Raw genomic sequence first — 1,151,316 nt, forward strand, 5'->3', positions numbered from 1 at the left:
TTCTCTCCGCACCCCTGGACCAACAGTGGCAGCTCAGTGTGATTTTTAACTTGGCCACACAGCTGCCGCTAGCATTAATTTAGACATGGTTTCATCAGGCAGCCTCAGGGCCTTTGCTAGGTGGGCGGTCCGGCCTAGCAAAGGCCCTGAAGCTGCCTGATGAAATCACGTCTAAATTAATGCTAGCTGTGTGACCAAGTTAAAAGCACATAGGTAGCTGCCGCTAGAGACTGAAGAAGTACTGCTGGATAGGGGAGGAGAGAAAGGGAAGGGAGAAGGGGTACTGCAGGACAGGGGGAAGGGGGAGGATGGAAAGGAGAAGGGGTACTGCTGGACATGGAGAGAGGAAGAGATGCTGCTGGACCTAGCAGAAGATGAGGGAAGGGAAAGATGCTACACAATGGAGAGTAGGGTGAGATGGTAGATGAGGAGAGTACATATTAGCTGTGAGTGGGGTTGGGAGGGAAGGAAGAAAAATTGTTACAGGAGGAGTGAGAATAATGAGAGAGGGAGAAATGGACATGGGGTGGAGGAGAGGGAGAAATGCTGCATGGGGAGGGAACATGGAGTGGGAAGGAAGGATGTCACTCGAGGGAAGAGGCAAGGAGAGAGAGAGAAAGTGTGCAGGAGGCAGAATGGGTTGAACTTGTGGAGAGGGCGAGATGGATGGGGAGGATAAGAAAGGAGGGAAAGAGAAATATCACACTCGGGGGAAGGGGGGAAGTGGGAGAGGGCAGAGAGTGAAAAGTTGGACTCATGGAGGGAGAGAGAGAGAGAGAGAGAGATGTTGGTTAGGGGAGGAAAGGAGGACCAGAGGAGAAGAAGCATTCAGGAGAAAGAAATGTTGGACTGGTGGAAAGGAGGAAGAAATGTTGGACAGGGAGGGGGCCCAGAAAGGAGGAAGGGAGATGGACTGCAGGGGGAAGAAAGGAGGAAGGAAGAGAAAAATGTTACACTGGGGGGTGGAGGGGTGGAGAGGAGAGATGACTAAAGGAAGGGAGAGATACCAGACCATGGACTGGAAGGGAAGGAAGGGAGTCTGGTAGTGCTATAGAAATAATAAAAATAGTAGTAGTAGTAGTAGTAGAGAGATATGCCAGACTAGGAAGGGGGAAAGAAAGGAGAGAGATGTCGGACCACTGGGAGGAAGGAGGGAAGGAGAGAGATGTCAGACCATGGAAACGGGGAGGGAAGCAGAGCGAAGGGAAAGGAAGAAAAGGAAAAATAGATTTTGAGAAGAAAGCCAAAAATGGATGCTTAACAGCTAAGTGAACTTTTCGTTGTCATCATTTGCTTTGGCACCTACATTTGCTGTCATCAATAAAGACTGTTTTGGTTGATCCAGACTTTGGCTGTGGACATCTCTACCTTACGACTCTTTTGTTTGCTCTGGTGTTTGTCGTAAAGATTCCCTTTCAGCTTCTTCTTCAGTGTCAGAACTTAAGCATTGCCATACTGGGAAAGACAGAAGGTCCATCAGGCACAGTACCCTGTTTCCAAAAGTGGTTAACCTCAGGTCGCAAGTACCTGGCAAGATCCCAAAGAGTAAAACAAGTCCATCTTAATAATGGACTTTTCTTTTTAGAAAATTATCCAAACATTTTATAAACCCTGCTAGTGGTAAAAATGGCCTTAGTGTGTGAGAAAGACTCATGTCAGGGTGCACTAAAGCTACTTTTTACTGCTGTTTGCTAACAGGTCCCCATAGTTTTCCACATAGTAGAATAGCAATGGGATTTCAGTGATAATATTTTTGTGCATGAATTTCTTACTCCAGTTCCTTTCTCGATTCTTCTCATCTTTGAGTAGTAAAGCACTTCCACTGTCAGAAAAGTGGGCTGCTTTTGTTTGAAAGAAAAAGAGGAACTTGATGCATGGCTGAAAATAGTAATTTAAATGAAAGGATGCATTTGGTTTCTTTATTGAAGACATAATGTGCAATTATCATAATGTTGGTTTTTTTTGGTATTATTATTATTAAGGCTCACAATTATGAAAACCTTGAAATAAAATTGGTTCCCTGTCATCAAGGCTGCAAACTTAAAATATACTAGCAAAGCTGGTGGTACCAAAAATTGAAGCAAAATTTAAAGCAATGCTAAGATGTTTTAAAGTTACAGTGTGTGTCATGTCAAAATTTTTCATTTTCCATAGATTCTCATGTTATTTAAGGGGCTTTTAATTTTTTTTTTTTTTTAATTTCAAGGGACTAGGTAATCAATAGTGACTACTGCTGTACAATAATCACAATATTGCTCCAAAATATTTATTTATTTATTTAAAAAGCTTATAGGCTGCCTAAGACCTAAGCAGGTTCCAAGAGTACATACATAAATCACAAGTACAACACGGAATCCATAACATTAAATAACAAAAATATCAAAACATATAATACTGTATATATCATTCTGTGAAGTATATCTCTTTTGAACCCAGTCACTCCTTTTTTGGATTCCAAAAATAGGGAAGCCCTTTTTCTAACTTCTAAACCAGCAGGAACAGTGTTTAATAGTGCACACTGTTCTTAACGTGAAGAAGGCAAAGATCCTGACAAGCAGGGAAATCAATCATTTTATTCTTGATGGAGAAGAGAAATAGCTGACAACCTCTACTTTATGCAGCATGTCTACTATTAATATGTCTAATACCAGCTCTAGCAGGATATATATTTCAAATCTGATATATTCTAATCACAAAATAGAAAATATATATTTTTTCTACCTTTTGTTGTCTGATCATTTTATTCTTCACATCACATTGGTCTCAGGCTCTGGTTTCTGTTTCCGTCTGTCTACTCTTCACTCATTTGCCAAGGTCTCCTGACCATTTGACATGTCTTCTTTCTCCATTCTCACCATTCATCTTCCATCTCTGTGTATGTTTTTTCCCCATGTTCAGCAAGCATCTCCCTTCTTTGTCTCCTATACTTCCCTTTCTAGTATTTCCTCTGTGCCCATTTCCCTGCCTTCATCATCTCTGCATTCTATGACCTCCTCTATATCTCCTCTGTCCAACATCTTCCTTCTGCGTTCTTATTCTCCCCATGTCTTGCCATCTTCTCTCTTTGTCCATATACCACTCCGATGCAGCATTCCACTTTTTTTTTAAAACTTTATCTTTATTGAATTTTCAAATTAAACATAAGATAACCTTGCTTAAGAAAAACAGCAGTAAAAAATACAAAATGAATTCAAATCTCAAGGAAAACAATTAAACCTTTTAGACCACAATCAAACTTTGGAGAGATCCCGAAAAATGCGAAGAGAAGCAATAATAATAGCATAATAGGTAATAAAGAATAAGCTTAGCAGAAGGTTCCCTTTAACTAATGTTAATCAAACACTAAAAGTAGACAACTTCTTCATTTCAAGAAATGCCTGCAAGTGTTCATGTAGAAGAAAAATATATTTAACTCCAAGGTATTTAGCTAAACATTTACAGGGATAGGCTAACAAAGTTTCAAGTTTAATTAATTTAAATATACTGGGCATCAAGATGCACCTGGCCGGTTTACAATGCTAAAAATGAAAGGTTAAAATAAATTTTTGTAAGTGGGGGGGGGGAAATGTGAACATTAAATAGACAAATTACAAATATGAACATGAACTTAAGGGGGAGGGGAAAGTTAATAATTACATCATTAAAAACAAATTAATTAAAGGAAAGAGGGGGGAGGATAAAACACCAGGAATGGTGATCGCTTCTTAAAAGTGGTTTGTGTTTATTTTGCGGACTGTTGGAAAGGAAATATTTAGACGTTACGGTATGCGTCTTGGAATAAGAACGTTTTAGTTTAGTCTTGAATTTGTCGAGTGAATTTTCGAGGCAGAGTTGAGGTAGCATGACGTTCCATAAAGATGGAGCTACAATGGAAAAGTTAGTTTTTCTAGTGTAGTAGAATTCTTTGATGGAAGGTATGTCTCAGTTCTCATTGCCAAGAAAAGCTTATGCCGCTCTTGTGTTTGTCTTGCGACATCTGGGTATTTCCAAACCCTTTTCCCCAGAAATGGCAATTGAGAATTTCGAAAATGTAATCTCAAAAAGTGAATTAGCGTCTTGCTCAAACACAAAGGAAACTAATAGCGTAGCTCGCTCTGTGGAATCTGTAAGTGATGATTCAAGCATTTCTGTAAGATTTTTTAGTTGTTCCACAGCTGCTCCTTCGTCAAGAGTGGATCCTGTCTGTTTTTTTGAAGGTATATAGTATAATCGGTTAACCCTTTCAGGACCATAAGGATCGTAGGCCAATTTTTGTGGTTTTGACGACATTTTTATGGTAAAAAGGGCTTGCAGATGCCAAAAAATTGATTTTTTTTGTGAAATATCATTATTTTTTTTAAAAAAAATCACACTTCTGGCTTATGGACAGTGTGGCAAGTGAATCTTCTCGTCAATCTGGCAACGACGCTAATGAATGAATGTCGGAACCAGTTTGTTTACATAAAGGCAGTATCATATGGAATCCGTACATATTAAATTTAGAACTGTAGACTATCCCAATCAAAATTTATAGGATTTTAAAGTTATGGGACAAATATGTCCCTTGGTCCTGAAAGGGTTAAATGGAGGAATTAAGTCAGGTGAGTATTTCAAAATTTCAATGAGGTATTTTTTTAACATTTCTATAGGTGATACAATTGATTGAGGAAAATTGAGAATACGCACATTTAGGGCTCCTTTTACAAAGCCGCGCTAGCGGTTTTAACGCACGCACCAGATTAGCGTGCACTATCCGGAAATCTACCGCCTGCTCAAAAGGAGGCGGTTGCGGCTAGCGCGTACTGCAATTTAGCGTGCGCTATTCTGCGCGTTAAGGCCCTAGCGTGGCTTTGTAAAAGGAACTCTTAATCTTCTATTATAGTTTTTCCAGTTGTTCTATTCCTGTTCAGGTTAACTTGGTCTTTAACCAACTCCGAAGATAGGGTCTGTAAGTCAGAAACTAGACTTAACCTGAGTTATTTCCGTATTAAAATGTTCTGTAGTACCTTGTAGTTTTCCCCCCAAAGTGTTAACAGTACTCACAAGCACCGCGATTTCTTTAGAAGAGTTGGAAACTGTAGTGTTGATCTTCATGAGAGCCTCCCATATGCTCTCCAACGACACCGCTGCTGGTTTTCTTAATTGAGGGGAAATCTCCATGATTTCTCCTCCCTCCAGTGTGCTCACGTGGCTACAGCCCCTGCTGCCGGGGTCTCCCTCGAAGGTAACATATCGCGAAACTCATCCGGCTCAGCCACATTAGATGCCGGGAGCGGCAGAGGCGCTGACGGTAGGGGGTGGGGGGAAAAGAAATCTCCTAGTCCAAAGTCCTGGAAAATCTGGAAACCCTGCCTATCCCAGCTAGCACCTGGCTGGTTAAGCTGATATTCCTACTTAACCAGCTATGGCTTAATGGGCCAAGATAGGCCTTCTTTTTATGCAGCCTTAATTGTCCGCTAAGCCTGGATGCTTAAGTTCCAAATATCAGGACTTATGTGGTCACTGTGACAAACCAAGCCCTCATGCTGGCTTTGCACCTAGAGCTGCCAAGAAGATCCTGTGCAGAAGAGCTGACCAGGTCAGCTCTGCTGAGCCACTTGAGACTGACCTCCCTTGTCCATGCTGTAAGAATAGTAGTAATCTGGCAGCATTTTCACCCTCTCTGTACATCAGCTAGGGCAGCTAAAGCCAAGGTAGACTTGCATCTCAAGGAGGCAGTGCATGCAAATCCATCTTGTACATATTCATTGTGGAGATCCTGAAAACCTGACTTGGCTGCGGCTCTCGAGGACCGGAAGAGCTTACCCCTGTGCTATACCTTTTGACCACTGGGGTCAGAATAAAAACCATTCCTGACTTTGAGAAGTTATGCCCGAGTTATGTATTTCTGATGTTGTAGCCAGTACTTACCTATGCTCCCAGGCCTAGGCAGTTACCTAGGGCCAAGTAGAAGTCCTGAAGATACCCCTGGTAGTAGGGGACACGTCAGATCACAGTTTTGTCACTTTTCAACTCCGCTTTGAGGAGTATTCGTGACATCACGCCTCTGGCCCCCCACCCTCCCCCAGTATGCCTGGCTTATTTTTGGTGCTAATAGATTGAAGATGGTTACCATGCCGCTGTACCGGGCCATGGTACGCCCCCCACCTGGAATACTGCATCAAGCACTAGTCGACGTACATAAAGGACACAGTACTACTCCAAAGGGTCCAGAGAAGAGCGACTAAAATGGTTAAGGGGCTGGAGGAGTTGCCGTACAGTGAGAGATTAGAGAAACTGGGCCTCTTCTCCCTTGAAAAGAGGAGGCTGAGAGGGGACATGATCGAAACATTCAAGATAATGAAGGGAATAGACTTAGTAGATGAAGACAGGGTGTTCACCCTTTCCAAGGTAGAGAGAACGAGAGGGCACTCTCTAAAGTTAAAAGGGGATAGATTCCGTACAAACGTAAGGAAGTTCTTCACCCAGAGAGTGGTAGAAAACTGGAACGTTCTTCCGGAAGCTGTTATAGGGGGAAACACCCTCCAGGGATTCAAGACAAAGACAAGTTCTGCTAAACCAGAACGTACGCAGGTAGGGTTAGTCTCAGTTAGGGCGCTGGTCTTTGACCTAAGAGCCGCCACGGGAGTGGACTGCTGGGCACGATGGACCACTGGTTTGACCCAGCAGCAGCAATTTTTATGTTGTTAGGGCATTTTCAGTAGCGATAACTGTTAAATTCTGTTGAAATTGCCCAGTTAGCCACCGAGATACGAGTTAATCAGTTGACAGCCGTTCTCGGGCTGAATATCGGCCAGTAGATACCTTGGGAGACTGATGCAAGATGTTTGTTTCCACACCATATTCAGTTTCATATCAGCATTCATGTCCAATTGCTTAAGCAGGTTTCAGTGTTTACTGATGACACCATAGTGTTCCCTGAAGCTATCTGACTGCTATTCATTTAAATGGCGAATAATCAAATCCTGCAAAGCATGTAATTCAGGACTTTAGAATTGCTTACTCTATATACTTTAGGAAGTTTGTAGACTATTAAGAATAATGATGTGGGGGGAGGGGGGTTCAGATTAAAAATAGTGTTCAGAATGGGGGCGGGGGAGGGGAGAAGACATAGGGATAATTTTCAAAGACCCAATGAGTGGGGATAATTTTCAAAGACCCAATGAGTGGGGATAATTTTCAAAGACCCAATGAGTGGGGATAATTTTCAAAGACCCAATGAGTGGTAGAAAACTGGCGAAGCTAGCAGGTTATGTTTAGGAAGATTTTCAGCTGAATTGAATTGGCTGAATTTTCAACTGAATCAAACTCATTGAAATCCCACCACAGAGCAGCTCTTAATTGAGTATTTAGTAGTTCACGGTAGGGTGCTTGATTCCACAATGTTTGCCGGTTCCCATTCCTATGTCTGCCCTATAGTTTGATATGATAGGCTACCGCTTTTAGAAAAGTGACTTCATGGGATGTTACGATAGATTATGATATGGGTGGCAAACTCATTTCAATGATAGGCCGGATGGGCTAAAGAGTTCCTTTCAATTCCGATGGCTACTGCCAGCCTCAGTGTGAGCAAGACAAAGATGTCGCATATCTGCAGTACCCCTCAAAATGAACCCCCCAAATATAGGGGAAAACAATATGTGTATCTACAGCAGAAATTTCTACCCACACCTTTGTGATATCAGAGTCGCAGTGCAATGTGAAAGTGAGATGTAACACCAAAAGCAATTGCTAGACAGACTAATTGCCTGAACATTACAGATGATATTATCTAATTGGCAATCGGTCCACCTTCTTAATATTAGCTTTTGGTTCTCTGCCATTATGATGATACATAACTTTTTTTTTTTTTTTTTTTAATTCTCTATACTGTTCTCCGAGGGGAGCTCAGGACAGATTTATATGAATTTATTCAGGTACTCAAAGCATTTTCCCCTGTCCGTCCCAGTGGGCTCACAATCTTTCTAATGTACTTGGGGCAATGAGGGGGGTTAAGTGACTTGCCTGGGGTCACAAGAAGCAGCATGGGTTTGAACCCAAAACCTCAGGGTGCTGAGGCTGTAGCCTCAGCACCACTGTGCCACACTCTCCCCTTTGAAAGTAAAGCCTCTTTACACTGCTATAGACACTGCACCATAAAATAAAGGTCTCCCATTACGAAACTAGCATATTTCCATTGATGTGCCAAACTTATCTGTATATCCTTAATGATTAATATATCGTATTACCTTTGAATGGGTTTCAACAATAACTAAAGATTATTTCTTGTGACTTTTCTCATATTACAAACCAGAAAGCCTGAGTTCAGTGCTGGGCAAAATAGTGGAAACAATTATAAAAAAATAAAATTGTGGAACTCATAGTCAAACATGATTTCATGGGTTCAGGCAAGGAAGGTCTTGCTTCACCGATCTTGATTTCTTTGAAGGTGTGAATAAGCAGGTGGTTATAGGTGAGCTGGTTGATGACTCTGCACTCTCTCCTTGACAATGTAACCGTCCTCCACACCGTAATGCAACTGCTTCCCCTCTTTCAACATTGCAACCTTCCTCTTCAATGTAATGTAATTACGGTATTTCCCCACGATGCTGCATGGCTCTCTTATCTTGTAAATCTCCTTGAATCTGAATTGGATAAGTGCGGTTAAGAAATCCTGATTAAATCTGTCTAGATTTTCAGAAAAGTTTTGACAAAATTCCTCATGAGAGACTCTTGAGAAAATTGACGAGTCGTGAAATAGGAGGCAATGTTCAGTTATGGATTAGAAATCGGTTATCAGACAGAAAACAGAGGGCAGAGTTAAATGGCCATTTTTCTCAGTTGAGGAGGGTAAATAGTGGAGTGACAAGAGAGGTGATTAAGTTTGCATTAGACACTAACGTGTTCAAAGTTGTTAAAATGCATGCGGACTGTGAAAATTTGCAGATAGACCTTAGGAAATTGAAAGACTAACGCATCCAAATGGCAGGTGACATTTAATAATAATAATAATAATAACAGTTTATATACCGCCATACCGTTAAGTTCTATGCGCTAAGGGGGTTAGCGCGTCGGACATTTCATCACGCGCTAACCCCTGCGGCAAGCCAAAAAACTAACGCCTCATCAATGGAGGCCTAGCGCAGCAGGCGGTTGAACGCGCGGTATTCCGCACATTAACCGCCTACCGCACCTTGATAAAAGGAGCCCTTAATTTGGACAAATGCAAAATGATGCTCATTTGGAAGAATAACACAAATCATAGTTACTAGATGCTAGGGTCCACCTTGGGGGTTAGCGCCCAAGAAAAGGATCTGGGTGTTGTAGACGATACATTGAAACCTTCCACCCAAAGTGTGGTGGCGGCTAAAAAAACAAACAGGATGCTAGGAATTATTAAAAAAGGGATGGTTAACAAGACTAAGAATGTTATAAGAATGTATCACTCCATGGTGTGATCTCACTTTGAGTATTGCATTTAATTCTGGTTGCCTTATCTCAAAAAAGATATAGTGGAACTAGAAAAGGTTCAAAGAAGAGTGATTGAGATGATAAAGGAGATGGAAGTCCTTTCATATGAGGAAAGACTAAAGAGGTTAGGGCTCTTCAACTTGGAAAAGAGACAGCTAAGGGGAGATATGATTGAAGTCTACAAAATCCTGACTGGTTTAGAATGGGTACATGTGGATCAATATTTTACTCCATCAAGACTCAGGAGGAGATCCAAGATGGCCACGATGGTTTGACTGCAGGAAGACGCTATCAACAGTTTTCCTCTACTTGACGCGTTTTAGCGTGTTCTACCTCGATCTTGATGCCGAAGAGAAGAGGCAAAAGCGCTGGTGGAGCCTCACGGCGTCCGGAGACCTCTCCCTCGGTGACCATTGATGAATTGTTGAGGCGCCTGCAGCAGGAGCGGATAACGACGGGGAATCGCCCGCGGGAGGTTCCGGCTGGGGGTGAAGCCGTTGAACACCTCCATGGGCTGGATGCAACCTTGAGCCCCGACGCGAGAGCCCCGCCTTCACAGCCACAGGGAGCCAGCTCACCAAAGGAAGACAGTATGGCCGAAGAGCCAGACTTGCTCTCCCAGGAGGCTTCGCTGAGCCAGGCAACAGAAGACATCGAATCCGCAGCAGGAACACCATTGGAGCAAGCAGAGAGACAAAGTGGAATAGATAGGAACCCTGTGACTGAAGGAATTCAGCCAATACATTCAGGTACTTTATCTTTTTCTTATCCCAAACCCACCAATGTAACCCTGGATTCATTGTGGGACTTAGTTATAACTTTGGGACAATCACTATCTCCACAAATAAGGGAACTGGAAAAAAGAATGTCAGAACAGAAGGAAGAATTTATAAATTTCAAACAAGATACCCTTAGAACGAAAAGTAAAGTAGATAAAATGGAGAAAGAGCTTATGGAAGCGAAACAAGTACAAACTACCCTTATTAGGGATAACACTAATATGAGAAGGAAAATTGAAAATTTGGAAAATAATTCACGCTCTGCTAATTTGAGACTATTAAATTTTCCTAAAGTTCCAACTATTTCCCCGAAAGAAATGCTGAAAAAATATCTTATGGAAATATTTAACATCTCGGAAGATATACTTCCTCCTTTTGTACAAATATTTTATATACCAACGAAAGAACAAGAAGATATTCCTCAAAAACAGGATTTGCAAATGGATACTACTGCAATCTTGGAAACATCATTGAAGGATATAGTAAAACCTGCAACAAAACGTAGATGACAATTCCTTCTTCTTAAGCCAGGAGTAACAATGATGGGGGGTGTTTTTATTTTACGATATCCCTGTAAATGTATTGTTAAATATAAAACTAATACATATGTATTCTTCGAACCTTCTCAGTTAATAAGCTTCCTGTCTATGAAATGCTTTGAAGGGGGGAAAGAATAACATTTTTAACTAAGTTAATAGAAGGCTCCTACTACTGCAGTTAGATACTCAAAATTCCTATTAAATGTTACGTATATATTTGTTCACTCAATAAGAGTCTTGGATCTAATATTTGAGATTTAAAGTATTGATTAAGATTTGTATTTTCTAATTGCTATCTATAATTTGTTTAAAATTATTTCTGTTTCTTTCTCAATATTCTGTACAAGAAGTTTCTTGGAAAAATTTAAAATCAATCAATCAATAATAATAATAATAAAAAAAATATTTTACTCCATCAAAAATGACAAAGACTAGGGGGCACTCAATGAAGTTACAGAGAGATGCTTTTAAAGCCATCAGGAGGAAATAGTTTTTTCACTCAGAGAATAGTTAAGCTCTGGAACACATTGCCAGAGGATATGTAACAGTTAATGTAACTGGTTTTAAAAAAGGTTTGGACAAGTTCCTGGAGGAAAAGTCCATAGTCTGCTATTGTGACAGACATGGGAGTAGCTATTTGTGTTTATCTGCTTATCAAGGATGACTGCTAAAGACTAAGGGCAAGATTCTCAAAACATTAACGCCATTGCTAAACTGTTTTCTGGCGGTTTAGCCTGCCCACATTTTAGCGGCGGATTATCAAAATGGATCATCTCTGCCTTTAGCGAGGTTTCTAGCAGCCTCCAACAATGGCATGCAAATGTTGAAATGAGCCCTCCGGTGGATTCTTAAAAATCGCCGAGGCATTTTCGAAGAGCGGTGTTGGCTTTTGGCGACAAAAAGCAGCGACTGGTCTGGGGGGTGCCGTTACAGTGCCAGCACTTGTGTTTTGATTGTGCCTAATGAAAAATAAAAAGTGTATCTATATATTTTTAGTGGAGGATAGTAAAATCACGCTTCCTTTGAGTTTTTGGGAGAGACGGGCATGTTTTATGCGTGATTGAAAAAAGTTGACGTTGCTTCTCCCCTCTCTCCCTTCCATTCATCCAATAGTGCATCAGGAGAGTGGTTTGTTTGTTTTTTACGGCATTTTTCTGCACCGATGGGCACATGCAAATCCTCTTCGCTGATGTCCGCCAATCTTATTTGCATGTACGATTTGTAAAGAATGTCTCGGGGTTTTTAGATTCGGTATCAAAACGGCTATGGTAGCAGACTGTCGCTTTTTAATGCAGGTTTTTGAAAATCCAGGCCTAAGACAGCCATTTCCAACCCAGTCCTTGGGGCACACCTAGTCCCATTGGGTTTCCAGGATATCTGCAATGAATATTCATGGGCTACATTTGCATGCATTTGGGACAGTGCATGCAAATCTATCTCACGCATATTCATTGTGCTTATCCTGAAAACCCGATAGGACTAGGTGTGCTCCAAGAACTGGCTTGGGAACGGCAGGATTACGACAATAGAAGTTACAAAGTATCTTCTGGAATTTTTGTTGTTGTGCCTTGCAGATTTGAACCGTAATCCTCGCACATTCCAGGAAACCTGCATAACCTGGAGCAGAATTCCTGTTTCTTTTGCATCCTATCCATTTTGATTAAAATGACAAACTCTCACAGTAGAAGCTATTTTGGGTGGAGCGGAAAGGGACGGACAAGCTCTTGGGTCTAAGATCAATTATTGCAGGCCTCATTCCCAAGATCCTGTTTCCAGACGCAGCAATCGACAACTGCTGCTGCAGCCTCTGAGGGAGAATCCTTTAATCAGTCTACTCACAAAAAAAAAAGAGAAGCAAATCCCCACATAGACTAGTTAGAAGTGCTATAGCCAAAGAACACCGGTGCTATAGTAACATTTGACAAAATAATAAAAGAAAAATCAATAATATGCATAAAGGGGCAGCAGTGATAGAAATCTATGACCTCACCTCCCCTCCCTCCCCCAAAAATACGATTATAGTTAACCATGCTGAATAATGAAGTAGGGGCGATGGGCTGGAACAAGTGAGTGATTTGTTCCAGTTGTTACCAGTATCAAGTTGCAGTGGCAAGGTGAAAGCATATGAGGAAGTAAAATGGGTAATTTGATTTGATCCCTTATGTCTGTCTATGCAAGCAGAATAATATAACGATGAGTCCTGCATTAATACTAGATTATTAATCAGTTGCAATTATATGATACTGAGACCGGAAGGCAAGGTGGTTCGCTGGAGGAGACGAATAGCCAAAGGTCCAGTTATATTTTAAATTTGTTAAATTAAAAAAAAAAAAAAAAAAAAAATCGAAATAATCAAATTTTAGATTTAAAGATGCCAGTGGTCACCGAAAAAGGGCAGAAAATATGATTCCTCTTTTGTTTTTGGCTGCTTTTTGGGTTACATATCTTGGGAACAATTGAAATCTTTGAATTTGAAATTAAAATTCCCACCTTTGCTAACGCGTCGGGGCGTCAGAGCAGTTAGCGCCTTTCCCGGCGCTCAAACCCATGCTACGCGTTAGTAAGGGAGGGGGTAAAGTATCGAAAGGATTGTTTTATTTGTTTTGAACATAGGAGTCTAATTTTCAAAAGAAATTCTACCTGTAAAACAGTATTTGTGTGCCAAGAAATAGGTTCTATAATTGTATGCCCAATAAGAGGATGAACAGGAGAAACCAGGGAGACCAGATGTAACAGAACTGTAAACGCAAACCGGCTTGGCAGAACCAAGGTCTTATTGGCACGGCGGAACCTGATGTGGCCATGTTTCAGCACATTCCTGCATCAGGGGTGACAAGTCTTTAAAACGTCTGACCCTAGCGATATTTGCATATGTTCTGTGGAAAAAAAAAAAGAAACTCAGATAAAACCAGTCCAAAGAAACATCAGTCTTGAATGCTTATTTGTATAAACAGCACCTCTCACTGTAGGTGACGGGTCAAAAGCGTGCGAGGACAAAGGTGTGCCGACGACCGAGCGCGGACAACTGAGCGCAGGGCTTAATCGCGCCGAAGAAAACCCGTATTTTAAAGGGCTCTGAAGGGGGTGTGTGTGGGGGGGAACCCCCCCCACTCTACTTAATAGGGATCGCGCTGCCTCACGCTGCCATGTTGGGGGGGTGTAACCCCCCACATTATACTGAAAACTTAACTTTTTCCCTAAAAAACAGAGAAAAAGTTAAGTTTCCAGTATAATGAGGGGGGTTACAACCCCCCAAACCCCCCAAAACGCCAGCGCGATCTCTATTAAGTAAAGTGTGTGTGTGTGGGGGGGGTTTTCCCCACCAACACCCCCCCTGTCGGAGCCCTTTAAAATACGTTTTTTCTGTCACCGCTGAAGCAGGAATATATTGAAATGTAGCTGTGTTGGCTTCCCCCAGTGCCAGTAAAACCTCGTTTCCACCATTCTGGTGTGCAGTTGCAGTCCTAGTACCTCTGGCCTCTCTGGTTTCTCCTGACCAGGTTGCACTGGTTCATTCTACAGACTGATTTGTTGCTTCTTTTGCGTCTGTTCTTTCTTTCTGCCCAATATGGTGGCAATAAAGGAGCATGTAGAATTAGGGGGAGCCTATCCTATAAAAGAAAGCAGGTGCTTCTTTCCTTGGCAATACACCAGCATAACTGAGAATATATAGCGTGGGCCTGATTCTCTTTTGGATGCAGACATCGGTGGCCGCCTAGCCACTCGCATGTCAATCACGCGTTGGCGTCCAAGGGAAGAATCGTATCTACAGTCCCGGTCAGACGCCCGAAAAGTAGGCCAGCATTTTGCAGGCCTTCGCTTAAGGCATCTGTCTTGTGTCTACGTAGGTGTGTAGTGACGCTTAAGCCCACCCAAGACCACTTCCGGGTGAAGCCGTGTCCACGCCCTGCCTTGGGGGGGGGGGGGGGCTTAAGCATTGCTATGCATCTACGTAGATGCGCTCCGGAGGCCTACAATGTGGGTGACCTGTCTCAGAGAGTTAAAAAAAAAAAAAAAAAAAGGGCATCCCGATTCACCGCCGCCTGCCATTGGGCTGTGCATTTTCAAGACTCAGACCCTATGTGCATAGGTGGTTAGCTGTGCACAATTTTATCTGCCATAGAGCTGAGATAATTGCTTATATGTGTAACTTATAGCATTCTATATGTTATGGGGCTCATTTTCAAAGCACTTAGATACTGTATGTCAGGGGTGCCCAATAGGTCAATCGCGATCGACCAGTAGCTCGCCAAGGCAAAGTGAGTCGATCACCCAGGACTCACTTTGCCTTGGCGATCTATTGGGCCGATCAGTCTTCCTCTCCCCAACGTCAATTCTGCCGTCAGAGAGGAAGTTCGGGTCAGCCAAACGCTGCATGGCTGGGCGGAATTTCCTCTCCGATGGCAGAACTGACCTGTTATCCATTGGTGGCGGTTTGGGTCCTGTTCCCCGATGGCAGTGGCTTGGGGAAGGGCAGGGAGAAAGAAAGAAAGGGGGCAGGCAGGGAGACAGAAGGAAAGAAGAGAAACAGAAAAAAAGAAAGGGGGCATGAAGAGAGAAAGAAAGAAAGGTCAGGGAGAGAGGAAGAAAAAGTTGGGGGAGGGAATGAGGTGTGGAGGAGAGGAAGCATACAGGCTGAAAGAAAGATTGGATGCACAGTCAGAAGAAGAAAGTGCAACCAGAGACTCATGAAATCACCAGACAAGGTAGGAAAAATGATTTTATTTTAAATTTAGTGATCAAAATGTGTCTAAATTTATATCTGCTGTCTACATTTTACAATATGGTCCCCTTTTACTAAACCGCAATAGTGTTTTTTAGCACAGAGAGCCTATGAGCGTCGAGAGTAGCGCTAAAAACTGCTATTGTGGTTTAGTAAAAAGGGAGGGGGGTGGGTATTTGTCTATTTTTGTATGGTTGTTACTGAGATGACAGTGCATAGAGTCATCTGCTTTGACCTCTTTGAAAAAACCCCAGAATATGAATGATAATTAACAATTCTATGCATACAGTGTGTGTTGTGTTTTTTTAAAAATTTTATTGTTGGTAGATCATTTTGACTTGGTCATTTTAAAAGTAGCTTGCGAGTCAAAAAAGTGTGGGCACCCCTGCTGTATGTAGATACTGTAGTGTTCTCCCTAGCGTGTTTTAGCCGGGCGCTCTGCCCAGCTAATTTAGGTGAGCGCCTGGCTGCCTTCCTCCAGTGGCACTCTTCCCCTCAGGAGTAAGTAACTTTTTTTTTTTGTCCTCACAACGCAGTCTTTCGGGACAAGGAAACCTGCTCACCTGCCTAACGCAGCATGTCCTACTCAGTGTTCCCGCTAAGCTGCGCTGGGGTGCGCGGGCGCACAAAATATTACCTCGCAGCGCACAAGTTTCTCGTCACAGCGCACACAGTGTAGAGCACAGTCCTTCAACCGCCGGTCCGCAAACAAAATCTTGCCGGTCCGCGAAGGATTCGGTCCCCGCCGCAACGAAAGGCCGGCGTCAGCTGACTTGCAACTTCCTGTTGCAGTCGCTGTGCCGGGACTCCTGCCTTCGCCGGGACTCCTGCCTTCCACCGCGTTTGCCTCCTGCCTTGTCTCCGCACCTCCAGACCAGCAGCGGCAGCTGTGTATGCTTTTAACTTCGGCACAGAGCTGCCCCTAATCAATAGTTTAGCGCGGTTTCATAAGGCAGCCTCGGGGCCTTTGCTAGGCCGGCCCACATCGCATCGAGGCTGCCTCATGAAACCGCGCTAAACTATTGATTAGGGGCAGCTCTGTGCCGAAGTTAAAAGCATACAGAGCTGCCGCTGCTGGTCTGAACTCTTGGGCCGCTGAAGGAGGGCAAAAAGCAGCTGTCCTGGAGGTTTCCCTTCCTCTCGCCTTTACAGGTTCCTTTTTTCCACCTTTTTTTTTTTCCTTCAAACGGCAACGGGCCCCAGCATCGACATCAATCAAGTAAGTTCCACTGTCAATCAAGCGGTTCTGCTCGGCCAAAGCTTCCCCTGTGACATGAGCCACCCTCAGGGGAAAGAAAGTGACCCACAAAGGTGAGGGGAAGGGGGGCAGATGATGGAAGTTGGGGGGGGGAGAGAGAGAGAGAGAGAGAGAAGGGGCAGATGATGGAATGGAGGAGATGAGAGAGAGAGAGAAGGGGACAGATGATGGAAGTGAGAAGAAGGGAGAGAGAGCAGAAGGCAGATGGATGTCAGTTGAGAAGGGAGAGCAGATGCTGAATGGAAGTGGGGAAAGAACACATACTGGATGGAAGGAGGAGATAAATAAAGGGGGAAGAAAATAGTAAGATAATGGAGGGGTGAGGGAAAGGGGTGACAAGCTGTGTGTAGACACAGTGAAAAGAGGGAAACGGGACTAAATAGTAAGAAAGAATTTAATTTAGATGGAGGCAGAAAATAGAGAAGGAAGACAAGAGAAGAAAAGGGAAGAGAGAGCAGAGAATGATCAGATCTGAGTGGAGGAAATGAGAAGAGAGATATGCTAAAAACCACAGGGGGGAGGGAAGGATAGAGATGCCAGACCATGAGGGGAACAGAAGGAAGATGATGGATGCTAGACCAAATTGGGGGGTGGGGGGGGGGCAGGAGGAGAGATGGCAGGGAAAGACAGACAGTGAATGGAAGGGGCAGATGCTGGACTGAAGAGACAGAGAAGGTTATCATGCTGCTGTACCGGGCCATGGTACGCCCTCACCTGGAGTACTGCGTCCAGCACTGGTACTTTAAGAAGGACACGGTACTACTCGAAAGGATCCAGAGAAGAGCAACTAAAATGGTTAAGGGGCTGGAGGAGTTGCCGTACAGCGAAAGATTAGAGAAACTGGGCCTCTTCTCCCTTGAGCAGAGGAGATTGAGAGGGGACATGATAGAAACATTCAAGGTACTGAAGGGAATAGACTTAGTAGCTAAGGCAGGGAGAACGAGAGGGCACTCTCTAAAGTTGAAAGGGGATAGATTCCATACAAACGTAAGGAAGTTCTGTGGTAGAAAGCAACATATTTATTTGGCTCATAACTTGCTGGCGCCCGATATTTTTAGCTCACAGTGAAAAAAGTTTGCTCACAACACCCGCCCGCTTAGAGGGAACACTGGTCCTACTGCTGTTCCCTAACACAAGCCCCCAGGTCAGATAGCATTTGAAAGAAACACCCACCTACATCCGTATGCCAATATACACAACCTTAGCCCGCCCTCTGCATTACGATGTAATTGAGCGACTTGTTAAAGCCCTGGGCAGGAAATAAATGGCTTCGGCGGGTGGTGGATTTTTGGGCAACTTCTGGCCAAATGCTAGTCTTTTATTGACTGGCTTTCTGGAGCAGACGCAGGTGGTCGAACTAGAGCTGTACTCGGACTACAGGGAAGATATATATGTGCCAACACTCAGAGCCCTGATTGAGATTCAGAGCCAATGAATCCAGATCTAATAGAGAATGACACGGTGACAAAATTCATCACAGTTCCCGTCCCCGTCCCCGTGGATAACTGCGGGAAACCATCTTCATGTCATTCTTTAAGGAGAGAGGGAAGAATCAGAGTATGAATGGCCACAGCCACTGACCCTCAAGCTTTGCTTTGAAGAATGCTGGTGTAGAAGGACTGAGGCTGAAACAGACACTACAGAATGACAGTCTCTGGTATCCAGAGCAGATATTGTGATGTCATAATGCCTCATTCCACCAGTGCCTAAGAGCCAATCACATCAGTGATGTCACAATGGCTTAATTATCCTTGGCTCACATAAGAATCAGAGTATGAATGGCCACAACCACTGACCCAAAAGCTTTGCTTTGAAGAATGCTGGTGTAGAAGGACCGAGGTTGAAATAGACACTAGAAAATGACATGGGATTATTTCCCGCGGTTATCCGCGGGACGGGAACGGTGATGAATTTTGTCACCGTGTCATTCTCTAAGATCTAAGCAGCCCAGCTCAAATGGGCTATTTTTTGGGGTGGGTGTCAGTGACGCCCCCAGGTCTCCGCTCCTTCCTTCAGCTGCGGCTGCTCCAGGGATGGGAGGGGCGCTCGAGCGCGCGTACTTGCACACAAACGGCGAGAAAGGGCATCCTGCTTCAAGTATCAATGAAGAGCTGGTCCACCACCCTCGACTTGCTTGCCGTTCACATTTGGGGGGTGCGGGGGACGGCAACAGTAGAGGCTTGTCTGGCATTTTCTAGTCAATCAGCTGTAATCTAACTAGAGAAATTATCTTTGTTTTTATTTTTGAACTAGAAGGGGTTTTTTTTGTCTTTTAAAAATATTTGTTGAAAGTGCATGTCAATAGGATTTTCGAAGGGGTAATAGGCCGGTGGGTAAGGTTTTTCTTGCAGGACCCCAGCTATGTCTAATGCTAGCTCTGGAAGATATACATTCCAAAAATCCCCTTTTCTGCCTTCATCACCTGATCATTTAATATTCTCCATCACCTTGGTCCTTGTCTTTTTTTTTTTTTTTTAACTTTTCCCCATGCACTTTCGTCTAGCACGCATTTGACTTGCCACCGTGCATGTGCTGTGGCAGAATTGCTATCGTAGCTTTGTATAAGGAGCCCTAAGGCAGGAAGTACTCTCTCTGTGCTATGTCTTAAACAAAAACCAGGTTGCCGGGGATGCAAAGCATTAACTGATTCAACATGTTTGAAGCTGGTTGAATACTGTCACAGTGTCACCCCTGTGTTGGTAAAGGAAACCCTGCAGTGCACAAGAAACGGGGATGGAGGCATGGACTGGACTGTAGGAGATGCAATACCTGTCCCCAGAGTTAAGGCCAGAGCACTGCAGTACCAGCAGAATCCTTTACCCACCAGGTCTAAAACTGATAAGTTAGTCAAAGCCTGTTCTAATCTCCTTAGAAGGCTAACGGGAAAAGAGCAGGGACTACCAGTCCCAGAATGCCCCAGGGTTGGAGCAAGGCAAACCAGGGCTGGAGTGAGTAGGCTAATTAGCCCAAGTGTTTTCCCTAAGCAACAAACTAAAGGGAAAAGGCAGGAACTACCTGACCCAGCATGCCTCAGGGTTGAAGCCAGGCACACCAGAGCTGGAAAAGGTAGCTCAGGTGCAGGGAACTGTACACAGCGCAGAACAACCCAGAGAGTTGATGACTTGAGCCAGGGGAGCTCAGGTGAGAGGAATGCTAATCAATCCCAGGGAGCTGAAAAGGAAGTGGTCAGGAGGAAGCAGGGAGCTCATCCCAGCTCCCAACTAGTACAGACTGAAGGATCTTGAAGAAAGTCTATTCCAGCACAGGGCTGGACAGCAGCAAGCGGTAATCCCACCAAGGGCTCAGGTACAGTCTAATTTTGATCTTGATTTTTGGTTTGAGGATGTTATAATGGAGCCAGAGGTTGGGGAATCCCCAGACACCTGCAGTATGGAGTTTGCAGAGTGTTGTGGGTGATATGGAGGTCAGCTAAATGCTGCCAGTGCTGGAACCAGGCTTGCTGAAGAGAGAAATAGGTTTGGAGAGTTTTCTCTGCTGAAATTGTTTGTGGACTGAGTCCAAAACAAAAAAGAGGGAGAAAACACACTTTAAAAGAAAGCGTGAAAAATTGTTTTGAAATTGTTTGTGGAACTGATTGAGACCCAGACATTGGTTTTGGTTTTACACTGGGGTTTTTTTTCTTCTTCTGTTGGTAAATCTCAGGCTTGGGAAGGAGTTTCTTTTCTGTTCATGATTTTTTCCCGAAGCACTGCTAATTGGACACTGGGCACAACCGCTGAAATTACAAGCCATTTATGTTTTGGTTTTCTTCAGCGTTCATGGTTTACCTGGTTTTTCCTACTGGGGGATAAAGCCAGAAGCAGCAGAAAGAAGGACTGTCTGGAATTTTGTATGATATGTTTTTGTGCACCATTCTTGAAAACTTACAGAACCGTAATAAGTGCTGAACCTTGTAAATTGTAAAGCACCTTTTCTTTTTCCACTTCAAACACCTGTGTGTTGGCTGCCTTTACTCCTCTCCACCTACTCCAGGCCTCGCCTTACCGCTCGGCCCGAGACCCGTGTGTTCCAGGTTAGGCCTCAGCTAGGGCCTACCACTCTCTCAAGTATGGCAGTTTTGAAAGAAATGGAAGATTTGATACTGGCCAGTAGTTATTCGGAATAAGAGGATCTGCATTACGTTTTTTTTCAAGGGTGGCTTAAACGCCACTGGAACACTGCCTAAGTGTCAAATCTTAAAAAAGGAAGTCATATTGCGCACTGGAAAATAATTAATAATAATTAAGTAACAAAAATAATGCACATTTAATTTTCCCCACCACCAAATTTCCCGTCCCGCCCCCACCTGGCTACTTTTTCATGGCACCCGGCTGTAAAAGGTTTCTGGGGAGAACACTGAAGTGTCGAAGAAACTTCTGGTGCTTTGTGTGCAGTGCTTTGAAAATGAGCCTCTACTGTTTGTGTGTAAGTGTGAGACTTCACCCATGCGAACATTTATTCTCACATGTTTGCTGATATTTTTACACATGTATTTGGCATGTAAATAGCCTAGTTCAAGAATTACCCACTGCTTACATAAATATGCATATTCAGCCTTAATGCATCTAAGTTTAACCCGACTAAGCTGAGGTATTCCTGGGGCAGGTTGAAGGAGGGGTTAACATTTCTATTTGTCCTTTTGTAGAAACATAGGTCATACTGTCTTTATCTGCCTTTATTCTTCTGTTTCTATCTAGTCTGCCCCTCCATGCCAGCGGAATACAAATCACTAATGTAATGCAATCGACTCACCCTTCTTCTCCCTTAGAGATCCTACGTACTTGTGCCAAGCTTTCTTGAACTTTTGGATCGTTTTTTATCTCCACCACCTTCGCCAGGAGACCGTTTCGTGAATTCACCACTCTTTCCATGGGAAAAAAATACTTCCTTAAATAATTCCTAAGTCTTGTCAGCTTTCACCTTCACATGTGTATGCCTGTAAAGTAAACTGAAAAATAGTACGTGCCGCGAATCGCGTTTAAATATACGCGCATGGATTTTCTAGGGTAATTTTCAAAGCGGAGATTACACTTGCTTAATTTGTGAAAATCTATAGTTCTGTAACGAAGGGCTCCTTTTACTAAGCATTGAGCTGGCGTCAGTTCTAGCCGCGTAGTGCGGGTTTACCGTGCGCGGCAATTCTGCGCACGCTAAAAACGCTATCGCAGCTTAGTAGAAGGAGCGCTAAGTATTTAAAGAACAGGATCTCTCTACTGCATGCAACAGTTTGCAGAATGTAAGCTTCCTCTTAGCTGTTTTAATTGCATTGGCTTCCACTAAATCTACCCAGTTACCCCTAGGGCCGATGCACTAAGCCCCAGGCTTATTTAAACCCCTTAGATAAATTTCACATGGCTAAGAACTTCATGTGTTCCTGGTAATGTGTGAGAAACTTTAAAAAATTCTTCCTGTTGTGTGACAATGCTCCGTATTTTAAGGGATTGCACGCTCCTGGGGGATTTTCAAGGCCCTGTTGGACCAGTGACTCTCCTTTGCACATGGTTTGGAAGAATGACCCCTTGTGCTGTGTTCTTTTAGACTTCCACAGCTGGCATCATGATTGTTGCAGTTGTCCGTATCTTGCCATATCTGAATAAGTGGCGCTGACGTTTCAGCCATCACGCTGTGGTGTTTTTTAGGGTTTACTGTGAGGTTTAAAGTTTGTCTTTATATATTAGCGCAGGGTTGTGTCAAAGTCCCTCCCCGAGGGCCGCAATCCAGTCGGGTTTTCAGGATTTCCCCAATGACTATGCATGAGATCTATTAGCATACCATGAAATCAGCGCATGCAAACAGATCTCATGCATAGTCATTGGGGAAATCCTGAAAACCCGACTGGATTGCGGCCCTCGAGGAGGGGCTTTGACACCCCTATATTAGTGGGTTCTCAAACCTTATTGGGCTGGGATTTAAGGTAATTCTGACCCTTTAAGGAACCTGGCTTTTGCACGCACACAGGTTTCTTTAAAAGTGGCACCTCTGTGGTGGCATCAAACTGGAAGCAAGATTAAAATATTCTAGCAGTCTTCCAAAAGTGTGACTATTGAATATCCACAATAAATAATACAGAATTCTTTTAAAATTTGAGACCAAAATTAATTTGCATACTTTGATAATCCTGAGAGAAAAAAAAAAAGATCTGATTCAAGGACTGAATCTGGGGTGGCCTTGAGGAAAGAAAACGCAAATATAATCTATTCTAACATGAAAAATAATGTACTTTGATTGCAAAGAAATGTTACGTGGCTGATGTCTTATTGTACATGCATAATTGCAGCTGCAGGAAAAAACCTGGATTCTTTTAATACTTGGCTGCTCAACTCGAATCCTGAGAGGCTATAAACAAGCCAGGATTTCAAGATAATCAATGCACATGAAAATGTGTCCCATAATGCCCAGGGTACTGCACTAATTATTGAGAACAATATTCAAAAAGGTTTATCCTTTCACGAGGACTTGTTAACTGTGAACCCAGTTTCAGTGGTACTTATACCAATGAAGATTTCTTCTGCACTGGCTCCTTATAGAAGGGTGAACATGAGAATTGCCGCTGCTGGGTCAGACCAGTGGTCCATCGTGGCAAGCAGTCTGCTCACACGGTGGCCCTTAGGTCAAATACCAGTGCCCTAACTGAGTCTAGCCTTACCTGCGTACGTTCTGGTTCAGCAGGAACTTATCTAACCCTTTCTTGAATCCCTGGAGGGTGTTTTCCCCTATAACAGGTTCTGGAAGAGCGTTCCCGATTTCTACAACTCTCTGGGTGAAGAAGAACTTCCTTACGTTTGTACGGAATCTATCCCCTTTTAAATTTAGAGAGCGCCTTTATAAATTCTGTTGTATACTATTTAAAATACGTTTTAGAGAAACTCCAGATTATATGCCTCAACTCGTTAATTTTTTTTTTCAATAATACATCTTTGAATGTGAGAAATAATGACACTTTTCGGTATCCAGTCTTTAAGAATATAAGATGCAATAGATCTTTTAACTCCACATGGGCTTATCAATCATGAGAACGTAAGAACTGCCGCTGCAGTGGTCCATCGCAGTCCGCTCACGCGGCGGCCCCCAGGTCACAGACCAGTGCTCTAAATGAGTCCAGCCTCACCTGCGTACGTTCCGGTTTAGCAGGAACTTGTCCAACTTTGGAAAACTTTACCAATATTAACCAGCAATCTAATTTTAAAATTAAAAAAAAAAGACCTAAAAGACCTATCTATTTCAAGAATTTGTTATTAATAATTCCTAAATATTGTAACACTATTTAATAATTTCTATCTTCATAATTATTTATGTAAACTGCTGTGAACGTCATGGAGGTATTGGCGGTATATAATAAACATTGTATTGCATTGCGCACCCTTATCCTAGATGAGATTATATTCATCACGTTTCCAACTCCACATGCAACTTCCTTTAAACCAGTGGTCTCAAACTTACGGTCCGGGGGGGGGGGGGGGGGTCACATGTGGCCCGCCAGATACTATTTTGAGGCTCTCGGTATGTTTATCATGATCACAAAAGTAAAATAAAACAGTTTCTTGATCATATGTCTCTTTATTATTAAGACTTAGCCAAAAGGAAAGATTTATAAACTATAAAGAGATTGACGTCATGCAAAATTGTCATTTCTTTAATAAGACATTAACTGTTTTTTTCTGAGGCCCTCCAAGTACCTACAAACCCAAAATGTGGCCCTGCAAAGGGTTGGAGTTGGAGACCACTGGCTAAACTGTAACCATGACAGCCTGTTTGCCTTTGGGAAGCAGAGCTGAGATTGTGATGTCATAATGCCTCATTCCACCAATAAGAGCCAGTGATGTCACAATGGCTTGATTGTCCTGTTCTCCCCTCTGCCCTCCAACCCAGCCAGCAGATTAACTGTTCCCCTTAACTCAGTGGTCTCAAACTCGCAGCCCGCCAGGTACTATTTTGAGGCCCTCGGTATGTTTATCATAATCACAAAAGTAAAATAAAACTGTTTCTTGATCATATGTCTCTTTAGCTATAAATGACAATATTATTATTAAGACTTAGCCAAAAGGAAAGATATATAAACTATAAAGAGTTTGACCTCATGCAAAATTGTCATTTCTTTAATAAGACATTAACTATTTTTTTCTGAGGCCCTCCAAGTACCTACAAATCCAAAATGTGGCCCTGCAAAGGGTTGGAGTTGGAGACCACTGCTTTAAACTAATCCCCTTGTTCTCTAGCTAACGCCTATTCATCTGTCGTCTCCACCTTCACTTACACCCTATGTGATGGTGGAGTAGCCTAATGGTTAGTTCAGTGGTCTGAGAACCAGGTTTAATTCCCAATGTAGCTCCTTGTGACTCTGGGCAAGCTACTTAGCCTCAGGTACCTGTATAAATTATAAAATTGCTTTGACTCCCTTTCCCAGTGGTTCCCAAACCTGTCCTGGGGGACCCCCAGCCAGTCAGGTTTTCAAGATATCCCTAATGAATATGCATGAGAGAGATTTGCATACCTGTCACTTCTATTATATGCAAATCTCTCTCATGCATATTCATTAGGGATATCTTGAAAACCTGACTGGCTGGGGGGTCCCCCAGGACAGGTTTGGGAAACACTGCCCTTTCCTATATTTTGTTGATATTGTAAGTAGCGTACTGTGCTAGAAGGATGCGAGGGTGCATAGGGAGAAGTATGACCAGTAGGAAAAAGGAGGTATTGATGCCCCTGTATAAGACTTTGTTGAGACCTCATTTAGAATATTGTGTACAATTCTGGAGGCTGCACCTTCAAAAAGATACAAAAAGGATAGAGTCGGTCTAGAGCAGGAGTCTCAAAGTCCCTCCTTGAGGGCCACAATCCAGTTGGGTTTTCAGAATTTCCCCAATGAATCTGCATGAGATCTATGTGCATGCACTGCTTTCAATGCATATTCATTGGGGAAATCCCGACTGGATTGCGGCTGGATTGCGACTTTGAGATCCCTGGTCTAGAGCAAGGCTACTAAAATGGTGTGTGGTCTTCTATCATAAGGCGTATGGGGACTAGTGCTGCCCAAAAAAAAATAAGGCTTTTTTGGGTATGGACTATGTTTTGATGTTTCTCTAGTCATATTACAATGACCAAGGCCTAATTGGAGCCTTAAGGGCAAAAGATAACGTGAGCTTGCTATAGGCATGGTCTACACATAATATGAATTTGATTAGGTTGATAATGGGCCCCATTAGTAACTGCTACAAACTCAGTGCAATGTTTTATTGCTATTGCCTTCTAAAGTCATTAAACAGCCACTATAGATAATTAAAAATAAGCAAAACTAACAACAAATTAAAACTATTTAGAGGAGAAAAAGTCTACATCGAAAAGGTTGCTTGTATGAAAAATGCTTGCAGTCTTGCATTGTCCTTGCATTATTTTCAGAAATAAATAGAAAAATGGAGAGTGCAAGAGGGCACTGTGGGCCAGTTGTAGTAAAAATTAATTTAAAATGCATTGTAATAGATTAAGGGGTTTTCCTTTTCCTATGCAAATGTTATATCCCTGCGCAACAGGAGGTGCTAATCAAATGCGGAACTACAGGTCCCAGCATGCACTGGGCTATGGAGCTCAATATTGAGTCACAGGGGCAGGACTCGCAGGAGAGAGGCATTTCTATCTAGGCTGGGTTTATTCTCCAGAGGTCCCTAAGGGAGGAAGAGGAACTCTTTTCTCTAGAGATAGGCGGGAAAACAAACTGGTGCCTGTGTGTGCTTGGCTGAGGTAAGCCAAATTCATTCTATTTTGTGTGAGGCAAACAATAAAGCAAAATGCTTTTTTTTCTGTATAAAGTGTTTTGTGTGCTAAATACTCCCAGCAAACCGGCTAGTCTACTACATGCATATATACAAAATATGGATGGGGTAATTTATAAATGGCTCCTAGAAGAAATATGATAATGCTAATTTCATAAAGACCAAGGACAAGAAGATAGGAGTGAACCAATGAAAATGAATCATGAAGCCTTGGAGTAAAAACTGAAGAAAACATGCATGGGCCCTTTTACTAAGGTGCTAAAAAGTGGCCAGTGCTCTTTTTAGCATGTGGGTTTCCCATATGCTGAAGCCTCTTTTTAGCGCAGCTCTAAGATGGCTGATGGTGCTATTTTCTTCTTATTAATGGACACATGCAAATTGCAAAATTAGCAAATGGCTGTCAGTGCTTGAGTCCTCAATGCCACCCACTGGAATTTATCCAGGTGCCTGTTACTATTCAGCATCAATAGCCAGATAACTATTTAGACAAGTTAGAATAACTATTTCTGTGGTTCTATTTGCCCACACACTGGCGCTGAATATTGGTGGTGCCTGAATAACTTCTGTCTTTCCCTGGCTCTGCCCCAGCACTAAACAGATAAAGGGTAATTCTCTATAGCAGGTGTCCTCAAATCCAGTCCTTGAGGTTCATAACTCAGCCTGGTTTTCAGGATTTCCACAACGAATATGTATGAGATCTATTTGCATGCAATGGAAGCAGTGAATCCAAATAGATTTCGTTATGGATTTCGAGTACTGCATTTGAGGACCCCTGCCCTATAGGTTGCCTAAAATTAGGTGACAGGATGATGTGCACTGAGGCCCTGATTCTATAAACCAATGGTCTCCAACCCTGTCCTGGAGAACCACTAGCCAGTCAGATTTTTAGGATAGCCTTAATGAATATGCATGCATGTCACCTCCATTATATGTAAATCTCTCTCATGCATATTCATTAGGGCTGTCCTGAAAATTTGACTGTCTGGTGGTCCTCCAGGACAGGGTTGAGGACCACAGCTATAAATGGTGCCTAATGACGCCTAACTGCTATGCACTACTTGGCGTGGTTGCCAGGCAACCACTAGATGCCATTTACAGAATCATGCTTACCGGCGCCTAACTTGACTTAACTTCAGTTAAAGTTAAATCATGTTTTTATAAATTGACTTCTAATGGATTTTTTTTTGCCAATTAGAGTCAATTAATAGATTTGGAGTTGTGTGCAGAATTCAGCTACATGCCACAAGGCATCCTCACTTAGGCCACCTAACCTAGGCGCCATTTGTAGAATTAGGTCTTTTGTGTGCACAATTTATAGTCTACCTATTGATGGCAGTTGTGTATGTAGCTGCTAATCGGTGCCAAATAAGAAGAGAAAATTGTTTATCCCAAATGCAAGTAGGTGAGGTATCTCCTGATCGATTTCCGGAGAATTGTTTTTGTGAGGAGCTAGCTAAAGGTGGACAAATCGGTGGGGCCAGATGGTATACATCCGAGAGTACCGAAGGAACTTAGGTAAGTTCTGGGGGTCTGCTGGCTGATCTTTTCAATGCTTCTCTAGAATTGGGAGTGGTACCAGAGTATTCGATAAGGGCAGATATGATCCCTCGCCACAAAAGTGGAAGTAAGGACGAAGTAGGGAACTATGGGCCGATAAGTTTGACTTCTGTGGTAAGTAAATTAATTAAAAACACTTTTAAAACAGAAAATAGGGGAGTTTCTGGAACCCTGTGGATTATAAGACCTGATGCAACATTGATTCACTAGAGGCAGGCCTTGTCGGACGAATCTGATAAATTTCTGACTGGGTGACCAGAGAACTGGATAGAGGAAGTACTCTAGATGTGGTGTATTTAGATTTTACAAATCCTTCTGCAGTGTTTGACAAAGATGTCTAATAAATAAACTGGGTGCCCTCGGGATGGGCCCCAAAGTGACAGACTGGGTAGGAACTGGTTGAATGGAAGACAACAGAGGGTAGTAGTCAATGGAGATCTCTCTGAGGAAAGGGATGTTACCAGTGTTTGTGCCTCAAGTTTTGGTTCTTGGGCCTGTTCTTTTTAACGTGTTTGTAAGTGATATTGCTGAAGGGCTATCAGATAAGATTTGCATCTTTGCTTATGATACCAAAATCTGTAATAGAGTAGACACCCATGATGGGGTGAATAACACAAGGAAGGACCTAACAAATCTTGAAGAATGGTTTGAAATTTGGCAGCTAAGAAATGTAAGATCATGCATTTCGGCTGCAAAACCCTGAGGGAACGGTACAGTTTAAGGGGTGAAAAACTTTTGTACACGAAAGAGGAATGGTACTTGGGTGTGATAGTATGTGATGATCTAAAGGTGGGCAAAATGTTGAAAAGGCAACGGCGAAAGCTAGAAGGTTGCTAGGGTGCATAGATGTATGCCTAGTAGGAAAAAGGAAATATTGAAGCCTCTGAGACTTCATTTAGAATACTGTGCACAATTCTGGACTGCACCTTCCAAAAGATATAAACAGGATAGAGTTGGTTCAGAGGAAAGCTACTAAAATGGTCAGTGGTCTTCATCATAAGACGTAAAGGGACAGACTTAGAGATCTCAATATGTCTACTTTGGAGGGAAGGCAGGAGAGAGGTGTTATGATAGAGATGTATAAATACTTACGTGGCATAAATGCACATCAGGCAAATCTCTTTCATTTGAAAGGAAGCTCTGGAATAGGAGGTGATAGGCTCAGGAGTAATCTAAGGAAATACTTTTTAACAGAAAGGGTGGTAGATACGTGAAATGGATTTGGATAATTTCCTAAAAGAGAAGTCCATAGGCCATTATTGAGATAGCTTGGGGAAAATACAGGATAAGCAGCATAAAATCCGTACTACTTGGGATCTAGAGTAGGTACTTGGGACCTGGGTTGGCCACTGTTGGGAACAGGATACAGGGCTTGATGCACCTTCGGTCTATGCCAGTATGGTAATTCTTCTGTTCTTAGTGTCTTTGTAGAGGTGGTAGAGGCAAAGCCTATGGCTGAGTTCAAGAAAATGTGGAACAGGCACGTGGGATCTCTTAGGGAGAGGAGGAGATAGCGGATGCTGTGGATGGACAGACTGCATGGGCCATCGGGTTTCTATGAAAGAAACAACATTTTTAAGGAGAGAGAGGTATATAAAATGTAGGATCCAGGGTCACTGAGTGCTCTATAACCTATAACAGAAGATTGAATGAAATGGGATGTGGTTCACATTATTAACCCACTTATCAGGTGGGAGAGTTAAGCCCAATGGGTCATTGAAAGTTAGGCACCAGAAATATCTGCGCTGAAACCGCATTTTATAAAGGCCGCTCTGCGCCAAGCGTTCTTTATTGAATAGCTCTTTGCGCCAATTTTGTTGACTAACTTTGGTCATGCGGACTTACAACAAATGAAATGTGTGTATATCTGGGCAGGTAAGCCAGTGGTTCCCAAATCCTGTCCTAGGGGACAGCCAGTCGGGTTTTCAAGATATCCCTAACTAATATGCATGAGAGAGATTTGCATATAATGGAAGTGACAGGTATGCAAATCTCTCTCATGCACATTCATTAGGGATATCTTGAAAACCCGACTGGCTGGGGGTCCTCCAGGACAGGGTTTGGGAACCACTGAGGTAAGCTGAGTGCAGAACCTCAGAATTCTATAACGTCTTGACAAAATTATACTGTCCCTTGCCCCTCCCATGGCCACACCCCTTTCTGGATTGCGCACTATTTTATAGAATAGCGTGCAGGCAGAAGCGCAGAAAAAAACAAACAAAAAAAAATTGAAAATCAACACCAAAAGACTTAAAAATTGCTTGCTTTGGACAAGAGCGACTGAACTGGTGAAGTAGCAAATTAAAATTAAAGACAGTATAGTGTTAAATTTATACTTTTGGCTGTATCTATTGTGTTTGCCAGTTTAAAAGGCCTTTTGCATATTCATTGGCAACAGACTTGCTGAATGACCACACAGTGAATTTGCTGAGCAGAGCTGCCATATTTGCTGAATCATGCAGGAGTGCAAATTTTAAATTCGAACACCAAATGAAGCATTTCATCCACGTGCACTTTGAAGTGACGTTATTGCCTGGGGCTTGGACTAATAAAAAAAATCGACTTGAATTTAAAATTCTCCCTAACATGCAAGAGCTGTTCCATTTTTTCGATGTGCTTCCTAGCTGCCCAGTAATCGGATATCACGCAAGACGGCATTCATAGAACCCTTGTGGTTTAGTAGCCGTGGTGAGCAGACTGTATTATCTCTCGAAACTGCTAGCAGAATTGCTCAAAACAGAGTGCCCATTAAAAAGTAATAGGTAGCAGTCGGGATGAACTATTTCTTGTCACATTAGTGTCACTGAGAAGCATTAACAGAGTCCACAAAGAAGGAGAACACACTTTTACAAATATTTTACATGCAAATCCTTTCTTAAAATGCATATTTTTATATTTTTTTTAAATTTGATGTTTGATTTGAAGGCATATGAGGCGCAATGATTAGAGCTACAGCCTCGGCACCCTGAGGTTGTGGGTTGAAATCCTATGCTGCTCCTTGTGACCCTGGGCAAGTCACTTAATCCCATTCCCCATTGCCCCAGGTACATTAGATAAATGGTGAGTCCACCGGAACAGACAGGGAAAAATGCTTGAGTACCGGAATAAATTCATGTAAACTGTTCTGAGCTCCCCTGGGAGAACTATATAGAAAACTGAATAAATAAATATTGTAAAAAGGTTCAGCCTCTGATAATCAGAGCTGGTATTGTGACATCACAATGCCTCAGTCCACCAATGCCTAAGAGCCAACCTCATCAGTGATGTCACAATGGCTTGATTGTCCTTTACTTGGTTCACTTTTTACTACATTTTGATTTCTAGAGTGATACAGTGGTTAAAGCTACAGCCTCAGCACCTTGAAGTTGGAGGTTCAAACCCACGCTGCTCCCTGTGACCCTGGGCAAGTCACTTAATCCCCGCATTGCCCCAGGTATATTAGGCAAACTGTGAGCCAACTGGGAAAGACAGGGAAAAATGCTTGAGTACTTGAATCTAAATCACTTAGGCTATAAGTGGTATATAAATACTTAAATTTTAAAAAAACAACTTTATAAGCCATTTCTATGTGCAAAACTGTGTTATGGACGCAAGATACAAAGTGGAAATGACCTATGATTGTTGATGAGTTCAACTTGTTCTAAGAAATCCTTTACTCATCAAAAACTCAATGACTCAACATGGACGTTTCGGCCGAAACGGCCTGCTTCAGGAGTCTTATGAGTCTTGAAAATCAATCCTTAAGAATATATGAACTCGTTAGTCGATGAAATGATCTAAGACCTTCTTAATAATTCCATATGTGAAGCAACAAACATTCCTCAGTTTTGTGGATTTGGTTCTTCTGCTTTTTTGCAAACTATATTATGGGCCATATTCTATATATGGTGCCTCCCCAAAATCAGCGCCGACTAGAATGGCGCTTAGCGCCCTTCTATAAAAGGTATGCACGTCTTATCGAATTGTGCTAAGTTCCAGGGCATGTCATAACTTTTAGGCGCACTCGTTTAGGCTACGGAAAACCAGGCCGAAATACCTGCGCTTAACTTGTACACGGATAGGACATGTTCCATGACAGTGCGCGTACATTTTAGGAATGCCTATGACCTGCCCGTGCTGCTCCCCTGACCGCAATTCTTTTGAAATTCATGCACTAGAACTGACGTGCAGCACTTTATAGAATGCACCTACCAAGCTGTGTGGCTAACTTCTAATTAGTGCCAATTATCAATTTTGGGGCATTAATTGCAAATTATTTGTGCCAAAGAGGCTTATTAAACATAAGTTCTGCATGCAAATTGGCTGTGTGCATCAGTTTGCAGACACAACATTTAGGTGTCTGAGTTTATTCTACCGATGAAAACAAAAACTGTGGATACAGATGTTCTGGAGATAATTTATTAAACACTGACATATAAAACGATGAAAATTTAATTTAAAAAAGTACAATGATAAAAAATGCTGCGATAAAAATCCAACCGGACCCTACACGGTCCGTATTTCAGTGAACATGCCTTCCCCAGGGGTCCAATGGTTTGCAACCTCACATATAAAGAATTTCGCTGAAAACAGTCTATTGTCTTTAAACGTGTGAGCAAAGAACACTGCAGACAAGCTGAAGTCGTGTACTTGGACTTCAGCAAAGCATTTGATGGCGTCCCACACCGCAGGTTATTGAGCAAGATGGGTTCGATGGGACCGGGTGAAATATTAACTGCATGGGTTAGGGACTGGCTTAGAGGTAGACTTCAGAGGGTAGTGGTAAATGGTACCCTCTCCGATACGACGGAGGTGATCAGCGGAGTGCCGCAGGGCTCGGTCTTGGGCCCAATCCTATTTAACATCTTCGTAAGAGACTTGGCTGAGGGGCTTCGAGGTAAAATTGCATTATTCGCCGATGACGCCAAACTATGCAACATAGTAGGCAACCGCACAACAGATGAAAGCACAGTGCCCGACAAAAGCTCAATGCCCGACAGCATGACGCAGGACCTACTCCTGCTGGAGCATTGGTCAAAGACTTGGCAACTAAGTTTCAATGCCAAAAAATGCAAGGTCATGCACCTTGGCGGCAAAAATCCATGCTGGACTTACACCCTAAATGGTGAGATCCTAGCAAGGACTGTAGCAGAACGTGACTTGGGGGTGATCATTAGCGAAGACATAAAGATTGCCAATCAAGTGGCGAAAGCTTCATCCAGGGCTAGACAAATCATGGGATGTATCCGTAGAAGTTTCGTCAGCCGTAAGCCCGAGGTCATAATGCTGTTGTACAGATCCATGATGAGACCCAATCTGGAATACTGTGTACAATTCTGGAGGCCGCATTATCAAAAAGATGTGCGGAGAGTTGAGTTGGTTCAGCGAATGGCTACCAGGATGGTCTCATGTCTCAAGGATCTCCCGTATGAGGATCGACTGGGTAAGTTGCAGCTGTACTCACTCGAGGATCGCAGAGAGAGGGGAGACATGATCGAGACGTTCAAATATGTCACGGGCCGTATCGAGGTGGAAGAGGATCTCTTTTTCCTTAAAGGACCCATGGCAACAAGAGGGCATCCTCTTGTTGAAAATCAGGGGTGAAAAATTTCATGGCGACACCAGAAAATATTTCTTCACCGAAAGGGTGGTTGACCGCTGGAATAATCTTCCACTACAGGTAATCGAGGCCATCAGCGTGCCAGATTTTAAGAAAAGATGGGATTGGCATGTGGGATCTCTTCATGGAGGTAGTTAGGGGGTGGGCCATTAGTGTGGGCAGACTAGATGGGACGTGGCCCTTTTCTGCCATCATGTTCTATGTTTCTATGAACAGGGATTATGGAAATCCCGCGGGGTCCACGGGGATCCCCCTAGGTCCATGGGACTCCCACAGGGATCCCCCTAGGTCCATGGAAATGCCAGCCTACTTTGTTTCAATGTTCCTGCTAAGCTTCTTCAATCCCTCAGCGCACCAGTTGCTGATTGCCACTTACATGGGAGAGCTCTGTACATCCACCAATCAAGGAGACAGAGCTGGAGCTTGATGGCCAATCATGAGCACTTCTTTATAGAAGTGCTCCCAGATTGGTGGATGTGCAGAACTCTCCCAGTAGTGAGTCTTGGCGTTAGACCTCCCCTCATGAATTTTGTTGGCTCAAGCCTGCCACCACTCACTGTGGCTGTGCAGAGGAGCGCGGGAGAGACTGGGCAGCATAACTGGGTAGCTCCGGAGCCAGACTACCCTGCATTAAACTGCTTCAGCCCAGCAGGCACTAACATTAAATATGTAATTTTAAAATTAAAAAGCGGAGGGGAGAGCATTGCTGCACCAGACATCTTCTTTCTGTTCATCAAATTCTGCCTTAAATCTACCTCTTTGGGATAGCATTTGGTTGATATGCCAACCCCACCCAACTGGGAAGAGGGAAGGAGAAGGGGTATTGGTTTTATGCCTGTTCTGACAGATGTCTGACTTTGTTTTGAATTTTCTGTAAAACTCAATTAAAACTAAAATCAAAACAGTCGGAAGTAATTGCTGCTTTTTATGGGGACAGGTAATTTTTATGGGAGGATGGAGAGGATTCCTTGTGGGGGCGGGTGGTGACGGAGGAGATTCTGGCAGAAATGGGTGGGGACGAGCAGGATTCTTGCGGGGATGGGTGGGATTTCTGTCTCTGTGCAACTCTCTACTACAATCTTTGCTCTGATGGGTCTGCGAGGGTTTGGCCTCTGTCTCCAATCAAAGACTACCTTCTATGACCTCCTCTGTAACCTAGTGTCGGGCTCTGTCTATTCAAAATTTCCACCTTCATCTACTGCTGCAGTATTCAGAACTATGAAGTCTCTTGCTTTGGGGCAACAAGCTTCAGAGAATCTACAAACTGTGAGTAAACCGCCTATGTTTATTCAATAAAGTAAATTTCAGAAAACAGAGGCTTCTTGAGTGTTAGTGCACTAAGGTTATACTCTGGAAATGACAGCACATGTCTGCTTTAAGAATCCAGGATCATAGAAGCATAAAGACATGATGGCAGATAAAGGCCAAATGGCCCATCTAGTCTCCCATCCGCATCCACTATCTCCTCCTCTCCCTATTGGCTAAGGCTCTTAACATTTGCATCTCCTCTTCCTATAGGCTAAGGCTCTTTACACCTGCATTGTGAGGTCATAGAGCTGCCCATCCGCAGTAACCATGATCTCTTTCTCTCTCCGAGAGATCCCACGTGCCTATCCAGGCCCTTTTGAATTCAGACACAGTCTCTGTCTCCACCACCTCTTCTGGGAGACTGTTGCACGCATCTACCACCCTTTGTGTAAAAAAAGTATTTCCTTAGATTACTCTGGAGCCTATCACCTCTTAACTTCATCCTATGTCCTCTCATTCCAGAGTTTCCTTTCAAATGAAAGAAACTCGACTCATACGCATTTACATTAAGTAGATATTTAAACGTGTATCATATCTCCCCATTCCTGCCTTTCCTCCAGAGTATACAGATTAAGATCTTTAAGTCTGTCCCCATTAGTGTTGCCCGATTCACGATTCGAATCGATTCACTGATTCACTTCGGGTGAATCAATTCAAATCAATTTAAAACCAAAATGAATTGGCCTCCTGATTCGGTGACTGACCCTCACCCCCTAAAGCAGGAGCGGACTAGCATTAATTGGAGATTGGTGCAGTAGTCAGAGCTGAGAGCACCACTGTCCAGTTAAGTCCTGCTGATTCACCACCTTGGGGGAATCTCTTCCTAAAGGTGGTTAATAAATAAATCAGAGATTGTGTTGGGTAATACAGTGATTTCAGTGTCAAGTCAGTGTAAATATCTTGGAGTTATATTGGATTTGACGCTATCTTTTAACAAAACAAAAAGAAGAGTTCCAACCTAAACTGCAGTAAAAAAACAACCAAAAGCAAACAAGACAAAACTGCAGATCTGTACAAATTTATTTGTGACAAAAAAATTATTATATGCAAACCCTTTTACCAATCAGGGGACCCAACACGGTCCGTGTTTTGGACAAAACCTTCGTCAGGGGTCCATGGTAAAAATAGAGGGGAAAAAACAAAAAGTCACAAAAAAACTGTATAGTGGCAGCAAAGTTTGAGCGACGTCAAGATCCGCCACAAGTCAAGATGGTAATTTCCAAGGTCTTTTTTAAGACTTTGTTTGCTAAGAAGATTAAGAGATTATCTGTCAGTGGAGAATTTTCAAACAGTTATAGGGGCAATGCTAACACCTATGTTTGACTACTATAATTCTCTTTATTTGGGCCTGCCAAAGTACATGATTCAACATTACAGTTGGCTTAAAGTGTGGCTGTGGGAGCATCCATGTTGGACCACATTACACCTATCTTACGTGATCTTCATTGGCTGCCTATTGTTTATTGCATAAAGTTTAAAACAGTTTGTATAATCTTTAAGGGGTTCTTTTATCAAGGCGCGGTAGGGGTTTAACGCACATTGACGAGGTGTTAGTATTTTGGCTTGCCACGGGGGTTAGCGCGTGATGAAATGTCCGACGCGCTAACCCCCGTAGCGGGCCTTAATAAAAGGAGCCCTAAGTTGTTGAAGTGTCAAGTTTATTAAAAGTTTGTTGTACACGCAATAGCAAATACTTCAATGCGTATGACAATTTAAAATTAGGAGAGAAAAATAAAACAATTTATACAAATAAACATACAGGGCTCCTTTTACCAAGCCGCTACCGCCTCCTCTTGAGCAGGGAGTAGTTTTTGGCCAGCGCGGGGGTGATGAAAAGTCGCGCGCATTAACCCCGCTAGCGCGGCTTGATAAAAGAAGCCCACAATGTAAGTACACAAGTAATTAGCGATACAAAAGGGAAGAGGGGAGAACTACAATCTTTGAAGAAAGTAAGAGTACATTTAGGGAAAAGCCAACATCGGGAGGGTGATGAAGAATGTTTTAAAAATATGGCTAAGCCTAAAAAAAAAGGATAGGGGAGATTGTGACCTATAGATAAGGTCTGGTTAAAATTAGGTATTTGAGCCTGGGATGAAGGACAAATGTCCAACTTTACTTAGCCCTTGTGCCCAACTTCTCTCCCTTTCTGTTCTTTCCCTCCCTAAATCCCATTGTCCACCATGTCTCTCCCTCTCTTTTTAGATCCATTATTTCTTCTATCCCTCCCCCTGTCTCCACTCTCCATGATCTCCCCCAAGTCCATCTCCCCCCCTTCCACCATCTGCCGATATATCACCCTCGTCGCGCTTTACAATCTGAAGATAAGATCAGTCTTTGAGGTCCTATCTTTTAAACATATAAAGCTGGTTGGCATTCGGCGTGCTTTATTAACTGTGCAGGGTGTAATATTGTGGAATGCATTACCATTGGATATAAGGTTCATAGTCATTCGCGCGCGGGATTTCGGCGCGCCGACATTGCAGTGCAGCCAAATTGGCGCAAGACTCCAGCGCGCTGCCTAAAAAGTGACTTTTAAAGAGCTCCAACGTGGGGTGTGAGTGGGGAACCCCCCCCAGTTTACTTCATACTCTTCGCGCTGCTGTTGGGGGGGGGGGGTGTTTCGGGGGTTGGAACCCTCCATTATAGAGTAAACTTAATTTTTTCATGATTTTTTAGGAAAAAGTTAAGTTTTCTCTATAATGTGGGGAGTTGCATCCCCCATACCCCCTCCCAAAGGCAGCGTGAAGAGTATGAAGTAAAGTGGGTGAGGGGGGTTCCCCCCCCCACACCCCCATCAGAGCTCTTTAAAAGTAACTTTTTAGGCAGCACACTGGGGTCTTGCGCTGAATTGTCTGCGCTGCAATGTCGGCGTGCAAGTCTCGCGCGCTTTTGTCCCGTCACTGGATATAAAGAATGCCACCAGTTTACTTTAGTTCAGGAAATTGGTTATAGCTTTGCTTTTCCAGAAATGTTTTGTGTTTGATTGAGCAGGAATGATTTAAGTTAATCTTTTTTTTTTTTTTTTTTTTTTTATTATGTCGCGCATATTTGTTCTGGTAAATGACTGAGTTATAAAGAATATTACTGTTTTGTTATACTTCATGCAATAGATTTGTTTTTATGTCTTTTTGTCGTTTGTAACATTGTTTTAATTATGTATTTTGGATTGTAGCTCGCTCAGAATTGTCGGATGGTTGCGAGGAATAAATTTTTAAATATCTATCAACTCCCCGGTCACTCAGTGCGATTGAAATGGGCAAGAGCCTGAGTATCAACCACTCCAGCTCCTGTAAACACTAGGGGCTCCTTTTACTAAAGTGCGCTCGCGTTTTTAGCGCATCCAGGAAATGACTGCGCGCTACGCAGCTAGAACTAACACCAGCTCAATGCTGGCGTTAAGGTCTAGCGCACGGGGCAATGTTGCGTGCATTATAGCCCTAACGCAGCTTAGTAAAAGGAGCCCTAGGAAATGGAACTTTTTTTCAAATTTTTTTTCTCATTTATGTCTATGGTCATTACTTTTTTCTTTTTCAACGTTCCTGCCATTTTTCACTCCTAAGAACATAAGAATCGCCATCTCCGGATCAGACCTTAGGTCCATCAAGTCTGGCGATCCGCACACGTGGAGGCCCCGCCAGGTGTACCCTGGCATAGTTTTAGTCCCCTTATCACTCTATGCCACTCATAAGGAGATGTACATCTAGCTTACCCTTAAATCCTAGAACGGTGGATTCCGCAATTACCTCTTCTGGGAGAGCATTCCAGGTGTCAACCACTCGCTGCATGAAACAAAACCTCCCGATATCTGTCCTGGACCTGTCCCCCCCCAGCCTCAGTCCGTGCCCTTTAGTCCAAACTGAAGCTGAGGGGGGACAGGTCCAGGACAAATACAGGATCACAAACTAAAAGTACTAATACAGTGGTACCTTGGATTACGAGCATAATCCGTTCCAGGAGCATGCTCGTAATCCAAAATGCTTGTTTATCAAAGCGAGTTTCCATTATTTCCCGCTTTGATGCTTTCCCCCCCCCGAGAACCGGCATTGCTCCCCTCGAAGGCCCCCCCCCGCTATCAGGCACCTCCCCTGCGATCTGGCACCCCCCTGCCTCAAACCGGCACCCCCCCCCGCCACGATCCGACCCCCCCTCGACACGATTGGGCACCCCCCACCACGATCCAACCCCCCCAACACGATTGGGCACCCCCCACCACGATCCAACCCCCCCAACACGATTGGGCATCCCCCCGACACGATCCAACATCCCCCCCGACACAACTGGGCACCCCCCGCCGCCTCCCACCCCCATCCGGGCACTCCCGAAAATCGGCTTCCTCCTCTGCTGGGCCTCATTTATTTATTTGTGTGCATGCGCCAGCTTTTTCTGGGCTGTGCAAACATCCTATTCTCAGCCCACTGCAGGGCTTTACAAATCTTTGCCAAGTTTTTTTTTTTTTTTAAAAAAAGCTTCCTTTACGAAGCCGCATTAGCAGTTTTAACGTGCGCTAATTTTCCGGCCGCACTAGCCGCTACCACCTCCTCTTGAGCAGGCGGTAGTTTTTCAGCTAGCGCGGGGGGATAGCACGCGCTAAAAAGTTGCGTGCCATAAAGCCGCTCACGCGGCTTCGTAAAAGGAGCCTTTAGAACTGCGTTTATATTTATTGTCATTTATTCTGCCCCTCCCCCCTCAGTTTTCTAGTTCTTCCTTGAATATTAGGCAGAGACTGAATTGTGTTCCACCCTGGCGATTTTGGAAAGCAATTCGGTTATTGTGCCCATCATGCAGTTTTGCAGGAGGCTGGCGCCACCCGCTTACCTGGACAACTTGTCCAGCCGCTGCAGTTTCTAAATCGGAGCTGAAACCTCAGGGTGGCTTTAATTTGTGCTAAGGACGTTTGTATGGTGGGAGAAATTGCCAGTCAGTGTTATCAGATTGGAAGGCCTGAGGTGAGGGAGATAGCAGAGTTTAAGTAAGGGAATGTGTCTAATAACAGATTATTTTAAGAACCAGACCTTCATTTGAATGAGGTAAAAAAATTAAAAAAAACCTACCCGTATCCCTGTCTTATGCTTTTGGCGAAGGAAGGAAGGCTAAAGTTGAAGAGCTTTGCTTTATTTCTCTGGACCATAACACGCAGTTATACAGCTTATTACATCCCCAGCCAGCTCTATAAACGAAATTGCTTTTAAAAAAATGGGTATTGCGGAACAAATACGGTATATAAAACTGGACTTAGCTCACGAAACCAAATGAACTCCCCATTTCCCCCTCAATTAATATCTTAATAAGGAGCAAAATATAGCAGGATGGGAGTCAAAATTCATTTTGGCCAAATTTTATAGGCTGAATCTCATTGATGTGACCACATTTGCTATATAAAAGACCAGATCTACATAACTGAAATGTATATTGTGTTGGAACGTGCATTGATATATTATCTCGTATAAATTATCTGTAAAACTTATCTGGCTTGGTTAACTCAGTAATAGGGACATTTTATGTTGTCGGTAATCAAAAAGGACCTAAAACCAAACTTACTAAGAAGTGGAATTTTTCATATTCACAAGGCTAGTATTCTAGTTGGTTCCTAGTAAAAACAAAAGCAAGTCAAATAAAATAGATTGACGTGGTTTATAGGAAGTATAGAAAGAGGCGTGTAATTCATTATAAACGGTTTACTCATCCGCGCGTGTCTTTACGTTTTGCCTTCACATAAACAAGTCACTCGGTAAAAGCAAACGTGCAGCATTATTACAAAAAGCCCAGTAGAGATTTTTCTCTCCCCCCCACAAAAAAAACCAAAAACAACTCCTCAAAAAATGTAATAGAAAATCAACAGCAAATGTTAGTGAAGAATCAGCTGCCATCCCCGAATCCCGACCGAGAATTTAAGCTTTCGCTTCATTTCTTGTCTGACCTTTGGATATCATGTTATCCTTAAGTACTTCAGATAATTATTTAATAATTAGTGATTTCGGAGTTTCTGGCGTTTAATACAAAAGATTCATAGCAGCAGTGCAGTAATTGTGCAAAGGACACCCCCCCCCCCCTAAAACCAATGTTAATAGGCCTATAAGGTAGACCATTGCAATTAACTGGGAGCAAAATTCAGGCATGGAACCTGGAATTATTTCGCTATGTTATATGGGGTTAATGTATGTTTCATTATTGGTTCCTATACCCTCTTGGTGGGCTGGGGGGGGGGGAGGGGGAAAGGTCACAGCAAACATGGAAAGGTGAAAAGATTCAGGACCAGGTGGAATATCTTCTGTTCCTATCCCACCCCAACACCCCCCCCCCCCCACACACACACACACTGCTCGCCGTCTCCTTTCTTCACCAGGGGAACTTCTCGGCAAGCCCTAAATTAATAATTGATTCCTAGGCTCAAGTCACTTAAGCTTGCATTTATTCACTTATGCCGCATTTCCTTTCATTCATAAGCCCCTCTTTAAATTCCAGAGTCCCTTTGAATAGCTAAAGCTGCTGCAGCGGGGATGGGAAGCGATCGGGCTTTGGTGCCTAAGGACGAGCTCGGGATGGCGATTCCGAGCCGAGCCGCTGCTTCTTTAAAGCCGAGCCTAACCCGCCACAAGGCTCCCATGTGTTTCTTTGATGATTTTTCTCTCCCCCCCCCCCCCCCCCTCTCGGTCTACTTTCTCTGTGAGTGGTCGAGTTCCTTCCCATCTCCCCGGCTCCTCTCAGCTGTGCAGTGCTGAATGAATCGGGGGGGGGGGGGGGCCGGGGGGCCGCCCGGCCCAGCCCAGCCCAGCCCAGCCCAGCCCAGCTATTCTGATCGCAGCCCCCCACCCCGCCAAGGATGGAGATCTTAGCACTTTGGCACTCTCGCCTAAACGCGCGTTTCGGGGGCTCTGCCCCTTCGTCAGCACTCCCCCCCTCCCCCCCACCTCTTGAACGCCTGCTCCGGCTTCAGGGAGCCCCTGCACTGCACAAGGCTTGATCCGGGCTTAAAGCCGGAGGTTCCAGGGCGCCTAAAGGCTCCGTCCCGGCAACGTTCCATTCTGCAAAGCGCGCGGTAATTGCTCCGGGCTGCGCCGTGGGGAATCGATCGAGCCCGCTAAGGGCGCTGGGGAGCAGCGGGAGGTCACCGAAGTCACTCCGCCAGCTGACTGCGGAGTTGGGCAGAACTACGTGCGAACTGTCGCTCTCGCAGCCGCCGCCAAAGAAACAGCTCGCGGTTGCCAAGGACACAATAGTTTGCGAGCCGGTAAAAGCTGCCTCCCGGTGGCTCTTCTCCTATTATCCCGGGGAGCCGCTGGAGGATGGATGATAAATGAGCGAGCCCGCTTTCGGAGAAGCCGGGCGAGCCGCATTCTGGCACCGAGAAGCTGCGCTTTCAGTCGGGGCTGTTTCAGGCACAGGGATTATGAAAGCTCTGGGTGCATTCTGGGGGGCCTTTTTTCTCCTTTGCCTAGCTTGCAATACCTTGCTGGTGGAAGTGGTCGGATCAGAGCAGCAAATCCCGTTATCTGTGTAAGTAGCTTGCAGGGTTGTTTTTTTTTTTTTTTTGCTCTCAGCATCCTCTGGAGGCTACATTTGAGCTAACTTGCATGCAAGGGATCAAAGGTTTGGGTTCCCTCCCTCCCTCCCTCCTTCCCCCCTCGGTTGGTTTAGTTGTGCTATTACAGATGGTTCTTTAACCTCTTTAGGCCAGTTTAAATTTTGTTTGTGCTAAATCTGAAGTAAAGCTGCTATGTAGCGGAGTTAGAAGGAATTTAGGTTATTTTTATGTATTTAAGTCCATGCATTAAATAATAATAATAACTCCCACCCCCAGAAATCTCTTGTCCTCACCCCACTTTACTGAATTATTGCAGCTGATCAGTTCATCACAGTTTCTGACAACACATAATGAAGTTTTGGGTTGGTTTGTTTTTTTAAAGTTTTTGCCTGCCGCATTACCTCTTTTATGAACTTGCATAGACTTGAGACTCGCTCATCTCCTTGCTGTTTTTATTATGCTGCTATAATTTTTTTTTTTATAAACCAGAGCTTTTAAATGCAAAACTGCTCAGTTGGTGCCCAGCGGAAGCAGTGTGATGTTGGCCACATCCATTCTTTCATCTTTTTTCCTTTTCCCCCCCTATAGTGTAAAGCTCTGGGCCTCAGCTTTTGGTGGCGAGATCAAATCCATTGCAGCTAAATATTCAGGTTCCCAGCTTCTGCAGAAGGTAAGTTTTTAATATTTAATTTTGGCATCTAGCAATACTTTAAAGACAGACGATGGAAGAAAGCGTATATTGTATTTTTTAACATTTCATGCCTAATCACTCAGGGCTGAGGGGTAAGAGAGAATCCGTCAGTGGTCTTGCTCTGAATACTTGGTGAACTTAATATGTTCTTGCACAGTTTCTTGGCTTAATTAACTGCTTATTTTTAGATAGCAGTTAATGGTAATCGGCAACAGAGTAGAACAGTTCCAAGCTGCAGCATGAACTGGAAGTATTTTTTTTTTTTTTTTTTTGAACGCCTATGGAGAGGTTCCCAATTCTTGGAGGCCACAGTTGCTCCTCGGTGAAGAATGTTAACTTCATATTGTGAGCGGAGTTAACGCTCGCGTTCAAAAATCCTCTCTGTCCTGTGCTGCAACCATGTCGTTTCCCGACTCGGAGGAAGAGGGAGTGGAGGCTGCATGGTTTTTGTCATTTCTGCAGTCCTTGGCATCCCATTATTCTCCAGTCATCTCAACCCTATGCTGGGATGTATTACATCACACCGATAAGACGAGCGGATGTGGTTATCTTCCTGCTCAGCTGCACAGGCTGGGTAATAACCTCCTGGAGCAGAAACACAAACTTGAGCAATTGGTCCAAGACTGAATAATTCTGCAGAGTAATGAGGTCGGAGAATTGATTATTAGGCCTTTATCGAGAGCCGCATCTTTTTTTTTCTCTTTTCCCAATGCAACGGCGTATTAAACGACCATTCCAAAGACATGTTTTGCCCCCAGTGTTTGTGTGTGACATGATTGACTCTGGGGGTGTTGACAGAGCCTGTGAAGATTGATTTTGGAATCGCAGCCAGGGCCTAGACCGACCTCCCTGGAATAAAATAGTTGAATCGTAGAGGACTGCATTAAAAAAATCACACATTTATATTAGGGGCGGGGTGGTACGGAGCGATTCATTGACTATGAGTGTTTATGAAACAATTTTTTTCAATATATCATAATGAAGTATTTTTCACATTGATATGGATTCTGATTACTGGAGGGTTAGGATTCTCCTTAAACCATACCTCAAAATGTTTTCAATTTTTTTTCTTTTTTAAATCGTGCACATTTTAAGACGTTTTGATATATATATATATTTTTTTTTTTAAGTCCCTTAAAAATTAAAGCACTCATTCGTGTTAATAGTGTGAAATTATTTGCACTTAGATGCACGCATTGCTTTTGCTTTTACAATTGAACTGAGCCCAAATCTAGTCTAGAATATGAAAACCTTGCCTAAATTGCAGAACACCTGACTGCACTTCCTTATTTCAAAAGGGCTTCCACTACTCTGTGCCTTTTCAAAATGCATCCTTATTGAAAAGATTTAGAATCCTTTGTTTTGCTTTTGTACAGTTATTAAGAATCCAGGAGCACTTGTTAATTAGAGGCTTTTTGCCTTGGTATACAATAAGAAACATTTCTCTCTTATTGTAAGAAGTTGGCATTCCCTCCCATTGGTTGTCAGATGAAAGCTGATATGCTCTTTTTACCTGATCCTTTGATTCTCTGCAATTGTATTCACTGGTGGAATTTTTCATCTGTCCAACATCTGCCCCCCCGACAGTTGTTTGATTGGTCTCAGCTGTTTTTTAATGTCCTTTTGCTGCTGATTTAGGCCGCCACCTGTCCCGTCAACCTCCCTTTTTCATGCCCTCGCCACAAGCTCTCATGATTTGGCTCGTATCGATGTCGCATTATGTTTACTGGACTATAAAATCACAATATATTTTGATAAGGTGATTGCTTAATAGTTTTAAAAGATCAGGTATTTCAAAATTCCTTGTAAATTGAAAAAAAAAAGTGCATAGTATAAGCTTAAAATCTCGACAAGTATTTTTTAAATATTCTGTAGCCAGGTTTTCTGGGTATTATGGTCTGAAAATATGTCGTGCTTACGGAACGTGAAATGGGATGAGGTGCAATCCTCAAAACTCAAATGCAGAGACAAATCACGTGTACCAGGAATGGCATTTTAGATGTTTCTAACACCGTCTTTCGCATTACTAGGAATTAGCACAGGGGCAGGGCGACCGTGGTTTCTGAGGGCCACAACCCAGTCAGTTTTTCAAGATTTCCGCACTGAATATCCATGAGATTGATGTGCACGTGCTGCTTTCGTTGTATGCAAATCGATCTCGTGCGTATTCGGTGTGGAAATCTTGAAAACCCTTCTAGGTTGTGACTTGTCAAGGACCGTGGTTGTCCACCCCTGAATGAATACCATATTTACCACGATGACAATGTTTGTGTGTCTGCCGTATGGAGAGAACTTATAAAGAACCGTCACCACTGCAGATCACAGCAGACTGGTAAAGCGTCAAGGGCCTGATTCGATATTATCATTCTGCATTTATAGAGGGAGAAAAAGCAACTTTTGATAATCAAACCCTATGTGACCCATTTATTCTACACTAGCAGCATAGCAAGTAGTGGGTGGGATTTCTGTACACACTAACACTTTCTACTGTAGAACAGAAGTTTAGTAGGACTGGGCAAAGAAAAACATTATATAATAAGTAGCTAATGATTATGATATCACTTGATATTCATAGCTGCAGTAACATTATTCACTATTAGCTCATTCAGTATCGCCGGAGAGGCTACAAGACCGAAGTAGTTGAGTTTACCACTCCAACCCACCTTTTGCACGCCAGCTCCATCTTTGCCTACCCCTCCCCGCAAGGAAAATCTAAGAAAGCTTACGTAACCAAACTACTATCCTATCAAGCAGCTTGGGAACTACTCCGCATTATCGGGTCGTCTTCGTCGTACATGCATTTCGGGCGAGTATTAGAAACGTACTTGGTCAACAAATTCCTAGTGGAGCAACAAATCCTATGCCGTCTTTGCGTGTCTCACACGCTCCTCGAGACCGTGGAAAAAGCTCGACGCACAGACTCATCCAACTCTTCCCACCGGCCTCCCCGCCTCACTTCTCTCGCCGACCTTCTTCTGGGTCTCAGTATCTATATCTGTACCGCTATCCGAAAACTGTTCATCTACTTGACTTCTTCTCATATTACCCTACCATAATTGCATATGTCTCTGACCTGGTCATGATCCTATGTTATTTGGATTTGTATCCTCACCTCTCATGTACGGTCTTCTGCTTAACAACTGTTAACCACATCGATCGTCACGGTGTATTGCAGTATACCACTCAAATTTTGTTATGTTATGTGGTTATTGTGTTTTTTTGCACTTAACCCTTTAAGACAAAGGGGGTTAGCACGTCGGACATTTCATCATGCGCTAACCCCTGCGGCAAGCCTAAAAACTAACACCTCGTCGATGGAGGCGTTAGCGACTAGCGCGGCAGGCGGTTGAACGCGCGGTATTCCGTGCGTTAACTGCCTACCGCACCTTGATAAAAGGAGCCCAAAATGTCAGTTTGCTGATAGATTTTCCAGCTGTAGAATTACCCTCATCTTTGATATTACAGATCATTTTGGGCTCCTTTTACTAAACCACAGTAGAGGGTTTGTTTGTTGTTGTTGTTGTTTTTTTGGGGGGGTTACTGTAGGTTGGCGAGGTAAATGCTCCAAAGCTCATTCAATTCCTATGAGCGTCATAGCATTTACCTCGTTGGCCCGCGGTAGAAACCTCGACCGCAGTTTTGTAAAAGCCAGCGTTAATTCTTTATTTGGCCTTTGCCTGACAGTCAGAACAAAGGGGTTATAATCGATATATAGCAATCAAATGAAAACATAAGAAAATAAAACACAAAAATAAAATATTAAAAAAAGACATTGAACCCATGTGCTCTTTTTATGCCAGCATTAAAATAATTCTGTTTTACGCATGAAGCCAGGCAGAGAGAGAGGGGCTTGGGACACTTTATTTTCGCACCGTAATCTCTCAAAATAGTACTTTTAGCTTCAATCTAGAAAGTCTTCTCACTCTAGACGTGTACACTACAACAATGCTTGCATATAACAGAAGTGGCTTTCTAGAAGAATTGTATGTGGTTTGGTTTTATAATCCATTATTAATAAAGTCTGCATTTTAACTGCTGAAGAAGGGACTGAAGGGTTGGTATTTTGCACTGGAAATGGATCTCGTTTGCTTTCCAGTTAGATTGGCTGCTATAAAAGAAACCATCTATTCTCTTGCTGCTATAAAAATATGCTCTTCCAGTAATTAGAAAATTCTGCCGGAGTTTCTGATTCTGTTAAAATTTTTTTTAATTAGCTGGTCTGTTTGGCATGTGGACTATACTGGGCTTGTTCAGAGGAAAAAGCAAAAAAAAAAAAAAAAAATGTATAGCATCTTTCAAAAATGCTTGGGATCGGTCATCTGCGTTCTCTTTTCATCTGCTACAATGGATTTTCTTCAAATATTACATTTCAGTGCTGTGCATGAATTTCGAGAGGTTAACTTACCCCCCCTCTCCCCTTTTTACAAAACCGTAGTCCAGTTTTTAGCGCCGGCCGTAGCGGTAATGGCGCCGATGCTCACAGGAACTCGATGAGTGTCGGAGCTGTTACCGGCGCAGCCGGTGTTAGAAACTACGCTACGGTTTTGGAAAAGCGAGGGTTAGCGAAAGAAACCGTATTACTACCATTTTAATTATTCATTGAGTGGCATTTTAAACCTAACATTGATTGGGTGAACAAATCACTATCAAGATGTACAATTTCTGGCACGACCTTATGGAGGTCGAAATAGTGCTCTCCTTTCTACCTCCTATGGAGAAGGCGACCTACCTGTTTTATTAAGGCTTGCATTGGGAGGCACTTCATGGTTCCTGGTTCTCCCGTGTCATTGTTGGGGAGATTTAACAAAAGCTGAATCGGCACTTACAACCGCGCACGTTTATCTAGAATTGTGCATACAGATTTTTTTTTTTTCTACAGTTAAGTAGTACTGTCATCAGGGTAGGATTAATTCGTTGAGGGCCTCTAGGCACCCAAGTACACTGGGCCCCCTGCCCGGCCCCACCCCATCATGCGCCCAGGCGGAAACAGGAAGCTGCGTCAGAGGGAAGCTTTGGGCACACAGTTCCCGTGGCCTTTCTTACCCGCGTTGCTTGCTTGTCTTACTTTCTGTCGATGGGGTGGGGCCCGCGTTGCCGATCGATGCTGGAAGGGCCCATCGCCGTTTGGAAAAAAACAATGTTGGTGCCTACTTGGCCTATTGGTTAATTCTGGCCTGACTGTCATTTGTTCTTCACGTGATATTCTACAATTACTCTTGTGACCTGTTAAACGAAGTTCAAAGGGCGCAGGAAACGTTGACCATGTTAATGCGTTGTACTGCAGCAACTCTGTCTGAATATAGTTTCCAATTAACTTGCCCCCTTTGTGTCCATGCCCGCTGTGCATGCGTTTTTGCATGCCTACGCATAAGATGCAGTCGCGTAAGCCTAAACAGACTGAAGTTTTACGACCCGCTGGAACTGTATCCAACTCGCATAGCGACATTGTGGGGCCTTTTTACTAAGGTGCGCTAAATGCATCTGACTATTAACGCCTTCCTGTTTTAATCCTGTTGAAACCTGACCTGCTGTTTCCTGGAATTTTGCGCTAACAGTGCGGGGAGGATGAATTCCAAGAAAATGTTAAAAATGCATCCGATGATTAATGCCTTTCTGTGTTACGCTTGTTGTTATCTGTTTTGATATTGTTTGTACAGTATATGGATGGAGCTTAAGTTGATTTGTATGTAATTTGTAAACCGCATAGCCAATATGTGGTATATAATTTTTTTTAAAATAAATGCTAAGACACCCATTTTATCCCTGTGGCATTATGGCATTTAGCGCGTACTAATAGTTAGTGCATGGAAAATGTTAGCACACCTTTGCCTATTTTCCGCCCAACTTTCCTATAAAAATTGTACTTCTGCTTTTAACCTTATTTGTATGCTGCTATGTGATTTTTATTTTATTTTTTTTCACTTTTGTATGATTTTAGATTGTAAGCCGCTCGGATGGTTTTTACCCTTGGTGCGGGATAGTAAGACATGAATAAACTTAATAAAAGGACCCATATGAGTGGCATTTTAGAAAGGACGGCCAACTCGCAGGCCTGCTCTAAAATACGTATGAGATGGATGCTCATGTGTTGCAAACATTCGGCAACAATATCCATCTAACAAACCGAAATGTCCAAATTATGAACAGGGAAAACAAGGGGCAGCGTAGAACTGTCTAGCTCACAGGTGTCAAACTCAAGGCCCATGGGTCAAATCCAGCCCGCCTGGTTGTTTTATGCGGCCCGTGGTCCGATGCCCCCAGTTTTACCTTGTGGCCGGCTTTCTCCTCCTCACAGCCGTAGTGTGCACGGAGCCGCGTGCAGTGGCTCCTCGCACGTCCCACACCTCATCCAGAAGCATTCCCTCTGACGTTGCGACGGCAGAGAGAAGGTTTCTGGTTCAGGATGCTACAGGCGGCTCCGTGAATATTATGGCTGTGAGGAGGAGGGAGCCAGCCACAAGATGACACCAGGGGGGAGAGCATTGGACTGCGGGCCGCATACAATGGTTGGGTTGGAGCTGACCAGAAGGTTAGACATCTGTGGAGGGAGGCACAGCATGGAGGGAGGGAGACAACAAAGATAGGGGGAATGGTTTTATTTTCAAGTTAGTGTTTGAATTGTGTCCATTTTGAGCATTTTAATCTGCTGTCTATCTTTTGCACTGCTCAGGAAGAAATGCATTTGTTTCTTTTTCTCTGGGGGTTGTACTGCATGCAGAATCTTGAATCTTAGGGTGTTTAAAAAAAAAAAAAAAATTAGTACTTTTAGTTCTTTTTTTATTTTTTTTATTTATTATTTTCAACTTAAATTTCAAGTATTACACTTGTACAGAAAGCAAGAATAGGATAGATATCAAATACAAAGCAATATAAATCTTAAATTAAACAAATATACTATTTATGCTCAAGTCCACAATTAGGATCCAAGAATTATAGAAAATTGGCGAAATTATCTAAAAAGAAAGTTATAAAAGAAACTGAGAACTATAGCACTGAGATAGGATCACAATATCCTAAATATAGGGCTCAAAGATTGTTAACATTCAGGCGAGACATAGCCACGAAATTTGTCAATTGTGATGGTTCAAAAAACACATATTTAAGAGTACGGTGATATACAATGCATTTACACGGATGTCTCAAATAAAAGGTTGCCCCCCAAAGATAAAACCCCAGGTTTCAAAAGAAGAAATTCACGGCGGCGCCTTTGCGTCTCCCGTGCCAAATCTGGGAACATTTGTATTTTATAACCAAGAAAGCTTTTTTGTCTATTTTTAAAGAAAAGTTTTAACAACCATGTTTTATCAATTGGCAAAGCTAAAGTAATAATCATGGTGGCTGGTGATGCTAAATCCTTCTCAGATGTTTCTAAGATCTGTGATATATTTAGAAGTTCTTGATCTGAAGGTTTTTCTTTTAGTTGTTGATTTTGTTCTTTATCAGGCAAGTAATAAACCCGTGAAAATGGTGGTAATGAATCTTCGGGTATTTCTAAGTTCTCTACTAGATATCTCTTAAGCATAGTACTTTTAGTTCTTGGTCCCGTATTTGCATAGGGGTTATCTGTTTTATTGGTAGGAATGAATGTTGAGAAGCATACACTGTGTTTTGTGTAGTTTAATTTTGTGGCTAACCATTATGCGTTAATAAGATTATATTGTGTGTGTATATATAAAAAATTAATGGAAAAAATTGTATTATGGGGGCAGGGTCTGGCCCGCGACTTATGTGTTTTGGATTTCAGCCCCTTAATGTGATTGAGTTTGACACCCCTGGTCTAGCTTATAAAATGAGCAAAAAGGAACTCGGCTATATTTCTAGGGTTAATTTTCCAAATCAACATAAATAACCCCCCAACATTCACTTAATTATTTTCTTCAGATCCTCAGCAGAAACATAGAAACATAGAAGATGACGGCAGAAAAGGGCTACAGCCCATCAAGTCTGCCCACTCTGCTTACCCACCCCCTGTCTATGCCCTAATGACCCAATTTCTTTTGAGGCTTGGGATGACAAAAATCGCCATCAAAGTTCCATTCGTCATCGGATCTATTTTTTGTTTTCCTCTATTTATTCTTATTTTAAGTTATTGTTTTTTCAAACTTATAGCTTACAAAATGGCCATACAGAGGGCCAGAGCACTGGGTTGGGAATCGGAGGACCCAAATTCACATCCCACATCAGCTATTTGTGATTTTTATTTAAAGTTCAATACACTTTATTAAGTTTTAGCAGAAAATAACAGTGTCTTTGCCCTTAGAAATCAACAATTTTCAAAGGATTACATTCAAGATCAAGAAACCTAGCAACTACACGAACAAAAATATGAACAGAAACATATCAGTCATGGGTGTCAAGAAATCAGTAGCAATATAAGAAAAAGCAATAATACGACGTTAGCACATTATTAATCTTAATTAGGGACAGTGGGGTAGCGAAGCTGAGAGGCGCCTGGGACGGAGGCGCCCCTCCCCCGCCCCTTCCCTCGCAGCTCTAGTTGAAGTTGTTGCTCGCGGTGGTCCTCGTGACCCCGTCGGCTCTCCCTCTGACATTACTTCATATGTGCGGCACCCAGAAGTGATGTCAGCGGGAGGAGTTAACATTTGCAAAGGACGAGGCTTTGTTTCACAGAGTTCTGATATTAAATTACGCTTTTTTACCTGGTCTCCAATTTATGATGTATCAGCAAGTTAGTCTCTTAATTAGCTCGATAACAATTAGAGAATGACACGGTGACAAAATTCATCACCGTTCCCGTCCCCGCGGATAACCGCGGGAAATAATCCCATGTCATTTTCTAGTGTCTATTTCAACCTCGGTCCTTCTGCACCAGCATTCTTCAAAGCAAAGCTTGAGGGTCAGTGATTGTGGCCATTCATACTCTGATTTTTATGTGAGCCAAGGATAATGAAGCCATTGTGACATCACTGATGTGATTGGCTCTTAGGCACTGGTGGAATGAGGCGTTATGACATCACAATATCTGCTCTGGATACCAGAGACTGTCATTCTGTAGTGTCTGATTCAACCTCGGTCCTTCTACACCAGCGTTCTTCAAAGCACAGCTTGCGGGTCAGTGGCTGTGCTTATGGGAGCCAAGGATAATGAAGCCATTGTGACATCACTGATGTGATTGGCTCTTAGGCACTGGTGGAATGAGGCATTATGACATCACAATCTCAGCTCTGGAATGTTGCTGCTCAATCTCAGCATTCTTCAAAGCAAAGCTTGCGGGTCAGTGGTTGTGGCCATTCATACTCTGATTCTTCCCTCTCTCTTTAAAGAATGACATGAAGATGGTTTCCCGCGGGGACGGGAACGGTGATGAATTTTGTCACCGTGTCATTCTCTAATAACAATTAGAACTTATCCTGCCATCTTGCAATAAATTACAGTTTAAACAGAAAAATAAATTTGAGAAATAATTCATAAATAGCAAATGTCCTTAAATGCAACTGAGAAGCAAAAATCAATTGGGAAAGATTAGGACTTGCTTACCCCTCTTTAAGGGAGGGGTTTTGGGTTTAACTAAAATCTTTTTTTGTAGTTGTTCATGCTAAATTAGCAGGTATTGTAGGTATTTCCCTGTTTCTGGAGTTGGGGGGAGGGGAAGTTATAGTCTAGGTCTGTACTTTTCCCCCTACTTGACTAGTGGGAGACTGAAGCATCTAACTCATCCCATAAAGACCCATCAGATCTGGTCACTGTCCTCTTGCTTTAGATATCTTTGTAGATTAAAGATTTATGACCCTTGGTGGTTTCAATTATTTATTACTCATATTACAGCCTATTTAGATACTTTGCTTCATCTTTTAGGGTATTCATACCAGAGCCAGCTCTAGAATTAGACAAACTAGATAGCTGCCTAGGTTGGCACAATTTTAGGAGTGGCAAAAATCAGACATGCCAAGTCACATGCATTAGATGTGTGACAAACACATTTGACCCTGCCCCCACAGCTCATACATAGAAGGCTCCTCCTCTCGTTCATTCTCTCCCTGCTCCTGTTCCTCTGCCCCCACCATTGGCATCTCTATCTCCCTCCCTTCCCTCCTCCAGAGGGGCTGGCATCTCTTCCTCTCCCTCTCTCTCTCCTGTTACGCTCTAAACTTGTGTATTTTTGTTGGCAGTGAATACACTTCCCCCTCCCCATTCGCGGTTTCCACACTTGCGGTTTCACAAATTCACGATATTTTTTTTTGGGGGGGCGGAGAAGAATCTGTATTTTATCATGTTCCTGCCTCTCTTCCGGCATCCCGGCCTTACCTGATGGTCTAGCAGGCTTTTGGGGTAGGAGAGATCTTCCTACACTCCTGCCCCATGTAGATCGCCAATAGGAAATGGCTGCCGTGAGCTCCCACTGTAGTCTCGAGGGAACTCATGGCAGTCATTTCCTATTGGCGATTTGCACGGGGCAGGAGCGTAGGAAGATCGCTCCTGCTCCGAAAGACTGCTAGACCACCAGGTAAGGCCGGAATGCCGGGGGAAAGGCAGGAGGGAGGCGGGGGTGGGTCAGAGCCAGACGAGAAGATATTTGCGGTTTTTCTCCATTCGCGGTCCGGCTCTGCCCCTATCCCCCGCGAATACCGAGGGAGAAGTGTAAACCAGAATTGCCTCTGGTAAGGTCTGGGACATTCCCTCTCTCACATTCTGCCTCCTCTGATGCAACTTCCTATTGCTGTAAAGATGAGACAGGGCAGAAGGAAGGCTCCAGGCTTTGCTGCAGGCAGTCTGGTTAAATCACTGTTCTGGCAAAGGCACACAAGAGGAGGGGAAAGTGTAGGTAGGGAAATGGAGAGATGGCAAAGAGAGAGCCTGGACGGGGAAGTAGAGGAGAGATGCTAGACCTGAGAGGAGGGGTGGGTTGGAGGAGGAGAAAAGAAATACTGGATAGGGGGCTGAGTGAAAAGAGAGTGAGGGAAGCTAGATCTAATAATACATTTATTATAAATTCAGACTTTTTCATATTAATTTTCATAAATTAATAGGCGACGGCAGGGGTGCATGGGGATTTACTGTGGGGGAGGGGCACATAACAAAAGGGATGCACTTTGGGGAGGCTCATAGCGTGTGTGTTGAGGGGAGGGGGAAATGGCATGGCTAAAGATTCGCCTAGGACAGGGGTAGGCAATTCCGGTCCTCGAGAGCCGGAGCCAGGTCAGGTTTTCAGGATCTCCACAATGAATATGTATGAGATGGATTTGCATGCACTGCCTCCTTGAGATGCAAATCTGTCTCGTGCCTATTTATTGTGGAGATCCTGAAAACCTGACCCGGCTCTGGCTCTCGAGGATCGGAATTGCCTACCCCTGGCCTAGGATATCAGATAACCCTGGGCTAATTCCGATTCACACTGCAGTCCATTTAGGTACTTTGCTGCCTCTTGTTGGATCTGACACGATGCTAGAAATATAAGAGCTGGCATGATCCTTTGATTTAGATCAATTAATGTCCACCTTGAAAATCTATAGTGAATCTATCATTAGTTTTTAAAACACATAAAACAGCGACTCTATAATTCCTTACAAGTCCATTTTGTATTGGTTTAAAGAAATGCCGTCTTTTTTTTTTCCTGACAGTAATTGCATTCTATTCTTGCGCTTACCTTGTATACTTTTTCCAGTCTGCTTTGTTTTCTTTTGTTTCCTGTTTCTCAGTTTTCATGTTCACATTAGGTACCAAGAAATATTAAATTATGCAAATTGCTGAATTGTGTACTTAATGCAGTTTAATTACCCAGTTTGTTTCCCAAAAAACATACAATTTAGTAGGATATGTATGCAGTGTGTGGGAAGATCTCCAGAAAAAAAACCTTGTTAACCGAGAGTGACTATTACTGGTCCCTGCCAGATTCATGCAAAAGAAAGGCAGTGGCTCTAACCGTGTCTCTCAAACTGGGTGCCACAGCACAGTGGTGTGCCCCGAAGAGATTCCGGGTGTACGACGAGAGATTCCAGAATTTTAACTTTACTTTTTTAAAAATTCTGTTCAAAAGTATATACTAGAGCAGTGGTTCCCAACCCTGTCCTGGAGGTCCACCAGCCAGTCGGGTTTTCAGGATAGCTCTAATGAATATGCATGGGGCAGATTTGCATGCCTGTCACCTTCATTATATGCAAATTTCTCTCATGCATATAACATTAGGGTTATCCCAAAAAACCGACTGGCTGGTAGTCCTGCACTAGAATAGATGACATGTACATTGCATAGGCATGACTCTGTCATTGTTCCGAGCATCTGGGTGTGTAAGGATACAACCACCCAGACAAGCATTCTTTGACATGATTGGTCCTTGCAAATTAACAGCAAGTAATTTTATTTTTATTTTTTATGCAGTAGTTATTCTAACTTGAGCAATAAATCAATCAAGGCTTTTTTTTTAAATTTACCATTTGGTGGTTCTTATCTTTGCGAATTTGGATTTTCAGCTTTGACAGAAATTAAAAAAAGATGATGAAATGTGTGCTTGCTTGTTAACTATTGAGCCACATTTTAAGTAAATTTGCATTCAAAAACAAGCACATCCATTCTTTTCTAGCTACTTTACTTTCACCGTTGTTACAATTACCCATACATAGCTTAAATAAATTTAAATAGATAACTATCAAATGTAATTTTTTGTTGGTTTTGCAATTTTATAATTTCAAATTATAATGTGCCCTGAAAAACATTTGCTCCGTTTAGTGTGCCAGAGCTAAAAAAAAAAAGATTGAGAGACACTGGGCTATGAAGAAATCTTGCTATCGCTCCTGACCTTAGCACCGGATTCTGCATAGGTCACTCAAAGTTAGACGTATAGATTTGGACGCAGGTCTGAGGTCCTTTGTAAACTAATTTGCTTATAAGGCACTAATAAGTAATTGGCAGTTATTAGGAGTCCAGCACAGATTTACCTTGTGACCTATTCTATGATATATGTGGCCATAAGAGGGGCATGGGCAGTTCGGGGGCATTTCCAGAACAATGTAAGGGCCTAGCTGCCATGGGCTGGGTGCCAGCATTTACTCCAGCTTTTGGCCAGCATAAATACTCTTGCCTAAAGTTAGGTGCGAGAAGTACGCCGAGTTAGTATTCAGTAAAAGTCACTGTGCACAGAGAACCTTTGTCAAAATGCTTCCATAGTGGAGATCATCTTGATGCCTAAGTCTGGGTACAGAGATGAACTGATGTGCACACAGATGATTCTAACACACACTTTCTTACACTTCTCAGTGCTCAGAGAACCATTTTTAGCTTATGAGACCGCTGGGTAAGCAAATTTTTTTAGCCTACTACTGATACGGCTCAATTCTCAATCATTGCACAGGTCCCTGTAGTATCTATAAGTATAATACTCTCTCACTTTTTTTGATCTTTTTAAATTACTTTTTGTCTTTTTAAAAGCTCAACTTCAAAACAGACTTAGCTTTTAATGCAGGGGTTCAACGGGTTCTGACGTGTTTCGCCATGCTGCCTCAGAGAACCCACATCAACACGAACTTAATTCTGCCCCCACCATATCCGCAAAACAATACAAACAGTATACCCAATGTTCTAACTTCAACTGCTCTTGCTAAGACGCTGACCCTACAAACTCCACCCCTTTTATACAACATCCACCCAACCAGGATGCGACCCATCTAAACTCCACCTCCTGCCCGCCTGATAGGTCAATGCTCCTCACAGAATGTCAATCACAAACATTGAAAGTAATTTTAAAGAAAACTTTAAAGAGAAAACCACCAACCTGGACCACCCTGGTTAAATCATGATCCCAAGAAAGCTCGCCATTCTACTTCTCTATTTAACCCCGTGGGTTCGACTGTCTGCCATCTAAAAATCCATTCCTGCTCCCTCCTGGAGTTTGTAGGGTCAGCGTCTTAGCAAGAGTGGTTGAAGTAAAAACAGGTACTGTGTGTCAGCGTGTGCTAGAATTGAAAAAACGCAAATACAGTTTTCAGCGGGGGAGACAGGAGAGGGCAGCCGGAAAGAGCAGCCGGAGCACTGGCGAGTGAAGGAAATCACTCGCGGTATGCTTTGACCGCTTCTTCCTGCACTAAAGTCGGGCCTCACCAATCAGGAGCTGCGTGTCAAAGATATGTATATGTATATAAGATTTGTTTCATCACTCGAAAATACTGAAGAAATCATTTATCGCAGCAGTCCCCAGCCTTTTTTACACCAAGGACCAGTTTCATACAAGACAATATATCCATGGGGGGTGAGGGGAAGGGAGGGGGAAGGGGATAGGGTAGGCACATAATCAAAAAAGTACATAATATATTTTATATTATATATATAATATAAAATATATTATGTATATATATATATATATATATATTATATACATATATTATATATATATATATATATATATATATATAATGTACTTTTTTGATTATGTGCTTGAATCCCTACCCTATCCTCTTCCCCCCGGTCCATGGCTATATTATTACATTACATTACATTACATTAGGGATTTCTATTCCGCCATTACCTTGCGGTTCAAGGCGGATTACAAAAGGTTAATTTAAAAAATACAGAGTTACAATGATTAGCTAGAGAGGTAAGTTGTAGATTTTATAAACATTAACGGGTTGTTGAGGGTGAGGTGGTTTGTAAGAGAATTAATAGTTGGTCATAGTGGAGGTTCTTTTGTTGTTGTTAGTGCAGTAATGGGTAGATCAGATGTCGGTTTTAGAGTTACTAAGAGGTCGTGATGTTATTGCTGCTTCAGGAATTTCTTGAAAAGTGTGGTTTTTATTTCTTTTCTGAACGTCCTATAGTCTGGGGTGGTCATCAGAAGGTTGGAGATCTGGTTGTCCAGCCTTGCGGCTTGAGTGGCTAGGAGGCCGTCGTGTAGTTTTGTTCTTTTTACTTCCTTGATTGGGGGGGGTATGAATGGGGAGTGTGTTTTTCTGTGTCTGGTAGTGGGTGCTTGTATGTATCTTGTATGAAATCGGTCCTTGGTGCAAAAAAAGGCTGGGGACTGCTGCTATAAATTATTTCTTCAGTATTTTCGAGTGATGAAACAAATCAGCCATGCCAAAATAACCACCCGCTCACACCCGAATCATCTGATGCTATCCAGTATTTTATATGAGCAAGAAAATTAGATTGTCTAATTGTAAAGGTTAAAATGTTATGTCAACAGATATGGCGGTATGTTTGAGATGGCATCAGAAGTTTTTAATGAATGCATTATCTATAACTCTCTTCAACCTGGAGAATTTCCAGTGAAGGGTCAGGTTGGAAAAAAATAGCTCTTGAAAGGAAATGAATGCTAATTTCCCTACTTAATGCATTTATGGCTGTCTGTTTTCACATCCTGTATTGGAAAATGCTAACATTTCAAGGTTAAAAGTGCTGGTCTCCATGCAAATTACCTTGCCGGTGAAGGTAGAGAGATGTGTGAGTAGATGCAGCTTTGTGAAGCTCAGCTTATAGTCATTAACATCACGCAAAGAAACTGCTAATCAATACTCAACATTTGCAAATGTCATTACCTCTGTAATTAAATGCTAAAACTTTGGATAGTAGATAATAATCCTAGCATTCACTGTAAGAGTACTGTAAGCCTTTGGAAAGAACTAAAACCAGCTTTACTACAGAAGGTCTTGGAAAGGTACAGCTAGTGGAAATGCTCAAAGCCTAGGAAAGAGGATCAGATAAATTCCTTTTATAACCTACATGACTACTATAGAATACTTCTGAATTCTAATTTCTCCCCACCCCGAAAAAAGAAAAGCTGGTTAAACAGATTTGCTAATTTAATGTCTAGTGAACAAATTCAGTATTAATGTATTAATACATTTAATGCAAATTGTGCTGGTAAAAATCACAAATTACAAAAAGAAACTTGAGATTTTACTAGAAGGAGTTAGTCATAGTAAATGACAGCAGATAAAGACCTGAACAGTCCATCCAGTCTGCTCATTAGTTCCACGCACTATAAATTTATGATTAAATTAAATTGTCTTTTTTTTCTTTGATATTTCTAGGCCTTAGACTATAAAGTCCATAGACTGGACCATAGACTATAAAGTCCACCTGCTCTTAGGTTCCAACTACTAGAGTTGCCGTTGAAGCTCACTCCAGTCTATCCAACCATCTCGTCTTTTGCGGGATATATATCGTAAAGTCTGCCTAGCAAAGTCCTCATGTTTCAAGTTACTGGAGTTGCCATCAATGCTCTCACCAGCCCATCCTACATCGAATCGCCATATACGGAACTCAGACCATGTATATCTGCCCAGTGCTGGCCTTAGTTCTTCAATTTATACCATTCATTTTATAATTAGAGATCCTCTGTTTATCCCAAGCTTTTTTGAATTTCGTCACCGTTTTCCTCTCCACCATCTCCCTCGGGAGGGCATTCCAGGCATCAACCACCCTTTCTGTGAAAAATAATTTCCTATTACCGTATTTTCGCGGATATAACGCACACCATTGTAAAACGCGCACAGGGGTATAGCGCGCAGAAATCACGATGATATGTACAAAAACTTTTCTATACCGCGCTCAGGCATATAACGCGCATGCTGCCCGACTCTCCTTTCGCCCGCCCTGACTTTCCGTGCCTGTCCCGACTCTCCGTTCACCCCCCCTGACTTCCGTGCACTGTCCTCCCTTGAAGTCCTGTCCCCCCTTGAAGGTCTGTCCCCATCCTGAAAGCCTGATGCCCCCCCCCGACGTCCGATACATCCCCCCCCCCCCCGGCAGGACCACTCGCACCCTCACCCCGAAGGACCGCCGACTCCCCAACAATATCGGGCCAGGAGGGAGCCCAAACCCTCCTGGCCACGGCGACCCCCTAACCCCACCCCGCACTACATTACGGGCAGGAGGGATCCCAGGCCCTCCTGCCCTCGACGCAAACCCCCTCCCCCCAACGACCGCCCCCCCCCCAAGAACCTCCGCCCGTCCCCCAGCCGACCCGCGACCCCCCTGGCCGACCCCCACGACACCCCCACCCGCCTTCCCCGTACCTTTGTGTAGTTGGGCCAGAAGGGAGCCCAAACCCTCCTGGCCACGGCGACACCCTAACCCCACCCCGCACTACATTACGGGCAGGAGGGATCCCAGGCCCTCCTGCCCTCGACGCAAACCCCCCCCCCTCCAACGACCGCCCCCCCCCAAGAACCTCCGACCGACCCGCGACCCCCCTGGCCGACCCCCCCACCCCCCTTCCCCGTACCTTTGGAAGTTGGCCGGACAGACGGGAGCCAAACCCGCCTGTCCGGCAGGCAGCCAACGAAGGAATGAGGCCGGATTGGCCCATCCGTCCTAAAGCTCCGCCTACTGGTGGGGCCTAAGGCGCGTGGGCCAATCAGAATAGGCCCTGGAGCCTTAGGTCCCACCTGGGGGCGCGGCCTGAGACACATGGTCGGGTTTGGCCCATGTGCCTCAGGCCGCGCCCCCAGGTGGGACCTAAGGCTCCAGGGCCTATTCTGATTGGCCCACGCGCCTTAGGCCCCACCAGTAGGCGGAGCTTTAGGACGGATGGGCCAATCCGGCCTCATTCCTTCGTTGGCTGCCTGCCGGACAGGCGGGTTTGGCTCCCGTCTGTCCGGCCAACTTCCAAAGGTACGGGGAAGGGGGGTGGGGGGGTCGTGGGGGTCGGCCAGGGGGGTCGCGGGTCGGCTGGGGGGGAGGGGGGTTTGCGTCGAGGGCAGGAGGGCCTGGGATCCCTCCTGCCCGTAATGTAGTGCGGGGTGGGGTTAGGGTGTCGCCGTGGCCAGGAGGGTTTGAGCTCCCTTCTGGCCCAACTACACAAAGGTACGGGGAAGGCGGGTGGGGGTGTCGTGGGGGTCGGCCAGGGGGGTCGCGGGTCGGCTGGGGGACGGGCGGAGGTTCTTGGGGGGGGGGCGGTCGTTGGAGGGAGGGGGGTTTGCGTCGAGGGCAGGAGGGCCTGGGATCCCTCCTGCCCGTAATGTAGTGCGGGGTGGGGATAGGGGGTCGCCGTGGCCAGGAGGGTTTGGGCTCCCTCCTGGCCCGATATTGTTGGGGAGTCGGCGGTCCTTCGGGGTGAGGGTGCGAGTGGTCCTGCCGGGGGGGGATGTATCGGACGTCGGGGAGTTGGCCGGGCAAGAGGGCTTGGGCTCCCTCTTGCTCCGATCGTGGGTGCGGGTGGGAGCGCGTGCGAGCGGTCGTTCGGGGTGGGGGTGCGAGCGGTCCTGCTGGGGGGGTGAATCGGGCGTCGGGCGGGGTGGGAACTATGTTTAAAAACTTTTGTATACCGCGCTCAGGCATATAACGCGCGAGGGGTATGCGCGGTACGTAAAATCACGTATAACGCGCGCGTTATATCCGCGAAAATACGGTATGTATGGCTAGTTGCCAGGGAGATAGGTGCTGGTCGAAGAGGCTGCTTAATGGTGGCGATTTTTTTTTAAAATCACCTTTTAATTGGTTTAAAATAACAGTCAATTGCCGTGTTGTTTATCACCAATTTAAACAATTAAGTTAGGCAGCTGCAGGATGTCTATAACTTCCTTGCTTTCAGTAGCACGATGAGAATCATCCCTTAAAGGGGAGAGTTTGTCATAGTGGTTAAAGCTACAGCCTCAGCACCCTGAGGTTATGGGTTCAAACCCATGCTGCTCCTTGTGACCCTGGGCAAGTCACCTAATCCCCCCATTGCCCCAGGTACATTAGTTTGTGAGCCTTCCGGGACAGACAGCAAAAATGCGAGTACCTGAATAAATTAATGTAAATCGTTCTGAGCTCCCCTGGGAGAAGGGTATTGAAAATTGAATAAATAAATAGTGTGAGAAGTTTCAGCCTCTGACAACCAGAGCTGGTACTGTGACATCACAATGCCTCAGTCCACCAATGCCTAAGAGCCAACCTCATCAGTGATGTCACAATGGCTTCACTGTCCTATACTTGGCTCACTTCTACTACATTTTGATTTCTACAGTGGCGCAGTGGTTAAAGCTACAGCTTCAGCGCCCTGAGGTTGTGGGTTTAATCCCACGCTGCTGCTTGTGCCCCAGAGCAAGTCACTTAATCCCCCCATTGCCCCAGCTACATTGCGAGCCCACCGGGAAAGACAGCGAAAATGCTTGAGTACCTGAATAAATTCATGAAAACCGTTCTGAGCTCCCCTGGGAGAAGGGTCTAGAAAACTAAATAAATAAATGACTAGGATGTATGGCACCATACTGTCCATGAGCCTCTTCTGCATAGGCAGTACAGGATACAGAAATGGTGTAATATATGTACGACGCGGTAGGTCTACTGGAAGCAGATAATCTACAGCTCCAAGTCATAACATGAAACTTTCTGCTTGGTCTCCTATTGATTTCCATCATCAGCAAAAATGTGCATTAATGTAATATAATAGCATCGTGTACAAACGGCTCAACAGGCACACATTCTGCCCAGCTGTCAGGAAATGATAATCATTTAGCTTCAAGGATGCCAAAGCTGATATTTGAATATTCCTTCTTTTCATCGCTGACCCAGCTGATGGTGAGAAAATGATATAATCTGATTTTTGCTAGTAATCATTTTTTTTTGCGATTGGTTTGCCTTCATTCCAATAATACTGAAGTCTTTCTTTTCTTTGTCTCGCGAAAACTGAGTAGGATTGTATCGAGTTTCAGAAATTTTAGAATACCAAGATTAAATCCACTGACCTGACATTTTATAAAAGATATAGCAATCCAGCTCACAGCAGTTATCCCCATGCTCTTAAAAAGTATGTCAACAGGTTAGGAAAACTAAATTAATTGTAATTATTTTTGCGTTTTATAAGAATGGGTTTGCTCTCTCTTTGAATTTGGCTGGGAAAGGCAAGAAGAGATTTTCAAGTCAACTTGGAAGTGTGGAGGTATTTTCCCCTTCAAAATAAACTCAACCATTTTGCTAAATGTCCCTTATGTGATCATAGTAACATAGTAGATGATGGCAGATAAAAACCCGAAAGGTCCATCTAGTCTGCCCAACCTGATTTCAATCTAAAAGTTTGTTGGTTTTTTTTCTTCTTCTTCTCCTTATCATAATCGCAAGCATTTGTAACTTGTATAATCCCAAATGAATTATGTTCAAAGCAATTTATAACAAAAGCAATGTTAGCATTACAATAATACTACAATCGAAAGAGTCATGTTCTAAGTACTTCCAGAGGAGAAAAGTCTTTGAATATTTGCAAAATAACATTGATTGCTGTTTAACAATTAAAGGTGAATTGTTCCAGATTAGTTTTCTCTGCTAAAGCTAGAAGCATTCAAAAACTTTCTTATAGCCAACTTCAAAGAAAGATCAAACCCATTCTTACAAAATGCAAAAAAAAAAAAAAAAAAAAAAAGAGCTTTCCTAACCTGTTGGCATACATTTTAAGAGCATGGGGATAACTGCTATGAGCTGGATTGTTAAATATTGCATGAAGGAAAAGACAGCAGAAGACGATTAAATGACTAGACTTAGGGCCTCTTCTGTCAAACTGCGCTAGTTTTTAGCCCAGAGAGTCGCTGCTTCCGACGCTCATAGGCACTCTCTGCTAGCACAGTTTGATAGACGAGGCAGTTAGATAAATATATCGACCAGTAGGAATGTTGAGGTCGCAGGGTGGGATGAAATTGACAGTGACTATGGAATTGGGAGTGCTCTATGCCGTGACGAGGGCTATCATGTTCTCAATAGCTGGAGTGAAAATGTGGAACGCACTAACGGGGAACTTGCGATTCTGTGCTGATCGTGTAAATTTCCAGAAGTTGCTGAAAACAGTTATTTGTTAATGCTTTTAGGTAATATTTCGTAGCAGTCAGTAATGAAGATGTAAACAAAGATGTTCTTGTTTTTGTAATGATATTCATCTTAACGATATGTGTGTTTAATTGTAAACCGCTTGGTAACAGGCGGTCGATACATAAATAGGAGCTGCATCTAGAGAAGAGGAGACTTAGAGGAGACATGATAGAAACCTTCAAAATCCTGAAGGGCATAGAGAAGGTAGACAGGGACATATTCTTCAGACTGTGGGGAACCACAAGTACAAGGGGGCACTCGGAGAAATTGAAAGGGGACAGGTTTAGAACAAATGCTAGGAAGTTCTTTTTTACCCAAAGGGTGGTGGATACATGGAATGCGCTTCCGGAGGCTGTGATAGGCCAGAGCACAGTACAGGGGTTCAAGGCAGGTTTAAATAGGTTCCTAAAGGATAAGGGGATTGAGGGGTACAGATAGAAACAGAGGTAGGTTAGAGAAATGGTCAGGAACCACTTCACAGGTCATGGACCCGATGGGCTGCCGCGGGAGCTGACCGCTGGGCGCGATGGACCTCTGGTCTGACCCAGTGGAGGCAACTTCTTATGTTCTTATCTGAATAGCTGTTATAGGCACCCAATGAAGATGCGTAAAAAAGGAGATACACGGTCAAAACGTTTTGAGCTATAAATGAAACGAACAGCCATATTCTAAAGAAGCTGTAATTTTCTTCTGCAATTTAACTGAGATCCTGGCAGAACTTCAGATGCCAATGTTCAGTTGGTGGTCAATGCATAATTTGAACTGGCTTCTAATCGTCTGTATATCCATGTAAGTAGCATTGCTGAACAGCCATCTATATAACTTGAAATATCAAACCTCCCCTCCCCCTTTTACGAAACCACACGGCAAAAGCCCCGAAGACCTTTAAATCTCTACGGGCTTTTGGGGCAGTTATTGCAGCGGCAGCCACAAGCGCGGCTTTGGGAAAGGGAGGGGGGTGGGTGTAAGTTAGGCATTTCAAGGAGATGAATTTAGGGGGTGGAGTGGGGGGGCCAACAGAGAAATAACATCAGAAAATACTTTTTTTTTCACGGTGAGGATAGTAGATAACCTCGAATGCCCTCCTGCACTGGCCAGCGCTCATTTTGGTGCTTCAAATGTAAGACCCGTTTCTGGGTATATTTGACCTGCTGATTCCAAAGATGGCGCCAGTTTTCTCCTGTCGGCTCTCGGTTTTGAGATACAGAACATGTGCCATATGCCAATCTTCTTTTTTTATTTATCAGATTTTCATATAAATATTATCAAGCATCCACTTGTACAGAAAAGTTGAGTTAAGTAAATAAGCAAATTACATTATAATAACATAAACAAGCATAATCATAATAACAAATTTTAAATTAAAACTTAACTTCAACTCAAGTCCTCTATAATAATGAGATCCAAGATTTAGATTCAACGAGTTATTTAAAAAGACATAAATGATAATAAAGGAAAACGTGGAACATGTCAACTGCTGGAAATGTCCAAATTTAAACAATAAGCGATTATACTTTCTCTGCTTTAATTCTTTATTCATTTTAAAACGTTCAATAAGTGCAATACAAGATAAAAACATTTTACACTTTAAGATTGCTTAATATTCTATCAGAAACTAATTCAAATCAAATATCCCCCCCCCCAAAATCCAACAATTATCTTTATTTATAAGAAGACAAAAAAAGACAAATTATTCCCCCCCCAATCTTGGACGTGTATTTCAAAGGGAAAAAGTAATATTCATTCTTTACAATATTGTGTTAACTGGTCCCAAACATCCCTAAATTTCTTTAAATGCCCCTTTTGAATAGCTACATCACGCTCCATTTTAGAGATGTGGCATAAAGAATTCCACCAGAAATTATAAATTATATGCCACTCTTTTACTCTGCTCACCCATTACAAAATCAGGATATTTTATTGTAGTTTTTTAATTAACATCTTTTAAGCATGAAGGAAACATATTTAAAAGAAAAGTATACAACATGAAAATCTACTTATTTCATACCCAAAGCACAAGTTTATGATACATTCCAGTCATTCGACACACAAGAAACTCCTTTTGTAAGACATTCGAGAGTAAGATTGATTAAAGCACTTATATATTTAACGGTTACTACAATTTTTTTCTGTTAGCGCCCCCTCTCTTTGGAGCAGTATTCCAAACTTCCTACGCGATAAACTTACACTAACAGACTTTAAGTCGAAATTAAAGACATTTCTCTTCCTTGACGCTTTTGGAACTTAACTGTCCTATTAAGGACGACCTAGGACCTAGAAGGATTCTTAATACCTGCTCCCCTCCCTATTGTTTTTTCCCCTTACATGTTTTCTTTTTCTTGAACATATTTTAGTTCTAGCCCTTCTTTCCCTCTTGTCTCTGTTTATAAATAATTTTAATAGATTTAAAGATGTGTGGAGGCCAATAATAAATTATCATAATGATTAATGTTAATTTATTATTCTTTTTCCTTATATGATAATTGACAGAATGGGGATGGGTGGGTTATGATAATTTAATATATATGTGCATAATTTAATTGATTAATATACATAGGAATTATATTATTCATGTATAGATATGAGATGGGGGTGGGATATAAATCTTTTAGGTATATATTGTTATGGCATTATCAAGTGATAATGTAATATGTTGTGTTCATATTTTAATGTACACTTGATGTATATGTTAAAATGAATAAAGATTTGGAAAAGAAAAATAATAATAATTTTTTTTTTTTTTTAGTCTTTTAAAGTTAGTATTTTCCCTAGTGTTTGTTTTTAAACTGTATTTTAGTTAATAGACGGTTTTAACATTTTTGTACGCCGCCTAGAAGGTTTGATTAGGCGGTATAAGAAATTTTAAATAAACTTGAAACTCGCTGCCCTTGTTGTTTTGGCGAAAGTTGTTTTTTGTTTTTTTTTTGTGCCTGTGATGTTTGGGTGGTAGAGACTGGGTTCACCTCTCCCAACAATCTGAAGCTTTCTCTCTCGCTTTTTAAGCAGTATTGCGGTGCTTATCTAATTTTTTCTATAAATGGAGGGTTTTTGTGTATTTATTAAGTTATCCTAATCAAGCAAATAGTACCTAAAAATTTCACATGCAAAAGGACCAGAAGACAACGCAAGATCACGTCTGGTATAGCTCATCAGCAATGTAGCTGCACCCTTGTGAATTATTTGCCGTGCACACGTAACAGCAACAGGAGCACTCAGATACAGCAAATTGCAATAATCTGTCCTGACAAGAGCTAGAGATGATAAAACATTGCCGAAAGCATTAGGTGGCAAGATCTATTTTTGCTGCTGTGCTAAATGTAATTTCTAGAAAGCTGTTTCTGTTATGGCACATGCCTGGACATGTACAGTAAGCTTGGAATTGTACCAGACTCTCAGAAAGTAAAGGCCTAAACGGATCATCGTCATTTTACTGGAGACCAACTTACAATACAACAGACTTTCCAACTTCAAACAGTGTCTTTTTATTTATTTTTTTCCTTTTTTTTACCAAATTTAACCTCCCCTCCTATTTGTTTTTTCCATAGTTGTAACCCTCCTTTTCTTGCTAAAATATTGTAATTTCTCCCCTATTTTTCCTCACAACTCTTGTATGGTTTTTTTTTTGTTTAAAACTAATATTTGTTTTAATATGTAAGTACTTTTGTTTGTCATTTTTTTTTTTTTTTTTTCTTTCTTAATTTATAACAAAAATTAGTTTTTACATTATCACCATTGTCTATTTTATATGTTTTATGGTTTTGTACATCGCCTAGTAATCTATAATAGGCAATTCATTAAGAATCAATAAACTTGAAACTTGTCTATTTTGAGCCACCCTTGATCGAACTATGGACATACATTTATTTAAGGTAGGTTGAGTTTCAGCCAAATCAGAATGAACAGGAACCCCTCCCCCCAAACAGTTTACATTGTCTGCATGCATATGAAAATCTAGGCCTAAATGAGGCAAAAACCAATCATTAAGTTTGCAAATAAATGTTAAATAGCAGACCTCTAGGGTTCTGCATCTAGAAAGGTTCTGTCCCAAGCAATTTTCTGTTGCCTTTGTGATAGGAAGGAACCTCTGAAGAACAGGAGCTGAAATACACAAGAATTGTCGCTTCTGACCAGTGATCCATCGTGCCCAGCAGTCCACTCAAGCAGCGGCCCTTAGGTCAAAGACCAGTGCTATAATTGAGACTAGCCTTACCTGCGTACGTTCTGGTTCAGCAGGAACTTGTCTAACTTTATCTTGAATCCCTGGAGGATGTTTCCCCCTATAACAGCCTCCGTAAGACCGTTCCAGACTTCTACCACTCTCTGGGTGAAGAAGAACTTCCTTACGTTTGTATGGAATCTATCCCCTTTTAACTTTAGAGAGTGCCCTCTCGTTCTTTCTGCCTTGGAGAGGGTGAACAATCTCTCTTTCTCTACTAGGTCTATTCCCTTCATTATCTTGAATGTTTTGATCATGTCTCCTCTCAGTCTCCTCTTTTGAAAAGGCCAAGTGTCTCTAATCTATCCTCCAGCCCCTTAACCATTTTAGTCGCTCTTCTCTGGACCCTTTCGAGTAGTACAATGTCCTTCATGTATGGCGACCAGTGCTGTACGCAGTATTCCAGGTGGGGGCATACCATGGCCCAGTACAGCGGCATGATAACTTTTTCCGATCTGTTTGTGATCCCCTTCTTAATCATTCCTAGCATTCTATTCGCTCTTTTCGCCGCTGCCGCGCTTTGTGCGGATGGCTTTATTGACTTGTCTACCAGTACTCCCTGGTCTCTTTCTTGATGTGTGGGGGTGGGGGGGGGGATGTCTCTCTGAGTACTGCACCGGACATCCTGTATTTGTGGATAAGATTTTTGTTACCGACATGCATCACCTTACACTTATCCATGTTAAACCTCATTTGCCATGTTGCGGCCCATTTCTCGAGCGCGTTTGTCACGTTGCAGGTCATCGCTCCTTAGAAAGCTCCTTAGACAGCTAATCAGAAGCTCTGGAACAGGACTGGCTAGGTGGCTGTGTAGTTAAAGGTGGATTCCCTGAGATAGCCAGCTGCATCATCAGAACAGTAAAACATCCTCTCCTTGTCAACCAGGGTGCCATGATAGACTTTTTTACCTGCATGTCAACAAGGCTTCCATAAGTCGTATTAATGTTCCAGCTGAAATGCTGGAGTTCACTTTTCTCTGGTCATAGACTGGTATGCTAATTCATATGCAAAACCTCAGCCCTGTCCACCCCATGCCACAGATTGGTAAAGGGGTAGCTAGCTCCAGGCCAGGTAGTTTTCCATTCCTCCCCCTTCTATAGCGGTTAAGCACTCCTGAAAGCGCGGTTTAGCGACTACTGCATAATAAAAGATTATTGAAACTACTTGTCAGAGTATGGTTTTAATTACTTTTATTAAATAGGTCTGTTATGCAGCTTCCAACAATCAAAGTGTACGGTAAAAATAATAAAAAATAAAACTAGAATACAAATGACTGACAGAAGGGGAGGGTAACGGCTCAGGGCTAAACTGCCACAGATGGTTAAAAGCCACTGATATTTCCTCTTTAGTCTAATGGTGGATTTTTGGTTTTGATTGATTTTATTTTCTTCCCTTTCCACTTACAAATAATAATAAAAAAATAATTATGGTAATAAAACTCAGGCACGTATCATGATGAAAGCACAATCGTAATTAATCAAATAATGATTACGTCACAGAGGAACTTATGCTAGACAGGGCTTAATATCTGAGCATGACCTTTTCAACAGTGTAAGTGATAAGGCCCAAATAGTTCACAATCAGAAAGGCTGACTGTGATAGACCATTTTAGTAGAAATGTGGCTGTGTTGGAAAATAATTCCGATGTAACTACCATTTGGATTAAAAGAAACACAGTTGGATTTCTATAATAGGCATGCACTGTGTGTGTATGTGGGGGAGGACTTGGGTTGGAGCACAGGCAGAGATAGCATGAAGATTATAAAGTAACAATCTACATGCGTACAGTACGTGCCTTTAATTATTCCAGATTTTCATTAGGCATTCGACAGTAATAATAATAACTTTATTTTTATATACCGCCATACCACAAACAGTTCTAAGCGGTTAACATGCACTAATACTGCGGGGTGGGGGTGGGGGGGTCTGTGTGTGGGGTTAATTCTCTACAGGTGGGTATGATACACACAAAACAAGTAATCTGTACTGGCAACTGTGCACATTTTTGCTGTTATTTATTTGGATTTATTAACGGCCTTTTGATGAAGAGATTCACCCAAAGTGGTTGGTTTATAATACATTGAATAGTAATCGGGTACTCCTTGTCTTTCCCGGCAGGCTTACAATTCAACTGTGGTACTTGGGGCAGCGGAGAGATAAGTGATTTGCCAAGAGTAGCAAGCAGCAGGCTGGGATTAAACTTGTAACCTCAGGGTGCCGAGACTATAGCGGCTCTAACCACTAGGCCACACCTCCCCTCTAGTGTAAGTCTGCAGTCATGTTCCCAGCTTTAGGCCAAAGCACTTACGCTAGCTGAATGACTGGTGTAAATGCTCACAGCTAATTGCTAGCAGCTACGCATTGAACTGATAGCATTCTATAACCTGCGTACATAGAAACACGACAGCAGAAAAAGGTCAAATAGCCCATCTAGTCTCCCATCCGCATCCACTATCTCCTCCTCTCCCTATTGGCTAAGGCTCTTAACATTTGCATCTCCTCTTCCTATAGGCTAAGGCTCTTTACACCTGCATTGTGAGGTCATAGAGCTGCCAATCCGCAGTAACCATTATCTCTTTCTCTCTCCGAGAGATCTCACATGCCTATCCCAGGCCCTTATGAATTCAGACACAGTCTCTGTCTCCATCACCTCTTCTGGGAGACCGTTCCATGCATCTACCACTCTTTTTGTAAAAAAGTATTTCCTCGGGTTACTCTGGAGCCTGTTACCTCTTAACTTCATCCTATGCCCTCTCATGGCATGCCCCTGACCCACTCACGTCTCTCTCGGGCGCCCATAGAATATAATGGATGCCATAGCATTTAGCACATGCTAATCTTTAGAGCACGCTAAATCGGTTAGCGCACCTTAATAAAGGGACCCCTAGCTAACGAGGCTATTAATGCCAGTCATTGAGTGCTAATTGGCACTAAGGGGGAATTCTATAATCAGTGCCAGTATTGACTGCTGATAGCATGTCAATCACAAATCAGCGCCAATTATAGAATTTTTCTTTTTTTTACACCAGTTCCTTAAATGTAGGCCAGTATTGTTAGTTTTTTAATCTTTTACCTACCCCCGTTCCCTTATGTTTTTTCCCGTATTTGTTTTTCTATATATAATATATGTAATCTTTGCCCTTCTTTCCCTCCCACTTCAAGTTTGTCTTGTCTTAAATTTGATGTTACTGAGTTTTAGTTTGTATCTCTATATTTTATGCTTTTTTACTTATGTACATCGCTTTGTAAACAGATTCAGCGATAAATCAAATATTAATAAACCTTGAACCTTATATATATACCTTGCAAATTATGCTCATACTGATTGCATATGTTGGACTTGGATTTTAGGTGTAATTACTCAACTTTTTAAAATCTTAACTCAAAGCGAGTTGTAATATAGGTAGAAATAGGAATCAGAGAGAATAATGCACCTATATTTTTAAAAATCGGTCTCCTTAAGACAGGGGTGCCCAATGTCGGTCCTCGAGGGCCGCAGTCCAGTCGGGTTTTCAGGATTTCCGCAATGAATATGCCTGAGATCTATTTGCATGCACTGCTTTCAATGCATATTCATTGGGGAAATCCTGAAAACCCGACTGGACTGCGGCCCTCGAGGACCGACATTGGACACCCCTGCCTTAAGACCTTCTGAGGAGAGTATTCAATCTATTTGTCATACATTTATCCCTCCACATAGATTTTTTTTTAAGGGTTTTTTTTTTTTTTTGCACGAGTCTTGAGTTTTGAAGATTAGAGATCTTACCATTTTGCTGCAGTAGTCAAATAGAAAAAAGGTTCACATTTGAGAACAGAAAAAAAAAGAAAAGAAATGGTCTACAAATCTGAGACATATACAACATTGCTAATGATTGATTCATTGCCTTGCTTCTCTTGCTAGTAAGAACCAATGACTGTGCACTGTGAAATAAATCCCTTTTATCTCTTCTGCAGCATCAAAAGGATCAAATTACCATCAGTCAGGAAGCCATGTGAACAAAACGGTGCTGAGCTGTAAAATGAAAGTGAAGCAAGGCTAGCCACAAAAAAGGATGGGGGGCATGGAAAGATACTTTCTCTTAAAGGCTTCGACTGGTTCCTTCCAGTAATGGTTGTTTAATGTGGGTCGTTGCCGTTGGACATGGGAGAAAGGTTGTATTGAGAGAGAAATAAAAACTCAGCTATTAGGTCAGTAGAGGAAGATGACAAAACCCATCTTGGCAGCTGGTTATGTCCTTGGCAGTGTGGATAGAGATGAACGGGCAGATTGGATGACCTGTTTGACTTTTAACCGTTATATAGTAACTGTCATACAGTTCTACTTGGAAATAGCTAGGTACTTGGGACCTGGGTTGGCCACTGTTAAAACAGGATTCGGTCATTATGGTTGATGGGTAACCAGAATGCCCTTCATCGGTTACACCTTTTCTTCCAGCTTTAAACCTTTCTACCCACTCATAAACCTTTCATCGATTCATGGTCGCCACGTCTGATCTGAGGTCATATTAGTGGGTGAACAATCCAACGCTTGGTGAATTCTGCTTCACAATGAAGGTTTGGATAGGTTCCTAGAGGACAAAGGGATTGAGGGGTACAGATAGGAGTAGAGGTAGGTTATAGAAATAGTCAGGGACCACTGCTCAGGCAATAGGCCTGATGGGCCGCAGCGGGAGTGGACCGCTGGGCGAGATGGACCTCTGGTCTGCCTCAGTGGAGGCAACTTCTTATGTTCTTAAGAGCCGACATCGAAGGATCAAAAAGCGACGTCGCTATGAACGCTTGGCCGCCACAAGCCAGTTCTCCCTGCGGTAACTTTTCTGACACCTTCTGCTTAAAACCCAAAAAGTCAGTAGGATCCTGAGGCCCCTCTTTCACGGTCTGTATTCGTACTGAAAATCAAGATCAAGCGAGCTTTTGCCCTTCTGCTCCACGGGAGGTTTCTGTCCTCCCTGAGCTGCGTTACGGTGGTGAATTTCCATAGGTTTCTTAGTGAAGTGGTTTGTTTTCCGATTGGAATGTTTCTTCTTTTCTTCCGATGTCTGTCCTTTCCCCCTAAAGATGGTACATCCCCAGGAATCATGCCAGGGTTTGCAGTTAAACTAACGAAAAGCAAAAAGAAGTGACCCAAGTTCCCACAGAGAGAGTGACAAAGCAAAACAAAACTGTGGAAACGACCAATGTCCAAATCTTCATTTTATTTCTTCAAAAAACGATAAGCACTATCCACATATGTATTAAACAGACCCAACACGGGCCGTGTTTCGGTAAAACACCTTCCTCAGGGGTCTGATGTTATACAGTAACGTAGCTAGCAAACGCGGAGAAACATAAGCGCTGAAGCACATTGACTTGCAGTTAATCATCTTTCTAGGTTTTAAATCAAGTCCCTTGAGACAGGCTGTGCATTGCCGAAACATGCCTGGCACTTGGGGCTAGATTCACTAAGCAAACCGATCGTGTACCGCTCGGTTTGCGCTCACTTTCCGACTCCGGCTCGATTCACTAACCTTCCTCCAGACCCCATCCGCACCCCATCTGATCTTCGCATGCAAATGAGTAAAAAGGCATGTCAAATTTCTTAACGCGTCGATTCATAAAACCATTTCGTCCAAACCGACTGGCCTTTCCTGTCCAAAAAGTTACGACTGCTGAGGACCAGTTGTTTACATCCTCGCCGGCTATTTCTGCCTAGCAACTGACGCGTGCATGTAAAAATATATTATCTTCCCTTACAAAAATCCAAAATATAGCTAAACTTTTAAATATATGTAAACTTTCATGTGCATAAGCGTTAGAAATATTTTTTTAATTTTTTTGGAATGCGCATAGCGAGCGCGGGAGTGAATCTCGGCTTTTTAATGCGCATGGCGAGAAAATCATGAATTAACCCCGTGCTCTTCATGCGCATTATACATTTCAAATATCAATGCCAAATTAAAAAAAAAAAAAAAAAAAATCCTAAATTAAATATAACTTTTAAGGGCCAGCTATCCCTCCCCCAGCTATATTAAACCACGCCCCATTTCTACGCAGTGAAGTCCGAAAAAGCTAGCGCATGCGTTATCAGCTTCAAAACCAACAAGGATACAGGACGCACGCGCGTCGATCGATGTTTCAGCGCTAATAGCGGCGTGTTTACGATTGGATCATTTGTATGGACAAGCTTTACTGACTCGATCGGCTACAATGACTTGGAAACAGATAGGACATGAATAGGATAGATTTTGGGACATTAGTGAATCCTGCTCTTGATCTGGTTTTCAGACACATTTTCCATGTTAGGGGGGAAGCGACTAAGTCCTGCTAGTTTAGCACAGGGTCTCATTGCTTGACGTTTTAATGGTAACACTGTGCAAGAGAGGTTTGGGGGCATGAATTGTAGTCATAAGATCATAAGATTTGCCGCTGCTGGGTCAGACCAGTGGTCCATCGTGCCCAGAAGTCCGCTCACGCGGCGGCCCTTAGGTCAAAGACCAGTGTCCTATTTGAGTCTAGCCTTACTTGCGTATGTTCTGTTCCAGTAGGAACTTATCCAACCTTTTCTTGAATCCCTGAAGGGTGTTTCCCCTATAGTGGGTGTTCTATAGTAATTTGGGGTCGCTGAATTCAAAACGGACTTTAATTTTTGGGTATAACCCTCTGATTCTTGGCAAAAGAGCGTTACAGGGCAAAAATTAACATTTTCGCTAATGCTTGGAGTAAATGTTACAAGCAATCTCTGAACTATTAAAACAGTTTGCCTCAAATTAGATTTTTAAGCTAGAGTATTCATTTTAATGATGTAATAATGTGTTATATAATTAAATTATTATGGGTGAGGAGGCGGAGCTGAAATATGCAGTTCTCTGTAGGCCTATTGCATCATCAGCAATTTTGAAGCTTTATCAGTAAGGTTGAGATGAAGGGCTCCTTTTACGAAGCGGTTTAACTGCCAGACGCACTAGCCGTTACCACCTCCACTTCAGCAGGCGGTAGTTTTTCAGATAGCACGTGATTAAAAGTCGCGTGCACTAAAGCCGCTAACGCGGCTTCGTAAAAGGAGCCTTAAATCGTCGATTATGTATCGGGGTTTTGCCTCTTAGTTAAATTGGCTCAATGCGTTACATTATGGCTTCTCGTGCTATAAATATTTGTGATTTGCTCAAAAACTATACGACTTAGGGGAAAAACTGAGGCTATTTTCATGCACAGGAGGTCAGGTTCTATCAAGTAAACCTCATTTTCTTCTTGCTCCAGAAAAAAAAGTTAAAATTTGAACAAACTTTGAAACGAACCACCAAATAATTGAGCTTGAGAGCTCCATAGATTCCTGTATTATTTTAATGCATCTATAAGATGATGGTAAAGTAGCAGAATGCTGTCGATTTGCCAAAAACATCATCAAGCCTGTTTGGGAGCTACTCATTAAGCTTGTTCCCAGGGAAACCTCTCTTATGTCCTACGATTTCTATATGCAGTAAGGTTGTTGTTGTTTTTTTTTATATCATTTGATTTATTATATATATGTAAAATAATTTCATGTCCTGGTTTATTTTTAATATGCATTTTGTAATATAATTTAATGTAAGCTTACTATTTTTTATGTAAGTATGTATGAATGTATGCATTTTTTTATTTTTGTGTTTTGTAGCTTAAATATATTCATATTATTGCTATTCCTTTAAGGCACTCATTTCTGTGTACACTTCTCCCTCCTTATCCACAGGGGTTAGAGGCAGAGCCGGCCTGCGAATATTAAAAAAAACGCAAATAATATTCGGGCCGATTCTGCCCCTAACCCCCGCTTCCCCCTGGCGGTCTAGTAGGATTTTGGGACAGGAGCGATCTTCCCACGCTCCTGCCCCGTGCAGATCGCTCATAGGAAATGGCTACCTTAAGCTCCCGTCGTAGTCTCGAGAGATCGTTCCTGTCCCGAAAACCCGCTAGACCACCAGGTAAGGGTGGGGGGCTTACAGGGCTTAAAATAGCCTGAAAAATTAAAATGGTTGTTTTGTTTTAAAATTGCGAATAACTGAATCTGCGGATGCTGAAACCACGGATTCGGAGGGGGAAGTGTATTAGAGATTGACCCAGGGACAAATTTTTCCCCATCCCAGTGGGAACTCATTTTCCCGTCCCATCCCCACGAGTTATTTTCCTGCCCCTGCCCCATTCCTGCAAGCTCTGTCCTCATCTGCACAAGCCTCAAACACTTTAAGATCTTAAAATGTTCGAGGCTTGTGCGGTTAAGGCAGAGTTTACAGGAATGGGGCAGGGACAGGGACAGAACTCGTCAGGATGGAGCGGGAAAATTGAGTCCCTTTGGGGACGGAGACAAGTTTGTCCCCGTGTCATTCTCTAGTTTGTATCTTTGTTTTGCCTCTGTTTGGCGTGATTGTTACGGCCTACTAAGACCTGTGCGAGTGCTTTGTTCGTTGTACTTTGTACTATGTGGAATTCACTACCAGGAGAACTGGTACAATAAACTTCAGAAAGAATCTTCAAGCATTATTGTCCAAGCATAGCAAAAGCGCACATAAGAGCTATCATTAAAGATGCTAAGATGAATCAGGGCGATTTTCAGCTGGTGGCAGGCGCTGCAGTGATAACCTGCCGCTGGCTCTGACCCCAGATATGCAATGATCAGATTATATCATAAATTCACCCACTGTAATTGTTCGTGCTATCTCTAAGCAGTCTCTTTCCCAAACACCTATTAACCTTAAATACTAATCCTAAATACCAGTGTTTATAGGGGGGGGAAAAGCCTCAGAATTAGATCTCACTTCGCTCTTGTTTCAGTCATAGGCAAAAAAAAACAAACAAACCCCTTATCTAATTTTTGAATTCTTCTCTTTTAGGGGTTCTTTTTATTAAGGTGCGCTGATCGATTTAGCGTGCGCTAAAGATTAGCACGTGCTAAATGCTAAGGCGCCCATTATATTCTATGGGCACCTTATCATTTAGCGTGCTTGTTGACCGCCAGGACCGTAAGTTCAACGCGGTTCACAAAGGATTACCACTAATAAACATAATACCTGGAATAAAAAAGAGTTAGTCAAATGCTTAGAAAATAAATAGGTCTTCAATTGTATTTTAAAATGTTTATAAAAGTGAGCTGTGAGCAGTAAAGTTCGAAATTCTTTATCGCGAAGAGCTGCTTGAGACGCCAAAGTGTGACTAAGACATTTTTTACTCTTGCAACCCTGGACTGAAGGAAAATTAAACAAAGGATGGGTTCTTCTACTGCAGGGGTGTCAAAAGTCCCTCCTCCAGGGTCGCAATCCAGTCGGGTTTTCAGGATTTCCCCAATGAATATGCATTGAAAGCAATGCTTGCAAATAGATCTCATGCATATTCATTGGGGAAATCCTGAAAACCAGACTGGATTGCGGCCCTCGAGGACCGGAGTTCCCAACCCTAGTCTATAGTGTTATAAAATGAAGGTATCCTTGAATAAATGACTTTTTAATTTACCTTTGAACTGGTCTAAAGTTTATTTTTCTTCTCTTAAAGAGCAGAATAAAACACTATACACTTCCCCCTCCCCATTCGCGGTTTCGGCTATCGCGATTTTTTTTGGGAGGGGGAAACCCCCCCAACAGTTTAGCCTTCCCCCCAGAGTCCTGGCCTTACCTGGTGGTCTAGCGGGCTTTCGGGGCAGGAGCGATCTTCCTAAACTCCTGCCCCTTGTAGATCGCCAATAGGAAATGGCTGTGTGGTGTTCCCGTCGTAGTCTCGAGAGACTACGGGAACTCACGGCAGCTATTTCCTATCGGCGATCTGCACGGGGCAGGAGTATAGGAAGATCGCTCCTGCCCCGAAAGCCCGCTAGACCACCAGGTAAGGCCGGGATTCCGGGGAGAAGGCAGGAGGGAGGCGGGGGTGGGTCAGAGCCAGACCAGAAGATATTCGCAGTATTTCACCATTCGTGGTCCGGCTCTGCCCCTATCCCCCGCGAATCCAGAGGGAGAAGTGTACTTTAGAATTGCACCACAACTCAACCAGATTTTGAGTCAACAAGGTTTCAGTGCCCTTTTCAAGTAGTCCAGGGGTGTCAAAGTCCCTCCTCGAAGGCCGCAATCCAGTCAGGTTTTCAGGATTTCCCCACTGAATATGCATGAGATCTATTTGCATGCACTGCTTTCATTGTATGCTAATAGATCTCATGCATATTCATTGGGGAAATCCTGAAAACCCGACTGGATTGCTGCCCTCGAGGAGGGACTGTGACACCCCTGTTCTACTGTGTCTGTAGGAAGCTAGGGAAATTCTGTTAACCAAATAAAGAGGGGCCTGTACCATCAAGACCCGAGCCTCCACAGGCAGCCAGTGCATCTCACAATAAAAGAGCGTGACATGATCATATTTCTTCAAGCTATAGGACCGGTTCACAGTCGGAAGCGTGCGAGACGAACGCACGCCAACATTTGAGGGCGGACAATTGAGCGCAAGACTTCAGCATGCCGCTCTAAAAGCTTATTTTCAAGGGCTCCGATAGTGTTGGCGCTGCCGTTGGGAGGGGGGTTATGGGGGGTTGTAACCACTAATACACATACACTCAGGAAAAGGGTCAGTTAAACTCCTATTTTTACTCTAAATTCAGAACCCTATACGGACAAAAACACCCGTCGGCAACACTAACAGGCCTTACTCCTACACACACAACAGCCACTCAAACAGCATATAGTGGCAGGGAGAGAAAAAGAAAAAGGTGGAGGAAAGGCCTCAGTTCAGCTTTACCTGGCAAAAGAGAACTCCACCTTTCCAACCAACCCTGCACTCCAAAATGTGGAAAAAATAGAAAAAAAACTGCAAACTGATGTTATTCATAGTGTGACCATATGGCTCCAGAAAAAAGGGGACGGATTGAGACATCCGGGTTTTACTTCCATTGAAAGCAATGGAAGTAAGGAGAACAAATTGAGACATCTTGGTTGCTTTCGATGGAAGTAAAACCCGGATGTCTCAATCCGTCCCCTTTTTTTCTGGAGCCATATGGTCACACTAGTTATTCAGCACACCGGGACACACAGCCCCTAATCGTGACAAGATAGGTCAATAGGCACTGTAGCAATGCAGTCCAGGATTAAGCGTGAAACACAGCTAGAAAAACACAACTTAGCTGCTTTGGCGTCCAGGATACTCTCAGTCCTTCACCTCCTGGGCCCGGCAGCCACTGAACCCGACGGGGAACCCTCCATTTCGCTATGGTCGCTGCGTCAGGGGGTTTCAATTTTCACTGGTTCTCAAACGCCACTTCCAGACCTCCACGCTGTTCAGGCTCACATACCTCTACACGAATCCACACTGGTTCCCCGAAAAAATAGGTAAAAAGATAAGTTTTCTGTAAAATGTGGGGGGTTACACCCCTCCGCACCCCCCAACACAACAGCATGAACAGTATTAAGTACCCCACACCCTCCATCGGAGCCCTTTAAAATAAGTATTTAGAGCGGCACGCTGAAATCTTGTGCTCAGTTGTCCGCTCTCAAATATCGGTGTGTGTTTGGCTGGTGCGCTTTTGTCCCGTCGCCATAGGACTCCTTAATTTGACTTAATTAATTTTTTATATAGATTTTTTTATTTTGCATAACTATTCTGTATGTCTCTAAAAGCATGCATCCTTATGCCGTCCATGCATATGCGTTGAAATTGACAGTCAGTATTTAGTTAATTTCACTCCACCGCTTAGAAAATATCACAAAATTAGGGAATTGGTCCTATTAGTAGACATTTTTTTTGATCCCAGATATGCAATGCCAGGTCATTTCCCATGAACCGCATTCAGGGCTCCTTTTACTAAGGTGTGCTAGCGTTTTTAGGGCACGCAGGAAATTACCGCGCTTTGCACTTCTATAACTAGCGCCAGCTCAATGTTGGCGTTAAGGTCTCTAGCGTGTGGGCCAATGTACCGCATGCTATTCCGTAAAAGGAGCCCTAAATAGCTGTATTTTTGTGGCTAGCTAGCACATGTACGGTTAAGCTGATATTCAGGCCTGGAGGATGGGAGCCCCAACTCAGTGGCTGAGTCCAGAAACTAAAAAGAAACATTTAAAATGACATTTTGTAATAAGTTCTTTATTTGGAGCTATATGCATGTAACACGGTATCATGCTCCATTTCTCCCTTGTAGAGGGGGAAATTTGCAAAGTAAAAAGCTGCATGGGCCGATCCATTTTGCTGTGAGCTTTTTTTTTTTTTTTTTTTTAAAGGGTCTGTCTCCCCTCAGCACAGGGATGCAGGCTGGATGCTTGAGATAAGAGTTGGAAAAAGTCCCTTAGTGCCTAGGCTGCTGGAACAGTTAGGAATTTATATACACAGCAAATAACGTGCTTTATGTTTCTTGGCTTCAAGGGCTTTTCAAAGTTTCCAACTAAGTAGGTTTCTCTTTTATACAAGTTGAAATAAGAATCTCGTAGCTCAGCTGTTGGCCCAGGGTACTAAACTGAGTCAACCTTGATCATTGGTGTACATAAATAAGGTGTTTATTCTGCATGTTAGCGGTCAGTGTTAATGAGATGCAGACACGGTTTTGCAGACGATGAAGTTAATTTGCATATATAGTTAGCAATGCTAACTCTTAACGACACCTCAACAAGGCATAATTACTTTTTTGCTCATTCATTTCTGATGCATTTTGCAAATTTTAGCAAGTACTTTTATGTTGCTGTGCTAATGGGCAACGAGTTATCTTGAATGCGTTTGCATTTCATCAGCTTACTAAGGTCCCCTTTTCCAAAGCCACGGTAGCAATCCCACCACGGCAAATGCACGGAAGCCCAGTCAATTCCTATGGACTGTGGTGCAATTCCCACGGGAGAATCGCCACTGCGGTTTTGTAAAAGGGGCCCTAAAATGTACAGTAGTTTGCATCCATACTGTTGCAAATCGGTTTATGAGAATGAGCTGAGCCGCTAATGCACGCAAACTGTCTGTCAAATGTGCCCCCCCCCCTGCCCAACTGACGCAGTGCATTCCTGCCTTGCCCACTTTAGTGACATCAGTGCAAAGGAAGCCAATAGACGGCTCCCCTTGTACCTTGTATCAACATCTTCTCTCACATCAAGCGGCATTATGGGGCAAAGTTCTGGAACAATTGCTCACGCATACTACTTATGGGGAATTTAGGAAACACCTAAAAACATACCAATTCCTGAAGTATTTAGGTAACTAACCTGTACAATCCTACTCCACAATAACTGATCTCTAGCGCTGTTAATAACTAGCTTCTAACCTTGTTAATTCTTTTTAATTTGTAACATCTTTTAACCATTGTAAACTGCATAGAACTTCACGGTCCTGCGGTATATAAACTGTTATTATTATTATTATTATTGTATATAGCAGTGGTTCCCAGCCCTGTCCTGGATCGGGTTTTCAGGCTAGCCCTAATGAATATGCATGGAGCAGATTTGCATGCCTCTCACATCCATTATATGCAAATCTCTCTCATGCATATTCATTAGGGCTAGCCTGAAAACCCGATTGGCCTGGTGGTCCTCCAGGACAGGGTTGGGAACCACTGGTATATAGCCAAACTGGCAGCACATAGCTTGTTATGGCCCCGGTGGTTGGTAAAGCAGGTGGCTAATGCTTTCTTAAAGCAGTGGTGGCAACTCATTTTAAAATTACTATCTCTTATGCCATTACGGTGATTTTTGTTGGTGCGGCTACTTGCCTTGTATTATAAAGTTTTGCAGTGCTGAGAACTGTTCTAAGCCGCTTGTGATCATGTTTATATTTTATTTTCTTGTATGCCCTTTGCCCTCTTTTTGACTTCAATAAAAATGATTTACAAAAAAAAAAATTACTAATCCAAAAACTCCCCAAAACACAAAGAATACAAAAAAGGACGCTAGGCTCATAAGAGGGATTGAACTACGAGGACTAGCGGCGCGTTTAAACAGTTCTGATTTCCTGTTCTACGGGAGCTATTGCAGCCCTGACGAAATAACAACGCTGATCGTCGGCTGGCTGCACAGAAGTTGCCGTTAGTCGTTAGGCAAATTTTGAACTGCCGTGCATTCTAGAAGTTTTTCCGTCACTTTGGGGTCCTTTTACGAAGGCGCATTGACCGATTTAGCGTGGGCTAATTGATTTAGCGCACGCTAAGGCGCCCGTAGAAATTGGTTAGCGCGCCTTGGTGAAAGGACCCCTTTATTTTGTAATTGGGCTTTGCAATTGTCTCTGCAATGAAATTTTTTTTTAACGCCTGCGGTGTGTGGGAGGTAGAGTGGGTTTCCCTCACGGTATTACTGCGGCTTTTTCTTTCGTTTGCTTTGACATGCATTGCTTATGAGCCTAGCGTCCTTTTTTTGTATTCTTTGTATTTTGGGATTTGTAATTTTGAATTATCACCCCCTTTCCTCCTTATGAATTGTTTTGCTGTTAACTCATTTTAATACATTGGGCCTATTAAATCTTTTAGATCCTAATTAGACCTACGGGCAGGTCGTAAATTCATCTTCTTTCTTTCTATGATTATTTCTGCCTTATTTCTTTTTTCTATTGTGCTACCCAACATATGTGCTTTTCCCTAAATGTTTCTTCTCTTTCTTTAAAGATTGTAGTTCATCCCCTTCACCTTTTATACCAGTTATTTATTAGTATGTATATATTTTATTTTAATTGTATAAAACTGTTCTGTTTTGTCCCCTATTTTAAAATGTTCTGCGTATTGAAATATTAGACATTGCGTGTACAACAAACCTTAATAAAACTTAAAACTTGAAACTCAATCGCTTGACTCTTTTTTTTTTTTTTTTTTTTTTAATTTCTGATATGCTCTCTTCTCTATCAGTTTGTGTTATTGGCATGGGCATCCCAGATCTATTGCTCAGCGGGAGAAATTCCAGAATGATTTTCACCCCTCCCCCTCCCTCCACCCCCCATCCTCCTAACCTCACATGGTTTGCATTTGTTCCATCTATTAACGAAAACCACTGAATAGATCAAGTGATGATAGATGAACATATTACTTGAGACATTAAAACCCAGGCAATATGCACTGAGGCATGAAGGCTGTCTTCCCTTCTCATCTCTTACACCAGGCGTTCTGGCGAGGAAGGGTTATCTTGCTGTGACCAGAAAATATTAACTGCTGGAAATGTTTGCAGATCTCAGGACTTGAACTTGCAATCTCTTTGGGGGGGGGGGGGTTTCTGTTTCTGGTTTCTTTTTTTTTCCCCCTTGGTTTGGTTTTTTTTTTATCCCACGGAAGCCATTGCATGCTTCAAAATGATTTGCAATGGTCAAATTTGCTCCATTAAATAAATGTTAGCAAGGCAGGATTGGACCCTATCCATAACTGCCCAGGAGAATCATGTTTATGCCAAACTGCTTTTTTCCCCCCCTTCCACAATTCGGTCTCATTTGTCTTAAAGATAACAAGTTTCAAGTTTATTGAGTTTTAATATACCGACCATCAGCAAGTATCTTGCCGGTTTACAATAAAAATTTTAAAAGATAAATAATTAAAAAATAATAAAAGTGCACACCAAGGACATAAACATGACAGACATGAAAGTGAGGGAAAAAGGGAGATGGGAGGGGAGAGTTACATGTTAGAAGAAGAAGGGAGAGAGAGGGGAGAGGGTAAAACATGTGGGGCGGGATCGCTTTATAAAAGCGGTTTGCTGAATAAGGAAAGAAAAAAAAAATAGAAAAGAATGAGAAGAAAGAGAAAATAGAGAGAGAAAAAAAAAAAAAATAAAAAAAATAAAGGGTCTCTAAATACACGAGAAGGCGTCGCTAAATAACAAATTACAATGGCATTTGGTTACAACTGTGGTTTAGCTGCAAAGTTTCCATAAGCCTCCGTGATTGTATTTTCTTCTGAATTGAGGAATTTAGCCTGTTAATTTTCCCAGGGATGGTTGGATGCTAGGTAACGCAGTAGAAATGAGGCCAGACACACTTTTTTCTTGATGTAAGTAAATCCCTTGAAGCACATCCTTAACTATAATGCTTATGGACTGTGAATGTGAAAGCTGATGAAAGGTGCATCGTGCCCTAATGCAGCCATTTAGGGAAGTGATGAACGTTGATTAAGAAATGCAATATAGTAAAACAGATTCTCCAGTGAATGCTCGCTGACCGTATCGATGCTCCAGAAACAATGGAAATGCATAAACTGCCTAGATTTAATGATAAACTTGAAACCTCTGTTACACTTGCGGTTTTTCCACAATTTTATAACTGGTTTGGTTGAAAGAAGGACTCGGTTCATCAATTTCCGCTTTTCAACCTGCAATAGTAGACCCTTTTCCTTTAAAAATTGAACCTCTGAATATCATCTTTTTACGGTTCCACTTGTTCGTCAGTTATTATATGACACAAACCGCAAAACCATCTATTCTGTAGTCGCGCCCACTCTATGGAATGCCCTCCCCTTAGCGTTAAGACTGGAAACTGACTCTAATCATTTTAAAACTAACATTAAAACCTTTTTCTTTAAGGGTGCTTTTGAGACTTAGATAAATGGATCACCTAAGTCTTCTCCCCTCTCCATATCGTTTTTCCCATTACCTTTTCAAGTTTTTATTGTATAAATTGTAAACCCTCCCCTTTTTTCCTCTTGTGCCATGTCGTGACAATTCAAATTCACATATATATGTCCTTTCCCTTGTTTTTAATGATTTCTGTTTGTTTTAAAATTGTTTTATATTGTAAACCGCGTTGGTATTAAAGCAGTACATTTCTCCCTTGGTATTCGCAGGGGTTGGGTGCAGAGCCGGACTGCGAAGTGTGAAAAATCGCAATAAGTTTTCGTCCGGCTCTGACCTACCCATGCCTCATTCCAAACCTTCCCGCCTCCCTCCCGGCATCCCTGGACCTTAGCTGGTGGTCTAGCGGGCTTTTGGGGCAGGAGCGATCATCGTACGCTCCTGCCCCGCGAAGATCACTCATAGCAAATGGCTGCCATGAGTTCCCGTAGTCTCTTGAGACTACGACGGGAGTTCACGGCAGCTATTTTCTATGAATGATCTGCACGGGCAGGAGCGTACGGAGATCGCTCCTGCCCCAAAAGCCTGCTAGACCACCAGGTAAGGTCTAGGATGCTGGGAGGGAGGCGGGGAAGGTCCGGAATTAGCTTTTTTATTTTTTATTAAAAAAAAAAAAAATCGCAAATAACCGAATCTGCGGATAGTGAAACCGCGGATTCGGAGGGAGAAGTGTATATCAAGCCATAATAAACTTGGCACTTGAAATTATCACGCAACAAGATACTTGTTTGAACTTTTCCTTTTAGCCACAGTGTGCAGCAGTGATTTTAACATATAAACCAACACAATTTTAAAAATTTTATTCCTAAGATAGTTAAAACAGAAATGTCGTACATCTTAAAATACTGAATACGGACCTTAAGGTTATTCTAGCGAGGCTTTTCATGCAAACAAGGAAGTATCCACATGTAAAATGACGCTTATAAACTAATCCCCAAGTAAAAGTCTATATGAGTTAAGCAACTTGAGTGGGTGTGTGTAGGGGCAAATTTGAGTGACATGTAGGTAGAGTCACAAATTATGGTAATGTGTTGTTTTTTTTGTTTTATATGCATGATTGTGCATCCTTGTATATTAATATTTAGGTATGCTCCTGAGAAGATGTATATTTTCACATCTTCATTTTGTCCTTGATTTTGGGGGGGAATTGTAGGAAATGTATAGCCCTTAATTTAGACTCTGTGTTCAGGACATCTAACAACCAGCATTTACCCTCTCTTTTACTAAGGTGCGCTAATGGAATTAATGCGCTAATGCTAACGCGTCCATAGACTAACATGCACGTGTTAGTGTATAGCGTGCGCTAATTGGTTAGCGTACCTTAGTAAAAGAGGGCCTTAGTCATCCATATTACGTGGATGTTCAAATCCCAGTTTTATAAAACTGGGATATGGGGGTGGAGAGTAGGCGTTCCAACACTAATTAGCTAATGTGTCTGCATTACTACATGCTAAATGGTTAGCGCGGGATTACCAGGTAAGCCCATATCGCTGATAAAATACATTAAATGCTTTCGTGGTAATTCTTTTTAATGCCCGAGTGCTAATGTCAAATTCACGGGAGCCAGTAAGAATGCCTCTCAGTACCAAGCAGCAGCACCAAATCGCGCTTCTGTTTGTCGCTCAGCGGCCGAAAGAATTCACGGCAGCCGGTTAGCAGCAGGGCAGGAACTTGGAAAGTTTGCTCCTGCCCACTGCACCTCCACCGCAGACCGCCAAGATGAGGTACCATATGAGGCTAGGGCAGGGAGGGAGGCGGGAGGAGAGCCTGGGAGGGAGAGTACAGAGTCTGACTGGGAAAGGAAGGAAGGGTGCTGGGTGCAGAGTCTGACAGGAGAGGGGGGAAGGAAGGAAGAGGGCTGGTGCAATGCCTGACAGGGGAGGGGAGGATGGAAAGGTGCTGGGTGCAGAGCCTGACAGGGGAGGGGAGGATGGAAGGGTGCTGGGTGAAGAGCTTGACAGGGGAGGGGAGGATGGAGGAGTGCTGGGCGCAGAGCCTGACAGGGGAGGGGAGGATGGAAGGGTTCTGGGTGCAGAGAATGACAGGGAAGAGGAGGATGGAGGAGTGCTGGGTGCAGAGCCTGACAGGGGAGGGGAGGAAGGAAGGGGGCTGGGCGCAGAGCCTGATGGGGCAGGACACTTGAATCTTAAGCCGCCTGTCTTATATTCAAGTCAACCATTTTTCCTACTTCTGGGGGGTAAAAAGGGGGGGTCTCGACATATTTGGATCGACTTATATTCGAGTATATTCGAGCATTTTATGATGGGCTTTCAAAGGTAACCCTTCTTCAGATCAGAAAAAAGCAAATGTAGACAAATATCAGTATATTTGAGGAAAACATGAAGCATTTTAGGGATAAGAAGAGGGAGGGGTGGGTGGGTGGGCGGGCAGGAGACAGAAAGGTGGCAGAGCAGTTTTCAATGTCTTTATAGTGGGAAAGAAAGCCCAGATTTCTGTTAAAGTCCTGTCTGGTAGGTGTCAAAATACCTTATTTTGATTTCAAAGGTTTTACGTTCTTGGATTGTTTTAAAGTTCCCTTTTAGTATTCTCAGTGTAAAATCATTGGTGCAATGGTCAGTTTTCCCAAAGTGTTGTTTGACCGAGGTGACATCCTGGTTGATATTGTGATAGAAACCAGTTAGCTATCGTTGCTAATTTCTTCTTGGTAGAATGTATAAAGATCTGAAGGGTGAAAAATACCCAGCAATTGAATGTTTGCATATGTAAATGTTATAAAGTCTACAGATTGTATTAAACTAGCAAGTATTGCCCCAGAGGTTTTGTAGCTAATGCTTGCGTTAGATGCAAAACTTTGGCGCAACTTAGTGAACAGGACTCCAGAAACCTGTCATTTTCATCTGCAACATTCACCGTGTCATAGTCTTTCTGTCCTCATTTTGGCTGCTTATGATTCTGGATAGTCCTTGCTCCAATGACTTGCTCCGTCACATTTGAAGCTCTCTGATACTGAGAATAATTGCATGCAATGTATTCTGTTGGCTGTAGGACTTCAAAGGTGGACTGTTTTGGTGCCAAAAATGTTTAATTTTGTAACATGTCAGAATAATTTTGCCTCTCAACCTTATTCGAGCCTTTGTTAGGCCTGATCCAGCCCCTTTTGTCTCTTAATTTTATTCCAAGCTCCCTTGGAGAGGGTTAGCAAATGTCAGAGTTAATGGTATTATGAAACAGATCAACACTGTAACCCTACAGTGTGCTTTTGCAAATGAAATGTCTGCTAGTTTGGGTTTTGTGTTGTTTTTTTTCATCTTTAGAGTGAAAACGGAGAAGCACAAAGTCTGCACTGCAGAATTTGCTTCGTGTTTCAAGCTCCTCGGTTTACAAGGGAAGCTAGCTCTGCTTCTCCCTCGGATTGAGTTTCTTGCGCGGTCAGGTGTAATTGCGGGTTTGTATTTACCAGGTTTTGTCACAGGATGGCAGCATGACTGAAATCCTAGGAAAGAAAAGTCTAACCCTTTATTGTTGGCACATTCTTCAGATTGCTTATCAAACGATCAGGCACAATTTCTTGCTGTAATTTCTTGTTCCTACAGATAATTGACATATTGGAACAGCCACTTTAATTATTTTTTTTTCTACCAGAAAGAAGAACTGCAAGAGCAGATAGAAATAGGACTTAGTTAAATAATAATAATAACAGTTTATATACCGCAGGACCGTGAAGTTCTATGCGGTTTACAGTGATTAAAAGATGGTACAGAATGAGTGAACTTAACAGAGTTAAAAGCTAGTGATTAACATCTCTAGGGATCAGTTATTGTGGAGTAAGAATTGTATGGGTCAGCTGCCTAGATAGGAACAGATATGTTTTTAGGCGTTTCCTAAATTCCCCATAAGTAGTAAGCGTAAGCAATTGTTCTAGATCTTTACCCCATAATGCTGCCTGATGTGAGAAAAGGTGTTTGATGTCTTTTGAGTTTACAGGCTCTAACTGGAGGGGAAACAAAGTTCAAATGTGAGCTTCTCTTATGTCTGTTGGCTGAGAAAGAGAAAAGGCCAGTTATATATTTAGGGGCTAAACCTTAAAGCAAAAAACAACCAAACTTAAACTTCACATGTGCCTCCATCGGCAGCCAATGCAGCTGTCGGTAGTAAGGTGTCACATAATCGAACTTCTTCAGTCCGAAAATTAGTTTGACCGCTGCATTTTGCACCAGTTGTAATCGCCGCCTAGTCTTCTGGGAAATTGCTAAATAGGCGATATTACAGTAATCAAGTTGACTCAGTATGAGGGATTGTACCAGAATTCTAAATGATGACACATCAAACTGTGCCCTAATGGATCGAAGCTTCCAGAGAGTGAAAAAGACCTTTCTGATTAAGGAGTCTACCTGGTCTTTCATGGTTAGGCTCTGGTCTAGTGTTAAACCCAATACCTTCATAGTAGACTGAATAGGATAACTAAGCTTATTGATGCGTAAGGAAAATGCTGTTGAACGTTTTCTCTAGATCGGCATGGGCTGAGCTGCTTCTTTTAGCAGTGGCGTGGTAAGGGAAGCGGGAGACGGTCTGCCCCGGGCGCGGTCTCCCCCCCCCCTGCTCCTTTCCTTGCCGCACGCCCCTTGCCTTCTCCCGTACCTTTTTTGCTTCCTCGGTGCAAAGTCGCTGCCTTCGTCTTTATTGGTGCTGTCTCTGACATCACTTCCAGGACCCGTACCTAGGAAATGACATCAAAGGGCGAGCCGATATCAATGTGGGCACACTGCTCATGCCGGAGAAGTTAAAAAGGGAAGGGATCGCTTGGGGGGGGGGGGGGAAAGAGGAGGGGCACCACCACCCCGGCCACTGCTTACCCTTACCATGCCACTGTCTTGTAGAATTATCTTTCATGTCAGTGCTTATGCTTGCAAATGTCTAAATCATAGCAAAATCCACACTTGCTTAAAACGGCTTACCGTGTTTCCCCAAAAATAAGACACTGTTGTATATTAATTTGGGGCCCAAAAAAGGCACTAGGTCTTATTTTTGGGGGTGTCTTATTTTTTTTTCATTTAATGATCATCTCTCCTTTCCTGTCCTCCACCCAAATTCTTCTAATTCCTTTCTCTCCCCCACGTACAGCATTTTTCCTCCCATCCCTTGTGCAGCAGAACCCTTGCAGCTTCTATCCTTCCCTTCCTTCTATCCCCCTGCTGCGCACCTCCCCCCCTCCACCCGCTGACCCATCTCTCCCTCCCATCTGAACCACGAGACAGGAATACCTTATAACAAACCAGCAGTGTCGGCATGCTGATAACATCAGCAGCAGACGCCCAGGAGATAGAAGGCCGCGAAGCAGCCTGTGTAGATTGCTGCAAAGTGCCGACGCTGCCGGTTTGTTATAAGGTATTCCTGTCTCGCAGTTCGGATGGGAAGGAGAGATGGGGGGAGTGTGCGGCGGCGGGGGGAAGCGCTGCTGCTGCCGGCGACTAGGTCTTATTTTCGGGGAAACATGGTAGTAAAAGGGCCCTTATGAAGTAACAGGAACGAAAAACAGGAGTGGGATGGGATTTCCAAATGAAGAAAAGCCAAAAGGATTAAAAAAAAAAAAAAAAAAGCCTACGTCCATTTTGCCCATTCACAGCACTGTGTTTGGGTGTGTAGTACGCTTGCCTCAGGGGGGTCAAACATACATTGACCGAAGATTTAGTAAATAAAATCAATAGCACTCATAAAAGAGAAGCTTTGTGGACCCCGGGTGTCTTGTCTGTGTTATGCAGAGAAGCGCTGAAACCCAGATTCACACAACCTTACACCCACACCTCCAGATCTGAGCCTGCCCAGCTGCAGAGGACTGGGAGGCTGGGCCTCGGGGATCCCTCGATCCCATACACACAATTAGGCCTGCTATGAACCTGTTTTATACAGGAATGTAGTATGTGGATTTGTGTACTTCAGTTATGAGTTTTTTATTTGGATATATGATGATTGATTTGAATAGGGTATTTACCAAGTTTATTTATATTTGATATACCGCATTGGTAATAATATCTACACAGTTTACATATTAAAATAATTTGCCCTTTATATGATTTAGATTTTATGATTTATTTATTATGCTAATTTTGTTTTATTTGTTGTGTAACCAGAATGTGAATTACCCCTGACGGTTTTTACTATCTTCTACATCTATGATACCCACATAACTTATAGTATCCTGTAAGTCACGTGTGAAGTTTCAGCCCTGCCCATGCTTTGCCCATCTTGCATTAAGAACATAAGAAGTGCCTCTGCTGGGTCAGACCGGAGGTCCATCGCGCCCAGCAGTCTGCTCACGCGGTGGCACATCAGGTCCAGGACCTGTATAATAATCCTCTATCTATACCCTTCTATCCCCTTTTCCTTCAGGAAATCATCTAATCCCGCCGGGGGTCGCGTAACAGTGTACAGGTCCCTCTTAAGAATATAATACAAGATTCTTGGAGTAATTATTGATAGCTGCTTGACTTTTGCAAGCCATATTTCCTCTATAGGTAGAAATTCTTTGCATTAAGGCAAATTTATGTGTCGTTCATTCATTTTTTTTTTTAGTACAGCTTCCCTTTATTTGCTAGTTCTCTCCCTTGTCATCTCACACTTAGACTACTGCAATTCTATTCTTCAAGTCTCACGAGTGTGGAAATTTTCTTGAGAAGAAGTCATCACGTTGGAATTTCCAGCCTCTGATGAACCTCCCAAATAGTCTCCAGGGACGCTGTCAGGGGAGTCTTACTGCTGGCTACCACTGCCGACTGCTCCCTACTGCTTTTCCCTCCGGCAACCTGTGTAGCTGCTTTGCCCCCAGAAGGGGCCTGCAATAACACTTCCATATATGCAGAACCCCTTGCTAGCACAAAGATCGACGGGCATGGTGGAATGCTGCTATTCTCTGGAGGGGATAAAGAGCCTTCTGACTCTGAAACCAAAAGTGCTCCTCTTCTATGGTTCAATACCAGAGAACCTTCAACTCTGACTTGGAGTTCTGGCCGCAAAGCACTCGATTGTCATCTGATTCACTGGAAGAGTCCCGGCTGTCAAGGGTTCCATCTTAACTGGTCCCTTTCTCATAGTATGAGGCATATCGGTCAAAGCAAAGCAATTGCAGCCACGAGGTAAGAGCATGTTCTTTCAGCCTGCTTCACGCCGCCAACATAACTTCTGCAATTTAAGGCATTTTTTATTTATTTTTCAGGTCCTGCGCTAGCTTACCTGTAAAAAGTTATTGTAGTAGAATTTACCACACCCCCCTCCAGAAATTATTTTTAAAAAATATCTAATGCACACGTTATATGTGTGCGTTTCCTGAGTATAATATTATTTGTTGTAATGGTGGTCAGATCGGTCCTTGTGCCCCTACCCAAACAGATGAGTTTTAAGGATACACCTAATGAATATTCATGAGTTATATTTGCACATCTTGCCTCTCAAGAATTCATTTATATTTTATGCTTATTAGAGGTACCCTGAAAGCCTGACTGGTGAGCAGTTGGGGGGGGGGAGGAGGCGGACTGCCCCGGGTGCCATATTGGTGGAGGCGCCAGTACCTGGTCTCCTCTCTGCTGCCCGCTGCACGAGCTCCTCCCTTTTCCCCAACCTGCTGCCCGCGATGGCCTTGTCTCTCCCTTTGAAGCCACTTCCTGCCACACTGGCAAAGAGTTAAAAGAGGTACGAAAGGGAAAGGAAGGCCTTTGTGTGGCGGGAGGCAGGGAAAGAGTGGGGGGGGGTGGACAAAATGGCAAAGGTTCCACTGCCCCGGGCACCTCCTACTGCTGACGAGAGAGCCCAAGAAAGATTTGCGCATCACTTGTTTTACAGTATACTTAGGGGTCCTTTTACTAGGGCGTGCCAAACACATTAACATATGCTAATGAGTCCATTATATCCTATGGATGCGTTAGCATTTAGTGTGAGAAGGAGGGATTTTGCATAGAACCTTTTGTACATTACATTATACTTAACAAGATATGTCACACAGTTTGAATGAACAATAGTCAAATTAGAACAATCCTTTTTTTTTTTTTTTTTCCTTGAATAATATTTTTATTAGCAAATGCAACACAGAGTGTACAGAAATCCAACGGTGCAAGGACACAAGGTCCAAAAAAAAGAACAATCCTTAAACTCCAAACGCTATAAAGACAGAGACAATGTGCAAGAAAAAAAAAAAGATCTCAGTGCCACAGAGCAACTTTCATATGATTCAACAGTGCTGAAAGCTCAGCTGAATCAATCATAGATCTAAAATAAAAACTCCTTGCTATTTATTTTGCCAGTGTTTTTTAAAAATCCGTTAAAGTTTACTTAGCTTCAAAATTCTGCTCAGGCTCCCTGACAAGGTACTTGTGTTGGCATTCCTGCTTCAAGAGACTTTCTGAGCTTCATTGTGCAAAATCACGGTGTTTGCTCAGACAGCATCTTGCTACTCTCCAGAAATGGCTGGCAGAGCAATTTAAGTAAATGCCATGATTTTGCAAAAGGAAGTAAAGTTCAGACAGTCACCCTAGAAGCAGGAATACCAAAATGAGGACCTCATCCGGGATCCTGAACAACATTTCAAAGCGAAGTACACTTTATACGGATTAAAAGACAGCAAAGCAAGAGGAGTTAAAAAAAAAAAGAAATATACAGGCAGTCCCCAAGTTACAGACGCCCGACTTATGGATGACTCGTACTTAAGAACGCGGTTGCAGTTTCATTTGATTTCAATGAGCAGTATTTCCAGCGACATAGACTCCTACACTTCTCCTGTGTCAGATTCAGGAATGATGCATGGCTCCATTAAGTACAGTGTGTGGTTGTGCATGCTGTACCTTTGAGGGAACCCTGGTAGGGACGGTTGGCCCTTTTGTCAGCTGGGAGCAGAGGTAGGCAGCAAGAATCTTAAAATCTACAAGTTCCGAGTTACATACAAATCCGACTTAAGAACAGCTTTAAAAACGTAACTCATTCTTAACTCGGGGACTGCCTGTATGTTTGATTCTGCTTAGCTTTGGCATTGTGCAATCACTTACAATTGTTCTTGTGGCACTGACACAATTGGAATGACCAAATGCAACCCGCGAGTCATTGTGAGTCATCAAATAATTGCATTTGTAATCCGTTTTCTAGCCCGTTGTCCCCAAAGAGCTCAGTACGGGTTACAGGTTTAACATACGTAGTTTCTGTACAAGTTTCCGAAACAAGTTTTTATCCTAACTTGATACATACTAGGGTTTAATATTAATATATATATAATATACAGTACAGTTTACTGGTTACAGTTTTTTATAGTTATCCTTATGGTGCAATCTTGTGACTTTCACATTGAAATAGTCATGCAAGTAGCATGAATCAACCTCGGAAACCTGATGATCTGTAAGAAAAAATAAGAACAAAAAAGGGAAGGCACACAGCTCAAACCACTATAAGGACAATGTTGTGTCTACCATCACTCCCAGGTCTCTTTCAAGGTCGCTCACCCCTAGCGCTGATCCCCCCCCCATTTTGTAAGTGAATATAGGGAAAAAAAACCCGATGTTGTGACAAACCCAGGTCCGTTTCGGGTTTTGGCCAAAACAAACCCGAATCCGTACCGGGTTTTGCCCCAGTGATCAGGAGTATTCACAGTGCACCTAGATGCAGGAGGGCTGATCAGGTGACCTGCCAATTGATTGATGAAGCTGACTTCTGCTCTGATTCTGACATGTAGGTAGAAGAGACAGGGCAGGATAAGATTAAGAGAAAAATCCTACACTCCATGCAGACCTGTCACTGTCAGAAAGCTTATTCAGTTTGAACAGCCTGTTAAAATCAGGGCTAGGGAGAAACCTGCCTGTAATAGCAGGAAGCAAGCCGGTGTGTGGAAAACCCTTCCCCCACCTTCTCAGAGGGGGAGTGGTTATCCACAGGATATAACGAGGCACAGGGGACATATGGAGAGGAGAGACGGGAGAATGGGAAGCTGAAAGGAGGCAGTCTCTCACAGACTGTCCCATGCTGAGGCAGATGAGTTACCTCCTGTCTGGGACACTGGAGTACAGCCAGAAGGAGAAGCCATGGAGGGGCAGGAAAGCTGTGTAGGAGCTGACACTCTGCCAACACCCATGAAGACCCAGTAAGCCTAAGATTGGGATTTAATTTCTTTATGCTGCAAGCTTGTCTCTTACCCGTTTGAAGCCAGTGAAGCTCTCCTGGGAAGCCACATTTTTGAGGTTTTCTGTAAAGCAGGAATGTGTGTGTTTTCTGACAAACCATTTTGAATGTATTTCCTGTATGATGATTCAGCTGGGAAATCTCGATGGTCCTGCACAGCTGTGCCTGATTGCTACAGCAACGTTTAGAGGGAAACGTTTGCTTGATTTTGAACTCTGAATAATGCTGTGATTGTTATGTGTTCTGGACTGTTGGATAAAAGTATTACTTATCTGATTATTACTGCTCTGGTGAAGAGAACTGTATTTCTTGACTGATTAAAGTCCAGAAGCAGGGGACTGTACAGAAGGCAGTGCTGACCCAGATTCAATTGCCTGAGTATATTATTGTGAACCTTTGTATTTCATGCAATAGCAGTCCATCTTGAACTACAAGGCTGTTGCCTATATTTTTTGATTTATTCAACCAGTGGTTTAAATAAAGTTTATTTTTGCTTTGCCATTTCTGACTAAGATGCCTTTATACTTTGCATGCTGATAAGTTTGGAATGTGCCTGTTCTAAAGACCTGAAGGATTCCTTAGTGGAAAGGGACACGTCGGGTTTCAGCTTTGGTCACATTCCCAGGTGCTCGCTGCGCCTTACAGGAGCCCGGGTTGTGACAATTTGGTGTCAGGAGTGCGATTTGGTACCTCCTTCAGGTGAAGAAAGGCATAGCAAGGTGGAAAATTTTTTTTTTTTTTTTTTTTTTGTTCTTCTGGATTTTCAACTGTGGATTAATGTTGCCGGAGGAAAAGTTTGTTGGACTAAACTTCTGGAAGTGATTGCTGAACTGGGAGTTAGAAGTCTTCAGGACAGCGTTTTGGAGCCTGCAGAGGAGCAGCTGGATCAACAGCGGAGGAATCCACAGCAGTGCAGCGCAGGAGAGTGTTCCAGGAGTGGAGCCGGTGACCAGACGATCCCTGGAGTTTCCAGTGGAACCAGAGGGGGCCGGGAGGTCCTGGAAGAAGGGCGGTGCACCCTGTAAGGAGCACAGAGGCGAAGACTCACCAGTACTGCGGTAAGCGCACTAGACAGAGGGTCTAGGAGGGTGGTACTGGGGGGGTCAGTGATTGTTAGGATACCACACTTGGATCGAGTGTTTGTGTCTCACATTTCCACAGATCCAGGATGGAGTCTTCAGCATTGGTGGCAGTGGCAGCGGAGTGTCACAGGCAGAACGAGGAGCTGAAGAAGGTGATAGACGCCAATCAAGGTCGGTGGCAGGCGAGCCAGGAAGCAGCAGAGTGGCACCACAAGGACTTTGTACATGTAATGGAGGCACAGGCACAAATGATGGGACGGCTTTTGCAAGTGTTAGAGGTGTACATGGACGCCCAAAGTAGGGTAAATATTGTGAGACCTGCTTTTAGAGCACACCCACCCACACCCATCCCGATACACACATCTGGGGATATAGGACCCAGTGGGAAAAGATTTGCTAGAACCCAGGGTAACACCCAGAGGAAATTTACACCTAATACAGGGGTGCAATGTTTCAAGTGTGGGGGAAGAGGACACCGACAGTGGGAATGCAGGCAGAGGAGAGACTGTACCATAACAACTGAGGTAAGGAGGAGCCCTCAGGGGGGTTATGTGCAGAAGGTATGGGTACAAAACAAAGCAGTGACTGCCTTACTAGACACAGGGGCGGAACAGAGTGCTATGGCCAGTGACCTGTGGCAACAGATAAAAGGTGACATCTCTGAAAGCACTAGCCTTAAGGAAGTTGAGATAGGATGTGTCCACGGTGATAAAAAGAAATACCCGGTGCGGATAGTGAATGTGAAGAGTGAAGGGGCAGCGGTATCATTGCAAGTTGCCCTAGTACACAACCTACCTTATGCCCTGATATTAGGTCAGGATTGGCTAAGAACCCAGGGAGGAGAGTTCCAAGTAGCCGGCCATAATAATATAAGCATACAGGCGGGTAGCCAAATATTAGGGGCATGGACCAAAAGAAAGCAGAATTACCCGAGGAGAGTACGGAGAGGCTGGCAGCCGACATTAAGATGGGTATCAATGTCTGATAAAGCCAAGGCCCCTACTAGAGCTTATGAGCGCGCAGCAGGTTATGACATATATGCAGCTCAAGAGGTAGAGGTGCCCGCTCAGGGGAGAGCAGTAGTATGCACTGACATACAGGTATCACCACCCCCAGGCTCCTATATAAGACTTGCCTCACGGTCAGGTTTGGCAGCGAAGAAGGCTATAGAAGTGGCAGCTGGGGTGATTGATCCCGATTACCGGGGTAATGTTGGAGTAATATTGGTGAATCAGGGGTCGGAGCCCTATTGGGTCCGACAGGGGGATTGCATCGCTCAGATGATATGTGAGCGGATCTGGCCAGCAAAATTGCAACAGTGGGTACACTTGCCAGTAACAGGCAGGGGTGCTAAAGGCTTTGGCTCATCCGATAGGGCAATTCCCGCAGAGCAAGGTAAGCAGGAACAGCTACCAGGAGAGGCTCAGCAGGGAGTTAGGATAGAACAGAATGGCAGTCAAGAACATAAGATACAGGGAAGTGTCCCAGAAACAATTACACTACATGAACCTCAAAGGAAGGGCAGAGCAGGTATGGAGGAAGTCCTCAAACAAGAACTGAGGGAGTTGAGGGAACAATTAAAGTCCCTGAGGGAGGAAAAGAAACAAGAAAGGTACGATCATACACAACAGTCAGCAGAAACCTTTAATAAAGCCCTGACGGAGATGGCTGGGCAACTCTCCCAAATAGGCAAACAGGTAGTTGATAACCAACATCAGCAAGAAGAACTGGGAAAAATCTTAGAAACCCTATCGGGGAAATGGAAGGATAGGGAAGGAGAAAATAATAAATGGGGTGAACAGAAACAAGTACTAGAGGCCCAAGTAGAACAACAGAAGTTGCAGCTTGATAAAATGGAGAATACACTAAAAGAAATTCAAACCCAAGTAGGGAGGAGTAAAAAGGAAAGGTTGAACGAGAGGGCTGAGGCTGTTGCAGCCCTAGCTCAGCGGGTGGAAGGGGTAGAAGTTCTGGATCAAAGAGAGATGGAGCCTACCCAAACACCAGTGCTACATTGGCCTGAAGATTTTCAGGACCCTCCTTCCATTACACAGGACCTTGAGAAGGACTGTAGGAATTCTAGGTTAAGTGAGGAGGCTGAAATGAATAGGGTAGAGGAAGATCTATCCCTACCGGACCCAATGATGTTAGGAGAGGAGGTGAGGTTCTCTCCCCAGCAGTGGGCACAATTTTTCCCTCACTTGTGTCCCGGTCAGCTCGGAAGGAGTTTACAGGGACCTGAAGCCACTCAGTCCTCAGGTAAAAAAACTAGAAATAAGAAACGTCATTGATTATTGCGCATCCCAGAGAATACAGGAGGTCCTTCATCTTTAAGCAGGAGTCAGCTTTTAAGTGTGGGGGAATGTGACAAACCCAGGTCCGTTTCGGGTTTTGGCCAAAACAAACCCGAATCCGTACCGGGTTTTGCCCCAGTGATCAGGAGTATTCACAGTGCACCTAGATGCAGGAGGGCTGATCAGGTGACCTGCCAATTGATTGATGAAGCTGACTTCTGCTCTGATTCTGACATGTAGGTAGAAGAGACAGGGCAGGATAAGATTAAGAGAAAAATCCTACACTCCATGCAGACCTGTCACTGTCAGAAAGCTTATTCAGTTTGAACAGCCTGTTAAAATCAGGGCTAGGGAGAAACCTGCCTGTAATAGCAGGAAGCAAGCCGGTGTGTGGAAAACCCTTCCCCCACCTTCTCAGAGGGGGAGTGGTTATCCACAGGATATAACGAGGCACAGGGGACATATGGAGAGGAGAGACGGGAGAATGGGAAGCTGAAAGGAGGCAGTCTCTCACAGACTGTCCCATGCTGAGGCAGATGAGTTACCTCCTGTCTGGGACACTGGAGTACAGCCAGAAGGAGAAGCCATGGAGGGGCAGGAAAGCTGTGTAGGAGCTGACACTCTGCCAACACCCATGAAGACCCAGTAAGCCTAAGATTGGGATTTAATTTCTTTATGCTGCAAGCTTGTCTCTTACCCGTTTGAAGCCAGTGAAGCTCTCCTGGGAAGCCACATTTTTGAGGTTTTCTGTAAAGCAGGAATGTGTGTGTTTTCTGACAAACCATTTTGAATGTATTTCCTGTATGATGATTCAGCTGGGAAATCTCGATGGTCCTGCACAGCTGTGCCTGATTGCTACAGCAACGTTTAGAGGGAAACGTTTGCTTGATTTTGAACTCTGAATAATGCTGTGATTGTTATGTGTTCTGGACTGTTGGATAAAAGTATTACTTATCTGATTATTACTGCTCTGGTGAAGAGAACTGTATTTCTTGACTGATTAAAGTCCAGAAGCAGGGGACTGTACAGAAGGCAGTGCTGACCCAGATTCAATTGCCTGAGTATATTATTGTGAACCTTTGTATTTCATGCAATAGCAGTCCATCTTGAACTACAAGGCTGTTGCCTATATTTTTTGATTTATTCAACCAGTGGTTTAAATAAAGTTTATTTTTGCTTTGCCATTTCTGACTAAGATGCCTTTATACTTTGCATGCTGATAAGTTTGGAATGTGCCTGTTCTAAAGACCTGAAGGATTCCTTAGTGGAAAGGGACACGTCGGGTTTCAGCTTTGGTCACATTCCCAGGTGCTCGCTGCGCCTTACAGGAGCCCGGGTTGTGACAATGTTCACTTACAAAATGGGGGGGATCAGCGCTAGGGGTGAGCGACCTTGAAAGAGACCTGGGAGTGATGGTAGACACAACATTGAAGGCGTCGGTGCAGTGTGCCACGGCCTCAAGGAAAGCAAACAGAATGTTGGGTATCATTAAGAAGGGTATCACGACCAGGACAAAGGAAGTCATCCTGCCACTGTATCGTGCTATGGTGCGCCCGCACCTGGAGTACTGTGTTCAATTCTGGTCGCCGTACCTCCAGAAGGACATGGAGGTACTTGAGAGGGTCCAGAGAAGAGCAACTAAGCTAATAAAGGGCATGGAGGACCTCTCATATACTGACAGACTGAAAAAGCTAGGGCTTTTCTCCCTGGAAAAGCGGAGACTTAGAGGAGACACGATAGAAACCTTCAAGATCATGAAGGGCATAGAAAAAATAGACAGGGACATATTTTTCAAATTAAGGGGATCAATAAGTACAAGGGGGCACTCAGAGAAATTGAAAGGGGAGAGATTTAGAACAAACGCCAGGAAGTTCTTTTTCACACAGAGGGTGGTGGATACATGGAACGCGCTACCAGAGGATGTGATAAACAGGAGCACGCTACAGGGGTTCAAAGAAGCTTTGGATAGGTACTTGGAAGACAAAGGGATTGAGGGGTACAGATAAGAGTAGAGGTAGATTATAGGGATGGGATTAGAGGTAAGTTACAAAATTAATCAGGGACCACTGTTCAGGCACTAGGCCTGATGGGCCGCCGCGGGAGCGGACCGCTGAGCAAGATGGACTTCTGGTCTGACTCAGCGGGGGCAACTTCTTATGTTCTTAAATGTCAACAAATTTAGTACACATGTATGACTAAAACGTGACAAAGCATAGGAAAGTCCTTTGTAATAAAATATATACTGGACCCCAACACGGTCCATGTTTTGGCCAAATAGGCCTTCCTCAGGGGTGTAAAAGGTAGCCCAGTAGATGGCGCCAAATTGCAAAAAATCAAGCCCAAATGGTTACTAGTGGTATGGATTATAAAATTCTTGCTGCCTGGCACAATGTCCAAAAGAAACGCAATCTTGAAAAAAGGCTGCGAGAAATCAAAATACGCTGCTAAGAAAAAAATGCCATATTTTATGAATTACGCTAGTTCTTTATCATCATTTTGGGGCTGCAATATTAATTAAATAGGGAAGTCTTTAAATTTGCATGGACTCTGGTTTTTGACACCTATATTGAGAAGAAGCAACAATTTAAAGATTTGAAGTAGAACCCTTTTTTGGTAGTCATGTTTGGCACGGAAACTCAAGGGCTTGAGTCATTGCGCTTGTGTGCTATACCTGGCTGTTACAATAACCCATGGTGTGCTGAAGATTTATAGTTACCGTGTTTTAATTGCTAAAATTATTGTGTAGTGACTAAAAAAAACTCCAGCGTTAACTGTTAGGGGTGTTAGCAACATCTTTCCATGTGGTTAGCAGACAGGCAATTTACTTTCCATGCATTAATTATTGGGCGAGAAACTTGCAGCTTTTAATTTGAAAATCTTTAGCTATGCAGATGATATGATGATTATTATACCCGTTCCAGCAATTTTAACTGCATCGTTAAAACACAAATCAAGAGATTATGTCCATCATGACTACCTGGATGAGAGATTACAAACTGAAGTTAGATTCAGATAAAACTAGGTTCTTTTTAGCCTCTCCTTCGAACAAGATGGTAGTTAGAGAGCTTATGTTAGGCGGAGCCACTTATCCCATTGAATCTACTACTACTACTACTACTCCTATTATTAATAATTATTTCTATAGCGCTACCAGACACACGCAGCGCTGCGCAGAGTCACAAAGAGTAAGAAAACGGTCCCTGCTCGAAAGAGCTTACAATCTAAACAGGCATGACAGCCAAACAGGGTGACATGGATACAGTTAAGGGGAACGGTTAATCTGCTGGCTGGGTTGGAGGGCAGAGGGGAGTACAGGACAATCAAGCCATTGTGACATCACTGATGAGGTTGGCTCTTATTGGTGGAATGAGGAATTATGACATCACAATCTCAGCTCTGCTTCCTAAAGACTGAAACTCTTTACACTACTACTACTACTATTAATTATTTCTATAGCGCTACCAGACACACGCAGCGCTGCCCAGAGTCACAAAGAGTAAGGAAACGGTCCCTGCTCGAAAGAGCTTACAGTCTAAACAGGCAAGACAGACAAACAGGATGTCATGGATACAGTTAAGGGGAACGGTTAATCTGCTGGCTGGGTTGGAGGGCAGAAGAGTAGGGTTAAGGATTGAAAGCTTTCCTGTCCTGTAAATGGTTTTTATGGGATTTTGTCTTTCCATCTTGTAGGATGAATTTAAAAGAAGGTTTTAATAATGATTTTGTTAGTTAATGTTTTATTGTGTTGTCTTGTTTAAACATGTTTAGCATTTTTAATATGTATGCATGTAATTTTGTAAACCACATAGTTTGATGCGGTATATAAATTTTTAAATAAATAAATATCAAAAAGGTGGGTTTTCAGTCTGCTTTTTATCAAGGGAAGGGGCTTGACGGACGAACTCGGGTCATTTATGCCAGGCATAGGGGCAGCTAGATGAAAGGAACGAAGTCTGGAATTGGCAGTGGAGGAGAAGGGTAATGCTAAGATTGACTTAACTGAGGAACGGAATAATCCACCCAATTTGTCTCTTCCTATCACGTTGCCCCAGGTCTTCCTTAATCTCCAGTTTCTGCTTTCCCTTCACTGTTTCATTTCTATAGTGCTGCCAGACACTCGCAGTGCTGTGGCCCTAGGTATTGTATTAGTGTGTTAGAACCTGGTGTAATATTTACAGTGCCTTTTCCCACATATAAGGTTGTTGCTCTTTGAATCCTGGGAGTTAGTGCTGTTATGATATGGTGAGGTTCCAGTTCCAGTTTTTTTTTTTTTTGCACAAGTTCGTGCGTAGTGTTATGCAGCAGGATTGTGTATTGGGCCTTACTCAGGTGATATCAGAACTTTTGTAGTTTGTTATCGGACAGGGCTTTAGACATTGTGCAATAACCGATATGTGTTGACGGGCGCAAAAATTGCCTGTCGATCTTGTAATTCCCAAACCCATGCGACAGCAAAATCAACACGCTCTCTGAGAGAAAAGGGCAAAGCGGCTGAGGGCAGGTGGGATTTGTGATTAGATTATAAACTCTGTTGAGCAGGGATTATCTCATTTATTGATCACAAAATTTAAAGGAACTTGTTTCTATTTGTAACATGCCGCTAAACCACCCGAAACTACAAAATCTAGTTAAAATCCAATTACAAACCTTTCCCTTAAAGAACCTGCCAAAACCCTCAAACCAATCGTACACCCTAAAACAGGGATCTCAAAGTCCCTCCTCGAGGGCCGCAATCCAGTCGGGTTTTTAGGATTTCCCCAATGAATATGCATGAGATCTATTAGCATACAATGAAAGCAGCGCATGCAAATAGATCTCATGCATATTCATTGGGGAAATCCTGAAAACCCCACTGGATTGCGGCCCTCGAGGAGGGACTTTGAGACCCCTGCCCTAAAAGAATACAATAGGTCCCACAAATTATTTTCAGCATTTCATGCAACTCCTAATACCATGTAAAACTGTCTTCTGATTACAAACCTTTAACCAAGGTAATAGATACAAAAATGTAATTTTTCTCCCGTGCAAAATTAATTTCTCACATAAAAATTAGAATATTAATTTAATATATAAAAGTATATTTTGGTGGAGTACTCTGATCTGATGTTGAACTGATTATTTTCCCCAACCTGTTGCAGTTTATATGTCCAGAAAACAGGTCCACAAAATCCAGAATGGCAAAGAGAGTTAGTGGGCCCAAAGGAAGACTAATGAGTCGAAAATAAAATCCAAGCATCAATTTTATTTTTCATCCCTAATGGGAGTGGTCCAAAAACAATGCCCAGCTCCTTTTTTCATTTTTTTCATTCAAGGATTGGGAGTCGGCTGGGGGGTTCCTAGAGTGGTAGCTGTGATTGAATTCACGTGTGTTCACTGTTCACTAAGTTTATGGTGGTTGTGTTATATTGATTTAAAGCACACTTGGGTACCCGATGATGGTGTGCAGGTGGGGGCCTGGTTGCCTCTACCTTGTTGTGTGAAGCGTTGGGGGGATTGCTCCCGTCGCTGACCCCTCACACTAAGGGTACCTTATTTCACTAAATTTATAAAGTAATTTATTAATGCTATTATCACATAGTTGTCTTCATCACAGCTGATCCATTCTGGGAACCTTTGGACCTGTTTTGCCTTATTGTTGGCATCTTATCCAAGGGTCAACCTACCAGGCTATATCACAGGCCTAGAGACCCAGATGGAGGAGTGTGTGGCGCAGTGGTTGGAGCTACAGCCTCAGCACCCTGGGGTTGTGGGTTCAAACCCCGCGCTGCTCCTTGTGACCCTGGGCAAGTCACTTAATCCTCCATAGCCCCAGGTACGTTAGATAGATTGTGAGCCCACCGGGACAGAGAGGGAAAATGCTTGAGTACCTGATTGTAAAAACCGCTTAGATAACCTTGATAGGCGGTATATAAAATCCTAATAAACTTGAAACTTGAAAACTTGAAACCTTCAAAACTGGTAGAAATGTTTCTCTCTCTCAACCAGAAGCACTGTAGAAAATTAAAAATTGATATTTGGATTTTATTTTGAATGCTTTTGTCAATTTATATTTCTACCAATTTTAACTCCTTGTAATGGGGTTCTCTTGGCTGCCTAAATGGATTTAGAGGGCATATCAAAAATGCCCCTCCACACCGCCTTCTAGGTGCCATTTTCCCAACACAGAAGCTACTACCCCACCCTTATCTCCACTCTCTCCAGCACAAAAACAATCCCACCTGGTTACAGGATCTGATGCTAAATGCTGATCTCCCCGTAACAGGAAGACCCCATCCATAGTGAGCCAGAAGAAGAGAGTCTTGCTTGCAGTGCCTAGCAGCGTCATGAATTTTGTACTTATACCACACATGCAAAAGGGGGCATTTTTCTTTGCACAAACATAGCATTTAGTGGTAATCCCTCTTTTATATTTGTAAAATGGCGGGGGTAGAGGTGGTGGAGACAGAGACTGTCTGATTTCAAGAAAGCCTGGGATAGTCATGTGGGAAGAGATAATGGATACTGCGGATGGGCAGACTGGATGGGCCATTAGGCCTTTTTCTGCCATCATGTTACTATGTTTCTATAACCATAAAGTTCTATGACTTCACAATGCAGGTGCAAAGAGCCTTAGCCAATAGGGAGAGGAGATGCAAATGTTAAGAGCCTTAGCCAATAGGGAGAGGAGGAGATAGTGGATGCTGCGGATGGGCAGACTGGATGGGCCATTTGGCCTTTATCTGCCATCATGTTTCTATGAATGTACTTTTTTTGTTTGGTTTTCATAAAGTAAATTGTTCAACCAGTGAAATCCATGTTAAACTTGAAGTAAATAAGCAATAATGATGCTGGGGAGGGGTAATTACTTCAACTGGATATTTTTTTTTTTTTTTTTTGGGGGGGGGGGACTGTACCTGAAAGGGAATCCTGGGAAACATGCTGTTGTGGGAAATGCCCATGTCACTGACTTTTCCCATTTCTAGTCAGCTAGTGTGTTGAATCAGTTCTCCAGAGAGATGTTATATCTATACATTAAAAATGCATTCTAAATTTAGCTTCTGTTTCTGGGGCCATAGTGCATACTAATGACTAATAAGGCCATCACCTTCTATACAAAAGGTTAAGTTGCAACAGATTTATTATGGGTAGAAAGCTTTTCCTCACATTAATCATCTGACTGAAAATTACTCTCTCACTCTGTGCATCTAAAGGTATGTACAGTACGTTATTCTGCTAAATGTGAAATTTTAGACGCACTTCCCCCAGATTCTATATATGGTGTCTGACGTGTTCCATAATTGTGCGTAAAACAAAAGGAATTGACCCCAAAATATCCACAAAGAAGAAAATCCAGAGAAAACAAAAAAACAAAAACTCTGGAGTGACGATGTTCCTGAATGGACTTTATTTGAAAGTGTCAAAGTTCCAAAGGTACACTGAAATCATCCATATAAAATAATTCCATCCACATAAAAATAAATCATCCTCATAAGAGCCTTAAAGGACCTAGTCCCCCTTTCCATTGCAAATGCAAGCAGTGTCTCACTTCCGGTTCACCACACAATTGTTTCCCACGTACTCACCTTTATAGGACCCCCAGGGACCCCTGAAGAAGACTTTTTGTCGAAATGGGTCCTGTATCCCTAGCGGACTAGGTCCTTTAAGGCTCTTATGTGGATGATTTACTTTTATGTGGATGGAATTATTTTATGTGGATGATTTCAGTGTACCTTTGGAACTTTGACACTTTCAAATAAAGTCAATTCGGGAACATCGTCACAACACAGAGTTTTTTGGGTTTTGTTTTTTTTTTTTGGTTTCCATAATTGTGCGTGCAATTTAATGGACAAATGAGCAGTAAATCGGCTACAGTTGGGTGCGAATAATCAATTAGCACTAATTGGCAACCATTAAAATTTATGCAGGCATCTTCCTAGCCGGATGTGCGCGTAAAATTTCTGCGCGGATCTGAAGTTAGGGAGTGGCTCTGGAAAGGGGGGGGGGAATGGGTGGATCGGGAATGTTCCTAAAATTATGCGCAGTGATCTAGAACAGGCCAGATCTGCACCTCGTTTAAGGCCCGGGGATTGACAATATCCCCCTCTTTTACTAAGGTGCGCTGACCGATTTAAGCACGCGCTAAACGCTAACACGTCCATAGACTAACATGGATGTGTTAGCGTTTATTGCGCGCTAAATCGGTTAGCGTAAAAGGTTTCAACCGGTGTAAATCCTTGCATCCAAAATTAGGTGTGGATCCTGGCACTACATGCAATTTTATTTGGGTGCCTTCTATAGAATAGCATTTAAGGCCTATAAATGGTGTCTGAATTTAGGTGCCTAGAACGGTCTAGGCTCCTAACTTACCCTCCCCCCCCTTTTTTTTTTTTTTTTTTTTTTTTTTACAAAGCAGCGCTAGTTCCTGCTACTGTGGTAACTGCCCCAAAGTCCACAGAGATTTAAAGGGCTTTGGGAAAGAGCTGGATAAGAGGAGCTGCGGAGTTTCCGTAAAGTATACAGTGAATGATGCATGAAGTTTTGAAGGTTATTCGTGACGGGATAGGTAGCCAGTGCAATTGCCTGATGAAGGCTGTAATCGAGTCATATTTTCTCAGGTTGAAGTTTAGGCTGAGTTTGGATGAGTTTGCATTTTGTGAATCAGAGTGGTGTTGATTCCCATGTAGATGGAGCTGCAGTAGTCCAGTTGTGATAGTATCTATCATCAGTTGTACAACTAAGGCAAAGTGGTGTAAAAGTACAGTCTGATTAGTCTTAGTTGTCTCAAGGTATAGAGGGATTTCTTTCAGAGGCTGGAGATTTGTGGTTCCATGGTCTTTTTAAAGATGCTTTTGACTGCTAATTGTTTTAGAATCTTATCACACATTTAATTTCAGCTAGATATTTTATTGATGTTGTTTCCTTCTCTATTGTTTTACTCGTCTTATTTACTATCATATATTGTATTTCTTCCCCCACTTCCCTTTCAGGTCTGTTTATGTCTAATAATTGGTCTATGTCATGGGTAGGTAATTCCGGTCCTCGAGAGCCGGAGCCGGGTCAGGTTTTCAGGATCTCCACAATAAATATGCCTGAGATAGATTTGCATCTCAAGGAGGCAGTGCATGCAAATCCGTCTCATACCTATTCACGGTGGAGATCCTGAAAACCTGACCTGGCTCCGGCTCTCAAGGACCGGAATTTCCTACCCCTGTTTGTTATGGACGCTGTCTCCCTGTATTGAGAGATGTATTATGTTTTTAGACTTGTTCATCGCTTTGTATTAAGATTAAAACGATCCATCACATTTTAATAAAACTTGAAACTTAAAACATTGTATTCCGGAGTTTTCTTCTTGTCCTGCTATAAATTTTTCATAAATGAAATGAAAGACTCCCATATAATATAACACAATTGTGTGTGTTGGAAGTGTTAAGAGCCTTTTGTTCAATTCCTGTCCACCTTAGTAGATACTATACTCATTCTTATCTTTGTTAATCGTGGTTAGTGCAAGTGTTGAGTAGAAAAATTAATTTGCAATTGGTGTAAGATGACAAAGCTTATAATAATAAACAATTATTGTGATTGTTCTGAATTTTCTATTGTGAGTGGCAAAGTGTGACGGAAAAGGATTCTGATTCATAAATATGAATGGAAAAATTGTCAACCAGGAACTGCGGGGTCGTTTTACAAAGCGATGGAAAGTGCAAATGGAAGCTTATCACATGCTAAAATATTTTTGTAATTTTTTCACAGGGGAAGCATCTCTGGGGTGAGAGGGGGTGTGTCTATGCAAATTGGTTAGCGTGTTGGTATTGCTGCATGCTGATCAATTAGCACAGGTTTATCATACGGGTCTCTACACAAGTGTCTCTCCGACTTTTTTAGCTCTGGCACACAACCGAGCAAATGTTTTTTGTGGCCCATTATAATTGAAATTATAAAATTGCGCAAAACCAACAAAAACTTTTAATTTGAGAGTTATTTTATTTAAAGTTCTTTAATCTATGTATGGGTAATTGTAACGAAGGTGAAACTAAAGTGGATAGAATAGAATTGCTAATCAATGCGATGGATGTGCTGGTTTTTGAGCGCAAATTAAACTCAAAACACGGCTCAATTGTAGACAAGCAGTCACGCATTTCAACATCCATCTGCAGGCGTTCTCTTTTTTTTAAATTTAATTTCTGTCAGAGCTGATAGCTCAAGTTCTCAAAGATAAGAAGATCCAAACGATCACAACGCCTTGATTGCTTTGTTGCTCAAGTTAGGATAACTACTGCATAAAAAAAAAATAAAAAAATACTTACCATTTGTTTTCCAGGACCAATCACGGCAAAGAATGATGCTTGTCTGGGCGGTTGTATCTTTGCGCGTGCAGACACTCATAACACTGACAGACTCTTGTGTACATGTCATCTATTCTAGTATGTTTATTAAGGGTTTTGGTATTTTTTATTTTTTTTTAAAAATAAAGTAAAATTCTGGAATCCCTCGTGTCACACCCAGAATCTCTTTGGGACACAGTTTGAGAGATACTGCTCTCCACAGTACAAAGTAGGTGGTGCTAATGAGGAATTAATTATATGGCCATTAATGGAAAAATCTGACAATTGACCATTGTACTCCTGTGATAAAAATGGCCTTAGCATACGGGAAAGCCACTGTAAGACCAGTTTTTGTTACAGCTTTGTAAAAGGGCCCCTGTGATCCTAGTTTGTATGGTTATATGCTCATTGTCTTGTTACATAAAATGATTGGTTATCTCTCAGATAGGTTGGATAGGTTAATTAATAGACAATAATGTGTTTTGTTTTTTTTTTCTCTCTGTTTTTGGCTGCCAGAGCATCTTCATGGTAAGTTATATATTAGAACCATCAAAGAATTCACTTAATCTTAAGTCATTCTTTAATTGGATACATTCATCATATGTATTTGCTGTGATGGCTGAGCGATCTGGTACCTCTGGCTTAGCTGGTTGCTGTTTAGCTAATGACAAAGAAGGAGAGGATTTGCCATCCGCTATAATAAAACCCTTAGCGCGCATGCTCAGTTGAAACTTCGTGCGGCCGTGATCCCTGATGCGTGGCTCCTTGCCACCGCATGCACAGTTGGGAGCCTTTGGCGGTTTGCGACACGTGTGGTGGTTTCCCCAGCAGGACATCTATCTTTTTTTTTTAATTTTTTAAAAATAACCTATGTAGACATTTTGGTCCTTATTATGTCTGTCTTTTTTAGGCCATTCTCGAATACAAATATGTCCAGCTGAAAAACGCACAAAAGCAAGTTTTTCTCTAGCAAACTTTTCAGACAGCTAAGCATAACAGAGGGCCTCTCCTAAGAAGTACTGTAGTGACTTTTACATTAAAAGTCCCTGGTACAGATGCCACGATATCTTGCTTCTATTATATGGTAAGCCCTCCAAAACCCACCCAAAACTTACTGTACCCACCTGTACACCACCACAACAACCCTTATGCCTGCAGGTATCATCTTAATGTAGGTACTGTAGATTTATGAGGGCCCACATAGTAGATGACAGCAGATCCCGAATGGTTCATCCTGTCTGCGTCGTGGCCTTAGCACCCTGGGGTTGTGGGTTCAAATCCCGCGCTGCTCCCTGTGACCCTGGGCAAGTCACTTAATCCTCCATAGCCCCAGGTACATTAGATAGATTGTGAGCCCACCAGGACAGAGAGGGAAAATGCTTGAGTACCTGGTTGTAAAACCGCTTAGAAAACTTTGATAGGCGGTATATAAAAACCTAAAACTTGAAACTTGAACTTGAAACTTCTTCTTAGCTATTTCTAAGCAAGAATCCAAAGCTCTACCCGGTCCTGTACTTGGGTTCCAACTGCCGAAATCTCCGTCAAAACCTACTCCAGCCCATCTACACCCTCCCAACCACCGAAGCCCTCCCCAGCCCATCCCCCACCAAACGGCCATACACAGACACAGACCGTGCAAGTCTGCCCAGTTCTAGCCTTAGTTCAATATTCTCCATACAATAGAAGCAAGTTAAAGTGACACCTGTACTCGGGACTTTTAGGCCCTCTTTCACTAAGGTGCTCTAACCGATTAGCGAACGCTAACGCACGCGTGTTAGTCTGTGGATGTGTTAGCGATTAATGTGCGCTAATCGGTTAGCGCAACTAAGTAAAAGAAGGGGGAAAAGGTGAAATTCAATGCGGTAACTCTAGTGCTTCTCTAATTTCTGGGCTGAAATGTCTGTTAACATCTGAAGCTGCTTGGGCTGAGAACTTTTCAGCACCCTTTGTAATACAGGCTAGTTTTAAAAAAAACAAAACATATTTGGATGGTGGGAGGGGGTCATGCCTTAATCCCTCCAGGGATCTTCTGGTCAGTTTGGACACCTTTTTAGCATTTAGTTGCTTTTAAAACAGATCTGGCTCCAAACGTCTTAAAAAAAAAAAAAAAGCCCAGGACCTTTTGTTAAAGGTTTGATTATGCCAAGTCCTAAGCCCCGCCCAAAACATGCCTCTAATATGCACTGGAGGCAAAACAACCAGAAAGACATCTAGAAAGTCTGTTTTGAGAATGCCCACTCTTACGTTTTGACTAGTAAGACGTCCCAAGTGCCGGTTTATGCCGTCTTTTGGATGTGTATTTATTTAGGGTTACCCGATGTCTGGATTTCCCCGAACATGTCTTCCTTTTGGGCAGGAGCGGATGCCACGCGATGACGCTATGGACCCCCTTCTGCCAGAAATATTCATATAAATGCAATTTTGAATGCAATGAATATAATGTGCTTTATTTATCGAGATTTGATTGTCTCATACATATATGACATACACAAACTTTAAAAAATCTAAACAATCCACTCCTTTTATATGCAAAAGGTAATGGATGGATGGCAGACTGGATGCACCATAAAGGTCTTTATCTGCCATCATCTACTATGTTACTGTGTTAATGACCCCTCATAATTATGAAATACAATCCTCTTGTGCAAATTAAAACTGATCTACTACTACGTTTTCTACTACCATTACCACTACTACATCCACTTTCTCGTTATCTGCAAGAAAAATCAACAATACCAGGCATTTTTATCTAACCCTCAAGGACCCCCTGAAACCCTTCCACAGACCCCCAGATTAAGAACCCCTGGATTGGAATATCTTCCCCTAATGATACAGTGATTTTCCCCAGCTGAATCAGACCTTACGATGTCCAGCTTCTCCACATTGCTCATTAGTACAGTTTCATTCCTTACTAAGCATGTCGGAAAGTGGTGTCGGAAAGTGGTAGTGCCTGGCAAAAGACACAGGATGACAGACATCCCATGCAAAGTCCATAGTCTGTTATTGAGAAAGGCACGGGGGAAGCCACTGCTTGCCCTGAATCGGTAGCATGGAATGTTGCTGCTCCTTGGGTTTTGGCCAGGTACTGGTGACCTGAATTGGCCACCGTGAGAACGGGCTACTGGGCTTGATGGACCATGGGTCTGACCCAGTAAGGCTAGGTTCTTATGTACAAAAAGAAGTCGCAGAAAAAGATCAAGAGGAGACAGTGAAACAGTGGAGACTCCTGTTAGCGGTGTCACTTTTTCCTGCAGTTTATAACGTTGTATACGGTGGCGTAGTGAGGGTAAGCAGCGCCTGGGGTGGTGACGTCCCTAAACAAGATAATGAGGATGGTAAAGTAGGATTAACTGGAACCATCCACAAATACAAATTATCCCACTTTAGAGTGTCCAGTAAGAGAAAAGAGGGTAAAGGATCTCAGAAAGCCGCTTGATTGAACACTAAATGGGTTAGAGCAGGGGTGGGAAACTCCGGTCCTCAAGGGCCGGAATCCAGTTGGATTTTCAGGATTTCCCCAGTTGAATATGCATGAGATCTAATTGTATGCACTGCTTTCAATGTGTATTCATTGGGGAAATCCTGAAAACCCGACTGGATTCCGGCCCTGGAGGACCGGAGTTGCCCACCCCTGGGTTAGAGTCTTAATCATTGACCCTTATCTCACCTCCTCCCCAGTGTTTAACTTAAATCTGTGATTGATTTATTGTGTAATCAACTTTTTTATATAAGAAATCTTAACAGTAAGTATTTGCACTTACCTTTAGCCTGCTCCTTTCTCATACTGGATACTCTAAAGTGGGATAATTTGTATTTGTGGGTGGTGGTGTCCCTCTCTCACCCTCTTCTCTGATCCCCCCCACCCCCCGCGCCTTCCCGACATTTCTGCCACGTGTATGGCCCCCCTTCCCTTCCCCCGTACCTTTTAAAATTTCTAGGCGAGAGCAACAGCGCATCGCGTCGGCTATTCCTCCGATGTCCCTTCCTAGGCGTGGGGCCCAGAAGTGATGTCGTTGAGAGGCGACATCGATGTGGGCAGCAGTTTCATAATGCTGCTTGCGCAGGAAAAATTAGAGGTACAAGGGAAGGGGTACACGCGCACGGTAGGGGGGATCGGGCAGGAAGATGGGTGCCTGCGTCCTTTACAAAGACCGTGCCTGGGGTGGATCGCTCCCCTCTGCACCCCCCTTACTATGACAGTCATTATCTAACCTGACATTTCAAGTTTTCATTAAAATTTGATGAAATCGCATATCTATTTCCTAAGCGATATACAAACAATAAAATAGGGTAAAAGTCAATTTCCAACAAACAGTTAAACAGAAAAGTACAAAAATGACCAAAAATAGACAAACATCAAAGGAAAGGAGGAAGAAATACATTTCATAATAGGACAGGAGAACAATTAAGGTACAAACAAAGAGGCTAAGGGGTACAAGGAACAGTTGGTTGAGGACTAGAATGGGAGCATCACGATTAATTATTCTAAATTGAAGGCATCCTTAAATAGCATTTCAAATTGCATTTCAACCAACTCCATACATTGGTAGGACGTTCCACAGCTGGGGTGCAGTGGCGGAAAAGATATCGGGGCGCTTTGTAATGATTATCTTAAGAGAAGGGATAGATAATAACTGGTGGTATTTAAGAGCGTGGGTCTTGGCATCTTCACCTATCAGCTGAAGAACACGGACTGAACCTGTAAACTTCAGCACCTAATCCAGGAGTGTCCAAGTCCCTCCTTGAGGGCCACAATCCAGTCGGGTTTTCAGGATTTCCCCAATGAATATGCATGAGATCTATTAGCATACAATAAAAGCAGTGCATGCAAATAGATCTCATGCATATTCACTGGGGAAATCCTGAAAACCCGACTGGATTGTGGCCCTCGAGGAGGGACTTGGACACCCCTGCCCTAATCTGTCTGGAGTATGACAAGAGCGTTCCTTGCTCCCTAGCAAAAGATGAGGACTTGGAAAAGTTTAAGTAGATACTTAAAAAAAACATTTTTTTACGAGTACCTTCTAGTGCTGTCATTATATAATATATGGAGAGTTCAAGGTTGGAAGAAAAAAAAATCACGTCCTTCCTTGCTGTACTTGGTGGTCTTAAAGCCCGACGCAGGCTCCTTTCATCATGCTCGCTCATCCGGGATGGAAGCATTGAACTGTAATAGCTCATATGGGATACCATTAATCTTAAGCCTCTGTCTTATTGCTGGTTATTAGCCGCTCACCTTGAAAGGCTGGGAGTAGAAAAGAAAATTATCCTAATGCATAACTTGTATTATTGATTGACTCTGTGGTAGTTTATCCAAAGGAGGTATCTAATTTAAAGAGAGAGAATGCAAAGAGAATGTTTATTAAAAATCGCTAACTCATTTATTTAATTTTTATTCTTATTTTCTATCATCCTCATCCCTGGGTTATGGGTTAAGCACAGTGCATATTCTGGCTTCATTAGAGATCACCCCATCGGCCCATCTTTTTCTGCTCTGCCTGGATCTTGCTTTTCTGTGAATGATTTTATTTTATTTTTTTTTTGTTTCATTTTGTTCTATGACACATATATCTAAAAACACCAAACAGTTCAAATGTCATGCAATTTTCAAAGATACAATTGTTTACCCTATATATTTTTCCATATTTGATATAAAGCTTGCTAATGAAGACAAGCTATATTTCATAATCTATAATATTTTCTATATAGCTGGATCTTCGGAAGTGCATCAAGCAGGTCATTCGCATTCAGCTTTCTTGTTCAGCTGAATGTTAGGACAGTGGGACATGAGAACAAAAAGGGGACAGCCTTGAAAAAGCCTAAGGGCAAAACACGTTGGACAGAGTCCCCGGCTGACAATTGAGATATTTTAAAGCAAAATATAAAAGAAAAAGTTCAGCGGATCAATGATGATTCTAGTGCAACTCTTCAAACGTGGTGAATGACCTGTTTGATGCACTTCCGAAGATCCAGCTTATATAGAAATATTAAAGATTATTGAATAGTGCAACCCATAAGAATAATTGCCGTTAAAAGAGACTTGAATAGGATGCCATTTTCAAAGGCATGTCCACACATAAAGATATATGCATGGAAATGGGCTATTTGAAAATTGAGTACCCCATTCCTGTGTGTGGTGGTCTGGGTGAGAAATGCATTTTCATGCATATTTTTCTTCTTTTTTTTTCTATATATAAATTTACAGGGGAAATGTACCTTCACAAACAGCACATTTTCCTTGTGACCTTTTGAAGGGGAATATTTCCCTTTGAAAATCAGGTAAAGTTCTTAGGTAAAAAGTATCCACAAAGTTTCTACTTGTGCACACAGTTTGAAAATTGCCCCATCAATGGAACATAAAACATTTTTGCAGCATGATTCATAAGGCATTTTTAGGGGGGAGTGTGTGGTACAATGGTGTGAGCTACAGCCTGAACATCTCTCTTGCCAGGGAACATTGGGCGAGGGCGAGGGCGGGGGATCGTGGAAGGAGAGATTGGACATCTCTCCTGCTGAGCAACATTCGGGGGGAGGGCTGGGGGGGGGGTCACGTCAGCATCGGGCAGGAGGGACTGGGCATCCCTCCTGTTGCGATTGTTATGGGGGTGTGGGGACAGGTTGTCTGGGCTGCTCAGCGGCCCAATATGGAATTTATACCTGTTTTGACTTGGTCTAAGTCAAAACGCATAAATTCCGTCTAGGCTACCTGTCAAAGTTTTTGATTATGGCTGCTGGACGACTAAGTCTAGGTTGGCCCATATCCTGCCCACCTCACCCACTCCTCCAAAAATGCCCCTTTTCGCTCTGGGCGCACAGAGGCAGGGAAAAGGCCTAAGCTGGTTTTAGATAACATCTAAAACACTGTTCGATTATCGGTACTTGGACGACCTGTCTTTTTGATCGTCCAAGTACCGATTTAGGCTGGTTTTTAGACTTTTTTTTTTTTTTTTTTTTTAGTATGAGCCCCTAATTGTGCAATTAGCATGTGGGCATAAAAAATATTACTGTGCGAGCCTATATTACCGCCCATTTTGCTCACACGCTCACCTCATGCTAAACAGCATGCAGTAATGCTCCACATGCTGCATAATTTGTGCCGTCGCATCCAATCTCCACCCTCAAACGCAGCCCCTTCCCAGAAAAAAAAATATATTTTTTAGTGCGCAGTGTGGGACTGATTCTGCAAAGCAGTGCCTGCCATGGCAGGTGCCCACAAAACGGGCACCGGCTGCATGTCAGTCACCGGCAGGCACCACGTCCAGAATCGTGTCTTTTTAAAAAAAAAAAAATTTAACATGGGCACCTTAAATGTAGGCCAGCATTTTAAAGGTCTGTATGTAAGGCGCTGGATTCGTGCCTAAGGATGCCTATGGACGCCTAAGGCCACTTCTGGCGTAAACCAAGCCCATGCCAGCCATAGGTGTCTAAGAATGGCACCTGCATTAAAAAAAAAAAAAAAAGTGCGTCCCGACTGGTTTGTTAGATGGCGATAGGACAACTACCTCTGCCTAAAGTTTAGACGCTGGTTGGAGAATTTGGCCTTGTGCATGTGAATTGCCAAATTTTCAGTGGAATGCCTCAGTGCATCCCGTGGTAACCCTTTCCTTTCTGAACCACAGTTTAGTAAAAGGGCCCAAGTATTTTTCCCAGGGGGGGGTACAGGCAGCTGTTTACCCTTGAGGACAACGGTGTCAGGTCAAAAGCGCGCCAGGACAAAGGCGCGCGCAGACAATTGAGCGCAGTGCGGAGGCGCGCACCGCAGAAAATTACTGTTTTTACGGCTCCGACGGGGGGGGGCGTGGGGGAGAACCCCCCACTTTACTTAATAGAGATCGCGCCGCGTTGTGGGGGCATTGTGGGGGGTGTGGGAGGTTGTAACCCCCCACATTTTACTGAAAATTTCACCTTTTTCCCTGTTTTTAGGGAAAAAGTTAAGTTTACAGTAAAATGTGGAGGGTTACAACCCCCCAACACCGGCGCGATCTCTATTAAGTAAACTGGGGGGGCTCCCCAACAAAACCCCCCGTCAGAGCCCCTAAAAACTGTAATTTTCTTCGGTGCGCGCCTCCGTCTTGCGCTCAGTTGTCGGCGCGCGCCTTTGTCTTTCGCGGGGTTGTCTATGAACCAGGACAACTTAGAAAATAGACCTCCTATGAACCAATGTTTAAATTAACCAGTGTTTAAATTTCTGCAGATCTCCTTGGTATGACTGTTGGAAGAATGATGTGAAGTACAAATGTGAGGATTGAGTGACTGGATCCTCATCACACATTTCCTTTTCCATTTTGCATAATTTACAGATTATTTTGAATTAAACATATTTTAGGCAGAAGACATAAATTATTATAGCTCATTACCTTATAAAAAAAAAAACAAACCATGGTGCAAGCTGAAGAACTTGTATTCAATTATTTATTTATGTTTATTTTTATTTCACTTAACCGCTTTTCAGTTTACTATGTCAATCAAATCAATGAAAGGAAGGGAATTCCAGTAAAGTGACAGGGAAGCAGGAAGAAAAGCAAAATTAATATTGTAGAGGTTTCAGGAGTCGCGCGCGCCTGCAGGTCAACCATGAGCGTCCCCTCCCCCGGAATAGTTACCACTCTGGAAAAACAAAGGAAAACAAGTGAGTTTTTAATTGAGCTCAACTTGTAAGATAAAAAGCCGGTTGATTCCTCAATAGAATGTAATGTAATGTAATTTATTTCTTATATACCGCTCCATCCGTTAGGTTCTAAGCGGTTTACAGAAAATATACATTAAGATTAGAAATAAGAAAGGTACTTGAAAAATTCCCTTACTGTCCCGAAGGCTCACAATCTAACTAAAGTACCTGGAGGGTAATAGAGAAGTGAAAAGTAGAGTTAGAGGAAGAATAAAAATAAAATAAACATTTTAACAAGACAGCATTGATCTAAATACTTTGGAAGGTAGAAGAGAGGAGAGAAAGGAATAGAAGCAGAAGGGGGAGCCGTTGAACAGTAGAATTCTGGAGAAATTTAAATGATAGAAATAGAACAAAACAAAGACAAAAGGCAAAACAATAGATAAGATTAAAGATAAATCATAAGCTGGAAAGAAAAATAAAATAAAACTTTGTCTTCAATCCACGGTTTCAGCGTCAGTGATGAAGTGGAGCAAGTAAGTTTAGGAGGAGCGATTGACGTTGTCACAAAGAGAATGCTGTAGGTACTGTGTATCGTTCTAGGGGTCTACTGTGAAAATGGTCGTCACTAAGACAAATTACGGTGTAGACTTTAATGCTTTCTCCTTTGTCTGAATCCTTGACTACCTTGCTGAGAGGCTCTTTTTACTAAGCTGCATTAAGCAGTTAGCGTGAGGTTGTTTTTGTTGTACGTTAAGTTAACTGCGGACCTGCTCAAACATCTAAGCCAGTGTCTCTCAAACTTTTTTTTTTTTTAATATAGCTCTGGCACACAAAACGGAACAAATTATTTTCATGGGACATTATAATTGAAATGATAAAATTGCAAAACCAACAAAAAACTGAATTTGAGAGTTATTTATTTAAAGTTCTTTAAGCTATGTACGGGTAATTGTAACAACGGTGAAACTAAAGTAGATAGAACAGAATTGCTAATCAATGCGATGGATGGGCTTGTTTTTTAGTGCAAATTAACACAAAATGTGGCTCGACAGTCAACAAGCAAACATGCATGTCATCATCCACCATCTGCAGTTCTCTTTTTTTTTTTTTAAATTTAATTTCCGTCAGAGATAATAACCCAAGTTTGCAAAGATAAGAAGATCCAAACGGTAACAAAGCCTTGTTTGCTTTGTTGCTCAAGTTACAATAACTACTGCATAAAAAATAAAAATAAAATTACTTGCCGTTAGTTTTCAAGGACCAATCACGTCAAAGAATGAGGCTTGTCTGGGCGGTTGTATCCTCACGCACGCAGGCGCTCGTAACATTGATAGATTGTTGCATACTCGACGTACATGTCATCTGTTCTAGTGTATACTATGAAGGGTTTTTTAAAAAAATAAAGTAAAATTCTGGAATCTCTGTGGAGCATAGCACTGTGCCTTAACACACCGTTTGAGAGACACTGAGCACGCCGTTTGAGAGACACTGAGCACGCCGTTTGAGAGACACTGAGCACGCCGTTTGAGAGACCCTGATCTAAGCAATCATACTAAAAATACAGGAATAGACGTGATTGAGGCAGTGTGGAGGAACAGCTGTCACAAGTTCTGATAGCATAGCTGCATTTAGCGCCACTTCAAAACAAAGCAGTAGGCAATGGCATAACTATGCTATCAGCAGTCCTATCGTATAGCTGCTTTCAGTGGCGTAGCAAGTGCCGTCTTAGTGAGGGCGCCAACACCCATCCTCCTCCTCCCCAAGTACCAAAAGCTGAGATCTGCAGTATTGATCTGAAGTTTGCCATAGACTTCAGACATTAGTTTTTCAAAATAACGTGAAATGGATTCAGATGAATGATTATGGGAAATAATTGTTAAAATTAACAAATAGGGCGAAGTCAAGAGATAGAAGTTTATAGGGAAAGAAAGGGAAGGAACAGGAATATGTCTGGAATAAGTGTTATGGGGCTGAGAGCCAACTAGATGACACTGGGGGTGGAGGGCATTGGCAGTGCTTGGCTCTTAGATTGCCTGGCTTGAGCTCCCAAGGCAAACTATATGCTTTTAATATTGCTCTTGCAAACGTAAAAGTTATGCTATTACTGTAAATGTATAAATGTCATTTGAGCGGACTATACAGTCGTAGAAAGTTTTTATCTGCAGAAGATGCGATAGCAATGAAAAGGTAGGTTAACAGGCTTCCTTTCTGACAGTCGTATCCAGACTAGCGTATAGACAGAGACAGAGTCATTAGCATATGATACAAAAGCTGGAATGAGTTGTCATGGCGACTAAAATACATATCTGGGGGTGGCATTTTTGTAATTAGGCATCAGAGTGAAACTAATGTTAAATCTGTTATACTGTAGAGTTTTCTAAGAAATGGCGTAGCAGTCTATGAAAACTGAAATCGCAGGAGAACTCAAGCGTAGGTAAATTTTGAAAAATTCAGGGGTTTATTTTTACACTTATTTGGGTAGGAGTGGTTCCAACCTGAAGATGTTCCGCTCATTGAGGTCATACTAGAGAGTTGCATGGGGACAGAAATCAAGCCCGTTCTCGCAGGAATCAAATCCATTCCTGTCCATCTCCGCAAGTAATTGAATCCATCCTTGCCCGTCCCTATAAACTTCAGTAGTAGTTTATTTAGAAACATGATGGCAGATAAAGGCCAAATGGCCCATCCAGTCTGCCCATCCGCAGTAACCATTATCTCTTCTTCTCTCTAAGAGATCCCACCTGCTTATCCCAGGTTTTCTTGAATTCAGACACGGTCTCTGTCTCCACCACCTCTACCGGGAGACTGTTCCACGTATCTACTACCCTTTCTGTAAAAAAGTAATTATGCTACTGAATTAAAGGCTCTGGTAGAGACCCATTTACAATTACCAAATACTGTATACTTGAATAAACTGAGATTTGGGGGCCAAAAAAATGGCCCAAAAATGGGGGTCTCGATTTATATTCGGGTCAGCGCTGACCTGCCTCCCCCTCCCCCAAACCTGTTGCGTGTGTCCAAGATTTTCTTTTATTAACTATAGCCTAGCTCACATTGATAAAATTAATGGCGATTTTTCATCAAAAAAAAGTCTGTCCTAACCTTTTCTGGTTATTTATCTGGGAACCGGTCGAATATTGCTAGTACCTGGAGAGTGAGACAAAAAAACCTGACTCCGTAGAGGTTTTTTTGTCATTGTCTCAGCAACTGCTTTGAATTTCAAAAATTTTATGTACTTAGTCATCATACTTTGCATATTGTTATTAAACAAGATTTAAATATCTTAAGCTATACTGATGTCACTGACGTTTTAGCATTGCTACCTATGATTTTTGTGCTTTAAAGATATTCAAGCTAAAACACTGTAAAATAATGTCATTCAAACAACACAATTAAGAATGTGTCAGAAATTGATCTAGGCCTTACAATGAACCATCAAGTGGCCAAAACAGTACAAGCATGTTTTGCACAGATACATGTATTGTATCGAGTAAAACCGATGGTATCATCTTTTGACTTTTGTACTGTTGTACAGGCAGTGGTCTTGTCGAGGCTTGACTATTGTAATGCCCTGTGCCTTGGAATAACTAAGACTGGGTGCAGGGCATTGCAAGTGGTGCAAAACGCAGCAGCTAGACGGATATCGGGAACGTCGAAATATGTTCACATCACACCTTACCTTCAACAATTACATTGGCTGCCAGTTGCATTCAGAGTCCAGTACAAAGCGCTGATGATTTGTCATCAATTCCTGTATGGTATGATCCCTGACCTCTTTAAGATGGCTAATTACCGACCGAAAACATCATTGCGCTCTGAAAATTCAGCGTTGTTAAAGGCGAATGTCTACCCAAAACATGTAGAAACCAACGCAATAACCTTTTGTTGTGCAGGGGTAAAATTGTGGAATTCACTTGTGGGGGCAGATAGGGAAATGTGGTAATAGAGTTGCTTTTAGGAAACTACTCAAAATGCAATTGTTTGTAAATGCCTTATAAGAACATAAGAAGCGCCATCTCCGGAACAGACCCTAGGTCCATCAAGTCCGGCGATCTGCACGCGCGGAGGCCCCGCCAGGTGTACCCTGGCATAGTTTTGGTCCCCATATTGCTCTAAGCTTCTCGTAAAGAGAAATGCATCTAGCTTACCCTTACCCACGTCACTTCATGCCACCTTTTTTTAGGTATTGCTTTTTCCTGATTGCTGATTTTCTGAGGATCTGACTATTTATGTTTGTCTTTTATATTGTTTTAAAACTTATGTATGTAAGATTTTGTAAACTTGTTTAGGCCAGTGGTCCCCAACCCTATCCTGGAGGACCACCAGGCCAATCGGGTTTTCAGGCTAGCCCTAATGAATATGCATGGAGCAGATTTGCATGCCTGTCACTTCCGTTATACATAAATCTCTCTCCTACATATTCATTAGGGCTAGCCTGAAAACCCGATTGGGCTGGTGGTCCTCCAGGACAGGGTTGGGGACCACTGGTTTAGGCTGTAAACGGTATAGAAATTTTTAAAATAAATAAATTTCACCGTCACTGTGAAAGCCGACCGTGTCCTCCCCCAGCTTTAACACAGGCCTTCAGTCACTTTTGGCAGCCTTGTCAATCAGTCCTTGTGGCAGGCTTTCCCATATCATCTGTAGCACTCCTTTGAGTATGCGATTTTGAGTAGAGCATGCGATAGGCCTCCAGCACTGATCCCTAGACAGAAGTCTACGTTGCTCTGATGTACAGTAAGAGAGCACCTCATTTTTCTTTTCAAATAATGGTAGTTTTGAATGTGCAAAAATCACTGGGTGGTCGCGGGAAAAAAAAGTCTGCGACGTCACTATATTTAAAGATGATCTCGTTTCACTCATCGTGTGAACATGACCCCTTTATATGAAGCCATGCTGCCAAGCAGCGTGAGGTATATGCTGAGTCGGCCATTTTGTTCCTATGGGTGGTGCGGCATTTAGCTCATGGGGGAATAGACAGTAACATCAAATAAAGCTAGGAACATAAGAATTGCCGCTGCTGGGTCAGACCAGTGGTCCATCGTGCCCAAAAGTCCGTTCCCACGGCGGCCCCCAGGTCAAAGACCAGTGCCCTACCTGTGTACGTTCCAATTCACATTGAAAGTCCAAGCAGTTGCTGAGAAAACTCTAGGGGGTTGCTTTATTTTTGCCTCACCCTGCAGATGAGGTATACTCAGGTATTCAGACCTCTCTTGTATCCAGAAACCCGGGATTGAATATCCAGGTATATAATAACCATAACAACCAGTATTTAAATCAGCTATGGCTGAATATTATCCTCTAATATTTTTCCTCTGCATAAATAACATTTTGTTATTATCGGTCAAATTGATGGTCCTCCCTGGTCTTTGGGAATAATTTGAAAAATGGTGCAAGAAAGTTGGTTGGGTTTTGATGTAGCTATCCTCTCACTGAGGCTGAGAAACTTTACCCCACCATCCTATTTTTCATTCTGTCAACATTGCAAGGGAATTAAAGCCTTCATTTCTCCATTAAAGAAGAGGCGAAACTTTTCATGACGAGATATTAAGTTACCATGAAATTAAGCCGCCGTCGGCCTCCACATGCCAGAGACGGAGATGGAAATTATTCATCTCCTAGCTAATTGCACTGGCTAGTTTTGGAAGATAACTTCCTTAAGTTTATCATGAATTTACAGATATCTTTGTTTTACAGTTTCCAAATCAATCTGAATTCATATAGCAGCTCCAGCCAACAGACTAGCTTTTATGAGCCTTTCTACCAGATAAGGTAATAAGAATTATTTAGCAACAGGAAATCAATAATTTAACCCCCACCCCTTTTTTTTTTTTTTTTTTTTAACAAAACCATAGCGCAGTTTTTAGCAGGGCTGTGGAGTCGGAGACAATTTTGGGTACCTGGCGTCGGAGTTGTGGGTACCAGAAACTGAAGAGTCGAAGGATTTTTTTAGTGCTGGCTGCAGCGGTAACAGCTCCGACGCTCATAGAATTCCTATGAGCATTGGAACTGCTATTACCACGGTCGGCACTAAAAAAACACGCTATGGTTTTGTAAAAGGGGGAGGGGTGTTAGAGTACGTCATTTTTTTGTTTTCTTTAATGTGATGAAAAATAATACATCAATTTAAGCTAGACAGAAGATTTGAGATTCACAAACCTCTTTTTGATTTTCTATAGTTTCTAAAATTACAAATTATTTGAAAAAAAAAAAAAAAAATTTTCCCCCTTAAAGTTTTAGGTTTTTAAAAACAGGAGTATCTCTAGATTTGTAGCTCTAATTATATAGTTCCAACCATTAACTGAAAATAAGCTTATCATAAAATAAGGGAAGATATACAAACTTTAGTATAAAAAATATGTCTTGGTTATTTTCCATGTTGTCTACTGCTTATACTAGAATGCTTGCATTACTTAATTTTTTTTCCCCTGAAGCACTTCTTAAAATCTCCTGATATGGCAACTGTAAATTATAGCTATTATGAGTGATGGATAATTGATGGCTATTAACATATTCAAGCAATTAGAAGCCAATTTCAATGTAAAATATAAGATGCTATGCCACTCATTTGACAGTATGAGCTGATGATTGACGGCTGATGTGCTACACTGCTACAAGAATATTATTCAGTCCTTAAAGGGAGGGGTATGCTTGTTGGCTGTGGATGCGCAATATATGCACAGATGCAATACGGCCAGATCTTGCCAGGTATTTGTGACCTGGGTTGGCCACTGCTGATGGAGCTTCGGTCTGTCCCAGCAGTGGCAACTCTTGAATTCCATGCCCAACTTTGGGAGTGAAGACCAGCGGCACGGTGAGGAGATGCCTGGGGCCGTGGCGCCCCGTATCTCCACGTCATTCACCCTTTGCGCTTTCCCCCCACCACACAACCCCCTGCACCCTTCCCCGCCAGATGTGCAAGTTCGCAAACCTCTTCAAATGTTCACCGGCAGTGAGTAGCGTCTCTTACCTGCTGTTCTGTTGGCCTCAGCTCTTCCTCTGACATCAGGAGAGCTGAGGCTGGCGCGAGCAACAGGTAAGAGATGCTGCTGGTTTTCGATGAAGATGTGGGTGGATGGAGAGGCATTAATCGTCAAATATATTTTATTGAGCACCAAGAAAAGCAACAAGAAGAAACAAGTACAGAGAAAAACCAATAGCTCCAATTTTACACAAAATCCAACAAACCCACCCAACCCACAACCCAACCCCCCCCCCCCTCCCCACTCTCACTGATGCCAAACAAAAATAAAGAAAACAAAGAAAAAGACAAATCTCAGGAACGTCAACAGTTCACAATGCGACTGCGAGCCACCGGAGACAATGTGGTCCAAAAAGGCTCCCAAATTCTTTGAAAGGCCCTTCCAGGCAAGGAAGAAATGTCCTGGACTCCTCTCCGTTCCCAAGTAAGCAACGTAATCATGTGACTATGCCATTAGGAATAGTCAGGAGCCTCAGATTCCATCCACTTAAGCAAAATACATTTGATAGCTATCATTGCAGTCCAACGAAGGAATATAGAGGCTCCAGGCCGACGGGGATGGAAATGTAAGGAAGCTCCAAATAACACCAAGGCTGGTCTCCGAACAGTAATGTTCCAGATATCATCTACAAAAAGGAAAACAGCGTCCCAAAAGGTCTGTATAGATGAACAAGACCAAAACATATGGCCAAGAATATAGAACTAAATATTTTCCAGAGAAGAAAAAATGGAAGAAATTTGACCATGTTACTCCTCTGCTTAAAAGTCCGCATTGGCTACCAATCCCACATCGAATTTTAGATAAAATAGCTATTCTTTCCTTCAAGTCCCAAGATCCTTATTCCGCACGAACCTTCAAGAGTCTTAAGATCCTCATCTCAGCATCTTCTTTATACACCATCCCTGAAAATCATCAGCACGTGCCGGGCTACTTCATTTGCAATTATGGCCCCTACAATCTAGAATTCCTTGCCACTTCATATTAGGGAGGAAAAAATGTAGACAAATTTAACGGAAATCTAAAGAGCTACCTCTTCCAAGATGCTTAAAACTGCTGAATAGACTTAGAAATAGCCATTGCAGTTTACCCTTTGTTTTCTTTACTTTTAAATTGTAGTTCCTCCTCACTTTCCTATCATTTCACGTTTGTGATGTATTGTTTAGTCGGTATTTATATCTTTAGTGTTTTCCCCTTATTTTAATACAATCTGTAAAACGCTTAGAAATCTTGATTTGTGTTTTATCAAAAAAAAAATTTCATTATCTTTATTTTTCAAAAAAAAAACCCAAGTGTGAAACAAGAAAACTTTTAAAGAATTACAAAGCAGTAATAATAAGGCAAAACTAATAATTTCAAAGCCCACATCGAGGGAATTGCATGGAAATTTCAAAGCAAAACAAATAAGAAACGAGATGCAAAATATATCAAATATTACTGCCCTCACTGTACCCTAAATCTATTTCCAAAAACCTTACTGGGTCAGATCAATGGTCCATCAAGCCCAGTAGCCCGTTCTCACGGTGGCCAATCCAGGTCACTAGTACCTGGCCAAAACCCAAAGAGCAGCAACATTCCATGCTACCGATCCAGGCCAAGAAGTGGCTTCCCCCATGTCTGTCTCGGTAACAGACTATGGACTTTTCCTCCAGGAACTTGTCCAAACCTTTCTTAAAACCAGCTATGCTATCCGTTCTTACCACAGCCTCTGTCCGCTCTGAACTGGACAGAATTATTATGCTTGGGATAGGTTCATCCTTATAAGTTCATTAATAAAGCTGCAAACTTAATCCAAAATAATGTCCATATTTGCTGGTGGGGAGAAGAGGACTTAGGACCCTTTGGGATATTATTTTATCCTTCTGCTAGTAATCAAGGGCAAAGTTCAGCTAAAATAATACCACCATTTTGGATAATGTTGTCTTTAGACTTAGGGCTCCTTTTACAAAGGTGCGCTAGCGTTTTTAGCGTGCGCTAGCTGAAAAACTACCACCTGCTCGAGAGGAAACGGTAGTGGCTAGCGCACGGGGCATTTTAGCACGCGCTATCCTGCGCGTTAAGGCCCTAAAACGCCTTCGTAAAAGGAGCCCTTAGTTACTATCTTTGCAGTTGTATTATGCCTCTCGCTATGTAGGATGTAGCTTTAGTAATTCATAATTACCTATAGTGCATTATCTTACTCTGGGAGCCTTCTGATTATTTTCAGTTCCATTTAGGAAAAATTAATTTGTAGATTTTTTTTGTTCAGTGTTTTCCTTCTGAAATGTCTCTGATAAATATGATGTTGAATTGTCGACATTGGTTTTCCTGCTAATAATAATGTGCTCATTAATCCAGGATCCAGTTCATTACAACAGTAGACAAAATAAGTACATCATATGTTTAGTTTTCATTTGACATCTTGGAAATGCATATCCTCCTCATAAACATTGCAGAGATGGAAAAAAAAGGAGAGGAAAACTGGGCACAGGTTTGATGGTGAGGCTTAAGATACATAAGGCTCATTATATATATTATTAATGTCAATTTGCATTTCTAGAGTGCATTTTCATTCTTACAGAATCGCTCTATTCAGATTGTTGTAACCACTGATGTGCAGAACACATTGCATGAGAACCTTTCAATGGGAGAAAAAGCCCTACCATTATTATTATTATGTGGTTTCAGCTTGGTTTATGAGAGACACAGGAAATCATCTGTTAAGACAATCTGTAAGGCCATAGCCAAGTAGCAAAACCTTCTGCCTTTGCATATCAGAAGGGTATTTGACTATGCGGCTCATTTTCAAAAGAAAGATTTCCCCCCCCCCCCCCCCCCCATGGCATAACGTGGCATTTCGACATTTTTCTTGCAAAAAAAAAAAAAGCCCAAATCACTATTTTCAAAACCCATATTTTCAGTGTTTTTCTTGGCTGTTTGTCTCCTGTTCGTCTGAATTTCAAGGGGGCACGTTGAAGGCATGTTTTGAGCGGGCCGAGGACTTGGATGTTTTGCAGTGATAATCAAACATTTAACAGAATGTCCAGGGCACGATTTAGACGTTTGGTGACCAGAATTGAACACAGATGTTTTTCTGATTTGAAAATGGCCATTTTCTTACTGGATTTTTTATTTTTATTTTTAATCTTTATTGATTTTCAAACTTTGACAGTGCAAAACAATTAATTGAACATAAACATTGCCTAAAACGCTCTTTAAAATATACAAGTAATACATGAAACAATCATTTCCTCCCCCCTCCTCCCAATTATTAATACAATAAGACATTATGTGAATACAATTATAAATAAGTAATTTTAATACTGAAAGTAAATTTCCCTCCCCTACCCCCCCTGGACGTGTAAGGAAATCTAATGAAAGGAGAGAGAAAAATGACTATTATTGCAAAGTAATAAACGTAGTTAATGGGCTCCACACTTTATTAAACGAATTACTAAACCCTAAACAATCCGCATTCATTCTCTCGTACTTATAGGTGATACATACATTCGTCCACCAAAATGTGTAGTTAAGTCTGTCTTACTGGACTTTTGGACATTTTCCCCCAAACTTTCCAATCCAGACTTAGATGTCATATCGAAAATGCCCCTCCACGTGTTTTGTCAGTCTGAAAAAACGGTGCACTTAAGGAAGGTGAATTTTCATATTGCATGCGCCATTTTATGTAGTACACGCTTAGGGCTCCTTTTTCTAAGCTGCGCTAGCGTTTTTAGCGTGCGCTAACCCCCACGCTACACGGAGAAACTAACGCCAGCTTAGCAAAAGGAGCCCTAAATTGTACTTTTACCAAATAGCATTCACTAAACTCTATTTAAGAAAGAACATAGAGATTGGAATTGAGACATGCAGATAAGACTATCTCAGTTCTGGTGGTATTTTATAAAGGGATCGTCCTGGTATAGAGCCTTTTCTAAAAATACTTGCAGGCGAGCAAATGCATTATTTATTTATTTTCAATATTTATATACCACTTATAGCCTAAGTGGTTCACTTTCAGGTACTCAAATCATTTTTTCCATGTCTGTCCCGGTGGGCTCCCACTCTGTCTAATGAACCTGGAGGATTAAGCGACTTGCCCAGGGTCACAAGGAGTAGCGTGGGATTTGAACCCTGGCAGCTTCCACATGGAGTTGTCGGCAGTTACATGTGCGAGAGGTGATTTTGAAACTTTCACTTGTATCTGCCTCATTTTGCAAACTTGCATGTGCCTCTAATTTAGGGGAGAAATGATGAACGTGGGTTACTGATGCGTTATTTTACCATTAACTTGTGTTAATAAGGTTAATATTTAGTAAGATTATTACATCGTAACAATAACCCACATTCATAACTTCCTCCCTGTGTAGAAAGGCCACAATTTTAATGTACACTTCTCCCTCCATATTTGCGGTTTCAGCATTCGCGGTTTCGATTATTTGCGGTTTTTAGTTTGCTGGCGCCTCCCCCCCCAATTACATCAGTTTTCATAGAGAAATTGCTGATTCCAAGCGTTTACGGAAAATATCGCTGATTCCCAGCACTTTCTTCACCATGTTTTGCCACTCCATATTTGCAGTTCCACCATATTCACGATGGTTTTGAATAGAAAACAGCGAATAACATATGAAAATGTTATTCACGGTTTTTTTGTATTCGCGGGTCTGTTAATCCCCTATCACAGTGAATACGGAGGGATAAGTGTAGTTTCATTTTGACAGGGAATAAAAATTGCATTGGATTAAAGAGAGAGACTCTCTTAATCCCTTGTGAAAAGTTTTGGCTGAAACAAACACTTAAAAAAATCCAAAACTTTTATGTGTAAGGCTGCCACTGGATCCAGATTTGCAGGACAGGGTTGATCCAATCTTGGGTTTACCCCTTTGCATGCAGGGACTCGTAGTTCTGATTTCCCCATTGCATTTCCTAATAAAAGCGAGACTACAAGTTCCATCATGCACTGGGATAAACGTAGGACTGGCTCAACTCTGTCCTGTGAATCTAGGTCTAATTGGCAGCCTTATATATGTGCCATTGAGCAGGTATATAAATTGTGATTAGGGCTTCTAAAATAGCCCCTACTGTTACTATGAGAGAGAGAGTGCAAGCTATCTAGTGATATCGTGCGCTATTGGAAAATGAAACATAGAAAATGACGGCAGAAAAGGGCCACGGCCCATCTAGTCTGCCCACACTAATGGCCCACCCACTAACTACCTCCATGAAGAGATCCCACAAGCCAATCCCATCTTTTCTTAAAATCTGGCACGCTGCTGGCCTCAATTACCTGTTGTGGAAGATTATTCCAGCGCTCAACCACCCTTTTCGGTAAAGAAATATTTTCTGGTGTCGCCATGAAATTTCCCACCCTGTCGCCATGAAATTTCCCATGGAATGACACAAATGAAATCTAAACTGAAATGGAATTAAACCCCGCCCAACATAAAACAAGGTGCGGGTACAAGATCCTTTGCACAAAATTCCGAAAACCAAAAAGCTCTGAAAACCGAAATTTGACATTAACCGAAAGTAGTTAATTTCCCTGGCGTGACACACACTGAAACTAATAGAGGTTCTCTGGGCTGGAAAAAATGGCAAAGAGCTGCAGATTCTACTCAGGGTAGCAGAGAGAAGCAGAAAAGGAAGCGTCTATCTCCGTCAATAGCAAACAAAGTTGAGGTGTTGAAGAAGCTTCATCATGGTGTGTCTGTACAACAGCGGACTGAAAAGTTTGGTGGCAATTTTGTGGTGTTGTGGTCTGTCTTTTTCTGACTTTAACATTACATTCCAAAATCCCCTCAGTTCCAAAAACCAAAATATGCCTGGTCCCAAGGATTTTGGATAAAGGATCTTGTACAATGAAAAATTCTGCCTGAATATACCTAATACCTTTTGGGGGGGAATTTAAGCACCTGGAGGGAGAACTAGGAAGCTATTCTGTAATGGACCCCAGGTGGTACACCGACAAATCCGTGCAGGGCAATTACGCTGGGACAAATACGCCTCGACGGCTGCATGCACGGACAAGTGCGCACAGGACATTGCGGCCCATAAATGAAAGGCTCTGATTTGCTGACACTCCTCAGGCCCCAGCCTGTAAGTGGAAGGCCCTGATTTGCTGACACTCCTTAGGCCCCTCCCAAGGAATGGGGCCTGAGGAGTGTCAGCAAATCAGGGCCTTCATACTAGGGTAAGGTTTATATCATGATTAGGGTCTCACTTCCGGCTCACCACACAATTGTACTCACCTTTGTAGGACCCCTAGGGACCCCTGAAGAAGACTTTTTGTCGAAACGCGGACCATGTTGGGTCCTGTATCCCTAGCGGACTAGGTCCTTTAAGGCTCTTATGTGGATGGAATTATTTTATGTGGATGATTTCAGTGTACCTTTGGAACTTTGACACTTTCAAATAAAGTCCATTTAGGAACATCGTCACTCCTGAGCAAGGGACATCGACGCCTTTCGAAAGCTTCGGTTTGAAAATAATAACACATGCAAAATGACACCAGCGCAAGGTTTTCAAACTTATAATTAAGATTTATTGAATTATTGTTTCTATTTTTCCATTATGATATGAAAAGAATCCAGCATATTTGCTTAACAGTTGCGCTAATGGGAGATCATTATAGATGCCAAATGCTGGCCTTCTCATAACGGTCTCGAACTCATATCTTTGGTCATTCTATTATATAACTTTTGGCTTAGTGACATCATCAAGTTTGACAACCAATAACAGTTCCCCAAAGAGGTGGTCTTAAAAGTTGGACAAAGGAAAAAAAATCCCTCCATGTTTCCATGTTTAAAAGTTAGACAGAGTTTTAGAACAGTACATTTGTTTTCTGAATTAACATTATAACACATTCAAGAGAATCTACAATTATTAACATGGTGCTGAGAAATTCTCAGCCTTGGAGGAAAAGAAAAGAATCTGACAGGTTTAAATGATATAGCCTTAGCCTACAGGAGGAGGAGGAGGGGCCGGCCTCCCCCTCTCCTCCTAAGCTGACAGTCTCACACACAAAGAGCAGGAGTAGTCTCTGACCTAATCACTCCCAGATGCTGCTTTAGGATTTCTTTAGGTTGCAAAAATATATATAATTATGTTTTTCAAAACAACACAGTCTTACACTTCACTCCAGGGGCCCCCATTCGTTCATAACTCGGCCATTCATACTTAATGTATTTTATCTCTTAGTTTAGGACACGTTATCTTCCTAGCCAGTCTACAGCACATGTGGTATTAATTAACACCACGCTGCTGGGAGCGGAAAAACTCAGAGAGGACAAAGAAGACAGAAAACTAATCACTGGCACAAGATGGTGTCCAAAGACAGGACAGATATAGTACAAACAGAGAACCCAAAATGGATTCCATGTAATCATGTAATCATGATTTCCACCATGAATGGCTCAACAGCAAAGTACATAAACAGATATTATTATGCTTTCCCTTATATTAATCCTTAGTGTGTTTTTTCTTCTGGCCTTAGCTACATATTATTTAGATTTTTATTATTCACCTGTTTTTCCGTATGCTTCTATTTGGGCGTGTCCTTAACTGACACAGATGTATCTAACTAGAATTACCCAGAATCAAACGAAAAACAGGCACTTTTGTAGAAAAACTCCACAAAAAATACTGCACTTATCATGTTCTGACATCCATTCCCATTACCGTCCCATAACCAGCACCCCCTGCTGGCCACGAGCCACTACTCCTCACTCCACAGAGTTTTTTTGGTTTTCTCTAGGGTTCCTGTGCGCACTTGTCCGTGCACGCAGTTGTAAAGGCGCATTTGTCCCAGCGCACTTGTCCTGCACGGATTTGTCGATGTACCACCTGGGGTCCATTACAGAATAGCTTCCTATAGTTCTCTTTCCAGGTGCTTAAATTCCCCCCAAAAGGTTCCCCTAATCATGATATAAACCTTATCCTAACACTAGATAGCAAGTGTATTTTTAAAGCCAAAATAGTATCAACCCTGTGCGCACTTGTCCGTGTGCGTAATTATTGGGGCACATTTGTCAGAGTGCAATTGTCCTGTGCTCATTTGACAGGTCCCCACCCCAGGTACCTAGGTCTCTTTATAGAATATTAACGTAACCTGGTATCAACACATTTGAATATTGAGTCCAATATATCTTTGTAACAAGAAAGCAGAAAAGATATGGAAAAGAAGTTCTGTTTCTTCAACCCCTGATGTATGTATTTGGGCATAAAATCAGGGTTATGGCCTTGATTTATCCATTGCTGATCTTTCAAATAGAGTTTTACTCCAACAATTGTTTTAAATGGCATTTTTCCAAAACCCGACTGTAAAATGCAGTAAGGTAGCCAGTTATAATTGCAGGTGAGATGCAATGACAAGAACTAATTAGCACAGTTGAAATTAAATGAGTTTGCAAATTGTAATAGTAATTACACCAAACTGTTATAGCAATTGTTATTCTCTTGCAACTAACAGATTTTCACATTGTCCCATTTGTTTAAAATTACATTTTCTTCATGCTCCGTCTCAAAAGAAACAAAGATTGTCACAACCAGGTCCTGTGCTTTTTCAGGGGTGGCACTGAGGACATGGAATTTGTTGCTAAAAGAGTTGTGTTTAATTTCTGATGATTCTGTGGTTCACCAGAACACTGAAACTAGAGAATAATATGGGGACAGATTTTTCCCTGTCCCTGCGGGAACTCATTTTCCAGTCCCGGCGAGTTCTTTTCCTGTTCCTGCCCCATTCCTGCAAGCGCCGTCCTCATCTGCACAAGCCTCAAACCCTTTAAAATCATAAGTAGCAACATTCTAGAGCTCAGACTGTGATGTCATAATGCCTCATTCCACCAATGCCTAAGCTCCGTCCTCATCTGCACAAGTCTCAAACCCTTTAAAATCATTAGTAGCAACATTCTGGAGCTCAGATTGTGATGTCATAATGCCTCATTCCACCAATGCCTAAGCCACAGAGAGTGGTTGACATCTGGAATACTCTCCCAGGGGAGATTATTGCGGAATCGACAGTCCTAGGTTTCAAAAGCAAACTAGATGCATATCTCCTTGAGATAGGCATATAAAGATATGGTTGGCTATAAAATAAGCCAGGTGAATACCTAGCAGGGCCTCCGCGTGTGCGGATCGCCGGACTTGATGGACCGAAGGTCTGATCCGGAGATGGCGCTTCTTATGTTCTTATGTTCTTATGTTCTCTGTCCTCATCTGCACAAGCCTCAAACCCTTTCAAATCCTTAGTAGCAACATTCTGGAGCTCAGATTGTGATGTCATAATGCCTCATTCCACCAATGCCTAAGCTCCATCCTCATCTGCACAAGCCTCCCAACACTTTAAAATCACAAGTAGCAACATTCTAGAGCTCAGATTGTGATGTCATAATGCCTCATTCCACCAATGCCTAAGCTCCATCCTCATCTGCACAAGCCTCCAACACTTTAAAATCACAAGTAGCAACATTCTAGAGCTCGAATTGTGATGTCATAATGCCTCATTCCACCAATGGCTAAGCTCTGTCCTCATAAGAACATAAGCAGTGCCTCTGCTGGGTCAGACCAGATGTTCATCACGCCCAGCAGTCCGCTCACATGGCGGCCCATCAGAACCAGGACCTGTATAGTAAACCTCTATCTATACCCTTCTATCCCCTTTTCCTGCAGGAAATCATCCAATCCCTTCTTGAACCCCAATACCGTACTCTGTCCTATCACACTCTCCAGAAGCGCATTCCAGGTGTTCACCACCCTTTGGGTGAAGAAGAACTTCCTAGCATTGGTTCTGAATCTGTCCCCTCTTAATTTTTCCGAATGCCCTCTCGTTCTTGTAGTTTTCGGAAGTTCAAAGAATCTGTCCCTCTCCACTTTCTCTATGCCCTTCATGATCTTGTAAGTCTCTATCATGTCCCCTCTAAGCCTCCGCTTTTCCAGGGAAAAGAGCCCCAGTTTCTCTAATCTTTCAGCATATGAAAGGTTTTCCATACCTTTTATCAATCGTCGCTCTTTTCTGAACCCTCTCGATTAACGCCATATCCTTCTTAAGGTACGGCGACCAATATTGAATGCAGTACTCCAGATGTGGGCGCACCATCACCCGATACAACGGCAGGATAACTTCTTTTGTTCTGATGCCACTTCCTGGCCCGGTGACCCGGAAGGGATTTCAGAGGGGAGCCAGGCTGGTGCAAGCAGCAGGCCAGAGAAGTTGCTCATACTGGCAAAGATTGAAAGATGTATGGAAGGGAGGGCACGAGCGTGGCATGGGGGGAGGGGGGAGAGACGGGAGGCAGAGAGGTGCCGTTTCCCCCACCATGACGGCGCCCAAGGTGGTCTGCTCTCCTTACTATGCCACTGAATGTGAAGTTTGCTCACCAGTTCTAGGATAACAGTCACACTTTAAAGCAGCTCTGATTTAAAATTCTCAGAAATCGGGGTTTCAGGTGTTTGCATTTTGCTTTGGGGAAAAAAGATGACAAAATCCAGAATTCTTACCTGAAATAGTTTGTGTCAGCACTAGCTCACTGTTCCAGATGGTATCTCTCTGTTGTACAGTGATAACTAAGGACCTTCTTGAGGAACATCCTTTGACGTGCTGACTCTGAAAATGCGTCTGTTGTGAATCACAGCCTTGCAAGTAATCTTGCATTTCTTACTTATTGAGAGGCAGTAATCCAGATGTATCAATACTTTATTGTGTAATTTCCTTGGAATTGTTGCCAAATGACTGTTTAATATGCTTTGCCAGTGTAAAAAAAATTCCTATAGAATCTCCCTGTTGAACAAGACAGATTAATGGATTAGGGGCTCCTTTTACAAAGCCACGGTAGTGATTTAATGCACTTCCTCTTGAGCAAGCGGTAGTATTTCGGCTAGCGCGGGGGTAGCGCGTGATTAAAAGTGACGCGCGTTAAAGCCGCTACCGCGGCTTGGTAAAAGGAGCCCTAGGTGTTGTCACCGCGGGGAAGGGCAACAGAGAGCAAGAGAGTCAGGGTGGCAAGAGCAGAGCTAGTGAATCCAGCCGGGGCAGTGAACGGCAGTGTCGACGAAGGGGAAGAGGCTGCCGCCGGCGGGGGAATCGCCCTTCCCTGGGAGAGCAGGAGAGTCGTGGCCTGTAAAAACCAAACCAAAACACCAAACCAGCAAAAATGGACACAAAACGCATGAGCAGACCATCTGCAGGGAAAGCAGATGGTCTGTGCATGTGTCAGGATCGCACGCTAGCAATCCGTGCGGTCGGAGGTGGGTGTTCCTCCAATCGCCCTGGTTTTTAATTTTTTGGTTTAGTGAATTGGTCGGGCCTGCGTGGATCGGCCACGGATCGGGCACGGAAAAGAGGTTAGTAAATCTAGCCCATTGTGCAGTCAGATCAATGCCTGAATTATAACGGGTGCCAATTAGGTGTTTGTTAATGACAATAATGAAATAATTGGGGCCCATTCTTGAATTGTTTTGGGTGCCGATTTGCGATCCATGTCCAATTTTTAGGTAACCAAATCTGAGTGCCCTTTATCGAATCTGTGGGTTTATGTGGAAAAATAAAACACAAGCAGGAAACAGAAATGCCAACTATCAGGCATGTTGCTTTATTTTTCATGCAAAATGCACTTTTTGTCAAGTGACTTCCCAAAAGTATACTTGCAAACGTTACTGTCTGGCCCCAAAGCCTATTGAAATTTGGCAGTGCTGGAATGCTGTGATGTATATCCACACAAAGCGGCTCATTAACACCTAAAACTGTGAAAACAAGTGCCTGAAAAAGCTTTACAAGAGCAGCAATGGGATTTTACCCAGGCTTTGCTGGTTGTCAGCCTGATGCTGTAACAACTAGGCTACTCCTTCGTGCCACGTTCTGTTGGACGTTTCAAGTTTACTGAATATTTGATATAGGAGTAGCACCCTTGAAAGGTCTTTCAGAGCAATTTACTACCATCAAGAACTTTAAGATCTATTCAAGACCATAAAAGGCTGGATTCATTAACCTGCATTAGGGTTTCCTGCACAGAAGGAAAACCAACATCTGTTCCATTACTTCAATTTCTTCTACCAGTAGCGCTGCGTATCATATTTGCTAACTGGAAAGACTTTTCAACTGTATCACACATTGAATGGTGGAATACTGTCTGCCTATATGCCAAGTATGAAAGAGTTCCTTCAAAACCAGTAACAATTATAATTGAAGCCAACCCACAATCATATGCAGCCAAAAACACACATAGGTTGGAATGGATATGCTCAAAAAAGAACTTTTATGAAATACCTCAGCCCCACCACTCCACCGCTATGAAAGTTTTTTAAGCGGGAGGTTTATGTGGTGCCTCATCATTGGTAGATCAATATTAAAGCGCCATGAGTATATATATTTTTTATACTTTTCAAAAAATTTTTTAATTTTTTTGTTTTCGCATTAATTTCACTACAAATAGATCAATAAATAAGCAGTTGTAAAAGTAGAATTCGTATACTTAGCTTCTACACACAGCTCAACCAGGGAGTACGACCCGACATGTTTCGCACCCTGCGGTGCTGTCTCAAGGGTCTCCCTAGGTGGCCGTAGTCATCCGACTCACAAGATTGAGGTCTGCGGAAAGATCCGGTTACAATTATGTGTAACCGGGTCTGTGGCCTGAACAAGCCTCCACAGCACCTCACAGTGGTTACACACCCAACAACACCTGCGTGTGACCCGGCCTGGAGTCACCCCGCAGGCATGGACTGACACCAAGAGTAAAAGCAAAAATAAACCACAAAACACAACAGGGTTTAAGGCACAGGATACCCTATTGTTAATGCTTCAAAAAGGAAGCCTCTGGCAGCCAAGCATTGCACTGCCAGGAAAAGGAGAGTGCCTCAGGTTTGCTTTATTTTTCAGCATATAATAGCTTCAAATTTCCCTCCCAGATTATAGCAAACCTCTCCCTCAGTTCAGGCACCCTCAGCTTCAACCAAAATGCAAAACAGTAAAAAAGAAAGTCCTCCAAGGTTCAGCTTCTTTCCGCAGACCTCAATCTTGTGAGTCGGATGACTACGGCCACCTAGGGAGACCCTTGAGACAGCACCGCAGGGTGCGAAACATGTCGGGTCGTACTCCCTGGTTGAGCTGTGTGTAGAAGCTAAGTATACGAATTCTACTTTTACAACTGCTTATTTATTGATCTATTTGTAGTGAAATTAATGCGAAAACAAAAAAATTAAAAAATTTTTTGAAAAGTATAAAAAATATATATACTCATGGCGCTTTAATATTGATCTACCAATGATGAGGCACCACATAAACCTCCCGCTTAAAAAACTTTCATAGCGGTGGAGTGGTGGGGCTGAGGTATTTCATAAAAGTTCTTTTTTGAGCATATCCATTCCAACCTATGTGTGTTTTTGGCTAAGTATGAAAGAGTAGCAGCTGAACGGAGGGGATTTCTACCCAGATTTGAAAAAATGTGGGCACCGTTACTTGCATTTACGGAGAATCAATAGTGTGACATGTTCTGCTGTGGCCCCTGTGGTCCTAGCGATCCTAATGACCGTAATGATCCCACTGATCCTAAAGAAGCTACTGCTGTTGTATTACTACTGCTCTGATTCCATTACATCAAGCTATCCAATGTGATTAGATTATCATTAATATGCTCTTGATATATTTTGTTTAATTACTACCACGTCTGACCAGTTCTATTAGGTCTGGTTCTTGTTCTTTGTTTCTGTTGTATCACTATTTCTATTGTTATGAATTGGGGCATGGATGTCAACTTACATGCATATCGTTGTTATTGTCTTCAATATATGTCATTCGTGCCTGACTGTTGTATACTTTCAAATGCTAATAAAGATGATTGAACTAAAAAAAAAAAAGGAGGAAAAAGCCTCAGGAGTTCCAGTGTATCTAGTATTAAAACTACATAACACACTGTTGTGGGATTAATATTAGTCGGAAAAAAATCATCCTATGTTGTTTTTCCTATTAGGGCATGGCCGTTTTTCCATATGCTTCTATTTGGGCGTGGTCCTTAACTGACACAGATGTATCTAACTAGAATTACCCAGAATCAAACGATAAACAGGCGCTTTTGTAGAAAAACTCCACAAAAAATACTGCACTTATCATGTTCTGACATCCATTCCCATTACCGTCCCATAACCAGCACCCCCTGCTGGCCACGAGCCACTACTCCTCACTCCACAGAGTTTTTTTGGTTTTCTCTAAGGTTCCTGCGCGCACTTGTCCGTGCACGCAGTTGTAAAGGCGCATTTGTCCCAGCGCACTTGTCCTGCACGGATTTGTCGATGTACCACCTGGGGTCCATTACAGAATAGCTTCCTATAGTTCTCTTTCCAGGTGCTTAAATTCCCCCCAAAAGGTTCCCCTAATCATGATATAAACCTTATCCTAACACTAGATAGCAAGTGTATTTTTAAAGCCAAAATAGTATCAACCCTGTGCGCACTTGTCCGTGTGCGTAATTATTGGGGCACATTTGTCAGAGTGCAATTGTCCTGTGCTCATTTGACACTTACCCTCACTACGCCATTGACCGGACATGAAGGCCTTGAAATCCCTGGCCTACATTTCTGGCGCCTGTCTTTTCCAGAGGTGCATTTCTCTAAACAGTGCTGTGGCATGATTGGCAGCTGCTTTTTATGCGGCCGCTGATATCGGCATCATTTAGAGAATCGGGGCCAAACTTTGATTCTCAGACCATTTGTGATGAACACTAAAACCGCTCTGCCATTAGAATGACAAAGTTCAAGGAGGGTTAGGTGGACACAGGAACAAAGAATTGATAACTGTGATTAAAATTTGATGATCAAAAAATATATAAAGAAGTATAGCATTCTTTATCTGATGGATATTATCTGTGAAGAACGGAGAGGGCACAGAATAAATGCACAAAAGGTGGGTGGTGAAGCATTGTGCAAGCGTCATGGAATATAGAGCAGCCATCTGCTGTGAAGTACTCAAGGAGAGCAGGCTTCTCAACCTTGAATATCCCCGTGAAGTACTATTTGACCTTTGAAAGTAATATCTAGGACCTTGTTAGATCATACTCAGCATCCTGGCTTAGGAGGGAGGTGTATTACTGTCGTGCATTTTGAGATGCTACCTCTGAGACAATTATTCCAGGATACAGAATGGCTTAAGTGCATACTCGCATGAAACTCTTAAAAAGGGGAGAGTGCGGCACAGTTCTTAAAGCTACAGCCTCAGCACCCTCAGTCACTCCCCTCCCCCCCCCGCAATTGCCCCTGGTACATTAGATAGAGTGTGAGCCCACCAGGAATGATGAGGAAAAATGCTTAAGTACCTGAATAATTTCATGTAAACAATTTTGAGCTCCCTTGGGCAGGATTAAGCAATAGGCCAAGTAGGCACATGCCTAGGGCCTGAAATGGTCAGGGGGGCCCGATGAAGGAGGGCATCAACATTGTTTTTTCCAAACGGAGATGGGCCCCTCCAGCATCGATCGGCAATGCGGACTCCCCCCGATCGGCAACGCAGCCCCCCCCCCCCCCTTCGACGGAAAGTAAGACAAGCAAGCAACGCGGGTAAGAAAGGCAACGGGAACTGTAATTGTGCAAGCGGTGCTGCTTGCCCAAAGCTTCCCTCTGACGCAGCTTCCTGTTTCCGCCTAGGCGCATGGTAGGATGGGGCAGGGCAGGGGCCCCAGTGTACTTGTGTGCCTAGTGGCCCTCGACGAATTAATCCTGCCCTGCCCTTGGGGGAATGGTATAGAAAGTTAAATAAATTTGAAATTAATTGACTGGCTGCTATGCTTCTTCTGTCAATAAGCTGCTGTCTTCTTTCTATCCATTTTTACATGTCAAGAGTGAGATGATCATTGGGCCTGTCACTTTTTCTAAGTGCTCTGCTGTGTACATTTGTCATTGCCTTCTATATAGGGTTACCATATGGCTTCAGAAAAAGGAGGACACGTAGAGACATTCGGGTTATATACTCCCATTGCTTTCAAGGGAAGTAAAACCCGGATGTCTCAATTCATCCTCCTTTTTCAGGAGCCATAAGGTAACCCTACTTCTATAACATACAACATCTGGTCTTTCCTGAAGGCTCCTCTATTTAGTATTGACCAGAGCTGACTCTACTTACATTCCAAACTATTGCAAAATAAATCCACAGTGAGACTGTACCAGTATAACTTTATATGTCTAATCTCTCCGAATTAAATGCTACTGAATATCCATCTATAACTTCATACCTAAAATTAACCTGCTGCTGGAATGTAAACATCTGGAAGCTTATTGTTCAACCATACTGGGCTATGCGGAACCAGAATAGCTGGTTAAATCTGATATTCATCACTTACATCCTCTTTTACGAAGCAGCGATAGGTTTCTAGTGCGGGGAGCCAGGCTGAATGGCCCTCGCTGCTCCCAATGCTCATAGGAACTCAAAGAGCATCGGGAGCAGCATGGGCTATTCAGTGCGGCTATCGCAGTTTTGTAAAAGGAGGCCTTAGTTGGCTAAGGATTACTGTGTAAAAATAGAACTGACTTTTACAGGGTCCTATGTATGCTGTTAAATGGCCGGATAAGTTTGCTGACTCTGCCCCCAGAACACCTCCAAAATAACCGGTTTGTAGTTCAATGCTAACCGGTAATTTTCAGCAGCACCAACCAGTTGAGTGTCGCTCAAAATTAGTAACTAGTCCCGACCAGGCGATTTAACTGGCCACGAGCTATTTCTGGCCAATTAAATAGCTTTGAACATTGATCCAAAGATGTATGTCAGACTGGGGCATATAGAGTTGCTTTTCTTAGGAAACGCAATGGGGAAATCGGAGCTACAAGTTTTTGAACGCAAAGGGGTAAACCCAAGACTGCCACAACCCTGTCCTGCAAACTTAGATCCAGTTGGCAGCCTTATGAATAGGCTCCAATCAGGTGCCCTCTATGGGTTGGATTCTATAAACGGCGCCGTTGTCAACGGTTGCCTAAAAAAAAAATGGCTGCCGATCACGTATCCATCATGCAACGGCGCCTTCTCTAGAATCGCAGCTGTATGAAAGGTAGGCGCCAGAAATGTAGGCCAGGGTTTTAAAGGCCTACATTTCACCGACTGCAAGAAGCGATTGCACTCACTGCTCCTGAGTCCATGTCCCTCAGATTCTTCCACAAGTGGCTGCAGAAGCGGGCGGGTGAATTAGACTTTATCGCCTTGGCTCGGAGGTGGTCTGATGATCTTCGGTTGCCCATTGCTGCAGCTGTGCTTCGCAGAGGCCTTCGCCTAGGAAGGGCCACGACTGTGTCATCGATTGAGAGGGAACGAAATTATAAATTTATACTACGAGCCTTCTGTACGCCCAAGAGGGCACATGTGATAGGGATCAGCGCGGACCACGGTTGCCGGAAATGTGCGGGTCCTCAGGCATCGTTTGGACATATGTTTTGGTCTTGCCCCATGATATCTTCCTTTTGGATACAGTTAGTGTCTTTGGTGGCACGACTTTGGCATTGCTCTTGGAGATTACACCCAGATTTCCTTTTCACGATGCAGGTTCGATTTCATCCACCTAGACCTGGTTGTGCAGCATTCTTCAGGAAAACCGTGTTGCTGGGACGGAAATGTATCTTGTTGCAATGGCTTTCACCCCATCCTCCGACCGTACCACAATGGAGAGCATTGATGTTACATCACATGTTACTGGAACGTCGTGAAGTGCTGGACTTGTCGACTAAAGCTGGACAATTGTACGCTCAGTGTTGGTACCCTTTTAGCTTGACTTTTACACCTTACGTTCAAAACCGACTCTGGGGTACTTAATTGACTTCTTTTCCCCCCCTTTTGCTTTATCTTTCTTGATTGGTTACCGCTGCTGCCGGGGTGGGAGGGAGGGTGGGAGGGGGGTTGGCGGGTTGGGTGGGTGGGGATTGGCCTTGTGTGATATTTGAAAATAATGCTGTGTTTTGTTCATTGCTCTGTTTGTGCTTCAATAAAAAGGATTTAAACATAAAGGCCTACATTTCTACTGCCTACCTTTTGCGAGAACTGCAGCTATGAAGGTGCTTTACGATGCCTAATGCCACTTCTGGCGTTAGCCATGCCTCCAGTGGCATTAGGAGTCATAAAGCGCCTCTGTGGATGGGAGAATGGCGGCCATTTTTAATTGGTTTTAAACAACATGGTCAATTACCGTGCCTTTTATCATCCAACAAAACAATGAAGTTAGGCGGCAGTCGGACGCCAACCACCAAGTAACATAGAGCACTGTTACTAGAATCAAGGCCTATGTGTCTATATTTAAGTGCATTGTTTTAGAATTGTCTACACTATGTGCAAAGTTGACCTAAAAGGCGCCTATCTTTAGGCGCCCTTTAGAGAATCTGGCCCAAAATGTCTTCTAAATTTACCTTCACAGTGACAAATGGCCAAAAGTTGGCCAGCTAGCAATATTTATGCAAAAAGACTTGTGCAGTTGGGAATGTGTTGAGCACAAACAAGAGAAAACAAATAAAATTTTTTAAAAAAGAGAGAAAATAAATCTCCACAGCAACTATATCTAGAAATACAAAAAGCGGAGTCTCAATACTCTTCTAACCATGGTAGTCAAGAGTACTAAATTGGCATATGCTATTCGTTCCTGACGGCGTTAAGTTGCTTTAACGCAGAAATAATCCTTTTGCTTATAAATCGGGTAATACATTGTCATCAGTTCTTTGCATATTCCTTCAATGACCCAAAGGTTTCTGGTTTGTTGACCACACGACCCCTGAGGAAGGCTCCGCTTAGCCAAAACACAGCCTGTGTCGGGTCCCATCCATAAAGGGTCACAGGAACAAAGCTTGCTTTACAAGATCAAAGACTTTGAGACAGACTCTTCATTTATAGACAGTTGGGAATGGGTGTCAACCATGTAAGTCCTTTTGAATAATAACCTGAACTTATCTGGGATTTTCCAATGTAGTGCTGCATTACTATAGTCACTCTACAAGAGGCTTGAAGATTTCATCTTTATTCCCTCGCCTTTCTATTTTTATTTTAAGTGTACAGAGCTAATTTATGCTTTTGTATATACCGAGTTGTATGCAAAACAGATTTTTGTTTAAGAACAGCTTCATACGGGGTTTCGGAAAATTGTATGGAGCTTGTGATTGGTGGTTGGATATGTTTTGCTCCATCTGTAGTAGGCAATCTGGAGTTTTAAGCTCATTTTTTAATGGTATTTACCAGTGATTTGTATAGCTTTTGTCCCATATATTATTGACTGAATGTAAATGCTGAAAGTAATTATGCTGAATGACTACATTTTGAATAATAGAATCATTTTGTTTTCTTTAAAATAGGGTTATTGTGGATTTTGTTTCTACTTGACCCCAATCACAAATGTTTTAAAATTGTCAAAACCAGTCCCTGACCTAAATAGAAAACATTTTTTAGTACATGAGCTAATGTGACTTTTGTGGCCAGGTCCAAAATATTTATATCATCTAGGCTTCTTCTGGTCACTGTCCCAGAATGCATTCAAAATTTGCAAAACTTACTAGTGCTCTGCATTAGCTGGTTGGGTCATTGGGGGTCACGTTTGATCTCTCTTTTTTTTTTTTTTTTTTACTTTATTTCGTTTTTAATGCCAACAAAAAGTGTAATACAATTTAGGTTCATAGACAACGGCGTGAAAGACAAAGGTGCGCCGGGACAATTGAGCGCAGCGCGGAGGTGCGCGCCGCTCAAAATTACTGTTTTTAGGGGCTCCGACGGAGTTTTTTGTTGGGGAACCCTCCCACTTTACTTAATAGACATCGCGCCGGCGTTATGGGGGGTTTGGGGGGTTGTAACCCTCCACATTTTACTGTAAACTTAACTTTTTCCCTAAAAACAGGGAAAAAGTGAAGTTTTCAGTAAAATGTGGGGGGTTACAACCCCCCAAACCCCCCACAACGCCCCCACAACGCGGCGCGATGTCTATTAAGTAAAGGGGGGGTTCCCCCCTATGCCCCCCCGTCGGAGCCCTAAAAACAGTAATTTAGAGCGGCGCGCGCCTCCATGCTGCGCTCAATTCTCTGGGCGCGCCTTTGTCCCGGCGCGCTTTTGACCTGACACCTACAATTTATATACAAATAATGATAATCAACTAAGCACTTATAATCAATCAGTATCTGTACAAAAGATAAAAATTCCCTCCCCCATCCATCATTACCATCAGGAATAATACCAAAACAAAAGATATACCCCCCTCCCGCTCCCCCCCGGATGTGTGGGTGAAAAACAACAGAAAATAAAGATAAAGGACAACTATAGCAAATCTACAAAAGACGTCAATGGACCCCCAAACTAATTTCAATATCTTATTATGCCCCAGCATGTCAGCATTCATTTTTGCATATTTATAAGTTAAACATAAGCTCGCCCACCAAAAAGGAAAACTAAGGTGATCCCAATTCTTCCAGTTGCGAGTAATCATAGTAATACCACCAGATCCTCCCACAAATTAAAACCATCCTTCCCCTCGCTAAATGGCATTTCCCACACAGGAAAGCTAGGGACCTCCCTCCACTTCAAAATCACTGAGCTCTGGAACAACCTTACCTCCCCTCTTCGGAACTTGAGCTCTCTCCAAGTTTTCCGCAAACATCTGAAAACCTGGCTTTTCTCAAAAAATGTAAGTCTCCCTCCAACTTAGGAATCAAGGAAACTCTTCTATCTTGGCATCCCAAGTCCTCTAAATTTTCTTCACACTTCTACCTCTAACCCTCTGTTGTAGTTCCTTCCTATTTCTCCTACTGTAAACCGCGTCGAGCTCTACGAACGTGGAGATGATGCGGTATACAAACCTAAGGATTAGATTAGATTAATAAGGAAAAGCCGGCATTTATAGCGGTCCATGGGGGGGGGGCTTAACATTTGATATCTCATTAAGTTTATAGCAGCGAAAGATTGACCAGCTATTTAAGTGGCCTGATTTGGCTAGTGCTTTAAATTTTACAGATAGCTGGCTAAATCTTGTAGCATAGACAGCTAATAATAATTTTATTTCTTATATACCGCCAAAGCCATGGTAGTTCGAGGTGGTTTACAATAATAAGAGGAGCTGGACAGTCAGCAATATAATTACAATATAGAATTAATGACTACAAGTACATTGAATGCAGGTACAAATAAGAAGAGCTGGACAGTCAGCGACATAGTTACAGTGTAGAAGCAATGAATTCAGCATACAGAATATGAGAGATAATGATCAACAAATTCTTAGGTGACAAATCGGTTGAACAGTTTCGTTGTTATTAATTTTCTAAAACCTAGATAGGATGAGGAGAGCATGATAATGTTACCCAGACAGTCGTTCAGTTTACCTGCCTGGAAGGCTAGAGTTCGGTGACAGGTCAAAAGCGCGTGCCGACAAAGGCACGCCGAGACAACTGAGCGCAAGGCAGAAGCCCGCGCCGAAGAAAAACAGTGTTTTAAGGGGCTCCGACGGGGAGGGGGTGTGTGTGGGGGTGTGTGCTTTACTGAATACAGATTGCGCCGGCGTTGTGAGGGGTTTGGGGGGCTGTAACCCCTCACATTATACTGAAAACTTAACTTTTTCCCTAAAAAACAGGGAAAAAGTTAAGTTTCCAGTATAATGAGGGGGGTTAACCCTAACCCCCCACAACGCCGGCGCGATCTGTATTCAGTAAAGTGTGTGGGGGGGTTCCCCATCAACACCCCCCGTCGGAGCCCCTTAAAACACTGTTTTTCTTTGGTGAGGGCTTCCGCCTTGCGCTCAGTTGTCTCGGCGCGCCTTTGTCGGCGCGCACTTTTGACTATGAACCCTAGAGTTCTATCCAGGAATCTTTTGTAACGGCCGGCCTTTATTGTTGGGTGTGTAAATAGGTGGATTTTTAGTTACGTTAAAACTCAGTGCCCATAATTTCTATACTGCTTTATCTGTGTGTGGTTACATCAAAGCGGTTTGCATATTTTACACTGAGCTGTACTAAATGGCGCTAGAGGTTTATAGCGTGGGCCAGCGAAGATGCTCATAGGCCCGCACTTAAAAACTTCAGCACCGTTTAGTAAAAGGAGCCCTTAGACAAGTACTTCTTTTGGACCTGGGCAACATGGTTTTAAGTGACTTGCCCAGAATCGCAAGGGACTGCAGTAGGAATTGAACTCACAACCTCAGGGGGGCTGAGGCAGCTGCTCAAACCACTAGGAAACGCCAAATAATATTTTTCATGACTCAAATTCTGTCAAATAATAAAATATGCTATTCAGGACAGCTCTCTTTTAAGGCTCCTTTAATGAAGCTGCGGTAGAGCATTATACCGCGGGCCAACAAAGGAAATGTTCCGACTCTCATAGGAATTAAATGAGTGTTGGATTGAGCATTTGGCTTTGCTGGCTTGTGCCAAAATGCACTGCCGCTGCTTGAGAAAAGGAGCCCTTAGCCAGGGATCTCAAAGTCCCTCCTCGAGGGCCGCAGTCCAGTTGGGTTTTCAGGATTTCCCCAATGAATATGCATGCACATAGATCTCATGCATATTCATTGGGGGAATCCTGAAAACCCGACTGGATTCCGGCCTTCAAGGAGGGACTTTGAGACCCCAGCTTTAGCCATATATGTCCTGCCTGTCTGGGTTATGACAGTTACTAGAGATTATTACAGAACATTTTTCTCCAGGAGCCAAAAAGGATTTGGGTGAATTTTGTGATAATGGCATGGGATCTGTCCACCTGGAAGTATGTCCAGCCTAGAAATGAGGACCTTGTAGCAAGGTAATAACAATAAGAACATAAGAACATAACATAAGCAGTGCCTCTGCCGGGTCAGACCATAGGTCCATCCTGCCCAGCAGTCCGCTCCCGCGGCGGCCCAAACAGATCACGACCTGTCTGAATCATCTGAAGGGGCTCCCCTGCCACCTTGGCCTCCCAATTTGGTCCTGCCTTCCCATCGAAGTCCCAGCCCTCCGGTCCTGCACATGCACGACCTGGTTGGTTTATACTCATTACCTGACAAACTTTCTATACTTTTGTTACATCCCAGCTCCTCCCTCAGTATCCCATGATCCCTTTATCCCTCAGGAATCCGTCCAATCCCTGTTTGAATCCTTGGACCGTACCCTGCCTGATCACTTCCTCCGGTAGCGCATTCCAAGTGTCCACGACCCTCTGGGTGAAAAAGAACTTCCTTGCATTTGTTCTGAACCTATCTCCCTTCAGTTTCTCAGAATGCCCCCTTGTATTTGTTGTCCCCTTCAGTCTGAAGAATCTGTCCCTATCCACCCTCTCTATGCCCCTCATGATCTTGAAGGTCTCTATCATATCTCCCCTGAGCCTCCTTTTTTCCAGAGAGAAGAGCCCCAGCCTATCCAGCCTCTCGGCGTATGAGCAGTGTTCCAGCCCTTTTACCATTTTCGTTGCTCTCCTTTGGACTCTCTCAAGTACCGCCATGTCCTTCTTGAGGTGCGGCGACCAGTACTGAACGCAGTATTCCAGATGTGGGCGCACCATCGCTCGATACAATGGCATGATGACTTCCCGTGTTCTGGTTGTTATGCCCTTTTTTATGATGCCCAACATCCTGTTGGCTTTTTTCGAGGCTGCTGCGCACTGTGCAGATGGCTTCAGTGATGCATCCACCAGCACACCCAAGTCTCTCTCGAGTCTGCTGTCTCCCATCAATACCCCCCCCAATTTGTAGCTGAACAACGGGTTCTTTTTCCCTATATGCATGACCTTGCATTTGTCCACGTTGAAGCGCATTTGCCATTTGTTTGCCCAGTCTTCCAGCTTGTCCAGGTCTCTTTGTAGGTCCTCACACTCCTCCCTGGTCCTAACTCTGCCGCACAGTTTGGTATCGTCTGCGAATTTTATAACCTCACACTTTGCCTCCTTTTCCAGGTCATTGATGAATATGTTAAAGAGTAACGGCCCCAGCACCGATCCCTGTGGCACACCGCTCGTGACTCCCCGCCAGTCAGAGTATTGACCCTTTACTCCAACCCTCTGCAGTCTACCCGACAACCAGTGCTTGATCCATCTGTGCACATCCCCTCCCACCCCGTGGTTCCAAAGCTTCTTAAGTAGCCTTTCATGTGGCACCTTGTCGAAAGCCTTCTGAAAATCGAGGTAAATGATGTCTATGGGCTCCCCTTTGTCCATGCGACTGCTTATTCCCTCAAAGAAGTACAGCAGGTTCGTTAGGCACGACCTCCCCTTACAGAATCCGTGCTGGCTTGTTCTCAGTAGGCCATTCCTCTCAATGTGCTCGCAAATGCCGTCCTTGATCATAGCTTCCACCATCTTCCCTATAATCTCTCCTTAGTTCTGCTGTCTGGCTTGCAGGCACTGGCTATGTTATCTTGGGAAACTGTTTACTTAATAGACACCCAATTGCTGTTTTTCTGTAACAGACATATAGGGCCCGTATTCTGCAAACAGCGCCTAACTTAAGTTGAAAATGGCATTTAAAAAGAAAAAGATTTTAAAACAAAAACTGTAGGCGCCTAAGAAAATGGCGGCTACATCGCACCTACGGAGCTACTTTACGATACCTAACACCACCGTAGGCCTGGCTAACAACAGAAGTGGCGTTGGGCAGCGTAAAGCGCCTTGGTGGGCGCAATTCACACGAAAGGTAGGCGCTGGAAATGTGGGCCTTGAAAACCCTGGACTACATTTCCGGCGCCTACCTTTCCCGAAGCCACAGTTCTATAAAATGGCGCAGTCTCACGATTGACACGCAATTGGCGGCCGTTTTTAAGGCAGCCGACACCACTGTTTATAGAATCCGGGCCAAAGGGTTTGTATTTTGCCCTCTTCAACCCAATAACATCTTTTCCAAATTTTTTGTCGCTTTACCTCATCTGTTTGACACCAACATATCATTGTGCATTAATAAATTTAATTATCCTATTCAACCTACTGTTAAGATTTTAGGTGTAATATTGGAACAGGGATTAACAATGAAGGACCAAGTGGATTATTTGGTTAAAAAGGGTTTCTTTACTCTTTGAGCACTCCGAAGCATTAAGGCATATTTTGATGTTTCATCGTTTAGAGTTCTGATGCAATCTCTTATACTGAGTCAACTTGGCTATTGCAACATTGCTTATTTAGCAATTGCTCAGAAACATATGCACCGATTACGGATGGTGCAAAATACAGCGGTCAGGTTAATCTTTGGATTAAAAAAAATATGACCATGTGACATCCTTTTATCGGGCGTTGCATTGGTTTCCACGTGAAATTCCACCAATGCGCACGTGAAATTTAAATTCAGTTGCTTTTGTTTTAAGGTTCTATTTGGTCTGACTCCTAGATATATAAATGAACTTTTTTCTTTTACAACTAATAGACATAAAAGAAGCTCACATTTGATTTTTGCTTTTCAACCTGTTAAATGATCTAAACTTAAAAAAATATCACCAGCATCTTCTTTCGTATCAAGCAGCAGCATGGGGCAAAGATCTAGATCGATTGCTCATTTTACTGAAATTTATGGGGAATTTAGAAAACATCTAAAAACACATTTATTTCTGAAGTACCGTATTTTCGCGGATATAACGCGCGCGTTATACGTGATTTTACGTACCGCGCATACCCCTCGCGCGTTATATGCCTGAGCGCGGTATAGAAAAGTTTTTAAACATAGTTCCCACCCCGCCCGACGCCCGATTCACCCCCCCAGCAGGACCGCTCGCACCCCCACCCCGAACGACCGCTCGCACGCGCTCCCACCCGCACCCGCATCCACGATCGGAGCAAGAGGGAGCCCAAGCCCTCTTGCCCGGCCGACTCCCCGACGTCCGATACATCCCCCCCCCCGGCAGGACCACTCGCACCCTCACCCCGAAGGACCGCCGACTCCCCAACAATATCGGGCCAGGAGGGAGCCCAAACCCTCCTGGCCACGGCGACCCCCTAACCCCACCCCGCACTACATTACGGGCAGGAGGGATCCCAGGCCCTCCTGCCCTCGACGCAAACCCCCTCCCCCCAACGACCGCCCCCCCCCAAGAACCTCCGCCCGTCCCCCAGCCGACCCGCGACCCCCCTGGCCGACCCCCACGACACCCCCACCCGACTTCCCCGTACTTTGTGTAGTTGGGCCAGAAGGGAGCCCAAACCCTCCTGGCCACGGCGACCCCCTAACCCCACCCCGCACTACATTACGGGCAGGAGGGATCCCAGGCCCTCCTGCCCTCGACGCAAACCCCCCTCCCTCCAACGACCGCCCCCCCCCCAAGAACCTCCGACCGACCCGCGACCCCCCTGGCCGACCCCCCCACCCCCCTTCCCCGTACCTTTGGAAGTTGGCCGGACAGACGGGAGCCAAACCCGCCTGTCCGGCAGGCAGCCAACGAAGGAATGAGGCCGGATTGGCCCATCCGTCCTAAAGCTCCGCCTACTGGTGGGGCCTAAGGCGCGTGGGCCAATCAGAATAGGCCCTGGAGCCTTAGGTCCCACCTGGGGGCGCGGCCTGAGGCACATGGGCCAAACCCGACCATGTGTCTCAGGCCGCGCCCCCAGGTGGGACCTAAGGCTCCAGGGCCTATTCTGATTGGCCCACGCGCCTTAGGCCCCACCAGTAGGCGGAGCTTTAGGACGGATGGGCCAATCCGGCCTCATTCCTTCGTTGGCTGCCTGCCGGACAGGCGGGTTTGGCTCCCGTCTGTCCGGCCAACTTCCAAAGGTACGGGGAAGGGGGGTGGGGGGGTCGGCCAGGGGGGTCGCGGGTCGGTCGGAGGTTCTTGGGGGGGGGGCGGTCGTTGGAGGGAGGGGGGTTTGCGTCGAGGGCAGGAGGGCCTGGGATCCCTCCTGCCCGTAATGTAGTGCGGGGTGGGGTTAGGGGGTCGCCGTGGCCAGGAGGGTTTGGGCTCCCTTCTGGCCCAACTACACAAAGTACGGGGAAGGCGGGTGGGGGTGTCGTGGGGGTCGGCCAGGGGGGTCGCGGGTCGGCTGGGGGACGGGCGGAGGTTCTTGGGGGGGGGCGGTCGTTGGGGGGAGGGGGTTTGCGTCGAGGGCAGGAGGGCCTGGGATCCCTCCTGCCCGTAATGTAGTGCGGGGTGGGGTTAGGGGGTCGCCGTGGCCAGGAGGATTTGGGCTCCCTCCTGGCCCAATATTGTCGGGGAGTCGGCGGTCCTTCGGGGTGGGGGTGCGAGTGGTCCTGCCGAGGGGGGAGAAGAATCGGACGTCGAGGGGGGGCATCAGGCTTTCAGGATGGGGACAGGACTTCAAGGGGGGACAGGCAGACCTTCAAGGGGGGACAGGCAGACCTTCAAGGGGGGACAGGACTTCAAGGGGGACAGGCACGGAGAGGCGGGGCAGTGCACCGAAAGTCAGGGCGGGTGAACGGTGAGTCGGGGCAACCAGAGGAGAGTCGGGGCAGTGCACCGAAAGTCAGGGTGAGTCGGGGCAACCAGATGAGAGTCGGGGAGGGCGAAAGGAGAGTCGGGGTGGCCAGAGGAGAGTCGGGGAGAGCGAAAGGAGAGTCGGGGTGGCCAGAGGAGAGTCGGGCAGCATGCGCGTTATATGCCTGAGCGCGGTATAGAAAAGTTTTTGTACATATCATCGTGATTTCTGCGCGCTATACCCCTGTGCGCGTTTTACAATGGTGCGCGTTATATCCGCGAAAATACGGTACTTAGGTAGTTAATTTGTAAAAATTTTATACTATGTAATTATCAGATTTTAGAGTTTGTAGCTATTGGTTCTTACTCTCTCATTTCCTTCTGCTTTTATTGTATTTCAAATGTATTTTAAATTGTGTAAACTGCATAGAACTTCACGGTTTTGCGGTATATAAAGAAACTGTTGTTATTATTATCTCCACAGACTATCCTAGTAGTGAGTTTTGTGAGAAATAAGGTCAGGCATTGAGAATACCATTTGAATACAAAAAAAAAAATCCTAATTACAAAAGGATGGCCTGAGTAGCATCTCAAGAAGAATGATTTAATTTTGTAAGAAAAAGGATAGAAAGGTTCATCATCCCCCCCCCCCCTAAATACCAGGCTGCTGCTTACTGTTAATTGTATTTCTGCAGTGTTTCCAAGTCATTACCCAAAAACAAAAATGATAAGCAACCAGATTCTGTGCATCACTTGCTTCTGGGTGTTTTGAACGGCCAATGCTTACTTTGTAGAAACTGAATTCATGCAACCGTGGAGAACCATTGTGTCTTACTGCAATGAATCCATGAAGGGATTCCCTGGGGTACGATGTGCCATATGCTGCACACGGACCAGTGCAACTTCCGTTCTCATCATCTGTTCAGGCAAGGCAAGGGAAACGACAACCCATATGAATGCAGTACACTGCCGTAGTCGGTGCTGCTACGTACCAGCGCTTTTCTATTTAGGTAGATTAGCATCAAATTGACATAGCTGAAATTAAGGGACACGGTTCATTTTTTTTGCCGAGCAGTTTGGTTTTCAAACTGTTTCAATCGTGAGCAGCGGCATCCAGAAACCAAAGAGAATGGTAGGAATCTTTAGAAAAAGAATGGAGAATTAATGTGATGACCCTGCCACTGCAGAGCAGATTTAGCTTTAGTACAATTGAGACTAGCAAGGGCAAATTGGTACAGAAATGTTTTAAAGGTCAGGGGTTGTGGAGAACTACGCTTTGCAAAGGAACGGTCAATCTCAAAAGGGCTCTTTAAAACGTACGTCCAATAAGGATGGAATAAATTCATGAAGAAACTTTATCGGATAGTTTACCCTCGCTGCAGACCCAATATTCTGGTGTTGTTTTGCCGATGCCTATCGTTTGCATCTTCCAAGTCGCGGCGCAGTGCAGCTAATTTCGTGACATGATGATCCACTGCAGGTTTTGATAACTTACTACAGTTCAGACCCGCGATGCACTAAGTCCATTTTTTTACCTTTAGAAAAAGGGTCCTTAGGTCATATAACAAATAGTTGGTAACAAGGTCAAAGGTAAAGTTATATACACAAAAGAATGATGTGATGGAGTTTCTGTCCAAAAAGCCTGACTTTTCGTAAGGTCCCAAATTGCTATATTCTTAAGACTAATGTATAGAACATATCTGATGTAGACTGATATTTTATTTCTTTTAATAGGGTGTTTGTCTTTGCCTTTATCATTGCAGGTTGCATCCTTATGGTAGGTCATTCATTCTAGTAGACAGCCAACATCTTGCAGCGTGTTGAAATATGCCTCTAAATGCAATCTTTAATAAATCAGTGTGACATTGAGATAATTCAGCCGTCCAGTACAAAATATTTTCTGTAAATGGAATGAGATTAAAAAAAAAAACACACCAAACTCTGGTGCTTCCAACCTTATAACAGTCATATAGCGTGTTATTAAAAAGTGGGCTAAGATCAATCTTGCTTTCTCAAACATCGTTGTACCCTAATAACATTTGCCAAAGGCAGTGGTGAACCCCCCCTCCCCCCTTTGGTGCTTTGTCATAATCAAAACTATGGAGAAGCTTTGAAATAGCTCTTCTGCATGTCTCTTTTCCTTCACTGAATATTAATGTTCGAAAGATTAAAGAAAGTCAGCTTCATTTATATAAGTATTGCCTACTTCTTCGATTCCCTTTCTTTCCACTTCTAGGTGTGGATATTAGGTGGTTATAACTCTACCATGGTACCTGTGACTTTTCTTATATACAAGTTGCATACATTTTGGATATGAGGCGCAGTGTATATAGTAGGTTCTTTAATAAGGGGCCCTTTTACTAAATCATAGTAAAATGGCACCCCCTAGAGGCACTCATATGCCTAACACTAGGAGTAATATTTCCACATAGGGAAATGTTTCTTTATATGCAAATATGATCCCTAGTGGCAGTCACATGAGGGTGCCATTTTGAGGATGGTGCCCAGAGTGACCAGGAGCAATTGGGCATTGCTCCTGGCTGAAGAGCCCCAGAACTCCAATGTTCCCTCTAAGCTGAGCGCATGAGCGATCGCTTACTATTTTCATTGGCGTCGCTCCTAATTTTTCTCGTGTTGCTCACTAAAATACGCAGTTGGCGCGACTGGAATTGAGCGCTGGCAGAGGTGAGAGGAAATTGCGGCGGCGGCTCAGGCCAAGTGCCGGTGCGGCACTGCGAAAGGGGACGGAAGCGGCGTGAGTCCAGCGCTTGTCGTTCTCCTTGGGCGACGCCGTGCCTGCGCGTCCTCCTTGGAGTCTTGTTTTTTTTCATCCGCCGCTCCACACCGCTGCCTGAAATGTGGCGTACCAAGGGGAGGGGGGCGGTCCGACGGTGGGAAGCAGAGAGAGCTTGGGGCAGCCGCGGCGGTGGCTTTGGGGCCTGTTTCCCCCGATGGTGGCAGCAGTGGCTTTGTGGACGGTAGGGAGAAAGAAAGAAAGAAAGGGGGCAGGCAGGGAGACAGAAGGGAAACAGAAAAAAGAAAGAAAGGGCAGGGAGAGAGGAAGAAAAAGTTAGGGGAGGGAATGAGATCTGGAGGAGAGGAAGCATACAGGCTGAAAGAAGGGAAGAAAGATTGGATGCACAGTCAGAAGATGAAAGTGCAACCAGAGACTCATGAAATCACCAGACAAGGTAGGAAAAATGATTTTATTTTAAATTTAGTGATCAAAATGTGTCTGAATTTATATATGCTGTCTATATTTTGCGCTATGGCCCTCTTTAACTAAACCGCAATAGTGTTTTTTAGCGCAGGGAGCCTATGAGCATCGAGAGCAGCGCTGGGCATTTAGCGCAGTTCCCTGCGCTAAAAACTGCTAGTGTGGTTTAATAAAAAGGAAGGGGGGTATATATTTGTCTATTTTTGTATGGTTGTTACTGAGGTGACAATGCATAGAGTCATCTGCCTTGACCTCTTTGAAAAAAACCCAGAATAGGAATGATAATTAACATTTTCTCAGCGTATAGTGTGCTTTGTGTTTTTTAATTTTATTGTTGGTAGATCATTTTGACTTGGTCATTTTAAAGTAGCTCGCAAACCCAAAACGCTTCTATTTATTTATTGCTTTAGGAGACATATGTCACTGTTTCTGTGGTGTTGCATTTTATGCAGAGTCCAGCTTCTTGCTGGTTCAATTTAACCTTTGTCTGTGTATTTCTATTTTATCCCCCCTTTTACAAAACTGTGGAGCGTTTTTTAGCACCAGCCGTGGTGGTAGCAGCTCTGATGCTCAGAATTCTATGAGTGTCAGGGCTGTTACCACTGTGGCTAAAATCCACACTACAGTTTTGTAAAAGGGTGAGGGGTTAGTTTGTGATGACATATTCCATACTAGGCGAAGGTGTTTTCTGTGTTCTGTGTGTTCGAAAGACATGGTTTTCTGTTAGGATTGACGGTGTAGGATTGATCTGTGCTGGTCTGGCTTGTTTAGTTTTACAATTGATGTACTGCTCACTGCATTATGTAAGATGCTGCCTTTTCCTAGGTACTCATGTGTGACGTGTGGCTTGTTACTAAAAAATCATGTTTTTCGTATAGATGGGGAGGGGGGGTGTGTGCCACAAAATAATGGGCCCTGGGTGTTACATATGCTAGGTACGCCACTGTATGTAAAGATACCAGAAAGCTGGCGAAGCAAAAACTTTAAGTAAATAGTTATTCTTCTAAGTTTTGAGTATTTAACCCTCCCACAATCTCACGGGCACTCGTCCTCTGCGCCTGCTCATAAATTTGTGGAGTATGTAACTTGTCGCTCATGCATATATTTTTTTTTTTTGCACACACCTCATCAATCCTTAGAGGGAACATTGCTCCAGACCCCCCTTGGACCACCCATAATGAAATATTGAGGTAGCCACTAGGGGGTTGGGGACCTGGAGGCCCATATAGTAGGAGGGTTAGGCCAGGGGGGATCCAGCACCACAGATCAGGAGCATCAGGTTAAGGCTTTGCATGGCTCAATTGGGTGCTAACCATGAATTATCACTGCTAATCGGCAATAATTAAAATGTACATATGCATCTTTATAGGCGCTATTCTAAAAAGAGGCACATGTAAATTTTTGTGCGTGGATATGAAAAGGGGGCATGGCCACGGGCGGGACAAGAGCGTTTTTGGAATTTGTGCGCAGTGCTACAGATTAAAATCGATCCAGTCCTAATTTAGGCACGAGGAATAATCCCTGGTTTTGGTGTAAATACTCGCGTCCAAAATTCAGCGTGAATTCCAGCGCCAAATGCTATTCTATAAATAGTGCCCAACTCAGAATGCTATTTGTGCTTAGAACTTATTTTTTTACATGCCAGGTTTTTTTTGTTTTTGTTTTTTTTGGCGGGGGGGGGGGGGAGGGGCCCCATTTACATAGTAAATGACACCTGAAACATAGGTGCCGAGGAACGCGGCTCATAGCACCTGTCGTTTATAGAATCACACCTAGCAGCATCTAAATTGGACTTAGGCCTCAGTAGGCACCTGAACCTTAGGTGCTGCCTGTTTATGCCAGGGTTTTCCTGGCCTATATACCAGCACCTAAATTAGATGCCTACTTGTGACTAAGTCCACTTTAGATACCTACACACAAATCACGCCCAAGATCTACCCACGATCTAGCTCTAACCATTCCTACTTTCTGGTAGGCACCTTGGCTAGACGCCTACTGAGTTAGAGGTCTACCGCCCAATTACTTTTCATTTAAACTAATTATACAGTGCTAATTACTCATTTTTGGTGCTGATTAAGCTTTTTAAATAATTAAGGGCTCCTTTTATCAAGGGTTGTACTGCGGGCTGGCTAGGTCTGATGCTCATAGGAATTGAATGAGCGTCAGAGCATTTACCTCACCAGCTCACAGTAAAACCCTCTATTGCTGTTTGATAAAAGCCAGTGTAGATTAAGCGCCTTGGTCAATTAAGCAGGCCGGTCTAGGTGCCTATCTTTAACAGGGTTGCCACCTAGTTCTGCCCATCCCCGCCCGCCTTAGCCCCACCCCCGCTGTCTGGTGGGGTCGGGCAGGGAGGAAGTCCGCGCATGTACGGACGCTTTGTGATGACATCACGAGCACTCACGCATGCGCACGACGTCATCGCTTGATGGCTGCGCATGCACGGACTTCCTCCCTGCCCGACGCAGCTTTTCAAAACCCCGACGGACCCCCAGACATGTCCAGGAAATCCGGACGTCTGGTAACCCTAATCTTAGGTGTCTTTTATAGAGTCAGGGCCTAAATCAGTGGTGTCAAAAGTCCCTCCTCGAGGGCCGCAATCCAGTCGGGTTTTCAGGATTTCCCCAATGAATATGCATGAGATCTATTAGCATACAATGAAAGCAGTGCATACAAATAGATCTCATGCATATTCAGTGGGGAAATCCTGAAAACCCGACTGGATTCCGGCCCTCGAGGACCGGAGTTGCCCACCCCTGATCTAGGCCATAGTGTTATAGAATAGTGTTCTATGGGGTCTGGGTTCATCAATCCTTTTGGACACAAACTGTTCTATGATTATATTTTTATATATTTTTTATGATTGTTCATTAAAGACTTGGGGCTAGATCAGACATGGGCAACTCCGGTCCTCGAGGGCCAGAATCCAGTCGGGTTTTCAGGATTTCCCCAATGAATATGCATTAAAAGCAGTGCATGCAAATAGATCTCATGCATATTCATTGGGGAAATCCTGAAAACCCGACTGGATTGCGGCCCTTGAGGAGGGACTTAGACACCCCTGGCATAAATGCTTTACAGAGTTTAGTAAAAGGACCTCTAAGGGTGGCAGGAGTTAAGTTGTGGTGGTGATGGACAAGGCTGTGCATTCGTGAGTATGCATTCAGTTCCCAGGAGCACCTAAAAATTTCATATGTACCCAAATTGTCATGTACTTGTCCACCTATGAATTCACACAAACAGTTTTGATTCATAAAAATGTCTTGTGCACATACAAGTCATGCAAACACCTTGAATGCATACAAAAACAGAGAGAAATCCCAACAAGCACGTTTTTTTTTTTACCCAGCACATCCTTATTAAAGGATCATCTTTAGTGACCCCTATCTTATTCTAAACCAATTGTGGTTCCTCCATATACTGCATAGGTATATGCACTGTATATAAATATACAGGGTGCCCACAAAAACACGCCTTGATTTTAAATGGTTACAAAACCAAAATCTATTGGAACATTCTTTCACCTTTGAGGCGACGGTTTCATCAACTCATAAAGTTTCATATGGTATCTGTCGATTACATACACTCGATGGGCGCCCCACCTGTTACCCCGCAGACATCGATGTGAAAATCGAGCTCGGACCTGACTCTCCGAAGCATATCCGGCGTGATCACGTTTATAGCTTCAGTGATACGTTCCTGCAGATCATCCATAGTTGCGGGTAATGGAGGTACGTACACTCTCTCTTTCACGTACCCTCAAAGGAAAATGTCACAAACAGTAATGTCGGGTGATCTCGGGGACCACTTAACACCTGGTCGTATTGTCGCGTTGCATTGTCTGAAGGTTGTAACATCTGCACCAATTGCAGCTTATAAGGGTGAAAGTGCAAGCGATGGTGTAAGACCTTGCTAACCGTGCTTTTGGGGACTTGTATTTGCTGTCATCTTATTTATAAATTTTGACTTTGTAACCATTTAAAATCGAGGAGTGTTTTTGTGGGCACCCTGTATATTTCATGAAAACGAATGGTATTCATTTCCTTTCTCCACGCCAGTTTTTCTCTGTCTTTCTCCTGACCCACTCCCGTCACCGCGTCCATCTGGTTATTTCAATTTACAGTGTAAATTCCTTCAAACTAATCTTAAATGCGTATGTGCATTAAATGTTTGTTGTTAATTGAACATGAATAATATATAACTGACACAGAGTACAGATAGGCCCATAATGAAGGTTATCATAATTAAGCTTATTACTGCAGTTAGCTCTGTTTAGTAATTGGCATCAAGATACATTAATTATCAGTCCATCTCAGAAATGCTTAATAGAATTTGATAGTTTTACATCTGCGGTACCAGTCTGAAGAGCTGCTCTGTTTCGTTCTGCACTGTTTTCTATTTCCAGTGCTTTGAGCTGCCGCCGTCTGGCTACAGCTAATTTAGAGTGAGGTAAATAGGATTTTGCCGTCTTCTGCTTTCTTGATTTGGGTGCTCTTCAGTTGCACAGTAGAGCACTACTATGTCTTTTCCACCATTTAAAATAGCAGACCGCAGGGTGTGCGGCAGCATCCCGGGCTAAGTTTTGAATGTGCGTACGCAAACTGCACGCTAGAATATATTTGTAGCGGGTCAGCATTGCCCTTTTACAAAACCATAGTGCGGTTTTTAGCGCCAGCCCTGGCGGTAAGAGCTCCGACGTTCATAGGAATTCTATGCGCATCAGAGCTGTTGCCGCCTCGGCGGCTTTTGTAAAATGGAGGGAGGTGGATAAGGAGCACAAAGAAATGGGAAGCATGAAAAATAAAAACAAAGTGGAACAAATGATCCAGATGAAGAGATCTTTATTAAATGTCTTAAAACATTCAGAGGCTTCGCTCTAAGTACTGTAATCCACAGATGTGAAATAACATGGGATCCTATAAGGTCCGCAATTTGGCCACAAGGCCTTTCCCCGGGCTCCAAAAAATTGAATGTGACAAGGTGCTATGAATGAGAAATCACATATGAGTTGTATGACATTAAGATGAAGTTACAGGGAAATACTTTTAAAACCAATAAGAGGAAATTATTATTTTTTTTTCCACTCGGAGAATAGTTAAGCTCTGGAATGCGTTGCCAGAGGATGTGGTAAGAGCGGAGAGCGTAGCTAGTTTTAAGAAAGGTTTGGACAAGTTTCTGGAGGAAAAGTCCATGGTCTGTTATTGAGAAAGACACGGGGGAAGCCACTGCTTGCCCTGGATAGGTAGCATGGAATGTTGCTACTCTTTGGGGTTCCGGAATCTTGTTACTCTTAGGGATTCCGGAATGTTTTACTCCTTGGGTTTTGGCCAGGTACTATTGACCTGGATTGGCCACCGTGAGAACGGGCTACTGGGCTTGATGGACCATTGGTCTGAGCCAGTAAGTCTATTCTTATGTTACGTGTGTGGACCTCAGTGGTGAGTGTGTAGAGTAAATAAAATTTTTTCAGTCCCGTAGCTTGTTGTTTTCTTTACAAAGCTAAGGATTTATCAGCACTCCCTCGTAACTTGCCTTTCACTCATGTAAATTGGGAATAGGGCTTCTCAAATAAGCTCATTTACCCACGAGCAATGCAATCTAAAAATAAAATGACATAAGACAAGAAAGAATTTAATTGTTTTAAAATTGAAGTGAAGAAGCTAACGTTTTTATTATGTCATTCCTGATGTTTAAGTTATTGGCTTGTAGCAGATTTTTTCATGGGAAATATGGAATATAAATGCTAAATTAAATTCAATAAGCACAGAAGATCCCTAGCCGTGAAACTGAAAAGCCGAAGATGAAATGGTGTCTACAGTATTTTTAACAGGCAGGAAAATTGGACAGAAAAAGATGGTCCTTATCTGCCATCATAATCTGTTTCAACATTGCATTAGCTTCTCGAGCAGCTCTATTGTTGCTGTGTTTGAGATAATTTATCAACTACATTGGATGGCGGCGGTTGCCAGTTCCTGGACCAGTTATAATTCACTGTGGAAAAAACAGTCATTGCATCTAGAGCAACTATCTGTCTGGACTTTCTTCTGTGCATTATAAAGGCAATTCTAGCAGATGGCATCCAAATGTAAGTAACAAGGCAAACGGTTTGCAAGGTTCAACGCTGATGGCAAAAAAAAGAGCCGACCCTGAAGAACTGCAGGTTTTCATACTTCATTCAAACTTTGTTTTTTAATTTATGGTATGATTTTAATGAAGTTTCTATTGTTTAGCTTATTTTTAAAAGAAATAATTCTACTATCCATTTAGCGACTAAGATGGTTAAGGGGTTGGAGGAGCTGCCGTACAGCGAAAGATTAGAGAAACTGGGCCTCTTTTCTCTCGAACAGAGGAGACTGAGAGGGGACATGATCAAAACATTTGAGGTACTGAAGGGGATAGACTTAGTAGATAAGGGCACATTGTTCACCCTCTCCAAGGTAGAGAGAACGAGAGGGCACTCTCTAAAGTTGAAAGGGGATAGATTCAGTACAAACGTAAGGAAGTTCTTCACCCAGAGAGTGGTGGAAAACTGGAACGCTCTTCCGGAGGCTGTTGTAGGGGAAAACACCCTCCAGGGACTCAAGACAAAGTAGATAAAGACAGACTGTTCACACTCTCCAAGGTAGAGAGAACGAGAGGACACTCTCTAAAGTTAAAAGGGGATCGATTCTGTACAAACGTAAGGAAGTTCTTCACCCAGAGAGTGGTGGAAAACTGGAATGCTCTTCCAGAGGCTGTTGTAGGGGAAAACACCCTCCAGGGACTCAAGACAAAGTAGATAAAGACAGACTGTTCACACTCTCCAAGGTAGAGAGAACGAGAGGACACTCTCTAAAGTTAAAAAGGGATCGATTCTGTACAAACGTAAGGAAGTTCTTCACCCAGAGAGTGGTGGAAAACTGGAACGCTCTTCCGGAGTCTGTTGTAGGGGAAAACACCATCCAGGGATTCAAGACAAAGTTGGACAAGTTCCTGCTGAACCAGAATGTACGCAGGTAGGGCTAGTGGTCTCAGTTAGGGTGCTGATCTTTGACCAGAGGGCCGCCGCGTGAGCGGACTGCTAGGTACGATGGACCACTGGCCTGACCCAGCAGCGGCAATTCTTATGTTCTGAAGCTGTGTCTGACCCTTTTATGCGCTATAGGCCAGTGCTCGCCATGCTTTCCTGGTTTCCACGGCTTCTTTGAATTGCTATTTATTTTAACCCCCCCCCCCCCCGCCATAGCGCACTTTTTAGAGCTGGCCATGGCCGTGACAGCTCCGAAGCTCATAGGAATTCTATGAGTGCTGCAGCTGTTACCGCTGCAGCCAGCGCTAAAAACTGCGCGATGGTATTGTAAAAAAAAGGGGGAGGGGGTTAGTGTTCAATTTAAAGAAGCAATTGAACATTAAAAATAAATAGTATTGTTTTATTGCTTTTTATCATTTTTGTTTTTATTTTTATGATTTGATTGGCTTACAGTAATTTACTGCCCCTGAAGCAGCTGTTTGAGTGAACTATGTGTGTGTGAGGGGGGCGTGTTTAAGAACCATGTAGTGAATTGAGTATAACGTCTGCAATTTTATATGGTCTGCTTGTTCTTAGCCTCCCAAGTTTAAGCACCAGCTCCTAGATCGGTGGTCTCCAACTTTTTCAAGTGAATGCCACAGTATGAATACGAGAAACTATGAGGGCCGCCAAAAGATTTCAAGCTTACACATACTACTAATTTTATGAACCGCGTTGACCTGCTTCTTCAGATTGGATATTACTTTTCTCTGAACCTAGGGTTGCCAGATTTTCCAATCGGAAAATCCAGACCCCCCCTAGACCCGCCTACAGGCCCATCCCCACCTCGTAGCGTCCTAATCCTGCCCCCAGGCCCGCCCCCTGCTGCCTGCAGGGAGGAAATTCACCCATGCGTGGATTTCCTACCTGCCTGATACGATTTGAGGAGGCTTTTCAAAACCTGGACAAAGTGCCAGGTTTTGAAAAGACATCCAGACCCCTAGACATAGCCTCAAAAGGAGGACATGTCTGGGCAAATTCGGACATCTGGTAACCCTAGCTGAACCAGTGGTGTAATGAGGAGGGTGGGGGTGGGAGGGGGAGAGAAGAGTCTCTTAAATGCCCTCTCTTTTGTACCCCTTGAAATCTTGGCTGGCAACGAGCACAATCTCCTTCCTGCTGCTTGCGCTGGCTGAGCCTTCTCTTTGATGTCACGTTCTGGTCCCAGTGACGCCAGGGGGAGAGATGAGGCCAGCATGAGCAGCAGGAAGGAGATCCTGCTCGCTGCCAGCCAAGGTTTGAAGAGGTACGGGGGGGGGGGGGGAGCATTTAAGAGATCCCTCCCATCACCTGGGAAGAGAAACAGCAACATGATGGCAGATAAATGCCAAGTAGCCCATCTAGTCTCCCATCCGCATCCACTATCTCCTCCTCTCCCTATTGGCTAAGGCTCTTCTAAGTGGTTTTACAATCAGATACTCAAGCATTTTCCCTGTCTGTTCCGGTGGGCTCACAATCTATCTAACGTATCTGTAGCCTGATAAATACTGCTCAATCTTGTATGTCCAAGCATCTAAACCTATTGCACATTTATTTGCCTAACTACTTCTACTGTGTATGTTTACTTGTAGACCGTTCTGAGCTACTGGGAGAACGGGATATAAATCTAAATAAATAAAATAAATAAATAAAATAAATAAATAAATAAATAAATAAATACCTGGGGCTGTGGAGGATTAAGTGACTTGCCCAGGGTCACAAGGAGCAGTGCATCTCCTCTTCCTATAGGCTAAGGCTCTTTACACATGCATTGTGAGGTCATAGAGCTGCCCATCTTCAATAACCATTATCTCTTTCTGTCTCCAAGAGATCCCACGTGCCTATCCCACACATTCCTGAATTCAGACACACTCTCTGTCTCTACCATCTTTTCTGGGAGACTGTCCCATGCATCTATCACCCTTTCCGTAAAAAAGTATTTCCTTAGATTACTCCTGAGCCTATCACCTCTTAACTTCATCCTGTGCCCTCTCATTCCAGAGCTTCCTTTCAAATGAGAGACTCAACTCATGCGCATCTACGCCACGTAGATATTTAAACGTCTCTATCATATCTCCCCTCTCCCGCCTTTCCTCCAAAGTATACAGATTGAGATCTTTAAGTCTGTCCACATACGCCTCATAACGAAGACCACACACCATTTTAGTAGCCTTCCTCTGGACCGACTCCATCCTTTTTATATCTTTTTGAAGGTGTGGCCTCCAGAATTGTACACCATATTCTAAATGAGGTCTCACCAAAGTCTTATACAGGGGCATCAATACCTCGTTCTTCTTACTGGCCATACCTCTCCCTATGCACCCTTGAATCCTTCTAGCTTTCATCATCACCTTTTCAACCTGTTTGACCACCTTAAGATCATCACATACAATCACACCATCCCCCCTCCAATATAGTGCCTGGGGCACTCCACCCCTCTGCCCCCCCCCCCTTCTTTTACTATGCCACTGATTCACAGAATGCCTTAGACTGCAAAGTAATTATTGTACTAAGGCAGTCAGATTACAGCCTTCAAAGTCCCCTTTCATCAAACATAGGGTTACCAGATTTTATGTACATAAAATCTGGACCCATGGCCTCGCCCCCCCCCCTTTCTGCCCACATCACGCGAAGTTCTGCCCCAGCTTCCCCCCGACAAGCCCCATTCCCTCAAGTGCTTGAAGCCACGTCGGGAGGGCCTCTGCGCGTGTGCAGGTATTACGGGATGATGTCGCACCCGTGCGGGCTTTTGAAAAGCTGTCCGGAAGCCTGGATATGTCCTCTAAAAAGAGGAATTGTCCGGGTCTGGTAACCCTAATCAAATACATTTCTTCGTTTCAGGGATCCAGCTTGAAGAATAATTGCTAGTCCTAGAGTAAATACTTGTGTTAAAGCTTTTTTCCAACAAGTTTAAACTAATAATATAATAATTTTATAAAGATCTGGGGGCCATTGGAACGATATTGTAATGAGTAAACATCATTTTCCTTGGCTGAATATATGTACACATAGGGGAGATGAGGGGAGTTTTTCTGGAAATTTCACTAAATTATATGTTTCTATTATATTTATGATATAATTGATTATAATATTTGAAAGAAAGTGGGTGGGACGGGATATAATTTTTATGTTTTTAGAATTATATGAGAATTACAAGTGTTATTGTTGTTACTAATGATATATTCCTGTACGCTTGCTGTAAGTTTTTTTTTTAAATCTGGGAGAACTTGCTTTGCAATGGTCAATTACTGCTTTAAATTCCAGCTTTGCTGAATTGCAGAACAAACGCCGGAGCCCATATTCCCAATTATACTGGCGCAATCAATTACTGCTGAAAGCAAAGCCTACTTGTCTGTAACACATACAAGCTTTCTAAGGCTTGGCACAAGTGATGCGATTTTTCTTCAATTAATTCTAATTTTTGAGACCAGTGAAGCAGCTGATAGCTCATACCAATAACAATTATTCTAATTACACACAGAAGAAGAAAAAGTTGCAAATCATGTTTCTAGCTTTGGTGGTAAGAAATGTGGGTTTACAATATTTAAGATAAATGTCATTTCTATTCGGTCGTGAAAATGTGCAGCTCTGGCACAGCTGCTTTGTCTTCGCTCTTTGAGGGCTCTTTTTACAAAACCTCACTATGCTTTTTTATCGACGGCCGCGGCAGTATTAGCTCCGACGCTCATAGAATTCCTATGATCGTCGGAGTTAATGCTGCTGCGGCCGGCGATACAAAAGCCTAACGCAGCTTTCTAAAAGGGGGGATTAGTATGGCTGATCTTGAAAAATCTTGAAAAAGGTTAACATTCAAAGAACACTTAGAATTTAGACTAGCGATTCAATCGAATTTTAATTGAAACTTGAAACGAGGCGCTCCTTTGACGAAGGTGCGCTAGCGTTTTAAAACGCACGCACTGGATTAGCGTGCGCTAGCCACTACCGCCTGCTCAAGAGGAGGCGGTAGCGGCTAGCGGGCGCTATTCTGCGTACTAAGTTGTGGGAAAAGAGGCCTTGGCGGGTTTCTCCCGTCAGTAAGGCAATTTTTACCGCAGCCATAAAAATGGCCTTTTTGGGGTTGTTTTTTTTATTTTTTTGCATTCATGGTCTTGTTCTAATGTTAAAACCAAAAAACAAATACTGTAGAAGTGTCAATCAAATGTAAACATACAAAAATCACTTCTAGAAATAAACGCTGAAAGCGATCACAAAAGCATTAGAATGCCAAGCCTCAGAGACCGATTATTCAAGCAAAGACTGCTGAATTTTAGTGTCGGTCAAGATCTCAATCATTGGCCTATGGCATATGTAGATGATGCTACTTTTTTTGTGTATTTTTTTTAGAATTTTTAAATATTATATAGAAATCATTTTTTAAATATTTTTAGAAAAGATAGAAGAGCATATCATGTCAAACATCCCAAAATAGTTTAGATAGTGCACAAATTCAAAAGGCACTTATCTTAGTTAGAAGGACGGCACTGCATTCATAACCCGAGGGGGCCACCGTTTCACCTGCACTGGCTTCGTCAGGGGAAGAGCATAAACAGTGCGGAGCAGATATGACCTGGTTTCTTACTGAAATTCTCAAAAAATGGCGTCTAAAAATGTTCAAATGTTGCCATTAACACACAGCCACTAAAAGTTTACCAAGTGAGCACTTCCTACCACCCATTTTATAGGTGGAAAGGGCTCTTGTGATAATCCTGTATTAACCGGCCTAACCAATTGATGTCCACGCTTTGCTCTCCTGGCAAACCCCTTTGAAATTTTTTTTAAAAATATTTGTTTGCATACAGTTTAGTTTTTGCTAATTTTATCAAGCCACTGTAGGGATTTTTATCACCAGCTGCTGAGGTAAACGCTCCGAAGTTCATAGGAATTCTAGGAGCCTAACAAAGCTTGATATAAGGGGGCCTTTGCAGTTACTGCAGGACACCTGGGCACATCCCATACTATGCCATTTTAAGCTGTTTTAGGCATACATTAGTGCCAAATGCAGCTTAGTAATCCATGTGCTCACATTTACATGTGTAAATGCTTAATACTCGTATAACTAAACTAAACTAAACCTTAGGTTTATATACCGCATCCTCTCCACAATCGCAGAGCTCGGCACGGTTTACAAGAGTTGGAAGAGAAAGGAACGCCAATGAAGGTTAAAGGATAAAGTGAGAGGAATATTTTGGGGGCATAGGATGCCAAAGATGGAGTGAATATTACATTTTTTAACTTGCCTTCTTCCAATTTGCAACTCCCTTCAGGTATGTCCCATTTCACCAATCATTATTTTTGAAATTCAGGCCTGAATTTTGTCTAATTCATTTCTGCCTCAGCCATATCTATCCATCCATAGAATAGCATAATTGGTGATCAGGTGGGTATCTATGTGGACATTAGATATGCTTTCTCCACTTGCATATAACCCTTCTTTTACAAAGGTGCCGCGCAGCAGATGCTCCGATGCCCCATTGAATCCCCTATGAAACCCCTATAAATATATTCAGCCATATGTGCGATAGTATTGTATAGTATCGTATATTTAAAATCTATAATTTTCTAACCGTTGAAGGTCAGAAAAATTCTCGGAGTAGGATAACTTTTCACTATAGCCACACACAAGTATATCCCAATGTTCTTACTGGCAGGTCGAAGCAGTTTACGAAATGAATAAAAGTAGACACAGGACTGACTACAAAGTAAGATAGGAGAGGCACAGTCAATCAAAGTGGAAATGTGCAGTCATTCCAAATTTGATCAGGAGAATCGTTGTCATTCCTTTATCTCCTGAACCTTCTTTTAAAAATGTTTCTGAAGCAGATGAATGTTTAAGGCACTTCTAGGAACTTCAGTTCTAATCATAAATGAAATCGCATTAAATTCCAAAGGAGCCATGCAGACAAATGTTGAGTTTGTGGTTCGTTTTCTGACGTGCTTGAGATGGATATATCGAAATGAAACAGTGAACAGTCAAAAAACAAAGTGTCTGGAAGGAACATTGGGACTATTAAAGGGATATGATACGATGGCGACCTGGTACAAAAAATAAAAGTGAGCCAGAAACCAGGGCATTTCCATAAGAAGAGGAGTGGTGCGATTATATTTACCTGCATGACATAGAAATCGAATTAATGGTTGAGATCCTTGATTACTAGAACGAAGAAAACCAAGCGTACAATAATGTTAGGAAAACTGAGCTTGTAATCTTTTAAAATTAGTATAAAGCTATACATAGAACAGAGAGAGTGAGTTTAGGATGTTCTAAAAATCAGGGCCACATCAAAGAGATATAGAGGCCAATAATCAGACACTGACAGCTATAGGCTGAATTAAAAAAAAAAAAGCTAAACTAATGCTGGACCAGGTACAGGCCAGCATTGAAAATCCAGGGCCGTGGACTCTGGATATTCAGACCAGCGCATGAGTAGTTCAGCTGATCAATTTAGGAAAGCATATTTGCTATCCTAACTTCAGGGCACTGAACTATCTTTTATATTGGCGCTCCCCATCCCCTCAGTCTGGAATCTTTCTCCCCCCTACCTGTGATCTGGTATCTCCCCCTCTTTCTCACATATCCCCACCTCCTGCTGAATAAAGGGTGCCAAAATCCTAAGCTGGTATTTTTCCCTCTAGAAGTTTGAAGGTAGACTGGACTGGGATTTTGGCACCCTTTCTCACTGGTTCTCTGAGCCAAGGCCTCACCTGATCTGTAGTTGGAACCAGCCCTGTCTAACTTTATTTGCTTGTTTACCCGGTTAGCAGACTGAATATCGCCACAAAATGGGTAAATACCAGCTCTACCTCAGCTGCGGGCCCGGACTGCGCAGTGTTAACAGACATCCAAGAAAATCCGGACGTGTCCTCTTTGTAGAGGAATGTTCAGGTGTCCGGAGGGATTTCCAGACAAACTGCTGGGTTTTGGAAGTCCCCGAGCTCAGGGCCACATCTGGAGGTCACGTGCACGCTCGTATGGTATCATCGCGTTGACACCATACGAGCGTGCACGTGACCTTTTCGCATTGACATCCGCGCATGCGCAGAAGCCCCTCCAGACCTTGGGGAAGGAAACAGGAGGTTTGGCTGGGGGCGGTACAGGATGGCGCCGGAGGCAGAATGGGGCGAGGCTGGGGCAGAATTTGGGCAGGACAAGGTGTTCTCTTTTTTTAAAAGAGGAAATCTGGCAGCTGAATATCTACCTCATAGAGTTAAATAAGAAGGCTATTTTCATACCCTGTGGGGACTTACAAGCAGTTTTTCAAAAAGAAACTGACCTTTTGATAATTCATGACTATCAGGGACAATGGTTTTACAATGAAGGCAAAGTGAGTAAAATAAAAAAGCTGTGGCAATTTAGAAACAAAAGTCCTGTATAATATTTTAGATTTTTTGGGGAGTTGTAGCCATTCCTGTTCTTCTCCTTTTTGCCAAAACCAATCTGCAGTAGACAGTCAAGCAAGGAATGAGAAAAGGAAAAAAAAAAAACCTGCAGAAAATGATGTACAAAGAGTCAGGTTATTTTATGAAAAAGAAAACAATTTTGGAAATCTCCTAAGTGGTTCTCTTATGTGACGTGGAGGCCCCGACACAGGCCTTGTTTCAGAGAAACACTCCTTCCTCCGGCATCCGGATGAAATAGTCACAATTATGGAGAACCATAGGTTTTGAGAAATAGTTGGACAGTAATACTGCCGGAATATATCCTGCTGCGGCTACACTGTGTGGCGCTGGTAGCGAGAGCTTTTTTTTGTTGTTGTTGTAGCCATTCCTGTTCTGCTCCTTTTTTGCTGCATGTACTTTTTTTTGCTACTGAGGGAAGGAGTTTCAAGGCCTAGGAATTTACCTGTGTAACTTCTTTCTTTTTATTTTTTTATTTTGAAAGCAACTTTTATTATTTTTATAAGATAAATGTACAAATATTAAATAAAACAAGAAGCAAATCATATGTATCCTATATAATAAAACGCTAGCCGCGCATGCGCACTCAGACCTGCGTGATCTGTAATCCCTGATCCGTAGGTCCGTGGCTAAGGTGATGTGCGGTCTTGCCGGCTCTGGCTCCCTTTCCCTTCATGGGTTATTTGCACGTTCACCCGGCTCCCTTACACTGTAGGTCCGTGGCTAAGGTGATGTGTGGTCTTGCCGACTCTGGCTCCCTTTCCCTTCACGGGTTATTTGTACGTTCACCCGGCTCCCTTACAACGGCGGCGGTGGCTCCTCTCTCGAGTCTATGGCTATGCTACTGCCTTGAAGCGAAATTCCTTCTTACATAACCTGCTCCATGCATAACAAAACACAGAGTACGGATTATTTGTACGTTCACCCGGCTCCCTTACAGCGGCGGCGGTGGCTCCTCTGAGTCTATGGCTATGCTACTGCCTTGAAGCGAAATTCCTTCTCACATAACCTGCTCCATGCATGACAAAACACAGCAAATCTCCTTAAGGGTGGTAGAACATACCACTCCCAATTTAAATTACCCGTGCCTATACTTGAAAACTCAATATCAAATATGCATATAAATTCAACTGATGCTAAAAATTTAAGATCCGCTAAACTAATCATTTGGGACGAATGTACTATGGCCCCCTCTATAGCTCTTAAAGTTGTTGACAAATTACTGCAAGAAATAATGGATAACACCAAACCCTTTGGAGGAAAAGTTCTCTTACTTGGTGGAGATTTCCGTCAAACACTTCCCGTGGTGCCTCATGGTGATCGAACAAAAATTGTAGAGGCATGTATAAAGAATAACAACCTCTGGCCCAAATTCAAAATCCTAAACCTTAATAAAAATATTCGATCAATAGACAATGATTTCAGCATTTGGCTTATCAAAGTTGGTAATGGTGATACACCACACATTGACAGCTTGCCTGATGACATTATTGAAATCCCTTCCCAAATTTTAACCACTGAAAATATCATCAAAGATTTTTCTGGAGAAAAAATTAATATTACTGATATTCCAAAATGAACAAAAAAATCTATACTTTGCCCTAAAAACTTTGATGTAAACTCCATAAATGAAGAAGTACTCAACATTTTGGAAGGAAATACTGTAACATATCTCAGCTACACCTCAATTGATGACTCCACTCAGGAAGACAGAAAAAGAGGATGCCAGGGTAAGGGTTACAGTTAGCAGGGATGATTAAAATACTGGCTATGGTGGTGAGCAGAGGGAAGTGGAGAGTAGGGTTATGGATTGAAGGCTATAGCAAAAAGGTGGGCTTTCCGTCTACTTTTAAACAAGGTAAGGGATGAGGCATGATGGACGAACTCAGATAGTTTATTCCAGGCATACGGGGCAGATAGATTAAAGCAGGGCTGCCCACGTCCGGTCCTCAAGATCTACTGGCAGGCCAGGTTTTCAGGATATCCACAATGAATATGCATGAGAGAGATTTGCCTGCACTGCCTTCTTGGTATGCAAATCTCTCTCATGCATGTTCATTGTGGATATCTTGAAAACCTGGCCTGCCAGTAGATCTCGAGGACCGGACTTGGGCAGCCCTGGATTAAAGGAACGAAGTCTGGAATTGGCAGTGGAGGAGAAGGGTACAGATAAAAGCAGCTTATCTGAGGAATGGAGTTCTCGGGGAGGCATATAAGGAGAGAAAAGAGAGGAGAGATACCGAGGGGCTGTGGCCATGAACACACTTGTAGGTTAGTAATAAGAGTTTGAACTGTATGCGGAGGTAGATAGGGAGAGGGGTAAGGTAGGTGTAGTGAGATTGGCAAAAGATGTCGTGCAACTGAAGGCTCCTTTTACTAAGGTGTGCTAGCGGTTTTAGCGCACACGCTAACGCCTCCATAGAGCTTGCCTTAGTATTTTTCGTGTAGCGCAGGGTTAGTGCGCGCTAATCTTTAGCATGTACTAAAAACGCTAGCGCGCACCTTAGTAAAAGGAGCCCTGAGTTTTGCACCAGTTGCAGGGGGAGATGTTTTCAGATAAATATGTGCCTCTATTGATTAATATGTAGCTTTAAGAGCAGATCTTGACTTGAGTTGACCTTCATATAGGTTTATTGAATATCATAGAAAAACAACCAACTTTAAAAGCAGGATGATGTCTTTATTTTTTGCTTCAGTTTTTTTTTTCTTTTCCGCTGAAAACTGCTGTGCACTTTGAGAAGATGTTAGATTGACAGTCTTGGAAATGGAAGACCTTCATTTATTGAAAGAAAAAAAAAAAATAGGAAGAGCACAGATAATGTGGTAGCAGAAGCTGAAGTATCTGAACCCATATGTATGCAGTCACGCAGGAGGATTGCGAAGAACTGCAACAGGACATAAACATGCTCGAGAAATGGGCTGCGACATGGCAAATGAAGTTTAACGTGGCCAAGTGTAAGGTGATGCATGTTGGTAACAAAAATCTTGTACACGAATGCAGGATGTCTGGTGCAGTACTCGGAGACACCCCAGGAAAGAGACTTGGGAGTACTGGTGGACAAGTCGACAAAGCTGTCCGCATAATGTGCGGTGGCGATGAAAAGGGCAAACAGAATGCTTGGAATGATTAAGAAGGGGATCACGAACAGATCGGAGAAGGTTATCATGCCGCTGTACTGGGCCATGGTACGCCCTCACATGGAATACTGCATCCAGCACTGGTTGCCGTACTTGAAGAAGGACACAGTACTACTCGAAAGGGTCCAGAGAAGAATGACTAAAATGGTTAAGGGGCTGGAGGAGTTGCCGTACAGTGAGAGATTAGAGAAACTGGGCCTCTTCTCTCTTGAAAAGAGGAGACTGAGAGGGGACATGATCGAAACCTTCAAGATAATGAAGGGAATAGACTTAGTAGATAAAGACAGGTTGTTCACCCTCTCCAAGGTAGGGAGAATGAGAGGGCACTCTCTAAAGTTAAAAGGGGATAGATTACGTACAAACATAAAAGTTCTTCTTCACCCAGAGAGTGGTAGAAAACTGGAACGCTCTTCCGGAGGCTGTTATAGGGGAAAACACCCTCCAGGGCTTCAAGACAAAGTTAGACAAGTTCCTATGGAACTAGAACATACGCAGGTAGGGATGGTCTCGGTTAGGGTGCTGGTCTTTGACCTGGGGGCCACCGCAGAAGCAGACTCCTGGGCACAATGGACCACTGGTCTGACCCAGCAGCGGCAATTCTTATGTTCTTATGTCACACTTAAAATATACATTTTGTTGCCATTTTTGTATTGCTTTGTGTTTCCAGTTTAAAAGGACACAAAAAAATTCATTTTGATTGATCATTAAAATGGTGTGGGAGTATTGGGAGTGTAATAAAAAGATGCCTATGTAAAAATTCCCCAAAAGTTGTCTATTTTATGCCTGTTGTATAAAGACAAAAATGATAATCGTATCCAGCTTCAATGAGACAGTGATTCAATGTATAACAACTATTCTTAGTCCCATAATATATTTATTTATTTCGATTTGCATCCCGTTGTCCCCAAAGAACTCAGAACGGGTTACAGATTACACATACATAGTATATAGTTGTATATGCATCCATGGGAAAGAGAAGGGACTGAAGAAGAACGCAAGGCTTGTCAACTTGTCCCAAGTGAGTCCAAAGTCTCGTAAATCATCATAGGCCTTTTAGAAGAGAATGCTTTGAGCCTAATCCTAAATTTAAGAAAGATTGTTTCTCTTTGTAATGCCTATGGTATTGAGTTTCAAAGAAGAGGAGGAGCACTGTAAACCGTACATTGATGAGTTGAGTTGAGTCAAGATGAGCGGCAGTAAGCTCAATTATCACATTCATATCAGCACAGTGGTTCAGCGCTGTTTTTACTGGCTACGAATGATTAGATCTAAATCCAAATTGTTAGAGCCTACTTCTCTGAATATCTTGATCCACTCTCTCGTGATTTCCTGTATTGATTACTGCAATGCGCTCTATAAGGGAATAACTAAAAAAGAAATAAGAAGACTCCAAATTAGACAGAACACTGCAGTGAAGATCATATTTAACGCAAAGAAGTTAGACCATGTTACCCCTCTCCTTTATAAAGCTCATTGGTTGCCGGTAGAACATAGAATCACAAACAAAATTATTTTACTAACCTTTAAAACTAGACAAAATACTCAACCAGAGTTTATCAATAACTTTCTTATTCTCTATAGTTCTTCTAAGACTTTAAGATCTTCTTCTAAAAATCTTTTATCAGTTCCGTTTCTGAAATTTATCAACACAATGAGGTCTAATATTTTCTCTGTCAGCGCTCCATCTCTTTGGAATAATATTCCGGTTCACTTACAGGAAGAATCAACTCTTCACCATTTTGAGACAAATTTAAAAACATTTCTTTTTCTTGATGCTTTTGAGACCTAAATGCCCTTTTTAGGGCTACATAGTTTTATTCTACTTTTAGATACCCTCCCTTTTGTTTTTTCCCTATATGTTCTCTCTTTTTACTTGATAAATTGTAGATCTACCCTTCTTCCCTTTTTTTGTTCCTGTTTGTTTTTGTATTGTTTTTAAATGTTTTTAATAATGATTATTGTTTTAAAGGATGTATAGTAATCCCATATATTTTTTAAAAATAATGTTCACGCCCTAGAAGGCTGATTGGGCGGTATATAAAATTTTTAAATAAACTTGAAACTTGAACATGAAGCATTTACGCCCATAAAAATGTCAGATCCTCATCTGTTTTCAGTAGACTATTCTGGTTTGAGAATACAGATTTTTGCTTGGGAGTGAGTGGGTGGACTAAGGGCTCCTTTTACTAAGCTGCATTAGGGCTTTAATGCACGGAATAGCGCGCATTAGACGCTAAGGCCAGCATTGAGCTGGCGTTAGTTCTAGCCGCGTAGCGCAGGGTTAGCATGCGCTAATCTGCGTGCGCTAAAAACGCTAGCACACCCTAGTAAAAGGAGTCCTAAGTTTTCTGTGATTTCCCCTAGTCTTTCCTAGAATTCTGAATTACAAAATCAGGGATTATTGGCTACCACTAAAATCTGCGAGACTGCCTAGGAACATAAATATTTTTTCTCATATTTATTGGTGTATGAAGATGCGCAGTGTCATAGATGATGCATTACTCAGTGTAGCTTTGATATGAATTAGATCTGTAGGAAAATTGGCAAATTCATATATGTTTAAATGATCAAAGATTTGGAATATAATTCCACTTACGATAAGAGACCTAAATTCTTTTCAATTATTTTGTAGAGCACTGAAAACATTATTTTCAAAATATTTAACGACTCACCCTGCTTAATTTTCTTCAATGTCATCTCTACGATAAGAGACCTAAATTATTTTCAAAATATTTAACGACTCACCCTGCTTAATTTTCTTCAATGTCATCTCTACGATAAGAGACCTAAATTCTTTTCAATTATTTTGTAGAACACTGAAAACATTATTTTGAAAATATTTAACGACTCACTCTGCTTAATTTTCTTCAATGTCATCTCTATGACCTTAGACATTTTTTTTCTTTTCTCTCTCTTTTTCACTTCATCATTTTTCATTATTATCATTTTTTAATTATATGAATGTTAATCGAGTTGAGCTCCATTTTCTTGGAGATGACCCGGTCTATAAACTTAAGGTTTAGTTTAACTTAGAATCAAGGCGTTATAATTTGTTGTGCTATCATGAAGCAGAAAATATAGTAACTTCAATGACAATAGATTGACCTTGTTCTGTCACTTTTAGGTTAATGCTTAAATATGTTATTCGGTGGCATACAGTATGATGCACTGTCATATGCCCTGTCCTATAGAGACATGGAAACAAAATGCAGCTCCTGTAATAACCATTTCATTAAGTATCTGTTCTTTCTTTGACCCATGTTAATGGTAGGTCAGACTGTCTGCATGTGCTTAGGCAGCCTGATTCTTACCAATGGACGAGCATATAGAAGTGTCGCTTGAAACAGGCAGAGCCATACCTAAAATTGCAGTGCTCATAGCCAGAAGACCAATGGGTGAGAAAGTCCTCTAGCCCAGGGCTACTCAAATGGCAGACCACAAGCCACCATCTGGACTGCTATGGCCAGAAATACCTGCATGTCGCTCTCTCCTTTTCCCAGAATCCAGGTCCCTCCCTCAGGTTCATCCTGTTTCTCCACCTCTCTTGTACCTTTTATAGGTGATCGGCAGCCATCGATTCAAAGCAGGCTGAATCTGGGATTTCCCCTTGGCCTCCTTCTGAAACTTCCTGCTTCTCTGCAGGCAGGATGCGGCTGAGGGAAGGCCCCGTATCCAGCTGTGGCTGATGTATTGCCTGTCAAGATAATGGAGAAGGGCTTGGGAGAAGGGGGAAACGTTGGATGGACCTGTGAATTTGTAAAGATCTACAGGGGAAGAGGGAGGGAAAGAGAAGAGATGCTGAACTAATTTTGTTGGGGGGGGGAGGGGGCATGGAGAAGGAGAGACACTGAATCCACTGGGAAGGGAAAAGAGAGAGGGAAGATGGATGGTGGACATGGAGGGACAAAGGCAGAAAAGAGGCAGTGTGAATAAAGCAAATGGAAACACAAACCTCAGACAACAAAGACAGAAAACAGTATTCTAATTCTGGTTTTATTAATTGGCAAATTATTTAGCCCTGGATACAGACATCAAACCATGGTATCTAAATACTATTCATTAGCTCAGTGAATGCCACACGTTGTGGGGTTTTAGATATTCTACCCTTCTAAAAGCATGCTTTATTTTTCTAGTAGAGCAACCATCTGAGCAATGTCCAAGTAGCCAACTAACTTGCCTGTAAGGTTGGATTTATCTTTATGTCTAATATTGAGAATGGAGAGGCAGCCAGAAACCTTTCACTTCTTATCATTTCCTGGGTTGTTTATGGGAATTTTTCCCTGTCTGTCTTGGTGGGCTCACAATCTATCTTAATATACCTGGGACAGAGGGGGGGATTAGGTGACTAAATGGGTTAAAAGGAACAGTGTAAATTTGAACCCACAACCTCAGGGGGCCAAGGCTGTAGCTTTAACCACTGTGCCACTCTCTCCCTCTAGTGCTGGTAATAGTGCACAGTATTTGGAAAGAAAGTGCACATTCTGAAATAGTGCCCCCTTTTCCCACATAATTTATTTAACTGCTTTTCCCTGAAGAAATTTACCCCAAATGGTTTACAATACGTTGAATAGTAATCGGGTACTCTTAAGTATTTTCCCTACCTGTCCCAGCACGCTCACAATTTAACTGTGGTATCTGGGGCGACAGAGGGTTAAGTGACTTGCCCAGAGTCACAGGCTGGGATTAACTCACAAATTGAGGGTGCTGAGACAGCTGCTCTACCCAAACGGCTGTCTGTCAGTTCTCATCCCATGAGAACTGACAGGCAGCCATTCAGAGCGCAGGGAGGGATCAAGCAGGCACGGAAAAAGCACGCGCATGCCTCCTGCACCGCTGTGCCGCTGACTGAAGAGAGCAGCGGAACCCAGGCAGGAGTGAGGAAAGCGCGCTGGACCGCCGGGACGCCAAAAGGCGGTAAGGATCTTGTTTGGCGGTTTTTTTAAACATTTGCTGCTTAAGGCGCACCCTTATTTCCACCCCTTTTTGGAGGGTAGAAAAAGTGCGTCTTATGGAGCGAAAAATATGGTACTTTTATCCTAAATCAGATTGAACAATGGACTTTTGAATTTAAGCTGAAATTAAACACTTAAAAAACCAGATTTTTCCTGGCTAGTCCTAAGAGCACTATATTTTAAAACTACAAGATCAATACACTGATCCTTTTATACTGCCCTGTGGAGTACCTCAAGGATCCATTCTTGGCCCTGTTTTGTTTAATATTTCCTTGGCTCCTTAGTTGCACAATCTTTCGGCTTTAATATATTTGTATACGCCAATGACATTCAACAACTTCACACCACTGATATTTCAAATCCCGATGAAGTAAAGCAGATTAATCAAAAACGTAACTCGATTTCTACATGGTTGAATGCTAATCATTTGACGTTAAATCCTCAAAAATCCAAAGCTTTGATTTTCTGCAAATAGGATAATCGGGTAGTTCCTTCACTTTTGATACTTTCTAATACTCCAATTCAACTATCATCAACATTGAAAATTTTGGGTATCACTTTAGAATCCCCGTTTGCCAAATAAGATTTTGCTTTTGATTTCAAGACATGATCTACTTGATCTCTGCCTCATCTTGATAATTACTTGATACCATATACACCTTCTTGTATGCTTCGTTTTCTTCAACAAAATCTTCTTAACCATTCCATCTGTAAAATATGTTACATATGCATCTACTAGAGAACATATCTTGGTCCACAACTTTGGAATGCTCTTCCAAATCATATTGGACTTGAATCTAATCTTGAACATCTTAAATCACTTTTTAAAATCTTTTGTTGTTTTTGGATGTATTTAACAGCTTTCATCTAATGTGCTTATATTTCAGGACTTAATGAGGATCTATATGGATTTAGAAGCACACACTTAAGTTTTATTATACTTGTCTTTTACTATTAATCATGTAATTTCCTCTTATAGGACTGTACTTTCTATTTTTATTTTAATCTTAATTCCTATTTTAAATGTAAACCACATAGATGCATTTGCTAATGCGCTATATCAAGCACTAAATAAACATGGAAACCTACCTCCCCCTTTTATATAACCGTAGTACGGTTTTTAGTGCTGGCCATGAATTAACAGCTCCAACGCTCAAAGAATTCCTATGAGTGTCGGAGCAGTTACTGCCTTGGCCGGCGCTAAAAACCACACTATGGTTTTGTAAAAGGGGGGTGTGGGTGGAGGAAATTAGTTAAGTATCACTGAAAATGACCAGCTAGCCTGGATCAGGTGATTTACGTAACTAACCTGGAACCATTCCTGGCTAGTTAAATCACTTTGCATGTCAACCCGTTCATGGTCACAATTATTAGCAAACAATATAACACGAAATGCCGTGGGATTTTTTTTTTTCCTGCTTCGTTTCATTTGGTAATGGCACGCAAGGACGACTCATCCCTAACATTCATCAGTTTTATGTGTAGGTAAGACTGTTGAATGTATGGTCCTAAACTTGACGCATCCCTTTAAGGCCCCTTTATACTTTAAGGCCTGTTTTACTAAGGTGTGCTATGCTTTTTAGCGTGCGCTAAACGCTAATGCGTGCATATTATCCTATGGATGCGTTGGCGGTTAGCGCACGCTAAAACGCTTAGCGCGCCTTACTGAAAGCGGGCCTAAGTGATATTAGTGAGGGCTGCGTGGCAGCCACACCGAAGCCCACAGGAATTTAAAGAGTTTCAGGGTGGTTACTGCGCCGGCCCGCACTAGTCGCCTTAGTAAAAGGGGGGGCCTAAGTTAGGACTGCTTTTTGTGGTCTTGATAATGTTATGTGCAATCTTATATTCCCAGTGAATCCTCATTTATCTGGGTTCCAGGTGGGTTCCAGAGAATTCTGTATAGAGTTAAACTTGTCACAAAGAGTTATACACGCTATAAACAATTTTCGCTGGCTTTTACAAAGCCTTGGTAGAGGTTTTTACTTCGGGCCGGTGAGGTAAATGTTCCAGTGCTCATAGAATCTCTAAGAGCGTCGGAGCCTTTATCTCACCAGCCTGCAGTAGAAACCTCTACCACATCTTTGTGAAAAGGAGCCCTATATATGCTACATAAAGTTAATAAATTGTGCATATAGTGAATAATTTGTAGCCTTTTCTATAAAATACTCTTTGCCCTCCTTCTTTATATGGATAAAATTTGGCTGGACATCAAGTTGTCTGGTTAAGGTTGAGCTGAACCATTACATTTAGGTAGAGTAGGAAGTCACCTAGGGAGATAGAAAATACCAACAATCAAAACAAAACAGTAGACGCTGACTACCACACAAACTCGAGAACCATTAGCATGCTGCTTTTACCTGCCCACTCAATTACAGGGATATTTTTATAAAAGCTTTTTCACAAATATAAGCAAGTAGGTATGCTTTTACAAAGACTTAGCATGCAGAAATAGCCTTTATAAAATTATCCACGTTAAATGTCATATTTTTGTCTAATCATCAATCTCAGGATTTCCTATGGCAATGCCAAAGTGGTTTAGATCAGTGGTTCCCAACCCTGTCCTGGGGGACCACCAGGGCAGTCGGGTTGTCAGGAGAGCCCTAATGAATATGCATTGAGTAGATTTGCATGCTTGGCACCTCCATTATATGCAGATCTCTCTCATGCATATTCATTAGGGCTAACTGATGGTCTTCCAGGACAAGGTTGGGAACCACTGGTTTAGACAAAATGCATTTGGGTTTAACCTTTCTTGCTACATTTTTTTTAGTTACAGTCTACCATTATACCCATCAATTGATACCAACACACATAGGGGCTTCCTCACTATCCAGTATGTAACTCTTTCCATCAAAATGTTGACCATATTTGTACATTTTTTCTTTGATTTTTCTACCATTTGCCAACCAAGAAACCAGCCAGTCAATATTCAAAATGATGTAACCAGCCAGAAATGGCTGTTGGCCAGTTAAATAGCTTTTGGGGGGCTATCCACTAATTTTCAGAACCATCGATAACACAGTAGCTGCTGCTGAGTATTTTGGGGGTGTTCCAAGAGAGGAGTCGGCACTTAACCAGCCAGGGGGACCACATAAAACACAATGTTATCTTTATGCAGCAATCCATGGCCAGTTAATTCCTGAATATTGACTTAACCGGTTATGTGTTAGCAGATGCTGTATAAACGGGATATTCATTGCTGAAGCCCAGACATGGCCCAGCATTGAATATCCAGTTGGCAGTCCGTAAAATGCGTACTGCCCCTAACTAAATAATCTAATCTAATCTTCTATTTGTGCGTCGCTCATACCTATACAGGCTCAAGACGACTGTAAAGAGAAATAAGAGGGGAGAGAAAGAGAAAGAGGAGGGAGGGGAAGGGGAGAGAAAAAGAGGGGAGAGAGGAGGAAGGGAAAGGGAGAGAAGTGAGGGCAAAGGAGATTAAGTTTCGAACAGATGGGTTTTCAATTTTCTTCGGAAGATGATGTGGCAAGGTTCAGTTCTGGTCTTTTCTGCAAGGCCATTCCAAGTTTTGACTCCTAGGAAGGTAAGCATGGAGTGGAAAACTCGTTTATATCCATTTGGCTAAATAACCCTGGACATATTTTTCGAGAATGGACTTTAGACGCTGCCGATTTTAGGCGACGAGCGTCTTAGGTTCAAAACGGACTTAGACTTTTTTTGATTATGCCGCACCACATGTCCACCTCCATTCACTCCATGCTATTAAGCTATTTTAATGTGTATTGTGTTGATATTGTAAGTAGCATACTATGCCATAATATGTAGTGTGGTTTGAATTATTTTACTCTTATAATTGTTTAAGGACCTGATGTAGGTTATACTAGCTGTACATTGTCTTGAATGAATTTCTTCATAAAGGTGTAAATAAATCCTAATATGTAAATAAATATTAAACAGTCTTTGAGAGCTAAAATTATAAAGACAGCTGGTGGTAAATAAGGAGAGAAAAGACACAGCATTCCTGGGTTACATCCGGCAACAAACTGCTCTTTAAAAAAAAAAAAAAAAAGAAAGAAAGAAAAAAAAAAAAAAAGAATGCAGGTCTTACATGAAGTGGAACAATTAATTTCACGCTTGTCATCCCAGCCTCAATAGCGTGTTGATTTGAATCAGATATTTGCGGCGCATTATTCCATGCGGCGGGCACAGTCTTGATGCCTTGTGATCCGACATATTGCAATGATGACTACCATTGTAAAACAATCCATCAATAAGAGTAATTACAGTATTGATCAACATGGCTGGCTGTTCCAAATCAGAATCAATTCTTGGGAGTTGTCAGAAGAGGAAAAAAAAAAGGACGTCTAATGGACTATTCCATCACTGGAAACTGCGGCCACTGAAAGAGCTAATATTCTGGAAAGCTCTTAATAATTACTCATTGAGTCTGGATTTCCGCTCCAGTGATTATAACGTACCGTGCTTTCTGTTGCTTGAAAGGGTAGAGTCCTAGTGGTTGAAGTAAGGACCAAATGCAATTTAAAAAAAAAAAAAATTCTAACATCTGCGGGAAAAAATAATGTTGAAAATCAACTTAAATAACTTTATAGTGTCCATTTAATCAGAGAATCTAATTATATTTTTTATTTCATTGTTTCTGGGTGAGGAAATGAGTTTTGGAGGAAGACAGCTCATTTTGCAGTGACTGCTCTTACAATATTTTCTGACAAGTTGGGTGGCATGCAGTGAGGTTATTACGGTAAACAATAGAGAGCACGATACCATTAATGTGAAATGTTCTTGTAAGTGTCAGTCAGTAGATTATGGCTCACACCGAGACAGCTCTTACTGCTGCAATATGATCCCTGAAAGACACCTTCACAGAATTTCAGTTACCATTTGAGCAGAGGGGTGTTTTTTTTTCTCCTCTCTACCCAGAAGCAAAGCACCTCTGATTTACTGAATGTCTTGCTGTCTGCCTTCAATCATGGGGGAGATGGAGGTAGAGCAGAGGAACTGTCTCCAGCAGGGGGACCACGGAGGGCAGCAGCCTTCAGAACCTGTAATGGTTGCACCCTGAATCTTACCTGTAGGTGTCACTGTTTTCTGATAGCTGGGAAACGTTGTGCGGAGGAGGTGCATCTGTGAAGATCATCTCTACAAATGCTGGGTCCAAGAACTGGTCTGATTGGTATTTTACTGCAATCTGCGTTGTGATGAATTAATCACAGATGTAAAGTATGATTGTTATGATAAAAATGCACTCTTTCACTCAATTACTGCAAAGAAATTCAAGGCATCTTCCTCTTGCAGTTGATGTCTTCAGACACCGAGGACCCTTTTACTAATTTGTGTTAAAAGTAAGTCCTAGAGCTTCTGCATTAACTTTTGGGGTGTGTGCCTAGCACGTTCCCATGCAGCTAACTCAGAAACAAAGAGGGGCATTTTCGATATGATTTCCAAATCTGAGTTTGGACGTTTTGCAGAAGATGCAAAAGTTTCCAAGTTTATTAAGTATTTCATTATTCGCTTATTTCACATTCTAAGCGATGGACAACATATTAAAATATTAAATTACAGTAGTTCAAGGGAAACAGACAATATGAATATAACTCACAAGACAAAACATGACTCAAGAGGAAGGGAATGGGGAAAGAAATACAAGTTTAAAAGATAGTAAAGGAAACATATAAGGGAAGAACAACAATAGGGAGGGGGGGGAAATAATAAGTAACAGAGAATTTGAAGCCCAGGGCTCAGTAGAGAGCCCTAAACTAATCCAACATTCTAGTTTTATTAGCTGTCAAATGCATCTTTAAAAAGAAAGCATTTTAGCTTGCTCTTAAATCTAGCCAAACTTAATTCTTCTCGTATATAAATTGGGAGTAAATTCCACATCTATCTTTTTTTTTTTTTTTTTTGGGTGGGGGGTTCCCCCCAAAATGGCTATTTTTCAGATGTGTCTTATCTTTTTGAACCATTTTTGAGATCAAAACACATCCAAAAGAAAAACACATGGAACAAGCCATTAGGATGTAGGAGGGACCAGCATTTTTAGGAGACTGGCCACACAGACATCCCAGTATAAAAAGTCCCAGGTCTACAGCTCACTGTAACCCCCATATATTGTATGGTGAGTTCAAGTTCAATTTATTTAATAGACCGCAAATATAAAACAAAAATGTTAAAATCTAAGCGGTTTACCATAAGTATAAAATAAGGGAATAAAACAATACAAGGCAAACTATTACATTTAAAGGGAAAAGCAATATGGTAAATTACAGCAAGAATTGCAAGGAAAACCTCCAAATACCTACTGGACACAACCATAAACCACACCAAAAACCCTTATGCCTGTAGGCTTATGGTGAAGTGGGTTTTGGTGGGCTCACACACTCCATCACAAGTGCAGTAGTTAGAATGGGATATGGGCCTGAGTCTCCATCTCTATGGTTGACTGCACCATCCTCTAGGCCAATCTTCTTCAACCTTTTGACACCTATGGACCGGCGGAAATAAAAAAATTATATTGTGGACCGGCATCAGTACTGGCAGTTGAAGAATACTAGGCTAAGTCATGGGTCAGACCCCACCCCCATAATAGTACGAATTTAACGCTATTTTTGACTTTGTAGAGACAGAGAGATTGTTCACCCTTTCCAAGGTAGAGAGAACGAGAGGGCACTCTCTAAAGTTGAAAGGGGACAGATTCCGTACAAACGTAAGGAAGTTCTTCTTCACCCAGAGAGTGGTGGAAAACTGGAACGCTCTTCCGGAGGCTGTTATAGGGGAAAACACTCTCCAGGGATTCAAAACAAAGTTAGACAAGTTCCTGCTAAACCAGAACGTACGCAGGTAAGGCTAGACTCAGTTACGGCACTGGTCTTTGACCTAAGGGCCATTGTGAGAGTGGACCGCTGGGCATGATGGACCACTGGTCTGACCCAGTAGCAGCAATTCTTATGTTCTTAGGCACGCTGACTCTGAGTTATGCTAATATTCAATAATGGTCAGCAGGGTTCTCTGATAGAATAGGGACATGCCAAATAGCCCTGGGCACCTTAATGGAGGTGCTTATTTATAGATTTACCTATTAATTGACTATATAGATCAGTCCATAGGTTAGTGCATTTTAAATCAATTTAGCAAGTGTTAAAGAACTGAACTCGCTCAGTCATACCCCTTTTACAATGTAAGAGACCACCTGGAAGACGCTACCAGTTCCACAAAATAAGTGTCACCTGTAACCTTCATCTCTAGTGTAGCAAGGGCAGTGACAGCAGTCCACCCCAGGTGCAGACAATGTGTATGTGGGGCAGTGGCAGGGCCACAGTCTGTATGTCTAAGGTGATCAGCTATATCAGGCCTGCACCGTCTGATGTCAATTTCATGTAACGGGGCCCAGGACCAACAGAGCTAAGGGTCCTGTGCATGCAGACTGTGGCCACATGACTGCTCCATGATTGAAGGAGGGGGAGTGCTGTGATTGGAAGAGGTGGTGTACTGCCCCAGGTGGCTGCCAAACCAGGTACATCACTGACCATCATTATTGGAATGAGACTATGGCTTAAAGGGGTTCTAGTAAGTTTTTTTTTTGTTTTTTTTACATCTGTTGCGATTTTTTGACTATAAGCCACTTTGAGAGAGAAGTTGATAAAAATAACCAGGCGTGACTTGCCTGTTCATTGATACTCGATGCCCAGTTGTTATTGCAGGATCAGACTGTCACCTGTAAATCGCTGATAATGCAGGCTTGTCTTTAGAACATTTATTTAAAGTTATGACAAGCAGTGTTATTGTGCTAGCTGATTGACGCTGGAAAGTTATTTATAGTGTCAGCAATTGATCTCGGAGAACAGTGACTTCATACACTGTTAAGGGATGGGAACACAATGTTATTTGCGCCTCAGAATGTCTCGGCTTTCTCTGAGAAAGGATAATTCCACACTGCTAAGTGAGTATTGAAACAGCATTGACTGAAAGTCCACTAACTCCCCAAGTGCTGTTAGCAGTAGTTCAATATACATCAAGTGTGAAAATATGAAGAGGAGTGAAAGGACAGTCACTTAGGCCAAGGGCAAATTTTCTTATGGAGGAAAAGCTATTTTAAGGAAATTAGAAATGAATTTTTATTCTTTTGAAGTTATTGCATACAATGAACTGGATTCAGTAAACACTGCTCAAAATTTGAACCTGAAAAACACTGGTGCTAAATGGTAATCTATAATGGGTGTTCTGGGATAAGAATGTACCGAGACAGAGCGCAGGTCCATCAAGCTCAGCTTCTTGTTTCCAACAGTGGCCAACCCAAGTCCCAAGTACCTGGCAGAAACTCAAATAGTAGCAACATTCCAGAGCTCCTATTGTGATGTCATAATGCCTCAATCCATCAATGCCTAAGAGCCAACCTCATCAGTGATGTCGCAATTGTTTGATTATCCTATACTTGGCTCACAAGAGTTGCCCTACTGGGTAAGACTGAAGGTCCATCAAGCTCAGCATCCTGTTTCCAACAGTGGCCAACCCAGGTCCCAAGTACCTGGCAGAAACTCGAACAGTAGCAATATTCCAGAGCTCCTGTTTGATGTCTTAATGCCTCAGTCCAACAATGCCTAAGAGGCAACCTCGTCAGTGATGTCACAGTTGCTTGATTATCCTAAACGTGGCTCACAAGAGTTGCCCTACTGGGTAAGACTGAAGGTCTATCAAGCTCAGTATCCTATTTCCAACAGTGGCCAACCCAGGTGATAAGTACCTGGCAAGATGCTTGTGCTAGGAAAAAGCACAATGGGCACACTTTAGAGAATAGCGTGTAGGGCCGGAATCCATGCTCAACTTAAGGCAAATTGGGCACAGATCCAAACTGTTCTATAAAGGGGTCATGTAGAGAATGACAAGGGGCCAATTTTATCCCCGTCCCCATGAGAACTCATTTTCCCATACCAGTGAGTTCTTTTCCTGTCCCTGCCCCAACCCTGCAAGTGTTTGAGGCTTAAGCAGTTAACGTAGAGCTTACAGGAATGGGACACGGGGACGGGACAGGGAAATTGAGTTCCTGCAGGGACAGGGATAAATTTGTCCCTGCGCCAGATATACTACCTTTCCTGTGAGTTCAATCAAAACGGTTTACACATACTATATGGCCCTAGCTCACCTATGTCCCTCCCATTGTTATGTCTTCATTTGCAGGTATGCATGGAGACATATAGGCCCTACTCTATAAATGGGTGTGTAAGTGTGTATATAACGCATTGATCAAAGATGAGTGCACAGATTAATTGGATAACTAGCAATTAACCAATTATTGGCATTCATTGGCACCAATTAGAATTTGTGCGTGCATCTGGCTGCGTGCCATTCTATAACACTGGCCACCCAAACCCCATAGCGTGCAAGCCAAAAGGGGGCATGCTTATGGTAGGGCCAAGGATGGGTCAGGGCATCCCAGAAAGTTGGGCAGTGTTATAGAATATGGGGGCTCCGTGTGCTTGTGCATCAGCTGTCCAGCAGACTTCAGCGGTCGTAAGTCCAGTGCCCAGAGTTGGGTGTGGAAATCCGCTCTAAACTCTATTCTATAAAGGGCACACAGCCTTTATAGCAATCTAGTCGGGTTTTCAAAGCCTTTCAAATAGGGTTTTGTTACATTTTTATTTTAAGAAATAAAATCACAGATTTTGGAAAGAGAGGCAGCGTGATTCTTTATTGTTAAGGAATGGATTGTAGCATTTCATACACTTCTCCCTCCGAATCTGTGGTTTCAGTATCCGCGGATTCGGTTATTTGCGATTTTTTTTTTTAACAAAAAAAACTATTTTCATTTTTTTGGTTATTTTTAAGCCGTCCAAGCCTCCCCGGAACCTTACCTGGTGGTCTAGCGGTGAGGCGGGGCAGGAGCGATCTTTCTATGCTCCTGCCCCGTCAGAGCCGTCATCACAATGGCTGCCGTGAGTTCCTATTGTAGTTAGGCGGGGTAGGGCCAGGGGGGGCCTAGGGGCCCTCGAACAATTAATCCTGCCCTGAATATAGATCCCTAATTCCTGTGATCATTTAATTGAAAAGAATTTCTGATGCTGGAAGAACATTCTAAAGCCGTGGATTTTGACTCAGTCCTTGGGACCCACCCAGCCAGTCAGGATTTTCAGCTATCAAAAATAAATATGCCAGAGAAAGGTTTTCATACAATGGAGACAGTGGGGCTCATTTTCAAAGCACAGACACAAAGGGCCAAATTCTATAAATGGCGCCATTGGGTACAAACTGAGAGAAGGTGAGTGAAATTTATGAATATTTTATTGGAATTTATGCAGGCTGAAGACTTGTACATGCTGCATAAGGGATGATGTTCAAGTGAGTTGCATGGCAGATAACACAGAGAGAGGGTCGTTCAAGGTACCTGAATACATAAAAATAGCCTGACGGTGCTGCCTTACTATTCCTTCTCATCTTACAAGTCTGATATACTTCTAATCAATTCTGAAGCTATGAAGCCCTGTGTTCTACATTTGGAGAATCCTGCATTGCAAATGACATTTTCCACCCTACAGCTTATGGTTCGTGGAGCTCTGAGATAAGAAATGAGAAAACTGTGTATTGTCATTTGGTACACTAAGCAAGGAATTTATAGAGAGAAGCAGATAAATGCTGGATTTTTTCCAAGGATGGCATTTTTAAACATTGTTTACGGAGTCAGTAACAATGGCTGACTCCTTAGAATGACTGAGAATACAGCAAACTGATGTGAATTTTTTTTTAACATATTTTCAGAGGCAGGCAAAAGTTTTATGGATTTTGATGTATGGTAAAACCTTGGATTTCAAGTAACTTGGTTTGCAAGTGTGTTACAAGACAAGCAAAACATTTTATGAAATTTTAACTTCATATACAAGCAATGTCTTGCAATACAAGTACATACAGTATGCATACATCACAACCGAGCTGATGGTTCTTCTCTCTCTGATGCTCAAGAGTGTAGCGACTGTTCTAAACAAGCAAAGTTTTGCAATACAAGTACATACAATATACACGCATCACATCATCACAACTGAGCCGATGGTTCTTCTCTCGCTGACGCTGCAAGAGTGTAGTGACTGTTCCAAACAAGCAAAGTCTTGCAATACGAGTACATCATCACAACTGAGCCGATGGTTCTTCTCTCGCTGACGCTGCAAGAGTGTAGTGACTGTTCCAAACAAGCAAAGTCTTGCAATACGAGTACATCATCACAACTGAGCCGATGGTTCTTCTCTCGCTGACGCTGCAAGAGTGTAGTGACTGTTCCAAACAAGCAAAATCTTGCAATACGAGTACATCATCACAACTGAGCCGATGGTTCTTCTCTCGCTGACGCTGCAAGAGTGTAGTGACTGTTTCAAACAAGCAAAGTCTTGCAATACGAGTACATCATCACAACTGAGCCGATGGTTCTTCTCTCGCTGACGCTGCAAGAGTGTAGTGACTGTTCCAAACAAGCAAAGTCTTGCAATACGAGTACATCATCACAACTGAGCCGATGGTTCTTCTCTCGCTGACGCTGCAAGAGTGTAGTGACTGTTCCAAGCAAGCAAAGTCTTGCAATACGAGTATATCATCACAACTGAGCCAATGGTTCTTCTCTCTCTGACGCTGCAAGAGTGTAGTGACTGTTCCAAACAAGCAAAGTCTTGCAATACGAGTACATCATCACAACTGAGCCGATGGTTCTTCTCTCGCTGACGCTGCAAGAGTGTAGTGACTGTTCCAAACAAGCAAAATCTTGCAATACGAGTACATCATCACAACTGAGCCGATGGTTCTTCTCTCGCTGACGCTGCAAGAGTGTAGTGACTGTTTCAAACAAGCAAAGTCTTGCAATACGAGTACATCATCACAACTGAGCCGATGGTTCTTCTCTCGCTGACGCTGCAAGAGTGTAGTGACTGTTTCAAACAAGCAAAGTCTTGCAATACGAGTACATCATCACAACTGAGCTGATGGTTCTTCTCTCGCTGACGTTGCAAGAGTGTAGTGACTGTTTCAAACAAGCAAAGTCTTGCAATACGAGTACATCATCACAACTGAGCTGATGGTTCTTCTCTCGCTGACGCTGCAAGAGTGTAGTGACTGTTTCAAACAAGCAAAGTTTTGCAATACGAGTACATCATCACAACTGAGCCGATGGTTCTTCTCTCGCTGACACTGCAAGAGTGTAGTGACTGTTTCAAACAAGCAAAGTCTTGCAATACGAGTACATCATCACAACTGAGCTGATGGTTCTTCTCTCGCTGACGCTGCAAGAGTGTAGTGACTGTTTCAAACAAGCAAAGTCTTGCAATACGAGTACATCATCACAACTGAGCCGATGGTTCTTCTCTCGCTGACGCTGCAAGAGTGTAGTGACTGTTCCAAACAAGCAAAGTCTTGCAATACGAGTACATCATCACAACTGAGCCGATGGTTCTTCTCTCGCTGATGCTGCAAGAGTGTAGTGACTGTTCCAAACAAGCAAAGTCTTGCAATACGAGTACATCATCACAACTGAGCCAATGGTTCTTCTCTCTCTGACGCTGCAAGAGTGTAGTGACTGCTCCAAACAAGCAAAGTCTTGCAATACGAGTACATCATCACAACTGAGCCGATGGTTCTTCTCTCGCTGATGCTGCAAGAGTGTAGTGACTGTTCCAAGCAAGCAAAGTCTTGCAATACGAGTACATCATCACAACTGAGCCAATGGTTCTTCTCTCTCTGACGCTGCAAGAGTGTAGTGACTGTTCCAAACAAGCAGTCTTGCAATACGAGTACATCATCACAACTGAGCCGATGGTTCTTCTCTCGCTGATGCTGCAAGAGTGTAGTGATTGTTCCAAGCAAGCAAAGTCTTGCAATACGAGTACATCATCACAACTGAGCCAATGGTTCTTCTCTCTCTGATGCTGCAAGAGTGTAGTGACTGTTCTAAACAAGCAAAGTCTTGCAATACGAGTACATCTTACAATATGTGTACGTCGGACCACCGGACCAAAAAACCCACCATACTTCAATGATGCACAAACGTACAAAGCTATTTTACCTTATGTTAGGCTATGTCCATATGGAAAATGATGTTATTTAAACCACCATAGGCTATGGCTTTTTGGAAAATGCTGCCATTTTTAAACACCCTATGTCCATTAAGTCTATATTTCCAAACCTGTAAAAGCTGAAATTTATACCTCCATGTACACCAAGTTTGTCCTGCTTATACTGTGAATGTACTCTTGTAACCCGTTCTGGGCTCCTTTTCGAGGACATGTCCAGGGTCCGGACGGCTTTTCAAAACCCGGCACTTTGATGCAATATCTCCTCCCTCTCCCTTCCCTTCTCCTCCATCTCCTCCCTCTTTCTCCCCCTTCTATGGTCTGGCATCTTTTTCTGCTCCTTCCCACAGTCTAGCAAGTGGGGCTGGCGATCGACCTCTGACGCCTCCATGATCTACAGGTAGATCGTGAACTACCTGTTGGACATGCCTTCTATATACCATATTTACCATTATTTGTTTGCCATGCTATAGTCTCTCATGCCATGTTTGCCGTTCCATGTCTTCTATGCTATGTTTCGTCATGCATACTTGCCTACCATTTTTTGCCAAGTTGTATCTTACTATATTAACCATGCTTTGTAATATTATGTTTTGCTGAACTATACTCACCATGTTAAGTCTCACCATACCATATTTGTCATATGTTTTTACCATGCTTTGTTAACTATGTTTTGCCATCTTTGTCATTGTTTGCAATACTATCTTTTACCATACTATGTCTGAGAATGCAGCATAGTGGTTAGAACTGCAGCCTCGGCACCCTGAGACTGTGGGTGCAAAGTCACGGTGCTCCTTATGACCCCGGCAAGTCAACCTAATCCCCCATTGCCCCAGGTCCATTAGATAGACTGTGAGCCCGTTCTGAGCTCCCCTGGGAGAACAGTATAGAAAATTAAATAAATAGTGTGAAAGTTTCAGCCTCTGATAACCAGAGCTGGTATTGTGACATCACAATGCCTCAGTCCACCAATGCCTAAGAGCCAACCTCATCAGTGATGTCACAATGGCTTCATTGTCCTATACTTGGCTCACTTCTACTATATTTTGATGTCTAGAGTGGCGCAGTGGTTAAAGCTATAGCTTCAGCCTACTGAGGTTGTGGGTTCAAACCCACGCTGCTCCTTGTGACCCTGGGCAAGTCACTTAATCCCCCCATTGCCCCAGGTACATTAGATAGATTGTACCTGGGACCGCCAGGACAGACAGGGAAAATGCTTAAGTACCTGAATAAATTCATATAAACCGTTCTGTGCTCCCCTGGGAGAACGGTGTAGAAAATTGAATGAATAAATAAATGTGCCTATATAGATTTGTAAGTTTCTAGAATTCTGGCTTTTATATATGTTTTGGCATCTAAAACTAGACAGCTCCTTCCAGAATTTCCCCCAGTGTGGTGTTCGGTTTTAAAATGGTTTCGTAGTGCTTAGACTTTTTATACAGTATCGATGGCGGTTCCAGCGATGGTCCTTCGACAACCGGGACGACAGATCAGCTGCCGACTCTCAGCACGAACCGTCACCACTGCCGTACAAGTCTCCTCAGTTGTTTATTATTCAGTAAGTGCAAGCAACCTGAAACCAATAGGACTCTTTCTCTGATGTAGTTCCTCCAAGAGGAGACTGTGATGCTTTTCTTAAACAAGGAAGCTTTGACTACAGACCTTTTATACGCTGTCCTCGGAAGAATGTCATGCTTGCTTCTTGGCTGTAAAGGTGACAGCTTGCAAAGAAAAATTGCTTCACGCAAGACTGCAGAGCCTTTTACGTGGCTGAGCACCTGAAGAAGTTTATCTCATCACTGCCTTTTTCATGTTTAAACCTCCCCCCCCCACCACCACCACCAATGCAAACCAACAAACAAAAAAGATATTTGACCCAGCTTGGAGGAGTTAATGTAGACCTAAACTGAGTTGAACTTGGAAATGTCTCGCTTGCCCTTCTAGATATTTGAACATTTTATAATTCTGCTCCTATGAATGGTTTTTCTGTGAAAGACAATTATATACACTTCTCCCTCGTTATTCGCGGGGGATACGGGCAGAGCCGGACCGCGAATGGCGAAAAACCGTGATTATCCAGCTCTGACTCACCCCCCCCCCCACCTTCCTGCCGCCTGATCGGCTTTACCTGGAGGTCTAGAGGGCTTTCGGGGCAGGAGCGATCTTCCTACGCTCCTGCCCCGTGCAGATCGCCATGAGGAAATGGCTGCTGGGAGTTCCAGTAGTCTCTCGAGAAGATCTAAAAGGCGTTATCTATATTGGAAAATTAGGGAAATCTCTTTACTTTAAAATTACTGAGCTTTGGAATAACTTTCCTGTCAAGCTGCGTAACTTGGGCTCTTTCCAATTATTTCGAAAGCATCTGAAAATGTGGCTATTTTCAAAAATGTAAATTCCGCTGCTCTCTATACAATCACTAATTCTTATTATATTTTCCTTTCTTCAAAACTCTTGTAAACCGTGCCGAGCTCTATCCTTATAGAGAAGATGCAGTATATAAGCTTAAGGTTTAGTTTAGTTCTTTTGTCATGATATGTGTTTTGGAAGAGATGAACTAAGATGCCTGAAAGTTTCTTTTTGACTTGTAACGTAGTTTTAGTATATGGAAACAACTTTTCTGAAATCCACGTGCCTTTTAATATTGGCTGTTATACATCTAGACACTTTGGGAATAAAGAAATGACAGGTAATGGATAGCTATGGTTTAACTTAGTAAGTAATGGTACAGAAGAGGCCTGACAAACTCAACACTTCATCTTCAAGCTACCATGGAGCGTTGCAAAGAGATTAAAACTGTCAGAGTGGGAGTGGATGAGCTCTGCAAGCTCACTCAAACATGGCAGCTCTATAATGAGGTGATGCTTCATTCTTCAAACTACTGTTATAAGTGTACAAACAAATTCACCAAAATGCAGTTCTGTGTATCCTGCTACTGGGAATCCCAAACCATATCCAGTTACTAAGTGGATTTGAATTTGATATATTTTGTTAGTTTGTGTTCATCAAGAAATGATAATTTTGCAAAAATAATTTCCTAAAAGCATTTTTTCCTGCCTGGTTTTTCATAGTGATATTATATCTACTGACAGGTTTTTAAATTTTTTTTTTTTTTGCATTTACGGATAATCCCAAATAAACCATAGGGTGAAATGTAATATGCAATAATGCTCTAGATCAGAGGTCCTCGAGAGCTACAGGCAAGTTCGCTTTTCAGGATATCCACAATAAATAGGCATGTGATGGATTTGCATCTCAAGGAGGCAGTGTATGCAAATCCATCTCATACCTGGACACCTGACCTGCCTGTGGCTCTCGTGGACCGGAATTGCCTACCCCTGCTCTAGACCAGTGATCTTTTTCTTTTTTTGATGGCGTAAAGAATATATTATAGAAATAGTCTTACAGAAAAGCATTACTTTTTTTTTTTTTCAAATTATCTTTATTAACAACTGCAAAGGAACATACAACCAGGAGCAGAATAATCAGAAACATAAAACAGAGCAGCGATCTTAAGCAACTTTCCCCATTAATTTTACTTCCATACGCCTGACCTTACAAATCTTTTTCCAATTCTTTAGGTCAGTGGTTCTTAAACCTATCCTGGGGGACCCCCACAGCCAGTCGGGTTTTCAAGATAGGCCTAATGAATATACTTGAGGCAGATTTGCGTATAACAGAAGTGACCAGGCATGCAAACTGCCTCATACATATTCATTAGGGATATCTTGAAAACTTGACTGGCTGGGGTTCCCTCAGGACAGGTTTAAGAACCACTTTAGGTTATATCCTGACATACCATTCCTTCTCACTAATTCCTCCATACAGAACAGCTGGGGTGTGTATTTCTCAGCACACATTCATTTTGCTAACATGCCTTCAAAAATGTACATTCAACACTCCTTGTAGCACAGGGTATAAACATATCGGTTCTCAAAAAAAACCTTTTTAAATTGTTATTTGCATGATTTCCCAGGCTTCAGCGGTGCCACCCAATGCGCAAAAACTTTCATTCCATTGAGATTTAAACACCCACCTCCTCATTAGCCGTTATAAATACTCATTCCAATAATGCTCAGAAATCTCTTAAAGCTTAAATATTAAGTGAACACTTTCAACTTATCTCAAAAAAGGCTGGTATTTTGTCCGTCGGCCAGAGGATACACATCCAACATGTTTCGCCTTCGCTGGCTTTTTCAAGGACCTCCCCTGGTTACCGCCGTAATCCATTCAAACGCCCCAGTGTTTACATGGCATATGGGGGAAAAAAATGGGACCCCTCACATAGTTTCAAAAAACTTTGCAATTGTTTAAACATCAAGGGCCCCTTTTGTCCTTGTCACAGGCATAGTTTTCGGCTAGTTTGGGGAGCCTACTTGGCTAGAGATCGTAGTCTCCTTTTGAATCCTCTTGCTTAGCTTTGTTGCTGTGCAACATGCTCACTCCCAGGATCGGTCACTGCAGGCGTTTTTTTTTTCCTTTCTTTTCTTTATTTCTTTTGGGGAATCATCATTGCGGATGCCAAGGCCCACCAGAGCACGGGCCTTTGGAATGTTGGAGACCTGTTGGTCGTCTTTTGTATGCTTCTTTTTTTTTTGGGAGGGGGGGAGGTTCTGTTAAGGGATCGTGATGGCTGGGTAGGGTTGTGGGGCGGAGTTCTCTATTCTTGCACTACCAAAGCAAAGCCACAAAAAAAATGTTGGATGTTGGTACATTAGCTTTGCTGTATTCTTTGTTGCTTGCTGTTTCTGCGTTCACAATAAAAAATATTTGGACATAAACATCAAGGACCCCTTTTACAAAGCTGCGGTAGTACCGAAGCCCATAGGAACTGAATACACTTTGGTGCACTTACTGTAGCAGCTTGTAAAAGGGGCCCTAAGAGGGGGTGGGGTATGGAAATCCATCAATGGGTGCTAATGATTAGTATTTACAAAATGCTAGACACCCATCATATTCCTATGGGTGTCTTTAATGTTTAGCACACACCAACACAGTTAGTTCTCATTGATGAATTTCCCCCTTAGTATGGCTTTTGAAATACATTAGTTTGTTTTTTTTCCTTAGTTAATTCATAATTTGTGTTCAAAGGGGCTGATTCTACAAATGGCATCCTGATTATAGGCGTCCTACCGCTGTCTCACTAGCCAATTGGGCATATATGGGTTTTTTAAAAAAATGGATGTGACAAACATCTATATCAGGGGTAGGAAATTCTGGTCCTCGAGAGCCGTATTCCAGTCGGGTTTTCAGGATTTCCCCAATGAATATGCATTGAAAGCAGTGCATGCAAATAGATCTCATGCATATCCATTGGGGAAATCATGAAAACCCGACTGGAATACGGCTCTCGAGGACCAGAGTTCCCTACCCCTGGTCTATATTGTAGGTGTCTGTCTCACGCCTATGGAGACACATAGGGATGCTTATGGATGGCCAAGGCTGGCGTGGGTGTGGTTTCCACCGGAAGTGGCCTTGGGCGTCCGTAAGAATCCCTATGCTTCTCTATAAGCTCAAGACAGACGCCTTAAATGTAGGCTTGTAAAATGCGATCGACAGCTGCTTCTTAGGCAGCCGCCTAGATCAATGTCTTCCTTCAACCTTGATACATTCGTGAAGCCTTTGACGCCACTGAATTCTTGGCTCAATGAATTGGGGGGGGGGCTTCATTAATTAAGAGCTCAACTATTCTGTGAGCTTGATGCGCCGGAGCTCCATCCTGTTGAAAAAGAAAGTTCTCGGAAATGTCTCGAATTCCAAGCAGAAGTTTTTCCCGCAGTAGAACATTTTTGGGTTATTTGGAAATATGTTGGGAGTCACGTTTTTTTTTTTTTCCAGACACCAAATCAAATTGCAATCCTTAACAGAGATGGCCAATAGATAAATACGAGTTCTCCTCTCTTGTTTAAACTTTTAAAGTTGCTAATTTTCAAAGTATTCCGGACTCTTCACATCTGTGATTCTGGGAGACCCAGTGTAACATGAGCAAAGTCTAGGGGGGGAAGGCCCAAAGTTAGGCCAGAGAAGCACGTCAAGCTAGTATGTAAACAGTGCTCTGCTCAGAGCACCCTTTACAGCAGGGTTGTCCAATGCCGGTCCTCAAGGGCGGCAATCCAGTCAGGTTTTCAGAATTTCCATTGTGTGCAAATACATCTCATGAATATTCATTTGGGGAATTCTAAAACCCGAGCTGGCAAGAGCCAAGGCTGGACACCCCTGCTTTACAGAGTACTATATTAGAACTGATCATAATGATGCCTAATGTTTGGCTCCATTTATTGAATCGGGATTTTTATGTGGAGAGCATAAATGGTTGCTAAGTAAGATACTCCTTAAAAGCATTCTTTAAAGGTTTTAATTTGTTTGGCTTTTAGTGGCTTGAAAGTGGAGAGGAGAAGGTTTGCTTATTGGTCACCATTTAAGGATTGAGTTCTGATTGTCCAAACAGAAATACAGATCCATGCATTCTAAAACTAGGCCTCTTCTCCCTCGAACAGAGAAGATTGAGAGGGGATATGTTCGAAACATGATCAAAACATTCAAGGTACTGAAGGGGATAGACTTAGTAGATAAGGACAGGTTGTTCACATTCTCCAAGGTAGGGAGAACAAGAGGGCACTCTCTAAAGTTGAAAGGGGATAGATTCCGTACGAACGTAAGGAAGTTTCTCTTCACTTAGAGAGTGGTAGAAAGCTGGAACGCTCTTCCAGAGTCTGTCTTAGGGGAAAACACCCTCCAGGGATTCAAGACAAAGTGAGACAAGTTCCTGCTGAACCAGAATGTACGCAAGTAGAGCTAGTCTCAGTTAGGGCGCTGGTTTTTGACCAGAGGGCCGCCGCGTGAGGCCGACTGCTGGGCATGTGATGGACCACTGGTCTGACTCAGCAGTGGCAATTCTTATGTTCTTAAAGCCAGGACTGGATTACATGAAAAGCAGAAATGAAATGCAATTGAAATTCAGTTTTCTTCGATTCTTAATTTTTTTCTTTCAAGATAAAGCACCCCTGTCAGTATGGTTTATTCAGACTTAAATATACTGCCTTAGAGAAAATACTATATTGCCTGTCTGAAAATACGATAGCACAGATGCCATAGAATTTGTCCATCTTGCATTATGTTGCTGATGGCAGTACAGGAAGGTGATGGCTTTATGCTATGAAGCCTTCATTTTGTACAGACCCCCCACTACTTTACGCCTCTTATAGCTTCTCTTGGTCATTATCCTGCCATTACTGCAGCAAAATGACACATTCACTCCTAGGGAACAGATAAGAAGTGATGTCGGATCAATTTTAGTGTCACTTAAAAGACATGGTCGAGAAAAAGAATGAATGAAAATGTGTAGTATACCCATCACAACAGAGGCATATCCATGCGATAGACGTGCTATGAGTGAAATTCTTGCCACTTATAACGTGAACTTGATATCTGAGATCCCAGCATTTGGAATATGAGTTCTTCTTGATACAGTTGGAGCGAAACACGATCGGTATTGAAGAAGAGATTTATCTTTAGATGAGTTCTAAATGGACCGTATTGTAGACATTGATTAATTTTTGATACATGTTTTATTAAAAATTTTCTTATTCGCGTGACTTCCCCCTCTTCTACAAAGCTGAGCTAGCAGCTTCCGCACGGCAACAGCCCTGAAGCCCTTTATATCTCTATGGGCTTCAGGACCGTTACCGCGCGGCAACCGGTAGCGCGGCTTTGTAGAAGAGGGGGTTTGTATGTGGGATTTTTGGGGGACACTGTTTTCACTGAGAGGATGTTCCATAACATTATTGGGATTACAGGCCAACAGAATAGATAATTTAACAACTATACCACCCACTGTGACAACAAAGCCTACCCTGAATCAAGATAAGTAATACTTTTTCTCCATCTTTGACTGACTTTGAAATCTTTACTATTTATGGAGGCAAGGTGGGTGCAATGATGTGTCGTACACTGCTTATTATATGCCATTACTGGTATAGGGCTCCTTTTACTAAGCTGCGTTAGGGCATTAACGCACGGAATAGCACGCGCTGAATTACCGCATGCGCTAGACCTTAACGCTAGCATTGAGCTGGTGTTAGTTCTAGCCGCGTAGCGTGCGGTAATACTCTGCGTGCGCTAAAAACGCTAGTGCACCTTAGTAAAAGGAGCCATTAAAGTGGTGCTTTTTACTGAGCACTATTATTAATTTATATACCGTATTTGCCGGCGTATAAGACGACTTTTCAGTACCTTAAAATCCTCCCCAAAGTCGGGGGTCGTCTTATACGCCGGGTACTGTTTACATGCCCTTACTTTACATTAGAGAGCTGCACGGGGATGCCCCTAGGGTCGCGGGGATCCCGTGGGGACGCCCCCTAGGGTCGCGGGGATCCCATGGGGACGCCTCCGAGGGTCGCGGGGCTCCTGCGGGGCTGGATGTACTCAGTCTTCTGGATGTACGCGGCTCTTCTTCTCCCTACCTTCTCTGCTTGCAGCACAGAGCCGAACGGAAGTCTTCCCGACGTCAGCACTGACGTCGGGAAGACTTCCGTTCGGCTCTGTGCTGCAGGCAGGGCAGATAAGGAGAAGGAGAGTAGCCTCGCGGTTCGAGTGGCTACCAAGGGAGAGGGGCGGCCCGCCCCGGTTGCAGCACAGCCGGCCAAGTTCCCTTACTTTTGTGGCACTTCCCCGACCGACCGATAACAGCCCGGGTCCGACAATCCTCCCTGCCCTGTAGCCGCGAATCTAAATTACCTTCTTACAGCAGCTGTAAGAAGGTAATTTAGATTCGCGGTTAAGGGCAGGGAGGTTTGTCGGACCGGGGCTGTTGTCGGTCGGTCGGGGAAGTGCCACAAAAGTAAGGGGACCTGGCCGGCTCTGCTGCACCCGGGGCGGTAGAGAAGGAGGGGGGGAGAAGGACGCTGAAAGGCCATGGTGAAGACAGGAGGGGGGGGGGAAGGACTCTGAAAGCACTTGAAGACAGAGGAGGGAGAAGGAGGCTGAAAGCACATGGGGGAATACAAAGGGGTGGAGAAGGACGCTGAAAGGCCATGGGAAGGGGGGGGGGGGAGAAGGACACAAAGGAAATGAGGAAGAGAGAGTAGGGAGAAGACGCTGGCAGGGAAGAAGACAGATGCCAGACTATGGGGGGAGCAGAGAGAAGAAGATGGGTGCCAGACCAATTTGGAAGGGTGAAGAAAGGGAGAGGCACAGTAACAGAGCAAATGGAAGATGCAGAAGGAAGAGAGATAGTGGATGGAAGGAATTGAATGAGAACATGAGGAAAGCAGAAACCAGGCAACAAAGGTAGGAAAAGAATTCTATTGCTTTAGTGAATTAATTAAAATTGTTGAAATAAATTCTGATGTTCTTTTAAGTTTTATTTGTTGTGCAGAAGGTGTGCGGAAGAAGGGGTAGTCTTATACGGCGAGTATATAACAAACTCTATATTTTAACTGTAAAAGTTGGGGGGTCGTCTTATACGCCCAGTCGTCTTATACGCCGGCAAATACGGTATATATATATATATATAATTGATATTTATGGTAAGGATTTATTTTTTGTTCATATATATGAAGTGAGAAGTCATTTTGTTGTTATTTTGTATTGTACAGAAAGTAAACCACATCTCTAGCCATGAAGTAGTTCAAACTCGTGAATGGATATTTTATAATTTCCCTCTACTGCTTTTTAATTAGATATAGTTTAGAGGATGCTGTTATAGTTAATTATATACTACAGAAACTATTTTAACTAGGGCTTCTATTTGTAGGGATTTATAAGTTATAAATTTAGGTGTCTACTTTCCAGCTGTTTAGGATTTCTTTGAGGGTGCAAAAAAAGAAAAAAAGAGTTTATCAGTGTTTTCACATTACAAATAGTATTGCAATTACCTTTACCAATGGAATCCGATATACAAACGTGTCCCCTCTTCTGCAAAGCTGCACGGCAATAGCCCCGAAGCCCATAGAGATTTAAAGGGCTTCGGGGCTGTTGCCACGCGGCGGCCGCTAGTACGGCTTTGTAGAAGAGGGGGATAGTAACACGATGGCAGATAAAGGCCAAATGGCCCATCCAGTCTGCCCACCCACAGCATCCACTATCTCCTCCTCTCCCTGTTGGCTAAGGCTCTTTACACCTGCATTGTGATGTCATAGAGCTTTATGGTTATAGAAACCTAGTCACTACACTTAGGGAACAAAAATATTTTATAATTGTGTTCTGTTTTATACACTTGAACACTGTAGGTTGTGGGTCTGAGCACTATTTAAAAAAAATAAATTAATGATTGATATTATATTTATAATATTGTGATGTGAATTTAGTTATATAGAAACATAGTAACATGATGACAAATAAAGGCCAAATGGCCCATCCAGTCTGACCACCCACAGCGTCCACTATCTCCTCCTCTCCCTGTTGGCTAAGGCTCTTTACACCTGCATTGTGATGTCATAGAGCTTTATGGTTATAGAAACCTAGTCACTACACTTAGGGAACAAAAATATTTTATAATTGTGTTCTGTTTTATACACTTGAACACTGTAGGTTGTGGGTCTGAGCACTATTTAAAAAAAATAAATAAATAAATTAATGATTGATATTATATTTATAATATTGTGATGTGAATTTAGTTATATAGAAACATAGTAACATGATGACAAATAAAGGCCAAATGGCCCATCCAGTCTGCCCACCCACAGCATCCACTATCTCCTCCTCTCCCTATTGGCTAAGGCTCTTTACACCTGCATTGTGATGTCATAGAGCTTTATGGTTATAGAAACCTAGTCACTACACTTAGGGAACAAAAATATTTTATAATTGTGTTCTGTTTTATACACTTGAACACTGTAGGTTGTGGGTCTGAACACTATTTAAAAAAAATAAATAAATAAATTAATGATTGATATTATATTTATAATATTGTGATGTGAATTTAGTTATATAGAAACATAGTAACATGATGACAAATAAAGGCCAAATGGCCCATCCAGTCTGCCCACCCACAGCATCCACTATCTCCTCCTCTCCCTGTTGGCTAAGGCTCTTTACACCTGCATTGTGATGTCATAGAGCTTTATGGTTATAGAAACCTAGTCACTACACTTAGGGAACAAAAATATTTTATAATTGTGTTCTGTTTTATACACTTGAACACTGTAGGTTGTGGGTCTGAACACTATTTAAAAAAAATAAATAAATAAATTAATGATTGATATTATATTTATAATATTGTGATGTGAATTTAGTTATATAGAAACATAGTAACATGATGACAAATAAAGGCCAAATGGCCCATCCAGTCTGCCCACCCACAGCATCCACTATCTCCTCCTCTCCCTATTGGCTAAGGCTCTTTACACCTGCATTGTGATGTCATAGAGCTTTATGGTTATAGAAACCTAGTCACTACACTTAGGGAACAAAAATATTTTATAATTGTGTTCTGTTTTATACACTTGAACACTGTAGGTTGTGGGTCTGAGCACTATTTAAAAAAAATAAATAAATAAATTAATGATTGATATTATATTTATAATATTGTGATGTGAATTTAGTTATATAGAAACATAGTAACATGATGACAAATAAAGGCCAAATGGCCCATCCAGTCTGCCCACCCACAGCATCCACTATCTCCTCCTCTCCCTATTGGCTAAGGCTCTTTACACCTGCATTGTGATGTCATAGAGCTTTATGGTTATAGAAACCTAGTCACTACACTTAGGGAACAAAAATATTTTATAATTGTGTTCTGTTTTATACACTTGAACACTGTAGGTTGTGGGTCTGAGCACTATTTAAAAAAAATAAATAAATAAATTAATGATTGATATTATATTTATAATATTGTGATGTGAATTTAGTTATATAGAAACATAGTAACATGATGACAAATAAAGGCCAAATGGCCCATCCAGTCTGCCCACCCACAGCATCCACTATCTCCTCCTCTCCCTATTGGCTAAGGCTCTTTACACCTGCATTGTGATGTCATAGAGCTTTATGGTTATAGAAACCTAGTCACTACACTTAGGGAACAAAAATATTTTATAATTGTGTTCTGTTTTATACACTTGAACACTGTAGGTTGTGGGTCTGAGCACTATTTAAAAAAAAAAAAATAAAAAAATTAATGATTGATATTATATTTATAATATTGTGATGTGAATTTAGTTATATAGAAACATAGTAACATGATGACAAATAAAGGCCAAATGGCCCATCCAGTCTGCCCACCCACAGCATCCACTATCTCCTCCTCTCCCTATTGGCTAAGGCTCTTTACACCTGCATTGTGATGTCATAGAGCTTTATGGTTATAGAAACCTAGTCACTACACTTAGGGAACAAAAATATTTTATAATTGTGTTCTGTTTTATACACTTGAACACTGTAGGTTGTGGGTCTGAGCACTATTTAAAAAAAAAAAAAATAAAAAAATTAATGATTGATATTATATTTATAATATTGTGATGTGAATTTAGTTATATAGAAACATAGTAACATGATGACAAATAAAGGCCAAATGGCCCATCCAGTCTGCCCATCCACAGCATCCACTGTCTCCTCCTTTCCCTATTGGTTAAGGCTCTTTACACCTGCATTTTGATGTTATAGAAACATAGTACAGAACCAAAGTGGAATTGTCCCAATCACAATGGTGCACACTAAACAAAAGTGTCCTTCAATTCATCTGATAGATCCAAATGCCTTTATTCATCCAAAGCCTCATAAATTCATCCAATGACTCAATGACCTGACATGCACATGTTTCGGCCTAGCCGGCCTGCCTCGGGAGTCTTGTGAGTCTTCGATAGGCGAATTTGGAAAAAAAAACGTATGGAATAAAGAGATGCGGCTACTATGGTGAAAGTCGTAAAGCAGTGAAGATCACGGCAACAATGATGTAAGACTCGCAAGACTCCCGAGGCAGGCCGGTTAGGCCAAAACATGTGCATGTCGGGTCCTTGAGTCATTGGATGAATTTATGAGGCTTTGGATGAATAAAGGCATTTGGATCCATCAGATGAGTTGAAGGACACTTTTGTTTAGTGTGCACCATTGTGATTGGGACAATTCCACTTTGGTTCCGTGCTTTTGAGCCTGTGGTTTTGTTTCCCCTGGTTTTTTTGTGCCTTTTTGTTGGAATAGAACCATAGTAACATGATGGCAGATACAGGCCAAAAGACCAATCCAGTCTGCCTTCCCCAGCAACCATTATCTCTTTCTCTCTCTCAGAGATCCCATGTTCCTATCCTATGAATTCAGACACAGTCTCTTGTCTCCACCACCTCTTTCGGGAGACTGTTCCACGCCTCTCCCACCCTTTCTGTAAAAAAAGTATTTCCTTAGATTTCTCCTGAGCCAATCACCTCTTAATTTCATCCTATGCCCTCTCATTTCAGAGCTTCCTTTCAAATGAAAGATACTCGATTCGTGCGCATTTACATTACGCAGGTATTTAAACGTCTCTATCGTATCTCCCCTCTCCCGTATGTTGTATTACTTATGAATCATCTGGACAGAAACAAAACCACCAAAACTGAAGGCAGAACACAGAGCAATGCAAGAGAGCTATGGAAGGTGTTATCTTTTTAAAGATGCTTTCGAATCCTAACGCGGACATTCTTCCGCCATATTAAATACTCAATTCCTTCTTTCCTTTTAAAGGTTCTCGCCTCACCTCTCATGTCACCCTTATTGGTTTCTTGACTTTTAAATTGTAGTTCTCCCTTTTTCCTCATGCTCCAGTTTGTGATTGACGTCTCTGTCTTCTGTCCTGTTTTTATATGATCGCTTGTTTTCCCCTCATTTTTATTATAAATCGCTTCGAATTTTATGTAAAGCGATCAGTCAAATTTTTATAAACTTGAAACTTATTTCCCCAAGCGTTTATCCAATAAACACATACTTCCCCCCCCCCCACACACACTTTTTTGACTAATCTGCGGTAGAGGTTTATACTGCGGCTTGGAGTGCTAAATGCTCTGATGTTCATAGAATTTGTCAGAGCAGCGTCGGAGCATTTAGCACGCTGTGGCTTGGTAAAAGAGGGTCTTAATTTCTTTTTGTATCAGTATTTATCAGTTGAAACCAAAAATTAGAAGCCTTAACTATAGTTTTCAAATCTTTTATAAATGGCCACCTATCAAAAGGGAGTTATGAGCAGTGGCACAGTAAATGGAGTGCGGGAGGGGGGGGGATTCCTGCCCCGGGTGCAGTCTTTGTAAAGGGTGCAGGCACCCATCCTCCTCTCTGCCCCCCCCCGATCCTCCCCTGTTCTGTCTGAATAGTGATCAAGGAATAGTATAAGTAAAACTGTCCTGAGCAGCTCACGAACATCGCGTCAAGGGATGAGCGTTCTCATCCGTCAAGCACACTTGCCACCTAAGTAGTTTCGAAATAGAAGTTGCCTTAATTTCAAGCAGATACTCACCTATCTATTGGCCAAGAAATAAACGCTATAAATTATGTCAAAGGGATTGATTGCTCAAAACAGTTTTTTCTTACTACTCCTTGATCACTATTCAGGCTCCTGAGGCAGGCCCTTTAGGCCGAAACACGATCGTGTCAACTCAATTATATCAATAAAGTATTAGGGCACCAAGGGTCACCTTCACTGTTGTTCTTGCTGCACTGCTGTGTCCATTATCCACTTAAATCACCCATGACCTAGTACTATCCATGTGGGCAAAGATGGAGGCAGTGACTGAAGAAATGAAGTGATTAATGGAAATGTTAATGGAATATTGTTTTACTGTGTTTTATACTGGTGTTTTATCTCATGATTATGTTTGTTTTTTTCTGTAATCCACATAGGTATAAGTGGAATATACGTTTTTAAAAAAATAAATAGCCCTAGAAATTATCTGGATAATGGCAATATTACCTATGCAGATAAGAAACAAGTCTATAAACAAAGTGTTAACATTAGATGCCATCAATGGCATAGCGAGGGTGCAAGACGCCTGGGGCGGTGGTACCCCTCCCCCGCCCCCACCTGCTCCTTCCCTGCCCCCTCCTGCCACACACGCGCACGTGTTCCCTTCCCTCGTAGCTCTTTAACATTCCCAGCGTGAGCAGTGACCCCAGTCTTCTTTCTCACGCCGGCTCTTCCTCTGATGTCACTTCTTAGGCATGGGTCCAGGAAGTGACATCGGAGGAAGAGCCGATGCTGGAACAAGCAGCAGGTTGGGGGGGGTTGCTGCTCGCGCCGGGAACGCTAAAGAGGTATGGGGGAAGGGGAGTGCATGCGCGCAGTAGTGGGGGGGGGATAAGAACATAAGAACATAAGAACATAAGAAGTTGCCTCCGCTGAGGCAGACCAGAGGTCCATCTCGCCCAGCGGTCCGCTCCCGCGGCGGCCCATCAGGCCCATTGCCTGAGCAATGGTCCCAGACTATCCCTATAACCTACCGCTATTCTTATCTGTACCCTTCAATTCCTTTATCCTCTAGGAACCTATCCAAACCTTCTTTGAAGCCTTGTAACGTGCTCCGGCCTATCACAGCCTCCGGGAGCGCGTTCCATGTGTCCACCACCCTCTGGGTGAAAAAGAACTTTCTGGCATTTGTTTTAAACCTGTCTCCTTTTAATTTTTTCGAGTGCCCCCTTGTACTTGTGGTTCCCCGTAATCTGAAAAATCTGTCCCTGTCTACTTTTTCTATACCCTTCAGGATCTTGAAGGTTTCTATCATGTCTCCTCTAAGTCTCCGCTTTTCCAGGGAGAACAGCCCCAGCTTTTTCAGTCTGTCAGTATATGAGAGGTTTTCCATACCTCTTATCAGTTTAGTTGCTCTTCTCTGGACTCCCTCAAGTACCGCCATGTCTTTTTTGAGGTACGGCGACCAATATTGGACACAGTACTCCAGATGCGGTCGCACCATTGCACGATACAGTGGCAGGATGACCTCCTTTGTCCTGGTCGTGATACCCTTCTTAATGATACCCAACATTTTGTTTGCTTTTCTTGAGGCTGTGGCGCACTGTGCCGACGCCTTTAAAGACGTGTCCACCATCACTCCCAGGTCTCTTTCAAGGTTACTTACCCCTAGCAGTGATCCTCCCATTTTGTAGCTGAACATCGGGTTCTTTTTCCCTACATGCATGACCTTGCATTTCCCTACATTAAAGTTCATTTGCCATTTTTTGGCCCATTCTTCTAGCGTCGTTAGGTCCCTTTGCAGATCTTCGCAGTCTTCCATGGTTTCAACCCTGCGGTAGAGTTTGGTGTCATCCGCAAATTTAATAACTTCGCAATTTGTTCCCGCCTCCAGGTCATTAATAAATATATTGAACAGGAGCGGTCCCAGCACCGACCCCTGCGGAACTCCGCTCGTGACCCCATGCCAGTTTGAGTAATGGCCCTTCACTCCAACCCTCTGTTTCCTGTCTGCCAGACAGTTTTTGATCCATCGGTGGACCTCCCCTTGCACCCCGTGTCTCCACAGTTTTTTAAGCAATCTTTCGTGCGGTACCTTGTCAAAGGCTTTTTGAAAGTCAAGGTAAATGATGTCAATGGATTCTCCTTTATCCACCTGTCTATTTACTTCCTCAAAGAAGTACAATAAGTTTGTGAGGCATGACCTACCCTTGCAGAAGCCGTGCTGGCTCGTCTTTAGCTGTCCATTGTTTTCTATGTGTTCACAGATACTGTCCTTAATCAGTGCTTCCATCATTTTTCCCGGGACCGAGGTCAAGCTCACCGGCCTGTAGTTCCCTGGGTCCCCCCTTGAACCCTTCTTGAAGATGGGCGTGACATTTGCAATTTTCCAATCCTCCGGGATCTCTCCAGTCTTTAAGGATAGGTTACATATTTGGCGAAGTGGCTCTGCTATTACGTTCCTTAGTTCCTTTAGTACCCTTGGGAAGGGTGCCCCCACCAAGAAATTGCCGGGGGTGGACTGCCCCCTCTGGCCCCTATTACTACACCACTGGATGCCATCTTTGTGTGGATAGTGTGCTTATTCCATCAGAACACTAGTGTGTGTAAGTGTTCTCTTGAAATACCAGCGTGAATTAGCATTGGTGTGCTTAAATGTAGGCGTGCACAATTATGTAAATTAGCGCACTCAAATGCAGCATTTATAAATACAACATGGAATACATCTATGACACGCCATGCCCCTCCTCTATGCATTTATACGCTAAGCTGTTTTAGCATATAATTATAGACTGTCAGATCAATTTAATTCCCCCTTTCATGAAGTTGCATCAGTGTTGTTTGTCGCCAGCCACCGTGGTGAAAGTTTCTACGCTCGTAGAATTCCTATGAGCGTAGGAACTCTAGGCGGCTTCATAAAAGAGGGGGTAAGTGTGCAAATGGCACTTAAGAAAGGAGACGGTGGCATGGTGGTTAGAGCTATAGCCTCGGTACCCTGAGGTTGCGGGTTCAAACCCTGTGCTGCTCCTGGTGATTCACTAAGCAAACCGATTGTGTATCGATCGGTTTGCGACCCAATTTTACTATGCCCGATTCACTTACCTTTCCTCAGATCCGATTCCGACCCCTGCATGCAAATGAGGGGAACGGCATGCAAAGTAGGCAGGGACGTGATTCACTGCAGAAATCTTGCAAACCAACTGAGCTGGCCGATCAACACAAGAAGCGACTGCTGAGGACCAGTCGCTGAGGTCCTTTCCGACTGCCCTGCCTTCTGTCACCCTGCTATCTGCCCCGATCTGCTGCCCTGTCTCAGCCCCGATCTCCTGCTTGCCCTGATCTGCTCTCTGCTCCGATCTGCTGCCCTGTCTCAGCCCCGATCTCCTGTTTGCCCCAATCTCCTGCCCTGTCTTAGCCCCGATCTCGTGCTGTGCCCCGAATCTCTCTTGCCTGCTGCCCTGACTCGTTGCCCTGCTCTTGCCCCTAATCTCTCCTGCCCTTTCGCACACTGTGAGCCCATGGTTTTACCCCACGGGTTTAAGGCAGGTTAAAGCACGGGCCTCCTGGGCTAGTTAAAGGTAAAAAAAAAAAGTTGCGGCTCTAGACGGCTCTTAGACGCATGCACAGACCATCTACAGATGGTCTGCGCATGCGTCGGGATTGCACACTAACGATCCGTGCGGTCGGAGGGGGGTCGTTCCTCCGATCGCCCTCATTTTAATTTTTGGGTTTTGTAAATTTGTCGGGCCTGCACGGATCGGGCACGCAAAGGAGGTGAGTGAACCTAGCCCTGACACCGCCACTGCCTCAGGTATATTAGATAGACGGCAAGCCTACTGGGACAAATAGAGAAAACACTTGAGTACCTGATTTGTAACCCATTCATGAGCTCTTTTGGGAGGACAGGCAAAAAATTGAAGGAATAAATAAATAAATTTAGGCGCCCTGTTATGGAATGAGAGGGATAGTAGCAATGAATTTATGAATTAACGGCCTCTTTTACAAAGCGGCACTAGTGGCCCCGAAGCCCACAGAAATTTAAAGGGCTTCGGGGGTGTTGCCGCGCGGCTTTGTAAAAGTGGCCGTAAATTAAACATCTGAACCAGGGTTTCATTTAATCCAGTGACCGTGCTGGCTGAATGTTACCCCCCAATTGTTTTTAACAGTACCCCAGAAAACAGTTAAATTATGATCTTCCACTCCTGACAAAGCATATGTTGATGCCACTTTTTCATAGTCGCCAAGAGATCCTTGATTCCTCTTTCTGGTGTCGTTATTTGTGGCTTATTGATTTAACAAAAGAAGACTGATTCTAGGTGCAGCATGGAAGCACTTATACAAGTTCCGTTCAAGTTTTATAATTGATTTCTCACAAATAGATTAGCTGTCTTCTGTTTGCTGTCGTAGCCTGCAACTCCTTCCATTGTAAGGTCCAGCTCGGCTTTTTGGATCTTCATTGACTGGAAAATCATGTTTAAGAGTGCAATGATTACCCATCTTGCCTCCCCTTTCACATCCGCCATTAAGATCCAGTTAGATTTTGCACAGATAAGACAAAAGATCTGTTGTTATGAAAAGTCTTCTTTTCTAAGCTGCGATAGCGGTTTTAACGCGCACTAGACCTTAACGCCAGCATTGATAATGGCATTAGTTCTAGCCGCGTAGCGCTCAAAAAACGCTATTGCAGCTTAGTAAAAGGAGCCCAAAATGTCACCTTATGACTATATAACGTGTACCTATCCCTAAATCCACTGTGTCATTTGGCATTCTAGACCTTCTCTCTGCCTTGCTTGCTATGTCTTAAGAGTAGCTAGCCTGGATTGTACAACTAATGGATTCTTGCAATGGATTCTTGTATCTACAAGAGATTCCTGGATAGATCTCTAGCATTCCAAGCAGGCAAATGGAATGAATGTCGTACCCCCTTCATCACTAATTCACCCTCCTACCAAACCTTCAGGAAATCAATCAAAACCTATCTCTTTGATAAATTTCTCTGACCACCCTGCCTGACTTCTCCCGACTTGCTAAGTTAATCTCAATCTGAATGTCTAAATTGAACGAAACGCTATGCTAAATGGAATGTCTTATTTGTTTCATCGCTGTAAATGTACAGTCTCTTCCCCTGTAAACCGCTCTGAACTGCCATGGTACTGCGGGATACAAAAATAAAGTTATTATTAATAAAATGTTTATTTATATACCTCATTAGCCTTTTGGTTCAAAGCGATGTACAAGGTAGTAAAATACATCAGGAACAGTAATTATTAACAAATTAGAATAATACAGTTTGACAAATGCAAAAAAAACCCAATAAACAAAAAAATTGAGGTTTGTGATGGGGTAAAATGATGAGTGAAAGTTGTGTAGTCTTGGGTCAACTACAGGTTGTCAGGTTTGGGGAAGAGGTGAGTTTTCAGGAGCTTCCTAAAATGCATGTATGATGGGTAGAAGAATGTCTTTCTGTTATGTACATATTGCATCTTATAAGTATAAGAGAAGATCACATGCCCTGTTCATTTTCCCATCTGTTCAGGGTTGTAAAAGCAAGAAATTTTTGGATCATACACTAGCGATTCTGGCAGCTTCCTACGATATGGAATTGTGATCGTTGTTGCCTAGAGCTTGTTCATATAAACATTTCAGAACCCAGTTGAAAACCTATCTTTTCTCAAAATATCTGGCCTAATAGTTTTTTATGTGTTTCTTATGTTATCTTTATTTTTAATCTTTTGTTAACCCCGTTGAACTTATGGTTACACGGTTTAGAAGTACGATGTTATGTTATGGTGTGACTGCTTTCATAGCATACCCATCAGACTCAGTGGAGAAGGTTGTCATGCCGCTGTACCGGGCCATGGTACGCCCCCACCTGGAATACTGCGTCCAGCACTGGTCGTCGTACATGAAGGACACGGTACTATTTGGAAGGGTCCAGGGAAGAGTGACTAAAATGCTTAAGGGGCAGGAGGAGTTGCCGTACACTTAGAAATTAGAGAAACTTGGCCTCTTCTCCATTGAAAAGAGGAGACTGAGAGGGGACATGATCGAAACATTTAAGATAATGAAGGGAATAGACTTAATAGATACGGACAGGTTGTTCACCCTCTCCAAAGTGGAGAGAACGAGAGGGCACTCTCTAAAGTTACAAAGGGATAGATTTCAAACAAACGTGAGAGAGTGGTAGAAAACTGGAACGCTCTTCCGGAGGCTGTTATAGGGGAAAACACTCTCCAGGGATTCAAGACAAAGACAAGTTCCTGCTGAGCCAGAACGTACGCAGGTAAGGCTAGACTCAATTAGGGCACTACAGTGTCTTTGACCTAAGGGCTGCCAGCGGGAGCGGACTGCTGGGCACGATGGACCACTGGTCTGACCCAGAAGCGGCACTTCTTATGTGACATAGTAGATGATGGCATAAAAGACCAAGCTCTGCTCTCTTATTGCTGTGGCCATCAATACGAAAAATAGGAAATACTGCCACTTTACCCCAGGAAAAAAAAAAAAATTGCCTTAGCTTATAAGAAAGACCCATGTAAGGCTATCCTAAGGCCACTTTTTATCACTGTTTGGTGAAAGGGCTCTTCAATGTGTAGGGGTATAATATTCACTTCCATTGAAGTGCACTTTTCCATTTCCAGTTTAGAACAGAATTTTAACTATTGTGTAACATGCAATTTACCGTATTTGATTTTTTTTTTCATTGGAAATACAATAACAATTTACAGTGGTGGTAAAAGAAAAATCAATGCAGAAATTTAGAAGTGGTGTTTGTTATGCTTTTCTTACATTGATTGCTTGAACAGGAGTAAATGCATTTGAATCTCAGGACTGCCAAAGTAAATGAGTGCTTAGAGGGGTCTTTTAATTAAGGTGCGCTAACCGATTTAGCACGCGCTAAATGCTAAGGCATCCATTATAGTCTATGGGCGCCTTAGCATTTAGCAGGCGCTAAATCGTTAGCGCACCTTAAAAAAAGGACCCCATAGCTAGGTCCAAGTGGTTAGAAACATAGAAACATGATGGCAGATAAAGGCCAAATGGCCCATCTAGTTATTCAAAATAATAATTGTATCTCCTCCTCTCCCTATTGGCTAAGGCTCTTAGCATTTGCATCTCCTCTTCCTATAGGCTAAGGCTCTTTACACCTGCATTGTGAGGTCATAGAGCTTTTTGGTTATAGAAACATGATGGCAGATAAAGGCCAAATGGCCCATCTAGTTATTCGAAATAATAATAATAATTGTATCTCCTCCTCTCCCTATTGGCTAAGGCTCTTAACATTTGCATCTCCTCTTCCTATAGGCTAAGGCTCTTTACACCTGCATTGTGAGGTCATAGAGCTTTTTGGTTATAGAAACATGATGGCAGATAAAGGCCAATTAGCTCATTTAGTCTGCTCATCCGCAGTAACCAGATCTGTTTCTCTCTCCGAGAGATCCCACTATTGGTCTAACTCAACGCATTTTATGATGAGCTTTCGAAGATAACCCTTCTTCTTCAGAAAAAAGCAAATGTTGACAAATATCAGTATATATGAGGAAAGCAGAAAGGTGGCAGAGCAGTTTTAAAAGTCTTTCTAGTGGGAAAGAAAGCCCAGATCTCTGTTAAATCCTGTCTGGTGGGTGTCAAAGATTTCAAAGGTTTTACTTTCTTGGATTGTTTTAATCCCATTGGGAAACTAGGCTAAACTAGGAAGGAAAATTCAATTGCTGGCTTTGCCCTTGACAAATCTAAAGGCGAAGATAAGAAAGTTCAAAAAATGATTTCTGTACTATGGCCCTAATTCTACAAAGGGCGCCTAAGAAATAGGTGGTGAGGAATGCTGCGCAGAGCGGTTGTGAAACTTCAGTTAGGCATCATTTATAGAATCACGCCTAGTGGTGCTTTCATTGGATTTAGGCACTGGTAGGCATCAAAATCTTAGGTGTGCCCTTTGTATGCTGGAATTTTCTTGGACTAAATACCGGCACCTAAGTCCAATTTAGCCTAGATGCAAAATACCACCAAGATCCGCCTCTAACCATACCCACTTTCTGGTAGGTGCCCAACGCCACTATGGGCGTGGTTAATACCGGAAGTGGTGTTAGGCGCGATTCACGGCCTACCTTTCCAGCGCCTATCTTGCCCAGAGGTGTGATTCTGTATATGGCTCCGTCGTCTTAAGAAGTGACATCAAAGGTGGGCACGCTGCTCACGCCAGAGAAGTTATAAAGATATGGGGAAAGGGAAGGGTGGTAAGCGTGTGGCAGGGGAAGAGGGTGGGCGAGGGGTGCCATCACCCTTACTAAGCCACTGCAGATGACCATCCACAAAAATTTAGGACAGCAAAAAGGCTGTCCTAACTCCATCTAGGCCGTTATCTAGGTACCAGTCTGAATATTGCTGATACCCAGATAAGTGCTGGCAGCCACATTATACTTGATATTCAGCGCCAGTATTGGGTGTGGCCTGCAACTGAATATATAAAGAGGATGGAGTCGGTTCAGCGAATGGCCACTAAGATGGTCTCGGGACTCAAGGATCTCCCATATGAAGAACGTCTAATTAGGCTGCAGTTATAGTCTCTCGAAGAACGCAGAGAGAGGGGAGACACGATAGAGACGTTCAAATATCTTACAGGCCGTACTGAGGTGGAGGAAGATATGTTTTTCCTTACAGGTCCCGCGGCAACAAGAGGGCATCCGCTCAAACTCAAGGGTGGGTGACTTCATGGGGACATCAGGAAGTACTTCTTCACCGAAAGGGTGGTTGATCGTTGGAATGGTCTTCCACGTCAGGTTGTCGAGGCCAACAATGTGCTCAACTTCAAAAGACGATGGGATAAACATGTGGGTACACTCTAGGGAAATGCTTAGGGGGAGGCTTCTTTGAGTGGGCCCTTTTCTGCCATCATACTCTATGTTTCTATATGGTATAAAAAGCCTCATCCTGAATATTGATGCAATAACCTTTTTTTTTATCCAGTGTGTGTAAATAACGTACACATTAAGAATTCCTTAGGAGTTACTCTGTCCTCCTTATTAAAATTCAGAGCTACAGAGGGAGATTATATTATGCATAATTTATGCTTATGAAGTGATAATAGTCCCACTGCACTATTTGAGGAAGCACTGTTCTTATTTATGTGTGTGTATGTGTATATCATACCATTGGTATTTTCACTAGCATTCTGCCATATTGTCCTTGCCAGCTAAAACGGAGATCGAACACACAGTGGAAGTGTTAAAACACTATTTTGTAAAATGTAAAAGCATATTTATTGATTAGTTCGCTCCCGACAGATGCAAACCGACCAAATTATTCTGAGACCTGATGCCAGTAAATCTGGGGAAATTTTAGAACTGGCGCTGAAACTTAGACACCGGTAGCAGAGACTGACATGGGAACCAATTTTTCCCCGTCCCCCACGGGAACTCATTTTCCAGTCCCGTCCCCGCGAGTTCTTTTCCGTCCCCGCGAGACATTTTCCTGTCCCTGCCCCATTCCTGCAAGCTCTGTCCTCCTCTGCACAAGCCTCAAACAGTGTTCGAGGCTTGTGCGGTTAAGGTAGAGCTTATAGGAATGGGACAGGGACAGCGACAAAAGTCATGGGAACGGGATAGCAAAATTGAGTTCCTGCGGGGACTCGGAAAAATTTGTCCCCGTGTCATTCTCTAGCTGGTAGCCGCCCTACTGGTGCCTAAGTGAATTGACAGCACAATTAGAAATGGTGAAAATCCCTGATGTACAAGCGCCTACCAGTGCCTAAATGAAAGGTACTAGAATCATGCCTATATTGGAAATTTCTAGTGCTTAATGCCATTACAGGCATGGCTAATGCCAGAAGTGACATTAAGTGCTGGAAATCACATATGTAGGCACGATTCACAGCATAGTTAGGTGCTGGAAATGTAGGCCCAGAAAATCCTGACCTACATTTACAGCACCTGTTTTGCCCGGAGATGTGATTTTTGTATACTGTGCTGTCGTGTGATTGATACGCGATCGGCCGCCAATAGTGGTGCCCTATACAGAATCCAACCAATACTATATAATCAAGTATGCAAACATTTTAACTCCATCAATCGATTACGCTGGGCAACAAAAAAAAAAGTTTTTCTTTGATACTGAGAACTTAAGAAGTGTTCTTAGTTAATTTTAATGACCCTGATTTCAGACCTGTAATTGAAATTCAGCTAGCATGTTTCTGAGATGCACGTTACTGATTTTTTTTAGACAGTATGCCATATCGGCACAATATTGTGAGTATGAACTGTGTCCCATCAAACTTGTGTTAAGGAGTTTACTCTGAAAACAAACACGAAGACAATAAGGAGACATGTTACAGCATATATTTACGCCTCTCTTAACTCACACAAAAGTGATGTCGGCATGTTCAGAAACATAAGAACATAAGCAGTGCCTCTGCTGGGTCAGACCAGAGGTCCATCGTGCCCAGCAGTCCGCTCACACGGCGGCCCATCAGGTCCAGGACCTGTATAGTAATCCTCTATCTTTACCCTTCTATCCCTTTTTCCTTCAAGATATCATCCAATCCCTTCTTCAACCCCGATACCGTACACTGTCCTATCACACTCTCTGGAAGCGCATTCCAGGCGTCCACCACCCTTTGGATGAAGAAGAACTTTCTAGCATTGGTTCTGGATCTGTCCCTTCTTAATTGTTCTTGTAGTTTTCTGAAGTTCAAAGAATCTGTCCTTCTCCACTTTCTCTATGCCATTCATGATCTTGTAAGTCTCTATCATGTCCCCTCTAAGCCTCCACTTCTCCAGGGAAAAGAGCCCCAGTTTCTCCAATCTTTCAGCATATGAAAGATTTTCCATACCTTTTATCAATCGCGCTGCTCTTTTCTGAATCCTCTGGAGTATCGCCATATCCTTCTTAAGGTACGGCGACCAATATTGGACACAGTACTCCAGATGTGGGCGCACCATCATCCGATACAATGTTCTGGTTGTAATACCATTCTTGATAATACCTAGCATTCTATTCGCCTTCTTAGAGGCCGCTGCACACTGTGCCGACGGCTTCATTGTGTTTGAGACGCTTGCTTTTGCACTTGTACTGTACATTTGTCTCTCTTTGCAAGAACCAACAATAGTCTCCCATCATACTGGGATTGAAAGTTCCCTGATAGCTGCTTTCCATCACCTTGATATCTTGATGAAATCTTTCCCCATGCTCATCGCTGACATCACCAAGATTGGGTTGGAAGAAGTTGAGGTGAGAATGTAAGAAGTGCATTTTAAGTGACATTCTGACACCCATTAGCTGATATGCTGTCAGCATGTTCTCCACAAACTCAGCATAATTCTCTGATCTGTGATTACCAAGAAAATTCTGAACAACCAGCACGAATGCTTCCCATGCCGCTGATTCAGCTGGGCTCGGCTTCTGTTTGAACGCATCATCAAGGATCAGTTTACGGATTTCGGGTCCACCAGAAACACCTTCTTTGATTTTGGCTTCACTTTTCTCGAGCTGATCTGAGATTTAAAGGATAATATGTTATCAAGGTTCACGCCTAGAATGTTTGGTACAAAGTGAATTGGAATTGAAGAAATACATATTGAGGATGCAAGGATTTCATTTTGATCCTGCGAAAAAAAGCATGCATTTGGTTTTTGATATATTAAGGGAAAGAAGATTTTGGCAGAGCCAGTCATACACAAGATGTAGTTTTTGATTTTTTTTAAATAAATATTTAATTAATTTTTCAAAAAACATGACAATGCAATATACATTTTAACAATCAAAGAATAAAGCTCAAAACTCATTTTCATCTTACAAAAATATACATACAGTGTCTTTTATCCCACCCCTCCATTAAGTAAACAACAAATCAATAATGAATTATAAATACAAATGATCCTTTCAAATCTTTATCTTATAAAATACTAAAGTATTCCCTCCCCTCCCTCCCACCCTGGATGTGAATAGAAGAATATCAAACTAAAAAAAACCCACTCCAATTAAGCTGCATTCATAAAAGAGGTCAATGATTCCCAAACCAAATTAAATATATGACCATGTCCTAATAACTCCGCATTCAGTTTCTCATTCTTTGCCTACCAAAAGGTGAAGCTAAGGCGATCATGATTTTTCCAGTTACGTGTTATCTGCATTGCAATTCCAGTCATGACTAAAAAAGGACGACTTTTATAATGATCTATAGGATGTTAACGCAACAATGTTCCGCATATGACTAGCTCATACGTTAATGGGAATGAACATTCAAGTATTGCATTAATCTGCCCCCATATTGATTTCCAAAAACTGAGAATCAATGGACAAAAGAACAACATATAATCCAACGCCCCTATGTCCAGATGACAGTGCCAGCATTTATTTGATTTTGAATTATCTAACTTTTGTAACTTAACAGGGGTCCAGAAAGATCTGCGTAACAGGAACAACCAAGTTTGTCTCATAGATGCTATTAATTTTTGATTAATATCCATGATTTCAGCTTGATTGTGGCTCCAGACTGGATGGACTAGTTGGATATCATCCACAGAGGCATAAACTGTGAATCCAACAGATCGGGCGATGGTTAACAACGGTGCGAGAAACAGGTTAAATAACATGGGCGAGAGAATGGATCCATGTGGAACCCCTGAGTCTTACTACGCCACTGCACCAACTTATGAATCTTTGATCCCTGGACTCTTTATTAGGGCAGGAACATGCATAAGAAAGTCTCCATTCCCACCGTAGCTGAATTTATTTAGGGCAGGAGCAACGGCCATTTTTGTTCTTGGGCCATGTTTTGCACATTGACAGTCCGTGGTGCTTTCCACTCTGCTGGACTTGGGGTCACAAAGGTGACCTTTTGCGAATGACCTCCGTACGGTCTATTTACTAGTGCAACTTGTTTGTGTTCTGTAAATGAAGATAAATGGGCAAGTGAAGGGGTCGGTTTTATACATGTTATGGGGCCACTTCCTTGCCACACTAAAGGTGGCCAATTTGTAGCGCTATTTAATAAAAAGAGGCTTCTAAAGTAGCATGAGTTAGCTACACAGGGCCCTTTCTACAAAGCTGCAGTAGCGATTCCTGTGTGGCAAATGTGTGGCTCATTCAGCTCCTGTTGACTAGGTTGTATATGCCATTCTGGGACTCGCCACTGTGGCTTTGTAAAAGAAGCCTATAGTTACCAACTTGGCTTACTGTTAATATGGATTATTTTATCACTCAAGCTATTTTAGCACAAGTCCTACCTGGTTCAGATAGGCTGGAGTGGGACGTAAGGACAGTGCAAAGCGGACTTCTATGACCGTGATCGTATACAGGGTACCCACAAAAACACTCCTCGATTTTAAATGGTTGCAAAGTCAAAATTTATAAATAAGATGACAGCAAATACAAGTCCCCAAAAGCACGGTTAGCAAGGTCTTACACAATCGCTTGCACTTTCACCCTTATAAGCTGCAATTGGTGCAGATGTTACAACCTTCAGACAATGCAACGTGACAATACGACCAGGTGCTCCTCAAGTGCCCCCGAGATCACCCTTACATTACTGTTTGTGACATTTTCCTTTGAGGGTACGTGAAAGAGAGAGTGTACGTACCTCCATTACCCGCAACTATGGATGATCTGCAGGAACGCATCACTGAAGCTATAAACGTGATCACGCCGGATATGCTTCGGAGAGTCCGGTCCGAGCTCGATGTTCGCATCGATGTCTGCCGAGTAACAGGTGGGGCGCCCATCGAGTGTATGTGATCAACAGATACCATATGAAACTTTATGAGTTGATGAAACCGTCGCCTCAAAGTTGAAAGAATGTTCCAATAAATTTTGGTTTTTGTAATCATCTAAAATCAAGGAATGATTTTGTGGGTATTTTATATTACATTATTGTTGGTTTAATCATGGATTATGTTTGTTTATTAAAATTCTTTACGTACCGCTTAGCTATTAAATAACTCAAAGTGTGGCTGTTGTGCAGACTGGAAGGATTGTTCAGGTCTTTTATCTGCCACCATTTATTCTGTCGCTATGACGCATGGCAGAATCGTCCACCGATTGCTTTCATTTATTAGGACACTCTGAATGCAGAATTTAAACAGGCTTCAGATATACCAATTAACTTCGGTAATTCTTGAAATCTGCTTTGCAAGAATGGAGATCATCAAACACGCTTTAATGGAAAATGATCAGAGCTGGATTTTTAAAAATGCAGATGGCAACCTCCTGACGTCTTAGAAGCTCACCCGTTAATAAAAGGTTTCAATATCCTGGTTTTCAAATTACCAGAGAAACCTAGTATAATTACATGGTGGGGAGCTGAAGTGTTTAGGGTCAAATTTAATGCTGAGATGGGCTAAAGCTTTCCTTTCAGGTTTTTTTTCTCTCCCCTGCTCCTATTTTGTGCTGTGTGTTGACAAGCTTAGCATATCTGTGTACCATTCACTACGTTCCAAGCCTCTTCCTGCAAATTGCAGTAGGTTGATTAGAAGAAATTGTGGCTTTTTGTGCTCGATAATGTATATCAGTGCCACCTAAATTCTTCTTTTGCGACGTATTCCACAGCAGCCAATGGTGGCCAGTCATTTCAAGAAGAAAGCATTCAGAGCTGGCTTAATTTCTTTAGGAAATTCAATACGATAGAAATAAAACAAAGACATAAAGGTGATACCTTTTTTTGTTGGACTAAATGCATTTTTTGATTAGCTTTCAAAGACAGCCCTTATTCTTTAAATCAGAAATAAGCAAATGTTGACAAAAATCAGTATATATAAGTGAAACATAAAAGCATTGCAATGATAGTCTTCCTGTGAGACGTTCATTGGAATGCTTTTAAGTTTCACTTATACATACGAGGGCTGATTGAAAAGTGACGAGGCTACCTCTATTTTTCTTTCCAAGAAGTAGATGTGGCAATGATGATCTGGTTCTTGTGAACGCTCACACATAGTGTGACCATATGGCTCCATAAAAAAGGGGGCGGATTGAGACATCCGGGTTTTCCTTCCGTTGAAAGCAACCAAGATGTCTCAATCTGTTCTCCTTACTTCCATTGCTTTCAATGGAAGTAAAACCCGGATGTCTCAATCCGTCCCCTTTTTTCTGGAGCCATATGGTCACACTACTCATACATCAACATTTCTGAACGTGCAGTTGGTCTGACGTGGTCTTCATTGTTGGGTCACAGATAGAGGAAGAACTTTGTACGTTTCGTCATGGCAGACTTGGAAGATGTGTCTGCGAGAGTGCGCCAGAGGTGTGCCATTGAATTTTGTGATAAACTTGGACGTAGTGCCTTGTGATTTCAGGGCATTCCCAACCCTGACAAAAACAAACTGCGCGGAAAGAAGTTCTTTTTAGACGATGAAGAAAAAAAGCCACAGCTGCAGCGCTAAAAGTGATGTCGCAAAACAGTCTACGTCGGGGCTGCTCAAGTCCGGTCCTCGCGATCTACTGGCAGGCCAGGTTTTCAGGATATCCACAATGAATATATGAAGGGGATTGCAGGGTATAGATAGAAGGTTACTCTACAGGACATAAGCGAAAAGCGTATGAGAGTTTTAGGGTAGGAGCACTATCAGGTCCTGGACCTGAGGGGCCGCCGCGTGAGCGGACTGCCGGGCACGATGGACCTCCGGTCTGACCCGACAGAGGCAATTCTTATGTTCTTATGTTCTTATGAGAGAGAGATTTGCATCCCAAGAAGGCAGTGCAGGAAAATCTCTCTCAGGCATGTTCATTGTGGATATCCTGATGACCGGACTTGAGCAGCCCTGGTCTACGTGTTCAGCACAGGATGGATTTTAATAAAGATTCATTTTTCAGAGAAAATATTACTTATTGATGATCGAAAATTCTCCAAAACTTATCAGCACATAGCGTCCTTCAAGATCAATTCTTAAAGAACCTTCTTCAGAGCCTCAGCTCCTCCACTCCACCGCTCAATAAACTTTCCTTGCGGCAAGTTTTACGGGGTTGCTCCTCATCAGCTCACTTTTAAATATTTAAATCTCATTTAATTTTTTAATTTTCAATAGTTGGAATCTAACTTTTCAAGTGATTAAAGTGACACTTATCTTATTGTTCTTTAAAGTTCAGCCTGGGAATTGTCCAATCCGACATGTTTCGCCTTTTGCTGTGTCAAGGGTCATCCTACGGGAAAAAAATTCTGAACTCAATGGTTTTGTAATTAATATTACACCAACATTCTCCACTTTCTATCTAAACCAGGGCTAAAATTTGTATCAAAAAGTTACAAACTTACCAGAGCTGCTAACATCAAACTCCTCATTGATTTAATAGAGTAAGATGGTGGCAAAGTTCCGACGTCAGATTTAAATACGTAAGTCTTAAGCTAACAGCTGACTCCCTGCACCCTCATAGGATGAGCTGTCAGATCAATGAAAGCCACTCAACCTCAATATTTAATCCCCTCTGTTCTACCGTATTAAGGGTGTAGATCCATCTCTGTTCTTTTTTTTTTTTTAATTCTTCATTTATTTTCAAAACTACAATTGTGCACAAGAGATGATGCATTTACATAAAATATTACTTTCACAGAAACAGGAACTTCTTCCTTGCTTCAATTAACAGCCTCTACAAAGAATCTTCTTAGGCCCTCAGCGTCACCACTCAGAACTCAAACTTATCACTGTTCTGAGCTTTACGTGACAAATCGTCACTGGGTCTGTTTTATCATTTTGTCATTTATCAAGAGCTTAAAATAGCTTAAATCATTATACTTTCTTTATATTTGAATAAATTTAATTTTACTTAGCTTTGTAAGTTGTCTCTATTTAGAGATGTCTATATCAAGCAGGGTGTCACAGCCGACATGTTTCGCGGGAACCACTTTATCAAGGCTCTACCCCCCTTTTCTGTCGACCTCCAGCATAATAAACTTAATAGAAATAATGACAAGACTTATTTCTCCCCACTCCTTTTCCCAATTGAACAACAACTCATAAAAATACTGCAAACAACCTATCCATGCCTCTTAATCAGTGCCAAAACATATCCCCCTCTCCGGGTGTATGTTTTCCTCATTTACATAAATAAATCAATCCTTACAATATTTAATTAATGGTTCCCAAACTTCCATAAATTTTTTATAATATCCCTTTTGAATGGCCACAAACTTTTCCATTTTAAAGACATAACATAGGGATTCCCACCAGAATGAATAATTTAATCTGTCTCAGTTTTTCCAATTCTTTAAGATAAGCTGCATGGCAACCCCCGTCATTATAAACAAAAGTTTGTTATTTTCAGCCGAAATTTGACTTTATGCCCTTATAGATGTTCCAAATAAAATGGTATCATAGGATAATGCCACCGGATTTTCTAATAAATTATTAACTTGGTCCCAAATCGATCTCCAGAATTTTAGTATCAAGGGACAATAGTATAGTAAACGATCCAAAGTCCCTACTTCCAGATGACAATGCCAGCATCTATTAGACTTGGAACTATCTACTCTGAAAACGCTCAAAATGTAAGAAGGTATTATGTGCCACCGATTTTCTATATAAAGAAATAGTAGTGTCCAGCTCTGTCCTCATCCGCACAAGCCTCATACACTTTAAAATCATAAGTGTTTGAGGCAGAGCTTACAGGAATGGGGCAGGGACAGCGACAAAACTCACGGGGACGGGACGAGGAAATTAAGTTCCTGCAGGGAACAGATTTGTCCCGGTGTCATTCTCTAACTTGTGCACGTCAGTCCTTCCATGTGTGCATTCTGAAATACCATGTTAGCCCTTATCAGTAATTACTTTGGCTACCTATTGAAGCAAGAGTACCATTCAAATTTGCTTGTATCGGCTTCAAATTGGCATTTGGATGGTCTCTAATTTACCTTCCCTCTCATTTTGAGTTGTCTAGACCTTCTAAGACCACCTATTTGCCCTCCCTAATTTAAAATATTGTCGATATAAGACGTTCTTGGATAGGACACTTGCCTTTCAGGCAGGCAAAATGCCAACTTGGTTAGGTGAAATTATTCCTCAAGCCTTATCTTAAGTTTCAAGTTTATTCATTATTTGATTAATCGCCTATCACTGATTACTAAGCGATGCACATAAAATATTAATATTGGGTAAACAAGAACAAAAATAAACAAAAAGATAAAATCTTTAAAAATAGACAAATTACAACGGGAAACATTAGGATGGAGGGGAAAGAAATACATTTTCTGATAGAACATTTAAGGGTAATATACAAAGGGGAAGGGAAAACAAATTAGTTTATTAGGAGTATAATACACAATTAAATAAAATGGATTACTACTATAAAGATCAATTGGCTTTTCAATTAAATATTGAAAGCGTCTTTAAAAAGAAAGCTCTTGAGTTGGCTTTTAAATTTATCAAAGTTTTTCTCCTGTCGTAAGTAAAGTGGGAGAGAGTTCCAAGTTTGTGGTGCTGTAACAGTAAAAATGTATTGCCTTTGTGTATTAATCATTTTAAGGGTGTTCTTTAAGAAAACTAGTTAAGGCTACCTTGTTTGAGAAATGTATTACCTGATTTAGAAGGTTGTACTGCTGTATCTGTTGTACTTTTTAGACAATTGTATCTTTTCACTGATTGTCCAGTCTTTTATGTAAACTGCCTAGAACTGCTGGTGTTGGGCGGTATAAAAGAATAGTTATTATTACCCTTTTATACATGTCAGACGAGTTGTCTCCATGGATGTTGTCCATGTTGACAGCACTGTAAAATAGCCACAGTATATGTGTTTTTTTCCTGCATGTATTGTAGAAAAGGCTCTACGTCATCAGATCTTTTGCTAAAATACTACTGGAATTGTACACATTTCCATGGATTCTGTGTATGGTGATTAAAATTGGGCATGCAACTTAGTTGTGTAACAAGCCAATCGGTGCCAAGAATTGGCCATTAACAAGCAATTATCGGCAACTTTCTAAGCACTATGAGTCATTTCTAATGGAGGAGAGGATATATTCAGTGACATTACCCAGTTAAGAGCCCCTCAAAATCCCCTCCCAGCCCACTGATCAGGGATTAAGTGGGCTAGAGCCTCTCCTGCCCGGTTTAACCCCTTTCATCAGTTCCTAGGTAAAAACCTCTATTTCGAGATTGTCTGTCATATTTTAATCTTTCCGTAGATAAAAAGAAAAATAGGAAGGTGTGAAGTCAATTTATTCACGGTCCTTATGCGTCTTCTTGTTGCAGAAGTACAAAGAATACGAGAAGGATGTCATAATAGAAGAAATAGACGGACTCCAGCTTGTGAAAAAGTTGGCAAAGAATATGGAGGAGATGTTCCATAAAAAGGCCGAAGCAGTAAGGGTGAGTAATTGGGCCGAAGGCATTGCAGTCACTTTCAGGCTTTTTCTTCACAATGACCTGCCTTAACGGACCCGCAGGGCAACTCAAAACAGTGGCGTCATAATGGTGAGCGGCGCCTGGGGCGGTATTGCCCATCTTCCGCCCCCCCCCCTCGCGCACGCCCCCCCTCTTCCCTTTCCCCGTACCTTTTGTATTTCAATCATTTTTATTAGTATTTAAAGAAGAAATCATACATATGTAAATACAATATACACTTCTCCCTCCATATTCGTGGTTTCAGCAATCGTAGTTTCGATTATTTGCAGTTTTTAGCTTACTGGCTCCTCCTCCCCCCCCCCCAAATTGCATCAGCTTGCATAGAGAAATTGCTGATTCCCAGCACTTTCTTCACCGTGAATTGCCTCTCCTTCAGGAACAGGCCCGGTCTCCCGTCATGTTATTCGCTTTTTCACCATATTCACGATGGTTTTTAATAGAAAACAGCAAATAACATGAAAAAGTTATTTGCAGTTTTTCTGTATTCGCAAGTCTGTTAATCCCCTATCACAGCTCACAGCGAATACGGAGGGAGAAGTGTAATATAGACCATAAAAAGTGTAATATAGATCATAAAACAACCAAAACAATAATAAAATAAACAGTAGTTAGGAAGATGCGCAAGGGATAGACTACGCCTCCCTTACTGAGCCACTGACCTAAAGCATCTTCCCACATATTAACAATAGTACAGTGGTACCTCGGTTTACGAGTGCACCAGTTTGCGAGTGTTTTGCAAGACGGGCAAAACTTTTGCAAACTTGGTGCCTCGTAAACCGAGCTTGCCTCGCTGTACGAGCGCCCCCCCCCCGCTATCCGGCATCCCCCCCAGTGATCCGGCATCCCCCCCCGCTCACGTTGCCCCCCTCCACCGCGATCCTACTTCCTCCCCCCCCCCCCCGAGCAGTCAATGACACCCTTTACCCGACTTGGCACCAGTGTCGGTGCCCGAAGATCCTCCCTCTTCTGGCGTGGCCTGGGCTGGGCGGTGCGTCGGAGATCCTCCTTCTTCTGGTCTGGGCTGGGCTGGGCTGGACTGGCTTTGAGCATTTGCGCATGCTCAAAGCCTTCTGGTCTCGCTCTCAATCTCGGAGAGAGCGAGACCAGAAGGCTTTTAGCATGCGCAAATGCTCAAAGCCAGTCCAGCCCAGCCCAGACCAGAAGAAGGAGGATCTCCGACGCACCGCCCAGCCGCACCAGAAGAGGGAGGATCTTCGGGCACCGCACTGGTGCCAAGTTGGGTAAAGGGTGTCATTGACTGCTCGGGAGGGGGGAAAGTAGGATCGCGGTGGAGGGGGGGATGCCGGTTCGCAAGGGGGGAAGCTGGATCACGGGGAGGGGGTTTGGAACAGCGTCGGATTCCTCAAGGGGGGGGAGAATGGAGCAGTTTCAAAGCAGTTTCCCTTACTTCCTATGGGGAAACTTGCTTTGATATACGAGCAATTTGGTTTACGAGCATGCTTCTGGAACGAATTATGCTCGTAAACCAAGGTTCCACTGTACTTAATTATAACAATTTAAATAGAATGCAAAATATTGCAGGGTTGATAAAGACAAAGGGGCTGATTCTATAAACGGTGCCTAAATCGGTCAGGGCCTAAAAAAGATGGCGCCGGCCGCATGTCAATCACACTTAGGCGCCATTTACTGAATCGCAGCTAGCGGCGCCTATGTAAAAACTTAGGAACCTGAAATGTAGGCCAGGGTTTTTAAGGCCTACGTTTCAGGTGCCTAAGTTTTTGGGAGAATCGCGTTTAGCTGCGCCCAAGTCATGCTCCATCCATAGAAATGCCCACTTAGGCAATAGGTTGAAAAGATGACGTCAAAAGCTAGAAGCATGCTAGGATGCATAGGGAGAGCTATGGCCAGTAGGGAAAAGGAGGTATTGATGCGTCTATCTAAGACTTCGGTGAGACCTCATATTGTGTACAATTCTGGAGGCCGCACCTTCAAAAAGATATAAAAAGGATGGAGTCGGTCCAGAGGAAAGCTACTAAAATGGTATGTGGTCTTCATCATAAGGCGTATGGGGACAGACTTAAAGATCTTAATCTGTATACTTTGGAGGAAAGACAGGAGATTTGATAGAGATGTTTAAATACCTATGTAATGTAAATACGCATGAGTTGAGTCTTTCATTAGAAAGGAAACTCTGCAATGAGAGGGCATAGGATGAAGTTAAGAGGTGATAGGCTCAGGAGTAATCTAAGGAAATACTTTTTTACAGAAAGGGTGGTAGAGGTGGAAGAGGTGGTGGAAATGGAGACTGTGTCTGAATTCAAAAGGGCCTGGGATAGGCACTTGGGATCTCTCGGAGAGAGAAAGAGATAATGGTTATTGCGGATAGGCAGCTCTATGACCTCACAATGCAGGTGTAAAGAGCCTTAGCCTATAGGAAGAGGAGATGCAAATGTTAAGAGCCCTAGCCAATAGGGAGAGGAGGAGATAGTGGTTATTGCAGATGGGCAGACTAGATGGGTCATTTGGCCTTTATCTGCCATCATGTTTCTATAACCATAAAGCTCTATGACCTCACAATGCAGGTGTAAAGAGCCTTAGCCTATAGCAGGGGTGTCCAATGTCGGTCCTCGAGGGCCGCAATCCAGTCGGGTTTTCAGGATTTCCCCAATGAATATGCATGAGATCTATTTGCATGCACTGCTTTCAATGCATATTCATTGGGGAAATCCTGAAAACCCGACTGGATTGCGGCCCTCGAGGACCGACATTGGACACCCCTGGCCTTTAGGAAGAGGAGATGCAAATGTTAAGAGCCTTAGCCAATAGGGAGAGGAGGAGATAGTAGATGCGGATGGGAGACTAGATAGGATATTTGGCATTTATCTGCCATCGTGTTTCTATGTTTCTAGGTGTCACTAAGCGCCATGCAATAGGTACCTATCGCCCAATTAATTTTTTTAAACTGATTAGTGAGGCTGTTAAGGATATTTTGCCAATTAAGTTAGCCACCCTTTATAGAATCGCCCCCCACCCCCCCACCCAAAAGCAAACCAGCATTGATTACAAAGTATTCTATTCTAGAATATTAATGTAAGTCTGCATTTACATTCAGTTTTAGGTACAACCATTTGCACTAGTTCAGCAGGTATAAATGCTGGCACTTAGATGTGGCAGTTGCATGCATAACAAGTTTGCATTCTATAATGTTAACTCGCTCAGGAAGAAATGCATTTGTTTCTATTTCTCTGGGGTTGTACTGCATGCAGAGTGTTGCATCTTAGGGGTTCGTTTGTATATATTAGTACTTTTAGTTTGTGGTCCCATATTTGCATTGGGGTTATCTGTGTTCTGCACATAGAACAAAATCTTTTCCAGAGAAAGGAAAATGGTAAAACCAGAGGGCATAATTTGGTGTCAGGTCAAAAGCGCGCCGGGACAAAGGCGCTCGCAGACAATTGAGTGCAGCGCGGAGGTGCGCACCGCAGAAAATTACTGTTTTTACGGCTCTGACAGGGGGAGCGTGGGGGAGGAACCCCCCACTTTACTTAATAGAGATCGCGCCGCGTTGTGGGGGGTGTAGGGGGTTGTAACCCCCCACATTTTACTGAAAACTTCACTTTTTCCCTGTTTTTAGGGAAAAAGTTAAGTTTACAGTAAAATGTGGAGGGTTACAGCCCCCCAAACCCCCCACAACGCCGGCGCGATCTCTATTAAGTAAACTGGGGGGGGGGGGCTCCCCAACAAAACTCCCCGTCGGAGCCCCTAAAAACTGTAATTTTCTTCAGTGCGCACCTCCATCTTGCGCTCAGTTGTTGGCGCGCGCCTTTGTCTTTTGCGGGGTTGTCTATGAACCCATAATTTCAAGAATAATGTCTCAAGAATAATGTTAGGAAATTCTTCTTTACGGGGAGGGTGGTTGATGCCTGGAGTGCGCTCCCGAGGGAGGTGGTGGAGAGGAAAACGGTGGCAGAGTTCAAACAAGCGTGGGATGAGCACAGAGCATCTCTAATCAGAAAATAACGGGTATATATTGAAGGAACTAAGGCCAATACTGGGCAGACTTGCACGGTCTGTGTCCCGTATATGGACATTCAGTTGAGGATGGGCTGGGGAGGGCTTCGGTGGCTGGGATGGTTAAGATGGGCTGGAGTGAGCTTTGATTGAGACTCCAGTAGACAGAACCTAACCACACTACCGGGCAGGACTCTGGGTTTCTGGCTCAGAAATATCTAAGAAAATGGACCATGTGCTTTGTGTAGTTTAATTTTCTAGTTAACCATTATGTGTTGTTAATAAGATTATATTGTGTGTGTATATATGAAAAATGAATGGAAAAAATGGTATTACAATTACACTTCCTCCTCCGTATTCGCGGTAGCTAAGGGCAGAGCCGTCTCGCGAATATTAAAAAATCGCGAATGATATTCGGGCGGTTCTGCCCCTAACCCCCGCTTCCCCCAGCTATTTTAAGCCATGAAAGACCTCCCTTAAGCCTTACCTGGTGGTCTAGCGCAGGGGTAGAGAACTCCGGTCCTCGAGAGCTGTATTCCAGTCGGGTTTCAGGATTTCCCCAATGAATATGCATTGAAAGCTGTCCATGCAAATAGATTTCATGCATATTCATTGGGGACATCCTGAAAACCCGACTGGAATACGGCTTTCGAGGACCTGAGTTCCTTACCCCTGGTCTAGCGGGTTTTCAGGCAGGAGTGATCTTCCCACGCTCCTGCCCCGTGCAGATCGCTCACAGGAAATGGCTGCCTTGAGCTCCTGTAGTCTCTCGAGCCATTTCCTGTGAGCGATCTGCATGGGGCAGGAGCGTGGGAAGATCGCTCCTGCCCTGAAAATCCGCTAGACCACCAGGTAAGGCTTAAGGGGGGGGGGGCTTACAGGGCTTACAGGGCTTAAAATAGCCCCCAAAAAAGAAAAAGGAATTTTAGGTTTAAAATCACAAATTAATGACTCCGTAGATACGGAAACCGTGAATATGGAGGGGGAAGTGTAGTAATATTATGGGGGCGGGATCTGGGGCAGAGCTTTCGGGGCACCCCAAACAAAAAAGCATTCCGCTGCCTATGCCTAGAATGACTATTTGAATAAAGTTGGGATTAAGTATGGTAACATCTATGAGGTGAAAATAACCAGGTGAACCGCTGGAATGGTGTCTCAGGGTGAGGAAGGATTTATACTAAGATTAAGTATCTTAATAAAAAAATTTGGCCTGCGGCTTAGCCTGTGTTTTAGATTTCGGCCCCTTATGTGATTGAGTTTGACACCCCTGCTCTAGGGGGTGATCTAAATAACATTTTTTGAGATACAGTTTTAATAACTAGCATTCTCTTCAGGGATACCATTATTTGGACATAAGATTTAGACTCCTCAAGCAGCTTTATAGCCCAAACACTATCTGTATTGAGTCCGAGTCCTGCCCTTGTTAAGATAATGGTAATTACTCGCATAATTGCCATTAAAGAATTCACGCCTTTGATAACCTTTATAGAATTACCCTCTACCTGCATGTTTCTGCTACCAGGAAATTTAAATGCATAAAAATCTGGACACGCACAGGAGACAAGTGGGAGGAGCCGCCAGCCGCAGAATGTATCCACCCCCCACATACACACGTATCAGAGGTCCATTTCCTCCATAACATCCCTCCTTTCAAGTAAAAAGTAGTCACATTGACTCACGCAAACATCAACCAATTACCTCCAGCCAAATACCAGCCAACTCGCTCTTCCTGTATAGCGCTGCCCGATTCAGGGCAAACGTTTCTGATTCGATTTAGCCTATTGATTTTTTTTCTTTTTTTAATTTGATTCAGTTTTCCTGCCCAATCGGCATTTTTTTCCAAACGTCCTGGCGGGTTTGTTTTGTAGCCTCTTCACCCACCCCACCCTGGCGCTGTGGTGTAAACAAAATAAGCAAAGACTTTTCCTCTCTCTGTTACGTCTTAGCTCACGCTCGCTGTCTAACAGTAGCTCTGCCATATTTCAAATCTGACATATTGTCATCACAAAATAGAAAATAAAATGATTTTTTTTCTACTTTTGTCGTCTTTTCATCACCCACAACCTCGGGGTGCTGAGGCTGTAGCTTTAACCACTGTGCCTTGCCATAGTCTGATTTACGGCCTGAAGAAGTATGACCATGCCACGCCGTTTTAATGCGAGTTGCATTGGCTGCCGATGGAGGCCCGTGTTCTGTTTAAGTTGTTTTTGCTATAAGGTCTTGTATGGTGCTGCTCCACTCGACCTGGTTACTAGATTTTCTGTAGCGTCGCACAAACTTAGCCGAAAATCCCACGCCTTGTTCAATTTTCCTTCAGTACAGGGCTGTAAAAGTAAGACATTTCTTGAACGTATCTTGGCATTTCAGGTAGCTTCCCATGATAAAGAATTTCGATCATTCTTGCTTACTGCCTCTTCTTGCAAATACTATAGAATTCAACTGAAAACTTATCTTTTTTTCAAAATATTTGGTTAAATAATCTATTTTGTTCTTAATGATATTGTTTAGAGTCAAGATCTTTGGTCAATCTTTGACCTTCAAGTTCCCTCAACTTTGGAACAATCTTCTGCTCTTTCTAAGAAGCTCTATCTCCCTTCCCTTTTTCTCGTAAGTCTTTGAAAACTATCCTGTTCACTAAGCATTTTGGTAACTAATTTTCTTTGATAGCTCCTTCTCTATTGTTTATTGTTTATTCAAATTTTTGATTAAACGCTTTATCGATACTACAAAGCGTTGTACAAGGTTTAAAATAACATTTAAACAAATTTAACAATTAAAACATATCTTTATATAAAAATTTCTAGACTGACGACAATTACATACAGGGTAATTACGGACCTGAAGGCCCCTAAACACAAATGGGAAGGAGGGGAGAAATACAATTAATATAGAAAATGTGAGAAAGAACAAGCTCCGATCCCGTATAGGGAGGAGCGAGGCCAAATCGGCCCGAAGCCAGAGCGAATAGATAGGAGGGGGGGGGGAAGGGAGGAGGATAGGAAACGCCAATTAGCGAGGGAGGGGGGGAGGGTTAGAAGATGAGGGGGAAGCGGAAGGGAGGTCGCCCCTTTTCCCGACGGCGGTCCAGGGAGATCGACGCGACTTCTTGCCTGCTCGGATTTTCCTGGTGCTCGGCATCGCCCCCCCCCCCGCGACTTCGTCTGGCAGCGCATCTCCAGCCACGGGGAGCGGGGGGGGGGGGATCGCTGGAGACCGTGGCAGTGTGCCTCGTGCTTTGCGGGTTTGTCTCCCCGTGTGCTTCGCCGGCTCACTCTGCGTGCGCTCGCTCCTGCGGGGTCGCGCGTGGCGTGTTGCACCCGCCCCGACTCTCCCTTGTTGGGCCGCGGCCTGCTGGAGCCCGCCGAGACACTCCCTCGGTTCCTGCGAAGTAAGAGCGTCTCAAAAGGGCCGCCGCACACGCCACGGGAGGGAGGGGGTTGTGCGTCTCCGGAGGCCCAGCACCTTGTTGCCGGGGGGGGGGGGAGGGAGAGTATGGCTGCCGCCGTCTCACCTGCTCGGCGTGGCTGGCATCCTTCCCCTCCCTGAGCAATCCGGCTGTGTGGGAGGGGGGATTGGGGTTTCCGACCTCTGGCAAAGGGACTGGGAAATTGAATGCAAAAAACAAGAGTAGATTCATCTCTAAGTTTCAGATAATCAATTAAAAGCATCTTTAAAAAGAAAGCACTTTAAATTACTTTTAAAATTTTTTATATTTTTTTTCTTTTTTTAAATCTAAAGGGAGAGTATTCTATGGTTCTTATTGCCTAAACTAACTATTGTAAACCGAGACGAGCTTTCCTCGATTGAAGTCTCAGTACACAAAGCCAAGGATTAGATTAGATTAGTCTTTTGTAAACCGCGTTGAGCTTACAGTTATGCGGTTAATAAGCACGATGTTATGTTATAGTCCACACAGACCCTTTCCACCTCCTCCCCTACACGCACACGTCACACTTCTGCACACGATTTGCTATGTTGGTGGAAAACAGAAATGGACATTCCGTGAGTTGGTCTGATTTCTACCGAAGAATGAACATAAACACAGTACAGCACCCTGTGGCCTTTTCATCTTTTGAAATTCATCAACACTAGCGTAGCTGCTCATTAGCACCATCAATTTTTTGATTCCTCCTCGTCAGACTTGATTTTCTCACTTTATTCTCTGGTTTTCCAGTGATTATTAGTTGATTTCAAGCAGTTTTATTATTCTCATCTGCTATTTGTTTACTTTTGTGTAGGCAATTACCTAGTACAGAGAATTACTATTTCCAGACTACTGTTAGATGTCTTAAATAAATGGCGGTGAAAATCTTCCTGCCCCTTTGTTACCTCTTATTACAGTAGTTCCATGTGAGACTTCCTGTTCGTACAGATAAAATAGTGGTGACACTGCCAGCCTGGGCTGTGATAAATATGCTCGGCAGGGAATGTTTTCTTCTTTTGTCTTCCCCTTCCTTCTGTTCCAATGCTACTGTCAATGATAGTCTGGATAAGGGAAGAAGGACATAATGGTGGAACTCAAGGAGACTCCTACAACATTCCGGAATACTATTCTATATTTGGTGTTTGTATTGTTTACTTATACCATTTAATCACAGAATTTCAAAAATAAATACATAAATTATAATATTGTGACGTGCTCAGACCGTTGGGACCATCATCCCAAATCACCATTAGATATTCTAAAGCAGGGATCTCAAAGTCGGTCGGGTTTTCAGGATTTTCCCAATGAATATGCATTGAAAGCAGGGTATGCAGATAAATCTCATGCTTATTCATTGGGGAAATCCTGAAAACCCGACTGGATTTCCGCCCTCAAGGAGGGACTTTGAGACCCCTGTTCTAAAGTAACTCGTGTTGTCAAAAAAATGGTGAAGCACTTATCTGATGATGATCCATTGTGACATCATTGATGAGGTTGGCTCTTAGGCATTGGTGGAATGAGGCATTATGACATCACAATCTCAACTATGTGGGTTTCTGCCAGGTACTTGTGATCTGGATTGGCCACTGTGGAAACAGGAAATTGGGCTAGATAGACCATTGTTCTGACCCAGTAGGGCTATTCTTATGTGCTTATGACCCGGTGCTACAATAACTCAGCAGTAGCCCATTTTGATAACCTCCCCCTGAACTGCAGATACAGAAATGGCATGGAAAACAGAGCACAGCATGCAGAAATTGAATGTAGAATTTGTTAACATAAAGAATATTCCTAATATACAAAAAAAAGGGAAGGTAGATACCGTTTCTGTTTCTTCCTTTTTTTTTCATTCTCTGGTGGTGTTCGTTGCAGAACCGGTTCCCATTAGAGCTTGTCTGTGAAAGCAATTGCTGTGGCACAGTAATTCAATTTCAGGGCATGTACGCTTGACTGCACCAATGTGGTTTATCTGGAGAGGCCTGGGAATTTAAAACTTTTTATCTTAAAAGTCCACATGTACACGGAACATTCTTGCTGGGATGGAATATCGGTACTCTATTTGCATTTAATGAACTTTCAGAATGCAATTATTTTAAAACTTTGCCAAGACATAACCCTTCTTTCACAAAGCTGCGCTTTAAAACATTGGCTTCGGGGCACTTACCGCATCAAACTGGGGACATACGCATGAAAGTGCTAGTATTCATTATCTTATATGTGTACATGGGTTGTAGAATGTTTATGTTTATTTAAGATTTGATCTACCGCTCCTGCATTTTACTGATCTAAGCGATATACAATGTATCAAGCTAAAATGAAATTAGGTACTTGAGAAAAATGACCCTATCTGTCCCGAAGACTCACAATTTAGCTAAAGTACCTGATAAACTAAAAATAAGTAATAACAACATCTAATACATTTCCAAGATCACAAATCAAAGAAATAGAAAATAGAAATAATGAAAGAAGATTAAAAAATTAAAAATAAAACATATTTAAGAGGTAGAAAAGTCTCTGAGGCGGCTTGATAGTAAGTTCAGTCTGCAGAACCAGGTCAACTGGCTGCCACCAAAGAAGCAGGATCAGGAACCATGCCAATGAAGACCGCCATGACATCAGTCACCGGACAGGCAAGGCCGACAGCAGACCCCTGAAGTGAAGTCCAGTTTCCCTTCAATGTGTCCAACAACACAGCTGCAGGAGTGCAAGTCTGCCAAGGAGAGGGCAGGCCACAGGAGATCCTCCGACGCCGGCATCAGTCCACCGCTGGTGACCACGTCGGGGCCGTGCTGCATTGCGCCGATGGCTTCCCCCTTCTGCTGCTGGACAAGAGCTTGGAAAGGGAACCAGCTGATAGAATCCCCAGGAAGAGCAGCAGTTGGGAGTGATGAAAGAAAACACAGTTCCCTCAGAACCTGGTGTGCTTTTTCTCAAGCGACTTGGCACCAGTGGACAGCCTTAGAGTGGCCCCTAGAATGAGGGTAAATAGGCACTGGGGACAGCAGTGACGTAGTGAGAGGGGTGCCGGCGATGCAGACCGCCCCAGGCGCCGCGTTGGTGGGGCACTGGTACCTCTCCACCCTGCCCCGCCACACCACGCTCATGCCATCCCTCCCTCCCGCCCTGTACCTCTGTATTAGAAAGGGCCAGAAAGTGATGTCAAAGGGAAATCCAATGCTGACGCGAGGAGCATGCTGCAGGAGCCATTGGCACTGGCAAAGATTTAGAGAGATGGCGGGGGAGGGAGACCGCAAGTGTGGAATGGGGAGGGAAGGAGCAGGGAGAGGCACAGAAGGAGTGGGGCTGCAGAGAGGAGGTTGCGGGGTGGAGGTGGGGGCTGCCTCATACCCTTACTGTACCACTGTGTGGGAGAAGAGAGATTTTCACCATGGCTTTCACCAGTTTCCCAGTCTAACTACCAGGCTACCCCTCTATTCCATTATTATTTTTCATATAGAAAAATTGCTGGACACATCTGGCCCTCTGCGTCTTGATGTTTGCTATGTTTGGGCATGGATCAGAGAGAATGTAAGAATGCCAGACACAGCGTGCTTTCCCAACACATATAATTTTTACAATCCTCCAACAGGTTGTTATACGGGGCTCTGGCTGGGTGAAAAGCGTGTTATTGGCTCTGTGCAATCGCTTAGAGGAGGGAAATGCAAAAGGATTGTGGGTGGAAGCAAATTATGGTGAATCAGCTGAATGTTACCAAAAATAGCTCCCCCTGACAGAATAAATCTCATTCTATGAAAAGGAAGGGCTATAATTCTCTTAATTATGGCACCCAAATTAAAGGGTTTCTGTAAAAAATTTAGTATGCACAATTTAGGATTATTTTTAACTGTAATGTTGCTTAGTTATTTAAAGTGCAATTTGATCTCGGCATAGGGCCCCACTTAAACTGCGAACGGGTTGTGACTGAGTAGCAAACAGGAATGGCAAAACTGCAAAAAGGCTGCTGACTCGTAACACTCTACCTTTTTGTGTGGACCTCGCACAACCCACAATATAGGATCCTTATCTCATTTCTAAGGAATTCAGCTCAGTTACTGGAAATATCAAAGGGTTAATTTTTTTATTTTACTAAATTAGCTTTTAATTGTATAGATTAGAAAGATAAATAGGAATTGATCAGTATATTATCTGAGCTGGATATTTCATTCATCGTTAAATATTAAAATGCAGGGCTTCTCTGGGGAAACATTCTTGAGAATAACACCACCCCCACCACACACTCCCACCCTTGCGTGCAAATTACATGCAGATTTATCCTGCATATTCTTTGGAGATAGCTTGATTGGCAGGTTGAGAATCGCTGTATTAATTGAACAATACGGAAACTCTATGAGGTTCCTATAGGCTCGCAGGGATATTGTCCTTATGGATCTACAAGCACATTTTCAAAGAGAAAATGAAGGAACTGACTATGTCTTACATACATTAGCACAGTGGGGTTTGCACTTGTTTTGCTGTAGGGACAACTAAACCACAACTAAACTAAAAATAATGGAAGTGTTGCTGAAAGAAAGGATAGTGTACTTCCTTGAATCTAATGGGTTACAGGATCCGAGGCAACATGGCTTTACAAAAGGTAAATCGTGCCAAACGAACCTGATTGAATTTTTTGATTGGTTGACCAGAGAGCTGGATCGAGGACATATGCTAGATGTAATTTACTTGGATTTCAGCAAAGCCTTTGATACAGTTCCTCATAGGAGGCTGTTGAACAAACTTGAAGGGCTGAAGTTAGGACCCAAAGTGGTGAACTGGGTCAGAAACTGGCTGTCGGACAGACGCCAGAGGGTGGTGGTTAATGGAAGTCGCTCGAAGGAAGGAAAGGTGACTAGTGGAGTCCCTCAGGGTTCGGTGCTGGGGCCAATCCTGTTCAATATGTATGTGAGTGACATTGCTGAAGGGTTAGAAGGAAAAGTGTGCCTTTTTGCAGATGATACCAAGATTTGTAATAGAGTAGACACCGAAGAGGGAGTGGAAAATATGAAAAAGGATCTGCAAAAGTTAGAGGAATGGTCTAATGCCTGGCAACTAAAATTCAATGCAAAGAAATGCAGAGTAATGCATTTGGGGATTAATAATAGGAAGGAACCATATATGCTGGGAGGAGAGAAGCTGATATGCACGGACGGGGAGAGGGACCTTGGGGTGATAGTGTCCGAAGATCTAAAGGTGAAAAAACAGTGTGACAAAGGCAGTGGCTGCTGCCAGAAGGATGCTGGGCTGTATAAAGAGAGGCGTAGTCAGTAGAAGGAAGAAGGTGTTGATGCCCCTGTACAGGTCATTGGTGAGGCCCCACTTGGAGTATTGTGGTCAGTTTTGGAGACCGTATCTGGCGAAAGACGTAAGAAGACTTGAGGCGGTCCAGAGGAGGGCAATGAAAATGATAGGAGGCTTGCGCCAGAAGACGTATGAGAGACTGGAAGCCCTGAATATGTATACCCTAGAGGAAAGGAGAGACAGGGGAGATATGATTCAGACGTTCAAATACTTGAAGGGTATTAACGTAGAACAAAATCTTTTCCAGAGAAAGGAAAATGGTAAAACCAGAGGACATAATTTGAGGTTGAGGGGTGGTAGATTCAGGGGCAATGTTAGGAAATTCTACTTTACGGAGAGGGTGGTGGATGCCTGGAATGCGCTCCCGAGAGAGGTGGTGGAGAGTAAAACTGTGACTGAGTTCGAAGAAGTGTGGGATGAACACAGAAGATTTAGAATCAGAAAATAATATTAAATATTGAACTAGGCCAGTTACTGGGCAGACTTGCACGGTCTGTATCTGTGTATGGCCGTTTGGTGGAGGATGGGCAGGGGAGGGCTTCAATGGCTGGGAGGGTGTAGATGGGCTGGAGTAAGTCTTAACAGAGATTTTGGCAGTTGGAACCCAAGCACAGTACCGGGTAAAGCTTTGGATTCTTGCCCAGAAATAGCTAAGAAGAAAAATTTAAAAAAAAAATTTAAATTGAATCAGGTTGGGCAGGCTGGATGGACCATTCGGGTCTTTATCTGCCGTCATCTACTATGTTACTATGTTACTCAATGGGATCTTCAGAACTCTCCATATGCTGCCAACTGCGTTCACTCCTTTTCAGGGCTGCATAGCCCACGTACTTTTTTTTCCCTGGGAGGGATGATTGGTAGTCAAGGCCCCCCTCCCCATTTTATTCAGTTGGTGAAACCTCCTGAAAATCATCTAGCGACTGTGATCAATTGCACATATGCTTGTTGCTTGGAAATAAAATATTGTACAGTATAGTAAGGCCAGGAGGTGTATTTAGATTTTAGCAAAGCCTTTGACAGTGTTCCACACAGGCATCTAATAAATAAATTCAGGATGGGCCCCAAAGTGATGGACTGGGTCGGAACTGGTTGAGTGGAAGGCGACAAATGGTAGTGGTCAATGGAGATCGCTCTGAAGAAAGGGATTTTACCAGTAGTGTGCCTCAAGGTTCAGGTTTTGGGCCTGTTCTTTGTAACATTTTTGTAAGCGATATTGCTGAAGGGCTGTCTGGTAAGATTTGCTTCTTTGCGGATACTACCAAAACCTGTAATAGAGTGGACACCCCTGATGGTGTGAATAACATTAGGAATGGTCTAAAATTTGGTAGGTAAGATTTAATGTAAAAACTCCAAGGGAACAGTACAATTTAGGAGTGAAGAACTTTTGTGCATAAAAGAGGAACGGGACTTGGGTGTGATAGTCTGTGATGATCGAAAGGTGGTCAAACAGATTGAAAAGGTGACAGCGAAATCTGGAAAGATGCTAGGGGAGAGATATGGCCAGTAAGAGAAAGGAGATATTGATGCCCCTCTATAAGTCTCTGGTGAGACCTCATTTAGAATACTGTGTACAATTCTGGAGACCACACCTTCAGAAAGATATAAGCAGGATGGAGTCAGTCCAGAGGAAGGCTACTAAAATGGTCAGTGGTGTTCATGAATGTATATATTTTGGAGGAAAGGCAGGAGAGGAGAGATATGATATAGATGTTTAAAAACTATGTGGCATAAATACACATGAGGCGAGTCTCTTAATTGAAAGGAAACTCCAGAGTGAGAGGGCATGGGATGAAGTTAAGAGGTGATAGACTCAACTAAGGAAATGCTTTTTTTTTTTTTTTTTTTGAAAGAGTGGTTGATGCGTGGCATAGTCTCTTGGTAGAGGTGGTGGAGACAAAGACTAAATTTGAGAAAGCATGGGCTAGGCATGTCTAATCTCTTAGGGAGAGGAGGAGATAGTGGATGGGCAGACTGGGTCATTTGGCCTTTATTTGCCGTCATGTTTCTATACTTACATAGAATTCCAACCTATTTCATTCTTACCCTGGCATGTATTGCATCCAAGCTATGACCTTACTCCCCCAACCGTTCTCTCTGCTCTAACTCTGAGAGATAACTCAACATCCCCCAGGAAGATCTCTTAAAATGGAAACTGCACGCAAACATTCCTACAGCCACTTTCTTCCTCGACTTTGGAAACTACAACTAAATGTTCCTATAGTCACTCTCTTCCTTGACTTCGATTCTGAACAAGCTTTTCCAGCAAATCAAAAGTACAGCTGGGAGGGGGGGGGGCTCTTTGACCTTTGACATCACCAACCTCTAGGTAGCTTGGTTTGAAAAGAAATTTTTGAAAGGACATCCATTTTTATAAGCAGTCCTGATAAATCCATTTGTAGACTTTTTGATTTGATTTTTCTTTTATAATAATAATAAAAGAAAAAAATAATAATTCAAGTCCATAGGGAAGTGGGAATAAAGTAAAATTAGTTCAGCTTCCCTTTCTGATAGTATTCCGAGGGAACTGGTAGACGACAATCATCGGAATTCCTTGGGAGTTCCTTTCCAGTATTAATAAGAGTCTTTCTTTCTATCAGATTTTTTTTGGGTGGTGCCATCTCCTCGACTCTGGGAGTCACACAGATTACATTTTTTTTTTTCTGGCTCAACCATTCCTAATTTCTGTGATAAACTTGGCAAGAAACCTAAGCCTGAAAAGCAATGACTTGAAATCTCATCCTTTCTTTTCCTAGAAACCCAGCAGTCTTTTTCTCCATGTTTCTCAGACCAGCTGCTTTTGTGGGGGTGTGTTTCTATTCACGCTGTCTTGCTGGTCCTTCAAAGCAGCATTGCACAGTGATTAAAACCACTTTCAATAGTGGGATAATGAGATATACAAGATTTTCACATGGTAAAAACAAACCATCATCAGGAAATAGGAACAGCTGACATGAAAGTCAACACAGGCTGACTTTTGATTTAACAAGTTACTTGAGTAAAACTGCACAGGTGAAAACTGTGCCAGCTAGAGAATGATACAGGGACCGTTTACCAAGGTAAACCGTGGTCACTGCAGTAAATCCACAGGAATGGAGACATTTGAAACTGGTTTACCGCAGGAATGGGGACAAGACCTTTCACTGCCCCGTGGAAGCAGTGAAAAGTCTTGCTCCTGTGGTAAAGAAATTGCACCCGTGTCAAACTCGGTATCTCCTCTCCAGCTCCTCTTTTGCCTATTTTACCTTCAGGAGCCAGCCATGCGATGATGAAGACAGAAGAAACCCAAAGCCTGAGACCAATGTGATTTGAAGAATAAAATTACCAGACAACAAAAGATAGAAAAAAAAAATATTTTATATTTTGTGATTAGAATATTTCAGATTTGAAATATGTATCCTACTACAACTGGTATTAGACATAACTGGGGACTGCAAAGCCCAGGCTGTGCTTCTTTAGCTTCCAGCTGGCTTAGGGCTCTCTCTCTGACTAGAGAGCAGTTGCCCTAATTGCACTCCCCTAACATTATTCCTGCCATGTGTAACAGAAATATTCTGTTAGCTTGATTTTTCTATGTAGCATTCTGTAGTAATTTGGTTTGTTCAGTTTTCACAATAGTGGAGGGGATATTTGTGAAAGGAAGGGGAGACAGGGGTTTTGTTGATCCTTGCTCTGTATTATTTGTGTTTATAAAATGACAATTGTACAGAATAGTCTCTTTTTATACTTTAATAAAATAAGTTCAGTATAAAATCATAACTATTCAAGGCTTGTGCGGGTGGGATCTGACAGTTTGTAGGGCGGGGATGGGGACCGAGCTTTCTGGGCGGGGACGGAGACTGAGTTCGTGGGGACGGGGCAGGGATGGGGACGAGCTCACGAGGACAGGCCAGAAACGGTGATAAAATTTTTCCCCGTGTCATTCTCTAGTGCCAGCCACACTTGGAAACTCCACAAGGATGGAAAAACTCTGCATGGGGGCTCATTATTGACCTCTTCATGAATATGATTTACATACAAACATTTTACCGTAAACAATTTCTCAGCTTAGAAAATCTCAAACTAACATATATTCTCTTATCCAAGGACAAAAGAACATTATTTCAAGAAAGCCATTTATAACCAATCAATCAATAAACACCTCAGTTGATGTCTCATAATCCGACACCAAACATCACTGGTCAAAATAAAAATATAATTTTTTTTTAAAACAAACCTCCACTGAAAAACACTGAAATAAACAAAATAAAACAATTTTTCTAATAAGTTCAACCACTATCACATAGGAAAAGTTCCAAATACTGCTATGGACAGTTTTAAAATGATTTCTGAATATGTCACTGCATCATTCCATTGCTTACCTGTTTCTTACTGAAAATCCACTTCTGTGCATATTTACACAGTAATGCTTATCTTATATGGCACTTATTTGACAGGTAGGTGTGCACATGGGTGGAATCTGGGCAGGTCATGGGCAGGATTCCCACATACACATATAGCTTATAGGATGTTATGAGGTTATGTGTATGTCTTCAGAAGTTAGGAATGAATGAATATGCATGAGATCTATGTGCATGCACTGCTTTCAATGCATATTCATTGGGGAAATCCTGAAAACCCGACTGGATTGCGGCCCTCAAGGAGGGACTTTGAGATCCCTGAGTTAGGTCATAGTTACAAATACATTGTTGCAAGTTTAAGTAGGTCATCGTTATGCCCAGGGTGGCCAACTCTGTTAAGTAGTCGGTGGGGGTTGGGGGGGGGCATTCCGTGTCAGGATCTTAAAGGCAGTGATTCCTAACTTGATCCTTGGTGGTAACCAATGTAGTTTCATATAGTAGGGCTGAAGATGTTCCAATTTGCATAGTCTATATATGAATTTTACTGCTGCATTTTGAACTATTTGTAGATGCGATAGCAATGTTTTAGAGCAAAAAACTAGTGTTGCAGTAGTCTAGTTCAAATAGGATCAGTGGTGTAGTGCCCCTCCTCCACCCTCTTCTTTTCCACCTCCGCACGCGCCTTCCCCACCCCCTTTGGCTGTGTGCGCACTGCTTTCCTTCCCCCGTACCTCTGTAACGTTCCTGGCATGAGCAGCAACCCTCAATCTGCTGTCGCGCCAGCATTGGCTCTTTCTCTGATGTCATTTCCTAGGCATGGGGCCAGGAAGTGATGTCAGAGGAAGAGCTGACACTGGCGCGATAGCAGGTTGGGGGTTGCTGCTTGTGCGAGGAACGTTACAGAGGTATGGGGGAAAGTAAGTGGCGTGCCTGTATGGCAGTGGAGGGCGAGATAAGACTGGGGGAAGATGGGTGCCTGTGCCCTCACCAAGACGGCGCCTGGGGCAGACCCCCCCCCCCTTACCCCCACCTTACTACGCTACTGGATAGGATTACCACCAAACACAAGCATCTCCACAAACATGTCTCGCGATACTGACAATTTTCAGTGTTTTAAACTAATGGAGAAAAATAAACTAGGCCAGTGTTCTTCAACCTTTATACACCTAAGGACTGGCGGAAATAAAAGAATTATAATTTAAACATTTTATTGAAGGAAGAATTATTTTGCGGACCGGCAGTTGAAGAACCCTGGGTTAAGTTGTGGGCCAGACTCTGCCCCAGACCCCGCCCCCATAATAGTACTAATTGTAACACCATTTTTTCCATTCATTTTTCATATATACACACAATATAATATATTTTTTATTTATTTATAATTTTTGAATACTTTACAATATCCAACAGTTCAAAAGGAAATCACATAAAACAATACATAATCAAATCATACATACAAAGCTCCTTTCAAGCCCACATTAATGGGGAGCATATCTTGCTATTTCTAATAAAATAAAATTCAAGAAATATAAAGGATAATGATTCTTGGTTCATATTAATGAACCCTGAGTCATTCCTTACATTGGAATACTATTATATTTATTCTCCTCATATTTCTCAGTAAATAATAATAATAATAATAATAACTTTATTTTTGTATACCGCCATACCCAGAAGAGTTCTAGGCGGTTCACATTGGTTAGAACAAATTACAAGAAGTTATACCAAATTGATCATAGAGTTGCGAATAGCAAGGAGAGAGTAGTTACAAGTGGTTACATTCCAAATTGATCATAGAATTACGAACTACAAGGAGGAAGAAGGGGAAAGGGGGGAGACGGGGGGGGGGAGAAGTTTCGGTAGGAGGGAGGAGGAGGATTGAAGGAGGGGCATTGGGACTTTAAGGGTCTTGCTCTCGGAATAGGTGGGTTTTAAGTGTTTTTCTGAAGTCGAGGTAGTTGTGGGCTTTGAGGACCATTTGGGCCAGCCAAGGGTTTAGTTTGGCGGCTTGGAAGGCATAGGTTTTGTCAAGGAATTTTTTTGAGTGGCATAGTTTTGGGGAGGGGTAGGCGAAGAGTTGGATTTTGCGGGAGGTCTTATAGTTGTGGTTTAGGGTAAAGTGAGGGGTGAAAGTGAAACAAATCTCGTTCCTATTTCTTTTCTCTTGCAATTAAGAATTGTTGTAGTTGTATTGGATCCCCAAAAAAATATTCAATATCTTGTAGTTTAATCATACATTTACAGGGAATATAATATTATTAACAACAGATAATAGTTAACCACAAAATTAAACTTCACAAAGCACACTGTATGCTTCTCAACATTTATTCCTACCAGATAACCCCCTATGCAAATACGGGACCACAAACTAAAAGTACTAATATATACAAACAAACCCTAAGATGCAAGACTCTGCATGCAGTACAATCCCAGACAAAAAGAAACAAATGCATTTCTTCCTGAACAGCGCAAAATACAGACGGCAGATATAAATTCTCCAAATTGACACAATTAATCATTCACTAAATTCAAAACTAAAATCATTCCCCCTACCTTTGTTGTCTCCCTCCCTCCACGCTGTGCCTTACCTTCTGGCCTACCCCCGCCTGGCCGTTTTATGCCACCCCCCCCCCCGGTGTTATGTTTGGGCCGGCTCCCTCTTCCTCACTGCCGCAGTGCACAAAGCCGCGGGCAGCAGCTCCTCCTGCACCTCATCTGGTAGCCTTCCCTCTGATGTGACGTCAGAGAGAAGGCTTCTGGTTCAAGCGCAGGACATGCGTAGGAGCCACTGCCTGCGGCTTTGTGCACTGCGGCAGTGAGGAGGAGGGAGCCGGCCCGGAGATAACGCCGCATTGATCGCACCGTGAACCGACGGTTGAAGAACACTGTGCCCTGTGGACCGGCGGGAAATTTCTGTGGACCGGCACCGGTCCATGGACCGGCGGTTGAAGAACACTGAACTAGGCAACCATTTATTTTCTTGTCTCAGAGTAGTTCAGGAACACATTGGGTGACTGATGAGAATTTACTGCTAAGCAAAAGCTTGTTAGGAATACTAATGTGAATCAGGAATGTTTGGGGAAAGAAGTCCAGTTGAACCACTGCTTGGCACGCGCACTTTGGGAGAATGAATGCCAAGGAGCTTTGAAGTTTAAGAGCCATTTTTTGTGCTAAATTTCCGAAGGAGCCTGCAAAATCTAAAGGGGCCATGCATGGTTCAAGCCTGGAAAATCTACTTGAGATATGTAGGGTGGCAGGATATCCTATATAATAAAATCCTAAGCGTGCATGTGCACTTAGGGTTTCATGTTCCCTGCCGCCGTGTTTTCTGATCTGTGGCCGGATTCTATTTTAGAATGTGGCGGCAGGGAACACTCTGGCCACTCCCCTCCTCCCGCCCTCGCTCACCAACCGCTGGAGGAAGCACAGGCAAGCTCTCTCCCTGCCCGCCGCCCTGTCACTCCTCACACGCGCATGACGCCGAGCCAACAGGCCACTGCCCAGCAGAAGCCCCAACACAGTGCTGACCACAAGGGAATTGCGTACAGGAGCCCTGCCCCGACACAGCCCTCCAAGACAAGCAGCACGGACATGGAGCCCCGAAGGCAGCCCGAGAACACGTGCCAACTCTGCCGAAAAGGCCCGGCGCACAGCTCCACCCGTACAACCACCACACGCCAACTGAAGAAAACGCCACGGACGCCCGCCCGCAAGGCATGCCCTCGGGACGATGCCTGCAGCTCTGAGCAGCCAGCGCTCCCGACACGCAGGAAGAGGTGCTATTGGACCGGGGGAGCAAGGAAGAGGGACAGGGGGAGCAGGGAAGAGGTGCTACTGGACCGTGGGAGCAGGGAAGAGGGACAGGGGGAGCAGGGAAGAGGTGCTACTGGACCGTGGGAGCAGGGAAGAGGGACAGGGGGAGCAGGGAAAAGGTGCTGCTGGACAGGGAAGTGGAGTGGGGAGGGAAATGCTGCTGGTGAGAAAAGGGGGCTCGGGCTGAAAGGGAACAGATGGGAGAAGGGGGCTGGGGGGGGGGGTAAAAATGAGTTTGGAGCTGGGGCTGAAAATAGGGGACATGTGAGGGAAGGAGGCTTTACTAGCACCCGTTAATGTAACGGGCTTAAACACTAGTTCATCCATAAATATTGTAACATAAGGTGATATGTGAAATCACTTGTAAATGATACATTTTTCAAAACAGGAATAATGTTAAACTCATGTGCTAGCTCCTGTTTCATGATTCCTGAATTGAAAAAGAACAGAGCTCTGAAATAATCACAAATATCTTTCACTTTGAACTCCTGTTTCCATGGAGAAAGAGAGCTAATTTAGCTCCTAATAAATATGAGACAAATTAATAGTCTAAGATATTAAGATATGCTATGCTAATGATCTTGGTATTTTTTTTTCTATCCTATTTTTCGGATTAGAGAATCTTGTTATTTTAAATACTTTTCTTTACACATTTTTGCCGCTTCCTTCTATTTATTTATAAAGCCACAGCTCTTTTACTAACCCCCGCCCCTCCCCCTTTCACGATGCCACATTAGTCTTTTTTTAGTGTCGGCTGCAGCAATATTAGCTCCGACGCTCAAAAAATTCTATGAGCGTCAGCGCTAATACCACTATGACTGGTGATAAAAAAAAAACCTAATACAGATTCTTAAGGGGGGAGGGGGTTAACATTTCATGGGCAGGGGCATTCCTATTATTTAGGTACAGTTTTAGAATACTGGGGTTAAATGCCCAACCTGAGCTGTATGTTCTCGTGCCCAAAGTTGGTCATGGGAATCTACTCTAAGCACTGTTCTGTAAAGCGTACTCAGACAAGCGCGCCTTTTATAGAATAGCATTTGGCGTGGATTTTCCTGGTACCTGGGCTTGTGGTGCCGCTGGGGCTTGAAGCTAAAAGCTATGCCGTCGGTAATTTCACTACCAGCAGGGCCTCCCAAGGTGGACAAGTTTCGGCGGAGATGGCAGAATAATGATATATTACCCATTTGGGCAGCGATGGAGGTGGAGGGTTGCGTTTGACAATGGTGACAACATTGAATTTATACTGCGCAGAAGAAAGGCCCGCCAACCTACTTCTGTATTCCGCCACGAAAACTTGATGTCATTATCAATTCATTATGACTCGACACGACTCGATGGCTCCTGTCGACAACAACTTTGGGTGCTATTTACTTAGTGGCAAAAGAAATGCACATACCCTTGAATGCCTACATATTTATAAAATTGAGCTTTGCTTTAATAAAAAGAAAGAACAAGCTCCGATCCCGTATAGGGAGGAGCGAGGCCAAATCGGCCGAAGCCGGAGCGAAAGATGGGAGGGGGAGGGGGACGGAAGGAGGAGAAAGAAACACCAATCAGCGAGGGAAGCCGGGTGGGGGGTGGGGGTAGGAGAAGAAGGGGAAGCGGAAGGGAGGTTGCCCCTTTTCCCGACGGCGATCCAAGGAGACCGCCATTTTCTGAAGTGCAGTTACAGTGTACAGTTCATCACCTTTCATGCTTGATTATGTTCAGTTGATAACAGTTTCATAACAGTTTGATGTAATTGTGCTGTTATGGCTGCGGCCAAATAAATTCCACTTGAGTTGAGAAAAGCCTGAGTGTCATCATTGCGCCACGCTAGACCATGAGGGGTATGAGCAACAGTGCTCAGTGCACGATTTGAACTATATATAGGGTTCCCCAAAGAGATTTGCATCTAGACCTCATGTAGTCCATAATGTGATGAGTGTTGGGATGCAGAGGATAGTAGTGTTCTCCAACATATGCCCCCCCCCGGGCTGCTTGTATCCCCCAAAGTCCTCTATTGCAGCCCTCAAACAGTTGGCTGAATGCTCTTTAAATTCTATAAATGTGTCAATTTTAATCTTGACCATTTGATATAGTAGCCACTAACAATCTCTTCAGTGTGTTATTTAGGTGTGTCATTTATTTGTTGATTATAGTTTATAGTTCTGTAATTCATTTCGTTGTTTCTTTGAAATGTCATTTGTGGGTAGTGATAATCTCGGGTATATATCCATTAGAAGGATAACAGTACCAGTATCAATGTGTATCACTTGTAATTCTGCTAAAAATTTCAAGGTCTCTGAGCTAAAATTAGTGTTCAGGTCATTACAAAGACATCGCTGATATTGTATTTCATACTTAATGAATCTTTATTGGCATCAAGGTCTAACCTTGATACTGCTTAGTGAATCAGAAATTGGCAGTCTCTCAAAATGTATACCATATCATTCTAGAAAGATCTAATGAATATACACTTGACTAGCCATGACCTAATAGGTTGTTAATAAAGCAAAAAATACCTGGTTATTTATGTCTTAGGAAAATCTATGGGGAATGAGACACCTTTCATCTTAAAATGTGGTTATACTATAAATTTAAAGTATTATTAATCTTGTAGTGCCAAGAAATGTGTAAGGATTTCAGATTGATAAAATGCCTTAAAACGAACAGGAGGCACTCAAGATATGTAGACTCCTAAAGGTTAATTTGAAAATAAGTTCTCACTCAAGCTGCAAATAATGCCTTGCCACTAGACTGGTTTTGCATATTTCGGTAATTGTGCTCTGTGATGGGGAAGAGGGCCCCCCACACATGATTGAATCTTATACTGAAGTTGAGAACACAAGGTTATTTGCTAGGATGCTGTGGACTATGGAATCATTTTCAACAACATCTTAAAAATGACCATTTTTCGGTATTAAACTGTATATTGAGTTAAGCCGAATGGGTATACAGGTGTAAACAAGACATCTATAGAAGAGATGGTTTTTGTTTCTCTTTTCATCCTTTCTACTTCTGCCATCAGTATTTTGTATTTCGCCGACTGTCCAGTTTCTCTTAGATGTAAACCGCTGAGAAGTCGTCAGACCGTGGTGGTATAGAAAAATAAAGTTGTTATTATTTCCTTTCTATCACTTTCAAGCCTTTCAAGGCTTTTTAGTCTTTTATTCTATAGTATAAACCTGTTTCTTTGTGAAGCAAATCATTCCATGTGATGTTTGCTTTGCTACAATGTGCAGTTGAAATGGAGATATTACTGACTTATTCTTCTTCCTCTTTGCTCGATATTGCAATATTCTAGATGCCATTATGGTCCTGCAAGTGTTTGCATTTTATGGTGACCTTTATTGAACCAACATCAGAAGAACCTGATGCTACTGTTTAGAAACTTTCGAGAGCATGGCCATCTGAAAATAAGGACCTGTATGGATCCCAGTGTTCCTGAGTGCTGAGCTTTCTATATGAGATCTATAAGGAATATGTTGCTTAAGTTGTGGATGTTGGGAAGATAACAATCCAATTTCTTGCAAGAGGGTATTAGATCCATTCTTCAAGCTATGACATTTTCTAAGTTAGATTATTGTAATTCTCGATTCCTCTGTAATTCTATGAGTTCCATATGTCCTGTGCAACTTGTACAGAATGCTGCTGCCTATTTGTTGATGAAGTCCTTTTGACGTCATGTTCCCCTGCAGTTGGCTTCACCGACTTCTGATACATTCTGTGTGGTTTTCAAGATATTACTGTTAAGTTGTAAAACTCTTAAGTGTAGCACCCTTATTAACATCTTGTGTTAAGGACTTACACTCTGTACCGTGGAGTGATTTTCAATTTTTTTTCAACTTGTGGCACGCTGGCAAGGTGCAAAAATTGTCAAGGCACATCATAGTAACGTGGAGGGGCATAATCAAAAAACATGTCTAAATCTATCTAAGTCGCTAATCGCCCAAAGTTGGTAGTGTCTAAAGTCAATTCCCGACAAATACGTCCATAATAATTTGATTAAAAAAAAAAAAAATTGTCTAAGTATACATCCAGCTGTTTGATCGTCCAGACAGCTAAGTCGTCTATCTTTATACCCCATTCTCATCCAAAAATTTGTCCAAGTTAAAAACGACTAGAACAAGATCTTTTGGATGTGGGAGGGGCCAGCAAAGTGATGGATTGGACACCCAGACATGGCAACACAGTAGTGGGACACCTTACAGGGTACTGCTGCAAACTTCACAAGTTTCAAGTTTATTAGGATTTTATATACCGCCTATCAAGGTTATCTAAGCGGTTTTTACAATCAGGTACTCAAGCATTTTCCCTCTCTGTCCCGGTGGGCTCACAATCTATCTAACGTACCTGGGGCTATGGAGGATTAAGTGACTTGCCCAGGGTCACAAGGAGCAGCGCGGGGTTTGAACCCACAACCCCAGGGTGCTGAGGCTGTAGATCCAACCACTGCGCCACACACTCCTCACAAAATGAGTGCCATATAAACATCCCACCACAACTCCCTTATAGGTCATGGTGAGCCCCCCCCCAAACCTACTAGACCCACCTGTCTACAACCCCAATAGCCCCAGACTACTTACGCCACCTCTGTGCTGCTCTACTAGGCTTTGCTATGCCAGGTGCTGATGTTCTGGAGACAGATATATAAAGTTTTTATTACGATTTTTATGGCGGGGGGGGGGGGGGTCAGTGATCACTGGGGGAGTGTGTGGGGGTCTGTACTACGTCTCTACAGTGATTATCTGATCACTTTGGAGATCTGGGCACTTAGACCTGGTTTTCAGTTGCCTAAGTTGCTACGTATAAGTTCCGTCTAGACAGCCTCATTAAACTTTCGGTTATACTTGCAGTACGACTAAGTCTAGGTCGTCCTACGTCTCACCCAAATCCCACCCACACCACTCCTAAAACACCCCTTTTAGCTCTGGGTGTACAGTGGCACTGAAAAGTCCTAAGTCGTTTTTAGATACGTCTAAAACCCAATTCGAATATCAGCACTTGGATGACTTGTCTTACTGATCGTCCAAGTGCCGATTTAGGCCAGTTTTTAGACGTATTTCTGTTTTGATTATGAGCCCCATAGTAAATAACTTGTGTGGTCCATCCAGTCTGTCCAACAGTCTATTGTTTTTTTCTTTGATATTTCTGCCGAAGAAGTCTGCCTGGCACTGCCATTAGGTTCCAACTACTAGAGTAGCAGTCCAAGCTCACTCCAGCCTTTCTAAACCATCCCACTGATGTCCTCCCAAGCCCATCCCAACCATATAGTCAGATACGGTACACTAATCATGCAAATCTGTTCAGTTCCGGCCCTAATTTTACAATTTTTTACCCTTCACTTTGTGATTAGAGATCCTCTGTGTTTGTCCCACGCTTTTTGGAATTTTGTCACCGTTTTGCTCTCCACCATCTCATTTGGGAGGGCATTCCAGGCATTCACCACCCTCTCTGTGAAAAAGAATTTCCTAACATTACTGTTATGTCTACCACCCTGTAACCTCAATTTATGCCCTCTAGTTTTACAATATTCCTTTCTCTGGAAAAGATTTGCTTCTGTATTAATACCTTTTAAGTATTTAAACATCTGTATCGTATCTCCTCTGTCCTTCCTCTCCTCTAAAGTATACATACTCAGATCTTCCAGTCTCTCATGTCTTTTGGCCCAAACCCATTACCATTTTTGTCACCTTTTTCTGGATTGCTTCAAGTCTTCTTATATCCTTTGGCATATATGGTCTCCAGAATTGAATAGAATACTCCCAGTGTGGCCTCACCAATGACTTGTACAGTGGCATCAACACCTCTTTTCTTCTGCTGGTTATGCCTCTCTCTATACAGCCAAGCCATCTCCTTGTCGCACTGTTTCTTCACTAGGTCCCTCTCTACATCCATGCATATTAGCCTCTCACCTCCCAGTACATATGCTTTCCTCGGATTTCTACTTCCCAAATGCATTTATTCACATTGAATTTTAGTTGCCAGGCATTAGACCATTCTTCTAATCTTTGCAGATCCTTTTTGATGTTATCCACTCCCTCTGGAGTGTCTACTCTGTTACAGATCTTCGTATCATCTGCAAAGAAGCAAACCTTACCTTTTAAACCTTCAGCAATGTCACTCACAAACATATAGAACAGAATTGACCCCAGCATGGATCCTTGAGGCACTCCACTACTCACCTTTCCTTCCTCCGAGTGAATTCCATTAACCACCACCCTCTGGCGTCTGTCCATCAACCAATTTCTAATCCAGTTAACCACGTTGGGTCCTAACGTCACCCTGTCAAGTTTATTCAAGTGCCTCCTATGAGGAGCCATGTTGAAGACGTGGACTTTAAAGAAAATTACATCTAGCAAACTACCTAGATTCAATTTTCTGGTCACCCATTCAAAGAATTCTATCAGATTCATTTGGCATGATTTACCTTTAGTAAAGCCATGCATAATTTTCACATCATTAGTTATGTAAGGATATATACTATATTTTTATCATTTAAGAAATGAGCATTAGGATTGTCTTTAAATTGTCAATAATTAAATTTTTAATCATTTTGTTATATTTAGAGTTGAATATTCTTATTGAGGACACAAATTGACGAAAGGGCAACATTAGCTTCACATCTAATGAAATTAACCACAAATCAAAGCAAAAACGAAAAAAATTCCAACACATCTGCAGTAAAAGTCAAACAACAGCAACAACAAAGGAGAAACTGCAGAAATGATGTACAAAGCACAGGAACTTTATTGGAGTCAATAAAAAAACTGTTGTCCAAATGGCAGTTCTCATTTGTAAGAAGAAAGGACCCGACACGATCCGTGTTTCAAAAAACACTTCTTCCTCAGGGGCCTGAGAATGCTCAGTGTCTCATCTATCGAGAACCTTATGATGTTGACCAATTGGCATAAAATTCAAAACAGGCAACGTGAGACTCCTGTCCTGCTGCAACACAGTATTCTAACTGATCAATTAGTATTCGAGCCATTAATCCATACGAGTTACAAGAAGTACGATCATGTTTCTCCTTTGTTGAGAGAGCTTCACTGGCTTCCAGTCCGCTTCAGGATTCAATTTAAATGTGCATGTATTATCTTTAAGCTTCTCTATGGAATATTTGATCCTTCAGTTCTCTTATATTGGAACCCCTTCAGATCTTGCCATTTGAGGAATACACAGAGGTATAAATTATCTTTCCCTTCTTTAAATCTATAGGAAAGCTTAGTCAATTTTTTGCCTTCAAGCAGGTAGAGATGTGGAATGGACTTCCTGACTCCATTAGGTACAATCCCTCGTATTAAGTCAACTCGACTACTGTAACATCATCTACTTATCAATCCCTCAAAAGAATATGCGACGATTGCAACTAGTGCAAAACACTGCGGTCAGACTAATCTTCGGTCTAAAGAAGTTCGATCACGTGACGCCATACTTCAAACAGCTACACTGGTTGCCGATGGAAGCTCGTGTAAAGTTTAAGTTCGCCTGCCTCTGTTTTAAAGTTTTCTACGGTCTAACCCCTAAATACATCACTGACCTATTCTCCTTCTCAGCCAACAAACACAAGAGAAGCTCCCACTCGCACTTCGTTTCTCCCCCGGTTAGAGGATGCAAACTAAAAAAACACCATGAGCATCTTCTCTCACATTAGGCTGCTCTATGGGGTAAAGACCTAGAACAACTCCTATTGCCCACCTCTTATGAGATATTCAGGAAACGCCTCAAAACCCACCTATTCCCGAAAGACCTAGACAACTGACCCACTTCCCTCTTTCCCCTCTCTTGCCCTTTCTCCCAATTGTTCCCCACATCCCTTAAGTTAATTCAACTTGTACGTCAACTCAACTTGTACCCCAATAATCTTTTGTAAACCGCATAGAACTTAACGATATTGCGGTATATAAACTGTTATTATTATTATTATTATTATTAGACTGATAGGCCAGCTAAAACAATTTCGTAAAGCCTCGAATACTCTGCTGTTTACACAACATTTAAATGGCTTAACTATAGTATCAAAGAATTGACGATAATCCATCTTTTTTTTTTTTTTCTTTTATGCTCTCTTTCTTATGTGATCTAGTCTTAATTACATGTGAACCGAGTCGAGTTCTGTTGGGCGATGACCCGGTATATAAATTGAAGACTAGATTAGATTAGGTTCACCCAGCTCACATTTCAGTCATAGGCAGAAAAACCCCTTAATTGCTTTTTTTCTTTTTTTCTTTTCACTATTTATTTTTTTAGCGGTCATAATCTTGCACCCGTGTTTGCATCCTATCATTAAATATCCATCAATGGTTTCACTTCACTGTTTTACTGGCTTTAGTGCTAATTAAATAGACTAGTATAGTGGATTGTATTAATGTGATTATTTTAAGATTTGGGCCACTAAGGCTTAAATATATTATTGGACGCTAACAGGAGAATGCCAAGATATGAGAGGCAGTATTTACTAAGGTGTGCTAGTGTTTTTAGTGCACGCAGGAAATTACCGCGCACTACGCTTCTAGAACCAACGCCAGCTCAATGCTGGCGTTAAGGTCTAGCGTGCGGGGCAGTGTAGCACGCTATTATGCGTGAAAGCTCTATCGCACCTTAGTAAAAGGAGCCCCTAGTGTTGAGGACTACCTGCTCCTGACTGCTGCCAGGATGAAATACGCCTCAAAACGCCCCCTGTTTGTGCCTTCAACTGCAAACCGCCAAACGCCGTTCCTTCTCCTGCTTCATAACGAGCCACTGGAATCGACTGCCCCCCCAGATCAGATCCCTTGAAGGACTCCTGAACGTTAGGAAAGCAATAAAAACACATCTCTTCACTTAACTTCCCTGCCCACGACCGATGGATTACAAAGAAACGTATATTGGTTCTGGATCCTCGGTAGATGTCACGTTACAATAAAGTTTGTATTGAAAAATCTTGCAAACCCAACCTGTAAACTTCTTCTTATTGGTTATTAGATCACCAGTACGAGTCAAGTTAGGTTAAAAACTTGTATCGAAAAACTTCTACTGCAACTATGGCAAATTGTAACCTGTATATTATATAGGTTTAACTCAGGGGTAGGGAACTCCGGTCCTCGAGAGCCGTATTCCAGTCGGGTTTTCAGGATGTCCCCAATGAACATGCATTGAAAGCAGCGCATGCAAATAGATCTCATGCATATTCATTGGGGAAATCCTGAAAACCCGACTGGAATAAGGCTCTCGAGGACCGGAGTTCCCTACCCCTGGTTTAACTTGTAACCCGTTTTGAGCTCTTCGGAGAGAACAGGATAGAAAACGAATTAAATAGATAAATGGTTTACTCAGGTAGGAAACTCTCTTGACTGGTTAAGCCAGGGGTGTCCAATGTCGGTCCTCGAGGGCCGCAATCCAGTCGGGTTTTCAGGATTTCCCCAATGAATACGCATTGAAAGCAGTGCATGCAAATAGATCTCATGCAGATTCATTGGGGAAATCCTGAAAACCCGACTGGACTGTGGCCCTCGAGGACCGACATTGGATACCCCTGGGTTAAGCCACGCTGAATATGTTCCCCATTGACTTTATCTTGCCATCGTTCTCTATGTTTCTGCATTTTAAGAAGGTACAAATTACCACATACTTGCCCTTACTTACCATGCACTAATAATTACCGTTATTCAAAATAGGACTACTGACTTAAGCACGAAGAAACCCTGTCATTACAACCTAGTTACCTTGTAGTTCTGTGGCCAGCAGTTAACAGGTAATTACAGAGCGCTTTACTCAGTGCCTTGAATGATCCACAGGCATTCGCAGTTTAAAAGAACGGACTTCGTACCAGACTGGAACCTGAAAAGTCGTCAGAGCATTGATTCTAGGAACCAGATTCAGATCGTAGAGAACTGGTTGGAGGGGAGGCAGTAAAATATTATTTAAGCCTCTGGCAAGAGCAACATTCACTTTTTCATTAAATAGAAATCCGTTTCACTAAATAAAGCCCAGCAAAAGTGGTCTGTCTCTTTTGCCAGTTGGAAATAGGCTGATGTTACCTTTTTCCCCAATTAATTCCCATGTGTTAATTTTGTCATTATCATGCAGCTATTAAAAAAAAAAATAATAATAATACCCATGTAAGCCCCCTACTGTAAGTCTCCTATTATGTAGGTGGTAAGGACCCCCATGCTAATCAATTGGTGTATGGCAATGTCTCATGTACTATATGACTAATGCTGTCGCACCCCTTTCCCAGAAAATTAAAAATATATATTAGCATGAAGTGTGCGTACAAAAATTGGCCATTTTACCGTAAGATGCCAATGCACTTCCCACAGTAAGCCTTTTTAATGTGTGGTAAGTGCATACAAGTGCTTAACACAGATTAGTAAAAGGACCCCCCTAAGTGAGCATCGGACTCCAGAAAAAAAGAGGACAGATTGAGATACCTGGGTTTTACTTCCATTGAAAGCAATGGAAGTAAAATCTGGATGTCTCCATCCGTCACCCTTTTTCTGGAGACATATGGTAACCCTACCTAAGACATAAGAATGGCCTTACTGGGTCAAAGCAATGGTCCAACTAATCCAGTAGCCCATCAAGATTACTAGTACCTAACAAAAACACAATAACAACATTCCATACTACCGATCCAGGGCAAGCAGTAGTTTCCCACGTGTCTGTCTCAATAATAGACTATGGACTTTTCCTCCAGGAAATTGTCCAAACCTTTCTTAAAACCAGCTACATTAACCACTCTTACCACAACCCCTGGCAACGTGTTCCAAAGTTGAACTATTCTCTGAGTGAAAAAATATTTCCTAGTGTTGGTTTTAAAAGTATTTCCCTGTAACTTCATCGAGTGTCCCCTAGCCTTTTAAATTTTTGACAGAGTAAAAAAAAATCGATCCACTTATACCTATTCTACGCCACTCAGGATTTTGGAGACTTCAATCATATCTCCCCTTAGCTGTCTCTTTTCCAAGCTGAAGAGCCCTAACCTTCTTAGTCTTTCCTCATATGAGAGGAGTTACATCTACTTTGTCATCTTGGTTGCTCTTCTTTGAATCTTTCCTAGTATCGGTACATCTTTCTTGAGATAAGGCAACCAGAACTGAACGCACCAGGTGAGATGGCACCAAGGAGCATTGTTAGCCATTCCTTTTTAAAATAATTCTTAGCATCTTACTTGCTGTTTTGGTCACCACCGCACATTGAGTAGAAGGTTTCATTGTATTGCCTATAATGACACCCAGATCTTTTTCTTGGGTGCTAACCGCAAAGGGGTAACTATAATTTGTCCACATTAAATTTTCATCTGCCATTTGGACGCTCAGTCTTCCAATTTCCTAAGGTCTGCTTGAAATTTTTCACAATCTGCATGTGTTTTAACAACTTTGAACAGTTTTTAGTGTCGTCTGCAAATTTAATCACCTCGCTCATCATTCCAATTTTCCAGATTATTTATAAATCAGTTAAATAGCACCAGTCTCAGTACAGATGCCCCATGGCACTCCACTGTTTATCCTCCTCCATTGAGAAACATGGCCATTTAACCCTACCCTCTCTTTTCTATCCGAAAACCAACTTCTAATCCACAACTGAACATTGCCTCCGATCCCATGACTCTTTAATTTTCTCAGGAGCCTCTCGTGAGGAACTATGTCAAAAGCTTTATGAAAATCTAAATACACTATATCAATCAGCTCACCTTTATCCACATGTTTATTCATACTTTCAAAGAGGTCCAGCAAATTGGTGAGGCAAGATCTCCCTCGGCTGAACCCATGAGAAATTTTATATAGCACTGTCCATGTATAAAACATATTTTGTATGTGGAAAATGACTGATCATCTTGCATACAGGTGTGCATGTGTAAAAAAAAATAGTTCAGACCGATGGTCCATTTAGCCCAGTACCTCGATTCCACAGTGGCCAATTCAGATCACAAGTACATGGCAGAAACCCAAAGAGTAGCAGCATTCCATGCTACAGATCCCAGGACAAGCAGTGGTTTTCCCATGTCAGTCTCAATAGAAGACTAGAGAATAGTGATATTTTTGGAATCCAGGGGATAACAGGACCCAATGTAACATGGATTCACTAGAGGCAGGTCAATTTCTTCAACTGAGTGACCTGAGAATTGGATAGAGAGAATACACTAGATGTGGTGTATTTAGATTTTAGCAAAACCTTTGACAGTGTTCCACACAGGTGTCTAATAAATAAACTGAGTGCCCTCAAAAAGTGATAAACTGCGTTGAACGCAGGAAAATGGCCTAAAGCAAGCATTCTGCATTCCTTTTGCCGTTTGGGTGCACTAAGCATGCGGCATGTATATTTTTTTGTGGAGGGGCCATGTCAGGGTTGGAGAATGGGCATGGAAATGCAATTCATTTAGCATGCTGACATCACTAACTAAATAACGTTGACAATGCAGAAGCCCTATTTTATGGGCCATGCTAGGAATGGGATTAGTGTTTGGGAAAGTCCCACATTAGAATGCACTAAGGGCTAGATTCTATAAATGGTGGCTACACTGTGGGTGCCACTTGGTGTAGTTGTCAATCAACCGCTAGACGTCGCTTATGGAATCCCACCCAGTGGTGCCTAGGTGTGCTTATGTATTGGTAGGCATCCTGAAGGTAGGCACCAGTATATTAGGTCAGGTTTTACTTGGCGTTATTTCCCAAAGTCTAACAAGAATGCTTAGATCAACCAACCTATTCTACGCCCCTAAGCACACCTACTTTTCAGATGGGCATCATTAGGCTTTGAGGACGCCTTGACTTAGGCATTGCTAGGCATCCTAAGAGTTCAGCACCAAACTCTTAATTGTTTGTTTAATTTTTTTTTTTTTGATTGGCTGAAAACTGGTGTGATCAATTAACTTGCCAATTTAAAAAAAAAAAAAAAATTGTGCAAGGATTCAGAAGGTAGGCATCACTAGGCATCCTTACTTAGGGTACCTAATGATGCCTAATACAGGTGTCCTATAAAGAATCTGGCTCTAAGGGGGAAATTCTGGAAAGGACGTTGGTCTCAGCAGCTGCCTAAGAAGTGGCTGAGAATCGCAGACTGGCGTCCTATACAGAATTGCATCTGCCCTAATGAACAGACACCTAACCCCGCCTAACCACTCCAATTCTCTAAACGGCGCCCATGTCACAGGTGCTGGTTAGAGAATTGCGCCTGATCCTTTGCCAACAGCTGATCTGACAAGGAAATCTCCCTGCTGCTAACAGCTGAGTTGTCTGCAGCAGGAACCCTCGAGCCCCCCCTCCATGAAGATACCTACTCCCTTCTGCTGCCACTTCTGAACCCCCATGAATGTCTGCAGCAGGAGGGATGCTCATTCCCTCCCACCGCCACCTCAACCCCCCCAACAAATCCCCTGGCAAGAGGGATGCCCACTTCCACCTGCTGCCACCCCCTTGAACTTCCCCCCCACCCAGTAACACCCCCCTAGATTCTTCCCACCAGTAGACCCCCATGTCCATACCCAGCTTTGAGCGAGCTTAAGTGTCCCGATGCTTCTCCCTACAGTGTAGGTGGCCTGCCTCATTTTTGGGGGTTTTTTGTTTTGTTTTTTTTTAGAAAACATGTGTCATTTTTAGAATTTGTCCCTAAGTGGGTTTACTAACATAGCATAGTAAAAGAGCCCCTTAAATTGAAATCCCTTAGGGAACAGAGAATGACTTCCTTGGATTTCTGTGCAATACAACGGGGCTTTGCTTTTCAATAAGCCATGGTCCAGGGCTTTAATGTCTTAACCTAAAATTAAACTGAGGACATGCCATCCACTTCACATTTTGCATTTTCTTTAGAAATATTTTCCTAATTTCTATGTGGACCTATCTTGCTTGGACCTAAGACCTTGAAAATAATAGAGCATTCGTACTGAACATTACTGATAGATGTGATGTGTCCCGTAAAAATCAAGCAGTTTGGAACTTGAAAGCATTTTATCATTTTGAACTGTAGTTATAGCATTCCATTTTCTCTTAAGTGATTTTCCTTACTTTTCAAAACATGTTGGTCAAATAACCTTTTCTATCTAAAAATCGTGTATTAAAAAAAAAAATCTCTAAACTGGCAAGGACAGCCAGCATCCTTTTAAATTTGTTTCTGATGTCGGAGACAGTAATAATGTGTTTCTTCCCGTTCATTTTAGCATGTTACCTTGGTTACAACAGTTATCTCCTCACCAGTAGTGTAGAGTAGATTTGGTTTCATGGCATCAATGATCTCAAATGTAACATCTAAGAAGCAAAATGTAGGAAGTTACCATATGTATGTAGAAATAATTCTTCTCACAATATCTGAAGACAACCTCTATCCAAATTAGCTGTTAATCTGTAAGTAACTTAAGGTGTAATATCTCTAAAGCATCGATTCTGTTCAGAATTTAGTTGATATGAATCATTATAGTATACACGACAAATATGATTAGGTCAAGAATGAGTTGAGGTCAGCATTTTTATAAACACTGATCACCACAAGCTAATTGAAACCCAGATACTCGGTATTGGCCAAATCCAGGCATCACCACTAAATATCTGCGTTAGTGATTGTACCCGGAAGTTACATGGGTACCTCCAATATTCAATGCCATGCCCATTTAACTAACCAGACAAAGATACTAGTACTAGTAGAATCCTACTATTACTATTAATTATTTCTAGAGCACTACCAGATATACACAGTGCTGGACATAGTCATAAAGGAGACAGTCCCTGCTCAAATGAGTTCACAATCTAATCAATCAAGACAACAAATAGTTAGTGTGGGGGATGAGTAGAGGGGAGAGGGTTATGTGTTGGAGGCAATCTTGAAAAGGTGGGTCTTCAGTCTATTTTTGAACAAGGGAAAGGCGTGACACATAGACTCAGATAGGCTATTCCAAGCAAACAGGGCAGCGAGGTGAAAGGAACAAAGTCTGGAATTGGCAGTGGAGAAGAAGGGTTCAGATAAAAGTAACTTTGGAATGGAGTTCTCAGGGAGTCATAGAAGGAGAGAGAAAAGATACTGAGGGGTTGCAGAATGTTCCTACTTGCCTGGTTAGTTATGCAGACATAGATACTGGATAGTGCTATGGCAATCAGGGGATATATTCAGTGGCTCTGTAAAATACCCCTTCTTGACCTGTTCAACATAATTTAACCAGTTAGGAACCTCTCCTGCCTACAAGGGACTTCTGAAAAGTTCTTAGCCAACCAACTTCCTAAATTGTGAGCATTATTTTGCCACTGTAGCTGATGATAGTGTTATTTTATTTTGCAAAATCCTATGTTTTGACCCCGTTTCAAATCATTGATTGAACCATGTCAATGGAAAGGGTGGAATTTTCAAGTATGGAACTTCGAGTCATCAGGAAGTTCCTATTCCTGCAGAAGAAAACTCTAAAGGAAATCCATGAATGTATGATGCAAACATTGATTGAGAAATGTTCATCGTATTTCACAGTGAAAGAGTGGTGTACAAATTTTCAGCATGAAGATTTTGAGACTGAAGATGAGATAATTTTTGTCTGATGGGTCCACCAAAATATGTGTTCAGTAGATCTGTAGAGATGCAGCTCTGCTGGTGGTGAAGGAAACTGAACACAGGCAGTTCGGTAGCGCTCGCCTAGCTCTGCGCTCGATTAGCTGTCCTGTGGAGAACCCAAAGAGCTGCTGAGCTCTGCATGTATGTAGCTATGTGTGTGTGAAATAGAGAGCCTGGAAGAGTTGCGCAGCTGCCCTGCGCGCTCACCATACAGACATTTTATGAGGTCTCTTAGTTCAAGTAGAGAGGAAGAGGAGGCCAGAGAGATACAACTGAAACAAAGTATCTCCAAACCGGCAGCCAGATCCATCTAGAGAGATTCCCCAGCATGGCTTCTGAGGAACTCTATGAGGTCCATTATTGGGTCACATCCGGTTTCTAATCTAATCTAATCTAATCCTTAGGTTTGTATACTGCATAATCTCCACGTTCGTAGAGTTCGGCACGGTTTACAGTAGAAGAAATAGGAACTACAACAGAGGGTTAGAGATAGAAGTGTGAAGAAAATTTAGAGGACTTGGGATGCCAAGATATAAGAGTTTCCTTGATTCCTAAGTTGGAGGGAGACTTACATTTTTTGAGAAAAAACAGGTTTTCAGATGTTTGCGGAAAATTTGGAGAGAGCTCAAGTTCCGAAGAGGGGAGGTAAGGTTGTTCCAGAGCTCAGTGATTTTGAAGTGGAGGGAGGTCCCTAGCTTTCCTGTGTGGGAAATGCCTTTTAGCGAGGGGAAGGATAGTTTTAATTTGTGGGAGGATCTGGTGGTATTAGGGTTTGAGGAATTCCAAGAAAGAGGGATAAAGGGAGGGAGGATACCGTGTAGGATTTTGAAAGCTAAACAGGCGCATTTATAGTGGACCCTGGCGATTATCGGAAGCCAGTGGAGCTTGGCCAGGAGCGGGGAGACATGGTCAAATTTACTTTTAGCGAAGATGAGCTTGGCCGCGGCATTCTGAATCCGTTGGAGTCTGTGGAGATTTTTCTTAGTTAGGCTTAAGTAGATAGAGTTGCAATAGTCCAATCTGGAAAGGATGATGGATTGGACAAGGAGGGTAAAATGTTTTTGATGGAAGCAGGATCTAACTTTCCTCAGCATATGAAGGCTGAAAAAGCATTTTTATACCAAGGATTGGAGGTGGTCATTGAAGAACAATGTGGAATCGATGGTGACGCCCAAGACCTTGCTCGAGAACTCAAGCTGCAGAGAGGAGCCAGAGGGTAGTGGGATGGAGGTGGGTAGGTGGCCTAGTTTTGGGCCGAGCCAAAGAAGTCTTGTTTTGGACTCATTCAATTTCATTTGCACAGTGTGGGCACAGGATTGTAGGTTCGTTATACAAGAGGATATGTTCTTAGACAGGTCGGTGAGGTTCGAATCGGTCTCGAGGAGGACGAGGATGTCGTCTGCATAAGTGTAAATTGTTTCAAGGGGGGATAGGTGGAGGAGTTTTAGGGAGGACATATAGATGTTGAAAAGGATAGGAGATAGTGGAGAGCCTTGCGGGACTCCTTAATTCCGTTTCCAGGGGGAGGATGAGGTGCCATTCATGTTAACAATGTAACAACGAGAGCGGTGGAATTTAGAGAACCAATCTAGGACTGTGGAGTTGATGCCGATCTCAGAGAGTTGGTAAACAAGAATATCATGGTGGATAACGTCGAAAGCAGCGGAAAGGTCAAATTGTAGGAGGACGGCGAACTTGTTTCGAGAGTGAAGTTGTTGAACCCTTGAAATCGGGGAAGACAGTAGGGATTTGGTGCTGAAGTTAGGACGAAAGCCATGTTGATAGGGTAAATGAGTGAAATGACATGAGGTGATAAAGATGGCTGGGTCTTCAACATTTAAGCAATTTGGTTGTCAATTGTTTTGATTTATTTATTTGCGGTTTCATTTGATCCCTTTTCCACCCGGGATCCCTAATGAAAGCGTGTTTACCGAAACACAGACCGTGTCGGGTCCCCCGGTTTGTTTTAAGGTGTTGTTTTTAACCGCATTTAATTATTAAATTTAGCCCGCATCATTGTACGTGTGTCTGCAGTATCCTTTGTTTTGCTTTCGTATCTTTCACTGCAGACCTTGTTGTTTTTTTCTTTTTTTTTTGTCTTCTCTGCTTTATTTTTGCCCCAACATGACTCCCACCTTGGGAAAACATCTGTAGCAATGCAATTAGAAGTTTTTACCCAAGCACAGGGTGAGTGAATTTCAAACAGCCCATTCCCAGGGCAAAACAATGTTTTACCTACAGAAATGGCTTTTAAATTACCTTTCCTACACTTAGGAAATAGTTAATCTTGCAGCTAATTTATTTCATTAGCCTGTAAGTAGTTACTCATTTGTTAGAGGACTTGGCTGTACAGTACTTAAGCAGTGAAACATGACAGAACATCTATTAAGTAGTAATTTGATATGACAGGATGTGCTATTGACTGTGCAGTGTACCCTGGGTATAGTTTAGAAAAAAGGCAAGGTCAGTCTGTGTCAGTTGCACAGCATAACAGCACCTTAAAATCTGAACTATATTTGTGTATAGAGAGAGGGTCCAGGTTTCAGTAGTCCCATGCAGCTCGTGGGTCCTCGAATACTTTACACTTGTACAAGTTGATTTTCAGGGAGATATTACCTGGTAGGGAACCCAAAAGGATTTAAAAAGGGTTCACAGAAATAGGGTAGTGATGCAGGGACAACTAATTAGGGAGATTTTGGAAGCATAGGCATCGGAATGGGGGAGGCCACAGGAGCCATGGCCTCCTCCCCCAAATTGCCAGCTACAAATACCTCTTGCGAGGCTGCAGTAGTGTACTTAGGCAGGCGGCACTCTCATAGGAGCAGCATCTTGCTAACGGCCAACGTACTGGCGGGTTGGCTCTCTGCCGCATCCCTTCCCCAACATCTACTCCTTCCCACATGCCCTGCTACCATGAATCTACCTCAAATGTCTTGTTTAGCAAGCCTAATTGGTGCCAATAATTGGCAATTAACACCTCATAATGGACACTGATCAGAAGTTAACATGTACAACTTGGTAGGTGCATTCTATAAAGTGGTGCATGTAAGTTTTAGTTTTCCATTTTAGTCAAAGCTACCTTTTTGACCAGAAGGTCCACTTTGAGGTGAGACAGGAGAGAGATGATACAGTATTCACCCGAAATTCAGGGGGGAGGGTTCCGTTCCAGGACCCCCCCCCCCCCAAATTTTGAAAAACCACAAATGCGGTTTTTAGGCAGGGGAGACAGGAGAGGGCAGCTGGAGCGCTGGTGGGTTAAGGAAATCACTCGCGGTCTGCTCCGACTGCCTCTTCCTGTAGTAAAGTCGGGCTACACCAATCAGGAGCTGCTTTGACTCGCAGTTTCTGATTGGTGTAGCCCGACTTTACTACAGGAAGAGGCGGTCGAAGTAGACTGCAAATGACCAGGTCTGCGATTCGTGAATCGCGAATTCGCGGGGGAACACTGTACATCCATAATAATTTGTTCTTTTATCTTTTCCTTTCTCCCCGACCCCCCAAAGCCTGTTTCTCCATTGTGCTTTGTGGAACCAGTGAAGGGAGTCTTCTAATAGTGGTACATACTACAAGTAAACAAAATGTATTTGCTGTTTAATATTCATTAGGTTCTTATCTCTTTCCACAATATTAGAGAGATTTTTATGTGATCCCAGTGAGTTGGATAACACTGCCAAATAAAGAACTAATTTGCAATTTATCACCTAATACAGTCACCTTAATTAAATGTAATGTAAAGAATCTACTTTTGCGAACAGGCATGAAAAAGAACAATATGCATTGATCAATAAGAATTTTGGGGATCTTTGTAGTAAGAATGCACTAAAAAAAATTAACTCAAGTTATTTAATGTACAAGTTGAAAAAATTACTTTACTAACAATCTAGTAAAGTAGTGATATGCATAAACATGTATATTTAAGCTTGTACAGTACAGTGTTCCCCCGGTCATTTGCATTTCGCGGTCCCGTTCATTCGCGATATTCTCTGACCGGGACTTCCTGTGTTAAAGTCGGGCTTCACCAATCAGGAGCTGCGAGTGATTTCCTATCCTGCCTCTACCAGCTGCCCTCTCCTGCCGATATTTGCATGAGTTCCTGGAACAGAACCCCCATGAATATCGGGGAAGTACTGTATACCATCGTGTTCATGTACAGTACAATTCCTAATACTTGAGTAATACTTTTAAAACCAATAGCAGGGAAAAAATTTTAACTTAGAGAATAGTGAAGCTCTGGAACGTGTTGCCAGAGGATGTAGTAAGAGCAGTTAATGTAGCTGGTTTTAAAAAAGGTTTGGATAAGTTCCTGGAGGAAAAGTCCATAGTCTGTTGGTGAGACAGACATGGGGGAAACCACTCATTGCCCTGGATCATTGGCATGGAATGCTGCTATTATTTGGGTTTTTGCCAGGTACTTGTGACTTGGATTGGCTTCTGTGAAGATGGGATACTGGCCTAGATGGACCATTGGTCTGACCCAATAAGGCTATTCTTGTTTTCTTATGTGCGTCAAGCATAGGACAATCAAGCCATTGTGACATCACTGATGATGTTGGCTCTTAGGCATTGGTGGAATGAGGCATTATGACATCACAATTTCAGCTCTGGAATGCTGCTACTATTTGGGTTTTTGCCAGGTACTTGTGACTTGGAATGACCTCCGTGAAGACGGAATTCTGGGCTAGATGGACCATTGGTCTGACCCATTAAGACTATTCTTATGTTCTTGTAATAGAATACGTATATGCCCCTTAACTGCTACTGGCTAACTGACAACTTGCTCGTTATCCTAAAGCAACATCTCCATATCGCCCTCAAGCTCTTGGAATCTCCCAAAAGGATCATCCCCCACACCTTTTAGACCTACACCTAAAGAATACCCTATCAGGTGCTCAGAAGACGCACATGAAAGACTCTATGTTGTCCTGACAGAAGGACAGATCTTTACCTCCTATTGGCCCAACATCCAGTGCTGAACTGGTGATGCCAAGCAGTGCTTCATATATTTAATTGTGTGTGATGAGCCAGCATAATGTAACAGCCCCTCGACCAGTGCTAAATGAAATACACTAGGATAATTCTATAAAAAAATAGTGTGCATTATTTATGAAATGACCCTCATGGGTGTAAATATATATATATATATATATACAGTATATGGGGTTTTTTGATGCATTGAATATTCAGCTGTTTTCTATGGTTCATAGACAAAACCGCCGAAGACAAAGGCGCGCGCCGACAACTGAGCGCAAGACGGAAGTGCGCGCCGAAGAAAAAGAGTGTTTTTAGGGGCTCCGACGGGGGTTTTTGTTGGGGAACCCCCCCCCACACTTTACTTAATACAGATCGCGGCGGCGTTGTGGGGGGTTTGGGGGCTTGTAACCCCCCTCATTATACTGGAAACTTAACTGTTTCCCTGTTTTTTAGGGAAAAAGTGAAGTTTTCAGTAAAATGTGGGGGGGTTACAACCCCCCAAACCCCCACAACGCCCCCACAACATGGCGCGATCTGTATAAAGTAAAGTGGGGGTTCCCCCCACATCCCCCCCATCGGAGCCCTTTAAAACAGTCATTTTCTTTGGCGCGCGGCTCCGCGTTGCGCTCAGTTGTCTGCACGCGCCTTTGTCCCGGCGCGCTTTTGACCCGACACCGTTTTCTATAGATTTCCTAATTATGTATAGGATGCCTTAAAAAAATCAGCAGAAACCACAACCGTACATAGCAAGATTATAGAAAAGGCAGTCACCGTATACAGAATCATGCCTGGCACCCATATGTGTGACTAACATTTAAATCAATTATATCAGGCTCCTATATTTGAAACTTTAGAACCTCTCTAGTCGATACTTTATTGACTAACATTTAGGCATACCCGTTTCTGCAAATTAAAACTAGGTCAAATGGAGCTGAAGTGTCCACAGAATCCTCTGTAGAAAGAGGAGCTCCTCAAGGATCAGAATTATCAGCATTATTGTTCAATGTTTATATGGAGTCACTGGGAAAGTTTTTTTTTTTAGACATTGAGCATCCATTATAGACAATATGCAGATGATATTTTTTTTTTCCAGTTGATACATCTGGAAAAGATCTGAAAAATAAATTAGAATCCTGCATGTTGAAAGTTGTAAATTGGATGAATGCCCATGATTTGAGTTTGAACGTGGGAAAGACTGAAGTAATGCTTGTGGGACAGGGTGGTGAAGAGATGTGGCTAGAGGTTGTAGATGTATTGGGTGTAGACTTATTGTCAAAAAGGAAATGACAGTATTAGGGGTAAAATTGGACTCTAGTTTAACGATGAAGTGTCAAATTGATAAAACTATTCAGGCCTGTTTTGGCTGCTTAAATACACTACATTGTTTAAAGCTGATGCTGAAACCTTTTGATTTTAGTAGTTCAGGGAAAGGTTATAACATAACATAACTTTATTCGTCTATACCGCCATAACCAAACGATTTCTAGGCGGTTTACACAGAAGAAGGCTGGACAATCGGCGAAATACAAATAGTTAAAAATACAACAGTTGCTTAGATATACTCAAAGTAGAGTTTTGCTAACAATAGTACCCACGTTTAAGAAACAAATTTGTCAAACAGCGCTGACTTAATTTCGTTACGAAATGCACCATAAGACAACGTAGCTTCAAATTTACCCAGCCCAAATTACTGTTTAGCTGCTTGGAATGCGAGAGTCTTATCCAAAAAAAGTCTTGTATCTGCAACCAGTAATTTTTGGATAAGCAAACGGATGTGAATTCCTAGTTTTCCTTATAGGACTATACAACACGAAATGAGATAAAAGATAAGTTGGGGCCATTCCCCAAATCCAATCCAGACTGGACTAGTGTACCGTATTTTCACGCATATAACGCGCGCGTTATACACGACTTTACAAACCGAGTATAATCATGCGTGTTATATTTGTGAGCGCGTTGTACACATTTTTTTACATAGTTCCCCCCCGACGTCCGATTCACCCCGCAGGACCGCTCACACTCGCACCCGCACCCCCACCCCGAAGGACCGCTCGCACCCCCACAGCCTCCCCACCCCCCCCCCCCATCATGGAGAAGCTGCCTACCGTTGTCCTGCTGCTTCCTCTGCCGGCGGTCCCGCCCCTTCTCTGAGCCCTGCGTCTGCGCTGCTTCCTCTTCCGGCAGTCCCGCCCTTTCTTTGACATCAGAGAAAGGGCGGGACCGCCGGAAGAGGAAGCAGCGCAGACACAGGGCTCAGAGAAGGGGCGGGACCGCCGGCAGAGGAAGCAGCAGGACAACGGTAGGCAGCTTCTCCATGATGGGGGAGGGTGGGGAGGCTGTGGGGGTGCGGGTGCGAGTGCGAGCGGTCCTTCGGGGTGGGGGTGTGAGCGGTCCTGCGGGGGGGGGGGTGAATCAGACATCGGGGGGGGGGCATCAGGCTTTCAGGGTGGGGACAGGACTTCAAGGGGGAGAGGAGAGTCAGGGCGGGCGAAAGGAGAGTCGGGGCGGCCAGAGGAGAGTCGGGGCGGGCAAAAGGAGAGTCGGGGCGGCCAGAGGAGAGTCGGGACGGGCGAAAAGAGAGTCGGGCGGCGACGGGAGAGTCGGAGCGGCATGCGCGGTATACGGGTGTGCGCGGTATATAAAAATTTCTTTACATAAATTACAGTTTCCTGCGTGCTATACCCGTGCGCGCGTTTTACACGGGTGCGCGGTATATGAGTGAAAATACGGTAATGCACTGTACCTTGGAATAACTAAAACAAGGAGCAGTGCATTGCAGTTGGTACAAAATGCAGCAGCACGGTTGGTTAAGGGCATTGCAAGAAATGAACACACAACCCCAGTCCTTCGGAAGTTGCACTGGTTACCAGTAGCACAGAGAGCCCACTATAAAGTCATCTCGATTATTCATCAAACATTTTACCATCCAATACCTTTATAGTTTAAGCAATTTCTGATGTTATACTGTCCCGGCAGAGCAGTGCATTCAAAAAATGCCCTGTTGAAACATCGATTAAGTGCGATATACTGAGACAAGAGCAACTGCTTTTTGTGTGGCAGGTGTTAAAATGTGGAATGCATTGATAGGGCAATTACGCCTATGTGCTGACAGATTGAAATGTATAAAGCTATTGAAACACCAGCTATTCATATAAGGAAAGATTTCTATTTGTACAGACAATAGCTGGGAGTGGGCAAGAAATGCCATGAAGACTCGGCTTTCTGTAATGTTAATTTTATGCTATGTATGTTTTTTATGGAAGCCATTTAGATAGAGACGGTATATACATTTTAAAAATAAATAAATTCCTATTTGATGATCTCTACAGATGATCCACCTTTAGTGTTGCCGGATTTCTCAGCAGCTCTTAACACTGTGATCCTTAATATCATGTCAACATGGCTGACAGAAATAGGTATCAGTGGCACAGTATTTGCATGGTTCAAATCCAATGTGTCAGACAAGCAGGTTTGTTCAAAAAGAGCAAGAACTCACGGGGATGGAGATAGATCCCACGGGGACGGGAACAAATTGGTCCCCGTATCATTCTCTATTCCTTTTAAAATAGAAAGGGATGTTGCCTGCTGTTTTCCCTCTTGGGAGTGGAGAGAACCAACTTTTCTAAATATTTCTCACCATCATCCGAGGTTTTGTTATTCTCCTCCTAGACTAGGGTTGTCAAACTCAAATACCCAGTGGGCCAAAATTAAAAACTTGGACAAAGTCGCGGGCCAACCAAAACAAGTGCCGTGGTCATAACCATGTTTAAGGAAAAAGGCTCGGCAAAAAAAAAACTGAGTGTAAACATACAAGTGGCCAAAGAAGCATCGCGGGCACATAATAAACTAAAACCCGACAAAAAAAAAATATAATACAAATAGTGAAAAATAAATAACAACAAAACTTTGCGTGTGGAAAGGTTTAAAAATGTATAAATAAAAAGACTCTGCTGCAGAGCGTGAAAAAAGTCTAGCTGTCCTGCACTAACAAATGTTGCAGTGTGCCAATAGACCATAGAAAACATAAAAACCATCAGCGAATATTTTATGGCAACTTAAGATAACTTAAAATAACTATGTGCACGTTTAAAATAAAAAGCAAGAATGAAATAAAGCCATGGTGGCTCTTCTCAAGTAGAGACAATCTGTAGCGCTCTGAGCTGAGCAAACCGAAAGTAAAACCGGCTCGAAAAACACCGGCAATTTAAAAGGGGGGGGGTCACATGACAAGTTCCATAGTCACAACCGTAATCGTAACCAAAAAGTGGCACGAAAAAGCCCGCTAATGAAATCGATGGTCACATGATGAATTAAAACCCATTTAAAAATAATAATTAAATAAAAGTAATTAAGTAAAAACAACTGACACACATCGTGAAGTTAGTATAGCTGTCCTACATTGACATACCCGGCGGGCCAGCCCTAGCAGACATTTGGGATTTTCTCACGGGCCAAATATAATTACACTGCGGGACAGATTTGGCCCGCGGGCCTGAGTTTGACACCCCCGACCTAGACGATGGCTTTCTCTCCTTTTAACTGAACCCCCAACACAGTGATAGAAAGAAGTTGTCACGGTAAGGCTCATGATTGCGATCAATTATCGAATGCTCCCCATGCGTGCCACCTAATCAAAACAGCATTCTTTTGATGATGGAGTTATTGTAGAAAATGACTCTGATGATTGAAAACTAAGTTCTACGGCATATATCTCCCTAGAGCTATGTCGAACTATTCAGAAATAATTTGAATAGTCAGCTGTCTCCAGTTTTAACCATTTCACAAAACAGGCACTTCAGCATCCAGATCATTACAATGTAACATGATGAATTTCAGGTTAGATAGCAGTTAAGTAGGTATTTTTTTTTTTTTTTAAGTTCAAGTATTTTTATTTATGGTAATACAAGAAGAAAATAACACCATAGTAATAGATGTACAGGTAAATCACATTTAGCTCTCACACAGCTCAAACTTGCACAGGAAAATGCTATACATAATACAAATCTGTCTCAAAGAAAAAAGTTTAGTAGGAATGTCCTTATTGATATAATTTGTATTCAGTTTGATGCCGGAGGAAGTCAACTTGGGAGTTATTTCATCCAATTGCCTTTTATTTTTCCTTTAGTATGGACTTTTTGGCAAATTCCTGTCTGGTCAAAGACTAGTAGAATTTATCGTAATCAACTGTAAGAGAAGCAATATACATTATAGTGAAGAAATAGGTTGACTTTTCATATTCTTTTTATGTACTTTTATAAAGGTCTATAGCAACCTTGCTGTAAACTTTGATGTGGAGTTTGAAACCCCTCCTCGTTTTCTGACGCTTATGTCTCCCTATAACAGTCTTCGTTTGCTTTACGTCTTTCTCTCCATGTGTAAAAAAATTGGTTCCTGCAGCCGTCATCTGGTTTTTAGCCTTATACTGACCCTATCAAGCTCCAGAAATTAAATTTCACCCGATTATGAAAGGCAATTTCCAAATCTGTCTTCGCAGATGCAAGGTTTGCAGGTACTTTCCCCCACGGGCTTTGTATCAGTTTTCAAAGAGGGGAGGAAAGACAGTTTTACTTTGAAAACTGTGCAGTGATTTGTACCTGCTTTTCTCATTCAAACTGACGTGTGTAGATATTTCTCTTAAAATTGGTCGGAGAGCTTTTTCCAAGCCAATGTCAGTTGAAATGCTGCTTAGATATAAATCTGTGATTTTTTTATTTTTTTTTTTAAACTAAACTAAGAGCTCGCACACGTCTTTGCAAAACCTCTCCTCGCAATGTCTGCATGACTGTCCGTTATAAAACAGTCGAGCCACATGATACCATTATATACTCTGACCCAAGAGAAAGCGATAAGCGCCTCAATCCTGAATGAATCCTTCAAACAGAAAGAATACAACCCTAAAATGATATCCGAGAAAATTGCCTTTTCGCTTAACAGACCCATAGAAAACCTAGTACAGTACAAAGAAAACCTCAGAGAGCTAGAAAAATGATCAAAGATGTACAGTCACTACTCCAGAAGGATGAATTATTGAATGTTTATATTTATCTGGTATTTGCTGTACCGCCTTTGACAGTCGCACGAAAGCGGTGTAGAATCTAAAAATATCTGGAAGTGGCACAAGTGCTACAAAGGGACAGAACAAGAAAAGTGTAGAAAATAAAGATAAGGAATTGAGGAGAGCTCAGTGAACTCTGGAATTAAGATTGAATACAAGGGCAATTAGCTCCAGTGGCTTAGTAAGAGGGCGCTGGCACCTCTCTGCCCCGCCACACCACGCCATGCTCGTACCATCCCACGTACCTCTGTAGATCTTTGCTAGCGTGAGCAAGTTCTGCCTCATGCTTGTGCCAGCCTGGTTCCCCTCTGAATCACTTCTGGTGTTATGGGGCCAGGAAGTGATGTCAGAGGGAAATCCAATGCTGGTGTAAGGAGCATGCTGCAGAAGCCACATGAGCTGACAATAATTTAGAGCACTGGTCTCCAACTCCAACCCTTTGCAGGGCCACATTTTGGATTTGTAGGTACTTGGAGGGCCTCAGAAAAAATAGTTAATGTCTCATTAAAGAAATGACAATTTTGCATGAAGTAAAACTCTTTATAGTTTATAAATCTTTCCTTTTGGCTAAGTCTTAATAATAATATCATTTATAGCTAAAGAGACATATGATCAAGAAACTGTTTTATTTTACTTTTGTAATTATGATAAACATACCAAGGGCCTCAAAATAGTACCTGGTGGGCCGCATGTGGCCCCTGTGCTGCAAGTTTGAGACCACTGATTTAGAGGTACGGGGGGGAGGGGAGGGAGAGTGTGAGTATGGAGTGGGGGGTGGGAAGGAGCAGGGGGAGCGTGGAGAGGAGGGCGCAGGTCGTGCCACCGCCCTGGGTGCCTCCTACCCTTACTACGCCACTGATCAGTCCACTAATGCTGGCTATCCAACAAACACGCCAGCACCCAATCTGAAGCAAAAAATTTGCAGAAAGCAAACTCCCAACAGACGCTCAAAGAGAACAAAATGGTACGAATCCTTACAATGATGATGCCAGAAAGACCTGCTCCAATATCTTAAAAGATTTTTTTACACTCAGCACCCTAGACACACCATATCGTGTACAAATAAATAAATGAATTATTGTTTTGCTCAGGTAGTAAGTCAGTCTGTGGGAATCTCCATTAGTATCTAGGAGATTCACCTGGGGTAAAAGGTATGGAAAACCTTTCATATGCTGAAAGATTAGAGAAACTGGGGCTCTTTTCCCTGGAGAAGCGGAGGCTTAGAGGGGACATGATAGAGACTTACAAGATCATGAAGGGCATAGAGAAAATGGAGAGGGACAGATTCTTTGAACTTCCGAAAACTACAAGAACGAGACGGCATTCGGAAAAATTAAGAGGGGACAGATTCAGAACCAATGCTAGGAAGTTCTTCTTCACCCAAAGGGTGGTGGACACCTGGAATGCGCTTCCAGAGGTGTGTGATAGGACAGAGTATGGTATTGGGGTTCAAGAAGGGATTGGATGATTTCCTGAAGGAAAAGGGGATAGAAGGGTATAGATAGAGGTTTACTATACAGGTCCTGGTTCTGATGGGCCACCATGTGAGCGGACTGCTGGGCGCGATGGACCTTTGGTCTGACCCAGCAGAGGCACTGCTTATGTTCTTATGTTCTTAAAGTCATCCACAATGTTTATGCACCCTGCAGTGCACTGCCGGGTCTGCCCCCACAAACATCATTCAATGCTAACCCGAGTGTAGTTTTTTTTTTTATCCAATTTTTTTGTGCAAATATATAATCTAAGTCCACAGGATGTGCCCCTGAGTGTGCCCCTGAGGAAGATCACAAAACGGGGTACCTAGTAGGGCAATCAGCCAAGGCACCCCTTGAAGGACATGCTGAAATTTGCGGACTTCTTGAGATAAGTTCCGTTTTAAATTGACTTATTAATTCTGCACAGTTGGGAATTTTTCTCTTGCCTATCATGCAGTACGGGTTCAGTGATTGATAGGTTTTATATGAACTCTTGATATACATATCTCTTTTTTTATATTTACACTCTTCACACTTGGACTTAGATTATATATTTACTCGGGTTAGCATTGAATGGTGTTTGTGGGGGAGACCCGGCAGTGCGCTGCAGGGTGTACATACATTGTGGATAACCCCAGGTGAATCTCCTAAATACTAAAGGAGATTCCCACAGGCTGAGTTGCTACCTGAGCAAAACAATAATTCATATATTTATTTGTACACGATATGGTGTGTCCAGGGTGCTGATATTGGAGCAGGTCTTTTTGGTATCATACTAGTTTTTGACTCCTCCAAATTTCTGTTGGGCTATATTTTATCGTTCACTAATCCTTACAATTATGCCTGCATGTCACAGGACCCCACAGTTACATGGGAACAACATTTAGAATAAAGGGATCCAACTCATGTTTTTTGTCAAATGTTATATATATATACTAGTATTTTAGCCCATTACATTAACGGGTGCTAGAATATATGTCTGTGTGTCTTTATTTCTGTCTCTCTCTCCCTCCTGCTGTCTGTCTCTCTCCCTGGCCCGCTTTGTCTGTCTGTCTTTCTGTGTCTCTCCCTGCCCCTGTGGCTTTCTTTTTTCCTTCTATCTATCTATCTGACTCTCTCCCTGCCTCCTATGCAGCACCATTTCTCTCCCACCACTTCCCTGTGTGTGTGCATGTGCCCAGGCTGTAAGTAATGGACAGGCTGATCGGGTTAAGTTGCATAGTTTTTTGAATCTGTAGGGATTGGTCATTCTGTAGCATGTGTTACATCCAGATCTTAAGGACTTCACTTATCATTCTTCTAAACAGTTGTTTGGCATTTTTGGGGGCAGGTGTTGGAGGTTTCTATTCAAGCTGACACGTGGTGGGATTGTGTCTCCCTTTTTTTTTAGTTTTATCCTGTGAGTCTCGGGTTTGAGGTCTTAGAAGTTGCCACTTAATTATTTTTACTGTAGCTCTTGTCCGCCGCCGCGGCCAACAGCTACTGTGGCCGACATCCGCCGCCAACAGCCGCTGCCGACATCCGCCTCGGGGGGGGGGGGGTATTCTGGCGCATGCGCACTCCTACCTGCAGTGCCCTACAGCGCACGGAAAACGGAACACGCAGATGGGAGTACGCATGTGCGAGTAGCCTTTTATTATATAAGATATATATATATATTATCCAATGCAAAAAAAAATATAGATATATATATTGAAGGATGGTATATTGAAGAAACAGGGCAGATGCTAAAGATGAGAATCAAGTCACACAGACAGCACATCAAATACCCCAAAGCAATTAAGGGTGACACCTCTGTGGGTGAACAGTTCTAAGAACTTGGATACTGCAAAAATGACTTTATGATCAGAATACTAAGATTCAACTTTAAAACAATTAAGGAATGTAAGACCTTTGAAGTGAAAATGATGAAATATTTTGACACCCACCAGACAGGACTTAGCAAGGATCTGGGGTTCCTATCACATTACAGACCATAAAATTATATCGCCTTGTCACTTTCTGGTCACCCATCTACCTCTGGTTGTTTCTCCCTTTCTGTCGAGACGGCCACTGGATTGCTTTTCATGTTTCACGTTCTCTGGCAATGAATTGCAGTCCTTAAATACATGTTGAGTGGAGAAATATTTTCTCCAATCTATTTTAAATATATTACTTTGGGCCCCTTAGCACGAGCCAGTACAGTAAGTGCTCCAACACTCATGGAATTCCTGTGAGCGTCGGAGCACGTATCTCGCTGTCCCATGCTAACAACCTCTAGCGCAGCTTGATGAAAGGGGCCCTAAGTAATAAGAACATAAGAATTGCCGCTGCTGGGTCAGACCAGTGGTCCTTCGTGCCCAGCAGTCCGCTCACGCGGCGGCCATTAGGCCAAAGACCAGTGCCCTAACTGAGACCAGCCTTACCTGCATACATTCTAGTTCAGCAGGAACTTGTCTAACTTTGTATTGAATCCCTGGAGGGTGTTTCCCCCTATAACAGCCTCCAGAAGAGCGTTCCAGATTTCTACCACTCTCTGGGTGAAGAAGAACTTCCTTACGTTTGTACGGAATCTATCCCCTTTTAACTTTAGAGAGTGCCCTCTCGTTCTCTATCTTGGAGAGGGTGAACAACCTGTCCTTATCTCCTTTGTCTTGAATCCCTGAAGGGTGTTTTCCCCTATAATAGATTCCGGAAGAGCGTTCCAGTTCTCCACCACTCTCTGGGAGAAGAAGAACTTCCTTACGTTTGTACGGAATCGATCCCCTTTCAACTTTAGAAAGTGTCCTCTCGTTCTCCCTACCTTGGAAAGGGTGAACAACCTGTCTTTATCTGCTAAGTCTATTCCCTTCATATTATAAAGGGGAGGGGGGCATTGGTAACTTCATTGTGTGTCTCCTAGACCTTGTAGTTTTGGAAACAGTAAACAAACAATTCACATCTACCTATTCACTTCAGGATTTTATAGACCACGGTCATATCTCATCTCCAAGTCCTAACGTCTTCCGTCTTTCCTCATAGGGAAGTTGTCCCATCCTCAACCATTTTGGTCGTTCCTCTCTGTACCTTTTCTAATTCCACTATGTCCTTTTTGAGATGTAAGGGCATTAAGGACCTAACTTGTACGTAGGGAGTAGGAAGTGCTTTTGCATTACTTATTTTCAGTTGCCTTGCACTAACGGCACCATCAGCACATGACCTGAAAATAAAAAGAAATTTAAAAAAAAGAGATACACTAGAAAAGGGGTTAACATGTGGAAAAGTCCCTCGTTAGGTTGCACTAAGACCATTTCATAGCACATCATAGTAAAAAAAATCTCTCTAGTTACTAATAACCTGGGTTTACAGTAATATAAAGTGGAGGAATAGAGATCAGAGCCAGTGTCTTCCAAGCACTGATGGTTAAAACAAATAGTTTATTTTAAATCAAAGCTTGAGCAAGTTAATCTCAAATCTGATCTATGGATTCGACCCAGTGCCGTGTTTTGGTGGCAACTCCGCCTGTGTCGGGAGTCAAAATATCTTCTATATTGCGATGTACAGGCTCAACTCAAGCAAAGACAGAGTTCAAATGATATTTGATAAAAAGACCAACGGGAGAACTTTGCTCTCTTTTCAACAAGCGGTGTCTTTCTAAAACATCAACAATATATATTTTGACTCCCGATGCGGGTGTATTTATTTATTGTCACGTTGCCAGAGGTTGTGGTAAGAGCGGTTAATGTAGCTATTTTTAAGAAAGGTTCAGACAAGTTCCTGGAGGAAAAGTCCTTAGTCTCAATAACAGACCTGGGGGAAGCCACTGCTTGCTATGGTTCGGTAGCATGGAATGTTGCTACTCTTTGTGTCTTTGCCAGGTACTAATGATCTGGATTGGCCACTGTGAGAATGGGCTACTGAGCTAGATGAACCCTCACGGTACAGCGGTATATAAGAAATAAAATTATTATTATTATTATTAGTCTGACCTAGTAAGGCTATTCTTATGTTCTTATGTTGATAACACAGGAAAAATTGAAATTTCAGACTTATCTGCTATTTTGGCTTAAAAATGATATAAGAAATTGAAGTTTCCAAAGGGACACCCCTAATCTGTGCCAGTTAATTTTAGGATTTGTAACTGTTTGAATTGAAGTTTGAAACACTCAAATTAGACCAAACCTACCAAACCCAACTTGACTGAAAAGTCTGGACGCAGATTGCGATCAAAAGTTGGTTTAGTCATATATCGGTTTCTGAGGAACATTTTCTTTTAAAAAATAGAGTTGGGGGGAAAAAATATGACTTTCCTCAAAAGCTGCAGAGCCAGGTTGATAATCCTATGGGATGTAAGATAAGCGCACCTTGCTTTTCTGCTCCCCACCTTAATTATTTTCCAAAAACATTTTAGAGAGAGACACGGGGTCTTTTCTCATCTGCAGGGGTAACTGTTGGCTTGGATTTATTAGTTCTCCAAAGCACAGTGTAATTTTAAAACATTGGTGTCAATATAAAACTACAGTATATGAAAAATTGTGAATTATCCTTTTAGATTATATGTGTCTTGGCCAATGGTCTGGATGCATTATGATGTATTAGAATCATTTCTGTTCTACAGAGTCAGTAAATGCTTCTTATGTGAAAAATAATAAGTAATTACTCTCTTGTCCACAAACCAACCCACCCCCTTCTTCTCTCCCTCCCAAAATTAGTTTTTTACGTGTTTTTTTTTTTACGGTGGAAAGCCTTGTCCAATTTTATTTGCTCCACTGCATCAGATTTTAATTAAATTTAACTATGCATCAAGGATCACTCACTACATTTTTACATTATTTCTGAAGCAACCAATGTCTTCCGTCTAAATAATTTATTCCGTTTGCTTTCTTAGTTTTAGGTCAAAACAAGCAGGGGACAAAATTAAGAACAAAGAATAGCCTTACTGGGTCAGACCAGTCCATCAAGCCCAGTAGCCCATTCTCATGGTGGCCAATCCAGGCCAAAACCCAATATGCCATGCTACCAATGCAGGGCAAGCAGTGGCAAAATCAACGCTAGAAATCTATGAATTGCATATAGGTAACCAAAACAATGTGAAAAGAATGTAAAATATGGCAGACTTTTCCAAAATGGAGACATTAGTATCGTTTGCTGTTCAGAATCATCTCCTGGTGTCTTAGCATGCTTGCGGCATTGATTGAAGCCTGAAGAAACAGGATGACCAATATCACAGGGCACTAGGATAGACTTTTCACATCCTCCAAATTAGCTCGATGTTAGGAAAGGTCATCTTGAGGAGAGAGGCATTTTCTCTGACAAGGTGATGCTCCCAGACACATATTGCGACTGTGCTTTGAAGCAGACTTTTGCCACTGTTTCTAGCCAATGGCAACCTATATTTCAGACACTAGGTATGATGCCTGGTTCCTTATTTCCACAAGTTCCAAGATACGTGTAGGTGTTAGTGGGCGCTTTAAAGTTAATGGTTTTTTTTGCCATTTTAAACGGCATTTGTCAATTAACTTAGGCTCGGGTAGGATGCCTACCGGTGCCTAAATTTAGCTGGGGGGGGGGAGGGGGATCCTGCTAGCGGCCCCACACTGAAAAAAATGGCGCTGTGGGGCTGTTAGCAGGAGCCTCCCCCGGACACAGGAATTGCGAAATAGGGTTTTCCTGTTGGGGTGCAGCATTTATCATGGATGTCTGTGGATATATTTCTCAATTTCAAGACTGGCAACCGGGATTTGAGAGAAGTAACTGTATACAGTATTTGAATGATTTGTTATTGTAATTGTAATTTATTTCTTATATACCGCTAAACTCCGTTAGGATCCTAAGCGGTTTACAGAAAATAGACAATAGTATGCATTAAAATTATAAGTAATATAGGTTTACAGAGAAAATATACATTAAAGGATACAATAAAAATAAGATAAATAAATAAAGAATAGGTACTTAGAAATTCCCTTACTGTCCCGAAGGCTCACAATCTAACTGAAGTACCTGGAAAATTAACAATTAGTTATGTAACGATAAGGAGTATAACATGGTTACTTTTCTTTTCCAGCGCCTTGTCGAAGCGGCAGAGGAAGCCCACTTAAAACATGAATTTGACGCCGAATTGCAGGTACTTGGCTAACTTCTTCGTTTCTGAAATCCAGCAGAAGTGCAAATGCATGCTTTCTTGTGAATCGGCTGCCTTCACGCTATCTTAATGTTCAGGGATGTGAAGGGTTTAAAGGCATAGGTATGTTTTCAAGTTTCACGTTTTTATTGATATTTGATGAATCACTTGTACATCGCTTTGCAAAATGAATAACTTTCTACAAAAAGTTCTGGTTACAAAAAGCTGACAAAATAACACCATTCTTACAAATATGAAACAGACATGAGTCGGGAAGGAAGGAGGGGAAAAGTTACAATTCTTTCTTAGAAGGAATAAACAAAAAAGGGAAAGACGAAAGGGAGGGTAAAAAGTTAGAAACCTGAAACATTTAGTCAAATGTCTAAAATTGAAATGTTAAAAGCGTCTTTAAAAAGATAGGTTTTTAAAGATTTTTTTGAAGGAAGTAAGGTCCTTTTCTTCTCTAATGTATTGAGGTAGTGAGTTCCACAGTTGAGGAGCCATTATCGAAAACATATCGTGTCTTCTGGTGCCGATAATTTTCAGGGAAGGGATAGTTAGGAGATTTTGGGAGGTCGATCGGAGGGGTCGGGAGTCATTTAATAGTGCGTTTTCGGATCCCTTTTATGAAACCGCACAGCAAATGCTCCGATGCCCATTCAATTCCTGTGGGCATCAGAGCATTTACTGTGCCAGTCCGCACTGTTAGCTTTTGTTAAAGAGGGGATTATTGTTTTGCATTGAAAGTTATGAACTTATAGTTTTAATAGTATACTTACCTGGAGCCTACAACCTGACTGCCCTGGGTAGGCCTGCTCTTGCTATCAGAAGCTAAGCAGGGTCAGGCCTGGCTAGTATCTGGATGGGGGACCACTGGGGAATATCAGGGGCTGTAGGTCACAGGGTCCCATGTTGGGCAGGGGCAGCAAAGTGGAGCCACACACTGCACAGGAGAAAGCAATGACAAACCACTCCTGCACTCTGCCTTGAAACATCACAGGGAGGATTCCTCATATTGCATGCAGCCATGGCTCAGTGGTTGCTTTGAAGGCATACACGCACACCTAACTGGGACATCATTCCCCAAATTTGTGGCTCCCTGGTAGGGAGGAAGGTGTGGCTTACTTGAAGAGCTTCTGCCTCTGCACCCAGAGGTTGTGAGATCAAATCCCAGCGCTGCTCCTTGTGACCCTGAGCCAGTCGCTCAATCCTCCGGTGCCCACCACTATGAATGTCAAAACCACAAAAAGGCAGTAGGCAAGTCCCTATTCCCTTCACTTATTTCAGGAGTGTCAAAGTCCCTCCTCAAGGGCCGCAATCCAGTCGGGTTTTCAGGATTTCCCCAATGAATATGCATTAGATCTATTAGCATACAATGAAAGCAGTGCATGCAAATAGATCTCATGTATATTCATTGGACAAGTTTCTGCTCAACTGGAAAGTACGCAGGTGAGGCTGGGCTCATTCAGAGCACTGGTCTTTGACGGGGCCGCTGCGGGAGCGGACTGCTGGGCACGGTGGACCACTGGTCTGACCCAGAAGCGGCAAATCCTGAAAACTCGACTGGATTGTAGCCTCGAGGAGGGACTTTGACGCCCATGCCTTATTTGAATAGTGAGCCAATTAACACTAATAATTGGAATCTGAAAAGGTAATTATTGGTGCTAATTGGTTTTAATTAAAATATATGTGAACATTTAGGCATGGGGTGTGCACATGGGAGGGTCAAGGGCAGATTAGCAACATTCCTTGAAGTTAAGTACATATTTCTAGAATAAGGGGAATCCGTACCTAATTTAGGCATGAAGATTTACACTTCTCCCTCCAGATTCACGGGGGATAGGGGCAGAGCCGGACTGCGAATGGTGAAATACCGCAAATATCTTCTGGTTCGGCTCTGACCCACCCCCACCTCCCTCCTGCCTTCCCCCCGGCATCCCGGCCTTACCTGGTGGTCTAGCGGGCTTTCGGGGCAGGAGCGATCTTCCTACACTCCTGCCCCGTGCAGATCGCCAATAGGAAATAGTTGCCGTGAGTTCCCGCAGTCTCTCAAGACTACGACGGGAACTCCCCACAGCCATTTCCTATTGGCGATCTACACGGGGCAGGAGCGTAGGAAGATCGCTCCTGCCCCGAAAGCCCGCTAGACCACCAGGTAAGGCCGGGATGCTGGGGGGAGGCTAAACTTGAGTTGTTGTTTTTTTCTTTTTTCCCCTCCCCAAAAAATCGCGAATATGTGAAATCGCGATTGCCGAAACCGCGAATGGGGAGGGGGAAGTGTACACCACGTTTCAGCTGGTGTAAATGGTTGTGCCAAAAGTTTGACACAGTTTCTGGCACTAAATGCTATTCTTTAATTGGTGCCTAACTTTATACAATAGCACTGAGCACTATGTTTTTCTGCGCTGAATTTTAGGTGGCGTTTATAGAATTCAGTCTTATGGGGATAATTCTACAAAGAATGCATCGATGACATATGCTGAATAAGCTCTTACATGATTAGAATACCAAAGTTGTGGTTGTGCATTGGTCTATAAATAGCACCTATAGCAATGGCATGCCCTTGAGCGGTGTTTGGGTGGAGCATGGGCGGGGCATACAGTTATGCACGTAAATGGTAGAATACTATAATTTATTGGGCTCGTATTCAAAGTGATTTAAATCTCTTGTGTAGGGCTGTCTGCTGATATTCAAGAGCACTTTACTGGTTACTAGCACTGAATACAGCGGCTTAGTGAGGGAGGTAGGAACTCGGGGCGGTGCTCCCCATCACCGTGCCTTGCACCCCGACTCTTCCCAGCCGCTTGAGTGTACCCCTTGAAATCTTCACCAGCACGAGCAGCATTTTCCACTTGCTGCTCACGCTGGCCTCGGCTCCCCTCTGACTTCAAATCCTGGGCCAGGAAGTGATGTCAGAAGAGAGCCAAGGAAGTGATATCAGAAGGAAGTGATGTCAGAAGAGAGCCAAGGCTGGCTTGAGCAGCAAGTAGAAAATGATGCTCACGCTGGCAAACATATAAAGATCTACGCAGGGGGTGGAGAGGAGGACAGACACGGACACCGGCACCCCTGTGAAGACAGTACCCATGGCAGTCCACCCCCTGCTCCCTTACTACACCATTGACTGATTATCAGCACTAACCACAAGTAAATCTGCCTATTTTCTGGGCTGTCTGGGGGTGGAGTCGGCAATTTTGCAGTTAAGCGCTAATACTCAGCATAAAACTTAGTCTTATCTTTATCCAGTTTTGCTTAGGTGGTTAAGTGCTGAATATCTCCCTTAACCACATGAGAGATAGCTAGTTACATAAACCCGACCCAACATTGACTATCTAGGCATAACACTGCCAGAAGCCAAAAATAGCTGACCACACTGGCTCAGTATTTACCCCTACAATTATTTCAGCTATTTCGAAGTGCAAGTACTCAAACCTAAATTATATCCACAGCTTTAACATGTTATGCTAGTATTCTATAAAGAAAATTAGGTACTAAAGCCCAGATTCGGTGACGGGATAATTGCATGCCAGAAACCAGCGCGCCGACAATCCAGCACTGATAATTCGGCGCAAGAAAGAAGCGCATCGCGGGAAAACTTATTTTTAAAGAGCTCCGACGGGGGATGTAGTTTACTGTGTAGTGTTCGTGCTGCCATTGGGGTGGGGGTGGGGGTGCAACCACCCACATTATAGAGAAAAGGGAACTTTTCCCGAAAAAAATCAGAAAAAGTTCTGTTTTCTCTTTAATGGAGGGTTCCAAGCCCCCAAACCCCTCCCAATAGCAGCACGAACACTATGCAGTAAAGTGTGTGTGTGTGTGGGGGGGGGGGTTTCCCCCCACACCCCCTTCGGAGCTCTTTAAAAATAAGTTTCCCGCGGCATGCTTCTTTCTTGCGCCGAATTGTCAGCGATGGATTGTCGGTGCGCTGGTGTCTCGCACGCTACTGATTATGAACCCCAGATTCTATAAATGATGCTGAACGGCACCTACATTATAGGCACCATTCGGCGCGGTTGTCAGTCAACTGCTAGGCACCGCTTATAGAATCCTGCCTAGTAGTGCCTAGGTGTGCTTAGGCGTTGCTAGGTGGCCTAGAGGTAGGTGCTGGTATCTTAGGCCAGGTTTTGCTTGGCCTAATTTACTGGCACCCAAGTCAACCACGCCTATTCTCTGCCCCTAGCCTAGCTTTTCAGGTAGGCATCGTTTGGTGTTGGAAGGCGCCTCAAAGTAGACGTTGCTAGGCATTGAATGGAATTCCTCACCTAACTTTTCATTGTATTTTTTATGTAATCAATTTATCAATTATCTTAAATGACGCAGTCAATTACAATGGCATTAAAACTTTGATTAAATTTAGGTTACGTGCAGATTTTAGTTAGGCGTCACTAGGTGGCCTCTATTAGGGTGGCTAGGGGCACCTAACTACCCCCCCCCCCTCTTTTACAAAGGCATAGTGAGACTTTTAGTATCGGCCATGGTGGCAACATAGAATTCCTGAGTGTCGGAGCTGTTACCGCCATAGCTGGTACTAAAAACCATGCTACAGTTTTGTAAAAGGGGGGAGGGGTAGGGGTAAGACACCATTTATAGAATCTAGCCCTTATTTCTTTTTTTTTTTATAATATGAGTCATCTAGGCACCCTGTAGGCAATGTAAGTGCACGAGTGTAGAATGGATATTTTCAAAGTTGTAGTACATATATGAGGTATGTAACTGCTTTTTGTTAGTGTAAATAAAACCTTCTATATGCAGAGCTTAGGTTTCTGTATGCGCGCTTAGAATGGCTGGATTTTCTGGACGTGCAGATGAGAGCGCTCTCTAGCTTCAGGTTTCTTTGCCTGGGAAACAGAAGCACAAACTGAAAGAAAGAGGAACATATATTTCTCCTATGTGGACCTCCGGATCCTGGTAACGCTGATCCTAAACTTTCCTGCAACACTTTGATGCAAAGGCTATATACCCCAGCCATAGAATATTTAAAAAAGAATTAATGTTACTGGACTAAAGGACCCAGAATGTTCTGAGCACCACTGGTCCCAGGAGCTGGTAAGTACAGACACTTTGAATGCTGCAGCTTTTACACAAGTGAGCTGGAAATCCTCTCAGTCATATACAGTATTGCTTTGAAATTGATCTTTAATGGGGCAATCTTCCACACCGTGCATTCCGATACATATGGACTTTGCGAATCATTGAAGGGAAAATGTGTGTATACTTTGCCTCCCAGAATTGCTTCGGGAGAAAGTATCAGCAGAGATGATTTTTTTTGTGTGTGTGTGTGTGTGTAACTTTTTCCCTGAAAATTTCTTTATTAAGAAAAATTTCTATACCGTCTAGCCTTAGGTGCTTTACATAAGATCAAACATACATAATACATAAAACAATACAAAAATGAATATATATAATTGCTTCTCCCAACTCACTTATACCTCTGAAACTCCCTGCATTCCCTGTGGGTAAATGCAATTTCTAGAGAGCCTCCTCCTTGCATTTTGAACACGAAGCACTCTGCGTTATGACTTTTCACCTGGGTCTTCCTCGTTCTAAACTAAATCTCTGCTCTGTTTTCTCTAGGGGGGTCTTACATCTTGCTGCCTTTTATCTCTTTTCGTTGGCTTTAGTCTGCCGAGAGCATTAAGTGCCACTTGCACTTTCTCTGGGATGACAATGTCTTCCTCTTATTGGAGGTATGTTTACTACAAGTTCTACAGCTATTTGAACCTTGAGCTTTCATAGTTTTGTGTTGAAATGATGTACATGGATATCTTTACTTAACACTAATTGTTATAGATTTTCATAATATGAAGTTCTTTTTTATATATAGCATGCGTACAAATGTATTGTGTTTTATAAGATAGCTGTTTCATGTTTGCAGAATGTTGCTTAAGCTTGTCTGGTGACAAACATGTCTCTCTTCTAACAGGTTCTAGAAGCTTGGCGAAACCTGTCCCTGAGATTGTCCTTTCCTCTTCATTTTCGACACCTTTGTCTTCTCCAGTTGGATCAGTCGACCATTCCAACAGTCCTGTCTCGCATCCTGATGGTCCCGATTCTTCTTCTATTTCTGCTTTCTCTAATATCTGGAGTCTGTTTCAAAGGCTGCAGATCCTGCAAAATAACCAGAAGTCCTAGCCGAGCTTTAGGCACTCTTCTAGTTGGGTTTGTCTGGTGGGGATGTGCGTTTGTACGAAAGAATGTGGGAAATGTTATGTTGTTTCTAGTCATTGTTAGCTGAAACAATAGGAAAACCAGAATTTTTTTTTTTTTGCTGTTTTTCTTATTAATAATGCACACTTCCTGAGACCAGTTCACATTCTTTGTGATGAGGATATACTGTTAAGAATATTGTTCTCAAAATGCAAGTTTAAATAATGAAAAAAATTTATTGGTGTGTCTTCCTTTTTTTTTTTGTGTTGTTGGGGAGGGGCGCTGGGGTTTAGGTCTCACTCATCGGCAGTGGGCTATAAGAGTCCAAGCCTACTGCAATGTGGTCTTTCCTTTGTTTCTGGATCTAGGGAGTTGGGGGTGAGATGGGTTAGGACTGGGGATGTTGGATCTGTCTGCTTTGTATTTGGTTTTATTTATCTATTGCTTCAAGGTTGTTGGTTTTCTGTTGGTTGGATTTCTGTTTGAAAATAAAATTTGATTCAACATAAATAATGAAAATCCCCCCCCCCCTATAAAAACTGTTACAAATGACACTGGAAACTAAATAGATCCAAAAGAATAGGGCACAATAGGGGTGTTCCCTAAAGATGTGCATAGTATTAGAGAATTTGGGGGATCCACACCTAACTTCCGTATAAGCATTTGCACCAGGTTTCAGTTGGTTTAAATCAGTGTGCCCAAAATTTTGCATGGATCCTGGTGCTAGGTGCTATTCTATAAAAAGTGCCCAACTCTGAGCGCTATTTTTAGAATAGTACTCAGCGCTCAATTTTTTTTTTGGGGTGCTCAAATTTACCCGCATGCTGTTGCCTCGCCGTTCCTGTGACCATTTGCTCCTTCCAGTATTGTTTACTCTTCCTCCTGAAGAAGCCCTTGTGGCGAAACTCAGGACCTGGGTAGAGGAGACATAAAAGATTTTGGAGCACTTTGATACGCACTGGTGGTTGTAACTCCTGCAGAGCAGCGCTGGAATACTAGCTTGCCTGTCCTCATTAGCTCCACTTGGCTTCAGATAAGTGCAATTTTTTGATATTACTTTGGAAGAATTTGTGCACTTAAGACGTGAGGGTTGCTTTGTACGAAGTAACTAAGGGGAAAGGAAAAGTGATGATCCTTGAGTGATCTCTATGTGGCTTGATTTGCAGGAGACTGAGCACTTTCACAAATTTCACATAAATTTATTCAATCACATAAGATTGGGTTTTTGTTTATTTATTTAATATTTATTATTTAAGTTTTACCTTGAATTTTGTTTGACAATTGAAGCCCAAATTTAGATTCCATTTAATTAATCTAGTCCTATACATGCATAAAACAGGGTTTTGGCATAAAAAAATATGCATAATGTTGATCTAGATTGTACCTATGGGTTCTTTTGTATTTTCAGATGACAAACATGCATAGACTACAAACATACACGTTCACTCAGTAATCTATCTATCTATATATATAATTGGATGTAGCTGTGTGTGTGTGTATGAATGTATGTTCCACCATAACTCTGAAACGCATGGACAGATTTCAACCAAACTTGGTATACATATCACATACTATCTGGGGAAAATTACCGTGGGGGTGGGAAGGGGGTGGCATGTGTTTTATATAGATGTTATATATTGACCAATTTTGAGAAACTTGAGGAATGATGTCACAAGGAAGTGCAGCTTGCTGTCATAGATATCTCAATGCCTCAAAGGAAATGTAAGGGAATTGGCCAAGTGTAATCAAAGGCTAAAACACCAGCGTATACAAGAAAATCCCGAGGACAGGAATACAAGACTTGCAATGCTGTGTGATAGAGCTGCTACATCTAGAGCTTCAGAAACAGTCCAGCAGCGTGAGGCCCGACTACAGGATATGAAAGAGAAAGCTGCTACATCTAGAGCTTCAGAGACACTACAGCAGTGTGAGGCCAATTTTATTCCTTTTCCTATCTAATAGAAGATCAGAATAAAAATATACCTGGGCAACGCCGGGAAATCAGCTAGTGGGATATATTAAACACCATTAATACCGGGTAGAGCTTTGGATTCTTGCCCAGAAATAGCTAAGTAAAAAAAATTAAATTAAATCAGGTTGGGCAGACTGGATGGACCATTCGGGTCTTTATCTTCCGTCATATACTATGTTACTATGTTAATATGATGCCAGCCACAGAATCAGCTCACAAAGCTTCTGGTTTCATATGGACAGAATTCATAGATGTCTCTATAGGGAAGGGATAAATGAAGGGTCTTCCTGCAGAGATTGTCATCACAGTATATCTCTATAGTGCACAGAGATATAATATCAAGGAAAAAATATGAAGGAAAAAAAGAGAGAAAACAAAAACTCCAAAAAATAAATCCCTCCACCTATTGCAGTTATATTCCTGTTGTGCCCAGCCCAAGTGGGGTAAGGTCTTCTGAGGATTCATAACTATTTGATTGTGTTATATGCACTATTTTTGAGGATCTGTATCTTCTTCTTTTGTGCAATCAAATATGTACACATGGTCACATGGATACAGGGTAATATATTAAGTCTTCTGCATGTACAAAAAAAAGGAATGCTTCCCTCAGTTACTAAATGATAAGGGAGGGTGAAGGTCTTTGGTTATGGCAGGGGGATTCAGAGACAATGTCATATAAAGAGGCCCAAGATAAGGCTTTTGGATACCTAGAGAGAGAAGGAGAGGCCTTAGAAAGCCCAATTCACAGCTATGTGGGTCCAATTTCCACTAACAAAAGCAGCAATATAAACTATATAAGAATAGCCCTCACTTTTATCCTCCACCTAAAAAACCAATTAGAAAATTTTAAAGCAAACGTTCTTAGCGATTCATCTTCCTCATGATAATATGAGCTCTCTCCCTTTTACTCCCATCTTTGAATTTTGCAATGAATAAGGAGCACTGCCACCACATAGGGGATGAACCAGCCTTTCAGCGTGGGAAGCAGCTCACTTTCACAGAAGGGTAGACTCTGCGATGCTTGAAAGATGTTAATGCTTTTTGGAAGTCTGTTAAAGCTATTGATGTCAGCAGGAATAAAAGGACAGTAAAATCTCTCTCCAGGCTTGTGTTGTTTATTACTGTCATGGTCCATTAAAAATAATCAATTGTTAATCTTGGTTCCAGCGACCCCTCTGCTGCCCGTGCTGAGAGATTGTTGTTCTTTATCAGAAATCTCATAATACCATCTGTTCAATATAAAATAATGGTTAGGGTGATTGGGGAGTGTTCATCCAAGTGGAGGAGGGAAAGGTTTGGATTAATGGCGCTGTTTCAGAGAAATTTGTAAAGGCCTTCTTGCTTGCCTTTAGCATCAAGTACAATGCAGAATATAATAGACCCTAAGTCAAGCTTATGCTAATGTTTTGATATAGAAGCACAATTGAATAATTTTGGCATTTAACCAAAATCAAGAAAGCCATAGAAGACAACTTTCATCAGAAAGCTTTTCCCCCAGCTGCATTAACAGTACAGCTTGAAAACTGGCTGTTATGGGAAGTCCTAGTTAGATGTTTTTTATTCTGAAGAACTTTGAGACTCCTGAAGCAGGCCATTTGGGCCGAAACATGTACATGTCGTGTCATTCTACTTTTTGGATGGATAAAGGACTTTTTTTTTTTAAAGAAGATTGAGTTCACCAGGTTTTCATTGGACATTTCCACCCTATATCTATTTTTTATGGGTTAACATAAGAACATAAGAATAGCTTCACTGGGTCAGACCAATGGTTCATCTAGCCCTGTATCCTGTTTTCACAGTGGCCAATCCAGATCCCAAGTACCTGGCAAAAACCCAAACAGTGGCAATATTCCATGCTACCAATCAGAGGGCAAGCAGTGGCTTCCCCCTATTCGTCTCCATAGCAGACTGTGGACGTTTCCTCCAGGAACTTCTCCAAACTTTTTTTTTCCAAACCGGTTACGTTAACCGCTCTTACCACATCCTCTGGCAATATGTTCCAGAGTTTAACTATTCTCCGAGTGAAAAAATATTGCTTCCTATTGGTTTTAAAAGTATTTCCCTGTAGCTTCATTGAGCGTCCCCTAGCGTTGGTAATTTTTGATGGCGTAAAAAAAAAAAAAAATCGATTCACTTGTACCTGTTCTACACAATTGCGCTTTGCCGATATTCAAAGTCATTCAAGCTGAATATCAACCCCTTGTAGAATGCCATAAATTGCACTTTGATCTGTGGCACTTCAGAACACACACTTATGCCGGTGTAAGACATGTATTTTTACTGGTAAGCTAGTATTCTATAAAGGGAAGTAACTGGTTGCTTTTCAGTGTGAGTTAACCAGCTTGGAACCGCTGTTGACCGGTTGACTCATATTCTGGCAGCTAACTGATTATTTTCAATGCCATTTAACTGCTTATTGCTGCCGAAAAAAAGTTGGCAATATTGGGGAGTGTTTTGGGAGAGTGACCACTTAAATCCCATATTTGGAACTTAAGCAGCCAGGTTTAGTGGGATCTAAGGCAGCACAAAGAGCCAGGCCTATCTTCACCTGCTAAGTCATGGCCGGTTATGTTTGATTAACACCTTAACCAGCCGTGCACTAGCCAGCATTGAAAAAACCTAGATAGTCGATGCCAGTTGCTGGAAATAGCCCAGCACTGAATAGGTGACTCCATTCCTTTACAGCAGTGGTCCCCAAACTTTTTGACACCAAGGACCGCTTTTATAGAAGCAAATTTTTCAAGGGACCGGAGGAGGATTTGGGGGTGGGTTCATAGGGCAGTTTTATACACAATATACATTACATTTCTATTATTATTAAGTTATAAGATCGTAATAGAAATTATACAACTTACCATAATGCAGAATCAGTGGGAGCTCTGAGCTTGCAGAACCCTGATGAGCCCACCAACCCATCCCCCTGCGCAGCATCTCACTCCCATTCCATCCCGCAGAGCAGAACCCCGCCGACCCTCCCACCGCGAGGCCAACATACCTCTGCTCCAAACAGCAGCAGCCCTAAACAGGCTGCTTCGCTGCCTTCCCCGCCGGGGCCTTTTCTGTGCCGCTGTGTCATTGATGATGTCGTCAGTGACGTGGCGGCAGAAGGAAGGCCCCGGCGGCGAAGGCAGCGAAGCAGCCTGTTTAGGGCTGCTGCTGTTTGGAGCAGAGGTATGTTGGCCTCGCGGTGGGAGGGTCGGCGGGGTACTGCTCTGCGGGATGGGAAGGAGGGATGGAAAGATGTTGCGCAAGGGGATCTCTCGCGGCCCACTAGTGGGCTGATGACTGGGGTTTGGGGACCCCTTCTTTACAGAATAGACTTCTACCATATGCCTTCCAGGAAAATATATCTTTATAGGTGCCCAGTTATAGAATTTCCCCCTCGGGGGATAATTCTGTAAGGAGGGTAACATAGTAGATGACGGCAGATAAAGACTCGAATGGTCCATCCAGTCTGCCCAACCTGATTCAATTAAAATTTTTTAAATCTTTTCTTCTTAGCTATTTCTGGGGTATCAACACAGAAGTGCCAAGAACACACATGAATAACCAGAATACCAGCATTCACATCTAATATAATCTAAGCCTTAGATTTATATACCATATCATTTCCTGAAGTAGGGGCTCGACTCGGTTTATATAAGACTTCAATAACCAGGGAAATCAGTTTAACTAACATGTGAAATTGCTAAACAAGAGACAATTAACACTCCTTAGCACTGTTTCCCCCAAACGGTTAAAATAGCATTGTTTTCATCGATTTACGAGAAATCTGGAGAGAGAAAAGAATTCTAATATAACTCGGAATTTCATTCCAAATCGTAAACCTATACAAAAAGGAGCGAGAGATATTATCAACAAGCTTTATCCCTTTCACCGAGAACCTGGGGAAGAGGGTTCGATTCCCATTGTTTGAGACCCTGGCCAAGTCACATAACCTTCCATTGCCCTAGGTACAAGACATAAGATTGTGAGCCCACTGGGGACAGTACAGGTATCTGCATATAACAGATGTAATCCATCTTGCTGTACCCACAGAAATGTGGTATCAATAACCCTTTATCCCTTTTACGTGCATGTGTGCATACATGCATGTAAGCACCAGTATTCTGCTTTTAAGTTGGGCAGGCACATAGTATAGTCTGAGCAGAGGGTGGATGAGACACACGGTTACATGTGCAAATTTTAGAGAAATTCAGTACAGGGGCAAAGCGAGGGTGAGCAGCGCCAGGAAGTGACATCAGTGAGAGCGTCAAAGCCAATGCGGGGGCAGCAAGTTGGTGTCTGCTCGCGCCGAAGTTGAAAAGGTATGGGGGAATTCAAGGGGAGTGCAGGGAGAAGAGTGGGAAGGAGGTGGTGAAGAGGAGCGGTGTCGGCACCCCGAGGAAGATGGCACCCAGGGCAGACCACCTCCCCCTCACTATGCCAGTGATTCTGTATAATATGTGTTCTATAGCTGTTGAACGTGGCAATGTTGAACATATACACGTCTTTGTCCTGTGAGCCTGCATCCCTCCCTTTGTTCCCCACCCCCCTCTTTTCTCTCTCCTGCATCATCTTCTTCCGTCCCATCTTGTCTGTCTCAATTTTACAGCAATGTATTTTTTCTGTCTATATATTTTACTTTGTATTATATATTGTAAACCGCCTTGATGCCCTCAGTTGGCAGTATAGCAAAATAATAATAAGTAGGTGCCCGATTTCCTCTTAGTCAGTGCCATGGGGAAATTCTTTGTCATAGTACACATTAACATTTCTCCACCCATTAGAGGCATAAATGAGAGCTTTTGTTAGCTTTTGGGACTAACTCTGGAAGCCCATTTTAAAAGGTTTGGAGGCACATAATATATTACATTATATTACTGAAATATGTATCGATTGCTAATATATACTGAGTGGATTCTAAGCCTATGTACACACAGACAGACACACTTAAATAACTCTTTATTGGTTCACAGATCTGAGACTCGGGGATTACAGAATAATCTCGTAGGGCTAGATTTACTAAGCCCACCGATCCGATCTGTGGCCAGGGGCTGATTCACGAAGCGTCCTCATGCAAATGAGGGCGATCGGAGTCATGCCCCCAACCGACCACAGGGATCTCTGAACAGCAATCCCGACGCATGGCAGACTATCTTCTTTGCCGTTAGATGTTCTTGCGCATGCTTACAGAGCAGAGCAGTGTGTAATGGACTATGATGTAGTGTACATTTGTTAAGTAACTTGTGCAGGATTTTACAATGTTCCGACACTCAAAGAATTCCTATGAGCGTCGGAGCATTTACCTCACCGGCCCATGGTAGAACCATTATTGGCAGCTAATAGTGCTAAGTTTCTGAAAGAGTTGATGTCTGTGTTTTTAATTATAATCTTCTTAGGCTTAAGCAGAATATAAAATTTTAAAATAAATAAATGCTATTATAATGCATCCCTATAGATAATAATATGCAACCACGCTTTGCGTTAGCTATGGAGTTAACTGGCTTTTTTTCAGTCTAAAGTTAGAAAAATTAGAGAAACATTTGATTTAAATTCAGATAACTTCTTGAAATACTGCTATTATCAGGAACTGACTACAAATAATATGCCTTGTGACAGGCTTTGGGACAAATTTAGCCAGTCCTCATTCACCTCTATAAGAAACTCACTACAGAAACTCTCATCAAAATCATGCATCCTGGACATATGTCCTTCATACCTCTTAAAACCTATCTCAGCCAAAGGCATTTCTTAGTTAGCTGCTTTCGTAAATTCTGCACTAGATGTAGGGCACTATCCTGAGGATATCTCAGAGATTGCTTTTACTCCCGTTCCCAAATCTGCAGTTCTAGATCAGAGGTAGGCAAGTCCGGTCCTCAAGAGCCAGAGCCAGGTCAGGTTTTCAGGATCTCCACAATAAATATGCCTGAGATAGATTTGCATCTCAAGGAGGCAGTGCATGCAAATCCATCTCATACCTATTCATTGTGGAGATCCTGAAAACCTGACCTGGCTCCGGCTCTCGAGGACCAGAATTGCCTACCCTTGGTCTAGATCATACAAAAGTTGACAATTATCAGTCTAAAGCTGGTATTCCTTGGTTTGCAAAGCTATTGGAATTTGAAGTTTATGAACAACTATCTAAGTATGTAATAAATTATGATATCCTGCCAAATTTCCAAGTTTTCCAAGTTTATTAAAATTTTATTATCCCGCACCATGGACAATCCTGGGCGGCTTACAACTTAAAATTCGGCGATACATATAATAAAAATCTCACATTTCACATATGTAGAAATTTAGGATAATTTGAACTGCAATTTTTTTTTTATATAGTAAAGAAAGGGTAGGAAAACACAATATGATGATTTTATATTTTGCAGAACTCTACCTGCACAGTTAGGTCCCCATTATAGATCTTAATATTTATCTTACGTCTTTATGATTTATAAGCGTATTCAAATAAGAAAGTTTAAAGATCAATCTTAAACTTAACAAGAGAGTTCAATAATCTTAGAGATACTGGTAAAGAATTCCAAAGTTTGGGACCAGTTATTAAAAAAATGACAGTTCTTACATGTCATGCACAGTTCTTACATGTCATTACATGACATATTACATGTTCATGCACAGTTTGTTGGAATTCAAATGGAATGGAATGGAATTTTGGAATCCTGCATCCTTGCAAGCATGGCTTTCACACTCTCCATAGTATAGAAACGCTATTGTTAACTTTGGTTGCAGAGATTAGAACCTCCTTTAGCAAACGACATGATTTTTTTTTTCTTTTTTTACAATTTGACATTTCTGCTGCTTTTGATACTATAGATTACCGTGTTCCAGGAACTGTCCTGGCATGATTGACTGAATTTCTATGCAAACGATCATAAAGAGTACAGAAGGAAGATACATTTTCTGATCTTTGGCAACCAGAATGTAGAGTTCCACAGGGCTCATCTCTCTCTCCTTTACTAATCAACATTTACCTAAGATCAGTAGGAGACTTCTTAACTTCCGTAGGCCTAGATGTACATGTGACATTCCCTGTCACTGGCCAGCCAGTAGAGGGAACCTGTGTATTGGAGCTGATTTGCATAAGAACTGCAAATGCTGCTGGGAGCTGTCCACTCACCCTGATGGATTGTGGTGCTGGAAAAGAACAGTTCCCAAGTTGAGAGCTGGAAAAGGTGGGAGCTCCTTTGGGATCTGGGCAACCTTTGGGAGGAGCCTCTGGCCTAACTCTTGGTAAGCCTGTAAGGCCGCTGCTGACCGGTGCTGATAGGGGGCCTGGTGCAGCAGAGTGGACTAGCAAACACCTGGGGAGTAGAGATGTGAAATGGGTAATAACTGCTGATGATAGGATGCCATAGGGCTCTATTTGGGCAAAACCCTTGCCAGCTAGGGTCTGGATGGCCCAAAGAAGGAGCTGAGGAGGATGCATGGCCCCTGTACATTTTCCTGTTGTCATTATACAAAACCTATTTTTTTTTTCCTTTTTTTTCAAAATCCTGCATAACTAAGCAGGTTTGATTGATTTTGCATTACCTCAGCTCATTTTGATGGAATTTCTATATTCTTTCCATCCAGCAGCCCACACACAAAAGTTCATGGCGCCTACTTTTGTGAACTGCTTTTGCAAAAATGAGCTTTGAATAGGAAAAAGCCCCTAACACCTGCATTTTTTTATGTCTTTTGGTTAAAGCTACAGGCTCAGCACCCTGAGGTTGTGGGTTCAAGCCCACGCTGCTTCTTGTGACCCCCAAGACAAGTCACTTAATCCCCCCATTGGCCCAGGTACTTTATATAGATGGTGAGCCTGTTGGGACAGACAGGGAAAAATGCTTGATTACCTGAATAAATTCAAGTAAACCATTCTGAGCTCCCTTGGGTATAGAAAACAGAATAAATAGTACATCGGGGTCCTGGTCTCTGTTCATTGTAAACCAAGTGCAGTCTTTTACAAATTTACAAAAGCAAGTTGTGCAGTGAAAGCATTAGCAGCCAGGACAGATCTGCCTGCAGTTTTAATGGGGATACAATCAATCAGAGGCAGTGTAATTACCTAAACCTTTCAGAATGTTATCTTATTTGCTGGATCTTAACATTCTATCCATTCAAACACAAACAGGCAAACTACCCATTAATTACCAGGAAAATAGAGTTGTATTTGATAGGAATGAAGTCTTTGCAACTCTCTTGAATTTCAATCTACATAAATTAAGAGCCAAGTGGGCAACTAGGAAGAACAGATATCTTTGTAATAGACTGTCTAGTTGCCAAAATGTTGAGTCCATTTGTTTTAAAAAAAATAATAGTAATTAAAAAAAAAAAAAAACCCAAAAAAACAACCTTTAAAAAAGTTTAGAACAGGCTTGGCAAATACGGAACCTTTTTTAAATTATATATCGTATGTTTGTCAGGATGCACATTAGAAGCTGTTCAAATGCAAGCATTAAAAAAAAACAGTGGCATCGCTTTCATTGCGTGAATAAATGGTGATTTTGCTACTTATGGAGGAAATGTTTAGAAGAGTTATGTGCTTGTTTACCTATGAAAAAGGTTGATGCGCAGGTGTAAATTGACATAATTACTGATATCCAGGACCATTTAACTAGGCAGGAGGTTCCTACCAGGGCTGTAGCAAGCTATGTGTGGGCAGTGTGGCCACACAGAGTGCAAGGGAGGTGGGGGCTCCAAAACGGTGTCCTGTCCATTGCCTTTACTGCAACACAGTGGGCAAGATAGAAACTGTAGGGGGAGTGGTACCAGAGGTCTGGAGAAGGGCGGATGTGGTCCCTCTCCATAAAAGTACGGAAGAAATAGGGAATTGCGGGACAATAAGTCTGACTTCTGTGGTAAGCAAATTAATGGAAATGAAGTTTCCGAAATCTGGTGGATTACAGGACCAGAGGCAGCATGGATTCACTAGAGGTAGGTCTTGTCAGACAAATCTGATCAATTTCTTTGACTGGATAGAGCAGGGGTGGCAAAGTCCCTCCTTGAGGGCCGCAATCCAGTCTGGTTTTCAGGATTTCCCCAATGAATATGCATGGGATCTATTTGCTTGCACTGCTTTCATTGTATGCTAATAGATCTCTTACATATTCATTGGGGAAATCCTGAAAACCCGACTGGATTGCGGCCCTCGAGGAGGGACTTTGACATCTGTGGGATAGAGGATGTGCGCTAGATGTGGTGTATTTAGATTTTAGCAAAGCCTTTGACAGTGTTCCACAAACACATCTAATAAATAAACTGAGTGCCCTTGGGATGGGTCCCAAAGTGACGGGCTGGGTCAGGAACTGGTTGAGTGGAAGGCGACAGAGAGTAGTGATCAATGGAGATTGCTCTGAGGACAGGGATGTTACCAGTGGTGTGCCTCAAGGTTCTGTTCTTGGGCCTGTTCTTTTTAACATTTTTTTAAGCGATATTGCTAAGGGCTGTCAGGTAAGAATTGCCTCTTTGCGGATGATACCAAAATCTGCAATAGAGTAGATACCTCGGGTGGTGTGAATAACTTGAAGAAAGACCTAGCGAAGCTTGAAGCATGGTCTGAAATTTGGCATCTTTAAATTTAATGCTAAGAAATGCAATGTCCACTAGAAGTTGTGAAAACATGATTACAGCCATCTTCCATTACACTCTACATCTCTGAAGTTCAACTTATATTTATATTTTGTTATTGCAATTAGTATTCTTGAGAGACATTTGAATACCTACGTGATATAAATGCGCATGAGTCGAGTCTCTTTCATTTGAAAGGAAACTCTGGAATGAGAGGGCATAGGATGAAGTTAAGAAGTGATAGGCTCAGGAGTAATCTAAGGAAAATGTTGTTACAGAAAGGGTGGTAGATGCGTGGAACAGTCTCACGGAAGAGGTAATGGAGGCAGAGACCGCGTCTGAATTCAAAAAAACATGGGATAGGCGCGTGGAATCTCTTAGAGAGAGGAAGAGATAATGGTTACCTCGGATGGGCAGACTGAATGGGCTATTTGCCCTTTATCTGCCATCATGTTTCGTTTTTGGCTTAGGATGGTCCCGGGTCCTACCCAATTAAATCATACTGTGGCAGTTAACCGTTGAATGCTGCTGAATTTCAGTACAGAGTGCACCATGCAAATACAAGAGCATCTGCAATTTTGGTGGCAGGCGTTTCATTATGGAATAATTTGACTAGACCACAATTCAGAAATTCAAGATGGTATTGATAACTTTGTGGAGGGTTTTAGCTGATTTATAGTACTGGTTGAGATGAATTTTAGATACATTATGCTGTGCTTGTTTTTAATTTTTGTATGTGAAACTATGATTATGTTTGTATTTTGTAAACTGCTTAGGATTCAGTTGGTTAGAAATGTTTTAAATAAATAAATAAAATATCTGTTTGGGCTGGAGTGGTTCAGGAGTGAAGGGAAGGCAGATGTGGGAGTATCCAGATAGTACCAATATTTAGGTAACTATTTGGTCTTATAGACAAGTGGGTTAATCCTCAATTCTGCTGATTTGTGCCTGTTTGGATCAACCCATCTACATTTGCCTGTGGACTAGAGGATTAGGCTAAAAGCCAATGAACTTCACAGAATTTTGCACATGATTGAACAGGCTATCCCCATTGATCACAAAGACAACTAGGCCACCCACTTCCGGTGTGAAAAAAATGCTGCACTTCTAACTTGTCTGGCTAGATATCCAGGAATCTCCATTGACTATGGGCAGAAGCCAGATGATTTCCAGGAGTCACCAAAAACCTTTGTGTTCAGTGTGGGCACTCGGATATGGGCTGCCACTCGTGGTCATAGGGAGGATTTTCTCCATGGCAAGGCAAAGTAAGTTAAGGGCTGCTTTTACAAAGGTGCATTAGGGCTTTAACCCATGGAATAGCGCGTGCTAGACCTTAACGCCAGCATTGAGCTAGAAGCGTAGCGCGGGTTTAGCGCATGCAAAAATCCTGCATCCGCTAAAAATGCTAGCGCGCCTTAGTAAAAGAAGCCTTAGGTGTTACTCAACAGGAGCAGGTAGAAATAAGGAGGATGACGCCAATGAGAATCACCTTATGTACGATGGGATAGAACATTTTACCTGAGGGCAGTAGTGACAGTAGCAGGTAGAAGTGAGCAGCCAAGAAATCCGGGAGGGGGAGGGGGAATGCTCCCTCTTTTCCCCCCTCATTACACCTGTGGGGCATAGACTAAAGTCCATCTGGTATTGTTCTACGTATACCTCCTTGTTGATGATTAGGGTTCAAGGAGGGATTGGACAATTTTCTGAAGGAAAAGGGGATAGAGGGGTATAGATAGAGGACTACTACACAGGTCCTGGACCTTTTGGGCCGCCGCACGATCGGACTGCTGGGCTCGATGGACCTCTGGTCTGACCCAGCAGAGGCTCTTCTTATGTTTTTATGGATGAATGTCCTGTCAGTCAATGAATCTTATGTATTGTTTCCTGTGTTGTGAGCCGCTTAGAACCTCTCCGGTAGGGTGGCTTACAAATAAATTATTATTATTATTATCTAAACTCACTCCAGCCTATCCAACCATCCCGTTGTTTGCAGGATATCTACCGTAAAGTCTGGCCAATAATGTCCTCATGTTCCAAGTTAGTGGAGTTCCCATTGATGCCCTCCCCAGTCCATCCTACACCGAATCGCCATATATAGGACACAAACTGTACAAGTCTTTAATTTATACCATTTGTTTTCTAATTAGAAAGGGCAGATGGAAAACCAAAAGCAAACCATGTTGAGCTTTGTAGATCTCTCTCTCTCTCTCTCTCTCTCTGATTATAAATTCCATGTTGTATTTGCAGAGTTATTCATAGTTAATCTAGAAATTTATCCAGAAGTTTTTGGAAGGTCACGGAAAAGGTTTTTGGTGGGTTTGTTTTTTTAAATTCGTACATTGAGTGATTCAGCACGTCTTTTTGACGTTTAGCAGCATAAAGGATTGCAAATTAAGAGCCCCTTTTACAAATCCGCGGTAGTGAGTCCCAATGTGGCAACTGCGATGCAACCCGTAGGAACTGAATTGGCTGCTTGGTATTTGCCGTGTGGGACTTACTACCGCAGCTTTGTAAAAGGGGCCCTAAAATTCAAAATGGTTGAAGAGCCTTACTTGGAAGACTTTGTTCCCGACAAGCTCTGCTTTCTTGGTAATTAAGTGGTTCGCCTGTGTCTGTTTCAATGGATTCTACGTTAACATCCAGCAAATAAGATAACATCCTCAAAGGTTTAGGTAATTACACAGCAGATGATTGATTATATCCCCATCAAAACTGCAGCCAGATTTGCCCACAGTTTCTACGGTTTTCAATTCACTGCTTGTGTTTGGCCAACCTACAAAGACCTAAGGCGCCTTTTCCTAGGGTGCGCTAGCGTTTTTAGCGCACGCACAAAATTAAAGCGCGCTAAACCGGGCGGTATGCTTCTAGAATAACGGCAGCTCAATGCTGGCGTTAAGGTCTAGCGCACGCGGCAATTTAGCGCGTTAAGGCCCCTAGCGCACCTTAGTAAAAGGAGCGCCTGGCTTTCTTCATGAAGTCCAGAGAATAGGGTTCTAACCCATTTCTTAATTCAAATCTTCTCAGTACGTTTTCAAGAGTTTGGCTATGGATACAGATGGGAGAAGGCTTTCTGAAAACGAGATTTATTTTTTTCCCTTTCTTTGGATTTCGCCATAACTGAATCGGCAGTTTTCAAAGCCATTTGCCATGGGTAATTTAGCTCGTCTTCAAATTGCCTTTCTCCATCCTGCTTAAACTGCAAGCGGGCTTCTCTGGTGTGTACACTTTTAGGAAGGGTAAAATGAGACATTCTTGGGGAGGGGCGAAAGGGAAGAAAACCTGTGACAGTGTCTCTCAAACTGTGTGCCACAAAGAGATACCGGAATTTTACTTTATTTTTAAAAAAATTGCCTTCATAAATATACACTGGAATAGATGACATGTACGTCACGTATGCAAGAATCTGTCATTATAATAAGCATCTGTGTATGTAAGGATACAACTGCCCAGACAAGCATCATTCTTTACATAACATAACATAACGTTACTTTTTCTATACCGCCTTAATCAAAAGAATTCTAGGCGGTTTCCACAAAAGAGGAAAAACTCGACCCTGAAATACAAAATAGTAAAAAATGAATGCAACCTGTTGTATTAAAAAGACATTAAAATTTTTAAATTGATAGGATAAGATTAATTATGTTTAAAAAAATAAAGATAAAAGCACAGATTAAGAAATGAATTTATCAAATAATATTGTCTCGATTTCTTTATCTAAAAGCAAGCAAGAGAAATCCAACGGGTGTCTGCAGTACAGAAACAGCAGGCAAGAACGAAAAGAATGCAGACAATATGTTCAAGATGCAGGCTATGTTTATTTTACCCAGTGTTAAATGCGGTAACTAATACCACCCTTTTACAAACCAAAAGACCCAACACGGTATTTTCAATGAGCCGACGATACAGCACAAAATGGATACTGGAGCTTTTGCTCCAGTATCCATTTTGTGCTGTATCCATTTTGCTCCAGTATCCATTTTGTGCTGTATCGTCGGCTCATTGAAAACACAGGCTGTTGCTTTTTCTCCATTTAAATTGTGGCTTATTGTTTACCTCAGCGATTCCCAACCCTGTCCTGGAGGAACACCAGGCCAATCGGGTTTTCAGGCTAGCCCTAATGAATATGCATGAGAGAAATTTGCATATGATGGAAGTGATAGGCATGCAAATTTGCTTCATGCAGATTCATTAGGGCTAGCCTGAAAACCCAATTGGCCTGGTGTTCCTCCAGGACAGGGTTGGGAACCACTGGTTTACCTTACTTACCATGGACTCCTGAAGAAGGCGCGTTTTATGAAACACGGACCGTGCTAGGCCTTGTGGTTTGTAAAAAAGTGGTATTAGTTACCGCCTTTAACATTGGGCAAAATTAACATAGCCTGCATCTTGTACATATTGTCTGCATTCTTTTCGTTCTTGCCTTCTTTTCTAAAAGCGCCATAGGACAACATGGCTCCGCTGATATAATTACCCAACCAGGACTGTTGTTTGCTTGCTTGAAAAGCAAACGTCCTATCTAAATAAGACCTGAATTTACAGCGTAAAATCTTCGGGCAAGCAAATGGGTAGCAGTTCCTGGTTATCTGCACAGGGTTATATAACACAAAATGAGAAATGAGGTGCCAATCCCCAAACTGACTTCAATTTAAACATTACTCGTGCTTCCACTGGCAACCAGTGCAATGATCGGTAATAAGGACTGATGTGATCACTTTTCTTCAGACCGAATATCAGACGAACAGCCGTGTTCCTATTCTTAATTTTTTCACAACTTTCTTCGGTGCGCTCAAGTAGACAATATTACAGTAGTCCAATATGGATAATACCGATGCCTGCGCCAACAGTCTAAAAGCTAAGATATCAAAATAATTTTTTTTTTGGACGTGATTGGTCCTTGAAAACTAAAAGCAAGCAATTTTATTACTTTTTATTTATGCAGTAGTTATCCTAACCTGAGCATCAAAGCAATCAAGACTTTGTTGCCGTTTGGATCACCTTATTTTTGTGAACTTGGATTTTCGGCGCTGGCAAATTTTAAAAAGAGAATGACTGCAGATGGTGGATGATGAAATGCGTTGACTATCAAGCCGCGTTTTGAGTTAATTTGCATTCAAAAACAAGCACATCCATCTCATTGATTAGCAATTCTATTCTAGCTACTTTAGGGGTCATGAGAGTTGAATGTGGCAAAGAGACAGCAACTAATTGATTTAGCGTGCACTAATCGATTTAGTGTGCTAAATGCTAGGGCACCCATATAATATAATGGGTGCCTTAGCATTTAGCGCGCCTTTTTAAAAGGACCCCTTAGTTTCACTGTTACAATTACCCATACATAACTTAAAGAACTTTAAATAAATAACTTTCAAATTTAACCCCCATTTTACAAAACCATGGAAGAGGTTTCTAGTGCCGGCCAGCATATCTCCGACGCTCATAGGAACTCTATGACCATCAGAGCAGCGCAGAGCATTCGGGTGTGTCCAATACCGGCCTTAGTTTTTTAATTTACATCCCTCCTTTTCTAATTAGAGATCCTATATTTTTATCCCATGCTTTTTTGAATTCCATCACCGTTTTCCTCTCCACCACATCCCTCGGGAGGGAATTCCAGGCATCTACCCCCTCTCCGTGAGGAAGAATTTCTTAACATAGCTCCTAAGTCTTCCTCCCTGCAACCTCAGATTAGGCCCTCTAGTTTTACCATTTTTTCTTCTCTGGAAAAGATTTGGTTCTATATTAATACCTTTCAAGTATTTAAATGTCTGTACGCTTAACTTATTGTAACCCGTTCTGAGCTTCTGGGAGGATGAGATAAAAATGGAAATAAATCAATCGTATCACCCCTGAGCTATCTCTTCTCCAAGCTGAAGAGCCCTAGCCGCTTTAGCCTATGATGCGGTCTATCAAATACAACTAAGGGCTCCTTTTATGAAGGCGCGTAAGGGCACTAGCCGCTAGCGCCTCCTCTTGAGCAGGCAGTAGTTTTTCAGCTAGCGTGCGCTAAAAACGCTGGCGCAAAATAAAATCCGAGAGATAGACGTATTAAGCCTTTTTCTTAATTTATAATTTGTAAATTTTCTTTGATTCTTTCCCTGTAACTAGATCGTTAGAAAATAATATTAAAAATTGAACTAAGGCCAGTACTGGGCAGACTTGCACGGTCTGTGTCTGTGTATGGCCGTTTGGTGGGGGATGGGCTGGGGAGGGCTTCAATGGCCTGGAGGGTGTAGATGGGCTGGAGTAGGTTTTAACGGAGATTTCGGCAGTAGGAACCCAAAAGCTTTGCATTCTTACCCAGAAATAGCTAAGAAGAAAAAAATTTTTTAAAAAATTTAAATTGAATTAGGTTGGGCAGACTGGATGGACCATTCGGGTCTTTATCTGCCGTCATCTACTATGTTACTATGTTCTCCTAATTTGAGGTCTATGAAGGAGTTATAACCATCAAGAATTGGTTTTGTTTCTAACAGTAATGTGAATATTTCTTCTCTTGGCCTTTTTTTACAAAATGGATTGTGACTCTGTATTGCTTTAACAAGTTGTATTACTTGTGAATGATATGATAATGAATAAAAATAAAATTACAAAAAAAAAAAACAAAAACGCTAGCGCACCTTCGTAAAAGGAGCCCTAAGACTTGAAAAAAACTTTGGGGGTCAGTGCATTCAATGCCTGTACAGAGCTGTACAAGAAAGTATTATATGCAGGTATTCACCTTTAGTGGCCTAGGACTGAAATGAATCTTCCCATAGATGAGAGGCAGCTAGTATTTTTCTGCATTATGATCCCTAAACACAGTTCACTCTCCAAGTCTAGAAAATACATCCTATTTTCTTTGCTGAATTGGAAGCCCTTTCGGAATGTGACTGAAGCCCTTTGGGATCTTCAACATGTAATATTGTAGCGGTGCTCTGCAACAGGATTGAAGAACTCCTTGTTTTCATTATATCAGAAGCGCTGCCATTACAGACCGTCCAGGTAAAATATAGAGGCTTCCAAGAGTAATCTGACAGAAAAAAAATTGGTCTCTTTGAACATCTTGACGCACTGTTTTCTAAAAGCTCATTTAAGTCATTTTAGGAGACAAAATTAGGGACTGTTATTATCGTATTTCAAGCACACAAATAACCTAGATGGTCTGTATGTTGTCAGTCCATTGCTTTGATGCTGGTACAGAACTGATGCAACAGCTTATGGATAGGACCTCAGGGGTAGGCAATTCCGGTCCTCGATAGCCGGAGCCAGGTTAGGTTTTCAGGATCTCCACAATGAATATGCATGAGATGGATTTGCATACACTCCGTCCTTGAGATGCAAATCTATCTCATGCATATTTATTGTGGAGATCCTGAAAACCTACCCCTGGGATAAGTGACACAGTGGCGTAGTAAGGAGGGGAGGGTCCGCCCTGGGCGTGGTCTTTCTAAGGGCGCTGTACCCCTCCTCTTCTCTGCCTCCCATTCCTCGCTGCGCGCACCCCTTGCCCTCCCCTGTGCCTTTTTTAGTTCCCTGGTGTGAGGTTGCTGCCCATGTCAGCATTGGCACTCTCTCTGATGTCACTTCCGGGACCAACGCCTAAGAAGTGACGTCAAAGGGTGAGCTGACACCAACGTACTTGGGAGGAGGTGGGTGGGGAACTCGGGAGCTGTTTAGAGGTCTGTTGCCTATGGTGGTGCCTCCATTAGGCGTTCTTGGGCACCATTTATAGAATCAGGCCCTAAGTGCTCCTGAATTATTTTTTGGGCAGGTACCATGTGCCTATGGGAGCGTTAGTCCACAGTTTTAAATAAAGGCATGCCCTTAATGTCATGTTGAGTGACTTAGCACATAGGAATGTGCTAAATCCAGATCTCACTGCACCTTAGTAAAAAGGTCCTTATACAAATTAGTCAATCAGTGGTTCCTTTTTTGATAAGAACATAAGAATTGCCGCTGCTGGGTCAGACCAGTGGTCCATCGTGCCTAGCAGTCTGCTCACGCGGCAGCCCCCAGGTAAAAGACCAGTGCCCTAACTGAGACTAGTCCTCCCTGAGTACGTTCTGGTTCAGCAGGGACTTGTCTAACTTTGTCTTGAATGCCTGGAGGGTGTTTTCCCCTATAACAGCCTCCGGAAGAGCGTTCCAGTTTTCCACCACTCTCTGGGTGAAGAACTTCCTTACATTTGTACAGAATTGATCCCCTTTTAACTTTAGAGAGTGTCCTCTCGTTCTCTCTACCTTGGAGAGTGTGAACAGTCTGTCTTTATCTATTTTGTCTTGAGTCCCTGGAGGGTGTTTTCCCCTATAACAGCCTCCGGAAGAGCGTTCCAGTTTTCCACCACTCTCTGGGTGAAGAACTTCCTTACGTTTGTACAGAATCGATCCCTTTTTAATTTTAGAGAGTGTCCTCTCGTTCTCTCTACCTTGGAGAGTGTGAACAGTCTATCTTTATCTACTTTGTCTTGAGTCCCTGGAGGGTGTTTTCCCCTATAACAGCCTCCGGAAGAGTGTTCCAGTTTTCCACCACTCTCTGGGTGAAAAACTTCCTTACGTTCTACGGAATCTATCCCCTTTCAACTTTAGAGAGTGCCCTCTCGTTCTCTCTACCTTGGAGAGGGTGAACAACCTGTCCTTATCTACTAAGTCTATTCCCTTCAGTACCTTGAATGATATACCCAAGCTCAGAGAGCTGAATTCAACTAAAACAGGAACAGAAAAAATTTTGACAGAACAATATTTGCAGGGTTTCAGACATAAAATAGTCACATCTTACCTTAAGCTTCCAACAGGTCAGACGCCGACCATGTCCTGGTTCATGAGGTCCAATTTAGCTCTGCTTTGCACGATAGACTGGCAGCTTCATTCTATACATTATCACTTTCTGGTAATTAGAGTAACTGGGAGTAATTTTAAAAGGCACTTGTATGGGTAAAGCAGTGCTTTATATGCAGAAAGAGACTTTTATCCAATTACTTTCCTGAAGTGTAGGTCAGCGCACATGTTTACTACACTATAAGTAAACGGAGATCTTCCTGGGAATGGGGTCGAGAAGGGATTAGTGACTCCACACACATTTTATAAAATACATGTTTATACATATGCAAAATGTGCTCATTTTAAATATCGGCTGTAAATATGTATGGGTACTGTTGTGGGACTGTTGTGGGACAATTTTCAAAGAGAAAGAACGCGCATGCTCTCCCTTTGCAAATTGTATGAATAACATCGTTTTCTGAGGCTAGAGGAAGTAATAAAAAACTTGAAGTCCCCTTCACAGAAATAGGCCCCCTCTGCACTAGGAGAGGAGCGTGGGAGCCCTGCTCCGCCCCCCTCCCAGCACAGGAGAGCCGACTTCTGAAAAGACCTCACCGAAAAACCCTGCTTCTTTCTCCGGCCTCCTCTGCACAAGAAGAGGAACGTGGGAGCTGAAACCGGGAGCTGCACCAACGGAAAAAAAAAAAAAAACTGTTTCTCCAGCCACAGGAAGGAACTTCGAGCCGCGTGGGAGCCCTGCTCCGCCCGAATCTCCTGCCAAATTCAACTGATTTCTTCGGGAACAGCCCTCTGCCTTCGGGTGCTGTTTCTCAAATCTCAGCCCGGCTGCCCCTGCCCAACCTTCTAACCTTTTAACTTGTCCCCTCCCTGGTCGGCAAACCCCAAAAAAAAAAAACAAACAAAAAAAAAAAAAAAAAAATTCCCGACCCCAGGATTCACTCCTTGGCTTATCTTTAACTGCACAGCCTGTTTCTTTCAACCCTCTTTTCACCTCCCCCTCCTCCTGGCAAATTCTCTGACTAACCCTGCCACTCAGCTTAAAAGGCTCCCCAAGTTCCACCATGAATCCTCCCTTCTGGCTCCTCTTCCTCCTTCTCTGCTCCTCTCTTAAGATCACCCTCTGTCTGATACCCCCCTCCCCTAATCTACCAGAGTCCCCAAATGTCACCATTACCCGCCCCGACCTCAAAATTCCCACGCTGACGCGCTCCAGAAGTCATTCTTACAAACAAAAACCCCGTAAAGCCAACCTCGCCTCTTTAAAGCCTGTGCCCCCCGCCAACCTTCCCAACCTTGCCCCAGACTCTCTAACCCCAGTCCCGTTACTCTACTGCAACGCCAGATCCGTATGCAATAAGACCCACATTGTGAAAGACCTCCTCGCGGATTCTGATCCTGGTTTCTTCTGCATCATAGAATCCTGGATCACCAAAGACGATCTCTTTACACAAAACGAACTTTGCCCCCTGGGCTACCATGGCCTTTTTTCTCCTAGATTAAACCGTAAAGGAGGCGGTCTGGCACTCCTCTACAAATCCTTCTTTGATGTTCAGCTTCTCGAAAAAGGCAGCCATCGCTCACTCGAATACATGTTAGCCTCAGTCAACGATGAGCTCCATCCTCACCCTCTGGGTATCTTATCATTATACCGCCCGCCCATCCCCTGGAGCAATTCCTCCGAGCTTGTTTACGAGACCATATCTAACGCGTTCCTTAAATTCAAAAGACTTCTGATCATCGGTGACATCAACCTCCACCTCGATGACACCACCAGCAAGGATGCATCTGATTTCAATAACTTCCTCTCTTCCCTTGGCCTCTCTCCCCCCGCCCCCTCACCAACCCACGATAGAGGCCACACACTAGACATCATCAGCTTCCTCGATCTCACAGACTACAAAACTTCGATCGATGACATCCGTTGGGACCACGTCCCCTGGTCCGACCACTTCCTAGGAACCCTCTCCCTCCCCATCTTCATGTCACACCTTGGAACCTCACCCCATACCTCTAAGTCCATTACTTTCCGCAAGAAAATTTCAAGTGATCAGTTTTGGTCCAAATTTCTCGACAATCTCTCATCCAAGACTAAGCCTTCAGATTCTGCAGCCAACTGGCACAACTGGATTACTCTCTCAGAATCCACCTACCACTCTCTTGCCCCGCTCTCCACCAAAATCGTCACCTACCCCCGTAAGGCCCCCTGGTACCTCCCACACCACAGGGTATTAAAACAAAAATGTCGATCCCTGGAACGCATCTGGAAAAAATCTAAATCACCCACAGACAAACAAATCTGGAGAGTCAACATTAAATTTTACAACAACGCACTCAAAAGCGCCAGGAAAAACTTTTATGGTGACAAGATCTCGAGATCAAACAACCAGAACAGCATGCTGTTCAATATCTGGCGCTCCCTAATCCCCAACACCAACCCTTCCATACTCCCCTCCTCCCCATCAGCCGATCTACTAGCAAACTTCTTCAATGGAAAGGTCACCACCTTAAGAAGCTCCTTCCCTCCCGCAGTTTCCTACAATTCCCTAGTACTCGCCACCCCTAATCCCACTCCAAATCTCATCACCCCTGTCCCAGTCAATAGATCCTGGACTGCCTTTGAGCAAGTATCCGAATCGCAGGTCCTCAAGCTCTGCCTGAAATTGAAATCCTGCAAATGCACATTAGATCCATTTCCATCCTATCTATTCGAGAAAATACCCGCACAGGCCATCTCATCTCTCACCAAACTCATAAATTCCGCCCTAATCTCAGGCCTCTTCTCACCTGAAATGGGACACATTGCATTAACCCCCCTACTGAAGAAGACTGACCTAGACCCCTCCATCCCATCCAGCTATCGCCCTATAGCAAACATCCCACTCCTAACCAAACTGCTTGAGTCCATTGTCTCCTCCCAACTCTCAGCCTACTTGGAAAGATTCTCTATCCTCCTACCGTATCAATACGGCTTCAGACCCAACTTCAGTACTGAAACCCTCCTGGCCTCCCTAACCTCGAAGATCCAACAACTCCACTCTCACAAAAAGTTTGCTGTTCTACTCCAATTCGACCTCTCTGCAGCCTTCGACGTCGTCCATCATGACATTCTAATCCTCCTACTCTCCGAGATAGGCATCAGCTCCACGGTCCTTGACTGGTTCTCGAATTTCTTACGTTCTCGCTCTTACACCGTCACCAAGAATGGTACCTCATCCTCCCCGTGGAAACCGACATGTGGAGTTCCACAAGGCTCCCCCCTATCCCCTATCCTCTTCAACATTTATATGTCCTCCCTGAACCTCCTCCACCTATCCCCCCTAGAAACACTCTACACTTACGCTGACGATATCCTGATCCTCCTCGAGACCGACGCAAACCTCGCCAATCTCGCAGCAAACATCTCTACATGCATAACCAAACTTCAATCCTGGGCTCTTGCTGTACAAATGAAACTAAATGAATCCAAAACCAAACTACTTTGGCTTGGCCCCAAACTTGATCATTTACCCACCTCCATCCCACTGCCCACAGGCACCTCCCTACAACTAGAGTTCTCTAGCAAAGTTCTGGGCATCACCATAGATTCCTCGCTATCCTTCAACGACCACCTCAACTCCCTGATAAAAACATGCTTTCACAGCCTTCACATGCTGAGGAAAGTGAGGTCCTGCTTCCACCAAAAACACTTTGCAGTACTCGTACAGTCCATCATCCTCTCCAGATTGGACTATTGCAATTCCATCTACCTTAGCTTAACAAAGAAAAGCCTCCACAGACTCCAATTAATCCAGAACACCGCGGCCAAACTCATCTTCTCAAAAAGCAAATTTGACCATGCCTCTCCACTCCTGTCCAAGCTGCACTGGCTTCCTGTCATCTCCAGGGTACATTTTAAATGTGCCTGCTTAACCTTCAAGATGCTCCACGGCATCCTTCCACCTCTTATTCCTCTATCCTGGAATTCCTCAAATCCATTCTCCACCAGACCCACGCAAAAATTAAAACTATCCTTCCCCTCCTCAAAGGGTATCTCCCTCGTCGGTAAACTCGGGTCCTCCCTCCACTTCAGAATCGCTCAGCTCTGGAATAGTCTCCCTTCCCCTCTCCGCAACTTGAGCCCCCTTCTACCATTCCGTAAGCTTCTGAAGACTTGGCTCTTCTCCAAAACGTAACCCGTCCCCTCCCTACTATTATCACACCTAACCTCTCTCTTACTTACTTTATAAACCCACTGGAGTTCCGCTGCTTCCTAACCATGTAAACCGTGTCGAGCTCCACCTGTGGAGATGATGCGGTATATAAACCCAAGATTTAGATTAGATTAGATTAGAAGTTACATTACATTACATTAGGGACTTCTATTCTGCCTATACCTTGCAGTTCAAGGCGGATTACAAAAGAGCTAACTGGACATTTCCAGTGAAGTTACAACAGTTTTGGGGTTTGGTTTTGTTTTTTTGGTTACAAGGGAGGAGAGGTAGCTGGATTAATTCTGGAAGAACTTGCAAATTGGATATTAAATTGACTGTACGTTACTGTGTGATATAACAAATAGATTACAGTTAAGAGTACAAATAAGATTACGTTACATTTCAGGGTTGGTGTTTTGGGGAGGAAGCGATTATTTAAGTGGAGGTTTTGGGGGAGAATTGATCTAGGAGGAGGGGGAAGGGTTGGGTTAAGATATCTGGATACATTTTTTGAAAAGTAGTTGCATCTCCAACCCCTCTTTGTTCCCTTGCAGAGACCCTGGAATAAAAAAGAATTCCGTTTTGTATTTTGATGTGAGCTAGTTTTTGTTTAATTTTATAGGGGGTGATATTCGGCCTGTTTCAGTAAGCAGATTGCACAGCTTGGAAGCTATTCCGACCAGTGGCAGTTAATTTGGTACCTAAAGTTAGGAAAGAAATTAGCCAGCTAGCAGACTGAAAATCACTACTCCCTAGATCAGTGGTTCCCAACCCTGTCCTGGAGGACCACCAGGCCAATCGGGTTTTCAGGCTAGCCCTAATGAATATGCATGAAGCAAATTTGCATGCCTATCACTTCCATCATATGCAAATCTCTCTCATGCATATTCATTAGGGCTAGCCTGAAAACCCGATTGGCCTGGTGTTCCTCCAGGACAGGGTTGGGAATCACTGTATTAGCATACATTGAAAGCAGTGCATGCAAATATATCTCATGCATATTCATTGGGGAAATCCTGAAAACCTGACTGGATTCCGGCTCTCGAGGACCGGAGATGCCCACCCCTGATCTAGGCCAGTGATTCCCAACCCTGTCCTGGAGGAACACCAGGCCAATCGGGTTTTCAGGCTAGCCCTAATGAATATGCATGAGAGAGATTTGCATATGATGGAAGTGATAGGCATGCAAATTTGCTTCATGCATATTCATTAGGGCTAGCCTGAAAACCCGATTGGCCTGGTGGTCCTCCAGGACAGGGTTGGGAACCACTGACCTAGATAATGCGCTAATGCTCCATTAGCCCATGGTCATTAAAGGAAATTACCACATGAGCACTTACTGCCATCCATTTTGTTGGTGATAATCTAATCTAATACACAACTTATGAATCGCGTTGTACCCACAAAAGTTCAAGGCGATTTACATCCAAAGAAACCATAAAATCTATGGGAAAATACAAAGACAATCAGTACTTAAAATACAGTATCATCATACAGTAAATTTTAAACTATTATCATATAGAGGAACGCAACAATATAATACTCCAGACAATCAGTTAGGTAATTTGGGACCAACCCATGAAGACTTTGGTAAACTACCAACAACAGCTTATATCGGACCCGAAAAACAAGCAAGACAAAATTACAATAATCGAGACTCAATATCATATAACCAATTGAAGAACATGTTTATAATCACCCCAAGAAAGGTAGGCCCACAAGTTATGCAACACCCGCAACTTGAAATATGTTTATTAACTGCAGCTATTGGGCACTGTTCCCTCTAAGCTGACCAGGAGTCCTCCACATATAGTTTTGCTGGGGGGGGGGATGATTCACTAGCCCATTTTCAATAATGAGGGACAAGTAAGCTTTGCAGGACTCCAGGGAACCTACCTACCTCTAGAGATTGAAAACACAATATTGAAGCAGCACCCCCCACTGGCAGCAGTGCAGTTGGATGACTTCCGCTCAGCTTAGCGTGAACAGTATCATTGAAGCCATGACATGCCCGCATTCAGAGCCCTCTCCATTGGTGAGTTCTGCTGAGGTTTGAAACCATGACATGAACTCGGAACCCTCACCATGGCCATGCCCTGGCACCACTGATCAATGTAGAGTGTGCTGAGCTCAGGCTCATCATGGCCTTGCCCCGTGCAACAAAGAGAACTAGAGAAAGCTTTGGCATGGAGACTTGGTGAGCCCAGAGCAGTCACACAACCATGGGGGAAAGGGGAGGAAAACGACGTAACATTTAGATGCATGCTGTCATGTGGGGTGAAAGGGAGGGGAAGGGAGACCGTGCCTCCACACCAACTCCGTCCTCTGTGGTTCCAACACAAAGATATCGCTAGTAGAAGAGGATTTCTAGATGCCAGAAGTTTGGCGCCCAAAAATTGAGCACCGGGATGCGTAGATGCCCAGAGAGCAGCGCCCAAAATGCCCGCATCTATCCCGCTCCAGCCCTGATCTATAGTTTCAGTGCAAACGTCGAGATGTCTGGTTGCATTTGTAGCACCCCCCCAAATCCCATGCAATGGCATCTCTAACCCATTTATATATTCTCTCTGAATTGACATCATTATCAATGATTTGCCTTGTGAGTTTGAAAATAAAGTATGAACTATCAATGCACTAAGCGCTGCTTACAAATGTCTCCATTTATAATGGTAATCATGTTGCTCCTGAGACCAAGATAATATAAATCTCCAGGGTGGTGTATTCTTAATCAGTGTGCTATTCACTGCCCTTTTATGGATCAATAATGCAAACTGTTAACCTCGGCCTCTTCCTACTTGCTTTTGCTGTTAGGTGAAGGAGTGCATAATCAGCCCTGTTGTCATTGCTATTACTTCCTTAGAAAACGGCATTCCTTTTTTTGCTTGCTCACACCTGCCTGAAAAGCAAAGGATCTTGGGATACGTATTGCCCTATGAACTGTGAGCTCAATTCTTAGGATGTGCACTCATTCGCCACATTGGATTCGTTAAGTTACCTTAAACCATTGTCGCTCAGTGTTCCAAAACTGGTTTAGAAATCTGGGGTGAAGATAAAAATCTGAGCAGAAATGGGTTAATAAAGATGTAAAATCAATTTAATGTACATTGGACTATGAATTAATGTATGTATATATAATTTCCATGCATTAAAAAGTTCCAATTTGGATTAAAATTTTTAATTAAGATGTTTGAAGCAAATGGTAATAATTCTACAAAAATTGAGGGAAAAAGATCCTTATTTTCTGAAACTGAACTAAAACTTTTTTCCCTTGTCATATTCTGACTCAACTTGCCCAAACTTCGAAATGCCCGTCTGAAAGAAATGTTTTGGATTTTGTGAACAGAAATAATCATATCCTTTATAAAACATCAATGGCGTTCAGAGAGCCTTCATCTTGTGGCAATTCCATCCACCCATCACCTAACTTACGACACTAGACGTTATAGTATTTTTTTTCAGTTAATGCATCCACTTTGTGGAATGCTCTCCCAACTTTTCTCAGACTGGAGAAATCTCTAGATCAGTTCAAAACATCGCTGAAAACGTTTCTGTTCCAGGATGCTTTTGATTTTGCCCAATCCTTCAGTCAACAACAACAAAACACTCCTGATTTGCCAAACAAATCCTAAACTAGAAAAAACAAGGAAGGCAACCAAGTCACATCAAGGTCTGCGTGGGGGAAGCCCACAGTGCCAAACTTGTCTCACAACTTATAAGCCAAATACAGTGTAACAAGTCAAAAAAGCATGTCACACTGTATAATGTTGTAGGGCGCTCTCAGTGTGAACCCTCAGTGATAGGAGCACAGCTCCGACACTTCACTTCTGGGTCAAGGCAATAAGCCTCCATCCACACACCATCATCGAGCGCCCTGTGTGTGCAAGAATCAAAGCAATCAACAATCAAAGTGAGTAAATAAAACTCAACACAACACAAGCAACCTGAGCGACCCCCACACAAACCCTGCCAGCCAAACCCCCTCAAAAAGCACGCACAAAATCACAACAAAATCAAAAACCATACCAAAAAGTGAAGAACATATCCAAAAATAAACAATACTTATCCAAAACTGTCACACCGACGGAAAAAACCGCGCCAGGAGGAAAGGTTCAACCGCGCTGGTTTCGGGAGGAGCCCTTCTTCAGGAACCTGGCCTCCAACAGAACACGAGCAGAGAGGACGGCTGGAGGGCGGGGTGCCCGGGAGGGAGAGCACACCAGCTAAAACAGATCTACATCCTTCAGTGAGACAGCTTAACCCTTTCTAGAGATGATAATAACAGAGGATTTATTTCCAGCAAGATTAAGCATCCCTCCTTTTTGGTTTTTCCTCGCCCTCTTTTCTGTATCAAAATAGTTCTTCCCAGCTTCCCCTTCTTTCTCCTCATGTCACATCTTTCATTCTTTTACAGTTTTTCCCCGAAATTCGCAGGGGTTCCGTTCCAGGAACCTCTGCGAATTTTGAAAAACCGCAAGTGCGGTTTAGGAGCTATTCAGAGGCAGGAGAGGGCAGCTGAGGTGGTGGCGGGTGAGGAAAATCTGCTGCGGGATCATTCTTAGTATTTTCTGACCACCTCTTCCAGGAACTAAAGTCAGGCTACACCAATCAGGAGCTGCTTTGACTCGCTGTCTTGGCGTGTCAAACCAGTTCCTGACTGGTTTCCTGGACGAGACGGTCGGAAAATACCGCAAAAAAACTGAGTCCATGATTCATGAACCACAAATTCACGGGGGTGTACTGTACAGCAGTGTCATTTTTTTTTCTATGTATTTTATTTTGTATTATAACTCGCGGGGCCGGGATGGGAAAATGAGTCCCCGTGTCATTCTCTGCTTCAAAGCTTGCTTGCTGGCTGCCTCTCTTTCAACTTCAGGCAAGTTTGGGGACCCCTATGACAGAGAGTCCCAGGGCAAATGCCCTTTCTGCCCACTCCTAACGCCAGCCCTGAACATAAGCAGGACAAACAGAAGGTTCATCAAGCCCAGTACAGTTTCCTTCCAGGTACATAATTCTAGGCATCTGCTCTCTCCCCCCCCCCTGGATTTTTTGCTGATTATAAAATGAATCTCAGAAACAGCCTTCAAGGCCAGTTTAAGGAGTCTTTTAGATCCTTTACAGAAGTGACTTGTAATGAAATTTAAGTCCTTCTGACTTGACAAAGTGAAAAGTATTCCGGTGCTACCGCTTGTTAAGTAGGAAGATAAAAGCAGTCTACTGCTTTCATTTTCTCAAAAGCTGCTACTTTGATATGAAACTATATGCTAGATAAAGATTTAATAAATGTATATCAGCAAAGAAATGCTGCATAAGGCTCTTCGTTATTCAGGTCAGTTCATAGGGCTGCATTTAAGGAGACTTCAGAGACAGGTGGAGAGGGGAGTGACATGGTCCCAAAGCTAATGAGAGCAGACTTCGTTTTGGTCCAGGATTTGAGGCCTTCAAACTCTATCACTCTAAGGGCAGTGAACTATATAAGCATCGCCATACTGGGACAGACCAAAGGTCCATCAAGCCCTGTATCCCGTTTCCAGCTATGGCCAGCCCAGGTCACAAGTACCTGGCAAGATCCTAAAAGAGTAAAACAGGTCTTATGTCGCTTCTTCCAGCAAAGAGCAATGGATTTTCCCAAGTCCCTCTTGATAATAGTTTATGGATTTTTCTTTTGGGAAATTAGCCAAACCTTTTTTAAATCCTGCTGCGCTAACTGCTTTTATGATATTCTGTGACAATGAAATTCCAGATAGAGAATGACACGGTGACAAAATTCATCACCGTCCCCGTCCCCGCGGATAACCGCGGGAAATAATCCCATGTCATTTTCTAGTGTCTATTTCAACCTCAGTCCTTCTACACCAGCTTACTTCAAAGCAAAGCTTGCGGGTCAGTGGTTGTGGCCATTCATACTCTGATTCTTATGTGAACCAAGGATAATGAAGCCATTGTGACATCACTGATGTGATTGGCTCTTAGGCACTGGTGGAATGAGGCATTATGACATCACAATATCTGCTCTGGATACCAGAGACTGTCATTCTGTAGTGTCTGTTTCAACCTCAGTCCTTCTACACCAGCATTCTTCAAAGCAAAGCTTGCGGGTCAGTGGTTGTGGCCATTCATACTCTGATTCTTCCCTCTCTCCTTAAAGAATGACATGAAGATGGTTTCCCGCGGTTATCCGCGGGGACGGGAACGGTGATGAATTTTGTCACCGTGTCATTCTCTAATTCCAGACTAGACTGTGGTTTCAAACATTATGATTTTATATCATATAAGTTGTATTTTCAAATGATGCTGTAATTCTGGATGACTGTTCCTTCTCTTGTTATGTAAACTGCTGTGAACCACGCTTGTGAGGTATTTGCAGTATATAAATATAAAATATAATGTAACTACATGTTGAGTGAATAAATATTTCCTCTGATTTTCTTTAAATTTACTACTTAGGGCTAGATTCACTAAGGGCACAGATCGGATCCAATCCGTGTCCAGGGGCTGATTCACGAATCGCCCTCATGCAAATGAGGGCAATCAGAATCATGCCCCCAACCGACCGCCCAAATCGCTTTGTAACGATCCCGACACATACGCAGACCATGTGTAGATGGTCTGCACATGTGTCGAAGAGCAGCAAGGTTTTTTTTGTTTTGTTTTTTTACTTTTACTTAACCCTGCGAGCCTGTGGTTTTAACCCGCTTTAAACCCACGGGTTAAAACCACAGGCTAGCTCTGCAGGGGAAGGCAAGGGCAGCGCTTGGGGCAGAGAGCAGAAGAGTCAGGGGGAGAGAGCCACACAGGAGATTCGGGGCAGAGCAGGGCGGCAGGAGAAAAAGGCAGAGTCGGGGCAAGGAACAGGAGAGGAGATTCGGGGCAGAGCAGGGCGGCAGGAGAAAAAGGCAGAGAGTCGGGCAAGGAACAGGAGAGGAGATTCGGGGCAGAGCAGGGCGGCAGGACAAAAAGGCAGAGAGTCGGGGCAGAGCAGGGCGGCAGGAGAAAAAGGCAGAGAGTCGGGCAAGGAACAGGAGAGGAGATTCGGGGCAGAGCAGGGCGACAGGACAAAAAGGCAGAGAGTCGGGGCAGAGCAGGGCGGCAGGAGAAAAAGGCAGAGAGTCGGGGTCAAGGAACAGGAGAGGAGATTCGGGGCAGAGCAGGGCGGCAGGAGAAAAAGGCAGAGTCAGGGCAAGGAACAGGAGAGGAGATTCAGGGCATAGCAGGGCAGCAAGAGAAAAAGGCAGAGTCGGGGCAAGGAACAGGAGAGGAGATTCGGGGCAGAGCAGGACGGCAGGAGAAAATCGCGGCAGAGAGTCGGGGCAGAGAGAGCAGGAGAGTCAGGGTAGACAGCAGGCAGAGAGCAGGAGATGGCAGTCGGAAATCAGTGAATGTCTGGTCCCCAGCAGTTGCTTGTTAGTGATCGGCCAGCCCAGTCGGTGTTCCAGGGTTGTTATTAGTGAATCGTTGCCTGCCATCATTTCAATGCCATTCCCCCTCACTTGCTTGCGTGGATCGGAATCGGATCGGAAGTGATCAGCCACGAGGTTAATGAACATATCAGTGAATATTTGAAAGTATATAGTGCATGATAGCCTGAGAAAAAGTGGTTACCAGTAGTATATCTAAATTTCTTGGCATGCATCTCCAAAGGGAGCATGTCCATGGGAGAGGCATCAGCTAGCCAGAGATGTTCTCAGAAATTAGGCATGATGGCACAGAATACTTGCATCTGTGCACCTAACGGCCATCAGCTGGGTTTGAGCATTTACAGCAGCTTTTGGCAGACAAGTGTTCATGCCGAAAGTTACGTGCCAAGAAGCGTGCCAAGCAAGTATTCTGTGTAGAACGCCCTTTGCAGGATCAAGTTTCAAGTTTATTAGGTTTTGAACCGCATATCTAAAAAACTCTAGGCCAGGAGTAGGGAACTCCAGTCCTCGAGAGCCGTATTCCAGTCGGGTTTTCAGGATTTCCCCAATGAATATGCATGAGATCTAGTTGCATGCACTGCTTTCAATGCATATTCATTGGGGAAATCCTGAAAACCCAACTAGAATATGGCTTTCGAGGACCGGAGTCCCCTACCCCTGCTCTAGACGGTGTACAGTAAAATGCTTAAAAATAAATTATAACCGTATGTGTGGCCATATTAAATACATAGAAAGGCTTTTGACAGAAACAGACAGAGGGGGAGAAATACAGTCCATGGAAAGAAAAGCTGGAGAGGGAAGAGAACAAAAGGAGGGGATAAAAAAAGAAAAGAATACTGCAAATCCCAAGTCCTGCCTAAGCGTCTTTAAATAGAAAAGTTTTTAAATTCGATCGGAATTTTGAAAAAGAATCTTGCTTTCTGAGAGAATTCCATAGAGTCGGAGCAACAATAGAGAAAAAGGATCTACGAGTGGTAGTGGCTTAGGGGCTGATTCTATAAAGGGCATCTAACTTAATAATAATAAACTTTATTTTTTGTATACTGCAATACCAGTGAGTTCTAGGTGGTTTACATCAAGAAAAGCTGGACAATCAGCGAATCATATAGATACACCACATATACATATTGCTAGTAATAAAATCTGAAGCGCGCATGCGCACTCCTACCTGTGTGATCCCTGTCTCCATGATCCATAACTCCATGGCTGGCAGAGAAATGTTAAAAGCATGCAGCGCGTTCGGCGCATGCGCACATGACGGTTTGGTACAGTGCGCGCGTGGAGGTTTCCTCTATCCTGCGGTGGAAATAGAATAAAGAGCAGCAGCGGCGGCAGTGGTTTATGCCAGTGGGCCAGAAGAGACCGGGATGGAGGGAGGATAGGAACGGCGGTTTGGGAGCAGATATTAGGGAGCAGGGAAGAGGTGCTGCTGGACAGTGGGGAGGTAAAAGGAAGGGAGAAGGGCTACTGCAGTACAGGGGGGAGCAGGAAAGGGGTGGTGGTGGACAGCCGAGGAAAAAGAGAGACAGAAAGAAAGAAAGAGACAGACAGCAGCCAAGGAGAGAGAGAGAAAGAAAGACAGACAGGGGGCCAGGGAGAGAGACAGACAGACAGAAAGCGGCCAAAGAGAGAGACAAAGAAAAAAAGACAGACAGACAGAGGCCAAGAAGAGAGAGAGAGAGAAAGAAAGACAGAAAGGGGGCCAGAGAGAGACACAGACAGAAAGAATGCCAGAGAGACAGACAGACAGCGGCCAAGGAGAGACAGAGAGAAAGACAGACAGACAGACACACACATCTATTCTAGCACCCGTTAATGTAACGGGCTTAAAGACTAGTCATAAATACAATACTAAAACAATTAAGATATGAATTTATCAACCAAATAGGTTTTCAAAGCTATTTTAAAAGCATGAGAAGACTGATCTTGAGGAATTAGGATACTCCACCAGGCGTTCATTTTATTAGCCTGGAATGCTAAAGCTTGATCAAAAAATCTTGTATAATGACAAGCTTTAGGTGATGAAAATGCAAACCAGTACGATTTGCATGTATTCACATTTGTTCTATGAAATTTGAAATGAGAAACAAGATAAGCTGGAGCTAAACCAAATAATACTTTAAAACAAATACAGCCAAATTTAAATAAAACTCTTACATTAAACGGCAACCAGTGAAGCTGTCTATAGTCAGTAGGAGCTAACATGGTCTTATTTTTTCAGACCAAAGATCAAACGAACCACTGAGTTTTTTTTATTATTCTTAATCTGTTAAGAATTTTTTTATGAGATCCCAAATAAATTATATTACATTAATCCAGGACAGACAGGACCGAAGACAGAGCCAATAGCCTAAACGACGCTAGATCAAAATATTTCTTAATCGTGCACAGTTTCCAAAGGACAGAGAAACATTTCTTTATCATTAAATCCTTCTGATCGTCTAAGGTAAGATGTTGATCTATGACAACTCCCAATATTTTAATGGTATTAGATATCGGAAAATTATGTCCATTACCGTATTTTCACATAGATAACGCGCACCCGGGTATAGCGCGCGAAAAACACAAATTTATGTACAGAAATTTTTATATACCGCACATACCCGTATACTGCGCATGCTGCCCGACTCTCCTTTCGCCCGCCCCGACTCTCCTCTGGAGACCCCGACTCTCTTTTCGCCCGCCCCGACTCTCCTTTCCCCCTTGAAGTCCTGTCCCTACCCTGAAAGCCTGATGCCCCCCCCTGACGTCCGATTCACCCCCCCGCAGGACCGCTCGCACCCCCACCCGAAGGACCACTCGCACCCCCACAGCCTCCCCCCCCTCCCCCATGGAGAAGCTGTCTACCTTGTTTCCGGATGCCAGCGAGCCCAGCTGTTTCCTCTGCTGGCGGTCCCGCCCCTTCTCTGAGCCCTGCTGACATCAGAGAAAGGGCGGGACCGCCAGAAGAGGAAGCAGCGCAGCACAGGGCTCTGAGAAGGGGCAGGACCGCCGGCAGAGGAAGCAGCTGGGCTGGCATCCGGAAACAAGGTAGACAGCTTCTCCATGGGGGAGGGGGGGAGGCTGTGGGGGTGCGAGCGGTCCTTCGGGTGGGAGTGCGAGCGCTCCTTCCGGGTGATGAATTGGGCGTCGGGGGGGGGGGGGGAAACTATGTAAAAAAAATTTTGTACAACGCGCTCATGCGTATAACGCGCAAGAGTATGCGCGGTTTGTAAAAACCATGTATAACGCGCGCGTTATATGCGAGAAAATACGGTAAGTTGAAGTACATTTTCATTGATATTATCATTAGGACAAGCTAAAAAGAACTTTGGTTTTTCAGGGTTGAGTTTAATTTTAAAGTTAATGGTCCATTTCTCTATTTGTGCCAGAATTACTGAAATCTGATGACAAAAAACCTTTAATAGGCTTAGTAATTGCTAATAAAAACTGTAATTGGGCGATAGGTGCCTATCGCATGGCACTTTAGTGGCGCCTAACGTCTAAGTGGGTGTTTCTATGGGCGGAGCCTGAGTTAGGCGCTGCTAAATGTGATTCTCCAAAAACTTAGGCACATGAATTGTAGCCCTTTAAAACATTCACCTACATTTCAGGCGCCTTTTACATAGGCCGCTAGCTAGAATTCTGTAAACAGCACTTAAATGTGATTGACATGGGGCTGGCGCCTTTTTTTTTTTTTAAGGCGCTGGCTGATTTAGGCACCGTTTATAGAATTGGCCCCTCAGTGCAAATCAAGGCGCAGCCTAACCTTGGGCACCATTTCCTGAATCTGGCCCAATCTGGAGTGATAGAAAGGTATGACAATAGTCTCCGATTGGCTCTCCATTCAAGTTCAAGTTTCAAGTTTATTAGCATTTGATGAATCGCTTATATAAAATTTCTAAGCGATGTACAGTTTAAAAGCCACCAGGTGGTGGTCTCGCATACAATTTGAACGAATTAATCGTAAGACAAACAACATAAATCAATTGGCATTATAACAATTGAAATAGAGACAAACATGATTAGGTAGGAAAGGAGGGGAAAGTGACAATATCATTGTCAGTTAAAGTTTACATAAAAGGGAAAACACAATAGGGAGCAAAGGGGATTGGTGAGTTTAGTGGTCACGACAAAATGTAAAAATTAAGGTGTGCCATGTTACGTATCAAATGCGTCTTGAAATAAAAAGGTTTTTAAAATTTTCTTAAAAGATAAAAGATCTTTTTCATTTCTAATATAGTTTGGTAGGGAATTCCATAATGTAGGGGCCATACCGGAAAATATCTCATTTCTTCTTGTGCCGATAATTTTCAAGGAGGGAATTGATAGTAAGTTTGAGGAGGATGATCATAGCCAATGCCAGACGTGTTCATATTTTTTTTTTTTTTTTTAACTGCATCATCTCTTTGAAGCAATGGGCTTGCCTGAAATTCAGGTGGAATAACGCCACTGGATTTACGAGGCATCGTTCTGTTTGGTTATTTATTACAGGAAAGCCCAGCACCTCCTAACCTGGCCTCTGGCTGTATTTGTTTAACCTCCTATAATGCTCCTGAACCTCTATGAGTTTACTATTGAAAATGTTAAAATGTAATTGGTCTTGGAAATGTCCTCATTATTATTTCTGTCATACAGTACACAGCATTTGGTAGATTTATGCTGTGTTTTTAATTGCGATGTTGGCATGTTGAGGTTCGCTGAGTTGAAACGGAATGAGCCCATGTTTTGTACAGAAGTTAATTAAACCCGGTAATGATTATTGTTTGAATTTTCCTGAGATCTAGAAGGTCATTTTGCCTCAGTAAGCTTCTTCATGCATCATTTGGTCGGTCATATTATGTAATTTTCAATAAAATTAGGTGTGAGTTTATATACATATTGTGGCTTGATGTTTCCTAAGGATTAACATACGTAATACGTTCATGTATACATTGCATACACAAAAGAATACATATGCTGCTCAGATGGATACTGATATACATTTAAGTCAATTCTCATTGGTCATTTAAACTTTTGAACCAAGATGAATTAAGTGCTATTGGAGCCCAGGGGTGTCAAAGTCCCTCCTCGAGGGCCACAATCCAGTCGGGTTTTCAGGATTTCCCCAATGAATATGCATGAGATCTATTTGCACGCACTGCTTTCGTTGTATGCTAATAGATCTCATGCATATTCATTGGGGAAATCCTGAAAACCTGACTGGATTGCGGCCCTCGAGGAGGGACTTTGACACCCCTGCTCCAGGGCCTGGGTTCTATAAACAACACCTTCAGTTAGGTGCAAGTAGACACACTACCTGCACCTAATTTAACTTGAAAGCACCATTTGAAAACAGAAAAAAAAATACATTTAAAAGCAAAAATATAGGTGCTTACTTGCACCTAAAATAGCGGTGTCTAAATCCCGCCTACAGAGGTGTTTCATGACATCTAATGCCACTGTAGGTGTGGCTAATGCCAGAAGTGGGTTACAATACATCCGGGAAAACTCAGACATGTCCTATTTTTAGAGGACTGTCTGGGCGCCCGGAGGGATTTCCAAAACCCGGCAGTTTGTCCAGGTTTTGGAAATCCTGAGCTCGGAGGCTGCATCCAGAAGCACATGTGCACATGTATGTGGCGTCGGCGCATGCATAAAGGCTTCTAAATGCAGCCTTTGAGCATGGGGAGGTTTTTGTGGGGGCGGGGCTTGGGGAGGATGGAGGTGGAGGTGGGGCGGGACTGGGGCGGAGCTAGACATCCTCTTTTTTTTTTCGAAGAGGAAATCTGGCAACTCTATGTTAGCCATCGTAAAGTGCAATTCACATGCCCCTCCCCCCATGCTTTATTGAGACCGTCGTACCACTGCTGTTTGGGGATGTAATTTTCACAAAAGGGCATAGCCAGAAGGCAGTTTTTGGGTGGGCCAATGGGTAGGTTGAGTGAGCACTCATTTCCTCTCCCCACCCTCTATCTCCCCCTCCCTGCAAAATTACAAAGGGACAGGTATCTCCAAGCCGCACCAGCTGAAGACTCAACAGCTCCCCAGCCCTCTTCGAAAATGTGACTGGCAGCACTATATTTCGGATTCACCAATATAAGTACTCTGTGAATGCCTGGCCGTAGTGCCTTGCTTCCCTGCCTGTTTCTTGGCTCCAGTCCCCGCCTTCCTCATGAGCCTAATCCCTCTGCCTCCTCCCTGATTGGCCTACCCCTCTTGCCCTAGCTTTTTTACCTCTTTTCTCCCTAACTCCCCTCCCCCCCGGTACTTATTTGGTCGGTCCTCGGCCCATTTGTGGCCGCTTCCCCCATAAACCGGGGTTAGCTCATCCTAAACTGAAGAAGCGCTAGAGCTGAGTATGCCTGCAGTACCATTTCTATTCATAAATAAAAAGATTAGGTATAAGTAATTGGGAAAAAAAATCACATATTTAATGAACACATTGTTTGGCAGCCTTTAAACAAACGTCTGTAAGAAATGATTTTGTTAACCATTGTAGACATGCTTCACTCCATTGATACGTTGATTTCTGTATATGGCCAGTGTTTACTGAACAACCAATGATACCATTGTTATGCGGATGTTCTTATGCTAGAGAATGTCCTTAAATATATGGTATATTCTTACATAATGCAATAATAGATTTATTACCAGCAGGTCTGTGCATCACATAGGATCAGTGCATTCACAAGCAGTCAGCAGTTTCTTTATTCCGCTCTCCAGTTTTGCCTTCCATTCCACATACCGTAAAATTACATACTTGACAGCTCAGAATTGACTGCAGAGAGCAACCTTGCACGGAACGAAGAGAATAGGAAAAGATTTCCACAATTGATTATTGCTTAATGGCACATAATGGCAAGCTCTGTTTTCCATTATTGTTACTTTCTAAAATGCATCGTCGTCTCGGTCATGGAAAGGTGCATTGATGAAGAGGGCCTATTGATTAAGCAACATTTTATGTATGGAACCAGTCTGTGTTAACTTAAAACAGGCTTTCCTGATCTCAGGCAGAGTGGTAAATATATCGGCCAAGCTGATCTGGGATTCTGCTGTGGTCATTGTATAGTGTACATAAGAGTTGCCTCCGCTGAGGCAGACCATAGGTCCATCCCGCCCAGTGGTCCGCACCCGCGGCGGCCCATCAGGCCCATTGCCTGAGCAGTGGTCCCTGACTAATTTTATAGCTTACCATTAAACCTATCCCTATAATCTACCTCTATTCTTATCTATACCCTTCTATCCCTTTGTCCTCCAAGTACCTATCCAAAGCTTCTTTGAAGCCCTGTAGGTTAATCATCCTTGGGATTTATTGGTGACTGTGTGATAAGAAAAAAATCAGAGTCATATTCTTGCATCAACTTCACTAAGACTTATTTTTGTGTTACAGAAATCAGGAATATGCGTCATTTCCTGTGTCATATACAAGAATTTTCCTTTCCTTTTGTTTTTTTTTAATATTTGGCCATTGTTAGGTGTCATCGACTCATGCATGAGTCTTAGTGACTTGATGAATTGTGGATCTAAAACAAAACTGGCTTTGTGTTAGTCCGGAAAAGTTCTCCGACATCATCCCCATGGTTGATTTCAACGTGTCCCGCTATCTGATTGCAGGTCTCCCTCTTTACCTGGTCCCTTCGATCTTCCCAAACATGATGTCCTTCTCCAGTGCTCTCTCTCTTCTGATGGTGTGACCAAAATAAGACAGTCGTAACTTCATCATTTGGGCATTGAGTGACATAGCCAGTATGATCTCTTCCAGATTCAATTTGTTAGTTCTTCTAGCAGTCCATAGCACGACTAAAATCCTTCTCCAGCACCAAAGCTCAAATGAGTCGATCTTCTTTCCGTATTGTTTCCGTAGTGTCCATCTTTCACATCCATAACTGACCACTGAGAAAATGAGTGCGTAGACAAGTCTGATCTTTCTTTGGCAACTATGGAAGCAATTTCATTAAGAGTGACTACTCTTCCAGGAAAAGAATATGCAGTTTTCCCAAAACATGCCCAGTTTTTGCAAACGGTGTTCATTATTTACAAAAAGTGCGTGGAGGGGTGTAATCAAAAACAGCGTCTAAGTCTCCTTTTGGCCTAAGGCCCTAGGCCACAAAGTAAGTAGCAGGGAAATGTCCATTCTCGAAAAAAAAAGTCCAAAAGGTGGACTACCTGTACGTTCAGCAGTTTAAGCACCCATATCCCCACTACGTATATGCTTACAACACATTCCCGACCCAAAAATCACCCAAGTCCCAAACGCCCAAAACAAGACCTTTTAGGTTCAAGGAGGGGCCACTCCGTTGCCTAAAAGCACGATTCTCTAACTGACATCTGTCATAAACAATGTCAGTTAGAGCAGTGTTCTTCAACCTTTTTACACCTATGGACCGGCGGAAATAAAAGAATTATTTTGTGGACTGGCGGTTGAAGAACACTGGTGTAGACTCAAATGCCATTTCTAAACTACCATAGGAAACAAGAATGTATAACTTTTCCTATTAGGAGGCTACAAATAATTAAAAAAAAAAAAAAAAGAAAGCAATTTTCCAAACACGCCACAAATGGCATAAAATTCAGCAGATTTTGAGTAAAATCCAAGTACTGATTGGTCACAAGAAAATTAAATGTTGTTTTGATCAGATGTTGATCATTTTGGGATTAGAAATAAAGTACAAGTTTTCCACTTTTTGGGGAACTTTTTGCATTAGTCTTTCATTACTAAAATAGTAGTCCTTTTAAAGACTCACTGAAGGCTTGACAAACCCTAAAAAGAATCGTCAAGGATGTTTTTTTAAGAAATAAAAGAAGAGAGAAACCCCCCCTATCCTTCCCACCCTGAGCACTAAATACAATATATAACTTCAGGAGAGCATTGTCCGTGCTGTTTTCGTAACTGCCAATCAGGGCTGCCGCAGGACCGGTCTGTTCACCGGTCCAAGGAGTCTGAAGTCTCCAGCCCACACAATCGGGACTCCGCCTTCCTGAGAAGTGCAATTGAGGAACAAAGGCCCGCTTCTCCTCCTCAGCCTGCCTGAAAGCTCGGGAAGTCACATCTCACTTTTTATCTTACTGCTCCAGCAGCAGCAGGAACTTCATTCCTTTTGGCCAGGTCTGTGGAAGGAGCGGAAGATCTCCTTGCTCTTAGACAGCGCGAGGAAGACCGGGAAAAGAGTGGCGGTAACTTTCCGTACAGTGTGCAGCAGCTGACTTCGAACAGTGCAGTCGGCGGACTCACCATGCCTCCCTTTCGAGGTGTGTGCCTCTTGCCTTCTTTGACACAAAAATTACCCATCAGCCACCATGCCAGGTTCACGCGAACTCCCCTTTAGCAGTCTGGAAATGTTAGCGTAAGTAGTCCTCAAAGTAAATAAGCTGTCTTTTTTTTTTTTTCCCAGCTGATCCTTCACGGACCGGCAGGAAATTTTTGCAGACCGGCACCGGTCCACGGACCGGCGGTTGAAGAACACTGAGTTAGAGAATCGTGGAACCGTCCTGTCCCTCTGCAATGATCGCAGCCGGAGAGATGCCCAATCTCTCCTGCCAACACACAACCCCCCTCCCCCCCCTGCGATTACGCTCTTCACCAGCAGGAGGAATGCCTAATCCCTCCTGCCGATCAACCGCCCAAACCCCCTGCGCAATTGCGCTCTTCACCGGCAGGAGGGATGCCTAATCCCTCCTGCCGAACAACCTCCCCCAAGCCCCCATAGTTTCCATAAAAAAGAGCTCAATATTTGAGCATGTTTTAATCAGAGACAATGTATGAGACACCTGTTTTTCCTCTCAGGAGAATCAACAGAAAAGCAGAGCCACAGCTCCAAACATGTAGCAAAGTAAAACCAGGAATGGATCAACTTGGCCTGATTCAATGGAGGTCAGTTAATAACCCGAACCAAAATTGATGAAGAAGTAAGAGTAAAACATTAAGCCTTACTTTTACTAACTCTGCTGCGTTCTGCCTCGTCTGATGCAATTTCCTGCTGATGGAATATGGCAGATGGAAGGCCTGAGGCCTGGGCAAAGACAGCCTTGTCTTCGGGCTGTCAGCAACTCGCTCACTGTTCACAGGAATATTGGGGTGGGAGGGAAACACAGAAACATGATGACAGATAATTGCCAAATGGCCCATCCTATCTGCCCGTCCACAGCATCCACTATCTCATCCTCTCCCTAAGAGATCCCATGTGCCTATCCCACATTTTCTTGAATTCAGACACAGTCTTTATCTCCACCACCTGAACTGGGAGACTATTCCACACATCTACCACCTTTCTGTAAAAAAGTGTTTCCTTAGATTACTCCTGAGCTTATCACCTCTTAACCACATTCTAAGCCCTTCCACTCTAGAGTCTCCTTTCAATTGAAAGAGACTTGCCTCATGTGTATTTATGCCACTTAGATACTGTATTTAAATGTCTCTATCATATCTCCCCTCTCTTGCCTTCCTCCAAAGTACCGGTATACATCTTTGTTTGTCCCCGTGGAAATGGGAGTGCAGAGACTGTACTAGGGGAGTGGAGAGAGAGAAGAGGAGAGACACTGGACTGAAGGGGGGAGAGAGAGAAAGAGAGAGATACTTGGACCCATGAGGGAGGAGGAGGTGAGATGGCTTTTAACCATTAGAATAGGTAATATCAGAGGCTGCGGATTTTGACGCCCTGTATCGCCAGCTTCCTGAGTCAGTGCCTTACCTGGTTAAAAGGTCAAGCCAGCCCTGACCCCTTACCACCCTGGCATTAGCCAGAGAGACCTGCAGAGGTCAGAACAGATATTCAGAGACACTTTCTGGTCGAGCACTGCTGAATATTTACTTTTGATCCAGTCAGAACGATTTAACCATACAGCATCCTCTACTTCCAGTGAAATTTCACTGACTATCCATCCACCCCATGAGGATTAAGTTCCCAGGTAATTGCACACGAGGGCTCATGGCGCCACATTTCCAGCATGAGTTCCGATTGAAGTGGAAATAAAAGAGCAAGGAGGAACTACTGAACAAAAAAAGACTTTTTTTTTCTCATACTGAGCCTAAGAAATCTGTATTAAGTAAGGTTAATAGCCCCTCCGTTTTTTATAATTTAGTTCTTTCTAAAATTCGCTTTTGGTTTCTTCTACATTATAAGAGAATGAAAGATTACTCCGTCCCCACAGAGAATATAATAACAGAAAGGTTAAAAACATTTTGTGCTGGCATATGTTGATCTTAGGCAAAAATACTGGGTTTTGCTATGTTATTATAATTTTAAGCCTTAACACTCAGCTTTGCAACACATCAGTATTGCAGGAGAGCCTAATTTTCAGTAATCCATTCTAACACCTCTATTTTCCAGATGTTAGTGTAATAGGGCTTTAAGATGATAGTCAATTATACGGGAAAATGTCTGTATCCTGAGGTAGAGATGAGAATGGGTGAAAATGCCCCATTTTTTTTGGAATTTCAATTTATAATTTGTAGCCAGGACTCGCTGAAATGGTTCAGAGTTCTCTAAGCTTTAATGCATCAGAAATATCTCCAGCTGTATTGTTTCCTTTGCCTTACTTTGGTTTAGGCTTTTTTTAAAAAAAATATTTTTATTAAGGAGTCGACAAGAGAACAGGAATAACACAATCATCAAATATACAAACTAGAAAAAATTAAAACAGGTGCTTTAGTTTTAGTATCTAATGTGAGCTTTCAGACATTTTTTTTCCTTAGTGCAATATCCATTCTCATTTTTCTGTTATCCGAATTGAAAACATCCTCCCATGACAGTATTTTATATTTAATATTAAACATGTCACTTCTGTTTTGAGACTATACACCTTCAGTATAATAATTTACTTGTACCGTTAATTTTGCTTCACGCTTTCCTGTCAAAAGGGTTCTATGATGTTATGAATTATGATAGTTAGAATATTCTATTCCTTGATTATCAGTGCCGTGATGCAATTATATATGCTGAAGATCAGTTATTACATTAGTGATTTTTATTCCGTCATTACCTTGCGGTTCAAGGCGGATTACAGAAGAAGATTTCTGGACATGTCCAGAGGTGTTACAGAGTAGAGCGGGTTGCTTCAGAGGACTGAAATGTTTCATACGGTGAAATCATTTGGGGGGTTAAAATTTAGAGATGTCACTGTAAAGGAGCAAAGGGCTGGATTCCGTAAATGGTGCCATTATTGACGACCGCTGATTGTGTCAATCATGCAACGGTGCCGTTTACAGAATCAAGTTTCAAGTTTAATCATAGCTTGATATACCGACCATCACATGTATCTGGGCGGTTTACAATATCACAAATTAAAAAATGTAATATGAATAGTTAAAATAAAATAATATGGGGGTAAACCTAAAACTATGACAATTGAGACTGATTGGAAACGAGAGGATTTTGGGGGATAGGAAAGTAATTAATTACAATAATAAATAAAAATAAAGGGGGAGGGGATAGAGGGGAGGGAGGAAGCCTAAGGAAAGTAGGGATATCGCTTTGTGACTTTCATCAAAGGTAGGTGCCAGGGTTTTAAAAGCCTACATATCTGGCACCTACCTTTGATGAGATTCGCATCTACGGAGGTGCCATAGATTGCCTTAGATTTTCACCACGCTTACTGTGACCTTAGGCTTTCTGAGGCATCGCTGTAGACACGTTTTTCCAGGTGCCAATAGGCACCTACATTTTTCTTTTAAATGATATTTTAATCATTTTTAAATGGCTTTCACCGCTTAATCCCCCCCTTTTACAAAACCGCAAAAGTGGTTTTGAGCAGCAGCCAGTGCGCGGAATGCTCCACACTGCTCCGACGCTCTTAGAGCTCCTACGAGCATCAGGAGCAATGCCGGCCGGCGCTAAAAAACGCTTTTGCGGTTTGGTAAAGGGGGGGTAAGTTGGGCGCCATGTATAGAATATGGTGCGCATAGCTGATGTGCGTGTGCAGCTTAATTGATCAATTAGCCTAATAGGTGCTGATAGTTGGCAATTAACACCTTAGGATTGATTCTAATTAGGACTAATTAAAGCTTAAGCGCATTATTCCGACAGCACGGTTCTGTAAAATGTATGCACGAGTTGCTGTGTGCAAATTAGAAAAGGGGGTGTGGCCAGGGGTAGGTTGGGGGAAGTTCAGTGGCATTCCTAAAAGTTAAGTGCGATGTTTTAGAAAATACCCGACGCACATACAACTTATGCGCAGGCATTTAGGCCTAAATGTCTATGCCTAAGTTATACGTAGCACACAGACACTAAGGGCCGGATTCTATAAACGGCACCTAACGCCTAGCTTGGCATAAGAACATAAGAACTGCCATCTCCGGATCAGACCTTTGGTCCATCAAGTCCGGCGATCCGCACACGCGGAGGCCCTGCCAGGTGTACACCTGGCATAATTTATAGTCCACCATATCTTTATATGCCTCTCTTAAGGAGATATGCATCTAGTTTGCTCTTGAAGCCTAGGACGGTCGATTCCGCAATAATCTCCCCTGGGAGGGCATTCCAGGTGTCAACCACTCTCTGAGTGAAGCAGAACTTCCTGACATTAGTCCTGAACCTGTCCCCCCTTAGCTTCATTACATGTCCTCTAGTCCGTGTCAAATTGGACAATGTAAATAATCTTCTCTGCTCTATTTTGTCGATTCCTTTCAGTATTTTGAAGGTCTCGATCATATCCCCACGCAGTCTCCTTTTCTCAAGGGAGAACAATCCTAGTGTTATAAGTCTGTCCTCGTATTCCAGTTTCTCCATACCCTTCACCAGTTTTGTTGCTCGTCTCTGCACCCTCTCCAGCAGTTTTATATCCTTCTTTAGGTAGGGAGACCAATGTTGGACGCAGTATTCCAAGTGTGGTCTGACCATTGCCCTATAAAGCGGCATTATAACTTGGTTGTCAACCACTCGGCATTGCTTATAGAATCCTGCCCTTTGGCTTAGGTAACTCTCATTTATTGGCATCATTAACAGTTTACATAAGCCAAGGAGACTGTTATCATGATCTTGCATATTAGTGAGCATATTTGCATATAAGAACTGCCATCTCCGGATCAGACCTTCGGTCCATCAAGTCCGGCGATCCGCACACGCGGCGGCCCAGCCAGGTGTACACCTGGCATAATTTTAGTCACCCATATCCCTCTATGCCTCTCGTAAGGAGATGTGCATCTAGTTTGCTTTTAAATCCTAGAACGGTGGATTCCGCAATAACCTCCTCTGGGAGAGCATTTCAGGTGTCCACCACTCGTTGCGTGAACCAGAACTTCCTGATATTTGTCCTGGACTTGTCTACCCTTAGCTTGATGGGGTTTTGGCAGCATTAATGCTGAATTTTATTTTCTAAGATGCTTCAGTGCTTTCAGCATGTGCTGATTTTATTTCTGAAATCCTGTGGTAGTAATAACACCGTTTACTAAACAGAACCCACTTTGACTGGTAAATTTTGGAGCTCTTGACAGAACCTTGGTTAAACAAACTTATCTGAGCTGGAATGAGAGCCAGGTTCCGCTTCCTATTATATGAAAAAAAAGAAATCGGATACTTTGAACCCCCCTCCCCCCCCCCATTACTCCTAAGGATTAACAACTGTGCTAGAGCAGCCACTAGAGGTCACTCTTGTCTCATACTTCTAGAGCTGAAAACTTCATTTGTAGTTGTAGGTGAAAAGGAACTTCAAAGGCCTGTTCCTATTATTGGTGGAACTTTTTGAAAAGGCTGTTTCAGGCACACAATATCTCTTATGGTAGAAGTACAAGAATAACGCATTCAAATAATGGTAATGGTCCGTACACTCCGACATTTTTTCATGGCGTATTATTCTACAGAATGTATTGTTTATTGTAAGTTTCTGTACCTTTACTAATGACTGGGGACATCAATTCAGAGCGGTTTACAGGAGCTTCTATAAAGGTGTTACAATACATGAGCTTCTGTAGAGGTGTTACAATACAGAGTTATTAATACTGGCATGATTATGGCGTAATCAATCATCCTACTTACGTTACTGGTGCATTGATCATTCTGCTTAGATGCATATGTTTATACCAAATCAGTCGTCCTACGTATGTTCACATAGGTTTACTATTGCAGCTAAGTACACAATATTTACACACCTCCTAAGGAGGTTGGCCATTTCAACTAAATATAATCTATTTACACAAATTTATATCATGTTCTATGTTTATCTTTGAAATATTATCTTCCTCAGAGTCTAGTTTTCCGTGCTTCTGTGCTTTGTCTATTTATTTCTCTATAGTGTTCATCCTATTATGTTCCTGATTTAAGGGGGGGGGGGGGGGTAAGACTAGCTAACTGTCTCCTCTATGTTGTTTTATTGGCTAAAGTAGTCTGGGAAGAGTTTGGTCTTTATCCCTTTTTGAACTTATCCAGATAGTACTTATCCGATTTTGTCCTATCTGGATTTTAAGCAGCTCTTATCTACAGTAGATTTGACTGCTGAAAATCCCCACAGACTGCCCTGGCGCTGTCCAAAGGTCGCCAGGCGTGGTCCAGGGGTGAAGCCAGAATTTAGTGCTGGCATCTATATAGCTACCTGGGAAACTTCAAACCGCAGTAAGGTTGTCCTGATGTTCAGTGTTAAATATTAATATAAACGACTGGGTTAGATCAAAAAAGTCTAGTTCCAAAAAACAGAATCACAAATAAACAGATAGAGGAACCAGTTCAAAAAATACTTTCCACTTTCAACGGTGCTCAGAATCCAAGATGGAATGTAAGAACTCAGAGTGGGGGATAAACCCCTACCAGAACTCTTGTGGTATCTATCATTGCACCATAACTGCACCAAAACAACTTTTCACAGCAGTTATGGTGCAATGATAGATACCACAAGAGTTCTGGTAGGGGTTTATCCCCCACTCTGAGTTCTTACATTCCATCTTGGATTCTGAGCACCGTTGAAAGTGGAAAGTATTTTTTGAACTGGTTCCTCTATCTGTTTATCAGTGTTAAATATTGCCATAATTTGCATAATGCAATGACTACTTATATACCGTATTTTTCTGCACTATTAAACATCTGATCATAAGATGCACCTAGGTTTAGAGGAGGAAAACAAGAAGAAAATGGTGTACTAATATATTTACTACAATATACTAGGCTCTGCACACTGTCCCTTTCCCTCCTTGCCCTGCCAGCCTCTGCACCCTCCTCTGCACCCTGTCCCCTTCCCTCCCTGCCCTGCCAGCCTCTGCACCCTGTCCCCACTCCCTGCCAGCCTCTGCACCTTGCTGTATATTGGTTTATAGGTTGCCTCACATGATCTAATTCTTCCGTTGATCTTTTTGGGGAAGAGTGTGGCACAGTGGTTAAAGCTACAGCCTCAACACCCTGGGGTTGTGGGTTCAAACCCACGCTGCACCTTGTGATTCTGGGCAAGTCATTTAATCCCCCCATGGCCCCAGGCACATTAAATAGATTGTGAGCCCGCCCGGGACAGACAGGGAAAAATCCTTGAGTACACGAATAAACTCATGTAAACCGTTCTGAGCTCTCCCGGGAGAACGGTATAGAAAATTGAATAAATTAAATTAAATTAATCACCTCAGTTAATCGTTTCTATTATTTAGGAATAAAATTTGACTCCAATCTTTCCTTCACACCACAGGTATCAAATCTACCCTGTACCATCGCTCTGCCCTGTACCCTGTCCCTCCCCCCCCCCCTCCGGTGGTCTAATGGTAGGCTGAGATAGGAGGGATTCGTCCCAGCCGACTATCAATTTTTTACTCTCCCCCCCCCCCCCTCGCCGTAGCTTTTTAAATCCTGGTGGCCAGTGGTGTATCAGGAGGAGCGAGCTATCCGTGCTCCTTCTACTCCCTCGCTGGACGGCTATCTCGTGGCAGCGGCACACAAGGCAGGGGCGAGCTTTTCATGCTCCAGCCTGGGCCCACGCCACTCCCTGAATGGCTGCCGTCAGTTCTTGCAAGTCTCGCGAGATAGCTATCCAGTGAGGGAGGGGCAGGAGCACGGAAAGCTCGCTCTTGCTGATACACTGCTGGACCACCAGGATTTAAAAATGTACTGAGGGGGGAGGGGGGGGAAGGTAAAAAATTGTAATATTCACTCCTTAAGATGCACAGACATTTCTACCCAATCAGGGATTTTCTTAGACTCCCACATAAGGAAGTCCCTGATTGGCTCAGACACCTCAGGTCTCTCCCAAGGGAGGAGCCCGAGGTGCCTGAGCCAATAAGGGCCTTTGGCCCCACCCTGATGCAGCGGGTACGGGGAGCGGGGGATTATTGCAGCGGCGGGAGGGGGGAATGACCCAACCTGATGGCAAGAGGGAGTTGGTATTCCTCCTTCTATAAGTTCGGCTGGCAGGCAGGTGGAAGTTTTGCGAGGAGTGGGCCAATGGCAGGAGGAAGTGGGAGCAGCGGAGGACGTATGGTGTCAAGAGGGGGTGGGCATCTGTCCTGCCATTTTTGGGGGTTGGAGGGAGGGTGGAGGCACTGTTGGGAGGCTTTTGTTTTTTATTGGGTAGATATTTTGCATATGTAATACACACAAAATATCTGTGCCATTAAAAAAAGAAAAGAAAAAAAAATAGCCTCCTGACAGAAGCCCTGACAGCAGTGACAGGAGGCTCTCAGGGCTTCTGAGCGATTGAGTCGGGGAGTTTGCATGCAAATGATTTGCATTTCCGTACAAATCATTTGCACGCGCAAACTCGATAGTGAATCAATTGCTGTTTAAAAATCAGCCAGAGAATCGGCCGACAGCAATTGAGTCACAAACTGGGCCGAAATCATTAACAAACTTATTCCTTAAATGTGTAAATGACAAGACTATTTTCTGTAGCAAAATAAACACAATTGTAGTGAAACAAAATGATACAACTAATACAAAACTCCTCCATTGTGAATTGTCAGATACTAGCAATACTAAACAAAGCGATTTAAGTTTGCACTCTCTTTATAAACAGTGAGCAGCTGGTGTACAGTACTCCCCCAGTCATTCGCGGTCGGTGATTCGCGCTCCCAGTGATTTGCGGTATTCCTTCACTCGCCGGCACTCCGGCTGCTCTCTCCTGCCACTCTGGCTGCCCTCTCCTATCTCCCCCGCTGAAAACCATATTCACGGAACCCCCACGAATATCGGGGGAGTACTATATATCAAAAAACTAGCGAGGAGAAAAAAGCCTCAGATCCCTCCCTTTCCCTTACAGCAGGGGTAGGAAACTCCGGTCCTTGAGAGCCGTATTCCAGTCGGGTTTTCAGGATTTCCCCAATGAATATGCATGAGATATATGTGCATGCACTGCTTTCAATGCATATTAATTGGGGAAATCCTGAAAACCCGACTGGAATACGGCTCTCGAGGACTGGAGTTCCCTACCCTGCCCTATAGAGATTAGGTGAAAGGTTGATAGGGTAGCGAACCTCATCGACTGATCCCTGGATAAGATGTGCATTTTGATTTTGACTTTGTTGTATTTGTTTGCAGTGCCCAGAGCTGTGTTTACTAGTAGAGGAGTTTTTTTTTTTTATGCCAATGAGGTTCGCTACCCTATCAACCTTTCGCCCGATCTCTGTAGGGGAAAGGGAGGGATCGGAGGCTTTTTGCTCCTCGCAAGTTTTTTTGATAGTGTGCGCTTTCTAAAACACTGTACACTGGTTGCTCACTGTTTATAAAGAGAGTATTGCTGTATCTGACAACTCACAATGGGAGAGTTTTGTATTAGTTAAGGTTATTTTCAACCGCATGTCTTCTGACAGTCTATGAGGACCACTGAAAAGTTCTCAGCCCAACCAAAGTTGTACACTTAGGGGCAAATTCTATAAATGGCATCCCGATTGTAGGCAGCAGTAGGTATCCTACTGCTGTCTAATCAGCCAATCAAAATGCACATTACTTTAAAAAAACAAACAAACCAAGACTCGGAATTTGCAATAGGCAAGCTTAAGCAGCGCTAGGCATCGCCCTAGGGCCACAATAGGCCCCTGAAATGTAGGCCAGAAAATAGATGTGGCCCCTAAACTGATCACAAGCAAGGAAATATCCCTGCTGCGATCAACTGGCGGCCATGGCTGGGAACCCCCAAAGCCCTCCACAAGTTGGCCGGCATGTGGGATGCCCACTCCCTACTGCCACCACCCCTGAAACCCCACTCTGTCTGCATTAGGAGGGATACCCACTCCCTCCTGCCGGAACCCCCAAAACAAACCCCGGCGGAAGGGATGCCCAATCCCTCCTGCTGCCATCCTCAAAACAATCTCCGGCAGGAGAGATACCCACTCCCTCCTGATGAAACGCCCCCAAACACATGACCCTCTGGAACCCCAATCCCCCAAATCCTGACTTCTACCCCCCAAAGCCCACCTGGACCCCCCCCCCATATCTTTATCAGCAAGGCTGGCCAGAGGGACTCCCTCTGGCCAGCAGGTCCACCTCTTCAGAATGGTGGGCCTTCCCCTTCTCGGTGCATCCTGGGATGCACCGTGGAGGGTCTTTAGGCACCTGGGCCAATCAGACTCTTAGGCCTCCTTCCCGGTGCATTCTGGGATGCACTAGGAGTGGCCTGACTCCAATTGGCCAGATACCTAAAGCCATACTCATGACAGTGGCCTTAAGTATCTGGCCAATTGGAGTCTTAGGCTACTCCCAGTGCATCCCAGGATGCACTGGGAAAGAGGCCTAAGTCTCCAGTTGGCCCTGGTGCCTAAGGCCCCCCAATGGGACCTTCATTTTAAATGGTGTGGGGGGTGGTCTTCCTGTTTGGGGGATGCCGGGGGGGTCTCCAGGTGGGTGAGGGTGTGGCCCTAAAAGGGGGGTGAGGTGGCCAGGTGATCAGAGGATGCATTGGGGAGGTGATGGCAGGAGGAATTGAACCTTCTCCTGAGGGATACACGGGGGGGGGGGGGCAGCAGCAGGAATTGGGCACTCCTGTTGAGGGATGCTTCAGGGGATGGTGGCAGGATGAATTGGGCTCTGCTCCTGCCAAGTTCAGCCGGGGGGGGGGGGGGGGGTTAGGTGTTCCAGCAGGAGGGTGTAGGAATCTCTCTTGCTGGCCAACTTGCGGGCTGAGGGGTTCGGGGGGTTCCCTGCTGCTGCTGCTCCTGCCATGATCAGCTCAGCGGCAACGCAATTCTCTAAACCAGGGGTGTCAAATGTTGGTCCTCGAGAGCCGCAATCCAGTCGGGTTTTCAGGATTTCCTCAGTGAATGTGCATGAGATCTATTAGCATGCAATGAAAGCAGTGCATGCAAATAGATCTTATGCATATTCTTTGTGGAAATCCTGAAAACCCAACTGGATTGCGGCCCTCGAGAACCAACATTTGATACCCCTGCTCTAAACAGTGCCTGTGATGCCGCCAGTTAGAGAATCAGGGTGATTAAGCGGGGTTAGGCATCTATCCATTACAACAGACGTAATTCTGTATAGGATGCCCCTGTGCAATTCTCAAAAGCTTCTTAGGCGGCTATCGAGGCTGGGCGTCCTTTACAGAATCAGGCCCTTAGTCTAATTATTTTCCACTTTTTTTTGTTCTGTCAGGAAAGTAAGGAACAAAAAAAGTAGAAAATCTCTGGAGTACGGGGCAAATTCTATAAATGGTGCGCCAATTGTAGGCGGCGGTAGGCATCCTACCACTGTCTAACCAGCCAATCGGGATGCACATTTTTTTAAAAAATACCCTGAGGCAGGCTGCCTACATTTTAGGCACTTTTGCGAGCTTAGGGAGGCATGTAGGGCAAGGCTAGGCCTGGGCGTGGTTTCACCTGGAAGTGGTCTTAGGTGAGCTTAGGTGGCCCTAGGCATCTCTCTAGGGCTGTGATAGGTGCCTAAAATGTAAGCCAGCAAAATGGCCATCCCTCCTGCCGCGGACAGTGTGGTGGTGGTGGCAGTAGGGAGTGGGCATCTCTGCTGCTGGCCAACTTCAGAGGAGGACGGGTTCCCTTGCGGCGATCAGCTCAGCGGCAATGCGATTCTCTAACCATGTGACATGGACGCCAGTTAGAAAAATTGGGATGGTTATAAGGGTTTCGGTGTCTGTCCATCAGGACAGATGCAATTCTACATATATATATAGGACACCTGTGTGAGATTCTCAAACACCGCTTAGGCGGCTGCTGAGACTGGGCATCCTATAAGGATCTGGACCTAAGTGTATAGCCCTCATAAGAACATAAGAATTGCCGCTGCTGGGTCAGACCAGTGGTCCATCGTGCCCAGCAGTCCGCTCAAGCGGCAGCCCTCAGGTCAAAGACCAGTGCTCTAAATGAGTCCAGCCTCACCTGCGTACGTTCCAGTTTAGCAGGAACTTGTCTACATTTATCTTGAATCCCTGGAGGGTGTTTTCCCCTATAACAGCCTCCGGCAGAGCGTTCCAGTTTTCTACCACTCTCTGGGTAAAGAAGAACTTCCTTACGTTCGTACAGAATCTATCCTCTTTTAACTTAGAGAGTGCCCTCTCGTTCTCCTTATCTAGGAGAGGGTGAACAATCTGTCCTTATCTGCTAAGTCTATTCCCTTCATTATTTTTGAATGTTTCGAATATGTCTCCTCTCAATCTCCTCTGTTCGAGGGAGAAGAGGAGGCCCAGTTTCTCCAATCTCTCACTGTACGGCAACTCCTCCAACCTCTCAACCATCTTAGTCGCTCTTCTCTGGACCCTTTCGAGAAGTACCGTGTCCTCCTTCATGTACGGCGACCAGGACTGGATGCAGCATTCCAGGTGAGGGCGCACCATGGCCTGGTACAGCGGCATGATAACCTTCTCCGATCTGTTCCGTGGCCCCTTGTAAAATGAAACAACTCTTTATGGTGTTATTCCCTTTATCTAGTATTTTTCTACTAGCATGGCTTGAGCTCCTGCAGTGATTCAGCACTCAGTATCCAGTGACTCACCATCTTCTGTTCCATAAAGCTGAACAGCCTTTTCCATTAGTACATGTGATGTATCAATTTACAAATATTATATATATCCCACATGGGTGGGAAGAAACAAGTAAACAGGCAGCCGTTGTTGCTTTCTATTCCCACTGCTAATATGGGATGGATTCATGCGAACACAAGAACTATTAAGAAGTTGCCTCCGCTGGGTCAGACCAGAGGTCCATCGCGCCCAGCGGTCCGCTCCCGCGGCGACCCATAAGGCCCATCACCTGTGCAGTTGTCCCTAACTATTCCTATAACCTACCTCAACTCCTATCTGTACTCCTCAATCCCCTTATCCTCTAGGAACCTATCCAAACCTTCTTTGAAGCCCTGTAGTGTCCTTTGGCTTATCATGGCCTCCATGTTCCATGTGTCCACCACCCTCTGGGTAAAAAAGAACTTCCTAGCGTTTGTTCTAAACCTGTCCCCTTTTAATTTCTCCGAGTGCCCCCTTGTACTTGTGGTTCCCCACAGTGTGAAGAATCTGTCCCTGTCTACCTTTTCAATGCCCTTCAGGATTTTGAAGGTTTCTATCATGTTTCTTTTAAGTCTCCGCTTTTCCAGGGAGAATAGCCCCAGCTTTTTCAACCTGTCAGCATATGAGAAGTTTTCTATACCCTTTATAAGTTTAGTCGCTCTTCTCTGGACTCCCTCAAGTACTGCCATGTCCTTCTTGAGGTACGGCGACCAGTACTGGACACAGTACTCCAGATGCGGGTGCACCATTGCACGATACAGTGGCATGATGACTTCTTTCGTCCTGGCCGTGATACCCTTCTTAATGATACCCAACATTTTGTTTGCTTTCCTGGAGGCCGTCGCGCACTGCGCCGATGCCTTCAATGTTTTGTCTACCATCACCCCCAAGTCTCTTTCAGGGAAATTAAAAATCTTACATGAGAAAGTGTGTTTGTCTTTTCCTTGTTAGCATGACCTACTTGGTGGTTTGGTATCATAGAATGGAACGCTCTTTCATTTGAATTGTGAATGCTAGAAATGGAGGAGCTTGAGTTTAGTATGTTATTAGAAACATTTGTTTCAGGTCACTGATATATGACGCTCATTACTGAACTCAGTTTCAAGGTTCAGTATGCCGATGGGTATATGATGAGAGTATAAGATATGAGAGACGCTCACATTACATTTTCAGATCTTGCTAAAAGTACCTCTGTTTCCTTTTTTTTCAAATAATTTTGTAAGCTTACCTTGGCGCTTGCAAGCAAACAGTTTGGCAAAGTGAAACTTGAGTGCATTCACAGAGCAGGGAATATCCCTCAAGTTGTCATGAGTCATCGCTGTGTCAAACAGTTCTTTGCATTTGTCTATTCATTATCTAGACTATAGGGTATGTTGAAAGTAATCTCAAATTGGGAGAACAAATGGAAAAAAAAAAAATCTTTCAAAAGTTTTCCCCTCTTGTAATTCTAATTCTCATCTTTTCCTTTTAGATACTGAGGCCCAGATTCTCAAAACTTTAACGCCGTCTCTCGGGAGCGCATTCCAGGCATCCACCAGCCCTCCCCTCCCCCACTTTAACAAAACCATAGCAAGGTTTTTAGCGCCGGCCATGGCGGCAACAGCTGCGATGCTCATAGAGTTCCTATGAGCATCGGAGCTGTAACCACTGCGGATGGCGCTAAAAAGCGTGCTACGGTTTTGTAAAAAGGGAGGGGGGGCTACTTTCCCTGCACATTAAAAGAAGTAAAAATGTTAGAATCAAGCAGAGGGTGGGGAGGGGGGGGTGATTTCTTTGCTTTGTCTTAATCCTTGATGAAATGTTAATGGTTTAGCCTGCACGCATTTTAGCGGCAGACTATCAAAACGGATTTTCGCTGTCTTTGGCGAGGTTTCTAGCAGTCTCCAATAATGACATGCAAATGGGCTCTTCAACATTGAAATGAGCCCTCAGGAGCATTCTTAAAAATTGCCGAGCCATTTTTTAAAAGCGTCGTCATTTTTTAAAAGCGTCCTCATTTTTTAGCTACAAAAATAAATGACTAGTCCAGGGTGCAGGTACAGTGACTGCACTGTGTTAAACCCCGGCATAGCAGTGTCAGAGACTGCTAAAAAGCCATGTTGTGATACAGTGGGAGAGATGCTCATTCTCTCCCCTTGCATCACAACACCCCTACCCCGACCCACACCTACCACTCTCCTGTCACAAACAACCCCCCCTGCAGCAGTGGCGACCCCCCTTTGCAGTGGGAGAGATTCCGATTCTCACCCGATGCCATACAACATCCACCCACCCACCTGCGATATCCCCCCTTACCTCCATGTAGATGCATGACCTGAGGGATGCGGATTCCCTCCACCCAGCTGGCCCGTGTCTTCCAAAATGGGCCTTCCCCTCCCCGGTGCATTTTGGGGAGGGGCCTTATACAACCTGGACCAATCAGAGCCTCAGGCCCTACCCCAGATGCACCGGGAAGGGGCCTAAGGCTCTGACTGGCCCGGACGCCTAAGGCCCCATGTATGGGGCATCTGGGCCATTCAGAGCCTTAGGCCCCTTCCCAGTGCATCCAGGGAGGGGCCTGAGGCTCTGATTGGCCCAGGTTGTATAAGGCCTCGTCCATGGGAGAGACCTTAAACAACTTGGGCCAATCAGAGCTTTAGGCCCCTCCCCAGTGCATCCCAAGATGCACCGGGGAGGAGAAGGTCCATTTTGGATAACACGGGCCAGCTGGGTGGAGGGAATCTGTATCCCTCAGGTCACAGATCTACACGGAGGTAAAGTGGGTAGCGTCGGAGACAGGAGGGTGTTGTATGACATCTAGAGAAAGTGAGCATCTCTCCCGCTGCAGGGGGGGGGGTCACTTGGCAGAGGTGGAGAGTGGGCATTTCCTGCTGCAGGGGGTAGGTGTGGCTGAGCGGTGGCAGTGGTTTCTTAGCAGTAGGAGAAAGTGGGCATCTCTCCCGGGGGGGTTGCGCTTGGAAGTGGGAGAGAATCAGCATCTCTCCTGCTGCAAAGGGGCGGTTGTTGGTTAGCAACAGGAGAGAATTAGCATCTAACCTGCTGTGGGGAGGGGAGTCGCTGCCATTTCTGGGGGGGGGAAGGGCTGTTGGTTGGCAATGGGAGAGAATGGGCATCTCTTCCACTTCCGGGGGGGGGGGGGGGGGGGGGGGGGGGGGGGGGGGCGGGGGGGATTGTGTAGCTGTTGTTTTTTTTTGGGGGGGGGGGGTTCTTTTTGCATTTTTTCTACGCATGTGCCCATCAACAGCGATGGGCACATGCAGATATAGTGAATCTTCGCTGCTGACAGCTGACCTCATTTGTAAGCGCAATTTGTTGAGAATGTCTTGCTTTTTAAAATTCGCTATCAAAACGGCTGCGTTAGCAGACCGTCGCTTTTTAACGCGGTGTTTTGAGAATACTGGCCTGAATGTTCATGGCCTTACACTTGGCCTAGTCTCAACGAGTTCTTTTCAGCTAATTAATTAAGATCCCAAACAGCTAATCCAAATTCATGCAACTAATTTTCAGGTCTAGTAATTTCTGCCCATCTAATACACTCAGGCGTGAAGAACTATTTGGTACTCCCTGATTTGAACAGGTAGGAGGCACACTGAGGTTTTTGCAGTATTGCTCTGAACCACTGGATGAGCTGAGACACACAATTGATATCTAACTGCAAGATTATATAAATTCGCTGTCATAACATTTGTAAGGAGTGGGCTGACCCTATAGAATGTGTGTGTGTGTGTGGGGGGGGGGGGAGAGCTAGAAATACCCCAAGTTTCAATGTAAAAAGCAATCAGTGGGAAACCGTGGGGAACTACAACGACTGTAATTAATACAAAACTCTGCTATAAAACTAATATACAAAAAAGGTAAATTTGATCATGTTACTCCTCTTCTTAAAGAGGCCCATTGGCTCCCCATCACCCATCGCATCACTTATAAAATCATCTTACTTTCCTTTAAAATTAAACTTTTCCATCAACCACTATTCCTTGATAAACTAATAATTCCACAATGTTCTCCTCGTACGTTAAGATCCACTGACCAAAAACTCCTTTTTATCCCCTCTCTAAAAGAATTCTACTACACCCGAAAAACTAATTTTGCAGTAACTGCACCTACTTTGTGGAACTCTCTTCCACAATTTTTATGCGATGAACAAAATGTAATCAAATTTAAGACTAGCTTAAAGACTTTTTTTATTTCAAGATGCCTTCGAATAAATCTAAATCACTCTTTTGCTTCTCCCAAATCTTCCTCTAATCTCCTTTTTTTTTTTTTCCTTCTCTCTCTTTTTTCTGCTTCTTACCGCGAGTAAGTATTTGCCTCAACAAAGCTACCCTATCCTTCATGTTCTATCCCCTCCCCATCTTCTCTTTTCTTACTAAATTATGTAACTTCTCCCCTCCTTCCCATACTTTCCTCACTTTCCAGTTTGTCTAGTCTATGTCATTTACGTTCACTTCATTTTATAAATTTTTTAGCTTTTACAAACATTGTTAACTGGCCAGACATTTGCTTTATGGTCGGGATATTAAAAACTAATAAACTTGGAAACTTGGAAACTTGGGAAACTCATTCTCCCCCGTGCTGTGCTTTTGCCCCACTTTCCTAAGCATGACGCCATTAAGAGAGCAAGAAATCCATGCTGGCAAGAGCTAATTAGTTTGATGTGAATATATGTGCATGAGCAAGACAGCAAGGAAGGAAAGAGAGAGTTTTCTAGTACTTACTGTTGCTTAATAAAATAGATTTAAACATAAAATTGGCTTTCCTCAGCCAAGCAGAGAAAAAATTAAAAAATTAAAAAAAAAAAAAAAAAAAAAAAAGAAGTTAACCCCCCCCCAAAAAAAAAAAAAAAAAAATATATATAAAGACAGATGAGATCTTAATAAGCTGCAGATAGCAGGGGGTACGGAAAGATAAACAGGATTCCATGAATAAAAGTGTGGGTGCTATAAGGATGTGCCCAGATTTAGGAAATTCAGGCCTAATTTCAAAATGCAGAGGGGACTTGTTGCTCCTATCTAGACAAGAGGAAGCTCACCTTCGCGTAGAATCCGATTCACCCAAATTTATTTATTCAGTTTTCTATACCGTTCTCCCGGGAGAGCTCAGAACGGTTTACATGAGTTTATTCAGGAACTCGAGCATTTTTCACTGTCTGTCCCGGCGGGCTCACAATCTAGTTAATGTACCTGGGGCCATGGGGGGGATTAAGTGACTTGCCCAGGGTCACAAGGAGCAGTGTGGATTTGAACCCACAACCTCAGGGTGCTGAGGTTGTAGCACTAACCGCTGTCTTTCCACAGACAAATGCACCAATTCTTCAAAGACAGTTAAAAACCTTTCCCATAACAACATAGCCTGATTATCATTGCAGTGAAAAAACATTAATAAAAAAGGTAAGTCTTCAATGGGTTTTTTTTTTAAACTCTTGTAAGAAGTACTGAAACGAACATGCCATGGCAGGTTATTCCACAGCCTGTTATTTGATTTGATTTTGATTTGATTTTATTTCTTATATACCGCTACACCATGAGGTTCAAAGCGGTTTACAATGAAGATAGATTAAAGATACATTAAAATAAAATAAATAAAACTGGTACTTTGGATTTCTCTAGCCTCGAGTGCTGAATGTATGTGACATGTTGCTCTTCCAATCTCAAAATTGTCTCTTCGTAAAGTGGAAGAGTCAAATCTCCTCCTGAACTCCCCCGGCAGCGTGGCTCTGGCCCCGATTACTTCAACAGTGCTGGTGGTCACAAAATGATCCATCAATCCAGAGGGCACCGGAACAGATACCACCGCAGGGATAGGTATGTGTCCAGTTCATCTGCTGTTTTAAACAACTCTTATAGCAGCAGAACATAAAGGCTTCCAGTCCACCTGCATTTCAAGGAGTCTCTCTGTAGCTGAATGTGTGCTTTTCGGGGAGTGTCCCGGTGGCTGACCCATTTTCCTCCTATTCTATAAATGATGCCCAAAGATAGGTGCACAACTGGGAATGTGATTACACGAGGGTGCCACAAGGTCAGAAACATGGACGCTGCATTGCAAGATTGCACCATCGTAGAACCACGTGCAGTGGTGCACTTTCTTTGGGCAGAGCGAGTGAAAACTGTGGAAACTCACCATCGGATATTGACTCCATGAATCAATGAAAGGGTAAAAAGGTAAGCTGGAAGAACAGGTGTAATCGATGAAGGTCCTTCTGGTCGCCCATCGACATCACGCATACAAGAGCAAATTGGCAAGGTGGATGCCTTGATTAGAGAAGGCCGACAGATAACGCTGTCTCAAATGGCTGCAAATTTGGATATCAGCAATGGATCTACATTTGCTATAATGTACGATGACATGGAACGGTTCATAGTCATTCGCGCGCGGGACTTTGGCGCGCAGACAATTTGGCGCAAGACCCCAGCGTGCCGCCTAAAAAGTTACTTTTAAAGAGCTCTGATGGGGGGTGTGGGGGGAACCCCCCCAGTTTACTTCATACTCTTCACGCTGCCGTTGGGGGGAGGGGTTGGAACCTTCCATTATAGAGTAAACTTAACTTTTTCCTGATTTTTTTCGGAAAAAGTTAAATTTTCTCTATAATGTAGGGGGTTGCATCCCCCCTCCCCAAAAGCAGTGCGAAGAATATGAAGTAAAGTGTGGGGGGGTTGCCCCCCACCCTCCGCCCACCCTCCGTCAGAGCTCTTTAAAAGTAACTTTTTAGGCGGCGTGCTGGGGTCTTGCGCCGAATTGTCTACGCTGCAATGTCAGTGCGCCGAAGCCTTGCGCGCTTTTGTCCCGTCACCCATGGGACGTAGAAAAGTCTGCGTGTGAGGGGTTCCCAAACAGCTTACTGATCTGCACAAGCAACGGCGTGTGGAGGTTGCGACCCAGTTCCTGAGACGGTCCGAAGAAGATCCGAGTATTCTGGAGAGAATTGTCACCGGCGACGAGACACGGGTGCAGCCCGGGAGCAGCCGAAAAACTTCTCTACAGGAATTCAGAAGCTAGTTGAATGATACAGCAAATGCGTTGTTTTGCATGGGGACTATGTGGAAAGGTGAAATGTTCAATTGCTCACAGTTACTTCTATTAAAGCCGTTAAAAGCATTTTGCCTTTACTTTTTGATTTAACCTTGTAAAACAGGAACTTTTATGTGCATAACATAATTGGTTCAATTGTCACTTAATTGGCAATAACTATCATTTAAGTGTTAATTTGCATTAATTAGTAGTTACATGTGGAATTGTTCTAGGCTCCTATTCTATAAACAGTGCACCTAATTTCTCTACCGTGCAACTAACTCCAAAGGGGGCCTGGCCAAGGGAAGGGTATGGCCAGCATTTAGGCACAGTTTTTATTGAATTCTTGCATTTATGTCTCCATGTGTCCATTCTCTCCTCTCCATCCCCCCCCCCCACTCCTTTCACACACCCCATGCCACATTTGGACTCTCCCTTCCCACCCTTGTACCTCTTTAAATCTTCTCCAGCACAAGCAGCTTCTCTGGCTCGCCGCTTGCATTGGCTTTCCCTCTGATGTCCCATGACGCAGAGGCGATTTCAGAGGGAGCCAGGCCGGCACGAGCAGCAGGCGAGAAAAGTTGCTCTCGCTGGTGAATATTTAAAGAGGTGCGGAGCCGGGAAAGGAGGGCGCAAGTGTGGCATAGGGGGGAAGCAGAGAGGCGCCAGTGCCCCCGCCAAGACGGCATGCAGTGATATCGCGCACGTGTGCGCATGCGTGTGATGTCATCGTGTCACACTTGAGCAGATTCCCTCCCGACTCGGCTTTGAGCACGAGAATAGGTTGAGGGGGCGGGGCTTGGAGGTAAGGCTGGGTGAAACTGGGCGGATCTGGGGGGGCGGGGTTATGGGTCCTGATTTTACAATAGTAAAATCGGGTAACCCTACTATACAGGGCACTCTGTGATGAGCACCCTTTATAGAATAACACCTAACGAGGATTCCTGTGCCCTACTTTGGGTGTGAGGGTTTACACCAACTGGAACCCGGTATAAATCTTGGCACACAAAGCGACTGCAGATCTCTGGGTTTCTGTAACACTTAGCACGTCTTTTGTTAACACCTTGACCCACCCATGCCTTTCCTATGATCACTTTCCCTTTTTGGATTGTGTGCTATGGGAATTGGGCACCCAGCGTAATAAAAGAGTGCACAGCCAGATAACGCCCTTAGAGGAGGAATTCATCAAAAGTCGCTAAGCATGTTAGGGTGTGCGAGCCGCTAAAGACACCCGTTATATTTCTATGGGCATCTTTAGCAGTTAATGCATGCTAGCACACTTAGGCCAAAATTGTATAAACAGTGCCTAAACTTAATACTCGGGCCTAAGTTAATTGGGAAGCGCCAGTTTAAAATTTAAAGCACCTACAAGCGTCTACACAAAAAGGTGCTGCAATCACGCCTCTGGAGGTGCCTACGGGCATCTATGCCATTATAGGCATGGCTAATGCTGGAAGTGGTGTTAAGTACTATAAAGTGCCTATGTAGGCCTGATCAATGGCAACGATAGGCACTGGAAAAGTGGGCCTTGAAAACCGTGGTCTCCATTTCTGGTGCCTATCCCGGAGGTACAGATCTCTAAACAGCACCATCACGTGTTTGATGCGATTGGCGGCTGTTGATATTGGTACTGTTTAGAGAATCCAGGCCTTAGCGCCCTTTGATAAATTCCCCTCTTAACCCCTAGTTGTACCAACTAACATCAGTAATCGATAGCACCTAATTTGTTTATTTATTCATTCATTCAATTTTCTATACCATTATCTTAAGGGAGCTCAGAACGGTTGACATGAATTTATTCAGGCACTCGAGCATTTTTCCTTGTCTGTCCGGGTGGGCTCTCAATCTATCTAATGCAGTGGTTCCCAACCCTGTCCTGGAGGACCACCAGGCCAATCGGGTTTTCAGGATAGCCCTAATGAATATGCATGGAGCAGATTTGCATGCCTGTCACTTCCATTATATGCAAATCTCTTTCATGCATATTCATTAGGGCTAGCCTGAAAGCCCGATTGGCCTGGTGGTCCTCCATGACAGGGTTGGGAACCACTGATCTAATGTACCTGGGGCAATAGAGGGATTAAGTGACCTGCCCAGGGTCACAAGGAGCTGTGGCTGTAGCTTTAACCACTGCGCTACACTCTCCTCTATTACTGATGTTAATTGGCTTGTTAATTAGGTTGCATGTGTACCCCGAGATCATGTGCAAATTTGAGCATCCAAATTTGAACAATTTTGCAAAATCTGGGGGTTAATGTGTGTCTAGAGCAGTGGTTCCCAACCCTGTCCTGGAGGACCACCAGGCCAGTCGGGTTTTCAGGATAGTCCTAATGACTATGCATGGAGAAGATCTGCATGCCTGTCACCGCCATTATATGCTAATCTCTCTCGTGCATATTCATTAGGGCTATCCTCCAAACCTGACTGGCCTGGTGGTCCTCCAGGACAGGGTTGGGAACCACTGTGTTAGAGAATCCCAAAGTGTGCTAATTGCTCTTTGCCGATGCACAATTGCCATCATACAGCTTCGAGTACAGAAGTGTGTCCTTTATTGTCACCAGTCTTTGTGCCTTTCACCATGCGCTATATAGGCCATGTGACTGTAATGAAACAATGTTACCCCAAATTGCAAGCGACTGGTGATGTATGTCCAAGGGTATTTGCAAAGTTAAATTATGATAGATTGACTTAATGGTATTATGGACCATTATCATTATAAATTTGCATAAAAGTAATCACAATAGCAAAATGCATTAAAAATATTAATTACCCATTAAAAGAGTAATTTAGAATCCATTACATTTGAGTCTAGTAAATGGTTGGATGCTCATTCTTTGTGGCAACACTACAGCTTTTAAAGCAACATCTTTTCAGACCAAGATTGCTTTATTTATGAGTTCTTAAAGGATGATTATTGCAGCTTATTTAAATTGCTGTAAATGACTGCTGTTATTAATTAATTTCCAGTATGATTTTGGAAACCGTCGCTTAAATATTCTTCTTCCTGTTATAGTAATGAGAATCTGGCCCCTATGGCTACCTTATGCACAAAATTCTGGCACTGATAACATAGCCTCCCTGTATAAGCGCTGGGGGAGGGGGGGGGGAGTTATCAGTGTGGGCTACCATTGAAACATGCTATTTTACCAATTTATGCAAAGAGGCCTACCTTCTGGAAACTCAGATCCATTAAAGCTTATTTCGATACAGCGGCATTCAGAATCCTAGTCCAATCCCTCGTACTGAGTCTACTTGACTACTGTAACATCGCCTATTTAGCAATTTCCCCAAAGAACATGCAGCGTTTACAATTGATGCAAAATGCAGCGGTCAAGCTGATCTTTGGGCTGAGGAAGTTTGACCACGTGGTCAATGGAGGCGCGTGTAAAGTTTCAATTTGCCTGCTTCTGCTTCAAAGCACTACACGGACTTGCCCCTAAATATATAACTGACCTTTTCGTCTTCTCAGCCAACAGACACAAGAGAAGCTCACATTCCAACTTCGTTTCCCCCCCAGTGAGAGGTGGTAAACTGAAAAAACACCATGAACATCTTCTCTCGCACCAAGCAGCATCATGGGGTAAAGACCTAGAACAATTGTTCGCCCACTACTTATGAGGAATTTAGGAAACGTCTGAAAACACACCTGTTCCTAAAGTATCTAGACAACTGATCCTCTCTTCTCTCTCCCCTCTATAGCGATTAACTTGTTCTATTGATCACTCTCTCCTCAAAAATGGATTTCCTGTCCTATTAACCCTCTTTCTTCCTCCCCTCTTTGCTTAATTTATGTAAACCGCATAGAACTTCACGGTATTGCGGTATATAAGCTGTTATTATTATTATTATTATTCTGTTTGACGCAACAACAGCCCCGAAGCCCTTTAAATCTCTATGGGCTTCGGGGCCGTTACCGCAGCGCAGCCGCTAGCGCGGCTTCGTAAAACAGACCCCTGGTTACTAATAATTGAGGTTAATGGTCAAATATGATACATCTTAATGATTCTTTCTAACAATTCTTAAAGTGAACTCAAGACAGATCAACCAAAATACAATATTTTCAGTGATGAGAAATATACTATTTTATGGGGTGTCAGAAAGACCTTTTGAAGTAAACTTCAAAACATTCTTAAGATCTTCATTCATCCCCTATGGCTTTGTAAGTAGTCAATTAGATAGTTATTCACTCATAGTAAGTTGTATAGAAAAGATAATAACAGCTTTTTTTCATTTATTTCTTTTTTTTCTTTTTTTCTTAGAAGCCGCTGAACACTATAGATAGGAGCATTTAATGATTCAGACCCCATGCCTTGACAAAGATAGGCGAAACGCGTCGGCAGGGGTGCGATATATGCTGACCGCTAGAGAAAGCAGTGCAACACAATTAATAGAAAAAAAGAAAAAAAAGAAATAAATGAAATAAATGAAAAAAAGCTAAGTTATTATCTTTTCTATACAACTTACTATGAGTGAATAACTATCTAATTGACTACTTACAAAGCCATAGGGGATGAATGAAGATCTTAAGAATGTTTTGAAGTTTACTTCAAAAGGTCTTTCTGACATCTTAATGATAACATTGGCTACCTGTTGCTAATCGAATACACTTCAAGATCTCGATCACGTTATGGACTTTGTGGAGATGTCTTAAGTGATGCCTAAGAGGCGAGTCTGTAAAGGACGTCTATTTAGATGCGTCTAGACTCGCTGAGTGCAATTCTCTATAGTGTGGCTATGCATTATAGAATCATACTCAACATGTTCTTCCTGGATGTCTGAAGCACGTCTAAATTTTAGATGTCCTTACCGAATTTAGCCCTGGGTGTCCTTGGATTAATATAATAATAATAATAACTTTATTTTTATATACCGCCAGCTATCTTGCGACTTCTAGGCGGTTTACAGTAAAAGAGATTGTGAATACAATAAAAGAAAATGTAAATAGAATAAAGAGAAGCTTTACGTACAATGAATTAAGGAGTTTAGCAGTGTACATCTCAATACAATAAAGAGAAACTTTACATACAATGAATTAAAGAGTATAGCAGTCTACATCTGATAATATTAATAATGTTAACAACAGTTTGTGTGTTGCAAGGCCCGGAAGTGCCAAGCTGTTTGCTCAGAAGTAGAAATATTCCGTGACTTGAATAGAGTGTTCGTAGTTAGTGATTAGGGTTTGGGGTTAACAGTTTGCAAGTTTAGTTATGTGATGATGTTACGAGGGGGGTTGATGTTCCGGTTCGTTGCCTAGGTGTTTCAAGAATAGGTAAGTTTTTAGGTGTTTCCTGAATTCTTCATAATTGTTTGTGTGTGCAATGAGTTTTTCTAGGTCTTTACCCCATATGGCTGCTTGATATGATAGCAGTTGTTGATGGTGTCTCTTATATTTGCACCCTCTAGCCGGTGGGTGTAGCATGGAAGTACTTATGACCTGGAGTAGCCATTGTTGGAAAGAGGATACAGGGCTGGATGGACCCATTAGGACAACGGGGTTTTTTTGTGTTTTTTTTTTAATATCTTTATTCATTTTAAAGCCAATAATAAGTGCAACATATTCTACAGACTTTTGGCACTTTAACAGCACTTAAATTCTATCAAGTTCTATTTTATGACAAAATACATATATCATCCCCCCCTTTCTACTTATCCAACAATTGCACTCAAAATTAAAAGTATCTCCCCACCCTGGACGTGTATGATCAAAGGGCAAAATGAATAATCACTCCTTCCATATTCTTGCCAATGGCACCCAAACCTCCTTAAATTTCCTATAAAGTCCCTGCCGGAGAGCAATCATACGTTCCATTTTAAAAATGTGGCATAAAGATTCCCACCAGAAGTTGTAATTTAACCGACACTATTTGGCACGTCAATGAGGGCTAAAAGTCAGATATCTTCCCATAATAATAAACTTCTCTTTATTATGACGGGAGTTGCCATACAACTCATTTTGAGGAACTGGAAAAACTGGGATCGGGTAGGACAACTGTTTTGTTACAGAGACAGAGAGAGAGACGTTCCATTTACATAAGGTGTCATTTATATTTGTAATATAAAGCTGGCACCCTCTCAATAACTACTTGCATATTGTAAAATATTTGATTTCCTCTATCATTCCTGAAATAATATTGAAAGCTGTGGGTAGAAATGTTTGAAAAAGTGTTATGTACTGAAGATGTTATGTTGATTTAGTTAGGCTGTATCCAGTTTAGCAGATCGTGTGGTGACTATGACGAAGCTGAACGATTGGCTGGTTTGGCCACTTAGCTTCAGGATAATGGTGTGGTTTTGATCAGATGTGACTTGGTGTGACCCTTTTGCTTGTCAAGTGGTTTCCTGTAATCTGAGATTCATGATCCTTGTCATGTTGTCGGATGCGAGTCTTACATTTCAATCTCAGGTGTCAAAACGTACTCGGAATGCTTCTGAATCTGCAGTTGTGCTGCTCATGAATTCACAAACCTTACATTTAGTGATGCATGCATTTGTCTTGTGTTCCTTAGATCAGTGATTCCCAACCCTGTCCTGGAGGAACACCAGGCCAATCGGGTTTTCAGGCTAGCCCTAATGAATATGCATGAGAGAGATTTGCACAGGATGGAAGTGATAGGCATGCAAATTTGCTTCATGCATATTCATTAGGGCTAGCCTGAAAACCCAATTGGCCTGGTGTTCCTCCAGGACAGGGTTGGGAACCACTGCCTTAGATTATTGCACTATAGAATTTTCAGGAGTATATTGGATACTATTCCAGCGTATATATAAATAGTCCCAAAAGTTCACTGGTCTGTAAATTTGATACTTCAATCCTAGATCTTCAACTCTAAGAGTATACACTCAAAATATATGTATGGATATATGTATATATAATTAATGAAATCATAAGTGTTCAATGCCCAATCTCCTGCATTGGAGCCACAGCGAGATCAAATCGGGACCATCATAACACTTAGGCGTCCCTTAGGTGAATCCATTGTGCTATTATGCTTCCGGATAAATCTTGACTACTCTTGGCTTGCTAATGTAATGTGAAAGTCTTTTTCTGTAACATCGCTGTCCGTCTATAGTCTCTTCCTCTGTAAACCGCTCTGAACTGCTTGTGGTATTGCAGTATACAAAAATAAAGTATTATTATTATTACCTATTGGTCTTTAAATAATCACCAGAGCTGCCGAACCTGGGCTCATTCCAATTATTCCAAAAGCATCTGAAAACCTGGCTTTTCTCCAAAACGTAAAGCTGTCTATTTAAAATGTAAAGCTAGCTATCCTCTTCATAACCTCTAATTTCTTATTATGTCCTTCCCTCATTTATTGAATTTACCTGTAAACCGTGCCGAGCTCTATCTTTATGGAGATGATGTGGTTTACAAACTTAAGGTATAGTTTAGTTTAGTTTCTCTTTCTCTCTCTTCCTCTCTTTTCTCGCTCTCTCTCTCTTTTTTTTTCTCTCTCTCTCCTCTTTTTTTCTCTCTTTTTCTCTTTTTCTCTCTTTCTCATTCTCATTAAAAGACATCATGTATGCAGGTAAATTAGGGAAATCTCTTTTTTTCAAATTCACTGAACTTTGGAATAACCTCCCTGCCCCGCTGCGGAATCTAGGCTCATTCCAATTATTCCAAAATCATCTGAAAACTCGGCTTTTCTCCAAGACGTAAAGCTATCTATTTAAAATGTAAAGCTAGCTATCCTCTTCATAACCTCTAATTTCTTATTATGTCCTTCCCTCATTTATTGAATTACCTGTAAACCATGCCGAGCTCTATCTTTATGGAGATGATGCGGTATACAAACTTAAGGTTTAGTTTCTCTTCCTCTCTCTCTTTTCTCTCTCTCTCTCTCTCTCTCTCTCTCCTTTTCTCTTTTTTTTTTCTCTCTCTCTCCTTTTCTCTTTTTTTCTCTCTCTTCCTCGCTCTCTACTTTTTTTTCTCTCTCTCTCTTCCTCTCTCCTTTTTTCTCATTCTCGTTAAAAGGCGTAATGTATGCAGGGAAATTAGGGAAATCCCTTTTCTTCAAATTCACAGAGCTTTGAAATAACCTCCCTACCCCTCTGCGGAACCTAGGCTCATTCCAATTATTCCGAAAGCATCTGAAAACCTGGCTTTCCTCCAAAACGTAAAGCTGTCTATTTAAAATGTAAAGCTAGCTATCCTCTTCATAACCTCTAATTTCTTATTATGTCCTTCCCTCATTTATTGAATTACCTGTAAACCATGCCGAGCTCTATCTTTATGGAGATGATGCGGTTTACAAACTTAAGGTTTAGTTTAGTTTATATGGTGGAGTATCCTTATTGATATACTGATCAATCCCACTTAACTTATAATGTCCAGCAGTGGTGAGTTATATAGCGTGGCTCTGCAGGAATCCTCCATCTCATGGCAAATCATATGTGCAAATCTCTTGGCATCTCCCCGCAACATGCTCTATGTTGGTTTACCAGCTAGTGAATCGAGATGATTCCAGGTGCTTGAAAAGTCCACGGCAAGAATTCCAACTGGATTTCCATCCGTCAGGGTGCACACAGGTGTATGGTCGCCTATTCAAAAGCAGTAGTTCCAATATCGACGCTTGCTACGCACACGCTAAAAAAATAGATTTACGCCCTCTTTCATCAAGCTGCGAAATGCGATGCTTAAAGAGCATCAGAGCTATTACCGCAGTGGCCTTTGATTAAAAAAAAACAAAAAACAAAAAACAAAAAAACCAACCCTTACGTGGTGTGCTAAAAGGGGGCCTTATTTTTTTTAGCATGGGGGTGTGTTTGGAGGTGGAGAGCAGGCATTTCCTGTGCTAATTATTTAGTACATGGGCATTGCCGTACACTAACCGATTACCACAGAATTAGCGAGAGTGTTCTCACTACCTATAAAATAGGTGGCGGTAATGGCCATGCCCAAATTGGGAAATTAGGGAATGATTATTAATGGGAAAACAGAAACCGGAGCCTTTTTACAGCTGCGCCAGAAGTGGCCTCAACAAATGGCAAATCCCCCACACAGGCCATTTTCACGCGCAGCTTAGTAAAAGAGCCCCATTATAAATAATGTTGTCACTTATACATTTTTTATTGCAAACCAGCTTGAATGAGTTGGGTTTTGTTTAGTTTTTTCACACGTGGTAGTGTATAAAATCCTTTCAATGTAAGTGGCTTTAACATTCACCTTCCTTCATGATTCGGGATCCCTTTCGGGCCTTGTCACTATTAGCTTCTTGCAATTGCCAACACCCTCAACCATTTGGAGTTTAGTCAGCTAATATTTTTGAGCTGCCGTTATACACTGGGTGAGCTCACCTTGTTAAGATTGCATCAACGGTTGACCTCCATTGACAAGATTAAATTGAAAGTCATTCAGTTTAACAGCTAGAATATGTCCTGTTAGCAAATAAGACTTGATCGCCTTTCCTTAGGGTGTTATCAAAAATGTGGTGTCAAGACACCAGATGGATTTGCTTTACTGGGTTGTTGTTTTTTTTTTTTTTTAATCGAGTTTGTTAGTTTTTATTTTCCTTTTACCTTCCAGCTGTTATAGGCACTCTTTTTTTTATTAGGTGCTACAGGAGGTGTACACAGATGAGACCTGCACAAGGCTTCAGAATTAATAATGCTCTTTCACTCTTCCTGCTAACACCTTGCATTGCTCTAGGTTATTCCATTTTAGCAAGCGTATTGTCGTTTGCAAGACGACATGCTGCTCAATCCCATCATGTTTCAGAGATGTTACCATTTTCTGGATTTTTTTTTTTTTTTTAATGTGTGCTTATCAATAGAAAGAAGCATACAATTCCAAACAGTTTCAAGGCTGAAAACTAAAGGCAATTGAAAGTATAGTTCCACTGGGTGATGCTTTCTGAATCTCAATTAGCATCTGTCCTGAAATTAAAGCAATGTTTTGTGATAAATCAAGAGATTAATTAAAAGAATAATGCATATCAGATGTGCCAATATTTGTTTCTGCTTTCCTCTAGTAAGCTAATTATTTGAAAATAAATGGAATTGTCTCTCATTCGTTAATTAACGGAGGAGTGGACGTACGAGCTTCCAGCAATAATAAGAGCAAGGACATTGCAGAGTCTTTAGGGATTCTGTGCATTTGGTTAACTTAAAAAACGAAAAGGCTCTGTTTACTAGGGATGGGTATTTGTTTGAAATAAAAACAAAAAAGGAAACTGCAGAGACGATGTAGAACCAAATGGAAATAGAAACCATAAAACAAGTAATTCTCAAAAATACACGAAATGTGGCTCCCGTGAGAAACACTGGTCAGTATGAGATTCTCATTTGTTTGAAATGACATACCTGTAGGAAAATATCGACAGCATATCCCTGTCTCAGGGTATTATGCAGACCAGTCTTAGACGTTTGCAATTGATGCAAAATATGGAAGCACGCCTTATTTCTGGTATATGGAAAAATGACCATGTTTTGCCCATTTTGGTGAACTTGCAATGGTTTCCGATTTCTTCAAGGACTGTGTCTTAAAGAACAGTACTTGGTGTTTAAAGCATTCAAATAGGAGTTCTGAAAGATTTCTCTGACGAAAACCGTAAATAGAAACAGCATTCCATTCTGCCGATCCAGGGTAAGCAGTGTCTCTGTCTCAATGACAGATTATGGACTTTTCCTCCAGGAACTTGTCCAAACTTTTTTCTAAAACCAGCTACAATGCATTTCAGAGTTTAATTATTCTCTGAGTGAAAAAATATTTTTTCCTATTGGTTTTAAAAGTATTACTCTGTAACTTCATTAAGTGTCCCCTAGTCTTTGTAAATCTTGATGCAGTAAAAAAAAAAATTGATCCACTTGTACTGGTTCTACACCACTCAGGATTTTGTAGACTTAAATCATATCTCCCCTCAGCCGTCTCTTTTCCAAGCTGAAAAGCCTTAACCTCTTTAGGCTTTCCTTGTACTCCGCTGATTGACCTTTTCAATGTTTCTCGAGAGTTGGGAGTGGTACCGGAGGACTGGAGAAAAGCGGATATGGTCCCTCGTCACAAAAGTAGAAGTAAGGAAGAAGTAGGGAATTATGGGCCAGTAAGTCTGACTTCTGTGGTAAGCAAATTAATGGAAACACATTTAAAACAGAATGATGAAGTTTCTGGAATCCAGTGGATTACAGGACCAGAGGGAACATGGATTTACTAGAGGTCGATCTTGTCAGAGAAATCTGATCAATTTCTTTGACTGGATGACTAGAGAATTGGGTAGAGGAAGTGTGCTAAATGTGGTGTATTTAGATTTTACCAAAGCCTTTGACAGTGTTCCACACAGATATCTAATAAATAAATTGAGTGCTCTTGGGATGAGCCCTAAAGTGACGGGTTGGTTCAGGAACTGGTTAAGTAGAAGACGACAGAGGGTAGTGGTCAATGGAGATCGCTCTGAGGAAAGAGATGTTACCAGTGGTGTGCCTCAAGGTTCTGTTCTTGGGCCTGTTCTTTTTAACATTTTTATAAGCAATATTGCTGAAGGGCTGTCAGGTAAGATTTGCCTCTTTGCGGATGATACCAAAATCTGCAATAGAGTAGATACCCCGGGTGGTGTGAATAACTTGAAGAAAGACCTAGCGAAGCTTGAAGCATGGTCTGAAATTTGGCAGCTAAAATTTAAGGCTAAAGAAATGCAAGGCCATGCATTTGGGCTTCAAAAATCTGAAGGAACGCTACAGTTTAGGGGATGAAGAACTTATCTCCCTACTACAAGAAATGGTTTCAAGAATTCCTAACAACCAGATCCTACCGAGTAGCCAGCAACGGAAACCACTCCAACCCATAGAAAAACCCGTCAGGGGTACCCCAAGGCTCCCCTCTCTCACCTACATTATTCAACATCTACATAGCATCCATAGATCACCGACTAGAAAAATTAAACTTAAAGCACTACATATACGCAGACGATATATCCATCCTAATCCCCTCAAATGACATCTCTTACGATTTTGTTCCCCACATTCCCAGACATTTGCAAGGAAATTTTAAGAAAAAAGTTCCTCCTCCAGCTATCACCTTAGACTTTAGCTGGAGGGGAAGGCCTTACGTCTAATCTGAGTTTGTCTGGAAACGTCTGGAAAAATAGATACCGTTTAACCATAAAACAAAATAGACTTTTTAATAAAATACGCTTTCATAATTGTCTTTTTCCTTACCACAGAAATCATAGTAACCAACAAAGTAGATCTCTTTACCCGTGTATTTTCCAATAAATTAGTTGGATGTAAACTATCTGGGGTATTAATCACATCCACACCACCCTCTTGTCTTACATTTCTAGTACCATTTATTAAATAATAAACATTAGAAATTTCTTTCTCATCCTTCTGTAGCTGCAACACAATCAAATCCCATATTTCATCTTACAGAAGAGGTATTTCTTCAACATTTTCTGAAAACTACTCAAACTTGTTTGCTGTCGTAAATATCCCGGAAGCTTATTCCACTCCCGAGGACCCACACACAAAAATATGCTCGCTCTAGGCACAGCTATTTCACTGTCAGAATATGTAGGTCATCGTGACTCACTGAGCACATGCGCTGTGGCTCATATGGCATAATGCTATCCATCAAATGTTTTGGTGCCTTATTATGTATACAAAGATGCACCGTGACCAGTAATTTATAAATGATTTGATGTTCTAATTTTAACCAATACAAAGATATTTAGTATTCTGTCACATGATAACTCTTTCATAATCGAAACAGAGTTCGAACAATCGCATTCTGGGCTGCCAGTAGTACACTCAGGAGGGAAATTTAATGGTGACACCAGGAAGTATTTCTTCACAGAAAGAGTGGTAGATCACTGGAACAAGCTTCCAGTACAGGTGGTCAAGGCCACCAGCGTACTTGACTTTAAGAATAAATGGGACATCCACGTGGGATCCTTGCGAGGGTCGAGATAAGGAACTAGGACATTAGTACCCAGACCTAATGGGGGGGTCAGTAGAGTGGGCAGACTTGATGGGCTATAGCCCTTTTCTGCCGTCAACTTTCTATGTTTCTATGTTTCTATCCAGAAGCACCAAATTGCAATAGTCTAAGCATGATGATACCACACTCTGCATGACAGTCCTAAACATAGAGACCCAGTCCTTAAAATAGAGACCGACAAATATGGGTGCAAACTGTTCAACAGACGCAATTTAAAAAATCCTTTTTTTTTTTGAGGGCGAAGTTATTGCCTGGTTTCTTGGTTGGGTCCATTTGTCTCCGCGCAGACACTACGCGGTAGACTCTTTCATCGTGTGTTTTGGTTTTTGGTTTCTGGTTGTATTTGTTCCCAGAGTATTGTACCTTTTATCTTGTATTTCTATTTAAAAATAAAATTTTATTTTAAAAAAAAAAACAAACTTTTTTTTTTTTTTACCGCTGCACATACATGCCCCCGAACGTCAGACGAGAATCTAGTAAAACCCCTAAAGATTTTACCTCCGTGGATATTGCAACAGTAGTGCCTAATAGGTCGATTTTATCAGGAAGAGCATATCCCAACGAACGAACAAAACTCATAACTTTCATTTTCTGAACACTCAATTTCAATCTGTTACAATTCATCCAGCTATTAATCTCTGTAGTCGCCCTATGATATGGTAAGCATAATCAGCATCTTGGATAAGAAAGATTACCTTTGATAGTATTTGTTGAATTGGAGATTAGAAATGCAAAACATAAAAGCATTTTTTGAATAATAAGGACATTTTTTCCACGCTTCAGCACAGAGTGGCAAGTGCTTCAGAGAGTAAACATCAATCATATTTGATACAAATTTGTTATAGATATTTGTAATGAAATTTTTATTTACGCTACAGTGAGATGTGCAAAGTGTAGTAACATTATGAATCTTCATTTTATCCTCTTTTTCGCTCTGCGATCTTAATTTCTTCTTTTCCATTATTTCTTTCTGATTGTGCTTCTTGCTTCATTTTCATCAACATCTGCTGTGCCTCAGAGATGCTGATGCTTGAGTTCTGATATTACTGCTGACACTGAGATACTACAGCAATCCCGGTATATGAACTTCAGCAGCATTTCATTTCTTGTTCTTAATATTTTCCATATTTTTTACAGAAGTGGGGGGGATTTAGTTCTGAAAGCACAACTTGGGGTGCTAATCTTTCCTTCTCATGTGCTGCATAACAGTCTTCCACTGTCTTTTCCATTTCTTTATAACCTCTAGATTTTACAAAGCGTAGCTTCATTTACAGTAGCTGTTCTAGAATATTCTACTTTTTTTGTTAGCTCATAGGGGGTTATTCTATAACAAAACACCTAGATAAAGGCACCCAGAAAGCATCTGATTGACCTATATTCTCTAAAGGAAAGTAGGCACCTATTTTTCTTATAGAATACCAGCTTACTAGAGTATACCATATTTTTCTCACTATAAGACGCACCTGACCATAAGACGCACTAGGTTTAGAGGAGGAAAACAAACAAAAAAAAATATTCTGAACCAAATGGTGTACTAATATATATAATAAAATATAGCAGAATAATATTTCAACCATGCAAAGTCAACAGCGGTATTAAGAATCATCATCATTGTCATTAACAAATGAGAAGAGACTTTAAAGTTCAAGCACTCTTTTAGTTTTCTAGGCTCTGCACTCAGACCCCCTCCCAGCCAGTCTCTGAACCCAGCCTCCTTTCCTCCCTCTTATACCAGGCTTTGCACCCAGCCCCCCCTCACTTCCTACCAGCTCTGCATCCAACCCCACACTCCTTGCCAGGCTATGTACCCTATTCCACCTCCCTGCCCTGTATCCTGTCCCTCCTCTGGTAGTCTAGTGGTAGGCTTGGAGGGATCTGTCCCAGCCAAATAACAATTTTTTACCAACTCCCCCGGTACTTTTTTTCACCTTTTAAAATCTTGGTGGTCCAGCGGTGTATCGGCAGGAGCGAGCTTTCAGCGCTTTGGCCCTACGTTGAGCCCCTCCCTTACTGGACGGCTGCCTCAGATCTCATGGCCAGCAGCGCACAAGGCAGGAACGAGCTTTTCTCATTCCAGCCTGGGCCTACGCCGCTCTCTGAATGGCTGCTGTCAGTTCTCACAGGACTTGTCTAAGTCTAAGCCTGCCCAGAGCCCATCCAAATGCCACCCATAGCATTCCTTCCAACATGCCCCTGTGAGCTCTGGATGCACAGTGACTTAGAAGTCTTGATCATTCAGAAAGTTGGCTTCAAAAATTGGCACGTGTACATCCTGTCAATTAGGATGTCCAAGTGCTGACTTAGGTGGGTTTTTGGATGTCTGGATGTTTTGATTATGAGCCCCATTGCTTGCAATTAATCCTTTCAATCACAAAACATTGAAAAAATCACATTGTTCACCATTTAAATTTTTCAAAGATATGAATAAAACCATAGATAGAACACCCTTGAATGGCAAGCTTTTCTTTTTTATAGAAACAAATAACCCACTCCTTCCAATGACATTACAACAAATAATCCACTTCTTCAAATGACATTGCAGAAAGCTGAGGCAAACAGCCATGCTTTTAACCCTTTTAAGAATGCAAAGTAGTTGCTGAAATCCAGGCATTCCATACCCTAGAACAGTGTATCTCAAACTGTGTGTCTCCTGAGATTTCAGGTGTGCTGCGGTACACTGGGGAGGAGAGGCGCCGGCACGTAGGCAATCAGTGGGCGCCAGCACCTATCTTTCTCTCTGTTCCTCTTCCTGTCTGGCACCCCCCACTGGCGTTTCTGACTCCGCCTGGAGGGCCTTCACACACACGCGGACATTGACAATGATGTCACACATGCACGTGATGTCATCACGGCGATATCCGTGCACTTCCAAGTGCCTTGCGCCACGGCCACTAGCTTTAGTGTGCTGCGGCTCAAGAAAGTTTGTGGGACGCTACTCTAGAACCTTCATAAGAGAAGGTCCTAGTTCTTGTAGGGGTTAACCTTATCACTTGTTCAGAAGGAAGCTCTAGCAAGTTCCGTTGAGAGGAGTGAAGAGCTCTATCAAGTTTAAGTTCTTAGAAAATGTAATAACTGCATAAAGGGAATTAGAAATAAGCTCTAATATGTATTTTATGTATGTACGTCTGCGGTCTTTGCGTGTGTTGATTTCAGTGACGTAGCGAGGGAGAGAGGTGTCTGGGGAGGTAGCAACCCCCCCCCCGCCCTCGTCTCCAGTCCCGCTCCTTCCCCCTCACCTCTAGCTGTTCTCCACCACGACCAACAACTTCAACGTGCTGCTTGTGAACAGCGTCCTCTCCTTCTGATATCAGCGGGAGCCCGATGCGGTCGCAAGGAGCACGTTGACATTGTTACTCATGGTGGTGAACAGCTGGAGGTACAGGGGAAGAGAAGGGAGCGCGCGTGCGGTGGGGGGGGGGGGGGGGGGAGGAGATGGGAATAGGTGGGGGCCGAGAGGAGGAGAGGTATCGGCATCCCCACCATGATGGTGCCTGGGGCAGAACACCCCCCCCCCATCCATGCCCCTTTATTATGCCACTGGTTGACTTTTTTTCTATCATATACAGTACAGCACCGCTTCTTAACCTTCTCACACAATGGAGGCATGGAAATCCATCTTAGGCATATTTATTGTGGATATCTTGACAGAACAACCCAAAAACAATGTGGGGAAATAATGTTCCTGAGATGGGCTTTATTAATATTAAAATAATATTAAAACTTGGCAAACCACATAAAAACCTCTAGGACGCAGTCCGCTGAAAAGCTTTGGGCCCTGGACCCAACACGGTCCGTGTTTCGACAGAATGTCTTTTTCAGGGGTCCCTATGAAGTCCTATGGTAAAGATATGGGGATAAAAATGCCAGTCGGAAATAAACTGATCCGTAAAAGCTGCAGGACATGGGCTCGAAAAGCCGAGTGATTTCGTCTGGATATTTTGAAAATACATCCGATTGTATCCCTCCACATCCTCTTTTACACCCTCAAATATAATATGTTGTGTGCGTGGTATACAGAAATGTCCAGAAGTAAATAAAGTTTCGGAGGTCTAATTTTGACCCAAACATTTACTTTTCTCTGTCACATCAGGAGCAAAACCGCTAAGAAATTTACTACAGCAGTTCAATTCGTGCCTTTAAAACCTAGTAGTGATGTTGGAAATTGTATATACAGATGTACCAAGTTCATAAGCCATAACTACACCTTTTTTTCTTCAGTGTGCCAGACAAGGTTTAGTATTTTTATAAATGCTTCTTACCCATCTTTTAAGACTGACTTGTGCTGTGATTTTCGAACGTTACTTCTGTAGCAATTACTGGTTTTATCAGCACACCTGCTGTGTTGTTACTGGACTAGCATATTATTAAATATTGCTGTAGAGGTTTTTAACATCTACATTTTAGTTCATGAAATGAACAGTGGATAGCGTAATTAGGTGCTATGAAAGGTAATCTACAGGAAGGGGGTGCATTATGTAGTGTAAAAAGGTTTACTGTACAGCATATCGCCTTAAAAGCTTTAGCATATGTTGCATTTGCCAGTGTCTGATTCGCCATACTTCTGACATATTTTTCTCTCTTTTTTTTGTTTCATTTTGCTTCTTTAATTTCCTTGATTTTGAATCTTTGCCCGTGTGTGTTTGCCCTGAATTTCCCTGATACATGTTCCAGAAGCATAGGGTTACCGGATGTCCGGATTTCGCCGGACATGTCCTCTTTTGGGAGGATATGTCCGGGGATCCGGACGGCTGTTCAAAACCCGGCGCTTTGTCCGAGTTTTGAAAAGCTTCCCTCAAAATCGCATTGGGAAGGGGCATCCATGCATGCATGGACACAATAAAAACATACCTTTTCACCCAACTCCCATGCATAAGGCCAATAGATTACAAAGAAATATAAATGTATATTGGTACTAGAGCCTCAGTATGTGTCACATTAGGATAAAAACTTATATTGATAAATCTTGCACAGTAATTATGTCAAATTTAACCTGTAAACGGTATATTATGTATATTGGTATTAGATCCCTAGTATGTGTCAAATTAACATGGACCCTCAGCCACAAGAAGGCATCCGCTTAAACTCAGGGGTGGGAAATTTCATGGGGACACCAGGAAGTATTTCTTCACCGAAAGAGTGGTTGATCATTGGAACAAGCTTCCGATACCGGTAATCGAGGCCAACAGCGTGCCAGATTTTAAGGGTAAATGGGATGGCCATGTGGGATCCCTAAGAGAGTGGAGTTAAGGATGGGTCATTAGGAGCGGGATCTCCAGGAGAGCAGACTTAGGGGGGTGGGTCTGTGGAGTGGGCAGACTTGATGGGCTATGGCCCTTAACTGCTGTCATTTTTCTATGTTTCTACCTTAAGACTGATGCATAGCATGGGTTTCAGGAAAACAGGAGATACTCACTTCCCCAAATTTGGAAAGTAGAAAAAACAGCGAAGAAGACTCTGGTGCTCAATGCCTTTTATTTTGTATCGAGACTCAACAAGTCTGTAATAAGAGTGATGGAAAATCTGCTCTCTTTGTAGGTGAGTCAGAAACCAATATTCTAAAACATAAACAGAGGCTCTGAGAGCCGACGTGAATGGTCCTAACAAAAAGCTTGGCCACAATCTTAAGAACATAAGAATTGCCGCTGCTGGGTCAGACCCGTGGACCTTCGTGCCCAGCAGTCCACTCTCGCAGCGGCCCTTTGGTCAAAGACCAGTGCTCTAACTGAGTCTGGCCTCACCTGCGTATGTTCTGGTTTAGGAATTTGTCTAACTTTGTCTTGAATCCCTGGAGGGTGTTGTCCCCTATGACAGCCTCCGAAAGAGCATTCCAGTTCCCTACCTCTCTCTGGGTGAAGAAGAACTTCCTTACATTTATACAGAATTGATCCCCTTTTAACTTTAGAGAGTGCCCTCGTTCTCTCTACCTTGGAGAGGGTGAACAACCTGTCCTTATATACTAAGTCTATTCCCTTCAGTATTTTGAATGTTTTCATCATGTCTCCTCTCTTATCAAGGGAGAAGAGACCCAGTTTCTCTAATCTCTCACTGTATGGCAACTCTTCCAGTCCCTTAACCATTTTTGTTGCTCTTCTCTGGACCCTCTTGAGTAGTACTGTGTCCTTCTTCAAGTACGGCGACCAGTGCTGGACGCAGTATTCCAGATGGGGGCGAACCATGGCCCGGTGCAGCGGCATGATAACCTTCTCCGATCTGTTTGTGATCCCCTTCTTAATCATTCCTAGCATTCTGTTTGCCTTTTGTGCGCCGCCGCATATTACACAGACGGTTTCGTTGACTTGTGCACAATTTTCCCCAAATGAGCGAAAATACAAAATAAAAGACATTGAACACCAGAGTCATCTTCGCTGTTTTTTCTACTAGCACACTAAATTTAACATGCATGATTAGATTTCTTTGGGACAATCCCCTCCCCAACCTCTCAAAAATGTATTTGAAAATTTCATTTTACCCCCGTCAGGTGAAAAGGATAATCCAGGGTGAACCACATGAGGTACCTCAAAACCATAACAATATCTCACAATATCGCACAATGTAGTCATAAACTAATCGGAGAGGAAAATGATCTCAGAAACCTGCTTGACGTATTCAGCCGTTAAATGTATCAAGACTTAATGTATATGATTCCATTTTGGTAACATCAGCCTTGAGGCACATATGCAGCTTAAAAATGCACAACAACTATTCATGACCCTTTGAAGAAGTTAGTGGCAAAATGGGTCCCGTCGGGCCAAAGCTGTCTGTTGATAAAAGATAAGTTGAACTGATTATTTATAATCTATTTTTACAGTTTGTTTTGCATCTATATTTTGCACAAAATAAAAAAGAAAAGAATATTAAAAGAGAGTTTAAAAAATATGTACAATATAGTAGGAAAGGTTTTTCAGGATCTATGATAGTCTTGGAACCATATAAGTCGTGATTGAGTACATCAAGCAGGTTTCTGAGAATCTTTTCCTCTCCAATTAGTTTTTCCACTATATTGTGTGATATTAACGTAGAACAAAATCTTTTCTAGAGAAAGGAAAATGGTAAAACCAGAGGGCATAATCTGAGGTTGAGGGGTGGTAGATTCAAGAGCAATGTTAGGAAATTCTACTTTACGGAGAGGGTGGTGGATGCCTGGAATGTGCTCCCGAGAGGTGGTGGAGAGAAAAACGGTGACGGAGTTCAAAGAAGCATGGGATGAACACAGAGGTTCTAGAATCAGAAAATAATAGTAAATATTGAACTAAGGCCAGTACTGGGCAGACTTGCACGGTCTGAGTCTGTATATGGCCTTTTGGTTTAGGATGGGCTTGGATGGTTTAGATGAGTTGGAGTGAGCTTTGACGGAGACTCCAGTAAATGCACAGTACTGGACAGAGCTCTGGGTTTCTGGCCCAGAAATATCTAAGAAAAAGAACAATTTAAATTAAATCGTTAAATTACAGAGAGTGTATGTTTGGGAAGACTGGATGGACCATTTGGGTCTTTATCTGCCATCACTTACTATATTGTGAGATATTGGTGTGGTTTTGAAGTGTTTCGTTTGATCTCACTATCCATCTTATTGGGTTAGTAGTGTTACACTATTGTCGAAAAGATGTCCACATGAGGTACCTTCAGGGTTTTCATATTGAAATCTTTACCTGCCCAAGATGCATTCAATAGTTTTGCACTGATCCCTTATAATAGTGACAGTAGTGCTGTAATGTCCTTGGTTCTGGTTTTTAAGAACTGCCTCTTCCAGATACTTAAAGTAATAAAAAGGAAGAGGCTGCTGAAATTCAAGACTGTATTTTATAAGAAAATAAGTTAAGATTACAGACAGCTGACATGTGAAGTGAAATCACTGCCAGCACTTAAAAGCCATCGTTTGGATTCAGCATATGTGACTACTTTTCAACTGAAGAATCTGAACATGTTTTATAGTTATGCAAAATTGTCTTTTACAATGATTTATCTGGGCTATTTCTGTCTGCAGTTATCCCGACTATAAAATCTACTGCATGCTTTCAATACTAAAACATACATTTTTCCTCTCTTTGGAAGAGGTAGCACACACAAGGGCCAGATTCAATACATGACGGTCAACGTTAGATTCCAAGAAGAGTCCAAGCTAAGTGCTACTCTATACAAGGTGCTCTGAGCTAAATTCCCTTTATATAATCGTGCTTAACCTGGATTCCTGCACCCAGCTTTGTGTGTGAGAACTTACACCTGCTGGTATTAATTTTTACGGTATCAAAAACAAGACAGCCTCTATATCTTGTACATCTTCTGAATCCATCTTACCATCAAAAAACTCTGAAATCAGCAAGTCAAAATTGCCTTTCAATTCCTACGTATCGGGAAATAGTTCATAAGCAAGTTAGAGCTACTATTTTTTTAGTAATTGGTCATCAGCTTTGGAATTCCTTACCATTATCATTTCAGTTATTGACGTCCATTGATAAGTTCAAAGCTGATTTAAAAACGTTTCTCTTTTCTGATGCATATCAAGCATAGTAGTTGACCACGCTGGAGGAGTTATGTAAAATACAGAATTGTGATTTGTGGTTTTATGATTTTATTTGTGGTTTGTGATTTTATTTGTGATTTGTGGTTTTATGTTTTTATTTTAAACTTGGTATCGGATTTTAGATTGTAAGCCATCCAGAAGGTTCACCATTGGAGCGGGTTAGTAAAATTTCAATAAACTTGGAAACTTGGCTTGCAAGTTGGACGCATAATCCGGGTATTCTATAAGAGTATTACAGGGTACAGCCCCACTTTAAACCCTAATGACTTACCTTTAAACAAACATCTGTGGCTGGTTTCATGTTCTTTATTCCGACAAGAAACCCACCATATCTATAATCAAACAATTGCAACAACAAATGATCACTGTGATTTCTTTTTCCAGTATGAATACTTCAATGCTGTCCTTATTAATGATAAAGATGAAGAAGGAAACTTTTTGGAACTGGGGAAAGAATTTCTTTTGCTACCAAATGACCATTTCAATAATTTGCCTGTAAACATCAGTTTGAGCAATGTTCAAGTGCCAACCAACATGTACAATAAAGGTAAGTGTAGATTTTCTTCACTTGATAAAGCTTAGAACATGTTTATTGAAGGATGTGAAAGCATAAATTTTAAGGCAGATCAATAGAGAAACCCCACAGGCGGTGATTTAAACACCAGCGTAAGGCTGAACCCCACAGGCGGTGATTTAAACACCAGCGTAAGGCTGAACCCCACAGGCGGTGATTTAAACACCAGCGTAAGGCTGAACCCCACAGGCGGTGATTTAAACACCAGCGTAAGGCTGAACCCCACAGGCGGTGATTTAAACACCAGCGTAAGGCTGAACCCCACAGGCGGTGATTTAAACACCAGCGTAAGGCTGAACCCCACAGGCGGTGATTTAAACACCAGCGTAAGGCTGAACCCCACAGGCGGTGATTTAAACACCAGCGTAAGGCTGAACCTCACAGGCGGTGATTTAAACACCAGCGTAAGGCTGAACCCCACAGGCGGTGATTTAAACACCAGCGTAAGGCTGAACCCCACAGGCGGTGATTTAAACACCAGCGTAAGGCTGAACCCCACAGGCGGTGATTTAAACACCAGCGTAAGGCTGAACCCCACAGGCAGTGATTTAAACACCAGCGTAAGGCTGAACCTCACAGGCAGTGATTTAAACACCAGCGTAAGGCTGAACCCCACAGGCGGTGATTTAAACACCAGCGTAAGGCTGAACCTCACAGGCAGTGATTTAAACACCAGCGTAAGGCTGAACCCCACAGGCGGTGATTTAAACACCAGCGTAAGGCTGAACCCCACAGGCGGTGATTTAAACACCAGCGTAAGGCTGAACCCCACAGGCGGTGATTTAAACACCAGCGTAAGGCTGAACCTCACAGGCAGTGATTTAAACTCCAGTGTAAGGCTGACATTGATTGTATGTATATTCAGTGCTGCTATGCACTGAAGTGGAGTGGCATTCAGGGGTCCTTTTATTAAGGTCCACTAACTGATAAAGTTCATGCTAAATGCTAAGATGCCCATAGGTGCACCTTAAGAAAAGGACCCCTCAGTGACTGATGCTAGCAACTGCAATTAGGATAGCTGTATGTTTGACGTAGGACAGCTTTTCGGCTGCCTTGCCTTTGAGGTCTTTTTACTAAAATGCATTATGATCATACATTAAGCCCAGATTTTTTGTCAAAATATTTATGGCATTTTAAAGAATTAATTTTGTGCGGATTCATTAGCAGGCGGGATTTGCAAAAAAATGAACACAGGGGTACATACTGCCTTCTATGTAGGAGGCGCTAAGGGCTAGATCGGGGGTGGGCAACAAAGGCCGCAATCCAGTCAGGTTTTCAGGATTTCCACCAATGAATACGCATGAGATCTTTTGGCGTACAATGGAGGCAGTGCATGCAAATAGATCTCGTGCATAGTCATTGGGGAAATCTTGAAAACCTGATCGGATTGCGGCCCTCGTTGCCCACCCCTGGGCTAGAGTCTAAAATCAGCACCTAAGCTTGCCTACATTCTAGGTGCCGATCCGCCCGGTTATCAGTCAACCTCTAGGTGCCGCCTATCGAATTACACCTAATGGCGGCTAGCTCCGATGCCTAGTGACCCCTGTCAACCACATCTGTTCTCCGCCCCTAACCATGCCTACTTTTCAGGTAGGCCTGGTTAGCCGTCGAAGGGTGCCTCGACTTAAACGTTCTGCGCGGAATTCTTAGTTGTTTTTTTCAATCTGTTTGTTTTACTTAATTGTGTGATGCAGTTTGGTTGAGCAAGCTGGCTACTCAACAAATCAAACTGCATCGAGCAAAAAGTAAACAAAAAAAATAAAAAAGCAGGGCTGGGGATTCACTGAATCCCCTGAATGCCCTCACCACATGCCACTGACTGTTTTGCGAGTTCTCTTGCACGATTGTTCTGTTGCATGTGACTTGGAGCATTTGTTTTATGGCAACCCGAGCAACTTTAGGGATGTGACTGTTCTGTCCTATTCCTATAAATTGGCAGCAAAAGATCAGCAACAATCGGACATGAAGGGCTGGATTCTGTAAAATTTTGGGATAGGACCTTAGCATTCCAAGCAGGATTAATGAATTCATGTTTGATTCTTCTTGTTTTTCCATTTTTTACTTACTATCAATTTCAAAAAGATCTTAAAACCCACTTATTTAAACAATATAATATACATTATTGATTTTCATATTATCATGTACTTACAATGTACTTTTAATTTTTTAATTTATACTTATTTAGTTTATATTGTGGTTTTTTTTATTCATTAGTTTTAATGCTTGTATTAGTTACTTAGAATTTTATTATGTATGATGTTATTATTATATTGTACACTGCCCCCTCCGTATTCGCGGGGGTTAGGGGCAGAGCCGGCCTGCGAATATGGAAAAACTGCGAATAATATCTGGGCCAGTTCTGCCCTTATCCCCCGCTTCCCCCGGCTAGTTTTAGCCCTGTAAGCCCCCCCTTAAGCCTTATCTGGTGGTCTAGCGGGTTTTTGGGGCAGGAGCGATCTTCCCACTCTCCTGTCCCGTGCAGATCGCTCACAAGAAATGGCTCGAAAGACTATGGGAGCTCAAGGCAGTCATTTCCTGTGAGCGATCTGCACGGGGCAAGAGCGTGGGAAGATTGCTCCTGCCTGAAAACCCGCTAGACCACCAGGTAAGGCTTAAAGGGGGGGGGGGGGGCTTACAGGGCTAAAACTAGCCCAAAAAATGAAAAATAATTTTCTGGTTAAAAATTGCGAATAACCGAATCCGTAGATACGGAATTTGTGAAAACGGAGGGGGAAGTGTATGCTGAGTACCTATTGTGTAAACCGCTATGAACTGCTGGTCAGGCGGTATATAAAAATAAATTATTATTATTAAATTTAGCTCATAGATCGGTGCTAAAATGAGGTGCGCTAAGCTAGTATTCTGTAGAGAGCGCTCTGAACAGGACAACTTTTACAGAATACTAGCTTAGAGTGCATTTGGGGCCAGATTTTATAAAGAGCATCCTAGTTAGGTGCCGCTAAGTAGAGAATGACATGGTGACAAAATTCATCACCGTTCCCGTCCCCACGGGAAATAATCCCATGTCATTTTTTAGTGTCTATTTCAGCCTCAGTCCTTCTACACCAGCATTCTTCAAAGCAAAGCTTGAGGGTCAGTGGTTGTGGCCATTCATACTCCGATTCTTCCCTCTCTCCTTAAAGAATGACATTAGTTTAAAGACCCCATTCGTTCTTAACAACATCCCAATAGAGTCCGTCTCCACCTTAAAAATTCTTGGGGTAACAATTGATGACAAATGACTGTTCCACAAACACATCAACTATATAGTTAAAACTTGTTTCTACAAACTACGCTTAATAAGACCTATCGCCAAATTTCTTGAGCCTAAATCAATTAACATTTTGGTTCACTCGCTGATTAAAGCTAAAATGGACTACTGCAACTCTCTACTTCTTAACATCTCTCAAAAAGAAAAAAGAAGACTGCAAATTATCCAAAATACAGCCATAAAATTAATCTATAACACCAAGAAATATGACCATGTTACGCCACTCTTGATCGTCTCCCACTGGCTTCCTATCAGTCAACGCATCTTCTTTAAGGTCATGCTTTTAACATTTAAAACCCTAATCTACAACGAACCTCAATTTATAGCCAGAATGTTAACACCCCATAATACCACGCGACCACTTAGATCATCCTCCCAGAATCTCTTAACTATACCATCCTTGAAAATAATTGGTACAAGAAGATCCGACATGTTTTCCGTAATGGGCCCCCAATGGTGGAACTCATTACCACAATATATTAAAAACGAAAAAGATGCCACCTCTTTTAAAAAATCTCTAAAAACTCATCTTTTTAAAGATGCTTTTAACATTTAAATTTTAGACTCGTTTTTTATACTTAGATTTTTAATTCTCCTGACCCCCTTTGTTCTTCCCCTTTTTTGTTCTTTCTTCGCAATGAAAAAGCTGTAACTTTCCCCCTCTCTCCTCCCATTTCAAGTTAGTCTTGTCGACAAATATTTGTCATTTGGTTTGTCCTTTTTGTATCACTATCCTTTTTTTTTTTTTTTTACAATTTTGTACATCGCTTAGCAAACCGATTAAGCGATACATCAAATATTAATAAACTTGAACTTGAACTTTCCTGCAGCTATCCGCGGGGACGGGAACGGTGATGGATTTTGTCACCATGTCATTCTCTATCACTAAGTGCTCTAATTGTGGACGCCTAGCAACGCCAAACTAAAACCCGCACGCAGCCCAAATTGTTCCAGTTCGCTTAAATGGTACCCTTGAAGTTAATTGATACATTTAAAAAATTAAGACTTCGGTGCAGAACTCAGAGCAGCACCTAAGTCGAGGCGAACAGCCCCTACCTGAAAATTAGGTGTGGTGAAGGGTAGAGAATAGATGTGATAAACTTAGGTGTCTCTAGGTGTGCGAAACCAGGCCCTGGTAAATTAGGCCAGATTCTAGTGATGCCCGAGTCCACTTCGGCATCGCTAGACGTGATTCTATTAGCGGTGCCTAGCGGTTGATTGACAACCGCGTGGAGCAGTGCCTCCAGTCTAGGTGCGCTTAGGCACCTTTTATAGAATCTAGCTCCTGGTGTCTAACTGTGGCTGCATGTTCAAACAAAGAAAGTGGTGCAGGGCTTAAAGCTAGTCTCAGCACCTCCACACTGCTCCTTGTGTTCCTGGGCAAGTCATTTAGTCCCCCTCCCCCTCCCCCACGGTTGCCCCAGGTACATTAGATAGATTGTGAGCCCACCAGGACAGACCGGGAAAAATGCTTGACTACCTGAATAAATTCATGTAAACCGTTCTAAGCTCCCCTGAGAGAACGATATAGAAAATTGAATAAATAAATAGTGTGAAAAGTTCCAGCCTCTGATAACCAGAGCTGGTATTGTGACATCATAATGCCTCATTCCACCAATGCCTAAGAGCCAAGCTCATCAGTGATGTCACAATGGCTTCATTGTCCTATAATTGGCTCACTTCTACTACATTTTGATTTCTAGAGTGGCGCAGTGGTTAAAGCTACAGTCTCAGCACCCTGAGGTTATGGGTTCAAACCCATGCTGCTCCTTGTGACCCTAGGCAAGTCATCTAATCCCCCCATTGCCCCAGGTTCATTAGATTGTGAGCCTGCCGGGACAGACAGCGAAAATGCGAGTACCTGAATAAATTCATGTAAATGGTTCTGAGCTCCCCTGGGGGAAGGGTATTAAAAATTGAATAAATAAATAGTGTGAGAAGTTTCAGCCTCTGATAACCAGAGCTGGTATTGTGACATCATAATACCTCATTCCACCAATGCCTAAGAGCCAACCTCATCAGTGATGTCGCAATGGCTGGATTGTCCTATACTTGGCTCACTTACTACATTTTGATTTCTAGAGTGGTGCGGTGGTTAAAGCTACAGCCTCAGCACCCTGAGGTTGTGGGTTCAAACCCACGCTGCTCCTTATGACCCTGGGCAAGTCACTTAATCCCCCCATTGCCCCAGGTACGTTAGATAGATTGTGAGCCCACCGGGACAGAGAGGGAAAAATGCTCAAGGACCTAAATAAAATTCATGTAAACCGTTCTGAGCTCCCCTGGGAGAACGGTATAGAAAATTGAATTAATAGTGTAAAAGGTTTCAGCCTCTGATAACCAGAGCTGGTATTGTGACATCATAATGCCTTATTCCACCAATACCTAAGAGCCAACCCCCTCAGTGATGTCACAATGGCTTGATTGCCTTGTACTTGGCTCATTTTTGCAACATGTTGATTTCTAGAATGGCGCAGTGGTTAACGCTACAGACTCAGCACCCTGAGGTTGTGGGTTCAAACCCCCGCTGCTCCTTGTGACCCTGGGCAAGTCACTTAATCCCCCCATTGCCCCAGGTACGTTAGATAGATTGTGAGCCCACTTGCTTGAGTACCTCAATAAATTAATGTAAACCGTTCTAGCTCCCCTGGGAGAACGGTATAGAAAATTGAATAAATAAAAAAATAAATATTAAGAGGTTGATTTTCTCACAGTATTAAATTAAGTAGCATATCTGTGTCTTTGCCTCTCAAATATTGGCTTTCTAGCCTTTTGTTGCTACACAATGAAACTAACTTACATTATAAAGTTTACCGATAAGCTATATTCTTTCTTTACCAGATGACTTTGGAGAGTAGCTAACAGACAAGTTTCAAGTTTGTTAAAAAAATTTATACCGCTTAATCAAATTTCTAGGCGGTGTACAATACAAAAAATTCCATAAAAACAAATTAAAATTAGAAGTAGTAAACAAGACCAGGGTAGATTAATAAGACATATAACAAAACATATGAACTTATTTCACACAAATGGGGGAAAAGGGCTAGAACTGCAATCTCTGAAGAAAAGAGCACAGTAAAAGGGGGAAAACCAATAGGTGAGGGTAAAAGCTATCAAGCTTTGTTTTGGTCCTTAAAAGGACAGTTATTGTCCAAAAGCATCCAGGAACAAGAATGTTTTTAATTTTGATTTAAATTGATTTAATATGGGATTCGATGCATAAATGATTAGGCAGCAAATTCCAAAGAGCAGGTGCAGTGGCAGCGAAGTTGTTGGATCTCAACGTGTTGATTGATTTTAGTGATGGTATGACAAGGAGATTCTTGACATTGAACGAAGCGATTTAGAAGGACTGTAAGGCATTAAGAGTCTATCAGTGAACTCTGGTTGATTGTTTGAATTCATAGCAAATCTAGCTTGAGGTTTATAAACCACCTTTCCCTATGTGATTTGATAAGAAAGTTCAAATAGAATGAAATATGAGCTGGTAGTCGATGAGTGAAGGCATCTCTGTGCAACCATCCAGTCTTGTGCTGAGTGACTTCATCAATGAAGGCTTGGCCGTGCAAAATGATTTTTTTTAAAGAAAGAGCTGGAAATTGAAAACTTCTGGAAATTTATTCATAGATGGGGAAAACATGATAAGCTTGTTGATTATAATGACCAAAACTATTTATTTCAGAATGAGAAATAGCATCCTTTATTTCCAGAAGTTGAATAAAGTCTTGTTTTAAAATAGCCTTCAAATTATCAAGGAACGCTTAGTCTGTTTCTTTGCAAAATGCCACTGTGAAATATTCTGCCCAACGAAACCTTTTGCTCAGAAAAATAATTACCCCATAGTTCTTGTTTGATTGCAAATGGAATTTCAACATAAATACAAGGGGTGTTATTATAAGAGTCAATTACTGTCTAGCTGCTATGCTTATTAGTCAGGAAAGGTATTCCTAAGAGATCAATTTATAAGACTAAATAAGCTTTTCTTGTAATGAACAACAGGGCTAAAAGATTCTTTATCAAGTACTGTATAGCAAAAGTATTTTTTTAAATGGGCAAACACCGTACAATAGTTAAAAAAAAAAAATTCTGTATGTACAATCGATAACCAATTGGTCCATATTATCATATAAGATAGACACCCTCAGTCACTGATCCTTTATATGTGGCTTATTGCTATAGGTCATGGCCCTGGGATGGGATCCTAGGCTCCTTTTCTATTCATCCTGAGTGAAAGGGATATTGGGGCGGTGGGAGAGGGGAGTTGGGGGAGGGGAAACTGGGTGGGACGTGAGCAGCCTGGTCTTTATCTGCAGATATCTATTATGTTATTATGATATTATGTTATTATGTTATTATGTTATGTTATTATGTTATTATGATATTATGTTATTATGTTATTATGATATGTTACTATTATGTTATTATGTTATTATGATATGTTACTATCTGCTGGATCTGAGTGATTCATTATTGACTTTTTGGGTTGGTTTATGCTGTATATTGGGGTATGTATGCTATTGGATGGAACATTTTTCTTTTTGTGTTCAATATTTTTGTTGATTTATAACAGCACAAAACATCATTTCAACCAGGAAAAGAACAAAAGGAACAGCATTAACCAGTATGTCAAACAAATGACCTGTGTCAAATACAAATCTTTATCAACATCAGTAAGAAGGTTTAATAAGGAAAATAAAAGAGAGCATACAGCAGAGAATATACAAAAGGAATCATGAGTAGATCGGAGAAAGTTATAATGTCGCTTTATAGGGCAATGGTCAGACCACACTTGGAATACTGTGTCCAACATTGGTCTCCCAACCTAAAGAAGGATATAAAACTGCTGGAGAGGGTGCAGAGACGAGCAACGAAGCTAATAAATGGTATGGAGAACTTGGAATATGAGGAATGACTTAAGAAACTGGGACTGTTCTCCCTTGAGAAGAGGAGACTGCAAGGGGATATGATTGAGACTTTCAAAATACTGAAAGGCATCGACAAAATAGAGCAGGGTAAAAAATTATTTACATTGTCCAACGTGACACGGACAAGAGGACATGGACTGAAGCTAAGAGGGGACAAGTCCAGGACAAATGTCAGAAAGTTCTGCTTCACGCAGCGAGTGGTGGACACCTGGAATGCTCTCCCAGAGGAGGTTATTGCGGAATCCACCGTTCTAGGATTCAAAACCAAATTAGATGCACATCTCCTTAAGAGAGGCATAGAGGGATATGGGTGACTAAAACTACATCAGTTGTACACCTGACTGGGCCTCCGCGTGTGCGGATCACCAGACTCGATGGACCTTGGGTCTGATCCGGAGATGGCAGTTCTTATGTTCGTATGTTCTTATAGTAAAGCAGGAAAGATGAGGTACAACACTGGAAGACGTTAGGAAGATAGCACTTTGATAATAGTGGATGTAATGCTACGGAAAACTCAATGTCAGAGGGTATGAACAGAGCTCACTAGAAACGAAAAGAAAAATAACAGTGATAATAAATACAAACGTAAGTAGGCTTGTAGACTAAAGGTCCAAAATAGGATCCCAGACCTCATGGAATTTTTGCAATGAGCCAAACTTTTCCGCATGAATACGTTCATATTTCACTATTGTAGAAACACTGGCCCACCATGCAGAGTATGTGGCAGAGGATAAGTGCTTCCAATTAGAGAGAATTACTTTCAATGCCAAAACAATTAATCCTCTCAGAAGAAGAGATTCAGGAAAGGAGAGGGAGCGTTTTGTTGCGACTGCTCCAAAAATGATATAGGACAGAGGTTGACCAGTAGCCAAAGATGTCTCAATCGTCGTCCAGACTTGGTTCCAAAATTTCCTCAATAAAGAACAGTCGAAGATCAAGTGTTGAAGGGTTCCATCCTCAGTATTACAGGACCGGCAGCCATTTTTCTTTTTGGACTCTGTTGGTTTATGTGCATTTTTTTTGTATCCACGATTATGGTGCTGTATACTTTAAAACTGCCAATAAAAAAATTAAATAAATAAAAATCTGTTTTTCAATCCTGGCCACATGCCTTAAAATGAAGTCCCCCCATTAGTGTCCAAGAGAGAAAAATTAAACCCCCCAAATGAAAGGTCTGTAAAGCAACACAAAGCTTCTGCAGCTCTGCAGTGCTGACATCAAAATCTCAAATAACCAGTTTAATTGCTTAAGATGAACTCAGGGAGGTTCACAGCTGTGGCAAAGGAACACTGTGATAACGTGGTTTAGTAATTTACTGGAGGTCTCTCTCTTCTCTTGCTAAATACCTTAGCAGTGCAATGACTGTAATGAGCTTTTAGAGGATATAGCAAAGGGATTTTTATCTCTGCCTTCCAGAGCTAGAGAACACATTTCTGTGATGGATGGGGAAGTCGCAGAATATTTTCAAGCGCTGCAATCAACATGAGATGCGGTTTAACCCATCTCAGCTAACAAGTAGGAACCTAGAGGTGACACATCAGTTTTGTAAGATAGAAGAACTGAAAAGGCAATCTTTGATGAGACGTTTTGCTGTTCAAAAATCCAAACAAACATTTTTTTTTCTGTTCTTATGACACGTCATCAAACCAAATGGACAGGTTCAGAGGACCAATCATAGCCTACCAACTCATATTAGTTCCGTGAATTGTCATCTAATTAGCATAGTAAGCAAATCAGAGAGAGACAAAAATGCAAACTGAACAAAGCTAAAAAGGAGTAGAGTGGACATCAGATGGAACAAAAAGGCAGAGCCTTGGGATTAGAGGAACCAAGGCTTATTTGAGCCGGGTGCCTATGTCAGGGGTCATATATTGGTCTCCAGATCAAAATAGCATAATCCTTTATGGTTTAGATCTGGAATATCCTCATTGCTGAATTACACAGGAAGTTTTATATGTCCTTGAGACTGATATACGACCCCCCTCCTCTTCAACTAATAATCCAGCCGCAACCAATTCATTTGACCCCTCCCCTACCAACCACCATTTGCTAATCTCTTAGATCCTTTCCCTGTTCTCCCCCCAAGAAGACTATAAGTCACTGCTCTTCCAAAGCTTGGGCTTAAGATACTACATTGCTAACTCTTCTGGCCAATGTACTCCCTTAAATAACCCCCCCCCCCCACTTCCAAGCTGTCTCCAAATAACTGTTCCTCCAAACTTATGCTTAAGTTCCAGTATTAGAAACATAGAAACATAGAAGATGACGGCAGAAAAGGGCTATAGCCCATCAAGTCTGCCCACCCTACTGACCCATCCTCTTAAATCTATACCTAGCGACCGATATTCCAGTTCGACCCTCGTAGGGATCCCACATAGGTATCCCATTTATTCTTAAAATCCAGCACGCTGCTGGCCTCGATCACCTGCGCTGGAAGCTCATTCCAACGGTCAACCACTCTTTCTGTCCATTGTAATTCACTGTGAATGGTAGCTTGTTACCCATTCTGAGCTACTGGGAGGACGAGATAGAAATCGAATTAAATAAATCAGTTTTTTTTTTTAAAATGGACCGTGTTGGGTCCTATAATAAACCATGCTTCCTCTAATCCAAGATTCTGCGTTTTTGTTCTGTCTGTGGCCTACTCCACTGTTTTTTGATTTAGCCAATAGGATGAATAAAAGACCTTGTTAGGCTTCTGATCCAAGTTTGACTGGATAATCACACGTCTTCAACAAGTGTATTTCATTGACTTGCATCCTTGTCCTTATATAGCTGTGATCTCTTTAAAAAGCATTTGTAAAGATCGTAAATCACCACCACCAGAACGTAAAAGAAGTGCCGTTACTATAGTATATTGGGAACAGTGTGGTGTTTACCTTGCCAGGCAGCTGGAGAGTTTGGGAGGAAAGTTAGTGGCCTTTGATGTCATTATTTGCCACCACAGCCCAAAGAACTTAAAAGAAATGCTAATATTATGTTATGTGGCTACAGGGTATGACCTAAGGGCATGCCCAAAGGGGTACATCAAGCCTTTTGGAAGACCTGAAGAAGCCCGAAAGGAACTGAGGAGCCAGAGACTCTTCACATTTTTCCCATCCATAAGACAGCTGGAGTCCTGTTTGATATGCGTAAATTTAAAGGGAGAGCTAAGATGGGAGCTGCCAATACACCAAAATTTAGTGGCTCAAGAAATAGCTCTATAAAAAGAGTGAAGGAGTAGCCTAATGGTTATAACCAGTGATAATTATCACTGTGGGCTGAGAACTTAGGGAACTGGGTGTGATTCCCACTGTGGTTCCTGGTGACCCTCCATTACCCCAGCCACAAAAAAATTATGAGCTCACTATGGACAGATAAAGTGCCTGCAAATAATAAGTGTAAATCACTTTGGTTGTACCACAGAAAGGCAGTCTATCAAATCCATGACCTTTTACCCTTTATAGACATTTTTGATTAAGAGGACCTCATCTGCCCAGGAACTTTTGTCAACTTCTAGTGCCTGAGTCCAGGTGAGAAGTCCACCCTATCTCTTCCAACTGTTTCTACCTACTTCTTTGGCTACACTTCCCTCTGCAATACCACCTCCTGGAGTCCAGATGCCAAGTATCGTACCATGTCCTAAATTGATGGACAATTACTTAGAGAATTCTAAGGAGATTTCACTAAATGACGCATGGAAGGACATTGTGCAGACTGTGGGATGGTTGAAGTCTACTATACTTCAGGTATGTCAATTTTCACATGAAGATGGTGGAAACGTACAGATTTAGATAATAATGTTTCAAGTTTGGATTCTAGACTGACTCAATCTGAAAGATTAGGAGTTGATTTGCAAACATCTTCAGTATCTTTTATTAAGGAGAGACTAGTGATCATAGGAATTTAAAACTTCTTGGGAATAGGCGACATGCTGAAACATTACAATTTTAACATTTTCCTCATTCCTGTCTATTGTCTTCAGAGATAACAATACATAGATATTTGAAGGAAATATTGCTTATTAATAATATTAATAATTTGAATATTACCAATTTTTGGTGACTCAATTTCAATTTGGTGAAGGTACAGGGACCCAAGGGATAGCTGCTAATGATTCTGAATTTTTAGTAGGCCACCACAACTCTCTTGGGGCCTCTTTTACAAAAAGGATGCAGAAGATGATGAAGTGGGGCAAACTGGAAACAACCACAGCAACAACACATCCCACTTGTTAGGGTCCAATTAAAGGAAAGCAAGACGGCTTACAAAGCCGTTTACATCAATATGTATGAATATCAAGCTTTGCTGTTTTTCTTTCTGTTACTTTTCAAAATAAAAACCAAAACAGCGGCACATTTTTATTTTACTTATCCTTTTATCTCTAGCATGCCCTGACAGGACCCGTTTTGCCCTCAAGGGCTTTTTTAAGGGTTCATAAAGGAGCTCTATTTCAGCGTCCTCACTCATTTGGGGCTTCAATTTCAAGTTTCTTTAAAATTTCTTATACCGCCCAATCAACCTTCTAGGCCTTTTGGCTTCCCTGGGCCGCATTGGCTGAAAAAAATGTTTCTGGGGCCGCGCAAATGCTGCAGCAAGACAGAGGAGGGAGCCGGCAAGACGGTAAACACCAGGGGGCAGCAGAGGAAAACACTGCATCGCCCTCGACCGGGGCCGCACAAAGTACTTCACGGGGTCGCAGGTTGGACACCCCTATTCTAGGCGGTGTACAAAATCATAAAAACATACTTTAGCTAAAATACAAATTTAAACTGACAAAGTATCACCAAACAGTAACAATAACTTACGAAGACTTTTAAAAACAAAGACAAACAGGAAAAAAGGGAGAAAGGCAAGAACTTTGTAAAAGGGTTCCTTGGTGACCTTCACATCTGAAGGGGAGAAAAGTAAAGCACTTAGGCCCCAATTTTATTAAAAAAAACAAAAAAAAAAGAGAACTTAGATTGGTGCAATTAGTCGATTTAGGCACCTAATAATTTTTTAATTGGTTCAGTTGGTGTTGTTAATTGAACAGTGCTATTAAAACCCAATTAAGAAACAATTTAAAAGACTAATTTTAAGTAGGCGCCTAACTTGGTAGGCACCGTGTAAGTGTCTACACAGAGGCGCCTACCGGTGCCTGCCCACACTTACCTGAAAGGTAGGCATGGTTAGGGGCAGAGTAGTACGGGCACTGGTTGGGTAAGGTGTCAGTATTTTAGGCCAAGAAAACCCTGGCCTAAGTCTTTAATGGCTACCAGCACCTAAGTCAAATTAGGCACTGCTAGACATGATTCTATAAACGGAGCCTAAATTTGAATAATGTAGTAGGTGCCATTTCCCTAGGCACCTACTGATTTAAGCGCTGTTTATAGAATCAGGCCCTTAAAGCTTATTTCCATAAGAAAGATGCAACGTGACAAAAGCAACTCCACAGGGCAGGAGCAAATTTCTGAAATTAAGACAGGATTACTGCGTTTGTGGGTTCTTTCTTCCTGGAATTCCCTTCCAACCCCCTGAAATTCAATAGGAGTTAACCAGCTGGGAACAGCTCCTGGCTGGCTAAGTCTCGTTTGGCCAGCTATCTCTCACTGAATATTGGGCTCGCTGGCTAGCCCAGTGACCGACTATGTCATTGTCGCTTTTCATCAGCTGGCCAGCTAATGCATGTAGCCAGATAGACTCACTTAAAAGGATGATTTATCTTTGGCCATTAGCCTTAGCCAGCCAGCTGATGAAACTTGACTTGGCTAACTAAATGTGAGCCGCCGACCTGGTGGGCTAATCAACCTGCCCTTCTTTGGGTCAAAAAAAGAAGCATATGACTTCTCCAACTTTTTCCTATCATAAAGTCCTATCCCTTAAAAAAAAAAAACAAAAAAAACCCCCAAAAAACAACCTACAGTAAGAGCTGATTTTAGCCACCCTCTTCTCCAAGACTCCCTGACCCTTTGCCCATAACAATTACATTTCAAGAAGGAAGAAAGAGCAATCCACCCTTGTTCTTGTCTCTGGCTGCCTTTTCCCCCAAATAACATCTCTTGACCCCTCGAAAAGTTCTTTCAAAACTTAAGAAATGGTCATCGGTGGATCACTAAGTACTAAATTCATGTCTGAATTACAGTGTGCTGGATCAATAAAATGTATCCTAACCTACAATAAATCCAGTTTTGCCACTGCTCTCATTTTCCACCATAGTGATTTCTTCTGTTGTTATTTGATGAGCATTATCAAACAGGTTTCATTAGATCACTTCAGGGAGTTGTGCAAATTATGGTATTTGTATAAAATGTGTTTGCATAATGTCCTTGAAAGTGGTCCCACTCAGCTTTATTTGCATTTGGGGGGAAATGACTTACCCATGCTTTGGTGTATAAGTTTCAATTGAAACAGGTTTCAGACTTGTTGAAGAAAATGAAATTAGGATGTAGATCCAAGGAGACTTATTCTTATTAGATAATGTTTTATGCCTATGTGCAATAGCTAAAGGAAATATTCTTTTTGCCAGCAAGATGCCATTTTATTTCATTGCAATTGATTATGTTGTCTACTGGGATTGCTATAGTATATGAAAAATCCAGGTACACATGCTCAGTCACAAACTTAACTAGAATTGAGGATGATCACTTGTGAAACACTTCATATCTTTTCCCACAGACGCTAGAATTTAATTTACAAGCTATATGCCCTGAAGAGACATTCTGCTGCTCTCTTTCCTCTTCCTCATCAGCATTCACTCTGGGTTCTGGATATCAACTCTTTTTTCTTTTTATGTCTGCTTATCAGAATTTTTACCATAAGATTTCTACCCAGTGTCAGCGCTGCTTCTCTTCCTTTTTGGTCTTTGCTAATTTGTTTCTCCAGTGATATATAGTGGGGGGGAGGGGGGACTGTTCCAGGTAACATCTTGGTGGGGACGCTGGCATCTCTCCCCCCTCTCTGCTCCAGCCTTCTCTGAGCCTCTCTGCTATGTGCACACCTTCCCTTCCCCCTGTGCCTCTAACTCTTCACCGGCATGAGCAGAATCTTCAACCTGCTGCTCACGCAAGCTTCAGCTCTCCCTCTGAAGTCATTTCCTGGTTGCAGGACCAGGAAATGACATCATATGGAGAGCTGAGGCCTGCGCAAGCAGCAGGTTGGAGAAGCTTCTCATGCCGGTGAAGTTGAAGAGGCATGGGGGAAGGGAAGGTGCGCATGTATGAAGCGGGAGGTGGGGTAGAAGTAGGAGGTGGAGAAGAGAGTGGGGGCGCCACGGCCCCAGGCACCTCCCACCCTCACTATGTCACTGTTTTTCTCCTTACAAAGCATATACGAAGGGGAATTCAATAATTTATCTGCCTCAGTAGGAAAGAAAGAGTCTTAAAATTTTTTTTTTTTTATTTTTCAATAAAGTTCCCTGATAGCTCCACACACTTCATCCGCATTTCTTGCAATGACTTTAGTCCCTTTGAAAATAATTTTTCTGTTTGACTTTCAAACTGGGGCATCGCAGCTTCCTTGACGTCTCCATTAGAGAATGACACAGGGAAAAAAATCTGTTCCCGTCACTGCCCCAGCCCCGGCCCACTGTCCCCTTCACCGCCCCATCACCGTCCCCACAGCATCCATATAAGCCTCAGTACTGCAATATTTAGCTTATTCCTTCCTTATAAATCAAAGTTCTGGCTTCTGAACTAGAGAAAGAGATGTTCAGTTGGCAGGGCTTTGTTTATAAATTTATATCAACACAACTAATATACTACTTTATCCTAAAGCAAAAAGAAAATAAATAGAATTTTTTTTTTCTACCTTTGTTGTCTGGTTTCTGCTTTCCTCATCTTCTCATTCAATTCCTTCCATTCACTGTGTGCCTTCTCTCTGCGTCTTCCATTTGCTCTGTTACTGTGCCTCTCCCTTCACCCCCCCCCCAATTGGTCTGGCACCCATCTTCTTCCCTCCGCTCCCCCATAGTCTGGCATCTGTCTTCTTCCCTTCCAGTGTCTTCTCCCCACTCTGTCTTCCACATTTCCCTTCAGGGTCTGTTCCGCTCCACCCTCCTTCAATGTCTGTTTTATTCCTTTCCACCACCACCCTTCCGTCCCTCCTTCACCATCTGTTCCTTTCTACCACCCTACAGCTCCTCTCGCGCAGCCTCCCTCCCTCTTACTTTCGTGGCACGTTACAATGTAATTTGTGCAAGCCACTGCAGGCTGCGAGCTCGGTCCCCAAACAATCTCGCTTCTGTGTTCCTATTTTCCCCATTTCTAATATCTTCCCTATGTATCTGGCATTGCCCCCCCTCCCCCCGTGTCCATATACCATCCCCATGGCATGTATATCCCCTTTATGTCTTTGTCCCTATGCCCCCATGCACATAATTTCCCCTCTGTTTCTGTTACCTTCCTGTGTCCAGATTTCCCCTCTCTTCCTCTTCCACACCAATGTGTCTCTTCTCTTCAACCCCATTTAGCTTCTTTCCCTCTTTCTTCCCCCCCATCCCTGCTTCCAGCATCTGGCTCACCTGCCTGACCACCCCTTTCTTTCCTGCTGTGGGTTTCTTTCTCTCCCTCTTCATCCCCTTGGCCCAGAATCTCTTTCCCTCCCTCCTTCCTAGTGTGAGCCGGTAACATGCACGATCGCGCGATCCAGCATCCCCCTCCCGCCCGATTTCAGCGTTCCGTCAACTCCCTCCCTCCACCTCACCTTAGATGCCGAGTTTGCCGGCTTTCTTTTTCGCCGAGCCGCACGCATTCAAAAAGCCGCGCACGCGCAGCTGCTCAGTTGTTCAATCTTCTCCTCTGAAATGCAGACTGGAAAAAAGAAGGCAACAGGAAGAAAGACACTCGTTTAAGAATCAGACTTCACCAAATTGAAATTGAGTCAACAAAAATTGGTAATATTCAAATTATTAATATTATTAATAAGCAATATTTCCTTCAAATATCTCTGAAGATAATAGACAGGAATGAGGGAAATGTTAAAATTGTAATGTTTCAGCATGTCGCCTATTCCCAAGAAATTTTAAATTCCTATGATCACTAGTCTCTCCTTAATAAAAGATACTGAAGATGTTTGCAAATCAACTCCTAATCTTTCAGACTGAGTCAGTCTAGAATCCAAACTTGAAACATTATTATCTAAATCTGTACATGTTTCCACCATCTTCATGTGAAAATTGACATACCTGAAGTATAGTAGACTTCAACCATCCCGCAGTCTGCACAATGTCCTTCCATGCGTCATTTAGTGAAATCTCCTTAGAATTCTCTAAGTAATTGTCCATCAATTTAGGACATGATACGATACTTGGCATCTGGGCTCCCTGCGCCGAAACCTGCTAGCGCAGTTTAATAAAAGGGGGGTATTCATTTATTTTCTTTCCCAATAGTAAAGGGCTGTGTTTACAATAATTTTTTTAAAATAGAACTTTGGGGGGCAAAATTTCAGTTGCGTTTTCCTTGTAAATGTGTCATTCACTTGGATCAGAATACTTATGTTTTTTATGAACCTTCCCAATTGCAGTATATTTTTGGAAGGGAAGGGAGTGACCATGCAGAATTCCAATTGACTCCAATTGACTGGTCTGATTTAAAAATGAAGACAAACGAGCTTCCATTTGGTTTTGTTACTTTAACTCTTTATTTTTTTCATTCCCAATGAATGTGAATTGTTTCTCTCTCTAGTGTGGACTATTCAAAAGTTAGTACGTATTTGAATTTTGAATGAGTATTGCATTTTCTTTGTATATTTTAATTTGGGAAAGCTTTTGTTTGTTCAATAAGCTTATTTTGTTGAAATAATGATAAATGAATAAATAAAAGAAAAAAACAAACCCAGAACTTAAGCTTACCAAGCTGGTCTCTGGGGCAACAATTTTGGCAATTTGATTGCTAAGTTTTGTTCCTACCAAATCTTTAGAAGGATGCTGAAAACCCATCTATTTGCTAAATTTTACAGATAAGTTTTTGTAATTTCAAGTATATAATTCCTGGTGCATGTACAGTGCTTGCATCCGTTCACCGCATAGATGCAAGAGTTTTTGCTTGTTAGGTTATGTTATTACCTCAAACTCTGGTCCCTTTAGTGCTACAAGTAGGTCTCGTTCTAAAAATAAACCCCAAAGAAAAACATACTTAATATGCAAATTAATCCGATTCACAGATAAAACCAATGCAAATATTTCTCATGAATATTCATTACCAAAGTAGCACATCTTATAAAATCAAGACCCCTGGGCAAGAGATAGCCAGGATAAATGTACTATTAAACCACAGAGAGAGAGGATTTTACCTGGAGCTAGTACAGCTGCTTCTACAAAGGGTATTTTGTTAATGCAGCTTGTCTGGGTTTTTTTTTTTTTTGTTAAATAAAGCTTCCTACAAAATCCTTTGAATAGAGTTAAAGTTAGAAAAGAAAGTCAAGGTGACTTAGGAGTTTTACCCCCGCTTTTACTAAGGCGTGATAAATGCTAACGGGCCCGTTATATTCTGTGGTTGCGTTAGCATTTAGAGCTCCTTTTACCAACCTGCGGTCGCGCGACGTGGAAAAGCTAACGCCAGCTCAATGGAGGCATTGGCATCTAGCGCGCGCTAAAACCGCCAGCGTAGCTTAGTAAAAGGGGCCCTTATTTATTTAGGGACTCTCTTTCTAAAGCAGGGGTAGGGAACTCTGGTCCTCGAGAGCCGTATTCCAGTCGGGTTTTCAGGATTTCCCCAATGAATATGCCTTGAAAGCGCAGTGCATGCACATGGATCTCATGCATATTCATTGGGGAAATCCTGAAAACCCGACTGGAATACGGCTCTCGAGGACTGGAGTTCCCTACCCATGTTCTAAAGGGTGTTAAGCCTTCTCACATCCTTAGTGTGGCTGGAAGAAAGAAGCACCTCATCAGCCAGTCCCAACCCAGATGGTGATGTGTGTGTGTGTGGGGGGGGGGGGGGGGGGGGGTAGACCAGGTACGGTAGGGGAGCAGGATGGGAGGGCAGTGGCAGAAGACCCCTTAGCTCTGTACTGTTTCCTTTTGTTCTTTGGGTGTGCACAGTGTTTAAATAAAGAATTACAAAAAAAAAAAAGAAAGATTGTCTTGGGCCTGGCTTTGTTTCCCGGTAGCTTTGAGGTAGGCACCATGAAGTTGCGCAATGCAAGACTGGCATTTGGGCACCAGATTCCATTGTAGAATACTACTGTAAGCCCGTATCAGTGTGCCTAATGTTTACATACTTGCTATTACAATACATAAATGTGGCAGAAATGCACATAATTTAAAATATTCTGTAATTATAGACTAGGTTCTCACCACCTGGCAATTGCGATGTCTAAACAGAAGCGTCCATTTATAAAATTGCCATATAGTTTAGCAAATAGATGAGGGGTTTCCTCCTCCAAGATATGTCGCCAGCGAAATGGTGGCTGTGTTTGAAGCTGCCTTAGAGGGGCATAAAATTATTCGGCAAGAATTAACAAAGAAAGGATAAATGAAATTTCAGAGCTGTACGTTAGATTAAAACATTTTAATGGCTTTTTCAAAACCCAGCACTTTGTCCGGGTTTTGAAAAGCTTCCTCAAAATAGCATCAGGCAGGAGGGCGTCCGCGGAGAAGGAGGGCAGGGCTAGGGTGAGATTGGGGGCGGGACTGGAGCATAATGGGGCGGGCATGGGTGGAACTGGTGGGTCTGGGGGCGGGGCTAGGGGGTCCAGATTTTACTAAAATTTTAGTAAAATCTGGTAACCCTACCAATTATAGCTCAATGTCCAAAGTATTGTAAGAACAGAACAAGGATAAGGGCCATCTTTATCCTTAAAGGGAATAAAGCACTATGAGAGAAAATTCTATAAACAGTGCCTAAACTTAGATGCCTGTAGGTGCCCTACTTGCACCTAAATTAGTTGGGAAACACTGTTGAAACAGCAAACAACGTTAAATTTAAAATGCCTACTAGTGCCTAAACAAAAGGCACCAGAATCACGCCTCCGGATATGCCTAATGGCGCCTAGTGCCGTTATAGGCGTGGCTAACACCGGAAGCGGCATTAGGTACCGTAGAGCACCTATGTCGGCGCAATTCACAGTTAAGATAGGCGTCAGAAAATCCTGGCTTACATTTCCAGTGCCCATCTGTTCTGGAAGTGCGATTCTCTAAACAGCGAAGAAAGAAAGATAAATGGAGGAGAAACAAATCCACAAACTCAGAGTCGCAAGGCAAAGCGTGGATATGGCCTAATAAGATTGGTGAACACTATTTGTTACATAAAAGTCCTTTATTCATCAAATAACTGAACGGCTCAAACTCTTTGACTCGACGTGTACATGTTTCGGCCTCAACCGGCCTGCCTCAGAGGAGTCTACAAAATATAGGCATAAAACAATTAATAAAAGAACCAAACCAATAAATATAAAAGAAAGCAATTAAAACCAATATGTAAACATCCATATACCACAAAATGGCATTGTGGTACAAGAGTGGAATGAACACATGGAAAAATACACAATTGCTGAACTCTGTATTTAAACATAAAAGCAGGCCTTAAAAATGTTTCAAATACAATTAACACCCGCATTTGAATATTAGATAGATGTGTTTACATGTCTTGAACTATAATTAATTATATTTATATTGTTTTAAAATGGGTTATGAACACACCGTTCAGTTATTTGATGACTAAAGGACTTTTATGTAACAAATGATGTTCACCAATCTTATTAGGACATATCTACTCTCTGCCTTGCGATTCTCTAAACAGCGCCATCGCGTGATTGACATGTGATCAGCGGTCGCATTTTAGACGGTTGCCAATACCAGTTCTGTTTAGAGAATACGGACCTTAATGATGAAAATATATCCAGTAGGTTTACTGAATACTTTTCTTCCCTCTAAATTCAAACCATCTGATATTCAGCTGGCGGTGGGCAGTGCTTTGACTGGCTGTTGCTGGCTTTCAACCTGGGTATTCAATGCTGGGCTAGCTAGTGCATGGCTGGTTAAAGTAATATTCAGACTTAACTGGCCATTGCTTAGTAGGCAAAGTTAGGCCTGCTTTTTATGTGGTCTTATTTGTCTGCTAAGCCTGGATGCTTAAGTTCCATGTAATGGGACTTAAGCAGTCATGCCCCTGGAATGCACCCAACATTCGATTAAGTTCCAAATAACGGGACTTAAGCAGTCATGCCCCTGGAATGCACCCAACATTCGACTTAAGTTCCAAATAACGGGACTTAAGCAGTCATGCCCCTGGAATGCACCCAACATTCGATTAAGTTCCAAATAACGGGACTTAAGCAGTCATGCCCCTGGAATGCACCCAACATTCGATTAAGTTCCAAATAACGGGACTTAAGCAGTCATGCCCCTGGAATGCACCCAACATTTGACTTAAGTTCCAAATAACGGGACTTAAGCAGTCATGCCCCTGGAATGCACCCAACATTAGAAGCCCAAGAAACCAAGGAAATCAACCCCATGAAAAACTCACAATAAACATTGCACATCAACCAGAAGTTATTTTATGTCCAGTTGATATGTAATGTTCCTTCCCCACTTCTTTTATTTATTACACCCCCCCAACATTGCCAGTTTTATTTTTTTGTGCTAACTGGTCATTTTAAAAAGCGATAACCAATTAAATTCCACTAACAATGATTGGTTAGCTGCTGAAGATGCGAGTTAAACTTGTCAGCAGTTGTTCCCAACTGGTTAACTCGCACTGAATATCGGATAGTTCTCCATGAAATAGATCCTAGGCTAATCTCCTTCTTCCTAAATTGCTGCCAGTAGATAAGGCGTGATTAGAACAGGACAAACTAAAGAGAAGAATAACCAGGCTATCAAACACATGGGTCCAATCAAGTCTCCTGGACCCTATGGCCTTACAGAAGGGTTTTATCAAGCTATCGGGGACTCGTTGATCAAAAGATTGAACAAGTTATATGATACATTTGTAGCTACTAAAGAAGTCTCAGGTTGCTTTACAGAATCAGTTAGTGTCACTGCTGGAAGAACCAGGGAAGGAGCCTCTATATGTGCAGAATTATAGGCCAATATCATTATTAAATGTTAATGCAAAAATTGTGTTAAAATTCTAGCTTTATAAATGCAAAAACAAAAATAGCCCCCGCTCAAAAAAAAAAAAAAAAAGCTGAGACATGATTTGCAAAGATCAAATACACTTCCCCCTCCCTATTCGCGGTTTCAACGTTCGCGGTTTAGATTATTTGTGATTTTTTTTTCCCCCCCAGTCCCCCTCCCTGAAAATCGCTTGTTGGCAGCCCAAATTGAAAAAAACCGGCCCCGGGATTTGAAGCGGGGCAAGGAGAGAGGCGATTGGAAGAGGAGGGAAGCGATTGGAGGAGGAGGGGGAGGCGGTTGGAGACGAAGGGAGGTGATCGGAGACGGAGGGGGCAGAGGAAGTGAGCAGCCGCCCCAGGAGCATTTACAAACAGCGCCTAGGAGTTAGATGTTTATAGAATCAGGGCTTAAATTCTTATAGATTTGCGGATTATAATTATATTGCAGTATTTGGGGGCGAAAAATACTTTTTGGGTTCTAATTTTCTATAAAATAGGTAATCCTGATTTGATAGCTACTTGGGAATAGCTGATGAAGAACTGTGACCGAATGATATTCATAGCTCCTTTTAACTGGGAAATTGAAAAATCCAGCTAATCAAAAAATGACTGTGGTTCATCATGTTTCAATATCTTTTCGAGCAGGCTTTTTCTACACTTGGAAGATTTCTTCGACGCAAGCAGAACCCTGCATTTCTCACGAGTGACTACGCTTGTCTTTTAGCGTGCGGGTGAAAGCCACACTAGCAAAATACTTCCTGACAGAAGCGATGGGTCTCCTGTTGGCCTATAAAAAGAAACCCACTCATGAGAGAACTGTAATCCTATTCTGAAAATTCAACCTTATGAACTTATAAGACTCGTTTCCCGACTGCTTGGGTGAAGTGACTGCTGTAGATGGGATGAATATGATTGCTCGTCACACATAACAACAGAATCCAAATTAGATTAGAACTTTGGGTGACGGGACGTCAGACTAAGGAGCCAGGTTAAGCTGAAAATGAAAACCACTGTATGGATTTTGATTTAGAGCACATCAGGCATTTTTTTTTTTTTTTTTAAATGGCAAAAAATTGGGTTGAGTGAAACAGTCTCCTCTCTGTAATATTGTAGACTGGCATAACTAGATAGAACACTTTTAAGAGGGGAGTAATTCATCTTTAATCTGATTCCTGCCCATCTGAGCCCTCATTAGACAATAATTCGTAGGTCTGCCCAGACTGATGAGCTTGTGAGCCTTCTCTGACCCCCGACCCGATTCACTAACCTTCCGCCCGATCCAATCCGCACATGCAAACGAGGGGAAATGGCATGCGTAAATAGGAAGGCAGCGATTCACTGAACAGAAGATGGTACCACCGATTGGGCTTGCCGACCCAAAAAGAAGTGACTGCCGACCGTCCTGCTCTTTGCCGCCCTAAAATCCCAGCCCTGAAAACTCTCAAAACAAAACGGCTCCCTTGTGCCAAAAAGGCGCCCGGCCTGTCTGCGAGGCCGTGGTTTTAACCTGCGGGATTTAAAGCGTGTTCTGTTCCATTCTGCCTGCGCAATTTCCTTTCGGCAACTGTCGGTACCTATGCTACCCCTCACCCCTTTGTTTTGACCACGCTGGTGCGGAGGGCAAGCGCGTGCACGGATCACAGCTACAAGCAAAGTGGATGGTCTTGTGCCTGCGTCTGGATCGCTCTGCATCGATCCGTGGGGTTGGGGTGTGGCATGCGTCCGATCAAGAGGACTGTTTAGTTTTTCGGTCGCCCGGCAAGACTCGGCCATGGATCGCCCAACAACAGTGATCTTAGTGAATCTAGGCCTATATCTGTATACATCTCATGTGTAGTCTGGTTTTCTGGTCTTTTACATGTGTTCTTGGGACCTAAATGGTGATTGATTGATTTTAGGTATTGTATACTACCTATCAAAGTTATCAGATACTCAGGCATTTTCCCTATCTGACCTGGTGGGCTCACAATGTATCTAACATAACTGGGGCAATGGAGAATTGAGTGACTTGCCCAGGGTCATAAGGAACATAAGAATATAAGAATTGCCTCTGTTGGGTCAGCGGCCCTCTGGTCAAAGACCAGCGCCCTGACTGAGACTATCCCTATCAGCGTACGTCCTTGTTCAGCAGGAACTTGTCTAACTTTATCTTGAATCCCTGAAGGGTGTTTTACCCTATAACAGCCTCCAGAAGAGCGTTCCAGTTTTCCACCACTCTCTGGGTAAAGAAGAACTTCCTTACGTTCGTACGGAATCTTTCCCCTCTCAACTTTAGAGAGTGCCCTCTCGTTCTCCCTACCTTGGAGAGGGTGAACAACCTGTCCTTATCTACTAAGTCTATTCCCTTCAATATCTTGAATGTTTCGATCATGTCCCCTCCCAATCTCCTCTGTTCGAGGGAGAAAAGGAGCAGCATGGGATTTGAGCCCACAACCTCAGGGTGCTGGGGCTCTTGCTCTAGTCACTATGCCACTTCTTCCTTCTTTATAAAATCGACTCTCTAATTGCTTACTGCACTTTCCTAAGCTGCGTCGATTAAATAATTTGATAGTGTTAAAAAAACAAAACAACAACAACCCACTACCTTAATACTTTTCACTGATTTTTTTTTTTTTTTTTGCATGGTAACACTTTTCCTAAACATGTTAACATTTATCATTTCAATGCTTTCCACAACTGGATAGGTAGAAAAGCATTTCCTGATCTTTCCCTCAGCCTGAGCTTGCGATCATCTCATGCAAGAATGAATACAAAGAATGAGAAGATACATAACTATGAAATGCTTATGAAATATGAGTGAATGTTGCAGCAGCTAAAACCGTGGAGATGTGCAAAAATTATGCACTAGAATAAACCTCCCAGGGACAGAGCCAAATTATTTTTAAAGCTTGACTAAGGAGCCCTTTTACTAAAGTTGGAGCCAAATTCTATGCATAGCAGCACAAAAATCAGCATCAATCCACATGGCGCTTAGTTGGATTCTATAAAAGGCACCTACTACAGTGGTGCCTCGCATAACGAACGCCTCGCACAGCGAACGCTGCGCACAACGAACTTCATGTCTTGCTTCCTACAACGAACTTCATTTCACACAACGAAGTCGCCCGAGCTGCATCCTTCCGCGCAGGCACTGCGCTTAACTGCCCTCCCTCCGCCTGGCTCCCTGTGCAGTGGCGGACCGTCGGCTCGCAGGGGCCCGGCGCCTACTGCTGATGCGTTGGGGGGGGCGGAGCTACTCTCGCCGCTTCCCCGATGCTAGAAAAAAAAAAAAAATGAACAGTTAAATCCCAGTTTTTGCCGCTGAGACTCTGCCCTCTCTCACTGTAAAATTAGACTCTATTTAGTCTGTCTTTAAATTTAAAAAATGTGTGTTGTTTTAAAAAACAATTATGTTTTTAGATGTATCTAAATAAAAATAATAACAACAAATTTATCTTTTTTTATGTCATCTTAGCATATTTTATGCTACAGAACGAATTATTTTTTTTAACATGTATTGTTATGGGAAAACGCGTTTCACATAACGAACTTTTCGCATAACAAACTTGCTCCTGGAACCAATTAAGTTCGTTGTGTGAGGCACCACTGTATATATAGAATTGTTCTTATTGAATGTACATAGCATAACATTTAGGGACACCCGTTTAGGCCAAGGCAAACCAGATCTAAATTAACATGCAGTGAGTGCAAATCTAAGGCAGTAAAATGCAGCTTTAGAGAATGACACGGTGACGGATAACTGCGGGAAACCATCCCGTGTCACATTATGTTAACTGCTAAACCAAAGTGGAAACAGTTACCCCCCCACAATGCGGCGCAATCTCTATTAAGTAAAGTGGGGGGGGGTTTTCCCCCACGCCCCCCTCGTCGGAGCCGTAAAAACGGTAATTTTCTGCAGCGCGCGCCTCCACGCTGCGCTCAATTGTCTGCGCGCGCCTTTGTCCCGGCGCGCTTTTGACCTGACACCATCTGCACTCGTTTACAGAACAGGTTAACCCTTTATTTGGCGTTGTTGCTCAGAAGCAACATGTGTTTCCTACGGCTCTTATGGGAGATCTGCATTAGAGAATGACCCGGGGACAAATTGTTCCCCATCCTCGCGGGAACTCATTTTCCCCATCCCCGCGAGTTCTTTTCCTGCCCCTGCCCCATCCCTGCAAGCTCCATCCTCATCTGCACAAGCCTCAAACACGTTTTTTTTTTTTTTTTTTTTAATTATTTATTTATACAATTTTATAATATTACCAAGCATAGACATCTTGTACAGAAAAGTGCGATCAAAAACCAAATTAACTTAATTTTCCAAAATTGAAAAACACAGCTAAACTTAAAAATAAAAATACATAAAATAAACTCATTTGATCACACACTAGTCCTTAATAACAGGATTTAAGATTTAAAGAGTAGAGCAAAAATGAATCAAAAAATGTTTTCAAGGAAAGCCATATGTCTACTGCAGTACAAAGACTTAAACTTCCTTAGGCGCAGCTATTCCATTCTCAAAACGTTTCATTGAGAGGAAACGTATCAAATGAGATGGCTCTGTAAAGATATACTTCAAAGAACAGTATCTAACTACACATTTACATGAGTATCTCAAAAAGAAAATACCCCCTATTTGAGTCACTCCAGGTTTCAAGATTAAGAATTATCTTCTTCTTTTTGAATCTCTCTAGAGACATCAGGAAATATCTGAATGTGATGTCCTAAGAAGTCCTTGGATCTATTTTGAAAGAAAAGTTTTAATATCCAATCCTTGTCTGGAGCCAAAGCCACAGACATCAAGAGAGTGGCTGGAACAGCCAATTCTCTATCCAATTGTTCCAATAATGCGGAAATGTCCAATGGTCTTTCCCGAGATTCCTCAACTTTTTCTTCTTTGACTTGGGATTTAACTGGAAGATAATATACCCTTTTAAGGGGAGGTAAAGAGCTTTCAGGAATTTCCAGTATTTCCATAAAGTAACGCTTCACCATTTCTCGAGGAGAAATTGATAAGATCTTAGGAAAATTAATAATTCTCAAATTGTTAGTGCGACCATTGTTCTCCAGAGCTTCCAATCTCCTCCTGAGAATTATATTATCTTTAACCAGTAACTCTTGATTATATTTTACTGATGTTAGCTCTTTACTTGTGTTTTGTGTCTCTATTTTTAACTGAGATATATTTTGTTTTATCAATTTTATTTCTCCTTTCTCTTCTTTAAGCTCTTTATCCAAATTTTTAATTTGAGAATTTAAGGAGTTTCCTAAATTCACCACCAAGTCCCATAATGCTTCTGGGGGTTTGGTTGGAGAAAAAAAAAATGTACTTGTGCTGTGAGAGACTGTTCTGAGATTTGGTTTACCTCCATGAAGTCTTGTTCTCCCCCAGCCTCGGTTGTCCCAGTCGCAGGTCCTGCCATAGTGAACATGTCGCTCTGGGATGTCTCCAACAGCAAGAACCTCCAACACACTGGCCTCCAGAGACGAGAGCGCTACCTCTTCGGGTGCTTTCTGGTCCTGTGGAGAGCTGGCTGCTTGCGGCAACGGTTGAAGGGGTGGCGTCCTGACGTTGGGGCTTAGAGTAACATCGAACCCTGAGGTTTTCACCGTCGCACTACTCCCCGGCGGTGTCCCAAGCGGGCTAACTCCTGACGCTTCTTGCTCCTGTTGCAGACGCCGAAGAAGATCATCGATCGTTACCGAAGGGGCAGTCGATAGCCGGGAGGTGCCACCAGCGTTCCTGCCCCGTCTCTTCGGCATATTAGTGCAGGCAAAGTTGAAGATCTAATCTAAACCTTATATACTGCATCATCTCTACATTCGTAAATTTCGACACGGTTAACAAGAGTTAGGGTAGAAAGGAACTCCAGTGGAGGGAAGAGGCAAAATGAAGAGAAAATTTAGAGGACTAGCATAACCAGAGAGGGAGGAGGAGTTAACACTTTTGAGAATATCCAGGTTTTCAGATGTTTACGGAAGAGTTGGAGGGAAGATCACTGCAGCAGACATTCAGCGGCCATCCAGCCTCAAACACTTTAAAATCATAAGTGTTTGAGGCTTGAGCTGTTAAGGCAGAGCTTACAGTAATGAGGCAGGGACAGGGACAAAACTCATGGGGACGGAACGTGGAAATTGAGTTCCTGCGGGGACAGGGACAAATTTGTCCCCAAGTCATTTTCTAATCTGCATTTCCAAATGCTTGTTACTTGGTACTTGCTCTCTTTCGACATCAAGTTATGTAAAGCAGCCATTTGGCTTATCTGCCAATTAAAGAGTTAACTTCCTAAAACATGTTGGTAAAAGGGCCCCATAGTCTCTTTAAAATTAGCCCTATTGCGGCAAAAACTGTATCCATTACAAAACAACTCCAAAAGTTTGCATTGCTTTGATGGAGGAGCATTTTAGACCGGCAGTTAATATGGGTAAAATTATTTTTAACTTAAGCAAAGTTGTTTAGACATTGCATTACTTTATTAAAAATAATACACCCTTAAATGCAATTTCAAAACTCTTCCCCATAGCCCAGGTGCCGTATTTATGCAGTGGATCCTAAAATCCAGGTCAAGCATAGCCACGGTGGTGTATGGACTTTTAAATGTCAGAGTTTGGAGTCGACAAATAAGTTCTGAAAATGCTTTTTTCGGGGTTTAGATTTCAGATTTGGAAACTTGTTTGGGGGGTTTTTTGTTCTCCTTTTTTGGCTAACCTTTGCCGCTCTATCAGTTCAGCCAAGCAGTTCTCTTTCATTTATGGTCTGATTAAGCATTGTTTTTCCAATGGGCACAGAATAGGAGAAATCGTAATAAATCAGACCTAGGGTTGGGCCTTTGGGAAAAACGATTAGTATATCTTTCCCATTCTGCCTGTTTTATCCTTTAATACCCAAACTGCAAGAGCATCATATATAATTTAGTTTGGAGCATAAGAGCATCTAATTTTTCATTCCCAAGAAACAATCAATGCAATTCCTGCTAACATTGACATTCAAAGGCAGACAAAGGAAATGGGGCTTAAAACCAAGAGTATCTTATTTGCTTGGCTAAGGTTAAACTAATGAATCCTATTTGTTATTCAAACAGTCTAGAATTTCCATACTAGATACCATTGGCTTTAAAATAACTTTGTTTTTTTTAAGAAATATTTTTTTCATATAGCGTCTTAAATAATGCCAAAAGACATCTTGGTAACAGATTGGGACAGAGGTCTTTATATAATGTAATACAAGAACATAATCTCTTTTTCTTTCATTCATGTGGGTTCAATTCATATGCTGTAATTCTATACATTGTGAAGAAAAACAGATCGCAGACATTGTAACATTTCTATTAGCTCTGAATCCAGCATTACCTCTTTCCTTGGGGGTTCAACCACCATTTGCCTGATTCTTGCAGATGGGATGCTCCAGTCCACATCCAATATACTGTACAGTGAATCGCGGACTCAGTAATTCACAGTATTTTTCCAACCGCCTCTTCCTGGTACTAAAGTCAGGCTACACTAGGGGTGTCAAAGTCCCTCTTCGATGGTCGCAATCCAGTCGGGTTTTCAGGATTTCCTCCAGTGAATATGCATGAGATCTATTAGCATACAATGAAGGCAGTGCATGCAAATAGATCTCATGCATATTCATTGGGGAAATCCTGAAAACCTGACTGGATTGTGGCCTTCGAGGAGGGACTTTGATACCCCTGGGCTACACCAACCAGGAGCTGCTTTGACACACTATCTGGCATGTCAAAGCTGCTCTTCTTGATTGGTGTAGCCTGACTTTAGTATCAGGAAGAGGCAGTTGAAAAATACTGAGAATGATTTTTAGCACCCGCCGGCACCCCAGCTGCCCTCTCCTGCCTTTCATCGGATTCTAAACCGCATTTGCGGTTTTTTTTGAAATTCGCAGGTGTTCCTGGAATGGAACCCTCGTGAATTTGGGGGGAGTACTGTATTGAAATCTCCTAAAAAGCATCTCATCCTTCATTTCCAACTTTTGGATATAGAGGGGCATTTTCGATAGTGTGTCCAAGCCTGACTTTGGACTTATACCACAAGACATCCAAATATTGAGGCGGGAAGCATCCATTTTCGAAACCAATAGACAGCCCCCAATTTTTTTTTTTTAAATGATTTGGACATCTTGGCCTTTAGGACATCTAAATTTTTTAGACATTTTCGAATACAAAAACATCCATGTTCAAAACGTCTCAATCCAGACCTTTTGGAAGTGGGAGGGGCCAGCATAGTAATGGATTGGCTACATAGACATCCGAACAGAGCAGTAGAGCACTTTAGAGGGCACTACTGTGAACTTCACATAAATGGTGTCAGATGTATATCTCACCCTAACCCTCTTATAATTTATAATGAGCCCCAAAACCTATCTTACCCACCTGTCTACCACTCCATTTAGCCCTTGTGGCTGTAGCTGGCACCTATATGACAGTATAGTAGAGTTTGGGTAGGTTTTGATGGGCTCAACTTCATACCACAGATGTGGTTAGAGTGTCTTATAGGTCTGGGTCCTCTCTTCTATGGTTCTCTAGCTCACTCACCAGAGAATCCTACACACTTGATGGTCTACTAGACTTCCCCATACCAGATGCTGCTATTCTAGGGCCAGGTATATACCTATATTTTCTCATTTTTGTGTGGTGGAAGGAGGTCAGTAAGCACTGGAGTATGTGGAGGTGTCTTACTTTGATGCATGCAGTGATCCTCTGGTCAGTTTGGGTGCCTTTGTGGCACTTAGATGTTTCTAAAACAGGTCTAGCTCTGACTCTCTAAGTTTCATCCAGGACATGTAAAATGTTTGATGATTGCTGCAAGACATCCAAGTCTAACCTGCCCTTATACATGCCCAAAGCCCGCCCATAACATGCCTCCAAAACGCCCATCTCGAGCTCTGTTGAGCTTTTCAAATAAGCGGGTAACAGTTAATACATACAAAAAAATAAATCACAGACTACATTATGTGTCAAAAACACTCATTAAAACCATATATTTTACCCTTTGCTTGACTTCCAACACAAATAGGAGATGCTCATATGTGGGCAATTTTTGGACAAGCACATTGCAGCTACTAATTAGGAAACCAGTGGAGGCAGTTTCTCGTTGAAGATTACCTAACAATTCCCACATGTACTAGAAACACTGGGAGCTACTGAAAATGGCTACAACGTAATTGAATACTTATTTGCATACCCGAAGATTTTAGGCTGTAAATGTAGATCTTTCTTAGACAGGATGCTCACATTTCAAGCAAGTAAACAACAGTCCTGGTTGGGTAACTATATTAGTGGAGCCATGTTGTCGTACGGCGCCTTCCGAAAAGAAATTAAGACAGTACTATTTGATAAATTTATCTCCTAATTCGAGGTTTTATTCTCAACATAATAATTGTATTGCATTAACTTAAATATTTTTATTGTCTTATTAGTTAATATGCTGTATTCTTACCATTAATATTTTGTATTTTGATGATTGTCCAGTTTTCTCTTTTGTGTAAACTGCCTAGAATTCTTTTGATTGAGGCGGTATAGAAAAATAAAGTAGGATGAGGATGGACTAGCTGGACTTTAATATGTCCTGGAGTTTCATGTTGAAATTCTGGTGCATTCTTTAACAGACGTATTTTGCATTTGTAAGGTATATGTAGGGTCAAAATACGTCTACGGCACTGGCAGCCACGAGATTTTCAAAAGGAAACTTGATGGAGAGTTTCCTTTTCAAAATTCAAAATCAGCTTGAAAACTTCCTATGGCCACTGAAAATGACCTCTTGCATGTCATCAGTAAAGACTGGGATCAAAGATGGGGGGGCCCTGTCATTTAAACCACAGCAGTCATTATTGTGATGATTGGCCTTTCCTGGATAGATGAAAGTGACTGAATCGTTGTTTTCTGTAATATAATCATTAAATTAATCAGATTCATTGCAATAGACTGCTTTCCATGAAACCACCCTATTCTCATCTGCTCTATCAATAAACACAGAACTATAAATTAATAGGTAATCTAATTTAGGAGGAGCTTCCAGCAAACCCAATTTAGTACTCTAGACACTGAAGCAAATTACTGTTAATGAGCTGACACACAAGATTATTTTTATTGGTGATGTTTAAGATACCCTTTTTCCTCCTTGTTTCAGATCCAGAAATTGTAAATGGAATTTATTGGTCAGAATCTTTGAACAAAGTGTTTGTGGATAACTTTGATCGGGACCCCTCTCTTATCTGGCAATATTTTGGAAGCGCGAAGGGATTTTTTAGGCAATATCCTGGTAGGTATAAACCTTGTGATGGTGACAATATGTAAAGATAGCTCTTGTGATATTGAGATTCTGGCAGTCGATATGTTTTTAACCACTGAGCGACAAACAAACAAAGGATCCAACAAAGCGGCAGTATGGAATCGAGTCGAAAGACAAAGGCAAAAACTGCAGTGGTGATGTACAAGATACCAAGTCTTTAATGAACAATCATAAAAGGACAAATATAGTCATAAAACAGGTTGTATCCAAAAGGATTGATGAACCCGGACCTGACACGGTCCATGTTTCGAAGAAACACTCCTTCCTCAGGGGTTCTAAATGGATAACAACTGGAATGGAGCATAATATATTGTGTCCCTTTTACAAAGCCAAGGTAATGCATCTTGGCACGGCTAATGTGACACTGCCCATAGGAAATGAATAGACTGCCACATGGGAGTTACTACCAAGACTTTGTAAAAGAGGCCCTAATGTTTCTAAAATGACTAACATAACCATTTATGTACCAGCACATAAATGTCTGTGTCGACATTTCATACCATAGATGTTCATATGTTATTTTCCCGGGTTACCCTACTGATGATTTTTAAAGTATTATTCTTAAAATGGATGTTCATGCTAAGCATCGTTGACATATAAGCATCCATTTCACCCTGTATTGCAGAACTGGCTCAGCTTCAGCAGATCCTGTTCTAAGATAGAAACATGATGGCAGATAAAGGCCAAATGGCCCATCCAGTTTGCCCATCTGCAACACTCACTATCTCCTCCTCTCCCTAAGAGATCCCATGTGCCTGTCCCACACTTTCTTTTAATTCAGACACAGTCTTTGTCTCTAACACCTCTACTGGGAGACTATTCCATGCATCTTCCACACTTTCTGTAAAAAAAGTATTTCCCTAGATTACTTCTGAGCTAATGGTGTGCGGTCAGGGCCTTCAGGGGATTCACCCCAACCCCTCCCCCTAAAGGCCCCTCTACACCCCTGCCTTTTGATTTATTTATTTTTATTTACTTTTGGGCAGTTCTCCAAACCCCCCTGAAGGCCCTGACAGTACTAATTTGAATTTGATTGGCTGGGCAGCAGCTGCCTATTTTCTGCTCAACCAATAAAATTCAGAGCACGGTTCTCAGGGCCTTTAGGGGCAGGAGTTGGGTGAATCCCCTGAAGATCCTGAGAACCGTGCTCTGAATTTTATTGGTTGAGCAGAAAATAGGCAGCTGCTGCCCAGCCAATCAAATTCAAATTAGTACTGTCAGGGCCTTCAGGGGGGCTCGGAGAACTGCCCAAAAGTAAACAAAAATAAATAAATAAAAAGGCAGAGGTGTAGAGCTGGGGATTCACGGAATCCCCTGAAGACTCTCACCACATGCTGCTGTTCTGGGCCTATCGCCTCTTAACTTCATCTCATGCCTTCTCACTCTGGAGTTTCCTTTCAATTGAAAGAGATTTGCCTCATGATATTAGCATAATGTTAGACATCCCAACTTGTATGTCTAATTTCTGATTTGAACGACCTTTCTAAAATGCTGCTCCATAGGAATTTATGAGGATGTAGACGTGTGGGTGTCTGTTCACTCGTTTTTTTTTTTGGTCACTCTGGTCCTTCTGGACCTTCTGGTTACTCTGGCTTACCGAGGGTTAGGCATAAGCCAGTATTCCTTAACTCTCCCCCACCCCCGATGGTCACCTGAGAACCAGTACAGCTCTTTCCATTTCTTTATATTGGTCAACTGGAGCCCTTCTCTCCAGTTGTTCATGCATATTGCCTTTCTTTAAGCGTTCCAGGTACTCTAGTTCTCTGTGATGGGACATACACCCCATCACAGAGGACCCCCCCCAAAAAAAAATGGTTGTAATAAATATACAAATGTCTTCTGATATATAACACTTGACTCCTTTCTTTAGGTATCAAATGGGAACCAGATGAGAATGGAGTTATTGCTTTTGACTGCAGAAACCGAAAGTGGTAAGTTAACAGGTGTCAAAGTGATGTGCTTTCAGTTACAAGTAGGGATGGGTTGTCATTTGCAACGACATGGAACATGCCAATGACATCTCCCATTGTTGTTGCATGTTGATAACAATTTTTGTGGGTTTTGTTTGCTGATAGTAGTTCACACTCTTTGCCAAAGAGGGTTCCTTCTTTTGGAATGAGAATACAAACTTTTTTGATAGTGTGTGCATTGATAAGCCACCTTTTGCAAAGAGTATGCCGTCTCAATGACATTGCTCCCATGATGGCATAAGGGGGAAACGAAAATGAGCAAAACAGATATTTCCAGAAACAATATGAGCAATCCCTACGTAAGAGTAATATTGTTTCCAAGGCTAATCATCTGATTTTTCTTTGGTCTAGGTACATTCAAGCTGCTACCTCTCCAAAAGATGTTGTGATTTTAGTTGATGTTAGTGGAAGCATGAAAGGTCTTCGACTGACAATTGCAAAGCAAACTGTATCTTCAATTTTGGACACCCTGGGAGATGATGACTTTTTTAACATAATTGCCGTGAGTTCATTTGTTTTTCCCTTCTTTTGAGTTTCTTTTCTTTTTAGTTTTTCAGGACTCCACCTTTTTTCTCCTTGGGGCTGATATCCTTTGCAGATTGAAGGGGACAACAGGTACGAGGGGGCATTCGGAGAAACTGAAGGGAGACAGGTTCAAAACAAATGCAAGGAAGTTTTTTTTCACCCAAAGGGTCGTGGACACTTGGAATGCGCTACCGGAGGAAGTGATCAGGCAGAGTACGGTACAGGGATTGGACGGATTCCTGAGGGATAAAGGGATTGTGGGATACTGAGAGAGGTGCTGGGATGTAATACAAGTATAGAAAGCCAACCAGGTAATAAGTATAGAAACCCAACAGGTCGTACATGTGCAAGACCGGAGGGTTAGGACTTCGATGGGAAGATAGGACTTCAATGAGAAACCAAGGTGGCAAGGGAGCCCCTTCTGGTGATTCAGACAGGTCGTGACCTGTTTGGGCCGCCGCGGGAGCGGACTGCCGGGCGGGATGGACCTGTGGTCTGACCCGGCGGAGGCACTGCTTATGTTCTTATGTTCTTAAATGGCTTAGCACCATGAGAAAAAGCATGAGCTTTTTTTTTTGTAAAATCTTCCTGAAATGTAGTCAAAAAAATCACCAGATTGTCCAATTTTCCATTTGTAATTTTGCCACACATAATTCTGTAATGACCTCAGTTGTATCATTATTTTGGCTCATTGACGATACCTTTGGGAATTCTTTTGCAAATGGAAAACAATGCACAATAGTGGCAAAGAGCATGTGTTGAAATTCACAAACATGATTATGAGGAGCATTTTTGATATAAGGACCTCTTTTACAAAGCTGCGCTAGCGGCTGCTGCGTGGTAACGGCCCCGAACCCCATAGAGATTTAAAGGGCCCTAAATCTGAGTTTATGCAAAAAGAGAGTAGGAATACTGGAGTAACCACCAAGTAGGTTCTTGATCAATTATCATAAGGCTCAAAAATCTATAACCTCACTGTGCCATTATTGTGCCATAAATTTATCTAAATGGCACTCAATTTTTATATATAAATGTTCTTGTGAGGATCACCAATCAAACTCTCGCCAAGATATATACCAAGCTCAGTATAGATCGGAAACTCCTCACCTCCAATATATAATCCCCAGCTCCTCAGAAGTACCACCTGGGCTCAAAAGTTTCCACTGCCCTAGGCTTTATGTACTACCTCCTCACTGGAGCCGCTATCAATTTTACTAACAAACGTTACTTTTAAATTTAAAATTTTTATTTATCAACCCTTCTAGCATATTTCAAGGGTACTTAGCTTTTAATTGTGGTCTTCTTTTCAGGGAAATAGTTGTTAAATAAAAATTTAAAAATAAAGTTGGTTAGTAAAAATTGATAGCGGCCCCAGTGAGGAGGTAGTACATAAAGCCTAGGGCAGTGGAAACTTTTGAGCCCAGGTGGTACCTCTGAGGAGCTGGGGATTATATATTGGAGGTGAGGAATTTGGTATATATCTTGGTGAGAGTATAATTGTTTAAGACTTGGCTAAAGTACAAGTCACAGCTATCCACAACAGGTAATATAGAGAGGTACCAGGGATCTCGAGCGCTCACAGCTAAAAGCCCGATGGTTTTTTTTTTTTTTAGCCAAGTCTTAAAGATTTTTGTGTGTTTCACAACAATTTGGAGAGTTATATAGAGAGTATAATTGTACCATAAACACAGTGTAAAATTTTTGTGATAAGAGAGTCCTCAGTTTTCACAAATGAACGGGCACCAAGCCTCAAAGCCAGAGTTGTACTTAGATAACGCAAATGGGTACTCATTTGTGAAACATCCCTGGATCTCTCTTAAGATGCGACGTGTGCTATCAACAAAAAATGCTTATTAGTGTGATACTCCAATAGCTACAGTCTTCATATGTATGTAATCCTTTAGCGTCAAAAGTTTTATCAAAAATGCTGTTAATATTCTGTCCACTTCCCAATAGTTTATGCTGGTCCAAACTCTAAGTATGATGCTTATCTCGCTGTCTTCAACAGTGTGCTGTGAAAAACATTCTCATTTCAGCACTCTGCAGTGCCATTTTCATGCAGTAAATCCTCTTCCCTCAGATTGCCGATAATTGATTGCTGGAATTTGTGAGCGGTGCCTAAGTTCCTGAGGAAGGGGGCATTTCCTCCGGCACGGAGCCCCATTGGACCTAATGCAGCACACTGTTGAAAATTGAATGTTTTTCACAGCACGCCGCTGAAGACACCGAGATAGGTATTAGACAGCTTATGGAAGGGGCAAAGTAGTGAGTTGTGTAGGCTGCTGCTGCTGCTGCTGGAAGGTAAAGGGGAAATTCCTGGACTGTGACAGTTACCCCGGGAGCACCCTCTTGTTATCTGCACCTTGAGTGGACTGCCTTCCTCGCCTCCTTGGTACACCACTGTCTCCGAGCAGTCTCCGTTGACCACTATTTTCTGTCGCCTTCCACTCGACCAGTTCCTGACAATATCCATCACTTTGGGGCCAATTTATTTATTAGATGCCTGTATGTAAAAGGCGTTGCTAAAATCCAAAATATGCCACATCTACTGCTCTCCATCTATCCAATTCTCTGGTTACCCAGTCAAAGAAATTGATCAGATTTGTCTGACAAGACCTGCCTCTAGTGAATGCCTGTTGCCTCGGGTCCTGTAAGCCACTGGATTCCAGAAACTTCACCGTTCTCTGTTTTAAAATCGTTTCCATGGACACATGATAGCAAACACAACAAAACAGTTGTATTAGGCAAGAGTGACTCTTGTGATAAGTAACACCCATCATCTATGGCTGAAACCTTGATAATTGGTTCTATAGTGCTCAGATTTCTAACTTCTGCTTGCATCCCTTTTATTTTTGTACCTGCTGCATTGTGAAAGTTCAAGTTATGAAGAGTGTATTCTTGAAAGCCTTTAATTAAATATGTCAAATGAAATGTATTTTTCCACAGTACAATGAAGAACTTCACTACGTAGAGCCATGTCTGAATGGAACATTAGTGCAAGCAGACAGAAACAACAAAGAGGTAAGGGGATAAAATAGTCACTTCAAAAAGTGAATATATTTTCTCCTGCACACAGTGGGGCTGATTCTCTAACTGTGCATCCTGATTTTAGTTAGCGGTAGGCGTTCTCCCGCCATCTGGCAGCCAATCAGGATGCATGTTTTCTAAAAAAAAAAAACCTCGGGCGAGGATGGACGCCTACATTGTAGGCATCTATCATGGGTCTACAGAAACATGTAGAGGGACACTTAAGTACACCCAAGATGGGGCGTGAGCATGGTTTTGCCCGGATGTAGCCTTGGGTGTCTTTAAGCACCCGTACGCATCTCCATAGAGGTGCAACAGATGTCTGAAATGTAAGCCTGCAAAATGCTGGTCTGCATTTTCCAATGTAAAAGTAAATGCCTGCAGCTGGCTGAGCAGATCGCGGTACGGGTATCCCCATTCAGCTGAGCAGGCCCCATTTAAAAAAAGAAAAAAGCACCTCTTCCCCCGCCAATGATGGCCCTCCCCAATGTCCCCACCGATGAACTGGCACCAGCACCTGGAACCGGCACACATACACCCCCCCCCCGTGGCAGTGAAAATGGCAGGAGGGATGCACACTCCCTCCTGCCATGGTGAACCCCCCCTTCCGCACGAGAGAAAATTGGCAGGAGGGATCCCTCCTGGCACCGGATGCTTCCCCAAACCCCCAGTACCTTTTTCCAAAGATGGAAGCAGGAGGAAAGCATGGTCCCTCCACTTTGAAAGCCTGCCAATCCAAAATGGCAGGCCTCCCTCTTCGGTGCATCATGTGATGCACAGGGAGGGGTCCAAGGCCCTGATTGGATCAGTCACCTAAGGCCCCTCCCCTTGGGCATCCTTCCTGCCTATTTTCTTTCATGGGGGGAGTCGCCGTGGCAGAAAGTGGGCATCCCTCCTGCCATTTCACTGCTTTGGGGGTGTGGTTGGCATGGCAGAAGGAAGTGGGCATCCCTCCTGTCGATTTTTGCTAGCGAGGGAGGGTGGAATTCCTGGTGCTGCGTTCATCGGGGGTTGTCAGGGAGGGCTATCATTGGTGGGGGGGAGGTTCTCTTTTTTTAATGGTACAGATGGTTTGTGTGTAGCACGCACAGCATATGTGCCCATTAAAAAAAAAGAAAAAAAAAGTTTCCTCCCCCAAACAGCTGAGTGGCAGAAAGCTGTTTTCGGGGCATCCCCTGCCTCTCAGCTGTTCCGGCTTCCCCTGCCGGCTCTGTGCATGTGTGAGAGTCGCTCTCACAGCAATCAATCTGACTGGAGAGTCGGGGATTACGACGAACCTCTGCATGAATCATTTGCATGCAAACTTTTTAGTGCATCAGTAGCTCTTTTTGAATCGGCCAAAAATTGGATCAGAGCAGACCCACATGGTCTTACTGATCCTCTTTAGTCCATCAAGCCCCCAGTGAGCTTTCAATAATTTAGGAACTACCAATCCATAATAAGTTGCAGATCTGAATACCCTACCAGGCATGTAAGGCACGATAGGAAGTCTATTTGTAGGGTTCACTGTAGAGCCACAAGTAACATTTTGACGTCTACGAGAATCCATAGTGTTGTGATATATACAATACTTACAGATTATGGCCATTAATTTTCAGTAAGGATTGGGATGGTGCAATAAAATTTCTCTAATGAAGCACTAGTTTGGATTTGCTTTAGATGGATAAATCTGTCCAGTGATGCCTGTTTTGTTATGAAGAGCCAAGACAAAGCTGAAGATAAGGAACAATCAAGTGACAATGGAAAATACCTTTTCTAATCAGTTCTTTGTGCTGTGTCTCGTACCAGCAGCATCTGCTCCCTAAGGAAAGATGAGAGCATAAAATTCATAGAGCATAGAATCTGTTTCTGCATACACTTGCTTTAATATATCAAAATATCAAATAATTGAAGCATTTTAGTTACTTTGCACATTTTGTATATCCATTTCATAATGCATCTTTCAACTCATGGGAGCATTAAAATGTATGGGAGCGCGTCAGTCTGCATCTCGTTTTTCCCCTTCATACATTTATAGGTAATGTGATTTGTGAGTAATAAGCATCTATTTGCCAGCACTATAATATCCACAGCAGCAAAGTTAAACAGTCAACTTATTTTTACTATTATAAAGCACTTTGAGTCAATCATCACTGATTACACTCTAAATTTACTGACATATTGGATATGCCATATGTAAGTATATGCAAAAAGTTTAAAAAGTGGTAATGTTAGAAAGCAAAAGCCAAGATTTTCCCCTTATTGTGCAGGAGTGGTATTTACCTGTATATATCCAGCATACGTTATGCACATTATTGTTACTGATATTTTTACAATCAGTCTTTCGCAGATCCTCAGCGAGGCCACCACCCACTCAGTATATACTCATAGTGAGTGGCTTTATGCCTCAAATCGTCACTGGATCATTCTCTTATTTAATATATTTACTATTTTACTGTTTTACTTAATATTATTTAAATATGTACTAGAAATACTTAGCTGTATGGTCTCGATTCAAAACAGGGGAGATACACCGACATGTTTCACCCATACATTTTAGTAGGTTTTTTCAAGGCTACCACTCCCTATTATGCTTGACGCCGTTCCAACAGACCACAGCGTTCAGTCATGGTACATGGATTTGTTGGGCCACTGGGGCTTTCGCGCATCTGAGAAGCTGAAAGCTATACTGTTGGTAGTTTCACTCCCAGTAGGGCCTCTCAAGGTAGACAAGTTTCAGTGGAGATATCAAACTAACGATGTACCACCCATATGGGCAGCAGCAGATGGGCAATGTTGGAGGTGGAGGATCGCGTTTGATGCCACAATAGCAACAATATCAAATTTATATACTACACAAAAGAAAGGCCCGGCAATCTATTGTATATACTCGAATATAAACCGATCCAAATATAAACCGAGGTAACCCTTTTCTCCCAAAAGGGGAGGAAAAAAGGTTGACTTGAATATAAACCGATGTACCAGTACAGGGCAGGAGCGACCCCTCCTCCCTTCCCTGGTGTCCTGTCTGTCAACTCTGCATCCAAACAGCCCTTCCCAGAATGCCCCCTCCCAGAACCACCGCGGGCCTGCAGTACTGCCCTGGTGGTCCAGTGGTGCAGACAGTCAGTCTGCCCCCCCTTCCCAGACCCACTGCAAGCCTCTAGTACTGCCCTTGTGGTCCAGTGGCGCGGGGAACCGGAGTTGCCTTCAATCCCTCCCTCCCGGTGACTTTGTGCAACCAGCCTGCCCTCCCCTTCCGTCTCCTCCCGGTCTCCCTGCAGTCTACCTTAGGTCTGCAGTGGGGTAGGAGAGATCCCTTTACGCTCCTGCCTGGCAGTCTCCATAGTGAAAAAATGACTGCTGTGAGATCCCAGGTAATCTATGGGTAATCTATGTGAGACTGTGAGTTTCATGAATTTTGCCCTGGGATCTCATGGCAGTCATGTTTTCACTACGGAGACTGCCAAGCATGACTGTAAAGGGATTACTTCTGCCTCGCCTCACCTCTGGACCACCGAGGACCGGAAGGGGAGGGGTGGGCTAGTTGCACAAAGTCGCCAGGAGGGAGTGATTGACGGCAGCTCTGGCTCCCCGCACAATTGGACCACCAGGGTAGTACTGGAGGCTCTCGGTGGGTGCGGGATGGGTTTAGCTCGAATATGCTGTAAACTGAGACCCCTATTTTGGGGCCAAAAATATTGGTTAGTGTACAATACGACCTGTAAAACAATCTTCTTGGTATTAACTTCCACACTGTAGAACTCATTCCTATTAACTGAAACAAGAAACTAATACTGCTAAATTCAAATCTAACCTTAAAACCTTTCTTTTCAAAGACGCCTTTGAGGTGTAGGCTAGGAGCATGATTTCAAGGGCTATTCTACATGCCTTTTTGTTTGTCCCTTCCCTGCTGATTTTTTATTTTATAGAAACATTGTAATCCCACCTGCTTCCCTTTGTATCTTGTAAAGTTTCCCTGTTGTCCTTATTATATTCTAACTGTATTATCAGACCCCTCCGTCTTTTAGATTATTATATAAACCGCTTAGGGTGGTTAAACGGTATATCAAGCTTAAATGAACTTGAAATTTGAGTATACCTGTATACGGTACGTCTGTATTTTTTTTTTTTTTTGTAATTTTCAACAATTTTTATAAGAAAATTAAACTTCTTGTCACAGAAATACAGGATGAGTAATGTTAATTATACACTCGGAAAGAAAAATAGTAACCCAATTGGTCATCCTTCCTTAGACCACAACATTGAGGGAGTTAAGCCTGAATACAAAAGAGGCTCATTTCTTACTCAAATAAAGAAGAATTATTTAAAGAAAGGCTATAACGCAACATAACTTGCTATCTCTTATTTGCACTGCGTCAACTTCAGGCCATTTTTTTCAGCTCCAAGAAGGACTTTGATCAGGAAGTAAGAATACGTATTTAACTTGTTCATATTTTATGATACACTTGCAAGGGTTTGCCAATAGGAAAGAGGGCCCCAAAGCTGTCTCAAGAACAAGAACTGTTTCCTTCTTTCCTGTGTGGTCTTTGAGACATCTAAATATGCCCATATTCTCTTACCATAAAACAGGGTTTTTGAAAACCTAAACTACTACTTTCTGCTGAAAACCAAAGGAAATCAATACGGTGGTTCTCTCCACTGACTAAGAGATAGATTCTTCTAAGATTGCAGATTTTTCAGTTCAATTTGTGGAGCCTGTATATTTTCCCCTTCCTTAAGTTTTAATAGCCGGTGGAAGATAGTAGCTTTTAAGAATAACTCAAAATTTCCACCACATATTTTTTTAAACATATCGTACAGGAAAGTTTAGAATCCTTACATTTAACCGTCGGTTAAAGTTCTCTAAATTTTTTCTATCTTCCGATGTAGCAGAGGACTGTCTTTTATCGCGACGGTTCTTGGGCTTGCACCTCATTTTGTATTTTTAATTATAGAGATTTTAGTTTCAATATTCGTTTGTTCAAATACTTTTGTAAAGTTATTCAACTTTATCTTCCTGGTCGCTGTATCCACTCTCTGGAGCATCTTAAGGATGGCCACCAATGTATCTTCTCTGTCAGGGAGTAAATCCCAGAGCTGGTTTGCAACGGCATAAGCTCATCTACCATGGATCCTACCTCTGCAGAAGCATCGGGTGCATCTCCAGCCACCGTACTTTACACTTCCAAGGCAGCAGCGTCAGCCGGACAGGGAGGCGGGACAGCCGGTGTGGGCGACAGCGAGATCTCATGCCCCAGCAGGATCGAACATCCCTGACTCTCTACCGCAGCGGGATTCAACTCGCTTGTTCTCAAAGCAAGTATTGGTAGGCACTGCTCAATCATATGCTGGTTTAGGGCAGACGAAGAAGTTGAGGAGGTAAGCGCCCTTACACTGCCCTTTCTTTTAGTATGTAACATATTGGAAAAAGAAGAAAACACACAACACTAGCGAGAGCATTCTCAATGCACCTAACTCGGTGGCGCCATCTTGGTACTTCTGTATTCTGCCACGAAAACTTGATGATGAAATTCATCAATTTGCTAGGACTCGAACACACATCGATGGCATCATTTCCGTGCAAGAAAGGGAAGTTTAAGGTTTGGCGAGTAACTTCTAGGATGGGCTGCCATTTGCAATGCAGAATAGCAAAAATGAGGAAGGGACACCGCACATCAACCTCAAGGACAATCAATTTATTGAAAATATATAAATAATACAAACGTATACATCACATTAGGGATTTCTATTCCGCCATTACCTTGCAGTTTAAGGCGGATTACAAAAGAATTATCAAGGAAGTATTACAAAAAGATCTTACCAAAAAGAGATTTGGTCATTTTCAAAGAGAGTAAGAAATGAGTGTGGTTATTTGTTTAGAGTAGTTGGTTTTAGTGAGAGGCGGTGTTTGATACTTTCGGTGTTATTTCTTTTTCAGGGATTTCTTGAAGAGTATGGTCTTTATTTCTTTTCTAAAAGTTTTGTAGTCTAGGGATGCCATCAGTAGATTGGCGATTTTGTTGTCTAGTTTGGCTGCTTGAGTGACTAGTAGGCCATCATATAGTTTTTTCCGTTTGATCTCCTTAATTGGGGGGTATGAGAATGGGGTGTGAGTTTTCCTATGTCTGGTTGAGGTGTTGTGGATGAGGCGGTTGTTCAGGTACTTTGGGCTGTCTCCGAATAAAGTCTTAAATAGTAGACAGTAGAATTTAAATTGTATTCTTGCTGGGATTGGAAGCCAGTGCGATTTGAGATATGCTTCTGTAATGTGGTCATGTTTATTCAATGAGTAGATGAGTCTTAGTGCTGTGTTTTGGATTGTTTGTAGTTCTGTTATTGTTGCAGGGCAGGGGAGATAGAGGATATTACAGTAGTCTAATAGGCCTAGTATTAAGGACTGTACTATGAGCTGGAATTGTGATTTTTTTGAAGAATTTATATACATATAAATACCTAAAACATAAGGCAAGCTTTATGGAGAGTCTTTTATCCTTTTTGTACTGGACCCCAACACAGTCCGTGTTTCGTCTTAAGAAGCCTTCCTCAGAGGTATATTGATAAAATCCAGTAGATGGCGCCAATCTGTTTGTATAAAACCAAAAGGAATATTCTCAGTCCATGAATAAGAGCTTACAACACAACGTGTGGCCAGGCCAAAAGAACGCTGCGAGCTGTTGATTCGCAACGCTGCTAGTGACATGCAAAATGGCATATGTCATGTTGTTAAACAAAAATAAGCAGGAAAAAAACAGGAAGATTTTTTGTGCATTAGTTGCACTATGTGCATTATTTATAAGACCTCTTTTTCTAAATAGTGCATGCTATTTGCAAAGAGGGTACATTGTTTTGAACAACATTGCCCCAGAAGTGAAAATTCTAACTAAAACATAACATGGGAATTGACAGAAATTGAAAAATTTTGAGTTGACCATTCCTAGTTATTTTCCATTAGGGGAGATTTAATTTTGGGACTGCTTGCTATGTTATATTCTTACAACCTAATAACCCACGAAAGCTATCACCCAAGCATACATTTTTGAACTCAGCTTCTGATTGAGTCGTTTTGTTATAGCTAATTAAACACACAACTTCTGGGTCACAAAAGAGGAGCGCCCAAACTTTAGACTAAAGCAACATCCATTGCTAATCTCAGGTCATTTTCTGTTTCAGATATCTGCAAGATGGCCACAAGGCCTCGGTTCCCACAAGGGAATTGAGGGGTACAGATAAGGACTGAGGTTAGGATATAGGGATAGGAGTAAAGATAGGTTATAGAAATAGTCAAGGACCACTGCTCGGGCAGTGGGCCTGATGGGCCGCCGCGGGAGCGGACCGCTGGGCACGATGGACCTCTGGTCTGACTCAGCGGAGGCAACTTCTTATGTTCTTATTACTGCCTTGACCCTTTTTTTTGGTATAAGATATAGCTTTTGTTCAGCCTATTTTGCGTGTCTGTTTAACTCCTTACCAGTACCAATGTTTATCTAGTACTAAATTTTTACAATCTCAGACCACCTCTAAGAACTTTCTACAACAGGATGGTCAAAGTCCCTCCTCGAGGGCCGCAATCCATTCGGGTTTTCAGGATTTCCCCAATGAATATGCTTTCATTGTACGCTAATAGATCTCATGCATATTCATTGGGGAAATCCTGAAAACCCGATTGGATTGCGGCCCTCGAGGAGGAACTTTGACACCCCTGTTCTACAATGTAGGAAGCCCTTAGCTTGGTAATCACCAACGAGCGTGCCCGCTTCCCCCACTGATAACAGAGGGAAAAAAAAAATAGAGACCCTTAGATAGGGAGATAGATTTCAGGGAAAGTAGGAAATCAGGCAATTTTGCAGAATCAAACCTTAGCCACAGGTGTCAAAGTCGGTCCTCGAGGGCCGGAATCCAGTCGGGTTTTCAGGATTTCCCCAATGAATATGCATGAGATCTATGTGCATGCACTGCTTTCAATGCATATTCATTGGGGAAATCCTGAAAACCCGACTGGATTACGGCCCTTGAGGAGGGACTTTGACACCCCTGGACGCATCCTGTGCTTTGAAATGAGGACCTTCCCTGTAAGAAACCAAAATATTAGACTTTTAGACTTTATGTAATATTTGACCATTACTGCACAGATATTTATCAGATTTAGTCTAAAGAAGCACTTTATCGATAAGAAAATGTTAATACAGAAAGGGCTTCTTTTCCGAAGGTGCGCTAGCGGTTTTAGCGCACGCTAGCTGAAAATGAGGCGGTAAATTTAGCACGCACTATTCCGCACATTAAGGCCCTAACGCGCCTTGGTAAAAGGAGCCCAAAGAGCTTATCATGCCTTTTGCCTGCACGGCTTTTTTTATTTTTTTTTTATTGTAGATAAACAAAACTTTCGTTTGCTTGTGGCTGTTTGAAATAGTGAGTTGACTGAACCGTGTTTTTAGTAGGTCATCATGAACATTAAACCACACTCATTTATTTTCGTAGCAGCGGCATCTGCCTCAAAGGCGCCTAGAGCAAAGTCTGAAAGGGTTGTTTCTCCTTCTCATTTACTAAAGTGTAACAATAAAATGGAAACTGCTACCATTAACTCTTCACTTTTAATGATATTAATGAAGAAAGTTGTTAAGGCAGTAGGTAGTCCCTCTAAGCTCTCGTTTAAAATGCTTGGTGAGATATTACAGAATTTGTAAATTGTTTTCTAAACCATGAATAATGGTACCTTAGGGGTACCATTTATATAATGCATTTTAATGGATTGTATTCATCCATTGTATGATTATTTTAATCAAAACAAACTTATTTAGCTTTATCTAACTCTAAAATCAGGAAGGACGTGGTAACATAATAAATGGTGGCAGAGAGACCCAAGGGGGTCCATCTAATCTGCCTATTTAGGTGTTTACGGTTGTGCCTGCAGCTTCTTGTAGGTTACTCTCCGTGCTCCTGCTGCTGGAAGGACAATTTTTACAAAACAACATTTCAGTGTTGTTTTGAGAAGCTTCCTGCAGGATAACCAGTAGAGCTAGACGTTCATTTGTAGTGATATGGGAAATGTTGTTGCATGTCATCATCAAAAGAAAATGAGCAGAAACCCCCCCACAAAAATGAATGTTGTATTCTTTATTGGCATTTGATATACCGCTTAAGTGGCTTAAGCAAGGCATCAAAGCAGTTCACCTAAAAAGAATAAATATTTCATATAATAGTACGAGGCAAATCAAAAATTAAAGGCAATTGTTAAATTACCCGATAACCGGAACAGAGCTCGTGAAATGGAACATATGTACTCTTACATTGCCTGTCGGATAGTTTATCCACATACTTTGCAGCACTCGGCCTTTAGTTGTGTAGCATTCACGAGGTCAGAAACATGGACGCTCCATTGCAAAATTGCACCATCGAAGAACGACATTCGGTAATGTGCTTTCTTTGGGCAGAGGGGGTGAAACCTGTGGAAATTCGCCATCAGATATTGACTTGGTACGGACATAATACCATGAATCGACAAAAGATTTAAGAGTGGGTAAAAAGGTTTAAAATGAAGTGGCTGGCTGTATTACCACTTCACTGGACTCCTTGGGAGAAATGATCACAGACTAGCATTGTATTTTCCAAAACACAGTACTTTTATTGTTAGTATATAAAAAAAAAAATTATAGCAGCATAAGCATACCAGAAGGAAACTTGTATTATCAGTCTGGAAATACAATCGAGAGATTACACAAGCAGAGGCCAGCACATTTCTGTGCGGTTAATCCATCCCATTGACCTTAATAACATAGAGGATGTAGCATCCATCAACCAGAAACTAGAAAAAATTAGAACATGATTGGATTCAAACAGGCTGTCCCTTAACATCAATAAATCAAAATTAATGATCTTTCCTTTCAAAGATGGATTAACCCTTCAGGCCCCCTTGAAGCTTGAATCTCTGCCAATCAAAGTTGTATCCACTTTAAAGCTACCTTTGACAGTAAATTCTCCTATCACTATCATATTAGTACAGTTGTCCAGAAATGCTTTCATCGTCTTAGAATGATTCGTTCTCTCTCAAAATTACTGGAACCAGCCTCCTTGAATATATTGATCCACTCTCTGCTAATTTCTTGTATAGACTATTGTAATGCCCTTTTTATAAGAGCATAACCAAAAAGGAAATAAGACGTCTTCAGATTGTGCAGAACACAACTATCAAACTTATCTGTAAGGCAAAGAAAGATGATCACGTTTCACCTCTTCTGTTCAACGCACATTGGTTACCCGTTGAACACAGAATCAGTTACAAAATATTACTTTTAACCTTTACAATACGTTCAAACAATCAACCTGAGTTCATTGATAGACTCTTAATCCCTTATAGTCCTTCTAAATCGCTTCGTTCAATGTCGCAGAGTCTCCTTGTTGTACCATCACTGAAATCAATCAACACGCTGAGATCCAATAATTTTGCTGTCACTGCACCTTCTCTCTGGAACTCGCTGCCTAATCACTTATGCGTCGAATCCGTATTCAATCCATTTAAATCTAAATTAAAAACATTTTTGTTCCAGGATGCTTTTGGACAATAACTGTCCTTTTAAGGACTAAAACAACGTTTTATAGTTTTTTACCCTCGCCTATTGTTTTTTCCTCTTACTGTGCTTTTTTCTTCAAAGACTGTAGTTCTTGCCCTTTTATTCCCTTTTGTGTGAAGTTAATTTATATGTCTCGTTAAGTGTCCTATTAACCTACCCTAGTATTGTTTAGTATTTCTAATTTTAATTTGTTTTTATGGTATTTTTAATTGTACACCGCTTAGAAATTTACCATGTAAGCCCGTTCTATAGAAAACTTCACTGGTTGCCAATGGAGACCAGGGTCATCTTCAAGTTTGCCTGCCTGTGCTTCAAAACTATAACAGGTTCATCCCGCCCACATAATACCTACCTGTTTGCTTTCCCCTCCCTGAAGGGCTGTATCTACAAGAGATTCTTTGATAGAACACTGTCATTCCAAGCCGGCAAATGGAACAAATGTCTAACCACCCTCATTTCTAACACACCCTCCTACCAAGTCTTCAAGAAATCAATCAAAACCTATCTCTTTGACAAATTTCTCTGACTCCTCCCTGCCTTGTTGTTCTCTGATATACTTACTGCATATCTTTTTTTTTTTTAATTTTTTATTTATCAAATTTTTACATTTTATAAATCAAGTATCCACTTGTACAGAAAGTTGAAGAAAAGCAGGAAAATAATACTCATAGGTAAAATACATAATAATCAAATAAAATAAAAATAAATGTTTAGCTTAAATTCAGCTCAAGTCCTCTAAATTAGATCCAAGAAGGATAAGGCGGACATATTAACAAATGCTAACAAATATCAATTCAAATATTAGGAAAACAAAATCCCTTAGCTGAGGAAGGATATCATTTATTCAATTGCACTTCACTTTAATTTCCCTTCATCCAGTCGAGTTCCTGCCAGAAAGGCTGTCAACTGGAATGGCTCAAAGAATATATATTTTTTCATATGGTATTGTATTACACATTTACAAGGGTGCCGTAGAAAGAAAGTCCCTCCAAGAGATGTAACTCCTGGCACTTACTGCATATCTGATACTCTACCAATGTAATTGACAATATTCTTTGTAACATTGCTGTCTGTGTACAGTCTCTTCCTCTGTAAACCGCTCTGAACTGCTTCTGGTATTGCGGTATGCAAAAATAAAGTTATTATTATTAAGCGGTATAAAAAAATTTAAAGAAACTTGAAACTTCTCTGGGCCTCCCTGACAAAGCATGGGGTTTTATACAGGATTTTTCTTTATCCTTTGAAACACATCTCCAGCTCTGTTTGTGTTCTGTCCCTAAAGGTGCAAATATGCTACCTGTCTATCCCACCCCCAGTCCATACCTCTATCCTCCCCGGGGGAGCCCATAACAGGAATATTTCTCGAACTTTCTTTTCTTCACATGAGTATGCCAGGCCCACTTTTGGGACCTATCAGCTCCTTGATTCATGTAGCCATATATGGAGTACCTTGCTGAGTTGCACTTTCCCAGCTCAAATGGTGTCCTTAGAAATATGTCTGCGCAGCATGGAATCGAAACTTAAGCACTCACTTGGGCACACAGTTCACATCCAGAATAAGCCAGTCTTTGTTAACCCATGACTCACGTTGAATTCAGGCAACAGTTTTCCATCCTGTGTAAAAAGTCTTCCCATCTCAAAAGCAAGAATAACAGGTGTAACTGACGAAGGTAGTTCTGGTCTCCCATCAACTTTGTACACACAAGAGCACATTGACAAGGCGGATGCCTTGATTAGAGAAGACTGATGGATAACGATGCCTCAATTGGCTGCAAATTTGGATATCAGCTAAGGATCTGCATTTGCCATAATGCATGATGACTTGGGATACAGGAAAGTCTATACACGATAGATTACTGATCTATGCAAGCAGCAGCGTGTAGAGGTTGCGACCTAGTTCCTGTTCTTTAATGCCATGGAGATATTTAAATATCTCTATCATATCCCCTCTCTCCTGTCTTTCCTCTAGAGTATACATATTAAGTTCTCTAAGTCTGTCCCCATACAATTTATGAGAAAGGCCACTAACTAACTTTGTAGCAGCCCTCAGAATTGATTCTATTCTATTGCTATCTTTTTGAAGGTGTGTTCTCCAAAATTGCACACAGCATTCCAAATGGGTCTTCATCAAAGACATATACAGTGTTCCCCCGGTCGTTCGCAGTCGGCGGTTTGTGGTCCCAGTCATTTGCGGTATATTCCGATCGCGAACCGCTGACAAAGAGAGGGCAGCGGGAGAGGCAGGAGAGAGCAGCCAGAGTGCAAGCGAGTGCAGGAAATCACTCACTGTATGCTCCGACCACCTCTTCCTGCACTAAGTCGGGCCTTATCCAATCAAGAGTTGCTTTGACACGCAGCTCCTGATTGGTAAGACCCGACTTGATTGGTAAGACCCGACTTACTGGCCATTCCTCTCTTTATTCACATAAGCATCTTCCTGTCTTTGACCATCAGCTTTTCTACCTGTTTGCCACGTTGAGATCATCAGACACAATCGCCCCCAAGTCTCACTCTTCTTCCATGCACAAAAGTTCCTTGCCTCCTATACTATACCTTTCCCCTGGATTTTTGCAGTCCAAGTGCATGACCCTACATTTTTTAGCATTAAATCTTAGTTGCCAGTTGCTTGACCAGTGGTGTAGTGAGGGTGAGAGGCGCCCGGGGCGGTGGTGCCCTTCCTCCCCTTCATCTACGCTCCCAATCCCGCCTGTTGTGCACCCCCTGCTCCTTACCACCCCCCCTTCTCCTATAACTCCAGTTGAAGTTGTTGCTTGCGGCAGTCAACAGCATGCTCCTCGTGACACCGTTGGCTCTCCCTCTGATATCACTTCCTATGTGCGGCACCTGGAAGTGACATCAGCAGGAGAGCTGATGGGGTTGTGAAGAGCATGTTGTTGACTGTCATGAACAACAACTTCAACAAGAGGCATGGGGGAAGGGAAGGGGGTGCGCGCATGGATGGGAGGAATGGGAAGAGGCGGGGTGGAGAAGAGGAGTGGTGCCAGCACCCCCACCAACATGGCACATAGGGTGGATTGCCCCCCTCCCCCCTCCTTACTATGGCACTGAGCTTGACCATTCTTCAAGTTTCACTAGATTCCTCATCATTTTATCCACACCCTCCATGGTGTCTACCCTATTACAGAGCTTGGTATCATCTGCAAAAAGGCAAACTTTGCCAGACAGTCCTTCCTCAATATCACTCACAAAGATGTTAATTAGAGAAGGCCCAAGGACAGATCCCTGTGGCACTCCACTAGCAACATCCTGATCCTCTGAGCAAACTCCATTTACTACTGTAGGCGTGTTGAGGGCCAGAGTTTGGGCGGAGCCAAAATTTACACATGTTTATAAAATATGTTCATATATACATACATTATATGTGAACAATAAAGCCTATACACAACCAGGCATAAATGACGACAGCTTCAATCTAGCTATGATTTCTGCAAGGAGAGCCTCCGTAGTAATTCCAAACCAAATAGCATGAAAGTGGAGAGCATTAGCCCTTGAAGAAACATGCCAGTGAAACGGCTGGGTAGCCGTCGGGCTATAAGATAAGTGCTCTTCTTTATTATTATTCCAGCACCACATTGATGCATTAGGGTATTGCCTGCATTAAAAAAAGTTAACAAGACCAATGATGAAAACATCACCCCAGCAAGGACATGAAATCAATTAAGTAGTGTCTTGGTATAACTATCATCTGCAAACTGGTTTGTTCTCAGTCAATTGCTTGTTGTAAGAAAAGTTTAACAAACTATTTTTCCATTGTCAGTTGGGATTATCCTAATTATATATATGTCGTCTAAAAAAATTGATGCTGACTACTGCAGTGCTAAGTGTGATTCTATAAAATTTAAGCTTCCTGTATAAAATTGCACTTAGCGCCACCTAAGCTGTTTTAGGCTTCACTATGCATCCTGACCTTTAGGCATACCATATTTATACCAGGGTTTTCTTGGCCTAAATGTGTTAAAAAGTTAGGAAAAAACAAAAGGAATTGACCCCAAAATATCCACAAAGAAGAAAATCCAGAGAAAACCAAAAAAACTCTGTGGAGTGACGATGTTCCCAAATGGACTTTATTTGAAAGTATCAAAGTTCCAAAGGTACACTGAAATCATCCACATAAAATAATTCCATCCACATAAAAGTAAATCATCCACATAAGAGCCTTAAAGGACCTAGTCCACTAGGGATACAGGACCCAACACGGTCCGCGTTTCGACAAAAAGTCTTCTTCAGGGGTCCCTGGGGGTCCTATAAAGGTAAGTACGTGGGAAACAATTGTGTGGTGAACCGGAAGTGAGACACTGCTTGCACTTTTAACTACTAGCTTTGGACTAGGTGCCTACTTTTTATAGGATTGCGTTTTTTGTATTGGGTGCTTAACTTTCAGTTAAGTCTAATTGATGGCCAAAGGACTAGACAAGGTCAGTTTTTATCCCACTGCTGAAGAAAGGCGACACCAGGGACTGTACCAATTATAGAGCAATCACCCTGATCTCCCCAAGGTGCTTCTAAAGTTTATCCAGAGGCACTTGGGCAACATCCTTGACCGAGAACTTCCTGATGCCCAAGCTGGATGCCATAAGGGCAGAGGGACCTGTGATCACATTGCAAACTTGAGGTGGATCATAGAAAAAGTGAGAGGAGTACCAGAAGAAGTTATACCTGGGCTTCATTCATTATACTTCATTGATTTTGACTGTGTTGAACATGATAAGATTTAGGAAGCACTGTGTGAGGTAAGAGCGCACCTGATCAGGTTAATCAGACTGCTCTATTGTGATCAAGAAGCTACAGTGTGAACCAGGTATGGAGATACAGAATGGTTCAAAATCAAATCCTTTTCTTTTCAACCTCTATATAGAAGTAATCAAGAGGAAGCTGAACATAGATGATTCAAGTGTTGGGGTGAGAATAGGTGGAAGAACCATCAGCAATCTGAGATATGCAGATGATACTATCCTGCTGGCAGAAAGTGAGAAGGGCCTCAAAAGTTTATCCTGAAGCTGAAAGAAGAAAGCAAGAAGATGGGACTTTACCCGAACAACAGGAAGACCAAAATCATAACTACCGCCAACAAGAAAGTCAACACAAAGATCAACAATGAAGAAATAGAAATGGTTGACAGCTTCATTTTCCTTGAATCCCTCATTGATCACAGTGGTGGTTTGACAGCAGAGAGCAAGCGTCGATTAGCACTGGGGCATGCAGCTATGGTAAGCCTGGATCAAATATGGAAGTGCAAGGACATCTCAGTCACCATCAAACAAAGACTGATCATTGCCATTGTGTTCCCAATCATGACATACGGATTCGAGACATGAACACTCACAACAGTAGATAGAAGAAAAATCAACACCTTTGAGCTGAGGTGCTGGAGAAAATGTCTTCGAATCCCTTGGACACCTAGGATCACCAACAAAGATGTTCTTGATCATATAAACCCAGAGTTGTCCCTGGAAGGCAAGATTACCAGACAGAAACTGACCTATTTTGGAAATGTGATGAGGACAAATTCACTATAAAGGAGGTGCTACTCGGAATGGTCAGTGGTAAAAGGAAGCAGGGGAGACCAAAGGCCTCAAAAGGAGGACCTGTCTGGGGAAATCTGGACAAATGGTAACCCTATGCATAACGCACATAGATGTGAGCACCTAGGCCCAGATACTCTAAATGGGACCGTTATTAGTGGCTGCCTTAAAAGCGGCCACCGATCGTGTGTCAATCATGCAACAGCGTCATTTAGAGAACTGCACCTCTGGGAAAGGTAGACGCCGGAAATGTAGGCCAGTGTTTCAAGGCCTATATTTTCGGTGCCTACCTTTTATGTGAATCCCACCTCCAGAGGTGCCTATCAGTGCCCGACACCACTTCCATTGTTAGCCATGTCTATAGTGATGTTAGGCATTTGTAGGTGACTCTGGAGGCACAATTACGGCTTTTTTTTTAGGTGCTGATAGGCACCTTGAAATTTCTTTTATGAACTGGTTTAAAAGGCGTATTGGTCTTAACTTATACACCAGTAGGGCGCTTACTAGTGCCTAAGTTAAGGGGTGACAGGTCAAAAGCGCGCGACGACAAAGGTGCGCCAACAACTCAGCGCAGACAACTGAGCACAAGGTGGAAGTGCGCCGAAGAAAAACAGTATTTTAAGGGGCTCCGACAGAGGGCGTGGGGGGGAACCCCCCACTTTACTTAACAGAGATCGCGCCGCGTTGGGGGGTTGTAACCCCCCACATTATACTGAAAACTTCACTTTTTCCCTAAAAAAGAGGGAAAAATTTAAATTTCCAGTAAATGAGGGGGGTTACAACCCCCCCAAACCCCCACAACGCCGGCGCGATCTCTATTAAGTAAAGTGGGGGGTTCCCCACCAACACCCCCCGTCGGAACCCCTTAAAATACTGTTTTTCTTCGGTGCGCTTCCACCTTGCGCTCAGTTGTCTGTGCTGGGTTGTCGGCGCGTCTTTGTCGTCACGCACTTTTGAATATGAACCAAGTTAAGGTGCCATTTAGAAAATATGGGTCCAAGGTTATAGGATTGCTTTTATGGAGGATACTATATGAAGGATATCAGGAGTAAGGGATACTATTTGAAAGTGCCTGCCTCTTAGTCTTTCCTTGGGAGCATCCAGTGGCGTGGTAAGGGTAGGAGGTGCCTGGGGCATAGGCACCCCCTGCGCCCCCCCTCTCCGCTTACCCACTCCATCCCACCCCGTACTCCACACTCGCATACTCCCTTCCCCCCCATACCTCTAAATCTTCACCAGCATGCTCCTCGTGCCAGTGCTGGATTTCCCTCTGACATCACTCCCTGGCCCTGTGACCCGGAAGTGATTCAGATGGGAACCAGGCTGGCACAAGCAACAGGCAGGAGAAGTTGCTCGTGCTAATGAAGATCTACAGAGGTATGGGGTGGGGGGAGGGATGGTGTGAGCGTGGTGTGGCGTGGTGGGGCAGCACCCCCCACCGACATGGTGCCCAGGGTGGTCCACCCCCCCACCCTCCCTTACTATGCCACTGGGAGCATCAGGCTCTACATTATTAACCCAGTGCACCTCGGGATGAAATGGAAGCTCTTTTGCATCAATTTCAATGCAAGCTGAATTTGCATGTATTTGCATGTATTTGCATGCTTTGCATATTATTATTTAATATGTATTGTATTAAAAAATCTTGGATTAAAGGCAAATACTGCATATTTAGTGTATTATTAAGGTGGGGAGGGGAGGTTATCAATGTGGGATACTATTAAGTTGGGTTATTTTTGCTCAAGTTGGCATATTTCAGCCCAAAGTCTCATTTCATAAAATGGGAACCTGTGCTAAATAACCTGACATGGTGAACTAGCCTGACTTAATAGTAGCCCATGTTGATAACTTCCCTCCTAAATGACAGATAACTCTCTAATAATGAAGTTTAATAACTGAGGCCCTCATGTGAATAATTCATGTTAATGCATATTAAGACATTAGCACAAGTTAGCCAACCTAGCCTGTATATTGCAGAATCTACAAAGGGCATGCATGATTGTGACTGGTTTGTATTCTGTCATGTTGTTGTCAACTTGAATGATCATGTTATATCTCCCTTCTTCTTCGAAGTGATAAAGCAAAAATGTGTTGTTGTTTTTCTTGTGTTCTTTTTAACTATCCACCTTTATCTTTCAGCACTTTAGAGAGCACCTTGACAAACTTTTTGCTAAAGGAATTGGAATGCTGGATATAGCCTTAAATGAAGCATTTGACCTGCTCAGTGATGTGAGTTTGCTGGGTCTTTATTCTCTTATGTACTAGCATAAAGTATGCAACAAAGTCGTGTTAACTTTTGTTTGTACTTAAAAACTTGGTTCCTTTTGTTGGTAAGAATATCTAAATTATAATATTTAAGAGCACTGTAGTGCTGGTGGAGGGGGAGGAGAAGTGAAAGGTCAGGGGTGAAAGCGTTGTTTGGAGAGGTATACTATAAAGTTGTTCTTGGCATATGCCAATTCTTGTTCACTAATACTGTATGTTAAGGGGCAAGTCTATAACTTGGCTCCTCAAGATGCCTTGATGCCACATGCTGAGCGCCAATTACATTATGGCAACTTGGTACCATTGTCATGTGCCCATTTAAAATTACTGGTGTAAGCAACAACACATATACCTTTAAGCATAACCGCTTATTCTGTCTCCATACACAAGCTGCTTCATTCAAAGGCACAGCAGACGTGCAGTATATTCAACAGAAAGCTAAACTTTAGTACACCAACACACACGCAGACGGTCCTTATAATTTTCTGAAATAAACTTTATTGAATAAATATAGTAGATCTATAAACAGTTGGTAGATTTTTTTAATATTGCAGCTGGAGGTAAAGCTTTGAAGAATAGGAACTTTGTGGCAGAGTTGAAAAAATAGCTAGATTAGTAAAGCATTCCAAGTTCCAGAGATGAAATGCTGAATTGTTCATGCATGTGGTCAGATGGGCCCAGGTAAAAAAAAAAAAAAAAAAAAAGGCTGATTTTTGTTCGGGGGCTACAGCTGCATGTGGATGATGGAAGCAGAAATGTTACAGCTTCTGAGACAAAGGATTCTCAGTGAGTACCCAGAAAGCAGGGGAGAGAAGAGAAGATACCAATAGGGACAGACCTTTGCAACAAGTAACAGAGAGAAGTCATACCTTTGCAGACCCGTCAGAGCAAAGGTGACCAGGAAGTACATCAGTGAGACCCAAGACCCAAGCTTAGATGAGAGGAAAAGGGAGGGGTCTTAGGATACAGACCACTAGAAACAGCTTATATAGGAAAGCAGGAGTGGCTGCAGTATGTATGAGACTATGGGCTCCTTTTACTAAGCTGCGATAGCGTTTTTTAGCTTGCGCTAAACCCACGCTACGCGGCTAGAACTAACGCCAGCTCAATGCTGGCGTTAGCGTCTAGCGTGTGCGTCAATTCTGCGTGCGCTAAAACCACTATCGCAGCTTAGTAAAAGGAGCCCTATATTTTACACAATGCTTTGCTCACACACTATGGCAGGAAATGACATCAGCATTACAGCTCTATGAACTGAGAATAACATTAACACATCTTACAGTTATGTCATAAACTAGCATGAGGCTGCTGGGGCAGAACATTACTAATGCCAGATCTATGGCTGACGTAAGCTGGCATAACTAAGTGCACCATGTAGTTCATTAAAAAAACATAGTAACATATTAAATGACGGCAGATAAAGACCCAAGTGGTCCATCCAGTCTGCCCAAGCATTAAATGCTCCATAAATTAATTTAGTTTAAATGGTCCTTTTCTTAGATATTTCTGGGCCAGAAACCCAGAGCCCTGCCCAGTAGTGTGCTTAGGTTCCATCTACTGAAGTCTCCATCAAAGCTCACTCCAGCCCATCTTAACCATCCCAGCCATCAAAACCCTCCCCAGCATGTCCTTAACTGAATGTCCATATACGGGACCCCATGGTGAATTTTCCAGTGTACAAAATTAAGAAAAAAAATACTACAACTTACAAATAGAGGAGGAATATTTAAAGTTCTATAAGGCCCTGAATATGTTTCTTTTCATCAGGATTTGTTTTGGAAACAGTGGAGTAGTAAGGGGCAGGTGAGGTGCACACTGCCCCAGGCACTGTCTTCGTGGGGGCACCGATGCCTCTCCACCCCCATGTACATCTTGAAATGTTTGTCAGCACAATCAGCATCTTCCACCTGCTGCTTGCACCAGCTTCAGCTCCCTTCTGATATTTCCCGGTTTATTGGATATTGGCTCTAATTGGTGCCCACATTTGGCTATACATCCTATAACAGTGTGCACCCAAATCCATGGTGTGCAACTCAAAAAAGAGTGAACCTATAGAAGGTACATGGGTGGATCATGGGCGTTCCTAAAATTTGCATGCAGTGCTTTAGAACACTGGGAATGTGCACCCAAACTGGGCAATGGGAATTACACCTAGTTTCAGCAGGAGAAAATTTGGTGCCCGATTTGGGTTCTGGAATTTGCACTCAGTGTAATTCTGTAGGGCACTCATCTTTGAGTCCCCGCTGTAGCATGGCAATAAGCGCCGATTTTGAGTGCCATTTGTTGAATCTAGCCCTAAAGCACACTAATTGATTAACGCACACTGAAGACATTAGCACACCTTAGTTAAAGGACCCCTAAGTTTGAGATGGGGTTGGGGTTGGGTTATTGTGTTAAGAAGTATGGGGGGTTATCATGCCGCTGTACCGGGCCATGCTAAGCCCTCACCTGGAATACTGCATCCAGCATTGGTCACCGTACATGAAGAAGGACATGGCACTACTCAAAAGGGTCCAGAGAAGAGCAACTAAGATGGTTAAGGGGCTGGAGGAGTTGCCCTACAGTGAGAGATTAGAGAATTTGGGCCTCTTCTCCCTTGAAAAGAGGAGACTGAGAGGGGATATGATCGAAACATTCAAGATAATGAAGGGAATAGACTTAGTAGATAAAGACAGGTTGTTTATCCTCTCCAAGGTAGAGAGAACGAGAGGGCACTCTCTAAAGTTAAAAGGGGATAGATTCCGTACAAACGTAAGGAAGTTCTTCTTCACCCAGAGAGTGATGGAAAACTGGAAGGCTCTTCCGGAGTCTGTTATAGGGGAAACAATCCTACAGGGATTCAAGACAAAGTTAGACAAGTTCCTGCTGAACCAGAACGTACGCAGATAAGGCTAGACTCAGTTAGGGCACTGGTCTTTGACCTGGGGGCCACCATGTGAGCGGCCTGCTGGGCGCGATGGACCACTGGTCTGACCCAGCAGCGGTTGTTTTTATGTTTTTATGAAGGGCATCTGTTTTTTTGTTATTTGCATGAGTGTTTTATTGTTATTCACTGAGCGAAGCTTTTTGCTTGAGTGGGTGCTATGTTAAAATTTTCATAAATAAAACATAAACTTATGTGCCAGCGATTACTTCTGTGTATTTAAATGGGCCAAGAACCAACCATATTATTCTGTTCACAGTGGCAGGTACTGTTAGTTCTAATGTTTTATGCCCTTGATAGCATTTCTTCTCGACTGAGTCTTTGAATTAGATGGGTCAAATTACCTCTTTAACCTCATTTCTGTTGTTGTCACTTAAACCCATAGGACTCGGGACCCTTGGGAATTAAATTTTTAGTGATCTTCCTCTTAATGGTGTTAATGTACAAGAAGACATTCATTAAAAGGTCTCGACATCACATTAATATAAAGTGCACTCTGTAGGTTAGCTTGATTTCTCCCCCATAAAATTAATGTTGCATCCTTTGAAAGGCTATGGAAGGGAATGTAATATTATGCTAATTACAAACAGACCTGCTTTCTTTGCCTGAGATGCTTTTCACAAAAAGTACATTTTAGAATTAATGATCAATGTAAAGTAATTTTGAGGAGAGCAATTCAGAAAGTTCGGCTTTGTCATTTCTGGCATGTTAAATGTGATACTCTGCTATAAAGAACAATTTTGCCTTATTCAGGCAAATGGCTGTCAATGGTTTTTTGGGATTTTTTTTGTTTTGTTTTGACCCACTTATTTCTAGAAAGGCTGTATAAAGGGAAGTGAAAAAGATCTTTTGCCCGTGTAAAGTGTCATGGATTTTCTTGCAAAGAATGTTTTCTGTTAGCACTAATGATGCTGTTTCCGTCTGATGTGTTTTAAGAGGAGAGAATAAAATACAATTCTATATAATATGGTGGCAATTTTCAAAATGTCTTCTGGTGGGATAAAGTTCACGGGCACTTAAATTGCTGCAATTTCCCACATCTTATCCAAGGATCTTCTGCCTCCAACTGTATGGCATCCATCTGGGTTCTATTATTTTGCCTGGATACACTGAAGTGTTTCCCATGACTGGTTGCAATACACTACAGCAAAGCCACGTATGGAATGTACAGTTGGGTGAAAGTGGATAGATTTTTTATGATAAAAGCACACAACCCTAAATCCTGCCCTTTATCGCTGGTATTTTTTTAGATCATGAACCTAGAGTGAAAAACAATCAAGTTTCAAGTTTTATTAAAATGTATTATCCCTCTTATCATATTTCTAAGCGGCTTACATTTAAAATAATCGTTAAAAATAGGGCAATACAAACTGTAGTCATTACAAGACAATATTAGACTTGCATAAATACGAGACATGATTCCATTGGGTTAGTGCAGGGGTGTCCAACCTTTTGGCTTCCCTGGGCCGAAAAAAAAAGTTTCTGGGGCCGCGCAAATGCTGCAGCAAGACAGAGGAAGGGAGCCGACAAGACGGTAAACACCGAGGGCAGCAGAGGAAAACACTGCATCGCCCTCGACTGGGGTCGCACAAAATAGTTCATGGGGCCGCAGGTTGGACACCCATGGGTTAGTGGGTGAAATGCAATATTTAATAGGAAAGTTAGACAAAGAAGGTAGGTACATGAGAAAAGGTTGATTACATCTGTGTAGGGTGAGATTCAGAGTATGATAGGTTATAGGTCAAATGCGTTCTTAAACATAAATGGTTTTAGATTTGATTTGAACTTGTCAAAATTTTTTTTCTTCCCGAAGGTGGCTGGGCATTGAGTTCCAAAGTTGAGGGGCAGTAATCGAAAATATTGATGACCAAGTGGTATCATAGATTTGTTGAGGTGATGATATTACTAGAAGATGTTGATTTTGCGATGCGAGTGCTCTGGCAAGTGTACTGTATAGGGGATCAGTACTCTGTTTATGAATTCTGGTTTATAGGAAGTTTGGGTCTTAAAGGCCAGTAACAGGATCTTATAGGTTATTCTATAGGAGATTGGCAGCCAATGGGCTCTTATCAGTAATGGTGTTACATGGTCATATTTTTTTTTATTTTCTTAAGAATTTGATTGCTGTATTTTATATTATTTGTAGTCTTCTTAACTCTTTTTGGGTGATTCCTTTCTAAAGTGTGTTGCAGTAGTCTATTCTTGAGATAATGAGGGAGTGTACTAGAATGTTCAGGGAGGAAGGTTCTAAAAAGTTCGATATGGAGCGGGTCAAAATTGCGGTGATCTTGAGTGAACATAATCCTATACCAGATCCATGACCTTTCTTGCAATTTCAAACCACAGTCATGAATTTTGATTCATATTCATTCAAAAGGTGTCCTATTGGTACAGTAGAGCTCTGCTGACATTTTCCTATGTCATTTCAATCAAATGCACATCCTTAAGGATAGATGCAAAACATGGCGCTATAGCACAACAGAGGCCAGTTTGGACTGAGTGTCATGAGCCTTATTTTGCAACTATTCCAATAGTTGAAATGGCATTAGGAAATGTCACAAAGCTTCCCAAGTTGTTCCATATCAGGTGTAACTTAGGCCTGGATTCTGTAACTGGCAGCGATGTCAGCAGCCGCTTTAAAAGCGTGTCAATCACATGAAGGCGTCGAGTATATAATCTGGCCTCCGGCAAGGATAGGCCCTGGAAATGTAGGCCACGGTTTTCCTGGTCTACATTTCTGGTTTCTATCTATGATGTAAATCGTACTTCCATAGGCGCTTTAGGCCGCCTAATGCCACATACCATTTTTCTCGGTATTTTAGATTTGCATTTCCTACTGTAAAAGGTTGCACATACAAAAGGCTGGATCTTGGGATAAACCCTTTTATGTCCTGATAACAAACTATAACTCCTATCTTTTCTGTAGAAAAATGCTAAAAGACCTACTTATTTGACAAATTCTTCTGAATGCGATTATAATACACTGCACTTGTACAGTCTCTCGATTGTTGTTAACCGCGTTGAACTGAGAGCTTACTGCGGTATAGAGGTGAATTTGTTATGTTATGTTGTACATATGGAAACAGAGAAACAGTCCCAGATGGATAAGACCTGAACATAATACACTATCTTTTTCCTCTTTTGGGAAAAAATAAAATAATAAAAAAAAAAAAGGATTGACAATAAACGTACCTTATTTGTATTCTTAACGAGGTTGTAGGATAACTTGGAGACTGCAAACATCAAACCGAGTTGACATTATCTCGCAGTTGCCCGTCCTGCGCATTCAGAGCTCGCTCAGATTATTGAAAAACTTGACTGTTTTGACACTAATGCCAGTATTCAGATCTTCAGCACCTCCAAGCTTTGGTTTATGCAATATTCATTAGAAAGCCCAAGGAAAGCGAAGTGCCTGATAGTATGCACCTAGCACATCATGTGACAGCTGCAATTATCTCTCTCTCTTTTTTTGGGGGGGGGGTGATGAATGCCATCTTTACAGTGATTGCATTCTTATTTTTCTTAACCAAGGAAATAAAATTCCATGACATTTCAAAGACTGTTAATCACAACCAAATGCTCTAAATGTCAGGATGCATTGAAATGTTCACTGCTAACTGATGAATCACTTTTGAGTTAATTGTAGTTCATCATAAAGCCTTTGTCATTGTTATTATTATGGAAAATACTTCCATCGCACTAGCTATTCAATAATATTTTTTTAAAAAAAGCAGTCAAGGAAAATATGAAGAGATATTAACACATTTAAATTTGATTGCATTCTTCACAATATTCAAGTGGCACATTATCACAGAATAAGCCACAGAAGTTACTGGAAATGATGCTAAGGAATAAATGGGTCTTACTGTCTATGAACGGCCAAGCTAGATCAACCGATTTGCCGAGCAGCTCTGAACTGAGCATCAGAGGGAACGAAGGAGTTCTACTCCGCAGTTCACCACGTGATCAAAGCTGCAATACATGCTTTTTTAACATTTAGGGCCTGTTTTACGAAGCCGCGGTAACGGCCACAAAGCCCATAGAGATTTAAAGGGGTTCGGGGCCGTTGCTGCGTGGCTTCGTAAAACAGGGGGGTTAAAGTAGCCCTATATTGAAAGCAGACCTTCAAATGACTTGAATGCTGCTGTTCTGTGAATTTGAGATCAGTGGAAATGAAATTTGATGTTCGGGAGGTGCTTTTATTGTACCTGATGTCATCAGATTATAAGTAGATGGAATCATTAGACGTCTAATCCATTTTCCTACTATACTAGGTACAGAAAGGGACTTGTCTTTGATTTTTGTATTCTGTGAAGATAACAACAAAGAAACCCCAAACTAGTGTACTAAGACATAAACTAAACGCATTAAAATCAAATGCATAGATGTAAAAATAAAATATCAATATATGAATATACAAACATACTAATAAATAACCAGATACATTAATAAAACATACATGATTTAAACAACAAAAATGCATAAGGTATATAAACGTCTAAAAAAAAAATCCTTGAGAATATATAAAAAGGCTAATTGTTGCAACTGTACATAGGCCCGAATTCCATATACGGCGCCGTTGGCGGTGGTTGCCTTAAAAACAGCTGTCAATCGTGTGTCAATCATGTGACAGCACTATTTATAGAATTGCGCCTTCGGGAAAGGTAGGCACCGGAAATGTGGTCAAGGGGTTTCAAGGTCGTCGTTTCCGGCGCCTGCCTTTCATGTGAATTGTGTCTACGGAGGTGCTTTATGATGCCTAATGCCACTTCTGGCATTGTCAAACACCTCCGTAAGCATGATTTTGGTGCCTACATTTTTTTTTCTTTTAAAAGCTTTCTTTTTTTAAATGGCGTTTTCAACTTAAGTTAAGCACCTATCGGTGCCTAATTTAAGATGCCATTTATAGAATCCGAGCCATAATATATAAGGTAAATTCAGGGGCGGAGGATACAATACAAGTGCAACATGTATTGAAAAATTTGAGGCAGTTGTCCTCCAATATACTGCATTGGGAACTCCAACTTAAGCTCATTCTCTGTCTTTATATTCCACCTATGTCAAATGTGACTCGGACAAGAGGTCATGGACTGAAACTGAGGGGCACCAGGCCCAGGACAAATATCAGGAAATTCTGTTTCGCACAAAGAGTGGTGGACGCTTGGAACGCTCTCTCAGAGGAGGTCGTGATGGAGACCAACATTCTGGGATTCAAGGGCAAGTTGGATGCACACCTTCTTGCAAATCACATTGGGGGATACGAGTAAACAAGGTTTCTTAGCAGGGAACACCTGGCCTGGCCTCCGCGATGGACCTAGGGTCTGATCCGGCAAAGCCATTTCTTATGTTCTTATGTTCTATGAGAGCATACCAGATGGGTATTACTCCAGCTTATAACTGTCCTAAATGTGCTCGGGCTCATGCCACACTGGGCCATCCCGCCTGCCTATCAATCAGCTTTGGAATTGTTTGGGTCAGTATACTACATCTCTATGGGGCAGGCGATGGATACCAGCTCCCAGAGCCCTTTTTGGATTTTACCAGGTCACGTCTCCTAAGCCTAAAGGATTGGATGCTTTTGTGGCTAGAGTGATTCTACTAGACAAAAAGGCCATTTTGGCCAATTGGCTGTCTAACGAGTCACCGACTTATAATGAACGGAGATTGTTGATGATAATCCATGCCTCTTTGGAACGTAGGCACTTTACAGACCTTACCCCGGGTCCTGGCCGTCACTTTTGGGAACACTTCTGGATGGATCTTACTCCTCAAGCTCAGAGTCGCCTTTTGAATTTGTGACATTGCTTGTTTGCTGCTTAGTGTGCTCTCGAACTGATTTTGTGTTATGAGATAGAAGGAGGGTTGGATGGGGGGATCATAATGTGCGTATAGCAAAGAAAATTGTTATGCTTTGTTTGCTGTGTGTGCGCTTTGACATTTAATAAATATATTTAAACATAAGGTAAATTCAGCATAGAAGAATTTTAAGACCATGAAAAAATATAATAAAAATGCAATAAAACATTGCACACCAAGAGCTCCTTTTACAAAGGTACGGTAGGGCCTTAACGCGCAGAATAGCTCGTGCTAAAATGCCCTGCGTGCTACCCGCTGCCATCTCTTCTTGAGCAGGCAGTAGCTTTTGGGCTAGCACGCGTTGATCCGATGCGTGTGCTAAAAACGCTAGCGCGCCTTTGTAAAAGGAGCCCCAATTGTTCTTACGCGGACCACTTAGTCTTCTATCTTCTATACCAAAATGGTTCCAAAAGAGCAATATTCAAAACTTCTCCTCAACATTCCATTGGCGGGGTGTTTTTTTGATACAGAGTCGCTGAGATTTCTTTTAAAAACCTAAAAGTAACCAAGGAGAGGAACATCAGAAATTCAACATGGGAAGGGGATCATGGGGGCCTCTTATAGCGCACCACCGTGGCCAGCGATAAAAAAAAAGGCTAACATGGCTTCATAAAAAGGGGTGGGGAGAGAACCTTATGAACAGACAAACTAAGCAATCAAAATCAGTACATGGGTGAGAGATTTGCGATCATTGGGCGATGTGCAAGAATTTATTATCAAAAATATAGATGACTACGAGAGCTCAAGGCAGCCATTTCCTGTGAGCGATCCGTACGGGGCAGGAGCGTGGGAAGATCGTTCCTGCCTGAAATCCCGCTAGACCACCAGGTAAGGCTTACGGGGAGGCTTACAGGGCTAAAAATAGCCGGGGGATGAGGGCAGAACCGGCCCGAATATTATTTGCAGTTTTTCCATATTCGCGGGCCGGCTCTGCCCCTAACCCCCGCGAATATGGAGGGGGAAGTGTATGCCCCTTAATTGGCTCTTCATTTTAGGTGCCACAAAGGGGTGTGCTTAGTGCCAATTCTATCACATCTTAAAAGCATGCCTACACTCTTAGAAAGCACTTACACAAAGCTGGTTTGGTGCACCAGAATTTGGCTTGCCAGTTTATATCATGACAATGGCTGGTGTAAGCTGGTACACCTAGGTGCACTAGTCAAAGTGCACAATAGAGAATGACACGGGGACAAATTTTTCGCCACCCCTGCGGGAACTCATTTTCCCATCCCGGTAAGTTCTTTTCCTGTCCCTGCCCCATTCCTGTAAGCTCCGTCCTCATCTACACAAGCCTCAAACACTTTAAAATCATAAGTGTTCAAGGCTTGTGCGGTTAAGGCAGAGCTTACAGAAATGGGGCATGGACAGCGACAGTGACAAAACTGGTGGGGACGGAACGGGGAAATTGAGTTCCTACAGGGATGGGGGACAAATTTGTCCCCATGTCATTCTCTACACTGCACCACTCTAGAAATCAAAATGTCGTAAAAGTGAGCCAAGCAGGACAATCAAGCCATCGTGACATCACTGATGAGGTTGACTCTTCGGCATTGGTGGAATGAGGCGTTATGATGTCACAATACCAGCTCTGGTCTGGTTATCAGAGGCTGAAACTTTTCACAGTATTTAGTTATTCAATTTTCTATACTGTTCTCCCAAGTAGAGAATGATGCGGAGACAAATTCTTCCCCTGTCCCCACAGGACCTCATTTTCCCGTCCCGTTCCAGCAAGTTCTTTTCCTGTTCCTGCCCCATCCTTGCAAGCTGCGTCCTCATCTGCACAAGCCTCAAACGCGTTAAAATCATAAGTGTTCGAGGCTTGTACGGTTAAGGCAGAGCTTACAGGAATGGGACAGTTTCAGCGACAAAACTCACGGGGACGGGATTGGGAAATTGAATTCCTGCGGGGACAGCAACAAATTTGTCCTCCTTAATGGACTCCCTCAAAAAGAACTACGACGATTGCAATTAATACAAAATTCTGCAATAAAATCAATATACAAAAAAGGTAAATTTGAACATGTTACTCCTCTTCTTAAAGAGGCTCATTGGCTCCCCATCACGCATCGCATCACCTACAAAATCATCTTACTCTCCTTTAAAATTAAACTTTTCCATCAACCACTATTCCTCGATAAACTACTAATTCCACAATGCTCCCCTCGTACTTTAAGATCCTCTGACCAAAAACTCCTCTTCATTCCTTCTTTAAAAGAATTCTATTACACCCGAAAAACCAATTTTGCAGTAACTGCACCCACACTATGGAACTCTCTCCCACAATATTTACGGGACGAACAAAATCTAATCAAATTCAAGACCGGCTTAAAGACTTTCTTATTTCAAGATGCCTTCGGTTGAATCTAAATCACTCTCTTTCTTCTCTTAAATCTTTCTCTTATTTGTTTCCCACTCTCCCTTTTTCTGCCTATTACTGCGAATAAGTATCTGCCGTAACAATGCTACCCTATTCCTCACGTTCTATCCCCTCCCCACTTTCTCCTTCTTTACTAAATTATGTAACTTCTCCCCTCCTTCCCTTATTTTCCTCACCTTCCAGTTTGTCTAGTCTATGTCATATACGTTCACATTATTTTATAATATTTTTTTAGCCTTTACAAAACATTGTTAACCGGCCAGACATTTGCTTGATGGTCGGGATATTAAAAACTAATAAACTTGGAAACTTGGAAACTTGTCCCCGTGTCATTCTCTAGTGCACAATTGATAGTATTCTGTAAGTTGCACGTATAACCTGGCAGCTCCCCATGACACACCTATGTTCCACTCATTGTAACGCCCTCTTGCAGTTGTGCACTAGGCAAATTAGGTTCATTGCTTATAGACTAGCACCTGGTACCTATGCAAACCGCTGTATTGTTTGTGTGTGTGTGGGTATGGTATCTTCAAACGAACTTAGAATACTTGGATGAAGTGATTTACCCAAGTAATGGATCTTTTCAAGGAAGGCTCCTGAGGCAGGCCATATCGGCCACCGCACATACTTTTACATTTTAAGACTAAACGGCACACCAACATTACGACGTATCTGCACTGTGGTTTGTCCGTGACTTATGGAAACCAATCATGCATGTAAGTGTTAGTATTCTGTCAATCTGAAGCACTATTTAGACGTCCGTTTATACTGCAGATATAAATTGGGAGAAAGCTTTTAGTACACGGAGCCCGTTATTTATCTATACGATACGGTGAGCTCCTTTTACGAAGCCGCGATGGCGGCTTTTAATCACGCGCTACCCCCGCGCTAGCCGAAAAACTACCGCCTGCTCAAGAGGAGGCGGTAGCGGCTAGTGCGTCCGGCGGTTTAGCGTGCGCTGTTATGTGCGTTAAACCGCTACCATTCAAAGTCTTCTTACTGGTAACTGGTAAAACGAATCTTTAAAATGTTTCTTTTTAAAGATGCCTATTAATAAGCGGAGAAAAAAAAATCCTTTTTTCTTTTTCTTTTCTTTTTCTTTTCTTTTTCTTTTCTTTTTTAAGAAATGCCATCGCTCCCTTCCTCTCGTTATTCCCTACCCCTCTATCCTTCCTCTTATTTATTTATTTTTATAGATTGTAATTAAAACTTCCCTATCCCCTAGTGCCTTTCGTCTCTAATAAGTTCTAATTTGTCATAGTTTTAGTTTTACCCTTTTTTAAAAATTTCATATTAATTAGATTTTTAAAATTAAACAGATTTGTTTTTTTTTTTTAATTCTTAACATTGTAAATCGTCCAGATACATGTGATGGTCGGTATATCAAGCCTTAAATAAACTTGAAACTTGAAACTATATCTGCAGTGGGTACTAAAATATTCTGTTTTTCTTCACAGTTCAACCACACTGGAGAGGGAAGTATCTGTAGCCAAGCCATAATGCTAATAACTGATGGGGCTGTTGACACCTATGATACGATATTTGCAAAGTATAACTGGCCAGATAGAAAGGTAAGTGGAGCATACATAGTTAATATAAGTAAAGGAAGTGCCTGGCAGTCTACCCAGAGCAACTGTTCTTCTCTCGGGGAGCAATTTCTCCAGCTGGGTTAGTTTTGCACATACTCCTCCACCAGGGTAATTGGAGTGTGATTACAGCCGCTCAAATTTACCACTAACGCTTCTCTCAAGTTCATTAATTCTAACTCTTCTAATGCTCTTCCCATGTAATATGTTCATTGAGCTAATTTCTCCATACATTGGAGAGGGACAATGTTTAATGTCTGTAGTATCTTTTTTTGCTTTGCTTTTTTGCTCAGCGTTGGCGTTCAGACACGTTCATCGCATTGTGCGTTTTATGAATTTGTTTATTCTTTGGATCAGCTGTGTGATTTCAGTGAGGGACCCCTAATGAAGGCATTTCTACATGCCAAAACACAGACCACATAGGGTCCTATTCATCTATTTGGTTCCCATTTCCCAGCTGATTTGCCATATTGTGTTTGTGGAATCCCTTGTCCACTATCATTGTATATGACAAGGCGGAATTGTTTGAATACAGACTGGGATAAACCTGGAACTCTTTGTCAGCTGTTATTGCTTTTATTGATTTATGTGTTTCATTTTATGTTATCAATAAACCTGGGAATTTCCAGTTCCATCAACTCCATTTTGCCGGTTTTGCTTTGTAATGGACTTTCCAAAGAAAAGTACATTGCACGATCTCAATCTTATGGCCATGAACAGAACCTTGAGGCATATCTCAGAGGAATCTCCATTAACCACTACCCTCTGTCGTCTTCCACTCAACCAGTTCTTGATCCAGCCCGTCACTTTGGGGCCCATCCCGAGGGCACTCAGTTTATTTATAAGACGTCTGTGTGGAACGCTGACAAAGGCTTTGCTAAAATCTAAATACACCACATCTAGCACACTCCTTCTATCCAATTCTCTGGTCACCCAGTCCAAAAAATTGATCAGATTTGTTTGACAAGACCTACTTCTAGTGAATCCATATTGCCTCCGGTCTTGTAATCCACCGGGTTCCAGAAACTTCACCATTCTCTGTTTTAAAATTAAACACAATTTAAAAAATATATATTTTAATTGTTGTTTTCAAGACAAGCTTTCCTAGGCAAGCCTTATCAAACTGTGACTTAAGTAAATCTGCAAAGATTTGTCTTTGTGAAGATATTTTTGTTAAGAATTGAACTGTGAAGAAACCCTGTAACCTCCAACCATCATAGCCTGTGATTTTGCAAACAGCTTCTGACAAATGATCTGTATTCTTAGTGCAGAAATGCAACAACATCCAACAGCAAACCTCCGTAATAACACCACATGTACAATTTAGAATGACTGATTTCTAAAACAGATGTCGTTTGTAAAACCACAAGCTCCCGTGGTGGTTTATTACAAGTGTACATTTATGGGAATATTCTCCCAAATACCCTTAATAATCTTTCGGTGCAGTATGTGTTACAGGAGATCTGAATTGCTTTAATTATGCAGTACAGAAAAAATAACATATTTTTGGGAGGGGGATATGGATTTCACTCATTATTGACTTGACTATCTTATGTTTGGAGTCAAATTTTGACTCAATGTTTGCACATTACCCTAAGGGGTTTACAAATTTTGCAGTTTATTTTTATTTATCTATTTAGCCAAAAGGTTAAATACACATGTCAGAGAGTAGAAAGGACAGTGTGCCAATTGAATATTGACCATCTCAAATGTCTTACTTGCAATTTTATTTTTTTGCATTAAATGGAGTCATAGCATGAGATGAATCAAGATTCCATCTTCTTTCTGTAACATATGACCAGTCAAAATCAATCCTACTGGCTATGAAATGGAAATTATATGATATTAATTGACAAATGTTCAATCTTACCTCTGCAAAAGGAGGTTATAAGACTAAACTATGCAATGGAGGAGAGGAGAGTAAACAGTGGAGTTCCGCAGGGGTCTGTACTGGGATCGGTGCTATTTAACTTATTTATAAATGATCTGGAAACTGGAACGACGAGTGAGGTGATTAAATTTGCAGATGACATTAAACTGTTCAAAGTTGTTAAAATGCATGCAGACTGTGAAGAATTGCAGGCAGACCTTAGGAAATTGGAAGATGGTGTGTCCAAATGGCAAATTCCTCCCCCCCCCTTTCTTAATGAGAGCCCATGATAATAACTTCCCCCCTTAATGAAAGAAAAAAAGAAATGTCTCTATAAATTGAAATCACTACTATATGCAAAAAATGTGAGCCAAGTATAGCGCAATCAAGCTATTGTGACATCACTGATAAGGTTGCATTGGTGGAATGAGGCACTATGACATCACATTATGAAGCATGGTTGCCAGAGACTGAAACTCTTAACGCTAAGGGGAGAGGGAGTTATCAACATGCAATAGCGTAGTAAGAGGGGCAGTCCTCACCAGGTGCCATCATGGCGGGGGGTGCCGGCACCCCTCCTCCTCACTGCCCCCGCCTCTTCCCACTCCTCCCCTGACCACCACACGTGCACCCCCCTTCTCTTCTATCTCTAGTTCAGTGGTCTCAAAGCTCGCAGCCCGCCAGGTACTACTTTGAGGCCTTCGGTATGTTTCTCATAATCACAAAAGTAAAATAAAACCGTTTCTTGATCATATATCTCTTTAGTTATAAATGACAATATTATTATTAAGACTTAGCCAAAAGGAAAGATTTATAAACTATAAAGAATTTTATCTAATGCAAAATTGTCATTTCTTTAATAAGACGACATTTTTTTTCTGAGCCCTCCAAGTACCTACAAATCCAAAATGTGGCCCTGCAAAGGGTTTGAGTTTGAGACCACTGGCTAAACTGTAACCATGACAGCCTATTTGCCTTTGGGAAGCAGAGCTGAGATTGTGATGTCATAATGCCTCATTCCACCAATAAGAGCCAGCCTCATCATTGATGTCACAATGGCTTGATCGTCCTGTTCTCCCCTCTGCCCTCCAACCCAGCCAGCAGATTAACTGTTCCCCTTAACTCAGTGGTCTCAAACTCATGGCCCGCCAGGTACTATTTTGAGACCCTTGGTATGATTCTCATAATCACAAAAGTAAACTAAAACCATTTCTTGATCATATATCTCTTTAGCTATAAATGACAATATTATTATTAAGACTTAGCCAAAAGGAAAGATTTATAAACTATAAAGAGTTTTACCTCATGCAAAATTGTCATTTCTTTAATAAGACATTATTTTTTTTCTGAGGCCCTCCAAGTACCTACAAATCCAAAATGTGGCCCTGCCAAGGGTTTGCGTTTGAGACCGCTGCTCTAGTTGTTCACAGCCAGGAGTAACAAATTCTCTCCGTGCATCATTTGGATGTTTTTAAACACCTTCACTTGAAGACTTTTATGTGAAGAATGTTAATAAAGCTTGGGCATCAAGATTTTCGTCTCCACAGCTTCCGTTCCTTATGTTGGCTTTCTCTTTGTTTCTTCTGTGGACCTTGTGGTGATTTTTTTTGTTGTTGTTTTGCTCTCATTAAGACAGGTTATTTTACTGTTAAGATCAGCTTTTAGAACTAATTCTCATTGCCTAAAATGGGACCTGTAACATTGATACCCCCTAAGTTTAGATATGCTACGGATCTATTTAAAACAGACAGTATGATGTTTGCACTAATACCAGCCACCACTGAAGATAAATCTTACACCTGTCTTACAGGACCAATTGCATTTTGTAGATAGTTTTTCAGATAATAGAAGACGTTTATTTGTTGTGTTATACAAGATTAAGCTACTGGAAGTACTCAATATATCTTTGTTGGGTCCACAGTATTTATTGGCTATCAGAAAAGAAAAGGGGGCAGCTGACAATAACCAAAGAGAAAACAGGAGCTTGGTAGACCTGCTGGTTTAGCAGGAGTGGAGCATTATTGCAGTAAATTGACTGTTCTGAATGACTATTGTCTGGGTGTTATTAAATTGATTTTTGTTCCTTAAGAAGACGGAGATACTTGAAAAGACAGGTGCTATTATCATTATGTGCCGTGTGTGTTGTTGTTAGCTGTGCCTCGTAGGACAAAAGAGTGACTCAAGACTTTTGTATGCTACAACATAACTTAGGTTGATTAGCTATCTCTGGGGGGAACCAGGCAGTGTGGTCCAAAATTGTGCACTGCAGCCAAACAAAAACATTTTTTCTTATCTGAAGATAAGGGAAAACTACTCATAATAGGGCAAGAATGCGTTCTTTGAGGCCTTTTTTTTCAAATTATGTGGGGGGGTTTTTTGTAATTCTGTAACAAACAAAATAAAAGATATCCTACCGGGTGTACTCAATAGGCTGAGGAAGAAAGGCTTTGATTTTTCCCAGATATTGTGATGCTATTACTTTTATATGAAATCTCTTCATTAGTACAAAAGCAAACAAGTACCAGTACATGAACAACCAACTAGAACAGTCACAAATCAAAACAATTGCTGTACAATATAGAAAAAGAAATTCCATTCTTTGTATATATTGAATAGGAGTCCTAAATCCTTCCCCTTTTTTAAACATATCCCTACTCTGAATCCCCCACTCTATCCACCCACTCTTTCCTCCTTTTTTCTTAGATCTAATGCCATCCAAAGACAGCATACTTATTTAATACCTATTTAACCTGTCTAGAAATTAACTAGAGGAAATGGTTTTCAAGGGTGATGATGCAGAGGGACTAAAAGAAATCTTGCTGAACCTGGAAGACATACTAAGTCAAATTGACCAAGTTAAAGAGCGATAAATCCCCTGAACCGGATGGTATACAACCCAGGATACTGAAAGAACATAAGAACATAAAAATTGCCACTGCTGGGTCAGACCAGCGGTCCATCATGCCCAGCAGTCCGCTCACGTGGTGGCCCCCAGGTCAAAGACCAGTGCTCTAAATTAGTCCAGCCTCATCTGCGTACATTCCAGTTTAGCAGGAATTGTCCAACTTTGGCTTGAATCCCTGGAGGGCGTTTTCCCCTATAACACCCTCCGGAAGAGCGTTCCAGTTTTCTACCATTCTCTGGGTGAAAAAGAACTTCCTTACGTTTGTACAGAATCTATCCCCTTTCAACTTTAGAGGGTGCCCTCTCGTTCTCCCTATCTTGGAGAGGGTAAACAACCTGTCCTTGACTTCTAAGTCTATCCCCTTCAGTACCTTGAATGTTTCGGTCATGTCCCCTCTCAATCTCCTCTGTTCGAGGGAGAAGAGGCCCGGTTTCTCTAATCTTTCGCTGTATAGCAGCTCCTCCAACCCCTTAGCCATCTTGGTCGCTCTTCTCTGGACCCTTTCGAGTAGTACCATGTCCTTCTTCATGTACGGCGACCAGTGCTGTACGCAGTACTCCAGGTGAGGGTGCACCATGGCCCGGTACAGCGGCATAATAACCTTCTCCGATCTGTTCATGATCCCCTTCTTTATCATTCCTAGCATTCTGTTCACCCTTTTCGCCGCTTCCGCACATTGCGCAGATGGTTTCATCGACTTGTCGATCAGAACTCCCAAGTCACTTTCCTGGGAGGTCTCACCAAGTACTGCCCCGGACATCCTGTTGCTAAAATTGTCTGTAGATTGCCTGAAGGGTGGCCAATTTTATGCAGATTTTTTAAAAAGGGTTCCAGGGATGATCTAGGAAATTACAGACCAGTAAGCCTGACTTCAATGTCAAACAAAATAGTGGAAACAATTATAAAAAAATAAAATTGTGGAACACATACACAACATGATTTAATGGGACAGAGTCAGAATGGGTTCAGGCAAGGGAGGTCTTGCCTCACCAATTTGTTTGACTTCTCTGAAAGTGTGAATAAACATGTGGATAAATGTGAGCCAGTTGATATAGTATATCTAGATTTTCAAAATGCTTTTAGCAAATTTCCTCATGAAAGGTTCCTGAGATAGGAGGCAATGTTCAGTTGTGGAGTGCCACAGGGATCTGTACTGGGATTGACTCTATTTAACTTATTTATAAATTATATGAAAATTGGAATAATGAGTGAGGTAATTAAGTTTGCAGATGACATTAAACTGTTCAAAGTTGTTAAAATGCATGCAGACTGTGAAGAATTGCGGGCAGACCTTAGGAAATTGGAAGACGGTGTGTCTAAATGGCAGATGAAATTTAATGTGGAGAATAACCCAAATCAGAGTTACCAGATGCTAGGGTCCACCTTAGGGGGCAGTGCCCAAGAAAAAAATCTGGGTGTCATTGTAGACAATATGCTGAAACCTTCCACCCAATGTGTGGTGGTGGCCAATAAAAGCAAACAAGATGCTACAAATTATTAGAAAAGGGATGATAAACAAGTCTAAAAATGTTATAACGCCTCTGTATCGATCCATGGTGTGACCTCACCTTGAGTATTGCATTCAGTTCTGGCTTCATTATCTCATTATGTGAACTAGAAAAGGTTCAAAGAAAAACAATCAAGATGATAAAGGGGATGGAACTCCTCTCATATGAGGAAGGCCTAAAAAGAGATGGCTGAGGGGGAGATATGATTAAAGTCTACAAATTCCTGAGTGGTATAGAATGGGTACAAGTGGATCAATTTTTTTACTCCATCAAAAACGACAGACTAGGGAACACTCAATGAAGTTACAGGGAGATACTTTTAAAACCAATAGGAGGAAATATTTTTTCCACTCAGAGAATAGTTAAGCTTTGGAACGTATTGACAGAGGATGTGATAACAGCGGTTATCATGGCTGGTTTTGGACAAGTTTCTGGCAGAAAAGTCCATAGTCTGCTGTTGAGACAGACGGGGAGAAGCCACTGCTTGCCCTAAATTGGTAGCATGGAATGTTGCTACTACACACTGGCATAGTGAGGGTGGGAGGTGCCTGCGGCGGTGGTACCCCTTGCCCTCTTCTCTGCTCCCCTGCCATGCATTCCCCCTTCTCTTCCCCCTGTACCTGTTTAGTTTCCCTGGCGTGATCAGTATCTCCAACTTGCTGTCGGCTGTCCCTTTAATGTCATTTCCTAGTCATGGGATCCTGCTGTCATCCCCTCACCAAGTGAATTGGTTGAAGCAGTTACTTGGGGAGCTTCTGTGGTGGCCTCTGGAGCAGGGAAGTTTTCTATGATGCCTTATGGAAGAATCTCAGTGTTGAATTATTGGCAGAAGTAACAATGAAGTTAATATGGAAAGCATTTTAAAGCCTGGGCAGGTTCTGTTAGGTACTGTTTTCTCAATTTTCTAAGTCCAATGCAGATGTTTCTACACAACTTGAGACTCAGACTCAAACCCAGAGCTTGCAGGCTTTCATATGAATTTAACTGAGTTTCTCGAGTCATCTATGGAACTGATATCAGGAAAGTTAGCTCTTGTGGTCACTTTTGTGTTAGAGCCTGGCCGTAACTTGGTGTTGAAATAATACTTTAGGCATATGAACCAGATGGGGGGATTTTGGCTCAATTATAAGAACTTTTCTTGAATTGTTAAGTTAGAAGAAGCAGCTTTTTGGCCTTGAGGTCAAGGGTTTTGGCTCTTTCTGGGACATTTATTTTCAAATTTCCTTCACATTGCTTTGTAATTTTTGAGTTTAATTTATATTTGTTTCTGGAGCTGAAACAACTTCTGGAATTTTTGACTGCTAAGGACTCCCAGTAGTTTCTAATGCTTAACCATAGGACCTTAACCAGCTGTTCTAAACTGTGGTGCAACTATTTATAAAGACTATATTTGTTTTCCTTTATTCTTATGTAATCTTGACTCTCCAATTGTGGGCTAAATTATAATTCTTAATATTTCCTTTTCATCTTAAATATATTTGATCTTATTTCATAGTACTGTTCATGCGTTTCTCTGAATGTGATAAAAGTTTCATAAATAAAAAAGAATTATCATTCCTTCTCCAAGACTGTTAACTTCTTCAATTGTAATCTACCCTTCTACATAGACCCAACCACAACCACAACTAAAGTAATCCAAATAGCAACCAATAAATTCATGGCTGTTACCTGACTATCCTGGGACTTCTCTGGATGGCTTCCCTCCACCAATAACCCACTGCACTGACTCAGTCAGCATAAATTGTGCCTAGTCTGCCACATAAGCCTGGCTGTAGAAGCACTTGCAGTTCTGCAAGGACGTCTAACTATTATGGTACCAGCAGTGCAATTATATACATTTCTCATGTTGATTGAGTTGATGCAGTGGGTTCATGGTGGCAGTGAGCCATTTGGAGAAGTGGCTGGAGCATAGGGCGCTGAATGTTGAGGTAATAGCCTCACTGGTGTTGAGGACTACGGTAGGATCTTGAGGTTGGAAACTAATATACTTCTTTTTGTGTTTTTGTGCAGTCCTAATTGTGAACACAGAAAAATACATATGTATTAGGTAAGTTAGATGAAACTCTAAAAAGTTTATAATCAGAGTAGGTAGGAGGAAAGGGTCATAAGACATGTTGAGGGTAGTGTAAGAATGGCATTAATAGATCAGTGGTTCCTAGTGTGTTCTGACTAAACTAAACTAAACTGAAGCTTAACTTTATGTACTTTATGTAAGAAGACTTGAGGCGGTCCAGAGGAGGGCGACGAAAATGATAGGAGGCTTGCACCAGAAGACATATGAGGAGAGACTGGAAGCCCTGAATATGTATACCCTAGAGGAAAGGAGAGACAGGGGAGATATGATTCAGACGTTCAAATACTTAAAGGGTATTAACGTAGAACAAAATCTTTTCCAGAGAAAGGAAAATGGTAAAACCAGAGGACATAATTTGAGGTTGAGGGGTGGTAGATTCAGGGGCAATGTTAGGAAATTCTACTTTACGGAGAGGGTGGTGGATGCCTGGAATGCGCTCCCGAGAGAGGTGGTGGAGAGTAAAACTGTGACTGAGTTCAAAGAAGCGTGGGATGAACACAGAAGATTTAGAATCAGAAAATAATATTAAAGATTGAACTAGGCCAGTTACTGGGCAGACTTGAACGGTCTGTGTCTGTGTATGGCCGTTTGGAGGAGGATGGGCAGGGGAGGGCTTCAATGGCTGGGAGGGTGTAGATGGGCTGGAGTAAGTCTTAACAGAGATTTCGGCAGTTGGAACCCAAGCACAGTACCGGGTAAAGCTTTGGATTCTCGCCCAGAAATAGCTAAGAAGAAAAAAAAAAAAAAAAAATTTTAAATTGAATCAGGTTGGGCAGACTGGATGGACCATTCGGGTCTTTATCTGCCGTCATCTACTATGTTACTATGTTACTATGGGTCATCAACCTAAGGAAGCTCGACTCGGTTTACAACAATTAAATAAGAACTGAAAAAAAGTAAAAACAAAGGTTTCAAAAGAGATTAATTTTCAAAGTGTTTAGCAAAATAGAAAGGTTTTTAGAAATTTACGAAAAGATTGGAAAGGACTGGGGCTCCTAAGAGTTAAGGGGAGTTCATTCCATAGTTGCGAAAGTTTAAAAGCCAAAGATTGACTAAAGTTCTTGACTCCTTTAACTCCTTTTCTGGAAGGAAGGGAGAGTTTGAATTGTAGGATGCCTCTTGCATAGGAGAATCTGTAGACGTTCCATAATAAGGGAACGAGGGGAATAAAAATACCAGATAAAATTTTGAAAGAGACGCAAGCACATTTGAATTGAATGCTAAGATAAGCCGGGAGCCAATGACACACAACTTTAGCACCAAGAGTTGGCAGCTGTGTGCTGTATGACTGGAATGTTCATGTGGGTAGCATGTTCATGCTTGCTTTAAAAAAAAAAATAATTGAAATATGTGCATGTAAAAACTATTGTGGCAGGTCCTGAGCCCTCAGGGCATGATTGTGGAAATGGCATCTGCCAAGATAGGTGCCTGCCGCAAGTCAATCACCGATAGGTGCCACGTCCAGAATCACATCTATTGTCTTCTACAGATGCCTTAAATGTAGGGCACCATTTTAAATAAGGACATAAGAATTGCCATACTGGGCCAGACCGAAGGTCCATTAAGCCCAATATCCTGATTCCAACAGTGGCCAACCCAGGTCCCATGTACCTGGCAGAAACTCAAATACTAGCAACATTCCAGTGCTCCTATTGTGATGTCATTCTTCAAAAATACTAAAAAAAATTATTTCAAAATAAATTTTTATAATTTAATAATGTGCTCAGTGCCTCCACCAAGGTCGCATCTGGGGTTGGTACCAGGGCCATGATTTACAAAGAACCATCATTGCACATTATATATTTCACCTCCTAAACACATCTTAATTTTCACTTTATAAAGGCTACATTACCATAGGACCCACATGTCTATATATAAAGAAATATTGGCACTTATCTGTGTGTGTCTAGGCAGGAAAGATGATCATTCATGATGGCGTTGTGAATCCTTCCAATGATTAACAGCTGTTTATAATCCAACGGAGATCATTTCTCAAACTATTGTTGGCAACTCCCAGCGGCCCGTGATTAATTCCATCAACACGTGACTCAAAAGTAATATAAAATTTGTGTCAGTGACTATTTTCCCTGTCCCCACGGGAACTCATTTTCCTGTTTCTGCCCCATCCCTGCAAGCTCCGTCCTCATCTGCACAAGCCTCAAACACTTTAAAATCATAAGCATCCGAGGCTTGTGCGGTTAAGGTAGAGCTTACAGGAATGGGGCAGGGACAGTGACAAAACTCATGGGGAAATTGAGTTCCTGTGGGGACAGGGACAAATTTGTCCCCATTTCATTCTCTATACCGCACCACTCTAGAAATCAAAATGTAGTAAAAGTGAACCAAGTAAAGGACAATCAAGCCATTGTGACATCACTGATGAGGCTGGTCTCTTAGGCATTGGTGGAATGAGGCATTATGATGTCAAAATACCAGCTCTCCATAGCCCCAGGTACGTTAGAGCCCACCAGGACAGATAGAGAAAATGCTTGAGTATCTGATTGTAAAACCACTTAGATAACTTTGATAGGCGGTATATAAAATCCTAATAAAACTTGAAACTTGTTATCAAAGGCTGAAACTTTTCACACTATTTATTCATTTTTGTATACTGTTCTTCCAAGTAGAGAGTGACATGGGGACAAATTTTTCTTCGTCCCCATGGGAACTCATTTTCTCGTCCTGTCCCTGCCCTATTCCTGCAAACTCCATCCTCATCTGCATAAGCTTCAAACACTAAAATCCTAAATGTTTGCGGTTTGTGCGGTAAAGGCTGAGCTTACAAGCACCAAAACTCGCGGGGGACGGGATGGGGAAATTTGAGTTCCTGCGGGGATGGGGGAAAATTTGCCCCCGTGTCAATTCTCAAGTTGCAAGACTCGGCATCACCTTCAAATTCCCTGGCAAAATCATGACTTTTTCAGCCTCCACATGCTGAGGAAAGTAAGATCCTCCTTTCGCCCAAAACATTTCGTAGTCCTTGTCCAATCCATCATCCTCTCTCAACTCGACTACTGCAATGCCATATATTTATGCCTAACAAAAAAAAAATCTTCAAAGACTCCAGCTTATCTAGAATGCTGCAGCCAAGCTGATCTTTGCAAAACGCAAATTTGACCCTGTCTCCCCACTCCTAACCAATCTTCACTGGCTCCCAGTGATTCCCAGAATTCATTTCAAATGCTCCTGCCTGGCTTTCAAGATCATTCACGGCATCCTCCCTCCCCTAATCCCCACTATCCTTTAACGCCTCGAGGCCTGCTACCACCAGATCCATCCACAGACATAAACTATCCTTCCCCTCTCTACACGGTACCCTCTACGCAGGCAAACTGGGAAAATCCCTTCTCTCTAAAATCACAGGCCTTTGGAACGATCTCACTACCCCGCTGCGGAACCTGGGCACCCTCCAATGAAAACCTGGCTATTCTCTAACATATAACTTTATTTCCCTGCTTATATTCCCTCTATTTATATGCTCCTGTAAATCTCTCTCCTTTTGTTTTTAAGCTTTGTAAACCGTGCCGAGCTCCACTTCCGTGTAGAAGATGCGGTATATAAACTTAAGGCTTAGTTTAGCATCTGCTGTATTGATGTTGCCACCAGCATGTTGCAATGTTCAACGCAAACGTAGCCAGTAAATTTTGCTAGATTTCAAATTTGTGTTGTAAGAGCACACTTTCTTTTTTCTCTCTCTCTCTCTCTCTCTCTCTCTTTTTTGCAGGTGGTATTTTTATGACATTTTTTTCAGTCATTATTTTATTTTTCTGAACATTGCAACAATCGGACATAGGTACATTTGAGGCAACGTGGTTAGATTTGAGGTTTGATCAATATAATAAGAAGAGTATGTCATTCTTTAAGGAAGTGTTCTTATTGGATCTTCATCCTTTAAATTGGGTTTATGATAATAACTTGCATCCTGTGATTCAGACCAAATGAACAGGCAAATGCATGTTCTGCCAAAGCTATAGCTGTGACTAATCTTTTTTTCAAGTGGGAAAAGATGTTTCTCGGTTCTTAATCGCCCAAATATTTCACAAAGTCATCCCTTCTTGGGAAGAGATGTGGTTTAGTGGTTACGAGAGATGGGTAGACTTGATAGGTCACATGGCCTTTTCTGGCCATCGTGCTACATTTCTAGAAATTTGCATTGCAAGTAAAGCGAAATCATTGCCCATCAAGTTGAATCCGTGTCCTTGAATAAACCACTCTGTGTACTCCTCCCATTCCTCTGTGCCTCATAATACTCGACTGGAATTGAGTAATGATGATAACATTCTTCTTCCTTATCCAATCCTCTGTTCAGGGAGCCCAGGTGCAGAATTCTGCTGCCAGACTGTCCATCCCAGAATTGAATGTCTATTGACATTTAAATTGCACATCTTCCATTTAGGATTTTGTTGAATTCCTTACTGTCATTCGTAGCCCAGAGAGAGGAAGAGGGAGAGGGAAAACAAAGACACCTGTGCTTTTTTTTTTTTTTGGGGGGGGGGGGTAGGGGAGGGCCGACAGTGTTTCATTTTTTCTTTCAATATATTGATTTAAGTTTGCAAGAAAACCAAGTTGTTTCATCAAATCTCTGTGTGGGTTGTGTGGATTTTATTTGTATATTGGGAGATATTAACTGCCTTGATGAAGAGATTCATTTTGAATGCTTTGATGCCTGCATTACCACGTTTTAGTCCCCATTCTCTTATTTATCATTGATAACAATTTCTCAGCGTTTCTTCTTTCAAAATGTCCTCTGTCCTTACTAGTGTATATGGCAGTTTTCAAACAACATTTATATTTATGCTAATGGAACAGCTGCTCTCACCAAGATATCTGCCAAGCTCAGTATGTATCTCAAATTCCTCACCTCCAATATATAATCCCCAGCTCCTCAGAAGTACCACCTGGGCTCAAAAGTTTCCACTGCCCTAGGCTTTATGTACTACTTCCTCACTGGGACCGCTATCAATTTTTACTAACTGTACTTTTACATTTTTATTTAACAACCCTTCTAGCATATTTCAAGGGTACTTAGCTTTTGATTGTGGTCTTCTTTTCAGGGAAATAGGAGCCAACATGTTTCACCTACTGTGGTCTGATGTGTCGGTGTAAAGCTTGCTAAGGGATGATAAGCCTTGAAAAAAATCTTCTGTGGGTGAAACATGTTGGCTCCTATTTCCCTGAAAAGAAGACCACAATTAAAAGTCAGTGAGCAAGAAGACATTACGTGGGGAGGGGCAAGTTTGAGAAGTACCCCCAAATGTGATTAAGAAGCAGCAGAAGCACAAGGAAAGATTAGCACATGGCCTTGGAGCTCATATGTGCACTCAGCATTGCCTAGTCTCACTCCCTCCAACACTGAATGTCTGTATTGGTGGGGGCGTGACCTGAAGATAGAGTATGCTCTTGGGTTCCAAGACCTCTTACTGCTTTTTTCCTCTTACTGCTGTTTTTCCTTTACTTCTGTTGCAGATCTGTAAGAATGGCAGTGCTGGCATGGGGAAAGTTAAGGGAGATGCTGGATCAAGGGGGAAGGGAATAGAGGAAGGAGATGGATAGTAGAGAATGACACGGTGACAAAATTCATCACCGTTCCCGTCCCCGCGGATAACCGCGGGAAACCATCTTCATGTCATTCTTTAAGGAGAGAGGGAAGAATCAGAGTATGAATGGCCACAACCACTGACCCGCAAGCTTTGCTTTGAAGAAGGACTGAGGTTGAAACAGACACTACAGAATGACAGTCTCTGGTATCCAGAGCAGATATTGTGATGTCATAAAGCCTCATTCCACCAGTGCCTAAGAGCCAATCACATCAGTGATGTCACAATGGCTTCATTATCCTTGGCTCACATAAGAATCAGAGTATGAATGGCCACAACCACTGACCCGCAAGCTTTGCTTTGAAGAATGCTGGTGTAGAAGGACTGAGGTTGAAACAGACACTACAGAATGACAGTCTCTGGTATCCAGAGCAGATATTGTGATGTCATAATGCCTCATTCCACCAGTGCCTGAGCCAATCACATCAGTGATGTCACAATGGCTTCATTGTCCTTGGCTCACATAAGAATCAGAGTATGAATGGCCACAACCACTGACCCGCAAGCTTTGCTTTGAAGAATGCTGAGATTGAGCAGCAACATTCCAGAGCTGAGATTGTGATGTCATAATGCCTCATTCCACCAGTGCCTAAGAGCCAATCACATCAGTGATGTCACAATGGCTTCATTATCCTTGGCTCCCATAAGCACAGCCACTGACCCGCAAGCTGTGCTTTGAAGAATGCTGGTGTAGAAGGACCGAGGTTGAATCAGACACTACAGAATGACAGTCTCTGGTATCCAGAGCAGATATTGTGATGTCATAACGCCTCATTCCACCAGTGCCTAAGAGCCAATCACATCAGTGATGTCACAATGGCTTCATTATCCTTGGCTCACATAAGAATCAGAGTATGAATGGCCACAACCACTGACCCGCAAGCTTTGCTTTGAAGAATGCTGGTGTAGAAGGACCGAGGTTGAAATAGACACTAGAAAATGACATGGGATTATTTCCCGCGGTTATCCGCGGGGACGGTGATGAATTTTGTCACCGTGTCATTCTCTAATGGATAGGGAAAGGGAAGAGACAAGGAAATTCTGGGCAAAGGGTAGAACAGAATAGAGGAGAAGATGTTAATATAATGTAAACACACAGGAGGTAAGAGAGAGAGAAATTCTGCAGGGCACAAAGTGAATAAAATAAAAAAGTGAAGGGAATAAAAAGTGAGCTGGCTCTCCTGCTCCCCCCTTCCAGGCAATCTTGCCGCCCAGACTCTCCTGCTCTCTGCTGCCTTCCGTGCAGTGCGAGCCCGCGGGTTTCAAGCGGGACTGCACAGCGGTGTGCAGCACCGCTTTAAACCCGCGGGCTCGCAATGCAGGGAAGGCGGCAGAGAGTAGGAGCTCAGGGCAGAAAGCAAGGCTGGAAGATCGGGGCGAGCAGGCAGGAGACACGGGGCAGAGCAGGGCTTTTATGGAACCGGAGAGTCAAAAAGACTTTTTCGACTGGTCTCCAGCAGTCGCTTCTTGGGTTAAGCGGCCAGCCCAGTCGGATCCGAAACTTTGTGTAGTGAATTGGGTCGCTGTCCAATTTGCATGCGTTAAGAAAACAGACAGATCAAAGTGGAAGCAGAAACTTGGGGCCGACATGATTAAAATAATTAATTTCATTAGACAGACAACAAAACTGAGGACTGATAGTCACCCTGTAGCTATAAACAGCTTGTAAGTCGCTCAGAAACTGCCTGTTAAATTTACCCCAGATCTTCAGTGGCAGGGCAAGTCCAGCCTCTGGCACCGAATTTCTGGATTAGTGTGGCAGCCTAGAAGTCAACCAGTTAACTTGGCTGACAAAGCTAAGATAGGCTACTTAGCTAGTTAGTGAACTGAACCAGAAAGGTTTTAAGATCCATTGAATTTGGTGTCCATCATCTGGTAAACATCCAGTCACTGAACAATTTTACCGTACAAGGAGAACAGTGGTTAAAGCTACAGCCTCAGTACCCTGGAGTTGTGGGTACAAACCCACACTGCTCCTTGTGGCCCTGGGCAAGTCACTTAATCCCCCCATTGACCCAGGTACATTAGATAGATTGTGAGCCCGCCGGGACAGACAGGGAAAAATGCTTGAGTACCTGAATAAATTCATGTAAACCGTTCTGAGCTCTCCTGGGAGAACATTATAGAAAATTGAATAAATAAATAGTATGAAACATTTCAGCCTCTGATAACCAGTGCTGGTACTGTGACATCATAATGCCTCATTCCACCAATGCCTAAGAGCCAACCTCATCAGTGATGTCACAATGGCTTCACTGTCCTATACTTGGCTCACTTCTACTACATTTTGATTTCTAGAGTGGCGAAGTGGTTAAAGCTACAGCCTCAGCACCCTGAGGTTGTGGGTTCAAACCCACGCTGCTCCTTGTGACCCTGGGCAAGTCACTTAACCCCTCCACTGCCCCAGGTACATTAGGTAAATTGTGAGCCCGCAGGGACAGACAGGGAAAAATGCTCGAGTACCCGATTAAATTCATGTAAACCGTTATGAGCTCCCTTGGGAGAACGGTATAGAAAACTGAATAAAGAAATAAAATAAATAAAGAACAGAAGAAAATTCTCTTCAAAACGAGGCCCAGCATAGGCCCCAAAATAGAGGAGCCAACTTTAACTCAGTTCAGCATTTTCTAGTAAACACTGGCACCACGATTGATCATTCTTTCCTTTGGTGCCTGACTTTGGATTTCTGTATTTACTCCATTACAAGACGTGTCTTCGGTTTTTCCGTATCATTTGCACTCCATTACAGAGTTTACCTCAGGGCCTAAATTGCGCAGTCTTGCTCAAGATGCTAAAATGTTACCCATTAGCCCTTCATTCCTGCTGCTAGAAAATTGAAGGATTTATGGACCTTAGAATGATTTATTCTTGAAATTTGGAGGGGGGGGGGGGGGGGGAGGTGCTTCACACAGAAACAAGCCCATACTTTTTTTTATTTTCAAATAACTTTTTCATGCACTACATCGACGTGCACTCGATGCATTTACTGGGAGCCTTTATTAAGAAGCTAACTATTACCTCTCCACTATCATCTTTCACGTGTCCGTGCATTAAGAAAGCCTTTTAAGATCTGTGGAGGTTACAGAGCGGTCCTTTCTTATCTTTCTCCTCTAATAAGTATGAAATGTATTCCATGTCAGTAAAATGGGCTTTGAGCTGACCTGGAATAATAATAACTTTATTTTTCTATACCGCCATAGTCAGGCGATTTCTAGGCGGTTCACATTGAAAGAAGGCTAGACGTTCAGCAAATAACAAAAAGTCTTAATACAATACAATAAGTCTAAATGGAAAACTTACAAACTAATTGGCGTTCTATGGGTAAAGAATACATGAATATATGAAAGGAGCTTCTTGAGAGAAAGAAAAGGCGTTTACAGAGGGGGGAAATCCTAGTGAGGGAGAGGACAGTTTTAGTCAATGAATTTGGCGAATAGGGCGGTTTTAATTGATTTTTGGAGTGCACTGTAAGTCAGATTGGGTTCATTTATGTAGTTTTTCAGCCAGACTTGCTGTCTGTTCGCTTGGAGCTTAAAGGTTCTATCCAGGAATGATTTGGGTGATCTTGGGTATGCAAAGATGTTTTTGTTTCTGGTTGTTCGTGTGGGGTTGTGTAGGATGAAGTGCGTTTGCAGGTATGAAGGGGCTAGGCCCCAGACTTGTTTGAAACAGGTGCAAGCAAATTTGAATAGTATTTGTTCTTCTATTGGTAGCCAATGCAGTTTTTTATAGTAGGGGCTAATGTGGTCATTTTTTCTTAGTCCAAAGATTAGTTTGCGAGAAAACCAAATACAGAATGTCTTGAAAGCCTATCAAATTCTGTCTACAATCATTTTGGAAAACTTTAAAAACAATCCTGTTTGCAAATCATTTTGGAAATCATTCCTATTAGTTTTTCTTTGACTTATTCTCCCTCACTTTTTCTCGTCCTTTTTTTCTATGTTTTTTAAATTGTCACCCGAGTTGAGCTCCTTTTTTGGTGATGACCTGGTTTACAAACCCAAGTTTTAGTTTGGTTTAGTTTGGATGATAAAACCATAAGTACACACATACAAAAAAAAAAACACAAAACAACAGGCAATAAATTAACTCCTTCAGGTACTTTTTGTAATAAGAGCTGATGTTTCAGTCTTCCAAGATAGGTATAACTGTGTAGGTACGTGTTTGTAAGAGCAGCATATATGCATATAGGGTCCGATACGAGATGCTGCTGAATGTAAGGAAAAGGGATGTAGTGAAATATGAGAAAACTGGGGGTTTTTTTTCCAACTGCAGGTCAATTTCTATGACATTGGATACCAGGAGGGGCATAATCGAAAGGAACGTCTAGGTCCGTTTTCCTCTAAGTCGCAAGTTGTCAAAAGTAAAAAAACAGCCTAGGACACATTTTCGAAAAATACGTCCAAAATTTTTTTTCTTTCGAAAATCGTTTAATTATACATCCTGCCGATCTGATCGTCCAATTCACTAAATCGTCCATCTTTATACCACATTTTTGTCCAAGTCAAAAACGCCTAGAACAAGCCCTGTTGGACGTGGGAGGGATCTGCAAAGTGATGGACTGAACACCCAGACATGCCACCTAAATAGTGAGGTACATTACAGGGCACTGCTGTAAACTTCACAAAAAGGGTGTCATGTCTTCTCCTCACTACAGCTCCCTTATAGGTCATGGTGAGCCCCCCAAACCACCTCCAGAATCCCCCAGACCCACTTATCTACCACCCCAATAGCCTTTATGGCTGCAGGAGTCACTTATATGCTAGTAAAAAAGGGTATTGGGGGTGTATAGGGGAGTGCACATGTTTCAATATCAATGAAGTGATTACAGGGGTTTATGGGCATGGGTCCACCTCTCTATGGGTCCCCAACCCACCCCCAAGACGGTTTAAGATGCCTCTGTGCAGCACAACTAGGCTTTCCTATGCCAGGCTTTCAGGTGATGATGTTCTGGGGGCTGAATTTTACAGGTGTGATTACGATTTTTATGGGGTTGGGGGGGGTCAGTGATCACTGGGGTAGTGTGTGGAGGTCTGTATTATGTGTTTGCAGTGCTTATCTGGTGACTTTAGGTGGATTTTTGTGACTTAGACCAGTGGTTCCCAACCCTGTCCTGGAGGAACACCAGGCCAATTGGGTTTTCAGGCTAGCCCTAATGAATATGCATGAAGCAAATTTGCATGCCTATCACTTCCATCATATGCAAATCTCTCTCATGCATATTCATTAGGGCTAGCCTGAAAACCCGATTGGCCTGGTGTTCCTCCAGGACGGGGTTGGGAATCACTGACTTAGACCATGTTTTAAATGGTCTAAGTCGCAACGTCCAAGTTCCGTCGATCCTGGGCTGTATAACTTTCGGTTATACATGCAGTATGACTAAGTCTAAGCCGGCCCATGTCCTGCCTAACTCCCACCCTCGACACTCCTCCTGAAACGCCCCGTTTAGCTTTGGTCGTTCAGCGGCACTATGAAGGCCTAGGTCGTTTTTAAATACGTGCAAAAACCGGTTTTATTATTGGCACTTGGACGTATTTGGACAATGTTCGTCCAAGTGCCGACTTAGGCCAGTTTTTGGATGTTTTTCTCTTTCGATTATGAGCCCCCAGGTGTTTATGTTTATTAAAAGTTTTAACTGCACTTTGATATATCAACAGCACTGTGTACAAAAATATAAATAAACAAGAAACGAAAATGACACCATATTAAATAGGATGACCCGGTATTTAAGACTAAGGATTGAATTGGATTGGTCTGGCATAGTCATCAAGATGGCGCCAGGATAAGCTGTTCTGGTGCCTACTGCCTTTTTTTTCTGTTTTTTATTGTTTTAATTGATTTATTTTCTGTTATTCTTGTACCCTTTCATTTTATTTTTCACTCTAGGATATTTTATTCTTTTTAATTTAGTCCGATTCATTCTTCTAATTAATTAATTTTAACTAAAACATCTCTGCTGAGCCGTTAACGGCAGAATTCTACAATCTGCTCGCCTGCTGCGTAGTGGCCTTCTTCGGTGCTTTCGTTTGGGCCTGGTGTGACCGAGCATTTTGGAGGGCTTGTTTGATGCAGTGTAACGGGAGCTCTCCTGATTGTTGCTGCTTCCCCCTTGATGACAACCACCCCTCAGGTGCTCGACTCCGGGCCATGTCCTTTGTTGGGGCGAAGTCAACTTCTAGTCTGCCTGTATCTGATTGTTTGGCCAGAGACCTGGGTTACAGATGGCCAACTGATGGAGCACATAGCTGGTGAATCAACCCTGTTGAAGGCGGCTGACTGTTGGGTCCTCCTTCTTTCCTGCAGCCTACTTCTTCTCCCATCCTGCTACAGCCTGACACTGAACTGAGCTGAACTGAACTTTTATTCTGCATCTTTTTTTTTTTCTTACATTCTGCTTCCCATTCTATTTATCTTTTGTTGTGATCTTTTACTCTTTCTTTTTCCCCTCATCATTCTTGGAATTTTGTTTATACCTTTATTTTAATAATTGTTTGGGTAGGAATTTCTACTACTGTTCTTCATCCTATTAATCTGTTCTCTATATCTGCTGTATGTGACGTCGTAACCTTGTTGCTAAACCTTCTACTATGTATGTAAACTTGTAACCCGTTCTGGGCTCTTCTGGGAGGACGGGCTAGAAACTCGACTAAATAAATAAGCCAAAAAAAATAGCAAGTGCAGCTTAATCATAAGTCAAAAAACTTCACTCAACTTGACAAAGAACTTCAATGCAGCAAAACAGTCTGAAATCACCCTCGGACAGATCAGAAAAAAATAGTAACAATTTCACTTTCAAGTTTATAAAGATGCAGGGAAACCCCTCCCCACCCCCCCACCACCACCACCACTTAACAGCAAAACCATCCATTCCTCTTCTTGGCACTCAAATCCTGCACACTGTATCTCTGGAGAAGCAGCAGCAAAACAAAGACGAAGCCATCACAGGGCTGCTCCGTCCATCCTCGCGGCTGCCGGACTTGACTTCCTCTGACGTCACCTTCCAGTTCCAGGGTAGAGCCAGCAGCTGCAAGGATAGATTGGAAGGGCCTTGCAATGGCTTTATCTTTGTTTTGCCGCTGTTGCTGAAGTAGGAAGTGGCAGCGGTCAGGGATAAGGTAGCAGATACAGGAGGGGAAAGGAGGAAGAGCCTGGAAACAAGAGGGAGAGCGGGGGGGGGGGAGGGGGCAAATATGCTGGATGGAAGAGGAGGAGGAGAGATACACTTAATATAGGAGGGGTTAGGGAGGGAGAGAAGTGCTAAAGACTATGAGGGGAAGGAGAGAAATGCTGAACTTCTTAATAGGGAGGGGGGTTCAGAGGTAGGGAAGGATGCTGGATGCTGTGGTGGTGAGGGGATCACTAATAATAATAACAACTTTATTTTTATATACCGCAATACCACAAACAATTCAGAGGGGTTTACAGAGGAAGAGACTGTATACAGAAAGCGATATTACAAAAAACTTTCAAAATTACATTAGCATGGTAAGATTAATCAAATTTTGACTGGAAGTGTTTTAGAAGTACATCATGGCAGAAACGGAGTTGGAGAAATTTATCAAAGAGCGAAGTTTTGATCGACTTCCTAAACGTTTGGTAAGAAAGAGCGTTTGAGATCAAGTTGGTTAAACGTTTATTCCATTTGCCTGCTTGGAATGATGGGTAGATAAGGGAAATGGATAGGGTTGGAGGCAGAGCATGGGTAGGGTTGAGATAGGAGCTTGCCTTCCCCCCCCCCCAAACAAAAAAGTGTTCTGCTGCCCCTACACTTAGTTATACAGTTGCCCCCTGAGCGGGTAAGTTTCTGCTGGTGAGAAAAGACAGAACCTGAAGAGCAATAAAGACAGTTATGTAATGATGGTCAGTGTCTCCTCCTCATACGGAATCATGTCACTTTGGGGGGGTTTTGCATTAGCTGAACAGCTGAAACATGAGCTAGACTAATAACTTCATCTTCTGTGATTGCCTTTAATAGATTGGGCCCATAGTCTCTGGATGGCAGTGCATTTCCTCCTGGAGTTCATAGGCTTTACAGAACATTTATGTCTCATTACGGCCTATACAGCAGTTTATGCCCTAATAAATCAGAAGAGCTTTGCAGAGACGCGTCCTGACAGTAATGAATCTTTCTGTTGGGATTTCCACTTCACAGGCACAAATAACGAAGCGAAACTGCCCCATCTGGCCGCTCGGTACGCACCAAGTCTCAGTAGGAAGAGTCTTTCTCAAGCACGGCAAAGGTCATTCCGTGCATCGGGAGGAAGGGGGGGTAGCGAGTGAGGCCGTGAGGGACAGTGTGGAATGAAGCCACTTGCAAGCTTTTATCATAGCTCTGTTGTCAGCTCCCCCTGCACCCCTCCCCCCAAAAAAAATCCCTCAACCCAACATCAAAGGAGGTGTGCTGCCCCAGTCTCATCAAAAGATGTCCTTAACTGATTTCTGCAGCTTGTATTTCTGCTTTAGATATTTATTTTAAAAGGCGATTTAACATGCAGCGTTATGCGGTGAGATCGGTTAAGGCCCTTTCCGACTGATTCTCTTTGCTGAGCTGTGGTTTTTCTTTTCTGGAAGAGTTTGACAGGGTGCAGGCTTTATTATTGCGCAGTAGAGGGGGAATTCTATTTATTGCACCAAAAGTTAGATGCCAAAAAGATCCGCACTGAGCCTTTGTTTTACAAAGGGCTTGCAACCTTTATAGAATATTGACAGAGCACGCAGGAAATGTCTCACTTTGGGTGCCAGACTTATGCCCAATAGAAACAAGTGTAAACCCAATGCCCAAGTAGGGTATGGATCAACACTATTCAATAACTTCCCTCCCCCCTTTTACTAAACTGCAATAGCAGTTATTAGCGCAGGGAGCCGCGCTGAATGCTCCGCCCTGCTCCCGAAGCTCATAGAGTTCCTATGAGCATCGGAAGCAGTGCGGCACATTCAGCGCAGCTCCCTGCGCTAATAACCACTATCACAGTTTAGCAAAAAAGAGGGGGGGGAGGGTTAGTTCTTAATTTTGGAAATACCCCTTTAGATTGTACACAAAAATGTTTAGGCACCAAGTTACAGAGTAGTTCATAGGGAAGATCTGTACACAACTTCAGTTAGGCACCAATTAAGTGGCCAACCGGTGCACGTTTTCTTATTAAAATGCACGTGGATCTTGGGTCCATGGGCAAATTCTGGCGCCCCACTTTGTACGACCGATATAGGTAGAAGCATGGAACACGCTTTCCACTCTTAGATCTGCTCTGCTGCTTGCCAGATTTCAACAAAACCAGACTTGATTGCCGTGCATTGGTTACCAATACAAGCTCGTTATGTTTAAATGAACATGTTTAATATTCAAAATATTGCTGGATGGAGCAAGTTTCTTCTGGAAGAAGGGTACCGAGGTTACAATATTCGTTGGCTCTGATGTTCTCTTCTTTTAGAGAAATAAAATATAAGGGCCAGATTCTGTAAATGGTGCCTAGATCGGAGGCACCTACCAATATAGGCGCCTACCTCAAAATTGTTTAATTGGTCTTAATTGGTGAGATAATTGAACACACCAATTAAAAACCAATTTTAAAAAAAATTAGATGCTGTTGTATGTTAAACGCTTGCCCTGGTAGGCATCTATCTACACAATGGCACCTATAGGTGTCTTCACATGCCTAACTAAAAAGTAGGCGTGTTTTGGGGCAGCGACAGAGATGGACACCACTAGGCACGATTCTCTGAAGAACTTAGGCACCTGCAAGGTAGGTCAGTAAAACCCTGACCTACATTATCGGTGCCTAAGTTTCTGATTAGGCATCATAAGATGGCGTCACAAGGCTGGCACCAATTTACAGAAACTGGCCCTAAGGGCTTACGGTAGTTGAATCCTCTTTTGTTTATAAAGCTGCATCTATATAGAATAGTCTTCCTTTGTCAGTTAGATCAAATTCCTCTTATAAAATATACCATAAGAACTGAACTATTCCAGAGATTTTAAACTTGATCTTATTGAAGTTTTGTGCTTGAGCACAGGCCGATTTGATCCTGCGACTGGATGGGAGGCTTTGCGGAGGTCGACTGTGTCCCCCCCATAAACTGTTTAAATCTTTAATATTTACTTTAATTCTTTCTTTCAACAAATTCTGCAGCTCTGTCCGTTATGATCAACTTGAATCTGTCCCGTAAAGTGAGCCACTTCTGATGGCTTCTTAACTATACAATATAAGAGATGATCATGAAAGAGCTATAAAGCACAAAGAGAGCAAACACGATATATATGTTTATGAATAACATTTACATGTATATAAATTGAATTGGGACTGGTGTTATTGATGTAGGTATTCCAGAATAATAGCATGGTCTTGTATGCCATCTCTAGAGATGGAGATGTGCTAAACAATCCACATGTATTCGAACCAGGTGGACGTCAGCCAAACTCTAGTTCAATGGGAAAGTCTGACTGGATCTGTCAATCTAGTGAAGTCCGCAGTGGATTTCCCCAGGTCCGTTTCATATTTTCCAATAGCTCACGGTGGATTTGGACTTCTGTGGATTATTCACACGTTTGTTGATATTAAGGAGATTTGCACATTTTACGAAAGGGAACTGAAAAGTTCTCAGCTCAACCAACCAACAAGCTAAATTCCGAGTGTTATTTTGTCTATGTAGCTGAAAAGTTTATTGGACTGTTATTTGCGTGGCCCAATTTGACCGCTAAACTTATCCAGTCAACGCTTACATTTGCCGGTTATCATGCGATATAACCAGTTAACTTTTAGCCACTAACCATGAATATTCAGTGGAGATGACCGGTTATCTTGCATTGAATATTCACATTTAGCTGGTCAAGCGCTCTTTAACTGGTCAGTGCCATTTCTGGCTGGTTAAATTGCACTCAGTATTGGTCTGTAAATGCCGGACTAACTGTGCACTGCTAGAACATTCCTGAAGAAGAACATAACATCAAAACATAAGAATAGCCATACTGGGTCAGACTAATGGTCCATCTAGGCCAGTGTTTCTCAACTCGGTCCTGGAGTACTCCCTTGCCAATCAGGGTTTCAGGATATCCACAATGAATATGCGTGAAAGAAATTAGCATATAATAGAGGCAGTGTATGTAAATTATATGCAAATTACTGTCATGCATATTCATTATGGATATCCCGAAAACCTGACTGGCAAGAGGGTACTCCAGGAGAATTGAGAAACACTGATCTAGGCCAGAAAACATAAAATTTTATATGTATCATCAATTACTCAATACCGTATACAATTAATCCAATTAAGGTACTGGGAGTTGTTATTGATCAACATCTGACCATGAAAAAGCAAATAGATGCTGTGGTACAAAAGGGTTATTATACATTTTGGAAGTTGCGTACTATTAAACCATATTTTGAGTTTTCTGCTTTCAAACTTCTAGTTCAGTTACTGTTGTTGAGTCTTCTCGACTATTGCAATATAATCTATTTAACATGTACTAAGAAAGAAATGGCTAGATTTAGATTAATTCAGAATACGGCAGTGAAATTGATTTGCGGTTTGAAGAACTATGGCCATGTGACGCCCTTCTATTGCGAGTTGCACTGGCTTCTGGTGGAGGCTCGCATTTTGTTTAAGTTGGGTAATCTTTATTATAAAGTCATGTATGGTATTGCTCTGATTTATATAACTGGACAGATTCCTTATAGCATCTTATAAACCTAGAAGAGGATCACATGCTTTGTTTCTTTTTTCCATCTGTTCAGGGTTGGGAAAGCAAGAAATCTTTGGATCATACATTGGCATTCCAGGCTGCTTCCTACGATAAGAAATTTTGATCTTTGTTGAGTAGCGCGTGTGCTTACAAATATTTTAGAACTCAATTGGAAACTTACCTTTTTTCAAAGTACCTGGTGAATTAATTTATATGTTTCTTATGTCATTTTATTATTAATCTTTTGTTAATCATGTTGAACTTACCGTATTTTCACGCAAATAACACGCACCCGTATAAAACGCGCACACGGATATAGCGCGCAGAAATCACGATGATTTGCACAAAAACTTTGATATACCGCGCTCACGGGTATACCGCGCATGCTGCCCGACGCTCCTTTCGCCCGCCCTGACTTTCCGTGCGCTGTCCCGACTCTCCTTAACCCCCCCTGACTTCCGTGCACTGTCCCCCCTTGAAGGTCTGTCCCCATCCTGAAAGCCTGATGCCCCCCCCCGACGTCCGATACATCCCTCCCCCCCCCCCGAAGGACCGCCGACTCCCCAACAATATCGGGCCAGGAGGGAGCCCAAATCCTCCTGGCCACGGCGACCCCCTAACCCCACCCCGCACTACATTACGGGCAGGAGGGATCCCAGGCCCTCCTGCCCTCGACGCCAAACCCACCACCCCCCCAAGAACCTCCGACCGCCCCCCAGCCGACCCGCGATCCCCCTGGCGACCCCCACGACCCCCCCACCCCCCTTCCCCGTACCTTTGGTAGTTGGGCCAGAAGGGAGCCCAAACCCTCCTGGCCACGGCGACCCCCTAACCCCACCCCGCACTACATTACGGGCAGGAGGGATCCCAGGCCCTCCTGCCCTCGACGCAAACCCCCCCCCCCCCCAAGAACCTCCGACCGCCCCCCAGCCGACCCGCGATCCCCCTGGCGACCCCCACGACCCCCCCGCCCCCCTTCCCCGTACCTTTAGTAGTTGGCCGGACAGACGGGAGCCAAACCCGCCTGTTCGGCAGGCAGCCAACGAAGGAATGAGGCCGGATTGGCCCATCCATCCTAAAGCTCCGCCTACTGGTGGGGCCTAAGGCGCGTGGGCCAATCAGAATAGGCCCTGGAGCCTTAGGTCCCACCTGGGGGCGCGGCCTGAGGCACATGGTTGGGCCCATGTGCCTCAGGCCGCGCCCCCAGGTGGGACCTAAGGCTCCAGGGCCTATTCTGATTGGCCCACGCGCCTTAGGCCCCACCAGTAGGCGGAGCTTTAGGATGGATGGGCCAATCCGGCCTCATTCCTACGTTGGCTGCCTGCCGGACAGGCGGGTTTGGCTCCCGTCTGTCCGGCCAACTACTAAAGGTACGGGGAAGGGGGGTGGGGGGGTCGTGGGGGTCGCCAGGGGGATCGCGGGTCGGCTGGGGGGCGGTCGGAGGTTCTTGGGGGGAGGGGGGTTTGCGTCGAGGGCAGGAGGGCCTGGGATCCCTCCTGCCCGTAATGTAGTGCGGGGTGGGGTTAGGGGGTCGCCGTGGCCAGGAGGGTTTGGGCTCCCTTCTGGCCCGATATTGTCGGGAAGTTGGCGGTCGTTCGGGGTGGGGGTGCGAGTGGTCCTGCCGGGGGGGGGGGATGTATCGGACGTCGGGGAGTCGGCCGGGCAAGAGGGCTTGGGCTCCCTCTTGCTCCGATCGTGGATGCGGGTGCGGATGGGAGCGCGTGCGAGCGGTCGTTCGGGGTGGGGGTGCGAGTGGTCCTGCCGGGGGGGGGGGGATGTATCGGACGTCGGGGAGTCGGCCGGGCAAGAGGGCTTGGGCTCCCTCTTGCTCCGATCGTGGATGCGGGTGCGGATGGGAGCGCGTGCGAGCGGTCGTTCGGGGTGGGGGTGCGAGCGGTCCTGCTGGGGGGGTGAATCGGGCGTCGGGCGGGGTGGGAACTATGTTTTAAAACTTTGGTATACCGCGCTCACGCATATAACGCGCGAGGGGTATGCGCGGTAGGTAAAAACGCGTATAACGCGCGCGTTATATGCGTGAAAATACGGTACAGTTACGCAGTTTATAAGTACGATGTTATCTTATGTAAAATGGAATATATGATTAAATTCTTAACCCTTAACAGATAATAGATTTACTATAGCCAGGGTGAAAGCTTCCATTTGGCTGCTCAGTTGAGTGGTTGTGTCTAGACTTTAAGGGTGTTGTTTATTGTCTTCCTTTACATGGCCAAGTTTTTATAATGTACTTGTTCAGTCTGTGATACCATTGTTGAACTAACCTTATTATCATCCTAAGATAGTAAAAGCATCATGGAAGATTATCTGCTCTACCTGCTGTAATAAATTCAAATTATAATATAATAATTCAAATTATAATATACTAAGTACATGGGCTTTGAGACCACATGGCTTGTTGACTCAGTCAAATGTTTTTCAATCTATAATGAATACAAGTTATAATATGATCCTTAATTAATCTTCAAAATACAATCATTTAGCAAATATAAACCTTTAATTACATTGTAACTCATATGGATTGCGTATCAGATCTACTTAAAAGTTAAATGAGGGTTGTATTGCAGCCATAAATCTGAGAACGGTAATTTCTCATATTTATTTTCCAGTCAAAATAGCAGATTGAATTAATATTGTTCCAAAAGCTATTGAATCATGAAAAAAAGATATGAATTCATAGTGACCTAAAAATATACATCAATATTGTAATCTATGAACTCAAGAAGTAGATGCATGGAGAGGCATAATAAAAAAAAAAACCCTCTAAGTCCGTTTTGAGCCTAGGGCGCTAGTTGCCTAAAGTTGGCAGCGCCCAAAGTCCATTCTTGAAAAATACATCCAAAATAATTTTTTTTTTAAAAATCATCTTATTATATGTCCAGCCGTTTGATCGTCTAGACTGCCAAGTCATCTATCTTTATACCACATTCTCGACCAAAAAATTGTCCAAGTCCAAAACGCCTAGAAAAATACCTTTTGGACATGGGAGGGGTCAGCAAAGTGATGGACTGGCCATCCAGACATGGCAACAGAGTAGCGGGCCACCTTACAGGACACTGCTGTGAACTTCCAAAAAGGGTGCCACATAATCATTTCACCACAACTCCCTTACAGGTCATGGTGAGCCCCCCAAAACCGATGATATCCACTTGTCTACCACCCCAATAGCCCTTATGGCTGCAGGTGCCACCTATATGGCAGTACAGTAGGATTTGGGGTTTTTTGGTGGCCTTACTGGTTTCACCTTGAATGCAGTGGTTAGAGTGGCTTATGAGCCTGGGTCCTCCTCTCTATGGTTCACTAGCCCACTCCCCAGACTACTTGAGCCACCTCTGTTTAGCTCTACTAGGCTTTCCCATGCCATGTGTTGATGTTCTGGAGGCAGTTATGTATGTTTTTATTGTGATTTTTATGGCAGTATGAGGGGGGGGGGGGGCAGTGATCACTGGGGAAGTGTGTGGAGGTCTGTACTTTGTCCCTGCGGTTGTTATATGGTCACTTTGGATACCTTCTGGGCACTTAGACCTGTTTTTAGATCACCTAAGTCACAACGTATAAGTTCCATCTAGGCAGTCTCGTTAAACTTTCAATTATCGCTGCAGAACGACTAACGGCTCCTTTTACTAAGGTGCGCTAGCGTTTCTAGCGCGCGCAAACCCACGCGCTAAATGAAAAATACTAATGCGAGCACTATGGAGGCGTAAGCATGTAGGGCGTGCGGCATTTAAGCGCACCTTAGTAAAAGGAGCCCTAAGTCTCTAGGTCGGTCCACATCTCACCCACTTCCTGCCCTAACCACTCCTTGAAAAATGCTCCTTTTCGCTCTGGGCACCCAGTGGCAGTCCAAAGGCCTAATCTGCCTCTACATACGTCTAAAACCCGTTTCAATTATCAACACTTGGCCGACCTGTCTTTTTGATCGTACAAGTGCCGATTTAGGCAGGTTTTTAGACATATTTCCATTTCGATTATGAACCTCGGAACATCTAGCATTCTTTTTTTAAAATTAAAGTTTACATTTTTGAAACCTTTACCAAACAAGTATCATCAATCGTCAATCTGATAACACTCCATTTTGCATCACTCCCATTAGTATTGAAGCAAGATCAGTTTGATTTCGAACTGTTTAAGATTTAGGGAGAGAGTTAAGAATCAGCTCCGATCCCCATAGGGAGGAGCGATGGCAAATCGGCCGAAGCCGTTGCCACTAGCAGGGGGGGGGGGGGGGCGGGGGAAAAGGGGAGGGGGGGGGGGAAGGGGGGACGGGGGGGGGGGGGGTAGATAAAAGAGGAGTGGGAAGGGGGACGCACCCTTTTCGGCGACCCCAGAGCTAGGAGAAGGAGGCAGCATCCCTCCCACCACCCTCGACTATCGTCGCAGAAGGAGGCAGCATTGTCAGCCACAAAACAATATAATAACCAAAAAATAAATAAATAAATATATATCACCAAAACTAATCTTCTGCATCGCCAGGTAAGAATCTTCTGCATATAGTGGCCACGCGGCAGCGGGCCTCATCCTCCCTCCCGATACACGCGGCTGCAGGCACATGGGTGCCGATGCAGGCCCGATGTTAGTCAGCAGCCCTGCGAGCCAGCAGGAGTTCTCTCCGTTGTATCTACTATGCCCGCTGCGGGAGGGGAGGGAGGGCTCGTCGGCGGGGTCGCCTGGCCTTGCTCTTGTCCGCCGTTCTCTTCTCGCGGCGTCGGCCGCGCCGGCTTTCAGGGCCGCCGTCTCCCTCATCCCTTACTGTACCACTCTCTCATGCTATTTTTTTGCACTGATTCCATTTGATACAGTGAAACTTTGGGCGCCTTGTACGAAGGTGCGCTAGCGTTTTTTAGCGCCCGCACACGATTGGCCCGCTCTAGAGCGCGCGCTAGCTGAAAAACTACCGCCTGCTTAAAAGGAGGCGGTAGCGGCTAGCACGTGCGGCATTTTAGCCCGCGCACCTTTGTAAAAGGACTCCTTTGTTACTAATAACTAGAGTTAGCAAAATAACAGTTCTTAACAGTAGCCCAGGTTGATAATTCCCCCTCCCCCCCCCCCACCTTACTGTATAAAATTTTTCCTGAGGTTTTGATAGCTCGCTTTATCCAGAGCTCATTGTTGCATGACTTCTCCTTGCATTATCTGGCGATAATGTATGTTAATTATTTCATGCTCCCTGCTGAAAATATGTCAATTAAATGTTGCTACGCTGGTATTTTGGCAACAATCCAGCTTGTGCTGATTTTCCCTTTCATCGTGTCATCTCTAGAAGGCTCGTTACTGAACGTGATCGGAAAATGACTGATTGTGAAGTGGGTCTTAAACAATCGGAAAAAGTGAAAGCAGTGATGGAGTATTGTCTTATCAAATGAGTGGCCAAACAGAAGGTTTGAAAGCTCGTATCAAAGTATTTCCTTACGTTCCCCCATTTTGGAATGAAATCGCGGAGCAATTGTAAAGCTCAGAAGTGCAAAATGTGATTGTTTGCTCTGAAAGGTGGCATTTATTGGAAATATTGTAGTCACTGGGGGGTTTGTTCGCCTATAGAAGATTTACAGCCTCTTTTACAAAGCCACACGGCAACAGCCCCGAAGCCCTTTAAATCTCTGTGGGCTTCGGGGCCGTTAGCGCGGCTTTGTGAAAGAGGCCGTTAAAGTCTGTCCTTCATGAATACATTTCAAAAATCTTGGCTGTACATTGTAAAACTGGCCCTGCCTTAATCCACACATTTAAAACTTATGTTAGTATTATTAAATTTTGTCAAAACCTATATCTGTAGTTCAAATAAATATTGAGAATATTTATTGATTAACACGATGTCACAAATGACCTCATATGAAATAGGATCTAATTGGTTTGTATCCGCAGCAAAAATCTTGGGCGTGATTGTAGACAGCAAGCTTAATTATCACCAGCAAATTAGAAACTGTTTTTATAAAATCCGACTGATTAGATCTTGTTCTAGCTTTCTTGAGCCCTCTCCTCTAAATATTCTAATTCGTTCGCTAGTTATCGCTACAATTGATTATTGCAACTCTCTCTATAAAGGGATTACGCAAAAGGAAATCAGACGGCTACAACGTATTCAAAACGCCGCTATTAAAATGATTAGTAATGCAAAAAAAATATGACCATGTCACTCCGTTATTTAAAAAAAGCACACTGGCTTCCCATTCCACGTCGCATCGCTTTCAAAATCACACTTCTCACTTTTAAAACGCTCAAATCCAGACTTCCAGCTTTTATCGATAAGCTATTGATTCCACACACTCCAGCCAGAATTCTTAGATCTTCTTCTCAAAATCCCCCTCCCTCTCTCCCTCAAAACTTTTCATGTCCGACGTACCACATCATTTGCCGTTACAGCACCCCAAATTTGGAACTCCCTGCCCTCCTATCTAAGGGAAGAGCCAAATATTGATAAATTTCGGGCCTGTTTTACAAAGCCGCGGTAACGGCCCCGAAGCCCATAGAGATTTAAAGGAATTCAGGGCTGTTGCCGCACGGCTTTGTAAAACAAGTCCTTAAAGGAGCATTAATAAGCTTCCCCTACAGAGACACTTTTACTCCATAATCCAGGACTCTTTTACAATCTATGAAAAGGCAGTTCTCAATTAACTTTCCCCTACCTTTTGTGTTATCCTTAGATGTCTTCTTTTCTAAAATGTATTGTATTTCACACTCTTGTTTTCTGTTTGTCTGTATGTCTTGTTCTGAGTTTTGGTTCTCGTTATTTATTTTAATTTTGATCCCCTCAATTTAATTGTATTGTACATCGCCTAGAATGCAGATTTTTAATAAACCTTGAAACCTTGAATAACCAGCCCTCCAATTTTGAGGAAGCCCAGAGGTTGACTGAGGGAACAGCATATTCTTACCTTGCCCCTCCTCTTTCCCTCCCACCTCATGCTCACATGCTAAACATACAGTATCTTTGCTGGTGGGAATGCCAAGATCCCACCGGACAAAGAAATACGTTCCCCAGCTAATCCCATTCTTCATGTGCTGCTTCTTTAATGTGAACTGAGCATGTGCAAGAAGTCCTGATACCGGCTGGAGGCACGCCACCAACTTCTACATTTAAAAAGCAGCGCAAAAAGGAGGGGAGTGGCTTGGAAACGGGCTGGAAAGGCTTCGGACATCAATTTGCAACAATTTGGATTTATGTGCTCATCTTGCTAGGTGTTATTCTATAAAGATGCACATGTGAATCTTTTAGGGTGCAATTGAAAAGGGGGCATGGCCACGGGAGAAGCATGGATTCACTAAAGATGCCCACACTATTAGAAATTTCTGGGGATCTGTGCCAATATTCTCAATGGAGAAGGGGAAATAGTGGGGTCTGTGCTGGGACTGCCACTTTTTATCATATTTATCAATGATCTAGCCCAATATCCTGTTTCAAGCAGTGGCCAACCCGGGTCCCAAGTACGTAGCTAGATCCCAAGTAATAAAACTGATTTTATTCTGCTTATCCTAGGAATTAGCATTGGATTTCCCCAAGCCATCTTAATTATGAGCCTATGGACTTCTCTTTTTAGGAAATTATCTAACCCTTTTTTTAAACCCTGCTAAGCTAACTGCTTTCACCACATTCTCTGGCAACGAATTCCAGAGTTTAATTACATGTTGTATGATGAAATATTTTCTGAAGTTTGTTTTAAATTTAATACTTAGTAGCTTCATTGCATGCCCCCTAGTCCTAGTATTTTTGGAAAGAGTAAACATGCGATTCCCATCTACCCTTTCCTCTCCACCCAGTATTTTATAGACCTCTATCATATCACCCCTGGGTTGTCTCTTTTCCAAGCTGAAGAGCCCTAGCCACTTTAGCCTTTCCTCATAGGGAAGTCATCCCATCCCTTTTATTATTTTCATAGCCTTCTCTGTACCTTTTCCAGTTGTACAGTATCTTTTTTGTGATAGAGTGACCATAACTGCATACAGTATTCGAGGTGTGGCACTACCATAGGGCGATACAAGGGAATTATAACATTTTTATCTTTGTTTTCCATTCCTTTCCTGATAATTCCTAAAATTCTATTTGCTTTCTTAGCCATTACCATAGGCAGCGGAATGCTTTTTTGTTTAGGGAGGGGTCCAAAAGCTCCACCCTAGATCCCGTCCCAGACCTGCCCAAGCTCCACCCCAGACCTCACCCTCATAATAATAGTATTAATTGTAAACACCATTTCTTCCATTCTTTTTTCATATACAGTCAAACCTCAGTTTACGAGTGCCGCGGTTTGCAAATGTTTTGCAAGACGAGCAAAACATTTGCAAAATCTGCGCCTCGGAAACCGAGCTTGACTTAATTTACAAGCGCCACCCCCCCCCCTGCGATCCAGCATCCCCCCCCCCCCCCCCCCCCGCTTGCGTTAGCCCGCGATCTGGCATCCCCCACTCACCTACACATTCTCTTACCCCTATCTGGCACCGGCACCAGCACCAACGCACAGGACATGCCGGTGCCGGTGCCCGAAGATCTTCCCTCTTCCTTGTGCTGGTCTGACTCAGTATGGCAGTTCTTTATGTTCTTAACTTTGGTGTGGATCTTGACATGACATGTTATTCTAAAAATGAAGCTCAACTCAAAGCACCAGTTATAGAATGGCATTCAGCATGCATTTTTTCAGGGCCTAAATTTGGAAGAATTTGCTCAATTTAGGGCCCAATTCTATAAACGGTGCCTAAAACATAAGCTTAGATGTAATTCTATAAAAGTTAGTCACACTATAGAATCGTGCTTAGTGGCAACTAGCCTAACCTTAGGAACCCCATATTTATGCCAGGGTGTTATTAGCCTAAATGAGTGAGCCTAAGTTAGGAATCTTCCGACGCCTAAGTCCAAAACAGGTGCCTAGATGGAAAACACATTCACGATTTGCCCCCTAACCATGTCCACCTTCGGGTAGGCACCTTGGACTAGGCGCCTACCTCAAAGTGTTCTTGGACTGAGTCCTTCTCATATTCTCCCTAACTAGTAAAGGACCTACCAAGTTAGATGCCTATCATCAGCGCCAATTAAGCCTTTTGAACAAGCTAGGCACCTAGATTGGCCTAACTTTAGGCTTTACTTATAGAATCTGGATCTTAGTCCTCAGTTTAATAAACTCCAACACTTAACACATCTAAATGATGGAATTTTTGTGTAAGTCCCAAAATGAGGACCTGTTCAAATCCCTGAACGACGCTGCTCATTTTTGATCATGTTCCTTATTAAGGAGCGCTGAAAAAACTGGAAATATTGGTAAATGGTTTTGTTTTTTTTTTCAATTATCTTTATTAACAATTGCAAAGGAACAAACATTCAGCCTTGTTTGACTTTTTTTGCACCCGAATCTATAATGATATGGTTCGATATGATTTTTCTCATTTTTGATCTGTAACAAGGGAGTCTCTTTGTACTTTTGTATTCCCCATTGGTATATACCCTTTGGCTAACATGTATTTACGTTTTATTTCATATTTTGGTTGTAGTTTTCAGTTAATCAGTTTTATATGCATTTTGTGATGTTTGTACGATTTGCTTTCTTTGTACATTTTTATTATTTGCCTGTTTATATACCATTCATATGTTTATGTAAATCCCTTTTCAGGACAAAATGTGGCAATAGTGGTATTTTTTATATATTTGTATCTGCAATAAATGAACTTTTATCCATTGTTATTGTGAGATCTGCATTGCTTTCTCTAGATAATGCCAAACAGCTAAAGCCACACCTTTTAGGACAACCCAACCATACCCCAGACGTAATTAGGTAAACTTATGCGGTGACTTGAGGGAGGGGGCAGCAGAATTCATACCGGTGGCTTCTGAAGTTACCTCAGAAAAATCTTTTGAAATATTGGCCCAAAAGTAAATATTCCTTTGAGGATTGGCAAGAACATCAAGGGAGTTTGCCATTGTACTCAGTTTAACGATACCAGATGCAGTCAAATCCTGGCATATCGTCTTTTAAGCGAGGAACACTTAATTGAATTTCCAATGTAGTATAGTTTGATTTGAGCACATTATTTTTTTGTCAACAACAGAATAGAAAATGGAACCCACACAGGTTCCCCCACTGCTACTATAAAATAATTTAATACTGGAGCTATCAAAATATAGCCAGGCATTTCAAACTATGATGAGTTGTATAGTCAAATAGACTTTGTCAAGTTTGAACCACACTTAAGCCCGCCTGGTTTTAGTTAGAGTTCAGTAAATTCACATCAACTTAGTTTTCTGGAATAGGAAATACAGTACAGATGCTGTACAGTACCAGATAAAAATGATACATTCATAGTTTAATCATGGTTCATTTGTCAGTAATTTGGCCTTTTCTGTATCATTTCCTCAGTTTAATGGTGGATTTTATGACCTTAAGTAAAATATATTTTAAAATAGCTAGGTAGGTTTAATTTTTTTTTTTTTACGAGTTGGAAAAGCCAAATAAAATGTCACAGAAATAAATTCAGTGTAACCTACGTTCTCTATAATGCACTGCATCATTCAGACATGCTTTACATCATACTATAAAGCTCTGGAGACTGAAATGATTGGGAATGATCTGATTAATGCACTCTCTGGCCCCCTGTGGATCTCGTCTTTCAACTTCAGTGCTAGGACCTGCAAGAGAGTGCAGTCATCTTGAAGGTAAAAAGGTTGCAAATATCGAGACGTCAATTTAGAGGCTTATAACCTTTATGCAAAGTGGGGCTATTCTCTGTTGGCAATGTCAGAGTACCAATAACCTCAGTCTTAAAGGGCAAGGCGTACAGAGATTATCCCTTGGGAATGTTTAAACTGGATGAAACTGCTGAGTGAAAGAATTACTGTAGATGTGAGATCATAATTATGAATATATTCACATGTGTATAAAAATCCATGGCCAATTTGTAACCTTTTAAGACTCATTTTTATGAACCTGCTTTCACTTTGAGTTGTTTTAATGGGCAATTCACATTTGCTTGGACTGAGTTATATTCATGCCTCTCTAGCATGAGATGTATGCTTTTATTTCTCCAGACACTCTTCTATTGTGTACTTTTATGAATCACTGTAAATGTTTCTTTATCAGGAATACTTTAGCTTTGAATATCTGTTTTTTTTTCAGCTGGCCTCACCGGGGGCTCCTATCGATCCAAGTTTATTAAATAGTTTGATTTATCGCCTATTCAAAATTCTAGGCGATGTACAAATAGTTTAAAAATTTAGGTAACATATCATTCAGACATACAATAATTTTGGGTAAAAAAAAAGTTAACTTATTTAAACAGATATCCTTCCCCCTCCTCCCCCCCCCCCCAAGAACAGAGGCAGACACCAGAGTTAAATTTCCGCTAAGGAGTTTATTTTTAATTTTGGCTGCAGCATGGTGTAACACAATAACATTAACCATAATTCACATTTATGTCCATAATTAACACGACCAATATGATAACATTGGAATAACCACAACTAGTAAACATACTGAACTTGAGGTAACAGTAGTTTGCTCTCCCTGGTTTGCCGCAAAAAGAAATGGCTGTGCCGGGAGTCTGGTTTTTTTAAGCTTCCCGCCGCCCCTCCCCCCCCACCTATCCCTGCCTGGCCCCTTCCCATCCTGCCTCAGTCCCCCCCCCACCCCCCGGAGCTCTCCACCTTATGCCGCCCCCCCTTGCTAGTCGCTCCTGGGCCTCTATATTCATCATTTAAGCAGCCACGGGTTACCACATAAAAATAGGACAGACATTTATGCGGTCCAATTTATGCTATAAGCTTGGTCACTTAAGTGCTGAATGTCAGCACTTAAGTGGCCAAGTGGTGACTTTGTCCCAGAATGCCCTCAAGATAGCTGGCTTTGTATTTGCCTCTTCTGGATGATGGCTACTCTTCCTTAGGTCGTTATTTCCTATGGAATGAGCTTAAGTAACAAACAGTATGTGAAAATTTAGGTACTTTGGTGATCCACATACTAGAAGCCTTTTTGGTGTTTCATATGGTCTATTCATTTTCTAAACCCAGTTCCAGATGTTGTTGGGATCAGTAAAGTAATTTTGCATGGCCATAATAAGATGACAAGATTATAATGGCTATAATGCTTTCTATGAGCTGGTGTACTGTGGAGTTGGCCTCTCATTCTTTATTTAGGCTTATCAGCAGCTTATTTGCTTTTATTGGCATGCCTAAGGCTAATTTTTGCAACACAGGATAGAGTTTAAAAGATTTGGCCAACTCTTTCCAATATCAGTTTGCCAGTCCTCCTTATTGACTTCAAATTGGGCAAATTGTTCCTATAAAATAGTGTTTTTCATGGTAAAAGGGGTGGGGGGAAGTAATGACAGCTCCCACTAACCATAAGTACAGCTCCATCTTTCCCAATAAGCACCTCTGCCTCTGTCTTTTCCAGTGGGTTTTCCTCATACTGTGTAGGTTATGAGCTTGATCATGTCCAAAGTCCCAAACTATTCTCATGAAACTTTTCAAACATCGTGGGAGTCGCTAAGAGCTGATTGGTGCCAAAAACAACAACAAAACAGCTGTTCTGAAGGTAGACCTCCAGAGACGATGGGGGGGAGGGGTTAATTAGACTGGAAGATCAGCTTGGAGGAGTTGGAGTAGGGACAGGATTTTGGAGGCTGACTGCAAGGAGAGGCAGGCGGGAGTTGGGGCTGACCAGAATGGAAATGCGGAGCGTATATATTATAGAAAGAATATGTGTAGAGCAGGGGTGCCCACACTTTTTGGGCATGCGAGCTACTTTTTAAATGACCAAGTCAAAATGATCTACCAACAATAAAATTAAAAAAAAACCACAAAGCACACTGTATGCATAGAAAATGTTAATCATCATTCCTATTCCAGGGTTTTTCAAAGAGGTCAAAGCAGATGACTCTAAGCATTATCACCTCAGTAACAACCATACAAAAATAGACAAATATACCCCCCTCCCTTTTTACTAAACCACGATAGCAGTTTTTAGCGCAGGGAGCTGCGCTGAATGCCCAGCGCTGCTCTCGACACTCATAGGCTCCCTGCGCTAAAAACCTCTATTGCGGTTTAGTAAAAGGGGACCTTAGTGTAAAATATAGCAGATATAAATTCAGACACATTTTGATCACTAAATTTAAAATAAAATCATTTTTCCTACCTTGTCTGGTGATTTCATGAGTCTCTGGTTGCACTTTCTTCTTCTGACTGTGCATACAATCTTTCTTCCCGTCTTTTAGCCTGTATGCTTCCTCTCCTCCAGACCTCATTCCTTCCCCCCAACTTTTCCTTCCTCTTCCCTGCCCTTTCTTTCTCTCTGCCTCCCTTTCATTTTTTTCTGTTTCTCTTCTTTCCTTCTGTCTCCCTGCCTGCCCTTTTTCTTTCTTTCTCCCTGCCCTCCCCCAAGCCACTGCCACTGCCATTGCCATCAGGGACCAGGACCCAAACGCCACCAATAACAGGCCCCAAGCTCTCCCTGCTTCGGCCAACCAGCATTCCTCTCCCCGATGTCAATTCTGCCGTCGGGAAGAGGAAGGCTGATCAGCCCAAGATCGTGATCAACCTATTGGGGGAAATGCTGCCTTCGCGGAAACAGAAAGTAGGCAGGACCCGACAGGAACAAGAACAAATGCTTCACTAACCTGTCTCCCGCATTAGCCCGTAGCGAACGCTTGCTTCAGGGCTCTCAACATGTGCGTGCAGGCTTCCCTTCTCCCCCCCCCCCTCCCCGGACATAACTTCCGGTTTCGGAGGGAAGAGAAGAGAAGCCTGCACGCACACGTTAGAGCCCGGAGCATAAGTTCGCTAGGGGCTGAAATCTCCAAGCCGTTTTTTTTGTGGGTTTTTTTTTAATGTTCAGCAGCGGCAGATGACAGCTGGGCAGACCGCCCAGCTAAAAGGCCCTAGGGAGAACACTGGAGAGGAAGGCTGATCGGCCCGTAGATCAGGACGGCAACACGAGTGCGATCGACTCGAGTTGCCTTCCTGAGCTACTGGTCGATCGCGATCGACGCGTTGGGCACCCCTGGTGTAGAGGATAGAATCTGGAGAGAGACTTGCTGATGGGAAGAGCGGTGGGGAAGAATTTGATGGGGGAAAACATGCTGAGGGAAGAGTGTGTCAGGAAAGATGGGACTGGGAGAGGAGGGGAGGGAGAATGGGGTGGAGATAAATTGATGAAGAGAAATGAAGTACAGAGGCGTGGTCGTAGCTTTAATTAAACAAGTTGTGTGAGTGCTCCGAAGTTCTGTACGAATCATTAGAGTCCGGGGTACCAGCTGCCTTGCCTAACAATGATCCTGGCTCTTATAGTATGGATTTTATGCCAAAGAGAACCCTGTTTGAAAAATAGTGACGATCAATGCCAAGAAGATTTAACAAAGATCTTTCCCCCCGATATTCAAAACTATTTAACCAGCCAGGAATGGCTCCTATCTGCTTAAGCACTATTCTGATGCCTAACCACAGATATTTCAGAGGGAGATAACCAGATATCTCCCTCTGAATATTTGTGGTTAGTGGCTAGCCACAATTAGCTATGTTGTGTGACTTAACTGGCTGGGTGTGGCAATTCTACGCCAAACTGGCTATGTTTAGTGGCTAAAATACGTTGCATAAATACCAGGCCTGTCTTTACCCACTAAACACTTAACTGGTTAAGTTGCCATGGCCAATAATGAAACTGGATATTCAATGCCGGTTGCCGGGAATGTCCACTGCCAGCTGAACATCACTCCTTTTGGATGTGAAACACGGGAACACGAGGATAGATGTTCAAAAATCAACCTCCTGTTTTGTTATCAATCTATTAAGACACCAAAAACCTTCTTTAATAATATACTGTATAGCTTATCAGTGGGATCAATATTAAGCTTCAGATGAGATGAAAATCTGATAACTGTTGATAAAGTTCCTTCTTACAATGCTTGCAAAACAATTCAATCTGTATTTTTTTTTTTTTTTTAATGTTTCCGTTCATTTCTAGCTATAGAATTGAACTTTTATGTTCTTTTGAATCCAGAGATGATAGATGGGGGAAAAGGATGGCTTGTATTGGTACATTACCTACAATAGAGCGAGAAGGCAAATAATTGGTGTCAGGTCAAAAGCGCGCCGGGACAAAGGCGCGTGCCGCAGAAAATTACTGTTTTTAGGGCTCCGACAGAGGGGGGGAAAAGTTTTTAGGGAAAAAGTGAAGTTTACAGTAAAATGTGGAGGGTTACAACCCCCCAACCCCCCCACAACGCCGGCGCAATCTCTATTAAGTAAACTGGGGGGGCTCCCCAACAATACCCCCCGTCGGAGCCCCTAAAAACTGTAATTTTCTTCGGCGCGCGCCTCCATCTTGCGCTCAGTTGTCGGCGCGCGCCTTTGTCTTTCGCGGGGTTGTCTATGAACCAAATAATCAGTGGATATATAAGAGCATGCAGAAAGTATTATACAAGGGGCTGCCAATAGAGAATTGAAACTATAGCATGAGCTGCTTGAGTGAAATTGGACATCTGGCAATATATAGTGGAAAAAGGGGATTAGGGTGCCTGAGACTGAGAGTGATTTTAATGTTGTTTATTGTAATTCATGCCTACAAATGTTCTTTAGTAGCCGATCTCTTTAGTAGAGATTGAAGTTCTAGCACATAGTGTCTACATCAAATGGCTATAGATATATTTATAGTGCAAAATTTACCGTTCACATTTATTTCATATGCTGCAAATAAAGCAGTTATCTGAGTGGTTTTGCAAGCATTCATCGTCTAAACTAGAGCTGCAAAAGGAATTCTGAGGATACAAGGGGGAAAATATCAATCAGAGATGAATTACTGCTATTAATTTACAGGAGGATATACAAGGTGGAGAAAAGTCGTTTAAAGGGAAGACAGGACAGTGGGGGGAAAGCCATTGCTGTAATGGAGAAGGACCAGGGTTCCAGTGCATAAACTTTGGAGAAAAAATAGGCTTTCTGTTGGGCCTTCAACCTAAAGAGATGAGTGCTCACTTTGCAGATGCAGGGTGATAGCGTTCCAGAGAGTAGGAGCGAGAACCGTGAAATCAGAGGTTCCAGCGGAGTGCGCGTAGACCTGAAGGAAAGAGGGGACAACAAGAAGGTGTCCCAATTGGCTGGGGAGACGGTGGGAGGCGGCCTACCGCTGCCTACAATTGGGATGCCGTTTATAGAATCAGCCCGCTGTTGTGCGAAAGCTATAGGGCACAATCCAGTCGGGTTTTCAGGATTTCCCCAATGAATATGCATGAGATTTATTAGCATACCATGAAAGCAGTGCATGCAAATAGATCTCATTCATTATTCCTTGGGGAAATCCTGAAAACCTGACTGGATTATGGCCCTCGAGGAGGGACTTTGACACCCCTGCTATAGGGTTTAACTACAAGGAGGCATACTTGTGGGAGGGGCATAGACAGCTCAAAGGCGCCTAGCACTTATATGCTAGGATTCTAGAATATTGTCAGTTAGGCGCTTAACCGCAACATTTAGGGTGGAAATAATGAATGCAGGCAACTGTTAAGATGTGTAATTTTACCACTAACTTGTGTTATTTTAGTGCAGGTTCCATTTAAAGCAAAGAGACCTAGTTACTTATAACCCAGTTTAACATTAGTCCATGGTTTTTTTTTTTTTTATTATTGATTGATTGATTTTCAAACTTAATCACCAAGTATAACTTGTACAGAAAGCAAACATTATCCATTGCATTAATCATTAAGAAGAAATAATAAACTTTAGCCAATTATGCTCAAGTCCTCTAATGGGATCCAAGATAATAAAATTTTAGCGAGATACAAAGAAAATACACTATATGTACACATTAAGGCATAGTAACCTCCCATCCCCACTCAGAAACTCAAGCTCCTTCCAATCCTTCCGCAAACACCTGAAAACTTGGCTCTTTGCAAAAATCTAGTCCCTCTCCTTTATCCCTCATTGTAGTTCCTTTCCTCTTAACTCTATAAACCGTGCCGAGCTCTGCGCTCGCAGAGATGGCGCGGTATACAAACCTAAGGTTTAGTTTAGTTTAAAGGCTCTAGAGATGAGTGTGGAGATACATATTAGATCAATAGGGCTTAAGATTTTCCTGCCTCCAGGCGGGATAATGCCAAGAAAATTGCCAACTGACTTGATTAAAAAACAAAACAAAACCCCAAAACATATTTAACAGTACGGTAACACACAATACACGTACAAGGAGGCTGTAGAAAAAAAAGTCTTCAAACCCTCTGAAATTGTAATTGCCTAGAACTGCGAGGTTAGGTTCATAGTCATTCGCGCGTGAGACTTCAGTGCGCCGACAATTCAGCGCAAGACACCAGCACGCCGCCTAAAAAGTGACTTTTAAAGAGCTCCGACGCGGGGTGTGAGTGGGGAACCCCCCCCCCAGTTTACTTCATACTCTTCGCGCTGCCGTTGGGGAGGGGGTTGGGGGGGTTGGAACCCTCCATTATAGAGTAAACTTTTTTAGGAAAAAGTTAAGTTTTTTCTAATGTGGGGGGTTGCACCCTCCAACGGCAGTGTGAACAGTCTGAAATAAAGTGGGGGGGGGTTCTCCCCCACCCCCCGTCGGAGCTCTTTAAAAGTCACATTTTAGGCGGCGCGCTAGTGTCTTGCGCCGAATTGTTGGCGCTGCAATATCGGCCCCCTGAAGTCTCGCGTGCTATTGTTCCAGCACCGCGAGGTTAAGGTGGAATAAAAGTCACTAATGTAATATAATTTAATTAGCACATGCTAAATTCCTATGTGCTGCATGGCATTAAGCACGCATTAAATCCTTTAGCGCGCTCCCTAGTAAAAGGAGTCACAGTATTTATTTACTCCCCCCGGTGGCAGTAACAGGCCTGACACTCGTAGGAATTCTATGATCGTTGGAGCTCTTACCACCGCGGCTGGCACTAAAAACCGTGCTATGGTTTTGGAAAAGTGGGGGAGGGATTAGTTTAACATTTAACTCTTGCTTTTCCAGTGGTAGGTCAAAGGTAGGGTTATCGGACGTCCAGATTTCTCCGGACGGCTTTTCAAAACCCCGCACTTTGGTCCCGGTTTTGGAAAAAGCTTCTGACGTCGGGACGGCATCCGCGAGCGTGCGTATGCAACCCGGATGATGTCACGCATTCACCCGCGACGTCATCGCATCGCATTCGTGCGTGCGTGGATGCAGTCCCGATGCACAAACAGGTTAAGGGGGCGGGGCGGGATGCGAGCGGGTCTGGGGAAGCCTGGGGCCATGGCCATGGGTCCGTATTTTTCCTTCGGGAAAATCTGGTAACCCTAGTCAAAGGTGAGCTGCATTCAGGTACAGAGGGTATTTTACATATACTGCAGAGGGGGAAAAAATTCAAACTGCTAATGGAGTTTGCGAGCTACTGACATTTCGTGTAGAATTTATCTTTGAAAATTCAGGCTGGAGGGGTCAATTTGATGCATGTGTCAAGTACCTGTGCACAGATAAATGCAGGGATTTCCCATGAGTAAAAAGTCCGTTCAGTTTTAACAATACCCTGTTCATTCACCTAAAATGTTTTGAAAATGTCCATTCCCCCAAGCAAACTGCACGGCTTAGCTCCCAAATCATAATCTTTGATTGTTTTTCATGTCTGCATGGTCTTCGACATAGAAACCTATTAAAACTTATCCAGACCAGAAAGCTGTAAACTTTGATTTATATTATGAAACTCTTAGTGCTGTCATGAACTGATTTACAGCTGGTTTTTTTTAGAGCTGCGTATCAGTAAGTAGTAGTCTAAAATTCCTGTTTTTCTTGAGATACCAACAAGGGATTATCAGTGAAAGTTAGTTAAAGCAGTTTAGAGGAATTACAGTACCAGGTGAGGTGGATTATAACACTGCTGTACTGTATCATTTTATAATTCACCAGGGCTCAACACTTTCACTCTGGTGAGAGAAGTGCCTAGTGAAAAAACTTATGATGATTCCACGGTGTAAATCTGCTCACATGTTCAGATTAGGGCGATTGGACTACATTTGCATCATGGTTGTGACCGGAGGGTCTAGGATGAACAGAAACGTGCAGACATGTATACTCATCTAACTGGATTTACGGTATTTGCCTTGGAAATTAGTAGTGTAGAAAATAAATCCCAAGCTTGGGCTGCAAAAACCCGAGGGAAAGGTACAGTTTAGTGGGTGAAGAACTTGTGTGTGGGTATGATTGTGTGTGATGATCTTAAGGAGGCCAAAACAGGTTGAAAAGGTGACGGTGAAAGCTAGAAGGATGGGTACGTAAGGAGAGGTATGGCCAGTAGGAAAAAGAAGGTATTGATGCCCCTGTATAAGACTTTGGTGAGACCTCATTTAGAATATTGTGTACAATTCTGGAGGCCGCACCTTCAAAAAGATGCAAAAAAATTGGACTGCTAGCTTTCTGATTTGACCGTTGGTTTTGGTCCAACAGTCGAAAGGCCTCCTTCCTACCTAATGTTCCTTGCACCACCGGTGGGTCTGTGCTGTGCCTGGCGGCCGCGCCATAGCTAGAAAAGCTGACAGTGGAGAGTCAAGAGGGGAGCGGTGATTGACGTTGGGGAAGGTGGCTGAGATATCAGGAAGAGGTGGCGATTGGAATCTGGAGGTGCCATATTTGAGGTGCTCAGCATGCATACTAATATCGGCAAGGGCACAGTTTTGGATACTCTGCTGGCAGAGCGGCATTGGCAGGATGGGAGGTCTGCAGAGCAATCTCGCCACGTCTGAAGTCTCATCACATTTGAGATCTCAACACCGTGGGAGAGGTTGTTGTGTGGGGCCGCATCAGTGAGAACGAGGGCTGGCAGAGAGGTGCAGGGTCCGGACCAGGGAGTGGAGGAATGAAGTTAGCAGGAACTGTGAGGAAGTGGAGCTGATCAGTACAATGGCTGGTGATCTGGTGATTGAAGGATGTCTCTCTTTGCATCGGGAGAGGTGACCTGTGGTTGGTGCACAGAGGATGGTGGGGGCGGTGGCCCGACTGAAACGGAGTTGAGACCCTCCTGCCTCGTCTACCATTATGTCTACCATATCTTCTACCATATTGTTTTTTACCCCTTTGTTTTATTTCATCATTTAAATTTCCCAAGAATTCTATTGTTTAACGGTTCCTCCTTCTACTCGTATTCCCTCTCTCTACTCTTTCCACCCTTCCAAAGTCCAAATATTTTCTTTTATATTTTCTATATTTTATTTTTAATTTTAATTTAATTTACTCACTGAATACTTGTTGGGATATACATAACTTTTTTTCTGTCTCTATCTTTCCTATCTGAATATGTTTTAATGGATTTATTTTTTTTATTATTTGAATTATTATATCTTTACTATTTAATAATTGTTTTCTCAGGTACTTTAGTTAGATTGTGAGCCTTCGGGACAGGTAGGGAACTTCCAATTATCTAAGTTTAATTTTAATTTTTATTATTATTTTAATTTTATTGTAACCCGTTCTGAGCTTCTGGGGAGGATGGGATATAAAAATGAACAAATAAATAAATAAATACTAAAATGGTATGTGGTCTTCATCATAAGGCGTATGGGGACAGACTTAAAGATCTCAATCTATATACTTTGGAGGAAGGCGGGAGAGGGGAGACATGATAGAGATGTTTACATGCCTACGTAATGTAAATGCGCATGATTCTAGTCTCTTTATTTTGAATCTCTGCAATGAGAGGGCATAGGATGAAGTTAAGAGGTGATAAGCTCTGGAGTAATCTAAGGAAATACTTTTTCTACAGAAAGGGTGGTAGATGTGTGAAACAGTCTCCCAGAAGAGGTGCTGGAGACAGAGACTGTGTCTGAATTCAAAAGGGCCTGGGAAAAGCACGTAGGATCTCTTAGAGAGAGGAAGAGTTAATGGTTACTGTGGATGGGCAGACTGGATGGGCCATTTGGCCTTTATCTGCCATCATGTTTCTATGTTTTAAATGCTGATATCAAAGTATCACACTAATGGCAACAGCCTCATATACATTTCCCTAGGTGCAGTTTTATGGTGGTTAAACTGCAAATATGAACAGGAGCACTGTAACAGAATCATTGTGAACTCATATCTGTAACAGTGCATATCATCTCTATAAACCGAAACACAAATTTAGGGGCAGATTCTCAAAACTGAAATCTGCCTTTAACGTGCTCGCTAAACCGGTTCCTGACGGTTTAGCGTGCAAGTAACTTAGCGGCGGATTATCAAAACCTCTTACCGAGGTCTTTTCCGACTTTTCTAGCAGTCTCTGATACTGCCTTGCAAATGTAGTACAATGAGGTCATTAATATTAAAATGATCACTCCGAGCGATTCTCTATAATCGCCGAGTGATTCTTTAACCTCGTTGTGCCACATGTGCAGCCAAAATTTGTGTGCTGTTGTTGCCTTACTTTCTGATCCGTGCCGGAGTGCTGTTTGGCTCGGACACTCACAGGAAAGTATGGTTTGACAGCTCAGACCTCCCCCCCCCCAAATTAAAATTTAAAAAACAAATTGAAGATCAGGAGGAATTCCACTCTTTCCTGCCGCGTTGCACAATCACCTGACACTGCTGAACCCCTCCTCCCTGCAGCGGGAGAGATGCTGACTCCCTCCTGCCACCAAGCGATGCTCCTCTGACACCCCTCCCCCAGCAGCAGGAGAGATGCCCACTCTCTCTTGCCGCCGACATAAAGCAACTCCCCACCTGACACCCACACCCCCGGCATCGGGAGAGATGCTCACTCACTCCCACTGCTAAGTAATGCTCCCGACACCCCCCCCTGGCAGCAGGAGAGATGCCCACTCCCTCCCACTGCCAAGCAATGTCCCCCAACACCCCCTGGCATTGGGAGCGATGCCTACTCCCTGCCATCAGTGTCAAGCAACCTCAAAAGGAGGACATGTCCGGACGTCTCGTAACCCTACACCTAGAGCTGTCCGCCCCCCCCCCCCTCAGCCCTCTCTTACTATGCCATTGTACACAAAAGTGGATAATCATCTTGTTTAACTAAGGGAAACAGTAACTTTGATGTCATTATAGACTTTATTGTAGAACAAAAAAAAAAACCAAAACTGGAATGTCGCAGAGGAATTAAGACAAAGGCCATTTTACTTTCGAGAGCAAAATAAGAAAATAGCTAGGCAGTGGCGTACCTAGGGTATGTGGCACCCGGGGCCCATCATTTTTTGACACCCCCCCCCCTCATGTAAAATTTTTTTTTTTTTTTTTTTTTTTGCAATAACCATGAAATGGAATAAATGGTCAGAATAGAAACAGGCAGTGAAAATTTTCTTTTTTTTTTTTTTTTTTTTTTCAAAGTATTTTTATTGAGAATGGCAAAAGGTCCAGACAAGCAACCATGGTCTGTACAGAAACTTATACATTATCAAAAAGAACACAGAATGAGAGTAACAGCAACAACAAGCATGAACAAGCCTCTCCCAAGAGAAAATTGCCAATGAGAGGCATAGCAATACACAACAAAAGGCCAAAACTTGGGGCAAGCAAACAAATCCCACCCCAGAACCCACAAGAATAATAAGCCGGACTAGACCCTCAGCCATATTTTATAATGAAAAAAACCCCCACAAGCAACAACACCCAGACCGCTCACCAGACACACCAATCCGCACAACAAGCACCCAAGAAACACCCAGCCACCACCCAGACAAAACTACCAGACACACCTACCCCACCAAGCCCAGACCCAACCCCCCCTCCCCAGAGAGTGCAAGCGCAAAGTGGACCGTGAAAAGGGCAGCTGCAGAAGTGGAAAGCCCCAGATAAGTAGGTTAGCTAAAGAAAGCCCACAGATAGAAGAAATCAGGATAACAGAAGTTCCAACAAATGCTCCCACAGAAAATTTTCTTTTATTGAACCTCATTTATGTAACCATTATTCCAAACATAACATAACATAAATTATGTCTGAATTGTCATGACATCAGAAGTACATATGGAGTAGTTGCAGGTGATGCTTGGGACAGTTCTGATTATGTTAGTTTGGTTTTATGTGTTTTTTTAATAGAAGGGTTTTTATTTCTTTTTTTAAGGTTTTGTAGTTTGTGGTCGAGGTCAATAGGTTGTAGAGTTGGGGGTCAAGTGTTGCAGCTCGAATGGCTAGGAGGTTGTCGAACAGTTTTTTTCTTTTGACGTTTTTGGTTGGAGGGTGTGTGAATGGTGCGTGAGTTCTCCTATGTCTGTTTGAAGTGGATTGAATTATTTAGCTGAAGAAATTAGTTACCCCCCCCCATTCCACACACATTAATTCTCTTCCATTTTTGTTCCCATTATAAAAAAACACTGATAAGTTCCCAGGAAAAAAATACATTAAAATAAGAAGTGAAAACAAAGGCCCCTACAGATGAGAACATAACATAAGAATAGCCTAACTGGGTCACACCAATGGTCCATCATGCCCAGTAGCCCATTCTCATGGTAGCCAATAGTGCTGCCCGATTCAGAGAAAAATATTTCATTCGATCCGATTCACCCTGTTGAATCGATTTTTCGATTAGATTCACTGTTAATGACACCGCTTTTTAAGTTTAAACAAAGTATAACAATAAATTTCACAACAACAATAAATTTCACAAAGTACTTTAAAAAAAAAAAATCACATTTTTCCATTAAAGCAGTTCTGGAGACATTTGCTTGAACAGTCTTTTTTCCCAGTCCATAAGCAAGCAATATGAAAAAGATTTCCTTAATTATCTACTCAAACATTTTTGCTATTTACTTTCATTGTACCTAGACTATTATTCAGTAGAAAAAATTTAGTTTGTTCAATCAAGCAGAACATTCACTCATAGAAGTCCAATGTCCACACAGGATTTGATTGAACAAACAAATTTTTTCTACTGAATAATAGTTTAGGTATACTGAATAGCAAAAATGTTAAAGCCACACAGAAAAGCAGTAAAAGTCAATAGGTTCTCCAAGTGGGAACAACTGAGTGCACCAATCCAGGGCAAGCAGACGCTTCCCCCATGTCTTAATAACAGACAATGGACTTTTCCTCCAGGAATTTGTCCAAACCTTTCTTAAAACCAGCTACGCTATCTACTTTTAACATAACTTCTGGCCACTTCATTTTTAAGCTTAGATCTTTCCTTCCAAACAGAGACCTTGCTAGATGTCAAATACAGCACAAGGTAACTTCACATGGACTTAACTGTGCAGGAAATGAATCTCCTCATACACCCACCATATAGTGCAAAAATGTGCAAAGGTCTGTTTTTTTCTTTCGATCACTACATAGCCTAATGCCACACAAGCAGCGCTGTTACAAACATATTCTGAAGGTCAATGCTAAGGTTGACAAAGTTTCCTTCCTTGGACCAGAAGGAGATACTGACAAACCACTGGAAGAGATTCTAAAACAACTACCCAGAAATAACACCCAAAGACCCACTCAGTGTGTGAACCAGTTGAGTGGAGTGGACTAACTGGGGGTGGAAATGGGCCCAGAGTTTGCTCAGCAGAATTTCCCAGACTACCTCTTCCTCTCAACACACTGACATGCTACCACCACCACCAACACTAGGAACACCTCACCGAGTATGCCAGCAATGCTTATAAACTTTATAAAACACATTATTATATTTTCTTATAAAGCATATATTTTAACTGAACTCAGCCTTGCCATTCACAAAAATAGAAAAGTTCCCATTTCAAGCTGTCTCATGTACACTTTTCAAATCTAACATATTGTAATCACAAAACAGAAAATAAAATTATTTTTTCTACCTTTTGTTCTCTGATCAATATTCAAATCTTGTTGGTCCCAGGCTCTTGTTGTCTTGCTTGCCAGGGTCTCCTTTCTCCGTGCTAACCATCCGTCTGCCATCTCTGTTCTCCCCTTCCGTTTCCCTTCCCTCTCCCGGAGATCTGGCATCTTTCCTTTTTTTTGTCTCCATCCACAGATTCACCTTTTCTCAACTCCCCACCACCCCAGGATCCACCATCTCTCCCTTTCTGTTCCCAACTATCCTCCTATCCAGTATCTCTATCCCCCCTCCACACCATCCCCTGTTTCCAAGTTCTCTCCCTTTCTGTTCCTTCCCTCCCTAAATCCCATTATGCACCATCTCTCTCCCACTCCTCTGTTTTTAGACCCATTATTTCTAACCCCCAAAGTCTGGCATATGCACGTATCTTTGAACCCCCCCCTTCCCTCTCTCCCTCTGTGTACTTTTACACCAGGACCCCCCCTCCCCCGAAGGTCTGTCCCCCCTCCGAAGGGCTACACCCCACCCCTGAAGACCTGCACCCCCCGAAGGACTTTACCTCCCACCCGAAGGTCTGTCCCCCTCTGAAGGCCTAAACCCCACCCCTGAAGGCCTGCACCCTCCCCGAAGGATTGTACCCCCCACCCGAAGGTCTGTCCCCTCCCTGAAGGCCTGCACCCATCCCGAAGGCCTGCACCCACCCCGAATGCCTGCACCCACCCCGAAGGCCTGCACCCCCGAAGGCCTGTCCCCCCCCTTGAAGGCCTGACCCCCCCCTTGAAGGCCTGCCTGCTTGTCCCCCCTTGAAGGCCTATCCCCCCTTAAAGGTCTGCCTGTCCCACCCCCTTGTAGGCCTGTCCCCCCTTAAAGGTCTGCCTGTCCCACCCCCTTGTAGGCCTGTCCCCCCCTTGAAGGCCTGACCCCCCCTTGAAGGCCTGCCTGCTTGTCCCCCCTTGAAGGCCTGTCCCCCCCCTTGAAGGTTGGCACCCCCCCAAAGGCCTGCACCCCCTTGTAGGCCTGTCCCCCCCTTGAAGGCCTGTCCCCCCCCTTGAAGGCCTGCACCCCCCCTTGAAGGTTGGCACCCCCCCAAAGGCCTGCACCCCCTTGAAGGCCTGCACCCCCTTGAAGGTCGGCACCCCCCCTGAAGGCATGCACCCCCCCTGAAGGCCTGTCCCCCCTTGAAGGCCTGTCCCCCCCCTTGTAGGCCTGCACCCCCTTGTAGGCCTGTCCCCCCCCTTGTAGGCCTGTCCCCCCCTTGAAGGCCTGCCTGCCTGTCCCCCCCCTTGAAGGCCTGCACCCCCTTGAAGGTCTGCACCCCCCCCCCCGAAGACCTGCACCCCCCCTTGAAGGCCTGCCTGCCTGCCTGTCACCCCCCCCTCCCCCTTGAAAGTCTGCCTGCCCGCCCGCCCGCCCCACCCTGAAGGCCTGATGCCCCGACCCACCCCGAAGGACCATTCGCCCCCCTGGCCTCCCCGCACTACCTATGAAGCAGCCGCAGCAGGATCGCGACGTCAGCTATATTTGCGCTACTTAGGAGCTGCTTCCTGCGTCGCGGTCCCGCCCCCTCCTCTGACATCAGAGGAGGGACGGGACCGCGGCGCAGGAAGCAGCGCCCAAGCAGCTGAGGGATTGCTGACGTCGCGATCCTGCTGCGGGCTGCTTCATAGGTGTGCTGGAAGGTCAGTGGGGCGAGCGGTCCTTCGGGCGTGGGGGGGGACTGTGCGGCAAGGCCGGGAACACCCCCTCAGGGCTGGTACCCGGGGCGGCCCGCCCCCCCGCACCCCCCTAGGTACGCCACTGCACCGAACCAAACTGATAGAAGGAGAATGAGCTTCTTCAGGGATCTGACCCAGTTCTAATACCTCTCCGTCTCCGTGCCGACCGACCCCCTCAAGGACCGACCCTTGGAAACATGTTTTCAGGCTTGGAATCCAGTTAAAAGGCAATAGACGCTCTGTCTATACCTGGGACCAAACTGAAAGAAATTTGTCCAGCCCTGGCAAGTTCAAACCCAACTCAAACCAAATTCTGCACTCCTGGGGAAGGGGGAGGTTTTGCTTCTGAGAAAGTGCTCCTTAGTACATCAGAATCTCTGTCTGCTTCTTGGCACCAGCACTGGAGAAATAATGAGACGCCCTACTTTCTTTCTGCATGTGAAGCCATCTGGCGGGGGGGGGGGTGTGTGTTTGTGAGTACCAGAAGGCACTGCGAGGAAGGAACGGGGTATATTAGTAGATCTGTGTGTGATGGAGGGCACTAGGGCCAGCAGGAGTGAGGTACATAGTTAGAGCTGTAGAGGGGGGGGGGGAGAAGGAGGGTGTCCCTATTGCAAGGGAGGAGTGAGGTTTCCCTCGCCTTTTCTTCAGTCCTAAAGTTCACATTTTCTGGCTTTGGCTGCCTTCAGCAGTCATGCGACCGGGTAACAAAGCCCCCCTGACCCTGCACGCTGTCTGATTCGGCTGCTGTTGAACAGTTTGCGTGCCGGAACCCTTCTCAGGCTGAGTGGAATTTGGGTTATGAGCTGCAGGGAGTGGTTGTGAATTTCTCCGTGAGAACCTTGTGCATCCTCCTCCAGCTTGAGTTCCGATCCTCCCCGAGGCTGACGTATTTCCTGTTGCCTCAGCTTTCAACAGCAATCTGACCTGGCGGAGGGGAGAACAAGGCCTGGGAATGCATTTATCTGAGTTTGGGGTTTAGGTTTCTGCCACTTGGTGCTGAATGTAAGACGCGCGCACGAGGACGCGCACGCGTAGACGTCCGCACGTAGACGCCCGCACTAGACGTCCCCACGTAGACGTCCGCACTAGACGTCCGCACTAGACGTCCCCACGTAGACGTCCGCACTAGACGTCCCCACGTAGACGTCCGCACTAGACGTCTAGTGCGGGCGTCTAGTGCGGACGTCTACGTGGGGACGTCTAGTTCGGACGTCTAGTTCGGACGTCTAGTGCGGGCGTCTACGTGGGGACGTCTAGTGGGGACGTCTAGTGCGGGCGTCTAGTGCGGACGTCTACGTGGGGACGTCTAGTGCGGACGTCTAGTGCGGACGTCTAGTGGGGACGTCTAGTGCGGACGTCTAGTGGGGACGTCTATTGCGGACGTCTAGTGGGGACGTCTATTGCGGACGTCTATTGCGGACGTCTAGTGGGGACGTCTATTGCGGACGTCTAGTGGGGACGTCTATTGCGGACGTCTAGTGGGGACGTCTAGTGCGGGCGTCTAGTGCGGACGTCTATTGCGGACGTCTAGTGGGGACGTCTATTGCGGACGTCTAGTGGGGACGTCTAGTGCGGGCGTCTAGTGCGGACGTCTAGTGCGGACGTCTACGTGGGGACGTCTAGTGCGGACTCAAGCTGGAGGAGGATGCACAAGGTTCTCACGGAGAAATTCACAACCACTCCCTGCAGCTCATAACCCAAATTCCACTCAGCCTGAGAAGGGTTCCGGCACGCAAACTGTTCAACAGCAGCCGAATCAGACAGCGTGCAGGGTCAGGGGGGCTTTGTTACCCGGTCGCATGACTGCTGAAGGCAGCCAAAGCCAGAAAATGTGAACTTTAGGACTGAAGAAAAGGCGAGGGAAAACCTCACTCCTCCCTTGCAATAGGGACACCCTCCTTCTCCCCCCCCCCCCTCTACAGCTCTAACTATGTACCTCACTCCTGCTGGCCCTAGTGCCCTCCATCACTCACAAACACACCCCCCCCCCTCCAGATGGCTTCACATGCAGAAAGAAAGTAGGGCGTCTCATTATTTCTCCAGTGCTGGTGCCAAGAAGCAGACAGAGATTCTGATGTACTAAGGAGCACTTTCTCAGAAGCAAAACCTCCCCCTTCCCCAGGAGTGCAGAATTTGGTTTGAGTTGGGTTTGAACTTGCCAGGGCTGGACAAATTTCTTTCAGTTTGGTCCCAGGTATAGACAGAGCGTCTATTGCCTTTTAACTGGATTCCAAGCCTGAAAACATGTTTCCAAGGGTCGGTCCTTGAGGGGGTCGGTCGGCACGGAGACGGAGAGGTATTAGAACTGGGTCAGATCCCCGACCCACCCCGAAGGACCATTCGCCCCCCTGGCCTCCCCGCACTACCTATGAAGCAGCCGCAGCAGGATCGCGACGTCAGCTATATTTGCGCTACTTAGGAGCTGCTTCCTGCGTCGCGGTCCCGCCCCCTCCTCTGACGTCAGAGGAGGGACTGGACCGCGGCGCAGGAAGCAGCGCCCAAGCAGCTGAGGGATTGCTGACGTCGCGATCCTGCTGCGGGCTGCTTCATAGGTGTGCTGGAAGGTCAGTGGGGCGAGCGGTCCTTCGGGCGTGGGGGGGGACTGAGCGGCAAGGCCGGGAACACCCCCTCAGGGCTGGTACCCGGGGCGGCCCGCCCCCCCCCCCCCCCCCCCCCTAGGTACGCCACTGTAGCTAGGGCCTGGCCTGGATTGCATTTTGTCCATTTCAGCAGTGAAAGGGTTAAGGGGAAGTTACTGTCTCGGGATGCTCCTTCTTTATTCATGGATTTAGATGCTTTAATATAAACAGGCGCCAGAACAGCTGTGCCCCCTTTCGCACATTTAATTTAGCAGCTGGGTTGCATGTGTCACATGGCAGCCATGTGGGTTTTCAATTTTTGCCCATGCCAAGGGGGCATCTGGCATAATTTGAATACTCGTCACTTTGGAAGAATTATGAGCTGGGCTAGCCTGACACAGTCTTCTAAATGCTGGTGCAGGAAGGATAAGGAGCCTGGGGTAGATCCAATTTGCCCTATCCCACGGGGGCCCTAAGCTTTTATTAAGACAGTTATGAAAATTCTATTTCTTTGCAGGTTGAAGACTCTAATTAGTGCCTGCAATTTCCCTGATACAACCAGGTTAATATTAAGTCTCTAGAGTGCTTTCACTTTCATTTACAGATAGAAATCAGTTAACAGTTTGTAGCTAATTAGAAGTGTATTAAATATACGGTCCTTAATTTAACCGTGGCAACACATGTATTCAGTAGTCCAACAGAAAATGGTAAAGCAGAGTTTAATTTTAATTTGCAATCAAAGATAGGATTAATTTTAGGCCTGTTTGCTGGCACCTGACAACTTGAATGGTTAGATATCAAGGCACAGGAAGCCACAGATAAACAGTTTCTTTCTTACAATTATGTCTTTAAAGATTCTTAGAATAGTCAATTTGTATTCAGTGGCTGACAATTTTTAAAATCATTAGTAGAATTATATATAACTTACAGCATGATCATTGTTTTTAATACATTAAGATGCGATTAAAAATGTAACATTTAAGTTCTGGAATTATAGATGCATATTCAATTTCATTTGGCCTCTATTTTAGCCTGCTTGATGAAGGGATGATAATATGAATGACTTCTGCGTGGATGTCTTTCTAGCAAAGACCCCGAGGCTCCCGGATGAAACCGCATCTAAATTAATCCTAGCAGCTTCTGTGTGACCAAGTTAAAAGCACAAAGTGAGCTGCCACTAGAGACAGGAGAAGTACTGCTGGACAAGGGAGGAGGGAAAGGGAAAAGAGAAGAGGTATTGCTGGACATGGAGAGAGGAAGAGGTGCTGCTGGACAAGGGGCAGGGAAAGGGACGGGAGAAGAGGTGCTGCTGGACCTGGTAGAAGGGGAGGGAAAGGAAAGATGCTACACACTGGAGGGGAGGGTGAGATGGTGGATGGGGGGAGCATATTAGCTGTGAGTGGGGTGGGGGGAAGGGAAGGAAGGAAAACGATTACAGGAGGAGTGAGAGTGTTGAGAGAAGGAGAAATGGACATGGGATGGAGGAGAGGGAGAAATGATGCATTGGGAAAGAACATGGGTTGGGGAGTGGGAAGGAAGGATGTCACTTGAGAAAAGAGGCAAGGAGAGATAGAGAAAGTGTGCAAGAGGCAGAAAGGGTTGGACTCATGGAGAGGGCAAGATGGATAGGGAGGACAGAAAGGAAGGAAAGAGAAATGTCACACTCAGGGTTGGGGGGGGGGGAAGGAGGAGAGGGCAGAGAGTGAAATGTTGGACTCATGGAGGGAGGGAGAGAGAGAGATGTTGGTTAGGGGAGGGAAGAAGGACCGGAGGCGAAGAAGCATGCAGGAGGAAGAAAGAAAGAAATGTTAGACTAATGGAAAGGAGGGAAAAATGTTGGACTGGGAGTGGGGCCAGAAAAGAGGAAGGGAAGGGAGATGGACTGCAGGGGGGAAGAAAGGATGAAGGGAGAGAAAAATGTTACACGGAGGAGGGGGGGAAGAGATGACTAAAGGAAGGGAGATACACCAGACCAGGGAATAGAAGAGAAGGAGGGGAGTCTGGTAGCGCAATTGAAATAGTAGTAATAGTAGAGAGAGATGCCAGAGTGGGAAGGGAGAAAGGGAGAGATGTCGGACCAGTGGAAGGAGGGAGGGAAGGAGAGAGATGTTGGACTACTGGGGGGAAAGGAGGGCAGGAGAGAGATGTCAGACCATGGAAACGGTGAGAGAAGGAGAAAGAGAGAGAGGAAGGGAAGACATGGAAAAGTAGATTTTGAGAAGAAAGCAGAAAAATTGAATGTTAAGTTAATGCCAAAGATGGATGCAAGGCAGAAAGTGAAGGAGAGAAAAACGGTCAATGGATAAGAAGGCCCGGGAATCATAGCTAAAAGCACAGAAAAATAAAGTCACCAGACAACAAAGGTAGGGAAAATGATTTTATTTTCAATATAGTGATTGAATTGGGTCAGTTTTGAGAATTTATATCTGCTATATATATTGTGTGTATATGAAAAATGAATGGAAAAAAATTGCATTACAGTTAGTAAAGGGGGCTTGAGAGATCTGTGGTTGGGGTACTCAGTTGATATTTGTTAGACTTCCCTGCTGGCATGCCCTACTGGCATTTCAGGGCCTGTCTGGAGGGCCTCTCTACACATGTGTGGATGTCGACGTGATGATGTCACGGTGATGTCTGTGCACTTCTGGGTGCCTCGAACTGTGGCCACTACCTTTAGTGTGCCCTGGCTCGAGAAACTTTGAGAGACACTGATATAGAGGATTCAGCGGATTATGTTTACAGTTACTGGTTTTCTAATTCCTACATATACTTCTCCCTCTGGATTCGCGGGGGATAGGGGCAGAGCCGGACCGCGAAAGGCGAAAAACCGTGAATATCCGTCTCTGACCCACCCCCGCCTCCCTCCCACCTTCTCGGCCTTACCTGGTGGTCTAGCGGGCTTTTGAGGTAGGAGCGATCTTCCTACGCACCTGCCCCGTGCAGATCGCCATTAGGAAATGGCTGCTGTGAGTTCCCGTAGTCTCTCGAGACTATGACGGGAATTTCCTACAGCTATTTCCTAATGGCGATCTACACGGGGCAGGAGCATAGGACGATCGCTCCTGCCCCGAAAGCCCGCTAGATCACCAGGTAAGGCCGGGAAGGCGGCAGGGAGGTAAAAAAATATGTTTTTTAAAATTTTCCTTCTCCCCAGGAAAAAAATTGCGATTATGTGAAATCGCGAATGCAGAAATCGCGAATGGGGAGGGGGAAGTGTAGAAATACAGATGAGAAACTATGACCCTATGCAACCCTGTAAATAACATAACATAAGAGTACTCTTGTATACCGCTACAACCTCATAGATCTGTGCAGTTTACAAGGAAAGAAGACTGCCCATACGCAGCGATATGACAATTCAATAATGAAAAATTGTCTAACGAAAAAAAGGAAGAGTTTTGACAGTTAAGTTCTTCTTTAAAAGATAGGTTTTTAATAGATTCCTGAAGTTAGAACAAGAATAGGAACTGGGGATCAATTTAACAACGCTCTTATCCCAAAGAACAGCCTGGTAAGTTAGAATTCGACTAAAAAAAAAAAATCCTTTATAGCGGAAAAAGTGAAAAATATAATTTCTCGAATAAGGCGTCTACTGTTTGCAAGGAGGAAATGCTCAAGAGATCTAGGTTGGAATTAAACCATGTAGTGTTTTGTAACGAAAACACCCAGGTTTCTCCATGTTGTTTGAACTATTTTCATTTTGTTGTAAGAATTTTGCTTTAATTCCTAGCTTCAGGCCACCGAGTCACTCGGATTCTAGAAACTTCCCTGTTCATAAGTGGAAAATTCATAGTGAACTGCCAGCGATTACTTTACATCTTTGTATGCGTATGCGTGTTCCAGTTGCTAATTTTGGGAAAATAGTTTCTGATTCCAATAATCCCTTCAAAATCAACTGCTATTGGAGATAATAGCTGGTTGTCAGAGTATTAACTGCCCTTGACTTAACTTTTGGCTATTAAATAACAAAAGAATGAGCTGGTAATAAGTTTGCCAGGTGCGTTGAATTATATGAGAAAAATTGAAGGATTTCTGTAATGGAGCACCACTGTCCAGGACAAACCTAGATGTGACTGCCAAACTTATTATCAGTTTGGACTGTAGGTTGGACTAGATTTCAGGGCAAGTAATTCATCAAGTGCATTCCATGTACTTTCTATAATCCATTCTATGCCACGTATTACAAAATAAACAGTATCCTGGATGTCTTTTTCCTGTTCTCTGTGCACAATAAAAATCAAATTTCAGCCACACAAATTTACTTAAGCAAGTTATTTGTTCAAAGTTGTACAGATTTTCAGAAAATCCTAACCCTGTAAGATCACTGAAAATCGAAATACTACTTTAAGAAGGCAGTTTTGATGCATGTAAAATACCTCTTAGAAAAGTACCTCAAGCGTATAACTTGGATGTGGGCAGGATTGGGTGCAGGTTGTATGCAGAGTGCATGTGGAATCGCATGTTTAGTAGGTGCACACAGGTGCACACATGTTTACCTGTGTGCACCCAGGTAATAGACTCTAAGACCTACCGTGGATATGTGAAATGAACACCAAAATAATGTTTACTATGGACCGAGCACCGAACACTTCCCCCATGCCCACAACCCTCCAGCATACCTCCTCAAATCTTCACCGGCAGCGAATGTCATCTCCTTCCTGCTGCTCATGCCAGCCTGAGCTCCCTCCCTCTGATGTCACTTCCTGGTCCCACGCCTTGGATGTGAGCTCAGAAGAAGGGAGCTCAGGCCAGTGTGAGTAGCAGATAGGAGATTTCTGCTCGCTACCGGTGGAGATTTGAGGAGGCACACCGTGGGGGGGACTGTGGGCGCGGTAGAGTAGAGTGGCAGGGGGAGTGCTTGGGCCATGGCAATCCCTGGATAACTGAAACCGCGGATACAGAATCCACAGATACGGGGGCCCGCCTGTACTTTATAAACTATATGCATTTATGTATATTTTGTTTGCGAACAATACTCTTGCTCCCAAACAGGTGTAAATGTCTATGGCTTTAATTTAGCTGTAGGTTTTGTAGAATTTGTATTTGCATTTCACAAAGATATATTGGGGTAAATCTCTCTAGCTCACCTAAAGTTGGCGTTGGAATGATGCATGCTGAGCATGAATTCTATATGGGCAAATGGGAGTGCAGTTGCCATTAGAGAATAGTAGCATAAGTCCACAGTTATATGCATAACTTTACATGCAAGCACTTGCACTAGCAAACGGCTGGAATAATTGCTGGCATCAAAGCTTAGGCAGTTAGGCCCGGATTCTAAGGAAGATGCCCTAGATCGGTGCACCTTGCTGATCTAAGGGCCTATATTTAAATCAGCATAAGCAGCACCAATAACAAGTAACTAATGCTTTATAATTAGCTTAAATTAAAATTAATTAGATGGTAAGTGCCTAACTCAGTAGACGCATACCACTTTCAGGTAGGCACCTAGCCTAAAGCACCTACCAGAAAGTAGGTGTGGTTATAGGCAGATTGTGGGCGGATCTTGGATATGTTTTGCACGTAGGCACTTAAAGTGGACTTAAGCACTGCTATTTCTAATCTAATATAATATTTATGAGTCGCATAAACCTAAGCAAGCTCTAGGCGACTTGGAAAGGAAAAGGATAAATAGGGCAAGGAGAAAGAGGGGGTGGGGGGAGAAGGAGGAGAAGACCTAATGATACTAAGCAAAATAATAGGTTGGTAAAGTGATCTTATAAAGTTAATTGTCAAAGAGCAGCGTTTTCAGTTTTCCCCGGAATTGGGCATGGTTGGTTTCTGTTTTTATTGACTCTGAGATCATTCCAGATTTTGACTCCCAGGAAGGTGAACATGATTTGGAAGATTCTTCTGTACTTGAGATTTTTCGTTGAGGGGAGATTCAGCTGGATCCTGTTGAGTAGTCTGCAAGAGGTGGACCATGCATCGGATAGGAGTTTGATGAGAGGGGCTGCTGAGTTTCTGTAGATTATATAAGTACAAGGGGGCACTCGGAGAAACTGAGAGGGGACAGGTTTAGAACAAACGCGAGGAAGTTCTTTTTTACCCAGAGGGTGGTGGACACATGGAACGCGCTTCTGGAGGTTGTGATAGGCCAGAACACAGTACAGGGGTTCAAGGAAGGTTTGGATAGGTTCCTGGAGGATAAGGGGATTGAGGGGTACAGATAGAAGTCGAGGTAGGTTATAGAAATGGTCAGGAACCACTTCACAGGTCATAGACCTGATGGGCCACCGCGGGAGCGGACCGCTTGGCGCGATGGACCTCTGGTCTGACCCAGTGGAGGCAACTTCTTATGTTCTTAACCTTTGGATCAAAAATTGCCCTTAACTTTCTGGCCGTTTAAATGTACTTACCACAAAATTTTCTTTAGTAAGCTCAGACCGTATTTGAGGGCTGATGCTCTGAAGATAATTTTGCAGTCCATGGTTCTGTCATGTTTAAATTATTGCAGCTTGGTTCTCTTGGGTTTGCCCTTTCCTGGACTTAGAGCGTTGCAGGCTGCGCAAAACTCGCTTGTTTCGGCTAGAGAGGACTGATCACGTAACTGACTTTCATAACAAGCTGTACTGGTTAAAACGGAAAGATCGCATACGCTGTAAACTGTTGGCGACGGTCTATTTGTGTGTGCATGGAATGGCCCCGGAAGGTTTACGCAATATGAAGAAATTGCTGAAGAAACATTTGGTTTTGCAATATGAAATATAGGCATTGAGTTTTGAGCGATGATGATTAGCGCTGGTTGCTGAACTCTTGATGTAATTTTGCGCTATGTATGTTGATGTCTTTAACTATTGTGCGTGTTTTATTTAGAGACTGACACGGGGACACATTTTCCCCCCGTCCCCGTGAGTTTTGTCACTGTCCCCATCCCTGCCCTATTCCGGTAAGCTCTGCCTTAACGGCGCTAGCCTCAAATGCTCATTATTTTAAAGTGTTTGAGGCTTGTGCAGATGTGGATGGAGCTTAGGCATTGGTGGAATGAGGCATTATGACATCACAATGTGAGCTCTAGAATGTTTCTACTTAGGATTTGAAAGGGTTTGAGGCTTGTGCAGATGAGGATGGAGCTTAGTCATTGGTGGAATGAGGCATTATGGCATCACAATCTGTTGCTACTTGTGATTTGAAAGGGTTTGAGGCTTGTGCAGATGAGGACGGAGCTTGCAGGAACGGGGCAGGAAAAGAACTCACGGGGATGGGACGGGAAAATGAGTTTCAGTGGGGATGCAGAAAAATTTGTCCCCATTTCATTCTCTAGTTTTATTGTGAGCCACTTAGTTAAAAACAGGTTATAAATGAATAAAAAAAAGTTTAAAAAGCAAAAAAAACCTATGAGCTGTATCAAATTGCCTCTTTAAATGGATGGTATGACGATCTCCACCTCAAAGAATCCCAAAAGTCTTGTCTCTATAACATCCTTGTATTGCAATCATATCTCTAGACATCCTTGCTCTGTACTAATCTGTTCGCCTTGAATCTTTGTAGGCCTAGTGCAACTCATAAATCCCAGATTTGATTATTTATTTATAAAATTTTATACCATCTAGTTCCTAGGCGGTTTACAATATATCCACATACATAGTAACATAGTCGATGACGGCAGATAAAGACCCGAATGGTCCATCCAATCTGCCCAACCTGATTCAATTTAAATTTTTTCTTCTTAGCTATTTCTGGGCAAGAATCCAAAGCTCTACCCGGTACTGTGCTTGGGTTCCTACTGCCGAAATCTCCGTTAAAACCTACTCTAGCCCATCTACACCCTCCCAGCCATTGAAGCCCTCCCCAGCCCATCCTCCCCCAAACGGCCTTATACAGACTCAGACCATGCTTTAGTTCAATATTTAATATTGTTTTCTGATTGTAGATCCTCTGTGTTCATCCCACGCTTTTTTGAACTCCGTCACCGTTTTCCTCTCCGCCCCCTCTCTCGGGAGCGGATTCCAGGCATCCACCACCCTCTCCGTAAAGTAGAATTTCCTAACATTGCTCTTGAATCTACCACCCCTCAACCTCAAATGATGTCCTCTGCTTTGACCATTTTCCTTTCTCTGGAAAAGATTTTGTTCTAAGTTAATACGCGTCTTCTGCATCCTTTTAGCGTTCCACTTTAAAGTCTGATTGGTCGTGTCACACCCTGAGGCAGCAGATTTGTGAAACGCTGGCCACCCTCAGTGTACCAATCAGCTGAAGATAAGTTGAATCATTTTTCTTCTATCTTTTTGTGTCTTCCATAGCACAGCACAGAGCTTTTTTTCAATTTTGTTGAAGGTTTTTTTGCCAATGAGGTGACCGCCCAACCACCTTTAGAAAACCACTTTTGTGGAGGTGGGAGGGCCCTTGTCTGAGGCTTTTTCCTTCTGTTTCAATTTGTTGCAAAACCTATGCTGTTCTGATATCATATCACTTGACATCAAGCATCAATTGTAATTGAAAGTGACTTTTCATGATATCTGAGTCATTTAGTCAAAAGAACGATGCCATTTATAGAATCATGCCTATCGGTACCTAAGCAGACTTTGGGCTTGATACACTAAAGTCAGCGATTGTCGCACAACCTGTTTTCACACTCATAACCATGCCTACTTTTTAACATAGGTGCAGACTAAGTCCATTTATATATGGGGGGGGAAAACAATAAGCTCGGTAATCTACTAAGAGGAGTGATTGAAGGGAAGCATATGAAAATCAGATAAAATCACTCCAAGAGATATATTAACAGACTTTGCAATGGTGAAACAGCACCACTTTGAGGTCAAAAATATTCTCAAGAGACACAGAGGCAAAAACAAGGAGCCGAAGCCCTAAGAATATCGCCTCGCCACCCAATCATTGCATATTATGAAGTGAAGTGACAAAAAAAATCCAAGTTGATCGCTGCAGTCTAGCACAAAAAAATTGTTTTCCTATACTTTAAAGCAGGGGTGTCCAATGTCGGTCCTCGAGGGCCGCAATCCAGTCGGGTTTTCAGGATTTCCCCAATGAATATGCATGAGTTCTATTTGCATGCACTGCTTTCATTGTATGCTAATAGATCTCATACATATTCATTGGGGAAAACCTGACTGGATTGCGGCCCTCGAGGACCGACATTGGACACCCCTGCTTTAAACTATTTCAAGCTTTAACACTTAGCTTGGTCGAAAGTTCCGACGGGGCCCGTTTCGATCCTGCGTCAGGGAACCGGATGGAGCATTCAGTAAAGCCTTAAAGGTGGTGGTGTGTCAAAAAATGTAAGTGAAATTCCAACACACGAGCCTTCTCCACTGATTCTTGGGGCTTCGGCTCCTTGTTTTTGCCTCTGTGTCTCTGAGCATATTTTTGACCTCAAAGTGTTGCTGTTTCACCATTGCAAAGTCTGTTAATATATCTCTTGGGAGTGATTTTATCGGATTTTCATACTTTTTAACACAGGTGTCGTTAGGCATCCTTAGACATGGGAAGGCCGCCTCCACTTAGGCATCACTAGGTGTCCTATGAGTTTAAACTCTTAAGTTGTTGTTGGGAGGTTTTTTGATTGGCTAAAAACCAGCCAATTAAGCCAATTAAAAAAAAATCAAAATTAGGCACGGATCCCAAATTTAGACGTCACTAGGTTGCTGCAATCAGGGTGCCTAATGTAGGCATTGTTTATAGCAGTGGTTCCCAACCCTGTCCTGGAGGAACACCAGGCCAATTGGGTTTTCAGGCTAGCCCTAATGAATATGCATGAAGCAAATTTGCATGCCTATCACTTCCATCCTATGCAAATCTCTCTCATGCATATTCATTAGGGCTAGCCTGAAAACCCGATTGGCCTGGTGTTCCTCCAGGACAGGGTTGGGAATCACTGGCTAACGTGTTTTCTTGGCATTTGGCATGTTTTTAAAAATCTTTTTTCAAGGGGATTTATATTAAGTTGCAGTGTTTGTAGGGCTGCTTTTACATACTGTTTGTTGAAGTGCTATTTTTGCCCTATTTTGATGTGGTTTTGTAAAAAATTTACTTTGATATTTCTACATTATTTTTCCTATTTGCATAACAAATTGTTTTAGAGCTCTGCTTTCGATTGTGTTGTCTTGCTTTGATGTGTAATTTAATTTATAACATTTTATTGAAGGAAATAATATAATACAAATAGATTTCATTTCAATTAGAATTACAAATATCATATTTACATAAATATTTCTAGCATTCCTTCAAAATAAATTTTCATATGATCCTAATCAACCCCCCTACTACCCCTCACCTCCCCTTCCCCTCATTCCCCTCCCTTTTCCCCTCCCCCTTTCACTGTATAACATTTTATTAAAGGAATTATACAAATATACAAGTTAAAAAATATGATACATATTAATTCATAACAATTAAATTCATAAAAATATTTGTCAAACATTGTTCTATTATTCCTCCAAAATATATTTTCTACTATAAACCTCAATACATTCTCAAATTTAAACCCCTTTTTAATTCCTCAATTCCCTCCTTTTCCCTTCCCAGCCCCCCCTTAATTATACGTAAACCTTTTATCAAAGAAATGAAATAATCCAAAAATTGATGTGTAAATTATACATCCAGTAGCTACCTCCAGTTTGTACTGTATTTTTCCAGAGTTTGCTTTTATGGTTGACTTTACATCTTTTGCGTTTGTTAGTCATGATTTTAGTTACGGTTTTTCACCTTGAGCTAACAGCAGAAAGGTGGAAAACAAATGCGTGCCCTAGTCTAGTGAAAAATGGACACCCTTTCAGCTTCATCCGTGTCTCGAACTATTCTTCATGCTGATCAATGACAGCCATTTGTTGGAATTATAGCACTTGTAGATTGAATGCCGTTTTGTTACTCATCTGTCCTAAGTTAGGTTATTTGCCTTTCTCCTCTTTAGATAAAGCTAGGGCTCCTTTTATTAGGTACACAGTTGTAGTTTGATTATTTATAGATTAAAGCAGAGCTTTAAACATAAATCTGCAAAATGGATTCAGTCGCCCCAAGGACAATATTCCAGTGCTGCTTTCCTGAAGATAAACATTGACAAAGATTTATGTGCCATCTCTTCAGGATAATCAATTTGTGTACTTTCTCTTTTGTTAAGAGATAAAAAGGGTTTTTTGGGGTTGTTGTTTTTTACTTTGCCTTTTCAAGTTTTTTACTAAGGCATCAAAAAGAAAAATCGATCCTTTTTAGTGCTTTTTTTCATTGGGTTCTGAAATTAGAAAGTCAGAATCTTACCCCCTCTTTTACAACGGTGCGTTAAGCTTTTCAGCGTGCTAAATGGGATGGAAGGGGGGGAATGAAAAGATTTGGAAGGAAGGGGTAGGGAGGGAGGAAGGGTGGGGGAAAGGGAAGGGAAGGGGACAGTGGGGGTGATAGGGGGGTCTATGGTTTATGATATAAAATGTTTGGAGGAATGATAGACTTTTATAGAATGTATGTATTAGAATTTTAACATTTCTGAAATTGGGTAAAGCAGGGGTGTCCAACCTGCGGCCCGAGGGCCCGCAGGTGGCCCCGTGAAGTATTTTGTGCGGCTCCAATCAAAAGTGATGCAGTGTTTTCCTCTGCTGCCCCCTGGTGTTTACCGACTTGCCGGCTCCCTCCTCTGTCTTGCTGCAGCGTTTGTGCGGCCCCAGAAACATTTTTTCCAGCCAATATGGCCCAGGGAAGCCAAAAGGTTGGACATCCCTGGTGTAAAGCATTTCTTTATGTATACTAGAAAGGTATTTTTACTTTATTCCTTCAATAAAAATGTTTGAAACATAAATGCCTCATTTAAAAAAAAAAAAAAAAATCACATGCTAAACACCGACACGTGCATGTTATCCTATGGACGGTCAGCGTCTAAATCCATGCTAAAACCCTTAGTGCGACTTTGTAAAAGAAGGCCTTAGTCTTGAGAGACTATGTATTAAAATGTGCGCATACTTCACAATTTCATAGGCACAGTTGTGATCTTGTTGGCACACACCGAAAGATGCTGTACATAAAAGACCACACGATGTTTTGAAAGCCCTCCCCCCCCCCACAGACACACACACACTACTCCCCACCCCTGTCAGCAGCGCAATTAGCATCTCTCCCTGCAGTTTCCTTCCTCGCCTGCTTCCCTTTGAAATTGCATAGACCAGGGGTTGGGAACTCCGGTCCTCGAGAGCCGTATTCCAGTCGGGTTTTCAGGATTTCCCCAATGAATATGCATGAGATCTATTTACATGCACTGCTTTCAATGCATATTCATTGGGGAAATCCTGAAAACTCGACTGGAATACGGCTCTCGAGGACCGGAGTTCCCTACCCCTGGCTTAGACCACAGGTGTCAAAGTCGGTCCTCGAGGGCCAGAATCCAGTCGGGTTTTCAGGATTTCCCCAATGAATCTGCATGAGATCTATTTGCATGCACTGCTTTCAATGCATATTCATTGGGGAAATCCTGAAAACTCGACTGGAATACGGCTCTCGAGGACCGGAGTTCCCTACCCCTGGCTTGGACAGTAACAGCAGCACAGCAATGTCTCTGCACGCTGCCTGCCAGCTCCCTCTGACCTTTCTCATCTTCGAGGATACAGGAAATAGCATCAGAGTGGGGTAGGACAGGTCTGATAGATCCTCTGATCAGGAGGTGCCTAGACCAGGGGTGGGCAATTCCGGTCCTCGAGGGCCAGAATCCAGTCGGGTTTTCAGGATTTCCCCAATGAATATGCATGAGATCTATTTGCATGCACTGCTCTCAATGCATATTCATTGGGGAAATCCTGAAAACCCGACTGGATCCCGGCCCTCGAGGACCGGAGTTGCCTACCCCTGGCCTAGACGCTGCTGCCTTTGCAACTTTGAAGGTACGAGGAAGCGGGTGCAGGAGAAAGATGCCGTTCATGCTTTTTTTTACCTGCAGATTTTCATTTGAGGTTTTTGACGTCATCCGCTCTGCTTTTCTTGCCGAGAGCCCTCTGCTCCGGAAGCTCCTCCCTCCAGCCTCTTTTTCACGTCTGGCCTTGGCAGCCGTTGCAAGTTGGCGGCTTCTTGTTCACGGACTTCGTTTAGCGCTGGTTCATGACGAAGGGGCATTTTGAAGTCCCCGAAATCTCGCTGGGTTGAACCACTCATGACGTTTAAGTAACTTCTTTCATCCCGGCGCTAAATGAACTACCTGCTGGAACAAGCTAAATACTTGTTCTTTACTTTAACAATATTCCGAGGGGCTGGGACTGTTCTCTTGCTTCACTCAGCGATTTTGCCATTAATTGTTCCACCGCTATTTTGTTTAAAAGAAGTGATTTTTGCATTTTAAGTTCCACTTTAATTAAGCACGCACGCGTGAGCTTTCTGATTAGGCTCATGGCACTTGGATTTAAGCCTGTGAGGGACATTTGTTTGCCTACCCTGTTAGCTTACTTCTCCACGCTGAGGGGGCGTACCGCAAAAATGTATTATTATTTTCACTGTTTATTTAAAATTGTGGGACAATATCTGGCTGCTGTGTGTGTGCTTGGGGACGTGTCTATTGGCCCAGCTGCTTATTTTTTTGGTGTCTTTCAAGTATCCTGTTGCAGCATTTTTGAGATATAGCTGCGTTAGGGCTTTAACGCCTGGAATAGCGCACGCTAGCTGCTCCCTTGAGCAGGCAGTAGTTTCTCGGCTAGCACGCGCTAATCCGGTGCGTGCACTAAAAACACTAGCGCACCTTCGTAAAAGGAGCCCATGGTTTCTGACTGATGACCTGAGCGGGGCAGGAAGCCATTTTATGGTTCTTGTAAAAAAGGCTTTAGAATGCAGGAAAGACCCAGGTAAGAGTGAACTAAGGCCACTTTTTTTTTTTTTAATTTTTATTGCAGCTTAGTAAAAGGGATCCAAATTTAGAAGCATAAATCCTTTCAGTTTCAGGCCCCTGGTGAATAAATGAGGGATTCTGTGAAGCTGGAGCATGGATTAGAACACAATTAAATTGCAAATTAGTCCAGGAAAGGTTTTCATAATCTGAAGATAGGTACAATTATTTTAAGTACTTTATAATTGCCATTGCTATGGACCCTGTGGTTTTCAGAGTTCTAAATATGGCTTCACGGAGCTCATCTTGATGGACTTAAGACACAAATGTGGTGGAGATTATGTTTTTGATGAAAACTATGATTTTATTAATCTATCTTCTTGTAGGGTTGATGCACGTGTACAAAATGATGACTGTTGGGACTGATGATTGACAGTTTTGGAGCTTGCTTGACTGTATACAATATTTAAGAGGAGGGAAATTTAATGGCGACACCAGGAAGTACTTCTTCACGGAAAGAGTGATAGATCGCTGGAACAAGCTTCCAGTGCAGGTGGTCAAGGCCACCAGCGTGCCTGACTTTAAGAATAAATGGGACACCTACGTAGGATCACTAAGAAGGTCGAGTTAAAGAGTTGGGTCATTAGCACACAGACTAAATTGGGTGGGTCAGTAGAGTGGGCAGACTTGATGGGCTATAGCCCTTTTCTGCCGTCATCTTTCTATGTTTCTATGAGCTCCTACTCTGGGTCGTCTTCTGATACCATATTCTTCTTTTAGGACTCTTAGATCAACAGAACAGCATTTGACGACTATCCCTTCTTTAAAAGTAATAGGTACTGGTTTCACCAGATAGTCTGAACATCTCAATTTTTAGAATCTTCTAAAGATTTGATAACCAAACGTGCCACATTATTGGTAACCTTTAAATCGGAGATGGAAAAACAGCAAATTCTTAAATTGTACTTTGTAAAGAAGAAATCACTGTTCTGTGGACAATTGAATATTTTTCCAGATGTGTCCAGACAGACATAGTTTAGGAGAAGGTCATTTTTACAGCTTAAACCTCAAATTTTGGCTTTGGGAGCTGCATTTTTCCTAAAATTCCCTTGTAAGTGCCTTGTAACATGTGGGAATGACAAATTTATCTTTGTAGATCCATTACAGTTGGAAAATTTCTTGAAAGATAAACCTGTGCAGAAAATTTCAGATACTAATTTGGTAGAAGATAAAAAGTGACTTATTTGATTGAGGCCTATTTTGCCTGCCAGGAATACTCTATTTTTACTTTGTTTTATAACTAAAGTGTAGTAGTATTTGACTCCATTAATGTGGACTGGAATTGATGTATATTTTTTCCGGATAAGATTTATTTTAATGTATGACATTGTTTATTTTCCTGTATTTTGTTATCTTTTAGTAACAAAAATCAATAAAGTATAAAGTTAAAAAAAAAAAAAAGTAATAGGTACTAGGAGATCTTCTATTTTTTCGGTTATAGCACCTCTGCTCTGGAACAACCTACCAAACTACTTACGTGATGAACCCTCATTAGAAAAATTCAAAAGCTCTTTAAAAAAGGTTCTTGTATAAGGACGCATTTGAGACATCCATTATTAATGCTTATGCTCTAATTCCTAATTTTAATCAGACCTTATGTATAGGTCGCAATTTCCCTTATCCTCTCTTTTAGGCTTAGCCATGCTTTCATGATTATTCTTTGTTACCCTCCAGATGGGTTTTTTTCCCCTAAATGTTTCTTTATTATCTTTAAAGATTGTAGTTCATCCCCCTCTCCTTTTGTATCGTATATACTATACATTTATTTGTATTAAATTGTTTTATTTTTTGTCTCCTATTTTTAAATTGTCATACGCATTGAAGTACTTGACATTGCGTGTACAATAAATTTTTAATAAACTTGAAACTTCTGAGAGTCCCTCATTTTTCCGCAAGATGGGAATTTTTGTTTGGATATTTTATAAAGGCAGCATAGGTGCCTATATACCCAGAACTCTTCCCTGCACATACATTTATATTTACTCTAAGGAAGGTATAAATATGTAAATGTACATTATTTCCCCCATTTCATAACAGACTACTTAAATATATGCACCGATTGCATGTATAAATTTATAGAATACTGCCCTCTGCATGGGTAAGTGTAAAGTCATGTATGTAAACAGCATCATGCATGCATAAAACTCTATTCTGTAATTGTACACTCTGAATGACAATAGGGTAGTCGTTCCTCATATTTTGAAGGCCCCTCTTGCCTCAACTAGAGATTGTGTATTTTTGTATTTAATTCCACGGTTATGGATCAGTTTGCCCACAGAACTGAAGAAAGAAGAATCGTATATAAATTTTAAAAGACATTTAAAAGCCCATTTTTGCAATTGAAGAAATGAGTTTGAGACTACAGTCCGTACTTTATTCATTTATTTTTAATAAAATTTTTGGTTTGTCTTAATTTTTTTTATTATTGATATTTTGATTGTTCTGGAATATTATGTTTGTTTTAAAATTCTTTTTCTCTGGTTCTGTTCTTTTCTATTTTGAGTGGAGTTCTTTTCAAAATTGTTTTCTATTATGCATTGTAAACGGCTTGGATCCTTTTTTGATATATAGGCGGTATATAAAGTTTTCAATAAACATAAACACTAGAGTTATCAGACATCCGGGAAAACCTGGACAAGTCCTCTTTTTGGAGGAATGTCCAGGTGACCAGATAATAATAATAATAATAACTTTATTTTTATATACCGCCAGCTATCTTGCGACTTCTAGGCGGTTTACAATATAAGAAACTGTAAATACAATAAAGAGAAACTATACGTACAATGAATTAAAGAGTATAGCAGTGTACATCTCGTACAACGATTATAGAGAATAGCAATATACATCTGATGACATTAATAATGTTAACGACAGTTTGTGTGTTGCAAGGCCAGGAAGTGCCAAGCTGTTTGCACAGAAGTAGACATATTCCGTAAATTGAATAGAGTGTTCATGGTTAGTGATTAGGGGTTGGGGTTAAACAGTTTGCAAGTTCAGGTATGTGATGATGTTACGAGGGGGGTTGATGTTCCAGATGGATTAAAAACAAACAATCAGCTGTTTGTTCAGGTTTTTGAAGCGTGCCGTGCTCTGGGCCACATCTGGAATGCCTCTGAGCATGTGTGGATGTCACATGATGACTTCACATGTCAGCCTTAGTAAAAGAGGGGGTTTATAAGTTAATTACCTGAATAGAAAACAAAAAAAGGGTTCCACCAAAGAGATTCCACAAGGAAAACAGCAGCGCAAACACAAAAGAAACTGTGGAATTGATGATCCTGTCAGAAGTAATTGCTGCTTTTTATGGGGACGGGCGGGGATGGAGGGAATTCCTTGCGGGGATGGGTGGGGACGGAGAGGATCCTGACAGGAATGGGTGGGGACGGAGAGGATCCTGACGGAGACAGGTGGGGACGGAGAGGATCCTGATGGGGACAGGTGGGGACGGAGAGGATCATGGCGGGGATGGGTGGGATTTCTGTCCCCATGCAACTCTCTAGTGCCAGTCTAGGTGCCTAACTTAATTTTTTTTTCATTGTCTTAATTGGCGCTGTTAATGAAAGTGCCATTTTAAAACCAATTAAAAACTGGTTTAAAATACAGTTAGCCCATAGGGCTTATATTCTATAAAAGGCACCTTAAGTTAGATACTGGTAGGCGCCCTACTGGCGCCCAACTTAAGTGGAAAATGCCATTTAAAAGCAATTAAAATCATTAAAAAGAAATGTAGGCGCCTACCGGCACCTGCATTGCAGCTGTGGAGGCGCTTTATGATGCCCTAATGCCACGGCAGACGTGGATAATGTCAGAAGTGGCTTTAAGCATCACAAAGTGCCTTCGTAGCCACGATTCACATGAAGGGTAGGCGCCAGAAATGTCGACCCTTAAAACCCTGGCCTCCTTTTCTGGCACTTACCCTTCACAAAGCCGCAGCTCCATAAATGGTACCTTTGCGTGGTTGACTGCTTTTTAGGTGGCCGCTGCTGCTGGTACCATTTATAGAATCCGACCCTATGTGTCTAACCAACAACTTCAATGTAGGCATCTACACCAACACACCTACTAGTAAGTAGCCATGGTTAGGCATGGATTTTTGGGTGGAGTTTGGGGGTGGATTGTGGTAAGCACCTAACTTAAGGCATTGATATATTAAGCCGAGAAAACCCTGACTTAATATACCGATGTCTAAGTTGCTTATACCGACTGGCGTCTACGTTGATGTAGGCACCGCTAAGTGTGGCTCTGCAACTGGTGTCTAAATTTAATTTACATGTGATAGATGCTGTTTTCCTAAGTGCTTACTGAGTTAGAATCTGGCCCGATCTTTTCATGAGCCTACATTTCATTCATGTATACGCTACTCAATTTTTAAGAGCGATTTTCTGTACGTAAAACATGCTTTACATGTGGAAAGTGCTATATCCAATTATCCTCTAAATGCATGGGATGGATTTACCAGACACAAAATGTCATGGCATTTGTTTAAAACCGTGCATCGATGCAATAAATGTTAATTGATTTTGTTCCTTACTTTCAGGTTCGCATGTTTACATATTTAATAGGAAGAGAAGCTGCTTTTGCTGATAACCTCAAATGGATGGCATGTGCTAACAAAGGTTAGTGAGCGGTCCTTAAAAATGAAACTCTGTTTTCCTCCAATTCGTGATAAGATCTGATGACTTAGGGTCTGAATCCTTATAAAAGACCAATAGGAAAGATATTGTTATACAGTACTCCCCCGAAATTCGCGGGGTTCCGTTCCAGGAGCACCCGTGAATTTTGAAAGACCACGAATATTGGATGTGGTTTTGGAGCGGATCGGAGGCGGGAGAGGGCTGCAGGGGCGGCGGCGGGTGCCTAGGTAAGTCAAGAGAACTTTAAAACAGTTTGTCTCATTGAAAATGAAACCATCACAAGAACGGATCAGAGGCGGGAGAGGGCTGTAGGGGTGGCGGCAGGCCAGGCCGGAAGAGGCGGTCTGAAAGTACTGCAAATGACTGAGTCCGCGAATCGCAGACTGCAAATTTGCGGGGGAGTACTGTATAGGAGATTTTGACCAGAGCTTTAAAGATTTTGCTTGGCCAGTGGTTCATTGATAATATTGTAACATTAGCTAGGCTGAGAATGTTGAATAGTCATCAATTCTAGGATATAGAGCACAGGTGTCAAAGTCGGTCCTCGAGGGCCAGAATCCAGTCGGGTTTTCAGGATTTCCCCAATGAATCTGCATGAGATCTATTTGCATGCACTGCTTTCAATGCATATTCATTGGGGAAATCCTGAAAACCTGACTGGATTCCGGCCCTCGAGGAGGGACTTTGACACCCCTGATATAGAGTGTCGATAATTACCTAGCTGCACCATGTAGGGGCCAGACTGGCCAGTTGTAGTTGAGTTTTGGAGAGAACTGCGGTTTGTGACCCCAAGTCTTTGTGAAGGCTGAAGTGAGTTGAGAAGAAAAGAAGGGGGAAACAGATAGTTACATAAGAACATAAGAATTGCCGCTGCTGAGTCAGACCAGTGGTCCATCCTGCCCACCAGTCCGCTCACGCGGCGGCCCCCAGGTCAAAGACCAGTGCTCTAAATGAGTCCAGCCTCACCTGCGTACGTCCCGATATCCCCATCCCTTAATTCAAATTAATCAAATTATAATTACAGCAAAATTACCCCAATTCATTTGCAATAATCAAGAATACTTATATAAACTGATTAGCAAATGATGGTTCTTGGTATTTAATAGTTATATCTCTTATTCTGAGGGTTCCACGTTGTTAATTGGAACAATCAGAACTCTTTATACAATGTTTGTAGTCTTATAATTTTGTACAATTGTATCCCATGCAGTACATTCTGTAACTCCATACAATGTTCCAAATGTAGTCTCGTGTAACTGAAAAATTATTAATTTCGATACCACAATCCAAAGTCAAAATGCAAAACCAGAAGTGGATCTTGTTTATTGTCCAAAAATCATCAAATCATAAAAATAAGAAAAAAATAATAAGAAGAATATCTTCTAATAAATCAGCCCCAAGAGTTTTGGAGGAGAGATCTCAGATAGGATGATAATGTATTCAAGTCAGATGGAATAGCTGTTCAGCCAACGCAACCATGTTCTAATCGTTTGATTTGATGATTTTTTTGGCAATAAACAAGATCCACTTCTGGTCTAATGTGATTGTAACTGCACATTGCAACTCCATAACTCCTCTTTGGGGAGGATGGGCTATAAAACCAAATAAACAAATAAATGCTCCATATGATGAGGTGGAGACAGAAAGAGGTTTCGCTTCAAGACTCAATGCGATTTCAAACTTTGATGGAAGTTGCAGTAGTTTGGGAGACTGACTGTCCAAGACTTTGTCCCACTCAAAATCATAAACTAGGGAAATCGTAAACCACAGACCTATGTTAGAGAAGATTTGGAAAGAAATATCCTATTCTCCCTTACTCTTTACCATGATTAGGCTTGTAATGTTGGCGTTGATAATAGGGAAGCCTCCAAATGTTTTGATTTTGCCCATTCTGAGGATAATTCTAAAATAGGCATCTACCAAAGGGACTGGTTATGATGTTTTTTTCCAGCATGTTTATAAAGAAACATAGGCAGCTACTTTTCTTTATATAATACTAGCATAAGAACATAAGCATTGGGTCAGACCAATGGTCCATCAAGCCCAGTAGCCCGTTCGCACGGTGGCCAATCCAGGTCCCTAGTACCTAGCCAAAACCCAAGGAGTAGCAACATTTCATGCTATTGACCCAGGGCAAGCAGTGGCTTCCCCCATGTCTTTCTCAATAACAAACTATGGATTTTTCCTCCAGGAACTTGTCCAAACCTTTCTTAAAACCAGCTACGCTATTCGCTCTTACCACATCCTCTGGCAACGTGTTCCAGAGCTTAACTATTCTCTGAGTGAAAAAAAATTTTCTCCTATTAATTTTAAAAGTATTTCCCTGTAACTTCTTCGAGTGTCCCCTAGTCTTTATAGTTTTTGATGGAGTGAAAAAATCGATCCACTTGTACCCCTTCTACTCCACTCAGGATTTTGTAGACTTCAATCAGTCGTCTCTTTTCTAGGCTGAAGAGCCCTAATCTTTTTAGCCTTTCCTCATATGTGTAGAAGAGGTACATTCACTTATCCCAGCCCTAGAACTGGTGCAAATTCCACATCAGGATGAACAATAGAGCATGCACAAATCATAGCATTCTATAATGTATGTGTATACCTATGTGCCTCAACCACATTTTACCCTTTTCCTCTAGTTTTTTGGTTTGTTTATGATTTATATTCCGCAAATCCTACAAATTTATTCAGATACTCAAGCAAATTTCCCTAACTGTCCCGGTGGAATCCTACTCTATCTAATGTACCTGAGGCAATAGAGTTTAAGTGATATGGCCAGGGTCAAAAGGAGTAGTGCAGGATTCAAACCCACAACCTGAGGGTGCCGAGGCTGTAGTCATTTCCACTAATTGGGATTCTATAAGGGGTGATTTACATACTTAAGTGATCACTTACATGCATAAATCATTAGCCTTCCAAAATTTGCACATCTTCTTGTTACCTTAAACTAAGCGGCTCCTTATTGAATTAGCCCTAACATGAATAGGAGTAATGAACCTCACTCCTATTTTGTTAGGGTATTTGGGATATGATCTCTACCTTTCACTGAAAGAGTGGTTGATCGCTGGAATAGTCTTCCACTACAGGTGATTGAGGCCAGCAGCGTGCCTGATTTTAAGGCCAAATGGGATCGGCACATGGGATCTATTCACAGGGCAAAGGTAGAGGAGGGACATTAAGGTGGGCAGACTAGATGGGCCGTGGGCCCTTATCTGCCATCTATTTCTATGTTTCTATGTTTCTATGTTTCAAATTTACTGCCAGTGCTTACTTTGGTCCTTGCGTAGGACCAAAAGGAGCTTCCTTTTGGAATTCATAGGATGCAATATTTAGTGATAATTTATCAAGGCATGCTTGGAAGTTCTTTTTGTTCAGACCAGTAGCAGCCAAAATAGTTGGAAATAGTTCTTAATCTCTAATTACGTTTCCTGGTACTTGAGGATCTTTTCTTTTTCCGCGCAATGACTAGCTTTGCTCCTGTTCTGGTCTTCTTACATTGACCTTTAAGTCATTTGAAATTGGACTGTTCCAGCTAATCATGTCCTCTTCAATCACCACAGATTTCTTAGGGCCATGATCCTAATGTAAATATGGGGGGTTGGGGGGAGTAGCAGTGCTGGATGATTGTGCGATGTGGCAGGAGAGAGTGGCTATCTCATGGGGGGAGGTGTCTTTGTTGCCAAACCTTACTTTCCAGTCAGTGCCCTAGCCAATCCGCGCTCAGGCACTGATCGGAAAATAAAGCAATGACAGATGAGACCTCATGGTATATTTTGGCTGCAAACGAGGTTAGAGAATCACTCATCGATTATAGAGAATCCCTCGGAGTACTCATTTTAATACGAATGAGTTTGTGGTACTACATTTGCCTGGCAGTATCAGAGGCTGCTAAAATAAACTCAAAAAAGACCTCAGCGATATGTTTTAATCCTGGAACCGGTTTAGCGAGCACGTTAAAGGCAGATTTCCACCTTTCCTTAACCATTCCTATGTCACTTTTTGATCAGTGCAGTTTTTTTTCTGAATTAATACTTTATCCCCCACTGTATCTGTACTTTTGCCACTTGTTTTTTTCCACGTTTTACAAATTTTGATTTCTGCCTTTCCTCTGTGAGTTGGTGAGTCTCATTCGTTGCTTCTCATCATTGGATTTCTAGTCCAAGTTAAGAATGGAGACCAGTTCCTGGCGTTAATTTTTGTGTATTTGAGTCTGTTCATGCTATTTAATATAATGGAGGCTTATGATAGCATTTTGTATGACCAATCTCTATAAGACTCTTTCCTCTCAGTATACACATTCTTATGGGTTAGCTTGTACGTACAGTTTTTTAAGCTCTTTAAGAGGCTAGTATACATTTCCAAAGCTGTACAGTGCTGGAATTGCAAGCGGATTGATGGATTATATCTTATTATATGCTGTTAAACTGCTTTTCTTTTATCAGTTTTAATCTCCTCTGATTTTCTTTGCCGATCTTCAGTCTTATACTGAGTTACAGCTCCTTTTTCTACGCCTTCATATTTATATACACTTTAATGTTCAAGTCCCTTTATATCACATTATTCACCCAGAGACATCTCAGATTTACTCAATTTTCTATAAAGAAAGGTTGCCTTAGTACATGGTCCAAGGTCAAGAGTCATCCTGATGTAATTTTGCAAAGCTTCCGAGTACTCTTTCTACTAAGAGATAATCACTGTAGCTATGCAGCTTCAAACTGAGCTCCTTCCAGGTAACATTAGGTATTTCCATGTCTCCAGAGGGCTTACAGTCTAGGAAGCCCTTTTATTAAATCACGTTAAGCAGAAAAATGGCTTACTGCAAAATGCATTAAAGTAGGGGTGTCCAACCTGCGGCCCCATGAAGCATTTTGTGCGGCCGTGGTCGAGGGCAATGCAGTGTTTTCCTCTGCTGCCCCCGGGTGTTTACCGTCTTGCCGGCTCCCTCCTCTGTCTTGCTGCAGCGTTTGCGCGGCCCCAGAAACATTGTCTTTGGCCAATGCGGCCCAGAGAAGCCAAAAGGTTGGACACCCCTGCATTAAAGTGTTTTGAGGTCGTTCACCTGTCAATGTGCGCTAAATCACCCATTAGCTATTTTTTTAAAAATATTTTTTTGCAGGAAGAATGTCATGGGCAGAGAATGGGCATGCTAACTGGTTAATGCAGAGTTAATATGGAAACATTTGGCTCCTCCTAAATAGGCAAAAAGGGTCAGATTCGATAAACAGCACCTACGAAAGCAGCATCAGTTAGATGATGTTTGTAGAATCGTACCTAGCGGCGTATAAATTGACTTGGGCGTCGGAAGACATGTACGTATTAGGTACCTGTTTATGAAGCCAGGGCTTTCTTGGACTAAAACACCGGCTCCTAACTCTATCCACATCCAAACTCTGCCCCAAATCCTTCCTTAACCCTGCCTACTTATCAGTAGGTGCCTTGGTGTAGACGCCTACATCAATGTGGTAGGTGCCTACTGGCATTTTTTTAATTGATTTTTAATTTTCGAAGGCTGATCTAGGTGTTTATAAGCGTTTTTTATAGAATTTTATCAAATAATGCGCGATATTGTGAACATTGGTGCACAACCTGAAAAAAAAAAGATCATTGAAATATGCCTAGAATACTGTGTGATAGAAATTGGCTTAGCATGTAAGAAGGTCCATAAGCAATGGAGGGTTAAGTGTTTTTTTCCCCAAGTTCACAAGGATCAGGAGTGGTATTTGAACCAACCAGGCTTCCTTCATTGGCAGCTGTGTGCTCCGCCACTCTATGGACACAGTCTTAGCTTGCCCAGACTTAAATTGGTTAATCTGGTTCAAATCTGCTGCTAACACATAGAAACATAGAAACATAGAAAAATGACGGCAGAAAAGGGCCAAAGCTCATCAAGTCTGCCCACTCCAGTGACCCTTCCCCCAACCTCCTGCCCTTACCTCATTAGAGATCCCACATGAATATCCCATTTATTTTTGAAATCTGCCACGCTGTTGGCCTCAATCACCTGCCGTGGGAGTTCATTCCAATGATCGACCACCCTCTCAGTGAAGAAATACTTTCTGGAGTCCCCATGAAATTTCCCTCCCCTGATTTTCAGTGGATGCCCTCTGGTGGACGAAGGTCCCATAAGACGAAAGATATCCTCTTCCACCTCGATACGACCCGTGATATATTTAAATGTCTCAATCATGTCTCCTCTCTCTCTTCGTTCTTCGTCAATTTAGTTTCAAATAATTAAACTATTAGAAGAAAGCACTAATCCAGAAATTCCTCAAACTGAAGTGTAGACGTCTTCATGTGATTTTTATGTCAGGATGATCTATTGATCTGAGATACGAATGGTATGAATTTATTCCTACACTGCTATTAAGGTATCTTACCCCTCTCTTCTACAAAGCCGTGCGGTAACGGCCCCGAAGCTCATAGAGATTTAAAGGGCTTGGGGGCTGTTGCCATGTGGCTTGTAGAAGAGGGGGCTAGTTTGGACATACATATAACCGCAAACAATTTCTTGGCATCTTGAGAAATTAGACGCTATTTAAAAATATTTGTGTATTTTGTGTCCTTACAGAATTGTTCTTTTTCTAAGTGCATCAAAAAGTTGAACCCAATGAGAAGAATGTCCCAATAAGATGTACAAAAATCCTTCCCTAATTGAGTGAGAATAGCAAGAGCCGAAACGTGTATCAATTGATATTAGAGTGAAGTGCAGGAGAAGTCCTCAGTTAACACAACCAGTCGCTAGACTGTCACAGCGCAGGCTGTCACTTATACCCACACAGGGTTAGATAGTGCAAACAACCCTGGACTCTCTCCCACAGTTGAAAGTGCAAAACGTGCTAAGTGACATATAGGGCTCCTTTTACTAAGGTGAGCTAGTGTTTGTAGCGCGGGCAGCATTGCCGCCCGCGGTAACCCCACGCTACGCGCCAGTAACCAACCCAGGCTCAATGCTGGTGTTAGCGTCTAGAACAGGGGTGTCCAACCTGCGGCCCGAGGGTCACATGCGGCCTCGTGAAATATTTTGTGAGGCCCCGGTCGAGAACGATGCAGTGTTTTCCTCTGCTGCCCCCGGGTGTTTACCGTCATGCCAGCTCCCTCCTCTGTCTTGCTGCAGCGTTTGTGTGTTTGTGCGGCCCCAGAAACATTTTTTTTGGCCAATGCGGCCCAGTGAAGCCAAAAGGTTGGACACTCCTGGTCTAGAACATACGGCAATGCAGCGCACGCTAAGCGCACGCCAAAACCGCTAACACAGTTTAGTAAAAGGAGCCCATAGTGAAATATAAGTGACGGCCTGCGCTGTGACGTTGTGTTAACTGCGACTGGTTGTGTTAACTGAGGATTCGGTTCTTGGTCCCATTTTGTTCAATATTTTTATAAATGACCTGGAAGAGGAAACATCTTGTAATATAATCAAGTTTGCGGATGATACAAAACTATGTCGGGCGGTTGGCTCTCAAAGGGACTGTGAGGATCTTCAGAAAGATCTAAATCAGCTGGAAACGTGGGCGATAAAGTGGCAGATGAGTTTTAACATAGACAAATGCAAGGTGATGCATCTGGGAAAGAAAAACAAAGAACATGAATACAAGATGTTGGGGGTGACATTAGCCAAATGCGAACAAGAAAGGGATTTGGGGGTGCTGATAGACAGAACCCTAAAGCCATCGGCAGCGAAGAAATCAAATAGGATGTTAGGCATGATTAAGAAGGGGATCACGAGTAGGTCGGAAGATGTTATAATGCCACTTTACAGAACAATGGTCAGACCACACTTAGAATACTGTGTCCAACACTGGTCTCCATACCTTAAGAAGGATAAAATTCTGTTGGAGAGGGTACAGAGGCGAGCCACGAAACTAGTCAAAGGCATGGAGAATTTAAGCTACATGGAACGCCTCGGAAAACTGGGACTGTTCACCCTCGAAAAGAGAAGACTGCGTGGGGATCTAATAGAGACTTTTAAAATATTAAAGGGTTTTGATCAAATCAGGAAGTTCTGTTTCACACAGAGAGTGGTGGGCGCTTGGAATGCTCTCCCGGAGGAGGTGGTGGCAGAAAATACAGTGCTGGGTTTCAAAGGCAAGTTGGATGCACACCTTCTTGCAGATCATATTGAGGGATACGGGAAATCCGGGTCGCCAAAAAGGAGCACCTCAATGGGCCTCCGCGTGTGCGGATCGCCGGACTAGATGGGCCTCGGTCTGATCCGGTGAAGGCGTTTCTTATGTTCTTATGTTCTTCTCCTGCACTTCACCAATAATTCTAATATCAATTGATGCACGCTTCGGCTCTTGCTATTCTCACTCGATTAGGGAAGGATTTTTGTGCATCGTTTTATATGTACGTGCGTGCATGAGAAAAAAGTTTTGTTTCAGTTTCTGGCAGACGTGACATCAGTGATGCATCTCATCAGGCACCGTCCGTATAGTCACGGATTAGTGGGCTAACCGCCGTTTCAGTCCAGCTCATGAGAAGAACTCAACTTGAAGATTCCTCTTAATCATCTAATATTGCACTATAATTTAGCATTCGTCATTGCTTCATAAGTAGCCTTTGAACAAATTTCTAGACAAACGAACAATTTGTTTTACTTATTATATAGTACATCTTTAAATACAGGTTTACTGCATGGGATCAAAGTTAAACAATTCGAGGGTAAGTTGTCAAGGGCAGTTGGCTAATATACATTTGGGAACTTTTCAGTTTCCAACCAAGATAGTTTAGAAATGGTTTGGGGTTTGTTTGTTTTTCCATCACCACAGAGCAAATTCCTGCTGGAAGCTCTTATACGCATTGATATTACAACTCATGCAATCAAGATCCAATGACCAATATAAAGAACATTTAGGATTTTCTTAGAGAGAAAATAAGTTTAAAAAAAGAGTGCACAATCTATATATAAAATCGGAGGTATGTATGTGTGTGTGTATGTGCTGCGATCACACAAAAACGGCTTGCCTGATTTGAACGAAACTTGGTATGCAGATCCCTCACTACCTGGGGTGATATGTTCTGGGGGTCTCGCGGCCCACCTGCACACGTGGGCGGAGCTACAAACAGAAAATCAGATTTCACCCATTCATGTCAATGGAAAAAATGTAAAAAGCTGCCATTCTCACTGTAATTCAAAAACGGCTTCACCGATTTGGACGAAACTTGGTATGCAGATCCCTCACTACCTGGGGTGATATGTTCTGGGGGTCTCACGACCCACCTGCTCACGTGGGCGGAGCTACAAACAGAAAATCAGATTTCACCCATTCATGTCAATGGAAAAAATGTAAAAAGCTGCCATTCTCACTGTAATTCAAAAACGGCTTCACCGATTTGGACGAAACTTGGTATGCAGATCCCTCACTACCTGGGGTGATATGTTCTGGGGGTCTCGCGGCCCTCCTGCACACATGGGCAGAGCTACAAACATAAAATCTGATTTCACCCATTCATGTCAATGGAAAAAATGTAAAAAGCTGCCATTCTCACTGTAATTCAAAATCGGCTTGACCGATTTGGACGAAACTTGGTATGCAGATCCCTCACTACCTGGGGTGATATGTTCTGGGGGTCTCGCGGCCCTCCTGCACACATGGGCAGAGCTACAAACATAAAATCTGATTTCACCCATTCATGTCAATGGAAAAAATGTAAAAAGCTGCCATTCTCACTGTAATTCAAAAACGGCTTCACCGATTTGGACGAAACTTGGTATGCAGATCCCTCACTACCTGGGGTGATATGTTCTGGGGGTCTCGCGGCCCTCCTGCACACATGGGCAGAGCTACAAACATAAAATCTGATTTCACCCATTCATGTCAATGGAAAAAATGTAAAAAGCTGCCATTCTCACTGTAATTCAAAATCGGCTTGACCGATTTGGACAAAACTTGGTATGCAGATTCCTCACTACCTGGGGTGATATGTTCTGGGGGTCTCGTGGCCCACCTGCACATGTGGGCGGAGCTACAAACAGAAATTCAGATTTCACCCATTCATGTCAATGGAAAAAATGTAAAAAGCTGCCATTCTCACATTAATTCAAAAACGGCTTGACAGATTTGAACGAAACTTGGTATGCAGATCCCTCACTACCTGGGTTGATATGTTCTGGGGGTCTCGCGGCCCACAACTCTATGTTGCTTGCTCAAGGGTGGGTTCACTCAAGAATTTATATGTTCTTGCTCCAGGAGGTGAAACTAAAATTGTTGTTTATAATCACGTTTTGCGTTAGTTGTATTGTATTCATTTTATCAAATATTTCACATTATTATTTGAATATTGTACTTTTTATTAAGCTGTAAAAAAATACTTTCATTCACCACTATAAAGTATCTTTATTTGAATCCATTTACAGTGTTATTGCTATAATTAAATACCCGTGCAACGCCGGGGCATCAGCTAGTTAAATATATGAATCATCTAATAAAATAATTGAATTTAAGTTCACAGCAAGTCTAACCTTTCTGTGTAAAAATAAATTAAAAGGATGAAATTATTGAATAAATAAATAGACTTCACGGCTCTTGGTTCTCAGTACAAATCGCATATGTAATTTTTTTTTTTAAAGAAACTAAATTCCCAATGGATCATGCAGTCTTGACCAGGAGATCTATCCACCTTCCTTCTCTCTTTTTTTCAACTTAGCAAAAGCTAAAACCAACCCAAATCATTACTTAAACGATAAATGCAATATGTAATTTTCATATTTATCAATTAGGGCATCTAGCACGTCCAGGTACTGTACCACATGGAGGCGCAAGGAAAATGGTACACTGAACAATGCGGCCTACCCTGGACCAACAGCTGCAGCTGCCCCAACATCCTCCTTTCACTTTTTTTTTTTTTAGAGGGGTGGGTATCCCGCCAAGAGGCCTAACCAGACCACCTAATACCAGTGCAGAACTCCCTTTTGGAACAAAAGTCCCACCCAGAATCCCCTTGTGCCTTCCGGGAAGCCTACTCATCTCCCTGCACTGTACTAGTGAAATGGAGTCCACCGGCCAAAACAGCCTGAGCTCCACGGTGCCACTGGTGCAATGATCATTCCATACCTTGGTTCCATTGGTACCAGCTCACATCAAAAGGGACCCCACTAAAAAAAAAAAAAAAAAAAGGGACCCCACTACTGCACTCCCCCAGCTGGTGACTCCACTGAATGTCGAGACAAGGCCAGCAGGTCCATGAGTACCGCATTGCTCCCTCCAGTCAAGTCCACCTGACTTTGATGCAGCAGCCTCACAGCCAGCGGCAGCAATTCTCAGTGGCACAAACCACTCTCCTCCCGCTGGTGCTCCATCCTGGTCCCCCGGCAATGTGTTAAAGATGTTCTTGTCCTCCCGGTGTGCCACTGAAAAGATAGCTGCGCTGGCTGAAGACTATCCCCTTCCTCCCCCTATTGGCTCCTCTGCTCCCTTTGTCTCTTTTCTTCCTTCCCTCCTGACCAGGAAGCCCCCTCCCTTTGTGGCAGGCCTCACTAGTCGCTCTGGCCTGCTTTTTTTCCAGGATGTCAGGAGACTTCTCATGTGACTCAAGTAATAAACTGCTAGATTTGGAGTACCATTCAGTGATAAACTTTCTCACCAAAGAAGGGAAGAAGCCAAAGAATATCCATAAATGCATGACTGCAGTTTATAATGAGTCTGCCCCATCATCCTACTAAATAAAATTTTAGAGCAAGCAATTTAAGTGTGGTAGACAGTCCATTGAAGATGACCCTCACATTGGACAGCCTGTGGAAGCAACTTCCACACAAATGTGCAAGAAAGTAAAGGATTCAATTTGAATGAATTAAGGTTTCCTGAATAGCTGAAGAAATGGGCATCTCAGCAGGTACAGTTTGGAAAGTAATTCATGAAAAGTTGGGCATGACCAAAGTTAGTGCAAGATGGGTTCCGATAATCCTGTGCCATGTCAGAAGGCTACGAGGCCCCAGTGCTGTCAGGAGAACTTGGAGATGCTCTGTGAAGACCAAGTGAATTTATTTCATCATTTGGTAACTGGAGATGAGACTTGGGTCTATCACAGAGATCCCGAGTCCAAAATGGAGTCAGTGCAGTGGAAGCCCAAGTTATCCCCCACCCCTAAAAAGTTCAAGACAGAAAAATCTGCAGACAGAGTTATGGCAATTGTCTTCTGGAATGATGAATGGCTTTTGCTTCTGGAGAGACAACCATCATCAGGGAGAGTTTTACCAAACAATGATCGCCTTGCAGAAGTCAATCAAGGACAAAAGACAAGGAAAAGTCACAGCAGGCTGCTTCTTCATGACAATGCACCAATGAACATGTCACAACAATCACAGGCTGTCATCCAAGAATGTGGGTTTTAGCAGCTGAACCATCCATCCTACAGTCCTGACCTGGCTCCCTCGGATTATTCCCTGCTCCAAGTTTTGAAGAAATCTCGCCATGGACAGCGGTTTTGAAGTAATGAAGACATCAAGGAAGCTGTAACGTCCTGGTTTGAGGGTCAAGCAGAAGAATTCTTTTCCAAAGGGATAAAGTCATTGCAGGAAAAATGGATGAAGTGTATGGAGCTAGCAGGGGATTATACTGAAAAATAAAACATACATTTTTTGAAAACTCTTTTCTTGCCTACTGAGGTAGATAAATTATTGAACGCCCCTTGTATTACTTGTTTTCCACAATCCATGCATCAGTATCATCTCCAACTAAAAATAGTTCATAGACTTCTTTTCTTATTATATATATAACAGTAGAAAACAGGAACTTTTATTTCTTTCAAATAAAAATTAAACCTAGACCATCAGCACAATCTTTATTACGCTTTGCCCAGGCTTCAGTTGTTCAGCTAGCAATATGAAATATCTAAAGTATTTCTCTTCCACACCATTCAGATCATTATAAGATGATATTCTTTCTCTCAGAAATCTCCTCTTTAATTCAAAAAAGATTTTATAAAGAAGAGTTTATGAATAATTATTTTATGTGGAGAATGACCTCAGTAGGCTACACCCAAACAAACATATTTCATTCAAGTTTGGGTAATAGGTAGCTAGCCTCCTCATCGGTCTGCCACTCCACTCACAATCATATTGAAATTCATTTCTGTTAAACATAGAATCTTATCGCTATTTCGAAACGAGCACTTAGCTGCTCGGTGATCCGAGATAAAATCATGTTTCACCCGTTTTGCTGTTTCAAGCAGCAATCCCATTCACAAGACCCCGCCGCCAGCTTAAAAATAAGAAAAAAGAAAGAATAATATCTTATAAATGATCTGAATAGTGTGGAATTGGGGATTCGTATATTGACTGGTAGATTTGCTTCATTTAATACTAATTGAAGGATAGACCTCTATCATATCATGTGGTCTTTTCTTCTTGTTTTAAGGACTAATTTATTTCTGTCTTTAAATATTTTTTCTAGGTTATTATGTTTAATATTTAGTTCACTGTTAGCTATTGAGCACAATATTCAACCTAGTTTGATAGGTTTTCCTCTCTGGGAGAACTTGTCCTGAAACAGCTTCACTGTGAAGGGTTCCGAGAAGGGGTTATGCTGCCCTGGTTTGGTCTTCAATTAAAAATCACCTATGATACAAGAGCATAAGAACTGGCACACTATTTTTCCTCTCATGTCATATGAGGAATATTCTTTTCTTTCTTTTTTTTTTGTTTTCTGCAGCTTTGGTTCTGTCACATTCTTTCGCGTAGTGAAGTGGTACAGCTCTAGGAGAGGAGCAAAACCCAAAACAGCCAATCTGCAGACGGGCTGAATTATGCTGCTGCAGTTAAAATCTTTGCATGGGCACACCAAAATGTGTTAGTGTCACTGGGGTCAATGGCTCTAAAATCAATTTTCATAGCTGTGATTTTCCCCTTGGGCAAACAGCTTAGACGAAAGCCGTTTTTGCAGGGTTTCTAGCTCACCACACGGTGGACAGCAAAGTCCTTGCCTTGCAGATGGGTCACAGGAGAATGTCTCACCACCTTGCAAGAGTTACTTTGCTTGGACGTTCGTATGCTCAACATGTAAGACCTCTGAGCACGTTTCTGTGTTAGACTACATTGTATGCGTAATTAGGGCATATCTTGAGGGAGTGTAGACTTAATGGGGCAAAGCAGGAACTCATTTTAAATACATTAACACAATCAAGACCTAAAAGTCCCAACAGAATAGCTTATGAAATGTGCATTTATATTTTTTCCAGTATGTTCAATGCAAGGGCGTTTGGGGGGAAGGGGGGGATGGGCAAGCGCTGATGAGATGCAGAGACATAGTAAGATCTTCAACTGAAAGTCAACATTAATGATATACTGGATGCCAAACGTAAAACAATCAGGGATTGACTCTCCCCAAACAATTGTGTTCAATAGGAGGATTGCCAGCTGTAAAAATAAAGCAGGGCCCAATGTTTTCAGCTTCCTACTGAATCCCCGTTTTCAGTAAAAACTTTTTCGAATCTTGCATATTTAAATATTAAATTTGCCTCTCGCCAATAATTTAATAGCAAGTTTCAAGTTGTATTAAAATTTGATTAAACGCTTATCAGTATTTCTAAGCGATGCACAGATTAAAAAAGGGAACAGTGATATAAGTATTCAGTCTCACATCTGCAAAAACAAAACAATTAGCTAACCAAAGGCATAAGGAAAAAGGGAGGAACTAAAAATCCTAATAGGACAGAGAACATATGAGGTAAGAACGTAAGGGCGGGAAAAGATGTGAACAATGTTTAAAATCATTTAAAAAAACAAAAAAAAACAACAACTCTAGCAGGTTAAACTAAGAGAGAGACAAATGCTGTAAAAAAATTTTTAAAAAGTATTTTTTTAGTCTCCAAGGGCTAGATTAACTAACCTCCTTTCCAGTGCCTGATCTATGGCCAATCTGTGCAGGCCCGACCAGTTGGTTTGCTTAGTGAATAGCCCCAAAAGCGTCTCCGAAGAGGAAACTCTTCAGTGAACTTTTAATGAGGTTTCTTCTCGTAAATAGAGAGGTAATAAATTCCAAATTTGGGGGGCTGTAACTGGAAAAACAAATGTCAGTACGTCGTATATTACCGTATTTTCACGCAGATAACGCGCACCCGTGTAAAACGCGCACACGGGTATAGCGCGCAGAAACCACGATTTTATGTACAAAAACTTTTGTATACCGCGCTCACGGGTATACCGCGCATGCTGCCCGACTGTCCTTTCGCCCGCCCCCGACTCTCCTCTGGCCACCCCGACTCTCCTTTCGCCCTCCCCGACTCTCCGTGCGCTGTCCCGAGTGGAGTGGACTAGGGTAACTGGGGGGTGGAAATGGACCCGGAGTTTTCTCAGCAGAATTTCCCAGACCACCTCTTCCTCTCAACACATTGACACGCTAGTGGGTTTATTTTATAGCTTTTTCACTCCCTTCGGTCTGCCTGTCCCCCTTGAAGTCCTGTCCCCCCTTGAAGGTCTGCCTGTCCCCCTTGAAGGTCTGTCCCCATCCTGAAAGCCTGATGCCCCCCCCGACGTCCGATACATCCCCCCCCCGGCAGGACCACTCGCACCCCCACCCCGAAGGACCGCCGACTCCCCGACAATATCGGGCCAGAAGGGAGCCCAAACCCTCCTGGCCACGGCGACCCCCTACCCCCACCCCGCACTACATTACGGGCAGGAGGGATCCCAGGCCCTCCTGCCCTCGATGCAAACCCCCCTCCCTCCAACGACCGCCCCCCCCCAAGAACCTCCGACCGCCCCCCCAGCCGACCCGCGCCCCCCCTGGCCGACCCCCACGACACCCCCACCCGCCTTCCCCGTACCTTTGTGTAGTTGGGACAGACGGGAGCCAAACCCGCCTGCCGGCAGGCAGCCAACGACGGAATGAGGCCGGATTGGCCCATCCATCCCAAAGCTCCGCCTACTGGTGGGGCCTAAGGCGCGTGGGCCAATCAGAATAGGCCCTGGCGCCTTAGGTCCCACCTGGGGGCGCGGCCTGAGGCACATGGTCGGGTTGGGCCCATGTGCCTCAGGCTGCGCCCCCAGGTGGGACCTAAGGCTCCAGGGCCTATTCTGATTGGCCCACGCGCCTTAGGCCCCACCAGTAGGCGGAGCTTTGGGACGGATGGGCCAATCCAGCCTCATTCCGTCGTTGGCTGCCTGCCGGACAGGCGGGTTTGGCTCCCGTCTGTCCGGCCAACTACCAAAGGTACGGGGAAGGGGGGTGGGGGTGTCGTGGGGGGTCGGTCAGGGGGGTCGCGGGTCGGCTGGGGGGGCGGTCGGAGGTTCTTGGGGGGGGCGGTCGTTGGAGGGAGGGGGGTTTGCGTCGAGGGCAGGAGGGCCTGGGATCCCTCCTGCCCGTAATGTAGTGCGGGGTGGGGGTAGGGGGTCGCCGTGGCCAGGAGGGTTTGGGCTCCCTCCTGGCCCGATATTGTCGGGGAGTTGGGGAGTCGGCCGGGCAAGAGGGCTTGGGCTCCCTCTTGCTCCGATCGTGGATTCGGGTGCGGGTGGGAGCGCGTGCGAGCGGTCGTTCGGGGTGGGGGTGCGAGTGGTCCTGCTGGGGGGGGTGAATCGGGCGTCGGGCGGGGTGGGAGCTATGTAAAAAAAATTTTGTATACCGCGCTCACGCCTATAATGTGCGAGGGGTATGCGCGGTAGGTAAAAACGCGTATAACGCGCGCGTTATATGCGTGAAAATACGGTAATAACCTTCATGCATGCATCTGTTAGCTCTTGCAAAGAAAAGGGGCGGCATGGCTTTCTTTGCCATTCTAATGAAACGTAGCTTGATGGACTGTTCCTGCTACCCATCCATGCTACCACTCTCACCAGCCAAACATGCCTCTTCTTTCTCTGCATGCCTAGTGATCATATCCTGTCCCTCATGCATAGTATTAGATAAGAACAGAAAAAAAAAAATTGGCCCATTCGCTCTGCCCAGTTGTTCCTATCTACAAGGCCAATCACAGAGCATGACTACTTGCCTGATAGCCTTTGTTCAAAGCAGGTTTTGCCGCCTACCTCTTCTGCACTCTTCCATCTCCACACCCAGCTTAGTTCACACTCAGCACCCTTACCTTCATCTACGTGTCCCTGAGGTTGTGGGTTCAAATCCCACACTGCTTCTTGTGACCTTGGGCGAGTCACTTAATCTCCCATTGCCCCAGGTACATTAGATAGAGTGTGGCCAGGACAGACAGGACAGACAGGGAAAAATGCCTGAGTACTTGAATGTACACCACTTAGATTATAAATGGTGTATAAAATCGTTAAATATTCTGATACATGCCCTAGTGATCTCTAAGCGCGACTATTGTAACGTGTTACCTAAAGGTATCGCACCAAAAGAAATACGACGCTTGCAAATAATACAGAACACGGGCACAAAACGAATATTTAATGCAAAAAATTTGATCATATAACGCCACTTTTTGGAAAAGTCACACTGACTCCCTATTACACATAGAATTACATAAAATAATTCTGCTATCATTCAGCACACTAACATCTAAAACACCGTTATTTATAGATAAGCTCCTAATTCCATACACACCTTCACGCTCACTGAGATCCATTGATCAACATCTTTTAAGTATTCCATCACTGAGGATAATGAATACAAAATGCCAAGACAACTTTGGACATAAGAACATAAGAATTGCCGCTGCTGGGTCAGACCTGTGGTCCATCCTGCCCGGCAGTCTGCTCATACAACGGCCCCCAGGTCAAAGACCAGTGCTCTAAATGAGTCTAGCCTCACCTGCGTACCTTCCAGTTTAGCAGGAACTTGTCCAACTTTGTCGCGAATCCCTGGAGGGTATTTCCCCCTATAACAGATTCCGGAAGAGTGTTCCAGTTTTCTACCACTCTCTGGGTGAAGAAGAACCTCCTTACGTTTGTACGGAATCTATCCCCTTTCAACTTTAGAGAGTGCCCTCTCGCTCTCCCTACCTTGGAGAGGATGAACAACATGTCTTTATCTGCTAAATCTATTCCCTTCATTATCTTGAATGTTTCGATCATGTCCCTTCTCAGTCTCCTCTTTTCAAGAGAGAAGAGGCCCAGTTTCTCCAATCTCTCCCTGTATGGCAACTCCTCCAGCCCCTTAACCATTTTAGTCGCTCTTCTCTGGACCCTTCCACCCCATATCAGAGAGGAAAAGACCATAGACTGATTTAAAGGCAAACTTAAAAGCTTCTTATTCAAGAATGCCTTTAATGTATAGACAAACCTCACTTGAACAGGTTGTAACCTCGATACTTTTTAAATTTTATTCTGATAGACATCTTACTTCTATTAAGAACATAAGAATAGCCTTACTGGGTCAGACCAATGGTCCCTCAAGCCCAATAGCCCGTTCTCACAGTGGCCAATCCAAGTCACTAATACCTGGCCCAAACCTAAGGAGTAGCAATATTCCATGCTACCGATCCTGGGCAAGCAGTGGCTTCCTCCATGTCTTTCTCAATAACAGACTATGGACTTTTCCTCCTGGAACTTGTCCAAACCTTCCTTAAAACCAATTACGCTATCCGCTCTTACCACATCCTCTGGCAACATGTTCCAGAACTTAACTATTCTCTGAGTGAAATTTTTTTTCCTCCTATTTTAAAAGTATTTCCCTGTAACTTCATCGAGTGTCCCCTAGTCTTTGTAATTTTTGACGGAGTGAAAAATCGATCCACTTGTACCCGTTCTACTCCACTCAGGATTTTATAGACTTCAGTCATATCTCCCTTCAGCCATCTCTTTTCCAAGCTGAAGAACCATAACCGTTTTACATTACATTACATTACAGATTTCTATTCCGCTTGTGCCTTGCGGTTCTAAGCGGATTACAAATTAAGAGACTGGACAATTTCAGGAATATTACAGTACATAGAATCAGGAATGTATCAAGTTACAATTGTTAGTCTGGAAGTTTCCAGGAGATATTTAGATCTCATAGTAGATGAATAGTAGATTGATGAAGAGAGTTGTACAATGTTTGGTATAGTTATGGATGGGTGATCGTGTGTGTATTTTCTAGTGCTATGTTGAGGTTAAGATGATGGAAAGTATTTTTTGAAGAGATGAGTTTTGATTTCTTTTCGGAATTCTTTTATGTCTATTGATTTGATCAGTAGATTGGAAATGGTAGTGTCAATTTTTGCTGCCTGTGTAGCTAAAAGGCTGTCGTATAGTTTCATGCGTCGTGTACCTTTGAGAGGAGGGTAGGCGAATAGGTTTTGAGTTCTCTTTATTCTGTGTGAGAGATTACGGTGTAGTCTTTTGTTTAGGTATCTGGGTGCTGTTCCGTGTGTTTTAGTCTTTCGTCATACGAGAGGAGTTCCATCCCTTTTACCATCATGGTAGCTCTTCTTTGAACCTTTTCTAGTGCCACTATATCTTTCTTGAGATAAGGAGACCAGAATTGAATGCAATACTCCAGATAAGGTTACACCATGCAGCGATACAGGGGGATTATGACGTTCTTAGTCTTGTTAACCGTACTTTATTCTGATAGTGAAGATAGAGATCAAATTTTGATAAATTTATTCAGGAATTCCCAATCCTTTTGTTCTTACCTTTATTGTTCTTCTATCCTGTTGCGATTGTACTTCTCCCCACTCCCCTGCTTGTTTCAACTTGTCTGTCTAGTTTCTTTTGCAATGCAAACAATGTATTTGTATGTTTTAATCTAAATTTATTTTATTGAATATTGCCTAGAAATTTGATAGGTGATTAAATCAAATTTTAACAAAACCTAAACTTATAAATGCTAAAATAAATAAGTGTGCTTATATTTAGGTACTCAGAGGGCAACTATTTGGTATCTACTTTTGCTTATAGAATACTAGTATAACTGGGTATATGCAATTCGATGCAATCACTTATGCCATGGTGCTGATGTAAGTTCTCACACCTAAATGCTGGAGATGGACGCATACTGCTGGTTTCTGTATAAGTCAAATTGGGTGTGCAAAGTTGGGCATGCAAGTATGGGCACAGATTCTAGGTTCATTGCATAACCGAATTGGCTAATCAGGTGCTAACAATATTGATGAAAATGGACAGGGAAAATGCTTGAGTACCTGATTGTAAAACCACTTAGAAAACCTTGATAGGCGGTATATAAAATCCTAATAAACTTAAACAGTAATCAGGAGATATGAGCAGATCTGCTCTATGCCCTATTCTGTAACATACGCATCTAAAATTTATATCGTGATATCCAAAGGAGGCGTGGCCATGTTAGGGGCTTTCTAGAGTTTAGAAATAATTTATAGAATGCTTGCATTTGCATGCCTAACTTCCATTAGTTGTGGCAAGCGTAAGTGGTCTGGTGCAAATTACATGCTAAGACTGCAAAGGGCGATCTGTGCAAAGCACCCATTGCAGAATGCTTTCTTAGTATGGATCACTTAATCCCCCCATTGCCCCCGGTACATACAGACAGGAAAAAATGCTTGAGTACCTGAATAAAATTCATGTAAACCAGTGTATCGCAAACTGTGTTCCTCCTGAGATTTGAAGTGTGTCGCGGCTTACAGGGACAGGAAGAGAGGCGCCGGCATCAGCTAACTTGGAACTGCCTGCCTTCTGCTGCCGGTACGCTACCGGGACCCCTGCTTGCCTCTTCTTCTCTGATTTTAAGTGTGTCGCCTCATACAGGGGCAGGAAGAGAGGCGCCGGCGTGGGCTAACTTGCAACTTCCTGCCTTCCGTTGTGTGCATGGGATGGGGGACGGGGGGAGAGGAAAGATGCTGGTTGAATTGAATTTGCATGGGACTATAATACTGAATCTAGCCTATTGTGTGGATAATTTGGTAGGAAGTCATTTCTAAAACTTTCTAAAAATAAAAGAACAAGAGGGCACTCGGAAAAGTTGAAAGGGGACAGATTCAAAACGAATGCTAGGAAGTTCTTCTTTACCCAACGAGTGGTGGACACCTGGAATGCGCTTCCAGAGGGCGTAATAGGGCAGAGTACAGTACTGGGGTTTAAGAAAGGATTGGACAATTTCCTGCTGGAAAAGGGGATAGAAGGGTATAAATAGAGGATTACTGCACAGGTCCTGGACCTGTTGTGCCGCCGCGTGAGCGGTCTTCTGGGCATGATGGACCTCAGGTCTGACCCAGGAGAGGCATTGCTTATGTTCTTATTATGTTCTTATTTCTGTGCACAAAGAACTACTTTACCCATGAAAAATGCCTTTCAACATTACCCTTCTTAAATGTACTGGAATTTTTCTATCTTCATATATTCTAATAGCCAGGTTGTGATTGTGAAAATCTCTGAATTCAAATACAGATGTGAATTTGTCTTCATAATTAGATCAATGCTGTATATGGGAAATGTCTACCATTCATTATTTTTGGTTTTAAAATGGATTTCTTCATCCATCCTGTGATGTGAATATGTGTACAGTATACTGCTTAAAAATCTAAGCAGATTACAATTCATATACAAAATAAATTAGGACCATAGAAAACTTGATCTACAGTACTTTAAATTGAACTCTTTGCTGTATAGGACGCCAACACAGCCGCTTCAAAATTGGCCTAATAAGGGCCTTCCGTGAAGCACCTGTAATCAATCTTTGGTGTGGATCTTTGCCTTTGCTCTGGATAACACATTTCCACTTATAATTGTAAATAATAGTCTTACAGTTCATCCCCTGTCAATGGCTATGGAGTTGTAAGTGGAAGTTTTAAAAGCAACACAGAAAAAAAACTAAGACAACGAGAACTGGCATTATTTTCTCTCCATTCGCAATAACATTGCTGGACTTCTTCTTGTTCTACTGTTTTCTTGATACATTGTATTCACTAAGTATGTTTTTTTTGGGGGGGGGGGTTTCTATTTGCACAGGATTCTTTACTCAGATCTCAACCTTGGCTGACGTGCAGGAAAATGTGATGGAATATCTCCATGTTCTAAGTCGACCAAAAGTTATTGACCAAGAGCACGATGTTGTGTGGACGGAAGCTTATATTGATAACACTGTAAGTCAGCATTGCAACCACACTAAGCACCGCATCTGATGTCAATCATAATTGGGCAAATGTTCACTGTGCTGTTTGGGGCAATAATGATGTTTCTGTACTCACAGGCAAGCTCTGCCCCCAGATCCCGCCCATTTATTTTTCATATATATACACACAGTATAATCTTATTAACAATATATAATGGTTAACCACAAAATTAAACTACGCAAAGCACACTGTATGTTTCTCAACATTCATTCCTACCAGAACACCTGGCCTTGGTCACACATGCAGAACACAGATAACCCCAATGCAAATATGGAACTAAAAATATTAATATAAACAAACAAAACCCTAAGATGCAAGACTCTGCATGCAGTACAACCCCAGAGAAATAGAAACAAATGCATTTCTTCCTGAACAGTGCAAAATATAGACAGCAGGTGTCATTTCTCAAAACTGACACAATTCAATCACTAAATTGAAAATAAAATCATTTCCCCTACCTTTGTTGCCTGGTGATTTTGGTTTTCAAACCATCTTTCCAAGTCTCTGGCTGCACGTCTTTCTGTCTGTGCTCTTAACTGTGTATCCAGGACCACCTTATCCATTTGCTGGTTTTCTCTCCTTCACTTTCTGCCAAACATCCGCCTTTAGCATTAACTTTTACCATTCAACTTTCTTCCATTTTTCTGTTTTTTTTCTTAAAATTTACTTTTCCATGCCTTCCCATCTATCCATGTGTACCATCTCCTCCCTCTTTCTTGTCCCCTACTCCCATCTATCCATAAGAAGCATTTCTTATTACCTCTTCCCTCTCGCACCCATCGTTGTGCACCATCTCCTCCTTCTTTCTCTCCTTCCCCTCCATCTCTATACACCATTTCATCCCTCTTCCATGGTCAGACATCTCTGTCTTTCCCCTTCCCCCTTCATATGGCCTGGCATCTTTCTTTTCTCCGCCCCATAGTCTGGATCCTTTCTCCTCTCCCCTGGTCTGGCATCTCTCTCTCTCTCTCTCCTTCCCTCCCTCTTCCTGAGGTCTAACATCTCTCTCCTCTCCTTTCTGTAGTCTGGCATCTCTCTCTCCCCTCCTTCCCTTCTACTCTGTGGTCTGGCATCTCTCTCTCTCTCTCTCTCCTTCCCATTCCAGTGGTCTGACATCTCTCCTCCCTCCTAGTGTAACATTTCTCTCTCCCTCTTCTCGACCACCATCATGTCCAACAATTCTCCCTCTTTCTTCCTTTCCCCATATACATCATCTCCCTTTCCCTCTCATGCCACACACCTATGTCCAACAATTCTCTTTTTCTTTTCCCTCCCCCACCGGTAGCATTTCTTTCTCTCCCTTCCCACTACTCCACCTGTACAGAATCTCTTTTCCTCCTTTCCTAATGCCCCCAGCCCATGCATTTGTCCTTCCCAACCCTCTCCCTTTCCTAACCTCCCCCCCCCCCGAGCATCTGTCCTCCCTGGCTTCAACTCCCTAACCCCTGCACCCAGCCTCTCCCTGCCAGGCTCTGCTCCCAGTCCCATCCCTCCCTCCCCCTGTCAGACTCTGCACCCAGCCCCTCCCCTTTCTTATTTCCCAGCCAGCAGCACGGAGGTCATAAGAGCGTAGTGGTCAGGAGCAAAGCTTTCCGCGCTTCCGCTTGAGCTTGCACTGTTTTCTGAATGGCTGTGATCAGTTCTTGTGGGACTCATGAGAACTGATTGCAGCCATTCAGAAAATAGCACAGGCCCAAGCGGGAGCGCCACACTCTTCTGACCTCCGTGCCACTGGCTGCGAAATAAGAAGAGGAAACAGCTAGCGAACATGGAAGGGATTTTAAAAGGTACTGGTGGTGGGGTGAGGGGATGTTTAAAATACCAAGACAGCCATCTAGGGAGGGAGGGAGTTTTAAAGGTACAGGGGGGTATGATTAAAAAAGGTACTAGGGGTATGTAGGGGGTATGGGGGATGATTTAAGGTACTGGGGGTACATGGGGGTATGGGGATGATTTAGGGTACGTGGGGGGTATGGGGCCTGCCTGCCTGCCTACCATTAGGCCACTAGGCCAGCCTACCTGTCACTAGGCCTGCCTGTCACTAGGCCACTAGGCCAGCCTGCCTGTCACTAGGCCTGCCTGCCTGCCATGTCCCTGCCTGCCCTGTGCCCTGTCCCAGCCTAGACCACCAGAGGGGGGACAGAGTACAGAGCTTGGCAGGGAGGGGGACAGGGTGCAGAGCCTGACAAGGAGTATGGGGTTGGGTACAGAGCCTGGCAGGGAGAATTTGGTTCAGAATGTTTTTTTTCTTGTTTTCTTCCTCTAAATCTAGGGTGCGTCTTATGGTCAGGTGCGTCTTATGGAGTGAAAAATACGGTACTTGTGACCTGAACTGGCTACTGTTGGAAACAGGATACTGGGCTTGATGGACCTTAGGTCTCTCCCAGTATGGCAACTCGTATGTTCTTTTGTGAGCCAAGTATAGGACAATCAAGCCATTGTGACATCAGTGATGAGTTTGTCTCTTAGGCACTGGTGGAATGAGGCATTATGACATCACAATCTCAGCTCTGGAATGTTGCTACTATTTGGCTTTCTGCCAGGTACTTGTGACTTGGATTGGCCACTGTGGAAACATGATACTGGACTAGATGGACCATTTGTCTTATGTTCTTATGACATGATGATATTTCTTCTAACCAATGATATTTTATTAGAAAAAGCAATATAGTGATATTTTAGCATAACTTTTAGAGCATACTGAAAAAAATATCAAAGGACAGTGGTTTTTGAGGACTGCAAACAGATCAGGTTTTCTGAATCTAAGCAATTTGCATGAGTTAGATTTGTATGTATATTGCCTCAGTTGCATGCAAATTTCTCTCATATATATTCATCAGGGATACCCTGAATTCCCAACCCGTCTACAACCTCCAAGGACAGAACATAAATACCACTGCCATGATGTATAGCTACTGCAGTATAGGAGCAAAGCAAAATCAATACGCAACTCAACAGTTTGTATCACAAACCTTCCTCTCTTGGTCATGGTGACTTTTGATCAAGAACTTTTTTTTGTGATTAATAGTGATACCTCCCATCTCTTATTCAGAGCAGACACTCTGGTTAAAAGCATTATGTAATTCAAATCATCCCTATCCAGTCTTAAGTATGGGGCAAGCTAAATTATTTTAGCTCTGAAAGAACCAAGAAAATGTGACTCTCCATTTTATGAATATAATTTCAATAATAATGCCTACTAATTTATTTTTCAGCATAGATGTGTAGAAAGTGTATCTGACCTGCATAAATGGCCTGTGCTGCTGGATTCGATAGATTTGTGGCTTTTCAGCTCTTTTCTAATTAAGAGTAGCATACTGAAGGATGTTGCTTGAATTACGACAATTTGATTTCAGCCATGCCAAATGGCAATTCCAGGTGAAGAAATAAGCTCAGATTAACAGCTTTAGGGTTCTATTCAATGGCATTTCATCTTGTGAGATGACATGTGGCCACGTTGCAAAGAAAAACGAATCCGAGGGTACAAGGCTGAACAAATATGGAAATGACCTAGTCTGGGATAAAGCTCGCATTCTCTCATCTTTTCATACATTTAGATTGGGTGCTCTTAAGTTCATACAGCTCAACTTTCTTTGCATTATTCAGAGAACATTGAATACAACAGATAGATTGTTTTATTTCCACTTAAACAAGACCCTAGAAAAAAAATATCATTTATTGACAAGTCAAATATCTGCAGAGAATTTCAGGGGATTCCACGCAAGTAAAAATTCTTATTCAGGTCTTGTTAATTGGAAAGTGGAACTTACAGCGTCCAATATTCAAAATGATTTAAGCGGACAGGAGAAGCTTCTGATTATTTAACCCTTTTACAAAACTGCGCAAGAGGTTTTAGCGACAGCTGGCGTGCTGAATGCTCTGCGCTGCTCAGATATGACCATCAGAGCAGCACAGAGCAATCAGCGCGCCAACTGGCACTAAAAACCTCTTGCGCGGTTTTGTAAAAGGGTGTGTGTGGAGGGGGGGGGGAATAAATCACCTGTCTGGGCTAACCAGGCATTTTTTTTTCAGCAGCACTTAACCAGATAGGCCCATATTCTATAAATGGTGCCATATCATTGTTACTGGTAGGTGCATTACTGGTGCCTATGTTGAGCGCAAGCCGTCATTTAAAAGTGGTCTTAAAACAAAAACCAAGGTGTCTACCGGCGCCTAAAAAAATGGCGCTAGAATCACGCCTACGGAGGCACTTTATGATGCCTAATGCTGGAAGTGGCGCCCCCGTAGGCGCAATTTGCATAAAAGGCAGGCACCAGAAACCAAACTAAACTAAGCTTATATACCACATCTTCTCTATAAATACAGAGCTCGACATGGTTTACAAAAATTAACAGGGAAGTACAGTGGGAGTTGATGGTAGGGGGAAGAGGAAATTTACATTTTTGAAAATAGCCAAGTTTTCAGGTGTCTACGGAATAGTTGGAAAGAGCCCAGGTTGTGCAGCTGGGCAGGGAAATTATTCCAGAGCTCTGTAGTTTTGAAGTGAAGCGATTTCCCTAGTTTTTCAATGTAGGCAACGCCTTTTAGCGAGGGGAAAGATCATTTGAGCTTTTGGATAGATCTGGTGACGTCGGGTCTCGCAGCATTCCAAGATAGAGGAATTAAAAGGGGGAAGAATGCCATGGAGGATCTTGAAAGTTAGGCAGGCACATTTAAAGTAGACCCTGGAAATTACTGGAAGCCAAGAGCGGCCTGCATTTCTGGCCGCTACCTTTTCCGAAGCCGTGTTTATATAAATGGCGCCAAGGGGTGATTGGCAGTCGCTTTTACTACGACTACCGACAAAAGCGCCGTTTATAGAATCCGAGCCATAATACCACTGAACATTCCTAGTTGCATTACATTACATTAGAGATTTCTATTCTGCCATTACCTTGCGGTTCATGGCGGATTACAAAAGAGATAAAAAAACAGAGGGTTACAATGGAAGAACATTTGTCCTTTCTAGAGAGGTAAAGAGTAAGTTATGCAATTTGTGTGGCGGGAAGAGGGAGGGGGGAAGGACGGTAAGTTTGAAGTTAGGGCTGTGTTAGGAATTTCTTTAAGAATATAGTTTTTATTTCTTTTCTGAACATCTTGTAGTCTGGTGTCGTTATCAGTAGATTGGAGATTTGGTTATCTAGTTTAGCTGCTTGGGTGGCCAGGAAGCCATTGTATAGTTTTTTCCATTTTACTTCTTTGAAAAAGGCAGTTATAATAACAGTTTACAAGCATTGCATATGGCAGATCTGGGGATTAGACTAGAGCTCAAGCACGGAGAGATGGATTGTCCCCAGCATCATACATGGGAGCAGGAGTCAGTGGCAGAGCTGAGATTAGAGCTTAAGCAGAGATAGTGATTCACCCCAATGCCACACATTAGTGACTTTTATTCCGCCATTACCTCACGGTTCAAGGCGGATTACATAAGAGGTTATCTGGACATTTCCAGAAGAGTTACAGAATTGAACGGGTTACTTCGGGGGACTGAAGTGCTTCCTGCGGTGTTAGTTTGTTTTGATGGATTTCTTGAATAGCAGGGTTTTTATTTCTTTTCTGAAAGTTTGTAGTTTGGTGTCGTGGTCAGTAGATTCGATAGTTGGCGGTCTAGTTTTGCTGCCTGCGTGGCCAGTAGGCCATTGTACATTTTTTTGCGTTTGACACCTCTGATTGGAGGGTGCATGAATAGTGTCTGGTTTCTCCTTTTCCTGGTTGTGGTAGTTCGGATAAGGCGGTTGTTCATATAAGCTGGGCACTCAGGCCAAAACTGGCTCTTTTGGGGGTGTTCCAGAGGAGAGGGGGGTGCAGCCCGTATATCACTCCAGGGCCTATGAAGCTCAAGGGGGCCCAATGAAGCCCAAGAAACATCACGAAAACCGAAACGTGGTGTTGTCACAAGAAGGAGACGTCCTTACAAACTAAGACAAAGAATGGCAGGTCAGGCACCAACCCTGACCAAATCCAGCATTTTTAATTTATCTAAGCGGCCCCTCACTAATGAAGAACTAGCTGTCCTCTCCAAGGGGTTATCGTTTGTCCCTAGTGGCTGGCATGACAGTTTAATATTGGAGTGAGTCTATTCAAGTTTATTCACAAATGTAACTTGATGTTATTCTTTAAGGATCAACGTGCAATGACTTCCAGGGATTGTCTGCACAGGGTGTCCACTTGGAATCCACCCGGACCCATGGACCCCCCATCTCACAGTTTTTCAAAAATGAGTGGAAACAGAAATTACTGCAATTGAAGCTGAACCTTAGAGGCTCCAACAAACTATGACCTGGAGTGAATTTTCGCCTATTCAAACACTGACCACTGATGAGTCCATTATGATCCGCCCCGCTGATAAAGAGGGTGGGATTGTGATAATGGATGCTGAGAAGTACGAGCAGGAGGCCTATCGACAGTTATCAAACACTCAATACTATGTACAACTGAATAGGGATCCCACGGCACAAATAAGTGAATACATACACATATTACTGGTGCAGGCTTTGGAAGATAAAACCATCACTGAGAGGGAGTTCAAATTTTTGAAACAAAATCATCCCACCATACCTGATATTTACTTTGTGCCTCAGATACATAAAAGTTTGACTGACCCCCTGGGGCGTCCGATAGTGTCAGGCAATTTATTGGTACTGGAACCTCTTTCAGATTTTATTGATCACCTCTTAAAGTCTGAAGTCTGCCTTGCCTGCTCCTACATGAAGGACTCTACTAGTATGTTGAATGAGCTGGAAAATTGTGAGGGGGGTCCCACAGGGGGCCTTACTGTATACGAAGTACATTAGATATAACTGCTTTGTCTACCAACATACCTCAGCAACAAGCATTGAAAATAATCCGTGCGCATTGTGTTAAGCTGGAATTGACTACATTTCGCACTGAAGTGTTGGTCATGATTGCCCGCATTGCTCTGGGGAAGAATTATTTTTTGTTTGCAGACAAATATTACATGCAAGTCAAGGGTACGGCTATGTGGGCCACAATGGCTCCTACTATAGCCTGCCTTTATGTTTAAGCCTTTGAGGAAAAATTTCTTTACCCTTCTGAATACTATAAGGATATCTTGTTATGGAAGCATTTTATTGATGACATCTTCCTGGTATGGGTGCAATCTGTTGCGAAATTTCAGAAGTTTATTCAATGGCTGAACAGTTGTGATCAGAACTTACAGTTTACTTCAAGTACTAGTAATGGGACTATTCCCTTTTTGGACATCAATGTTACTTTAAGTGGATCCACCTTCACCACAACCCTATACCGTAAACCCACAGACCGCAACAATCTTCTTCAATAGGACAGTTATCACCCCCCGTCATCTCAAGATTCAGAACCAATGCTAGGAAGTTCTTCTTCACCCAAAGGGTGGTGGACACCTGGAATGCGCTTCCAAAGAGTGTGATAGGGCAAGGTACGGTATTGGAGTTCAAGAAGGATTTGGACAATTTTCTGAAGGAAAAGGGGATAGAGGGGTATAGATAGAGGGTTACTATACAGGTCCTGGACCTGGTGGTCCTCCGCGTGAGCGGACTGCTGGGCATGATGGACCTCTGGTCTGACCCAGCAGAGGCACTTCTTATGTTCTTACTGGCCAATGTTTATGACTCAGGAGGTTGTGATTGGTGGCAGAATATAAAGCGTGTGCCCGAGACATTCTGTGATCGAGGATACCCCACCTCTTTGATTAAAAAGGCATACAAATGTGCTCTGCATGCCACAACAGGAATGACTACTAGAAGGAACTTCTAGAGATGATTCAGGAGGACCAACGTGTGTTTTGCCCTACTCGCATAAAATGTTTCAGATAAAGAAAGTCATCCAGAAGCACTGGCATATTTTGCAGGTACACCGAGTATTTGAAACACGCCCCCATTTCAATTACGCAAGAAACAAAAATCTACGCGAGAGGGTCACCCGATCCCAGTACAAGCCCACCGTAGTTGGTGCCGCAGTTGCGGCCAATGCAGCGTGTGCCCCCACGTTTTGGGTGGAGTCACAGTGGTGCACCTACGTTTACAGCATACTCACCAGCTGAGGGGGGCCACTTTCTACATCAAAGAGTACTTTCTGATGTTACCCCTGCTGTAACTTCAATTGATGTTCTCTCCCCCATCGTTCAACCCTATCACCAGGTTTTAAACACCATTCCTTTTCCACATCTGAATTAACTATGAGAGTTTTGTTTGCTACCTTCCTGTGTCCTTATTCTTACAGACTACAACACTGAATTTGACCACTCTCTGTTCTCACATTAGGTATAGGCTAATGGTTAGTGCTGTAGGCTGCAGGGCCCTATGTTGGTCAGCAGCAACATAGTGGAGCCACACAATGCGCGGTAGAAGGCAATGGCAAACCACTCCTGTACCCTGCCGTGAAACATCACAGAGTGGATTCCTCACTGTGCGTGATGCCATGAATCGGTGGCCTTGTGAATCTGGGCTAGTCACTTAAATCTCTATTGCACCAGGTACGAAACAGAATACTTCTATTTAATATGTACACCACTTTGATTATAACCATAGAAAGGTGATATATCAAATCCGAACCCCTTTCCTTTCCAGGAGAACAAACATAAGGAATTCTTCTGGGGATTTATCCTGAATTATGGAGCTCCTCTGGATTCCCAACTTCTCCCCTCTCTTTCCGTAAGAGACTCCTCCTCCCTGCTAAGACTTGAACCTTCCTGTCCCTAAACACTGGGTTGGTTCTTAGCCTCAGGGAATCTTGCTCTCTTAGCCTCTGACCAGTTGTAACAGAGAACTGCCAACCCTATTTTTACCTCTTACTAGGGAAATCTTTATTCTCTCACTCCAGGCATGGCTGCATGTGCAGAAACTCAAGTCCTCTCACTGGCCCAGCACTATAACCTCAAGATGAAGTAAGAAGAGAGATCTGATTGTCTTGGGTGTCTGTGTAGTGGTGAGGAGAGGAGGGGGAATGAGTGAAGGGATCTTGATCTGGTTTAAAAACCAAATTTTCTGAGGTTTTTGAATCCTGAAGCAGGAGGAGATGGGTGATTATTGGAAATAATAAGATCTATAAGGCTTTCAAATAAACAGAAGTGAGCAGAAAATCACGGAACAGCCTCATGCAAATGACGACTTAAATTCTGGCTCCAAGGGAGAGTTTGCTCTGCTATACAATGGTACAGGTCCAGTTTCACTGCATTTCTTGCTGGAAAAATCAATGAATGGGCCTCATTGGTTATTTCAACCACTCATCATGGTTTTATGAGGTCAATTTTGAAAAGGATTTTCATCTGTTAATGGGACTACTTTTGTGTCTGTTTAGAAGAAAATGTTTCTGTCTGAATGGCAAAATTAGGCCAACTTAGTAAAACAAAAAATAATTAATGATTAAATAGGATCGCAGTTCACAAATGTTGAGGTTTTAACGTTTCTCAGCTTTTCACTACAGTTCAAATAGATTTGTCTGGCTCTTGCACATGAATCCTTGCCTGGGGCACTCATCAAGTTTAATCCTGGCTATCAATAAGCAAACCTAGTCAACGCTTGAGATGCTGGATGAAGACATTCCTTCAGTCAACAGAGCTAAAAGACACTCGTGATCGTTTGGATGCAGCTAGTAAAGTATTAACAATAGAATGTGCTTCTTTTGTGAGTAATTACACAATCCGAATGCTTACTTTTTTTTTTTTCAAAGAGATACTGTGTCGTGTAGGTTACTTCCCTATCCTTTGCACATAATGCGAGTTTAAACAGAAAAAAATGTTTAAAACAATAACCAGAATCACTAAGTATCAGAGCCAGTCGGCAAAAGAAAAAAAAAACCAAAACCTGGAAACAAAATGGAGGCCTGTCGTAAAACAAAATAAAACCGTTGTGCCATAAACGAATGCAAATTTTCCACTTGCAAGAATAAGAATTAATTGCCCACTGCCTCCCAGCTGGCAGCTCCATTTACAAATGCAAATATACAATGTGCAAATTGAAGGGAATATTGGGAAATTCAAACACATTTTCATACGATGCACACAAAAAAAAGCACTTACGCACCCCACACAGCAAATCCCTTTATGTTTGATAAATTACACACTTATTTTTGCTGTTGACTGCTGTGCTTGTGCTGGAACTTCTATTGCCAGGGACCTTTTCAGTGATTGCATGTCTCCACAAGAATATTACTTCATGCTATTAATAACTGTCAGCGCTAAATGAAAAGCTCGAAGGCTTGGCAATGTTCACATCAATGTGCTAGTACTTCCCGGGCTGTATATAAAGAATCTGTGCAATAAAACTAAGCTGATGAGAAATGACCAAAAAAAACCATGAAACCAAAGGGGACACTTCATGATGCCTCGATTCCATCTTTGGTACAGAAGTTTGCATATTATTATGACAGCTTAGCAGGGTTTACAAAAGGTTCAAATAACTTCCTAAAAGAAAAGCCCATAAGCCGTTATTGAGTTGGATGTAGGAGAATCCATTGCTGGGATAAGCAACATAAAATCTGTTTTAGTCTTTGGGACTTTGCTAGGTACTTGGAACCTGGGTTGGCCACTGTTGGAAACAGGATGCTGAGCTTGATGGACCTTCGGTCTTACCCAGTAGGGCAACTCTTGCGAGCCAAGTATAGGATAATCAAACAATTGCGACATCACTGATGAGGTTGGCTCTTAGGCATTGATGGACTGAGGCATTATGACATCACAGTAGGAGCTCTGGAATGTTGCTACTGTTTGAGTTTCTACCAGGGACTTGGGACCTGGGTTGGCCACTGTTGGAAAGAGGATACTGGGCTTGATGGACCTGTCGTCTATCCCAGTATGGCAGCTCTTATGTTTCATCCTATGAAATTCTAACAAGTAGATTAGCCCCTGGATTCTTTTTATGGTTCCAGATGATCAGCACCAACATTTAGATGTGGTATCAAGATACGATGTCATCTAAATTGGTTAATAAGCTATTAAGTATCAATTAACGAGCTATAACAATCAATAATTCTACATATTTCCTCAGCGTTAAAACAACTACACTGGCTGCCAGTCACATTTCAAATTGAGTATAAAATCTTGACAATTATACATCAAGTAGTATATGGAGATGCACCTTGATATCTGATGCAAGTCTTGAGGAAATATTTACCACCTCGCAAGAACATGAGATACACTATAGGAAAACATGGGTGGCAGTAATTTCGGTGGCTGGTCCACAGCTATGGAATGCCCAAACAGGCCCTTTAAGGTTATGCCAAAATCTGAAATCTTTTAAAATATTATTTAAAACTTACTTATTTATTAGAGCAATCCATTAAACTGGAGGATTCTTTTTTTTTTTTTCCCAGTAGATCTGTATGGTTGATTATCTGGTGATGTGTTGACGTTTTGTTAAATGGATTTATGTACCTTAATATTGTAATCCGCTTAGGTTTTAAGTATAATTGAAAATTTTTAAAATAGATAAATATTTGGATTTTGCGTGCCCATTTTTTTTTTTTGTGAGCTGTTATGGAGTGCCGCGTACCTAAAACCTTTAGCACTTAGCTCAAAAGGGGGCCTCGCCAGGAGAGGGGCATTAGCATTCCAAAAAGTTTCATGTACTGTTATCAAATAGCAAAACAAAAGAGCAGTAATTCCACAACCAAATATCCAATACACAAAACAAGTGGAATGAAGGGGACAGATTCAAAACGAATGCTAGGAAGTTCTTCTTTACCCAACGTGTGGTGGACACCTGGAATGCGCTTCCAGAGGACGTGATAGGGCAGAGTACGGTACTGAGGTTCAAGAAAGGATTGGACAAGTTCCTGTTGGAAAAGGGGATAGAGGGGTATAGATAGAGGATTACTGCACAGGTCCTGGACCTGTTGGGCCGCCGCGAGAGCGGACTGCTGGGCACGATGGACCTCTGGTCTGACCCAGCAGAGGCACTGCTTATGTTCTTATGTTCTTATGAAACAAAAATTAACTTTGTCAGTTCAATTGCACTGATAGGTCATAAATGGAAGAAGGCAAAACCTCAGACCGTATTGCTATGTCTCATAACGGCCGAGGGTTAGTCACTGTGCCACTAAGATAAGATATGTGGTTTTCATGAATTTTTTTGATATTACAGAGTTAGTTTCAATGATAAACTTTGAAATCTGTATCTATTTATGATAAAACTGCTATTTTTGCATAGACTTGCCATTTCGTACAGAACTTTGTATTTGACCTCATACAACTTTATTATTAACTTTGACAATTATAACTTTATTTATACAAAATGACAAAATCTATTGAAAATCTATTGAAAAAAAATTTTTTTTTTTAAAGACATCAATTATAGCACTTAATGAATTATTGCATTCACATGAAAAGGATGGAGGCGGACCAATGACTGAAACCATAATATTGCATTTGTCAATAGCCCCTCGGCTGTTATGAGACTTAGCAATACGGTCTGAGGTTTTGCCTTCTTCCATTTATGATCTATCAGTGCAATTGAATTGACAAAGTTAACTTTTGTTTCATTCCACTTGTTTTGTGTATCTGTTAAAAAATAGCACCATTTGTGCGTTGAAATGCCACAGGCTGAGAGCCGACATTTGCACCAGACTTCAGCTGCGCTAAGTTCAACTTTAGTCAGGGGAATCGACTCAAAAGCCCTGTTCTGTAAAGTATGCTCACCTTGGAACCCCCTTCGTAGGACAATGCTTAGTGCCAATTTTCTCCCAATGCTGATTTTTCAGCATCGTTTCTAGAATTTCCTCCTAAAAGAAGGAGCTCTTCCTTTAGAAAATTGGGCACCCTGACCGCAAATTATGTATCTGGCGTCATAGGTTGCATGTGCAAATTGGTGCATGCAGCTGATGTGCATACACAATTTAATTATTTAAGAAACCAATTAGTGGTGGTAATAAGTAATTAACACCTAATAATTGGTAATTCAACCTAATTGAGCCTAATCGGCACTAATTAGAAGTTACATGCACAGCTTGGTAGGCGCATTCTATAAAGTAGCATGTGTCACTTCTAGTGCATGGATCTCAAAAGGGGGTGTGGCCAGGGCAGGAGCATGGGTGGATCATAGGCGTTCCTAAAAGTTAGATGCACTGTTATAGAATATACCTGATCCATGCACAGCTTAGGCACAGGTATTTAGCTCTGGCTTTGTGCTGGGACCGCTGCTTTTTAACATATTTATCAATGATCTAGAGATGAGAATAGCTAGTGAGATAATGAAATTTGCTGACGACACAAAGTTGTTCAAAGTTGTAAAATTGCAAAAGGACCTTCTGAGACTGGCGACTGGGCGTCGAAATGGCAGGTGACATTCAATGTGAGCAAAGTGATGCATGAGGGAAAGAGGAATGTGAACTATAGCTATGTGATGCTGGGTTCTGTGTTACGAGTCACTGCCCAGGAAAAGGATCTATGTGTCATTGTTGAAGATACTTGAAACGTCAGCTCAATGTGCAACGGCGGCTAAGTAAACTAATAAAATTATAAGAATGATCAGTAAAAGAGTGGAAAACAACAATGACAATGTTATAATGCCTTTGTATCACACTATGGTATGGCTGCACCTCAAATACTGTTTGCAATTCTGGTCACCGTATATCAAAAAAAAGATATAGCAGAATTAGAAAAGGTACAGAGAAGGGCAACAAAATTAAAATACCGAGTGAAGAGGAAAAGTGTAGAAATGAATCGCTTTTTTTACTCTTTCTAAAATTACTGTACTAGAAATCGGGGGGCATGCGATGAAGCTACTAAGTAGTAGATTTAGAACAAACTGCTGAAAATATTTATTCATATAACATGTAATTAAACTCTAGAACTCATTGCCGGAGAATGTGGTGAAATCAGTTAGCTTAGCAGGGTTTAAAAAAAGGGTTGGCTAATTTCCTAAAAGAGAAGGCCATAGGCCATTATAGAGATGGCTTGGGGAAATCGATTGCTTATTCCTAGGATAAGCAGCATAAAATCTGTTTTACTACTTGGGATCTAACTAGGTACAGTGCATGGTGGGCCACTGTTGAAAATAAGAAACTGGGCTCAATGGACCTTCGGTCTGTCCCAGTATGGCAATTCTTATGTTTTCCTAAATGTCGTGTCGCGTATGGCCACTAAACTCAATTCTGTATATAGCGGGAGCCTTTTATAGAATTGCACTAAGTCCACTACGCAGAGGGTGGTGGACACATAGAACGCGCTTCCGGAGGAAGTGATAGGCCAGAACTCTGTACAGGGGTTCAAGAAAGGTTTGGATAGGTTCCTGGAGGATAAAGGGATAGAGGGGTACAGATAGAACTTGAGGTAGGTTATAGAAGTGGTCAGAAACCACTTCACAGGTCGCAGACCTGATGGGCCGCTGCGGGAGCGGACCGCTGGGCGAGATGGACCTCGGTCTGACCCAGTGGAGGCAACTTCTTATGTTCTTAAGCGCCATATTGTCTTCCAGTAAAGAAACTTAAACCATATCAGTCATAGCGTGTCAAACACCATTTGAAAGAGTATATTGTACATGCATATAAATTGACACAATATTCACTTATGTGCTGTGAAAAAGTTGTTATACTGTTTAGAATAGGCTGACAATTTCTTTTTTTTATTCCTTATTGAATTTCACATTTTTTATGATAAACAATAATCATATCGAAATCAACAGTATCCATAGAAATACAAATAGTTATTAGAAAAGGAAAAAAAAGAAAATAAGCATTATTTCAGCTGTTTAGAAGGAGTTTCATCATCGGAGCATAATTCACACCAACATTGCTTTATAGGCAATATAAAAAGAAGAGCTAAAGTGGACCTAATGTTAACTGTGAGCGTTTATTCTTGTCTCTCGTTAGGGGTACTAGCGGTCCTCACCTCTTTATCAATAATAAATCGAGTTAACTGAGAAGAATCAAAGAAAATATATCTAACTCCTTTCAAATTAATCATTTGCATGGAAATCGTAATACAAAATGTAGCTCCCAATTTTAAAACCTGGGGGTCTCAAGAGCAAAAACGGTTTCCTCTTTTTTCTGTGTTAATCTAGACACATCCGGGTACGTTCTAATTTTATGATTCAGAAACACGACCACGTCACCGAGGCATGCCTTGACTCACACTAGCTCCCAATTCAAGCAAGAATACTATTTCAATTCTACTGTCTATTTAAATCCATAAATGGTGACTTGAACAATCCAAACTACCGCAACCAGACACAGGAGAACCCAGACACCATTCACATACCCTCCAATCAGAGACAACAAACGGAAAAAATTATACGATGGCCTTCTAGTCACACAGGCAGCAAAACTAGACCACCAACTCTCCAGACTATAAAACTTTCAGAAAAGAAATAAAAACCCTGCTATTCAAAAAATCCATGGAGACTGACACCATATGGAACATTTCAATTCTCTGAAGCAATCCGCTCTACTCTGTAACACCTCTGGGCATGTCCAGAAATCCTCTTCTGTAATCCGCCTTGAACCACAAGGTAATGGTGGAATAAAAATCACTAATGTAATGTAATTATATCTTTATACTTAAAAAAAACATCTTCAAAAGCCAATCTCTATCTGAATCTAACGCTAATTCAACAAATAGTGTGGCTGACAATTTTAAGGTGTCAACAAAGACCCCCGTTCAATTTACAGGTCGTCCATGGTCAAATTTTTCATATTTTTCAAATTGTCCATTTGTATCCAAGATAAATCCTCTTTGTACACAAATAAATAGTCAAACTGCGTTCATAAATATTTTTTAAAAAACTTTGGGCTCCATTTACTAAGGTGCGCTACAATACCACACGCGCTAAACGCTAATGCCTCCATAGAGCTTGGCATTAGTATTTTTTCATTTAGCGCGTGGTTAGCATACGCTAATCTTTAGCACGCGCTAAAAACGCTTTAGTAAAAGGAGCCCTGTATCTTAATAATAATAACAGTTTATATACCGCAGGACCGTGAAGTTCTATGTGGTTTACAATGATTAAAAAGTTACAGATTGAGTAGTACTAACAGAGTTAAGATTTAGCAGTCAGTTACTGTGGGGAAAGACTGTTCAATGTAGCTGCCTAAGTACTTTCGGAACAAATATGTTTTTAGGTGTCTCCTAAATTCCCCATAAGTATTCGCGAGCATGAGTAATTGTTTCAGATCTTTACCCCATAATGCTGCCTGATAAGAGAAGAGATGTTGATGATGTCTTTTAAATTTACATCCTTTAACCGGTGGAGAAACAAAATTCAAGTTTGAGCTTCTCTTAAGTCGACTGGTTGAGAAAGAGAAAAGGTCGGTTATATATCTGGGGCTAGGCCGAAAAGTACCTTGAAGCAGAAACATCCTTCACACGTGCCTCCATCGGCATCCAATGCAGGAGTCGGTAGGAAGGAATTACATGGTCGAACTTCTTCAGACCCAAAATCATCCTGATCGCCGCATTATCTTATCTTATCTTAGGTACTACAGAAAGCCACTGTCAACCATGGCGGAGTACTCCAGAGATTGTTTCATTGCTGCTGTTTTTTTCAAAGGCTAAGTTTTTGTTTTCGGTTTGATTTGATACCTTATCCACCTGGGACCTCTGATGAAGGCGTGTTCAAGGTTGATTCAAGGTGGTAACATTAACCACATTCATGATTATGGTTTAATAAATTTAGCCTGCATCTTTGTACATCTGTCTGCAGTCTTCTTTGTTTTGGTTTAACCAATGGCAGGACTCATTCCACTCACCCTGATGTTCTCAGGCCTCCCTGAGATGTCAACTGAACTGATTTGGCCTGTTTCCCTATAGGAAGCTAGTTCTCAAAAGGGAAAAAGGGATAAGAGGGTTTCTGAAAAGTGGACCCTGGGTTCACTGTTATTAGTGAAGGGTCAAGTGAAATTGGATGACGGGTTCAAAAGTTATGGGTGGGGAGGGTAAGCTTGTCATGGTGATCATACGAAGTCAGCTTCCCATTGCATGCATATGAAGAGGAAGTAAGAGGTTCCTCCTGGGGACATGGAACACTAAATGCCATCTGTATTATGTGATAATAAGCAAACTGATTATGTTTGGACCTTTCATTCATAGCAGATGGGTTCATTAAATTTAATGGTCTTAAGAGCCTTTAGAAGCAGAGTTAAAAACATGCAAAACATACTGCCACATTTATCTCACCCCAAAGCCCTTGTATTTCTAGCATGACCTATAAATATGATAATGTTTTATTTCTCTATTCATGCAAGTCACTGTCGTCATTATTTCAGTTCGCACCTAACCTCTGAACCTGACGGAAACTGCCAGCCGTTATTTGGATTTGATTTTGGTCTCGGAACCGTCGTTTTCCCAATAGGATTTTTAGATTTGTGCAGACTTTTGCCTGTACTGTACTGTCTTCTAATTTAAAATAAGGTCTTACGTGTAATGCTATAATCTTTGGAATCTGAAATGAAACATGATCTGATAATCCCCATATAAAGAGAAAACTCTAGGCAGAAAAGATAAACCTAAGTCAGGCTCGATGGCTTTTATGTTTGCTGTATTTGAATTCTTTTTGGCGCTATTTTCAAAAGGTAAGACTAAAAGAATGCATAAAAATTGCCAAGCGAAGCGCTTATGTTAACCAGTTATTTGTGTGATAAATTCATAAACGCTGGGTTTTACAAAGCAGCGTAAGAGCATTTAGCCACGGGCCGGCGAGGTAAATGCTCCAACGCTCATAGGAATTACCTCAGCGGTAAAATGCTCTTACGCTGCTTAGTAAAAGGAGCCCAAAACGATGCCCTCGGGAGACAAATATATGTTGATTTATAAAATAAAATATCCAGATTGAATTATAGAAAAGTGGGAATTTAGAAATCTGACAAGAATTCATTTTAAAAATAAAAATATACATACAGGTTTGGGTACGCCAATGTTAGGAGAACTCACCCTGTCTTTAGGTCAAGTCCAAAGGCTTTATTAAACAATTATGTCTTCAAAACAGCTTTACATGTGTACTGTGAGCCACCTCACGCCTAGGATCATCAGGCCGCCAAATTGCGGCCCAGTGTTTCTAGGTCACATGTTAAAGAGGCAGGTACCCTTACCCACACTAGGTCAGTCCATCTAGTCCAGTTTCCTTTTTCCACAGCGGCCAACCCAATCACAGTACCTGTCAGAAACGCAGAGAGACGCCCCATTCCATGCTGCCGATCCAGAGCAAGCCGTGGCTTCCCCCATGTCTTGTCTCAATAGCAGACTATGGACTTTTCCTTCAGGAACTTGTCCGGACCTACCACATCCTCTAGCAACGAGTTCCAGAGCTTAACTATTCTTTGAGCAAAAACAATATTTCCTCCTATTTGTTTTATAAGTATTTCTATGTAATTTCTTTGAGTATCCCCTGGATTTTTGTACTTTTTGAAAGGGTGATAAATTGATTCATTTTTGCCCATTCTACACCACTCAGGATTTTGTAAATCTCAGTCATATCCCCCCTCAGCCATCTCTTTTTGAAACTGAAGAGCCCCAACCTTTAGTCTTTCTTCATACAAGAGGAGTTCCATCCCCTTTATCATTTTGGTCACTCTTCTTTGAGCCTTTTCTAATTCCACTACATCTTTGTTGAGATACGGAGACCAGAACTGTGCACAAAAGTGAGGCCACACCATGGCGCGATATAGAGGCATTATAATATTCTTGGTCTTATTTACCATCCCTTTCCTAATAATTCCAAGCATCCTATTTGCTTTTTTTGCCATAGCCACACACTAGAGCCAGTAGTGGGGTCAGAGTGCCCCCTCAGGTTGAAAGCCCCTCTTGAGCTTCCCTCCCTAAATTAAGCCCCCCCTATCCAAAAGGCCCCACCTAGTGGGTAACCTCCCACCCACAAATGCCCCCTCCCTGAACCAAAGATCCCTACCCAGGCCTTTCCATACTCGCAAAGCCCTCCATCAGGTCTGTACTGGGCAAATCCCTGGTGTCTAGTGATGAGGGCAGTAGTGATCTATAGTTGCTCCTGACCTCATAGGTCCCTTCTTCCAAAATGGTGCTGAAATCCGCTATTGATAGTTTTGTGTTACTACCAATAGGGATTCATGTTTCTATATTGATCCTTAGATTATGTGGACAATCAACGTTCTGCCTGATCCATCCAGATAAGTACATAAATATTGAACCCCCCCAAAAAAAAAAACAAGAAAAAGACTACAGATTGGAATGTACTAGGTGCAGGAATCTTTATTCAAAATGTATACAAAATTGTAACCCATAAAGATGGCTCTCAAATACATGGAGTACGGACCCAACACGGTCCGTGTTTCAAAGAAACACTCCTTCCTCAGGGATCCGGGACATCTGATGTATCACATAGAGAGAGTCATGCGAAGAACAACGTTGCGACATAAAGCCATCAAAATTTTTAAATTGGAGGCAAGAAATTCTCTTTCACCCTGTGCGTTTGCTTAGAAAGAGAATTTCTTGCCTCCGATTTAAAAAATTTTGATGGCTTTGTCGCAACGTTGTTCTCCGCATGACTCTCTACATGTGATAACATCGGATATCCCGGATCCCTGAGGAAGGAGTGTTTCTCTGAAACGTGGACCGTGTTGGGTCCGTACTCCATGGGCTCCTTTTACGAAGCTGCGTTAGCGGTTTTAACGCGCGCTAATTTGCCGGCCGTGCTGGGCGGTAGTTTTTTGGCTAGCACGGGGGTTAGCGGGCGCTAAAAAGATGCGTGCGATAAAAGATGCTAACGCGGCTTCGTAAAAGGAGCCCCATGTGTTTGAGAGCCGTCTTTATGGGTTACAATTTTGTATAGATTTTGAATAATAATAATAATTTATTTCTTATATACTGGTATACCGTGAAGTTCGGAGCGGTTTACAATAAAGATACATTTGACAGTACATGGGATAGAAACGGTTTACAATAAAGATACGTTTAGTCAGTACATGGGATGCAAGTGGGTTACAATACAAGTGGTTTACTATCAAGGTGGGTTACCATAAAGTACATACATTTAGTCAGTACATGGGTTACAATAAAGATATATTTTGTCAGTACATGGGGTGCAGGTGGGTTACAATACAAGTGGTTTACTATCAAGGTGGGTTACCATAAAGTACATACATTTAGTCAGTACATGGGTTACAATAAAGATACGTTTAGTCAGTACATGGGATGCAAGTGGGTTACAATACAAGTGGTTTACTATCAAGGTGGGTTACCATAAAGTACATACATTTAGTCAGTACATGGGTTACAATAAAGATATATTTTGTCAGTACATGGGGTGCAGGTGGGTTACAATACAAGTGGTTTACTATCAAGGTGGGTTACCATAAAGTACATACATTTAGTCAGTACATGGGTTACAATAAAGATACGTTTAGTCAGTACATGGGATGCAATTGGGTTACAATACAAGTGGTTTACTATCAAGGTGGGTTACCATAAAGTACATACATTTAGTCAGTACATGGGTTACAATAAAGATATATTTTGTCAGTACATGGGGTGCAGGTGGGTTACAATACAAGTGGTTTACTATCAAGGTGGGTTACCATAAAGTACATACATTTAGTCAGTACATGGGTTACAATAAAGATACGTTTAGTCAGTACATGGGATGCAAGTGGGTTACAATACAAGTGGTTTACTATCAAGGTGGGTTACCATAAAGTACATACATTTAGTCAGTACATGGGTTACAATAAAGATACGTTTAGTCAGTACATGGGATGCAAGTGGGTTACAATACAAGTGGTTTACTATCAAGGTGGGTTACCATAAAGTACATACATTTAGTCAGTACATGGGTTACAATAAAGATACGTTTAGTCAGTACATGGGATGCAAGTGGGTTACAATACAAGTGGTTTACTATCAAGGTGGGTTACCATAAAGTACATACATTTAGTCAGTACATGGGTTACAATAAAGATATATTTTGTCAGTACATGGGGTGCAGATGGGCTAAAGATTCCCGCACCTTGTCCATTCCAATCTGCAGTCTTTTTCTTGTTTTTGGTGTTCGCCTTTCACCACAGACCCGTTGGATTTTTCTTTGTTTTGCCTTGCAGACTGAAAACCCACCATTTCCAGAATACTGTTTCCAACACTGCCTATCCAGGTCACAGTACTTATATCCAGATAAGAGCCAGTGCAGAACATTTTGGCTGTAACTACAAACACTGCAGCCAGCATTTAAATGACATGCTGGCAGCGGAGTTTGAAAACTGGCTGTCGTATATGACATGTAGCAGGAAAGATGCTCCATTTTCCCAAAGAACTGTTAAACCTTTCCAAGCAGGGCTAATGGCTTTTGCCCCCGAGGCAGCGAACTATTGGGGAAATTGAGAAGTCATCGTCTGTTATGCATTGTTGAATGATAGGTCATTTTCATGACTCAGTGTCTGCTTTATCTTGTTTATATCCTATGGTTAACCAGGAAAAAGATAGTTTATCTCAAAAGAATTTAAAGCAATGCTGTTTGGATTGCGGTAAAGCTTGCAAAAGGCAACCTGTTGCTGGCCAGCTTTAAACAAACAATCAGAAGGCGTCTTATACAAAATATTACAGATTTAAATGTGTCAGGGAAAAAAAAAAAAAAAGAAAAGACTTCAGTTTTGAAGAGACTTGATGAAGCAATTTAGACGGGTTCAGCTAAGAATAACAGGGAGCGACTCTTGTCAAAGCTTCTTCTTTCTCTTAATTCAGCTTATTTATCCTTCACAGTCAGAGCGAACTAGTCTAACATTGGACAGAGCTTTCTGTTTTGTAAATCGCTGTGAAAGTTGCATAAGTGATTTATTATATTTTACTTAGTTATAAATGGGCTACATTTAAAATGTTTCAACAATGAAAGTTAATTGAACTCCTGATATCTATTCCCACTTGCCTCTAACTACCATGGGATATAATAGAAGCAATGTTTTGAATGGAAGGATGCGGCTGAGGTTATTTAATTCGATTTTCCTCCAGAAATATGCAATGTGTAATGCTCAGAAAATGCCACTCTATCAAAGCCTTCTGTTAGTGCATAGCATATTCTTTTCATTCTGCCATTCTCTTCCTATATATGGAAACATAACTGAGAAGCAAAAATCTTTAAGTGGCTAAAGCAACTAACTGGGGACCTTTTACAAAACCGCAATGGCGGTTTTTAGCGCAGGCCGGTGTGCTGAATGCTCTGTACTGCTCTCGACGTTCTTTAGGAATTCTATGAGTGTCGAGAGGGGGGGGGGGATAAGATTTATTTCTGGATTTTAAGAAGAATGTTGATATTTCTGTTCAACTTACAGGTTGGTCTAAGCTTCCTTGTTAAGAACATGGTCATAGAGAGGGGAATTTTCAATAGGACATCTAAATCTGGGAAAAATGTCTAAAAATCCAGTAGAGAAAAAGGTCATTTTCAAACCAGAAAACCATTCTTTTTTTTTTTTAATGGTCATTTCTTAGATGTGTTTGTTTCCAGTGCATCTATCTTTTTGAACCATTTTTGTAAGAGAAAAAGTCCAAATGAAAAATGCACAAAAACCAGCCATTGGGACAGGAGGAGCCAGCATTCTTAGCACACTGGCCACATAGTCATTCCAGCAGAGCAGTGGGGTACCCGAGAAGGCACTGCGATGAACATCACATAAAAGGTTCCAGGTACACACACTGCCATAACCTCTTACATTGTATGGTGAGCCCTGCAAAACTCATCCAAACTGTACCCAATTGTAGACCACCTCAATAGCCCTTATGCCTGCAGGTGTCACCTACAGTATATGTGGGTACAGTAGGTTTTGGGTGGGTTTTGGAGGGCTCACACTTTCCACCTCAAGTGTACTAGTTACAGTGGGATATGGGCCTAGGTCCCCTTCTCTGGGGTCCACTGCACTGACTTAAAGGCCTGCTTACTACTCTAATGGAACTGGCTAAAACTTCAGAAACTGTCTCCCGGTAGAGGTGGTGGAGATAAAGACCGTGTATGAAATCAAGAAAGCATGGGATAGGCACTTGGGACCTCTTAGGGAGATGAGGAGATAGTGGATGCTGCAAATGAACAGACTGGATGGGCCATTTGGCTTTTATCTGCCATTGTGTTTCTATAACCATAAAGCTCTATGACCTCACAATGCAGGTATAAAGAGCCTTAGCCTATAGGAAGAGGAGATGCAAATGTTAAGAGCCTTAGCCAATAGGGAGAGGAAGAGCTAGTGGATGCTGCAAATGGACAGACTGGATGGGCCATTTGGCCTTTATCTGCCATCATGTTTCTATAACTATAAAGCTCTATGACCTCACAATGCAGGTATAAAGAGCCTTAGCCTATAGGAAGAGGAGATGCAAATGTTAAGAGCCTTAGCCAATAGGGAGAGGAAGAGATAGTGGATGCTGCAAATGGACAGACTGGATGGGCCATTTGGTCTTTATCTGCCATCATGTTTCTATAGGCTAGTATGTACTGTTTCATTCACATCTTTGAGGGGTGGGAGTGATTAGCATGCGCTAAATGCTAAGAAACCAATTTTATACCTAGGGGCATTTTAGGAATTAATGCATGCTAATTATTAGCATGTGCTAAATCCATTAGCACACCTTAGTAGAAGGATCTCTTAGTTTAAATATTGCAGGGTTTTTTTTGGGGGGAGGGTCCTTTTTTTGTGATCTCCTTCTTATATTGGGGCTTGGGTAGGGTTGATTACAAATTTTACCCCCTCTTTTACAAAAGCTGGCAGCATGGGCCGGCGCAGTAAATGCTCTGACATCCATAGGTTTTCAGTAGGCATTGGAGCTTTTGTCGCAAGGCATTTGGCTGCTCAGTTTTATAAAATGGGAACGTAGTTTGTTTTTCTATTAATTGTTGCATTTCAGTTGTAATGGTTTTTTATTGTATCACCTGATTTCTGGACAACATAGTTTTTTCTTTGTCTTTAATGTAAAAGTGTTTAAAAAAAATTTGAAAAATCTTAATGTACAATACATACTAACATATCTTAGTAGCACACCTAGGGTATGTGACACCCAGAACGGATCATTTTTAACACCTCCCCAATATAAAATGGGACCGGAGGACCACCACCTAGGAGCTGCATCCAGGGCAGACCCCCCCCCCCCCCCCGCCCCACTCTACTCCTCCGTTCTGTCCCCTCTCCCTTTGGTACGCAACTGCCTGAGGGAGGTGATTTTGGTCTCCAAAAGTTAGTAAAAAATGTATTAAAATTAGCCCAAAGATTACTTTATTTCCATTTTCTATTTATAAATGTTTATCAATACAGCTACCATACTACTTTATTCTAAAGCAACACTTTTTTTTTTTAACCTTTTGTCATCTTTGGTTTCTGCTTTCCTCATTTTCTCTTCACTCTCCATTCCATCCAGTGTCTGCCCTTTTTATCTGTCCCTTCCATTTTTCTCTTTCTGTCTACACTACCTTCCCCATGCTCTGGCATCTCTCACTTCTCCTTTTCTTCCTCCCTTCTCACCCCAATTCATTCCATATTCTGGCATCTGCTTCCTTTCCCCATGCTCTGGGCTCTCTCCCCTGTCTTCTCCTTCCATTTCTCCCTCTCCCTCCATGCTCTGACATCTTCTTTCTTTCCTTCCCGATGGTCTAGCATCTCAGTCTCCTTCCCTTCCTTGGCATCTCTCTCCTCACCTTCTCTTCCATCTCCCCATCCATGCTCTAGTTTCTTCTCTCTTTCCTTTCCCTCCCTCCTTTGCCCCTAGCCTGATATCTCTGTCACTTTCCCTTCCCTCTCCCCCATGCCCTGGCATCTCTTCCTCCCCCTCCATGGACTTGCATCTCCTTTCCTCCCTTCCTTTCCCTCGCCACTTTTCTTCCCCATGGTCTTCCATCTCTGTTTCATCTCCTCTCTTTTCCCTGGTCTTCCTTCTCCCTTCCTCTCCCCAGTTGGGTGCAACATTTCTTTTACCCTCCCCTCCCTCCCTTTGTTACCCTGCAGTTGGCAGTGCAACGTTCACAATTTTCTGCTCTTGCTGGCATCGGACCTTCCTCTCAGCTGGGTCATGCCTTTATGGAAACAGGAAGTGGGCGGAGCTCAGCAGAGAGGAAGGCCCGATGCTGACAAGAGCAATGAATTGTGAATGCTGCCGCTGCTACCGGGAAGAAGTTCTTTACACTGGCGCTAGCTCACGGAAGATTCAGTGGAGCACCCCCTTATGGTCTGCATCCGAGGCCAACCATCACCCCCCCCCCCTTGGTACACCACTGTTTAGACTCGCCATCATACTTTCATGAGGGATAAGAAATACAGAAAAAAATGCTGAATTGCATTTTTACACAAACACCACCAAACCATCACCTCATCAGATCAGTAAGCAAAACAAAAAAAATTGACCTGGAGATTCTACAGAGAAAAAAAGTCCAGGAGAAACCAAAGAAACACTTTGGAGAGACGATGTTCCTGAAATGGACTTTATTCAAAATGCATAAATGTATAGCAATCCACATAAACACCTTAAGGACCTAGTCTGCTGGGAGCACTGGATCCAACATGGTCTGTGTTTCGGCAAACGAGTCTTCCTCAGGGATCCCTGCTAATCCTAGGGTGAAAAATATGTGGAAAGGCTAAACAATCCAAAAATACAATTGCGTAGAATTGGATTGTTTAGCCTTTCCACGTATCCTCTACCCTAGGACTAGCAGGAATCCCTGAGGAAGACACGTTTGTCGAAACACGTACCGTGTTGGATCCAGTGCTCCCAGCGGACTAGGTCCTTAAGGTGTGTATGTGGATTGCTATACATTTATGCATTTTGAATAAAGTCCATTTCAGGAACATCGTCTCTCCACAGTGTTTCTTTGGTTTCACCTCATCAGATCAGATACTGTATAACATTCAAGAGATTACCTACCCTTTCTTTCAGGCAAAGCAATTAGTCCACATCTGATCTTTGAGACAATAAATTCATTGCAGCATCCACAAACCTAATAATTATCATTGAGCATACTTTCCTGAAGCATTGTATGACTGTCAAAAGTAAGCAAACAAGCTAATTAGCCGACTGTGATTCCTTTCTCTAAAATGATTTGTATATTATTTAACTTTTCAATGGAAGCCATATGCTTGCTAGAAGTTTGCATCCAGCACACTACCATACAGGCTCTTTCACTTAGCTGTGGGAACCAAAAAAGAACAAAAAAAAAAAATCTGATTATAGGGTAAAGAGACAAAGACATTAGAAATGAAAGAATTAATATCTAAAATGACTTTCACAATTTAAATTTATTTTTTATATAAAATTGATTTTTTTTCTTCTGTTTTTTTTGTGTGTGTGTTTGTTTTTTTTTGTCTTTTCAGCTCCCTCAGGCTCAAAAGGTAAAGCAGTTTTCTACCAACTCCTATTTATCAGAAAAATCGAGACCTATGCATGTATTCAACATGAATGAATATGATAACCTGGCACACTTTTGAACACAGCAGGGAAGGAACCCTTCGCTTGTGTTGGATTTGGGGCAGCTGCCCCAGCTGCCTCCCATCGTCCAGTACCTCCGTTACCGATGGTAGTATGCGCACGGAATATTCTTGAAAAGACTCAAAATAGTGCACCAAAACCACATATTAAACAGAACGATATTTGCAGAAGTCTGGAGAAATGAGAAGCTCTTAGAACTGACCTCCCTCTTTTATCAAACAGCGCTGGAGGTTTTTAGGACGGGCCGGCACAGTAAATGCTCCGACGCTCAGAGGAATTCTGTGAGCATCGGAGCATTAACAGCGCTGACCCGTACAAGAATCACATACAAGATAGCATTGTTAACATGTAAAATATTAACAGTTAAAGCACCAATATTCCTAGAAAGATACCTAATACCTTATAATCCCATAAGAACTTTAAGATCGGAGGACAAAAATCTTCTTTCTGTTCCGACTTTGAGAATAATTTATACAAGATGTGATACTATTTTCTCGCTCACAGCTCGACAAATATGGAACTCCTTACCAGGGAAGAAAGGATCCTAAACAAATTTAAGGGGGCATTAGAGTATTGGCTCTGCAAAGACGCATTCAAAACTTGAACTTCCCATGAGGCTGTCTTAATTTTAATGAACAAAATTACCCCCTTCCTCTTGTTTTTCCCGTTTTCTGTCTCTCTTTTCTTTAAATTAAATTGTAGTTCCACCCTTTCCCCTTCTGCACCTGTATGTTTTCGTAGACATCGTAATGCAATAAATGTCGTCCACCTCCCCTAATTTTCACTGTGCATCGCTTTGAAATTGCAATTGAATCAAACTTTTAATTAAACTTGAAACAAAAACCTCTAGCAACGCTTGATAAAAGGGCCCTTAATTCCAAATCAACCTTGCAGCCTCCTGTTGGCTATTGGGAACACGGTGACGGAAATTCCGTGGTTACTTTGGCCACTGGCAACTTGTCTGTCTGTTTTTCTAGTGGGTTGCCAAATGGCCACCAGGGCACACACATGCTGGCCTTTCGTTTTGAGTCACCATGTTTGGAATAAGTATTACCTATATTAACTGTACCTAAGAGATAGAGCAGCAAGCTGAGAACCAGGGAAGTTAGGGTTCAAATCCCACTGGCCCTCCTTGAGATTTTGGACGAGTCACTTAACCCTCCGCTGCCCTTTTACTAAACTGCAGTAAGCGCTGGCGTGTTTCTTACTGCATGTTAAAAAAGGATTACTGCGGGACAAGCCACCGGCACCTCACGGTACACGCACACCACACAATAAAAATATTTTTTTAATTTTCTTCAAAGGGGGCATGTTAAGGGATGGAGAGTGGGCGTGACTAGCGCTAATCAGTTAACGCGTGAAGCATTGCCTTGCGCTAATTGATTGGCGCGGGATTAGCACAGGGGCCCTTGCCACTTACAAAATAGGTGGCGACAGGCGCTTTATAACGGTCTCTCCACTAAAGGCAAAATCAGTGCATGGCCATAAAGTCAGAAAATGGGGAAAGTCAGCCATTTTCCAGCTGCGGCACGAATGGTCTTAGTGCTCAGGAAAGCCCTGTGTAAGGGGCACACTAAGGCCACTTTTGCCACAGCTTTAATAAAATGGTCCCTTAGAACACAATTCTATAAATGGTACCTCATTTTGGGCACAACAAAAAAAACGCACTTAGCACCAGTTCGGTAACAGCTGAAGGGCTTGCCTAAGTCGATATGCATTGGCATATCAACACAAAGGCACACCCACCTATGATAGATCGATGCCTGGCCTAACTGGGCATGCCTAAGTGTGCCATCCCTTTGCTAAGCACATTTATTTGACATGCCCATGTTCTTTTTCACATGTTCTGTGGAAAACCAGATCACTTTCCTTTTTTTTCTCTTGCTTTTCTTTATTTTCCTCATGGAAAAGTTGGTGGCCAATGTAATTGCGCCTTTCAGCTCGGATCACTGTTTTTTCCACTTCTCTTATATCCTCCCATGCTATCAGCTTTTTCTTCAGGTACTCCCTCATTTTGCTAAAGTCCGTACGTTTGAAATCCAGGACTATCTATCTAGGTCTGGCAAAGGAAAATAAACCTTACAGGGCTAATTTGCAGTTCAAGAAACCAATTTAAGAAAGTTTAGAAAAATTAGCAGCTTGAAACACTAGAGTCCGTTAGATAAAGCTATCCCCTCTAGTATCAGAGTTAGTTAGAAAGGGAGAGAAAGCTTTTTTTTTGGGGGGGAGGGATTGATTTGAAGAGGGAGAGGTCTAGGTTTGAAAACAGAGCAATACAACACAATACAGATGTAGAGCCAGCTCAGTTTAACTAAGTAATTCGAGAATAGATATGTCAACCTTCCCCCAAATATTCATTAATTCCTTCTCTTCCTCATTCAGGAATTTCTCTCTCTGTCTCTTTCCCCAGACTCTCTAGCATCTGCCATCTCATTTTCTTTCTTCCTCCCTCACCCAACTTGTACACACTCTCTCTATTCATTTCCCCCCTCCTGGGGTTACCAGACGTTTGGATTTACCCGGACATGTTCTCTCTTTAGAGGACATGCCCTGGCGTCCGGACAGCTTTTCAAAACCCAGCACTTCCAGCTCGGGACTGCCGTTGGAAGGGCGCCTGTGCATGCGCAGATGCCCTCCCAACAAGGCTCTGAGGCGAGAACAGGTTGAGGGTGGCGGGGCAAGGTGGAACTGAGCAGGGCATGGGGGCGGGGCCATAGGTCTGGATTTTACAATAGTAAAATCTGGTAACCCTTCCCCATCCAGAATGTGCCTTCCCCCCTTTTTTTCTCCCTTCCCCCCCAATCCAGGGTTCTGTTAGCTCCCTTTCTTTCTTCCCCCTCCCCTGCCCAAATCTGTCCTTAGTACTCTATAGAATCCTCTATCTGCATTTGAAAAAAGTAAGTGCAGAACCTCTGAGTCGATGCACATACTTAAGGCCTTGCCATTCCTGTTTCTGCTCCAACAGTGCAGGTTTCCTGCAACTAGCAAGATGATAGAAATGGGGATGTGGTAGAGCCTTGATAGAGCATTTTTGTATTAGCTTAGTGACATTGTTCTTACTTTTTTTTCTTTGTCATTGGCTCATTTCTTTGGCCTCAGGACAGCCTTGATGTGCTTGCTGGCTTTGTACCCCAGGCCCAACTCCTGGCATTCCTGTCACATGACCAGAAGGAGTGCCTCTAAACTATAGTGCCCACAGAGATCTGATTCTAGGTTCAACAAACAATACCCCAAGTTACAAACAATTTTGGTTTTTTCCCCAGGTTGGATTATTTCAAAAAGTGGCTGGTCATTTTATTTGAATCAATTCCTTGGTCATTTTAGGGATGCAAAGACAAAATATTTCATTTTGTTTAGTTCCCTGTGTCATTTATGGCATTTTTGAAATACCTTTCTGAAGTAAGGCAGGCCTTCTCCTTCCCGGGGCATGGGAGGGACCTTAGGCATCTGACCCAGTTAGGGCCTTAAGCCCCTCCCCAGTGTCAGGGTGGGATGTTGAGGTTTGGGGGGTGTCGGGGTGGGGTTCAGGGGATGTTGGCAGTTGGGGTATGTGTCGAGGGATCAAAGGGTCCAGCAGCAGGAGGGAGTGCGCATCCTTCCTGCCAGTCTCGATTGGGGGGTGTTGGGGGTTTGGGGAGCCAGCAGTCATAGGGAGAGGGCATCCCTCCTGCCAATATTGATAGGGGGTGTGTGTCAGAAGTTCAGGGGGGCTAGTGGTAGGAGGGAGTGGGCTTCCCTCCCGCCAATCTAAATTGGGTGGGGTGAGGGGGGTTCTAGTGGGCTGATGGCAGGAGGGAGTGGGCATCCCTCCTGCCAACTTTGGGGGTGCGTGTCGGGAAGTCTTCTGCCGCAACCAGCTCAGCTTATCGCAGCGGGGGTATTTCCCCCCCCCCCCCCCCCGAGCAGCTGAGCCGGCAGGACTCTCAGAAGCTGCAGCTTCAGGGAGTCCTGCCGGCTCAGCTGATTGAGGATTCTGTTGCCGCAATCAGCTGATTAAAAGGATCCCTCTGCAAAGATAGGCGTCTTTGCGATCAGGCTAAGGTATGATTCTCTAATCAGCGCCTGTGATATGGGCCCCGGTTAGCGAATCAGGTGGTTAGGCATCTGTTTGTTGGGGCAGATGCAATTCTCAGCCGCTTCTTAGGCAGCTGCTGAGACTGGTATCCTATATAAAATCAGGCCCTTAGAGCTGATCCCTGGCATGTATACGTTTTTAAAAAAGTGCCCACTTTGGCCAGCCCTTTATAAAAGGAATTAATGGAGTTATCTTTCTGAATTTCCCATTTTATTTTCCCCTTCAAGTTATTAATAAAGGGCCTCTTTTATCAAGCTGCGCTAGAGGTTTTTAGCGTGAGCGCAGTAAATGCTCCGATGCTCAGAGAATTCCTTGATAAAAGGGGCCCAAGGATTGCAGCCTTTGCTCAGTTCTCTTCCCCCACCCCTTTTACAAAACCGCGATAGTGGTTTGTAGCACAGGCTGGCGTGCTGAATGCTCTGTGGTACTCCAGTCACTCCTAGAGTTCCTATGAGCATCGGGAATAGTGCAGAGCATTCAGCGTGCCGACCTGCGCTAAAATCCGCTATCACGGTTTTGTAAAAAGGAGGGGCTTATTTGATATTCTGCAAATATTAAAACACAGTTAAATCCAAGCAGTTTACTAAAGTAAAACTCAAGGAGAAGGGATATACTCACAAACCCTGGAGACAAAAACTATTGACAAAATAGGACTTATAGGAACAAAAGGAAAAAGAGGGAGAGGAAAGGTTACAATATATATGTAGGATAATAAAGGGGAAGTAAGTAAAGGCAAAGGAAATAATTCTACGTAATAGAGAAAAACCAGATCCAGAAAAAGCAAAGGAACATAGGCCAGAGGAGGATAAGATTCTAAAGCTAATGAGAAATAGTAAGCGTTTAATTGAAATTTGAATTTTACAAAAGAGTGTTCAGTCCTGAGATAGAGAAGGAGAGAGTTCCACAGGGTGAGGGACCTTTATCGGAAAATATGAGTTTCTATGTATATCTAAAAACACTTGAATTTAATTAGCAGCTTTCACAAGGAAACATTTTCAAAATGGCTGACGTGTGCATCAGTGTTGACAGTTGCTGTGTTCCCTCCATGTGTATTAGTAAAATGGCTGTTTCTGGTGCATATGCCTGCAGAGATTTTAGAAAAGGCTCTACAGTGGCAGATTCTTGTCCAAAACACCACAAATATTCAATATATATGTGTAAATGCCAATATTTTCATGTAGGAGATGGCAATGTCTTCTAAAATAACCCCTGTAGGATTCATATAATCATTTGCCATCTTGTTGACATAGATATTGATATAAATTTATTCAGCCACACAGACACAGTTTTATAACAATTATAATATATGCTTCACTCATGGAAATGCTTTCTAAAACTGCGTCCTCTGTATTTGAAAAAAGGACAAAATTTGAAAATCAATGCTGTATTCAAATCGGCACCGTCTCCTGCAAGTGAAAAGTGCTCCTTTGCTCCAGATTAAAATTCTTGTCAATATTATCTGCTGTAGTTTGAACATGTGTTATAAAGAGGGGCTGCTCTGTCAACATCTTGACAAAATTTAAAGGCACTCTTATCTACGTAATAACGGGAGGCTCAGTGATTAAAATCCTATGGGACTCATTTTCCAAGCATGGAGATGTCAAACAAACACCATAAAGTGGCATTAGGACGGGTTAATCGTCAACACTTTCTAGACGTCTTGCTAGGCTTTTTGTCTGCAGTATGTCCAGAGTTCAAGGGGGGGTGTCAGAGGCATGTTATGGGCGGGCTTAGGGCAAGCTTAGCACTTGGGACATTTTGTGGCGATAATCACACATTTACCAAGGCATCCTGGACACCATTTAGACATTTTGGGCTAGACCTGTTTTAAAAGTGCATAAGAACTAAAAGTGTACCCTAGCTGATCAGATGGCCCCTGGAGGGATTAAATCATGGCACCCCCAGTTGTTACTGACCCCCCTCTCATCTCCCAAAGATCTGAATGAAACAGTACATACCTGTCTCTATTACAGCAGCACCTGGTATGGGAAACCTAGCCTGGGGGGCAGGGTAGTGAACCATAGAGAGGGGACCCATATCCTACTTTAACCGCTAAATTTATGGTGGAAAGTGCAAGCCTACCAAAACCCTACTGTACTGCCATATAGGTGACACCTGCAGACATAAGGGCTATTGGGGTAGCAGACAGATGGTGTGTCAGGTCAAAAGCGCGCTGGGACAAAGGCGTTCCCAGACAATTGAGCGCAGTGCGGGGGGTGCGCGCCGCAGAAAATTACTGTTTTTAGGGCTCTGACGGGGGGGAACCTCCCACTTTACTTAATAGAAATCGCGCCGCATTGTGGGGGGTTTGGGGGGTTGTAACCCCCCACATTTTACTGAAAACTTTACTTTTTCCCTGTTTTTAGGGAAAAAGTTAAGTTTACAGTAAAATGTGGGGGGTTATAACCCCCCAAACCCCCCATAACGCCGGCACGATCTCTATTAAGTAAATTGGGGGGGCTCCCCAACAAAACCCCCCGTCGGATCCCCTAAAAACTGTAATTTTCTTCGGCACGCGCCTCCGTCTTGCGCTCAGTTGTCGGCGCGCGCCTTTGTCTTTCGCGGGGTTGTCTATGAACCGACAGATGGATATAACAGGTTTTGGGGAAGTTTTGGAGGGCTCACCATACATTATAAGGGGGTTATGGTGAGATGTATACTTGCACCCTCGCTGCTCTGCTGGCATGTCTTTGTGGCCAGTCTATTAAAACTGCTGGTCCTCCTCCAAATGGCTTGTTTTGTGCATTTTTCATTGGACATCCTTTTGGTTGAAAATGGCCAAAAAAGATAGACATACTGAGAACGCAAGATGTCTAGCAGATCATTTTGGTTAAAAAAAAAAAAAAAAAAAGGCCGTCTGGTGGTTTAGAAAATTTTCTCCACCCGGTTTTTGGACGCACTTCTCAAGACATCCAAAGTTGAACTTAGATGTAATTTTGAAAATGCCCCTCTAAGTCTGTTTGTTTTGCTGCAAAAATTGCATCAGCTCAGTGAGTGAGAAAGACTAGTGCTTGGGGAGCCCAGGCACCCAAATCTTTAAGAGAACAGTCCCCATGATTTAATTCTAAAGCTCCTCATTCCTAGGAAGATGGTATGCTTCATTGCTGAAGCTTGAGCAATGATAGTTCTTTCTTTTGCTGCTTTTTCATTGTATGCATTATTTAGTGTGATTTTGTAGGTGATTTTTTCTTCCCCGCTTAGATTTGTGGCTAGGCGGGTTAGAAATCATTTTACATAAAATGAATACCGTATTTTCACGCATATAACGCGCACGTTATACACAATTTTACAAACCGAGTATAACCATGCGCGTTATATAATTTTTTTTTTTTTCAGTGCGATCCGGCATCCCCCCTGCGAACCAGCATCCTCCTCCCCGCTCGCATCACCCCCCCCTCCCCCACGATCCTACATCCCCCCCAGCACCGCAAACATAGAAACATAGAAATTGACGGCAGAAAAGGGCTATAGCCCATCGAGTCTGCCCATACCAATGACCCACTCCCCGATTCTTACTCTCCTAGAGATCCCACATGAATATCCCATTTTCTCTTGAAATCTAACACGCTGCTGGCCTCAATCACCCTCTGAGGCAGCTCGTTCCAATGATCTACCACCCTTTCAGTGAAGAAGTACTTCCTCGCATCACCCTGAAATTTCCCTCCCCTGATTTTCAGCGAGTGTCCTCTGGTTACTGAGGGCCCTGTAAGACTGAAGATATCATCTTTCACCTCTATACGCCCAGTAATATACTTAAAGGTCTCAATCATGTCCCCTCTCTCTCTTCGCTCCTCCAGTGAGTTATCCGCAGTCTTTTTAACCTTTCTTCATACGTGAGTTCCCCGAGCCCCAAAACCATCCTGGTAGCCATTCGCTGAACCGACTCAATTCTCAACACATCTTTTCGGTAGTGTGGTCTCCAGAATTGAACACAATACTCGAGATGAGGTCTCACCATGGATCTGTACAGCGGCATTATGACTTCAGGTTTTCTGCTGACAAAACCCCTACGGATACAGCCCATCATTTGTCTTGCCTTGGACGATGCCTTCTCTACTTGATTGGCAGCCTTCATATCGTCGCTAATGATCACTCCTAAATCACGTTCCACCGTGGTCCTGGACAAGGTTTCACCATTTAGTGTGTAAGTTCTGTGTGGATTTTTTTTGCCTAGGTGCATTACTTTACATTTTTTAGCATTGAAGCCCAGCTGCCAAGTTGATGACCACTGTTCAAGCTGTCTTAGGTCCTGCGTCATAGAGTCAGGCACACTGCTTTTGCCAACTATGTTGCATAGTTTGGCATCGTCAGCAAACAGTGATACTTTTCCTCTAAGTCCTTGGGTCAAATCTCCTATGAATAAATTGAATAGAATCGGCCCTAAGACGGAGCCCTGAGGTACTCCACTCATCACTGCTGACGTTTTGGAGGGGGTACCATTTACCATCACCCTTTGAAGCCTACCATCTAGCCAATCCCTTACCCATGTTGTGAATGTATCCCCTAATCCCATCGATTTTAGTTTGTTCAACAGCCTGCGGTGTGGAACGCTATCAAAAGCTTTGCTGAAGTCCAAGTATATCACGTCAAGGGACTCACCGGCATCCAGATGACTGGTCACCCAATCAAAGAAGTCAATCAGATTAGATTGGCAGGACCTTCCCCTGGTGAATCCGTGTTGATGTGGATCACGTAGATTTTCTTCATCTAGAATTTTGTCAAGTTCATGTTTGATCAGTGTTTCCATGAGTTTGCACACTATGGATGTAAGACTCACCGGTCTGTAATTTCCTGTCTCCGTTCTGCAGCCCTTTTTGTGGAGTGGAATTACGTTAGCTGTTTTCCAGTCTAGGGGTACTACTCCCGTGCGCATGGAAAGATTGAAGAGTACAGATAGTGGTTCAGCCAGAACTTCACTCAGCTCTCTGAGTACTCTGGGGTGTAGATTGTCTGGCCCCATAGCTTTGTCTACTTTGAGTCTTGAAAGTTCGTGGTAGACATTACTAGGTGTAAACTCGTAATCACGAAACAGGTCATTTTGGCTGTTTCTTATTTGTAGTTGCGGACCATCTCCCGGTGCTTCACAGGTGAATACTGAGCAGAAGTATTCGTTTAGCAGTTCTGCTTTGGTAGTATCAGATTCTGCGTAGTTTCCATCTGATTTCCTAAGGCGTTCTATTCCATTTTTGTTTCTCTTCCTGTCGCTAATGTACCTGAAGAAGGATTTGTCCCCTTTTTTAATGTTCCGTGCTAGATCTTCCTCTGTTTGAAGTTTGGCTTCCCTGACTGCCTTTTTGACAGCCTTAGATCTGGCCAGATAGTCTTCTTTTGCTTCCCTTTTCCCCAGATGTTTGTAGGTAATAAATGTTTCTTTTTTCATTTTAATGAGGTCCGAAATTTCCTTGTTGAACCATTGTGGTTTTTTGTTTCTCCGGCGTTTGCTTACTGTTTTTACGTAGCGGCTAGATGCTTCGTTCAGGATGGATTTTAGGTTTGACCACATAGTTTCCGGATTGTCAGTTTCTGCATGGTTTTGCAGCTTTTGATGGACAAAGTCTCTCATGTGGTCGAAATCTGCCTCCCTAACATCGGTCGCTTACCTGATTGGGCACCGGCACCAGCACCAATGCACAGGACGTGCCAGTGCCAGTGCCCGAAGATCCTCCCTCGTTGGGCTGGGCGGTGCAAGGGAGATCCTCCCTCTTCCCTGTGCCGGGCTGGACTGGGCTTTGAGCATTTGTGCATGCTCAAAGCCTTCTGGTCTCGCTCTCTCCGAGATTCTGAATCTGAGAATCTCGGAGAGACCGAGACCAGAGGCTTTGAGCATGCGCAAATGCTCAAAGCCCAGTCCAGCCCGGCAAAGGGAAGAGGAAGGATCTCCCTCGCACCGCCTAGCCCAGCCCAATGAGGGAGGATCTTCGGGCACTGGCACTGGCACGTCCTGTGCATTGGTGCTGGTGCCCAATCGGGTAAGCGACCGATGTCTTTGCGGTGCTGGGGGGATGTAGGATTGCGGGGGAGGGGGGGTGACGCGAGCGGGGGGGGGAGGATGCCGGTTCGCAGGCCAGAAGAGGGAGTAAGAGGGAGTGGCGGGAGGAGATTATAGCAGCATGCGCGGTATACACGTGTGCGTGCTATATAAAAAAAATTTACACAAATGGTTTGGACCCGCGCGCTATACGCGTATGCGTGTTATACACGTATGCGCGTTATAAGCGTGAAAATACGGTAAATCATTTGGGTTCTTATTTTCTGCAAGCAGCTTCCAGAATTTCACCTCTCTAATCCTGTCTTTGAGTTCTTGATCTGCACTTTCCATGATATCTCACCCAGTCGACAGCAAACAAAACCGCTAGTGCTTCAAGGAACAGTAAAAAAATGATTCCAAATGAACAATCCAATGGCAACAGAGAGGGCCTTTGTTTCTTGTAAAGAAGAGTCTTGAACAAACAAGGCAGAATTCCGGACGACCTGTCGTCTTACTCCTGCGGTGATACTTTGCACTGCTCAACTTGTGTGGTCCAGCAACGGTGCAGGGATACAGAGAACGGAGAGGGATCTTGTTTTTGTTTAGTCTGGTTTATTAATTGTCCCAGGGAAGCCTTTCCTGATTTGGGAATATAAAAGGGATCTTGTCTTCTCTGAATGCTCAAATACCTTTGTTGTTTGATTCCATAAAGTTCCTGACCACTATCTGTTTTTTTTTTTTTAATCCTTTTTTAAGGTATGCAAGTAGAGGTTTGCCCTCCTTTTATCTCAGTGCTATCATATTTCACCAATCTTGGAGTTCATTTATCATTCCTCGCCTCATTTACTCCTTCTGCTTTGAAGTGTTGAATTAACCGTCACTGGGAATAGAAAACTGAAAATTGGCAAAGCTGTTATTCTCCCAGAAACGCATGACTGCCACTTTTAGTGGTTTGGCAAGAATTATGTAGTACGTCAAAAAAAAAATACAATATATCTTTACTGTAAATATTAACATTAAACCTGTTTTTTGTTTTTTTTTTAATTGTTATGTTTACCCAACATAACTGAGTCAAAAACAGGTTGACTCGGTTATGTTGGCATTTTGTTTCCAAATTGGTATTATACGTTCATACTCATTGGATTTACGAAGAAAACTTAAGCAAATTATGTAGGTTTTAGAATGCTATAAACTACAGAAAAAAGTACCTAAAAGTTATGTTCTTTTATAGGTTTCAGTTCACACGCATAGTAAAGCGTACTCATTGCTAGAAACAGCTATTATTGTGAGGATTTTAATCATTTTCATTCAAGATATGTTAGTTTTGGTTTCAGGTATTTTCTAAACTCCAGTTCAAGTCTCTTAGGGCCCTATTTATTAAAGTGTGGAAATATTTTGCAGTTACTATCCAGTGGTCAGTTATGGATGCAAAATCTGGACTCTAGGGAAACAAGACAGAAAGAAGATTGACTCTTTGGTGCTGGAGAAGGATTTTAGGCGTGCCGTGGACCGCCAGAAGAACTAACAAATCAATTCTGGAATAGATCAAACCGGCTATGCCACACGAAGCCTAAAAGATGAAGCTACGACTGTCTTATTTTGGTCACACCATCAGAAGAGAGAGATCACTGGAGAAGGACATCATGTTAGGGAAGATCGAAGGAACCAGGTGAAGAGGGCGACCCGAAATCAACCATGGGGATGACACTGGAGGACCTTTCCAGATTAGCTCAAAACCGATTTCTTTTTGATCTGCAATTCATCAAGTCGCTAGGACTCAAACATGAGTCGATGAGTATTGTGTTCCGTTTTGGAGACCGTATCTGGCAATAGACATAAGAAGACGTGAAGCAGTCCAGAGAAAGGCAACAAAAAAGTTAGGAGGTTTGCGCCAAAAGATGTATGAAGAGAGACTGGAAGCTCTGAATAGTTATACCATAGAGCACAGATGTCAAAGTCGGTCCTTGAGGGCCGCTGTCCAGTCGGGTTTTCAGGATTTCCCCAATGAATATGCATGAGATCTATTAGTGTACAATAAAAGCAGTGCATGCAAATAGATCTCATGCGTATTCGTTAGGGAAATCCTGAAAACCCAGCAGGATTGCGGCCCTCGAGGACCAACTTTGATACCCCTGCCCTAGAGGAAAGGAGGGACAGGGGAAATATGATTCAGACATTCAATACTTGAAGGGTATTAACGTAGAACAAAATCTTTTCCAGAGAAAGGAAAATGGTAAAACCAGAGGACATAATTTGAGGTTGAGGGGTGGTAGATTCAAGAGCAATGTTGGGAAATTCTACTTTACGAAGAGGGTGGTGGATGCCTGGAATGCGCTCCCGAGGGAGGTGGTGGAGAGGAAAACGGTGACATAGTTCAAACAAGTGTGGGTTGAACACATAAGAACATAAGAAGTTGCCTCCACTGGGTCAGACCAGAGGTTCATCGCGCCCAGCGGTCCGCTCCCGCGGTGGCCCATCAGGTTTATGACCTGTGAAGTGGTTTCTGACCATTTCTCTAACCTACCTCTACCTCTATCTGTACCCCTCAATCCCCTTATCCTTTAGGAACCTATCTAAACCTTCCTTGAACCCCTGAAATGTGCTCTGGCCTATCACAACCTCCGGAAAGAAAGGGGGGCAGGGAAAGATGAAGAAAGACAGGAAGAGAGAGAAAGAAAGAAAGGGGAGGGGGCAGGGAGAGAGGAAGAAAAAATTGGACTCATGGAGGGACAGAGAGATGTTGGTTGGGGAATGGAATGAGGTCTGGAGGAGAGGAAACAGTCATGAGGCAGAAAGAAGGGAAGAGATATTGGATGCACAGTCAGAAGAAGGAAGTGCACCAGAGACTCATGAAATCACCAGACTGCAAAGGTAGAAAAATTGATTTTGTTTTAAATTTAGTGATCAAAATGTGTCCGAATTTATATCTGCTGTCTATATTTTGCACTATGGCCCCCTTTTACTAAACCGCAATAGCAGTTTTTAGCGCAGCGAGCCTATGAGCTTCGGGAGTAGTACGGGGCATTCAGCGCAGCTCCCTGCACTAAAAACCGTTATCGTGGTTTAGTAAAAGTGGAGGGGATATATTTGTCTATTTTTGTATAGTTGTTACTGAGGTGACATTGCATATTTTAAAGTAATCTGCCTCGACATCGTTGAAAACCCCCCCAAATATAAATGATAATTAACATTTTCTCTGCGTACAGTGTGCTTTATGTTTTTTAAAATTGTATTGTTGATAGATCATTTTGACTTGGTCATTTTAAAAGTAGCTCGCAAGTCAAAAAAGTGTGAGCACCCCTGGTATAATGCCTTTATAGATATGGGAAAGAGAAATGAAATTTCTTATCTGCGATGTGGTTTTCTTTTCATATTTAGCTTGCTGAAAATCAAGGACTGGTTTTGATGACCACTGTTGCCATGCCTGTATTTAGTAAGCAAAATGAGACCGTAAGTACTCAAACTGTCTTTTATCACTTTCAAAGAATGTGTGCAATGTATTAACTAAAGTTATATTTTTGGCCTACTGTATTGCATGAAGCCTTATTGTCAGGAGAGACTTTAGATGGCAGTGGGGCCCTTTATTAAACCACATTAAGCACTTAGAGGCATGGAATAATCTCCCAGTAGCAGTGGTGGAGACAAGGACGGTGTCTGAATTCAAGAAAATGTGGGGCAGGCAAGTGAGATCTCATGGGGAGAGGAGGAGATAGTAGGTGTTGTGGTTGGGTAGACTGGATGGGCCATTTGGCCTCTATCTGTTGTCATGTTTCTGTGTTTCTATGTTTTACCGAACTACAGTAAAAAGTGGCCTTAGTTCATGCAGTGGCATAGCAAGGAAATATGGCACCTGAGTCAGAGGCACCTGGCATTGCCGTGCCGTGTGTCCCACCCCCATACCTCTTTAAATATTTGCTGGCAACAAGCAGGATCTCCTACCTCTTGCTCAAGCTGACTGAGCCTTCTCTCTGACATCACATCCGGGTCCCACGAAGAGGAAGTGATGTCGGAGAGAAGTATGAGGCTGGCGTGGGCAGCAGATAGCAGATCCTGCTTGCTGCTAGCAAAGATTTGAAGAGGTAGGTGGGGAGGTTGGAGAGGAGAAGAGGAGAAATGCCAGTGCTCCCACAAAGACAACTCACGGGATGCTCTGCCTCCCAGCCCCTTACTATGCCACTGAGTGCATGCTTACATGGGTCATTTCTGTGTGGTAAAGCCATTTTACCACGTGGGTAAAATGGCCAATTTTTTTATTTTTATGAATTGATGGCCGTGCACTAATTTCCCATTAGCGCATGACCATTTGCATGTGGGATATTTTGTGGACGGTATGGAATCACACACTAACTTGGTAATGGGTTAATGCACAGCAATGCCCACACACCAATCATTTAGCACAGAACACACCTACTCTCTGACCCCAGACCTGCCCCAGTGCCAAAAAATAAGATCTATTTATTAGCATGTGGGTAGTGTGTGTACATGGAAAAATTACCATGGCAAATCTGAGCATACCCAGCAGTAAGCCCCTTTTTCACTGCAATAAGAACGATAGCCTTTACTATAGCTTAGTAAAAGGACCTCTTAATATGAGGCAAAGCACCTGCTAATTGCTAATGCAGAGTCGCATGAAGGGGGCTTCGTTGTAATTTAGCATAAAATCTGTTTTACTCTTTGGGATCTTGCCAGGTACTTATGACCTGAGTTGTCCACTATTGGAAACATGATACTGGGCTTGATGGACCCCAGTAGGGCAACTCTTGTGAGCCAAGTTTAGGATAATCAAGCAACTGTGACATCACTGACTAGGTTGCCTCTTAGGCATTGGTGGACTGAGGCATTATGACATCACAACAGGAGCTCTGGAATGTCGCTACTGTTTGGATTTCTGCCAGGTACTTGGAACCTGGGTTGGCCACTGTCGAAAACAGGATACTGGACTGGATGGACCTTCAGTCTGTCCCAGTAGGGCAACTCTTGTGAGCCAAGTTTAGGATAATCAAGCAACTGTGACATCACTGACTAGGTTGCCTCTTAGGCATTGGTGGACTGAGGCATTATGACATCACAACAGGAGCTATGGAATGTCGCTACTGTTTGGATTTCTGCCAGGTACTTGGAACCTGGGTTGGCCACTGTCGAAAACAGGATCCTGGACTGGATGGACCTTCAGTCTGTCCCAGTATGGCTATTCTTAGGTGTTAAATGCTTTTATGTCGAGGGCATGGCGTGGGCAAGGAGTGGGTATGGAAGTATAACTAGCTAGTGTGTTACACTTACTGCAGATAAATTGGATAAAGCACAGTTAACACAGGAACGCTTACCACCTCCTAAATAGGAGCCAATAAGAGGTCTCAGTCTCACGTTAACTATCACATGTTATGTTATGTTATGTTATGTTATTTATTTCTTATATACCGCTAAATCCGTTAAGTTCTAAGCGGTTTACATAGAAATATACATTAAAGGATACAATAAAATAAGATAAATAAATAAAGAATGGGTACTTTGAAATTCCCTTACTGTCCCGAAGGCTCACAATCTAACTAAAGTACCAAAGACAAACAAATTAGCAAATAGTAGATAGAAAAATAAAGATAGCGGAAATGAGATATAAAGCATCCTAACAAGAATACATAGAACTCTCAATAACATACTGTTAAAAATAAAACGTACATTCCAAAATAATAAATAAAGTAATAAAAATAAAAAATAAAAAAATAATAAAGTATTATAAAGAAACTAATTAAATAGAAAATACTTTTAAGAATTAATCAAATATAAAAATATATAGAGAAAATAAACATTAGAAGTAAGGAAAAAAGAAAAGGTAAAGGACTGCATATGAATAGAATGGAATGAGAAACAGTTAAACAATAGAATTCTAAGAAAATTTTAAATGAAAATTAAACAAAATTAAATAAAAAGGAATGGCAATCCAAAATTAGAATATGCTGGTTGTGCCCCTTCTGGTTACCACATAAAACTTGCAGCTACCGCCTGGAATATTCCCATGTTAAGCTCTGGTAACGACAGATTTGACTGCGGTAAATTAAAAGGGGGAACCACTGCAATTTTTCCTGTTTGCTTAATTAATCACGCCTCATTCAGGGGATAAAAAAAATAACAATATACTTTTACAGGTACAAAAGACTCACAAGGATGCCAAATTAATATTTGATAAGATAGACCCCCCCTCTTCTTCAAAGCCATGCGGCAATAGCCCCGAAGCGCTTTAAATCTCTATGGGCTTCGGGGCCGTTACCGCATGGCAGCCGCTAGCGGGGGAGAATGATAGCGAATGTAAAAAAAAAAAAAAAAAGAAGAGTTTCATTCAGGAGAGTTAGATAGATAAAAATAAAAATACACTAACCCAGCCAGTTAGCTCCCAGTTATATGCCAAAGACTTTGGAGAATAGTTTATAGTTTATCATTGAGATTCCGCTTTTATTCAACGTGGATAACAGCGTTAAATGCATAATTAAAGACCCAATATAGGTTCGACATACAGTAACTTCATCCGACGCGCATATTTCATCTGACAAAAGAGGTGACGTTTCAAAAGTTGTTGTTTTTTTTTTTTTAAACTAAGAACAAAACAAAAAAAAAGGGACCAGAAACAAAATTTAAATACCTTTAGACCAAAAAGGTGCTCAGAACCAATGTATGGTACGAAAATCACCAAACCAGGGACAAACCTCTGTAAGGACTTTCAAGGAGTCTATCATTGCACCATCCACAATTGGTAGAAAGGTGTTTTGATTTTATTTAGATGAATATATCATTTAAAATGTCCATTAAAAATATCCAAATGCTTTAGGGAAACTGTATCTTCTAAGTGATAGACTGTGAGCGTTTTATAAAAACACTTAACTTTGGGTGGTTAGGAAGTAGTCTCGCTACAGCGGATACTGGCGGGTTCTAACGCGTTTCTCCGGTAGGCTTCTTCGGAGAACCCCCTCACGCTGGTTGTAACATCGAGTCCAATTCCTTCCTAGCGAAAGAAGATAGAAAACACCATTTAAAATGTAATACTATGAAGAACTTCAAACAAACTCACGACGCTGTCTGCAGAGTACCGCACTCTTCACCCTTAATTGCTGCACTTCCTGTTGACGTCAAAATCAGCTGTTACCCCCGGTTTAACTATTCTTGCTAGATGTCAATGCAGGAACGGCCACCACTCTACTTCCCAATTTAATCCTGTAGGGACCACTGTCTGCCAGTGGAATATCCATGACTGCTCTCTTATCCTTAGCCAAGCCTGCTTGTTCCCTCCTCTCTTTAAATTTGGGACTTCCGATATCACCAATTTAAGATCTTCTAACCTGTGAGACTTGATCTGCCAATGTTGAACCAATGGAGCCCCCGTGTCACTCCTGTTTTATAAATCGATTTTCTCTTCCGGCTCTGCATAAATTATAAAGTGCATAGAATGCTATAAAGTGCTATAGGCACTTATCTTTATGCCCGACGGCTGCCCAACCGTTTCACTCCTAGTTTCGTCAGGGGCAGATGCAGTGCTGATAACAATAGCGGTTTGGGCTCAAAGTTAGAGCGTTCTTAATTAAAAATGATGGTGTCTGTATTAAAGGAGGCATAGCCCCGTCGGGCATAAAGATAAGTGCTTTTCCTTCACAGCACTCTTTAGCACTTTATAGCATTCTATGCACTTTATAATTTATGCAGAGCCGGAAGAGAAAATCAATTTATAAAACAGATTAAAACTTTTGGGTTGCACATGCTATTTGCTAAGACCAATGATGAAAACATCGCCCCAGTAAGGGTACGAATAGAATTTTAAAGTAGTACCTTGGGTGTTTGAGGTCTAGCGGAAAAATCCATTTAACATAGTTTTGTCCTAACTGTCCTGTACAATGCATAGTTTCTACAATAGCTCATTTTCAGGAAAAAAAAAGTCTAATGAAGAGACAATTGCTAGCTATCATTTTGATTTGGCTGTATGGTAGACTTGTCTTTTTTTTTCCCAGATGTTGACAAAACTGGACAGTAAAGTCATCTATGTCCTTCAACAGATGCAAAAGAATTGAAAAAGCATTATATACCTTTGACGTCACAAAAATGGTTGCTCTATCTGGCTGCGTAAATCGTATTTCTTTTTATTTCAGAGATCAAAAGGGGTTCTCCTAGGTGTAGTAGGCACAGATGTTCCAGTGAAAGAACTTCTTACAACTATACCAAAATATAAGGTAATGTCTTCGAATGCCCTGCATGCATACTGTAAAGACCGATCCTGAAGTGGTCCGGATTAGTTCCATGTAATCAGTTCTCCTTATGACGGTTAGATCAGGAGCGGGCAACCTCGGTCCTCAAGGGCCGCAGCCCAGTCAGGATTCCCCCAATAAATATGCATGAGATCTAGTTGCACGCACCGCCTCCACCGTACGCAATTAGATCTCAAGCATATTCTTTGGAGAAATCCTGAAAACCTGACTAGGTTACAACCCTTGAGAACCAATGTTGCCCACCTCTAAGTTAGATGTTCAGGGTTTTAACTACTCTTAAATGCTTGATCACAAATACTATTTTCTTGTTTACACTTCCCCCTCCGTATTCGCGGAGATAGGGGATCAGCATGGCCGCGAATACAGAAAAAACGCAAACAGCTTTGTGTATGTTATTTGTGGTTTTTCTGCAAAAAAAACCCCTAAAAAAGACACAAAACCGCAAATAACCTTACCTGTTCCTGTGAAGAAAGTGCCGCGATTTTCACTCTATAACGCTGAGAGGATCGATTTTTCTCTGTGCATCGCTGGGAGCAGCAACTTCCTTTGATGTAAATTTGGGGGCAGAGCCTGCGCACGAAAAACCGTGAATAAATAGGGGGAAGTGTACTGTGTTTTAAGTCTTAACAGACTTTTTCCATAGCTAAGAGTCCTTTAACTAAGCTGCAGTAAAAACTAATGCATGATTACCGCAGATTAAAAGGGCACTGCCACGGATGGTGGCGTACAGTAAAGGGGGCGAGGGTGGCGATCCACCCCTGGCGTCGTCTTGGTGAGGGTGCAGGTACCCATCCTCTCTGCACTGCTTCCCGTACCCCATTCCTCTGTAATGTTCCTGGCGTGAGCAGTAACCCCCAGCCAGCTGTCCCGCTAGCGCTGTCTCTTCCTCTGATAATACGAAGACTCTTCCTCTGAAGTGTGACCTCTTAGACCCGTGCCTAGGAAGTGCCAGGAAGTGACATCAGAGGAAGAGCTGACGCTGGCTCGACAGCAGGTTGGGGGGTTGCTGCTCGTCCCAGGAACATTACAGAGGAACGGGGAAGGGAAGTGGCAGGAGGGGGTAGGGATAGAGTGCGTGGAGGTGGGGTGGGGGGCCTCTCATCCTCGTTATGCCACTGACCATGAGACATGGGTAGTTGTGGGATTGGCACCTGCTTCCTATGTGCTAAAAAAATAGATTGCATTTTTTAGCACAGGGGGGAGGGTGTTTGTAGGCAGAGAGAGGCATGCCCTTTGCTAATCAGTTAGAGCAAGTTGCCAGGTGCTAACCTCTTAGCGCAGGTGGTAAGGGCTCTGCGGTAATGCCACGTACTAATGGGGAAATTAGCTCCTGGCCATTAATACTGAAAATAGGTAATGTGGCCATTTTGCAGCCACGCTAAAAGTGACCACAACGTATGGGAAAGCCTTGCGCTATAACGGCGCTGCCTACTTTTCGACACATCTTAATAAAAGGTCCCCAAATTTCCAAGTTTATTAAAACGTTTGATATACCGCTTAATCTGGCTTCTAGGCGGGGTACAATAGTATAAAAGAACATTACATAAGTTACACTCAGTAAAACATTGCTAAAAAAGAAAAAGACAGATGATGCAGGGGAGGTTAGTATGACATAAACAAATTCTACACAAACTGGAACAGAAAGAAAAGGGGAAGAATCGTGAAAGGAGGGAGGGGAGGGAGGGGAGGGAGGGGAAGGAGCACTGGGAACTCTTTGAGCTGTCCTTAAAAGGACAGTTGGAGTCCGAAGGGCATCACCGAACAAAAATGCTCTTAGTTTGGATTTGAAATAATTTAAGCTAGCCTTCCACATCAAAGAGGGCGGCTTTGTAAAGTTCATCTTGGATTATATGTTCCCAAATTCATCTTACATTTTGCCTGCAGTTAATAACCAGCCTCGTTAGCACAATGTCTCATTATCCATTTGCATCAAATAGATAATGCGCTTTGCCATTTCTGTAAATTCTATAAGGTCTTCAAGGTACCCCGGCTCTAAAATCACCCCTGGGGCTATGTCAGAGGAATGGCTAATCTTCACTCTTTAAATTAATCTTATTTGAATAACTGTTAACTACGTTGATAATTATACTGGCAGCATGACAGAAGATTTCTCCAGATGTTCAGTGAGATAACGGTGGGGAATTGTTTTGCATTGCCACGACAATGTTCTCCCTCTCTTGCTGTGAAGAAATGCCAAAAAATATACTCTGCGGCGTCTCGATAAGATGACAATAGGGAAATTCTTACCAGTTACTGCAGCAGTTTTTCAGCAGATGGCAGAAAGAATGAGGATTCAGCATAGCTGTTCGGGCTTCAGGAAGCAGGTGAAAGCCTGGCTCTTTTCCCAAACCTTTCATTCTTATGGCTACTGGCATGCCACTCACTCTGCACCTGGCCTAGCTTGCAACATATCCTATAACCATTTCCTTATTCAACTGTACATATAGGGGTAGATTGAAGAACTATTGGCATTAAGGACCCAATTCTATAAATCATAGGCGCTTAGCACATGTTAATCTTAGACACTGTTTATAGAATTGTGCCTAGAGACGCCTCAAGTGCACTTAGGTGCCAGTAGACGTCTGAACCCTATTTATTCCAGGGTTTTTTTGGCCTAAATATTAAAACCAAGTCCACTTTAGGGGGAAATTCTGTATAGGACGCCAGTCTCGGCAGCTGCTTAAGAAGCGGCTGAGAATTGTAGACTGGCGTCCTATACAGAACCACATCTCCCTTAATGGACAAAAATGCATAACACCGCCTAAGCACCCCAATTCTCTAACCAGCGCCCATGTCACAGGTGCCTGGTAAAGAATCACACCTGATCCCTTTGCCATCAACTGATTGCGGCAAGGGTATCTCCCTGCCATGATCAGCTGAGCGGCCACGGCAGGGAAACCATGAAGTTGGCTGACAGGAGGGATGCCCAATCCCTCCTGCAGGAACACCCGAGCACCTTGAGAAATCCCCCAGCAGGAGGGATGCCCACTCCCTCTGCCACCCCCCCAGAACTACCCCCCCACACCCCCTGTAGCAACACCGCCTCTAGCACCCCCCCAAACTGGCAGATTCCCTGTCATCTAACAGCAACCCCCCCTCCCCCCACCTTTTAAGATGAAAGTCAGACCAGAGGGATGCATACACCCTCCGGTTAGCAGGCCCGCCATTCGAAAATGCCCATGGGAGAAGACTTAGGCATCTCGACCAATTGGAGCCATAGGCCCCTCCCTGGTACATCCCAGAATACACTGGGAAGGGGAAAGCCTGCTATTTTGGAGTAGTGGGCCTGCCAGCTAGAGGGTGTATGTGTCCCTCTGACCGAACTTTCATCTTAAAAGGTACGGAGGTGTGTGGAGAGGCTGAGGGGTGATGGGGGGAGGGTCTATTGGTTAGAGGAATGCCGTGGGGTCTAGAGAAGGGGAGGGCCTGGATGGGGGTGTCGGTGGATGGGAAGAGAAGTTCCAGGAAGGTGGTGGCAGGAGGGAGTGATCATCCCTCCTCCTGGGGGATTTCTTGGGGGGTGGGAACGTCAGCAGTTCCGGCAGGAGGGAGTGGGCATCCCTCTTGCTAGGGGATTTCTCAACTGTTTGGGCTTTCCTTACCAGCTCTGCGCATATATGAGAGCCACTTTCACAGCCATCAGTAGGATGGGAGAGATGGGAATTACAACAAACCTCCGCGTGAATCATTTGCATGCAAACTTTTTAGTGCATCAATAGCTCTTTTTGAATCAGCCCAAAAATCAGATTGGAGAGATCCACATGGTCTTTCTGATCCTTTTTAGTGCATCTAGGCCTAGCGAAAGGCAGGTTCCCTGGAATCCGGCAGAACTTGCCTGACCCTCGCTACTGAAAACGTGATGGTGAAACAGCACCTCCCACTGGCAGGATTGTAGATTGAGGGCTTCTGCTCATCTTAGTGGAAATAGTATGTGCCAATCCCCAAACCACCGTGGAACTCTTGAGTGCGCTCTACGGTACTGTTTCTTACCCTGAGGTAAGGACACATTAGTGCTAATTGGATAATGTGGGACTAATTCAGAGCTAGGATTGTCCGATTTTCCAATCGGAAAATCCAGATCCCTAGACCCACCCCTCAGTCCCGCCCTGGCCCCATCCCAGCCACGCCCCCCGCTGCCTGCTCTTGCCTGGCAGGGAGGAAATCCGCGCATTCGTGGATGTTTTCCCTGCCTGACGCTATTTGAGGAGGCATATCAAAACCTTGACAAAGTCCTGGGTTTTGAGAAGCCGTCCGGAGCCCCCGGACATGCCCTCAAAAGGAGGACATGTTTGTGGAAATCCAGATGCCTCGTAAGCCTAAGCAGAGCTCTTAGCACCTCCTGAAGAGGAGTCGATAAGCGCTCTGCGTTTTTTGCAGGTACCACACACTAATGGAAACAGTACATGACCTACAAAAAAAAAAGAAAAGCGTACAAAATATGCCAGAGTAAATCTGGGTTTAACAGAACTTTCCTCCTTATTTAAAGGACCTCTATGTGAATATAAGAGAGGGGAGGGTATGTTAATTCCCCTTTATTATTTACTCTTGTCACATCAAATGCTGTACATTTTATTTCCATAAATAGATGGTAATTATTTTCACTGTGGATAAACAGATATAAGAACCTCTGTTACCAATGTGTGCATTTGACATTTCTTTTTAATTGTGCTATTTACCGATCTCATCAGAGTGACAGGTTTTCATTTCCAAGAAATGTCAAGGATTGCAGCTTGGCGTTGATGCTGGGGGAGGGAGAGGGATCCTAGACTTAAAGTTACGAATGTTGTTTACCTCTTTCTTTTCAGAATTCGCTGGCCCGCAAACTAATTCTTCCTTCTTTCTTGTACTTCTCCAGTTAGGTATTCACGGCTATGCATTTGCGATTACCAACAACGGGTATATTCTGACTCATCCGGAACTCAGGCCCTTGGTAAGACCCGCAGTATATCTGGACATTTCATTGATCCTTTTCCTTTGTTGCAGAGCCATTTGCATCATTTGTAAAGGCCATATTTGAAAGTTGTACACGGGGAGACATGTATTAAGGCGCATCATTTGAAAATTAGAAACCATGGAACAAAGGAATCGTATTTACATATTTTGGGTTATGTACGTAAGGGGGCTGATTCTATAAATGGCACCTAAATGGCGTCGGCTGTGTATCAATCGCACTTAGGCGCTGTTTACAGAATCGTGCCTAACGGTGCCTATGTAGAAACTTAGGTGCCTGAAATGTAGGTGAGGGTTTTAAAGGCCTACATTTTAGGTATCTTAAGTTTTTAGAGAATTGCACTTAGCAGCGCCTAAATGCCCACTTAGGCCTTGTGATAGGTGCCTGTTTTTTTTATAGAATCGGATAGGCGCCTATCGCCCAATTATTTTTATATTTTGCCAATTAAGTTACTGAGAAGAGAGCTTAGAAGTGTAAGTGGGATGAAATTTACGAAGGCGCGTCAGGGCCTTATCGCGCAGAATAGCTCGCGCTAGCCGCTACCGCCCCTCTCTTGAGCAGGGGGTAGTTTTTCGGCTAGCGCGCTAATCCGGTGCGTGCGCTAAAAATGCTAGCGCACCTTCGTAAAAGGAGCCCTAAGTTTGGAGGGAAGAGTGTCGATTGGAGCATCGATGATGTCTGTGGCTGGTGTAGAACTGTGGAATGCCCTGCCTGGTATCCTACGATTCTGTACTGGGAGGATAAACTTTAAGAAAATGCACTGACAGTAATGTATAATTTAAAGTTTGCTTATATTCATGGATTTTTGGAATTTGACTTGCTTAAAACAAAAGGAATTGACCCCAAAATATCCACAAAGAAGAAAATCCAGAGAAAACCAAAAAAGCTCTGTGGAGTGACGATGTTCCCAAATGGACTTTATTTGAAAGTGTCAAAGTTCCAAAGGTACACTGAAATCATCCACATAAAATAATTCCATCCACATAAAAGTAAATCATCCACATAAGAGCCTTAAAGGACCTAGTCCGCTAGGGATACAGGACCCAACACGGTCTGCGTTTCGACAAAAAGTCTTCTTCGGGGGTCCCTGGGAGTCCTATAAAGGTGAGTACGTGGGAAACAATTGTGTGATGAGCCGGAAGTGAGACACTGCTTGTGGATGATTTTAGTGTACCTTTGGAACTTTGATACTTTCAAATAAAGTCCATTTGGGAACATCATCACAACACAGAGGTTTTTTTTTTGTTTTATTTGACTTGCTTAGACTATATTTGTGGAGTGGTTTACTTTTTTTTTTTTTTTTTTCCATATCTTTATTCATTTTAAAAAACAACATCAAGTGCAACATATTATCACACAACGTACAAAATAAACAACACTTAATTCCATCAAATGATATAATAAATGTATATCCCTTCCCCCCCACCCTTTCATACAGTATAAAGACAATCAAGAGTAATACAAATGATCAAGACAAACAAAATTGCAATCAAATAATAATAAATTAAAGGCATACCCCCCCCATCCTGGATGTGTATAAACAAGGGCTAAAACTAATAATCAATAAAAATAGTGGTTTTCGTATTTACTATGGAAGGGATTGTTTGATCTAATGCCTTTTTGCTTCCTTAATTGTTGAAATCTGAATTGACTTGGTATCTTGATATTTTATATTGGGGGGATGTTAATGATGTTGTCCAGTTATGTCTTGTTATATGTGGAAATCGCAGGGAAATAAGATTTTATGTGCGTGATATGTAAACCGCATAGTTGTATGCGGTATATAAATTTAATAAATAAATATATACTCAACTATAAATCCGATCTAAATATACACCTAAGAAAGGACAAAAAAAAAAAAAAAAGCGTTGACTCGAATATAAACCGAGATTCCAAATATAGTAGGAGGATCCACAGGTACAGCAATATTTGTAATATTGAAGAGGGTAAAGGATGAGAATGAATACACTTTTTTTTTTGTCCAAGAAAGTTTGGTTGTTTTTCATCTACTTTCTCATTATTACTTAATCTTATTATTATTTCACTATTTTCTAAGGAAGGAGTAGGAGGTACCTCCAGAATCATTCAAGACCAACAAACTTGCCTTCCTGTGAAACAGTATCTAAACAAATGACCCACTCTGTTGCCCTCCATGTGCACCGCCACCGGAAGAACACCAGTACTGCTATCCTACCACCCCCCAGCACCACCTTTATGTCCCATCTTTAAAAATCATTAGTACTGGTAGGGCTTCTTCATTCGCAACTAAAGCTCCTACAAATTTGGAATTCGTTACCATCACATTTAAGGTCTGAGCAAAAATTAGATAAATGTAAGGGAAACCTTAAAAGCTTCCTATTTAAAGATGCATATGAATGCTAAATGATCTCTGGATCCATCCTTGCCAAATTCTGTATTACTCATATTCAACCCTGATAGGATTTCTCCCACTTCCCTCTTGTTTTTATTTCGATTTCTATCCCGTTCTCCCAGAAGCTCAGAACGGGTTACAAGTAGACATTCACAATCGTTTGAAAACAGACTAGTCATGACAACAAATAGGTTACAATAGACAATAGCAGAGCTTATTCTAGAGACCAGACTGGTCATAGCGAAGAGTACTAGGAGAAGTATACTGAGGAGGCCCGATTGGCGGAAGAGGAAGGTCTTTACTGCTCTGCGGAAGGTCATTATAGTGGGTCTAGCGACCTGATCTGTGTGGGTAGTCGGTTCCATAGCTGAGGTAGGAAATGGCTGTAGGATCTTTTGTACGCCGTACTCATTTGGAGGGATCTCCCCGCAGGGATGCTGAGTCTTTGTTCCGCTTTGGAGCGGAGGGGGCGATTAGGGGTGTATAGGCATAGCTTGGATGCTTAATTGTACTCGTTTCTTTTTAAAATTGTACTTCTCCCTAATATCCTATTGTTTTCATGTAAGTTATGTCTTGTCACTAATAAGTAGGTTAATTGTTCCCCATTTTAATTTTTTAATTGTCAAACGCTTTGAGTTTATCATTAGCGTTTCATCAAATTTTAATAAAACTTGAAACTTGAAAACTTGAAAATGACCCGCTCTGTCGCCCTCCATGTGCGCCCCCCCCACCAGTGCTGTAATCACATGCTGTCTCTTCCCGAAGAACACCGGCACCGTTATCCTGCCACCCCTAAGATGACCCATGTGGTAGCTCTCCTTGTGCACCCCCCCCTTCCAGTCAACATTGTGCTTAGCCATCAGCTCTTGAATAAAAAAAGCTGTTGCTGCCATTGCTCTGTGTCGATCTGACGCAAGGCCTTGAGCATCTGCACATGCTCAAAGCCTGCTGGTTCCCGACCCTTCCAAGATGCTTGGAGATTCTCAGAGGGAGCGGGAGCTGGCAGGCCTTGAGCATGTGCAGGTGCATTGGCGGCGGCAGATTTTTTTTCTTCAACAGCTGATGGGCAAGCACAATGTCGGCTGGAGGGGTGCGCGTGGAGGGCAACAGCATGGGTCATCTTAATGTGGGAGGATAGCAGTGCCGGTGTTCTTTGGGGGAGGGAGGGTGTGTGACTACAGCACTGGCGCGCATGGAGGGTAACGGAGCAGGTCATTTTAGGGGTGGTAGGATAGCGATATTGGTGTTCTATGGGGTAGGCGCTGGTGGGGGCGCACAAAAAGGGCAACGGTGCAGGTCATTTTGGGGGTGGTAGAATAGCAGTACCAGTGTTCTTCAGTGGGGTGTAGGTGCGTGACTACAGCACTGGTGGCGGTCATCGAGGACTGAAGAGAGGACAGCAGTACTGGTGGTCGGGTGGTGGCTCAAATATAAAGGGAGATCCTCGTTTTGGGGCCATTTTGTTGGCCCCAAAATCTCGGTTTTTATTCGAGCATATACAGTCGGCGCCCTTTATAGAAACAGCCCCGAGATGTATTGCATGCCATATTCTCTAAATAATGCAGGTTCTGTAGCACAGAAAAAAGAAGAAATCGTAAGATACTGATCTTTCTGTGCATTTGTAGAGTAACCAGGGATGTGTGCAGGGTAAATGTTTTCAGTACTTTTTCAGCTTTTCTTCAGTCTGAGCTTTTTTTCCCCCATGAATTTTGGACTTTTTCCTGTTCATTTTGCACATTAATTTTAATAAAAATAAGTTTAACACTTGGTAGAAACTTTCTAACAGCAGATGTGATGTACAAGGAGCAGGATCTTTATTAGAGAAAGTACAATGTAGCAATCCAATTAGTGGTTCTCATATGTGAAGAGACAGGTCCCGACACGGGATGTTTAGATACACACAAGTAGCGAACCTTTATCGAGAAATAAACGACAGGCTGAAAATTGCATAAATTTTATTTAGTCAGCATGCTGGCTAAATAATACAACTCTGCCAATTCTCTACCCCTTACACATCTCCTAAATATATATATACAGTGGTACTTTGATTTACGAGTGCACCGGTTTGCGAGTGTTTTGCAAGACGAGCAAAACATTCGCAAAATCGGTGCCTCGGAAACCGAGCTCGCCTCGATTTGTGAGCGCCCCCCCCCCCGCAAACCGGCACCCTCCTCCCCCGCTGCGACCTGAGGTCCCCTCAACCCACCTGAACCCTCTTCTTACTTTAGTGTAGCCTCCGCACCGGCACTGGCACCAGCATGTCCTGTGCATTGGTGCCAGTGCCCGAAGATATGCTTCCTGTGCTGGGCCTTGAGCATGTGTGCATGCTCAAGGCCTGAGAGTTCACGCCCGATGGCGGCGGCGGGGGGGTGGGGGTGCCGGATCGCAGGGGGGAGGGTGCCGGTTCGCAGGGGGAGCCTTCGGGGGGAGCAATGCCGGTTCTTGTGGGGGGGGGGGGGAGCAGCGCTGCTGGCCTCGTGGGGGGGGGGGGAGGGGGAACATATCAAAGCGAGTTTCCATTATTTCCTATGGGGAAATTCGCTTTGATAAACGAGCATTTTGGATTATGAGCATGCTCCTGGAACGGATTATGCTCGAGTCGTAATCCAAGGTACCACTGTATCTGGTTAGCACATGCATATTGTTAGACTAATGAAAACACATCCTACATTACACTATTTTCGCTGCACTAGGCATGCATTAGTGCCTAACGCAACTTAATAAAAGAGCCCCATAATGTCCTATTATATATTTAATAGAGATATTATAATATAAATATTGTAGATACTAGCCTGAAGTGATACCGCTTATATCCACCAAAAACCCAAAGGAACGGTACAGATTAGGGAGTGAAGAGCTTATGTGTACAACATAAGAGTGGGACTTGGATGGGATTGTATGTGATGATCTTAATGTGGCCAAATAGGGTGAAAAGGTGACGGCAAAAGCTAGAAGGATGCTAGGATGCATAGGGAGAAGTATGGCCAGTAGGAAAAAGGAGGTATTGATGCATCTGTCTAAGACTTCGGTGAGACCTCATTTAGAATATTGTGTACATTCTGGAGGCCACACCTTCAAAAAGATATAAAAAGGATGGAGTCGGTCCAGAGGAAGGCTACTGAAATGGTTTGTGGTCTTCATCATAAGGCGTATGGGGACAGATTTAAAGATCTCAATCTGTATACTTTGGAGGAAAGATGGGAGAGGGGAGATATGATAGAGATGTTTAAATACCTATGTAATGTAAATACGCATGAGTTGAGTCTTTCATTAGAAAGGAAACTGCAATGAGAGGGCATAGGATGAAGTTAAGAGGTGATAGGCTCAGGAGTAATCTAAGGAAATACTTTTTTTTCTAAGGAAATACTTTTTTACAGAAAGGGTGGTAGATGCATGGAACAGTCTCCCAGAAGAGATGGTGGAGACAAAGACTGTCTGAATTCCAAGAAAGCTTGGAATAGGCATATGGGATAGAAACATAGAAACATAGAAATAGACGGCAGATAAGGGCCCACGGCCCATCTAGTCTGCCCACCTTAATGTCCCTCCCCTACCTTTGCCCTGTGAATAGATCCCATGTGCCGATCCCATTTGGCCTTAAAATCAGGCACGCTGCTGGCCTCAATCACCTGTAGTGGAAGACTATTCCAGCGATCAACCACTCTTTCAGTGAAAAAGAATTTCCTGGTGTCACCTCGTAGTTTCCCGCCCCTGATTTTCAACGGATGCCCTCTTGTTGTCGTGGGACCCTTAAAAAGAAGATATCTTCCTCCGCCTCGATGCGGCCCGTAAGATACTTGAACGTCTCGATCATGTCCCCCCTCTCTCTGCGCTCCTCGAGCGAGTATAGCTGTAATTTGTCAAGCCGTTTTTCGTATGGTAGATCCTTGAGTCCCGAGACCATCCGGGTGGCCATTCTTTGCACCGACTCCAGTCTCAGCACATCCTTGCGATAATGCGGCCTCCAGAATTGCACACAGTATTCCAGGTGGGGCCTCACCATGGATCTATACAATGGCATAATGACTTCCGCCTTACGACTGACGAAACCCCTTCGTATGCAGCCCATGATTTGTCTTGCCTTGGACGAAGCCTGCTCCACTTGATTGGCAGACTTCATGTCCTCACTGACGATTACCCCCAAGTCTCGTTCTGCTACCGTTTTTGCTAGGATCTCGCCATTAAGGGTATAAGACTTGCATGGATTCTGGCTGCCCAGGTGCATAACTTTGCATTTTTTGGCATTGAAGTTGAGTTGCCATGTCCTAGACCATCGCTCCAGTAGGAGTAGGTCGTGCATCATGTTGTCGGGCACTGAATCTTCGTCTGTTGTGCATTTGCCCACTACATTACTCAGTTTGGCGTCATCGGCGAATAATGTTATTTTACCTCGAAGCCCTTCTGCCAAGTCTCTTATAAAGATGTTGAATAGGATGAGCAGACTGGATGGGCCATTTGGCTTTTATCTGCCATCATGTTTCTATATAGAAATCTTATCCTCAGGTTTGCTAGTTTATGAAGTCTATCTGCTTTGCTAATTCATTGGGAGTGCCAAATTAGAGAATGACACGGGGACCGATTACCACGGTAAACCGTGGTCACGGCAGTAAATCTGCAGTAATGGGGACATTTGCAACTGGTTTACCGCAGGAATAGGGACAAGACCTTCACCGCCCCATGGAAGCGGTGAAAAGTCTTGATCCTGTGGTAAAAAAAAATTGTGTTCGTGTCAAACTCGGCATCTCCTCCCCAGCTCCTCTGGGACCTATTTTACCTTCAGGAGCCAGCCATGCCATGATGGAGACAAAAGGAACCCAAAACCAAAGCCTGAGACCTAAAAATTACCAGACAACAAAAGGTAGAAAAAAAAAATGTATTTTATATTTTGTGATTAGAATATTTCAGATTTGGAATATGTATCCTGCTAGAGCTGGTGTTAGACATAACTGGGGACCGTAAAGCCCAGGCTGTGCTTCTTTAGCTTCCAGCTGGCTTAGGGCTCTCTCTCTGACTAGAGAGCAGTTGCCCTAATTGCACTCCCCTAACACTATTCCTGCCATGTGTAACTGAAGTATTCTGTTAGCTTGATTTTTCTATGTAGCATTCTGTAGTAATTTGGTTTGTTCAGTTTCCACAATAGTGGAGGGTATATTTGTGAAACGGAGGGGAGACGGGGGTTTTGTTGATCCTTGCTCTGTACTATTTGTGTTTATAAAATGACAATTGTACAGAATAGTCTCTTTTTATACTTCAATAAAATAAGTTCAGTATAAAATCATAACTATTCGAGGCTTGTGCGGGTGGGATCTGACAATTTGCAGGACGGGGATGGAGCTCGCGGGAACAGTGATAAATTTTTTTCCCCGTGTCATTCTCTATGCCAAATTAAATTGCCTACATGCATCATATTGAAAGTATAAAACCTGTATGATATGACCAGTTGGCCATTGGTCATAAACACCAGGGATTTATGTTCTTCATTGCTAAGATTTCACTGCAGAAGTTTTGGCAGAAATGAGCACATTCAGATTCTACATTTTTCAGTCGGCCACACGAGATAGGAAGAAAAGGGCCGCTGCCTACACCAAACACAGCAGTGTGTTGTTATTAGCCAGACTGCTTTGGGGATTTCATCATCCTAAAGGAACTCTTTAATTTTAAGTGATCCATTAGCTATTCCAATAATATCTTAATCACAGCTCACACTTTATTAGTGACTTCACCGTCCAAAGTGGAACATGTGGATGCCACATGGAGTTTTAGAAAAGACATGCAAAGTGAAAAATGACTTTTAATAAATAACATTTGTACAAGGTGCAAATGGTTTATCCTCTGGATTATTAAATTTCATATCTTAATTCATATGAAAGGAATATTCTTGGATGTGTAACTGGCTGTCTGTTCAGCGGGCCTGATGGATTGCAGTATGAAGAGCTCTGTTTATCCTCAAGTTTGGCTATTATTTAGGCTGGTAATAATGTTCTTCATTTACATTTGGCAGTCATATTGATTGCTTCCTCTTTGATTATTTATATATAACATGTATAGGTACTAAGTTCAGTTCTCAGGCGTTTGCGTGCTTTCTGGTATGTATATTCTTGTTTGCTTGTGAAAACACAAAACCAGACCCTATCATCCCCTGAAAAAAGGGTCCAGAGAAGAGCGACTAAAATGGTTAAGGGGCTGGAGGAGTTGCCGTACAGTGACAGATTGAAGAAACTGGGCCTCTTCTCCCTTGAAAAGAGGAGACTGAGAGGGGACGTGATTGAAACATTCAAGGTACTGAAGGGAATAGACTTAGTAGATAAAGACAGACTGTTCACACTCTCCAAGGAAGGGAGAACGAGAGGGCACTCTCTAAAGTTGAAAGGGGATAGATTCTGGACAAATGTAAGGAAGTTCTTATTCACCCAGAGAGTGGTGGAAAACTGGAACAATCTTCCGGAGTCTGTTGTAGGGGAAAATACTCTCCAGGGAATCAAGACAAAGTTGGACAATTTCATGCTGAACTGGTGAGACTGAACTCAATGGAGCACTGGTGTTGACCTAGGGGCCGCCGCGTCTGACCCAGCAGCGGCAATTCTTATGTTCTTTTTTTTTTTTGGGGGGGGGGCAAGAAGTAGGGAAATCATGTTAATCATATGGTTTTAGGAATGATTTTCAACAAAGGTTGGCAGATGGTGTGGGCTGTTTTGGGGCTGAGTTATGGGGAGAATAGAGAATGTGGCTGTGTATGGAAAACATATGTGTGGCATGAGTCCAGGACCAGTGAGGTTGCAAGAGAGACGAGGGCGGAAAACCCCTTTGTGGGTGTAAGCTGCAGCATAGAGTGCCTCTCTGTCTCTCTCCTACCACTTCCCCCCAAACACGGTGTGGAATCTCCAGTTGTCCCTTTCCTTCTGGAATCCCCTCTCTTCAAAACTTCCATTTGCAAGGAAAAGACATGTTCAGCAAGCACAGCAAAGCTCCATGGAGCCTCCAGGCATTGATGAATCCCACCCCCTTTGACGAGCACTTCCATTTCCTTTTGCTATGTAGACAGGAACCGGCAGCAATGGTGTATTAAGGGAGGGGCGGGGGCGATCCACCATGGGCGAAGTCTTGGTGAGGGCACAGGCACCCATTCTCCTCTCTGCCCCTCGCTCCTTACCTGCCCTCCCCCCCCCCTCCCCACCATGCATGCAAGCCACTTCCCCTATACCTCTGTAACGTTCATGGCATGAGCAGCAACCCCCAAGCTGCTGTCAAGCCAGCATCGGCTCTTCCTGTGACATCACTTCCTGGACCCTAGGAAGTGATGTCAGAAGAAGAGCCGACGCTGGCACGACAGCAGCTTAGGAGTTGTTGCTCTTGCCAGGAACGTTGCATGGGTACAGGGGAAAGGAAGAGGCATGCACAGCAAAAGGGGGCGGGGAAGGAGTGTGTGGAGGTGGGGGGAACAGAGAAGAGAGTGGGGGAGGGGCACCTCTCACCCTCACCTGGACATGCTTGAGCAGGAGGCTCCGCATTGCTATGCTTACTGAACCTGATTTTATGCTTATAAATGTAAGGTTTGAAGAGAGGTAGATTCTGGGGAAGGGGGGGAGGGAAGGAAAGGAAAGGAAACTGACAGATAGAGATACTGCATTGTGTGTTTGGGTGAGGGAAGCATGGAGACACTCTGCTCGGAGGAGGGCACCATCTTGTGCGATCGGACAGGGCACAGTTATAGCTTGCTATGGCCCTGGGTGCGAGGTGTGGAGGAGAGGGTGTATGGGTGGAGGTACATGTGTGCATTAGAGAGGTACACAGGCAAAATGTTTTTGGTTCATTTTCAGAAATTATTGACATTTTGGGGATGAGTATATGCGTGTATTTAGATATGTGTATGAGAAGTGAATGTAGGGTATGTGTGGAGGGGTTTGCTTGTGGTTGAGTGAAGTTCTATAGAATAAGTGTGGGATAGGCATACGTATATTTGTGTGGTGGGGTGGGATGCAGCGTGGGAGCGTATGAAGGCACTGTGGGATTGTGGGTAGTAACAGTATAGGAAGGTATGTATGGTGATGGGATGTGTGTGAAAGGTGGGAATGGTAAATGGGTATATACATACGAGGTGTGGTTTGCATACATGTGTATATATGTGGGAGGATGTATAAGTTCTATGTTAAATATGAAGTAGTGGGTGTGAGAGGCAGAAATGTCTGCAAGAGGTATGTGTGTTGGGTGAAGGAAGTAGTCTTGTAACAGACAGATGGTCAACACTTTACACCTAATAGTTTCTCATAGTGGTAAAAGCGGATGGCGTAGCTGGTTTTAAGAAAGGTTTGGAGAAATTCCTGGAGGAAAAGTCCTTATAGTCTGTTATTAAGACAAGGGGGAAGCCTCTGCTTGCCCTGGATCAGTAGCATGGAACGTTGCTACTCTTTGGGTTTTGGCCAAGTACCTAGTGACCTGGATTGGCCACCTTGAGAACAGCCTACTGGGCTTGATGGACTTTTGGTCTGACCCAGTAAAGCTATTCTGAGAGGCTCAGTTCTCTGAATGTACTGATCCAATGCTTCCGATTTTTAGACCCATCTGAGATACGTGCATTTTCTGCTTGTATTCCAAATATGGTGAACTTTTGTCCCTTTTTCATGGTTTCCTACGCACGGACAAACAGATGAAGAATGACATCGATCCCTTTCACATAATTCTTTCCAGCTTTCCATTTGTTGGAAAGCATATAATGAAGCAAAAATGTTTTATTGACCATCTTAGATAAAAGTAAGCCAGAAAGGCTATTGCGGTTTCGTAAAAGGGGGGGGGGGGGGTGGGATATGTCTTATCGGAATGCTTTAGCACTTTAAAATTCTTTCAATGAATTCCTAGGGCCACAACCTAAAATGAAACCCTGGACCTGTTAACTTAAGACCAGATTCAAGGGGTTAAGCTAGATGAAAGGGAGATGCCTTTGTGTTTGCAGGATGACTGCTGCTGTAGCAGGTCTGAGTGAAACCTGTTTCCCTCGATCCCCTAAATATGTCAAGGTTTCTGCTGGAAACTCTCCTCCCGCCTGTTTTCTGAGATACTGGGTTGCATCCTTAGCTGCTTTTGAAGAAGCTGAAAGCCGTGGTCTGCAAAATGTAGGTGGAGGCCCCGTTGTAAATCCTGTGATCCTTCACAGTGCCTCTGCTCTGCTGGCAGTTAAATTGTGTCTTCTTAGGCCTTTAATTTATTGAGGATTAAACCATTATGTCCACCCTCCAGATAAGCTTCTATGGAATGCGTCTTGCCATCCTATATGCATTTTAGCTGCTTTTTTCTTATTGCAAATAAAAGTCTTAAGTTTTAATTTTTTTTTTTTTGACATGCAGGTTAACTTTTTTGAGCGTTGGGGCAGTTTTTTTTGAGAGCTTTGAATTCCCTCTACCTGCCATAGTAACACGATCTGGCAGTTGTGAGTGTCCAGAATGTAGAATTTTTGTTCAAATGATTCGAGTCACATTTCCTCTTTTACTAATTTTAGTATTATTTATTTATTCCGTTTTCTGTACCATTCTCCCAGGGGAGCTCAGAATGGTTTATATGAATTTTATTCGGGTGCTCAAGCATTTTTTCCTGTCTTTCCAGGTGGGCTCAAAATCTATCTAATGCCCTGGGGCAATGAGGGGATTAAGCGGCTTGCTTAGGGTCACAAGGAGCAGCGCGGGTTTGAACCCACAACCTCAGGGTGCTGAGGCTGTAGTTTTAACCACCGCACCACTCTAGAAATCAAAATGTAGTAGAAGTGAGCCAAGTATAGGACAGTGAAGCCATTGTGACATCACTGATGAGGTTGGCTCTTAGGCATTGGTGGACTGAGGCATTGTGATGTCACAATACCAGCTCTGGTTGTCAGAGGCTGAAACTTCTCACACTATTTATTTATTCAATTTTCAATACCCTTCCCCCAGGGGAGCTCAGAACAATTTACATGAATTTATTCAGGAACTCAAGTATTTTTGCTGTCTGTCCCGGAAGGCTCACAATCTAATGTACCTGGGGCAATGGGGGGATTAAGTGACTTGCCCAGGGTCACAAGGAGCAGCGGGGGTTTGAACCCACAACCTCAGGGTGCTGAGGCTGTAGCTTTAACCACTGCACCACTCTAGAAATCAAAATGTAGTAGAAGTGAGCCAAGTATAGGACAGTGAAGCCATTGTGACATCACTGATGAGGTTGGCTCTTAGGCATTGGTGGACTGAGGCATTATGATGTCACAGTGCCAGTTCTGGTTATCAGAGGCGGAAACTTTTCACAGTACTTATTTATTCAGTTTTCTATACTTTTCATCCAGGGGAGCTCGGAACAGTTTACATGAATTTATTCAGGTGTTCAAGCATTTTGCCCTTCCTGTCCCAGTGGGCTCACAATCTTATCTAATGTACCTGAGGCAATGGGGGGGATGAAGGCCCAGATTCACTAAAGATAGCAATTCAATCGCTCAGTGCCCTGACAGTAGTGACAGGAGAAGCAGCCTCCTGTCACTGCTGTCAGGGCTTCTTCTGGCTTTTTAAAATAAATTTTAATAGGCCGCTAGCACCATTTTTAAGCAGTGGTACGAACACGCAAATGCTAACCTACGCTTAGCAAAAAGGCCCCAGAGTGATTTCCATTTATTATAAGCAGGTACTCTCTCTGACCCTAGTGGGATCACAACCTAGGTTTTGTACTTGGGGGAATGGAGGGTTGACTTGCCCAGGGTCACAAGGAGCCACAGTGGGACTTGAACCCCATACGCTAACCATTCAGCTTCTCCTGCTCTCCAAAGTGTATTAGCTTTCACACAGAAATTACTTTCCACGAACAGTGGGCCTGCGCTAGAAATTAAAAACCAAAACACGAAGCGCCTGATTCTATAAGTGCCGCCTAGATCGGGGGACGCCTAGCCGAGTTCTGCGCAGAACTCAAAACTGATTAATGAGCTTCATTGGCATGGTAGTGTATCACATACCATTAAAAACTCATTTAAAAAATTGTAAAAGAAAACCCCAATTAAAGAGTTCTGTTTGGAACTCGGAGCAGCGCCTACTGACGCCTGTTTTCAAGTTTCTGCTGTGCCTACCTGCAAAGTAGGCATGGTTGGGGCAGAGAATAGGTGTGGTATGACTTAGGTGCCAGTAGGCATCTGTGTTAGGTGCTTGTAAATTAGGCATAATATACCCTGGCTTAATATATTGGCACCTAATATACTCTGGCCTAATAAACTTTGGTCTAATATACCAGCTCCTAATAAATCCTGGCCTAATATACAGACTCCTAATAAACCCTGGTCTAATAAACCCTGGCCTAATATATTGGCACCTAATATACTCTGGCCTAATAAACTTTGGTCTAATATACCGGCTCCTAATAAATCCTGGCCTAATATACAGACTCCTAATAAACCCTGGTCTAATAAACCCTGGCCTAATATATTGGCACCTAATATACTCTGGCCTAATAAACTTTGGTCTAATATACCGGCTCCTAATAAATCCTGGCCTAATATACAGACTCCTAATAAACCCTGGTCTAATAAACCCTGGCCTAATATATTGGCACGTAATATACTCTGGCCTAATAAACCCTGGTCTAATATACCGGCTCCTAATAAATCCTGGCCTAATATACAGACTCCTAATAAACTCTGGTCTAATAAACCCTGGCCTAATATATTGGCACCTAATATACTCTGGCCTAATAATCCCTGGTCTAATATACCGGCTCCTAATAAACCCTGGCTTAATATACAGACTCCTAATAAACCCTGGTCTAATAAACCCTGGCCTAATATATTGGCACCTAATATATTCTGCCCTAATAAACCCTGGTCTAATATACCGGCTCCTAATAAACCCTGGTCTAATATACCGGCTCCTAATAAACCCTGACCTAACATTTGTACACCTATTGATGCCTAAGTTGAGTTAGGCACCGCTAGGCACGATTCTATAAATGGATGCCTAGTGGTTGATTGACAACCGCGCTGAATAGTATCCAGGATTTAGGTTCCACTAGACACAGTTTACGGAATCAACTAATGCAGAAGGTGGTAGGCTGAGGACTGTGCCTAACTATTAACAAAGAGGTCATTATTGTATGTCAATTGTGAATGCAGCTGATAACATACAGTAGAGCAGTTAATGCCCCCTCAAAAGATGTAGCTACCCGTGACATGTCATCTGCCAATAGTTAACACAGGATTCATGTTTGTCCTCTCTGCATATTAAATAGCAAAAAACTAGGAACATCTCCAAAAATTAACTTAGAGGTTTAGCAATTACAGTGTGGTAGCTTCGAAACCTTAGTGCAGCTTAGTAAATGAAGTCCCTAGTGTTAAATCAGAACTCAGGATGGGTGGGCCAAAAGTTTGTTTCATTTCATTTCCCATGTTGTCTGTATCCTTGTTCATTTTTTTGGGTTTTGGTTGGTGTTCATTTGTGTTTCGAGGATAATGTCATAAAGAGTTCACGCTAATATCGGTAAAAAACAAAACAAAATCCCAAACCCACAAAAGGCCCAGATTCTGTAAACAATGCCTAGATCAGCCCACCAAACTAATCTAGGTGCTTAGCTTAATTTTTCAATTACACACAAACGGCGTCATTAATTGAATAATTAGTGGGTAGGCGGCAACCACTTTGAGGTAGGTGTCTACACCAAGGTGCCTACCAGAAAGTAGGCGTGGTTGGGGAAAATTATGGGTGTGGTTTGACTTAGGCACACTAAGGCCAAGAAAACCCTGGCATAAATGGGAGGGCGCCTATAGTTTCAACGCCTACCGGCACATACTTCGCTGATTGTCCATCTCTTCTTATTGTAAACCGCCTCGAACTACCATGGCTTTGGCAGTATATGAGAATAAAATTATTATTATTAAGACTGCTTAAGTGCCACTAGGCGTGATTCTGTAAATGGCGCCTAGTGGATGAGTGACAATTGCACTCAACATTGCCTAGGTGGGGTTGCCGTATGGCTCCAGAAAAAGGAGGACAGATTGAGACATCTTGTATAGAAAGCAATGGAAGTGAAACCCGGATGTCTCATCCGTCCTGCTTTTTTGGAGCGATATGGTAACCCTACCTAGGAGTTAGATGCCGTTTATAGAATCGGTGTCAAAATGTGTTTTTTCTTCTTCTCATTTTTACTTGTTTATAACATACAGTGACATGGGACATGTCCTTGAGACCTTGGGTGAGTCACTTAATCCCCTGATTGCTCCAGGTCCATTAGATAGATTGTGAGCCCACCGGGACAGACAGGGAAAATGCTTGAGTACCTGAATAAATTCATGTAAACCGTTTTGAGCTTCCCTGGGAGAACGGTGTAGAAAATTGAATGAATGAATAAATAAATAAATTTCAAATCCCTAATAAGAACCTCTAAGCTTTTCCAGTTTCTACTTTGTAAGGATCAGTAGAACCTCTTTGAGTCCTGTTCCAGCACCTAAGATGTGCTCAAAGCTATAGTATGTTTCACTTCTAACTAGATAGCTGTCTCTTTTTAATATTTTCTCCAACAGATACATGTCTGCAATGGGCTCAAACATTTATGGCTCATTCTTTTTTGAGAGATATTAATGAAGTTCCAGTAGAAATTCACCGTGGTAGTGAGCTAGAGAAGAGTTGCCACTAGGTGGCATCCAAATACCACTATTCCCCGATTTGGCATTGCTAACTGTAGAACATATACTGTACTCACACCATTATCTTCCTTTTTTGGTTCTTTATTTACATTTAGGCATCAGAGCGGTTTACAAAGGCATTATAAGTAACAGAATATTACAGAGAATACATTAAAAAAGGCATCATAATTGCATATACATATCTAATTATAAATTACATTAGGGGCCCCGTTTGCAAAATCGCAGTACCGCTTCCACGGTAAATGCGCGAAAGCCTATTCAATTTCTGTGGGCTTTGGTGCACTTACCGTGGCTTTGTAGAGAGAGAGAGAGAGAAAAAAAAATGACAACAAGAAGCCAAACAGGCAGCGAAGCACATCAAGTTGTCACAGCCCCGAAAGCGAAAAAAATAGATATTTAAAAAAATCATTATTTAAACGTGCGGCAGGAAGATTCTGCTTCCAAATGAGGGAGCTCCAGGGAGATGAAGTTACCGAGAAAAAGGCAGCAAGCCTGATCACTTCCTCTCTAGTTTTGGAGACGAGCGTAAAGTGTAGAGATTGTCATGTTGCCTTTTTTACTATTTAATATTCAAATAGGAGGACAAATGATTCAAACTAGTATGCTCATTCACTCAACCTCTGCTCATTTATAGTATAGCAGACCTTTTAACTCATCACAGTCAATTAGCTTAGTATACTTAAATTTCAAAACCCATACAGGTTGTGATTTGTGAAAAGTTTCAGAGTCCTTCCTTGTCTCCTGCAACAGAGCTGCTGAATTTGGGGCTAGATTCACTAAGCTCATCGTGTCCCGACCAGTTTGCGAGCCTTCTCCGACCCGATTCACTAACCTTCTGCCCGTTCTGCACATGCAAATGAGGGGAAGTGGCAGGCAAAGTAAAGAAGCACTCGATTTGCTAAAGAGAAGAGGGAACACCGATCGAGCTGGCCGATCCAAAGTGCGGAGGACCAGTCGCTCACGTCCTTGCCGACTCTTCTGCTCGCTGCCGCTCTGTCCCTGCAGTGCGAGCCCGTGGTTTTAACTCGCGGGTTAAAAGCGTGTTCTAATCTGGCTGCAGCTTGGCCGGGCGGTGGGGAGCGTGGAGGCCGGTAACGTCACACACACAGATTGCGGCGGTCAGAGGCCCGCTGGTCCCCAAGAAGGGATGTGTCTGACTTTTGCCGCAGAGGAGCTGGGGACCCTGTAAGTGATGGGTTGCTGCTAACTTTCCCCTGCCCCCCACCTTCCACTACTCAGACTATTGCGCTAGTGCCGGCCTGAGGCTGCCTGTCCTCGTCTTGCCCTGCCTGTCTTCCGCGAGTGTGATGGCCGCAGTGGCAGTTACTTTAGCAGCTGCTATGAGACAGTGCCAATGCATACCCCCCTCTTTGTTTTGACCTCGCTTGCGTCAGGATCACTCTGCAGCGATCCACGGGGTCGCTGTGGGGCGTACCTCTGATCGCCTTAATTTGCATGAGGGCGCGTTGTGATCGCTCAACAAAGTGAACTTTAGTGAATGTAGCCCTTGGTCCCAAATTTGTTTTCTAAGCGGCTCTGTTGCAGGAGACAAGGAAGGACTCTGAAACTTTTCACAAATCACAACGTGTATGGGTTTTGAAATTTAAGTATACTAAGCTAATTGATTGTGATGAATTAAATGATATGCTATATATGAGCAGAGCCTTTTTTTTTTACTAGTACAATGACCAAATTGTATGCTAAACTTGTCTCTTTGTATGTCAACCCAAGATGATATAACATTACTATCCGCATGTAAATTCTTAATCCGTTTGTGATGGCAGATAAAGACCCGAATGGTCCATCCAGTCTGCCCAACCTGATTCAACTTAAATTTTTAATTTTTTACTTCTTAGCTCTTTCTGGGCAAGAATCCAAAGCTCTACCCGGTATTGGGTACTTGGGTTCCAACTGCCGAAATCTCCGTCAAAACCTACTCCAGCCCATCTACACCCTCCCAGCCATTGAAGCCCTCCCCAGCCCATCCTCCACCAAACGGCCATATACAGACACAGACCGTGCAAGTCTGCCCAGTAACTGGCCTAGTTCAATATTTACTATTATTTTCTGATTCTAGATCTTCTGTGTTCATCCCACGCTTCTTTGAACTCTGTCACCGTTTTCCTCTCCGCCACCTCTCTCAGGAGCGCATTCCAGGCATCCACCACCCTCTCCGAAAAGTAGAATTTCCTAACATTGCTCTTGAATCTACCACCCCTCAATCTCAAATTATGTCCTCTGGTTTTACCATTTTTCTTTCTCTGGAAAAGATTTTGTTCTACGTTAATACCCTTCAAGTATTTGAACGTCTGAATCATATCTCCCCTGTCTCTCCTTTCCTCTAGGGTATACATATTCAGGGCTTCCAGTCTCTCCTCATACATCTTTTGATGCAAACCTTCTATCATTTTTGTCACCCTCCTCTGGACCGCTTCAACTCTTCTCATGTCCTTCGCCAGATACATTCTCCAAAACTGAACACAATTCTCCAAGTGGGGCATCAACACCTTCTTTCTTCTACTGGCAATGCCTCTCTTTATACAGCCCAGCATCCTTCTGCCTTGTCGCACGGTTTTTCGCCTTTAGATCTACGGACACTATCACCCCAAGGTCCCTCTCCCCGTCCGTGCATATCAGCCTCTCACCTCCCAGCATATACGGTTCCTTCCGATTATTAATCCCCAAATGCATTTCTTTGCATTGAATTTTAGTTGCCAGATACTAGACCATTCCTCTAACTTTTGTAGATCCTTTTTCATGTTTTCCACTCCCTCCTCAGTATGTACTCTGTTACAAATCTTGGTATCATCCGCAAAAAGGCGAACCTTTCCTTCTAACCCCTACCAGCACCTAAATGGAAAGTAGGCGGAGTTAGGGGTGGAGTTTGGGCATGGATTGAGTTAAGTGTTGGAAGGCATCTTCATTAGGTGCTAGTATATTTAGCCAAGAAACCCTATCATAATATATGAGCACTTAACATATACACGCCTAATGGCATCTAAGTCGGTGTAGGTGCAGGTAGGCGTGATTTCACTGGCGCCTACCAAGTTAGGTGCTGTTTATAGAATCTGGCCCCCAAATTATTATTATTATTAAGTTCTTATATACCGCCATACCCATAGAGTTCTAGGCAGTTCACATCAATTAAATTAGGATCCGGTCTGAACACGGATTTACAACATTTTGTCGGAATTACAAGCAACGAGGAAGGAAGTATTGGGGTTTTAGCAGAAGTTTATCATAGTTGGATTGGGAGAGACGAGGGAGGGGAGGGGGAGAGAAAGGAGGGGGTGGGGCGGGAGTTGGATTGTTGCAGGGGAATAAGGGTTAAGGGTCCTGTTCGCGGAAAAGGTATGTTTTGAGAAGTTTTCTGAAGTCGAGGTAGGTCGGGGCCTCGAGCATCATTTGGGCTAGCCAAGGGTTCAGCTTAGCTCAGCTTAGCTGGTTCAGCTGGTAGGCAAATTCTATAAAAGTGGTATGTCAGTTCTTATGCGTGAATCTCAAAAGGGGGCATGGCCAGGGGAGGAGCCCTGGCGGATTGTGGGCATTCCTAACAGTTAAGCGCACTCTTACAGAACGCGCCCGATCTGCGCACAACTTTACTTTTTCTTAGCCTAAATGGCTGTTCATAAATATTAGTGATGTGTAGGGCCACTAAGTGCAATTTTATACAAGGAAAGTGCCTTTTATAGAATCACGCTAAGTGCTGTTCTGGTTAGCTGTGATTTTGTAAGTGTCATATACAGAATCAGGCCTGAAGTGCTCCCACATTCTAAAAACAAACAACCCCTCCCACTCCCCCAAACGTTAGCACACAACCTGAAAAATAAATTATTCAAAAATACCCTTAAATTGTGTCATGTTGAATCTGTGTTTAGCGCACAGGAAAAGTCCCGCGTTAAGGCATGTTCTACTACTACTATTCTACTACTACTATTCTACTACTACTATTCTACTACTATTCTACTACTACTATTCTACTACTACTATTCTACTACTACTATTCTACTACTATTCTACTACTACTATTCTACTACTACTATTCTACTACTACTATTCTACTACTACTATTAATTATTTCTATAGCGCTATCAGATGCACGCAGCGCTGCACAGTCACAAAGAATACGAAAACAGTCCCTGCTCAAAAGAGCTTACAATCGAAATAGGCGAGACAGACAAACAGGATGTCATTGATACAGTTAAGGGGAACGGTTAATCAGCGGGCTGGGTTGGAAGGCAGAGGGGAGTACAGGACAATCAAGCCATTGTGACATCACTGATGAGGTTGTCTCTTATTGGTGGAATGAGGTATTATGACATCACAATCTCAGCTCAGCTTTCCAAAGACTGAAACGCTTCACACTACTACTATTATTAATTATTTCTATAGTTCTATCAGACGCACGTAGCGCTGTACAGAGTCACAAAGAAGACAGTCCCTGCTCAAAGAGCTTATAATCTAAACAAGACAAACAGGATATCGTGGTTACAGTTAAGGGGAACGGTTAATCAGCTGGCTGGGTTGGAGGACAATCAAGCCATTGTGACATCACTGATGAGGTTGTCTCTTATTGGTGGAATGAGGCATTATGACATCACAATCTCAGCTCTGCTTCCCAAAGACAAACAGGATGTCATGGATACAGTTAAGGGGAACGTTTAATCAGCGGACTGGGTTGGAGGGCAGAGGAGTAGGGTTAAGGATTGAAAGCTGTATCAGAAAGGTGGGTTTTCAGTCTGCTTTTAAACAAGGGAAGGGGCTTGACGGACAAACTCGGGTAATTTATTCCAGGCATAGGGGCAGCTAGATGAAAGGAACGAAGTCTGGAACTGGCAGTGGAGGAGAAGGGTAACATTAAAAGAGTGACTTATCTGCGGAACGCTCTTTAGTAAAAGGACACTGTAGAACTAAATCCTGTCATGATATGGCTTTCTGATTTGGTTAATAAGGCCATAAAGAGTGCAGCTATATGCGTCTACTTCATAAGCTTCCTCGGGAACAGGAATCCATGTGCCTCCTTGCAATTTTAAGTCCAGCATTGCCAGAAATAATGGTTTCTCCCCCAACAGATTATACATAATTACACCTTCATAATGTCCAATGGGTTCTTATTTTAAGATAAGGCCTAATTAGATTTTGCTGCTGCACTGTAAGTTACAACTGGGTGTAATTTACCTTCTAGATCACAGGCTCTGTGAAAAGGATTCACAAGGAAACCCCCCCCCCCCTCCATGTGTTCACAGTTGGGCACGCCTGTGAATGTTGCCAAGCCGAATTAAGATCTTAACTTCCATAATGTGTATAAAAGACCAAGGTGTTTAAAGAGTGCTAAAGTAGTATTAAGTCCTTCTCATCTGAGAAAATTTGCTTCCCCTTATGTGTGTGTGGTGGGGGTGTGTGGAGGGAGGGGGGTGGAGAGAGGCATCCAAGTCCCAGAGGAAGCATTAATGCGTTTCATGAATAGTGTTAGCCTTTCACGAGAATCAAATCTCATCTCTCTCTGGGGAGTTCAGCTTGGAGCCCAAGATAACCTTGGCTTGCCTTTAACATTTTACAGTGGCTGGGTAAAACCCTACAGCTGGAGCTGACAGCTGACTGCTGAAATGATTTGAAAGGCGGATGTGCTTTGCCCTCATTTGAATAGCCGAAGAATTCAATCAATTGAACGCCAATGATTATTCCCTTCGGAGTCGATGTTGAGAGAAACCCAAAACAAAACAGAGGCAGAGCATCCAAATCCCCCTGAGAGCATTAAATTGCTTTCTAATTAGTGATCCTAAATTACCTCTGTTTAAAAGATAATTAAGGGTAGGGAGGCTGTTGGAATAACTGGTTGTACGTTTAAACGAATCACTGAAAATTTGTCAGGAATTAGGTACAGCTTTCTTCGCTGCTCTGTTCTTTGCTTTAAAAGGTAGACCCAGGCTCAGAGGGTTTAAAGCTGCTCATGTTAAGATAAAAGGCAGCTGGTTTTAATTATTCCTTCTCAAATCCTAAATAATTATAAGCAGATGTCAGTTTTCCATAATCCCAAATGAAGGCCCTTAGAAGGTAAATACTGTTCCGAAAAGTGAGAGGTTGTTTCAAATGCAAAGATTGATATAGGCGTTTCACACTGCTGGCTTCTGCGGTGGGCCTCAGTCCAGTCATCTGAATACGTCCAGCTAACTGGAGCTTCAGGAGATCCACCGTGGATATTCATGAGATGGATTTGCATAAAGTGAGGGCAAGATGATAAAGGGGATGGAGCTCCTCTCGTATGAGGAAAGACTAAAAAGATTAGGGCTCTTCAGCTTGGGAAAGAGAAGGCTGAGGGGAGATAGGATTGAAGTCCACAAAATTCTGAGCGGAGTAGAACGGGTACACGTGGATCGATTTTTCACTCCGTCAAAAATTGCAAAGACTAGGGGACACTCAATAGGAGGAAATATTTTTTCACTCAGAGAACAGTTAAGCTCTGGAACGCATTGCCAGAGGTTGTGGTAAGAGCGGATACTGTAGCTGGTTTTAAGAAAGGTTTGAACAAATTCCTGGAGGAAAAGTCCATAGTCTGTTATTGAGACACGGGGGAAGCCTCTGCTTGCCCTGGACGGTAGCATGGAATGTTGCTGCTCTTTGGGTTTTGGCCAGGTACTAGTGACCTGGATTGGCCACTGTGAGAATGGGCTACTGGCCTTGATGGACCATTGGCCTTGACCCAGCAAGGCTATTCTTATGTTCTTGTATTCATTCTGGCTGGATGTGTCCTAGGGACTGAGTTGAGAATCCTTGTACCTCTGAATGACTCGCCCAGCCCTTCCCTTCCCTTTCTCCCTCACCCACAATCACCACCTTCAGCAGAAATAGGCAGAAACCAGTCCCCATCTGCTTGCTTTTTTAAAATGTAATAGTAAGCTCATATATCCAAGTAAAAATGACCTATAGGGGTGACAAGGTGGTTTGCTATTGCCTTCTCCAGTCATCTTTACCTTCCAGCCAGTAAAATAGCCAGACCTGACAAGTTGGGTGGGACCAGAATCAACATAGCTGGACCCTAGGCATCTCTCTCCCCCCCCTCTCTCTCATGACCCCACCCCCCTCCTCAATAGGTCTGGTATCTCTCTCTCCTTCACATGAGTCTAGCATCACACTCTCCTGACACTCCATCCCTCCCTTACAGGAAGTTGCATCAGAGGAGGAGATTGTGGCAGAGGGAAGACCCCTGAGCTAGCCAGAGGTAGCCTGGATTCATTGCTGTTAATGCAAGTTTAGAGAATTGAATATGAGGAGTAGATGCAAGATAGGGGAGGGGAAAGGAAGAGAAAGAGAGATGCTGAATTGTAACGCAGTTTGGGGTGCACTTAACGTGGGAAAGAAGATTTACTGCAAAATGCATTAAAGTGTTATACAGTTATTTGTCAGGGTGTGCATAAGTTTTTGAACATTTTTTTCAGGAGAGGATGTGGAATGGGTATGGAAGCATCTTCCAGCTAGCATGTTCGCATTAGTGAAGTGTCTCTCAAACTTTTTTTTTTTAGCTCCGGCACACTAAATGGAGCAAATGTTTTTTTTGCAGCACATTATATTATAACTGAAATTATAAAATTGCAAAACCAACAAAAACTTAAATTTGAGAGTTATTTATTTAAAGTTCTATAAGCTATGCAAGATATGGGTAATTGTAACAGCGGTAAAACTAAAGTAGATAGAATTGCTAATTGATGCGATGGATATGCTTTTTGTTGAGTGCAAATGAGCTGAAAACACCGCTCGCTAGTCGACAAGCAAAAGCGCATTTCATCATCCACTATCTGCAGTTCTCTTTTTATCAATTTAATTTCTGTCAGAGCTGAAAATCCAAGTTTGCAAAGATAAGAAGATCCAAACGGTAACAAAGCCTTGATTACTTTGTTTGTCGGGTTCGGATAGCTACTGTATAGAAATTCACCTAAAATTACTTGATCAACCATGTTAAAAAATACTGCTTGCCTGGGCAGATGTTCTTAACATTGACAGACTCTTGCGTGCGCGATGCACTTGTCGTCTATTCTAGTGCGTATATATGAAGGGAATTTTTTAAAAAACAAAGGAAAATTCTGGAATCTCTCGTGGCACGCTCGGAATCTCACACACGGGGCTCCTTTTACTAAGCTGGGATAGCGGTTTGAATGTGTGCTGAATTGCTAGTTCTAGCCGCGTAGCACAGGTTTAGCGCACACGGCAATTCAGCGCGCGCTAAAAACACTTAATCGCCCACAATTTGCGAGACACTGCATTAGTGCGTGCTGACTTAATGTGGGAGTACTTAGCTCTTTCGTCCCACCTCCAACAATCTGTTTGCAGGCCTTAAAAGTTTGTTTTACACTTTGATACAAACTGCAAAGAAAGGATTTCTGACCGTTCGGTTGGATTTGACCTCTCCAGTGCCTCTTCTTGTTGGATTTGCTTTGCTTCGAGGCTTGGTACCTTCTTTTCCCTTCCCTACTCACCTCGAGTACTGCATTCAATTCTGGTCGCCTTATTTCAAAAAAGATACAGCGGCACTAGAAAAGGTTCAAAGAAGATCAACCAAGATGATAAAGGGGATAGAGCTCTTCTCATATGAGAAAAGACTAAAGAGATTAAGGTTCTTCAGCTTGGAAAAGAGACGGCTGAGTGGAGATAGGATGGAAGTCTACAAAATGCTGAACGGTTTAGAATGGGTACAAGTGGATTGGTTTTTTTACTCCATCAAACATTACTAGGGAACACTCAATGAAGTTACAGGGAAATACAACCAATTGGTTTTACAACCAATAGGAGGCAATTTTTTTTTTTCACTCAGAGAATAGTTAAGCTCTGGAACGCATTGCCAAAGGTTGTGATAAGAGCGGATTGCGTAGCTGGTTTTAAGAAAGGTCTGGACGAGTTCCTGGAGGAAAAGTCCATAGTTTGCTATTGAGACTGACTTGGGGGAAGCCACTGCTTGCCCAGGATCGGTAGCATGGAATATTGCTACTATTTGGGTTTTTACCAGGTATTTGTGACCGGGATTGGCCACCCTGAAGACAGGATCCTGGGCTAGATGGACCATTGGTCTGACCCAGTAAAGGCTATTCTTATGTTCTTATGTAAATTCTAGTGTGCAGATCGCAAAAGGGGCGTGACCAGGGGAGTCACAAGGGCAACTTCCCTCCTCCTCTCCGTCTCAGGTAACAGATCTTTATTGTTATCATAATAGCATGTGGTTATTCTGTTACCTTCAGCTCGGGAGGCACCTTCTTGTGTGGCTGTAAGATCCCTGTCCAGGGAGAAATAGAAGTTGCTTACCTGTAACGGTAGTTCTCCTTGGACAGATGGATCTTACAGCCACACAATCCCGCCCATCCTCCCCTATCTTTGCCGCCAGCTTTGTACCTAACTGGGTTTGCCGGTTGGGGGCGTACTTATATAGGGGCCAGGTGGGATACTTTAGGGGGGGGGGAGGGCTGGCACATGCGCAAAGCTCTTTAGCTTTGCAGCTTTTTGACTGCCGGGTCGGCTCCGTCACGGGGACGGCAGTCAAAAAGCTGCAAAGCTAAAGAGCTTTGCGCATGTGGCAGCCCTCCCCCCTTAAAGTATCCCACGTGGCCCCTATATAAGCACGCCCCCAACCGGCAAACCCAGTTTTAAAAGTTTCCGCGATCTATCCGACTCGGTAGTCTAACGGTGTCAGCCGTTTTTATATCGCTTCAACTTTTAACTTCCAAACACTTTTCTTCATCGTTTTCAATGAGCATATCTGAACTAATCCAGACCTGGATTCGGGCGCTGCTCCACCTGCGCCTTGAAGATGTCGGCGACTGACCCGCACGCCTCCTGGGTGTCCGTTGCCTGGGTCCCCTCCCCCGGACGTCTTCCTGCGCTCACTGCGCGAAGTTTGTGGGTGTTCCTGTTATTGAATACAACCAATCTGCACACAATTCAGGCTCAGACATTTATGCCAGGTTTTCAGTGGTGTAATGGGCACTACATGATTTCTATAAATTGTACCTAACTCCAGAAGCGGTTTATAGAATATCACTGAGCACAGATTTTTTTAAGCAACAGAAACAGAATTTCCCCCCTATATACTGTATGTAACAGATCTATGCCCTTATTCTACAGCCTTCTGGTGGACATGGTAGATGCAAGGACAGAGAGTTCGATCCCGGCCTGCTCCCTGTGACTCTGGGCAAGTCACTTAACCCTCCTTTGGCCCAGGGACCAGAGTTAGATTGTGAGTCTGCCAGGACAGAGAGGGGCAATTCAATGCATTGTAAACCGCTTTGAGTGAATCTATTAATGAAAAATCAGTTCATTCTAAAATAATAAAGAAATAAATTTGAATTCAAGAAGCATGAGGCAAGCACAAAAGATCTATTTCGCCATATCTACAGCGATTGCATTGGCTTCCAGTCGCCTTCAGAATACAATATGAAACAGTAATGATCTGTATGGAAATAGGTTCACAGACAGCTCGGCGAAAGACAAAGGCGCACGCTGACAACTGAGCGCAAGACGGAGGCGCGCGCCGAAGAAAATTACAGTTTTTAGGGGCTCCGACGGGGGGGTTTTGTTGGGGAGCCCCCCCAGTTTACTTAATAGATATCGTGCCGGCGTTGTGGGGGGTTTGGGGGGGTTCGCTGTGTTCCCTCTAAGCTGAGCAGGTGTCCTCCAGCTGCATTGCTACCACTAGGGGGTGGAATATTTTCAGTCGCTAAGGACAGGTATGTTCCCTGGAGTCCTGCAGAACTTGCCTGTCCCTCACAATTGAAAAATGTGACAGTAAAACAGCACCCTCTATTGGTGAGACTGTGGGTGGAGGACTCCTGCTCAGCTTAGAGGGAACAGTGGAACCCTCCACATTTTACTGTAAACTTCACTTTTTCCCTAAAAACAGGGAAAAAGTGAAGTTTTCAGTAAAATGTGGGGGGTTACAACCCCCCCCAACGCCCCCACAACGCGGCGCGATGTCTATTAAGTAAAGTGGGGGGGATCCCCCCCACGCCCCCCCCGTCAGAGCCCTAAAACAGTAATTTTCTGCGGCACGCGCCTCCGCGCTGCACTCAATTGTCTGCGCGCGCCTTTGTCCTGACATCATGGAAATATCCCAGAATTGTTTAAAACTAATATGTCCAGCTACACACCAAACAGATCATTACGTTCTGAAAATTTAGCTTTACTGAAGACGAATGTAAACCCAAGGCTTCTTGAGACTGGCAAAATGACTTTTTCTGTGCAGGAGTTAAAAACTGGAACTCCCTTGAAGGCCAAATACGAAACTGCCGTGTAAAGGGCATGTCCGGGAAATTACTCAAGTAAACGCCAAAAAGTCCAACAGGACAGAGAACCCACAGGTAAAAACAGTACAAAAGGAAGAGGGAACGGACAAAGATCACTGATGTAAAACCAACTTGTTTATTTCCTAAAAGGACACAAGCAGAAGCTGTGGACCTGGCACAGCACTGTGTTTCGGCATCTGCATCAGGGGTCACGGTGGCGTATATGTTCACAGATAAACAGAGCTGGGTCCAACTAACATGCCAGAGTAGCCCAAATCACTGAAAAGCTATGGAGGCATTTTCAAACAGGAAATTACTCGAGACACGGCTATCTGTAGATGCCAAATCGTGCACTCAGCACTGTTGCTCTTACCCTTCATGGACTAGCGTGGAACAATGATGACACTCAGGCATTTATTGACTCATGTGGAATTTATTTGGCCGCAGCCATGACAGCACAATTACATCAAACTGTTATCAACTGAACATAATAATCAAGCATGAACGGTGATGACCCGTACACTGTAACCGCACTTCTGACAATGGCATAACACGCAAGGTACATCACCAGGCAACATATAACCAACCGATGATCAGGCGCACAGCATATGCCTCTCTATCCCCGCACAATGTGGGGTGCCGTACAAGCAACCCCGGCTCACCGGACCCTTTCCGTTCAAGGAGGTGTCCCCTCGTCAGCGGTACGTAGCTGTGAAGATCATGGCCTGGCCTCCCTGCCGTCCAAGCAAGGCGACGTGCCCCATGTCTTAACCACTGTAAAGATGTATGCCTTCTATCCATATGCTGTGCTTTCGGGATCGCCGTGTCGAAAGGGCGACCTCCCTTCCGCTCACCCTTGTCCCCTAACCCCCCCCCACTTCTTCATTGATTGGCCCTTCCTTCTCCTCCCTTCCCCCTCCCCCCTCCCATCCTTTCGCTCCGGCTTCGGCCGATTTGGCCGCGCTCCTCCCTAGGCGGGATCGGAGCTTGTTCTTTTCTTCTAGTTAATAATTGCCTTTTTTGGCAAAGCCGATGAGCTGCTCCCGATCATTCTTATTATGGTTTTGGTTTTTAATATTGTTTTAACATGATTTGTTTCGGACTGTTTGTATGTCATGATGATTCTGTTTAGTTATAAACGGTCTAGACATTTTTTAAATAAAATCAATGAAGAAAGGATGGTCGAATTTAGGGCTCTTTTTTTTACGAAGGAGCGCTAGCGTTTTTAGCGCACGCCCCCAGATTAGCGCGTGCTATAGTGCGCGCTACCTGAAAAACTACCGCCTGCTCAAGAGGAGGCGGTAGCGGCTAGCGTGCGCGGCATTTTAGCCCGTGCTATTCCACGCTTTAAGGCCCTAACGCACCTTTGTAAAAGGAGCCTTTAAAGTTGGTTGGCTGGGGAAACTTGATAGTTCATATAGCTTCCCATCATGCTCTATGTTTCACAGAGCAAATAACACACTTTTTATTTTATTTATTTTTTCAGTTTTCTATACCGTTCTCCCAAGTGACTCAGAATGGCTTTCTCAAGCATTTTCCCTGTCTGTCCCGGTGGGCTCACAATCTATCTAATGTACCTGGGGCCATGGGGGGATTAAGTGACTTGCCCAAGGTCAGAAGGAGCAGTGGGGGGTTGAACCTACAACCCCAGGGTGCTGAGGCTATAGCTTTAACCTCTGCGCCACACTCTCCGAACAACCCATTCTTGGCACAAATTAAGGTCCTCTTTTACTAACCCATGGCAGAGGTTTCTACCGCTGCACGAAACGCTAAATGCTCCGGCGCTCGTAGGAATTCTGTGAGTATCGGAGCAGTGCTCTGGGCTGCGGTAGAAACCTCAACCGCGCCTTAGTAAAAAGGGGAGGGGGAGGGGGGGTTTAAAATCCTTGATAAACACCTAATGCAACTTTGAAAAGAGACTTCTTAGTGACATAGATACCTCTGTTGGTTTTTCCTTTTGTCATGGTTACAAATTTCACAGTAGGGAAGTTTGGGAGAGCCAGCTGGCATGAATTCTAAATCCCAAATTACTGATCTCAATTGCCAACCAAAACCCAGGAATTTCTGGATTAAAGGCTTAAATAATTCATTTAATATACAAGTATTTCATTGAAACAGAGAATTCTTTTTTTCAGCCTTGAGTGAATCTCTCCACGAAGGCAGTTAATAAATCCCAATGAATAAATAAATGAGGCATCATATTTATTTGCTATTCATCTAATTATCTAACATTTCATTCATCAGTCTCTCTTATGCATAGTCACTTATAGTAAGCTAGAGATAGTAATGAGATCTGAGTACACTTCTCCCTCCGTATTCACTGTGATAGGGGATTAACAGAACCGCAAATACTGAAAAACCGCAAATAACTTTTTTATATGTTATTCGCTGTTTTCTATTAAAAATCATCGTGAATATGGTGAAACTGCGACTAACATGGCGGGAGACCTGGCCTGTTCCTGAAGGAGAAGCAAAACATGGTGAACAAAGTGTTGGGAACCGGCGATTTGCTCTATGCAAGCTGATGTAATTGGGAGGGAGGAGCCAGCAAGCTAAAAACCATGAATAACCGAAATCGCGAATGCTGAAACCGCGAATATGGAGGCAGAAGTGTAGTCTTAAAAAGAAAGTAATCGTAATAAAGAAAAATGAAACTGTTCAACCAGCGGTGTAGTAAGGGGGGAAGTGACATCAGAGGAAGAGCCGATGCTGGCACGAGCAGCAGGTTGGAGTTGCCGCTTGTGCTGGGAACGTTAAAGAGGTGCAGGGAAGGAGCAGGTGGGGGTAGGGAGTGGAGAAGAGGGTGGGCGCCTCTCATCCTCGATACACCACTGTGTTCAACCTAGGCAGAGCTGGCAGACCACACTTACAAGCCACTTGGTAGAGACACTTCGGGTGCATTCTATTACTGGGCGCTTACGACACCGAGGGCCAGATTCCTGTATATGGGAGAGTGTGGCGCAGTGGTTAAAGCTTCAGCCTCAGCACCCTGAGGTTATGGGTTTAATCCCATGCTGCTGCTTGTGCCCCAGGGTAAGTCACTTAATCCCCCCATGGCCCCAGCTACATTGTGAGCCCACTGGGAAAAACAGAGAAAAATGCATGAGTACCTAAATAAATTCACATAAACCCTTCTGAGCTCCCCTGGGAGAACAGTATAGAAAACTGAATAAATAAGTAGTGTGAAAGGTTTCAGCTTCTGATAACCAGAGCTGGTATTGTGACATCATAATGTCTCATTCCACCAATGCCTAAGAGCCAACCTCATCAGTGATGTCACAATGGCTTCACTGTCCTATACTTGGCTCACTTCTACTACATTTTGATTTCTAGAGTGGCGCAGCGGTTAAAGCTACAGCCTCAGCACCCTGAGGTTGTGGGTTCAAACCCCCGCTGCTCCTTGTGACCCTGGGCAAGTCACTTAATCCCCCCCATTGACCCAGGTACATTAGATAGATTGGGAGCCCACTGGGAAAGACAGGGAAGCTTTTTAACATTCTCCTCGCTACTGCCACTCATTTTATAATCTGTAATTGGAAGGATAACACTAAGCTTAATTTTAGAGAGTGGCGGAGTTACGTGCGCTCTGTACGATAATATGAAAGTATTAGCGCTTTAAAATCTTGTAAAGTAATACACTTTCGTACAACTCGGGCACCCTTTGATCATTTCGGTAACTGCGTTTCAGTTTTTGTATAGTTTGCAGCTTGACCGCATATTTAAGTTACTCTCTATATAACATAAATTGCTTCTAAATGTGTTTGTGTGCTTCTATCGTTAACTTTAAAAATGCAATAAAATCTTTTTAGAAAGCAAAATAAATATTTGATAAGCGTGTGTATCAAATGTTAAATAAAACTTGAGGGGAGGTGCTGGCACCCCCACACCACTGGTTGCAAATTTATGTCGCTATAAGTAGTGATGCAAATTGCCAAAGGCATGAGAATAAGCAAAACGGATTATTCTGTTCATAATAGAAAGGAAGTTAAAAGCAAAAAGGTCTTGACTAGTCTATTATAAGCTGGATAGGTTAGATGGGCTATAAGAAACCAATAAAGCTATTAGATGATAGAAAGGGGTTGGAAATGCAAAATGTCCAAGGGAAGAATTTACCAAAGTATAGTGTAGCATGACAGTGAGAAACAAAGACAAGCATGTGGAAAACAGGAAATTCCTCCTTTAATAGCTGATAATTAAATCTTTACTAGTGTGCCTTTAGAATATTCTGAACTCTGAAGGTCCGTGATGAGAGCAGCCAGCATCTGGATTTTACTCGTATGCCTCTTGGAACTTTGTAGTCCTGGGTACAGCCCCCAGGCTTACGAACGATTCCTGTTTCATCTGTTACCCCTAGAGGGACGGAGCATTTAGCAATTATGCGTAGCAATGGAACTCCCCGGCTAGACGTTCCTATACGCCTAAGGTATTCCGCACATCAAAGCTCAAAGGAAATCACTTAATAAACATTTGTTTTGCATGAAAAAAAAAAAAGGCCTCCTATAAAATTAGGTCATGCTTAAAAGTATGCACAATGGAAGCCCGCCAACCTGTAGGAGAGGCATGCTCAGGTATGGAGTTTGAGTGGATTCTCGTCGGAGAAACAATTTGTGCACATAGGGCTCCTTTTACAAAGCTGCATGAGGCTTTTTTTTTTTTTTTTTTTAAATCGCCGTCCACGGCGGTCTTAGCTCCAACGCTCAGAGAATTCTTGTGAGCATTGGAGCTAAGATCGCCACAGCTGGTGATAAAAAAAGAACATGAGAATAGCCTTACTGGGTCAGACCAATGGTCCATCATGATCATGAAGGGCATATAAAAAATAGACAGGGACATATTTTTCAAATTAAGGGGATCAATAAGTACAAGGGGGCACTCAGAGAAATTGAAAGGGGAGAGATTTAGAACAAACGCCAGGAAGTTCTTTTTCACACAGAGGGTGGTGGATACATGGAACACGCTACCAGAGGATGTGATAAACAGGAGCACGCTACAGGGGTTCAAAGAAGCTTTGGATAGGTACTTGGAAGACAAAGGGATTGAGGGGTACAGATAAGAGTAGAGGTAGATTATAGGGATGGGATTAGAGGTAAGTTACAAAATTAATCAGGGACCACTGTTCAGGCACTAGGCCTGATGGGCCGCCGCGGGAGCGGACCGCTGAGCAAGATGGACCTCTGGTCTGACTCAGCGGGGGCAACTTCTTCTTCTTATGCCCAGTAGCCCGTTCTCAGGGTGGTCAATCCAGGTCACTAGTACCTGGCCAAAACCAAGGAGTAGCGACATTCCATTATTTCAAGAGTAAGATTCTGGAACCCCAAAGAGGAGCAACATTCCATGCTACTGATCCAGGGCAAACAGTGGCTTCCCCCATGTCTTTCTCAATAACAGACTATGGACTTTTCCTCCAGAAACTTGTACAAACCTTTCTTAAAACCGTCTACGATATCTGCTCTTACCACACCCTCTGGCAAACGCGTTCCAGAGCTTAACTATTCTCTGAGTGAAAAAAAATCTCCTCCTGTTGGTTTTAAGAGTATTTCCCTGTCATTTCATTGAGTGTCTAACACGGTTTCATTAAAAGCAATGCGGAGGGGTGGGGGACGAGACTGATCTTAGAAAATACCACATTGTTTCTAACAAACATCTAGGCTGTTGATAGAAACAACGGCTTTTCTGAACTATTAATGGAGGTAGCCAAAGAACAAGAACGGCAGAATCGATGTACCTCGATGCAGGTGCTTTATTTATATCAACAGGTCAAATTGATTCTGCCGTTCTTGTTCTCTGGTTGCCTCATTATCAGCTACAGAAGAGTCGGATTCTCCTTTGCTGTTTTTCTATTAACGGAGGTACCGTGTCTTTCCTTTACCCTGCCCCCCACTCTGATCGGCATGGCTCTTCTCCCCTGCCTTGACCCCCGTCTGCCTTCTTACCTCTTCTCGTGGTTATGGCACTGGACCAGCGTGCGGGCAAATGCTCAAGATGCTTCACAAGCCCAGCGTCATTCCGGTCTCAATAGTCCCCTACCACCTCTTCAGCCCCCTCTGATTCCCTACATGAGAACTGACTCCCCTTTTGTCCTGTGTAGATGATAAGGTCTTATGAGCAGGGACCGTCTCTTCCATGTGCAATGTGCAGTGCTGCGTTCGCCTGGTAGCACTATAGAAATACTAAATTGATGTTGGGGGGAGGGGACATGGAGGATGGCAAAACCTATTACTGTGAACTCTGGGGGTTGAGCTATTATTCTGGGAATCTAAATTTAGGCTTAAGATACAGCGAGTACTGTCGAGATTAAAATCTATGCTGGTTGTGTCCGATTTTCAGGTTGTAGTGCAGAGTCTGGCGATTACAAAACTTGATTTCCGTAATGCGTTGCTTTTAGATATCGTAAAATACAGAGTGAAAGCGCTGTGGGTTGTGCAAAATACCGCAGTGCGATTGATTTCTGGGGTATATTTTGCCAGTGTTAAAACAACTACACTGGTTACCGATGGAATTTAGCAGAGAATATAAAGTTTTGACAATTACGCATCAAACAATTTTTGACACGGCACTTTGATGATCTGAAACAGCCTTGCGATTGTCGATTGAGTCAGTTGGGGGAGACTCATTACAAAAGGACACAGACAGCAGGGCCACGATGGAGGAACCAGTTGCCGGGTCATTTGAGATTATGTAGCGAGTTAAAATATTTTAAAAAGGAATTGAAAACTTCCGTATTTGTACGAGATTTTTTTTCTAGAGCAAAATGTGGTGGGATGTTCCTTTTTGACTGAAATGTCTTTGTAAGATTTTATATTTGCAATTTTAGAAGAGGGAATGATGTAGTAGGAAGCGGTGACGGAATTCAAAAAAAGCGTAGGATAAAAATAGAGGATCTCTCATTAGAAAACGAAGGATGTAAAGTAAAGAACTAAGGCCGGTATTGGACAGACCTGCACGGTCTGTGTTCCATATATGGTGATGTTTGTTCCCTCTAAGCTGAGCAGGAGTCCTCCACCCACAGTCTCACCAATAGAGGGTGCTGTTTTACTGTCACATTTTTCAATTGTGAGGGACAGGCAAGTTCTGCAGGACTCCAGGGAACATACCTGTCCTTAGCGACTGAAAATATTCCACCCCCTAGTGGTAGCAATGCAGCTGGAGGACACCTGCTCAGCTTAGAGGGAACACACTAATATGGAACAGGAGGATGTTACTGGCCAGACTTCACGGTAGATATCCTACAAACAACGGGATGGTTGGATAGGCTGGAGAGAGCTTGGACGGTAACTTCAGCATTTGGAACCTAAGACAATACCAGACTTCACAGTTTTCAGGATTTCCTCAATGAATATGCATGAGATCTATTTCCATGCACTGCTTTCAATGAATATTCATTGGGGAAATCCTGAAAACCTGACTGGATTCCGGCCCTCGAGGACTGGAGTTCCTCACCCTTGGTCCAAAAGGTTACCGCCACAGCTGGCGCTAAAAATGCTAGCACGGCTTTGTAAAGGAGGGGGGGTATGTTACCATGTTTCTAATAATAGCCCACCCTCCCTTCAGTAAAACCCAGTAAATTTATGTATTTATTATTTTATTTTAAAAATAGTACTAGTAGACATAGGGCTCCTTCTACAAAGGTGCGTTAGGGCCTTAACACGCGGAATAACGCAAGCGCTAGCCACCGCCGCCTCCTCTGGAGCAGACGGTAGTTTTTCAGCTAACACGCGCTATAGCACGCGCTAATCCGGTGCGTGCGTTAAAAATGCTAGCGCACCTTTGTAAAAGGAGCCCATAATAGTAAGACTCAAATAGAAATTGAGAACTCCATTTTTGGGCCTTTTTAAAAAAAAAAAAAAAAAATCCAAAAATCTAGGTTTATATTCGAGTATATACCGTAAAGAGCTGTTTTCAATAAACAAAGCAATTTGAAAAAAAATTGTTGGATCTTCAGATGGCTGACGGGGTATATAACTCCTGTATATTTCAGCCTTTATTCTCATTAATCCATTTTTCACCTTTTCTCAAATTTTCAAATGTTCAACTTTTATGTTCATGCAAAGCCAAAATCAACCAGTGGTTGATAATTGGCTGATTTCGGCTTTGCATAAACATAAAGAAAAGTTGTAAATTTGAAAAACTGAGAAAATATGAAAAATGGATTAATGAGAATAAAGGCTGAAATATACAGGAGTTATATATCCAACAATTTTTTTTTTCAAATTGCTTTGTTTATTGAAAACAGCTCTTTACGGTATATACTCGAATATAAGACCTGTGGGGATTGCTAGTGGTGGTATGTCCACTATTGAGGGTTCAGTATGGAAGGACCCACAGACTGGGAAGGCTGTAAAATCATTTGCCTTAACAGACTGTGGGTCAAAAAATGTAATATACATTGTTGTGTGTTCTTGTGACCTGGTATATGTTGGACGGACGTCTCATCCAATACGTACCAAGTTAACGGAACATAAATCTCAGATAGAAACTAGAAATGTTCAGGCACTGTTAGTCCTACACTGGATAGAGATGAATTATTCTCTGGATGAAATGAAACTGAGATAGCGGATCCTGCAGATGGGCAGACTGGCTAGGACATTTGGCCTTTATCTGCCGTCATGTTTCTATTTATTTATTAAAAAATGTATATGCCAAATAAATATTGTTTCTATAACCATAATGTAAAGCTCTATGACCTCACAATGCAGGTATAAAGAGCCTTAGCCTATAGCAGGGGTGTCAAAGTCCCTCCTCGAGGGTCGCAATCCAGTCAGGTTTTCAAGATTTCCCCAATGAATATGCATGAGATCTATTAGCATACAAAGAAAGCAGTGCATGCAAATAGATCTCATGCATATTCATTGTTTTATACATCATTTTATAAACCATGGAGAGCAACTTATTTGCAACACATTTAATTATCTAAAATTTATTTCTCAAGTGTAATTTCATCCACACTTATCACAAATTTATATGAACCTCACTAGCACCATTGATTAATCACCTAAATATTTCTAATGCATATATCTAATAAATAAATGTGAACCCTTCCCCTCCAATAAAAGTCCAGGTCAAACTTTCATCGTTGTCCATTTACTGAATTTCAATGTCTTCAAATACTTTACAAACTTTTCTTTATCCTCGGTTTATTTGTCCATTAGATTGTTACTCCTTACTCCATGCAACAATGCTCTTCACAGTTTGAACCACTGTGCCCAATGCACATTCATTGGGGGAAATCCTGAAAACCCAAATGGATTGCGGCCCTCAAAGAGGGACTTTGACTTTGGCCTAGAGGGAGAAGAGTAAATAGTGGATGTTGCAGACTGGGTGGGCCGTTTGGTCTTTATCTGTCGTCATGCTTCTATAAATGTGGCAAATTTTGCATAATGTACTTTGAAACCAAGATTTTCATGTAGAAAACCATTCTAAAATAATTTTCATAGTCATATACACAAAAATTGCCTCAACTTTTATCATATAAGAAAAAATGAAGACTGCAATTAAAAACAAACAAACAAAAAAAACCCCCACACTTTAAACTTAAATGGGTATAATTCTGCAACCATTGCCATACATTCATTCAAAATAAGGTTTGATCATTAATAGAACACATATCTGGAAATAATAACATTTTTTTTTTTATGCAGCCTTAGTAGATGTTTGTTTTTTGAAAAACTGACAACGTTTGTAGTATTCAGCAGAGGGCAGAATTTCCTGTCTTATAAACATTGCCAGTTAAGAGCACGTTTGTCATGAGATATTTATTTTAAACATGACGTTTATAGCATAACAATAATGTGAGTGATAAAAATAATAAATTATCTTTATTAGAATATCTTTTCTTCTCAAGAAATCCAAGATAAACTGCCGTAATCATTAAATATTAACACCAATTTTCCCAAGATAGTCTGCTATTGCAGTTAAAATGAGAAGTGTAAACATTTTTTGATGAGATTAAAGGAAATCATAACTTCCTATGTTTCTGAAAGCATCAATTCATGACATGAAGTATAAACTCTGAGATCAAGGCCTGGAGTGGTTGCCATGGTGATGAGGGATGTGAGGAATATATAACTCCTCACTATTAGCATGTTTACAGGTAAAATATGGGGGGAAAACTTGTGATTTATTAATAATGCTTATAATTTGCTTTCTTTTCCAGTGTAGCAATGATTTTTTAAGTTAGGGGAAAAAAAACCAGAAGATAGAATTCTCTTCTATGTAAGAGTGGTATATTCCAGAAAAATGTGATTTTGATTGCAGTCGATTCATCTTATATTAAAAACAGTTTGGTAGTTTCTGATGACATTTTAAGACACATCACATCATTTGTTTGGGACAGAACATTTCTGAGAAAAAAGTAGTATGAATGACGAATTAATAAAATCCTTTTTAATGCTAGTATGAAGAAGGAAAGAAGCGGAGGAAACCCAATTATAGCAGTGTTGACCTTTCCGAGGTGGAGTGGGAAGACAGAGATGATGTGGTAAGTGATTCGTTTTTGGCCTTGTCTGAAATTAGTGGTATATTGTACTTGGAAAACATTCAAGCTCTAGGAAAAGAGATCTACCTGAAAACCAACAGAGAGGCCACTATCTAAACAGTCTGCGTTTTATTCCGTTTCTAACTTAAACAAAGGTCATTTCAGATTAAATCACAATGGTTAAGTTAGAGAAAACACAAATCTACTGTCCACAAGTACTGAGAAAACAAGGATAAGCTGATAACGAAACTTTTTGGGTAGCAGTCTCTTTGTCAAGTTCGTCTACTAAGAAATTCAGTTCATTATCGATCCATCACGCTCGGCCTCTCGGTACACAAGCATTTGATTGATGAGTTCGCATGTTATAAGATTGTCCAAGTTTGCTTAGTGCAGAGTAAAGACGCTTGCTTGATGATGGTTTTCTCTGTTGTAGCTATCCCAGGCTAAAATGGCTGCTTCATTTCTCTCACACTTCCAGAAAAGGTTTTGGGTTTTTAAGAGGGCAATTTTCATAGCGCCCATAATGTTGCAAAGTCCACAAGTATCTGTTACCCATGTATTTTGCATCAGTTTTTTTTAGAAACGCACGATGACATGTGCTTTGGATATTTCTATGGTGACTTTATTTAATTAAAACAACATGCTAATCGCACTGCTAGAAGGCCTCTGGGAAACGTGGATATTAGAATGTGTGTTTTAGAACAATTTATACCCACAGGGATAATGAATGCTTTTCAGACTCCCCCCCCCTTAATCTGTAAGTAACAATTTACTCCAGTAAATGGCATTTAGAATTTGGCCTCTAAGTTCTCGACTAGGTAAATAATCACCACTGCTGTTTGGCTTTGTTCCAAAAATGTTGGTGGGGTGAGGGACAGGCCAGGCTGGGGGAATTAAATTAGGAATTCATTGCTTGTTTCCAATATTGGTCGTCTAACTTCGGCAGCTAAACTAAAGCTAGCCTAAAGGGTCCTATCTTTCTGTGATACAACCAAAGTTGTTTACATTCATTAGATACAAGCAACTTCTCTGACCCTAACGGGCTCAGAATCTTAAGTTTTAATAGCTATGGCAATGGAAGTTAAGGGGTCCTTAGTAAAAGGACCCCTAAGTGACTTGGCACTCAGACACAGAAGAAGAACAAATTCCCACTGGAAGGGTTACCAGAAGTCTGGGGAAACCCGGACTTGTCCTCTTTTTAGAGGACTGTCCAGGTGCCCCGATGGAATCTCAAAACCCAGCAGTTTGTCCGGGTTTTGGGAAGCCCCAAGCTCGAGCCCGCGTCTAGAGGCCTCCTTGTTCGTATGGCAGCTTTCTTCTACTCTTGTATGCTTTCACAGTGCTTTTTTTTTTTTCCTAGAAAGTGTCAGTACTCAGATACAGGGCTAACCTTGGAGGAAAGAGAGAGGATATGAGGTGATCACCTGCCGCCTCTTGTGTGTACCCTTGCTGTAGCCCCATGCCTTGCTATCAGTCCCACAGCTCAATCTCAGTGATCCATTCGGGTTGTTTTTTTTCACATCTGTAGGGGGCGTAAGAAAGCTCTTAACTGCTGGTGCCTCCTTGGCCCCTATCATGACCTGGGAAAAGCATACTAGGAATGACAATCGACAGATGCTGCACCATTCAGCCACAAATCAATAAAACAATACAAAAATCATTCTCAGTCATGAGAAACTTAAGACAAGTTAGGAAATTCTTTGAGAAAACACAATTCCAGCTCATAGTTCAGTCCCTAATACTAGGCCTACTAGACTACTGTAATATCCTCTATCTCCCCTGCAACAATAACAAAACAACTACAAACAATCCAAAACACAGCACTAAGACTCATCTACTCATTGAAGAAACATGACCACATTACAGAAGCATATCTCAAATCGCACTGGCTTCCAATCCCAGCAAGAATACAATTTAAATTCTACTGTCTACTATTTAAGACTTTATACGGAGACAGCCCAAACTACCTGAACAACCGCCTCATCCACAACACCTCAACCAAACATAGGAAAACTCACACCCCATTCTCATACCCCCCAATTAAGGAGATCAAACGGAAAAAACTATATGATGGCCTACTAGTCACTCAAGCAGCCAAACTAGACAACAAAATCGCCAATCTACTGATGGCATCCCTAGACTACAAAACTTTTAGAAAAGAAATAAAGACCATACTCTTCAAGAAATCCCTGAAAAAGAAATAACACCGCAAGTTTCAAATACCGCCTCTCACTAAAGCCCCCAACCCAAAACAACTAGCCATACTCATTTCTTACTATCTTTGAAAAGGACCAGATATCTTTTTGGTAAGATCTTTTTGTAATACATCCTTGATAATTCTTTTGTAATCTGCCTTGAACCGCAAGGTAATGGCGGAATAGAAATCCCTAATGTAATGTAATCAGAGTGAGATGGGAGGGGAGGCTGAAAGAAAAAGAACCACCACTGATGTTTTATCTCCCTTCTCTCCAGCACCCGTGCTAATAATAATTATAATTTTTTTTTTACTTAGAATCAACTTTCAGTTTTCAAAACTGTAAGTCAAGCTGAAAGAGTGATTCAAAAATGGCCTACTAAATGTGGTTTTTTTGTTTTGTTTTTTTTCCGTATTGAGATAAAAAATATTGTGCATTTCAGCTGATGCATGACTCTAGCTAAAATGCATTCTTCTGCCCTTGTCATAAGAATGGGTTAAATCCAATCTCAGCTTACAGAGCTGGAATCAAATTTACAGAACTGCAAACATTGCAGCTTCTAATAGTGTAGGTTGATCTTACACAAATTCTTCAGCAAAAATTAAAATATATATATATAAGCCAAGCTCTTTGCTGGCAAGCTGTGGAATGTGCAACGTGATCCATCTTAGAAGAAAAGTCAATGAACTGGAACTTCCCGTGCCAGGTTTGCTCCTCTTTCCTAGTTTTGTTTTTTTTAGCTATTAAAAAAGTGATACAAAATGGGTTTGCACGGGATTTTTTTTTTATTTTGAAATGAATGCCAACTCTTCTGATGTAAACTAGTTTTTAAAAATGATGATGTTTCGCTCTGTTGTTCGAGCATTATTGCTGTCTCGAATTGATTACTGCAATCTCTTGTATCTTGGATTGTCAAAAAAAACCCGGCAAATCCTGTGTGACCCCGAATGAATTCAGCGGCTAGATTGATAATGGGCATTTCTTAGGGTTACCCATATTACTCCGATCTTAAAAGCTCTACATTGGTTACCTGTTCAGCAGAGAATTTGCTCTAAAGCTCTGTCTGTTGTTCATCAACTATTGTACTCCTCTTCTCCTACCTGCTTTCAAAGCTTGTAGGAAATCTATCAACCTGCAAAGGTTTGAGATAGAGAATGACACAGGGACAAATTTTTCCCCACCCCGCAGAAACTCATTTTCCTTTCCCTGCCCCATTCCAGCAAACTCTATTCTCATCTACACAAGCCTCAAACACTTTAAAATCATAAGTGTTCGAGGCTTGTGGGGTTAAGGCAGAGCTTACGGGAATGGGCCAGAGACAGTGGGACGGGACAGAGAAATTGAGTTCCTGCGGGGACTGGGACAAATTTGTCCCCATGTCATTCTCTAGTTTGAGATCTGAGTTTAGTTTAAAACTCGTCAGTTTAAAAGCAAATGGGGTTCGCTATGTAAATCTATCTATTTTCTCAATTGCCAGTAAGAAGCTCTGGAATTCAATTCCAGGTATAACGAGATTATGCCAAGATCGTGTGTCTTTCAAGAAATTGTTAAAAACACAATTGTTTGTGGACACCTTTCTCTAACTCTGTGGTTATTATTAATTTTAGGTTTAAAGAATTCTTTGTGAAGAAAATTTGGGGGGGGAAGATTGACTTATTTGTTTACTGCATTTTATAATGTTTGTGCTTGAAATTGTGGATGTAAATGTTTTGTACATCGCTTAGATTTAAGCAATTCATAAAATTTTACAACAAATAGATATCCTCTTCTAGGGGGTGCATGTGCTTTCCTATGCCACGAGGGACTGATGTCTCTCTTTATGAAAATGTTATAGCAATACAGGTTAATAAGGAGAAATCTAATAGGAGTCCTTTTGCGAAAGCTTTGGCAAAAGTGGCCATAGTCTGCCCTTACCGGGAGTCTTTCCCGCACACCAAGGCCACTTGTGCAATGGCCAGAAATAGGCTGATTTTCCTCTTTCTGTAATTAATGCCCATGTGCTAGTTGTGCAATTAGAGTGGCCATTCAAAATATTACCACATGAGCCTTTTGTGCCACCCATATTGTAAGCAGTAAAGGTAGGTTTGCCAGATTTCCTCTTTAAAAAAAAGATCCCTAGCCCCGCCTTGTTCCACCTCCAGCTCCGCCCATTCTGTCCCCAGTCCTGCCCTCCCACAAACCTACAACGTCAACGTGACGAGGTCACATGCATGCTCAGGGGCTTCCAAAACCTGGACAAACTGCTGGGTTTTGGAAATCCTTCCGAGAACCCAGACAGTCCTCTAAAGAAAAGGATGTGTCCGGGTTTTCTCGGATGTCCGGAACCCTAGGTAAGGGCTGCCATGCTAACCCCTCACTAATCACTTAGCACATGATGATTTGATCTGTCATGTCTACTCTCTACCCCTAAACACACCCTATTCCCATAAAACAAACATTCTTTTTAAGCACAAGGTGTGCGTGTGTAAATTGTCAAATTTACCGTGGGATGCCTCGATGCATGCCACTGTAACCATAGTTCAGTAAAAAAACCCGGTGGTATTCTTGAAGCTTTGTGGCTGACCTAAGCAATCAGAATATTTTTCTCTATCTCCAACGATTGGTGCAGCAATAGCACCAGTAAAATTGTAAAGATTAAAATAAGTGAGGCCGTCAGCAATATTCAATATGTATTTAAAGCTATAGTGCAATCATTATTTTAATCATGTCTGCTAACCTAAATTAAAAATACAATCACAGTCTTTCCTTATGGTAGGTTTCTTCACACATTTTGTAAATGGGCTTATGTGTGTGGTACTATAGTATCGTGGAATGAATATCTTAACAGTTTAAAAATAAGTTTCCATATGATGATAATAATAATCATAAAACTGGAAGGTTCTGAGGCTATGGTGCAGGTGTCAGATGTAAAGATATACTGCCGCTTTCCTTTTAAGCTTCGGAATGCAATGGTTAACCGGAAAACAGGAAAATTCTCTATGGAAGTCAAAAAGACGGTGGACAAAGGGGTAAGACATTTACATTCCTCACAAGCTCCATTTAAAGTAATCATTTGGGGAGAAACTTACTTGAAAAATTGTTCTGAAACTATTTATTGCCGATGCATGTGTAGGAATGTTTCAAGATTTTGCTTAGATATTGATCAAGGACATGTATATATTTACATGAGGAGTACAAGTGAATATTTAACTAAAAATGAGGTAAATGATCAAAGCTATCATATTTGAATAAAAAGTTTTGATAGGAAAATATAGGGGCCCTTTTACTAAGCTGTGTTAAGGAGCTAGCATGGGATTTGCTGCTATTGGTGGCCACTGGTGACAGATTGGTCCTAACCTATCATGAGGGAATCCCACCACTGATCCCCCCAACCCCACTCTGATTAGTGAAAGATGGTATGCCCATCCTCTGAATCAAAGCTCTTTCCACATGTGCACATTACAAACCTCTTCCCATCCTGGACTCACCAGCGCCTTATCGCCTCTGGGATTTATATTGGAGGTGATCGTTGGTGGTTTGGGGGCTGAGGTGGGCGATGTCCCCCTCTGCTCCTGTCTGTCATCTTTTGGAAAAGACGAAGGAAACAGGCAAAAGTCAAAAAGTGAATTCAGTGTCTACCTGCACTAACCAAGAATCCTTACCATAGCTCCAAACCAAAGCCAATAAATCTAGCATTGTATTTTGGGTTAAAAAAAAAAAAAATCATTCGTAGAACCCCTGGAGGATACATATGATAAATTAAAAATTAATCAGAATTGACCCATTCCCCTCTGAGGCACAACACCTAAAGTGGACAAAACCAATATAGGAAAGGAGCGATCACAAAAAGAATCAAGCAATTCTCCCCAAAGAAGCCTCCACCTGCAATTATCTATAATGATCATTGTCATCTTTCAAGCTGATGGTGCATTCATCATCTTATTATTTCCTTTCATGTCTACAAAAGGGATCTTAGAATTATTTCTGGGTAAATGAGGCTGGAATACTTTCCCATATCTATCCAACTGCAAGTACATTGCCCAAATGTTAATTACCACAGGAAACCACTTCCATATCTCATCATTTACTTTGCCTCCCTCCCCAACAGACTTTGACTTCCCACACACGCTGTAAGCTGGCATGCCTAAACTTGCAGTCTGTAAAAATGTACAAGGAACAATTGGATTGTGACCAAATATCTGATCCCCCAGCTGGATTGGCCTATCCCACTAATGCACAAAAAGCTTTTGCCCCCAGCACCTGAATCTCTTCCTTACCAGACATTTCTATGAGACAGAGGTTCGCATTCTGGCTACTGAGAGGTACTGTGGTGTATAAATTGCTTGTTATGTTATGTTGTATGCATATTCTCTTCCATCTTACCCTGGAACAACTCATGATAAGTCAACCACAACAAACCTTGAGTTGTTTGCTTCCAACTCAAGCTCCATATATGCCAGCAGAAGACCATACTGGAAGGCCTCATACCTATAAAGCATGTTAGTGAATCTCAAAAATGCCAGTCCAGTTAACCACATTCTTTGGCACCTTCTTACATTTGTCCCAAAAAGTAAAGGAGAAAACAACCCCACGTGGGAAATGTAATATCGAAAGAAGGAGTGGGGAAAGGACACAATCAACCAACTATGGGAATAAACAATTTATTAAAAAGATAGCATATACAAAAATATATATATATGTAGCAAGGCCTGCAAAAGTCTTTAAATCCTTTGTTTCCTGGATCCCAACAAGGTCCATGTTTTGGCTGAAACAGCCTTCCTCAGGGGTATGTTAAAAGAGCCTCCAAAACAGTTTGTCAAGGCCTGCCTTTCACACTTGAAACCAAACAAAGATTTGCTGCGAAGAAATACTTGACTTCAGCAGTGTTTCTTCGCAGCAAATCTTTGTTTGGTTTCAAGTGTGAAAGACAGGCCTTGACAAACTGTTTCGGAGGCTCTTTTAACATACCCCTGAGGAAGGCTGTTTCAGCCAAAACAAGGACCGTGTTGAGGTCCAGGAAACAGAGGATTTAAAGACTTTTGCAGGCCTTGCTACATATATATACTATATCTATACTAGTCTTTAAGCCCGTTATATTAACTGGTGCTAGAATATATGTCTGTTTGTCTTTCAGTCTCTCTCCCTACTCTTGTCTCTTTCTATCTCTCCCTGGCCCCCTTTGTCTGTCTGTTTTTTGTCTCTCTCTCCCTGTCCCTGTGTCTTTCTTCCTTTCTTTTTGTCTCCCTATCGCTTTCTATCTTTATTTACTTCTCCCTCCCGCTGTCTGTGTTTCTATCTGTCTCTCTCCCTTCCCCCCTATGCAGCAGCAGCATTTCCCTCCCCTCCACTTCCCTGTGCAGCAGCCACAGCAGCATTCCCTTCCCCTCCATTTCCCTGTGCAGCAGCATTTCACTCCCCCCACTTCCCTATGCAGCAGCCGCAGCAGCAGCATTCCCTCCCCCTCCATTTCCCTGTGCAGCAGCATTTCCCTCCTCCCACCCCACTTCCCTGTGCAACAGCAGCATTTCCCTCCCCCCACTTCCCTGTGCAGAAACCGCAGCAGCATTCCCTCCCCCTCTGCATCCCTGTGCAGCAGCAGCATTTCCCCCTCCCCCACCTTCCCTCCCCGCAGTCTGGCTGACTCCCTTAGTCCATTGCCGGAATTATTTTTAAGTTTAAAGTTGCTGCGGCGGCTCCTCTCATGATCCCCGCCTGCATCGGAAGCCTTCTCCGATGCAGGTGCGGCTCGTGAGAGGAGCCGCGGCGGCGGCTTTGAACTTAAAAATAAACTTCAGGCATGGAGTTTAGTGAGGAAGCCAGCCAGACCGCACAACATCACCTTGGGGTCCGCGAGTGTGGGGCCATTGTAATTGCGCATGCGCACTCCTGCCAGCCACGGATCTACAGATCACGGAACATGCAGGTAGGAGTGTGCATGCGCGCTTAGCATTTTATTATGATAGATATATATATATATTTTGTATATACTATATGTGTTATATTTTTTGTATATGCTATATTTTTAATAAATTGTTTATTCCCATAGTTGGTTGATTATGTCCCGTCCCCACTCCTTCTTTCGATATTACTTTCTTACATTTGCCAAAGCCATTCCCTTTCTTGGCTCTGCTCTCCATTAGTCAATATATACATCAATATAATACCCCTTTGGAAATTTTCCTTCAAAACTTCCATGGGACTAATTCCCAGAGCTCAGTCACAGCAACTAATGTCAGAGAATCCCAGGGCATGACCTTACTATCTTTTTCGGACGACATCAGCACTGATGCTGCACACACTGATGAAAATGAAGGCCTGGCATCCAGTTCAGAAGAAGAGGCCCCCATCCTCAAAAGCTTGCTGTGCAAGTAAGACTTGTCATAGCCAGGAAATGCTGTCAGAATGAAAGCGAGGCTGGTGTGAGCAGAACTAGGAGCTCCTCGCTGGCAGCAAAGATTTATAAGAGGTACTTGGGGCAGAGAGATGCTTGTGCCCCTCCCCCCCCCCAGAGATGGTGCCCGGTGTGATCTGCACCCACCACCCCCTTGCTACCCCACTGTTCAAAGGCAGCCAACTTTTTGAAACCTAATAAATGTGCTTCCCGCAGCAACAATCACCCACCATCCCCCACTCCTCAAATTCCTATCCCTTAGCTTTCTCTAACTCCCGTTGTCACAGCACCCTTGGCCTAGGAAGGTCCCGCTCAATATAACAGCCTTGACACAACCCCCTCTGCCACAAAGCAATGCCATTAATGTGCATTATTTTTCTGCATGTCCTATTTTATGCAATGGGGCCAGTTAATAATAATATACTTTTATATTATTAGAACACATTAACTTGGTAGCTCACTCTAATAGCTCTAACTGAAGAAGCTTTTTTTTTTTTTTTTTTTAAAGTGTTTTACCTTTTTCTGGACAATATTACCACTACTATGCTATTTAACATTTCTATAGTGCTGATAGACATATGCAGCGCTGTCCATGAACACATTTAAGAGACAGTCCCTGCTCAGTAGAGCTTACAGTCTAATTAACAGTTAACAAGACAATTCTGGGCTTAGGGAGTTTCTCAGGGTGCTTAGGGCGAGGGGGCTATGAGTTAAATGCATTCTCAAAGAGGTGGGCTTTTAGTTCAAGGGACGGCGCTTGACTTCCTGACTCAGGCAGTTTGTTCCAGGCGTATGGTGCGGCAAAAGAGAAGGAACATAGTCTGGAGTTGGCAGTAGAGGAGAAGGGGACAGATAAGAGAGATTTGCCCGATGAACAGAGCTCCCGGAGAGGAGTGTCGGGAGAGATATTGAGGAGCTAGAGGGAATGTAGTATTAGACTTTAGCATAGAGGTGAAAGTACCATTTATGCATGCTCTCTAAGATTAATCTCATCTTGCATCAGTATATTTTTTTAAATATATCTATTTCAGTTCCACAAACTTGCTTTCTATCTATTATCTAGAAACGAGTGTTGGTGATGACAAATGACTACTATTACACAGACATTCGGGGTACACCTTTCAGGTATGATTCACTCTGATACAGCTCCATCTCATCAAGACCTATACTTAGTAGAAGCATTAGGAACCCTACCAGCTCATTAAATGGCCATCAGCGACAGCACAGCATCTAACATTGTCAGATAAAACTTCAAGGGCTGAGGGGAAAATAGTAGGCACAAGAACAATGGTGGATCTCATTACCACAATACATGAAAAATGAAAAAGACCTCTCCTCCTTCAAAAAATTCTTAAATTCTCAGCTTTTTAAAAATGCTTTTAACATTTACATTTTAGATTTGTTTAATATTTTCAGATTTTTAACTACCTCGTTCCCTTTTGTTCTTTCCCTTTTTTGTTTTTTCTAAAAAAGTTGTAACTTTTCCCCCCTTTCCTCACAACTCAAGTTTGTCTCGTCTTCAAAAATTATGTCACTTGGTTTGTCTTTTTGTAATTTCACTTTCTTTTTATAATTTTGTACATCGCTTAGCAAAACCGATTGAGCGATTCATCAAATACTAATAAACTTGAACTTGAACTTGTTTTCCAGGCCACAGAATCCAATATTTCCAAATGTCTATCCTGATTTACCAAGACGACATAGCGAGATTTATCTTGGCTAGCATTGCAATAAAAAAAAAGAAAAGGTCTGACATTCAGCCAATGATGATCAGTGATTTTACTGACCACTACCAGCATTTTCCTTGGTAATTCAATGCTGGATCATGTCCAGGCTTCAGCATTGAATGTCCAAGTTTAGGGAGCTGATGAAATCATAGCCACTTAAGGGAAATAGTCGGCACTTAACTGGCTATGGCGAACTGCAGAAAGGCATTATGCCCTTTTAAGCAGTTACCTTGGCTACTTAAGTGGTGAATATCAGTACTTAACTGGCCAACTGCAGACTTCGCTCCTGGAACGCCCCCCAGAATAGCTGGTTTTGGATTGGGTATTAACCGGACATTTTCAGTAGCACCCCAAATATAACTAGTTAACCCCAAACAAATAAATTAACCCGCCAGGAGCTGTTTCTGGCTGGTAATATCACTTTGGATATCAGCCCTACAGTATTTTACGGTGACATAGAACAAGCGATATGGTTTTGCAAATCCCTGGAAAGCTATAAAGTATAATTCATTTTCACTGTTGTTCTAACACCGAATGAAAACTATTTTGCAGTTTTAAGATTTCTGTCAGGTCTATTGTTACTGTTTTGGTACTAAGTGGTCGGCTGCATTGGCTCGGTATTTGGTCTAGCCGACCACAGCAAGAAATCTCTCTGGACGGGATTAGATATTATTAAATTAGATCTCACTGTATAACTGTAATTGTTCTCTGCAAGAAATAGATGACTAAGGTTTACTAGAAAACAGAATCTAGCATTGTCAGTTTTGTTAAGCTGTTTTTTTAATAAACTGAATTACAATATCAGAGTATTGAATAATAGCTCCAGTGAAAGCATACGGAAGGTAATTTCATAGAAGGTCACCTAACTTGTATGGCAAGTTATGTCTATAATTGACACCAGTTTTAAAAGGGAGAATATTTTCACGCTTTCCCTTCCAAAATTACCCCATGAGAAATCCATAGAAACATTTACATCAACTCTTAGGCATGCACAAAGTCTCCATTTTCTGTATGCTTGAATGTGTATACTGTATGTTATAAAATATGTGCACCCCTCTTAAACCTTCTCCTTAGGGCCCCTCGGAGCCTACCTGTGAAAATCTCTAGTCTCTAATGGACCAGACAGCAATAATCCCCAGTTCCTCATGCCTCTGCTGGTACCAGGATCAAAATGGCGATAGTATTGCTAAGGGTCATGTTCCTTGACTAGGATGGTTTGATGTTTGGTAGTTGACTCACAAGTAGTATTATTCATTTTACACGGTAGTAAGCAATTTACGGTACTGAGATAGCACAGCTCGGTGACTCCTGTGGTAAATAAGTTCTCAGCCCAACCAAGAAGAGAATGACAATCAGTGATCTGAAACAATGTCAAAACATAGAATGTTGTTCCTACAAATTGGCACTTAACCAAATAAGATAACACTCTTTTCAGCTGCAGTGGCAAAATAACACTCAGAATTTAGGAAGTTGCTTGGGCTGAGAACCTTTCAGTACCCCCTCATATGTAATAAAAATGAGCCAAGTATAGGACAATCAAACCATTGTGACATCACTGATGAGGTTGGCTCTTATGGGTGGAATGAAGCATTATGACATCACAATCTCAGCTCTTCAGACTAGGAGGGGGTGCTAAAAAGTTCTCAGTCCAACCAAGAAGAGAATGACGTGGATGTGGTTCAATCGATGATCTGAAACAGTGTCAAAACATAGAATGTTGTTTCTCCAAATTGGCACTTAACCAAATAAGATAACGCTCTTTTCAGCTACAGTGGAAAAATAACGCTCAGACTTTAGGAAGTTGGTGGATTGGGCTGAGAACTTCTCAGTGCCCCCTCGTACCCTTCTTAATGGCCAAGATTAAGACATGGGAACTGCGAAATCTTCATGTTAACTTGTTGGAGGTATTCCCTAATTTTGCCATTCAGTAAATGAAAAGTTTGGTACCAGGTGTTGACTGAATAACATAACATGATGCAATTAGCTACACATTTCTGATGATATTATATATTATATTATATAATCTGCTGCATTAAGTTAACACATTTAATCCCTGCCTACTCTCCACCTATTTTCTATCCATTCCCCCCCCCCCCCCCCCCATTCTATGTTAGCTGTGGGAAATTTCACTTGTTAACTACTACCGTAATACAGTGTAAATAAAATAAAGCAATGATCTTGTTTGACCTGGATTTTAAATTTGCTTTATTTCTTTGTACAGCTTGGGTGTGGCTCTCTCTCGAGGACATGGTAAATACTTCTTTAGAGGGAATGTCACTATAGAAGAAGGTAAGGAGCCATTGCCTCTGGCTTTCCAAAAGACCTCACGATTGCCGGTGCTATTAGTAATCTCGTCAGTCTCCAATTCGCATCCCTCATGCCGTTGCAGAAAGATGGCATCGGCTTTGTTCAAGTATAGTCCGGTCATAATTCGACTGTTCTTGCCAACCTAATGTTTACAAAAGCAGGGAGTTGCCGGGTTGGAAGATTTGCTCAGAGGCTCCCATCTGAGTTTACATCGACTCTTAATTGAGGGTGCCTTTCAGTATGCAAGCAAAATGCTAGACAATCGCTAAAGAAACCCTCGATAAATGCTGCTGCCTCTTTAAAAAAAAAAAAAAAAAAAATTCCAGATGAAAGATTGCAAACTTAGCAGAAATAGTAAATGGCAGATCCTAATTCACACAGTAGTGGGCATGGAATACATTCACTGCTTCTTAACCTTCCCTCCTCCCCCTAAATGTCTGATTTTTATGATATTCACAATGAATAAGGATTAAATAAGGGGCCAATAGGAGTATAATGAGTCAAAATGTTGTGTGATCGTTGCACCGAGGTACCCCCCTCTTCAAACCCAGCATGCACCCAAAAAGAGGGAGAAAAAGCCTCAGACTAACGTAGCATTATAGAACCAAAAGGTACAAATCAAAACTGCTTTTGATACTTTCACTGGCAAAAAAACACTCCCTCACAGAACAGCTCAGGTTTATTTTATTTTAATCTTTATTCATTTTTAAACTTATAATAAGTGTGATAACATATCCATACAAATAACCATAAATATATCACTTAATAATCAACAATGATACATATAATATTCTCTTATCTCCCCCCCCCCCCCCCCCTTATTTATCATATAATCAATACTTATACAACATGTAACAATAAAAATACCCTCCCTCCCACCCCATAATTGAACTTGTAAATTTAAGGGAAACAAGATTTTTCTAATCATTACAATACTTTTTTTTTTTTTTTTTTAATATAGATAGATAAGTGGAAAAATCCAAATAACCCAAAAAATGCTCAAGCTGTAAATTACAAAAACCCTCCAACAAGATTATATGTGGAGGAAAAGACCTCAAGAGCTCAGTGAAACAGAAATGCGAAGCCAGATGGCATTGAAGTATTGATCACATACTTGGAACAATCATTGGTCAGAAAAACCTCCACCTTTTTAAATTGAAAACTCCCCTTTCTTATAAATTTACAATTTATACAAACATACACTGCGGTGAACTGTAGAAAGATAAGACCGACTTTTATGCGGTCCTGTTGACGCGATTACCTTGGCTGGTCAAGTGCTGAATTTTGGTACTTACTTTGCCGAACAGTGAGAGATTGGAGAAACTGGGCCTCTTCTCCCTTGAAAAGAGGAGACTGAGACTGAGGGGACATGATCGAAACATTCAAAATATTGAAGGGAATAGACTTAGTAGATAAAGACAGATTGTTCACCCTCTCCAAGGTAGAGAGAACGAGAGGGCACTCTCTAAAGTTAAAAGGGGATAGAATCCGTACAAATGTAAGGAAGTTCTTCTTCACCCAGAGAGTGGTGGAGAACTGGAACGCTCTTCCGGAGTCTGTTGTAGGGGAAAACACCCTCCAGGGTTTCAAGACTAAGCTGGACAAGTTCCTGCTAAACTGGGACGTACGCAGGGGAGGCTGGACTCATTTAGAGCACTGATCTTTGACCTGGGGGCCGTTGTGTGAGCAGACTGCCGGGCAGGATGGACCACAGGTCTGACCCAGCAGCGGCAATTCTTATGTTCTTATTTTTTGCTCCATAAAACGCACCTGACCCTAGATTTAGGGGAGGAAAACAAGAAAAAAAACCTTTCTGAACCAAATTCTCCCTGCCAGGCTCTGCACCTAACTCCACACTCCTTGCCAGGCTCTGCACCCTGTTCCCCCCCCCATCTGGTGGTATAGTGGTAGGCATTCACGGAGCAGCGCCTGCCTTCTGTGCTGTTCTGCCGCTGCCGCTCAGCAGTCATCCAGATGGAAGGGCCAGGAGACTGAAAGCTCCTGCCCTACAGCGCTGGACTGCCCGAGGAATTAAGGTAGCAGGGGTTATTCGCGAAATAAGGCACACCCTTATTTCCACCCACTTTGTGGGGTAAGAAAAAGTGCATCTTATAGAGCAAAAAATATGGTAATTATACAAGTGCTGCATCCACTCTAAAATGACCCCAAAATAGTTTTGCTTTTGGTACAAACCAGGCATTTTCACGAGTACTATCAGGATAAATGCCACACAGTGTGCCCGGCTAACCCCAGACAGGTGATTTAAATGGCCGGAAGCCAGTTGTCCCCATATTGCCAGTGGGTTGAGGGAGGGATTTTGGGGGTGGGGGGTGTTGGGCTGGAGCGGTTGGGGGGTTGCTTCTAGTTTGGATTTGGAGGGCTCCAGGCTATCAGAGTACAGGCCTGGACTCTCACTGTTATCTGGGATTTCTAGTTGGGTGCTAACCTAATATTTTGTATTGAGGCTTTGTAATGAGAAAATATTTGTGTTCTCTCTGTTCTGTGTGTATCTTTCATGTTGGTGAATAAAAAAGTTTATATAAAAAAAAAAAAATGGCCAGAAGCTTCTTCTGGCAGTTTAAATTGTTTCAAATATTCTTGTTGGGAACCCTTTTGGTCCACTCTGATGCCCAGAGCTCGTAGTCATTTGTTGAATGTTTAACTTTTTCTGTTTGCGACCCACTGGAATGGGGATTATGGCTTGAGTTTGATTGGCCTTGTGTTTCTGGGAGGGGGGTGGGTGGGAATCAGCACACCATGGTGAAATGTGACAAGAAAGTTGGTGCTCATAAGCACATAAGCAATGCCTCTGCCGGGTCAGACCTGAGGTCCATCGTGCCCAGCAGTCCGCTCACGCGGCGGCCCAACAGGTCCAGAACCTGCGTAATAATCCTCTATCTATACCCCTCTATCCCCTTTTCCAACAGGAAATTGTCCAATCCTTTCTTAAACCCCAGTACCGTACTCTGCCCTATTACATCCTCTGGAAGCGCATTCCAGGTGTCCACCACCCGCTGAGTAAAGAAAAACTTCCTAGCATTTGTTTTGAATCTATCCCCTTCTAATTTTTCCGAATGCCCTCTTGTTCTTTTATGTTTTGAAAGTTTGAAGAATCTGTCTCTCTCTACTTTCTCTATGCCCTTCATGATCTTGTAGGTCTCTATCATGTCTCCTCTGAGTCTCCGCTTTTCCAGGGAGAAGAGCTCCAGCTTCTCCAATCTTTCAGTGTATGAAAGGTTTTCCATGCCCTTAATCATTCGTGTCGCTCTTCTCTGGACCCTCTCAAGTATTGCCATATCCTTCTTAAGATGCGGTGACCAATACTGAACACAGTACTCCAGGTGCGGGCGCACCATTGCCCGATACAACGGCAGGATGACTTCTTTCGTTCTGGTCGTAATACCATTTTTAATAATACCCAACATTCTGTTCGCCTTCTTCGCGGCTGCTGCGCATTGCGCCGTTGACTTCATTGCTTTATACACTATGGTATTCTGTATATTGTTTGGTTCTTTTTTGAAAATCAATAAAATATATTACTAAAAAAAAAAAAAAAAATTGTTTCAAATATTAGGCCCCTTTTTTTCAACTGGATCTACCTGTACTACTAACTCTATTGAATGTCCGTGTCAAACTAAACTGTCCATTGTAACTTCCTGGGTCGTTGACCCAACCTCTTATAATATAATCTGACCTTGAACTGAATAAGTAAAGGCGGAATAAGAACATAAGTATTGCCGCTGCTGGGTCAGACCAGTGGTCTATCATGCCCGGCAGTCCGCTCACGCGGCCCTTGGTCAAAGACTAGCGCCCTAACTGAGCCTAGCACTACCTGAGTACGGTCTGGTTCAGCAGGGACTTGTCTAACTTTGTCTTGAGTCCCTGGAGGGTGTTTTCCCCTACGACGGACTCCGGAAGAGCGTTCCAGTTTTCCACCACTCTCTGGGTGAAGAAGAACTTCCTTACGTTTGTACAGAATCTATACCTTTTTAACTTTATAGAATGCCCTCTCGTTCTCTCTACCTTGGAGAGTGTGAACAGTCTGTCTTTATCTACTTTGTCTTGAGTCCCTGGAGGGTGTTTTCCCCTACGACAGCCTCCGGAAGAGCGTTCCAGTTTTCCACCACTCTCTGGGTGAAGAAGAACTTCCTTACGTTTGTACAGAATCTATCCCTTTTTAACTTTATAGAATGCCCTCTCGTTCTCTCTACCTTGGAGAGTGTGAACAGTCTGTCTTTATCTACTTTGTCTTGAGTCCCTGGAGGGTGTTTTCCCCTACAACAGCCTCCGGAAGAGCGTTCCAGTTTTCCACCACTCTCTGGGTGAAGAACTTCCTTACGTTTGTACTGAATCTATCCCCTTTCAACTTTAGAGAGTGCCCTCTCGTTTTCTCTACCTTGGAGAGGGTGAACAACCTGTCCTTATCTACTAAGTCTATCCCCTTCAGTACCTTGAATGTTTCGATCACGTCCCCTCGCAATCTCCTCTGTGCGAGGGAGAAGAGGCCCAGTTTCTCTAATCTTTCGCTGTACAGCAATAGAAAACCTGATTAACATAACATATTGGATGCTCAGGTAGATTGTGACTTGTTCAAGGTCACGCACCCACTTTTTTTCTACATTATAGTCAGGTGGTCTGACCACGATATGATACCTTCCCCTCTTAGGGCTCCTTTTACTAAGGTGCGCTAACGTTTTTAGTGCACGCATGAAATTACCGCATGCTAAATCGCGCTCAATGCTGGCATTTTAGCGCGCGCTATTCCACGCGTTAAAGCCCTAATCCACCTTTGCAAAAGGAGCCCTTAGTTATGAGTGATTTTGTTTTGTGACTGTTAATATTTTATGAAAATAACCGATGCGATAGAGTAAATGTTTGTGTAGCGTTCCTTGCTAATGTAACACGTATGAACCTGATTCATCAAGACAGTTTCCGGTAGACATAGAATGGGAAGCAAAACCTTCGTAAATCAGGCCCTATGTCATATGAAATAAACTGCAGGATTTGTGGTTCCCTTTTGCCCCCTTTACCCCAACCCCAGATTTATAATCTAAATCCAGCACATGTACCCAGAGGAACACTGGGGGGGGGGGGTCTCTCCAGAAGAATTCTGCATTTTAAAAAATCATTTCAATCTGTGGATTTTCCTCACTCAATTCAGTTAAGTCCTGAGACATATATATAAGATACATTATTTCCTGTGCAAGAGAGCTTGTGTTATATTTTCTTTTACTGTCTTCTATAAGCAGTGACTGATATCATATGACTTTTGCAAGAAAAGTGCCTACGAGGGAAAGTTTTGATAAATAACTGATCCTTGTTCACTTTCCTTTAAATGCTATTTTTTCTCCTTACAGGTTTGCATGACTTAGAGCATGTGTCTTTGGCAGATGAATGGTAAGATCTAAAGGATGCAATAAACTGGAAAATGTTTCTCTCTTAAATTATATTATTCATCTCTGTGTACCTTCAAACACGTTAAAAAGTCACAACCAAAACAAATTCAGTTTGCAATCCATAACAAATGCCATTTTTGTAGGACATACTGTAACATTGACCTTCACCCTGAGCATCGTCACATGACTCAACTGGACGCCATTAAACTCTACCTCACAGGAAAAAAGCCATCCCTTCTCTGTGAGTATCATATTTTTGAAACATATAAATGTTGAAACATATAAAGTTAGCTTTCTAGAAAACAAACGACACTATGGGGTGGTCAACGCCACAAGGACGGTCCTGACTCCCACAGCGAAGGACCTTGGCAAGGTGTTTGGCTTCTAGTATCTTGTGACTTTTGTATTTGAATTCTACATTAATAAACTACACCATTTTAACCCTTGGAAGTCCAGGAATGGTTCCACATTGTTTGCTTGTAGACATATAAAGTTGGCACCAGTATATTAAGCCAGGTTTTACTTGTACACCTAGCAATGCCTAAGTCAATCAAGCCTATTTTCCGCCCCTAACCACGCCTACTTTTCAGATAGGCATCACTGGGCAAGTTGACTTAGGCACCACTAGGCATCCCAAGAGTTTGGTGCCAAATTCTTAATTGTTGATTTAAATTTTCTTCTTGAATGGAATGGCTGAAAACCGGTGTGGTCAATTACTGTGCCAATTTAAAAAAAAAAGTCGCACACAAGTTTCAAAGTCAAGTGCCTAATGTAGATGTTTTGTACAGAATCTGGCCCCTAATTTTTATTATAGACTATTGGCATTACAGGGTCAGTTCAGATCTACAGTATATTTTAGGTGCAAATACACATAGAATTGAGGCTGTTGAAGAATGTGCATAGATTATAACATTTTATAATTTACACACACACGGGCAGAGTTTGGATAAAGCATGTGTGTGTGTTTGTATTCAGGTCAGTGCTGACCTGCCCCTCTCCTGAACTTGTTGCAGGCCTTTGCCAGGCCTGCGGTAAGACCTGATGATCCAGCATTAGGCCGGGACAGGAGGGATCCCTTCTGTCTCCTGCCCCAGCTGACTTTAAACAACTTTTATCTGCATGGACAGGAGTAAAGGAAGGTCACTCCTGCCGCGGTTCACCGCTGGACCACCAAGGACTTAACAGGTATGCAGAGAGGGTGAGAAGAAGATAAAAGTTGTTTAAAGTTGTCCTGAGCAGGTGACGGAAAGGACCCCTCCTATCCCGGCCAACAGCTGGACCACCAGGGATTTAAAAGGTATGTGGGGGAGGTGTTGAATGGTGGTAGGAGGGAGATAAAAATTGTTAAAGTTGGCTGGGGCAGGATATGGGAAATATTCCTCCTGTCCTGACCCACCACTGGACCACCAGGACTTATGGTGGAGGCTTGTAAGGCATTGGGAGGGATAGGGGGCAAGAAGGAGGGGGCCTGGGTACAAAGACTATCAGGGGAGGGAGGGGGATGGATGCAGAGCCTGGAAGGACAGAGATAGAGGGGGACTGGGTACAGAGATAGAGGGAGACTGGCATGGCAGGAGAGGGAGGGTAAACAGGATGCAGAGCCTGGCAGGAAGGGAGGGGGGCTGGGTGCAGAGCCTGGCAGGGCACAGCACTTGAATATTAACCCCCACCACCAACCCCTCCCCCCCAACTTGGTTTATATCCGAGTTAACCTTTTTCCCTCCTATTTTGGGGGGAAAAAGTTACCTCGATTTATATTCGGATCGGTTTATATTTGGGTATATATGGTAAGTGCCTAGATTGGCTAGGCATACTGATCTAGGCACCTAACTAGACATCTTTATAGAATCAAGGCCAAAGTCAGTGGTATAGCACGGGTAGGAGGCACCTAGGGGGTGGCGTTTAACTCTTCACCTGTCAGGAAGTAACTTCAGAGGGAAAGCTACGAGCAGCAGGTTGGAGATGCTGTTTGTGCCAGCAGAGAGTTAGAGGTATTGGGGGGGGGGGCAGAGAGGAAGAGAGATGCCAGCACCCTCATCAAAATGATGCCTGGGTTGGTCACCCCCCTCCCCCGCCCTCCCTTACTGTGCAACTGGCCAAAGTGCCTTGCTGGGTTGGCTCAATAGTCCAAATATCCACCTATAACTGCGGCAGATCTTTTCACTTCCATAAGTAGAAAATCACGACCATATGTCTGACTCTCAGATTCCAGTTTGTCTGCTTTCTTTGACATTGATATCTTGTGGTTGAGAGAAGTTAATACTGTTATGCCCAATATTTCACCATTAATGTGAATTTTCTGCATTCCTTTCGTATGTTATATTAGGTGATAAGGAGTTGATACAAGAGGTTCTATTTGATGCTGTTGTGAGTGCACCGATAGAAGCATATTGGACCAGTCTAGTGCTGAACAAATCAGAGTAAGTAGATAGTGACAGGCAAGTTCTATATCTGTATATTTATAGCGCCATAACGTTTGTGATGCTGGTGTGGACTATATTACAGCCGTCCAGTCTTGAAACAAACAATGCATCTATCAAAGAGTACCGAGCAGTCAAAGCAGACAAAACCCAGTACGCATTAGACTCGATATTTGAGCTCTGAGTTTATAATAATTAAAAGATTGCAATTTACCACTTATTTGAAGGCCGAGATGGCTAACTTAGGATAGATTATTTCGTTTGGAACTGTAATTGCATTCTTCAGTGACCTGATGTTGAGAAAAGGTAGGTTTTGTTGGTAACCAAAGCCTAAAGTATATGAGTTGCAAAAACAGAATTTAGCGCTGTATGATTATTATATTTTTACTTTTACAAAAACAAATCAAATAAACGTTCCCATTCCTATTATTCTATCTTATTTAGTGATGGCAGATAAACAGCTGAACGGTCCATCCAGTCTGCCCATTAGTTATTTTCATTAAAATACATGATTAAATTAACTTGTCTCTTCTTTGGTATTTCTGGGCCACAGACTAAAGTCCACCTGGTATTGTCCTAGGTTCCAACTGCCGAAGTTGCCATCTAAGCTCACTCCAGCCTATCCAACCATCCCTTGTTTGCAGGATATCTACTGTAACGTCAGGCCAGTAATATTCTCATGTTTCAAGTTAGTGGAGTTCCCATTGATGCCCTCCCCAGCCCATCCTACACCGAATCATCACATATGGGACACAAACCATAAAAGCCTGTCCAAAACCGGCCCTAGTTCTTTAATCTATACCATTCCATCAACACTTACCCCCTTGCTGTCTGTTAAGATGTTTTAAAGTGTATTGGGTTGACATTGTAAGTACTTGTAGTATGCTATGTCATATTGGCCCTTATTTAATTTTGGGATGACTGAAAACTAACATTTAGACATCCAAATCCTGATTTTATAAAGCTGGCACGTGGCCTTCAAAAACTTTAGTATGTCCTTTTGGCAAAGGGGTATGGGCTGGATGTGTTTTGCCCAGTTCTATGTAAAGTTCAAAATATGGGTATCCAACTTTGATTTCAGAAGGGGAAAAGATGGTCAAAAAATGAACTAGGTTTTTAGAGCTGGTACTCAGGACATCCAGATTATAGAAAGGCGTTCGGAGGGATTAAGTTTCAAGTTTTATTAATTTTAATATACCGACCATCGACATACATCTAGTCGGTTTACAATAGGGAACTCAATAGGTACTTTTCTGTCCCTGGAAGACTCGCAATTTAAAAAAACAAAAGTCACCAAAAACAACACTGGGATTTGAACTTGAGTCCTCTGGTTTTCAGCCCACTACCATATGCTGCTTCTTCACATGGATGTCTATGGACATTTCTATGCTGGCACACAAGCATCGATGTCTCTTGTTTTGCTCCATTCATAGTTTGGATGTTTCCGTTTGTAAAAAGAATGACCGTACTGGAAGTCACCAGCATATGGACATCCATTTCTCATGTATTTTAGGAGAAGACCTAAAATACATGAGAAATGTATTTTAGGTCTTCTCCTAAATATGCTAACCTATAGCCTATTCTGAAATACATGACTTTTCGATGTCCATACGTGGCACAATGACTTGGCCATCCTTATTGTGAGTTGGATGTCCTTTCTAAAATGCTGTTCCACAAGTGCTTGGATATCTGTAATGCTGAAATTTCTGGCTTATTCATGTTCTACACTGCCTTGGGTGAATTTCTTCAAAAGAGACAGTAAAAGAATCCTAATAATTTAAATAATAATTTAAAAAAATATCATGGTACTGTTTCAAAAGAATTGCAAAGCCACTGCCAATAGACGGCTTCGTTATATGGTTGGTTTCCTGCATTTAACTATATTGCAGTACTATGAAAATAGTTTGTCTCGAAGGCTTTGCAGGAAAGGAATGAGTTATCATTCTCCACAACCACACATTGGTAAATGAAATACTCAGACTTTTTGATAACCCACTGAAACATCAGAAAAAGGCATCACCTGGCCAATGCAGCCTGTACCTGTGTATTTACTGTCCAGAACAGGCTTGTCCAACCTTTTTCTATCAGAGGCCATGTTTTATCTTTTGAAATATTCAGAGGACCAAAATATGCACTGTTATATATTGCCACAGGTTTCATCAAATAATGGCAAAATACCCTCCCCGGCCTTCACCCAGTCTCTCTTGCTCATTAAACACCCCCCCCCCCCCCCCCCCCTGCTAAGCCTTCATCAGTTTTCACTCATGTAACACTGACCCCCAGCCTTCACCTGACTTCAGTTGCAGAAGAAACAGTGGGATTCCTGCTTTCATACAATGACTTGACTCTCTGCAAGCTTGAGTCACCCAGTGCTGGAAGTTAGGGTTGGATTTGCAGTCTCGAATCTCATGAAACTTGAAACAACAAGATCAACCAAAACTTCTGGCATTGTGCGGCTCACAAAGCCAACTTGTGGTAGGGAAGCAGGAATCCCTCTGAAAGCACCAAAAGGATTGCCAGGCTTCTGAGAGCCAGAAACTCCCCCCCCAAAAAAAAAAACCAAAAACATTTGTATGGACCAGGCTCTGGCCCGTAGGCCATAGGTTGGACAAGACTGGTCTAGAATGTCTCTCTCATTTGTTGTGCTGTGCTGTTTCAGAAATTCTGACAAGGGAGTGGAAGTTGCTTTTCTTGGAACTCGAACAGGTCTGTCTCGTGTGAACCTATTTGTGGGTCGAGAACAACTGACAAATCAGTAAGTAATTTAGTTTTTCAGCAGATGTGATAGAAAAGGCAATCAGTGCAATACCAAAGAGCAGTTCAGTATCAGGTGTTGTGCTGGGTTTTGTGGCTGGGTCAACTTGTTTGAGTTAACTCGATTTTTTGGCCCCGCATTCATTTTCAGACCACAGATTAACACTGAAGTCATTCATGTATTGAACCATTCATCTTTTCTTTCCTTCCACCAACATACCTATTCCCCCCCACACACACATAATTTAAATCAATGCAGGTAGATGTAACTGGAGAAAACTAGGGCCTTTCAAGAGTTACAACTTTATATCTGAAAATAGCTTGATTGATTGGGAAATCTACTGGTTCGGCTTTAGAAAATGGGCGTTTCTATGCTTCCAAATTTGAAAGTTTAGCAAGTCGGACTTAGATGGCCCTCTACATGAAATAAGTTCAAAGAAGAATGAAATGAGAGTTTCTCCCATGCATACCCCACATAGAAAACCAAGGCTCAGTCCTGAAGATCATTAACAGACTGTGAGCAAAGTCTGCATGAAAAGTCAGTTTCTTTCAGGACTATTTTTATGCTAATAAAAGACATTTATAAGAGGCGCCTGAAGTTAGGTACTAATAACCCAACCTATTTATGGAAAAGCATTAGAATGTCTAGATTTACGTAATGCCAATAATTGCCAGTTATGCATGTAAGTATTAGAGCCAGAGGCACCATCTCTGCCCCATGCCACACTCATTCCCTCCTTTCCCCGCTCCTGTACCCCTATAAATTTTCACCAAGAGCCACTTTTTTGGCCTGCTGCTTGCGTCCGCCTAGCTCCCCTATGAAATCACGGGGCCAAGAAGTGACATCAGAGGGAAAGCTAACACCGGCGCCATCAGCAGGCCAGAGAAACTGCTTATGCTGGTGAAGATTTAAAGAGGTATGGAGAGGGAAGAGAGGCCAGGAGTGTGGTGTGGGGGTGGGGAGTGGAAAAGGATCAGGGCAGAGAGGAGGATGCGGGGGATACCCCCGCCCCGGGCACCTCCTACCATTGCTATGCCACTGATTAGGGCTATTCTATCAAATTTATGCTTAAGTACCTTGGTGCACAACTGCATGGGGTGTCAATGTGAGTGGAGCATGGGCATGTCATGAGGGACTTGATATACCGCCTTTCTGTGGATACAATCAAAGCAGTCTACATATTATATGCAGGTACTTATTTTGTTCCTCGGTCGATGAAGGGTTAAATGACTTGCCCAGAGTTACAAGGAGCTGCAGTGGGAATCAAACCCAGTTCCCTAGGTTTTCAGGCCACTGCATTAATCACTGCTACTCCACTTGTGGGTGTTTCACTGAGCAATGCATATGACTTCTAGAATAATATGAATTGACTGGCATTGAATGGCATTCTTAGGCACACCCACTTACATGCCAGTGAGTTGACATAGTGGCTATGCCTATATTTTGATACACCAATGCCACCTGTATTCTATGCCAACTTAGACATGCCCAAGTCTCTCTATAGAATTGGTGCTAATCATGGCTTTTCTGTGGAACCTAATTCATGGTAACACAGAAGAGAAGAGATGTGGAACCTGTTCCTGGACTTCCAAGAGTTAAAATCGCACACCTCCATTTGCAATGAAGTAGAAGCCATATTAAGGACTGACTGTTTTTGATTCTTTGTTACTGCATCTCAAGGACCCCTGAGGAAGGCTATATAAAGCCAAAACACGGCCCATGTAGGGTCTGGTCATCGTTTTTGCAGTGCTATTATTATATTTGGTGGAAATAGTTATTGTGATATATTTTATTTGTTTTATACACCAATAAACTTAGAGATTTTAACTCTTGGAAGTCCAGGAACTGGTTCCACATCTCTTCTCTTCTGTGTTATCTGTGGTACCAAGGTCCATTCCTGTGGTGGGTAGGACCGTCTCTGTGACATAGACCAACTCCACAGTATCGTTCGTTATTTGGAGGAACCTAATTTATGGTGCCAGTTTATAGAATTGACACCTTAGGGACAAATTCTATATATGGCACAAAAAATCCGTGCTGCTCAGCACATTTCTTAAAACGATTCTGTAAAAGTCACCTGCTAAAGAGATGATTGGCAGCCGTACGTGTCATATCATTTAGGTGAAGGAAAAACCAGGCCTAAATACCATCTCTAAGTTGTGCGTAGATCAGGCGTATTCTATAAAAGTCTACCTAACTTTTTGGAATGCCCAAGATCTGCCCGTGCTCCTCCGTGGGCCATGCCTCCTTTTGAGATTCACACACTAGAAGAGGTGCGTACCACTTTATGGAATGCGCTTACAAAGTTGCGCGTATATCTTCTAATTAGTACCAATTAGCATCAATTATGAGGTGTTAATTGCCAATTATTGGATCCAATTGGCTTGTTAAACAATTAAGTTGCATGCACAAATTGACTAAGTGCACCAATTGGCGCAACTTAGAATGCCATATGTAGAATTTGGACCTTAGTGTACATTTCAGTACATAGCACCCCCCTCCCCCCCTTTACTAAGCTGTGGTAGAGTTTTCTACTGCAGTCCAGAGCGCTAAATGCTCCAATGCTGCTCCGACACTCATAGGAATTCTGTGAGTATCGGAGCAGCGTCGGAGAATTTAGTGCTCCGGGCCATGGTAGAAACCTCTACCGTGCCTTAATAAAAGGGATGGGGAAAATGATTTGTGCATAATTTTCCTAAATTTATTTTCTCATCCTACAGGGGTGACTCAATTCAGATAATGAAGCATATGCAAATTCTTTTTACCTATGTGGACCGTATAAAAATTCACCCTGCAGATTCCTAACTCATATAGCCAGGTACCCACAGGACTGTTCAGCGTCTAGTGTCCTGCTGTTAGATTTAATGCCTCAAATGAGTGGCTAACAAATAATAACTCCAAAGCACCTGTCAACGAAACTTAACAAGATCCCAACAAGGAGGCAGTAAAGGTCATATGGTTCTGAGAGAAACTGTTTGCTGACCAGCCCATGAACACCAATAGTGAAGAGTCACGTTTGAAATTAAAATAATTTGGTAATGGTGTACCCTCAGTGTGATAAAGCAGCGAAGGGAGCAATACTCCTACGCTTCACATCTGAGACATGGGCCAACCAGTCCCTGCCCCCACACCATCATAGGGTACTACCGTGATGTGTGAAATAAGTAAATCAAAACGTGAAAAAAGTGCAAAATAAAGCACAATCATAACACAAGTAAGGTCACTCTGAGAACCTCCCCCAGAGAACTCCCAATAAGGTCAAAAAGCCGACTGAGCTGAAGCTGATGATAGAAGATAGAACGGCCTCCCAGGACCGGGAGAACCACAGAATACTAGGTCCAAACAGTTTCTCTCAGAACCATATGATCTTTACTGCCTCCTTGTTGGCATCTTGTCAAATGAGTGGCAACCGTTCAAAACATTGGGCAAAGAAGCGATTGTCGTTTCTCTCTTTTTTTTCAGAGGTTTGTCAGGCCATCCATGGTTTTTTTGTGGATTCATTTCTATTGCATGACTAACAGGCTATGCGGAGTATGGCAAGTGTTTTCTTTTATATTTTGTTTCAAGAGACTTCCTGACAGCTGAAGATAAGGAGAACATTTTCAATGCCGATCACTTCCCTTTGTGGTACAGAAGAGCAGCTGAACAGATACCTGGCAGCTTCCTTTATTCGATTCCCTTCAGTACAGGTCAGTCACTGTCTCACTGTTTGGGGAAATTCATGAAAGGTATAGAAAGGCCCTGCATCGCTTGTCTAATATTAGAAAGGATGAAGGATTCAGGGTAGGACCTGGTTATTTAATGGGGAAGAGGGCTTCAACTGGATAAATCCTTAGAGCTGGAAATTGACACCCCCCTCAGCGGCTAAATCGGGCAAACAAATTTCCTTCAGGACACTAGAACAGTGTTAAATAACTGAAACTGGATTTGGATCTGAAGTTCAAAGTACACTCGAGTTTGACTTGAACTTTCATTTGGTAGCTACAAACCACAGAGTAGAGAATGCCTCGGAGACAAATTTGTCCCCCATCCTTGCAGGAACTCAATTTCTCTGTCCCGTCCCCGCAAGTTTTCTCCCTGTCCTTGCCCCATTCCTGTAAGCTCTATCTTAACTGCACAAGCCTCAAACATTTATGATTTTAAAGTGTTTGAGGCTTTTGGAGATGAGGACGGAGCTTAGGCATTGGTGGAATGAGGCATTATGACATCACAATCTGAGCTCTAGAATGTTGCTACTTAGGATTTTAAAGCGTTTGAGGCTTGTGCAGATGAGGACGGAGCTTAGGCATTGGTGGAATGAGGCATTATGACATCACAATCTGAGCTCTAGAATGTTGCTACTTAGGATTTTAAAGCGTTTGAGGCTTGTGCAGATGAGGACGGAGCTTAGGCATTGGTGGAATGAGGCATTATGACATCACAATCTGAACTCTAGAATGTTGCTACTTATGATTTTAAAGTGTTTGAGGCTTGTGGAGATGAGGACGGAGCTTAGGCATTGGTGGAATGAGGCATTATGACATCACAATCTGAGCTCTAGAATGTTGCTACTTGTGATTTTAAAGGGGTTGAGGCTTGTGCAGATGAGGACGGAGCTTAGGCATTGGTGGAATGAGGCATTATGACATCACAATCTGAGCTCTAGAATGTTGCTACTTGTGATTTTAAAGGGGTTGAGGCTTGTGGAGATGAGGACGGAGCTTAGGCATTGGTGGAATGAGGCATTATGGCATCACAATCTGTTGCTACTTGTGATTTTAAAGGGTTTGAGGCTTGTGCAGATGAGGATGGAGCTTGCAGGGACAGGAAAAGAACTCAATGGGACGGGATGGGAAAATGAGTTCCCGCAGGGTCGGGGGAAAACTTGTCCCCGTGTCATTCTCTAGCACAGAGCTTCACATTTCAAAGGAAGGTACATTAGTTTTTGCCTCTGGAAATTAGCTTGATGTGCCCACAACACTACATATTTCCTTGATTTTCCAAATTGTCCGAAAGAGTGTTGGTATTAACTGGATGCGTGGATACCATGGCATAGCCCACACTGGGGCAGGTGGAGGGTCACTACTGGCCAGTTTAAGGATTGGCAGGAGAAAGTGCTAGGATGTGCACAACCCACCTGCACCCGCCCGCCCCAATCCCAGCTACCACGAGTCCATTTTCTTACCTGCACTTATAACCCTAGCTCAAGACCATGGGAGAATTTTAAATTGAAATTAGAGCACTAACACACGCCGAGAGTCCACCACCCTGACGCAGCCATACAGTGAAATGTCAGCTAGTTAAGTTTTGCACTTCACTATTTTGAACATTTAGCTATCCAGCATGCGTGAATTGCTAGGCAGGAGTGGGATACGGGCCGATGAGGTTATTTCCCTGTCCAGCGCAGTTGTTGAGATAACTAACCATCAACGCACAGGGATCTGAGGCCCCTCCCCTGCATAAAGTATTCTTTTGGGACTAAGATTGTCTGAGATAAGTGTAACGAAAGAATCCGTCTCGCTGTTTCCATTTTTGAAGTTATTTCAAGTGTGACAGAGAGGTATTTTTGTGAGAATTTTAAAATTGCCCTGTTAGAAGGCTTTTTTTTTTTGCTTTTATTTGTGACGGAGCCAGAAAATCAGTCCAAATATTATATGATTATGTGTTGTCTATTAAGAAAATCTGTGGGAGAGAATTCTTTAGAGCAAAACCTAAAACACGACCAAATAAGCTGACAGCTGGACTAAGTATTGTTCAAAGATGAGTTATTTGATCATTTTTCCAATTACAGATTCAAGCCGAGACATGATTGTCTTTGTGACTCATATTATATAATGAAAGTGATTTATTTAAACCTCACCAGAACCACAGAACCAGCATCAAGTAGTAAATTTGTCAACTTAGAATTGACTGTGTTTTATGGGGTTTTTCTAACCACTGAAATTGTGTTTGTTTTCTCTGTTCCCATAGAAAGAATAAATAAACTGTAGCTATTATCATGCTATTAATGATTTTTTCCACGGAATTTGAATTTGCCAGTTTTTCCTTATTCTTGGAGCTGCCCTGTTTTCTTAGTCAAGTGTATATGGAGAGGCAAAAAAATAGTTTTTGGGTTTTTTTTTCTGTTCTCTCAGCAACCGCTTGAATTTCAACAAGAAAATTTTCAGCTTTATTTGTTGCTATTGTCTGCATTTATGTGCTGAATATAATGAGCGCCAAAGTTACAGACTTTTTAGAATGACGTTTGAGCGATTTTTGCATATTCATAAATTTTCAAAAAAGGATCGAGAGGAGAACCGGGCAATTATAGACCTGTGAGTCTTACGTCTGTCCCAGGCAAGATGATTGAATCACTGATCAAGGATAGCATAGTTCAGCACTTGGACACACACGACTTGATGAAACCCAGTCAACATGGATTCAGGAAAGGGAAATCGTGTTTGACGAATTTACTCCAATTCTTTGAGACCGTGAACGAGCAAATTGATAGTGGAAAGCCGGTGGACATAATATACTTGGACTTCCAGAAAGCGTTCGACAAAGTTCCACACGAAAGACTTCTCAGGAAACTACAAAGCCATGGCATAGAGGGAGATATACAAAGATGGATAGGCAAATGGCTGGCTGGAAGCAGACAGTGGGCATTAATGGGAAGTTCTTCGACTGGGAGATAGTGACTAGTGGTGTACCCCAGGGCTCAGTACTTGGACCGATCCTTTTTAATATTTATATCAATGACTTGGAAAACGGAACATCCAGTGAGATCATCAAGTTTGCAGATGACACAAAACTCTGCCGGGCAATCAGATCGCAAGAGGATAGTGAGGAACTCCAGAGCGATTTGTGTCGGTTAGAAAAATGGGCGGAGAAATGGCAGATGAAGTTCAACGTGGAGAAATGCAAGGTAATGCATTTAGGCAGTAAGAATAAGGAATATGAGTACAGAATGTCAGGTGCAAGTCTGGGAAAAAGTGTACAAGAAAGGGATCTGGGTGTACTGATAGATAGGACCCTGAAGCCGTCAGCACAATGCGCGGCAGCGGCAAAGAAGGCAAATAGAATGTTGGGCATGATAAAGAAAGGAATCTCGAGTAGATCGGAGAAAGTTATAATGCCGCTTTATAGGGCAATGGTCAGACCCCACTTGGAATACTGCGTCCAACATTGGTCTCCCTACCTAAAGAAGGATATAAAACTGCTGGAGAGGGTGCAGAGACGAGCAACCAAACTAGTGAAGGGTATGGAGAAACTGGTATATGAGGATCGACTTAAAACACTGGGATTGTTCTCCCTTAAGAAAAGGAGACTGCGTGGGGATATGATCGAGACCTTCAAAATACTGAAAGGAATCGACAAAATAGAGCAGAGAAGATTATTTACATTGTCCAATTTGACACGGACAAGAGGACATGAAATGAAGCTAAGGGGGGACAAGTTCAGGACTAATGTCAGAAAGTTCTGCTTCACACAGAGAGTGGTTGGCATCTGGAATACTCTCCCAGGGGAGATTATTGCAGAATCGACAGTCCTAGGCTTCAAAAGCAAACTAGATGCATATCTCCTTGAGAGAGGCATATAAAGTATGGTTGGCTATAAAATAAACCAGGTGTATACCTGGCAGGGCCTCCGCGTGTGCGGATCGCCGGACTTGATGGACCGAAGGTCTGATCCGGAGATGGCGCTTCTTATGTTCTTATGTTTGCACACAGACTTTTGCCCGGGAAGCAGTGTTGGAGGTCTTTAGGCCTGGTTTCTTTAGGCCTGAAGTCTAACTTTGCTAGGTTTAAGTCTCTAATGAAGACATTCTTTTTTTTATCATGCCTTCAACCTTAATTTATCTTAAATAATATTTTGGGGCTTTTTTTTTTTTTTCTTTCCTTTCATCTTCTGTTTCTAGTTTACAGCCTTAGGAGATCAGAAGATTCACAAGCTATAATAGTACTGTTCATTTTTTAACTTTAAACCTATTTTAATTGTAATTTTTATTTAGTATGACCTCTCTTACCTCCTTCCCCTCCTTTTACAAAGGCACGGTAGTGGCTGCCACTCGGCAAACGCTCCAATGCCCATTGAATCCCTGTGGGCTTCGGAACGATTACCACGGTTCGCCGTGATCATTGCCTTAGTGTCAATGTGTGCTTTTATTTTTTAAAAAATTTTTTGACTGGATTTCCTTTCATGAATATTTCCTTGTTAATAATTTTTTTTTTTTTTTTTTAATAATTTTTATTGAAGAAATCAGGGAACAGGCTATACGAAACCAGGCATGACACAACATAGTAACATAGTAACATAGTGGATGACGGCAGATAAAGACCCGAATGGTCCATCCAGTCTGCCCAACCTGATTCAATTTAACCAATTTAACACAACCAATGAAATAAAATACAAATTAGGAGAACAGCAGTTCGCTTCGACCCACACATTGGATTAGGCTAGTGTCCCGCACGCTAAACATAGTGGCTGCAGCTTGAGGCATCCTGGAAGTGTGCGATGTTGATGCAATCATGTCGCGCGCATGCATGACATCATCATTTGACAAATTCATCTCCGAAACAGAAGCCTCGCCACTTACTAAGTCATACTTTCCCTCTGTCAATCTCGATGTAATATGCTGTCCTTTTATCTATTTCTTGTGTAATAAGTTGTACCCTCACTTCTTGCATTCTGTAATTGGCTGATTGTCCAGCCTTCTTCGATGTGAACCGCCTAGAAGTCTTTCGACTGTGGCGGTATAGAAGAATAAAACTATTATTATTATCCACAGAGGTACAAAGGCCCTCCAGATGGGCCCTGAGCCACCAGTGCGGGGGTGCCGGCAGGGAAGATGCGCGGAGAGAAGCAAAGCCACTGGCAACGGGTGATTACCTACAGGACCTGCCTCTCGCCACGAGAGGCACGACCTAAAAGCAGTCGGCCTGCACCAGCGCCTCTCATTCTCCCCAGTTTCTCGCGGCATGCCTGAAATTTCAGGAGGCACGCTTGTGTGCTACGGCACACAGTTTGCGGTACATTGGATTAGGCGGTATATCAAGAAACAATAATAAACATAAACGCCCGAAACTGCAAATAATCGCCGAACTCAAGGAACCACTGTAGATGTCCAGGGACGGTCTACCACCGGAGCAATTGACAAGAACTTCCCAAAGCGACTGAAGGCCTGTGTTAAAGATGGGGTTGATGGTAAAATTCCGACACTTTGTTAATTGTATTGTTTGAATGATGTTATGATACTGCGTTCTAACTTGAATGTTTTTCAAGCGCAAAAATTGCTAGGTACTAGGTGGTAATTCTAAAACGTGAGTAACATCAACACAGCTTAAGATAATTAAAGGCTTTTTAATAGAAATATGTAAATATGATAACTAAATAAAGGCTTCTTTTACTAAACAGCGTTAGAGGCTTTTAGCGTGGGCCGATGTGATAAATGCATCGACACGCCTAGAATTCCTCTGAGTGTCAGAGCATTTAACTCGCCGTCCTGCACTATAAACCTCTAGCGTCGATTAGTAAAACCCCTCATGCATCTATTGTTTGGGGGAGGGGAGAGAGAAAAAAAGTCAGACGCGGACTCGCGCTGGGCTACGGATGAGCTGAAGTGGCGACCAGGTGTGGGTCTGCGCCAGAAATTGAAATGGTAGGTTTGAACACCGCCGCCATCTTAAGTCTTGAAGAAGTGGTCGAGTAGGATGGCGGGTGGGCGTGCTAAAAAAAACGTCTGTAACTTCGTCGTGTTTAAAAATAATCTCATTCCACTCACTCATATATATATCAATACCCACAACTGTATTGTTTTCCCAGGAACCCCCAGCGACGCCACTATGGCTCAAGCGATTCATTGCCTTAAGCTTTGTGTCCGCTCGTCATCGGCTCTTATTTGTTAGGTATATTTTCTCACAAGTGTATATTTTTTTCAGTTATCTTTTCCCATTTAATTTTATTTCATATAAACACTTTAAGTAGCTTAAATACTTTACTTAACTTAGTGGTCAGATGAGTAGGGAAACTTGTGCCGACATGTTTCGCCAGAAACGTTTTCAAAGCATTGTGCCTAAAGTAGTATCAAAAATATCTATTAAAAAGTGAGCATAAACTTTTACCCAACCTCCTAAGTAAGATTACTAAAACCCCACATGCCTATTCTATATCCACCATCCTGCTCGACCACTTCTTCAAGACTTAAGATGGCGGCGTTCAAAACTACCATTTAAATATCAGACGTGGATCCACACCTAGAAGCCACGTCAGCTCTTACGTAGCCCAGCGAGAGTCTGCATCTGACATTTTTTTCTTTCTCCCCTCCCCCCCAAACAATCTTCAGATGAGTGAAATCCAGTTTAACTCCATATTCGAACCACATGGAGCCACTTTATCCAACCAGTATAGCCAACGTTGTTGGAATAAAAGTTAAACTTTTTTAGAACAACACTGGATATTCTGGCTTGATATAGTGGCTCCGAAGAGTTTGAATATGGAGTTAAACTGGATCTCACTCATCTGAAGATTGTTTGGGGGGAGGGGAGAGAGAAAAAACGTCAGACGCAGACTCTCGCTGGGCTACATAAGAGCTGACGTGGCTTCTAGGTGTGGGTTTGCGCCAGATATTTAAATGGTAGTTTTGAACACTGCCGCCATCTTAAGTCTTGAAGAAGTGGTCAAGTATGAAGGTGGGTGGTTGTGCTAAAAAAGTCTGTAACTTCTTCGTGTTTAAAAATAATCTCATTCCACTGTAAACTAAACTAAACCTTAGGCTTATATACCGCACCTTCTCTATAACGGTAGAGCTTAGCACGGTTTACAAGAAATTAGAAAGGAGAACAGATACAATATGGATTTGGAATAGTATAGAGAAGAGCGGAATTTACAACTTTGAAAATAGCCAAGTTTTGAGATGTTTTCAAAATGGTTGGAAATTGCCAATGTAGGCAATGCCTTTTAACGTGGGAAAGGACAATTTAAATTTTTGAGTAGATCTGGTAATGTCAGATCTTACAGAATTCCAAGACAGTGGATAAAGCTGTGACCTTTCACTTTGACATTCCAAGTGGTTGCTGAGAAAACAACAAAACACTTTAACAGGTTACTTTTTTCTTATTTTGACTCACCCTGTAAATATGGCATTGAAAATATGGCAGTTTCAAAGTAGATGAATTCTGAACAACAACAACAACAAAAAAAAGTTTGCCTGTGTCAGAGACAGTGACGTAGTGAAGGGGGCGGGAGGTCCGCTCCAAGCACTGTCTTGCTCGGGGCGTGGCACCCATCCTCCCCTCTGCCCCCACACACACTTTCACACTTCTCCCCCTGTCACACGCACACGCCTTCCCTGTACCTTTATAACTTCGGTGCGAGCAGCCGCCAACTTGCCGCCCACGCCTAGGAAGTGACATCAGAGAGAGCGCCAAAGCTGATGTGGGCGGGAAGTTGGTGGCTGCTCGCGCTGAAGTTAAAAAGGTGTGGAGACGGGGAGCGCGTTTGCGGCAGGGACGCCACTGGTCAGAGAAGATGCTAATTGTGAGTCAGTATCATGATTTACTCATATATGTTCTCTGTATGCGTAAAGATCTTCTCCGATGTAGGCCTCCACTTACTGCTGCTTTTGGGAAGTATGCCCTATCCGTAGTTTCACAAATGAGATTTTCAGCACAGCGGTGATGGGGTGTTTAGGCCAGGAGCAGGCAATCTCGGTCCTTGGGGGGGGGGGGCCCACAATCCAATCTGGTTTTCAGGATTTCTCCAATGAATACGCATGGGATTTATTTGAATGGAATAAAGGCAAGGCATGCATATGTAGACCTCGTGCATATTCATTGGGGAAAATCCTGAAAACCCGACTGAGTTGCTGCCCTCTCAGATCAAAGTCACTCCTAGGCCTAGGCAGAAAAGTTGAGCCTTTCATTTCTCTCACAGGCGTGGGCACATGGGAGCCAGACCGAGTATGAGTAGTATTCTCTAATAAGTACAGCTGGAAGTCTATAATTAAGATATTTTTGTAGCTTTATACAGTTCTGATGTGCTGTGTTTAAACATGAATATCTTCTTACAACTGACATACATCTTATATAGTAATGACATACATCTGACATACATCTTGTCAGTGTGAGTAAAATATAGGCTTCTATTTTATAGTGTGATTAAGTTAAAAATATTACTAGCAATGTTGGCAATAATCCACCCACAATCAAATTTCCTCTTGTCTCAAACACTCAAATCTACCTTTGGCAAAAAAAAATAAAAAAAAAAAGGCGTTTCCTCCTGTTCAGTTTTGGATACATTATTTATAATAGCAACACAGAATATATCCATAACGATATACAAATGATATGTTGTATTCTTAAGTTAAAAAGCCATGTTCATATCTTGCAGGGACAGAAAATAAGAGTAATGTGGTGACAGCGAGCACAGCCATTCAGCTGTTAGATGATCGAAAATCACCTGTAGTGGCAGGTAAATCATCACTATTACTTTCATAATCACTTTGGCTGAAGTTGAATATTCTCGGAATGTCATAAAGAACCATGTTTGAAAATTTTAATCTATAATAATATTCAAAAATACTCAGTTGCTGACTACATTGAGCACATTTGCCTTTGGGCAGCAGTCATAAGAGCAAAGAAAGGCCCATATAGGGTGTGATAATTTGGAAGAAAGGCGGGAGAGGGGAAACATTTAAACACTTCCAAGTTTGGGCTCAAGCCCACCGCCAAAATTACAACATCAGATGAATGACTGATGGGGATGTCCGAGCCCTGCCACCCAGAGATTTGCTGGCCGAGATCCCACCCATGCTGCCTCAGCAGCAAAGAAGCCAGTGGGATGCTACAGCCGTGGATGCTGGCACTGCTGGGCATGCTCAGTTCTGAGCTTTCTTGTTGCTGAGGCAGCAGCGGTGAGAGAGCTTGGCCAGTGAATACCTTCTGCAGGCAGGGCTTGAGTATATCTGCCTGCAAAGGTAAGCAGGAGGAGGACAGGGAGAGAAAAAAAGCTAAGATGAAATGCTTCCCCACCCCCCCCCTCACTCCCAGTACACCTCGGCCCCCTAAAAAATGAACTTTGCCATGACATAAATGCACAGGAGGTAAGTCTCAACAGTGGCGTAGCAAGGGTGAGAGGCGCCTGGGGTGGTGGTGCCCCTCCCCTGCCCTTATCTCCAACCCTCCCGCTCCTTCCCCAGTCCTGCATGCATTGCGTACCCCCCCTTCTCTTCCCTTGTACCTCTAGCTGAAGTTGTTCCTGGCGATAGTCAACAACGTGCTCCTCGCGACTTATGCGTGGCACCCGGAAGTGACATCAGCAGGAGAGCCAACAGGGTCGTGAAGAGCATGTTTTTGACTGCCAGGGGAAGGGAAGGGGGGGGAGGCGCATGCATGGAGGGGAGGAATGTGAAGAGGCTGAGGGGCAGAGAGGAAGAGGGGTGCTTCCACCCCCACCAACATGGCACCCAGGGCCGACTGCCCTCCTTGACCTCCCCTTACTATGCCAATTAAAAGGACAGAGGACAGGAAGAAGGAGTAGCCTAAAAAATACTTCTTCAAGGAAAAAGTACTGAATTCAAGGAATGGTCTCCCGGTAGAGGTGTCTGAATTCAAGAAAGCTTGGGGCAAGTATATAGGATCTGTAAGAGGTTATAGTAGAATTTATGAATGGGCAGACTGGATAGGCCATTTAGGGCCTGTTTTACAAAGCCGCGCGATAATGGCCCCGAAGCCCATGGAGATTTGTAGAAGAGGGCGTTAATCTTTATCTACTGTCATTTCTCTGTTGCTATGATATACTGGGGGATAAAACTTAGAAATAGGTCTCAGAGAGAATAATACATTTGTTACATGCTCACCGAAGAAGTCAAAGATAAACTAAGCCATAGACCATCTTGATTTAGTAACCTGGCTGGACGATATCTCCTTATTGTGCACTGATTTTCTATTTGACTGCATTGCCATCTAGGTTATTGTTGTATTTAGATGGGGGAGGGGCAAAATCGAGATATACTTCTCCCTTGATTATTCGCAGTTTTTGTCTTGCTGGCTCTTCCCTCCCCCTTCCCCCCCCCTCAAATTACATCAGCTTGCATAGAGAAAATCGCTGATTCCCAGCACTTTGTTCACCGTGTTTTGCCTCTCCTTCAGGAACAGGCCAGGTCTCCCACCATGTTATTCACGGTTTCACTTTATCCACGATGGGGTTTTTTTTTTAGTTCGAAGATTTTATTAATAAGTACAAAAAGAGAAATGGTAACGAGGCTGTGTATTTTTGTCGACATTCCTCTTCTATACATAGGCTTAGATCAGCTTGTTGTATTACGTGAATATTATTGTATGAATCCCTATCTTTTCTTTATGTACAACTTATCTGTATCTTGCCTCGTTAACATTTCTCTTTTCCACGATGGTTTTTAATAGAAAAGAGAGAATAACATATGAAAAAGTTATTCGCAGTTTTTCTGTATTCCACAAGTCTGTTAATCCCCTATCACAGCGAATACGGAGGGAGAAGTGTAGATACTTGTAGAAACTATACACGTGAACCTAAATTAGCAATAATTAGAAAGCCTCCCCCATTACCACCTTCACCCTTTTTCCACCATTGCTATATTCTTCTGCATTGATGGCCTCAGAAGGCATTTGGGATGTATTTAAAGTGCTCTAAGGTTTTGCAGTTACTGTGTGATAGTGTGCAGAATTACCTAGTGCTAACTGCAAAATCTCTGCATTAACTGTTGAGTTTTGGGAGGGCTGCTCTGCAGTGAATGCTGAGAAAAAGGTCTTCCCTATTCATTTTCTGCATGGCAGATAATTTGCAATGCAGTTAGATTTACTTCTTGACGTATTAACTGCTCTGTTGTCTGCCACATTAAAAGTTAATGTGGAGTGACAACCTTTTTATTAACTATAAGACATAGGCCCCACTCACTCGCTGCCCATGCCATGCCTCAAAATAACATTTTTTACTGTATCTGTTTCATAAGGGATGGTATTTGCATGTGTGATAAGTCCCTCATTCTTTTTTACTGTAATATATAGAAATAAAACAAAAAAAAACCCCCAAAGGAAATAAGGTAACCCTTTTATTATTCTTGTGGAAGGGCAGTAAATAAATATAGCAAGCACTGTGGGGACCTGCATCGGCCATTTTGAGTAGCAAGACAGCAGGGGTGGCTCACCACTGACCAGCAGGGCTTAAGGTAGGCCCAGGGAGAGGCCTGCGACGGGTCTGAGATGGGGGAAAGCTCAAATATAAACCGAGACACCCCATTTTGGGGCCCAGAAATGTAAGTTTATATTTGAGTATATACAGTAGGTCTTGTAGCAGATAACATGCATTAATTTTTATTAAAAGGGCCCCTTAATTGTTGTCATAACACAAAGCATTGGTATTGACAGAACCAAGTAAGTTATTGTTTCAAAAACGTCATTGTCGCAAAGTAATTAGCTGGAAATTATTACAAGGTTCTATGTTATAAGATAGCTACAGTAGATGCAAAAAAAAAAATTGGACCATTTTACCTAAGTTGTTTTATTTTGCTGTTTCGTAGAGTCCACGTACCAAAATATTAAAAGATGAGGGAAAAACCTACTTTTTATATAAAAATGTAAAACCATTGCTTTCAAATCATAGAAAGTTGCAAGGCCCAAGACATACTTAGTAAGACACATTTGCACTGAGCATTGATCAATGTTGACAGGCCAAAGGCAGGAGATATATTAGAATGTATTAAGCTATTTATAATGCAGCTATTGAATATAAATGGGCTCCGTAAATCTAACCTTTCTACGGTATGTGCAGTTTGCTGGTGTCAGTTGCCACTTTCTATTCTTGGAATATGTCATAGAGGAATTCATTTCACTCAGGGTTAGGTGAGCATTCTGGTCCTTTTAACATGTAGACAGGAGCCTGTTTACTGAACCCTATCAAGGTTCTGTATCCAACATGCGTCATTTGCACAAGCTACACAGTAGCTCACAAACCTCCCAGCACTTTGAGAAAGGAAGTTGTGCAGTTAGAGTCTAAAATATTGGCACCAACTAGTGCAGTGCTATGCACAATTCTATAAAGGTTAGGCGCCCATTATAGAATCGTGCTTAGGCAGTGCTGAGCAATTTAGAGAATGACACGGTGACAAAATTCATCACCGTTCCCGTCCCCGCGGATAACCGCGGTAAACAATCTTCATGTCATTCTTTAAAGAGAGAGGGAAGAATCAGAGTATGAATGGCCACAACCACTGACCCTCAAGCTTTGCTTTGAAGAATGCTGGTGTAGAAGGACTGAGGTTGAGATAGACACTAAAGAATGACAGTCTCTGGTATCCAGATATTGTGATGTCATAATGCCTCATTCCACCAATGCCTAAGAGCCAAACTCATCAGTAATGTCACAATGGCTTGATTGTCCTATACTTGGCTCCCATAAGAATCAGAGTATGAATGGCGACAACCACTGACCTGCAAGCTTTGCTTTGAAGAATCCTGGGGTAGAAGGACCGAGGTTGAAATAGACACTAGAAAATGACATGGGATTATTTCCCGCGGGTATCCGCGGGGACGGGAACGGTGATGAATTTTGTCACCGTGTCATTCTCTACTGAGCATTCTAACATTTAGGTGTGCTCTATTTAAGACAGGGAATTCATGCCCTAAATGCCTATGCCTGTGCCTAGGTTAGGAACTCAGGGGAAATTCTACAAACGATTCCCAAACTTGTTAATTAAGAAACACTTTTTAAAATGGCAAAAAAACATTAAAGCGCCTATCAGTGCCTAAAAATTAGCACCTGAATCGAGCCTCCCCCACTGTGGGCGTCTCTAATGCCGGAAGTGCCTACGTAGACGTGATTCATGACAAAGATAGGCACCAGAAATGTAGGCCTGGAAAAACCCTGGCCTACATTTCCAGCACCTATCTTTTCCAGAGGAGAAATTCTATCCATGGCGCCATTGTGTGATTCAATATCCCAACAAAATTGGCTGCCTGAAGAACCTTACTTTGCTAGTTATCCTAATAAAGCGCAGTCAAGGGAGAAAAAGGCTTCAAGCGCTCAGATAAGCAGAGTTTTAGAAAATTATTTGCCCTACTTCCGATATCTGGACCATCATTAGTCTGAAAAAAACCTCCCAACTTCCCATTTTCTGAGTGCACTCAAAGTTCGAATACGTTTAAACACTTTTTCAATATTATTTCGATAAGCAAATTTTCAACTTAACTTTGGGCTGACAAATGCAAATTACTCTTCAGATCGAACAAACTGTAGTAAATTCAGCGTTTGATGTTACCGCTCTTAAAAGCAGACTATATTGACCGTTGCTGCTCAATGGAGCTTCCCCATTTCACATTACAGAGCTTCCTTTAGCTGTCACATGACTTACATGAGAACACAACAGGGGAACAAACAAAACCACAAGAAGAATGCAAAAAAACAATGGAATTGTCCAAAGTGAAAGATGTGCACTAAAATAGTGTCGACAAACTCATCTTTAGGTGTAGAGTTCTTTATTCATCCAGATGGTGTCATGATAACACTGGATGAATAAAGATCTCTACACCTACAGATGAGTTTGTGGACACTATTTTAGTGCACATCTTTCACTTTGGACAATTCAATTTTTTTGTTTTTTTATATGAGAATGGCAGCTACTTTATAGGTGGCTATTGATATCGGCGCTGTATAGAGACTCTGGGCCCCTATACTCTCCTGCTCTGCCTCCTTTCCCTGCAGCGCAAGCCTGAATATGGTGTTGTAATCATTTATGCTTTAAACCTCCTCCCTACCATTTCAATTGATTATCCACAAGTGCTAAAAAGTTTAAATATTAATTAATCATTAAAACCTGGCCTAATATACTGGCGCCTACCTCAATGACACCTAGTGATGCCTCTGTATCGCTCCATGGTGCGACCTCACCTGGAGTATTATGCTCAATTCCGGTCTCCTTATCTCAAGAAAGATATGGCAGCACTAGAAAAGGTTCAAAGAAGAGCGACTGAGATGATAAAGGGGATGGAGCTGCTCTCATATGAGGAAAGACTAAAAAGATTAGGGCTCTTCTGCTTGAAAAGAAACTGATGAGGGGAGATATGATTGATGTCTACAAAATCCTAAGTGGAGTAGAATGGGTACAAGTGGATCGATTTTTCACTCCATCTAAAAGTACAAAGACTAGGGGACACTCGATGAAGTTACAGGGAAATACTTTTAAAACCAATAGGAGGAAATTTTTTTTCACTCAGAGAATAGTTAAGCTCTGGAACGCGTTGCCAGAGGTTGTGGTCAAAGCAGATAGCGTAGCTGGTTTTAAGAAGGGTTTGAACAATTTCCTGGAAGAAAAGTCCATAGTCTGACATGGGGGAAAGCCACTGCTTGCCCTGGATTGGTAGCATGGAATGTTGCTACTCTTTGGATTTTGGCTAGGTACTAGGAATCTGGATTGGCCATCGTGAGAACAGGCTACTGGGCTTGATGGAACATTGGTCTGACCCACTTATGTCCTTTTGTTTTAAGTCTGCCTAGGCACCGCTAGGCCTGATTCTATAAAGGACACCTATTGGTTGACAACTGTGCAGGCTGGCACCTACAAGTTAGGTGTGGTTAGGCGCCATTTATAGAATCAGGTCTTAGGTGCCTACTTTTCTTTATAAAATGGCCCCTTTCTGTGGCACCACCCTGAAGACACCGATCCAAAGCATTGCAATTTCACTTGCTCCACACAAGGAAGAACGTTTGGTTGCAAACTCAGTGTGTTGTATTATCATATTTCTGGATTGGTTTTAATAGCTAATAAGAACTGTCTGACCCCTGATGCAGGCGTTTTGGATGCCAAAACAAGGCCCATGTCAGGTTCATTAACAAAAGATCCTTGACTATTCCAATCTTGTTGACCCTTGGCACTTTTTCTTCTGTCTTCTATGCTGTGTGCTCTGACCTTCTCTTTGTCATTGCATTTCTTATTGTTGTTTTTTTTTTTTTACAATTACTAAGCCTATTAAGGGTATTTTGCCAATTAAGTTAAGCGCCCTTTATAAAATCAGCCCCAAAATGCCTGATATTAATGCCTTCCAAGCTTAATACTCATTCCATGTTAGAGCATGCTAAGCCTAGATTTCACCACACCTTAGTAAAAGACCCCCAAAGTTATCCTAATTTAATCTTGTTAGTCATTCAGTTAGCAGTTGGACTTTCACTGATAACTGGATAGATCTGTGTTCAGCACTGATTCTTGAATACAGGTCTCCTTTCATATTTACAAGGGTTAGGGGCACAACTCCCTCATGAATATTAAAAAATCACAAATAACTTTAGGGCCCCTCCCCTGACTCCCTCCTGCCTCCCGGCCCCCTCCACAGCTGACTTTTAAAGCCTGGTGGTCTAGTGGTGAAGTGAGGCAGGAGCGATCTTCCTACACTTCTGCCCCGTGCAGATCCACTATCAAAATGGCAGCTTCAAGTTTCCGCAGCAGCCTTGCGAGACCACGAGAGCTCATGAGACTGACGTAGGAACTTGCAGATCATGGGGCAGTAGTGTAGGAAGATCGCTCTTGCCCCATTTCACCACCTCACCACCAGAGCTTTACAGTGGAGGCAGGAGGGAGGCTGCTTGTTTGGAGACTCGCAGATAACCAAATTCATGAATCCCAAAACTGTGAATATAGAAGGAGATTTGGATAGTATTTGGATAGTTGCACTTCTTTACCCATGGCAACCAAAGATTTAGCCTTAAGCTTAATATCGGTCCCATTCTCTTTATTCAGTCTTGTAAGTCATGCTTTTGTTGTGTAGTATTTGTGTTTAGTTAGTCCTGCATGAATCATGTCAAGTCGTTACTAGTGAGAAAGGAAAGATAATGTAAGCACATTGTCATACAAATTGATGACTAAAGGCAGTAGCGTAGCGAGGGAGGTTGGCACAGCGAGGGGTGGTGGTGCACAGCGTCAGCGCGCTGTGCGCCCCCACTCTTCTCTACTACTTGAGCTCCCCCCACCAGTACATCTTGAAATGTTCACTGGTGCAAGCACCATCTTCCAACTGCTGCTCACACCAACCTCGGCTCCCTTCTGACATCACATCCTGATCCTGTGACCATTAAGTGATGTCAGAAGGGAGCAGAGGCCGGCGCGAGCAGCAAGTGAAAGATGCTGATCGTGCCGGCAAACATCTAATGAGGTACTTGGGAGAGAAAAGCGCCGGTACCCCCACGAAGACAGCGCCAAGACTCTTTAATGAGTGCACCCCTTTATCCTCCAAAGTATCTTTATGTTGTTTTCAACATTCCTATTTTTTACTTTTTGTGCCCTCAGACTGATTTACTAAGCAGCAAAGTTGATTTGTACAAGAGGCTTCACTACACTAGATGCTAATAAATTCTCAAAAACAATGCTGCTGTTTTTATGCTTTTCATAAGGTAAGGGAAATATGATCATGTTACTCCTTTTCTGAAAGAAGCCCACTGGCTACCCATTACTCACCGTATCACTTATAAAACCTTAATGCTGGTCTTCAAAATCAAACTTTCGCATCTCCCATCTTTTCTTGATAAACTCAGCATCCCTTTCTGTCCTTCCCGGACCCTGAGATCAGCTGATCAGAATGTATCGACCATCCCTTCCATCAAAGAATTCTACTGCACTAGAAAAACTAACCTTTTCCGTTGTCGCTCCAACCTTACGGAACGCCATGCCACCTCAACTCCGCCTTGAAAATTATCTCGACAAATTCAAGATTAAACTAAAAACGTTCTTATTTCAAGATGCATACCACAGCCTTTAAATTTTTTCTTTTCAACAGCTAGCAAAATTTAACATGAACTGCTTTTAAAAAGCGATCCCATCTCCTGATGTCATATCCTCCCCCTTCCCTTTTTTTAATGATGTAATTATCGATTCCCCCCTCCCTTTTTACCTTCAAGCTCATGTCCGTATTTGTAATTTGTCTTTTAATGTACACTCTTTTCCTCACCTATATTAATTATTTTAACCTTTCATGTTTTTAGTATTGTTAAACCGGCTAGATGTATGTCGATGGTCGGTATATTAAAATTAATAAAACTTGAAAAAAAAACAACAAAAAAAACTTTCCAGGTTGGTAGTAATCTACATTCCTAGTCCTTTATGAATGAAAGTATATTCAAGTGCAAAAGTAATGAGCTCCTGCAATGCAAATTCATTCGGTGCAGCTCATTTATTAATGCAAACAGCAAAACCAGGTGGACAAAAAATGAATTTACAAGCCCATTTTCACAGAAAAAGAAACTTTTTTTTTTGGTAGTAGAAATGAGTTAAAACAAGCCAATAGTTAGACATCTCTTGTGGCATGGTGGGCCCTGTCAACCCTAGTCCTGCAGTGGGCTCAACAAAAAAAAAAGAAAAAAAAAAAAAATCCTCCCTTATATATGATGTGTACTTAAATTAAAATACCCTCTATATTGCTCTTAAGTGAGCCCTTCTCCTGTGTCCACTCTCTTATATAAAAATGCGCCCCTAACTCCTCAAGGCTTATCCTAATGAGGCAGGCCTTCCTGTGGAGTGCCAAAGCTCTTCCCAGGCACTCCAAACCTGCAATTGCCATCTTGGAGAAGGAGTAGGCAGCAACAGCCCTTGAGGGCCACAACACAGTTGTATTTTCAGAAGGATTTCCACAATGAATTTGCATGCCTGCCACCTTTGCAATATGCAAATCTGCCTCATGCATATGCATTAGGGATATCTTGAAAACCCGACTGGCTGGGGGGTCCCCTAGGACAGGTTTAAGAATCACTGTTCTATATCAGTAGTTCCCAACTATATGCATAAGAGCAGATCTGCATGCCTGGCACCTCTATTATATGCAGATCTCTCTCATGCATATTCATTAGGGCTATCCTGAAAACCTGACTGGCCTGGTGGTCCTCCAGGACAGGGATGGGAACCACTGATCTAGATCATAATGCATTAACCAATGTGACTGGGAGTTAATTGTGGTTCTTCATTGTTCTCTTTTCTGGTAAGATTTACTCATTGCTCTTTTAAATTGGGCTGCTCTCTTATTAACGAGCAATGGGAACAAATACCTTATTTTTCGCTCCATAAGAAGCACCTGCGCATAAGACACACCCTAAATTTAGAGGAGGAAAATAAGAAAAAAAAAACCCATTCTGAACCAAATTCTCCTTGCCAGGCTCTGTACCCTGTCCCACTGCCCTGTCCTGTAACCTGCCCCCAGTACCATTTTTAATCCCCCCCCCTCCCTTTTTTATGGTACAACATTTTTTATTGGTTTCCAAAATAAATTACAAATAGGGCAGAGCCCAAAACAGAAACAAGTCCCAAACAAAACTGGAACAATAATTAAGAATACCACAGCATGAACCCCACCCCCTCCTAGAGCAGGGAGCAACCTCCAATATGCAGAACAATGAAACAAAAATTAAAAACAACCTTTTTTTAACTCTTGTCCCTTTTTAAAACACCCCTGTCCCGTCCTGAAGATATAAATTTTTAACACTCCCCCCCCCCCACCGGGTTGGGCCTTTTAAAAACACCCCTAGTACCTTTTTTTAACCCTCGTCCCTTTTTAAAACACCCCCGTCCCGTCCCTCTTCAAATCTCCCTCATTGCCTGGTGGTCCAGCGGTGTGTCAGTGCCGCCCTCTGAATGGTGATTTCAGTTCTCGTGAGCCTCTTGGAGTCTCTCGCGAAAACTGAAGGCACCATTCGGAGGGTTTTGCTGGCCCAGGCAGGCGGGCAGAGGGCTCGCACCTGCTGGCTGATGAACCACTGGTCCCACCAGGCAATGGGAGATGCTTAAGGAGGTGCAGAGCAGGACGGGAAGAGGCGGCTCGAGCCCAGGCGGGCGGAGGACTCGCACCTGCCGGCTGATGCACCGCTTGATCACCAGGCAATGGGGGAGATTTGAAGAGGGACGGGACTGGGTGGGGGGTGTTTTAAAAAGGGATGAGGATTCTAAACGGTACTGGGGGTGTTTTTAAAAGGCCTGACTGGAGGGGGGGTGTTAAAAATTTATATCTTCGCTGCATAAAATGCACCGACATTTCCACCCACTTTTGGGTTGAAAAAAAAGTGTGTCTTATGGAGCGAAAAATACGGTAATCACACTTTTACTTATTCCAAAAGAGATGGCTTGAGAACTCAGTACAATAAAGAAGGAGAAAATGGTAATTATGAGTAAGTTGTCTAGCTTGGATGCAGAGAGAAATAGTGACAGTGAGTCTCGTCTTTTACCTGCCTCCTTTCCTCCTAGCCACACATACCTTGGCAAACTTCGTGGGCTAGTCCAGACCTGATGGCTTTAAAGAGCTTAATTTACATTTCTTTGGGGGCGAGGGATACTTCAAGGTGTGCAACACTGTCGGCTCTGTGCGTACTTGAGAAACAGCAGTGTTTTCAGAACGTAGGGGCTAGGCACTCGCACTCTTTCCGATAACCTCCCTCTCTTGTCTTTCTCAAGCACGTTGCATATCTCAAAGTATCTGGTAATTTAAGCTACAAGAACACCGTCTTGAAACAGTAAGTCACATGTGGCAGCTACATTTAATGTTACATGAGCATGTGTACATAGCATAAGACACAGTTGGTATTAGATTACTTCCTATTCATCTCTGCAGCCATATAAATAGACTCAAGACTTAAAAACAAGTTACTATATAGCTTCGCTATGTGCTAAGAAATGTTCTTACTAAAACGGGCAGCTTTTATTATATTGTATAACCTTTCATATAGTTTTTTTTAAGGGTGTAATATCTTATAGTCCAGATCATAGACTTTGCTCGTTATTGTCCAAAGTTCATATGCAATGGCGTAATAAGGGGAGGGGGCACAGTCCGCCCCAGGCGCCATTTTGTTGGGGCGCCAGCACAACCATCTTCTCTACACTCCCCCCCCCCACTTCTTTCTATTCCTCCCTTCCATGTATGCACCCCCCCTTCCCTTCCCCCATACCTCTAGTTAAAGTTGCTCACGGTGCTCAGCAATGCGCCCTTCGCGACCCTGTCAGCTCTCCCACTGACGTCACTTCTGGGTGCCGTGGACAGGAAATGACCTCAGAGGGCGAGCCGACGGGGTCACGAGGAGCACATTGTTGACCGCCGTGAGCAAAAACTTTAACTGGAGGTATGGGGGGGCACACGCAGCAGGTGGGATGGGGGAAGGAGCAGGGGGAGGGGCAGGTGCGGCAAGCGTGATTGGGGAAGGAGTGGGGGGCAGAGACAGGGGAGGGGCGCTGGCGCCCCGGGCACATCTCACCCTAGCTACGCCACTGTTCATATGGTTCATCATCTTTAGGTAATTGTCATTTGAAGCATAAAAGAATCCTTAAAGTGACTTAGGGACCCGTTTACTAAGCTGCGTTAGGTACTAACCTGCATCTAACGCAGCAAAAATGGCCTAACAAGGGACATGCAAAAGTGTTTTGTTTTTATTTTGCTATTTAAGTGCTAGCCCCTAAACTCTATCCAGGCAGTTCCCTGAGTTACAGATGCCCGACTTAAGTACGACTCGTACTTAAGAACGGTTATGGCTTCATTTGATTTCACTGAGCCGTATTTCCAGTGGAATGATGCATGGTTGTGCATGCTGTACCTTAGAGGGAACACGGGTAGGGACAGTTGGGAGCAGAGGTAAGCGGCAAGAATCTTAAAATCTACAAGTTCTGAGTCACATACAAATCCGACTTAAAAACAGCTTTGAAAACGTAACTCGTTCTTAACCCGGGGACTGCCTGTATATGGCACCTAAGGATGTGCGTGCACATCTAGCTGATGTGTGCATTCAACTTAATTGATTAATTGGCAAAGATAATTACCAATTAACACTTGCTAATTGATACCAACTGGCCTCAAGTAGAAGTTTATTTATTTAAAAAATTTCTATTCCACTTAAAAGCTAAGCAGATTACACTAAAACATACAAAAATCAAATCTACAAACCATCACTAGATCACAGTTGGTTACACCAAGTGTTAAGCGCCATGTACTGTGTGTGAACCTAAGAGGGGGCGTGGCCAGGGGCAGTTCGTGGGCATTCCTAAAACTTACACACCAACAAACAGGTTGATACCTAACAGGCACAGGCATTTAGATCTGGTTTTACCTTAATGGATGTGTACTGGCACTATAAGGTGTGCGTAATTTTTACAGTATTGCGCTTAGCACCGTACTCAACATGTTTTCTTAATTTTTTTGAGGGGGTATACACTTTCCCCTCCCCATTCGCGGTTTCGGCACTCGTGATTTCACATAATCGCGATTTGGGGGGGGGAAGGGGGAAACCCCTCCATAATTTTGCCTTCCCCTGGCATACCCGGTGGTCTAGCGCACTGTTCTTCAACCGCCGGTCCGTGGACCGGTGTCGGTCCGCAGGAAATTTGCAGGGCCAGCAAGATTGACTCACTTCAATTTCCTGCCGGTCCGCACAGAGCCGGCAAGATCAACAGCTGAAGTCCATGCTGGGCCGGAGAGATCTTGGGGAGCCTCCGACAGTGGCTTACTCCCCTCTCTGCAGCTCTCCTTTACTTCCCAGCGCAGCAATTCACAAAGGCAGCCTTGGGGCTTTTGCTGAGTCGCGGCTGCCTCTGATGATACAACTTCCTCTTTCCTCAGAGGCGGCGCGACCCAATAAAGGACCCGAGGCTGCCTTCCTGAATCGCTGCGCTGGGAAGTAAGGAGAGCTGCTGGGAGGGGAGAAAGTCACTATTGGAGTCTGGGAAGCTGCTGGGCAAGGGGAAACAGGGACAGCTGCTACTGGAGAGGGAGAAGAAAAGATGCTGCTGGGAGGGGAGGAGGGAAAGGAATCTGGGAAGCTGCTAGGTAAGGGAAAAAGGGACAGCTGCTACTGGACCTGGAGGGAAGGAGAAGGAGAGATGCTGCTGGGAGGGGAGGAGGGAAAGGAGTCTGGGAAGCTGCTGGGCAAGGGAAAAAAAGGGACAGCTGCTACTGGAGAGGGAGAAGGAGAGATGCTGCTGGGAGGAGAGGAGGGAAAGGAGTCTGGGAAGCTGCTGGGCAAGGGAAAAAAAGGACAGCTGCTACTGGACTTGGAGGGAAGCTGCTGGGCAAGGGAAAAAAAAGGACAGCTGCTACTGGAGAGGGAGAAGGAGAGATGCTGCTGGGAGGGGAGGAAGGGTAGAGAGTTACTGCTGGACAGGAGGAGAAGGGAAGGGAGAATGAAAAAAGGAAGGAAACAGCTGGCAGGGAGATTAGAGGAGGGGAAGGGGAGAGACAGGCATGAGAAAGTAGAGATTGATGATAGGAAGGGGTCAGCAGAAAAATAAGCAGAGAGGGACAACGATGGTAGATCTGGTGGAGAGATAAAAATAAAGAGAGCAGTAAAGCTGAAATGAATCATGTAAAAAGGAAAGAGGGGGCGCACATTGGATGGAAAGGGGAGAGGGGCATAGAAAGAAGACAGATACCATATGGAAGGGAGAGAGGACAGACAGTGGATGGAAGGGGTAGATGCTGGATTGAAGAGACAGAGAGGGCAGACACTGGAAGGAAGAGAGTGAAAAGAAGATGAAAGCAGAAACCAGATATGACAAAAGGTAGAAAAAAATAATTTTATTTCTATTTTGTGATTAGAATATATCAGATTTGAAATATATATCCTGCTAGAGCTGGTGTTAAACAAAAAAATCCAGACACCCTAGACCCACCCATCTCCTTCCCAGTCCCACCCGAGCTTCGCCCCGCGATGCCTGCTTTGGTCAGGCAGGAGACAATCCACGCATGCGCGGATTGCCTCCTGCCCAACGCAAGTGAGAGGAGGCTTTTCAAAGTGCTGGGATTCGAAAAGCCGTCCAGACCCCCAGACATGTCCTCAAAAGGAGGACAGTCTGGGAGAATCCGGACGTAAAGTAACCCTAATTAATTATAGAGTTAACTATGATTAACTTGCAGCCCTAAATGCATATAAGTGATTTTAACAAAATAAATAAAATTGTGACTATTATTACTTCATTTCATTTCCAAAACAAAATAAAAGACAAAATGTATTTTTTCTCTGAAATGAAAACTCATGCTTAATGCTTTAAAATAGGGTTAAAATATCCAGATTTCCCTGCCAGCCTGTATTTTCAAAGTGAAATTCCAGGGACAGATTTCCTTTGCAGGCCGGGTGGTGGAGGGGGGGGGGGGAAGCACAGTTTCCCTCCTCCAGTACAAATGCTTGAATCTTTTACAGTAGAAACTAACTAAAACAGTTTCTTTTTTTAGCAAAAGCTAAACACAGTTATAATATATTCTCAGAGGTAGAACCATACATTATAATTCTCTTAAATATGAAATACTACCACAAGTAATTGTAATTGCATATTTTCTTTTATGAATCAGGCCCTCGTACAGGCCACAATGTTTGTCATCCCTGTGCCATGAATAGGGAAAACATGCCTCCGGCATTGATCAAAAAACTTGGAATGAGCCAAGAAATATGACAGAAAGACATGAGAAAGAATTGCATCCTTCAAAAGTCAGGGAAAGTTAATGGGAAACTACTGAGCTCCATTGTTTGTTTTGCAAAGGGTCACTCCTGTTAAAATCCTGTTTGGTATTGTAGTGTCAAGGCTCTTTTCAGGGGGTACTGAATATCGATACCTTTCTTATTGCCTCTAAACTAAAGAATGACACGGTGACAGAATTTGTCACCATCACCGTCCCCCCGGATAACCATGGGAAACCATTACCATGTCATTCATTAAGGAGACAGGGAAGAATCAGAGTATGAACGGACAGAGCCACTGACTCTCAAGCCTTGCATTGAAGAATGCTGGTGTAGAAGGACTGAGGTTGTGATAGACACTAAAGAATAACAGTCTCTGGTATCCAGAGCTGATACTGTGATGTCATAATGCTTTATTCCACCATTAAGAGCCAACCTCATCAGTGATGTCACAATGGCTTCATTAGCCTATACTTGGCTCACATAAGAATCAGAGTATGAATGGACAGAACCACTGACCCTCAAGCCTTGCACTGAAGAATGCTGGTGTAGAAGGACTGAGGTTGAGACAGACACTAAAGAATGGCACGGGATGGTTTCCTGCAGTTATCCGTGTCTTTCTCTACAAACTGATCCATGGTCTCCAAGTATTAACAAAAGAGCTCAGTTTTTCTATTCATAGACTCTATGGCTAATTGCAGGGGGCCTGATTAAGGTGGAGCAAATCCCTCAGTGATCGCACCACCTCGGAAGGATGACCTGGCATTTGAGAATGAGCACCTCTTTTGCTAGAAAAAAATGAACTGTATATTAAGAGTTTTGTTTTCTAAGTCTTCATAGGCGTGGCCTCCTAATCTTTAACATTCTGTAATATATGCAAATCTGTGAAGGCACAACCCATAAGTTTCCCATTTAACTGACCATGTTCCTCCTATAACTTGTTTTGTTTTTAACATTCCATAACTCCTTCTTTCTTTTCTGTTGTTCTCCTGTGATAAGAAACCAAAAACAAACCATAAACCATATCTCTTTACAATGTATAAAAATTAGTTTTAATGAATCCCATTTTATAAACTTTGTCTTTGCCTAGGGTTACCATATCTGAAACTAAAAAATCCCGGACACACGGCCCCGCCCCATTATACCCCCCAGCCCCGCCCACCCCCATACAGCCTCGTCTCTTCTTTCCCATTGGGTCTAGAGGGCCTCTGAGCATACATGGATGCGTGTGATGTCATTCGCACAAGCTCAGAGGCCCTCCAGATGGGGGCGGGGCTTTTCAAAACCCAGACAAACGGCGGGTTTTGGAAAGTCCGTCTGGGCACCCGAACATGTCTTCTAAAAAGAGGACACGTCCGGGTGTTGCCTGGACATCTGGTAACCCTATCTTTGCCAGTCATTGATGGTTAACAGCTCGTTAGTCAATTAAGTTGTGTGAGCATCCCGGGAATGTGCCCAAATTTAGGGCACAAATCTGGGTGCCATATAGGGAATCTGGGATTTAGGGCCGGATTCTGGAAAAGCTGCCAAAACTTCATTGCTGGCAGGCATCCAGATCGTGCCTACCAGCGACTATCTTAAGGGTTCTAATTGGCACAATATTTGGTCATGCAATTAAAAACCAATTAAAACCTAATCAAAACAAAAACTTCAGCAACATTAGGCAGCCTCCAGGACCAGCATTGCCTAGTGATGGTGAAGCCCTGAAGTGAGCGAGTTTAGGGGCAGCGCCGGACTTTGTTGTCACTAGGGTGTCCCCAAACCTGAAAGTGGCGCCTGGCCGTGATTGACACACGTCAGATACCGCTTCCAAAATCAGCCCCTTAGTTTGTAGCATTGCACCATGGTGCTCACTATTGATGAGACAGTAAAAACAAAAAATCTGAAAATTTTATTCTTTCTGTAATTTATAAACAACACGACACAACATTAAAATGCTATTTCAAACCTACACATCCCTAGGCTTTCCGTATGTTTTCGCATGTGAAATCCCATTTGTTGAACTTCCGCTTTTTAATACATCAGCACCTAGGATTGTTTGATAAAGTGTGATAACCTGTATTAACATACGAGTTGTGCAGTTTCACAGGCATTACGGCTGCTAGGTGCCATTTATAGAATCATGCATTGAATCCTTAGGCACACTGCCATATAGGCCAGGGTTTTCTTAGCCTAAATCAGGGGTAGGGAACGCCGGTCCTCGAGAGCCGTATTCCAGTCGGGTTTCCCCAATGAATATGCATTGAAAGCAGTGCATGCAAATAGATCTCATGCATATTCATTGGGGAAATCCTGAAAACCCGACTGGAATCAGGCTCTCGAGGACCGGTGTTCCCTACACCTGGCCTAAACGAATACGTCTAAGGTAGGCACCTACCGATGCCTAAGTCAGTCTATGCCCAAACTTCACCCTGAATCCGTCCTTAACCATGCCTACTTGCTGGTAGGCGCCTTGGTGTACACACCTACCTTGTCAGACTCCTACCGGCTAATTATTTTTTAAAATCATTTTATAATTGTTTTCTAATGATACTTTCAATTATAGGTGCCAATTAAGCTAAATTAAGAAAATTAAGTTAGGCCCTTAGATTGGCTAGGTGCACCAATCTAGGCGTCTAACTTTAGGCCTCTTTTATAGAATCAAGGCAAGTGACATAGTGAGGGTAGGAGGCAACCAGGGCGGAAGTGGTCCCCCCGCACACTCTTCTCCGCCCCCCTGCTCCTTCCACATCACACCACTCCTTCCCTGTATCCCATGCCACACTCTCACCATACCTTCCCCCCGTACCTCTTTAAATCCAGAACACTGCGGCTAGGTTGATCTTCGCAAAAAGTAAATTTGATCCCCGCTTCTGTGAAAACTTCACTGGCTTCCGGTGATTCCTAGGATTCACTTTAAATGTACCTGCCTAACGTTCAAGATCCTACATGGCATTCTTCCTCCCCTAATCCCACTATCCTGGAATTCTTCGACTACCAGATCCGCCCACAAACTCAAACTATCTTTCCCCTCATTATGCAGGGAAATTAGGCAAATCCCTTTTCTTCAAATTCACGGAGCTTTGGAATAACTTCCCTGCCCATCTGCGGAACCTAGGCTCATTCCAATTATTCCGAAAGCATCTGAAAACCTGGCTTTTCTCCAAAACGTAAAACTGTCTATTTAAAATGTAAAGCTAGCTATCCTCTAATTTCTTATTATGTCCTTCCCTCATTTATTGAATTTATCTGTAAATTGTGCCGAGCTCCATCTTTATGGAGATGATGCGGTATACAAACTTAAGGTTTAGTTTAATTTAGTTTCTCTTTCTCTTTCTTCCTCTCTTTTCTCGCTCTCTCTCTTCTTTTTTTCTCCCTCTCTCTCTTTGTCTCTTTTTTTTTCTCTCTCTCTTCTTTTTTTCTCTCTTTCTCATTCTCATTAAAAGACATCATGTATGCAGGTAAATTAGGGAAATCTCTTTTTTTCAAATTCACTGAGCTTTGGAATAACCTCCCTGCCCTGCTGCGGAATCTAGGCTCATTCCAATTATTCCGAAAGCATCTGAAAACTTGGCTTTTCTCCAAAACGTAAAGCTGTCTATTTAAAATGTAAAGCTAGCTATCCTCTTCATAACCTCTAATTTCTTATGTCTTTCCCTCATTTATTGAATTACCTGTGAACTGTGCTGAGCTCTATCTTTATGGAGAGGATGTGATATACAAACTTAAGGTTTAGTTTAGTTAGTTTAAATCTTTGCCAGTGCAAGCAGCTTCTCCAGTCTGCTGCTCACCCCAGCACTGGCTTTCCTTCTAAAGTCATTTCTTGGCCCCAAGACCTGGAAGTGATTTCATAGGGGAGCAAGGCCAGTGTCAGCAGCAGACTGGAAAGGTTGCTCACACTGGCGAAGATTTAAAGAGGTGGAGGAGGGCACAAGCAAGGCATGGGAGGGCGCAGAGGTGCCAGTGCCCCCACCAAGACGGTGCATGTGGCGGTTTGCCCCTCCCCCCCCCCCACTGATCAGGACCTAAGTGCCATTATTTTTGGTAGGCCCATTTCACTAACCCATCCAATTTGTCCATTCTAAGGGGGGAAATTATCAACATGGATTGCTGTTAATTTGGGTTATTTTATCATCTATTTGTTCAGTTATCTGGACCATTCTTCCCAGAGAGCTCAGAACGGTTTACACAAATTTATTCAGGTACTGAAACATTTTTCCACCTGTCCCGGTGGGCTCACAATCTATCTAATGTACCTGAGGCAATGGGGGGATTAAGTGACTTGGCCAGGGTCATAAGGAGCAGCATGGATTTGAACCCACAACCTCAGGGTGCTGAGGCTGTAGTTTTAACCACTGCACCATTTTAGCACTGCATAAAATAGAACCCTGTCCTCAAATACCCCGACTTAACAGTAGCAAATATTGATAACGCCCCCCCTCTCCCAGCACCCTGGGGTTGTGGGTTCAAATCCAGCGCTGTTCCTTGTGACCCTGGGCAAGTCACTCAGTCCTCCATAGCCCCAGGTACGTTACATAGATTGTGAGCCCACCAGGACAGATAGGGAAAATGCTTGCGTACCTGATTGCAAAAGCGCTTAGATAACCTTGATTGGCGGTATATAAAAGCCTAATAAACTTGAAACTTGAAGTTAGCATTAGCTTGGTTTGATCTAGTAATTAGTTCTATGAAAGACTTGCTCGGTGATCTCATAGGCAGAGATTTGGTCTTTCATATCTCCATTCTCCCCTCCCTTTTCTCTATCGAATGCCTTGCCAGGTGTCAGAGCTGGATTTTTGTTGCAGGTGTTTTCTAGAGGATGAAATAAATTGTACAGAATATATTTTCAGTCCTGTAAATGAATGAGCAAGAAACGAAACATGATCCAAACACACTGCATGCAGTCAGGGCTTACTCTAGTTGCCGTACTGGAAGAGTTTTACTATTGATGTATTAACATTCATGTGAACATTTTTTTTTACGATGTTGGTATTATTATTAAAGAAAATAGATAAAAACAGGATGTGACATTTTTCATCTAAACCTAAATTCTTACAAATTTGCTTCTAAATTACGGTATGCATTAAGGACAAATAAAAGGCTTCTTATAAATACTATTTGTCGCAAAAGCTTCTTGCTATGTAAAGCCATAGTACTGTTGGGAAGGAGGCTATGGGCTCCTTTTATCAAGGCGCGCTACGGGGGTTAGCGTGTCGGACATTTCATCACGCGCTAACCCCCGCGGCAAGCCAAAAAACTAAGCCTCGTCAACTAACGCCTACCGCGCCTTGATAAAAGGACCCCTATGTTTCTGGTGGCCAATGAAATGATTCTAATTTTAGAGAAACGGTAAGAAGAATCAGCTTAAGCCAAAGAGCCATCAAGTGGTTCTTTCTCTTCAGGACTCCCTAACTCAGTCGCCGGAGCCAAATGCTCCCCTTCCTTAAGTTCTCTGTGGTATTTTGCCATAATCGCAGCGTAAGCACAGCCGTAGATGGCAGCTGCCAGCATCATTAGCGAGACGATTCCACAGATGACCCCGGTGATTATAACGGTGGCTATTGCGTGGCGCAAACTGACTGCCCGGGGCTTTGATTTCACTTCGCAGTCTGAAGCGTTTCGAGCCCCGGGTGGAGCGTTGTTCACTTGCTTCCCGTTATTCTGGTTCTCTAAGTTCTGATGCTGAGTGCTGGAGAGAAGAATGTGAGATGTTTTGGGATGGCACGCCCTGTAGAATTCATAGGGAATTTTTAAGAGGTCCTTTCCCTTCCAGTTTTCGGGCAATAAGCAGATAACCTCGTCAATAATTCCTCCTGAAAAGATTAAAGGATTTTAGCGGAACTGTTGGACATTTTTTTTTTAACTGCATATGGAAAAAAAAGGAAAATCATAGTTTAAAAACTATTCAGTAAACACAGAAAGACCCTTTTACTAAACTGCAATAAGCAGTTAAAACCTGAATTTGACAAAGCAAAAAATGTGGAAACCAACAATGTTAAAAACCTTCTTTTTATTTCTTCAGAAAAGACTTTAAAACACTATCAACGGTTTGTGTTCCACAGACCCAACACGGGCCATGTTTCGGTGAAACACCTTCCTCAGGGGTCCAATGGAGGAAGATATGATGGAATAGCCTTGCTAACCAAATGTGGAGATAGGTGATCGCTGTTTTAAGGCTTTTCTGTATAACATTGTTGGTTTCCACATTTTTTGTTTTGTTTGGTTCCCCGTTTCTCCTGTAGAAACTTGGGTCACAAATGCATTAACTGTGACCATGTTAGTTTATCATTTAGTATGTGCTACTTAGAGCACTAAGGCCCCGATTCTATGTACAGCTCCTAGCAGTGCCTAACCTTTAGGTGTCAGTCAACTGCTAGGTGGTGTTTATAGAATTGTACCTAGTGGTGCCTAACTCAGCTTAGGCATTTGTAGGTGTCGTACTGTTAAGCATTGGTATATTAGACCAGGGTTTTCCTGGCCTAATTTAGCAGTGCATAATACAGAAGTCTGCCAATGTCTAAGTCATACCACGCCTATTATCTGCTCCTAACCACACCTGCTTTTCAGGTAGATGCTGGTTGATGCCATACTGATTTCCACGTGGAACTTTAATTGATTGTTTTTTAACCATTTTTAATTGGCTTTTAATAGCATTTTCAATTATCACGCCATTTAAGCCAATTAAAAAAAACTGCTAGCTAGTAGATTTAAAAGAAACAAAAAAACCCCACATTTTTTTCACACAACCTGCAATTAAACTCAGGAATTCATCACCAGAGAATGTGGTGAAATGAGTTAGCTTAGCGAGGTTTAAAAAAGGTTTGGATAATGTCCTTAAAGAGAAGTCCATAGGCCATTATTGAGATGTACCTGATTGTAAAACCGCTTAGATAACCTTGATAGGCGGTATCTAAAAACCTAATAAACTTGAAACTTCTTGCCTTGGGGAAATCCACTGCTTATTCCTAGGATAAGCAGCATAGAATCTTTGCTACTTGGGATCTAGCTAGGTACTTGGGACCTGGGTTGGCCACGGTTGGAAACAAGATTGATGGATCTTCAGTCTGTCTCAGTATGGCAATTGTTATGTTCCTCCCCTTTTGTCCTATTGTTTGCTTGTTCTTGTATCATTTACCTTGTTTTAATTAGTTTAATTTTGATGATTTTATACCCTTGTTAACGTAACCCTTTATTTTATGTACATTTTAGAAATTTATTTTATTATGTGTACATCGCTTAGTAATTGTAATAGGCGATTAATCAAATAACAAATAAACTTGAAACTAGACGCCTACCAGCACCTAATCTAGGCACCATTTGTACAGTAGAATCAGGGCCTAATTGCAAGCCCTATTATGGAGCGGAAGTTGGGCATGGACTACACAGAGCCGCTAGGGCACTGGACTTTATCATGCATTTTCACTTGGGTAGTTAGTTTGGCTGCATGTACTGCCACCTCATGCGGTGGAGGTAAGTGCAACTACCCAATCCTGATGCGCTTATCATGCATCCACGTTAGTTAGATGTGTCCACATCAACCCTGTGAGATAATGCCAGGGCAGAGATAGGAACGAACTGGCACTTGTCTGGATAGGAGTGATTTGAGTGCTACTATTTGGGATAGGGGATAGAAGGGTATAGATTTGGGAAAAGGGGATAGAAGGGTATAGATAGAGGATTACTATACAGGTCCTCGACCTGATGGACCGCCGTGTGAGCGGACTGCTGGGCACGATGGACCTCTGGTCTGACCCAGCAGAGGCACTTCTTATGTTCTTATAACTTAGGACGGAAAAAAACCACTGTGCTTAGACAAGAAGACTTTGTTTAAGGAATAGAAAAGGACAAAAACTGAAGAAAACTGGGAAAAGCACAAACAACATCAAAGCAAGTGCCATAAGAGGGGCCAAAAGAGACTACGAAGAAAAAATAGCCAAGGAGGCCAAAAACTTTAAGCCATTCTTTCGATATATTAAGGGGAAACGACCTGCGAAAGAAGCGGTGGGGCCGTTAGATGACCAGGGAATAAAGGGAGTACTAAAGGTGGACAAAGCCATCGCCGATAAACTGAACACAATTTTTGCGTCTGTATTTACCGAAGAGGATATATCCAGTATACCGGAAGCCAACAGGCTATACACAGGAAATGAAGACGGGAAACTGACTGGGACGACAGTCATTCTAGAAGAGGTATGGAGACAGATTGATAGGCTTAAAAACGATAAATCCATGGGACCGGACGGCATCCACTTGAGGGTAATCAAGGAACTGAAAGGGGTTATAGCTGAACTGCTCCAACTAATAGCCAATCTGCCGATCAAATCAGGAAAGGTTCCAGAAGACTAGAATGTGGCGTACGTTACACTGATCTTCAAGAAAGGTTCGAAGGGAGATCTGGGAAACTACAGACCAGTGAGTCTGACTTCAGTACCGCGAAATATGGTAGAGGTGCTGATAAAGGACCGCATCAACAATCACCTTGATGGACACAAACTGATGAGGACCAGCCAGCAAGGCTTCAGCAAAGGAAGATCTTACTTGACAAACTTACTGCACTTCTTCGAAGGAGTAAATGAGCAGATAGACAAGGGTGACCCGGTCGACATCGTATATCTAGATTTTCAGAAGGCATTCGACAAGGTCCCGCATGAACGTCTCCCTTGAAAAATTGCGAGCCATGGAATAGAGAGTGATATACTCACGTGGATTAAAAACTGGTTGGCGGATAGGAAACAGAGAGTATGGGTGAATGGACAATACTCGGACTAGAAAAGCGTCACGAGTGGAGTGCCGTAGGGTTCGGTGCTCGGGCCTGTGCTCTTCAACATATTTATAAACGACCTAGAAATTGGCACAAGTAAGAAGATTAAATTTGTGGATGATACAAAGTTATTCAGAGTAGTGAGGACAGAGAAGGATTACGAAGACCTACAATAAATATGCTCGAGGAATGGGCCGCAAAATGGCAAATGAGGTTCAACGTGGATAAGTGCAAGGTGATGCATGTCGGTAACAAAAATCATATGCACGAATACAGGATGTCTGGAGCTATACTTGTAGAAAGCCCCCAGGAAAGAGACTTGGGAGTACTTGTAGACAAGTCAATGAAACCATCCACGCAATGCGCGGTGGCAGCGAAAAGGGAAAACAGAATGCTAGGAATTATTAAAAAGGGGATCACAAATAGATCTGAAAAGGTTATCATACCGTTATACCGAGCCATGGTACGCCCCCACCTGGAATACTGCATCTAACACTGGTCACCGTACATGAAAAAGGACATAGTACTACTTGAAAGGGTCCAGAGAAAAGCGACAAAAGTGGTTAAGGGACTGGGGGAGTTGCCGTACAATGAGAGGCTAGAGAAACTGGGCCTCTTCTCGCTTGACAAGAGAAGCCTGAGAGGGGACATGATCAAAACATTCAAGATATTGAAGGGAATTGACTTAGTAGAGAAAGAGAGATTGTTCACTCTCTCCAAGGTGGAGAGAACGAGAGGGCACTCACTAAAGTTAAAAGGGAATAGATTCTGTACAAACGTAAGGAAGTTCTTCTTCACCCAGAGAGTGATAGAAATCTGGAACGCTCTTTCGGAGGCTGTTATAGGGGAAAGCACCCTTCAAGGATTCAAGACAAAGGCTAGTCTCAATTAGGGCACTGGTCTTTGACCTAAGGGCTGCCGTGGGAGTGGACTGCTGGCCACGATGGACCACTGGTCTGACCCAGCAGCGGCAATTCTTATGTTCTTATGTACCACAAAGCTCCTTAATGTGGCTCTATGCTAATAGCTACTGAATAGTAAATCACACTATGGGTCTGATTCACTAAATGGCCCACAATGTTAGGTGCCGTTAAGATCCACGCTAAGCCTCAGTTCTATAAAGATCACTTAGCATTAAGCGCTCTTTATAGAATAGCACTTAGAGCGGTGTCAGGATTTATGATTTCTGAAACCTGCTATAAATCCTCACACCCAGAAATCCAGGTATTGTTTAATAAGGTTCCTAATTTCTGGGAATGCCCCTGACTCTCACATGCCCCTCCCATGAGCATGCTGTGAAATTTAGGCACCCATGTTATAGAATAGGGTGTAGGGAAGACCCATAAAACTCAAAATTGGTGACAATTAAGGGCCAATTAACTCCAATAACTGACTGTCGGCACCTAATTCACTAATTAGATTCCATACACATCTGGAATCTGTGCCCAACTTTGGGCAACCATTATATAATCAGAGTGATTGTGCTTGACACAGTTTGGTAACAGAACCCCTAAATTGCATTCATTTTTGACTGAGAGCTTAGTATATAGCAATAATATACATAACAATAATACGAGTAGTTGACTCTCGTTAAAACAAATAGCACAGTGGCATGAATTAGCTGTCATTGTCAGTCTCCTGGAATACTTGAAATGCATCCTTATGATTGACTGAGAATATCCAATGTACAAAACACTCTACTATTGATGAAATTACTGACCTCGGTATAGAAAGCTCTCCAGCCACAGTTTAAGGCCAACAGCTTGGCAACTGCATTGCCAAGGGTTGTCTTCGAAGAGGAGTATTTTCAAATTGAGGAGGGAATCCAGTAGAGTCCTGTCTAGTCTCTGAAGTTGATTATGTTTGACTGCAAGTAGGGCCAGGCGGTCTGTACTATTGCCCAGAAGTTCAGGCAGGTTTCCTATATTGTTGGATGACAAATCTAGTTCTGTTAAATTGTGCAATGTATTGAAAATGTTGTTGTCAAGGTATTGAATTAGATTGTTTGAAAGATTTAGAGTTTGTAAATAATGAAGCCCTAGAAAAGTGTTGGATGACAGGCTTGATATGGAATTGTTGGATAAATCTATAGCTCTGAGCCAAGGTGTGCTTCCAAATGCACTCTTACTAATAGCCTGGATGTTATTGTTCTGTAAGTATAATGTTTGTGTTTCAGATGGTACATTAGTAGGAATTTCAGCAAGTCCTTGATTATCACAGTCAACGGTCTTTGTAGACTGGTGGCAAAGGCACAGGTCAGGACATCCACACACTACATGCAGTGAGAGGAAGACATTGAAAGTGAGAAAAAGTCCACCTGAGAAAAACAAAAGAAGAGATTAGGCTGGAAAACTCCCTTCTACTCATGCCGGGCTAGTCCTTGGATTTTTGACATAAATCTTTCCTATATATGTAAAAGCTTATCAACATTAGGCAAAGGGTCTTCATATAATTGTTTCAAAGTTGAAAACTAGGATCATTCATAGATGTACATAAAACATTCTTTAAATTGGAGAGGCCCAAAATATTACAAATGCACAGCGTGAATTTAAACCATATCCGATTGCTGAAAATTTGTCATTGAGCAGGTTTCAAAAGTCATGGTGCTGGATCTTCTTAGGTCCATCAGATACGTTCCAGGCACAAACATTTTTTCTGTTCCATATTTGTTTTGGTGTGTGTTTGTATTTGTTTCATTAGTTGTTTGTTTTATTTTATTCCATTTATTTAACATGAAAACAAAATTGAAAAGAAAGCAAGACATGCAAAACTGTTTACATAGTTAGGTTCTCCTGACCTCCAACACTTATCTCAACTTCCCCTAGATCCTATTACCTTTCTGAGCTTCATGGTCCAGAGGTGCTCTTGCCTGAAAGTGCAACAAATGGTTCAAGCAGAATAAAGCTGACACCACTGTTAATTTCTGTCATATAAACAAATGGTGTCAGCATTATTTGTTGTATGGCAGAAACTGCTGCCCTGGCGGAACATGAGCAACTAGGAGTTACTACTGACCTGCAAAGAGACATCAGTGTGAAAAGATCTAGCAAGATACTTGGGACCTGGGTTGGCCACTGTTGGAAACAGGATACTGGACTTGATGGACCGTCGGTCTGTCCCAGTATGGAAACTCTTATGTTCTTATGTGAGCCAAGTATAGGACAGTCAAGCCATTGTGACATCACTGATTAATTTGGCTCTTAGGCGTTGATGGAATGGGGCTTTATGACATCACAATCTCAATTCTACCCATCAGAGCTACAGTCTTCATCCAGGTATCACAGACCATCTCTAGAATCTGTTAGGCATGCTTTCTGAGTCTTGCCAAAAACAATGACTAGAATTCCCTCCTTCCCCCGATCCCCAACCTTAGCTGGCTCAAAGAGTAGATACCAGCTTCAGGATTCAGACGCCAGGACTCCGTCCCTTCTTTCTTGCCACCCCATATGCCTGGAACAGGCTGCCAGAATCAATAGGGCATGCTCCATCTCTAGCAGTATTCAAATCCAAGATAAAAGCCCACTTCTTTGGAGCTTCTTTAAACTCTTAACTCGCCGTCAGATACCTATACTCATTGTATCATTCCTTCTGCCAGAAACTCCCCAACCCTGAGAAGTCCTGTCTGTCCAAATTAAATTGTAACAGTAATAGATTCAGACCTGCGTTTCCCTCCTGCAAACACTAAACAAGGTCATTGAGCCATCAGGCAAGTGTATTTCCCCTGATTTAGCAGACCAGTTTTCTGAGATCTCAGTGATCCCGCTCTACAGGGAATGTCGGGATCACTCGTTGGTTTCAAGTTCATGATCTGAAAACGCAGATTGTTTTCTCTGCCGTACATCAGTGCATCGCTAGAAAGTCCTAGTGAAATATCCGATGAGAATCAAATGTACCTACGACATAAAAAGGTCCCAAATTATGAAACACCAACTGGTAATGTTTTTATTTTGTCAATTCTTATAAAGCCTAAGGATATGAGTGCAATGTATGTCCTGATTTTGTTAATGTTCCCACTGGATAAGGGCATAGTTCTTAACACCATGGGACTCGTGAGTCATTTCTCACAATTTGGGCTTTCCAAAGACATGTTATTCAAGTTATCCTTTCTCGTTTATATTTATTATTTAAAATTACAGTGTACTTCTATAATGCAATGCCAACTAATGCTTTGCAAAGATGTGAACTTCTCCTGTACCGACTATAAAAACATTTGTCAAATGGAATTATTAAAGTGATAAATGAGGTCACAAAGGTACTTGATATTTAATACCTAAAATTATAATCAACTCCCAAGGCTCCTGACAATGATTAAGTTTGCTTTTAGGGAGAAATACAAATTTGTTGCTGTCAAATATCCTCAGTACTATTTCCTTTAGCTAAAAACAAATGAATGAAAGAAATAATAGGTTGAATTCCCTACAGCAATGCTAGCATGCATACAGTCAAATAATAGATTTTCTCAGAGACTCCGATGGTGCCCTTTAGGACTCATTTTGGGACTAAGAAATCTGATCTGAACGCACAGGAAAAATTCTTCTCAAGCCGTTTTTCAATTTATATACTGTCATTCAAGAAAAAAAATAAAAACCACCCACAGTGGCAAACAAAACTTGAAATGAACCTTAAAAAAACCAGCTACAAATTGATGATAAACACGACAGAAGCAAAAACTAGACTTTCCACAGAGACCTAAAGAAGCCTAGTTTGTGCAACATGCTTTTGTGTACCTGGAAAAAATTATAACAGAATTATTTTGGCTCCCTGGTAACTCCTGGAAATTTAGGCCCCGATTCTATAAAGTCCATGCAAGGTTAGGTGCTGATTTCGGCACCAATTCTGTATAGAAAACTTAGGCACCCATTGTACTGTAGAATTGTGCTTGGCATCGCCTAAATGTTGCTTAGGTGGCGCTCAGCATCCTAACATTTAAGCACCCCCGATTTAGGCCAGGGTTTTCTGTGCCTAAAATTAGGTGCCAATATTAGAGCCTAACAGCACCTGATTCAAGAACACGCCCCCCTCACCACGCCTACTTTTAGTGTAGGCGCTATGGGCTAGGCTCCTACTTTATATAGAATTAAAATTTTCAAGTTAGCTGCCATATCTTTCAATTAAGTGTGAGGTGTTGCATGCCAATAGTAGCACTATTGCTTAATTAAAGTAGGTGCCGATATCACCGATATTGGCATTAGAGAATGACGCGGTGGTTGTTACCCGCAGTTAGCCGCGGGTAACCCGCCAAAACAGTGACCCAAAAAAAAGGTCACCGCGAGTTCGGGGATAAGGCCATTCACCGCCCCGTGGAGCGGTGAATGGTAGCAAGGGGCGGTGAACAAGTAGTGAACGCGCAGTGAACGAGCGTTCGATCCGGCAGCCCACTCTCTCCTGCCGGCCGTCCATGCATCTCCTTCCCTCCTTTTCCCTTACCTTTTCTTGTTGAAACTGGCGATTTCTATAAGGCTACGAGTTGTATTACAGCCGGAGCCTTGAAGTCGTGTCGCATTGCCTGCTGGAAAAAGTCTCCTCTGACGCAACTTCCTGTTTCCGGTTGCATTGGAGGAGACTTTTCTAGCAGGCAACCCGACACGACTTCAAGGCTCCGGCTGTAATACAGCTCGTAGCCTTATAGAAATCGCCAGTTTCAAGAAGAAAAGGTAAGGGAAAAGGAGGGAGGGAGGGAAATGCACGGCTGGCCAGCGGGAGGGAGCTGCTGCATCGCGTGAAGGGTGCTGGGGGTGGGGGGATGGAGAGGAGAAGACGCTGAAGACGGGGATGGGGACGGGGCGGTGAAGGGGATGGCAGAGACGGGAACGGGGCGGTGAAGGGGACGGCGGGGACAGGGCGGTGAAGAGGATGGTGGTCCGGGGACGGGGACAGAATTTTTCCCCGTGTCATTCTCTAATTGGCATCTAACTTTAGGCGACCTTCATAGAATAAGAGCCTTGGTGTATTAGATGTAGAAATAAAAAGTTATTATGGATTTATGGAATTTACATGTATATAAATTGAAAATAGAAGAACAACAACGAAGGGGACTGATTGGTGTTCAATCTCGTTTATTGAATTAAAACGACTTAACACGATCGTGTTTCGGCCCCAAACGGGCCTGCCTCAGGAGTCTGAATATCTAACGAGACAATGTGCATAAGGATGCAATATCTTCAATTCTTAATTCTGTACTCCAATATGTGTTCACTGGATGGTTAAAATAAGAAATGTAATAAAGTAGGCAGTCAAAAAGGAATATTCCCCGCAATTGCTGCCTGTGATATGTGCCGCTCACAGTATGCAAACGTTTAAGGCCAAAACACGATCGTGTCGAGTCATTTTAATTCAATAAATGAGATTGAACACCAGTCACCTTCATTGTTTTTCTTCTGCTTTCTTGTCCTGTGCGGTTTCTGTATAAAATGAAAATAACCATATCATGATCCTTGACAATGTCCTGCCATGTCTAGAGAATTTGATACGAGACAGCTGTAAAATGAAAAAATTAGGTGGCATAATTGCCCATGTATCCTCATAAAATATTTGAATTCTAAGCAATTTTTTTTTTTTTTTTTTCAAATATCCTTTCATAATCCTTGTATACCCCCTGGCTTGAGCAGAAAATTTGGTGTGGATCAGATGCACTAGTACGGTGTTATTATTAGTTGGTTTCATTCCATCATCGGGATCATGGGATATGTAGATGTATAGAAAAGAATCTTGAAAGAGTCATCATAACTCTGTGAAATGTCCTGAAAATGTGGTGTAGATTTCATGGGGAGTCAAAATGTTCCCGGATACAATTATGCCCATGTATCTGTGGAATACAGAAATTTCTCCCCCCAATTCTTCTCTCTTCATCCTCACAAACACACTGATGTTGTACAAATTGAAGGGTTCTTTTTACTGTTCTGCAGTCTGAAAATGGCTCATTTTCAGACTGCAGGAGGTGGTGGAGAAAAAACCGGTGACAGAGTTCAAACAAGCATGGGATGAACACAGAGAATCTCTAATCGGAAAATAATGGGTATATATTGAAGGAACTAAGGCCAGTACCTGGCAGACTTGCGCGGTCTGTGTCCCGTATGTGGACATTCAGTTGAGGACAGGCTGGGGAGGGCTGGGATGGTTAAGATGGGCTGGAGTGAACCTTGATGGAGACTCCAGTAGATAGAACCTAAGCACACTACCGGGCAGGGCTCTGGGTTTCTGGCCCAGAAATATTACATTACATTAGTGACTTTTATTCTGCCATTACCTCGCGGTTCTAGGCGGATTACATAAGAGGTTATCTGGACATTTCCTGGAGCATTACAAGGTAGAGTGGATTACTTCGGAGGAGATCTGGACATTTTCTGGGTCGTTACAAGATAGATAATTTGAATTAGAAAGTTATAGGATCTGGAGAAGATAGAAATGATCGGTGCGGTATCTAAGAAAAAGGACCATTTAAATTAAATGATTAGTTTATGGAGCATGTGTGGTTGGGCAGACTGGATGGACCATCTGGGTCTTTATCTGCAGTCATTTACTTTGTTACATCCATGCACTGATGTTGGCATTACTTATACCCATTTTGTAGGTGGCAGGGACGTATGTGGTAATCCTATGCTAATAAGCGTGCGGTAATGCTACTGCTCTTACTGATTCACACGGTCAAGGCCATTCTCCGCCTGTGACACGCTGCCACTGAAGAACATTCAGAAAAGGTTTTAGCCTATAAACCATAGGTTAAAACGGTATATGGTATTGGCATAGAAACCGTATGTGTACATTGGGATTTTATTGTATGATGTCTGAGCACATGCCACGATAAACTATTTAAAGTTGTGGTCAGTGCGTAAACTCTTACTGCAGCTTAGTAACAGAACACCCTCTTTTACAAAATTGTCTAATAAATGAAGTTACTATATATTATTTTTATTACATTTTATGAACACCTTCTATCACATGCTTACTCCTTCTTACTACCGTGTGTTCCCCGAAAATAAGACACTGTCTTATATTAATTTGGGGCCCAAAAAGGCACTAGGTCTTATTTTCTGGGGTGTCTTATTTTTTTTTCATGTAATGATCATCCCTCCCTTTCTCTCCTTCACCCCAAATCTTCCTATTTTCTTTCTCTCCTCCACATATGCAGCATCTTTCCTCCCCTCTCACCCATCCCCTTGTGCAGTATCTTTCTATCCCTCCCTTCCATCCCCCTGTGCAGCATCTTTCTTTCCCTCCCATCCCCCCGCCTCCGCTGCGCACCCTCCCCCCGCTGACCCTTTCATAAGAACATAAGAATTGCCACTGCTGGGTCAGACCAGCGGTCCATCGTGCCCAGCAGTCCGCTCAAGCGGCGGCCCCTAGGTCAAAGACCAGTGCCCTAATTGAGACAGCCCTACCTGCGTACATTCCAATTTTTTTGTCTAACTTTGTCTTGAATCCCTGGAGGGTGTTTTCCCCTATAACAGCCTCAGGAAGAGCATTCCAGCTTTCCACCACTCTCTAGGGGAAGAAGAACTTTCTTACGTTTGTATGGAATCTATCCCCTTTTAACTTTAGAGAGTGTCCTTTCGTTCTTTCTACCTTGGAGAGAGTGAACAACCTGTCTTTATCTACTAAGTCTATTCCCTTCATTACCTTGAATGTTTCGATCATGTCCCCTCTCAATCTCCTCTTTTCAAGGGAAAAGAGATCCAGTTTCTCTAATCTCTCACCGTATGGCAACTTCTCCAGCCCCTTCACCATTTTAGTCGCTCTTCTCTGGACCCTGCCAAGTAGTACTATGTCCTTCTTGGCAGGGTCCAGAGAAGAGTGACTAAAATGGTGAAGGGGCTGTAAAAGTTGCCATACAGTGACAGATTAGAGAAACTGGATCTCTTTTCCCTCCCATCCAAACCCCGACCGCGAGCCAAAATACCTGGAAACAAATGGCTGCGTCGGCAGCACAGGCTAAATCGCAGCCTGCCTTTTTCACATCCGGGCGTTCCTCTGCCGTATCTCTGATGATGTCATTAGCAATGCAAGACGGAATGGCTGGGTGTGAGAAAGGCAGGCCGCGATCCAGTCTGTGCTGCCGACACTGCCGTTTGTTTCCAGGTATTTCAGCTCGAGGTCTGGATTCGCTTGGGAGGGAGAGATGGAAGGGTCTGCGGAGAGGGGCGCGCTGCTGCCGGCAACTAGGGCTTATTTTCAGGATTAGGACTATAGTAAGACATACCCCAAAAATCATGCTAAGGCTTATTTTCGGGGAAACACGGTACTATTTGTTTCTGTTCGACAAAAGTTAATAAAATTCAATGAAAGTTTTGTTTCCATTTTTTAGCTCCGGCTGCAGCAGTAACAGCTCTGAAGCTCATAAAATTCCTATGATTAGAGGGCAAAGGTTAACTATGTATCTTCAGAGAATACACCCCCTCCTGCGCCGATTAAAAACCAATTGAAAAGCTGCTTTAAAAAATGGTGGTGCCTAATAGCACCTCCATAAATAGCGCCCTGGTTCCCATCCAAAGAGGCGCCATGTGGCGCTTAAAGCCACTGTAGGCATGGTGAATGCTGGAAGTGGCCTTAGGAGCCTCCTCAGATGCAATTCACATGAAAGGTAGGCGCCAGAAACGTAAGCCTGTAAAACCCTGGCCTACATTTCTGGCGCCTACCTTTCACGTAGCCATGATTCTCAAAATGGTGCCGCTGCATGGTTGACACACGATTGGCACCGCTTTTGAAGGTGGCCGACGATAATGGCGCCATTTAGAGAATTGCCGAAAAATAGGCTAATGCCTGAAGAAGATCTTGTTAATGTGAGAGCGAAACGGAGGTCTTCCGTCACTGGTTGCGAGGCCGGGTATACAATCACACCCGAGCTTAGTACTTTATACAAATACTACGGCTCTGATAAGGACCTATATTTGAGAAATATATTAATAAGTAAGTAATAAAATTAAAAAAATTAAGTAGCTCTCAACAGAGACGTTTTGGACTGATGATAGCCCGCATGTAGGCCAGTAAGCCTAGACTTAGTTCGAGTGGCTACTAGCTGCGAGCACTTGAGATCCATTGTCTCTAACAGAGAGCTATTGAGTTAGGTTTGTTCTGGCATTAGCCTATTTTTAGGTAATTTTGGTGTGTTACACATTAATAAGGTAGGGTTTAAGCCATTTAGAGAATGGCATTGTCCAAAGCCTCCTGTTACGCTTAGAAAATCTCATATCAAAAGACATCAAATTGCAAAGCTAAGAGTGGACGGCGCGCACTTCCACGTATCGACCCAGAGAGTGACTGCATGGCACATCCGCTCTCCGCAAAGTCCATTAAGAAACATCTTTGACTTTGGGGACTTGATTTACAGGACTCCTTTTGCAAAGCCCCGCGAGGGCCTTAACGCGCCAAATAGCGTGTGCTAAATTGCCACGTGCGCTAGCCGCTACCGCCTCCTTTTGAGCAGGCGGTAGATTTTCGGCTAGCGTGCGCTAATCCAGTGCGCGCGCAGAAACGCTAGCGCAGCTTTGTGAAAGGAACCCAAGGTTTTTTTTTGATGCGAGGCGCAGGTAGCCTCTTTGTCATTTTAGGAGGCTTTACAGTATCGATTTCTTGTACTGTACGTGATTCTGTTTGTGTATGTACTCTATTGTGACCCGCTTTGGGAAAGGTGGGGTGTAAATAAATAAATACAAATCTAAAAATGAAGCATTATGTTTAGATTTTTCGACCCTATGATTCACTTCCGTAAGTTCAATTTTCAGACTGGTGTACAACTCCTGAGCTCTATTTAAAAGGTCTCGTAACAATATCTTGCATTGAATATAGAGACTGCAGTTTATTAAAAAGAAAGAGTCTTATAGACAAGGGTATGAAAAACTCTTATCACGACAATCTGTTGGTAAGCAAAGTTTTCTAAACCCCCCATTCCCTTTACAGAATTGAATTCACAACAGCAGTTGTTTTGGGGTCATTTGGCCTTTATCTGCCATCATGTTTCTCTACGTTTTGGTTTTTGTCTGGGGGTGGGATTAAGCTGAGCTAGCAAGAAGAAATACAGAATGCAGTTAGGAAGACAGATGTGTTAGTAAAACATACTCAAAGAAAACATAAGGCAGTCTCTTATCTCACCTTTCATGGCTGGTCACTGGAATCCTTCCCTGCAGAAGGTTTTTGCCAAGCTCAGTGAGCAGAGTATATTCCAGAAGTTACTGTACGACTGTAGTCTCCTTTTGACTCCAGGTTTTCTGCCCCTTCTATTCAGACAGAAGCTGTGACTTCCAAACTAGCTTGCGCAATTTGGTTACCCCATCAAGACATGTTATTCTTGCACTGGAAGGCACTAGTGCTCCCTGGCTTTTTCCTATCTACAGGCAGATGAGCTGGTCATATAAAGGCTGCCTGTCAACTCACACTGGCCAGCTGCAACATGCGAGAGACATTCTGATAGCCAAGCTTTTCTGATTATTTAATCTGTCTGATGTCCAACGCAGAACCATAAAGCCGCTTTTTAATCTAATGTAGCTTCTGAGTTCTTTGGAATTAGTAGTCGAGCTGTCAGTCCTCGTAAGATCAGATGACTCTGAACATGACTTTTGGTCACCTAGGACTCTGGCTGCAGGCAGAAAAGTATGTAACATTAGAACAAATAGGCCCTGCATATTAATGACATGACTTTGATGGCTTGCTTGTGTGCTGTGCCCGGACTTATTCATCTGCCATCTATGGGGATTAGCTGTGCTGACAGGATTTTGATGCATGGAAACACAGAGCTGCTGCTTCCCTTCAGTGAATATTGCAGATATCCTCGCGTGAGCTCTACAAATTATTGCAGCTTTATTCCAAATGCAATTTCCTTGAAAACTGTTGCCATCTATTTGCGGATAGCCATGGACCACTTGCCTCCAGAATGACCTTGCTGAAAGATAATGCACGCACGCAGTTTTGCCTAGCTCAAAAGGAAGATTCATCACTTACCTAAAATCTAACGCAGGGGTTGCAAAATTAATTTGAACTGCACTTTTATTTATAGGTCATCCTTTGAAATTTCTGTGGTGTTATTTTTAGCAGCAAGCAGATTGAAAAGACACTCATAGAACAAGGTCATGCAAAGTTAGGCCATATGCAAGTTCCGCCCCCAGCAATAGTCACTGTTTTCTGTATAGTGTGGTCTGAGAAATTATGACTTATTTATATGAATCCCCAGCACTAATATAGGTCTTTTTACCTACCATGTATTGCTGGGGGTTTCTGTTGTTATATGAAGCTTGTTTAAGGTAATAAGCAGATTTTCTGGCTGACAAGTCATCTTTTACCACTTTCTCTAAATGTGCATTTTAAGGCTAAATTCTAAATTGAATGATCTTATTGAGTGGAATTCTATCATTTGATTCGATCTATTTTGTTTTTCAGTTTGGTTTTCTTTTATCAGCCGAGTGATTGTGCGCATGAGTTTTCCATTGATGTCTCCGATTCTTTGCTCTTATGTCACTTTCGGGATGTGTATTTAAGGGACGCTCGGCGCCCTGGCTCCTCCCCCTCTTTTGCCTTGCCGACCCGCTTACTCTCAGACTCCTCGGTATTAATTTTTTCTTGTCCGATTCCTGATGAAGGGGCTGTCTGCCCTGAAACCTTGCTTGGTTGGATCGTGGTTGGACACAGAAATTGAATGTTTGAATCATCCGTGAACATTCTGACTTATTCTGGCGTAACCAGCTTTAAAACTCAGCATTAAATCCAGCTAAGTACTTGAACTGTTTTTGTAACCTGACTCAAACAATACAATGGAAAAAAGCAACCCCACGGGCAAACTATAAAACCAGAAAAAGAGAGTGGAGAAGGGACACTGTGAGGACAAATATGTTTATTTAAAATATAGAATTTCAGTTAAAATTTGCACAGGTATACATATTAATAGAACAAGTCATGGTAGACATATAAAGTCCTTTGTAATAAAACATATACTGGACCCCCAACACGGTCCGTGTTTCAGCCACAAGGGCCTTCTTCAGGGGTGTAATAGTAGCCCAGTAGATGGCGCCAAATGACAAATCATTCAAGCCAAACTGAGTATACTTGCAGAAAAGCACACGGAGGTGCCTGCCGCCTAATGCAATGTAGAAAATACAATCGCGATTCAAAAGAAAAATGCTGCGATAGCCAGGAACCGCCACTCTCTTTTTCTGGTTTTCTGACTGCCAGTGGGTCTGCGGGATTGGCTTTAGTGGGGTCTTGCATGCCTGAAATTATTGTTTTTTTACACGAGTGGTTTTCACAGAATTATTCACTGCACTAATTGCGCACGTGGAGCGCCTGATGATGGTGTGCGGCCCTTATAATGATGCCGGCATTGACGGTTTAAGAGCGTTAGAGCGGCTCATTTGAGCAGCTCTTTAGAGCTTACAGCCACACACTGAGGGTTCTCCTTCGCCATTCAATTATTTAAATATTGTAAGACTTGATTGTGTTTTCTTATGGTATAGTCCCATAATTCCCCTGGCATGCCCTCCATTTTGTTTTGTGACTTTCACATCTCTAGCTTTTTTTCTTTGGGGCTTATTGTTGTTAAATGCTAAATTTGACACGCACACAAATCAACTCCGACTCGAATGGCACTTAACGCAATTTTATAAAATCACACTAAGGCCCCGATTCTATAAAAGATGCCTAACTTAATTTCTTTTATTGGCATAATCAGCCCTGATAATTGAAAGCGCCATTAAAACTAATTAAAAATGATAAAAAAAAAACAGATTAATTTGTCGGTAGGCACCTACCAGCAAGGAGGTGTGGTTAGAGCCAGATTCAGGGCAGGCTTTGGGTGTGAATTGACTTAGGCGCACTCATTTAGGTCAAGAAAACCCTGGCCTAAATGGGAGCGTGCTTAAGTATTTGACACCTGCTGGCATCCACAGTAAGAATACTTAGGTGCTGCTAGGCGTGATTTTATAAACGGCACCTAGCGGCTGATTCAAAACAGAAAAAAGAGCGGGGAAGTGACACAGTCGACCAACCTCGAGGACAATCAATTTATTAGAAACATATAAAAAGCCAAAACGTTATAGAAATGATGCAAGCCTAGCAGAGAGTCTTTCAATCCGTTTTGTACTGGGCCCCAACACGGTCCGTGTTTTGGCTTGAAAAGCCTTCCTCAGGGATGTATGAATGAAATCTATAAAACAACAAAAAATGCATCTGCGCATACATATAAATAAAAACCATACGTAATAATGAATTGAGTGAAAAAGGATAATCCTGAAAGGACTAAGGAGAGAAGCATGGCAAACATGGGCAAGTCACTTAATCTTCCAGAGCCCCAGGTACGTTAGATAGATTGTGAGCCTACCGGGACAGATAGGGAAAATGCTTGAGTACCTGATTGTAAAACCGCTTAGATAACCTTAATAGGCGGTATATAAAATCCTAATTAACTTGAAAGTTATACAAGCTTAGCATAGCATGACAGACAGGCTACCTGAATCAATACGTCGTGCTCCCTCCCTGGCAGCGTTCAAATCCAAGCTAAAAGCCCACTTTTTTGAATCTGTTTTCAACTCCTATCTCCCACTCATGGCCGTCAGATACCTAGATCCACTGTATCATTTCCTCTACCATAATCTCCCCAACCCCAAAATATCCTGTCTAAATTAGATTGTAAGCTCTTCTGAGCAGAGACCGTCTATTGTATGTTAAATGTACAGTGCTGCGTATGCCTTTCAGCATTTTAGAAATAATAAATAGTACTAGTAGACATTGTATTATATATACAAGCATAGCATAGCAAACATAGTATTATGTATGGTATATATATAAACATAGCATGGTAAACATAGTATTATATAATAAAAATATAGCATGGCAAACATAGCGAGGCATTTAAAAAAAAAAGTCTAAGTCCAACTTGGACATTTCCAGCTGAACGTCCAAAGTTGGAGGAACAAAAATGGTCATTTTCAAACAGCAAATTGCTAGATGTTCAAATATAATTTCTTTTAAAAAAATTGTCTTGGCCACTGGGATGTCTAATAATGGCACCATAAGTTAGGTGACGGTAGGCGCCTTACTGCCTCCTAACTTGTTTCAATCAGCAATGTAATTGACTGCACTAATTAAAAACCAATTAAAATATCATTAGAAAATGGAAGCACCCGCAGGCAGCTCCGAAAATGGTGCCGTTGTCCCAACTAAGGAGGTGTATTGCAGCCCCTGGTTGCCATGGTTAACTCCAGATGTGGCCCTAGGCCTTAGGCACTGTTATGAGCCTCAATAGACATGATTCTCATGAAAGGTAGGTTCCAGAAATGTAGGTCTTCAAAACCCTGGTACATTTCCAATGCCTACCTTTCATGTAGCCACGATTCTCCAAACGGTGCCGTTCCATGACTGACACGCAATTGGCTCCACTTTTGTCAATGAGCCTAGTACGGGATAGTTCCAAGAAATATAATTGTAAATAAAGAATTGTGGTTTGTTTTTTTTATAATTTACACTGTATACAGTCTATTTTAAGTTATAAGACAAGGCAAAAATTCATATATTCTAATTAGATGTGATTGAAGTGAATCAAACTGTGGAGCGTGGAAGGTTCTCCTTGGTAATGGTAATAGCATCAATGTTTCTTCTGGTAATGCAGTTAGGAAATGTAGGCCCCAGTTAATGTAGCTTCAACAAAACATGTTGTCCTCATCAAATTTGTTCAAGTTGTTAAACAGGCATGGCCTTGTCCAGAAATGTAAAAAAAAACCAAAACAGGGACCTATAGTATTCCCATGGAAACTCGGTTAAAATTCTGATTTATGGATATGATCATAAGCCATACTATAATCTAATATGACTGAATTAAATTAAAAGGAATCTCAACTATGAAACCCCCAAAAGAGTATTTTTGCACAGACAGAAGTCAGATGGTTGTTCTACACAGACTAACCTTTAGTTTAATCACTCTCTTTTTTTTTTTTTTTTTTGGCAACAGATCAGATTTAATAACCAATTTGTTCTTTTTGCTCTCGTTATTTTTAATAAAGTTTGGATTGCGGTAAACAACTTAAAACAGTAAACAAATCAGTGTTGACGTCAAAGGTTCAAATGCAGCGGAAATATTGAAGATTCTTTGATTTACATGTTTCTGCCCCTTTAATTTAAAAAGAAAGCTTTTTAAAGGAACCAGCTTTTTAAAGCCATTTATGTGACTTTATAATAGACAGAACTAGCTCCCATATTGCACAAAGATACCTAGAGGTCCTTTTACTAAAAGGCACAGAAAACGATGCACAAGGGATTCTGCTCCTCGTTCAAGCAAGTGGGTCTTTAGTTGTGTCGAAGTCTGACCCTCATCATTCTTTTTCTGGTTTAATATGTGCATTGAATGATTATATATTTCCTACTAAACATTATGGTAACATCAGGAAGAAACTTCATCAAATGGAGCAATGGTGGATTTTCTCATTGCGTACTATCTGGCCTAGGGAGTTAATCCAAAAGATAGAATGGCACATGTTGGGTTTTGTTTTTTTAATGTGACGTCATGCCGGAAATAGAAGCAATCTCGTAGTGTTGCTGGTGTCTTTTTACTTGCTGTCTCCATTTTGTAGTGTCGTGCATAAACTATAGGTTTGGATATCCCCTGAAATTACCAGGTTTTTTTTAATGCCAATGATATGATTGATTTTTCACCAAGGCAACCAAAGTCAATTAAAACTGTATTTCAAAAACACTCCAACATATTATCAGTATTCTCTTTAGGAGTTCAGAGCTCAGTTTATTTTCATAGCACAAATCTCATCATTAGTCCTCCTCCCTTTTACAAAGATGGGTTAGGCTTTTTTTTTTATTATTCATAGGACCTCTGAGGAAGACAGATTTGTCGAAACACAAACCGTGTTGGGTCCATAGTCCCCAATCATTTGGGTCCTGGATATCTCGTCATGTGGATTGATTGATTGTATTTCAATATATTTCAATGTATTGTATTTCAATGTAAACTGCCTAGAAGTCTCACGACTATGGCGGTATAGAAGAATAAAGTTATTATTATTATTATTTTCAATAAAGCCTGCATCTTGGACATCATCTTCTCCACAGTGTTTTTGTTAGGCTTTTTTTTATTGCTAGCCGTGGCTGCATTAGCTCCGACATTCATAGAAATTCTATGAGTGTCGGAGCTAATACTGCCGCGGTCAGTCATTAAAAAGGCTAACACGGCTTCATAATAGGGGGGTTAAATTTTATAAGCTGTTTTACATAATAAATAGTCTTTTCTTCTTTTTAATTTTAATAAACAAAATCACATTTATTTCATCAACAGTCCAATCGGCCAGGGGGGGGGGTCACTTGTCCAACATGCACCAAATTTCTTACTTTAAACTCATCTCCTTTTGCCCGGCATGCCACTCTTTCTGGACTAATAATATAATTGATGACAGGTTTTAACTAAATATAATGGTTAGCTGTTACTGAAATTTGACGCTTTTTTCCTCCATTTATCTTTGAGTTTTTGCTTCGGATGGGACACCTTTGACCAATGACTGGTGACAATCAGTTTTTTTGTGCTCTGCATGTTGAGTTCTGTTACCCTTTGTTATTACGTGTGTAACATAGAAAATGGTGCCATCGCAAGGTGTCACCATGGACCCCCCCCCCCCCAAGGACCAAACAAGTCCAGACTATGTTCTCTTGCCATTTGCACACACTTGGGTTTATGATGCGCATATCCTGACTTTGCAAACTATAAACTTTTATGCATAAACGTGAATGGCACTTCTAAAATTAACCCAACAGTGCCTCCGATGCAGGCATGAAGCACTGAAACATGTCCATGTCAGGTTGATTTATTGGTTTTTTAAAAAAATATTTATTTATATTCAAGTGGTTTTATCATATTGTTAAACTATATGAATTGATATATTTATTATTATTCCCTTTGCTGTTTTATTTGTCCATTTATAGACTCGGGCATATTTGTGTGAGTACTCGGTGGGAAAAGACTTGATAAAGTGTCTTAATAGGAGGTCAGGGCTGTGTAGGTATGTGGTATATGGGAGTTGTATGGGATATCTCTAAGTGGGTTAGTTTGCGACAAATATAAATGGGGGATCTAGGGGAGGTCTGTTTGACCTGTCTGAGAAATGCTGGGTTGTGTACTTTTGTGCATATAAGAACATAAGAAATGCCACTTCTGGGTCAGACCAGTGGTTCATCATGCCCAGCAGTCCGCTCACGCAGCGGCTCTCCGGTCAAAGACCAGCGCCCTAACTGGGACCAGCTAAACCTGTGCACGTTCTTGTTCAGCAGGAATTTGTCTGTGTTTGTGACTGTATGTGTTTAGGCATTCAATCATAAGAACATAAGAGCGGGATAGACCAAAGATTCATCAAGCCCAGTATCCTGTTTCCAACCGTGGCCAACCCAGGTCCCAAGTACCTAGCTAGATCCCAAGTAGTAAAACAGATTTTATGCTGCTTATCCTAGGAATAAGTGGATTTCCCTAAGTCATCTCAATAATGGCCTATGGACTTCTCTTTTAGGAAATTATCCAAATCTTTTTTAAACCTCGCTGAGCTAACTGATTTCACCACATTCTCCATCAACCCCTTCTGGGGTTCATGTCCTCAAATTCCCATGCACTGTCTCCTTTTCAATCCCCCTCCCCCTTTCTTGCACTTGCCCTTTTCAAACCTCTATCCCCTCCCCCTCCTTGCATTCTCCTCCCTACCTCCATTCCTGCTGCAATATTTTGCTGCTGCTATCCTCTGCTGCCATTAGGTGTTGGGACCCGGTAGCAGCTTGCATACATCTTCACCATGGCCATGGTCCTTCTCCTTTCTGCTGCTTGAGGCTGGGTTCCCAATGACACATTGAATCAAATTCCCTTGGTTCTCACTCAGGCCACTTTACTAATGGACATAAAGATAGAAGGACAAATAGACAGTTGAACCATCTACGACAGGCATGAGCAAAACACCTTAAAAAATAATGTTGGAAGCCTTCTCAGTTTTAAGGTATGCATCGTTTTTAAAGATTTTCTTTCAGTGGAATAGCAGTATCAATATCACAAGGAAATATGATTGTGTTAATTTTTTTAAGTAGACAGAAGCATAACTCACCGCCATCTGATCTGAAATTTTAGAAATATAGTTACACTTTGGTCTTGAGAAAGAAAAGAGAGTATCAGTTCAAAATGCTGAATATATACAATAAAGTAATGATACCGTCTAAGAATGTATCTTTAATAGCCTTTTGTTGGCAGGTTTTTCCATGTTAATGCAACATTTTATAATAACATTTAAGCTGTGTGGTACAGGAAGAGTTGACTGTGCAGGTTATTTTAATGCTCTGAGATTATCTTATTTTTATATGTGAATGAAGTTACTAGACAAAGACTTCCTTTATTCTGATTTTAGTGATATTAGCATCTCGTGACTGGCTGTGGAATAAGGTCATTAGTGATCCCTTCTAATTAAACATTTTCTAATAAAAGAGATTACTTTTTTTTTTCTTTCAAAATCTGTATTAAGTTATATAATGGTTTATTGGTGTTTGATATGCCATATTTTCTAACTTATGGAACAATGCAGTTTACATTTCTCTCTATTAAGGTACTCTTTTTCCCTATCTGTTCTGGTGAGCTCACAATCTTAACTATGGTACCCAGGGCAAGGGAGGGTTAATTGATTTGCCCAGGTTCTGCTGAGATCACGCCCACAACCTCAGGATGCTGAGGCAACAGCTCTAACTACTAGGTCACTTCTAGATTCTGCCTTTGAAATGTTTTTAGAGCAGACAGGCATAAGAAGAACACCTCGCCTCGCAGAATGAACAGAAGGCAAGGGAGACGTCCTTTCAACCAATGACAAAGTCTTTATTCAAAAATATGGCCCCAACAAGGATCCTAGTTTGGCGTATGAACAACGCCTTCCTCTTTAATTATATTGCTTACTTCATCAATAATCAGTGAGGTCTCCTCCACTGTCTGAAACTCATCCGTCTTCTCTGTGTGTGAAATCGGTGGAGGAGCTTGGCATTTAATATCTGGATATGAAAAAACCTGTAGTGACCACCCTAGATGCTATCCACTTTTGGGCTGAATGTTGTTGTTAGGTGCCATCGACTCATGTTCACGTCCTAGAGACTTGATGAATAACAGATCTAAAAAAAATTGTTTTTGTGCTATTCTGGTAAGGTTCTCCAGCGTCATCTCCATGGTTGTTTTCAATATGTCCAGCCATCTGACTGCAGGTCGCCCTCGTCGCCTGGTTCTTTCAATCTTCCCAACCATGACATCTTTCTCCAGTGATCTCTCTCTTCTGATGGTGTGACCAAAATAAGACTGTTGTAACTTCATCATTTGGGCTTTGAGTGACATGGCCAGTTTGATATCTTCCAGAATTGATTTGTTAGTTCTTTCGGCAGTCCACTGCACACATAAAATCCTTTGCCAGTACCAAAGCTGAAATGAATCGATCTTTTTTCTGTCTTATTTCCATAGTGTCCAGCTTTCACATCCTTAATTGACCACTGAGAAAATGAGTGTGTGGACAAGTCTGATCTTTGTTTGGAGTGTTATTTTCTTGTCTTTGAATATTTTGTCGAGAGCCTTCATTGAAGAGCGACCAAGTGTTATTCTGCAGAGTATTTCTTCCCTGCTAGTGGCTTCTTTGTTTACGAAAGAGCCCAGAAGATTGAAATTCTTTACAACTTCTATTCTGTCACCTTCAAGTTCAAAATTTGAATACTAGGAAGAATTTGTTTGCAATGTAAGCCCTAAAGAAGAAAATGAAGAAATGAAATGGTGAAAACTTGGATCACCACCTGGAATTTATTAAAATATGAACATTTTCAGATAATCACGATGCTGTCATAAGAACATAAGAATAGCCTTATTGGGTCAGACCAATGGTCCATCCAGTAGCCCATCTTCAAAGTGGCCAATCCAGGTCACTAGTACCTGGCAAAAACCCAAATAGTAGCAACATTCCATGCTACCAATCCAAAGCAAGCAGTGGCTTTCCCCATGTCTGTTTCAATAAATAACACACTGTAGAATTTCTCTCCAGGAAATTGTCCAAACCTTTCTTAAAACCAGCTACATTAACTGCTCATACCACAACCTCTGGCAATGTGTTCCAGAGCTTAACTATTCTCTGACTGAAAAAAAAATATTTCCTCCTATTGCTTTTCAAAGTATTTCCCTGTAATTTCATCTCGTATCCCCTAGTCTTTGTAATTTTTGATGGAGTAAAAAATCGATCCGCTTATATCCGTTCTGCACCACTCAGACTTCAATCCTATCTCCCCTCAGCCGTCTCTTTTCCAAGCTGAAGAGCCCTAACCTTTTTAGTCTTTCGTCACATGAGAGGAGTTCTATCGCCTTTATCATCTTGGTAATTCCTTTTTGACCCTTTTCTAGTTTCACTATATCTTTCTCGAGATAAGACAACCAGAATTGAGTGCAATACTCAAGGTGAGGTTGCACCATGGAGTGATAGAGGCATTATAATATTCTTAGTCTTGTTAACTATCCCTTTTTAAATAATTCTTAGCATCTTGTTTGCTTTTATGGCTGCCACTGCACACTGGGTTGAAGGTTTCAGCGTATTGTCTGCAATGATACCCAGATCTTTTTCTTGGGTGCTAATCCCCCAGGTGGACCCTAACATTTGGTAACTATGAATTGGGTTATTCTTCCCCAATGTATATCACTTTGCATTTGTTCACATTAAATTTCATCTGCTGTTTGGACTCCCAGTCTTCCAATTTCCTAATAACATCAGTCCCAGGACAGATCCCCATGGCACTCCACTCTTTACCTTCTCCATTGAAATAAATAGCCATCTAACCCTATCCTCTGTTTTCTAACTATTAACCAATTCCTAATCCACAACTGAACATTGCCTCCTAAAGGGGATATAACTCTTTAATTTTCTCAAGAGCCTCTGTAAGGAACTTTGTCAAAAGCTTTCTGAAAATCTCGATATACTACATCAATTGGCTCACCTTTTTCCACATATGTATTCACACCTTCAATGAAGTAAAGCAAATTGGTGAGGCAAGATCTCCCTTGGTTGAACCCATGCTGACTTTATCCCATTAAATCATGTTTGTCTACATATTCCACAATTTTTTTTTTTTAATAATTGTTTCCACTATTTTGCCCGGCACTGAAGTCAGGCTTATTGGTCTGTAATTTCCTGGATCTCCCCTGGAATCCTTTTTAAAAATCAGCAATAAGATCATCCACCCTCCAATCTTCAGGTACTACAAATGATTTTAGCTCAGGTTACAGATCACTTTATGATACAAAAGTACCCCATTCCTAGTTTCTATTCAAGAATAAATCTCACTAGAAAGTTAGTTTTGATTTATATTATCTATAGAAAGTGTTCTCCATTATGGGCCAGATTCTATAAAAGGTACCTCCATTGTAGACGCCGCTCCACGCAGTTGTCAGTCAACCACTAGGCACTGCTTGTATAATCACCTATCGTGGCACCTACATGGATTTAAGTGTCGCTAGGCACCATTGAGGTTGGTACCGATACATTAGGCCTGGCTTTAACGGACTTATTTTACTGGCACCCAACTCAGATGCCTAGTGACACCTAAGTCAACCATGCCTATTCTCTGCCTCTAACCATGTCGACTTTTCAAATAGGCATTGTTAGGCATCAGAAGGTGTCTTGACTTAAATGCCGCCAAGTTCCTCTCTGAGTTCTGCACACAACACTTAATTGTAATTTTTTTTAATTTATCAATTAACTTCAATGATACGGTCAATTACCCCGCCATTAAAGTTAATGAACATCATTTAACTTGTGTGCAGATTGAAGTTAGGCTTTGCTAGGCATGCACTATCAGGGCCCCCAGTCACGCCTAATGTAGGTTTATAGAACCTGGCCCTATGTGTGTTATTACATCTTTGGATAATTATGGTCTAGCCCAGGGGTGTCCAACCTGCGGCCCTGTGAAGTATTTTGTGTGGCCCTGGTCGAGGGCGATGCAGTGTTTTCCTCTGCTGCCCCCCGGGTGTTTACCGTTTTGCCGGCTCCCTCCTCTGTCTTGCTGCAGCGTTTGCGCATTTGTGCGGCCCCAGAAACATTTTTTTCAGCCAATGCGGCCCAGGGAAGCCAAAAGGTTGGACACCCCTGGTCTAGCCTATGAATGATATCATAGTCTATAAGGAACCCAATCTGGAACATAAAGTGTTACTATAAACATTTAAGCATTCCTTTTGGACTACAGACATATAACATTGCTTATAATAGTTTGTTATTTAAACATACATAAATAACATCAAAATGATCCCCCTGGAGAACAGTTTTCAATAGCTGTATGTAGGTTTTGGATATAAAACTCTGCATCTTTTCATCAGTGCACTTCCTGTGTTAATAGGAGCTAAAGAAAAGCCAAATTGTGAATGCTATGAGATATACACATGTTTGCGATAGGCCTTCAGAGATCTGCATTCAAGCTCCATAAAAATCTAAACAAACCAAGTCTTTTTCAGAATACTGTAAATGGGAAAGTTTTAAGGCACTGACAGAATGCTGCTGGGTTTTTTTTCCTCTGGTCTTTATTTTTCCAGAAATTTCTCAAAGAAAGTTTCAGCAATTGCCAAGTGCAACAAATCAAGTTTCAAGTTTTATTTACAATTTGATACACGCACTTATCAAATATTTCTAAGCGAATTAGCATTCTAAAACGAGGGGACATTAACATACATGGCCAAGTTCGAACAGACGTACAATACTGGACTGGTACAAGATGGGAAGGGGGAAGAGCTACAATTTTAATAGTGCATGAGAAATATACCGGAAGAACGCGCTTCTGGAGGATGTGATAGGCCAGAGCACTTTACAGGGGTTCAAGGAAGGTTTGGATAGGTTCATGGAGGATAAGGGGATTGAGGGGTACAGATAGAACTAGAGGTAGGTTATAGAAGTGGTCAGAAACCACTTCACAGGTCATAGACCTGATGGGCCGCCGCGGGAGCGGACCGCTGGGCGAGATGGACCTTTGGTCTGACCCAGTGGAGGCAACTTCTTATGTTCTTATGAATAACAAGGAGGGGTGAGAGTAAAAATAGAAGTGTGGATATAACTGTCAGAAAATGAAACGATAAAAAATATAAACGATACGATTATATCTTGATCCTTAAGTCTAGGTTTCGAAGGCATTCCTATAGAGGAAACTTTTGAGGGAACCTCTGAATCTATTCAGTGTTCCTCGCGCTCTCTTTTATACTTATTACTGTCAGAATTTCATTTGTGTCATTCCTTTTCTATTGTATAATTCATTATTCCTCTCCACCCCCCCTTTTACAAAAGCGTGGAAGAGGTTTTTATCACTGGCTGGTGCGCTGAATGCTCTGCGCTACTCCAAGGATCATAGAGTTTCTATGAGCGTCAGAACAGCACAGAGAATTCAACACGCCAGCCGGCGCTAAAAACCTCTTCTACGCTTTTGTAAAAGGGGGGGGGGGGAGGTATATGTTTCATGTAATGTACCATATGATTGAATTTATTTATTTATATTTAGTATTTATATACCATTTATAGCCTACGCGGCTCATAATCGAAAGAGAAAAACGTCCACAAACCAGCCTAAGTCGGCATTTGGACAATCATAAACGAAAGACGTCCAAGTGCCGATAATCAAACTGGGTTTTGGACGTATTTCTAAACGACCTAGGCCTTCATAGTGCTGCTGAACGATCATAGCTAAACGGGGCGTTTCGGGAGAAGTGTCAGGGGCAGAATTTGGGTGGGATGTGGGCCGGCTTAGACTTAGTCGTACTGCATGTATAACTGAAATTTATACAGCACAAGATCGACGGAACTTGGACGTTGTGACTTAGACCCTAAGTCACAAAACCCACCTAAAGTCACCAGATAAGCACTGCAAACACACAATACAGACCCCCACACACTACCACAGTGATCACTGACCCCAACCTCCACCCCCATAAAAATATTAATCACAACTTGAAAATTGTGCCTCCAGAACATCATCACCTGGCAGCCTGGCATAGGAAAGCCTAGTCGTTCTGCACAGAGGCGTGTTAAACCGTCTTGGGGGTGGGTTGGGGACCCATGGAGAGGAGGACCCTTGCCCATAAGCCCCTGTAATCACTGCATTGATATTGAAACATGTGCACTCCCCTATACACCCCAAATACCCTTTTTTACTAGCATATAAGTGACTCTGCAGCCTTAAGGGCTATTGGAGTGGTAGATAAGTGGGTCTAGGGGATTCTGGAGGTGGTTTGGGGGGCTCACCATGACCTGTAAGGGAGCTATAGTGAGATGAAGACATGACACCCTTTTTGTGAAGTTCACAGCAGTGCCATGTAAGGTACCCCACTATTTGGGTGTTCAGTCCATCACTTTGCAGACCCCTCCCAAGTCCAACAGAGCTTGTTCTAGGCGTTTTTGATTTGGACAAAAAGTTGGACGAAAATGTGGTATAAAGATGGACGATTTAGCGGCTTGGATGATCAGATCAGCGGGACGTATAGTTAGACGATTTTCGAAACGAAAAAAAATGTGGATGTATTTTTTGAAAATGTGTCCTAGGCTATTTTTTTACTTTGGATGACTTGGACTAAAACGGACTTAGACGTTCCTTTCGATTATGCCCCTCCATGTGTTTTACATTCCGGTACTCAAGCATTTTTCCCTGTCTGTCCCAGTTGGCTCACACTCTATCTAATGTACCTGGGGCAATGGGGGGATTAAATGGCTTACCCAGGGTCACGAGGAGCAGCGCAGGATTTGAACCCACAACCTCAGGGTGCTGTAGCTCAAACTACTGTACTACACCCTCCCTAATTGTTTCAGTATTGTTGCATTGCTATTTGTAATCTTGATTGATGTGATAAATGACTTAGAAATTATTAAAGGATGTTAGAAGTTGAGCTTTTGATGCACCTTGTTTTTCTTACCAAGGGAGTCACTAACCTGTGATAGCCCAGTAACACAGGTTAGTAAATCTGGTGGTACATGAATAATGCAGCTTGTGATCAACTTCACAAGCTGCATTATTCATACTGTCCAGAAGCATCAGGCCACTAACCTACAGCCCGATATTTTAAGATCACAACTTTAAGAGGCTAGGCATTAAAGGTTGCTTCTCACTGTTCTCCTGAAGCCCCCTCCCAAAGATATTCCTCATCTTGCAGATTCTCCATCCCAAGTTCCCTCCTGAAGACCACCCATAACCATTTCCTCCCAAAAGAGCTTCCCCCTTTCCTTAAGATGCCCCATCTCCCATAGCCCTTCCCCTAGCCCCTTCCATCCAGAGATATCACCCATCCTGAAGATCCTTCATCACAAGTCTCCCCTCCTTAAGTCCACCCATTACCAATCCCTCCCAAAGGAATTCTCTCTTCCCCCTCCCCCTGTCTGTAGAAATCCACAGTATCTGGAGGTTTCAGGGCAGGATTCCTGCTCACTTCTGTCCCTCCTACCTCTGGATTCAAAATCACTCAAGTCACTCAATCCTCCATTGCTCTAGGTATGTTAGATAGATTGTGAGCCCACCGTGACAGATAGGGAAAACACTTGAGTACCTGATTGTAAACCTCTTGGATAACCTTTCTAGGCAGTATATAAATACTTTATTTAAAAAATGGCACTGGTGACCCTTAGAACATATTCAGTTCTAGTATCCGAATACTTGTCAGTGATGAATATTCAGGAATCAGCGCTGACCAGTGGTGTTATCCAGTGAGTGGCAATAGTTTTCCCCTCATTTATATTTTTATATGTATGGTGGATCCTCAGCAGGCTATCCTGAGTTCTTTATGTACTCAACATTATAGCCAATTTTGTCTTGGATCATATTTTTCTTTTCTTTTTTTTCCCTATTATTAGTGATTATTCACCAGATACAATCAAATCACTTATCTGTATGTTCAACTGTTGTGACGAACTCTCCCAAAATGATCATGTTCCACTATTTCTTCCTCAGGATCAAGGTTCCTCGATAATTTGAACTGTTTTACTATTTCATTTGCGGTCACTCAACGGTAGTTTAATTCTCTTTGTTACTGTATATTTTCATTTAATGGCATGAAAACAACATTGGTGTGGCTTTGAATTCTTATTGAGCACACAGTATTTTGATTCCTTATCTGCATATAATATGTCTGAAACAAATGGATCAATTTAAGCCACCATAGTCAGCTTTGTTTTTTAATCACCAACTAAGGTAGCTAAGTAAAACACAGATATGCAGGGGGGAGGTTATCAAGCTGCATTAGGGCCTTTAGCCTGGGGTTACCAGATGTCTGGAATTCCCCGGACATGTCATTCTTTTGAGGACATGACTGGGGGGTCCGGATGGCTTTTCAAAACCTGGCACTGCCGATCGTTTATACTGCGGGCTCTGACTCCCATGGTAAATCAAACTGCAATAAAAGTTCATCTTATACTGCACCGTAATGACTTCCCCCCTCAATGCTAGTAACCAGAGTGCAGCCAGTGCTGAAAACTGGTGAAATGCACTATCCGAAATGCACTATCCGAAAAGTGGTTATATGGAGCCCACTATCTGCAAGCTAGCTGAATAACATTAGAACAGCAGTTTTTTAATCGTTATCCAGATAGAGGGCTCAACATTGCTGCTTTCTGGCTAGCTTGCTGCCCTGTCCTCAGTCCTCTTACACTCTGCCCCAACACTATCCAAATAGAGCAGAGATGGATTGTAAGAATATCCAGAGTCACTATTTAGATAGTTCTTCTGAACATCCACAGTTAGCAGGGGCTAAGAGAACTGTCCCAACAAATGGAGGGAAATATCCAGATAACATAAGAATTGCCCTACTGGGACAGACTGAAGGTCCATCAAGCCTGGTGTCCCAAGTGTTGTGCTTAGCAATAAATTAAGATCAAACTACACACAGCATATCAGAGATTGAAAGACCAAAACTCGGTGACGCTGAGAATGGAGCAGTGTGAATGAGTTGGCAATTTGATATCACACCCTGAAGCAGTTAGGGCAAAACTTTGGCCATAGTGGGATTTACGGTGTATCACCAGCAATGGCACTTTCAAGTTACAGTAGGTCACTTTCCTATTTCATTGGGCTAACCTTATTAATATATGCTTTGCACAGAGTCTTGATTGGCATATATGGGGAGGCTTTTTATGCCACTGATGTGAAATCACCCATTAGCTGCTTTTAAAAAAGGTTTGGAAAAGTCCATAGTCTGCTGTTGAGGCAGACGTGGGAGCAACCACTGCTTGCCCTGGATTGGTGGCATGGAATGCTGCTACTATTTGGCTTTTTGCCAGGTACTTGTGACTTGGATTGGCCTCTGAAAAGACGGGATACTGGGCTAGATGGACCATTGGTTTGATCCAGTAAGGCTATTCTTATGTATTTGTAAGTGAAGGTTGGATTCTGAGGCTTTTTCATAAACACATAACTTTGTTCTTCTATACCGCCATAATCAGATAACTTCTAGGCGGTTCGCACAGTCAGCGAGTTACAAAATGCAAATAGAGAAAGTACAACATATTACTCAAGAGATAGACAGAATAAAATTATTAAATTTAGTGTGACTTCTGTTTAGGAGATAAATCTGTCAAACAATACAGTTTTAATTTCTTTCCGAAAGGCGCCATAGGTCCGCCTGGCTCCATTGATGAAGTTACCTCCTTTTTTTATCTTTTCCTCTTTTGGTATACTGTGTGTAGCTTGATCTTGATTGTTAAACCTGATCAAATATTTGATCGTGTGTAATACCTAGTGCTAAAAATGGATAGTTATTATCCTAGCTTCTCTTCTTATTGTTTTTACAACTTGGATAATAGTACACATTACTCATTAAAGAGCTCTTTTTAACACCTTGGCTTTCTTTTTAATATATCCCAGCTGTAGGTATTCAGATGAAGCTTGAATTTTTCCAGAAGAAATTTTGGACTGCCAGTAGGCAGGTGAGCTAAACTCAGATGTTCACTTCACAAACACTTGCAACTCTGTTATTATACAGGTGTTCCTATTTGTGTGCATGGAGCTTGGCACGGCTGCGTTTCTAATGAATATCTGTAGAGCAGGCAGCCACCTATTTGAGTTACCTCTCATTTCATTGCAAATTAAAAGGGTTATGGCTGTGATAATCAATGTGTTCGCTACAAAGCAAAGAATACCAGGTTTAATGTAGGTTATAATCATGAAACCCAAATAATGACTAGTTAAATGTGAAATGCTCATTGAAGGTATTTTTTTTAAGACAAACAGGCTGTTTTATGAGTAGAGGTACCAACATATTTGAAGCCCATGAGAATAAAAATGAAAATATGAATTGAAAATATATTGGGGCCAATGTGTAGAATGATTTAAGCTAGGGTTACCAGGCATCTGGAAAAACCTGGACATGTCCTCTTTTTAGAATAAGGTCCGGGTGCCTGGACGGACTCTCCAAAACCCAGCAGTTTGTCCAGATTTTGGAAAGCTCCGACTGAGTCTGGAGGGCCTCTGAGCATGCACGGATGATGTCACACATGTCCACACATGGCTGGAGGTCTGCGTATCAGCCCGGAGATCAGGAATGAAGAGTTGAGGATTTCTGGGGGGTAGGGCTGAGGCGGAATAGAGCGGGACTGGAGGCAGGGTGAGGCTGGGGGGTGGAACGAGGCGGGGTTGGGAGCAGAACGGGGCGGGGCCATGCATCCGTGATTTTACAATGCAAAATATGGTATCCCTAATTGAAGCGGGCAGTAGAACTTAACCAGAGAGTGCTGCTAAATATTCCCTCAGACAGCCCAAGTAAAAAGTGGGCAGGTTAGGGGCGGTGGCATTGCGGAGGAGCTCCTGATTATGCAGGAACTGGCAGACTCAGTGCTGGCACCCACATGGCCAGATTTAGGACAGATCAAAAGCTAACGCCTAACAATGCCTAACGATTGCAAATGCCTAACGATGCCTAACTAAATTTCAAGCATGACTCAATTGTTTAATTAGTTAATGTTATGGTAATTGACTATGTCATTAAAAACCAATTAAAAAACAATGTTTTTATTAACAATTAAAGTTCTACATGGATATCAGTTCAATGCCTAAGTCAAGCTGGCCTCCTATGTCTAATGACACCTATCTGAAAAGTAGGCATGCTTAGGGGTGGAGAATAGGCATGGTAAATGTAGGCATTGCTTGGCGCCCGAGTTAGGCACTGGTAAATTAGGCCAAGTAAAACCTCAATGATGCCTAGTGATGCCTAAGGACACCTAGGCATCGCTAGGTATGATTCGATAAAGTACACTTACCATTTGATTGACAACCGCGTAGACCGGCGCCTGCAAGTTAGGCATAGTTAGGCACAGTTAGGCGTGGTTAGGCACCATTTACAAAATCAGGCCCTAACTGCACAAATAACTCTATTTCTTTGCCCTAAATGTACCCATTTTTTCACTCCCTCACACAACATGTAATTAATATGCATATTAGTGAAAGTTATCATGCCACTGTGATAACAGCACATGCTAATCTACATGTTAGCTGCTTAACGTACTTTAGTAAAAGAGTTACTTTATTTTTTAGGTGGCTGTTCCTGAGCAAAAAGCACTGTTTAAGTAAACCTGTGGGTTGAACAATGACTCTGGGAAATAAGGCAGTGGAATGGATTAAGCCACTGGAGCTATGGTTCAACCAATAGTTTGCCAAACACAACAACACGTGATTGTATAAAGCCTTAGCTACGTGACAAATTGTAAAACAGAACAAAAATATTAATATAGAAACATTCAAGTGGTAAGAATGACTCAAAATTTTTCCTTATGTTCTCTTGGTATTTGTTGCAGTGTACATCCCTTGATGGCAGATGCTCTATAAGCTGTGATGATGAAGTAAGTATTGTACAGTGATATAACTAGATATATTTGTTTCCAGGGCTCTACTTCCTTGCTTCTCTTCCACCTCAAGGCGTTCCTGCTTTCATTTCTCCCTCTCCTTCCACCTCCTGTGGGCTTTCACATGCCTTTCCTTTTCCCCTGTTGACTTTGTAGCTCTTGAGCAACAAGTATCTTTCGGGATGGGTCCTGAGCCTCCCAATGGAGGTAGTGAGTATGAAATCTAAGGCTGTAAACACTCCTAATTGGAAAGGAGACCTGCGCTTGGTGTAAAGTTGATCTATGGATATACATTAGCTCAAGTTCAAAGCTCACTGATAGCTCAGCCCAGCTGTGGAGTCTAAGACTAGTCTCAACAGCTTCTCCTGCTTTAGAAATGATGAAATGAAGGAAGGAAGGCATGCCAAGCAGGGAGCTGGCACTATGCAATCCCTTTTGTTGTGTTCTGGTGCACAAGTAGCCAAGTGCTTCAAGCAGAGTGCTAAACACCTGAAATGGTAGAGCTTAAGTCCCATTGTTCATATTGATCTATATTACATTACATTACATTACAGATTTCTATTCCGCTTGTGCCTTGCGGTTCTAAGCGGATTACAATTTAAGAGACTGGACAAATTCAGGAATATTACAGTACATAGAATCAGGAATGTATCAAGTTACAATTGTTAGTCTGGAAGTTTCCAGGAGAAATTTGGAGCACGTAGTAGATATTAGACATCAGTTCATCCTCCAGTATAGAGGCTGATATTCAAAAGCATAGCCTATGGCCTGGCTGCCCTGAGTAGGCCTATTCTTACTATTAGAAGCTAAGCAGGGTTGGACCTGGCTACTACCCAGATGGGAGACTACCTGGGAATACCAGGGTGAGGGGCCCTATGTTGGTAGGGTTACCAGATTTTCTGTTTGGAAAATCCGAACTCCCTAGGCCTGCCCTAATCCCTCCCCCACTGCCTGTTCTCATCGGGCAGCACATCCGCGCACGAGATGCAATGACATCACGCGCTCGTGTCGTATCCGCGCATGCACGGATGCCCTCCTGCACGAAGGAAAGCTTTTCAAAACCCGGAGATTTCAGCTGAATCATAGCCCAGTGGTCTAGCCACTACTATGCTACTCCTTCTATTATTAAATTAGATAATTATCACCTGACGATGCGTAGAGATTAATCTTTTTACTGAAAGATCATTAAAGGATCTCTGAAACACTTACAGAAATATGCAGTTTAACATAATTTTTCTTAGTCACTTTAGAAAGAAAGAAAGGCACTCCTGGGTGTGCTGTAAAACAAACCTTGCCATACTTAAATGGATTTGAATCAGTTCTTACTGTATGTCTGGAATGGAATGGAATTAAAGTTGTACATGTTGTACTTAATGTGCCAATTATCAGCTGTGCATTATTTCTTAGGTAGGAATTAAGATTATCCACTAACAGTTTTCAAGCTGATTCTAAAGATGCAGATTGTAACAAAGCCCTGAAATGTAATACTAACCCACCCTCCTTTCTAATGCATGGCGCGGGGTTTTAACGCCAGAAGCGACGGTAACTGCTCCGGCGCTCATAGAACTCGTATGAGCATTGGAGCAGTTGCCGCCACTGCCGGCGCTAAAACTCGTGCTATGCATTAGGAAAGGAGGGGGTAAGGCCTGCTTTTTCTTGTTTTGTTGTGGTTTATGGGGAAAATCTGACTTCTGAGTGGAAATCATGGAGGAAATGGATAATCATTTTGGAGACTCCTCAGGAGAGTAAGAAATCGTGGAACAAGAGGCAGTACTCTTAGGCCCTGATTCTCCAAAAGTGCGTCCCGATTTTAGGCAGCTGTAGGCGTCCTACAGCTCTCTAATCAGCCAATCAGGATGCACGTTTTAAAAAAAAAAATGCTCCCCAGGCAGGCCGCCTATATTGAAGGCGAGGCCCGCAAGACACCTAGGCCCTGATTCTGTATAGGACACCCGGGAGAGGCGTCCTATTCAGAATTGGCCTACACTAAAACCCCGATTCTGTAACCGGCGTCCATGTTACAGACGCTGGTTAGATAATCGGGTTAGATTAGACACGGCCCGCTACACTTATAGCGGGCTGCGGCCTGTCCGATCGGATGCCCCCCCCTCTGACACTACCGACCCCCCCCCCCCCCCGACATTACCGATCTCCCTCCCACCCCGACACTACCGATTGCTGGCAGGAGGGTGTCCAATCCCTCCTGCCCGAAGACGCACCGCCCCTCGCCCCCCCCCCAGGCGCTAACAACCCCCAAACCTCCAAACTAACCTGTTCTTCAGGCCAGACGGTTGTTGCCCGTCCAGCCTGTAAGCCCGCCTGGTCGAAATGAGGCGGGCTCGCCCCTTCCCGGCCCATCCCGCCGAAGTCTAAGGCCTGATTGGCCCAGGCTCTAGAAGCCTGGACCAATCAGGCCTTAGGCATAGCGGGTCCGCCCATCCCCACTTAATCTAAGGCCTGATTGGCCCATCAGACATTAGACTTAGTGGGGATGGGTGGACCCGCTATGCCTAAGGCCTGATTGGTCCAGGCTTCTAGAGCCTGGGCCAATCAGGCCTTAGGCTTCGGCGGGATGGGCCGGGAAGGGGCGAGCCCACCTCATTTCGACCAGGCGGGCCTACAGGCTGGACGGGCAAGAACCGTCTGGCCTGAAGAACAGGTTAGTTTGGAGGTTTAGGGGGTTTTTAGCGGCGGGGGAGGGGGGGTGCGTCTTCGGGCAGGAGGGACTGGACACCCTCCTGCCAGCAATCGGTAGTTTCGGGGTGGGAGGGAGATCGGTAATGTTGGGGGGGAAAGGGGGGGAGGGTGGGCGGTCGGTAGTGTCGGAGGGGGGGGGGCATCCAATCGGACAGGCCGCGGCCCGCTATACTTATAGCGGCAGAGAGATCCCTTGCCGCGATAAGTATAGCGGCTGCGTCTACTTACAATGTAGACCAGCATTTTGCTGGCCTACATTTTAAGGTTTCTTCCTCTACTAGGGAGACGCGTAGGGCCACCTAGGTTCGCCTAAGGCCCGCCTAAGGCCCTTAGGCGAGCTTAGGCGTCTTGCGGGTCTCCCTAGGCTCCCGGAGGCGCCTTCAGGCCTGCCTGGGGAGCATTTTTTTTTTTTTAAACGTGCATCCCGATTGGCTGATTAGACAGCTGTAGGACGCCTACAGCTGACTAAAATCGGGATGCACTTTTGGAGAATCAGGGCCTGAATGTATATTGGTAACTGGCTAAAAGTGAAGGAATTTGTAGCATATAAGCCAATTTTTGAAAATTATTGGGGATGCTAAACCCAATGGAGATTTCCTCTTCCTAGCCTCAGTCAAGAAGTCTGCTCAAGCATTCATGGCATCCACAGAGCTGGCTCCTTTGATTTATACTGGGACTAGGGCTGTTTAATACATTTATAAATAATTTGGAAACTAGTAATTGGATTATGCAAATGACACAAAATTATTCAAAGTTAAATCATAAAGATTGTGGAAAGTTGTAGAATGCCTTTGCAAAACAAGGGACTGGGGCATCTAAATAGCAAACAAAATTTATTGTGGGCAAATGTCAATTGAATTAAGTATGGAAAAGATCTTTAGATTAAGTATGCGATCGGCCAAGGTCATTTTGGCTCCAGGACTAGCAATTGTTGAAGATAGGATGCTGGGTCGAAGGACCTTGGTCTGACCCAGCGTAAGTTTTCTTCTGTTCCGAAGGACCTTGGTCTGACCCAGCGTAACTTTTCTTCTGTTCCGAAGGACCTTGGTCTGACCCTGCGTAACTTTTCTTCTGTTCCGAAGGACCTTGGTCTGACCCAGCGTAACTTTTCTTCTGTTCCGAAGGACCTTGGTCTGACCCAGCGTAACTTTTCTTCTGTTCCGAAGGACCTTGGTCTGACCCAGCGTAACTTTTCTTCTGTTCCTATGAGTCATCGTGCATAATTTGTTGAAATCCTGGGTGTAGTCACTAAAAGGGTCTTTTTTTAAACTAAAAAGCGTTAATTTAAACCCTAATGTGCTTAGCACATGAAAAACAGGCTGCATAACAAGGTTAAAGCATTTTGCAGTAGTCTGCTTATTAGTATGCACTAAGGCCCAGATTCTGTATAAGGCACCAATATTAGCGGCCGCCGATCGTGTGTCAGTCATGCTAAAGCGCCATATACAGAATTGCGCCTCCGGGACAGATAGGCACTGGAAATATATATAGGTATAGGTTTTTGCGACTCACAAATAGAAGATTAGATTAGATTAGGCCAAGGTTTTCCAGGCCTAGATTTCTGGTGCCTATCTATGCTGTGAATCGTGCCTACGTAAGCATTTTATGGCGCCTAACGCCACTTCCTGCATTAGACACCGCAAAGCGTCTACATAGGCCCTATTTCGGTGCCCTTTATTTAGGCGCCAGTAGGCATTTTAACCTTGCTGGTTTTTTGACGTTTCTAACGGTGTTTTTCAATTAACTTAGGTGCTGGTTTTAGAATTTCCCTCTAAGTGTGCATTACTTTTTTTTTTTGTTGTTGCACATTTTTAAAGAGAGGGTGGAGAATGGCCATGGAAGTGTTAACTGGCTAGCATGTTCACCTGTGTGCATGCTAACTGGCTAATGCTGTGTTAACATGGGAGCACCTAGTACTTCCTAAATAGAAGGTTGTAAGCGCTCCTGCATTAATTTCTTGCAAGTCCTGTGTGGTAATAGAAAAATGATAGCGGCACCTGCAAAATATAAAAGCCTTAAATACTGCGGTGTTGAATCTGGGCTTGGGAAGATGCACTAAGCCTAGATTCTAAAGCTCTGGATAAGCCTGTTTTATAAAGACAAATTAGGATTTATACTGCTTGCATAATTGGCACTTTTTTATACATTACAATGGGCACCCTTTTATGTAATTATAGTACAGTCTCGATTATCCGACGTAAATGGGACCAACCTGTTGTCAGATAAGTGAAAAGTCAGATTATACAATAGTAACCCCTTAAAAATGCATGAAAAGCATACTTTGTACATAAAGAATAAGGATAGTGTAGCTGTATTTAAAGTAAGTACATAAAAGCAAGGTCTCAGCTCAAACATCTTTGATGTTCACTTTCTTTAGCGCTTCCTTTACGTTCTTCCAGTGCTCAAGCAAGCGGTGTTGCAAGCAGCATCTCAGATCAAAAAACGGTTCCTTCGCTGCAAAAGTGGGGTCCCAGTTCCCAAAATTACTGGAAAACATTAAAAGATGCCATGTGCTTCTTAACGGTGATGAGTGGGTGCATGGAGGAGTATCAGTTGCAAACCATGGTTCCCTTGCAGAGAAGCACGGTTTCAGATCAAATATGGCTTCCTTGCAGCATGGGGAAACTGGGAAACAGGAAGAAAACATGCTTCTTGGCGGTGCCATGACCTCACTTCTGGACCTGTTGGATTTGCCAGATGGTTGAATTTATGAAGGTCGGAAAATCAAGACTGTACTCCCCTCCCAATATGCTACTGTACCCCCCTCCCATCCCCATCTTTCAAGGGGAAATTATGAGCATGCTTTTCCTTTGAACATTGATCCACAGAAACTGCTAGAACATATTTTTACTTAGTATTTTCATGAAAATTTACAGCATACTCTTGAAAATCCAACAGTACTGTTTGTGTGCAGATCCAAACAATAGTGGGATGTGAATTGAGGGTCAGGTGGCTGCTTTACAGATGTCCTCAATGGGAGTGAAACGTAGATGAGCTACTGAAGTCACTATAGGTCAAATTTTGTGTGCCGTGATACAGCCTCCAAGCTTCAGCCCACCCGAGCATAGCAAAAGGAGATACAGTCCCATCAGCCATGTGGAAATTATTCTCTTGGTGACAGGAGTTCCAAATCTGCTTGGATCAATAGACAGGAACAGTTGTGTGGAAAACCCCAGGGATTCTTTGGCTCATCATATAAGAATTCATGCATGAAAAGGGTGTGTAACTTAAGTGGTAAAAGTAAGTGCCCACATTGGGGCATTTTAATCATTTATGTGGATATGGGGCAACATTGGCGAGAAAATGACCCCTTACAGAGTCCCAACTAGTTGAAAAGTATCCAGCATAACTTGATGGATGAAAGAAAAGAAGGTAAAATCCCCACGGAAACACAGACATAGAAAAAGGCAGTGATGACCAAGAGGAGGAATGACTGCCTTAGGCTAAGGACTGTAATTAAAACTTGACCTATAGCAAACCACTCCAAGTTTAAAATAATGGTGGGAATAAGTGTTGTGATCACTTCACTTAGTACAGTATGGAGGCCTGAGTGACAACAGTTCTACTTCTGAAAACAAATTCCAATTAAAACCAATATGAAAGGGTTTAGGAGCCCCAGGGGGCCCTCTTTAACACACACCTCTTGTCGCCTTTCTGATTTGAAGAACATATTAAAAAATATTACCAGGTCCCCTGCTGGTCCTCCACCCTGAAACTGTGATTTCATTAACACATCATTATAGTAATAATATCCAGCTGATGTTTAATACTAAACGCTGCCTTGGTCTCATGAATGAGGCCTGCTGCACTTATTATTGAACTCTTTAAATGGGAAATATGGCTGAATTTTTATACATTGTACTATTTCAATTTTTTTACATTACTTTTAGGCCACATATAAATATTACATAAGCTAGCGACCCTTTTATTAAGCTGTACTAGTAAAATGGGGTAGCGCATCCTAATGCAGGACTTTGCTACACACTAAGGGCCTGATTATAGCTTACCTTAGCGCTGCCTACATTGTAGGCATGCAGGTGCGCAGTTGTCAATCAAATGCTAGGCGCGCGTTGTAGAATCGTGCCTACAATTTTGTATAAGCGTGTGAAATGTAGGCCTACGTTTCACACGCCTACCACGCATGTTCAGAGGCGCATAGCGACGTGTAAGGCAACTTCCGGTACAAACCACGCCTCTGCCTGCCTTTGCTGTGCGCCCTTGTATGCCCTAGATAGACACGAGGTAGGCATGTTAGTACAGCGTGCCTAATTTCTTTTTTTTTTTTTTTTAACATGGTCTGCCATTGGCTAGTTAGATGGCCTAATTCTGTATAGTGTGACTATAGTTGCACACACAGATCTATATGCATTGTCGATATATGCATGCAACTTAATTGTTTAACAAGCTAATCGTTGCTGATAATTGGCAATTAACAAGTAATTGGCACTAATTAGAAGTTAGACACACAGAGGGGCATAATCAAACATACGTCTAAGTCCGATTTGGGCATATAGTTTATTGATTTATATCTCAACTAGTCTTTAAGCCCGTTACATTAATGGGTGCTAGAATATATGTCTGTCTTTTTTTTCTTTTTCTTTCTGTCTCTCTTCCCCTCCATTTCCCTGTGTAGCGCTGTCTCTGCTTTCTTCCTCACTTTGCACTCTCCAGCTGTAACATTACTGCCTCGCTTTTTCTCCTGCAAGCATGTCTGCTCTCTTTCTCATCCCCAGTCTCTTTGCTCTTTTTCTCTTCTTGCAGGGGTCTCTGCTCTACTTTCTCTATGTGTTCTTTATTCCTGCAAACCTCTATGCTGTATTTTTTTCTCTGGTATGCTCCTGATCTTGTGTTTCCCTGTAGGTATTTATTCCTATTTTTTTCCTTCTTCAGTCTCAGCTCTTCTTTCTCTGAACATTTCCTACCTCATTCTCTCCAATTTTCTTTCCTTCTTCAGTCTCAGCCCTTCTTTATCTGAACATTTCCTTCCTTAGTCTGTCCAATTGCAGCTCTCTTGCCCTCTAAGCCCCTGCTGCAAGTGGCTGTGCATGTCTTCTCTCCTGCTCCCCTTTCCCGACAAACCTGCGACTCCAGCAGCGTGTGCAGCACTCTACACACGCTGCTTCGGGGCCTTCTACTGCCCTGATTTACTCTGGCACACGCTGCTTGAATCGGCGTTTGGAGTCGGGACCGCGAAGAAAGTAGCGGCTGGAGTCTTTTTTCGGTGCTTCCCTTCCCGCTCCTTGAGGTGTCGCCGCAGCTCCTCTCGATCCCCGCAGGTGTCGGAAGCCTTCTCCGACGCTGGTGCGGCTCGTGAGAAGAGCCGACAGGAGAGCAGGATGTCCAGCGCTGGGGTCCAGTCCTTCCTGCGAGTGTAGGTAGGTGCTGGGGATTCGCGCATGCGCACTCCTGCGGCCACAGACCTACTGATCATGGAAGCACGCCGATAGGGGTGCTCATGCGCGGCCTAGCGTTTTATTATATAGGATATATATAGATTGATTACTGCTCATACATACACAGTTATATCAGCTTTACATACAATGCAAACAAATCAGACAATAAGAACCTTTCAACGACCAGCGCTTAAAGTTATCAGAATTTAATTCCCATATTTCGTCTTACAAAATAGGAACTTCTTCAGTGATTTCTTAAAATTACACAAATTCCCCTGTTCACGTATGGCGCTAGACGCCCAAAGTCAGCAGTGGGGAAATGCCCATTTTCAAAAAACACGTCTAGTATATATATATATTTTTTAAAAATCGTCCAGACTATTGTTCGTCCAGGCCGCCAGGGCATCTATCCCAAATGCCCAAATGCCCAAGTCCCAAATGCCCAGAACAAGACCATTTGGATGTGAGAAGGGTTAATCTTGAAATGGACTGGCCACCCATTCGTGGCAACAGAGCACTGGGGCACTTTACAGGGCACTGCTGTAAACTTCACAAAAAGGGTACCACATAAACATTACATTACATTATGGATTTCTATTCCGCCATTACCTAGCGGTTCAAGGCGGATTACAAATGAGTTAGATAAAGTATTTGGATATTTTCCAAGGGAGATGGAAAGAGTAACAGTACAATTCCAGGGAAGATAAAGAGTAGAGCAGGTTTTTTCTGGTGGTTGGGGAGGTGGTGGTAGGAAAGACGGAAGCTTATGGAGTTAACGTCATTTTCAGTGATTTTTTGAAGAGTATAGTCTTTTATTCTTTTCTGAATGTTTTGTAGTCTGGGGTCGTTATCAGTAGATTGGATATTTGGTTGTCTAATTTTGCTGCTTGAGTGGCTAGGAGGCCATTATATAGTTTTTTCCGCTTAACTTTTTAGATTGGCGGGTGTGAGTTTTTCTATGCCTGGTTGAGGTGGTTTGGATGAGACAGTTGTTCAGGTAGGTTGGGCTGTCTCCGTTTATAGTTTTGTAAAGTAGACAGTAGAATTTGAAAAGAGATTGGAAGCCAATGTGAGTCGAGGTATGCCTCCGTAATGTGGTCGTGTCTGTTCAAGAGTAGAAGAGTCTCAGTGCTGTGTTTTGAATTGTTTGTAATTGTTTGGTTATTGTTGCAGGGCAGGGGAGATAGAGGATGTTGCAGTAGTCTAGTAGACCAAGTATTAGTATGAGCTTGAATTGTGTTTTCTCACCAGAACTCCCTTATAGGTCATGGTGAGCCCCCCCCCCCCACTCCCAAACCGACTATACCCACCTGTCTACAACCCCAATAGCCCTTATGGTAACTCTATACAGAAGGCTCCCATGTTAAGTCATGCTAGCTGAATAGGGCTTTCACAACCATTCTCCACCCCTGACATGGACTTCCCCCTAAATAAATAAATACCATGCAGTTAGCACCAGTGTCATAGGGGAGGGAGACAGGGCAGCTGCCCTGGCCCCACAGCTCTAGGGGCCTTTGTGGACCTTCCCTTTTCTCCATCCCATTCTGAAGCCTCCTTCACCTTTTAAAATGCAAAGGGGTCGCTGGCAGTAGTTCTCTAGCACTGCTCACGCTTTCCTCAGCACTGTTCCTGTGCTGTGGACTGCCCAAGTAGAGACAGGAAGTTGTATCAAATGGGTGCAGACCACAACAGAGGAACAGCGTCAAGGAAGCTACGAACAACAGTGACCTGTCAAAAGTGCGTCAGACATTGGAGCACCGACAATCCCGCCCCGACATTTGCACACAGGATAAATGAACGCGCCTCTGCTTCCACCATTTTCAGGCTTTCCCCTTTGCGCTCTGAGGGGAGGTGTGAGGGGCACCCCCCTTACTTCACTTACAACTCGCGCTCCCGAAGACTGAAAATGCGGGAGTTTTTAGTGTACTGGGGGGGAGCACGAAGAGTTTTAAGTGTAGTAGAAGGAGTCCCCCCCAAACCCGCCTCAGAACGCAAACGGAAAGGCCTCAAACTGGCAGAAGCGGCGGCACGCATTTGTCCTGCACGCAAATGGGGTGGAATTGTCAGCGCACCAATGTCCTGTTCACTTTCAGTGGTGTACCACGAGCAGCACTAGAAATCGCTGGCACATTGGGTACCCCTTTGCATTTTAAAAGGTGAGGTTGACTTTGGAAAGAAGGGAAGGACATCCTGGAGCAGCTGATTTTTATATGATGGGAGGGATGCTAAATGGGAGGGCGTGTGGTGGATCGGGGGGGAGGGAGGGAAGGAAGGAGAGATGCTGGAAAGGATGGGTGGGGAACTCGGAGAAGGGAGCACGGAGGAGAGAAATTGGGGGCCCTTTAATTTCTGCCTTGGTCCCCAGAATGTCTAACACCAGCTCTGGTAGCACGCACAAAAGGCAAAGCTAACACAGTTCCTTCTGTTTTGAGCTGTATGGTTAAATCTAGAGAATGACACAGAGACAAATTTGTCCCCGTCCCCCAAAGGAACTAAATTGTCCTGTCCCATCCCCGTGAGTTTTATCCATGTCCTTGCTCCATTCCTGCAAGCTCTTCCTTAACCACTCAGGCCTCAAACACTTATGATTTTAAAGCGTTTGAGGCTTGTGCAGATGAGGACAGAGCTTAGGCATTGGTGGAATGAGGCATTATGACATCACAATCTGAGCTCTAGAATGTTGCTACTTAGGATTTTAAAGGGTTTGAGGCTTGTGCAGATGAGGACGGAGCTTAGGCATTGGTGGAATGAGGCATTATGACATCACAATCCGAGCTCTAGAATGTTGCTACTTAGGATTTTAAAGTGTTTGGGGCTTGTGCAGATGAGGACAGAGCTTGCAGGAATGGGGCAGGGACAGGAAAAGAACTCGCAGGGACGGGATGGAAAAATGAGTTCCAATGGGCACGGGGAAAAATTTGGTCCCATGTTATTCTCTAGTGCAATCCCTTAGTGAGGGTGAAGAATTTTGTGTTAGACGAAGACTGCTGATCAGTGGCATAGTAAGGCGTCATCTTGATGGGGGTGCTGGCACCTCTCTGCCCTGCCCCGATATACCATGCCACGCTCATGCCATCCTCCCCTCCTAACCTGTACCTCTGTAGATTTTTGCAAGCACAAGCAACTTCTCTTGCCTGTTGCTTGCAGTGGCCTGGTTCCCATCTTAATCACTTCTGGGTTGCGGGGCCAGGAAGTGACATCAGAGGGAAACCTGATGTTCGCGCGAGAGGCATGCTAGAGAAGTCACTCTCGCTGTTGAAGATTTACAGAGGTATGTGATGGGAAGGAAGAGCACGAGTGTGGAGTAGGCAGGAAGGAGCGGGGTGTGTGGAAGTTGCGATGGGAGAGGAGAGTACGGGGGGCACCACCTACCCTCGCTACGCCACTTTTGCAGATGGAGAATTAATGTTGCAGCCCTTGATAAAGCTGGAGGTGAAACAAGGCTGCTGTTGGGCTTTTTTTTGTGAATGAGAGAGAAAGAATACAGCTGGACTTTGCTTTTTTCAACCGTTATGGTTGTAAGCTGTGAGTGATATGGGATTTTATCTTTGAAAACTGCGCTTAAAAATACATTTGGCAATTTTTTTGAAAACTGCATATGTGTGGTATACTCATAAAGTGGAGTTTTTGGATTAATGACTGGAGAAATTCCTTTAGTAAAAAAAAAAAAATTATATATATATATATATATATATATATATATATATATATATATATATATACAGTAAAACCTTGGATTGCAAGTAACTGGGTTTGCAAGTGTTTTGCAAGACAAGCAAAACATTATTTTAAATTTTAACGATATACAAGCAAAGTCTTGCAATACTGAATACATACAGTATTTTGTATTAAAGTTTTTGGGTTGTGGAACGAATCGTCTGAGTTTCCATTATTTCTTATGGGGAAATTTGCTTTGATATACGAATGTTTTGGATTACAAGCATGGTTTTGGAACAGGTTTGATTGTGTGTGTATATATATATTGTCTATACTAGTTGTTTAGCCCGTTACATTAACGGGTGCTAGCAGCCCTTCTCCCTTACTTTTACCTCCTCCCTGTCCAGCAGCACCCCCACCCATTCCCTGCTCCCCCTAAATAGCAGTAGCCCTTCTCCTTTTATCTCCCCCTGTTCAGTATCACCCCATTTCCAGCTCCCCATATCCAGCAGTAGCTCTTCTCCTTTGCAGGAGCCCTTCTTCCTTTCTTTTACCTCCCCCCCCCCTGTCTAGCAGCACCTCTTCCCTGCTTCCCCTATCCAGCAGTAGGCCTCCCTTCCTGTTACCTCCCCCCCTGTCTAGAATCACCTCTTCCCTGCTCCTCCTGTACTGCAGCACCCCTTACCTGCTCCCCCTGTCCAGTCCGGTGATCTCCAGCCATCAGGCTGGCTCCTGCAGGGAGTCTAGTTCCTGTCCGGTCCCCGCCAGGCGTGCGAGCCTGCTGCGCCCCCTCCCGACCTGCCGGGAGTATTTGAATTAGACCCGACGGTTCCTGTTGAGGGAAGCACTCCTCACCGGACTCAGCGGTGAACTCCAGCCATCGGGCTGACATCCGCCTTGGTTTTTGTTTTTTTTTAGTTGAAAGACGCGGCGGTGGCTCCTCTCATGATCCCTGCCTGCGTCGGACTTCCGACGCAGGCGGGGATCGTGAGAGGAGCCACCGCCGCGTCTTTCAAAAAATCATAAGCCACGCATGCGCACTTCCTATGTGTCGCTACAGCTCACGGAAAACCAGCACACACTCAGGAAGTGCGCATGCGCGGCTTACCATTTTATTATATTAGATATTGAGTCTGATGAAGCTGAGACAGAGCAAAGTATCTGAGGTCTTTTTCCTCCTCTATCTGTAACTAGTGCAGTCTCTATTGATATAATTGCTAATGTTTTCTGGTTATCCTGTATATATTTTTTGGGCTTTGCTAGTAAGATTATATAGTTTGCTCCTCTTTATAACTTTACTAATGATGACACAAAACATTTTACTGCATCCCACATTTGGTTATTTGCCTACATATAAAGCATGTGTTAGTGCTAATCTTATCTTTATAGCGATTCACTATGGCTTATATGGTTATTTCTTTCAATGGATTAAAAGCTGTCACTACTTTGAGATTCCAGTGTAGATGTTAATATAATTTTCCTTTTATATCCTAGACAATTAATTGTTACCTTATAGACAATAATGGATTCATTTTGGTGTCTGAAGACTACAAGCAGGTACTGTAAACTAGTTTACTTTCGACTTCTGTCATTATTCTGTTCCATTCAAACTATGATATTAATTGCAGAGAAGCAAATAGAAAATAAAAAGGTAGTAAAGACAAATATAACAGCATATGCTCCAGTATAAAGAATTGTTACAAATGTGTTCTTAGCATGTTTAATTATGAAAATATTAGTGAAAAACCGGGACTATTTAGGCATAAACCTAACTCAAAAGGTATTTAAGGAGAAACATTCCTCTGCCTTCTCTTTGAAATTCCTGTCACTAACAAACACCAAGTAAGAATTAAGCATTCGGGCCTGGATTCTGCAAACGGCACATAAATCATCCGTGGCCTAGAAAAACAGCACCGAACACGTGTCAGTCATGATTGGGTGTCGTTAACAGAATCGCGGCTACCGGCGCCTAAGGAAAAAACTTAGGCACCGGTAATTTATTTTATTTATTTATTTAATTTGATTTCTATCCTGGTTAAAAGCCAACTTTAACCGTGGAATACATTTGTACAGTACAATGACTATACAGCAACTTAAGTACAAGTTAAAAAGAATGGAGAAGAGAGTGCAGAAAGGAAGGGGGAATTTAAGGGGAGTTGATTGCAGTTGGAATTTTAGTTGAAGAGGAGGGTCTTCACCGCTATCCAGAAGGTCATCAGTGAGTTCTGCAATCTGATTTGTGGGGGGAGTTGGTTCCAGAGTTGGGGGATGAAGTGGCTGTAGGAGCGTTTGCGGGCGGTTTCTGACAGGAGAGACCTTCCTGGGGGGGATGCATAAGCGTTTCTCCGTTTCAGAGCGGAGGAGGCGGGTGGGGGTGTACAGGGTTAGCTTGGATCCTATGTAGGCTGGGGTCACCAGATTCCTTTATGTGCTAATGTAAGCCAGGGATTTAAAGGCCTACATTACCGGCACCTATGTTTTTCACAGAATCGGGCCTAGCGATGCCTAAGATCATCTGTACCCCTAACCACATCTACTTTGACTAAACTAAACTAAACCTTGGGTTTATATACCGCACCATCTCCACGAACGCGGAGCTCGGCACGGTTTACAGGAAGAAAGACGAGAGAGGAACTACAGTGGAGAGATTAAAGAGTTAGGTGTAAAGGGGGAAGGTGAGAGGCCTAAGAGGGGGGAAGTGTTACAGTTTTGAGAATAGCCAGGTTTTTAGGTGTTTGCGGAAGAGTTGGAGGGAGCTTGAGGTTCGGAGAGGGGAGGTGAGGTTATTCCAGATCTCAGTGATTCTAAAGGGGAGGGATGACCCAAGTTTGCCTACATGGGAAATACCTTTTATGGAAGGGAAGGATAGTTTAAAAATTTGGGAGGATCTGGAGGAAGTAGGGGTTGGGGAGTTCCAGGATAGAGGGATAACGGCAGGAAGGATGCCATGTAGGATCTTGTAGGCCAGACACGCACATTTGAAGTGGATCCTGGTGATTACTGGGAGCCACCAGCTGTCATGCTGTAGGTGCGATTCTGGCACTTATCCAGGCAGTCACCATTCTTGCCCGACAGAGCTCTGTTTTGCTGTCTTCCTCAGGAGCCTAACCCCCTTGATTTCATGTCCACAAAGATCATAGCTGATTCAAAATGATGGAAAAACCTATCCAAAAAGCATAGAAGGTGAGCTCCCAAAAGACTTCACTCCCTCTGTAGGGAGTAAAGTAAAAGCATAGAAGGTGTAAAGAATACAAGGAGTAAAGTAAAAGCATAGAAGGTGAGCTCCCAAAAGACTTCACTCCCTCTGTAGGGAGTAAAGTAAAAGCATAGAAGGTGTAAAGCAGGGGTGCCCAACGCGTCGATCGCAATCGACCAGTAGCTCAGGAAGGCAACTCGAGTCGATCGCACTCGTGTTGCCGTCCTGATCTACGGGCCGATCAGCCTTCCTCTCCAGTGTTCTCCCTAGGGCCTTTTAGCTGGGCGGTTCGCCCAGCTGTCATCTGCCGCTGCTGAACATTTAAAAAAAAAACCAAAAAACCGGCTTGGAGATTTCAGCCCCTAGCGAACTTATGCTCCGGGCTCTAACGTGTGCGTGCCGGCTTCTCTTCTCTTCCCTCCAAAACCGGAAGTTATGTCCGAGGGGGGGAGGGGGGGAGAAGGGAAGCCAGCACGCACAAGTTGAGAGGCCTGAAGCAAGCGTTCGCTACGGGCTAATGCGGGAGACAGGTTAGTGAAGCATTTGTTCTTCTTCCTGCCGGGTCCTGCCTACTTTCTGTTTCCGCGAAGGCAGGATCCGGCAGCATTTCCCCCAATAGGTTGATCACGATCTTGGGCTGATCAGCCTTCCTCTTCCCTAAGGCAGAATTGACGTCGGGGAGAGGAATGCTGGTTGGCCAAAGCAGGGAGAGCTTGGGGCCTGTTATTGGTGGCGTTTGGGTCCTGGTCCCCGATGGTAATGGCAGTGGCAGTGGCTTGGGGGAGGGCAGGGAGAAAGAAAGAAAAAGGGCAGGCAGGGAGACAGAAGGAAAGAAGAGAAACAGAAAAAAAAGAAAGGGAGGCAGAGGAAGGAAAAGTTGGGGGAAGGAATGAGGTCTGGAGGAGAGGAAGCATACAGGCTAAAAGAAGGGAAGAAAGATTGTATGCACAGTCAGAAGAAGAAAGTACAACCAGAGACTCATGAAATCACCAGACAAGGTAGGGAAAATGATTTTATTTTAAATTTAGTGATCAAAATGTGTCTGAATTTATATCTGCTGTCTATATTTTACATTAAGGTCCCCTTTTACTAAACCGCAATAGAGTTTTTTAGCGCAGGGAGCCTATGAGCGTCGAGAGCAGCGCTGGGCATTCAGCGCAGCTCCCTGCGCTCTAAAAACTTCTATCGTGGTTTAGTAAAAAGGGAGGGGGGTATATTTGTCTATTTTTGTATGGTTGTTACTGAGGTGATAGTGCTTAGAGTCATCTGCTTTGACCTCTTTGAAAAACCCTGGAATAGGAATGATGATTAACATTTTCTATGCATACAGTGTGCTTTGTGTTTTTTTAAAAATTTTATTGTTGGTAGATCATTTTGACTTGGTCATTTAAAAAGTAGCTCGCAAGCCCAAAAAGTGTGGGCACCCCTGGTGTAAAGTATACAAGGAGTAAAGTAAAAGCATAGAAGGTGAGCTCCCAAAAGACTTTATCTCCTCCATAGCTGAACAAATCATCGACATTGATGATTTGTCCAGCTAAAGAGGGAGTAAAGTCTTTTAGGAGCTCACCTTCTATATTTTTTGGATAGGTTTGTCCATCATTTTGAATCAGCTATGATCTTTGTGAACATGAAATCAAGGGGGTTCGACTCCTGAGGAAGACAGCAAAACAGAGCTCTGTTAGGCAAGAACGGACTTTCCTTTCAACGCAGATAAGTAATTTATGGAATATTATTATATATAGTAAAATAGAACACTGAAGACACTTTTTCCCCGTACAAGGAGGGAATACCATGTACTATGGTTTCGCTAATTTTGGGATGGTGATTTTTCACTTATAAATATCGCCAAAAGGAACAGACATTATGATGTACAGGGCGGATTCATTTAGGTTATAGGGCTCGTTCACATATGAGTTGTCAGCCTGGGGAATACTGACAGAAATTTCATTAATTCCAGTTCTCCAGTACTGAGGTCTGTTTCCTAGATCTACTAAGTTTGATTTGCATTCCCATATTACACAGTATCTACCTCCTTGTAGTGGGCTTTATATGGAAATCAAGGACTCGACATGGACTGTGTTTCGGCTATATAGCCTGCATCAGGAGTCTCAAACAAGTAAATGACTATCCAAATCCAAGAAGATACGATGTAGTGAGCACTATACTGCTTAGCGTGCCTATAGGTTAGGAACTCTATTATCAGCACCTAAATCAGTAGATGCCTAGGAAAATGGCACCTACTGCAAGTCGTTCAAAGTGAGGCTGCATTTATAGACTCGCGCCTAGTGTCACCTATACCGAGTTAGCAACTCAGATGCCGGTATATTAGGCCACGGTTTTCTTGGCTTAAAATGCTGGTGCCTAAGGTAGGTTCTACTGGCGCCTATCTCATTCCACACTCAAACTCTGCCCTCTAACCACACCCACCTTTTGGGTAAGCGCCTCAGTCTAGATGCCTACCTCATACCTAAAGAGTTAAGTGCCTACTTCAAAATTAATTTCTTATATTTCTTTTTAATTGTTTTTTGATGGCACTGTTCAATTAACAGTGCCCGATTGAACCAATTAAAAAAATTAAGTTAGGTGTCTAACTTGGTAGGTGCCCCGATCTAATTGCCCCAGTGGCAAGCACTATTTATAGAATCAGGCCCTCACTGAGCAACATTGTGACCCTTATAAGGGGTGCCCAGCTCTAGAACTTCTGCCTTTCACTGCTCTGATACTTTTGTTGAAGGGCAGTATAAGAAGTATTAAATAAACATAAAGTGATCCCTGAAATGTTCAAAAGTCATATCTCAGAGGCTACTTCATTGTGATGAAGCCCACTGTTCCCTCTAAGCTAAGCAGGAGTCCTCCAACTGCATCACTGCCAATGGGGGAGGGGCTTCAATGTTATGGGCTCCTTTTACGAAGGTGCGTTAGGGCCTTAACGCGCGGAATAGCGCACTAGCCGCTTCCTCTTGAGCAGGCGGTAGTTTTTCAGCTAGCGCATGCTAATCCGGTGCATGCACTGAAAACGCGACTGCACCTTCGTAAAAGGAGCCCTATGTTTTCCTCACTATTGAAAATGTGATAGTGAAATAGCACCACCTACTGGCAGGACTATAAGTGGAGGACTCTCACTCAGCATAGAAGGAATAGCAGTGAAACTCAATATCTTGCAAGGTACTCGGCAAATATCCTTTGTCATTCTTAGAAAAAAAATACCACAGGTTAAATGGTGCTTAAATTCAACTTTTCAGAAGTTTAACAGTTCGAAGTGTTTTATTTAGCGTGTGAAGGAAATGTTTTGCACATGAATGCCATTTTACTTAAAGTGGTTTTTGTTTGCTAAGATTAATATCATCGATGTCCATGACTTAAAAGACGCCATGGGTATCAGAAGTAGGAGAAGGTCCAAAGGAAACAAATATTCAGGAGTCAGACCGCAAGACGATGGGCTTTCCTTATTAAATTCTCCTGTGTTTGACTTTGGTAGGCCACAGTATCTGAGAAATGCAGGTATAGACATTGAAATAAGCCTATGAAAATAAAGAAATATACTACACATGGAAATAGCAGAGAAGCCTCTGTGTGCCATTAAAGTAGTCTCAGATGGGACTGCGGGACCTTAAATATTTGCCTAACATACACACAGAGGAAGCAAAGCAACTAGAACATAAACATACCTTTAATTATTGTACTTAATGTAATTAACGTACGAGATGGTTCTTCAGCTCAGTCAGTTTTTTTTAAAGTTAGAAGTTTTCGTAGCTTGATTCATTTTAGGGTCCTTTTTTTTTTTTTTTTTAGTTCCAGTAATTTTTATTGGTTTTACCTTTTGATATCCAACACTGATCTAGATGCTCTAAAGTTCATGCAGATTATTTTATATTTTGTACAATGTCCTTGTCTATAACCTCTTTAAATGTCAAAGGTCTTATCAATATGATGAAGAAGCGTAAAATATTATCTTATATTGAGGGTCCTTTTATTAAGGCGCACTAAAGATTATCGTGCACTAAGTGATAAGGCATCCATTATATTCTATGGGCACCTTAGCATTTAGGGTGCGTGCTAATTTTAGCGTGCCTTAATGAAAGGACCCCTTTGTGATGATTCTGCAGACCAGAAATTCAGAATGCTCATCACAAAATGTATTGTTTCTCTAATTTAAAAAAAAACAACATATCATCTTATTTTCTTTTTATCCTTTTTCATTTCAACATCAAGAATTACAATCTTGAAAAGAGATCAGAATATCCCCAAAAAATACAAGAAAATTTTTACATTTATACTAGAAAGTTCAATCAACTATTCAGTCCACCAATTTAGAATCAAGAGAGAAAATAAATTCAATTAAATTACACAAATTTATACTGATATAGAGTATCGGCAACGGGTAGGCCCCCCCCCCCCCCCCCCACAGCCGGTAGACAGGTCATTCATCCATGGGCTAAGAAACCAACCCTTCTTTTGGCCCTATAAAATCTAATAGCTGTTTGGGCTCAAAAAAAAAGAAAATTTTTATTTTGATAGGAAATAAAACATTTTGCTGGAAACTTGAGCAAAAAAGTAGCACCAAGGGCCAGGGCTCTTGGCCGCAAAGCCAAGAACTCCTTTCTACGCCTCTGGGTTTTTGAGCCCAATCTTATTTTCTTTGTTTTGTTTTATCGCTATTTCTTACATTTAATAGTGGATTAACACGGCCCTGCCATCTTACTCTAGTTTAATTCAGAATTACACACTCATGATTGGCGATTGAAATTGACTGTGATGTGCTCATGCATTTTTGGAAAAGTGACAAGTCAATAATTTCCTGTTATGGGTTATTGCCCTATTACTATTGATTATTATTTAATATTTATCCTGTGTAAAAAAAATAAGATTTTATAAATCAACCATATTAATAACTAATATTTTATGTTGGGATGGACTTGTTTAAACCTGACATTCTGGGCCTTAAGAAGTGCAATTTTTATTCCACAAAATACAATTCTATTGAAAATGCATTCACATAACGCAGTGTCTCTCAAACTTTCTCGAGCCGGGGCACACTAAAGCACCCAGAAGTGCGCAGACGTCACCGTGATGACATCACGCATATGTATGACATCATCACGTTGACATCCGCGCAGGTGCAGAGGTCCTCCAGATGGGCCCTGAGACGCTAGTAGGCGGTGACAGTGGGGAAGAAGGCCGGAGAGAAGGAGAGGCACTGGCGCCAGCTGATTGCCTACAGCAGTGTTTCTCAACTACTTCAAGCTAAGTGCCCCCTAAGTCTAACAAATATCAACCACAGACCTCCCTAGGCCCACCCAAACTCTGCCCCAGATCCCATCCCCTTTACTAATTGTAATGCAATTTTTTCCATTCATTTTTCATATACACAGCAGATATAAATTCCCAAAACTGACACATTTCAATCACTATATTGAAAATAAAATCATTTTACCTACCAGCGATTCTCTGCAGGCTGCTGTAATCATCTTTAAAGGTGAGACCGGGAGGCCAGGAAGGAAGAAGGCGGACGCTAGAGAGAAGGGGGAAACATGCAGGCCTTCGGCGAATCGGGCAGCGCTGGCGCTGTACCATGTAGGGAAGTCAGTTGGCAGGCACCTCTCTTCCTCCTCAGTGTGCCGCGGCACACTTGGAATCTCAGGAGGCACACAGTTTGAGATACACTGCTCCATTTAAATCTGCCACGAGATTCAGCTAAATGTTTGCTCATTATTATTGTTTCCATCTTCCCTTGGAGAGGGCTAGGACTTGTATGGATTCACATTTTAAAAGTTTGTGATTAACCTCCTTATTGCTCTGCTATTTATTTTTGCACTATTAGGCACAGCACACATGGCATACTTATGATGATGTGCGGGCTTAAATGAGGCTTCGTTATTAAGCCTTCTAACCGGCGCTGGAACAGTGGTTTCACATCGTCCCTCATGCTAGTCTAGTTGCACTAAGGATATGTCTTCACTCCTTCTTCTTCTTCTTATTTGGCGTTGTTATATTGAGTGCTTTATATACTTTGCAGAGTTATAGAATGGTTGATATGAATTATCCTGCTAGTCCTTATTGGCATTCCAGTTTATAAAATGGCTCTTCAGGTTGGACATCTCCAACATACGGATGCCCATCTCAGCTACTTTCAAACAGGAAATCTCAATGTATTTCCTGTTCAAAAATATATATAAGATGGATATCCATTTGGGCCGTTCTGATACGGAGGTCCCTATTTTGATTTGGACGCCCTTTTGAAAATGCCCCTCCATGCCACTAGTGTGTAATTGTTTTGCTGTCACCTATATATGTTCAAGTATACTTACCCACCAGCGTACAGGTTTTTTGTGCGCACATAGGCCCCGATTTTATAAATGACGCCCAGAATTAGGTGCCGAGATCAGCATGCCTAGCCAATCTAGGCACCTATCTTAATTATTTAAAAGGCTTAATCGGCACTAATTAAAAATTTCATAATTGACGTTAATTGCACTTAATTGAATAGTAGGTGTCCACCAGAAAGTGGATGCCTAAGCTAGGAACGATTCTATAAAGTGCAGCTAACTTTTATAGAATTGTACGTAAGTGCCACACTACCCAGTGCTTAAGTTTTAGGCGCCATATATAGAATTGGGTCCATAGCGCTGTAACATGGATGCCCAGCTATAGAATTACTTCCTAAATGCATAAGTACTTTTGGACTTTGCCCCTCCTGTGCTTGGTCTATGATTCAGGCTTCACATCTTCTTTGAAGGACATGCAAAATCTGCAAGTACTAAGAACTGGTGGCACTGGTGACCCCTGAAAGGGAATCGTCGTGGGGAGATTCTGTTTGAAAATGTGCCGTCAGGATCCACAAGAAGTGTAAGAATTATCCAAAATGTGGCAAAAAAAATAAAGCCCTTTGGGAGAAACACAGAGCAGACTGGTGGTGTTGAAAAGGCTGAGATTTATTAGGTAAGCCATAACCCGTCGTGGCCACGTTTTGCCCTCAGGCTGTGTCAGGTGAACTTGCTAGAAGGGGATAAGAACACACTTCCCTTTACCAAGCAAAAAAACTCTTTCACATTCACAAAATGAAGCAGGATTTAAAATGCCAGGGTAGCCACTCTCCTTTCTCTGTACTGATTAGTTGTTATCACCTGCTAGCAATTTCCCCTGACACAGCCTGAGGGCAAAACATGGCCCCGTTGGGGTTTGGCTTATCTAATATATCACAGCATTTTCGATACTGCTGGTCTGCTCGGTGTTTTTGCCTGTGAGAGAATTTGCAGACTATAGTCTCTTTGTGTTGTTTAAAAAAAAATAAAATAAGCCCTATGGTTTTGTCAGACTGGACCTGTTATGGTCAGTTTTAATTGTGGCTAATACTGATTTGTATCTATTGTACTGATTTGATGTCTCTATGCTTCCTTAACCTTTTACACTTTTCTTTCTCAGACTGGGAATTTTCTTGGAGAAATTGAAGGAGCAGTGATGAACAAATTGCTAACAATGGGCTCCTTCAAGAGGTAAGACTCTTACTATGCACCTTTTCACAAAGTCTGGTTAATCTGTCTTTCTGTCTTTGCTTTTGTTTTTGATCTTTCCCGGGTGGCTGCACCTGTGTGGATGTAGGGGGTGAGCATTGGGATGTTTGGATGTTTGGTTGTCTAGCGGTATGAGTGGGGAGTGATTGTTGTGGTTTGGGTTGCGTGTGTTTGTGTGGCAGGGTTTGATATTTTAAAATGTCAATTGTGATGGGAACCCGCCCATGGGGTTTTTATACTGCGATCATTTGTTGTTCTGGTATCCAGTATTGTTTCTGGCTGCTATGTTTTCTGATTGTTTTACTCATGGTTGTGTGTTCCTTTGCAGTTGTCAATAAAGATAATTGAAAAAAAAATCAAAAAAAAATCAAATAAGCAGAAGAAAAGCAAATAAAATTACACTTGACCTACTTGATAAAGGCTGCTCAAAGGGCATCTTACTTTAAATTTACACTAAAGTCTTGTCCTGCTCTATTCTCTTTCCTCGTGGTTCAGTTAATGCAAAACTAACTAAAGAAAGACACTTCTATTGCATGCTGATGGTAAAGGCCAACATGATTTATAAAAAAAAAAAATCCACTCCCCTCCACTTTAATACATTCAAAGGACAAAATTCATGTCACTTGTAGTATGTCTGAACCATTCAAATAAATTACTATGATAAATCACTCACTTATTACTCCAAAAGCAGGTTTAAAAAAAATTTGACCATTCAGAGCTAACTGATTATCAACTTTTGGGATCAAAGAATACCCCTAGTCAGCTTATAGTTCGCCATCGATTGAGTTTTCATTTTATTTAAAGCATTCATAGTATCCAAAATGTCTCAAAATAAATGTTTTGTATTCATATATAGGTAATCAGCAAATGTATCTTAAGCGATGGTTGATGTAAGTGGCTATCTATATTCACCAGTCCAGTAGATGGCTGGTGTTCTTCAAGGTTCTGTCTTGTAGGGTCCTGTTATAAAATGTTTACATAGTTCCTATGTGAAGGTTGCTGTAATGCTCAGTATCAGTATTTTCACTGATAACCTACAATTTTTCTTCCTGGTTTCATCAACATTGCTTATTTCCTTATCTCAAGATGAGGTGTATTTTAGGATTATTGAGGACTGGATGTCTGAGAATAGATTTGAAAATTCAAGACAAAAATCGGCACTGGTATCAAACTATAATGTAAACGTACTCCACTGCTCACAAAATCAATTCACATACGTTCCTCAGATTGCCACACCATTTTGCAGTGTGGTGGCCTCTCCTCACCGGAACCTTATTTTATGTGATGAGTTTGTGTTAATTCTTATTCTTAAATAGTTTTATCAGTTTTTAAGACTTTATCGTTTTTTTAAAACTTGTACTTATAAAGTGCTACTGTGCAAATAGAATAACTTATCTTATGAACCGGGTCTGCATCATTCCCCACCGACGCGTTTCAAAAATTTCTTCAGGGTCGGGGACATAGATGACAGACGTAGCCGGGATTAAAGCATAACGCTATTCCTGCTTGGTATATCCGATGTTTTAAAATGGGGAATGATGCAGACCCAGTTCATAAGATAAGTTATTCTATTTGCACAGTAGCACTTTATAAGTACAAGTTTTAAAAAATTGATAAAGTCTTAAATCTAATCTAATCTAATCTAAACCTTAAGTTTATATACCGCATCATCTCCATGAGAATGGAGCTCGACACGGTTTACAAGAACTTAAAATAGTGGGTAGAGAAGAAGAAAAAGGATTACATGAACTTATGTGTAGAAGGGGGGAGAGAAAGTGGGGAAGGATAGTGTTACAATTTGCTGAAAAGCCAGGTTTTCAGTTGTTTGCGGAATAACTGAAGGGAGCTCAGGTTCCGCAATGGGGTGGTGAGGTCGTTCCAAAGACCTGTGATTTTGAAGAGAAGGGATTTTCCCAGTTTGCCTGAATAGTGGATGCCGCGTGAAGAAACTGATAAAAACTATTTAAGAATAAGAATTAACACAAACTCATCACATAAAATAAGGTTCCGGTGAGGAGAGGCCACCACACTGCAAAATGGTGTGGCAATCTGAGGAACGTATGTGAATTGATTTTGTGAGCAGTGGAGTACGTTTACATGAGAACAGATTTGTCATTAATGGCAGGAAAAAAATAGAGGTGATGGTATTTGAGAAACATGGTATGGAGGGCAACCATTCAATTAGGATTACATCCGAACTACATTATTTACAGGTGATTGTCAGTTCCAAGAAAGTGCATATTAGACATTCCCCTAGATTCTATATATGGTGTCTGAACTTGGGCTCCGAAATTTGAGCGCACTGCCAAGATGTGCATGCAACTTAATAGATTAACGAGCTATTAACAATCAATTATTGGGTGCCAGTAACCAGTTATCGATGTTAATTGGCTACAATTAGAAATTGTACGCTCTATTCTGTAATACAGAACACCCATAATACACAACCCAAAAGGATGCATTGTTATGATAAGGGCATTGGTATGGCAGGACATTCTGAAAAATTGCATGCAGCGTGCCCAACTTGGGTGCCAGCATGTACATCGGGTCTCAGCACGCACAAGTCTGGCATCCAAAACTAGGCATGAGATCTGTACTTAAGCACTATTCTATAATAATAATAATAATTTATTTTTGTATACCGCCATACTCAGGGAGTTCTAGGCGGTTCACAACAAATAGATGAGTTACATACTGTGCAACTGAAAAAAGAAGAACATAAAAAAGGCAATCGAAGGGTCAAACTAGTTTACATTGACAATTTAAGTGAAGGAGGGCTAATACAGAGCGCATACGGTATGTACTGTAAGAGAGTACAATTGAATTTATGAGAGGGGGGAACAGAGCATTTATATGAGAGGGAGGGGGCAGGGATCTTGGAAGGGGGGGGAGGAGGGGGAAAAAATAAAGAGAAGTGGGCAGTGTTGAGGGGGGGAGGGGAGAGTTAAGGGTTTGATCTGATGCAAAGAAGAGTGTTCGATCTGTTTTCTAATGTGGAGAGGGGGAGCGTTAAGGCGGAAGAGGGGAGCATTAAGGATTTGGTCCATTGAAAAGTAGAGTTTATAAAGGGTATACCACTTTATAAAATAGTTTTTAAAAACAGAAAATAGTGAAGTCTGGAATCCAATGGATTACAGGACCCAAGACAAAATGGATTCTCTAGAGGCAGATCTTGTCAGACAAATCTGATTGATTTCTTTGACTGGGTGACCAAAGAATTGGATAGTGAGAGTGCACTAGATGTGGTGTATAATATTTAGGTTTTAGCAAAGCCATACAGGCATTTAATAAATAGAGGGCCCTAAAGTGATGGACTGGGTCAGGAACTGGTTGAGTGGAAGGAAAGAGATGTTACCAGTGGTGTACCTCAAGGTTTGGCTCTTGAACCTGCTCTTTTTAACATTTTTGTAAGTGATATTGCTAAAGGACTATCTGGTTAGATTTGCCTCAAGAGTAGAAACCCCTGATAGTGTGGTTAAAATGAGGAAGGACCTAGCGAAGCTTGAAGAATGGTCTAAAATTTGGCAACTAAGATTTAATGCTAACAAATGCAAGGTCATGCATTTGGGCTGCAAAACCTGAGGGAATGATACAGTTTAGGGCAAGGGTGTCAAAGTCCCTCCTGGAGGGCTGCAATCTAGTCTGGTTTTCAGGATTTCCACAATGAATATGCATGAGATCTCTTAACATACAATGAAAGCAGTGCATGCAAATAGATCTCATGCATATTCATTGGGGAAATCCTGAAAACCCGACCGGATTGCGGCCCTCCAGGAGGGACTTTGACACCCCTGGTTCCTATAGGGGGTGAAAAACTTTGTGCACAAAAGAGGAGCGGAACTTGAATAGGATTTGTAAAATGAGGGCCACAATAAATTGTGCACACATTTTATTTGGGAAGAGGTTAGAATAGAAAAGGGAAATTATATGGCCCAGATGTACTGAAGGGTGGTTGTATGTTTAAGAGAAAAATACGTGGTACTTAGCCCCTTATATTAGGAGAAAAAAAAGAAAGGAAGCCTGGGAGTCAGAGATCATTCAAAATCAAGAAATAACTGAAGAGGTTGAAAATATCAGGAATCAGAATTGTCTTGCTGTTTTGACTGTGAAAATGAATTCTGATTTACAACGGGGATAAATGTAATTTGTGGTACTATTGGAGATGTTTATAATGTATCTAGTGAAGCTGTCATAATAAAAACATCTTAAAGCATGAGATAGCTGTTTATGAAAGCTGATTAACAGTGACACATGTGGGTCCTATTTATGTAGGGTCTCCATGCAATGTACATAAAAATGACTAAGTAGCATGTCATTTTGCAAATAGTTTTAGGAATGTTCTAAATTCATATACAGGTATTTGCTAAATCTCTTGTTGCAAACTTTTAACAGGAGAATATCTATACACCTTAAGGCAGGGGTGTCCAATGTCGGTCCTCGAGGGCCGCAATCCAGTCGGGTTTTCAGGATTCCCCCCAATGAATATGCATGAGATCTATTTGCATGCACTGCTTTCATTGTATGCTAAGAGATCTCTTGCATATTCATTGGGGAAATCCTGAAAACCCGACTGGATTGCGGCCCTCGAGGACCGACATTGGACACCCCTGCCTTAAGGGAAAAACATAAATTCACTAGCATGGCTTTCACTAGCAAATTTTCACCAATAAAAAAGGGTTAACTTTATTTTAAGTGCATGGCAAAAGAAAGCTGCATGAATACACATTACTTCCTGAAATTTTTCTGCATAATCAAAAGCACTGAAGGGAAAAGCTTTTTAAAGCGCTGCCATAACTTGCTTTAAAAATGTTCCTTAACATAAAACCAACTATACCCCTAGTTGTTATGTTATTGGCTGCATGGTATGAATGTTAACACAAGCCATGGTATATTCTATTTAGATGAACTATTCAATATATTTTTAATTTAAGAAAGCTCAAGTCATTATTTGACATGTTAATGTACATTCTAGAAAATCTCTGTGTTATTGTTAAAGCATTCTATAATTTGCATTAACAGCTCTTTAATGTGTGTTACTTGTTAAAGTGATTCTATAAAGAAGATGCCTATGTTTACAAACCCAATACGCAACTAAATGATTAAAATACCAGCATATACACATGAATGCATGCGCACATGTGCATATCTGAAGGTATTCTGCCTAAGTTCTTTAGCTATTTGCACATCTCAGATAGCACATAGGGTATAGAGATGGGCAGGGTGCACACTGACATATAACTTTTAGGGTTCATAGACAAAATCGTGCGAGACAACGGCGCGCCGACAACTGAGCGCAAGTTTGACGGCGCGCCGAAGAAAAGCACTATTTTAAAGGGTTCCGACGGGGGGTGTTGGTGGGGAACCCCCCTATTTTACTTAACAGACATGGCGCTGGCGTTGTGGGGGGTTTGGGGGGTTGTAACCCCCCTCATTATACTTGAAACTGAACTTTTTGCCTGTTTTTTAGGGAAAAAGTTCAGTTTTAAGTATAATGTGGGGGGTTACAACCCCCAAGCCCCCCCCACAACGCCAGCGCAATGTCTGTTAAGTAAAGTGCGGGGGTTCCCCCCACACCCCCGGTCGGAGCCCTTTAAAATAGTGCTTTTCTTCGGCGTGCCGTCAACCTTGCGCTCAGTTGTCGGCGCGCCGTTGTCTCGGGCGATTTAGTCCCGTCACCACTTTTAGAATACTATAAGTTAAATTTGTAGAAACACAATTGCACAAATTTACTCCAGTTCTATTGCTTGTGTAAGCGGATACGCATATATACCTGTTTATGCTAGCATTCTACAAAAGAACGTAGGTGTCTACTTGACTTTATAGAATATGCCCAATCAGATCTATGTAGGTGAACTGAGTACGATTCCCTAGCAGGGTAGAAACTTGACGGCAGATCAAGGCCAAATGGCCCATCTAGTCTGCCCATCCGCAGTAACCATTATCTCTTTCTCTCTCTTGAATTCAAACACAGTCCTGTACTATAAGCAAATGTAGGTACCTACTTTTATGTATTTATTCGATGTTCTATACTGTTCACCCAAAGGAGCTCAGAATCTATCTAGTGCAGTGATTCCCAACCCTGTCCTGGAGGAACACCAGGCCAATTGGGTTTTCAGGCTAGCCCTAATGAATATGCATGAAGCAAATTTGCATGCCTATCACTTCCATCATATGCAAATCTCTCTCATGCATATTCATTAGGGCTAGCCTGAAAACCCGATTGGCCTGGTGTTCCTCCAGGACAGGGTTGGGAATCACTGATCTAGTGTACCTGGGGCAATGGGGAGATTGGGTAACTTGCCCAGGGTCACAAGGAATAGTGTAAGTTTGAACTCGAAACCTCAGGACATTGAGACTGTAGCTTTAACCATTGTGCCACACTCTCCCCCTTGTATAACCTACTAGTGCAATCCTTAAATAAATCCTTAAATAAATAGACCTGGTGTAACTTTTCACACCAAAATGTCAGAGTAAAGCACAAACCTTTCAGTTTTCTATAAATTAAACAGCTCAGTGCAAGGCCCCTCCAGGCTATTTCCATGTGCACTGTCCCCCAGATTCGATAAAGGTTGCCCAAATTTACCTGCTAAAATGTAGGCCCAATCCTGAGATGTGTGTGCAGCTTAATTGGTTAATAATCCAATTAGCAGCAATAATTATATGCTAACAATTATTGATGCTATTGGGAATCAGTTAGGATCTGTGCACCCATCTTTTTCAATTATGTTTTATATTGTAACTCACACAAAATTGTTGGATATTTGCGAGTAAAAAATATTTTAAATCAATCAATCTGGCTGCACACTATTCTATAAGACAGGGTGTCCAAATCCCATAGCTTGCATTCCAGAAGGGGGTGTGACTATGGGAAGGACAGGGTCAGGGGCATACCAAAAATTTGCATGCAGTATTATAGAATACTAGGGATGGGTGCCCAATTTGGGCTTCAGAATTACACCCGATTTTAGAGGCATAAATCCCAACACCCAAATATGTTCCGTTCTATAAAGGGCACTCGACTAGGAGTAACCCTTTTTCCAACGCAGATTTTTGCATGCCATATACTGAATCCGGTCCTATATAATTTATTTGTGTGTTTACGGAAGAGTGCTTAGGTAGAATTTTGGCATTTATTCTCACATGCGGATAAAGTGCCAATCTGCTCGAGAAAGCAGTCAGGCAGGGGAATTAGCTCAAGTGGTGGGGCGCTCACGTAGCATGCGAGAGGTAGTGGGATTGATGCCCATATTCTCCATTCATGGAATTTTGCTACTCTTTGGGTTTTGGCCAGGTACTAGTGACCTGGATTGGGCTACTGGGCTTGATGGACCGTTGGTCTGACCCAGTAAAGCTATTCTTATGTTCTAATCATTTACATGTGTAATAGATGCAAAAAAAAATTAGCCCTTGTTCCTCACAATAAAAATTTAATCAGAAGTTTTATTCTAAATGTAGACCTGAACCAACACATAACCTCCCAAAACATTTCAGATGATATTAATACAAACCATTTACTATCAACATAATATTAACCATTCAAATATAAGCGCAAAATGCGCTCAGAAATTCATGTTGCGCCCAGTGTTGTGAAACAGATAGGCAATCATTTTCCATCATTGCACAAAATATTCAGATCGTCTTGGTGTTCCGCATTATGCAAATAAAAACTATCTACAGTCAAACCGTGGAGAGCGAGTAACGTGGTTTACGAGTGTTTTGCAAGACGAGCAAAACATTTTCTTAAATTTTAACTCGATAAACGAACGTTGACTTGCAGTACGAGCACACGTACGTGGGTCATGTCAAATATGCACAAAATATGCGTGTTGCATCACTGATCGCGGCTGACCGTAATACATGCACCCGCAGTTCAAGCAAGCACAATAGACGCACATCTCACGCTGAGCGCGGCTGCACGTAATAAAAGCATCACGCCCAATTCACCCGCAGTGTAGTGACTGTTCGAAACGAGCGAGATCTTGCAATGCAAGTACGTCCAGTACTCTATTTTCTATTCAAGTTTTTGGGATGTGGAACACATTTTCCGAGTTTCCATTATTTCCTATGGGGAAATTTGCTTTGCTATACGAGCGCTTTGGATTACGAGCATGCTTCTGGAACGAATTATGCTCGCAAGCCAAGGTACCACTGTACTTACCTTCAAATATTTGTATCATACTCTCTGCTGTCATGTCAAATTTGAAAGTGTCCACTATTAACTGAACACCTCACCCATTTAAAACGTAACCTCAAGCAAACTATGGGAACGGGGAAATTTCAATCAAAATAACTCCCCCTCCCCTCCCCAGCTGTTGAACTTGAACTCTCATTTCCAAATGAGAATTTTTTTCCTCCTCTGAGTTCCACAAGCAACACCTGGCTCTATTCTATTGAAACTCCGTGCCCGATCTCTGGTTGAAGATAATGTTGTTAGGTCATTTCCTGATCATCCCTCTCTATTATGTATATTACTGGGAGCTCATCAAAAGTTGTCTCGGCTCCAGAAGTAAAAGGATAATGTGCAACCATTTTTTTTCCCTAAATAGCAAATTTTAATATAGGCAGAGAGGATAGCTCTGGAATTAAAAAAAAAAAAAAAAAAATCTCTGCATTCTGTGAAATTTTTCAATTTTCCTTGTGTGGCTTCTTTACAAAGTCCTCTGCCATAAAGAATTCTCAGAATCTTCAGTCCTATGATATATGAATGCACTATCCTTAGTTGAGGCAATCTCAAACCCCCTTTCCATAGAATCAACTCTCTTTTGATTTGTTGATAAAATTCTGTAAGAGGACTGAGACTGAGCAGATAAAGTTTCAAACTTCTAAACAAAACAAAAACTTAACCCTATATACCGAGTCTTCAACCAAAGGAAGCTCAACGTGGTTAACTAAACTAAACTAAACTAAACCTTAGGTTTATATACCACACCTTCTCCACAGTCCTGGAGCTCGGCACGGTTTACAGGAATAGTAATGAGAAAGGAACTCCAAGGAAAGGGTTAGATGAAGATCAGAGGGAAGAGGGAAGTTAGAGGGCTAGAGTGTCAATTTATTTAACAATAAATTTAAAAAAAAATAAAGTAAACTGAAATACAAGAGAGTTAGTTTTCAAAATGTTTAGTGAATAAAAAAGTTTTTAGAAGTTTACGGAAGAGTTTGAAGGAACTGGGACACCTCAAAATTAGGGGAAGTTCATTCCATAATTGGGGAAATTTAAACGCCAGAGAGCTGCTAAAATTTTTAACTCCTTGAATTCCTTTCCTAGAAGGAAGAGAAAGTTTAAATCGATAAATGCCTCTCGCATATGAAAATCTATAAACATTCCGTAGCAGAAGAACAAGAGGGGCAAAGATACCACGTAAAACCTTAAAAACAATCCATAAACACTTAAACTGAATTCTGAGAAATATACTGATCCAGTTTAGCTAGGGCACCCCCAAATGACCTCTAGCGTTATCAAAGAACGTTTAGGAAGGAAAGAAGTTTTACTAAGCTCACCAAACATCTATGGCTCCCAGACCACAGGGCTTTATTCCTTCCTGATTTCCCCATTTCAATTCCACACCAACAGGAACCGTATGACAGATACTGAAGTACCCCCTTCAAGTAGCAGCTCCAGGCAGGTAGACCCCTCCAGACTTATGTCTGCTATTTAATGGGAACACTAAATTATCTCTGAGCTGAGAGAGAGGGTCATCCAAACTGCTATTTTCTGTGTTCAAAAGTACCATATATTACTTTCAGGTTTATAGAAATAGGCCCAGGAAAAAAAATTGAAGCCAACTACTGCCTAAGCATAATTTCCATGATTGACATATTAATGAGTCAGTTTGGTAAGAGCTCTTGTTAAATTACAATGCATTACAATCATTCTTATATTTCCCAATTACCTTGCAGTAATTATATCCTCCTGCAAACCTATAAACTGGAAAGGGGGTGGCAAAACTTTGATAAGTAAAACACGGCTATTGGGAGCTCAAGCAACTTTGGGATAATAAGTCACAGATGGCACCGAAATTACACCCAGATGCAACTATGTAACATTGATACATTTACATATATGCAAAGATTCAAAAATTACCTATATAAATAAATTGAGTTGCTCTCTATTTTACTGGTTCTGTTCCTCATTTAAAAATTTCCAAATGTAAGTTCAAAGTACCTTCCATTTGACTTTCAACTAGACTTAAATAAATATGTTTGAAATTCAAAATGGAATGTATTTCCAACTGGGCTATAGGACAGCTAAACAGGGCAGGATGGTATGTGACTTTGCATGAATATAAATAATTTTTACAAAGAAATCCAATTAGGAGGTATTCAATTACAGTCAGATGTATCATGTCACTTTTTATGCAGTTCGACAGTTGTTTTGTAAGTTTCTTGCTAAACAAGCAGCTAAGTCAATAACCCGTTCGCAAAACGAAGTCTTCATCTGGTTTCTATTGTGGTGGAAGCATATGCCGTAATGTTGCTACTGCACGAGTGTCCAAAAAAAAGGTCTCAATTCTCTGCTGATGGAGTGGTATCATGATGGGGTAACACAGAAGAATAAAATAATTGACTTCTGTTTGAGGTCCTGTCGATATTTAATTCATGTGGATATCTTTTGATAAAAAAAGGATAAATGTATATGCGAAGGAATAATGTGGAAATAGGAGGCTGATCATCTTAGTTTCCAAGGGCGTGAAATCATGAGCCATCGGACAAGGGGGTATCTGAACGGCAGGAATGGGGTTATTTGATTTTCAGGGTTAGAAAGCGATCGATGGGGCCCACTGGCTCCCTCATTCTATAAATTTGCATGCACATTTTCACCCTTAGTGTGCAAAATTAAACACAAGTTATAGTGTGGTGCCAGTTGCGTGCATACATTAATTAAGAATATAATGGGACAGACCGAAGATCCATCAAGCTCCGTATCTTGTTTCCAACAGTGGCCAATCCAGGTCACAAGTACCTGGCAAGATCCCAAGGAGAAAAACAGATTTGATGCTGCTTATCCTAGGAATAAGCAGTGGATTTCCCCAAGTCATCTCAAAAATGGCTTATGGACTTTTGTTTTAGGAAATTATCCAAACCTTTTTAAAATCCCGCTAAGTTAACTGATTTCACCACATTCTCTGGCAATTAATTCCAGAATTTAATTGCACACTGAGTGAAGAAATATTTTCTCTGGCTTGCCTTAAATCTACCACTTAGTTGCTTCATCGCGTGCCACCTAGTCCTAGTATTTTTGGAAAGAGTAACTGGTTGGCATCCAAGCCAAAACCGGCTATTTTGGGGGCAGAGATGGCACTTAGCCAGTTAAGTGCCAGTTTTCAGCATTTAACCAGCATACATAGGACCACATAAAAGTCAATCCTATCTTTGTGCAGCTCTTCATAGCCAGTTAAGTGCCAAGTATCAAACTTAACAATGTTTTTGCCAGCTCTGTACCCAGAAATTCAATACCGGAGACCAGACATGGCTCAGCATTGAATTTCTGAGTATAATGCTGGCAGCAAAAAGCTGATCAATGCTGGCTGAATATCAGATCCCTTGAATTTAGATGCACACATCTACAGCAGCCACAGAAGTAAGTGTTAGATCCTACGTGCTATAGATATGAATGTATCTTTTAGACTTCTATAAGGCTTATGCATATGTGGCCCCCTCCCCCAACCAGGCTCTGCCTCTCTTCCATGCCCACCATGCAAATACACACTATATAAGCAATGCATGTATTTATAGAACAGAACTTAAGTGCCCGCTTGGCAATATTCAAAGCCACTATCAGTGAAATGCTTTTGTACTTAATAGGAGTACAAGGACATTCATCAGAACAGCGTTCACTGTAAAAGAGCTTCACCTATTTAATTATACATTTGAAAATCAATAGCAAAATACTTTTTTGGCAGTCCTGAACACAATGTGATGTCTCTCTCTTACAGTTTTAATGTACAATCCATATCTGCCGTCTTGTCAGACATTCAAAGAACACAGTGATGATAATAATATGGTGTGGGATTGTGGGTAGCGGTTGAAACATCATGGTGATGTCATAAAGCCTCAGGCAAGTTATTCATAATGAGAATAAACTACCACTGTTAAGTGCAAAAGCATCTAGAATGGGGCCTGGGCAGGGCACAACTTCAGGGGCCTATATTTAGATCCCAGCAAAACACACAATTACCATGTTCACTAGCTATAATCAGTAAAACAGGATACAGGTAGCCACAAAACATAGTTATTAAAACTAACAAAATCACTACAGAAAAAGTAACAATCCATAGGGATTTCTTTTTTGCAACGTCTGGTTAAATCCAGCTAGACACTGGGAAAAGGCTTATTTTATTGCATCCTAAAATGGCATTGTTACAAAGAAAAAAAAATAATAATAATCTAAAGATGTTTTACTTAAGAAATGAGTGTAAGCCCAGTTCATTCTCAGTGCCTCCTTTTAGCAGTTACCAGATTGCTCCAGGTCATGGAAGACAGATCGAGCCAGCCCAGATTTTACTTTCATTGCTTTCAAACCATCTGGTAACACTACTAAAGGGCTCACACTCGTTTCCTATGCCCTGATGTTGCACAATAAAGCCTATTTTATATTGGCACCTGGCTGCCCAGATGCCATCAGGGCACCTATAATCTAAGTGCTGACAGTTTGCCCTAGACTGGAACATAGTCATAAAACTCCGAGTAACACATTCCTTAACAAAGGATCAGCCACACAGAAAACAGCACCCCTAGTACTGGAAACATAATGGCAGATAAAGGCCAAATGGCCCATCTAGTCTCCCATCTGCATCCACTATCTTCTCCTCTCCTTATTGGCTAAGGCTCTTAACATTTGCATCTCCTCTTCCTATAGGCTAAGGCTCTTTACACCTGCATTGTGAGGTCATAGAGCTGCCCATCCACAGTAACCATGATCTCTTTCTCTCTCCGAGAGATCCCACGTGCCTATCCAGGCCTTTTGAATTCAGACACAGTCTCTGTCTCCACCACCTCTTCTGGGAGACTATTCCTTGCATCTACCACCCTTTCTGTAAAAAAGTATTTCCTTAGATTACTCCGGAGTCTATCACCTCTTAACTTCATCCTATGCCCTCCCATTGAAGAGTTTCCTTTCAAATTAAAGAGGTTCAACTCATGTACATTTACATTATGTAGGTATTTAAACGTCTCTATCATAATGAACATCAATAAGCCCTTGTATAGATAAACACATGGCAGTCTGAACGCAAACATTAATGTGGACGATAATGAGACAATAGCTGAACCATATGCTAGGAAGCAATCAAATACAAGGTTGAATGAATCAACAAGAGTACCTTAAACTGTATCCTATATTGCTTAGGTAACCAGTGCAGCTGTTTCAATACTGGAGTAATATGTGCAAATTTCAAGTTCCCCAAAATTAAACTAGCTGCAGAATTCTGGACCCCTTGTAGCTCCCTACACTTGGCAGAAGGCGTTGCAGTAGTCAACCTTGGAAAGAGCCAAACTGAATTACAATTCTAAACTCACAGTCACTCAACATAGGCTTTAGTTTACTCGATATGAGAAGCTGAGAAAATGAAGACTTAGCAATCTGCATTATCTGATCTTACACTCCTAACAACCTGATTCCCCATCTCACAGCCAACTTCACATCTCCCAGTTCTATCACTGCAGGACAAGCAAACTCTTCTGAGCTTCCTATCCTGTACATTCATGCACAAAGTGCACTATTTGGATGTCCAGTTATAGAATTACTTCCAAAATGTCAGTGTGGGCTCTCTACCAACCTGATCAGGGGCCAAGAAAAAGCCCAAACTTGAATGTGCATAACATTTCATATAATGACAACAGAATTAAAAAATGAATCATTCTTTGCATGTACCAACAGCATAGTTTTCTCAGAAAAATAAAATACATTTCTGGCATTTATCAGAAAAAGCACATTGATTCTGAAATATTTCAAGCTATGAGTTCTGCCTGAATATTTACTGTGGGTATAAAGTATTAAGCATTTTCCCAGAATTTGCTAGTTTTTCATTCCTGGACTAAAAAAAACCACACAAAGGAGTTCTTAAGTTCTTGTTGGTGTTTTAACCAATTATATTCCTGATATATTTTATGAAATAGTAATTACTCCTAAACCAGGGATTTCAAATTCTAGTTCTTAAGGTCACAATCAGGTATGCTTTCCAGAATAAACGTGAAGATGATTTTTAATGATGATTTTTAATGATGCACACATTTAAGGTAGACTATTAAATAGGCTTTCCAAACTCAAATTGATATGTTATCTATAAACAGGACTAAGAATGTTATAATTCTCTGTATCGCTCAATGCTGCAACCTCAACTTGAGTAATGCATTCAGTTCTGGTCTCCTTCTCTCAAAAAAGATATAGCGGCACTAGAAAAGGATCATAGAAGGATGACCAAGATGATAAAGGGGATGGAAAGAATTATTTGCAAAGATCAGGGAAATACATTTCAGATCTGTTTCCCAGACCCTCCTCTTGTATGAGGAAAGACTAAAAAGGTTAGGGCTCTTCTGCTTGGAAAAGAGATGGCTGAGGGGTGATATGATTGAAGTCTACAAAATCCTGAGTGAAGTAGAACGGGTACAAGTGGATTGATTTTTCACACTGTCAAAAATTACAAAGACTAGGGGGGACATTCGATGAAACTGCAGAGAAATACTTTTAAAATAAATAAGAGGAAATATTTTTTCACTCAGAGAAGAATAGTTAAACTCTGGGACACGTTGCCAGAGGATATGGTAAGAGAGGTTAACGTAGCTGGTTTTAAAAAAGGTTTGGACAAGTTCCTGGAGGTCCTGGTTTGGACAAGTTCCTAGAGGAAAGTCCATAGTCTGCTGTTGAGAGACGGGGGAAACCATTTCTTGCCCTGGATCGGTGGCATGGAATGCTGCTAATATTTGGGGTTTTGTCTGGTACTTGTGACTTGGATTGGCCTCCGTGAAGATGGGATACCAGACTGAATGGACCATTGATCTGACCCAGTAAGGCTATTTATGAGGTCCTACTTAAATGGATCAAATTAACTGCATAGCTTTGAATATTGACAGTCCCTCATCCGTAACACCTCCCTCTTACATCAGATAACTTGCATTAGAATTATTCTTAACATCACCCCCCCCCCCCCCTAAATTCTTACCTTCAGAGACTATCTGCACCAGGATAAAGTCCCTGGGTGCAGTTTATCTTCCAAATTAGCACTAATTTTCAAAGAGAAAATATTCCCCTAGTTGTCAATATTCAGCTGTTAGGCAGTGAGCATTATTCCCGAATATTCAAAGCCGGACCTTTATGGACTCCAGTTTTGAATATCTGGCTCTTTTTGAGCTGGTTAACACATAGCCACTGAAGTCGATATTCAGCACTTAAGTGTCTGTGGATTACTGTATAAAAATAGGAGAGACTTTTCTGCAGTCCAATTTATTGGGTAAACCCGGCCATTTAAGGGCCAGATATCAGCTGTTAAGTGACCAACTGCCGACTCTGCTCCCGGAACACTCCTACATAGCTGGGCTTTGTCTTAGGGGCTAACTAACCATGGTATTTAGCTGGCTAAATGCCACTGAATATTAATGGCAATTTAACCAGCCTGCTACTGGCTAAATCACTTTGAATATCAGCCCCTATTATTTTTTAATTTGCCATTTATTTACTTGTTTAGCCCATCCTTCCAAATAGCCCAGAAGACGTTACAAAAATACATTCATAATAAATCAAAAATAAAATAAATCTAAGAATGGCAAATATAAGTATAATATTAAAACAAAACTCATTCATAAACCTTACAAAATAGCAATAATCCAACTACAATAAAAATCTGAGTTTTAAATCTATACTCCTTTACTAACGTGTAGCGTGGGCTTTAGCGGCGGTATGTGCTCTGACTCTCATAGAATTCCTATGAGCATCAGAGCAGTTACCGCCACTGCCGGTGCTAAAACCCACGCTAAGCCTTAGTAAAGGAGGGGGCTAAAACTAAATTTGAAACAAATAAGGGCTCCTTTTACTAAGGTGTGCTAGCGTTTTTAGCGCACGCTCAAAATTACTGCACGCTAAACCGCGCGGTATGCTTCTAGAATAACGCCAGCTCAATGCCGGCATTAAGGTCTAGCGCATGCGGCAATTTAGCGCGTGCTCTTCCACGTGTTAAGGCCCTAATGCACCTTAGAAAAAAGGAGCCATAAGTCTATAAATGGCATTCATTAATCTGCGCACCTCATTTTTCTACAAATGGGCTCTTTGCTATGCCAATGTCCGCAACTGTGATGAACTGAAAGCTGCAACAAGACCTTCCATGCTCAGATTCATGAACTCCAGTTCTGATGCAGACATCGTTGCCAAAATATGGCCGTGTCGAGTCCCTACAATAAAGTTTTCATCGTTAAGTACCTGGATTAATCCTCATATATGTCATCTTTTCCTACCCAAATTGCCAATTACATCTCACTGTTCAGTTTGCCTGGCACAAACCTCAAAATGCATTGCGGGATTGTTATTTCAATGAGGTGACAAAGTCTGGGAAGGCAGCTCCAGACAGTTAATTAACATAGAGAGTAAGCATTTTACCCCATAAATGACTTTGGAAATTGTCTTCCCTAGAGTTAGCATATATATTTTGTTTACTCTGAAAATTAGACCTGTCTGTGGCCCATTAGGATCAGAAGCAAGCTGGAGTGACTAGCGAGGCCCGCCACAAAAGGAGGGGGCCTCCCGGGTTGGGACACTGAGAGGAGTAGAGGGGAAGGAGAAGAGGAGTTGATAAGAAGGCAATAGGAGCAGGGCAAGGCGAGTGGTGGGCCTCACTTAAAATGGGACATTATCCGGCATAGCCAATATTTTTGCGTCATGCCAGTAGGAAGAGAACACCTGCCCTCCCACCCACTGCGTTTAGTCTCAGCACACTGTTGGCATAACTGCTAAGGAAATGGCTGAGCTAGTCACAGCAGGCAGGATTGGTGACCCAGCGGGGCCATGAGATGAGATGGAGGGCCATGTATGAGGAAGGGGACAGGAATTTGTGCCACTCTAAAGTGAGGGCTCCTACCCCTCAATGGCTAATGAGAAATCCCTCTTGGATGGAGGGGCACGCTTGAGAAGTGACCAGCAGTACCCACTCGCATGAACAGCAAGGGGGGCAGGAGCATTCAACGGGACCCAAGAAGCTCGGGTCAAGTGGGAGTAGAGCACGGCTTGAACGGCGGTGCCTACTCATATACAATTAGCAACGCATTCTGAAATAACTAATGTAAATAGCAGTGTCCCCAGCTTCCTCCACTTGGTGTGATAGTGTGGCCCCTGGGTCTAGATTAGGACAGCTATTAGCCAGGGTAGAAATAAGTGATAGGTAGTTACTACTTGTGCTAAGCAACAATGTATTTATAACTATGACCTAACTGTATTAGTAACTGCACTGATCTACCTGTACTAGAAACTCTATTGAATGTCCTTGTCAAATTGTCCATTGTAACTTCCTGGGTAACCGACCCAACCTCTTGTAACGTAATCTGATCTCAAATTGAATAGAAAAGGCGGAATAGAAAGCCTGATTAACATAACATATTGACCATACCTTGACATTGACTCACTCTTAGGGTCAAGGTATGTCAATATGTTATGTTAATCAGGCTTTCTATTCCGCCTTTTCTATTCAGTTTGAGATCAGATTACATTACAAGAGGTTGGGTCAGTTCCCCAGGAAGTTACAATGGACAATTTGACAAGGACATTCTATCTATCTATCTATATATATATATCTTGTCTGGAGGAGGAAAGAGGGAGTAGGTCATAGCTGATCTGGAAACTGCTGCCATACAGCCACTCATAATATTTTACTTACTCGCTGTCCTCCGTATCCTGTCATCACACTGCGCAGAGATTTATCTAATGATGACTAACCCTATTTCTCCTTGCAGCCTTAACTACTTTTGTTTCCCAGTTACCCAAATGTATTTTTGTAATCTCTTTTTTCCATTCTTCTGCTGTGTGATATTGAAAGTGTGTTATTTCATTGTTGCTGTCGTCTGCTCTTCTCTGTAGAATCACGCTTTACGACTACCAGGCCATGTGTAGAATGAACAAAGAGACGAGCGACAGTGCCCATAGCTTACTGGACGTAAGTATAGTTAACATTATGAGCACCTGCCCATAAGGTCACCAGCTAACTTATTTAAACAAGTTCATTTCATTTTTTTTTACCATAAGCTTATCACTTCTGTTTGAAATCATCATGCATTTTGCATTCATTTATTTTTGGGGATATTTATTAGCCATCTTTACGAAAAGATTCACCAGGTACAGTTTAACATAAAACGTTCAATTTTGTCAACAACATAACAATAGTGAAATGATCGAACATAAGCATAAATACAGTCAGTGAAATAAACTTAAAAATGGCACACCGAATCCTAGAAATAGGAATAACATGATATACGAGGTCTGAAAATTAAGTTCATGAACTTGCCACCATGTGCTTACTGTACAAACTGCTGAGTAAGGTTTCATAACCTTGGAATATCAGTGTCTCACAGCTGTTGTTTGGGTTGACGTGTGGCGGTGTCTTGTTGAATGGCGTTCATTATTGCTGTTGCATGTTTTTGTGTGCTGTCGTGAGAATGTCGGAGCTTGAATTAGAGCATCGAACAAACATTAAATTTCTTGTTAAACTACAAACTTCTAGAATCTGACCCTTTGTTCCTAGTGGGCTCACACTGTGGTTTCAAGTTCAAGTTTCAAGTTTATTATAATTTTGATTGATCGCTTATTCAAAATTCTAAGCGATGAACATATCAGTAAAATTACAAAATTAAGGGGGCAACAAAACAAAGAGCTAAACCTTACGAAACATATTGAAGACTAACTTTGCAAACGTATTAAAACAAGAGGAAAGGATGGGAAAAGAAATACAAATTGTTGATAGAAGAGAAGACAATTATGGTAAAAAAAAACAATAGGAAGGGAGAGAACAATGAACCTCGGAGAAGTTATGGAATTGGAATGAAACTCCTAGTTAAGCATTCTAATTATCAAATGCATCCTTAAAAAGAAAGCTTTTTAGTTTGCTCTTAAATTTATCCAAATTGTTTTCTTCCCTTAAGTAAATAGGGAGGGAATTCCATGGTTTGAGGAGCTGTAACAGAAAAGATGAAATGCCGCCATGTGTTAATAATTTAAAGTGAGGGAATAACTAGTAAATGGTGCGGTAAGGGGGGTGGGCGGCGGTCCACCTCAGGTGCCATCTTGTTGGAGGCACCGGCATCCGTCTTCCTCGCCACCCCCCCTCTCCTTCCCTGCTTTCCCACTGCCACATGCATGTGCCCCTTCCCTTCCCTTTTTAACGTTCTTGGTGCGAGCAGCAACCCCAACCTGCTGCTTGGCCAACGTTGCCTCTTCCTCTGATGTCTCTACCTGGACTCACGCCTAGGAAGTGACATCAGAGGAAGAGCCGACACTGGCGTGAGCAGCAGGTTGCAGCTGCTGCTCGTGCTGGGAATGTTAGAGGTACAGGGAAGGGAAGGGGAGCACGTGCAGCAGGAGGGGGCGAGGAAGGAGTGGATGGGGTGAGGAGGGCAGGAGAAGGGTGCCACCGCCCTGGGCACCTTTCACCCTCGCTACGCCACTGGGCTCACAATCTAAATGTTTGTATCTGGGGCAATGGAGAGTTAGATGACTAGTCCAGAGTTACAAGGAGCTGCAATGGGAAATGGCCCCAAATAATAAAAGGGATTAAACTCTTTTTGTATGAGGAAAGGCTGAGCAGGTTAGGGCTTTTCAACTTGGAAAAAAGACAGCTAGGGGGGGGGGGGGGGAATATGATTGAGGTCTACAAAATCCTGAGTGGTATAGAATGAGTAAAATTGAATCCATTTTTCATTCTTTCAAAAAGTAGAAAAACCAGGCAACACTCAATTAAATTACATCGAAATACTTTTAAAACAAATAGGAAGAAATTTCTTTTTCACGCAAAGAATAGTTGCGCTCTGGAACTCATTACCAGACTATGTGGTAACAGCAGTTAGCTTATCTGAGTTAAAAAATATTTTTGACAAGTTCCTGGAGATAAAGTCAATACTATTGAGACAGACATGGGCGAAGCCACTGCTTTCCCTGGGATCAGTATTATGGAATGTTGTTATATTTGGGTTTCTGCCAGGTACTTGTGACCTGAATTGGCCAGTGTTGGAGCAGGATACTGGGCTAGGTGGACCATTGGTCTGACCCAGTATGGACATTCTTGAGTTCTTATGACTTTATTCTCTACAAACATAAGGAAGTTCTTCTTCACCTAGAGAACACTCTTCTGGAGTCTGTTATAGGGGAAAACACCCTCCAGGGATTCATGACAAAGTTGGACAAGTTCCTGCTAAACTAGAATGTACGCAGGTGAGACTGGACTTATTTAGAGCTCTGGTCTTTGACCTGGGGGCCGCCACATGAGCGGACTGCTGGGCAGGATGGACCACTGATCTGACCCAGCAGTGGCAATTCCTATGTTCTAGGATCTCAGTCCAATGCACTAATTGTTATGCTACTTCTCTTGTAGAGAAAACCATGGGTGAAATCTTTTAATGTATGGGACATAAGCTTGATGTTATAATGCACAAACTCTGCAGTACATTAACAGTGAATGCACTTTGCTTCCTTTCTGTAAGAGCTCCATTTCCAAAACTATGTAGACATACTGTAGATACAAGGAGAATAATTCATAAGAACAAAAGAATAGCCTTACTGGGTCAGACCAATAAGAACATATGAATTGCCGCTGCTGGGTCAGACCAGTGGTCCATCGTGCTCAGCAGTCCGCTCCTGCAGCAGCCCTTAGGTCAAAGACCAGTGCCCGAATTGAGTCTAGCCTTACCTGTGTACATTCTGGATCAGCAGGAACTTGTCTAACTTTGTATTGAATCCCTGGAGGGTGTTTTCCCCTATAACAGCATCCGGAAGAGCGTTCCAGTTTTCTACCACTTTCTGGGTGAAGAAGAACTTCTTTACATTTGTATGGAATCTATTCCCCCTCTCGTTCTCCCTACCTTGGATAGAATAAACAACCTGCCTTTATCTACTAAGTCTATCCCTTTCAGTACCTTGTCTTGATCATGTCCCCTCTCAATCTCCTCTGTTCAAGGGAGAAGAGGCCCAGTTTCTCTAATCTTTCGCTGTATGGCAACTCCTCCAGCCCCTTAACCATTTTAGTTGCTCTTCTCTGGACCCTTTCAAGTAGTACCATGTCCTTCTTCATGTACGGCGACCAGTGATAGATGTAGTATTCCAGGTGGGTGCGTATCATGGCCTGGTACAGCGACATGATAACTTTCTCCAGTCTGTTTGTGGTCCCCTTCTTAATCATTTCTAGCATTCTGTTTGCCCTTTTTGCCACCACAGTGCATTGTAGGGATGGCTTCAAGTCTGTTTCTTGAGGGGTCTCTCTGAGTACCGCACCGGACATCCTGTATTCATGTATAAGATTTTTGTTACCGACATACATCATCTTACACTTATCCACATTAAACCTCATTTGCCATGTCGCAGCCCATTTCTCGAGCGTGTTTATGTCACGCTGCAGGTCTTCGCAATCCTTCTCTGTCCAATGGTCCATAAAGCCCAGTAGTCTGTTCCCACAGTGGCCAATCCAGGTCACTAGTACCGGGCCAAAACCCAAAGAGTAGCAACATTCCATGCTACCAATCCAGGGCAAAATGAGGCTTCCCCCATGTCTTAATAATGGACTGTGGACTTTTCCTCCAGGAATTTGTCCAAAACTTTCTTAAAACCAACTACGCTATCCACTTTTACCACAACTTCTGGCAACGCATTCCAGAGTTTAACTAGTCTCTGAGTGAAAAAATAATCCCTTCTATTGGTTTTAAAAGTATTTCCCTGTAACTTCATTGAATGTCTCCCTAGTCTTTGTAATTTATGACAGAGTGAAAAATCGATCCACTCAGGATTCTGTAGACTTCAATCCTATCTCCCCTCAGCCCTCTCTTTTCCAGGCTGAAGAGCCCTAACCTATTTAGTCTTTCCTCATATGAGAGGAGTTCTATCCCCTTTATCATCTTGGTCACTCTTCTTTGAATCTTTTCTAGTGCCGCTATATCAGGGTGCCTACTATAGTCACTGGTTATGACATCTATTTTAAAACTACTTTATACAGTAAAGTAGACACCTACTTCTCTTCATAAATTCTAACACAAATGGCAGAGAATGTACTTGTATCTATTGGTAACCACCTACACCAACCCTACACCAGCTGGTGTAGATGCTTGTTATAGCATTCTATAATATACATACATGCCTGCGCCCTCTACATCCATGTACATACCCACCAGCAAAGGTTGCACCATCAAAGCATGATGCATACTTTTCCTGTAGTTGGTAGTTTACAAGAAATCCTTTTACAAAATTGATGCACGTTAATGACTAGACTACCACCACTGATGCACCTTCCTACAACCTAAAAACAAGATGGCTCCTCCTAGAATTACCACCATGTCAGAAGGCCTCTCTGTGCTTTGAGTTTTCTTCCCTTTTGTTAAAAGGGAAGCCATATTTGATTCCTACAATATGCAAGACAGAAGGATCTACAAGTACTGGCAGTACATTTTACGGGTCCTGACAGAAGGCATCAAAGGGTTAATGAAATCTAAATGAGCATATTAGAAATCTATTTTAGATATCTCTGGGTTGAAATGTGAAGTAGTCATTATGATCTCCCGTCCCAGGTGTTAACTAGTATATAAGAGGCTTATAGAGCATTCTAGGAGACCCTTCAAGTCATCTTTACTCTCTTCCTAAAAGAATAGATCTAACTTGTTAAATACAGTCGACTCTGTTTAAGTGCACGCCCTTCGGACTGGGTCTCCAAGTGCACTTAAACGGAGCGGGCATTTAATAGGAGTGGGGGGAGGGTAGGGGGAGGCTGTAGTTAAGCCGGCTCAGTTTAAATATAGCGCATGGGCTAGTACAGGAAAGTACAGGAAAGCTATGCCCTACAGCTTGAGTGGAAGCGGAGCACTCACTTTCCCAGCGCTTAAGCTGCTGTGTGAAGCCTAGCCATTCTCAGTCAGAACGTGATTGCATTTAACCAGAGTGAACGTAGCGTGAAAGAATAGAGGTTGGACCTATGACATCAGTGCGCATAAGTGGATTGTGTGCTTATCTGAATTGCAAATATCCGGAGTTTACGTCCATTGACTTTGATGTAAAAAAAAATGGGACCGTGGTGGTAGGGTGCGGATAACCGAAGCATGCGCTTAACCGATGTGCACTTAGGTGGCGTCGACTGTATCCCATTGTTTTTTTGTTGCTTTACAGCTTCACTTTTGTTTACACTGCACACATGGCATGTTTGAAATAGTCTTGTTCTCATCCAGAGACTTTGGTTCTGGTGACATTATGTTTTTATTTTATTAAACAAATTGCTTCTCTTCAGCCTTATAATGCCTTCTTTGCTGCAGTAAAATGGATAATGACTGAACTTGTCTGGTAAGTGCCATTTTGGCAAACCTTTCCAAATGCTAACACTGTTCTTTCTTGCAGCCTGCTCCTGTAGTCATTATGGCTCCCTTTTATCAAGCTGTGTAAGGATTTTTTTTTTGATCGCGGGTCGCTGTGGTAAAAGCTCTGATGTTCATAGGAATTCCTATGAGTGCCGGAGTTTTTACCGCAGCAAGGGGCAATAAAAAACAAACCCGAACGCGGCTTGATAAAAGAGGGCCTTAGTCGTTTGTTAAAAAAAAAAAAACCTCCCGTATAAGCTCACAAAAATCTGCGTGAGAATTTACACAACTGTGAAGTCATCAAGTGCATCTTCGTGTTTTTCCTTAGCAGTCTAGAGCTTGCAGTGCTCAAACCTTTCGTGTTTATTATGCTTGCTGTAAAGTTTAACATGGCTATCTGTTTTGGGCTCTTTGGGTGGGCTGTTGTCAATAGAACAAACCGTCGTGATATCCATTGTGCTCATTTTGTGATTTCACAGGCTACAAGGCAGACGTTTTTCAGTTAATGCCCCTTCTAGATCTGCTGCTCAGGTGTTGTTGGAACATATATACTGCTTAATCCTAACAAAGATTTGAATGTCAGCAGTGCTGAGGCTGAGCTCCGTGCAGGTTGAGAATTAAAGACAGGTGACTTTTATTAGAGATGTGAGACCATTTATTTATGCGACGTGAAGGAAGTGCATGAAAAAGGAAAGCCCTTTCAAGAGCTCGTATTTGTGTTTACCTTGGAAAGTAAATAGCACATTAAAGCTTGAGCAGGCATTACCCATATCAACATGCCCCCTTTCTCTAACTTGGGCTCTAGACTATCTCCCAATCATGTCCAATGTACTGTACATTGTCCAAGTGGGATTTAGTGGAAAAACAAGGGCCATTGATTTTATTTCAGAATAGATCATTTATTTCACAGAGCCAAATCATGAACATAGTGCGGTTCTTAATGCCGGCTGCAGCAGTAACAGCTTTGACGCTTATAGGAATTCTAAGAGCGTTGGAGCTGTTAGCGCCATGACCGGCGCTAAAAACCACTACAGTTTTGTAAAAGGGGTGTTATTTAGCTGTATTTCTGTGTACTGAAAAGGATTTAATTAATTAATTTATTTGCTTATTTTTGAAATATTTATAGTTTGTGTATCTAAAAATCTATGCCCATTACGGCAAATGCTTATTTAATTCACATAGCAACAACACTAATCCCGCCCCCTTCTTACAAAACCGTAGCACTTTTTTTAGCGCTGGCCACAGCGGTAACAGCTAATCTAATCTAATCTAATCTAAACCTTAGGTTTGTATACCGCATCATCTCTACATTCGTAAAGCTCGACACGGTTAACAAGAGTTAGGGTAGAAAGGAACTCCAGTGGAGGGAAGAGGCAAAATGAAGAGAAAATTTAGAGGACTAGCATAACCAGAGAGGGAGGAGGAGTTACATTTTTGAGAATAACCAGGTTTTCAGATGTTTACGGAAGAATTGGAGGGAGCTCAGATTCCTAAGAGGGGAGGTAAGGTTGTTCCAGAGCTGAGTGATTCTGAAAGGGAGGGAAGAACCTAGTTTTCCTACAAGTGAAACGCCTTTTAGAGAGGGAAAGGAAAGTTTCAGTTTTTGGGTGGATCTGGCAGAATTGGGGTTAGAGGAGTTCCAAGAAAGAGGAATGAAGGGAGGGAGAATACCGTGTAGGATCTTGAAAGTGAGGCAGGCACATTTGAAGTGGACTCTGGAGATAATTGAAAGCCAGTGGAGCTTGGATATAAGCGGTGAGACGTGGTCGAATTTGCTTTTTGCGAAGATAAGCTTAGCAGCTCCGATGCTCAAAGAATTCCTGTGAGCGTCGGAGCAGTTACCGCTGTGGCCAGCGCTAAAAAATGTGCTATAGTTTTTTAAAAGGGGGTGGGGGTAATTTAAGAAACATAAAACATATGAAGGAGAATAATTTGTTCTTCTACCCTTCACACGGAGAGATTGCACTGTCATGTACGCCCATAGGCTGAACAGTAACACAGATAATTAAACTAAAGTGCTGCAGTCAAGGGCAGGATCTAAGTTAATATAATGAGAAAATCCTTGTTCACTTTAAAGGAAACATTTTGCTGATAGCAGTAACTGTATCAAGATGTAGGCCAGAAGACACTCTAGGCAATTAAGTCTTTATGGCCATTTCCTGCTATGAGCAATTAACTTTTGTAAACTCATTTCACATTGCATTTGCTACACAGGCAGCGAAATTAAAACCAAATTCAAACAGTGAATTCATGGAGCATATGTTCCTGGAGAAAAAGCACAGAACAATTTTGTATCTCTTTCTTTTTTGAGAGAAAAAGGATTATTTGCTTATAGCAGGGCTGTCGCTGTAGCAACTCTAAAAATAAAGAGAAGAGGTAATTTTTGAATTTTATTCATTTGCCAGTATATATTCGAGAAAGGATTCATAAAGTTAGCTGATTGGATATACCCCGCCTCCCCCTTTTTTTTTTTTTTTTTTTTACAAAACCACAAAAGCGGTTTTTAATGCCGACCGGTGCGCTGATCCAACACTCAGAACTCTATGAGTGTCGGAGCAGCGCACAGCATTCAGTCAGTCAGTGCTAAAAAACGCTTCTGAAGTTTTGTAAAAAGGGGGTGGGGTATAGTGCACTGAGCACAGATTCTGTGAAGACATTTATGTGTGCCTAACATTAAGCATGCATATTTACTAGAAGTGGGTTCATTCTGCTGCCCCTCAATATCTCTCTCTACCAGAGAACTCCGTTCCTCAGATAAGCCGCTCTTAGCTGTACCCTTCTCCTCCACTGCCAATTCTAGGCTTCGTTCCTTTCATCTAGCTGCCCCCTATGCCTGGAATAGATTACCCAAGTTTGTCCACCAAGCCCCTTCCCTTCCCTTGTTTAAAAGCAGACTGAAAACCTCCCTTTTTGATATAGCCTTCAATTCTTAACCCTACTCCTCTGCCCTCCAACCCAGCCCGCTGATTAACTGTTCCCCTTAACTGTATCCATGACATCCTGTTTGTCTGTCTTGCCTTTTTAGATTGTAAACTCTTTTGAGCAAGGACTGCTTCTTTGTGACTCTGTACAGCATCTGGTATTGCTATAGAAATAATTCATAGTAGTAATAGTAGTGTGAAGAGTTTCAGTTTTTGGGAAGCAGAGCTGAGATTGTGATGTCATAATACCTGAGTCCACCAATAAGAGCCAATCTCATCAGTGATGTCACAATGGCTTGATTATCCTGTACTCCCCTCTGCCCTCCCACCCAGCCAGCAGATTAACCGTTTCCCTTAACTGTATCCATGACATCCTGTTTGTCTGTTTAGATTGTAAGCTCTTTCAAGCAGGGACTGTCTTCTCTGTGACTCTGTACAGCACTGCGTACGTCTGGTAGCTCTATAGAAATAATTAATCATAATAGTCGTTAAAGGCTGCTGTAAGTGCTTGCACATAACTTTAGGCAGTTAGACACATGGCTGCTAGGCACACCCCTAACATGGTCTTGCCCCTTCCATTGCCACACCCCCTAGTAGTTATGCATCATAGAATTAGCCGGAACTGGAGCCTTTTGATAGATATTTAGAAGGATAATGGCATCCTATTGCCAAACTTGGACAGACCAAAGGTCCATCAAGCCCAGTGTCCTGTTTCCAACAGTGGCCAATCCAGGCAAGATCCCAAAAGAATAAAACAAGAATTTTTGCTGCTTATCCTAGAAAAAAAAGTAGTGGATTTTCCCAAGTCCATCTTAATAATGGCTTATGGTCTTTTGTTTTAGGAAATTATTCAAACTTTTTAAAAACCCTGCTAAGCAAACTACATTTACCACATTCCTTGGCGATGAATTCCGGAATTTAATTACACATTGAGGCCCTCTTTTATTAAGCTGCAATAGAAGTTTCTACTGTGGTCTGAGGCGCTAAATATCCCAGTGCTTCTATGAGCATTTGAGCAGCGTCGGAGAATTTAGCACTCAAGGCCACAGTAGAAACCTCTTTCATGGTTTAGTAAAAGGGGTGGGGGGTGGTTTGAGTGGAGAAATATTTTCTCTATCTGTTCCAGGATGCTTTTGAAACCTAATTGCCCTTATGACATTTTTATGAAATCCCCTCTCTACTGTTAATCCCTTGACTGTTCTCTTGTCTCAAAAATATTGTACTTCTTCCCCTTTTCCCCTCTGTTTTTGTTTGTTTTTAGTTAGAGTCCCCCCCCACTCCGTTCATTTATTGTCATATCTTATATCAGTCTTATTATTGTAATTCTATTTTATTGTACACCGCTCAGAAGGCTGATTGAGCGGTCTAAATTTTTTTTAATAAACTTGAAACTTGATAAATATTGGCAATCTCAATACATAAGTTCTGGCACAGACAGGTATATATTCAAAGGGGTTTAAATGGGTAGGAGAGGCTTCTATCTGCTTAAATCCCAGTCAGTGGATTGGGGGTGGGAGGAGAGATTCAGCAGCACTTAACTAGTTAGTTCTTGTGAATGTTCCATCTGACCACTGCTGCGTTGGTCATTTCTAGGGAGATCAATAGATGGAATTAGGGCGGACCCAGAAGACATGTGGACTCTGGTGATATTTACTGTCACTGCCAGATAGTCTTGCCTTTACCCAGTTAGGTATGCATGCATCAGAACTGAATATTGGCCAGTGCTCACAAAATTTCTCTGTCTGCTAACAACCCAGATATTTAATGTTGGTGCCTGATCTCACAAAAACTGCACATGTAAGTGGTTGTAATTAGCATCTGAAGCCTGCCGTGTTTTGTTTTGTTTTTCTTAACAACTGAGGCAAAAATAATAATGGAGGGATTAAGGAGAATTATTCCTTTTAGCCTGTATATAAATCCATGTCCAAAAGAGCAGGGTTTTTTAAAAAAACAAAAACTATCCCACGTGAGACTTTTTTTTAATCACCAGCCGCGGTGGCATTAGCTCCGACGCTCATAGGAATTCTATGAGCGTTGGAGCTAATAGAGCCGTGGCCGGCACTAAAAAAAAGCCTAATGCGGCTTTGTAAAAGGAGGTTTATTTGAGCTAATGGAAACCCCAAATTGGTTTCCCATTATAAATGCACTTGGAGATTTTCATCCCTCTCAGGCCATGCCAAAACCCACCCCTTTGAAATCGCTTTGTCTCTATCATCTCTACATGTAAATAGCAGTGTTGAATTGCCATTTACTTGTGTAGCCTATTGACATGCATAAATGCCACTTTACACATGTAGATGCTTCTGTGATAACTTCCTCTTTGTATAAATTGCATCGCTTACATGTATAAGTGGTGGAAGGTCCCAAATGTTAATCTTTTTGCAATTTGAGGTTGTGTTGAACAATAAATCCCTCCTTCATCTCTCAAAGAAATGAGAATTTTTGCCAAAGAATTATGCATGACTTTAAAGCAGGGGTAAAAGTACCATTTGGATTATTGTCATTTCTTGTTTAGGGGACTTTTCTAATGAGAGATTAAGGGGGAAAATTCATCAAAGGGCACTAAACACGTTACAGCATGCAATTACATTAGCATACACAACCACATTGGTAAATATGCTCATAGGAATATAATGGGCACTAATGCGCTTACCACCTTTGATGAATTCCTTCCTGAGCGACTCCAGTTAGATCAGAACATTGCTGTTAAGTTACTTTAAGGGGGATAGAAAATATGATCATGCCACCCCTTTTTTACAGTCTGAACATTGGCTGTCAATTAATTTTCTTTTAAAATATTGGTCTCGGTGCATACAGTTCTTTATATAGGCTCTTCTCAATTTCTAAATATTTGATTCCCTACACTGCTCTATGGAACTTTCAATCTGTTCAAAGGTCACCATCAATGCAAATTTTAATCTGCATTTTATAGGATTTTTGTGTGATGAGTATGATTGCTCAGTTTTATTATCAACTAGTATTTAAGCCCGTTACATTAACAGGTGCTAGAATAGATGTGTGTGTCTTTATTTCTTTTTCTCTCTCTCCTCTTGACCGCTTTCTGTCTCTCTCTTTCCTCGGCTGTCAACCATCACCCCTTGCCTGTTCCACCTGTCCAGCAGTAGGCCTTCTCCCTTCCTTTTACCTACCCTTGTCCAGCAGCACTCCTTACCTGCTCCCCCTGTCCCTCTTCCCTGCTCCCCCTGTCCAGCTTCTTCCCTGCTCCGCAGTCATTATTCCCTGCTCCCCCTGTCCAGCAGCACTTCTTACATGCTCCCCCGTTCCTCTTCCCTGCTGTCTGTCCAGCAGCACTCCTTCTTTTCTCCCCCTGACCCTCTTCCCTGCTCCCCCTGCCCAGCAGAATTCCTTACCTGTGTCTCTCTTTCTCCTTAGTGTTTTGTTATTTTTTTAAATCTGTCTCTTTAGCCCCCTGTCCTTCTGTGAGTGTCTGTGTGTCTCTGTCGTTATGCACTGTTGTTTGTTTGTTTTTTAAAATCGATGTTTAGCTCCTGATCCCCTCTGTTTCCATGGCAAGCATGTTCGCGGATGTGAGGGCCGTTTTGTGGTGCCGGATCTGGCGTCGCCGTGTAGGTCGGAAGACGGGCCTCAGCGTTTTGTAGGTCCGGGACTGGCGTCGCCGCGTAGGGCGAAAGCGGGAGGCAGGGCCTCAGCACCGGCCGGGCGGCTCGCGCCGCCGGCCCCCAGTAGCTCAAGGCCGGCGGCGGACATGGCTTGCGTTGCATGGTGGAGGAGGAACATTGGTGACGTACAACCCGCGCATGCGCACTAAAAAAAACGCGACAGCTCAGGGAACACAATTTTTTTAGTGCGCATGTGCATCCTACCATTTTATTATATTAGATGTCTTAGGAAAGGGGACTACGTGCTGAACCCAAAAATTAACTAAAGAGATGTAAAGCTCGGGGTTTGCTTAGGGCCCCCACTACCCTTGTACCAGCTCTGTATACAGTGCTCCCCTGAGATTTGTGGGGGTTCCGTTCCAGGAACTCCTGCGAATCTCAAAAAACCGTGAATACGGTTTTTCATGAAGAGGACAGCGAGAGATGCAGGAGAGAGCAGCCGGAGTGCCCCGAGTGCAGGAAATCACTTGAGGTACACTCCGACCGCCTCTTCCTGCACGAAGTTGGGCCTTATCCAATCAGGAGCTGCAGTGCAAGTCTGTTTTAAAATTTTGGCATAAGTATGGTTACCAGATTTTTGCATTTGGTAAAAGAGGATGTGTGGCCCTACCCTGTTCTGTCCCTGGGATTGCCCTGGTCCGTCCCCGGGTTCACCCCATTCCACCCCCTCCAACCCCTAGCAAACCTCGTCTCTTTGGGCCAAGTCTGGAGTGCATCTGCGCAACATGATGATGTCACATGCAAGTGTGTGATGTCACCGCGTCACATCCGTGCAGATGCACTCCAGACTCAGCTCCAATCTCAACAGCTTTTCAAAACCCGTACAAAATGCTGGGTTTTGAAAAGCCGCCCAGACGCCTGGACGGTCCTCCAAAAAGAGAACATGTCCAAGTAAATCTGGATTTCTGATAACCCTAGGCATAAGCAAAGCAGAAACATTGGCAAAAGCTTATAAAATATTGAGTAGCATCTTGATTGCAAAGGATGGGGAAAAATTGCAATGAAAAAAATAGTATACAAGCAAATACTTTAGTAACAAAGCACTGTGGAGCTTCTGCCCTAAAGGCTTAAAATTAAGAACCTCCCCAAAGTCCCCCAGTGCTTGTATTTTTCCCACAAGGCGCAGTTTTCAAAATGTCCTCTCTCTGAGACAAAGTCTGAGGATCTTTTATACCTGTGTTTATTTTTTCCTTTTCTTCTTCTGCCATTAACCTGTTAAAAGAAGAATTCTTGGCTTTCACTTCTCTTTTAAAGAAAAAAGGTGTCAGAGTGATAGTGACTGAAAAAAAAATAAAAAAATAGAGACGTTACCTGCTCTAATCCACATTTACATAAACTTTCGCCTAGGTTTTTGGTGGAATTTAATCTTTGCAGTTGGTGGCACTCAGATCTCACAGCGAAAGGTAGGTCTGAACATCCTGTCCCTTTCCTATTTCCTGGAGAAATATTTATAAATTTAGCTGCATTTCAAACACATCAAGGCATGTTCACGTTTTATTTTCAGCCAAGTAATTAATAATAATTATGTGTTCCTCATGTTATTAGTTTAATCTTCTACTCATGCCACATACTGTTTGACATAATAATGCTAAAAGTTCATATGTGCTGTAATTATAAACTAGCACTCTTGAAAATATGTCATGCACTCTTTTGATATTTTGGCTGGGCCTTGATGTTCAACTTCTGTGATATTCACGAACTGTTCTATTTTTATTTGCCATTGATCCCACTTTGTAATAGGAGAGGGGGCAAAAAGCCAGGAATAACCAAACTTCAGGGTCATATCATAACCACTACAGAAGGCGTCTTAATGTTGACTAGGACTCTTTTTTTATTGGATGATCAGAGTTTCATAGATGTGCAAGACCCATTTTGCCTAGGTCAGGACAGTCAAAATTTAATGGCGGCTATATGTGTACACATGTAAGTGCCTGGTTTTACAACGTATACTTGGAAGTGATAGATTTTTCAAAAAGTAGACATACCCCCAAAAAAGCCAGTTTAGGATCTGAGTTCTAAACTTCAAACACTTGCGGTTCTATAGGTGTTTTATAAGGCTAAAAAATTATAATTGTCCTTTCCTCACGCCTCAAATTCTCAGGTCCAAATGAGCATATTTATATTTGTGTGATTCAGAAAAGGCAGAATTGCCACCTTGGGAACTTTCTGAACTGCACAGAATATGATAAAGTCATGAAGTGGAAGAGTAACCTAATGGTTAGTTCAGTGACCTGAGAGATAGGGGAACTGAGTTCAGTTCTTACTACAGTTCCTTGTGACTCTCCATTGCCCCAGGTAAAAAATAAGTACCTGTAAATAATGGGACTCATTTTCAAAGCACTTAGACGCACAAAGTCCAATAGATACCTCAATATGTAAACTACAGATGCCTGACTTAAGTTCAACTCGTACTTAAGAACATGGTTATGGCTTCATTTGATTTCACTGAGCCGTATTTAACATAAGAATATAAGAACATAAGCAGTGCCTCCGCCGGGTTAGACCACAGGTCCATCCTGCCCAGCAGTCCGCTCCCGCGGCGGCCCAAAACAGGTCAAGACCTGTCTGAATCATCAGAAGGGGCTCCCTTGCCACCTTGGTTTCCCATTTAACTCCTGCCTTCCTATCGAAGTCCTAGCCCTCCGGTCTTGCACATGCACGACCAGGTTAGTTTATACTCATTACCTGATTAACTTCCTATACTTGTGTTACATCCCAGCTCCTCCCTCAGTATCCCACGATCCCTTTATCCCTCAGGAATCCATCCAATCCCTGTTTGAATCCTTGTACCGTATTCTGCCTGATCACTTCCTCCGGTAGCGCATTCCAAGTGTCCACGACCTTTTGGGTGAAAAAAAACTTCCTTGCATTTGTTTTGAACCTGTCTCCCTTCAGTTTCTCAGAATGCCCCCTCGTATTTGCTGTCCCCTTCAGTCTGAAGAATCTGTCCCTATCCACCTTCTCTATGCCCCTCATGATCTTGAAGGTCTCTATCATATCTCCCCTGAGCCTCCTTTTCTCCAGAGAGAAGAGCCCCAGCCTATCCAGCCTCTCGGCGTATGAGCAGTGTTCCAGCCCTCTTACCAATTTCGTTGCTCTCCTTTGGACTCTCTCAAGTATCGCCATGTCCTTCTTGAGGTGCGGAGACCAATACTGAACGCAGTATTCCAGATGTGGACGCACCATCGCTCGATACAATGGCATGATGACTTCCCGTGTTCTGGTTGCTATGCCCTTCTTTATGATGCCCAGCATCCTGTTGGCTTTTTTCGAGGCTGCTGCGCACTGTGCAGATGGCTTCAGTGATGCATCCACCAGCACACCCAAGTCTCTCTCGAGTCTGCTGTCTCCCAACAATACCCCCCTAATTTGTAGCTGAACAACGGGTTCTTTTTCCCTATATGCATGACCTTGCATTTGTCCATGTTGAAGCGCATTTGCCATTTGTTTGCCCAGTCTTCCAGCTTGTCCAGGTCCCTTTGTAGGTCCTCACACTCCTCCCTGGTCGTAACTCTGCCGCACAGTTTGGTATCATCTGCGAATTTTATAACCTCACACTTTGCCTCCTTTTCCAGGTCATTGATGAATATGTTAAAGAGTAAAGGCCCCAGCACCGATCCCTGTGGCACACCGCTCGTGACTCCCCGCCAGTCAGAATATTGACCCTTTACTCCAACCCTCTGCAGTCTTCCCGACAACCAGTGCTTGATCCATCTGTGCACATCCCCTCCCACCCCGTAGTTCCACAGCTTCTTAAGTAGCCTTTCATGTGGCACCTTGTCGAAAGCCTTTTGAAAGTCGAGGTAAATGATGTCTATGGGCTCCCCATTGTCCACCCGACTGCTTATTCCCGACTGCTTATTTCCAGGGGCATAGACTCCTGTAGCAGATTCAGGAATGATGCATGACCACATGTGGTTCTGCATGCTGTACCTTAGAGGGAACACTGCTAGACAATTGGACTTTTGGGCAGCTGGGAGCAGAGGTAAGCAGCAAGAATCTTAAAATCTACAAGTTCTGAGTTACATACAGTTTTTCAAATCTTAGTCCCTTTCCTTTATAAGAAACTGTATATAGGTATATTCCTCTTCTCATAGTAGAATGTTTCTTGACATCTATACATGCTACAGACTTTTCTAAAATCATTACTTACATGTGTATGCAGTTTTATTTATGCTCACTGGTCTTTAAATGTTATAAATACCATTTAACCCTTCCAATATCAACAGAACTTTCTGCTGTATCGGATCAATTTAACACAATCCAGAAATGATCCAAGAGACCTTGACCAGCAGTATGGTTTGATTTGTGCTTCTAGAATTCAAATGATATTTCAGCTTCCTGGCCTTCTCAAGTATCTTTCCCAATGTCCACCACCATTGAAGAGCAACATTGAATGAGGGGTTGTATCTAACAGTACTTGGTATGGGAACCAATATGAGAGAAAGGTAGAAAAAAAACAATAGAAGATCCAAAAGTCAACAGATTAAAAGAGTAATGTTTTTGAAGATACATATGGAAAGAAGAGAAAAAAGAAATTTAGAAAGGGGGAGAGGGTTTTACCCTAATGTAGCAAGTATAAGATGATACAAAGTGCCGGATTCTACAAACAGTGCCGATATCGGCAGCCGCCTAAAAAATGACCACTGATTGTGTCAATCATGGATATCTCAAACATAGGCACCAGAAATGTAGGTCAGGGTTTTGAAGGCCCACTTTTCCGGTGCCTATGTTTGATGTGATCACTTCTACGGAAGCACCTAAGAATGCCTTAGGCGTTATAAGACGCGTCCGTAGATGGAATGGTGGTGCCGTTTTGTAGGCACTTCTAGGCACCTGCATTTTTTTCTTTTTTAATGACTTTGTCAATTAAGTTGGGCGCCATTTATAGAATATGTCTCAAAAAGACTAATTTCATTTTGAATAATCCCTAATGTTCTATTTGCTTTTTTAGTCCAATGTGTAGCTGCTTTTCAGAAAAAAAAAAATGTTAGAGATTATTCAAGAATGACTGGAGAACAAAAGGGAGATTATTACTATACTTCAGTATAGGTGAAACTTCGTCTTGAGCACAGTGTGCTGTTCTGGTTACCCTATCTCAAAAATGAAATAGTAGAATTAGAAAAGGTTTAGTACCATTAATTTGGGGCGAGGAGCTTGGACAAGATGGCAGCCTGAGGCATCGTTGAAGGAGTTCAATGATTTAAAAAAAAAGGAAAGAAAATCAAAGACTCAGGTCTTTTCATCTGAACCCGGGTCTGGAGTTGTGTTACCTGGCCTGATGGATCATTTTGTGGAATGTGGGCCTGGGCATCTGGAGGAAATGTCCTCGGCAGGAAGCGGGATTGAAGTGGAGGATCTCCAGGCCTCAATCGAGGTGGTCAATCTCTCACCAGATGATCAAAGTCCGCTGAATCAATCACAGCTCCACACTGCATCACTATTGGTGCCAAGAGATGAGAGCGAGGCTGTTCTCTCCCAGAGCCGTGAGGTGAAGGGAAAGTCCACGGCGATAGCAGAGCAACTACGAACATCGCTGGATTCGGCTGTTAGTGGGTTGATACAGTTGGAAAAAGGAAGGCAGGACCCAATTGCAATTTCCTTAAATTTGGATACTGTGAGTACTGAGAAATTTGGTTCACAAATGACTCTGACCCCAATACGGAGGCCAGCTGTGTTTAACTTGGAAACAATTTGGGAGGCTATTTCAGCTCTGCAGGTCTCTCTGGCAACTCAAATACAACAAATATCATCTCATTGTAAAGGAATGCTATCTGAATTAGTTATTACAAAAAGAAAACGTAAAAGATTTAGAAAACAAAACTGGAGATTATACATCTAAATTAGAAACAGGAGAAACACAGGGTCAAACCTGGATAAGAGACAGTGGGAACATCCACTATAAATTGGAGATCTTAGAAAATATTGTCAGACGCCATAACCTCAGATTAATAAACTTTCCCATAGCATATTCAGTACCAGCTGTTGATATGTTTAAAAGATGAGGTTTTGAAGATTCCTGAATCCTCCTATCCTCCGATTTCTAAGATATATTACTTCCCTCGGAGGGAGAGAAGGTTGTCTCAGTCCAGCAAGATCTCTCGGCAGACAAGATTGGACCTAACTAACTTTCTTGAAACAATACATACCTTCTAGAATCTGCCATGAGGCTATCAATAGAGGTGCTTGGTGAAACTCATTACAAAAAGATGCAAACGACAGCCATTTCTGTGGCGGGTTCTCTGAAATGAAATGCTTTACCGGGATATTTGAGACTATGTAAAGATAAGATGTCCTTTAGGAAGCAACTAAAAACATATTTGCTTGCGAATGCTTTTTACTAGGTGGCAATATTTTAGATTTTGATAATCTGTTTTATCCAAGTTTTATTAGCTATATGCTAGTTTTATCAACAGTTGGAGTTAGGAGGATTAGGTTAAAAAAATGGCTTATTCATTGTGACTGTGTATGACAGGCTTTAAGCGGTGAAGAAATTTTTAAAATACATATATATATATTTTTTTTTTTTTTTTTGAGTTCATTAATTTTTATTGAATATTATAAGAAATTTACAGAAAGCAGTTCAAACACACAAAATCTGAATAAGACACAATGGTATAGAAAAAGTCTATATCTACAATCATTTACATACAACCAGATTAATAAAAAGAATCCAGGGTATGTGTAACTGCTAATAAAAGATATATGAAAGGCAGAAAAGCAGGGAGAGTGAAATAAGAGAGAGGGAAAGAAAGAAGGAGAAAAAGAAAAAAAAAGAGAGAGATAGATAGATAGAGAGGCAGAAGTGTCTACTGGTTAGAATGAACATATGAATCTAAGAATGACCAAGGTGATTTATTTCGCACCATGTTTGTGGAAAGTCGAGAAATCATGTTTTTCTCATATGCATAAGATTCAAATTTGTGATACATGCTCAGAGAGTTCCACCAAAAGGTGTAGTCAAGTAGCGAGGATGATTTCCAATTTTTTAGAATATGCATAAGAGCTGTTACAAACATGTCCCTTTGGAATAACCCTAAAGTTTTTTTAACCTTTTCAGTTGTCTAAATTTGTTTCAGGGAAAATAGTGCTTCCTTCAAGTACTCCTTCCAATCTGCAACCACAATCTTCAACTTAATATAATAGGCCCATTTATTGGCTCAATCCTTTCCTATTATTAAGATGAGATGATAATGTATTTCTGCTTTCTTTTCTTATAGCACTCCCCCATGATAGTAGACTAAATAGCAGTGTATAACGTGATTTATATAGTTTTCTTATTTTTCTTTTATACTATTTGGTTTGCACTGCTTATTTCTGTATGATTGCAAAAAAGAAAAAAAGAAAAGATTTAGAGAAAGACAATAAAAATGATAAAGGAGGTAGAACACTCCTTTACAAACAACTCCCTTGGAGAAAGACCCTAAGAAGAATGACTAGATTTTGAGCTCACTAGGGACAAAGTACGTATCAACAACTTTATACTATCTACTATAATAAAACCCTAAGCGCGCATGCGCACTGTTACCTGCGTGTTCCGTTTTCCGTGAGCTGTAGGTCTCTGGCAGGTAGGAGTACGCCTGTGCGCTTAGGGTTCTGTTTTCCGTGCTGTTGTTCGGTCTGGCCTACTCCCTGCTCACCTTGCCGTAGTGTATTTTTAAGTTGAAAGATGTGGCGGTGGCTCCTCTCGCGATCCCCGCCTGCGTCGGACTTCCGACGCAGCTGGGGATCACGAGAGGAGCCGCCGCCGCGTCTTTCAATTAAAAAATACACTACAGTAAGGCAGGCAGGAAGCAGGGAGCAGGCCAGACCGAAGCTTCAAAAATCCCAAGGCTTTACAAAGGTGAGCAAATCCACTGCCCGACAGAGGGCTCCATTTTGAAGCTGTGGCTCTCATTGAACTGCCAATTGGCTGGCTCCCTTGCCGAAGTTATTTTTCAGTTGAGTTCCTCTCATGAGCCGCACCTGCGTCAGAGAAGACTTCCGATGCAGGTGGGGATCGTTAGAGGAGCCGCCACAGCACCTTTAAATTTAAAAATAACTCCGGCAAAGGAGCTGGCCAGACCGCGGGAAGAGTAGGGGGGATGGAAAAATCCTGCTGCTGCAGAGGGAAATGGAGGGGGAGGGGAAAAATGCTGCTGTACAGGGAAATGGAGGGGGAGGGAATGCTGCGGCTGCTGCACAGGGAATTGGGTGGATGCAAAATAATGCTGCTGCACAGGGAATTGGAGGGGGAGGGAATGCTGCTTTGGCTTCTGCACAGGGAAGTGGGGGGAGGGAAAAAAAAGCTGCTGCACAGGGAAATGGAGGGAGAGGGAATGCTTCGGCTGCTGCACAGGGAAGTAGGGAGGGAGACAGAAAGAAAGGAAGAAAGGCACAGGGGCAGGGAGAGAGACAGAAAGACAGACAGACAAAGGGGGCCAGGGAGTGAGACAGACAGAAAGAAAGACAGCGGGAGGGAGGGAGACAAAAAGAAAAAGACAGGGGTAGGGAGAGAAATAGAAAGAAAGACAGACATATATTCTAGCACCCGTTAATGTAACAGGCTTAAAGACTAGTACAGTATATAAACTTCTTTGGTTGTACTACAGAAAAGCAGTATATTCAGATTTATGAAACCAGAAGGCAAAAACTAAACAGATTAGGGCTTTTCAGCTTGGAAAAAGACAATTGAGAGAGTTTATGGTAGATGTTTATAAAATCTTGAGTGGAGTGGAACAATTACATGGGAATGGTTGTTTTGACTTTCAAACAACACAAAAATGAGGGCACTTCATTAAAACTAATTACCAGCAGATTGAAAAGAAATTGCAGAAAGTGTTGTTTTCTCATGCAGCTCATAATTAAATTGTGGAATCTGTTGCCAGAGGATGGAGTCAAGTCAAACTAATATAGCAAGATCCAAAAAGGCCATAAAAATGTATTTGCCAGGTAGACTTGGGATCGCCATTACTCATCCCTGGAAATTAGCTATGAGAAACAGACCTGAATTTTAAGGTTTGTTGGGTATTTGTGACCTGGACTGACTAGTGTTAGAGACGGGTTGTGGGGATTTAATGGATTTTGGGCTGACTCAGAGAATAGTTAAGCTATGGAATGCATTGTCAGAGGATGTGGTAGCTGATAGCGTAGCTGGTTTTAAGAAAGGTTTGGACAAGTTCCTGGAGGAAAAGTCTATAGTCTGATATTGAGAAAGACATGGGGGAAGTCACTGCTTGCTCTGTATCGGTAGCATGGAATATTGCTACACCTTGGATTATGACTGTGCTAGCTCCATGTACTGAAAATGAGGAGCAAAAAGTTTTTCTGCGGTCTCTTTTTCTCCATTTGTTTTTTTGGCTCTCTATCACAGCTGTCACATACTACTATAATATTGTTTGTATGACTAAATTATAAGGGCCTATCTTTTTAGATGCCATTTAGAGAATTTCCCCCTTAGCAAGATGCACGCATAAATCCAAACTCTTGCCAATTAATGATACTAATTGTTAGTGGCCAATTATTGATGCTAATTGGCTCATGACTCAATCAAGTAGTGCATACAAATTGAACATGCACCCAAATTTGTATGCACCATATATAGAATCTGGCAGTTACCCTCCCCCCCATTCTATAAAGTACACCTAATGTTAGGCACATACATAGGCGCGCCTAGCTGATGTACCAAAGTTACCCCTACCCCCCTTTTTTTTTTGTAACAAAGCCAAGTTAGGCTTTTTTATCGCTGACTGTGGCGGTATTAGCTCCGACACTCTTAGGAGTTCTATGAGCGTCGGAGCTAATACCGCTGTAGCCAGTGTTAAAAAAAAAGCCCAACTTGGCTTCGTAAAATGGGAGGAGGTAAATCGGAACTGATAACGCTAGGTAACAATTTTTTATTTTTTTTTTAATTCCTAAGTAATGTGTTCTTTCTTAATTGCCTATGCCACAGAAAGTATAGAAAATGACTCTCATTCCCCTCAGACTTTGCTTTTGTGACAAGGTCATTGATATTTTGAAATTTACCTTTTTTGCAGAACATTCCAGATTGATTCCAAGCTGAAAAAACTTAGGGTCCCTTTTACTGAGGCATGGTAGGGTATTGCTTCATGGCAAACAATATTGTAGATGCGCTGCATTTACCACGTGACAATTCAGGCGGTAAGGCATACTGTGGCTATGGGCGGAGAAGGGTGAAGGAAGGAGCTGACAACGTGCTGGCAGTGCTGTGAGCAATTAGAAAAATGCTTACTGCCACCAATTGAATATTTACTATTTATATACCACTTATGGCCTAAGTGGTTAACACTCAAAACCTTTAATTATTTAATGTATCACACAAATTCTCCCAATACCTATAGGCTATTGCCAAATTGGAAAATCTCTACTATATATATATATATATATATATAGACCATGGAACTCAAGTGTCTGCTGGTGTCACCCTTAGAACTAGTTTCGGTGAACACCCACTCTGCAGACTATCATTGATCCAATTGTCTATTTTATGAAATTTTTCTTTTAAATTTTCTTCTTGTTTATAAATACATAAAAAGCAATAGATGTCATACATCCATAGATGGTAAATCATCTACAGCATATTACTTAGCTTTAATGTAGCTTCTTAACCAGCCGCCCTGAGCTGTTGTTACATTCAGATACTCAAGCATTTTTCTGTATCTGTTCCGAAGGGCTCACACTCTATCTAATGTACCTGGGACAAAGGGGGATTAAGTGACTTTTGCCAAAGGTCACAAGGAGCAGCATAGTTTTGAACCCACAACCTCAGGGTGCTGAAGCTGTAGCTTTAACCACTGCGCCACTCTAGAAATTAAAATGTAGTAAAAGTGAGCCAAGTATAGAACAATCAAGCCATTGTGACATCACTGATGAGGTTGGCTCTTGGGCATTGGTGGAATGAGGCATTATGATGTCACAATACCAGTTCTGGTTATCGGAGGCTGAAACTTTTCACTCCATTTATTTAATTTTCTATACCATTCTCCCAGGGGAACTCAGAATAGTTTACATGAATTTATTCAGGTACTTAAACATTTTTCCCTGTCTGTCTTGGTGGGCTCACAATCTATCTAATGTACTTGGGACAATGGGAGGATTAAGTGACTTGCCCAGAGTCACAAGAAGCAGCATGGGATTTGAACCCAGAACCTCAGGTGCTGAGGCTGTAGCTCTAACCACTGCACCACACACTCCCCACTGGTTTTATTTTAAACATCATATGTTCTTGCATCGTTCTGAAGTTTCCTTCTGGTATCCAGATCATAAGGTCCCTGATACAATAGTCTGATCCAGAAGCTAGACAACAAGGAAGTCATTTACATGTGTAAATTGCAGTGTTTACAGATGTAAATGCCATAAACATGTAAACAGTAATTTTAGAAAGCTGTTATTTAAAAGCCTCAGCAGGCACTTGCTGCACGTGCTTTTGGCGGGCCAGAAAAATCTACGTGTGTCTCTGAGTTTGCAATAGCACTACACAAATACTTTTTAAAATATGGGTGTCTGCATTTACACTGGGTTTGAGGCCAGCATAAGTGAAATTATGCATGGGACCTGGAGTTTGCATTACGTAGTGATTGAGGTGGCAATTGTGCTTAGCTCTCTGGTATTTAAAACCCTACCTCACCCCCCTCCCCCCCCCCACACACACACAAAAAAAAAATTCCATAAAATGAGTTATTTCTCTCAGATCCTTAACTGCCTGATCCTGGATGATCAGTTTGGTAAAATCTGTCACTTACCATATATACTTGAATATAAACCGGGACTTTTGGGCCCAAAAATGGGGGGTCCAGGTTTATATTCGAGCCCATACATCCCCTTTCAAAATTATTGCAGGCTGCCGCAAGGCTCTGCACACTGCCACCCTCCCTGTCCTAACCTCATACCTCTACTGGCGATCCCCAGTGGAGGTGCAGCAGGCAGGAGCAAACTTTCAAAGTTCCTTCCCCGCTGTTAACAGGCTTCCATGAGTGTCTTAGGCCACTGAGAAGCCCGAGCAAGGCAATTAACCGGTATTCAAGCAAACGGCACTCTCACCCAACCAGCAAAAAAATATCCCCGAAGCAGCAGCAGTCCTGAGCCACCAATCCCCCCTTCCTCCTTCCCCAAAGCAAAAGCAGCAGTCCTGAGCCGCGACCCCTCTCCGTTCCTCCCTCCCTCCCTCACTTACTGAAGCAGGAGCAGTAGCCTGGCAGCACAGAAAACAGGCTGCTCCTAGCCAGGCCTGACAGGACCTTTCCTCTGATGCATCACTTCAGACATGCCAGAGAAAAGGCCCTGCCAGGGATGGCCGCGAGCAACCTCTTTCAGCCCTGCCACTGCTTACCAACTGCTGCTGCTGCTTCAGTAAGTGAAGGAGGGAGGGAGGCCAGACCAGCATGGAGGGAGGAAAGGCATCCGGAGGGGGGGGACCATAAGTGTGTGGGGGCCTGGGGGGTGGGTCCAGCAGGTGCAGGAGAAGATGGATGGACCCATAAGTGGGGAGAGAAGGGGGAAGGGAGACAAAATTATTTTACAATAACTCTCAAGCAACCAGAAACTACAGTTATCTGGCATCCACAAATTCCCAGCTGGATAGCTGAGAGTTTAATGATACAATATTACAAATAGCTCCACATTCAGCAGAACCTTTTGCAAAATAGGTTCAAAACAGGAAACCGAGAAGGTCCTGACTTGGACATTGCATTTCCCACCTGGATGCCATGTGAAAAACTAGGCTTCAAAAATATTAAGCTGCACCAATTAAAAAAAAGAAAAGAAAAAAGAGCACCTTATTTTAGACCACTTTCCAAAACAAAAGAAGGCTTATGAGATCACTCTATGCTTGCATATGGGTGTGTTTGTGTGTATGCACGCACGCACATGTGTGTGTCAGGCCTAAAGACTTTGACAAGGGTGTGTGGGTTTTGGGGGGGATGGGGGTTGGAAACTTGAATATATGCACATCAAGGATGTACTCATTTCAGAAATCTGGTTTCTGGCTGGATGGGTCTCATTTTCTGTGTATGGACCTTTCATTCTGTGCATTCAAGTGATTTAAAATGGCACTCCAAAACTCACATATTTTGTATCAGCCTAGCTTTTCCTTGAGTGGCACGAGGTAACACAGTGCTCGCAGACCCCCACAGTTCATACGAGGCAAAAGCTTTTTAGCTGTATGTAGATAGACAGCTGGATAAACAACCTGACAATAATAACGTGAATGAAGAAATACTGACTCTTTTATGCAGATTGAACAGATCAAAGTTATTATTTCACACCTTTAAACCTGTTTTTAGTTTTAGCTCAAAGCATTCCTCAAGATTAAAGTGATGCCTTAATTTGCTATTCCTGACTTGCATTTTATTAAGACCGTTTTGATATTTCATGGCATCTGTTCAAAATCAACACTAGACTGACAATATGATTTAACTTGTTCCTAAGATAACAACATACCAAATTAGAGTACTGTTTTGGTAATTTGACTACATTTGCATCTACTCACTTAAAGCATAATTCAGCTTCTCTCTCTGTAGTTGTGTACAGATCATAGGTGTAGATGTGAAATAAAAACACTTAAAACTGAAAAATTCAGTTAAGTTATGAGGATTATTTTAGAAGACTTATGTGTGATTTCTACATATGAAAGACAACTTCACAAAGCTGCTATTTACATAAGGAGAGCCATGCTACATAGAGATTTCGAGGGGGTATGTGGTTTGGGCACATATTCCTCATAGGGTAGAGTGTGGCACAGTGGTTAAAGCTACAGCCTCAGCACTTTGAGGTTGTAGGTTCAAACCCACATTGCTTCAAGTGACCCTGGGCAAGTCACTTGCCCCATGTACATTAGATAGATTGTGAGCCCACCAGGACAGACTAGGAAAAATGCTTGAATATCTGAATAAATTCATGTAAACCATTCTGAGCTCCCCTGGGAGAACAGTATAGAAAATTGAATAAATAAATATTGTGAAAAGTTTCAGCCTCTAATAACTAGAACTGGTATTGTGACATCATAGTGCTTCATTCCAGCAATGCCTAAGAGCCAACCTCATCAGTGATGTTACAATGGCTTGATTGTCCTATACTTGGCTCACTTCTACTACATTTTGGTTTCTAGAGTAGCACAGTGGTAAAAGCTACAGCTTCAGTACCTTGAGGTTGTGGGTTCAAATCCACGCTGCTCCTTGTGACCTAGGCAAGTCACTTAATCCCCCCATTGCCCCAGGTATATTAGATTGTGAGCCTGCCAGGATAGACCGTGAAAATGCTTGAGTATCTGAATAAATTTATATAAACTGTTCTGAGCTCCCCTGGGAAAATAGTACAGAAAATTAAATAAATAAAATTTCCCAAGAATGTATAAGTTTAAAATTGTGCTTGCTTTAGTTTATATGAGAAATTAAAGGAGTCATTTCCTCAACTCCATGTAGTTAACTTCAGCCTCTGAAATGAAACCATGTTAAAATTATGGCTTCATTACTTAACTGGCAGCACAAAAGCAGCACAAACCCATAGCTAAAATGAGGGCTCACCAGCTTGCTGTATAAATGTATGTGGTTGACATAATTATATTAGCATGTCTTTTATAACTTACATGTGTACTTTGTGATGTTTCCTGTGCTCTGCTCAAAGTCCTCCTCCAAGCAGAAAGAGGACAAAACTCTGAAGACATGCCTAGATTTAGGTCCCTAGAGGGCACCTAATCAGACCGTATTCTATAAGAAATCAGTTTTTGGCATTAACAACTTAAGCAAGACTACTTCCGGCAAAGGCTCAGCAGGATTGACTAATACCAGCATTTGACCTTGTAGATCATTCGTTATCGTTACTAGGTCTGTAATGGGAGGGAACGTGGTGCACCCTCTCGATCTTGAAATCCTTGCTGAAATTAAGGTCCAGGATTTTAGGAATGTTTGTATCCAAGTAATGCAGCAGATCACTATCATTATGACCCTCAGGCAAGCCCAGGATACGAAAGTTGCAGCAGTGAGGTTTGTTATTTGCCTCTTCTAAATCTTTTTCTAGTTGTGCAGTTTGTTTCAATTGCCTGCGGAGGTCTATCACGTTGTTCATTTTCTCCATTTTGGTTTTAAGGAAGAGTACATGTGTTTTAAATTGCACGAGCTCTGGTGTCAATGTTGCCAGGTTTTCTTTGGCTTCAGCCATGTCAGCTTTCATGTCAGACGAGCTCATTCGTGGATTTTAATTTGGCCAGAATTTCCCTCGTGCCACAGTCTTCCGAGGAAGGTAATGGGGTTTTGGATGGTGAGATAGGCTCTGGCTTGTTCCTTTTTCCAATCTTATTTTCTGACATGGTATTCAATTTGCGATATGATGATGCAGACAAAATGTTCATAAAACGTTGCTGATAAAGCTTAAACTCCATTCTACCAAAAACTACACTGGCATCCTGTCGAGGGAAGAGTTCTCTTCAAATTTGGATGCTTTGTCTATAAAGCCCTACATGGCCTATCTACCTAACTGTTCAATTCTTATTCTCGTCACCAAGCCACTCCACATGTTCACTCCACATGTTTACGATCATTTTTTTACCTACCCTTCAGTCAAAGGCTGTTCTCAGAAAAGATTCATTAACTGAATCTTATCATACCAAGCCGCTTCCAGGGATCCTGAACTGGGCCAAATGGTTAGAATATGAACATCATATATGCATTTTAGAAAGCTATTAAAAACCCATCTGTTCTTAAAATTCTTGTAATCCCTTCAAAGCAGTATATTGATGTGAAACTATTGTTAACTCGTTGATGCCAATATTCTATCTATTGTAGCTAACTGACAATGGTCAGCCCAGCTCTTTTGTAAACCGTATAGAACCGAAAGGCTTTTGCGGTATATAAATAAAAATTTATGTTATGTTATGTTCCTTGAAGATTCAAGATGTGTAGTCCCAGGATTTTGGGGATATGAACAGGAGCACAAGAATCAGGCTGCCATTTAGATCAGGCTCCCTCCCCCCCCCCCCCAATTCATTATCATTAAATATATTGAGTGAGGCTGGGATTTGAGTATTACATTGGTTTAGAAGGTTTTTATCTAGTAGAGTTTATAGCGATAAATTTAAAACAGAGGGGGGATACATAATGAATTATATTAAACAAATGAACATACCACAGATAAACATGAATTACAAAACGAAACACAGACTGCAGCAGGAACAAAAGGGAAAGAGGGGAAGAACTACATTATTTGGATAGAAAAGTATAATTGGGGAAGGACATTAGGAAGGGACAACTTAATGGGCCGGTGTTAGTGCTGGTTAAAAATGCATATAAAACATCCTTAAAAGGACGATCATAGGTCCAAGGCATCTTTGAACAGGAATGTTTTTAAGTTAGATTTGAAGGTGTTAGTGAAGTAGTTTCTCCTAAGGCAGCCACCTCTTATCAGTGCCAGTTACCGAATCTGACCTGATGAGATGCATTCCTTGAGGCCTTAGCATGTGCTATTGTCCATTAGCATGTACTAAGCTTTAGTAAAAGTGCCCTTAAGATATATATGTATGTTTATTAGATTCTTGATATGCCATCTTTCTGTGGTTCAACCAAAGCAATTTACATATTACTTTCTCTGTCCCAGTCTGTCTCAGTCTAACCAACCGATATTCAAAATGAGTTCACCGACCAGGATCAGCTGCTGACCAATTTACTCGTTTGTATGTGGCTATCCAGTCATTTTTTTGTGGCATTTATCTGGTTACTGCTGCTGAAGATGACTAGTTAGCACCGAAGAGGAAGCTGGATTCATCAGGGTGTTTCCAGGAATGTTAAATGGGTGGAATCTGGTTAGCTCCCAATATTCAGAGCTACCCAGACATATTTAGCACATAAATTGGACCACATAAATAGCTGTCCTATCTTTATGCACTAGCCCGTGACCAGGTAGTTCTGAATATTTACAACTGGGCATGCACTAGCAAGCATTAAAAAAAACTGAAATTCAATGCCGAAGCCTGGCACTGAATTTCTGGTTTTAGTGATGGTAGTGGACAGAAAGTACTGTCCACCACTGGCTAAATATTGGGAGAGAAAATTTTTTGTACCTGGGGTAATAGAAAGTTAAGTAATTTGCCCAGGGTCACAAGAAGTCACAGTGAAAATCAAACCCAATTCCACTAACCATTAGGCTACTTTTCCATTTCCATTTTATTCATTCATCTAACCTGTTGCAGTGTACGCATGGATCGGAAATTGGTTAGAGAACAGAACGCGGAGGGTAACCATAAATGGGAAATTCTCAGAATGGGAAAAAGTGACCAGCGGCGTGCCCCAGGGCTCGGTTCTTGGTCCCATTTTGTTCAATATTTTTATAAATGATCTGGAAGATGGAACATCTTGTAATATAATCAAGTTTGTGGATGATACAAAACTATGTCGGGCGGTTGGCTCTCAAATGGACTGTGAGGATCTTCAGAAAGATCTAAATCAGCTGGAAACGTGGGCAATAAAGTGGCAGATGAATTTTAACATAGACAAATGCAAGGTGATGCATCTGAGAAAGAAAAACAAAGAACATGAATACAAGATGTCGGGGGTGACATTAGCCAAATGCGAACAAGAAAGGGATTTGGGGGTGCTGATAGATAGAACCCTAAAGCCTATACAACAAACAAATGGTGGTTGAAAGCAGCAGTTAGGATCTGCATACTGATAGCCTGGATTTGGCGCTAAGGCCCTGAAGCAGTGGTTACCGGCCACGAAACGATCGTCGGCCTGACCTGTTTGTGTTCAGTGGTTTTTACCATTAATCATTCTCGGCTATTTTTTGCTCCCACCTGCTAACTTTAAACTTGTGCAAAAGTTTTTTGCCTATGATGCTTTGGTGGAAGAGTGTGGATCCATCTCTCCGTTTGTCTGAGGCTTTTCTTTCACTTAAGTAATAAGCTAGCTTTCTTGGCTTGTGTGGTGCTTTTGTTTTGGAGTGATATTTCTGAATTTCCCTCCATTCCTCCCTGTTTTTTGTATATTTTGTAGTCCTCAAAGATTTTGTGATATGAGGAATGTAAGTGTTTTAAATAAAATAATTAAATAAAATAAATGCAAAAAATCTTTTTATACCTATGAACTTTTAGCATTTAGCATGCATTGATTCCCTTAGTGCATTTTAAGGTATGTTAAACCCTAACGCTATATGATGAATTCCCCTCTAAATTTCACAGTTGCATGCATAACTGGCACTATTCTATAACCTATGTTTGCAATTTGCACACTAAGGGCCTGATTCTGTATAGGTTGCCCGGTCTGAGCAGCTGCCTAAGCAGCTTCTGAGAATCACACATGGGCGTCCTATACAGAATTCTGTCTGTCCTAATGGAAAGACACCTAACCCCACCTAATCACCCCGATTCTCTAACCATTGTCCAACCGGTGTCCATGTCACAAGTGCCATTTAGAGAATCGCGTTGTCGATGAACTGATTGCAGCAAGGGAATCTCCCTTAGAGATCTTGCCAATTAGAGTCTTAGGCCACTCCTAGTGCATCCCAGAATTCACTGGGAAGGAGGCCTAAGACTCTGGTTGGCTCAGGTGCCTAAAGCCCCTCCTCTGGGAGGGGCCTTAGGTGCCTGGGCCAGTCAGAGCCTTAGGCCCCTCCCCGGTGCATCTGGGGAGGTATAAACAATATAAAAAATTGGTATAAAGAACAGTATAAAAAAGAACGGTTTAAAAAAATGAATAAATACATAAATAATGGTGAGATCTATAACTGGGATGTCTGTATGACCAGTCTGCTAAGAATGCTGGTCCCAATGGTTGCTTTTTGTGCTTTTTTTCATTTGGACCTTTTTTAAAAAATGGTTCAAAAAGACAGATGCCGAACCATCTATGTCAAACCAAAAAGATAGATGGTTCAAAAATATAGGACTAACATCTAGGAAATGGTCATTTGGGGGTGGGGTGGGGTGTAAAAGAAGAAATATTTTTTAATGGTTTGAAAATATTTTTTCTCTGCTGGATTTTGGGGGAAAATGTCCAACATCAGATTTAGATATCGTATTGAAAATGCCCCTCTCTGTCTTGCTTTTATTGCTCTCGTTTTTCAAAATATGATTTCATTGGTCTAACATATGCTGTTCTTGCATGTCTGTAGCACAGAGGCTCAAGCAAGCCTTGGAACCTTGTGATACTGAATACCCGGCATTTGTCTCGGAACGCACGATAAAGGAGACCACAGGCAATATCGCTTGCAATGGCTGTTTCAAGTAAGCCTTTCGACATTTTTCTAGATTTGTTTGGACGAGCTTTAACTGTTTCATTGAGCTTATGTTGCAGCCTGTGCACTTCTAGTTGCTATCTTATATCTTGAGGTATTTTAATCACCTCTGACAAGATGCCATGCCTCTTATTATGGAGGTCATTCAAAGGTTTGATAACATTCTTGAATTAAAGCTATTCACTGCGTCCTACCAGAAAGCTTGACCTAACCTAACCTTCTTGTGACCTAAGAAATCCACAGAAATTAAAGACTCCAATCACATATTTGAGGAAAGATGCACGCTCCTTTTCCTAAGGGTGTGTTTATAAAAAGTGCAGATCAGGGGAGAAGAACCCCTTAATGGCTGAAACTATGACACTCGTTGATGAGCCAAATGTTAAAGCCCCTTCAAGCTGTGCTCTTCATGTTTCAGGAAAGTAAAACCTGCTTTAGCTGTTACCTAATGCAGAAAGCAAGAGCAGGACACTTAAATACTAGTATTGGATATATTTTTTTTCTGTAGAGAAATAGTAAGTAGTCATTTTGACTGAACTACCTAGTACTTGGGATGCTATTTTGAAAGGAGAGGGTGAGATATTTTCCTGTTATGCCCTATAGTCAAATAACACATATCTATTTATTTACATTTCTTATATACTGCTTCTATTTGAAGTGGTATACATTCAGACTATTTACATTCAGAGTATTTCTCCCTGTCTGTCCCGGTGGGCTCTCAATCTAACTACAGGTCCATGGGCAATGGAGGGTTAGGCAACTTGCCCAGGGTCACAAGGAGCAGCATGGGGATTGAACCCACAACCTCAGGGTGCTGAGGCAGAGGTTCTAATCACTAAGCCGTTCCTCCACTCCATAGTATGCTCAAGGTAGAAACATAGAAACATGACGGCAGATAAAGGCCAAATGGTCCATCTAGTCTGCCCAGCAGCAGGTAAGACTGCAGTTAACTGTGAAAATTCCATAGTACATGCTCACTCTACAGAAAAATGAAAATGATCTTTGGCTAGGAGATTAGAAATTAAACAGTTGTTTTTAGGTTCACCATGGCACTGTATATTTATTAGTTATGTGAAAGGCAGCTCTATAAAGAGCGCCTATATTTAGATGCCAATTACACACCCCAGTGTTTAAAATAGGTGCACTTAACATAGAAACATAGAATATGACAGCAGAAAAGGGCCGATGGCCCAACAAGTCTGCCCACTCGAGAACCCTCCCTCCAACTAGTCTGCCTACTTAAAGACCCTTCTTCCCTGGAGTATCTATCGATTGAGCATAACTCTGTAGTACTCCCACCTGTTTGTCCCATCGACTCTTGAAGTCGAGCTCGCTACTGGCCTCGACCACCTGGCGGGGAAGATCATTCCATCAATCAATCACCCGTTCGGTGAAGAAGTATTTCCTGGTGTCACCATGAAATCTTCCCCCCTTAAGTTTTAGTGGATGCCCTCTTGTCGCTGTGGGACCCTTTAGAAAAAAGATTTCCTCCTCCACTTTGATGTGGCCCATGATGTATTTAAATGTTTCTATCATGTCCCCCCTTTCTCTGCGCTCTTCAAGAGAATATAAGCGCAGTTTGATCAGGCGTTCTTCATATGGGATGTCCTTAAGTCCTGAGACCATCCTAGTGGCCATTCTCTGTATCGACTCCATTCTCTTCACATCTTTTTGATAATGTGGCCTCCAAAACTGGGCACAGTACTCCAGGTGAGGTCTCACCATGGATCTGTATAACGGTAGTATGACTTCCGGCTTTCGGCTGATAAAGCTCCTTTTGATGCAACCCAGCATTTGTCTGGCCTTCGCTGAAGCTTTCTCCACCTGATTAGCAGCTTTCATATCTTCCCAGATGAGAACTCCCAAGTCCCTTTCTGCAGTAGTTCTTGTTAAGTTTTCACCGTTTAAAGTGTATGTTTTGCATGGATTTCCGCTCCCAAGGTGCATTACTTTACATTTCCTGGCATTAAAGTTTAGTTGCCAAATACTGGACCATTTTTCCAATACAAGCAGGTCTTGCTCCATAGTGTTGGGCCTGGTTGCACTGTCAGGTTCTGAGGCCCTGTCCACAACGCTGCATAGTTTAGTGTCATCGGCAAATAGTGTAATTTTGTCTCGAAGTCCCTGAGTCAGATCCCCAACAAAGATATTAAATAGCATTGGTCCCAAGACCGAGCCCTGCGGCACTCCGCTGATCACTCTCAAAGTTTTTGAGAGTGTGAATGATGTCACAAAACTGGCATGTATATCCTAGGCTCACTAGTTGCATGCTGGGTAACAACAAATGGATTGCATCAGTTGGCAAAGCATGGATATGCTCTGAGTGTACTGCCTAGCAACGTGCATACCTGATAAAACAGTATCAGGATGTGCACATGGCAAGTTTATGCCCGCGTTGCCCTGGTGTAAACTGACACGTCTGACTTTTGGCATACTAAACTGGCGTTGCACTGCTATTCTATAACGAGTTAGGTGCACTTTAACGCATTATTGAATTGGCACTAAGGGCTGGATTCTGTAAATGGCACCTATACTGGCAAGCATATTGGAGAAAAGGCGCTAGCCGCATGTCAATCATGCCTCGTGCCTAATGGCACCCATCAAAAAAACGTAGGCACTGGTAATACAGGCCAGGGTTTTACTGGCTTACATTGCAGGCGCCTAAGTTCTTTAGAGGATCGTGTCTAGCAGTGCCTATATCTGTCTCCACCCCCAACATGCCCGCTTAGGCATTAGGCACGATAGGTGCTATGCAAAAGGTGCCTAGCTTTCATAGAATCAGGTAGGTGCCTACAGACAGTGGTGTGGTTAGGGGGTGGGGGATGGACCGTCCCAGGTGCCGTCTTCATGCGAGGTGCCTGCAAAAGCACCCCCATTCCCCGCATACCTCTTTAAACGTTCACCAGCTCGAGCAGCATCTTCTACTTGCTGCTCGTGCCAGCGCCGTCTCTCTTATGTCGTCACTTCCTGGACAAGGGACCAGGACGTGACGTCGGAAGGGAGCCGATGCTGACGCGAGAAGCAGGTGGAAGATGCTCGTGCTGGCAAACATTTCAAGAGGTATATAGGGGGCGCTCAAGCGGTAGGAATGAGTAGGGGAGGGCCACACGGTGTGGCAATGCTGGGCGCCAATGCCTTTGGCACCAACCTCCCTCACTACGCAACTGCCTATAGGCTAATTAAAATGATTTAGTTTCAATTAGGAGCTTGTTAAAGCTCATAATTGACGTTTTTAAGGTGGTTTGGGCAATTAAGGCCCTAAGTGTACTTCTCTGTCTTCCCTACATTTCGGTACCACATTATCGAATCACCTCTTTAGGCCCAAATTCTTTCTATAGTGCCATAAGCGGTGCACACAAACACATGTGAGTTGCACACACAACTTAACCGTCCCCGATAATTAGCAATTAACACCTCTTAACCAACTCTAATTGGCACTAATTAGAAGTTATGCTCACAAATTGATAGGTGCATTCTACAAAGTGGTGCTCATCGGTTCTAGTGCATGACGATCAACAGGGAGGGTAGCCGGGGAAGGCGCACGAGAGTCGCTACAAATTTCACACACTGTTATAGAATATGCCCAATCCATGCACGAGTTCTTTCTGAACGTATATGGTTCAACAGCTCTTAATAGAATATTAAATACCAATATACGTAAGATGCTTAGGGCCTTAACGTGCGGAATAGCGCTAGCCGCTACCACTTCCTCTTGAGCCATAGCGCGTGCTCATCCGGTGCGTGCGCTAAAAACGCTAGCGCAGCTTCGTAAAAGGAGCCCTTACTTTATTTTCGTGTATATATATATTTTTTCCATCTGGATATTAAGCCTGTAGTCTGCAAAAGCCCGTCCCATAGTCATTAATCAGTGTCCGTGTATCTTAATCTGCTTGCTTTCCAGTGCAACAAAATTCTGTATGTCTTAATTCTTAATTCTGTCATTTGTTTAGAGTGAAAAAGTTGGTTTTTTTTTTTTTTAAAAACCTAGTCGACACAGTGGACCGTTAGGATCAAAGCTTGATGCAGTGTATATTTAATGTATAAATTCAGAACATGACAGAGTCCTTTCTGAAGACCTTTTGTGTATTTAGGATAGGAATTCCTTTTGCAATGCTCAATTTCTCCTTGTGACTGGGACCGTTCGCATTTTAGCCTTCGTCTGTAAATCAAATATTATTTGTGGTTTGCTAAGACCACCGCCATGAAGTAGAGGCTGGTTCCACATCTGTTCCTGTTCCAATGTGATAGAGAAGCCATTAAGCAGCAGCTTAAGAAAAATATCAGAGGATTTCGCTCTTTTATCTGCTCTGGCTTATAGAAAGCTTCCACAATATTAAATTCAATAAATAATTTATGTTAGGAGAGCACACATAGATGTTTTCAAACTAAAATAATGCCATCACATCTAACATAATATATTTGTTCAAAAAAAATTGAATCATATTTATCATGTTCTAAATGATTCCATGGGAAAGCCTGGATTAAAATATGAGAATCACAATGTGATACAGTGAACTTGGTAGTTGTGGAAAAGAATTAGATAATTAAGGAATTACAGTATATTAGGGTCACCTAGAAAATCTCTTTAAAAAAAAATTGTAGCCATGGAATTAGTTTCAGGAACATCTGTCCTCTCTTGGGCCCTTCAGAATTCTTGATGTTTGACAGCTTAGATATACCTACACTTTTTTTTTTTCTGCTGCAGGGTATACACTGCAATTTTTCAAATTACAATTCAGTTCTAAATAATAGTGATTGTACCTTTCTGTGCCTAAGTTTACTTGTAATCACATACATAAGACATGCTGCTAGGCTGGCCTAGTAGCTCAGTCACAAAGCATCGTGTTGTCATGAGGAGGACTTATTTGGGCTCCAGGGTCAAATTTCTGCTCCCTGGGTCAGTTGGGGGTGGAAGAAATTCCAGTCATTGCTCTATAATGACTTCTGGGGGACAATTCTCTAAAGTGTGCCAAAATGCTGGTTAAACATAGAAAGATGACAGCAAATAAAAGCCAAAAGGACCATCCAATCTGCCCATGTGCAGCATCCACTATCTCTTCCTCTCCCTAAGAGATCCCAAGTGCCTCTCCCACGCTTTCTTGAATTCAGACACAGTCTATGTCTCCACTGGAAGACTATTCCACGCATCTATCACCCTTTCTGTAAACCAGTATTTCCTTAGATTACCTCGTAACTTCATTCTATGCCCTCTCACTCTGGAGCTTCCTTTCAACCATGTAGGTATTTAAATATCTCTATTATATCTCCCCTCTCCCACCTTTCTTCCAAAGTATACATATTGAGATCTTTGAGTCTGTCCCCGTATGCCTTATGACATAGATCACACTGACCATATGCAAAATTAATAACAGGATCTGGGCACCCAGAATAGAATAAAGAACTGGGTATTAGCATGTCGACATTTGCATGCCAACATTTAGGTCTACCCACTTATACCATATGTAACGCAGGCATAAATACACTGCTCCCTCAATATTCGCAGGGGTTAGGGGCAGAGCCGGCCCACAAATATTAAAAAACCGTGGATAATATTCGGGCCGGTTCTGACCCACTCCCCGCCTTCCCCCGGAATCCCGGACCTTATCTTAAGCCCTCTGAGACTCCATGGAACCGTACCTGGTGGTCTAGTGGGCTTTCAGGGCAGGAGCGATCTTCCTACGCTCCTGCCCCGTGCAGATCACTCATAGGAAATGGCTGCCATGAGCTCCTATCGTAGTCTGTGTTATGCCCAGATATTCAATGCCAGGCCATGGCAGTGCACTGGCACTGAGTATCCCGCTTTATGCAGCCAGCCATCTCTTATCTGGTTAAGTGAGATATTCAGCCCTTTACTGCCTAAGTAAAACCTGACTGTGTTTTATGTGGTCCAATTTGGTTAACTTAGGCGATTAAGGGCTGAATATCGGCACTTAGCCACATAAGCGCCAACTCTGGTCCCAGACTGCCCACAAAAAAAAGCAGTTAATACTGATCTTCAGTGGCACTGATCATTAAAGCCTAGATTTTATAAATAATGGCTAAAGTTAAGCAACTAGATCAATGTGCCTGGCCAATCTAGGTACCTAACTTAATTTTTCTGCATTAGCTTAATTGACGCTAATAATTGAAAGTGCCATTAATAAAACAATTTTAAAGAAATTAATTAGCTGCTAGACGCCTCCCACTTCAAGGTAGGCATCTACACCAAGGTACCTACCAGCAAGTAGGTGTGGATTGGGGCAGATTCAGGGTGGATTTTGGGTATGGTTCAATTTAGGCGCTAGTAAGCACCTAACTTAGGTGCACTCAAGAAAACCCCGGCCTAAATGGCAGCGTGCCTACTTGCATTAAGATCACTTAGATGTTGCTAGGCACAATTTTATAAACAGCACCCAGTGGATGATTGACAATGGCGCTCAAACGGTGCCTCGGATTTAGGCGCTGTCTATAGATTCAAGGCTTAAGTGTCTCTGAATATCAGCAGTTAGTCCCACACAAGCAATGTAACCGGCTAGGAACCTCATCTGCCTAGTTAAATATCTTTGTATATTGACCCCCTAAGACAGGGGTAGGGAACTCCGATCCTCGAGAGCCGTATTCCAGTCGGGTTTTCAGGATTTCCCCAATGAATATGCATGAGATCTATTTGCATGCACTGCTTTCAATGCATATTCATTGGGGAAATCCTGAAAACCCGACTGGAATACGGCTCTCGAGGACCGGAGTTTCCTACCCCTGCCTTAAGATGATAGAATACCGTTTAGTACCCAACTAACTTACCGGCATTCACAAATCTGTAACATTCATGCGCATACATGTTAACAGTACTCTGTAATCTGAGCATGAAAATGCAATGGTGCATATATTTAGGCGATCACATTATAGATTGAGAGAGGCTGTCTGTCTTATCGTGAATGAACATTGACTCTTGAGAGAGCCATGGTCGATGGCGCCTGGCCAAACACCATCACTAAAAGGACCGGACTAGGTGAGATAATTACAAACGACGGCTCATAGGGCCATCACTCAATATTTCCTGCTGAGCTGGAAACCCATAGAAGCAAAAAGAAGCTGCTCAGTCAAAATGCAAAAGGTCAACACAAAGCTACAAGTGGTAACGTTTTAGTGGACTAACTATACATTTTTCACTAGGTTTTGACAGTTGCCTCCCCTTTATCGAGCCAAAGCCAAATGAACAGGCTAATGGAAAAGGTGGTGTTTATAATATAAATCAGAAGGTGAAATAATATAAAGCCAAAGTAAATCAGAGCTTGAGATGCAATGGTGGTATAAAGTAAAAAAGGTTAGGGCGAGGAAGAAAAGCTGGAAGAGGCGATATGTCAGAAGGGCAGAGAAAAGAGCAGGATTATATCTGGTAATGACTGAGAAAAGCTATGGTCCTTTGCAGGATGCATTCTACCCATTTCTGCCAGTTTTCACATGCTTTTCCTTTGAAAATTGATGGCGGTGCAGTGCATTCGTGCACCTTTGCATCTGCTTTTTGTGGGAGAAGATTTCACATGGAAAAGAGTGCGCACAAGTTTGAAAATACAACTCTACGAGTACATGTTAGTTTCTGATCCTCCCAAATATGCTCTCAGGAACGCTTCCCATAAATGCAGCTAGAACTCTACATATTGTGAAACAACTTGCATGCTTTTATCTAGGTTGGAGAAGGACAGTTATCAGTAACTTTGAAAATTGTTCTCTCTTTTGTTTTCCAGTAGCTAAATAATAAAGAGTAACACTTTTGCCTAGATATTAAACCAATCGATAGTCACCCTGTGGCAGACAGTGCTTTTTTAAATTGACTACTGTGGGCAAATTTGAGACCAAATATTCAGTGATAACCCATATCTCTGAAGATCTGGGTCATCGGAGGCTCAAAGAAGTTATCCAGGTACTGCTGATATTCAATGCTGGTACCTAGACAGCTATTCAGGCAACTTGGGACTCTTATATAGTTCCCAGGTATAGGCACCGAACACTGAGGGCCTGATTCTGGAAACAGCGCCTGCCGCGGTAGACACCTGCAAAACGAATACCTACCTTCGTGTTCATCACTGATAGGCATCATTTCCAGAATTGCATCTATTTTCTTCTATAGACACATTAAATGCAGGACAGAATTTTAGAGGCCTGTATTTAAGGCGTCTGACTGTCACCTAAGCACACCTATAGATGCCTAAGACCATGCCTACGTCAGCCTTAGGTGTCTGTAGGTGTGCCTAGATGTCTCCATATATGTGCAAATAATGCCTACATTGTAGATATTCGCCCTATCGATTACAAAAAAAACAACACGTGTATCCTGATTGGTCCATTAGACAGCTGTAGGATGTCTACCACTGCCTACAATTGGGACACCAGTTTTAAAATTAAGTCCTGATTGTTCCTAGATAACTTTTGACTTTACCTCTACTCCGCCCCTGAACCATTCTGCTACTAACTGTCTAGTGCCCCGGTAGTGACCATCTGAAATTCAGCAGCACTAGCAGCTTTAGTGCACGGAATATCATGTGGAGAACTGTTCAGCATGGTTTAGGGGTCCTTTTATGAAACTGTGGTAAAAAGGGGCCTTAGAGAAAATTAAAGTATTATGGGATAGATGGCAAAGTTCAGTTGTGGATTAGGAATTGGTTATCAGATAGAAAACAGAGGGCAGGGTTAAATGGTCATTTTTCTCAGTGGAGGAGAGTAAACAGTGGAGTGCCGCGCCGCAGGGGTCTATACTGGGACCAGTGTTATTTAACTTATTTATAAATGATCTGAAAATTGGAACAACGAGTGAGGTGATTAAATTTGCAAACTGTTCAAATTTGTTAAAACACATGCGAATTGTGAAAAATTGCAGGCGGACCTTAGGAAATTGGAAGACTGGACATTCACATGGCAGATGAAATTTAATGTGGACAGATGCAAAGTGATGCACATTAGCAAGAATAACCTGAATCACAGTTACCGGATGCTAGGGTCCATCTTGGGGATTAGCGCCTCAAAAAAGGATCTGGGTGTCATCGTAGACAATACGATACAACCTTCTGTCCAATGTGTGACGGCGGCCAAAAAAGCAAATAGGATGCTAGGAATTATTAAAAAAGGGATAGTTAACAAGACTAAGAATGTTATTATGCTCCTGTATTGCTCCATGTTGCGACCTCATCTGGAGTATTGCGTTCAATTCTAGTCTCCTTATCTCAAAAAAGATATAGTGGCACTAGAAAAGGTACAAAGAAGAGCGACCAAGATGGTAAAGGGAATGGAACTCCTCTCGTATGAGGAAAGACTAAAACGGTTAGGGATCTTCAGCTTGGAAGAGAGACGGCTGAGGGGAGATAGGATTGAAGTCTACAAAATCTTGAGTGGAGTAGAACAGCTACAAGTGGATTGATTTTTTTTACTCCATCAAAAATTACAAAGACTAGGGGACACTCGAAGTTACAGGGAAATACTTTTAAAACCAATAGGAGGAAATTTTTTTTCATTCAGAGAATTGTTAAGCTCTGGATGTGGATGTGGTAAGAGAGGATAGCGTAGCTGGTTTTAAGAAAGGTTTGGGAGGAAAAGTCTATAGTCTGTTATTGAGAAAGACATGGGGGAAGCCACTGCTTGCCCTATATCGGTAGCATGGAATATTGCTACACCTTGGGTTTTGGCCAGGTACTAGTGACCTGGATTGGCCACCGTGAGAACGGGCTACTTGGCTTCATGGACCATTGGTCTGATCCATTAAGGCTATTCTTATGTTCTTTGTTTTCAAACTGCTAAGGCCATTTTTACTGCAGCTAGAAAATGGCTGATTTTCCAAATTAATGGCCATACACTACTGTTGGGAAAGTAGGGCCAGATAAATGGTCTTCTCCAAAAAGGGGAAGAGGCCTGAAGAGGACCAAACAACAATTTTATTAAATAACAGGTTAGAAATGTCAAGGCTGGTTTTGATAGGAAATATCTTTTTATTTTGTTTAAGAACTGTGCAATGAACATAAAGAAGTTTTCTTAAGGGTTAAGTACCTTTATTGAAGTAAATCTGTATAAGCCTGCTCCCTTTGGATAAAACTAGTGCTTGCTTGTTTCAAATTTGTATTTAGCTTTTGTTTTGAAATTGGGAAAACTTTTTAAAATCTAAGAAAAGAAGAGCTCTTATTGTCTACCACAAAGCTATGACTCAACATGGGGCCATGTTTCGGCACTTAGAAGCCTGCATCAGGAATCTGCAAAGAATGCGTGTGGGTTGTAACAACTGTGTTTGATATTACAGCCACAAAAGTTTGTGCCTATTTGTATTTCCAAGATTGTGTGCTCTCACTTAATATTTATAGGATTGTGCATTTACTATAAGATTGCGACTCCTGATCAAGTTTATTTTGATTTTGATATACCACCTATCTACCAGTCTAGGCGGTATACATATAACTTTAAAAGTACGACTTCTGCCTTGGCTCATCCTGTGCCGAGAGGTCTACGGACTTTTTTGAAGCGTGCCTTATTGTTTGGGAAGAAAGCTATTCTAGTCCATTGGTTGGATGCCCATCCTCCTACTCTGACACAATGGCGATCCTTAATGATTTATCAATTGAAGATGGAGCGATGTGACATTTCTGACATGGACTCAGTGAAGGGCCGGCAATTACAACTTCATTGGGAGCCTTTCTGGGCCTCTTTGACCGGGTATGCTCATAGCCATGTATTGAATGTTTGATTGAGTATTTTAGTATGGTTTGTGTCTTGTGCTCTTCTGCTGCTCCATGCCTTATTTAAAATTTTTTAATTTTTTTTCCCTTTTATGGGTGGGGGGTGGGGTGGGGTGGGTTTTCTGATATTGAAAATTTGGTCTGTGTTGTATTCTTTGGATTGATGGTTTTTGCTTGTGCTTTTGACCAATAAAGAGTTTTTGCAATAACTTTAAAAGAAACAGAGAGGGAATTAAACAAAGTTATCAAAGGGCGAGACACATACAGACAATGGACAGTTTGGTACAAGAGGTAGGGAGGAGATACTAGTTACTTTTGCATATGTATATAGTACTCCCCTGAAATTTGTGAGGGTTATGTTCTCGGAATGACCGTGAATGTTGAAAAAACGTGACTATCGGAAGAGTAGTGTAATTGGCACTCCCCCTCCTCTTCTCTTGCTCTCTCACCGACACCAGACAGAACACAGACCCAACAGCTCCCTCAGGTCACAGCAGCAATAGCCGTTTCGCCCCCAGCCCCCTCACCTCCCTCCTCCCCGCACCAGCCTCTGGCGTGAAACCCAAAACTCTTCTTTCCACAGTTCATGCGCCCCGCCTCTTCCTTCATGCCTGCGCAGTTTAGTGAAATGCTGTTGGAACCACACGAGCCCCCCGTAGGCTCAAAACCTCACTGTCTGAAGAGTTTGATTTCAAAGTGCACCTGCGTCATGGAAGGAGAAGCAGCTGAAGACGAGCGTCAGATAGGCAGGCGCAGGGAGGAGGGTTTTAAAGGGAAAAACCCCCCGCAAATTACTGAGTCCGCAAATTCGGAACCGTGAATTTGTGAGGGTATACTGTACTGCTGGTTTTATAAACACCTACTTGCATGTATATACCATTATTCTTCACTCTCAAGTTGATCATAAAATTAGTCTGTTATGTGCCTATTTGGAGTATTTTTTACTCCGTCAAAAATTACAAAGACTAGGGGACACTCAATGAAGTTACAGGGAAATACTTTTAAAACCAAAAGGAAGAAATATTTTTCTATTCATAGAATAGTTAAGCTCTGAAATTGCCAGTGGTTGTGGTAAGAGTGGTTAACATAGCTGGTTTTAAGAAAGGTTTGGACAAGTTCCTGGAGGAAAAGGCCATAGTCTATTATTGAGACAGACAGGAGGGAAGCCACAGAATGTTGCTACTATTTGGTAATTCTGGAATCTTGCTACTCTTTGAGATTCTGCATGGAATGTTGCTACTATTTGGGTTTTTGCCAGGTACTAGTGACCTGGATTGGCCACCATGAGGACAGGCTACTAGGCTTGATGGACTATTGGTCTGACCCAGTAAGGCTATTCTTATTATTGTAAATGGGTGGATCTGTTCTTTTATAAATTTAAGACATATCATTTTAATGCTATGTTTGGGTGTCAGGTTGGGGGGGGGGGCATGGCTGTAGCAGTTGGGGATTCTTTCTAAGCTGAGCGTAAATCCTCTACCTACAGACCTGCCAATGGCTGGGGGAACGGGACTGTTTCACTATAACATTTTCAATAGTGAGGGACCACATAGAACCTGCCTTTCTTAATGACCAAAAACACAATACTGAAGCCCCCTCCCCTCCTTCCCTCCCCCCTGGCAGCAGTGCAGATGGAGGACTTCAACTCAGCTTAAAGGGAACAGTGTCTGTCACCTGTGGGTCATGTTAGCTGATCTTCTCTTTATGTTCATGAAATGTGCTTTCCTATATGAAGTTGGAGTTTCTTCCCTTGGGATTTACTTAACTATTTTGTTTGTAAACTACCAAGACCTGTTTAGATTGAGCAGTATATCAAGTTTAAATAAACATAATAATAATAATTTAACGTGAAGAGTATTTCAGATATGATTGATTCTTCTAATGCATATGTAGGTTAAACTAAAGCGCAGTGTCTGAAAAATGGAGGTAGAAACATTCAAATCGTCCATAAAATCACTGTTATTTCATAGATTATGTATTAACTTTTCTCCTCGTAGCACTGAAAAAAAAATACATTATACTCCAGATGTTAAAGTGGTGCTTTAACACAGCCAGCTCAACAGTCTGCTGCGTTGGCATGCCTCCCAAACGGCATATATCACTAAGAATACAGACGGACTTTAAAGCTTCCTTCTGTTGAGCGCTTAGTACCTTATACGCTTCCTAAAACAAAACAATATTTTAAAGCTGCTTAGGTTTTATATAATTTAAGGACTTCTCCGTGCCAGAAACTCCTCGGTCCTCTTCCAAGTGGCTCTCCACTTCCTCCACACGGGGCCTGTCAGCTCAGGTTTCCATGAGAAGTTCATAGGAAGATCCCAGCAGGACTCATGGACACTGGTTGCAAGGCATCCACGCCTCACCCCAAATTGTGGATAAAATAACTTGTAACAAAAGTAATTTCTTCCTTCGAAGCAAGTGCTTCACTATAATTTAGAACCATCTATCCTTGAGGAAACATTAAAGCACTAGTTCTGCTTGAAAAACTGCTTAGAATTTGAAAACTGCATACCCTTGGGGTTAGCATTGGTTTTCTAGTAGGTTCTAAGCTGTGCTTATGTGTGCATTGCTACCTCTCTGCGAATTGTCTTATTTTTCAGTTCTGGGCTCTTGTCCTAAAAGTTGTAGTGGGTTTTTGCAAAGTCATTTTTCTTTTAGTCTGAATGAAAGAAAGATCCTGCAACCTAATCTGTACAATATTAAAATCTCAAAAAGTTAAGGTTCAGTCTACTTAATACGAGCTCTTATTTCTAGTCCTCCAGGGTTCATTTTATCTGGGATAACAGGGAAATGACCCATTTCGAGATCAGGTTCCTTTTCCTTGTTTGTGGGATGGTGACAGAATTCCAAACATGTGGGATGAACACAGAGAATCTCTAATTACTACTACTACTACGATTAATTATTTCTCGATCGCTACCAGACGTACGCAGCGCTGTACAGAGTCACAAAGGAGACAGTCCCTGCTCGAAAAAGCTTACAGTCTAAACAGACAAGACAAATGAATGGTATACATTGAAGAACTAAGGCCAACACTGGGCAGAAACACAGTATGACAATTTGGTTTAGGATGGGCAGGGGAGGGCTTTGATGGGAACTTCATTAATTTGGAACATGAAGACAGTGCTGGGCAGATGTTTACAGTCTGTATCCCCACAAATGATGAGATGGTTTTGGATAGGCTGGATTGAGCTTTGACTGTAACTCCAGTATTTGGAACCTAAAAACTGTACCAGGCAGACTTCTAAGATCTATGGTCCAGAAATATCAAGGAAAAAAGACAATTTATATAGGTTGTAACTACTGGGCAAACTGGATAGACCATCTGTTGGATGGATCAAACTGTTGTAATTTACTATGTTACTATGTATGTATTCCAAAAGACCTGATTTACCCATCCCATGATCAGGGCTACATATACCAAAAGGCACTATCACATTACTGCACACTAATAAGCATTAATGAGTATTATTTACTACTAGCCTCATTTAATGCAATAAAAACTATTTACAGGCAGTTCCCGAGTTACAGATGCCCAACTTAAGTAAGACTCGTACTTAAGAACACAGTTGAGGCTTCATTTTTCCAGTGACATAGACTCCTACACTTTTCCTGCAGCAGATTCAGGAATGATGCATGGCCACATTAAGAACAGTGTGTGGTTGTTCTTAGAGGGAACACTGGTAGGGACAGTTGGTCCTTTTGTCAGCTGGGAGCAGAGGTAGGCAGCAAGAATCTTAAAATCTACAAGTTCTGAGTTGCATACAAATCCAACTTAAGAACAGCTTTAAAAACATAACTCGTTCTTAACCCGGGACTACCTGTATTAATAATAAGCATTAACACTCCTAACTTCTGTGCGCGGAAGAAGAGCGGTACTTGGGGGCTGATGGTTTCTGATCTCAAGGTGACAAAACAGGTAGAAAAGGTGAGAGTCAAAGCCAGAAGGATACTTCAGTGCATAAGGAGACGAATGGCCAGTAGGAAAAGGGAGGAGATAATGCTGTTGTATAAATCTCTGGTGAGGCCCTGTTTGGAATACTGTGTACAAATTTGGAGACCCCACCTTCAAAAAGATATAAAGAGGATGGAGTTGGTCCAGAGGGCTGCTACAAAATTGGTTGGTGGCCTTTGTCATAAATCTTATGGGGATAGACTTTGAGAACTTAATATCTGGAAGAAAGACGGGAGAGAAGGGATATGATAGAGACATTTACATATCTCTGTGGTATTAATGAACAGTATGAGAGTCTTTTTCAAATGAAGGAAAACTCTGGAAGGAGAGGGCATAGGATGAAGTTAAGAGGTGATAGGCTCAGGAGTAATGTAAGAAAATACTTCTTAACAGTAAATGCGTGGAATAGTCTCCCAGTGGAGGTGGTGGAGATGAAGACTCTTTCTGAATTAAAGATAGCATGGGACACACATGTGGGATCTCATAGGGAGAAGAGGAAATAGTGGATGATGTGGAATAGCAGATGGACCATTTGGCATTTATCTGCCATCATGTTTCTATGTTTCTTAAAATAGCAGCATACTTTAGTAAATCTAGCCCTCTCTCTGTGAAAGAGATGGGTTATGGTTAATTGAAGGTTCCATGGCATTAGTGATAGGTAAAGTCAGTCTTGGTTTCTCATTTATTTATGCAAGAAAGTTAGACTATGCCCCTATGCTCATTCCCCATAATTCTTCCCGGTCCCTTCGTTCGACATCACAAAATCTCCTAACGGTCCCTTCATTGAAAATCATAGGTATTAGAAGACAGGATATGTTCTCAGTAATGGCCCCCCAACTGTGGAACTCACTTCCCCAGTATATTAGAGAGGAAAAAGACCTTAACCAATTAAAAAAATTTCTTAAAAGTTATCTTTTTAAAGACGCATTTAATATCTAATTTTAGACGAAGATTCTTGACTCAGTCTTTTACCCATCCTATTGTTTTTTCCCTGTTGTTATCTTTTTTCTTAAACCAAGAACATGTAACTTTGCCCCTCCATCCCTCATGTTTCGTGTTTGTCTTAGATCTGTAAGTTTGAAGTTACTTTGTTTAAATTATATAACACTATTTTAAGTAGTTGTAACCTGAATAAGTGATTCATCAAATATTAATAAAAACTTGAAACTTGAAACTATATTCCATGAAGGTAAAGCTTTGGACTCCCTCAGCTTGTCCTTGATGACATTTGACCTTTCTTTGGGTTCCCTCTTTGTATCCTTCATTTGGAAGTACATGCACTTCTTTCCATGGGACTCCAATGTCCTCTTTGTTCTTAAAGTGGTATTCTCATTTCAGTTTCTGCTGCTGCTCCCCTGGAGGCTTCTTCCTTAGAGCATGTTTAATGTTCCCCTAGCTCAGTGGTTCTCAAATTTATCCTTGGGGCACACTAGCCAGTTGGGTTTCCAGGATATCCACAATGAATATGCATGAGATAGAAACATAGAAACATGATGGCAGATAAAGGTCAAATGACCCATCCAGTCTGTCCATCCACAGCATCCACTTTCTCCTCCTCTCCCTAAGAGATCCCATGTGCCTGTCCCAAGCTTTCTTGAATTCACATTCAGTCTGTGTCTCCAACACCTCTACTGGGAAACTATTCAACCGTCTACCACCCTTTTTGTAAAAAAAAAAAAAAAAAGTATTTCCTTAGTTTACTCTTGAGCCTTTAACTTTATCCAACACCTTCTCATTTCAGAGCTACCTTTCAAATGAAAGAGACTTGCCTCATGCGCATGTATGCCACATATATTTAAATATCTCTATAATATCTCCCCTCTCCTGCCTTTCCTCCAAAGTATACCTATTGAGATATTTAAGTTTGTCCCTATATGTCTTATGATGAAGACCACTGACTATTTTAGTAGCCTTCCTCTGAACTGTCTCCATCCTGTTTATATCTTTTTGAAGGTGTGGTCTCCAGAATTGTACATAACATTCTAAATGAGGTCTCACCAGAGTCTCAGGGGCATCAATACCTCCTTTTTCCTACTGGCCATACCTCTCCTATGCACCCTGGTATCCTAGGTTTCATGTCACCTTTTCACCACCTTTAGATCATCACATACCGTCACACCCAAGACCCACTTCTCTTCTCCCAAACTGTACTGTTTCCTCATGTTTTTGCAGCCCAAATACATGACCTTGTATTTCTTAGCATTAAATCTTAGCTCCTAAATTTCAAACCATTCTTCAAGCTTTGCTAGGTCCTTCCTTGTGTTATTCACACCACCAGGGGTGTCTGCTCTATTGCAGATTTTGGCATCATCTGCAAAGAGGCAAATCTTAACTGACAACCCTTCAGCAATATCACTTACAAAATTGTTAAAAAGAACAGGCCCAAGAACCGAAATTTGAGGCACACCACTGGTAACATCCCTTTCGTCAGAGAGATCTCCATTGACCCTAACCCTAACCCTCTGTCGCCTTCCACTCAACCAGTTTCATACCCAGTCCATCACTTTGGGGCCCATTTTGAGGGCACTCAGTTTATTTATTAGACACCTGTGTAGAACACTGTCAAAGGCTTTCAGATGTGAATTAGGTTTGTTTTAAAGTGCTTACTAAGCATAACTGAGGCACTGCTCAGAGAAGACCAGAAATTGGATAGACCCTTTCCAGAGGGTACCTTGCTCTCTTGCATATTTCATAGGACCAGCTTCGTCACCACACTCATTGCAACAGCTAAATAACACATCACCACTTCACCCAGACCTACCACCAAATGTCAGGAAGACAAACTCACAAATAGCAAGAATATAACTCGTACTGTAAGTAGGGCCCAGATGCTATAAAAGACGCCTAAAACTAGTCACCTAACTCAGTATGTCTAGCCAATTTAAGTACCTAACTTAATTATTTAATCAGCAGTGATAACAAGGTTAATCGGCTTAATAATTAGCTTGTATTAAAATGAATTGCTGGATAGGCGTCTAAACTGGTACGCACTTACCGATTTCAGGTAGGTTCCAAGCAGAAAGTGGGCATGGTTAAGGACAGATCTTTCCATGTAGGTGCCTAAATTGGACTTAGATGCCTGGCATAGTAAATGACCCCAGATAAAGACCTGAACGGTCCATCCAGTTTGCCCAATAGTTGCACACAATATAAATCTTAATTAAATTATCTTTTTTCTTTGATATTTCTGGACTATAGACCGTAGAAGTCCGCCCGGTACAGTCCTTAGGTTCCAAATACTGGCATAAGTAGGGGATACTTAAGTTTTTGACACCAGTGCTTAAGTCCAATTTAGGCGCTGCTTGGTGCGATTCTATAAACAGTGCCTAACCTAAGATTGGCAGTTGCTATGCCTTGTGTTCTTCAGGACCTATTTATAGGTGCCATTTATAGAATTGGGGCCTAAATGCCTTTCTTTGATGGTACATGCTTGGTAGGTGGGTGTTCACATTGATCGAGTCTGAGAGGAGCACGGGTAGGGTGCAACCTTGTATATGCAAAATTAGAGAATGCTATAACTTTTGCCTATATGTCCTCAATATAGGGACTGGGTTAAATACTCATGAGTAAACGCATATGTGCAAATTTACCCAGTTACGCTAGTATTCTATGAAGAAATATAGGAGCCGACTTTTCTTAAGATAATAGGCTCTAAACAAGCATGTTCATGGTACTTAAAATAGGTGCTGCCTTATAAAATTGTCCTCTTAAAGGTTAAGGGGCTGATTCTACAAACGATGACCCAATTGTAGGCAGCAGTAGACGTCCTAACGTTGTCTCACCAAACAATCAGGATGCATGTTTTTTTTAAAATATCCATGCCGTGAAGGACACCAACAATATAGATGTCTGACTGAGGCCTACTAGTGCCCAAGGCTGGTGTGGTTTCCACCGGGAGTGGCCTTGGGCTTCCATAAGCATTCCTATGCATCTCTGTAGGTGCAAGGCAGATGCCTTAAATGTAGGCCTGTAAAATGATCCGTTAGAAAAAAAAGATGCAATTCTCTAAAGAATGCCAATGCGTGATTGACACACAATTGGCGGTCACTTCTAAGGCGGCCACTAAGATCAGCGGCCTTTAGAGAATCAGACCCTAATTCTATAACAGGATGCCTAGAATTAGAGAGTAACTTTTCTTTATAGAATAGTTTCAAATTTGAATCATATTTGATAAATTGCTCACTGGAAGAATTTTCTGAGTGGTTTGCGTTAAAAATGCTAGGAAGAGAGACGGTAAAGAAGTTGCAATATCCATAAAAACAAATGCACCTAAATGCAGGTGCCCAGTGAAAGAGTTGCTCTTCACATGTACAGTGTAGTCCTCATCCAGTCGCCATCCTGTTTGTCAAGCTTCTGTGTTAACTGTTGGCATTGCCATGTGCTAAAAACGTCTACTGTTTACGGTTGCTTAATGAAGATACTTGCCAAACCAAGGGATGTGATGATGTGACACAATGCCAAACTAAAGGATGTGGTTGGGCAGAGTACGCTACGGGGATTCAAATAGGGATTGGATGGATTCCTGAAGGATAGGGGGATTGAGTGATACAGATAAGGGTAGATAAGAGTATGGAAAGAGTAAAGATAAAAACAAGGGGGCTATAGGGCTAAATCAAGTAAACATGACAGGTCATGGACCTGATGGGCCGCCGCGGGTGCGGACTGCTGGGCGCGATGGACCTCTGGTCTGACCCTGCGGAGGCTAATTCTTATGTTCTTATGTGCAAGTGCTGTGGCCACACAGGGTAAAATTTGCTCCTAGCCCACCATCTCTTCTTATTGACTATGGCGAAGGGGGGGGGGGGGCGCAGTGGGCTTGTTGCGCAGGGTGCAACTAAAGCTTAATACAGCCTTGATGCAACATTTCTTCTGCTGGAACTGTCTAGTCTTTCTATATTCTCCACTAAACTCCCTTGAGTTGTCTATAGATCAGCCTGTCTTCAGCTTTTCCTCACAATTTATTTCTTCTTCCTACACCAAACTAATTCCTAATCTATTACAGTCATTTTAGTCACTGTGTTACTAATTTATGGCATTGCAAGTCGTAACTCAAAACTCACTTCTTGTTCATAGCCTTTTAGGATTAATGTTTGGTTCCTCATCATGTTCTCCCTTGATACTGAACCAAGAACACATAATTTTTCTGCTCTTCTAATGTTTCTTCAAGTGCTAGCTAAAGAAAGATAAATAGAAATACCCAGAAATTACTGAAAAAGTTGTGGAGATATTCAACTGCGTTGCATCAATTTGGAAAATCTCCAAAGCATTTATCGAAAAAGGGACATTTGGTTCTAAAGAGCTAAAAGGTTGTCTCATCGTCAAACTGATGGACAAGATGTTCTCTGATGACAACTAGCCTGAGAAAAGAGGCAGAAAAGGAATTATTCTGGGAAATAACATTTGTCATAACTATTTATTTGCACATCTTATCTCAGCATTTTCTTTGCCAATTTTAAGTGTGTGATGAATTTATATCTTGTAGCAGCACAGGACTGTTTTATTTCAGTTGCTGGCTGGTGTAACTGAAGCCTCCTTTTTATCTAATGTGGGTTAGGTTTACTTGTATGTTTCTGAGACATTCTTACTTATGCAGTCTTGCCAATCTTGCCTGCTCAAGGATTCATCCTCTTCCCTCTTTTTTTTGAATGGTCCTCCAATAACAAAGCCTCACTGTTATCATGCTAGTGCAGCTCTATGGTCCATTGGCTCATAAGTGTATTACAAAGGCTTACGGTAACATAGTAACATAGTAAATGAGAGTAGATAAAGACCCATTACAATTTCGTTTTTCTTTGTTTTTCTTGGCCTTAGTCCTTAGAAGTCCACCTGGTACTGTCCTTAGGTTCCGCTACTGGAGTTGCCATTGAAGCTCACTCCAGCCTATCCAAACCATGTCCTTTGTGGGATTCAGACTGTGAAAGTTTGCCCATTCATATTCTAATTAGAGATCCACTGTGTTCATCCCATGCTTTTTAAAACTCTGTCACCATTTTCCTTTCCACCACCTCCTTCGGGAGGACATTCCAGGCGTCCACCACCCTCTCCATGAAAAAGAATTTCCTAACATTACTCCTAAGTCTACCATCCCTCAACCTCAATTTATGTCCTCTAGTTTTACCAATTTCCCTCCCTGTCCCTCCTCTCCTCCAGAGTATACATGTTGAGGTCTTCTAGTCTCTTCTTCTACTTCCTTTGGCGCAAACTCACTACCATTTTTGTTGCTTTCCCCTGGACCGCTTCAAGTCTTCTTATATCCTTGGCCAGATCAGCCTCCAGAACTAAACACAATACTCCAAGTGGAGCCTTACCTAGACCTGTATACTTTTTAACAACCTAGCACATTGTAGATCTCCAATTTAGAAGTAGCTCGGTTTGAAAATAATTACAGTTCTATTGCAAATTGCTATGATACCTATGGGAGTAGAATATCAATAAGAACATAAGAATAGCCACACTGGATCAGACCAATGGTCCTTCTAGCCCAGCCACTGTTGGAAACAGGATGCTAATTCAGGTCACAAGTACCTGGCAGAAACCCAGAGTAGCAACATTCCGGAACCCCGGAGAATATCAAGATTTCATGCAGAATCTCAAAAGTGTAGCAAGATTCTGAAATCCCAAATAGTAGCAACAGTCCATGCTACCAATCCCAGGGCAAGCAGTGACTTCTCCCATGTCTGCACTGTGGACTATGGGAATAATTTTTATTCTTTCTATTAGCATTATTTGTAGAAAACAAAGAAGTGAGACATATAGATACCCCAGATTCTTTTAAACTTTAATTCACCGTAGAAAACTACAAAGTTCATGTATGGATGCAAGACTAAGGGCTCCTTTTACTAAGCTGCATTAGGGCATTAACGCACGGAATAGCACGCGCTACAATGCCACATGTGCGCTAGACGCTAATGCCAGCATTGAGGTGGCGTTAGTTCTAGCCGAGTAGCGCGGGTTTAGCTCGCACTAAAATCCTGCGTGCGCTAAAAACGCTAGTGCACCTTAGTAAAAGGAGCCCTAAGTTACAGATGTCTTCTGAGTTAGGCACCACTAGGTGCAACTATATAAATAGCACCTAAATTTGATTGACACAGTAGGTGCCTACTGATTTAGGTTTATAGAATAAGGCCTAAATTGCTATTTACCTGCATAAATGGCTTTGACAATGATCTTTGCCAAACTTTCGAATAATGAACAAGAGGGCATTCGGAAAAGTTGAAAGGGGACAGATTCAAAACGAATGCTAGGAAGTTCTTCTTTACCCAACGTGTGGTGGACACCTGGAATGCGCTTCCAGAGAGCGTAAAAGGATAGAGTACGGTACTGGGGTTCAAGAAAGGATTGAACAATTTCCTGCTGGAAAAGGGGATAGAGGGGTATAGATAGAGGATTACTGCACAGGTCCTGGACCTGTTGAGCTGCCGCGTGAGCGGACTGCTGGGCACGATGGACCTCAGGTCTGACCCAGCGGAGGCATTGCTTATTTTCCTATGTTCAAGCAGAATAAACTGTACGTTAAATTTAATATCTACTTCTTGAATGCTGTTAATCAGTTCAGTTTTCAGGAAATTCCTACTGATCGTACATCAGAGGAGTTTGCATTAACACCCTGTCAAAAATCTATCTCATGCATATTCATTAGGGATATTCTAAAAAAAACAAAAACCACAAAACCCCCAAAAACTGGCTTCCAGCCCTTGAGCTTTGGAGGTCTTCCACCCCTGGCTTAAGAGAATTTCTAAACTAGGAATTGTAGCCATAAGGAAAAGTATACTGTTTATTCAAGATTCATTTTTAGATTGTGATCTGTAGGTTTAATGTAAGAATAATTGAGATGTCACAGTACATGACCCTTTAAACCACATTGGTCTATTGAAAAAAAGGACATGTGCAATCTGTTTCTCTGTTCCAAGTGCTACCTATTGAGATTTCATTGGCATGTTCCATAAGATGGCATACAAAATTGTTTCTTTTTATTTGTCCCCGTGTCATTCTCTAATCCAGATTACCCTTGCTTTATTCCACTAAAGGTATTAGTGGAATAAAGCAAGGTATTATATTGTACAAAGAATTCAGGTTTCATCAGGACTGATAGAGCTACTGGAACACCATACTTTCTATTCTAAAAATGTTGGAACAACTTGCTAAATGCCTCTAGGGACACCAGGGGTCAAAAGTCCACTGATGTTTCTTGTGGCCTGGATAATAATTCACTTCATCTTCGCTTGTCTCAAGTACAAACAAGAGACTCCTACTGATTAAGTCACAGCACAAAAAAGCATATTGATATACTATTTTGCCACATGAGAATTTTCCAGTGGATATTGTTGGTACCTCAGACTGCAGGTTAGTGAATCCAGCAGTAAAGTTATTTTTGTGTTGCTGCAGCTGGGATATTTTGCACCTTCCTAGCCGTAGTAGTACAAAAACGACTCCAAGTTATGTCCACAGTCTTTAGGGCCCCCCCTAAATAAAACCCTAGTCCCCAAAACATCTTCCCCGCATCCCCAATCTGCTTTTCTCAGCTCCCAACAACTCCCTCCCCCAGCACCTTCCAAGAATCCCCTTGATGGGTAGTGACGGGTCACAGGTAGTGCTCCTATCAATCGAAAAAGGGGGTATTTCGGATAATCCAAAACATATTTTTAAAACAATTTTTAAACACACTAGTGTCACAATTAATCTGTAACTCAATATAACATCTAACTCCTGTTTCATTTAAAACCGTTCATACGGTACCCCATTTCAAAGACAAACTCTCCCAAGTGAGAAATAAACATATAGGGGCTGTGAACTCAGTACATAGAACCTCTTATAACATATATGCTATTTCAGGTCCTTATCCTGAATTGATGGAATGACATATACTCATTTACATCAAACCTCCTTCCCACCCTTAAATACAAACTTTATTTTTATCTTAACTTGGGTTAAAATTGTTTTAAGTTATTTTATTTAATTTTCATATCAAATACAAAAAAACAAACAAAAAAAGAAGAAAGACTAAAACTGTTTGTGTATCCAACATCAATTGGAGAAGGAATAGCAACACTTACCTCAATAGCTCTCTGCCAACGCCAACGTTGGTTAACATTCCAATACCCGACGCTCTACTTCGTCAGAACGTTTCAGCTATAAATCAGCTTTCCATCTCATTATTATTTAAACATATAGTGCAGTATAAAAACTCCCATGGAAACTGCATTATTGATAAATAACCTATGCAATTGACAATTAACATGTGTTATTTCCTTAGCACAGTACTCTGGGGACAGGGAAATATCCACTCTGGGGACAGGGAAATATTGCACCTAAATTGCAAATACCAATCAGCTAAATCCCAAGGAAAGACAGAAAGAAGTCAGGCCACCACAGGAAGGAAATATATCCAGTGTCCTACTTCCAATCTCAACCATAGGCCAATCTGGTAATGCTGTTCCATCTTCACAACAACTAGGATGTTGCAGTCAACCGCTGTAAAACCAAATACCAAGTGCCAGTGTTTGGATGAAATGTATCACTTTCAAACCAAACACTACATGGGAAAATAGTAGTGGTTGGGAAATGAAGGCCTGACTGGAATGAGCAAACCGTTCAAAGTAGACTTCAAACCAAACCCATTTCAGCCTCACTCGAGTCTGATGGAAAAGATCAAGGTTTTCCCTGTGAATCGGCTTCAGGTTCTCCAGTGGTCTGCTAAAGTGGATGGTCAAATCAGATCGGTTGAATCAGGTGGTTGACCTCTGCTTCCTAACATTTTCTAACAGAGACATTTTTTAAAGATTGAAGTATTTTGGTCAAACTTTTGCATCAGGTTCCCTGAAGTAGGTGTCGAAACAGGGTCCACGTCAGAACCTGATTTTGTCAAGCTAAGTAAAAAGAGATCTTTCTTTCTTTCTTTTTTTAAACTTTATTCCTGTTTTGGAGATTTTGCTATGATTATAAGAAAACCTTGTGTTCTATGATTATACCTTGAGCCTAAATCTAAGACTAGTAACACTTTTGCTGTCTCTGTATTTCTGAGCACACTTAAAATATTCTGCATTTAACGTTTAATTCCTTTTGATACACCTTAGAAATTGCAGGAATTAAGGGTGTGCAGGAATTAAGGGTGAACACTGTGGTGTTCACATATTCATATAACCTCTATTAAAGACATTAATGTACACTTCTTCCTCCATAGTTGCGTTTTCAGCATTCGCGGTTTCGATTATTCACGGTTTTTAGCTTGCTGTCTCCTCCCCCCAAATTACATCTGCTTGCATAGAGAAATCGCTGATTCTAAGCGTTTACAGAGAAAATCGCCGATTCCCAGCACTTTCTTCACCCTGTTTTGCTTCTCCTTCAGGAACAGGCCAGGTCTCCTACCATGTTATTCGCGGTTTCACCATATTCACGATGGTTTTTAATAGAAAACAGCAAATAACATATAAAAAAGTTATTTACGGTTTTTCTGTATTTGCGGTTCTGTTAATCCCCTATCACAGCAAATATGGAGGGAGAAGTGTATTTCTTTGTACTGTCCAGCTCTTCACAACAGTTCTAAAAGATATATGCAGGAATTGTAACCATGAGAATTCTTTGAGACACACTTGTTTTACAGAGGTCATTTACAGCTGATGCATTGATGTCTTTTTAAAAAAATATATATATATTTTAAAATCTTATCATGGGAGTGCAGTAGCGATAACGCAAGAGCAAGGCCTAAGAGTATTTAGCAGAGCTTCTTCATTTTCCAGGTCATTCGTCATACAGCAAATTCCGAGCAGCAACTTATTCATGGTGGTGGTGGATAACGAATGCAGCTGTGATTCTGTGTCACCAATTACCATGGAGCCCATCGAAATAAGGTATATCCTTTGCTAAGTCATGCCAAGAGCGCTTGGAACGACGATGCTCTGAATTAGTTTGCTTTTGCTTTTCTATCTCACGCTAGCACGTTGATCATTAATCACTTGACGACAACCAGATTTAATAAATCAAGTTGTGCATTTTGTCTTGGCTTGCTTTTACTTTTTTTTTTTTTTAACTGAGAGTTATTTTTCCCAGTCTACATTTACGGCCTAATTCTATTAAAGGTTCTAAAAATTGTGTGTGGAAATTTAGGCATGAGCCCAGTTTCTGTGTGCAATTTAATTGAATGACAAGCCAATCAGCGCCGATAATTGGGTGCTAATATTTAATTATGAGCACTATGTTAATTAAAGAATCCATGGGAGTTTCATGAGCGGATGAAAGGCTTTTCTGTAGTTTTTGCGTGCATTTCTAGAATAAGGGGGATCAGTGCCTAATTTAGGCACAAGGATTTATACCAGGATTTAGTTGGTTTAAACCAGGGGTAGGGAACTCCGGTCCTCGAAAGCCATATTCCAGTCGGGTTTTCAGGATTTCCCCAATGAATATGCATTGAAAGCAGTGCATGCAAATAGATCTCATGCATATTCATTGGGGAAATCCTGAAAACCCGACTGGAATACGGCTCTCGAGGACCGGAGTTCCCTACCCCTGGTTTAAATCCTCATGACGAAAGTTAGGCATGGTTCCCGGCACCAAGTACTTTTCTGTAAACAGTGGCTAACTTCCCGCCCCTTTTACAAAGCCATAGTGCAGTTTGTAGCTCCGATGCCATGGTTTTGTAAAAGGGGGGGTTTGAGCGCCATCTATAAATGCTTTTGATTTCTTATATTTATAAACAGTAGATAGCTATAAATATATAATGCAGCATCAGAACAAACATACAAGAAAGGATAGCCTAAAACCTTACCTTTTCTCTCAAGCATTCCTAGGATTATCACTGGCCTAGGTGTCTGGCTCCGTTTGCATACTTTTTGTTGTTGCTGTTTTGGTTTTATTTGGGGGGGTGCGAGGGGGGGGGTTGTATGTATATTGTGTGTCACTGATGCTTTCCTATCTTGTATTTTTGCTGCTCCTTCCCTCTCCGATGAAATTTTATTACTTGATGTAAACCACTTTGATTTGTTAAAGGCGGTATAACTTGTATAAAGCTTTAAATAAACTATTTTAGAAAGGAATCTGGAAGTCAGAATTGAGAGTCCAGGTCAGGATGTCTCAAGTTTCACAAGTATTTTAGAACAGGATCTGATGACATAAAGCCTGTTTTAAAATACAGAAGAAATGGACATTTACGCACCAGGTACCTGCGGCATAAACATCCTTTTCAGAACAAAGAAATGTCGAAAATCTGAACAGGTTGAAATACAGTGCCTCGCAAACTCTCTGGAGCTGTGACACACTAAACTCGGAGCCGCGACTGGAGGGCATCCGGAAATACGCAGATGTTGACATGATGACATCACACGCATGCTCGGAGGCCCTCCAGACAGGGTCCTGAGCCACCAGTGATGGAAGAGGAGAGGCATAAAGAGGAGGAGAGGTGCCAATAGAATGCCTACAGGAAGTCAGCCGGTGCCTCTCTTCTTCGTTGGTATCTTGCGGCACACAGTTTGCAGTACAATGGCGTATGTGCTAGCCCATATGAACATGTGTTTTCCTGACACTGTCACAGAGACCTGTATCTTTTGCCATTGGCTTTTCGAGGGGACAAACCTAAACATGATTAGTAGAAGGTACTGTATATATCCTGATGTTGATCTGTTAGGACATCAACTTTTATTTCCCTTCTGTAATAGGGGAATTAAAGTATACCTTCTAGTCCCGCCCTAGTCCCACCCCAAGCATACCCAGGCCACGCCCCCTTGTCATTTGCACACACTTGAGTTTTTGATCCACATTTCTCAATTTTGTCAAATGAGAAATGAGGGGTTCTTTTAAAAAGCACTTAACACAGCTTAAAATGGTATACTGCAGGGCACATTCATGCATCTTGCAGAAGCTGCCAAATGGACGCATGACAACTGCATGCTAAAACTTTATTTTTGAAAGGGCATGTCAGGGGTCAGAGAGCGTGCGTTCCTGGGCTAATTAGATAGTACAGGATTACTACAATGTAATACCATGTGAACTCTTATCACCTACAAAGTGTGTGCTGCTAAGTGCCCGTTCGTAATTTTTTTTTTATTAGCACATGGCCATTACTATAAAAGAAAATTGGCCATTTTACGGCTGCGGTCTTAGGGCATAGGAAAGTTTTTTCTGCAGCTTAGTAAAATGACCACTTAGACCAGGGATGTCCAATCTCAGCCTTCACCAGGTCAGGTTTTCAAGATTTCCACAATGAATATGCCTGAGATCTATCTGCATACAATGGAGGCAGGACAGGCAAATAGATCTCATGTATATTCATTGGGGAAATCCTGAAAACCCAACTGGATTGTGACCTTTGATGACCAAGGTTGAACATTTATGCAGGAATAAATTTGTTTGTACCAGTTGATACACCTCGAAATGCCAACAGGCTGCCTTAAATGACAGCCATTGGTAGTTATAGAGAGAGAGAGGTATATAATAGATATAGAATATGTCCGTATACACATTTATTAATCTGCATTTTTGTTTATTGAAAATAGCAGGTGTGCTATTTTCAAAAAGCACCTTCACAAGACTGGTAAAATGTTTCTAAAATCTGCAATTGATCTTAAAAAATTATTTCCTGTGTTTGATGAATACAAATTTATTTAATGCATCAAAAAGATTTTGCTCCTTAACTTCACTGAACATAATGAATCCCTTAAATGTGAACGCTTGAAAGCTCAGAAGATTAGAAGACGTCCAGAATCTTGTCATGGATTTCATCCTGAAGTAAGTTTTGTAGAATCCAGATTTCTTTCCAGTCTCTCAGAGTTCAGAGTGACCCAGAGTCCTCAGCCAGATCCTGGACTGTTCCTGTTTTTATCAGTTACATTCACACATTTATAGAATTTGCAGAACAGCATAAGTGTTCGCAAATAAAGACCTTGTGAGCTATTCAGAATCCCCAGCTCCTCTCACCCTAGGTTCTGCATCCCCAACCCTATATGTCTGTCCAAGTTAGAGTGTAAGCTCTTCTGAGCAGGGACCATCTATAAATGTCAAAATGTACAGCACTGCGTACGCCTTTCGGTGCTATATAAGTGATAAATAGTGGTAGTAGTAGTAGTAAGTGTGCTGCATAGTGTTTTTGAGGCTTTTTCCTCCACTGTTGTTGAAAATACCCTCTTCTGAGTAGGGACCATCTATAAATGTCAAAATGTACAGTGCTGGGTACGCCTTTCAGTGATGTAAGTGTGCTGCATGGTGTTTTTGAGGCTTTTTCTCCACTGTTGAAAATATGCTGTAAGTGTGCTGCATGGTGTTTTTGAGGCTTTTTCTCCACTGTTGTTGAAAATATGCAGTAAGTGTGCTGCATGGTGTTTTTGAGGCTTTTTCTCCACTGTTGTTGAAAATATGCTGTAAGTGTGCTGTATGGTGTTTTTGAGGCTTTTACTCCACTGTTGTTGAAAATACCACATACTCCTCAGTGTTCTCCCACTTTTAGAATAGTAAATTTCAGAATAATGTTGTAATAGATAGCAAAGAGATACCAGGAGTGCAAAGGATAGTGAACAAAAGCAAGAGCAGTATAGGCCAGTGAGGCTGTCAGGCTAACATTGTAGGGATATCCTTCTCTAGATCTGTGCTATTCTAAAAGTGGGAGAACACTGAGGAGTATGTGGGATTTTCAACAACAGTGGAGTAAAAGCCTCAAAAACATCATGCAGCAAACATCATACTACTACTACCACTATTTATCACTTATAAAGCACTGAAAGGCGTACGCAGCGCTGTACATTTTGACATTTATAGATGGTCCCTGCTCAGAAGAGCTTACAATCTAACTTGGATAGATAGACAAAACATATAGGGTTGGGGATGCAGGACCCCAGGCTGAGAGGAGTTAGGAGTTGAGAGCACTCTCGAAGAGGTGGGCTTTTAATTGGGCCTTGAACACTGCCAGAGACTGAGCCTGCCTTAGGGATTCGGGCAACTTGTTCCAAGCATACGGCGCAGCAAGGTAGAAGGGGCGGAGTCTGGAGTTGGCAGTTGAAGAGAAGGGCACAGATAGGAGGGACTTCGCAGCTGAGCAGAGCTCATGGGGAGGGGGGTAATGTGATTATAGCGGCTTTCCCAGAATATAAGTCATGTAGCCGAATTCTGGACAGATTGGAGGGGAGTGAGATGGCTAAGCAGAAGGCCTGAGAGTAGCGAGTTGTGGACATGGATAAGTATTTTGGTAGTGTGCTCAGAGAGGAAGGGTTGGATTTTGGTAATATTATAGAGGAAGAAGCGGCAAGTTGCAGCAATATGTGTTATCTGGCCGAAGAAGGAGAGAAAGGAGTGAATTTTTATTAGCGTTATGCAATTTTTAATGATTATATTTGGAAGGGATGGATAGGATGTGTCTGTTGTACTATGTTTGAGTAATTTTTGAATATGTATGTTTTATACTGTAACCCACTTAGTAGATAGGCAGGGAAGAAATTTTTAAAATAAATAAATAATAAAGGGGCACCTACATTTTAAGCTTCTAGACTGTAGGTCTACATTTCTGTACAAAATACTAGTGCAATGAGTCTATACGCCATTGACTGAATATCAGAGGGGGGGATCCAAATTTAGGGACCCGTTATTCAGTCTCCCTGGTGGTTAGCATTTTGCTGACCACTGCCAGCTTTATTCCTGGATATTCAGTGTTCATCCCCAACCCCTATATGTCCTGTCTGTCTAAATGAGATTGTAAGCTCTTTTGAGTAGGGACTGTCTATTAGATTTTAAATGCACTGCGTACATCTTTCAGCACTATAGAAATGAAAAATAGTAGTAGTAATAGTACTGATCCATGTCCAGGCAGTGCTATTGAATATCAAGGCATATGCGGCCAGATAAAACTTATCTGGTTAAGTGTGTTTTGAGCATTTGACTAGTTAAAGGTGAACTGCATGAAGTTAGGAGTGTGTTCAATGCAGTCCTCTTTATGCAGTTACTTACCATAGCTGGTGAAGTGTTGAATTCACCCCCAGACTGCGCACAAAATAGATCGTTTTGATCTGTAAAGGTAGTCGGTGGCACTATCTGGATTATAGGCTGACCGAATCCGGAATCCATAGCTCGGTTTTGACCGTAACCAGAACTGAAGCTGAAAACGTAACCCCCACCATTACAAGACCACCCCCTGAGCTAGCCTCACCCCCCCCCCCCCCCCAAGAGAAAATCCAGCCCAACCACCAGTTCCACCCATCTTTGCCCTCTCCAGGCTACATTTTAAAGGTCCTGGTAGTGTAGTGGCTTCTTCTGGCCAGGAGCATCCTGTGTTTCTCCTGCCCTTGGTGGCTCTTTATTCAAAATCTAATCTTCCATTTGTGAGTCGCACATACCTATACAGGCTCAGCCTCTTGAGACTGCCGTGGGAGGTTACAGTTGCCATTTTGAAATTGGGAATAGCATAAGCAGGAGGAGAAAGTCTCCTGCTCATACCATCTCCAATTCCAAAATGGTGGCCGTGATCTCCGAGATTGCCTTGGGAAGACACCGTCCACCATTTTGTATATGGAGTCACCGGGGGCAGGAGCAACACAGGATGCTCCTGTGCCAAAGAAGCCACTAGAACACCAGGGTCTGAAGAGGGAGAGCCCAGGCTAGGCTTTCTCTGGGGAAGGTGGGAGGCTGGCTCGGGTGATCTTGTAGCAGCGATAGTGAGAGCGGGGCCATATTTTTGGTTTCAGCTGGAACCTGAACCCAAATTTCAGGTCAGTTATGTTGCTGGAAATCCAAAATCAAAATTCAGTCAGTCTCTAATCCAAATAGTGGTGAGGAGATCTGTAAAGATCTTCAACAGCACTATCCAGCGATTTTAAAGTTTTCTCTATTAACAAGGGAGAGAAAATATCTATGCGTATGATGTGTAAAGCAAGTTTCATTTTTAGATTTAATTGGCTCATTTATTATTTGCTTTTGTTTTCATACAGCATAGGGCTGGTGTCACTTTTTCCTGTCCGTGTGCCCGCAGCTTTGCGCAGTTCTAATTATCACATGGCATAAAAATAGAAGTTCAGTTCATTAAATATTTCAGAGCCAGTTCTAACCTTTTCAGCTGGCTCATATGAACCACAGAATGATGTTTTACGGACTGGGGAAAGCCAAAGAAGTCAACTGAACAGGCTGATTCAGCCTTTTCAGACCTGCAAATTCCTCCTATACAGGTCCCACACACCAGCCCAAAGGATTTGAATTTATCGTTCAAGTGTCAAATTGCATTTCACTAGGCTCCTACTAACTATATGCTTATACAAACAAAATATTTTTATAATGTTCAAATATTCATAGTAATCAACTAGATATTTTGTTTAAGCATTTTTAAAATGATATTATGATTGAAAGAAACACTTGTGACTGTGTAGCCCACGGAGCTTCAATCGGTCTGAAATAATCTATGTGATTTAAGAGACAAAAAAAAATATGGGCTTTGTGTCACAAAAATGTAAGAGAAGAGATTTGAAACCCAAATATGTATACCCTAGAGGAAAGGAAGGGCAGAGAAGATGTAATACAGACATTTAAATTCTTAAAAGGTATTAATATACAAACATCTGCTTCAGAACACAGGGAAGCTGTAGACCTAAATGACATGAATTGAGATTTCAGGGTGGAAGACTTAAGAGCAACATCAGAGAATACTTTTTCACAGAGAGGGTAGTGGATACCTAGAAAGCCTTCTATGTGAAGGTGTTAGGGACAAAAAGAGTGAACAAGTTCAAAAATGGGTGGGATTAACACAAAGGGTTCCTATAGAAAGAGGAGGAACTCAAAGCAAAACTTACATAAGGACCTAAGAACAGCCATATTAGGCCAGGCCAAACAGCAGCCAATACAGGTAACAAGTACCTGACAGAAACCTTAAATCAGGGGTGTCCAACCTTTTGGCTTCCCTAGGCCGCATTGGCCCAAAAAAATGTTTCTGGGGCCATGTAAACGGTGCAACAAGACGGTAAACACCGGGGGCAGCAGAGGAAAACACTGCATCGCCCTCGACCGGGGCCGCACAAAATACTTCATGGGGCCCCATGTGGCCCTTGGGCCACAGGTTGGACACCCCTGCCCTAAATAGTATCAACATTCTATACTACCAATCCCAGGTCAAGCAGTAGCTTTCCCCGTGCCTGCCTCAATAGCACACTATGATCGTTACATTTTAAATAGAACATGGAGAGGAATAATCCTCACTTAGGAACAGGTACAATTCAGGCTGCCTTGTTGGGCAGCAGTGGCTTCGCAAGGTTAAGAGGCGCCCGGGGCGGTGGTGCCCCCACTGCATCCTCCTCTCTGCTTTCCCCGGCTCCTTTTGTGCCCACCCGCCACACTCGCACCTTCCCTTCCTACCTCCGTACCTCTAAACCTTCACCTGCGTGAGCAGCTTCTCCAGCCTGCTGCTTGTGCTGGCGTTCCCCTCTGATGTCACTTCCAGGCCTTGTGACCCGGAAGTAATTTCAGAGGGAGCCAGGCCGGCAAGAGCAGCGGGCTAGAATAGTTGCTCGCGCTGGTGAAGATTTTTGAAGAGGTACGTGGGGGCAGGGAAGGGACAGCACGAGCGCGGCACGGGTGTGCTGAGAGGCACTGGCACCCCTACCATGACGGCGCCCAGGGTGTTCGCCTACCACCCTTCCTCACTGTTGGGCAGACTGATTGGGCTACACAGGTCTTTATCTGCTGTCATTGGCTATGCTAACGTGTGTGCGGAGCTGCAGCATAAACAAGGAGGAAAACTGCAGAAATGATGTACAAAGTACAGGAACTTTATTGGATGAAAGAAATAATAGTAAGTCAAAAAGTGGTTCTCATAAATGATATGGAAGGTCCGTGTTTCAAAGCAAACTCCTTCCTCAGGGGTCCGGATTACTCAGTGTCACACTTAAATGAGAACCATATAATGTTGAACACGTTGGCATAAAATTCGAGTGAAACAGGCAACCAGAGGCTCCTGTGGACACAGTGTACGAACTGATGGCAAAGGGAGTGTTCTTCGACGTACGGACCGTGTAGGGTCTTCCATATCATTTATGAGAACCACATTTTGACTTACTATTACTTCTTTCATCCAATAAAGTTCCTGTACTTTGTACATCATTTCTGCAGTTTTCCTCCTTGTTTTTGTCAATTGACTCTCACTGCAGACTTGTGGGACTCGTTTTTGTTTCGGAGCTGCAGCCTAACATGCTATTTTGACCCTGCCATTTCTTCTCCCCTCTTCTTCTATGCTTCATCCCCTTCCCCTCTACTCATTCAAGCTTTAGCAGAAGCAAAATCTTGACCAGGCTTACAGTTCCGCGAGGATGCTGTGAATTTTGAGCGGGCTACGTGAAGGCCCTTTTAAACATCAACATATCCTGCAGCCCAGTTAGCACAGTAGATCACGTGAATTGACATCCCATCCCACCCATATCAACAGTTGCATGAGAGATCTTTTGACACTTTTAATCGATGACTCTACTGTATTATTTGTCACATGTATGGACAGAATACCTCAACCCACAGGTAAAGTTTTGGAAAAGATTATGCAAGCTTAAAGTCCTTCCTTTCAGGTCTGAGAGAGCAGGGCTTCTCAAACCAGTCCTCGTGGCACACCATGTCCCATCAGGCTTTTAGGATATCTAAAAGGAATACGCATTAGATAGATAGTCATATACTTCCTCCTTGGTATGCATATCTATCTCATACATATTCATTGTGGCTAGCCAGAATAAATGATGGGACTTTGTGTGCCCTGAGAGCTGGGTTGAGAGGACCACAAAAATAACCTCTACACATGTACCCTTACCTCGCTAAACATAAGAACATAAGCATTGCCTCCGCTGGGTCAGACCCAAGGTCCATCGCGCCCAGCAGTCCGCTCACTCGGCGGCCCAACAGGTCCAGGACCTGCACAGTACTCTTCTATCTATATCCTTCTATCCCCTTTTCTAGTAGGAAAATGTCCAATCCTTTCTTGAACCCCCAATACCGTACTCTGCCCTATTACATCCTCTGGAAGCGCCTTCCAGGTGTCTACCACACGTTGAGTAAAGAAGAACTTCCTAGCATTTGTTTTGAATCTGTCCCCCTTTCAACTTCTCCGAATGCCCTCTTGTTCTTTTATTTTTCGAAAGTTGAAGAATCTGTCCCTCTCTACTCTCTCTATGCCCTTCAAGATCTTGGCAGTCTCTATCATATCCCCTCTAAGTCTCCTCTTCTCCAGGGAAAAGAGTCCCAGTTTCTCCAATCTCTCAGCGTATGAAAGATTTTCCATCCCTTTTATCAGACGTGTCGCTCTCCTCTGAACCCTCTCTAGTAACGCCATGTCTTTCTTAAGGTACGGCGACCAATATTGGACGCAGTACTCCAGATGCGGGCACACCATCGCCCGATACAACGGCAGGATAACTTCTTTCGTTCTGGTAGTAATACCCTTCTTGATTATACCTAGCATTCTATTTGCTCTCTTAGCGGCCGCTGCGCACTGTGCCGTTGGCTTCATTGTCATGTCCACCATTACCCCCAAGTCCCTTTCTTGGGTACTCTCTTTCACTAACATCCCTCCCATCGTATAGTTGTACCTCGGATTCCTGCTTCCCACATGTAATACTTTACATTTCTCAACATTGAACTTCATCTGCCATCTCGTCACCCATTCTCCTAGTTTGTTCAAGTCCCTTTGCAATTCTTCACAGTCCTCTTTAGTCCGAGCTCGACCAAATAATTTGGTGTCATCTGCAAATTTTATTATCTCACACTTCGTCCCTGATTCTAGATCATTTATGAATATATTAAATAGCAGTGGCCTGAGCACCGAGCCCTGCGGGACCCCACTCGTTACCCTCCTCTAGTCCGAGTAGTGGCCCTTCACTTCTACCCTCTATTTCCTACCCGCCAACCAGTTTCTGATCCATCTATGTACGTCTCCTTCCACCCCATGGTTCTTCAGTTTCCGGAGTAGGCGTTCATGGGGCACCTTTGTCTGAAATGACATGAGCAATGTCAACGACATTGCCCTTGTTGTTTTATGTCATTAACAAATGAAAAAGAGCAGAAAACCATGAAATTTCATGCTGTTTGGTATACAGACAATAGTGCATTCTTTTGAAAAAGTGTGCATTTTTTGCTGAGTGTACTCGCTCTTCTTAAAATGTGTGAACTATTTGCGAAGGGAGCATCTTCTTTCCTAAAGAGTGCATCCTCTATGCAAATAGTGCGCACTCTATAAAATGTGCATACTCTTTCCAAAAGAATGCGTACTTGACGATATAGCTCCTATAACGAAAAGGTGCCTTGAAATCCTCAAACAAAACAAACATTACCACGATAGAAATCAACACGAAACCAAATTTTTCTGGATATACAACCCTAACTGAAAATGAAAAAGGTAAATCCATGACAGCCTAGTTGGGTCTCAAAGAGGACAGTCAACAATCACCACAGGACACTAGCTCAAGTGTATTCACAATGTCATGAAGAACATCTAGGTTTGCAGGAAAGCTACAACCAGTACGTGATCAAAACAAGAACTCAACCAAGTGTCTAGGGTTGGAGAGGTGATATAAATGGTTACTAATGCCCTCGTTATGAATATGTCTATCTTATAACTTTTATGGATGCTTTTAAGTAACCCTAAAAACTGCAAATGTTTGCTGTACCTTCATAAGTATTAACACAGAACTGTTATTTCCTTTAGGAAAATGCAAGAGAGTGCGGTGGAGTTCTAGGCATCAATGCACATCCCTTTACTCTTGCTCTCCCTGTACTTTTGACGCTTTTTTCAAGGTGACATTGCCTGGCTCGATCACATGGCATGCTAAGTACATAAACTGTGAACTGAACAAAAAAAAAGGTGCCGCATGGAGGAAATGAAATATAGTCGAACATCAGCATTTCATACATTTGAAACTTTTGGTGAATATGAACTCTCAAAAGATACATTGAAAACACTTTACCTTTTTATTTTGCCACTCATACAGATGTGAACTTGCCATATGAATGTCACGGTTCATCAGAGAAAGGACTACAATCGATAGATACCGCTGTCTGTTATTTTCAGCTTTGCCTCATGTAAAACAATTTAAACATGGTGTTCTTTTTAAATAAAGTATATCAAAATCACTATTTTAGGGTGTGAAATTTGTTTTTGTTCTCCTAGTAGTTTATTCTCCACCCTTAAACAGAATCACTTTAACATGGTTTATGAAGCATTCCCGCCCCAGGATTTGCTCGCATGACTGACTGGAAATGGAGAATGTTGCAGAGAGACATTTACAGAAGGGTAGGGTAGCCTTGGCCATCCCCCAACAGTGACACCTAGCACTGATTCCAAGACCTGGATTTCATTTCTTGGAGAGTTTGTATATAATCCCCGTCTGAGAACTATTTCTGCCATGACCTAAGTGAAGAAGAAGGATGCAAAACAGGTGCAGTGTACCGAGTATTTATTAAGAAAGGTTCATGGCACCAGTTTTCATCTCCAGCTCTAAATGAGCTGCAAGAGTCAATACGGAGGATACTGCCAAGCTCAAACACGAGTTTAGTATCAGAAAACTACTCAAAATTGAATGAATTTTAAAAGATTGTATGTTCCTTTTCATTTTTGATAACTGTTCTTTTTATATAGATGGATAGGTATCTTTTGTAGGGTTTTCATATTTCACTACATGGAAACAATGTCATAGCACCCCTAAGTAGTTCAAAAATTAAATCATATTCACCAAAAACATCACTATAGCCCAAATTTTATAGATGGAGCCTAAAAATTGGGGCCAAACAGAATGGCGCTTAGTGTAGTTCTATAAAATGTACCCAGTAAATATAGAATCACCCTTAGTGACTGTACATGGCACGCAAATTTAGGCGTAGGAAAGCAAGGCCTAAAAGCTGAGCTTAAGTTGTGTGTGGATCGGGCCTATTCTATGACTGTGCACCTAATTTTCAGGAACACCCATGATCCTCCAATGCTCCACCTTTGGCCATGCCCCCTTATGAGAGTCACATACTACAAGTGACGCGCACTACTTTATAGAGTATACCTACGAAGCTGTGTGTGCAACTTTTGATTAGTACCAGTTAGTGTCAGTTATTAGGTGTTAATTGCCAAATATCACCACCCATTGGCTTGTTAAACAATTAAATTGTGCAAAGTGTCATGGATTTGATATACCGCCTCTCTGTGTGAACAATCAAATCAGTTTACATATACCACTTTCTCTATCCTTAGCGGGCTCACAATCTTAAGTCTTGTACCTGGGGTAATGGAGGGTTAAGTTTCAAGTTTATTAATATATTTGATGAATCGCTTATTAGAAATACTAAGCGATGAACAAAATTAAAAATAGAGTATAATACAAAGAAACTAACATATTAACAGTATTCTTTCATAAAATACAAACATGAGTCGGGAGGGAAAGTGAAAAAGTTACAATTTTCATCTTGGTAGAAAAAGGGAAAAAACAAGAGGGAGGGAGGTGGTTAAACTATAGCACATTTTGAAACCTTTCTTAAAAAGTTTAGATATTAAAAGCATCTTTAAAAAGATAAGATTTTAAAGATTTTTTGAACAGTGACTTGCCAAGGGCCACAAAGAGCTGCAGTGAGAACCAAGCCCAGTTCACCAGGTTCTCAGCCTACCAATTTGTGTAGTCAACTTAGGATGCCATATTTGGGCCATAGGGAATGATACTATATAGTGGCGCCAAGACAGCATAGCGAGGGTGAGCGGCGCCTGGGGTGGTGGTGCCCCTCCCTCTTCTATGCCTCCCCCCACCCGCTGCATGCACCTGCGCCCCTTCCCTTCCCCTGTATCTCTTTAACATTCAGGGTGCGAGCAGAAACCCCAACCTGCTGCTCACACCAGCATCGGCTCTTCCTCTGATGCCACTTCCTAGGCATGGGTCCAGGAAGTGACATCAGAGGAAGAGCCAGCGCTGGTGTGAGCAGCAATTTGGGGTTTCTGCTCATGCCTTGAACATTAAAGAGATATAGGGGGGAGGGAAAGGGTGCACACATGTGGTAGTGGGAGGGGGGGTGCATGGAAGGAGCAGCAGAGGTGGAAAAGAGGATGGGTGCTGGTGCCCATAGCAAGACGGCGCCCAGGATGGACCGCCCCCACCTTACTACGCCACTGCACCTAGAGGTAAGCACCATTTACATGCATCAAAGGCACCATAAAATGGTAGCTGCCCATGTGCAATAGGCGCTATTCTATAAGGGAGCGACTGAGTGCCATAATATAAGAGGGCGAACGTAACACATACACATGGAAGATGGGTATGTCTTCCATTTATATACATAGGCCCTGAGTCTATAAATGGTGCCTATAACATAGGTGCTGAGGAGCTTGGCGCTAAGCACATGTCAACCATAGGCACCATTTATAGAAGTGCACCTAGTGGGGCCTACAGTGGACTTATGCACCAGTAGGCAGTCCTAACCTTAGGCGCATCCTATTTATGCCAGAGTTTTCTTGGCCTAAGTACCCGTGCCTATTAGGCGCCTAATGATGCCAAAGTCCAGAAGATGCCTAAATGCCAAACACGCCCACGATTTGCTCCCTAACCATGCCTACTTTCTGGTAGGCACTTCCGAGTAGGCACTCGCCATCCAATTACATGCAATTTACATCAATTACAAGGCTCTAATTGCTCATTATCAGTACCAATTAACCCTATTAAGTAATTAAGTTAGGCATCGAGATCAACTAGGCATGCCAATCTAGGCACCTAACCTTAAGTGTCACTTATAGAATCTGGACCATAGTTATAGAATACTATAGTAGATGTGTCACCTGGCGCACCTAGGCACACCAGCTTAAGGCTGCCATTGACATGGCTTAAGAGGGCTTGCCTATCCATGGGTGCACAAGTACTGCCCTAATGCAAGTATTCTATAAGGGAATCATGGCATTGAGGCACTTAGGCTGAGGAGTCAATTTAAAAAATTGTCCTTTAAAAGTTTCTCTTTCCATTTTGTGCCAATTGAACACTAATTAATTAAGTTATGGGCATAACTAAACCTTTTCTATAATTGGGCTTGCACTGGCACACAAATGCACCATTTATAGAATTTGCAGATGTATGTTCTATTTGTTGAAGCTCTTGGGCATGGTTGTGATCTCACAAAAAGGCATTCATAAATCTTGTCTTACTGTACTTTCCAAAAACTAATGCATTAATTAATAACTCTAGTGCACTAATTAATAACACTGGTCAACACTCATTTTGGTGCCTCAAATGTTAGAGCTATTTCTTGGTATATTTGACCTGCTGATTCCAAAAATGGCACCAGTTTTCTCCTATCAGCTGTAGTTTTTGAGATAGAGAACATGTGCCATACACCACTTGTCACTCTGCTCGTCCATATTAAAAAATAAAAAATAAAAAAATCAGGATATTTTAATGTGTTTAAACTAATATATTTAAGCTTGAAGGAAACATTAAAAATTAAAAGAAAAGTTTACAACATGAGAATCTACTTATTTCATACCAACAGCACAAGTTTATGATACAAACTTTCCAGTCATTCAACGCACTCCTTTTTGTAAGACTTCCGAGAATGGGATCTGCTAGGACAATCCCCCCTAAGATTCCAACAATAGTCTGCTATCATGTGTGTATCCCATCTTCCTTGGTATCTGGCTTCCATTGTTTTTATGTCTTAGTGAAATGATATGAGTGGGAATATACACACACCTCCTATACCAGTAGTCTCAAATTCATGGCCCGGGGGCCATATGCGGCCCACCACGTACTATTTTGAGGCCCTCGGTATGTTACCCTTGTTCTGGAACGTTGCCCGTCTCACTGCTGTAACCCCACGCAAGCGCTTTCCTGCATCTATACGTAATTGTGAGATGGAGTGGAAAGGACACAGGAAAGTGCTTGCGTGAGGTTACAGCAGTGAGGCGGGCAACGTTGCAGAACATAAGGTAACCACTGGAGGCAGTGCAGCTGGTGCGTGTGTACATAATCTCGTGAACTCTCGTGAAAAGGCACAAGTTTTCCAGGCACTAGTCGGATATTGATTCTCCCCTCTACAAAAAAAGCCCAGAGGACTACACCAAAATCTTGTCTCTTGCAGTTGATCACAATTTTGCATGAGGTAAAACTCTTTATAGTTTATAAATCTTTCCTTAATTGCTTCTGATAATTTCAGCTGTACACAGCTGAAAGCAGTGCAACATGCAGAAAGTGAAAAACTATCTAAACTTCACTTTCTGCATGTTGCACTGCTTTCAGTTCTGTGTAGCTGAAATGATCAGAATTAAGGAAAGATTTATAAACTATAATAAGTTTTACCTCATGCAAAGTTGTCATTTCTTTAATAAGACATTAACTATTTTTTTCTGCGGCCCTCCAAGTATGAGTTTGAGACCGCTGTCCTATATGATCATAACTATTAAACGGTTAAATTGTTTTGGATGTAAAATTACAGTTGGAAATATGTAAACACTCTCACTATCCCCCTCTTTTTCGAAGGCGTTCTAGCCAATTTAGCGCACACTAAGGGCTCCTTTTACGAAGGCGCGTTAGCGGTTTAACGCATGCTAAACCGCCGGCCGTGCTAGCCGCTACTGCCTCCTCTTGAGCAGGCGGTAGTTTTTCGGCTAGCGCGGGGATTAGCGCATGATTAAAAGTCACGCGCGCTAAAGCCGCTAACGCGGCTTCGTAAAAGGACCCCTATATTTGCTGACTTGCACACAAAAACACAAACCGGGTAACAGAAGACAAAGTTGAAAAACCCGTTAGAATTTCAAATCTATGTGCAACTGTTTTACACAGATCATGTTGAGAAACCTTTGAAATACAAATTTATATAGTCTAAGGGAAGCAGGAGAACAAACCAAAACTGCAGACAATGTACACGATGCAGGCAAAAATTTATTATCCCAAAATAAAATGCAGTAATATAAAAACCTTATTACCAACCAAGGGACCCAACACGGTCCGTGTTTCGGACAAACACCTTCATCAGGGGTCCGTGGTAAATAAGGTATAAAGTGTACCGCAAAAAATGAAGATAACAACAATTGCCTGTATATTAAATCTGCCGAAAGTGCTGCCAAAAATGAAGTCATTCAACAGAAAAAAAAGGGAAACCATGTTTACCATCTAAATTTTTTGCACATAATTATGCAATATAACAGAACAAAGGCAATTTTGTCATTTGAGTTTTACATTTTTATGCCAGTGTGCATTATAGGAAAGGAAGTAGACAAATGGTTGTGAAATAAAGGTCATTATGCACAAAAGTGGGTAATTTAAATACATAAATATCCCATTCAGAAAAGAAAGCTTGTTATGGCATTCCAATTCTGCAGAAGAGATCTTTTAAAATTCAACCATATCTAAGAAACTAGAGCTGATGCTGTCTATCCAATGCAATTTTCTGAATCAGTGCCCCAAATAACCCCAGGAGCAGGTCAAATAACCCAAGGCACCAAGAAAATTTTTGGCCTGTGCAATTATTTGTAGGATGTTAAACAAGGTGATATATAAAAGATTATTGTATACATGTATAACAAGCTTATTGGATTTGTTAATGTATGCTATATTCTTTATTATCTAAAAAATAAAATTGCCAGTATTAGAAATTGATTCTTTATCAATTTAAATAACATATGAACTATATACAATATTTGAAAAAATAAACTATATTGAAATGAGACTATTTCAAAATCTATAATAATAATACTTTAGTTAGAGCTTGCGCACTATGATTGAAACTCTGTGCCTTTGTGCCTCCATGCTTCTGTGTCACATTAAAACGCATGCACAGTACAACAGAACCGCCGAGTAGGGAAGCGTCTCAGCGCATGATATGCTGTCGGTATTCCAGAGCGAATGGGAACTGATTTCATTGGACCAAAGTCCAAGCCACACTTCAGAGGCAAAAAGAGAAAATAGGAGAAGGGAACTAGGGGCTGAAAAAAAGGGTAGGTGAGAGAAGGGGGCTGGAGCTGGGGTCAGTATTGTAAAAAGGGAACATGTTAGAGAAAGGAGCTGGGAGCTGACAATAGGGATGTGTAAGGGAAGGGTATTGGGGGCAGAACAGGAGATATGTGTGAGAAGGAGGCTGCAAAAGGGACATGTGAGAAAAGGGGGCTGGGGCTGGAGGCTGAAAGGGAAAAGATGGGAGAAGGGGGCTGGGGGGGGCTAAAAAGGGGTTTGGAGCTGGGACTGAAAAAAGGGGACATGTTTGGGAAGGAGGCTATAAAGGGGGGTTCTTGGGAAAAGAGACCTGATGTAGGAGGCTGTTAAAAGAAGACAGTTTGGAGAAGAGATATTTTGCATGTATTACACATGCAAAGTAACTGCTCGATTAAAAAAAAAAAAAAAAGCCCCCCCCAACAAAGTGCCTCCTCCCTCCCCGAACCCCTCAAAAATGCCCCCTACACACACACAAATGCAGCCCCGCCGAAAGGCAGGAGGGATGCCAACCCCTCCAGCCATCGCAAACCCCCACCCCCCATGCATTGATGCCCGTTGCTGCCAACCCCCTCCCCGCGCGCGCGCACACATGAATGAATATGGCAGGAGGGATGCCAACTCCCTCCTGCTATCGCAAACCCCTCATCGTGATGCATGTGGAGGGGCCTAAGGCTGCATTTCAAAGGAAGAGAAGGCCTGAAGCAGGAGGGACTGAGCACCCCACCTGCTCTTGTATTTTATGGTATGGGGAGTGGGGTGGGCTGGGCTGGGCCCAGCCCGATGGCAGGTTTGCAATGGCAGAAGGGTGTTGGCATCCCTCCTGCCATATTCATTCATATGTGTGCGCGTGCATGGGGAGGGGGTGGGCAGCGAAGGGCATCGGTGCGGTGTGTGTGTGTGTATGGGGGGGGGGTTACGATGGCAGAAGGGAATTGGCATCCTTCCTGCTGTATTCATTCGCGTGTGGGGAGGGGGGTGAGTGGGCAGTGTCGGGCCCAATGGCAGCAGCGTTTGCGGTGGGCATTGGTGCATTTTTTTTGGTTTTGTTCGGGGAGGGTGGGCACTATCGGGTCAAAACCATGGGCTCACAATGCATTTTGCAGAATATACAGAAAAAGGAAAAATTCCTTTTTTATATATTCTACTAAAAGCATTGCGAGCCCATGGTTTTAAAGGGCAGGAGAGTCGGCAAGGATAGAAGTGACTGGTCTTCAGCAGTCGCTTCTTTTCTGATCGGCAAGCCCAATCGGCGTTACAAAAATTGTTTAGTGACTCGCTACCTTCCAAAATTTGCATGCCATTTCCCTCATTTGCATGTGTGGATCGGATCAGGTGTGGAACAGATCGGAAGGAAGGTTAGTGAATCAGGTCGGGGAACAATCAGGTCGCCAAGTGGGCGGAACATGATCGGTGTCCTTAGTGAATCTAGCCCTAGGTCTTTGTTAAGTCCTATCCGTGGGTCCAGCAGGTGAGTCTTCAGGAACAGATTCCCTCTTCTTCACCCACATACCCCAATGCTATCACTGGCGGTCAGGATTCGCAATCATCTAGAGCAGGGCCCGATGCGATGCCAAACTGGAGGCAGCATTTGGCAGTGCTGATCGTAGGGTATTCCAAACCCTGTAATTATACAGTCTAAGCCAGTATTTTTGAATGAGTGTTAGAATACTGTAATTCGTGACTCAAGTGGAAATAGCACATTTGAAATAAGCTCCTATTCCAAAATGCAAATCCTTAGCTTTTCTTCTCTGGGATGATGATTAATAACCACCGATATGTCGTATGTCACTACCCATGTGTGATTCACTGTGCAAAGATATTTAAAGTACCCTTATCCAACAAGCAAAAAGTCAGCTATGTTAAATCATCAATGTCTGTCTTAACCGCCTTCTAATTGACATTGTAAGCACTCGTTGCTGTTGAAAGACACAATGGAATATTTCTGTGCCTCGTATACCAACAGAAAACCACACTGTGCTTGCCTGAGGTTGTTCTGAAGAGACTGCGCCTCGTTTCTTAAATTTTTGACTATTACAAAGCATTCTGACATTTTCAATCCTTTATGAAGTTTTTTTTTTCTCAAGAAACTCAGATAACAAAAGCTAGAATATGTTTGGTTAATGAGGACAGGCTTGTAACTCAGAACACACTTTGGGATCCATTTCTCTTTTATAAAGAACTATACCACCCTTTCTCTTTTGAGTTACAATTGTTTACCGATACTTAAACTGAGGAACAGAACTTTGAATAACCAGGGGTGGGGGGTTACATAGGTCCAATTTACCACTTTGATGGCAAGTTCGGAGTTTGAGTTCACATGAGGTTTTTACTCATTTACCCAGAAGGGTGAAATGCAAACAACAAAATCTGCGTAGCGATAGCCTAGAAACAGTTACGCTCTATGGCTGGCAGCTGGACTATCCTTGGGATGTGGACAGATATAATTAGGCAGACTGGATGAGCCAATTGATTGTTTTCTTTCATCATCTACATGACGGGTCATTATACAAAAGTTTTGTCTTGGTAACTTTTTGAATTTCCTTTCCCAGCAGACAAGTAAATTTCTTTCCGAGAACTTGCTGTCCACACAAAATTTAACCCGTTATCTTTCTGCTGAGATAGAGACCTGCCAGAGGCATGATGAAACTTTTATTTGGATGACATCAACATTTAGACGTATGGAAGCAATTATACAACTGTGGACCTCTATTTAGGCACCCCCCCCCCGACCCCCCAGGATGTGCAGTAGGAGCCTCAAATTGGGCACTCAACACTCTGCTTGCTTTCAAACCAAAGGCACAATTTTGTTTTTGTTTGGGTTGTTTGTTTTTTTACCAGGATAAAAGACAATTTTCTTCCCAAGTATATGGATTTTATTAAGGCCACAGCTGTGACGACTGTAAAATTACAAAACTTCATTTGACAATTAGCAATGTCTTATAACATTCTTAACAACTGAACACTAACCCTTCTTGTTGTCCTAACTAGGACTACTTTGCGGTGCCCAGCATACGCAGCGTTACTTTCAGTCCTTCTGAGGGCTGCCATCTAAGCAGCCATAGGCCATCATTCTGTTTCTTCTTCCTGACCAGGGTCCAAGCTTTGCCTTCTCCCATCTCATCCAGGGAAGGGCCCAATCCCATGCCAACTGTTGAACATGCCACTGGCCTCTTAGCAATCCAAGCTGGGAGATTAAACAATGACATGCGGTATAACTTTACTCTCTTATTAAACATTCCAATAACTTCATGTGACTATTGCCTAACAAGGTGCTAGGGTGGAAAGCAAGATCCTGCTTGCCTGGGCGTTGCCTCCTCAGAACTCCCCCTTCTCACTTCACACTGTCCACTGACACTGTCATTCCTATTGGCTCTATTCCCCCCCCCACACACACACACACACATTCCCCTCATTCTGTTTCCTGTTTCTGTTTAACCCTTTCCTACCCGTGTTGCTCCTCTGCTCCCACGCCCCAAGCTCCTTTCTCAAATCCCACTTCTCCCTCCCTCCAGATGGGTTTGCTGAGGCCTTGGTCCATTTGTGGCAGACTGTTCCTCAAAGTGGTAGGTGCCTACCAAGTTAGGCAACTACCATCTAATTAATTGCATTTTTCAATTAACAATGTCTATTAAGGCTTTTTAAATAATTAAGTTAGGCTCCTAGATTGGCTAGCCAAGCTTCAACAATGTAAAGTAAAACGCACCAGAAGAGACATTCACATGAGGCAGTGAAGCAAACAAAAAGAAATTTGTCCCCAGTTGCAGGAAGATACAGGACTAGCAAGGGACCTGAAAAAAAACCTTGGACCAGCTCAAAGGTTCCTGAACCACTCAGCAACCAATGTGTCTAGCAATCCAGCAACAACAATATCCCCCGATGAAGGTCAGCTGACTGAAACGCTCGCGTAAAAGCGGAGCGTCGGGCAGGTTATGTTCAGAGAACCAACGTTGGACTAGCAGGTTGCTTTAGAAGTGTTGCTGATTTGAGAAAACAAAGTCACGTATTGAGAGAGTGAGAAAAATAGTTGCATTATGATTTGCGGGGCAGCTTGATTGATGAAACTGAACATTTTTGAAACACAGACACACATTAATAAAAACATCACAAAGACATAAAGGATGGGATGGAGGTAATGGTATAAATGATTATTTGTTGGAAACTGGACAGAAAGTGGACTTGGGATAACGTATGTTATGTGAGGTCCTATGCACTGAAAACTGTTCATACTGTATGATATACCATCCTCCTAGGTTACCACGTGAGGGTTTATTAATGGGGTTCATGATTAAAAAAAAGAAGAAAAGGATAAGAAATATGATTAACCAAAGGGGAAAAATAGTTTGAAAGTATATATAAGCCAAATATCATAATATACAGTGAATATGAAATATCCTTTAACCCTGTTTGTTTTAATTAATTTATCTGTGGGTTGGATTTTGATTAGAAAGATCTGTTTTCTCTACATTACTATTTGGATTTTTGCCAGCTACTTGTGACCTGGATTGGGCCTCTGTGGATACAAGATCCTGGGCTAGAAGGGCCACTGTCTTACCCAGATGGCTATTCTTATGTTCTTAAACTTCAATATATTAAATCCTGTGTGCTTTCTAATACACATCGCTTCCTTTATAGGAGATAGAAAACCACAGGGAAGTCTGAACTAGGGCCAAATAACTGCCATGAATGAACAAATTCGAATTATATCATACAGCTTATTTTCTGCCCTATGTACAGTGAGATCAGAACAAGTCAGATAACTACAAAAATAAGAAAATCTTTTCTAATCAGATGATTCTGTACATTAGAGATTTTTGCTGAGAAACATGGCATGAGAAAATACTACATGGAATGAGTAGTCCAGTGAATAGTTCTCAGAAAGGATGGCATTCTGATAGATTGCTTTGCCTAAAATATAACATTTGACTTTAAGCAACTTGCTCTGTTTATTTATGAAGAGAACAAATGGGACTTTGCTCAAAAATGCAGCTGTGTGGATTATTTGGGTTCAGGCCTTTTTATTGTAGATAGGATTTGACAGTTGTATAGTGATAAATGAAATGGTTTGGCAGAAACGGGGGGGGGGGGGTTGTCTCCAAGCATGGGGTGTACCCAGCTGACCTGTGGGAAGCAGGATACATTTCAGACTCAATTTGTTCACCTCAAACACCAAAATGTGTATTTATAAAAGCAAAAGTTTGGGCAATTTTTCAGAACTCTGGGTATGTGAGTCATTTGGACTTTCTCCATTTGTGTAGAGTTTCACCAGCAGTATGCTGACTTGTTGGGTAGGAATTGGTTGGCATCCAGTGCAAACAAGGGTGGAACTGTTGTTGCCCTTTGGGTCAAAACTGTATTTATCCTGGAAATAACATAGGTTGTATAAACACCTGACCTTAACCTTTACACAGGTGGCAGGGCAATTTTCTGCATAAAATCAACACAAAATATTATTTAACCCATATTTTTATATTATATGTAAAAAAAAGACTGCATCATATTCAAAGCCTTCTTTTAAATAGTGTGATCTCAAGCCATCTGAAACAGTTTCTAAAATGGTCTTTTGGTCCCAAAGATTGGAGTTTTATTAGTTACTCTTAGCAACTGTATTTGTCTATATCTTATGGAAAGAAAAGAGCTCGCATTCTCATTCTGTAGTATCCATTAGAGAATAACACGGTGGTTGTTACCTGTGGCTAGCCATGGGTAACCCGCCGAAATGGTGATCCCAAAAAAAAGGTCACCGTGACATCAGGGACAAGGCCATTCACTGCTCCATGGAGCGGTGAATGGTGAGCCCGCACGGTGAATGAGCATGCGGTCCGGCAGCCCCCTCTCTCCGTCTGTGCATCTCCCTCCCTCGCTTTGAAGTACGATTAAGCGATTAATCAAAAACTTTAATAAACTTGAAACTTGAAACTCCCTTTCCCTTATCTTCTCTTGTGGCGAAACTGGTGATTTCTAAAAGGCTATGTGCTGTATTACAGCCGGAGCCTTGAAGTCGCATAGCTGCTGGAAAAGTCTCCTCTGACGCAACTTCCTGTTTCCAGATGCATCAGAGGAAACTTTTCCAACAGGCAACACGACGCGACTTCAAGGCTCTGGCTGTAATACAGCGCATAGCCTTATAGAAATCGCCAGTTTCGCCACAAGAGAAGGGAAGGGAAAGGGAGGGAAGGAGGGAGATGCACGGCTGGCTGGCGGGAGGAAGCTGCTGGACCGTGCAAAGGGTGCTGGGGGATGGAGAGGAGAAACACTGAAGCAGCCTGAAGGGAACTGGGGAAGAAAGAAAGGAGAAGACACTGGGAAATGGAGAAGAGAGAGTATGAAGATGATACTGGAAAATGGGGAAGAGAGAGTAGGAAGGAGACGCTGGGAAATGAGGAAGAGAGAGTAGGGAGAAGACGTTGGGAAATTGGGAAGAGAGAGTGGGGAGAAAACACTGGGAAATGGGGAACAGAAAGTGGGGAGAAGATGCTGGAAGGGAAGAAGACAGAGATGCCAGACTATGGGGGAGCAAAGGGAAGAAGATAGGTGCCAGACCGATTTGGGGGGGGGGGGGGGGGGGGGTGAAGAGAGAGGCACAGTAACAGAGCAAATGGAAGATGCAGAGAGACGGCAGACAGAGGATAGAAGGAATTGAATGAGACGATGAGGGAAGCAGAAACCAGACAACAAAGTTAGAAAAAAAAATTTCTATTTATTTTGCTTTAGGATAAAATAGTATATTAAATGTGTTTATAAAAATTTATAAACAAAGCTCTGCCAGCTGAACATCTCTTTCTCTAGTTTAGCAGCCAGAACTTTGATTTATAAGGAAGGAATAAGCTAAATATTGCAGTACTAAGGAAGACTGTGAAAACCTGCAAAGGGACCTAACGAAGCTGGAAGAGTGGGCCAAAAAGTGGCAGATGCGTTTTAATATAGAGAAATGCAAGGTCATGCATGTTGGGAAAAAGAACCCGATGTTCAGCTATACAATGGGGGGAACATTGCTAGAGGTAAGTACCCTTGAAAGAGACCTGAGTGTGCTGGTGGATACAACAATGAAAGCATCAGCACAATGCGCGACAGCCTCAAAGAAAGCAAACAGAATGCTGGGTACCATCAAGAAGGGTATCACGACCAGGACAAAGGAAGTCATCATACCACTGTAATGTGCAATGGTGCGCCCGCATCTGGAGTACTGTGTCCAGTATTGGTCGCTGTACCTCAAGAAGGACATAGCATTGCTTGAGGGGGTCCAGAGAAGAGCGACGAAAATGGTAAGAGGTATGGAAAACCTTTCGTATGCCGACAGGGGCTGTTCTCCCTGGAAAAGAGGAGACTTAGAGGAGACATGATACAAACTTTCAAGATCCTGAAAGGCATAGATAAGGTAGTCAGGGACAGATTTTTCAGACTGTGGGGAACAACAAGTACAAGGGGGCACTCGGAGAAACTGAAAGGGTTTAGAACCAATGCCAGGAAGTTCTTCTTCACCCAAAGAGTGGTGGACACATGGAACGCACTCCCGGAGGTTGTGGTGGGGCAGAAGAAACTACAGGGATTCAAAGAAGGTTTGGATAAATTCCTGAAGGAAAAAGGGATTGAGGGATACGGATAGAAGTAAGGATAGGTTTTTTTAGGGCAGGGAACACTTGACAGGTCATGGACCTGATGGGCCGCCGCGGGTGCGGACTGCTGGGCGCGATGGACCTCTGGTCTGATCCCGGTGGAGGCAACTTCTTATGTTCTTATGTTCTTTGTATGGATGCTGTGGGGACGGGGTGGTGAAAGGGACGGTGGGGATGGGGCGGTGAAGGGGACTGCAGGGACGGAGCGCTGAAGAGGATGGTGGGATGGGGACAGGGCAGTGACGGGGACAGAATTTTTCCCCCGTGTCATTCTCTAGTATCCATCAAATAATGCAGTTTAACTGCATCATGGTCTACAATAAGCATATATTTAATCTAATCAGGATTTTGTAATCACACTTATCCAGTATAGGTTCTAGGTCAGTGGTCTCAAAGTCCCCCCTTGAGGGCTGCAATCCAGTCAGGTTTTCAGGATTTCCCCAATGAATATGCATGAGATCTATGTGCATGCACTGCTTTCAATGCATATTCATTGGGGAAATCCTGAAAACCCAACTGGATTGCGGCCCTCAAGGAGGGACTTTGAGATCCCTGTTCTAGGTGATTTACAAGATAAGAAACCCATGCAGCATTATGGGGAAGTAGTTACATCACACTGTAGTGAAAGGTCACACTGTTACAAGGGGGAGAAAAGTTACAAGACATTGTATAGGTAGGTTACATTGTTGCAAGAGGGAAAATAGTTATATCACGTGGTGGAGAGAGAACAGAGTCACTGTGCTAAAAGAATGTAGGTGATCAGCGGAGCGCCGCAGGGCTCGGTCTTGGGCCCGATCCTATTCAACATCTTCGTAAGAGACTTGGCTAAGGGGCTTCGAGGTAAAATTACGTTATTCGCCGATGACGCAAAACTATGCAACATAGTAGGCAAGAGCACAATAGATAAAAGCACAGTGCCCGACAAAAGCTCAATGCCCAACAGTATGATGCATGACCTACTCCTACTGGAGCATTGGTCAAAGACTTGACAACTAAGTTTCAATGCCAAAAAATGCAAGGTCATGCACCTTGGCAGCAAAAATCCATGCAGGACTTACACCCTAAATGGTGAGACCCTAGCAAGGACTGTAGCAGAACGAGACTTGGGGGGTAATCATTAGTGAAGACATGAAGACTGCCAATCAAGTGAAGAAAGCTTCATCCAAGGCTAGACAAATCATAGGTTGTATCTGTAGAAGTTTCATCAGCTGTAAGCCCAAGGTCATAATGCCATTGTACAGATCCATGGTGAGACCCCCATCTGGAATACTGTGTACAATTCTGGAGGCCATATTACCAAAAAGATGTGCTGAGAGTTGAGTCAGTTCAGTAAATGACCACAAGGATGGTCTCAGGACTCAAGGATCTCCCGTATGAGGAACGGCTGGATAAGTTGCAGCTATACTCACTCGAGGAACGCAGAGAGAGGGGAGACATGATCGAGATGTTCAAATATGTCATGGGCATATCGTATAAAGGACTCACAGCAACAAGAGGGCATCCGTTGAAAATCAGGGGCGGGAAATTTCATGGCGACACCAGAAAATATTTCTTCACCGAAAGGGTGGTTGATCGCTGGAATAATCTTCCACTACAGGTAATTGAGGCCAGAAGTGTGCCAGATTTTAAGAAAAAATGGGATTGGCATGTGGGATCTCTTCATGGAGGAAGTTAGGGGGTGGGTCATTAGTGTGAGCAGACTAGATGGGCCGTGGTCCTTTTCTGCCATCATTTTCTATGTTTCTATGTTTCTAGGTATGTTTTCAGTCATTTCCTCAAGGTGAGATAATTCAGTTCAGTTCTTATGGATGTTGGAAGGGCGATCCAGGCTCTTATGGTGACATACGTGAAAAGAATGTAGAATATTCACTTGTATTTCACTCCCTTGGATGAGGGGATAATCAGCTGGTGGGTGTTTTTGATCCTGGCTGAGGTTATCTGCTCCAATGAGATTGTGTTTAGGGCATGCAAATGCAGGAAACAAGATCCAGGCATTTGCAGGCAATCAGTGAAACGTGCGGTAGTATGCAGAGACAGGGGGGTCATACTTTTTTTTAACCAACTATATCAGCCTGATTGCAGTGTTCTAAATCAATTGGTGTTTGTATGTTTACTTGTAAAAGAGCCCAAGAGCTAGTCTCGATGGGCGACTATAATAATGGGCTGGATGGCCCAAGGTGATGGCCCATGGTGAGACAGCTTGCAGGTGCTCTGGCGGAGGTAGGTAAGGAGGGACTTGGTTTCCCACCAAGTGGCTGGGAAAGGACTGGCTGCGAGAGGAGAAGCAGGGCATGATGGATGGGGGGTTATATTGGACTCATGCCTCTGAGGAACTGTGTGCTTCCCTGTCCCTCGGAAGCAACTTTCCCTCCCACCCTCCCCTTTGTATATAGGATTCGCTTAGGAGTTATGGGGGTTCAGGGATGTCGCAGCGGCAGTAATCCCGATCTACAAGGTTTTGACTCATTGGAAGATGAGCGGGTATTTGGTAGTGAGCTCAGTTGAGTGGGGATGCAGTGGGTCAGGTGACCCTGAAAGGGGGCATGGAGGTCCATGCCAACTCCCCCCCCCCCCAGGCTCATCAGGGAATAAGTAGTTAAGGGAAAATGAGCTCAGTTGAAGCAGGTGGCACGGAATAGGGGCATGGAGGTCCATGCCACCCCCTAGGCTCTTGCTGACATGACGGTGTCAGGGGAATACAATTTTGATTTTGTCAAATTACAGTGTTTTGTAGCTTGGGAGGCGAAGCAATTGTTAATTGCTTGTTTATTTGTTGTCCCAATAAACAAAGCTGCGGCCTGGATATTACCATCAATAAAGTGTCTGTGGTTCATTTATTGATATTATTGTGGGGTTATCTGAGATTCGATAAGCAAGGGGCTTGGTGATTATGGGGGGCGTCATGGGGGTGGAAGATAGGGGTGATGGGGTGACAACTTGGCTATTCCAGGTCCATACATTAATAGAAATACACATGTGTAGATGGATTCTCTTTTCAAAACAACTGCAAAGATGCAATTCTTGAAATGTTGATGTTTATTAAAAAAAAAAAAAGTTGAAAGGACATTTTTCATTCCTGGCTCTTTTGTGTACTAAAGAAAACTTGCTTTTCATTCACCTTTGGTTTTATTTTGGATTTTTATGGGTGTTCTTTGTTCACTAGTTTGATCTAACCCAATGATATATTATGAGACACAGTAGAACTAATGTTTGCAGAGCCTCAAAGGAGGGATTAGTTCTTGTTTTTATTTTCTTCTTCAGAGACAAGGAGTGAGAAGAATATATGAGAAAAAAAAAACCTTCAGAGTGAACAGCATTGGAATATTTCACTAATGCATCATCTAACCACCCAACATGAACAAAAGAAAACAAGTTTCTCTCTCCCTCTCTTTTTGTTTTTTTTTTATTATTATTGTGACAGCAACTACATGTGTGGTAAATTCTGATCATCACGAAGAAATGCCGCACAGGGATGAGAATGTCTTCATGGAATATAAATCACTTAACAACAAAAAAGCTCTAAGATGTCAAATAATGTTCTCAGAATTCAGAGCAGACCAAAGTTTGCTATGCATTATTACCCAATTGTCTTTCTTCTTAAAATTCTATAAGCCTTTAATCTTAAAATGCATCGGTCTACACCGCAATACAGAATGAATTTCTGGTGCCCTGGAAAGGACTTTTTAGAAGAGGATGTATCAGGATGATTTAAACAGTGTCATTCTCTCTCCTATGTTCTCTCTCTTCCTCTCCCTATACTGTAATTCATTTAAAAATCATTTACTAACAGTTCCTGCTAACACTGTAGGGTAAATAAAACACATTCATATTATTAATGCAGGTAATCCGTACATAAACCCTCATAGATTAGACTTTTATTTTAATGAATTGTGGAATATCAAAGAAATATGAAACATGAAGGAAATCAAAATAGAAACCTGAATTTGAATAGATTTTCAAATGTCAAAGATAATGAAGGGAATAGACTTAGTAGATAAAGACAGGTTGTTCACCCTCTCCAAGGTAGAGAGAACGAGAGGGCACTCTCTGAAGTTGAAATGGGATAAATTCCGTACAAACGTAAGAAAGTTCTTCTTCACCCAGAGAGTGGTGGAAAACTGGAACGCTCTTCCGGAGGCTGTTATAAGGGAAAACACCATCCAGAGATTCAAGACAAAGTTGGACAAGTTCCTGCTGAGCCAGAACGTACGCAGGTAAGGCTAGACTCAATTAGGGCCACCGCTGGAGCAGACTGCTGGGCACAGTGGACCACTGGTCTGACCCAGCAGCGGTAATTCTTATGTTCTTATGTTAAATGAAATACCTAGTACAATGTAAATATTTTAAAAATAGAACATACACATAAGAACATAAGAATTGCCATCTCTGGATCAGACCCTGGCTCCATCAAGTCCGGTGATCCGCACATGCGGAGGCCCCGCCAGGTCTACCCTGGCCTAGTTTTAGTCCCCATATCACTGTATGCTTCTCAAGGGAGATGTGCATCTAATTTACCCTTCCCTGTATCACTCTATGCCACTCTTAAGGAGATGTATACATATATATAATTGCTGAAGGAAAGCAACTGTTCTTATCTATAAATAGATCTTCATCACAGTGCAGTGTAATTGAAATAAAACATTACTAATCGTATTAGTTCATCTTTATCTTCAAGTCAGAAGATCCAGAAGTGGCAGCGGTTTAAGGATCAGGTTGCTACTCCTTGGGTTTTGGCCAGGTACTAGGGACCTGGATGGGCCACGGTGAGAACGGGCTACTGGGCTTCGTGGACCTTTGCTTTGACCCACTAAGGCCATCCTTAGGTTTTTATGTTAAAAACCCGTGTCCTGAACTGTGCAGAAAAAAAATATAAGGGGCAAGTTTGTTAAGGTGTGTGAAGCAGTTAGAATGGGTATTAGCCCAAGCTACCCATTAATACTAGCCTGTGCCAACATCTACTGCTCTGTAAAACGGTTCATAGTCAGTGGCGCGCAAGACACCAGCGCGCTGACAATTCAGCGCAAGAAAGAAGCACGCTGCCAAAAAACTTATTTTTAAAGAGCTCCGACGGGGTGGTGGTGGGGGAACCCCCCACTTTAATGCATAGTGTTCACGCCGTCGTTGGGGGGGGGGGGGTGCAACCTCCCCACATTGTAGAGAAAACGGAACTTTTTCCAATTTTTTTCAGGAAAAGTTCCGTTTTCTCTATAATGTGGGGGGTAGCACCCCCACACCCTCCCCAACATCAGCGCAAACACTATGTATTAAAGTGGGGGTGGGGGGGGTGGGTTCCCCACACACACCTCGTCGGAGCTCTTTATAAATAATGTTTTTCGGTGGCTTTCAGTGGCGCACTTCTTTCTTGCGCTGAATTGTCAGCGCTGGATTGTCGGCACGCTGGTGTCTGGCACGCGACTATCCCGTCACCCTGTAAAACAGTCAGGGCATGATTCGATATATGCACTTAAAAAGCTGGCACCGATCCGGATGGCACTTAGCGTGATTCTATAAAAGGTGCAGAACTTTTTATTTTTTTTTTTAAATCTTTATTGATTTTCAAACTTCAACAGTGCAATACAATTAATTGAACCTAAAACACTGCATAAAACGCACTATTAACTACACAAGTAATACATAAAATAATCATAACTTTTGTGCACACCTATTAAGGCCAAGGAAAACTAGTCCTAAATTGCAGTGCTTAAGTTGTGCGCAGGCTGGGTGTATTTTGAAACAGTGCATATAACTTTTAGGAACACCCACGATCCACCCATATGCCTCCCACGGACATGCACCCCTTTTCAGATTCACGCCCTAGCTCAGCTAACTCTTTTCGTGCTAGCATGAAAAGCTCTTCTTGCAGAATTGGTACCATAAGCTGTACTTGCACAGGTATCAGAGCTGCATTAGTTGTGTTGTCGAAGCACTGGTGACCCCCGGAATCGAGGCGTGCTTCAGAGGCAACACCAACTGTAAAGACGGTGATCTATCATGAGCGCATCGACATTTAGGTGAAGATGCCTGAGATGATACTGAATATAAATGTTGTATCCGGGTTGTTATGGTAAACTAAAGTCACAAGTTCAATCGATATACCTCAGCCCCACCACTCCACCGCAATAATAATCTTTTCTAAAGCGGGAGATTTACGTGGTGCTTCATCATTGGTAAATCGTTTTTAGCGCTGTGGTTGTTTTTAAATTCGTTTTTTTATATATATATATTTTTTTCAATAAATAGAAAATTATAAAGTGCAGTTATATACTTAACGTCTAAGCACAGCTAGACCTGGGAGTCCGACCCGACATGTTTCGCACTGGTTGTGCTGTCTCAAGGGTCTCCCTGCATGACAGATAAAAAACATCTTAGAGCAGTGAACGTGACATTTCTCACCCACCCACCACTCCTCAGTCAAATTTAGCATAACTAACCCCTTCTCTCATCAAGACTCACCGAGGAAGCCGCAGTCATCCGACTCACAAGTGTAGTGACAGTGAAAGATGGCGGCGGCGTCCTCAGTACCGGTGTAAATAGTTTTCATAATGAGACACACACCCCCCACCGAAGCAGACCATTGGTCCATTCACCCTCCAATCAGCGTGTTCCAGTCAATCTCTACATTCAATCCCCGCGGTTCTACAGTGTCTAATGTAAAAATTGTTCTCTGTTCGATCTCATTCAATCTCCGTACATCCTTTTCACCCTCCCTCCCCGTGACTCTCTGCACCACACGCCACCTCAATTGATCCACCCCATGTTTATGTTTATGCCAGTGGGTTACCAAGGGGGCTTGAACAACGTTATTAACAATCCGTGATTTGTGTTCATTGAGTCGAGTCCTAATCTTACGATTAGTTCTACCAATGTAGATCAGCTCGCAGGGGCATATAATCGCGTATATTACATCTTCAGATGTGCAATCTGTAATTGTATTCGAATATAAAGATACTGATCTACCTGGGGGTCTCCATACCTCCCCTGGGATGGTAGAAGAACACCACTGGCACTTTCCACAAGGATTATGAGACCCTCTCTCCCTCACAGACATCTTCTCATATTTTAAAGAGTCACATCTCTGCCCCAGGGTCCTACCTCTAGAATATGCCACACGAGGGAACTCACTAAGAGAAGGATGGATCTGTACTATATGCCAGTAGCGGTGCATATACCCCACCAGCATTCTAGTAGCCTTAGAATGAGGAAGCACACATGTCAGTACTTCTTGGGTGCTCCCCTCAACATTCTCTTGAACACTCAAAAGTAGCTCCCTCTGAGCATATCTAGCCCTTAAATACGCCTGACGTAAAGATTTTTCCGGGTATCCCCTCTTACGGAATCACCACGTAAATCTCCCGCTTTAGAAAAGATTATTATTGCGGTGGAGTGGTGGGGCTGAGGTATATCGATTGAACTTGTGACTTTAGTTTACCATAACAACCCGGATACAACATTTATATTTGACTTACTAGAGAGGGTTGGTTATAAATCTATGTGAATTACTGGTTCTAATAAGGCTTATAGTGAAACTTCCACCAGTATGATTGAAGCTACAAACCTGTTTGAAGGTTATAATGAAGAGCACCTCCAAAGAATTTTACAGAGGCCAGCTCTACTGGATGATGATACTATCATCCCCACCGGAGCGTCCTGGTTCGAGTTGGAGAACTTAATGAAGCGGGCCGTGAGGGCAGAACTGCATAACAGTACGCTTGTCCAGTACCTTAAAAAGGCCATGATTCCGAGAGGACTCAGGATATTGAAAGAACCGAAGATGGTATCTACAAATAAGATCTTTAATGAGAAATGGACAGCCATCCTAAACCGTTGTTCCAGAGACCTTATGATTTTGCTTGTTGACACGACAGAAGACACCGAGAAAGAATTGTGTTTGAAAGCCACTGCACTTGAGAATGAATTGCAACTGAACCACAATATGGAAGAATTTGATAAAAAATTGAGTGAGTTGAAATCTACTATCCAAACATTTCGAGAGGAGGTGAAGGCGACGAAAATACGGAAATGGAAGAGGGACGAACGGGACTATCTAAATGACCGTGTATATACTTGGCAACGTCGCAATTTCACTACTTCGCAGCGACAAAAAGTCTCGTTTGAAGGATCTTCAGGTGATTCTGAGATGACTAGTGAAGAATCAATTGACGCTAATAGCGAGAAGCCGGGGGAAACAGAAAAACCACCACGAGGCAGAGGAAAGACACGGCAACAAAGAGGCAGAGCCAAGGTGACACAGCCTGCCCCCAGTACTCGGACCACGAATCGTCAATAATAAATCTGTCCACTCTTCCACTTACCGTTCAACAACAACAAGTTTTGGAGTTGGGGCTGGGATTTGTTCCTACGAGTCCCCCTGATTTTTTTAAACTCCATGTGGCTCTACACGCATTTATTCGCAAAATGCAGTTAAAGGTTTTCTTCCATAAACGTAATGAGAGCCAAGGGGATACCACCCAATCCATCAACAATATGCAAGGAGAAGAAGAACTGATCTCGGATAATACAATAGAGATTTGTAGAGTAAAATCTAATTGGATCCCCCCTGGTCCTATGGATCCGTTGATTGTAGCTTTTCATGAATTGGTCAGCAGGGCTCTGTATGATTTACAGTCCCAATGGGTCAATAGAGGCCCATACAATCTTTCAAGATCCCATTACCAAGCATTTACAAGCTTGCTTGCTGAAGATCAAGTTATCATTCTTAAGGCGGACAAGGGGGGTGCCACAGTCCTGCTTAACAGACAAGATTATGAGCAGGAAGCACACCGCCAGTTGGCTAATGTGCAGGCATATTGTAAATTGGCGGGTGATCCCACTGAAGCTCTAGGGGTTAAGATACTTGAATTCCTGAATATTCATTTGGAGAGTGGTATGATCACCCATAAGGAATATAGATATCTTTATGAGAAACATCCCATTACCCCTAGAATTTCTTTCGTGCCAAAGATACACAAAACACTCACCCGCCCACCTGGGCGGCCTATAGTCAACACCCGAGGGTCGGTTCTGGAACCTCTCTCGAAATTTATTGATTTCTTTTTAAGAAGCCAGGTCCCTAATATACGATCATACATTAGGGACTCTTCTGATTTCCTTCGAAAGTTAAGAGCTCATGAAATCAGTATGGAAGACAAATGGATGGTGACGCTTGATGTAGTCTCCCTCTATACCCAGATCCCCCAGTTAGAGGCACTGAAGGTTATAGTTGATACGCTTGATCACCGTACTCCGCCTCATCGTGTGTCTACTACCTTCCTCACACAGTTAGCTAAGTGGGTCATTCAAGAAAGTTACTTTCGATACGGCCATGATTTTTACCAACAGGTTCAGGGGGTGGCCATGGGGGCAACTTTGGCCCCCTCTGTGGCGGCCCTCTTTATGGCTAAATTTGAAGAGGACCATATATATCCATCTCAATGGTTTAATTCTACCGTATTTTGGGGCCGCTTCCTTGATGACGTTTTTTTCATTTGGAGCGGTACAGGGGACAAGCTGGATCAATTTATACAATATTTAAATACCATTGATGACAACATAAAATTTACCATGCAATGCCATCCCACACAGATGGTCTTTTTAGACATTGCTTTGTCCGTGGTTGAAGGTAAAATCCAGACTTCCCTATACCGCAAGCCAGTGACACGTAACACTATCCTCCACTACGATAGTTTCCACCCATTCAAATTAAGATTCAATCTCCCCATAGCACAATTCTTACGTATTCGGAGGATATGTTCCTCTTTAGAAGAGTATAAAAAACAGGCTGATCTGCTAACGGATAGATTCCGTAAGAGGGGATACCCGGAAAAATCTTTACGTCAGGCGTATTTAAGGGCTAGATATGCTCAGAGGGAGCTACTTTTGAGTGTTCAAGAGAATGTTGAGGGGAGCACCCAAGAAGTACTGACATGTGTGCTTCCTCATTCTAAGGCTACTAGAATGCTGGTGGGGTATATGCACCGCTACTGGCATATAGTACAGATCCATCCTTCTCTTAGTGAGTTCCCTCGTGTGGCATATTCTAGAGGTAGGACCCTGGGGCAGAGATGTGACTCTTTAAAATATGAGAAGATGTCTGTGAGGGAGAGAGGGTCTCATAATCCTTGTGGAAAGTGCCAGTGGTGTTCTTCTACCATCCCAGGGGAGGTATGGAGACCCCCAGGTAGATCAGTATCTTTATATTCGAATACAATTACAGATTGCACATCTGAAGATGTAATATACGCGATTATATGCCCCTGCGAGCTGATCTACATTGGTAGAACTAATCGTAAGATTAGGACTCGACTCAATGAACACAAATCACGGATTGTTAATAACGTTGTTCAAGCCCCCTTGGTAACCCACTGGCATAAACATAAACATGGGGTGGATCAATTGAGATGGCGTGTGGTGCAGAGAGTCACGGGGAGGGAGGGTGAAAAGGATGTACGGAGATTGAATGAGATCGAACAGAGAACAATTTTTACATTAGACACTGTAGAACCGTGGGGATTGAATGTAGAGATTGACTGGAACACGCTGATTGGAGGGTGAATGGACCAATGGTCTGCTTCGGTGGGGGGGGGGGGTGTCTCATTATGAAAACTATTTACACCGGTACTGAGGACGCCGCCGCCATCTTTCACTGACACTACACTTGTGAGTCGGATGACTGCGGCTTCCTCGGTGAGTCTTGATGAGAGAAGGGGTTAGTTATGCTAAATTTGACTGAGGAGTGGTGGGTGGGTGAGAAATGTCACGTTCACTGCTCTAAGATGTTTTTTATCTGTCATGCAGGGAGACCCTTGAGACAGCACAACCAGTGCGAAACATGTCGGGTCGGACTCCCAGGTCTAGCTGTGCTTAGACGTTAAGTATATAACTGCACTTTATAATTTTCTATTTATTGAAAAAAATATATATATATAAAAAAACGAATTTAAAAACAACCACAGCGCTAAAAACGATTTACCAATGATGAAGCACCACGTAAATCTCCCGCTTTAGAAAAGATTATTATTGCGGTGGAGTGGTGGGGCTGAGGTATATCGATTGAACTTGTGACTTTAGTTTACCATAACAACCCGGATACAACATTTATATTTGACTTACTAGAGAGGGTTGGTTATAAATCTATGTGAATTACTGGTTCTAATAAGGCTTGAGATGATACTGAAGCAACATTAGAAGGGGAAGTACGTATGCTTATGCTTCTTAGCCTTTTTATACAGTTCCCCCAATGCAGGCTGCATCGATGATGTAGACGTCAAAGAAGTCGACGTCGTAGACATCAAAGTTGTCTGTACCAGTGGTAATCCTGGAGTCGCTGATTGAACATGTTTGTTGGTGACTCCTGTCATTTTCAACGAGGATGACCTGAAAAATGTTTCATACTGTAATTTTCTGGTTTTAAACAATCTTTTCTGTAGCTTAGAACAGAGCAGGCAAGCAAAATCATGCTGAACGCACAAACTATGTGGGTCAGTACTGGAAAAGGCCCCGTGACACTGGGAACACCGCCGAAAACTTTGGGCATCAAATTGAAAACTGGAGACGTGAGATCAAAGGGCCAAAATATGTTGAAACCTCTCGTAAACACTGTTAGCCTCAAAACAGACTGAAGCCAAGCAAAGAATTTGGTAAAAAGTGACAAAAATATTTTTCAGGAAGGCACAAAAAGACATCTATAATACACACACATAATATACATATAAAATAGACCCAAGTTCTAGGCGATTATACAATAATAAAAATCAGGGGGGTTAAAAATACAATAAATCCGAAACAATCTTATAATGTAATAACCAAACTGACTAACAGGCAACGAGAGGAAACAGGGAAAGCTACAATAAAATCATGGAAGAAGGGAAGGATCAAAACAATAGGACGGGTGGGGAAAGAAAAGGTAGGACTGCCTATGCCAACTAGTAGGTGAAAATTCCCTGCATTCAGAGCTCAAAAGCATGTCTAAATAAGAAGGATTTTAGAGCTCCTTTAAATTTATCTAAGTCGGGTTCTTCTCTAAGATTTACAGGCAGAGAATTCCAGATAAGTGGGACAGTTACTGCAAAAGAGGTGGTACGACGAGAGTAGAATATCTTGAGAGAGGGAACAACAAGTAAGCTTTGAGCGGAAGATCTAAGAGTTCTAGAGCGTGAAGGATGAGTAATTTGTTGATAAAGGCAGGTTCTCTTGATTGGCGTGTTTTAAACATGAGGAGAGAAATTTTAAAGGTGATTCTATGGGGAATGGGTAGCCAGTGAGCATTTTTAAGTAAAGGGGTAACATGGTCGTATTTCTTGGAGTTGGTGATAAGTTTAATTGAAGTGCTTTGTATTAACTGAAGTCTCCTACTCTCTTTTTATAGTTACAATAGTCTATTCTGGAAATTACAAGCAAATGTATCAGTATAGTTTGATGTGCTCAGAGGAAGACAAAAAAAAAAAAAGACTTCCTCTCTGCTCTGTGGAAAACTAAGACCTGGCGGTCCCACAACTGTGCACTTGTTGACTGTCCGTGCCGGACTCTGTGGATGACGTCACACACATGTGAAAATATCTACCTGCTTCTCCTAGGATAACCCTACCCCCCCCCCCTCCAAACAATTACCACAGAGCCTTTGCATTTAAGGTGGCTTTCAAATCTCTGATAAGAACTTATTTAGAGTTCTGTGGGTAATTCTGGAGATCACACCTTCGAAAGGATTGAAACTGTCAAAAATTACAAAGACTAGGGGACACTCAATGAAGTTACAGGGAAATACTTTTAAAACCAATAGGAGGAAATTTTTTTTCGCTCAGTGAATTGTTAAGCTCTGGATGTGGTAAGAGAGGATAGTGTAGCTGGTTTTAAGACAGGTTTAGACAAGTTCCTGGAGGAAAAGTCCATAGTCTGTTTTTTGAGAAAGACATGGGGGGAAGCCACTGCTTGCCCTGAACTGGTAACATGGAATATTGCTACTCCTTGACCAGGTATTAATGACCTGGGTTCGCCACTGTGAGAACAGGCCTCTGGGCTTGATGGACCATTGGTCTGACGTAGTACGATTATTCTTATGTTCCCGCATTCAGCGGCAGTGAAGAATTCCCGTTCAGCAGCTTCTCCCTCCATCATCAGCAGGAGATGCCTTAATAAGACATCATCTGCTGCGGCCATGGGACACATCTTGCCATAACAGCTGCAAAATCTCAAAAATATTACCACAAGACTGGTCCCACAGCAGCAGGAGATGGTGTTTTATTAAGGCATTGGTGCTACAGCCCATGGAATTTTGGTGAGCCAGGGGGTGAAACCAGGAAGCAGAGTGAGTAGGCGGAGGATGGACTGGAGGCATTCTTGAAATCTCCTTCTCAAAAATGAGGCCTCCTCGGCATCTCTGCTGCTGCAATATAAATCAAATTAAAGTGACATTCATTAATTTACTGTTCTATCTTACTGCAGATTAGTGGACAGGCCTCTTAGATTGTGTAAATTCCTGTGGAAGAACCTACTACCTGCATCTGAACTTGTAATTCGCATGAAGCAAAATTGGTGAGTAATTAAATCTAAGAATAAAATCCAACTTCACTTGATTATGTTTCCAGATCCAGTTAGGTTTGTAGCAATATTTAATTATGGAAAGCAAGTCTGATTGCATTAGCAAAAGAAACTTAGCGAGGCTATGTGCGCATTTGAAGCCACATGAACCTGGAAGATGCAGGAATAATGGTGCCCAGCAAAGCAAGATATTTAAAGCTCCCTTTAAGAGCATTGCTCGGGCCATTAAGAACCATGAAAGATTAACGATCTTCCTTTTGCAAACCAAAAAACTGTGAAAATGAGCTGCTGAAACTGATGCTCGTTTGTCATATCTTTCTTTTAACAGGCGAAAAAAGTCCAGCATGCCACCCCAATTTTTTCCAAGTATCTGCAAACTGAAACAGATCCAGTCAACAGAACTTTAAAGGGTGGAATGCGACCGGGTCTCGTAAAAAGGGGAAGTTCTTTTTGAAAATTTGGGACCCGTATATTCAGCAATTGCATCATAAGGGTCGTAGTCTTCTTTTGAATGTTTTGGGTGAGGTGTGAGGAGGGCAGGGGGTTTTCTGGATGATGGGCTTTGGGGAGGGTTTCCGCTCTACTCCTTTAATCTGAGGGGTGCTTGTTCGGGTGATGGGGGTTGGGGGTTCGCTGTTTTTTGTGGAATGGGGCGTAGGGTATTCTGGGGGGAGAGAGGGGGCTGGTTTTTGGGTCTGCTATAATAGCGTGTGGGAATTATCAGAGTTCAAATTCCCGGTTTGTTTTGGCCTGGTGGTTACGCAGGTCCGGGGCTGGTTCTTCTTCTGTGGGGGTTGGGGGGAGTTTGGGGGATTGGGTTTGTGCTGTCAATCGCTGCTGTTTTGTCTTGCAAATTTAATAAAAAACTGTTTCAACACTAAAGGGTGGAAATGCCCTTGACTGGTTTCGAGGAGAATGAGTTTATTTTGTGAAACGTGAAAGGTAAAGGGGCCTCACAAGGTTTGCATCTCTGATAATATATAAATTGTGGGATTTAAAATCCATTTGACTTTTATGAGTTTGAACCAAAGAGAATTTGTGCCCCTTGGGGGTTTTATGCAATCAGGACTCATTAGTTTTCACATGCTTAAGTCCCAGAAATTGAGAGACGAGCCAAAGCAAGTAGTATGTCTAAATTGGCAGCAAAATGCCTTCCTGGATGAGGTGTTATTGTCAATACCTGTGAGAAAACCTAACCCAGGCCAAAATTACATCTCATGGAATGTTATACTATTACTAAATCTTATAACTCAAATTTTGGACTGCTGGGTTCTATGTTAAAAGTCACTGCCCAGGAAAATGATCTAGGTAGCATTGTTGAGGATACGCTGAAACCCTCAGCTCAATGTGTGGCGATGGCTAAGAAAACAAAGATGAAAATGTTGTAATGCACTTGTATCACTCTATGGTACTGCCACACCTCGAATGCTGTGTGTAATTCTGGTTGCTGTATCTCAAAAAAAGATATAGTGGAATTAAAAAAGGTATCCAGAAGGATGATGAAAATGATAAAAGGGATGGGATGACTTCACTATCAGGAAAGGCTAAAGTGGCTAGGGCTCTTCAGTTTGGAGAAGAAACGGCTCAGGGGTGATATGATAAAGGTCTATAAAGTACTGCATGGAGTGGAAAGGATAGATGTGAATCATTAATTCATTATTTCCAAAAATACTAGGACAAGGGGGACTTGTGATGAAGTTTCAAGTTTCAAGTTTCAAGTTTGACCTTTATTTGATGAATCGCTTATAATAACAACTAAGCGATGTACAGTATTAAAAACCATCAGAATGTGGTAATACAATTAGTTTACAGTAATTACTCTTAAGACAGACAAAATTAGACGAACAGGAGGGGGTGGGAGGGAAGGGGAAAAGTTACAATCTTGTTCTTTGTTAGAAATTGACATCGAAGGGAAAACACATCGGGTAATAAAGGGTTAGAAAGAATATTAGACCTAAAAGGTGGTATTTCATATGTCAAACGCATCTTGAAATAGGTAAGTTTTTAAAATTTTCTTAAAAACAACGAGGTCAGTTTCGTTTTTAATGAAATTTGGAAGGGAGTTCCACAATGTGGGGGCTTTTACAGAAAATATATCATTTCGCCTAGTGCCTATGACTTTTAATGAGGGGACTGAGAGCAATTGTGAAGAAGAAGATCTAAGAGAACGTAAAGTTTTGTGTGGGACAATCATTTTTGCAATATATTGAGGTTCATTGAAAGTTAAAGTTTTGTAAACCAGGAATAAAATTTTAAACGTAATTCTATGGGTTATAGGAAGCCAGTGTGATTTAATTAATAAGGGGGTGACATGGTCGAATTTCTTTGCGTTATGGATTAGTTTGATTGCTGTATTTTGGATAATTTGGAGACGTCTATTTTCTTTTTGAGTTATATTAATTAGAAGAGAGTTGCAGTAGTCCAGTTTGGAAATAATAAGTGAGTGAATTAAAATATTGAGGGATTTAGCATCCAAGATTTACAACAAACCAGAGAAAATATTTCTTCACACAACATGTAATTTAATTCTGGAATTCCTTGCCAGAAAATGTGGTGAAATCAGTTAGCTGAGCAGGGTTTAAAAAAGGTTTGGATAATTTCCTAGAAGAGATGTCATAGGCCATTATTGAGATGGCTTGGGGAAATCCATTGCTTATTCCTAGGATAAGCAGCATAAAATCTGTTTTACTACTTAGGATCTAGCTAGGTACTTGGGTCCTGGGTTGGCCACTGTTAAAAACAGGATACTGGATTTGCTGGACTATGTTCTTATGATATGCTATGGTAATTTTAAGTGCTGTTGATTAATTACTTTTAATGTTCATGTTAATGCACAAATGGTAACAGTTATTAAAATTATTATTACCGCTAATGTTGACCATCACCAAGAATACCTACCCCCTTCCTAAGCCCCAATAGTAACCCCTCGCCCGAAGCCCCCAAATAAGCATCTACCCACTCCCAAAGACTTCCCACCCTTTGATAGTACACATCATTGCTAAGGGCACACATTTAACAACATTGCTTGTGCAATGATAAAGGCCCAGATTATATAAATGGCTCTGCCAGTGATGGATGCCCTAAAAACAGCCACCGATCATGTGTCAATCACACGACAGTGCCATTTATAGAATGGCGGCTTCAGGAAAGGTAGGTGCCAGAAATGTAGGCCAGGGTTTTCAAGGCCTATATTTCTGGCACCTACCTTCCATATGAATCGCGCTTACGTCACTTCCAGGGTTAGCCACGTCTACAGTGGTGTTAAGACATCGTAAAACACCTCCATAGGTGCAATGCAGGCACCATTTTTCAAGGTGCCATTTTTAAGTTGTTTTTCATTTTTTTAAATGGCATCTTCAACTTAAGTTAGGCACCGTGGGACATTGCTTTCAACGTAGGATGTTGCTTTCAATGGCGCCATCATGTAATTGACATGCAAACAGCAATGTTTCTTTCTGGGCCGCCACCAATTACAGAATCTGGTCCTAAGTGCACCTGTGTTAAGTCTGTAGTATCCAGTTAGTATGTGCTAATATGAATAGGGAAGCTTGACAACACTTCTGTGTCTATTCTCCACTCTTGACACACCCCTCACTTAAAAAAAATAAAGAGCACATGATTAGCATGAACTGACAGGCAAATGACTGCAAAGTTTTTTGTGTTGTCTTTTTTTCTGCATTAAGCGAGTGTCAGAGCATAACTTGGTTTAATAAAGGCCCCTTAATGTGTCTGTTTATTTCTATTATTAGGATTCAGTGTGTGTGTGTGTTGAAATTTACCTTGCTGATTTTATTTCTGCTTATATGTGCTGATTTTACTATCGTTATGCTGTTAACATTTTATGGCGAGCTACAGAATATATTTATGTATTCAATTTTCTACCCAGTTCTCCCAGGAGAGCTCAGAACAGTTTACATGAATATATTCAGGTACTCGAGCATTTTTTCCTGTCTGCTCCAATGTACCTGGGGCAATGGAGGGGTTAAGTGACTTGCCCAGGGTCACAAGGAGCAGCATGGGTTTGAACCCACAACGTCAGGGTGAGGAGGCTGTAGTTTTAATCACTGCACCACTGTAGAAATCAAAATGTAGTAGAAGTGAGCCAAGTATAGGACAATGAAGCCATTGTGACATCACTGATGAGGTTGGCTCTTAGGCATTGGTGGACTGAGGCATTGTGATGTCACAATACCAGCTCTGGTTATCAGAAGTTGAAATTTCTCACACTATTTATTTATTCAATTTTCAATACCCTTCTCCCAGGGGAGCTCAGAACGATTTACATGAATTTATTCAGGTACTCGTACATTTTTCCCTGTCTGTTCCAGTGGCCTCACAATCTATCTAATGTACCTGGGGCAATGGGGGGATTAGGTGACTTACCCAGGGTCACAAGGAGCAGTGAGGACATAATTTGAGGTTGAGGGGTGGTAGATTAAAAGGCAATGTTAGGAAATTCTACTTTATGGAGAGGGTGGTGGATGCCTGGAATGCGCTCCCGAGAGAGATGGTGGAGAGTAAAACTGTGACTGAGTTCAAAGAAGCGTGGGATGAACACAAATGATCTAGAATCAGAAAATAATATTAAATATTGAACTGAGGCCAGTACTGGGCAGACTTGCACAGTCTGTGTCTGTATATGGCCATTTGGTGGAGGATGGGCTAGGGAGGGCTTCAATGGCTGGGAGGGTGTAGATGGGCTAGAGTAAGTCTTAACAGAGATTTCGGCAGTTGGAACCCAAGCACAGTACAGGGTAAAGCTTTGGATTCTTGCCCAGAAATAGCTAAGAAGAAAAAAAAAAAAAAATTTTAATTGAATCAGATTGGGCAGACTGGATGGACCATTCGGGTCTTTATCTGCCGTCATCTACTATGTTACTATATGAGGGTTTGAACCCACGACCTCAGTGTGTTTAGGCTGTAGGTTTAACCAGTGCACCACACTCTCCCCTACCTGTTCTTGACTGTCTTAAGAGTGAATTTCTTCATAAAAGTGGTTAATAAATCCTAATAAATAAATATGTCCTACTTATTGCCCATTAATAAATGAGGGACCCAAGTGTGAGCACAGGGAAAGTCACTTTTCAAAGCCACATAAATGATGGTGGGATTTCATTTAGGATTCATCATGAGATGTGTCTGTGATCTTCTTACATACACCTCTTGAGATCAAAGACACCTACAATGGTGGTTAATAATATTAATACTGCCTTTAACTACCAGAGAGATTACTTGGCGTGTTGATGGTACTTTTCAAGGTGTTTATGGTGAATAACTAATCACATAGATTCGGGAAAACACAAGATGATCAAAGGGTTAGTTTTAAATCCATGTGAGACAGTATTAAGACTTTCGTGACTACAATTTAATCATATTCTTCTTTTTTTTTCTGTGGTTCGATGGTTAATTTTAGCCTGCCTTCATTGCCTGCTTTCTCTTTTTTGTGACATTATAGGTAATATATAGAAATGCTGCAGGATCCCTCCTAAATCCATCAGAGCATTTTAGAGTCTAATGGGCTCCTTGCATTCAATTCTATTCATAGCTTCATAGTTTGATAAAACGCTTCTCCTGGAATACAAAGCGTTGTACATTAAAAATTTAAATATAAATAGGGAACGAACAACAAATAATAAACATAGTCCTTCGAAGACAGACATACTTGATTGGGTTGCGACATGAGAACAATAGGAAAAAAGGCAGGTCCGATGCAATTAACAAAAAATAAGAAGCTGGACAGCCCCAGCGACCTACAAAATGATCATATACCCTTTTTCTAATTCTCTAAAGATCTTACAAATAGGGTCGATTTTAATAACTTTCTGAAATGTATGTATGAGCCGGACCTTGTAAATAGAGTGCGTAACTCTCTGTCCCAACTAGCTGCCTGATAAGCGAATAAACACTGATAGAACTTCTAATGAGTGCAACCTCAAATAGGCAGAAAGGATGTGATGCGTAATGGACGATCCTGAACAAAGCAAACAGTTCTTATTATATTAGATATGTCCCTGCTCGCTAGTATATGTGGGTCGTACCAAGCGCACAATTCAAGTGAGACTGAATGAGCACAAATCCCGCATCACTACGGAAACTCTGACAGCTCCGCTTGTCCAGCATTGGGTTTCAAAAAAACATACAGTAGATCAGATTAGATGGAGGATTATTGATACAGTACAGGCAGCAGAGGGAAATACTGAAGCCAGATTAAACTACTTAGAACAAAGGTGGATCTACCATCTTAATACGGCTATCCCCCGGGGCCTTAACCTCGAGCTTGAATGGCAATCTCTACTATGAGGACTCATTGGGAGAGATTTATGTTTAGCTACATGTATTGGCTCTTAGACTTTTGTCTACTTGTCATTTCCATTTTCATCTTACAAAAGAGTTCCCTTTAAATATTTCGCATTTTCCAGCTCTGACGCTGCTTCCTTGACGATCACATGATCGTTCGGGGTAGCCGTTCACAGCTGGTTAGTATTTAAATGCTTTAGCAACACGCCGCGGCCATCTTTAGATCTTACTTTTGGGTGGCTGCGTCGTGGAAATATGGTGTAAATGAGGTGAGCAAATGTTTGACACTAAACTATTTTATGAAATTTTAGTGAGACAAAATTTTTTTATAAGAGAATAACCTTAGACTTGTGTTATAGGGATTACTTCCCTGAGGAAACCCTCTATGGGTGAAACATGTTGGCGTTTCCATCCCTCCAGATTCACTACCCAAGCTAAGTACTATTCTTATAACTAAAATATTTATAAAATAAAATATTTATAAATCTTCATGAAAAAACGACCCGGTGACGATTAGGTGCATAAAGCCAAATGTTATGAAAGTTATTGAACATTTGGTGGCACTTCTGAGGGCCGGAAAGAATTATATGAACTATTCCGTATATAGAAGGTGGTGAAGGGGTGGTTTGGCCGTTGCATGATTGACACATGATCAGCATCTGCTTTGAAGGCGACTGCCGACAACAGCACCATTTATAAAATTTGGCCTACTGTGTACACTAAACACGAACCCACAATTCTATAGAGTGCGCCTAAAGTTAGGCACCTACATTGGTGCGCCTAGCCAATGTAGGTGCCTAATTGAGTTATAGGCTAAATTGGCACTGATAATCGACACTCAACACCTCTTAATTGGCACTGATTAGAGTTAATTGAAAGTTAGCGTGCCAGACTTTAAGAATAAATGGGATACCCATGTGGAATCCCTACGAGGGTCAAGATAAGGAAATTGGGTCATTAGGGCATAGACAGGGAGTGGGTAAGCAGAGTGGGCAGACTTGATGGGCTGTAGCCCTTTTCTGCCGTCATCTTCTATGTTTCTATGTTTCTAACTTGGTAGGTGTGATTCTACAATAGTTAGGCGCCTCGTCAACTAAAATTCAACCGCAGTCTATGCCTCACCCCTCCTTAACCCCCCTGACCCTCTCTTCTCCATTCTAAACCTCTACTTAAATTGCCGTATAGTCCTTGTACTTAAACTACTGTATAGTCTTTGTATTGTACAAATGTACTCCACTGTGAATGCTTGCTTGTAGGCCGTTCTGAGCTGCTGGGAGGATGGGCTAAAAATATAAATAAATAAATATAAAGCGCATAGTTAAAAGTGGGCGTGGTTTAGGGGAAAATCGTGGGCATATTTTGGAATTAGGCACCTAGCTTTGAGTTAGGCGCTGTTGGGCGCCTAACTTAGGCACAGGCATTTAGGCCAAGAAAACCCTGGCATAAATGAGATGTGCTTGAATGTTAGAACGCTTAGCGCTGCCTAAGCATGATTTTACAATTGGTATCTAACTTTTATAGAATCGTGCATAGCGCCACTCTAGTTGGCCATGATGTTTCAGGTGACATATAGAGAATCAGGCCCTACAAGCTCATAGATATATAAAGATCTTTAGAATTTAGTGCAAGCTAATTCCCTTATGTGTTAAGCCCTAATGCTGCTTAATGAAATTCCCCCCCCCCCCCCCCATAGTACAACAAAGGAATGGCGGAGCAGAATAAGTGCAGGGAATGCAAAAGGAATTGAGTTAAAAAAAATAAAATAATAATTCACAAATGCTTGATTATGAAAGATGAGTCAATTTAATCCAATCAATTGCTTGTTTAGTGAACCAAGGTTAGACCTGCCTAGACAGTTCGCCATCCTTGGCAACAACCAGTCTATGATTAGAGTCTTCATGTTAAAGTCCAGATTCATATTTGCATGACTTGCTTTAAAGTTTAGACAGACAGACAGCTAAGAAAGAATATGAAGAGAAACTTGCAAAACAGGCAAACACTCATAACAATTTTTTTTAGGTACATCAGAAGCAGAAAACCTGTGAGGGAATCTGTGGGACCGTTGGATGATCAAGGAGTGAAAGGGGTGCTCAGGGAAGATAAGGCCATAGCGGAAAGACAATGAATTCTTTGCTTCTGTCTTTACGGAAGAAAATGTAAGAGATCTACCTGAACCAGAAATGGTTTTCAAGGGTGATGATGAAGAGGAATTGAAAGAAATCTCGGTGAATCTGGAAGATGTACTGAGCCAAATCGACAAGTTAAAAAGTGATAAATTGCCAGGACCAGAGGGTATACATCCCAGGGTACTAAAAGAACTCAAATATGAAATTGCTGACCTGCTGTTAGTGATCTGTAACCTGTCGCTAAAATCGTCTGTAGTACCTGAAGATTGGAGGGTGGCCAATGTTACGCCGATATTTTTAAAAAGGGCTCCAGGGGAGATCCGGGAAATTACAGACTGGTAAGCCTCACTTCAGTGCTGGGCAAAATGGTAGAAACGATTATAAAAAATAAAATTGTGGAACACGTAGACAAACATGTTTTAATGAGGGGAGATCTTGCCTCACAAATTTGCTTGATTTCTTTGAAGGTGTGAATAAACATGTGGCTAAAGGTGAGCCGGTTGATACAGTGTATCTAGATTTTCAGAAAGCTTTTAATAAAGTTCCTTACGAGAGGCTCCTGAGAAAACTGAAGTGTCATGGGATAGGTGGCAAAGTTCAATTGTGGATGAGCAATTGGTTATCGGATAGAAAACAGAGGGTAGGGTTAAATGGTCATTTTTCTCAATAACAGTAAACAGTAGAGTGCCACAGGGGTCTGTACCGGAACCGGTGCAATTTAACTTATTTATAAATGATCTGGAAATTGGAACGAGTGAGGTGATTAAATTTGCAGATGACACTAAAGTGTTCAAAGTAGTTGAAACGCATGCAGAATGTGAAAAATTGCAGGTGGACCTTAGGAAATTGGAAAACTAGGCGTCCAAATGGTAGATGAAATTTAATGTGGACAAATGCAAAGTGATGCACATTGGGAAGAATAACCTGAATCACAGTTACTGAATGCTAGGGTCCACCTTGGGGGTTAGCGCTCCCAAGAAAAGAATCTGGGTATCATTGTAGACAATATGATGAAACCTTCCACTCATTGAGTGGCAGTGGCCAAAATCACAAACAGGATGCTAGGAATTATTAAAAAAGGGATGGTTAACAAGACTAAGAATGTCATAATGCCCCCTCACATGGAGTACTGCGTTCAATTTTGGTCTCCTTATCTCATAAAAAATATAGTAGTGCTAGAAAAGGTTCAAAGAAGAGCGACCAAGATGGTAAAGGGGATGGAACTCCTCTCGTATGAGGAAAGATTAAAATGTTTAGGGCTCTTCAGCTTGGAAAAGAGACAGCTGAGGGGAGATATGATTGAAGTCTACAAAATCCTGAGAGGAGTAGAACAGGTACAAGTGGATCGATTTTTCACTCTGTCAAAAATTACAAAGACTAGGGGACACTTGATGCAGTTACAGGGAAATACTTTTAAAACCAATAGGAGGAGATTTTTTTTTCACTCAGAATAGTTAAGCTCTGGAACACGTTGCCAGAGGATGTGGTAAGAGTGGTTAGCGTAGCTGGTTTTAAGAAAGGTTTGGATAAGTTCCTGGAGGAAAAGTCCATAGTCTGTTATTGAGAAAGACATGGGGGAAGCCATTGCTTGCCCTGTATCACTAGCATGGAATATTGCTACACCTTGGGTTTTGGCCAGGTACTAGTGACCTGGATTGGCCACCGTGAGAACGGGCTACTGGGCTTGATGGACCATTGGTCTGACCCAGTAAGGCTATTCTCATGTTCTTATCATGGCTCCCTGACACTGCACCCTAAGAGATACTCTAGCCTATGCCATCCGTGGATGGAATATTCCATTACTCTGGGTTTACAAGAAACAATACATAGAAACAACGGCAAGCATGGGCTTCTCAAGGGCTGGACAATCAAATGCCAGTTGTTGTTTTACTGCAATGGCTATCTTTTAGCACAGAAGACATTATTATAGGCCCAAGCTAATGTGTACCACACAGTAAAACCCATGTTAGCTGATTAATGCGGCTGAGTAAAAGGGCCCCTATATGTCAAAGGAGATCAATTGCATACTTCCAGATGAACAACCATCGTTTCCAGGGTTTAAGAAAGCAGCAGTGTTATTTTAAACCAGAAACAGTATTGCTTAATATTTCAAGGCAATTAGCAATGTACCCTAGTAACCTGAGTTGGGTTTGAACAAGGTTCACACATGCTTTGGCGGAGAGCCAGATAAAACATGAAGGGAGAACAAGGCTTAGGTATCCCAATGGTTTTAACGATCCAAGCACGTTGGATTCTTTGTAGATTGTGATACCATTTACGGGACCGACATAAAAAAAAAATGCTCTGTAAATGTTGCACATAAGCTGTTTGCAATCACATAGGTCCCTTATTTAGATGTAACTACAACCACAGTGAAATGTAACTTAATCTGCCAAGAATTCAACTTTATCCTGAACACTATATGAGCCAGGTAACTAAACTAACAATCTCCTCAAGTAATTAGTAGTCAGAAAATGGCAATCAAACAGATATGAAAGATGAACTTTCAGTTCTAAAAAAATAGTGGCTTATATAGACCCTAAAGAAACGTATAAAGATGGGGGTCATAGAAAAAGTAGAGGCAGGACAAAGAAGATGGTTGAAAAACTTTCATTATGATCTAACAATTAGCTACAGGGAAGCAGAACAATAACAGGCTGTGACTAATAGAGAATGACACGGGAACTCATTTTCCCATCCTGGCCTCGAGAGTTCTTTTCCTGTCCTTGCCCCGTTTTTGCAAGCTCCGTCATCTGCACAAGCCTCAAACCCTTTAAAATCACAAGTAGCAACATTCTAGAGCTCAGATTGTGATGTCATAATGCCTCATTCCACCAATGCCTAAGCTCCGTCCTCATCTGCACAAGCCTCAAATACTTTAAAATCACAAGTAGCAACATTCTAGAGCTCGGATTGTGATGTCATAATGCCTCATTCCACCAATGCCTAAGCTCTGTCCTCATCTGCACAAGCCTCAAACCCTTTCAAATCACAAGTAGCAACATTCTAGAGCTCAGATTGTGATGTCATAATGCCTCATTCTACCAATGCCTAAGCTCTGTCCTCATCTGCACAAGTCTCAAATACTTTAAAATCACAAGTAGCAACATTCTAGAGCTCAGATTGTGATGTCATAATGCCTCATTCCACCAATGCCTAAGCTCCGTCCTCATCTGCACAAGCCTCAAACCCTTTAAAATCACAAGTAGCAACATTCTAGAGCTCAGATTGTGATGTCATAATGCCTCATTCCACCAATGACTAAGCTCTATCCTCATCTGCACAAGCCTCAAACCCTTTAAAATCATAAGTGTTCGAGGCTTGTGCGGTTAAGGCAGAGCCTACAGGAATGGGACAAGGACAGTGACAGAACTTGTGGGGATGGAGCGGGAAAATTGAGTTCCTGTGGGGACGGAGACAAATTTGTCCTTGTGTCATTCTCTATCTACAACCTCATTCTGACAAAGACAAGGGGAGGGGCAAGCTTTCACACGCTATCACTCTCACCATTTTCCCCTTCATGCCTCTTGTCCAACACTATGAGCCCGATGCAAGCACTTCCGCTCCCATGGTGGCACTTGTGAACATCTCTCAGAAGCAACTGGTATACTGGTGGTGACTCCAGGTTTGTGGCACCCTTCATCAGCGCCCTGGTCAACTGCTCAGCTTGATTATTCCAAAAGAGCTGGAACTGTATACCACCCCCTCCCCCACCCCCCCAAAAAAGGTGCCACATATAACAAATCTGAACATATGGGGGATGATTGATCACTACTATCTCATGAATGGAGAGAAAATTTCAAAGAGGCAGCAGAAAATTTTTGAGGTGGAAGCATAACAAAAAAAAAAAAAGAATTTACAAAATGTATTTTTAAAAATAGATGTAAAAACTATTAAGGGTGATCAACTGTGTTTTTAGCTGTTGCTGGCATTATGCCCAAATATTAAAAGCCGAGCCAGGACCAGGCGCCAACATAGAATATCTGAATTTATGCAGCCAGCTATCCTTTAAGGGTTAAGTGTGACATTCAACACTTAGGGCTCCTTTTATCAAGGTGCGGTAGGCGGATAACGTGCAGAATACCGCGCGTTCAACCGCCTGCCGCGCTAGTCGCTAACGCCTCCATTGACGAGGTGTTAGTTTTTTTTGGCTTGCCGCAGGGGTTAGCGCGTGATGAAATGTCCGACGCGCTAACCCCTGTAAAAGGAGCCCTTAATTGCCTCAGTGAACCTGGATCAAAATGGCATTCCGCTGCCTATAGTGGGCAATACGACCGCACAGGGTTCAAGGAAGACAAGGGGCTCGAAAGCTGTGTCCGGTCCATTGCCTTCCCTGCTTGGCTGTGACGCAGTGGGTGGGATAGGAGCTCTAGGGGGGGCGTGTCACATGGGGCGCATTTCAGGCTCCAGACGGTCCTGCGTAGGTGCCTAGATCAGAGCACCTATTGAGTTAGACGCCTAACATTTTTTTAAATTGGTTAATTGGCACTGATAATTGAAAGTGCCATTATAAACTGATTAAAAAACAATTTAAAAATTAATTAGCTTGTAGGTGCCAAACTCCTAGGTGCTGCTCAGCAAAGTTGTCAATCAACCGCTAGGCAACATTTACAGAATCATGCCCAGTGGGGCTTAAGCAAGCTTAGGCGTCCTAGTGGTAGGTGCCATTACATGATGCAAGGGTTTTCCTGGCCTATGTCATACCACACCAATTCTCCATTCCTAATCATGCCTACTCTTCAGGTAGGCATTGCAAGGTGCCTGACATCAGATAAGGGGCGGGACCGCGGCAGAGGAAGCAGCAGGGCTCACTGGCATCGGGAATCAATGTTAGGCAGCTTCTCCGTGCGGGGGGGGGGGGGGGCGCTGGGGGATGAATTGGACATCGGGGGGGTGCGAGCGGTCCTTCGGGGTGGGGGTGCGAGCGGTCCTTCGGGGTGAGGCAGGGGGATGAATCGGATGTCGGGGGGGAACTATGTAAAAAAAAATTTGTACAACGCGCTCACGCATATAACGCACATGGTTATGCACAGTTTGTAAAATCGTGTATAACGCGCGCGTTATATGCGTGAAAATATAGAGATGCAAATGGAACATAGAGATAATTAATCCCCCCACCCTTTTACTAAACTGCGATAACGGTTATTAGCGTAGGGAGCTGCGCTGAATGCTACGCGCTGCTCCCGACGCTCACAGAGTTCCTATGAGAGTTGGGAGCAGCGCAGAGCATTCACTGCAAGCTCCCTGCGCTAATAACCGCTATCGCAGTTTATTAAAAGAGATTTTTTATGATTTACCCTGGCTAACAACATCAGGAGACAAAATTTCCGGAGCAATGTATGCTAATTACAAGTAATAAGCTGCTTCGCATGCTAATCTAAAAATCCATTGTGGGTTCTCAAAGAATTCAGAGCATATCTACCAAACTACTTTAGATTTCTTAAAGTTCTCCCAGCCAGATTGTTAAGTTGTTAAGGAGGCCTGTTTTAAAGACTTCTCAACCAAATGTTGAATAAAGAAAGCAAAGACCTTCGTAGGTCCAAATGTTTAGATATTTTACAATAATTTTATGGTGGTTCTATCCATCTACTCTGTTGGTTTTCTTTCCACTAAGTTCTTTTATGCATGCTATTTATGGCTCTTTGTGCTCGTTTTCCCAACCGATTGAAATCAATTGGAAACAGACTTTCTATAAAACAGATACCTAAACCTCCAACAACCCAATAAAAAAGTTCAATTTAATCATAAAGTAAAAGCAACTAAAAGCATTGCCTGATAAAATTACTGAAGTTGCTCTTTAACGAGATACTTTACATTCCACAACAGCCTACAACACGAGTAAGTTGGTGTGTAGCCTAATGGTTAGTGCAGTTGCCTGAGACCAGGGGAACCCAGCGCAGCTCCTTGTGACTCTGGGCCAGTCACTTATATTGCCTCTGGTACAAAATAAGTACCTGTATTTAACCTGTAAACCATTTTGATTGTAACCACAGAAAGGCGGTATATCAAATACCATCCCCTTTCCTTTTAAAAAACGAAAATTGTCTTTTGCTTTCTTTTTATGCAGTTTCAATTTTTTGGCCTATATAAGTATATATACATGGAGGGGCATTTTTGATACGACAGCTAAGGCTGACTTTGGATGTTTTCCACTAAACGTCCAAAATTGGACTTCCAGAAAGGTCCATTTTTGAAAATCTAGCTGGACATCTTGGCCACTAGAACGTCCAACTAGATGTCCAACCTCAGGACGTTTAACTTTATTCCCCATGTTTGACCACAATACCGTCCAAGTTGAAAATGTCCAAATGAAGCCTATTTGGATGTGGGTGGGCTAGCTTTCTAATGGACTGGCCTCACAAACATACCAATAGAACATTGGGGCACATTAGAAGGCCCTGCTGTGAACTTCACATAAACAGTACCAGAAGTACACCTCACCATAACTCCATTTTAATGTATGACAAGCCCTCCAAAATTTCCCCAAAACCTACTATACCCACTTGACCACCACCCCAATAGTCCTTATGGCTGCAGGTGGCACCTGTACGGCAGTGTAGTAAGGTTGTAGTGGGTTTTGGTGGGCTCATAATTTCCACCATAAATGTAGTGATTAGAGTGGCTTATGGGCCTAGCTCCTCCTCTCTATGGTTCACTTGCCCACCCACCTAACTACTTAAGACACTTGTGTGACGTTCTATTAGGCTTTCCCATACCAAGTGCTGCTGTTCTACAGATAGATATGTACTGCTTCATTCAAATTTGAGGGGAGGATAGGAGAGGGTCAGTGAGCAGTGGGGGAATGTGCGTGTGTTTGGGGGGGGAGGGGTCACACCTTAATGTATCCAGTGGTCATCTGGTCAGTTTGGGTACCCTTTTGGCACTTAGACGCTTCTCAAGCACGTCTAGTTGAAAATGTCTAAGTTCCATCGAGGATGTCCTGGGAAATGTTTGATTATAGCTGCAGGATGTCCAAGTCTAAGCTCACCCATTCCCTCCCCATGGCATGCCTACCATCCCAGTTTTTTTGGTTTTCTCTGGATTTTCTTCTTTGTGGATATTTTGGGGTCAATTCCTTTTGTTTTATGCCTACCATCCCACCCATTTCTACTCTGGATGCACAGTGAGTAAGAAGTCCTGCTAGATGTTTAGAAAGTCAGTTTTGAAAATGCCCATATGGATGTTTTGACTAGTAAGACATCCATGTGCCAGTTTATCTTTTTTGAAAATGAGCTCCATAGTAACATAATAAATGACAGCAGATAAAGACCTGAACAGTCCATCCAGTCTGCCCAATAGTCACACTCATTATACAGTTCATTTGTGGTTAAATTGTCTTTTCTTTAATATTTTGGGGCAATAGATCATAGGTTCCCCCTGGTGGAGTTGCCATTGAAGTCCACTCTAGCCTATTCCTACCATCCTGTCACTGGAGCTTCTATCAAAGCCTTCCCCAGCACATCACCATATACGGGACACAGGCCGTGCAGGATTGTCCAATACCGGCCTTAGTTTGGTTTATACCATTCATTTTCTAATTAGAGATCCTCTGTGTTTATCCCATTTTTTAAAAAAATTCCGTCACCGTTTTCATTTCCACTAACTCTCTCGGGAGGACATTCCAGACATTTAACACCATCTCCATAAAAAAGAATTTCCTAACATTACTCATCCCACAACCTCAATTCATGCCCTCTAGTTTTACCATTTTCCTTTCTCTGACAAAAATTTGTTTTTATATAGATGTAAATTTTCCTTAGATCCTTCTGAAATTTGTTAATGTCATGATAATGATTCACATTCGGTGCCCTATGTCGACCAGAAACCTCATTAGTAAATGTTTTTGTGAACATAAGAATGTAAAAGTTGCCATACTGGGACAGACTGAATGTCCTTCAAGCCCAGTATCCTGTTTCCAACAGTGACCAGCCCAGGTCACAAATACCTGGCAAAATCCCAAGGAGTAAAACAGACTTTATGCTGCTTATCCTAGGAATAAGTAGTGGATTTCCCAAAGTCCATCTTAATAGGCATATGGACTTCTCATTTAGAAAGTTATCCAAACCTTTTTTAAACACATTCTCCAGCAACAAATTTCAGAGTTTAATTACATGTTGGGTGGAGAATTATTTTCTCCAGTTTCTTTTAAATTTGTTACTTAGTAGTCCTAGTATTTTTGGAAAGAGTAAACAAGGGAATCACATCTACTCACTCCACTCCACTCAGTATTTTATAGACCTCTATGTCTCTTGAGTCATCTCTTCTCCAGGCTGAAGAGCCTTAGCCACTTTAGCCTTTCTTCAAAAATCTTATACACGAATACAGGATGTCCGCTGCAGTACTTGGAGAGACCCCCCCCCCCAGGAAAGAGACTTGGGAGTACTGGTCGTCAAGTCAATGAAGTCGTCCGCGCAATGCGCGGCGGCAGTGAAAAGAGCAAACAGAATGCTAGGATTGATTAAGAAGGGGATCACAAACAGATCGGAGAAGGTCATCATGCCATGGTACGCCCCCTCCTGGAATATTGAGTCCAGCACTAGTTGCCGTACATAAAGGAGGACATAGTACTACTCGAAAGGGTCCAGAGAAGAGTGACTAAAATGGTTAAGGGGCTGGAGGAGTTGCCGTAAAGAGAGAGATTAGAGAAACTAGGCCTCTTCTCCCTTGAAAAGAAGAGATTGAGAGGGGACATGATCGAAACATTCAAGGTACTGAAGAGAATAGACTTAGTAGATAAAGACAGGTTGTTCACCCTCTCCAAGGTAGGGAGAACGAGATGGCACTCTGTAAAGTTGAAAGGAGATTGATTCTATACAAACGTAAGGAAGTTCTTCTTCACCCAGAGAGTGGTAGAGAACTGGAACGCTCTTCCGGAGGCTGTTATAGGGGAAAACACCCTCTAGGGATTCAATATAAAGTTAGACAAGTTCCTGCTGAACCAGAACGTACACAGGTAAGGCTAGACTCAGTTAGGGCACTGGTCTTTGACCTAACGCGTGAGTGGACTGCTGGGCACGATGGACCCAGCAGCAGCAATTCTTATGTTCATAGGGAAGTCATTCCATCCCTTTTATCATTTTTGTCACCCTTCTCTGTACCTTTTTTTAATTCCGCTATATCTTTTTTCAGATGTGTTGACCAGAATTGCACACAGTATTGTGTTGTGATTTTATCCATTTTCTGTCCTTTAAATATTTGTCAAGCCAATACAAACTGAAAATTGTCAGCCAGCGTCCACTCTGAAGGATCACAAATAGCATTTATCTAACATTTTTCCATACTCCTTCAACCTTTATACATACACAGATTTACTTTCCTTTGAAACCACAGAGAAAATCTTACAACATATAGGCACTCTTACTTAAGTTGCATTAAAATTTGCAGTTACAATGGATTATTTGCCATAATTAGCACTTGTTAATTTCTGGCTTCCAGGATTATTTCTTATTTGATATACTGCCTGGTGGATTCAAAATCTAGCTGTAGTATTTGGACAATGGAGGGTCAAGTGGCTTGCCCATGGTCACAAGAAGTAGTGCTGGGATTGAACCCATAACTTCAGGGGACTGGGGTAGCAGTTCTAATCGCTAAGCCACTCCTCCACCAGTGTAGCTCACTGGTAGAGCTACACTGCATCCAGAAATCATAAGATCAAATTCCAGTGCTGCTCCTTGTGACCTTGGACAAGTCACTTAATCCTCCAGTGCCCACCACTTTGAATGTCAGCTTTGAAATGCCAAAGCCACAAAAAGGCAGTATACAAGTGCCCATTCCCTTTCTAATCCCCTGTATTAACTGTTGAGGCCAAACTGAGCTGCTAAACTGATCACGGCAGGGAGATTCCCTTGGCCACAATCAATTTGCTGGCCTACATTTGAAGCACCTATTGCGGCCCTAGGTATTTTCTTGAGTGCAGACTGGGCACGTGTCTACCAGAAAAATATTGTCTCAAAAATAGAGGGTTTCCACGATTCGTGCATTTGAAGGGCTGATCTTCCGTTATCTCTGTTGGGGAGGATTGCATTGGTTAAGATGGTCCTGCTGCCCAAAGTATTATACCCACTGCAGATGTTGCCATTTTGGGGGCGCAACACACATGAACCCTTGTTTCGGTCCATAGTTGGCTCTTTTATTTGGAGATCCCGAAGAGCACGTATCAGTTATCAGAAATTGACTATGGGTAGAGAGAAAGGGGGGGGAGGGGCTCGCACTGCCTGACCTAAGGCTTTATAATGTAGCCACACTGTTTCGGTGGATTCATGAAGCCCACACTCAGGGAGATTGGTTTGCCCCGTGGGGTTTCTTGGCACATTGGATTCGTCCTTATAGCATTATGGCATACATCTTGCTGGGCAGTTGGTGGGGGGGGGGGGGGATTCCCTTGGACTGTAAAATTAGGTTGGAGGCCCTTCGGAAGGTTTGGCATTGGTGGAGGAGGCATGTGGGGGGTATGGAGGGGAACTGGGCTATGCATCCTATTCAGGGTAACCCACACTTTTGTCCGGGGGGTTGCTGGGGAGGGAAGGGTGGACACCTGGTTTGGGGTGGGCAGATACTTGGGCCATTGAACTGAAGGGCAGCCGGACACTGGGTTTCCCATGCAGGAAGCCCTCCAGCATAACTGGGGGGTTCCCAATCAGTCCTTTTATTCTTACTTACAGCTGCAACACTATTACTTTAGCGAGCTAAGTTTCCCCAGGGGAGGTCTTTTCTCAACCTTGATTATTTCTTTCCCCATCTGCTAACTCAGTGTCTAACTGATATAGACTGGGGAGGGATGAATAGGTTACTTCCCATTTGGCTTCCTTAGCCCAGGTTTGGTCCCAGGATCTTGGGGAGGAACTCTCTGCCTGTTTCATGCAAGAATGTTTTGCAGGCACAGCTAGGAGGTCCTGTAATGCCTTGTTACTGAAGTTTAAGATTCTGCATAGATTTTATATCACCAGATGTCAGGGGGTCAAGGCGGGTTTGTGGGAGACTGGGGAGTGTGTTCATTGTAAACGTGTGCAGGATTCTCTGCTCCATATGCTGGTTGAATATGAGGAGTTGTGTCTCTATTGGAATGGTATATTGGAGGTTCTACAGGGTCCTATAAGATTCTGGTGTTGGGCCACGAGGGGGAATTGTCTGAGCAGGGTCTCTCACAGAATCAACGCAAGTTTTTACTTATTAGCCTCCTGTTAGCCAAGCGACATGTCTTGCGGGTCTGAATGGCTGAGTGTCCGCCTGTCCTACAAGCCTGGGTGGGTTCCATGCGGGAAATGATGACATGGGAGTTTCGGGGGGACGCCAGGATCAGCGGGCAAGGAAAAAAGTTTACTGGACCCTGTGGCATGAGTTTCTTTCCAGTTCACCAGTGGAGGGGTGATGTCGAGTACTGCCTATGGCTGTGAGCTTTACTTTTGGACTGAGATACAAGGGGGGATTGGAAGGGGGAGAGAGGGATCTTATAGAAAGGGGGGATGGTTGTAGGGGGAGTGGCTGGGGGGAAGGGGGGACTAAAACTATTTTTAAAATGGGTTTCTGTGTGGGAACTGTATGGATGGTTTGTTCTGGGTCTATTGGTCTGCCTCCTTGGGTGGGGATGGGGGGATGTTCTGTGTTACCTTTTTGCTCTTTTTCTTAGTTGTGATTTCATCCCCTTTGGAGGGGGTAGTACTGTACCTTGTTTTGCTTGTTCTGGTTTACCTTGATTTACCTGTTGCCTGTTGTCTTCTGTTTCCTCACTACTGTGAAACTTAATAAAAACCTTATTAAAAGAAATACTAGACCATGCCTAAATTGAAGGTGTGGGCATTTACGCATGCTGAGCAGGTACAAATGTTAAAGTTAAAAGTAATGCAGAACCATCTTTCTCCTCTGCAATTTATTCAAAAGGCAATTGCACAGCTGATTGTTCTTCAGTGTCGCCATAACTATATAATCCCTTACTTCAAGTTATTAAATTAGTTTTCCTGTCTGCTTCTGCGTACTTTTCAAACTTCAATCTGCAATCCCTCATTGCTTAGTTTTCTCCTCTCTCTCCCTATGCTTTTTACATCAAAAGCACCATTCACAGAAAAAGTTACTCTTGTTTCTTCTGCTGCCAAATCCTGACTTCACTCTTTCCATCTTCTGAGTCAGTGTGCCATGCTCCCTCTTTGGTTATATTCAAAACTGCCCTTAAGTCTTAACTATAGTATTAAGGATTGGTGGTCAGAGCATTTTAATTTGGTATTATTTCTTGTGTCATTTAGCAGAATGTTTGTTTCACTGAGGAGTAACCACTTTTTTTTTTTGTAGTCTTTTCAGGATCCTCCGTTCTATTTTCCATAGATTCCTATCCCCAAGCCTGTCTAAACACTCGGTAGTCTAGTGGGGTTCATTGGGACAGGAGTGATGCCCATTCACTCCTGCCCATGGCCAAAGCCACATCCAATATGGCAGTTACAACCTTTTCATCATCGTATCACAGTACTACCACAACCCCTAGTGATACATGAAGACTATGGTGAAAGGTTATAGTTTACTGATTCAGTGGGAGTCAAAATACAAATTCTGTGATTCTTACAAATTCCCAAATCAGTCACAGATCTTTACACAATTCAAACTCACAACAAACCAAGTGCTAAATTTATGATGTGAAGTGCTCAGATCCACATCCCAAGTGCTTAGTGTTTAAAAGCAAAGGTTGCTGATGGGTCCATCACAGCACCACCACTGTCCCGCACTGCCTAATTGACTTCTGTATATGCTAGGTTGCAATAATTTCTAGACTTTACTTGTCTTGCTCTTCATGGCGGTGACACTGCTACAACAGCAAACCCTTGTAAATGCTCCAATAAATACGCACTTCCGAAGCTGATCCCATCAAGCCGGCCAGTCAATTAGGCAGTGGTGGTGCTGGCCTGGTGGAGGCCTGCAGGACATCAGGAGAGGGGGGAGACAGGGGACAGGGCAGAGAGGCGGGACAGGGTGCAGAGACTAGCAGGGAGAGAGGAGAAGAGTGGGACAGGATGGAAAGTCTGGCCGGGCAAGTTGCAGATCCTGGCAGGGCAGGGCGTATGAATATTAATCCCCTCCCTCTCCGGCTTATATTCAAGTCAACCATTTTTCCTCCTTTTTTGGGGAAAAAAGGTATCTTGACTTATATTAGGATCATCTTATATTCAAGTATATATGGTAGATGTGGCCGCAGCTATGGGTAGGTGTGAATGGGCATCACTCCTATTCCAAAAGACCCCCCCCCCCACTATACCATCAGGGATTCAGGTAAGCCTGGGGGGAGGATGCTGGGGGGCTGTGGCGAGGGCCTTGGATCAGAGGGGTGTCATGGATCATGAGGGAGCACTTGGATCACAGGGCAGCCTCCTGCCATTGGCAAACCTGTCTTTAGAAAATGAAACCCTGTCCTTTGTTAATGGCTGCCTATCCCTATATGTTTGTCTTGACTAGACTATAAGTCCATGAAGCAGAGACTGTTTTTTTAAGTATATTGGTACAATGCAGTGTATGCTTGGTTGCACTTTAGAACTACCAAGTACAGTAATAGTGGCGTTAGGTCCAAGGTGAGGAATGGCCTAGTGGTAAAGTTGCTGCCTCTGCACCCAGAGGCTGAAGGATCAAATCCCAGGGCTGCTCCTTGTGACCCTGGGTAAGTCACTTAATCCTCCATTGCCACAGGTACAAAATAAGTACCTGTATATAAATGTGTAAACTGCTTTCAATGTGATTGTATAGCTACAAAAAGGCAGTATACAAATCCCTTTCTCTATTAGTAGCATCGTGTCTTCTCATGCATTTTGTTTCTATGGAAAAATGTTTAGTATGTCTGGCTCACATTGTGCTCATAAATATGGATGATGATAAGACTTCAGTCTTTATTCCTTTTCACATGTTAAACGGCCCAAGGAAGCTGTGTTTCTAGTCTGGATAAAGATCTATTTCATGTGGAATTAGACAAGGAAGAGAGCCTTTGTAATGATACAAATGATCTGTTCCACGGAGCAGGTGCAGATTATTAACTACAATGGGTTACATGTACAGAATTAAAGAAACTCTTAGAACATCTGCCCCCAATTATCTGAACTATGAGCCTTTAGAAATCAAAATGATTAAACGGGAAAACAAGTATGTTAAAAGCAGATTAACAAAAAAAAAAAAATAAATGCTTGTGATAATCTTCAGCAGGCGTGGTCAATGTGTTAATTTAAACACCAGTGCTGCAGGGTGTGATTAATGAAAAAAAACGTAAATAAAGTTACGTCATTCCAGGATACACTCCGTTCCTTGGCTTTGTTTCTCCACTCTTTGTTTTGCCTTGCGCTGCTTAACTTATTACATACATTCAGTACTTGATACATATATTCAGTGCTTCTCTCCATATAGGTGGTGGCACTGAATCAGTTCTGTCATCACTTCTGCCCCTTGTCTAACCCGCTTACACTATGCTGAATACTGACCCCATAGCTTATTTAGATAGCACGTACCCTCGTCCCCGCCTTGCTTGAGGAAATAACACCCTCAAAGCCAAAGATAACGTCTGCAGCCTGGGAGTACTACTGGACTCAAGTCTATCATTAACAGATCTCGTCTCCCAAATAGTGTCAACCTCCTTCTACTACCTCTGCCAGCTGAGGAGCACCCATGCATTCTTCTCAGAACCTGAATTTGCCCAGTTACTATAAACTTTTGTGTTGTCTGTATGGACTATTTTTATTTATTTATTTAGATTTCAATCCCGTTCTTCTGGGGGCTCAGAACGGGTTACAATTAACATTCACAGTAAAGTTACAAGACAAAAAAATTATAGGCATTCGAAGAAAAGGCAGGTGAGGGGACGTAGAGAGAGAAGGGGAGGGGAAGCAATGGAAGGGAGGAGGGAAGGGACGGCAGAGAGGGGGAGCAGTACTAGTTGCCTAAGACCTATCTTGCCTCCAAGGTGTCCAAAATGCTGCAGTCTGCCTATTAAAAACTTGAACATCCATGACCAAGTGACCCCAGCACTAACATCGGTTCATTGGCTGCCTATCAAGAAGCTCTGTATCTTAAAAGTCCTAGTCCTGGCATTCAAAACCTTCAAGAAATTGGTATCATGATATATGATTCCCAAACTACCAATCTATAACCCAAACCAACAGGTAAGATTCCAGAAAGAAAGACGGCTGTCCATACCCCCTGGATGCGCTCTCAAAAAAGAATTTGGCATGGTGATTTCCATTAAAGAAAATGTGATGCAGGTATGGATCAATCCAAGATAGCTGACCTCACCTGATGACTGGCTGGTCTTCTCTGTACTTTTTCTGTTTTGATACCGACCTGGAGTGTTAGATCGGTAATTTCCTATGCCAAAATGATGGGAAAGGAGTGCCACTGGTGCCTCACGGCACCCCAAAACCTGCCATTTTGGGGTTGATTGAAAGTTTCTTAAGATGACTGCAAATGGCGATGCCATCGGAGGGTGGCCTGCTGGAGACACAGACATGGAGTAGAGGCTCTGTTGATCCCCCTGGGTTGATACCCAACCAGAGAGCTCCTCTCCCTCAGCCGCAGAGTGCGAGTTCCCCGCAGCAGGATCAGGGCACACTGAAGTTGGTTGTTGCTCCTGATCTGGGGTCCCAAGTTAAATCTTCTGAAGGTTTGGATTCTTCCCATTTGGAGGAGATTTCATCTATAGAACAAGTATCTAAGAGGGAATTGGATGCCACTGGAGATAATTGGGAGGAATCTCAGCATAGTGAGCAGACTGTAACTATACAAAGCCAACATTTTCCTCGATTAAGCCCCCTGAAGTAACTCTAGATTCACTATGGGATTTAGAAACAAATCTGGGGAATTCACTGTGAGAATTTGCGGGAGCCAATTAGGAAGCCGCTCAGCGCCAAAGCATGCTCCTGCTCGGTGCCACTCAGCATCTGAAGAAACCAGAATTCAAGGCAGCGACCAACCAACAGGGTTAGCAGTGGGGCAGCAGTGCGGAAAGCTCGCTCCTGCCAGCTGCACCTCTAGACCACCAGGGATGGCAGAGCAGGTACAAAGGATGGGGCAGGGTGAAGAGCCTGGGAGGGAGGGAAAGAAGGGGGCTGACAGCAGAGCCTGGCAGGAGAGGGAGGGAGGGGGCTGGGTGCAGTGCCTTACAGGAGATGGATGGAGGGGGCACTGGGTGCAGATCTGGGTAGGGCACTTGAATATTAAGTCGCACAACTTAGATTCGAGTCAACCATTTTTCCTCCTTTTGGGGGGAAAATGGGGGTCTCGACTTATATTTGAATCGACTTATATTTGAGTATATACAGTAATCGCATTTGCCCCAGCAAAGCATTCCAAAGTTTCACCCCAGCTTCAGAGAAAATGGAATCACTTATCTTTACTTGACGTAAGTTTGCTATTTTGTCTTCTAACAATCTCATTCTACCTTCAGATCTTAGTACCCTCCTTGGCTGATATTTTAACAAATTATGAAAACAAACTGGAGCTACATGATGTATAGTCTGATGCATTATTGACAGTACTTTGTACTGTGCCCTCCTTTGAGTCGGTAGCTAATGGCAATTGTCTCAAAAGAGGCATAACATGGGCTGTCCGTGATTCTCGCCGCTGAATTCATCAAAAGTTGTAAAGCTTTAAATTTTGCATTTGTTACCCCTAAATACATCGCTGTACGATAATCCATTATTCCCAATATCATTGCTTGTACCACTGTTCGAAAATCATAGGGCACTAACATCAGCTTTAATCCATATAACATATGTAACTGACCATGCCCATTCTGGATGGTTTTTGATATCTGGTGATTCATGGTCAAAGCCGCATCTAACCTTTTCACAATCAACTGTACACCCATCACATTCATCATCTTCACCTCATCTCCAATTACTTAAGTCACAAACAGTAATGCCCCCGATCTGCCCATGACCTGCCATACCCCATTTTTTGGCTCACACATAAAATTTAGGCACCGAAATTTAGCAGGCCGCGATTCTGATGTGACCTTAGGTGCCGAAAATGCAGGCCTGTGAAACCCTGGCCTACATTTCCGACACCTTAGGGTCCCATCACGTCGTGATTCTGGAAGCAGCGCCTGTCGGTGATTGACATGCAGCAGGCACCTGCTTTGTATATCCCTGCCATGATAGGCACCACTTCCAGAATCAGCCCCTAACTGGTTAGCTCAGGATTATCATGTGAGCCTTTGTGACCTACAAAATAGTGTCTCCATGATCATTCTTTTTTAATGGCTCCACGCTAACGGCAGTATTAGTGGATGGTCATTAATAGACAAAATAGAAAATTGGCCATTTTACAACTGCAGTAAAAATATAAAAATAACCTTATAAGATGGGAAAAGCTCGAGATTCCAAGAGAAGGGGGCTGGGAGTAAAATTTGAACTTATATAGTTGGTTTGTTCTCTAGAATTTGCCCCAAATAAATGGCTGCCCCAATTAAATTATGCCTGTATCATAATTAACTGGAATCCACTGTGCCCCCAAATTTGATAAAAATCACTAAAAATTGTACACACAATATTAGTCATGTACCCAAATTGTGCATACAATGGGCTAGATTCACGAACCTGCCCGATCGGGACCGATCCGTGTCCAATTTGGGCAGGTCCGATGAATTCTTCAAACTCCAATATGCAGATGGGGATGATTCGAGGAACGCCCCCATCTGCCAGCACGGATCGCTGGTGTGAGATCCCGATGCATGCGCAGACCATTTGTAGATGGTCTGCGAATGCTTGTCAGAGTTCCAACTTTCTTTTTGGTTTTTTTTAACTTCTAACTTTTTTTTTAACTTTTTAGCCCAGCGAGCCCGTGGTTTTAACCCGTGGGTTAAAACCTCGGGCTCGCAGTGCGGGGAAGGGCAGGAGAGATTCGGGGCAGAGCAGGCAGGAAAGATCGGTGAAGAGCAGGGCGGCAATTTGAGGCAGAGCAGGCAGGAGAGATCGGGGAAGAGAATAGGGGCGGCAGGCAGGAGAGATTTGGGGCAGCAGAGAGCAGGGCGTGCAGAGAGCAGGGCTTCAATGGAGGTGGAGGGTCGGAAAGACGTTTGCAACTGGTCTCAAGCAGTCTCTTCTTGGGTTGATCGGCCAGCCCAGTCGGTTTTCAAAATTTCGTTGGTGAATTGCATCCCTGTCTACTTTGCATGTGTTTCCCCTCATATGAATGCACGGATTGGAAGCGGATCGCAGGACAGGTTAGTGAATCAGGCCAGAGGGAAAACTGGTCGCAAAGGGGTCGCAAACCGATCGGTACACGATCGGTTTGCTTTGTGAATCTAGCCCAATGTAATTGAATAACAAGCTAATTTGCATATAAATTAATTAGCACAGCTAATTGGCATTTTAACAAGCAATTATTGGTGCTAATTAAAACCAATTATGTGTGAAATTTAGGCATGGGATACATGCCTGAATTTTACACCTGAGTTATAAAAATGGGTACAGAAATGAATAGATCAAGGGTGGATCGGGGGCTTTACTTTAAATTATGCATGTAATTATGGAATAAAGGTATCCATGCCTTAATATAGGGGCAGGTATTTGCACCATGTTTTCATTGGTACAAATGGTCACACCTAAATTTAGTCATGGGTCTAGGGTATAAGTGCTATTCTATAAACTGTGCCTAATTTTAAGCATGGCTTATAAAACAGTGCTTTTTTTCAGCATCGATTTTTTTTTTTGGAGCACCATCTATAGAATTTAGTCTGTGTGTGTGTGTGTGTAAATATATATACCATAGTTTTGTCTCATAACGCTGTCCTTGTCCTTTTTCCTGTTCTCAGAGCCGCAATGTTATCTTTCACAAAGCCAGACAGCAGGTTAGACAGGCATGTGAAGCACATGGATACCAAACATTTTCCCCAGTGGCAATAACCACATGAAAGCTCTCAAAACTTCCTTTGCTGCATTTGTGACTTTTTAGTGGTCGGGAGGATACAGATAATAGATGCAGATAAGAATGCAATTTCAATACACTGAATTGTAAAAGAACAGCTAAAATGCTAATGCATGGCTTTGAAAAACAGCAAATGCCCTGGTTTCAGTTTAAGGTATTTGCATGTGTCTTTTTACATCATGTTTGCATATACTTTTGAAAGTTAAAATAAGGCTTCCGGCTTTGAGGCAATGTGAAAAAAGTAATTAAGGACCAAGTATTTGAGCCATCCTTATGGCTTGGCCATATAATTATATATTACAGCACGAGTCTCAGGCTCACGTCTCCTGCCTGGCAAGGCTTTCAGTGTTATAATATGTTGAGAAGTTAATAATGTTGCACACCAGGAAGAAAGGAAGAGGCTTATGTGTCACAGGACTGGCTTGAGGGGTTTGCAAAGAGGACAAGTGCTCTGGGTTCTCATGTCACAGGGAACCCCAAGCCAGTCCAGAGTTGAAGAAAGTGCAACCTGTCTGCTGGTTTTGGGGACCTCTGCCAAATTTCAATTCTGGGTCCTAGCTTATCTAGAAACATGGAAACATGAGGGCAGATAAAGGCCAAATGGCCCATCTAGTCTGCCCATCTAACACAGGGCCTGCTGCTTCAGGAGCAACAGAAAGATGAAACAGCAGCTCCTGATTGGTAAGGCCCGACTTTAGTACAGGAAGAGGCGGTCGGAGCACACCGCAAGTGATTTCCTTCACTAGCCGGCTCTCCAGCTGCCCTCTCCTGTCTCCCCTGCCCGGTCATTCGCGGTCGGAAAATACCGCGAATGACCGGGACCGCGAACTGCCGACTGCAAATTTGTGGGGAGCACTGTATACTGTAATTTATATGCATAAGTAGAAGACAAATCATAGTCTTCAATTTTTTATGAAAGGAAAGATCAATTCTTCCTGAATCCAAAGAGTAACACAAAGAAGAATCAACATATTAAAAGTGTGACATCTAGCAGATAATTATAGGTTACAGGTTTTATTCATTTAATATGCCATATTGCAAATTTAATCAGTTTACAATATATATAATATACTTCAAACATTAAGGAAAAAAGTCCAAAGATAAGACAGATAAAAGCCCATCCCATAAACCACCCATTTCATACAAGATAACTAGATAAAAGCAATGATAACTAATAATCCTGCTGCTAATAGCAATCAATAGAAATTCAGTAAAATCACAAATAATTAAGTCGTCACCATAAAGATACAATAAAAATAGTACAATCAGTCCAGTTGGTGTAATGCTCTCTGCAATTTGCCATTCCTCCTCTTACTACTCAATGTGTATCCAAATCATGTCCATAAGCCAGCTTAAACAGGTAGGCTTTTAAGCCCTTTTAAAAATAGGGTAAAAATTTCTTCCCTCAAAGTATATGGTTAAGAATTCCACATTATTGGTTCTAAATTAAACTAAACCTTAAGTTTGCATACTGCATCATCTCCATAAAGGTAGAGCTCGGCACGGTTTACAGGTAAATTCAATAAATGAGGGAAGGACATAATAAGAAATTAGAGGTTATGAAGAAGATAGCTAGTTTTACATTTTAAATAGACAGCTTTACATTTTGGAGAAAAGCCAGGTTTTCAGATGCTTTCGGAATAATTGGAATGAGGCTAGGTTCCGCAGCGGGGCAGGGAGGTTATTCCAAAGCTCCGTGAATTTGAAGAAAAGGGATTTCCTTAATTTACCTGCATACATGACGTTCTACATAAAAGAAATCACCTATTCGGGTACCTTCTAATTTAGCATCTTTTACCTCAGGAGCTATGAGAAGAATAGCCCGACTGAAATGTAGCTTCCATACAGAAATATAAGTTTTTAATAATTTAAGCAGCTTGACAGGTGCTTTGTACCACAAAATTTTCAATACAACAAGAATAACATATGGATCTGGAATGGCCAAGTTGTCGCCTCCCTCACCAAATCTCCTCTCTTCTTGCTAATCAAATCTTGTATGTCAATAATATCAGCCACAAATAAACCACACACTCTTTATTGATAGTAATAACCAGGCCGCAGCTTTGTTTATTGGGACATCAAATAAACAAGCAATTAACAATTGCTTCGCCTCCCGAGCTACAAAACATTGCAATTTGACAAAGCAAAATTATAATCCTCCTGACCCCACCATGACAGCAAGAGCCTAGGGGGTGGCATGGATCTCCATGCCCCTCTTCCGTGCCACATGCCTAAAAGCATATTCACTCTCTTGAGCTCCTAATGGCTCATCCCTGGAAGAGCCTGTAGGGGTAGGCATGTACCCTCCATGCCCCCCATTCCAGGTCACATGAAACTTGACATCACTACTCAGCTGAGCCAACCTTGTAGCTCAGGATTACTGCTGCTGCAACAGCTCCAAGCGCCCAGTCCAAAACGAGCCTCCTATGTGAAAAAAGGGGAGGGTGGGAGGGAAAGTTGCCTCCGAGGGACAGGAAAGAACCTTGTACCTCAGAGGCACGTACCATCCATCCCCCTCCCATCATGCCCTGCTCTTCCTCTGCCATACCCCTCCCCCCCTTCCTATCACCTATGAGCTGCATCTCCATGGGCGACCAACCTGGGCCATCCAGCCCATTGCTATAGTCGCCTATCGAGACCAGCTCTCATGCTCTTTTGTAATGCTGTCTAACTGGTAGGAAAAACAGCATATGGAGTCTCTTAAAAAGAGTGAAAAAAAGCTTTAAGATTTTAACAGTGATTAGCTTAGGACCATAGGTTTTTTGTTTTTTTTTTTTATTGTTGATATAAGTTACATGGAGGATAGAATCAAGGAATGATTTCTTCCAGTTTGATGATATTATTATTTGTATTTGGCAGAGGGAAAATATATTCTGCAGGGCCAAATAAAGAAAACTTTCAAAAAGAACTCTTGCGCATAACCTCAGGAAGAATCCAATTTCGAGGAAGGGAAAGACTCACAAGGCAGCAATCTGTCTTCCTGTGCAATATTAATGCTACACTTATTTTGATTTGTAGCTGGCCTATTGTCCAAGAAGAATAGCAATATGCATGATAATTACAGTGATTTGGTACATGGAGGGTCACTAGGGAAGTGTCTGAAAAGGCATACCGGGCACTGTGGCGTAGTGTAGGAGAAGGGGGACGAGAAGCAATGTTCTCATTATGGTTATCCATTTACATTTGGGAAACCAGGAGCAGAGATCTCTTCATGCAGAACCCACTTCTACATTCCTACCATGTCTCATGCTTCCAACTTCTGTTGAGGAAACAGAATGTCTCACTGCAAGGTCCTAATGAGATAACGCTCTGTGTTGCAGTGATAACTAGGATAAGATAGCATCGCTAAGGAGGATTATCGTGAATTGGAATTATTTTAGAAGAATCTAAGAACATAAGAATTGCCATACTGGTCCATCATGCTCAGTATCCTGTTTCCAACTGTGGCCAATCCAGGTCCCAAGCACCTGACAGAAACCCAAAGAGTAGTAACATTCCAGAGCTCATATTGTGATGTCACAATGCCTCATTCCACCAATATCTAAGAGCCAACCTCATCAGTGATGTCACAATGGCTTGATTATCCTATATTCAGCTCACATAAGAACATAAGAATTGCCATACTGGGCCAAACCAAAGGTCCATCATGTCCAGTATCCTATTTCCAACAGAGGCAATGCAGGTCTCAAGTACCTAGCTAGATCCCAAGTAGTAAAACAGATTTTATGCTGTTTATCTGAGGAATAAGCAGAGGATTTCCCCAAGCCTTCTCAATAATGGCCTATGGACATCTCTTTTAGGAAATTATCCAAGCCTTTTTTAAACCCTGTAAAGCTAACTGATTTCACCACATTCTCTGACAACAAATTCCAGAGTTTAATTACACATTGTGTGAAGAAATATTTTCTCCTGATTGTTTTAAATCTAATACTTAGTAGCTTCATCCCAAGCCCACGATGCTTTCGTGCCTTCCAACATGAAGCAGTGCAGAGCATTCAGCGCGGCTCCCTGCACTAATAACTGCTATCGTAGTTTAGTAAAAGGGGGGGTGGAGTAAGTCTGCTTTGTTGAATTGGGCATTGGACTGGCATAAAGAGCATGCTAATAGCAGATACCCCGGATGGTGCAGAGTGCTGAGCTTCAGGAATGCCAATTTCGGGTTCTCCATAGGGCCAATCACTTTGGGTGTGCCGCGAAACCTACCTGTTTGAAAGGCTGTCAGGTTGATAATTCCTTTTGGTCTTGTACAATAATTGCTGTCTTTTGCCTGGAGGTCCTTTGCTACTTACAGACCCTGGTGGGCTATGCCCTCCCCTGGCAAGTTGAAGGGATTCTCTTTTTGGCAAAGGGTCATTTGGAAGGGCTATCTGCGAGCGATAGTTTGCTTATCCACAAGGGATATATTGTGGGGAAGAAATGCATTACGAATCATTGGCTTCAGGACTCTCCACCCACCATTTGGTATTGGCGCAATAAATTTCATCTTTTAATGGTGTGGGAATCTGTCAGCTCGGTTTTCTCGACATCAGAGTAAGATTTTGTTGTCAGTTCGGGCATCTTATTTAGATACTTAACCCCCTCTGATCAAAAGTTAGGTTGTTAATAGGTTACAGAAGCCAGTGGTACCATTACTGCCAGTTGGTTGAGGGTGGATTGAGGGAGGGTTCAGTGGGGTGGGGATTGGCTGAGTCCGGGTTATAAGAACCCAAGCCTGGACTCTGATTGCCTTATCCTGTTCCAGTTGTTAGCTGTTCTCTGTTTGATTTATATTGAAAATTCTGTATCTGATGGTTTGTTTATATTGTGCCTTTACTAATAAACAGTTTTGGAAAAAAAAAAAAGAGCATGCTAACGAGGGTCTCAAAGCTTACAGATGCCAAAATTCCCTGCCTTATCAGCTTGTCCATCACAATGGCAGGGGCACAGGCTGGCGTGCATGTACCTCCTTCTGAGATCGCTAGCTAGACACTTTTTGATTGTCCTTCCGCCTCACTAAGGTTGTAAATCGATCCTGACATTCATTGTGGAATTCAATTCCAGACGCTATTCATCTAATTTCTGATTTTTTGGGCTTTCCGGAAAAGTTTGAAAGCTCCCCCCCCCCCCTTGGCCTTTTCAAACCTGGGAAATGTGTAATTTTAGCAGTTATCTGGCTTTATTTGTTTTAAGGAGCAGGTTTCAGGCTATAAGTTTTATACTGTATTGTATTGTGGTTTGTTTTAATTATGTATGTATTGCTGTCACCCGCATAGATGCTAGCTATGCGGGCTATAAGTGTTTTAAATAAATAAATACCTTCTCCACCACAGATGACACTGCACTAACGTGCAAACCTGAGCAACCAGGCAGAAGTCTGCCAGTGACCACACAAACTGCACCTTTAACACAGCAAAAAACAAAACAAAACAGAGGAAGGAGAAAAGCAGAGGAACAGTAGGAGCCAATGAAGCTACTCCCTGCACTCATCTGTGCCATGCCTGTAGGCAGTTTCAAAAACTCATGGGCAGCACACATTACAGCAGTGGGCTGATCTCACCATGAATGAGATCGGCTTACGTAAAGCGCTCTCTAAGGTTTGAACAAATTCACAAGGCTAGCACAGACAAAGAGGTAAGACAGAGATGTGGAGGAGGTCTTTGAGCAACGTCAACCAAGAAGCATTCAGAGACCAGAAGTTGTGCAGGCCAGAACTCGTAATTACTACTGTGGGAGGAGAAGGGTATTTGTTCGGGACTGACTGGACTGAAGGGTGGGGGGGGGGAGGGTCAAAGCATAGGCTGGCTCAGACCACCACAATCTGTTCTTGTTGTTGTTATTATTATTATTTTTCTACAGCCAAAGTTCACTCATCTACACTCATACTACTCTTCCATTTTTCACTAATATCACATCTCAATATCCTGGTTCATTCAATCATCCAAATCCCACGAAGAGCCTTCAATGTAAGAAGTAATGCATATTGTACTATCAGGGTGACATAATCTAGCATTTCTTTGGATATTGCTATTAAGTTAGAGAAGACTTGTCTTTGGCATTGTGTACATCAAATATGGTATGACTGTTTTGATATGTCTTTATAATATGACTATAAGATTTATAACATTCTGTTGGTATGTATTTACCATAGCTATAAGATAGATAGATAGATAAGGGGAAAGCCATTGCTTGCCCTGGATCAGTAGTATGAAATGTTGCTACTATTTGTTTTTTTGCTAGGAACTGGTGAGGTTGGTTCTGAGGTACTGTGGAATGAGTCATTATAACATCACAATCTCCGCTCTGGAATGTTGCTTTCATTGGGGTTCCGGAATCTTACTATTCTTTGAGATGCTGGAATGTTGCTACTCCTTGAGTTTTGGCCAGGTACTAGGGATCTGGATTGGCCACCGTGAGAACGGGCTGCTGGGCTTGATGGACCTTTGGTCTGACCCAGTAAGGCTATTCTTATGCTCTTACATGTGCCAAGTATAGGACAATCAAGCCATTGTAACATCACTGATGAGGTTGGTTCTGAGGTACTGTGGAATGAGGCATTATGACATCACAGTCTCACCTCTGGAATGTTGCTCTCATTGGGGTTCCGGAATCTTGCTATTCTTTGAGATGCTGGAATGTTGCTACTCCTTGAGTTTTGGCCAGGTACTAGTGATCTGGATTGGCTACCATGAAGACGGGATACTGGACTACATGGACCATTGGTCTGACTCAGTAAGGCTATTCTTGTGTTCTTATGTAAAAAAAAAGTGCCACAACCCCATGAGCCAGCCCTGATTGTTCAACAGCATGTGTGACAAAAAAAATTGAAAACCCACCATGGTTGGATGAAGAGTTTAAGCGATGAGCAGTAAGGAAACTGGGTTTGTTCTTACTGTGAAAGAGGAGATTTTGCTGTAGACATAACTGATTCTTTTCAGTTTATGGAAAGTGTTGATCAAATGCATTTAAAGAAAAACTCGCACACAAGCAAAATGACATCATGAATTAGTAGCAGATAGGAACTTTTCACCAAGCTACTGTATTTCAACCAAAGGGAAAGAAGCATATTGAACAGATTAACATGAGGGACCACTGAAGCAGATACAACCAACTTAATACAAATCTTAAGCGTAGCCAGAGATGATGGAATAAGAACTATGAAAGGAAAGATCAGTACAATGACGATTAAGACATGAACCTTCAAGTACAGGGCAATTGATAGCAGCTTTCCGAAATAACTATTTTAAGAAGCACATGAGCACTGCATAGAAAATCAGTGTCCAGATTCTTCCCAAATGAAAGGAAAACCAAATTTAGTAAATAAAAAATATAGACAGCCTGCATAGATAACTTTGGGGCAAATGGGTTTGGTCTGAACATCAATAGTTTACTGCAGTGTATCGCAAACGGTGTGACACTAGTGTGTCTCCTGAGATTTCAGGTGTGCTGTGACACACTAGGGAGGAGGAGAGGCACCAGCATTGGCTGACCTGCTTACTTTTGAGACTTTTAAAAACAAAGAAAAACAGGAACAAAAGGTAAAAAGACAAGAACTACAATAGTCAAAGTAAAAAGAGTACAATTAAGGAACAAACATTAGGAGGGGCTGCTATAAATAATGTTGAACTCAATTGCCCTTAAAAGGACAGTTAGGTCTCGAAGGCATCAAGAAAGAGAAATGTCTTTAGCTTCGTCTTAAAATTATTAAGAATTGATTCTTCGCGTAACTAATTTGGGATACTATTCCAGAGAGAAGGGGCGGTAACAGAGAAGATAGTAGACAGTTTCAAGTTTATTTAAAATATACTATACCGCCTACTCGAGGCGGTGTACAAACATGTCATAATAATATACCAGTAAAAGTATAATTTAATCTAAAACAGGCCAAGGGAAAAGAACAATTCAAGGACAAAGATGAACAGGAACAAGAGGAAAGAAGGGGTAGGAACTCCAATTATTAAAGAGAAAGGCGAACACTTAAAGGTAAAAACATAAGGTTGGGGAAGTAATATTAAAGGATTTTTCTAAAAACTAAATCGTCCTTAAAAGGACAGTTTAGGTTACAAAGGCATCGCGGAATAAATATGATCAATCATATATTATCCCGCAAGTAGTTAGGGATACTGTTCCAAAGAAGAGGAGCACTTACAGAAAATATCGTGTTCCTCATTGTACTAATATGTTTCAATGAGGGAACCTCATTGTATTTATATACTTCAGTGACGGAATAGAGAAAACATTATTGGTCTATCCACACATTGGAAATCTTTAAAGGCATGATTGATAGAATTACAATATCTCATCAGAACATCCACTTCCCACTGATGATCAATGTTGTAACTATGCTCAAATAAGCTCATCTTCAAGGGTCTAGAGGTGTGACCAATGTAACACAAATGACATGGACACTTCAAATGTAGATAACGTTCATAGTAGTGCATGAACTCAAAAATTTCAGACTTATTGTCTTCTGAGTCTGAAATTTTTGACTTCTTGCACTACTGTGAATGTCATATATCTATTAAACTAAACTTAGATTTGTAGACCGGGTCATCACCAGTAGGAGCTTGATTCTGTTAACAATTAGAAAATAATACATGAACGAACAAAAGAAAAGAAAAAGTGATCAAATTAAGGAAAGGTTAATATGATAGATTTTCAAAATATTTAGTGAACAAGATTGTCTTCAGGGCTTTCTGAAATTATAAAAAGGGGCTTAAACTCCTTAATGGAAGTGGCAAGCTATTCCAAAGTTCTGTCAATTTGAAAGAAAAAGAATGGCTAAATCTCCAAATGGATTTATTTTTACCCTTAAAAGAGGGGAAGGAAAGTTTTGATTTTTGAGAGCTTCTAGCAAGATGAGATCTATGCACATTCCAATGTAAGGGAACAAGAGTAGTAAAAAGACCAAATAAGATCTTAAATGCAATGTCGATACATTTAAAGTGAATTCTAAGGTGGATTGGAAGCCAATGTAATTCTCTGAATAGTGGGGACACATGGTCAAATTTACTCATTCCAAAGATTAGCCTGGCAGCAGTATTCTGTATCAGTTGGAGTCTTGGTCACATCTCTAGACCCTGGAGAGTGCCCTGGGGTAACGTGGGAAGAGATGAGAAAGGAAAGATACCGTCAGTAAGAGAAGTTTGAACTGTATGCGGAAACAGATAGGGAGCCAATGAAGTGTCTTGAGGAGAGGGGTAATGTGGATAATATGGCTCCAGAAAAAAGAAGATGGATTGAGACATTTGGGTTTTTACTCACATTGTTTTCAATAGAAGTAAAACTCGGATGTCTCAATCTTTCTGGACAACACTACACTAGGGAAAAAAAAGCCTGCACTTGTCTCATCTTATTGTTTTCACACCATTTACTTTAATCAATTGCCTCTTGTGTTATTAACTATATAAAGAGTGACCAAAATTGTATAACACAAGGATTAAGTAAAAATTAATGGAGACATTTGGAAGGAATCAGTTCTTTTAAAGGTACCTGAGCCACTCGGGATCCCCTGGACAACCTCTTGCACTAAATCACACCATGAATATTGAGGCGTAATGCAGATATGAAAAGGGGGATAGAGAGGTATAGATAAAGGATAACTGCACAGGTCCTGGACCTGTTGGGTCGCCGCGTGAGCGGACTGCTGGGCACGATGGATCTCAGGTCTGACCCAGCAGAGGCATTGCTTATGTTCTTATGTTCTTACATCATCCACGTAAATTTATAATGTCCCAGTCAAGTGAGAATTTTAACTGAAAAAAGTTACTAAAAGCAATATATTGAAAGAGTGATCAAAATCAAACATGTGCAAGATCAAAATTAATTGAAAACAAAGGAGGACTTATCTTCTGGAGCCATTTGGTAACCCTAAGCAACCTAGCTAGGTGTGCTTGAAAATTCCTTTTAATCAAGTTTGTGGCACCCAAAATGATCAGTGTGTGGTGCAGTGGTTAAAGCTTCAACCTCGGCACCCTGAGGTTGTGGGTTCAAATCCCACACTGCTCCTTGTGACCTTGGCAAGTTACTTAATCCCCATTGCCCCAGGTACATTAGTTAGAGTGGGAGTCCGCCAGGACAGTTAGGGAAAACTGCTTGAGTATCTGTATAATTTGTAATCTATATAGAAATGCGGAATATAAATGATTTAAAACAAAAGAAATTCTTCTGTATGTTTCTGCTGTAAGTTCTTGGTATCAGATGATCTTGGTTACTTGAGGATCTTTTTCTCTTTCCACACAATTCATAATCACTTGGAATCGGTACCTCTATGATCAGTGTCATTCTAGTGTTTTGTTTTGTTTTTTTACATTGACACTATCTGCCATGAAAGGTATTAGATTGTCCATAGATAAGAACATTTGTAGACAGAGGTTAACCAGAATCAGACCTTTAACCTTCCAAGTTACATAAAATGCACACACGGTTAATTCTTTATTGTTACTGTAATTAAGGTGATGATTACAAATCCGTGGCAATGTCCCAAAGGGCCTACAGTCCAAGGGTGTTATGGAGCCAATCAGCTTGTGAATTAACCATGAACTGATAGTACACGAGCACAGTTTGACTAAGCTATCATGAGAGAAAGCACATGCTAATTTGCATGCATACTTTATGGGCCTGTTTTATAAAGCCGCGCGGTAACGGCCCCACAGCCCGTGGAGATTTAAAGGGTTTCGGGGCTGGTGCTGTGCGGCTTTGTAAAACAGGCCCTATGTCATGTTAGAGGGTGAAAACTAGGAAGTTGATGGGCTGAGACTAGGCACGGACTGTATATTGCATTTAGCACACAGTGTGTGCACTCGACCCATACTATGTTCCAAATCCCATTTATTATTTCTTTATTTCAAATAAATGAAATAAAACCAATGAAAATAAAACAATGAAAAGGAAATAAATTTTTTAAAATAATGAAAAGCAAAAAAAAAAAAAAAAAATCTGTGCCTATTCCATCTTGGATACATTCCAAATACGTCGTCGAAGAGAAATTGGTATAACGTCCCTATTGAGCTGTCAAGTATGATGCTTTTAGCCAGCCAGCCAACAGTCAGCCAACATGGTTCCCAGAAGTAGCAAAGTCTTTCAGTACCCTGGCTTGCTATCAGTGATGACATACTTGAAGACAGAGTGGTGATGCAGATGCTTTTCGACAGAACCAGTGTAACTGATATTTGCTCATAAACTTGAGCTAGCATGTGGCCTCTACTCTAGCTCTATTAAAGACATCAACGTGGCCTAGGAAAAGGTTGGTGGAATATAAATTTCATAAACTGTTCAGATGTTTTTGAGGTCTTGCATTTATTTAGAGGTAAAGAGACTGTACAACCTGATAACATGATGAATTGCACTTTCCAAAATCACTGCTCCCTTATGATTTTTTTAACTTGTTCCTATGCTCCATTATATTCAATCTAATTTACCCCCCAGGCCAGCACACTGAATGCTCTGCACTGCTCCCGACACTCATAGAGTTTGGCCTGCACTAAAAACCGCTTCTATGGTATTCTAAAGGGGGGGGGGGAACTTATAGACCACTAAGGGCTCCTTTTACTAAATGGCAGTAGAACAGGGGTCTCAAAGTCCTTCCTTGAGGCCGCAATCCAGTCAGGTTTTCAGGATTTCCCCAATGAATATGCATGAGATCTATGTGTATGCACTGCTTTCAATGCTTTATTCATTGAGGAAATCCTGAAAACCTGACTGGATTGTGGCCCTCAAGAAGGGACTTTGAGATCCCTGCAGTAGAGGATTCTACAGTGGGCTGGTAAGGTAAATGTTCCAAATTATATGATCATTGCAGCCTTTACCTCTCCGGCCCATGGTAGAAATCTCTACCACCATTTAGTAAAAGCCAGCATAAATTAGGTCCAAAAGCCCTAACAAGACGTAGACTCTTCAACGGTGTTATTCATTTTCTGGAAATCTAGCCACAAACTAACAGGGATATTTCTCTAAGTAGGAGGAAACAGTTCCCCATGATGTTCTTCCCAAGGAGTTGGGCCCAACAAAGTCATCATAGTTTGACCTTCATCTTTTAATACAAAGGTTCACACTGCTGTTCAATAGGAGTATATAAGGGTTGTTCATGAGCGATAGTCCTTGAATAGTTTACTCATACATCTCAGAGCAATCTAATTTTGATGATATGTAGATATAAACAATTAAAATCAATATTGGAAAATATTTAATTTTTCTTAAAAAACATTTTCATTTTCACTAGTAAGAAAAAATACTACTACTGAAACAGGATATAAAAATATGGCAACAGTTACAATCGACGTGTGTATCTTGCTAGGCATATTCTATAAAGATGTGTCCTGTCATGGGAAGGGTAGCGAAGAGCTGTCTAAAACCCCAGTATTCCCTGAGAAGTCCTGTATTAGGACCTATATTCCTTGCCCAGAAGATGTCAGGGCAAAGCAAACCCAAAAGGGGGAGGAAAAGAGTTTGGCTGCCAAATTAAGCATTGGGTTTCAGTTTCCCAGGGAAGGGAGAAAAGGACAACACTTGGGTCTTTAGAAGTTAACAGCAGCCTGAGAAAGAGGGCTGACATGTCATTGAGAATAGAGAAGCCTTATCGGGTAGTTCCACCTGGAGTGGGAACATAAAAGGACACATAAAACTTTCCAGGGGGAAAACTTGGGAGAGAGCATCGATTTCCCTGAGAATTCAGAAGTTGAAATGCCAAGTTTCCAAGTTTATTAAGTATTTGATTAATCGCTTATTCCAAATTCTAAGCGATGTACAAAATATTAAAATATTAAATTACAATAATCAAAGGGAAACAAACTGTATAAATATGACTGACACGACAAAACGTAATACAAAAGGAATGGGATGGGAAAGAAATACAGATTTAAAAATAGTAAAGAAGACATGTAAGGGAAAAAAAACAATAGGGAATGGGAGAGCAGTAAGCTTCAGAGAGTTGAAAAGCCAGGGCGCAATAGAAGCACCTGATCTAATCCAATTTTCAGGTTTAGAATCCAAATTTGATTTTATCAGTTGTCGAATGCATCTTTAAAAAGAAAGCATTTTAGCTTGCTCGTGAATCTATCCAAATTAAGTTCTTCTCGCACATGAATTGGGAGCAAGTTCCACGTTTGGGGGACGGTAACGGAAAAAAATAGATTGTCGCCGTGTGTTTATAGTTTTAAGAGAAGGAACAGTCAAAAGATGTTGGTCAGTAGATCTGAGTAATCTAGAGGCAGTATAGGGAATCAATAATCTATGAATGAAAGCAGGTGTTTTATAAAGAAGGGATTTGAAAGCCAATAGACTTAATTTGTACGATATACGGTGTACGACCGGAAGCCAATGCGCTTCTTTGAGTAGAGGAGTCACATGATCAAATTTTTTAGCATTCCTTATGAGTTTGATTGAAGCATTTTGAACAATCTGCAGACGACAAATTTCTTTTAAGGCAATTTCTTTAAACAACGCATTGCAATAGTCAATTTTTGAAATCACGAGCGAATGATTTAATATGTTTAGTGATTTGGGGTATAAGAATTTAGACACTGACCGAATTTGCCGTAATCTGAAAAAGGTAGATCTAACAATATTGCTAATATGTTCATGAAAGGTAAGTTTGCTATCGAAAATAACCCCGAGGATCTTAATGCTGCTGGTCGACTGCAGGATAGAACCTTTAATAGTAATGGGAAGCTGGAGTTTGAGACCTTCTTTCCAAGGGAAGAGCATAACATTTGATTTGTTGACATTCAGGGCTAATCTGTTTCGGGGGGGAGGGGGCGGAGAAGCTCCTGAGAATGAGGTAGAGCAGGGGTGTCAAAGTCCCTCCTCGAGGGCCCCAATCCAGTCGGGTTTTCAGGATTTCCCCAATGAATATGCATGACATCTATTAGCATACAATGAAAGCAGTGCATGCAAATAGATCTCAAGCATATTCATTGGGGAAATCCTGAAAACCCGACTGGATTGCGGCCCTCGAGGAGGGACTTTAACACCCCTGCGCTATGAGATCCCACATCCTATGGGATTTAGGTGCTTGGTGTTATAGAATATCATGCAGAATGATGCACATGCAAATCCAAATTAGAGACAATTAACACCAATAATTAAGACCAATTAATTCATAGTTAATAAGTTGTTAACAAACTTAATTGTACTCACATCTTGAATCCACCCTGAAATTTTGGCACCAACATTTTGGTAGGAGTCTGACTCTTACCAAAATGTTGGTGCCAAAATTTCAGAAAACTCCTATGTAAACAGAGGTTCCAAAAGAAAGAAAATAGGGTAGGACAATGGAAAATCCACGAGAAGCCAAAAGGGAGGTCCACAGCAAGAGGTTTATTGATTAAGCACCACAATTGAAGAGACGCGACATGGAGCAGTGTTTCGCTGAAAGTCACCTGCCTCATAGCATGCTGTCAAAATGTTTGGCTCAGTGCTACGAGAAACTAAACTTTAAGCTTATATACCGCATCTTCTCTATAAAAATAGAGCTCGACACGATTTACAGAAAATTAAAGAAAAAATACAATAGGGATAACACAGAGGGAAACGAAGATCACAATTTTGAGAAAAAGCCATGTTTTCATATGTTTTCGGAATAATTGGAGAGAGCCCAGATCACGCAACTGGACAGGAAATTTATTCCAGAGCTTAGTAATTTTGAAAAGAAGAGACTTCCCTAGTTTTCCAGTATAGATGACGCCTTTCAGCGTATGTGAGGTTCCAACACTTATCCTCTGCAAAGCTGATGAAAAAGCTATCTTTACGAAGGTATCAAGGCTCCAAAATGAGGGAAAATAAAATGCTTAGCTTGTGCGGAGAGAACTGAAATACAGAGATTCAAACCTCATTCTGTGGTACAGGCGCCGTAGCCAGAATTCAGAGGTAATAGTGCTGCTGAATATAGCAATCATTTCTAACATCTAGATTAGATGTTTCCAATTATTCCCAAGATGTTTCACTGAAAATTGGCCCGATTGATTTCCCTTGTCTGCAGCAGTTCTTTGCCACTTCTCTAGGCTAGGCAATTCCGGTCCTCGAGAGCCGGAGCCAGGTCGGGTTTTCAGGATCTCCACAATAAATATGCATGAGATAGATTTGCATCTCAAGGAGGCAGTGCATGCAAATCCATCTCATACATATTCATTGTGGATATCCTGAAAACCTTACCTGGCTCCGGCTCTCGAGGACCAGAATTGCCTACCCCCTGCTCTAGGCAAATGCCTCCTTTGCTTAAACCTGCCCTGGCTATGGCTCACAGCAAAGCCTGAATTTAGAGGAGGCAAGTTAGAATACAAGTCTGCACTTCCTGCAAGACCTTAGCAAGTATAGTCGTTTGTTTCTAAAGTATTTCCATACTGCATAGCGCTGGCACAAGGTCTAAAGATTTTTTTTTTTAAGTTAGTCTTCCTAGTATTTCCGTAGAATAGCAGAAACCATAATGTCATGATTTTCTACCACTGAAATAAAATAACGTAACCACAGGTCTTACTGTAGGTTTATGGCAGCCATTCCATACTGCTGATTTATATGAGCATTTGAAACCAAACTGTTGCAATCTATTAACTGTATGTGCTGAAGGAAACTGTGTACATAGTTTCTGTAAACACTATCAAATACCTACTTTTCCTGGCAGGGTTTTGCGCTGTTCTTTTCTATAGTCAAAACAAGAGATTTTTTTTTTTGCTGCTTTTCTTTGAAGTCCATGCTTAGCAAGCAAGTTGGCCAAACCCTACCAGCTCCTAGAATGCCCATATGAGTTGCCGATGTCGTCTTGATGAATGTTGCGTAGGTTGAGCCACACATTTCCGTGCGGAGTCGCAAGAGGTTCGATGTACAGACATAAACACACAGACACACACACACATTTAAATCTTCTCAATGTTTTGTGGCAAAATTATATTCGCTGTCTCAGGTGATTTGAAAAAAAAAAGGAAAGATCTTACATTTCTAAAAAATAAATATTGAGAACACAGCATGCATCTTGGCAACCTTGCATAAAGCTTGGCTCAGTTTCCAACACGTAAAATATCATTGACATCTGGATGTGGCTCCTTAATCTTTTTTTTTTTCTTTTAACAAATGCTGAATCAGCTAATGAAAATAGGAAGTGGACACATCAGGGTAAGGCATGGGTAAGAAGGCAAAATTGCTTGGCCATACGTCAATTAGTTCGTCGCCACATTATCTAGAACAGTGTGCTTCAACCTTTTTACACCTACGAACAAGCGGAAAAAAAAGAATTATTTTGTGGATGGGCACCGGTCTGCGGACTGTTCAATGTTCTCTTCACAATTTGTATCCAGCTATTCGCTGATTTTTTTTTTTTTTTTTTTTTACAACCATCTCAATATAAGTTGTCAAAAAAAAAAATTATGTATATCTTTCCTCTTGCCAATTTGACACTGTAATTCGCTGACTGTACAGCTAATCTTCACTGTGAACCGCCTAGAAGTCGCAAGATTATGGCGGTATAGAAAAATAAAGTTATTATTATTATTATTAAAAGTAAAGGATATGTAAATGCACCATACCATGATGCCCAAATGCACCAAAACCAACAAAGAACACCATCTCAAGCTCAGGTAAGGATATCCAGCACAGAAACACTCTAACCCAGTATAGTAACACCATTACTAAAGCTCATATATCGTAGCCCAAGCAGACCATTACTGAGGCTCATACATTATAACACCTTTACTGAGGCTCATATATTGAAACACCATTACTGAAGCACATGTATTTTAAAACTATTACTGAAGCTCATGCATCATAACACCGTTTTAGAAGCTCATGCAAACTGCTCTGAATTGAGGGTCCAGAGGAGAGCGACACGAATGATTAAGGGCATGGAAAACCTTTCATACACTGAAAGATTGGAGAGGCTGGGGCTCTTCTCCCTGGAAAAGCGGAGACTCAGAGGAGATATGATAGAGACCTACAAGATCATGAAGGGCATAGAGAAAGTAGAGAGGGATAGATTCTTCAAACTTTCAAAACATATAAGAACAAGAGGGCATTCGGAAAAATTGGAAGGGGACAGATTCAGAACAAATGCTAGGAAGTTTTTCTTTACCCAGCGTGTGGTGGACACCTGGAATGCACTTCCAGAGGACGTAATAGGACAGAGTACGGTACTGGATTTCAAGAAAGGATTGGACGATTTCCTGCTGGAAAAAGGGATAGAGGGGTATAGATAGGGAGCTACTGCGCAGGTCCTGGACCTGTTGGGCCGCCGCGTGAGCGGACTGCTGGGCACGATGGACCTCGGGTCTGACCCAGTGGAGGCATTGCTTATGTTCTTATGACTCCCCAGTCATTAGTAGCGGTGTAGAAGCTTTCAATAAACAATATAACTAGCCATCTTGGAGGACTTTAGTATACATTTTTCCACTCCCTTAGCAACTTAACAAAGAAATCTATATTAAGATGCAGGCAGTAGTAAAGCAGTGAAATGGGGGCTATCCAGTCTTTTGCACTGAGTGTCACATGTTTGATTATTTCCCAATTGGTAAGAAGTGAAACTCGCATGTGTGTACCCAGTGCAAAGAGGTCCTAGCACCCAGGGAATGGATCTGATCTCTGAAGGCTAGACCAGCAGGCAGAGAAGTTGAGGCAGGCAGAGAGGTTTATAGAGGAAGACTAGAGGGACATAGTAAAGAAATCACACCTCCAGTCTAGTGATCTCTGTGTTGCCATGGAGAAAAAAGGTCTCCTGAAGAGATAGCATCAATGAGGAGAGGAAAAAAAAGTGATTCCGTAGCCAGGACCTGCCCTCCAGGAGATGCACGGTGTGGAGGGGTGGGGGTGGGGGGGGGGGCGGTTGAAGAGTTGCCGGCGAATCCCAGGACTAGGGCTTATTTTGGTGGTAGGGTTTATATTAAGATCTACCCCGAAAATGATGCTAGGGCTTATTTTCGGGGTAGGTCTTATTTTCAGGGAAACACGGTAGTATATATTAAAACTTTTTTTTCCCACTGACCGCCCACTCTGAGCACTAACAACTGTCTTGCCAGCTCCTCCAAGATGGTGTCAGAAATCTCAGAATAGAATTTAAACCATTGCCATCAAGGAGGCATAGCTTCTCTTTGCCTTGCTCCTCTCTAGGTACAGGAAAAAGAGGAATGGACAAGTTCTCCGATGATCAGATCCTCTAATCACCCTACACCCTTTCCAGATTACTTCAGGATTGCCATAATGCAGCCATGGACAACCACCTAGAGAAATGATGCCAAGGTCTCATAGGCTCACTGACAGCTTGACTAGGCTATTCAGTTCCCTCCATAAGGTACTTGGAAGAAGCAGAAGCAACAGAAACTTATCTTGGTGGTCACATCTTATAACAACATAATAGATTTTATTTTTTTTGTACAGTATATTAAATTAATTCATACCTATTAAAGAATCAATATTGAACGTTCTAATAGCACATATAAGAATTGCATTTGGAAACAAATGTTTTCCACTAATTAAAGCTGGCATTTTAATTTGTGTTCTTCATGTCCTGGTTGCTCTTTTTTATTGAACCATCAAAGGAAACCCCCATGCTTAGTTTAAACTTCTGCAGAAACATACAGTAAAACTTAATGTGCAGTTATCTTTCTTTTTAACGGGTAAGTCTATTTGTACGATCAGTTTCAGGACCACCTGGTAATCAGAATAGGACTGAGTTACAAAGTGGAGAAGGAGACTTTGAAGGTGCTTCTCATTTTCATGAAGAACTTGATATATTCCAGACTTCAAGCTGGTTTATGTTAAATGTTTGCTAAGGCTAATATTAAAGGATCCATGGTATCATGGTCTTTGGATGATACACTTTATGGACATACAATAAGTTGAAATGAAATAAGGGGATTTCTAGACATGTTCTGGGATTTTCTCAATTACTGACCGAACAAGAACTGGATGCCATTGAAAATGCACTGTAAATGAGACATGAATGAACTCCCAGTGTAACATATTATTTGCATTGGGTAAAAATAAAAGAGATGTTTTCCCTCTTCTCAGATTTGTAGGAAATTCAATCTTTGGACAATAGATGCAGTGTTTCAAAAACTGTGCAAACTGACTTGCAGATTCTAAAACCTTCTTTGATCTACTGTTGTCCAAAATTTAAAGCTGGAATTCAATTTACATGAAAGATTTTTGCATTAGGTTCTTAAGCAAAATTTTCATTGAAAGGAGAAATGTCTGGTTCTTGTAAACGTATTTGCTTTACAACAATTATTCATTCAGAATAATTATACTTTTTAGACCCACAGATCAGGGGTCTCAAAGTCCCTCCTTGAGGGTCACAATCCAGTTGGGTTTTCAGGATTTCCCCAATGAATATGCATGAGATCTATGTGCATGCACTGCTTTCAATGCATATTCATTGGGGAAATCCTGAAAACCCGACTGGATTGCAACCCTCAAGGAGGTACTTTGAGACCCCTGATTTGTGGGTCTAAAAAGTATAATTATTCTGAATGAATAATTGTTGTAAAGCAAATACGTTTACAAGAACCAGACATTTCTCCTTTCAATGAAAATTGAGGTCTATGTGCGTGCACTGCTTTCAATGTAATCACCCCACATTAATATGATATATATATGATATTTTTAAACGTCTCAATCATGTCTCCTCTCTCTCTACGTTCCTCGAGTGAGTACAGCTGCAATTTATTCAGCCTTTCCTCATACGGGAGATCCCTAAGCCCTGAGACCATCCTGGTGGCCATTCTTTGAACCGACTCAACTCTCAGCACAAGGTTTCCTGTGGGCTGAGGGCACTTTTAGAATGGCTATAAAATGGCTGTATTTCCCATTTTTCCTATTAATGGCCATGCACTGACTTCCCAATTAATGTGGGGTGATTACTTTGGGAACCCTTACTGCCACCTATATACTAGTTGGTAAGGACTCACACGCTAAGTACGCAGTAATCGGTGATGGTGATGTAACTGAGCTGATTAGCACAGGGCACGCCTGCTCTTTGCTTGCAAACATGCCCCCACACTAAAAAATAAAAACAATTTTTTAGTACATGAATGCATCCCAAGGTAGTGCTTTTTATTTTTAACCTGCGGTAAGCCCGTGTTATTGCTTAAAACAGCTTAATAAAACGACCCCTAAAATAAATCCATAGCATGTAAAGAAATCCAGAGCAGATATTCTGGAAATCAATCAACTTGTGCAATTTTGAAATTCTAACTATACTTTTTGCAGTAAATTTAGAGCAGAGGAAATCTGGAACAAAAATATAACAAAATGTTTTCAAACTCAGCAAAGGTTCTCAATCACTAACTCATGTTGTCTGGGGGAGAGTGTCGCACTGTGGTTAAAGCTACAGCCTCAGCATCCTGACATTGCAGGTTCAAACCCACACTGCTCTTTGTGACTCTGTGCAAGTCACTTAACCCCCCCCCCCCCCACTGCCCCAGGTACATTAGATAGTGAGGCCACTGGAGCAGACAGGAAAAAATGCTTGAGTACCTGAATAAATTCATGTAAATTGTTCTGAGCTCCCCTGGGAGAAGGGTATTGAAAATTGAATAAATAAATAGTGTGAGAAGTTTCAGCTTCTGATAACCAGAGCTGGTATTGTGACATCACAATGCCTCAGTCCACCAATGCCTAAGAGCCAACCTCATCAGTGATGTCACAATGGCTTGATTGTCCTATTCTTGGTTCACTTCTACTACATTTTGATTTCTAGAGTGGCGCAGTGGTTAAAGCTACAGCCTCAGCACCCTGAGGTTGTGGGTTCAAACCCCCGCTGCTCCTTGTGACCCTGGGCAAGTCACTTCATTCCCCCATTATCCCAGCTACATTGGATCGATTGTAAGCCCCCCGGACAGACAGGGATAAATGCTGGAGTACCTGAGTAAATTCATGTAAAACCATTCTGAGCTCCCTGGGCAAAACAGTATAGAAAATCAAATAAATAATCCTCAGCATTATTTTTTTTTTTTTCTGGGCTTCTTTGCATATAGAAGAATTGTATGAATAATTTCAAAAAATAATGCTTGGAGGATTTCTCATCAACATTGGGGCTCCTTTTACGAAGCCGTGTTAGCGGTTGAGCGCGCGTAAAAGCACGCACTAAATTGTTGGCTACGCTAGATGCTAATGCCAGCATTGAGCTGGCGTTAGCGCCTAGCGTGGGTTTAGCGCGCGCTAAAAAGCTGCGTGCACTATAACCACTAACGCGGCTTCGTAAAGGGAGCCCTTAATGAAAAACCTGCAAAAAAAGCAGTACATCTGAGCTTAGTGCATGAGAAAATCCCACATAAGAACACTATGGGGTTGATTCTACAAATGGCAACTGGATTGTACGTAGCAGTAGGCATCCTACCACCATCTCACCAGCCAATCAGGGCACACGTTTTTGGTTTTCAATGGATGCAGCGAATGACACCTTTATTGTAGGCATCTGTCTCATGCCTATGGAGACACATAGGGATATTTACGGACCCCCAAGGATGGCGTTAGTGTGGTTTCCACCAAGTATCCCTACGCATCTCTGTAGGAGTGAGACAGACCCCTTAAATGTAGGCCTATAAAATGCTGGCCTACATTTAAGGTGCCTATTAGAAAAGAAAGACACAGTTCTCTAAAAGAACATAAGAATAGCCTTACTGGGTCAGACCAATGGTCCATCAAGCCCAGTAGTCTGTAGTACCTGGCCAAAACCCAAGTAATAGCAATATTCCATGCTACCAATTCAGGGCAAGCAGTGGCTTTCCCCATGTCTTTCTCAATAACAGACTATGGACTTTTCCTCCAGGAACTTGTCCAAACCTTTCTTAAAACCAGCTACGCTATCCGCTATTACCACATCCTCTGGCAATGTGTTCTAGAGCTTAACTATTCTCTGAGTAAAAAAATTTTTTCCAACTAATGGTTTTAAAAGCATTTCCCTGTAACTTCATCGAGTGTCCCCCTATGTAAATTTTGACGGAGTGAAAAATTGATCCACTCAGGATTTTGTAGACTTCAATCCTATCTCTCCTCAGCCGTCTCTTTTCCAAGCTGAAGAGCCCTAACCGTTTTAGTCTTTCCTCATACGAGAGGAGTTCCATCCCCTTTACCATCTTGGTCTCTCTTCTTTGAATCTTTTCTAGCGCCACTATATCTTTCTTGAGATAAGGCGACCAGAAATGAATGCAATACTCCAGATGTGGTCGCACCATAGAGCGATACAGGGGCATTATAACATTTTTATTCTTGTTAACCATCCCTTTTTAAATAATTCCTAGCATCCTGTTTGCTTTTTTGGCCACCACCACACATTGGGTGGAAGGTTTCATCGTATTGTCTACAATGATACCCAGATCCTTTTCTTGGGCGCTAACCCCCAAGGTGGACCGTAGCATCTGGTAACTGTGATTCAGGTTATTCTTCCCAATGTGCATCACTGATGCATGATTGACACGTGATCAGCGGCTGCCGAGATCGGTGTCCTTTAGAGAATCAGGCCCTATAAGTCCAGATTCAGTGCAACTTAGTAAGAGAACCTCATTGTCTTACTAAACTGGAGAATGAGATATTAAAGTTAAATTATGCATTATTGCTATCTGGTCTAGCAATACAGCCCAGAGATCAGAGAATGTCTTCAGACCTTGACTGGTCAGGGGACTCCTATCAAAACCACTTATAACATCTGCCCTACTGTTATTTTGTTTTCTTCTCAAGAGTAAAGGCTGCGTTTTCTGTGTCTAATTACTTGTGCCTCTTTCTAATTCAATAACATTTTTCTTCAAAAAACCTTCAGATTTATCTTATTATAAAATGGAATTAGTTAATGGAGTTATCTGTTTGTCTGATGTTTAATCCAGGCCACTTAGCTGAGGAACCACAATTACACAGTGATGACAACATAAGCCTCATATTACTTTTAACATCAGTGACATTACATCATTAGACTTCAAGCTCTTAAAAGCCTTACATTCCCTTGTAAGATGAAAAATCAAACACAGATTCCATGTTATAATAGCAGAAAGATCCTCTGGAATGACTATTATTATCTCACACTTGTGAGTACACTTCACAGGTACATAAAGTCCTTAGGTCACAGACATCATGCAGTAACAGCAGGTTAATTATACATCTGCTCATTTATATAGTAACAGAACATAAAAAAATGCATGAAGATTTTATTTTCGACACAAAAGCAGAAAAAGGCTATAATCCAAATTGCAGGGCCTATGCAAAGAAAAAAGAGTAACGAAAAGAACAGTAAGTCTCAAATCTTTATTAAAATCCCAACAGAGTGGTCCCAGATTTAGCTGTATCCAGACTTCAAAGTCAATTTTTACACAATGCCCACAATGTTTCGGTGACACAGCACCTGCGTCAGGAGCTACCGTCAAACAGTTGAACATGAGTCCAGAAACATATGTATCCACCTTCCAAAGTGCCCCACTTCACATAGGAAACATGTTTGTAGACTTTTGCAAGCTGGATTTGCTCTTTTACAGTGTTATGAAAGGCTCTTTGTTTACTATAGGAAGTGGAACAGTTTGGAAGGTGGATGCATGTGTCATAATCCAAGAAAAGGGACCAAGTCTTGGAACATGCGATATTCAGCTGGCTAAGTAATCAAGAAGATGCTGATTCAAATGCAACAAACCACATCTTTCTATCATTCCATTTGCTAGAGATATACCGTTTCAATTAACTAAAATTACATTACATTAGATATTTCTATTCCGCCATTACCTTGCGGTTCAGGGCGGATTACAAAAGAGTTATAGAAGGAGGGTTACAAAGTAGGATCACAGGTCATTTCTTGTGAAGTTAAAGAGTAGATCAGGTAGTATCGATGAGTTGGGGAGAAGATGGGAAGAAGGATGGTACTAGTGGTTTTAAGCCTTTTTCAGGGATTTCTTGAAGAGTACAGTTTTTATTTCTTTACATCTTCTAGTCTGGGGTTGTTATCAGTAGATTGGAGATTTGGTTATCTAGTTTTGCTGCTTGAGTGGCTAGGAGGCCATCGTATAGTTTTTTTCCGTTTAACTTCTTTGATTGGAGGGGATGTGTTTTTCTATATCTGGTTGAGGTAGTTTGGATGAGGCGGTTGTTCAGGTAGGTTGGGCCATCTCTGTTTTAGAACCCAACTGACATTGTTGCCTCGTTTCTTAAGTAAACATAGAAACATAGAAGATGACGGCAGATAAGGGCCATAGCCCATCAGGTCTGCCCACTCTACTGACCCACCCCCAAGTCTACTATCCTAGGGATAGACTTGGTACCTTTTGTTAGATTGTGACACAACTGTTTCTGGACTCATATTCAAATGTTTGACTGCAGCCCCTGACGCAGGAACTGTGCCACCGAAACTTGTTGAGCATTGTGTAAAAACTGACTTTGAAGTCTGGATACAGCTAAATCTGGGACCGCTCTGTTGGGATTTTAATAAAGTGCAATCGATAAATAAACACCAAAAGGTGGAGCAATTTTACAATTCTTCAAGTACTTCAGTCTTCATCTACGAAGTTGGCTAAACTTGTTGTAAATTTCCCTTTTCATCTGCCAAGTTTTGGCTACAGTTGTTGTAAATCCGATAAATTTGTTGTAAATCTACAAGTCTATGCGGATCCTAATCTAATTTAATGTAAACCGCCTAGAACTCGCTGGGTATGGCGGTATATAAGAATAAAATTATTATTATTATTATTATTCATTATGAATATCAAACACGTTTAAAAAAAAATATACATATCTATATATATATGTGTGTGTACAACACAAGCTGACTGTAGAACACTCTCACAAAAGGGGGGAAAGACCTCAGACTCCCCCAACTCATTTCAAGATAGCATTATTAGTTAGATTGTGAGCCTTCGGGACAGTAAGGGAATTTTTTAAGTACCTTCTTACTTCTCATTTATAATCTTAATGTATATTTTCTTCAAACCGCTTAGAACCTAAAGGATATAGCGGTATATAAGAAATAAATTACATTACAATTACATTACATTATGCTGATCAATAGAATGGGTGCTTTATGCAATCATCAGTCTAAAAACCCCCTTAAGATTTTCTGTTTCAAATATATTTTTTATTTTCTTTCAAGTATGTTTTTAAATTTTAAAAGTACTACTCAATCAAATAAAAATAAGTAAATAAATAAACAAGAACTTAGCTTAGCTATTGGATTTCCGATCCCGACAGGCACGTTTCACCCGTAGGCTTCTTCAGGAGATCAGAAAACGAAATCCAGCACGGGTACTATTACACTGACCCGTGCATACACGAAACATGTCTCAATCCTGTAACACATATAACATACAATCAACCAACAATGCCTTAAAAACATAGCTAACAAATATACAGAAGACTAATATAAAGGCTAGCAAAATCTAGGAAATTGAAGTGCAAAGTGTATATTTATCCACATCGGTACAATCCCCCAGCGAATACAGCAGTCACAAACCCAAATGAACTTCACTAACATACCAACCCCCATACAATTCTATTACCATTACAGCTTTGCAACTTCTCAAAAAAAAAACCAAAAAACAACAAAAATACCCCTGCTAACTAAGGTGAAAATAAAGTCTTCTCAGTTAATTCCCTTACTATAAAAAGTACTCTTTTTTTTAGACCAGTGTTCTTCAACCTTTTGACACCTATGGACCAGTGGAAATAAAATAATTATTTTGTGGACTGGCACTGGTCCGCGGACCAGCAGTTGAAGAACACTGGGCTAAGTCGTGCCCATCTCCACCCAATCTCTGCCCCAGACCTTGCCCCCATAATAGTACATATATACACACTCACACAATATAATCGTATTAACAACACATAATGGTTAACCACAAAATTAAAATACACAAAGCACATTATGCTTTTCAACATTCATTCCTACCAGAAAACAGATAACCCCATGCAAATGCAGGACCAAGAACTAAAAGTACCAATATATATAAACAAACCCTAAGATGCAAGACACTGCAAGCAGTACAACCCCAGAGGAAAAGAAGCAAATGCATTTCTTCCTGAACAGAAAGCAGTTGTAAATCAATCACTAATTGAAAAAATAAAAGCATTCCCCCTACCGTTGCTGTCTCTCGCCCTCCATGCTGTGCCTTGCCTTCTGGCCTGCCCCCTGGTCTTATCTTCAGTCCGGTCCCTAAGTGCTGCATTGCACAAAGCTGTGGTCAGCTGCTCCTCGCGAGTGTCCCACGCCTCATCTGGAAGCCTTCCCTCTGGCGTTGCGACGTCAGAGAGAAGGCTTTCAGTTCAGGCACAGGCCGTGCATAGGAGCCTTTTCCCATGGCTTTGTGCACTTCAGTACTCAGGGAGCCGGCCCGAAGATGCCGCGTAGATCGCACCGTGGACCGGCGGCTGAAGAACACTGTTTTGGGCCAGATGGACTGGCAGAAAATTTCTGTGGACCAGCACCGGTCCACGGACCGGCAGTTGAAGAACACTGATTTAGACCACTCCTAACTTAATTGTTTTAATTGGCACGGTAGTTGACCACATCGTTTAAAACCTGGATTGGCCACCATGAGAATGGGCTACTGGACTTGATAGACGTTTGGTCTGACCCAGTAAGGCTATACTTAATTTCTTAAAACCTCATCCATCTCTCCCTTGAGCAATGCTAGCCGAACCAATTCTTAGGCAATCTGCGTTCATGCTGTGCTGTTGCAATCCTTTCAACATGGGGATATAAGTGTGCTCTGATGGTCTATACTTAACAAGATTCAATGCTATAGATGGGCCAATATCTTCTGCTGCCCACCATCCATCAAAGACAGATGAAATAATGTAGAAGATGAGACAGCATAAGTTGTAGTAAGCATTTGGGCAAAACATTCATAATCTGATCCGGACATCATAGAGAAAATGCCTCCCCCCCAAAAAAAAAAAAATTGATAATTAAACTTATGTGTTAACAAATTATACAAGGACGCACAACATATAATATGTTCATATAATGATTCAAAATGTTGTGTGATCGTGACATCGAGGTACCCCCCTCTTCAAACCCAGCATGCACCCAAAAAGAGGGAGAAAAAGCCTCAGACTAACGTAGCATTATAGAACCAAAAGGTACAAATCAAAACTGCTTTTGATACTTTCACTGGCAAAAAAAACCTCCCTCACAGAACAGCTCAGGTTTAGAAAAGGGCAAAGTCACCCGGAGGCACGTTCAAGGACTTAGCTGACAAAAGACGACTTGAGCTCCAATGCTGTCACGTCTTCTCCAATCTTCCCAACAAGCGACCTTGTTTCACCAATGTTTGGCTCATCAGGGGAACAAACAATACAGCCTTGAAAAGTGCAGCCACGCTGAGACCAGCCCCAGAACAAAGGAAACAGACAAGAGCACTTAAAGCCCTTCCTCCAACACAGACCTCACTTCCAGTCCAAATCAACTGTTACATTAGTCTGAGATTTTTCTCCCTCTTTTTGGGTGCATGCTGGGTTTGAAGAAGGGGGTACCTTGGTGCCACGATCACACAACATTTCGAATCATTATAATTAAACTTAACAATCATGATCATTACACAAAGGTCCTGCAAAAATGCAGGTTCTTGGAGTTTGCCTGGCTGTGAAGACCTACTGTTATGCTTTGTAGCTCTCTTTGCTGCTCCAAAAAGCGACTGCCTCAGGCGATCATCTAGTCCAGTTGTGTCAAACACAAGGCCTGTGGGCCGAATCTGGTCTACCTGGCCTTTTTATGTGGCCCACAGCAATGCTCCCGAACTTCCCCTTCTCACAGCCCAGCGTGTCTTCCCTCCCGCGCTGGTCTGATGTCAGTGTCACGCTGGAAAGTCTGCTGGCCCCGGCAGCAATTTGGTGGTTTTGTCTGTGGTTCCCCCTCCTGTTCTCCATCTGCTGTGGTCCACCTGGGCGGAATAAGGAAGTTGCGCGTCATTGGAGACAGAACGTGGCAGGCGAAAATCAGGAGGGGGAGCCACGTACAACACTGTTTAATTTCCGAGGCCGGCAGATTTCTCGGCTTGGCGGAGACATCGGACTGGCACTGGAGGGAGCACATGCTGGGCTGTGAGGAGAGAGGGACTGGCACGGGAGGGAAAGACATGCTGGGCTGTGAAGAGAGAGAGATGAAGGGACCTCGGGTGTGGAACTTGAAGGGAGAACCATTGGGAAGAGAAATGGTGGACCTAGGGGTAGGGGCAGGCAGACAGGGGGAGAGATGGGATGGGGCAGTTGGGAAGAGAAAGGGAGAGAAGTTGAATCTGGAGATGGAAGGGAGGAAGAAATGTTAGGCCTGGGGGTGGAAGGGAGAGAGAGATGCAGCATCTTTTTTTTTCCTTCCATCTCATTGCTCAGCATCAAGGGGGGAGGGAAGAAGAACAAAAAAGAGAGGGAGCAAAATGTTGGACCAAGAGGAGAGAGGAGGAGAGATAGAAAGAAATAGGAGGCTGGGAAAAAAGTGAGATGGGAAATGGGAGAGCTACAGAATAAGAGAAGATGGAAAATTGAAAGGTAGCTGAAAATTTAAAAAGGAGAAGGATGAGAAAGAGGGCGAGATTTGAGTGGACAGAGGCAGAAAAGTTAAAAGGAGAAAAGTTGAAAGGGAAAAATCAATATGTTGGAGACAGGGACTGGAGCAACAGAGAAGAGGAGAAAAAAAAATGGACAGCAGATACTGAGAAGAGAATTAGAAGACAAAAGCAGAAAGAGAAACTGGGACCACAAGCAAACTGACCAGACAACAAAAGGTAGAAAAAATAATTTTATTTTCTATTTTGTGTTTACAATATGTAAGATTTGAAATGTGTATCTTGTCAGAGTTGGTGTTAGACAGCAAGCGTGAACTAGGACTTAAAAGAGAGGCAAAGTCTTTTTTATTTATTTTGTATGTAACACATAGCTGGCATGGGGTTGGAGAGGTTGTATCCCTATACTTCTACTAAGACTAACCCCTTCCTTTGCTGACACGTAGCATGGGTGGCAGCAATGAGTGATCCAATGTTCATAGAAGTCCTGTGAGCGTTGGAGTAGTTGTTGCCACTGCTGGTACCCATGCTGTGATTTAGTAAAGGAAGGGGTAAGTATCTTAATAAAAAATTTGGCCCATGACCTAGCCTGTGTTTTAGATTTCAGCCCCTTATGTGATTTGAGTCTGACAGCCCTGATCTAGTCTAACCTAATGGTTTGGCCAACCCTGCACCTAAGGGATGAGAAATGGAAAGTTTCCGAGTTTATTTAAAAATTTGTTATACCTCTTATAATTCTAAGCGGTGTACAGGCTTCATAAAAATGAGGTCATACATACAGTTATAAGCAGAGGACATACAAGAGACTGATTGATGTACAACAAACAAGAGGGTAGAGGGAGAACTCTATTAAATCAATAGGACAGTAAAATGATTAAGGATAGAACAATAGGAAATGGGAATCCTGTCTGGAATAGTCTGTTAGACGAAAGTTTAAAATTTCAAAGGCGTCTTTAAATAGAAAGGATTTCAGTTTTGACTTGAAATAAGTAGAGGTTCTTTTCTAATGTAGATTGGGATAGCGTTCCAGAGTGAGGGGGCAGTTACAGAAGATGTGGTAACAATGGTGAGCATATCTGGGTTTAAGAAAGGGTTGGACAAGTTCCTGGAGGAAAAATCCACAGTCTGCTATTGAGACAGACATGGGGGAAGCCACTGTTTGCTCTGGATCAGTAGCAAGGAATGTTTCTACTATTTGGGGTTCTGCCAGGTATTTGTGACCTGGATTAGCCACAGTTGGAAACAGGATATTGGGCTAGAGATTGTGACCAGTCAGGCTCTGTTCCTTCCTTGGTCCCTGTTGTTGCTCTAGTGTCCACTAGGGGGAGCCAAAGAGGGCCCAGGTGATAGCAGACTCACTCAGAGCAGGGCGTGGCTCCCCTCATGAAAAGCCAGTAGTGTGTACTAGTTGGAGAGAGGTGAGGGGAAAGACACAGATCTCTTCCCCAAGAGAAAGTTTCAGCCTCAAGCCAGGGTAATGCCTTAGATCTGGGTGTGGAAGAAGTTAGGTCCACACCACCAGGCCAGGGAGTGCTTTTGGAGCTACAAGAGGAAGCAAGTGGCATAAGGGAACCATTTGCAAATATTGGTTAGTGGACTGTAGGTTTTTGGATTTTGCTATGTTTGGGGACATTTGAATGAAATTGGGGGTTTTTGGGCTGCTTATTTTGCTGAAGATATATTTTTCTGCCTTTTCATTTACTACCAGAACTGTGGAGTTTTGAGTTCTTTGTTTTTGTGTTCAGCCCAAGCTTCTAGGAAGCTCAGATTGTCTTGAGGAAGAGGTTTACCACTCTCTGAGTGGACATTTTGGAGCTGTTTATTAAGCTACATGGTAAAGCAAACCTAAGGCAATTCTCCCAGCCCCAGCACTGGTTTTTTCTTTAGCTGGAGGCTTCTGTGTTTAAGTTGGTTTTGAGGTACTTGAACTGCTAAAGCTTATGAAGCACTAACCTGGAACCTGCAGGAATCTTCTTATGTTTTGTATGAAGTTGTATAAATTTGTTCCATTTCTCAGTACAAATTAATCCATTATTGTATGTAGGTACTAATAATGCAAATTCTATGAAAAGAAGGACTACAGGTCTGTGTATATAGTGACCCAAACCAAGATCAGATCAGCCTGTTCTGAATATATTCTGGAGTTAGCTGGCAATCCGAGTCTTTCTGACTTCCTGACACAGTGCTCTTCAATCCAGTCCTCAGGACAAACCCAGCCAGTTGGGTGTTCAGGATATACATAATGAATATGCATGAGATAGATTTCCATACTCTGTCTCCTTGGTATGCAAATCCTGAAAACCTGACTGGCTGGGAATAGAAGTACTGGCTTAATAGGTCATCATCCACTTTATAGCTTCAATTAGAGCTGGATTTACAGACAAGCTCAACAAGCTACAGATGGGCCAATGTCTCCTGCTGCCCACCGTCCACCATAATCAATTTTGCAATGTGGAGAGGTTCTCATTATTATTTATTTATTTTATTTATTTATTTCAATTTCTGTCCCGTTGTCCCCAAAGAGCCCAGAACGGATTACAGGTTTAACATACATAGTATATAGTTAACAGGTTATGGAAGAAGATGTAAGAAATCTACTTGAACCGGAAATGGTTTTCAAGGGTGATGATGTGGAGGAACTGAAAGAAATCTCGGTGAATCTGGAAGATGTACTAAGCCAAATCGACAAGTTAAAAAGTGATAAATTGCCAGGACTGGATGGCATCCCAGGGTACTAAAAGAACTCAAACATGAAATTGCTGACCTGCTGTTAGTGATCTGTAAGATGTCGCTAAAATTGTCTGTAGTACCTGAAAATTGGAGGGTGGCCAACGTTACGCCGATTTTTAAAAAGGGCTCCAGGGGAGATCTGGGAAATTACAGACCGGTAAGCCTGACTTTGGTGCCAGGCAAAATGATAGAAATAATTATAAAAAATAAAATTGTGGAACATGTAGATAAACATGATTTAATGAGACGGAGTCAGCATGGGTTCAGCCAAGGGAGATCTTGCCTCACAAATTTGCTTGACTTCTTTGAAGGTGTTAATAATAAACATGTGGAAAAGGTGAGCTAGTTGATATAGTGTATCTAGATTTTCAGAAAGCTTTTGATAAAGTTCCTCACGAGAGGCTCCTGAGAAAATTAAAGTGTCATTGGATAGGTAGCAAAGTTCAGTTCTGGATTAGCAATTGGTTATCGGATAGAAAACAGAGGGTAGGGTTAAATGGTCATTTTTCTCAATGGAAGAGAGTAAACAGTGGAGTGCCGCAGGGTCTGTACTGGGACCAGTGCTATTTAACTTATTTATAAATGATCTGGAAATTGGAACAACGAGTGAGGTGATTAAATTTGCAGTTGACACTTGGTGGTGAATCTATTAATCCTTGGATAAAGTATTTGGACAAAGAGTTGAAGAGTCAAAAGGAAGAGGTTAACTCTTTAAAACAAGGTGTGACTTTGATAAAAAATGAAATTAAAAAAAAGACAAAGAGTTAACAATATTCAAACAAAATCAAGATTTGCTTGTAAAGGATAAGTTAATAATGTGGAGGAAATTGGAAGCTCTTGAGAATAATAATTACATTAACAACTTGCGTTTAATTTTCCAAAGATCTCAACAATTCCTCCAAGGGATATGGTACAACGGTACTTCAAGGAAAATCTAAAAATACCAGAGGATTCCCTACCTCCATTGACAAGGGTTTATTATTTGCCTACTAAAGAAACCAAAAAGAAGAGGATGGAAACCAGCAGGAAGGTCCCTTAGACATTTCCGCTATTTTGGAACAATCTGATAGAGAAGTGGCTGTTCCAGCCACTCTCTTATTGACTGTAGCATTAGCTTCAGACAAGGATTGGATCCTTAAACTTTTCTTTAAAAATAGGGCTAAGGACTTCCTGGGACTTCATATTCAAATTTTCCCTGACGTCTCGAGAGAGACTCAGAAGAGAAGATGGGAGTTTCTAATGTTGAAGCCTGGGGTGACTCAACTGGGGGGTCTTTTCTTTCTTAGATACCCTTGCAAGTGTGTCATTAGATACCGTTCCTTAAAATATGTTTTTGTAGACCCGGCTCATCTAACTAACTTTATCTCCCTAAAACGCCTAGAGAATGAAGGAACATCTGCACACTAGTAGTTAGCTCTTTGTCAGCAGTAGTTATACTTTCTTTTTTATATGATTATGTTACTCTTTCTAAAGTCTTGGATCCAAGTTTGTGGACTCGAGTGGATCAAGTTTAAAATAGCTATATGCTTTTCTTATGTTTTAATATGTTTGATTTATCTTTCAGGATTGAAAGTTAATCTAAATCTATAATATTTCTTTATCATACTTTTTGTACAAGATGTTATGCTTGGAAAATAATTTGAAATTGTATAAATGAATAAATAAATAAATGTTTGTACATAATGTAGCATTTTATGCACAGTCCCGTGATTTCCAAACTTGTCCTGGGAAAATCCCAGCCAACCAGATTTTCAGGCTGTCCACAATGGATATTCATGACATCAATTTGCATACACTGTCTCCTTGATATGCAAATCTATCTGAGGTATATTTGTTGTGGATATCTTGCAAAGCTGATTGGCTGGGGTTCCCCCAGGATAGGTTTGGAAATCACTGGCCTACTGTTTCACAAGCATGGAAAACTCTTAACCTAAAATTCATTTCTACTTAATCAAGGAGGGTTTGGGATCACGATACTCATAAATCCAGTCTTGGTTTGGGTAACTTCAGCTGAATGGTAGGAAATCTTTAGTAACTTTGTTGAAATCATTAGCATCACTTGGACTTTCTAGTAGTCAGTCCTAGCCAACTGAGCGGCATACTTCGTATATAAAGTGAGACACACACACACAGGTCCATCAAGCCCAGTACAGGCAGTCCCCAGGTTAAGAACAAGTTACGTTTTTAAAGCTGTTCTTAAGCTTAAGGGGGACACAGTTGTAGAGCTTTCTCTGGATATCTTAGCAGTGGACAACTTTCTGAAGTTCTTTGATGTCCTAGAGCCACCTCACCTTACGTTCAGGGAACATATGACCATTTAATTAAGTTCTCTTAACTTTGCCAGAGCCATCTTGAAAGAACATCATAGAATATCCATTGAATTTAATTTTTCTGACACTTGAAATCTACTAAAGCTAGTTTTTGTCCAGGGAAGCATAAACATAGTGCACCATTTGCTAAGGCTAAAAGTATATTATACAACACCTTCAATGAAACAAAAAAGCAGTTTTTAGATCATGCCTGATATAGTCATAATAGCATTGCTAGTACTGTGAAAATGTACCCGAAAACTCGATGGCTAAAAATCTATGAAAGTACTTTACTGCCAACAGTCAGAGCAAGGGAGGCAATCAGGGTCATTTCTGTATCATAGGGACTGCAAATCTGTCAACGTGCTCTTCTATCATTCAGCCAGTAGTGGTAAAGTGCACAGAATGAACTCCCAGAAGTGGAAACATAAGTAGGGTAAGTGACCTCCATGCGTTCTGGTATAAAATAACAAACCAGACATTGAATTCAGCCAACGGTGAAGTGTGCACAGATGGATATAGGCAAAAGAAATTAAATCAACCTTGATATGTGCTTTGTTTCCCACTATCTCACAGTCCCTTAGCTGCTCTGTGCTTCTGAAGGGCAGGGAGGGGGTATTCATCAGGCAGAAGCTTTTCAGATGACAATATAAATCATTTTTGACAGAACTGTACCGCCCAGCATACGTACATGCAATATAATCAATTTTATTCTTGTACAACAATCCGAAACTACAGACTTTACTTAACCACCACATCAGATTTATTTATTATTCACATACAGTACAAGTCTGAAAATCTGGACGCCAGAAATTTAGACCAGGCCCTTTAAAATTGCAATCTGGACTCTTGGGGAAAGAGAGAGATGGTGATACTAGAGCTTTTACAGTAAATGATACAAACAGGAAAATTGAACAGTCAAAAACAAAATATTCAGTAAAATACCTATGTTTTCTCCGATTCTCCTATGTTCTAATTCAGTGGTTCCCAAACCTGTCCTGGAGGACCCCCCAGGCCAGTCAGGTTTTCAAGATATCCCTAATGAATATGCATGGAGCAGATCTGCATTCCTGGCATCTCCATTATATGCAAATCTCTGTCATGCATATTCATTAGGGCTATCTTGAAAACCCGACTGGCCTGGGGGTCCTCCAGGACAGGTTTGGGAACCACTGTTCTAATTCAAGGGATATACTAATAGGACGTCTAAGTCTGACTTTGGATAGTCTATAAATGGTGCCTTAAGTTAGGCACCGGTAGACACCCTACCTGACCCTAACTTAAGTTGAAAATGCCATTTAAAAACAATTAAAAGGATTTTAAAATAAAAACTATAGGCACCTGACGGTGTAGAAGCACTTTACAATGCTTAATGCCACTGTAGGCATGGCTAACGACAGAAGTGGCATTAGGGGTCATAAAGCACCTCTGTAAGCGTGGTTCACATGAAATGTAGGTTTCAGAAATGTGAGCCTTGAAAATCCTGGCCTACATTTCCAGTGCCTACCTTTTTCCAAAGATGCGATTCTATAAACAGCACCATCATGTGATTGACACACGATCAGTGGCTATTTTTAAGGTGGCTATTTTTAAAATCCGGGACTTCATTTCGTCTTTAACAGATGGATATTATCTCTGCTCAGTAGACCTTGGGAAATCATCCTATGGTCCAGGAAGTCACTCCCCCAGTTCAAGATTTCCTACAATTCTGATCGAACTCTCACTCCCCTATGCAGATGCCATCAACCCCATCATTGAGGGCCTATGATAAGAAACAATCTTTGTTTTCAAAAAATTGATTTCACAAATAGCTCCTGGGATCCCCCTTCAGCACATTATCGCTTACAATATTTGCTAAAAGAGATTTTTTTAAACAAACTTTACCCATGCTATTTTAGTTTTCTTTCATGGATATTTATCTATTTATTTAAAAACTTCTACCCTGCTTAAACCTGAGCGGTTCAAAAGAAACATAGATAGTTTTTTAAAAGCAATACAATCAATAAAAAAAACACACCTCTCCAACAGTATTATTAAACTGAGCAGCTTTCAAGAAAAGGCCAATTATCACAAAACATAACAAAGGACTTCTTTAAAATTTTCTCTTAACTAACATTGTCTGTAATCTTTTTTTCATTCAAAAATACAATAAACTAAATACCTGCTTGATATCAATGAAGAGATCTAAGTATATTCTCTCTCAAACAACATTGCGTTTACAATTTTTCTAAATTGTAACACTTTAGCAGCCTCCTTGATTTCCATAGGTAACAAATCCCATAACAGTACTCCCTGTACTGACACTAGAGCAGTGTTTTTCAACCTTTTTAGACCCGTGGACCGGCAGAAATAAAATAATTATTTTGTGGACCGGCAAACTACTTGGACTATAATTTAAAAACCCCGTTTGCGCCCCATCTCCGCGAGCTCGGTCACCTCAGTAACTATAGAAAAACAGACAAATATTGTGCAAAATATAGGCAGCAGATATAAATTCTCAAAACCGACACATTTTAATCACTAAATTGAAAATAAAATCATTTTTCCTACCTTTGCTGTCTGGTGATTTCATGAGTCTCTGGTTGCACTTCCTTCTGTCTGTGTATCCTTTCTTTCATTTCTTTCTTTCTGCACTCAGGCCCAAGAATTGTCCCTTTCTATTTCCTCCCTCTTTCCTTCCTATGTCTTTAGTGCCCCCAGTTACTCCTTCCTATGTCCCTCTCACTGCCTTCCAGACTTTGTCCCACCCCCACCCCCGAAGTCAGCCTGCCTGCCTGCCTACCTCCATGATAGAGACGTTTAAATATATCACCGGCCGTATTGAGGTGGAGGATGATATCTTCTTTTTTAAAGGCCCCTCTGCCACAAGAGGCCATCCGCTGAAAATCAGGGGTGGGAAATTTCATGGCGACACCAGGAAGTTCTTCTTCACCGAAAGGGTGGTCGATCGTTGGAATGAACTTCCACCTCAGGTGATTCAGGCCAGCAGCGTGAAGGATTTTAAAAGGAAATGGGATACACATGTGGGATCTCTAGGGGGGTAAATTCAAGGGGGTAGGGTTGTTGGAGTGGGCAGACTTGATGGGCTGTGGCCCTTTTCTGCCGTCATCTTCTATGTTTCTATGTTTCCCTCCCTGCCGCGCAAAAAAAAAAAAGCCTCCCTCCTTCCTTTCCCCAGTCCGCTGGTATCTTACCGCCCTGCTGCTGCTGAAGCCGACAGGAAGGCTTCTTTCTGACATCAATTCTGACTTCGGAGAGGACGTTCTGGGCCAGCCAGGCAGCGATTGGCTGGCCCAGAACGTCCTCTCTGACGTCAGAGTTGACGTCAGAAAGACTTCCTGTCGGCTTTGGGAGCAGCAGCAGGTAGGGACAGGAAATGATCACTTGTCCCATTGTCCTCGAGCACAGCTTCTGGACGCTGTCCATGAAAACGGGACATTTTGGCATCCCGAAGCTGTGTGTGGGGACAACGGGACAGGAGGTCTGAAAACGGGACCTATGGTCACCTTAATCTTGCCGGCCCTGCGCAGACCGGCAGAAATTTCCTGCGGACCGGCACCGGTCCGTGGACCAGCAGTTAAAGAACAGTGCACTAGAGAATGACACAGGGACAAATTTTTCCCCATCCCCACAGGAATTCAGTTTCCATGCCCGTTTTGTCACTGTCCTTGTGCTGGCCCCATTCCTGTAAGCTCTGCCTTAACCGCACAAGCCTCGAACACTTATGATTTTAATGTTCAAATATATTTTATTGAGCTCATGAAAAACAGCAAAGATACAAAGCAAACTTCAGATATGCTCAACTTTTTGATATTACAAAACCGAAATCCCCCCTCCAAACCGCCCCACCCCACCCCCCAACCTAACACCCCTAAAACCCCCCCCTTGGGTCCTCCTCCGAAATACAACAATAGCAGAGAGAAAGACATCAAAGAAAACAGGCATACCAGTTACAACAAATGTGACAAAAACAGTGAGTCAACAGTTCAGCAAACGGGTACGAGCCACAGGAGTCATAGTAGTCCAAAATGGTTCCCAAACACGTTGAAATGTACGGCCTGGGAGGGAGGAAAAGTCCTGCACTTCGCGCCGCTCCCACATCAGGAGAGTAATCATCCGGCAACGCCAAACAGAGTAATCCGGTGCATCCCCCTCTAGCCATTTCAGCAAAATACACTTCAGGGCAATGAGGACAATCCACTTAAGGAAAGCAGCCGCCCCTCTTGTACGAGGGTAATAATGGGGAACAGCTCCAAACAAGAACAAAGGCGAGCGTTGAATCGTGATGTTCCAAATATGCTCCACAAATACAAAAACAGCATTCCAAAAAGCCTGAATGTGAGAGCAAGTCCAAAACATATGACCCAGGCCCACATCAGGAGCCTGGCAGCGGAGACAGGTAACAGTCTCACGAAAACCAGAAAGATACGCCCTCCTGGGAGAAATGTATAAGCGGAAAATCAACTTATAGAGTTGCTCCCAAAAAGTAGTATATTTTCTAAAGGCAGGCAACCTACGGACAGCCTGTAGAAGCACATCATCAGGCAAGTCAACTGCAAGGTCACAGGCCCAAGCCTCCCGTAAAGTAGTGTGATCAAACAGGGGGGGACTCATCCTTCAAATGGCGATGAGGGAATTTAAGGGGAAGAGAAAGTTGGGAACCAATGGCAAATGCCGTGGATAGCATCTCTTGGCAAGAGGCCTGCAAAGATCTAAAGGGCAAAGAAGAAAGGTAATGGTGGACTTGCATATAGGCAAAGTAATCAGTGAGCGGGACACCAAATTCGTCTCGCAGCCGTGCAAAGGACTTAATTTTGCCATCATCATCAATCAGGTGAAACACTTATGATTTCAAAGTATTTAAGGCTTGTGCAGATGAGGAAGGAGCTTGCAGGAATGGGGCAGGGACAGGAAAAGAACTCGAGGGGATGGGAAAATGAGTTTCTGCGGGGAAGGGGAAAACTATGTCTCCGAGTCATTCTCTGACACCATAGACTGGCGAATCCTCAATAATCTCACCAGATGTTCCAATGGAACTTTAAGATGCATCTGATTCTCAGAATTCAGAGCATGCAATGGCTAATAAGGATGAAAAAATGAGCTCAAGACAACCGGACTCTTGTCTTTCAATACTTTATAAATTAAGCACATCTTAAACTCAATATATATGTGAAGCAATAAGCAACCAATGCAAAATAGGTGTTATATGCTCATATTTAGAAGCTCATACAATGATTTGAGGACAGCATTTTGTGCAATCTGTAAAGCACGAATCACGTATTTAGGTAAATCAAGTTATGAGTTATAATAATCAAACACTTGAGTCAATAGCATGGTAATCAGTGAGGAGTGAGTTACACAGTGGTTAGAACTACAGCCTCAGCACCCTGAGGTGTGGGTTCAAATCCCCAGTTACTCCTTGTGATGCTGGGCAAGTCAATTAATCCCCCCATTGTCCCAGGTACATTAGATAAAGCGTGAGCCCACCAGGACTGATAGGGAAAAAATATTTGAGTACCTGAATGTAAACCACTTAGGTTATAAGTGGTATATAAATGCTAAAATAAATATTCATTGTAAGATAATCTCTCAATCTTTAAAACATCCCAAAGCTTAAAGAAAACTTGAGATACCACCAACTTAATGTGTGGTGTGGCCTGTATGTATTTCTGAATTGCTTGAATTTGATTTGCTTTGAATCCAAATGTGAATTGATTTGTTTACCTACTTTGGAATCGATCATTTGATCTGATATCTTTTGTCTTTTAATTGATGAATTTTGTCTTGACTTGATTTATTGATATTTTATTTGGGGGGACGATTATGATGTTGTCCAGACATGTCTATGTCATATGTGGAAATTGTAGGGAAACAAGATTTTATGTATGAGATATGGAAACCGCAAAGTTGTATGCAGTATATAAATGTTTAAACAAATAAATAAACAATTTAGGATTGATTACTCACCTTTCCAAATCCAAGTTCAAGCACAAAAGGTATCTCCTTGCCCTAGAAGGTTTACAAGTTTTGTTCCTGAGGGCAGTAGAGGGTTAAATGATTTGATCGTGGATTGAAACAACATCAGTGATGCTTAACTTGCCACTCTAAATCCAAAGCAAACGACTGTGGAGACCGATGTTGCTGATGTAGACTTTATTGGAATGCGCTTCCGGAGGCTGTGGTAGGCAGGAGCACGTTACAGGACTTGAGGGGTACAGATAGGAGTAGAGGTAGGTTATAGGGATAGGAGTAGAGGTAGGTTATAGAAATAGTCAGGGACCATTGCTCAGGCAATAGGCCTGATGGGCCGCCGCGGGAGCGGACTGCTGGGCGAGATGGACCTCTGGTCTGCCTCAGCGGAGGCAACTTCTTATGTTCTTATGAAGTGGTCAAGAAAACATCCACAACTTGATGCATAGAACCCTACAAGGATCGTATTTCGACATAAAAGTTTTCCTCAGGGGTCCTATGGGTGTAAATGGTTATCTATAAACTTGTCTAAGAGATGCGAAGATTGTTAGAGATAGGTGGTGATCAGAACGGAAAAGAATGAACACTATTGTGTTTAAGATATTGCATTCCATAAGAGTGCCTCTCTAATCATGAGGCTATACCTCGACAATTACATGCAATTTCTCCATTTCAAGTACGCTTTTTTTTTTAACTCGCTGGAATTTGTAAGCCAACCTATTTTTTTTTTTACACTTCACTATTATTTTTCATAATCTTGGGTATTTTATCTTTAATATCAACCAGTATGTATTTACAAACAAAACAAACCACAGGCATGTCCTAGAGAATGTTGGAAAGAGCAGTGTTTCGTTACAATTTATGAGTGGATTTTGTGTTATGATTTACATTAGTACAGAGTTTAAAACAGAAAAACTAGCCTCAGATCTTAGGAGCATGAAATGCTAATTTCACTGATACAGTGGTAGGCTAAGTAAATAGAGAAAGGATTTATTATATAGTTTTGCAGCGTTGTTGGCTCTAGCAGCAAATAGCTGGGCAGCGTAATATCGCTAAAATCCAGGAAATAACATAAAAAAATGAACCACTGTATTTTCAATGACAATAACAACAGACTTTAACATTGGTTGGCATCCCCATAAAAGACACATGCTGGCATGCTTCAGAACATAAATGATAGATCTTCTGGTTGAAATTTATAATTATTTAATCAAAGCCAGACCATAAAGCCTGGAAGGACATTATGTATCCTAAAAAAAAAAAAAAGAAGAAAAAAACCAAAAAATAAAATCTATCATTTTCAAATGATGGAACACGCTGAATCGGTCCCTTGGGTGTGTCTGGCCACACACTGGTGATGGTTTGGGGTTTTGTGGGTGATCTTTAGTGCACTGCAATGCATTTTAAGTGGTCCTGAAGAAACCAATTTCTACACAATTCTTTCTATATGCTGATGGAAATGAAATCAATTGTTTCCACTTTCAGTCAATGGAACCAAATAAAATACAGGGTCCTTTACAGGAAACTACTCATTCAATGCAAAATTATTTTTGTATTCTATTTCATTTTCACATATATGTTCAGGAACATGCTAGAAGTGCATTTTTTTCATTCTATGAGCCTATGACGATGAATATAGTTTCAAGTTTAATAGTTTTTTTGATTAATCGCTTAATCATACTTCTAAGCGATGAACAGTTTAAAAATTACATTTGATGGGAAACAATACAATAAAAAAACAGAATTTAAATAATGACAAGGGATTGAAATTTAACTTAACATACTCATAACATTGGGTATATTCAGGTACTATCTTTGGGCTAGTTTACTAAAAGAAATTATCACATTATGCCATAGATTGGAAGCCCTCGGGAAATCGTAATTGTACCTGATTATCACTCACTGTTTACTGCTACTGAAATGGCATGAGCTGAATCACCCCAAAAGACAGACTTAATTAATTCTGTGGTGATGTACTCTTCTCTCGGTTTAGCTTTCAATTTAATAAGCTCAATATGCAAGAGGGAACCATTCCATAAGCACTATTTTAAAACATACAAAATTGCTTCAACAATGAAGGATGGTGAAGCAAGCAAGGCGCGCATGGGTGCGACATCATGTGTCATATCTGTGCATACTCAGTTGCTCTTCAGATGCAGGCCCAAGCTCGGGGCCTTTCAAAACCCAGGCAAACTGCCAGGTTTTGGAAATCCGTCCAGGCAGCTGAACAGTCCTCCTAAGAAGAGGACATGTCTGGGTTTTATAAGAACATAAGAATAGCCTTACTGGGTCAAAAAAGTGGTCCAGCTAACCCAGTAGCCCGCCTTCACGGAGGCCAATCCAAGTCAGAAATACCTGGCAAAAGCCCAAATAGTAGCGGCATTCCATGCCACAGATCCAGGGCAAGCAGATATCTAGTAACCCTACACCTAAGAAGAGGCAGATACTCCTCATTTCAAGAGACCCTTCTAGTGTAGCATTGTGAATGATTTGACCTAGTACACTCATGTGAACAAAGACTCAGTCCACTGCTATAGTCATTTCTGAGGTGTTTATGAGCATTAAGCTTGCATAACCTCGCCCAGACAGCATGCTCTTATAAAGTCATGTTTCTTTGATCTTGTCTAATCTAATCTATGCCTATATAGGTTAAAGGCAATTTACAATACAAAGAGCCCATACAGTAGCATGGGGAACAGCTGTTGGATAACGCCTGTTTTATATTTCTTGAGTGTTGTATTCTGAGTGCAAAATATCTTTAATTTGACTACGATTAGGTTTCATGAGTGTTTATGTAGTGCAGTGCTATGTCCGTTGAGTTGGAGGTCTGGTGATAGAGTCGTTTGTTGTGATTGGGGTATGGCTTGACCATCAATGTTGGGAATGCTGGGATGGTTGGTAGTTTTATAAGGGGACAAGGGGGATAGTTATTGTGCAATCAGTTCTGGTGGTTTGCAGAATAGATAGGTTTTCAGCTATCTTCTGAATTTGAGGTAGCAGGATTCTGTTCTTGTGATGGCTGGGAAGTTGTTCCAGATCTTGATGGAAAAGCATTGGCTGGGAAAACTCCTGTGAATTGGGCTTTGTAAATATTCTTCTTCTAGAAGTAAAACCAGATCAGTTGGAAATGACAGAAGGCTGCTGCTTGAAATTATTCCACATCTGCCAGAAACTAAGGGCTCCTTTTACTAAGCTGCGCTAGAGGTTTTAGTGCGTGCTAAATTGCCACGCATGCTAGATGCTAACGCCACCACTGAACTGGCATTAGTTTTGGGGCGCATGGCCTAAGAGATTCATCCATCCCCAGAGAAGGATGGTCAGTCTTTCCCAAAGAATGTTTCACCCCCAGTCCATTACAATATCTGGTCGACCACTGATTTAGGACCCATGTCAAAATATTATTTTTTTCTAATTTTATTTTTTATTACATTTATAAGAACATAAGAAGCGCCATCTCCGGATCAGACCCTCGGTCCATCAAGTCCAGCGATCCGCACACGCGGAGACCCAGCCAGGTGTACACCTGGCGTAATTTTAGTCACCCATATCCTTCTATGCCTCTCGTAAGGAGATGTGCATCTAGTTTGCTTTTGAAACCTAGGACGGTCGATTCCGCAATAATCTCCTCTTGGAGAGCATTCCAGGTGTCAACCACTCTCTGTATGAAGCAGAACTTCCTGATATTTGTCCTGAACTTGTCCCCCTTAGCTTCATTCCGTGTCCTCTTGTCCGTGTCGAATTGGACAATGTAAATAATTTTTTTTCTGCTCTATTTTGTCGATTCCTTTCAGTATTTTGAAGGTCTCGATCATATCCCTCGCAGTCTCCTTTTCTCAAGGGAGAACAATCCCAGTTTCTTAAGTCAATTCTCATATTCCAGTTTCTCCATACCTTTTACTAGCTTCGTTGCTCGTCTCTGCACCCTCTCCAGCAGTTTTATATCCTTCCTTAGGTTGGGGGACCAATGTTGGATGAAGTATTCCAAGTGGGGTCTGACCATTGCTCTATAAAGCGGCATTATGACCCTCCAATCTACTTGTGATTCCCTTTTTTATCATGCCCAACATTCTATTAGCTTTCTTTGCCGCTGACGCACATTGTGCCGACAGTTTCAGGGTCCTATTTATCAGTACCCCCAGGTCCTTTTCTTGTTCGCTCTTACCCAGAGTTGCACCTGACATTCTATACTCACAAATGATCCTTTATTTGGGACACTGATCAGACCACTTGTATTCTGAAATCTCTTTCCCAGGAGACATTGGGAGAATCTTTCTTTTCTCTGTACAGTATATTCCTTTTAATTATATACCAGAGAATAAAACTGACCTAGCCTAAGTGACAAAGGTTTAAAGTCACACACATATGAAAATTTCTCCAAAGCAAACATGCTTCTTTCTTAATACACAATGACACACACATTTTGCAAAATTAAAAAATAAATAAATAAAAAGCCCAACTTTCACAGGTATTTTATTTCAAATAGTGGCATTTCCTATAGAAGTCGTCATGTGTTTTATATTTGAATCAGAAGACATAATATTATGGATAATTTCTATAAATGTCACCCAATTTGGGTGTAAAAATGCAGGTTGCTGAATGTGAGTTTTATAATAGCACCTGGGAGCCCAGATTCCATTATAGAACAGAGCATGAGTTGGATTTGCACGCCACCATTTAGACACTATTACTTATGCAATGTAAAAGGCAGGCGTAATGATAGCACATGACATAGCATTCTATAAATTACAGTCCAGATTTTCTAAATGGCGCAAGTTTTGTAGGCACTCAAGCTAAGTGAAAAACACCATTTCAGCAATGTTTTAAATTGATTTTCAAGGCGCCTAGGGCACCTAAAAATCCAGCACCTCCATTGGTTCTTTAGAATCATGCCTCCATTGGTTCTTTAGGGCGCCTAATGGCACGGTGGGTGTGGCTAGCGCCAGAAGTCACTATTATACACAGTCCAATCACACAAAAGACCCTTTATAGTGCCAATGGGGTATCAGATTACCCTCCAAGCAACATAGCTTTAAGGGGTTAATTCCTCATGTTTCCCCGGAGGCACATTTCTTACTATTTTTATTGTGTTTCTTTACTTCACTTTTTTATTTTTTATCTTTTGGTCTTACTTTTTAACTTTCATTCTTATAATTTTTCATTCTTATATATAAATAATTCTATAAATATTTTCTTTCAATAAATACTTACTGGCACTTACACAAATGAATATTACATGCACATGAATAAGAGCTAATATTCTATAAGTTTACCACACAAATGGTGCTTACATTTAGACACAAAGGAGCACAGAAGGCTACTCTGGACCTAACCACAGTTAACCAACCTCCAGTATTCAGTGCTATTTAACCAGCCAAGAGCCATTCCCGACTGGTTAAATACATTTCGCCAGCTAACTGTTCATCAGGTAAGTCCCTCCTATCCAGCCCCTTCTGTCTTAATGTGCCATATGGCCGAAACAGACTGTCCGAGTCATTATATCAAACTCCCTCTCTAGCGGTATTCAAATCCAAGCTGAAAGCTCACTTTTCCGAGGCTGCTTCTAACTCCTCTGCCACTCTTCATAAGATACCTAAGATACATAAGAAACTCTCCAACCCTTATATGTCCTGTTTGTCTAAATTAGATTGTAAGCTCCACTGTGCAGGGACCGTCTATTACATATTTATTGCACATGTACAGCACTGTGTACTCCTTTCAGTGCTTTATAAATGATAAACAGGAGTAGCACTAGTTCTATCCTCTAATATTCTGAGGGAGATAGCTGGTTATCTCTACTGAATATTCGTGATTAGCGGCTAGCTGGCTATGTTGTGCAACGTAGCTGACTAACCGTGAATCTTCAAGCACTGGCCAGTTAAGTGGAATGGGCAAATCAGACTTCATACATAACAGTCCTATCTTTGCGCACTATTAACTTTAAATAGCCAGAACCAAATATTCACCTAGCTGATTAATTAGAGCTGGCCAACCCCCCCCCCCCACCCCCTCCCCTTCCCCCCAGATATCCAATGCCGACTGCTTGTTGAATATCCTTTTTTTTTTTTTTTTTTTTACTTGCTCTAACTTAACCAGTTAGGTAAACATTTGGTTCTGGCTGGTTAAGTTACTAGCTGGCAATGCAGAGAGAGATTGAGTGTTAACCCATGCAAAATACTGTACATGACTTCACATTGCATTAAAATGAAATCTGCTGAAGCCATTCAGAATTCCATGGCAACGCAGAGAGGTAAATGAGGGATTTTAATACATGGTTAGCATGATAAATTTTTTTTGCTAGGTCTGGGGCTGCAAATATGGGTTACAGAGAGGATTTCATGACAATTTGAGATTTAACTGCCGGTTTTGTCTACTTTTGAAACCTGAAGGAAGTCCTTTGCAAGGCTCAAAGGCAAACGAGGTTACAGTACCAGTGCCTGACACAATCCCAAAAAGTAGCAGGAATCCATACTGACAGTGCTTAGGACTAAACTAAACCAAACCTTAGTTTTATAGACCAGGTCATCAACCAAAAGAAGCTCGACTCGGTTATCAGAAATGTAATACATAACCTTGACAAGGAAAGTAGACTAGAATAGTTAGTTTCCAAAATGTTTAGCAAACAAACAGGTTTTCAGAATTTTCCGGAATAAAGCAAAAGAACCTAAACTTCTTAATATGAGCGGTAAAGCATTCCAGAATTCAGTTAATTTAAAAGCAAAAGAATGAAGGTTGTTTTTACCAATGAGAGAGGGAAATCTAAGTTTTAATTTTTGAGAACTTCTGGCAAGATGAGATCTATGCACATTCCAGTCTAAAGGAATCAAAGTGATGAAAATGCCAAATAAGATCTTAAATACAATACAAATGATCTTGAAAATAGTCTGTTATTGAGAAAGACAAGGGGAAGCCACTGCTTACCCTGTATTGGTAGCATGGAATATTGCTACACCTTGGGTTTTGGCCAGTTACTAGTGTCTTGGATTGGCTACCGTGAGAACGGGCTACTGGGCTTGATGGACCATTGGTCTGACCCAGTAAGGCTATTCTTATGTTCTTATTCTGAGATACACTGGAAGCCAATGTAATTCCTTGAACAGAGGGGTTACGTGATCAAATTTACTCTTACCGAAAATAAGCTTAGCTGCAGTATTCTGTATTAGTTGAAGTCTCTGCAGACTAGCCTTTGAAAGGCCCAAATACATTGAGTTACAATAATCCAACCTTGACAAAATGATTGATTGATTGAACCAATACTGAGAAATGTTGCTGATGAAAGAGTAATCTCACTCTTCTCAGACCATGGAGGCTGAAAAAAATTTTTTTTTTACAAGCGAACTTAATTGTTACTTGAATGTAAGTGATGAATCGATGACAATACCCAATATTAGCGAGGAAAACTCAATTTTCAAAGATTCTCCTAAGATCACAGCAGAAGGAAGAGAGTCTAACCATAAAAGCTTAGTCTTGGCAGCATTTAATTTCATCTGGACCATCGTCGCCCAGGACCGAAGTTTGGCAATACAATGGTTAATATTGGATATCAGATCATTGAGCTGTGGGTCAACCTCAAGTAAAGTTACGTTAGTAAAGCGTATGTTAGTAAAGTTTCTCGGGAATTCAAATTGTAATATTTCAATGTGGCTAAGCAGTGGCTTTCCCCCATCTGGTTTAATAGCAGTTTATGGACTTTTCCTCCAGGAACTTGTCTAAACCTTTTTTTTTCCAGATATGCTAACTGCTTTAACAACATCCTCTAGCAACAATATGCAGAGCTTAACTATTTGTTGAATGAAAAAAATATTTTCTCCTATTTATTTAAAGGTATGTATGTAACTTCATGGAGTATCGCCTAATCTTTATACTTCTTGAAAAGAGTAACATTTACCTGTTCTAATCTACTCAGGATTTTGTAGATCTGTGCAGTATTCCTCCAACTGCATTCCTGCCAATGGGAGGGGGGTGGGGGGGCTGTGATGCTCCAATATTTTACTTTAAGTCATTATGGACAGGCATGTCCAGTGGCATCCTGCAAAATTTACCTGTGCCTCGCTATTGAAAATGTGGTTCACAGTCATATGTGCGCCGGACAAATCGGAGCGGACAATTGAGCACAAGACAGTAGCGTGCCACACAAAAACCTTAAAGGGCTCTGATGGGTGTGTGTGTGGGGGAACCCCCCCAGTTTACTAAATACTGTTTGCGCTGCCGTTGGGAATGGTTTTGGGGGTTTGTAACCCCCATTATAGAGGAAACTTAACTGTTTCCCTATTTTTTGGGGAAAAGTTAAGTTTTCTGTATAATGTGGGGGGTTACACCCCCCACGCCCCCCCAACACGGCAGCGCGATCAGTATTTAGTAAACTGGGGGGATTCCCCCACACACATCCCCATCGGAGCCCTTTAAAATAAGGTTTTTGTGCGGCGCACTGATATCTTGTGCTCAATTGTCCGCTCCGATTTGTCGGCGCCCGAGCCACAGTTCAGTGTAATGCAGCTTTGCAAAGTTTGCGAGACACTGATCTATATTCTCCTTCTTTGTTTATACCCTATCACGTTGTCTTTTAAAATGTACTTCTTTGTTTACACTCTATGCCGCCTATTAAAGTGTTTTAATGTGCATTGTGTTGACACTGTAATGTAATATACTGTGCCATACTTTGCATTATAATCTAAATATTTTTTTACTGTTGTAATTATCTGTTGCTTATGTTTGACATATTCTAGCTGTACACCGCTTTGAGTGAACTCCTGTAAAAAAAGCAGTTACTAAATTCTAATAAATAAAATAAATCATTGAAATTATATGCCATTGTCATGATCTTTTCCTGCATCCCAACAGAGCAATCAGTGTAATAGCACATTCCCATCCATAATTATTTCAGTTTTCATTTAGAAGGTTTATAGACCACTTATTACCCATCTAGGCAGTGTACAATCATAACATCTATAATAAAGTGAACAAATATATAGAACAAGCTATACAAACAAAAACAAAGACAATTTACATTAAAAAAACCATCAAACATTACTAATGAGAGAAACACAAACTGAGATTTTAGACCTAGGGAGTTTGGCCTTGGTGTCTAGTTAAGGCTCTTATTTTATTTTTTTACAGCTATAATCCACAAAGTGTCAGCTAAAACATATGGTCTCCATCAATACTATTGGCAGAAGTGTGGTTGAAATTATGTAATCTCTGCACATTATTTTTATGGTAGAAAGCCTGATCATTCAGAATTAACATTAAGACTTCTTAAGATCCTGGTATGTAAGATAAAAGTCCAGTAAACCTCTCTGTGACAGGATTTGGCCTAATTTCCTACTCCTTCTTGGCTTTCAATTTGCCCTACTGTAAAAATGTTGAAACATAATAAGAGTGATTATAATCGGGAAAGAAATTCACTGGTGAAGGACCAACCTGCATTAGAGGATAGCAAACGGGGCTGCTGCCCTGGTCCCCGTGGTCAGGGCCTCTTTCCCTCCCCCCTCTTCCCCTCACCTTTCCCAATCACGGTTTCCTTTTTCAGCGGGGTCTCAGGGCAGCCGTTGCGTTCAGACGTTGCACGTGACTGCTTGGCGCCAAGCTTCCTCTGCGACTCAGCCGCCCAGGCGGAAACAAGAAGTTGCGTCAGAGGAGAAGCTTCGGGCCGGGGAGGCACGCGCAACGTCCGAACGCGGCAGTTGCGTTGGGGCCCCCAGAGGGGAAGGTTCGAGCCGGGCGGCCGCGCGCAACGTCTGAACGCGGCAGCTGCGCTCGGGCCCCCAGAGGAGAAGGTTCGAGCCGGGCGGCCGCGCGCAACGTCTGAACGCGGCAGCTGCGCTCGGGCCCCCAGAGGGGAAGCTTCGGGCCGGGCGGCCGCGCGCAACGTCTGAACGCGGCAGCTGCGTTGGGGCCCCCAGAGTGGAAGGTTCGAGCCGGCGGCCGCGCGCAACGTCTGAACGCGGCAGCTGCGCCGAGGCCCCGCTGAAAAAGGAAACTGTGATTTGGAAAGGCGACCACGAAGGTGAGGGGAAGAGGCTGCATGGCGCTGGAACTTTATTGTTTAATTGAAGGCACTTAGTCAGGCGTGTGTGGAAAAGCAGCAGCAGTGATGAGGGGGCAGGCTATTCGATGGAATTCAGATGGGGGGCAGATGGTGGAAGTGGAGTAAAGGGAGAGAGTGAAAAGAGCAGACAATGTCAGTGGGGAGGGAGGATAGTTGCTGAATGGAAGTGGAAAAAGAGGGCATTTATTGGATGGCGGGAGTGGATAAAGAAAGAAGGCAACATGCTGGGGGGGGGGAGAGGTTTAGTGAAATACCAGAGGAGGTGAAGCAAAGGGGTGGCAAGCTATAAGTAGACACAGTGAAAAGAGGAAAATTGAGGACTGGATAGTAAGATAGGGGGAAGGAGAAAGAGATAACCAGATCTGAGGAAAGGAAATGAGAAGACACTAAAAAGCACTGGTGGGGAAGAAGGTAGAGATGCCAGACCAGTTTGGGGTGGGGAGGGAGGGAAGTAGACAGAGATTCCATGGGGGAGCGGAAGAAAGAAGATGAATACCAGCCCAATGTTGGGGGGAGGCAGACAGTTTCTGGAAGGGGCATAGGAAGAGAGCAGATGCCATACAGAAAAAGTAGAAAGAGGGCAGACAGTGGATGAAAGGAAGAGAATGACGCGATGAGGAAAGTATAAACTAGGGCCCTCTTCTATCAAACTGCGATACAAGTTTTTAGCGTGGGGAGCCATACTGAATGGCCCGTGCTGCTCCTGATGCTCATAGGAACTCATTAAGAGTCAGGAGCAGCGCAGGCCTTTCAGTGTGGCTCCCCGCGCTAAAAACTGGTATTGCAGTTTGATAGAAGAGGGCCTAAATGACAAAAGGTAGAAAAAAATTGTTTGTATTATTGTAACTGTGTTGATACTATTGTAGCTGTGTTTATAAACATGTTTAAACAGAAATGGAAATAAGGTGATCCTTTTATTGGACTAATTTTAATGCACTTTTGACTAGCTTTCAGAGACCAAATCTCCCTTGTTCAGGTCAAGACAGGATGCTTTAACAGCAGCTTGTGTAAGCCCAAGAGCTGGTCTCGAAGGGCGAAATTTAATATTGGGCTGGGGGGCCCAGACTTCGCCCATCGAGATTAGCATAGACAGGCAGGGAGCAGATAGTAAAGAGTTTTCCCGCCCCTTACCAGTCGGAGCTTCCGATTGGCTGGGGGCATGGAAGGTTCGAGGGAGGGGGGGTATAAAAAGCTGGAACCTTCCGGGGTCAAGGGGTTCTTGGCTTCGGCAGGCGGTTTTTCCCTCCCTCCCTTCCGTGGGTGGTTTGGGTGATATCGGAGTTCAGGGATGTCGCAGCGGCGGTGTCCCGAGCTACCAAGAGTTTTGGGAGGTGGGCTCATCAGGCGATGAGCCGTAAGAGGACGCGAGCTCGGGGGGAGTGAGTGTCAGATAATGGCATGCTAATGTGGCATCAAGGTCATGCCACCCCCAGGCCCTAGCTGAGGATGGCGGGGAATTGGGGATTTAGGTAGAATTGTTATTTGGTAGCTCGGATGTCAATAACAATTGTGGTTTGTTATTTCTTGTTTATTCCAATAAACAGGGCTGTGGCCTAATTTTTTCCAACAAATCAGTGTCTGTTAGTTATTAAACGGTGTGGGGGGTTCAAGAGAGGGGTGGGGGAGGGGGATGGGCGAATGGGACCTTCCAGTTCCAGATGTTAACTTTACTGACCTGAGGAAAGAGATTTTGACCTCTGAAAACTAATTTAAAAATGTATTAGTCCAATAAAATGGTATTATCTTATTTTCCTTTTTGTTAATTTGTAATGTGATTTGTTATTTCTCTTTTCTCAAATATACATGTGCGGTCTTTATATTTTGTACAATATTAGGGCAAAAACCAAAACAGAACTGCAGAACATGTACAAGGTGCAGAAATTTATTCAATTAAAAGACATAAAAAAACATGTACAATCGTATCCCATGCAAAAATACAAATAAATCAAGCGAGGAGCTTTCCTGAACGCAATGCTGCACTGAGAAACACTCCCATCTCACCTAGCACTCAGTGTTTCTCAGTGCAGCATTGCGTTCAGGAAAGCTCTTTGCCTGATTTCTTTGTATTTTTGCATGGGATATGATTGTACAAAATATAAGACTACAAACATTGTATAAAGAGTGAACCAAATACAAGATTATAACATGGTAGGGCATTGTTTAAACAGAGATATTCACAACAAATCTTCTAGGGCAGGGGTGTCTAAGTCCCTCCTCGAGGGTCACAATGCTCCACATGCTATGGCAGGAAATGACTGCAGCATTACAGTTATATGAAGTGAGAATAACATTAATACATCTTAGAGCAGGGATCTCAAAGTCCCTCCTTGAGGGCCGCAATCCAGTCGGGTTTTCCGGATTTCATCTCAACCAATCTATTGTTCTTCCAGTGTTCTTTCCAAAGCCTCATTCTCATCCTGGAGAAGTAGCTCTTCATATTCTGGCCTGTAAAAGTGCTTTGGCCTTCTATTTGGAATGCACCAAACCACACAGAACTGCTCCACAACTTTTTGTCTCCAAATAAGTTGGGACATCCTATCTCTAAGCGTACCATCTCCAACTGGATGGCTGCTTGTATCTCATTCTGCTATGCCCAGGCTGGTTTACCCCTACACAGTAGAGTCACAGCGCATAAAGTCAGAGCAATGGCAGCTTCCGTAGCTTTCCTCAGATCTACACCTATTGAGATTTGCAAGGCTGCTACTTGGTCCTCGGTTCATACTTTCATGTCTCACTATTGTCAGGATACTTTCTCCAGATGGGATGGACAGTTTGGCCAAACAGTATTACAAAATTTATTCTCCTAAATTGCCAACACTCTCACCATCCCATTCTGGTTAGCTTGGAGGTCACCCATATGTGAGAATAGTCTGCCTGCATGTCCTGGGATAAAGCACAGTTACTTACTGTAACAAATGTTATCCAGAGACAGCAGGCAGCTATTCTCACAATCCACCCACCTCCCCTGGTTGGCTTCTTAGCTAGCTATCTGAACTGAGGAGACGCTCCCTACACTGGGCGGAAAGGCACTCACGCATGCGCGGTGCGGTCGACTCGAAACTTCTAGTTTCTTCAAGCAAGTCTGCTTGCGAGCTTCCGCATCCGTGCTCCGCTGATGATGTCACCCATATGTGAGACTAGCTGCCTGCTGTCCCTGGATAGCACCTGTTACGGTAAGTAACTGTGCTATATGGATAGTGCCAATGAAAATTCTTCCAGATCATTGTTCAGCCATTGTTCATACAACTATATGAACAAATTTACCATGGGAAAACAAAAGTTTGTGCTAAATTTATACATATAAATTGTGTTTAATTCTGGTCTCCTTATCTCAAGAAACCATATAGCGGCACTGGAAAAGTTTCAAAGAAGAGCAACCAAGATGATGAAGGGGATGGAACTCCTCTCGTATGAGGAAAGACTAAAAAGGATTGGCCTCTTCAGCTTGGAAAAGAGACAGCTGAGGTGAGATATGATTAAAGTCTACAAAATCCTGAGTGGAGTAGAATGGGTATAAGGAGATTGATTTTTCACTCCGTCGAAAATTACAAAGACTAGGGGACACTCTGAAATTACAGAGAAATACTTTTAAAACCAATAGGAGGAAATATGTTTTCACTCAGAGAATAGTTAAGCTCTGGAATGCATTGCCAGAGGTTGTGTTAAGAGTGGATAGTGTAGCTGGTTTTAAGAAAGGTTTGGATAATTTCCTGGAGGAAAAGTCTGTTATTGAGAAAGATGTGGGGGAAGCTGCTACTTGCCCTCGATCAGTAGCATGGAATGTTGATACTCTTTGGGTTTTATGCCAGGTACTGGTGACTTGGATTGGCCACCGTGAGGATGGGCTTCTGGGCTTGATGGATCATTGGTCTGATCCAGTAAGGCTATTATGTTCTTAGTATGGGGATGGTGGCTGAACATTGCTAACTTTCCATATAGCTGTGCTGCTTGCTGCTATAAATTTTAGTGCTACCACTGATGTAAAACAATGTTTACTGCAGTATTTGAATATTGGCCTGATAAAATGTGACATCATCATGCTTAATGTATTTTGCATTGAACATAACTCTTGAAAACCAGTTGCAAATGTATTAAGTGTTGGCCAGTTAAAAAGTACCTCCACAAGCTTACGAGTAATTACAGTTTTATGATGTGCTTGGAATCCACAGTGCTCTGTGATTTTTATACTTCTATTCTCGTTAGTCAGGTTGCACGTAGAAAGAAATTATAATACTTGCACTGTGGTTAACTGGCTGAAACGAGATAGGACATGTGCTCTTTCCCTGAATAACCAATCCAGATGTTCTTCTGTCGACAATGTTCTCAAATGCATCATCAAGACCAAAGCAATATCAAGGTCTATAGTCAGCATCAACTCCAGGACCTACAATTAAAAGGGCTACTTTGTTTACACTGTACTTTGAGTCATAGTAGAGCACACATTTCCTATCATGTTTCATGTTAAGAATAGTAAATAGCTTTTGCCTTTCTCTCTGTATTACTTGGATGTGAATAGAGAGCTTTCCCTTCCAAAGCCATCACAATAAATTAAACTATTACTATGGGATAATACACCATTACATACTAATAATATAAGATTATATTTTTCAGATTACCGTGCTTCCTATACATCTAAAAAATCAAATTTAAGTTTAGCATCTATTCAGCCGATATACCACTTCTTTTCCAAGTTAAACTACTGCATTGAAGGATTGCATTGTGATTTTTGGATTTTTTTTTTCAGGAACTGTCACCATTAAACAAGGACCATTTTTATAGCCTGATGATATCCACTCCTGAAAAAAATCTTCCTTCATGTTTCATTCCGCTGCAGTTAATTTTGGCACTAGAAAAGCAGTAAAACTGAAATAATTTGTCAGTGAGTCATTTTTCACACTGTATAAATTCATCTTCGTGAATGACCTGGACAGGATACTTTTTATTAAATGATGTAGAGTTAAACATATTACTGGTAATTTTATCTCTGTGTTATTTCAGGGTTTTGTTTTTTTTAAGCACATAGTTATGTCATTTCCTTTTTATCCCTAATCTTCTGCAAATCACTGCAACAAATTCATATCACTGCAGAGAGAAAGTTCAGAGGGAGAAACAAGTTGTCTCATGGCTGTGTGTCGTATTTCCTACATACATAGCTACAGTACTAAGTGAGTCTGGTGCTGCAGACACTGGGAAGTTAATCAGTATTATAAAATTTGGGGTTAAAAAAAAATACTACAAAGTAGGAGGTAAAAAATGTAGGAGGAAATGAGTTATTGTCCCACAAGGAGAATACAGTAATCCCCCGCGAATTCGCAGTTCGTGAACTCAGTAATTAGCAATATTTTCCGGCCGCCTCATCCCTAGTACTACAGTCATGGTTACATCAATCAGGAGCTGCTTTCTGGCACACTATCTGGCATGTCAAAGCAGCTCCTGATTGGTGTAGCCTGACTTTCTGGCTGAAACACCTCCTGCATCTTCAGTATGCTCTGTCTCCCAGCAGGTGATGGTCGCTGTTCAACTAGCTCCTGGATTCTGGCTGTGACTAGGCAATTATTTTCTCCTGTTGAGGTTTCTCTTCAGTGAGACGGCAATTCTATTGTCCTCTTGAGGTTTCTCTTCAGTGAGACAGGGGTGTCCAGCTGAACGGTGCTGGCGTTAGGGGGCTATATCTGGGCCCCCCAGGTCCCTGCCTCACCTTCCCTCCAGTGATAAGAGAGTCTGTCTGGGTCTCTATTTTTCTTCTTTCCCTGAACTTGTAAAAAAAAAAAATATATAATAGACCACAGTTACTACATTTTACCCCTGATTTTGCTGAACAACATACTGGCATATACCAGCACTGTCAACGAGGTTGTGAGTATTATTTATGTTCAACTGCACCTTATGTTTAGAATGGTGTTGGAACAGTGGGTTCTGTTTTATTTGTGTACTAGTCTTTAAGCCCGTTACATTAATGGGTACTAGAATAGATGTGTCTGTCTTTCTTGCTTTCTCTCTCTATACTTGGCCGCTGTATTTCTTTTTTTATTTTTCTGCACTCAGGCCCAACAATTGTCCCTTTATCCCAGGACAAGCAGGCAGCATATTCTCTACATGTGGGTGACGTCACCGACGGAGCCCCCTAGCGGACGTTTTCACAAGCAGACTTGCGATTGGCCCACGCATGTGCACGTGCCCCTCCCGCCCGGTCTAGGGCATGCATCTCCTCAGCGTGTCCTCAGTTCTCTGTTTTCCGTGGAGCCAGAAGCACTGCTCCCTTGCTTCGTGCGATCTTGTTGTCCCTCTAGCACTGTGGCTTATTTGATTTGTTTCAGTTGAGTCGTTGTGCCAGTGTTTTTCTTTTCCTTTTTTCCATTTGTATATTTTTGACTGGGCCACTGGTCTTGCTCTGGCCGCGGCCATCTTTTTTTCTTATGTCCCGGCCTAGTTCCGGGTTTAAAAACTGTACTAAGTGCAACCGGGTTATCTCCATCACCAACCCTCAAAAGAGACCACAGTGACTATTAAACAATTCTGCCCTCATAGTGCTGAGCAACCGGCATCACCTGGCACTATCAACAAAGTTGTGAGTATATGTTTTCTTTGCACTTCTTTTCTGGTTTCTGGTTGTGGTGGAGCTGCGGGTTCGGTGTAAGTCTACAGAAGGAATATGTTTTTTTATCAAACGCTATATTTTGTAGAGTTGTGGAACTTTCTTTTCTATTTCTAGTGTGCCAGGGACTGCAAGTTTCAAAGCTTCTCGCACAGATTTCTCAGGTCGCCATCTTCTCGTGGCACCTGCTAGACAGTCCCTCAAACTGGCAGGAAGAGCTGTGTCGCTCCTTCTAACCATGGACAAGTTACCTATTCTCCCAAACCCACAGAGTAGCAAATGCTATGTGGCTGTTGGAATCATCCCTGAAGCTCTCTTTAGGGATGTGAGCTTTATTTGATAACAATTAGGGTGCAGATTGTTTTCCATGGGGCGGTCAATGCAACTTCTAGATTACGTCTAGTACATCTTCACTTTAAAGGCAGTACGTTTTTGGCTAACATTACATGAAGTTAGCACTGTTTTCAGAATTCCAACATACTCCATCTTACATCGCAAAGCTGGATTTTTTTCCTGGGAAAGTTCCTTTCTTCTTCCAGAATTTACAGCTCTTGTCCAGCCATTCCCCGACTGTCATCTCTAACTTAGGCCCTCTTTTGCTAAGCTGTGGTACAGATTTCAACTGTGGCCTAGAGCACTAAATACTCTAATGCTGCTCCAGCGCTCATACGAATTCTATGAACTTCGGAGCATTTAGCGCTCTAGGCCACAGTAGAAACCTCTAACGCGGCTTAGTTAAAGGGGGAGAGATTATGCAGCTCTAAGTTGACACTCTGCCTTAACTCCACCCTCAGCCATCTCCTAATCATTCCATTTAGAAAATGGGAAGTTACCAAACGTATTCTGCGGCACTGTTGCTAATTAAAGGCTGCCATCTTTTTCAGTGGGGTATTAACTAGAGAGGACCTTCTTGGAAGCAAAATAAGAGATCAGATATGAGGGGTTCCTAAAAAATATAATTAGAAAACATTGTATATAGTACATTTTCAGGGATACTTTTAAATAAAAGGTTGCATCTTCTTTCATTTTAGGGTTTTCCTTGGAATATCAGGAAAACCCAAAACTTATGAACCTATAAACCCCTTCTTGTTTCTAAAATATTACCTAAGCAACCAAACTATCAACACTTGTAAAGAAAGTCACAACTATTTTCATAGTAGAATAGCCTCAGGTCCCAACCAATCCCTTTGAGGACCCTAAAGAATCAAGTCTAGGATCCTTCCAACATACTTGCTTTCTCTTCTTCTCAGGTCATTAGTAAGCCATAAAATATAGTAGGCATCGATTATTTAGGTACATTTAGAACTTCCAAAAATAATGTTTTCTGCATACATCATGCTGTTAATTTCAAATCGTGAGGGAAATTTTAAAGATCTCCTATTTATACTATGAATAACATTCTCCGCATTCTTTAGTTTAAAATGGATAGCTCACATTGTTTAATCTAAATTTTCCATCTTTCCCATAGCCAAATAAGGTTTACACAACTCCACATCATGCAAAAGAATTCATGATGTTACTTGAGGCCTTGAAACCATGGTGGAAGGTAATATTTTAAATTAACACTTCCAATCCATTTAATAACTGGAGAAGCATTTTTGCCAAGTCTGATGCAGCCATTCTATATTGTTTCCAATGGCATGACTGAAAGTTTAGTGAAAAGTGTATTGGGCAGAACAGTGGAAGGATTAACCACAGTAAAATCTCTTACCTCCAGTAGATTTCTGTGAGGAAACCCCATATGGGATTTATTTATTTATTTTGAACATTTAAATAACACTTATAGCCTAAATGGCTTTCATTCAGGTACTCAAGCATTTTTTTCCTATCTGTCCTGGTGGGCTCACACTATCTAAAGTACCAGGGGCAATGGGAAATTAAGTGACTTGCCCAGGGTCACAAGGAGCAGCATGGGATTTGAACCCACAACCTCAGGGTGCTGAGGCTGTAGCTCTAATCACTGTACCACACGCTCCCCACTGTGCTAATTCCCCAGCACCATTTTGATGTTCCGCAGTCTCTTTAGTTGAGGCTTCAATTTTCCTTGACACTCTCTTAGAAACATAGAAATAGACGGCAGATAAGGGCCGTGGCCCATCTAGTCTGCCCACCCCAATGATCCTCCCCTACCTAACACTGTGAATAGATCCCACATGTCTATCCCATTTGGCCTTAAAATCAGGCACGCTGCTGGCCTCAATGACCTGAAGTGGAAGACTATTCCAGCGATCAACCACCCTTTCAGTGAAAAAAGAATTTCCTGGTGTCACCATGCAGTTTTCCGCCCCTGATTTTCCACGGATGCCCCCTTGTTGCCATGGGACCCTTGAAAAAGAAGATATCTTCTTCCACGTCGATGCGGCCCATGAGATACTTGAACGTCTCGATCATGTCTCCCCTCTCTCTGCGTTCCTCGAGTGAGTAGAGCTGTAATTTATCTAGCCGTTTCTCGTATGGGAGATCCTTGAGTCCCGAGACCATCCGGGTGGCCATTCACCTCACCTCAGCAGTGACCCAAAATCTGTTTCTCAGTCACACCCCACTGCAGGAGCAAAGCTCATTAATCTGGGCTCAAATAAATTCCCAGCCTTAAAGACCGTTCTAGTCAGTCTCTACTAGGACCATGCCTAGCAGGATTTTCTCTGGGCTTTGTAATCCACATAAAAACAACAAGGACTTCCTTATGGGTCCCTTATGGTTTCCTTATGGAAAAACTCATGGATTATGAACAAGTCCAAATAAACATGATACGGCAATTACGATGGCATGTCAAAAGCGTACAGGACATTGGCACATCGACAATCACGCACTGACATCCGTGCACAGGACCAATGTGCACTGCTGGTTCCGCCATTTTATGCCTTACCATTAGCATTCTGAGGTGAGTGGGGGGAACCCCCCACTACACTTAACTGCTCGCGCTCCCGCTGGGACTGAAAACTCCCAAATAGCGAGAGAGAGGAAGTTTTCAGTGTACTGGAGGGGTTCCCCTTCCCACCCCCATGGGAGCGTGACCAGTTCTAAGTGTACTGGGGGAGTTTCCCCCCCCCCCCCCTCAGAACACTAACAGTAAGGTGTGAAAGTGGTGGAACCAACAGTGCGCATTCGTCCTGCATGCAGAAATCAGTGCACCCATGTCCTGTGCGCTTTCATCGATGTATCGCAATTACAGTGTGCCGTGAGGTAACCTCAGTAGCACAGACCGTGTTGGGTCCATATCTCCCAGAGGATTGGGTCCTTGCTGGGTTTATGTGAATTACGAAGTTGAATTTTTAATGAAGTCCTCATCTTGAACATCAGCTATCAACAGAGTCTTTGGTTTGTCTTTCTGTTTCCTCATAATAGACAATTGAATTACAAGAAAAAAAAAGAGCTTTGCATCTAACTAGTTCACGGCCGCCATCTTAGGCATTATAGTTTTGATTCATTTTATTATAATTTCTATTTGTTTACACTGTGCAACAGATTTTGGGGCATGCATTGTAGTGGGTGTTCTATAGTGATTTGGTGTTGCTGAATTCAAAACTGACCTTAATTTTTCAGTATAACTATCTGATTTTTGGCAAAAATTAACATTTTTGCTATATTTTCTAATGCTTGGAGTAAATATTATAACAATCTCTGAAATATTAAAACAGTTTGCCTCAAATTAGATTTTTAAGCTTAAGTATTAATTTTAATGATGTAATAATGTGCTATATAATTAAATTATTATAGGTGAGGAAGCGGAGCTGGATATGCAGTTCTCTGTAGGCTTATTGCATCATCAGCCATTTTCAAGCTTCATCAGCACAGTTGAGATTAAATCGTCAATTATGTATCAGGGTTTTGCTTCTTATTTAAATTGGCGCAATGCGTTGCAAATATTTATAGCATAAGAAGCGATAATGTGATTTGCTCAAAAACTATATACATGATAGGAGAAAACTGAGGCTATATTCATACACAGAATGTCAAATTCTATAAAGTAAACCTCATTTTCTTCTTGCCCCAGAAAAAAAAGTTAATTTGTTGCGCAGTGTTAATCATTTTTACCAATTGTATATTATTTAGAAAATGGATTTATTTGAGGTATATAAAATGTTAAGTAAGGGGCCCTTTTACTATGTTGCATTAAAAAGCGACCTTAGCATGCCCTTGTATGGGTTTTTCTCATGTGCTAAGGCAATTTTTTCCTCAGCCATAAAATGGCCGATTTTTCCATTTTTTTGTATTAATTGACCATGGACTAATGTTGCCATTAATACACAGCCTTCAAGTTTCAAGTTTATTAAAAAAAATTTATACCGTTTATTCAAATTTCTAAGCGGTGTATAGCAATAATAAAAGAGAAATCATTAAAAGAAACAAAACCAATTATTGTTAAAATATTATACAATACAGTTAGTAGACTTTAACATAAACACATATACTAACTGAACACAATTGGTAAAGTAGGACTGAACTACAATAATTTAAGATAAAGCACACTTAGGGATAAAACAATAGGTTGGGAAAGGGACTATAGTTAGTTTAGTCCTAAAAAGGACAGTTTTATCCAAAAGCATCCTCAAATAAAAATGTTTTTGAGTTATGCGTTAAGCTGCTTTATCGAGGTTTCCACACGTAAGTGGGCAATGAATTTCATAGGGTGGGTGCAGTAACAGCGAAATTATTAGATCTCAACGTATTAATTAATTTCAAAGACAGTACAACATAGTAACATAGTAACACAGTAGATGACGGCAGATAAAGACCCGAATGGTCCATCCAGTCTGCCCAACCTGATTCAATTTAATTTTTTTTTTTTTTTTTTTTTTCTTCTTAGCTATTTCTGGGCAAGAATCCAAAGCTTTACCCGGTACTATGCTTGGGTTCCAACTGCCGAAATCTCTGTTAAGACTTACTCCAGCCCATCTACACCCTCTCAGCCATTGAAGCCCTCCCCTTCCCATCCTCCACCAAACGGCCATACACAGACACAGACCGTGCAAGTCTGCCCAGTAACTGGCCTTAGTTCAATATTTAATATTATTTTCTGATTCTAAATCTTCTGTGTTCATCCCATGCTTCTTTGAACTCAGTCACAGTTTTACTCTCCACCACCTCTCTCGGGAGCGCATTCCAGGCATCCACCACCCTCTCCGTAAAATAGAATTTCCTAACATTGCCCCTGAATCTACCACCCCTCAACCTCAAATTATGTCCTCTGGTTTTACCATTTTCCTTTCTCTGGAAAAGATTTTGTTCTACGTTAATACCCTTTAAGTATTTGAACGTCTGAATCATATCTCCCCTGTCTCTCCTTTCCTCTAGGGTATACAACTAAGAGGTTTTGTGATATGGCACTTACAGCGGCACACTTGAGTACCTCCTGTGGTACAACATTTTAAGTTGCATTAGGTGCATTTTAGCGCTGAGCACAGCTTAGCAAAAGAACCCCTAAATGTGGCAGAATATTCTGGCATTGCTGCCTGTGACTACATCATAACAATCAATACTTCAGTATCAGCAAAATCCCTCTTCAAGATGAGATCATTTTCTATCTCAAATTTATTTTTTAGTTATAGCAATTTGTGCTTTTGTTTTTACGATTGCCCATAAGAATTTTCCTTTTAATACTATTCTACTGGGACTGAATATTGGGATATCTTGGTGGTATAATTTACAAAACTGTCTAATCCTTGGCCTCCCTGCAAAGACTAATAATTAGGGTACTAGTTACCGCCAGTTTTGTGTTAGGTTTATTAATATTGACAGCTATTCCCTGAAACAGACATGAAACCTCCAAACCATTTCACATATGCTACCATGCCAAATTTTTTTTAATGTTCTTTTGACCTAGTCCAGCTTTGTATTGGTGACCGATAGGTGACAGTCCCTCTATACAATGAGTCACTCCACTTCCCTTAATTATATGTTTTGATCCCCATGCACAAATTGTTTTCAACCCAAGAAATACAATCGTCCATCCAAGAGGCAGACAAGGCACACTCATATTAGCTCTGGGAAGCCAATGTCAATTCCTATAATAGCTTCCAGGCTGAAATAACACTATACACAAGTACAAAACAAATATTTGTGATGGGTCAAACCTTTTGTCCAATAGTCAAGATCCAAAAATAGTTCCAAAGTAAGACAGGATCTTGTTCTTTACACTAGCAAGCATACTAATCCCCAATAAACAAGCAGAACTATAAATTAGAAAACTATCCACTAGAATGGTTTGAAGGTAGAAAAATAATTTTTAAAAACCTATGAAAACAAAACCTGAGGAACCGAAGTTCTAGATCAGTGTTTCTCAACTCGGTCCTGGAGTACTCCCTTGCCAGTCAGGTTTTCAGGCTATCCACAATGAATATGCATAAACTTGATTTGCATACACTATCTCCATTATATGCAAATTTCATTCATGCATATTCACTGTGGATAGCCTAAAAACCTGACTGGCAAGGGGGTACTCCTGGACTGAGTTGAAAAACACTGTTCTAGATGACAAAAATAAAACAAATTAAAAACAGTTGATAGCTAAAAGCTGCTATATGTAAAAAAAATGCACATATGATACAAAATATACACATATGTAGAGCAAATGCACTGATGTGTAATGATACAAATCCAATAGAACTCATACAAAAAAGTATGCAGATGGTATGGACCTGCCACAGTCTGTGTTTTGGCTATAAATAGGGTTACCAGACATCCAAATTTCTCTGGACATGTCCTCCTTTTGAGGACATGTCAGGGGGTCTGGATGGCTTTTCAAAACCCGGCACTTTGGGTTTTGAAAAGCCTCCTCAAATCGGTCGGTCCTCCTCAAATCGTGCATGCAAGGACTTCCTCCCTGCCCAACGTGATTTGCGGACAAGAGCAGGAAGTGTGGAGTGGGACTATGGCGGGGATGGGTGGAACTGGGCAGGCCCGGGGACAGGTCTAGGGTCTGGATTTCCGTTTGGAAAATCTGGCAACCCTAGCTATAAATAGCTTTCCTCGGAGTCCTATTTAGGTGTATCGAGTCAATGAATCCAATAGTATAAAAAGCAGTTATAAATCAAATCCACAGTGCAATCATAAGTTAGCTACATGCTTGTGAGGCTATTCTTGCTGCTTATGATTGTACTATTTGTGGATTTGATTTAGACCTTGCCGCAATAAGCTCAGCGGCCACATCTGCTTACAATGTAGGCCTGAATTTTGCTAGCCTACATTGTACTTGTCTACTGAGAGCCTAGGGTGATGCGTACAGCCGTCTAGGCCCACCTAAGGCTACTTCCGGGCCAAGGCACGCCCATGCCAGGCTTGCGTACCACCCTAGGTTCCTGGAGGCGCCTATAATGTAGACGGCCTGCCTCAGGAGTTTATTTTTAATAAAATGTGTTCCCTGAATGACTGGTTAGGCAGCACTTGGCCGCCTACAATCGGAACGCTGTTCATAGATTATCCCAGGACAAGCAAGCAGCTTATTCTCAACATGTGGGTGACGTCATCCATGGAGCCTAGATGCGGACAGCTTTGCAAACTGATTTGCTTGCAGAACTTAGAAAGTTCACGACTGCCGCACCGCGCATGCGCGAGTGCCTTCCCACACACGCAAGGGTCTCCTCAGTACTCAGTTTTCCACAGAGCCGTGAAGTGTATTTGACGCTCTGCGCTAGACTCAGTTCTACTTCATGCCTTCTCTCACCGCGGCTTGTGTTTTCTTGTTTTAATAACAGGGTCGCTATGTTGCATGTTTTTCTTTCATTTTTTAAAAAACAAAACAAACTTTACTTTTCTTTCTTTGTCACGGCGGGGTCTGCTTTGTGGCTCCTGCTGTCGGTTTTCGATTTTGCTGAGGCCATCTTCCCACCTATGTCCAGGCCGGTCACAGGCTTCAAAAAGTGTAGCTGTTGCTAGCGTGTGATCTCCCTCACTGACCCACATAGGTGATGTATTCAGTGTCTCGGACCTGACCATCGTCCGGAGTCGTGTGCTCACTGTGCTACCCTTGAACCTCGAGCCTGCAAGCGTCGTCAAGTTCAGGTGGAGAAGCTTTTTAGCGGTATGGATCCTCTTTCTCCGGTCTCAACCTCGACCTCAAATCTGGTTAAGCCTCTCACTGGTTGGCCAGGAGGCTGTGCATCCAAGATATACCCGAGGATAAATCAAGTGATCTGTATCTCCATCTGCTGCTTGATGGATGTAATCCCACTAGTTTGGATTCATCTGCTGTGATTAAAGGAAAGAAAATTTTCAGGTAAGGACATAATTTTACCATCACATCTCCTCAATTCCTATCTGCATACCCTCAAAATGACATCTATAACTCCTAGTGGTAGTCTGGCAGTACCAAGATCAGGCCTACTGGCATGTAGCTTCCCACATCTACCTTGTTTCCACTTTGGTGAAGACAAATCACATCATTCTTTATCCAGTCATATGGAACCTCTCCCATTTTTGAGGATCTACTAAATGCATCCTTAAGAGGGCCAACAGAACTTTGCTGAGTTACCTCAGGACCTTGAGATGCATTTCATCCAACCCTGTGGTTTTGTCCACTTTCAGTTATACAAGTTGTTCAGAAACACTTTCTTGCTTCAATGATATATTACTATGATAATGATATTACTATGTGCACTTATGTCAGCCATATGTGGTCCTTCTATAAGATTTTCTATTGTGGACAAAAATGAATTTGCTTAGCATTTCTGCTTTTTCCTCATCACTCTCCATACAGAGGCCTTCAGCATCTTTCACTTACAATTCCATTTCTAGCCTTCCTCCTCTTGTTAATGTAGCTGAAATAAAGGTCTTTCACCTTGTTTGTGGTAACTGTATGGGAAGATGCTATCACCAACAGAATAAACCCCCAAATCCCCATGTTTTGGATGCTGTAGCATGTGAAGCCCCTTTTACTTGAAGTGTTAGCAAACTTTCTATGTACAGGAGTAAAATCGCCTGTATAGTCTACCACATGTAGAATTATATTAAAGAGCAGCTGTGATATCATTCAATACAGACAATGAATAATAAATTCTGTGGAAACTGGCTCAGGAATACATCTTCACATGCAGGCTTTTACATTTGAAGATACAATGTAATCTACAGAGTACAAAACATATCAACAGGAATCTGTGTTCAGGAACAAACTTCAATAACAACTCAAACTAATATAAGGTGATAATGTGAATTCTCAGTGTGGGATAAAGAGCTATAAGAAGCCAGCCCCTCTGAAAACGGAGGACTCACTTCCAGTGCTCAACATGGCTCCGGTTTCTTTTACCAGCAAGAGGCTTGACTGTCCATTTCAGCAGCACATCGTCCTAGGAATTCACATGTATGCTAAGACAAATGTGATTAATTTTAGTGACAAACAATAGGTGATGTATTCCAATTAAGTTTCATTTCAAAGTCCACAAACACAGCCCCATGATAGTAGCCCAAATTCAAAGTCAAATATGAATAAAGCTACTTAACTTTTGTTCAGCCCGCATGTATCGTAGCACATCTCCTTACGAGAGGCATAGAGGGATATGGATGACTAAAATTACGCCTGGTATACATCGGGCAGGGCCTCCGCGTGTGCGGATCACCAGACTTTATGGACTGAAGGTCTGATCCGGAGATGGCGCTTCTTATGTTCATATGTTCACTCCTGAATTTTTTCCTTAAACATATGTAAAGAAAAATTGCTTTATAGGGTTCCTAAAGAAGGGGTGTTTTGCCCTGAAACCAAGCCTGGAAACCATGGAATAAAGTAAGTGCTAAAGGAGGACAAAGCAATTGCCGACAAACTGAACACATTTTTTGTGTCTGTATTTACTGAAGAGGATACACACAGCATACCAAACCTATCAGACTATATGTGGGAAACTGACAGGGTTGATGGTCAGTCTAGAAGAGGTATGCAGACAGATCAATAGGCTTAAGAGCGATAAATCCCTGGGACCAGATGGCATCCATCCGAGGGTCATCAAGGAACTGAAAGGGACTATAGCTGAACTGCTTCAACTAATAGCCAATCTGCCGATCAAATCTGGAAAGATTCCGGAAGACTGGAAGGTGACGAATGTTACACCTATCTTCAAAAAAGGTTTGAGGGGAGATCTGGGAAACTACAGACCGGTGAATCTGACCTCAGTACCGGGAAAGATGGTAGAGGCGCTGATAAAAGTTCACATCATTGATCACCTTGACGGACACAGTCTGATGAGGACCAGCCAGCACGGTTTCAGCAAAGGCAGATCTTGTTTGACAAACTTGCTGCACTTCTTCAAAGGAGTAAACAGGCAAGCTAGACAAGGGCAACCTGGTCGACATTATATATCTGGATTATCAGAAGGCGTTTGACAAGGTTCCACATAAACGACTACTTCGGAAAATTGCGAGCCATGAAATCCAGAGTGAAATACTCATGTGGATTAAAAACTGTCTAGAGCATAGGAAACAGAGAGTGGGGTTAAATGGACAATTCTCGGACTGGAAGAGTGTCACCAGTAGGGTGCCGCAGGGCTCGGTGCTTGGACCCTTGCTCTTCAACATCTTTATAAACAATCTGGACATTGGTACGACAAGTGAGGTGATTAAATTTGTGGACGATACAAAGTTATTCAGAATAGTGAAGAAAGGGGGATTGCGAAGATCTGCAACGTGACATAATCAAGCTCGAGAAATGGGCATTAACATGCAAATGAGGTTCAATGTGGATAAGTGTAAAGTGATGCATGTCGGTAACAAAAATCTCATGCACGAATACAGGATGTCAGGGGTGGTACTTGGAGAAACCTCCCAGAAAAGAGACTTGGGAATTCTGATTGACAAGTAGATGAAGCCTTCCGCGCAATATGCGGCAGCGGCGAAAAGGGCGAACAGAATGCTAGGAATGATTAAAGAAGGGGATCACGAACAGATCGAAGAAGGTTGTCATGCCGCTGTACCAGGCCATGGTGCACCCTCACCTGGAGTACTGCGTCCAGCACTGGTCGCCATACATGAAGAAAGACACGGTACTACTCGAAAGGGTACAGAGAAGAGCGAGTAAAATGGTTAAGGGGTTGGAGGAGTTGCTGTACAGTGAGAGATTGGAGAAACTGGGCCTCTTCTCCCTTAAAAAGAGGAGACTGAGAAGGGGACATGATCGAAACATCCAAAATACTGAAGGGAATAGACTTAGCAGATAGACAGATTGTTCACCCTCTCCAAAGGTAGGGAGAACGAGAGGGCACTCTCTAAAGTTGAAAGGGGATAGATTCCGTACAAACGTAAGGAATTTCTTCTTCACCCAGAGAGTGGTAGAAAACTGGAACGCTCTTCTAGAGTCTTCCGTGAAGAATGTTCAAATTTACCTGTATTTGTTTCAAGCAAGCCTATCTTCTACCATATTTTGTACTACACAACCCCACAGAGTCATCCAGAAACTGTAACATATTTGCATACCCAAGGGTCACTACCTGTAAATACAAATCCTTTTTGACAGGTCTTTCATGTTTCAAGCAAGCAAACAGCCGTCCTGGCTGGGTAACTAAATCAGAGAAGCCACGCTGACCTACGATGCCTTCGGAGAGTAATTAAAACCGTACTGTTTGACAGGTTCATCTCCTAAACAGAAGCCACACTAAATTTTTATTTTCCTTCTGTCTATTTCTTGTGTAATATGTTGTACCTTCACTATTTGCATTCTATAATTTGCTGATTGTCCAGCCCTCTTCAATGTGAATCACCTAGAAGTCATATGACTATGGCAGTATAGAAGAATAAAGTTGTTGTTATTATTATTATTATAGGGAAAACACCCTCCAGGGATTCAAGACAAAGTTGGACAAGTTCTTGCTAAACTGGAACATACGCAGGTGAGGCTGGACTCATTTAGAGCACTGGTCTTTGACCTGAGAGCTGCCGCGTGAGCGGACTGCTGGGCACAATGTACTACTAGTCTGACCCAGCAGCGGCAATTCTTATGTTCTTATGCCTGCCATTCCTCGCTTCCACAATGTTAAGATATATGCCCGGAAAGCCATCCTTTACACCCTCTTACGGTTCTTCCTATAATTCTAGGCCTAGATTTCCACAAAATAATTCCTTTTGTCCTACAAAACCCCCAGCCGCTCAACCAGCTCGTACCCTAGCCTTACATAATTCCTAATGATGGGATGTTGTCTTACTCCGTCATGACTATAGGAGGTCGGCTGTTTTCCTTTCTAGCGAAGTGGGCCAAGATAACGTCCAATCAGTGGGTATTGGACATTATTCGAGAAGGTTACAAATTAGGATTTTCATCTCCTGTCGCAGATTCTTTCTTGGTATCCCCTTGCATAGGTGCAGCCAAAAGAGAATCAGTACAGATCACCCTTTAAGTTCTCCTCGAGCTTGGGGCGGTAATTCCAATTCCTCTGGAAGAAAGGAGCCAGGGAAGATATTCCATTTACTTCATAGTGCCCAAAAAGGGGATTCAGTCAGACCAGTTCTGGTTCTCAATAGAGTCAATCAATTTCTCAATGTCTGGCATTTCCATATGGAAACAGTGAGGTCAGTAATTGTGGCGGTTCAACCAGGGGAATTCCTCATGGTGCTCGACCTCAAGGAAGCGTATATACACATTCCCATATGGCCACCGCATCAGCGGTATCTTCACTTTGCCGTTCTCGGCCAGCACTATCAGTTTAGATCCTTGTCATTTGGCCTAGCCACAGCCCCATGGACATTCTCAAAGGTCATAATAGTGGTAGCTGTGTTTCTTCGCAAGGAAGGATTTGAGTACATCCTTACTTGTACGACTGGTTGATCTGGGCTTCTTTCAGACAGGAAAATTTGTCTATAACCCAGAGGGTGATCTCCCTTCTTCAATCTTTAGGCTGGGTCATCAACTTTCCAAAGAGTTCTCTTACACTATCTCAATCATTGGAACATCTGGGGGTGATTTTCAACACAAAGCTGGGGAAGATGTTTCTACCCAGAGACCGGGGAGAGAAATTAGTCTCAAGTTCACCTACTTCTATAGTCGCCCAGACTGAGAGTGTGAGATTATGTGCAAATTCTAGGATCAATGTGGCAGCGCTGGAAGTGGTGCCTTGGGCTCGCTTTCACATGAGGCTGTTGCAGCAGTCTCTTCTCTCCCGATGTCCCCGGTGCTTCAGGATTACAATCGTCATCTACAATGGACTCCTCAAGCATCGCTCAGCATGAATTGGTGGCTCAACGAGATCAATCTGTTCAAAGGCATGCCGTTGGCAACACCAGACTCGATTATAGTTACCATGGATGCCAGTCTGTTGGAATGGGGGGGGGGGGGAACACTGCCTTTAGTCCTCAGCACAGTATGTCTAGTCTCCGGAGGAGGCTCAGTGGTCCATCAATCTTCTGGAATTGAGAGCGACCAGGCTAGCGCTTCAGGCTTTTCAGGCCATGATTCAGGGCCGACCGATTTTTTTTTCAGACAGTATCACGGCAGTGTTATATATATCAACAGGGAGGGAGGTACCCAAAGTCCTCAGTTGGCAAACGAAGCAATGCTTCTGCTTCAATGGGCAGAAATTCATCTTCCTCTGCTATCGGTGGCTCACATTGCGTGTCAAGCAAATGTTCAGGCAGACTTCCTCAGCAGAAATCTTCTAGATCCCGGAGAATGGGAACTCTCCAATCAGGCTTTCGAGCTCATTATGCAAATGTGGGGTCTCTTGGAAATAGACCTCTTGGCCTCATCTAGAAATGCAAAACTTCTTCGATTCTTCAGCAGACGCAGGGAGCATAGTTTCTGAGTTGGCTCCTTTATGTGTTTCCTCCTTGACCAATGATCGGTTGTGTGTTACATTGCATAGCTCACTTTCAGGGCACGGTGATCCTGGTAGCTCTGAATTGATTGTGTCGTCCATGGTATGCAGACCTGATAAGTCTGTCAACAGGCGTACAGATTTGCTAACCCAAGGTCCGATCAACATGGAAAATCCGTCCCACTTTGGTCTTTTGGCCGGGCTCTTAAAGGGCGCAGCTGAGACATTTGGGATATTCAGAGCAGGTTATTTCCACTCTTCTTCAAGCAAAAAAGAGATCTACCTCTGCCTCTTATGCTAGAGTCTGAAGGATTTTTGATTCTTGGTGTGCTGCTCAGGGTCTTTTGCCCTTCCAGGCTTCTCTCTCTAACATTTTTTTCTTTTCTTCAGGACGGCGTAGCCAAGGAGTTGGCGTATAATTCCCTTAAAGTTCAAGTGGGCCACTATTGCTTGTTACAGGAGCATGGCTCATTCTTCCCTTGCTTCGCAGCCTGATGTAGTTCGGTTCCTCAAAAGTGTGCAACATATTTGTCCACCTGTTAAGAAGCCCTGTCCGAAGTGGAGTCTTAAAGTAGTCCTTGGGGGATAACAAAAAGCCCCATTTGAGCCTTTGTCAAAAGCAACTCTGAAAGATGTGACGTTGAAAGCGGTCTTTCTTGTGGCAGTGGCTTCAGCCCAGAAGATGTCGGAGTTGCAGGCATTATCCTGTTGAGATCCTTTTTTGCGAATTTCAGATTCATGTGTGTCAGTTAGGACTGTACCATCGTTTCTTCCTAAAGTGGTATCAACCTTTCATGTTAACAGTCTCTCTTCCTTCCAACTTTCCAGGAAGAGGACTGGGGGAGCGATTCTTCTCTTCACTGCATTTCCTAAATGTTCTTAGGATACTTCTACACTATCTACACTGTCGACGTTCAGATCACCTCTTTGTGTTGTTTGTGGTCCGCCACAAAGGTATGGAGTGTCCAAAGCTTCCATTGTTCAATGGGTCAAGGAAACCATTGCTTCTGCTTACTTGACGTCAGGCAAGCGGTTGCCGGAGGAATTTCATGCTCATTCCACTAGAGCGATGGCTACTTCCTGGGCTGAGTCAAGAGGTTTTTCCTTGGAGGAGATTTGTCATGCGGCTTCTTGGTCTTCTAGGAATTCTTTTTCTAAGCATTACCGGTTGGATGTGGCAGCGCATGCAGAGACTGCTTTTGGTGCTTCGGTTATTGCGCAGGCGGCGTTTGCTTCCCACCCAGATTGAGGATTGCTTTGCTACATCCCACTAGTCTGTGGATTCATCTACTGCTGTTGCTAAAGAAGGAAAAATTATATTCTTACCTGTCAATTTTCTTTCCTTTAGAATAAAGTTATTATTATTATAATAGGGAAAACACCCTCCAGGGATTCAAGACAAAGTTGGACAAGTTCTTGCTAAACTGGAACATACGCAGGTGAGGCTGGACTCATTTAGAGCACTGGTCTTTGACCTGAGGGCTGCCGCGTGAGCGGACTGCTGGGCATAATGTACTACTAGTCTGACCCAGCAGCGGCAATTCTTATGTTCTTTTGTCTGCCATACCTCGCTTCCACAATGTTAAGATATATGCTCTGAAAGCCATCCTTTACACCCTCTAGGCCTAGATTCTAGGCAGTAGATGAATCCAGAACCCCACCCTTTCTGGCTATTAGCTCTCGGTTTATGTTTCGTGAGTTTCAGAAGATTTGTTATAGTTGGTAGTTGTATTCTCTGTTTGAAATTTATTATGGGAAAGAAGTTTTTTTACATGCTAACCATATTTCTGGTTCCTGATGCTTGGGCAAGGAGCAGTACTGAAGAACAGGGAGCGTGCCAGCCAATAGGACCACCTGTTAATCAGTTTCTCTATCTCCACCTGTCTCTGGATTCATCTAGTGCGTCAAAAGGAAAGAAAATTAACTGGTAAGAACATAATTTTTCCTTCAGTCCCATCTCTAAGATTTATTAACACTCTGAGAAATACAATCTTCTCTGTCACAGCTCCGCAAATATGGAACTCGGTGCAAACCTATATTAGGGAAGAAAAAATACTCAATAGGTTCAAGGGATCACTAAAAAGTTGGGTTTTTAAGGATGCATTTGAACCTTGAGAATCAGCTCCATAAGACCCATTTGAATCTTCTTAACGTCTGAGGCTTCCTCGCTCCTAAAAAGAAACTTAAAGGATAACAATATTGTTCTAACCTTCTATGTTTCCCCTTTTCTCTAATTTATTGTAGTTCAGTCCACTCACCTTTTGTGTGCCTGATATTGTCTAAGTCTTGTGTGTATTAACTATTGTTGGTAGTCCGATTTTAATTTGTACATCGCTTTGAAATGAGATATTGTGATTTAATCAAATTTTTAAATTTGAGAAAAATAGTTTGGGGTTTGTTAGTGGCTTTTACATTTGAGGCATAGGTTGTTTGGGTTTTTTTTTCTTTTTAAACATCTTGGGAGTGAAACTTCATATTCAAGTCTTCTACCCAGTTTATGGGTAGCAAATTTGGATATAACATAGGCCACTAACTAGAGGGAAATCCTGCGGGCTAGTAAACAGGCCTCTAGATTTGAAATTACTTATGCCTGCTTTAATTATATTCTATTGTGACCACTGTATTGGCTTTTGGTCAGGCTTTCTTCCAACTTATCTAAAAGGCTATTGGTGGTCTAACATGCTGCAGTTAGGGTTCTTTCATGCTCCTAAGGCTCTGATTATCTTTTGTTTTGCATTCTTAGTTTTCCTTTGCTCTTCTTTCAGACTATATTTCTCCTTTGACTTTTTACCACAAAAAAAAATCAATTTCAACATTCAGCAGTAACTTGCAAAATGCTGCTATATTGGATTAGTGACCAAATGAAACTGTGGTGGGTGGGGGTGTTTCAACCTTACTGGGTCTGACCAATGGTCCATTAAGCCCAGTAGCCCATCCTTACGGTGGCCAATCCAGGTCACCAGTACCTGACAAAAACCCAAAGAGTATCAACATTCCAGCATCTCAAAGAATAGCAAGATTTTGGAACTCCAATGAGAGCAATATTCCAGAGCTGAGATTGTGATGTCATAATGATTCATTCCATAGTGCCTCAGAGCCAACCTCATCAGTGATGTTACAATGGCTTGATTGTCCTATACTTGACACAAGTTAGAGCATAAGAATAGCCTTACTGGGTCAGACCAATGGTCCATCAAGTCCAGTAGCCCATCTTCATGGTGGCCAATCCAGGTCACCAGTACCTGGCAAAAACCCAAAGAGTAGCAACATTCCATGCTACCGATCCAGGGCAAGCAATGGCTTTCCTCATGTATTTCTGAATAACAGACTATGGACTTTTCCTCCAGGAAATTGTCCAAACCCTTCTTAAAACCAGCTACGCTATCTGCTCTTACCACAACCTTTGGTAATGCGTTCCAGAGCTTAACTATTCTGAGTTTAAAAATTTTTTTCTTCCTGTTGGTTTTAAAAGTATTTCCCTGTAACTTCATGGAGTGTCCCTTAGTCCAGTGTTCTTCAACCACCGGTCCATGGACCGGTGCCAATCCACAGAAATTTCCTTCCGGTCCACAGGGCTGGCATGTGCATCAGGCCGAAAACTGTGTTCTTCAACTGCCGGTCCGCAGTGCGATCGATGCGTTGTTAATAAGATTATATTATGTGTATATATGAAAAATGAATGGAAAAATAGTGTTACAATTAGAACTATGGGGGCAGAGTCTGGGGTCTGGGGTGGAGACTCAAGGTGAATAAAGCCATGGGACTGGACAATCTATACCCCAGAGTACTTGGGGAGTTGTGTGATGTCTTGGCGGAACCACTACCCGTACTCTTCAATCTCTCCCTCAGTACGGGGAGAGTACCCATGGACTGGAAAATGGCTAACATCGTTCCACTACATAAAAAAGGTTGCAGAGAGGAGGCTGCGAATTACAGACCGGTGAGTCTAACATCAATAGTGTGTAAACTCATGGAAACACTAATCAAACGAAAAATAGACACGATCCTGGATGAGGAGAATCTACGGGATCCCAGTCAACATGGATTCACCAAGGGTAGGTCCTGCCAATCCAATCTCATCAGCTTCTTTGACTGGGTAACAAGGAAGCTGGACTTGGGAGAATCCCTAGATGTAGTGTTCCTAGACTTCAGTAAAGCATTCGATAGCGTCCCTCACCGTAGGCTGTTGAGCAAGATGAAATCGATGGGATTGGGAGAAACGCTAACTGCATGGGTCAAGGATTGGCTAAGTGGTAGACTTCAGAGGGTGGTGGTTAACGGTACCCTCTCTAAAACGTCAGAAGTGCCAGGGCTCAGTCTTGGGCCCGCTACTTTTCAATTTATTCATAGGGGACCTGACTCAGGGGCTTCAAGGTAAAATAACACTATTCCCCGACACCGCCAAATTATGTAACATAGTGAGCAGCTCCAATTTACACGATAGTATGACGCAGGACCTGTTTTTGTTGGAACATTGGTTATCGACCTGGCCGCTGGGCTTCAACACCAAGAAATGTAAGGTCATGCACCTCGGCAGTAGAAATCCGTGCAGAACTTACACCTTAAATGGTGAGACCTTAGCTAGGACTGTAACAGAATGAGATTTGGGAGTGACTATCAGTGCAGATATGAAAGCTGCCAATCAAGTGGAGAAGGCTTCATCTAAGGCAAGACAAATGTTAGGTTGCATCCGCAGAAGTTTTGTCAGCCGGAAGCCTGAGGTCATCATGCCGTTGTACAGAACCATGGTGAGACCACATCTGGAATACTGTGTGCAATTCTGGAGGCCACATTACCGTAAAGATGTGCTAAGAGCAGAGTCGGTTCAGCGGATGGCCACCAGGATGGTCTCGGGGCTCAAGGATCTCTCATACGAAGAGAGGCTGAACAAATTGCGTCTCTACTCTCTCGAGGAACGTAGGGAGAGGGGAGACATGATTGAGACGTTCAAGTATATCACCGGACGTATCGAGGTGGAAGAAAATATTTTCCTTCTCCAAGGACCCTCAGCCACAAGAGGGCATCCGCTTAAACTCAGGGGCGGGAAATTTCATGGCGACACCAGAAAGTGTTTCTTCACTGAAAGAGTAGTTGATCATTGGAACAAGCTTCAGATACAGGTGATCGAGGCCAACAGCGTGCCAGATTTTAAGGGTAAATGGGATGCCCTTGTGGGATCCCTGAGAGGGTGGAGTTAAGAATGGGTCATTTGGAGCGGGGTCTTTAGAGCAGACTTAGGAGGTAGGTCTGTGGAGTGGGCAGACTTAATGGGCTATGGCCCTTATCTGCCGTCATTTTTCTATGTTTCTATGGGTAGAGATGGGCAGGGTCTGGCCCACGACTTAGCCCAGTGTTCTTCAACTGCTGGTCTGCGGACTGATGCCGGTCCACAAAATAATTATTTTATTTCTTCTGGTCCTTAGGTGTAAAAAAGGTTGAAGAACACTGCCCTAGTCTTTGTAATTTTTGACAGAGTGAAAAATCAATCCACTTGTACCCGTTCTACTCCACTCAGGATTTCGTAGACTTAAATCATATCTCCCTCAACTGTTTGAAAGATTTTGACCAAAGCTAAAACTCATCACCTAGTTTCAGTCAAAGCTGAATCCAAACCGAAAAATTAAGTTAGGTTGCGTGAATGTGAACCAGTAAGGGCCGTAGTGAATTGTCAGAGCCTGGAGTCTGCATCCTTCTGCTAAACCAACAGTATCCAAGCCAGAATATAATTTAAATAATGGAAGACCATATCTTACTTCCAAGCAAAAGGTCACACTGACCTCGGCTAATGAAAACCAAAACTAAAATTGTGGTCTTTTACAATGGCTGACTTTATGTCACACTTGGAATGTAGCTGATGTCATAACTCCACAAAGAGATCAATCATTAAGGAGCTTATCATCCTAATTTAAAGACTTAAATTCCTGCTAAAATTCTGTATGAAAATCATTTATTTGAAGCATCATATTTGCCATATAAACTGTGCAAAGTCATAACTGCATCATTTGCAATCATGGTATGAATAGCTGAATACAAAGAGTAGCAACTGCCCCACAATTACCTCCCCCTTCTGGTTTTTAGTGATGTATTCAGAGTAGGAGTAATGCCCCAGTCGAGATGGCCATTTTGAGAGTAAAGCTGGAACGGACAGGAGTAACTGGGTACCACTCTTCCCCCAGCTACATCCCTGGACATCCAGGTATTGTAAGATAGTCCCAGGGGGCATACAGATGAGAGGGGGGTGTGGCAGGAGGAAAGGATGTGCATGTCTGGGGGTGGGGGGTGGGATGGGATGGGAGAGTGGGAGGGAGACAAATGGGACAAAGCACAAATTTTTATCTTACACTGAGAATTCAGGGTCATTTCAGACCAAAACCAAAAACATGCCAAAAATGGAAATAGTATTTTGTCTGAAACCAAAAGCAGATGGAAAAAAATGATTTTGGGCTGGTTTCATAGCCATAACTGGAGCCAAACTTCAGTCAACCTCTTCAGTCCTGACTAACTGACCCATTGACAGTCTTGATTGAATGAACCACTGTCAGTCTGTCCTGGGCGACTGACCCACTCTTCACATATTCTTATGTGTCCATTTTATCCCTCAAGATCTATAAATTGCACCTAAAGTTAAATATATTTCAGAATAGGCCTAATTAGCAGTTGTGTGAATCAATGACTTATTCCTCTATTCTGTAAACTGAGCACTTAATTTCTTTCATACATGACTGCAAAGAGGGCATTAATCTTGAAAGGACACAATTATGATTGCCATATATAGAATGTGTACTTGCACGTGCATTTTCACTGAAAATACATCTAAAATAGTACTAAGTAGTGGCATACGATCAGGCCCTTAAGGGAATTTGCCCCCACCCCCTATAGGCCCTGAGGGCACTGCTTTGAATTTTATTGGTTGTGCCGGCAACAGGCAGATGATACTCAGCCAGTCAAAATTCAGATCAGCACTCTCAGGGCCTTCAGGGGGTTCGGAGAATCCCCAGGCCAAGAGCCATGCTTTTTTCCTTTTTGTTTGATGTAGTTTGACATGTTGAGCTGGCTGCCTACTCAACTTTGTGTCATGTAGATGTTGTGTCAATTCTATTCCTTGAGGAATTCATTGAAACATGCAATTTGGCCAAGGATCCCTAAACCTTTGCACAAAACCATATATAGATTAACCCACAGATTTTTCCTTCAGGTTAATGGACTACTTTCCATATGAAAGTTAGACTATAAGCCTGAATCTGATTGTTTATGCATACTTCCCATCTTTAGTGTTGAATACATTGACGTCAGTAGGTTTTATTCAATTATAGTCTCAATAAAATGCATAAAAAGTAAAACTAGTTAAGAGGCACATCTGCTTGCTATTTATGACTGTTAGAATGTGCCTACCAAAAGTAATGGGTGGGTGAATGGATATGGCATTTCCCTAGAATACTCTTTTCTTTCATGTGGTCACTAGTTTTCCTTTAGAGATCAAACGTGAATCCAAAATATTGACTGCATTTTTGCAATGTGTACCTTATTACTACCAGAAAATGCAATAGCAGAAGATCGTTCTCAACAAGAAAGCAAAGAGTTAAGACTTATTCTCTATTCATAAAGGGACCCTGAGCAAAACAAGGTGACCCTGGCAATATGCTAACCAATGTAATACAGAATTATCAGGTCAATTTTTAGTAAAACATTTTGGGAATAATTGGAAATGTCTAATTTAAATATAAATATTTTAAAATTATTCCTATATTCAGGAAGCATAAGTCATTAGGGATGTACATTCATTTGAAACAACATTGGAAATGTAATGATATATATATATATATAAATATATGTAGACATGATTATTTATATATATATATATATATATATTATACATATGTGTGTGTGTGTGTATATATATATATATATATATTTATATTTATACACACACACACACGTAAATCAAAAAGTAAAGGCTTTAATAGAAGTAATTGTGAACAATGAAACATCACTTTTCCATATAGTCCTCATGATGTAAGACGACACATTTGTTGTATCGTTCAACTAGCTTGTGCACTCCTGCAGAGATGTTTTTCGGATGCTCCCAAAGCCAAGTGAGCACCGCTTCCTTTAATTCATCATGCTTTGTCTTTTGCTATCTGAATCGAAGTGATGAACTCATATCTTGTCACTAGTGACAGTTCTCTACAGAATACTTGGATCTTCTTCATACTGTTTGGGAACCCATCATGCGCAGAATTTCTTGTGTCCCAAGTTCTCGTGCATTATGGCAAATGCAGGTCCATAGCTGATATCCAAATTTGCAGCCATTTGAGACACCGTTATCCATCAGCCTTCTCTAATCAAGGCATCCACCATGTTAATGTGCTCTTGTGTGCGCGATGTTGATGAGCAGCCAGAATGATTTTTGTTGGTTACACCTGTTCTTCCCACTTTAAACCTTTTTACCCTCTCATAAACCTTTTGTTGATTTATGGTGTTTTGTCCATACTCAGTCAATATCAGATGGTGAAGTTCTACAGATATCACTCCCTCTGACCAAAGAAAGCGCACTACATCATGTTGTCCTTCAATAGTACGTCCATGTTTCTGACCTCGTGGCCGCCACATGACTAAAGCCTGAGTGCTGCACTGTGCATGGGCAAACTATCCAACAGGCAATGTATGAGTACATTTATTACATATCACTAGCTCTGTTGCATAATTTAAAAATTGTCTTTAAATTTTTTATTCCCCTCATATATATACTCCAAAATAAAACCATCTATCATAGAACTAACAGTTCTGGTACTTATTTATGAAGAGGATAAGAAAAGCAGCTCTAATAATAATTATTTCTATAGCGCTACCAGACGCACCCAGCGTTGTACAAAGTCACAAAGAGTAAGAAAACAGTTCCTTAATGTTTCTGCACTCTGTATTTCCTCTGACTTTTCTGCTCATTGTAACTCGCTGAATGTCCAGCTCTCTTGATTGTAAACTGCCTAGAAGTTGCAAGATGGTGGCGGTATAGAAGAATAAAGTTATTATTATTATTACTAAACATATATATATATATATATATATATATGTGTGTGTGTGTGTGAAATTTGAGGCGAAGAACTATTTCCGATGCTGGAAACCCTCGTTAATGATGAGAAATATGTTCTCATCATAGAAGAAGTTCAACAGAACATTCTGCATCACTTGCAAATACTTAAAGAATGTATTCATTACTTTCCTGAATATGATAGTTTTGAAACTGAAATTGTACAGAGAATGACTTGCAATCTTTTCATTGCAGAGCTTCCTGATGAATCCAGGAAGAGGCCACTGAATTACAAAATGACAGCAACTGCAGGGATATGTATGAGTCTGGCATCAACGTTGAGGAATTGTGGTGCAAAAAGGTGATTACGTATGCTAAGCTTCGAGAAACAGCTTTGCAGCATCTATGCAAACAAGGATTTTCTGGTCTGCTCTTGATCAAATACAAACACAGGAATCGGTCGGATGCTAGTGATGACATGCAAGTAGCTTTGAGCTATAGCATCAGCCCAAGAATTTTGTACCTTGTGTAACAAATGCAAACTCCAAAATTGCATTAATTTTTTGTTCTTCCTTGGTAAGTTTTGTTGCTTTCTCACTTTTTTTTTTTTTTAATATCATGTTACCAAAAAATATTGATGTAAATGTCAATACGATACTTAATACATTCTACAGTTATCAAAAATTGTATTTTTTTTATGTGCAGGGGGTTGGCAGCTGATGGTGGTCCACAATAATCCAATTTTTGTCTCATTGGTCTGCAGCCTTCAAAAGGTTGGGGAACCATGTGCTATAGAAATGATTAGTAGCAGTAGTAGAAAAACCACACTGTCTTCTCAGCTTACCTGTGAATTTGTATCCTTATAGAGGATGCAGTGAATAATGAGAACAGGACTTTGTGACGGCTTCTTCCAAACTGTTGCCTAGGTTTCTCAAGGGGTTGATTTTACTTTGGCCCGTATTCTCAAAACAGCGCCATGTTAGGCAGCAGTAGGCACCATGCCATTGTCTAACTTAATTGATTTAAAATGACACAGTCAATTGCCATGCAAAATAAAATCAGTTGAATCAATTAAAAGTGCTTATTAAAAAAATGTTGGTGCCTCCAAGAATGGTGCCAGAATTATGTCTACAGAAGTGCCTTGTAGCACCTAAGGTCACAGTAGGGACATTACTCAGACTGGCAATGGGTCACGAGCGGAGTTCCACAGGGGTCGGTGCTGGGACCGCTCCTATTCAATATATTCATTAACGACCTGGAAGCAGGAACAAAATGCGAGGTTATTAAATTTGCGGATGACACCAAACTATATCGCAAGGTCAATAATATGGAGGACTGCGAAGATCTCCAAAAAGATCTGACAACACTGGAAAAATGGGCCAAAAAGTGGCAAATGAGTTTCAACATAGGGAAATGCAAGGTCATGCATAGGGAAAAAACCCCCGATGTTCACTTACAAAATGGGGGGATCAGCGCTAGGGGTGAGCGACCTTGAAAGAGACCTGGGAGTGATGGTAGACACAACATTGAAGGCATCGGCGCAGTGTGCCACGGCCTCAAGGAAAGCAAACAGAATGTTGGGTATCATTAAGAAGGGTATCACGACCAGGACAAAGGAAGTCATCCTGCCACTGTATCGTTCTATGGTGCGCCTGCACCTGGAGTACTGTGTTCAGTTCTGGTCGCCGTACCTCAAGAAGGACATGGAGGTACTTGAGAGGGTCCAGAGAAGAGCAACTAAGCTAATAAAGGGCATGGAGGACCTCTCATATACTGACAGACTAAAAAAGCTAGGGCTTTTCTCCCTGGAAAAGCGGAGACTTAGAGGAGACATGATAGAAACCTTCAAGATCATGAAGGGCATAGAAAAAATAGACAGGGACATATTTTTCAAATTAAGGGGATCAATAAGTACAAGGGGGCACTCAGAGAAATTGAAAGGGGAGAGGTTTAGAACAAACGCCAGGAAGTTCTTTTTCACACAGAGGGTGGTGGATACATGGAACGCGCTACCAGAGGATGTGATAAACAGGAGCACGCTACAGGGGTTCAAAGAAGCTTTGGATAGGTACTTGGAAGACAAAGGGATTGAGGGGTACAGATAAGAGTAGAGGTAGATTATAGGGATGGGATTAGAGGTAGGTTACAAAATTAATCAGGGACCACTGTTCAGGCACTAGGCCTGATGGGCCGCCGCGGGAGCGGACCGCTGAGCAAGATGGACCTCTGGTCTGACTCAGCGGGGGCAACTTCTTATGTTCTTAGGTGTGGTTTCAGGCCAAAGTGACGTTGGACACCTCTGTAGACATGATTCACGTGTATGATAGGTGCCGGTCATAGAAACATGATGGCAAATAGAGGCCAAATGGCGCATCTATTCTGCCCATCCACAGTAACCATTATCTCTTTCTCGGAGAGATCCCACCTGCCTATCCCAGGCCATCTTGAATTCAGATACAGTCTCTGTTTCCACCACCTCTTCCAGGAGACTGTTTCACGCATCTAGCACCCTTTCTGTAAAAAAAGTATTTCCTCAGATTACTCTGGAGCCTATCACCTCTTAACTTCATCCTATGCCCTCATTGCAGAGTTTCCTTTCAAATGAAAGAGAATCAACTCATGCACATTTATATTACGTAGACATTTAAATGTCTCTATCTCCCCTCTCCCACCTTTCCTCCAAAGTATACAGATTGAGATCTTTAAGTCTGTCCCCATATGCCTTATCACAAAGACCACACACCATTTTAGTAACCTTCCTCTGGACCGATGCAATACATTTTAAATCTTTTTGAAGGTGTGGCCTCCAGAATTGTACACAATATTCTAAATGAGGTCTCACCAGAGTCTTATACAGGGGCATCAAAACCTCCTTTTTCTTACTGGCTATACCTCTCCCTATGCAACCTAGCATTCTTCTAGCTCTCACTGTCACCTTTTCAACCTGTTTAGCCACCTTAAGATCATCACATACAATCACACCCAAGTCCCGCTCTTCTGTCGTGCACAAAAGTTCTTCACCCCCTAAACTGTACCGTTCCCTCGGGTTTTTGCAGCCCAAATGCATGACCTTGCATTTCTTAACATTAAATTTTAGCTGCCAAATTTCAGACCATTCTTCAAGCTTCACCAGGTCTTTCTTCATGTTGTTCACACCATCTGGCGTGTCTACTCTATTGCAAATTTTGGCATCATCGCAAAGAGGCAAATCTTACCCAACAGCCCTTCAGCAACATCGTTTATAAAAATGTTAAAAAAAAACAGGTTCAAGAACAGAACCTTGAGGCACACCGATGGTAACATCCCTTTCCTCAGAGCGATCTCCATTGATCACTACCCTCTGTTGCCTTCCACTCAACTCAAAGGCTTTGTTAAAATCTAAATACACCACATCATCTATCCAATTCTCTTGTCACACAGTCAAAGAAATTGATCAGATTTGTCTGACAAGACCTACCTCTAGTGAATCCATGTTGCCTCTGGTCCACAGGATTCCAGAAACTTCACCATTCTCTGTTTTAAAAGTGTTTTCATTAATTTGCTTACCACAGAAGTCAGACTTACTGGCCTGTAATTCCCTATTTCTTCCTTACTTCCACTTTTGTGGAGAAGGGACCACATCCGGCCTTCTCTAGTACTCCGGTACCACTCCCAACTTTAGACACTTGTTGAAAAGGTCAGCCAGTGAAGCTACCAGAACTTCTCTAAGTTCCTTCAGCACCCTCGGAGGTACACCATCCAGTTTCATCGCTTTGTCTACCTTTATTTTAGCTATCTCCTCTTGAACATAACCCTCTGAAAATTGATCAGGGTCTATTACTCCTCCATCCCTATTCACGTTTGTCTTCTGCGGTCCCACTCCCGGCGCTTCAGCCGTGAACACAGAACAGAAATATTTGTTAAGCAATTCAGCCTTTTCTTTATCAGCTTCCACATATTCCTCCCCTTCACCTTTGAGTCTCACAATGGAGAGAGCCGACGGAGGAGGGCTGCAGTCCGGCCATCGGACCAACGGTTGGCTCGGGGGCCCGTTCAAGCTGGACTTCAGTTTTGACTGTTTTGATTTTATTTTCAATTCTTTTTAGTTTATGATATATTTTTTAATCTCACTTATTGTTTTACCACTTATTTTGTTTTATTTTATCATTCAAATTTCATTTAAATTTCTCCAGAATTCTATTGCTTCAACGGTTCTCCCTCTGTATCTATTCTTATCTCCCCTCTTTTTTCAACCTTTCAAAGTCCTTTAGATCATTGTAATCTTATTAGTATGTTTATTTTCTTATTTTTCGCATCTATTCTCTATTTTATTTCTTCATTACTCTACTAATTGTCATTTTTCCAGGTACTTTAGTTAGATTGTGAGCTTTCGGGACAGTAAGGGGATTTCTAAGTACAGTGGTGCCTCACACAACGAACTTAAATCCGTTCCAGGAGCAAGTTTGTTATGTGAAACGTTCGTTGTGTGAAACGCGTTTTCCCATAACAATACATGTTAAAAAAAATAATTCGTTCTGTAGCATAAAATATGCTAAGATGACATAAAAAAAGATAAATTTTTGGTTATTATTTTTATTTAGATACATCTAAAAACATAATTGTTTTTTAAAACAACACACATTTTTTAAATTTAAAGACAGACTAAGTAGAGTCTAATTTTACAGTGAGAGGGCAGAGTCTCAGCGGCAAAAACTGGGACTTAACTGTTCATTTTTTTTTTTTTCTACCGTGTTTCCCCGATGATAAGGCAGGGCCATCAAATAAGACAGCCCCCCCTTTTTAGAAAAAAATGTAAAATAAGGCACCCCCCCGCAAATAAGCCACCCACCGATACCTGCGCTTACCCGAATCGGGTGGTACGGTGGGTGACTCCATGTGGTCCCTGGCACCCCCGACATGATCGGGGCAAGAGGGAGCTCAAGCCCTCTTGCCCCCCCGACTCCCCGACACGATCGGGGCAAGAGGGAGCTCAAGCCCTCTTGCCCCCCCCCGACTCCCCGACACGATCGGGGCAAGAGGGAGCTCAAGCCCTCTTGCCCCCCCCGACTCCCCGACACGATCGGGGCAAGAGGGAGCTCAAGCCCTCTTGCCCCCCCGACTCCCCAACACGATCGGGGCAAGAGGGAGCTCAAGCCCTCTTGCCCCCCCGACTCCCCGACACGATCGGGGCAAAAGGGAGCTCAAGCCCTCTTGCCCCCCCGACTCCCCGACACGATCGGGGCAAAAGGGAGCTCAAGCCCTCTTGCCCCCCCGACTCCCCGACACGATCGGGGCAAAAGGGAGCCCAAGCCCTCTTGCCCCGCCGATTCCCCAACTCCCCGACAATATCGGGCCAGGAGGGAGCCCAAGTCCTCCTGGCCACGGCGACCCCCTAACCCCACCCTGCACTACATTACGGGCAGGAGGGATCCCAGGCCCTCCTGCCCTCGACGCAAACCCCCCCTCCCCCCAACGACCGCCCCCCCCCCCAAGAACCTCCGACCGCCCCCCCAGCCGACCCGCGACCCCCCTGGCCGACCCCCACGACACCCCCGACCCCCTTCCCCGTACCTTTCTGTAGTTGGCCGGACAGACGGGAGCCAAACCCGCCTGTCCGGCAGGCAGCCATCGACGGAATGAGGCCGGATTGGCCCATCCGTCCCAAAGCTCCGCCTACTGGTGGGGCCTAAGGCGCCTGGGCCAATCAGAATAGGCCCGGGAGCCTTAGGTCCCTCCTGGGGGCAGGGCCTGAGGCACATGGTCGGCCCATGTGCCTCAGGCCCTGCCCCCAGGAGGGACCTAAGGCTCCCGGGCCTATTCTGATTGGCCCAGGCGCCTTAGGCCCCACCAGTAGGCGGAGCTTTGGGACGGATGGGCCAATCCGGCCTCATTCTGCCTGCCGGACAGGCGGGTTTGGCTCCCGTCTGTCCGGCCAACTACAGAAAGGTACGGGGCAGGGGGTTGGGGGTGTCGTGGGGGTCGGCCAGGGGGGTCGCGGGTCGGCTGGGGGGGCGGTCGGAGGTTCTTGGGGGGGGGCGGTCGTTGGGGGGGGGGGGGGTTTGCGGCGAGGGCAGGAGGGCCTGGGATCCCTCCTGCCCGTAATGTAGTGCAGGGTGGGGTTAGGGGGTCGCCGTGGCCAGGAGGACTTGGGCTCCCTCCTGGCCCGATATTGTGTGGGGAGTTGGGGAATCGGCGGGGCAAGAGGGCTTGGGCTCCTTTTTGCCCCGATCGTGTCGGGGAGTCGGGGGGGGCAAGAGGGAACCAGGCGGAGAGAGGGCAGTTAAGCGCAGTGCCTGCGCGGAAGGATGCAGCTCGGGCGACTTCGTTGTGTGAAACGAAGTTCGTTGTACGGATCAAGACATAAAGTTCGTTGTGCGCAGCGTTCGCTGTGCGAGGCGTCCGTTATGCGAGGCACCACTGTACCTATTTTACTTATAATTTTAATGCACTCTATTGTCTATTTTTCTGTAAACCGCTTAGAATCCTAACGGAGTTTAGCGGTATATAAGAAATAAATTACATTACATTACAATGCCACTTTTGCACTTCTTCCATAGGCTTTTAAAACCCTGGTCTTCATTACTGGCACCTATCTTACACATGAGCTGTGATTCTACAAATGGCAGGGAGTGTGTGATGCAGTGGTTAGAGCTACAGCCTCAGTGTGTGTGGTGCAGCGGTTAGAACTACAGCCTCGGTACCCTGAAGTTGTGGGTTTGAATCCCACAATGCTCCTTGTGACCCTAGTCAAGTCACTTAATCCCCATTGCCCCAGATATGTTAGATAGAGTGGGAGCTCACCGGGACAGTTAGGGAAAAATGCTTGAGTACCTGAATAATTTGCAATCTACATAGAATTGTAGGATATGCAGAATATAAATTCTGCATGATTGGCATGCGAGTGGTGCCACTTTTGGAGGCGGCTTTTGCTCTTGACGCCATTTGTAGAATCTTCCTCTTTGTTGCTATGGGAAAGATCTGTAATAAATAAAAGCTAACTTTTTATTTCATTTCCTAAGCTCTACATTTTCTATTATTGAGACCATCTTCATCAGGATATTGAGCCCAAGAATGTGTTTATTCCCGCATAAGAATTAAAATGAAGATGCAATGCCCTTTTTTTGTTTTTGTTGGTAAAATGCAACAAAGCACTGGTTTATTACCACGGGGAATGTCACCATGAGAAATTAGTGTATCACCATTGTAATGGCCTCTTCAAGGAATCTGTACTGTCTGTTTAAAATTATATTTTAACAGTGGAATCCTGTAACAAAGGAGCAGAGACCCTAAGCAAAGCTAATCACTTCCAGTAACATCTGGGGCAAGATGAGTGTGGAGTAATTTATTTTAATCAGCAGGCAGATCTTTAAAAAAAAGTTTAATATGGAAAGTCATGCTTTATTGCTGATCAACTGAGCTATGCCTGTAAGTAAAAGTCTCTGTTAAATGCATGCTATCATTTACAATGCTGTATGCATATGCTGTCAGCATTAGGGTTGTTGTTTTTTTAAAGCGGTAGACCAAAAATATTGTAGGACTATATGCTTTTTCTTAAGCATATGATAAGTTATGCCCTGATGGCACCTTAGCAGCAAATATATTAAATGTTCCATAAGGTAAGTGCAAAGTTAATGAAAACTATTTCTCTGTATGTTTTTCCTGGTAATATTAAGAAATAAAACAAAGGAAATGAGATGATACCTTTTATATTTTATTTCTTTATATTACCTTGGAAAGTGGACTAACATGGGCACCACACCATTTTACTTATGTTTTTCCTGTATATATGTCCATTTTGATAAATGAAGCATTCTAGCCCCCTCTTTTAGAAACGTATAGCATGGGTTTTAGTACCGGCAATGGTGATAACTGCTCTGACACTCATAGAATTCCTATGAGCGTCGGAGCAGTTACTGCCACTGCCTGTGCTAAAACCCACGCTATGCATTCGTAAAATAGGGAATATATTTGTTAATGAATAAATCAACAAAATTAGCTCATTCATCTCTTCTTTATTCCTTAAATTTGAATTTTAAAAGTACTGCCTGAGAATCTGGAATAGCAGTCTGGAATTTTGGACTTGTACTGTATGTATATAAACACACACAGAAAAGGAAATAAAGTTAACTTTTATAGAATCCATTATAAATAAAATAATAATATACCATGCAAATAATTTATATCCAACAGTTATTACCTCATTTGAAAGTCATTTTTGACAATTAGCTCAGGAAAGTATTTTATAATTTTTGTTATCCTTTATACAAACTCAGATTTTCATGTAATTAATTAAATTTGGCAGGATAACATACGGCTCTTATTACAATGTGATGCTTGAAATTCGTGTACAATTTGTTCCTTATGGTGAATTGCAGACACTTTTAAACTCTCACTAAGATGCTGGCAAACTCCACCAAACATCTCAGACACATTGTCTCTCTGAGCCTGAACCTTTTTTAATGGTGGTTATATATGTTGGCTGCTTTAGCTTTCCGTCTATCTTCATTGGAGACCAGCACCTGCTTCCAATAAATTATATGAAGACCTGTATCAGCAGCACTTTGGGAGCAGCCGCCTCCCCTAAAATGCAGAGTATCCAGGAGAAGTAAGAACATAAGAAATGCCACTGCTGGGTCAGACCAGTGGTTCATCATGCCCAGCAGTCCGCTCAAGCGGCGGCCCTTTGGTCAAAGACCAGCACCCTAACTGAGACTAGCCCTATCGGCGTACGATCTGGTTCAGCAGGAACTTGTCTAACTTTGTCTTGAATCCCTGGAGGGTGTTCTCCCCTATGACAGACTCTGGAAGAGTGTTCCAATTTTCCACCACTCTCTGGGTGAAGAAGAACTTCCTTATGTTTGTAAGGAATCTATCCCCTTTCAACTTTAAAGAGTGCCCTCTTGATCTCCCTACCTTGGAGAGGGTAAACAACCTGTCCTTATCTACTAAGTCTACATCTTAGTCTACTAAGCTCATTAGAGTTTTGGAGTCGGATGACGGCGGCGACCTCGGGAGACCCTTGAGAAAGCACGATTTATGTGCGAAACATGTCGGGTCTGGCTCCCCAGATTTGGCTGAGATAAGTATCATTCAAATTTTGGATTACTATTAACAAATGCAACAGAATAATGAAGTAATTGTAGAAATTTTGAAAAAATATAAAAACAAAGTAATAACACTAAAATCGGAAAAGACAGCCAATGATGAAGCACCACACTATGCTTCCCGCGATTTAAACTTCTTTTTGCGGTGGAGTGGTGGGGCTGAGGCGTCCTTTCGAATATTGCACACGGCAGAACTAACAGCATAATATCCAGACCATTTATGCAACTGTGGTTTCATTGATATTTGTAAGGCTGGATTAATACTAATACGACAAGTGGCCACTGTAGTAGGTACTCCAGGTGAGGGCACACCATGGCCCGATACAGCGGCATGATAACCTTCTCAAATCTGTTGTTGATCCCCTTCCTTATCATTCCTAGCATTCTATTCGCCCTTTTCGCCACCATCACATATTGCATAGAGGGCTTCATTGACTTGTCAATCAGAACTCCCAAGTATCGCCCTGGACATCCTATATTCATGCATGAGATTTTTGTTACCGACATGCATTACTTCACACTTATCCACGTTGAACCTCATCTGCCATGTCGATGCCCATTCCTCAAGCCTGATTATGTCACGTTGCAGAACTTCGCAATCTCCCTACATCTTCATTACTCTGAATAACTTTGTATCGTCCGCAAATTTAATCACCTCATTCGTCGTCCAGATCATTTATAAAGATGTTGAAAAGCACGGGTCCAAGCACCAAGTCCTGTGACAATGTATTTAGTTTCCTGAACCCTAAAGCACATTTAGGACTGAATTCTCTATTGTGCCCCAAAAATTGTTGCTATAAACCCCCTCTCCCCCCCCCCCCCCACACACACACCTACCTAAGTGCTAGTCTGTAAACAGTGCCTAAAGTTAGATGTGGTTTACGAAATAGATCTTAGATCTTACACCCAGGAGCTGTGCTTAACTTTAGGCGTGGCCATATTCACCAATGGAAACGTGAATCCTGCACCTAAGTTTATGTGTATAAATTTAAATTAAAATAAATTAACACTGATAATGCCTTGTTAAGAAGCCAACTAAGCACTAATTGGCTTCTTATTCATTTAAGTTGGCTGTGCAAATTAAGCGCATGCCCAAATTTATATGCACAACTCAAACCATTTCTAGAATTTGGGGAAAATGTTTACCACAAAGGATATGAAATCATTTTTGCAGTATTTTATAATAACATAAGAATTGCCATACTGTCAAACCGAAGGTCCAGCATCTTGTTTTCAACAGTGGCCAACCCAGGTCCCAAGTACCTAGCTAGATTTCAGGTAGTAAAACAGACCCTATGATGCTTATCCTAGGAATAAGCAGTGGATTTCCCCAAGCCATCTCAATAATGATCTATGGACTTCTCTTTTAGGAAATTATCCAAGCCTTTTTTTTTTTAACCCTGCTAAGCTAACTGATTTCACCACATTCTCCGCTTTCATCACATTTTCCCCTCTTTTAAGAACATAAGAATGGGTAGATCATTAGTCCATCTAGCCCAGTATCCTGCATCAAACAGTGGTCGATTTTGGTCATAACTTCATGGCTGAATCCCAAATAGTGGCAACATTCCAAAATCTAAAAGAGTAGAAAAATTCCAGAATTCTAAATAGCAGCAATATTCCATACAAAATCCCAAAGAATAGCAAGATTTTGGAAATCCAAAGAGTAACAAGATTCTAGAACCCCAAATAGTAGCTACATTTCATGGTTCCAATCCAAGGAAAGCAGTGGCTTCCCCCATAGCTATCTCAATAGCAGACAATGGACTTTACCACCAGGAACTTGTGCAAACTGTTTTTTGTTTGTTTTTTTTAAACCTAGCTACGAAGTTCCAGAGCTTAACTATTCTTTCCATGTACTTAGCACAGGTTAAGTATCTTTTTAAAAAAATATTTTTTTACAAGGGGCATGTCATGGACAGAGTGCATTAGTCAGTTTGCGCATTCTGATAGTGCACTCTAACTGGATAACTCAATTAACACAGGCACACTTAGGGGGAAATTCTATAAGTGGTGTGTACAATAATATTAATTTCAAATTGGAATTAATGGCATTGTTAATGTGCCGTAACAAGCTCATAATGACAAAAACATTAAGGTTAATTGGGTGTTAGATGCCTACACTTTAGGCACTTATACCTCTGGTGTAGCTGTCTATTACTATGCAGGCATAGTTAGGGGTGGATTGGGGGCATGTTTTAAGTTGGGCGCTATTAGACAACGTTAACAGAATCGTGCCTACATTAGAGATGCCTAAAATGTAGGCGCAATTCTGTTAGCAATGCCTAACATGTGATTGACACATCTAGGCATCTACATTGTAGGCACCTGCAAATGTAGGCGTCGTCAACAGAATCTGGCCCTTAGCATCTCCAAAATGGGAACATAAGAATTGCCGCTGCTGGGTTAGACCAGTGGTCCATCGTGCCCAGCAGTTCGCTCACACGGCGGCCCTTAGGTCATAGATCAGTGCTCTAACTGAGACTAGCCTTACCTGCGTATGTTTTGGTTCAGTAGGAACTTGTCTAACTTTGTCTTGAATCCCTGGAGGGTGTTTTCCCCTATAATAGCCTCCGGAAGAGCGTTCCAGTTTTCTACCACTCTCTGGGTGAAGAAGAACTTCCTTACGTTTGTACGGAATCTATCCCCTTTTAACTTTAGAGAGTGCCCTCTCGTCCTCTCTACCTTGGAGAGGGTGAACAACCTGTCTATATCTACTAAGTCTATTCCCTTCATTATCTTGAAAGTTTCGATCATGTCCCCTCTGTCTCCTCTTTTCAAGGGAGAAGAGGCCCAGTTTCTTGAATCTCTCACTCTTCTCTGGACCCTTTCGAGTAATACTGTGTCCTTCATGTATGGCGACCAGTGCTGGATGCAGTGTTCAGGTAGGGGCGTACCATGGCCTGGTACAGTGGCATGATAACCTTCTCTGATCTGTTCGTGATTCAGTTCTTAATCATTCCTAGCATTCTGTTCGCCTTTCTTGCCGCCACCGCACATTGCGCGGACGGCTTCATTGACTTATCGACCAGTACTCCCAAGTCTCTTTCCTGGGGGGTCTCTCTGAGTACTGTACCGGACATCCTGTATTCATGTATAAGATTTTTGTTAGACATGCATCACCTTACACTTATCCACGTTAAATCTCATTTACCATGTCGCAGGCCATTTCTCGAGTGTGTTTATGTCACTTTGCAGGTCTTCGCAATCCTTCTGCGTCTTCACTACTCTGAATAACTTTGCATCGTCTGCTAAATACGTCCACGTTAATTTTTTTGCAAAACAGAAAAAGCATGACATACTACTGCATTGAATCTAAGAGTGTAGGGAAAGTCCCACATTAAAACACATGATCTCAGATTCTAGCATGTTCCAGTAAAAGGTCCCCTTAGTTACATAAAACGATTAACTAAAGAGTTATGTATGTCTGATTATTAAAACAAATTCATCTTGTTCCTGGAAAACCAATAGAAAAACATCTATACATTTTTTCCCAAATTCCAGTGCAAGATGTATTAGACCTTCTATTTGATTTTATTTTAAAGGTTAATGGTGTATGATGGAAGAATTTGCTAAGTTATGAAGCAATATTTATAGCTTGTATCCCTTTTCTTTGAGATAGTCTAAGACTGCTTTGTAGGGCTATCTAATTTTGCCATTTATATTTTTAAATAATCCTGTTAGACATTTTGGAGGCAATTCTATAATAGAGCATCTAAAATTAGATGTCTGGAAAGCTCATAGTAGGAGTCTCCTTACACAGGATGCTCTTGAGCAGTAATATTGCAAGACTACCACTAGGGGTCATGGTGACTGTTTTGATTTCCAGTGCTGGATAGTGTGGAAGCGGAGAGGGACTGCTTCTGTCCCTGTCTATTAGATTACCAAGGATCACTTCTGAGTAAATCTTGGGAGTGTTAAGGGACTGGGGCATAAGGAGTGTCCTTGCAAAGTTGAGAGTAGGGCTTTAAGTTTGGGGAGGGGTTTATCAAGCACATGTAATCAAGGGCTGATGAAAAAGCCTGGGGGAATTGGGAGATTTTGGAAAGAGATCTGGGGTGTCAGGGTTGGAAAGAGAGTGGGGGGTATTGGGGGTTGGTGAAGGAGTGTCATGGAAATAAGATGTCAAAGGGACTGGATCAGGAATTAAGAACATGTTCTAAATTGTCTGTGCCCATGCTAGTGGATAGAAGATGCTCTTAACTCCTCTTCCTCTTAAGGTGACAGTTACTACAGATCTGTGTTTCACCCTTGGGCTTTTTCAAGCATAAACCAAACAAATATTTAGATGAACATTCTGTCTGAGCATACTGCAAAGGAGGAAGATTATAAAAATACTGAAAACAACCTTATTGTGTGACACTATAGTCCAGTAAAGATCAATTCCAACTGGTAGAAACATAGAAACATGATGCCAGATAAAGGCCAAATAGCCCATCCAGTCTGCCCATCCACAGTAAACATTATCTCTTCCTCTCCCTCTCCCTCTCCCTAAGAGATCCCACTGCCTATCCCAGGCTTTCTTGAAATCAGACACAGTCTCTTGTCTCCACCACTTCTACCGGGAGACTGTTCCACGCATGTACCGCCCTTTCTGTAAAAAAGTATTTCCTTAGATTACTCCTGAGCCTATCGCCTCTTAACATCATCCTATGCACTCTCATTCCAGAGCTTTCTTTCAAATGAAAAATACTCGACTCATGAGCATTTATGCCACCACATAAATGTGCTTGGCAGAGTTGGTGATCACCATGTTTGCCTGACAAGATTAAAATGAGGTGGTCTTCATGAGAAAACTGTACGAAACACGATCAGTGTTGAAGAAGAGGACTTGTTCATTCTAAGCTGAGTACCACCTAAAGATAAGTAATCAAAAAATTTATTCTATCAAGTTATGAGAGTTTCAATCAAATTGAGTTATTGGAGGCAGGGTGGGTGCAATAATGTGTGATATGCTACTCATTATATATCTTTGCCGGAATTGAGTTGTGTTTGTATACTGAGCAGTATTTATATATTTATTTGATATATCTTGATGTTTTATACTTTAAGATTTCTTTTTGGTTGCATTTATTATATTGAGAAATCTTATATTTTTGAGTGTGACTCTCCCAGTTTTTTGGTGTTTGTAACTTAAGATCATCACATACAATCACACCCAAGTCCAGGAGAGCAGGCAGAAGCAAACAGACCAAACAAATTGAGGTTTTATGCCTTTTTTTATTTTTTAAGCATTTCTTGTCATTCCTTTTAAATTTGTAAGGTAAATCTAGCAATCAAAAGGCACAGGACATAGTATATATACACAACAGTTTTTTATTTCATTGTTAGGAGAATTTTGTTGATTTGCAGCTGAATGTTGAAAACTCCAATTGTTTTTCACACATGGCCCCACTTTTGTGTCTTCTCTTCAGCCCCTACTGACTTCTGTAAATGAGGTCCTGTAAATGAGGTCCTGTTCGTAGCCCCCCATCAACCACCCCCGGAGAGCGTATACTGTAATAATCCAAAAATCTCACCCCACATATAGAGGAAGAATTTGTTACGTGATTTCTTGGCTTTCTCATTGATTAATAGCCATGACATGGGGATTGCTTGCAAACGTTAAAATTACCCAGCACGTTCTCTAAGCAATTTTCGACACGAAAGGTAATTCAGTTACAACTCTACAAAAGAACATTTTTTTCCCCCTGGGACATTTATTTTTATTTGAGGTCAACAGATTTAGAAACATGTCTTGATAATGTACAATGTGCATGAAGAAATAATTCACAAACACAAATTAGCTTGAATCAGTTCCTCTTATTTAAGAAAATGTGCTTTGGGATGCAGCGTATTTTCAGAAACTTGTTAGGCTGATTTTGGCTTTCCCTCTTTCTTGTCAGATTTCCTAGTCCAGATCAAGGCATGCCAAGTCAGGATTGAATATTTTTTAATGAAATAGGATCTAAGTTAGTGGTTATTTGATAATAACTGTGATAATGCATTCATCCATTAATTGCTTCTGCTCAAATCTAGTATAAAAAAAAGATGTTACTCTGTGAAGCAGTCACCTATACCAAGCCAAGGGTGTTTTGCAGTTACAGCATCTTCTCGGAACATGTTCTTACAAATGAAGAATGATACATATATTATAGGGCCTCATTCATAAAACATTTTCTCACATAATGGGGCAATTCTATAAAGCGGGTTCCAACATTTAGGCAACAAAGGGATAATTCTTTACAGGTTTCTTAAAGTTAGGCATTGGGATAATGCACCACGATGCACAACTGCCATTATAAAGGGTGTCCCAATAAGAGCACAAGATTTGAATTTCACGCCATTTCTGTTCTGTTGTTTAGACAGCACTGAAAATTTCTCAGCTTGTCATGTAGACACATTGAGGTTCATAATAAAAAAAACTTTGAAACGTCCAAAATTTCGCCTAAGTCGGCACTTGGACGTCCTAATAACCGGGACGCCAAGTGTCGATAATCAAAACCAACTTTCTGGACATTCAGAAGCACTTCTAAGCTTCTGAATGTCCAGAGCTCAAAGGAGCTTGTTGGGAGGTGTATTATGGGTGGGCATCAGGCGGGCTTAGACCTGGACATCCTGCAGGGATAACCGAAGCTTTCCCAGCACTGTCCTAGCCAGTTGCAGGGAGTTAGACCTCTTTTTGTTGCGTCTTAAGTTCCACAAAGTTGCCCAAACTGACAAGAAGACCACTGGAGGGTTTAAGGCATGACCCATACTCCTCCAGCGGTTACGACTCCTTCCCACCACCCAAAGAGGAAAAACCAGTAGGCTTCCCATCATCTGATCGTTGCAAGGGAATCCGTATCAGCTTAGCCAGTTTCAATGCAGTCCTGCCAGCTCAGCTGATCGTGGATTCCCCTACCAGGATCAGCTGAATTGGCAGGGAGAAAAAAAATTTGGCTCTCCCTTCCTCACACCCACCGATCCCCAACATCTCTGGATCCCTTGACATTACTCCCAACATCCCTAGACCCCCCCAAAAAAAAAAAAAACAACCCACAAAAAACAAACCTGTTACCTCCGTACCTTCCGCTGACAAATCAGTAGGAGGAAAGCCCACTCCCTCCTGCCTATAGGGCCGCATGCTCAGAATGACAGTGGGAGTGGCAAATCCTGTAGGCAATCAGCTGGTGCCAGCGCCTCTCTTTCTCTCCACACATCCCTGCCAGCACCCCCCACTGGTGGCTCAGGGCCTGTCTGGAGGGCCTTTGTCCATGTGCAGACTTCAACGCCATTGCGTCAACATCCATGCACATCAGGATGCCTTGAGCCACGGCCACTGTGTTTCTGGGACACTGATCTAGATATGAGCATTTACTCCTGCTTTAAGACTGGTGGAAGTGATTGTGCCTTAAATTTGAGCACATTTTCAGCTACTCACACTACATTCTATAAAGTAAGCGCCTATTTTTCTTTTATAATAGGCTTAAAATAGGCACCATAACCAATACTTTTATTGGGTTCCTTGTTATAGGGCTAAAAAAGACTGACTAAGCCTAGGAGAAATTATTTCTAGTCTTTTAAGCAAGCTGTTACTTAATTTTTGCTTTCTAATGAAATTGAACATATGTAGATTTGTCAACAGTCCCACAATCTCTGTTCTGTTCCAAGCATGAAGGACCAAATTTCCTAGTAGAGCAATGTTCACTTACCTACAAATGCTTCATCAGAAACTAATGCACAAGAACATTATTTCCTCCTAGCATTTATGTTGCAACCCTGCAAGAGTGTAATAATCCCTGCACCTTGAAAAAAAACATTGATATCACTGAAACAAACATGGAGGTTCAACAAGGGAGCACATAAATAGCTAGGCCACATATGCCAGTGGTTTTTGACCCAGTCCTTGAGAATGACCTAGCTAGTCTGGTAATCAGGATATTCACAATGAATGGAAATAATTGCTTAAACTTCCTAGAAGGCAAGGTTGAGAATCACTAATCAGTAGTGTCAGAGGGTACTTAATAACCAGATTCAAAACAATACAAGGGTTCTATTTTCTTACATACTAGGATTTCTATGTGGTCACATACTAGGGTTCTAGTTTGCTAAATGCTAGGGGTTCCGTTTGGTCTATTACAAATATTAGGAGATACAAAAGCATCTAATGTTCTTCACACCTTCCCTATAGAATGCTTATCAACAAAATGTATTGGCTGTACCTTTGTATAGGCCGCAGGAAATGCTGATGTACGTTTTAAAACTCTTAGATAAGCCACCCCATATTACTAGCAGTGGCTTATCTAAGAGTTTTTAAACCTACATCGGCCTTTACATCATTCCCCCCCCCCCCCCCTCTCTTAAATACCTCCTTGCCGGTTGCCTCCTCCAAACACGCTGTGCAGGGCAGAAACAATGTGTGTGATCTCAAGCCTTGCCCTGCGCTGGTTCCTGATTGGCTTCCGTAAGTTCTCGCAACGGCAGTCAATCAGGAAGCAGCATGGGGTGAGGCTTGAGATCACATACATTGCTTCTGCTCTGCACAGTGTGTTTGGAGGAGGCAACCGGCAGCCGTCCAGGAAGTATTTACCGGCGAAGGAGGTATTTAAAGGGGGGATGATGTATAGGCCACCCCATTTAAGCAAGCCACACCCACTAGTCCGGTTTGTAAAATCGATGTATAGGCTGCGGCCTATACATGGGGAAATACAGTAATCATTTGTTCCTCCCCCCAATCTCCCTATCTAGTTTTTATAGTATTTTTCTTGCTTTTAAATTAGATAATTGTAAAATATTCTGTGGAAAAATCGCAACAGAACATACAACTATTATCAATCCCAAAATGTGAAACTGCATTTATCTGTCCCATAAAACTCCAGCATAGTCAAAATTTCATTCCTGATACTAGGGTCCAATTAACATACTGTCCTTTTAGCATTTCGGCTCTAAAACCTTCCTCGGGGGATTCCTCAGTACATACGTCGAAAACAGAACAATATAAAATAACGTAAAACAGTATAGAACATTCAGTACCCATGCTACCATGAAGATTATCCCACTGAAATAACCCACAGAAGAAATAAACCCACAAAAATGATCCCACACATATGATCCCACAAACTTAACAAAGCCTGCGGATTTACTCACTCAATAGCGCTTTTTACAAAGAGACTAATCTTGGTTTTCTTGTTTGCTGCCGCTGGCCTGACGTTACAGTGCAAACACTCAAAGCACTGCTCCGCACAAATCACGAGCTCACTACTGCCACTCCAACCTTGCAAACACAAGCCAAATGTCACCGCAATCACTCCCGCCAACAAACTCCCCAAAAACAAAACCAAAACAAACTGGACTAAAGTTTATCTTTATGAAATCATTTCAGGTAATCATGCAAAGTACTACCTCAAACGCCATAACATCTGTGACACCACTTCCTTACAATTGTCACAGTAGAGTTTTCTCAAGCGTCCTTAGCCACACCTCTGACCCAGTTCTAAACATGGAATAACTCCCTCTATTCTATTGGTTCTATTTGGTTACACACTAGGGTTCTATTTTCTTACATGCTCGAGTTCTATTTTGTTAAATACTCATAATAGGGTTTTGTTACATAGAACCCAAAAGACATTGAAGCAGCACAGCATAAAGTGAAATAGTAATAGGAAAAATTAACTTGGCGGCCTGAACTTGGAAGAGAAAATACTGTAACAAGAACCTGGATTACAGACGCAGGAATGAAAAACACCTAATTTAACATTCTTTGAAATGGGTTTGACAAACATTTATTTCATTTGACTTTCAAATACACTTACTCAAACTGAAACTTTGGTTGCAAAGTCCTTTGAAGGAAAGTAAAAAAAATTTTAAAAAAGCAATATTCCCATACCTTTGCCGTCTCCTGTCCAGAGGAGCTTTTGCATTTTACTTTTTTGTTGTTTTTAAACGCAAACTTATTTTTCTTCCTTTTTTTTTTTTTTTTTTTTTAAGGCAAACAATTATTTAGAATTAAGGATGATGAAAGTTTGACTTTCGTGTAGCCCACATTCTGCCTGCTGCTGCAGCAGCTGCGGAAAGTATTTAATCATGTGACCAAATCTGGGCCAGTAACAGCAAAAACCTCAGTTTCCATGGTCCAGTAAATAAACTTCTAGTGCAGATGTGTAGAGCCAAGCCCATGAATTATAAAGATGGATAACTGTATCCACAAATTCACAGCAAGTAATTTTCTGTGCCTAAGGGCCTGCCACAGTTTTTAAGTCAGGTTTGATTCATTACGATTAAGAGAGGTTTGATCATAGTGCAGATTTAACAGTGTTAAAGTAGGTTTTTCATGTTCAGGATTACATATATATGAAAATATAGCAAGAAGGATAATCAAAGAATATTTGCACATTATTCACTTTGTACGTGTAAGTACTTTTAACATGCTTAGTATAATAAAGCATTTTATAACAGGGCTTGCATTTTGTTAAAAGCAATATTTTGTAAAAGCAATGTCTTTATATAACTTCCTCAGAAAAATTGACAGTTCTGGTCTGACCAAAGGCACAGACTATAAACAACGCCTAAACTAGACACCTAAATCGGTCCACCTAGCCAGTCTAGGCACTTCATTTAATTTTTCAATTAGACTTAATTGGCACCTGGAAGGGGTCTTTGGCTCCTGAGCCAATCAGGGCCTTAGGCCCCTCCTAGTGCATCCCAGACACCAGGAAGGGGAAGGCCCACCATTTTGCAGAGGTGGGCCAGCCAGCAGGAGGGACTGGGCATCCCTCTTTCCTATCTTCGATATAAGGTAAGGCATGGGGGGGGGGGGGTCTTAAGCTGGGGCCCACTGGACCACTAGGGTTTTCTTTCAGCAGGAGGGGGATCATTGTTTTGGGGTATGTCAGGGGATGTGAAGGGGTGTCAAAGGGGCAGCTCCCAGCATGGGGGGGCTTAAACCTGTGGCAGAAGGGAGTGGGCATCCCTCCTGCCAATTTTTTAAATTTATTTAAGAACGGGGATGTGAGGGAGCTGGCGGCATTAGGGGGGAGTCCCCTTTTATCTGCTCTCTCTGCCAGCTGATCAGCTGAGTTTGCAGCCCCCGCCCCCAAATAGCCAATAGCAGCTAAGCGACATAAGAAGCCCCAAACAGCTGGGTGCCAGGAGAAACCCTGAAGCACTTAAGTGGGGTTATTTCAGTGCAGTTTTTAGGCACTATATATAGAATTCTGTCCTAAGCATGAACTCTATAATAATAATAATAACTTTATTTTTCTATACCGCCATAAATCAGACGACTTCTAGGTGGTTCACATCGAAAGAAGGCTGGACATTCAGCGAATTACAAATGCGTGAGGGAAATGTTACAGAAGAAAAGGGTTGAAGGGGAGGGAAAGTAAGAGGGGTTGTAAGGGAAGGGGATATGAGAGAGGTTGGAATTGCTTGAGAGATTGCTTCGGGTTTGTAGGGGAAAAATGCATAGTGAGCGAAGGTCGGTCTGTTTAGGTGATGAATTTGTCAAACAGAGTGGTTTTGATTGATTTTCAGAATGTGTTGTAGGTCTACATGTTTTATTTATGTAGTTTCCCAGCCAGGATTGTTGTCTGTTAGCTTGGAACATGAAGGTTCTGTCAAGGAAGGATTTGTATTTGCAGCCAGTGATTTTAGGATAGGCGAAGATGTTTTTGTTTTTGGTTGTTTGTGTGGGGTTGTGTAGAGTGAAGTGTGTTTGCAGGTAGGAAGGTGCTAGGCCCCAGATTTGTTTGAAGCAAATGCATGCAAATTTGAACTGTATTCACACTTCTATTGGTAGCCAGTGCAGTTTTTTGTAGTAAGGGCTAATGTGGTCTTTTTTTCTCAGTCCGAAGATTAAGCAAACTGCAGTGTTTTGCACTAATCTCAGTTTCTTTATTGTTTTTTTTGTGGGATACCCAGGTAGATGATGTTGCAGTAGTCCAGGATGGATAGGATCAGCGATTGCACCAGTAACCTGAAGGATGTTTTGTCAAAGTATTTTTTAATAGTCCTTAGCTTCCATAGTGTATAAAAGCATTTCTTCACTGTTATGTTTGTGTGGTCAGCCATGGTCAAGTGCGTGTCTAGTGTGATACTCAGAATTTTTATGGTTTTGGAAATCGGATATTCGTGGTCATTTATTTTTAATGATCTCGTTATTTTGTCATTGGGGCTTGCCAAGAAGATTTTTATTTTCTCTGTGTTTAGTTTTAGTTTGAAGTTGGTGGTCCATTTTTCGATTTCTATCATTATGTGTGAGAGGTTGTCTATAATTTCAGTTGAGATGTCATTTAAGGGGATTAGGATGGATATATCGTCTGCGTATATGTAGTGTTTTAAGTTTAATTTTTATAGTCGGTGACCTAAGGATGCTATGTAGATGTTGAATAATGTAGGTGTTAGAGGGGAGCCTTGGGGTTCCCCTGACGGGTTTTTCCATGGGTTGGAGTGATTTCCATTGCTGGCTACTTGGTAGGATCTGTTTGTTAGGAATTCTTGGAACCATTTCTTTACCTTTCCCGAGATTTCCATTGCATCAAGGCACAGTAGCATGATTTCATGGTCTACTAGGTCAAACCCACTGCTAAGGTCTAGTTGCAGAATCAGTGCGCTTTTGCCTTTGCTGAAGAGATCATAGAAGTGGTTTAGTATGGAGGTTATGACTGTTTCTGTTATATCCTTTCCTGAAACCTGATTGATGTTCACTGAAGATGTTAAATTTGTCTAGGTAGTTTACTAGTTGGAAGTTGACCAATCCTCCCTGTAGTTTTGTGAAGAGGGGAATGCTTGCTATGGGTCTGTAGTTGGATGTCAGTGCTGTAGAGGTTTTCTGATCTTTGGGGATAGGTGTAATTAGTATGTGACCCATGTCTTTGTTTAGTGTTCCGTTTGTAAGGGCCGTTGTTAGCCAAGTGAATAGTACCATTTTGAATTCTGGTGGGGCAATTGTTAGGATTTTAGGGGGACATTCGTCTAGTAGTAATGGGATCTGGGTGTCTTGAATCCATTATAGAATATTGGCATTTATGTGCCAACATATAGGTTTACCCACTTATGCCATTGACACTATTCTATAACATATGTGTATAGAATATAAGAACTGCCGCTGCTGGTTCAAACTAATGGTCCATCGTGCCCATCAGTCTGCTCATGTGGCGGCCCCCAGGTCAAAGACCAGTGCTCTAAATGAGTCCAGCCTCACCTGCATATGTTCCAGTTTAGCAGGAACTTGTCCAACTTTGTCTTGAATCCCTGGAGGGTGTTTTCCCCTATAACAGACTCCAGAAGAGCATTCCAGTTTTCTGTCACTCTCTGGGTGTTGAAGAACTTCCTTACGTTTGTACGGAATCTATCCCCTTTCAACTTTAGATAGTGCCTTCTCATTCTTCCTATCTTGAAGAGGGTGAACAATCTGTCTTTATCTGCAAAGTCTATTCCCTTCAGTATTTTGAATGTTTCGATCATGTCCCCTCTGTCCCTCTTTTCAAGGGAGAAGAGGCCCAGTTTCTCCAATCTCTCACTGTACGGCAACTCCTCCAGCCCCTTAACCATTTTAGTCGCTCTTCTCTGGACCCTTTCGAGTAGTACCGTGTCCTCCTTCATGTATGGTGACCAGTGCTGGACGCAGTACTCCAGGTGAGGGTGCACCATGGTGCGGTTCAGCAGCATGATAACCTTTGATCTGTTCGTGATCCCCTTCTTAATCATTCCTAGCATTCTGTTCGCCCTTTTTCACCGCCACCGCGCATTGCGCGGATGGCTTCATCGACTTGTCAATAAGAACTCCCAAGTCTCTTTCCTGGGAGGTCTCTGCAAGTACCACCCCGGACATCCTGTATTCGTGCATGAGATTTTTGTTACCGACATACATCACTTTACACTTATCCACGTTGGGCATCAACATGGCAAATGAGGTTCATTTCTTGAGCTTGATTATGTCACGTTGCAGATTTTCGTTTCTCTGTGTCTTCACTACTCTGAATAACTTTGTATCGTCCGCAAATTTAATCACCTCACTTGTCGTACCGATATCCAGATCATTTATAAAGATGTTGAAGAGCACGAGTCCAAGCACTGAACCCTGCTGTACCCCACTGGTGACACTCTTCCAGTATTGTCCATTTACCCCCACTTTCTGTGTCCTATGCTCTAGCTAGTTTTTAATCCACGTGAGTATTTCACCCTCGAGTCCATGGCTCACAATTTTCTGAAGTAGTCGTTCATATGTAACCTTGTCGAATGCCTTCTGAAAATCCAGATATACAATGTCGACCAGGTCACCCTTGTATGTCTGCCTGCTTACTCCCTCGAAGAAGTGCAGCAAGTTCATCAAACAAGATCTGCATTTGCTGAAACCGTTCTGGCTGGTCCTCATCAGACCGTGTCCATCAAGGTGATCAATGATGTGGTCCTTTATAAGCTCCTCTACCATCTTTCCCAGTAACTTGAACCTTTTTTGAAGATTGGCGTAACATTCGCCATCTTCCAGTCTTCCGGAATCTTTCCCAATTTGATTGACAGATTGGCTATTAGTTGAAGCAGTGGAAGATGCCCACAGCCCTCCATTCTCCACCTTTGTGAATACTTTCAGTACAAACTGACAAACTTAAATTATACTGCCTCACATTCAGTTCTATTTAACTGAAAATGAACAGTTCCTGGCTGGTTAAATAGCACTTAGCCGGCTAAGTACTAATATTCAGTGCCAGATGGCCTGGATCGGTCACTGTGTAAACGGGATACTGGGCTAAATGGACCATTGGCCTGAACTAGTATAGCTATTCTTATGTTAGCACTTAGTGCAGGGTTGTCCAATGTCGGTCCTTGAGGGCCACAATCCAGTTGGGTTTTCAGGCTTTCCCAATGAATTTGCATGAGATCTATTTTCATGCACTGCTTCCATTGTATGCAAATAGATCTCATGCATATTCATTTGAGAAGTTCTGAAACCCCAACTTGGCAAGGGCTGAGGTTGAATACCCCTGGCTTAGTGACTAGTGGATAGCTGGCTATGTTGCGTGACTATTAGTGTATAGCCGACTATCTGTGAAATTAAAGGGTTAGCCAGGTAAGTTTAGTAGCCAGATCAGGCTTTGTAAACAGCTGGTCTACCTTTTGGCTGCTGTAAATTTGGCTGGCCGGGGCTGAATAACAATTTAGTTAGCTAAATTTTATAGCAGCCAAAAATAAACTGGATATTATCGCCAGTTAGTGGAGATGGCCTAGAATTGCATATCTAGCTCAGCACCAACTATGCGAGTCAATCCGGCTAATGCCTGCAATCTGTATATCGGCCCCATAGAATATTACTTAGTGCCTGACTAGCACTTGAATGCATCAATGGTGTGCATCTTTAGTGCTCACATTATAGAATGAGGGGATTAGATTGTAAGCCAGGGGTAGACAACTCCAGTCCTCGAGGGCCAGAATCTAGTCGGGTTTTCAGGATTTTCCCAATAAATATGCAAGAGATCTATTTGTATGGACTGCTTTCAATGCATATTCATTGGGGAAATCCAGAAAACCCGACTAGATTCTGGCCCTCAAGGACCGGAGTTGACCACCCCTTGGCACAAGAAAATACCTGCAGTAGCTGACTGTTACTTACTTTGAGCTACTACTGAAAAATGGCATAAGTCAAATGTGAACCCTTTATTAAATTTTTATTTTTCATATTGTAACTAGTTGTGTTTTTTTATTACTTTTTTTCCCCCGCAAATGTGGCTAGTACAAAGATCTATCTAAAATAAGATTTTACCTGCATATCACTGATAAAAGCTCTTTCTTCTGTGTTTGTTAATCAGAATGCCTGATGTAACATGCCAGGCTATTATTACCATTAATCCTATGATCATTTAAGTATTGCCTCACAAGTTCCATCTCAGATCTATTTCACATACAATGCACTGCTTTAAATTTTTCCTAGATCAGGCTACTTAATTCCCCTCCAAGATTAACACCAATTAATATTGCTGCATCATCTGTTACTTAAGTAGGGGATAGGGATTAAAGCGGTGCCAGTGTAAGTTGAAATATTTTCACTCCAATGGCACTTGCCTAGTTTATTTGATCCTGTCCACTGCTCTCATGCTTTTCTTCTGAAGTAAATGTCTCACCAAGAGAGGTTTCTTTTTTTGTCAATGGAGAGGGCAATTTTCAAAATGATTTCCCCAGGGTAAATACCAAATTACTTAAGTAAAGTATCCTGACCAAAAACTGCCTTACTAACACTACACATGGGCTTCCACAAAAGAGACATATCTTAGGACAGAGAGTTCAAACTCTACTCTACACTTCATAAATATACATAAAACCTATCTAACACGACCAGTTCCTTCCCAAGCTCCACCTACCACACTGTCTACTCCTATCAAATCTAAAATGTTCTAATTACCCAACACGTATTACCTTAATTTCTCGACAATTCTTATGTAATCCACCTATATATCTTGTAACTTCATGACAATTCTTATGTAATCCGCCTTGAACCTCAAGGTAATGGCAGAATAGAAATCACTAATGTAATGTAATTATACTGGGAAAAAAATTAAGCAGGCTGAAAGGAATTGCAAGTACATAATTTTATCATAATTTAGTTTTTCTTTGTGAGAGGTGAAGGTATCATTGATATTAGGGATGAGAGGGGATATAAAATAGTGGAAAAGAAAGGAAGGATCTGGAGAACAGGGAAAATGATAAAGGAATCAGGAAGGCCATGAAAATGAATGGAGGCACAAAAGCAAGGAAGTAAAAAGAAATGAGCGAGGGAAGGAGAGTGGATCATAGATAGAAGGAAGGCATCAGAACCAGGACAGAAAGGGAAGATCCTGTCACACTCCCAGCCTTTCTGATTCCCTTATTCAGTCTTTCTCCCCCGCACTCTACTCCTCTCTCAGCTCTTACTGCCTAGAATATGTTGGTCAGTGCTCATGCACTATTGACCATGCACCAGTGGAGTCATTTACTAAAAGTGGCCTCAATGTGAGAGAAAGACCCCTATATATGACAAAAAGTACTGAGCATTTTCTGTTATTTGAAAACCGACTACTGCATATCCAGAATTTTGTTTGATTAATATGGCACTGTGAACACCTTGAATTTCATGAGTTCCATCAGCTGTGAAAAACATAATTGCATGCTATAACCTCTATAATATTTGATTTTAAAATTACCAACAATGGAATGATATAGTTCAGTATATAATGACACCAATGGAAAATTTAAACTATTGACAAAGATATTGGGGGGGGGGGGGGTTTCCTCTTCAAGATAAATGGTTTATGTTTATACATGTTTTGGCATATATTAAAGGATGACCTCCTTCTGGACACCCTTAAAACACCTTCTATCAAGAAATGTTCTTGTACAGACCCTCAGAAATGCCACCACGTGTTCAATATCTTTTCATAACACCTGGATTTACACATTGAATCCTCACCGGGTCACTCCTAATATTATTCTTTATGTGGGTTTTTTTTTATATATAACTTCAACCTTCAGTGTATAAAATTAATAAAGTTATAAAGTTAATAAAGCATAATTGCAACTGTACTTAACTTTCAGTGGTGGTGGTAAGGGACAAGTATACCGACATGTTTCACCCTTAGGGGGTTTCCTCAGGGCTACAGTCCCTTGGTTTTGTTCACATGCCGCTAGACCACCCGAAATGCTGCTAAGTAGTTAGAATTGAATAAATTTTCTTTAAATGTTGATAAATACCAGGATAGTGGAGTTAGTATTGGATCTAGATATTCTGGTATGCTTTTAAAGGTAAATCTATTACTGTGGTTAAAAATTTTTAATATTTGGGAATTTGGGTTGATTCTCATCTTACTTTTAACAAACAGATTTCAGAAATTATGAGAGAGGGATTTTGTGCTCTTCGATCCCTGCATTCTATCAGGCATTATTTTGACAATAAAACTTTCATACATTAATTCATGCTTTTCTAATTTCTAAAATTGATTATGAAAAGATTAGTGTACTATAGTATATCCTGGATTATCAAAGTTTAATATTAGACGACATCAAATGTTACAAAGCACGGCTATAAAATTGTTAGGTCACAAAACCAAATTTGACTATGTTACATCGTTACTCCTATCTTATCTTTGGTTACCAACATCGTATAGGATTCAAATCAAAATTATAATGTTGACTCATAAATCATTTCATTTGCAACAACCAAGTTATTTAAATTATTTAACTAGTTTGTATTCTCCAGTATGAAGATTGAGATCATTACAGGATCAGAAGGACTAAATGGGAATTTACCCATTCAAAGGCTATTTTCTACGTAGCTCCAAGTTTATGGAGTCAGCTTCCAAATCAAATTCATTTGGAATTAAATGTAAAGGCTTTTAAACACTTTTGAAAACATATTTATTTAGTTCAGCATTTGGGCACGATATTCCTCTGAATAATCATATTTATTGATCTTTACCCAGGTGATATTTAAGGATTAACTAGCAAACAGCAAGATAAATTTATATTTCTAGATTTATATAGTCTGTTGTATATTTAATGGAGCTCTTTACGATTTACTTGACGTATTGTTTATTCTGTACCGCTGTGAATAGTTGTGTGCTATGATGATATATCAAATTTAATAAACATAACAAATTTATTAAAAGTCTACTGCTACAATTAGCACAATAAAGGGACATGACATGGACTGTGTTTTGATGCATACACCTGCATCAGTAGGCCACGATTAGAAATATATATTTAAAGAACAAAGATCTTACATCAAGCTGCACCTTAGCCATGCAAAGTCATATGTGGGGAGTAATTCTATAACTATGTGACTATATATATAGACACTTTGAGGGGCATAACTAACACTCCCCCCCCCCCCCCCACACACACACACATATCACCCGACAGCCCCATACCTTCCTCTGCAGAATCGATAGGAGGGAAGCCCACTTCCTCTTGCCTACAGGGCTACATGCAGAGAATGGTGGGTCTTCCCTCTCCCAATGCATCTTGGGATGCAGTGGGAGGGACCTAAGTCCCTGATTGGCTCAAATCTCCATTTGACTATGGGCAAGTCACTTAACCCTCCATTGCCCCAGGTATCACAGTTAGGCTCTGATAGAGAAAATATTTAGTGTATTGTAAACCACCTTGGGTGAATTTCTGCATGAAAAGGACAGTTAATAAATCCCAATAAATAAATTTAGTCTTACATGTAAAAATACCTTACACCCTATTCTATAACCCCCATGCCTAGTTTCTGCCATGCTCAACTCCAAAGTAGGCATGGCCACTGAATGGGAATGGGCAGGTCAGAGACATGCCCGGAAATTAGGTACAATCATTACGTGTGCCTAACTGCCAGGATGTTGTCACCAGCCTTTGGCTATGGATGATCAGGAGTATAAAGTGTGTAATACCAGTATATGAATTCAGTTAATCAAAATTGATCATTGGTTTATTTAGTTGTCTTCTTAATAATAATTTCAAAACTTTGTTCATTTCATTACATACATCAATATTGTTTGATTAAAAACTTCTCACTAAGCTATGTGGTAGATTTTTATATTTTCATAATATTTTTATAAGTGTTCAGTACCCAATCTCTTGCATTGCAGCCACAGCGAGATCACCTTGGGACCATCATGACACTTATGGGTCCCTTGAACTTGTTTTTTTTTTTCGATCTCTTGTTTTATCACCCCAGCTGGAGCTTTTAATATGCCTTAATGTTCTATATATTTGTAATTGTAATGGCACTTATCTTGTCCAGTCTGGATGATTCTGTCCCATGGCTCCACAGAGATGCTCCACCAATGTTCAAAAGTGTAAGATGTGAACACTTACAAAATATTATGAAAATATAAAAATCTACCACATAGGCTTTAGTGAGAAGTTTTTAATCAAACAATATTGATGTATGTAATGAAATGAACAAAGTTTTTAAATTATTATGAAGAAGATAACTAAATAAACCGGTGATCAATTTTGATTAACCAGCCTTTGGCTGCCATAAATGTTTGCCTCTAAAATTAGGCTGAGAATGCAGATTTAAATTGATATTCAGTAAATCCATTTCCATGTGGAACACTCATTAAATAATTTGTGCTTAGTGCTCATACTGGTTTCTAACTTTGGGCGACCTTTGTTGAATTTCCCTCATAGAAAACGTGTATATTGCATCTGCTTTGGAGCAGGTGTAAATCTGTATGTGAATCTGTGTGTCATTGGATTGCTTCTGGATGCTTGTTTCATGAAGGCATATAGGTGCCTCTATTCCCTTTATAAAATAAACATTCAACCTTGTTCAACTATGTTTCATCCAAGGGTCAAAAAAAATAACAAACAATTATAAATGCAAAATAAGTTTTAGTTGTCATACAAAAAACTGACGAGATGAACAGACAAACAGGAGCATGAAGGAAATGGTAGAGCTACATTTGTTTAGAGTCAAAGCACAAAAGGGAAAGAAAACACAGGGAAAAGGATCTAATACCAGGTAAGTAAATAAAAATCAGGAAGGTTGCGCACTTAACTGGACGGTTATACATTAAATGCATCCTTAAATAGGTAGATTTTAAATTTGGACTTGAAGTCAGTTAAAGAGGTGTCGTCACATAAATTATTCGGTGTAGCGTTCCAGAAGGATGGTGCAGTAGCCAAAAAAATATCAGAGCGCATCGTATTGATATGTTTCAAAGATGGAATGGCTAGTAAGTTTTCAGATGTGGAGCGGAGGGACTTTTGAGGGGTGTATGGAATAAGTCAGTTAATGAAATCTGGAAGATTAGTAGTACGGATTTTAAATGTCAGTAAAAGGATTTTATAGGCTATTCTGTGCTCTATAGGAAACCAATGGGCCTTGGTCAGAAGCGGCATAATGTGATCGTACTTTTTAGGTGCTGTTTAAAAATTTCCCAATTAATTTATTTAAAATTATTTGTAACCCACCTATCTACAAATCTAGGCAGGAAACAATACACACATACAAAATCAGTCAAAATTGCAAACAAAATGCAATAAAAACAAAAAATTAAATATAATAAAAACAAAATTAAAAGAATCTGCATATCCATATGTTGTCACATAATATACACCCCAAAAGACAATTCAACAACAGAACAACCCTTGGCCTGAAGAGGACAAACTTTATATCCTCATACTGTCGCATGACTTGCATCAAAAGCGCGCTCAAACAATGCAGTTTTTACTCCTTTTCTAAATTGCCAAAGCACATTCAATTGACGCAATGACAATGGTAAGGCATTCCACAGTGCCGGACTCTGAACAGACAACATAGATTTACAGTTGCCAAAGACGGAATTTCCAATGTCAAGCTGTCTGCAGACCGTAGCTCATGTGAAGGAGAATGCCACCGAAAAAAGAATGAACAACTGACGGACAGTCTTACTAGATGAGCTGAAGGAGTCATTAACAAAGGAAAAGCCATTTTCAAAAGTATTTCTCTATATAAAACAGGGTTTCATTTGCAGTATATTTTTTTCCCATAAAATTGCTTATCACAGATATGTGACCATAGGAACTCACAGCATGGGTGCACAGCATGGCTCTGCACAGGGCAGGAGTGTAGGAAGATCGCTTCTGCCCCATGTCACCGCTAGGTTTGGGTGTGCATCAGTCGGCCCAAAAGTTATTTGCGAATTTTCCATATTTGCGGGCCAGATCTACCCCTAACCCCTGCGAATATGGAGGGAGGAGTGTACAGTACACATTCATAAAAGTATGCATATAAGTATACATAGAAAAATGCCTGTACAAACAGCAGGTATAAAGGGAAATGTTTCCGTCTAAAAACTAGTGTGAAGAATGCAGGTAAAAACTCCCCACACTTATACATACACTCATGAATTGAAAGTGGTCGCTAGGGTTGCTCAGAACTTTCTCAAGGGCCACCCACGCAAGTCTGGTTTTCAGAATAGCCATGTTATGCAAATTAATCTGGTTCTCCAGCCATATATATGCAAATAGATTTGATGAATATTTATCGTCTATAGCCTGAAAACAGACCCACTGGCGACCCTTGCTGAGAACTTCTGCTGTCTTTCACAACACTCCTTAAATTTGCATAGATAAACTTAATATATGCACATATGACACAACCTAAAACAGGGAATTAGTATCCAGGCCTTTGTTTAACATCTATTTCAATGTTTGGATCCCAAACTCTTTCTGGGGGAAAAAAATTGTGGAATTTAGACATGAACATCTGTTTTCTCTTTTTCCTAATGTAAGCTTAGATGAAGGCTGATAGTCTTTCTTCATCATTTCTTTCTTTGTTCTCTTGTTCATGTTCTTCCTACCAATTTGCTAAACAGTAGGAACTACTAGATTTGAACTCCTGCTTTTAGTTTTGAAAGTATGCTATTTATTCTCAGATATATGTTAGATTGTTTTAAAGATCCCATGAAGACGTGGATACTTCTAAGCCAGGGACTCTCGACACAGCCAGTCAGGTTTTCAGGATATTCGCAATGAATATGGTATGAGATACATTTACATACACTATGTCCATTATATGCAAATCTACCTCAACATTTTCATTGTGAGCACCCTACAAATCTGATTGGCTAGGTTGAGAACCACTGAATTGTTGATAATTCTCTCTCCCTCCATAGACACCCACAGACTCACTCTCGAGTTCTCACTCTTTCTTTCTCCACAAGGAGCACCTTCTCCTGATGTATCCTTTCTCTGAGGACCATGTTTCTCAAATGAGTTTCATTTCTGGCATTTACTGCTGAAGACAGATTTCTAGATGTGATGCTAGCAGAAACTGAAATTTTCTGTACTGACCTTTTACTAAGTTGGGGATACAGTGTTTTCCAATCTATACATCTTCCATAAACATAGTACATTGCCCATTATATTTCTGTGGCCACTGGTGACATCCAGTGGCCATATAAATTAATCCCAGGGAAGTATTTCATACAGAATATAGATAGCTCATTCATTTGGACTGACAACTCATGCCTCTAGACAAATTTATTTACACAAATTAATTTATTGCACGCTCTCCTCCTCATACCAAATGACCAAAATAAGTAGGTGTGGAAATTTTTATATGCTAAAGATAAATAAGATAATCCACCAAGACAAAAGCAAAACATAAAAATGATAATCTGAGACCCGATAGTGTCAGAAAATCATGTATGTCAATTTGTATGTGACTCATAAATCATGGCTGCTAAGGCACTGGAAAAGAAAATCCCAATCTTCAATGGTTTCCAACATGCCTCTCTCAATTTCTCCCTCTTCCCTTTCCCTGCAGCATGACTTCTGAATGTAGCCTCTCAATTTAAAACAGCTGCTTAATGTGAATTGAGCTGCAGATTATATAAATAAATATGGACTGCGTATCAACAATTCCTTAAATTGTACACACACGGTCTCTTTATTTTACATCCTTCTCTGAATTTTGTGTGCCTCATTACATTGACAAAACTCCAAAGCAGAAACTTGCAAGTATTGTTCTTTCCCTGAGCATTTCCAGTCCTAAAGAAATAGTGAAAGAGAAAATTGCATTATATTAATGATCAGGACTTAAGACTGTTCTCTAGACAACATTATTTGTTCCTAATGGGAATATTTGCAAATACCAGCTTTATTTTAGCTATAACCCAGCATTACTACAAGAAAAGGAAAATAGCAGAGAGCCATTTGCTGAAAGAACATATCAGTGAACTAGATGGGGAAAGAAAGAAGAATAGACTATGATCAACTTTTTTATGTTTAAGGAAAACTGTTTTTTGCTAAGGATTATTATTTTTCCTAGTGCTGGCTTCAGGAAGTTTCACAGTAGAGATCCTATGACTGAGTAATATAGAAACATAGAACATGACAGCAAAAAAGGGCCACGGCCCATCTAGTCTGCCCACACTAATGGCCCACCCCCTAACTACCTCCATGAAGAGATCCCACATGCCAATCCCATCTTTTCTTAAAATCTGGCACACTGCTTGCCTCAATCACACTGGTCAGCTCAGCTAGCTATCACTGTGTACCTAGATCTTAGCTGTTTCTTTGATTTAATGGATCATCAGATTTTTATTTCACATCTTTCTTCATTGTGTATTGGTGATTCAGTTTTATTTTGGTTCTCCTTATACCCAACTGGGTCTTGTCTAGTTTGTGTAAGATCTTCATATTCATTGGGTTATCCACACAGTATAGGTTGCCCCTATATTATTCAACTAGTTTTTTAGCCCATTACATTAACGGGCACTAGAATAGATTTGTAGACTTTAGCACAATGGGGCGTTGAGGCGTTTCTTTCTTTCTGTCTGTATGTCTTTCACTCTCCCTGCCCCCTGTCTATCTCTCTCTCCCTGCCCCCTGTCTGTCTCTCTCTCCCTGCCCCCTGTCTGTTTTTCTGTCTTGTCTTTCTCTCTCTCTGGCCCCCCTCTCTGTTTTTCTGTCTTTCTGTCTCTCTCCCTGCCCACTGTCTTTCTGTGTGTCTGTCTTTCGTTCTCATGCGTTGCCTGCCTGTCTTTCTGTCTCCCCCCCCCCAAAAGCAAACCAAGATTGCTCCAAGGCCCCCCCTTCCCTCTCCACCCCCCCCTTCCCTGTGCAGCAGCATTTCCCCCCTTCCCTGTGCAGCAGCATTTCCCCCCTTCCCTGTGCAGCAGCAGCATTTCCCCCTTCTGTGTGTAGCAATAACATTCCCCCCTTCCCTGTGCAGCAACAGCATTTCCCCCCACTTCCCTGTGCAGCAGCATTATTCCCCCCCTTCCCTGTGCTTCGGCAGCAGAATTCCCCCCCCTCCCCCTTGTAGCAGGGTAGCAGCATTTCTCTTCCTCACATCCACCGCCACAGCTCCTCTCACGATCCGCGCCTGCATCGGATGCCTTCTCTCTGACGTGATGTCAGGGAGGCTTCCGACACAGGTGCGGCTCATGAGAGGAGCCGCGGTGGTGACAATGGACTGAAGAATACCTTCAATAAGGGAGCCAGCCATACCGCTGGCTGCGGCCAGACCTGGGGGACTTGTGTTAGACGGAGTGAAGCCGGGAGGGCGGAGTCGCCGCCGTGGTCACCACCTCCGTGGTTAAGGTGCCTCTGCATGCACAGTAAGAGGAGCCAGCATACCATCGTTGGCTCCTTCTACTGCGCATGTCTGACACTGAAGCACACATCACAGAGTCAGGGATTAAGGTGTTGTAAGTGCGCATGCGCACTTAAGGTTTTATTATAGAGGATTGTTAGGAATTCAGACTGACTGTAACTTTGCAATGTCTGTTCACTTCTCTGTAGTGGGTAATGCTGTTTGTAACTCACCTCTAACTGCACTTGGTGAGGATTTGGCAAGATATGACTACCAATATACTAAACAATCTGGGAATATAATCATAAAAATAGCTTCAAATAAAGACTTTAAATACTTTCAATAAAGAAGTTTGTACTTTTATAATACAAGCATTAGTTATCATTCAGAATCAGTAATCTTTATTGCATAAATATATCATACCACAACTGTAACAATCACAATTCCTGGACAAACATCCCCACTAAAACCACCCCACATAACAAACATAAAAAAAACAACGCCAAGATTTCAGTCCTTAATAAGAAATCTTGATTTGTAAAGATCCAAAAAAGTTCTTTTCACAAAGGATAATTCAAATTTCTGAATTTCAGATAACAAAAACTCATCGAAAAAAGAGTCCTTAACGGATGATCCAAGATGGCTGCTACCTGAATGATCGGGTACACGCCACCAACTGACGCGCTCCTATTACCTGATCTTTTGCCGGTGACTGTTGTTTTCAGCCTGGTTTCACTTGTCCTTTGACGCGATGCTGAAGAGGAGAGGCAGGAGCGCTGCTGGTGCCTCGCGGTGCTCTGAGGGCTCGTCCCTCTGCAATATTGAGGAGCTGTTTCGGAAGATGCAGGGAGCTGCGTCAGTGAGTCCGGTGGTCAGCCCACTGAGGATCCCATGAGTAAGCGAGACCGACGGGATTCCTCTTGGGCCAGATGCCACTCTTAGCCCGGATGTCAGAGCACCGCTTCCTCCACCACAGTTGGCCAGCTCTCCCAGGGGTCAGGAAACCCCGGAAGATGGGGGTGATACTTTCCCCAGAGGCAGGAGACTTAACATCCGAAAGCTTGGAAACGGAGATCCCGGTTTGGGTAATCTCCGGAGAAGACTCTGTGGGAATTAAAACAGCTGGAGGAGAACTGAGCCAGAAGAACAAGGGCCAAAACATTCTAAGGAAGGTGAGAGACTTTGCACTCCCATACAAGCTTCTTTTGGGGATAGGCCTGCTGAGGTGACCTTATAAGCCCTTTGGGACCTGGTAGCAAACTTTGGGAAAGTAATTAGTCCTAATTTCCAACAGATTGAAAATAAACTTATCCATCATTTAGGAAAATTGGACATGACTTCTTCTAATAAATTACTTCAAAAGACTCAACAGGACATGGTCTCAGTAAAACAACTCCAGGAAACTATAATTAAAGATAATTCGAATTTTAGAAGAAAAGTGGATTCATTAGAGAATCAACTGTGTAGCAATAACTTGAGATTGATAAACTTTCCAAGAATAATTATGATTACACCTAGAGATATGCTTAGGAGATATTTATTAGAAATACTTGAAGTTCCAGAAGATAATCTTTCACCATTTTCTCAAGTTTATTATCTCCCCAGTAAAACTCCGCATCAACTTGACCCTACTGAAGGACAAGCATTGAATATAACTGAGATCTTGGAGAAATCAGACAAAGATGTGGTAACACCTGCAACTTTAGTAGCCACATTGGCTCTTTCTATAGATAAATCTTGGTTATTGAGACTATTTTTAAAGAATAAACAGAAGGAATTTCTTGGATGTAAAATTCAAATGTTCCCTGATGTTTCAAGGGAAACTTAAAAACGTAGACGTGATTTTCTTCTTTTGAAACCGGGGGTCACCTCATTGGGGGCTACTTTTTATTTAAGACATCCTTGTAAGTGCATTGTCCGTTATCATTCCATTAAATACATATTTTTTGAGCCCCAACATTTGACTAATTTTCTGGCTATGTCCCACCTGGACAAGGAGAAAATTTAAGCTTGAGCTCTAAAAGAAAATAGTAACTCCCTTCCCGATCTATAGGTATATCATTACTCCTTTTTTGATTTTTTTTTTTTTCTTGATTTTCTCGCAATTAAAATCTTGGATCTAAAGAGGACTTGAGTTAAATTTACCATAACAGTTTTTCTTGTAAACTGCTTAATTTTTTAAGTATGGATCTATATGATTGTAATATGCTTGGTTAAATTTGCTTTCTGTACAAGTTTAACTTGATATTATATTGAAATCAATAAAAATACTTAAATATATATATAAAAAAAGAGTCCTTAACAACTATGTTGTACTCGTAGTAAGACTTTCATTGAACCAAATCAGAACCACTCTTGCTCTACACCAGACCGTGTTTCACAAAGAGCATCTTCAGGAGACAAGACTCATTATGCTAGGTTCTGCGGGTCTGTTGACCTGGTTAGAATAATCTTTCTCAACAACCGTACTGGACAGGCAATCTTTTTAGTCTTCCTACTGCTCAGGAGACTAAAATTGACCCTTTTTTGTACCTTTGCGATCAAGATTTCCTATTAAGGACTGAAATCATGGGGTTGTTTTTTTTATCTAATCTAAAACTTGGATTTGTATACCGGGTCATCACCTAAGAGGAGCTCAACTCTGTTAACAAAAAAAGGTGTAACATAAAGGAATCAAGAAAAGGGAAAGAAAAAAAAAGAACTGTGAGGTGGTTTTAGTGGGGATGTTTGTCCAGGGATTGGGATTGTTGTTACAGTTGTGGTTTGATATATTTATGCAATAAAGATTACTAATTTTGAACTATAACTAATGCATGTATTGTAAAAGATTTTTTTTATTGAAAGGATATAAGATGACATATAGTATAACCAAGACTATGTGGATCTCAAACATTCAGGCCTGCATTCTAAAAATGGTGCCTGTTACATGCCAGTAGAGCACCTACTGGCGCCTTCCTAAGTTAATTGTTCTAATTGGCTATTAATGGTGTGGTAATTGGCTGTACCGTTAAAAAAACAATTAAAAGAAAAAGTAGGCACCATGAATTGCCAACAAACCACAGCGCTGACATCACATCTACGCAGATGCTTAGCAGTGCCGAATGTCAAGAAGCATGGTTATGGGTGGGGTGTTGATTGGCACCACTAAGCATGATTCTATGTCAAAGGTAGGCACCAGAAATGTACATCCAGCGCCTACCTTCGATGCAGGCTACAATTCTGAAAACGGCATGCAATCTGACTGACTTGCCACCGGCACCATGTTTTCAGGTGCCTTCCAATTACGGCTTTCAGAATCCAGGCCACAGTCTATTACTTCCTAGGATTAAGAATCAGGATCTTGGAGTTCAAGTTTGTAGAAATGTTCTGAAAATCTATTTAGATTTCTTTCTCTCCTTTAACACTCAGATTTCTTTTATGATGTGCGCATTGTTCAGTTCATTATGCCAAACATGGTCAGTTAAATCAGTACTAGACAAGAAATTGCTCACTCTATCAAATGTACTTATACTGTCTGGGTTGGATTCTTGTAATTCTTTATATAATAGTCTCAAATTATATTCAATTCATCATCTGCAAATTATTCAGAATAGAGCTATTAGACTGATTTATAATGCTCAGAGACATGATAAATGTTTTCCATTATTAGAACATCAAGGTTGACTTCTAATTGCTTTTAGGTTGAAATATAAGGGATCTATATTCAAAGTAATTTTACTGAGCAAGACCTACATAAGAACATAAGAGTTGCCATACTGGGACAGACCGAAGGTCCATTAAGCCTAGTATCCTGTTTCCAATAGAGGCCAACACAGGTCACAGGTACCTGGCAAGATCCCAAGGAGAAAAAACAGATTTTATGCTGCTTATCCTAGGAATAAGCAGTGGATTTCCCCAAACCATCTTAATAATGGTTTATGGACTTCTCTTTTTAGCTAAGGCTCTCCCTTATATTATCCAAACCTTTTTTAAACCCTGCTAAGCTAACTGTTTTCCCACATTCTCTGGTAATGAATTCCAGAGTTTAATTACATGCTGAGTGAAGAACTATTTTCTCTGGTTTGTTTTAAATCTACTACTTAGTAGCTTCATTGCAAGCCCCTAGACCTGATCGCAGCAGGAAGATTTTTTTGCAGCGATTATTAGCCATGTCTATTTGAAATGTAGGCTAGCATTTTGCTGGCCTACATTTCAGGTGCCTATTGTGGCCCTAGGGAGATGCCTAGAGCCGCTTAAGCTTGCCTAAGGACACTTCCAGGCAAAACCATGCCCATGCCCAGCCTTGGACAAGCTTAAGCATCCCTAGGCGCCTCCTTGCACCCGCGACTGATGTCTACAGTGTAGGCGGCCTGCCTTGGGTTGTTTTGTTGCTGTTTTTTTAGAAAACGTGCATCCCAATTGGCTGGTTAGACAACAGTAGGACGCCTACCACTGCCTACAATTGGGATGCAGTTTATAGAATGTGGCCCTGAATGTTTACCCATGCAAAAGGCAATTCTAGGTTTAACCACCTAGGTAGCTATGACACTAATTATTGGCTGTACCTTCTGGGTGAATGCACTAGCCTAGGTATTCAATGTTGGAGCCTGGGCATGGCCCAGTGTTGAATAGCCAGGTTTAATTCAGCTCACAGCTCTAAATGGCTTATGTAAAACAAGGGCTAAATTTCAAAATTGTGTTCATCAGACTGACATCCCACATTATCATTCTAATTATCTTGTCCCTTACTGCCCTTCTCATTCTCTACATTCTTAGACCCCAAAATTATTAATTATTTCCATCTATGCCTGAATTTCAGGCCAATTTTTTCAATGATTGTAAACTAAAATTTTTTCTCTGTTCCAAAAAAACCCCACTTAACCTATATACGGTACATTTCCCTCTTTATATTGATAGTCAATAACTTAACATCTGAACACCACAAAAAAGGTATCAGTATTCCAAACAGTGGAAACTAAGATATCCTGCATTTGTTATTTCATGACAGAACTATGGTCTGGAATTATGGATGGCTTAATGATAGTGAAATGCCATAGTTCACCTCTGCATTAACTAGCTGTTCACACCTCTTTCAAGTTCACTCTCCAAAAGGGAAAGGGATTGGGACTTGTATACAACCACATTCAAAGTGATTTTACAAATTGGTACTTTAAGCATTTTCCCCCTCTATCCTGATGGGCTCACAATCCTGGGGCAGGGGAGGTTTAGGTGACTTGCCCAGAGTCACAAGGAGCAGTGTGGGGTTTGAACCCACAACATCAGGGTGCTGAGGCTGTAGCTGTAACCACTGTGCCACACTCTCCCTCCCCTATCTTAAAGAGGGGGAAGGAGTTTGACCTTCCTAATCACCCCCCATGAGTCATCTGTAATAATATCTCAGTTTATATTCTCTGCACTAAAGAGGCCACAAGTTCTTGTCCCCTTATTTGCATAGATCCTGAGAGAGCAGTCCATTCAGAGTCATGGAAAATGATATCAGAGCAAATAAGAAGACTTTCCTTTTAAATTCCACTGCTTGAGTATTAATGTGAAAAGCAAAAGTGTCAGGCCATCAAGTAGCCTACCCACCTGCCACCATCCTTAGCCTCTTGTACCAGGAACAATCATCCACATGCTGTAAGTCAGTGGTGTGCCCCGAAGAGATTCAGTGTGTGCATCAAGAGATTCCAGAATTTTACTTTATTTTAAAAAAATTCTCTTCATAAGTATACACTAGCCATAGATGACATGTATGTCATGTACACAAGAGTCTGTCAATGTTAAGAGCATCTGTGTGCCCAGGCAAGCACTGTTTTTTGACATGATTAATCCTTCAAAACTAACGGCAAACCCTCAAATCTCTCCTTTATAAAACCACTGCTTTCATCTATAGACTCCTGATTCCTTACGCCCCAGCAAGAATACTTAGATCAAATGATTAACATTTATTAACTGTTCCCTCTCTCAAAAACATACGTCGTCAATGTATTTTCTGTCACAGTGCCTCAAACATGGAATTCCCTCCCCATTTATTTAAGGGAAGAGCATCTTCTCGACAAATTCAAGAGCAAGTTAAAATGCTTTCTTTTTAAAGATGCATTTGACTGTAAGCTAGATTAGGATCCTTCAATGAATTCTATTTTCTGATTTATCTCAAGCCTTCTACTGTCACCTACCCTGTTGTTTTTTCCTTATTTGTCTTGCTATCAACAATTGTATTTTTCCCTTTTCTGTTCTGTGTGTTTAGTCTAAGTTTATTTTATCCCCCTGAATTTATAATATTAATTTAATACATCGCTTTGAATTTTGAATAAGTGATTAATCAAATTTTTAATAAACTTGAAACTTTTAGTTTTTATGCACCTAACCTGACAAACAAAGCAATTAATGCTTTGTTACCGTTTGGATCTTCTTTTCTTTACATATTTGGGTTTTCTGCTATGACAGAAGTTAAATTAAAAAAGAGACCAACTGCAGATGGTGGATGATGATAAAATGCGTTATCCCAAGACAAGCAGGCAGCCTATTCTCACATGTGGATGACGTCATTCACGGAGCCCGGATGTGTACAGCCTCGCAAGCAGACTTGCTTGAAGAAACTCAGAAGTTTCAAGTTTGCTGCACCGCGCATGCGCGAGTGCCTTCCCTCCTAGCACAGGGCGCGTCTCCTCAGTTTTCTGCAGAGCCAAAAAGTCCGTCTTTGCTCTGCGCTGAACTTAGTTCACTTCGTGCCTTCTCTCACTGCAGCTCATATTTTATTTCTTTATTACCACGTCGCTGTGTTTCTTTTATTTTGTTTTTGGAAAAAAAAAATAGAATTATTCATTGCTTTTTCGTTGAGTGATGGCGGGCCTTCCCACACACCTTCAGCCTGCGGGCTTTGATTTTGTGACAGCTATTTTTCCTTCTATGTCCCAGGCTTTAAGAAGTGTAGCCAGTGCCAGCATGCTATCTCCCTCACTGACCCACACCACTGGTGCCTTCAGTGTTTGGGACCTGGCCATTGCCCGGAGTCGTGTGTGGAGAAGATTTTCGCTATGGAAACCCCCACTCTGACCTCGACCTCCATCTCAGTCAAGCCTGCCACAGGGTATCCTCCTGTTTCCACGACCTCAACTTTCATCAGACCTTCCTCGTTTGGAACGTCCTTTACCTCGAGTAATTCTGCCAAGTCTTCTCCTGAGCTTCCCTCAGGTCAGATACCTCAGCAGACACTTCCAGTGGTAGTTCTCAAACTGCCCAAGAAGCATTCCTCCAAGCTGAAGCATCCTTCGTCTTCATTCTCAGAGCCTTTAGCCTCAGCAAGTGGTCAAGTTTCAGACTTGGATCCACAATTGCAGACTACCATCCAGACCATTTTGGAATGGGAGTTTGTTCAGTTACTGAGTAAATATAGTCCTGCCTCGACTCTGCTTCCTGCAGTCCAGCCTGGGCACTCAGCAGTCTCACAAGTAGTTGAGTCCTTGGCTCGAGCTAAATCTACATACTCTATGCAAGGAGTCCAGTCTTTGAGAGTGTCTGGTCTGGAATCTTCACATTCCTTACAAGGAGCTGAGTATTTGGAAGTACTTTGAGATAACCTCGATCCAAACAACTGAATCTACGGGGTCTCGTCTTCGATTTACAGCTTCCAGCCCTTTATCCTCGCATAAGGCATTGCCTGTTTTGAGGCATAGGGCGAAGTCTCCTCGACCTCGTACATGACCTGCTTCTAGGCAGCACTCTCATCGCCGGTCAAGGCACTTATCGATGCACTCATCAAGGTGCATTCCATTATTTCGGTTCAGGGTCCCCAGCTATAGAATCTGCTTCTCAACAATTTAAGACTTCAAACCTTACTTGCCCCCTCTTTTTCGAACGCATAGAGTGGGTTTCAGCGCCGGCAGCAGCAGTAACTGCTCTGATACTCATAGGAATTATATGAGCGACAGAGCAGTTATTCAGAGATGCATTCTCTTAGGTACCTGAATTTTTAAATTTTGTAATATATATGTAATTCTTCTTCTTATATAATTTTTATGTATTTCTTTTTATTATATTATTATTTTATCATGTATTTGCTTTTATTTTGTCATCATTTTAATATTGTGTATGTAAACCATGTAACCTGTTTAGTTTTAAATGATATATCAATTTTTAAAATAAAATAAATAAATACCTATGACGAGGAACTAGACTGATCCCTTGACCTTTTGTGTTTTCCCTTCCCTTACTTTTCTATTATAAATTGGAGTTCCTTTAATGGGTTATTTCCTCTGTTTTTCTTAAGCAAGGATATCATGTGAATTATGTGAAAATTCAATAAATAAATAAATTGGAGTTCTTTCCCTTTGCCCCCTTTGTGTTTATGTTCTTTTTTTCTCTTTCTCTATATAAATTTTATTGATTTTAATTCTATTTTATTGTAAGCCACTTAGTTACTATGTGATTTGCAGGATATCAAGAAAATAATCAACATAAGACTTGAAGTTGAAACTTCACATAAAAGGTCTCAGGTGCACAACACATTATAACCCCCTTATATTATGTGGCGAGCCCTCCAAAACCTACTGGACCAACAGTACACCACAACAATAGTCCTTATGCCTGAAGGTGGAACCTATATGATGGTCCAGTGAGTTTTAGTGGGCTCTTACACTCTACCACAAGTGTAGTGCTAGAGCATGGATCTCAAAGTCCCTCCTTGAGGGCTGCAATCCAGTCGGGTTTTCAGGATTTCCCCAATGAATATGCATTGAAAGCAGTGCATGCCCATAGAGCTCATGCATATCCATTGGGGAAATCCTGAAAACCCGACTGGATTGTGGCCCTCAAGGAGGGACTTGGAGACCCCTGTGTTAGAGTGAGATATAGGCCTGGGACCCCCTTATATGGTGAGCCCTACAAAAATTCACTCACGTCCTTCTGTATCCAACTGTACAGTAGTATACCTCCCCAAAAAACCATATGCCTGCAGGTGTAAATACAGTATATGTAGGTACAGTAGGCTTTTGATGAGCTCAAAGTTTCCACCGCAAGTGTACTAGTTAGAGTGGGATATAGGCTTGGGTCCCCTTCTCTGCAGAATACACTGCACTGACCACCAAGCTACTCCAGAGACCTGCTTGCTGCTCTAATAGGGCTGACCAAAACATCTGAAGCCGTCATATGGACTGATATGTACTGTTTCATGCTCATCTTTTGGGGGATGGGAGGAGTCGGTAACCACTGGGGAAAGTAAGGGGAGCCATGCCTTCATGCCTCCAGTGGTGATCTGGTCAGTTTGGGCACATTTTTTTGTCACCTCAAATGTGCAAATTTTGCTCTGGACATATTTTCTGCAAGCTTCCATTACTGGAAGCTGTGGGTTTGTGGCCATTATGGCCATCTCAGCTCTTTTTGGTTTGTGATTCAGTAACTGACCGCTGGAGGGGATTAAGGTATGATCTATGCTTACTCCCCCAGGGGTTACTCTCCTCTTTCCTCTCCAGTGAATATGACACTGAAAAGGGAAACTAGGCTCCCTGACAACGTCGGGTATTATGGACATTAAGAATAGAGAATGACATGGGGACAGATTTTGCCCCATCCCCGTGGGAACTCGCTTTCTTGTCTCCGTGAGTTTTTTTTCTTATCCCTGCCCCATTCCTGCAAGCTCTGTCCTCATCTGCACAAGCCTAAAACACTTTAAAATCATATGTATTTCAGGCTTGTGTGGTTAAGGCAGAGCTTACAGGAACGGGGCAGGGACAGTGACAAAGCTCATGGGGACAGAACAGGGAAATTGAGTTCCAACGGGGACAAATTTGTTCCCATGTCATTCTCTAATTCAGAACAGAGCTGTAAGCAGGTCTGAAGGGTAGCCTAGTGATTAGTACAGTGGACTGTAAAACCAGCGACCCAGGTTCAAATCTCACTAAACATTCTCTTTATAACATTTCTATCAGTAAGTTAGTAGGTGGATTACGGAAGTACATACTGTACATAGTTCAGTAGACAACATAATATAGTTAATGCATTTTCAACATATACAACTTATTCACAACATGTAGGTTCTAGTGTCACTGAATATAACATACTGTAACTTAGTAACATAATGTAGTAACATAGTAAATGATGGCAGATAAAGACCCAAATGGTCCATCCAGTCTGCCCAAGTAGCATAAGTAGTTCTTTGGTTCAACTTGAGGGGTGATGCATCTCTAAATAAGAGTGTTTGTAGAGAGATTTTGAAAAATTTTGAGGTTGGCCATCATTTGAATTTGTTCTCCAGAAACAGACACACACCTACTGTACCTAAATATTAACAACAGCTACATTGAGGTGATGCACATTCAGGTGCACTAGGTATTTTCCTGTCTCTGGAGGGCTCACCATGTTAATAACAGGGTTGCACTGGAATATGAACCTGGGTTAAAGTCTAGAGTTACCAGACTTTACAATAGTAAAATTTGGACCCCTAGACCTGCCCCCAGTCCTGCCCTAGACCCGCCCCCTGCTGCATGCTCTCATCAGGCAGGAGGGCATCCGCACATGGCGTGAATGCTCTTCTGCCCAACACGATTTTGAGGAAACTTTACAAAACCCAGATAAACTGCCGGGCTTTGAAAATGAGGACTTGTCTGGTGAAATCTGGACATCTGTTAACCTTATTAAATCTGCTGCACTGACTACTAGACTACCCCTCTGCTCTGCCTGGGGGTCGTTCTGAGGGAGAGAGGAAGGTTTACAGTCTTGCAAGTTAGGGGGGAGGGGATAGGAAAGGTGGGAGGAGACCTTTTTCTTGAGCCAGGAGAGGTATTAGGGGGGCGGGTCTTGAGCTGGAAAACAGTTACATGGGTCCTGGCCCATATTCATCCAGGCCTGCATAACTCTCTTATGTGGGCCCCGGATGAATATCAGCTGGGACCTGCGCAGGCTTCAGCAGCCATCCTCACTAAATTTAGTCCCTTGATACTTGGTAGTGCTGAACCCTGCACTGAATATCCAGGGCTAATCTAGTGGCAATGATCAGCATTTAATCAAATGCTGACCACCACTGACAGAATATTAGCTGGCATTTTTATAGAATAGTGCCTAAATGCAGTTACATGTATAAAACTAAAAATTATCACCAGTAACGCAAATTAAGAGCTCCTATTGATACTTAAAGTCAATTGGCACCTAATTTAACAAATAAATTAGATGCACAGCTGGCAGCATTCTATAACATGTATGCCCAAGTTTGCATGTTAATTGGAAATTTGGGCATCTGATTTTATAGAATCCAGAGGTCTAAAAGCAGAAAGAGAGGAGATATATATAGTAGATGTAGGTGTGTGTTCATGTATGATATATATATATAGAGAGAGAGAGAAATAAATCTGCCTGTCTCTCTAACACACACCTGTATCTATATATGGTTTTTTTTTCTCTAGAAAGATAGATAGATAGATATAGAGGTATGTGAAGGAAAGAGACAGACAGAGATAGTAGATATATTGAAACAGCTGTGTGTGAGAGAGACGGACCAAAGATATATAGATAAAGATATGTGTGGGAGAGACAGACAGATTATTTCTCTCTATCTATCTATAAAATAAGGGTGTGTGTGAGAGAAAGAGCCAGACAGAGACAGTAATATATTGAAACAGCTGTGTGTGTGAGTGAGAGAAACAGTAGATATATACAGTAGTTATATATACAGTATAGTGTGTGTGTGAGAGAGAGAGAATATATGAAGTTCTCATATTCAGTCCTAAACCATGCTGGAGACAGTGTAGCTGTGAAAAGCAGAAGTAACACCAGCACTGTTTTCTCTGTGTCTGGTAACTTTAACCAAATGGTGTATTCTGGATGAAAACGTAATGCTTGTTTTGCATGACTGCCACCATAAAGCTTAACTTTTCCAAATGCTGGGGTTTGGCTGTGGAAAGAAACAGCACCACCAATAACTGCAGCAACTGTTCCCATTACCGCAGTTTCTCAATCAGCGTCAATATCGAATGAAGTCCGGATCCTCCGCTGCCTGAATAAACAAGGAAGGCAAGTTTATTTTGAAGAGAGGATGTAACTGTGTAGCCAGCACATATTGTCACTCTTCACTCTCTTCTGATGAAGAGATGAAATATAAAGCCAGTATTAAAATGTTTCTGAAACTATGGCTCCCGATCAAACAGTAACGGGATAAATTTGCAAAGAATTAGGCACCTTCTACATTAGCAAAAATAGTTATCCCACGTGTCTGCCAAAGCAGAGTATGTGGAGGCCAATATTTAAAGGATTTGTGTTTCTAACTGTGGGCCTTTTTTACTAAGCTGTCTTAGGTGCTAAAACAGAACTTAAAATGGCTGAAAAAAACAAGCAACGGCTTTATCATATGAAGTATGAAACTTTACAAAAGAAAGTATTGAGCAAAAGGATGGAAGTTTTCTAAAAAGATAAGTACTTCTTCATTCAGTTATACAGAATGGATGTTATAAATCATTAAGACACATTTGCCAATTCTGTTTGAAATAATCTGTAAGGCGATTACTATCAGTGACCACTTGCATACTTAGCTTGTTGGAGTGTAGGAAGATTGTTCCTGCCCCACGTCACTGCTAGACCACCAGGTAAGGTCGTGCTCCTGGAACGGCTTCTCCACCTCCGATCGCCCCCCTCCGTCTCCAATCGCCCTCCTTCTCCGATCGCCTCCCTCCTCGCCCCAATCCAAGTCCTGGGGCTGTTTTTTTTCGATGCAGGCTGCCAACAAGTGATTCTCAGGGGGGAGGGGCCTGGGGAAAAATTTTGCAAATAATCGAAACCGTGAACGTCGAAACCACGAATAGGAAGGGGGAAATGTATTTCTTATGCAATTTTCTTAAAGATTATATCAGCAATTTGCTCTTAATATCACAATACCTTAAGTAAGACACTCACAGACCTCGGAGGTGCTTCTGTGTGTATTTTACTTTCACACACAGACCACTTACACCAAAATTGTCATCGGTCTTATAATTTTTAATTTGATGAAACTGCTTTGGTGAAACATAGTCCTATGTCGGAATATGATCCCCTGGCCATGTTGATGTTAAGATGAGTACAATTTAAAAAATAAAATAAGATACTGCTAGAAATTATAAGACCGATGACGATTTTGGTGCTAGTAATCTGTGTGTGAAAGTAAAATATACACAGCAGCATCGCTGAGATCTGTGAGTGACTTACTTAAGGTATTGTGATATTAAGAGCAGATTGTAAATTTCACAGACATCCATGATTATGAGTGGCATATCAGATGCTGAATAAATATAAACTTAAAGGGGGAGATGAAATCTATACTCCAGCCATACTTCTGCCCTCTAGTTGCCTGCCTCATCCACCTGGTCACAGAGCTGGCCCTGAGAGGGCTTATAATTTGAGGAGTTGACATGCTAGTAGTCTGAGAGATCTCCTATAGGGTAACAATCCATTTCTGGCAATCTGCATATCTGCTAGCTATGCAAATGAGATCCACAGCAACCTTTTACCTGAAATTTCGTACAAATACCAGTTCAAAGAGGCAACTGTACATTCTTGAAATGTAGCCATTTTTTGTGTGAAAGCAAACATCCAAAGATATCTCTGCTGGTCAGTGTTTATATGATTCTGAATTAATGAGCTTTCCTGCATCATAGCAACTCATTAATTCTGAAGTTTAGTACAACTTTATGCTTAGTAGATACACATGAAATATTATTTCTTACAAAAGAGCATTTTTATAATTCTTTTGCAAAAGGGGACAACATGTGAAAAGCCATGATTTCTGCATTGTCTTCCTTCTAACGTAATGGCCTCTTTTGTTTGCATGTGACAAAACAGGCTTGCCTAAAGTCACAACGAGCATGAGTGAGAGATGCAATCTGATCTCTGATTTTCCTGTATCAGAACCCAATGACATAGAAACACGATGGCAGATAAAGGCCAAATGGCCCATCCAGTTTGCCCATCTGCAGTAACCACAGTCTCTTCCTCTCTCTAAGAGATCACACATGCCTATCCCATGCTTTCTTGAATTCAGACACAGTCTTTGTTTCCACCACTTCTTCTGGGAGACTGTTCCAAACATCTACCACCTCTTCTGTAAATTACTCCTGAGCCTATCACCATCCTATGCCCTCTCATTCCAGAGCTTCCTTTCAAATGAAAAAGACTTGACTCGCGTGCATTTATGCCACGTAGGTATTTAAATGTCTTTATCATATCTCCCCTCTCCTCCAAAGTATACATATTGAGATCTTTAAGTCTGTCCCCATACGCCTTATGATGAAGACTATGTACCATTTTAGTAGCCTTCCTCTGGACTGACTCCATGTTTTTTATATCTGTTTGAAGGTGCGGCCTCCAGAATTGTACACAATATTCTAAATGAGGTCTCACCAGAGTCTAATTCAGGGGCATCAATACCTCCTTTTTCCTACTGGCTAAACCTCTCCCTATGCACCATAGCATCCTTCTGGCTTTCACAGTCACCTTTTCAACCTGTTTGGCCACTTTAAGTTCATCACATACAATCGCACCCAAGTCCTGCTCTTCTGTCATGCACATAAGTTCTTCACCTCCTAAACTGTACTGTTCCTTCCGGTTTTTGCAGCCCAAATGCATGACCTCTGATACATCAGCAGCTGCTAGAAGTTATCCTGATGCAGATGATATTCAGTGCTGGTACCCAGATTGCTCTTTGGGCAAGTCAAGACTGCCTGTTATCTGGCCTAACTTGCCTAGATCGGAGTGGGGACCCATCCAGCCGGCCATCTTATCAGGTTAGGAAGGGGTCTGGGGGAGGGGAGGGGGATAAGGGGGTCCAGGGATTCTCCAATTTGGGGGGGGTTGGGTGTCGGGGGGGTACTTGGGATCCCTCCTGCCGGTCAGCTGTTTGGGGGTGGGGCTCCGGCTGGAGGGCCTGAGATCCCTCCTGCCAGTTCCGTGTTCAGGTGTTTGGAGGGGGGGGGGAATTGACTTCCAGCAGGAGAGCCTGGGTTCCCTCCTGCCAGTCAGCTGGAGAGATTGGAGGGGATCGCGGCAGGATAGATTAGGGATCTCTCCTGCTGCAATCGTGGGGGTGGGGCGGGGTTGAGTTATAGGATTCTGTAACTGGCGTTGTTTATGACAGACGCCAGTTACAGAATCTTGCTTTTAAGCAAAGGACTGGCCCCTCCGCCTAAAAGGGCTTAGTTTGGGCAATTTTTTGTTCGGGGATGTGTGGTAAGGATAGACGTAGTGGCAGTCTGGGCGATTAGATTACTGAATGTGGAGGTAGGCCATTCTCAAAAAAACCTCATTTTGTAATTTTTTTTTTTGAGAATGGACATTTCCCTGCTGCCTACTTTCTGCATCTAAGAACTTAGGCTAAAAGGGGACTTAGACCTTTTTTTTTATTATTATTATACCCCTCCACGCATGTACTCATAAGCTATACAAGCAACATATCCTTAATGGTTAAAGCTCGGCTGTTTAGACTATGCCAGGGATTTTTCCTTTGACACACACCATCATAGGTGTACACTTTGTGTGCAACAGCAACATTTTCTTTAAAAAAACATGCAACTTAGGGTCCTTTTGCTAAGCTGCATTAGCGTTTTTAGCACATGCAGCATTTTAGCGCATGCTAAAACCCACGCTATGCGGCTAGAACTAACACCAGCTCAATGCTGGCATTAGCGTCTAGCGCGCAGCAATTTAGCGCTCGCTATTCCGTGCATTAATGCCCTAATGTGGCTTAGTAAAAGGAGCCCTTATTAAACTGTAATTACCTGTGTTAATTTTGGAAAAAAAATGCCATCCTTTCTAGGGGTTTCTACAAAAAGTAAACATTTTAACTAGCATAAAAACCATCCATATTAAGGCTATCTAAACCTTGTTGAAGGGGGTCTGCTTCCTTTCTTATTAAGAGGGTCTCCTGTGATGAATTCCACTATGGGAGTAGAAACTCCATAACGTCTCTCTTCATATGGTAATGATTGAACTTTACTGCTGAACTCATTTGAAAGGAATTGGAAATGGAAGACCATTAATTCAATTTACTGAACACAGCAACCTCATGACAAAATCATTTGGTACAAAGCCTATCATGGGATTTTAGAAACTAATTGTAGTCTTTCATAATATTTTGAAACCATCTGGTCAAAGATAGAAGCCAGCAATTTCATCAAAACTGCTGCGATGTGGACATCCTCTTTCCAAGTCATTTTGTCATGTATGAGAGAATGTCCTACTCACAAAGGAATTGATTCTGCCAGACTCAAGAGGTATTCTAATGGTCAAATATCAACAAATTTTCAAGGTTGGAGGTTTCTCACACTCACAGACGTAAGCATTTTCTTGATGCTAAATTTCTATATTGCAAAAATATAATCACAAACCCCCCTTCCCCCCCCCCCCCCCCACACACCTCTAGATAAAATGAACCTAGTGTAGTCATCTTTTAAACTTCCAGGGCTGACAACTGTACTGGGATCTTCATTCTCTAACTTATTGGAAACAATGTAACGCTGATCCATATGGCAAATGATGAGCTTGCATCACTTATAGACAGCATAGTAGAAGGTTAACTACACATCTCTGAGGCATAACTAGGGACCTTTTTGCTGCACCCATTGCCCTTTCATGTGCTTTTTCCATCCTTTTGGGTTGTCCTTCCCCCACCTAAAATTTAGATCCTTTACTGCTTTTCCTTTTTTTTTTTTTTTGGGGGGAAGCATGGTAAGGGCAAATTTTTGCCTATTTTCCCCAAGCTTTTCTGATTATTTAGTAAGTTAACTGAGCTGTACTGTATCAATGCACTGATTGGATACGTTCTTGCCTTCAAAGAGCAGATGCCAGGACAAATTGTAACAGAGGGAAGAACTGACATACAATCCTTTCATGGAAGCAAAATGGAATTCTTGTAGGTAGTAATGTAGTTCGTGCCTTGCAACTAGTTCAAAATGGCAGCGGCACGATTGATTGTCAATGCTGACAAAGTTGAACATGTTACACCGATTGTGGTTCAGTTGCACCGGATGCCTATGCAAGCCCGAATTGAATTCAGGGTGCTTTGCGAGCAGAGGATCAACTGTGCTTGGAGGTACACAATGTTAGCTGTTCGGGGTGCAGTATTATGGACCAATCTACCTCTTGAAGTAAAGAAAGCAGCAGCTTTATTAAATTTTAGGAAGTTCCTGAAGACGGAGTTATTCAGGCGCAGCTTTTCCTCCTGATTTTTGGGGACTATAAGAAGATTGTTCAAGAAGCAGTTATTTTATAGTGCTGATATTTTGTTGATTGTGTTTTAACTATGAATGTTCTGTAACTCGCACAGAACTAGAGGATGGCGCAAATAATACATTTTTAAATAAATAAATGTTTCATAAGACCAACAGAACAGATGCTACGCCACTTTTAAAAACGTTCACTGGCTTCCAGTTCCCCATGGAATTACCTACAAGTTATCCCTCTTAACCTTTGAAATCCTTCTGACATAACAGCCAGTATTTCTGGATAAACTCCTTAGCCCATATGCTCCCTCCAGGACACTGAAATCAACAGACCAACTATGGTTACTGTGGAAGGGCAGACTAAATGAGCCATTTGGCCTTTATCTGCTATCATGTTTCTCTGTTTCGATTCAAAAAGATATAAAAAGGGTGGAGTCGGTCCAGAGGAATGCTACTAAAATGGTGTGTGGTCTTCTTGATAAGGCGTATCACCGTTTCATAAGAGGCCCTTAGAAAGCAAGCTATTTACACATAGGGATCCTTTTACAGCTAAAGTGGCCTTAGCACACCACTTACACGTGTCTTTCCTGTGAGCTATGGCCACATGTGCTGTGGCTGAAAAAAAGTCTGGTTTTCCCATTTTCCAAATTCATGGCCATGTGATAATTTAACCATTGGTGCATGGCCATTAAAAGAAGTTACCACACGAGCTCCTACTGACATCTATTTTATAGGTGATAAGGACCCACACGCTAAGCCCACACTAATCAAAAATCATGTGGCAATGCCTTGTGTGCTGATTAGCACTGTCACGCCCACTGTCCACCACAAAAAAAACAAACATTTTTTTTTTTGCTGTGCAGTACACACAAGTGACCTGGTAAACTTACCATGGGATGCCAGTACATGTCCTGTGATAAGCCTTTTAACATAGTAACATAGTAGATGACGGCAGATAAAGACCCGAATGGTCCATCCAGTCTTGCCAACCTGATTCAATTTAAGTTTATTAATTTTTTTCTTCTTAGCTATTTCTGGGCAAGAATCCAAAGCTTTACCCTGTACTGTGCTTGGGTTCCAACTGCCGAAATCTCTGTTAAGACTTACTCTAGCCCATCTACACCCTCCCAGCCATTGAAGCCCTCCCCAGCCCATCCTCCACCAAAAGGCCATATACAGACACAGACCGTGCAAGTCTGCCCAGTACTGGCCTAGTTCAATATTTAATATTATTTTCTGATTCTAAATCTTCTGTGTTCATCCCACGCTTCTTTGAACTCAGTCACAGTTTTACTCTCCACCACCTTTCTCGGGAGCGCATTCCAGGCATCCACTACCCTCTCTGTAAAGTAGAATTTCCTAACATTGCCCCTGAATCTACCAACCCTCAACCTCAAATTATGTCCTCTGGTTTTACCATTTTCCTTTCTCTGGAAAAGATTTTGTTCTATGTTAATACCCTTCAAGTATTTGAACGTCTGAATCATAACTCCCCTGTCTCTCCTTTCCTCTAGGGTATACATATTCAGGGCTTCCAGTCTCTCCTCATCCATCTTCTGGCGCAAGTCTCCTATCATTTTCGTCGCCCTCCTCTGGAACGCCTCAAGTCTTCTTACGTCCTTCGCCAGATACGGTCTCCAAAACTGAACACAGTGGGGCCTTACCAATGACCTGTACAGGGGCATCAATACCTTCTTCCTTCTACTGACTACGCCTCTCTTTATACAGCCCAGCATCCTTCTGGCAGCAGCCACTGCCTTGTCACACTGTTTTTTTGCCTTTAGATCTTTGGACACTATCACCCCAAGCTCCCTCTCCCCGTCCGTGCATATCAGCTTCTCTCCTCCCAACATATACGGCTCCTTCTTATTATTAATTCCCAAATGCATTACTCTGCATTTCTTTGCATTGAATTTTAGTTGCCAGGCATTAGACCATTCCTCTAACTTTTGCAGATCCTTTTTCATATTTTCCACTCTCTCTCTTCGGTGTCTACTCTGTTACAAATCTTGGTATCATCTGCAAAAAGGCACACTTTTCCTTCTAACCCTTCAGCAATGTCTCTCACAAACATATTGAACAGGATTGGCCCCAGCACCGAACCCTGAGGGACTCCACTACTCACCTTTCCTTCCTTCGAGCGACTTCCATTAACCACCACCCTCTGGCGTCTGTCCGACAACCAGTTTCTGACCCAGTTCACCACTTTGTGTCCTAACTTCAGCCCTTCAAGTTTGTTCAACAGCCTCCTATGAGGAACTGTATCAAAGGCTTTGCTGAAATCCAAGTAAATTACATCTAGCATAGTATTAAGGAGAAGTTTAGTAAAAGGACCCCATAGTGATGCAGAGAGGTGTGTTGTGGGTGGGCCTAAAACACTGACATGGATGTTGATGAGAAAAAATCTGGTTGTTGGCCTTAACACCTGCCCCCAGGGGCACACATGTGCCTTTTTAAAGGGGCAGACGAAAAGTGTGAAGTCTGCCCTTCTCAATAATTCCCCCTTTGACATCACCCCCCTCCCTGACCTCTTTAGGGTATCAGATAGCCCTGGAAATACCTGGTGCTCCCTGGAAAAAGGAAACATTTCCTCACAAGATCCCTACTTCTACCCTTGACCCCCAACTCCAGCCTTGCATAGCAGCCAACTGAGATTGTGCTGGCATCTACTCTACACTACCCTACACCTTACTTGGACTAGACAGGACTATTCTAACTCTATATTCTTAAAATTAAAACATCTTCAAACTAAACAGAATATTTCAGTGAAGTTACTTTGCAATGTCCATAAGTCCGACTGTCTTACTCTTTTGTTTGCCTAGCATAATTGGCTTCCAATAACCTAAAGATCAGATTCAAAATTCTCACTTTGGTATATCCCATTACTTATCCTCCTTTCTTGTCTCTTATGTCTCAACAAGTCAATCTCTTGTTCAATCCTTCTCTTTCTCAGGTTCATCTGGATTCAGCCATCTTCTTATCTTCAGTTCAGGATTTTTAAGAAATTTAGGAGGGGCTTCAATGTCTTTCTTCAAAGCTGCTTTTGACGGGCTAGGTGGGTTTTCTATAAACCACTCTGTTTTATATAAAAGGCAGTATATATCAAGTGCTCAAAAAGCCCAGGACTTCTCTTCAGGCAATATATGGTATTAATATATTCATCCTTCCAATGAAACTTGCAACTTGTACAACCTATGTTTATGACATGCTGTGACCAGTCAAAGCACACAGTGAAGAGGCAATGTCATGAGTGGACTTACCAGTGCATCAACACCAGCTGCTAGTTATGTCCCTCCATCCTTGAGACAGGAAGCACTATTTGGGAATGAGGTCATATTCCAGGAGTCAGAGGATTTAGTTTGAGATGATTATTACCTTCAAGGTAGAGGTAGAGACCCAGACATTGCTTGTCTGGTGATCAGTCAACCAAACTTTAGAAACATAGAAACATAGAAAAAGCGGCAGAAAAGGGCTATAGCCCACCAAGTCTGCCCATTCCAAGTATCCCCCCCCTGAATTTACTCCCTTAAAGATCCCACGTGAGTATCCCATTTTTTCTTAAAATCCGTTACGCTACTGGCCTTTATCACCTGGGGTGGGAGTCTGTTCCAATGATCCACCACTCTTTCGGTGAAGAAGTACTTCCTGGGATCGCCATGAAACTTCCCTCCCCTGATTTTCAGCGGATGCCCTCTGGTGGTTGAGGGTCCCATGAGCCAGAAGATATCATCTTCTGTACTCGATGTACAGGCTCAGTCATTAGATCTCCCTTGATGTTTTCCATCCTGTAGGTGCTGCAGCTGGTGTCATATAAGATGGAGCAACCATAAGGGATGATCAAAAAGATTCCTCTATGCAAATTAAGATTATTAACAAGGGTGTCCAATGTCTATCCTCGAGGGCCGCAATCCAGTCGGGTTTTCAGGATTTCCCCAATGAATATGCATGAGATCTATTTGCATGCATTGCTTTCAATGCATATTCATTGGGGAAATCCTGAAAACCCGACTGGATTGCGGCCCTCGAGGACCGACATTGGACACCCCTGAGCTAAGGCAATACCACACAACTGCTGACAGAATATCACAATATCTAGAAGCTTCATCAGAGGCAGCTGCAGATGAGGCCCACCATGAAGAGGCATTGATGAGAAGAGAAATAACCCCAGTGATGGAAAGGAGGAGGCAAATTCAACACAAGTAGATGATACTACTGGGGAAAGGAAGAACCCATTAGTTCAGGGGTAGGGGAACTCCGGTCCTCGAGAGCCATATTCCAGTCGGGTTTTCAGGATTTCCCCAATGAATATGCATTGAAAGCAGTGCATGCAAATAGATCTCATGCACATTCATTGTGGAAATCCTGAAAACCCAACTGGAATATGACTCTCGAGGACCGGAGTTCCCTACCCTTGCATTAGTTCATATGGTGCATGACCTAGGACAGGTTTAGGCAATTCCGGTCCTCAAGAGCCGGAGTCGGGTCAGGTTTTCAAGATATCTACAATAAATATGCATGATTTGCATCTCAAGGAGGCAGTGCATGCAAATCCATCTCATACATATTCATTGCGGATATCCTGAAAACCTGACCTGGCTCCGGCTCTCGACTGGAATTGCCTACCCCTGACCTAGGACAACAAGAAGGAGGAGTTCTCAACTTTCTAGGTTGGTATTTGCTGCCAGGGTTTTGAAGATGTGCAATCTGATATCCCCAGCATTAACACCACCGTGTCATTTTAACCTGCCAGGAGCCGTTTCTGGCCAATTAAATCACATTGAATATTGACCCAGGAGGTTCCAGCTCACACATGATGCTTACAGAATATATCCTATGTGCTTACTGCCCTTCCATACATATATGCCTTGTTTTTATAGTGTATACTTTTAATGAGTGAGCACATGGGCAGAGTTAGGACAGAGCATACACTTGTGCACATAAATTAGAAACACTAATTTACACACATTCTTGCTACCATGGGTAGGTACACTAGCCCTAGACTTAAAGTAGGTACATTTTGGCTTCCTTAAACTGGGCACCAGATTATAGAATTATCCTCCATGAGAATAATTTTAGATAGATGTCTGCAATAATAACTTACACCAGCCCTAGATTTAGTGTAAATACCCACACCTAGGGTTACCATATGGATCTACAAAAAAGAAGATGGATTGAGACATCCAGGATTTACATATTTCACCCTCGATTCCATCGCTCGCAATTTCCGAAGTAGTCGTTCATGTGGAACCTTGTTGAATGCCTTCTGAAAATCCAGATATACAATGTCGACCGTGTCGCCCTTGTCTATCTGCCTGTTTACTCCCTCGAAGAGGTGTAGCAAGTTCATCAAACAAGATCTTCCTTTGCTGAAACTGTGCTGTGCTGAAACTGTGCTGGCTGGTCCTCATCAGACCGTGTCTGTCAAGGTGATCAGTGATGTGATCCTTTATCAGCACCTCTACCATCTTTCCCAGTACCGAAGTCAGACTCACTGGTTTGTAGTTTCCCGGATCTCCCCTCGAACCTCTCATACCCCATTCAACCCACACTAAAACTCCTAGGAGTACTGATAGACAGAAATTGCACCATGCAACCACAAATCAACAAAATAATAAAAGCATTATTCGCAACCATGAGAAACCTAAGACAAGTCAGAAAATTATTTGACAGGGAACAATTCCAACTAGTGGTTCAGTCACTAATACTAGGCCTAATAGACTACTGCAACATACTATAGCTTCCCTGCCCAGCAACCACGATAAAACAACTACAAACAATTCAAAACACAGCCATAAGACTTATCTACTCACTGAAGAAATATGACCACATCACAGAAGCATACCACAAATCACATTGGCTCCCAATACAAGCCAGAGTACACTTCAAATTCCACTGCCTTCTTTTCAAAGCTATAAATGGAGACAGCCCTACCTATTGGAACAATCAACTAACCCAATCCACATCATCCAGACATAGGAGAACCCACACTATATTCACACACACACCCCAACCAAAAATGTCAAAAGAAGAACAATGTATGATGACCTGTTGGCCACTAGAGCAGCGAGACTAGATCGACAGCTTGCCAATCTGCTGACTATGACCACAGACTACAAAACCTTCAAAAAAGAAACAAAAACAATACTCTTCAAAAAATACATAAAACCAATATAACAGAACCAAACGGGCTCTGAACTCCTCCTGCAATTACCAAATACTCCTTAACAAATTAGAAAACGCTCAAACTATTCCTTAAGTACCTCTTAATATCTTAACATGTTCTTCTAATTGTTATAACAACTCTTATGTAATCCACCTTGAACCGCAAGGTAAAGGCGGAATAGAAATCACTAATGTAATCTAATGTAATTCCAGTCTTCTGGAATCTTTCCCAATTTGATCGACAGATTGGCTATTAGTTGAAGCAGTTCAGCTATAGTCCCTTTCAGTTCCTTGATGACCCTCAGATGGATGCCATCCGGTCATGGGGATTTATCACTCTTAAGCCTATCGATATGCCTGCATACCTCTTCTAGATTGACCGTCAACTCTTTCAGTTTCTCAACTTCATTTCCAGCATATAGCTGATGTGTAAATCCTCTTTGGTAAATACAGACGCAAAAAATGTGTTCAGTTTGTCGGCGATTGCTTTGTCCTCTTTTAGCACTTATTTTATTCCATGGTCATCCAACGGTCCCACCGTTTCCTTTGTAGGTTGTTTCCCCTTAATATATCAAAAAAATGGCTTGAAGTTTTTCGCCTCCTTGGCTATTTTTTCCTCATAGTCTCTTTTGGCCCCTTTTACTGCCTTATGGCACCTGCGTTGATGTAATACGGAGCCAACACGGTCCGTGTTTCGGCTAAAAGCCTTCTTCAGGGGTCCAGGTCAGTATTCATTCAATGGTATAAAAGATAGATAGCAAAAGTGGATAAAACCTTGTCAATGAGTAGCTTTGAGCAACCCCAGGATGGGTTTTAAATTTTTTAAAAAAATTATTTTCTGATCAAGCACAATCAGATTCATAGGAAAACTTTAATTTGCAGAGTTTTTCCAACTTTAGGTTTTTCTGGACAACAGTAATGCACCATATCTACATGTCATTTAAACTCAATCGATGCACATGCCACCATTAAATGATGTGCCACCTAACAATGCACATAATTTTACACTGGTCTCCCATGGAGAATTAATTAGGCCTAAACTGAAGAGCAAGGGAGCACCTAGTTTGGGCCTATTTTATAGACACATGGAGGGGCATTTTTAATAGGACGTCTAAATATGAGTTTGGACGTTTTAGGAAAGATGTCCAGAAATCTAGTAGAGAAAACGTCCATTCTCAAAACAGCAAGATATCAGTTTTGTTTTGTCTTTTTTGGTCCTTAGTACGTCTCTTTTTTGGCTATTATCAAATATAAAGACGTCCACATGAAAACGCACAAAAGCAATCTTTTCAGATGTTCAAGCAGTCAGCATTCTTAGCAAACTGTTCACAGACAACTAAGCATTCCTGAGCACAGAAGAATGGCACTCTAAGGATTACTGAAGTGGATGTCATATTAAAAGTCCCAAATGCAAATGTCACTATATTGCTTATATTGTATGGTGAGCCCTCCAAAACCCATCCAAAACTTATTGTACCCACCTATACACCACAACAATAGCACTTATTCCTGCAGGTATTGCCTTTTTGTAGGTACAGTAGATTTTGGAGGGCTCATCATACAATATAAGCAAATTATAGTGACATCTGCCTGGGACTTTTAATGTGATGTGTCTCTACAGTAACCCTGAGAGCCCCTCTGCTCTGCTGTGGAGATGTAGGAGGGGGTGCTGAAACATTCTCAGCCCAACAAACTTCCTAAATCTGCCGTTATTTTGCCACTGTAACTGAAAAGAGTGTTAGTTTAGTTTTGCAAAGTTCCAATTTGCAAACTCTGATGAAATAAACTAACACTCTTTTCAGCGACAGTGGCAAAATAACATCAGATTTAGGAAGTTGGTTGGGTTGAGACCTTTTCAGCACCCTCTCATATGTGAGTCATATGAATTTGTCATACAGACTGGAAAATACTGGTGCTATTTTCACATCTTTGGGTGATGAGAGGGGGTTGGTGATCAGTGGGGGAATAAGGGGGTCATGCCTTAACACCTCCAGTGGTCATCTGGTCAGTTTGGCCACCTGTTTTAAGAATGCCAACTTGGACATTCTGACTAGTAAGATGTCCAAATGCTAGTTAATGTTGTCGTTTGGTCATCTATCTAAATTTGAAAATGAGCCCCATTTTCAAAAAAAGATGTTGAAAAAAGATGCCTTTTTCCAACATCAAGTGTGTAGACCAAAGGACTCAGGTACTGCACACTGCAAATAAAATCAATATAAAAAGCTTATCCTTCTGGCTTCCTGATGTAGTGTAGCGAAACACAGACTGTGTTGGAGCCGTGAACTGACTTGTTCTACTGTTAAACAACTTTTGTAGAGCCATAACATTTGCCACTCCAGTAGAAGCAAGTATCCTTGCTCCATGCAATGTGTTATGATTAAAATTCAAGCACCTTTCTAGCGACATTGTACCGCTGCTGTGGCGCCTTGCTGAAGAACTTATGAGCACATTTAAATATTTAAAAGCCTTTAAATGTTATATGAAGATACTATTTGAGAAACTTGCCCAGCATTGATGAGAGGGTTTTTTGTGTTTTGTTCTATTTTGCATCCACATTTGGCATTAACTTAATATTCAATTTTTACATTCCTCTGCTTTCTTCTCAAAATCTACTTTTCCATGTTTTCCCTTCCCTCCCAATCTCTCTCTCCTTCCCTCCCTATTTTCATGGTTTGACATCTCTCTCATTCCGTTCTCTCCCCTGGTCTGGCATCTGTCTCCTTCCCTCACCCCATGCCCTGGCATTTCTCCCTCCCCCTCCATAGTCTGGTATCTCCTCCCATGGACTTGGTATCTCTCGTTTCTCTCCTCTCCCTTGTCTTCCTCCTCTCTCTCCCCAATTGGGTGCAGCAGCAGCAGCATTTCTTTTCCCCCTTCCCTCCCCCTTCCATCCCCCTTCCCTGTGCAGCAGCAGCATTTCCCTCCCACCCTTCCTTGTGCAGCAGCAGCATTTCCCTCCCCTCACTTCCCTGTGCAGCAGCATTTCCCTCCCCCTCCACTTCCTTGTGCAGCAGCAGCAGCATTTCCCTCCCCCTCTATTTCCCTGTGCAGCAGCATTTCCATTCCCCTCCATTTCCCTGTACAGTAGCAGCAGCATTTCCCTCCGCCTCCACTTCCCTGTGCAGCATCATTTCCCTCCGCCCCCCTTTCCCTGTGCAGCAGGGCAGCAGCATTTCTCTTCCTCGTTTCTGGCCATATCCCTTGCTGAAGTCATTTTTCAGTTCAAAGCCACGGGCGGCGGTGGCTCCTTGCATGATCCACGCCTGCGTCAGAAGCCTTCTCAGAGGTTTCCGACGCAGGTGAGAGGAGCTGCGTTGTCGTCTTTGAACTGAAAAATAACTTCGGCAAGGGAGCTAGCCTTCAGAGAGGCTTCCAATACAGGTCCGGATGCACGAGAAGCTGCCACCGTCACCTGCGGCTTTGAGCTGAAGAATAACTTCAGTAAAGGAGCCGGCCAGACCGCAGGCCACAGAATAGTACCTGGGGGGACGTATGCAGTCTGTGGGCCACGAGTTTGAGACTGCTGATCTAAAAGAAATGCTCTGGGCTCGTTGTGAAGTACAAAATAAATGTGGATAACGCTAGGAAACATAACGCTAGGAAACATGTGAAAAGCTACGTGGCTTCACAAGTGCAAACAGCATAAAAGCTTTTACGCTGTTTGCACTTAGCGGTTCAGGCCACGGTAGAAACCTCTACTGCAGCTTCATAAAAGAGGGTCTAAGGGATGGCCAGTTATTGGTGATATTCAATCGCACTAACCAATTACATTAAATATCAGCAGCTGGCTAGCTCGGCCAACCTTTCTACAATGAGTGCTTTTTTTCTTCTCCTTTTGAGTATATTTTGTTATTGTTGTGTTTATATTCCAGCTTTGCACAAACAAAAAATGTAAAAAATTAAAACTCCATATTTTATGTATAAAATTATTACTCTTTGGATTGCTTTTTCACTGAGTAAATATTAACCATTATAAAAGAGATTTTCAGTCAAGAGGAGAAAAAAAAAATCTCATAATATTTCAGAAAATGATTTATGTTTTGTAACATGGAACGACAAATATGTCTGAGCTGCACTAAAATTGAAAAGAAATGTGGGTGTTTGTATATCCAGCTAATATGGACATTAGGCAAAATGCCATCTTTTACAGACCCAAGGAGCTTCTTAGACACAGTCAGTGTGGAGCACATGTTGCCAAAAACTATTCATCAGAACTTTGCAGAAAAGCCTGTCAGTTAGGGCTGTAGGCCCCGAGCCAGCCTGTCAATTTGTAGGCTCTCAACCAGTCTGTCATGGTCAAAGGCTGATTGCCAAGCAGTAACTTTGATGTTTAAAGGGGGTTAGCCAACTGGTATGTGAGGGTGGTCTATCAGCTCAGAAGTAATATACCAAACTCAAAGGTCATGAGTTCTGAAACTAATATGGCTGTTATAGTATTTCTAAAGAAAAAAAAAAAAAACCTGAGGTAGAAGTTTAAGATTAACAATGTTCAAATTGGATTTTTGGTGAGCTACTCTTGATTAAAAATTATTTTATCATATACAGTACTGTATTTCAATTAGTTTAGCAAAATATATCTATTTAAAATGTTTCAAGGAGCACAGTTATTCAGTTTGGAAAGATCATAACACTCAAAAACATGAACTATAGTAATGTGATTCAGAGTTCCACATTAGGAATAACTGCCCAGGAAAAGGATTTAGGTGTCATTGTTAAGGATATGTTGAAACCCTCAGCTCAATGTGCAGTGGCTGCTAAGAAAGCAAATAGAATGCTAGGAATTATCAGGAAAGGAATGGAAAACAAACAGAGATTCTTCAAACTTTCAAAAAAATAAAAGAACAAGAGGGCATTCGGAAAAGTTGAAAGGGGACAGATTCAATACAAATGCCAGGAAGTTCTTCTTTACCCAACGTGTGGTGGACACCTGGAATGCGCTTCCAGAGGACGTTATAAGGCAGAGTACGGTACTGGGGTTTAAGAAAGGATTGGACAATTTCCTGCTGGAAAAGGAAATAGAAGGGTATAAATAGAGGATTACTGCACAGGTCCTGGACCTGTTGGGCCGCCGCGTGAGCGGACTGCTGGGCAAGATGGACCTCAGGTCTGACCCAGCAGAGGCATTGCTTATGTTCTTATATTATAATGCCCTTGTATTGCTCTATGGTATGGCCGCACTTCGAATACTGTATGAAATTCTGGTTGCCGTATCTCAAAAAAGATATAGTGGTACAGAGAAGGGTGATGAAAATGATAAAAGGGATAGGACAATTTCCCTATGAGGAAAGGCTAAAGTAGCTAGGGCTCTTCAGCTTGGAGAAGAGACGGCTCAGGGGTGATATGATAGAGGTCTATAAAATACTGAGTGGAGCGGAAAGTCGCTCATTTACTCTTTCCAAAAATACTAGGACTAAGGGGCATGCGATGAAGCAACTAAGTAGTAGATGTGTACTGATTCTGTTGCTTATTTTGATCCTATAGCATGTGTATTATTGATACTGAAAATTTCTGTGTACATATCCTTGTAACCCATTCTGGGCTCCTGAGGATTTAAATTTAAAACAGACAGGAGAAAATATTTCTTCATACAACGTATACAGTAATTAAACTTTGGAATGCGTTACCAGAGAATGTGGTGAAATCGGTTAGCTTAGCAGGGTTTAAAAAAAGGTTTAGCTCATTTCCTAAAATAAAAGTCCATAAGCCATAATTGAGATGGCTTGGGGAAATCCACTGCTTATTCCTAGAATAAGCATCATAAAATCTGTTTTACTACTTGGGATCTTGCCAGGTACTTGTGACTAGTGGGCATGATGGACCTTTGGTCTGTCCCAGTATGGCAATCCTTGTGTTCCTCATTATTGAAAATTGAAAGTGAAACAGTGCCCCCTACTGATAACAGTAACTCATGTTGATATCTATACCCTTTAATTTCTCATATACTGCCTACAAGCCTGAAACCTATTGAAGTGGTGTACATTCAGGGACAGTGGGTATTTTTCTGTCCCTAGATGACTCACAATCTGAGTTTGTACTTGAGGCAACTGAGGATTAAGTGATTTGCCCAAGATCTCAAGGATCTGCAGTGGGATTTGAACCAGGCTTCCCTGGTTGTAAACCCTGTGTTCTAACTACCAGGAGAATGTTTATATTTGCATACTTACAAGGCTACTTGGGTCCTATCCTCTTGCTGAGCTTTCAGTTCACAGTCTTGTCCTGTTTCATTTCTCTCAGTCTCCTAATTCAAAGCAGTTCCACACATTCTAATTGGTAACTTACAAAGCCTAAGGGATGCATGCTCAGAGTTTGTCTGGCTAACTGTAGGAGTTAATTGGATAAACTGTGGCATTTGACATTTTCTTCCAGCTTACCAGCTAAATATATTCCAGGCAAATCACAGTCTGCACAAAACTTAGATGAAGAAAAAGATGCAGTGACAAAGGCCTTTGCAGGACCTTGGTTGCCCAGTGTTGATATTCAATGCTGTTGGTCAAAGATTCCTGGGTAACTTAAAAGGAAAAAGGCAGACCTAAACTTAACTAGCAATGAGGAGGGAGATTTGGTGGTGACACCAGGAAGTATTTCTTTACAGAAAGGGTGGTGGATCACTGGAACAAACTACCGGTGCAGGTGATCAAGGCCACTAGCGTGCTCGACTTTAAGACTAAATGGGACATCCAGTGGGATCTCTACGTGGGTCGAGCAGCACTCTGACTTAATGGGGTGGGACAGTGGAGTGGGCAGACTTGATGGGCTATAGCCCTTTTCTGCCATCTTTCTATGTTTCTATGAATGACCTTGTTTGATTATCTTTTGCTTAGAAATTCTGCCTGCTCTTCTTCAGGCTGAGTATTCAGAAGAGAAAAGAAGATAGATTTGTCTGGTTAACTTTACCTGCCCTCAGTTGCTTAATATTGCTCTGTAAATGTGCCAAATACTATTTGTGAAGCTAGGAATTTGTGAATGTCCTCTGATTTTTTGATAACATTTGTTCGGCTAGCCAAAGCTAACGTTCATCTGATTAAAATCAAAGATGGTTTTAGAAAAATCTAGCTGAACATGTCGTCCTCAGGTTTATGCTAGTTAAAGTATTTAAAGATAGCATGAATCTTCTCAAATCTCAAGAGACGCCAAGGGTGCCCATCCCAAACCTGGAGATTTTAAGGTCAGTCAGTGAGATTTCTGTCACAGCCCCCTGCCATGTCTTAAACCAGCTTTAGCATACATACATTCTAACGATTGACATATCAACCGAGATTCTAGCTTCTCTGTTATGGCCCCAAAACTTTGGAACTCTCTCCCATTATATTTAAGATCTGAAAAAAATTCTCTCAAATCATTCATGTCATAATTAAAACATATAATTTTAAAATGGCATTTGAATTAAGTAGTCCTTTTATTAAGGTGCAGTAGCCGATTTAGCACATGCTAAAAATCAGCATGCGCTAAATGCTAACACCCGCTAACGCATTCATAGGATATAATGGATGCATTCGCATGTGTTAGCATTTAGCGTGCGCTAAAACAGCACGCCTTAGTAAAAGGACCCCTAAGTTCCTTAAAGCATCTTTCTCTTTTCTTCTTCATTTTACTTTCTGTTTTTTTAAATCTCTTTACCTTGTCTTTTCGTTTGTTTTTTCCCTATGATATTGTAAACCTTTCCAGCCCTCGTCTGCCTATTTCTGTCTAGTTTATTCATCTACGTCTTTTTACCTTGTCTGTCCTCATTGATTTTTAACCTTTGCCCATTGTTTTTATTTCTTCTTAACTGCTTTGACTTAACTTTTCCTGCTAGAAATTGCGGTTTATCAAATAAAATAACTGTAACTGTAGTCTAATCAATAAATAGACACATTTTTATTTTCTATCTGTTAATTTTCTAATTGTGTTGGTCCTAGTCTCTGGTTTCAGCTTTCTTCTGTCTTTTCTTAATGGTCTTGCCAGGGTCTCCTTGCCAATTTGTCACTTCTTTTCTCTTCATGTCCACCAGCCATCTCTGTATCCCTATCCACTCTACCCTGCATCACCTGTGTGTCCTTGCCCCTATCTTGTTGCCATGTTGAGCAACTTCCCCTTTGTGTTTTGATTTTTGCCCTGTCCAACATTAACTCTTCTGTGTTCCTATGCCTTCCCCCCCCCCCCAACACACCAGCATTTTTTCCTCTCCCTCTTGTTCTCCATCAGTCCAGCATATCTCTCCCCCTTCCCAGGGATTCAGTAAGTGGTTTTCTCACTTCCCTCACCCCTGTTCCATCTCCCCTTTTGGAAGTCCAGCACTTTTCCCTTATCCTTCTTTCCGTACCATACTAAAACCTCTTTTTTTTTTCTCTCTCTCTTTCCTCCCTCCCACATCCTGGTATATCTCTCTCTCCCTCCCACCAGTCACCATCCTGGCATCTCTTTCTCTCTTTCCTACCCCCATCACCATCCTGGCATCCTTCCCTCTCACCTCCCCCTAACACTCTCTCCCTTTCCTTCTCCTGCTTCCCAACTGCCAACTCTCACATTCCTGGCTCTCATGGTCTACCGAACTTGCTTGAGAACGCTGCTGGTAGAGCTGAACAGACCCTGCTTCCGGTCAACACAGGGCCTTTTTTCCCTTCTTGCTCCTGCCTCCAGAAACTGGAAGTAGTGTTGGAGGAGATGAGAGTGGTAGAAGAGAGGTTGGCTGAAAGTAGCATCTGTCCAGTGCTCAAGCACAGTCGGCAGACCACAGGAACCAGGAATGTGAGAGGTGCCGGCTGGGCCACTGGGAAGCAGGGCAAGGAAAGGGAAGCAATGCAGGAGATTTTTAAACTCATGAGTGTAAGCTGGAGAAGGGGCCAGAATGCGTGTGCCACCTGCAAAATGCATGTGATTTGGCCTATCTGAAATCTGCAAATAATAAAATTGTGCATCCGCACTGGGCCCAGAAGTTCTTACCCAGATGAATATGAAAAGAGAATCTGAATTGCTGTTGGCTCAGATCTGTGCAAACAACTCGTGACCTCTCCCATTTTGACTTTGATTATTTGAGCCCTTCCAATTGCAATGCAGCCTGATCTTATTCTCCTGTTGCTAGTAAAGATATTTTCATTTATTCTCTATTGTTTATTGAAAGCTTCTACACTGCTACTGATGACTAGGGAGTCAATTCAGAGCGGTTTACATGTTACAATACAGAGTTAGCGTTTTCTGAGATGGTTTTCAATACAGACACAATTAAACTTAGAAGTAAACATACTGATAGTTTGGCCAGCACAACAATAACTTTCTGTCTTATGAAAATGTATTTTAGATGTGTCAATATTTGAAAAAGATATAAACTTATTTTGCAGTTAAGTGCACAAATTTGATTTACTTAGTGGTTATTCTGCCAGTTTTGGCAAACAAACTGTTTGAGGATTTTAGCCAAGCCTCAACTAGAAGCTTGAATCATTTCTCCTCACATTTTACATCTAAAATGTGAATGAAATGTAAATTCAATGAATGCGTGTTTCAGTTTTATAAAATGAATTTGCATCTAAGTAGTGCCTCAAAACTCATTCTACTCTGCCTTCTTATTACCATTTCACTGCCGCCAGAACTGTCCAGCTGGACACATAGGTCTGGGGCTCTCTTTTTCCACCTTCTCTCAACTGCACCTCCTACCCTCCTTCACATGTACTCCTCAAACTTCCCCCTCCCCTCCCCCAACAGAGAGATGTCTGTTTTTTGAATGTGACTATATCCACCACTTTATTTGCATATGTATATCATTTCAGCACTTTACTGGGAGCAGAGTCAGGATTCCAATCACATTTCGAAAGCAACATCAATTATATGCATTTCCTATAGTTACCCCCATATTACATGGGTCGAAGAATGGCCTGACCTCACAAAGTCATTCTTAATTTCTCAGTAAGGAGACTCCATTAGATTGTTCATCTGTGATAGGCCTAACCTTTCCCAACTTAAATTGTTACTAGGCCTCAAGGCCCCTCCACCAATGATGGTAAGTTGTGACCAGATCCTCAGACACCTAAACTTCAAAGTGTAGTGGGGTAGTTATCAAACTGTACTGAAGAACTAACCCACATTACTTGCCCCTTAACACATGCTAAAGAGCACTAACACTGGTTGAGGTGCCCTAACAGCAATAAATTTGTCACCCAACATTACATAGAAATGAGTTACAGAATACGCAAATGCATGTAAAACATCCATTACTACTCGTATGTAAATACTATGTACTATGCCACAGCTTAAGGTGTGCACAACACAAGCCATGATATAACCAGTATATTACCACCCAGGAGCTTTGGTCCACCAAACTGGCCCAATGTTCCAGTCTTTCTCTTAAAAGGGATGGCACCCATCATTAAAAGTGGTGGCCAGAGTGCCCCTACCCCCACAATCAAGTGCCCCTTCTTGTACCGGCCAGTAGACAGGAGTGATCCCCAGTCACTCCTGCCTTTTCTTGCACCTTATTCCAAAATGGTACCTGAGACCCCTAGCAGTAGTATTGAGGTACTACCTCTAGAAAACATTTCCATATAAGGGCATCTATTGATAGCATCTGGATAATAAAGAAATGCCTCTTGCAAGGTGGCTTAAAAGTACCATTATTGCTTTGCCACAGGAGTGTTGGCTGCTAACAACCAATTATTGACTTTAATTGGCACAAATTGAGATTAGCACATGGACTTGACTGTGCATTAATCTATAATGCTTGGCACCTAAATCCCATAGTGCACAACTCCAAGGGAGTGTGGCTATGGGAGGGTATGGGCATGTCAGGAGCATTCCATAAAGTTGTGCATGTTGTTATAGAATAATGGGTCAGCATGCCCAACTTGGATGCCAGTATTTACTCCAGGTTTCAGTAGGTGTGCATCTGGTGCAGAATTGGCAATAAGGACAATGTAGGCCTAAGCATGCCTACATTGTAGGCACCACTCTGTGTGGTTGTCAATTAACCACTAGGCACTGCTTATAGAATCACACCTAGCGGCGCCTAAGCGGACCTAGGTGATGTAGAGTTAGGCGCTGATACTTTAGGCCAGGTTTTATCTGGCCTAATTTTCTGGCATCTAGCTCAGACGCCTCACCTACGTCAACCATGCTTATTCTCTGTCCCTAACCATGTCTTCTTTTTCAGGTAAAAACCACATAAAGCAGTGAAGATATAATAACCTCCATCTGCACACCATCAATGAACCCCTCTGATGTGCTCAAATTAATCACACAACAGTGAATAAAATAATAAAGTGATAAATTAATCACAACTCTACAGTGCTAAAATGAAGACAGAGTGGGTCGCTCTGCGAGTTTATTAGACTTCACTGCTTTATGTGGTTTCTATTGAGTATCTTTTTGCAGTATTTTTTGGAGTTATTGTGTTCTTTTTCAGGTATATATCATTAGGCATCAGAGGACATTTTAACTTGGGCATCGCTTGGCGCCGCTCTGAGTTCCATGCAGAATTCTTAATTTTATTTTTCCAATTTATCAATTAACTTCAATGGGGCAGTATATTAGCACGCCTTTTAAGCTACTTGAAACAATTTGGGTTCTACACAGAATTTAGTTAGGTGTCGCTAGTCTGCCCTAAGTGCAATTCTATGAAGGGCACCCATTTTTGAGCATGATTACATTACATTAGTGATTTTAATTCCGCCTTTACCTTGCGGTTCAAGGTGGATTACATAAGAATTGATTAAGATATTAATAAGAATATATTGTTAAGAAATTAAGATATAAGAAATATTTAGGGAATAGATTGAACATTTCCTGGTTTGCTGATGGGTAGTTGGTATTGTAGGAGATTGGAGCATGTATGATTGAGTTATATTGGTTTTATGTATTTTTTGAAAAGTAGAGTTTTTGTTTCTTTTTTGAAGGTTTTGTAGTCTGTGGTCGAAGTCGTAAGATTGGTGCGTTGTCGGTCTAGATTTGCTGCTTTGGAGGCCAATAGGTTGTCATACAGTTTTCTTCGTTTGACATTTTTGGTAGGTGGGTATGTGAATATTGTGTGGGTTCTTCTGTGTCTGGATGAGGTGGATTGAGTTAGTCTATTGTTCCAGTAGGTAGGGCTGTCCCCGTTTATAGCTTTGAATAATAAGCAGAGGAATTTAAATTGCACTCTGGCTTGTATAGGGAGTCAGTGACAGTCATGATACGCCTCTGTGATGTGGTCGTGATGTATGGACTCCAGCCCATTGCATGATGTACTTAGGGATGAACATTTGCGCCTACCATTCATCTGGAGTAAATGGTTGCACCTAAATGTGGGTACACCGATTAGGGTACCATTCTTGTACAAGTGGCATCTTGGTGCATAGATATCATTCATTAAAGTATTGTGCACTTAGCAAATGGAATCAGCCTGCCTAACCAGAGGAGCCAAGATATAAAATCACCCCCTAACGGGAAATTTTACAAACGGCGCCCTACAGGTGCCCAAGTTAATTAAGAAACACCATTTAAAATGGTAAGAAAAGGTTAAAGTTAAAGCGCCTACCAGTGCCTAAAATATCTGTGCCAGAATTGTGCCTCCATAGGCACTTCAGGTTACCTAACGCCACTGTGGGCGTGGCTAATTCCAGACGGGAGATACCCAGAAAGACCCGTTTCAAGACTTCGAGTTTACGCCCAGTAACGTCTACAACGAACTATCGAAACTCAAAGTAAACAAAGCCATGGGACCGGACAACCTGCACCCCAGGGTGCTCAGGGAGCTATGTGGAGTCCTGGCCGAACCATTATCTGAGCTTTTCAATCTCTCCCTACGCACAGGAAGAGTCCCCTTGGACTGGAAAACCGCCAACGTAATCCCACTCCACAAAAAGGGCTGCAGGACAGAGACGGCAAACTACAGACCGGTGAGTCTCACGTCTATAGTGTGTAAACTCATGGAAACACTGATCAAACGGAACCTTGACATAATCCTGGACGAAGAAAACTTACGAGACCCCCACCAGCACGGGTTCACCCAGGGTAGATCCTGCCAATCTAATCTGATTAGCTTTTTCGACTGGGTTACTAGACAACTGGATGCAGGAGAGTCACTGGACGTGGTATATTTGGACTTCAGTAAAGCATTTGATAGCGTCCCACACAGAAGGCTATTGAACAAATTGAAAGCGATAGGATTAGGAAGCACTCTAACTGCATGGGTTGGAGATTGGCTAAGCGGTAGACTTCAGAGGGTGGTGGTGAACGGTACCCCATCCAAGGCGTCAAGAGTGGCCAGTGGGGTGCCGCAGGGCTCAGTTCTGGGCCCAATTCTATTCAATTTATTCATAAGAGATATGACACAAGGACTTAAAGGAAGGGTAGCACTATTCGCTGACGACGCCAAACTTTGCAACATAATAGGCAAAAGCTTATTACCTGATAATATGACACACGATCTACGACTGCTGGAAAGATGGTCAATTACTTGGCAGCTAAGCTTTAATGCTAAAAAATGCAAGGTGATGCACCTGGGAAAGAAAAATCCGCACAAAAATTATGTACTGAATGGTGAGACCTTAGTTGAGACCAAGACAGAACGCGATCTAGGGGTGATTATTAGTGAGGACATGAAGGCTGCCAATCAAGTGGAGAAGGCTTCCTCCAGGGCAAGACAGATGATAGGTTGTATCCGTAGAGGATTTGTCAGCAGGAGACCAGAAGTCATGATGCCGTTGTACAGATCCATGGTGAGGCCTCACTTGGAGTACTGTGTTCAGTTCTGGAGACCACACTACCGTAAAGACATACTGAGGATCGAGTCAGTTCAGCGAATGGCGACCAGGATGGTCCTGGGGCTCAAGGATCTCACGTACGAAGAAAGACTAAAAAAATTGCGGCTGTACTCACTTGAAGAAAGAAGAGAACGGGGAGACATGATTGAAACGTACAAATACATCACGGGACGTATCGAGTCAGAAGATAATATCTTCTGTCTCATGGGACCCTCAACAACCAGAGGGCATCCGCTGAAAATCAGAGGAGGGAAATTTCATGGCGACTCCAGGAAGTACTTTTTCACCGAGAGAGTGGTGGAGCGTTGGAATGGACTCCCACTGCAGGTGATTGAGGCCAGCAGCGTGACTGATTTTAAGAAGAAATGGGATACTCATGTGGGATCTCTAAGGGAATGAACTCTGGGGGGAGGCAAATTGCAATGGGCAGACTTGGTGGGCTATAGCCCTTTTCTGCCGTCATTTTCTATGTTTCTATGTTTCTAGGCAGCCTAAAGCGCCTACATAGGCGCAATTCATGTAAAGATAGGTGCTGGAAATATAGACCTGGAAAACCCTGGCTTACTTTACTAGCGCCTATCTTTCCTGGAGGCCCCATTCTATATACAGCACCGTCACATGATGATTGACACGTGATCGGCAGCCGCTTTGTAGGTGGCCGCCGATATCAGCGCCATGTAGAGAAACCGGGCCCTAGTGTTTCAGACAAGAAAGCACACAACCTATTTCAGGTCTTTCACCTCCGTCCACCAGACACACACACACACACACAACATAGATCTGAAAAATTCCATCTGCATACTTCTTGGTTGGCTTGCGTTAATCAGATTAATCTAGAGATAGTGTAGCCTGGTAAATATTAGATTATAACATTAATCAAACTGAAATTTATGCAATTCCTTTTGACTTGTTTTTTTTTTTTTTAGCAGTTTAAATTATGATGTTTACTAACCATGTAGAGGAACATCTTAAACCCTTAAGTATATTTTCGACATGTTTACCTGGCATTCCATTTTGCCCACATTACATAAGTTTCAACACATCTCAAATTCCCACAGGTTTCATCAGAAAATTAAATGAATCTCTGTTAACCATGCAATAGGCGCCTCTAGCTTTTATAGAATCAGATAGGTGCCGTGTGCCCAATTAAATTTTTTAAAGCAATTACTGAGTCTATTAAGGGTATTTTGTCAATTAAGTTATACGTCTAAAAAGTGCCTAACTTTAAGCGTCCTTTATAGAATCGGCCACTTTATGAACAAGTGTAAGGATTTTAAATGTAATATAACAAGTAACAGGTAGACAATAGGTAAGTAAAGGAGTAGCTGGAGAGCCCGGTAGAGCCTAGAGCTCAGGGAGGGGGCTCAGGCTTGACAACTGGCAGTGGCACCGGTGAAGTTTTCAGGACCCAAGAGGCTGGAGAGCGTAGGAACTGGCAGTGTCCCCACAAGAAGAGCCAGAAAAGTCAAGGCCCAAGGCTGAGGGGGTCTGGCTAGAAACATGCGGAGTGTGACCAGTCAGGCTCTGTGCTTGCCAAGGTCCCTGGTAAAGCTGGGAGAAAGGTGGCAAGAAGCCCAAAAAGGGACCTGTCTGATCAACTTGAGGGTGCCCCAGACCCAGAATGGGGTAACGGGGAAACCTCACACAGTCACTACCCTACACACAGCAGAGCTAGGGACCCTGGGCAAGTCACTTAATCCTCCATAGCCCCAGGTACGTTAGATAGATTGTGAGCCCACCGGAACAGAGAGGGAAAAATGCTTGAGTACCTGATTGTAAAAACCGCTTAGATAACCTTGATAGGCGGTATATAAAATCCTAATAAACTTGAAACTTGAATATAGATTTTAAACCTATTCCCGGGAATAGGGAGCAAGGCTATTATCCTAGTGATCACTGGGGGAGCCAGAAAGAGACCCAGAGGAGAGCAGGCTCAGTCAGAGCAGGGCGTGGCTCCCCATATGAAAAGCCTATGGATTTAACTAGGCTGTTAGGGAGGAAGCACAGGAAGAGGTTGCAGGCTCAAGTGAGGGTAATGCCTTAGACCTGATGGAAGTGGAGGAATCTGGGTCCACTTCAGAGTTTGCAGCACCAAACCAAGAGGAGCCGATAGTGCTTAAGGGAGAGCTGGCTTCTGAAGAATTTTTGCAGCACCTTAACTGATGGAAGTGGCATAAGGCGGTTTAACCCTTTGCAAGGACTGACTGGAAAACTGTGATTGATTGGAGAACTGTGAGTTTTTGCTTTTTCCTTTTTTGCTGAGAATGTTTTTGTTTGCCTTTTTCGTGGAATGCCAGAACTGTGGATTTTTGTTTGCTGTTTTTGGTTTTCAGCCCATGCTTATAGGAAGCTGGGAGTGCCTTTAATGGGAAAAGTTTGCCATGAGCTGTTTTTGTGCTTTTTTGAATGCAAACTTGAGGCACTTTTCCTGACCCCAGCAGTGCTGTGATAGCTGGAGGCTTTCAAATTTGGGCTGTTTGAACATTGTGACTGTTACAGCTAAGGGGTTGGACTTACCTGAGACCTGCAGTGTACAGTATAGGCTAGGGGAAAGAACTTTGTGGAAAATAAACTTTGGGTGATAAAATACAGTTGGAGTTAACATAAGAACATAAGAATTGCCGCTGCTGGGTTAGACCAGTGGTCCATCATGTCTAGCAGTCCGCGGCGGCCCCTGTGTGTGAACTGTGTGGAGAAATCCTGAGAGCTACCCAGGATTTTCCCCTGAAGTTTTTCTTTTGGAATTGCATTTTGTTTTCTTTTGCTGGGCACATTCTGAATTTACTTTGAGAATTGTTTCACCTGGAATTTTTTTATTTTTTTTTTGTTTTATGTTTTTTTTGAACAAAGTATTGTAGTCCCTGCAGGGTTGACTCCATTCTGAGTCACACATCCAGATCGATTTTAGCTGTAGCCACTAGGGGCACTGTTGTAACCTGCTTTGAGGCCGTAGTGGTGGCTACAACATTTGGTATCAGGAGTGGGATAAGGCACTCCCCTGCAGGTGGAACTGTTTTTTTAATTTTTGGGCTTGTTTTTTTGGATATATTGTTGAACTTTCCTTTTGGATTACTGAGCTGATCTCCTGGAAGACTAGTGGATTCTGTGACCTATCCGGAAGGAGGAGTCTGAGTGACTGGAACCAGAAGGAGGAGATCCAGACAAGAAGTGGCAGTCCAATCCTGGTGGCAGAGTGAGTAGGAGCCCAGTTCCAGACCGGTGACAGCACAAGTGGTGCACCCAAACAGCACGCAGGCGAAGACTCATCAGTACTTCAGGTAAGATTACCTGGGAAACTGCTGGTGAGGATAAAGAAGTGCTGTTTGGGGAGGCCACCAAGGGAGGGATGCTCTCTTTATACAGTCACACTTGGCTTGTGCTTTTTTTGTTTGCTTCATAGAACTTCGCCATGGAGCAAGCCCAGATGTTAGCAACACTGGCTGGCGAGCGACAATGCGAGGAGCTGAAAGGAATTCTGAAGACCAGCAAGGAGCGCTGGCAAATTAACCAGGAGGCCATGGTGCGACAGCACGAGGAACTATGTGGGAACAAGCCAAGGTCTTCTCTCAAATTTTGCAACAGACTGCCATACAGCCTGGGGGACAATCGCTACTAACCATACCAGCTCCAGCTATGGTAGGACCTAATCTACTTACCAATTTGAACTTATGCAAGATAGCGCCTGGTGATTCACCTGATGACTTTCTTAACTCTTCTGAGAGAATTGCTATGGCTGCAGGCTGGCCTCAGGAGCAATGGGTCTACAGTCTATTACCCTGCTTAGCTGGTGAAACCTTAGCTGCATTCCAGACACTAAGTCCAGACCAAGCTAGCAGCTATCCTGTAGTTAAGACACACATTTTAGATTATCTAGGTTACACCTATGAACACTATAGGCACAAGTTTAGAGCAACCCTGATGCTCGATACTGAAAGACCTAAGGCCTTACTACAAAGAGTCACTAAACTAGCTAAAGGGTGGCTTCAACCTTGTTTGAATTATTCCAGAGCACTATTTATTGAGATAGTCAAGGAACAGATGCTAGAAGCAGTCCCTAAATACGAGAGCCTGGATTAGGAGGCAAAACTGTAAAACTCTAGGACAAGTCTTGGAAGTAGCTGAGGCATTCTTAGATGCCCAAGAGTCCATAGGAGAAGGCACAGGTCCCATGAAAACACCCCCATCTAGACAGAACCCCATAAAACTGAGCAGTAAGGGTTTTAAGAAACCTGCTTCCAAGAATTCTAATTTCTTCTCTCCTAGGCCCAATACCCAGAATGGGGAGAGGAGGTGTTATAGGTGTGGGAAGGCAGGCCTTACTCAGCAGTTCTGTAGGAAAGGGCCCAAGGGGCAGAACAGTATGACAGGTTCCCGCGCTTCTGTGGCTAGAATAAATACAGTATACACTATCCCTATCTTGGTAGGAGGCCAGGTTACCAAGGCCCTAATCGATACAGGAGCTGACCAGTCCATGATGGCTGTTCGGTTTTGGAAGAAGGTGTTCCCTGGGAAGAAAGAGTCCTTCAGGGAAGGGAAAGTCACTATTAGGTGTATTCATGGGGACAGTGCTTGCTACTCGCTCAGGTCCACCACTCTCCTTTATGACAACCAAGTATACCGGGTGCCCGTTGCCCTGATACCAGGGGCTCCTTATGAAATGATATTGGGACAGGATTGGACGGGACTGGAGGAGTGTTTGAAGGCTAAGCAGGGGTTGGTCAACACTCATTCTCAGGGTTTATTCACCGTGTCCCCTGAAGGGGAGTTGGGAATTATATTTCCCTTTGGTGAGGAGGTTGTACAGAGACATGCACAGAGGCAAGCAAGAACCTTGAGGGCCCAGTGAAGGAGGCAGCAGCAGCAGAGGGTGCAGACTTAAGGCAGGCTGGGCAGAGGCAAGAATTCCTAGGGCTTCCTCAGGAGATAATTAATACCTTCCCCACCTTCGTAAGGGAGCAGAGAGCTGACCCTTCTTTGCAGGAGCTATGGCATCAGGCTACCGGACTCCAATCAGGCCAGATGGGGCTAAGAATTAAAAGAGGTCTCCTTTTTAAGGAGAGCGAATGCCCAGAGGACTCGGGGGGAAAAGAGGAAACAGTTAGTGGTCCCGAAGGGATTCAGGAGAGCTATTCTACAGATGGCCCATGACTCCCCATTAGCCAGCATAAGGGATTTCAGACTACCCAGATCCAGGTGCTGCGCAGGTTCTTTTGGCCTGGTCTGAGGTAGGAGATAGAGGAGTTCTGTAAGTCCTGCCCCACTTGTCAGCGGTTAACCTTAAGTAAATCGGTGTGAGCTCCACTCATTCCCATCCCGGTAGTGGAGGAGCCACTTAAAAGACTGGCCATGGATACTGTAGGACCTTTAGAGAGGTCTCCTAAGGGATACAATTTCATTTTTGTGGTAATGGTTGTGGCCACCAGGTTCCCATGGGCTTTTACCTTACGTAAGGCGTCTTCTAAGGCGCGCATGAAAGAATTGAATTGATGGGGTTATTTTGTACCATAGGCTTTCCCAGGGAGATGCTGTCAGAACAGGGAAGCAATTTCCTATCCCGGGAGATTGAAGGGTTCTGGAAGGACCTGGGGATGAGGCCTATCATCCCCAGGCAAATGGGATGGTGGAAAGCTTTAACCAGTCCCTGAAGAATATGCTTAAGAAAGGGTTAGAGGGTAATATGAAGGACTGGGACCTTTTTATCCCTTCATCTTATTTGCCGCCCAGGTTTCCTTGGGGGTTAGTCTCTTTGAAATGTTGTATGGGTGAGCACCCTGGGGTCTCCTGGATGTGGTTAAGGAGGGTTGGGGCCCACCTGAGGAGACGGACACTGATATTATACCCTGTGGCCCATCTGAGGCAAAATCTGTCTCAAGTTGCTAAATTGGGTAAGGAAAATCTGGAATGGGCTCAAAAGAAACAAAAAGTTTACTATGATAGGAAAGCAAAGGAGCGCCAGTTTATGGTTGGAGATAGAGTCATGATACTTGTGCCCTCAGACCCCCATAAGTTTTTGGTGCATTGGAAGGGCCCCACCTCAATAGTGGAAAGAATAGGTCCCATGAATTACAGAGTTAAGGACGAGAGAGATCGTATACAGACATATCATGTAAATCTGTTGAAGCCATGGAAAGATAGAGAGGCATTAGCTCTCGTGGCACAAAGGTGCCAGGAGGATGATCTGGGACCTCAGGTGACTAACTGGGGCCAAGCAGAAAAGATGAATAGGGGTGGAGCTGTCAGCATCACAAGTTCAGACCCTAATAAAAAAATTCTGATGTGTTCTCACCTATCCCGGGATGCACTAGGGGGTATCTCATGACATTATAACTACCCTAGGCAAGATAGTCAAGGTTCACCCATATCGTCTGAAGAAAAAAAGGGGCTGGTTAATGAATTGGTGTAGGAAATGCTAGCGCTAGGAGTCATTGAGCCCTCGCAGAGCCCCTGGTGTGCCTAATAGTGATTGTCCCGAAGGCGGATGGGTCTCAGTATTTCTGCATTGACTTTCGTCAAGTGAATGAAGTCTCCTAATTGATGCATTTCCAATGTCATGTGGATGAGTTATTGGACCGACTTGGTCAAGCTTGGTATCTGACCAAGGGGTATTGGGAAATTCCTCTGACTACCAATGCTAAACCCAAATTTACAATGACTATGAACTGCTATCAAATTGTTTTCTTAGATGTTCTGGTTATTAAGAAATCTCCGTTTTTGGCAACTACTGTTTACAGGAAGGATGTCGATATTAATAATTACCTTAAATTCAATAGCTGTCATCCTACGCGGCTAAAACAATCTCTGCCTATAAGCCAATTTCTATGTATTCGGAGACTCTGCTTTACCAGGGAGGACTATAAGACACAAGCTAATAGGTACATTCACAAGCTGATAGGTACATTCAATGGGGTTATTCTCACACAGTGCTACAGAAAGTATATTTACATGCACTATACGCTAACAGAGATCTTCTATTAAATTCCAATACTAGAGAATCAGAAGATAAAACAGTTTGCATGCTAACTTTCTCTGAACAAGCTTCCATAATAGTTAAGAGCATCAGACAACACTGGCACGTAATATAATTGTCCCCTGTGTTTCAAGACCTCCCCTGTATAACCTATACCAGACCTAGAAACATTGCTGGCCAAGTGGTACTTTCAACTTTTACTTCCAACACTAGAGATTCTAGAATTGTGGGACAACATTCACCCTATGGGGGCTGTGAGATGGGTAATTATTTGCTGACATGTACGGAGTGGACAAATCTAATTACTTCAAGAACATATACACTCAAGAGCATTACAAATTGTAAATCAAACTGGGTAGCTTGTCATCATCTGCCCATATGCCCTAGTATATGTGGGGCACACTAAACGTCAAGTACACATTAAATTAACAGAACACAAAAGCTGTAGTAATACATGTTCTTTGACATCTCCCATGGTTCCACACTGTCAGCAGTTACAACATAAATTTGCCAATTTGAAGTGGTTCATCATTGAAAAGATCCATAATGACTATAGTTATTCAAAATAGTGAAGACACAGAAGGATTGCGAAGACCTGCAACGTGACATAAACACGCTTGAGAAATGGGTCACGACATAGCAAATGAGGTTTAACTTGGATAAGTGTAAGGTGATACATGTTGGTAACAAAACTCTTGTACACGAATAAGGATGTCCGGTGCAGTACTCGGAGAGACCCCCCAGGAAAGAGACTTGGAAGTACTGGTCGACAAGTCAATGAAGCCGTCCGTGCAATGCACAGCAGCAGCAAAAAGGGCAAACAGAATGCTAGGAATGATTAAGAAGGGGTTCACAAACAGATCGGAGAAGGTTATCATGCCGCTGTACCGGGCCATGGTACGCCCCCACCTGGAATACTGTGTCCAACACTGGTCACTGTACATGAAGAAGGACATAGTACTGCTCAAAAGGGTCCAGAGAAGAGCGACTAAAATGGTAAGGGGCTGGAGGAGTTGTACAGTGAAGAGATTAGAGAAACTGGGCCTCTTCTCCCTTGAAAAGAGGAGACTGAGAGAGGACATGATCGAAACATTCAAGATAATGAAGGGAATAGACTTAGTAGATAAAGACAGGTTGTTCACCCTCTCCAAGCTAGAGAGAACGAGAGAGCACTCTCTAAAGTTAAAAGGGGATAGATTCTGTACAAACGTAAGAAAGTTCTTCTTCACCCAGAGAGTGGTGGAAAACTGGAACGCTCTTCCGGAGGCTGTTATAGGGGAAAACACCTTCCAGGGATTCAAGACAAAGACAAGTTCCTGCTGAACCAGAATGTATGCAGGCAAGGCTAGACATTAGGGCACTGGTCTTTGACCTAAGGGCCACCGCGGGAGCGGACTGCTGGGCACAATGGACCACTGGTCTGACCCAGCAGTGGCAATTCTTATGTTCTAAAATCTGTCCAATCTTTTGCACTAAACGACTTGGTCGAATGGCATTCAATTATTTGAATCAGAATGTTTTCTTTTTTACTTTATTGTGTTATCATTAGTCGAACTGTGTTCATTTTTTTTTTTAAAGATCTTTTATTATGATAGTGCCATTGGCACAAGGAGGTCATCACGCACAATTACATCATTACGTTGTTTCTTGAACTGCAGCATTTCCTGTGGGTGTCTCCACACCGAATCATCATTTTCAACCTGAGATTCATCCTGAAATCCACTCTTCTCAGCAATCTTTTCACAGCTCTCAGTGTGATTGGTCCCAAGGAAGGAGGATTGTTCCTCCGAAACAGCTCTGTAGAGCCTTTGATTATCCAGTACTACATGAACAACTAATGACAACGCTATTGGAGATAAGTACACCCCTCATTATATGAAGTACATACGCTTATCTGTTTGATGACAAGGGGAGATTTATCAGGAAGATGGACCTCTGATTGATATTGATATTAAGACTCTAACAAGTTGGAGTGAACTTATTATTATTAATTTGATTTTCTCTGTTGCTTTGAGTATAGCACATATACGATAAGGTCCAAGGATGTTTCACACTTAGCTTACCCTTGTGGGCTATTATGCAGTTTACAACTCGGGGAACAGGATTTTCACTCACACATTACTAATTAAGTCAAAAAATATTAAATTTTATAGAGAGATATCTGAACATATGATCTCCCAGTGAGCGTTCCATTTTAGAAATAATTTTTATAATTTTCACAGTTTTGGATATTCTGCTTGCCCTGGATCAGTAGCATGGAATGTTGCTACTCTTTGGGTTTTGGCCAGGTAATAGTAGCCTGGATTTTACCACCATGAGAATGGGCTACTGGGCTTGATGGACCCAGTAAGGCTGTTCTTATGTTCTTTTGTTTCCTGATTGGGTTTGTGGTTTATTGAAAACATTAGTACTTAGCCATTAATGAAAATAATAGAAAAAAGGGCTTTTTTATGGCCATGTTAAGAATGGCCTTAGCATACACAAAAGACCTTCGTAAGGGCATGCTATGGTCAATTCTTACCTGAGCTTTTTTAAAGAACTCCTTAGATTGTAAGCCCTCCTGGGACAGGGAAATACTTAATGTACCTGAAAGCAATTCACCTTGAGGTAATATTGAACTCGCGGCAGCCTATCAAGGACTGGTGCAGGGCCAGCCAGGAGCACGAAAAGCTCACTTCTGCGTCTGACCCGGGTGTGCCGCTGGCTGCTACTTTTACAAAGGAAGATTTCAGCGCCTACACGCTGGGCCACCAGGGAAGAGGTACGCGAGGGAGGGAAGGAGGGAGGGTGATAATTATTAGTGTCGTCTGGGGCAGGAGACGGGAGAGATCTCTCCTGTCCCAGCCTACCACTAGGGCAGAGGCTGGGTTAAGTTAAGGGCAGATCTTTCCTGTCCTGGCCTGCCAAGTTAAGGGGATCTCTCCTGTCCCGGCCTACCACTAGAGCAGAGGCTGGGTTAAGTTAAGGGCAGAGGCTGGGTTAGAGGGCTGGCTGAGTTGGGATAGAGGGCTGGCTGGGTTAGAGGGCAAAGGGGAGTATGGGACAATCCAGCCATTGTGACATCACTGATGAGAGTGGCTCTTTATAGGGGGAAGAGGGTACAGGGAAGGAGGGTGGGACAGTGTTCAGAACCTGGCAGGGAGGGGGGCTTGGTTTACAGCCTGGTAGGGAATGGGACTGAGTGCAGGGAAGGGGGCTGGGTGAAGAATTGGCAGGGAGGGGGGCTGAGTGCAGAACCTGGCAGGGTAGGACACTTGAATATTAAGCCGCCCGACTTATATTCGAATCAACCATTTTTTTTATTATTATTTTTTATATTTTTCCTCCTTTTTTGGGGGAAAAATGGGGGTCTTGACTTATATTCGCGTATATACAGTAAGTTTTTAAAACTATTTAATAATGCTAGAGAGAGAGTTTGACACTTCTACTTAGAAAGTCTGTTGCAAACATACTATCTAGTAAAGTGAAAAGCTTGTCTTTGGAAGTTAGCAATAGAGGAGAAGGGCATAGATAAGAGTGATTTGCTTGATGAACTGAGTTCATAAGAAGTGTGTAAGGAAAGAGTAGAGAAGATTAGTAATGAGGAGCTACAGTGAACTAATTTGTGGAGAAGAAAAATAAATTTGATCTGCATGCCAATATAGTGACTGAAGAAGGTGGACATAGCAATGTTAAAAGAAGAGATGTCACACAGGTGAATTTTGAATGATTTATTGTAGAGAAGAGAAAAATGATTCACTGGGAGGCTCACAAAGAGCAGGTTACAGGCGTTTAACTGAGTGAATAAGTATTTTGGTAAAATGCTTACAAAGGATAATACCCTACTTTTTTAAAAAAGATAACCAAATTGGACCAGATGCCTTCTTATCCAATGTTAATTGGTTAGCAACATCTTTTAAAACTTGTAAATATGCTTATGAATCACATTTTTCATTACTCAGCTGTTCTTCATATTTTTCATGGTTTATAATTAAGTTTATCTGCTGAATAGTTTTATCTTTTTTGTGTCTCAAAAGTTTTGAGTAAAAATAATTTAAGAAGTACTGCAAGACTACCACTAGGGATCAGTGAAAGCCAATTTGGCAGAAGCCAGGTTGCTCCTTCCACCCCACCCCACCCCCCACAAAAAAAAAATACCATTGGGTATTTCTGATATTCTGCTAACAATCTGTGTTCAAATTGTCATTATCATAGCCAAGAAGTTTAATAATAATCTTATTTATTTATTTATTAGGCTTTGTTGCCTTTATAAACAAAATTCATCCAAGGTGGTGTATAGCTTGTACAGAATGCCTGTAAAGAAGATGCTAGTAATCTCATCCATTCCATTTTTCACCCTACCTCCAGCTGTTGCTACTTTTCCTAGTTGCTCGGTTACTACGTACATAGGCCAATCCAAAGAAACCATTAAACCAAATAGATCAAGGTTTCTTAGTAGCTGTGAAAAAAATTATCCGTACTATTGAAGTATTTTTGTGAGAACATTTATTGCTTGATAAAATATACACTAGAAGAATATGTTTTGCAAAGGACAGCGCAAAAAGCAAATAATCAAATGGAACCAATTTTATCTACCCACCATTCCAAAAGACCAATTATTTATAAAAGTGTACAGCACAGAAGACTAGAAGACGAAGGCATTTCAATAGTATTAATATACAGTATATCTCTAACTGCCAGTCTCTGAATTTTTGGTGCTCTTTCTCAAGATGCCTCTCGCTAGGTTACTGAGTTGCTAGGTGATTGAATAAAGCATAGAAAGAGATAAATTAAAATATACAAAAGTTGTGCAAGAATGTGAAACCTTCACATACAATACCTAAAGGCCACTGCATTGAGCAAACATATCCATAATTGATGCACAAATAATTGAAGACTACTGAATGTCCTTCCCCTGACTCCATATTGTCATGAAGTTTTCTTTGGTAGTTTTTCAAAAGGGCCGAGAGCAACAATTCAGAATTGGGTAACTTGTTTCACATTATATATGTACATATTTTTTTGAGAGAGATGTTCATTGTTTGTTATTAATGATCCCAAGGCATTTGCCATTATATTTTGCAGTTGCATTGAGGGGGAGGGGTGAGAGAAGGCAAAATTTGTCTTTTTGTCCCGTTTTAAGGTTTCTTAAATAATTGTTTTAAGAAAACACACATATAACATAAAAATCTCTTCTGTAGGGATAATTGTTACTGGTTAACACATGACAAAAAGAAAATTAGGAGAATATTTTATAGAAAACATAAGAACATAAGCAGTGCCTCTGCTGGGTCGGACCAGAGGTCCATCATGCCCAGCAGTCCACTCACGCGGCGGCCCATCAGGTCCAGGACCTGTATAGTAATCCTCTATCTATGCCCTTCTATCCCCTTTTCCTTCAGGAAATTATCTAATCCCTTCTTGAACCCCAAAACCGTACTCTGTCCTAACACACCCTCTGGAAGCGCATTCCCGGTGTCCACCACCCTTTGGGTGAAGAAGAACTTCCTAGCATTGGTTCTGAATCTGTCCCCTCTTAATTTTTCAAAATGTCCTCTCGTTCTTGTAGTTTTCGATCATTTGAAAAATCTGTCCTTCTCCACTTTCTCCATGATCTTGTAAGTCTCTATCATGTCCCCTCTAAGTCTCCGCTTTTCTAGGGAAAAGAGCCCCAGTTTCTCTAATCTTTTAGCATATGAAAGTTTTCCATACCTTTTATCAATCGTGTCACTCTTTTCTTTACCGTCTTGAATATCGCCATATCTTTCTTAAGGTACGGCGTCCAATATTGGATGAAGTACTCCAGATGCAGGCGCACCTATACCGATACAGCGGCAGGATAACTTCTTTCGTTCTGGTTGTAATACCTTTCTTGATAGTACTCAGGACAGAAAGTATATTTTTTGTGGATGACACATCTGCAAAAGAGTGGAGATCTCTGAAATAGGAGACAGAATGAGGAAGAAAATAAGATGGCAAAAGCTAGAAGGATGTGAGGGTGTATAGGGAGAGGAATGGTGAGTCGGAAAAAGGAGATAATGGTGCCCCTATATAAGACTCTGGTGAGAGTGGATGGACCACACAGGTCTTTATATGCCATCATTTACTATGTTACTATGTTTATGAGTATCAAAGTAATGTATTTACAGTAGAAGGCTTTTAGGGCTCCTTTTACAAAGCCACATTAGGCTTTTTTTTATCACTGGCCGCAGCGGTATTAAGTCTGACATTCTATGAATGTCGGAGCTAATACTGCTGCGGCCGGCAATAAAAAAGCCTAATGTGGCTTTGTAAAAAGTGTGTGTGTGTGGGGGGTGTTTAATGAAATAAGACTGGATTCTCAAAACTCACTGGAAAATCCAGTGAGTTGATGTAGTCAGTGGCGCAGTAAGCAGGCAGTGAGGGGTTGGTCTGCCCCAGGTGCCATGTTGATGGGTCACCAGGACCCTTCCTCCTCTTCCCACTCCTCCCCTTGCCATGTGCGTACCGCCCTCCCCCCTTCCCTTCTCCTATACCGCTAGTCATTCACCACCACAAGCAACAACTTCAATGTGTTCCTCGCAACTGCGGCAGCTCTCCCGCTGATGTCACTTCTGGGTGCTGTGCATAGGAAATGACATCAGAGGGAGAGCTGTTGGGGTCACGAGGAGCACGTTGAAGTTGTTAAGGCAGCGAACAACTAGAGGTATGGGGGAAGGGAAGGGGGCACGTGCATGGCAGGAGGATCGAGGAAGGAGCGGGGGATGGGGAGGGGCACCTCCGCCCTGGGCGCCTCTCACCCTCGCTATGCTACTGGATGTAGTGGCCGTAGTGGGAGAGATTTGACCTTTATTGGCAATTCGAATTATATCCAGCTATTTATGTGGAGAAGCACCAGTAAAGGGGAGGAAGTGTGCCTAGCGCTTACTCGGTAGAGTGATCGTTAAGTACAGCTCCTCCCTCCTGTCATAGCTGTTCTCCCTGCCCTAGTCAATTGAACCACAGGTCTCCCTGAGTCTTGTCGGCTCAGATGCTTGACCAGCAGGGAAAGCAGTAGAGGGAAATGTTCCCCCTTCCCACCGACATCTCCCTTTGTCTACCGCTGCCCTCTCCTCCTTCACCCCCACCCTGCCAGAGGTTGTGGTAAGAGCAGATAGCATAGCTGGTTTTAAGAAAGTTTTGGACAAGTTCCTGGAGGAAAAGTCCATAGTCTGTTATTGAGAAAGACATGGGGGAAACCACTGTTTGCCCTGGATTGGTAGCATGGAATGTTGCTCTCATTGGGGTTCCAGAATCTTGCTATTCTTTGAGATGCTGGAATGTTGCTACTCCTTGGGTTTTGGCCAGATACTAGTGACCTGGATTGGCCATCATGAGAACGGGCTACTGGGCTTGATGGACCATTGGGCTGACCCAGTAAGGCTATCCTTATGTTCTTATGCAAGATTGGTGTGTTAGGGTATGAATCATATTCTTTTTGCATTCTAGTAGTTTGTCATTCAGGGCCTAATTGGTTAAAAAAAAAAAAAAATAGTGCATAGATTTTTCAGTTCTATTAGCACAATATAAGATATTTCAGTATTAGTGAAATTTAAGGTGCTATTCAGTAAAATGGTGTGGTTTAAAATATTTTGCGCCACAAAAAAAAAAAGATTTAAAGAATAAAGTTGTCTTAAGTATTTTATGCCTATATAGTAGCAATTTAAATTGCTTTAATAATATAAGATATTGGAATAATGCTAATGGACATAGCAGATTTTATTTTGGCTCTACCAAAGTGAGCGTTGGAAGCAGAGTGCTGGTTCTTTTTAATTGGTGTCTTCTCTTATTTCTTTAACTGTAAAGTATACTACAGCACTACCTTAATTGTATAGAAATAGAAAAAGCTAGGGCAGCTGCAACAGTGTTGGCAGTAGTGGGTCAATCCCCTTCCAATAACCCCACCTCTACCCTCCATCAGATGCCCTGTGATGCTACAACCCCTCCCCACAACACATGCCCCCAGAAACAAAACCCTTCCCAAAAGCAGAACCCTACAACATACCCAAAAGCAGAACTCCTACAATATGTATGAGACTGATTTGCATGCACTGCCTCCATTGTACACAAATCTCTTTAATGCATAGTTGTTGTGGGTGTCCTGAGAACCTAACTGGTTAGGAGGTATTCAAGGACCGATTTGGGAAACAATGGTTTAGTGGCATGGAATGGGAAAGGCTCCCTCTGCATCTTTCTTATCTGGCTCCAGATTTTAAAATGGCACTGATGTCCCCTAGTGGTAGTCTCACAGTACTACTCTTAGGGGTCATAGCTCCATTTTGAAACCTGTATCCAGATGGGGCAAGAACAGAGGGAGACTGCTCCTAACCCATGTCACTAGACTATCAGGGAACCCCTGCTCGATTTCCAGGGTGGGGGTAGTTGGTGTCTGCTATTGGAAGTGGAATCTGCTTGGGGAGGTGGATTACCTGGATAAACACTTTTTTAATATCAACTCCCTGGTATTTAGTCTTATAGGTAATTTAACAAATGTATCAAGTATTTATGTTTATTGATATTTTAGTTTTGTCTCTCGCTGTGATATTTGGTTGATGGAAAGTGATATTATTTTGCTTGTGTTTGCCTCTGATTCTTATATCGGCACTATATTTATTATCTGAATCTGCAAGGAATCCAGTTAAATAGTGCAAGGGTGGAATTCATTAGTGAAGAAAGCAGATAAATTCTACTGCTGCCTAAGGGGATCTTTTACTAAGCTGTGGTAAAAAAAAAAGTGTCTTTAGCTCATGCTTACATGCCATATGCCACATGTTAAGGCCTTTTTGAACACGTGGGTAAAATGGGTGATTTTTCTATTTTCAGCATTATTGACAATGAGCTACTTTTCCCACTAGCATGTGAGCACTTAATTACACCTGTTTTGTAGGCGGTAAGGGCTCATGAACTATACGCTAATCTGTTAGCAAATAGCACTGAAGCCACGCTAACCCATTAGTGCAGAATCCACCTACCCTCTGCCCTGACCATCCCCAGTACTAAAAATAAAAGTTAATTTTTTAGCTCTTGGAACGCCTCAGCAGTAAGCGATTTTTTGCTGCAGTAAGCATGTGTTAGTGCAGTGTCTCTCAACCTTTTTTTTTTTTAGCTCTGGCACACTAAACGGAGCAAATGTTTTTTGCGGCACATTATAATTGAAATGATAAAATTGCAAAGCAACAAAAAATTAAATTTGAGAATTATTTATTTAAAGTTCTTTAAGCTATGTATGGGTAATTGTAACAACAGTGAAACTAAAGTAGATAGAACAGAATTGCAAATCAATGCGATGGATGTGCTTGTTTTTGAGTGCAAATTAACTCAAAACGTAGCTCGATAGTCGGTAAGCAAGCACGCATTTCATCATCCACCATCTGCAGTCCTCTTTTTTTTTCAATTTAATTTCTGTCAGAGCTGAAAATCCAAGTTTGCAAAGATAAGCAGATCCAAACAGTAACAAAGCCTTGATTGCTTTGTTGCTCAAGTTGGGATAACCACTGCATAAAAACTAAAACTAAAATTAATTATGTTAGTTTTCACGGACCAATCACGTCAAAGAATGAAGCTTGTCTGGATGATTGTATACTTACGCACACAGAGGCTCATAACATTGACAGACTCGGGTACACGATGTACATGTCATTTCTTCTAGTGTAAACTTATGAAGGGAATTTTTAAAAATAAAGTAAAATTCTGGAATCTCTTGTGGCACACCCGGATTCTCTTTAGGGCACACAGTTTGAAAGTCACTGTGTTAGTGCATACTGTAATTAGTACGGTCCCCTAAGTGAGTCTGGTATAATCTTGTTTTTTACAAGGCTCCTTTTTATTAAACGGCTGAAAGTTTAAGGAAAAAGAAAAAAAAGAGACCTGGTCAGGAAACCTAAGACCAAAAATGTGGTAACAATAGCTGTGTGTGTGGGCTTTATTCCATTTGATATGGGTATCTGGGAATATGACACACGATAACACTACAAAAATAGATGAGAAAAAGGTCTGGAAAAAATGGGAAGGCGTCCACGGTTAATAATACGTTGGATTTTCTGTCTGATTCTGACGTTTTGAAAGCTTAGCACTCAGCAGCGGAGGAATGTAGAAACATTGCATTTGAGCACGAGGTCTCTGTCCAAATCCTCCCGGATGAAAAAAATGTTTGGCAAAGTTTTCTGTTTTGTAATTTTTGAGTAATATGCTGCTAAAAAGCCAGATAGGGAAATGGAAGGAGTTGTTTGCTGACGTCTGCTGCCAGACGGGTAACGCTCTGCACAATTTGGCAGGGAGTTTATAGTCTGACTTATATAAACATAGGGAACACTAAAGAGGCAGACTATATTTTCACTTTTAAAACATTGTGATCGGTTCTTACAATATTCTTTGTGGAAGATAAATAAATCTGTTGTTATTTTGTAGCCCTAAAATTAAAGATTGGTAACATTTGTATAAATACCATCCTGGAAGTGTAAACAGGCAAACACAGATAACATACTTGCTTCTAGATCTAAGCTATTATTAAATTTATATTATTAAATTTACTGTATGCATATTAAACTCCCTTAACATTATAGGATCTCATCTTAAGTTGGCGAATGGCCTAAACCTTAAGGTACAGTTTTAGAAAGAGTACAGTGGATTATGAAGTGATATTTTTCATGTAACAGCAAGGGGTGACTCTTGAAACAAGTGGCTCATGAGAGAAACCAGTGGTGTGGGGGGGAGGGGGGCCGGCCCCCCTGCAAACCTGCAGCACCTGTTAAAAGGCTGGGAGGTTTGCAAAAGCCAAAGAAATTCACTGCTCTGAGCCACTCAGAGCAAGTGTGAGGAGACCCGGAGTTGGTCCATTCTCTATATCTCCCTGCTTTTCTTGCAAGGCAAGGACACTTTGCCCCAATATCTGATTTTCTTATAGAAATGTGTTATGTTGTCTTTCTCTCTGTTTTAAGACTGCTTTCTTCTACTTATTCTTTGATCTCAGCAACATCTTTTTTGTTGGGCAGCAACAGATCCTGTAATTTGCAAAGTACTTTGAATTTATAAATCAGAGACTCCAAATCTGATTTTGAGACTGGTATGTGACTCTCTAGGATGCACTTTATAAAGTCCTTCCCAGAGGCACTAGTGACCATTTTTCTTTCTTTCATGTCCTGGTGGTTGACATTTCCTGCTCTGTTTAGCCAGAACAGCTGCATATCTTGTTTTATTATGCATCTCATGCCACATCTGGGTGTATTTTACTCAGGGATAGAAAACTTCACTGCACTGTGGGTCTCCCTTACATATTAAAGTACTAAAAAAATCAGACTGTCAGCTAACCCTCTGGGCAGCAAACTCCCTGATCACTTGCAATAGTTATGGGGGCAAATTTGTCCCCATCCACACAGGAACTCAATTTCTCCGTACTGTTCCTGTGAGTTTTGTCGCTGTCCCTGCCTCATTCCTGTAAGCTCTGCCTTAAAAGCACAAGCCTCGAACACTTATGATTTTAAAGTGTTTGAGGCTTGTGCAGATGAGGACGGAGTTTGCAGGAATGGGGCAGGGGCAGGAAAAGAACTCACTGGGATGGGAAAATGAGCTCCCGCTGATATGGGGAAATATTTGTCCCCATGTCATTCTCTGAGGACCTCTTTCACACTGCAGCATGGACATCATATGGCTGGTCTCCTAAACTCACAGCGTCAGCATCCCTAAGACCCATCTCCTCTCACGGCTCATGTATTTTGCATGAAACCCTTTTCTTTTCAATTCCATCAGTGAGTGTATTCCTCTATTGTTTTATTTTTATTTATTTGGTTAGTTTTATATCCCATGCTCCCCGACGAACTCAGAACAGGGAACAAGCTTTAATAATAAATTATGATCTTAATGGAGATCAGAACCTGAAAATGTTGTTCTTATTCTGAAGGGAGGGCAAAACAGTAGACATGCACACAGGAAAAGCATCCTCATCATTATTCATTTGATTGGCATGGGGTGTTTTGGGGTTTTTTTGTATTGCTTTTCTTTTTCAGAGAGTGCTAAATAAGCATTTGCAGGCACTAAAACACAAAAAGGGAAGCAAATGTATTTTTTTTTTCTGTGATTTACAACTAGAATCAACATTAAAAGAATAAAAGTCCTGGGAAGCTCAGTCAATCTTTTGTTTTCAAGTTTGTAGAGATCTGGAATGAACTTCCTGATTCCATTAGGCCTTTAGGCCAACTGCGATTATTTCATAAATTCCTGAAAACTTTGTTGTTCTCGCAATTTTTAAATGATTTAACTACAGCCTCAACGAAATGATAATATTATAGTTATTTTTCTTATGCTTTTCTTATGTACTTTAGTTTTTAATTAGTTCTTCCTTCTCTTATGTTTTCTGCTACGTACTCTAGTCTTAATTATATGTGAACCGAGTCGAGCTCTACTTGGAGATGACCCGGTATATAAACCAAAGATTAGATTAGATTAGATTTTGTGTATCATTAATAATGACTATCCACTTATTGCAATGCGCTGTCGCACAAATCTCAAATGCACTCTTGTACAGCAATTTTTAGAGATTAACCGGGATCTCAAGTGCTCACAGCCATAGTATTGAGATATTTTTCAAAGTCAATGGCCGATACCGTGAGCTATCATTGAACCCTTATGTATTCTCTATTTTCTCTATCTTTTTATTATGTGCATTTTCTTTTTTTCTTTTTTACTGTTATAAAATATATAAATATATAAATTTTTTGCTTTGCTGTTCCATATAGTGTAGGATCACTTATCTTTTTTTCTTTATATTTCTCCTGATGTCTATTCACTTCAATATTTTGTTCTCACTTCCTTTACTTCAATGTTCTACGGAAGATCTCCGTTTCGCACCCAAATTATACCACGGGGCTTCGTCAGGAAAGCGGTAACTTTCACTACAGAAAAAGCAAATTCCATTAATATTCTCTTTAAGTAGGTGGGTTGGGTTAAGGTAGGTCAGTAGAAGATATGACGTAAGTTTCAGGGGGCGGGGTTTGAGTAGGGCCGTGGCTGTACCGGTTTCACCGGATGTGTCGTCAGACGCCAATGTCAGGCTTTAAATAGGAAAGAGTTAAAGCCCTGTTTATTCTCCGGTCCTTAGTAGCTGGTCACGTAGACAAGGAACAAGTCTCTCAGAATGGATTTGAGGCTCCTGTCTTAAATAATTTTGTGTTATTAATAAAAGCGAGGTAGGTGTAAAAACCACTTTGATGCGAAAGGGATGTAGAGGGAATTTGTGTAAAACGGAAGAGTAGAGTCTTGCTTTTTAAAAAACAGTGTGTTTTGTAATTTAATATATAAGTAAGTTTAGAGTATAATGTAAAGAAGAACATATATTTTATAAGATGTAGTAGAGAAAAATTGTTCCCAATAGCTATCACCACATTGCTTAGTTTAGCGCAAAGAAATAAAGAGGTGGGGGCTAAGGCTGAACCCCGTTTTTAAAGAGAATATTAATGGAATTTGCTTTTTCTGTAGTGAAAGTTACCGCTTTCCTGACGAAGCCCCGTGGTATAATTTGGGTGCGAAACGGAGATCTTCCGTAGAACATTGAAGTAAAGGAAGTGAGAACAAAATATTGAAGTGAATAGACATCAGGAGAAATATAAAGAAAAAAAGATAAGTGATCCTACACTATATGGAACAGCAAAGCAAAAAATTTATATATTTATATATTTTATAACAGTAAAAAAGAAAAAAATAAAATGCACATAATAAAAAGATAGAGAAAATAGAGAATACATAAGGGTTCAATGATAGCTCACGGTATCGGCCATTGACTTTGAAAAATATCTCAATACTATGGCTGTGAGCACTTGAGATCCCGGTTAATCTCTAAGAATTGTTGTACAAGAGTGCATTTGAGATTTGTGCGACAGCGCATTGCAATAAGTGGATAGTGAGTTTCACAATAGTTTATTGAGTGGTGATTCATTAATAATGACAACAGTTTTCAACAGACTGTGTAAAAAGTAGGAGAAAAAAAACCTTTTTTATAGCAGTAGCAATAATAATATGTATTTTGACTAACTTTTGAAGGCAATGTCTCTTTCTTCAGGTCAAAAATGAGCTCCCACATTAATCCAGTATTATTTACCACTCCCCCCTTTTATGAAGCCATGTTAGGGTTTTTGAGTTTCAGAGCTTTTGCTGCCACAGCCAGCAATAAAAATCCCTAACGCAGCTTCACAAAAGGAGGGTTAATTAGCATGCAGTTCCATACCATTTTCTGCCCCTGACATACACCCTTCAAAAAATAAATTTTAAAAAATAATAAATGCTGCATTGTGAGTGTACACAAAAGGAAAAATTACTGCAAGACACACAGGTTTACAGTATGACACGTTTAAAGTGTTTTGTGGTAGTTTTCCTGAGTGTATGTGATAATCAATAGCTATTTATTTTTTGGAAGGGGCATATCATGGGTGGAAGTGAGTGGGGAATGAACATAGAAGTGCGATCCAACTAACAAGCTCAAATTACTACATACTAACTGGTTAACCTGGAGTTAACTTAGCCTCTTATAAATAGGAGGCTGTGGGTGCTTCCCCAACTCTTTGCCTTGTGGAGTTCCACAAGGTTCCATTCTTTCCCCTATCCTATTCTCTTCAATCTCTTCCTCAGTTCTCTGGCCACTTTAATTCAGTCTTTCAGTATCAGTGTTTACTATTATGTGGACAATATTCTTTTAACATACTACAATCCTGTCTCAGTAAAGTAGCCACCTGGCTATTCAAAAATAATCCTTTTCTCAATCCAGAAAACACTGTTTCTTGAGGGATTTTTATCCATAATCTACCCCCTTACAGTTCCCAATCTTTTCAATTTTCCTACCCCCTCTGTTGACTCATTCTGCTACCTTGGTGTGATTTTAGTCAGAAAGTTCATTCTCAAATACTATTTATATGAGCCTGAAATCAGTTTTTATTGCTTTCCATGAGCTCAGATCTATTGGACATTCTCTGCATTCCAAAGTCCTTCACACTAGAGAATGACATGGTGACAAAATTCAGCACTGTTTCTGTCCCCGTAGATTATCGTGGGATGCCCTTGTCATTCTTTAAGGCGAGAAGGAATAATCAGAGTATGAATGGGCACAACCACTGACCCTCAAGCCTTCATTGAAGAATGCTGGTGTAGAAGGACTGAGTTTGAGATAGATACTAAAGAATGACAGTCTCTGGTATCCAGAGCAGATAATGTGATGTCATAATGTCTCATTTCACCAATAAGAGCCAACCTCATCAGTGATGTCACAATGGCTTCATTAGCTTATACTTGGCTCACATAAGAATCAGAGTATGAATGGGCTCAGCCACTGACCCTCAAGCCTTGCATTGAAGAATGCTGGTGTAGAAGGACTGAGATTGAGATAGACACTAAAGAATGACATGGAATGGTTTCCTGCGGTTATCCGCGGGGACGGGAACAGTGATAAATTTTGTCATCATACCATTCTCCACTTCACACTATCATGTCTTCATTGATTTTTTTAATGCGATTTTTGCAGGCATTGCTTAATCAGAAATAAAGTGCCAACAATCCCTTCAGAACACCGCCATACCTGCAGATCTGATCATGTCTTCCCTCTTTGTCATCAGTTTTATTGGCTGCATGTAAAATACAGAGTGCAATTCAAGATCCTTATCTTAACTTTTCAAGTCTTCCACCTTGATAACTCCTTCATACTTATCTTCACTTGTCATCCCACGTACCCCTATCTGTGTCTTACATTCTGTCAATGATGATTGCCTTGTAACTCCCTGGCCCCTCCCTAGCTAAATGGGAATGGACCAGGAACAGTGACTTTTTTTTTTTTTCAAGCCCCTTACCTATACAACAATCTGCGTCTTCCTTTGCATGCCAAATTTTCTCTCAATGTTTTTAAGGCTAACTTGAAAACTCATTTGCTTAGTAAAGCTTTCACCTGGTAATTATGACGCCATAAACTTTAAGCCTTAGATTCTCTGCATTGTTATTTGCTTGTGTTCTCTTTTGTATGCCCGACTCTTTCCTCTCTTAATTATAGTCCCTTTTCTGCCCATTTCCTTGATTTTAATTTGTAAACCATGTCAACCTGTCTCGCAAATAAGGCAGTGCAGAAAATGTTAAGAAACCATAAGCCCACGTTCTTTATTTTCAGTTGCTGCATGCTAATGGTGACATTATTGCATAATCTGAAAATAAAAATAAATAGAAAAAGCCATTTTTAGGGATGTGCTGCAAATGGGCTTAATGCATGGGGAAATCCTGAGTTAGGTCTCACTAAGAAGCCCTTTTCATAGCATATTTTAGTAATAGGACCCCTTACGCCCATTGGGTCAGACCAGTGGTCCATCTAGCCCAGTAGCCCATCCTCATGGTGGCCAATCCAGGTCACTAGTACCTGTCCAAAACCCAAATAGTAGCAACATTCCATACTACCAATCCAGGGCAAGCAGCAACTTCCCCCAAGTCTGTCTCAATAACAGACTATGGACTCTGCCAGGAACTTGTCCAAAACTTTTTTTAAAAACCAGCTATGTTAATCACTCTTACCACAACCTCTGGCAAATGCATTCCAGAGATTAATTAGGCTCTGAGTGAAAAAATATTTCCTCCTATTGGTTTTAAAAGTATTTTCCTGTAACTTCATCGAGTGTCCCCTAGTCTTTGTAATTTTTGACAGAGTGAAAAATCAATCCACTTGGACCCCTTCTACTCAGGATTTTGTAGACTTCAGTCATATCTGTCCTCAGCCATCTCTTTTCCAAACTGAAGAGCCCTAACTTTTTTAGTCTTTCCTCATACGAGACTATGCATTGCCATTGCCACATGCTACTGTGCTTGCAGTTAATATGGATGCACTTACTGGCATATTCTGCACAGTCTGCCTAAAGTTACACATCTAAATCGGCCCGCGTAGCCAATGTAGGTACCTGACTTGATTAACCTGTTTATGCTGGAGGCTGCAATTTTTGAATTTTCTGAATGAAATTCATATATGTTACCTAGAAAAATTCAAGGAATAATAATTTGAAGAGAAAAAATGTGTATTATATTCCATTGTTGAGTTATGTGGCATTCCAAAATTGGAACACTAGGCAAAACCACTGCTATATTGTACATAATGTATAAAATCATGTTTCTTATCTCAGGAGGTGGTGACATCTGCTATTTTATTTATTTATTCAATTTTCTATACCGTTCTTCCAAGGGAGTTCAGAACGGTTTACATGAATTTATTCAGGTACTCAAGCATTTGTCCCTGTCTGTCCCAGTGGGCTCACAATCTATCTAATGTACCTGGGGCAATGGGGGGATTAAGTGACTTGTCCAGGGTAACAAGGAGCAGCGTGGATTTGAACCCACAACCTCAGGGTGCTGAGGCTGTAGCATTAACCATTGCGCCACACTCTCCCCTTTCTATTCTGAGCGATATTCAACAGAACACATCACATTTTTCACATCGAAAAGTGGTGTTCTTATAACGTTCAGCACATTGCATTTGCTTTTCCTGTTTGACTATCGCATGATTCATGCTATCATAACGTGAGTCAATGTTACACTTCGGAGAAGGTCTTCCTGTTCAGCTAGGTTCTGGAGGATGACCATGGGTCTCCGGATAATGGCATACCACACATTGACAAAACTCCAGAAAATCCATTGGCTTTAAAGAGACCGGGGAAGATAGGTAGGGGAGTCGTCATTCCACAGGATCCTGATAGGGCTAGAGCAGACCTTTTGGGCCACCCCTCTCCCAAACAAAAAAGTGTTTTGCTGTCTGTGGGCACAGATCCTGTGCTGGAAAATAGACCCACCTTTTACAAAACCGTGCGAGACGTTTTTAGTGTCGGCCGACGCGCTGAATGCTCTGCGCTGCTCCGATACTTTTAGGAGCTCTATGACTGTTGGAGCAGTGCAGAGCATTCAGTGCGCCAGCCAGTCCTAAAAAACCTCTTGCACAGTTTCGTAAAAAGGTGGGGGGGAGGAAGAGCCAATTCACCAAACTACACATATTAACCTGTGTTCAGATTAACACAATCTTTGTCATTTTAGCATAAACTACTATGCTTTCTTGACTTATTAAAAACCAATGCCAGGAGCTTCTTCACACAGAGGGTTGTGGACACATGGAACGCGCTCCCGGAGGAAGTGGTCGGGCAGAGTACGCTAAGTGGATTCAAAGAGGGATTGGATGGATTCCTGAAGGATAGGGGGATTGAGGGATACAGATAAGGGTAGATAAGAGTATGGAAAGAGTAAAGATAAAAACAAGGGGGCTATAGGGCTAAATCAAGATAACATGACAGGTCATGGGCCTGAAGAGCCGCCATGGGTGCGGACTGCTGGGCACGATGGACCTCTGGTCTGACCCAGCAGAGGCTAATTCTTATGTTCTTATGAAGGATTTCATGTTATATCACAGGGTAGTAATATCTTTCACTGGGCAGAAATAAATAAATAAATTGTACACGAATGTCATTATTATTATATTTATGAAGGTCTCACAAGCTCCTTCTTCAGGAGCCAATGTGCAATACTATCAAAGTTGAATGTCTTTTTCCTGTTAGTTTTCCAATCCCAGTACACCAACAAATATTTTAACTTTCATTACAGATCTTTATAATTCAATGGCTTAAGAGTCAGACAGACAGAAAATCCCCTTTTATCATCTAATCGTATACTTCCTAATATATTCCAGTGTTTATATCTTCCTACAGAGAAACTGAAGGCCTCTAATTAAGTAACACGCAGTTGAACTACTGGTTAAATGCCTATTTATCTTACACCGTCAGTTCTTCACCTGTCAATTAATGTCTAGTTTTCAGTTTGTTTCTTAATTTATTGTTTTGTTAACTGAGTAAGGCCTGATGTACTTGCCAGTCTACTCTCATTATACATACAGTATATGAATCTTAGAGGCATAAGCTGGATGGAGCCAACAGAAAGTCACTTTTCTAGAGAAAGACTAGAGATGAAGAGGACCGGAAGGGGTATCAGACAACCCGACACTCCAAAATAGAGTGCTGGGAGCGAATCCTCATTTAGCCCCACGGAACCTCCACCACCTCGTTATATAAATTATATTTTATTTTTTTCTCAATATCTAATTCTTTGTACTAAGCTGAAAGGCTCATTAGTTTAATGTTTGTAAGGCCATTAGAGTTGCTTGTATTTTATGTCAATTAAACATAACTTAGCTTTCATTTTCAGCAAAATCCTTCCCCCGAACGCCAACGCGTTTCGATATCCTTTATCAAGGCGACATGGGGAGATTTAAGTTAGAACATACACTGCATATCACCAACCGGCACCTTTGGTGCCTTTGCAGCCGGTTGGTGATATGCAGTGTATGTTCTAACTTAAATCTCCCCATGTCGCCTTGATAAAGGATATCGAAACGCGTTGGCGTTCGGGGGAAGGATTTTGCTGAAAATGAAAGCTAAGTTATGTTTAATTGACATGAAATACAAGCAACTCTAATGGCCTTACAAACATTAAACTAATGAGCCTTTCAGCTTAGTACAAAGAATTAGATATTGAGAAAAAAATAAAATATAATTTATATAACGAGGTGGTGGAGGTTCCGTGGGGTTAAATGAGGATTCGCTCCCAGCACTCTATTTTGGAGTGTCGGGTTGTCTGATACCCCTTCCGGTCCTCTTCATCTCTAGTCTTTTTCTTCTTCGCTCTTTGTGGATTTTGGTTGTTTCTTATTGTTCAAGCCAGCATGGTTCCCCTCTGAATCACTTCCAGATCATGGGGCCAGGATATGACATCAGAGGGAAATTCGGAGCTGGCACGAGAAACATGCTTGCAGAAGCCACTTGCACAGGCGAAGATTAAGAGGTACAGGGGGAGACCGCAAGTGTGGAATGGAGGTTGGAAGGAGTAGGGGGCACAGAAGGAGTTGGGGCATGGAGAAGAGGGTATGGGGGCATAGGGGGTGCACCACCACCCCGGACACCTCTTACCCTTACCATGCCACTGAATGCACATGTGTAATTCAATAATAAGGGGCATGTGTGCCTACTTTAGGCATGAGGATTTGCACCATATTTCTGTTGGTGCAAATGGTCACATCTAAAGTTTGGCATGGCTCCTGAGTATAAGTGTTATTCTATAAACTGTGCTTAACTTTAGGCATCTTTAATAGAATAGCGCTTAGACGTTTTTTTTTTCAGACACAATATATAAAATTTGTTCCTTAAAGGGTAATTTTATAACTAGACTCTGCTTTAAGGTGTCAGCAACATGACTATTTCAAGTCTATTTTATAAAGAAAAATAGGCTAGCATAAGTGGCCAAAAATGTGTTTTCATGTACTGTAAGTCATGCTCACTTAAACCAGTCCTATATCTGGTATAAATGGCCACACTGATATTTTGCAAGAACATGTGTAAATTATAGTATTCTTTTGTATAATCCATTCAAATGCCTGCTTACACTGTCCATGCATTGCCCAAACTCTGCTTACTGCCCATGCCATGCCCCGTGCTCTGCTCACTATCAAAATTGCATCTTCTTTGAACCTTTTTTTTTTTTTTTGGGGGGGGGGAACCATCCAAAAGAAAAATGCACAAAATGAGCTATTAGGATGTAGAAGAGGGGTCAGCATTTGCACTAAACTGGCCTCACAGACAACCCAGAAGAACATTGGGGCACCTCAGGGGGCACTGCAGTGAACTTCACATAAAAGGTCCCAGGTACACATCTTACCATAACCTCCTTATTTTGTGTGGTGAGCCCTTCAAAACTCACTCAAAAACCTGCTTGACACAACTGTGCACCACACCAATAACCCTTATGCTTGCAGGTGTGACCTCATCTGGAGTATTGCGTTCAATTCTGGTCTCCTTATCTCAAGAAAGATATAGTGGCACTAGAAAAGGTTCAAAGTAGAGCGACCAAGGTGGAAAAAGGGATGGGACTCCTCTCGTATGAGGAAAGACTAAAACAGTTAGGGCTTTTCAGCTTGGAAAAGAGATGGCTGAGGGGAAATATGACTGAAGTCTATAAAATCATGAGTGGAGTAGAACGGGTACAAGTGGATCGATTTTTCACTCCATCAAAAATTACAAAGATCAAAGGGCACTCGATGAAGTTACAGGGAAATACTTTTAAAACCAATAGGAGGATTTTTTTTTCCACTCAGAGAAGAGTTAAACTCTGGAACGCATTACCAGAGGATGTGGTAAGAGTGAATAGCGTAGCTGGTTTTAAGAAATGTTTGGACAAGTTCCTGGAGAAAAATTCCATAGTGTTATTGAGAAAGATATGGGGGAATCCACTGCTTGCCCTGTATTGGTAGTATGGAATATTGCTACTCCTTGGGTTTTGGCCAAGTACTAGTGACCTGGATTGGCCACCATGAGAACGGGCTACTGGGCTTGATGGACCATTGGTCTGACCCAGTAAGGCTATTCTTATATTCTAGGTCCCGCATGAACGACTACTTCGGAAAATTGCGAGCCATGGAATTGAGGGTGAAATACGTGGATTAAAAACTAGCTGACGGATATGAAACAGAGTGGGAATAAATGGACAATACTCGGAATGGAAAAGCGTCATGAGAGGAGTGCCGCAGGGTTCGGTGCTTGGACCCATGCTCTTCAACATATTTATAAATGACCTGGAAATTGGTACGACGAGTGAGGTGATTAAATTTGCAGACGATACAAAGTTATTCAGAGTAGTGAAGACATAGAAGGATTGCAAACACCTGCAACGTGACATAAACACGCTCGAGAAATGAGCCGCGACATGGCAAATGAGGTTTAATGTGGATAAGTGTAAGGTGATGCATGTCGGTAACAAAAATCTTAAAACCCGAATACAGGATGTCCGGTACAGTACTTGGAGAGACCCCCCAGGAGAGAGACTTGGGAGTACTGGTTGACAAGTCAATGAAGCTGTCCGTGCAATGCGCGGCGGCAGTGAAAAGGGTGAACATAATGCTAGGAATGATTTGTTGCCTTGAGCCAGTATAGGTATGTGTGACTCAGAAATGGAAGATTAGATTAGATTAAGAAGGGGATCATGAACAGATCAGAGGCGGTTAACATGCCAGTGTACTGGGCACTAGTTTGCCCCCCATCTGGAATACTGCGTCCAGCACTGGTCGCCACACATGAAGAAGGACACAGTTCTACTCGAAAGGGTTAAGAGAAAAGTGACTAAAATGGTTAAGGGGCTGGAGGAATTGGCATGCAGTGAGAGGTTAGAGAAACTGGGACTCTTCTCCCTTGAAAAGAGAAGACTGAGAGATGACATGATCGAAACATTCAAAATAATGAAGATAAAGATAGGTTGTTCACCCTTTCCAGCTAGAGAGAACATGAGGGCACTCTCTAAAGTTAAAAGGGGATAGATTCCGTACAAACGTAAGGAAGTTCTTCTTCACCCAGAGAGTGGTAGAAAACTGGAACGCTCTTCCGGAGTTTAATAGAGGGGGAAACACCCTCCAGGGATTCAAGACAAAGTTAGACAAGTTCCTGATGAACCAGAATGTACTCAGGTAAGGCTAGTCTCAGTTAGGGCACTGGTCTTTGATCTAAGGGCCACCGCGGGAGCGGACTGCTTGGCACGATGGACCACTGGTCTGATCCAGCAGCGGCAATTCTTATGTTCTTCTGTACAGGTATGTATGCATGTATTATTATTTATTTAATTTTCTATACCATTCTCCCAGGAGAGGTCAGAATGGTTTACATGAATGTATTCAGGCATTTTACCCTGTCTGTCTTGGTGAGCTCCCAATCTATCTAATGTACCTGGGGCAATGGATGACCAATGTACGGTTTAATTTACATCTTTGGGGAGTGGGAAGGGGGTCGGTGACCACTGGGAGAGTGTGTGTGTATAGGGGTCATGCATATATCCCTCCAGTAGTCATTTGGTGAGTGCGGGCACCTTTTTGGTATTTATTCATAATTAAAACAGGTCTTGCCCATGCGTCCAAATTGTGCTCTGAACATAAATGTTTGACTATGGCAGAAAACATCCAGGTCGAAAGCTGACCCTAGTCTCACCCACACCACGTTGCTAACACGCCCTCTTGAGATTTAGATGAACTGCATATGAATAGTATAGAAATCCATCTAGAAAATAGATTTTGAAAATAGCAAATTGGAAGGGTTTGGCAAGAAAAACATCCATCTTCCCCTTTATGCCAACTTTCGGCTATTTTTCTTTTTTGAAAATGAGCCCTGTGATGAACTGAAATGGTCCTGACCAAGCTGCAGCAGGAAAAATACTTCTCTAAGTATCCCAGAACTCCAAAGACATCAGTTCATTGAATCTCTAATTCTTGTGTCCTTCAACAAGGCTTACAACAAAACAAAACTACGCATGAATATGTAGGCTAGTCGATGCCATAATTTTTCATCTGATTCCAGAACAAATAAAATGCTAGACAAGGCCAAATCTCCTTTGCTCTGGGAATACAAATTGATCTACGCTTCAAGGGCGCAATTGAAACTCAAACCTTACTTCCAGGATGTAGCTGGCATTACACTGCTATAAACAAAATGCTGCTGCGAATTACATCACCCTTCCTTGATTCCTTTTGTACTTTCTATTTTTCAAAGACAGAATTATAAATCACTATACCTACAGATGATACCATGATCACTGTCTAGATATTATACTGGAAACTTTGTCCAATTACACAGAACATACTTAAAAGGCAAGTCTGTGGGAGGTCCTGATGGCAGCACTGTAACCAGACGTCTCCGGCACGAGCTCCGCTCTTTTTCCTCCTTAAAACGCCCCTAACTCGCGCTTGTCAGTACCGATTGCAGCACTAAATAGCACGGCCAATACCGGATTCGATTCCGAGTCTGCTAGAGGGGTTTATCGACACCAGGACCAACCTCTATCTTTAGAACAAGAGGGCATTTGGAAAAGTTGAAAGGGGACAGATTCAAAACGAACGCTAGGAAGTTCTTCTTTACCCAACGTGTGGTGGACACCTGGAATGTGCTTCCAGAGGGAGTAATAGAGCAGAGCACGGTACTAGGGTTCAAGAAAGGATTGGACAATTTCCTGCTGGAAAAGGGGATAGAGGGGTATAGATAGAGGATTATGGCACAGGTCCTGGACCTGTTGGGCTGCCGCGTGAGTGGACTGCTGGGCACGATGGACCTCTGGTCTGACCCAGCGGAGGCATTGCTTATGTTCTTTTATTAGTAATGCCGATAAAGCCGACAAGGCCTGGAAAAGAAAAGCCCACTAAGAATACCAGTATGGCGGCCCCTAGCCCAGCGCACAGCAGCACGCCCACATATGAGGACAACATGCAGGCTTCCGTCCGCCATCTCTCACAACTACTGGATGAAAAGTTGTCTAAATTACATACCATCCTGGAAGAAGTGAAGGATAGCACACGGAGGAGAGAATCTCAGCCCAGGAAGATCGGGCAGAGGCGGCAGAGCAGTGCGTTGTCCTGTCTCTCGCCTGGTCCTACAGCGTCTTACAGAGCCCGCGGTTAACAAGCACACTGTAATATAATGTAATGTCTTCCAACCAATAAGTAAAATCGCAGCAAACTTAAAAACATTCATTCCAGTAAAGTTCAGCACAGATAAATGAAATGTTGATGTACTTGAAGACTAAAATTCTTTGTGCCAAGGAAATGCTAACAGGAATAGTACTGGCATGTACTTGCCAGGAAAAAGATTGGGGTGATGATGGATGGCACATTAAAACAAACTTCTGTATGTGAAGCAGCCATGAAAAAAAGCCAACAGGATGCTGGAATAGATCAAAGAGGGCAGTGCATGTGCAGCCAGGCACCTTATAGAAAACACTGGGAAAATTAGATCGGAATACTGCATTTCTGAGCAAACATCTTTACTCAAGAAACTATTCATGAAACAGAAGCAACAATAATAGAAATAACGACAAGTTCTAGCTGTAGTGAAAGACTGATTTAAATTGTGTTGTTTAGGCCCCCTTTTATCAAGCTGCATTAGGGTTGTTGGTTTGTTTGTTTTTTAAATCACCAGTCGCTGCAGTAAAAGCTCCAACATTCACCGAATTCCTATGAGCGTTGGAGCTTTTACTGCAGTGGCCAGTGATAAAAAAACAAAAACACCTTAACAAGACTTGAGCAACTATCTAGCCCTTGCCTACCTGCCATCGAATTCAGAAGAGCACGATAGGCCTGCAGTGGCCACTACTTTGTTAAAGAATGCGTGGCCGAAGAAGGTGCTGTAATTCGCTCTTGGAGTCAGCCTACCTGTTTGAGAAACCCTGCCGTGATCGGAGGATCTGTGTGTGGGTGTTCCTGATCTATCGTGCAGCTGTGTACCTGCCATTCCATTCCTGCAGGCCTACACTGGAGTCCTGTCCTTCCTGATCTTCCACATTAATTGTCTGGACTTTATTTTATTTCATTGGTTTTCACCTTAGTTTGTTTTTTTCTGCTAGGTTTTTATTCTCTTTCAATTTTATCTAATTTTTTGTTTTATTTTCTTCATTTTTGTTGTTATGTTTTTCTTTTTGCATGTTTAGTACGTTAAGTAACTGTTCATAGGTGCTGTAGTTAGATTGTGAGCCTTAGGGACAGTTAGGGATATTTCCTAAGCACCTAACATTTGATGCATTATTATTGTTTGTGAACCGCCGTGAATTTCAAAGAGGTATTGGCAGTATACATATAAAAATTGTATTGTATAAAAAGGATTAGTGAGGCAAAATCATGGGTACTTCAACGAGAGGTCTACTACTATTTATTATTTCTATAGCATTGAAAGGCGTACGCAGCGCTGTACATTTTAACATACAATAGTCAATCCCTGCTCAGAAGAGCTTACAATCTAATTTAGACAGGACATTTCAGGGTTGGGGAGGTTATAGTGGATATAGGTATCTGACAGCAGTGAGGGGGAATTAAGAGTTGAAAGCAGTTTCAAAAAAGTGGGCCTTTAGCTTGGATTTGAACACTGCCAGGGATAGAGCATAATGTATTGATTCAGGCAACCTGTTCCAGGCATACGGCGCCGCAAGAAAGAAGGGATGGAGTCTGGAATTGGCAGTGGAAGAAAAGGGTACAGATAAGAAGGGTTTTCCCGATGAGCAGCAATCACGGGGGGGGGGGGGGAACATAGGGGGAGATGAGCGAGGAGAGATATTTGGGGGCTTCAGAGCGAACGCACTTGTAGGTCAGCAAGAGGAGTTTAAATTATATTCGGAAATGGATGAGGAGCCAATAAAGTGACTTGAGGAGAGGAGTAATGTGAGAATAGTGGCTCTCACGGAATATGAGTCGCGCAGCACCATTTTGAATGGATTGAAGTGGCGAGAGACAGGTGCGCGGGAGGCCCAAGAGAAGTATGTTGCAGTAGTCTAAGCACGAGGTGATGAGAGTGTGGACAAGGGTTTTGGCCATGTGTTCAGAGAGAAGAGGACGGATTTTGGCAATGTTGTAGAGGAGGAAGTGACAGGATTTGGTGGTCTGTTGGATCTGAGCAGAGAAGGACAGAGAGGAGTCAAAGATCACCCCAAGGTTGCAAGCCGACAAGACGGGGGAGGATAGCATTATCCACAGAGATAGAGAATGGTGAGGGGGGGAGGCGGGTTTGGGGGGAAAGATAAGGTCTACAATGTTGCACCATCTAGGATTGCATTATTTTTGCTGCTGTTGGTTTTTTTGGGGTGGGGGTGTTATTTGTAAGCTGCAAAAATGTGACAGCCTAAGATTATTGCGTATTTTAAGAATATCTTTAATGTTGTTTTTGCAAAACCTAACACATATCCCCCCTTTACTAAACCGCGATAGTTTATATTAGAGAACATAAGAATTGCCGCTGCCTGGTCAGACCAGTGGTCCATCATGCCCACCAGTCCACTCACGCGGCAGCCCTTAGGTCAAAGACCAGTGCCCTAACTGAGACCAGCCCTACTTGCGTACGTTCTGGTTCAGCAGGAACTTGTCTAACTTTGTCTTGAATCCCTGGAGGGTGTTTCCCCCTATAACAGCCTCCGGAAAAGCATTCCAGTGTTCCACCACTCTCTGGGTGAAGAAGAACTTCCTTACGTTTGTACGGAATCTATCCCCTTTTAACTTTAGAGAGTGCCCTCTCGTTCTCTCTACCTTGGAGAGGGTGAACAATTTTTCTTTATCTACTAAGTCTATTCCCTTCATTATCTTGAATTATCTTTTCAAGGGAGAAGAGGCCCAGTTTCTCTAATCTCTCACTGTACGACAATTCCTCCAGCCCCTTAACCATTTTGGTCACTCCTCCTATGAGCATCGGGAGCAGCGCGGAGCATTCAGCGCGGCTACCTGCGCTAATAACTGCTATCGCGGTTTAGTAAAAGCGGGAGGGGTGGTAAATGATGTGACAAATCTACTTAAGAACATAAAAACATAAGAATTGTTGCTGCTGGGTCAGACCAGTGGTCCATCGTGCCCAGCAGTCCGCTCACGCGGTGGCCCCCAGGTCAAAGACCAGTGCTCTAAATGAGTCCAGCCTCACCTGCGTAGTTCCAGTTTAGCAGGAACTTGTCCAACATTGTCTTGAATCCCTGGAGGGTGTTTTCCCCTATAACAGCCTCCGGAAGAGCGTTCCTGTTTTCTACCACTCACTTTTTGGAATTTGGCCAAATCAGAGCAATTTCTGAGCTTCAAGGTTATTCGGATAATTCAGTCTCTCCTATGAGTCTAAAAAGAAATGAATAAGTCAATCTTTCAAGTGCTATTTCCAAACCTTAATCTAGCTAAAAGTATAACCCCAGAGTTCCATCTCGCACACACTTGTACATTTAACCAGGTTAAGGCAAGGGTTCCCAAGGTGTTTTGGAAATATGAGCATAGGCATTTTGGATTTTTGAATAAATTCATGTTTCCCAGCTAAATTCAGCCTGCATGGAAGTGTAATTACTAATAATAAAACCCTAAGCGCGCATGCGCAGTTGACCTGCCATGATCCCTGCCTCTGTGATCCGTAGTTCCGTGGCAGAGACATGGTACAGTACTATTGCGTGCAGTGCGTGGCCGTTTGCAGCGTGTGCGGCGCTATTTCCGACACCGGCTGACTTCCTGCCACTGCCAGGATGCCTCTTCTTCTCACTCCTAGACTAGCAGCGGCAGCAGCCATGGTCTCCTCAAGCAGCTGCTGAACATTTACTAGGCCGGCCCACTTTGATATTGTGAGTCGGGCCGGCCTAGCAAAAGGCCCGAGGCTACACAGCCTAGCAGATGCTGGACAGGGGAAGCAGGTAAGGGGTGCTGGTGGACACGGGGGAGCAGGCAAGGGATGGTGGAGGGGTGGTGGTGGACAGCTGAGGAGAGAGACAGACAGAAAGAAAGAAAGACAGACATACAGCGGCCAAGGAGAGAGAGACAGAAAGAAAGAAAGACAGACAGACAGAAAGCGGCCAAGGAGAGAGAGAGAAAGACAGACAGACACATCTATTCTAGCACCCGTTAATGTAACGGGCTTAAAGACTAGTTCTATAATAATTAGGTGGCTAAAAGCATGTGGTAGGAGCCAATTTCATTAAGGAAAGCATGCACGTACCTTCCTTAATAGAATACTAGTGTAACCGAGATAATATGTGCTCAGCGTTTAGGCTAGTTGTACCCATGGAAAGTTTTCAAAAGGAAAGTTAGGGGCAAATTCTACAAATGGTGTCCTGATTGTAGGCAGTGATAGGCGTCCTACCGCTGTCTAACCAACCAATCGGGACGCACACTTTCTTATTTAAGAAAACCCCAGAGGCATGCTGCCTATGCTATAGGCTTCTGTTGTGGGTACAGGGGTGAGGGCACCTAGGGACACTAAAGCTTGCCCAAGGCTGGGTGTGGGCTTGGTTTCGCCCAGGAGTGGCCTTGGGCAAGCTTAAGCGGCCCTAGGTGTCTCCCTAGGGCTGCAATAGGTGCCTGAAAAGTAGGCCATTAAGATGCTGGCCTACATTTCAAATAGACGGGGCCTCTAAGTTGATTACGGCAAGGAAATCTCTCTGCTGCGATCAACTGATGGGAAGGATACAGGCGCAATTCTCTAACAGGCGCCTATGACATGGGCACCGTTAGAGAATCAGGACAGTTAGGCGGGGTTGGGCATCTGTCCCTTAGGGCAGATGCATTTCTGTATAGGATGCTGGTGTACAATACTCAGATGCTTCTTAGGTGGCTGCAGAAACTGGCGTCCTATGCAGAATTTCCCCCTAAATGTGAATGTTTCCTTTCAAAATTTGTACATCGTGCACAGATGCAAAAATGCTCAGATTGTACATTTGGGCTGACTATTTTGGAAATTTCGCTAATGATAATGGTAGTGTATAACTCTTAAGAAGCATGACAACATATCACGGTTATTAAGAATTTGTTGTGTTTTATGTTTTATTAAAATTTGTTATACCGCTCCAGCTTTCAGTAGTTTTAAGTGGTTAACAAAATTATAAACAATTAAAGCAAGAAAGGAACTCCATAAAATAAAAGACCTAATCCACTCATACAGAATACCTATTAAAACAGTAGCTTGGAATTGTTTCTGGTGAAACTCACTCTTAAGATATCACAAATTAATAAATATGATCACTGGTAGGTATCTCTTTGCCAAAAGCTTGTGAAAAGAAATAACTTTTAAGTTAAGATTCTAATTGCAAATAATTCGGCAACTGATTCCACAAACTAGTCTAAATGTACAAAAAAAATGTAAGAATAACATTGTAGAAAATCCACCTGATATTCAGAGCTATTTAATCAGCCAGTTCAACCAACCAGCCTGGCCGGTTAAATAGCACTTGGCTACGTGCTAATATTCAGTGAGAAGAGTTGCCTATTTTGTGCGACTTAGCCAGCTATCCATGAAATTTAAAGCACTGGCTGGCTAAGTTTAGCAGCCAAATCGGGCCGTTTAAATAACTGGTCTATCTTTGGCTGCTATAAACTTAGCCAACCAACGCTTAAAATTAACTTAGCTGGCTAAAGTTTTTAGCAGCTAAAAAAGATATCACTGCACAACAAATTTTAACTTTTTTTTTCCTGGGTCAAGAAGAAAATTAAGTTTACTTTATAGAATTTGACTTCCTGCATATGAAAATAGCCTCAGTTTTCTCCTATCACGTATAGTTTTTGAGCAAATTGCAAATATTTATAGCATGAGAAGTCATAATGTAACGCATTGTACCAATTTAAGAGTTCCTATAAATATTATTTTCTAGAATTTTTTTTGCTGTTGAAGTGCGTTTATAAATGAGATTAGGAGCAGCTCTAATTAATGTCCAACAATAGTCAGCCTGCATTGATGAATTCCATCTGCCCTAACATTGTTTCTCCTTTGTAGCAATGTTCTGGTGAAACTTTTCCCCGTGCTCATCACCAAGATTACTATTACGAAGTGTCCAGTCTTTAATGATGTAATGGGATCCTCTGTCTCAGCTGTCCGAGACAGAGTACATTGTGTAGCCCAACTGCAGACCAAGTAACAATGTGATGACCTTTAGATTAGCACAAATCTGCCACTTGTACTTGCTGTACTTAATATGATCTAAGAGGAGCATAGGCTTTCCTTATGAGTGGAGTAATATTTCTCTTCTTGGACTTAACTGTAGACTCCCCACAGACGTAACAGAAGACGTCAGGGTGGTTCGCACACTTTCTTGATATTATACTAACAAAACAACAAAAATGTTTCAAAAGTAACAACTGGATAACTAAGAAGCAAAAAACCCTGATACAAAATCGACAATTTAATCTCAACTGTGCTGATGAAGCTAAAAAATTCCTGATAATGCAATAGGCCTACAGAGAATTGCATATTCCAGCTCTGCCTCCTCACCCATAATAATTTAATTAATTATATAGCACATTATTAATCATTAAAATTAATACTTTAGCTTAAAAATCTAATTTGAGGCAAACTGTTTTAATAGTTCAGAGATTGTTATAACATTTACTCCAGGCATTAGAAAATATAGTGAAAATGTTCATTTTTGTAATATATTGCTCTTTTGCCAAAAATCAGAGTGTTATACTGAAAAGTTTAGGTCAGTTTTCAAGTCAGAAACCCCAGATCACTGTAGAACATGCGGGCTCATATATGTGGGGAGAAGTAGTAGACCAGTGCACATTAGACTAAATGAACACAAGTCGCGCATCACTACAGAGAGCATCCATGCACCTTTAGTCCAGCACTGGATGGAAAAAGCTCACACCATAGACGATTTAAGATGGAGGGTCATAGACTGTATAAAAAAAGGGTGGGAGTGTGGTTACATTAAGAACAGATTAAATTTCAAAGAACAACGCTGGATATATTCTCTGAAAACAGTGCATCCAGGAGGATTAAATTTGGAAATAGAATGGATGACACTAGTTTAGGCTCCTCCTACTGAACTGATGTCATCAGTGAGGTAGTTAATGAGTCACCTGCTTTAAACAGAACAAAAAATGCCGCGGCCATCTTTGCATAGAAGAACAACGTCGGGATGCTGTGGAGTAAAATAAAAGGGGTAATTATACTTCTAAAACTAGAACTGCTAAGATATTGAATGATTAGTTTAAAGTTTTAGAACAATGAAACGGATGTATTTACCAGCCCTTGCCTCTTATTTGCAGGGGACCCGTTTTTGAAAAAGCCTTCGGGCGAAACTTGTTGAACCTTAAGGTCCTTCCCGAGGTTCAAAAAAAGAATGAAGAAATAGCTAAAGCTAAGCACATAAGTTTTAAAGTTGTATAAGAAAAGCTTATTGATTTGCACAAAACATAGAATATAGAGTACAAACACTTAAAAAAACTGAAGACCATAGAGGTACTTAGACATGTATTATCTGAAGAAAAAAAGATTGATTTGCAATTGCTAATAAAGACAATTTCAAAAAAAAACAACAAAAAGAAAGAAAGTAGGCACTTTGAAGTTTACTCTATGCTGTTGTGGATTGTAAGTGTAAAGTGATGCATGTCGGTAAGAAAAATCTCATGCACGAATACAGGATTTCTGGGGCGGTACTCAGAGAGACCTCCAAGGAAAGAGACTTGGGAGTTATGATTGAAAAGTTGATAAAGCCGTCCACACAATGTGTGATGGCGGCGAAGAGGGCAAACAGAATGCTAGGAATGATTAAGAAGGGGATCACGAACAGATCGGAGAAGGTTATCATGCCGCTGTACTGGGCCATGGTGCGCCCTCACCTGGAGTACTGCGTCCAGCACTGGTCGCCGTACATGAAGAAGGACACGGTACTACTTGAAAGGGTCCAGAGAAGAGCGACTAAGATGGTTAAGGGGCTGGAGGAGTTGCCATACAGTGAAAGATTAGAGAAACTGGGCCTCTTCTCCCTTGAAAAGAGGAGACTGAGAGGGGACATGATTGAAACATTCAAGATAATGAAGGGAATAGACTTAGTAGATAAGGACAGGTTGTTCACCCTCTGCAAGGTAGGGAGAACGAGAGGGTGAACACTCTCTAAAGTTGAATGGGGATAGATTCTGTACAAACGTAAGGAAGTTCTTCTTCACCCAGAGAATGGTGGAAAACTGGAATGGTCTTCCGGAGTCTGTTATAGGGAAAAACACCCTCCAGGGATTCAAGACAAAGTTAGACAAGTTCTTGCTGAACCAGAACGTACGCAGGTAAGGCTAGTCTCAGGGCACTGGTTTTTGACTTAAGGGCCGCAGTGTGAGCGGACTGCTGGGCACGAAAGACCACTGGTCTGACCCAACAGCGGCAATTCTTATGTTCAATGAGCGTCGGAGCTAATACCGTCATAGCAGTTGATAAAAAAAACCTAATGCGGCTTCAAAAAAAAGGGGAGGGGGATTAGTTAGGAAAATAGATATGCACAGTATTAAATGTAAGGGCAGTCCTTGCTTGACAGAGCTTACAAACTGGACAATTAAGAGATTAGGTAGTTACATGTATTATAGGAATCATTAAAACAAAATTCCCTTCCTTAAATGTTGCCAACAGTCTGAGCAGGTTATATGGCACTCATAAATTTTGCTTCATTAATAAGAGATATTTCTGTGTGCATATTTAATTTGGGTTGGGCAATAGGCCACAGATATTCAGATTTCAAATGTCCATTCTCTTTGCCAAGCCCCTACCCATTTTTGATGCAGGGGAATGCCAGCTACAGCAGTGACTATGAAACGCAGCCTGCGGCTTCCCTCTCTACTTTCCTTGTGCCGCGGCCAACCCCAATGACGTAATTTCCTTTTTCAACCTGGGCTGACCGCGGCACAAGGGAAGCGCAGAGGGAGGCCACGTTTTGGAGTCACTGCTGCAGCTGACATGTCCCTGCAACAAAAATAGATGTGAGAGGAGATGTGTGCTTAGAAGGGAGAGGATATACCAGCTCATGGAGGCCCCCCAGAGTCTTGCCCTGTTTACTCCTCCCCCCCTAACGCCAGCTCCTTCTGGTCCATCCTACCTCCTCTGAAATAACTTCCTGTTTCTCCATAGGCAGGACCAGTGGCATAGTGGGGGTGAGTGGTGCCCCTCTCACTACCCCCCACTGCGCTCGCCCCTTCCCCATACCTCTTTATCTTTGGCATGAGCAGCCACAAAGTTGCTACTCGCATCAGCTTCTGCGCTCTCTGATGTCACTTCCTAGGCACGGATCCCAGAAGTGCCATCAGAGAGCACCGAAGCCGACATGAGCAGCTACTTCGTGGCTGCCCGTGCTGAAGATGAAAAGGTATGGGGGAAGGGAAGGGGGTGCGCATGGCAGGAGGGCAGAGAGTAGAAAGGGTGCCAGTGCCCAGAGGAAGACCGCACCTGGGGTGGAAAACCTCCCTCCCCCCTTACTACACCTCTGGGCAGGATCACAGATGATATGCAGGATTCTAAAGAAGTGGAATAAAGCTGAGTCATTGAAATGTTTGAAAAGAAGTATTTAGTTTGAATAAAGAATTGTAGAGTCAGTGGGTTTGAGTTTAGGAGATGAGGTCTGTTGTTGAGAAGAGGGTAGTCACAGTTATGTTAAAGTACATAATTCTTAGATTATTCTGGATGCTGAGTTGCTGGGTTATAATGATTTGTCAAACTAGTAGGTTTTCAGGGGTTTTTTCTGAAAGCTGAGGTAGTTCGACTCAATCCTTATGGTTGTGTGGGGAGACCATTCCAGGTTCTTATAGCCATATAAGTGAAAAGGGTGTTGAACATATGGTTGAATTTGACTCTTTTGGATGAAGGAGTGATGCGTTGTTGATTCTTGGTGATGTGAAGGAGGAATTAGAGAAGAGGTGAGTTATTTGTTCTGATGTGTTAGTGTGTAGGGTGTGACACATGATGCAGGATAGTTTGAATGTGATGCTCTCTTGCATTTGTAGGTAGCCAGTGTAGTTTACGATAATATTTAGCGACAGCGTCAGAGATAGAGGTATGAAGGGCAGTTCTATAAATTAGTGCCTAAAGAATGCAAAATGATATTTCTCTATTTGACGGCTCATTGGGGGTACGGGGGCTGACCACCCCTTGTCCGTCTGTCCGCTCGCCGCCATCGCCCCCCGCAACCTTTAATTACAACCCTGTTGGAGCTGCCAGTACAGGAAGGGAAAGGCCAGGCCGGCCTTCAAGCCTTCCCGCCCTCCCCTCCCCCCCCCCCCCCGACATCAATTCTGACATCAAAGAGAAGATCCGGGTCAGCCAATAGTGCACCTGAATCTTCTCTCTGACATCAGAATTGACATGGGGAGGGGGAGGAAGGCTTCTGGGCCGGCCTGGCTTTTCTCTTCCTGTACTCGCAGCATCAGCGGGGCTGTAATTAAAGGTAGCGGGGGTGTGGCGGTGGACCGAGAGAAGGAGTAATCGACGGTGAACTGGCTTGGAGGCGGGCAGGCTTCAGCGTGGCTTCGGGTGAGGACAGGAAGTAATTCAATGCAGCTGGTGCATGATGGGTGGCGGTGGGTTGGGAGCAGGCAGGAAGGGATACTAAGGATATAGGAAGGGGCACTAAGGACATAGGAAGGTGGCACTAAGGTCATAGGAAGGAGGCACTGGGACATTGTGAACAGTCAGGCCTTCCCTAATGAAGATTCCATAAAGATTCTGGGAGTGACCCTGGACCGACACCTTACCCTAAATGTATACATGGACTTTTTGGTTAGGAAATGCTTCTCGATCTTATGGAAACTCAGAACCATAAGAAAATATTTTGACGCAGTATCATTCCACTTATTGGTTCAATCTTCCATTCTAAGCACACTTGACTACTGCAACATCATTTATTTGGGTACCTTCAAAAAAACCCTGCAACAACTCCGAATCATCCAAAATTCAGCAGTTCAACTGATTTTGGGGTTGAGAAAATGGGAACACATCAGTCCCTACTATCAAAAACTTGGAAGCACGAGTTTTGTTTAAATTCTTTTGCCTTTGCTATAAATCAATTTTTGGCCTGGCCTCCTAGGCAGGTAAATGGAACAACTGTCTGGCTAACATCATCAACCATTCCTCATCTTACCTCAATTTTAGAAAATCAATAAAAATGAATTTGTTTAACCGATTGTAACCTGTGAATCTAGTGTATCTCTCCTCCCAACCTGTACCTTATTTTCGATGATTTTGCATTCTAGCTTCTTTGACATTGTATTGTAACCACTTTGCTGAATGTCCAGCGCCACTTGTTGTAAACTACCTCAAACTATCATGGCTTTGGCGGTATATAAAAATAAAATTATTATTATTATTAAGGACATAGGAAGGTGGTACTGGGGGCACTAAAGACATAGGAAGGAGGGAGGGAATAGAAAGGGACAATTGTTGGGCTTGAGTGCAGAAAAAAAGGATGCACAGTCAGAAGGCAGAGCAACCAGACAGCAATGGTAGGAAAAATGATTTTATTTTCAATTTAGTGATCAAAATGTGTCTGTTTTGAGAATTTGTATCTGGTGTCTATATTTTGCACTATATTTGTCTATTTTTCTATAGTTGTTACTAATTTGTCATTGCATATTTTAAAGTCATCTGCCTTGACATCTTTGAAACCCCCCCAAATATAAATAATTAATAATTTTGTATTTTTTATTTTGTGGTTACCATTATGTATTAATAAGATTATATTGTGTGTATATGAAAAATGGATGGAAGAAATGTCATTACAATTAGTATTATTATTATGGGGGTGGAGTCGGGTGGGTTTGGGGCGTTGTTTGGGCAGATCTGGGGCAGAGTTTGGCCGAGGGTTCTCGGTTGGTATTTGTTAGGCTTAGGGAGTACTTGGCTTGAAAAGGTTGAGAAACACTGCTTTAAAGAATAGTGCATGTGCAGATATTTAAGACTGTCAATTAACATCAATAATTGGTCATTAGCATCCAATTATTGATGCTTCCAAGTTCATTAGTTAATTTATTTGTTCACAAAAGCCTCGATTCACTAACCTGCCCGATCGTGACTGATCCGTGGCAGACCGACCAATTCACTACAGGCTAATATTCAAATGGGGGCGATTGGAGAAACGCCCCCCACCAACCGCATGAATTGCTACTGAGCGATCCCGATGCATGCGCAGACCATCTTCTTTGCCTGTAGATGGTCTGCGCATGCTCTTCTCTGGAACTTTTTACTTTTACTTCCTCATACACATTGCACTGGGATCCAGTCTTGCCCACGTTTCCAGGCGAAGGGGAAGAAGGAGGAACGGCAGCGGGTCTCCTCTCTCCCGCCAGTGTGCGAGTGCTGCCGACTCCATTGCAGGGCTCTTGAAGGGTTAGAAGTGCGGTGATGTATCCCTGTTCACTACCTTTCGGAGCAGAGTGGCAAAGATGCAGGGGGATTTTTTGATGGTTTGATGGGCTGCAGGACTGGGATTTCAGGGTGAGGACAGTCAGAAAGGACGTGAGTGACCAGTCCCCTGCAGTTGCTTCTTCTGTTGATCGGCCAGCCCAGTTGGTATCCCAGATTTTTTTAGTAAATCACTGCCTGCCTACTTTGCATACCGTTTCCCTTCATTTGCATGCACGGATCGGAATCCGATCGGGTTGGAGTAAATTTGGGTCGCAAAGGGGTTGCAAACTGATCAGTACATGCTCAGTTTGCTTAGTGAATCTAGCCCAAAGTTGGGTATGCAAATTTGTGCATGATAAATAGAATCTGGAGGATAATGTGCATGCATATTTGGCCCAGTATCCTAGTATTCTATAAAGAGAAATATGTGCTTAATAAGTATATTCTTGTATCTATTTATTGAATTATTTATTTAAAATATTTATGGTTTATTTAAAATTTAATGTACCACCCTTCCTGGCATTACTGTGGGGTGGTTTACATCATAAAATAACAATGAATTCAAAGAAAACATCACTTGTAAACAGGAAAGGAAACATTTACACAATGCTAGACTAGAACAGAAAGAGAAACAAGCAGACAATTATGAGATCTAATAGGTCAGCAGGTCAGTGAATTTACAGTTCTTTGCTGCCATTTGCCGCTGCATTTCCATATGCCTTCTGGAACGGGTACATCTTAAGGGCAGTATGAAAATTTGGAATTTGACAGTTCCAGTCAAACTGGGGATGTGAGAACATTTCATAAGGATGGGGCAGTGCAGTAGAACACAGTCCACCCAATATTCAGCGCTATTTAGCCGGATGGGAATTGTTCCTGGCCAGATAAGCAGCAATAATCAGCAAAAGATAGCTGGCTATCTCCCACTAAATATTTATTTATTTAATTAGTTTTTTAATCCCATTTTCCTCAAAGAGCTCAGAACGGGTTACAGGTTAAACATACATAATATGCAGTTAACAGGTTACAATTTGCCATAGTTACAGTGCAAGTTTTTTTTTTCAATACAAGTTTTTATCCTAATGCGACACATACCGCGATCTAGTACCAATATACGTTTCTTTGTAATCCATCGATCATGGGCAGGGGAATTAGCTGAAGAGGTAGGTTTTTATTATTTTCCTAAAGTTGAGGAGTCCTTCAAGGGATCTGATCAGCGGGGGCCATTGATTCCAGTGATTTGGTGTGAAAGTGGGAGTAGGAACGTTGTTTGGCAGTTTGCAGTTGAAGGGCATGACCAGGGGGCATTTTGAGACGTATTTCATCCTGGGAACGGAGGGACATGTTCAGCATGTAGGGAGGAAGCTGGGTCGCCATGTAGCCTGGTGACATGTCATATAAGGATATCCCAGTCACTGGCTAGCCTAGTCACCATCTATGTTGTGCTACATAGCCAGTCAGCACCAATATTCATTGGCTGACCAACTAAGTCTGGTGGCCAGCTAAAGCAGCCATTTAGGTGGGTCTATATGGCCACTATGACTTAGCTCGGTGAATTGCAAACTGTGTGCTCCAGTAAGAATCTGAAGAACTGTGTTTTCCACTGCTTGAAGATGGCACAAAAAAGATACGGATAACCCTGAATATACAGTATTACAGCAATCTAAATGAGAGATTATAAAAACATAGAAAAACATCTGCTGGGCTCGGTGCTTCAACATCTTTATAAATGATCTGGACATTGGTACGACGAGTGAGGTGATTAAATTTGTGGACGATACAAAGTTATTCAGAGTAGTGAAGACACAGGGGATTGCAAAGATCTTCAACGTGAATAATCAAGCTGAAGAAATGGGAATCAACATGGCAAATGAGGTTCAACGTGGATAAGTGTAAAGTGATGCATGTCGGTAACAAAAATCTCATGCATGAATACAGGATGTCCGGGGCGGTACTTGGAGAGACCTCCCAGGAAAGAGACTTGGGAGTTTTGATCGACAAGTCGATGAAGTCATCCGCGCAATGCGCGGCGGAGGTGAAAAGGACAAACAGAATGCTAGGAATGATAAAGAAGGGGATCATGAACAGATCAGAGAAGGTTATCATGCCGCTGTACCGGGCCATGGTACACCCTCATCTGGAGTACTGCGTCCAGCACTGGTCGCCATACATGAAGAAGGACACGGTACTACTCGAAAGGGTCCAGAGAAGAGTGACTAATATGGTTAAGGGGCTGGAGGAGTTGACAAACAGTGAATGATTGGAAAAACTGAGCCTCTTCTCCCTTGAAAAGAGGAGACTGAGAGGGGACATGATCGAAACATTCAAGGTACTGAAGGGAATAGACTTAGTAGATAAAGACAGGTTGTTCACCCTCTCCAAGGTAGAGAGAACGAGAGGGCACTCTCTAAAGTTAAAAGGGGATAGATTCCGTATGAACATAAGGAAGTTCTTCTTCACCCAGAGAGTGGTAGAGAGTTGGAACACTCTTCCGGAGTCTGTCATAGGGGAAAACACCCTCCAGGGATTCAAGACAAAGTTGGACAAGTTCCTGTTAAACTGGAACGTATGCAGGTGAGGCTGGACTCATTTAGAGCACTGGTCTTTGACCTGGGGGCCGCCGCATGAGCGGACTGTTGGGCATGATAGATCACTGGTCTGACCCAGCAGCAGCAATTCTTATGTTCTTATGATGAAGCTAGTAAAAAGAGGTCCTAATGAAGAGGTCCTTGAATGAAAGTTCCTGGTCTGTTATAGCCCAGGTTACAATAGAACATGTATAAAATAATCAACATAAAACAAACAGCACATAGAGACAAAAGTTATAAACAATCCAAAGCTATACATTGAATCAATGGACCTCATATTGTAGAAAATGTAAGAAAAGTGTTACTATAAATAAAAACTCGACTCTATTTGATCTTCACAAAACAATTTACGGCCCTCCTATGCATATAATGTCATTTAAGGATAACTGACAAAATAAAATTCACATTAATCCTAATTCTGTTCCTTTCTATTTTTAAAACAAAGGATAGATCAATAGTGGAAAATAAAGCTATTAACTGGCACATGATCATAAGGGTAAATGAAAGTCGCACATCATACTATGTTGTTTACAATTATGGTACAGTGTAATCAGTGTTTACAGAATTTGGCTAGATAGTCTGTGACGTAAAGTCTGGAGCATAAAAACATAGTGCAGGAAGTGAAGAAAGATTAGAGGACTGTACAGTGATAATGCCCTGCATTTGAAATGGTCTCAGTGAGTCACCTGCCACTACTCTGCACTCTTTTCCGACTGCACTGTATGATTTCACCACCCTACAATTCCAAAGGATTAAACCATGGTCTTTTTAAGGCAGCAAGTGAAAGAAAATGTTAGACTACCAACACATCATAAAGAAGCTCTGGAAGTCCAGTTTAGTAATTAAAAAAAAAAAAAAAAAAAACAGATCCGCCCTGCATCCTATAAGTGGAATTTAATCAAGACATGTCTTCAAGCAAACTTGATTGGTTGGGGGTTTATTTTGTACTTTCCCATAGATTGTGTATGGCGTCTTTTGATGTAAATCACCTTGAACTATTCTGTATGACTGTGATTCATGAAATGTGTATTATATTAGATTGTGTATTAGATATTGTTATCTATGAAGCTATCTGGTATGCAGTCTCCTAAAAGCATTTTGCTGCGGTGTGAAGGGATATGCAAGCCACACAGGTCTGATGTCTGTTAATATGTTATGTAAAGGTATTCCTGTGTGAGAAACCAATCTCCAGAAGGAAAGGGAAGCTGAAGATCTCTTAATGTTCTCTTTTAATTCTTACTAATACTTTTAAAATTTTTACCCTCCAAGTTTAAGTTTATTTCAAATTTATTATACCGCCCACTCGAACCTTCTTGGTGGTGTACAAAATACCTTAATATCATACCAATTAAAAAAATAATTTAGGCTAAAACAGACCAGGGGGGGGGGGGGGGAAATGTGTATCCAAGTGCCGGACTATGCTATCTTTAATCAATGCTTCAATCATCTTTCCAGGGACAGACATAAGGCTCACAGGTCTGTAGTTGCCCGGTTCTCCTCTCGATCCTTTTTTGAAAATTGGCATTGTCCGGTATCTGTCCAGTTTTAATTGTCAGGTTGGCAAGTTTTTGTAATAACTCTCCAATTTCAACCTTCAATTCTTTTAAGACTCTCGAGTGAATTCCATCCGGTCCAGGGGATTTGTCACTCTTAAGTTTGTCAATCTGGTAGTAAATCTGTTCCAAATCCATTTCTTCTGTGTGTGAGGCTGACTTCTATTACTCCTTTAAACACTTCCACTGCTTCTGGTATTGTTGCGGTGTCCTACTTCATAAAGACGGACGCAAAGAAGGAATTTAGTCTGTCTGCAATTTGTTTGTCTTCCTTGATGTAGCCTTTTCTTCCCTGGTCGTCCAGGGGTCCCACCACCTCTTTTGCAGGTTTTTTCCCTTTTACGTATCTAAAGAAGGATTTAAAGTTTTTGGCCTCTTGCGCTATTTTCTCCTCATAGTCCTTTTTGGCATCCCTTACCGCCTTGTGACATTTCTTCTGATCATCTTTATGTTTTCTCCAAGCTTCGGTTGTTTTCATGTGTTTCCATTCTTTTCTTTTATGGCTTCCTTCACCTGTCTGGTAAGCCATGCCGGTTCTCCTTTGCCTTTAGTTCCCCTTTCTTTGGAAATCCGCGGAGTGTAAAGATTTTGTGCTTCCGTGATAGTATTTTTCAGTAGGGACCATGCCCGATCTACCGTTTTAAGTTTGTCCACCTTTTTCCTGAGTCATTGTGCTACCATGGCTCTCATGCGATCATATTTACCCTTTTGAAAGTTTAAGGTCGTGGTTAAGGTTTTGGTACGTTTCCCTTTCCCAATGTCAAGTTTAAAGTTGATCATGTTGTGATCGCTCATCCCCAGAGGGACCGTGACTTCTACTTCTTTTGTCGGTCCCGTGAGGCCATTCAGGACCAAGTCCAAGGTGGCGTTGCCTCCTGTCGGCTCTTTTACCATTTGTTTCAGGAAGCAATCCCCTTGCGCCTCCAGGAACTTGGCCTCCTTGCCGCAATTGGAGGTTCCCAGGTTCCAGCCTATCCCCGGGAAATTGAAGTCTTCCAAGATTATTACTTTGCCTGTGGGAAGCTGCTGGCTCTTGTAAGTTCTCCATTTCTTCACTTCAACAGTGTAATACTACAGGTAGAGCTTCAATTCAGTAGGCTTGAATCCTGAAGCACTCAGTGGAAAATAAACTGCAGCATGACAGAATGCTATAGTAAGTATGAACTTTTATGTAAAGTCATTGCACATCGTCTCATTCTGCTCCCATACCCACTGGCTGTTTTTTAAATTCAGACATCAGATGCTGTCAAAGAATGCCTACATTTTCTTAAAGAAAGTCAAGCAATTCACCACAATGTGCCTTGGTTTTTGTTTTTAATAGAACATTTATTTGTGTTTCTGTGGGAAAGCGATGGAAACTGTATAGCAAGGCCAAACAGCTCTGATACGGCAGCTGTTTCCTATGATGCCCTGATTATTTTACTTTAGAGAAATCATAGACAAAAGTGTCCACATCTGCCTAGGATTATGAGCAAATTCCGCAGCAAATTCTACACACGGACCTTGCATGTTAGATCCTTTTGTTTTAAACAGTGACACCTGTAGGTAGTCGGTACAGGTCAAAATTTTCAATTTTGAAAGTTATATCTGGAAGTTTTCTTATACGTTTTGCCACTCTGCATGCGATGAAGCTACTAAGTAGTAGATTTAAAACAAACCGGAGAAAATATTTCTTCACACAACGTGCAATTAAACTCTGGAATTCGTTACCGGAGAATGTGGTGAAATCAGTTAGCTTGGCAGGGTTTAAGAAAGGCTTGGATAATTTCCTAAAAAAGAAGTCCATAGGCCATTTTTGAGATGGCTTGGGGAAATCCACTGCTTATTCCTAGGATAAGCAGCATAAAATCTGTTTTATTACTTGGGATCTAGCTAGGTACTTGGGACTTGGGTTGGCTATTATTGGAAACAGGATACTGAGCTTGATGGACCTTCGGTGTGCCCCAGTATGGGCAGTTCTTATGTATTACAATACAAGTTGACAGTAAAAAAAAACAAACGTGAGCTTTTGCAACTTCCAAGTTAAGCATGATTGAGACCTTGCCTGAAAGTTGTCATCATGATTGTAAGTAAAACAGTCTGCCTTCTTGATACTCTGCTCCTTTCTCTTCCACTGATTTTCTCAATAACATACATAAATCATGAATGAAGGAAAAAAAAGACCATATAGTCTATCCCAGTGTTTTTCAACCTTTTTACACCCGTGGACCGGCAGAAATAAAAGAATTATTTTGTGGACCGGCAAACTACTAGGACTAAAATTTAAAACCCCCAGTTCTGCCCCATCTCCGCGAGCTCGGTCACCTCAGTAGCTATAGAAAAATAGACAAATATAGTGCAAAATATAGACAGCAGATATAAATTCTCAAAACCGACATGTTTTAATCACTAAATTGAAAATAAAATCATTTTTCCTACCTTTGCTGTCTGGTGATTTCATGAGTCTCTGGTTGCGTTTCCTTCTGTCTTTCCTTTCTTTCATTTCTTTCTTTCTGCACTCAGGCCCAAGAATTGTCCCTTTCTATTCCCTCCCTCTTTCCTTCCTATGTCCTTAATGCCCCCGGTTCCTCCTTCCCATGTCCTTAGTCCCCCCCAGTGCTTCCTTCCCATGTCTTTATTGCCCCCAGTGCCTCTTTCTCATGTCTTTAGTGCCCCCAGTGCCTCCTTCCCATGTCCTTAGTGCCCCTTCCTGTCTTTAGTGCCCCCAGTGCCTACTTCCTATGTCCCTCTCACTGCCTTCCACACTTTGTCCCACCCCCGAAGCCAGCCTGCCTGTCTGTCTACCTCTCTCCCTCCCTCCCTGGCCAAAGCCAGCCTGCTTGCCTGCCTACCTCCTTCCCTCCCTGCCGCGCAAAAAAAAAAAAGTCTCCCTCCTTCCTTTCCCAATCCGCTGCTATCTTACCGCCCTGTTGCTGCTACTGCTAGACATTCATATCCTGGCTTTATATAATTGAGATTTGGGTGCTTCTCAATCCAGCCCATGAGACACATCTAGTCCCATCAGGTTTTCAGGCTAACCACACCAAATATGCATGAGACAGATTTGCATACACTGCCTCCTTGGTATGTAAATATACTTTATACATATTCATTGTGGATATCCTGAATACCTGATGGAACTAGTCTGAGGGTTGAGAAGCTCTGGTCTAAATGGCAGCTTTCAGACATCCAAAATACAAATAGGTCTAGGGATCTGGATTTTTCAATTGGAAAATCTGGCAACCCTTTCTAACTAAACTAAACTAAACTAAACCTTAAGTTTATATACCGCATCATCTCCACGGACGTTGTGAAGCTCGGCACGGTTTACAAGAACTTAAAATATAGGAAAAGAAGAAAAAAAAAGGTTTACATGAACTTATATATAGAAGAGAAGAGTAAGGGAGGATAGAATTACATTTTAGTGAAAAGCCAGGTTTTCAGTTGCTTGCGGAATAATTGGAGGGAGCCCAGGTTCCGCAGCGGGGTAGTAAGGTCGTTCCAAAGACCTGTGATTCTGAAGAGAAGGGATTTTCCCAGTTTGCCTGCATAGCGAATACCGTGTAGAGAGGGGAAGGACAATTTATACCTTTGGGTGGGTCTGGTAGAGTCAGGACTCGAGGAGTTATAAGATATTGGGATTAAGGGAGGAAGGATGCCGTGAATGATATTAAAAGCCAGGCAGGAGCATTTAAAATGGATTCTGGAAATCACTGGGAGCCAGTGAAGTTTGGCTAGGAGTGGGGAGACATGGTCAGACTTGTGTTTTGCAAAGATCAACTTGGCTGCATTATTCTGGATTAGCTGGAGTCTTTGAAGACTAACCCCAATGTCTAGTCTCTCACAAGTCAATATTCAGCCATCATTCAGTGTTTCTTTAAGTGCTGAGTACTTCTAGCTAAATTAGACCTGGACATTCCGTGCCAGGCCATATCTGGGCACCAGCACTGAGTATTCAGGTCATCGGAGGTGACTGGAAGTTTTGCGGATACAGGCAATATTCAGTGCCGTACCCAGAGGAGGTTATTGCGGAATCCACCGTTCTAGGATTTAAAAGCAAACTAGATGCACATCTCCTTATGAGAAGCATAGAGGATATGGGTGACTAAAATTACGCCAGGTGTACACTTGGCTGGGCCTCTGCGTGTGCGGATCGCCGGACTTGATGGACCGAAGGTCTGATCCGGAAATGGCAGTTCTTATGTTCACATAGTAAACCCATCAAAGTTACGACTGCATTTTTGTGCTGTCCAGCTTGCCTGGTTATTTATATGGGTACTTCCATTAAATATTAATGATGCTTGCATAACCAGACATTGTTGTGGCAGAGAGAGGCAATATTCAACAGCATTGTCCAATTAAGTGCTGAATATTAATTCCTAGTCCACTCAAGTTATGCTGAATATTGAGGCCTCATTTTTTAAAAATTAATATTGCTTTCTAAATATACATTGCTAGTTGGATCTGTGTCCTCAGTTGATAGGGAACTTAAAGCAATTTTGGCTTTAAGAATTAGCATGTTACCACATATGTTTCTAGCCCACTCATGCAGAAAGAAAAACATTTTTTTTAATATGCGGGCTGAGGTTTTCAAACTAGAGGATCGTTTCTCCTTGTGGCTCCCCACCAAAATGTTGGGTGATCTTTAGAGACCTGACCAACTTAAAGAAGTCATAACATCACATAACTTGGAACTGGTTCTCACCCGTTCACTGCAACTGCTTCGGCCTTTCTGGATCACTAAGTTGAAGTCTTGTAAGGAATTAAGCATATTATTTTATTAACATGAATGGGGATAGCAGGATGACAGATTTAGTGAGACAATGACTAACTTAAAATGGAAGACAGAAGGACATTTTTTTTTTCTCTCTCTCTCTGAAATGGCTGACGTGCCTGATTTCATAATTAGGTTGTTTTTCAGATCAGCAGAAGGTCTATGCTGGGCTGACTGATAAATTGGCAGACACCGAGTGTTTGAGTTGGACTTGAATATGATGACATGCAGAATATCCAGAGGGCTGAAGAGAAAAGACAGGATTATCTGCGACATGTCCTGCCCGATGAGAGGGGGACAAGATGACCTGGAACAGCAAGGGGTTCTAGGGACAGAGGATTTGACTTGATCACATATGCACCAATCAAAAGCTAAGGTGTAGGGGTGTAATTCAAGCTGGCTAGTATAGATTGACTGGTAGTTTGTATTCTGTCCCCTTCCCTAGAAAGCCACATATGCATGAGTTTGGGATTTTGCAGTAAACACAGAAGATGCTACCTTCACAGACCATGAAAACAGAAGAAAAACACTGAAGGTGACTGATTGGTGTTCAATCTCATTTATTAGTTAAAAGGACTCAACATGATTATATTTCAGCCCCGAATGGGCCTGCTTCAGGAGTCTGAATTTATAGGGAGACAATGTTTGTGTCACTGCTCAGTCTTCAGTTCTCAAATCTATATTCCAAGTTGAATATTCAGAACAATGAATATGTTAAGGTAAAACAGTGGTCAAAGATATGCCACAGTTGTCGCCTGCAGTATACGCCACTCATCACATGGTCTAAAATGTATGGATAAAAGACTATTCAGAGAGGTAGACTGCTCCAAAGGGCTGGTTCCTGTTTTGGTCCCCTTCCTCTACAGGGTGCATGAACTGTTTCATAGAGAGAGAATCAAGAATTGGGTAATGTATAGTTTCCTTTATTATAATTTAGAAAAACTAGTTTAGTTGTAGATTAGATATACACAGAATAAGAGTTTCATGGTAATTACATGCTGTAATATACAGTATTTGTAAAATCTCCAATTTACATTAACTCACTGCATTAATTCAATTTCATTTTATAATTACTAAATTCCTTCAATAAACCAATTGATTATTTAAGTTAATTTCTGGTTTTACTGTCGTGTTTGGGTTTCAGTTTCTTAATAATAAAATAAAATCAGAAAAATAAAATCATACCTCTGGTAAGCAAAGTGTAAGAGATAAAGTGAACATCCTTTAGGGCAGTGGTATTAAACTCAAACCCTTTGAAGGGCCACATTTTGAATTTGTAGGTACATGAAGGGCCTCAGAAAAAAATAGTTAATGTCTTATTAAAGAAATTACAATTCTTTAGCAACTCTCCAGACCGGCATAGTTTAATCTTACAAGCGGGTTATATCTCATCATGACCAGCAGATGGAGACTAAGACAAAACTTTGGAATAGTACATATCATGTGACTCCTCCCTAATTACCTCAGTCTTCTCTGTCTCCAGTAGGTGTGGTGAGCTGTACCCATCTCCCTTGGTAGGGCTGTTGGAATTTGTTTAGGACTTATTATCCTTTTGTTGCCAGATTGAGCTTAGGTGGACCCTGTTTGGGAGTCCATCTGACCTCGGGGGTGTCAAATCTGGTGGGTCACGAGCTGGGTCCCTCCCCCCCCTTTCCTCCACCTCCCCAACATTTTTCTAGAGGTGCCTCAACAGTAATCCTTACCCCCTGGTGGTAAGGCATACTGTTTAGAGAGCAAAGTGGAGTCTGTTCTGTGAAAAAAAAATCCTGAGGTAGTGCCGGTCTGAAGGGTTGCTTTCCCTTTAAATATGCTGTAAATTACTGTATTTTTCAACTAACCGGCATTTTTCTTCTAGCTAGGTCATGTATGGACCAATTGAGCACTTCTCAGGGGAAAAGGTGCACAATTTGGTCCAGATGCGAGGCACTCACTGCTGGCCTGAAAATAGCTCTTTGGGCCAGTGTGGTGGAGGAGCCTCATTGGCAGTGCGTGCCGGCATCCATGGCTCCCCGCCGCTAGTGCCTCACAAGCCGGCAGCAGTTTGCAGGGAAGCCTGTCTTCCCCTGACGCCCCCGTTGGGATTTCCTCAGCCACCGACAGTGCAGCTGGGGATTTCTTATCAGCTGATGCTGGCTTTTGCCTGCTTTAGCGGTTGGGACAATTCAGCCTTCTCAGCCGCTACAGGCCCTAGAGTTGTTATTTTTGGTGCGTTTTTTGCCGTTTTTCCTCAGATGTCCCCTCCATTTTGTATTTAGCCTCAGGTGCCTTCCCCTGTTTTGACATAACAGGGACAGGTTTCTGCTGGGTCCCCTGGTGGAGCAGGGTGTCCTATGGGGCGTCCGAGGTCCCCCCGCCCCCCCCCCTTATTTTCTTTTTGCTTTGTGTAAAGCATATTTTGGCAGCCAGGGGTCCTGCGTGTGTCCTGGAGGTCACGGGAGAGGGGGGGGGGGTTGTTCCTTCCGTGCCCTCTGCTGTTTGGACCCCTTAATTCTTTTTGCATCTCCCCACCTCCTCCCTCTTCCAGGCGCCCGGATTTGGCCTCAGATGAGGATTTGTTGTCTGAGGAGAGCTTTATCTAATGCATGAGGACCTGGATCCTTGGGGAGACCGAAGAACTGCCGCTGCTGGGTCAAACCAGTGGTCCATCTTGCCCAGCAGTCTGCTCACGCGGCGCCCTCTGGTCAAAGACCAGCAGCCTAACTGAGACTAGCCCTACCTGAGTACGTTCTGGTTCAGCAGGAACTTGTCTAACTTTGTCTTGAATCCCTGAAGGGTGTTTTCCCCTATGACAGACTCCGGAAGGACGTTCCAGTTTTCTGGGTGAAGAAGAACTTCCTTACGTTCATACGGAATCTATCCCCTTTCAATTTTAGAGAGTGCTCTCTCATTCTCCCTACCTTGCAGAGGGTGAACAACCTATCCTTATCTACTAAGTTTATTCCTTTCTTTTCAAAGAGGAAGGAGAAAAGACTTCAAAGAGATTTTTTGTTCCATACAAATCAGCTGAAACAGCTGTTCAGCTGAGTAAAACCATATTATAATCATTGGTCTTCCTCCTCCTATACTTTTCTAATGTGCAAAATACAGCAATCGCTAAAATTACTTTATTAAATATATTTGATATATGTAAGCCATTTATCTTATAAATTTAACACTGATCCTTGAAAGAATTGGTGACAATATTAAAAGTATAAGGCAACCATTTTAGAAGAAATTATCTTTCTTCAAGAACTGAATATATAGTCTTAACTTTGCATTCCACTTTGGACATAATTTATTCAGATTCTTGATGACATCATTTATGAGATTTGGAGGTGAAGCTGGGAGAAGTATGTTTGATTGCAGTCTGGTATGCCAAGTAAACCACCTTCTAGCTCTAAACAAACCAAATGGCTGTTGGGCTCAAATGAATTAAAAAAAAAACATTTATTTGTTTGGAAACTCATTATGGTCTATGGGGCAAGAAAAACAGTACTTTTTTCCCTTTGTCAACATGAGATGACATAAACCTTTTGGAGTAGAGGCTAAAGATGTACAGAACAGGCTAAACAAGGGCCTGGAGGAGTCCACTGGACCATTATTTGGTCCTTAATCAAGGGACACATACTATGTGGGTCCAATGAGCTTCTCTGGGGTTATATCGCTCATCTTCTGTTGTCTAGAGCAGTGGTGTTCAACCCAGTCCTCAGGGACTGCAAATTCAAAAGATTCTTCAACAGGACACTCTCCTTTCAAGCAGGGATCTGGAACAACACCTTAAGTGACCTAATCCTGAACTTGCTAACATACCACTCTTTCAAAAAATCACTATAAAAACCCCTATTTGACAAATTTACCTGATCCTCCAAATCTGCGTGACACCTACCTCATCTTACACACCTCTTCCTCCTACCCTATGCCGCCTCATCGCATAACTGTCTTTCTATCCCTCCCCAATTCTAATTGATGCTACCTCGCTGTCCTTACAGAACCTCTTGATGGACACCATCTTGAACTGAAAAGGTATGATGGGATATAAATAAAGCTATTATTATTATTATAATTAAGTCAAAGAGCTATTAAATTCACAGAATCACAATAGGTAGCAAAATACCTGGGGGACCAATAGCCAGTATACCGCTATTCACTAAAATAGTGGAAGGACTGGTTAATAAGGACCTGGTAAGGCATTTGGAACAATTTGATACTCTTCATGACCATCAATCGAGATTTTGTTTGGGACATAGTACTTCAGTGATGGATTATTTAGTTTGGGTACCAGCGCAATGATCCTACAATTGGATCTGAGCAGCACTTTTGATCTGGTAGATCAAGAGATCTTGTTGGGCTGCTTGGATTCGTTTGGAGTTTCGAGGAATGTTTGGAAATGGTTCAGGGGATTTTTGCAAGATACCGATTGATCTTACTAAGTTTATTGTGCTGGCAAATATTCACCTTTATGGAATAACCGTTGTGGAATACCTCAGGGGTCTTCCTTATCCCCTACATTATTTAATATTTACCTCATTTCTCTAGCAAATTTGTTGCATAGTTTTAAAGTTACATTTTGACAATATTACTACAGTATTCTTATTTCAACAACAGCAATCATAGTTGACTTGAAAAATCGGATAACCTTAATTCTACTTAAAATAGAACTCTGGATGACACAGTTTAAGCTTAAACTTAATTCGGATAAAACTAATTTTTTTCTGGCTAGTCCCAACAATAGAATTACAGACAAAGTTCTCCAAATCAATGGCAAAAGTTTTCTACTTGCTACCTTTATCAAATTTTTAGAGGTAACATTAGATCGTCATCTAACTTTAGAGGATCATACTGAGTTGTTGATTTAAAAAATATTTCGCTATTCTTTTGAAACTACGAACAATCAAAAAATACTTTGATATAACATTGTTTAGATTAGTAGTTCAGACTTCCATCCTATCAGTCCTTGATTACTGTAACATAATATATTTAGGGACTCATAAAAAAGGTTTGTTACAGGTTGCGTTTAATACAAAATAAGGCATTCCTTTTGATCTTTGGTCTAAGAAAGTTTGATCATGTGAGTCCTTTTTATCAAAAGTTATATTGGTTGCCTTTTGAGGCGAGAATTTTGTTTAAATTTGGATGTATCTGTTTTAAGGCATTATTTGGCTTAGCTCCGGAATATCTTTCCTCTCATTTTAAAGTATACAATTCTAATAGGAATACTCGAAATAACAACATGTTTATGTATCCATCTTTAAAATCCGTTCAATATAAGAGATTTCATGAAAGAAAGTTTGCTTTCCAGGCAGGGAAAATGAACGCTTGGTTGAGCCCTCTTATTCCCCTAGCCAAATCCTACTATTCTTTTAGGATGATATTAAAACATAAATTATTTGAAAAATTGTGAAACTTGATGGATTTTTCAATGTTTGTATGCATCACTGAATGTACAGTGTTCTTCTTATGTAAACCGCTCAGAACTTATGGCAGGGCGGTATATAAGAGTAAAGTTTATTATTTATTATTATATTTAAAACTTAACTTTGTTTAAATCTGACATGGTGAGACGTGGCAAATCAGTCACAGCCGGACTAGCGTTACATTTAGCTTTTGATTGCTCTACAAAAGACTCTCATATCTAAAGCGGGGGAGGGGGAGGGTCAAATACTAAGTCCGGACTATGAAGAAATGTGCTGGATCTGAGGATTTATTATCACTCTTTCATATGGAGAGGGATCGTGAACCTCATGGATCTTAACTGCACGTCCCTAAAAATCTGAGATCTGTGCCACTTTTAGTCTTAGCATAGGGAGGGAAAAGCATTAGGATCTGTCAGAGCTAAATTGTTGTAGAGGTCTGTCAGAGCCATAATGCTGAGTCTAAAAGTGGCATGGACCTCAAATTTTTAAGGACATGAAGTTAAGATCCGTAAGGTCCGCATTTTACCCCTTCCCCATCAGAGAATAAATGTCCCTCTTCCAGAATTTGTACTGTCCCAGGGGGTAGAATATAAGCTCAGGGGGTTAGGAGACTTTTCCTTAATCCCTCTAGAAAGGCAGTCTCCCCTATATTCTCTAATCTGAGGAGATTTAGGACTGTCTCCTTCACACCCTCTGCTTTGTCCTTTGGTGATTTCCTGGCTCAATCTGTGCCTCTGTCTAAATGGTAGTTTTTAGGTAACTGACAAGGTACAGATCCTGAAAAAATAAGGGAACCAGCACCAAAACCATTTACCATACCAGGTTTAGGGAGATGAGGTTGGGCTTTTTAAGACTGGGGTGGGGGAACCAACTCTCTGCACTTCTTGTTTTACATGTGGCTGTTGCCGCCATTAAAACAGGCACTTGAAACAAAAGAGAAAATTCAGAGTACATATTGAATCCCCAGGTGGCTCAGCAGAGCTTGACAGTGACTTGTCTTAGAGAGCTCCTGGGTTCAAGTCTTTCAAGGGGTGGCCTGCTGTTGTCTGTTTTCCAGCTGGGTCCAGGAAAGTGAGATACAAGGGGGAGAAAAAATAGGCACTTTCACCAGTTGAGTGGTGGCTTGGAGGGAAGTGGACCTGCCCTCTCTTAGAAAGGTCCTGGGTTTGAATCCCACTTGCACCTGTTTTACAGTTGAGTCCAGGAAGAGAGGTATAAGGGGAAGAAAAAGCAAACACGAGCAGCTACCTTCCTGGTGGCTCAGTGGAAAGTGAGTAGCTCCATGATGGAGAGGTCCTGGGTTTGAATCTCACCTCTTTTACAGCTGAGTCCAAAAAGGAAAGGTATAAAGGGACAAAAAAAAAGTTTTTAGTATCTGGCTGACTGATGGCTCGACAACTAAGGTGCTTTGATCAAATATTGGAGGGTTCTAGTCTAGCTTAGCCAGAGCTAGGATGGCTAGAGCAGGTAAGTGGTATGGGTGGATGGGGTTGCAGGTTGGATAGACCTGCATACTGAGTATATTTGGTAAAAACACAATATCTGCAGATGGGCCACAAGCAGTCAGGGTTATGCTATGTTTTCCCAATCTCTGGGCCAGCAAGGCTTTCACACTAAGACCTTTATGGAACTTCTCCTTGTTCTCTTCTGGGCTTAAGAGTGCTGCAGAATAGAGAAGAATATGCAGAGAAAGACCAATTCTCAATAGCTGCTGGTGGCTCAGAGAATAAATGTTCCCACTTAACGTGCAAGTAATCAGGGGTTTAAATCCTACTTATTACTTTAATTTAAAGACTATATTAAAATACAAGAGCCCATAAGTTGCTCTCTTATAATGAATGACATTTTCTAACATATAATAAAAAGTTTCATGTACTTAGAGTTTCAGTAGACTATAACTCTAGTTTAATCCTGACAGGTGACATGACTAAGGTGCAGCCCTTCTCCTGATCGTCTCTTTATGTTTCATATTCATTTATTATTTGATGAATTGAAGAGATATATTCAGTATTTCCTGTACAATTGTGTATGTAATTGTTTGAAATGATTAAAAAAAATTAATAATAATAATAGAGGATACCCTCCTCTCTTAGGTCCTACTCCTTAGCTGAGGCTTGAACCCTCAGCCTCCTGTTACTCACCTAGCATTCATCTCTTGAGCCAGCCAGGCTTTCACAACAAGAGTTTTTCAGAACTTCTATTTCTCCATCTCTGAGCTCAAATCCTAGTCATTGACACAAAATGCAACACTTACATCTTACTCCTTAGCTGAGACTCAAACCCTCAGCCTCCTGTTACTAATCTAGCACTCACCCCTTGAGCCAGCCAGGCTTTTACATTAACAGCTTTTTGGAACTTCTATTTCTCCATCTCTGAGCTCAAATCCTAGTTGTTGACACAAAATGCATCACTTAAGTCTACTCCTTAGCTGAGGCTTGAACCCTTAGGGGGTCTTGTTATTAACCCAGCACTCATCCATTGAGCCAGCTGGGCTTTCACATCAAGAGTTTTTCAGAATTTCTGTTTCTCCATCTCTGAGCTCAAATCCTAGTCGTTGCCACAAAATGCATCACTTAGGTCCTACTCCTTAGCTGATACTCGAACCCTCAGCCTCCTGTTACTAACCCAGCACTCATCCCTTGAGCCATCCGAGCTTTCGCATCAAGAGTTTTTCAGAACTTCTATTTCTCCATCTCTGAGCTCAAATCCTAGTCGTTGACACAAAATCAATCATTTAGGTCCTACTCCTTAGCTGAGACACAAACCCTCAGCCTGCTGTTACTAACCAGCACTCATCCCTTGAGCCAGCCGGGCTTTCAAACCGAGAGCTTTTCGGAACTTCTATTTCACTGTGTCTAGGTGCAAATTCCTAGTGAAGGAAGAAAGATGGTTCAGAAACTATCACCCTCAAGGGATGCAAGTGGTACAAGACTGATACAAGGATACTGGCAACCCTCCCGTCACAAGTTTAGTGCTTGGTTGTAAACTTTTATGTTCAGTCTGATGTAGAACAGATTTGTTTTGTGTAATTATGCTTTTGATTACATTTATGAGTTTTTTTGATTTGCTGAGTTGCAGGTTATGGCATGGTTTAGGTATTGGGGTTTGTTTGTAGTGTTGTTTAATATAAGAACGTAAGAGCTGCCATAGTGGGACAGACTCCTGTTTCCACCAGTGACCAACTCAGGTCCCAAGTACCTAGCTACCAAGAAGTAAAATGGATTTTATGCTGCTTTTCCTAAGATTTCCCCAAGCCATCTCATTAATTACCTATAGACTTCTCTTTTAGGAAATAATCCAAACCTTTTTTAAACTCTGCTAAGCAAACTGATTTCATCTTCTCTTTTCTGATTTGTTTTCTTTGGCAAGATTTATTTGTGCCTTGTTTCTCTGTCTCAATCGTATTTCTAAACTAATTTTTTCTTTCTTTTCATTGGTTTAATTACCTCTGGAATATATGAGTGGACTGCCTCATATCTATATTCTTACCGTATATAGTACTCGCTTTTAATCACGCTCTCTGCATTGATCTGTTTTTCCCTGTCCTCTTTTAGACAATCTCTGGACCTGCTGATGTGATGTCCTTTTACTGTGCTCCTAGAGGCCTAGTTTCTTCATATGTTGTATACTATCAATACCTACTGTCTATTTTTACAGATTGGCTTTTTGATGTAAGATAGTAATGACATGTAATGACGTGGTATATTTCCTTCTTCTTGTTCAAGATTTCATAATATCGTTTATTTATTTCATGGTGTATAAGTATTGGCTATGCAGATGTCCTTAACACTCTCAGGACTCCAAAAAGGGAAACACTAAATAAATATATTCTATCTTAGCTTACAACTTACTTTGGTCTTCCCACACAAGATATCTGGCATAGATTTCTATACTGCAAATAAAAAATAGGACTTAGCTGACCTAATCGTCAGAGAATGCTCCTAAGCTCTCAGAAGCCTGCACTGATAATTCAATGTATTTAAATCCAACCTAGTGGCTGAGAAAATAAAGGTGAAAGAGTTGGCGTTCGTGAAATATTAAAAAAACCAAGAAGAGGAGAGCAGAAAGGACTAAAGGGTGGAACTGAAAGAAGCCAAGAGAGAGATACGTCTGGCGAAAGCACAGGCGGAAGAACAAATGGCTAAAAATGAAAAAAGGGAGACAAAAATTTTTTCAGATATATTAGTGAAAGGAGGAAGATGAAAAATGGAATTGCTAGGCTAAAAGATGCTGGGAACCAATATGTGGAAAGTGATGAGGAGAAAGCGAATGTGCTAAACAAATACTTCTGTTCTGTGTTCACAGAAGAAAATCCTGGAGAAGGACCGAGATTGTCTAGCAAAGTTACACGAGAAAATGGAGTAGATTCTGCGCCGTTCACGGAGGAGGGTGTTTATGAGCAACTTGAAAAACTGAAGGTGAACAAAGCGATGGGACCAGACGGGATCCATCCCAGGATACTAAGGGAGCTCAGAGAGGTTCTGGCGAGTCCTATTAAAGACTTGTTCAACAAATCTCTGGAGACGGGAGTGATTCCTGGGGATTGGAGGAGAGTGGATGTGGTCCCTATTCATAAAAATGGTCACAGGGATGAAGCAGGAAACTACAGGCCGGTGAGCCTCACTTCAGTTGTTGGAAAAATAATGGGAGTTTTGCTGAAAGAAAGGATAGTGTACTTCCTTGAATCTAATGGGTTACAGGATCCGAGGCAACATGGCTTTACAAAAGGTAAATCGTGCCAAACGAACCTGATTGAATTTTTTGATTGGGTGACCAAGAGCTGGATCGAGGACATATGCTAGATGTAGCATATACTTGGATTTCAGCAAAGCCTTTGATACAGTTCCTCATAGGAGGCTGTTGAACAAACTTGAAGGGCTGAAGTTAGGACCCAAAGTGGTGAATTGGGTCAGAAACTGGCTGTCGGACAGACGCCAGAGGGTGGTGTTAATGGAAGTTGCTCGAAGGAAGGAAAGGTGAGTAGTGGAGTCCCGCAGGGATCAGTGCTAGGGCCAATCCTGTTCAATATGTTTGTGAGTGACATTGCTGAAGGGTTAGAAGGAAAAGTGTGCCTTTTTGCAGATGATACCAAGATTTGTAACAGAGTAGACACCGAAGAGAGAGTGGAAAATATGAAAAAGGATCTGCAAAAGTTAGAGGAATGGTCTAATGCCTGGCAACTAAAATTCAATGCAAAGAAATGCAGAGTAATGCATTTGGGGATTAATAATAGGAAGGAACCGTATATGCTGGGAGGACAGAAGCTGATATGCACGGACGGGGAGAGGGACCTTGGGGTGATAGTGTCCGAAGATCTAAAGGTGAAAAAACAGTGTGACAAGGCAGTGGCTGCTGCCAGAAGGATGCTGGGCTGTATAAAGAGAGGCGTAGTCAGTAGAAGGAAGAAGGTGTTGATGCCCCTGTACAGGTAATTGGTAAGGCCCCACTTGGAGTATTGTGTTCAGTTTTGGAGACCGTATCTGGCGAAGAACTTAAGAAGACTTGAGGCGGTCCAGAGGAGGGCGACGAAAATGATAGGAGGCTTGCGCCAGAAGACGTATGAGGAGAGACTGGAAGCCCTGAATATGTATACCCTAAAGGAAAGGAGAGACAGGGGAGATATGATTCAGACGTTCAAATACTTGAAGGGTATTAATGTAGAACAAAATCTTTTCCAGAGAAAGGAAAATGGTAAAACCAGAGGACATAATTTGAGGTTGAGGGGTGGTAGATTCAGGGGCAATGTTAGGAAATTCTACTTTATGGAGAGGGTAGTGGATGCCTGGAATGCGCTCCCGAGAGAGGTGGTGGAGAGTAAAACTGTGACTGAGTTCAAAGAAGCGTGGGATGAACACAGAAGATTTAGAATCAGAAAATAATATTAAATATTGAACTAGGCCAGTTCCTGGGCAGACTTGCACGGTCTGTGTCTGTGTATGGCCGTTTTGGTGGAGGATGGGCAGGGGAGGGCTTCAATGGCTGGGAGGGTGTAGATGGGGTGAAGTAAGTCTTAACAGAGATTTTGGCAGTTGGAACCCAAGCACAGTACCGGGTAAAGCTTTGGATTCTTGCCCAGAAATAGCTAAGAAGAAAAATTACAAAAAAAAAAAAAAAATTAAATTGAATCAGGTTGGGCAGACTGGATGGACCATTCGGGTCTTTATCTGCCGTCATCTACTATGTTACTTGCAGGGACAGGATATCTTTCATCGAGCTATGAGCTTTGTTTTAATTTTTTTAATGTGCTATATGCTGTGCAAAACAATAAGTGCTGTATAATGTGCTAATATTTAAAATTTAAAATAACAACGAACTTGAGACTAAGTAATCGGCACTTATCTTTTGATTTCTGCTTGTGTGCCGTTATGGCTCTTCGTTGTGCCTTGCAGCCGTTAACCCTACGGGCCCCATTTCACCTTGCTATCGGCTTCCTCAGGGGTCAATATGTGTTAACCTGCTAGATTATGCAGATAAAATGGCATCCCCTTCATCTCTCTCGGTGGGATCCCAAATTTATTCCCATCATCTTTCTATAAATCGCTAGATAAACATATTTCTGCCTTTATTTGGAATCTCCCCCCCAAAAAAAACTTGCACTTAAAAAAGTTAAAGCACCTAAAGATAAAGCAGGCGTTTTCCTGCCTGATTTCTTTACTTATCAAAAAGCTTTTATTATACATCAGGCTAGCCAATGGTTCTCTTCCTACTCGAACTATTGTCCACTGTGGTTGCAGTTAAAATTGTCTTTACTTGATACTTCCATATCGCTCGTGCCTCTATTAACCTTAGATACACCTCTTAGGAAAAATAATACCATTATTTCCAACTCTGTTTATTGGATCTAGATAAACTTCTAGAAATTTCTATTCTTACCTCCCAACGAATCTCTCTTTGGCATAATCCCCATTTTCAGATTGATAACTCTCCCATGTATTGGGCTAAATGGGCCTGGATTGGAATTTGGTTTCTGGGTGATATCTGCAAGCCCTACAGCTCCTTTCCTTTGCCGAACTTCAAACTAAGTTTGCCCTAGAGGCTTCAGCGTTCTACCAATGGCTTCGGCTCTCTAGAGTGATTAAAAAATCAAATATCCTCCTTACTCTCACTGCAGATGCTCCTTCCCCAGTCTCCTTGTTTTCATTATTGTCGACAAGGGGACATGTAGCATCGAACATTAATAAATTGTTCACTAACTCCCTTTTTAATACACGTTACCTATTGGTGGCTCAGTGAAAAGGAGGTGTTGGTGGCTCACAGAATAAATGTCCCTGCTTAACGTGCAAGTAATCAAGGGTTCAAATTCTACCTAGGGGGAAGCCACTGCTTGCCCTGTATCGGTAGCATGGATTATTGCTACACCTTGGGTTTTGACCAGGTACTAGTGACCTGGATTGGCCACTGTGAGAACCCAGTAAGGCTGTTCTTAATTGTCTTCCTTCTGAGAAGGCTTGGTCCAAAACTCTTAGAACAATTCCCTCTGTCATTGGGGGAGGGGGGATTGAAAGGTTCTGGCACTTAGTCACAGATAGGATAGGTGGAGGGAGGGGGTGGTGTGGCATCTTCAGGGCTCATAAGAGTCCAGGGCCTCAGAGTGCCTTTCCATCCTCATTAATCTCGCTCGCCCGATGTAGAGTTTGGTTGCTGTTACTCTTCTTTTGTCCAAGCTTGTTATATTATTGTATATGATGCATCATTGTTTGTACTGTGCACCTTTGGGGTGCCCTGGCAGTGTAGTTGCTGTTGTTTGCATCAATAAAAATTGTTTGAACCTAGAACAATTCCCTCTGCCAACTCATTACAATCCATGTTTCTTCTGCATCATAAAACGAACTGGACGCCTCAAAGACTGCATGTATCTGGTCTTCTCTCCTCCAATAAATGTTGGAATTGTAAGTTGTTTCCAAGAACTTTAATACACATGTTATTTGATTGTCCGTGCTTACGATCTTATTGGAATGACATTTGGTCTGCTATATGTTCTAGTTCTGATATACAATCAAATCTATCCATTACTATAGTCATACTTAAATCAGAGACTCCTTCTCTTAAGATTTCTGATACACATCATACTCTATTTAATACTCTCTTAGTTATTGCACTGCGAGCAATCTTATCTAATTGGAAATCCTTTGACTCACTAAATATCTACTTTGGTGGCAATCAGTGCTTTTATAACATTGACATGAAATGCTAATCTCTAAGTCCTTGTCTCTGCATACTAAAGTCGCTAGGAAATGGGTCATTATCGAGACTTACTTAAATTCTGTGTAGGGACGTTAACAGGTTGCAGGTCTGAAACTCAAACCTTTTGCAGGGCCATATTTTGGATTTGTAGGTTCTTGGACAGCCGCAGGAAAGAATAGTTAATGTCTTATTAAAAAAATGACAATTTTGCAAGAGGTAAAACTCTTTATAGTTTATAAATCACCCCCCCCCCCCCCCGAAGGCTTGCATGTTTCCCCCTTTTTTTGCAGCGTCCTCCAACTTCCCCCCCTGGCCTCCCGGTCTTAGTTTCAGCTAATTACCGCAGCCTGCAGAGAGGATCGCCGGTGCTGTAGCGTTCCTTGCAGGCTGCCATCGGCCTCCACAACACATTCCCTCTGGCACGGTCCCTCCCCTCCTCTGACATCAGGGGCAGGATTGAGGCAGAGGGAACGTGCTGCTGAGGACAAATGCAGCCTGCAAGGATTGCTACAGCACCGGCGATCCTCTCCGCAGGCTGTGGTAATTAGCTGAAACTAAGACCGGAAGGCCAGGGGGGAAGCTTGAGGATGCTGAAAAGAGCAGTCAGCACTAGTACAGACAACACTAGTACAGACCGCGAGCCACATGTGGTCCCCGGCCTGTATGTTTGAGACCACTGCTTTAGGGTATAAAATTGCGAAAACAGTGGTTTTATCCTTCAGTCTTAAACTGCAGGCCTGTTAACATATATATTATAGTGATGTTTAATTTCATATTGATAGGTTTTTTTTCCAAGGTGAAAGAAAGCTATAGAAAGATCACAAAGCAATTAAGAATAAGAAAGAAAAAAGTCTTGATTGTAGTATACTTCATACCCATTTACTCTGTGTCAAAAAATTGCCTCTATGAGGTCTATAATAATTTTAGGCGAGCCCATCTTCGACCAGTCAAGATAGCTGAAGTGATTTAAACACCCCAGGTTGAAAAATCAAACTGTTTGTGTTGTATGAAGTGAATTTGAAGCAGGGGACTAAACATGGTGAATATGGAGCTGCCAAAAGAAATCAAGAGTAAAGTTTTTGAAAAGTACAGACTGGGGGCAGGATGTAAGAAAACGACAATATGTTTGAATATTCATTGAGACACTGGAAGGTCTATAATTGTCAAGTGAAAACAGTTAGGCACCACCAATTCACTGCCATTATTAGACAACCCCTTCAAAGCTGGTAGCCATGGGTTACGGAAAATACTGAAGATGGTCACTCCAAGATCTACAATTATATTAAAAGAACTACATGGTTTCAAGATTATTCTACAACCATGGCCTATACAAAAAAAGTGTCAAGATGTAAGTCAAAGCATTTATTTAAAAAAAAAAAAAGACATGCGGGAGGCTTTGTGGTCTGATAAAACAAACTGGAACATTTTAATCTCATTGCTACGTGTGGTGTAAAACAAACATAGGACATCGCCGTACCAAACACCCTACCTACACTACAGCATAGTGGAGACATAAGGATTGCCAGTGGTCCATTGTGTCCAGCAGTCCGCTCACACAGTGGCCCTTAGATCAAAGACCAGTGCCCTAACTGAGACTAGCCCTACCTGCGTATGTTCTGGTTCAGCGGGAACTTGTCTAACTTTGTCTTGAATCCCTGGAGGGTGTTTTCCCCTATAACAGCCTCCAGAAGAGCATTCCAGTTTTCTGCCACTATCTTCTACCACAGCTTAATGGTGTAGGGATGCATTGAAGTAAAGTAAAGGAGGCTTGTGAAAATTGATGGAAAGATGGATGATGGAAAGTACAGGAAGATCCTGGAGGAAAACATGTTCCTATCTGTCATACACCAAAATAGCCAATGAAAATATCCCAGGACTTTTAATGGGGAAAAAAATTAGTGGAAAACTGGATAAACAACAAGCTTCTGATAACCTTGTTATAAATTCCATCATATCTGTCTTCCCAACCCCCTGAGCATTTGTCCTCCCTGCCTTCCCAACTCTCTAACCCCTGCACCCTGCCTCTCCCTGCCACACTCTGCACTCAGCCGCCTTCCCTCCCTATCAGGCACTGCATCCAGCCCCCTTCCCTCCCCCCCTGTCAGACTGCATCCAGCCTCTTTCCCTCCCCCCTTCCTGGCTCTACACCCAGCCCCCTTCCCTCCCCCATCATACTCTGCACCCAGCCCCCCTCCCTGCCCTCCTACTTCGCTTCTAACCCGGTGGGTGTCGGCAGCCGTGGGATGAGTTTTCTTCTGCCGCTCAGCAACAACGAGCATGAACACGCTTTGATGCTCCTGCTCAACGGCTTTTTGACTGGCTCCCGTGAATTCTTGCAGTGTACGCAAATCAATATCATGCATATTTATTGTGGATATCCTGAAAACCTTACTGGCAAGGGACCAACTTGGGAAACACTTCGCTAGTCTATTCATCTTTTCCAGAGATCCAACACCTCAGAAAACTGACACGCACATTTGTAACAAACATGGGACTTGACTTAGTACTTGAATAAGAACTGGAAATACCAATAAACATTATCCAAAAATCCACTGGCAAACACAGTATGGAAAACAAGCAAGGTTTATTAGCTACAGAATGCAGTGAAATGAAGAATGGAATCTGCAAAATCGTTTGCACTGAAAAACATACTTTTCTGATAATAATTGTATAACACGTTAACTGTGTCCACAAAGGTTCCCTCAGATATTTATGTTATCTCTGCAGAACCCAGACATTATGGGCCTTCAGGAAGCACGGCTATAAAAACAACTACTGCCACCTGCAAACTTCATTAGCACTTCCACAGAACACAGAGCTCCCACTGAGGTCCAAGGATTTCAAATAGGTTCAGCAAATGATTCAGACCACATTGAAGCTGCTTGTTTAATGGGTCTTTCTATTGACAAAAGGGAGAGAACTTATTATAAATCAAGACCTTAATGTTATGTTTGAAAGTGCTGGCGAAGTTGTAGGTCAAGAGCTGAATTCTATGCCAGGAATTGGAAGAGGACATTTTCATTGAGAAGTGATAGCCTTCATAATCTGAAAGCTATGGAATGAGCACATTCGAATGCAAAGAAGACATAAAGACAAGCACAAGTTGTGTTGTTATGGAAATCCTATTTTTGCTTCTGGATTTACAATAGAACTTTAAAATAGGAGTTCTCAGACCCTTCCTAGGGGACCAGAAGCCAGTGAGAAGCCAATGAGATAGATTTAAATATTATAAAGGTAGCAGGCATGCAAATCTCTCTCATGCTTATTCATTGTAGATATCTTGAAAACCTGTCTGGCTGAAGGTCCCTCAGGACAAGTTTGAGAACCACCAACTTACCCCCCCCCCACCCCTCCTTTTACAAAACTGTAGCACGGTTTTTAGCACCCGCCACAGCACTAACAGCTCCGATGCTCTTAGAATTCTTATGAACGTCGAAGCTGTTACCGCCCTGGCCGGTGCTAAAATCATGCTATGGTTTTCTAAAAAGGGGGGGGGGGGCTACAGCATTATAGAACACCCTCTTTCAAAGAAGGGGAGGGTTTGTGAAATGAAATTTAAACGCCAGCACTGTCCCTCTAAGCTAAGCGGAAGTCCTCCAGCTGCATTGCTGCCAGTGAGGAGTGGTGCTACAGTATTATGTTTTCAGTTGTTTGGGACAGACAGGCTCCTTGAAGTCCTGCAAAGCTTGCCTCTCTCACTATTGAACATAGGATAGTGAAACAGCATCTTCCACTAGCAAGTCTGTAGGGGGAGGAATCCTGCACAGCTTAGAGTGAACAGTGAATGCCAGTCCTTGAGTTTTAAGATATCCATAATTAATATGTTTGATATCAATATATTTGCCCACTAGGATGGGTTGTCATGTGCAACAACATGGGAAATGATGTTCCCTATTGTTAAAACCCTAAAAATGAGCAGAAACGCCCCCACCCCCTTGGGTGTATAACAAAATACACCTTTATCCCTAAGGATTAAGCCCAAAAAAAATGAAAACGATAAATTGAAAACAATGAAGGACTGATTCTATAAACGGTGACCTAATTGAGGGTGTGTAGCGATGCCTAGCTATAATCCATGCCTAACCTAAATTACTACAATTAGCTTAAATGATATGGTAATTGCTGATGCCACTAAAGTTAATAGAATAATTAATTTTAAAAAATAAAATTAAAAGTTAGGTGCAGAATTCCACATGGCACCTAGCAACGCCTAAGTTGATGTGCCTTCCAACACCTAGCAACTCCTATCTGAAAAGTAGGCATGGTTGGGGTGGAGAAAGCGATACCTAATCACACCTAGGCACCACTAGGCATGATAAGTTAGGCCTACCTCCAGGACACCTAGCGATACCTAATCACACCTAGGCACCACTAAGCATGATTCTATAAACAGTGCCTAGCAGTCAATTGTCAACTGTGCCAAGCTGCACCTATAATGTAGGCGCCATTTATAGAATCCAGCCCTGAGTGCTCCGAATGAGAGTTTGTTACTTTGTGGTTACATACATGATAAAAAAACATAATCACCAGTTTTGCATTATAAAGCCTAAAGAAAACTGCACTATAACTGCATAGATTCACCGAAGAAAGCTGAATTTTCTATTACAAATAAGAAAACCCCTATTTCCTTTTCCAAACCAGAACCTCAAATATATCCAGCCAGAATGAGAAAAGTCTAGCATTTTTTCATTCTAGCTAAGATGAGTCAGTGTTTCAATCTTTACAGGCCACAAACAGAAGGATGCTGTTGATATCATGAACATCCAATTTGATCCAATAAAAGAAGTCATTTAGACAACCATCAAATTTTGTCCTTGACTAGTAATGTGCATTTTGAACTATCAAATGCACTGTTGGCAAAAGATAAACACAATTATTTAGAGAGCAAATTAAAAATGGCAGCTTATAAAACTGGACAATTCTTTATCCATAAAAAGACACAATTGAAGAAGGGAATTATGTAATCTCAAAAGCTTGTGTACTACAAAATCACCAGATCATTCTAACGTTTCAGCAATAAAAGTTAATACATCCTACAAAGAATCCGTAGATAAACAATAATGTCCAAAATCCAATGGAGCCTTATGCAAGATTTTGACTTCAGTCCTGGTGTGAGATGAGTAATAATTGGGTCTAGCATAAAGAAGACCTGAATTTATGAGTTTTACCTTTCAGCTCGGTATCTTAAACCTCAAGACAGAACTAGATTACTAGACAGCAAATGAAGGTAGAAGCCTAGGAGTTTAGTGAGACATCTTCTATAACAGTGGCCTTCACTAATTTTTAATACGGGGGCCAATTTAGATCCAGAAAGGTTGAAGGAGATCCAACAAATAGCTTACCTTGTGGAGCTACATCACTGATCAGTGTGTAGGACTATCCTTAAGCAGACTTCTGGGAGCCCTGTGCTTAATCAAGATAGCATATTTGTTTACTTCCTGTCCGCTTCTGGTTTCAACACCTCATCCCTCTCTGAACCCCTCCCTTTCATGATCTGATGTCTGCCCCTCTCTTTGAACTCCTCCCCCTCTCTCCGATACCTTCTCCCATTTTGTGCCATCAGCAGTCTCTCTCCCTGAATCTACAGTTCACTGGCAGCAGCAGTAATTCACCTGTGCTGTTGAAGGCTGGTCCCTGAACCATCTCTCTGTGGTGTCCCTCCTCTTCTGATGTAACTTCCTTCTTTCCATATGGGCGAGACCCCACAATAGGAAGTTCTGGGCCCAGCCACCAGCAGTGCAGATGAATTGCTGCTGCTGCTTGTGAACTGTGGATTCAGGGAGAGTTACTATGTGAGGGGGGGGGGGGTCCAGAGGGGGTCAGAGAGAGGGAGATGCTGGACTATAAGGAGAAGGGTTCAGAGAGAGGGGCAGATGCCAGATCATGGGTGGTGGCAGTGATGGTTCTGATTCATTTCAAATCTTAAGACAGGAAGCCCACCAAAATTGTCCTTTCAGGACAGAAAGTCCACCAAACTTAGGCTTACCATATTTTTCCCCCCAAAAAAGAAGACATGTGGCCCCCACCCCATTCCACCCACAGCTCAGCCCCGTTCCCCCCCCCCCCCCCCAACCTTGGCCCCACACAAACCTCATCTCTTTGGGGTCGTGTCTGGAGGGCTGCTGCACATGTGCAGATGCCCTCTAGATGTGGCTCCGAGCTCAATGGTTTTCAAAACCCAGACAAAGTGCCAGGTTTTAAAAACGTATCCAGACACCTGGACAGTCCTCTAAAAAGAGGACACGTCTGGGTAAATCCAGACATCTGGTGATCTAACCAAACTTGTCTGCACAGAGCTGCACAATTGGTAAGGCCAGCCTTACTCTCTCAACCTCCACGAAAGAATCAAGATCCAATCCAACATCTCTCGACCACCAACCAGTCGAGCAGCAGGTAAGAAGTCCCCTCAGCTGTTGGGCTGGAGCAACCGTCAAACTGGGGAATCAGTGAAGTGAACTTAAAAATCAAATATGAACAAGAATGGAGGTCCCAAATGTAAATAATAAAGACCAGAAACAAAACTAGTAAATTAGAAATTCAAAAGAAAATCAAATAAGATAAAGAAAAACAAATATATAAAAAATAAATAAAATAAAAAATGAATTCCAATCAGACAATAAGATCTGATGTTAGAAGATCATAAAGACTACATGCCAGGAGTAAAAGCTGGTATGCTCCTTGAGCCCTGAAATATGAAACCCAGCCACCAAACGATATTTCAGCCATAAGGTTTCCCAGGATGTAGTGATGAATACCAAAAAGCAGGCTGGACATATTGGATCAGAGTTAAGGCAATGCCAAAATGCAGGCTAGTCAAATTGGATCTGATTTGAGGCAATGCCAAAATGCAGGCTTGTCATTTAGAACAGAGTCAAGGCAAAGTCAAATGCAGGCGTGTCGTTAGGATCAGGTAGCCTTTGAAACAGCCGGACAACCGCCACTATCATCTCGGCATTAAACGGCCACTGCCATCCTCATCTAATCCGACGGCTGTCACCAAGGATCACGGGACCCTCCAATGAACACGGCGACTTCCCAGGCAGGATAACTGCTCCCTCGACTGCATGCTGGGATCTCTCTGGGGCCGCTCTCTTTTCAATAGCACCACCTCAAAGTCCCCTCCGATGCGCCGTCTTCCTCCCACTGGCACTTCCTCAAATACAGAGAAACGGAAGTACGCGGAGCCGAAACCAGAACTCTTTCAACCTCCACGAAAGAATCAAGATCCAATCCAATATCTCTCGACCACTAACATGGAACCAGTCGAGCAGCAGGTAAGAAGTCCCCTCAGCTGTTGGGCTGGAGCAACCGTCAAACTGGGGAATCAGTGAAGTGAACTTAAAAAACAAATATGAACAAGAATGGAGGTCCCAAATGTAAATAATAAAGACCAGAAACAAGACTAGTAAATTAGAAATTCAAAAGAAAATCAAATAAGATAAAGAAAAACAAAAACAAAAAGTGGGATGATAGAGACAGCACAGTTGATGACCTAACTGGCCGCCATCTTGGAATAATAACCGTATAGTGGTAACCGTATAGTGTGCCACAATGAATATGCATGAGATAGAATTGCATACACTGCCTTCATTATATACAAATCAATTTCATGCATATTCGTTGTGGATATCCTAAAGTTTCAAGTTTCAAGTCTAAAATCTAGACTGGCTAAATATGATCAGAGGACATCACCTCATGGCACATACCAACAATTTCACTGATTTCAATAGCTATTACTACAACATAACTCCTAACATTTCTAGTGGAGGAGGGGCCTAGTGGTTAGAGCATCTACCTCAGTACCCTGAAGTTGGGAGTTTGATTCACACTGCAGCTGCTTGTGACTCTGAGCAAGTCACTTAACACACTTCTTTGCCACATGTAAACCACTTTGATTATGTAAAACATACAGAAAAAGCAGTATACCAAAGCCCATTTCCTTTACTTTAAAATCACTTTTTATGCGTCAGGTAATTACCCACTTCTTTAAATCAGTGTTACAACAGAGCCTTCCCTTGCCCATACCATGAATAAACAATCTTTGTAAGGATGCTATAATTGTGAATTGCCTAAGTCTGTCCCCTAAATTCTAGAATTCTCTTTATATTCCACTAATTGAAAGTTTTGCCAAGTCATTGGCCACAAAATGAACTAACATCAATGACAGACAAGCTTCTTTCTTCTCTGATGTACAGTCTAGTTTTCTTGAGTTATGACGGACAACCTTCTTACAGGAGTTATGATTTCTGTCTGGGTATGGAGGACCTGACCTAGAGATTGAACCCAGGTTCCCATATGACATCACAGAGCCTTGTCACTGAGCCACCAAGACAACTAGGCACATACTGACATTTTCAAGCATGTAAAACGTTAACAGATGAAAGGGAAATTTAATTAAACTCTTTATTTTCACAAAAAATCATTATAAACATCTGCCAATTATGCCCTTTTCTCTCCTAAGAAGATCTGTTGACAGTTACAGATGCATTCCTTATGGCTCATTTGCAATACGGTAATTCTCTTTATAGAATTACCAGCCAGAGGTTACAGCTCATTCAGAACACTCTGGCTCACGTTTTTCTAGGACAAAGTTGAAAGATCACATGAAGCCAGTTTGTAATACCCTCCACAGGTTCCCTGTTATTTCAGAGCCAAATCTAAATGTTAAACTTGACTTTTAAGGCACTGCATGTACAAGCATTGGCTTGTCTTACCCACAAAGGACAGTGACAGACACAGACTACAGCAGTGTTTTTCAACCTTTTTACACCTATGGACTGGCAGAAATAAAAGAATTATTCTGTGGACCGGCATCGGTCCGTGGACCGGCGGTTGAAGAACACTGGGCTAAGTCGTGGGCCAGACCCCACCCATCTCTTCCCAATCTCCACCCCAGACCATGCCCCCATAATAGTACTAATTGCACCTTGCACGTTCCATGCCTCATCTGGAAACCTTCCCTCTGACGTTGCAACGTCAGAGAGAAGGTTTCCGGTTCAGGCGCAGGATGCCCGTAGGAGCCGCTGCCCGTGGCTTTGTGCAATTAATCAGTTAGGAAGAGGGAGCTGGCTCAACGATAACGCCGCATTGATCGCACCGTGGACCGGCGTTTGAAGAACACTGTTTTGGGCCTGATGCACGTGCTGGCCCTGTGGACCGGCAGGAAATTTCTGTGGACCGGCACTGGTTCTCCCTATCTCCACTTAACCTGTTGTCCACAAGAGCATTAGAAAGGAGGAGAGTATGAGAAAATATTAGCAGAGGAACTAGATGATTCCAGGAAATTTAAAGAGATTTGGGGACCATTGGAACTTTACATAAAGGATCTTTAAATAAGGTTTATATGATCCTGTCAACTTTTAAATTCCAAAAGTGTATCCAGAGTAAAAATAAGAGGGTGGAGTTGGGAGGGAGAGTGGGTGGGAGGAAAGAGACTTAATGTTTCATATGTAGAATTGAAGTGCTTTTATAGATTTATTGCATTACATTTTATGCATTTTCTGTATAATGTTATAAAACTAATAAACAGTTGAGACAGGAAGAAAGGGGGGGGAAGTCTATTTTCATGCTCTTATAATCCATGTATGAGCTGCTTTAGAAGCAGGATCAACAGTGGCTGCAATAGTGGTGGGGTAGAAATACTTGTTGCAGGTTTTCAGGTCTCACTGCATCTTTGTCAGTTGGAAACTGATGTTTCAACCATCATGCTGTGCTTTTCTTCAGGGCATGCTGTGAAGTCTGCACTTTGACTTTGGAAATAGTGGGTTCACTGACCTGACTGGGAACAGGGCAGTCCACCAATTTGAATTTTGGCAGGAAAGTCAGTTGGTCAGAAAAGAAGTATATTATTCACTTGACCTACATATTGGATATGAAAGGCTGATTAATATATATATATATATATATATATATATATATAGTGATTTTTAACTGAAAGTGGCTACCTTTCAAAATAAAAAGTGTGCTATTTTGATCTTGGATTTTTTCACTTTGAACCTCATTTTTGTTGTTAACAATAGCACATGGCCATTAATATAAAAATAGAAAATCAATCATTTTACAGCTTTGGAAAAATGGTCTTAGCACCTGGGAAAATCCCACGTAAGGTCATGCTAAGACCACTTTTTGCCACAGCTTGTAAAAGGACCCCCCCCAAAATGGTAAATTGTCTTTTGTTTTTCTCTCTCTAGTTAGTTACTCTAATGGTCTTCAAGCTTTTTTTCTATATTTTTTGTCTGTAATAAATTTCAGTGACGATATGCCTGGTAGAACTGAAGATATCAGTGCAATCACTCACCACCTCTTCAATGCCTCCTTCTCCTGCTGATTCTAAGCTACCACATACGCTTTGCTCCACGAATACAGAGGTGCTGCTAAGCACTGAGCAGCTTTTTTGAAATGGAATTGTTGTGGATGTAACGTTGTTCAAGTTTTTCTTTTTGGGTGACATCAGGAAATTAATTTTCCTTGAAGAAATTCATTTAAGGGTGAAACCTGCAGCCAAGGTTGAGATTTTAGTATATGAAGAGGGCTCTTCCTTTTAGTGATAGATCTGCACTTTCATGAATGAGTTACATAGATCATAGCTTAGAAAAGGTGACTATTTTGATCTTTTCAATGTATGGTGTAATGATAAAAGTAGCCCATCACCACTTTTATATACTATGTGGATGCCTATTTCAAGGGGAGTTATACTTTTGGTTCATTATGTTCATATGGTAGAAGACTTATTTTCAGGCTTCCCTTCCCTTTTCCTCCCCTTTGCCATTGGATGCTGATAATGGATTTTATTGTACACCGCTTTGAATTTTGGATTAAGCGGTATAAGAAATTTTTAATAAACCTTGAATACATACATCCACAGAGAAGCAATAACAGGGCTTTAATCCTCTGAAAAATCCAAATAGCAAGCCCCAAAGCCATATATATCCCTACAAGGGGCTGCTGAAAAGTTCTCAGCCCAGGCAGCAAAGTTGGGGCAGTCTCCATCGAGGGCTATACACTTAGTCCAACAATTTTCTAATTTTTCCATTCCATCTGAAAAATATGGAACAAAAAAGTGGAAAATCGCTGAACTAAGTGCATATAGCCCTTGAAGGAGACTGCCCCAACTTTGTTGGTTGGGATGAGAACTTTTCAGCGGCCCCCCCCTCATAGAAAATAACGCTACTACTACAATTATTTATCACTTCTATAGCGCTGAAAGGCTTATACAGCGCTGTACATTTGACATTTAATAATTATAATAATAATATAACAGGACTGTGAAATTCTATGCAGTTTACAATAATTAAAAATGCTACAAATTGAGTAGAACTAATAAAGTTAAAAGCTAGTGGTTAACAGCTCTGGAGATCAGTTATTAATAGATGGTCCCTTCTCAGAAGAGCTTACAATCTAACTTGGATAGACATATGACATATAAGGTTGGGGATGTAGAACCCAAGGTGAGAGTAGCTACTATCACTGAGGTCCTGTCCATTTGACATGTTTAAACTATGAAGAATATTTGTGTCAACAGTCCTTGCATGTTTTCCTTTTTGTTCTGCGGATTTTTTATGCTGTTGTACACAGAATCTCGTACCTTCCACACTTCTCCCTCTCACAGAGGTTTTTTCGCTGTGCTACAATAATGCTAGAGGGCATTTATCACACATTAAAAGGACTTACTATGGGACATGCACTGCCGTCCCACAGTAAAGTTGCTTATCAGCACGCGTACACCACATGCTAATATAATGTTTTTGAATTTTCTTTAAGGAGGTGTGTTGGAGGGATAAAGAGTGAGTGTGACAGCACTAAGCAGTTATACCCTTGCTCTATAAACAGTGTCTTATGCCCCCTTTATCAAGTCACATTACGGTTTTTTATCGCCAGCCACTGCGGTAAACACTAGAGGTCTGCATGGGAACGGGGATCCCCCCAGGTCTATGGGACTCCCATGAGGATCCCCCCCCCCCCCAGGCTCATGGGACACCCACAGGGATGGAAATGGAGTTTTCGAGGCCTGGAAAGAGAATTAGTAAAAGCAGAAACTGGGACCAAGATGATGGAAAAATAAATGTCCCACCAGCAAGGGAGATGTTCATTTTGAGGGGGGCTAAGCTCAAATTGGGAGGCCCAGCCCCCTCTCATGGTTATGCCACCAATTGTGTTTAGTCCAAAATGAAGTACTTGCTGAGTTTGTTTTGAGGTTTCCAGTTCAGTTTTGGCACATTTTTCTTATGCAACCATTGTCCTGAAAAGTGCCTCTCTCAATTCTGCTTTAAATGATTTTGATGCTGTATTGTTTGATTCTTTACTCATTGCTGTATTAAAAACCATTTGTGGATCTTGGAAGGACCTCTCATAAGTTACCTATGCCAGATGGTGGAACCAGATTTGTTTGGTCTACAGATATGAGCTTTATATTGCCAAAAAATCCAACTCATTTATTTCTTTTAACAAATGACCGACCCTACAGTCACATAACCTAATGCCTATTCTAATTCTTTCCGGTGATGTATGTATCTCTTATTTCTGTTCACTGTTTGTTTATATTGTATTTTATTGTTGGTTTTAAGACTTTAAAAAAAAAAAAAAAATCAGAACTGTCAGAAGTAATTGCTGCTTTTTATGGGGACAAGTAAATTTTATGGGGGGATGGGTGGGGACGAAGGAGATTCCTCATGAGGATGGGCGGGGACAGGCGGGATACTAGTGGGGATGGGCGGGATTTCTGTCCCCATGCAACTTTCTAGTAAACACTCCAATGCTCATAGAAAATAACAGTCACTGTAAATGTGTCCAGAAATTATTTTAATAAAATAAAGTGCATACCAGATATTAATAACCAGTACAAAAGTGATATATTAGCTGGAAGATCAACATAAAAACAATATTTAGTTTCAACTTATTCTGTTAGATAGAAAAGGTCATTAGTTCTGGGTTTCTTTTTATTTTGTAATTAAACCAATCAGTTCATTCAGGCCTGAAAAAAAAAGTGGCAGAGGAAACACCCCTTGAGACTCAAATTAATTTTCATTTAGTTTGCAGTATTTAACCCAAACACCACGTGTTTAAAATTTCATGATTTACTAAATCAGTGTAAAATACAGATATACACATGGCCTCTATACACTAAGCTGTTGAACATGAGAATTATCTGTGCCTCATCTGTTACCTGGCTATTTAGCAATTAGCTTGTATTAACATAGAAAATGCCATATTTTGGTGGAAGTGGTATGATGAGTGGGGCATGTGCCTTCCAGTTAATAAAGTGATTGATACCACACTTTATCCTCTAAATTTATAAACGTGTGTAACCAACTTTTTAGACAATGACATGGTGACAGAATTTGTCACTGTCCCCTTCTCTGCAGTGAACCGTGGGAAACCATCCTCATGTCATTCTTTAAGGAGAGAGGGAAGAATTAGACTATGAGTGGGCACAGCCCACTGACTCTCAAAAGCCTTGCATTGAAGAACTACCGAGGTTGAGATAGACACTAAAGAATGACACCGGATGGTTAGACCATAAGCGTTGCCATCAAGCCTAGTATCCTGTTTCCAACAGAGGCCAGCCTAGGTCACCTGGCAGAAACCCAAAGAGTAGCAAGATTCCAGAGCTGAGATTGTGATTAGAGAATAACATGGGGAAAAAATTAGTCCCCGTCACTTCCTCGTCCCCGCGACTACTGTCCCTGCCCCGTCCCTGCAGCATCCATACAAGCCTCAGTACTGCAATATTTCGCTTATTCCTTCCTTATATATTAAAGTTCTGGCTGCTGAACTAGAGAAAGAGATGTTCAGCTGGCAGGACTTTGTTTCTAAATTTTTATCAACACAACTAATATACTACTTTATCCTAAAGCAAAAAAAAAAAAGGAAATAAATATAAATTTTTTTAATACCTTTGTTGTGTGGTTTCTGCTTTCCTTATCTTCTCATTCAATTCCTTCAATCCACTGTCTGTCTTCTCTCTGTGTCTTCCATTTGCTCTGTTACTGTGCCTCTCCCTTCACCCCCCCCCCCAATTGGCCTGGCACCCCTCTTCTTCCCTCCACTCCCCCATAGTCTGGAATCTCTCTTCCCCATTTCCCTTCAGCGTCTGTTCCTCCCCACTCCACCTTCCCCAGTTTCTTTCAGCATCTGTTCCTCCGTACCCCACCTTCCCCAGGTCCCTTCAGCGTCTGTTCCTCTCCACCACACCTTCCCCAGTTCCCTTCAGCATCTGTTCCTCCCATCCCACCTTCCCCAGGTCCCTTCAGCATCTGTTTTTCTGCACTCCACCTTTCCTCCCTTTCTCCCTTCCTGCCCCTTACTTTCACAGCAGGCAATTTCTAAATGTGTTTCCTACCAGCAGCCGGAGCATTGAAATCGCGTGTGGCTGCAGGAAAGGTCGTCTCTGATGCAACTTCTGGTTCCCGTCAGAGATGACCTTTATGGCAGCCGCACGCAATTTCAATGCTCTGGCTGTTGGTAGGAAAAGCATTTAGAAATGGCCTGCCACGAAGGTAAGGAACAGGGAGGGAGATGATCAGGCGGCAGCGATCTGGAGGAGGGAGATGCTTGGGCGGTGGCAGCAGAGGCTATCAGTTTGGAGGGAGGGAGCGTGATCGGTGACTGCGCCTGTTCCCTCCCCTTCACTGCAGAGAGAAGGCCATTCACCACTCCACGGGGCGGTGAATGGCCTTCTCCCCGTACCCGCAGCAACCACCTCTTTTCCATCCCCCGTTTCGGTGGGTTACCCGCGGCTACCTGCGGCTAACAGCCGCCATGTAATTCTCTAATTGTGATGTCATAATGCCTCATTCCAACAATGCCTAAGAGCTAATCACATCAGTGATGTCACAATGACTTCATTATCCTATAATTGGCTCAAATAAGAATCAAGACTATGAATGGGCACAGACACTGACTCTCAAGCCTTGCACTGAAGAATTCTGGTGAGGTTGAGATAGATACTAAAGAATGACAAGGGATGGATTCCTGTAATTATCTGCGGGAACGGGGAATGTGACAAATTCTGTCGCCGTGTCATCCAGTAAATTCTATCTATATATTGCACCTAAAAAAATGGTGCCAAAAAAACCCTACTTAAGTGCTATTCTAGAAATGGCACCTAAATTTAGGCACCATTTATAGAATAATTGGTTCGTTATTCATTTAAGTTGCACATGCAAATTGGGCATGCAACTAAGAGTGCCATTTATTTAATTTGGGGGATAGTGCACAAAAGGTATACACTCAAGTTATAGAACCAGGTCAGTTGCATGCACTGTTCCCTCTAAGCTGAGAAGACGTCCTCCGTCTACAGTTCAGCCAGTGGAGGGTGTTGTTTCACTATCCCCTTTACAATAGTGAAGGGAAAAGCAAGCTGTGCAGGACTCCTGGGAACCTGCCTGTCCCAAGTGATTGAAATCACAATATTGAAACCCCATCCCCCTCTGCAAGCAATGCAGTTGGAGGACTCTTGCTCAGCTTAGAGGGAACAGTGGACTTGCATGCATAATCTAATAGTGAATTAATCATTGACACTAACTAGGAATAATTTGGTGTTAATTTGCAATTATGTGAGCAATTGATATTGGTATTCTATAAAATATGCATGTAAAATGCATAGCACACACATGCAAGGGGATGTAAATTGGGGAAGGGCATGGACAGGTCAGGGGTACGACCAGGACTTGTGCTTACATGCCTAACTGCCTATGCCTGGGCACGAGTAATTATCCAAAACAAAAAAAAAAGTGAGGATGGAACTGTTCACAACAACTGGGGATAAATACAAAGAATTATGGGCTAGATTCACTAAGCCCACCAATCAAATTCCGACCACTTAGCCACCCCTTTGCCCGATTCACTAACCTCTGTCCCAATCATCTTTGATCCATGCATGCAAATGAGGAGGAGCGGCATTCAAAAATGAGGGACACCGACTGGGCTGACCGATCCAAACATAAGAGACTACTGAGGACCAGTCGCTCAGGTCCTTTCTGACTACCCTGCCGCCCTGCTCTCTGCCCCGATCTCCTGCTCTCTGCCTCCCCAACTCTGGGGTTATGAGTAAAAGCCATATCAAAAAAGTAAGTTAAGTGACATCAATGACTGATAAGGATTTTTTCCAAACACATGTCCAAAGGAAGAAGTTCCACAAGACAGGACTTTGCACAAGGTTAAGTGTGCAGGTGGTAGAGATCTGTAGGGAGTGTCTTGTGAAGAACATCAAAAGCCAGTGTTCAGAGCACAGCACTGCCCTGCTTCTGCCCCGGCCTTCCCCCTGCAGTGCGAGTCCATAGTTTTAACCCACAGGTTTAAAGTGGGTTAAAACCATGGGCACGCTATAAAAAGTTAAAAGTTTTAAAAAGTTCAAAAAAAAAAGGTTGATGCTCTTTAAGCATGTGCAAACCATCTACAGATAGTCTGCGCATGCGTTGGGATCGCTAGTCAGCGATCTGAGCAATCAGTTGGGAGCGTGATTCCAATCGCCTTCAGTTGCATCAGGGTGATTCATGAATCAGCCCCCCGGCCATGGATCGGATCCGATCCGTGGCGTTAGTGAATCAAGCCCTAAGTATGAATGCACATATGTTCAAGTTCCCATGCCAACTGCAGTTAGTCTTCTATACATTTGCTGAATGCTGCAATGGAGTCGCCCCCGCTACAGAGGGGTAGAAAAGCCCCTGAATACCTTGGGGAGGGAAGGGGGGAGATGCTGAACTATGGAAGAACATAAGAATTTGCCTCTGCTGGGTCAGACCAGAGGTCCATTGCGCCCAGCGGTAGGCTCCCGCGGCGGCCCATCAGGTCCATGACCTGTAAAGTGATCTTTTGTCTAGAACCTGTTCTTCCCTAATCCTTTATATCCTTCAAACCCCTTTTCTTTTTTAATCTATATCCTTTCTTTCTCCTTTATCTGTAACCTTCAATCCCCTTATCCTTCATGAAATTATCTAGTCCCTCTTTGAAACCCCATAATGTAGTCTGATCTATTACACAGTTTATAGTTTTTATAGTTTATTAGGATTTTATATACCGCCTATCAAGGTTATCTAAGCGGTTTTTACAATCAGGTACTCAAGCATTTTCCCTCTCTGTCCCGGAGGGCTCACAATCTATCTAACGTACCTGGGGCTATGGAGGATTGAGTGACTTGCCCAGGGTCACAAGGAGCAGCGCGGGGTTTGAACCCACAACCCCAGGGTGCTGAGGCTGTAGATCCAACCACTGCGCCACACACTCCTCCCAAGTTTCTCTAACCTCTCAGCGTATGAAAGATTTTCCATACCCTTTATCATTTGTATGGCTCTTCTCTGGACCCTCTCAAGTATCACCATATCCTCAATATTGGACACAATACTCCAGATGCGGGCGCATCATCGCCCGATACAGCGGCAGGATAACTTCCTTCGTTCTGGATGTAATACCCTTCTTGATAATACCCAACATTCTGTTTGCTTTCTTAGAGGCCGCTGCGCATTGTGCCGTCGGTTTCATTGTTGTATCCACCAACACTCCCAAGTCCTTTTCAAGGTTGCTTTCCCCCAGGGAAGAAGAGATGCTACATATGGGAGCTAGAACCTTGAGCAGCCCCTTAAAGGGAGGGGTGCACACTTCAAGGTTTGCTTAAGACATCAGAGATTCTTGGGTTGGCTCTGCCATCCCCAATCCACTTTTGTTAACTAAATTCTCTCATTGAATCAAATATCTTTTAATAAACCAAGATTTAAAAAACCCTCCCTCCCCCATTGTACTTCTAATAATTAACCATTAAATTCACTCATCTAACCAAATACCTTGGAATAAAACTAGTCTTTCAGCGTCCTCTTGAAGGACAATACCTCTCAAGGCGTAAATCTACTGGTAGGGCATACCATAGTTTGGGACTATGCACTAACAAAGCATGCAAACAAGTTGACTGTAACTTAATATTCTCTAGAACATGAAGAAGGAGCTGCTGTGATGAACGCATTGCTCGTGAAGGCTCATATACCAGGATTAATGACTGCAGATATAAAGGACTATGACAGAAAATAACTTGAAATACCAGACGAGCATCTTAAATTGAACCCGATACTCAACAAGCAACCAATAAAGTACAGCCAGAATTGGAGTAACATGATCAGTCAGCCTCAAATTCACTAATAATTGGGCAGCCGTGTTGTGAACCTACTGTAGTCTTCGTAACTGATAGTTCAGGAGACACAATAGAGAGACTATTACAATAAACAAGCAGAGATGTAATGAAAACATGAGTTACTCCAGGAAAGGAAAAATCCATTCTACCCCTCACTACTGTCTCTTATGAGGGACAGTAATATTCCTAGATTCTTTACCACTGGATCAAAAGAGGGATTTTGTTATAAGCACCAGCCTTTTAAAAGTTGCCACCCCCACCCCAAGGGAGCCTCAGGTTGCCCATTACTAGCCCAGTGTTCATGGGGTAGAAAGATAACACTTTATGAGGAGTTAACTTTCCATGAATAAAGCATAGTTTACAAGTTTTAATTGCCAGTTACATTATTTTGTACAAGAATGAATTGCATGCTTCACATCTGCTAATTTACCACTCCACCCCCCACCCCCCTTTTACAAAACTGTGCAAGAGTTTATTAGCGCCGGCCAGCACACTGAATGCTCTGCGCTCCTCTAATGGTCATAGATCTCCTATGAGCATCAGAGCAGTGCAGAGCATTTAGCACGCCGGTCATCATTAAAAACCTCTTGCGTGGTTTTGAAAAAAAAGATTCCCTTTTAAAATTATTATTGGCAAATAATGAATGTTATTGCCATAATATACTTTAGTAAATAGCAGCCTCCTCAAGTTGTCAGGTCATGCAATTTTCACAAAGCAAAGGGCTCCGATACCTGCTCTTAAAAGCTTAGCACACACTAGCAAATAGGAACCCTAGTGCTTATATTGCGTGCTTTGCCCTACACAATAAACTCAGATTAAAAGATACTTTGGCACTGAGTTAATGAATTGCTAGCGAACTTTGATTTTAAAATATGAATTGAGTACACACTCCTCTCCCACCTCAACCAAATCAGTGAATCCGTTCGATCAGCCCAGGTTTACAAAGCACTCAGGGCAGCTTGTTGTCCCGAGCTCTTAAAAGACCATTTCCCCTCTAAAAATTTGAAGTTCATGTTTTGGCTTTTATGTTTTTGTTCATTATTTTTATTGGTTTTTATAAGAAATCATACAAATGTATACAAACAGGGACAGGTATGAAGACATGTTTGAGATGCTAGGAATTATGAAAAAAGGGATGGTTAACAAGACCAAGAATATTATAATGCCCCTGTATCTCCATGGTGCAACCTCATCTGGAGTATTGCGTTCAATTCTGGTCTCCTTATCTCAAGAAAGATATACGGCCTCTTTTACAAAGCAGCTCTGCACTAACGGCCCCGAAGCCTATAGAGATTTAAAGGGCTTCAGGGCTGTTGCTGCACGGCTTTATAAAAGAGGCCAATATTGGCGCTAGAAAAGGTTCAGAGAAGAGCGACCAAGATGGTAAAGGGGATGGAACTCCTCTCGTATGAGGAAAGACTAAAACGGTTAGGGCTCTTCAGCTTGGAAAAGAGACGACTGAGGGGAAGATATGATTTAAGTCTACGAAATCCTGAGTGGAGTAGAACAGGTACAAGTGGATCGATTTTTCACTCCGTCAAAAATTACAAAGACTAGGGGACACTCGATGAAGTTACAGGGAAATACTTTTAAAACCAATAGGAGGAAATTTTTTTTCACTCAGAGAATAGTTAAGTTCTGGAACGCGTTGCCGGAGGATGTGGTAGCTTCTTTTAAGAAAGGTTTGGACAAGTTCCTGGAGAAAAGTCCATAGTCTGTTATTGAGAAAGACATGGGGGAAGCCATTGCTTGCCCTGTATCAGTAGCATGGAATATTGCTACTCCTTGGGTTTTGGCCAGGTACTATTGACCTGGATTGGCCACCGTGAGAACGGGCTACTGGGCTTGATGGACCATTGGTCTGACCCAGTAAGGCTATTCTTATGTTCTTATGTATACATTTGGTCTTTTAAGTTTGAGAAGTGATTTGTTTTAGTGTATATTTTGCTTCTTATGATTGATGTATATTGCCTTTTCTCTGCAACACTGATTTGAGCGTCTAATAAAAATACCTCTAAAAATTAAAAGAAAAAGATCACTTTATCTACCTCTGTACCTGATAAAAATAAGTAGTTTACGTAATATCTTGCAAAAATTAAAAATTTAAAAACATGGGCTTGCACGGCAGGGAAGGGCGGCAGAGAGCAGGAGAGTTGGGGTGAGCAGGCAGGAGAGATTGGAGCAAAGCAGGTCAGCATTCAGCTTGGTTCCTAATCCCCACAAGTTCATTGGAAATCTCCAGTGCGGGGAAGGGTGGGAGAGTTGGGGCAGGCGGGCAGGCAGGTGCGTTCGGGGCTGACAGGTTAGAAAGCAAGGCGGCAGGGCAGTCACAAAGGGCTTCGGTGACTGGTTCCTCAGCAATTGCTTTTTTTGATCAGCCAGCCCAGTCGGTGTTTCAGGGTTTTGTTTAGTGAATCGCGACCCTGCCTACATTGCATGCCGTTGCCCTCATTTGCATGCGCGGATCAGAGGATGGTCAGCAGAGAGGTAAGTGAATCGGGCCGGGGTTGCTAAGGGGGTCTCAAACCGATTGGTTCACGATCAGTTTGCTTTGGGAATCTAGCCCTTAGGTGCTTACTATCCAATTAATTTTACTTTAAGCTAATTATGAGGTGCTAATTGCTTGTTCTCAGCACCAATTAAGCTCTAAAATATTTAAGTTTCATTGGCTAAGCTTGATCATCTAGGCGCCTAACTTTAGGGATCTTTAATAGAATCTGCCAGTAAGCATAAATTCTGTAACAGCAATTGGGCTTGAAATTACTGTTTTAGAACAAGTGTACTTATACCATGTCAAAGCCTGGTGTAAATGGTAGTGCCTAAAGTTGGTGGCTGCGTGTACGTGATGGTATTCTATAATTTACATGCATAACTACGAGACAAGTCCCTGTTCTGGCTGTATGCATGCCCATTTATAATTGCACATGATAGCATTTGATTCAACATCATCATATTTATACTGCGCAGAAGAAAGGCCTGGCAATCTACTTCTGTATTCTGCCACGAAAACTTGATAATGATCTAGGACTCGAGCACGAGTCGATGGCACCTATCGTAGCATTTAGGAGCTAACTGGCTGGTATTCCAAGCAAGTTAACCAGCTGGAAACAGCCACCGACTGGTTAACTTGCTTGGGAAAGGGGATAGAGGGCGGGACTTCTGTGGTTACAACGGTTGTGGCTATCCAGTCATTTTCAGTGGCACTTAACCAGTCATCCTTGCTGAAAATGACCAGTTAGCGCCAAAGTTAAACCCAAATATGTCGGAGCAATCTAGGGGTGTTCCAGGAGAAGGGTCCATAAGAACATAAGCAATGCCTCTGCTGGGTCAGACCTGAGGTCCATCGTGCCCAGCAGCCCGCTCATGCGGCGGCCCAACAGGTCCAGGACCTGTGCAGTGATCCTCTATTTATACCCTTCTATTCCCTTTTCCAGCAGGAAATTGTCCAATCTTTCTTGAACCCCAGTACCATACTCTGCCCTATTACACTCTTTGGAAGCGCATTCCAGGTGTCCACCACACGTTGGGTAAAGAAGAACTCCCTAGCATTCGTTTTGAATCTGTCCCCTTTCAACTTTTCCGAATGCCCTCTTCTTATATTTTTTGAAAGTTTGAAGAATCTGTCCCTCTCTACTCTCTCTATGCCCTTCATGATCTTATAAGTCTCTATCATATCCCCTCAGATATTTAGACCCAGTCAGCCCAGTTTAGTGCAGAAATAGGACCACCTAAAAAGCTGTCATATTTCCTCAGCTTTTTGAGCCCATGGTTCATGCGTAGCTTCTACGAATCAGTAAATTTGGACTGGCATATTTATCCACAAAATTTTGCCATAGGACTTACAGGGACCCCTGAGGAAGACATTCCATCGAAACATAGACCATGTTGGGTCCAGGGTCCAATGCTTTCAGCGGACTGAGCCCTAGAGGTTTTTATGTGGTATGCCAAGTTTTAATAACATTATTTTAATATCAATAAAGTCCATCACAGGAACATCATTTCTCCACATTGTTTTTTGTTTCTCTTTGGATTTGTCTGTGGACATAACTAGGTCAATTTTCTTGTTTTCATATTTCCTCTCCCCTCTTTTACTAAGTGCTCTGGGCCATAGTAGAAACCTCTACTGCGGCTTAGTAAAAGAGGGCCTTTATGCGCTAACCCATGGCTGGTTAAGTTTGACTATTCATCTATCTGATCATGCGCTAGCCGGCTTAAAAAAAAAGCAGTGAATTTCCAGTTTTAGTGCTGATGACAGACCAAACACACCATCTGCCACCGGCTGAATATTGGTCGGTAAGTTTATAGAATAGCACCTGGCACCTAAGTGAGGTTCCACAAATAACTACCAATTAGAACTAATGAATGCCTTTTATGGACTATTATTGATACTAAGGCCAATTGACTACTGCAGCTTTATAAATTAGGGCCCTAAGTTAGGCAGACAACTGGCACTGTTCTAGAACTTGAGTGCCCAAATTTCAGCAAAAACATTTTCTCAGTGCCCATTCTTAATATGCAATTCCAAACCTGGACAACAACAGTTTAAGAAGACGTCACTGAACATTTTAAAACATTTTTCTTTTTTTTTTTTTGAGCCTCTAATGACTATTTTGAACACAGAGCTGTTAGCCTCTGCCAATCTATAAATTTCTACGAATTTTCTCGTTATTGGGAGGAAACTGAACCAATCCAACACAAAAATGCTGACTTCTCTAAACGGGGTATATGTTTTTGCAATAAAAAGCACTGATCAATATATAACTGAAGAAAAACTGAAACAGATGTTAGTAATCGTACCACAAAAGTTTGAGTTTGCCAGAGCGCTACGTTAAATGCTCTATAGATTGGTGAACTTTTTTTTTTTTTTAACAGGATAACACATTCTTGGCATTCAAAAAAAGGACATTTCAGTGCGTTAGAACCTTATCCTTTACAATGGCTAATTTATCAGTTTCTAAAATCCTTGCCACATTGGAGAGAAATATAATTATCAGTTATGTGCTTGGTTTCTACATTACTTGTTTTCCTAGAAGGTTGCTCTAAATTACAGTTTTCGGCTTCCTTTTACAAAAAAAAAAACCCCGACTTTTCCTGCTATTCATGGAGCTCACTAACTTCTGTCATTTTAAACTTGTGTTTGAAATCTGGCATTAAATTACATGATGAGCTTTTCGTGACCTTCCAGAAAACCGTATTGACGCATTCCATGCTCCTAACTTTAATGCAAGCCATAGAGTATCAAATGTTATCTAACCCAAACAAACAGGATTGATTTAGAAAAATGTACAACTTCAAAGAGCAGGAGGAAAACTTGTGCAAATGTAGCAGTACTGTAAAATGATTAAGCAGCTTCCGTGGAATGACAATGGTATGCAAAGTGTCTTGGTAATACATTGGCTTCATTTCTAGGCATCTGGGGGTCCTTTTATTAGGTGTTAGGTCAAAAGCACGCCTGGACAAAGGCGCACCCAGACAATTGAGCGCAGCGCGCGCCGCCGTGCCGCTCTAAATTACTGTTTTTAGCACTCCGACGGGGGGGGGCGTGGGGGGGAACCCCCCCCACTTTACTTAATAGAGATTGCGCCGCGTTGTGGGGGCATTGTGGGAGGTGTGGGGGGTTGTAACCCCCCACATTTTACTGAAAACTTCACTTTTTCCCTGTTTTTAGGGAAAAAGTTCAGTTTACAGTAAAATGTGGAGGGTTACAACCCCCCAAACCCCCCATAATGCCGGCGCGATGTCTATTAAGTAAACTGGGGGGGTTCCCCAACAAAACCCCCTATCGGAGCCCCTAAAAACTGTAATTTAGAGCGGCGCGGTGGCACACGCTGTGCTCAATTGTCGGCGTGCGCTTTTGTTTTTCGCGCCGTTGTCTATGAACCCTTTTATTAAGGCGCACTAACTGATTTAGCGCGCACTAATTTGGTTAGCGTGCCTTAATAAAAGGAGTCCTTGGTGAAGGATTTGGGGTATACAATCGGGGAGTTCTATAACTTAATGCTAAGATGTTGGTGCCAAAATGGGATAATCTTAACCCTAAATTCTATATATGGCGCCCAGCAGTATAACATATGCATGCACTTGTCACCTAACCTTAGGCATCTGCTTAAAAAATCACCCTTAATCATTCTATATAGAACGTAAAGCAGCTGTGCCTAAAACCCACGTCGCCCCGGCTTCTTGCAGATTAATTTTGATTCCTGAATATCTATTCTTTTGCATCCCACAACTGTCCCTGATTAAGGCATGAAATTTAAAGAAACCATAATTGATTGCTATCTTATCAATCAATTCTTTGGGACTCGGATTTTGGTCAGCTTTTTATTACTTCAACATCCTACGTGAATTTTAAGAAATTATTAAAAACTCACTTATTCAGAAAGTTTTTGTAACATATATATGAAGCCCTGTAGAGCCTAATTTGCTACGATCACTTTTAATGTTTCAGCTTTTCTTAAATTGTTAACCGCATGGCTCTGAAAGGTTTTAGGGTATATAAATGGTATGTTATGTTATGTGTTATACAGTTGGACATACAGCAATTTTCAGCATGTGTTCTATAGGAAAGTATATTTATAGGCAGAAAGGTCTTCTGAATATTGACCAGCCCCCAACCATAAAAAGTACATATTCCTATACCATGTACATACTTCCTACTGCTAAAAAATGTGGATAGAAAACTGTTCAAAGAATGTAAATGCAAAGATTTGCTTTTGAAATCCAACTACAAATGTTCACATGCACTTATATTGTTTAAGTGTCTTGTTCCCTTACCCACTCCCCAAACTCATCTTGATGGGCAGCAGGCACTTATGCTACCATTTATTTCAAATTGGTTGCACATGCATCCTTTTACAAAAATGAGAGAACAAAGCAGAAGCTCCTCTCACTCCTGAGATGCTTCACTCTACAATAAATCATAAGAACATAAGAATTGCCATACTGGGACAGACCAAAGGTCCATCAGGCCCAGTATCCTGTTTCCAACAGTGGCCAGCCTAGGTCCCAAGTACCAAGTTAGATCCCAAGGAGTAAAACAGATTTTATGCAGCTTATCCTAGGAATAAACAGTGGATTTCCCCAAGCCATCTCAATAATGGCCTATGGACTTCTCTTTTAGGAAATTATCCAAACCTTTTTAAACCCTGCTAAGCTAACTGCTTTCACTACATTCTATCTGTCTATCTATCTACAGGAGAGTAAAAAAAAAAAAAAAAAAGCATACATTTTATATTCTAGTTTCCAATTTGGTAGAAGTCTTTCTTCAACTTCCTATAGGATTTTACTTTTTCCTTAACCAGTGAAATATACAAACAATTTAAAAAACAGAGCTATGCACATTCGTTGTACAGAACAAAGAAAGATGACTTTGCAAAATATCTGGAAGACACAAGTAAAATATTTTACATTAAATAATATTTTTTAATAGGCAAGATTCTTAAATTCATCTCTCCTTAGACATCATAAATCACTTAAAATACTCCGCTTATTTTAGCAAAAAGAACAAAAATGCATTCACCTCTTTCTCCCCAAATAAAATTCAGAGGCAATAGATGTGTAATGTAATTAGTGCTTTTTAGGATTGCTTATAAAAACTCAAATCAGAATTGAATACGTCTGTAGTAGTATAATAAATTAAAAGCATGGACAGCACCATTTGAAAAGCAAACCCATGATCAAGAAGTGGAATCTAAAACTGGGAGGACAGATTTATGAAGAGGTTTGCCCCTTTTTTTGCCTTTAAGAAAACATTTTTTTGTAAATCTATACACTCCCTTCTTAATTTAGGCCACCAAGAGGAAGGTGTAAGTAAAATGTAGCATATTATGCTCTTATTGGATAAGAGGGGTGTCCGTTCTTGGTAATACATCTATCGTTAAACAGAAGTAGTATAAAATCAAAGATAACTTCTCTCCATGCAAGAATAAACTGTGCTAATATTGGTGATTTTCTCTTTAAGATTTTGTTCAATCCTTTAATCTTCAGTAATGCCCTATCAGGATAATTATATGAAAGGTTGTGTGTTTCTGTAGGCAGAATTCAAGTGCATTGTATTTCTTTTAAATTTAGGGTCCCTTTTACTAAAGGTTAGCAAGTGCTAATGAGCATTAGAATTCACTATGGGGGGTCTTTTACTAAGAAGGCGTACTAGCCGATTTAGCGCGTGATAAATGCTAATATGTCCATAAAATATAATGGGTGCGTTAGCATTTAGCTCACGCTAAATCCACTAGCGCGCCTTAGTGAAAGACCGTCTATGTGCCATATGTCCCATAGATATAAAATAGGATGCACAGCATTTAACAAGTGCTAATTCCATTAGTGCGTGTTAAACCTTAATTAAAGGAACCCTTATCTCACCGAAATCCTTGTGATTTCTAGACCTATTCATGCTTCCAAAACAATCCTAATCACCTCTTTGAGTCATGACCCCAGAACTATAAACATAAAAATGTGATATGTGAAGGAAAAACTACAAAGAAATCCTGAAGGACCGTGAACAAACTTAAAAATCCAGAAAAGTTCAATATGCTCTTTTAAAAATTTAACAAACTGAAAAACTGCTCCATCTGTAAAACTACAAATGCATACACACACCGGTTGTATCAAAATCAGTGCACAGCTTTGAAACAGACACCAGCGGATCACATTTTCCCCATTATGTAATGTCAGAACAGATTTAGTGTATACCTATATTATGAAAAGTGTGAGTATGACAGCTTAAATAATGGTTACTGCAATATTTGTTAGAAATAACCTAAATGTCATTAAAATATCAGGAAATAATTGTCACCACAGTAAGTTAAAAAAAATTTTTTTTTACAAACTCAAGTGGCTCGCTAGGGTGTGCTTCTAATTGGGATCTCTACTTTGCAAACTAGCTTTCCAAACAACTGGGGCCTGGCATTTGTTTTATTTCGCTTGATCAGATAAAAAGTACTATTTAGGCAAAGATGCAAATTTTGTCTATTTATTAGTTACCAAATTGCAAATCTTCAGCTAAAAGTCTCTTGAAAATGCAAATGTGGTCCAAGAAGTTGGAATTTTCAACAGACACTCCCTCCCAACTAACCCATGCATGCTCATCTCATATGATTGCACCTGTATTCTTTTCCAAAGATTGTATTCCTGATTAAATAAATGTTGTTGGGTTTTGTTTTGTTTTTCGCATTTGTAGATCTGTTTGTTTTGTTGTAATTACTATTATTGGCCATATTAAAATGAGATTGATGCCTTTTATACTTTCCAAGATGATCTTTTTCTGTAGCTATGAATAAAAAAATAAAACTAAAAACCCTATTAAGGTTTTGGTCAATATAATAAAGAGCCTTCTACAAATAATTATATCACCGGATTGTTGTTGGCCCACCCACGTACCGATCAGTCGATACACAAAAACCATAATTGTTGACTTGCTGACTAAATCATGCATGAAATGACATTATATCCAATGGATTATACTGAATTCTCAGATGCCATGTATGGCAATATTTTTTACCTACTGCACATGACCCAAGTCCCATGTGTTAGAAAAGGTTTTTTCCCCATTTTGCAAAATTTCTATACTATTAAAAGTCTCTTGTAAATAAATAGTTAACCAGTTTTTCCACTTTGTTCACGACCGTCAGTTCTTTGATCCAAGGGTAGAAAAACCAACTGAAACCATTTTTTCCTCGGCAACCTTGATATGATTGAACTTCTTTTTTTTTTTTTCTTTTATAAATAAGAAATTAATCTAGTAGTTCCCAGGTTTCTGGTGAACCCTACTTGCACACAAACTGGTCCACAATTGCTGTGCACTTCTTGCATTTCACGTAACAGCACCAGTGGAATTTGCAGTGACACCTCTCAGTCTGCACAGTCTTGAACTGGTCGTAGCCTCGGCCACAGCACATGAGCTCGCAGCCGTCCATCCCCTCTGAAGTCTTATTGCACAGCCTGCCCTGAGTCCCCAGGGACCCCGTGCTTTCATTGCGGATGCAGTAATCAGGGCTCGGGTCGATGTAAACCAGATCATTGGTGGTGGGGGGGTTGAAGCGACTGTTCACCTGCACCAGTTTGCCCCGGCTGTTTAGTTTCATGGCTGCTGCGCTGTCATATTTCTCCTTCAGAGAGTCGCCCACTTTGCGAAAATCAGCCAGCTGCAACCAACAGGTCTTGAGGCTACAGGAACCGGAAACTCCATGGCACTTGCAGGCCGCATCTGCCAGATTGTACACTGTCTATAGAGAAAGGGTTAAAAAAGGGAAGGAGAGAGAGATTAGCATCAGCCCTTTTCCATAAGGCTATTGAATTACATACCCAGTCTCCTCCAAAGAGGCCCACTTACAGGGTCCCTGTATAAGCAATTTTGCTTTTATGCCCTTTAGTTGCAACGGAGTGCACCCTCTAATAAATTTTCAGCATTTCTAAATTCTGTGTGTGCAAATCGAGCAGTCTACATCTCTACCCAATCTGCATTTTCCCCAATTACCCCAGATACTCACTCCCTGGGCGCAAACTATTATTGAAACACGCCCGATTGTTTATTCAAAACCTTATTTCAAATGATAACAAAGAGAACACATTCAGATCTAATCTTCTCGTTTCCAAAATGTTTTCTTCCGCTCCATGCCCACAGGAAAAACCCTTTTGATCACGTGATCCTCACAAGTCTTGGAGAGCAGTGAAAGCAGTTTTTGATCCCAGTTCTGCTCCTTCTAAACCTGCACAAGTCACTTAACCCTCCATTGCCCTGGGTACCATAGTTAGATTGTGAGGAAAATACTTAGGGCCTGTTTTACAAAGCTGCGTGGCAACGGCCCCGAAGCCCATGGAGATTTAAAGGGCTTCGAGGCTGTTGCCTCGTGGCAGCCGCTAGCGTGGCTTTGTAAAACAGGCCCTTAGAGTACCTGCTCACTATTCAATGTATTGCAAACCACTTTGACATCTGTGGAGGAAAGACGGTATATCAAATAAAGCTTACCATAACCAACTATACATTATGGGGATATTTTATAAATGGCGCCAAACCTTAGGTGCTGATAGGCACCCCCTACTGATGTCTAAATTAAATGAGAAAAGCCATTTAAAATAGCAAAAAAATTGTAAAATTAAAGCGCCTGACACCTAAATAAAAGGTGCTGGAATCGCGTCTAGGTAGACACTTTATAGTGTTTAACGCCGCTATGGGCGTAGCTCATGCCAGAAGTGGCATTAGACACGATTCACTACAGATAGGTGCTGGAAATAAAGGCCTGGAAAACCCTGACCTACATTTCTAGCAACTCTCCATCCCAAAGGCATGATTCTCTCTAAGGCGCCATTACACGATTGACACAGCCGCTGATACTGGCATATACTACTACTACTTATTGCAATAGCACTGCTAGATGTACACAGCACTGTACAATAACTATATGGAGAGGATGCTCCATACAGAATAGCAGAACACTCTAGGTCAGGGATAGGGAACTCCGTTCCTCGAGAGCCGTATTCCAGTCGGGTTTTCAGGATTTCCCCAATGAATATGCATGAGATCTATTTGCATACACTGCTTCCAATGCATATTCATTGGGGAAATCCTGAAAACCCGACGAATACGGTTCTCGAGGACCGGAGTTCCCTACCCTTGCTATAGGTAAAAAAAAAAAGCAAATCAAGCCTAGCCTATGTACTATTTATTCTCTTCGTACTGGGATTTTATTGTTCTGGTCTTCCCAGAGGTACTGAATGCCAGAAAAGCAAATTAATCCATCTCATGGAAAAGTTTTGGTCCTAGACAGATGCACAGAGTGAAGCTACTTTGCACAGACAAGATGTTCTAGAAAGTCCTTGGCTTTAGGAGTCCCCAGTATTTAAAACGCTTGTTCTGAGTTGAGGTACATTAAGGCCTCAAACAAGCACTTTTATGCAGTAACCTCCAAATTCTGAATATGGTGCCTTACATTGTATTCACAAATTGGTGCATACAGCCGATTTGAAGGCACAACTTATTTAATAAGTGTAATCAGCACCAATTAGCAATTAATACCTTGTAATTGACTTTAATTGGCACTAATTAAAAGTTACACACACAACTTGCCCGCCAGTTTTAGTGCATGAATCTGAAAAGGGGGCATGGCCAGGGGAGGAGCATGGGCGGATACCTTTTACAGAATCGGGTTAAGTGCCTTTCTAGTTAGCGCCGATTTTTGAGGCACCATATATAGAATAGGGCTCTAAATGCTGAGAACTACTCAGGCCGAGCCTACCATTGGATGAACAGTTTTCTCAGAAACCCCAGCTTTTCAGTCTCTACCATGTTTAGCAAATGAGGCCCCACAATGAGTCTCTGCAGCCTGCCCAAGGGCCCACATGCTGCCCTCAAAACTACCCATTCTAGGATAACCTCTTAAGATTCCACTCTTGTGGGTATTCACTCGCCATTTCTACTCCAAATTAACACAAAACCATGAAGGAAGTGACTTTAAAAAAATAATCAATCATAACAATATATATGAAAGAACTCCTCCATGTCATGCTTATTTTACTCTCTCTTACAAAATAGTAGCATTTCTTCTCCCCCATTACCACTTGCTACAAATATCAGGATTCAAAACACCTTTCGCATAAGGAGGACCACAAAATATTCCATCTCAGATTTTCCCTAGACAGAACCTCATAGCCATATGGACTTAGTTACAAAGCATGAACATGGTAGAAGTGGGCTCTGAATGTGAAGCATCTGACCAGGTAAAATGATTTCTGCCAGGGCCAGCTCAAGCGATTGGTACGCTAAGCCAGCTTTTGCATCGGCATCTCATCCACCATTTTCCAGTAGCTCCCCCTCCATCTCAAATCACCCCCACCCCCCGCCTCAAGGCTGGTAATAAACAATGCCAAAATCCTGAATCCTAGTCTGGCATCTCTCCCTTATCGCTGGCAGAGAAGAGAGAGGGAGAGATGCTGGACTTGAATTTTGGCGCCATTAATCACTGGCAACCTGGGCCAGGGCCTCACCTGGTCCATAGGTTGAGCCAGCCCTTCTTTTTGCTCCTACCACTGAGAAAGATTGGGAGTGTATGACGCAGTAGTTAAAGCTACAGCCTCAGCACTCTGAGGTTGTGGGAGAACAGTATAGAAAACTGAATAAATAAATAGTGTAAAAGGTTTCAGCCTGTGATAACCAGAGCTGGTATTGTGACACCATAATGTCTCATTCCACCAATGCCTAAGAGCCAACCTCAGTGATGTCACAATGGTTTCACTGTCTTATACTTGGCTCACTTTTACTAATTTTGATTTCTACAGTGGTGCAGTGAAAAGAGGAGACATGATCGAAACATTCAAGATAGTGAAGGGAATAGACTTAGTAGATAAAGACAGGTTGTTCACCCTCTCCAAGGTAGGGAGGGCACTCTCTAAATTTGAAAGGGGATCGATTCCGTACAAACGTAAGGAAGTTCTTCTTCACCCAGAGAGTGGTGGAGAGCTGGAAAGCTCTTCCGGAGTCTGTTGTAGGGGAAAACACCCTCCGGGGATTCAAGACTAAGCTGGACAAGTTCCTGCTAAACTGGGACGTACGCAGGTGAGGCTGGACTCATTTAGAGCACTGGTCTTTGACCTGGGGGCCGCCGTGTGAGCAGACTGCCGAGCAGGATGGACCACTGGTCTGACCCAGCAGCGGCAATTCTTATGTTCAGCACCCTGAGGTTGTGGATTTAAACCCACTCTGCTCCTTGTGACCCTGGGCAAGTCACTTAATCCTCCCATTGCCCCAGGTACATTACACAGATTGTGAGCCCACTGGGACAGACAAGGAAAAATGCTTGAGTACCTGAATAAGTTAATGTAAAACCGTTCTGAGCTCCCTTGGGAGAACGGTATAGAAAATTAAATAAATAAATAACGTTTGGACAACTTACTCTTCTTCCGGCCTCATTGTTGTGAAGATTCATCATCGTCCGAGCACTGTCATAGGATCCTTTCTGGTAAACTTTCTCCCTCTCTCGGGCATCCACAAATTCCTTGGCAAAGCGGTAGCCATACTCTAGATTGTCCCCACACCCTCCCCAGAGCCAGTCCCTCTGTATGTCTTTAGGCCTGGCTGCCCTGCTGCAGCCACAGGTCGAGAGTTCCCCTTCACGACAGGCACGGCTCACTGCATTCACCACCCCTGCAGCACTGACTGCGTAAGTAAAGGCCGTCTCCCGGCTACCTGCAAGTGAGAAACAGGATCAGAGAAACAGAAGTTTACATGACTGTAACCAAGCTTGGTTTTTTTCTATCATGTGTGGGAACTGTATTTTATTCTAAAGAAATAGTTGTTGAGATAAAATTTGTGTCCTGTGTATGGACTCCTTTTACAAAACTGTACAGTCAGCAGCATACTGAATACAAAGCAGTTCATTCTGGTCCCATAGGCTTCTTCACATTCAGCACACCACCCTAATTGGTAACACAGCTTTGTAAAAGGAGCCCTATGACAGAAGTGACCATTTATTTTTTTCCTCAAAATGGGACATCTACAAATTTTTAGGTAATAACATTGTAGATATGTGTCTTTCTTTCTCTCCCTGCCACCCCTTTCTTTTTAGCTCCCTCCCCCCTCCCCGATTTTTCCAAGCCACTGCCGCCGATTTTTTCCTGCTTCCCCGACACTGATGCAGCAACCGGCCAGGTGCATGCAGCGACTTTACAAGAAGCGGACCCACTAGTCTTTTCCCCTCTCCCCCCTGGTCAAGTCTGACTTCAGATAGGAAGTTCCCGGCCAGCCAGGCAGTGATTGGCTGGCCCGACATCAGAATTGATGTCTGGGGGGTAGTGGTGGGGGGGGGGGGGGGGAAGGCTTATGGCAAGCACAGCGTCATTTTTTGACCCTGTTACAGCGGGTTGCTCTCTTTCTGAAAACAGGACATTTTGGCGTCCCGAAGCTGTGGTCCCGTTCAAAATGGGACGTATGGTCACGTTACCTATGACAGAAGTGACTTCTTGATTTATAGTTCAAGCAGAAACTGCTTTAAAAGGGTTTTTTTTAAAACCAATGCCCAAATACATTAATCATAAAAAGGGCATTTCACTACCAGTCTCAAGAATAAATCCACATTTCACATTTGAAAGTTAGAACTTTTATCAAATATAACATAACACAAAACATAACATTATAAATTGTGTTAGATGAAAGGAGGAATCAGTTTTCTAGAAAGGACTAACCCTTCGCTGCCAATATTCAGAGGCTCGCCAGCTAAGTTTACCAGCCAGACAGAACCACTTAAAAAGGCGGTCTACCTTTGGCCATTGAGACTTAACCAGCTAGTCGCTTAGCCAATTGTGTCTCGGTCGTCCAAAAATGCCACTTGCTAGATACAGTGCCACCACTGAATTTTTGGTTCACTGCAGACCACAAAATTTTTTCTAGCCTCCCCCAAAGATAAAATTAAGGAAACCACAATTCAACTAAAAGGAAAGACCTTCCCCCTTGATCCGACCATAAAAATTCTGGGAGTCACGCTGGACAAAAACTTATCTCTAGATAACCATACCGACCTCATAATTAGGAAAAGCTTCTCGGTACTTTGGAAACTCCGCACCATAAAAAAACACTTCTATGACAATGCATTCCGCCTACTTGTACAATCCTCCATCCTCAGCATCCTCGACTATTGCAATATCATCTACCTTAACGCCACTAAGAAAACTACCAGAAGACTAAAAACAGTCCAAAATACCGCGGTGCGCCTCATCTTTGGCCTAAAGAAATGGGAACATGTCACCCCTTTCTATCACCAACTACACTGGCTACCATTTGAATCTAGAATTCTTTTTAAATTTGCATGCTTCTGCTACAAATCGGTTAACGGCTCCTCCCCAAGTTACATAAACACACACTTTAACCTCTACTGCAGCAACAGGACATCACGGAGAACTCAATTGTTCGCCTTCCCTTCGCCTAAACATTGCCCTCTCAAAAGATTCCTGGATAGAACTTTTGCCTTCCAAGCAGCCAAGTCGAACCCATGGCTAGCTCAGATGATACTTGAGGCCCCCACTTACCTATCATTCAGAAAACTACTAAAAACGTACCTTTTCAGCAAACACGACCCTTAATAACCCATTCACCTCACATGACACTTACCCCACCGCTGCCCCCTTCCTCCTTCACCAGTCCCTCCCTCCCCCACTCTCTACCTCCCCTACCTAGCTCGGTCAAACCTGCAATTTCTGTAATATTGATGTAAACCTGCCCTCTTTGCAGACAGCTAAGAATCGCTGTAACTTCACGGCTGACTGTGGCAAATCACTGTAATTTATCGTAATTCAGCCTGCAATTTTCTGTCAAAAATTCTTCCAATTATGCTGTAAATCTGCTTCTAATTTTGTAAACCTACTGCTAATTCTGTTGTAAATCTGCTATCCAACGCTGTAAATCTGCTTCTAATTTTGTAAATCTACCTCTAATTTTGTTGTAAATCTGCTATTCAATGCAGATCATTTGCTAATTGATGTAAACCGCCTAGAACTCACTGGGTATGGCGGTATATAAGAATAAAGAATAATAATAATAATAATAATATTGCTGACAATCTCCCATGATCTGAATATCAGGGGTGATTGTGCTCAACTTTTTTTGTTGTTGTTTTGTGGAGGGAGGGGGTTGTTTTGTTTTGTTTTGCTTTTTTTTTTATTGCTGATCTAAGTGTGTCATACTCACATCAGCTATAATTCAAAGGAAGAAAAGAAACACCACAGTACGTTTTAATCTCTTTCTAAGAGTCTCCTCCAGTCAACTATCAGACCTGTTGAGAGATGCTAAGCTGTAAGATTCCAAGCTATTCTATTACCACTGCTGTTTTAAAACAAAATAACCTTATTTGGTACTAAAACTGGAAAATCTATAGCTTCATTTTCATGAACAAAGGTCAAACATGGCAATTGAGGGTCAACAATCAGTACTCTTGAAACTTAACCTCACACAGAAGCCTATCTTCAGGCGAAACCAACTGCTTTATGAAACGCAAATTAAAAATAATTTTCTCAGATTTAAGAACATTCTAGAAACTAGTTGCATAAGTCCAAAAGTTCATGCAGTTGTATAAATTCATATTGTCTACTTTGAAAACATGCAAGGATGGATATAGTAAGTGTTTTCATATTTTGTGTCTGTGAGAAGAATGCTTAGGAGTATGTGGCGCAGTGGTTGGAGCTACAGCCTCAGCACCCTGGGGTTGTGGGTTCAAACCCTGTGCTGCTCCTTGTGACCCTGGGCAAATCACTTAGTTCTCCATAGCCCCAGGTACATTAGATAGATTGTGAGCCCATTGGAACAGATAGGGAAAATGCTTGAGTACCCGATTGTAAAAACTGCCTAGATAACGTTGATAGGTGGTATATAAAAACCTAATAAACTTGAAACTTAAGTTTAGGTCTAGGACCTAAACAGATTTGCTTTTATGATTTATATTCATATTTATAACCTATGTTTGAAAAATGTTGAACACATTGAGGGGCATTTTCGATATGACATCCAAATTTGAATTTGGACATTGTGCAAAAAAATGCCCCAAAATCCAAACATGGTCATTTTCAAACTAGAAAAACATCTATCTTTTTTGATTTGAACATCGCCTTAGTTTAGACATTTTTGTGCTTCGTATATCTTTACTTAAGGGTCATTAAAAAAAAACAAAAAACAACTTGCAAGAGAAAAATGAGTTTTATAACACCTAATGCCACTGTAGGCATGGCTAAAATCGGAAGTGGCGTTAGGTGCCATAAAGCACCTCCATTGACACGATTCCAATCAAAAGGTACGCTCCATAAATGTAGGCCTTGAAAACCCTGGCCATCATGTGATTGACAAGCCAATCGGCAGCTGCCAACAGTGGTGCTATTTATAGAATACTACTGTTAATTATTTCTAAAGCGGTACCAGACGTATGCAAAGCTGTAAAGAGTCAGAAAGAAGACAGTCACTGCTCAATAGAGCTTTCAATCTAAACAGACAAGACAGACAAACAGGGCTATGGTGCGTTCTCACCTGAAGTACTGCATCCAGCACTGGTCGCCGTACATGAATAAGGACACTGTACTATTCGAAAGGGTCCAGAGAAGAGCAACTAAGATGGTTAAGGGGCTGGAGGAGTTGCTGAACAGCAAAAGATTAGAGAAACTGGGCCTCTTCTCCCTCAAACAGAGGAGATTGAGAGGGGACATGATCAAAACATTCAAGGTGCTGAAGGGACTTGGTAGATAAAGACAGGTTGTTCACCCTCTCCAAGGTAGGGAGAACGAGAGGGCACTCTCTAAAATTGAAAGGGGATAGATTCCGTACAAACATAAGGAAGTTCTTCTTCACCCAGAGAGTGGTAGAAAACTGGAACGCTCTTCCGGAGACTGTCATAGGGGAGAACACCTTCCAGGGATTCAAGACAAAGTTAGACAAGTTCCTGCCGAAGCAGAACGTACACAGGTAGGGCTAGTCTCAGTTAGGGCGCTGGTCTTTGACCAGAGGGCCACCGCGTGAGCGGACTGCTGGGCGTGATGGACCACAGGTCTGACCCAGCAGAGGCAATTCTTATGTTCTCATGTCATGGATACAGTTAAGGTTAATCAGCTGACTGAGTTGGAGGGAAGAGGGGAGTATAGGACAATCAAGCCATTGTGACATCACTGATGAGGCTGGCTTTAAGGCATTGGTGGAATGAGGCATTATGACATCACAATCTCAGCTCTGGTTACCAGAGACAGAAACTTTTCGCACTACTACTACTACTACTATTAATTATTTCTTTAGCGCTACCAGATGTACGCAGCGCTGTACAGAGTCACAAAGAAGACAGTCCCTGCTACAGATAAGTAGGATGTCATGAATACAGTTAAGGGGAACAGTTAACCTCTGGCTAGGTTGGTGGGCAGTGGGGTTATGGATTGAAGACTATATCAAAAAGTAGGTTTTCAGTTTGCTTTTAAAGAATCTGGGAATAAGTCATTATTGAAACAGGTGAGGCCAAAAACATGCTATGTTTTACCCTGGACGTATTTACAAGTATTCAATTATCACAGAAAAATATTCAAATCATAAGCCCATCCTAGTCTCATCCAAAACATGCATGAGACCAGTAAACCTGACTTCAGTGCCGGGCAAAATGGTGGAAACAATTATAAAAAAATAAAATTCTGGAACATATACAAACATAATTTAATAAGAATATGGATTCAGCCAAGGGAAATCTTGCCTCACCAATTTGCTTGACTTCTTTGAAGGTGTGAATAAACATGTGGATAAAGGTGAGCAGGTTGATGTAGTGTATCTAGATTTTCAGAAAGCTTTTGACAAAGTTCCTTATGAGAGGTTCCTGAGAAAATTAAAGAGTCATGGAATAAGTGGCAAAGTTCAGTTGTGGATTAGAAATTGGTTATCAGATAGGAAACAGAGAGTAGATTTAAATGGTCATTTTTCTCAATGGAGGAGAGTATACAGTGGAGTGCCACAGGGATCTATACTGGGACCAGTGCTATTTAACTCATTTATAAATGATCTGGAAATTGGAGCAATGAGTGAGGTGATTAAATTTGCAGATCACATTAAACTGTTCAAAGTTGTTAAAACACATGCTGATTGTGAAAAATTGCAGGCAGACTTTAGGAAATTGGAAGACTGAGTGTCCAAGTGGCAGATGAAATTTAATGTGGACAAATGCAAAGTGATGCACATTGGGAAGAATAACCCAAATTACAGTTATCGGATGCTAGGGTCCACTTTGGGGGTTAACGTCCAAGAAAGGGATCTGGGTGTCATTGTAGACAATACTATGAAACCTTCTGCTTAATGTGTGGCGGCGGCAGCCAAAAAAGCAAAGATGCTAGGAATTATTAAAATAGGGATGGTTAACAAGAATAAGGATGTTATAAAGCTCCTGTATCGCTCCATGGTGTGACCTCACCTGGAGTATTGCATTCAATTTTTATTTTTATTTTTCCTCTAACTCTACTTTTCACTTCTCTATTACCCTCCAGGTACTTTAGTTAGATTGTGAGCCTTCGGGACAGTAAGGGAATTTTCCAAGTACCTTTCTTATTTCTAATCTTAATGTATATTTTCTGTAAACCGCTTAGAACCTAACGGATGTAGCGGTATATAAGAAATAAATTACATTACATTACATTACATCTCCTTATCACTAGAAAGGTTCAAAGAAGAGCGACCAAGATGGTAAAAGGGTTGGAATTCCTCTCGTATGAGGAAAGACTAAAAGGGTTAGGGTTCTTCAGCTTGGAAAAGAGACGGCTGAGGGGAGATACGATTGAAATCTACAAAATCCTGAGTGGAGTAGAACGGGTACAAGTGGATCAATTTTTCACTCGGTCAAAAATTACAAAGACTAGGGGACACTCGAAGTTACAGGGAAATACTTTTAAATCTAATAGAAGGAAATATTTTTTCACTCAGAGAATAGTTAAAACCAGCTATGCTATCCGTTCTTACCACAACCTCTGGCAATGCGTTCCAGAACTTAAGAAGGGTTTGGACAATTTCCTGGAGGAAAAGTCCATAGTCTGTTATTGAGAAAGACATGGGGGAAGCCACTGATTGCCCTGGATCGGTAGAGAGGTAGAAATCTGGATCGCTCTTCCAGAGGCTGTTATAGGGGAAAACACCCTCCAGGGATTCAAGAAAAGGTTAGATAAGTTCCTGCTGAACCAGAACGTACACAGGTAAGGCTAGACTCAAATAGGGCCCTGGTCTTTGACCTAAGGGCTGCCGCGTGAGTACGATGGACCACTGGTCTGACCCAGCAGCGGCAATTCTTATGTTCTTTTGTTGCTACTGTTTGGGTTTGGCCAGGTAAAAGTGACCTGGATTGGCCACCGTGACGATGGACTACTGGGCATGATGGACTATTGGTCTGATCCAGTAAAGCTATTCTTATATTCTTATGCCTCCAACATGTTCCCTTGAGATTTAGACAATCTGTATGGAAAACCATCTTAAAAATGAGTTCTGAAAATAGTGTTTTGGGATGTTTTAGCTAAAAAAATAAAATAAAATCCACCATCTGCTGCTTTGTACTTGTTAATTTAATTTTTACTTTTTTCTGTTTCAAAAATGAGACTCATAGTATTTCTACAGAGCGGACCAATGCGGTAAATGCTCTGACGCCCATAAGAATTGAATGGGCATTGAAGCATTTGCCACGTGGCACTCAGCTGTGTGGCTTTGTAAAAGGGAGCCTCTGTTTGTTAAACAATTTTACATATCTTTTAAATAATTTAGCTTTCAATTACTGCAAACTTTTACTCCATCCTTTACAAAGCTGCACTAGCCTTGGTGGTAACAGCATGGACGCTCATAGAATTGCTAGCACGGCTTTGTAAAGGAGGGGGTTAAGGATCTCATTGTAGTGGTATAACCTTATCTTTAAATAATTTGTGTATGAAAAAATCGTCAGTGCATCTTCTTAAACTGGGGTAAAATGCATAGAAAGTTTCAGAAGTAAATTTCAGTCAGGGTTAAATATAAGGCAAATTATTACTCTAGTTAGGTTAATATTTTTCCACCTGGCCCACCAGATTTCCCTGTTGGTAAGGAAATTTATTTTATTCTCCTGAAAATTACTACATGGGCCAATTTGATATTTAATACAGAATTTCCACTGAAACGTTAATCCTGTATTTCAACTGCATGAAACTTAAGTACAAAGGGTTCCTTTTACGAAGCTGCGTTAGGCTTTTTTTTTTTTTTAATCACCAGCCGCAGTGGTATTAGCGCCAACACTCATGAGCATCAGAGCTAATACCGCCATAGTCGGAACAAAAAAGCCTAACGTGGCTTTGTAAACGGGGGAAAATGAAAAACAACAACTACTAAGGAGAGTGTGTCCTGGTTCTCAACAAATATGCTTTTCAGCTAGAATAGCCCTATTAAAATAACGGTTCCATAATGAAACCGCACGGGACATTGACATGCCGACAGTGGTGTACCGACAATCCTGCGCAGGATTTCTGTGCGTCGGCTAAAAACTGTTCCTGCTGCCGCTGTGAGTGGTGATCTGGGGGGAACACCCCAGTAAACTGAGAAGTGTTTGTGATCACGTTGGGGGGTGTGGAGAGGGAATCTCCCCCCCCCCCCATTACACTGTAAACTGCCATTTTCCTTCAGTTTTCAGGTAACTGGCAGTTTTCAGTGTAGTGGGGGGTTCCCCCCCCCCCCAACGTGAGCGTGAACAGTTATCAGTAACAGTTTTTAGGCGGCGCACAGAAGTCCTGGGCAGAATTGTCTATATGTGATTGTCCCACACGGTTTTGACACGTCACTAAAATAACTACAAGTAGAAATGGATTCAAATGGCTAATTGTAGGTTCATTGTTCCTTATAAAAATAAGTTATTGCAATCAGATTAGTTATAGTTTTTAAAAAGGGAATGTCTAGAATATGATTGTCCAACACCCCTGGTCTAGAATATTCCATACTGGGGAACTGACTTAAGACCTAATTTGGCACATCTCATAGGGTGTGAACCTTGTATATTGAACCAAACTGAAACAAATGCAGTTTTTAAATAAAACGACTTTCAAACCAACATACAAGCATTTCCTTTTGAAATGAGAACATTAGGGCTGTATTTTTATTAAAATTTTAATTGTGATTAATCATATGATTAAAGGTGTGCTAGTTTTTTCCCACTGCAGCTCCTTATGACTCTGGGCAAATCACTAAGGCCACTTTTATAAATCTGCGATAGCGATAAAGCCTGTAGAAATTCAATTGGTTTAGTTGTATGTGCTATGATGGGAATCGCTACCATGGCTTTATAAAAAGGGCCCTTTATCCTCCATTGCTCAGAGCTGCAATAGGAAAAGGGGATTGAAGGGTATATTTAGAGGGTTAGGGAATAACATATTTTAAGTAAAAGATCACTTACAGGTATGGACCTGGGGGAGGCCACCGCGGGAGCGGACTGCTGGGCAGGATGGACACATGGTCTGACCCGGCAGAGGCACTGCTTATGTTCTTATGTAAGTCTTGTAACCTGGCAATTAATTCTCTGTGGATATGCGCTACTCCTATGGGGGGGGGGGGGGGGAGAACCCTTGATTCGAATTGCAATTTGTAATCAAAATTGTGATTAAAGGTATGGAAAACCTTTCATAGGCTGAAATACTGGAGAAACTGGGGCTCTTTTCGCTGGAGAAGCGGAGACTTAGAGGGGATATGATTAAGACTTATAAGATCATGAAGGGCATAGAGAAAGTGGAGAGGGACAGATTCTTCAAACTTTCGAAAGCTACAAGAATGAGAGGGCATTCGGAAAAATTAAGAGGGGACAGATTCAGAACCAATGCTAGGAAGTTTTTCTTCACCCAAAGGGTGATGGACACCGGGAATGCGCTTCCAGAGGGTGTGATAGGACAGAGTACGGTATTGGGGTTCAAGAAGGGATTGGATGATTTCCTGAAGGAAAAGGGGATAGAAGGGTATAAATAGAGGGTTACATACAGGTCTGGACCCGATGGGCCGCTGCGTGAGCGGACTGCTGGGCGTGATGGACCTCTAGTCTGACCCAGCAGAGGCACTGCTTATGTTCTTATGATTAATTGCGATAAATTTTGGGCTCCTTTTACAAAGCCGCGTTAGGCTTTTATAAGCGCCAGCCGCGGTGGTATTCCTATGAGCGTCAGAGCTAATACCACCATAGCTGGTGATAAAAAAGCCAAATGCAGCTTTGTAAATAGGAGGAGGGGGGATTAACTGAAATGCAACCCTAAAAATGTAAAAACTAAAACGTAAGATAAGAAATGCAAAATTTAAATAGAAAAATTACTAATTAACCCCTACCCCCCTTTTTATCAACCGCATTAGAGTTTTTTTTATTGCAGGCCGCAACGGTAATAGCTCCAACACTCATAGGAATTCTGTGAATGTCGGAGCTTTAACTGCTGCGGCCTGCAATATAAAAACCTAACACGGCTTGATAAAAGGGGGCCTAAAAGAATCTAAAACAGCACGCAGAATAGCAATAAAGAGCCTTTCAGTTTTCATAGCCTACTTCAGAAAAGCAAGCCTAAAGAAAATGTTTTGCATAACATAAGGACATAAGAATAGTCATACTAGGTCAGACCAATGGTCCATCTAGTTTCCAACAGTGACCAATCCAGATCACAAGCAACTGGCAGAAACCCAAATAGTTGCAACATTCAGTGCCACCAATCACAGGGCAAGCAGTGGCTTCCTCTATGTCTGACTCAATAGCACAATGTGAACTTTTCCTCCAGGAACTTGTCCACACCTTTTTTAAACCCAGTTTTGCAAACCATTATTACCACATTCTCTGGCAACATGCTCCAGAGCTTAACTATTAATTGAATGTTAAAGTATTTTCTCCTGTTTTAAAAGTATTTCCATGAAATTTCATTGAGTGTCCCACCCTTGTCTTTGTACTTTTTGAAAGAATAAAAAAAAACCCCACAAACCTTTACCAGTTCTACACAACTCAGGATTTTGTAGATGCCAATCATATCTCCCCCTCAATCATCTCTTTTCAAAGCTGGAAAATCCTAGCCTCTTTAGCTTATCCTCATATGAGAAGATATCCATCCCCTTAATTCCAATCAGTAGAAAGAATTTTAATATGCCCAGGTCTTTATTGTTCTACATGCTATGGGGACATATAGAAATAGCAGCTCATTGTCATAGGATGCTTTCTTTTGCTTTTAGTGTAGGAGTATGCCATCTTATAAAGATCACTTCCAGAATATGCTCTTTTTTTAATTTGAAGGAATGTTTTGCTGTCTCCAAAGTTAACAAAATTAAAGGTTCGACAGCATGCATATGACTATATTTCTGACAATCAGCTTTTACATATAAGACAGGGTAAATAAATACCATTAAACTTGAATTCTGTTATAACATACTCCAAAACAGAAAGTTAAACTTTGTGAAAACATATTACTGAGGTTAGGCGATGTATATGAGTTACCCATAGTTATTCTTTTTTTGTTGTTGCTTGTATTAATCAATCTTCCCTGCCTCATACCCTAATTATAAATCTTCTTTATTACACAGTTTAAATCAAATGGATTATTAGTTCATAAATAGGTTTTTGAAAAGCCACAGTAACTCTAAAATTAACAAAATAAATCCTAACACACTATTCTACCAATTTATACCCTGAAATATTTCTCCCTGGAATATAATCTATTTTCATGATTTAAGAAATAATTGTAGAAATAAAGTTTATGCAATGATGCATATGCTAGGGGGGTGCTGAAAAATTCTTAGCCCCACCCACCAACTTCCTAAATTCTGAGCGTTATTTTTCCACTGTAGCTGAAAAGAGTGTTATCTTATTTGATTAAGGGCCAATTTGCAGAAACAACATTCTAAGTTTTGACACTGTTTCAGATCATTGATTGAACCATATCCACCTCATTCTCTTCTTGGTTGGACTGAGAACTTTTTAGCACCCCCTCCTAGTCTGAAGAGCTGAGATTGTGATGTCATAATGCTTCATTCCACCCATAAGAGCCAACCTCATCAGTGATGTCACAATGGTTTGATTGTCCTATACTTGGCTCATTTTTATTACATATGAGGGGGTACTGGAAGGTTCTCAGCCCAAGCAACTTCCTAAATTCTGAGTGTTATTTTGCCACTGCAGCTGAAAAGAGTGTTATCTTATTTCGTAAAGTGCCAATTTGCAGAAACAAAATTCTATGTTTTGACATTGTTTTGAGATCATTGATTGAACCACATCCAGGTCATTCTCTCCTTGGTTGGGCTGAGAACTTTTCAGCACCCACTCCTATAGTTCAAAAAGGACTTGAAACTCCCAAATAAATATTCTGTGTAAACAAAGAAAAACTATGCTCCTGCACTGCCTTCTTTATACATGCAGCCATAAAAAAAGTCAAAGAAATGTCATTTTGGTCTTTTTGGATAGCACACTTTCAAATATAGTAGAAAATACATTTTTTTGAAGTAATAAATAGATTGTATCCTTTAATTTGCTTAGTGTTATTTCAGAGATCCTGTATTAAAAGGTCATGTGTGAGATATATTTCTTAACTAGCTTTCTGATGTTATACTCCCTTCTGGTCCAAATGATCTGTAAAGTAAGAGCTTGCGCCAAACCTTTTATTGAAAAGGCTAATCACTATTTTAAAAAATGGAATTGCAGTCTATATGGATATATTTTTTTTCTTATACTTTTTCAGAACTTCAGCAACAAATTGGCGTCTAAATGATTTAAATATGGGAGGCACTGGTTGCCATCATGTTGGTTCAGATAAGACACACCAATCCCTTACTTGTCGTAACTTGCAAAAGTTTGATTCTGATGGAACTATTTTAAGCAAACCCTTAAACTGCTCCAAATTGCTTCTTACCTATCTGCATGACTTTGCCAAACACGGAGGTGTTGTCCACGGTGCTACAATTCCATCTTCGGTATCTGAACTGATGTTGGCACTCTCTAATCCCCGTCTTGGCCCCTTCTCCAATATATTGCATGTGGTCCTGATACAACTGGCACAACTTCTTCTGTCCCTGGGAAAGACCAGCCAACTGACTGCATAGCGGCTGTGCTCCTATAATAAATATTTCTGGTCTCTGAATAGGATTCACACCTAAAGACCTAAATAAGAAAGGTGCCGATTAAAGTAAGCACACCAGAGTACCAACTGCCCTATAATAAATATATTTGTCAATCAATGTCAAGTTCTCTCCTGTTAAATGATACCAATAGTTTTAAATATTTTCAAATAAATTCCATTCAGAGTTGGTTCATCCCATCCCGCTAATCACATAAAGCCAAGGGAAAAAAAATAACTTGGGCACTGAATACCAAACAAAGGAGCTACAACAGTGGTCTCAAACTCAAACCCTTTGCAGGGCCACATTTTGGATTTGTAGGTACTTGGAGGACCTAAAAAAAATAGTTAATGTCTTATTAAAGAAATGACAATTTAAAACTCTTTATAGTTTATAAATCTTTCCTTTTGGCTAAGTCTTAATAATAATATTGTCATTTATAGCTAAAGAGACATATGATCAAGAAACAGTTTTATTTTACTTTTGCGATTACGATAAACATACTGAGGGCCTCAAAATAGTACCTGGCGGGCCGCATGTGGCCCCCGGGCCGTGAGTTTGAGACCACTGAGCTACAACATACCCCTCCCCGCAGTAGAGCCCAGAGTGTTAGAGCATTTAACGCCTCAGACCATGGTAGAAACCTCTACCATGGCTTAGTAAAAGAGGGCCTTAATTGGCAATGTAACTTTAAAATTAAAAAAGTTATTTCAGGGTTGTGCACTTTTAGGAGCTCAAGCTCCTCCAGGTTAGATAATATTATGCATTGAAGAGAGGGAAAACATTATTAGTACCTTAGGCCCTCGTTTACTAAGGTGTGCTAATTGATTTAATGCACGCTAAATGCTAATGCGTGCGTGTTAGTCTATGGATGCATTAGCGTTTAGTGTACGCTAATTGGTTAGCGCACCTTAGTAATAGAGGGGGTAAGTGTTAAAATTTAACCATTTTCACACTTTTACATGAACGTAGAGGGATAAGGGGGGTGCTTCTACTTAAGAGGTAGTCAAATTAAACTAAACATTATATGTTAAAAAAGAATAAATTATACTGCTACTATTAATTATTTCTATAGCGCTACCAGACGTACACAGTGCTGCCCAGAGTCACAAAGAGTAAGAAAACGGTCCCTGCTTGCAAGAGCTTACAGTCTAAACAGGCAAGACAGACAAACAGGATGTCATGGATACAGTTAAGGGGAACGGTTAATCTGCTGGCTGGGTTGGTGGGCAGTGAGGAGTAGGGTTATGGATTGAAGGCTATCAAAAAAGGTGGGGTTTCAGTCTGTCCGCCAAGCCCTTCCCTTGTTTTAAAGCAATCTCTGGTAATTTATTCCAGGCATAGGGAGCAGCTAGATGAAAGGAACAAAGTCTGGAATTGGCAATGGAAGAGAAGGGTACAGCTAAGAGCAGCTTATAAATTATAATATAAAGCAAAATCAGCAAAATACTCCAACTTCTTTGAGGGGGTGCTGAAAGGTTCTCAGTTCAACCAACCAACTTTCTAAATTCTGAGAGTTATTTTGCCACTGTAGCTGAAAAGAGTGTTATCTTATTTCGTTAAGTGCCAATTTGCAGAAATGAAATTTTATGTTTTGACATTGTTTCAGATCTTTGATTGAACCATATCCACGTCACTCTGATTTTGGTTAAGCTGAGAAATTTTCAGCTCTTATGTTAAAAAATAGAAAACTAGGTTATTTTCGGGCGGTGGGGAGGGGGTTATTATCAATAGGAGGCAGAGTCAAAATCTATTTTTTCAACTATGTCTCCCTGAAGTTATTTAAACAATGACACAGTATAATGTAGAACAACAACAACGTCTCCCATTAATTATATATAGTTGACACACACACACAAAACACTAATTGATTTAATTTGGATATTTACAGATGTCCTGTGGTGGACTAGGCAATCCGATCTGCACATTAATACCTGTTTAGGCTACAACAATGCATGAAAGCAATGCATCCCACACTAAAAATGATAGATAATCTACTTACCACCAAGAACTGGCCTCTATTACAGCTTGCATGAAACAGGCGAAAAAGGTGAGAGCCAGTACAATGTATCTAGAAGCCATATTACTACCAAAAATCCCAAAATCTCTGCTCATAAATATTCCAATGGTTTTCTGCAGAAAAGGAAGAAAAAAAAAAAATGTGTCGTCGTGTTTTCAGTTATATATGTTTTTCTTCAGAAATGCATGTTTAACCAGGGAAATTTTGTCAAGAGCTCTATCAAGATCCTTTGGTATTCTCGCTCTGTCTGCTTTGATACAGCTCTTGTCATTTAATGACATGATATGTGTCATTTCCTTTAAATGATTCCACCCACATAGTCTGACAAGAACAAAAATCATGTGACTGTCATTGTATCATTACCAAAACACAGGAAAGAACCAGGGTTCTACTCTCTGCAGTGAAAAACAATCCAGAACAAACAAACCAAAAAACTGCAGGAGAATGTACACGATGAAGGCAGTCTTTATTATGACAAATAAATCTTTTGAATAAAAACCTTTTACCAGGTAGGGGACCCAACACGGTCCGTGTTTCGGACTAACCTTCGTCAGGGGTCCACTTTTGATAAAGGAGAAATTTTTCAAAAGAAAAAAGAGCCTTGAGCAAGTAACAATTGTAGACGCGCTGAAAAGACTGGCAGTCTTTTCAGCGCGTCTACAATTGTTACTTGCTCAAGGCTCTTTTTTCTTTTGAAAAATTTCTCCTTTATCAAAAGTGGACCCCTGACGAAGGTTAGTCCGAAACACGGACCGTGTTGGGTCCCCTACCTGGTAAAAGGTTTTTATTCAAAAGATTTATTTGTCATAATAAAGACTGCCTTCATCGTGTACATTCTATTGTATCATTACCAACACAACCGAGCACTCTTTTGTGATTCCTGCTGTGAAATAGCTCTGTAAGACTTCCCCTAGATATTAAAACACACTTTCAGCAATTCATTCACAAATTAAACTCAGATCCTAAGGGGTCCTTTTGCTAAGGCGCACTAACTGATTTAGCGTGTGCTAATCGATTTAGCGCACCTTAGTAAAAGGACCCCTAAAATTCAGCAAATTTTCAAATTCCAAACCAAAAGGTACACAATACTATCTGTTCACTTCCATGCATAGCGGGTAAAAGGGAAACTTTTTATTTGGTAATAAACAAATTGGTGGATTTTAGCCATTTCTAAGAGCAACTGGAAAGCTCTTTCAAGCAAGCATTCAGAAAATAAAATTCATTTTTCCCTCTAACCAGGTAATGCAAGTGAAATAAGAATAATAATAAAAAAAAAAGTTGAACAAGAACTAAAACCCATTAATATGTCTGCTAGAAACCTTGAAGGCTTCTGGAGTGACAAGGTCACTAAGAATCACAATTACATTTAATATATTAATTGAATTGGTTTTGCATTCATATATGCTTAACACATTAACAGTACCATCAGCCCATCAAAGGATTTTAGAAAGCTAACTGAAAAGATTTCTGAATTCAAAAGGTCATACAAGTTGTATGCGGCAGTTCAACAATAAAAAAAATAAAAATTGCCTACTTTGCTGATCCTTTTTTTAAGATGAGCTAAACTACTTTATTCAGAGGGGATTATTAGCTAGGTTTTTGCAACATTTCCATGGAAAAATCAAACATATATGACCTAAAAAGTAATTAAAACCTTTTTTCAGGTCATTATTGCTCATGTAAATAAGGATTTAGGTAAATAAATTCTACCATTACTAGGTTAGATACAGGCCCACGTCTGTGTATGCTATCAGTTAATAACTAGCAGTCAAAAATTGTTCCCTGGGGAGAACATATGGAAGGAAAGGTAACAGGCAGTCAAGCCATTTTCTCAGCTTTTTTTTCTGTTACCTTCAAAATATAATGCAGATAATAACAGCATTATCCTGTGCAACACAGTTTTAGCATCAAATGCTAGCATTCTTTGAAACTGAAATTTCGGGTGAGACTTATCAAAAATGCATTTTTAAATAATATTAAAATAATGATAGCATGTATATAGCAAAATTACCACAACTGCTAGCCCCAGTTTTTACATCTGCAAATCCATTTAAACCACGTATATTCCCTGCTAAACCCATTTTAAAATTGTTTCGATGAAATAGGTAATGCGAATTGCTGATGCCAAAAAGTATAATCCATTCAAAACGGAGGCTACTGATGTTATCATAGCATAACCGAAGTTGAAAGAGGGAAAGAAAAGCATTGAAGCATGTCAAATGTGAACCCAGGGTCTGCCACGACAATTAAACTCCTCTTTAAAATTACCTTGGTTTTTCTTTTTAAGTGTTTCATGAAAGCGCAGGGGTGCAAAGGATCAAATGGATTTAGCACTAAAGAAAGCCCAGCATTTGCTCCCTGTCTGTGTCTCTAGGTTTTAATTAGCTTTCTTGAAAAGTTGTAGGAAATTTCAGCAGGGGAAAAAAAAAAAAAAAGTTTCCATGATTCTAGAGATGCCATTGTAATTAAACGTGACCGCAAAAAAAACCCCCGTCGAAGCCCTGGTCTTCTCAGGAGCAGAGGGAGGAGGGAGACAGCTGGCCTCCTCTCTCCAGATGTGCACTCCTCTCACTCATCTCCGTCCATTGCTTCACCTCTGAGCTCTACTCCACCTCAATCACCTCCCATCTATCCCGTATATGAAGTCCCTTCCTACTCTTTACAAGCTTCCTGCTTTCTCTTCCCATTGCTCATGTTTCCTCTATGGCTACCTAGGCTTTCCTTCCCTCCCCCGCCCCCTCCCATATCACACCGGCTTTGCAGGCTCCAGCTGCTTCACAAGCCAGTGTCAACACTTTAGGCGCGGGCTTGTTACTAGACGAAGATCCTTGTACCGGAGGCTGTCTTGACCCATCACTGCTCCTTCTCGCCCAAACCTTATCTAACAACCTGCTTCCTCTTCCTCGTCTTGGAACTTTTTTTTTTTTTTTTTTTTAGGAAAGCCCATTAAGGGTACCAAAAAAAAAATATCAAGTGGCAACTCCAGCAGGAATGCTGCATGATGCACTGAATTGTTTTATCATCTGGAATATTTAAAACCTCCGGGCTCCTGCCCTGTCCTTAATGTAACAGATCCCTAGATGTTAAAGAAAGGGGAATCAGTCAGAGTTAGATGGGATGTCACGATTTTATAAGATTTACGCACGTTTAAAGTGTGATGCGATAGCACCTGTACGAAAAGGTGTCAGAAAAGTTCTCAGCCCAACCAAAAAGAGAATGACGTGTATATGGTTCAATCAATGATCTGAAACAATGTAAAAAAAAAAAAATCTGAATTTTGTTTATGAAAATTGGCTCGTAACGAAATAAGGGGCCATTGAAAAGTTCTCAGCCCAACCAAGAAGAGAATGATGTGGAGCCATGAAACCTACAAGTTATTCCACACTTTTCTTGACACGTTTCGTTTCTTTTCATATCATTGAAATGAAACGTGTCGAGAAACGTACGGAATAACTTGTAGGTTTCATGGCTCCACATCATTCTCTTCTTGGTTGGGCTGAGAACTTTTCAGCAGCCCCTCTAACACTCTTTTCAGCTACAGTAACAAAATAATGATCAGAAATTAGTTGGTTGTTTGGGCTGAGAATTTTTCAGCATTCCCTGGTATTATTGAGGTGTGTGATAATCTGCGGTTTTCAAAGGACTCTCTCTAGCTCAGTTAATTTTCAAAGTGTAAAAAATATGAATAAATCAGACCTAAGATGTTTTGCGACCTTTACTTTAAAAAAGGACAGAAAATAATAAGAATTCTTTAAGACCTATTGTGCCACAAAATAATTTTCTTACAGAAAAATACTCCTTTTTCAAGCCCCCTAGGTTCAGAATATAAGTTTCTATTGGCTTTGTAACGTCATGATCTTTATTTAAAGATGTTTTTACTACTATGCAGAGCTAAACTCCGGACTCTCCGGTAAACTCCTAGTTGATGCATTAGACGCTGTACTTCTGTGATTCATAGTCTATAAATCACATCTCATACCACATAGAAACAGACTGGCTTATAAAACAGATTGGAATTTGTATTCAGCCCTTAGAGAGAGAAAAAAAGAAGACGAAAAAGAAACTCGAAGGATTGTTTTAAGTACTGATTCTATGCAAAATTGCTGATTTTACAGTCTCAAGTTTCAACAAGTATTAAGCATGGAGCTCTAGATTTACAGCAGTGGTAGTGTTATTCATATTTAATAACCATAAAGTTAGCGCTGTCAATGAATATATGTCTTGTTAATTATAAAAAATGATCCTCCGTCTTTCCTATAATGTTCACAGTCTTTCAGTTGATCCCAGTACATAATACTAACAGATTAGACCTGTGGTGAAAAAAGGGGTTTTTTTTCCCCAAAATGATTTGCAAATCTAGAATTTATGGATGTACATTTTACCACATCCGCAGAGGAAAGGTTCTGGAATATCTCAGGACATGAGAAAATATAACCTAGAAACTGAAGGAGTTTTATACCATTTATAATGAGAAAAAATAATTCACTAACTCCCTTTCAAAGACAGAAATACAATTGTGTTTATTATATCAAACTCTTTCCAATCTGCAGGAATCACGAAGTCATGATTGTAAAGAAATATTTCAAAAACTAGAGATCAGAATACATATGAAATTCCATGTTTAGTTTTCTGGGTTTAGTTTGACTGTTTTGTTTTTTATAATGTATTTTTGTATTTTTCAATTAACCGTAATCACTACCATGTATGCTTAAAGAGAATACAGTTTAACAGTAAATGTAAAGTCTTTTTGAGTGTCCCAGTCTATTTCATAGTGATGGGAAAATAATCAAAGGCTGGGAAGAGGATTTAACACTTGGGGTCTTTCTTCTTTTTTTTCTTCTACTTCTCAAAGCAGAGTTAAAGATGTATCTAATATTTCCTGAAATTCGGGGCGGGGGTTAAGCTACCACACAAAATTTGCTGGAAATTGATTACAGCATGAATCCTGTCTCATCACAAATACGTATCCTGTGCTCACTGCAGCCTAAAATCAATATTTCAAAAAATCTTAGGCAAACAAAGTCCCGTAAGAAAACAAGTGTTGCGGTCTAGTACACATTGCTTCCCATATCTTTAAATATTGGCACGGATTCCTTGAAACCTGTAAGAAGTGAAGTACTCCCAGCATCAATAATTTGTATGAATTTTTGCCATGGGACAATATAAAGTCCACACCGCAAGCAATGTTAAGAAACTATGATTTTGAAACTAAGCAAGACTAAAGGAATTTAGAGGAGTAAATAATGGGTCAAGGGTTCAGATATTAATTAAAAACGTTCGAGGTGCCTAACCAAGATAATCAAAACGGTTTAAGACAACAATTCAAAAAATACTCTGCACCTGAAAGATTACAATTTGTATTCATTCATTTACTGAGATATATTAAGTGGAATTTAGAAAAATGTATGCCATTGAAATAAACATTCATTTTAGTTAAAATAAAACACACACACACCACATTCTAGAAGGCAAAATCATTTGATTTGCGGTTCGTTAGAGATGGGGAGCTCCTAGTTTCACTTCCACTTCCGTGGGAGCTTTATTCAAGTACTGACTTTTCTTTTTCATTAGCATAGTAAAGAAAAAAAAGGGAGGGAAGAGTCTTGTTTGTGTATTCCTCAAATTGTCCCAATTGTAAATCAGTAACAAGTCAGACGCTTCCTACTTTCCACCAAATACGTGATCTCAGTTCACTTTTTGGAGACAATGGCAAAGTTACCCTTACAGTCCTTTTAACTATTCATCTCACTTAAGAAAAACAAAATGGATTGTTTCAATTCATTGGAAATGCAAGTTCCAAAATTGTATAATTTCTTAAATTAGTGAGTGAATTACGTCCATATAGTAAAAATGAAATTCTGAAAACATGGAAAGCAACTAGAAAACTGTTATTGAGCATGACATTAAAAATACTTGTTTGTATGAAATGCGCTGTAAAATGAAAATGAATACTTCATTCCATGGTCAAATGATTTGTGGGCGCCTACAGAAAGCAAGAATTCTACCTTAAAATTGGAGGGAGTTAACGATTTTTCTTTAGCAATTACCTTTGTCTATTCATTAATGCAATATACCTACGTCACCGGAATAAAACAAATGTAGCAGCATGCGGTCATCAACACAAGAAGTGCGTTTCCCTGAAGTTTTATTTCCACCCAGTGCTGAAACTGTTTCTTAAAAGCACTCAAGGAAAAAAAAAAAATAGATATCTCAAAAGCCAACAGAGGGCAACCTGCACCATAAGAAGAGCCCCTTCACCATCTTTTCCATTCCCTCTAAAGCTGCACAAAGCCAGATGAAGACAGTCAGGTTCTGAAAGGACTCGCGTTAACGTGTCATGCTTTGCATTTCTTCCAAAGTTACTTTTGGGGGGGCTAAGTTGAAGCGAAGACAGAACCTTCTGTCTCCGGAGAGAGATTCACCTGCATCTGTGAAAAAGTTGCTCTTTGCGGCAGCACCGCTTCACCACTAAGAACCTGACCGAAGGAGTAGCTCCTTCCAAGATTTATTGAAATGCTTCCAATGGTCAGCTTGGCTGTTTTGAATAATGTGACCAGCCCCGTTATGTGCTACTTCTTATTACAGGGAATGTGCAGCACGCTCGATGAACTGAATAATTAGTTGATTACAAATTCTGAAAACATGAAGTCACCTCTCTGATCTTCTTACACAAACGTTTTTTTTCCTCTCAAACCAACTGGAGCGTAGGGTCGGCTATTAAGGTCCAGTAAGTAGCTGTAGCAATTTGTAAAAGAGTAGGAGTGCCATAGACTTTATCTTAAAGCTTTCTTTCGATGTGAAGAAACTGGATAGCATCGTTTCACTGACATGATTTTGGATTCCTTAAGAAAAAATATGTTTTACAGTTTAATTTATCCACTGCTTTTACTCGACCAATAAAACAAAAAAAGCAGGCCCTGCAAAATTACAAGTAGTTATGGTAGGAACGTACTTTCAAAAGGCATTTATTAACTTGGGAAGAAACTCCAAATAAATGCATTCAGAATTTAACAAACTTCCCTGGTTTAATATTGAACTCCTGACCTTCGCAGTTAAAGTCAAAACGGACAATAGCAGAAAAAGAAAAACCAGTTTGCCTTTTACAAACCGCTGCTATGAAAGGAAACCTACAATACAGCTCCTGCGCTGCTGACATGTAGAATTTGCTGCAAATGGAAAATGAATGTTTATAAAGAGAAAGAGCTTAAAAAAAAAAAACCACCCCTCTTGCTCGACGTTCTGCACTGGCAACCACCCAACTTCTCTTAAACTATTCCACTACCCTCAACTTTTAGGGCTCCTTTTACTAAGCTGCGTTAGGGCATTGATGCGCGGAATAGCGCGTGCTAAATTGTCACGGGCGCTAGACGCTAACGCCAGCATTGAGCTGGTGTTAATTTTAGCCGTGTAGCGTAGGTTTAGCGCACGTGCGCTAAAAACGCTAACGCAACTTAGTAAAAGGAGCCCTTAGTCTTGGTTGCAATAAGGCTGCATTTAAGAGTTGGAAAACAATTCTTATTTTAGTTTTCTTGATCACTTTTAACAGAAACGGCAGCGAAGTGCAATTAAATCTCTTTTAAGCCTCAGAAATAAGTTATTTAAAACGTTGAACCTTTTCGGTTCCTTTCATTCAGATACCTGTCCCAATATCCGTCTCCCAGCTTGAACAAATACTTCAAAGTCCTTTGCCAAAAAAAAGTGTTTTTATATACTTATATATTTTTGCAAACAAACACACAGTTGCACAGATATTAGATGACACAAGAAAGCAGGTTTACTGGGACCCCCTTAATGGGATGGGAGAGGGACTGTTGACACTCTTACTCTTCATTAGAGGGGGGAGGGGATGGGGTAGACTCTCAGACAGTCTGCAAGATTGAGGAATTGAAAAATGAAAAAAAAAAAAAAAAGAAGCCTGGAGGTAACTCAATAGCAGAATATGCACGCCCACTTAGAGTAAAGAGACCCCACCGCACCATGCGCCAAATGTACAATCACTTTAAAGAATGCAAGGTGAAGGAAAAAAACCTACCTCCATTCTGGTTTATTTAAGTGAAGCAAACAAATAATCCAAGCATGCAGGATGACATGGGTAAATCCTTCCGTAGAACAAGTCCTCGATACCGGGCCCGATCGCTTGTGATCCACGTTGCTGCTCTGCTCGTCACCCAGAGAGGGGGCAATCGGTTGCCATTCGGAGCCTCCCAACCTGTGCCCGCTGCTGCGGGCTCTAGCTTTGAAGGGGGTTTTGTACCTTTTCCCACCTCCCCCTTCTAGAGTCGCGTTCGGCTGTGGCTGCGCTGGAAGGACCGGAGCGAGAGCCTCACGCTGCCCCCTAGCGTTGAAAGCGCTCAGCACACGCTGCCCGCACCCGTCCGACCTCCTCAGCGCGCCACCGGCTTTCTTCAGCCAGCCAAGCCCAGATCCAGACTGCTGGGGTGGGGTGGGGGGGAGGATGAAGACCAGACTCTCCCTCCGCCCGGCTACGGAGCTCCCTTGCAATCAAAGCGGTTGTGAAAGTGGGCGTGCTCCGTGTGGCACAACGTTCAGCTGGAGGGGAAAGTGCATCGAGTTAGATCCTCTTGACAAGAAGCGACGGAGGCTTAACGTTACCGATTCTGCACAGTTTGCAGCGTGTTTCCTCCTTGCTTATCGATTAAAGTTCCAAAGGTTTCTTTTGTTCCTTCAGTGGAAAAAAAAAACAATGTTTATGATCTAAAAGGCTGAAGAGTCAAGTCCGCTATCGTCCCAGAGAAAAAGATGAAATCAAATTGCTTTATTTCTTTTTTGTTTTATGGCTTCTGGCTTGCGAATCCTGTACCGATCTCTGTAGTAAACGAGTGAACTTATGTATTTATTTTTTTTAGATCAATCGAAGATCAGCTCTCACTGCTTCAGTTCAAGCGAGCCTTGAGAGAGAAAGGCAGCAGCAGATCCAGGGCATGGAAGAAAAAGCTCAGTCTAGGCACTTTCAAAGCAGTCTCCCGCGCAAGCTTTGCAGGGCTCGTGGCAGTTAAAGCTCTGGCATGAGTCCTCACCTTGAATCCTATTTAGGCTACCTCCACTAGCCTCTTGCTCCCGCTGAGCTCGCGATCTCGATTAAGCCCCCTCTTGTTTTCTAAAGTGGAGAAAGTCGCGGACAAAACCGCAGCCTGAAAACTTGGAAGAGGCGCATGCGCTTTGTGCACGACCTATTAAAAACCAGATCCGAGTTTAGTGCTACCCCATAGGACCCGACATCAGTTCTCGTTGATTTACTGCTGACACTCCGCTCCAAATAGAAATTCTTTGCATTATGCATATCTAATAGACTATAGAGATAATATCCTCCAACACTTTAATTTTTTTTGTAGATTGCGTTGGATATTTTTGGAACATAGATCTTGCTACACTATACATTCTCTCTCTCTCTATATATATATATATATCTTAAACGTATCAGATCTGCATATTAAATCTTGTTAATTTTGCAAGTTAACATTTTTCTTCCTCAGATAGTGAGGAAGTTTAAGTGCAAAAGTACTTAAAATTATGGTAGATCCTAGACAAAGATAATTTGACATGCATAACTGCTTGAATATGTCCATAAGCCCCTCCTTCCATCTTTAGAAAACGAATACAGTTCTAGATTTGACCTTTGTATATACTGTATGTCTATCCAGAAATGAGGATTGAGAACAGCTGGTCGATCCACCTTATAGCCTAGTCTCACTTTAACGTTATTTCTATCGCATTATATATATTTTAAAAAATCTTATTTTATCCATTAAAATACACTTTTCCTTTTTTTTTTTTTTTTAAAGAAATCGTGAATCCTCTTTGTGACCTTTTTCAATAACAGTCTGTATCAAAAACATTTTTAAAAACCAAACCTATGTAATGCTTTTAATCTGCTTATGGCAACATTATTACAGGTCCATATATGGAGCTGCATTCCTAAAGAGACATCAGAGACTAGGTTCCCGCTGTTGCTATACTGTTGGAATCAGTTACGAGTACCATGTCAAAAATATTTGGGAAACGGACTGATTGCTAAAACAGATGCTGCTTTCAAAATCACAAGCTTTTTGGTAATATTTTTTTAAAAGAAAATGAGCCGTGGCTGATTTTCTTTTAACGGATTAAAAAGCGTCTATTCTCAGATATTCTACATTTATAGAAAGTCATTATTGCTCATTCTGAAACAAACTATTTTTATTGACTTATTGTAGATTTATTACCAGCCTGTTCATTTATTACTTCCCTATCAAGTAACTTATCAAAAAGACATTAAAAGGCCATACACATATATTTTCCAAATCAATATAGTGGATTTTCTAAGAATATCTGCATTTATACACATTTTACAGAGCAGTTCCTTAATATCTGCAACAGGAGCAAACAAGCTCAAAAATGGTTTTCATTTGTAATACTACTACTACTATTAATTATTTCTAGGGATTATGATCTGCACATCTTTTGTCTAGTCACTGAGACTTACATTTTTATAGTACTTTGTGATTTATAAATTATAATTCTGGCATTGAAAAAGTTCATGATTTGTGGATTTTAGATCTTGGTGTCATTAATCATTTTGAAAAGATTTTGTTTATCTAATTGTCTGAGTAGCAAGCCTTTTGGACTTACTTAGACATGTGGAGAAAACAAGGCAGGAAGGTCAAAGTGCTGTTCATGCTGACACTGATTGGTATTTCTGCCATTGGGGGAAAATGCAAATCAAATTTTGCTAGTCTCAGATTCATGAGCCTCCCAACTAGTGATCTGTGATCATTATAGCAAATGTATTTTTTATCAGCTAACATCGAAGCCTACAAACTGAGCCATTCCTATTTTTTTCTGAGTATTTCTAGACATTGACATTCTCCATACTTATAAAAGAACACATATAAGAATTTATATATATATATATATATATATATATATATATATATATATATATATATATATATATATATATATATATATATATATAAAACTAGGGTAATCGGCGTTGTTTACTTCCGTGTCTCTTTTCTCGACCCCCACACCCTTCTGTTTTTCTGTGTTCCGAGTACTTGTTAGAGATGTGTTGAAACATTGTGATCAATGATGGCGACCTTGGTTCACTACCCAGGCACTGGCTTCCGAAAGGGGGTTATTAGATCATGGTTCTTGATTGCAGTAATTCAAACTCAGGAAACAGATTAAAAATGATAAAGTTCCTGATTTCCTGAGTTTCAGTTTTGGTGGTCAGGGATCAAGATCTGATAAAACCCTGCCTTTCAATGAATAATGCATAAATAATGGTTCCAGTGCTTATCATTTTTTTGCAAACAAAAGTATGCGTCTTTAAACTACATCACATGTGTGTAGTTTTAAAATCTACTTTCGACTCTGCTCATGCTATGTTCCAGAATCAGTCTACGAGTGGGCCCCGTGGTTCAGCCCTGGGAATCCCCATTCAATATCAAAGATAAATAAGGATTACAGTGAGAATAAAAACATTAATATATTATTTGAAATGAATGAAAAAAGTGGAAGCAAAATGTCTCTGTTTAGTGGTCTTATAAATCAAAATTCACAGTTGGAATTTTTAAGGGTTTATTAACAAGTTATATATGTAGTACCTATTGTACTCTTAGCTCGAGGTGGCATGGGATTGTTGGTTGTTTTGGAAGAACCAGTTTTAGCTTGGCATTCATAGTAAATAATATTGCATTGCGTTTGGCTTACTATGGAAAGTGCAAACGCTGCCATTCCTCAGATCAATAGAATTAGTACAAAATAATATAAAGTGTAAAGAGGGGAGGGATGCTACTGTAACAAGAGAGCGTGAACTAAATGAATAAAGATCCACCAGCAGTTCACCTCTTAAACGTGTATTTAAGATCGATGACCTCGGTCGACTGATTCTATCGATATATGGGGTCACAGATAAATTACTAGTCGGGAAGGACTGTTCTAGAATACTGGAATTTCCAGCATGTTAACTTTAACATTGTGATATATTCCTAATAAATAAATCAAAATGAACAGCCCCGTCATTCACACTTTGCTGATAACCCAAAATAAGCCCCAACAATGATTAATGCAAAACCTCCAAGAACTTCGCCTATCTTCCTATGTTTACTGTTTATGCCGCATGAAACTTGTAAAACAAAATCAGACCGATTCAGCGACGTTGCTGCAGCCTTGGTTTTTAATCACACTTTGAGCAGCGGCATCCTGCTAATTACAGGCATGCCCGTGGCATGTGGACGAGGAAGCCAAAGGCAAAAATCCAGACATCCTGTAAATGTGTTTATTCCTGACTTATTTTTATCACTGTCCATATATTTTTGAAGGTAGGAATCGAGCATTGGATCTACGAATCGTGCAGTCGCTGGTAGATTATTCTCTATCGGCTCTGTTGAAATTAAATACGTGTTTGCTAGATTTTAAAAAGAAACCATATAGTCATCACCACTACTACTATTACTACTACTATTACCAAGCTACAGTCTTGATTTTAACTAGTTTTATTTTAATTTTAAACCTTCTAATCTATAAACTGGTTTGAGGAGGGATTTTGCGCTATTTTTAGATCAGTTAAGGCTAGATTGACTTACAGTAAAACACCATTAGTCTCAGTATTTTTAGTAATCAACTTAAAAAAAATACATAAAATATACAAAGTGAACAAAGAAGAAGAGTAAAGCACCATTAGAAGTAACATTCATAGTCTAGATGTTCAAAATCATAATGTCTTACTACAAATTTTAACACGCAGAATAGACTGGGACCATACCACTTTTATGCAAAGATACTCACATATGATCAATTTCCTGCTTCTCCCAAAACGATGGCTCCAACAATTGTAATTAAATAGCTCTAGAACATCCAGTTTCTCCTTTGAACTGCACTTTTCAGGAAAGAAGAGTCATTTATTTCAAGTTTCCGAACAATTTCATGACAATTTTTATTTTGAATAAAGAATTATAAAACTGCGTGTGTGTATCCAAACTTTCAGTATTTCTGTTAATATAATTACATTTATAATATTCTGGAGTCAATGAGTCATTCCAAAGGAAACTCGGGTGTTTAAAGGTTTTAACAAACAAATAGGCTATTCATGTTTAGTTTGTCATAATTATTATGTTTGTTTTAATTCATGTGAACCATTTAGTTATTTAAGTGGTATAGGAAAAAATAAAATAAATAAATAAAAGTTACATTATGTAGCATACATCTAATTAGACATTTCACATTTCTTTTGCAACATTTTCATGGAAAGGAAGAGTAACCTTGTATCATTAACTCAATGAGGCACACAAGATAGCTCTTTAACATCAAAACCTACCAGGGGCTGCTGAAAAATTCTCAGCCCAAGCAACAGAATGATATGGAGCCATGAAACTTACAACTTATTCCATACTTTTCTTGACACTTTTCATTTCAATGATATGAAATGAAATGAAAAATGAAACAAAAACTGTAAAGAAAAGTGTGGAATAACTTGCAAGTTTCATGGTTCCACATAATTTTCTTCTTGGTTGTGCTGAGAACTTTTCAGCGACCCCTCCTATTTTATTTTACCTACCTTTTTATTCATCATATACGGTATATAAGCTGCTTTCAAACTCTTAACGAATGGGAATAGACAGCAACTTGGCAAAACATATAGAAAAGATTCTAAAACTTAAAAAAAAAAAATCATTCTGATAGAAGTACATGAACAGAACTACTTCAAGTGGTTTTCTGTTGTGACCAAATCCATCAATTTACCACTCATCTAATTTTCGATCTTCTTGTGAACTATGCCCTTAAAACTACTGCTAATCATAAAGGTTAAAAAAAATGAAGATAAGAGCTTTTAATCATCAGAACTTTTTTCCCTTTATGGTGGGGTATTTTTTTTTTCTTTTTTAACCTGGATGATTTTCGTTTTCAAGATAGAGCTCGCTGAGTTTTCCATTCAAGCATATATAAGCATATAGCAGGCATTAAAGATAAAATGAAAGTATTAAGGTAAGACATATCATAAGCAGTGGAAAAGGGTGGATCACAGGTGCCATGTCTCCACCGTATTTCGGTCAACGCAGCATCAGCAACTAGATAGATTGAGGGTGGGGCTGGAGATTGGATTGTTTGACCATTTCAACCAAAAGATATTCTGCTTCACTGGGGGGGGGGGGGGGGGAGAAGGTATGCGTTTCTAAACCCCATTTTTTATGACACCCCTTTCTTTTTCTTTCCCCAGGGACCCTCATGGGCGACTCAGCGGGCCACCCAGCCCCGCGTTAGGGTCGCCCGTCGAGACCAGCTCTCGGGCTTGCTTTATATAGCCCATTTTAGCTAAACGGGAAAAATTGTTTGCAGTTGCTCGAGCCCTTGAATATTTTGCATATGAAAGGAACAGTTCATCTAAAAAATAAAAAAAAAAAAGAAAACAAAATGCAGTACTTCTGGTAACTAATAGCGTCTCATATTAAATGTCATTGGCCTACAGTAAACAGTTTCATAAGTAGCTATTTATTTATTTTTCTATTTTTTTTTACATAAAAATGCAGTGTTCCATAACCAGAAAACCCTGACTGTGCAGGCATGACTAAAACCTAGTGGTTTTAGAATGTACAGTTTGCTTTAGTTTTTTTATATAGAGTTGTACAAGCCTTGATATATATATGAAAATGGCACATACTTCCAAAATCAAAGAAAATACAAGAGTGGGTGTGCTTAAGAACATGTGACTTCTTTTTAAAGATGAGGTCTGCCTAAAAAATATCAAAGCATGTCCTTGTTTTTGCATTCAATTACTCAACTGATGGCATGCGGAACGTTTTCAATTGAGGGCTGAGTATATCTCAGGCCTCACACGAGATTTGTTAGTGTTGCAGTACTCCATTAAAATTGCACTTACACAAATGGAACCCGACCTAGTACATAGCCGGTGGCTCTGCATATTGATTTCCATAATTAATTAGGTGAGCATTGTTATACAGTCATCTTTCCTAACTCATTTCTCCATATATTAAATTATTTTGTATGAGCTGAGTTGTATCACAACAGTTCTACCATATGGAGGAGCTCTTGAAGATGTGCATTAACCACTGACTCAAGGATGCTCTGTTTTTCATGTGTTTCAGTCTAGGCTAGGATCAAGCCTAGTAAGGTAGGGTTCAAGACTGAGACTGAATGCTGTTACATATGGGGAAGGGAGAACGTTAAGGCCTGGCCACCTGACTTAACTGAAGTACAGACCATTGCTAAAGCAGGAGGATTAAAACTAGATGTTCAAACATTGCCTCGTAATCTTTTTTTTTTAAGATATAGAGGTGTTCTTGGTTAATATTGCATAAGGTGGCATAGGTCTGCTCTACTGCATATTGGTGAGGGCTGCTTTCCTTTGTTTTAACCAGGAGCGAATATGTTGCGGTCTTAAAGCTGAGCGGTCTTTTTCTTTCGCTTCCCCCCCCTCACCAACAAACTAGAAATCCCAAACCAAATTATGGTTTTGCTTTATCCTAATCCCGGAACAACTAGTTCTCAACACTAACCTAGAGGTAGGCTCTCATATGAAATGCATCTAACAGAAGCATCATAGATCACCACAGTTTCTAAAATAATTAATTCTACCTAAGGAGACCTGATTTGCTGTATTTCATTTCTATATATTTATGAGGCTGTTGCTGAGAAAGGAAAGTTTTGCAATTCGTAAAATGGTGGATCAAGCACAATTTTCTTGTGTTTTAAAATTAGTTCTGATAGAAGTGAAAACCTGTTACCTCAACCACTCTGATTTTAACTTAATCAGGGCATTCTTATTTGAGAACATCTGTACTCTACCACATAGAGATGATCAGAAAATGTAACTGAAAATAAACCCAATTCAATGAAAGCCTCCTCCCCCCCCCCCCCTCCAATAAGTTACTACTAGGGGGTGCTGAAAGGTTCTCAGCCCAACCAACTTCCCAAATTCTGAGCATTATTTTGCCACTGTAGCTGAAAAGAGTGTTATCTTATTTGGTTTAGTGCCAATTTGCAGAAACAAAATTCTGTGTTTCAGATCATTGATTGAACCACATCCACCTCATTCTCTCCCTGGTTGGGCTGAGAACTTTTCATCAGCCCCACTTAGTGTGAAGAGTTTCAATCTCTGGTAACCAGATCTGAGATTGTGATGTCATAATACTTCTTTCCACCAATAAGAGCTAATCTCATCAGTGATGCCACAATGGCTTGATTGTCCTATACTTGGCTCACTTTTATTACATATGAGGGGGTGCTGAAAAGTCCTCAGCCCAATCAACCAACCAATTCCCTAAATTCTGAGCGTTATTTTGCCTGTAGCTGAAAAGTGCCAAGTGCCAATCCGCAGAAACAAAATTCTCTGTTTTGACATTGTTTCAGATCATCAATTGAACTATATCCACGTTATTCTCTTCTCCGTTGGGCTGAGAACTTTTCAGCAGCTCCTCCTGGTCTGAAGAGTCTCTGAGATTGTGATGTCATAATGTCTCATTCCAACAATAAGAGCCAACCTCAATGATGATGTCACAATGGCTTGATTGCCCTATACTTGCCTCACTTTTATTACATAGAAGGGGGTACTGAAAAGTTCTCAGCTCAATCAACCAACTTCCTAAATTCTGAGCGTTATTTTGCCACTGTAACTGAAAAGAGTGTTATCTTATATCGTTATGTGCCAGTTTGCAGAAACAAAATTGTATATTTTTAGATCATTGACTGAACCATATCCATGTCATTCTCTTCTTGGATGGGCTGAGAACTTTTCCTCATATTCCTGTTCTAGATACCTACTTAGGAAGCATCCATTCACCTTTTTATTGCTTTTGCTGTGTATCTGGCCAGCCCAGGAGGAGGTAAGAAAGTCATGCTCTATAAAGCTTCTCCCCCCCCCCCACTCCCCAATAAATTGTCAACTTTAAAAA

The 1,151,316-nt window shown here is 42.3% G+C and overlaps 3 protein-coding genes across 9 annotated transcripts; 1 reads left to right on the top strand and 2 right to left on the bottom strand.

The window, feature by feature from the left end:
• Positions 1–19,925: 19,925 nt before the first annotated feature.
• CACNA2D3 (calcium voltage-gated channel auxiliary subunit alpha2delta 3) lies at positions 19,926–817,436 on the top strand. 5 transcript variants are annotated; one of them, XM_033926567.1, is made up of 38 exons: positions 19,926–20,034; positions 43,070–43,151; positions 223,539–223,655; positions 278,548–278,607; positions 367,285–367,447; positions 399,818–399,949; positions 401,850–401,910; positions 402,301–402,451; positions 405,421–405,495; positions 423,731–423,820; positions 436,470–436,583; positions 509,522–509,600; positions 531,400–531,533; positions 557,790–557,807; positions 571,326–571,397; positions 576,077–576,157; positions 581,049–581,123; positions 618,803–618,886; positions 624,015–624,086; positions 628,512–628,573; positions 631,397–631,464; positions 636,840–636,879; positions 637,022–637,119; positions 639,205–639,298; positions 641,958–642,053; positions 645,621–645,742; positions 654,399–654,479; positions 707,011–707,072; positions 708,936–708,980; positions 722,225–722,287; positions 731,349–731,419; positions 749,493–749,568; positions 754,885–754,937; positions 762,861–762,916; positions 780,606–780,717; positions 806,111–806,223; positions 809,008–809,090; positions 817,009–817,436. In XM_033926567.1, exons 3-38 carry the CDS (start codon positions 223,617–223,619, stop codon positions 817,099–817,101), a joined length of 2,988 nt encoding a protein of 995 aa, XP_033782458.1. In that variant the 5' UTR covers positions 19,926–20,034; positions 43,070–43,151; positions 223,539–223,616; the 3' UTR covers positions 817,102–817,436. The 5 variants fall into 5 exon arrangements, with proteins under 5 accessions (XP_033782458.1, XP_033782459.1, XP_033782460.1 ...); XM_033926565.1 differs by lacking the exon at positions 19,926–20,034 and adding an exon at positions 42,121–42,453; XM_033926566.1 differs by lacking the exons at positions 19,926–20,034; positions 557,790–557,807 and adding an exon at positions 42,121–42,453.
• LRTM1 (leucine rich repeats and transmembrane domains 1) lies at positions 673,439–689,730 on the bottom strand. The gene is made up of 3 exons (XM_033926570.1): positions 689,269–689,730; positions 679,904–680,500; positions 673,439–675,235 (listed from the first exon to the last, which is right to left on the bottom strand). The coding sequence occupies exons 1-3, from the start codon at positions 689,273–689,275 to the stop codon at positions 674,787–674,789; spliced, it is 1,053 nt and encodes a 350-aa protein (XP_033782461.1). The 5' UTR covers positions 689,276–689,730; the 3' UTR covers positions 673,439–674,786.
• Positions 817,437–1,113,081: 295,645 nt separating the features above from the next.
• WNT5A (Wnt family member 5A) lies at positions 1,113,082–1,143,517 on the bottom strand. Of its 3 annotated transcripts, none has more exons than XM_033926641.1 (5): positions 1,142,439–1,143,517; positions 1,134,389–1,134,519; positions 1,132,182–1,132,429; positions 1,119,722–1,120,014; positions 1,113,082–1,116,058 (listed from the first exon to the last, which is right to left on the bottom strand). In XM_033926641.1, the coding sequence occupies exons 1-5, from the start codon at positions 1,142,442–1,142,444 to the stop codon at positions 1,115,600–1,115,602; spliced, it is 1,137 nt and encodes a 378-aa protein (XP_033782532.1). In that variant the 5' UTR covers positions 1,142,445–1,143,517; the 3' UTR covers positions 1,113,082–1,115,599. The 3 variants fall into 3 exon arrangements, with proteins under 3 accessions (XP_033782532.1, XP_033782533.1, XP_033782534.1); XM_033926642.1 differs by lacking the exon at positions 1,142,439–1,143,517 and adding an exon at positions 1,140,829–1,140,961; XM_033926643.1 differs by lacking the exon at positions 1,142,439–1,143,517 and adding an exon at positions 1,140,454–1,140,574.
• Between the last annotated feature and the right edge of the window lie 7,799 nt (positions 1,143,518–1,151,316).

The sequence above is a fragment of the Geotrypetes seraphini genome, chromosome 17 (assembly GCF_902459505.1).
Source record: "Geotrypetes seraphini chromosome 17, aGeoSer1.1, whole genome shotgun sequence".
Classification (NCBI taxonomy): Eukaryota; Metazoa; Chordata; class Amphibia; order Gymnophiona; family Dermophiidae; genus Geotrypetes; species Geotrypetes seraphini.

Excerpts from the sequence above, each read along its gene's own strand:
- CACNA2D3 (XM_033926565.1), top strand. The coding sequence starts at position 42,254 with ATGAGCGAGCCCGCTTTCGGAGAAGCCGGGCGAGCCGCATTCTGGCAC. Across the intron at positions 43,152-223,538 it reads GTTCCCAGCTTCTGCAGAAG|AAGTACAAAGAATACGAGAA; the intron begins GTAAGTTTTTAA and ends TTCTTGTTGCAG. Across the intron at positions 367,448-399,817 it reads AACCAACATGTACAATAAAG|ATCCAGAAATTGTAAATGGA; the intron begins GTAAGTGTAGAT and ends TCCTTGTTTCAG.
- LRTM1 (XM_033926570.1), bottom strand. Across the intron at positions 675,236-679,903 it reads GGAGAGCTTTCTATACCGAG|GAGGAATTATTGACGAGGTT; the intron begins GTCAGTAATTTC and ends TAATCTTTTCAG.
- WNT5A (XM_033926641.1), bottom strand. Across the intron at positions 1,132,430-1,134,388 it reads ATAGAGGCCAGTTCTTGGTG|GTCTTTAGGTGTGAATCCTA; the intron begins GTAAGTAGATTA and ends TTTCTTATTTAG. Across the intron at positions 1,120,015-1,132,181 it reads TGGCAAAGTCATGCAGATAG|GTAGCCGGGAGACGGCCTTT; the intron begins GTAAGAAGCAAT and ends TCTCACTTGCAG.